At 41.2% G+C, this 1,076,878-nt stretch overlaps 8 protein-coding genes and 1 long non-coding RNA gene across 17 annotated transcripts in view; 5 read left to right on the top strand and 4 right to left on the bottom strand.

Moving 5' to 3' along the window:
• The window catches only part of PTCH1 (patched 1), an 85,772-nt gene extending 22,064 nt beyond the window's left edge, over positions 1-63,708 (top strand). For both annotated transcript variants that reach the window (XM_054033149.1, XM_054033148.1), the window contains exons 3-24: positions 13,907-14,096; positions 15,484-15,553; positions 15,681-15,772; positions 17,205-17,403; positions 19,189-19,310; positions 21,700-21,847; positions 22,700-22,831; positions 23,133-23,288; positions 23,898-23,996; positions 25,220-25,345; positions 33,264-33,382; positions 36,201-36,600; positions 37,124-37,433; positions 42,958-43,100; positions 46,806-46,989; positions 48,587-48,867; positions 50,425-50,562; positions 54,095-54,237; positions 57,055-57,154; positions 58,345-58,599; positions 59,785-60,316; positions 62,297-63,708. In XM_054033149.1, coding sequence (XP_053889124.1) covers positions 13,907-14,096; positions 15,484-15,553; positions 15,681-15,772; positions 17,205-17,403; positions 19,189-19,310; positions 21,700-21,847; positions 22,700-22,831; positions 23,133-23,288; positions 23,898-23,996; positions 25,220-25,345; positions 33,264-33,382; positions 36,201-36,600; positions 37,124-37,433; positions 42,958-43,100; positions 46,806-46,989; positions 48,587-48,867; positions 50,425-50,562; positions 54,095-54,237; positions 57,055-57,154; positions 58,345-58,599; positions 59,785-60,315 — 3,938 coding nt within the window. In that variant the 3' untranslated portion in view covers position 60,316; positions 62,297-63,708. The remainder of the gene's footprint in view (positions 1-13,906; positions 14,097-15,483; positions 15,554-15,680; positions 15,773-17,204; positions 17,404-19,188; positions 19,311-21,699; positions 21,848-22,699; positions 22,832-23,132; positions 23,289-23,897; positions 23,997-25,219; positions 25,346-33,263; positions 33,383-36,200; positions 36,601-37,123; positions 37,434-42,957; positions 43,101-46,805; positions 46,990-48,586; positions 48,868-50,424; positions 50,563-54,094; positions 54,238-57,054; positions 57,155-58,344; positions 58,600-59,784; positions 60,317-62,296) is intronic.
• Positions 63,709-102,199: 38,491 nt separating this feature from the next.
• Positions 102,200-235,583, top strand: FANCC (FA complementation group C). 2 transcript variants are annotated; one of them, XM_054031549.1, is made up of 15 exons: positions 102,200-102,259; positions 132,243-132,416; positions 134,033-134,117; positions 140,914-141,008; positions 179,242-179,364; positions 180,195-180,259; positions 183,981-184,145; positions 185,252-185,408; positions 198,665-198,717; positions 217,483-217,582; positions 221,569-221,644; positions 222,542-222,623; positions 225,023-225,197; positions 228,041-228,241; positions 234,330-235,583. In XM_054031549.1, exons 2-15 carry the CDS (start codon positions 132,252-132,254, stop codon positions 234,471-234,473), a joined length of 1,686 nt encoding a protein of 561 aa, XP_053887524.1. In that variant the 5' UTR covers positions 102,200-102,259; positions 132,243-132,251; the 3' UTR covers positions 234,474-235,583. The 2 variants fall into 2 exon arrangements, with proteins under 2 accessions (XP_053887524.1, XP_053887525.1); XM_054031550.1 differs by lacking the exon at positions 179,242-179,364.
• On the bottom strand, positions 173,938-582,307 carry AOPEP (aminopeptidase O (putative)). 3 transcript variants are annotated; one of them, XM_054031548.1, is made up of 26 exons: positions 578,111-582,306; positions 577,281-577,345; positions 558,805-559,205; positions 541,576-541,686; positions 519,629-520,581; positions 508,491-508,657; positions 499,335-499,491; positions 494,456-494,704; positions 424,363-424,552; positions 422,818-422,924; positions 398,337-398,439; positions 398,110-398,217; positions 392,234-392,277; positions 380,910-380,970; positions 355,691-355,753; positions 354,938-355,021; positions 284,822-284,938; positions 261,458-261,544; positions 257,927-258,071; positions 209,474-209,572; positions 205,768-205,897; positions 188,941-189,556; positions 184,501-184,722; positions 184,074-184,123; positions 181,030-181,276; positions 173,938-177,288 (listed from the first exon to the last, which is right to left on the bottom strand). In XM_054031548.1, exons 5-19 carry the CDS (start codon positions 520,471-520,473, stop codon positions 257,931-257,933), a joined length of 2,523 nt encoding a protein of 840 aa, XP_053887523.1. In that variant the 5' UTR covers positions 520,474-520,581; positions 541,576-541,686; positions 558,805-559,205; positions 577,281-577,345; positions 578,111-582,306; the 3' UTR covers positions 173,938-177,288; positions 181,030-181,276; positions 184,074-184,123; positions 184,501-184,722; positions 188,941-189,556; positions 205,768-205,897; positions 209,474-209,572; positions 257,927-257,930. The 3 variants fall into 3 exon arrangements, with proteins under 3 accessions (XP_053887523.1, XP_053887521.1, XP_053887522.1); XM_054031546.1 differs by lacking the exon at positions 188,941-189,556 and having other exon boundaries at positions 422,818-422,927; positions 578,111-582,307; XM_054031547.1 differs by lacking the exons at positions 173,938-177,288; positions 181,030-181,276; positions 184,074-184,123; ... (2 more) ...; positions 205,768-205,897; positions 209,474-209,572 and having other exon boundaries at positions 238,918-258,071; positions 422,818-422,927.
• On the bottom strand, positions 182,641-183,547 carry LOC128838970 (histone H3.3A-like). Its single transcript, XM_054031552.1, has one exon. It carries the CDS (start codon positions 183,312-183,314, stop codon positions 182,871-182,873), a length of 444 nt encoding a protein of 147 aa, XP_053887527.1. The 5' UTR covers positions 183,315-183,547; the 3' UTR covers positions 182,641-182,870.
• LOC128838969 (fructose-1,6-bisphosphatase 1) lies at positions 577,628-598,098 on the top strand. Its single transcript, XM_054031551.1, has 7 exons — positions 577,628-577,910; positions 585,056-585,218; positions 587,411-587,503; positions 589,643-589,783; positions 591,211-591,348; positions 595,567-595,686; positions 597,716-598,098. The coding sequence occupies exons 1-7, from the start codon at positions 577,741-577,743 to the stop codon at positions 597,905-597,907; spliced, it is 1,017 nt and encodes a 338-aa protein (XP_053887526.1). The 5' UTR covers positions 577,628-577,740; the 3' UTR covers positions 597,908-598,098.
• A 6,351-nt stretch (positions 598,099-604,449) lies between these two features.
• On the top strand, positions 604,450-635,342 carry LOC128839646 (fructose-1,6-bisphosphatase isozyme 2). Its single transcript, XM_054032823.1, has 7 exons — positions 604,450-604,822; positions 610,412-610,574; positions 611,507-611,599; positions 620,030-620,170; positions 621,501-621,638; positions 628,950-629,069; positions 634,616-635,342. The coding sequence occupies exons 1-7, from the start codon at positions 604,650-604,652 to the stop codon at positions 634,808-634,810; spliced, it is 1,023 nt and encodes a 340-aa protein (XP_053888798.1). The 5' UTR covers positions 604,450-604,649; the 3' UTR covers positions 634,811-635,342.
• Positions 635,343-657,973: 22,631 nt separating this feature from the next.
• Positions 657,974-665,722, bottom strand: CTSL (cathepsin L). The gene is made up of 8 exons (XM_054032242.1): positions 665,614-665,722; positions 663,484-663,619; positions 662,312-662,434; positions 662,072-662,227; positions 661,634-661,858; positions 659,723-659,891; positions 659,250-659,367; positions 657,974-658,369 (listed from the first exon to the last, which is right to left on the bottom strand). Exons 1-8 carry the CDS (start codon positions 665,655-665,657, stop codon positions 658,270-658,272), a joined length of 1,071 nt encoding a protein of 356 aa, XP_053888217.1. The 5' UTR covers positions 665,658-665,722; the 3' UTR covers positions 657,974-658,269.
• Positions 665,723-710,549: 44,827 nt separating this feature from the next.
• DAPK1 (death associated protein kinase 1) lies at positions 710,550-832,143 on the bottom strand. 5 transcript variants are annotated; one of them, XM_054032492.1, is made up of 26 exons: positions 832,065-832,143; positions 831,118-831,288; positions 775,888-776,109; positions 765,714-765,852; positions 764,217-764,346; positions 763,872-763,920; positions 763,756-763,782; positions 763,121-763,273; positions 762,925-762,970; positions 759,156-759,245; positions 757,214-757,306; positions 752,343-752,462; positions 747,455-747,553; positions 746,431-746,529; positions 744,010-744,108; positions 742,101-742,298; positions 740,854-741,051; positions 737,837-737,935; positions 731,818-731,895; positions 728,598-728,820; positions 723,108-723,296; positions 721,673-721,870; positions 719,089-719,227; positions 717,761-717,881; positions 714,767-714,955; positions 710,550-712,959 (listed from the first exon to the last, which is right to left on the bottom strand). In XM_054032492.1, exons 2-26 carry the CDS (start codon positions 831,177-831,179, stop codon positions 711,727-711,729), a joined length of 4,293 nt encoding a protein of 1,430 aa, XP_053888467.1. In that variant the 5' UTR covers positions 831,180-831,288; positions 832,065-832,143; the 3' UTR covers positions 710,550-711,726. The 5 variants fall into 5 exon arrangements, with proteins under 5 accessions (XP_053888467.1, XP_053888466.1, XP_053888468.1 ...); XM_054032491.1 differs by lacking the exon at positions 832,065-832,143 and adding an exon at positions 831,869-832,050; XM_054032493.1 differs by lacking the exon at positions 832,065-832,143 and adding an exon at positions 831,733-831,770.
• Positions 832,144-958,845: 126,702 nt separating this feature from the next.
• On the top strand, positions 958,846-962,776 carry LOC128839796 (uncharacterized). Its single transcript, XR_008445528.1, has 4 exons — positions 958,846-958,916; positions 959,415-959,612; positions 961,008-961,133; positions 962,333-962,776. It is a non-coding gene; the product is annotated as an uncharacterized LOC128839796 (long non-coding RNA).
• The last annotated feature ends 114,102 nt before the right edge of the window (positions 962,777-1,076,878 follow it).

Raw genomic sequence — 1,076,878 nt, 5'->3', positions numbered from 1 at the left:
AAGAGGACTTGGCTGTATAATGGTGAGAATAGTGTTCAGAGCTAAGAGGTGATGTCAGCTCCACAGAAGCTGAGAGAAGGGAACTGGGGTTAATGTTATGCAACAATCTGAATGCACTGATAGAGAGCGTACGTTACAAGCACTTACATTGTTTTTATATGGATTTTAGGAGGTCTTAACTAATTGGACAAAATTTAGGTTTAATAAAATCTGCAGTAGTTTGAATACAGACTCCACTGCTAAGACAATGATATTTGTCCTGTTATTTCTAGAGTGCAAAATTATATTGTAAGTTAAGAAAAGAAGTGTAGATCATTCTTGCAGCATTATAAGCTTTGCAGTCAGGAAAAAATGACCTTAAAGATCAAATTAGCAAAAAGTAGAAATTGAGAAGGTTTTTTTCTTTCCCAGTCTTTTGTATTTTGGAATAATCGTGGGTCATATATTCACAGTCACAACATTTCTGACAACAATTCTGGCTGCATCCTGCAAAAAGTCAGAATGTGCAGTCCTCTGGTTGGTGTGAATAGCAACTAAACTATGAAAAATGGGCCTCTTGACAAATGCAGAACTGTCCTGGGAGCTGGTGGCCAGTAAGAAATATCGAGATGGGGGGAGTTGTGACAGGCAGCAGGTTCGGTGCTGGGGGAGTGCTGACCTGACCTGATTGTGTCCAACAGTGAGAGCAGTTCTGCTTCAGTGCAAAGCCATTCAAAAGGAAGCTGCTTAGGCAACAACAGATGGTACAGCAAGCAGCTGGTAGGGAATACTTGAAAGAAACTGTACCCTGTTTCATAATACGTTCATTCCTTTCATTTTTCTATATGTTAGTTTTGCCGTCTCCTAAAAATACCCTTTTCGAAATTGTATCCCCTAAAACATTCTGCATGAAAATCCTGTTCTGCGTAGATTTTCTACTCCTTCAAAACATCTATTCAAAATATGTGGTATTTTGTGGACAGGTCCCTGAGAGTACAGATGAAAAGACTTAAAAATGCTGCTTTTAACCACACAGGAAAACAATTACATATTCAGGGAAAGGGCACTGAGAGGTTAAACGAAAAGTTGGGTCTAGAGGAAATCTGACTGCTGTGGGACAACACACAGCAATAGGTTTTTAACCTATTATCCAACAGAAGCTCTTAGTCAAGTTAAAACAATTATATTCAGCTGTATTAAAATCATTAGGCCAAACAATGAAGCCATTACTTATTCTTTACTCAGGCAAAACTCCTATTAACTTCCCTAAGAATGTAGATTCACTACGGACCTCAAGATTTGGCCTGTTATTTATAACACGTGAACATTTTCTTAAAATGTTATAATTAAGGATTCTGGGGGAATTACTTCAGTTGGTGTAAATTGGCATAGCTCCATGAGGTCAATGGAGCGATGACAGTTTACACTAGCTGACGATCTACCCCCATTTTCCAGTAAACATTGCAGACTAGAATCCTTTATTTCTCTATAAAATGCTTCCAGTCTGGGCAGCAATTAGTTTAGGCTTCCCCATCCAACCGGTGTGTCTAAGCTCTGACCTGAAGGGACTGTCTCTTTGGAAAAGAGGGTAGTTCACTCTTCATGTCCATTCGTTCCTCAATCTCTTTGTTGAGATACTCAACACGGATGTCAATTGTGACGGTGGTTTTTATAATATGGACACCTGCCCACTAGGAAATGGACTGAGACCACCAACTCATTTCACATAAGCTACCAAACAGCCGGCAGATGGTAAACAACTTTTGGTCACTATTGTCCCTGGTTGGATTAGAAACGGTGACCCAGAGGTGAACAGCTCCATATCCTGTTACCAAGGATGTGTCCCTACTTGATAAATACTTACTGACTATTACATTTAAGTGGAAAATCTAAATAACACCAAAAAAAGCAATTGACACTTGTAAATTCCTTTGTGCTTTTTGCAGTCTCATATAACATTTTTTTGCAGTTGCTTGTATGTTTTTCCTGCCATTTTTTAATTTCCCATCATAGAGATGCATCAAGCTAGGAGAGTCTTAAAAGAATATCAGAAACACTTAGAACATTTTGGTTTATTTTCTCTAAATACAGTTTTTAAAAAATCGCTCATCTGTGATGATATAAATCTACTGATGTAGAATCTAAGCTTTTATTTTTTAAAAAACTTTCTAGCCCTTGAAGTTGCAAAGAAAACTTTCCAAACATGAATTGAAGCAACTGATGTTGAGCTGTTTTCTTGAATCTGCACACAGCCCCAGTTGCTGCTTTGAGCTTTGTCAAGTTGCATCAGGATGAAAACTGACCTGAGTCTTGTCAGTTTTGACCTGAGTCTTGTCAGTTTTCACTGTTGCTATTCATAACTCTGTGTGCATTGGTGAAATTTGTAACAGTAACGCTGGAGTAGTAAACAATGATCCCTGGCATCTGAGGGGGATATAACCTTCTGTAACAATAACTTACATCACAGGTAGGGCCCTTCCAAATTCACAGTCCATTTTGGCCAATTTCACGGTCATAGGATTTTAAAAATCGTAAATTTTAGTATTTCAGATATTTAAATGTGAAATATCACACTGTTGTAACTGTAGAGGTCCTGACCCAAAAGGGGGTTGGGGCAAGGTTATTGTTTGGGGGTCACGGTATTGCCACCCTTACATCTGTGCTGCTGCCCGTGGCAGCGCTGCCTTCAGAACTGGGTGGCTAGAGAGTGGCTGCTGGCCAAGAGCCTAGCTCTGAAGGCAGCAGTGCAGAAGTAAGGGTGGCAATACCATACCATGCCACCCTTATTTCTGCGCTGCTGCTGCCAGGGCATGCCTTCAGAGCTGGGCGCATGGTCAGCAGCCACCACTCTTCAGCCACCCAGCTCTGAAGGCAGTGCAGAAGGGTGGGAATACCGTGGAAACCCCCCCCCCCCCAAAAAGAAAAAACAAACCTTGCAACCGCCTGCAACTCTTTTGGGTTGGCATCCCCACTTTGAGAAATGCTGGTGAAATCTGTATTGTGTAGGGTGAAAGTACACAAAAGACCAGATTTCACGGTGGAGACCAGATTTCACAGTCCATGACATGTTTTTCATGGCCATGAATTTGGTAGGGTCCCTAATCACAGTACAGGGAATAAAGAATAGTCTTTTGCAGCATTCCTGCATGCTGCAAATTTTATTGCACGATAAAAGAAGAAAAATTGAATCTTTTGCCAAAAAATGGAGCAAAATGAAGCCACTTGAATCCTTCAGTCTGGAAAGGAACCTGACAGAGAGCTGGAAGAAGTGGTTACATGACTTCCAGATTTTCCTGGAAGCAAGTAGCATTGAAGAGAATTTGGAGGGGATGAAATACTCCATACTGCTGTACATAGCATTGGATATCTACAGTGCATACTACAGGGAACATGAAGAGGACTGCAAAGTGCTAGACAAAGCCAGTCCAATATTTGAATGCATTCTTGATTGTCACCTGGAGAACGCTTATTTTCTTTACAAGAACCTCGATGCCAGATGAGTCTTCTGACCACTATGATAAGCTAAGTTATGTGAATAGTAACAAGTGGACTATTTAGAGACCAAACAAGTGTAATATAATTGATAACCAGGTTCAAAACAAGATAACTGTGAAAAATGGACTTGAATTTGCAAAGAACAGTAAATATTGAAAGGGATGATGAAATCTGTTCTTCCCAAATTAAGGTGTTAGCAAGCAGTGAAAGAAATGGAGTGCATCTAAATAGTAGAATACAGGGGTAAATATATAGCAGAGACCAGATTTGTTATCAATAAACTTAACGCAAAGCATGCAAAGGGAGAAGAGCAGCCTGCAAATGATCAGATGGATGTGTAAATTGTCTACAGAGCGGAATGCAAAAGATGTTCTTGAATAATTTGATGGGGTGCTTAATAGACAGAGATGTATTAAAGATAAAATATAACACATTTATATGGGTCTCAGTGAGTTTCCAAAAATTCATATACCATGTAAAATCCCATTAGCATGGTGAGATAAAGTAAATTCTGAATATGACCGAATGATAAAATCAGATGTTACTTAGGAAATTCATACACCAAAATCAGTCTCAATAAATATCTTATAGCAGACATACTTTCAAGGGCACTTCTAAATAGTGGAAGCAGAAAGCTGCTAAATAAACATGACTGAAGTACTAACTGTTTCTGAAATAATATTTGATGAGCCTCAAACAAGATACACAAAAATGACTTACACTTACATCAACTTATAAAAGTAATCCTAGATGGATACCTGACAAAAAAAGCCCACACATCTCCAAGTATGAAATTTTTTGGGATTGTTGTGATGAAATTGCTACAAGTGATAGGATTCCATAGAAAGAACTTTGTGTCATAATGTGGCACCATATGAGGTCAGAAAAGTTAAACTTAGTATACAGTGCCCACCTGCATACTGAGATGTGAAAGTCTAGAGCGCTGGATGTCTTATTCTGGCCAGGCATGAATGTTCCCATTCTTCTTATCATTAGCAGAGTTTGCCGTGCCCTTTTGTGGCAGCCTCATCAGCAAAATGCAAAGCCCTCAGACCACTGTCAAAACTGGTCAGAGGACATTCGTCAGTGATGTGTGACATTGTCTGTCTTTGGCCACAGCTGCATGTGGGATCCTCTCTTTGGCCTCAGGTGTGAAGGCTGGCTGCGCATTGACCCTCGCCCATTTTAATTGATTCAGGAGAGCCCATGGGCAGAGTGGCAAATCAAAGCTGAGTACACCCATGGTCAGATCAGTTATAAGAAATGGTTTCTGACATTGGCTGCAGACCATTCATCAACGTTACAGAGAAATCTGGGCAGGGCAAGTGGGCGCACAATGGGTGCCTAGATGACGAGCATGCTCTTGGGTGGTCAAAGAACCTCTGTTTATAGTGGTAGGCTTGTTTGCCCTGATCTTCTCAATGAGTCTGGCTGTAGCGTTCTCATGGCAGATGTATGTGGAGGAATGATGGGAGCCACAGTACTGGTGTGGGTCAGATATCCCCGTTATGATGCACATGGTTGAGTGTAGTTGTGTGTCAGCCAACTTGACATGAGACAAATGAAGCCAGACCAGAGCATGGTATTCTGCTGCAGAATAACTGGGGGCTAAACCGGATGATCGGCTAGTTTGAGCATTTGTTCCCCATGAAGTGCCGGCCTGTTTGCTTAGAAAGTTGTTACATGTCCTCACTTTAGCTGCAGTTTTCCTCAGGTGGTTTAGAGATGTGAGAGATTTATCTAGGCTTACTCTGAAGTAGACTGGGTGGGATTCGTGTTTCAAGGGATGTATATTGAGAAAGATAATCAGTTCTTGGTCTGCTCTGGAGTTGTAAAGATGGAACATACTCCAAACGGTGTTGGTCACACTTCATTGTAAATACCACTGACTCTACAATATTCTGCTATCTTAATCAAGTCAACGTTCTGAGCAGCTGCAAGTTCTGGAAAAGATCATGCTTGTCTAAGCAAATGTCATCTGCATATGTTAACTTGCAGGACTGGGTGAGCAAAAGGTCATTTGTGTACAGGTTGAAAAACATTGGTGCCAGCACAGAGCCTTGGGGTGGACTGTTGGTATGTCTTTTCCACGTGCTAACTCTGTCTCCCATGTGCACTTCTTCTGTTGCAGAGGAGAAGGCCAACGATGCTGACTACCCATGCTGGGAGTGCTCTTGGCAATAGGACTAAGAACCCCATGTGCCAGACTGTGTCATATGCTGCCATCAGGTCCAAAACTATAGCTCCCATTTTCAGGTTTTTCTGAAAACCATTTTCAATTAATATTGTCAAAATTAGCACTTGATTCCAGGTGCTCTGACCTCTCCAAAAGCCTGCTTGCCATTGAAGATAGGGTATTCAAGTGTGATGATATGCAATAAGTACAAGCAAAAGAACCACTGACACTACATGATATCCCTGATTGCCATTTGTCTGAGGTTGGCACAGATCTGTTTGAATTAAATGGGAAAGATTATCTTGTATTTTTAAAATTGAACTGTTGCACAATACATCGAGTGACACTGTAATGACACTACAGATCACAGCTTGATCCACCATGGTATTCTTGTTAATAGCTGATAATAGCCCACAATTCATAAGTGACTCATTACAGCAGAGCTTTCTGATAGATCAGTATAGGTACACCACATCAAGCCCTTATTTTGCACAATCAAATGGGTGAGCAGAAAAGACAGTTCAAATAGTAAACAACTGGATTTTAATAAAACTCTGATAAATTCACTGCTGCAAAATCCTACCTCAGCACCTCATCGTGGTGCAGCAGTGACCCTGGCTGTCTGATAGCTATGATAGTGGGGCATATGCCCTGGTAGGTCTAACCATGCTACAAAGGTGTCAGACTATCCAATCCAAGGAGGGGATTGCTCTCTCCGAGGAAAGAACGTTTTTCCTTCTCCTTAGAGGTTGAAGGCTAGTTAATCTTGAGGAGGTATGTATGCCTGCCTGTCTAGCCAGGGATGGCTTAAAGTTAACGGCTAAAACAAGATGAGTAAATGGGTCTTAGTTCCCTGCCTGTCATCAAACCGTTTTTCAATGGTGGAGTGGAAATTGAGCCATGAGAGGTTGCTAAAAATGTCAGGAGCTAGGCCAACATGGAAAAGGACAACGCTCGCTGTATGTACTTACAAGCGTAGGTCGCTGGCGAGGGAGGAAACGTTAAACCATCTGATGGAGGAGAAGAAAAGGGTAAGATGCGATATCCTTGGTATCTGTGAAACCCGACGAAAGAAGGAGTTGGAAGTCAACTGGAAGGATGGAAGCGCTGTGAGGCTTGGAAATTCAAATGAATCTTACTTGCCATACCACTAGCATATTGAAGCATATTTCACAATGCGTTACTTAGGATCACCAGCTCAGAAATTTGTGGGCAGAAGGACAAAGATTTTACTGTCCAAACTTCTTCATAAACCAGACTACCCTGAAGTAGTTACAAAAGAACAATACACAACAGAAGAAATAACTCAACAAACATGCCAGTTGCCACCTTTGCGAGTGGGAGTGAATACTGGATTTCAAACAGAAAATGGCTGGCAATCTGCCATGGTAACAGCTTATACCATCTGCACCCTGAATGTCAGTCCAAGAGAAGGAAAAAAATATCTAAACAGTACCATTGACTCTCTGTATCTTGTGGACATCCAGAATACGTCTGACAGTGCCCATGTTTTGACAAAAATAACACATGGTCACCCAATCTCTGACAGTGGAAAAGATGATGAGCACCAATAATAAACTTCAGGTGATGGATCCATCTCATATGCCCAACAAGCCACTAGAGAAGGTACTATTTTGAGAACAAGAAGTGTCTGTTTGATCAGAAAGCCATTAAGGTTCAGAAACCGTAGTTATTGACAGCTGTCCAGTAAGAGGCAGGATAATCCTCTCATCAGTCAGGGGAGTTCCTCTCCCCAACTTCCACTCTAGAGGTTTCTGTTTGAATACTAATTGAAAGTATTAGTTTGTGCTGATCTTTTTAATTGATATGTTGTATTTGCATTTGATTAATAATAAGAAAAATGTCATTGGAGATGATGGATACTGCCTCCTGTCAGGTGACAGGTATATACTTGTGTAATCCCAAAACATGCTATACAACAGAGGGCAGGTAGATATAGATCGTTCTGTCTTACCAGTAAGCTTCAGTGTCACATAGTTATTACAAAACTGGATCACCTTCACCCTGCTGCTGCTTGGAAAAGCCCTGAGCATCACCAAGACTATGTATGGGGAGGACTCATACAGAGAATAGGTGGTAGCATCCCCTGAGCAGTAATCAGAAAGTTGAGCAAAGGGTAGAGTAGTACATTCCTCCACTTCAACAGGTAGGCAGCTGGGAGAGGTACAGTAATGGATACACTTCCTTCTTACTCTCACAGCATCCTGAATGTAAAGAGTTGCGAGAAGGGGCGTGGGAGGGGAGGAAGTGCTGTTTCTCCCTTCCAGCCAGAAAAGGTTGGGGAGTGGGTAAAGGGGGAGATAGAGAGCTGCTGGACATTGTCCAGAGATAACATGCTGGTACAAATCCCAGCACCTACCTTTTTCTCCACAATTGGCTTCTTACCTGGGCAGTAGGGCACCCTTCCATCTTTTGTAATGGCCTTCAGTAGGGTTAGTCCTCTGACTCGTAAGCCTTTGGTAAAATTTGGAGTATGTATGTGTATAGAGGTGTATGGGGTAGGCAAGAATGAGTAAAAGACTGATGGGTTAAGTTAGAAAAAAGTATGTAGTGTGTATATGTGTAGATAGATTTTATATATGTATAAAGAGAGATTGATTTTGAGAGAAGAAAGGAGAGACAGAAAAAAAAGGGAGGAGGTAGAAGACAGATTGAAGGGTTGCAGAGAGAAGGAAAAGAGAACAGATGCTAGAAAGGATGAACCACAAACTTTTTATAGGAATAAAAAAAGAAAAAGGGAAAAATGGAGTCGGGAAGTGAAAAGAAGGTATAACAAAAGAGATGTAATGAGCTGAACTTTTAAAAATGTATTAAACAGAGAGTAGACAAATTGGTACAGTAGACAAGTGTTCTGTTCCTTGAACTCGCAGGGGTTTTGTGGGTGTGACTTTGTGGGTGTGGCCACACAGCTATTTTTCAGTCAGGTTACTTAGGCTTAGTTCTCAAGTCAGAATGTATCATGAATATATTTTTTCAATCCCTGTTTTTATTATAAAGTAGTTGCCTGCACTATTTAGGTCATAACTGGTATTGCAGACTGCTGGGGAGTTGCTCTTGGCATTGCCCAAACAGTAAATGAGAGCACTCTATAACACTTAAGAAGAGATAGGAAAGGAAGCCTTGCCTTTACATGCTTTTTTGACTGGAACAATCTCTTTCTTTTTTTGTGTAGGAGGGTGGAGAAATATACTTAGATTCTTGGTGTCATGTGCTATGTTAGGTGGAATAGATTTAAAAATAGATGGCAAACCAGCATCATTAGTCCATAATGATCTAAAAATGAAGATGTATAGTACTGAAAATGAAAAATGTAATGTTCCCGGTACTTAAAGAAAATTTCACAACTTCAGGGCATGATTTTCAGAAGTGACTATTGGTTTTGGGTTCCTCAATTTTTGTGTGCCCAAATGGAGACATTGTGTCAAGGGGCATGATTCTAAGAGAACAAGTACTCAACACTTTCTGAAAAACCAAGCCCCATTTAGGTGCATCAAGCTGAGCACCCAACAATAGAGGCATGCAAAAACAATAGTCACTCTTGAAAATATTGGTCTGTGTCCAAATTCTGTCCTCCATACATGCAGTTAGATATCCATATGCAAAAATCCAAGGGTATATTTTATTTACAGAGGTCTTCTTTGGGAGAGACTTACATTAGATAATTTAAAGTCATTTACAGTACAGTTGGATGAAAAGTAACTACAAAAAAGTATCCTTAATTTAAATAAATCCCCAGAATATGTCCAATACTGTAATGCCACTCATTTGAAATGGAGCACTACATGACTTGCTGAAAGAGAAATATTTAATGCTCTCGAACAATAAGGTGGACAGCAAATTAATGAACAGTGCTTTTGGCTGTCACTCATTCTGTGATTTCTGTGTCGAAGTTTGTAGCAGAAGAGAGGCTTGTTAATAAAATTACTTTATCCAAAGGGAATTCCAATTTCTAGTAACGGGTTCCAGAGTGCTTTCAATGAGTACTGATGTAATGCCTACAAATGCTTGAGGCTACTTATGAGACAGGTATAACTAAGACAATGAAGTGTAAGCTAGTGTTACTGAAATGAATGTATGAATTGAATTACATAATCATTTTAAGACTATTAGTAAGTCAGGGGAAGTCTGGCAGTTAGAAATTGCCAAAGTGAAAACAAATATAGGACGGTAGTTAGAATGAAGAGTTCAATACTGCTGTGTTGTACTGTGTTTGGGAAACGTGTGTCAGTATTTTGAGCTATATAATAAGGCAGAACAGAATTTAGTTTTATGTAAGGTTCTTCATAGTTAAGGTATTGTAAAGCACTTTACAAAGTGATGACTGAGGTACTGGGAGGGTGGCTCAAGGGCTTGGTAATAAGATACAGTGCCTTTCACCTCTAGGTCACTGGTTCAACTCTGCCTCAGGTTAAAGAAGACTAAAACTTGTTACCACCTGACAGCTGTTCATTGGTCTCAGAAAAAAAGTTGATGGTCTTAGTCCAGTTTTTAGTGGACTAGTGTCCACATCACAATTAGCACTTTTTACAGTCTCCTGAGAAAGGCAAAGGATTTACACTTGATCTGGCTCTCAGTGAAGTCAGTAGAGAACTTCCATTTACTTCAACAGAAGCATAATCAGGCCCTTAATGAGCATGGAAACTGAATTACTCTGTACTAATATGGATGATCTTTTAAGATCACTGTGAGAGAAGCTTGCATGGTACTTCCTGTTCTGTAGCTGTCCTGTGCATGAATAGATGACTTCAGTCTTCTTGGGGAATGCCAGTCTAGCACTTCTCACAAGAACTGATATTTACTTTGAAAATTATTTTGAAGTGTGGTGGAGAGGAAGATCCTGGGACTGTATGCAAATACAGCAGTCATCCAACATTCAGCACTAGCTTTCACACACATTCTTGAGCATTAAAAACTGATTTAACAGAGGAATGTTGGTGAGGACACTGATTTTATTACCCCGGATTTTTGAAAAGGGATGTGGTGTCTTATTTCCACACAGCCACCCAGAATCCGATGGCACCTGTAAGAGCGTAGTACACATACTGTAATATAGTATCATCACTGGCTATGAGCCCAAGTACTGATTTGTAATTTAAATCTGTCTTCTAGCCTGGAGGCAATAATGCTACCAGCTCAGCTATACAGATACTTAAATCATAAGGCATCATGTAATACAGGACTAGAATGCCATCAGGTGGCTCGAATATCAAAAACCATGAGCGTGACTCTAAAGGATTTTATCATCAAAACATCAAACCAGAAATTTCCTTACTTTCTTTGCTCTCTTCCATTTAAGATATTTCTACATGCAATATTGTTTACAAATAAAATGAGATGTATTGTTATTATAGGCCATTGACTTAGGCACATCTCAGTAGAGATTGGACTAAAAAAGTATTCTTATTTCCCACATAAAAATGCATTACATAAAAGGAAAAAAGACAACAACAAAAAAGACCATCATTTTGATGACAAACAGGATTTTCCACAATGCCTGTTATTCAGAAGGAATTTTCTGACACATGCAGTATATATTTATATTTGTTAAATATACATAAGGAATGACACACGAGAGTGTGCATGTGTTGTGAGGTACTGGCATATCTTTGAGTACATAATAAGACAGAGTTTCAAGGAGAGTTTAGTGGCATTATTTTTTAATGGTGTCTGCCTTCTAAGAGTCATTTCGGCACTAGTTGTGGATACTTGCAAGACAAGGGCAGAGCACATGAGGCTGTAGCAGTTGTAAAGGTGATGATTACTCAGCAAATAGTGGATAGAAAATATTTCTTATTTTTGCCTCTTCTTCCTCTCTTCATTAGACATACTGAAAGGCCATTGATGTAACTATTTGCTTCCAATCTATATATAGGTTATTGCACATCTATCTTTGGCGGTCAGTCAGATTGTTCCTTTTAAATATAATTTATAAATAGGTTTGTATGTGTTTTACATCATTTAAAATGCCTTAAAATAGTCTGATAAACCATGTTTTAATACTATTGAGGTAAGTGAAATACCAGATGCAACTAGGAAAAAATTAATATATGGTGTAATGCCTGTTTAACAAGAATGCTGCTGCATTCTGTTTTCAACATATTGGGGGATATGCCCATTTTCTTGAACTGTTTTGTTATTCCTATATTGAATGTAAAAGAAAAAATAGCTTCTCTCCTGTCGACTGACTGGTGTGATGTAATTCTGATTAGCTAAATCTGCCTTCTTCATTGAGTTTAATATAGTTTGACAGCACCTCGATTAGGAAGCAATAATTTCTGTTGATAGTAAACAGTTGGTCACTTTCAGCAGAGATGGGGAATGTCTTTTGTCTTACATTAGATTTGAGCTGTTGGCTAAAGTGGAGTTAAATTCCAGTGATTCCAAAAGTAAAGTGATGTATTCAGGAGTGGAATGGCAGAGCATGATGTAGTGGTAGTAAATAGTCATGCTATGGTAGCACCCAAAGGCCCTAATTAGATTGGGGCATCATTGTGATGGGTGCTGTGGAAACATGGAGAAGAGGCATTGTCAGTCCTGAATGGATTGCATCTAAAGGATTTTGGAAAGGAGTGCAGAGACTGACTTTTGTTGTAAGAACTATAGATTATCACACATAAAAAGTGTGTCATTGGCACCTATGCAAGCTGAGTCAAACTTTGTTAGAATGACACAGAGCATTGTCCTGTGGAGACAGAAGTGAGGGTAATCATTAACCTTATCAGGAAAGCAGTAAGATTTTTATTAACAGCTGCGATAAGCGCAATTCTGTACCTTTAAGAAATGGATGTATGTGATAAAAAGCTTTTCAGTCTAAATCAATAATTTGATTTGGATTACACAGTTTGATTTGTGTTTGCATTTAATTTTGTTTCTCTTAATGTAAAAAACTCAAAAAGGAGAAATAGCAAGTATATTTCTTGGGTAGAATTCCATATACACAGTTTTGTGTTATTTGATTTCTTTTGTGATAAATGAAAAATCCCAGTGAAATATTATTTTTGCTGTGCTCTAGTAACTGGGGTGTTAAAAGTAAAGTATCTGATGCTAATGTTGGTTGCAATCTGGTATCTATTATAACATGTGGAGATGGTAATGCCACATATGATAGGTGGAGAAAAGGAACCAAGAGCTTGGTGCAAACAGTTATTTACTTCTCGAAAGATTGTTTGCTTCCTGGAATGTGAAACCAAGCAAACTCCAATGCAGAAGGAAGCTGGGGTATCTTTATTTACAGAAGGCCAGATTCTGGTACCCTTACTTACACTGAGTAACACTTTTCTCCACATTGATGTCAGTCAGACTACCTGAGGAACAAAGTTCTATCCAACATGAAATGAATATGAATGGTTTCTTATCTGAATGATCTGGTGCTGTCAGTGGGGAGACTGCCTTCACCCATTTCCCACTTCTGTTTTGTTCTCACTGGCAAGGAAGGTTGAATATGACTTCCTCTAGAACCCATCAGTATTACACTCCTTCCTCTTTTTCTCTTGTCTGCCATTTCTTGATATGGAGTAGGCTATACAGCCCATGTGGGCTTAGGACCAAACTTGGTCCACGAATTCTGATCCACTGCATAGCAGCACATTGTGTGGCTATTAGATCACTAGGGTAGATCGCTCAAATTTAGGTGATGATTTCTGTTGCCCTCAAAGTGCACCTCATTATGTGAACCTAACTTCGCAATATTTTAACATTTTTCTGAAAGGCAGAAAGAAGTACTCATGCTCATTTACTCTTCCCTTCTCCCTCCTTTTTTACTGAAGAGAAACATTTTGCCTTCTGCCATTGCCAAATTATTTAGAAGAGTGTAAATTGAAGCCATTTATCTTGAAATGTGCTGTTGGAGCAGACTGTTTATACAAGTGTAAGAAATTGTAGCATAGAAATATTTGGTCTGGTCTGTAAGGAAAAGGTTTCTCTTTTTTTTTTTTAATTTCTACTTCTGGAATATTGCTTATAATGTAGAAAAAACATGTGTCTAACAGCCTATAATTTATGCATCACTTTTTTAGTGTAGTCCAGACAATGATGATGTTTTTTAATGAAGAATACTTTTTTGTTACCTTGTTGGCAAAATAAATTTAATATTATCGTTAAAATTACTTTAGCTCAGAACTGACTACTACATACTCCATAATTGTGGTGAAGTTTATTGGTGACCTGTGAGCTCTTAAAATGTGAATCTAGAGTAAATTATTGGCTAATACAAAGCTGTAAATATTTGTCTGTCAGTTGGTGGACGAGTGAGTCGGGAGTTAAATTACACGCGCCAGAAGATTGGAGAAGAGGCCATGTTTAATCCCCAGCTCATGATTCAGACACCACAAGAAGATGGTGCTAATGTACTAACAACAGAAGCACTCAGACAGCACCTTGACTCTGCACTTCAAGCCAGCAGGGTACACATTTATATGTACAACAGGTAAGGTGGGGAAGCAAAGGCATTTCTGATCTTATGTGGCAACTAACATGTAGATATACACTTATTCTCTGCTTTACATGCATTTTTGAAAGGCTAGCAGTTAAGAACACCTTTCATTAGCACCGCATTTTGATTTGTATTTGATTGTCAGGACTTAGATATTTGAAAGAGTTTTATGATAACAGTGAGAGATTGGATCTCAATAAATAAAGCAAAGATAAGGAGCATTGGATCAGAGCCTGAAACCCTTACTCACACGAGTAGTCCTGCAGTACCAGCCTATTGTTTGGTAAAGTAGTGGTGACTCTGACCCACAGAATCTACATGTGGTGTTAGCACTTCATTAGTGGGATTTAGAGCAGTAAGAAGCCCTCCACATTGGAGAGGCCCTCACTCACTGCCACCTGAAGGAAACAAGTAATTACTGTGGACACTAGTGCAGATGACATTCCAAGACTTTGAGAACAGGGCTATATGAATAGATGGGAAATGGAGTTCCGATTGATTATTTGGTGTAGACACAAGGATGCCAAACTTGGGTTTCTCGGTATCTGTACAGGTGCTTAATGTATCTGAGGTCTGCTTGATTAAATTGTCTATCTAAAAATAAAATTAAGCATGCTAATAGGAATAAATGTGTCTAGTAATAAGGATGACCTTTAACAATAAGTATCCACTGTTGACCCTGGGCTAGAAGTAGAGTTAGGTACCCCGCTGAGGCTCAGTTCCTGCCAGGGTTACCTCTTGGTTGGAGAAGTAATCTGATACACTCTTATGTATCAGAGCAGGTGCCTAGCACGGGTAGAGCCATGGTCCTGCTTACACCCTGTCCCTTCCTGCCCACTTGTTTCTAGGGGAGCATCTCCAGGATAACTCCTGCACTTCCCCAAGTGCTAGAAGCTGAGATGATGATAGTTGTAACACAGCCAAACTGGGAGGTAGACTCTTAATTCCTCCTACTCTCCAGCACAGATGAGTTAGGGCTAGGATTATTCTAGCCTCCTGAGCTTGATTCTGTCCCTCCTGCCCTCTTTAGTCACATTAATTAGTGCCTTATGCTATAAGTAGTCCCACTTACAGGAGCCAGATCCTGCCACCTTCATTCATGTTGAATAACACATTGCTCCAAGAGTAGCTCCATTGTTTTTAATGACTTTTATACCATGCCTACTTGCCATGCCTACTACAAACATATAGATGCACCAAAAGAGGCCTTTGCACTGTGAGGTGTGGGGTGCTAACTCCAAATGAGACCTCCCTTTCTCGGTACTTACTACCTAGAAGTGAGGCTTCTACATATGTGAATTGCAATTTTAAATTTGTGTTGTGTTATATAATGCATGCTTTTGATTGTGAAAGACACTTTTGTTCTTTATATTTTTTACAGACAATGGAAATTGGAACATTTATGTTTTAAATCAGGAGAACTTATCACAGAAGCAGGGTACATGGACCAGGTAGATATTACCATGAGTTTGGTTTCTATACATTTTACTTCCCCACTCTTCATAATAACTTCCACTTGTGCACTTTGATATGTTCGAGCCTAAATGTGTGTGTTTTTTCCCCTTCCAACTTTGACAGATTATAGAATATCTTTATCCTTGTTTAATCATCACGCCTTTGGACTGCTTCTGGGAGGGGGCAAAGTTACAGGCAGGGACTGCCTATCTATTGTAAGTGAACTGTTTTATTTTCTAATCTGGGGGGGTTTTTTAATTGTAAAACTGTGCATGTTTTCACATTCCATTCCTATTGTTTATTCAGATGCTGGTTTAATCAAGAAATAAAAACATTAGTGATGATTCAGAAAATGTATATGGATTTTATTTTTTTAATTGAACAAAAAGAGCTTCACAAAGTTTTTTTTCCTTTTTCCTCAGAAGTTGAATTGTAGGCATCAAATTAATCTTCATTTATTTTTACTATTACATTAACATGCAAAAGAAAATGCAGCTTCTCAGTTTTTATGACCTTTTAAAGTTGTTTGCTTTTTTGGAAATAAACTTTGTTTTTGTCCTTGAAAACCACAAAGGCATTGATTGCTTGAGAATTCAGTTTAGCTTAGCTGTGGATAAATGTACGTGGATAATTGTCGGGAGTAAAATCTCAAGTCTTCCTAAGGAGTAAAAAGCTAATCCTTTGTTTATTAGATCATTAAAGAAACAAAAATAGTATCTTTTAGGAGAGGTTTTCCACAGCATACTATTGTGATATTATATGCACTCAATCCTTCAAAGAGTGAATTGTTAATCTGTGCAGACATTTTTGGTTAATTATGCAAGAGTTAGCATTTGAGTTATTGTTTCTGTCCTGGTTTGCATGTTTCTGTAAAGCAATTTGCAATGGCCATCTCCTAACCTTTAGTGTACAGTCTTAGATGGGGAAATAAGGGGTTTTGTGTTTTCTGGTTGGGAGATTCGGAATAATGACTTAAGCCTGGTTAAGCAGATACAGTGTGGTTTGAACCACAAAATAAGGCTGCCAAAAGCCTTTCTGGTCTATCAACATCACAAATTCAAAAGTGGGGGGTGGGACAAGTGGCAGGGATAGTGGTGATGGCCGTGGCAGCAGGGAGTTTGCTTGCTGATTGCCAAGCTGTCAGAGAATTGGAAGGAGCACAGTGCTATTAGAGGTAATAAAGATCAGATATTTTGATTGATTACATTTGAAAAACATTTATTAGACTAAATGAGTAGTAATCTGACACTGTGTGAAATTCTTTCTCCCCTCTGTCCCCCCACTCCCCTTTGGTGGTATTGCTTTGAAGCAGCAGTTGGTTGCCTTTTGGGGGGTGAGGGGGACAAGGTGGCTATGTGAGTATATTTACCAAAATTAACATGTAAATATTCCCTTTATTAGAAAAAAGATAAGGCTGATCTTTATGTATGGGGCTTTTAAATAAGGTTGCATCAGGACTATATGAAGAAAATATATAAACAAATCCAATTAAAATATACATTTCATTTGATAAAATAGGTTCCAAAAGTGGATTACAGCACAAAATAGCTAAAATAGCATTCTAGTCTTTGTACAAATATAGATTTAAAAACTAAAGGCTTTTCTTCAATGTATTTTCCATCTTTCTACCCCTAATTTCTTTTACAGAGGGAAACCTCCTTTGCAGTGGATAAACTTTGACCCCTTAGAATTCTTGGAAGAGTTAAAAAAAATAAACTATCAAGTAGAGAGTTGGGAGGAGATGCTGAATAAAGCAGAGGTTGGTCATGGTTATATGGATCGACCTTGCCTGAATCCTACTGATCCCGATTGTCCAGTCACAGCCCCCAACAAAAATTCAACCAAAGTAAGCTTGCTTATCATCTGTGGACTATTTCAGGGAAGTGGGTGTATGTGAGGAGGGAAGGGAAAGGGTGTAATTTTTTTAAAGCAACACAAGTCTCATATTTCCAAGCAATCTATTATTTGATTCCTGTTACATGGACTTAATCACAAGCTGCTAACTTTCTTCAGTCTCTGAGGCAATACTGTGACCCACATACTCAGAGTCAGATTATGGCTCTTCAGCCATGGGCATGACGGGAGATGGTACCACAGTGACACACTATCCCGTCTGGAACGCCAGTAGTCATTGTGCCTCAGGCAGGCACAGTGACTCCTGGAGTGCAGGAGGAGTGCAGCTGCTGCTACACACTGACATGGTGTACCATGCTGGGCCAGTTTTGCTGACCTGTGCAGAGGGTTGGCAAGTCCTTGGCCCCAACTTCACCTGCCCCCTCCAACCCACTATGACAAACTCTGGTGATGCCAGAGTTGTGTAGTCACTGAGCTTGATTTTACTTTTAGTTGCTGGTAAATCAGGAGTAACCAAACTGAAGTCAATGGGGTTACATAAGTGTAAAATCAACATACAAGTAGGAGAATCAGGCCCATTGTACTTTTGGCGTATAAGAACTATGATTATGCCTGGTCACACTGTAGAAGCACATGGGGGGAGGAAGGGCCTTGTGTCTTCTGCCCAGTAGAATACTGGTGCAAGGCTTGACTCAAGCCAGTCCTTAGTGTCATTTGGGTTTGTGTCCTTTCACAACCCACTCTCTCATCACACAAACATACTAACATGCAAAAGCTCACGAAAAGAAATAAAATTGTAATAAAGAATAAGGTTCACTTGTTGACAGTCTCACTTGGAATTGAATGTGCTTGAAGATCTCTTCCACCTCACTGAAGTTAATGGGAGACAATTTGCCAGTCCAAGTCATTTCCAGGGTTTCAGTGGGAGTTTTGCCTGAGTAAGAAACTTCAGGATCAGACCACACATTTACGTGACAAATCATATTCCTAACACTATTTTGAATTTGCATATTCAGGATGTATATTCCAAATAGCATATCTACATGGGCAGAGAAAATGAATTATCTAGAAAAGTGTTAGCAAGGAGTGCTTCCTTGTGGATTTTGTAGTAGATGTGTTTGGTCTGATATTAGAAACAGATTCCATCTTCATGTTTTATTAGGAACCTAGTCTGCAGTCTAGATGTATGTCTCCTTGTAAATCAGTCATTTTTGGAAGGCACTATAGGCCCTATGCCTCTTCCATCAAGATATCTTAGGCCTCTTTTTTATTTAATATATTTTAAAACACTATGGTCTCTTCATTGAGCTAGTAGTATATTGTCCTTCCTCGTATCATCTTGAAATATATTTTTAACCAAGTTTTCATGCTCTATAAGTTAGCGTTCCTTAAATCAATGTACAGAATAGTGTCTCCATGAGCACCTATTGCATTGTCGACATCATGTTTCAGTGCATTCATGTACTAAGTATTAGGATTACAAGTGAGAACTTCCTGTCATAAAAATATAGTTAATCTGTATTTTACACAGTGTAAAAATAAATAAAACCAAACAAACAAAAACAGTATGGTTTAAGCTTTGAAGTCTCATGAAGAAATATTTGGCTAGCTCCAGCTCTTTGCTGGAAGTTAATCATGAAGGCTGTTCTGTTTGATAAGCACATTTTTAGCATTTGACTTCTAATTTATTTTATTCCAATGTACTAGATGTTGATGTCAAATATGATTTGTCTGCTAAGTCACACAGCTGGATGACTTATCAATAATTTTATTTTAGCCTCTTGATGTGGCCCTTGTTTTGAGTGGTGGATGCTACGGACTGTCAAAAAAGTACATGCACTGGCAGGAGGAGTTGATTGTAGGTGGAACAGTTAAGAATGGTACTGGAAAACTTGTCAGGTAAACACACAGAGTTTTAAAGTAAATTCTTGAGCTTTACACTGCTAGGGTTTTTTTTTTTAAATAGTACAAAACCAATTGCCTGCTAAAATCAGTGAATGTATATTTTAGTTCAAGATTCAGGAAAATATCTTTAATAAGGACATCATTTAAGCATGTGTTTAAGTAGGCACTTAAGTGCTGTCTTGAATCAGGATGACTCAGGCACATGTTCAGCTGCTTTCCTGAATTGGGACCTTAATATTTACTCGCATTTAAAAAAATATTTAACAGTATGTGCATAGGCACCGACTTTGTGGGTGCTCCGGGGCTGGAGCACCCCTGGGGAAAAATTGGTGGGCTCCCTGCCCCCCCCGCTCCGCCCCAACTCACCTCCGCCTCCACTCCGCCTCTTCCCTGAGTGCGCCGCGTGTCCGCTTTTTCAACCTAGCTCCCAGCGCTTGTGCCACGAAACAGCTGTTTCGCGGTGGCAAGCACTGGGAGGGAGGGGGAACGCGGCGTGCTCGGGAGAAGAGGTGGGGCCGGGGCCAGGATTTGGGGAGGGGTCCAATAGGGACAGGGAGTGGGCGGAGTTGGGAGGGGACTTTGGGGAAGGGGGTTGGAATTGGGGGTGGGGTGGGGCAGGGCAGGGGTGGAGTCAGGACAGGGGCGGGGGGGCGCAAGCTCCCACCGGCGCCAGGAAAAGTTGGCATCTATTAGTATGTGCAACTTGCACATGTTTTCAGAATAAAAAACTGACATTTTTATGGTGACATTTTTAGAGTTGCAAAACTCATACAAAAGAGAGAAGCAAACTGCATGCTGAGGTCACTGCTGCCTGCTTCTGACCCAACAGACATATACATATTCCTCGGAGTGGAAGGCTTTTTCTGGTGACTTAGGCCTAGATCCACAAAGGGACTTACATTGTGATGCTAAGTGTTGCAATGCCTAACTTTTAGGTGCCTCAAAAATTCACAAGAACATAGGTGCCTAAGTTCAGGCTTCAGGGGGGTGCCTATCTCTGCTTGAAATCCATGAACCTGGAAAAGACAGCCACTCCCCCACCAAACTTGCATGCAGTATCCAATCCAGTAGCCATGCTTAGAGGCTGCCTAGATCTACACAAAACATCCAGAGGATAGGGAAAGGAGGAGGAGGCAGATCTCCCTTATAACCATTAACCCATTGGTTAGTGTACTCACCCAGGATGTGGGAGACCACTGATTCAAGTCCCCTCTCTCCATAATGAGAAAGGATTTGAATAGGGGGTGCCACCTCTCCAGTGAGCATTCTAACCACTGTACTGTACTTCAGCAGGAAACTGAGGGAGCTCCACATCAGAATATCACATAGGATAATGGTTAGGGCACTCACCTGAGATCGAATTCTACTCTGTATGGCAATATATCTTGAATAAACATTGTGATGGATGCAACAAAAACCTGGAATGTGGCAGGTATCTCAAAAGAATTCCTGGGACCCCAGCACATGATATGAAGAAACAGGACTGTCCTTGGAAACAATGGGCCATATGGTCATTTTACATATATGTAGAGTAGCAGAAGTTTAAGATGCAGGTTATATATTAAAATAAAATTAAATGAATGTGTTTATGCCGAGACATAACATAAGTATCATTGAGAAGTTAAAAAATGCATGCAGAATTTTAATAGAAGTTTTTATAAAGATTTTGAAGTTTTTACACTGAGTATTAAGGGGTTTTTATTTTATTTTAATTAATTTAATATATTCTGTAAAGGTGAACTGCAGCATAGTTTAAGAAGTAGCCAAAAACATATCTAAAGTGAAATGTGTACGGTCTTTCCTTGGATGGCTATGTGTGCTAGATACAATCATATAATATTGAAAGAGAGCAAAAATTTGCTGATGAACAGTGATCACCCTTTGTATAATCCTTGTTGCTTGTCAAGAGTTCAGTCTGCCATTTCTCCCCAAGGAAAGCAAAAATCCCAAAGCCCCTGGATGAAGAATTATTGACAACTTGCTACATTATGCAGTATTCCTCGCTATTCCTCTGCCCTCCCTAGTCCATATATTAGAAATTAGATAGGAAATTGACTATTAATTTAATTTTTGTCTTTGTCCAAAAACAGATCTGTAAGGTTACATCCTTTAGGCCTGAAACTGATTTTATTGAAGTTCATGGCAAAGCTTCCATTGTCTTAAGCAGAAGCAGAATCTGGCCCTAAATACTGTATATATCAATACATCTGTACCAGTAACTAAGTAGAATAATTACTCTGGTTCAATTTTAATGTGCCTTATAAAAGAAAAACATTCTTGCAAGTTGCTCTAAGGCTCTCATTCAAGACTTTATGCAATGAAAATCACTTCCTGAAAATGTTTGCTTTATACCTTTTCCTCCTTCTCCCTCTCCCTGTTACAGTGCTCAGGCTTTACAGACCATGTTTCAGTTAATGACTCCTAAGCAAATGTATGAACACTTCAAGGGGTATGAGTATGTTTCACACATCAACTGGAATGAAGACAAGGCAGCCGCAATTCTGGAAGCCTGGCAGAGGATGTATGTTGAGGTAAAATACAAAGTCACCTGGAAATCATGCTTTGAAATCTCATAGATTATAGTAGTCCAATAAGGAAGGTGCTTAATGTGTGGGTGTGTCCTAGTTCTAAAGTAATAATGTACTCACTGCAACAGGATATTTTAAAATACTGCTTTTCTTTCTTCTTTTTAATATAACAGCTATTTGGCTGTTCACATATGAGTAACACTAAGCAAAGGTATTGTTTACTTTTTGTTCCTGTTATTGAGAACATTTTTCTGATTTGCTGAGACGGAAAAAGAACTGAAGATGTAAGTGCTAGACTGAATTTAAAAGCACTTGGTCAGTGTGATTACTGGAGAAAGGTGTCTGGAAAACATTAGCTAGCCATAGAATCTGCTCACAGCTGCAGTCCCATTGGTGAGGTCATGTGACATTATCTGGCCTTTGTTTCCCAGGCATTGACCTCTGCTGAGCTGATTGTGACCTCCCTAAAGTGGCCGGCCAATGAAGAAAGAGAGGAGTGCCCTTAAGAATTTGTTGTTTTGGATTAGAGGCAAAACTGATATAACAAGTGTTAGAGAGAAAAGGAAGAGAGCAGAAAAGCCTTCTTAAATTTCAGTATTGAAAATTTTTCTGAATGAACTGTGATTGCAACTGCCTTCTCAGCAAAACACACGTTCTAATTTGATCTTCAGTAACTTGCAATGAATGTATCAAATGCATTAGTGATTTCAAGTAGGATCAACAAAATCTCCTCTGAAGGATGTACATTTTAATGCTAATGATTCAGGCAAAAGTTGGCTTCAAATGTATAGTGCAGAAAGCTCATAATGTATCCCCTTCGTTTAGTAATGCTTATTGTTAAATATCTGTTCACAGGTTGTTCATCAAAGTGTTGCACAAAACTCTACTCAGAAGGTGCTTTCCTTTACGACAACTACTCTGGATGACATCCTAAAATCATTTTCTGATGTCAGTGTTATCAGAGTTGCTAGCGGCTACTTATTAATGGTAAAATAAATGTAATCTTGTTTATTTAATTTCTCTAGTGTTCTAACTGCTTTTAACATACATGTGCATTATTGACTCCAGGCTATGGTTTATACAATTTTCATAATGCCTAGGATGAAATTGTCAGTTTGCAATTTGTGCATCTTTGACTTATGAGTATCACCTGTTTATGTAACATCTCCAATGTGTGTACTCTTTTAAAATGTATTTTGTATGCATGCTTTTGGTTGGGGGAGGTAAACATTAGAATATGACACATTCTAATGTTTTGCTTTTGTTTTTTCCATTGTTCTGCTTTCAGCTTGCCTATGCCTGTTTAACCATGCTGCGGTGGGACTGTGCCAAGTCCCAGGGTGCCGTGGGGCTGGCAGGAGTCTTGTTGGTTGCACTCTCAGTGGCTGCAGGATTGGGCCTGTGCTCATTGATTGGAATTTCCTTTAATGCTGCCACAACTCAGGTATTAAGGAGCTATTTAGTCTGCTGTTAGATTACAAGTGCTCTGTTAGTAAACAAACCCACCAGAATCAGTCTTTGAACAAAATTAAATAACGCTGAGTTTAGATTTTAGTTCTGTACTTGTGCCTATTTCCTCCAGCAGCTCACATTTCATATGTCCCACTGTGAGAAATTGCAAAAATAGTGCTCCTGATGGGTGCTAAAGAGAGAGGCCCCAATCCTGCAACTTACTTTATGCAGGCAGACCCCAGTGCACTGATTCTGCAGGGGTGCAGAATAAGGGACCAGACATTTTGCACTTACATCTGAAAGTATCAGGCTCCCCAAGTTCTAACAAAATACACTTGGGATCTAATCCGGTATTCCTTGTCTACCCAAATCTCTCATTGACTTCAGTGGGAGTTTTGCATGCATAAGGAATGCAGCATCAGTCCCTTGGCACTATTTCAGAAAGAAAGTTACTAGCCTTACTTTATCCTTTAGTTTTTTGTTCCTGCCCATAGATTCCTGTTTAAAGTGTGCTGGGAATATTGTTTAATTAGCCATTTAATATCTGGCTACATGGTAGTCATAAGTGTAATATAACAGCTTCCTTGGTTTTTTTTCACAGGTTTTGCCTTTTCTTGCTCTTGGAGTTGGAGTAGATGACGTTTTCCTTTTGGCACATGCATTTAGTGAAACGGGGCAGAATAAGAGAATTCCATTTGAGGTAATGATAACATGGGGAGTTGGGGCAAATAAAGGAAAAGCTTCAGAGACACAGAATGTGACTAGGATTAATGGTCTTTTTTAAGGCGTGTGGGGAGAAAACTAAGCTAAAATAATCTAAGCAGAAGTTTAATATTTAAATATGATGCAAGAGATAATTTAGGAAGCAATCCTACCTCTTCTGCACACCCATAACTCCAAGGAAATGCATGTTTTGGAGGTGAAAGAAATACAGGATTGTGACTTTAAAATGCTAAAATATTTTTGCATCCATCATTTAAAGTTTTAAGGCACAAAGGAGCAGGAGGGAGTAAATTTGAAAACCAAATACGCATTTTAATTGTTGTATAGAAAAAAAATTGAGGTGAGGTTTTTTTTTGTTTTGTTTTGAATTATGCATGTTCCACAATTCCTTTTTATTTATAAAGGAGTGATAATTGAAAATACTAAATAATCATTAACATATGAGCATTGTGAAATCCCAAATCCTCTAATTTTACAGCATTCTCCCTCTAAACTGGGGTTTTGTTTTCAGTTTGGAGTTTCGTATCAGAATTACAAATCTGTGTAAAAAAGCAACATGTATTTGCTTGTTTTTTATTTTATACAAACTGTGTCTTCCACATGCTCTTTTGTCATCTGTCTTAGCACACAAGCACCACAGACTCCTTTACCTGTAGCCACCATGTGCTTTTAAACCAACAGCAAACAGCCTTGTAGGTTGGCGAACAATCCTTTCTCAATTTTTTTTTTAACAAAGTATGAAGCTTTGTGTGGTCCTGGGTTTATTGCTAAATGCTTCCCAAGACATGTAGCTATAGGTACATAGCTTAGCCATGAGTTTAATGCATGCTTATTTTGTCTGAAAAATATTTAAAACAAGTGACTGAACTGATACAAAACATAACCTCGTTAATAAAATAAATATTTGCTATCTGATCTCAGCATCACTTTATCTTTGAATTTTGAAGCCATGCTAAGCCTTCTTTTCCCCCTAAAGAATTGTTAGTGCTTTATGTGGCGCCTGCTATATTGTCAGATTATGTTAAGTGGGTGCTTTCAGTATGGACTTGTTATAGATTGCCATTGTCATCACGTTACATCTACAGTGGTGATCTCTCGCTGCTACCTCACAGCTCCATTTGCAGGATCTAACCCTTAAACACCCAATGCTGTATACTCTTGAATTTATTGGACTTTTAAGATATGTTGTATGTTTTTCAGGATAGAACAGGTGAATGTTTGAAGCGAACAGGAGCAAGCGTCGCCCTTACATCTATCAGCAATGTTACTGCCTTCTTTATGGCTGCCTTAATTCCTATTCCTGCTTTACGGGCATTTTCACTTCAAGTAAGTTGATATCATGTTTTGCTGGTTTATATGGTTGTGCTTATATCATGGTAGGGCCAGGATAGTAACTCTCAGTAATAGTATCATGGTCAATACCGGGTACTTCTCCATTCCACTGCATTGACTTCTGCTCCCTAGTCTACCACACACGTAGAAGGAGGTGACAACACCCATTCTTTTCACCCTTACTCTGGTCCTCCTAGTTCTCGCACATGGATCCTGACCCTCTGGTGTCCCACAGGAGAATGAAAGAGCACCCTGACCCATCAAACGGTCTCCCAGCACAAAAACAGAAAAGTAGAAAACTAAGCGAGATTTAACACACACACACCTCCGCGGCTAAAAGCAGCAGGCTATACACTAGCCTACAAAACCAGATTGCTGACTGGGAGTATAATTCCTTGTGCAGTGACAGCAACAAGGAGCATTGCTACTACATTAACTATTACCAAAGCAATAGATACTTCCCTTATTCCCAATGTCTTTTTAACAGAGTATTGGAACAAAGTATATCGATAATTTCATGTGCCCAACTACTTTGAGAGAATGTGTGAATGTTATGAATGGAAGGCGCTCTCTCTCTCTCTCTCATATTTATGTTTGTGATAAAACATTTTCAGAGAGATTAAATATTGAGAGATGCTGAAGGAAGCTCCTCTTGAAAGCTAAAGGGCTCTTTGAAGAGAGCTCTGGGAGGTTCTCCTCTGACACTGCTCTAACACATAGGCAATTTATAGCACTGTCTGACCTTAGTACACAGCAGAGAAACTGTACTTTTTCAGTAGTAATTTTTCTTCTGTTGTAGCCTGGCTCTCTAATCGTTTTTCATTCTACTTGACCCTTGACCAACCCAGAGGAAGTGAGGGCTGCAATTTTTCTTAATACCTGTGGCAATTATTGCAGTTTTCAGAGGCTCAGGCATGTCTGCATTAAGCTGTGAAACGATAAGTAGTTACTGATTACAGCTGCATGAAGACCACTGAACATTAATAATTTACTATTTTTCTTCTCAATAGGCATTTTGATAGTGAATAATATAGAAAATACAGGAAAACACAGGCATCACTGTTCTGCATTGTGTGTCTTCAAATGATATCTAAAATTAGGATGCAAGTCTTTAGCAGTGATTAATTTGTTGTGGGATGGGGGCAGGGTGGTAATACAGTTAATTCTGAAAGCCACTTTCATCTCTTATGGGGGATATTGACAGAGGAATTACTTAATATCTTATGACAAAGATCAACTGTTGTAGACTTTGTTCAGGATTCACGCCTATTCACATACACAATGATTAACATAGATTTCAACACTCACTGTTAGAGCATATGCAATGTGTTAAAAGTAACCTTTTTCTTTTTAAACACTCTCTTGGAATGAAATTATTTATTATGATCTCTTCTACTTCATGGCCCAACTCCAAGGATCCAGCACCTAGCCCAAGTGGTAGAAAGGGCTTTGGCTATCTCCACTGGGAGTCCTTGGGAACTTGTCTTCCCCTTCCTTTCATATGCTATACAGTGGCTGCTGAATGGCTCCGTGGAGGCTACCTCAGCCCAATATACTGATCATAGGAAGAAGAATTGGAGGATCCACACAGAGAGAGATTTTGTGGCCTCAGTCACTCAACTCCTGTGTTTTGGGGGCCTTCACAGATGTGGACTCCATGCTGTTAAGGGGCACTCAAGTCCTGAGGAGTCTGCCTCAAATATGTCCCCACCACACACACCCGAAATACACTAATTCCACTGCCAGTGGGACATCCACAGAGAGAGTAGCTGTATTAGTCCATGTGTGCAGATATATAGTAACCTTTTTCTCTCTTCTGTTTGACAGATATATTATGTGACCTATAGTTTTGCTGTCAATTCACTCAGTAGTTCACAGTAGCAGGCACATGTTGTCAGATGTACCATGCTTTCAAAAAACAAATGTCTGATGCTCCAAATGAGGTTTCAGCACATCCAGTGTGTCAAGTATGATTTCATGTTCAAGTTACTCAGACTGATAAATGTCAGAATTAAGGTATCTTATAAAGTAGCAGTTATCTTAGAATTTTTCTGTAGGAACTTCTACTCAATCCTTCCAGTATCTAAAACAGTACTTGACTTGCCCAGTCTTTTCATGTATGTTGCCATAACCTCTCTCTGCTTATATGTAGTAGCACATTTTATACATATGAACAGATGGAATAATGCGCAAAATATGCACCCTGTGACCTGCACTGAGGATCTGCTGGTAACTGAACAATTTGTGAACACAAATGAAAAATACAAGAATGAAGCCTTTTATTGTTAGAAATGGGGGCATCTATTACTTGTTCTGTATTGCTTCACCAGGTGTAATCAAAATCAGGTGATGCATTTAATCACAGCATTCAGAATCAGTTAACCATGTAAGATTCTAGTGGGTGGTCTGTTTTTACATGTGGATTTCTTTATTTACAATTTTCTTCCTCCCTCTCCCTCTCATTCCTGTTTGTTTAAATAAGAACTCCTTGCTGACTTTGACATTTTCCTAGCGGAGCTTAGAAAGCATTGAAATACAGCAGTTTTCTTTTTGTAGATGCTGATTTCTATTAATCTAGATAGCAAACTTTTAGCAGATGGGCTTAAAAAGAGGGTTGCTTATTTCTTTCTTCATTCACTTTCCTCAAGACATTGCAAGATAGCTGTCAAAGCTTCCATGGCTTTTGAGGTCTAGGATCTGTAAAATAACCCAGCTGCTGAGGGAGAATAAATGATTTCCTGACTAGCGCCTATAAATGAGAACACAACCTTCAGTCTAGCATATCAACACTTTCTTCTTTCTGAACTTCTGTTATGGGAGCTAATGTAGCTCATCCATACTTCTGAATTGTTCAGTTACTTTAAGAAATTCAAAGCTCACAAAATAGGGGGCTGCTGTCTCAAGAGTTGAGTAATGTTTTTCTTTTAAATTCAAATTTATTCTGTAACTTTTGCAGATCTTACATAATGTATTAGCCTTTATCAAATATAAAGAAATGAAAATCAGCAATCTTAAAGTGAGCTTCTACAACATATTATCCGAGGGGGTTTGTTTTGCTTTACAGCTTTTATTATGTGATTTATTTATTTATTTTTTGTAATTTGTTGCTTTCATAAATTGTTTAACTCAGGGGCATAGAATTTGAGATGCTGAATGCTTTATGAGCAACCCCGAACTCACATTAATTCACCTCCTAGAAGGCTGTCAAGATTGGGTCCTAAATTTGTAGATATGTATAATATTCTTAAAATTAGTGTAGGCGATAAAAGAAATCTGTGAATTGTTTTGGCCAAATCTGCTGTAAGAACATCTTCAAAAATAGCTCTTTGTTTTATTTCTAAGTGGAGGAGGAAGTGGAAGAATATAAAATCTGAGTCAAATTCTGCCCTACCTATGCAACCCTGTTGATTTCATGGGACAAATACAGCCCTGGCAAAAGAGGGCACAACTCCATGAAAATCAATAGAACTTAGCCCATTTACACCAGGGCTGAATTTGGCCCTGTATATGTAGTGGGATTACTTGGATATTCTAATAATCAAGCATGGAACTTAGCCCAATAAATTGTAGCAATAACAATTTTCCTCAATGCAAGAATGATGAACTTTTTCCTAAATATTAAAGTAGGATGCCATGTGTGAGATTTTTTTCATAATACACAACATACTGTGTAGCTGAAAGAGATACCTGTGCTTTTTTGAGAGAGAGAATGTAAGTTGTTAAATTCATTCATTATCTTACTCTGTGGAATAACACAGAAAAGCTTGCCCTCTCCTCTTTTCCAGCTCCTTAAACTGTCTCTGCTCCTGTCATGAGGATTTAAGGAGCAAAAGTAAAGCTGGGGGAGGGGAGAATCCAAGACATGTATGCTATCAGAAGGGAGTTGCAGATAGGCAGCAATAAGGTGGAAGTCTTTGTGACAGGCCTCCTCATCTGCTCATCACCCCTGGCTGTGCAGCACACCCACTCTGCTTGGGTGGTCTACCAGGAATGGTAAAGACTAGCACATACCTTGGGCAGGGCCCCAACCTACCAGCCTTTCTACCTTCTCCCTCAGTGACTCCAGCACAGACTTCCATTCTCTTATTTCAGTTAACAGATGCAGCAGCAGCCACCAGATTTTACAGCAGCAGATTACTAAAATGTTTAAGTTTGGTTCAGAGAAGGCAGCCAAATTCTTGGAATGTGTTTGATGCTCACTCTTTAGAGAGTCCCTTCACCCCACACCCCCAAATGAGGCCTCAGCTCCTTCCCTCTCAGACTAATCCCAGAACTTTTGTTGACTTTTCAAGAGGGAGGCATGAGGCTCTTCCCACTCCCAGCTTCCTCTGCTGGGTCTTGTGGCTGCTGATTTCAGATACCCTGTAGTCTGGGACTATCTTCCCACACTACAGACTTCATTAACTTAGAGTTAAGGTGTAGTTCCTATTGACATAATCACTACAAATCAAGGAAATTGTCAGTGAAGGCCCAAGTTCATTCACATGCCTCAATACCCAAACATCACTCAACCCAGACACCAAACCTCCATAACAAACAGTAGCACTGAGAGGAGCCTTTGAGGTCCTGATACATGAGGTCCTGATACACATAGAAACTCTGCTCTTCCTCAATCTCCCCTTCCCTGACTGCAGACCCCACCCCCTAACCCTGATTCTCATCCCCTTCCCCCCAAGTCTCCTGCTCTTTTTGCTTTCCTGGGTCCCCAGAGGCAGCAGTATATTTTAGGACAACAGTCAGCAACCTTTCAGAAGTGGTGTGCTGAGTCTTCATTTATTCATTCTAATTTAAGGTTTCGCGCGCCAGTAAATACATTTAAACATTTTTAGAAGGTCTCTTTCTATAAGTCTATAATATATAATGAAACTATTGTTGTATGTAAAGTAAATAAGGTTTTTAAAATGTTTAAGAAGCTTCATTTAAAATGAAATTAAAATGCAGAGACACCCCCCCGGACTATTGGCCAGTACCCGGGCAGTGTGAGTGTCACTGAAAATCAGCTCACGTGCTGCCTTCGGCACGCGTGCCATAGGTTGCCTACCCCTGTGTTAGGAGCTGATCTGGAGATTCAGGGAGGTAGGCTGTATCAGTTCCGTTGGCTTCTCTTTGATGAGCTGATGAGTTAAGATTGATAAGGAGAACAACTCTTGATGTATTTCATTTTAAAAATTAAAAACTATCTTATACCTGAGATGTCATTCTGTGTGAGTGGGTGAGTAAGTCTGGAGTTGTAAGGACTGGGATACTTCAGCTAGAGGAGTCCATAAAACTATGAGACTCTGAAGGAAATTTCACAAAAGGATTGTTTTAAAAATGTTTTCTTTGGCAAAGTCAGTATATCTGTGACCAAAATTATGGAGAATTCAGTAGTCCTAGGAAGAGTAGTTATGTTTAATGTGGAGACTAAATTTACTCATTAGAGTACGAAGCAGAATCCTTTTAATCCTGCTTAAGTACAAATCCCAATGCAATTTTAATTATAGAGCCCCAAGGCAACTGGGACCCAAGGGTTATTGGTACCCACAATGGAATCCAGTAAGGTAAGGGCTGTATGTGGAAGTGTAGAGGAGGAGGGTGTCTGAAGCTAGGAGCCCAGTTAGAAGGTTTTGTGGATGCTGGAAAAATTAGGGACTATATTGGGAAATTGGGAGCAGGGCTTGACTTGATCTATCAAAATCTCAAAAAGTTTGGAGGAAGGTTGACAGAAGCTCTTACTTTAACTGAACTAATTACTCATCCTTTATAGATACTTCAACCATGATTGACTTCGCAGAATAATAATAATTAAAAAAAAACTTCTGCAAAGTAGGCTCAGTAAATACCTCCCCTGCTAAAGCAGCAGTTTGTTTTCCTGACAGATTCAATCCATTCTAGAAAGGATCAAAAGGAAATCACTTAATTTTGCAGTCTTGGCTATGACCTTACATACCTTTGTGTGTGGGTATTTATAAATCATGGAATGGTCTTTGGATCTTTTCCCTGAAAGATTCAAGTGTTGGTTAAATGCTAACTAGCCTTTTTAACGCTAAAGAAACTCTATCAGTAGTTACATCTCCAGTCAGATCAGTGGTATGAAAATCTTGCTTTAATCAGGTTAATGATCTTAATATAAAAAGGAGCAGAAGCATAAACTGCTTTAAAGTACAGTATATTTACAATTTTAGGATTAATATAACTAGAAAATGTTTACACTAGTGGTTCTGTCATTCTCAGAAAGTTGTAATAATAATTGGTGCTTTATAACTTGAGAGAACTGTGCAAGCACTAACTAATCCTCATAACACCACTGGGAGGTTTATTGCTCTGGTTTTGCAGAGGAGGCGCAGAAAAAGTCAAAATTGCTTTGTCCAAGGCCACATGATACGGGCTACATTTTCAAAACTGGATATTAATTTTGAATGCCAAAGATTCTGGGTTACCAGTTTTGAGACACATGGAGTGTGATTTTCAGACGTGCTGAGCACCTGAAGCACCCATTGACTTCTTTTGGAGTATTAAGTCCTCACCCTTCTGAAAATCATCAGGCCAAAGGTGTAGCAATTTGGGCACTCAAAACCCGCGAAATTCAGTTAGTGACCATTTTTGAAAATTTGGGCCAAAATTGCATACAACTCAGAAGTTACATGGGGGAGGCAGGCAAGAACATGTCATCCATTTATGCCATTTCCTTAGATTGAGCCACACATATTGAGCCACGGTAGAGTAACATGCTTCTTATATGTTGTTGGTAACTTAGGCCATACCCAAAGAGTTTAATGTTGTTTCTTATTGATTTTTTTTTTTTTTTCAGAATAATTTTGAACATTTTGCTCATTTGAGTTTGAAATGAGGATTTGTTTTCTGGGTTAATTTCTTCTTTCTCTACATGCTGTTCTTCCATCCCCGCCCCCAGACCTTCCATTATTCATGATATCTTTTGTGGTCGTTCATAGTATTTAATGTGTTTTAGAGAATGGTTTTGGATGTGTATTTTAATTTACTCTTTACCCTCTAATCGGGTAAAGAAATCCCATTGTTCATGTCACTTATTTCATGATTGTAGATTGTCAGCTCTTTGGGGCAGGGTCCAACTTTTTGTTCTGTGTTGGACAGCACCTAATAAATGGGGTTCTGGTCCATCGCAGATCTTCTGAACACTACTACAGAACAAATAAATAATAATAATATGTGCTACACCCTATGTGTTTATGTGTAATACGTAGGGGAACAGTTGAGATTTGAATTTAAATTTTCATTTTAAAATTAACATTTAATATCCTTGTTCCATTTTAAATAGTTATTTTAATAAAGTTGGCTCATTAATCAAACTGTATTAAACTTGAGTGGGGGAGTTCTATAAATAATCCTGAAATATTACTCTGTTTTTTATAGCTGGAATTTAGCTAATTACATCAAATGAGTAGTACATTACTACAGTTAGCATTTTCATTAAAGTTTAATTAGAGCTTTTTCCATTATTGATTTAACACTATTCTGTAATGTTATAGTGGTAGCTAAATGACTTCATAACCTTCAAATTGATAGCTACAGTTTTAACCCCAGGCTGTTTTTTTTTCTTTCTGCATTATTAAAATGGCAATAATACAAATTCTCTCGCAAAAATATAATTTATTGTATTTATTTTTTCAGTTTTAAAATATGTCCATCACCATGTCTTGGTGGACGTACATAAGAACAATATAAAATTTAATATTACAGACTTTAATTAAATACAGTTGACTCACCACAATGAAATAGGAATGTAAAAATACCCCTCTCAGCCCCCCAGGCTAAAGTCTGAATATACTCATGAGCTAACATGACAAATGGATAGACATGTTGGAATTGAAAGGAGTTTGTAAGCTTTTTAAGCCTGTGTCCTAAAAGCATGAAGCTTAGTGATGACATCTCTTTACCTCCACTTGGTTTCTAGGCTGCTGTTGTTGTGGTATTCAACTTTGCCATGGTTCTGCTAATTTTTCCTGCTATTCTAAGCATGGACCTTTACCGTCGGGAGGACAGGAGATTGGATATATTCTGCTGCTTTACAAGGTGAGGCTATCTGGGAGTGTTACTTTGTATCAAACAATCTCCTTGTGGTTAACACTTGGGGCTCTGACAGCAGCCCTTCTGTGTGAATAGTTCCCACTGCAGTGAGCAGGAGTTCTGCATGCTTCAGGACTGCAGGATCAGGCCCATAGTAGCATGTTGTCGGCATGATTTTATTGCTAACAGGTGAAGCATGTTTGCTATCTTGGTTTTCTGCCTGAGCAGATGTAAAACAATAAACAGTGCTCTCTCTGTTCCATACATACTGTGCCACACACACTCATTTTACTCTTTGGAGCATAACTTTCCAGAAGTTTGTAGCAGACCCATGCTTTAAGAATATCCACAAGTGTTTAGTTCACTGTTTTTATTATTTTTATAGGATCCTAAAGAGAGGCCCATGTGCTGAAGTAGAAGGGTGGCGGGTTGGGGTGGGGCAAGAGTTAATTCCACTTCGGGTGTTTCTCTCAGGGACTGGCCAAAATGTGAGGGCCCCAAGGCATCACTTGTACTTAAAGTTATCATCAGCTCTATATAAGTATTACTGTTATACATGGAAACCTTTAAACATTACGGGAAAAAAATCTTCCAAAAGTTTAGAATTGGGAAGTGACTTAAGGGTACAGCTCTTTGTAGGGCTGGGAGAGGTGCTAAGAGGACCATGCCACAGCAGGACAGACTTGGACAGAATTAGGCCTGGTCTACATATAAAATTTAGGGTGACATAGCTATGGCACTCATGGGTGTGCAAAATCCATATCCCTGAGCACCACAGCTGAGCCGACCTAAAACCTTGCTGTAGGCTTGGCAAGGTTAACGGAAGCATTCTTCCATCAACCTCGCTTCTGTCACTCAGGGAGGTGGAGTTGCTACAGCAATGGAAGAATCCCTTCTATTGCTGCAGTGAGAGTTAACACTATGAGGTGACAGAGGAACAGCTGCAGCACCATAGTTATGCCGCTGTAACTCTCATAGTGTAGACAAGCCCTCAGTGATCGGACTGCAGCATCAGCTCCACCATCCAGGAAATGGGTGCAGCATGAACTCTGCCCACCTCCTTACCTCCCGCGTGCACTGAGCCAGCTTTGTGGCAAATGCTTATGGAGCAGAACCCATGGAAAGGCTAGAGTCACTGGCAGGGATGCTGGAACTTAGGGGTTCCTGCGGTACATCAACACCCCTGGCTTGAAGTAATAATAGCAACTGAATGCACAACCTCCATCGTTTACAGGGTATACATTTTTGTTCAATGGCTTTCAGTGCCCCTGGTCACTGGGGGAGCTAGTCTGAAGCACTGACTTCAGTTCCCCTCCCATTGCATTTGGTTTGTGCAGAGGAGAAGGCACCTTGCATCCTCTCCCTTTTGCACACCCACTAAGGACCAGACACAATTTAACCTTTCTATAAAAGAGAGAACGTGCCATGTCATCTCTAGCTTTGTTTTCAAGGTACAGGGAGTGGTTGAAGCAAGGGACTGTGAACCCAGAGTTTAGGTTCTGTTCCTGGCTTTGCCATAGATTCAGTGTGTGACATTGGGGACCAAACTTAGAGCTTAGACTTAGACCAAAACTTTCCAAAGTTTTCACTAATTTTGGGTCCTCCATTTTTGAGTTTGATTTTTAGAAGTACCAGGCACCCACAGCTGCTATTTACTTCCCCATCTAAGCGGCACAAAACATAGATCAAGATCTGGGCTTATCTACTTACCTAAACATATACATACCTAATGCAATTTTGATTTGTTTTGGCAGGCAGCATTCTGAAAATCTTTTTGTAGCATTTATGTAATTTCAATGAAAATTTTCTGATACTGTTGTTCTATTATCAATGCTTCATACCATGTTTATTTTTTCCCCACACTTAAAGAAAAAAAGTTTCTTTGATTATGCGAGGTCCATCTTTGTCCTTGTAAACTAGATAGCTGCCATGTTTTGTAGAGGATACTCTAAAACTGAGTGCTTGAAGAAAATACTTCTGTAATTTTGTCTCATCATGTTGCCCTCCTGTTCTGGAAATTAATCTTCACTTATGCTTACTTCATTTTTTACAACATGCAATCAGCGTATGGCAAGTATTTTCAAACTGTTTCCAATGAGAAGGCCCAAATGTTTAACAGCTGATTGATTTGAAATTATAACCTTTAATAGCTCTAACAAGAGAACTCAGTTCATTGTGTATTTACGTTTTACTCTTCTGAATAGTTTAATCTTTACTATAGTTACAACAGATGCAAACCCAAATCCATGTTGACAAGTTTCAGAGTAACAGCCGTGTTAGTCTGTATCCGCAAAAAGAAGAACAGGAGTACTTGTGGCACCTTAGAGACTAACAAATTTATAGAGCATAAGCTTTCGTGGACTACAGCCCACTTCTTCGGATGCATATCGAAGAAGTGGGCTGTAGTCCACGAAAGCTTATGCTCTATAAATTTGTTAGTCTCTAAGGTGCCACAAGTACTCCTGTTCTTCTTTTTGCAAATCCATGTTGGTATATGCAAATTGTGGAACTACATGCCTAGCTACCTGATTTGCATGTGTAATTAACTGGCTTGTGTGAACAAATGCTAGTTTCCTCATACAAACATTGGTATCTGGTTTTTGTTTTATGTAGGCACAAGAGATACACATATATTTATGTAGGCACCTTCTCTTCACCCATGTTTAGCAAAATGTTTCCTTAAAGTGCAAAACAAAATCTTCATCAAAAAATTATATATAACTAAAGTATAAAAAACTATTATTAGTTGTACATGCATAAAGACTACCCTGTCTAGTCTGATGAAAATGAAAATGTATATGAATGTTTGTCTCTTCTCTTTCAGTCCATGTACTAGCAGAGTGATTCAGATTGAGCCTCAAGCATATGCAGATAATGATAACACTCGCTACAGCCCTCCACCACCCTACAGCAGTCACAGTTTTGCACATGAAACTCAGATTACAATGCAATCTACAGTGCAGCTGCGCACAGAATATGACCCTCATACCCAGGTGTACTACACTACAGCAGAGCCCCGCTCAGAAATATCTGTGCAGCCAGTCACAGTGACACAGGATAACCTCAGCTGCCAGAGCCCAGAAAGCACAAGCTCGACAAGGGATTTGCTTTCCCAGTTTTCAGACTCGAACATGCATTGTCTTGAGCCACCCTGTACTAAATGGACGCTCTCATCTTTTGCCGAAAAGCATTACGCTCCATTCCTGCTAAAACCAAAAGCCAAGGTAACCTGCAAAATGCACATCCATTTTACAAAAATACATATTTCTCCCTTGCCCAAGAGGAAAGGACTTTTGTATTTTGGAGCAATATGAGTTACCACATTAGAGCTTGGTAAATTACACTGCCAACAGGCAGAGATTCATTTTGGAATATGTATTCTTAAATGAGCTCTAAAATCTTAGAGCTAATTTCAGACTTGAAGACTTTCAACTTACTAATGTGTCCAGTGACAGTATTTTTATTACACAGATTTTGAGTGAAAGGAGACACTGGCATTTGTAATATAAGTTTGTAAACAGTGAAAATAAGTTAAAAATAGATTTCTAACTTTTGTTCCCTTTAAAATGTCTAGAGCATGGTCCAACTCCCATTGACTATAATAGGAATTAGAAAGGGTGCATCATGTGTAGGGGTTAAAAGCATGATACTAAAAAAGTAAATTTCAAAGTAATTCTCTAATGTGCCCTAAGCAGTGTCTTTTCTTTAGAAACATGGGACTTACTGCATTTCCATTTTCTATTGCAGGTAGTGGTTATTTTCCTTTTCCTGGGTTTACTTGGTGTCAGTCTTTACGGTACTACCCGGGTGAGAGATGGACTGGATCTCACAGACATTGTACCACGGGAAACCCGAGAATATGACTTTATTGCTGCACAATTCAAGTACTTCTCCTTCTACAACATGTATATAGTGACACAGAACGCAGACTACCCCAACATCCAGCACTTACTTTATGACCTTCACAAAAGTTTCAGCAATGTTACATATGTTTTGTTGGAGGAAAATAAGCAGCTTCCCAAAATGTGGTTGCACTACTTTCGAGACTGGCTCCAAGGTAAGAAAATTGCTGTATGGCTAATAGAGGGGTTTGGTGTCTTTTTGTGTCTGTGTTTTTAACACAGACCTAACTTCAAGAACATGAGCAGTCCAATTGGCTTCAGTTGGGACTATTCATATGCTTAAAGTTAAGCATGTTACTTAAGTGCTTTGTTGGATCGGGGCCAAGTGCGTAGGATTATTATAGTAATTCATTCTGAAACAATTTATTCTTTAGTACTGAAAATAAACAGTAACATTACAGCAAATTTAACATTTCTTAGTTATGGGTCATCAAATTCTGCCTAGAAATGCATCTCCCTCTCCCATCTTTATGTTGGAAAGTCTTTTAGGAAGTATTAGTCAATTGAAAAATAAATTGTGCTGACCTATGGAGACAGTCTAAACTTTCCCATAACTGTTTACACACTACTAATGTAGCCAATAGTTTCTAGAAAACATGTGCATAAAAGTTCTAGTATTTTTATTTGTTTGTTTTTTCCTTCTGAGAATATGTTGGGCAGCATGATGAAAGTAAACCCACTAAGTGGCATGTAGTCCAAAAATGATCAAGCTTCCTGTTGTATTTAATATATATTGAGACTGAGAGGAGATTTAGTTTTGGTTTTGTTTTGTTTTTTAGGTCTGAAATTCATCAGTCTTCTGTTACATTAATTTAATGAAAGTTTTGCTTGGAATATTTTGCTCAAAAGCAAATTTAGTTGCAGGAGAAGAAAAGGCAATAGTTTTTAATATACTTTTCCAAGTACAGTTATATGCTGGTATTCAACTGAGATTTGTTTCTGTTACTGTGTTTTTACATAAAGCAGTTTGTAGGTAACAACAGAAAGAAATACAGGAAGTTGTGGGGTGTCCCCTTTTTTTGCATGTTTTGCAGTGATACAGACATGCAAATAGTTTCCTGTACACAGAATAAAGAGATGTGGTATGAGTAGTTAGCTTGAGGGGAGAGTGTTTATTGTAGAAATTATTTCTGTGTCTTCAAGTTTGTGCTGATGCTCAACATGCAATGCTAGTGGTAAGTCTGGAAAGAGGACAGGATTGCTGCTGGCAGTGTTGTGTGATAAACACTAGGTCTGAAGAACAGCTGTGTGTAGCTCGAAAGCTTGTCTCTTTCACCAAGAGGAGTCGGTCCAATAAAAGATATTACCTAACCCAGCTTGTTTTTCAGTGACACAGTAAGGTCATCAGTCATCATGCCCATTACAGGTACCTGAGTCTTTCAGAGACAAATCTGTCTCTCCACATTTATTTACACCAGAATACCACACACTCCATATCCCAATGCTTTAAGGTTCCACTATAAGCTTATTGTGAATCTGCCATCTATATGACAAATTAATCTTACAGTAATCACAGCTGCATTCTACAGGGACTCCGAGTTTCTCGAAGACTGCACACCAGCACCAATAACTGCTCTGGTTCCATGTTCAAGAGTGCTTTCGTTTTGCTCCATTTTTTCACTCTGCTGCTGGGAAGATAATACTGAGCAAGGGATTTGACCCAAGCCACACCTCCTTTTTTTATAGCCACTACCTCTACAGCTCACCCCAAAACTGAGCAAGCCCTGCGCACCACATTATCCACCATTCCGTTGTTCCCTTGCAATCATAAGATAGCTTTTTAGAGGAGGTGAATGTGTGTGTAACTCACACACTTTTGAGATAATAGATGTAACTTGCATGACACATTTAACCAAAAACCCCCCCAAAAACCACTAGGGGGAATAAGCAGGCTCCCCAAACCCATGATTTGACAAAAACCTCAGCCCTGATAAACTCTTGTTCTTTTTAGGTAATAAATGTGACTATCACTTAACATTTAGAAGGAAGAACTGTACAACTAATATAAAACAACTATATTGTGTAGATTAAAATAGAAGGAGAAAAACATTAAGCAGTGTAGGCAAAGGAGAGGAGATATTTTAAGATTATGGAGTGTTGATGAAGGAGAGGGATCTAAGACCTATACTAAAGAAAGCTTTCACACCTGTACTAATGCAATTATATGAAGGAGCAGATAGTAATAATAATAATACCTAATTCTTATATTGTGCTAGCTAGATCCAAGACTAAGTGAGTGGAATGGAAAGGAAGTAAAAAGAGAGCAAAGGCCAGTTAAGCTGGCTGGAACAGGTCCATGCAGCTTTTTAAAAACAAGGAAGAGGGACAGTTTTAAATTGGATCCTGGAATTAATGGAGAGCCGGTGGAATTGTATCAGAATGATGTGATTGTATGTTAGAGAACATGATATGATCTTTCTAATGGCAAACTAAGGCTATTTCATGTGCTTGAACTACAGTGATAATTCCCATTGACTTCACTAGGAAGTCAATGCATAGATTGCAGGCTGAATATGGCCCTCAGGCACCTAAATATTTGCACGGTGGATTTGGTAGGTAACAATAGCATGTGAACAGCACCTTTTTTTATCAAAGTATTGTGCTTGGCGTTAGCCATACAAGACTCCCACTGATTTATTTTCAGTGGAGTTATATGGCTTCAGTCTTCCACAAAATCTTTTAAAACGTTGTCCTGCTCCTTGATTTTCAATAATGCAAGCGCTTTCTCTTTTACCTGAAAATATCAATGAAAGGAATTAACGTTTTAATAATTTCAGTTAGAACTGGAAATGTGAACTTTGTATATATATAAGTGACTGGATGTAAATGAGGTAATTTATATTCCCTGTTGACTTATAATTACACTTGTTTTCCAAAGGGTAATCATACACTGTACTTCACAGTGCCTGCTCTTCACATGGGTCAGGAAGGAATTCATTCCCTCATCCCCAACATCTCACGTACAGTATGGCAAAATTGGCCAGATGCACTCTGGAGGGAGGGGGTTCACCTTCCTTGTGTGAAGCATCAAGCATAGGTCACTGCTTCATGTGACAAATGTTATGTTCCTGTGTTCCTGCATATACCATTTTAAAAATTGCCTTCATTTGTATAGCTTTTCCAAAGGAAGGCACCATCAAGTTGCTTTATCTTTCTGTTCCGAAAGATTTTACTAATCACAATTATTTTTAAAACATACTAGTTTTTTGGTTGTACTTTTAATGTGTAGCTTAAATGTTGGTATGACCTGCTCATACTGAAGATATTTTCCTTTGAATTCACAACTTTATTTATTTATTTATTTAAAAGTGTCACGGTAATTTTGGTGGTCTGTAAGTTTTAGCGATTTTGAAATCATTAAGAAGTTATACACACCTAAAGAGGATTTCTTAGGTACTCTTTCTGACATCTCTAGATCTCTGCAATGTATTGGTTCAGTAATAAGAAACTGGTGCTGGTACTTGTGTCTATTCCAGTAAAAACATAAAGGGAATAAGCCATCTAAGTCATAAAATATTCAAAATGGATTTGGAGTTTGTGGCGAAGATCCATTTTTTTTTTTTTTAAGTATAAAGGGAGGGGGAAAAGACCAGATTTTCATGCATGTTAGTTATGTAAAATCACAAAAAGCACAAGTTGAATAATTTTGAATGCAAATGGATAATTCTGGTTATTTGTGTATCTAGTTGTCCCCTTTGTATGAAGCATTTATTAATCTGAAAACTCTGGCCCCAAATATTGTCTGTTTAGCATAACATCTTGTGCTCACTTTACCAAGGACAGTTATGTTTATCGTAACTTACAAGTCAGTCTTTTCTTTGGTGGTCTCTCCTCCTCTCCCACGTTCTTCTTGAACAACCCTCCTTTAACTTCCAACATGCTCTTTTACATTACTATTCTGATAACACAACCGGTGCTTATAACCATTTCACTGGAAGTTTTAATGGAATAAACCTGTATTCAGGAAGGAGAGATTTGTATTTTTCCACTTCCTAAGTTATATCTTGCCCACTGCGAGTGCCCAACAAGCAGACCTTTCATATTGCATGCTTTGGAGTTACTTAGATGATGTTAGAGTATCTGGTGTTAAATGGTCTCCTTTTGTTCTGGGCAAGGGGCTGGAGTACTGTCTGAGCTGGGTTTAGAAGGCTTGCTTTATTGCTTTGTTCTGAACCTGTTGGCTTTAGTGGGGGAAGAGGGGAGTATGATTATGGATGTCTGCATGGGAGGCAACTTTCCAGGGGGAGGGGTAAGCACTTGTAAAGGAGAATGAGCACTCAAGCCCTAAGGCTGTGTGTCATTTAGGTCATGTTTTCTCTTCCAATACTCTTATCTCTTTACAGCTGTAGCTAACCTATCAGTTCTGTAATGATGGTTTTGATTACAACCTCTCAGGGCAGCTGTGAGGTGGGTCGGTGCTTTTTTTTTTTTTGCCCCTCTGCTTTTCCTTCCCTTCTCAGGACATGCGGTTTGTCATCTGTTTTCAAAGAGCCTCCTTGCATTGGATTGTGGCTTCCTGTTCTAAATCTGATCCAAATTTGTGCTGTGAGGTATTCCCCCTTTCCTCTCCCCCCTCCCCACCCTGAAAGGGTGGCAAAGAGGAAAATAACAGTTGAGAGTGAATAGGTGTTGGCTGTGATCTTTACACGTGCTGGCAGCAGATCCCATGACTTGTATTAGCTACACAAGTTGAACAGATGGAACAAATTGACAAAATCGTGTTCACTCACGCTGTGCTCAAGAAGCAGCTGAGTTGTTGTTTGAAGTTGAAAGTTTGAGTGTGGTTTTATTTTCCCCCTTGCAGTGGAATTTCTGGTTATATCCTAGAACTTATTGCTTTAGCGCTCTGCAGTAGCATAAGACAGTTAATGAGAGTGCTAATGTGCTTCGCCAGCATCTCATGAAGGCGTGGGGTGGGGGGAGAGCAGTATAGGGAGTGTGTTTCTTTTTAGATAATGGATTAAATTCCTTCCTGATTTAACTCCATGGTAGTAAATGGAGTTTCTGTTTTGGTGCCATTCAGCGTCGGGTGAGATTTCAGTAATGTGTGGGGGCAGGGGTTGCAAAGAGTGGAGATACACATTTTAAAAAAAATATTAGCATTGCACAACTGTAGTTTATTAATAAAGACTTCTGTGAATCCTCTTCTTTTGGTTTACAGAGTGCTAGGTTGTCACCTAACTCCTAGCCGTATGAATGGGGCAATGTGGAACTATGCCACCAGGAGAAGGAATTGTGACCCCAAGTCATAATCCCTTCCCTGCTTCCCACTGACTCCTGGGAGCAGTGGGTTACTGCAGCTCTGTTTTGAGTGCAGGTTACTTACCCATTCTCTCACTAGCTCAGCTCTGCTAGCCAGCTCCAAAAGCCAAGGCTCCTCCTCCTTGCCACCCCCTTCACGGAGGGTGAGGGATCGTAGCGGACCTTAGCTTGGACTCTGTGCATCTGCACTCCAGCCATAATGTGGGGAGAGCCCTAACACAGCCACACTGTGAGCATGAGACTGGGGATGGGTTTACCTCACCCTGAAGCTTCATTAGGAAAGCTACAGGCTGGCCCAAAATAGATATATATGTAAAAAGAGTAATTACTTTTGTTTCTCCCAACTGTAATTTGTTTAAAGGGTGGTTTCTTATCGGCATGTTTAATCTTCCCCACCCCTTTCCCAACTCGCCGTAGGTCTTCAAGATGCATTTGACAGCGACTGGGAAACTGGGAAAATCACATACAACAACTATAAAAATGGATCTGATGATGCTGTTCTGGCCTACAAACTTCTGGTGCAAACAGGCAACCGCGACAAGCCCATCGACATCAGTCAGGTACCGTCCGTACGTCAGTGTGACCATACCTGTTCATGTGGAAATGCACAAACTAGTGGGAGTTGTAGAAGAAATGGGGAATACTTAGTTGGTTTTTTTTAGTATCTTTTGAGTTTATAAAGCTGATCCTGCAGTTCTCACACACATGAATAGTGTCACTTGCTTCAGTGGGATTACTCATGAGAGTAAGACGGCAGGATCGAGCCTGCATTCTGTAATATTCAGAAGCAACTGTCACAAATGTCTATCTTTATGAAATACTAGGTGGTGCATACTTAATATTTTTTGAGCCCAGTTCTGCTCTTAAATGCATGAGCTCAGTTCCCATTGAACACAATAGGAGCTGCATCCTTGTATATGAAGGCAGGATTGAGCTTTGCGTGGCCTGATTCTTCCCCAATTTTACATCAGATTGAACTCCATTGACTTGAGTGGAATTGCACCTGATTTACACCAAAGTATGTGAAGAATCAGTCATATACGGTCGTCCTCTATTTTATTTTTTTGACCGGGGAATAGAAATCTTAAAATGTAGATTCCCAACTACTCAGTTTGCTCCCAACAATTTGAATGGAAAGGCACATTTTTAAGAGACATTTTTTAGGAAGGGTGGGTGAAAGGGTATTGGAGCCATAATATACTATAGTGAGGGCTGCCAACCCTCCAGGATTGTCCGGAAGTCTCCAGGAATTAAAGAGTAATCTTTAATTAAAGATTATGTCATGTGATAAAACCTCCAGGAATACATCCAACCAAAATTGACTATCCCAACGATAGTACTCCTGCACTATCATGAGTTAATGGTACATCGACATTTGAGCTGGCAAGTGTGATTCCCAGCTCACATAGACATACCCACGCTAGCTGTACTCAAGCCAGCATGCTAAAAATAGAAAGTAGTGCGGGCAGGAGCCTGGGCTAGTCACCCAAATCATAGGCATGCGCAGCCCATTTCATTAGGGTGTGCACCCAGGGAGCCCCGCCCTAGCCCTGCCCCATCCACTCCCTCCTACTTCCTGCCCCCTGACTACCACCCTCAGAACCCCCAACCCCCCCGCTCCTTGTCCCCTGACTACCCCCTACTGGGACCCCTGCCCCTAACTGCCCCCCAGGACCCCACCCCCTATCTAAGCCTCCCTGCTCCTTGTCCCCTGACTGCCCCCCTAAGAGTCTACCCCCTCCCTGTCCCCTGACTGCCCCGACCCTTATCCACTCCCACGCCTATCCAACCGCTCCCCGCCCCCTGACAGGACTCCCAGAACTCCTAACCCATCCAACCCCCTCTGCTCCCTGCCTCCCCCAACCCCTCTCCACACCCCTGCCTCCTGACAGCCCCCACCCAGAACTCCCAACTCATCCAATCCCCCCCAGCTCCTTGTCCCCTGACCACCCCCACCAGAGCCCCCCCCCAACTGCCCCCCAGGACCCTCCTTGCTCCCTGTCCCCTGACCCCTATCTACCCCCCACCCCCTGACAGACCCCGGGACTCCCATGCTCCATCTAACCCCCCCTGCTCCCTGATTTCCCCCTCCAGAGACCCCCCGCCCCTAACACCCCTGCCCAGGATCCCACCCCCATCAACCAACCCTGCTCCCTGTCCCCTGACTCCCCCCACCTCTTATCCAACCCCCCTGGCCCTGGACTCCTTACCATGGCATGAGATGAGGCTCCTAGCCTCCCTGCGGAGCCAAACGCTGACCCACAGGAGCGTGCAACTCCGGTCCCCAGAGCGCTGCACGCAGCGGCAGGGCTCCAGGGGAGGGGGGAGGGTGTCTGCCTTCCCGCAGAGCCAAACGCTGCCCCGTGGGAGCGTACGGCCCCAGAGCACTGCACGCGGGGCAGCAGGACTCATGGGGAGGGAGAAAGGCGGGGGAGGGGCCGGCAGCTTGCTGCACTCGGCCGGGCGCTCCGGCCGGGAAGCGCAGACCCCGCGGCTTGCCGCGCCTGGAAGGGGGGGGGGGCATTTGCCCACCCCTGCATTAGGGTGTGCCCGGGCACACCCAGCACTCCCTGTGTGCACGCCTATGACCCAAATATGTACCACTCTGACTCCCTGGGTACATATTTGGGTGGCTAACCCAAGCTGCTGTCTGTACTACCTTGGATACACTGCAATTTTTAGTGCACTAGCTTGAGCAGAGATAGCATGGATATGTCTACGTGATCTGGAAATTACACCTCCCAGCTCAAATGCAGATGTACCCTAAATGTAAAGGCAGTACTAGAATTGAGACTGTCAGTTCATTAAGCAACCTGAACATAACAGAGCTCCTTTTTATATGGTACATAATAGCATACAGTTGTATTTGCAGATTTTTATTATGATCACATTTGGAAGACAAAGCCCGGTGTTTTTGACTGTTTGATTATATTAAAATTAGACTTTTAAAAGGCGGTTCAGAAAAAAATACAGTAGTAGCCTAGGTTCTCTTCTCTCAGAACTATAGCTGACTTTCTGTACTTTCAGGCAAATAATAGCCACTCTAATAATGATCTTCCCGGCAGCTCTGTTTATTGTCTTTCTTTTTTTGTTGGCATTAAAGGTGACAGATTTACGGAGTACATTGTTCAAAGTTACTATGGTGTATAAAACACAGTGCTTTACAGCAACATGCAGCATGCTGTCAAGTCGGACAGGAGTTTGAGTTAGGAATTAAGCAAAAGAGGGGAGTTGAAGAGGAAACTTAAGTGAGATGCCCAAGTAGTTTTGTTTGGTAGTATGTACCAGGTACATCATGGAACAAATGTGATTGGACCATAGCTGCTGATATAATTTCCTGTGCCTGGGAGGGAGAAAAGTGTGGTGCACCCACAGGGGCTGTGAGCTGTACTGTGCAATTCCAAAGACAGCTTGAAGACATATAGTTGTTGCATATCCTGTGGATTAATTGAATCCAGATCTTTGGAATCCAGCTTTTTTTTTTTTAAACTGCTGTCACTGTTGTTTTTCATTTCATTAAAAAGACCTGAAACTGGAGCCAGGCCAGAATTTAAAATAAACTAAACAAAACAAAAAAATCATAATGTTTTTCATCCAAGACATCCTCTGGCTGGGTAATATTTGGCTACAAAACCCTGGAAATACACCACTGCTGTTTACCCCACAAATACATTTGCCCACAATGACCCAAGCCGCACAGTGCACTCGTCTACTTTCTTGGCGCTTGGCATTTTCTGAATACATAGGTCATAGGAGGCAAGTGTTAGCAAAATTTATACAGATGTTGTTTTATTTTTATAGCTCTCCTCCATTTACTGGGTGGCATTTCCTTCAGTGTTAACAACAGAGGTTAACTGCACACAGACGTGTATAGGGACTCTTGCCAGATTTTTTTTTTCCCCCTCCTTTAAATATGTTTCTCCAACTTGGTCATTTTTCCCCCTTGGCTGTAGACAGTCTCTTAGAATTCAGATTTAATTGGTTCAGTCTATTCTGGAACCATCTGCTGGTTTAATGTTTATAATAAATATTATATGCTTTTCACAAAATAAAACAAAACACTTTTCTAAAATTCAGTACAGATATTTAGTTATTTGCTCACTCTCAAACAATAGTCTGTTTAGTCACTTAATGTGAAGTCACACACACAAAAAATGATTCTGTATGTGTGTTGCATATTCCAGTCTTTTTGTTTAAAGCTTTGCAGCAAGAACTCTGAAAGCAAAACCCCTTTCTGAAAGGCTTCTAATCTTCCCATTTTGCAGTTGACTAAACAGCGTCTGGTGGATGCAGATGGAATCATTAACCCAAATGCTTTCTACATCTACCTGACAGCCTGGGTTAGCAATGACCCCGTGGCCTACGCTGCCTCTCAAGCCAACATCCGGCCTCACCGTCCAGAATGGGTCCATGACAAAGCAGACTATATGCCAGAAACAAGGCTGAGAAGTAAGTAACGTTTAATCTTAATGTCTTATAGTTTATATAAGTGCCTCACCCCTTCCATAAAGGCCCAGTAACTCTCCAGTTACTTGACACTGTACAGGTCTCAGAAGCATAAACAGAACAATATATTGTGTTACTTTAAAACCTTGGGAGACAGATGCAGTTGTGTAATATAGTATAATGTGGTACCACTGCAGGACTTTATCATGTTGAATAATTAGTTGTATAATAGTTTATATCTAAGCTCTAAAACTTGCATTAGACATTTCTTTTTAACGCTGCTTGTTAATTTTGTATGCAAGGGAAACCTTCAGAGTGCATAACATTCTGCCTTTGCCATTCCAGAGTTTCGTCATTGAAAATTATATCATGTTTATCCTAAATTTGTCACCCTAGTGTGGAAGAAATTTTTGGCAAGTTAGGTCATTCATACCTGTATTGGGCTAGAGCTGTTTGGGTAGGGGAGAAGTCAGTGTAAGAGAGTGTCATCCTTCTTTTCCACCTGCCCCCATTCACCTTTTTACATTATGAATGGTAATCACGAGTTGATTTTCTTTGCTTTTACACTGGATTTATTGGATGGATTGCTAGTTGGTTACTGAGGGATGGAAGGGGAAGGAGAGGATTGGTTCTCTTGGAAATGCGATTGGATAACAAGCAAGTTGTGCTTCACTGTATCCGAACCCTAGAGCTTTGTGGCAGTCAGCCAAGTCTTGTCTTAATGAAAATTTATAGTTGAGATTATAATAGGGCAAATCATGTTTAGCAAGTCAACTGAATGACCCTGCAGGGTCTGGAACACACAGCGGCAGTAACTAAATGCTTGTTGTGGAAGACTCTTTTTTTTCTTTTGGTATTACAGTAGACTTAGCGTTACATTCAAAAAGAAGCATGGAAAATTTAAGTTTGTCAGATCATTACAGGATAAAATGTTATGTATTTCCTCAATAAACCATTACTGTTGAGGGTTTTTTTTAACTTTTTTTTTTTTTTTTTTTTGTATGGATAGTGGCTTTTAAAATAGACAACTGAAGAATTACAAAATAGAAAGGCCTGATTCACCACTGCATAAATCTAGTTTAGAACCAGTTTAATTCCACTGATTTTAGATAAAGATATGCTGACTTCACAGGAGTTACACCAGCATAAAACGGGAGTAACAGTTTTATCTGAAACTAATTTTTTTTCAAACAAAATATTTAAAATATAGGGAGAAGTGTTTGAGAAGGTTGCCCTTTTGTTTATTTTACATTACATACAGAATACTATGGACAGATAATAAAGTGATAGGTGCCACAGTAATTCATATATATAGTATTAGATACCCATTTACATTAAGTAATATCATCAAGCTGGTCTTAAGTATGATGTGCAGTGTAATAATTGAATTACACTGCAAGGTGTGAAATATAGTCATCTGTTGTGATTAGAGTTTTTAAAGTAGCCACAGAAGTTCTGGAGTTTAAACAAAGTAATTAATTGTGACTCAAATTTAACACTTTTCCACAGAAAACAAAGTGCTTTAATCATATTTATTTCTCTGCACATTGTTTTTTCTTCCTTTACAATCTGTATTTAAACGTTATCATCTTTCTCTTAGTTCCAGCAGCTGAGCCCATTGAATATGCTCAGTTTCCTTTCTACCTCAATGGATTGCGTGAAACTGCTGACTTTGTGGAAGCTATTGAGAAAGTGAGAGCGATCTGTAACAACTACAGCAGCCTTGGGGTCCCCAGCTACCCAAATGGATACCCATTTCTTTTTTGGGAACAGTACATTGGGCTTCGTCACTGGCTTCTCTTGTCTATTAGCGTGGTTCTGGCTTGCACATTTCTGGTGTGTGCCCTCTTTCTCCTGAACCCCTGGACGGCTGGGATCATTGTAAGTTTATTATAAGGTTCTTTGTTAAAGGCAAATTCCTTTCAGCCTAGCTCTTGCTGCAGTCAGAAAGGGTTTGTTTATGTCTGGGCCTCTGGTGGAGTATGTATATTGCATCATTCATGATATATTTATTCAACTTGAGGGGGTAGGGTTCATGGTAAAGGTATAACCCTTAATAACCTTAATCTTTTGACCACACTCTGGTAGCTTTAAAGCTTATAAACATAACTAAACTTTTGCCCCTGCTCAGATCCTCATGAACATGAAAAATGAAGCATGGAGGAAAATTGGAATTTTTAAGTAGCTATTAAAAAGAATTCTACATTCCCCACACCCCCAAGTTTTTTTAAATCAAACAAAATTATTTTTCATGGCAGTTTCTTATTTCTACATCTTGCCCATAAACAGTAAATTACTGTACTAACTTCTGGATGTGAATCTTAGAAGGATAAGAAGGAAGTATGGATAGGTGAACGGTTGTACAATACACACTGAAAAAGGAGTGTAAGTATGTCTTTAAGGAGAAAGAGCAGTAAAATTATAAATGATACAGAATACTCCATGAATTCCTTGTAATAAACATTCATGTTAAATTGAATTATGATGTTCCTGTGTTTAAATTCCATAAACTATTGTATAGCTTATAAAATGCCAGAAGTAGAAAAGCACAGAGCAGTCACTAGTTTTTGTACTGTACATTTGTGCAACAGGTATGTTAAAAGGTAAATGTTTAGTCTAGAATATTTTTCATAGCACTCAATCAAACAATTTATGTTATCATTCATGATTCATTAGCTTATAAAATCATTTATTGTAGTACTTACATTTTTCTTGGGAAAGGGGGTTTATTTTAGAGTCCTCCATCTCTTTTAAAAATGTGTATTTTTTTTTGTTGGCTCCAGAAACTTTTAAGTCTACTCCACAGATTTCCCCCCACCTCTCTACATTTTTTTTTTACCAGATAGATGAAAGAAAATAAAAGCTTTCCCTTAGATTTAACTGTTTGCTTTGTCCAGGCCAATCCCTCTAAGTTTCTTCAAAGCCAAGAGACTCTCTGTAACCTGACACTCATCAGCTGATTATGGCATTCACTTTCTTCCGGGATTTAAATCTGCCCTTGAGTCATCTTCACTTACTCCATGAATTCTGCAGAAAGAACCCAAACCAGCTGTTTAAAAGTTGCTTTTCTACGTCTGCCTTCCTTTAATTTTTGATAATATTGTTGGGGAAATAGGTTAAAAAACAGAAAAGTTATATTCTGATGGATGGGGATAGGGAGGAATACTAAATTATGTTTTAGATGGTATTGACAAGAGGTAACCAATAGAAAATTGATGTTTGCTCTGCCCACTGGATCCCGGGGGAATAATTTAAACTGACTCTTTTCAGGTCATTGCCATTGAATTCAATGAAATAAGGAAAAATAGCTTGCCTTTGGAAGGTGAGAGAAAGAGTGCTGTGTGGGTTGCATTTACTAGTCCCACATTGTTTTGAAAGTCCTTTTCTTCATTTATATAGAGTATAAGAAGTTACTAACAGCTGTTTGAAATCATTTAGGTGCTGGTGCTGGCTCTGATGACCGTGGAGCTGTTTGGCATGATGGGTCTAATTGGAATAAAGCTGAGTGCAGTGCCTGTGGTCATCCTGATTGCTTCTGTTGGCATAGGAGTGGAATTCACTGTTCATGTTGCTTTGGTATGTAAAATTAGGCAGCATTTTTAAAGTATTTTGAAAATCGCTCCAAGATTTTTAAAAAAGGGACCCTGAAGTTAGGCTCCTAAATCCATACTTAGGCATCCAAATGAGTGATCTGATTCTCAACAGACAACCAAGCTCAAACACTGCTCAAGGGTTAGTGTGCCAGTTAGATTGTTGCCTGATAGACCATAATTGATTTGAAAGAATACTTACCATCTGTTAAGTCAATGATGCATGAAATAAGACTGGATTCAACAATGCACTCTTACATGCTTTTAAATATGACTTGACTGGTCTCCAATTAATATGTGGTAGGTATTTCTATGATCCGTATCAATATCTGTATTAAGCAGAACTGTTAAGGTCTATTAAGACCTTCACACTCTAAGTGTCCGCTCAGACACTACCACTATCTTGGACCTTTCTTTTGTCCCTACGTGCTGCAGAGGACCTTGTAACAGTACATAACTATACACTTCCTGTTGTGTCTAGTTGCTGCCTATTATGGCAAATTTAATACTTTGGGGGAGATTTTCGTAGGCACAAATGGTAGTTAGGCATCCATTCCCATAAATATTCAATTGTACTTTAGCGCTTGCCTTTGAAATCTCCCATTAGGTCTCTTTCTTTCAGAACATATTAGTTGTTAGTAATGGTCCCAGTCCTGCAGTCCATAGGTAAGCAGAATTCCCATTGATTGACTGAAGAGTAATGCAGAAAAAACAGAGAGAGAGAGAATGTATAAACACAGTTGGAAACATTTTCAAATTGGGTTCCTAAATTTAGGCACATAAACTAGTGGCCTGATGTTCTGAAGTGCTAAGCAACTGCAGCTCCCATTTAAGCCAATGAGAGCTGGCACCATTGAAATTCAGGCCATTTATGTAGGTGTCCAAATATGGAATAAAGCCTAATTTTTGGTGTTCAAGTTTGAAAATTTTGGTTTGTTATGGAAATGTTGATATTTCTATTGTTAGAGTTGCATGTAGACTTCCATTTTAAGCCTTATTTTCTGAGCACACACCCCTAGCTTTTGATTAAACAACTTGTTTGCAAATTGAAATGCTGAAAATAGCATGAGAGATTTTTTTTCTTAGAATTTGGAAAATGTGGGATTTAAAAAGTTTATATGCTACTTAATCCAAAATTACATGTGATTTAAATTAATTCCCAGTGTCTGATGATTTTTTTTTAGGCCCACACGTTCTTAACAGTGGTTGGTTTTCACAACTCCCAATGTTACATACAGAGAGGACTCTTCACACACTTAGCACATGTATTCCCATACATTTTTCAGGAGAAGATTATTTAAGAATCGCCATCCATATGGAGTGAAACAATACTGTAGAGAATAGAAAGGAATCAGTCTGGACAGGCCAGTTTAATTATTGTAGGAAGGGTAATATCTATTCATTAATATTTTTGTTTTTCATAAGTACCATCAGAATCCAGAAGGCTCAAAGAATGGGATGGGGAAGAGAAGTAGACTGGAGAGAGAGAAGATGAGGATTAGATGTGGTCCACAACTACAGAAGAAAACCTTGGGTTGGGGTGATGCAAACTGCTGAGGGCATTGCTGGGGGAGTGAGAAGGCAGCAGGGACTAGAGGGTAATTTTGAGTTTTGGAAACTCAGAAGCATGATAAGGGTGCAGCAGGCTGAGGTGCACAATGGCAGTGAACTGTGGGGTGCCCTCAGTTTTAAGTGGAGGGAGTAGATTTAAGAGGTCCTTGTGAATGGAGGGGTAATATGAGGAAAAAGGGACAGGCAGCTGGAAGCATATTTAGGCTTGTTGAGATAAAGCAGCCTGCTAAGGCTTGTGGTGGGATGGTGAATGTTTCAGAGATCTGGTGCATGTTGTGGGGAAACAAATGACAAATTTGAAATAAATAAATAAATAAATAAAAATTGGAACACAAAATTATGAAATGCTTGGCTGTCAGTTCTAAGTGGAGAGAGAAACCAAACTAATTTATGTCACATTTTTACCTAAATAAAATCACATGTGGGTAAAGTTTCAGTCCCCAGCAAACTTAAAACCACTTTTTTCCCCTAGACTGACATTGGAAATAAAACCCTTCAAAAATGGGTTTTACAATGAAAGCACCTAATAGATGTTAAACTATAGCAGCACTGCTGGCCAATGCATTCATAGAACTAACAGAATATAAATAACCCCACCAGTGTTGTATAAACAAAATATGCAATGCTTATAGTATTGATACAAGATTTAATTGTAGTTGTTTAAGACAAATTCACAATCCACTCGTGGCTCAGTTTTTCTCTGCCAATTGTGAGCTGTGACCTCATTTTTTTTAAATTCCTCCAAATAAATTCTGCATCAACACTACACTCATTGTATTATGTATTCTTTAAATACACACCTATCCATGTGCAGTGCATATATTTTGTTACTATGTTATGGGTCTGATCCCACAGCCCTGACTCATGTGAGTCGTCCAGTACACATCGGCTCATATCCTGTGCTGTATATGGAAATCCATTTGTTATCCATAACTGAGCATGTATATATAAAATATGCTAACCCTGGATACATTAGTTTTCCATGGTTCACTGTTATTCTTATAAATCTTGAGTACTGAACTATGTTATATGCTGTGAGTTGCTTACTCAGGAGTCATGGGGAGGAGGATAGATTCTCTATAAATTACATCAGTGCTCAGATACTATAGGGATGAGTGGCAGGATAAAACCCTGAGACAGATTTATAGTTGTTTGGTTTTGAAGTAGTAAAAATTGTAAATATATTTGCATAAAATGGAGCATAAATATAGAGAATAAGAAGAGCACAGTCCTGCAGTGCTTGTATATATGAGAAGACCCACTGGATACTTTGGGTCAAATCCTGCTCATCTCATTTAGTTAGGGGCTGATTGTGCATAAAGCTCTGCTAGCATGGGGTCCTGTGCCCACATGGAGAGATCCACTGACATCAGTGGAGAATTCTGCTTAAAAAGAGTCAGAAAGATACAGCCCATTAATAGGATGCTGAACTCAGTATGACTATGCATGTGAGTAAAGGTTGCAGGATCACGTCCAAGTCCACAAAAAATAATAATTCAAGTCATGTGGTCCCTGCTACCACAGAATTCCCATGACATCAATGGGAGTTTTGCCCAGGTAAGAACTTCAAGAGTAGTCTTATAATTTTTACATGAGAAGTTCTTTCAAAATTAAACGAATCCTTTGTGGGTGGGAACAGGCAAACAGAGCAACAAACGAAAATCCTTATGAGGTGGGGTGGGGGTTGTTTCAGAAAATTATTGCTGTGGCCCTGACCCTGCAATCAATCCTCACTCCACTCCCATGACTTCAGTAGCAGCTGTATACAATGACTGAAGAATCAGACCTTGTCTTGAACTCTAGGCAGCCACAAAGATATTTTAATAAACTGTAAATTGGAGTAATTAGCTGGGGCAGGGGGAGGAAACGTGCGTGCTTTGGGAAAGGCTGAGAGTTTTTAAAGACTGTGTACAAAGAAATGATGACATGGAGTTTATTTTTTATAGGCATTTTTAACCGCCATAGGAGACAAGAACCGCAGGGCTGTCCTTGCATTGGAGCACATGTTTGCACCAGTATTGGATGGAGCTGTGTCTACTCTGCTTGGAGTGTTAATGCTTGCAGGGTCCGAGTTTGACTTTATTGTCAGGTAAAGCATCTCTTGACTTTTTTTATTTTTTGTTTTTTTTAAATGTGTACACCCTCGATGTCTGGTCATTTCAGTGTATCTGCTGTTTTACTACTGTGCATGCTTACATCATGGTCCTGCTTTACCTCTGCTTTATTAACTCCTTGTTTCTTGCTAATTGCAATAATACTTCCTTTGCTGACGTTGGATTAAGTTCCAGGAAAATTAGACTCCCAGCCTAAAATGAAACAAAAGGGGTCCTCTATTGCCTCGTTTGCTCAGTTCTGAAATAAGTTAGCTCCAAATACCTAGTATTGTCCAGTGGTTAGCTGGATTTGACCTTTAACCCAGACTTTTCATATGTACAGCATTTTGTGTGGAAGGGACAAGAGGAACTATAAACATCCTGAAACCGACACTCTCTTTCCCTCCCCCTTCCCTGTCATCCCTGTATGAAGTTTGCAGCAGGTTTTAACTGACAAAAAAATTGAAGCCCTGTTTAGGATGTAGGAAACCATAAGCGTGAACATAGACGTTTGTATTAAAATTTGTAAAGCAAAGCCTGAGGACCTGTTTATAGCTAAAGGCAGGCTGTTTCTTGTGCATTTAATTAAGAATGTGAATTTGTCAAGTATGAGAGGAAAGCAAGGTTTTCTTTTGAAGGGAATTTGAGAAATGCAGTGAAATGGATCCTATTCTATTCCAAACAACCTGTGGAGCTCTGCAAAATGGCTAATCTTAGAAGTAACACTGGTTCTTTGTGGCAGACTATGGCCCAAAAAAAAAAAAAGCGCAGGAATGGGGTAGTGCTGGACCAAACATTCATGGTCTGATAGATGACTGGACTGTTCAGACTAAAGTGAGCTCGATAAATAGATGTAAACTAAATTAGGTCATCTAACAAAAAAAAAACGTCACACTATGTACCCTTAAATGCAACTTCCACCAAGTCTTCTGTGTGTCTCAGTTTTTGTTGGTGGTGAGGTAATGAGGCAGAACTATTCAGTTAGGGTCTGCTCCTATAACGTGATGAGCACTATGTAGGATTGGGCTTTTCCTGCAGATTGAATGAAATTTACAGTAACATATTTGTTGTAATACTCTACATATTGCTCACATAAGCAGATAGTGTGCACATTTTCATGACATAGTAAATGGCAGCATGTAGTCTTGTTTGATTCCAAATTTGGATTTGATATTTGCTTAACAAATAAAATGAGCCTTTCACATTTTAAACTTTTGTTGTTTAACTTTGTCTTTGCCCACCAGTTTCTTTTTTTCTAGCACAATCTGGCTTCAGTTCCCCTTGGTTTTCTAAGACAGATGTAAAATAAATGAGCAAATCTGAAGCATTGTTACAGTGAGTGAAGAAGACTCCAAACTTCCGGAAAGGGATAGTTTAGCCCATCAGTGTGTTTAGGAAGATTAAGTAAATTAACAGACATTGTATATGCTAAGTGGCCAGACTTGTAATCAGCCTGTTTATTCTAGTGTTAGATGGATGAGATGCAAATGTGTTTTAATGCCTGTTGTTGATACATGTCCCAGCATGAAGTTCTGGTAGTTTATATTAGTGAAGGAGATTGGTTCCTTGATTTTGCTAATGCAGATCAAAAATTCCAAAGTGTTTACAATAGCAGGATATTTGTAGTTTTACAGGAATCTGATATATTTGATCAGATGTGGAAACATAGGCAATAAAGTTTGTCGCCTACTAAACAATGTTATCAGCAGTGGCGCTGTTATTAGGAAACTTGCCCCTATTTTTCCTCCTGCACCCAGACCCTCCAAAAATTTGTCCAAAAATTTGTCCAGGACTGAGCCCTTGAAATCATTAGTTACAACGCAGCCTTGAGTTTAGTCTGAACTCCAGCTGTGCCGAATACCAACTAGTAAGGCTTCCCTTTTACTGACAGGTTTACCTTGGTATTCATGAAGGATCCCAGACCTTAGCCCTCAATGGTGGGAAAGGACAACCACTTGTGCACTTTCCTCGTCCTCCATAGTACTTCAGCCTTTATGTTTGAATTGGCTGACGCAAAACAAGAGTATTCAGAGATGCTAAATTGTTCAACAAAAGATTAGCCTGCAATGCAGCTCTGCCATTGTGGAGTGCTCTTACTCAGTACAATGCTGAAGCTTACTACAGAATGGGCAGCATTTTCTTGGCAGAAAGCTGGTTCCTGTGTTCTAAAAAGGTTGCAATTTGAGCTATTTGGTAAAACTGGAACTCACAGAATTCTAGGCGGAAAGTTGTGATTAATGAACGGCAAGGGAAAGCCTTACCTGATACACTAGAGATTTAATTAGAGATTCCGCTGTTAGATGCAGAAGCATTTCACAGTGGATTAGCTGCTGGGAGAAGTGGGCTTCTTTTCCTTCTAGGCTAAATTGTTTAAATTCTACACCCTTCACTTCATTTGTTTGCTTCTGCTGGGTTTTCACTAATGGGGGCCCCTTTTCATTGTATTTGTGCTTTCAATCCATTCAGCCATTCAGTTCACATTCCATATTTTTGTGTTTGTGTAACACATTTATAAATAACATTACATGCCACAAGATTTTGGTAAATTAACAAACTCATTTTTTTTCTTTCCTTTATCAACTAACACTTTGGGTTGTGGAATGTAGCTTCTCTAATCCAAAAGGTAATAAATAAATAAATACATGTATTAATAAAAAGTCATGATTTTGTACAATATTTTTAAAGTTTCTGAGACTTGCATTAGCATATTTTTCTTTTTAAAAGTTAAATTATTTTTGGGAGTAGTATGCAATCTTCTGTATTCCTAATGGTATTCATGGCCCTTTTCTCCCTCTTTTTAAACAATATTTCAGGTATTTCTTTGCTGTTTTGGCAATTTTAACCATTCTGGGAGTTTTAAATGGATTGGTGCTGCTTCCAGTTCTTCTTTCATTCTTTGGACCATATCCTGAGGTCAGTAGTTACATTTATGATCAGAAGAAATTAATGTGTCCTTTTCTTCTTTCTTTCCTAGAAACCTATTATTCACTTTGTAATTCTGATTTTTATTTGTTTCTTGCTCTTTTTTTGTTTTATTTAAAAAAATATTAAATGTGGTTTCTTTTCTTAATTTGATATTCTTGATTAGTAATCAGAAGGTGTCTTGTATAATAACCAGTGGGTTGGAAGTTGTCTCTTTGGTTTAGATACAAATGCATGATTTAATTAGCTTCATTTTTAAGCAGAATTTCATGTATTAGCTATGCCCTAGGAGCAGAGATTTCCTCAACTTTTTCATTCTACAGGCCATTTTGTGAAGAGAGCTCCTTTTGTAGATCTGTGTTTCCTCCTAGCACTCCGGCCCCTCATTGCTTCATTCTCAAAATATTTAACTCAGCAGACCACCAGGAAGGGCTCCCCATACCAGTGGTGGTCCACAGACCACAGCTGGAGAACCACTGCCTTAGGCCACAAGTCTACAAAAGGATCCTCCCTTATCAACAAATACACTCTCATGGTATCCTGTAGGCTTTAGTGAGATCCTGGACTGTCCATGCGATCGATCCCTTTGCAGGATCAGGGCCTTAAACCGTCCAATGCAAGTCCAACAAGAGAGCATTCATGGCCTTCAAACTTCCACTTGATAGCTCATTGGGTATATCACAGTTACCCCTCTAAGGCATGATCATTGAGTTTTCTCTACTGTTGTTAAAAGAAAGTAACTTTATAGCTGTGTGTATAGTGTGTGTGGAGATATAGATATGGGGGAGCGTGTGTGTGTGTGTGTGTATATATAACACACACATAGAGTGCTTGCTATTATGTGTGTATCCATCTGTCTATGTACATACACAAAATCATATTTTCTAATAGATATACACTATACATAACCATGGAATTACTCTTTTAATGACATACCAAGAAATATATGTATTATACACACTTACACACCCAGACATTGACAGGAATATATGTAATTATGTTCAAATCCACAGACAGGGATCATGTCTCTTTCTTTTTGGTACAGCACTGTGCACAGTAGCAGAGAATGTAGCAAATAATAAATAACAAAATGGTTTTGGTGACAAGAGTAGATGTAGCTTGGTGAAGAACATTTTTGTTGAATGTTAGTAATTATAAGGGGTTTCAATTGTCATTATTAGGTTTCTCCAGCTAACGGACGGAACAGATTGCCTACTCCATCTCCTGAGCCCGCCCCTAACATCGTGAGGTTTGCACTGCCACCTGGACACACAAATAATGGATCAGATTCATCTGATTCCGAGTACAGTTCTCAGACTACAGTGTCAGGAATCAGTGAGGAACTCCATCAGTACGAGGCCACTCAGAGCTCTGGTGCACCAGTCCACCAAGTAATAGTGGAAGCAACTGAGAATCCTGTCTTTGCCAGATCGACTGTAAGTAACCCACATGTTGGTTTGGGGGACAAAGGGGAGGAAGTTATTTTGTTTTGGCTTTTTGGAAGAATTTATCTTTTTCAGTTTGTATAGCAATGTTTATATTTCTGACTTTTTTTTTTTTTGCGTTGTACTTCTGGCTGCAACTGGCCCAAACTTAAGAGCACTTCCAGATGATGGATGCTCAGGCTTTTTCACCCCTTCATTTAGGAAGGAAATTCAGATAAAATGGTTGTATCAAAGCACAGCGCATTTTCATCAGTAAATGCCTTTGCAGCATACTGGCTTGAGCTGGAAGTGCAGGACTGGCAGGTCCTTTGACAACTGCTCCGGATGACTCTATGAAAGAAAAGGGAAGGGGCTCTGGAATAAATGTGGCTCCACCCAGAGCCATATGAACCAGAGCCACCCAGAGCCACGTGGGCTATCTTCATATTACATTTCTCTTCCAGTAATACATTTTAGAGGATAAGGGCTGGTGCAGACCAGGGAAAGAGTGTCTCATGGTTTCTCCAAACCTTGGATTTGCTGTGTGTCAGCACAGTGCCCAAGCCCTAAGCCACTGGGCCAGCATAACTTTCCTTTCAAAGATAAACTAAAAAGCTCCGTCTCCTACCCCCCAGGATGCTGCACGCTGAGCTGCAATGTGGATCTGTTTTTCTTCAGCAGAGGCCTAAAAATAGGTACAAGCAGAGCCACATTTGAAGTTGGTCACGGTTTATTGACTGATGTGGCTGCTGTGCTTCACGCTTTTTACAGAGATCCAGAAACCAGATTCCTGCAATCTATACAAACCATCCCACTAACATCCTGTGTATGTACCCCAGCTGGAAGAGAGTCTTTGCCAAAGCCCAGCAATTTTGGTTATTGAACCACTTAAGTTGTAGCGCTTGCTATTTACCCTTTTCAAAAGACTGAGCAGTATGTGGGAGGTATACATAATGCTTTCAATGACAGTCCTGTGTTTATCTGCAAAGTTGTACTTCCCAGTGACTTGTAACAATTTTGGGAGAGAACGGTCTTTGAAAAAGGCACAAATAAGACTCCAGAATGCTTCACTTCTAGAGTTAGTCCAGGACAGTACACTTCAGGGCTGCACCAGGGAAAATATTTCTATAGCATGTGTAACTTTTGTTTACATGCTTTAGGACAGAGATTTAACCACATATCTCATTTCATTTCCAGGTGGTTCAGCCAGAGACAAGATGTCATCAGCCAAGTCCAAAATTACAGTCTAACCCAGAAGCCGGGTCCCAGCAGACATGGCATCATAACAGACAACCTAGACGAGAACTGAGAGAAGGACTACGACCGCCCCCTTACAGGCCGCGCAGGGACGCTTTTGAAATTTCTACTGAAGGGCATTCTGGACCTAGCAATAGGGACCGCTCGGGCCATAGGGCTCGCTCTCATAACATTAGAAGCCCAGCATTCACTGCCATGGGTACTTCAGTGCCAGCATACTGCCAGCCTATCACTACTGTGACTGCCTCCGCTTCAGTTACTGTTGCTGTACACTCTGCTGTGCACAGCCATAACTGTCATGGAGGAGGCTTTCCATCTTACGAAGGATACCATGAAACTGACCATGGAACATTTGAGGACCCCCATGTGCCTTTTAATGTACGGTGTGAGAGGAGAAACTCTAAAGTAGAAGTAATAGAACTGCAAGATGTTGAATGTGAAGAAAGGACAAATGGCAACAGCTCAGATTAAGGTACATTTTTGTCCTTCCCAGACAATGGTGGGGGTGGGGGAAGGGAGGAGGAGGAGACAAGAATTTCCTAAGGTATCTTTCCTCCCAGCTGCTTTACCCTCTGGGCAACAATGACTGGGATTTCCCACCCATAAATATCGGTGCATTTTGCATTAGAAAATTAGCTTGGGTGAAACAACAATACTTAGCCCTTGACATCTTCAGAGTTCTGTACAAGTATTAAAGTAAATAGTACTATCCCAATTTTTCAGGTGGGGAAACTGAAGCAGAAAATTGGATATGTCCACGGTGCAATCAGGAAGTGTGATTGCAGTACACGCAGGCATACCTGATCAAACTAGCTAGCTTTGATCAAACTAGCTTGCTGAAAATAGCATTCTAGCCACAGTGGCACAGGCAGCACTATGAGCTAGCCATCCAGGTACAATCCCGCCCAAGATACTGGTTAGGTACTCATGGGGCTAGCCTGTGCCACAGCAGCTACACTGCTATTTCTTATGAGCTGGTTAGCAAGCTAGCTTTGAGCTTATACCAACACGCACTGCAATTCACCTCCCAATTGCAGCATAGATATACCCATTATTTGACTTGTCCAAGGCCATGGAACAGGAGTCAGAACCTGGATTTCCTGGTACCCAGTCCTATGCTCAGATCATTCAAACAGGCTGCCTCCTAAAATCTCACACAAAACAACATTTGTTGGGAAGGACCAACAAATTACTTACCAGTTACTTACATTCAAAAGAAAATGACCCTTGAATATAATGTAGTAAAAAGAATATAAACTACTTAGCCAAATCCTCTGGTGCATCAGAACCTCCATGGTTCTGCTGCACAGTGCAAGGCAGGCTGAAGAAAGTATTTGTATGGAGATTACACACATTCCTGCACAGTGCTGCTTTAAGTGGGCTCGATCCAAGGTCTCGTGAAGTGGAGTTCTGTGTATGTGGGCACGTCCAATGGGTTCTGAACAAATCGCCCTGTATGGGTGGAGTGCAGCTGCCACTGTTATAGCCTTTGGGCTGTGGTAACCATCACTGAGTTGCCCTGTGGATGATCCTTTGGTTTGTCAGAGATAATTCCTGACCCTTGAGGATTTGACCCATAAAATGAAAATGAAGGTAAACTCTCCCCCCACCGCCAACGGCTTTGAGGTTATAAAAGAAAGATGTAAAAACTAGAAGTGATCAAAAAAATCATTGTATTTCAGAAAACATTTTTGAAAGAAGTGAAAATGTTTAATTTCATTCAAAATTTTCTATGAATTTTTTGGGGTTCTGCCCCCCCCCAAAACAAAATAGTTTTGGGGGAGGTCACTTTCTCACTTACTTTTTCATACCTTTTTCCAGAGGAAAAAAAAGTATGTGTGTTTTCCACACAGAAAAAAAATGCATTTTTTTGAAAAGTTTCAAAGTGTTTCATCACCACACAAAAACTGTTGAACAAAATGAAAATTTTCATTTTGGTTGAAAAGACATTTTCCATCAAAAATTTCCAAAGGGGAATATTTGACCAGTTCTAATTAAAATACTTTGCACTTCTAAAGCTTCTATCCAAAGATTTTGAAGTATTTTTTAGTATATATGAATGTATCCTCACAGCTCTCCTGGGAAGATGGCAAGTAGTGGAGTCCCAAGGAAGTGGATTCTGAGGCAAAGAGAAGGCCAGGTTCAAATTTTCCAAAAGTGGACACTAATTTGGGTGCCTCAGTTGGTGTCCAATTTCAGATGCCTAAGACCTCATTCTCCTGCAGCTTCCATTGACTTTAACTGGAGTCCAGTACACAGAAATGGAGGCACTCAAAATTAGTGGACATTTAAAACATGACATCAGTGACAGAGATGGGAATACAGTCCAGATTTCCTAACTCTTAGTCCTGTACCTTAATCACAAGAACAATCACATGCATTTGGGGTTGGTTTGGTTTATTTATTTTTCTTAAGCTTAAGTGAATGTTTGTGTTTTCTCTCTTTTGTAAAGGGTAACAACTGAAGCAAAGAAGAGGCCAAAGATGGGGAAACTTCCTCTTTCCAGAACTGCTTGAAGTTATGGAAAAGGACATGCTGCATCAGGATAACAGTTCACTGTTACTGTAACCTATTGTATTATGTTGTTAAATATTTCTATAAATATTTAAAAGGTGTACACATATGTAATATACAAAGGAACAATGTAAAGTAGTATAATCTGGAGTTAACTCTTGTTAATAGAGTGGGACAATATTGTTTGTGTTCTGTACTTATTGTACATTGATCTCTGTGCCACAACTAAGCTTAATCTAGTCCTAAATTTCAGCATATGTTGCTGCTGCTTAAATATTGTATAATTTACTTGTATAATTCTATGCAAATATTGCTTATGTAATAGGATTTTTTGTAAAGGTATGTGTTTAAAATATTTTAAAATTTGCATTTCACAACCCTGTGGTAGTATGAAATGTTACTGTTAACTTTCAAACACGCTATGCGTGATAATTTTTTTTTTTAAATGAGCAGATATGAAGAAAAGCACGTTAATCTTGGTGGTTTAAGTAGGTTTAGCTATGTGCAGGTTTTGTTTTGCTGTGTGCATGTGTGTGTATGTATGTTCCCAGTGTACTGTAGTGTAATTTTTTTTACTGTATGGTAACCCTTAGTGGGCTCATTAACTCACTGATGCTGGCAGAGTCAGGATTTTCCTATTGCTAAGTGCCAGTGAAAAATGTCTTGGCACTTAACAACAGAATCTCCAGACTGCTATTGTCAAAGGGATGATTAAAATAGAAGAGAGGACAGGAGGTCAGGGCATATGGATTCTATTACTAAATCTTCCACTGACTTGCTGTGTGTGACTTTGGGCAAGTCACTTAACCTCCCTATGCCTCAGTTTCCACATCTGTAAAATGGATATAATAATACTTAGCTACCTCCTAGGGGTGTTGTGAGGCTTAATTACTGTTTGGAAAGTGCTTTGATATCCTTTGTGAAAGGTGCCATGTAAGTGCAAAATATAATCATTTTCCTTAACTGCAAAGGGTGTTGGGTATTGAAAGTTGCTAAAATCCAGTTAGCATATGCCTTTGTATGTACTGATGCCATATTTTGATATTGATATTGTAAAACAGAGTGGTACTGGAATAATCTGGTTGTTTATTTCAGTAACGGCACAGTTCAAAGCAATCTGGCATCCCTCATCACTTTATTTAAATGGCAGAAAGCAAGTTAATATAAAGTGACAAAAATTATATTTTTTTAATTATTATTTTCTTCATCTATTTTCACTTCTTATTTTACTGATCTGCTTGATCCAGGACCATAATGATTGACACCTAAGGCCTGGGGTGATTCCCCCCCCTCCCCTCTAAGGTAACTCTTACTGCATTAGTACTTTTAATTAAAATAGCTAAACTGAATTGGGAGCCCTTTATTAATCTAATTTAGCTTCTTTTCTTTTTTTAAAGTTAAAATTGAATTTTTATTTTATATATATATATATATATATATATATAAAACAAATATTCAGTTTAGAAAAAACACAAGATCTGTGTTTCTAAATACAATTGGTCACTCCAGGCCAGGCATTGTTTGATTGGAATTTGTACTTCTCCAGTGGCTGAAAGGGTCTTTTCCTGCAGGCCTCCCCAGCAGAGTGGAGGAGTATGACTATCATGCACAAACTGTCATACCTTTTTTGCTCCCTTGAAAACACTTTGACGTGAGGCACTTGTCTACACGTATCCAAAGTGAACACTAAAAGAACAGCTGATGAGCCTGGCATTGTCCCGGTGGTACATAAGCTACTGTTTAGATGCACACTAAGGGTTAATCCTGTAACTGCCTACTGGTCCAGCTCACTGTCTAACATGAAAACTCTTAATGACAAAAAGACAACAGGCCCCAATTTAGCACTAGCAGTGTAGTGACCTCAGATCATAAAAACTCTGCAACAAAACTGTATGATACTAATTGGAAGCTACCTTCAACTGCCAAGTGTACGTGTTACTGTGTCAGAGGTCACTATGGCTTCCCACTGATATTGCTTTGATATCAGTTAGTCACTCCCCCACCCCCACTTTTTTTTTTTTTTTTTTTTTTTTGGTAGATGGTGGGAGGGAGGGAGCAAGGAAGTGTTTTGATGTCTCATCTCTTCTCTTCTCTCCCTGTCCCCCAATTCCTTATTCTGTGTGATTGTACGTGGGTGAGCTGTCTGCTTTCTGCACAATGTAGACCTTTTCTCCTATAGTCACATTGGCAAAGGGAGAACTCAGTGGCTGGCAACTTTGTGTTTTGTGGTTTGTTTTTTAACTTTTTTTAATCGTGGTTGATATTTATATTTTTGTATCATAAGAATGTTTCCTTACAGTATTTGTCATGCCAGTTTATAACAAACAAAAATGCAGGGATTTTATTTCTATTGGAAACACTATTACAGCTATGTTTTTACTTTTAATGGAATTTTTATTTGTATAGAGTGCTTACTAATGTTAAATAGGAAAGAGTATATAACATTTACATTAAGGACTCATTGTAGGTTTTAGTGTAAGGAGTAAAAAGGAAAAAAATATTCAAACTGGGTCTCATTGCCTGCCTATTTTGGCAGGAGTGGGTTTGTGTCATTTCAGTTACAAAGATAAAAGTATGCCATATAATTTATTTATATGAAAATTTATTTTTGTAGTGTACATAATAGTCATCAAGTCTTTTGACAGAAGTATATTTTTAAAGAGTTTATATGTAATGATGATACCATTACGTTTTGGAACATTGCTGAGACATGATTACAGTGCACACTTTTCATTTTAAACCCAATTGCGGAAAAAGAAAATGTTTAACAGTGTTGAGAAAGAAAGAGAGTGTGAATATTCATACAATTCTGAATTGTGTTTTAGTTACCATTTGTGATCTAGTGTGGTTCTCATTTTAAACCTGGAGTGGCAATTGTACAAACTCTCTAAATATTAATGTTCAAACACTGATAGAAATTCTAACATGAATAAAAAATATTATAACTTATTGATTACGTATTTGGTTGTTTGTAGAATGCTTTTTTTACAGTACATAAGCTATGTAACAGAAAAGTAGCAATACTCCTTGGCAGTGTAAAGCAGTATGATTGACCAACTTACTAGATTCTACAGTCAAAGGCTTCAGTATTAATGCACCAGTTCTTACTTTTTATTACCAGAGTTGGGCCTGAGCCAAACATGAAAAACTGAATCCTCCTTCTGAATTTCAGATCTCTGTAATTGGCCAAACCAAACCCAAGATCTCGAATCTCCCAAACTTGGGGTTTGAAACTGGGATCCTCCAGTGTTCAAAATATTTGGAATCTGTGTTCAGATTTGGCCCCTTCTGGAGGTAGATCCAAGCTGTAAATCCGATCCAAACTACAGATGCCAGGTTTTGGTTTGGCCCCCTCTCTGTTTACTCCTACCTCCCTTTGTATATGTAATATTAGGCAAAACTAATCTATCACCCTGTGAAACTGTGGATTATTAATTGCATATTTTTCAACCAGAACATAATTTTGCATAAACATTTAAAAATATTGGAGTCAAATAGTCTTCAACACAGGTTATTTCTGCATGGGAGATTAGAAATTGGTCTCTGCATATTTGGTTGTTCCCAAGGTATAGGGGAGAGAGAGAGGACAGATTCTGTCCACTCTGTGGAACAGTCAAAGGAGTTTGATTCGTGAAACTTGCCTTGGACAAGAGGCGGGGTCTCTTCAACTTCCTGGCATCTGTGCCAGTTCTAGTTTTGCAGGAGCTTTGCCAATGCCTGCCTTCCAGAATGCTGCTTCCCAAATCACCATATCTATTGTTTAGGAAGGGGAGAGTATTGTTATGCACTGGAGAAAACTAGTATAGATGGTGACCAAGTCAGCATTCACTCACACCAGGAATCTCTGTGTGGTTTGTAGAATGCAAAAATGCTATCTAATCAAAGTGCCATATGGCCAACAATCCCCCAATTCCACCCCATATTTACAAGCTGCTTACAATACATCCACCATTTGATTCTCCGCTCGCACTAGTGGAAGACTTGATCAGGCTCTTGGTATTCACATTCAGTCTTTCAGTGCCAAATATCTATTTTCCTTTTTCATCCAAGGTGATATTTATAAACTGTCTGGAAGATGAATTGTAAATTATTAATTTGGCTACAATTTAAGGACCTGGACTGCAAACCCTTACTCACATGTACTGTCATTACTCACATAAATAGTTCCGTACAGTCCATAAGACTAATTGCAAGAGCAAGGAGTCAGAAAAGGTTTTCATGGCTAAGCCTTAAATGTATTATAATCAGAGCAAACAGAAATTTTGTGTGCAAATAATTTTGTTCACTGAAAAATGCAGTTTTAGGTTAACAAAAACTATTCATAAATTCAGGTCAAATTTGGTGAATATTTTTGGCCAATGTTTTGACTGACTTTTCATTTAAAAAAATACATTTTGTTTTCCAAATTTTAATTTAAAACACATTTTAAAAAGTTGTTTTTAAAAAAATGAAAAAAATCATTGTGGGTTAAACAAAATATTTTGTCTCAACAAAAATAGAAATTATTTATTTCATTAAGAAAAACAAAAAAAATGTTCATTTGCGTTTGATCCAAAGTGAATTTCTTTTTTCAATTTTTCAGCTCAACCACTGAACTAAAAAAAAACAGTTATTCATCCAGCCCTAATTATAACCCATAATATGGTCAATGGTAAGTAAAATCATGCATCCTGACCAGTTGTTAATGCTAACAAGGCTTTTCCAGTCCCAGTAATTCATGAGAATCATTCAGTGCATTGAACTGGAAAAATATTAATATGCTGACAGTTTCTTCCAGTCAGAATGGAGTATTTTTCTTTTAAAATCCCATTTTGCATAAAAAAATATAGCTATTTACCTTGTATTACTCTTCATGGTTATATTTCTTATAAATGGCACATTTTCTTACTTTGCGTCTTATTAACCTCAGGTAAAACTTTACTTAGATTTTTGTCAGAAATCAACCATATTTATTCAGGGCTTAAGTAAACATGTGGCTGAATTTTTGTTGGCATAATGCATATATTTAACAGTTCCAGGAATGTTGCGTGCTGCTAAACTGCAGCAGCATTGATGTATAAACAGGTGTTTCATTTTTGGTAACTTTCCTCCCTAATGAGAATCTGAGACACCAGCTGCTTATATCTGAAAATCACCTTTGCCAAATTTTAATTACTTTTAAAGACTGACACAAGTAATGAGAACAATTACTAGTTCCCTAATCCATTTAATTATTCCTATCCTATTTGTTGCAGTCATGGTGGACCCCATTACTGGCTCAGGATGCATGCCAGGAAACTAGTAAGTGGCTTAAAAATACTTTCCCATTCTAACTTTACACGGTCAATTTTAGCTCATAAAAATTAAATGAGAGGGAGTGTGCACTCTCAGATTCTTAAGCCAAAAAGCTGAAGGGATACTATCCTATTTGGACAGATCGAAGTGAAAATGCAGTCAGCCAGTGGGGGCATAGCAGCAGTTAAGGAAGCTCTCCCCTCACACTTCGGCTCTATTAACAGTTGAATTCAAATCAAGACGCAATCTACAGTAACTTCTTTGGGGAAATCTCACATCATTTCACTACCACCACTGCAGTTTCATCAGTGGGAACATAAGTATAGACAGAGCACTGGCATTTTCCTCATTGTACCAGCTAAACCTGCTCTGCTTAGCTTTAGCTGATACATGCTAAAAATCCTTGGGTCCTGTGCACCCTAGCACTTCCACCACTGTCTCTGCTGGTGCAGCTCCACCAGTCATAGTGAGACAGTGGTAGATTCCCCAGAAAGGCTAATGTAAACAGAGCACATGCTAAATTCAGAACTATTTTTTAAAGAAGGGTCTTGCTCGAAAGATGCTACTGACTCACTGTCTCATTCAGTCTGTTGCCTCTGTAGTAACACAGGCTCCGATCCTCCAAGGCAGTGTTTCCCAAACTTGGGATGCCACTTGTGTAGGGAAAGCCCCTGGTGCGCTGGGCTGGTTTGTTTACCTGCCACGTCCCAGGTCTGGCTGATCGCGGCTCCCACTGGCCGCGGTTCGGGGCTCCAGGCCAATGGGAGCTGCTGGAAGCACATCCCTCGGCCCGCGCCACTTCCAGCAGCTCACATTGGCCTAGAGCAGCGAACCGCGGCCACTGGGAGCCGCGATCGGCCAGACCTGGGACGCGGCAGGTAAACAAACTGGCCCGGACCGCCAGGGGCTTTCCCTAAATAAGCGGTAGAACAAGTTTGGGAAACACTGCTCCAAGGTATTTAGGCATCTAATTCCCATTTTTATGTGCCTAAAGTCCTTTGAGGATCTGGCCCAGTGTCAACAAAGGGGGCTAACTGAAGGGCAATTACAATAGATAACAGAACCTAACAGGTTCATGAAGAAAGTGCCACCAGACCCCAAAGGGCAAACAAAGTTACTTTGTATTACTGCAACAAATAGCGTGAAGAGTCAGAGCTTAAGGCATAGGGTAAAAGCAAAATAAAATGACAAAATGTAGCACATGGACAATCATTGCCCACTTCAGCACCTTGCCTCTTGTGAGGAGATAGTTTCCCAGGATTCCACTGCCTATATCCCATGCTTTAGCACTCAGCTTAGGAACACATTTCCCAGGATACCCTTCAACTGAGCCTTCACAACTCTGTATAAGGCAGCTTTTAAAGCAGGCCAAAAGAAGGAATCTCCCCAAGCGACAGGTGAATAGGTTCACCCATCAGGTAAGCCAACATACTTAAATTGTGTTTGAAAACATGGGTGTAAAGAAGAGGTTTTTAACTCAAGGAATTGTTCAAATGACCAATCCTGGCATTTTCCTCTCAAACTTTGGGTTTTGGAAGCACCAGAGTTCTAAAGAAAAGGTATCTGGGTAGCCATCTAAGAAAAGAGGAGACAAAAACAGGAAACTAAGCATTTATTATGCAATATGCACAAAGGAATAGAAGAATTATGGTTGTTACATTACCCATTTTCAACCCAGGCATATGTTACCACTGGACACCTCTTCCACTTGTGTCATGAGGGTATGTTCTTAGCTCGTTGTACAGAGGAACTGAAAAAATCTGGTGTAGGTTGGAAGCTAGGGTCCCATTGCCTGAATGAGCTTTGGATCAGGTCTCTAGTTCCCCCTTAGGAGGCTCCATTACCTCACAGACTCTTGTACAGCAATTATTGTTTACTCAGTACATTAATTAATTTTTCACAAGTCACCAAATATATGTCAGATGACAAATTACCTTTAGTTACCACCAAGCTGGGCTGGCTTCAATCCAATAATCTAGAGGTGAAATTATCCAGTTATCCTTATCCAGTTACCAAGCTTCTAGGACATTCATAATTATAAATATATAATTTACCTCTGTGAGACAAACAGTTTGTTCCATCAAATAATGTGAGACATAGGTTGTTTATTAGTTGTTAAGGCCTGGAGCTGAGCTCCTTACTTCAGTAGAACTATTGGTGTGAGTAACAGTTTACCAATATGAATTAGGGCCTCACAATCTGGCCCTAAATAACAAATAAATGAGATATAAAAATCCAGTCAGGACCCCCTTTTATGGGGGAAAGTGACAATGAATTATGTCTGTTTCCTACTAATATAAGTCATATTAATAGACAGCTACATTTTAGTTTAGAATATTTGCTTCTGTGACAGTTTTTGAGACCTGCCTGTAAAATAATGGAAGATTCTAATTTAACAGAATAAACAACCAATATTTTATATTTAAATAACCAGATAAGCATAACATACTTACCTGGTCACACACCTTGAAGTGTTGTCTTTATGTTTAGTTATAAGGGTGGGAACTAAATGGTGGTAACAATTTATATTGAATAAGTATTATAAAGCTTTCTGATCAGGCATATAGCAAAATTATTTTTGTTCTGGTTAGCCTCTGTTAACCTGTGAAAGTCACATAGTGAAAATTGAAAAATTCTGGTGGTACCGAAACTGAGTAAATGAGTCAAATTTATCCCTGATATAACCCTAGTAAAGTCAGTGCACTTATAGCTTGGATGAATCAGGCCATTTTATTGAATGAAAAGGTTGTGCTAGAGACCTATTAAAATTATTTAGACCTTCTGACGTTTCAGGAATGGGAAACCAATAAAGAGTAATGGTTTCTGACTTTTCTTTAAAAATAAGTAACTTTAACATTGTTCTATTTTGTCAATTTAATTTTTTCAAACTGTGTCTCCATACTATAGCCAAGCACTTCAGCGTAACTTGGGGAAAACATGTGTGTAGAAGTGCGAGGGTATTTTTTACACACACACAAAAAAAACCACGTTTGTCTGTGAAAATGTTAATCTATTTTAGAAAACAAATTCCAAATGAATTTGAGCACACGGAGTTAAGCCAGCTTCTGAGAATGTTCTCTAACATTAAAGTTTTAATGCTCCAAAGTATTTATTACAGTCCATTGAATCAATAGTCCACAAACTAAGGAGGATTTACATTTTAGTCACTTATGGTTCCTTAGGAACTATTAAGGAATTTTTTTTTAAATTCTTTATTGAAATGAGTATACAAGGAGTATCATGGAGATTCTTGCTATATGTAATGGGACTTAGATTTTAAGGCTGTGATTCCATGAGGTATTTAAGCACATGCCTAACTTTAAGTAAGTGACTTCTCTTATTGACTTCAATAGGACTACTCATATGAGTAAAGTTATTCATAGGGACATTTCAGCCTATTGAGTATAATGAAACAGTCTTTTTTACACCATTGTGTCCAGCTAAAGTTTTCAATTTTTTCTTAGTAGTCTTATTTCTCAGCCTGTAAACCAGTTTTTCATTGGTGATATTCTGTGAAACTTCTCAAACGCAGTCATGTACCATTGGGGCCCTTTCTGATTTCCATTGTCATGTAAGACATAAAACTGCAAAAAAAAAACCCAATATGTAAAATGTCTGTTTCTGAGAAAAAGCCACGTCACCTTCGGGTGGGGAGTCCAAGAGAACCATTCTTGTATCCAACAGGGAATTTTCATTCTATGCCAACAATTCATTCATAATTTGTTTCATATTTTCTCAATATTGTTTAGTATTGCATAATTTCACCATATGTGTATTAAATCAGAATTTTCTATATTACATCTCCCACATTGGTCTCTCTCTGTTTCCATTTCTTTGAAGTCTTACAAAGCCCACAATTCAAGAAAAATGTTGTACTTTAACTTTTATGACCCAGATCCTGCCACCTAGTTCTATACAGAGAAGGGACCTCTGTGTAGCAATCTCCCCTTTTCTGCACAGAAGTGAGACTCAGCATCTTTCCCCCAGCCACTGTGATGACCTCTCCATGTGATCTGGGCTCTGTGGAGATTGGGAGGACTGAGAGAAAGTGTATCTGGGAGGGGATCAGGGTGGATGTACATTGTCCCCACCATTGGCCCTACAGAGATTAGTCAAAAAGAGATAATTCAGCTGTAGAATTATATAAAACTTATTCTTCTATGGCAACTTTTATTTCCTGAAGGCAGCCACTGCCAGGAGACATTCATGGCACCTAGCTCCAATGATGCTGTACTGTCAAGGACCCAATAGCCAGAACTATTATAGAAATACAAGGCCTCCTGCACACCACTGGAAGTGCCAAGTCTGGGGGTGTGCAGGTATAGGGGGATCATTACAAACATTTCTTCTCTCCAAGGAACCTCCCGGGAGGGTTCCATGGGAGAGAATGATCTGGGCCTGTATAGTTTATTACATTTTGTGTTAATGCTCACAAATTCTCCCATTATGACTGGAGTCCCTGAATATATTCCCCATACAATTTTGTGGTTCCAGTTTTGCATGAGTTATATTAATAATTATATTTCAAGCATAAACAACAACCTTAGTTACACCACATACATTTAACATAGAATGTTCTCTCCCGTTAAGTAACCTTTTAGATGTCTAGGACAGGAAATGATTTAGGCCCCAATCCTACAAACACTTACGCTTAACTTTACTACTGTGAGTAGAACTACTCTCGGTAGCAGAGTTAATCATATGTGTAAGTGTTTGCATAATGGGCAAACTTAGTGTTGTAAGTGTTAATTTAAAAATGAATAAGAAAAGAAAACCAAGGCCTCAGTCTGAACTGCACTGAGTTAAATTCAGTGCAGTTTGGAAGAGGAGATAAGAGAATATGCAGTACTATATATACATACTATACAGCACTTGTGTGGGCTCCTTGCTTGTGGAGGCAGCCATGCACCATTCCAACCACAGGGATTGATATAATTATTTTTGCCTGCAACAGCCTAGAACAGCCAGGGGGCAGTGTACTCTGGTCACTCATCATGCATATACATCATATACATGGGGTTGGGGGCAGGTAGGGACATTAATTGGAAGCCTTATGCATTATGGGAATTCCCCTGGAGGCTGGTTCTGCCAGCTTCATGGGCCCTTTTAGTCAACAGAGCTGACATAAAGGGGCTATGGCATAACTGAGTCTTGAGCTGCTAAAAAGATTTTAAATACTTTGATTCAAAAAGATCAAAGCTCACCTATCAAGTTAACACTGCTTGCCTTACATTTCGTGAATTCTGAATTGCCATTACAAAATGGTATTACAGGATGGTAGTGCAGGAAGTTTAGGGAACCATTTTGGCAGGCCCAGAGCATTTTTAATGTTTTACAAGTTGTTAGAAAGTGTCTCGGGAGGTGCAGGATACTCTGGTATCTTTGAAATCTAGACACCAGTATCAGTGCAAAAATCAGCACAGGTTGTACAAACAACCCAGAGGTGGCCTGGGGCCGCATGGTCCATGTTCATACCCAGCTTACTTAGAGACTTCTCTATTGAACCATTGTTATATGTTGTTCACTAGAGGTGACTGAAGTTTTCTGAATGGATTTTTTTTAACAGCAGATTGACTTATTTCAGAACTGAATGTTTTGTGAAAAATGTTTCATTTTTTAAAAAATATTCTATTTTTTTCAGCAAAACACAAAAAATTTTCAGTTTTTTTTATTTTTCACACTTTTTACTTCTCTATTCCATTTATCAGTGGCAAAATGGAAAAAGGAAAAATGAGTAAAGGATGACAGAAGAGGGAAATTGCAAACCAAAACTCTGAAAAATCTCAAAGTAATTTATATAACTTGGAGAATAAAAATTATTTTAAATTTTAAAAAATATTTTGGAAAAAAAACTCTACTATTTTTCAACCAACTGTACTGAAAACTGTGGACTGAACCCAACATTGGCAGCTGGGCTCCACTTCCCCTACTCCAGAAAGATGGTAGTGGGCTGAAGATTTCCACCCGCCTCTTCCCCCTATTCACACACACACTTTCATTTTAAAAAAGGAGTCAGATTCACTGGGGTGTTTTCACAGCATCATCTCATTGTCCCTCCCCAAAGTACTGAGGCCAGACCTAAGTAAAGGAAGGATACACACTAGAAGCATCTGGGAAAGAGAGAGAATGGAGTGAATAGATCCAGAATGGGTGGAGAGAGACTTGGAAAGATCAAAAAATGGGTGATAGCGTGTGACAGTCTGCACCCCTATGTTCACCCCTTTTACAAGATTATGATACATTTTGTACACAGTATGCCTTGTGAGGTATCATTTGAAAACTCATAATTTGCTGATCATTATTATCCTGGTAAAATATGTGTTGCAATATTGTATATAAAATTCTAAAATTCTACTGTTTGATATTACTAAGACATGTTCCAGGTCTGGAGAGCAGTCACAAACCAGTTCCCCAGAGACAAAAGACTAGCTGATGCCTCAGCCAGGAGTCAACGAAATCAAATGGACCATCACCTGATGAAGTGGTCATTCTTTGGCAGGAAAGATGGTGTGGATGAAAAATCTACATCTCGACAAAGAAACAGCTTGGGGTTCCCATCCATACAGACTTTCTATCTCCTGAACTTCAGCTGGAGATGATGATCGAGGAAGAGAAAGAAGGGAGAGCAGATGCTTCAAATTATCTCTTCCTTTCTCTCTACTCACTGCATCAACAACACCTAAAGAATAAGGAAGCAGCATTTGACTGGGGGAGGGATTCTGACTGAAAGAAATTCAGCCAGTAAGAATGCTGAAACATGTGGTGAGAGAGAGCTTTGCTTTGAATTCACTTAGTTAAGTTAGGCATTAGTTGCATTTTACTTTTATTTTCTTGTAACCAATTCTGATTCTCATGCCTCATTACTTGTAGTCACTTAAAACCTATCTTTCTGTAGTTAATAAACTTGTTTTACTGTTTTATCTAAACCAGTGTGTTTGGATTGAAGTGTTTGGGGAAATTCCATTTGGGATAACAGGATTTGTGCATATCATTTTCTATTAATAAAATGACAGACTTTATATGAGCTTGTATTGTCCAGGAGAGAGCTGGGCAGTACAAGACCTACATTTCTGGGGAAAGTCTGAGACGGAGTTTGCTGTTGTTGCTCTGCAGTATAATTCATGAGTGGCTGGCTATAGTACTCATACAATATAACTGGGAGTAGCTTACATGTGGTGTGTGAGCAGACCAAGAGTGGTAGCTCTCACAGCAAACCAGTGTAAGAGGCAGCACATGTTGGAGAACTGATAGGACATAGCTGTTCATTGGTCCAGATTGTAATGTCACTGAAGGAGACTGGAAAAGACCAACAACAAAAAAAGAGTGAAAGAGTGGAAAAGCCAGCAGCAGGTGACTAGATAGAAAGAGGCAAAGTGTAAGAGAAGGAGCAGGGAGAGAGTCAGGGGAAAGAGTTGGAAAGCAAGGGAATCAAGAGCATAACAAAGAGAGAGGAAGAAGAGGGACAAAAAGTGGGAGATCTAGGAGGGAATACTGAAAAAGAAAAGTTAAGAGCCTGCTCCAGATCCCATTGAAGTCCATGGGAACTGGATCAGACCTTAAATGCAGGTAAAACAGACACTGAAAAAGAGATGTAAAAGAGTTGTTATAAGTGTCTTGGTACCAGGATATGAGAGACCCAACATGGGTGAGGTAATATCTTCTATTGGACCAACTTCTGTTGATGAGAGAGACAAACTTTTGAGTCCCACCTGAAGAAGTGCTCTGTGGAGCTTGTCTCTTTCACCCAGGGCCGGCTCCAGGCACCAGCTTAACAAGCAGGTGCTTAGGGCGGCCAAGGGAGAGGGGTGGCCCCTGCGGCAATTCGGGGGCGACAGGTCCCTCACTCCTTCTAGGAGCGAAGGACCTGCCGCTGAACTGCCACCGCCGATTGCAGTTTTTTTTTCCCAATTGCCGCCGCCAATTGCAATTGCAATCGCGGCTTTTTTTTTTTTTTTTTTTTTGCTTGGGGCGGCAGAAATGCTGGAGCCGGCCCTGCTTTCACCAACAGAAGTTAATTCAATAAAAAATATTACTTCACTCACCTTGGCTCTCTGAGGTAAAAAATGACAGGCAGGTAAGCAGTAGAAAGAGGAGGAGGGAAGTAAAGCAGAAAGAGAGAAATAACAGAAAATGAGGAAGACAGATTAAAAAGAAAGTGTGTTTAATGCCAAAAGATTACTGAAAATACGCATTTGAGTTTCTATATAAAATATCATTGGGGATGTGATCCTGTAGGACAAGGAGGCTTGGGAGACTTGGCTGTGAATGGATGGTGGGCATAAGAGCCCTGTGTTCTAATATATAGGGGAGACGATAACCTGCTTTGGGGGATTTTTTTATAATGTTGATACTGGCTTTTTTAATGTTTTTCTATGCAGTTTGTGTGTGTGTGGATGATGGGAAATGCGAGTGTGTAGAAGGAACTATGGTTGCAGTGTGTGGAATTTGCTACTGGCAAGTTATTCTAGCACAGAATCCAAGATAAATACCAGGTAGGGTTATTTTTTTGCATACACTTTTGTTCTAAAATGCAAGAAGGTGCATCTGGTGTTTCAGAATTTTCTTATGCCTTCATTTAACATTTTGTTTCCTCGCCACTTTTGTTTGGCTAGCTACATACCTGGTGAAAGAAAACTAAGGGGGGAGGGATAGCTCAGTGGTTTGAGCATTGGCCTGCTAAACCCAGGATTGTGAGTTCAATCCTTGAGGGGGCCACTTAGGAATCTGGAGCAAAATCAGTACTTGGTCCTGCTAGTGAAAGTAGGGGGCTGGACTCAATGACCTTTCAAGGTCCCTTCCAGTTCTAGGAGATAGGATATCTCACTTAATTAAAATTAAGGAGGAGCACTTACAAAAAGGTGGCATTGTTGCTGGCTTGGGAGCTGTCCTTTCAGCTCCTTTTGGGGAGAATCTGTTCCCCTGGACCCTCCTAGGGGCTTCCACAGCCTATGGATTACTTCCCCTGCTCCTCAATTATTTTGCTATTATTGCACTCTTGGGGAGAGTACCAGGCAAATTTGAAGAGGTTTGACTTATTTTAAAAGAACATGGCACAGTTTTCATTTTCTGAGATCTATTTAATGCAAATGTAATGGGGGAGGAGATCTTTGGTTTGGGGACATACATGTGAGGTGTCAGAATAATTCACTCTCATTTTTTTCTGGAATCACCCTTTCCTTTTTGATAGTGAGGACTAAGGATCTGCATCCCTGTCTTCAGTGCTGACCATTTGACTGCCTATTGTCATGGACTCATCAAAACTTCAAGCAACAACATTCTATTAAGAGGAGTCACCATCCTAGAGAGTTCTTTCAAAATTCTCCAGATCTCATAAAGAGTCACTGAGAGGAAAGAGCAAGTATTAAAGGGACTGTACAGTGGTCACTACAAGGAGATTAGTTTTTCAATTTCAAATTCCCAGTTGCAATTTTTATTATAAATATGATCTTAGAACACAGATAGGACTTTCTGATTTGCTGTCAGCAATGGCATGCCCCTACCAAGAATACCCAGTAAATGCAGAAATCTCTTTAATTTTAGAAGTTCCATTTTTGAAAATGCAAATTTACCATTTACTAAAAGGAAGCCTTCAGTCACCAAGTTATCATCTTCAAGGTTTCATTCTTGAAGCTTTAGAAAAACAAAAGTGGTCTTACATACCTAGAAAACAAACAATCTGGATAACAACCCAACCCTGTGGGAAAGATGTTTTAGAACTCTACCTTCCCAAAAGCCTTTTGCTTCTTTTCTGTCTCCGTTTTTATCAAGTCTATCTTTTTTTAACAGTTTTCTATTCCTCCGCTGCGAGAATGATTCGGCCTTAAGTATGCAGCCCTACCTCATTATCGCTCCCTCTATACTTGTGTGAGGCTGAGTTTACTGGCTGCAAAACAAGCTATCCGTAAGTAAGACAAATAAATTGATCCTCCAACTACATATTACCAAAAGCTGGATAGTAGTCCTTTGTGTATAATGCTGATATTTCAATATTGTTCTTTATACCAACATTTTAAACTTGTAAAAATTTCTATATCTCTTGCAATATGTGTGCTATTACTGTCTGTCCATCTTCTATATTCAGAACCTGCATTGCTAAAACCAATGTCTGCCTTACATCATTGTTCCTCTATCCCAGTGGCCATCTGACTCTATCCAAAATGATTTCCTTGAACAATAGTGTATGAACACCCATTGTACTTACCAATATTTAATGGATTCAGACTACCCAATTGTAACAATACAATAGAGTGCTACCTATGACAGCTCAGATATATGATGTGCTTTACAATGTCATTAGTTTGCCTTTTCCAATGTTCAATCCTCACAAATGGCAGGACAAAATGACAGCTTAGTCTAATTGTAAGTGTATTATTGTTGCCCCTTTTAACTAGGTGTTATTAGATTTAGAGGTCTTTGCAGCAGGCCATTTTCCCATTGGAAGTAAAATTGGTGATACTGAGTCAAGATATTTTCTAATGTAATTTGTTTATTTACAGAATGAACACAGTCCTCTTTCCATTAACAGAAATGGTCACAAATTGCACACAGGTAATTCTTTTTCATAAACCTCAGCTAAGCCACTGTCTTGTCACAAAGAAACATGTCTCTCCCGGACTCTCCCACTTAACATTCTCTTCCCTTATTCCAATTTGAAATCTTTCAAAGTATTTGTTTTGCAAATATTTTGTTCAAATTGGAACAGAAAGTAATTTTGAAATTACCTAATTCAAACAGGAGGGAGTTGTCTCCCCTCCTGGTTAACTGGTAATGTAATGCAAGACTTAATTGTCTAGCCTTGCTTCATCCCAAGACTATCAATGGAAAACTATCCGAGACTACTGCAAATAATCAAAACCACTTGGAGGGGGGAAAAATGGAATATTGCAATAGAGAGGGAGTCACCCTGTCTGTGAATAGAGACAAAAGTCTGTTTCTTTATAATACAGTTAGGGGAGGCATTCAGTATCTACTCACTTGTTGAGCAGGGGTGTTTTTCGTGGAATATTGGATCCTCATTCCTGTGAAGCCAGCAAGCTCTGCAACAGACTGAATTTTGGGGAGAAAAATCTATATTTTATTATATAGAAAAGGTAACTATTGACAAAGGGTAGACCCTACTTTGCATTTTATAATTTTGTTTTGTTTTATAACCATTTGTTTCCAGTGGATTCGCTATACTTTCTTAAATAAACTTTTTTGTTTCATTACAAGTGTTGTATGTTAGACAAGAAATGGGAGTTTAAAGTAAAACTGGTAAACTGTGCTACATTGTTTCTTTGGGGATAGAGGATTTAGGATTTCTGTAAGTAGCCAGAATCATCACAGGGATATCACAGGGGAACGATTCAAGGGGACTCTGGTGCACCTATTGTTAACCTGCAAGGCAGAAACAGGGCTAGCATAGCTCAAAGCAGAGTGCTTGAGTGGCTGAAAAGCTGGTGGTGCTAGGGACCTAACATCCCCTTACCACAAGCAAGATTCACTCACACCAGAGGCAAGGGGTAATAAGGTGACTCTCAGTCCTGGGTACTCCAAGAACCATCACATGAAAAATCAGGCATGAAGGGAAATGAATTAAAGGCTAGGTCTGGGAAAGATCCTGAGGCTGAAATCAGCTCACTTGGAGCCTCATCCTGTGAGATGATTCATGTTTCCTGTGATGTGCTGCATGCCCTCTACGCCCATTGACTTCAGGAGAAGTTGAGGGTGCACCTTCACCGTATTGGGCTCTAATATATATACTGAATTGGTTGTTATTATTCACAGTAGTACTGTGGTAGCACCTAGGAGCCCCAGTCACGCACCAGGATAGATGCACACCTTAATCTATAAGGTAAATTATCACAGTTGTGTGAAACCTACCAATTCCACTTCATTTTATTTCAAAAGTAGCTGAGTTGGATTGCTAGAGTTTATGATCTCTGAGTTTCCACAGTGTTTGCACCTCTTTTGACATATGGAACCCTGGAAACACTTCAGCATTTAATTGAGGGACTCTTTGTAAGGGGATGTCTTTTGTGCAGAGTAAACTCAGGTTCTTATTCAGATGTTGACCCTAGCTCCCTTCCCATCCATACTCAAATCCTTTCTAAATATAGACATTTTTGTTCAAATATGACAAATGTACACCTCTGGCTACACAAATACCCTTACCCTGCCCTTACCCCTTACTAATTGTTTATTATTAACAGGCGGGAGGCCAGGGCTGCAGAAAAATCAATAATTTACTCATAGAAAAATAATTTTACAAGTCCAGTCCGCTATCAGTCTCCTAAGGCAGTGTTTTGTTGGCCAGCTGCTACTGGTAAAATTCTGACCATGCTTTCATAACTTATTTAAATAAATAAATCTCACTGCTGATAAAATTGGGGAAAAATGTGAGGTCGGAAATGGCAGTGTCATGAAGCAATCCTGCCATGCTCATATTTGAATGGAACTTATCCTAGGAGTGACGTCATGTATATTACCTTGGCTGGTAATAGCTGGAAGGCTGCCATCTTTGGTTACAGTCCAGCACACTTAGTTGTATAGTGCCTTTGCTCCTGTTTTTCTTCATTTTCTTAAGTGTTAGGGTGTTCTTTCTTCTTTTGATCTGTATATATGTACAATTGCGTAGTTAGTGTTCATGCCACTTTCTGCTTCATGAGCTATCCATGCTTCTCATGATTGAGTTTGCAGGTGATCATCTTATGGACTTGGATCAAGTGGATCTTGAGGAGGATAAATTTGTGTTGGCGTCCCTCCATCAGTTTTGGGCACCTTAGTAAATATCAGAGAGTGCTGATGAAAGGCTAAGTAGATGGTTTTGAAAGAAGTGAAGGAAGATATACGTATATATCAAAATATTCTGAGTACTTGGTGAGCAAGTTATTTCAAACTATGTGCATACATGATTTATAGGCTATTAAAGCCTATAATATTCATTATATTTGCTTGAATATAAGCTAGTTTTTCTCACTTTCTCAATGACTGTCTAGAGATTACCAGTCTTTTTTCTGGTAAATCCTTTCTTTCTCTTTCGTGCAAATAGCTTGTTGTCACTCTGTGTCTGAGGTGTTTACTTGAGATTAGTTAGTGGTCCTCGGGGAGACAGAGGATAAAGAAGCGAATGTGAAGAGAGAGAGCTTTTCTTGCAGCATTTTCTAGGCAGACATCTGCCCTAAGCATTCTGTGCATCGAAAATGACCAACTCAGTAGCTTATCATTAGAGGACTTTGGTCTCCGAAAATTACAAAGAAAATGTTTTAAATTTCAGTGTTAAAATTAATGTGATGTGCAAACAGACATACTGCAGGATGTACTGCTTCCATTAAGTAAGCTGGTCTGTGTAACTGTAACTGCTTTTGTGTTGCTGTAGATATAAAGTTTTCATATCTATTAATTAAGAAATCATAGATGAAAATGTTAATTTGAAACTATTTTATAATGCAAACAGGCATACTGAAGACGTGTTTTAGTTAGATTATTATTCTATTTGTACAACTTCGCCTTTGTATATATGCAAATATAAAGCTTTCATGTTTATATATTCAATGTCCTTTCTGTGAAAATAATACATTTTTTTTTATGGTAAGGGGCCTCTTACACTTGACATAGTTTAGGGCCTCAGAAAGTCATAATCCTGCTCTGAGACATACCCTTGTGTTGGTAGAGTCTCCATGTAGCAAGGCACTTTTTTCCTTAATAGAGTTCTTGGTATTTGGCAGCACATTCAGGTCATGGAAGAAGTGCCTAAGTTTGTTCTCTAGTGACTCCTATAGCCAACTTGGGAGCAGTGCTGACAAGATCTGGAGGGAGTGACATCCAGCTATCCTCAGCAGGGAAGAACAGTCAGCGCACAACATGATTAATATGGAGAAAATGTTTCAGTTCTTGGCAGACCCCCAAGGGAAACAAAAGAATTTTCTACATTTTCTTTGGAAATGTAGGCCACAGTCCGATAGGCTGTTTGAAACCTGGAGATATTTTAAGATTTTGCCAATACATGATACTGTATTTTTCAATGTAGCCTATGGTGTTGTAATGGCATCCCCCTGAAATTATCCATTTGGTTACAAAGCAATGTGCTGCATGCTGGACAATCAGGTACTGCTAAGCTAGCTTTATCACTGCAGTTTTGGACAGTGGTTTTATTAATTGTCTTGTTGAGAGACTTGAACTATTTGTTGCTTGGAAAAATTGGAATAATTTAAAGTAAATAGTTTAGTCTTGGCATCCTTTCACTCTAACTGCTGCAACTTGTCCTGTTAATGTTCTACGGGTGGATGTTTCATCTTGAAAGATCTTTGAGAAGAATATAATTTGGTCCCATATACTTGGTCTTTTACACTAAAAGCACTGAATTTCCAAACATTGTATGAAAGCCAATAACTCCCTCACAGCCACAGGCAGCACTTGGAACCAATGGAGCCTACAAATGGACAGGGTACCCTTATTTATCAAGGGGACTTAAATTGGTTACAGTCCTCAATTTAACGTGGGAGTCTGGATTCACTGCTCAGCATTCCCTGGCTCTGCTTTGATGATTGGAACCTGGCAGAAGGAGTTGGAGTAGGGGATGGACAAAAGGAGAGACTGAGGGGAAAAGAAACTAAAACGATGGGGCCCTACCACCACTAAGCTCATTGGGAGCCCAAAAGAAATTTAAGTTTCACAAACACACACAACTTTGGGTGTTGGAACCTACTGTTTGTTGTTAGTTTTATTTTATTTATGGATTTAGCCTTGAAAAAAAGATACAAAAACAAACAATGCAACTAAGAGTAAAGAGACAAAATGTAGCACATAGATCCTAAACAGATAATTTACAGTTACAAGCTTGAAAGAACTTAATGGAAAAAAATACATGCACAATAATCAATTATAATCTATTCCATTTTCAAGAGTTAAGCCCTGAGTCTGAAAATTTTATGCAAGTGCTTAGTTCTCTGAAGTGTACAAAGTTAAGCACATGTATAAATGGTTTCAGGATCAGTGCCTTAGGACCTGAATCAATTCCCATTGAGATCAATGGGAGTTGATTTGGAGTCTAAGGAAGCCCATATGGTAAACATATAGAAGGACTGTTGAAGTATTTTAAAAATAATGTTATAGATTTAATCCTGGAAATGTAGACCACATTTCCTAATTTGCTTATGAGAATGTCATATGGGACTGTATCAAAAGCCTTACTAAAATCAAGATAAATCAGTAAATCATGTCTACTGCTTCCCCCCCATCAATCATAGAATCATAGACGATCATGGTTGGAAGAGACCTCAGGAGGTCATCTAGTCCAGCTCCCTGCTCTAAGCAGGATCAGGCCCAACTAAATCATCCCAGCCAGGGCTTTGTCAAGTCAGGCCTTAAAAACCTCCAAGGATGGAGATTCCAACCCATTCCAGTGCTTTACCACCCTCCTAATGAAATAGCAGTGTAGCAGTGCCTGGGATTCTTCCGTGCACTGCTACAGGCTGGGGACCGACTGGCTAAGCAGCAGTTCTGCAGAAAAGGACCTGGGGATTACAGTGGATGAGAAGCTGGATATGAGTCAAGAGTATGCCCTTGTTGCCAAGAAGGCTAACGGCATACTGGGCTGCATTAGTCAGTAACCATGTCAAAAAAGGAACTTAGGTTGATTTGTTCTTGACAAATCCATGCTGGCTATTACTTATAATCCTGTTATCCTGTAGGTGCTTACAAGTTGATTGTTTAATAATTTGTTCCAGTATCCTTCCACATATTGAAGTTAGGCTGACTATCTATAATTCCCTTTTAAAGATAAATACTATATTTGCCTTTCTCCAATCCTCTGGGATGGAGAAACAAAAATTATACAGGTGCCAATGGAAATAATCTTGAAACAGGATGAAAACTGTCAGTATATACAGAGGTAAGGCAAGCAGAATAGTTTTGTGAACATGTTCTGGAGAAGGATAAGAAGAAAAGTATAAGGATTTTCACATAAGAGGGTGTGTTGACCAAAACACTTGGATTATCCCCTGCTCTTTAAGGATGAGAAGAGGGCTTATGCAAGGTCCTATGTACCACTTAAGGTCCCACATAAATTCTGTGTTAAGAACTTGAAGTGGTATGTCGGGCCTTGGGCACGGCCTCTGCATATCCTAAGAAGAAAACAGATGTCATCGCTGGAGCACAGTTCTGATCAAGCAAGACAGAGAATTTTAGAAATACCTCAATTTACAGGTAGTTATGGCAAAAAGGACTATGTTGATAGTTCTCTTCAGCATAGCAAAGGCTAGTCAGGATGAGTTCTGAAGGTCAGTCAGTTCTATCATCAGGTGATCACCTGAGCTGTGAAATTCAATAGTGGAAAAAAGTATTAACTAAATAAAATCTGAATTTTTTAAAAGTGGTGTTACTTTGGGAGCTGTGTTCTTACCATTACTAGCTGCCCATCATCAAAAGTTTCAGATGAGCAGTCTACATTTTGGTCTGGAAATCAGCTTGAAGTTTTGCAAGATAATAATAATAATAATAATTATTATTTAATACTATATTGCAGCAGTGTTTGGAGGCCTTATCCAAGTCAGGGCTCCATTCTCCTAGGCACTATACAAACATATAGTATATGACAGTCAAAGATAAAGCTTTCTTGTGGGTTTTCCAGAACTTCCTTGATTTCAGCAGTGACAGAAATATGACAAGGACAATCTTTTTTGCAATATGTTGGTGCTATCCTAATTTTGGCTGGAACCAAAATATTGCAAAAATGCAAAGGTATGTGTTGATTAATGTTTTGAAAATTAACCAACATTTTGTAAACCTCAATTTTATATTTGTTTGGGATGAACATTTGAATCAGTTTATCTGAACCAGTTCCCATCCCTACTTATGATACTGACTGAGATTATCATGAGGAGAAACTGAAAGTAGTGTAACCTCTTCAGTTCTACCAAAATCCATTCCAAATGGATTTTCTTGAGTTCTGCTTCCACTGCCCAGCTGTAGCCCCTAAAAGACATTTTACATTTAATTATTTACTGTTTTTATAGGCTTTTCTAACTTGTTATAACCTATATAAATCTTGCCCAAGTTAAATTTCATTTGGCCAACTGACTAGCTGGTGTACTGTGAAAGATCATGCCTTTGTGTATACATAATAAATAATGAATAGGATTTGAAGTACTTTCTGATGCACATACATACAGGGCTAAATTCTCAGTTACATTCTCAATCTGCTGAATGAAGCTCAAAGAAGAGCACAGCTGGTTGCAACTCCTTGATTGTGGGGCCAGTTTTAACCTTTGCCATGAAGGGAGCTGGATCTTCATGAGAGAACCTAGTCCTTAAACTTTTTTCTTCTTTCAGGGAAATTTCTCTGCAGCGTTGTTTTGTTTGGTGGAAGGCAAAAGACATCCCATATCTGCCAAGAAGTCTGAAATTATGATCAGGTATGTTGGTTAGAAAAACATAAGAGTGATTTGCTTCCATTTTTCACAATACATTTAACTAAAACTATATGAGGAATGGAATGTTGAGAGGTGACTCCAGCAATTGAACTGGCTAATACTAAAAGAGTGTAAATTCTCCTGTGCATACCAAATGAAAATACACCCTCAAGAAAACCATGTGCCTACATTTGTTATAAGGGTAATAATGACCTTGGCACAAGGCATTTCCTAAGGATTTTTAATGACAAGCTGGAGTTAATGGCCTTTGGCTGGAGCTTGGCCCTTAAACTCCTCCCAGACAGTCATTAATCCCCAGGAAATGCTCTGCTCCTTGATTCTTATTGCTTAACTGAAAGATAAAGTAGAGTGTAAATAGCTCTTTGCATAGTAAGTATGATTATTGTTAATTTTGTAAAGTGCCTTTCCTCCCAAAGAGATTTACACACTATGGGTCCTATTCTGAAAGACCAAGAAAAAACTGTTTTGCTCCGGTGAATATGGGCTATAACACAGCAGGCTGTGCTCAAGGAAGGAGTCCTCACGCCCAACATCTATCCCAGGACTGGGACACCCATTAGTTGTCCCACTACCAGCTTCTGGTTGTTGCTGGTTATAAGAAGGAGTAATACACATAGCCCACCATCCTCTTCTGACACTGGGTTTTACCCATGAGGATCCAAATTTGTGGAGACCCACTGACTGTTTGTGGGAGACCTATCAAGTCTCTGCAGACAGGCAGCTGAGTGCAACTGCAGAGGATTTGTACAATTTTGTCTCCACGGTATAGCTGAAGTAGATTCATATAAGCAGAAGTATATGTCCATATAAGTGGCCTCAGAATATAGTCCTACATAGATACAACACCACTGCAAGATAACTACCTTTGGAATGAGACTTATGCACAGCACACTGCAGAATACTGAGGGAAGGGATTCATATTATCTAGGAGCAAGTGTTTGTCACGTTATAAGAGAATAGAGCAAAGTCTTACCTTTAAGGCCTCATTTGAAACACCCTGCCCCCCACCCCCGAAACATTAAACTCCCAATGATTTAAATTGTGCAGGATCATGCATTTTATGCTCAGACCACTAAACCATCCTTTGAAGCTATACCATGATCTTCAGCATATTTTGGTTAAGGAGTTTTTATTATTACAATGAATGAATGAGAAACTATGTGGAAAGAGCATAGTAAAGATTTATGAAATTTCAATGTACAGTATACATAATTCCTGAAATATGACCATTTTCTAGCTTCAAATATATTTAATAAGTATAGTGATACTAACAATTACATTTTAGATCACACGTTAAATACACCAGATGGCCTACAAACATTTTCTACAAAAAAGAGATAACAAACATTTTAAAATCTTGCATAGCTGAGGCTGTATCACACACACACACACACACACACACACAAAATAGCTTGGTCTTTGTAGAAATCACATAAAATTTTCATAGCTGTTTCTTTTTAAGAAATTTCTGTAACTAGAGATAGCAAAGCTTACTAGACAATTGAATTACAAGTTCTCTGAACAAGAAATAATAGGTTTTATTATGATTTTAAATGGTGTGCTGCGAAAGCTAGCTAAATGACATTTTAAAATCTCTTTTCAGTGGTGGCAGATTTTGTTAAAAGAACAGGCCTCTTGTATTTTCCCCCTGCAGTTTCTTAATTAGGTTTTCTTTATTACATCACAAACACTAATCATAACATTACCCGGTTACAGATCAGACTTAACATGTCTTTCACATCTACATTAATGTACTAGCAGAACTAAGAGCACCATTTATTAGAGTTCCATTTATAATTTCTTTCTCTGGCACAGAACGTCCATTATCAAAGAGCATGCTTTGTAAACCATGAATCCTGGAGATGTCAATGTTATTGCAATGCCAGCTCTGACAATGAAGACCCCCAACCCTTTCAGAATATTTACTTTACCCTTATAATAGCATGAGAAAAATTCCAGATTGGGTCAAGTTCTTAGTTCTTCCAGCCATCTGTTCTTAGCCACCGCTTGCTCTTGCTCGTGTGCCATGCAATGGATTTTTTGCTTAAAAGTAATGTTGCATCCTATACTTGGCCTACATTTGTGTTGAATACTGAGTTATGAGTAAACATTAAAGAACTTAATGACATGTATTATATAGTCATTGGCAACATTTTGCACACTTCTGTACGTAACAACAGAAATAATATTTAAAGCATTTCACCACTATATCTTATGTGTTTTCAGTAAATGTACTTCATGTCTGGAAAAATCATTCAAAAGCACTTCTTCCCAAGATGACATTAGACAAGAGCCTTTCTCATCATAATATTTTGCACCTATCTATAGTGGCTTTAATATGAGGCTCTCAAAGTTAAATACAAAAGTAGGGAAGTATTATGATTATTTCAGTTTTCCACATGGGGGAACCAAGGAACAGGAAAGCTAAGTAACTTGCTCCAGGTTACACAATAAGTTAATGACAGAATCAGGAATAGAAATTAGGTCTCAACTCCAAGTCCACTGCTTTATTCACTAGGGCCCCAATCCAAAAAGGTACTTAGGTGACTATTTTAGGCTCCAATATGATCCACAAAATTCCCCCTGAATGGTATAAGACCCTGAACTCATTCAGAACCTAAGTTTTCAGGGTAAAAGTTTCCTAGATGCCTATGTTCCTGCCTCTGAGCATGTGCACTGCTGCCTCTATCACACACAAACCGGGGGAGACAGGTGGATGAACACCTATTTTGTTTTAAGAGCCTAATCCAGTAGGGTTACTTATGCTGCCTATCAGATCAGGTCCCATTCAACACCCAGGTGTCAGAGAAGAAAGTGCCCACCATTTAACTTTTAGTCCTGTAGTTAGAGCACTTGCCTGGGATGTAGGGGACAAGGTTCATTTTCCCCTGCTCTGCCTGAAGGGGAGAAAAGGATTTGAGCAGGGCTCCCCACAACCTTAGGAGGCTGCTCTAACCACTGACTTATGGAGATATTCTGATGTTGAGGCTCCCTCAGTTTCTCCTGTTGAAGCTGTTCCACTGTGGATAAATAATTAAAGAGTGATTGGAGCAGGGGGACTGGACTTGGAGTCTCCCAGATGGGTGCCTTAATCACCAGGCTACAGAGTTGTTCTCACTCTCTCTGGCCTAATGACTATTTAGTATTTATCCACAGTGGAACAGTCATTGGACCAGAAAGCACATGAACAAGAATGACTATAGCCTGGTGGTTAGGGCACTCACCTGTGAGGTGGGAGACGCAGGGTCCAGTTCTTTTGCTCCACTCACTCTTTAATTATTTAATCCAGTGTGGAACAGCTTCAACGGGAGAGATGGAGGGAATCCAACATCAGAATATCCTATAGCCCAATGATCAGAGCACCTGCCTGAGAGCAGAAGAGCCCTGTTCAAATCCTTTCTCCCATCTGGCAGAGGGGTGAATTGCACCTGGGTCTCCTACATCTAGGGTGACCAGATGTCCCAATTTTATAGGGAAAGTCCCGATTTTTGGGTCATTTTCTTATATAGGCTCCTATTACGCCCCACCCCCGTCCCGATTTTTCACACTTGCTGTCTGGTCACCCTACTTACATCCCAGATGTGTGCTTTAATGACTGGGTTAAAAGTTATAAGGCACCTACCCTGCAGGCCACTTTGTGTGGAAGAAGGAGGTGCCTAACTTATTTCCCCCAAGAGACTACTTAGGCACCTAAGCTGCCTGACTCTAGGAGCCAGATTACTGTTTGTGGATTGCTAAGCAGAGACAGGCACCTATCTTTGTGAGAAGGGCGAGGCTCAGTCCATAACCCTCTCATCAGCATCTCCCATTGGCTAGCTTAGGTGGCTTCCCACCTACTGTGCTGGCTTTTGTGGATCACATTCTAAGACACCTATCTCTCCCCATTTAGTGTATAGGGACCCAATTCAGGTTTTGTGGAATGAAGTGCTCTTCCTTATTTTTCTAGGCACTTACAAGTTAGGCACTACTACTCAGTGTTGCAGTGCCTAAGCTCCTTTGAGAATCTGGGCCTAGATCACCTTGCCTCTAATACAAGACCCTACCATCTCAAATGTTGCTTAGCTCTGTAGGTGTGGCTGCATATAAGGCATTGTGATTCATTTATTTATTTCATTGAAGAACAATAAAATCTATATAGGACTAAAACTGCTGCTAAGCCTTAGCATCATGCTAACTTTACTTGCTGATTGAATCAGACTGGATGCTTCTCATATTCAGAGTTACCCACAATTTTGCTCAACCGTTTAACAAATTTGTAATATTTGATCATTTGAGGTGAGAACCTGTTCATAGCAGAGTTTTGATATACAGTCAACCAGAGAATAAACAATGTTTCTAAATGATCCAATTCAGGTTTGAAAATAGTAGTAAAGTTTGTTTACTCTGACTTGCATGAGCTACATTTTAGCAAGAAAAAAAAGACATGACCATTAGTCCATGATCAAGTCAGTTCATCTGTCCGCAGCAGTCTTTAATAACTGACACTTCAGAGGAAGTTAAGGAGCATAATATACCTATCTTATTGTGCATTCTTGTTCATGGCTGGAGAATCACTTAGCTCACTATCAGTGCTTTCTGAAGGTCCTGGGGCTGCACACTAGGTTGGGCATCAGTGCTAGAAAAGCTCCTTTTTGCACTCTTGCCTTGGCTGCACTATGCACTGGGACAACGCTATCAGAGGAACTGAAACAGGAGCATAGGGAAAGCCCATAAAATGTAGAGGCATAAGGATGCATGAAGAAGGCCTTCCCACACACTTCCTTTTACAGAGCACCAGTCTTCCTAAAACAACCCTTCAAACCAATAAATCAGCAAATTAATACTACCCCAGTAAATCCAACAAATTAAGGGCCAGATTCACCAGAATATTTCAGCTGTTTTATGCTGTTCTGGTGATAAAAAAGCAGCTATAGCCCCAGTTTAACTGACCAGTGTACTTTGGCAGCTTTGCATTGCTGTGATGTACTGGTGAATCTGCACTTGAAAGTTGTTGTTTTTATGGTTGATAGTTCACATCTCCAAATCATTATAAGTATAGCATTCTCTTTGGTTCCTTGTTTAGTAGTCATGTATGAATTTTAAATTAAAAAAAAAAAATGAAAAGAAACTTCCAAGACAAAAAAACAAACTAAACCTACACGACGGTGAAATTAAGACTGAAGATACCTTTCAGCAACTTAAGGGTAAAAAAAATTACAATGATGTAATTATCTCCAAACCAAGCATTACAAACCCACAATCTTCAGAGTTAAGGCTACATTTAAAAGAAAACCCATGAAATGAAAAGAAATGGGGGGAAAAAAACATGGTAAAGAATAGAAACGCACAGTTAAGGCACCTGACCAACCTTAAGTCTGCCTGTGGTGACACTTGGGGGAGGGGTTGAAACAAAGGAGGGGATAACCTATTGTTTTTAAAACCAATTTAAACTAACCTGGAATCACAAACTGTAAAATGACTTCATCAACATCATATGATTATTGCATGGCATTATTACAGGGCAGAGTTAAGGGTCTTTTGGTGATTTAATTGTACATTTGCATGTACATATATTTGGATTTATTTTATGTATAATCTTAACTCTGAATATCCTGGGTTTATAATTTGTGGATTTGGGATAATTACAACATCCCTGTGATATTTTTTTATCCTTTTATGTTACTAATATGTACTCAACCTTAACTCTATCTTAATATAATTTTTAGTTTTGGAATACATTTGCATATAATATTACATTTATATGTAAATATAGCAATACCGTCAATATATAATGAATCTGTCTAATAATAGCTTGCACTTAAATCATGCCTTTTATCCCAAGGGGCTTTATAAACTATGTAAAGATGTAAGTGGTTATTAGTTGTGAATCAAATACACTATAAATATGGATTTTAAGGTGATCCAATGTAAATATTCAGTAGAGGCAGCAAGAATTTTAGAAAACTAGAGAACACTATTTTAACGAATGAAAGATAGGAAAACAAATTGATATTTTGTCTGGGATGTCATAAGGAAGGGACTAAATCTGAAGATAGACAAGCTTAAAGAAAGGTTAATACCAATAAAGGAAGAAGGATTGCTAAAATAACTGAGAAGAGATTTATGAAAGAGTGCATTCCAGAAATTTGCAACTATGGATATTGCAGGCAAAAGAGTGTGGATGACAAACTGTTTCTTTAAACAGTGAAGGCACTGGAATATTGGGGTAGTATTTCCTTTTGGAGGTCAAAGAAACACTATATTGCATTGTTCAATAAACTAAGTGAAGGAATGGGAAATAAAAAGAAGACATAAAACAAATGGAGATAGGTTTATGGCTAATGTATAAAAGTGGTGGTGTGTGTGGAGGGGAGTGGTTACTCACTAACAGCAGCTCCTGTTCTCGACAAGTATTGCCTCAAAATGCCACATTCCTGGGGCTGCATGCCACGTAATCGTAGAATCTTTCTGAGTAATAGTTGGCAGTTAGATGGCACATGCAAGGAGTGATAAAACTGGGAAATGCTTTTGTTTAGGTTCTTAAATCATGCCCTGCATCATAGTAACTGAGTTCCTTGCCTGGGCACTCCATACTGAATACTACTTTAGATATTTTTGGTAACAGTTTTTCTCCTCACTATCTCTGAACAGAGTGGTATACCTGAGGCTAAGAGGGAGGGTCTAATAGATCTGTGCTTATGCAGATCTTGTGGACCAACGCCCTCCCTCCACTCATGTATGGAGTATGTTACAGGAATACCCCCTATTTGAGATTGGAATAGTAGGTGGAGGGGGACTGGGGTGCAGTTTACAGCCTGCCCATGAATTTTATGTCCTTTCTTCCCTGAAGGATTTACTGTAAAGCCCATTTACTCAGGCTTTGTGCAGGAAGGGATAAATTCCACCCATAGTATAGTAGATTAAGACCCAGTTACATGAAGGATGCCCTAAAAAACCCAATTCCTTCTTATGGTTGGACAATAATGTACTTTGTGTGCACATGTGTACTGTAATAACAATTATGCATATCATATATGTTAGAACACTTTAACTGAAGACCTAGAAAGTATCAGAACTAAATGTTTGCCCTCAATAGTATTGAGTGTTTAAATATTTAAAGATTAACTTAGATTGATCACATAGAACAAAAAACTGCTGTATGTGGATGATGTGATGGTTGGTTCTACTCTCTAACCCACAGAAGTTGATACCTAAATTATTAGAACTCATCAAAAGGTTTGAACACTTGTCTGGATATAAGATTAAATAGAAGAAGTCTGACACATTCCAACTAACTTAATACATATTAGTAGATCTTGCTAAGTCACAAGTGCCATAAAAATCAGCACGCTGAGAGCATGGTGCTTAGTATATGGGAATCCAAGCATTGTGTAAATATCTTGGTCTGTTCTTTTTTCTGATGTACAGTAACTCCTCACTTTAAGTCATCCTGGTTAATGTTGTTTCGTTGTTATGTTGCTGACCAATTAGAGAACATGCTCATTTAAAGTTGCACAATGCTCCCTTATAACCTTGTTTAGCAGCCGCCTGCTTTGTCCACTGCTTGCAGAAAGAGCAGTCTGTTGCAGCTAGCTGATGGGGGCTTGGAACCAGGGTGGACTGGCAGTCCCCCTATCAGCTCCCCCCATAGAGCGGGGGGAGAGGGGACCCAGGGCTCCAGCAGCGGGGCTCTGGCAGCAATTTAAAGGGCCTGGGGCTCCAGCTCCTGCTGGGAGCCCCAGGCCCTTTAATTGCCGCCTGGGGTCATCGGGCCACCCCGGTATGGCACACCGGCGCGTACCGGCTTACTTTCACCTCTGGAAATATCCCACCCTCTTCCACCCTTTAACTTCACCACCTCAACCAAGCTTCACAATCATCATTGCTGTGTACAGTATTAAATTGTTTAAAACTTATACCGTGTGTGTGTATATACACCTCTACTCCGCTATAACACGACCTGATATAACACGGGTTCACGTATAGCGCAGTAGCAGCGGGGCTCCGGCAGTGCTTTAAAGGGTCCGGGGCTCCGGCTGCTGCGGGGAGCCCCGGGCCTTTTAAATCACCGCTGAAGCCCTGCCGCCACTACCCCGGGGCTGTGGCAGAGGGGCTCGCCGGCAATTTAAAGGGCCTGGGCTCCCCGCAGCGGCCGGAGCCCGGAGCTCTTTAAATCATCGCCGGAGCCCTGCTGCCCCTACCCCGATATAATGGGGTTTCAGCTATAACGCGATAGGGATTTTTGGCTCCCCCCTACCGCATTATAGCGGGGTAGAGGTTTGTATATATGTATATATATATATAATATAGTGTTTTGTCTGGTGAAAAAAATTTCCCTGGAACCTAACCCCCCATTTACATTAATTAATTTACATTAATTCTTATGGGGAAATTGGATTAGCTTAACATTGTTTTGCTTAAAGTCACATTTTTCAGGAATATAATTACAATGTTAAGCGAGGAGTTACTGTCTATAAATGGTTGGAACACACCTCTTCATGTAACAGGGTTTTTGCCAGGAGTTTCTGGACCCACATAAGCAAAGGGGGAAAACACCTAACCTGGAGAAGAATACATGCAGGCATGCTACTTTAGAACATCCCCTCAGCCATACTGGACTCAGATACTGATAGGAGGGGGCATTGGCACAATATAATAAGATCCCAGGATTGTCGTCCTGTGTGACACTCTGAAGCCTAAATGTCTGTTGAGTCAGCGTGAAGCAATGGAAACTGCTACAAGTATGACTGAGAAGTCTCTTTATTCAGAATATCACCAGGTTCAATCATCATTGGGATTCACAGCTTCTTACTGTCCAATTTTTAAGGTCTCAGCCATACTGACTTACAGTCATGCAATAGCAAGGCATGTATCCATGCCATGTCAAGAGTGCTAGACCACTGTGATATCAGAGGTAACTCAACCTGCCCTTCATTCCCCACTCTTATTCTATAGTTAATTTGCATGCAACAATTTCATTGGTTATGAACCTGCAACGATTTACTTTTTTTCAAACAAAATTATTACACTTTGGCAATTATGTACACTTTCAATACAATTATTTCAATATGGCAGATTATGTATATAAGAGAAACTCATCTACTTTATATCTCTTATCATTCCACCCCTCCCCTCAGTTCTCCATTTTTTCCTCCATTGCACAACCATTGTACTTTGCTGCATGTCTAGTGCTCTGGGAAGCAATATGAAAGGATTTTGCTTTCTCATCTGTCTGTTCATCAGCATTACTCTGGGATGTTTGTCAGTTAGCTGATTTAAAGCAGTATGAAGAGATAATAAAATTTTATGTTTTTATTATTTCATAACATCAAAAGGATAGCTTTGGTAACTTTTTCAAAATGTCTTAGTGTGATGGAGTAAGGGATTACAAGAAAAGGATGTTGAAAACGGTAAAAATTTGTATGCACTATAGGTCACATTTTAGTTCCAAACAATCAGTAATGCCCTAACAAAAAAAGAAACTTAGTTATCCTAAGATGTATTGAAGGATCCTAAGAAATGTATTGAAATTTCAATTCAGACCAACAATATTTGCACTTAAAAATCAAGATTTCAAAGGAAAAATAGGTGTTTGCATTAGGACTTTCAGTGCTAACTGTGGTAGCTAACGTAGTAGAATGATGTCATTTGTCTTTAAGCACAATATTATTTTATTTTAATTATGTTAATCATTTCATTTTTGTAATCAAAAAGAATAACTTAAAATGCATTTATTCAGTTTTAAATGCACTATCACTTCATATCTGGAGACCAAAGATCAAATAATGATTTAGGTCATGAGTGAATATGAGTTTTGTAATTACATTCTAGTTCCTAGCAGACAGTTGTCTACATCACAAAACCACTGAAAATTGGTTGACATGATTTTACTCCTTTTTATATGCAGATTTACTACTTTGATTCCTGCTTCCAACAATTTAAATCAGTTTCCTTTTTTATTGTTTTGAATGATAAGGACTTTCAGGTTCTTAAATGTATAAATATACATTGTAGTTTTATGTGTGCAACAATAAAGAATATATTAATATATAGTAAACTGATATTCCGATTCAGTGAGACAGCATATTAAGGCAAAGAGATTAGCTTTCTGTACTTTATGTCCTTTTATGTAATTCATAGAATCTTTTCAAAGAGGAGCAAAAGGGAATGTCATACAGAGTCAGCTTTCTGCATCTGTGTGCTGCACTCAGTTCCTGTGCATCAGGCTACAAAAATGCTGACATTGATCAAGTATTCTACCATCCCACAACAGCAGCAGGGAGTTAAGAAACATTTTTATGTCTTTTTGCTTTCCTCAGTATCCTGGGAGTGATTGACTTCACTCATGTTTTCTGTGTGACACCTGCTGAGAATGGTGAGAGGTACAGGAACAGGAAGTATTTTCACAGTATGATTACACAAGGGAGTTTGTGATAGTAGAAATATAATCAGTATTTAAACTAAATATTTCAGCTCTTCTCACAATTCATATACAGTAAATTGAAAAGAGAGGCAAGCAGCCAAATAATGAAGACTGAAGACGCATTTGGCTAGTTGCTAAGGATGTGATATAAAAATAAATCACTACTTTAATAAAGGTAAACATATGTGTTATAAAGGACTGCAAAACATTTGGGACAGTTTGAATAAAGGACAAGAGAACTACTGAAATCTGTTGTAATTAACACCAAATATCCCTGGAATATTGCAGGCCAAATTCTTCAGAACTCCACAGAAGCTCCTCGGTCAGAGACTTGCAGTTACTGAGCTCAGTGGGAGGAGGAATGACCACTGTCCCTTGAACCACAAAAAATAACTGCACAAAACTTACCTTACAGAATGCCCCCTCCTCCCCCCTCCAATATACAATTACCTATACCTCCGAGATGGGGTGTTCAGTAGCAGAGAGGAGAGGGTTTGGCTTCATGTTTTCTTTTGGTCTTCTTTTAATTCCATGGTAGAATGGAAGGGTACCAAATTATGCCCTCTCAGTGAGGACCTCAAGGAACCTGAGAGTTAAAACTCACTGAAAGCCAGATCCATATTTGGTGTAAATCAGTACTATCAGTATAGAATACTGATTTCAATGTAGCTAAACCAATTTACATCAGTTGAAAATCTGGCCATGAGTTTACAGTCCCCTGAAGTTTTCCCCTCACAGAGGATGACTTTGCCATATATACTTTTACTCCAAAAATAAAATACACAAATACTCATAAACCTAGTAAAAGTGTTCGGGTGTATAAAGGAGTTTTAGAATCTTAAAAACTGATGTCCAAATGTCTGAATAACACAGGAGATGGCCTATAGCTCAAATACTGGAATGTCTACAAGTTGTTTGCAGTAATATTCACATAGCATAAGATGACTATCAAAATACATGCTTCTGTGTTACAAGAAAAATTTCAAGTGGGTAGACACTAAGAAATAGGCGGAAAAGGGAAGCAGGAAATAGAAGTCACTAGAGAAGATATTGAAAAAATATAGTCCTAAACTAATTCCTCAAGATATTTTGTTTAAATTACCATAATACATTATTTGTACAACTTAATAAACAATTGTGCAAAGGGACATTGTCAATGTAAAAATAAGCCCCCTGCTCTGGCCCCTTTGTGTCAGTGGCATAAAGGGTCCCTAAAAGCCTCTTATCCAGCCAGGAGAGGATTCCTCTCATGCAGGCATTGTGGAATACAATTGCAAGTCTGCCCCCACAGAGCCCCTCGCAAGGCCTGGCATATTAGGCATGCCAAGGGTGGAAGACGCACGAGAGCACTACAGAGATTCCAGGCAGTGCTGCAGCCCAGAGGGCAGTGTGGGGAAGCTGCCATAACTAATCCCTCCCTCCCCACACCCTTGGCTGTGAGTTTTCTGCTGCACCTATTAGACATGAAACACAAAATGTCTTCCCATATGATGTAAACAAATTCCTTTACCTACCACCTTAGATTATTAAAAGTGAAAGAATGTTAAAAATCTAATTTCCTTGTATCCATGCTCTTTATTTTTGCATATCTCTCAGCATAGGTAATGAAAAGCTATACATTTAATTTCACTTGTGCTCATAGTATTTTTCATTTTCTGGCTCTTAGGGCTGAATTGTTTGGGTTTTAAATACTGCAGAGTAATGTTTATTTATTGAAAAACCACCATTGGTGTGGCTTCATTGAAGTCAATGGAGCTACACTGATTTACATCAGCTGAGGATCTAGCGTCCAATGTCTAGCTGTATAAAAATGACATTCCGGTCCATGGTATAATGACAGCAATACCCAACATACCCCAACAAGTTCAGTCCTGCACAGACAGTAATAGCTGTGTTATTTTTCTATGTTTGGTTTGAGTCACTGCTATAACTTCGTCAGACAAAACGCTTTCTCCTACCTGCAGTGATGATAAATGTGCGTACACACACACACACACACGCACACACAAATCTTCATATTCAAGCAGCTCTGTTGTTTAGACAAAAAAGTTTAGTTTTTTCCTCTTGGCTATAGAGTACACTGTAGTGTCCCTAGTTTCCCTGGATGATTAGGCAGGACTATCACAGCACACAGAAAAGCCTGAAACTTGAAAACAAATTAAAACTGCAGAAATATGATTCTCAGAAGCAGCATCAAGATTTTGGGAAACAGATTGCTTGTGAACTTTCCCATTTCAGAGACACTCAGACAAATTAACAGAACCTTGGGCAGAGAGAGAAAAATTCACCCCTCTCTGCTGAGAGGCATTTTTGGTTTATTTTATAGGAAATACAGAAATAAAGTATAGGTGATTCAGAAAAATGAAATAACACACAGACCACAGAAAAATAGTGAATGCTTCACAAGAGTCAGGGGTTTGGATATTAAACAGCTGCGATGCTTGGAAGAAAGGAGTTCAAAACCCCATTTGAAGGCATTAATGCAAGATAGAAGAAATACATTATATAAAGTGGAAGATTTTCAAAGGCATAAATGGCAGTTAGAAATGGCAAATATGCCTTTGTAAATCTTCAACAAATGATGTATAAACATCAGTCAACTAATATACTGGTCAATATATATATGCATCATTGTCCTCTCTGGATGGAATTAGACCTTCTCACGTATTTGTGATTATATTACCTTGTAGCAACTGTCCTAACAAACCACAGATCTATATCACATGATCTCTCTTGGAGAGACTCCTTTAGTTAATGTGACAGAGGTCTGTTGTGTTTTTTTTGTTTTGTTTTTTAAGCCCAAGGTCTTGGCTCTTTAAGGCTGCATGTTTTATTTAGCTGGTGATTGTAACATGTATGAATTATACCATATATGCATTGATAAATTGTATTTGCCATGCACCTGTGAGTGCCTCACCTGCACTTTGGCCCATTAATCTAACTCCCGCTGTATTTCTTCTAACATTCCAAACCTCTGAGCAGCTTCAAACAGCTGTGATTTTTTTTTCAAAACCTGCCAAAGAGATGTTTCCTTCCCCCCCCCCTTCCTCCCCCCACTAGGGAATTTTCCCCACCAAATTATGCTGGCCCAAGGACCAAGATGGGAGCATTTAGTCCTGCACCAAAGAAAATTGTAAGGTCTGGTATAGCTCATAAACTTGCAGGGCTAGACATGGGAGCTTTTAAACCACTGGAAAGGGAAGATTCCCAGGTTTCCAGTACTTGCCCCTAGATCTGGAAAATCCTATCCTGAGATAGCAAACCTTACAGTCATGGCATTCTTATGTATAGGAATGTTATTTTAGATAATTTTTAGAAGATTCTAAGATTTATTGGTTATATTTCTCTTTGAGACCTGGACTGCTGGACTATGTGTAAATAAGGTGCCTGATGTTATAGGCACAGGGATATGAAAAACAATACCAATAATATTTTTAAAACACGTTTTTTTCCATAAAACAGTGGCAAACTGCATAGAGAGTACATGATAATATGGTATAAAAGTTCTGTTGGCATTCACTTGAGATGGCATACTTAATTCATTCATAACATTATCATTTGTAATGTGGCCACCCCAAATGAGTGTTAATAAAACAAAATCATACTATCAGGCAATCTCTCTATATATTTCTCCATCCAGTAGAATGGCACATTTTATATACACAGATAGAATCACTAGAGTGTATTTCACATTTGCCATTATTATTTTTTTCTGATCATTTTCCCTTCAATACTTTTTTTTTTTTTTTTACCTATTTCAAATATAATCATTCCCATGACTGTTTTCATATGGGATTTTCTTCTCCCCATACTTTCTTGTGTATTTTTAACAACTTCTGCCATGTTGTAATGATCTTTAGTTACATGTCTGTGGGTGGATTAGAGCCAAAATAAAAATACTGGCATACATTAAGAAGATTATATTGATATTGTAATTGATAGGTTGATTAATAAAGGCAGCTTTTTTCTCATACTACAGAAACATAGGTTATAACTTCAGATCAGACCAATGATGTATCAAGGTCAAAATGGAAAAATGTTATGGTATCCTACTCAAACTCCCTCCATCGTACTAGAATAGCTGGATGCATCTGCTAAATTGATCATCAGTTAAAGAGTTAATAAATGTTGACATCTAAGTAAGAATTAACACAATCGATGATAGAAAATAAATATAAATTCTACTGTGTTTTTATTTGACAAGAAAGGGAAGGAGTGAACAGTTAAAGTCACAAGTTACGAATTGGAGTCACAGTGTGAATGTGGGCATTACACCCAAAGCCCAGTGTTGTGTTTTCCAGATGTACTGGGTATGTGGAAACATTCCAGACAGTTTGTACTAGTGAGTTAAGAATGTAATCTTGTTTGAAAAGCAATTTGCCACTACCCAGAAAAGCACCTGAAAATTTAAAAATCCAACACTTTTAAATTCATCTGGCAATGGTGATTTGATAAAAAATATAAAAACAGTGTAAGAAACATTAACAGGTGGAGATATTAGTATAAGCAATAGTTAAACTGAGGGGAGAAAGAGGTAAGTAATATTTTTACTATTAACTGCAAGTGGTATTCTTACAATTACAGACTGTAATGTAAACCATCTTAAACACCTGACACAAATAAGTGTTAAAAAATTCAGGGCCTATGACAATGCCCATTGAAGTCATTTGGAGTTTTTCCACTGACTTCAAGGGACTTTTGGATCAGACATATTTAATGTCACTGCTCTGTTAAGGAGGAAGGAGGGAGAGAGTGATATAGTCAGTTCTGATTTTTTCACAATGGGAGATGGGGGAAATACAGGTGCAAAGTAGCCCAAAAATTCTTGACTGGGGTTGGGCTAGGAACAAGGATGTGAGTGGATAGCTAGATGAGTCTGAGCAGGTGTGTGTAAGTGGATGAATGTGCGAAGCGGTTTAGAGCAGATGCGTGGGACAGAGTAGGATGTGAATAAGAGATAAAGGGAAATGAGTTAAGAGAAAGGCACTGGGGAGAAGGATGGGATGAAGAAGAGCTTGAGCATGAATTGAGTGATTGTAAGGGAGACTGAATGAGAGGAAAAAGAGGAAGAATTAAGGGGAAATACTGAATGAGGATAACTAGACTGAAATTAGGAGAGTGAATAAAACAGTGAAAAAAAGTCTGAGTATATGAATGGCATAGAAAAGGATGAAGGGGCTGAACTCCTCAGTACTAAACTTGTGTACAGAGTCAGAGATTTCAGTGGGATTACTTGAGGATCAAAATAACACTCAGAGTAACAATAAGAGTGGCAGAATCTGGCCCTTTCATAATTAATATATTCAACAGCAAGTTTGACCTGATTCATGTACAAAATTAGCAGGGGCAGCAGACAGTCCTAGTGCATATTCTCTCATTGGCGTACCAATACAACATTTCAGTCTCCAGAGGAAAAATGTACCTCTTATTTTACACAAATAGAAACTCCGAAAATTAAAATAAGAACCTGTAATATTTGCATTTCTAGGTGGCTTAAGTGGGAAGGAAAAAGGTCTATTGGCATTTAAAGTCAGAATGACCCAACCCGCATTGAAAAGACAAGAAAGGAGGAGGAAAAATTAAGCTGAGGATTTCCTTCATGTAGTAATCAGAAACTAGAAAAACTGCTGGTGGTATGATAGGGTCACCTGTTTCCTAGGAAGTGGACTAAAACTACCAAGAATTGTCCAGTGGTTAAGGCACTAACCTCGAAGTCTGCTCTGCTACAGGTTTCCTATGTGACCTTAGCTAAGTTACTTAGCTGCTTTGTGCCTCAGTTCCTGATCTGTAAAATGGGGATAACATTTCTCTACCTCACAGCAGTATTGTGAGGAAAAATGGATTAAAGATTGCAAATCTCTTTGAGATCTACTGATGAAAAGTGTTATAGAAGACCTAGATATTATCTTAAACAGGCTACCGAATAACTATCAGTACATCAATCACAACCTTTACTAACAGTGTAGGCCAATTAAAGATGAGTTTCCTTATCCCACTGACAGTCATATGAACTAACCTCTTTCCTCAGTTTTATATTTAGAGTCAAATCTTGCTTTACTCATCTATGTAATTCTGTAAAAATGAGGGGAACTATTTCACTGAGTATGATCTGTCTCTTTAGGGCAATACTTTCGTAAGTGTGTGCATGTACACAGCAGCGCAATGTTTTTTTAAATGTATAAATAACATAACCATAGCTTTGACTGCTTAAGTGATGGAGTGTGACCTGTTGTAAGCCCACCCGGTTCGTGTTGAAGTTGCAGTACTTGTTTCTGGAATACCTCATTCCTAGGAGCATCCAAGTTAAGCACAACTGTTAAAGAGATGGTAAACTAGTGTCACAGCTCTGACCCGAAGCGTACCGACCCGAAGCGGGCTAGGAGGATGCAAACAGACCAGAGAGCTGACAAGTACTGTGTGGAGCTCAAGGGGGGGTGGGCGTCAGTCGGGGGGTAATTCTAAAATAATGGTGATGTTTTGCCTAAATATGGCACGTTCCTTCCCATGCAGCTAGTCCTGCCCGGCTCCTTCCCGCCTACACACCCCATGCTCCCTACTCCCCTCCAGGCCCCACGTACCGACCCATCTCCGTCCCTCTTCCACGCCGCCCCCACGGCTGCCCTGCCCTTACAGGGGGTCAGATCCCAACGCAGCCCTTCCCGCTCGCCCCGCCCCCTTCGGCTCGCGCGCACGCGCGTTAGGAGCAGCTCACGTGGGGGGGGGGAAAGGCGTCGTGGCGTCACCCTAGCGCAGGCGTCCCCGGGCGCGCGAAATTTCCAAACCGGCGGCGCGGCGCGAGACCAGCGGCCACGGGGTAAGAGGAGGGGGCGGGGTCATTTCCCATTATCGGGGTGGAGGGGCAGCGTGTTCCCCAGTCGCTGGGCGGTGAGATTAGAGGCTGCTCTGCGGCCGCCAGGGGGGCGGTGCGGAGCCCGTGTCTTGCGCTCCGTGCGGGGCCGGTCGCGGGGGACGAGTGCGGGTCCCTTCCGCTTTGGCTCCGGTCCGGGACGCTGCGAGGCCCTGCTGCCGCCCCCCCGGCCTGCCGCGAGCGCCGCGCTGGGGACGGGACTCTGCGCTCGTACCCGCACCTCGCTCCGGGCAGCGCCCAGGCCCGAGGATGTTCTTCAGCTGCTCCCGGCTTGGTCCCTTTGCGCCGGTGAGAAGCGTTTGGTGCCGTCTGGTTTCCCCTGGGGGTGTGGCAGCCCCGAGCGGGGCAGGGTCTCGGAGACCTCGCGCCGAGTGCGGCAAGCCTGGCACCCGGGGCTCCTTCTCCCTAGCTTGAAACTCACTAGGTTAACAAGCCGATGATGCCCGTTTAAATTGTTACACAGCGGCTTGCTGACTCCCTAACAGTCAACACGAATCACATCTCTAAACCCCTTGCAGCTCTTGGAAAACGGGGGGGGGGTGGAGTTAACTTTGCCAGGATTTACTCAGTTCCTAATAAAAAAAATGTGTTTCTTGGGCGTCTTCCACTTGACCATAGTAAAGCTCTTTATAAACGTCAGTGAACTAAACCTCACACTTTGCCTGTGAGGTAGGGAAGGCATAGACCAAATTCATTCCTATTACTATTATATACAGTATAGCAATAGGGCTGTATTTGGTTCTGTATTTGTAACGTTTTGTATAAGTTGTATGGAAAGAGTTTACACTGTGACTTGTGTCATCGTACTTCACCATAAATTCATATTCATTAATGTACATTGTTTGCCATACAGCATTGCTAGCTTCTCCTTGCTACACTGCTGTTGTGTTTTGTCCTTGTTCTGCAGCTGAGAGAAGATAATTAAGTCAGCTTGCCCTGGTTATTTTTGAGCTTTTTTGAGCAAGCCAACAAGGTTGTCAATTACTGTCAAACATGGGGGTGATTTGTGATTCTGATATGTATATACTAGGAACTGCATGGAAACAATGTATGTAAATATTCATTTCACATAGGTCACAACCATCAGAAAACAACTGGTCTGTTTCGGTCAGTTACTAACAAAGACTGGATTTGAATTCACAATACAATGGTGAAAGTCTCTGTATCTGTTACCAATGGTCTTAACCATCCAGCTTCAGATTAGGGTGTCAACTGGGAATCATAAAGTCACTTTACCGTTTATAGCAAATGGCTTTAGGCCTCATGCCAACAGCATACAATTTTAGCATACAATTTTAGCATACAAATACCCATCCAAAAGATATATTACTGAGAGGAGAAAAAATAACTTGCAACTTTGTTATGCCTGGTCTAGCACAATCTGAACCTAACTTTTGCACTGTGTAAGCTGACATTTTGAGACATCTGTGCTCTAGGGCAGAAACTGTCAATATGCATCTTTTGCCACAGTGTATCTAATCTTTTTTTCAAATTGAAATTATTTATATTACTGTTGCGCCTAGGAACCCTAATCATGGACCAGGGTATACCACTGTATTAGGCACTGTACAACCAGAACAACCACAAATGGTGCCTGCCCCAAGGCGTTTACAATCTGAAGTATAAGAGAAAAGACAGACAGAGGAGTATAAAGAAAAAATGATACAGTATTCGTCAGCATAATAGGTAGTGGTCATCATAAACCAGCAGCCTAACTGTTATCAAATATATTGCAGGCATCATGACAAAGGAGAGTTTTGAGGAGGGATTTGAAAGTGGATAATGAGGTAGCTTTGCAGATGTTTATGCGGAAGGCCTCCCAAGCATCAGGGATAGCATGGGAGAAAGCACAAATAAAACTAAACAAGTGGGCTAGCATCATGAGCCGAGGGGAGGTGAGTGCTGGCAGCTCAATAGCAAATGAGAGCTGATCGGTAGGGTGGGGATTGACTGTGAAGGGCATTGAAAGTGAATACAAGCAGTTTATTGCATCAAACATAGAGAAGTGGGAGCTAATGGAGGGATACAAATGGAGGCAAAAGAAGTTTCAGGAGAAGCAGCCAAGTTTGTCTGAGGTTTTTATTCACAATTGTAGATGGGATTTCAAAAATCCACCTTCCAGAAAACTTGAAAAATAGGTAGCAAGCAAATATAATGCCAGTCCCTCTCTTCTTTACTGATGATAATTCAGACCACCTCTATCGTTCCAGCCACTTCAAAAATGCCTGAATTATTTCTCTGAAGGTAAAGCTTTCCAACCTGTGACTGTTAAGACATTATTTTATAGGGGATCAATTTTTTATGTATGTTTTAACCCACGTTTTACTTTTCTTATGTTGGTGTTTTCACATTCTGATCTTTGTGGGATGACACTGTGCCACAACATTATGGTGACAGGTCCTATTTCAGATAAATTTGGGACACTTTAAAATTAGTGACAGCCTATGAAAATCATTGTCTTGTAAATTTTGGGATAGACAACACGCTCTCTTCTCTGCTCCTGTCTTTCATCTTATCTTTTTGGTTATTTTTTTTTCTCCTTTCGTGCTGTCTCATCTCTCCCCATCCACCTTTACGTAATGTATGGGCTGATGTTTGTTCACCATTGCCATCTTTTGGATAGAAATAGATCTCTTAAATTCTTGCCCTCTAGTGTTTCATTTGTAAAGTGGATATAAACCCTAATACTGTCTACCCCCAATGGAGATTTTCCTAGTGACAAAGTCTTGTGATTTTGGAAAAGAAAATCAAGATTTCTATTCCCCATGTTGCACATATGTTTTATGTCTGTATATACATGGGCACTGATTGTTACACACTATTTTTCTTTGTGTTTCATCTTTGTTCGTTCTGTTCTTTTTCATCATTCTCATGTTGTCTCTGTTTTCTCTTATTCTTTAATATCTTTCCTTTTCCCTGAGTGTGTTTTTAGTATTTCCGTACAATTGTAGAGCTGTTATGTTTATGGCTGAGTACTCATCTTAGAAGATGGCATGTCTGATTTGTAGCTCTAGCAATGTTTTTCTTACACTGAATCATCCATTAAATTTGTTTTGTGGTCCCAGTCTCTTGAAAATGATTACACATACATCAAAATCCCCCTTAGATACATTTGTTGTATGATACTAGTCCAATGCCTTTAATCTTAGAAAACTTGTAGTTGTGTAGATATCAAACAAATTTCTGTTGATCAGTACAACCTGTTTTGTACCAACCTGATTTAAAAAATATGTTAAAGAATCCCAGACTGTAAAGACCTTGTTACATGTTATAAACAGTAGAACAGCTGTAATAAATTGAATAAAATCTCAGATTTAACAGTTTACATTTTACTGAAGAGGGTATTCCCAGACCTGTTTTTCACAATAAAACCTTTCCAGTTCATGTGTTAGAATAAGTGACTGTCGTTAATATTAATGTTGCTACAATAAAGACAGTGATAATATGTCATTAAAATCCATATTTTCATTCACTCATAGTTTTGGAATAAAAATGCCTGAAAACTGGCATGTTTGGACTTAACCTGGTAGAAAATCGTCCCCATTTACCCCCTCCCCTTTTTTCTCCCCCAAAATCGGTTAATCTGCTTTTGATTTATAGGAATGCAAAACATTTTTGACTGTTTGGTTCTCATTAGAGACAGATTCGTTGCCAAATTTCATTCCTGCAATCACATTTGTGTACGTTACAAAATTGTAAAATATTAATAAGATGTTCTTTTATAGGAAATTTTAACTTCATTTTAAGTTATTAATGAAGAGAATGTTGATTTTAGAATATCTATGAGCAACAATCTGTAGGTGATCTCTACTTTGAGTTGAACAGTCTGTCCCTAATACTGAAATAATTATATAGCGCTTTTCATCTTCAGAGTGTTTTATAAGCAACTCTCAGAGAAATGTTTAATATAGAAGGTGGGAATATCATTTGCATTTTATATTTGTGATGAGGTAGTACTGCAGGTGAATGGAAAAGAAAAAGAGATTTTTCATTATTGGGCTTCAATGATCCCCAGGAATACAAATAGAGTAGCAGTATAGATAGTATATAAATATACTGAGGAATAGCTGTGGAAAAGAGATACCTCTATATTAATTCAACATTGCTTACGCTTTAAACCTTCTGATGTCAGGGATATCTGAGTTAAGGCTCCTCTGATAAACTTAAAGCATAGTTCTACTTTGAAAAGTGGCATTGTAAAAATGTATATTGCTGAGATTCCAACCCTCCTTAATTTTCCATAATCCTCCAGTTTTAAAAAGGTAATTATGAAATTACTAAATGAGTCTTAAATCTTCAAATTTTGCAGTTACGTTAAAAACTGGGAGGATTAGGTATGTGGGTCTGACCAACACAGCACTGTGGCTGAGGGGTTCTTTTCTGCCGCTGGCCTCTCTGTGCAGAAGCGCCCACAGCCTGTCCATATGCACATTGGACACAGTGCGTACCATTTTCTTGGCCTGGCAGGGGCATGTTTGCAGGGCTTGGTTGTGATGGTGAGATCCCTTGAGGGAGGAGCCTTTCCCAGGCCAGCGTGGGGTCTGAACATGTGACTGACTGCTACACCACTGCTACAGGGAGTAGAGGGCTGGGTTGAGAGTACCAGCAGCATGTGGTGGTGATGATGCGCTGGTTCCCTGTGCCTTCTCTCCCAACACAGCTGAGTACTGGGTGCCTCCAGATCTGGGACACATCAAGGCACCACATCTAGCACCACCCGCCCCTACTCCAGTGCCACCTGCAACTATTGGTGCCTCATCTTTCTGAACCCTGCCAAGGGCCAGGAGGACTGAGTATGACACTCCTGTCCCACTTCTCCCCAGGGCTGAGGCTAAGAAGAAACAGGCATGATCCCTTCTGAAACCAAGAAGGACCTGGTATGAATTTCCATTCTTCCCCTGGGGCTGTGGCTTGAAGGACCTGGTGTAACTTACTTCCTGGAGGGGCAGGATGATCCAGCCCCAACATACTCTAAGAGAAACTTCGGGGGGGGGGACCTTCTGCAGCACATGTGCAGAAATTGTGCAGTGGGGGGTCACTGATAAGCAAGGTACAGCAATTTTGAATGTGTTGGGGTGTTGCCCCATACTGCCCAAGCCACAGGCTGTATATTTCCCCATGTGGACCTGCTGGTGTGCTCTAGATGCCTAGAGCGCATTAATGTAGTCTAGCACAGCCCACAGGCAGTTAAAATGCAACATGTAGCCTGTGGTTTGGGTGCTTGCCTCCTACCAGATCCTCACTGAGCAGTCTGTGGAGGATGAGAAGCTGGAGGGGCCGGAGGAGGTGGCAGCAGCAGAAGAGGAGAGACAAAATGTGACAGAGGAGAGGAGGAGGATTAGCCTGGGAAGGAGGTCCAGGCCCGAGACTGGCCAAGGTAATTTAGGGCCCTTGGCAATATAGGATGGCACCTTTCCCAGGGCCAATCCTCTCCTTCTGCCTGTTTGCCCCCCTGACACCCACCTCCAATGAGGGAGAGCCCAGGGTTCCTGGCTCTGCCTGCCCTCCCCCATTAGCCATATGTGGGGAGGGGAAGCAGGAGAGGTCCTGGTTTCAGAGGGGAGGGGGGAAGAGAAGTCCTGGTTTCTCTGGGGAGAGTGGACGGGGCTGGAAGCAGAGAGAGGTCATGGTTATGTGAAGAGGGCAATCTCATATACATGTGCGTGCCTCTCGGGCCCCCTCAGGAAAATTGTGGTTGAGGTAGTGCCATGGGGTCAAGCAGGCGTGTGTGTGTATACATTTCGATGACAGCAAGAATAAAATGATCACCTTGTTGCTGTCAGTTCTAACCAGTACAGAAAGTACCACTGGACAGAATATTTTTCAGCTTTTGAATTCAAATGTGGAGACCAGGGCAATCCTGTGGTCAAACTATGTAGGTTTTGAAAATGACAATGCTTCTCTCAGGATGGGTGTTGTACCATTTCTCGACAGCAACAGTGGTCTGTCTGTCTTGTGAGTTACCTATGTCATCTTGTGCACATTGTGGCTGAGAAAAGTACAAAGTTCCTGCCCATCACTGTAGATGAACTTCTTACTGACATCTACTCTTTCTTGACCAGAGCATGGAGCATCACCAGGAGTTCATCATGTGTTAGAAGCTGTGTGATATATAGATCTATAAGTTAGTGAAACATGCAAGCACATGCGTGGTCTGTGTCTGACTCAGCTCATCCAGCAGTGGGAACTACTCACCATGTTCTTCTGGACTGAAGCAGCAAAATTGGAAGTTCATTCTTGGGGCACCGGGTGCAAAGCTATGACTATCAGTCTACATTGTCTTCCTTTGCAGCAACATAAAAAACAACACACATGCTGATAAGTCTTGTGTTGAGGTGATAGGCCACAAAACCAAACCAAAAGTGACAACCTAGTGAAAGTCAAGATGGGCCACGCAGAGCTGAATTCAGCTATATTAGCAACAATCAAAAATTGAACCTGGAGTAGCAGCGACCCATAGCCAGTTATCAAAGTCGAAACGGCATTGCAACAAAACAAAGATTATCTAAAAAGCATCGCAACTGCAAGCATACAGATTAGGTTGCTGACGCCAAACATGACAAAGCAACTAAATTGACATCGGATGCCATCGCTGTGTCAAAAACAAGCTGCAGAACTGGGCGTTGAAAGTCGTGATCGTATAAGACACTTGCTGATTTCTTCACAAGTGAAACCTTACTGCCTGTTCTTAGACTATACAATCACAATTTTTGACAAACTGAGCACTGCAAAAAGAGGAGTCTCTGATTCTCACGCTCAGATGTCAGTTATTCAGTGTTCTGAAAAAACTTCCTGTCATATTCGTCAAGTCCTCAGTGACGATAGAAGCAAAGTGCCTGACAACAGTACAACTTCACTTCTAATGAGAAAGATGACAATGAGATATTATGACTGGATCCAAGACACATAACTATCAGACACAACTCAGTGGAAGCAATCATCCATCATATGTGTTTCAGAGAACACAGCAAGGCTGACCGATAGAGACTTGAAGCTGTTCTTCTATTCACTGTGTTGGTACTACTAGAGGCATGCACATAGGTAGTAAGGAAACTGCCACTGCTTGATTCTGTACAACTACATGCAGAAATGCTGAAATTGCACTGAAGATGATGGCTACATATTATGATTTTGGGTTCTTCATGCAGTGATTTCTGTATCTGCTGAAGGATCATTCACAGCAAGCCACACTACAGAAGCCCGGTTTTCTTGGTACCAGATCGATGACATGTCATCTGTTCTGGTGTGCACCAGTTGTGATGAACAACGGCATACCATGTCACAGATAATGGAAGTCTATGGCAAAACAGCATACAATGCTCTGGCTCAGGTAATGAAAGCTATCCCTGTAATTCTTCTAAGCAACTCTGACACAGAATTTTGTATTCTGCGCAGGAAACAAACTGAGTTCAGAAAAAACATTGGTGATAAAGGTTTGGAATCACTGATGATCATTAAAGTGGACTCACTTGGTCAACCCTGCTACACCACTACCCCGATATAACGCTGTCCTCGGGAGCCAAAAAAATCTTACAGCGTTATAGGTGAAACCGCGTTATATCGAACTTGCTTTAATCCACCGGAGCGCGCAGCCCCCCCCCCCCCCCCGGAGCACTGCTTTACCGCGTTCTATCCGAATTCGTGTTATACTGGGAATTGGTCCTGCTTTGAGCAGGGGGTTGGACTAGATGACCTCTTGAGGTCCCTTCCAACTCTGATATTCTATGATTCTATGATATCGGGTCACGTTATATCGGGGTAGTGGTGTACTTGAGAAATCTGGCAAAGTATTCTTGGGCAAGACTAAGCAAGGAAACCTGCTTGTAAAGCAGTGAGGATGTGGCCAATATCATGGTCAGACCTGGTCATGGCTACTGATATTACTAAATAAAATGTTACCTCAGTTTGTACCACTGTTATTACTACAATGTTCACAGAAGTGCATCTAAAATGCACTGCAAGCATTTAAAGCACTACCCCAGCCCCCCCGTATTTGTGTTTGGCATCGCACCTTTGAGAGTTGCCACTAATCCAGGGGTGGGCAAACTTTTTGGCCCGAGGGCCACATCAGGGTATGGAAATTGTATGGTGGTCCATGAATGCTCATGAAATTGGGGTTGGGGTGCAGGAGGGGAGGAGGGCTCTGGGCTGGGGCAGGGGGTTGGGGTGCGGAGGGTGGGGGGAATAGGGAGGGCTCCAGCTGGAGGTGCGGGCTCTGAGGTGGGGCTGTGGATGAGGGATTTGGGGTGTATGAGAGTGCTCTAGGCTGGGACCAAGGCGTTCAGAGAGCAGGAGGGGGATCGGGGATTGGGGCATGGGTGGGGCGGGGTGAGGGCTCTGTTCCCAGCCAATGGGAGCTCCAGGGGTGACGCTTGCGGACAGGGCAGTGCGCAGAGCCACTTGGCCTCCCCTCCGCATAGGAGCCGGAGGGGGGACATGCAGCTGCTTCTGGTAGCCTCGGTACGCATGCACGAAGTGGACTCTGACCTCGCTATCCGGCTGGAGTGTGGGAGCAGGGTAAACCCCAGACCCCACTCCCCAGCGGGAACTTGAGGGCCGGATTAAACTGTCTGGAGGGCCGGATGTGGCCCTCAGGCCGTAGTTTGCCCACCCCTCCACTAATCCAAGCAACCTCCCTAATTTCCCCCCTAATTTTTTTCATAAATATCCCTAAAAGTCTCAGAGCAAGGTTGGTATCTCTGATAATGGACTTCCATACTCAGCATATTTCATTGGTTTTCATATCAAATTTGTTCCATTTTCAAGAAACAAGATGTTTTTCCAACTGCCAGCCTCACAAACTCTTCCTGGACTTTGGCAGTTAAATTGTTCTTTCCATCTTGTGAATCAGCACCAGTAATATGTTTTCTGTACGTAAAATTATGCCCTCAGCTACACCTGTACAACCACATTAGTCATAAGTAGATTGTACAGTTGCATGGATGTAGCTGAATTTATAAATAGGGTGAAAATCAGGCACAGGAAGATTACATGATTTGTCCAGCATCACACAGGAGGTCTCTGTCCATTCTGGGAATCAGACTCAAGTCTTCTGACTCCCCGATCTGTACTTTAACTGCAAAACTATCCTTCTTACCTACTTCAAGAACTACTAGACAGGTTTATTCTCCAAATCTAGATTAACTACGTGACTGTATTGAAATATTCAAAACACTGTGATGAATTTATCATGTTATACAGCTAAATTGGCATATGAGAGGCTCCAAGAAAACTGGGGTAAGAGACATACCACTAGCAACTACTTCACATACAATATATCAAAAGTTCTTATCTATCATCAAGTGACCTAAATTCATGAGGAATTCCCTTCCATTAGAATATGAGAGCTACAGTAACTCCTTGCTTAATGTTGTAGTTATGTTCCTGAAAATTCTACTTTTAAGCAAATTGATGTTAAGTGAATCCAATTTCCCCATAAGAATTAATGTAAATGGGGGTGGGGGTTAGGTTCCAGGGAAATTTTTTTCGCCAGACAAAAGACATTATAAACATATGCCGTATAAGTTTTAAATAATTTTAAACAAACAATGTAATACCGTACAATGATGATTATGAAGCTTGGTTGAGGCAGGGGCATAGTGAGGTGGGGGCGCAGGGGCTTGCCCCGCTCCACCCACCCGGAGCTTCTGCCGGAGAGTGGGGTCTGGGAGTGGGGGCCCTGTTCCGCCCACCCAGCGTTCCAGCCGGGGGTCGGGGCATGGGGGCATGCCCCATTCCAGCTGCTCGGCGCTCCTGCCAGGGAGTGGGGTCAGGGGCTTGCCCACTCCCTGGTTGGAATGCCGGGTGGGCGGACTGGGGCAAGCCCTCGTGCCCCGCTCCCCGGCAGAGCACTGGGTGGGCAGAGCAGAGTGAGCCAAAGAACCTTATAAAGGAACATTGCGCGACATTAAACGAGTATGTTCTCTAATAGATCAGATACCTAATAACGAAATAATGTTAACCGGGACGACTTTGTGAGGAGTTACTGAACACGGTTTTAGACTTCACTCCAACAGTAGTGAGAATAATTAAGGAGAAAGTGGAAAGGTCCAATGAATACAAATTTTCTTTTGTATATGATGATGCCAAAAAGTTTAAGCAACTTTTGTGATAGGAAAATTATATTAAATTAGAAGTGATGAAATAATTCGGTATTTGTAATTTTAGGTGGATCTTTCATTAATATGAAAACATTCTTGATGTAGATGGCCAGTAATGTCTATTTCAAACAGGTTTACAGTGGTAGGCTTCTTTTTTTTTTTTTTTTTTTTTTTTTTTTTTACTGTCATGTGTCATCTACATTACAAAGAATTAAAAATTGAGGATCTACTTAAGTTTGACTATCTTTGCAAAATGATGGAATCACTATGTCAATGAGTACAGATGTAAAAGTTTAGTACCTAAAGTCCAAACTCTGTCTGTGATCACTTAAAATTGTTTTAGCTCTTCAAAAATGTGGTGGAATGAAAGCACATTAACATATGAAATAATTGTTATTCACTGAAAACATTTACAGATCTCTGAATACTGTACATTTTAGTAACAATAGTATTCTTGCAATTAATGTTGCTCTTTAATTTGTCTGTTTTACAAGATGTTCTTTTGTGTAAAATATTTAAATATTATATTAATAGGAAGGAACAAACAATAGGAATGGAAAAATGGTGTGAAATAGGGAGGACAACTGCGACAAATTTTTAAATGCTGTAGGGAAGAATATGAAGAAAGGTTAAGTTCTTTTCAGCTTTATTTCCTTAAGTTTTTCACCAGTTCCTTATGATCAGAAGAGGGTCAAAAAAATCTTACTAATTACAAACATCACTTATTGTAGTACATTTAAAAATATGGAAATATAAATAGTATACATGGAGGTAATTAACTAATTTAAAGCTCCTAAAATCACTAACAAATTAATTTGAATGTTACCATGAAGACCCCAGTCTTATTGAGTAAAAAAATCGTATCTAAATTTAATTGTAATAGTCTGTGTAAATTGTAATAGTATAGTAAATTGAATTGTATAGTCTGTGTAACTGGCTGGAATCTTTCTCTGTAAAGGTATTTTTTTAAGAAACCCAAAGAAAACACATCTTGTCTTAATTCAAAAGAATTAATGGACAGTTACAAATTCCTAGGGAATTGTATTAAATTTTGTAAACAAACACATGGCGTTCTAAACTTAAAACAAAAAGTTGCTCTGGGTGCTATATAATCTTTTTATTCTGCAGCAGAAATAACCTTTGCTGCTGGTGGTTTTAGTGTTCTAAATGAATGTACTAAGAAGATCTTATTCTGTGTATATGTGTAGAATAGGGAGGACCTGTGATTTTTTTGCAAGATTCTCTTACAGCAGTGTGCTGCTAGTGGATCATGATTTCATTTGACAATATACTCACATTGTATATTAATTACATTAATCCATCCCAGTTTTTCACCATAGTCCGGTAGCCAGTAGAGACATTGCTACAAACATATCCCTTTTTCACCAAGCTTCATTATGAGTGACTTTCTGGGCTCTTTCCTGAATTTCTGTAAAAGGTTTTATCTCTTCCCGGTATTATCATTTTCTATATTGCTGAAAGACTAGAATTGAGCATGTAGTCTCAGGTAACTCAAGCTTGATACAGAAGTTGAGTGATACATTCTTCCCTGAGCAAGTCCTTGGGAGGTTTTGTGGATAGACTAGGACTCAGGAGACTGGGGTTCTATTGCCAGCTCTGCCACTGGTTTCCTGGATGACCTTGGGCAAGTCACTTCACTTCTCTGTGCCTCAGCTTCCTCACATGCATGATGATGATACCTACCTCATTTGTAAAGCACTTTGAGATCTACTAATGAAAAGCATGATATAAAAGCCAGGTATTGTTAAAAATATCTGAATTCAGAAAAAAAAAAAAAACCCTAAAATTTTGATTCCATAGATTTTTCAGAGTGGAGCTTATCTCCAGAGAGAAGGAAATGACTTAATATAAGCTGGAAGGCCATAGGTGCTGTACTGGGCTGAGTATACATTTCATTATCAAAAGACAGCTTCTTATCTCAATTTCACATACTTCTGGTGAAAAGTTTGGGCCATGATTTTCCTCTTTCTTACATTAGTTTAAGTGAGGATTAATCCAGCAGTGGCGTTACATGGGTATAAAAATAGCACAAATGAGAGGAAAAGGCCAAGTGTTTCTAACTTGTTAGAAGAGAGGGACTATATCCTTTCACTTTTAGATTAAATTCACAGTGTGTAACAGCGCATTGTTTTGACTATGAAACCAATGCTCAAGTTGATGCATGCTGTTGAACTTGCTGAGTGGAGGTCAAAATCATAGCTGGAGAACGGAGAACCTATCCTTATCCAAGTTATAGGAGAGGATGTTCTTGTACTCATTTAAAGTGATTCTTTGCCCCCAATTTTAATGTATAAATGTATAAACAGGTATAAATGGGACTTGTTGACTTGGTACGAATGCAAAGGAAGGCATGTCCTTTTCATTTTTCTTGCTTGCACTGCAGGTCATGTGTTATTGTTCTGATCTCAGGGACAATATTGTCATACTACTGGTTGTGCATATTTTTCACCAACTTTTCCACCACCTTTTTGGTGGAAGGAGTTGGGGGAAGTTTTAATTCTCCAGGACTGAAGAGACAACCTCAGATGGCTTTGGTCCCTTCGTGAGTTGAAGAATACATGGTTTTGTGGAGTTTACCTTCCAGGGTGGATAGAAATACATGAATTAAAAAAAAATATAATCGGATTCTTTTAACTTAAATAGGGTATTTTTTTATTTTGTTGTTTGTTATAAATATGTTTTAAAAAATAAACATGTTTAAAATGACATCTGAATTAATACAAAATATGTTAAGGCCCAAATTTATTATAATCTCTTAAAACATTTAAATAAAAAAAATGCTGAATCCATGAGCCTCTATCAAAAATCTTGAGTTAGGCAGCTTTTCTATATATAGAGAGATCATTTCCCCCCAGATTCTAACTTCTGAGGTCAAGCTTTATAAATATGGCAAAATAGGTCCTGTACTGTATTAAGGGCTTGTTTTGTTTAATAAATATAAATTTTATATACTGCTTTGTGTGTTCAATTAAATTCCAGTCACCATCCTAATGCAGCTTGACACAAATCATGCACAAAAAATTAATTATATAGTAAATAAGTAATGTATCATTCACCATTTTCTAACGTACTAAAAATGTACAATTAATACAAATATTAAAATATTAAGCTATATATGCTGAAATAAATGTATATAGTTATAGTATACCCTAAGATGTACCAAATCTAATGTAAGGGCTCTATTTAGTTGTAAATCAACATGTTTTAATGTTTATATCAACCAGTGAAAATGCACGTTTTTTTAGAAAATTACTGAGTACAAATGGAAGAGTTGATTTAAGATTTGATTTTAATCGAGCCTTTCCACATGGGGATTTAAATAACCTTATTTAAATCAGTCCATCCACATTTAATACCCAAGGTAAAAATTCAGTCAATATCATATCTTTTAGAGAAAGGAAAATTATTTACCTGTTACTCTGGTTCTCTGCAGAATCTAGTTTCATACTTGCCCGTCTTTTCAGAATAAGGCTAAGCTTTATTTGTCATTTATATTTCAGTATAATTTATGCTTATAAATTAAGGAGTTTCTTGCTTTCTGTTAATCAGAGACCTGAAAGGGAACATTCTGGAAGGCACTGATGAGCCAGTAGTTAATTGGTGCACAAAACACCCCTACTTGTGGTTTAAAGGGTTGAAACTCAGGCAGGATCTCTCTTTTTCCAATCTCGTGGTGGAAACTGGAGACCCAGTCCAGTCAAATTATACTTCCAGAGAAATCAAATTACAGGTAAGTAATTTCCCCTTATTCAAATAAGTGGTTTGCTCCCTCCCCCCCCCCCCAAAAGAACCAACCAAAAAAAAACCAAAACCCTCAAACACCCCCTCTCTCCAAAATCCCCCTCAAACACTTATCTAGGTTCAAATTGTTCCTTCTGAAGAACTATCTGTCCCATGAGAGGGAATGAGGAGAAAAAAGGCTTTATCTGTTTTCTGCTCCTTGGTTTAGGGTAAAAACAAACAAAAACCAGTCTCTGTACAGTCTTATTCTGTCCGGGATCAAAGTACTCATCAAACTCCTTTATTAGGTGTTTTAGTGTTTTGGGCATTATTCCTGGCAACAGTGTCTCATCCTCAGTGAGATAGTAAGAAAGCTTTACCTTTGTTTTATCATGTGTTATCCCCCATGGTCAGCTCTGTATACAGACTCAATTCTTGCTTCTATTCTTTTGCAAGGTTTTTTGTCTAGAAATCCAGTATTTCCAGTAGTCTGAGTCCTCTGTGCTGCCCGTTTGCTCTGGTTCTAGGTGTTGCTTTGTTTGCCTGTTAATCACATTCTCTTCTTTGCTGTAGGTCTCACTAGACCAGTGGTTCTCAACCTATTTACTATTGTGGGCTGCATTCAATACTATCTGTATGGCCCTGAGGATGTCACAGCTGTGTGCTGATTGGGCCGCAAGCGGTCCACCGGTCGCAGTTGACAACCACTGCACTAGACTAACTGCTGCCAATGTATACCAGGTGCAGGATAATAATATAAAAGTACTCCATGCTTGTAAATCTAAACTGGCTCCTTATTAAGTGAACTATTTACAGAGTTTCTGCAACTGCATTCCAGTCATGTGCAGACTGACTGACTTTCCTGATGCCTCCTCTAAACTCTTGCCTCTTGCAAATTGTGCTCATTCCTCCAAGTTCCATTCAGGTTGCCACATGGCCTAAGTGATTCGCCCTGGAAAGAAAACAAAGTGGGCTTGATATCTTTCATGCAGGCATATTGGACTATGGTCCTTGGGATCAGACACTCTGACAGTTCACGTCCCATTTATCTTAGTGATACAATGGGAATATTTATGGAAATCCTGAGATTATTCAGAATCATCAGAAAAGTTGATTTATAATCCTGACTGCTGCCAGACACTATAGAAATGAATTTAGATTATATGGCAGGTTGAAGAAGTCCATGAAGTACAGCAGGAGAAAATACCTCTTCGCTAGTGGTAGCTAATGAGAGTTCTGAGTCAGTAGTTGCTTTTTGTTGCCTCAGAACTAACGGCAGGTCTCTAAACCAGCTGTGTCTAGAGTGAAAACTCTGAACTGGAGCCAACCTCTCTCAAATTGGGAGCAAAAAGGCTACCAATAACTTTGTTCAACTGGGTTACTGGACATTGACCAGAGGGGGGTACCCTGTGGTGATAAGCAAGAATTTCAGGAACAGCTTTGTCCCTTCCCCAGATAGCAACCCATCTAAATGGCACCACATAAATGAAATCATCCATCATCTACATCAGGTGGTGTAGTAGGTCCTAGCCGGGGCTCGACCCTTCCGGACAGGAGGGGAGCCACACCGACTCACTACTGTGGGAACAAGTAGTCAGTTAGTCCCGAAACTCCGGCTCTTTAGTGCAGAGTCGGAGCAACCACAGTTAAAGCTCAGGCCCTTGACTGCAGGGGCTGAGCGAGCAAATAGTTCAAAGCCCAGGCCCTGGATCAGGGCGGGGCAAACACAGTTAGGCTCAGGCCCTTGTTGCAGGGGCTGAGCGAGCAAATAGTTCAAAGCCCAGGCCCTGGATCAGGGCAGGGCAAACACAGTTAGGCTCAGGCCCTTGTTGCAGGGGCTGAGCGAGCAAACAGTTCAAAGCCCAGGCCCTGGATCAGGGCAGGGCAAACACAGTTAGGCTCAGGCCCTTGTTGCAGGGGCTGAGCGAGCAAATAGTTCAAAGCCCAGGCCCTGGATCAGGGCGGGGCAAACACAGTTAGGCTCAGGCCCTTGTTGCAGGGGCTGAGCGAGCAAATAGTTCAAAGCCCAGGCCCTGGATCAGGGCAGGGCAAACACAGTTAGGCTCAGGCCCTTGTTGCAGGGGCTGAGCGAGCAAATAGTTCTGGTAAGGTACGCCTAGGCTTGCTGTAGCCGAGCGTTGGGTGAGGGGGAAGCCTGCCATCCGTGCAGGGGGTGGCAGGGGGGAACGCAGGCCCACCCACTCCACTGCGTTCCAGCCCGGGGCCCTAACAGCGGTTGCTGCCGCTGCTGGTCAGTGGGGTATCCAGGCCGCAACACACTGACATAGGCTCACACTCAGTTGCAGCCGGACCGGGGTCGGCTATCCCCGGGCTACTTCCGTGATCCCCCTCACAGCCTACCTCGTTCGTTACGCCGGGATCGGGCCAGTCCATCTCCATGGGCTCCTCTCTGCCCGGGCTCGGCGGCAAGTCTGGTAGCTCTGCCGGGAAGTCCGGCCAATGGTCCTCAGGCGGCTCCTCTGGATAGCAGCAGGGGCGAAGGGGTTCGGGTCCAGTCTCACCCTCAGGGTTAGTGGGGTCCGGTTCCCAGGGGTTCTCCCAGTGGCGGGCGTGAACGGGCTCCGGCGGCTCCTCCTCGTAGCGGGCCCGGGGTAGCTCAGGCCAGCCAGGGTCCAAGCCCCGGTCTTCGACGGTCTCCTGGCCAGGAGCTACCGGCCGCACGTCTGCTCCCTGTGGTGGCTGGGCCCTAACTGAGCTCTGGCGGCCGGCCTTTATACTTCCTGTCCCGCCCCTTGACTTCCGGGGGGCGGGGACAGGCGGTGGTGGTCCCACCCACTCTGGTGCCGGCACGTGGGCTCCCTCTTCTGGACAGGAGGGGAGCCACACTGACTCACTACAGGTGGAAAAGGGAGTGGGGTGCAGTGCAGCAATTTCTAGCCTCAGAGAATCAGGGACAAATGGAGCAGGGCCCTGCCTGAAACATCTAAATAAGTTCCAGGTGGAGGCTTGTCTTCAAAACATTCCCATTTTACCATCCTCAGACAGTTCTTATGTTTTGCTGATCGGTGGCAGCCTTTTTCCCCCTCCAACTTTGATCATTACCATTTGATCTTTGTTCCCAGGCGCTCTCTAGGATCATGGTAGCAATAATATTGGTTTTAGGGAAGAAGGCAATTCATTTATCTTTTCCTGGACAATTTTTCTCATCAGGATTCTGTACAGATATAAAATGGAAGCAAATGTACAGTGATAATAATCATGGGAAAGCCGTGTTAGTCTGTATCCACAAAAACAACAAGGAGTCCGGTGGCAGCTTAAAGACTAAGAGATTTATTTGGGCATAAGCTTTCGTGGGTAAAAAAAACCCACTTCTTCAGATGCATGGAGTGAAAATTATAGATGTAGGCATTATATATTGACACATGAAGAGAAGGGAGTTACCTCACAAGTGGAGAACCAGTGTTGACAGGGCCAATTTGATCAGGGTGGATATAGTCCACTCCTAGTACATGAGGAGGAGGGGTCAATTCCAGGAGGGGCAATGGTTCCTGGAATATCTTGGATTGAAGACAAACAGGCACACAATACCAGGGAAGTAATCATAAGCCTGGGCTGAGAATGAGTACAAGGTTTCATATTAGAAGAATGTTAAGAGAAGGTGAAGATTGCCATAATGGAAAACAAGTGGTGTCACAAAAATTAGATACTTATTGTAGCCTATTGGGAATTCTGATCTCATACACAAGCATGTTTCAGTGATTCAGAATTCTTATGATATGAAACCACTAATACTGGGTATCCCCTTCCCATCTTGTCCTGTCTCATCCATTGGCAGATATCTGGACCCAGTTGCATAATAGCCGAATTCCCATACTGATGAATGAAGAGAAACTGGTTTCTTAAGGGATTTGCCTGATTCAATTCAGGGAATGGGTACCAGAAAGAGAACACAGTAGTTACCAGATGGAACACAACGATTCAGTGAGGTCTCAAAATACTGCTCCTTCCATGGTAACAGACCTATTCTGCTGGTGACAATCAGTGTTTTTTTGTAGTTATTATGAAAACCCTATCAGCACTATCTCAGAGAGAAATTCTCTTGTCCTGGGCCTAACAAAGTTTCTGATCTCTATGTGATCTGTCTGCCAAGGGAGAGATGAACATTAAGCCTTACATCGCAGAAGATGTATTAGACGAGTGGCTCCTATACCCAGGAATATCTCACTAAATATAAAGAAATTTGTTGGGCTGGTGATCAACTTCTTTGTATTTGGAAACAGTAAATAAAGTGCCTCTGTATCAGGACCTGGGATGTGAGGTGGTGAACGACATTGTTCAAAGCTGGGCAGGATCCCTACTATAAGTCTTCCCATCATTTCCACTGCTCCCCAAGGAAATACAAAAAATAGGAATGAGAGAGTTGCAGTAATACTGTTTATGCTGCTATGGCTCTCAAACTTGATTAACGTATCATTGGAAATTTAGATGTGTCTGTCTCACAGAGGAGGTCTGCTATTGCAAAACAAGTCCTCCATTGGGACCAGACAAGTTTAAAATGAATATTTGGAAGAAGTGATTATACTTGTGTACCCCAAAAAGAAATCAACAAATAGAACTTATTCTACTGGGTGATAAAAAGTTCACAGTTTAACTACACCTCTACCCCGATATAACACGACCCGATATAACACGAATTCGGGTATAATGCGGTAATGCAGTGCTCCGGGAGGATGGGGCTGCGCACTCCAGCGGATCAAAGCAAGTTCAATATAACGCAGTTTCACCTATAACGCGGTAAGATTTTTTGGCCCCTGAGACAGCGTTATATAGGGGTAGAGGTGTACCATGTTTAATCAGTGAAACATAGCCTTGAATGGCTTAGCCCAGGAGAGCTTTATTGTATCCAGCAAAAAAGGTCAATTCTCCGTAGTATTTTCTCAGCACATTCAAGAAATGGAAGTTTTGTACAAATCCCAACATTAAATACTTCCTTCCAACTCCACAAGGTCATAGAGTACATCTGTGGAACTTCAATGTGCTTCTTACAGCACTACCAAGATTGAATCCCTGCAGGAGATGTCCATATACTTCCTGTCCATTAAAATAGGCCTCACAATGGCTACTAACCCTGATCAGATGAGTTTTTTGTTCTGAAGCTGACGGCTTTCTCTAAGAACACCCAGTACTGTGCTTCTAATTCAGACAGGTAGTTCTCACAACTTTCATAGCATTCATTCCCTAAATAAACTTAAGAAATACTCTTCCTTTGGTTTAAGCATCAAAGGGTAGGCCTACATTTATGGTGGTGTGTAGAGTACAGACACTGTACTCTTAGTATGGTATAAATAACAATGTAAAGACAGTGAGGCACTGCTTAGGTGCGAAGAGTACAGACACACCAGAACCCTAGGGTATATACCGTACACATCTCTCTACACCCCCAAGCAGTGCCTTCCATGCCACTGCCAGAGCTTTTCTCTTTTCCCAGCTGCTGGAGCCTTTCACTGCCATGTGTAGCTACACACTGCAGTGTGGACACAGCCTACCTTATTCTACAGCATGTAGCTACATGTACCCTAAATGTCACCACAAGTGTAGACAAGACCAAAGTCCAATCTTTAGGAGCACTGTCAATCTCAGGGCAGAGTAGTCATGTCTCCCATATTCAGATCTGCTAGATAGCCATTAGTTCACCAAGTTCCGTATATTGGTCATCCAGTCTCAGCCATTTCCTTTATTTTGGCAGAAGTCTTCTAAGCGCCTTAGTGCCCGGAGAAGATGGAGGAGATATTTATATAAGATCTGCCTCAGTTTGGATGTCCATAATTAAAGAATGATCCTGCTTCTCACCCTGGAGGCACATTGCTATGAACAATTCATTGTAATGGATCTGTAGAGCTTAGCACAAAGAAGAATAGGAAAATTTACTCATGCTTACCTGAAAATTTAGATCTGGTCCACCCTGGAGACAAATGGATCATCCAGAATAGTGATGGAAACTGACATCCAAGGATGTGGGTTTTGTTGTCATTACCATTCTCTGCATTAGAAGAAATTGTGTTTTTCCTCAAAGTATATTTAAAACAATCTGTACTTTTAAGAAAGTAAATTTGAATTATCCTGGCTTTGGAAGTTATCTCATCTGGAGGGAATTCAGGATCTGGGGCATTCCCCTGCTGCCAGTGACTTACGGGTCTAATTCTGTCTTTATGCTGCACACAGACTGACATAATAGATCTGTGAACTTATTACTTGAAGAAAGGAAATTTTCAGATAAACATGGATACATTTTCCTATTCTTTTGCTTAAACCCAGACTTCATTTCCCTTGTATATACTTGTGGTCTGTTTCCATATACAGATTTTCTTTCAGAGACACCTGCTTTTTGTCTCTAATCGCTGTCGTAAGCCCCATCATACCACTTAAACTTAATTCTCATTTTGTGAGGTTTGCTAAAATTACTCATTTTCTTTCCCTAAACTAGATTTTTTCTGAAACTATTTCTCTGAAGAACTTTATATGCTGTGCTATTGCTTTGTTACTCTTTTCTTTCTTCCATTGACATGATTGTTGACTCTCTCCACCCATCACTCTCTTCCACCCTTCAGTCTTTTGCCCCTCTCTCCCATTTCAAAATCCACCCTGCCGATCCCCAACAACTGCTTCCTTTGCTCCTGCTCTCACACTATGGAGTGATTTTGGTGGAAATCCTGTGATCAGGCTGACTTCTCCACTACATATTTGTTCTCTATTTCAGTTCTGCCATCTTCCTAGCTAATTGTATCTCACTCCCACAATCCCATATGCTTTTTTGCTACCTTTGACCCTATCCTCAAACCCTCTTCTCCTCCTGCCTCCACTTCTCTCTCTCACTGATTTCTTCCAAGAGAACATTTACAAAATATGATGTAACCTTCACCCTCCCCTCAGCTTGCCTTCTCCTTTCCTCCTACAAATCTTGCATCCATCACAGATGCAGAAATTTCTTGTTTGCTTTCTTCTTCTAACTCTTCCACTTGTCACAATGACCTCATCCCATCTCCTGATCTCCCTTTTGCCCACTCTCAACCCCTCCCTTATTTTTCTTAACCTTTCTATTTCTTCTGGGTCTTTCCCCCTCACAATACAAGCATTCTCTAGTCTTTCCGACCTTGGGAAAAAAACCCACCCAATTACCACCCTATCTTTCTTCTCCCTTTCATCTCTAAACTCATTGAATGCACTGTCTACAAGTGCTATCTGGAGTTCCTCTCCTCCAATGCAATTCTAAATCCTCTCCAATCCAGCTTCCTTTTCTTGCATTTCACTGAAACCGTTCTTGCCAAAATGTTTAATTACCTCTTCCTAGCTAAAGCTTAGGACCAGTACTTCATTCTCATCCTTCTTGACCTGTCAGCCGCCTTCAACACATTTAACCATGTTCTTCTTGAAATCATGTCTTCTGTGACTGTCTTCTCTTAGTTTTCCTCTTACCTCTCTAATCACACATTCAGTGTCCTTTGGAGGATGCTCTTCTTCCTCCAGCTTTCTGTAGGGGTCCCACAGGGTTCTGTCCTGGGTTCCCTGTACCCCCCCCCCCCCCAAACACCTTATATCTTGGCGACCTCATCTGCAAACAAATTCAACTACCCTCTACATATGATGACTCACAGATCTACTTCTCTATTCCAGCACCTATCCCCTTTGTTAAAACTAAAATCTGGGCCTGTCTCTCTGACATCTCCTTATGGATGTCAAGATAAACAGGGCTAAAACAGAGGTATTAATCTTTTCTCCCAAGCCCTTCCCTCTAATCATTTCTCCATTATTGTGGACAAACACCATCAACTTGCCTGTAACCTGGGCATCATCTTTGACTCGGACCTCTGTCCATGTCCTCACATCCAGGCTATGTCTAAGTCTCTAAAAATGGCCTTTTTTATCCATCCACACAGTTAAAACTCTTCTCTAAGCTACTTGGTGTGCTAAGCACAAGGTGGGATACTAGTTGATGTCTGCTACAGACTACCAAAACACACTAGGGAAAAGGATAACCAACTCTTTATGCACCTATCTTTAATGTGTAGGGATAAAAAAGCTGTATGATGATGGGGGACATCAGTTGGAGTGACATATGCTGGAGGTGTTGTGCTGCCAGTTTTAATACATCCTTGGAAATTCAAAAGGCTATAGATGACAATTTCCTAACTCAGAAAGTGTTGCATCCATGCTGGGGGAATTCTATATTAGACCTCATCTTGATAGATAAAGGGGAACTGATCACATAGCTAAAAATTAATCATAGCACAGGTAAAAGTGATCAAGACTGGGTTAGATTTATAATGTGCAATCAGAATAAACTCCGGACCAGTGATATGTATGCTTGGTGCTTTAAAAGGCCAATTTCACAAGGCTGAAAACAGTTATAAATCAAATCAGCTGGAAGGAAGAATTTAATCAGAAAAATGTGACTGATAATGGGGAATTGTTTAAGAACACACTATGAGCCCCAAAAGCCACATTTGAAGAAGAAAATGGAAGAAAAGGGAAATTGATAGTAATGAATATAAATCAAAAGCTAGGAACTGTAAAAAATTGATAAGAGAAGCAAAGGAACACAAGGAGAAATTTATGGCCAGCAGAATTAAGGACAATAAGGAATTATGAAAGTATATTAGGAACAAAAAGAGTGTTAACAATGGTATTGGTCCATTAGTAGATGGAAATGGTAGAATTATCACTAATAATGCAGAAAAAGCAATAAATGTTCAATAAATATTTCTGCTATGTATTTGGGGGGAAAACAGATGATGTAATCATATCATACAATAACACTCTTTCCATTCACTATCGTTTCAGAAGGATGTTAAACAGCAGCTGCTAATGTTAGACATTTTTAAGTTAGCAAGTCAGATAACTTGCATCCAGGAGTTTTAAAACAGCGGGGTGAGGATCTCGCTGGACAGTTAATGTTGATTTTCAATAAATCTTGGAACACTGGGGATATCCAGAAGACTGGAAGAAAGCTAATGTTGTGCCATATTTGGAAAGGGTAAACAGGATGACCTGGGTATGTGAGGCATGTCAATCTGACATCGATCCTAAGCAAATAAGGGAGTGACTGATACAGGACTCAATCAATAAAGAATTAAAGGAGGATAATAAAATTAATGTCAATCACTATGGGTTTATAGGAAAATAGAGCCTATCAAACTAACTTTACAAATATTTTTTGATGAGATTACAAGTTCGATTGATAAAGATAATAGTGTTGATGTAATATACTTAGGCTTGGTCTACACTACCCCCCCCAATTCGAACTAAGGTACGCAACTTCAGCTACGTGAATAACGTAGCTGAAGTCGAAGTACCTTAGTTCGAACTTACCTTGGTCCACACGCGGCAGGCAGGCTCCCCCGTCGACTCCGCGGTACTCCTCTCGCCGAGCTGGAGTACCGCAGTCGACGGCGAGCACTTCCGGGTTCGACTTATCGCGTCCAGACTAGACGCGATAAGTCGAACCCAGAACTTCGATTTCCAGCCGTCGAACTACCTGGTAAGTGTAGCCAAGGCCTTAGACTTCTAGAAGGCATTTGACTTGGTACCACATACAGTTTTGATTAAAAAACTAGAATGATATAAAATTAATATGGCACACATTAAATGGATTAAAAACTGGCTAATGGATCTCAAAATATAGTTGTAAACAGGGAATCATCATTGAATGGGTAGGGGTGTTTCTAGTGGAGCTCTGCAGTGGTCGGTTCTTGGCCCTATGGTATTTAAAATTTTTGTCAATGACCTGGAAGGAAACATAAAATCACTGATAAAGTTAGCAGTTGACACAAAAATTGGGGTAGTGGTAATTAATGAAGAGGACTAGTCACTGATACAGAGCACTCTGAATTGCTTGGTAAGATGGGTGCAAGGAAACAATATGTGTTTTAATATGGGTAAATGTAGGAACAGAGAATGCAGGCCATACATACAGGTTGGGGGACCCTATCCTGGGTAGTAGTGACTCTGGAAAAGATTTGGGAGTCATGATGGATAATTAGCTCCCATAGCAATACAATGGTCCAAAGGGCTGATGCAAATCCTTAGATACATAAGCAGGGGAATCTCAAGTAAAAATAGAGAGTTTATTTTACCTCTGTATTTGGCACGGATGCAACTGCTGATGGAATACTGACAGTGTCCAGTTCTGGTGCCCACAATTCAAGAAGAATGTTGATAAATTGGAGAGGGTTCAGAGAAGAGCTATGAAAATGAGTAAAGGATATAGTCAAAAAGCTCCATGTGCTTAGCTAACAAAGAGAAAGCTAAGGGGTAACTTTATTACAGTCTATAAGTACCTAGATTTGATAATATGCTCTTCAATCTGGAAAAGAAAAGTATTACATGATGCAATGGCTGGAAGTTGGAGCTTGACAAATTCAGACTGGATAAAGGCATACATTTTTAACGGTGAGGGTAATTAACCATTGGAACAATTTACAATAGGTCATGGGGAATTCGCAATCACTGCCAATTTTTAAATCAATCTTGCTCTAGGAATTATTTTGTGGAAGTTTTATGACCTGTGTTATACAGAAATCTAGATGATCACAATGATCCCTTCTGGCCTTGAATTCTATGGTTCTAGGTTCTACTATAATATTAATAATAAGTATTTTAAGCAGTGGAATTAAGAATGCCTGAAATATTACTCTTAACTAATGATATATTATCCTACCCTAAAAACATGAGAGAAAAATTGTCATAATGAGACGAAAAATCTATTTGCAGGAAAAATATAAAGCAATCAAGGAGATATGGGATATCTGATATAGAGAAACAATATAATGAGTAGACAGTGTATTTTGTGCTAATCATTTTTTTTTATTTTGGTGTTAGCTAAAAATCATTTGTCATCTGTAAGACATTAAATTTGTGGCCTGATCTTCGTATTAAAATTCACTGTCTCTGTGATTTTCAGGGTCGTATAGTCTCTTGCTGTTTTAAATTAATGTGATTATTATGGCTGTTAAATCATCCTCAGCTGGACTGTGGTACAAAGGGGCCAATAATGTTATATTGTGCAATTATGGAATGACTTTATAATATGAAACTTCATACTGTGGTGCTTAGCTTTAATACCCATCAGAGTGGTAACAAAACATAGATAAAATTTACCATTTTCCAGATTTTCAAGATATGCTGTGCTATGGAACAGGGGCTGTCTTTATATGTTCAGCTAACACAATGGGGACTTGATCCTATTTGAGGTCTCTGGACACTTCTGTAATATAATTGGCTTTCCTTCCCCCAATAAGAGGGTGTTGTTTGAGAAAGACTCGGGTAATGGAAAGTGAATAAAGTGTTCTTTTGGAGTTTAGAGCTAATTGTCATCACTGTAGGAGAAGCAGGCACTGGGAGAGGTAACATTAAAATTTTTGTTGGATCTTAGACAATGTAGTTTCACCTAATTTATTTGTAAACCCCTGATGCTACAATATGAAATAATGTTGTACTTAAATAGTATCTGAGATTCTCCTATTTATATATAAAGAAAGCCTCAACTTTTTAAAGGAAACTGCTCTTTAAAAAGTAACAATTTGAATTTGCTGCTGTATGGTACCTTGGCTCATTTTCAGTAATGTTTTGGTGAGTAGTGACCACTTTATCAGCAGCCGGTGAAAGACAGATCTAAAGACAGTCAGAGCTATAAAAGATCCTTCATAGAAATAACTATGATAGAAATCCTGGTTAGATGCTGCACACCTATTTTAGCTGATAGATCAAGTAAACAAGTTATGTCATCCTTCAGTAGTACAGAGTCTGCCTTTCAGTCACTTGGAACTGTTGGGAGGCATTTGTAGACTCAACAGTCCCTGTTACTCAGATTGTTCCATGTCAATACATATGCTTCCCAAGGATATGGATCTATACCCACTGCAGAGGAATAATCTTTATATAGTGTGTTTTAAGGTTTTTTTGTTTAGGCTGGGGGAAAAGAGATGGTTACAGCAAACAGAATCCATTCCAGTTTTAAGAAAACTAGTTTGATATCTTCTTTGAGATTTTGATATTCTTCAGTTCCCAGGACAAGTTAATTTTGTGTTTATGTACTTTTCCAGTCATGGATTTAGACTTTCATATTATAGTCTGTACCTGTATTTTTTGGATATGGTATGTGACAGCTGTATTCTAACAGTAAGTCTGTTAGCACTTAAAGTGGAACATTCTGGTATACGTGTGGAGCTGTGCCTGAGAATCTGGTAACAAAAGTTACTGACTAAATATGTTACATTTCAGACACTAATCCAGATAACTCACTCAACAGAATAAAGCTAATCCATTCCTTGTTAGAAATGCTGCCTGCAGTCTCTGAAGGATGTAACAAATACCCCATGCCTAAGCTCCGCAGGGCTCCTCACTGCTTCAAAGTGAAGAACAAGGGGAGTTTGACTGGGAGGTTCTGAGGCAGGAGGAGCAAGGATTTATTTTCCCTTCCAGAAGGCAGAGGGAGTAACTTGAGGTGAATCATACTAAATGAGAACTACTCAGTTTTCTAAATTCTGGATCTGTGTCAAATGTAATGGAAAGACAGGATCGGGTTTCGAGTGTGGCAGTCAGAGCAGAAGTGGAGTGCTGGCCTATAACAGCAAATCTTTTAATTGAAGAAATACCATTGGCTCTGAAAATAAACTGGGGAACAAACCTGTTCTGGGAAGATGGACCAAATTACCCATGAGGAGTTTCCCTTCTGTAATTTTGTTAGCAATCTTTTTCATTTTGACAGAGTCATTATATTTGGTTATTTTTTATTTTATTTTAATTATAATTACAAGACCAGTGGTTACTCAAGTGTATTTTTGTTAATTGGTTTGGGCACCCCATGGAAGACTTTGAGTTTAAAGTGATATATCAGGTCATTATTCTGTGCGTGTACTTTGTATTTTTGCATTTGTTATTTTTTCAGTCCTATGGTATATCTCCACATGTGGCTAAATCAAGGAGAAGCTCAGGATAATTCAGGAAAAGTGCCCTTTGCAGGGCTAGAGTCCATAGTTTAAAAGATACAGAAAAATGTTGCTGTTTGACTGGGAAAGTTTTAGGCCTCTGAAGAAAGCAAACATTGAGGTATATCCTAGAAGGCAGGATGCCCAGGACAGAATAGGTACAAATGAGAATTTGCCGCTCACATGTATTCTTTGGTGACAATCTGGAAGAGTCAAGACCATGATTCAGCAAAACATGCCAAGACATGCTTGAAGATTAAGCATCTTTTTGAACAGGAATGGATTTAAGCACTTGTTTAGGTGCTTTGCTAAAAATGATGTCCAGGTGCCCATGCCTACAATGAGTATAGTAAGTAAACTCCTCTGAAATAGGTCATCTGACTATGATCTGTATAGCAATTTACTGCCGGGGCTTTTCCTAGGCCAACAATACAATTTATTCAGATTTGGTGAAGAGCATATGAGAAGGGAAGAGAAAATTTACTTCCTGTTTTGGGGCTAGGGTAGAAGTTTGCTACACAGCCCCAGCCCCTCTCCTGTGGCTCCCAGTCCAATCTATGTACTGGATTCAAGTCCTGCGTTTCTGCCTTCATCATCTCTCTGTGTAAGCCTATACGCTATTGACACAAAGATCCTCTTTGCAATATTCAGGCAGTGCAGAGGATTCTCCTGAACAGCCTCCCTGGTAGCAAGTCTCATTTTAAGCAGTGTAGAGGGCCTTTTGTAGGCCTTCTTCACCGGGATGAATTTCACCCATTGAAATACTATAAAGGCTTAATTTACTCCCCCCCTACTCCCCTGAAAATCATACATCCAGATGTAACTAATTGTTATAATGCTTATTCATTACCTATTTTTTTTAATACTTATTGGCTAATAAGATAGGACATTGGTGGATTAATAGGAGTTTGATACACCGTTCCATAAGTGTTCAAATGACAGCAACAACAAAAAATATAAGTGCGGGTTTAGTAACTAATGGAAAAAAATGTGGGCTTTGTTTACATTTCCTTTGATCACTTTTTAAAACAAACATGCTTTAAATACTAGCCATCCAACTGGTGTACCTTACTTATTAAAATCTTTTCTTATTGGGTGGGATCCAAAGTCCTGTAATAGTCGACACCAGTGGTCTCCAAAGAGGATCCTTGGAGGTGCTTCGGCAGTTCGAGTGGGAGTCCGAGGAGTCCCGGGAGATGGACACGGGCACTGAATAGTCTCAGCCCTAGAGGTCTTCCCTTCAGGGCATCTTTCCACATTGTGGAAAGTTTGCTGTTCCACTGTCCATACTGTTGTATGTATCTTGTGGCTAAACCGTGGAACTTACTCTCCACTGGTCACTCTCTAGGATTTTTTATGAGAATTAGATTCACTGAGATCTTTGTTTAAAGTTTTCATTTTAACTAGAGAATATTATTTTCAAATGAAAAACATGATGAACAAGAATTTCTTGAAATCTTTTCCTTCTGTTTTTCGAAGCCCTTTTTTTATTGGGGTGGAGGATTAGGACATTTGGTAGAATTTTAGATAGGAAGGTTTTTTATATTCTTGAAGTGTTTCCAACTCTCACAGTATTTTTTTAAAGGTTCTCTAGAATTTCTCATTTCTGCCTACCAACTTTTGAAGTTTTGCCCTTATCCAGTATATTCACCACCTCCCATTACTCACTGTCAATGGAACTAAACCACAGACTTCTCTCAGAAAGATGGCCATCATGTCTACATAACCTTTGCAGAGAAAAGTGAGGCTTCCACTAACAAAGATGGATGATCTCTCCTATCGTTTCCAGTGGGGCTGCAGCCAGATTGCTGTATGAGGACCAAATGGAGACAGGAGAATGTGGAGGTGCAGTGAATGACACTGGTAGTGGTCGGGGAAGAGAACACGAAAAAGGAGTGAGTTAGGTAACTAAAGAACTGAAGGAATGTTGGAAGGTCCAGGGACAGACTGAGGGGGAGGCAGCAGAGAGGGAGAATGAGATAGGTAGCAGACTGATGAGAATATGAGGGGGAAGTAAATTAGGGGGTAGATGGGAGACAGGTGGCTGGAGGAGCAGGTAGGGAGTACATGAGTAAGACAGCTGCCTATCCTGTCTAGACAGGGAGAGGGTTAGAGATGGGTAGGACAACAACTCCCCACAACTCAAGGGTTAGGAGAGGATGAGATGCATGTCATCTGAGCAGTGACTAGAGAGGGTGTGTGTGTGTGTGTGTGTTGAATTCTGACCCTGAGATGATCACAGGTGGCTTCCTCAAAAGGTGAAGAAAAATCAGAAAGCAGGTAAAAAATGTGAATAAAAATCATGATTTTAAGCCAATTTAATTTTTGAAGTATTTTACTTTGGTTTTAGTTCATGATTTTTGAATGCTTGGCGTTCATCATACTGATCTGGCCTAGGCATGCTGCTTCTTGGAAATATTGAATTCCAAGTATATAGTGTGTCATACAGTTTTAATTAAAACAGGTTTATAAATAAGATTGTAATAATATTTTCTTTTTTCTGTGTTTAATAAGAAATGAAGGGGGAAAAGACAGAAAATAGGGGATTAAATTCATTAGACAACTTTTAAGGAAATAACTTTTCTTGCCCAAAAAGCTAAAGGATACTAACAGATGTAAAATTTTAAAACATTTCCTCACTTTTGATAACAAGCTATTTTAAAAATTTCATACTAATTTGAAAACTGGATATACTTTAGATTTCTCAGTGTATAAGCGTTGTTCTGAGAATATAAGTTATCTTCTTGTAAAAATAAGATACTAGATGTGATGGGTAGTGAAGTTTCACAAACAATACATTGCACACAGCACAGATGCATTTGTGTATACATACCCCCCACAAGTTATTTTACTACTCTTCTAATGAAATATTGGTGATGACAAATTCAGATAGTAAAAATCTGAGCCCCAACTGGGTGATATATTTTAAAGTACTGATTACTATTCCATCACTGCTATTTTGACATAAAGGGGTCATTATTTTACCCTCTTATAACTATAGAAACCACTTTACTGCTTTATGGAGCATCTACAGACTGAAAAAAGATTCTCTTAATTTTCTCCCACTTCACAGATGAGATATTAGCAAACTTTTTTCACATTGTATGTTTAGATATGTCTGATTATAGTTCTAATCTTTTTTAGGGGGAGGGGATGGCCCAAGATAATGCTGTCCCTAAATTGAGCTTTCAGTATTGGCTGGATAAGGCTGTTGAGTGGGGTCAAACCACCACTTTGGAATCCCAGCAAGATGTCTGCCTTCACTTGCCTAAATTACAGGAGTTTCTACAGCAGATTTATGAATCCTTGAAACATATGGTAAGTAATTTAGCAGGAAGAATGAACTGTTTTGAAGACTGCCTCAAACAATCTGAACCCCATGTTTTGACAAAACCAAAAAGTGAATGGTAGCGGAGAGGCTTGTGGTATTGACCTAATGTATTGCTGGATAAAAGAGGCAAATTGGGGAAACAGCCACAGGTAATGCAAACAGGAATGTGTTTCCTGTGTCCCTGATTTATTGTGAAAGGAGCTTTTTTTTCTTGATTGGTTATGTTGTCACATGAGATTTCCTAGCCAATCGAGTAGACTCTTTTAAAAACTCTTTAAAATAAACACAAATTTGATTCTTGTTGTCAGGTCATAAATTGGATTATTTAAAGGCCTTTACATGCAAAATTGTAACTGATCCCTTAAATCCTAAAGAGTCTGTTGACATGCTAAACCCAGTGCTTGGCATATATAGTGATTTCCAGCACTATGGTCGGATCACTGGCAAATGTTACTAACTATTCTGGTTAGTAATTTGAATATTGTATTTAATCTTTCTTTCTTCCTTTCTTGGTGTAGTCAGGTAAACTTTAGGTGGTGTTTTTTGCTGTAACTTTTGTGTGCATTGATTCATCATAGCAGTTTTCAATAATACAGTATCAAGTTGTGAGGTTAAAATGCTCTTCACCACATGAAAAGATTAACAAAAGAAAAGTATTTTTTTTTCTGAAGTTAAAGTGCAGTTTTCAAAATTGATTTTTGAGTGTTGAGATTTTTGTGTGTGTATGTATACTTTAAGAATAGAGATTTTTATATGAGAATAAAAATAAAATCTGTTTTTTTTTTAATGTTGCTACTTCAGTGAGTACTTTCTGAGGTTTGGCCTCAAATGGACCTTCTGTATATGGCCCCAGAAAGTCTAGGACCAGCCCCAGTCTGAGACAAATCTGAGGAATTTATTGCAGCAGCAGGAGATGGTTATTGTTTCTGCTACTTGCACATTATCTCAGCACACTACCATTTTTAAAGCCTTCATTTATTAGACAGTAAAGCTACAAATACTGAAAAATAGGCTGATTGCATAAGGGTCTATATAAACCTCACTATCTACTACTTTTTATAGTGAAGCTGCTTTCTATTTGGTTAAATGTTCCTTGTTTTTTTGGTAGGTTCAGTGTCTGTTAAATTTTATGTTGTGACTGACTCGTTATGATGTCATTTGCCATGCAGTAAGCAGGAGTAGTAATATGTAGATACTTATCTTTATGCCATAGCTTCTCTTAGTTTCTTCACAAACTCCATGGCATAATGTAAGAAAACTATTGGGATCAACAGACTACTTTAACTGTATTTTACTACCTGGAAATTTGTGTTATTTACAAATATTATAGCCTTTCCTGACAACTCCACATAAGGAAAATGAAGTTAATTTTCCAATATAATTAAACATTACCCTAAGGGAAATATAGCTGAGGTTTAGCTGACCTGGATGAAGTATTAAGTTACAGCTGTGGCCTGAAAGCTTTACTTTTATTAAATATCTGAATGTCTTCTGCTCCCCAATGTGTACCTTTAGCAAAATAATAATGTAATTTACAGTTATCTAGGTAATTAATGATAATCAAGTATTTTTGGTGTTCAGTACATTATGTTTTTGTTTACAGAATTCCACTACTGCAATTCAGAGGTTCCCTTTAATTGGTCAATTACTAGGAAGACTTTGTTGGAATCCCTTTGTTGTAGGATATGGTAAGAACTTGAAACTAGCTTTCTGCAATAGTTTCTAGAATTTTCCTTTCAAATTGTATTTTTTTAAATTTCTGGGCACATACTTTGATAGCTCATAAAAATATGAGAATGCAGATAGGTTGTTTTGAATTATGTTACTGATCAGAAACTATAGTACTTGTTCCATAATCTCACCTCTGTTCTAAAATCCATCCACTCCCTCTTCCCTTGAATAAGTAAGAGGTTCTTCAAGACATCTGCAAGGTAAGGGGTCTCAGTGATTACCTGCCTCTTTTTTTCTCAAAACCTTCCCCAAAGTGCTTGAATGAATCCTTCTTGACTGTAAAATTTTATCAGGAGGCTCTCACCTCTCCTCACATCAGTTATTTAAAAATCCTTTGTAGGGTTTCTGGAAGCCTAACTCTCAGACTCCTTCCACTATTCCCAGAGACTTGTTTGAGGAAAATGCAAAATCTCTTCTTAGTAAAAGAATCTCTGTTGTTGGCACTGCCCTTCCCCTCTTCAGAAGGATGAAAGCTGACAGGTGCGGAGGAGCTCGTGGTTTGGACAGAGACATCCATTAGGGGAGGCTCTATTAATGGAGATTATATCCTAGTAAGGAGAAGAGGATGGAAGATGATAAAATACAGGTAGGATCAGATGAGAAACAGTCAAATGAAAAAGAGTCCCATTCAGTTACATCAGATAATGGCAGGCAGCTAAAAGGTGACAATTTTTTAAGTGCTTATACATATAAATGCTAAAAGTCTAAATACTAAGATGGGTGAACTTGAGTCCCGCATATTAAATGAGGATATTAATATAATAGGCATCACAGAAACTTGGTGGAATGAGGATAATCAATGGGTCACAGTAATATCAGGGTGCAGAATATATCGGAAGGATAGAATAGGTTGTACGTGGGGGAGTGAAAGAAAGCATAGAGTCACATGAAGTAAAAATCTTAAATGAACTAAACTTGTACCACAGGATCTCTATGGATAGTAATTCCATGCTTGAATAGCAGGAATATAGCAGTAGGGATATACTACCGACCACCTGACCAGGATGTTGATAGTGACTGTGAAATGCTCAGGGAGATTAGACAGGCTATAAAAAAAAACCAAAAAACCCTCAATAATAACGGGTAGGGCTCCGTGTCTGTCATGCTTGTTGCAGAAGTCACGGAGTCCATGACTTTCTGCAACTTCCATGACTTCTGCAGCATCCGGTGTGGCTGATCCAAGGGCTGCTCAAGCCCCAAGCAGCGGTTCCTGGGGTGGCCAGAGCAGCCACTGCTCAGCGGCCCCTGACAGCCTATGCCGCTGGGCCCTCCCCCCCAACAGCAGCCCCGCCAAATTTAGTCAGGGGTATTTATAGTATAAATCAGAGACAGGTCATGGGCTGTTAATTTTTGTTTATTGCCCATGACCTGTCTGTGACTTTTACTAAAAATACCCGTGACTAAATCGTAGTCTTAATAATGGGGGATTTCAGCTATCCCCATATTGACTGGGTACATGTCATCTCTGGACAGGATGCAGAGATAAAGTTTCTTGACACCTTAAATGACTGCTTTTTGGAGCAGCTAGTCCTGAAACCCACAAGAAGAAAGGCAATTCTTTATTTTGTCCTTAATGGAGTACAAGATCTGGTCCAAGACGTGAATATAGCTGAACCGCTTGGTAATAGTGACCATAACATAATAAAATTTAACATCCCTGTAGGGGGGAAAACACCAAAGCAGCACACAATAGTAGCATTTAATGTCAGAAAAGGGAACTACACAAACATGAAGAAGTTAGTTAAACAAAAATTAAAAGGTACAGTTACCAAAAGTGAAATCCCTTCAAGCTGCATGGAAACTTTTTAAAGACACCGTAACAGAGGTGCTCAATTTAAATGGATATCCCAAATTAAAAAACATAGTAAGAGGACCAAAAAAGTGCCACCATGGCTAAACAACAAAGTAAAAGAAGCAGTTAGAGGCAAAAAGTCATCCTTTAAGAAATGGAAGTTAAATTCTATTGAGGAAAATAGAGAAGCGCATAAACTCTGCCAAGTGAAATGTAAAAGTATAATTAGGAAGGCCAAAAAAGAATTTGAAGAACAGCTAGCCAAAGACTCAAAAAGTAATAGCAAACAATTTTTTAAGTACATCAGAAGCAGGAAGCCTGCTAAACAACCAGTGGGGCCATTGCAGAGAAACTAAATGAATTCTTTGCATCGGTTTCCATGGCTGAGGATGTGAGGGAGATTCCCAAACCTGAGCCTTTCTTTTTAGGTGACAAATCTCAGGAACTGTCCCAGATTGAGGTGTCATTAGAGGAGGTTTTGGAACAAATTGATAAATTAAACAGTAATAAGTTGCCAGTACCAAGTAGTATTCACCCAAGAGTTCTGAAGGAACTGAAATATGAAATTGCAGAACTACTAACTGGTATGTAACCTATCATTTAAATCAGCATCTGTACCAGATGACTGGAGGATAGCTAATGTGACACCAATTTTTTAAAAAGGCTCCAGAGGCGATCCCAGCAATTACAGGCTGGTAAGCCTAACTTCAGGACCAGGCAAATTGGTTGAAACTATAATAAAGAACAGAATTATCAGACACATAGATGAACACAATTTGTTGGGGAAGAGTCAGCATGGTTTTTGTAAAAGGAAATCATGCCTCACCTATCTACTAGAATTCTTTGAGTGGGTCAATAAGCATGTGGACAAGGGGGAATCCAGTGGATATAGTGTACTTAGATTTTCAGAAAGCCTTTGATAAGGTCCCTCACCAAAGGCTGTTAAGCAAAGTAAGCTGTCACGGGATGAGAGGGAAGGTTCTCTCATGGATGGGTAACTGGATAAAAGATGGGAAACAAAGGGTAGGAATAAATGGTCTGTTTTCAGAATGGAGAGAGTTAATTCCTCAGGGGTCTGTACTGGGACCAGTACTGTTCAACATATTCATAAATGATCTGGAAAAAGGGGTAAACAGTAAGGTGGCATAATTTGCAGCTAATACAAAACTACTAAAGGTAGTTAAGTCCAAAGCAGACTGCGAAGAGTTACAAAGGGATCTCACAAAACTGGGTGACTGGGCAACAAAATGGCAGATGACATTTAGTGTTGATAAATGCAAAGTAATGCACATGGGAAAGCATAATCCCAACTATACATATAAAATTATGGAGTCTAAATTAGCTGTTACCACTCATGTGATAAAAGAAGGGGAGACACCCAGCCAGCCAGTTAGCTATACAATTCCTCTTAGTAGCTGTTTTCTACTTGCTTTACCTGTAAAGGGTTAAAAAGTCCATAGGTAAAAGGAAGGGAGTGGGCACTTGACCAAAAGAGCCAATGGGAAGACTAGAGCTTTTTAAAATTGGGAAAAAACGTGTGTGTGAGTGAGTGAGTGTGAGAGAGAGAGAGAGAGAGAGAGAAAGGGCTTGAGGGAACCCCGTAGGAAGAAATTCCCACGTGCACCTTCCTGAGGTCTCAAAGGAGTTTTTGCTCTTGGGTGGTTGCAGCATCTACCCATCCAAGATCAGAGAAAAGCTGTAACCTTGGAAGTTAAATACAAGCCTGGAGTGGCCAGTATTAATTTTTAGAATCCTTGTGGGCTCTCACCTTCTTCACTCAAAGTGCCAGAATGGGGAATCAGCCTTGACAATTATGACAGGCCCACCGTATACATCCTTTCAGAGGAATAGGTTGGTGAATGAGATCTTTTCCTAAGTTCATCCCCAAAGTGGTATAAGAATTCCACCTGAATCATCTGTCACCTTACCACTCTTCTTCCTGAAGCATCACCCTTCGCTGAGAGAAAAGATGCCTCGTATTTGGATGTTTCCAGGACCTTGCTTTACTACCTCAACAGGACTAAGCCATTCAAGCTCTCTCCCCCTGCATCTCTGTAGCCATATCAGCTTGTCAGAAGGTCAAGCCATCTTGTTTGAGAGACTTTCACAGTGGGTCATACAGTGTATTTCCATCAGCTGTCAGCTGGCTGGTGAGCCTCTCCCACTGAGAGGGTACAGACAGCATCTTCTGCCTGCTTCAGAAATGTGCCAGTCTCTGAGATCTGCAAGAAAGTCATGAGAAGCAACCCACTCACTTTTGTTAAACATTATGCCTTTGATATGGTAGCCTGGTTTTATGCCAGATTCAGGAGAACACTTGCCAATCATCTAGAGCAGGATCCTCACTGACACATGCTCAAGGAAAGAATAGTTACCTACCCTACAGTAACTGTGGTTCTTTGAGATGATGTAGTCAGTGTGAATTCCACAACCTGTCCTCTGTTCCTGCTTTTGGAGTCTTCAGCAACACAGGTTTTGAATTGCAAGGGAACTGAGGGAGGGATGCAGCCATTCCCCCCCCTTCATGCCCTCATATTGGAGCACAAAGAGGCACAGAGCACATGCCTGGCACCAATGGACACTACTAGTCAAGAAAGTCCAGTCTCGTATGCATGAGACATATGTCCACCTACAGTTGATCCACGCTGACTATAACATCTTGAAGAGCTACAGTTACTGTAGGGTAAGTAACTGTTCTTTATAGTCTGTGAGTCCCTGATTAAACAGTTATAATACAATGTAATCTTTTGCCCCATCACTTCTGCTTTTTCTTCTCCCTCTCCCTGAATGAAGTTTTGATTGTGTGAATTATGTAATTCCATATTTTTATTAAGAACTTCTGTATGGCATAGTGTAAATATAAATGTGTGTGCATAAGCAGGGATAAGACAGAGACAGGGTTGAAAATAGTTGAACTAGATTCTGTTTTTTGTAGGATGTATGGACTTGTGTTCTTTTGTGTGTATAAAATATCTTTACTGCTTATTACTTAAATATTTTTGGTTTTGCATTAGAAATTTAGCAATTTTGAGATAATTTTAATCAGATGTATTGTAACAGTGGTGTTTTTAATAAAATTTAAAATTTTTGACTCCCAAAAGTATAGGACTGTAATAGGGTTGATTGGAACAAGAAATAATTATTTGTTTAATTTGTCTCCTAAATAATTTCATACTGGGAATTTTTTTCATTGAAATGGTGCTTTTGAAGATGATAAATTGTTAAAATGCGAAGTGTGCAAACAGATTAATTCTAATTGTCTGTATTGAGTGAACATTGAAAGCACAAACCAGAACTAGGACATTTAGAATTTCTAGTGAATGGTACACAAGATGCCTCTTTTACATTGATCTTAAACAAATTAGGAAATTATGTAGGCTCATAAAAATGTATATTAAAAAGATCCCAATGCTCATAACAACAAAACTGTAGTTAGTTAAATATGTGTGTTTGATAACCATTTCTTTGCAGAGATGTTAGTCAGTGGGAGGCCAGTGATGGCCTACAGGCTTGTTGGACATTTATTGAAGAACACTGGTTTAAATCAATAGTAACATCTTTGATCACCTGGTGAAAATACAGAAGTTACTTAAAGAAGCTTGTATTTCTTGTCTGCAGGCTTTGCCAACAAAGTACTTCTAAATGATACTGTTTATTACATCCTGGATGACAAGTATATTGAGAACAGCAAAAGTCATTGTAGGGGATCATTTTAATGCTATAATTTCTTCTCCCACCATTCCTAAACCCCTTTGAGTAATAGTGTTTTATATTATTATTAAAAATAATAGCACTTAGTAAGCTAATGTTGTATCAGAGCTTCTCTACTATTAAACCCAGTTTTTGTAGGTTTACAGTATAACCATAAAATTTTACCCTGGGCTGGAATTTGAGATATAAGCTTAGCCTCTGCTAAAGAGCAATATTTAAAACATTTTTAAATATATATAATTATACTCCTATTCAGAACTAAATTTTGGGAAAGAGTCCACAAGCCTGAGTAAACTGGCTATGCAGGCACACAGACTTGCTCAAAAGACATTAGAATCAGAATCCTCAGCTCCAACTTTCTAATTGTCTGTGTTTACATGGACAGGGGCTCTTCTGTAATGTATGGTGGAGTACCGGACATGGCCTGTTGTTTCTCACATATATGGGTTATGGGCTAGTAGAACTGTGTAGTGCATGGACCTACTGGCTATATCCATTCATTTCCTTTGATCCATTCACCAATCTACCCTTCTGTGGTCCTGAAGAGAAAGCCACAATGGAGCTTGGTTGTGCGGTGTTCAGGAGTTCGCAGAGTCTTCCTATGCGCCATATGGCTTGGCTCCACTGTGCAGCAGAACTGTCACATTGCCACAGCATGTGGTGTCTAATACATCCATCTACAGGGCCCCAAGATTTTCACCCATGTTATGAATTACTTTTACAAATCCATAATTGAAATTTGCAGGGATAAAGTTCGTTTACTTGTGTGTGTGTGTATATATATATATATAGGTAAGGTTATGATAAAATAGTAATAAATCTTGTCTAGCAATGGCTTATAATTATGGCTAATGATGTTAAAGAAAAATACAAAGATATTTAAACACTTACTGCACATTAACTGTAATCACTATTTTAAAAGAATTACTATGCTATGCATGATTTTAAAGATGATCTGAATACTGTATAGGCTTCAATATTTTTAATATAATCTGTGCAGTTTATTGTGTTCTATGCTTTTACATGTTTTTTAAAATTACTATTGAAGGAAATGAACGCACAAGAACTACATGTGAATAATATTAAGGTTGTGATGTGAATCTGATCGAAGAGATGCCTTTAAAGTTAAGATTGACATTTGGGCCTTGGGTTTGATATTTTAATAAGGATAGAAGATTGCTGTGTATACGTTTAGTCTATATTTTTACTTTATTTTTTTTAATGTATCTTATTTGCTTTTGTTTCTTCAGATGAGAGCCAGAAAACTCTAATGTGGTGCTTATGTTGTCTGTACAGCAATGAACCACAGAACCCTGTGGAATTGAAGGCTAACAGCTGGATACTGGTAAGCGAATGAATCCTCCCCTTGACTGCTTTGAATTAAATTGATTATTTAAAGGTGCTATAGCTATAGCATAGAGACAGTGTGTAATTTCAGAAACCGCTCCAAAGACAACCTACATACATGTTGTGTTGAAATATGTTCCACTCTAATTATAACATAATCTGTGCTAGCCTGTCATTTTGAATGTTAAAAAGATGCGGTGCTCAAATTAGGGTAGTTTTAATGGCCTTTATACAGTGGAGCCCTAAATCTAGTAACTGCAAGTCAGGAACAAAGACCAGAAATCAGAAAGGAAGAAAGTGCTATAAAAGAGAACCTTTCAATTAGGGTAGAATAAAATAATCTGGAGACATGCCATTGTTTTGAAAACAATTTATATTTGCTCTGTAATTTAGGTCTTTTCTGTTGCTGTGTTTTTGTTTAATCTCTCTTGCCTATGGAGAAGCTAATTGTATCCAAACTTTCTTTAGAGACAGTTAGTGAAAGAAAATACTTGTGTGCAGATTTATATTTAATGAGCTGTAAGAAATAATGAATACTTAAACCACTTTAATGCCCCATTCAGGGTTAATGTAGGCACATCTGTTGTTCACATTTTATGCACTTACTCCCTGAGCCAAAAAAGCACAACCTTAAGCACGAGTGCTTAAAGTTAGGCATGTGCTTAAGTGATTTGCTAAATTGGGGACTTAAAGCACATCTAGTTAATTAGTGTAATTTCATTGGACTGACTTTCACCCAGAACAAGAGATGATAAAAATATTGATGGAATGGTTAAGAGTCTCAAATATGTAGGCCTTCAGGATAATAAGTAATTGAGCTGATATAATCTATTACAGAGGTGGGCAAACTATGGCCCACAGGCCTCATCTGGCCCGTGGGACTGTCCTGTCCGGCCCCTGAGCTCCCGGCCGGTGAGTCCCTGGCCCCTCCCCCGCAGCCAAACTGCCACGTGCTCCTGCAGGGCAGCACAGCAGTGTGTCTGGCTCCGGCTGGGAGGCACGGCTGCCAGACATGCTGCTCTGAGCGGCATGGTAAGGGGGCCGGGGGATTGGATAAGGGGCAAGGAGTCCCGGGGGGCAGTCAGGGAACAGGGAGCAGGGGGCACTTGGATGGGGCGGCGGTTCTGGGGGGCGGGTGGCGGCGGTCAGGGGACGGGGAACTGGGGGGGTTGGATAGGTGTGGGAGTCCTGGGGTGCCTGTCGGGGTGGGGGTGTGGATAGGGGTTGGGGCAGTCAAGGGACAGGGAGCAGGGGGGATTGGATAGGGGGTTGGGTCCTGGGGGGGTGGTTAGGGTTGGGAGGTCTTGGGAGGGGGCGGTCAGGGGACAAGGAAGTGGGAGAGGGTTGGATAGGGGAAGGGGGGCCAGGTTGTTTGGGGAGGCACAGCCTTCCCTACCCGGCCCTCCATACAGTTTTGCAACCCCGAAGTGGCCCTTGGGCCAAAAAGTTTGCCCACCCCTGTTCTATTAGCTGAAATCTTTGCTAATGTTGCAGAATTTTTGAGGTTTATCAAAGCAGTTCATTTGTTGATTATATATTTCAATTCATATGTATCCATCTCTAGATTCTACAGTAAAATATTACTAATCTTAAAAAAATAAAGGCCTGATCCTGCAAATATGTATGCAGGTGAATAACTTCCTACATCAGTAAGGTCACTCATGTGCATATACATTTGCTGGAATTGAGGTGAAATCATTAACTCCTTAGTAATTCAGGGTCTAACCCTCTGCTTATCCCACTCCTTTCTTGAGAGTCTGAAAAAACTGATAGGCCTCAGAACTTGTCCTGAAGGTCAATATGCTTGGGATTCACTGTGCTGTAGAGTTACTATGGCTTTAGTTAAAGATGCACTGCAAAGGACTTATTTTTTTAAATGTGCTTATGTCCTTCTTTGCGTTTTTATGATGTGTAAAGAATGTAACTTTTTTTAATATGTGGAGTGAGGTGGAAAGCGGGCTTTATTCGTACATTTTACCTTAAATATATCAGATTATTAAGTCTCGTCTTTCCTGATTTTGCTGGAGAAACTCTTGGTGAGTGCGTTGAATCTTTAACAAAGAGATCCTTTTTCCCAAATGCTAATTAGATATTCAAGTTAAAGAGCTGTTGACGAAAGACACAAAAGACTGCCCAAAGTATTTGAAAACAGTCTGAGTAAAAATCCTTTCTCTTCTTATTTTATCTTTCACTCTCTCGACTCTTGGGATGTCGTCTTTTCACAAGTTCACCAGTCATTACAGAGTCTTCCTGGTAACTTGAGACCTGAGTTTCTAATGTAAAAAAACAAGCAGGAATTAATTTTTTTCAGGCCTTCTTTGTACACCTTAAAACCCAAAAAGGTCACAAGTCTATTCTGCAGGCCATCTTTAATAAATATTCACTGTTGCCTGAAGTTAATAATCTACGAAATAGAAGGAGGAATAAAACAACTTACCTTGATTTAGCTACCTGTGTCACAGTAGTGTAGACTGATTCCTCAAATGCAAATCAAATGCAGTTATCTTACTAAGCAATTGTATTAGTACAGAGCAGCTTCTCTTTTAAAACAATGAAAAGATAAAAAATAGTGGCTAAATAAAGAAAGAAAATGTATTTTAACCACACAAACTGAATGTACATAGAAATGACAATGTATCAATGACAGTGTGCATTTTTCCTGCTGTTTTGGTTGCCTGTGCAAAAGATATTAGTTTATTTTTTGTGACAAAAAGAAACAAATCTGTTCTCTGTGTGTAAATGGATTGTGATGGGGAAAAATCAGTGTGTATTCATTCTGTATCCTCTTTACTCTCACAGTTTCTAAGGGCTAAATCTTTACCTAGACACCACAACAAAATGATGCAGAGATTCTGTCTTTGTAGAAGTCCTCCTGTTGATTTGGGCAAGATTCTCCATAATGAGCTACGGAGGCATACTGTGGCATGCACTTAACTGCTGATCTGACCAGGAGCAAAATTCATGCTGCTTCATAGCACTTGTTGTAGATTGTAACATACCTATTAGCCAGCTAAGGGAAGGTTAGAGACTTTTATCTACCATATCCACTTGCATACTTTGTTTTTAGATGAGTGTACACACTGACAGCATCCTGCCCATTCTTTGAGTACTTTCTTGAGGCCTGATTCAAAGCCCATTGAAGTTTGGATCAGGTTCGTAGTGCTATTGTAAGATCCTGTGCTGTTACTTCCACCTGCCATTAGCCTTACTGCAGCACAGAGGAGAATTTGCTTTATGTGTAGCTTCAAGTCATTAATTTTATTTTCAACCCTAGCAAGTTGTCAGGAATCAAATAAAATCAGCCAAAGGTGACTTTATAGCTAGGAGATTAGTTGTGATCTATTATTATTTGGTTTTATTTCTTTATTTGCACAGTGCCATTTGTGTTCATAGTTTTTTAAAGACAATTAAAAACGAACATTCTCTGCTCTGGGAGGTTTGCAGTCTATGCTCCTGATCCGAGGCCCACTGTAAACATGGGACTTTTCCATTGACTTTAACGGGCTTTGGATCAGACCCTAAATTAGACATAGCATAGCAAGGGTTGATCACAAAAGGGTAATGAAGTGGGTGTGGGAGGATGGAAGGAATGAATTTGACTGGTGGTGAGATATTCTAATTGTTACATATTCATCTTGTAAGTTAATTAAAATTTATAAAAGATTTAAAATTTAATATCTTAGAATTTGGGGATGGTAAGAGGAAGATAAATAGAAATAAATGATTTTGAGGGTGGGATTAGTGAGTAAGGTTGCATAGTGCACAGACTCTGACAAAAATTTGAGATTAAAAGATACTTTACAAGTCTTACTACTGATGCTTGAAAGGATACGGTCAAAGTATTTTCCCCAATGATTAAATTCTTTTTCTCTCACTGTTTCTTTACTGTGCAACTTACTTTCATCTTAAAATGTTCTAAACTGTTTTTCCTAAAGGTACCTAGTTAAGGTAAATTGTTTTATTCCACCATCATCCTTTGTAGATGGTATCATAATTTCAATCAATGTGATGTAATTAGGACCATATAACTCCCCATTTGGAAACTTGAACCAGAAGTTAGTTAGTTTGCCATTTTCACACTCAATTGCATGTGAAAACCAATTTGTCACTGTAGGTTTGCTTGTGACAGCTGGCATATTTTTATTTTTTAAATTGTTTTTTATTAAAACATTTTTAAAATAAAGAATTCTGAAGCAGTTGGGTTTTTTGGACAGGTGAACCCACATATAGTGCATTAGAAGTTGTTTCCTATAGCAATGGTAACTTGTCCACATTGAGACTATATACTAATAGGATACAGAACTATATAAACATACATACAGTATGTAAAAAAAAGACTGAAATATATTTGCTATGGGAACTGTAATTTTGAACTTTGTCTCATGTGTTTTTGAATTCTATAAAATAATATTGCCTGAATGTTTTTTCTGCTTGCTGGTTTCTTTTTGTGCTGAGTAGCAAAAGGTGTAAATTGCTTCTTGGAGAACATATAATATAATAATCAGTAAAATGTCAAAACCAAATTGTATCTATACTGAAATTCTTAGTGACTCAAATCAGAAGCTGGAAACCACTACCCTTTTAATTTTAGGCACTCACCAGCACAGACTGACTTCTTTGAAAGTGTATCAAAGCATGCTGATAAAGATGAGGGAATGGATAATTTTACCTATATATATATCTTGTTCACTGTTCGCTGTGTGATACACTATGAGTGGGGGAGCTGAGAGCCTTGGTGACTGCCCAGCTGGGAGAGGGGAGCCAGGAACTGGGGCGCAGAGCAAGAAGTCTGGTGGGTGCAACCCGGCTGGGTGTAGGGTGATCAGACGTCCCGATAAAATCAGGACTGTCCCGCGTCCTGACTGATCTTCGGTTGGGACGCAAATTGTCCTGATATCTGCCGGCAGCGCTTTTTTTTTTTTTCCCTCCACCGGCAGGGACTGACTCAGCTTTTTTTTTTTTGCAACCCCCCCATGTGTCCTGATTTTTTTCTTTCCCTCATCTGGTCACCCTAGCTGGGTGCTTGGGGGGCAGCTGGCTTCTAGCTGGAGCTCCCCATTCACCCAGCTTTCTTGTCAATTTCATGGCTCTAGCATGGAGCTATGAAATGGACAAGAATGACAATCAACAGCCAATGTGAGTAACCCCTAATGTCCACATGGACACTGCGCCACCCTAATTACACTGACATAAGCCCTACGCTTCTTGTGGCGGTGGAGTTATTATGTCAGTGTTGTAGGGCACTTACATCAGTGGGAGCAAGGCTGTAGTGTGTACACTGACGTAATTAGGTTGATATAAGCTGCCTTATGTTAACCTAATGCTGTAGTGTAGACTAAGCCATAGATCTAGAATATTAAATTGCTGAATTTTTGTTAAGCTTTAAATATGATCTGGAGGTCACCTTTAAATATGATCTGGAGGATCATCTTTAAATATCACCTTTAGTGATCTGGAGGATAGCGTGGACTCAGCAAGTTTGCAGATGACACTAAACTGGGAGGAGTGGTAGATACGCTGGAGGGTAGGGATAGGATACAGAGGGACCTAGACAAATTAGAGGATTGGGCCAAAAGAAATCTGATGAGGTTCAACAAGGACAAGTGCAGAGTCCTGCACTTAGGACGGAAGAATCCCATGCACTGCTACAGACTAGAGACCGAGTGACTAGGCAGCAGTTCTGCAGAAAAGGACCTAGGGGTTACAGTGGACAAGAAGCTGGATATGAGTCAGTGTGCCTTTGTTACCAAGAAGGCTAACGGCATTTTGGGCTATATAAGTAGGGGCATTGCCAGCAGATCGAGGGACGTGATTATTCCCCTCTATTTGACCTTGGTGAGGCCTCATCTGGAGTACTGTGTCCAGTTTTGGGCCCTACACTACAAGAAGGATGTGGAAAAATTGGAAAGAGTCCAGCGGAGGGCAACAGAAATGATTAGGGGGCTGGAGCACATGACTTAGGAGAGGCTGAGGGAACTGGAATTGTTTAGTCTGCAGAAGAGAAGAATGAGGGGGGATTTGATAGCTGCTTTCAACTACCTGAAAGAGGGTTCCAAAGAGGTTGGATCTAGACTGTTCTCAATGGTACCAGATGACTGAACAAGGAGTAATGGTCTCAAGTTGCAGTGGGGGAGGTTTAGGTTGGATATTAGGAAAAACGTTTTCACTAGGAGGGTGGTGAAGCGCTGGAATGGGTTACGTAGGGAGGTGGTGGAATCTCCTTCCTTAGAGGTTTTTAAGGTCAGGCTTGATAAAGCCCTGGCTGGGATGATTTAGTTGGGGATTGGTCCTGCTTTGAGCAGGTGGTTGGACTAGATGACCTCCTGAGGTCCCTTTCAACCCTGATATTCTATGATTCTATGACTAATATCTGCTTAGTCATCTAAAATAATAGTTGAGGGCATTCAGTGATCTGCAAACTATTATTGGTGGTCACATGATGCTAGTTATCTTCTTTATTTCCAGCTGCTAGATTTCATTAAATAAATACATCAAATACTTTCTCAATGTTACTTTTCTATACACATTTGCCATAGGGATGTTGTGTTATTCTTCCAGGGAGACGAGGAGAACTGTACATCACAACTAAGAGGGAAGGTGTTTATAAGACAGTCTCTAAAGTAAGATGCACTACGAATACGTTTGAGAACCCCGATCTTACAGACTTTTGCTCAATTTTATCTCTTACTTTGTAAGTCAGCTTACAAAATGACTTGGTGAAACCCCTCTCTAAGAATGAAAATGATTTACTTTTCACATTACCTGACATCTGGCCTGCTCTGAGGAGAGTTTTCTGAGCCATGCAGTGTGTGGTTATGTTGTAATATGGGCTGCTGTCCAGTCTGACTGAAGCAGAATCACCAGGTTCCTTTCAGTCATGCTGCAGGTTAGTTTTGACCTGGTGTTCCAGAAACAAAAGACCAGTTTTGTAATACTCTGACATATTGTTAATCTCTTCACTCCTCCAGGCAGGCTTTTATTTCCCATTGAGGTTTATAAATTAGATTTATAAATGTAAAACCAGATTTTTTATTATATTCATAAGGATTAGTAGCATGTTATCAATTTTTGTTGTATTATTTAGTAAAGCTGTGTGCACTTATTAAGAATACATTGTGTTGAAAAAAGCAGTGCGAGAAAAATAGGTATATAGCTCACAAATCTTATCAATCTTTCCTGTTTTTTTCTTTGTGCAACATACCTTCTCTTGATGCTTTGCTTCCTTATGATTATCATGGATACAGTAAACCTGAGTATAGGGATGTCTATCAACAATAAGATTTAATTTTGATGACCTTGTATATAGCTGGGCTTCCTATTATGGAAACGCGCAGTTCTTTTGGATACCTACACACACAGGCCACATTCTGTTAACTGCCTTGTAAGTGTAGTGTCTTGAATAACGATAATTCTTTAAAGATGTTACATTGATAAAAGGATTTAAATAATATTTCTGTAGCAACTTACTAATACAGTGATTTTCAAAAATTTTTCACTTGCGGACCCCTAAAATATTTCAAATGGAGGTGCAAACACATTTGGAAATCTTAGGCATCGTCTGTGGACCCCCAGGGGTCTGCAGACCACAGGTTGAAAACCACTGGACTAATACATTCTGACCTGTGTGGCTCCAATATATTTGTTGTCCCAAAGAGCCCAGAAACATTTTCCTGTTACCTTTGTTATCCCATATCAGTTTTTATCTGAGGATTATGTGAATTGCCAATTTTGAGACTCCTATTTCAATGTTAAAATTGTAATTTAGGTAATTTTGTTTGTGTCCAAGGAATTTTAGAGTTCCTAAACAAATCTATGGAACATCTAAAATCCCATGAAAAAATGTGAATTTGGGCAGTCTATCTGCTGTCTAACTCAAACATGTACAATTCTTTCAGTTTTGGGGCTTGATACTGCAATGTGTATCCTTTACCTGCGCATAAGTTTGGCTTCCATGTGTTGAAGTCATTAGGGCTCCTTTTTGAGTGCAAGCATCTGCTGATTGCAAGATTAAGGGTTTAGAATGTACTCTCTGTTGGAAAGGGACTCTCTCTTTCCTTTGTACAACAGAGAACACCATCAGCACTCAAAATATGTTTTTGAGTGCCAGTTTGGACTGTAAACATGATAACTTCACACAATGGGAACAGCACCACTATTTTGGCAGATAGTACCATGTTTGCAGGAAAATAGCAGTTCCTGACTATGGGGACTTCCTTAATTTTTTAAGAAACTAGCAAAAAAACATCGAGGTGATTTTGCAAAATGTTTTGAGAGTTCAATAAACAAAATAAGCATGTTTTACCACTAATTTTGATGGCAGTAAGAATTTTTTTGCACAGTCCTACTTTTCATTAGAAAATGTTTGAGAACCACTGGTCTAAGCCTTTTTAATCCTAAATGTTTAAAACCTAATCTTGAAGATTTTCTGCTGTCCTGTATTTCTCTCCTAACCCCAGTAATAGCCCACTTTGACTCACTAGAGTGAATATAAAAAACATTTTAAACTACCAGAATGAAAAATCTGTTTTCCTTCCAGGAAAGAAAGAAAGATAGCCGGGTTCTATACACCAGCCTGTTTGTAGTAACCCCAAAGTTATGTTTGTTTATTTAGCTTACTTTGATGGAGTTCTGTCTATTGTAGCTATGATTTGCATTAGAGTGTTTTGGAGCAGGTTGCCAGTATTCAAATAGGCCAAATCAAGAAATTTACTGCCAATTAAGCACAGGATGTTTGAGATTTTTAGTGATGTTCTCCGGATGACCTGGGTTTTTTATGATCATCTTGACTTTTTCATTAAACTACAATTGTAATTGCGTTGACTCAGTTAATGAAACACTGACCTTTCACCTTGGATAGCACACCCAAGCCAAAGTCTTATGTTAAATGAGTTTTAAGGCCTTTGCTTATGCAATGGACAAATAGCATTCTATATAATGTTTGAGAACTTGCTTACTGTAATTCAATATGCATGCTATTCTTATCTCACCAAGGATGTCTTTGATTTAACCACTCTGAAGATGCATTAACTCACACATTGGAAAAGATAGTTTCTGAATGATGGACAAAAAAAAGAGAGCCTCAGCTATGTATTTCTGCATAGCAACTGCACCTGCACTGAGAGGTTCAGTTGCCTCCAACAATGGGTACATTGATTTTTGTAGGGGTCCTTTTTCCTCTTTGGTTCCTACATTGTTTGTGAATTAGCATTCTGAACTGTCCAGTTCTGCCTTACCAGTCTTCTGTATATTTGTCATTTCAAGAGGTGTTTGTTCCAGTCAAATCTGTCAAATCAGCGGTATTCAGAGATAAGAAGATATACACATTTTTAGCGAACTGAGAGTGCAGCAAAATTAAAATTTCTAGAATTTTAGGCTTAGGCCACTAAACTAGTCTTCTTCCCTTAATTTGTGAAGAAATTCTGCAATCCAAGAGAGTGTGGTTCCTAAAATTTTCTAGTTTGTTCAGATGAGACTTTACAAATGAGTATGCACCATGCACATTAATGTACCGCGAAAATAGTAGAAGAGAAAAATTAGAGGAGAGGATGAAGAATGATAATGGTAGGAACCCCAGCAGGGAGATTAGTAGAAAAAAGCAGCTGAGGAAGAAAATAAGAAAGAAGAGGTATAAAAAAAATGATGTAATGGATGAAACAAAATTTCATGTCAACCTGTTTCAAATTATGCTTGGATTATGCACTCTTTGGTGCAAGGATAATTTTTTTTATTGTTTTTGTACAGTGACAGCACAAAGGGGCTGGGACTGTTAGGCTCCCAACTGTAATACAAATAAATAATAAAAGAAAGAGTACAGAGGGCCACTTGGGAGAAATATAGGGCACTTCCCCTATGTATGTATTGTCCAAAATAGTGCCGCTGGGAAATGAAAATAGAAAGAATAAACTGCTCAGTATTTATTATATTTCCCCATTTGTTTTTCAGTTTCTATGTGGAAAAAGTTTATTTTGAGAGGAGAGGGATTAATATTCTGTTTTTCTCATAATACAATATATTAAGTACATATGAAAAAGAAAATTGTAAAGCGGTGGAATCAGGAAGTCATAGCAGCTATATTGCTGACTGGTGAGCAAATGATAGATATCTACTAACTTATCAACAATGTTGCATATTCTTATATGTAAATAGATGGCATTCTTTATATTATCTACATGTATACAGATATACCTCTTTTATATAGCATTCTGGTAACATCTCTCATCCCAATAATGGAAATGGAATAATTTCCATTAATTATATAATCTGAAATTATGAGACACCTTTACTAGCCTTCCAATTTGCATGGTATTATTTTGAGTCCCTACGTTCTGTTGATATTTGCTCTCAGGAGCTTTCTGTGCTGGCAGATTTTTCTGGCATCATCTGTGCCAATTCTGTGTCACTAGTAGGAGAAATAATTTCACAATTATTGCTAGTTTTCCTTGGGTCTGAATCCATGTGGTGGGACTCATTTGTTTCTTTCCGTGATGATAATTGTTCCTTGGTTGTTCTTAGGAAATTATTGTAGCAGTAGAGCTATACTTAAGCATCTACTCGTTACGTTGATGATTAATTCTTATTATTATTTTCCAGAAGTGCCTAAAGGTTCTACCTAGTGCCTAGTTCCATCATATTAGGCATTGTACATGCACAGAATAGAAGACCATCACTGCTTACAATCGCAAGGACAGGTCAGGCAAACAGATCTAGACCACTACCACCAACAACCACAAAAACTTGCTTTAAGTACAGATTTTGTAAATTAGAGTGCAGTTGCTTTGCAGTTTCCCTTGCACATAACAGCCAACTTCCCCCTTCTCCAGTTGCAATACAAATCATAATTGTATGATGTATGACCTTATATGCAATGAACAGCTCCATGTCCCTACCCTACATCTCTTGTCTGTATCAATTCTGCTGCTTGTACTTTTAATGGTTGTCCTATTTGTATTTAAGAAAATTTTGGGTGCATATGTCATAGGACTATTTGGCTTGTTGTTCCCACTGTTTAATTTGTTCTGTCACCTTTTCGACTATTGCTGGGTTATTTGCTGTAGGCAGTTGAATCCATATGCAGTATCAGACACAACTAAGCCATCATGCTTTTAGTTCTGACACCTTGTCAGGTGAGGAAGCCATATGCAGTGCATTACCACAGCAACTTTATCGACCTAATTTGTGAATGATGCTATATATTAAGTGCCAGTAGGTGGCTCTCTTTTTTAACTAATTACATGTACATGCACATGTGTGCATGTACACACACACACTCATACATAACTTTTATATATCATTCTTGTAGCAAGAATAATTTGGTTATTGCCAGGGATCAGATTGGTGGTAATAAAGTAGCAAGCTGTCACCCAAGTTCCACCCACTGTCCCAGAGTAGTTAGGTGTTTTTGTTAAGAAAATGATTAGCAGAGTGTGTCAGGTTGCCTTTAATCTGTCAAAAGTTCTTGTTTGATATAGAATTCAGAGAGAATAACAAAGAAAAAAATAAGCATTGTCTCTTTTAAAGAAAGACCAAGCTGGATCAGCCTGACTCCTCCGGGCCAGACCATGAACATTCAATAGCATGATTAAGCAGAAAAAAAGGCAGACAGCCCCTGGAGTTAGGGATTCCTAACTGGACAACAAGAAGTGAAAGTGGATTGAAAAACAGCTATTGTGGCTAGACCTTCAAAAGACATGTTTAAGTTATGAAAGATGTGCAGAAAAACTGAAACCTACACATTTTGTATAGTGCAGCAATTACAACTGAGAGCAACTTTGATGAAAATCAAAGGAACATGTGGGATCAGAACCTGTGGTCCATCTAGTTCAATATCCTGTTTCTGACAGTGGCTAGTACCAGTTGCTTCAGCGGAAGGTGCAAGAAACCATAGAGTGGACAATTACAGAATAACTGGTCCCTGGGGGCAGTTTCTTCCTGATTCCTGTCATTTTGTGGTTTGCTAAAGCCTTGAAGAAGGAGGATTTATCACTGCTTAAAATGTTTTTTAGTCATGTAATGTATTTGAATGTTCTCAACATACATATACATATGTAATCCAATTATGAATTCTGCCTCAGCTCTAGGCTCCAATGATATTTTGCAGAGATATTTGGGGGTGGGGGAAATCTGTTCTTGGGCGATGTCTAATATGATAATAAGCTAGTTACCTTAAAGAAACCTGAAAAGTGTAACACTGCTGTGACTTAAGAAGAAATGAGGAAGGATGTAATCATTGTTGAAGGGGAGAGGCTGACTGATAGGTTGCCAGGGGAAAAAGGACAAGTTGATCAGTGAGGATGTGTTTTTCATAAATGTGGAATATTGTTTCCTTACTGTAGTGACACATTGTATCCACCTAGGTTAACTTTTCCAAGCATAATAGTAACAACTAGTGGTGACTTGTGGTTTGCCATTGAAGTTTATGGTTTTGTGGTAAGTATGAGTGAAGGTGGGTGAATGTCTGTTGTGCTGTGACATTGAGTTGTGGGGGTTGAATAAGGAGTGTGTGCTGCGGTGAGGGGCTATGTTAGTTTGGGGTTATTGCGTGGGTGGATGGTTATGTTGTGTGTAGGTTTGTGTTGTGCCAGGAGATTTGTGTTGAGTTGTATCTGGGAGGGTTGAGCTGGAGGTCTGTATTGATTTGTGCAGGTGGTGAATGAGGGGTGCATGCTGCTGTGAGGAGCTGTGTGTGTTTTGGAGTTGTGTGGGTGGCTGTGTTGATTTGTTTAGATGTAGGTGTTGTGTTGAATTGTACAGGTGGCAAATCAGCCTTTGAAGATCTGTGGCAGTTGGACCAAATCCACCATCTGTGAAGTCTCCCTCACATTACTGACTCATTAGAGCCAATAAGTAGTAGATTGCAAATTAGCTGTAAAGTTGAGTTGCTTCTGTTATCACATTGGTCTAGTACTCTTGGCATAGATACTAGTCTTACTGTTTTGTTATATATAGATAATATTCAGCTCTTTTCATAAGTAGATCTCAAAGCGTTTTACAAAGTTTAAGATTATGTATATTATGCAGACATTTTGTTTTGTTTTAACCTAAACTTCTCTCTCTCTACTTAATAAGGAAATTGACCAAGAGTGGCTGGAATAGGTGTCTGTAGGACAGTGAAAACATCAGTGGTGTTGACATCTAAATTGACGAGGGTTACCATATTCTGTGCCTCCAAATGGAGGACACTCCACGGCCCACGGCCCCGCCCCCAGCCCCGCCCATACCCCCGCCCCAACCCCTCCCCCTCCCCAAAGTCTCCGCCCCCTCCCCTGCTTCCCACGAACATTTGATTCGCGGGAAGCCTGAAGCAGGTAAGGGGGGTGTGGGGGGGAGGAGGCGCGGCCCAGGCTGGCCCCCCGGCGGCTCCAGCCTGGGTCGGCTCGGGCCCTGGGGTGCCGGTCCCGGCCGACCACCCCCGGCCCGCCCAGCACTGCCGGCCCCCGGCGGCCCGGCGCACCCCCGGGCTCCCCGCGGGCCCGCCGGCCCGACTGACCGGCTCCCCGCTGGCCCGGCTCCCCGCGGGCCCAGCTGACCGGCTCCCCGCGGGCCCGGCTGACCGGCTCCCCGCGGACCCGGCTCCCCGCGGGCCCGGCTGACCGGCTCCCAGCCCGGATCCCGGCCCGGCACCGCGCCCCCGGCTCCCCGTCCGGCCCCGCGCCCGGCCCGGCACTGCGCCCCTGGTTCCCGGCCCGGCACCATGCCCCCGGCCCCGCACCGCTGGCCCCGGCCGAGCACCACCCAGCCCTCCCGATTTTCCCGGACATGCCCGGCTTTTGGGGATTTCCCCCCGGACGGGGATTTGAGCCCCCAAAAGCCGGACATGTCTGGGAAAATCCGGACGTATGGTAACCCTAAAATTGACTGACTTAGATTTCAGAGTTAACACTCCATTGAAAAAAATGGGAGCAGTCTACTCATCTGAGACATTGTTTCAGTCTACAGGATTGGCCAAATATCACTGACCTGGATTATGTTTGAAAGGGGTTTTTCTTTTCTTTTTTTTTAAACAACCAAAAGAGTTGGAAGCTAAATTTATTTTAATTGAAAACATAAATTCTGAAGAATCTGTAGGGGGCCTAGAGCAGAACCTTCAAAAGGCTCAGCCTGAAGAGGACCAGAGAAGGCCTAAAAAGGTGTTGAGAGTTCCCCATCTGCTTCGGGTGTGACTTCCAGAGGGGGCAAATGGACAGCACTGCACTGAGGAGAGGTGGGCTGTTTACAGAGTCTGGCACTATGAAGCAGATACAACTAAGCCTGGAAGGGTAAAATTGTTAGAATTATTGTGAAACTTGGCAGCCCAGGGAAAAAACTGTGTGCTTTGGAGGGCTAAAGGATCAGTTTGTTGATGATAATGCACCTCTACCCCGATATAACGCGAGTTCAGATATAACACGGTAAAGCAGCGCTCTGGGGCGCGGGGCTGTGCGCTCCGGTGGATCAGCACGTCAGCGTGTCTGGCTCCGACATGCTGCTCTGAGCGGCGTGTTAGGGTGCTGGGCCGGGGCCAAAGGATTGGATAAGGGGCAGAGGGTCTCAGGGGGTGGTCAAGGGACAGGGAGCAGGGAGGGTTGGATGGTTTGGAGGTTCTGGGGGTGGGGCAGTCAGGACATGGGGAAGGGGGGGTTGGATAGGGCATGGGAGTCCTGGGGGTGATTAGGGACAGGGGAGGGGGAGTCTCTGGAGGGGGTGGTCGGGGACAAGGAGCGGGGGGCTTAGATAGGAGGTGGGGTCTTGGGAGGGGCGGTTGGGGTGGGGGGGTCTCTGGAGGGGTAGTTGGGACAAGGAGCGGGGGCGTCGTTGGATGGGTTAGGAGTTCTGAGGGATCAGTCAGGGGGCAGGAAGCAGGTGGGGGTCGGATAGGGGGCGGGGCCAGGCTATTTGGGGAGGCACAGCCTTTCCTACCTGGCCCTTCATACAATTTTGAACCCCAATGTGGCTCTCGGGTCAAAAAATTTGCCCACCCCTGCATTAGACGTTCTCATCTCTCCCGCCTATTTTAATCTAGTTTCTAAATTGTGTGTAGTATAGACTAAGCTTAAGTTGTCTCACTAGTTATATTTTGGAAACATTGTAACTCTGCGCTGACATTTTCTAAACAATTTAAAAAAATTGTTAGCATTAATACAGTATTAAAATACCATTGACGTGATGGCAAGTAGTTCACAGCCACGGAAATGAAAGGCATGGACAGTCAAAGAAAAACTGGAAGCTTTGGACAGACTGAAATCAGGAATGAGCCAAGCGAAGGTCTCAAAAGAACTAAGAGTGGAGGGATCAACATTAAGAGAGTGGATCAAAGATGAGGAAACATTACGATCCATGCTAGTTGAACTGGATGAAAGTGAAGGCCTGGAAAGGAAGCGCCTAAAAACTGCCCAGGATAACCAACTAGATAGAAAGTCCTGTGGCACCTTATAGACTAACAGACATATTGGAGCATAAGCTTTTGTGGGTGAATACCCAAAGCTTATGCTCCAATACGTCTGTTAGTCTATAAGGTGCCACAGGACTCTCTGTTGCTTTTTACAGATCCAGACTAACATGGCTGCCCCTCCGATACTCAACTCGATAGAGCAGTATTTACGTGGTTTTCCCAAGAACTCTCTGATGGCACGCCAATTTCTGGTGACATTATAAGGAAACAAGCGGAGAAATTGAAGAAGGATCTTGATTTTAGATGCTTGGGCAAGGATGCTTCTGCACGTCAAGGTAACAAATTTAAAGCTAGCAGTGGATGGCTTAATCGTTTTAAAAAACATCATGGCATTCGGCAAGTCGCAATTTCAGGAGAGACGCGCTCTGCAGATTACAAGAGATCATCATCGAGGATGGCTATACTCCGGAGCAAACCTATAATGCTGATGAATCCGGCTTATGTTACCGTATGCTGCCGGATAGAACACTTGCTTCTAGGACCAAAGAACAAAAGGCCGAAGGTTTTAAGGTGATAAAAGAGAGAGTGACAATACTTTTCTGCGTGAATAAAACCAATTCACATAAACTTAAACCTCTGTGCATAGGCAAATCCAGGTCATCTTCCACCATAAGAACATGGATTCGCTTTCATTCATTTATCGCCATTCAAAAAATGCCTGGATGACATCGGATATTTTCAAGGAATGGTTTAAGAAATATTTTGTACCAGCTGTCTGGAGCCATCTACGCAGACAAAACCTGAAGCCAAAGGCATTGCTCCTACTTGACAACTGTCCCGCTCACCCCCTGGTTGAGACCTTAACCAGCAAAGATGGGAAGATAAAGGTGAGCTACCTTCCTAAGAACACAATGTCCAAAATACAGCCCCTCGATCAAGGCATTATAGCCACATTTAAAATGAAGTATCGTAAAGCCTTAGTAAAGAAAATTGTTGAGGACAACAGTACCATAATGGATGTAATCAAGAAATTGAATTTGCTGGATGTATTTAACTTAGGCGAGACAGCCTGGCTAGGAATCACTCCGTCAGTGATAGAGAAATGTTGGCATCGTGGTCTCAAAAGTGCTTTTGTCACTGAAAGTGATGACAACCAAGATGAGGAAGAAGATGAAGATGAGAACAACTTTGAGGGAAGAAGAGGCTATGGAGGCAGAACAAGTCTACAGGGAACTTATGGCTCAAAGTGGGATAGCTGATGTTCAAGAGTGGATGGAGGTGGATGCTATGTGTCCAACCTATGAACGACTTACAGATGTAGATATAATTCATAATGTTGCCCCTCAACCACCTGGTGCCTCAGAAAATGTGTCTAACCCTGAGGATAGTGACGAAGAACCCTCGGAGCCAGCGCCCAAAGTTGCTGATGCGGTTGTAGGGTTAGAGTTTGGTCTTAAGTGGCTAGAAAGCCAGGATGTGGATAGACTGCAAATACTGCAGTTAAAATCCATAATTGACGTGGTGAAGAAGAAGGCACGCAGCAACAAAGTGTAACACGTTTTTTTATTAAATTAAAAAAATGTTAAGGGGTGCATCTTATATAAGAAAGCATCTTGTATCCCCAAAAAAGGTATTTACCATTTTATCAATGTCTCTAAAACTTGATCACTTTACCTTTTTTAGCTTCATTTTAACCTTTTCTATTAAAAAAAAAATGGGGAGAGATGAAATGAGCCAGATTTCAGAAGGGAGCGAATTTCATGCCATCAGGTCTGCCAGAGGAAAGGCTTGATTGCCAGGTGGCTTCAGGCATGATGTTGGAACCCTTAAATATGGGTCAGTTTATGAGCGCATAAACCCCTCAAGTGGAGGCTCAAGGATGAGGTCTGAAATAAAATCAGGGCCAGTCCCAATCAGAGCTTTATAAACCAGTAGGGCTAATTTAAACTAAATCTGCCACTTCATAGGCAGCTAATGCAAAGAATACACAGCAGACCGATTATGATCATGATAGCTCAAACCCATTAGCAATCATGCTGCTGCATTCTGTAAATGGTGGCTCAGCCTTCCTGATAAACTGTCGGTAGACGGAATTACAGTAATCGAGTCTGGAGGTCATGAGGGCATGCGTTGCTGTGGTCACAAGATAAATAAGGGTGCAGCCTATCAAAATTGCCTAGCTAAAAACCCATTTCCAAATCATGTCCAGATATAGCTCTCCTTGAATAGGGCATGGTCAAAAGTGATGCCAAGATTTTTAACCTGGCTCACATTTTCGGAACTAATCCTCTCACTTAGAGGAGACATGATGGTTATCTGTTATGTTTTTATAAACAGACCATGAGGAGGGGAATGTTATTTGAAGCAGAAGGAGTGTGTGTATTCATTGGAGAGTCAGAAGGTAAACTGTGGTCTGGATAACCAAAAGTCAGTATGAGGTCACTGATCCTCTTTACAGACTCCCTTTGCAGTCTTAATTCAATTCCTTAGTCATCTGCAGATGTTGCTGTTGTCTGATTCCACCCATGAGCTGGCTGTTTTGGCCCCATAGCCTTATCAGCCCTGGGGAAGAGAAACCAGGAAGAAGACAAAGCATATTTACATTAGAGAGACAAGTTGAGTGAGGTAATATCTTTTATTGGACCAACTTCTGTTGGTGAAAGACACTCTGTTGGTGCAATAAAAGATATTACCTCACTCAGCTTGTCTCTCTAATATCCTGGGACCAACATGACTACAACTACACTGCAAAAGTTCTGTTTTATAGGTTTTGGAGGACATGTTCTTAGAAGGGATTTTTTTTCTGTTAATGAAACCTTTGTGTATGTGTGTACATTTATGTCTATAATTGGTGGTGATGATGATAGTGGGTGGTTGGTGTTAATAGTTGAGAGATGATCTGTTTAGATAATGTGGGTCAATGGGAAGTTTAATAGACAGAGTATTAGAATCTCCTCGTATGACATTTAAAAATCCTGTTTTAGCATATTGTTAATTCAGGGTCAAATCCTGTATTCCTTATGTAGATATAACTACTGGGGATATCAGTAAGAGTGTTAGCTGAATAGTTATTGCAGGAGTAGGCGCTCAGAATTTTATTTTTATGTAGTAACTAGAGTATGTAGGTGTTAATGTAGGGATCATCCAAAATGTGTTTTATGTTGGGTTAAGTATTCATATCTTTGGCACAAATTTTAGAGTAATGTGAAAGAAGATATTTAGTGCATAAATTACACTGAGTTATAAGGGTTATTCATCAATCTGTTTTATTAAGCTAGTAAGTCTAAACCATATGGGGACACATGGTCCCCATGGACATTGGGTCCAGAAAAAAGATTAAAACTGTGTTAAATTTACAGTAAATGATGTATAGATAAGATAACATTAATATATTAATGACGTATATGGATAACATGTGTTTGTTAAAAGGCTTATGAATTGCTAGAGGTCATACTGAGAAATTAGTTGTTTTCCCCCTCTTATCTAGACAGTTTTTAAAAGAGGGAGATTACGAGCTAAACTGAAATATTTGAGTCTAAATGATAAACACACTTTACCTGTCATGTTATTTGAGTAGTTAAAAGAGAAAAAAACTGTCACAGAATATAGGATTTGTATTTTAATGCACATAAATAAATTATTTGAAACCATTATTACTTTTGCTTCCTCCTTTATAAGGGGGTAAAATTCATTAAGTAAAATTTTGACTACAAAGTAAACTGATTCATAATAATTGTGGATTTAATTTATACCTAGAATATGCTCTATGTCATTTTTTATCTTTGTAGCATTTTGCCGCAGGTAAAATACAACATAATAAGAAGGGGATGTGCATTGGGGGCCTGTGGGGGGTAGATACAGGAGGGAATCATTCCCCCTCAGCAACAGTTGAAGAGGGAGGCTTGTGTTCTAGGGGGCATGCTTCCAGGAGAGAAATGGAAAATGTTAAGTCTCCTGGAGGCCAATATAGTTCAAAGTTTGTTAATCACTTTCTGAGACTCAATTTTGTGGTTTTAGGGATTTTATGGCTTTTTTGGTATGGATGGAAAAGAGGAGTCATCATTTCTCCTCTAACCTATGCCAATAATCTTCAGGAACTATGATCACTGTGAAACGGTGCAGTATATGGTGGTATTTCTCTGCCAGATTAAAGACTGGTGGCAATTGAAGTATGTGTGTCTGTCTTTGTTGTTTTGTTTATATTTTTGCTATTCATTTTTGTGTGGTTTTTCTTCCACTTCAGTTAATTTTTGGTGACAGGAGGTTGGAGCAACCATGTATGGGGTTTCCCTGGACTCCAACCCAGGTGTATAATAAAGAAAGTCAAAGACTTTTCCTCAGGAAGTGGGCTGGTGTGGGTGGAGGTAAGTGGGCTTTCACCCATTTCTTGATTTTTAGCCTGCACTTCATCTCATCTTCCTTCTCTTTCTTCTGGCAGTTACACACACTCTGTGGGGTATACCACGTCATCTCTGCAGCCAGCAGAGATAATATGCCTGTTTTAAAAGGAGCATCATTTATGCAGCCAGCTTTTGGCAAAATTGCAGAAGAGGCACTGATTGCCTAATTATTGCACAGATTAAGAGTGCCATCTCTTTAATCACTCCCACATCTGATCTATGTATGTAGTTGTGTGTTGTGCTACTAACTGGCATTGTACTGCCTAGTGGATTGTGTTAAAGCACCAAACTATGTCATTGCATTGCCTGGCTTTATTGCTTCAGGCAAAGATCTAGGTCTGAAGTTAAGTTTTTGGTAGAAAAGCTTAATTTTATTTTTGTGCTCAGAGTAAATATTTTTATTTTTTTTAAGTTATTATTACTGTTACAATATTTAAAATTCTTATGGAAAAACGGAAGACTTAATATGTCCAGATCTTTGCGATCATCTAATGTTCAATGTGTGTCATCACTTAACAAAGTGACAGATGTAGTCTTTTAGTGTTCTTTATGTAAATGTTTAAATTGCTGAAACTACATGAATTGTGAATTAAAGACCTAAGGTAATGACTGAACTTATATAAAAGGGAGGGAGTGAAGAGAGTTAAACTAGGCTGTTACTTATGATAAGAGGGTTAAAGCAAATGTTTGGATGGGAGATCTATTTTCATTTTGCTGTTGGCTATTCTGTATTTCAAAAAACATTTTCTTGAGCTTAAAAGAGCAATATTTAAAATATCCACTTTTCTAGTCATTTGTGCACATTAAAAATAACTTGCTATTCATGTTCAGTGGTTTTTCTTGTTGGACGATGTAGGAGAACTTGCCACAACACATGCAACAGATTATAAGAAGACTGCAAATATAATAATTACAGCATGACCAGACTGCGCTGGCAGATACTAGAAATACAGAAATTTCTTTAATCATAGTGCTTCCCATAATGTGGGTGGTCACAGTCTGCAGACATTTCAGTCAATGCATTCCCCATGCAACAGTGATTGTAAAACAGAACTGAAGTAAACAGCATTCCACAGGCTTTTCAGGGTTTTATTTTGAGAAAGTAAAGCTTTTCTGCTGGATTGCTTTTTTCCCCTTTCTTTATTTGGGCTGCTTGATTTTATAAATCATAACCACACAAGACATGCTTTTGTGCTCTCTTTGACAAAACTGGTTCTCTGTAGTAAACAAAGCATATAGTATACTTTACAGATTTTTCAAAATATGTGCTCTTTCCTTTAAAAAGATGCATATGGTTTAAAAACTGTTAATATGTTGTTGGGTTGTTTTTTGTCAGTAGGAACCAGCATCTGGTAGTAAATTGTAGTAAGTGTAATTTAAACTTTAATCTTTTTTTTTCAATTCCTTATCTTTTTTTCCTTATTTTTTCCCAATTTGTTTTCTTTGATTTGCATAGTTCTACCGTTTCTCTAAAAAAGTTTTACTACCACTCTTAATCATTAGCAAAGTGTGACCATGGTGGCTGGAGGGGCCGCACTGAGAATGTTCATTCAGGGCAAACTGCAGAGAATAGGGCAGACGATCCCCCAAACTGTCGGTTTATTCTAGTAATTACATTCACCAAGCGAGTAACAAAATAGCTTCTGTAATACCTTACTGGTTATCAAGAAGCTAAAATACAATTCCTCTTAAGCAATCCATCCAGAAGATAATAAGGTGATAAGTAACAGGCAGTATGTATTTGTCAAGAACAAATGGTGTCAAACCAACCTGATAGCTTTCTTTGAGTAACAAGCCTTGTGGATCGGGGGAAGCGGTAGACATGATATATCTTGACTGTAGTAGAGCTTTTGATACTGTCTCGCATGACCTCCAAAACAAACTAGGGCGATGCAACCTAGATGGAGCTACTATAAGGTGGGTGCAAAACTGGTTGGAAAACCATTCCCAGAGAGTAGTTATCAGTGGTTCACAGTCATGCCGGAAGTACATAATGAGTGGGTCTGGTTCTATTCAGTATCTTCATCAGTGATTTAGATAATGGCCTAGAGAGTACACTTATAATGTTTGTGGACGATACCAAGCTGGGAGGGGTTGCAAGTGCTTTGGAGGATAGGATTAAAATTCAAAATGATCTGGACAAACTGGAGAAATGGTCTGAAGTAAATAGGATGAAATTCAATAAGGACAAATGCAAAGTACTCCATTTAGGAAAAAGCAATCAGTTGCACACATACAAAATGGGAAATGATGGCCTGGGAAGGAGTACTGCGGAAAAGGATCTGGGGTTCATAGTGGACCACAAGCTCAATATGAGTCAACAGTGTAACGCTGTTGCAAAAAAAGCAAACATCATTCTGAGATGTATTAGTAGGAGTGTTGTAAGCAAGACATGAGAAGTAATTCTTCCACTCTACCTGCGCTGATTAGGCCTCAACTGGAGTATTGTGTCCAGTTCTGGGCACCACATTTCAGGAAGGATGTGGACAAATTGGAGAGAGTCCAGAGATGAGCAACAAAAATGATTAAAGTTCTAGAAAACATGACCTATGAGAGAAGATGGAATAAATTGGGTTTGTTTAGTCTGGAAAAGAGAAAACTGAGAGGGGACATGATAACAGTTTTCAAGTACATGAAAGGTTGTTACAAGGAGGAGGGAGAAAAATTGTTTTTCTTAATCTCTGAGGATAGGACAAGAAGCAATGGACTTAAATTGCAGCAAGTGAAGTGTAGGTTGGACATTAGGAAAAACTTCCTGTCAGGGTAGTTAAGCACTGGAATAAATTGCCTAAGGAGATTGTGGAATCTCCATCATTGGAGATTTTAAAGAGAGCATTAGACAAACCCCTGTCAGGAATGGTCTAGATAATAGACCTGCCATGAGTGGACTAGATGATATCTCAAGGTCCCTTCCAGTCCTATGATTCTATAATGACAGGAGAAAAGGTAATATAGTATATAAGTTGTTTTGAAAAAAATGTCTTTACTTTTTGATTGGATAATTAATGGTTAAAAGTGAGACACGATCTTTAAATCTTGATCAAAACAGAAAACAAAAGACTTATGCACACATATTTAAGATCAGACATCACTAATGGCGACTCAATGGCTTAGTGGATTCTTAGTGTGATACAGAGCCCTTCAACTTTCAAATCGCTTGTTAAAATCCAGCTTAAAGGTCAGATTTTTGAAGGTGGTAAAGTAATTCTGAGAGAGTAATGGCTATAAAGCTCTCTCTTACTCCCTTGTGCCATTGGCTCACATCACAGGTAGCAACAGGGCCGGCACCAGCGTTTTTGCCGCCCCAAGTGGCGAAAAAAAACCCCAAAAAACGCAACCGGCAGCTCTACCGCCGCTGCTTCATTCTTCGGCAGCAATTCGGCGGCAGGTCCTTCCCTCCGAGAGGGACTGAGGGACCCGTCGCTGAATTGCTGTCGAAGAGCCGGACGTGCCACCCCTTTCCGTTGGCCGCCCCAAGCACCTGCTTGCTGTGCTGGTGCCTGGAGCCGGCCCTGGGTAGCAACATAGTAGGGTGAGACTGGCCCTATACAGTTGTTATGTCCCTCCTAGAGGTGGGTGAGAGGGTGTTGAACTTTGACTCCATATCCTCCAACTTGCCCCGTGCAGTAGCTGCACCAGTATGTTCAGGGTTGTATGCTGCAGTAAGTATAGACCTGATGCAGTTTACTCCCTCCCCAGACATGGGGAGACAGGGAAGGAACCTCTCTTGCTGCTTCAGAGGCAGTGACATGTACCTTATTCTTTGGAGTCTGAGGCTATGTCTACACTAGCTCTTTTGTCAATAAAACTTTTTTTGATCAGGGATGTGAAAAAACAGACCCCTGACCGACATAAGTTTCACTAACAGAAGCGCCGGTGTGTACAGCACAGCGACATAGCTAACACAGCTCATTGGGAATGGTTTAATTGTGCTGATCGGAGAGCTCTCTCCCATTGGCATAGAGTGACTAGAAAGGAGACCTTACAGTGGCACAGCTGCAGCGGTACAGCTGTGCCACTGTATGGTCTCTAGTGTAGATATAGCATGATTTAGTACTAAATTGAGTTATTAACATATGGAGACTCTTTAATGGTATATGTGAAACAAGTTGGTGGTCTCAGTAACCAGTTCCTGGTGGGTGAGTGTCCACGTCATTAAACATTTGTCACAATTGATACTAATTGGAAACATGGTTGGGAGTCTCTGTAAAGAGGCCAGAAAAAATTAAATAGGCAGGAGATTGACCTATACTCTAATCCCTAGAGGTGGTCCCTCAGGGTGGAAGCATTTATACAAGGCAGTATAAGGAACATGCTGCTATCTGTTATGTGCCTGTTCTGTGCATAAAAGACTTTATCTAGGGCTGTCAATATTGTTCATTTTAGGAGCGCTAAATCCATTTAAAAGGAAAACTAAGAAAGAAGATCTGACATTTTCCTGATCATAGTTGAACTTTGCAGACATGAAATTTATTAATATAGACATTTTAGCCTGACTGAGGTATGTATTTCAACAGAGACGCTGTATATTATACTATGAAGGGGTTTTCCACTACAATTTAATTTTCTACCTGCCTCATATTGCTACACTTAAATCTTTGGGAAAACTGTTATTAAATAGTATATGGTTTAAGTTTTAGGTTTGTATATGATTTGTATTAATACTGTAATTCACAGTGGGAACTGGGATTATTTTGCTCTATAATTTTCTTTTGAAAAGTAAATATTTGTATATGTAATTGTGATCACAAGATTATATTTAGCCCATATCTAGCACACATCAGCAGAAAAATCCATCAGAGCTAGAGTATGTCACCAAAATGTATTGGTAAAATAGAACAGATAAGAACAAGTAAGAGCATATGAAACCAGGGGTTTTCAAACTGCATTGCACCGCGACCTCCTTCTGACAACAAAGATTACTACACAACGCCAGGAGGGGGGACCAAAGCCTGAGCCTGCCCATGTCCCGCCGCCCTGGATGGGGGACGGGGGGGGAGGGGCAGAGCTGAACTCCGAGCCCCGCTGCCCCAGGCAGGGGGGCTAAAGCCGAAGCCTAAGGGCTTCAGTCCCGGGTGGGGGGGTTTGTAACCTGAGCCCCGCCACCCAGGGCTGAAGCCGAAGCCTGAGCCCCACCACCCAGGGGGCTCGGGCTTTGGCTTTGGCCCCGGGCCCCAGCCAGTCTAACACCAGCTCTGGTGACCCCATTAAAATGGGGTCATGACCCACAGTTTGAGAACTGCTGTGTGAAACCATCTATATAATTAGTAGTTATAGCAAGGACATTAATACTGTTGAAGGAAAGGTTGAATAAATATAAACCTTACATTTTTGGAGCTTAGTAATTCAACCCTTTGGCTGAAATGTGGGCTGCCTATTTGTGTGCATGGGTGGTAGTTGTTTAAGTAGTAAAATATCTCTTAATTTACTTTTTAGTTATAGAAATGCATAATTTGGTCCTCTTTTGAGATGCTATTCGCCAAGCTCCGGATCAAAATAACGTAATGTTAAAAAAACAATCAACCCCACTCTCAGCCCCATACCCTTCAATCCTCTTTGGTATTTTGAACTGTTTTGTGCACTCTTTGGTGTACAGTGTATTACCGTATACTTGTAAAGAACTATGCAGGATGTTTAATGTGGAATTCTGTGTTAGAGGACTTTCTGTGCTGTGGTGCACAGGCAGGCATGATTGGGCCGTGTTAGGTAATCGAAGACATACTTTTTTTTTTCTTTCACCCTTTTTCTGTGTTTGGGTGTCATTTTTAGTTTGTAGATTTGTTGTTGTTAAATAAGAGCTGTATATTAGTATCAAAGTAAAGAAGTTTGAATTAGCACATAACCGGCTCATATTTTGTCTGGTCTACTTTACCTACACTATAAAGTTCTATAGGCGTCAGCATCTTGTAGATTAAAAAATGAGGTCCATATGTTTTCATAGATAGAGTCTCTCTACTGTTGACTGGAGACAGATTGAAATGATGAAAGAAGAGATTCTGGAATAGACTGATAAACTAAAGAGCAACAACGCACCTGGACAGAGATGTTGTCAAGAGTTTTGATGGAATTTAAGAGTGAAGTGGCGGAGTTGCTAATCAAAATATGTAATCTTTAAAAATGGCTGAGAAAATCATTGAAGACATTAAGAGGCTTGCATATGAGGCAAGATTGAAAAGATTGTGTCTGGTTTAGTTTAGCAAGGAAACTGAACTTATAACAGGGGATATGAGGGGTTGTTTTACACAACATGTAATTAACTTTTGGAGCTCATTGCCACAAAATATCACTCAGACCATAAGTTTAGGAGATTTTTTTAAAAGGATTACTCTGGGTAAAGCATCCTTATATTGAGATGGGTTCCCCAATTCTAAAGGAGGAAATCTCAGTCCCATCAAGTTGTTGCCTGGCCCTCTCTAATGCTGCTGTGAATCAGATTCTCAGGCTGCTCCCTAGCCCTCTCCAGACAGCTGAGAATTAGCATGTTACTAGGAGATCTTATTATTTACAATACGAATTTGTTCTAATTTGTATTCTGTAACTTTCAAAATATGTATTGTAAATGGATTTTATTAGATATCATTATGAACTTATTTGAAAAAGACATGGAGCTCTGTGTTTTTTCAGACAGGTAACCGTGCTAAAATAATACTTCTCATAAATGCTTCCTTGTGTTATGGATCAAAATAAACAGTCTGTATGTATCTTCAGGTTCAAATCTAAAACTAAGGATTCTACTTTCCTGGGAGACCACTTGAACTTGAACAGCAAGTGTCACAATTTGCTAGAAGCTGATATTTTTCAAAGCAGTTTAGTTGTGCCAGGTGGCTCTAGTAAAGAATAATGATTTGTTACTGACAAACAGGGAAAAAGCAGTTTGCATGTAAAGAAATACTGTTGGTTTTAGGTATTTTTGTTTAACTGAATACATTTTGTGAGTCTGTAGTCACTGAGCCATTGCTTCATATGAGTATTGTGCTTTTTACTAAATAGTTCCATGAATATTTTTTCCCCTTTTCAACTTTCCTAGCAATTTGATACTCATGAAGTCCAAAGATAAATGAATCAGTTCTGTGTTGTATCTTATAACCGTCACTTTTAAAACACTGAACTGTAAATCTGAATAAGGCTAATGAAACATAGTTCTGAAGAAAAAAATGTTTTGACTAAATGCCTTGTGCAGTGTTATGTCTTGGCTTCGGACACAGTACTCTCTTGCACTGTGTGCATTTATAATGTAATTAGAATGTTCCTGTTTAAATGGGAAACAACAGAGAAAGTGAGATTAAAAATACTTCAACTGAATGCCAAACTGATCATTTGATGTTCTGTAAGGATTTTAACTGTTTAGGAACAGTCTGCCTGTCAGCAGCACAAAGGGATGGTACTGTGCTAAATGTCATTTGAAAGAACTATTATTTGTCATTTTCAAGAAATAATTGAATTCATAACTCTGAATTGTGATCCCTGATTTGTCCGGTTTGTCTAAATTTGGAAGTTTCCATCCTGGTTTTTCCTATCATTTTTAATGAATTAAAAGATTTCTTCTATAGATAGTGGTCAGTTTGTATCTTGGTTTTTAAAACTTGAGGAAAAAAGGACATTCTAAATCTTTAGGTTATTTAAGTGAAAAACTAAAGTTTTATTGTTGATTCTGCTAAAGCTATTACATTTCCTTTTGTAAGTTAGTGTAAATGTGTGTTTTATTTCACTAACAGAAGTCTCACCTTTTTAACACAAAGAGTTACACAAGATTTTCTTGGTGGGTGTTTTTTAAAGATGGAGTGGAAGAAAAGATTTGAAACTGCTTTTCCTGTTTGAGGCCAAGTGTAGACTTCAAGGCTTGCCAGCCCCACAATTCTATAGTTTATTTCTTACCATTTTCAAGGGTTTTGTTAGTGACTTGCAGATGGAACTTCAGGCTTTGGAACTCATCCATTGAAAAGTTGTGTGGTCTTAGCCACAGTAGTAATACAGCATGTTTTTCCTATACTAGTTTCACAGAAGTTAACTGAGCTGGAATTGGTCAAAGAATAACAATGAGCTTTTCCCCTCATTTTCCCCCTTTTTACTGTATATCATTTGAAAGTTGGGATCAGGTTAATTTTGGATTTAAAAAATTATATTAAATATTTTGCTTCCATTTAAGAAAGAGAGGTAAAATGCAAATCTAATCTTTTTTAGTAAGTTGTACATATCAGGAGTATGAATGTAGTCCATAACTGTGCATTAATTTCTAAAGTAACCATTATCACTGTTTGTATATAATGTATTATGATTGCTTGAAGCAAAACTAAGAGGACTGTGGGGTTTAATATGCACTTTGGACCCAGTTTAGCAAAGCACTTAAGCACATACTTAACTTTAAGCATGTGAGTACTTCCACAGTAAACATTGGCTAAGGATAAGCCCATTTATATGCTTAAAATTAAGCATGTGATGAAGTGCCAGAGTGCACAGCACTTTGCAGGACCACGCCCTTTGTGCTTGGTGGAAATGCATAAACACAACCAATTAAGTTAGTTTTTCTGTTAGTGAGTAGCTGAGGTTTGTACACAACTTTCCACGTATTATTAGGAAAACAAATGCCACAGATTGATATATAAATGAATTTAGTGAAAGAATAATATAGTTCCTGGAATTACTCTGATCACAAAATTATCTTAATCCATTTTAGCAAATCTCTATTTATCCATATTCTGTATTTTAGCCATTTGGATCTCTGAGTTGCTTACATTCTCGAAAGCCAAGTGTCTGATTTGTGTAGGACTGTTTAGCAGAATAATTTATTTACAATCAACTTGCCTTACATGCATATCAATGGAAATTTGGACATGGCCAGGTTTCAGGTTGCTATTCCAAGTAAATGAGAAGAAAAGTAGGAAACTTTAATAAATCCGCAGTGCATATTTGGGGCCAGCAATTTTATTTGATGCACTGGATATAGAATTTTAGATAATACAAGCCCTCCTGTTAATGTGAAGAATGTGCATACACAAAGGGGATGAAACAAAAACATTTCTTGTGAAAACATTTCTAGAAAGAACAACACCCACGAATGCCAGGACCCTATTACACTGATCAAGCAAATCACTGAACCATGTGCTGCTGACCTTGCTTTACTAGGACCACTCACATGCTTAAATTTAAGCACATGCATCAATGATTTGTTGGACCAGAATCTATGGCAGGGGTTCTCAAACTGGGAGTCAGGACCCCTTGAGGGGTCGTGAGGTTATTACATTGGGGCTCATGATTTGTCAGCCTCCACTCCAAACCCTGCTTTACCTCTAGGATTTATAATGGTGTTAAATATATTTAAAAGTGTTTTTAATTTATATGGGGGGTCGCACTCAGAGACTTGCTATGTGAAAGAGGTCACCAGTACAAAATTTTGAGAACCACTGATCTATGGATTGTTACTGCAAAGGACTTGAGTCAAGATGAAACTGGAGTTCAGTTTGAAACGTTAGATTTACATTTCATGTTCACTGGTCAATCAGTGAAGTACAAGTGCATATAGTACAAAATTTTGTGTATCTAAAATATTAAATCTGTAAATTCCACTTTGTTTAAAACATAATTTGTTCAAAGTTTTAAAGCAGAAATTGTAGCTCAGTTATGTGTTTCTGTGATAGCAAGCAGTTAAAGAAATTCCTTACAGACAGTTTAAAACACATACATTCAAAGTAAACCCATGTATTTTTGGGAAGTTCTGTGGCCTGTGTTATACAGGAGGTCAGACTAGATGATCATAGTGGTCTCTTCAGGGCATTGAATCTGTGTAGCGATAACTCAACTCTCAACATGGGTATATACTGATACAATTCTACATAGGTAATTTAAACACTGGGATCTGATCAAATGCTAGAAATACAAAATTGTACAGAGCAAAACTGTATTCTGAAAAACTCCATTATGTTTAAATGTGCACATTGTTGTTCAATTCAACCTTATTTTCTTCTCCCTTTCAGTTTTGGTTTGTGGAAAACCAATTTTATATTTTTTCCTGGAACTAATGAGTGAGCAAGCAAGAGGCCTCGTAAACAAAATTAAAAACTGGAGATTTTGTTATGATTGGATCAGAGTGTGGAAATTCTGTGAATTGTGTTATGTCAGCATCCTACTAACGGAATAGACTACATAAACTGTGTGTGTTGAGACATTCCATGAATGAGCAGGCTTCCGTCTCATTTACAGACTTAACCACTGCAGTTCTTGAGACTTCTGAATGTTTATCTCACTGTTTAAAAAAAACAAAAATTCTAAGAATACCAGACCAGTTTGCATTTTGTTGTTGATCATTTCATTTAAATGGCATGGGACATATCAAACTTTTTTAAACCTGCAAGCAAGATTTTTTTTAAAGGAAAAACAGCAGAAAAGTATCTGTAGTAATTTCTTTTGGATTAACGTGTTGAAAGGGAAAAGGAACGGGAGTAAATTAATTTAAATACATCAGAAAATTGTGCATTTAATTTCCCTTCTAAGTAAATTTGTACAATTAATTAGGAAATGGCCTGGGATCCAGTTCTACTTCTGACACTGCCTTGCTGAATGTAACATGATGGCATGCCTCTTAAGGGCTAGATACCTGGGGCCAGCCAACCTTGATTACTTAGGAGACACACCTCAACTGGGATCACCTCATTCCTCTATAAAGGGTAGAAGGAAGTTGTGCGGGGGGGTTGGTTGGGGGAATGCTCAGAGAACGAAAGAGAGAAGAAGCTGCAGGAAGGGAGAGTCTCTTGCAGTGGCCCTGAGAAAGGGAGACTCCAGCTGAAAAGCCGGGGAGCTGTGGCTGGGGAGAAAGCCTTGAGGTCTTTCTGGGGAGAAGGCCAGGCCTTGTGTCTTCTGTAGGCGCTCAGCAAGAAAAAAGAGACAGTTCTCAGGGAGAAGGGGCTATTCCCAGCTTAAGGTTGATGTGGAAGACTTTTGTGTTTTATTTGTGAACTTCATTTGAATAATCAGATCTGAAGGAGGGCTGTTGACATTGGAGTCATGAAAGGCTGAGTTCAATTTATTTAAGAAGCCCCTTGAAAGAAGAAACAAGCAAAAAAGGCCACCTGCAGAGCAACCTGAGGCCAGCAGGGGCTGCCCGGAAAGGCGCTACTCTTTGCTTCTGATAAAATTTGAGCATATCACTTAAACTGAGTCTGTCTTCCTTTTTATAAAATGTGGGGTAGGTAATGTATTGACCTTCACTAAATAATATTTGCAAATTATTGCAAATTATTATTAAGGCAAGGGTAAGAATAGAATTTTAGATCTCCTATCTTTTTGCCTTACTCTTAAACAACTAGACCACCTGTCCTTTGGGGGGGACTATTATTATTTCCTCTTCCTCCCTCTTTTTTTTCAAAATTCAGAAATGTGAATTTTTGTCTGAAAATAGCAAGATTTTGCGAGATTTTATGTGTGTGTGTGTGTGTGTGTTTGGTTTTTTTAGTTTTCCAGTGCTTCCCTCTGTGTAAAGTTCAGCTAACACAAAATTTTGTGGTTGCCAACATTTCAGGAGTGGGAAATCATGCATAACAAATTAATACATTTTTTTACATAGACATCCATAAAAAAATGTCACCTATTTCGCCTGGTTTTACTTAATACAATTGAAGAGGTCTGATTCAATCCAGAGGATGAAAATGATACATATATACACTACTTAGTACCTCCCCAAATGTGATGATGCTGGCCCTTGAGTGTCTGGGGGTACACAAGTGCAAATCCAACAATATGTCACTGGTCACACATGTGCTCCTTAATTGTCAGCTAACCTCCATGAATGATATTTTAAAAACTTCATCTCCAAAAACAAAGGCACCTACTTAGAGCTGGCCAAAAGTTAGGTTTTCCAGTTTGTGAGAATTTTTTTAAAATTTCGTATTGTTCTAATGTGGAACTGAGTCCATGTGGCAGGATTGTGCCAGAGGCATGGACCCTGGAAACCTGGAGATCCCAGCCCCACAGCAATCTGCCACAGACTCTAAAAGCCTTTTGTGAGAAATGTTGGGTTTGATGAAACATTGTTTTCTGACTAAATTGTTTCATATGAATGTTTCTTCTGACCAGCTCTAAACCTGCTGTCACTGTGACATCCACGGTTGCTACAATAAGCAGAATAGTGACAACCATAAAATCCTAGTTGGCTACACATTTGTTAAACTAATCCCAAAGGCTCTCTTCCACCTGCTTTCCAAAATGTGCTATCCCAATTAAGTTTAAAGGTTGCTTTTAGAGACTTTAGGGACCATAAGCATTTTTAAAGTCATTGTGCTGAGGATTTTACAGAAAGAAATCAGTGTTTATTCTGGTTTCTTAATCCCCCCCCCCCCAAGTTACCTTTGATGCTATTTTTAAAACCCAGTGCAGGTTCTACATAAATACAGAGTTACTGGTGTCAAATGCTTACTGGAGCTTACTACCTGGCCATATAATGAAAAAATAAGTGTTGTTTTTTTTAATGGTCATATTTGGCTTAGGAGGAATTACACCTTGAATTCAACTCATTTTACTGGACTTAAGCAGGATAATATTTACTGTAACAAAGGGAAGAAAAAAAGCAGTGTAAAAACTGGATAGATACATGGGTATTGAAGTATGGTATATTTGCATGTAATGCTAAAAGATTGAATGAACACTTCTCCTTCATTGATGAAACCTGTAGAAGCTAATAGATGAATTGCTGTCTGTACAATAATGAGCAGCCTGTCTGAACTAAGGGCCAAATTGTGCCCTGGCATGTAGGTTCCAGGCTTCCACGGAAGCATGCATTCTAGGGAGGAATTTGGCTCTTGGGAAATATGGTGTAACCCATAAATTCCTGTGTCAAGGCTGATTCCCCACTCAGGCACTTCGAGTGCAGAGGGTGGGGGGCCGCAAGGATTTTAAAAATTAATACTTGCCACTTCAGGCTTGTATTAAATTCCCAAGGTTACAGCTTTTCTCTGACCTTGGCTTGGTAAATGCTGCCACCACCCAAATGCAAACCCCTTTTTGGATCCCAGGAAGGCACACTTGGAAATTCCTTCCTGTGGGATACCCTCAAGCCCTCCCCCCCACTCCAGGGAAGAGCTGAGAAAGAAAACAAAGGATATTAGCTGTTGCCACCACCTAATTTAACAACATATGCACAAACCTCTTAGGACACCAAAAATCCAATCCTGTTCTTAAAAAAGATAAATTTTATTAAAAACAAAAAGAAAGAAAATACATCTGGAACTTAGGCTTTTGCTAGATTTTAAAAGAGCAATTCCAAAAATTAAGCACCCAAAATAGCTTTCTTGGGGGTTCAGCTTAAAGGTTACAAGCAAACAAAAGCATCTGGGGTTAGCACAAAGGAGTCCACAAGCCTTACAGAAAATAAAAGAAATAACCCTAATTGCATCTTTCTAGACCTATCCTAATCTACTTACATAGTTCTAGGTATAATCTGATGATTTCCATACCTGGCAAAAAGCTTTTTACAGCATAGTCATAGCCCTGACTTTGTTCTGTTCCCTTCTCTCTGGAGAACAACACAGAACGCAAAGGGAAAGCTTTTTCCCCAATTTTAAAAAATTCTAGTCTTCCCATTGGCTCTTTTGGTCAGGTGCCTACTCCGTTTTCTTTACCCAGGGGACTTTTTAACCCTTTACAAGTAAAGCAAGTAGTTACCAAGAGGGATTTTATAGCTAACTGGCTGGCTGGGTGTCCATAAAAGGGAGCTACCCCTCTCCCCTCTTCATTTATCACACACACCCCCAAATCACAGACGGTGCTGGCTAGCCTGGTTCAGGTTGGGTCCACACCAGCCGGGATTTCTTCCTGGAGGTTTAGGAAACAGAGTTAATAAGATACATGCACCTTTAATGTTACTAATAATTACATGAAGAACTAAACAGTACTTTTTACATTTCAAGGACTACAATGACTTAGAATGCAGGGACATTTTTACCCAGCTAATTTTGGGAAACCTTCCCAGGAGTGTGCATCAGCACTTTGTTAGAGGCTCTTGAAATGTATTGTATTTCAAAATCAAACTCTTGAAGAGCTTAACTCCACCAAAGAAGTTTTTTCTTAGTTTCTTTGACTGAGTGAAGCCACTTCAGTGCAGTGTGGTCAGTCTGCAGGTGAAAATACCATCCCCAAATGTATGGGCGTAGCTTCTCCAGAGCATACACAATGATGTAACATTCTTTTTCTGAGACTGACCAGTGGCTTTCCCTCTCAGAAAGTTTTTTGCTGAGGAACATGACAGGATGGAATTGTTGATTTGGTCCTTCCTGCATTAAAACTGCTCCTACACCACGCTTGGACACATCTGTGGTTACAACGAACAGTTGGTCGAAGTCCGGGGCCCTTAGTACGGGGTCAGACGTAAGGGCCGCCTTAAACTGGTTAAAGGCTTTCTGACACTTCTCAGTCCACTGAACTGCATTTGGCTGTTTTTTCCTGGTTAGGTCTGTCAGTGGGGTGGCAATTAGGCTGTAGTGTGGTAAAAATCATCGGTAATGCCCACCCAAGCCCAAGAAGGATTGGACCTGCTTCTTAGACTTAGGGACAGGCCAATTTTGGATAGCATTTACCTTAGACTGTAAGGGGTTGATAGTACCTTGACCCACCTGATGTCCAAGGTACGTACGTTACCCTGTTTAGGCCTATTTGACACTTTTTGGCCTTAACGGTTAATCCTGCCTCCCTTATGCGCTGGAAGACAGCTTGGAGGTGTTCCAGGTGTTTTACCCATGAATCTGAGAATATAGCCACATTATCAAGGTAGGTGATTGCAAATTCCCCAAATCCAGCCAGAACGTTATCTACCAGTCTCTGGAAGGTGGCGGGTGCATTTCACAGTCCAAAAGGGAGCACATTAAATTCATACAACCCTACATGGGTGATGAAGGCTGACCTTTCCTTGGCTGGGTCATCTACCAGCACTTGCCAGTACCCCTTAGCTACCCACCTCCCCCAGTATAGCAGATTGGGACACGTCTTAATGACTTTTCAAAGGAACAACAAAAAATAGATGATTTAACAGAATTAATTTTTTTTTTAACTAAAGATGGAGTAGAACTGTACTCAATAATCTGGCGATATTTTGGGGTAGTCTTTTAAGACAGGGATGATGATACTGATCTCCTTGGTAAAGCTCTTTGAGATGTACTAATGAAAAGGTCTATACAAGTGTTAGGTATTACAATATTGATTTTGTATGGTGGGGATGAGGAAGAGGCTATAAACTAGGCTCTGCTCAACAATACAGACTGTTAAGCTTCTTTTGACATCAATCCAATACAAAGATAACCAATCATTGGATTTGGAAATATTCTTGCTCATCAATGCTACCCCTTGTGGATTAGGGAAAAATCTTAGATTGTAAACTCCTTGGAGCAGTGACCTTGTCTACCTCTCTTTTAAAAGCAACTAGCACAACAGGGCTCTAATCTGAATTGTGGCCACTGGCTATTGCCATAACATAAATATTTAATAATAAACCATTGTTCAATTCAGGTGCAACACAGTTGAATTGAATACACTGGATGGTAGAGGAGCAGAAATAGGCCATTGTCCAGTGAGTACTGCAGTAACCTTATGCAATAGCTCTGAGATTTCCTTCTCTTGCTCTCCTTCCCCTCTCTGGGCAGACAGAGTATGTCTCTACTCCAGCAGTCCGTCCCGTGGCAAGAACCAGGGGCATCTCTGTTCTGAGCCCAGTAGGAAAAAGCATACTCGCTTAGGATCTTCTTTTTCCAGAGCCAATTACAATGTTCCTCAGACTCCCTGCTTTTTCTCTTCATTGTATGCTTTAACCTGATACTAAGCCCATCATTCACTATTTGAGGAACTTCACAGGGACCTACCAAAGCCAGCCAATTAGAGAACAGGGATGGTAAATGCAATGTAATGCATGTTAGATGGAACAATTTGAACTAGTAATACATGTTGATTGAACTTAACTATAAACTCTGAGGAAAAGGACCTGAGTGTCATTGTGGACGGTTCATAATGCATGACAAGCGCAAAGCAAATAATGTTAGAGTATGTTAAGAAAGGGGTAAAGAACCATACTGGAAATACTATACTGCTATATAAACCAATTTAATGCTCTCACTTTGAATACTCTGTTCACTTTTGTTCACCCCATCTTGAAAAAAGTATAATAGAAATAGGTCTAGAGAGGGAAACAAAAGTTAGAAGAGATGTAGAAAAAATTCTGTCCGAGAAGAGATTTTTGTAGATTCAAGGCCTTGTTGTAGTGCTTGACTCTGCAAAACAATCCCAGAAAAGTTAAGAAGGCTTCAGCTCATCTACAGGGCCTCCTAGTTTGTATGTAATTATGGCAGAAATTCTGTGAAGGTAATGGTACACAGCACCCATTGTGTTAGCGACACACTGGTTCCTCTGGCTCCATGCTTGGACAGGGAGTCTTCAGTTTTGCCATCTCCCTGAATCTTTCAACTTGCATTCAGATCAGCAATCAATCCCTTTGTCTCCTTGCAGCTGCTGAATCCTCCCAGTTTCCAGGTGCCGTCCATCTGAAAATCCGATAGCATTCTAAGAGTTAATTTAAACACAAATAGCAATTACCAGAATAATTAGTCATTTAATTATGGGGAAAATTAGAGGGAAAATGTGAAGGTGAATAGATTAAAGTTTCTATTTTGATTATATTTGGAAGCTTGCACACCATGAAAGTTCCCTTTTTAATGCTGATTTTTCCTGCTTTCAAATTAAAAAAAAAGTATATTAATTGCTTAATTGCTCTTATAAACTGCTGTATACAAACAATTGTGACAACATTTTCCTTTCATTTTCAGTTTTTAGAACAGTTGCCACTAGATGGCAGTACAACAGCTATTTTTTTGCTGAAAGTTATAAAATAAATCTTTTAAAAATACTAGAATTCAGGCATAACTATAAATCTTCAGCAGTGTAAAATAATCCTGTAGAAAAGAATACAAAATTATACAAGAGTTTGGGATGCACATCTCTTGATATTTCATAATTGTTTTTAGACTTTATTGTATTTCTATTGCTTGTTTATTATCTCTTATATACAGTACATCGAACTGGGCATATTTTTAATTCCAGGACCAGTGAACCAGTTAATTAAAGACATCCAACAAAGCATATATAAATATTTGGATTGGAGTTCTGAAAGCAGTAATTAACAAACTGCTTCATTCTTTTTAGTTGAGAATTTTAAATGAGGTTCTCTGTTCAAAAAATAAATAAAGTAGATCAAAGACTCCCAGTACCATTGAGGTCATAGGACTTGGGTCTCAATTTGCCTTCCAAATACATATTTTGAAGAAGTGTCTTCTTCAAGTGCCTTCTTATTCAGTGTCTGATAATCCTGATTCGCTCAGTCACAATAACCTAGCTTTCATACACATTTCCATATGATTAATCATGTTGAATTTGTATGTTGTTTAGGTAGCTATAACATTTAAGGTCCTGATTCAACATGCACCTGAAATGAACCATTGAGGAGGAATATGGCAACTGTCTAGTAGTATATTCCATTAGAATTGGAAATTCAGAAAACTATATTCAACTGAAATGCTGTAATTTTTTTGATAAGTAGAATACTAATGTAGTTGTGATAGGATGAACAGCCCTGCTCTTATGAAAAGTGCTGAGGGATGTTCAAGTGGGTGATACCTTGGTTTGTAAAAAAGCCAGCATATCTTGCAGCACAGTGCCTTACTAACATGCTGGGGTGTTGGTTTGGTACTAACTCAGAAGGAAGAGTGCCACCTACAGAATCATCAATGGCACTTCCTGCAGTCATTGTTCTGTGCTTTTGTAAAAATTCATTCGATTTCAACTTACAGCAAATATAATACCAACTATTTGTATTTTTTTTATATCATGTTTTCTAATGGTTTTGAAATTTGGTGTAAAGCATTTAGTAGTGAAAGTATTAACAAGAAGTAAATGTCAACATTAAACCATAAATGCTGCCATTAACTCCCTAGTGAGGTAGCTAAAATAAAATAGGGCCAGATCCTCAAGTACATCCAAAATACTTTAAGCATAATTGAGGGATTGGTGTGAAACTCTAGTGTAAAATTCCCTTTGCCACCATACTGACTCTGATGTTGCTCTGTGCACTTCTTTCCTTGTGCACAGTGTTAGAGAGGTCTGAGGTTACACCAGCCTGGAAAGACATCCAGGGGCCTAAAAGCTAGCTCAGAATCCGTGTAGTATGGAACCATCTTGCTACACTAGCACTAACAAGAGCATGTGACGTCTGAATTCTTGTTTTCCCTGTCAGACACTGCAGCATCACCCCTACTCTAGAATGCTCTTCACCCCAGCAACTCTCACTTGACTTTTGTGACCCAAGTCTACTGGTGGTGTGGTTCAAAGTAGCCACAATCCATCTGAGGATCTGGCCCACAATCTAGGTATAACATCAACGATATCAGACTCTAAAACGTGTTTTATTCTGTTGTTTCTTCCTCGTTACTGATTTCATCAAGAGTTTGCTGTGCCATCTCCTTTCTTCTTCTTCTGAATGGGGAGCTAACGAAGTTGGTACTGGTACCTTTATTTCTGCTCTTGGCTACACGTCTGCAGATTACTATTCTAAACTGGTTAAAAATGTGAGTAATTTGTGTAATGGAGATTTTATTAGTAATAAATCACCAGTCTGTAAGAATGTATATGAAAATGTCATTGCTATAAGAAACATGAACTGAATGACTGTTATCTTTTTGTACCTTGGTTACTCTTACAGCCTTTTAAGGAAGAAAGATAAAATGGGAGACGACAAGAGACAAAAAAGGGAGGCTTATATCAAAGTGTATGGGTTTTTAAAAAAAATAAAAAATCCTTGTTGTTCATGTATCACTGAAATGAATATTAGCTAAGACATATTTTGTAACATGAAATTTAATAAATAAGGAAAATATTTTATGTGGCATATGTTTGCCAGAAAGTAACTTTTTGAATTATATTTTCTTTTTGACTGTGCACACTGTATTTACAATGCTAGTTGAACCCTATATTTTGGGAAAATGAGTGATTTTTCATTTACCCTGTAAAATCATGGGGATGATATTTCATAAAATGAAGATTTACTACTTATTTTGGAATTTTTACCCATTGTAATGCTTTTTTAAAAGTTACTTTTCTCTTAACTCTTGGGATGCAGATCTCTAATATTTCACTTATTTGCTAATTGTGTAATGGGAATGATGTATGATGGGTGTTTAACAATTTTAGTACCTGTAATTGTCTTGAACACTGGATGGGGGGAAAAAGGGAGGGGGAAGTCTACAGAGAAGGCTACTTACCACAATTGAAATGTGTCTCACACCAAAAAATACAACTGATGTCATCCTATTTGCAGTGTGTGTGTGTATCTCTCTCTCTCTCTCTCGTGTATATATATAATGTATGTGTTTTTAATGTAATTGATTTTGTTTAACAGATAGTCTTATCATTAGTGACAGAACTCAAAGGAAATCAGTTCAATGGACTTAACGTTCAAGGGAGGTAGGTGTTATCTAAACTTCATTTCAGTAAGTCTTAGTATGGATCATTGAAGTTCAGTGAGGTCCTTTTTCAAAATTTTTGAAACAAGCATTTAGACTTAAAAATATATTTAGAATCATGGTAATATTTAGAATTACCATATAGTTTCGGTAATGGACAAGTCTGTTAAGTGGAATGTCACAGAAAACCTTTTACTTACCAGATAATCACAGCCTTGGGGTATAGGATAGCATGTCTGCAGTGCTGTTACATGCCCCTCTTAACCAATTATGTATTTCCATTCCTTGTTCATCATATCAGTGAACAGTGCAGGTATTATTGTATGCTTATTATGTAATGTCAGAAGGGCAGATGTCACCACTAGTGCACGGTTAGCAAGAGTCCAAATTTGTAGTCCTTACTCATGCTCAGAAGTCCTGACTCACACAGTAGTTCCATTGAGATTATTACCCATGAGAGTAACTACTACTCAACACAAGTAGAACCACTGTTTAAATACATGGAATAGGGTGATAGAGGTGCTGTTTAAGGTGACTGAGCAGCAGTCTTTCTTTGGTAAAAAGAACAATTATATTTGCTTAGTTCTTGCTTTCCTCACCACTTTGAATGTATACCTGGTACTGTGGGCTTTTTGAAATGAAGACCATAACCTTTTTAAAAACATTTAAAAAAACTATTTTCAGAATACACCCACAGAGCCTTTGATTACATCTGAATCAAAGTATATGTCAGCAAAAATGAAAGCAAAAATAAAACAGAGGGATACATACCAGATGTAGTCGATTGATGTGTGGTTGTTACTTGAAAAGGCTGTGTGAAAATGGCTCCATTTTACTCAGAGGTGCACACTGTGTATATTCTGTTAAAGGTGCTCACTTCAGGAACAAAATAGATTTTTACTACTTGTGCTAATACTACAGGGCTTATACAGCGGTGGGAGAGAGAGCAGGGTTATATTCCTTCTTGTGCATTGTCAGCAGAATAGTTAAGGATCTGATTGTCCAGTCCTGGAGAAACCTGCAATAGGAGACCAGGAGACAGGAGGGGAGTTGGTCATCTGCACAGAAACCCTGAGTCTTTGCATTAGTTCTGGGGCAACCTACCTGCAACCTTGGCTTTCCTGCAAAGAGCTAGACTACCATTGACTCCCTTATCTGATTCTGACTCATGTATCTCTCACTCTCAAACACATACACCTCTCTCTCTCTGTCTCTCTCTCTCTCTCTCTCTCTCTCTCTCACACACACACACACACACACACACACACACACTTCTCTCTCATGCACGCACGCATACACACACACACACACACACTAAGGTTTGGGGAGAGATGTCCAACGGTATGTCTACACTGCAGTTAAACTCACGTGGCTGGCCTGTGCCAGCTAATTCAGGCTCGTGGGGCTCTGGTTTAGGGGTTGTTTAATTGAGGTGTAGATGTTCAGGATCTGGGACCCTTCCACCTCACAGGATCCTAGAGCCCAGGCTTCAGCCTGAGCCTGAATGTCTACACTTATTTCCATATTCATTTTTAAGCTGGAGATATTAAATCAGAAATTTAGGAAACTTTGAAAATATATCACGTAGCATTTCTCCACTGTAGAAATCAGAAGGACTCTCCATGTCAACAAATCACAATACGTTCAGTTCTTATTGCTGAGCAGGAGCACTGTAAATAACTAGTTTTCATGAATCTCCTCTTCAATTAGTCTGTTAGAAATTATATTGATTTTATCCATCATTACCCCGTTTCCAGGAATCTTCTGAAGGATCTCTCTCATCAAAAAAAAAAAAAAAGGGTCACATTTGCAAAATATAACTTGTTAAATTTTACCTCTGAAGTTCATATGCATGGGTACCAACAAGTAATTTTGTACATAAACTGGGAAATACCTACTTTTGCATATGTAATTCCTTATTTTGGCTGCACAGTTAGCACCCTCATGCATATGTGAAGAAGTCAATCTTTTTAAAATTTGGCTTTAAATATTAAATTATCCGCCACCTTAGTACTATTTAGGTTGCACCATCATTAATCTTTTCCAAAAGTGCAATCTTATTAGGCAGGGTCAATTGCTATGCAATGCTATGCTATACTATACTACGCATCCCTTCAGTTGTAGATCTTTAAGACAAATCCTCATTTTTATGCCTGAGCACTTGAAGGTAGCAGGATTTATACTATGGTGTGTACTGGAGTAATTCCTGCTGGAATGAGAAAAGCCAAGGAAACCATAGAGATCAAAGCCAGCTTGGTTGTCTCCTGTGAGAACCTGAGATACCGATGTGGGAGCTGTGAAACTGTAATCTTCCTCAAAAAGAAGAACAGGAGTACTTGTGGCACCTTAGAGACTAACAAATTTATTAGAGCATAAAAAAGTTTACAAAAACAAAACAAAAAAATCCAAGTCTTGTAAATTTCTAAATTTTTTTTTTTTGCTTGTACATTATGAACAAACGGATTCAACTCTCTTGATCGCTTACATCTTACTAAGATAGGTTTATAACATCTCCCCGTGTCCTAGCCACTACAAACAGGAGTAGAAAAAAAACAAACAAACCTAGAGTCTACTCTAATACACTGTGTGAGCGGATATCAGCCGCCAACGAGTTAAGCCCGCTCGCCGCAGATACGACGTGCCAGCTGGATGTCTTTTGGCATGATGGTGACTCTTTTGGCGTGGATTGCACACAAGTTGGTGTCTTCAAAGAGACCCACGAGATAAGCCTCACTGGCTTCCTGCAGGGCTCCGATGGCAGCACTCTGGAACCGCAGATCCGTCTTGAAGTCCTGAGCGATTTCACGGACCAGACGCTGGAACGGGAGTTTGCGAATCAGCAGCTCAGTGGATTTCTGGTACCGCCGGATCTCTCGAAGGGCCACGGTGCCAGGCCTGTAACGATGAGGTTTCTTCACTCCCCCAGTGGAGGGCGCACTTTTCCTGGCTGCTTTGGTGGTCAGTTGCTTCCGGGGGGCTTTCCCACCAGTGGGAGTTGAAGACTCCAACTTGTGTGCAATCCACGCCAAAAGAGTCACCATCATGCCAAAAGACATCCAGCTGGCACCTCGTATCCGCGGCGAGCGGGCTTAACTCGTTGGCGGCTGATATCCGCTCACACAGTGTATTAGAGTAGACTCTAGGTTTGTTTGTTTTTTCCTACTCCTGTTTGTAGTGGCTAGGACACGGGGAGATGTTATAAACCAATCTTAGTAAGATGTAAGCGATCAAGAGAGTTGAATCCGTTTGTTCATAATGTACAAGCAAAAAAAAAAATTTAGAAATTTACAAGACTTGGATTTTTTTGTTTTGTTTTTGTAAACTTTTTTATGCTCTAATAAATTTGTTAGTCTCTAAGGTGCCACAAGTACTCCTGTTCTTCTTTTTGCGGATACAGACTAACACGGCTGCTACTCTGAAACCTGTAATCTTCCTCTGAGAGACTGCTTTGCTTTTTATCAAACCGGGAAAGGGAAACTATTAATTGCTAGCAGGGCATACATAGTTATTGAACACTGCCAACACTTTAGAATTGTTTGAGGTCCCTACTGCAGTGCCATAGTCCTCAGTGCCAACATACAGAAATTCTGATTGTTTTAAGAGTCTCCATTTGAGAATACTTCAGCATTTGCTACAATAAATAAATGTTCTCTTAACTTTAGTAATTAAGACTTTTGAGTGTTTTCTTTTTCTAAAATAAGAAACTTTTTTCATTTCTCCAGAGTTTCAGATAATCATGTAAATGTAGTGTCCCTTTTCTGCGTCCCTCTTATCACTTTGCCTGATGTAACTCCTCTACTGGAAGCGCTCCTTACCTATCATGGAGGTGGATCGCAAGAGGTTCTCAGCTCAGAGTTTTTAGAAGCTGTGAATGAGACATTTTTAAAGTAAGTAACATAGAATGTACAGATTACCAAAGAGAATATTAACTGTGTTCAGTTGGAATTACTATTTGGTGAACTTGCATACTGGATGCATTGAATATCTACTGTATTGTAACAAAATATTTTCTTTTTACCTGAATAGCAGACCTGAAGTTGAAGGAAAACAAGGATTCTAGATTTCTGATGTGCTATTTCAGTTTTACTTTCCCTATGACATATGTTAGACAGCATCACTGTTTTTGGATTTTGCCTTTCATTGAGATTTTGTACCTCTTTGCCATAAATATACTAGATCTTTCCTAACTTCTGCTATTAGAGATCCAGAGTTAATATTGTGTCCTTGCATACCAAAACATACCGGTTATATTCTTGTCTTTGTGTTGCCTGACAGTTCTCATATTTCTATTGAGAACTTGGTTCTCCACATTTTCAAGTCTTGTATCTCCCAGCAGATTATTTTTAACTAGGCACTTGAATACAAGTAACGATATGTAGATTTGCTTATACCTCTGCCATCAAGGTTGTCCAGTGTTTGGATGAGATTAGCTCATAGATGAAGAGCAGGTGATTGAAGCTGAACCTAAGCAAGACAGAGGTGATGTTGAACAGAGAAAAAGCACTATGGGAAGTTTGTAGCCACAATGCTTCCTTTGGTTGAAGGTACATGCCCATAATTGCTCAATTCAATCCATAGTCTAGGAATGCTTTTGAATTTAATGAAGAGGCTAAGCTCTCACATAGCAGTGGCCATGAGTAGCTTTCTGTCATCTCTGGTTAGCAAGGAGACTCTATCCCATCCCATCTTGGCAGATAATGATTTGGTTTCAATTATACAGGCATTTGTCACCTTCCAGTTGGAATATAGCAATGATGAGTACACTTGGACATGAAGCTATCAGCCCTTAGGAAACGCCAACCAATACAGCACTGTGGGCTACTGCAAGCATATCAGACCTGTCCTCTGCTCTTTATGCTAGCTTTACTTTCTTCTAAAATTGTATAAGTATGTATATGTGGATTGATAATTTTGCATTGATATGCAATTCTTTTAAATATTTATTCACTTCATGGTTCAGTTTGTAAAAAACAATATTTTCCCATTAACTCAGGAAGAAGATTGCCCTCTCTGAATCAGCTATCCTAAGCTTGTGGCTTCGTCATCTGCCTAGCCTTGAAAAAGCAACACTGCATCTTTTTGGAAGGTTGATTTCCACTCAAACAAGTTCACTGGAAGAGGTAGCGTGTATCATAAGAGAGTCATTACTGGTATGTACCACAATTAATACATTACATATGTTATGCTGAAGGATCGCCAAATACTTCTCTCAGATGCAGCATCACTGAAATCCAGCAACCTCTATGGGGGAGAGTAGCTGTCAGCTGGTGTGTAGTTTAATAACAGTAGTGGAAAGAGGAGAAATTTTTGTGCAGAACACCATGGCAAATCCCTACTCTAATAAAATATGTTAAAATTAAAAACCTCACAGAACATGATGTCTTGGCATCAAAAGCTTCATCCATAGACCGTCAGGAGATAAACAGAAATGGGGCCTGATTGTCAGAAGTGCTGAGCGCTATAATCATTTTAGATTTTTTTTTAGAAATATTCTATTATATAGTGCACCAATTCCATCCAATGTATTTAGAAATTGATAATGATTTGGGACCTGGTCACTTGACATGATTAAAGGCTTCCACTAACAAAGAAATAGTAACAGAACCCATTTATGAAAGCAGTACATTTCAGGATGTATAGGTATGTCATATGCACATACCTTGCATTATGAAAGTGAACCTGAGGCATGGACACTTTGAAATGTGGCATATATGATACTATAATCACACACCTGGAGGTGTGCTCTCATGTGTCTTTTAACATTTTAAAATTCTTTTCGCTTCTTAGAGTATTTTTACATGTCCATTCCACTGTAGGTGTGTGTGCATCCACGTGCACAGTTGTCGATCCTTTTCCCTCAGTGGTGCCCGTTGGGGCAGCTTGAGCATGCTCTACCCTTGCGCGCCAATGCGTGCAGGTACAAAAGGGGCTCCGCTGCCCCCGACCCCCCTCAGTTGCTTCTTACTTCCAGTGGCGGTTGTTGGAGTGCTTTCAGTTTGCTATAGCAAGTTCTTCCCTCGCTTCTTGTATATAGCTGTTTTTTTCTTAGAAGTTAGTAGTTAGGTTAGGTAAAGTCTAATATAGATAAGTGTTAGTATTAAGTTTCAGTTTTTAAGTTTTTTTTAACCAATTCAAATTTCAGTACTGGGTCTAGTATCAGAGCCATGCCTCGCTTTCTGGTGTTTAAGTCCTGCCTGTCATGTAGTATGCTGATGCTGGTCATTGACCGACACCGCAGCTGTCTAAAATGCTTCGGGGAGTCCCACATTACTGACAACTGTCACATCTGTAAGAGGTTCAAGCCTAGCTCTAAGAAGGATAGAGCAGCCAGGTTCAAGTGTCTCCTAATGGCCCACCATCAGAGCCATTGCTTTTGAAATTTTGGTATGGAGCACTCCATCAAAGATGTCTACAGCACCTCACTCTGTATCTCTGGTGCCAGAAAAGAGAGACAGGCCCTCGAGAGACTTAGTATCCTGTTTGGCAAGATCGTCTGTACTGAAGTCAGCCAGAGGCAAGGACTCTGGGAAAGATTCTGAAGAGTGCTCCCTAGAGGACTCCTCATCTAAGATTGTCAACCCTAGAACCTGTGACATGTCTGTCGAGACCAACCCCTGAAGTACCCATAGAAAGACATCAAGGTCAGGAATCAAGACCAGCACTGATAACACCAGAGGTTTATGCAGCTGTGAGAGAACTGCTTAACCTCTTGGTGTCTCCGGTGGTGCAGGAAGGTTTCCAACCAGTACCAGTGACTATGGTTCCTAGTCCGGCTCTTCAGGAGCATGCAGTACCATTACCTTCTATGCTTTTGGTACCTCAGAAGCTAGTGCAATCAAGAGGCAAGCCAGTGATGATATCCCCATACTGCCATCCCTGAGCTTTGAAACACTGCAGGGGTTAGTTCTGGAGGTAAAAGCAAATCCTCTCACCACAGTTCGCAGCTGCCTCAGATTCCTGGGGCACATGGCAGTTGCAAGGCTGGCTGGCTTCAGTGTATGTCCTAAGTAGCTCAAGTACTGGTGTTAGTTTTGTCATCTCTGGACTGGTGAATACACTCACTGAAAGTTTGTGTGAAGATCTGTGAAAGAGTATGGGCCCCACATGGATGAGGAAGGGACCAGAGAGGCCCTGGTTGTTGGGCTAGCCCCACCTATCCAGTCCTGTCAATCATGCCTGATTGGGAAGAGGGCTTTAAAAGGGAAGAAACTGCAGTAAGCTGGGGGGAAAGGAGCAAGATTACCCTAAGCTAGGGTTATCATATCTGAACTTTTAAAAAAGAGGACACTTGAGGGGGTGGTAGCCCCGCCCCCTAGCCACTCCCTCCCACTTCCCGCCCCCTGACAGGCCCCCCAGAACTCCCGACCCATCTAACCCCCCCTGCTCCCCGTCCCTGACTGTCTCAACCCCTCTCCACACCCCTGCCCCTGACAGCCCCCCCCAAACTCCCGATCCATCCACCTCCCCCGTTCCCTGTCCCCTGACTGCCCCCTTTCTCCAACTCCCCAGCCCCCTTACCGTACCTCTCGGCTTAGAGCAGGTGTCTGGCTCCGCACCCCAAGGAGCGCCGCGCCCCGCCAAGCGGCGTGCTGAGGCTGTGGAGGAGGGGGAAAGCGGGGGAAGGGCTCTGGCCGGCGCTGCCAGCCCCGCCGCCGCGTTCCCTCACAGGCGCACAGACCGGGCGGTGTGCTAAGGCTGCAGGGGATGGGGGGAGCCGGGAAAGGGCTTTGGCTGCCGAGGCCCCAATGTGCGAGGTGCTCGGCTGCCCTGTCAGCCGCTTTTCGCTCTTTAAATAGCCGACCAGGGGGAAATCCCAGACATTTTTAGATTTTTAGAAATTCCCCCCGGACAGCTATTTAAAGAGCGAAAAGCCGGACATGTCCGGGGAAATCCGGACGTATGGCAGCCCTAGACTACAGCACCAGACTGCAGGAGCAACGCCTGATGTTGCAAAGGGAACTCCTAGGCAGGAGACCTTCATCCTGACCCTGAGGAAAGTACAGCAGACCCCCTGTGGTAAGACACACAGGCTGTGACCCAGACTGAGCGATTTCCACAAACCCATTATCTTGGGACTGGATTGTTGGCAGCACTATAGCCACCCTTCCCCACCTCTGCTTTCTGGAACCTCAGGGAGTCTCCCTGAAAGCGTGGGGAGTTTGTGACTTCCATATTGATCCCCCAGCCAGAGAGACTTAAGGAGCCCACAAAGGACAGAACCCCCCTTGGGAATAGTAGGGAAGTGGGGCTGGTGTTGTTACCACCCAGTGTAGATAACTGGGTGTGGTCAGGTTCTCCCACCCCCTGAGGGAGGGAGGAACCACCAAAGACTCTGTTACAGGGTTCTCTTCATTCCCCTACAACCAATGCTCACTTTAATCACAGATGCATCATCCCTGGTTGTGGGGCACATACAGGGTCCCTGTAGACTCAAGGTCTGTGGTCTTCCCAAGAACTGAAGACTCTCATAAATGTGAGAGAGTTGTGAGCGGTCCATCTAGTCTGTTCAGCCCTCCTTTTGCATATCAAGGGGGAAAAAATCTGCTAGTATTAACAGACAGCACAGCAACTATATTTTAGGTAAACATGCAGGGAGGGATGCATTTGACACAGCTGTGCCAGATGATGATTGACCTGTGGGACTTTTGCATAGCCAGTTTGGTTCACTTCAGAGCTCCTTACCTTCCAGGAATGCAGAATTCATTGGCAGATCAGCTGAGCAGATTCTTCCCTGATCACCATCAGTGTTTGCTGTCTCTGGACATGGCCAGATTCATGTACCAGCTGTGGAAGACTCCCCTGGTGGACCTCTTTGCAAAAAAGGCCAATAGAAAATGCCATCCTGTTTACAGTCCAGGTTTGTTGACAGACACATTCCTGCTATTCTGGAAGAATTCCTTTCTATATGCCTTACCTCCAATTCCATTACTGCCCAGAGTCTTGTCCAAGACCAGGCTCACCTCATACTTATAGCACCAGCATTGCCTCAGCAACACTGGTATTCAACCTTGTCAGTCAGACCTCCATTATCTCTCCCGTTGAATCTATGTATGATTTCCCAGAGCCATCGGTATCTGCTGAACCCCAACCTGCAAGCCCTCCATTTGACAGAGTGGATGCTTCATGGTTAACACCATTGGAAAGGGATTGCTCTAAGAACATACAGAAAGTACTTCTGAATAGTATAAAGCTTCGAGAAGAGGTACTTATCTGGCTAATCAAATGTTTTTCCATCTGGTCCCGACAAAAAGGTTCCCTCCAAATAAGCTCTTATCATGTATTGGATGGTCTTTTACACCTAAAACATCAAAGTCTAGCTGTTAATTCTATCAGAGTACCTCTGGCAGCTATCTCAGCTTTCCACCGGTTGGTAGATAATAGATCTCTTTTTTTTTTTTCCCAACCCTATCACCATCAGATTGCTAAAGGGTTTGGACAGATTACACTTTTAGGTGAAAGATCCTATTCCCCCATAGGGTCTGATTTTGGTGTTGGCAAAATTAATGGGGCCACTTTTGAACCTCTTGCAACTTACTCCCTTCTCTACCTCTCTATAAATGTGGCCTTTTTCATTGTGATTACCTGTGAAAGTGGGTGAGTTGAGAACCCTGGTTCCAGAGCCTCCCTATACGGTTTTCCATAAGGATAATGTTTACCTATACCCTCACCCAAAGTTCCTAACAAAGGTGGCCTCCAGGTTTAACATTAACCAGGCAATTTATTTGCTGAATTTCTTTGTGAAACGTCACACTCATAGAGATGAGGAGAAACTTCATTGTTAGATGTTTGAAGAGCTTTAGCTTTCTACCTGGTTCCACAACGCGGTTGTTTGTTGTGGTTGTGGATAGAATGAAAGGACATCCAGTTGCCATTCAGAGGATTTCACCCTGGATTTCTTTGTGCATTTGTTTGTGTTACCAGTTGGCTAATATGATGCCACCAGCTAGAGCAAGGGTGGGCAAACTACGTCCCGCGGGCTGGATCTGGCCCATCGGGGCTTTGGATCCAGCCCGCGGGATTGCCACCCCCGTGGCGCCTCAGGCCCCGCGCCACTGCTGGAAGCGGCCGGCACCACATCCCTGCAGCCCCTGGGGGAGGGGAGGGCAGAGGGCTCTGTGCGCTGCCCTCTTCTCCAGGCACCGCCCCCCTCAGCTGCCATTGGCCAGGAATGGGGAACCGTGGCCAATGGGAGCTTCGGGAGAGGTACCCACAGGGGAGGGCAGCGCACAGAGCTCTTGACCTCTTCCCCCCCCAGGGGCCGCAGGGACATGGTGCCGGCCGCTTCCGGGAACAGCGCGGGGCCAGGGCAGGCAGGGAGCCTGTCTTAGCCCCCTGCGTGCCACTGCCACCACGGAGCTGCTCCAGGTAAGCAGCGCTGGGCTGGAGCCTGCACCCCGCACCCCAACCCCCTGCTGCACCCTACACCCAAACCCCCTGTCCTGAGTCCCCTGCTGCACCCCAACCCCCTGCCCTGAGCCCCTGCTGCACCCAACCCACTGCCCTGAGCCCCCTGCCGCACCCCTTCTGCACCCCAACCTCCTGCCCTGAGCCCCCTTGTACACCATGCGCCCCAACCCCCTGCCCTGAGTCCCTTCCTGCACATCACACCCCCTCCCACATCCCGCACTCCCTCTCGCACCTCTACCCCCTGCCCCAGCCCTACATTCATGGCCCTGCATGCAATTTCTCCACTCAGATGTGGCCCTCGGGCCAAAACGTTTGCCCACCATTGAGCTAGAGTATTGGCCCATTTCACTAGAGCGCATGCAGCATCAGCAGCTTTCCAAGTGCAACTACCTATTCTGGACAACTTGGTCATCAGTGCACATGTTAGCTTCTCATTATGCTGTAGCCAAGCAGTCCAGGACCCATGCCACTGTTGGACGTGTTGTTCTCCAATCTGTTCCTGTAGACTCTGAGCCCACATTCAGTAGAATGGACATGTGCAATCAGTCAAAGAAGAAGAAACTGCCTACCTCTCTCTAACGGTTGTTCTTTGAGATGTGTTGCACGTGTTCATTCCATGACCCACTCTCCTTCCCCTCTCTATCAAAATCTGTCCCAGTAAGAGGAATTGAGGTGGATTGGGGTGGTTCTGCCCTCTTATGCGTGCACAGAGTGGCATGCAATGGCAGAGGGCACTCAAACTGCCCTAATGGGTGCTGCTGAGGGGAAAAAGATTTTTGACAGCTGTGCATGGGGCGCCCACACACACCTACAGGGAAATGGACATGTGCAACACATCTCAAAGAACAGTTACAGAAAGGTAGGTAACTATTTCTTATTCATTGCCTCTGTAGATCCCCATTGTAGGTGTTGTGTACCATGCTGACAAGCTATATAACTTCTAGTTTATGACGCTGCTTATGCATCAATCAGTGATCTAAACATTTCAGAACTCAAGATTACAAAAGGTTCTGTGCCTGTATACGTTCTCATCTCTCTCTTTTCCACCTGTAAAGTGGTCACAGGATTATCTCTGTCCCATAATCTATATAATACAACTGTCTTATCCATCTATCCATCCCTCTACATTTCTAAAGCCATCATTCACCATAATATATAGGTGCTATACATAGCTTACAGAAAACATTGGATCAGTATAGAAAGAAAGTAAAATCTCTGTCTTAATCTTGGGTATATTTATTTATTTATTTTTATTTATATTTATATTACATTCACACCCAGAGCCCCCCAGCAGGATTGGGACCATATTGTGCTGGGCACATTCCTATTGCACATACTTGAAAATTCAGCCCCTGCCCCCAAAAATTTGCACTCTAAGAAGACAAATGACACACACACATAAACAAGAGAAGAAGATGAGGGCATTCTGTGTAAAGGGGTAGTGTGGATGAAGGCACAAAGATGAGAATTTGACAAATAGGCAGATAAGCCTTGCTTTGTTGGTAGGAGGCAATGCATTAAGAGTATGCAAGAGGGTTATGAGGGTACAGTTGAGAGGGTGATGACAGGAAGCTTGATCTTCTTGCAGTGAAGCATGGTAGCAGGAGCTGGTAGGGTGGATGATGTGCTCAGAGCAATGGTCAGTCAGTCTAATAATTCCCTTATTACGTGCTATTTTAAAAGCTATTTAGAATACAGTAAGTAGAAAATTTGGATTTACCAGTGTGATGAATATATCCTGTCTAAAATATATTTAGAACATTTATTTAGAGGTACATGAATATGTGTTTTGTTTGATTGATTATGACATTTCTAGGATGTGACCTCTACGTGCCTTATGGTTTGCGATAATTACAATACAAAATGATGAGCCAAAAATTACTGATTGATTTAGACTCTTTTTCCTATTTGCAATAAAAACAATACAGTATGAAAAAAGCAACCAGAAAAAAATTGGTTATGTGAATAAGCTGCTTCAGAACTGCATCATCTGAGTCATTTATCACAATGAATTATCTCAGCACAGTCATAAGTGTAGGTAAATATCTTAGGGCAAGTCTACACTACAGCACATCATCAGCGCAACTGCACACCGATGCAGCTGTACTGCTGTAGCGCATCTGGTGAAGACGCACTATGCTGATGGGAGAGCACTCTCCTATCGGCATAATTACTCCACCTCGGCGAAAAGTGGAAGCTATGTCGGCAGGAGATCATTTCCTGCTGACATAGCGCCGGTGTGGACAGTGTGAAACTTGCGTTACTCATGGAGTTTTTTTTTTTTTTCACACCCCTGAGCAATGAAAGTTAGATCAACTTAAGCGGTAGTGTAGACCTGCCCTTAGAGATCTGCAGGACCCGGATAGAAGACTGCTGGGCTTTAGTATGAAAGAAACTTGATATCCAATACTGTTATATTTGGATTCCAACTGTAATTAGAGTGTGATGGTCTAGTAACTTGTATTTTATATGGTGTGTGGTTAATTATGTTTACATCTCTTGGCAGAAACTGGAATTAGTATTGGAAATTCTGTAGTTACTAGGAAGTAATAAAAACAAAAGATCAGCATTATACACATTGCATATAGTGAAATAATCTACATGAATATTCTTTGGCATCTAAGCAATTGAGAGGTCTTGCATTTTTGAGGGTTGAAGTGTACATAAGTGTATAATATATATGTGTGTATGTATATATGTGTTTGTAATATCTATGTGGTGGTGTATTAAACTAAATTCTTAATTTGCAAATTAGAATTTTTTTTTAGATACCTTCCTTTACAAATACATTTCAGGCTTTTTGTACAGTCCTCACTACATGCACATATAGGCAAATCAGGGCCAATAGTAATGTCTGTGCAGATTTTAGTTAGTACTTTTGGAAGCAGATGTAGTTGTGCTCCTTTGAAAGGTAGGGCACAAGAAAACCTTAATCCTTGGCTTTAGTTTCTGACCCTTAAAACATATGTCGTTCTTGACATTGTAAGACATTTTGTAAGTATGCAGTTCTTCTGGCATCATCAACTTTCCCAAGTCTGGCCCAGAATCAAAACTATGTTATGCTTTCCAGCTGAAATGCAGGTTGTGGACCCTCAAATGCTATTGTTTTTGATTCAGCACTGCAGAGTGAAAAGTGCCACTTATTAGGTGGGGTGGTGACACACTGTTATGCTGCCATACAGGATACTAAGGTTTGGGGTTGTACCCTGGTTCCTATGCCTCTACATTGCCCCCCTGCTTTGACTGATCCACACAGTTATCTTCTAGCTGGATCCAGAGTCATCTTTCACAGCTAGACCTGCCAGTGAAAGAGGCAGAGAACAGGGAGAAAGATGGGGGAGGTGTAAGAGAGAAATTGGGAGAGGCAAGACAATTTTTGTTTTAAATTGAATTTCCTTGCAGGGTATCCCAGCTAAGTAAAGTTCAACAGATACAATTAATTTCCTTAACAGTGTATTTTATAAAAGAATCCATCCTCAAAAGGATATATCCTTGAGTTGAAACACTGGGAATAGTGTGGATTAATTTTACTTGTGCTCTTGGTGAATTCCTCATGCTCTTCACTACAAGAATTCTATAAAAGAAATTAAATGGTATTCCCTTTTTAATAGCTATTGAAAATAAAATCGCAGTTTGCTGTCTCCTAGTTAGGAGTCTTTTAAGCATGTGAGTAGATCCTACCTTTTTGAACTCACCAAGTACTTGTGACTAAAAGTCAGCTAATCTTAAAGCTCTTAAAATAGGTTTGTATACATAGAATAAAGATGCATTTGGTACTCGTTAAAGTTAAACCAAAAATTGAGGAATGACATGTTTATCACTAATTAAGCAATATTTTTGTATAGTGCTAGTAAAAAAATAAAACTTGGAAATACAAACAATCTGGTAAAGTACAGAAGTGTAATAGTTTGTTAAAGTTAGAGTTATTTAGCCATAGAGTAGCTGGATAATATGCATATGTGCTTATATGTATGTATACATACATTAACACATGTATATGTATAAGCACATATGCATGTTTTCTCCTTTATTTCTCTATGTATTTGTTTTTGTGTTTATTGTTAAAATAAATCAATGTTTTTTCTTATTCCTATTATCAATCATGAATCAGAAAAATTCATAATAGAAAAAGTAGTTGAATTTTACATGATTTGTGTATGCGTGTAGCATCTCCACCATAATGTTACAACGCAATTTTTTGCATTTAATTTCCTTTTAAAAAGGAAACAAAATAAAGGTGCCAGTATCTTTGATTGTATTGGAAATATACATCTGAATATGTAATCATTAGTTCAGACCTGCAATTCCAATATCCTTAGTCTGGCTGTGCATTCTAGGTTGAATTGTGCTCTACAGATCATGCAGATTTTGAAATTGATGGGGAGAGGGTCCAGAGGATATGGTGCCAGTTTTGCAAAGCTTTTTCTTATGCTGTTTCCCATGTATGAGAGATGGTTTGCCAAGATACATTCAAGGGCAACTTGGGATGTGAGATCCCATGGTATCTTTTGAAAAGATTAGGTGATAACCTTGGCATCCTGAAAATCCCATCTTCTTTGAGTTCTGGTCCCTGTGTATATTCCACTGTGGGTACACATACTCTCCATGTGCCCAGAGCTGGAGAATTTTGAAAGCAGTGTCCGTTGGTCTGCACATGTGTCCTGGCTCACCTTGTGTCTCTGACCAAGGAGATAAAGGGCAGGGTGAGCTGACTGCCTCTCTAGTTCCTTCCCACTGCTGCTTGGTCTGGACTGGAACCCCCAAGGTCCCCGAAGCTTCAACTTTCACATTTTTTGCAAAACTCCATCTTCGTTGCCTGCAAGCATGATTTCAAGTTGTGTACTTGCCAAACTAGAAGTCCAAGAGCTCTTCTTTCTGGGCATCTGCGTAAATGCTGAAAAAATCTTTTCCCTCTATTAGCACGCCTGCTGTGAGTTTTGCACGAGATTCAGTAGATAGGGCACGAGTTATTCTCATTGCTCCCAGCTGGCCCAGACAGTTTTGGTTCCCTAACCTCCTACACATGTCCCAGTCTTTTGGCTCAAGGGAACAGCAATATCAGGCATCCCAACTGATGGTTGCTTCATCTTGGAGCCTGGTTTTCGGATGGGCATCATCCTTACAGCAATTGTGTAAAGCTGTACAGAACATCCTTTCTAATAGTAGTAAGGATTCCAGTAAGAAATATTACCTAGCTAAGTGGAAGCATTTCTCTGACTGGGCACATCAAAGACATATTTCTCCAGAAGACACAGATATTCCTTTCATTCTGGACTATATTCTTTCCTTGAAGAAAGCAGGTTTGTCCAACAGTTCCTAACAGGCCCACTTAACAGCAATCAGTGCATATCATTTGTCTTCACAGGGCTACTCGATCTTTGCCTACCCTCTACTAGCAGATTCTGGAAAGGCCTAATCAGAACCTTTCTACCTACTCCTCAATGGGACTTGAACCTTGTTCTCTCAGTACTCACTAATGGTTCAAAAGGAGTCTTAGCTTCTTGGTCCATGTCTCTCCTATCCATGAAGGTTGCATTCCTGGGTAGCCATCACCACAGCCAACAGGGTTGGTGAGCTTGGGGCGTTGATGGCAGATTCTCCTTGTACTGTATTCCTTAAGAACAAGGTTTCATTATGTTTACACCCTAAATTCACCCCCAGAATAGTCTCTGAGTTTCACCTGAACCAGTCTATCCACTAAGAAGTACTGTGTTCTTCCCGAAGCCTCACGCATCCTCAGAAGAAAGGAGGCCTGTGGCGGGGCGTCGACTCACCAGCACGGCTCCTCCTGCTGGTAATGACTGTGCTATTTCACTGCACCCTGCCAATGAGTTGGATGGGAAAGTTCTGTTCCTTGCACAAAGCGCATGTAGTTGGGCTTTGCTCCAAGAATAGGGTTTAGTTCTCTTTAAAACAAGTATCCAGTGGCAATGTAACCATTGTTGATGCCACAAGCAAGTAAATGGCTTATTTGCTTATACAGTCACTTTATTACTATAGGCAAAGCACTAGCAACAGCTATAGTCAAGGCCCTGTGAGCTCTGTATCAAATTTGACCTAAATTCTGCAGCAAGGGACCCAAGGTCTATGGAACTCAAGTACAGAAGGCTGGAAATTATGATGTCAATTTCAAATAAATTAAAATATGGATGTTTGTATTGAATTAAATATGAAAACTAATAATACAACCAGTACACTATTCCTTGGGTTACTTAATTAAAAAATGATAAAAAAATTTGTCATGAACTCTAATTATATCTATGGGATAGAACGTGAAAGTATCATAAAGTGAAAATTTCTTAAAAATTTTGTGGTGCTTGCCCTGAAACTTATGTAAAAATTGGTCTTTTTATAGGTAAGTGTACAAATGATGTTATTTTAAAAGCCATACATGCTGTAGCTGGAAAAAAAATAAAACAAAGATGTTTCAATTTGATTGGTTACCCTAAAAACTAAAAGGTATCACTATATTTTGTAAAGTCCCTTAAAATAACAATATTTTCCTGTAAAAATCACATCCACCTAACTCGTCCACCTAGTTTTCTTCCAAGCACTGGATGTTTGGAGACTTCAGCCTTGCAACAAGCTGCATGCTGTTTTTCACACAAGCCTAAAGAGCCGGCTGTGAATACTCTTGAACACTAGGTGGCATACGTTTAATATGACAACATAACTACAGCTGTCTGACAGAAAAAATGAGTGTTAAAACATGAAAATGAGGTGCCACCTAATATTTCCAGTATGGTAAAGACAGCTGTGAGAAACAAGGAGCTGGCCTTTTCAGAGTTTTCCTTGACAGTTTATACTAACGGCTATCTTTTTTTTTTTTTTTTTTAAGGTTTATGTGTCTGGTAAACTCTCCATTTACCTATAAGCCGTTTTAAAAAAATATATCTTCTTTTTAAGGTGCTAGGTGCTTTGCAGCTTGAACTAGATGCACAGAATTTTAATTTAAACTGGTGCTTCAGGCACTTTGGGTAAGGGCCGTGACAGTAAATACCCCGTGGAAACACATTATTCCATCCCTGGATCCTGAAGTCTATAAAAAGCATTTTATTAGACACTTTTTAAAAAAATGGAATTATTCTTCAGGACTTGCTTTCTTACCAAATCTTTAGATGTTTTCCTTAGCAAAAAAATTATGCCTGTCACTCTTTTTTGTTTTATAAAAATTAAAATCTGGGTTTATGCAAGTGTTTATTTTGTTGCCTAGATGGGTGCTGTAGAAGAGCCTAAATCTTATAAGTGAAAAATATGGGTTTATTTTGGGGCTTACATTTACTAATATACCATCTCATATAATAACTTCCATAAAATGTGATGGTCTTATGTGTGCTGTTATATCATGGCACATAGAGGATGAAAAACTTAACTAATTTAAAAACGTATTTTTGGGCTCTAAGATGCAGTAAATGTTTTTAGGTCACATAGAAATGCCAAGATACATAGAAGGGTATGGGATTATGAAAAAATGTGTCAGACCAAAGTGTATACTGTAGTTGCTGAACCATGGTAGAGAAAAGAAGGCAAATTAATTTCTTGTCATTAGTTTTGTTGATGTAACCAGAACATCAACTTGCATCCAAAAGGGATAGTATACAGAGAAAACTAAAAAAAAAAAAAAAAAAAAAGTTTGCTCATCTGCTCCTTTCTCTTGGCTGCAGGAGTTACATGCATAGCAACCCTTTTTCATCTGTCTGCCACCCTTAATATTTTTTAGAGATACTTGTCATACACAGTTCTAGATCACAGATGTGTACATTTATGGACTGTCTAGTCTGCCTAGTATAATTGTTAGTCTCACGTCTTCCTTGTTGTTTTTAAGGAGTCTAATCCTGGGATGCTGAGCCCTTTACAGGGTTTGGTCCAAGATCGCTTGTTTAGTAACTGCAGCATTGTAGTGTCCACTGGCAATGCTGTACATTGTACAATGAAAGCTAATTGGGTGAGAGTTGCATCTTAATTAGTGTCTAATTTTCTTCCATTTCTTTTTTGATAGCCACAAGCAGCATGCCACCCTCCCATCTTCAGAATTGTTGATGAAATTTTCAAGTAAGTTTTGGTAACTTTTACAGTGAGGATTTTAAATGTTCTGCTTTTAGACTGAATGTTGATATAAGGGGTATATTGGTTAGAAACATAGAGTACTGTGAGTTCGGAATTCTGGGGCCTAACTGAGTCACTGTTTAAATATGTGATCTCTGATAAACTCTGAACCTTAGGTTACTGTTTTGTAAAATGAGTATAACCTGTGTTGTGTAGTATTGTGAAACCTAATGAATGTGGAGCACCTTGAGATCCTCATATAAAAGGCATTATGGCCCAGATCCACACAGGTGACTCAGGCATTGCAGTTCCTAATTTTTAGGTACCTAGAATATCACTGGAACAACAATGGTATCCACAAGCCAGCACACTAGGCAGAGAGCTGCCTAACTAGCCAATGGGAGATGCTGATGAGAGGGGTGTATCCTATGCCCTGCCCCTCTCACAGAGTGAGGAACCCAGGCTTCCATCTCTGCTTGCACTCAGCAGCCAGGAACCCCTCTCCTAGAATCAGGTGGCTTAGGTGGCTAATCTGTGTTTTGCAAGAATGAGTTAGGCGCCAGCCTCACTCCACTCAAAATGGTGCAGGGAAGAGAAGAAGGAGGTGGTGGTGCAGTTGAGTCAGCAGTTATAGCACTTATCCAGGATGTGGGAGACTTGGGTTTGATTTCCCCCTCTGCCTGATTCTGAGAGTGGATTTGAACAGCTATCTCTCAGCTCTCATGAGAGTGCCCAAACTACTGGGCTAAGGGATATTCTGACATGGGTCTCCCTCAGTCTCCTGCTGAAGCTGTTCCACTATGTATAAATAGAGGCATTTTGTCAAAGAGAGAAAGTGAGAGAATGACTCTCTAGCCTGGCGGTTGGGGCACCCACCTGGGAGGTAGGAAACCCAGGGTCCAGTCTCCCTGCTCCAGTGACTCTTCTCTCCTGAGAGTTGGGAGATTCCTGTTCAGATCCTTTCTCAGAACCAGGCAGAAGGGGGAATTGAACCAGGGTCTTCCACATCCAGAGGTGAAAGTAATTTAAAGGACTTATTGGTACTCTGGAGTCCTGAACAGCGGGTGTGGCCTCGGCTGGAAGAGGCGGGGCCTTTGAATTCCCCGGGCCCTTTAAATCAAGATTTAAAGGCCCTGGGGCTCCAGCTGCAGCTGGGAGCCTCGGGGCCTTTATCACCCCCGGAGCTCCCAGCTGCAGAGGCGACTGGGAGCCCCGGGGCGATTTAATGGGCCCTGGGCTCCTGCCACTACCACAGGGGAGCTCTGGGCCCTTTAAATCCCCGCCCGAGCCCTTCCACCGCTGCCCTGGGGCTCCAGCAGCGGGACTTGGGCAGCGCTTTAAAGTGCCAGGGGCTCTGCCTCTGCGGGGAGCCCCAGGCCCTTTAAATCCCCAGCCGGTCTGGTCCGGCATGGCGTATTGGCTGTTGCCGGTGGGCCGTACTGGCTTACTTTCACCTCTGTCCACAACCTTGATGAGTGCTCTAACAACTGGATTAAAAGTTATAAGGTGGGCAGTGGTGGCACCATGACCACTACCTGCTGCCGCCACATTTTGAATGGGGCACGATCTGGTTAGGCATGCTCTGAGTACACCTAGAGGAGAAAGTTCTGGAAGTGAGACAGGCATTTTTCCATCTGTTCTCACTGGGGCATAGATGGGAAATAGGTGTCCAGATGCCTAGAATGAAGCAGCAGTGCACTTGTCCAGAAACAGAAATTTAGGAGCCTAGGGAACGTCTATAATAGAAATTTAGGTGCTGAGTGAGTTTAGGCTCCTACAGTGTTGGGCGGCAGCCACGTGGGTTTTTTGTGGATCGCAGTGATGCCTTAAATTGGGATTTAGGTGCATAAATCTGTGCTTTAGGCATCTAAGTCCCTTTGTGGATCTTGGCCCAAGAACTATTGTTGAACAACTGACTAGATTATACTTTGGCCCTCAAAACTGAATTTATTTTATATTTCAATACAAACTTGTGGTTGAAATATAGTATATTAAAAATGTAAATACTCAATAATTATTGTACTGTTGGCAGTGTAAAGACTTGAGGATTAACTAAAATATTTGCCCCTATTGATAAGACATCACACAAGTCTGCTGGCTATCTTCAACTATGACACTGAATCTGATCTTTATATTAGTAAGGTATTGAACAACCAGTAGATAAGGAATGTGAGTTTTTCAGTGCATTAAAAATAACCTGAAGCATTATACACAATTCGCCACATGGGGGCTTCCAATTCTTTGTAGTGGGTTTTCAGTGTTTTCTTTTTTCCTTTACTTGACTATCACTTGCACTCATTTATTTATATCATTCTTTTAAAAAGGCAAATAGCCTGTTTCACACTGATGAAGTAGCAGTTTTATAACATGATGGTATATTTAGTGTAGACCAGACATTTATGAGCCTCTGCTCATCAAATGTTCTCCTTCATAAGGAAAAGTAGCTTTTCCTGGGAATTGCATTAGATTGGATTTACAGCTCAGATGTGAGGTGTTCGCTGGCGTAGGATTTGCTTTTTTCAATTACAGAATCTTAAAGTTGACCTGTCCTCGGGAAGGGCGAAAGTTTCTTTCACAATTATTTAAATATCGAGGGATCTCCTTGGTGGTAGTTATAGAACATCTTTGATTGATGACTTCCCTGATTAAGATGCAGGTGAGATGCTATTTCATATACATTTGGGAATCACTTAGTTTTCAGGGTTTTGATGTCTCAGAATGATAGTAAATTATAATCAGGGACCTGTGGGTTCTGTGGTATATACTGGACCTAAATTCTGCAACAAGGGTCCCGATTTCTGTGGCATAAAACTTTGCAGCAAATTTAAATTCCTTTTTACAGCATGCAATAGATGGGGGTGAGAGGGGGATAGGAAACCCTTAAAGAAAGTTTAAATATACATTCCCTTCTGATTTTGGTTGTGAATATGCTGCAAAACCAGTGGGATTGTCTAGAATTTATTTTGAACTGTGGAACTCTTTGCCAGAAGATGTTGTGAAGGCCAAGACTATAACAGAGTTCAAAAATGAACTAGATAAATTCATGGAGGATAGATTTATCAATGGCTGTTAGCCGGGATGGGCAGGGATGGTGTCTCTAGCCTCTGTTTGCCAGAAGCTGAGAATGCACAACAGGGGATGGATCACTTGATAATTACCTGTTCTGTTCATTCCCTCTGGGGCACCTGGCATTGACCACTGTCAGCAGACAGGATACTGGGCTAGATGGACCTTTTGGTCTCACCCAGTATGTCATTCTTATGTTCTTCTGTTCCTTCTTGTGCTGTTGTATACAATTAGGCAAATCCTGGACCATTTGTCAAGGCCAAGCATACAAGGTTGGTACAGGGACCTTTGTAGGAAATGAGGGAAGGAATTGTCTATCCTAGACCACACTTGATATGTCTACACTGCAATTAAAAATCTGTGGCTGCCAGCTGACTCAGGATTGAGCTTGCAGGGCTGCTTAATTGCAGTGTAGATGTTTGGGCTTGGGCTGCAGCCCAGGCTCTAGGACCTGCGAGGTGGGAGAGTCCCAGAGCCTGGGCTGCAGCCCAAGCCTGAAAGTTTACATCGCAATTAAATGGCCCCGTGAGCTCAAGTCAGCTGGCCCATGCCAGCTGTTTAATTGCTGTGTAGTCGGGTTTGAGCATTGGCCTGCTAAACCCAGGGTTGTGAATTCAATCCTTGAGGGGGCCATTAGGGATCTGGGGCAAAAATCTGTCTGGGGATTGGTCCTGTTTTGAGCAGGGGGTTGGACTAGATGACCTCCTGAGGTCCCTTCCAACCCTGATATTCTATGATTCTATAGTGGCAGTGGAGCTATGCTTCATCTACTAGCACAGACAGAGAGTTGTAGTAGCCCTTGCTGTTACTGTAGCCCAGTTTGTGGCTGAGGCAGGAAAGACCAATGGATCCATGTACTTACAGATCTACCAGTCCCTCTCCCCAAATCATTTTGTATACATGAAAAAAGTGCAGACCTGCACAAATCCCATAGTGTACTATTTGGGATCCTCTGTGACCATGCTATGGGGAGTCAGAATGTATGTCATTTATTGGTTTGTTGTGATGTATAAAGCAGTATTTAAAACAATGGGGTTATAAGAGTGAAGGAATATCCCTGTCATGCAGATTTTCTTTGGCAGAGTGGAAAACACAGACATTAGAAATGGAAATTTAGTCACTCTCCATAACAAAGCAGGACTGTGCCCACAGTATATTTTCTAAAATGTTGCTCCATCTGATTTTAGAAGTCCACCACTTCACTTGGGATGCTATTAGACAGCCTGATAGGCCCTATTGTAAGGAAGTTTTTCTTGTTATTTGGCATCAGCTTCCCTTTTTTTAGTTTCATTTGATGGTGTCTAATTAATAATCCCTGTGCATCACACTAAATAGTTCCTTTCTGTTTTTGGCATCGGACCTTCCAGTTCTTCTTAGAGTTCTTGCATATGTCCATCATGCTGTAGGTGTGTGTCTGTCTCATGCACTGGTGCCAGAGAGTTTTCCCTAATGTTATCTGTGGGGTGGCCCTGCCCATTCCTTGCTCCTCATGCGCTTCACGGAGGTATAAAGAGTGAAGCCCTGCCCCTCCTACAGTTCTTTTTTACCATCAGTTGGAACATTTTGTGTTCACAGACTTGTTCCCTGGGAATAAAGTTGTGCATACTTAGTTTAGTTATTTGCCTATAGGACTGTTTTTCCTCCTTGGGATGCTTTTTCTGTCTTATTTTCATTTTATCTGAGTATTTTCCCTTTTCTTTGTTTTGGATCTGGCAGGCCGCCAGGCCTTGCCAGTACCATGGGAGCCTATGCTAAGGTCTCCGGAGTTTAAGCCTTCCTCAGTGATGACAACAGACCACTTGTAGCTGATTATGGTGAGGCAACCAGCTCTGTCGGTTTCAACATAGCTCTAGGCCTATGTGGATGTGAGAGACCTTTTATGCCTGTTGGTACTGCCATTGCTGTTGATTTATGCCTGTTGGTACTGCTATCAGCACTGTTACAGGTACTGTGCTCATCGGCTCCAGTACAATCTGCTGCAGCACCATTGGCTTTAGATCTAGTCCCACACACTTAATTGACCTCTGTATCTACCTCCAGACATCTGGTACCAGCTCCACCTTGTTGTTCAGTAATGATAGCTTGAAAGCCTTCTGTGCTGCCTGTGGTACTGCATTCCCAGCATATTTAACAGTCCTGGTCTCCAAGAACCTTTACCGTACCATACTGCCTGGCTACTCTGATTAGTCCTCAGAATCTAAGGTGGGTTCCTGAGTTTCACACTTAAGGGCTTCCTCTAGGTCTCATTCTTGTTCCCACAGAAGGCATTATGAGAAAAGCAGAGCTAAGGATTGGGAGGCCTGGCTGACCAGCCTCCTCAGTGGCCTTACTGGATGTTGTTGTGGCACTGAGGTAATCATCCACAATTTCTTTCTATCCTCTCTTCCACTTCCTCCCCTGTCCCTCTTCAGGGACCCTTCTCATGAGTCTGTACTGAGACAAGAAGTGCAGACTCTATGTTCTTTGGGTGTTGTAGAAAAAGTGTCTCCACTTCATTAAGGCAGGAGGTTTTATTCCCTATACTTTTTAATACCTGTAACCAGAGGGGCTCTCAGATCCTGTCTGGATCTTCGAAATCTAAATAAATGCATCAAGAAGTTAAAGTTCTGTATGGTGTCTCTTGCTACTATTATCTCTTCCCTAGATCTGTCAGGGATTCCCATTGTCTCCACCTCTCCCTTCCATTACTTTGGTAATTTATGCTTCAGCTATGGGGTGGTGGAGAGTGCCTTTGGGTGATCTTCAGACTCAAGGGTTGTGGTCTACCCATGAGGCTCAGTTACACATAAACATTCTAGAGATGCGTGGAGTATTCCGTGCATGTTAACAGTTCCTGTTTCACATTCAAAGCATGACTGTCCAGGTGACAACACCACAGCATTTTTTTATCTGAACAAACAATAGGGTTTGTTCACACAGCATGTGCCAAGAGGCAATCAAGCTGTGGAATTTATGCATACAGAGCTTGGTCATCCTTAGGGCGTCTCACCTGCTGGGTGTTCAAAATGGCCTGATAGATTGCTTGAACAGATCCGTCAATGTGGACAACGAATGGTCTCTCAATGTAACCATCCGAGCTGTGGTATATCACATGGGGTTTCCAAAGGTGGATCTGTTTTTGACTTGACAAAACAGGAAGTATCTTCATTTCTGTTACAGGGCAAGTCACGGCCCCGGGTCAGTTTTGGGCACTTTCCTGTTCCTGTGGTACCCACAATACCCCTGATTCCCAATGTCATTTTCTCAGGCTGATACGATTGAGGCAGAATGATCCTTATAGCTACAGCCTGGCTGAGGCAGCCACAGTATTCTGATTTATACAATCTATCTACTTGGGGACCCTTACTCATGCCACTAACCACAAATCTCCTGATTCAGAATCATGGGTGAGTGCTACCTCCGAATCCTCAGGTGCTGCATATGAGAGCCTGGCTCATCAGTGATTAAATGCAGAGGAGGTTCACTGTTCAATGGCAGTCCAGAATGTTCTCCTTAATAGCAGAAAATCTTCCACAACAGTGGCTTACCTTAGTAACTGGAAGTGCTTCTTCATATGGGCCTCACATGATGTGTCACTGACTCAAACAATTCTGGACTAGTTCTTACATCTTAAGGAGTCAGGTCAAGCCCTCAGCTCCATTAGAGTACATCTGGCTGCTCTCTCAGTGTATCACTCGCAAATCAATGGTAGAACTGTTTTTACTAATCCTATCACGACTAGATAGTTTGTTCCCACTGATTCGGGGTCCACTGCCAACTTGGGATTTAAATTTAGTGTTGTCTACTCTTATGGGACCTCCATTTCATCGTTTAGCTTCCTGCTCACTTCTGCACCTCTCAATATAGGTGGCTTTCATAGTGCCTGTCACCTCCTTTAGGAGAGTGGGAGAGTTATGTGCACTGTTTTATAAAAAGACAAGGTACAATGTAGTCCTCACTCTAAGTTTCTGTGTGAGACTGATTTTCATCTGAATTAGTCAATATACTTACCTGTTTCCTTCCAAATGTCACATGCTCACAAAGATGAATGAAGGCTGTGCACTCTGGATGAACATATGGCTTTTGGCTTTTTACCTGGTCAAAAAAATGCCTTTCAGAGTTCTTCTCAGCTCTTTGTTTCCTATGTGGAACAAATGAGAGGTCAACCTGTTACAGCACAGCAACTGTCAAAATGGATTACCAGCTGCAACTATGTGGTGTTCTTTGAGGAGTGTCCCTGTGGGTGCTCCACTTTGCACCCTGCACTTCTAATCGGAGATTTATAGTAGCAGTGCCCCCATTGGCCTCACACGTGCGGCAGCCATCTCTCATCGCTCCATGTAGTTACCCCACGTGCGCAGCCAACCATCCCCCAGTTCCTTCTCTACTGCCTTTGGCTTCGGTCGGAACAACAGCAGCACCCTCACAGCTTTAGCTATTTCTATTATTTCAGTTCTTTCCCAGCTAGTATCTCTCTCCCTTAATTTCTCCTTTAATTTTCTTTTACCATATTAAAAAAAACCTTTGTTTTCCTACTCCTCCCCTTTCCCCTGCCTCTGGCAGGTAACTTCCAATGACAGAGGCATAAGAACGGGATTATTCCTATTCTTCCTTTCCACATAGCCTCTCAGAAATGACTGGTTGTCCAGGCTTCAAACACTGCCTCACTTGCAGACTGTCTGTACTGGTCTCTGATGGCTATGCACAGTGTGTCCATTGCCTGAGGGAAACACATATATCTCAAAAGTGTCCTGTAGTGAGGCGGCCTGGGCCCCGACGGCCCCTGAGAAAGAGGAGCCTGAACTGGCACCCAAGTGGGCGGAGCCACCGCCACCTGTTCCCGCCCCCCGGAAGTCAAGGGGCGGGGCAGGAAGTATAAAAGCCAGGCCCCAGCACTCAGTTGGAGCCCAGCGGCCGGAGAGGACAGACGTGCCGGTGCGAGCTCCAGCTAGACCGAGCCTTCCCCGAGCCAGGTACCCCGACGCGGACGGACCGAGCCTCCCCAGAGTCAGATACCTGGACGCTGACCGACCGGACCTCCCCAGAGCCAGGTACCCCGAAGCAGATTGGCCGAGCCTTCCCCGAGCAAGGTACCCCGAAGTGGAGTGGTCGAGCCTGCCCCGAGCACGGTACCTCGAGGAGGGGCCCGAGCGCCCCCCTGACCCGAGACCGGAGGAGCGGCCCGACCCAGACGACCCTCTGCGAGCTGAGGAACCTATGGTGTGGGACCCCGCGGCCGAGCCCAGCGATGAGCAGGTACCCATGGAGGGGGAGATGGAAAGTAGCCCGGGGGTAGCTGACCCCAGTCTGGCTACAACAGAGGAGCCAATGTCGGTGTGTTGCGGTCCGGACCCCACCGACACAGCGACAGACTGACTGCCGCTCTTAGGGCCCCGGGCTGGGACACAGTGGAGTGGGTGGGCTTGTGTCCCCCCTGCCACCCCACTTACGGGTGGCAGCCTCCCTCTCCAGCCAGCGCTCTGGCATCGCAACTGAGCTATTGTTTGTTGCCCCGCTCTGACTAAGGGCCTGGGGCGCCTCGAGTTTGTTAGTGCTCAGCTCCTGATACCCAGACCTGAGCCCAGCCCCCCTGAACTATTGTTTATTGCCCCGCCCTGACTAAGGGCCTGGGCTTACTAACTGTTAGTGCTCAGCTCCTACGGCACGGACCTGAGCCCCCTTGGACTATTGTGTGCCGCCCCGCCCTGATTGAGGGCCGGGCCTTAGCTACTAACTGTGTGAGTGCTCAGCCTTCAGGAAGGTTCTGAGCCCCCCTGAACCCTTGTGTGTTGCCCGCCCTGAGCTAGTGCGTGGGCTTGACTGACTTGGTACTCCCCAGCTCCGGCAGTGAGAACCGGAGCCCGGACCAGGGCTGCTGCCTAGCCCTGACGGAGGGCGGTAGCCCATTGCAGAGGCCGTATACCTTTGACTTAGCCCCTGCCAGAGGGGCGAAACCCCGAGACCCTCAAACCCCGAGACCGATCCAGGCCGTGTAAGTGAGGCGGCCTGGCTCCCGACGGCCCCTGAGAGGGCACGACCCCCGCACCGGACCATTACATGTCCCCACTGCAAAAAACTGACAGCTAGGACAAGGAAGGCTAGGGATCTCCAGTTGAAACTCCTGATGATGGAGAAATCCCTCAGACCAGCCTCCAACCGGAGTCCAGGATACCTCCTGGCCAACCGTCGCCAACAGCAGTCTCAGACATGGGATCCTCCTCTAAAACGGCTACTAAGGACTCTGTTCCTAAAAAAGCCACAAAAAAGAGGTCTCACTCTTCACCGTAGCGAGATTTGCCTCAAAACAAGAGATCTCTGACCACAAAGACTGCCCCAGTATCAATGGCACTGAGAGCACTGGACTGCGAGGAGCTAAAGACCTGGTGCGGTCCAGCTCTCACGGAGGTGCATGTAGCTCCTAGCTCGGCACCGGTGGAGCCAAAGAAAACACAGACAATGGCGCCACCTGCTGCACCAATACAATGCAGCAAGCCTGTGGCACCAGCATCCCTCCCTCTGAGATCCAGCTAGAGGCCACCTCTGTCCTTGGTACTGTGCCTCCCTGTACCGCAACAATTTATCAGACAGGCAGACCTCCTGATTACTTCAACTGCGGGGATTCCGATTTTTGGCACCAACGGCACCCCAGTCAGACTGGGACCAATCTTGGCTGCTAACCCCGCAGGCTCAGTCCCTCCTTTTTCCAGCGAGGAAGGGATGTACACCCTTTGCCATTCCTCACCCAAACCTGGACTCTCGCGGCACCAAACATCTCTGGATGGAAGAGGCTGGCAGGTTCCACAATGGGTGCCACCCTCCATGGCTCTCCCATTGAACTGGACATACTGGGACCCATGGGCATTATACCTCAGGCCCTCCAACCCACCCAGGTCCAGAACCTTCGCCAGCTGCCCAGAAACGCTGGAGGAGGAAGTAGAAGAACCTGAGGATGCGCCTTAGGGCTATGCCCTCCCACCTACCCATATCTCTTCTTCATCACCAGACGAAATAATAATGCCACCATCCCCCACATCTAGAGATGACTTTAAATCCTTTCAAGATCTGTTTAAACAGGTAGCAGACTTTCTTATCACTTTCTAACATATCACTGGCAGAGCTACCAGAGACACAGCATAAACTGACAGATATACTTCAGGCTTCTCCATCAGCCAAGGTTGCACTACCCATTAATGCAGCCATTATGGACTGGAAAAAAGTTGGCAGCTCCACCTTCTTGTAAGAGATCCGATAAGAAGCACTATGTACCGGCTAAAGGGGCTGAGCTTTTGTTCATCCACCCTACCCCAAACTCATTGGTGGTAGAATCAGTTAATCAAAGGGGGAAGCAACCTCAGTCAAGAACCACCCCTTATGATAAAGACTAGAAAAGACTAGACCTTTTTGGAAGGCAAGCCTACTCATCGGCTACCCTCCGATTCCACATAGCCAACTACTCGGCCTTACTAGTCAAATACATGCACAACATGTTTTCTCAGATGGCAACCTTTATTGAACATCTTCCAGGAGACAAAAAGGAGCAATACAAGGCCAACATTGCAGAAGGTTCCCTCATTGCCAGTACGGCCCTGCAGGCTTCTCTTGATTCTGCTGACATGGTGGCACAATCCATTGCTATGTCCATAGTCATGCGTAGGGCTTCCTGCCTCCATCTTTCCGGGTTTCCCAGGGAAGTTCAAGCAACCGTAGAGGACCTTACCTTTTGAAGGCCAAAAATTGTTTGCAGCAAGCACAGACATCTCCTTGCATATCTTGAAGGACTCCTGGGCAACATTAAAGACACTTGGAATCTAAGTCCCTGCAAACAAAAAGAAACAAGGCAGATCCTATAATCAACGATTCCGGACTGCCCCATACACCCAGCTTCAAAGACACTACAACCAGTGCCACAAACAGAGGCAGACGAAACGCAGACAACCTTAAGATCAGTTGTCTACGTCTCAACCATCCACTTCGAGGCAAATGTTTTGAAGTGTTGGTCGAGGACACGAGAACTCCACATTCTCCAATCCTAGAGTTACATCCAATCTTCAGCCCATTTGGAGACCGCCTGTCACCATTCTACCCAGTATGGAAAACCATCACCATGGACAAATGGGTTCTGGAAATTATTCAGAAGGGCTACTCCATCCCTTTTATCTCTATTCCACCTACCCAGCCCCCTTCCCTGTCTCTCTTCGGGGACCCCTCTCACGTGCACCTGCTAGAGCAGGAAGTAAACCATCTCCTACAATTAGGTGCCGTGGAACCTGTGCCAGTTCAACACAGGGGCAGAGGGTTTTATTCACATTACTTTCTCACTCAGAAGTAAACAGGCGGATGGAGGCCCATTCTCGACTTGTGAAAACTAAACAAGTTTGTGAGAAGACAACTTTTCAAGATGGTGACTCTAGCAACTATAATTCCAGCATTGGAGAAAGGAGATTGGCTCTCGGCCCTTGACCTACAGGATGCTTACTTTCATGTTACCATTCACACGGCACACAGCGGTTCCTGTGATTCACTCTAGGGAACCTGCATTACCAGTACAGAGTGCTCCCCTTCGGCCTGTCCACTGCCCCAAGAATGTTTTCCAAGGTTCTCGCTGTCGCAGCAGCACACCTTCGCAGGCAGGATGTGATCATATTTCCCTACCTAGACGACTGTCTTCTAAAAGCACCCGCACACAAGGCAGCAATCGATTCCACTCACACCACTATAACCCTATTTACAAACCTAAGGTTACAAATCAACCTCCAAAAATCCACTCTGACACCCACCCAACAGTTGGACTTTATAGGGACACACCTCGACTGCCTCACAGAAACAACATGACTACCCCAACAATGATTTCTTACTTTAACAAAGCTAATTACAACAGTAATAGACAGCCCACAAATATATGCCAGAACGTGCCTACAACTCCTGGGGCACATGGCGGCTATGACGTTTGTCATGAAACATGCCAGAACGTGCCTACAACTCCTGGGGCACATGCCAGATATGCCAGAACGTGCCTACAACTCCTGGGGCACATGGCGGCTATGACGTTTGTCATGAAACATGCCAGGCTCCACAGGAGATGCCTACAGGCCTGGCTCTGCACTGTCTATATTCTACCCAGGCACTCACTCAACAGATGTCTTACAGTGCCCAGCAGGGTAAAAGACTCGCTCATGTGGTGGACACAACCTACGAACGTTTGTTCAAGTGTCCTCTTCCAACAAAACCTCCAACTATAACAATCACCACAGATGCCTCTCTGATGGGATGGGGGGCACACTTGTATGAAAATATCATCCAAGGTCGCTGGTCCCCTGCAGAGTGCAATCTCCACATAAATCTATTGGAGTTAAGGGCAGTCTGAAACGCCTGCCAGCACTTTCTCCCTCTGATCCGCAATAGGACTGTCCAGATTCTTATGGACAACTTGGCGACTATGTTTTATGTAAATCACCAAGGCCCGATCTCATTCCCTCTGTGCAGAAGCAGTCTGCTTCTGCCAGTGGTGCATCTCCAACAACATACACATCATAGCATCCTACTTGCCCAGATGCCAGAATGCAACAGCAGACCACCTAAGCAGGAACTTTTCACAAACCCACAAATAGGAGATAGATCTCGGAATACTAAAAACTGTATTCAGACAATGGGGATTCCCCTCAATAGATCTCTTCACAATGGCACACAATGCAAAGTGCCTGCAATTCTGCTCTCAGGCCAGACAGGGGCACGACTCTCTGGGAGATGCCTTCCTTCTGAAATGGGAAGCCCCACTACTGTATGTTTTCCCCCCAATCCATCTATTGAGCCGTGTCCTCCACAAGATCAAGCAAGACAAATCAAGGGCCGTCATCATTGCACTAACATGGCCCAGACAAACATGGTTTCCATACCTGAAACAGATGGCAGTGACACCATTACAAACCCTTCCCCTTGTGCTTCATCTGCTGACGCAGGATGCCTTTGGCACCCCAACATTTCAGTATTCTATCTCAAGGCCTGGCTAATCCATGGATGATGGGACTTGAGACACACTGTTCTAAGTGTAAGCAGAGTCAGGATGAGCTCTACCCTGACATCTGGTGGTGAATTATGGCGAGTGTGGAAAAGAACTCCAGGGGCTGATCTTGTTTGCATAGGCACACCCACTCGCCTGGCATGAAACAACAGCAACTCAAAGTGGTTACTTTGGCTGGTGTGGGATCCCCAGTTTCTCTGTTATTGGGGCAGGAAGAATAAAGTTTTGTTACCCTGATTCTGTGAATCAAGGCCAGTGGAACTGTGTATGACAGAAGGACTGAGTGAGTCATTCACCATTACCTAAGTAGCATGTGCTTGTCAAGGGGCATGGGTTACAAAACCCAGTGAATTGAGAGAGGATGGGGACAGGTATTTGTACCTGATGGTATGGGCCCTCTCTGAGGGGTTGAAACACCAATTGCACTACCTCCTCTCTCCATTGTTGAATATCAGAGCTAACTTTTGATTCCATTAGAAGTCTAGTTACAGACTGCTGAACTGAATTCACTTTGGGCCAGTGGTGCACTAGCACTGGGGCTCCCCTACTATGAGCTGAAATCACAAAAGAGCTGAGATCACTGAGGCGGTGTTAACTAGTGGGGGAGCCTGAAGCTATAATGCTAAGCGGCTGGCAGAGCAGCTAGCAGAGTGGAGCCTTGTGGGACGGTTGGAGTGGCGCTGAGCGACTCACAGGTCGGTGAGTGGAGCGGCTGGAGGAGCAGCTAACAGAACAGAGCCTTGTGGGAGCAGCCCAAGGGACGGCTGGAGCGGAGCGGAGCGGCTCACAGGTCGGTGAGCGGAGCGGAGCAGCGCGGTGCGGCACGGCTCACAGGTCGGTGAGCGGAGCGGAGCGGCGCGGAGCGGCACGGCTCACAGGTCGGTGAGCGGAGCGGAGCAGCGCGGTGCGGCACGGCTCACAGGTCGGTGAGCGGAGCGGAGCGGCGCGGAGCGGCACGGCTCACAGGTCGGTGAGCGGAGCGGAGCAGCTGCCAGAGCAGTTCGTGGGACGGCAGGAGTGGGACTGCGGGTGGAGTGGAGCAGTTCGTGGTGAAGGCTGGGTGGAACCCCACGGAGAAGCAGCCGGTTGGCCTCGGATCACGTAAGGTGCCCCTTAACACCCTGCTCACACACCCCCCCCCTTTTGAACTCTGGGGCTGCACTGATCAGGGACAGAGACTTTGGGGGGTTGTCGGACTTTTGGGACTTTGGTGATTCTTGGGTCGCTGGTTCCAAGAACCAACGGGAGAGGACACGGCCCAATTTGCTGGGGTGGGTCTTCGCTCATGGTTTGGTCTATGAACTCTAGTTGTGGTGTTTTTCCAATTTAATGCTGATGTCGTTTACCTCATGTTATTAAACATTTTCTGTTACACTCAGACTCCGTGCTTGCGAGAGGGGAAGTATTGCCTCTTAGAGGCACCCAGGGGGTGGTATGTAATTGTCCCAGGTCACTGGGTGGGGGCTCGAGCCGGTTTTGCACTGTGTTATTGAAGCGGAACCCCTAGATACAGAACCCGGCCCTTGTTGCTGCCAACTTAGATGGGCAGAAGGGTTACATAAGGAAGTACAAGATATACTACTGAACAGTCTGCAACTGACCACATGAAAGACATACACACACAAGTGGAAACGATTCTGTACGTGGTGCCAGAACAAGCAGATTATTCCACAGTCGGCCCCGCTACCCATTATCCTTGACGACATATTAACACTAAAATAATTGGGCCTATCTACTAGCTCACTCAGAGTGCATCTAGCAGCCATCACCTCCTTGCACTCTAAGGTGCTCTTTGCTCACCTGCTCTTTGCTCACCTGCTGACTAAACACTTCATCAAGGGCATAGAGAATACTTATCCCACACTACAGGACCCCACTCCCATGTGGGATCTCAGTCTTGTTCTCCGTGCCCTCATAGGCAAACCCTTTGAACCACTAGCGACCTGTTTGTTGTTGCACCTGTCTATGAAGGTTGCCTTCCTAATAGCTATCACATCAGCAAGAAGGGTGGGAGAGCTGGGCACCCTAATGGCATACCCACCTTACCACATTCCTCAAAGCCAATCCTACAACCACATCCTAAGTTCATACCCAAGGTCACCTCCCCCTTCCATCGCAACCAGCCCATTTACTTACCTGTATTTTTCCCCAAACCGCATGCTGACAACAGGGAGGCCTCCCTTCACACACTAGACATCCACAGAGTGCTAGCATTCCATATAGAAAGAACAAAAACATTTAGAAAATCGTCCAGACTATTTGTATCCACAACAGAACGTTTCCAGGGCCAAACCATCTCCAAGCAGAGACTATCAAATGGATATCTACATGTATCCAGTTATGTTGCCCAAACTATAATCTGCAAGCTCCCTCTGGACTTTGCGCACACTCCACCAGAGCACTATCCATGTCTGTGGTCTTTCTCAATAATGTACCCATCACAGACATTTGTAAAGCAGCTACCTGGGCATCAGCCCATACCTTTACCAAACACTATGCATTAGAACAACAATCAGCTGCAGATGCTCAGTTTGGACTCTTGGTGCTCTCCACCGCACATAAATCAACTCGAAAGTCCCTCCCCTCCACTGAGGGTTACTGCTCTACAGTCACCTAAAGTGGAGCACTCACAAGGATACTCCTAGAAGAAGAGAAGGTTACTTACCTTGTGCAGTAACTGAGGTTCTTCGAGATGGTTGTCCCTGTGGGTGCTCCACTACCCGCCACCCCCTCTACTTCGGAGTTTCATTCAATCCTCTGGGGTAGAGAAGGAACTGGGGGACTGTTGGCTGCGCACGGGGTAATTGCTCGGATTAGTGCAAGACGGCTGCCATGTGTGTGTGGCCTACCGGGGCACTGCTACTACAAATCTGCAATTAGAAGTGCAGGGCGCCAAGACACCTAAAGCAGAACACCCACAGGGACAACCATTTTGAAGTACCTCAGTTACTGCACAAGGTGAGTAACCTTCTCTTACACTGTCAAGGGCACAACTCTGCTTAGAAACTGACAGCATGCTTCACCATGGTGCATCTGGCTTCTGCAGCATTGGTGGGAGATGTCCCTATTCTGTACATTTGCAGGGGAGTAACATAGTCTTCTGTTCATACTTTCACTAGACATTATGCATTCACTGCTGCATCAAAGAAAGATGCAAATATGGGAAAAGCGGTCCTACTGTCCCGCTTCTGATGAGACTCCAACCCCCACTACCTTTAGAACAGTTTGAGAGTCACCTACAGTATAATGTGAATATGCAAGCACTTGAAGAATTAAAAATGGTTATCATAACTATAGTTCTTCAAGATGTGTTGCATATGTTTATTACGTGACCCACACTTCTTCTCCAATGCATCAAAATCTACCATTGGCATTCCATTGCAAAGGAAATGAAGGATAAGTGGGGTGGCTCTGCCCTTTATGCACTCCATGAGGTGGACCAGGAATGGGCAGGACTGCTCCTACTGGTGTCACTAGGGAAAACTCTCCAGCACTCATGCATGAGACATTACACCCCTACAGTCTAAGGAAAATGTGCAACACATCTTGCAGAACAATAATTATGAGAAGGTGAGTAACTGTTTTGTTTTTTAATTTGAAAAAGTTTGTTCCCTGCTCTCTTAGTCATTACTAAACTAAGCTACACATATTAGCTATCTCTAATATTTTCTGATAAGTCAGTCCCTACAGCCTCATGTTTATTTTTGTTGTACTTGTCAGGAGTTGCTCCAGTTTATTATTATCCTTTTGGTAAAGTTGTACCTGGAAATGAACACAGTAGTCCCCAGGTTCAGTCACACCAGAGTGCTTAGAGAGATATTGTTAGAGAAGGATTATTATTTCCTTGCTTCATATTTATTTATGTATACTGTCCAAAATTGCATTAGCTTTTTTGAAACCATTTTCTATTAGAAATTCATGTCTGAGTTGCTGTCCACCCCTTTGTCTCTTTCAGCATTACTGCTTCCTATGTTTCACATCCTCCCCATTGAGTTTGTGTTTTGGATTATTTTATCCCAGACATACTAGCTTTTGTTTTTCCAAGTTGAATCTTACTTAATTGTTTTCGGCCCATGTATCTAACCTCTGGAGGTTCCTTTATGGTGTTTCTCTGTTTTTGCTGGTTATCACATCTACTTCCAATTTAGTATCATTTCTGAATTTTAGCAATATAATATGTACTCCTCTTCCAGATCATTAATGAAAATGTTAAATAAGACACTAACACTGATTCTCGTGGTATCCCACTAGACCTCTTACCCTGAACTTACTACACTGTTCCCAGGAGAAATGGAGAATCTGCTTTTTTTATCATTACATTCCTTTCAAAGAGGGGAATGGAAAGTAGCTTTCCCTGCCCTTAGCTTTAGCTGCCTTTACAGTGCCTGCCCCACTTGCTCAGGTTTACTGATTATGTCCAGTGGAGCGACAATTAGAGCGTTTCACCTGCCTGACATATGAGACTGCCTGGATTGATTTTGTGATTTCACAACTGAAATCATTGCGGAATGCACGAGGCTCTGATTATGGTACTGCTGTACCAACTGCAGCTGTACAATATGATTTTGGTACAACATTCATCTCTGTTCATGTTGCTGTTTACTTTTCTAAATCACTAACCAGTCACATCTCATGACTTAGCTGTAACTGTATTACTAAATGATAAAGTTCCATCTCCTTGTGTGGTCTTTTCAGATTTTTAAATCTTTTCATTGCCTAATCTGAATATGAACTTTCTTCTTGGAACCTACAGTAAGAGAGCAACTGTGAACAACGAACAATTTTAGGCAATGTGAATGTTATTCTTGCCCCTTACAAGTGGATTCTACTTGTTGAATTTTAGTCCATGTCTACATGGAGACACTCGGGAAAGTTAAGGCAAATTGACTAAAGGTATGAAGTCAATACTAATAAATTAGAGCATGTTAAAGTAACTTCCTCCTCACCCATGCAGATGATCTAATTTAGCAGTAAAGTGCATTTATTTAGCTGTAATTTCATAGAATCATAGATTATCAGGATTAGCAAATGGAGACCGCTTACTCCTGAATGAGAGCATCCATGTGGGGCTTTAATATGCTTTAACTTAGGCACGTTGATGTCACACCTTTAGTTCATTCGACTTAACTTTTCTGACTTTCCTCTTGTAGGCCAGCCCTGAACTGCTTATGGGCTCTGATCCAGCTAAGCACTTAAGCATGTGCTAAATTTTAAGTATGTGAGTAGTTCAATTGAAGCTTAAAGTTAAGTTTGTGCTTAAGTGCTTTGCGGGATTGGAGTCTTAAAAGGCCATTTTTTTTATGCCAGCCTGCTTTTTAATTTTGTCCTTTTTTTCCTTCCCTACAATTTGTTGCAGATGCAAACCCTATCATATAGACTCCTAAGTACGTAGCTGCTCCATTTAGACCTCTAAATGCATGGGTCGCAACTGAAAAAAAAAAAAAAATTAAGCTCAAAGTGTGAAATATTTGTCAAAGGACAGTGTTGTCTTTATCACAAAGGGTGTGTGTGTGTTCTTTAACAAATGTCAAAGTGAAGTTAGTTTCTTCAGTTTTCATGCTGGCATTATAGCCTGATGAGTTCAGACACAGCTCAAGGCAACAATACAGAAAGCATGCTCACTCTCTCGTTACCTTCTTCCAGTTAAAAGCTGTGTGATTAACAGACTAATAATCTGACCTGTCATAATTTAACTTTTCAATGCTCAGGAATGCACTACTGGAAACCGGTGGAACGCCAGAAGTAATGACCATAATACAGGTGTTTACACAGTGTTTTGTTCAAGCTCACCAGAAGGATAACAAGCAGGTTAGTCAAGCTCTATTTTTTAATAACTTTTTAATGAGAGGCTATCAGATTTAGCAATAAAAGAACAATTTTAAATTTGAGAATGCTGATGGAATAAAATGAGCCGATTAATGGTCTCACATTGCTGCTATAGATGGATGCCAAGACATAGTTGAGGCACTTTAACTGGCATCAAACATAGAGGTGCAAAACCAATATGCCTTTTGCAAAACAGGAGTAATTTATTTGTTCTTATGCTGTAGCATTTCACCAACATAACTTATCATCCTCATATATTCAGCGCTTAATTTGTAATGAAAGAGGCACCAGGGAATTTGGTGCCAGGGCTCAAGAAACTTTTTACATTCATAACTGACGCAGCAAGCCCAGAGATGCCTGGGCTATGAACTGCCAAGCCTGGCAAGCCCTAGTGCAAATTAAGCACTGCATATATTATATTGTTATCCTGGCCATGCAGCATTTGCCTGCATGCTGAATTACCGCATGATCCTCAATCTTGGACTGAAAGAATGAGGGAGACCATAGGCAAGTATTTCTTTTGGAGCAGCAGGGATCCTACTGAGCCCTGTGCTGAACGTAATAAGGAAAAAAAACAAAGAAAAATACATATGCCGATACAAAATAGTCAGGTTTGACCATCCAAGAGTTCAGATGAGGTTTAAAATTTCCCCACTCAGGATCTTATTCTCCTCTCATGGTAATTTTACACCACTCTTGCTCAGCTGACTGCGGTGAAATTACTTGTGTTTTTCAGAAGCTTAACTGAGAGGAGAATCAGCCCCTCAGAGTTTAAAATCCAAGAACAGGGGACTTGAAAATTCTAATGATATTTATAGGTCACAGGCTTTCTTTAGAGTGGTAGCCGTGTTAGTCTGTATCAGCAAAAAGAACAAGGAGTACTTGTGGCACCTTAGAGACTAACAGATTTATTTGGGCATAAGCTTTCGTGGGCTAAAACCCACTTCATCCGAAATTTACCAAAATTTCTCGCTCTAATCATTTCATTAATTTTTCCAGTCCAGTTTGACATGGCAGAAGCACTGGTTGGGAAGCTATTCTATTACTGAATATATTTCACCTCTAAACAAACTTCTGAGAATTCCTACTCTTTGACTTCCGTATCTTTTTGGGAGATAGTGGTTAGTGAAGGAGTGAGTCTTGGAATCCATGATATACTTGCCTTAGCATTGTGATTAAATCTGTCTTCTAGCTTCAGGTAGTATGAATTAGGAATGAAACTGCAACTGTCTAATTTAATACGAATAAATGCCACACGCATTAATTCTATTCCACCCTGGCTGCATGTTAGCAGTACATTGTGCAACCCCCGGGAGGCAGGGATGGTGGGTTGGAGATCATAAGCAGAAATTCCACACTCTTCAATTTACTAGGGGCTACATTTGTTGTGCTGGCTTTGCATGTGTTTTATGGTGAAAGTTCTTCACTTGATGATATCATGTCATGGATTATTGCCCATTTTTTTATGTGAAGCTGGCTTTAAATATGAAATAGATCTTCTTTATACAATTTATATGTGCATATTCACACTGCTATAATTAAGGTGGTGCCTGTGAGCATTTCCATTATAAATCTTTTTTTTCAAGAGTTTATAAATCAACTGTAAAATTTGCTACAACTTAACATACAAGATCTCAGACTAGGAGTACTTCCTATCTAATAAATTTGGTTTAAATCAATTTGATCGTATTGTTTTTGCTTTCTGAATATTTTTATTGTTGCAGACATTGCAACTCCACGCAGTATCTTTGGGAACTATTGTATTAAATTTATGAATGGTTTATAAATTCATGGGGACAGATTACCACAGCTCCTTCAGGAACTAAAAATGGGGTGGGAGGCGTGATTAAGGCAAGTTGCTGAAACTGTAAACAACCTCAGAGAGGTACCACCCCCTGAGGGGTTAGGAGTGATCTCTGATAGACTTTTAATAAGCCTGTAGGAACTTGTGTTGTTTTTTTATATGTTTTCTTTGTAATGCTTCTTTGTAATGTACTTGTTTAGAAAGATCTGTATGGTAACTGCTGGCAATACACTGTTTATAGCCCTCGGGGAGAAAGCAAGTCACAGATGCTGGCCATTAGGCAAGCTGGCTTGCTGCAGTTATCACAGTGTATGGCAGGTTGCTGTGGAGCCTTGAAACCCCTGGTCAGAAGGGAGTAGTACAAGTGTCCCTACCCAGAGACAGGTGACAGCTGGAGAACTGAGACCTGACTGGGCGCTCCTGAAGTCGACCATGGGAGTGGGGAGGGTGCAAATACAGTTAACAGTTACCCTGAAACTGTAACTGTTATTACATGCATTTATAAGATACCCATCTCTATGTCTGCATGTATTTAATGGGACATAAATTGCTCCATTAACATTTCAAATAAGAGGAACACTAAAGACTGAGAATGAAGAAGGATCTGGCCAGTTGTTTGAGACCCCAGGAATTTATAGTTCAGTTAATTGAAAAAAGGCTAGGCAAACAGATGTATCTTGCGAATCTTTCTAAGAACCAGATTGTGTCCACAGAGGTATGCAGAGTAGGAGAGAGTTCGCAGAAAACCCTGTACTCCCCCCAATATAATGGCTGGCCACAATCACAGTCCCTTCTAATTGGTTTTCCTGCAGTCAGGTTCTAGGAAGGCAAACATCTTTATTTTGCTTAAACTCTTTTTATGCTGAAAACTGGCTTTGATTTAAAAATGAAATCAATTTTGCAAGTCAAGTTAATTCAGAATGTGGGTTGTGTCTTGTCTACTAAGCATGCCCAGTGCTGCTTTTTCTTGGGGTTTTTGGTGTGCATATTAATTGACTGCATGTATGCTTTAATATTTTAATTAAGAATTAATTCCTATAACTCCATTTGAACAATATAGATCTTTGGAATTTTGCCAGTTTTATCATACCAATGATATGTTGGGTGTCATACTATGTACTTTCATTTTCCTTTAAATTGCTGTTTCAAAAAAAAAAAAAGTGTGGGGGGGAGGGAAGACACAAAGAAAAACACATTAAAGTGAAGGGAAAGAATATCATTACATGTATTTGTAAAATGCATGGTATCTGAGTGTACATCAAAAAATCCAAGTGAAATGATCTTAGTAGTCTAAGCACAGTCTTCATTGGATAGAGTTTGGAATTACAGATCTGTCCTAAACAACGAGGAGTCTGGTGGCACCTTAAAGACTAAGATTTATTTGGACATAAGCCTTTGTGGGTAAAAACCCCACTTTTTGACCCACGAAAGCTTATGCCCAAATAAATCTGTTAGTCTTTAAGGTGCCACCGGACTCCTTGTTGTTTTTGTGGATAGAGACTAACATGGCTACCAGTCTGATACTTAGATCTGTCATGAAATTTGGTATAATTTGCTGTCTGTGTTCAAGAGCTGGTGTGGAGACTGAATAGTCCCTTCACCTAGAGAATGCTGTCCCTCCAGGCCAGAGTTAAGGTAGCTAGTGGGATAACTCACTGCGTTGTCCTAAGTATACCCAACAGGTGCTTGTAAAATAAAATAGTTTCGGATCCACTGCTGCTAGTCCCTTAATTTTCACAAATAATAACAAAATGTTTGTTTACTTTTTGAATTATGCATCTGTTGGAATTAAATTACATTAGTCAGTTACTCTTTCTGGTTCCTATATGTTAGAAAAAAATTGCTTTTTGTGTTCACAAACACTGGATGGGAACATTTAGATTTAAACTCCCCCATCCCCTAAAGCCTGTTTTCACTGAAGTTAAATAATTCCAGTAACATAAATAACTAGGTTTTGTAAGCCTCCTTCCCTCTCTTTTCTATTCCCTCCTTCTTCATAGAAAATCTTAAATGTTAGGTCTAAAACTAATTAAGTGTTCCTTTATGCCAGACAGCACTGTTATTGTATGTGGCTATTACATTAGGTGAGCCTATAATATCTTTAGGTTTTATGTTCTCGGAAGCTGACCACAAAGCTCTTTTAAAATATTGACTTTTGTTTTAGCATAAATTTCCTCTGAAGGCCTACTTTCCTCCTCATCATCAGCATCTTGTAATAGCCTTACTCAAACATCCTTTTGGTAAGTTCTGCCTTGAATTGTTGGAGCATTAACAGAATCTGCATTTTCATTTATTTTTCTGCACAATATATAACCTCAAAAATAATGCACAAGGATTACCTTAATTCTGAGTGCTTGACTTTGCTACTTTTGTAATGTTCTTTAATGTAGGTTTTTGTGTAACTATTATATTCAATGGCATAGATTTAAACAAAATTAAAACCAAAACCAAATAAGAGTAATAGAAGAAAGGCAAATTATTTTCAATATAGTAAAGCCAATGCTAGGAATTAAAACACAGTTATCAAGGACTGGAAAGGTATTCAATGTTCATGTCTTGTAAGCCCAATAATGATCATTGTGAAAACTCCCATATTCAAACGTATTAATGCATTGTGTTGCCTTTCTCCTCTCTGAAATCTGGAAATCTGATTTCAGTTAAGTCACAAATGAAAATAAGTTTGATCTCCCTTGTCTCTATTTATGCATATCAAAACTAATGTTTCATGTGACACAGTTCTGCATGATTGGCAATTTCTGCTAAGGACAGGGCACTTGGCTGGGATAACAGAGATACACTAGATTAGTATTGATGAGAAACAATATATATATATTGTGTGTTTGTGTGTCTCTGTGCGTGTATGTATGCGCACGCGCGCACACACGCACTTATGCCTAATTTGATGAATAGCCTGAACTTTAGTCCTGTATTTTGCAAATGAATTTTTGACCAAAGAACATAAAGTAATTTATTATAGATATGGTTGAAAACTACGGGAAAGTTTAAAAATGAGAAGCAATTACTGAAGACTGAATCATGTGTCTAGCAAGTTCTAGTTCTAGCTTGATACTGTACCAAATATTGTTCTGTTTTAGCCTGTTTCATTAGGTACAACTTTTCTTCTTACTGTTTTCCAGATTTGCCAGCTACGCTCTGGTCTCAACACCTGAAATACATTACTGACATGTTTAAAGCAATAATAGAAGATAAAAGCATTAGGTAAATAAAAATACTTAGACTATCCCTCATCATTTCTTCTTGTTCTTCTGTTACTTCGTGAAAAGTCATGTGGTTCATAATCTTGGTTGATTAATTTTTAGTTATCTTTAGATGCCATTTTCTTCTTAGTTCCCAAATACAACCTCTGTTTAAGGATAGGAAAATAGGATATCCTCGGATATAAGGAGGACTTCTAAACCATGAACCTGATTTTCAGAGTCTCAAGCACCCACAGTTCAAGTCAATGAGCACTTCAGAAAATCAGACCTTATAATTATACCCTGTGATAGAGTCCACTCACTGCCAGGGGCACCTCCTCCTAGCCACTCTGGGGATTAGCTCCTTCCAGATCTGAGGCACCTTTCTCCTGCATGCTGCACACTCTGTTGCTGCTCTCTCTCTCCCTCTCTGAAACTTTGGATGCTCCCTCTTCTTGACTTGGCCCTCCATCCAGGTCCCTATGTGTGTTTCCTTAGGTTAGTGGCAGGTCCCAACCACCATTAATAAGAGTTCTTCCATTAGGCTTATTAGCAGCACCCAGGCTATTTACGAAGAAGTTTGCAATAGTAGCAGCAGAGGCCTGTTGCAATGGCTCCGTTGCCATCCATATCTAGATGACTGGCTCCTGACAGAAAGGTCCTGTCTAGAAGTTTTGACATTGACATCATTGCTGCTCCATCTCCTAATGGCCCTGGGAATTGGTATAAACAAGTCTACCCTAAATCTGACACAAACTATAGAATTCATAGGAGCGACTCTAGACTCAGTCAGGGCAAGAGCTGTGTGGTTTATCTGCCAAGAAGACAGTATGTACACAATAGTGATTATTCTCCCTTGATGTGGTGGAAAGACCCCAAGCGCATATGCATGTAAGTTCCCCTCTTCCCGCCCATACCTGAGAAAAAGCTAGTTACAGGTGCCTCCCAACTGGACTGGGGAGCCCACATGACTCACAGCATAAGGCACCTGGATGCCTCGAGAGACCAGAATGCAAATAAATCTCCTGGAGCTGAGAGCTGTCTGGGAAGCCTGCAAGGCGTTCATACCACTCATGATTCTGACATATCCTAGTAATGTCCAACAACATAACAACCATGCTCTATATTAACAGACAGAGAGTGCTAAATCCATCCTTATATGCATGGAGACGTTTAACTTATGGAACTCGTGCATCCAACACCACTGTGATCCTAAGACTCCCTCAGTGCCAACTGGCAAAGGGTTCACTGTTCTGTACCAGCAACTCCTATTAAGCCTGAAAAACTTACTACACCTAATACGCTGTTTTCATGGTTTTATCCATAAATAGTATCTTGTAAGGTATCAAATGAAAACTGGTGACACATAAGTATGTATGGATGATATTTAAGAATTTGTATAGAAAGTTGTATGTATGTATTTATTGAAAAATATATTTCAGAATCTGTATCCCAGGCAGGGTTGACTATCAAGTTTTTCCTAGAAAAAGGAATGTCGGTTTATCTGTCTACCTAGATTCATTTGTAAATGAAGCATTGTAAGTCAATACAATGGAAACTGCCTTTACAGAGGAGAGTTATTCTGACTCTGGGCTGGGAAATATAAGGAAAAGCAAAAGGATATTTTGTTATCCATTTCACTGAGAAACCTGGGCGGGCGTGTGGGGAGAACGATTCCTGAGTGCTGTGGATCCTGGTTTGACTGAAAACCAGCAAGCTTTGCAGAAAAAGCTCAGCCTGAGAGACTGTTTTAGACAAAGGTTTGTAGCCTGTTAAAAGTAAGTCTTAGTCTAGTAGAAGCCTGTTATACTTTTGTTTTATTTGTAACCTGTTGTTATTATTCTTGCTCACTAGCTCTTAATTCTCTACATTTGTTAATAAACTTTTGTTATAAATAGATTACAGTGCTGTGTTGTTATAAGTTGGTGTATATGTACTATTCCTTTGAGTGCCCTTGGGAGTAGTGAGCCTGGAAATTACTATGTGTGTCCAGTGACAGAGGCTGGAGGCTACAGGGGGGATGCTTCTGAGGAGTTCTGAGGTACACCTAGTGTTTTACCTGAAAAGCAAAGTAGCGGCTGAGTGCTGAAAGGTTGGTAGTGTCAGGGAGCTGTCACCCACCTACCACAACAAAGACTCTCTCTCACTGAGGCAGGTGGGTAACACAGTGACTTACAGTCCTGGCACCTCAAGAAAGTGTCATAGCCACATTACTGTGTCAGCAGTATAGCTCTCAGCTGTTCAGAGTTCACAGGTGGACAACCTCAGCAGGCACTTTAGCACTGATCACAAGTGGGAACTGCACAATTCCTTACTAAACAGCATCTTCACCCAATGGGGAACCCCTGCTTGGAACCTTTTTGCATCCCACAAGAACATGACTAGCCAACAAAACTGAAATGTATTTTGATTCTTTTGCAGATCTTACACTGACCTCTTTGAGAGCTGGTTTTTGTTTGTTCATTTTGGAGAATGGGCTGATATCGCTGTAGAGCAGTTGCTGAAGTCTGAAGATGAATCCGCAGATACTTTTCTGTGGCTGCTGGCATTTTACTACAATCCACACAGTGATAAAGAACAGAGGACTCAAATTCTGGTGGGTGGTGTAGGCATGGCTGAGAGTATTTAGCCAATTGTATACCTGAAAATTGAGGCACTTATGTTTGAAAGCGGCTGGGGTTTGCAGGGTCCTCCTGGAATTGTAAAATTCTGCAGTGGAGGGGATCCAAGATAATTTGTGTGGCTCTTTCAACTGTGAACATTTAGAAACTGGGTTTGTCAAGTGTACTGTAGGCCAGAATGCCTTTATTTACTTTTCTTCTGAAAAATATGACCATATCAAATCAGCTTGGTTGGTACACCTGTAACTGCTCCTTTTGAATCTGTGTGGCAGGATTTCAGAGCTCCTGTGACGTAGAGTCCTGTAGGACAGCCATGCTTTAACAGTGAGAGCGCTAATAATAATAACAGTGCAGCATTCTTCATTCACATTCAGCAGCAGTGAATCTGATCTAACATTATCTATCTAATTTGATTTCTGTTGCACCTGTCATCATAGAATCTAGGCAGTGATCTGATGATGTAATTCAGTCTTTCTTATATTAACTTGTGCCATGGTTACTTAGTTTTGTTTTAAACACTAAAGGTCTGGTTCTCTATTCCACTCAGCATAGGAACAGAGGGGAGAAGGACAAAGGTGGGCCTTATGCTAGCTTTGCACTTCCCTATTCTGGAGCCAGCATGGGCCCTATTGGATGCCCTGAGTAAGTTAAAGCAGCCTATGGCCCCTTTGCTAGACCCATGTGAAGAGGAAGTAGCACAATGCACAATCAGGTCTTGAGCAGATAGTCTTTTCTTGGTGTTAGTTAAAACTTCAAGTTATCACACAGCATTCAAGTTCTTTGTGTTTCTGAAAAGGATCTTGAACATTTTGTTTGAATATGAGAAGACACTATTTAACTAATAACTCTGGTTATTATACTTGGAAAAATAGTGTTTATTTTACTTTGAATAATATAAGAAGGTGTGCTCAAGTGTCATAGTTAGGATAATTGATACTTCCATTATAAATGTTTGTTTTTAAAGATTTATACTTCAACATAAAATAATCCCTTTTAAATGGGAGGAAGGTGCTAACTTTTTTAATAATCAGACTTGGCACACTTCTGTAGAAAAAGATAATGGCTTCTCTGTAAATCACAATGAAAGCAATACTGAATTAGGATGCAAGTCCTTTGGATATGGATATTACATCTGATCTCAATGGAAAACCTTGTCTCTTTCCAAAGTTTTTCATGTATTTCCCGTGAGAATACCAGTCTGATAATAGAAAAAAATCACTTTTTGTTGAGACAAATTGATTTAACTCATTTGTTGGTTTTGTTTTCTGGCAGGGAGTGGTGGGGAAAGGACAGTACTCCATATACATAGAGGGATCCCGGTGTCTATTGTTTCCTTCCCCCTTTCTTAGTGCTTCTTACTGTTATTCCTGTTTCATTAAAGTCCTGATCGCTCCCCAAAAGTGCACTTTAGAGTTGTAGTTTCTTCACCACCTTGTTCCTAACTTACCACTGCTCAGTCAAAATATCTGCCCCCCCGCCTTTTCTTTAGTCCTAGCACAGGGGAATGAGAACATAGAGAGAAAAGACTATGAAGACTGATAGGTATGGGAGCCTGTAGTCATTTCAGCAGAGAGGAGGAAGAAGAGGACTTTTTAGCACCTGGTGACAGGAAGGAGAGACTGAAACACTGCAACCAGACATACATTAACATAGACGGAAGCTGAAAGCATAACATCTGCTTTGAATATCATGGAGTAGTGAGGCACGATTTAAAATCCAAAATACTTTTAGCATTAAAAAGGTCTAGATATATTGTATCCACTCTTCCTTATTGATTCAGCTCAGGAATGGTTGAATGGGGGAATCAGTGCAGGTGTAGTGAAATGGGAAGGAGTAAGATTCAGGTACGCTTGTTTGGAGGCAATCCAATCTCAATGGAACAATAACATTTCATTATGTCTCATAAACTTTTATTGTGATCTCATTAGTGCCATGTAGCATCCCTAGTGCATCCTGGGACAGACTTCAATGAGGAATTACCTTTCCAGTAAAGCAAACTCTTTCAAGCTAGCATATATAGAAATGTTAATGTGAAAAAAATCAGTAAGTGCAAGGAAACAAATAGCTAAAACTAAAATGAACTCACGAACACTGGTGGGGCTGGGGTCCTACTCCCCTTAGTCCTAGGCGGTATGTTTTGCTTTTGTCCTTATGTTTCCTGTCTTTTATGTAATGAACAGTATAATTACAATGAAATATGTTTTTTAATAGCTGCTTATAATGAACTAACAACTTCAATTATGTGGACACCAAAATCTTCATTCTCTGTTTTGACGGTACATTTATATTGGCTCCTCCAAGAGGCAGAGGAAATAAACATGTTGCAAGTAATACAGGAAGAAGCCAAAATCCGTCATTCTTATCAGAATGTTTTATCAATTGAGGTCAGATTACATTGGGGTTTAATTGATTTGTAGCTGCAATATTGAAGTGAGCCTTCAAGGAGCCTTCTGTTCTTTTTCCCACAATGTAAAAATCTGACTACATTCTACTGAGGGATTTTCTCCATTTCCTTTCATTACAAAAAAAGTCAAAACTTGGCTCGATGCCTTGGCTGCTTAGTTTGCAAGACCAAAGAAAGTAAAGAATTTTCCATTTTGTCCATTTATGTTTGTGTGAACCACCGTCAGCAAAATGTGCACTGCCCTTCCTTCCCTGTTCTCTGCAGAGCCTCTTAAACTCAAGCTCTTGACGTATTTTTGGGTTTTCTTCCAAGGATTCAGATGTCTGTTAGTGAACGAATCTCATTAAAAAAAATACCATAAACACAACTTTTACTCTTCTCTGATCCTTTATCTTTTGAAATTGTTCCCTACAGGTAGAAGCTCGAGCAGTGTATGATCGTCTGATGGTGCTCTTCAGCTGTACAACCCTCTCCATCACAGATCTGCAGGCTGCAGCTAGCACTAAAACAGATAAAAGGCAACCTTGCACCAAACACCTTGTCAGGCATCTTCTGATTAGTTTTTTGCTCTTTTCTTCTGGTGGACACAAGATTGCCCAAGAGTTTATTTCGCATGTAAGTGTTTCCATGTTTTTCAACAAGCTTTTTTTTGTATTCTTCACATGTTGAAAATTTCTCCTTCTTATGAAAAAGCTGATCACAGAGAATTAAAGAACATTACACTAACCTAAATAAGAATTGCAGCCAAAATATTCTCCTCCTTGACAGTGCTTCCACAGGGTCCCATTGGAGAAGTCATTACCTAAGCTATGGAGCCACAGAAATGTTTTGAGTAGTAGCTGATGGTTCAGGAGTGTATGTAGTTCCCTCACACCTTACATTCTATAGATTTAGACCATGTCTACACTACCACTTACGTCGGCAAAACTTATGTTGCTCAGGAGTGTGAAAAAACACACCCCTGAGTGACATAATTTTTGCTAGCATAAGTGGTAGTGTGCATAGCGCTATGTTGGCTGGAGAGCTTCTCCCACTGACATAGCTGCCACCACTTGTTGTGGGTGGTTTTATTATGTCAACAGGAGAGCTCTCTCCCTTAAGCATAGAGCAGGTACATGAAAGATCTTACAGTGGCGCAGCTGCATCGGTTCAGCTGTGCTGCTGTAACTCTCTAGTTATAGCCTAAGAGTGTATACTCTTTGCCCTCTCAGGCATCAATCACTTCCAATGACAGATGATGTGGAAAAAGCTGAAGTACGCAATGCTTTTTTTGCCTCGGTCTTCACAGACAAGGTCAGCTCCCAGACTGCTGCATTGGGCAACACAGTATACGGAGGAGGTGAGCAGCCCTCAGTGGTGAAAGAACAGGTTAAGAACTATTTATAAAAGCTGGACATGCACAAGTCCATGGGTCCAGATCTAATTCATCCAAGGGTGCTGAGGGAGTTGGCTGATGTGTTTGCAGAGACATTGGCCGTTATCTTTGAAAATTCGTGGCGATCGGGGGAGGTCCTGGACGATTGGAAAAAGGCAAATATTGTGCCCATATTAAAGGGAAGAAAGAGAATCTGGAGAACTACAGACCGGTCAGCCTCACTTCAGTCCCCGGCAAAATCATGGAGCAGGTCCTCAAGGAATTCATTTTAAAGCACTTGGAGGAGAGGAAGGTGATTAGGAACAGTCAACATGGATTCACCAAGGGCAAGTTATGCCTGACCAACCTGATTGCCTTCTATGATGAGATAACTGGCTCTGTGCATATGGGGAAAGTGGTGGATGTGATATATCTTGACTTTAACAAAGCTTTTGATACCATCTCCCACAGTATTCTTGCCAGCAAGTTAAAGAAGTATCAATTGGATGAATGGACTATAAGGTGGATAGAAAGCTGTTCAGATTGTTGGGCTCAACGGGTAGTGATCAATGGCTCGATGTCTACTTGGCAGCGGGTATCAAGCGGAGTGCCCCAGGAGTCGGTCCTGAGGCCGGTTTTGTTCAACATCTTTATTAATGGGATGATGGGATGAATTGCACCCTCAGCAAGTTTGCAGATGACACTAAGCTGGGGGGAGAGGTAGATATGCTGGAGGGTAGTGATAGGGTCCAGAGTGACCTAGACAAATTGGAGGATTGGGACAAAAGAATTCTGATGAGGTTCTACAAGGACAACTGCAAAGTCCTGCACTTAGGAAGGAAGAATCCCATACAGGCTGGGGACTGACTGGCTAAGCAGCAGTTCTGCAGAAAATGACCTGGGGATTACAGTGGACGAGAACCTGGATATGAGTCAGCAGTGTGCCCTTGTTGCCAAGAAGGCCAACGACATATTGGGCTGTATTAGTGGGAGCATTGCCAGCAGGTCAAGGGAAGTGATTATTCCCCTGTATTCGGCACTGCTTAGGCCACACCTGGAGTATTGTTTCCAGTTTTGGTCCCCCCACTACAGAAGGGATGTGGACAAATTGGAGAGAGTCCAGCGGAGGGCAACGAAAATGATTAGGGGACTGGAGCACATGACTTACGAGGTGAGACTGAGGGAACTGGGCTTATTTAGTCTGCAGAAGAGAAGAGTGAGGGGGGATTTGATAGCAGCCTTCAACTACCTGAAGGGGGGTTCCAAAGAGGATGGATCTAGGCTGTTCTCAGTGGTGGCAGATGACAGAACAAGAAGCATTGGTCTCAAGTTGCAGTGTGGGGAAGGGATCTAGGTTGGATATTAGGAAACACTATTTTACTAGGAGAGTGGTGAAGCACTGGAATGGTTTACCTAGGGAGGTGGTGGAATCTCCATCCTTAGAGGTTTTTAAGACCCGGCTTGACAAAGCCCAGTCTGGGATGATTTAGTTGGTGTTGGTCCTGCTTTGAGCAGGGGGTTGGACTAGATGACCTCCTGAGGTCTCTTCCAACCCTAATATTCTATGATTCTGATTCCCACTCCATTTAGCAGCTGGGGTGGTTATGGAACCATCCACTGCCCATTTTCCTGTAAAACAGGTAGCATTAATTAGTGTTAGCACTGAATAGGTGGAGGGAATTGGGGTTTTAGGGAGACCGGAGAGGAGAGGAGAGGAGGATGAGATAAGATATAATGAGACCCTGAATGAAAGAGTTAGCTATGGGGATGGAAAGAAAAGAATGTGTGCTGAAGATGTTGAGGAGGGAAAAGTGACAGAATCTGGCTGTGACCTGCATGTGGGGGGCAGAAGACAGGGAGGAATCAAAAAATATCCCTTAAATTGCAGGCATGAGAGATGGGGTGAGGTAATAGAGGTGTCAATAGCCATAGAGAATGGGGGAAGGAGAGAAGATAATATGGTTAAGACTCAACGCCTTTGGTGAAATCCTGGCTCCACTGAAGCGAATTGGAGCTTTACTCTTTGAGTAATTGCCCATGTGGGTGCCAGTTCTGGTGTGCATGTGCCCCAATGCCTCAGAGATCAGATTCTTTTGGCCAACCGTGTCCCTTGAGTCTGTGTCCTGGATGCCCTTCGGCTCCCCCATCCCCTCCAAAGGCATAAAGGGCAGAGTGGGCCCAACTGTCCTTCAGTTTCTTTTAACCACCCGTGACTGTGAGATGGAACATTTGGCAGTGTCTCTTCAGATCGTATAAATCTTTTGCCTACTGTGTGATTTAAATCCCTTCATATAAACAGTCAGTATATTAGTCTAGGTAGGATAGTTGTTAGTTTTCTGATTATTTTTATACCCAAAGGCTTATATAAAGATTTATTAGTGCTAGGGACTTCTTCGGTACTGGAAACTAGGCCTCTATGGCTGAAGTGAAGTTCCAGTTCCAGGGTTCAAAACTTGCTCCTTTTTGTGAAGCACTTATTATGATGAATAATGGACACTTGACATGGCCTTGGGGAAGATCATGACCTCAATAGAGTTCAGTTTGTCATGCCTTTTTTAGAAGAACTCAGAAAGTGAGAGAGGTTTTTCTTAAACTCTTCTTCCTGGAGTGTTCAATGAGAATATCCTCAGATCCGGAGGGAAAAGGCTCTACCAAAACTGAACAGACTTAATTCCTGAGTGTTCCTGTAAACTGTGGCTCAATTTTGAGCTCTTTGGCTCAGTAGACATAGGAGGCAACAACTTCTGAGACCAGCAGAGCAGCTAAATCCTCCTCCAGAGCCTCTTCCAAAGATGTAGGTTACTCACTTCACTGCCTATGAAAGTGAGACATGAGTGACCAAGTGTTAGACTTGTCTTAAGCTCCACTTTGTAATTGGATTAACCGAAACTGCACAAAGGCACACTAGTCACAGTAGTGGGCTCCATGTGGACAAATAATTGAAGAAGAAAGAACAGTTACTTATTCCAATTCAAATGGTGCTGCAGTGTCTGTCTTACCTTGCAGAGGTAAGACAGACACTGCAGCACCATTTTGAATTGGAATATTTCACTTTGGGCATTCATTTTTTTGGACAAAAATATCAGTATGTTCTGCAGAAAACAAGTTACTTATCTTAAATTAACTGTGGTTCATTGAGACATATTGTCCACATGACTCCCACAACCCACTCTCCTTCCCTGTTTGTATCGAGTCCTTTAGCTCTGGAATTCTCTATTGGCAAAGGAACTGAGGGACAGTTGGATCCACTCTGGCCTTTATGCCCTTGGATGGAGGAGGCATATGAGAATATCCAGGGCATGAGCATGGCCTCAGTGGATACAGTGGTCAAAATAATCTGATTGTTGTGCACATGGGGAATGCGTGCCCCCGCACAAGGATCCAGTCTGAGATCTGTGTTTATATAATCCTACACTTGCAGAAGAATGGACAAGATGATCTCATTCAATAAATCCTTCCCATTATTAATGAATCTCTTTCTAAGTTAGTGTGGAACACAGCTATAATATTCCATATTTAAATACTCCAACTCTTAAGTCCTGTGATTAAATAATACTCATTTCAGCAAGGAGTGCTGGACACAGTTCTCTAAGGAGCCCAGTGATAGGCTAAAAGTTTTGCTAGATTGTAATATAAGGTTATCTTTGTACTGGGGACTGAATACACCTTAACAGCATCTTGAGTCCATGTTAACCCAGCAACAAGGGACTTATCTTCAGTCCTGAATTTTGATTCTCATATTGTACAGCCAATAGACTACCAAGAAAACCCAGTATTCTTTAATTTTTTTATTCTGTTACGTACTGTTGTTTGCTGGGAACTGTTAAATAATTGTCATGTTCCACCCCGGAAGTGACTGCATTTCATTGATGGATGAACCAATTTGCAGACATATTATATACTGTGAAGTGCTTTGGGATCCTTTTAAGATTAATTTGCTACATAAATATTAGATTATTATTATATTGTTATTTAGCTACTACATATGTTACATATATTTATAGGTCATGTTTTACAATAAGAATCCAAACCCTCTGATGCAAGCAGGCCAGAACTTCACATCATTGTTTTGTTTTAGCACTTTGTCTGGAAATTCTTCCTCTCGGTGTCAAAGTACTGTACTCCTTTTATCTTTTATAAGGCCTGTAACACATGAGAAAAATCTTTTTGCAGTGAGTGGAACTGGAACATTAGTGTTGATTATTCCTTCTAGCTGCTGTTAGTTGGAATAAACAAATATAACATTACTTTCTTTAAGGACTGCTAGGATATGTTAGAAAACTTGGGTGTTTTATAGAAAAAGACTTTGATTATTCATTAACATTGAAATGTTGTATTTTAAAGTTGTTTGGAAGCATACATAACTTTTCATTTGGGTCTATTTATTTTCTAAGTCGTATGTGCTGCCTGCCCTTTATAGATCAGTGAAGCCCTTTAACAGTTAGGCTGCAGCCAGGGCCGACTCCAGGGTTTTGGCCGTCCCAAGCAGCCAAAACAAAGCAAAAACAAAAACAAAAAAAAGCTGCAATCGCGATCTGCGGCGGCAATTTGGCAGGAGGTCCTTCGCTCCCAGGCGGAGTGAGGGACCGTCCGCCGAATTGCCGCCGAATACCTGCACGTGCCACCCCTCTCCGGAGCGGCTGCCCGAAGCATCTGCTTGCCAGGCTGGTGCCTGGAGCCGGCCCTGGCTGCAGCACCGTATTCTGCTATAACAACCCTTTACTGAAAGATGGAAGACAAGATCCTTGGTCCTGTTAAGCCAGTAGCACAAAGAGAATTTAAAATTGCCTTAAGGCAACAGCTTAGAATTCCTCTAGTACAAGGGAGTCCTGAGCTAGCATGGGGAGGCTATGCCAGTCCCTCCTACATTTCCCCCCTCCTGGCATAGGGGGCTTTCCAGGGTAGGCTGAGGACATATGAGAGGCATGAGTTGGAACCAGAGTGGGATGCAGAGTGCGAAGCAGCCCTCAGGGATCAGCAGGCCGGAGAGGTGGAATAAAACTCCTCCCCAGTGCACTCAGTGCTCTTCTGTTACACTTTGAGGTCTAGTTCTGAGATTTCATTAACCTTTTCTCTTTCTTTCTTTCTTTCTTTCTTTCTTTCTTTCTTTCTTTCTTTCTTTCTTTCTTTCTTTCTTTCTTTCTTTCTCAGAAGGGAATTTATTTTCATGCTTTATGGAATTTAGTTGCTTTACAGATGACACCTATGACTAAATGGGAGGGGAGGTTCAGGGGGAGCTAGAAGAAAACAACATGTATCATGTAGTACATAGCTAGAAATTATTGCACTTGGAGTAATATATCTAAACTAGATTATTTCCTCTCTTCTTCCATTCTGTTTTTCCTTCAGGTGATACTGGCAAGCAATACAACCAATGAAGTTTTTGGCCTTCTTATACGTACTGCCTACAGGTTTAACCAACTTGGATTAAAAAACCAAAGGGCTGTGAAGCTGGTGAATGAACTTCTTCAAGAACTAAGATTTACGGATTAGTTTTGTATTGTTGTCCAGATCAACCCAGAGACTAGACCAGCTGATCAGATTTTTTCTACGGTAAAGTGTGAAAGGGAAGTCAGTTTTTTTTATTTATATTCCCCCTTCCCCATGTATGAAAATAGAAAATGTTTGGAAATGTCATTCTGTTAGAATACAGCAGTAATCTTTAAAGATGGTTGAAAATGTTGTTCGTAATGTTTTATTTTACAAGGGACTTGTGTCATCTAAACGCTGTTTATTCACAGCCTCGTTGCTGACATTATGTCCTAGTTGTGGTCTAGATTTTCTGTAAATTCTTAGTCCAGGAAGTGCAGCTGTTAGGGGTGGAAACAAAAGCTATAATAATAGGAAGAGGCCTTTCCTTCTGTAAAATAATTACTGATAATTCAAAACTACTGTTTGAATGTTACAAGAGAGAGATAAAGTTCAGAAAAATTATGTTATTTACTAGTTGATTATTTCTAGCTGTTTGAGAGTAATTTAACAATTTGATCCTGAAATTCTGCTTCGGTGAGTCTAAGCCTGATCACAGACAAGTGATCATTAATGATTCCTTCTGAATATGTGCTTCCATGAAATACAGTTTCATGAAACTGAAAGACCAATCAACTCCTTAAATTCTTATAAGTGATTTTACAAATTGAAACTCATCTCAGATTTACTATATGGCATTCATCAGAAAGTGTGTTCTTCCAAGGTAATGTTCTCTCTAGTTTGTACCACAGGACTTTTAGCAATGTCAAGAATATCGCAGAGAGGATTTGGTGCAGATTGTAAATAGATCTCGCTTTAATGCTGGAGATTCTCTATATCAGGAAGAAATTCTTTACCCCATATTAGTTAAAGGAGGACAAGCACAAGATAGGGTTATGGGAAGTTGTTTCAGATTTAAAGGGAAAATTTTCAGAGGACCACATAATGGGTGTACCTGCAAATCCCCACATTTCTGTATACAGACAGGTACACAATGAAGTACAAATTGCTATTTGCCTGTAATGACAGGGGTATAGGGAGGGATTGTAGCCCATCCACTGTGCCATCTTTTGAAAATGATCCAAAAAGTTTGTGAAACTATTTATACCTACCATTATCTAGAGAAAAAAAAAAATATGGGTAGCATCTGGTGATGGAGGATGCTACTATATTCAGTCCTTCGTTGTCATATGTTATCTAGTTTTATGTGCATTAAGACTATTTGTGGGTGTGTGCATGTGCTGCAGTTACCCTGATTATCACAGTTTTGTGAGTATCATGTTTCTTCCATAGCAGAACTAAAACTGTTCACTTAGTATCCTGTTGCTCTAGACGGAGTAGGGATGTTTACAGTTTAGGAATTTCTTACATTAATACCTATTGTAAATCATAAAAGAAAGAGTTACAGAGGTTACAAAGGGTATGTAAGACTAGAACATAAGCCTGCCTATATTAGGTCGACCTACAGCCACTTCAGTAATTACTGTGGTGGTGCATGTCCACGCTACCCTCCTTGGGTCGGTCGGGCACATCCTCACCAGGTGCACTTCCACTGACCTAAGAGGGACAGTGTGGGGAGCAGTCTCTCAGCTCTGCTGGCAGCTCCTCAGGCCCCCGACGGGCTGCCATCCCCCTCTGATCCCCATTCCCCACCAGGAGCAGGGGGGAAGCCACCCGAGGCTTCTCACCTCACTGGGAGCTGAGGGAAAGCTGCCTGAGGCTTCTCGCTTCCCTGTTCCCGACCGGGAGTGGAGAGGAAGCCGCCCAGGGCTTCTAAGCCCTGGGGAGCAGGGTCCAGCTGCCCTGGCTTCACAACCCTGCTCCCTGCCAGGCACCAGGCTGCCTGGCTCTGAGTGGCGGAGGGGAAGGCAACTGGACTTCTCACCCAAGCTCCCAGCCGGCAGCGAGGTCCAGCCACCCTGCTCTCCATGGGAATGGGGGGCAGCTGGGTTCTAGCTGCCAATTTTCTTGTCAATTTTACAGCTTCTGCCATGAAATTGATAAAACAGCCAACAATCCATGTAAGGAACACAGTGTCTACACAGACACTGTGTCACCCTAACTACACCGACATAAGCCTGACGCCTCTCTTGGAGGAATAGTTATTATGTTGGTGTAGTAGGGCACTTACATTGGCCGGAGGAAGGCTGTAGTGTAGACACTGACATAATTAGGTCGATGTAAGACAGCTTACATCAACCTAACTGTATAGTTTTCAGAGTAGCAGCCATGTTAGTCTGTATCCGCAAAAAAAAAACAGGAGTACTTGTAGCACCTTAGAGACTAACAAATTTATTTGAGCATAAGCTTTCGTGGGCTACAGCCTACTTCATCGTATGCATGTAGTGGAAAATACAGTAGGAAGATATATATATATATATACACAGAGAACACGAAACAGTGGGTGTTACTATACACCAGGGGTCGGCAACGTTCGGCACGCGGCTCACCAGGGTAAGCACCCTGGCGGGCTGGGCCAGTTTTATTTACCTGCTGACGCGGCAGGTTTGGCCGATCGCGGCCCCCACTGGCTGCGGTTCGCCGTCCCAGGCCAATGGGGGCAGCGAGAAGCCGCGGCCAGCACATCGCTCACAGTCTCTACGTAAAAGAATAAATGGACACAAATCAGACGTCAAGAATTATAACATTCAAAAACCAGTTGGAGAACACTTCAATCTCCCTGGCCACTTGATTACAGACCTAAAAGTCGCAATATTACAACAAAAAAACTCCAACGCGAGACTGCTGAATTAGAATTAATTTGTAAATTGGACACCATTAAATTAGGCTTGAACAAAGACTGGGAGTGGATGGGCCATTACACAAAGTAAAACTATTCCCCTCCTCCCCCCCAGTTCCTCATATCTCCTTGTCAATTTTGTCAATTGCTGGAAATGGGCCATTTTCATTACCACTACAAACTGTTTTTTTTTTTTCTGCTCCTGCTGATAAAAGCTCAGCTTAACTGATTACTCTCCTTATAGTGTGTATAGTAACACCCATTGTTTCATGTTCTCTGTGTGTGTGTATATATATATCTTCCTACTGTATTTTCCATTATATGCATCCAATGAAGTAGGCTGTAGCCCACGAAAGCTTATGCTCAAATAAATTTGTTAGTCTCTAAGGTGCCACAAGTACTCCTGTTCTTCTAACCGTATAGTGTAGACCAGCCCCTCATCTTCTAATCCATTCATTAAAGTGCTCATAGTATTTGTTTCAGAGCAGATGCAGCAATAGTAAAGATTTAGCAAATAGTTTATTTGATTCAAGAGCCCTTTTTAAATAAAAAAGAAAAATCAATAGTGAACTGTTGGCTGCTGCATCTTTTCACTTATTGGTAGCAAGGTATACACATAAGAAAAACAGGCATTCTAGTTTTCATCTTCTAGATATTGCTTCTAAAAGGCACGGAATAGATCTGAAACTAAGGAGGCTGTCGCTGTTGACAAAAAAAAAAAAAAAAAAAACAAGGAATTTATCCAGTGGGAACAAATGTGTGGAATGTTCTTCCTTATATGACAAGGAATCTAAAATTAATTTGTCTTTCAAGGAAGAAAGTTGATTTTTTGTTTTTATTTTGTTGTGGGGTTTGTGTGTGTGTGTGTGTTTTGTTTCCTTTCCTCCAGAATCTTTTGATGGAGTTTGTTTTCTGTGGCCTTACTCGACCCTTACTTTGTGCTTACACGTTCAATCTGGATATTATATATATATATATATATATATATATATATATATATATATATATAAACTTTAAAAACAAATCTAAAAGAGGTGTGTTACTTCACTTTCTAGATTCAGAATTACTTGGTCCATTCTGAGGCTAGGTCTACACTGAAGGGGTGGGGGGGTTGACCTAAGATACGCAACTTCAGCTATGCGAATAGCGTAGCTGAAGTCAGCGTATCTTAGGTCGATTTACCTGGCCGTGAGGACAGCAGCGAGTTGACCCCTGCTGCTCCCCCCGTCGACTCCGCTTCTGCCTCTCGCCGCGGTGGAGTTCTAGAGTTGACGGCACAGCGATCGGGGATCGATCACTATGGGTAGTGTAGACGTACCCTAAGAGTATTTTATTCATCGCTATTCTACGGTTGCTGGAGGTGAACTGCAAGCAGATGAAACACCACCTTTCACAGTTCTGTCACTGCAATATATAAAAATCTAAAATAATTCCTCCTTGCTTTTTAAAGGAACCTATAATATCCTGTCAAATAATGGTAGGTTGACTCAGGTAGGTAGGTAATCTGCAGTAAAGGCTCAGGGAAAGAATAGAAGGCAGTGAGCAATCATTCCCATTCTCAAATATTGGTTTCTTAAAAAGGGTTACATGGTTTAAATATTACGAAAAAGGTTTACTGTATTTTAAGATGCTTTTAACCCTCGTATTGGACTGAACACCACCCAGCTATTTCTGTATTGGGGTCTTGGAGACTCCTACTATGTCAAAATTGGAAAAAAAACACGTGAATCATTTAAATCTAGCTTTATTGTAACCAGTGAACTATAAAACAATGAACAAGTTAAAACTTTTCTAGATTCAGAAGTACACTGCACAGAATTATGTTGGGGCTCTAACTGACCTCATGGTTAGACAATGAAAATAGTTAGAGACAGAAACAATATAAAAGGCACAAAAGGAGCACACAGGCAGGAAATGTCCTATTACTTTGAATGACTGGAGAAAGTAGGTGAAATATGTTCTGAACATACAAAGTTTTTAGTCGTTGCACATTTTTGATGTATTTTTCTGGAACAGATGTAACATCTTCCCCATTTCTCAGGCTTTGGATCAGTACCCAGCACACCAGACACGGCTTCCCTAGTAGCCTGAGGCAAGACTGCAGTGTTCCTTTCCTGCACCAGTAGTTTCACTATTTCTGTACCCAGGTCCCTGAGAAACATCCGTCTCTTACGCAAAGATTTATTATACCAGTTGTGGTTCAACAAAATCCAAACAATATATGCATTCAGACATGCAATGTGCATGTTCAATACCAGTCTTTGTCCCAGTAACAGCATCTGTCAAGTGTGTGCTGCCAGAAAATGTATCTGGCAATTGTGGCTTCCCCAGAAACTCTTCCTAACAAGAGTAAGCTTCCCAGAAAATCAGTTTGACAGTGTTCTCTTAACTCACTTTGCCGGACAATTGTAACAATACACAAGGCAAATGTTATCTGGGGTCTCACAGACCCCCAAGACTATGTTGGTGCATTTTATTTGAAAAGCAAAAACTGCTGAAACTATGATGCTACGAATAAGGCTGCGTGTCTGTCATGGAGATCACGGTTTCCAGGACTTTCTGTGGTAACTTCTGCAGTGGCCGGTACTGGCTCAGGGGCTGCCCAAGTTGGGCAGCAGCAGCAGTTTGGATGTGCGGGAGGGAACTCAGGGCTGGGGCAGGGGTTGGGGTACCCTTACCGGGAGGGGGGGTTCCCCGCCTCTCCCCCCCAGCACCAGTGGGGATTCTGGGCCCCTGCAGCGCCCCTAGGCGGCCTCTCCAGAGCTCTTGTGGTCTCCCAGCCCAAATTTTAGTTAGGGGTATATAGTAAAACTCATGGACAGGTATGCAGACAAAATTAGTGGTAACAGGTTGTCATCATCATAGGTTGAGAATACTTAAAAAAAGAAGAAAGTGGTTTGCCTATCATGTTTTGTTTAATTTTTTTGAATGTGTTTGGGGTACAAGAGACCCCCAAAGACCTGGCAAGCATAGTACTTTCATATTTCCCACTGACTCCCATTGAGGGGTCTAACTGATCGCATTACCTTTTTAGTGACTTTTTTTGCTACACAAAAACCATAACAGGAAGGATGATAAAACCAATGCAGAAAGATTTATCTCATCCTACTTTGAGAATACTTAATGTATGAAGAAGCACGGGTTTGCACGAAAATTGTTATTTATAGTGTAGTGCATGTTGGGGTCAGATAGACCTGGAAAACATTAGAGGGGGGGGAGAAAAACCCCTGAGTGTCATCTGTGACTTTAAAAGGAGACCTCTGCACTTGCATTCCTTGTGCTTTAGTCAGCATGGCTGTTATGGTATTTTTACTGCTCATTCACATTGTTTGCTTATGTAGATGTTACAGGGTATGTCTACATTGCAGACTTGCCACATGTTCTGCCATGTGTTGTTGCCCAGCCCACCCACCAATCCCCACATACTTAAAACCCTTAAAAAATATGTATAAATGTGCATTGAGCCCATGCGAGAGTACTCAGCTGGAGGTATTGAACAATGCTTGTGTTGCACTTTGAGATGCACCCTATCTGCCCACTTTGCATTGTGGAGTCCTCCTCTGAATCACTGCTTTCCAAGACAATTTCCCATCCAGGAGGTATAGCTTGCATTCTTTGTTCCCAGGTGTATTACCTTGCATTTGGCTGTATTAAAACATATTCTATTGGATTGTGACCATTTAACCTGATAACTCAGGTCACACTGTAACAGTAACTTGTTATCCCACCAGTCATCTGCAAACTTTACCAGCAAACATTTTATATCATGTCTAGATCACTGATAAAAAAATTAATAGCTTTGGACCAAGAACCAATCCCTAAGCAATTCCACTAGAAATGGCCTCACTCATGGATGTCTCCCCATGAACAACTAATTTTGAGACCTATCAGTGAGCTAGTTTTTATTCCATCTAATGTGTGTCCTGTTAGTTTTATACATAGTTTGTTATATAAGGAGTTGTTCTGACCTTATTAGCTGGGCAGACAGTAGAGCATATGAGTTACAGTTCCCAGAACATATAGAGAAAGCATCTCTTTTCAAGACAAGCCAGGGAAACTACCATATAGGAGCAAATGTGTGTCCATTAGAGCTTAAAGCTGCATAGCATGAGTGTGCAGTGAATGGACGTTGCATTTGGACAGATGGAAAAGGAATCTGAGAGACTCTCTATTTTGGTTTTATTTAGCTATAAGCCAAAAGAATTTTGCAGAATTTTACAAGTTTAGGATGAAATTCTCAGCAGAAGTGACCAGGCAACTTAACCACAAAAGCTGTGAAAATCAGCCCAATTTTTAAGCTATTTCACAAGCATACTTTCAAACGAGCAGGTGACCTATGGATCACTAAATAATGCTACATAAGGAACCAAGCATTTATTGATTCATGTGGCTCAAATAAAATGCAGCAAGATGAAAAACCCTAACTAAGTCTTAGTCCTCTTCTACTCCCCAGGTCTGTAAAAGGCTGTGAGCACTGCAGTGCTTTGTAGTGACTCTAGAGATGAGGTACAAAAACAGTATTCTCACTCCACAGCGCCTAATGCTAGTTGTGTTCTTGAATTGAGAGGCATACTGTACATTTTTACCTCTTCCATGCAGTCTGTAATTGCTAGTTGGGTTACAAAAACAGCATTTTTTCTTTGTGGGGGAAGGAATCGTAGCATCTGTAGCTACACTGCCAGGTTCTTGAGGCTTCATCTTGCCCATGATTCATAACAACATTCATATGTGGGCCTGTTTAAGTCCACCTACCTATCTGGCTAGCATTTGTACACTGTGATGTATTTTTTCCTCCAACTGCTGGTCTGAACTTTCAAAAGATAAGCTCATGATTGTAGTTCCAATTGCTGCCTTAGCAGGGAGTATCTTATTCTGGGAATTTGCTATGGGGTGGTCTGTTCATTAGCAAATGCCAGAAAGGAGTTTTTCCTTGCTTGCATTGGCCATCTTCCTTTAACCATCTGTCTGTCTATAGGAAAGGAATAAACCTCATGAACCCCTTTTGAAGGGCTTAAGTGTACTCAAAGTGACTGGTCCTTTTAATGGCCAAGGTCCCAGAGCCAAGTAGGCATAGGCACTGGATCACTATCAACCTCTGAAACAAAAATTGGAAGTTTCAGTAATATAGTTAGTCTTACCAGGCAACGTTTTTGCCTTAAATAATGTGTTATGTACTGGGAGAGAATAAAAAACAAAAAATACAACTTAGTAGCTTCATTATTGCCTGAGATTTGGCTGGTTGCCTATATACTGTAACCACAGCACTGATATCTGACTGGAAAATAACTTATTAGACAATTAACCGCAGCAGCCTCAAGGAGTGGGAAAAATCCTATATTATTATGTCCTTGAATAGTTCTGTGCATTTCTAACTAATCTGGATAGCTCTTCCTTGCAAATGCCCACCACAACACTCACATATTAAGTCAGATAGGACAATAAGTTCATACACTGAGCTCTCCTTGTGCTCTTGAGCCTAATGACTTCCCCCGCTTAGTTGTCCTCCTGCTTCTCAAACCACCATGCTTACAGTTTTACTGAACTTCTCATTTGTACCTAACAGGTCAATCTGTGCTAGTGAAATATACATTCAAAACTTGTTCACTGTATGTTGTTTTCCCTTTATCTTCTGAGCCAGTAGGTTCACTATGAACCAAGAAAACAGGTTTATTTACACTTGTCTTTTGCCTCTTTTGTGCAGTTTCTGTAAAAAGTTCTTTAAAATGAATTTTGAGTCATGTATGAGCAATGGGTTTCTCTTTTTTGCAGTGGCTCAGGGCTTTCTAGCTAATGATTCTGTAACTCTCTACTCTTATAAACTGTCCAAAAATCTAACTTATAACTAAAGATGAGGATCTGAGCCTCCTGTCTGTATTACAGTTTTCTGAAGAGATTACTAGTGTTTTGCATTGTTAATCCTGTTATTGTGTATCACTTCTATCCTAGCATGAGTTGTCTGAAAATAGAGAATGGAAAAGCTACTATCAAATTCCATTAGAGGAAGAGCTGAAAGGGGTACTTGGATATACTCTGGCATTACTGCTGAAGATGGAAACTACTGCTGGACACAGGCAAACCCAAGCATTAATTGCAAGTTTCTGGCTAGTCATAAAATTATCATCTCTTCTGAAGATAGGGCAAAGTATAGGCTCTGTCTTCATAGAGACCATTAAGTCTCTCGTTCAAATATGACGCAAAGAAAATAATAGTTAGACACCATCAAGCTTCAGCTTTCCTTGCCTGTGATTCCTTTGTCCTTTAAGGTACTATTTCTGTGAGATATCAGTGCTCGCTGATATTTAGTACATCGTGGATTTTAAGGTCAAAATATAGACCTTAGAACCTCACCCAGTAATTTCTGCATGAAACCCATAGCTTCTGATTGAGTTATAGCATATCTTTTAGAAAGACATCCAGTCTTGTTTTAAAGACTTCAAGTCCACCACAACCCTGGGTAAATTGTTCTAGCAGTTAATTACGCTCACTGTTAAAAATTTGTTACAAACATTTCTTGATCAGGGTCTCTCCTCAACATCCTCACCTCCACTCACCATGTTAACATGGGGAGGCCCCAGACATTTACTTAACTGCAAGCTCTTTGGGTCAAAGACTGTCTTCTTGGTTATGTGTTTGTTCAGTGCCTGGTGCAGTGGGGTCCAGTTCCATGACGGGGCCTGCTAGGCCCTACTCTGATACAAATAACACTCTCAATACAAATATATTGCACCCATAAGCTCGATTCCCCATCCAGGTACTTTTTAGGTCCTTGAGAACTTAGGACAGGGGTTTTACTACAACTGGTTCTGTCTGCTTCCCTGGCTGATGGGATAGAGACAGGATTTCCTTTGATAAGCCTTCTCTGTGGATTGGCCTGTTTGCACCAACAATAGATCCAGTCACATTAAATATGATCATTTATTTTACAGATAAAATACAACGAAGTTATACCAACACTGCAGAATAAAATCAAAGGGCTAATATACAAAAATATACATGGGTTGACAGTCAGGCCTAACTTTTTATTAGGATCCTTCACATAACAGATTTTCCTCTCATAAAAATCCAACCACACAGCTTGTTCTTCACTCAACTTCACTTCAGGCCTCAGATAGCAGGATTTTCTCAGATGCCTGAAAAACTTAACTCTCTCGTAAAAATCTCTATGAAATCTCTGACACTATTTGAAGGAAATAATTTGGGTAGTTATTCCTAAACTGCTTTCCCTCTGTTTAAAGGTTAAATTTAGGGCAGCCCAGTAATGGTAAATCACTCAGGTATGAGCTGTACTTGAGGGAGATTTGCCAGCTCCCCAACAACTGTTTCAAAATACAGTAATGGACATGGGGCTGGGGAAGAAATGACGAAAGGGGCTTTCTCATGGTATCCTTTCTGTAGTGCTATTCTTTTTCACACTTCTCCTGATCAATCAACCATATTTTCTTCCATTAGACCTAAGGACAAATCTCTGATATTTCAGAGGTGCTGAGCACTAAGAATTAACTCCTGTTGGAGTAATGGGAGTTTTCAGCACCTCTGAAAACTATGCCCAGAGCCTTTCATTGATAAACTAATTGTTGTGCTGACAGTGTTTCAGGATAATAAGCGGCAGCGGGGGTTGGGGGAATGCCTGATTAAGCTGGTGATTTTACCAGCTAGGATACTGTGGTCCTGGTATTGGATGCTATTGCCTTATAATGTCAGGATTGCGGCACTGAACCCCACTGCTCGCTGGAGAGCAATTGCTTTCTTTGTAGAGCTATTACCGGCACTAGTTGGTGTGGTGCACTCTGGGCAAAAGAGCCAACTAGGTTAATAACATTTGTTCTTATAGTTTTCCCAAGAATGGTGGTTTCCTAATATCTTATCCTACCTTCCTTCCTACGTTTTATAGAGCTTGATAATTAGAAAGACCATAAAAAGGGGCCTCGTAATAATCAAGCTGAGGAGGCAAAGGTAGTGATGAGATGATGGTTTTAGCACAGGTGGAGTTGATAGACTCTTACCTGGGCAATATTATAGAAATGCAGCTAGGTCGATTTACTAAAATAGGAGCTGCAGAACAAGGAGAGAGTTCAGAGTTAAGGATAATGCCAAGGTTGTAGCCAGAGGCAAATGGAAGGTCTGAGTTGAAAAGAGGAGATAAGATAAAGAATTGGGTTTTAGGATTACTTTGTTGCCTCAGATAACTTTTTAAGAAGTAGTTGAAAGAAATTGAGATTATAGTTTACTGGTGAAATCAGGAAGAGAGAAAGTTAAAAGGGCTGGGTATTAAAAATACCAAAATATACAGATCTGAGTATAGAAACATGATAGAAAGACGAAGGTGATATAATATAATCAAGCATAAGAAATTGTGTAGAAACTAGAATCAAGAATGAAACCTTTTAGGATGCCTTAGAGGAGGGGGCCTTGTGCAGAGGCAGAACTACTACCAAGGAGATGGAGGAGTTTGATATGTGGAATCAGAAACATCCAAGAAGAGAAAAAAATCATGGCTGCAGAACTAAGGAGATCGTGAATATTCCACAAGGCGGAAGGTTGCAGTGATGTCCAAGAGAATGAGTGTGAGGGAGAAAAAGCCATTTTGAGTATGAACAGTATTTGCTCTTTTAGTTATTTAGTGGTGTTGTGACTGATATTTTTATTCTGAAATCTCAACCAATATAAATCTAATGGCATGTTGAAAATGAAATCCTGCTTTCTGGTTAGTTAACTGTTAGGAAAAGAAGTAGCCAAGATTATAGCAATAGCAACCACCAACTCAAATTAACATGCAAAGAGTTAATTTTTAAACATTTTTATATTCTCATAATAATAAATAGGGCGCACGTTTTCTGGCAGCCGATGACAGGCTGGGATAACGGCCATTATTTTCCCTAGAAAATATGCAATCAAGCTTTATTCACATTAATTTGACATTCTAATAAATATAGCTAACCTCCAAACTGCTGTGAAAATGTCCTGTATCTTTTTGAGAGGCAAAATGGATGAGGTAATATCATTTATTGGACCAACTCCAGTTGGTGAGAGAGACAAGAAGACAAAAGAAGGTCCAATAAACGATTTTACGTCAGCCACCTTGTCTCTAATATCCTGGGACCGATATGGCTCAAACTACATTGTTTTTCTTAGACATCTTAACCTTTTCCTTTGGCAAAAAATGCGTATTACACAAGCAAGATGGCATTATTATTTATTACTGTTATTTTTACAACACTCTCAATGTATTGTGTGCTTTACAGAAACAAAACCCTTGTCTGTATTAAAAACTGCTCCGGTTTTAATAAAGGTAAATCGGCTTAGTTAAACCAGTACAAACCTGTGTGGTTTGTGCTGGTTTAAATAAATCCATTTAGAAGCATCTCTTTAGTTAAACCTATGCAACTTTTAATACAGACAAGATCTAATAAAAAGATATGGTCCTTGATCCATAAAATTATCATTTAAGACCCCAGTCTTATAAGGTTTTATGCATGTGCATTAGATCACTCACTCAAGTAGTCCCATAGACTTCAATAGGGACTAATCACATGAGTAAATTTATGCACATGCTTAAGTCTTTGCTGGGCTGGGGCCTAAATTTCGACAAGACTCAGCTTAGGCATGTCAACGTTTTGATGATTCAATAATTATTTTTGGTAGTCTGTTTTGTTTTTATTATATTTAACACCAACTTTAAAACTCTGGGCCTAATTCTCTTCTCTCTTATACCAGCATTGGTGCTGCTGATGGGGGGCAGTAGTTAAAGGTCTCCAGAAACGAACAATCTCTCAATCAGTATATAAAATTTTGCCTATTGGTAGGGAACTTCATCAAATGTCCATCATGAATGCTAGAGATTGCAGGACTATGGTTGATATTTTATAATTATTTCATAAAATAATGCTTAAAAATTAAAAGTATATTAATTGAATGTGATTTTAAATGTCAAGAACCGTATTTATAGAGGAAGGTGTGTGAGTAAAATATGAGTCCATATCTTCCATGTTAGTGTTTGTTTGGGTAGAATGATAGTCCTATCCTTTAAAATCTCTGAAACCGGGTATTTTGTTCAAGGGGGAGATAGAGTTAAATTAGAGACCATGTATAGCTCTTACATGTTGAGGTGATTTTAAATTTTTTTAAATAATACAGAACTTCAGCAGACATATTTTCTGTAGTCTAGCGTCTCTCACAATTCTGAGACATCTGGGCTGTTCCACGCTGCAGCTCACAGAGGCGGGCCAAAGTTGCAGTGCTACATGCACTGACCATGTCTCCTGCTCCTGCTTGCCACCAGATTCTCTGCCTCCGTGGCAGCAGTCAGTTGGCAGGTTTAGCTGCTATTGTTTCTTTTGTTCCCTTGGCTGTTTTTCTTGCCTGTTTTCAGCAGTGGCAATCAGTTCTTTTTCTTAACCCTTTCTCCTCCTCCCTGGGTCAAATTTCATCGGCTTAATGGGTAATCTATCTGGAGCTGCTGGCCACATGCCCATTATACATAGTTGTGTTCCCACTGAAGTTACTAATATCTTTCTATGAGTTCTGTGCAGCATTGGAATGATTCATCTGGCACCAAGCTGGGGGGAGAGGGGTGGCCAGCACATGCAGCACTGCAACTTTGGACCCCCTCTGAGAGCTGCAGTATGGAGAGGAGCAGCCCAGATGTCTTGTGGGAGATGCTAGGAGAAAGGAGATTGTTGGTAAGAATTTTTCCATTTGATATTTATATATTTAATGTACATCAAAATTTACATGTTTCAGGTATATGACTGATTTCATGTACATCTATTCCTGTCTTTTAAACCATACATACCAAAAAGACCCCCACTGAAAGCATGGAAATTCCTTTTTATTTTAGCACTAGCACCTTTGGTGGATTCACAGCCAGGAAAATACATCTCTCAACACAAAAGGATTAGCTTGCTCCCTTGCACAATAGTATTTGAGCACCTATGGGATGTACCAACACACACTGTTCAAATATCCCCCTGCAATAGCCAGGCACAGATGCGCTAGTTCAGGATGGTGTTTCAGACCCAAATCCCGAATTTTCTTACATCTCTGAGAACCTTAATGTTACTTGAAGTTTCTACATTAATTTCCTTCGTTGAAAGGAAAAACACAAGGGCTGTCCAATGGACCAATTTATGCATCCGAAAAGTGGCATCCCCTTGGCTCTTTTAGGCAACAGAATGTCAGTCTGTATAGAAGGTGGGAAGAATCAATGATAACCAGTGCCTAATCTTGATTTTGCAATCTATTTAATCATGTGCATGTAGTTAGGAATGTAATCCAATTTATATATACAAAAATATTGTCAATGCTCAAATAATCACCTGTTCCTTCTTTCCCACCTTTGAATTTTGGTAAAATAGCTCCTACTCTCAGCCTGGATCTCTCTCTGAGGATAAAAGCCCTATTGTGTATTTAATTCCTAAGAAACTATCAAGGAAAGACAGGTCCTGACCGGGAAGGTCAAGCCAAAATTTGGGGATGGCGTGGAGTTGGGGAGAAAATGAACATAGAGCCAGCAATGTGTTTATGTGGTGTTGATGGGTAGTGGTAAGGCCAGAGTGGACAATACTAGACTGTTAGTGCCAACCCACTGACAATGGTTGGGCTACAGGCACTGTCTATTAGTTGGGAGGCTAGTCAAGTGGGAAAATTATTGTTGAGGGAGAAAAAAAGCAGCGGAGAGCTTGCTCAGGCTAGGGTGAGGAAGAGAGGATCTGGAGATTATTTTAACCTGCTGAAGTCCCTCCGTCAAGAGAACTAAGGGTGAGAATATGTCTCCTAAATGTTAATCTATTTTAAGATTTCCAATAGATTGGCACCTTGTTACTGCTCAGTTCAAAGAGATTCCACAATTCTCTTTCCTTTCTATGTACTTATATATGCAGTAACACCTATAAACATAAAGATCCAGATCACAAAAGCACTTAGGAATCTGGACCTTGGGTTTATGTATGTAAATCCTAGTTTTGGCTCCATTGTGATCCGCAGAATTCCCACCAAATCCCACATACACCTAAACTCACTTGGCACCTATATTTTCAAAGTAGACTAACCACTAGTTACAGAATCATTCTCTCTCTGGCCCGATGACTGTTCCACTGTGGATAAACACTTAAATAGTCTTTGGGCAGAGTAAGAGAGAATGATTTTGTGGACCAGTGGTTAGGGTACACAACTGGGAGGGCACAGATCCCAAGTCCAGTCCCCCTGCTCCAATGACACTTTCATTATTTAGCTACAGTGGAACAATTTCAGCAGGAGAGAGTGAGGGGGCCCCACATTAGAATATCTCCTAGAGCTCTGGGGCTAGAGTGGGAATTGAACTGGGTCTCCCACATTCCAAGTAAATGTTCTAACCCCTGGGCTAAAAGTTGTAAGTGGGGCATTTTAAAACCGTGTTCTCCTCTGGCCATTTTATGTGGAGTAAAGCAGGCACCTAACTCATTTCCTCCAGAAGTGGTTTAGGCACCCAACCTGCCTGACACCAGCTGGGGGAGGTCCCATCTGGATCTCTAAGTAGAGATAAGGTTCTCCCTGCAGCCCAGGCTTGAGCGCCTATCTCTGAAAGCGGGGCTCTGTTTGGATGTTGGCTTTTATGGAGCATATTATTAGGCACCTGTCTCTCCCCATTTGTTGTATAGGAGCCTAGGTGCCTAACAGGCTTTGTAGATCACAGTGGTGTTCCTATGATTTTCTAGGCACCTAAAAGCTAGGTGCCATGCCGCTCAGCGTTGCAACACCCAAGTCCCTTTGTGGATCCTACCTAACTCTTGAACTTTTCATTATAATTAAGACCCTCCATATTGTGTTCAGTTACCATAATAATTCTCTGGCTCTTGATGATTTGCACATCCTGATTGAGGTGCAGGGTCTAACACTGGATAAGGTGCTCCAGAAGATGTCTCACCATGATCTAGTATGAAGGCAGAATGTCTTGTCTTCTTTGTAATCTTTTTGATGGTGCCTAAAATCTCATGAGTCTTTTTGCTGCAACTGAGCAGTGGGTTTCCGTCTTCAGACCCAGGGCCTTGTGTACTGCCTGTGCTGTACATTGGAGCTAGTTATTGTATCTCCATGGCTTACTCTTCATTGCCATTTGAATCATGCCACATCCTAACACATGTGCATGCATAACTTTGGCTCATAGCTGAAAACACTTGGTGATGTACAATTCATGAATGATTTTTGATACTTGAATATTTCACTGTGTTCTCCTTGCTTCAGCAGTTGCATTGTTGTTTGGGAAGGCCAGCTCAGAGAGAGTGGGAGCTTGTAGTCAACTTAATTCATTCATTTTCTCAGTTTCCTTGGGCTTAACTGCTGCTCTATTGCCTAACCCCTATCTTTGTCTCCACCTGCTCCCTATCTGCGAACTGAACTCTAGCTCTGACTCCCTCCCCCACTCCTCTTCTTGATGATATAGAACAGTGAAAAGAACATGTACTGTCATGCAATTAATTCTCCCTTGAGGGGAAAGATGTAGAGCAAGAGGGAGCTGCTGGCACATCCCACAAGGGCAGTGAGATAGAAAATAAAGTGGCAGGAATCTGGCTGCAGCAAAATAAACTGTGCAGCAAAAAATTATTAATTTTGTGGTAGCATTGAAACATGCCAAATTCCACAGCTCCACAATTGCAAAGTCCATGGGGCCCCAAGTATTGACTAGGGCTGTTTATTCCTCTCATTGTTTCAGGCTCTTTGCCGATTTGGATGATCACTGGTTACGCTTGGTTTATGTTTTTGATGTTATGTCTGCAACTAAAAGGGCTCAATGCCTTTTTTTTTTTATTTAATTAATGAAAGCTGACTCTCTAGAGCACAGAGGGGGAGGGATAGCTCAGTGGTTTGAACATTGGCCTGCTAAACCCAGGGTTGTGAGTTCAATCCCCTTGAGGGGACCCTTTAGGGATCTGGGGCAAAAAATCTGTCTGGGGATTGCTCCTGTTTGAGCAGGGGGTTGGACTAGATGACCTCCTGTGGTCCCTTCCAACCCTGATATTCTAGGATTCTCTAAGAATGGTAAATTCTGGGACAAATTGTATGACTGTAGTATACATATGCCACTGCTAACCTGAATCTAATTTTTTTATTCACTGCATTCTACTTTTCGTCTAGCAGCATATGGGTCAGTGTATGGTATTTAGAGCCAAAATGCGTTTTACATTTTCTCACATTAAAATCACTAGCCATATCAAGCCTCCGTTAAAAAAAAAAAAAGTAAACGTGTTAATCAGCTGATCCACTCAAGTATTAATTGTATTTCCAGTTTGAAGTCAGCAATAAATGCTTTCACGCTGTACATGTCACACTCAAGAAAATTAACATACAAGTGGGAAAGCTATGGCTCCTGCACCCGAATCAAGCTACAATGCATGTGACCCAAAGCCATCTTTGCTTCCGCTGTAACCTGTTTGCTATCCAACTGATGTAGCACTGTTCCCTACCTATGTTGTCCAGGCTAAGAAGTAAGTGCTTAATTGGTACTTTAACAGAAATCATCATGTGTTTCCATTATTGGTCAAGGTCTGGCATAGGTGGCAGTGGACCTATCCTCACAAGCTAGTCGACTGCAGTCAAGGATGATGAACATTGTAGGCCCATAGTAACACTAGGTGTGAGTTTGCCATTCTAGATTAGACTGAACCACATTATGATCATGTTGTTGAACTGTGTTGTAGTCCTGTAAATACTGTTACACAATTTGGTTAGGTCTACAATCTGATCTATCGATGTATGTGTGGGGAGGAGGGAAATATGTTTTATTTGCAAGGCCAGGGTTGTGGGCATTTTTTTGTTATGCTGACTTTTACTGATATTGTAGCTTGGCCTCAGTCACTCCAGCATTGTTGTGAATATCAGTTTCCTACTAGATGGGCTAAAATGTGACCCTTCCCTTGTTCCAAATCCTCTGCTGTGTATCTCAGGTCAGTGACAGTTTGCCCATTAACTGGCTTGCCAGTTCCACTCCAAGGTGAACTGTAAAGGAAAAAAATGTTTTGTCCTTGTCCTGTTGTATAATCTAACTTGTTTCCCCCAAAACAATATCTATTTTGGATTGCTTTTGAAACAACAGGTTGTCACTTCCTGCGTGGTTCTGGGCGAGATGTTTAGAGGACATGAAGTGTAATGTCAGAGGAAGCAATAAAATGTGCTGCAGTTCTTTCACCCCCAACTAATTCTTATGTTGTCCCCTCTTTTCCTCAGCTGGTGGCAGGGAAAGCTGCAGTTCATATGACATCACAGTCAGAGCCTCTTAATACCTGGGTAAGACCCTCCAGCAAAGAGAGAGAAGTAAAGTTGATATTTCCAATATCAAAAGCAAGTAGGAAAAAACAAGTTGTTTGAGAGGGGGAAAACTTTTGACAACTTTTATATATCAAGAACCAAGCAAGGTCAAAACACTTTTAGTTTGCACTTTACTTTTATTATTATTGGATGCAAACTTTCCAGAACTGATGATTGATTCATGTTTATCCTCTGAGTGCCTTATTCAGCTCTGAGTTATTTCCCCTTATACAATGAAAGCACAAAGAATGAGTATTTGTACTTGTTCTCCCTTACTGGCCTCTGCAGAAAACCTGTGAAATGGGGCATAGCTCTTTTATGAATAGGATCCCTTAGTCACTACCTCTGTGGGGGAAACTATATTAGAAGTCATTGCAGTAACTCAGCACGCTATTAGACAGCTTCCTAATTCTTATTGAATTTAAAAGACAGAATCTGAATTGCTGACTGAATATAACCCACGTAATTAAAAATGTGTTTCTGAATTTTGGTGTGGTACAGAGAATGTAGGGGAAAGAGTAGCTATGCTCCATTGTGTCTGAGCACACTACTGAATAAGTTACCAGCAGAGCACTGTTCATAGGCTTTGTGCAAGAGGGTTTTTTTAATTCCCCCCCTGTGTTGAATTTATTTCCATCACTACTCATTAACTAACTCATTTTTAAGTTAGTTTCTATTTCTCCTTTACAGTAAAAGACAGATTATTTCCATTGCTTAGCAGTTAGGCACATTAACTATTTTAGCATTATAAATGTACTAAACCACACACAGTTTATTGAGGGAAAATATTTTACAAGGTAAATATTTGCCCAACTCCTCCTCCACCTCTCCGCCCCCATTTTTAAGGGTCCAGTACCATGAAAAGATCGATTTTGGGTGCATCCACTCCAGTAGTCTTTGCATAGAGAAGAGTTACATTTGATGCCTTTACAATACAAGTGAAGCGTCACGTGGGGAGAAAAAAGTTTTTAGTAATGGAAAGTATATATAGTCGTAAAGAAAACCAATCCTGCTTCTAGTGACAATTGTTTTCAGTCCAGTCAACTCCAGAACCAAAATAACTGAATTTCTTCTAGTCTCTTAGATTAGGATCTTTATACCAAATAATACATTCAAAACAACCCTCAGCCTTGATCTAAACCTCCCTTGGGATGGTAGAGTAGACCAGCAAAGAAGTCTCTCCAAGAAATCCACTTAATTGCTCTGGCATGGCAGAGACTTTCATGCAGTTTGCTGTGCTTAGCGTGAAACCTAGTCTAATTTCAGCGATGCCCCTTTGCTAAAGTGTTTCTTCAAATCAACAGGTCTCTTCTCAACACCTTTTTGTATGTGGACATAAGTTGTTTTGGTATTTGCAATACAGAATTGTCATAACACCATACAATGAATCTTAACAACAATAAGGGTCAGCAAGTGGCTTGTGCTAGGTAACTAGCTGGATCCACAATAATGTCCTTTTTTTGTTTTTAGGGGTGGGGAGCAGTTGGTGCTTTTTTCTTACATGCTTGGTAGCAAAAAGCCCTTGAAAAGATAAATACTAAGAGGTAAATGTTTGTCAGCTGATTATTTTAGCAGGCACATAATCCTTCCTTTGATGTCTACCAGGTTCAATGAAATCCTAATACTACCAGGATTTAGTAGTAGATATATTAAGATTTTTTTCTGTGATCTCTCCTGCAACGGAAGCAGTAGTAAAATTTATAACAGTGTCACCATAAAGGAATGCTTGTAAAAGCTCTCTGTATATTCTTAACTGTCCCATTTTTTTTTCAAAAGGGGGGGGGGAGGGAGTTCCCCTCTTTAGGTTACAAACAGTAAGTTTTTAAATATAATTAAGGGCCAGATGCTTAGCTGGTGTATATCTACATAGCTCAATGGAGTTGAATTACACCATGTGATCATCTGGCCTGGTATTTATAGTAATACAGTTATGAATGGGAATTACTTAATAGTCATATGACTGTCATGTGTTCTGTCACAGGTCTCCCAATGTAATTTAGAAGTGTTGTGTTAACTAGTCTTCCCACAATTCAAGAGCAAAGTTACTCCTATTAGTACCATAAGGCAGAGTCACATTGTAGATGCCTACAGTTTCACTCTACTTTGGTGCTATAGCCATTAGAATATCGGTCCAAGGGGACAAGATCATTTGTTGGGAAGAGCTGAAGTGAAAACAAGCTCCCCCAATTTAAAATGTTAGCAAGGCTTGTGAAAATAGTGATACAAGCAGACTGTGTAACTAACTACATACCTTTTGTGTGTTCTACTAAAAGGAAAAAAAAAAAAAAACAGGAGTTCTCTATACAATAGTGAGGAAGCTTTTCTTCCTTAGAACACCTCGTGTGTTCAAAAGCACAGTATCACAATCTGTACTAGATTTGGTTTCAGACAGAAAAAGTTACACTTTTCATAGGCACATCTTTTTGCTTTAGGGCTCGACTCCTGTTCCTGCTGAACTGAGCCAGTATGTAAAATCAGAACTGATATCAGCTCAGTAGGCACCGGAGGACGGGTCCATCAACAATCTGGAACAGCAGCAGCCGTAAAAAATCATTTCCTGCAAACAATACATATTGCTAAGCAATAAGCATAGAGAAATCACTGGCTAAAACTTTATAAAGCATAGCTTTACAGACTTAAGTTGGTTTAGAACAAATAACATATTTGTCTCCAACTTTTAGAAAAGCATTGAGATTACATTACAATATGTATAAATTTTTCAGACTTATTGACTGCTTCTTTGCTTGTAGCCAAACCTGATAGTTTACAGTGCATTTCTTGCATTCTTGACAGGAAAAGTCTGTTCTTTTCCAAGTCTCTACCATCTCTTATGCTCTGCAAGCTCAATTTCACACACACTATAAAACTATACCCCAACCCACTGTGTACCTCAGCCAGCAAACTACTTTGCCCTGGGTAGGTTGACTTTTAAGAAGTTTCCCATCTCACCTTCTCTTCAGGTGCAGAACTTAGCCACTGTGAACAAAGAGGAAATCAATCACTGTTCACCAATCAGCTAAGCTCTGCACCTTGTTAGAGAGGTCTTCGTCTCAAAGATAGGATGAAGGTCTTCAATGGTGCATTTTCTCCTTTTGTTTGAATTTTTTTTTGTAGAGGATTCCAATGCATATGGGAGATAGGATTTTCATAATAGGAGGCACAGTCATGGTTATGTGGTAATCCCTGGCAATGTGATTTTAATCTTAAATCACAAATCAGCATGCCAGGAACCCAAACAGCCACAACATTAAGGGACACTTGTGTAGTCTCTCTCCCATCACACAATCAGGTTTAAAACAACAATGATTGTAAATCTGGTATCTTAAACACTTTCTGTGACAATATCTTTAAGATCTCATCTCCTTCAGGTAGCTGATTAAATAATTTTATTTAGATCACCCGTTTCAAACATCAGAACCAAGCTGGTTATAGGACACATGCAGTAACTAGCATAGGGAAGTTACACAAAGGCAATCACCAATGGAGTTAAAATAATTTTAACCTTTTTACCTTAATAAAACTCCCCTAGGTATTTAAGAGACTTTTGGTAGAGAACACCATATATTGCAGCAGACCAAACCATTCTAACTGCATATTTCAGGCCCTTGGTGCCGTTAAAAACATTTGAAACCATTACAAATAGGCTCAGCTGTTAATAGTGTTTTTTTGTTTGGGGTTCAGTAGGTGGTTCTCAGCCTAGATGATCTAAACATGACTATGCAAACATTTTGTAGTTGGTCTCCTACCTGTTTTAGAAAGCAAGACACCCCCCTCCCCCCAATAACTGGTATGCTGGCACTCTAAGCCTATTCCAAACCTACCACAGTTTTCTTGGCAGGCATAGGCATATAGTCACTGTCTCTGTACCAGAAGAATGGTGCTATTCACAAATAGCTTGTTTTTATAGCATGTTGAAGACCTCTGCAAAAAAAAGGTTGAGAACCCCTGGACTAGAACATATACCGTGAAAATACTGGGCAACTCAGGGCTCCCCATAGGCATAGTTTTACTTCTATTTAGGGGGGGCAAGGGCTGGCATGGTTGAAGCCAGCTCCGCATAGCAGGGTCCAGGGAGGGAGCACCAAGACCACTCTGCCTGTCTGGGCTGTGGGAGAATGCAACCAAAAAAATAACTCAAAGAGGGGGGACTCAATTCAAAGTTTGAAAACCGCGCAGGGTGCAGGCAAGGGGGAGCTAGGGGCGGCAGGCACAGCCCTGTGCCGCTCCCAGATTCAGGACGGAGGCTGCCACCTTCAGCCCCCCACCACTCCTGGCTGGGGTGGAGGGGTTGCCAGCTTCAGTGGTAGGGGTCGGGGCACCGGGTTTGAGCCCTGGGGTGCTGCAGCCCCCCTGAAAGGGTTCACAGACCCCTGATTGAAAACCACTCTCCTAGTCCATATAAATGCCACAAACGCAAATGGAGCCTGATTTCAAGCATTGCCTACATGCACAGGTTTGAAGGGAAGACGAATCAAGGGGTCCTGTTCAGTACCAAATACTGACCAATGTTTTTGCTAAGTTGTTGTCTGAATTGTGTTACCACAAATCAACTGTAAAGTTATGTGAACAACCGAGGAAAACAGGCTGTCAGATGGCTTATATCATTACACAAAAATCTGCGGTATGCTGTACTGGAAAGGATCTTCATACCAAACCTAATTGACTATGGGTTAAACATGCATGTACAAACACCATAAAGTAATCTCAGGATATTCAAATAGGATGAAAGAAGGGAATATGTCACTATCTATATAGTATTTGGTGTAAAAGGCCAGTTTATATAATGTCTTTCATCTATGTGGTTATACTTAACTGCAATTTTGCTTTTTTTTCAACCATGTTTAGTGAGATGACTTCTACTTTTGTCCCTTAGCCACTAATTTCAAGTAGAACCAGAAGCAAATCAAAATAAAGCTATAAAATGTTTATCTTTATGTGACAGTCATTAGCGTATCTTTATAAACAGGTACTTCCTAGCATAACCAACACTAATCTTAACTATCTCACACAAAATACTCAAAAGCATGTAAGCCACACTAATTTGAATCCAGAACCACGCTGGACAACTAGTTTGTAAGTGTATGAGTTCAATGCCTCATGTGGACACAGATTTTGTTAAACAACTCCAGTAATTGCCATCCCCTAGCAAGTTCATATCATTTTCTATTTGCAGGTGTGAGTGCAGCCATGTTTAAGAAGTGTTGTAAATGTAGAAGTGTCTTAGTAAAAAAACCTCTCTCTTCTCCATGCTCCTCAACTAGATCCCTTGTGCAGCAGTGATCCATTACTCCAGCAATGGTGTGGGGAAAAAAAAAAACATGCAAGAAATTTAATGAGTGATTCTTCAAGCTGAATATCAGCAAATTCTACATTGTGCAAGAGTTTATTTACTGCGCTATGCATATTCTCTCACTAAAGAGCAGGCTGAGGATTAAATACTTTAATCAAGAAAAATCACCTCTTCAGAATAACATCTCTGCCACCACTTTGGCTGAGGACACATCCATTTGTTTTTGTGTTGCAGCAAAGCATTTATAGGCAAGTTCCTGTTGTTTTGCATCTTCATTCACCATTAATTCTCCATACAGGTAAACACCCATAGCCTGCAAGAGGAAGAAAACACCCCTTCATTCCGTAACCAATTACAGCTAGCTGGCTTGTTTTTAAAGACAAGCTTGTTTCACATAGCTCCCAACACAACGCATACAGTACCCAATCTCATTTCATGTACAAAGCTATTTTTCCTTTAACAGGTACATATTTTTTTCTCCAAAATACAGTTCTCTGTCTGTCAGTCTATTCAATCGGAGGAGGATTGTCAGTGTTTTATTAAGTATGTTACCAAAAGAACATTTACACTGGAGATTGATAATCAGCTAGAGTCAGCATCTTATGTGCGGAAAATGCTTTCCTGCTGTTTCTTCCCCTGCTTTTCAGGTTGAAGTCCATGTTCTCTCTCTCTCAGCCACCAACTGAGCTGTTTCCAAATGTCTCATGAGAGGGCAATTTGCCTATCCTCTAACATGACAGAAATTTGAATGGTCTTTAGTTGATTTTCTTTCCCAGATGGGACCTTTCCACATGCAGGGATGGTCACTGGTATGTATCAATTGAAACAATCATTCTGAGATGCCTACTTAATTTTGTTAACTAAAATCAATTGAAAAGGATGGGTTTCTGTTTCAGACTGGTCCCTTAAAGTGGATACACATACAGCAGTTACAACTCTGGACTGGTAGGAAAAGGCAAAGCTCTCCCTAATGCTGATTTTGAGAGTCTCAATCAGGAAGGAAAATTATGGGATGAAATCTTGGCCTTACTGAAGTCCATGGAACCAAGATTTCAGCCTTGATTACCATATCCTTTTCTGAAGATGCAAATCACTTGAGCTAGATTGACGCTGGTCCTGATCTTGCAACCTAACCTGATCACAATGTGTCTACTGACATAAACATGGGCTGCAAATACAAGTGTGGGTTTGCAAACTCAGTCCCCTTACGTTGACCAGAGTTTTTACAAATGTTGAGTTGATTCTTGCAGTCATGCCCAAGTGAACAATCCTGATTAGTAAGTAGTGGGGGTATGTTTTTATGCAATGTAACATACCATCTAGTGCCAGAAAGAAGAATGAAGTTACCACTAAAAAATATACATTTTAATTTAATATTTCTTGAAACATTTATTTTCAACTAGCTCTAGAAATTATCATCAGAATTGGTAATTTGGCAAAATTAAAACGTGTTTGTGGACAGTGTTGTTTGCCTTGGAACTGAAGACTCTATACCAGGGGTCGGCAACGTTTGGCACGCGGCTCGCCAGGGTAAGCACCCTAGCGGGCCGGGCCAATTTATTTACCTGTTGCCGCGGCAGGTTCGGCTGATTGTGGCCCCCACTGGCCGCAGTTCGCCGTCCCGGGCCAATGGGGGTGGTGGGAAGCCGCGGCCAGCACATCGCTCGCCCGTGCCGTTTCCCGCAGCCCCCATTGGCCCAGGGCGGCGAACCGCGGCCAGTGGGGGCCGTGATTGGCCGAACATGCCGCGTCAGCAAGTAAATAAACTGGGCTGGCCCGCCAGGGTGCTTACCCTGGCGAGCCGTGTGCCGAACGTTGCCGACTCTTGCTCTAGAGCTTCTCTGGGTTCAGCTCCTTAGCAGGCAGAGTATCCTGGAGGCAGAGTTCCTTCCTTTTTGCAGAGAATTGCTAAATAGTTGGGTTTGGTTCCAAATCAGAATGAAACCAAATTTTGAAATATCAAAATCCTCCACAAAATGAAATCTCTTTTTTGCACAGCTGTAATAATTTCACCCAAATCTCAAACATTAAAATGCAGTAAACACTGGTTTTCTGTTATCCCAAATTGGATTAGTCACATTTGCATTTTTTGCAGACTTTTAAAATAACAACGTTCTTTCATGATCAGTAAGGCCAAGAAAGTGCTTTGATTTCACATGTAATCATTCCAGAACTTAGTTGTGCCACAAATTGTACACCCTGCTGGAGTAAATTATAAGAAGGATCTCAAAGATAACAGCTTAAAAACTCTGCAGTTATGATTTCAAAAATTCTTTCCCGACAAAGCAGAAAAACATTGATCCTTCTTTGGCATAATCACCATTCTAAATATATTGCTGTTCAACTTGGCTTTTAATAGAGAGCTGAAGATACAGTTGCTTTTCGTTTGCCTACCAGGGGCTGATATGACAGCTTCCATGTATCTGAAATTGCATCCCTTTATATAAAACTTAAAATGTGCACAATTCACAAACATATATTTAAAAAAAAATCTATGTAAACGGGTTTATCAGAACAAATTGTTTGCTGTGGATTTTGGACTAGTTCTCTGGCTTCTCCTGCATATTAGGAGTGTAATCTAGATCTAGAAGATAGTGTTCAGGAGACTAATAAAAGCTGCGCTGCTGTAGCAAGACAAAGTTGCAATCTATTGTCATGAAAAATACATCATGTTGTCTGATCAGCCATTAAAAAAAATCTCATATGTTGCAAATAAAGTGTGAATTGTTATAATTTAGTATACTGAATGTAGCAGCACCAATAATGTCACTGTGTGTGTGTTGGGAGGATGCATGTACATATTTAAGTTAAAAATTGTGAGTAAAATAAATGTGAGTGATCTTGTCAGAACAGCATGATTTAGGCCCTACTGCATATATGTAATATATACAAGAGGTAGGATTCTTTGACCTCATCAACAACTGAGCAAGAGTTTTACAACTATGGTTAAGCGTGTAGTTGAGGCTTAACCTAGTTATAAAACTATGTTCTAGCCTAAATCTCTACCTAAGCTATCATCTGGACTTTTAACTTGATTATAACAAGGTTTTGCTCCATCCACATTCATTGGTCAACCACTGTTAACTTGGTTTAGCTGAAACAGAGTTTAAATTGCTTAACCACCATTGCTAAACCAGCATCTTTTGCCTAGAAAGACAGGACCTTGGAAACTACTTTTGAATATTATAAAAGCCTGATAGTGTAGGTCTCAGATGCAGATATCTGACAATTCACAGAGAGTACTGTATATACTCGTTCATTAGCCGGTTCATTTATAAGCTGACCCCCCGCAAGATGGTTAGGTAAAAATAGCAAAAACTGTATGACCCTTTCATAAGCCGACCCTATATTTCAGGGCCTGAACGTTTTGTTTACCTGGAGCGTTCACAGTCATGGAGCCCCTCAGCTCCCAGTGGCCATGGTTTGCCGTTCCCAGCCAGTGGGAGCTGAGGGGCTCCATGCTTGTGAATGCTCCAGGTAAACAAAACGACAATGTATTGGATATTCAATTCAATGATTCCATAAGAGTTTAAAATCATCAAATTTTGGTGTAGACCCGTTTATAAGCCTCTTTGCTGCGTCACTTTTTTACCAAAAGTATTCATCGTATGAACAAGTATATACGGTAAGTTAAAATCAGTTTATACTCTGACACAACACAGGGTGATTATTTTGAAAATGTTAATAAATTAAACTGACCTGATCTTCCTTGAGGAATTTCTCAATGTCAGCATATCTTCTTGTATATTTGTGTTTAACAACAAGCTCACACCATCGATGTCGAACCTTTGGAAAAGGAAAATAAATATTAAACATGCATACTGTGTCGGTGTAGATATGCACTTGATACAATGTCACTCAACTTTTTAAAAGTTTTTAATTTTTTTTTTTTAAGTGTTTTGGAGGAATGGCAGTTTGTGAAACATTTTCAAGTACTTCAGTAGGACTTGCTAATCTTGCTTAAAAATCTATGTGCCCCTAAATATGGACACAAATGAAGTTCCTATTTTTAAAGGCAGATGCTGTTTAGAGCATTGAGTCATGTGCCTCTAAAAACCATTAGATCATTAATACTCATCTGACACACTAAAAATAAAATGTGCATCTATAGTAGGATTTTTGGACCCCAACATATCTGGATAAACAAGCATCTGTAACTGTCAAACCAATCCCAATCACAACTTAAATGTGTTGAATCAGTGAGTCTGTTATTTTCAACATAACTATTATTCTACAAAACTACTTTTAAAAAATTACACTTAGCATTAGAATAAATAAATACTTTTTTCCTTTTCTTTTCTAGTTTTACAAAAGAGGAAGTTATTGCTTCAAAGCTCTGGAAGCAGATGTAAGAAACAATTGCATTATTTACTTTAGGCAAGTGTCTAACCTAGGGGACATGAGGCTAAAACACATTTTTGTACAAACTGTATCTGGTGGACAAGTGCTGCATCTATCCTGGGATGAAAAGGATAAAAGGTAAAGGAGAAAACATGAAATAAATAATTTACATTTCAGCAAACCACAGTTTTGCCAATACAGCTTGTCAGAATATGTCTAATACCTATTCATGCTCAAGTTGCTGATTTGCTGTACCGAATGCACTTCAGTGAAAGCAGTTATTGGCTTATGCAAACTGTTAAAGAATAATATTGCTACTAAAATGGGCAATATGGCCAGTGCAGCTTTCGAATGCAGCTTCTTTACAAAGTTTTGGCATGCTTTATATTTCCTTGTATTTTGAGGTCTTTTTGATTTGTTTTTAACCATTCACTTCTGTGGCTTTAAGTGTCATTTTACACTGCATCACAGCTTCTTCAATTATACTCAATGAGCAGTCAAACATTTTATATTCTATTATTGGCACAGCATTCCTCAAAAAGAAAGCAGTTGAGTGCATTAAAAAACTACTTGTATTACAGCTTGCTTTTACTGCCTTTCAAGGGAGAGGCACTTTATAACAATCCGTTTTTGCAGTAATAATAAAATATAATTAGTTTCAATATTTTTGGCAGGTTGAGTCTAAATTATATAATTATCTACTAATCTAGCACAAATCACTTCTTAAAGATCGATTTACCGATAAAAAAACAGGGAAAATGAAAGCTGGAAACAGGTCTTTTTTGTGAACAATTTGGAGGTAGAAGAGGATGCTTTAGTCAATTTCAAGTTGATGCAAGCTATTCCTTAAAGCTCTACAATCCCCCCAACTCTTTGTTCACCCTTTAGCATTACTACAACAAGGGATACAATTTTGAACTTCTAAGGATTCGGCAGTCAGCCATCATCAGCTTTACATCACAGGGAGGAATTTCAGAGGCTTATATAGATGAATTGACAGTCTCATTAAACTCATCACTTGTCATGAATTAAAATTAAATTCATGACAAGTGATGAATGGTCACAGGCTTTGGAAAAATTCTCCTTGGGTCCTTGATTTCTTCACTGTGTGGCCTCTTCCATAAAATTTCTGGAATGCAACTTCTGACTACAACAAGGGACTTCGGAAACTCAGGGTTGGGGGGTAGGTGTTTGGGATCATTTATTAAACAAGTAATAATAAATATATAAAACAAACAATAAAAAGACTAATTGTGTGCTGGGGATGTAGTCTGTTTCTTAAAAGTTACTGCTGACAAGCTAAAAGTATTAGAATCCTACATGCAGAACAAACTCTCTGGCTATATGAAAGAAAAGAGGCTCTTATTGTGATATGTATTTTTTATGTAGACACTTAGAATCTTGCATGCAGAACAAACTCTCTGGCTATAGAAATTATGGCAAATTTCCAAAACTGAGGTGCAGAGAATCACCAATGGGGTAGAAGCAGCATGTCTGTTATCCTCAGATGGCATGTTCGCCTCCTATTTTCACAAAGCCGAAAAAGGCACTTTCAATACGACGAACTGCAGGAGAACCAGTCATTATTAGCGCTTTTTCAAATACAGTATTTCAGTCATTCCCACCTGCTTTCTAATCCATCATATGTAGTGGACTCCAGTAAACAGTGGCTGAAGATGGTTTAGCTGCTAGAGGAGTTAAGGCTTGCTTTGAGCATGTAGTGATCAAGTCTTTTTGTAACATGGCACTAAATGTAGTTTGTCCTAAACCACAATTGCAGCTAAACCAGTTCAGATACACATGCTATCAACACAGCAACAGGTAATTTTTCTAGTATAATCATGCGCTAATCCCTCTCACATTACGATTTTTACGCACATATGAAGGAGAGAAAAAAAAATTCCTTCAGTTCCTTGCTTTTCATCCAACACTTAAAGCAGGTAGCATTGCTTTCCTGTGTAATTAATGTGTCATGTTTCTAGGCACTTTAATGAACATATATAAAAGGAAATATTGAAAACTAAGTAGTTTGTGGTGGGACAGAAGTAACCACACTCTATCTTGTGTAGGCTCTTCTGTATCCATCCCTCCCTGGTGCAAAGGAAGAGGGAAAGGGGAAGCAAAGACTCATGGGTAAAAATAAGAATTCACTACACTTTTTCTCATATTGAGAGCCATGTCAGACTCTCCCTTCTTGCTCTACACATTTCTCTGTGCTCTTTTGCATAGCTCAGAGAGATGCACCGTATGTTTTTTTGGCTAGTTATATCATATTCAGCACAAACTGAACCTGAAAAGTAATTTATAGCAACTCTTCCTGTTGCTGCTGGCAGAGTTGATTGTGCTTTACTTTGTCTGGCTCTTATGTACTCCAGCTCTGAAATAACACCTGTAACCACGCACAAACACTGGGTCTGGGTTTGGCAGCTGCAGGACATACATGCCAAACTCTGGAATGTAATTTATTTTTTCAGCCTCAGAATCTAAGTTTATGGTTGTCCTTTTGACAGTCTCAACTTCTCTGCCTGATGCTCAGGAGGAGGGAGGAAAAGTGATTTGGGGATGTAGAACTGACTGCAGGTCTTGTAGGAGGTCAGGTTCCTGATGGATCATCTTGAGCTACTAAAAATGTTCTCCCCTTCCAATTGGTATTATGGATTATGCTGAAGTGTCTACCAATTTTCCATTCAATAGCTGAAAATTTCCTGTACATATCTATGAACTTTGCAACACATCCCACAATTTTGTCAGCACAATTTGGGTTCATGGACTGTTGCAAATATGTCATTTGAAAACATGCCATTTCAATTTAGTAATCAAAGGAAGTTATCGGAGTGGAGGGTTATTTTGTTTTGTTTTGCTATCCTTAAGACCAAAGTCTTAAATGGATGCTGCTGTCAGGTTGCATTGAGCCCCCAATTTAAAGCTTTGTTTAAAAAAAAGAGAGAGAGCTTAAAAAAAAAAAGACCGATAAAAATGTTCACTTTTTAAAAAAATTCTAAGTTTTAGACAAATGGATAATGCCCTGCAGTACTGTTCACAACCCAAACACTGTAGCATTTTACTAGTACAAATGAACTTGAAAGTAAAACTGACTAGAAACCAAAGTGACACTGATTAGTTTATTTTCGAACCCACAAAAAAGTAAAATTCAAAACAAAAAGTAAAAAAGTAGCTAATTATATAAAAATAAATTCTTAAATCAGTTATTACGAATATAAATATAGTAAGAAAATTTGTTTTTACAAATATGAGCCAACATTTTTTTTAAATGGATGCTTAAAGCTGGGATACTAAATCCATATTTAAGTGCCCTGATTTTCAAGAATGGTGAATGCCCAGCAGCTTCCCAATGACTATGTTTGAAGACAACATTTTTAGACCATCTCAAACAGTCCTTGAAGTGAAGCAATCACTTTTAGTATTTGAAACCCACCTACCCTCCAAATGATTACAAAAATCAAACAATGGCCAGACAGGCATAGTTAAAATACACATAAAGCTTATACAATATATTGTAATAATCAAGGTCACTGAAAGCCTCCATCATACACATGCAAACAAGGAAACATACATGCAGAAAACATTTTACCTCTGAGGCTTGCAAATAAGATTTAGAAAGCAAGTAATTTAGACCATGCATTTTATTAAAAACAAAAAAAAAAATCTAAAAAGTTTGTACTAAGCCTTTGGTCTGCAGAATGGAGACTAGCTTCGGGGGAAATGAGTAAATATTGCTAATAGCTGGATCCAATTAAAAAAGCTCCAGGAGACAACAAATCTAAATCTCAGAACAAAAACATGTTTTGAGACCCTAGAAAATAGAGGTTTTTTTAAACTTGAGTACACTTTTAGTAAGTATTATTGTCCAACTAAAGCTCCAAACAGAACATAACTTGGACCAAAAAGACTTCTAAGATATTTACAAACCATGTGTTCAACTACACTATTGAAACTAAAGACATGTAATATGAAAAGTTAATCAAAACTATAAATACTACAGTAACTAACCACAGATAAGTCCATTGTAAATATAATGGACAACAGGAGCTAGAGATTCTTTGCAGACTTCAGTCTTGCAGAAGGAGAAATACAAAGAAACTTTTGCAACTAATCAAACAATGGATTATTTTTAATTAATGAGGAGGAAGCTGAATATCTCTGGAGCCCCGGAATGCTGGCCTGTTGATTAGATCATCACCGATTTCTTCCATCTGAAATTATTTATTTCCTTTCAGCATAATTCTCTCTTCCTAGCTTCTCATAAATTGGATTCAGCTATACTATCTTCAGGGATAATTAGTGAACACTGCTGAGTGCCGCAGACTAACATTTTGGATTTAAAAGTAGTTTTTACAATTGGTTAGGGCAGAAAACGTAGGGTTTAGAAAACTGCCCACACTTTGCCCCATTATTGTAACAAAATATTTTTAATGATTTAATGATTTTTCTATATCCTTGTACCCACTTAAATTTTAAAATAGCTGAGATGGCTGCTATTTTAAATTGAAATTAAGTAGTTGCACCCACTAGGTTTCATGCTGTAAGGTTTGGGTTTTTCAAATGAACATGAGTATTTGGTACTCAGACTCAGGGTTTTTAGCATGCAAATCCCGTTTCAGTAGAAATGTACTCCTTAGTAAGATTTTCAGTGATGCTGAATCAGCTCTGAAGGAGGTGGTGTTGATAATAATGTACGGATCATGTGTGCGCTACAATTGCATTGACAGCGTATCAGCTCAGCAATGTGCTAAAATATTCTTACTAGACAAAATCCTATTAAATGCAAACAGAATGTATTCATCATTCTTTTGTCAGTCATTCTGCAGTTGGAGAATACTAAATGCGCAGAGTTTGTCATCAAGAAGTACAAGCAGGGAAACTACCTAGCAGTTTCGTGTATTTTGCCTTCCTTATGGTGTCAAAGCTTTCATTGCAAGTAAGTGACTAAATTAAAACATGTAGTTCTGTAATCCCCATATGTCCTTTCAGTCTGCCTATTCTCGCTGCGTTTTATTAAATTCTGACCTACAACAGAACATGACTGCAATGCTTTTGTTCATCTTTCATTATACGCAGATAAAGTGATGATAGGCTAGTGATATATAGCGCTCAGAGAAGAACGGGGCAAAAAACCAGTACAAACACCGATTAGTGCAGCAGCTTCAACAACTGCGGGAAGAGAGAGTCCCCCTCCTATGCATGAAGGCTTTTCCCATTTATGGTGCCATAATCTCCCTCATATGGAGCAAGGCTTCTATATCACAATGCCTGTGATATAACGGAATGTTTAACACAGCATGCAAACTGAAAAATGTTTTTTTAAAAATGAACTTTAGTTAAAAACAAATACTCTTCTTGTACTTGAACCAAATGCTTTCCTCCCTCTCTCATTTTCAGTCTTGCGCATTCAGGATGTTTGTGTTTAAGTAGCAACAGGCTGGAGATGGCTGAAAAGATGTAATCAGCTCCACCTTCTACAGCTGTTTTGGAAATATTTGTTTAATTTTTTTTTTTGCTGCAGTACCATTGGCTTTTGGAGTCACTTCTACATAGTGGTTGCCTTCGTGCACCACTAAAGACCAAAGACTTCCTCTGCTCCCACACATCACACTGCAGAGTAGGGGCAAGAACCATGCCCCGCTTAGCCAATGGAGAATGACAAAAATAATCTCCATCTCCCGCTCTGATTTTACTACTATGGCTGAAACTGCCCCGGGCTCAATTTCTCAGCCATAGTAAGTCTGACCATGAACCTATAACTCATCAGGTACCCACTGTATAATTCTCTAGCATATGAAGTAATGCCCATAACCCTTAAACTGCCAAAAAAAAATTAAAAGTGTTATTGTAACCATGGTGGTCCCAGGATATTAGAGAGACAAGGTGGGTGAGGTAATATATTTTATTAGACCAACCCCTGTTGGCAAAAGAGACAAGCTTTCAAGCTACACAGAGATCTTCTGCTCTAGGAAAGATACTCAGAGTGTTACAGCTAAATACAAAGTGGAATCGGCAACTGACACCACCTACTATAAAGAAATCAAAGAGGATCCCACACTGCAGTTCACTCAAGAATTTAAGGATATCATCAAATCCTTGCCCAAACAAATCGAAATACAAGCTCATGCCTCAAGAAGCCACCCCAGGAATCTTCTACACATTTCCCAAGATACATAAACAAGGAAAGCCAGGCAGGCCCATCATATCAGGCCACAACTATCTTACTGAAAGAATATCAGAACTCATAGAAACCATCCTCGAACCACTCCCCACACAAAGGGCCATCTTCCTCTGGGACACAACCTACCTCCTCCAGAAACTCTGCAACATTAACAACCTCCCTCAAAACACCATCCTTGTCTCCCTATACAACATCCCTCACAGTAATGAATAGCTACCTGTCTCAAATAGCTACAAGACAATGGACAGCATTCAGATATCCCCTGCAAACACATTGCTAAACTCATCCATTTCATCCTCATCCATAAGAATTTTACATTCAACAACAAACACTTTCTCCAAATTATGGGACCAGCCATGGGTAGTAGGATGGCTCCCTAATACATCAACTTCTTCGTGGGCCACCTTGAGGAAGAATTTCTGAAATCAAAGATATACCTGAGATACAGCGATAATATTTTCATCTGCTCGACAGATGACCTAAACTCCCTCATAAATTTCCAATACAACTTCGACGACCATCACCCATCCACCAAACTCTCCCTAGGACAGTCCTGCACCAGCATCAACTTCCTGGACACCACAATGAGCTTCAACAATGGAACCCTACAGACAACTATATACAAGAAACCCTTGGATCACCACACTTATATTCACAGATCCAGTAACAAGAAGTATGTTATCTACAGCTAGGCCCTTAAGTATGTTATCTACAGCTAGGCCCTTCTGCGGTATCTAACACACACAAAACCGCCTTCACCAAAAAAGGACACTCTACCAGAGAAGTAGATCATATCATGGAATGGGTGACCCAAATACCCCGAGAGAATATGCTACAATACAGGGGGGAAAACCCTTCAACTGCACACCCCCAGTTATCCCCTACCACCCCACACTAGAACCTACAGAGTATAATTGAACAATTACAATCCATACTAGATGGGCACCACATCCTGAAAGAAATCTTTCCCCTCTTCTGGCTTCAAACAACTCACCAACCTCATCATCAGAAGCAAGCTCCTCATACACCAGGACCCACCAACTCAAAGCAGCATCAGACCCCACCAATACAACAGGTGCAAAACCTGCTGACATATTTCCACAGCTACAATGATCAATACCCCACAACACACTTTTGAAGATCTATGGATCCTACACATGCCTATCATGTGTAGTGTACATTATCTAGTGCACTAGATGCCCCAATAACAACTATGTTGGCAAACCCAGACACTCACTATGCTCTTAAATGAACTCACACAGAAAAATGATAAGACAAAAACACTGTATCACCTGTGGGCGAACACTTTTCATAAAATTATCACTCCATATCTGACCTCTCAGTCCTCATCTTCAAAGTAAACCTGCACAACACCTTCATACGATGAGCCTGAGAGCTTAAATTCATAATTTTGCTAGACACTAAAAATAATGGTCTTAATAAAGAGACTGGATTTATGGCTTCTTACAATCATCTGTAAGCCACTGGCCCCCCTTTTTTGTCCTATGACTGCAGGTGTGTTAACAGGCCACTTCACCTTGAATGATTCCTTAGAATATGAGTTAACTATTTTATGCTAAACATTCTGTTCCACCTTGTATTTAGCTGTGACAACTACCTTTCCCTGACCTGAAGAATATGTGTAGTTTGAAAGCCTGTCTCTTTCACCAACAGAAGTTGGCCCAATGAAGATATTATCTTACCTACCATGTTCTCTCTCATTATTATTCAAGTTTTTAAAAACTGCAAGTAGAAGAAGTTTTATGTTCCATTCAATAAAGAGAAAAACGACTTCAAGTACCAACTGGCCAGCACATCATCCCTTTGGTTACACCAATGTATAGGTTTGATGACTAGGTAGTATCAGTATCTAAAAATACCTTCTTTCACCTCCACTTTGCTAGGAAACTTTGTCCCTTCCTCCCAGACAAGCAACTTGGTCCATGCATGTGTCACCTCTGGCTTCATTACTATAATTCACTGAATTGGAAGTGAAACATGAAGAGGATGCACAAGCTGTAGCCAATAAAGAATGTGGCGCCTATTTCATGTCCCTCCACTGGCTCCTAGCTGAAGACTTCAGTCCTAATTTTCAAAACAGGGAATGCATCAAGCCCCAACTACATTAAAAATCAAATTCTGATCTATGAACCAACATGACAACTGTGCTCCTCTGGTACAATGTAGATCACAAAGTCCAGGACAAAGCATGAGAGAGATGGGGACCAAGCCTTCTCAATCATGGGGATCTGGCTATGGAACAATCTTTAGAAGAGATCAGGTGAATCCAGAGTCTGACCACCCTTAGGAAATGCTACAAAACCTTCCTCTTCCAAAAGGATTTCCACTGTAAGAATAACACTGTCAACACGGTCACTCCCTTCCATCTCATAACCCTACCGAATAAAATAATAAAAATCAAATACTCTACTCCACTTCAAAAAAGGAAAGCCAGAGACTCCATAAAAGCCAACAGGGTCTTCACTATTGCTATTGATTTTACATGGAACATGCTCAGATACAGTGGTGATGAGTTGCAGTATAAAACTATAAAATAGATTAGACTAGACAGACCAACTGACCTTAAAGGATCAAACAGGAAAGTGTTTCAGATGAATGAACTGCCGATCATGGGAGGAAAAGTTTTGTTTCTCACAGTAGTATGAAAATAATGCATTATAGAGGGATTTTCTCCTCAGAAAGGTAAGTATCATATATTCCATCAAAGATAAACATGTTTAAATTCCACTTAAAAAAATATATACACACACAACCCACTCTCCTGACTGTAACCGTTCAGATACTCTGCAGGCTGCTTGGTCATGCCCATCAACAAGGGATCCATATGCCTTAGTCATTGCTTTTTCAGAACCTCTTTTGGGAGCAGGAGTGGACTTTACCAGTTTTGGCATCCTGAAGGTTTGCTAGTCTCTAAAATCCAGAAGAAACTGGATCTGAATCGGACCAAGTTGTACTGACATTACCACAGCTGGATAGTGTTTGCCAACAATGGTGCCTTTTTAATATGCACTTTCCCACTAGGAATTGGACAATCTCAACTGAGCTGAGTGGCCAGAGTGAATGGCCTACGGAGGCTGAACTAAGCTAGGGATGGTTCCTCTGACTAAAGGCGGAGGCATATCAGTAGGATTGTACAGAGAAGCTTGTTCTCTCACTGTCCAGGTCTGTGTCTGGTTGACAGAGGACTTCAGTGTCCAAGCATGTCAATGTGACACCTCTCATATACATACACCTTAAGGAAATCAACTTTAAGGGAAATATGACTTTATGCTGTAAACTCAGTTTATGCTGTAAACTCTACTGAAGTGAGAACAACAGGGTTTTATTCACAAAAAGAACAGGAGTACTTGTGGCACCTTAGAGACTAAGAAATTTATTTGAGCATAAGCTTTCGTGGGCTCCAGACCACTTCATTAATAATAAATGGAGATATCCCATCTCCTAGAACTGGAAGGGACCTTGAAAGGTCATCGAGTCCAGCCCCCTGCCTTCACTAGCAGGACCAAGTACTGATTTTGCCCCAGATCCCTAAGTGGCCCCCTCAAGGATTGAACTCACAACCCTGGGTTTAGCAGGCCAATGCTCAAACCACTGAGCTATCCCTCCCCCCCCATCATCGGATGCACAGAATGGAACACACAGAAAGAAGATATTTATACGTACAGAGAACATGAAAAGGTGGGAGTAGCCATACCAACTGTAAGAGGCCAATCAATTGAGCTGAGCTATCATCAGCAGGAGAGAGAAAAAAAACTTTGAAGTGATAATCGAGATGACCCATAGAAGGTGTGAGGATATATTAACATGGGAAAATAGATTCATAGTGTAATGACCCAACCATTTCCAGTCTCTGTTCAAACCTAAGTTAACTGTATCTAATTTGCATATTAATTCAAGTTCAGCAGTCTCTCTTTGGAGTCTGTTTTTGAAGTTTTTTTTGTTGCAAAATTGACACCTTCAAGTCTGTCACTGAGTGGTTAGAGAGGTTGAAGTGTTTTCCCACTGGTTTTTGAACGTTATGATTCCTGATGTCAGATTTATGTCCATTTATTCTTTTGCGTAGAGACTGTCCGGTTTGGCCAATGTATATGGCAGAGGGTCATTGCTGGCACATGATGGCATATATCACGTTGTAGATATGCAGGTGAATGAGCCCTTGATGGCGTGGCTGATGTGATTAGGTCCTATGATGGTGTCACTTCAATAGATATGTGGACAGAGTTGGCATCGGGCTTTGTTGCAAGGATAGGTTCCTGGGTTAGTGTTTATGTTGTATGGTGTGCGGTTGCTGGTGACTATTTGCTTCAGGTTGGGGGGCTGTCTGTAAGCGAGGACTGGTCTGTCTCCCAAGATCTGTGAGAGTGAGGGATCATCTTTCAGGATAGGTTTCCAGTTTTGCATCGCACACTCACCCACACTTTATATTTCCAAAGACTCTTACCCCAGTAGAATACAGCAAAATTCCTCTGAGGCATCGCAACCCCACCATTTTAACTCTTTTGGACAGGGAAAGAAATGTAGCAGAACCATAGTGGGGACAAAACTGTACCCACATATTAGGAAGTTAGTCAGTTACTAAGCAATAGGGAGTAGGGGTTGTGAGTGGTTTATTTGTGGCTAAGGTAATGACGTCAGGACTAACTGTGGTTAACAATTTTGATCTGACCAATTCCCCATTCTACCTAGACTTTATGTTATTTGAGTGTGACAGATTTTCCTGCTCTGTGGTATTGTCCAGAGATAACCAGGATCTACAGCCAACATTTAAAGAGAAATGAAAAAGCACAAAGCAAGCCATCGAGAATTAAAAATAGTAATTTCTAATAACATTTATCTTTAGAAATTGCTCCAAGTAAAGAGTTGTGTCAATTACTGCATTAAGAGGGTGCTCCATTAAAAATACAAATACGGCTACAGTCTTACGCAACAATCAGGAAACACAAATCCAGACTGTTGAAGGCACTTGTTTGTTTGTGTTTTTAAATCCTACATCCTCCTTAACATCCTGGCAAATCTGTTAGGGCCATCACATATATACAAATAGTATAATCTTTCAGATTTATGACAAGGCCAGGAGGTTTGTATTACAGTGCTATTTCTTTCTTTACTGCCCCACAGCATTGTATAAACAGTAAAATATAGCAAAAGCACCTAATACAAAAAAAAAAAAGTCATCTCCTCATATGGCAGGTTTTAGAAAAATGGAACTAAGCACCAACCTCTCTTTCTTTGCTGCTTTGGATAAAGAACAAATAGAAAACAATTCCATATTTAGATCTCTCTTTCAATCTGCTTCCCACTTTCAAAATTTCACCATGCCATTGGGCTGCCAGAGGAGGAGCAAATTAAGGGCTCAAAACAATTAGAAAAATAGTGGATAATAAGTGAATGACATAGTATAATGCGCCAATAAGGAGCCTGGAACATTTCACTAATGCCACCCAGCAGCAAATGAAATCACTTGGAACAAACATGCACAGCTGTTGGCTCCTGGAGCTGTTAGGGAATGAGGGAGGGCTGCTGATTGGGGAAATGCTATTTTGAGCACCCAATAAATCTTGCAGTCTAAACATGTTCCTAGGAGAGGTTATGCCGATTCCAGGATTTTGTGTACTTCTCAAGTTGTAGGAAAAGCCCCCATACTTTTCATGCAGCAACAAAACAAGCCCAAATAATAGCTACTGGTGTTGAGTTAGATTATCCTTTGGGCAAGCTTACAAATTCATCCCAGCACATCAATTCCTCTGTGGCAGATATGAGAGCCAGTCAACCCAAGGGACATTCCCACTGTCCTTACTGGAAGCCTTTTTCTTCATCCTGTTCCAATTCTCTTGCCTCACACCCAGCTCTGCAATGTCCTGAGCCTCATCTTTGGAACGTGAAAGGTGTATTATCAGAAACCACCCTTTCAATTTTCTTTTCCCACTCACTGCAGCCTCCAGAAGAGCATAAACTCCACTGATTTCAATTGGAATTACATCAGGGATTAATTTGGTCCCATATGTTTAAATATAGAATAAAACAGAAAGCTGCTTTAATCTAACGGATCTAAATTTAAACACCAGATTTTATTTTGCCTCCCGTTTTAAAAAGAGAAAGAAAATGTAGGCAATATGGGCATTAGTACAAACTGCATATTCCCCTCCTCTGCCTCAATTCAATGTGTGGATCTCATCTCTAAAATACACAGGCTCAGTACAAGTATTGTATAGATATTTTCCCAGTTATATGCAATGAATGATACAATACGAAACACTCCAGTGTTTTGCTCTGCAATCCAACATGACCTTAGACCTAGGAACTGGGACTTCTTGTCCTTAATCAGGCTGTGCGGAGGTATATGCAACCTGATGACAGAAACCTGCAAGTTTTATATATCATATTAAAAGGTACATACGTATGGTGCAGAGGGCTATGGAACCATTTTCACCAAAGCCCCAAGCATACTCAGAGACTGAGAGTTAGCCAGTGAACTATTCTGAAAAGAAAGCATACTAATTCCCTCTTTCGTTAGTATAGCAACATGGTCTGACCTTTCCCGACCAATTCCCATTCTCCAAGAAGTTTTACAATATACTGTACAGAGCTTTGTTCCATAAGGGTGCTTTCTAACAATGCTCAATGACAACCTTCAGGACAGCTGGATAATAGAGCACAAGAATGGGTTTAACTTAATCATCAGGAGGGAAGCAGAGAGATGGATATTGTGTTGTAGTTCATCTGTACTTTTACATCTGCCAGTATTTTATGATTTAGGAAAGATCAATGGGCTGAAATTATTTTGTTCTAAACATAATTCTCACTATTTTTAGGGCACCAAACACCTTGTATGGTTTATATTAGCATGACTGGATCTCTGTCAGTGAAATAGGATGCCACCAATTTATGGCCTTGGTTTCATAGGCAGACTTCATGTACAATGAAACGGTTGTATAAAAATGGCAAGATGCCACCCACATGACGTATGATATTATGATCTTAACTCGTTACACTCACATTTTCTGCAAAAACAGTTACAGTCTTACCCCTTTCTCTTCTCCCCAAAATCTACCACCTTATGATCTTGAAATAAAGGGAAAGAGTTATGGGCTGAATAGCATTTCAACCAATTTGCTGAGGCAAGAAAAACTAACAAAACAATTTCCATCTGCCACGCAGGCAGCATACATTACAAAAAAAGTAAGCCAGTTCTGTAGGCAGAAAGGAAAGAAAAACAAATTCTCCAGTGAAGGCAGTGGGGAAATGTAGCATAAAACTGTTGGTTTCATCTAAATTCCACTTTTTGTATCACCAAGTCTACCATAATTCACCAGGACATAAAATACAGTTCTAGACATATCAGTTCACCATCAAATAGAACAGACAGAATCCCACCTATTCATTCCCTTGTTCTGTAGCATACCTAAATGGTTTTGTACACAGATCTCTCTGTCTCATCACCTTTTTTATTGCTCTGTAGACTTGTTTCCACAGCCTCCGGTCTTTTGGTTTCATAGACCATCCCTGTCCCTATCTAGAATAAAGAACCAAGAAAGCTAATTGTGGAAATAGCTTAATAAGAAGACTGCTTATTACTGATTACCAACGTTTGTGACACACAGCTGTAAGATTTTTCTATTGTCTCAATCAGGGTTGCCAACTTTCTAATTCCAGAAAACCAAACACTCTTGCTCCACAGCTTCCCCGAGGACACGCCCCTGCCCATAGGCGCTGGAGCACCCACAGGGAAAAATTGGTGGGTGCTCTGCACCCACCGGCAACAAAGCTCCACGCCCCGCCCCCGCTCACCTCATCTCCGCCTTCTCCTCTGAGCGCACTGTGTCCCTGCTTCTCCCCCCAGCGCTTGCTGCCACAAAACAGCTGTTTTGCAGCGTAACAAGCTGTGGGAGGGAGGGGGAGAAGCAGGAACACAGCGCGCTCAGGGGAGGAGGCGGGGAAGAGGCAGGGCTGTGGCGGGGATTTGGGGAAGGAGTCCAGTAGTGGCAGGGAGGAGGGCGGAGTTGGGGCGGGGACTTTGGGGAAGGGGTTGGAATGGGGGCAGGGCAGGGGTGGGGGCAGGGCCGGGGGGTCAAGCACCCATCAACCCCAGGAGGAGTTGGTGCCTATGCCACTGCCCCGTCCCTTCCCAACATCTGTCGCTCTCCCCCACCTTCTCTCACGTGTTCATTTTCACTGCAAACAGGCATATTTATTGTTTTGACAGATATATTATGCTAATTTCAGGTTTTATTTGTTATAGGACGCTAGAGCTGGCAGCAAAATAGTCAAAAAGGGTAATTAAAAAAAAATGAAATTTCACAAAGGTTTTCATGATTCTTTTCCTCCCCTCTTCCCATTTTTCGTAACCAGCTCCATGTTTTTTGTTCACTAAAGTTGTTGTAATTTTATGTGTGGAATTAGGACCACACATTATCACAGCTGATAATTAAAGGCCCACTCCTGAAGCCCAAATACAAATCCATAGAGCATAACCACAGAAATGCACACCTGTCCAGATACCTGTATAAATAAATCTGTAGAAACTGACTCCCATACCTACATGCAGATACACCTACATGCAGATACACACATGTATTCATGTGTACACATCTAGCATGCACTAACACATATACTTCCATATTATTTATTATTACAATTGTTTAGTGCTAGACACCCCAACTAAGTTAAGGGCTCCAGAGTGGTAGGTGCTGGACATACACATAAAAAGAGAAAGTCTGCGACAAAAAGTTTATAATGTTGCTAGACAAAGGTGGGGAGAAATGTATGCTACATTGGCTCTTCTGCAATTACTAGTCAACATTCATTTTTTAAGAAATAATACATTTCTTTTAGAGTTCCCTTCTCTTTTAAAAACTTATTATGAAATGAATACCCACATATTTTGTCGTCATCAATTTTTTTTTTTTTTGTGCACAAGCCAGCAAAATGAATAAAGGTCAAAGAATTAGGCTGCAAATTTTATTTACACAGGTATATACATATGTGGCAATTCACACACCTCCCTACACAAAGACACACAGTCTCTTACACACATACAATGCATGCATGCACACACTTGCCTACACAGAGACTTTTTCATACACTTTTCCAGGGGTTGCCTAAATCACCCAGCCTGGGAAGTGGGGAGGGTGGGCTGGAGGTGGAGGAGAGAGGATGGGGAGGGAAAGAGGCCAAGGATGAGAGCATGGTGGGGATGAGAGGGCAGTGACAGAGAGGGGGGGGGGGTATGTGGGGTGGATGGGGATGCAGGGGGAGGCAGAAGGTTACAGGTGCATGAGGATGTGGGGGACACAGGGGTGTATAGGGACATAATGGGAGTGCAGCAGTGTATGGAGGTGAATGGGGTGCAGGACTGTGGGGGATGAGGAACATGGGGGTGGCGGCTCTGGGAGGTGGAGAGAATGGGTGGGAGAGCGCTGTAAGGGGTACAGGGCTGGGATAGGTCAGGACAGGATGGGACGGGGAGGTATGGGGGTGCATGGGGGTGGAGGTGCAGCGGGCTGTGACAGGGAAGGATGCAGTGAGGGGGATGGGGATAAACATACCTCGAACTCCGGGGTGCCAGCGATGGGGCGACAGACCGCGTTCGCTGCCGGGCATGCACTGCAGCTCAAGCCCAGCCATGTGAGGAGAAGAGGGCCAGGCAGCAGCGGGAGAGGCGCGCGCTAGGCAACCCCTCAATAGCCGCCCACTGAGTGCTCATGCACCACACTCACACTAGTTCCTCCCCTGCCCTGACCCAGCCAATGGGAGCTGCGCTTCTGGGTGGGGGATGGGGCAGCACGGAGACCCCCCCCCGGCCACCCCTAAGGCTAGGAGCCAGATATGCCGACTGCTCCCCGAGCCGGGAGCTGCGTGGTGCAGCGGCTAGCAGGGAGCCTGCCAGCCCCACTGAGTCGCGCAGTGGCGCCACCAACCGGACAGTCAACGGCCTGGTCAGGGGTGCTAATCGGAGCCTCCAGGATCCCTTTTTGACCGGGTGTTCTGGTCCAAAACCAGACACCTGGTCACCCTAGTGTCAATATGTTTGTGACTAAATTATTCAAATTCTTTTAGTGAAACTTCTAAACTAGGTTTTCTCAAAAGACTATGCTCAAACATGCTCAGCCTAGATAAGCATATCAAAAGAGACACTGTCAAGGTTATTAAGGTTTAAAAAAATGTTAACTGACCTTGGGCAGTGGATGCACCTGGAAAGTCCCAGCTTCTGCACAACAAAAAGTAGGTTTGTTGTTTTTCCCTCTCCTTTCAAGCCAATCTATCCTCTCTTCCCAAATTTTAAACACAATGGCTGATACATAAACATAATACTCTCTAAGAGCAAGCAAGCCCATGCATGCATACAGGCTTGATGATATTTATTATTAGGCTAACAGTCTCAAAGAATTGAGAGGCTTCAGCCAGTTGTAAAGCAGAAACAGAGCAATAAAGTGGTGGCCCATTGTTCTGTGACTACAAATAAAAGGCAACTGTATGCAGGAAATAATTAACCAAAGGGAAAAAATGCTTTTTCTGTGGTTTGGTTACTACCAAGACAGACTATAGATTTCTTTATAGCAACTTCCTCAAAAACAGGAGAGGGGGAACCCCACATAACAAAATCTAACATTGCTATGAGAGAAAAGAAAGGAAATACGATTGGGTTAGGGGATCTAATAAGGAACAAACAGTCCCCAAAATATCCCTTAAGCCTGAAGCATGGATAGGAGACTGCAGCTTTACGCGCCCTACAACTAAATTCTGCAATACTCATCCGTAAAGTCATCAGTGCTTAAAATATATGTCTAGGGAGCACAGATAGCTCTCTCTATAATTCTATCAGCTGAAGCTTCAGCCCAGAAGGAGAATACGACGTAAGTAGAGCTAAAGGGAACAAAGGATTTTGGCCATACTGGAAGCCTCTTGGATGCTGTATTCACTCTACCTACACAGTCCACACTGAGCTGCTTCATTTCCTTGTTTGGGGGCTTACAACAAAATAGCTTCTGACCCCCAGTATAGGGAGTCTGTAAAATTATGCCTATCGTATGTGCCAGGATATCCATTTGTGTATGCAAACTAGAGCATGCAACCACAAGTACTGTGGAATTAAGAAGACCCACTAAAAACTTTGGCCGTAAACTTCTAAAGATCTAACCTAAGCCTTTAAAAACCTAGAAAAATTGTTTTTCTATGTAAAATTGAGCTTTTCATTATGCTAATTTTTTTTCAATAAGTGTCTACTTCTGGTAAAAAATGTTGACATTTTTCTCAAAAACTAAATCTCCATGAGAGTTATAGCTTCATGCCCTTGTGTCCCCATGCTCCTCTATGGGCTGGACTCCCCTGCTGGACTTCATCTCCCCTGATACACCACAGACAGTCTTTGGACATGTACTCTGACCAAGGATTGCCTTATCACCTTGCAGGAAGCAACATGGCAAGAAGAGAGGGAAGGAGGGGCGGCAGAATAATTCTTCCATGTAATTGGCTCTCACCTGCGTAACTGCAAGGAGACGCTACATTGGGGCAGCTGAACCACTGAAAGATGATGATGGAAAAAAAGCTTAGAATGTAGAAGACACTACAACTCTCTGAAATGGTTTTTAAAGATGTATTTTACATGTTCATTTCATACATTTCATATTACTGCACTTAATAGCTGGAAAACAAACGTACAGGTTTGTGATTACTGTGCCTTCTCCAAATGTCCCTATGTTTAAACTGTCCATGGGAAATATTATTGCAATGAAATCATTATTCACTGTAAATGTGCACAACACAAATAGGAGGGATATACTGTTAGTACAGTTAAGCAAGCATCCTAGACCATGCGAGGTCTTAGACAGGGTAACATGACTAGTGATAGTCCTACTAGACCAGTGGTGTCCCACATCTGGCCCTGGAGACAGTGTCCAACAATGGCAGCCAAGGGCAATTGTGTTATACATATTTAATTATGAAATGACAACATACTCCCTAATTGGTGTTTAAATCAGCCCATTCCTGGGTGGAGCAGGTAAGGGGCGCTGCCTCCCATGGTTGCCCCTGCAGCCTCTGGAACAGCTCCATGTGAGCAGGGAGTACTCTGAGCAGCTGTTTTCTCTTTCCTGTTGCAGCTGCTCAGCACCCTCCTGCTCCAGCAGGGAGGAGTGTAGCTCTGGTAGCTCCGTTGCTTGCTTACCAACTGGGTTGTGGCAGCCCCAGTGAAAGCAAGGCAGGAGCTCGGCTGGTTCTGCTGAGTCTAGCAGAGTGCCTTGCAAAGGCCGGCTCCCCACTGCTACACAGACATGCGGGGGAAGGAGCAGCGGAGAACCATCAACTACTTACAGCTTCCTCGATATTCTGCCCCAGCGCAGTTTAGTGCAGCCTAGGTCTTGCTCTAGCTGTTGCCAAACAGCTACAGTCCCTTAGCGACTATAAACGAGCTGGAGATAACTGTTCACTCCAGCATGGCCATTTCCTACCCCCAATGTGCCCCATGAGAAGCTGTAAGGAGGGAGATATAGGAGCCAGTTATGTTAGCTCCGTGTCACATGCGGACTTTCCCTCTGGGAATTTCCTGGTGTATGGGACTTGTGGGTGGCACCTGCTCCTTTTGAGTTGCCCAAGTGGCACAAAAGGGAACAGAACAAGGCAGATAATCTGCCCCCAAGTACTGATTCTGGCCCCTTAGTCCTTTTGAAATCGTGTTTGACCCTAAGGCTGAAAACCCCGCACACCCAAGTGCCGCACAGTGGGCAGGTGAGAACTGTACTGCACAAGGGAATGACCCATTTCATAGCAGTTTGTATCTCACAGGAACATACCTAGAGGTTTTTAACAATAGGTTAGAGAAACACCTGTCAGGCATGGTCAAGTTATTACTTAATCCCACCTTGAGTGCAGGGGACTAGACTGGATTGAGGTCCCTTCCAGTCCCACACTTCTCTGATTCCATACAGTGCAGTGTGCAAGTGCAGGTATGTTTAGAAGAGAAACATTGGCTGGAACAGAAAGCATGTTCAACTGGAAAGAGAAAGGTTAATGCTTCACAAATGTGTATAAAGACTTCAAGAAACAGAAGCTGGAAGGAATGGTCTGCACTGTACTCCTATATGGTGAAAAGCTGAGCAATAATCATCAGTTCACCTGCAGTGTTTCTGAAATTCAGAAAAGAGACTTACATCTCCAGTGAGATATATGACAGGGAGTGTGACATGTGAGTGAGCTACAGAGTAGTTCAGGGCCAAAACAGGCTTAATACATGCATACCCAATCTCCATATATACTGGACTCGAGACCTTATTGTACAATATATTCCCTTTCTGCTTCTGTACTGGTTTCAGTGTTATGTTGATGCTGCTGTGCTAAAGTATCAAAGCAGCAATCTATAAAGACACCAAAGTCTTTAAAAAAAAAAAGAGAGAGAGAGAGCAAGAGACTGAGAAAAATGTGTCTTTTCTCAATCTGCCCAGAGTTATGAAAGCTGCCAGAGGCATTTTGTGTTCTCTGTTCTCCTCCTTACCCATCTCTCCACACAGCTGACTGGGGTGAGATTATTTAGACTCCTTGCCTCCCCCCAAATTAGCAATACAAAATCTGAAATGGATACACACATACACACCAAGGCAATGTCTACACTAGCACTTATGTCGGCAAAACTTTTGTCGCTCAGGGATGTGAAAAAAAAACACACACACCCCTGAGTGATATAAATTTTGCTGGCATAAGCACTTGTGTATACAGTACTGTGTCGGTGGGAGACACTCTCCTGCTGAAACTGCTACCAGCGCTCATTAAGCTGGTTTTATTATGTCAACAGGAGAGCTCTCTTCCATAAGCATAAGGTGGCTACATGAGCCCTCTTACATTGGCACAGCACTGTATTAATACAGCTGTGCCGCTGCAAACTTGTAAGTGTAGACATGGCTTTAGTTTACTAGCAGGAGAAATTAATATTTTTATATTCCTTCTGTTACCAGAGTGAGGTCACTTTGCTACCTACAGTACTAAGAAAGGTGTACTGGATAATTCCATTGACAATTTCTGCTAATAGTAGGATCCATGTGCCAGGCCTGTTTTAAAGAATTATACCAGTTTAGCATACTGTTGGTCTGATCATGGCTAATCTCCAGCACAAGAATTAATGTAACTGGAAATAATTACTTCTTAATAATGAAGAAGTTAGTGTACTTTACTGAGCGGTCTGCTGCTAGCCAGGAAATGACAATGTTCTACATACAAAAAAGATCCTTAATAAAAACTGACACACTAACAGCTTTCATTTTACTTCTATGCCTTCAATTTTGAATGCTTACATTTCTAATACTCACATTTTGAAGTTTTGTTAATAAAAGTATTTGAGATCCTGTAACTATGTAGGTTTAACTATAACAGATTAATGTCCCAGCTAATCAAACTTAGACACGAACAGCTCAGCTAAAAGCTTGGATTGGAATCCTGCAATTCCATGTCCCAGTGTCTTTATAAAGAAACTCTGCTCTGCACTTATTGTAGTTTGAAACACGAAAGGTCCCTTTCTTAGGTATGTGACAGTGTGTTAACTAACATTCCCTTTAAAGGACTGTACGTGTCTCTGATCTGATGACTGGTAAAACTCTAATGGTAATGTTATCTTCGTTGTACTTCTTAAAGGTCTGTTAAGCCCTTGGTTTCACCTTGTATAATAAAACAGAGATTATGCTTCTTTTGTTGAGGTCATAATTTTGTTGCAAAGAGAGAAAAAATATGAAAGATCACTGGTGTGCAGTTGCTACCAAAAAAACCCAACCCCTCTGAATTTATGTAGTTTAAGGAGGAAAAACATATCAAAACAACCCTAAACCCAAGGTCTAGTAGCTCACAATTCACTGGCATGAAATAGAAACACTAGAGCTCCCGCTTTGATCCTACCTCCCTAGTTATTCCTCTTCCCTTTATAGAACTCCTGACATTTCATTGGCATTCATCTGTGATTAAAATATATCCTAATTCCTATAAATAGAAAAGTCTGTTTGAATACTAATTAAAAATAAGTCTGGTACTTGGAAACTCTGATAAACAAAAAATAAAAAGCTGAAATAAATAGCAACAGTTGAAATGTCACCTGGCAAAGTTCTTTTGAAAAAGGCTAGACTGCAGTTTGGAGTTTTTAAATTAATGTTTGGATTTATGCAGGGCTCTAAAACATACTACAATTTCTACCTAGCCGTTTTATTGTAACAAACATGAGCCAGATTTCACTCTTTCCTTCCATTTTAATTACGAACATAAAATTTCAATTATACATGATAAACCATGCACAGTGACCATCTGTGGTGTTCACAGTAGTTTTTAATTAAATAGGAGTCAAAAACTTAAGTTCAACAGTGCTCCTTCATTATACTGGTATGAATATATTCTCCTCAATAACTAACCATTTTTTGTTTATGAACATCTAACCAGCATCTACACAATGCATATTTCCTGGATTAGTTTCATTTCCTCCATCTTCTCCTAAATGTCCTTTCTCTGAACACTGTCTATTTGGGGTCCGGAGCCTGCAAACATTTACTACTGTGAATACTGCTTACTACCATGAGCAGTCCCATTGATTTAACTTCTCTCAGCCTGATAAGTCACTGGGACTATTGTACAGTAGTAGTAAGTGTTATTAAGTTTTGGATCAAAAGGGAAGATATGGTATGGGAATTGTGCTTTAATGGCTGTAGTTCCCAGACAGTGTCTGGGCGAGGCACTGTGAACATCTTATTATGCAGAGCCAGTTGAAACTGGACACAGAATAAAGCACAGCTCTTGCAAAAACCTTAAGCACTAAGTGATCGCTGATCCCACAGTTAACACTATGCCCGGTAATAAGTGTTTGCAGAATCAGGCCCCTAAGTTTGCAAGCCCTTGGAGCACATCTATATCATCATGCAAATAATAATTTCTCCCATGACTGTTAAACACATACTCAATTAATGGATGCAGCTGTAAAGATCTAGTTGCTTCTTGGAACTCATATCCCATGAACACAGAAATAATTTTACTCTCTCATAAAAGCACAATTTTATATTATATAAGTGAGGCCTGAGTGCTAGCTAAAGGCAATCAATGAGCTGATCAAGTGGAACAAGAAATTTAGACCAAATTCTGAGGTATGACACCTTATCAAAACCATACAAGTTCCATATATACAATATGTATATATGAAGTAAGCAGTTTTAACATGTGTGCGCGCATATCTCTTAAAGGCACATGTACTGTTCACATATACACACATAGTGGAGGCTATGCAAACTGGCTGTACTAATTATTTTAGATAGTCTAACTACAGTATGCAAACATATGAGCATATGCACAGTATACGCTAATATCACACACATTCACACAGGAAATACAGAGTAAGGCAGGCATACTGTACCTGTTGCTTCTTCAGTAGTACATATACACATAATTTTAGAATAATGGAAAAAGGAGCTTGAATAGCCGTGGGTCCTAATGGAATGTCAATATTCCTGGTCAATAGCACAATGACTCTGTTTAATATTGCAGTGGGACTGTTAATGAATTACCTCTGAATCCTGCTCATCAAGGTGGTATGTTTTCTCTAAGCACTGCAGAGTTCTGAGACATAACGTCTTCTCCTCCAACAGAGATTCCAGAAGTAAGACCAGCTGGTCCGGGAGAAGCTAAGAGTAAAATACATGTATTGTCAGAATAAAACTCTGCTTACTAAGCAATGAAACTGACATAGAGCAAAGACAACAAGGCTAGGATAACCTGTGTAATTCTACAAAAACAACAAGGAGTCCAGTGGCACCTTAAAGACTAACAGATTTATTTGGGCATAAGCTTTCGTGAGTAGAAGTGGTCTTTTACCACAAGAGCTTATGCCCAAATAAATCTGTTAGTCTTTAAGGTGCCACCGAACTCCTTGTTGTTTTTGTGGATACAGACTAACACGGCTACCCCCTGATACTTGTGTAATTCTAGCATGTGTTTGAAATGTTGACCTAGTTGATGAAGAGCTAGTTGATTTTAGAAAAACCTCAGAGTTCATGTTGTCTGTATTTTGAAAGACTCTGTTCTGGGGCCTAGTTAAGACTCATTTTCCATGGCTTTTCATTTCTATATTTAGATCAGATCAAAATCATGTTTTCTTATTCAAACATTATCTTGGATTAATAGGCTCTGTTCTTTATGGAATACATATGCTAAGTAATTTCATTTTGTTGAGGCTTGGTGGGGGTAGAAACAAAATGATAATTTATAGTGCATCACTTCAGGAGGCCACCAGACGTATGACTGTTTAACTACATCAGGGGTCTATTGATTTATTATATAAACAATTTCACTGTATTCCTGCAGTGTACAAAGAAACATGATATAAATACGTAGCATGCAGCAAAATTAAGACTGTGACAGCACATTTCTAGTGTAAAGAGTCATAAGTTATCCATTCGCATACCAAAAAGAAGGGAAAGATAAAATGTCTATGCGCCTATTGTGTATATATATTTAGCAGTTGTTCCTGATTCCAAAACCTAACATTTTTTAGATAACCACTAGTAGCCTGAAGAGAAAAAGCGCAAGACGCCTGATGTAGTGAGTGCTTAAGTGCTTCATTTAATAGGCTTATCGGATGAACAAATAAATAATTCACGGAAAGCACAAAGTAAGAATACACACTAGCTGCCAGGAAACACACTGGAAATTCAGGGTTTTGAAAGTCCTATCACAGATTCCTTATTCACTCAAATACTTTCCCCTACCTTCCACACACACATTTTCTCCATTCTGGGACACCAAAAGGAAAACAAAACGAAACACATTATCAACTTAAATTCTTGCATACAAAATACAAACCCAGCATTACTCAGTTCTAACATTTTGCAGATTATTAAAGAACAAAATCATACTACTTCCACCCTAATTCCACTTTTGTTCCAAGTTGAGGTCACATTCTGGAGCCCTGTGAGGGTCTCCCTTTCCATCTAAGGCCTTCTCCTCCTGCTGCACTGCCCACCACTCCACCCTGCCTTCTTGGTGCCAGCCAAAGGCAGACATAAAGAACATTACTTTCATCATCTTCTTCTTCTCACGAAAGACACTGCAGCCAAGGTTGATTGCTTGGACTACACAAGCCCTTACTTTACGATTAGCCTGAGATGAAAAAAGGTTCCCTCTCACTTTGCTTTGGACCCCCTGGACGGATACAAGTATCAGAGAATTCCTAAATGTTTCTTTATTTTAATGACAGCCCCTTGCATGCCAAAAAGCAGCACTCTGGCAACAAGACCATGAAGCAATCAAGAATTTTCTGCTCAAAGACCATGACGCAATCGAGAATTTTCTGCTCAAATCTTAACCTGTAAAGCTTTGACAGATATCACCAGCTAAACAAGCAATGAGACATTATCTTCACTCTCCGACTGACATCGCATGGCATTAGCACATAAATCAGATGCTAATAAGAAGGGACATAAATCACTAGCATTTTAACAATCTGTTTTCCTTACAATGCATTCTTTTATTATTAAAGCTGTATTCTTGGAGTTTGAAAAAAGCCACAACCTACTCACTTGTTCTAATTGGAACATTTTCAAAGTAACACTCAAACCTGCCAACTGCAAGGAAAACTGAAAAGTTAAAAATAGTAATAAATGAAAATAAATATGATTAATATTTCAATTTAAAGTCACCCACTAAAATGCCAACTCAAATGTTTATTGTTTAGTCCAAGAGCAGCTGCTTCAAGTGGCGGGGGAGGGGGGGGGAGAGGGAAGGGGAGGATAAGAGGGGGGACGACACAATAGACAGGAAAGACGTCTGGGAATTGGCTCTGCTTGGAAACTGAATTTATTTTGAATGCTAATAAAATTTGAAATGCTGCAGAACACCATGTGCTTATTTAGAAAGCTTTCTCTGCTAAACAGAAGGATAATACAGCCACCCTTAGTTTTTAGAAACTGCAAGTAGTTGGGGTTTTGTTTTATTTTTCAAGGTTCTTCCCCATATTGGTAATATGAATTCACACACAAAGTGCTCTTATTTAAAATAACGTTGGGGAATCTGATTTAGGCCAACAGAAGCAATGAAATTCAGAGATAAGGCAATAATCATGTTCTTAATTTACTTCACTGTGTCTAGTGCTGTGCTGCATTTTGAGAATTACAGTTTAAAATTTATATTACATTTGAGCACACAGAAAAAAACAACAGAAACTTGTAACTTCTTAGTTTCCCAACTTTCTAAGTCCCTGGGATGGGACCCTGTATGCCAGGTTACAGCTCACCGCATAATTTAAGGCCACGTTATGAGCTACTGAACAGAGTGTTTGGCGCAGCAGGTAGAGGCATTAACGGAGGAAATGCTGACAGACCCAACTATAGTGGCAGTAAGTGGGCACAGCTATAGCATTTTGTCCTTTCTTATTCATTTTAACTGAAATGCTGGGAGCACAAACCTATTCCCTCAGGTTTTTTTTCCCCTTTATTAAAAGGACTCTCCCTAACATGACATGTAGCTTGCAGCAAGATGAGGAAAGCTCCACAAAGCTTCATTGCAAAGACTATTACAAAAATCCCCATTTGTGTACAGATTCCTTGTTTTTTCCCAGATGGAATGGTTTTGTAAAGCAACTATTTTCTCTCTTTTTTGTTTTAAAGACCTTTTTATAATTTAAGAAAACTTCAAACTTGGTAAATAAATATATAGATGTCTGATCAATTGCAAACATCCTATTATCGTTTGTTACCTTGTCTCCCCCATCCCCAACCCTGACCCCGATGTTTGTCTCATCCACCTGTTGTCTTGTGTGGGACAGGGACTGTCATTTTCCATATGTCTGTACAGCACCTGGAACAATGGGACCCTGGCCTAGCTGGCTTCTTGGTGCTAAGACAATATAAATGTTAAATAACAATAGTAATAAATTGCACTATAAGTACCAGAAAAGCATTTTAACTTCTGAGAAATCGAATTCTCTGACTATATGTTGAGCCATAATGTTTAGTAGAAATATACGATATAGCAACAACAAAGTATGGGAAGGCAAATTTTACAGTGCCACTGTCTATTTCTACCTGGAAAAAATAAAAACAGTTTTTTGCATTAGAAAGCAAAAATTCTCTGACAAATAAGGGAATATATGTCACACAAAAATGCTCAGTCTGATGTGATTGTTAAAGGAGAAATCTTACGCCAGAAAATGTGGTCAGAATTAAAACACTATTTACAACATGGATCTAATGCTACCAGTTGGTGTAGTGATAGTATGGCGATGACAGATACAATGTCATGTACATATATTTTAAAGCAGATAGTTCTAGTCCCAACCCCTCCGCCCCCAAGCCCCTTAGAAAACAAGTTCTTTTCCCAGGGCTTTTTGTACTTTACTGTACAAATACTACAAAAAGGGAATGAATTAATATGTTGTGATCAAGCACACTGGAGCTTTTTTGTAATGTTCCACACAATTAAACAATATCCCAGCTAGAAGGTCATTTCCCCAATACTGTGAATCTTATTTTGCTGGCCTTGCTTTTGAAGTTGCTGTCTGTACTACCTCTACCAAGATACTGAATACTTTTGCTTTTCTTTTCAGATAGAGCGTATTCGACATTGCTTCTTGTTCGTGGACTGGTAAAATGGCTTTTAAGTTTGTACAATTAGACCTTTAACTTTGAAACACAATTTTGAAAAGATGTGGCACACCAAAACTGATTTTGTATTTGAAAGAGACCAAAGAGGGGAAAAAAGGGACAATATTCGTCCAGAAAACAACAACTGTAGGTTGTCACTGAAGTAGCTTACAAATGCACTTCTGCTCTAAATACTGAGATTCAATGTTTACTAAACATCTGGGAACAAGGGAAAACAGCTATCTTTTATTTTATCCACAGCAAACTATAATTCAGTAATGCTCCAAATAGGATATGGTGCTACAAATAAATCTCAGAACTTTTAACAGTTTTTAGAAAGTTTCCACAAAGCATCTTGGAATAAAATATGAATTTTCTGAACACCACCCATAGCCTGTAAAAACGACAATGAATCTTGCCTCTTCAAAGCTCTCTCAATGTAGCTATAAGGTCATTGGCCCCACATCCCAGAAGACCACCCACACTAAAAAAGACTATTTGTCAATTCCCCCATTAGAATAATGCAATAAATGCCAGATTCACCATTTATACTAGAAAAATGTCATTGAAACATTTGACTACTGACCTTTCAAAGCCATGAAATGTGACAGATATATGCATTTGAACATCCACAGCACCACTGCTTGCGCTGCACCCCTAAGCCAGGATACAAATCACTAAAGTAGTACAACTGGTATGCTGAATATCCCGTTTGCTTCAGCCTACACTTGAATGAAGTCATTGAAAGCCTCCTTGGAGGGGAAATGCGCCTCGGACTAATGCAGCAACCGATTGACAGTGGCGTGATTTCTATTATTACTCCATTATCACACTGGGATCTGAGCCTAAATGAGCATACTTCCTCCCTGATGCCATTTCCTTTTATCCTGGCTGTAGTCTAAAAGCGGATCAATGGAAGTAATACATATGATGTCACTTCAATTTACAGCTACTGCCTCCCTCTCTCTCATACACAGATAGATCAATTCTTCCCAAAAATGGTTAAGAAATGCATGGGGAGACACTTCTCCAAGAAAAGAGTCCTCTGCTATATTTGTCTATGTTACTACAGCAAGGAACTGTTTATACTGAGTGAAAACAAGGGGGAAAGGAAAAAAGTCACTACTGTACACTGGAGAATGCTGGCTGAAATTCAACACAAACATGGCCAAAACAGAATTAAAGCTATTTGACCTTTGAAAATTATATGGAGAAGGTTTTTCGTTTCAGAAACGCAATAGAATCCAGTAGCATTTCCTTGGTTAAACACAGACCCAGAAAATCTTAAAAAAAAATATATATATATTTTTTTAAAGATTTCCCAAAGTCAAACAGAATTCCTCCCCATCCTTTGCATAAGAAAAAAACCAATCCACAGCTTTGTTAGTGAATGGAGTTTCCTCATTAAACGCAGATAAGAAAGCATTGCTACTGGTCCAACAGAAAAGATTTATAGGGCCTCTCTTAGCCTCTACTCTGAACCAGCCAACCAAACCAAAAAAAAAAAAAAAAATGCAAGACTCTTGAGTAGTAAACTCTCCGTATGGACAATTTGCCTTCAGGGTTGTTTTCTGCTGGCTGCAATTAAACGAAAACTTTCTTAAAACAAATCTCTCCTCACAATGTCCAGAAGAAATAAGACTGAGAATTCAAGATACTACTACTTATTTAACAAACACATTTAGACAGACCTGGTCACGGTTTACCTTAAACAATATTCTTAAATGCTGTTTGTCTGTGCAGTCACTTCTTTTAAATGAAAAACAGGCCATTTTCCTTCAGGGACAAAATATGGTCAATATCAAATAGCATGCAAATTCAATAAAAACCTCCACACACACAAACAGCTGTTAAACTATATGTTGTGGTACAACGTAACTTAAGAAATTCTGAGAGAGCTAGTCTGCAGTTGGATTAATGCACAGAAACATATATGAAATCTACAGCTGACCAAAAAAAATGCTTTGAACTGAATCACAGAATAAAAAAAAGGCCTATTTCAGAGACTAACAAAACTGAAGAAGCACACAGTTTAGGTCACTGTTTACAAAATGCATGCTGTAGAAAAATCAGTTTGGTTTATAATTCAGAACATCTTAAAATACAACTGGACAACCCTTCCCACCTTTAAAAAGTAATTTCAATACTCTATATTGTTATTGTTTTAACTACCATTAAGAAATATGATAAATGTTTGTCTCTATAGAACAGGCTCATCTATCTGTAAACTAGCTCTGACAGAATATGTCCCCCCCATCGTGGGTGGCTCTCTCAAGCTCTCCTCAGAGTATCCTGACCCTTGTTTAACAAACAGCTTTTTTGTGTTCCCCCAATTTTTTTAAAATGGGGAATGTACTGAAAATGTTGTTGTTGTTCCCGTGAAATATTAATATCCAAAGATTACTGTCAAACTCCTTGAAGAAAATAATGAAATATACACCATCAAAAGTCAATATATGATGCATTTAGAAATATCAATTTTGTTACAACTAAAAGATCTTCTATCACTAGCTACAGGTAAATATGCCAAATTTGGCATTGAGGTAATATATTTGACTAAGAATACATTTGCATTACTTTCAGATCTGTAACATCAAAATTTTCATTTTTTGAAGGAGACAGTCTTACATAATTTATTGTTCTAAAGCTATTATCTGCCAAAACAATTCAATAGGATTTATTCTGTCTCCTTTATCCATAGGAACATATTTGCTGGGTGAAGGGCTTGCAACCAGAAGAATAGTACAAAATTATGTATGCAACACAAACATAATTATCTTGATCTCAAAGACTTTCAATGTTCCCTTTCAAATGAAGAGGATAAAGTATGCTGGATGTTAAACATAGTGCAACTGTCAATATACAAGCAACCAAAAACTTACATACAGTTGCATTTTATGTCCAGTATCAGAGGGGTAGCCGTGTTAGTCTGGATCTGTAAAAAGCAACAGAGAGTCCTGTGGCATCTGTTAATCTTAAAGGTGCCACAGGACGCTCTGTTGCTTTTTGCATTTTATGGTGGCCACTGGTGTGCCTGGAAAGGTTTTTTCAATTACAATTTTCTCTCAAGTGTGCAACACTATTAGCAATGTAACCCTAGAAACCATATTAAAGGAAATTATTTGATATTTTAAAAAGAGCAACCTGTAAGGGCCAGATTTTCAAAAGAGATCAGCACTCACCACTCCCACTAAGTCAATGGGGGCTGCTGGGTGCTGAGCCCTTTTCAAATTGCGCCCATTTCACGGAGGATCCTAAATGGGAACTGTGCTCTTTTGAAAATCTGGCCCTAAATTCTTATATTGATTAACCAGTTTGCACTTCCATAACCAATGCTGTACATCTTTTAAATATCTTAGGCCCCAGTCCAACAAAGCTACTGGGACTACTCATATGCTTAAAGGTAAGCACATGCAGATGTGTGCTAAAGAATCAGGGTCTTAACATTTTTTTTTAATAGAATGTACATTAATTCATTGTAAAGATCCATTCCCCTCCATCACCACCCCCAAAATCAACCGATATTCACATCTGAAAAATTAAAGTTATTTTTCTTAAACATTGCAAAAAGTATTTTTAAGAGTAGCATTAAAGCAACGGGGGGGGGGGGGGGGGGGAGGAGAATGTAGTGGGATGGTGTAGTCTCCATAAAGATGAGAATACAAGGATTTCATCTTACCAGTACTTTGAACTGGTTAGAATTAGCAACGTAAATACATTTCTACAGTCCCTAGTTTGGTACACCTTGTTGATATCGTCGCTAGGCATGACCCATAATGTTTTTAAAAAGGCCAGCAGTTGCTACCAGCTTTCAAGCTGAAATATCTTCTTCTTAAGCCCTGGCACAAAATATTTGTCAATAATTTACTTAATGGAGGGAAGATCCATTTAAGAATAAATTCAACATCTGCAATCTAATCTAAGTGCACTGAAATGTCATAAATGATTAAACCTATATGATCTAACAAAGTGCTGAGCCAGCAAAATGGAAACCAGGTGGCTTCTAATGCAGGTTCAGTCAGGTTATATGGCGTTTTTTCCCCAGCCCTGCTTTTCACAAAGAAACGTTTCATCATAACTTTACCCTTGAGCACAGTAATTCCATTTCAAAGACAATAGGCTAAACTTTTAATGTCTATTCTATACATATAAATTTCACACTGATTATTCGGTATATCACATACTGTATGTGTAGGCATATCCATTACTTTTTATTCATGATTAAAAACATATGGGAAATGGAAGAGATTTGATTTAAACCCATTACAGGAGATAAACATATTTGGTACTTACTCATTGTGGTGGATCAGAGGACATTTAGGCAAGTGTTGTGTAATATTCTTATCAGGCCCAGTGCTATTAAATACAGTGGGAGTGGCTAATGTTAACATTGTTACTGCAAGGGTATATCTGCCAGAATCTCTGCTACACATCCCTATTTTTAAGGTTTAATAATTCATCCATAAACATTTAATTCAGGCTGAAATTTCCTAGACCAAATTGTGATTTGACCTGGCTATTTTTAAATTACTGTAGTGCAAAGAGAAGCTTAACAGTTTGAGTTGGGTTTTGTACATTGTTAGTCTATGGGAAGGACTAGAATTTTTTTTATTTTTTAAGTACGTTTGGAACACTGAGGTTTTAAAAATCGCCGATACTGGGTATCAAGTAATAGAATATAAATGGTACACTGGGCCCAGTTCTGCTCACCTGACTCAGATGAAAATTTTTCCAATATTAAAGATGGGCAGGAGTTGGCCTTTTATGGGTTAGACTATGGGTTTCCATAGCAATTTCGCCACGGAGATATGCCTTTAACAATTACTTTTAGCTCATGATAATGGACATGATTCTTTGCCCACTAATGCAGTTTTACACTGGTTCTACTCCATTAACATCAATGGAATTACACTAGATAATCAGCTTCTGATTTGTTTTTAGTGAAAAATAGTTAAAAATCAGTAATTTTTTGTGACTCTGGAAACATATCACTAAAACTACCTGTCAAGTGTAATAGCAATGAAAGTGAGGAAACACACAAAAGGACTTGGAGCAAGGGGAAGAGAAGGGATATCAGCAGGAAATGCACTTTAAAGTGTGTTATATTATATTAAAAACTGATAAATTTGATCATGAAGATTCCACAGAACATATGCCGTTTGAGATGTCAAAATCTACTCTATTTTCACTCTCAGGGTTGGGATCTCAACAGAGCTCTGTAGTCTATTAAAGTACTTACAAAACAGAGGTCATTATTTATTCCCCATATCTAGTATATAGGCATATGAACATACAGAGACACGACTAATTTTTCATATTTCAAAAATATATCCAATAAATTCCTGCAAGTCTCTCTCTTACATATGCGCACACAAATACTTATGACAAAACCTCTATACGCTTTCATTTTAAAGCACTACTTGATTTATCTATCAGGTGAATCTTTTTCAATAATTGTTTTTCTTTCCCTTTATTTAGAAATATAACCTTACATTCATTTACATCTCTGTCACTTATCCTTGAGCATATTTACATCAAGTACAAACCCTTGCAATTGCATTTCCAGATCTAGGCAAACAACATTTTCCAGCTGAAATGGACTAAGGTTCTAGTTCATTCTGTTTCAAGTACACCCTCTCAATAGTTTTCTCACCAAGCCTTCTAAGTCAAACGCCAGAACATCTGTTATGTTCTTCCTTTGTTAGAGAGTTTTTAGTATGGGATTATTCAGGATGATTGCCCAAAATATCATAAATGACCACAAACTGAACACAGAAGTGCAGGATGGGACTCTGGCTGAGAGCAACAACATACAAACCCCCACCTTAATATTAAAGTTATTTATTCTGCAAAATGCATACGAAAATAATTAAATTCACTGCCTGCCCTTCACTCCCTCATACTATTTTCCATTCAGTAGAATGATGTAATATGTGTAAAGTTTACAGTGTCCTGTATTCCATTCCTACTCTGTGTACCTTTGGATCCCATTCCAGACATTTTATACCCTGGCTTAACTCAGAAAAGTTTTATGTGGAACAGGATGAGGCATTACATTACTATGGGCCACCCTCTAGACTCATGGTAAGTAAGCAAGTACTAGCAAATCATATAAAAAAAAAACACAGGAGAGTCTATTAACCTGAATGAACATTATATTTATTTTTAAGATCACTTGATATGACCGAAACATCTCCAAATAATGTTTTTTCCTGATCGTAATGAAAGAATATGTGAGAGGGAGAATTTATAGCCCAAATCCATGCGCCTTATGCAAAAAAACCTCCCATTAACTTCAAAGGGAAACTTACTTGTATAAGGAGTAATATGATCAGGCCCTTAAGTGCTCAACTTACACACAAATGTAAAAACAAAACATTCAAAGATGAGCAGACAATGCAGAGAACAGCAGGCTTATTGCACAGTAGTTGAGCATTATTTGTGTACTATTGGCTGACTAGCCCCTGAATTAAGTACTGTATTTCATTGGCAATTCAGAAGCTCAACTACTAATGGAAAAAGTTGATTGAACAGTAGGTTTTAGAAGGAATTAAAAACATTGTGCACAGTGACAAAGCATGGAATTTAGTCACACAAAGGTTTAAACAATATAATCCAACCAATCACTTATTAACTCGTTCATCTTAAACTCGTCCTATCGTTGATAATGCCTGAAGTCAAACATCTGAAATTAAGCCTTATTTTCTGTACAAGCACATTCTCGATTTCCAAAGTCTGAGTGCTCAAAATCATTCAAGAGATTTATGTCTCAAAAAGCAAATAAGAGAGCGCTCCTCTAAACTGGCTCCAGCCCGAGTGGGAATGTCTACACTGCTATTTTTAGCAGCGTAGCGTTAGCCTGAGTCTGTAGACCCTGGGTCTGAGACTTGCTGTTACAGGCTTGTTTATTTATTTATTTGCTTGTTTGTTTTCGTGGTGTTGACATATCTTTAGTGACTAGTGATAGTAGTGAAGGAAGGCCTTATAAGTTCCTTTTCAGATGCATTTGTGCAGCTATGGTTAAAACAGAGTTGAAGTTTCCATTACAAACCTCAATTCTCAGGTGTTAACTCAACTATGAAAGTTCCATCCAGGAAGAAACTTGACACAGAGTGATTATTTTTTAAAACATTATTGAAAAGAAAACATCCATGAAAGCTTACTGGTTTAAGATGGATTTTCTGAGCACGTATAACCAAAAATCTAATTTACAAAGAATCAAATTTAGAAAATTATTACTATGTGATTCGTCTAATTATTTTTAGTATATTGAAAAATAAAGACTGTTAAGGCACTAAACTTTGAAAATGGCCCTGGTAAGATACATGCACTGTATTTACTTCACAAAGCAATGGTCCCAGTGCATTTTTAATATGCATAGTGATATTGTAAATACATTTAAACAAACATTTAAAAAAAATCATAAATATATGTACTTAGCACATACATATTTATGTGTTTCTTTAAAAACTGGGAAATACATGGTAAATTAGGAAGCTGGAATGGATACATTTTTCTTGTAACATTCAATTAATTAGCAGCTTTTACTTTTTGTTTGTGTAATAAAACCAAACAAAGAAACAAAATTAATAAAAAGAATCAAACCAAAGACACTGCAAAATATGGGCACAATCCTGCAAATGCTTACACATGGTTAACTTTATGTGCATGAGTAGTTCAACAAAGGCAATGGAAATATACACGAGTATAAAAGTTTGCAGGATTGGCCACACCAGTGCCCATTTTGGAAAGGAATTACAGGATTTAATAAGAAATTATTAATGCGTACTATAGAATGTTACAGTATGTATATAATTATCTCTACAAACTGGCTTAAAATGTTATAGAAAGGCTATTGTTTTCTATTCAATTAGATTTTTAGAATAATTTCTATAGAGCTGTGCTTAATGTCTGTAGAACTTACTGGATTCATCAACTTCTGTACAAGTTAACAACAGTGTCTCTTCTGTACATTGATACAAAATATTATAAATGCCAGCAACTGCAAAGTCTTTTATAACTCCCTATTCTTAACTTCCACTTCTATACATATAACAGTATATTATAGCTTGAAGCCATTTTGTGCACTGCTCTCCTCGACTTCAATATCAAACCCCTGTGAAGCACTGGATTATACACACAGGGTCCGCTTGTCAAATGTGCTGAGCTCTTACAGATCTTGCAGAAGTAAATGGGTACTGCAGATTCTCCGTACCTCTGAAAGACAGGTCCACAATAATCACAAATATCTACATCATAATGGTATGGGGAAAGCAGTGTTCTCTGAGTTCTCTAACTTTTCCTCAGTTCACTTGGCAATCTCATTCTTTGACCATAGATTTTTATGCTTTATACATTTTCAAAGCATCTTTGAACACTTCTGGGTTGGTATCAGACCAATTTTCTGCCTTTGGCAGGCATATTAATAGGAAATTAGCTTCTCTTTCAGATCAGCTATCTAAATCAATTGTCAAATGCTATTTCCGGTTTTGGTCATTGTCTGAGAATATTTGTTACAGATTGGGATACCGGTCAAATACACCTCTACATAAGACAAGATAGTCACTGTAATGAAGAACAAAATGTAAGCTATGTCTTAGATTATGCCAAGAAGACCTAACCAGCCCTTGAAAGAGATCCGTTTAGAAAAGTAGGGATATATTTACATATGTATTTAGGTATCTTATCCATTAAAAAGTTAACCAGAGATGAATTTCTGCAAAGTCTTCTTAAGAAAGTTGCATATAAATGTATCCCCAAAGTAATTTGCAAAATGAATCTTAACTGTGATATGGATACCCAAGATGGTACCAGAAACTTCAATGCACACTTAATTTTGAAGCTGTTTATAAATATATTTCAAAGGCTTTACAACAAAACTGCTCATATTAAAAATTATTGGGAATGGGGGAAAAGGGTGAGGGGGAAGAGCTTATATCCAAGTTTAAATCTTATTACTTTAATATTACTCTTAGACTCCACAAAATTGATGGTGTTTTCTTTCATAAACAAAAAAATGCCATTGAAACAAACAACTGATAGTCAAACTAATTTTTTCTTCTAATAATTGCTTTGGGGAAGTGGGAGAGAAGAAAGAGAAGTTTACTGATATTCAAAACAGGTTCTGTAATAAGGAACAGCAGGTATCGGTAAGGTATGTGATACAGTAGACATGCGGGTTTAAAAAACACCACCACCAAAAGCTTGTGGGGAAAAAAAGTTTTACTTACTAATGCTCAGCATTGCAGTCAGCTGGCTGGCTTAGAATCCTTTCACCTGACAACACCTTGTGTGCCTGATAATATTCTACTCATACTAAATGTATGAGCTCTTCTTCTCAATCCAAAACCAATTCCAAAACAGTCCTGTACTTGCTCCACCCTTGAAATTACAGATTGCTGCTGGTGATCAAATTCCACCTCTCCCTTTCCCTCCTGCCTCTCCACACCCTCCATATTCAGTTCTCTCTTAGGACAGTCATCTCTCACCCAGTAATTACATTAATTAGAAGGTTTAATTTCAGCGTTTAAACAGTGTACAAACTAGTTTCAACACATTCTTCAATTCTAATGGCAATAACAACAAAGGGTAAAGACTTTGTCCACTGCTCAACACACTAAAGGAGGCAAAACACATATGAATCTTTAATTAAAACATTACGATTCACAGGGGAAATAATACCACCATGCCCACTGTGACAAAAAGATATTGTTCATTCATGGAGATTATGAGCTAAATTCATCCCAGGTGCAATTCTATTGCCTTCAAGGAAACACACACAGGATAAATTTAACCCTTCATTTTAAAATTTGATATGTTTTGTAAAGACTCTGAAGTTTACCAGTGGTGGGCTGGTAGTTGTAGCACATATTCTTTATAATTTTGAATTGTTGTGCCAAGAATTTATGTACAATTTCAATTTGAATAAAAACAAAAACATGGCATGCCAGTGAAATGTATTTTGTAATTTAGTGCTGACAGAGTACCAGCAGCGTACCAACTCCCATGTGTTTACACTAAAACGAGGAGGATTGGTCTGCATGATTTCTCAACAGACTGATGCACAGTATCAATCTCTGCTCAGAGGGAGTCAGCATGGAAGAGTGAATAAAACAACAGGCTTTAACCAAATCAAGACTGCATCATTAACATAGCACAAGTGAACAACCAGCCCTTCCTTTTCCAGTGTCACAGTTCTAAATAAATCTTCATGGAGAAAAATAATTGGCCCAAATAAAATAAAAACAAAAATAATTAGAGAGTGACTGCTTTGCTCGCTGCCCTGGAATTTTCCTATATGAACTAATGTAACAGAGATCCAGAGCTCCTCGATGCCTGTCTCTAGAAAAAGAACTGGGGTGGAGTGGGGATATGCAGTGTTACAGAATCATGCATTTTGCGTTTCATAAAGCTCCTTGAGTTCAATGTCGTGGCAGAGATTGGTTCTTTCTGGAAAGATTTATTTTCACTTTTATCCATTCCACATTATACCCCTTTCAGTCAAGCCCTCGCTATTTTCTTAATTCTCCATGAGTGGAGGGGTTGGGAGAGTACAGAAGCTAATGCAGATGTGTATTTAAAAAAAAAAAAATAAAATAAAATAAAAAGGCAAGAGTGACCTTTACTGCATTTAAATGGCTTACTTTATATACCAAGGCTACTATAGTCTATAGTTCTGGATCCCTACAATAATCTGTACGTGCTTAAAAAACAATCCAGTAACTACCATTTTCTACTGTATGCACTAGATAGAATGGGGAATTCAGATTGAGTATGTTTTAAAACTTACATTTTCCCCCCTTCTTTTACAAGTCCTGATGTCCAAACCCACCAGCATTTGCTCTGCATGACACTCAGTATGTATCATAATAGTATTGGCATACAGATCACAGAACCATATGAGAATGAACATGGAGCGGGTCTGTAGGGGACATGCAGTAAGAAGGATTAGCTTTAGCTACATTACACAGATTTGAAAAACTTTTTTCATGTTCACATAGACCAGGAGCTGGTGAGTCTCGATGATGGGTCCTGAAAACCATGGGGAAATGTACCCCAGCTCCTCTTTTGTCATACTTGCTACTGTTAAGGGCAATCAAAAGTTGATTTTATGAGATTATCTTATGTTTTGAAGTTGACAAGATTTCACATTTACTCTTTTTTTTTAAAAAAGGTCAAGAAAAAAAGCATGAAACATTTATTTTGAAATAAAATTTTCTTGAAAAAGTGGACTTTGACAAGGGTTTGAGTGGAACAAAGAAGTTTTCTTGTGCTGTATGAAATTCAACAAAAAGCAGAAAAAAATGCTGCAGGGGGAAGAAAACCCATTGATAAAATGACATTTTTCTGCCCACAAAGTCTTTTACACATTCTACCCTTTTACCAGATTTCAAAGCCATAGTATTTTTTTCCCAACATTTCAGTGTAGCTAAAGCTGAAACTTGCTTCTGGTTTTTTCCTTTTCCTTGCATTTCCTGGATTTACTATTTTATTAATAAGAATTTAACTGAATACTTCCCTAAGAAAGTTACATTTGGAAGTTAGTTTAAGAGATGGAGAGCTGAACTGAATACTGGCAACTAAATTACAGTCAAAGTGGATATTTGAGAATGTACATAACTCTATATGCAAATTACAGACTCACGCACCCATTGTATGAGACACTCTGTCACTTAGCACTTAGATATCAACACATTAAATTTCTATTTCAATTCTGGAGTCAAATTCTCTGTGCCACTCGCACTGGAATCCATTATATGCTTTGTGACGGCATGGGTACAGGATAAACTGACATAAATGGAAACAGGAGAAAGAAAATCCCCAAAATTGATTTGTGCTATTTTCAGTTGAAACAAACAAGTTTAGTAACTAAGAATTCAAATTACAATCACCATGCATTCTATAAAGTTTTTTAATGGCTATATTGAGATTTTGATGCACAAACGAGGCTTTGCCGTTGTTCAGATAATTTTAACACAAGAAGAAATACATTTTAAACAGAGCTATCCTGCAGTATTCAAAACCAAGAAAAGACCTTGCTGTCCATTCTGAGTCACTGTCTTAATCACGAGTCAGAGCATCGCATTTTAGAATCTAAAGAAATTAATTGAAGCTTTCTCAAGTTTCAAATTCACAGCAGATATTGAAGTCATTAAATAGCAATAGATACAAATAAAAATGGTAGTACTTCACCCCATCACTATGAAAAATCCATTTACTCCTACTTCCCATATGAAACAATATATCAAATATTTTACAATGAGGAACTATTTCACAAAGGTACTCAGATTCTACTGGGACAAGTGGCATATAAGTACCTAGATACTGTAGAGAGATAAAATTAGACTAGATAGACAGATGTAGAATTACCTTACCACGGATCAAGAAAAAACATTAGCAGGAAGGTCAAGCATAAAAAAAACATATCCAAATCAATGACAGAATACTATTACTCATGGTAACATGGTTTAATTTTACAACTATATTAATTCATCATGTGTGTTTTTCACAATTCAATTCTTTATATAGCATAACATAATAATAATATTAGACAAACTAATGGACAACTTTATTTTAGCATACGAAAGGATGGCTACATTTATGTTCTATTGTTTGCACGTTCCATAGGTGCTGCTATTGAGGAACAAGGCAACATTCCTATTGCTAAAGGGAATGAGATTGTACAACTCTGCAAATCTAGGGGTAAATTAACTGGCAGTCCATTTTTACAGTTATATATTTGAATTATCATCATCTAAATAGTGCAACAAAAGAAATGACTGTTTAGGTCAATCTATTGTGTACAATTTCTGCTTAGTACTTGGCATTTCCCCTTCACAAGTCACAGAAAGAAATATTTTGTAAGGCGGAAAATAGTGAAGACCAATGTAAAAAACAGACATAGATTTGCATTACTTATGTAACTGGTGTAAACACGATATGCCATTATTGAGAAAAAGAAAACCATTACATTTAAACCCTAAAAGAACAAGGAAGACAACTTCTTCGAAGTAATCCCTTAAATAGATTATTATGAGACTCTACAAACACTAATCTCCTGAATAGAACTGATTTAAGGTTAAAATCTTTAAGAGAAAACTTCAGAGAATCCACTTCTGACAACAATATATAACAGAAACCAATGATACAAAAAAGGAGGACCACACCCAAGTTCTTTGTTACTAAAAAATTTGGCATAAGTATGCTGATTAGTAGACATGCTGTTATAATTTTTCATTACGTTAACTGGAATATCTAGTAATTTAGTTACTGGTTGGAAAAAACAAAGTCTAAATAATACATACCACTATTTTTAACTAGATTGTAACTACTTTACATCAGATTTATACATTAAATATATAAGATATAATAAGGCTGATTCTGCAGCCTGCACTCAGGCAAAATTCCTTAAATGATATTGTTGTATGCATAAGGGTTGGGCACACAGTACCTGATAATGACTAAATATTTTAACATATACACTTTATGATCATTTCAATTTGTTTTGACATTTTATATTCTTCCTTTGGTTTTAAAGTTTCAGAGCAAAGCACAAGCATGTAAACATGATAGAGCATAAACATAAAACAAAGTGCCAGGAACAACTGTGTCTTGTTCAAATCTATTCAAGTTAACATGGAATATACCCAAACCATCTTTTTCATGACTTTTATTATTGCGGACAGCTGAAACCATTTGGTCCATTCCTGCTTAGGGATATTGTATTTACCTACAAGGGCTACAAGTCTTTATTAAATATAGAAAATGATCTTCAATGCACAACATATGTGCAGATCAGTACAAAATGATGCCGAATCACATTTACAAATACATACATAAAAAAGACATTTTGTATCGCATACACAGGTTTATTTTCTAAGCCTAAATAGAACTGCCAAGATTTTTTGAAAGTAGCAAGAGGTAACTATATAGTCAACATGAAGAACCAATGTTCTACGGGAATTTATTTTAAAAACATTTTTGATGTAAAATTTGACATGGAAAGAGCTATATTATCAGAATGTTTCTAGTAACTTGAAACCAGGCTATCAGCTCTAGCTATTTTGTAAAAAAAAAAAAAAAAAGTGTAGCAGGATTGGCAAATATGTGCTCTATGTTTCAGCTTTTGTGATTTAAAACAGCCAGATGTGAATGGGTGAGCCTTGAAAACAGAGCTTTAGAGCAGGAATGCTGACAGGCCCTTGATTAACAGTGCAGAACACTTGCAAGTTAATTTTTTTCAAAATGTTGAAACAAAACAAAATATGTTTTTACAATAATTCAGTGCCACTGACAAATGAAATAAGTTGTCCAGTTATATACAAATTTTGGACCAAATTCTGAAGTTTCTATTCCATCAAATCTCCATTGACTTCAATTTTTCTCATGTAGCAATGGCAGGATGGAGTCCTTTATTGCCTTGTTTTCCACCATTCTTCGCTGGAATTAGCTAAGTGAGATTTAGAAGCTCACAGTATACCTGTACATTGTAGAAATCTTTGCTTATGATTTACAGGAAGTGCATCCATTGTGTCAATGTATTTCCAACTTTATAAAAAGCATGAGTGTACTTCTGGCATATACTTCTGTATACAAAAAAAGATTTACCAAATGGAAAGGAGAGGTTTAAACATTTACAATGGAGCTTAAGAGCCCTTCTCTACATATCCTTCCATTCTGCGGGAATGGAACATTAAAAACAAAACAAAACAAAAAACCCTAGCTATGTGAAATGAGTTGGTTATCTCAGTCCAGTTCCTAGAAAAAGGTGTCCATATCACAAAAGCTGCCATCACAATTGGCATCTTTGAGGTCATCAGGATTGAATGGGCATGGAAATTGAATTCCACCACCTCTCCCTATAGGTGGTCCTTATAGATCAGTGTAAGGGGGAGTGTGCTAGAAGCTTTCACTGCTGCTGTCCTTGATCTATCCATTCTGTGGATAGAGCCCTTCAGACTCCAGCTCTTTGAATACGACACTATTCAAGAGCGCTAAATATATTTAAAAAAAAAAAATCTCTTTTTGAAAACAGTAATTTAAAATAAATGTCTAGAACATTTGCAATAAGAACTCTCATTGCAGGCTTCTCCTAATCTGATTTAAGCATGATTTTGTTTCCACTCAGGAAGCTTAAATTAATTTAGCTGTTCCTGAACAGTGTACAGAAAGATGAAGTATCTAGTTGCTCACGACTACAGACCATAAGGTTCAACAACCAGATTTGCAACATAGTCTGGTTATGTTGAAAATTTGTTTACTTAAGCTACCATTACACAAGGAATTTATACTATGATATTATCCATTTCATTAAATTTTCAAATTTGTTCATATTGCCTAGAAACTAAAGCGCCGAAAGAATTCAGATTCTCATGCATGCTAAATTACCAGCTGCTGGAAAATCCTTGGCATGTTCCCCACGCTGCAGTCTGATTAGAGCTTGCTGCTGATGGACCCCAACATTAAAAGTTTAATTGCTATCTGGTTTTCCAGTGAGTTTTGTTACCGTCAGCTCTCTTAGTATGACTGGGTGAAAACCAGAAAACTTTTTCAGTGTAGGAGTGCTTGGCTTTGCTTTTTACTTCAGAGGAGGATCTTTTGATCAAGAACATACAGAGATAACAGACGGTAGAGAACAAAAATACACCTAAAAATTCACAAAAAAAGAGGTAGCTGAATACTATTCTCTCTCATTACTAAACATGAACTAAGAATATGAAAATATGACATGAATCTGCCCCATTATTACACATGGACTTGTGTCAATATCTCTAATACAAAGGCAACTGTTCCATTTAGAAGGGGACACTGCCAAGTTATCTAGAACTAACAACTGAATCATACAGAGCTGAGTCCTTAACTTCAGGATTCTCCCTAATATTGTCCTTTTCAAAACCAAAGGTAAATAAATAAAAGAACTAAAACACAGCAGGCCAAATTCATTGCCAGGGGGAACGCCAATAAAGTTAGATCAGTAAGGAATTTCATTCAGTGGCTAAGTTCTGCCCTTGGATGTGTGCTACTCCCTCTGGACATTGGTGGGGAGATATCCTATGTATAAACAAACTGCTACCATGACATGGGTACACAGTTGTCTTTACGCAAAAAGAAACAAGGTAGCTTGTAAGGAATGGCTTCCATTTTTTTAAAAAGTGTAATTATCTGCACTGCCTCCACTTTAAAACTAATCATCATTACGGGAATCCCAAAATATCCCAAGAACACTCAACTTTTAAGTTTTGTTGCTTTTTACTCAGTGATTTGACTGTCAGTTCCGTGGTTATTCATACAAACTTGCTGCTGTCCACGGATGATAAAATTACATAATCTTTTTACAGTTTTCCTATTAAAACAAGAAATGAAAACAAGTTCAGGAAATATTCTAAGATGAAGCTAGATGCACTCCTAGAAACAAAAACAAAACAAAAAAATCTAGTCTCCTTGTAAATTATACATTAAAATACAGGAAAAGGTTCTATTACCTAATGTCTGAAAATTCATAGAACAAATTAATTCATGGAAAATGCTACAAGTGAGATGAACCAAAACTGCTTTCTATGTTTATAATGTAATATTTTTCACACATACCTTTCTGATAGTTGCATTTTTTTTTCAAATAAAGTGAATATTATTTTTCATGTGGGTCATCTAATTAGCAGAAAATACGCTTAACAAGATAGAACTATGCACCCTGTTTGCACAGAAGACATGCTACAGCAATTTCTAGCATGATCCCCTAACATTTTATGATCTCTGATTAAGACAGCTATGCATATTCATTCACTTGAAGTAACATCACGCCCTTCGTACTTCCAAGCATATTTTGAAAGAACTACTTTTGTCTGTGAGAGAAGCATTCAGAATTCATAAACTGCTAATCGCAGTGTGAGATTTAATCCCATGACAATCACATCGTTTTGAGGATAATTCGTGTAGCTATGACTGTAAATGCAATGTTTGTGGTGAATCCAAGAGACAGACAAGATCAAAGGAACTATAAAAAGGCATAGTCCCACCCGGGTGACATTACACACAGTGCTTATGAAACTAGACTATTGCTTTCATGGCTACGGCTTTCCCTCAACATCTAAGCTATGCCATGCTTGGGAACACTTGAAGTAAACAACAGTTTTCCTCTCAGGAATGCAAGCCAGGATAATTTAGAATGGTGGTCAGAGTAAAGCAGTGTCAAGCTGCTTCATGTCTTAAAAAAACTATTTTAGTTCAAAGAAGAAGAGCTACACAAGCCTTAAGCAATAGTGAAACATATTACCGAGCCTTTTTCTCGAAGTATATGATTCTTGCAGGATTTAAGGATCATCGCTCTCAGGAACACTTTTCTACAGCAGAAACCTATGTTACCACAGAGAGCCCTGTTCTTACAGGAAGCGCAAAGCAGCCGTACATACCTCAGCCACTAGTCAGAGGACCATTCCCAATTCTCAGTCTAATATCAGTGTCAGCAGGTCACGGCAGAGACAGAAGCCTCTAACTGCTCCCTACCCACTCCAAGCTGGAAAGAAACTCTTCAGTTTCTCTCCCCAGCTTTCCCAATCCATGGAAGGGGGTATCACTGGCCACGGAGCCACACAAACAGGTAATAAAAGTTTGCTAAACCTGCTGGGGGGCAGGCTGGCAGCAAATTGATGGACTCAGGCATAGGTAGTGAGAGAAACTCTTACTTCACATGAGTTATACATGAAACTTATTTGGCACTGCATTTATAACTCAGGTATCCATACTATAAACCAAAGAATAAAAGCAAGCAGGCCAACAGGAACAAACAATCCCTTCTGTTTGATTGTTCAAAAGAACTATTGTCTTTTTATATTTCTAAGTGTCTAGATCCTCACAGGTCCTCCTGGAACACACAGAAAAAAGTAAAGGAAATGATTCATGGTTTCAAAAAAAAAAAAAAGGGGGGGGGGATTTAAGTACTTACCTTTTACACAGTTGATATCAGAGACATATTATATCTCCTAGAAGCCTCATTTATTACTTCCTGCTAGATTGCTTTCATTATTCTATCTTACTATTCAATAAAAATGGAAAACAAAATCTGTGGGTAAAGTCATATTTACCAGCAGAAAATGGACTCAAGTATATTTAAGGTAAACATTAAAGTTATTTACCTAATATGAACCAAATTCAGCAGTGACGAAAATGGAGGTATAATTTAGTAACAAAAAAGCAAACAACAGGATGGCGTAAAATAAAGCATCTCTCTCCCTCTTATCTTACTCCAGATGTTAGTTGCTTTTCCTGCAACTCCCTCCCCATGATGTGTAAGTTAAGTTCTTTATTATTATTTTTATCATTGTAGCACCGAGGAGCCCCAGTCACAACTTACACCTATTCTTCTGACCAATGTACACCAATGAACCTAAAACCATAGATATCACTGCTGAATTTTGGCCTACATATTTATCCAAAGACAACTGACAACCATAACAAAAAAATAGTTACAAATATAAAATGTGCTTTGCGATTCCGAAGTATAGGTTCTATTAGACAAATACACAGAACTCAAATATTTAAATCCTTTACGTAGTGAAAATGGGCAGTCAAAGTTCTTAAATCTAATTATTCACTGAACCCATAGGCCCATACATATGTTATCAAAGCATCGTAACAATAACTGTACTATAACTGTCTATATTCCCCCACAAAACACAGACATGGTATTTTCAATAGGTAAAGCCAGAAATTACTGAATGAGAAGTTAAGTGTCTGGAACCTTTTTAATCTAAAAAGAATGCCAACTTTGTTTGGTTCGCTCCCATTTTTCAACAAATAAAAAACATATTAAACAATATACCATGGGATGTTACCCACTTTTTATAAAGTACAAACAATATTGAAACTGATGACACTTGTATGTCGCTTCGCATTATAGTGAGTTCTGCTGTACTGTGTGACGGGTGTGTATAGCAGACAGCCATTGGAAGAAAGTTTCACTGTTTCAGGCCCTTCCACACCTCAAAGCAGCCATTTCTAGTTCTGTGATTTCTGGACTGAAATGGCTTCAACTTTTCATATTTTATTAGCAGTAAACACTCTGGGGTTAGAAATTAACTTCAAGTTTAAAAACATAACATAAAACACCATAAACATAAAACACCAATTAATTAGGAGAAGAATTTTTAAATGTCCAGGATCTCCTTCTACACAACAGCAGACTTTATCCATTTCCAATTTTGCCAACCTCTTTAACACGAAATTCAAAAGAACTGTGAGAAACCCCCAAGAGAGGCCTAGGCATTCTACAATAGCCTAACAGCAATATTGCCCCCCACCTCCAAATAACCCCCAGTTTCAGACAATTACCATAATTATTTTATGCCTCCTTTAACTAAGTTCTGAAACTAGGTTTCCTTGTGTGTGTTATGGGGCAAGAGGCAGAGGCAGCCTTATGGAAGATATTTTTAGCAGCCAAATTCTGCCCATAAAACTCTGAAGTGGCACAAGCCTGCTAGCTGTTGCTAAGCTCTATTTTTGTTGTCCCTTCACTAATGACAAATGCTATTTGCTGGAATGGCTCAACACCCAATAAAAAGCCAGACTTCTGGCTCTTTGCAGCTGACAATCTGAAGCCAGGATAAGATGCAGACAACGTGTATTTACATTTATATGTAATTAGATTGGTCAGCAAGGACAGGAGCGTTCAAGAGGCAGATATTAGAGAGCTCAGAGAGCGTCACCCGGTTCTCAGCTGAGGTACCACTGACCAATTGGCCCAATCTGTATCCTCATGAACTCAGATTCTACTCTGCAATACTACCGTGGAATTCAATTTACATGTGTACATTTCGCCTACCTGTCACTGTGCAGTAATGATTTTTCTGAGTCACCAGCACTCAAAACCATTCTTTTCTTTCCAGTCATTTCCCAAAGGGAGAGCTGACCTTAAAAAGAGTTTGACCCAACTGCATGAAGAATTTAAATCCTCACTTAGGCCCCAATCCTACACAAAGGATCATGCAGCCAGACCCCTGCAGCCACACAGAGCCCCCCGGAACTCAATGAAGCTCTGTCTCGGCACAGAGCACTCCCACAAAGAAACAGCTGCAGTACTAGTGAGGAAACCACTTTTTTCTATTCTCAAAACAGCAGCAGCAAAACAAGGCACCTTGTTTTTTTTTACCATAATATGTCAACCCTCTTTGCAAGAGCTAGATAAAGGGCACTACTTACCTAACCTAACATGGAAGTCAACTCACATGATTATTTTCTTAATAAGGAAAAAAGAATAGTACTGGTCTCCTTCAATATTAAAATACTGATTTGACTTTTCTTTTAAATGCAGTTTAAATGCACATCAGGAATTTCATTTCAATGCATAATTTACTACAGACCTAAATGGAGCATGAGGCAAGTAAAACGATGGATTTACTTTAAAACAAATATTTAAATGTTGCAGTTCAGACCTTGCAATGGGAGGAAACAAGTATTCCTTAAAGCCAAACAAACAAACAAAGTGACCTCAGTCCCCCTTCTTCAAAAAACCAGCACAATGTTGTGAAATTCAACTATCCACGAAATACTGAAGGCTACTTCTGACATTTGAAAGTGATTTGTTTCCAGCATTACAGCTGGAGAATACTCAATGTGATTAACAAAACAGTGTTGGGCTGGAGCTTGGACTCGGAAGCCCTCCCCCATCCTGTTTTTAGCACTGTTGTGCAAGCCCACAAGACCGAGTCTGTAGACCTGGGGATCTGAGACTGTCTGCAGTGGGTTTTAACCCACAGTGTAGCCATATTGTAAGAGGCTTTTGAAAAACCCAGGCTTAATTTAAATAGGCAACGGGCAGGGGCACCCAGCAGCCAATCATCTGGGCCCATCTCCCTTTGCCCAGCCAATGGCTAAGCAGAGAACAGAAGGGGGGAGGCAACACCCTTCCTTGCCACATACGCATTTTTGACTTCTCTCCTTCCCCACTGTCCGATCAAAGGCTCCCTCGCTAAAGGCAGTAAGAGGTTAAACCTGCTGCTGGTGAACTCACTTGCAAATAGCGATCTCCACCATAAAACCAGAACAGAAAGTTTGTTTTTTTAAGCTAGTCTAAAATACTATCAACATAGGCTTATAATGACTCAGAGGATAAATTAAATATAGGTGCCAGACTGACAGCCTTAAAGACTGCTTATCCTCAGCAGAGGTGAAGCAGGGGCAACTATAGAGTAAGAAGCTCTCACACCACCTCATCCAACTGCTTTATTTCCTGGCTTCTCCACAGACTGCCACTAAGGGCACCAGTTATGGTGGCAATTTGTGAGATGTGGATGCCTGTCCACAAAGTTCATTTCACGCAGGACACCAAATAGCAATAAGATGATAACTTTTGGTCCATACTCTCTTCCAACAAACAACCTAGAGAAGGAAGGCTCTACATTATCCTTTAACCAGTCCTCCAGATCCATTCCTCTCTTTCATTCAGAAGAGATTTTAAAATAAACCCAAAGAATACAGCGGAGCTTCACTTTGCACAAGTTTCATTGTATCATTTTACCCACTTCCAAAATGCAGCCACCTCTGTAAAACAATTCAGAACAGAAAGAGTAGACAAGTTACAGAATAATTTAAAATTGTTATTCTAGTGGCTTGTCCCATTTTCTAGGGGTGCTCAGGTTTAAGCTCCAAAGTTAGCCTCTCTTGCCTAAGGAAGAAGAGTGTAACAGACCCGGAAACCTTCCAATAAGCAGAAACTCCCATTTGCCCACGTAAAACACCACACTGAAAGGCTCAGAAGACAGATCATGTCTCAAAGGATCATGGATGAAAGCTAAAGGGGGAAACTGATGGGGATCCTAGCACTGTGTTTGGAGCATGGAGAAGGAATAATCAAGAACTGTTTCTCAAAGCCATCGCTGATACTAGGGCTACTGACATAAAATGTTACTGTGCGTCAACACTACAAAGCAGAACAAAGAAATGATTCAAAGGGAAATATGAAATAATACACACTAGCCAAACCAAAACATTCAAATAGGGGGAGGGGAACAGCCCCAGGGGCAACTGAACTTGATATATCTTCATTTGTTTCAAGGTAGGTATTCTCACAAGGACTGCTACAGCATATTCCTGGAGATTCATACTGTTTACCCATGACAAAAATCTCACAGAAACACCCTGCAAATTCAATCAGCATTAAGATTATAGATTAGTTCACACCTTGCACTTTTAAAGGGGAAAAAATAACTTCTTTCCTACAAATGGCCCACAACCTGAGCTGGTCAGAAAATGCCAATTAATTGAGCCTGAAATGTCCCACAAAGGGTAGTCTGGTCCAATGAACTTTTGCCAAATCAAAGGCAGGGTTATCCCATCAGAACCCTGTCTGGTTCCCTTTCAGCTCACCTGGTGGATGCTAGAGACCCCAGACTTCCAGAGTCCCTGGCTCTGGGGCAGCCCCACCAAGTGGACTGTCCTGGTCTGTGGTTTCTGGGAGCCCTGCTGTCATAACTATAAAGGGAAGGGTAATAGCTGTCCTGTGTACAGTACTATAAAACCCCTCCTGGCCAGAGACTCCAAAATCCTTTTCCCTGTAAAGGGTTAAGAAGCTCAGGTAACCTGGCTGGCATCTGACCTAAAGGACCAATAAGGGGACAAGATACTTTCAAATCTTGGGGGGCGGGGGGGGAAGGCTGTTGTTTGTGTTCTTTGTTTTGGGAGTGTGTTCGTTCTAGGGACTGAGAGGGACCAGACATCAATCCAGGTTCTCCACATCTTTCTAAACAAGTCTCTCCTATTTCAAACTTGTAAGTAAATAGCCAGGCAAGGCGTGTTAGTTTTCCTTTGTTTTTCTCAACTTGTAAATGTACCTTTTACTAGAGTGTTTATCTTTGTTTGCTGTACTTTGAACCTGAGACTAGAGGGGAGTCCTCTGAGCTCTTTAAGTTTGATTACCCTGTAAGGTTAAATTCCATACTGATTTTACAGAGATAATTTTTACCTTTTTCTTTAATTAAAAACCTTCTTTTTAAGAACCTGATTGATTTTTCCTTGTTCAAGATCCAAGGGGTTTGGATCTTGATTCACCAGGAGTTGGTGGGAGGAAGGAGGGGAATGGTTAATTTCTCCTTGTTTTAAGATCCAAGGGGTTTGGATTTGTTTTCACCAGGGATTTGGTGAAGGTTTTTCAAGGTTTCCCAGGAATGGAATCCATTGAAATGGTGGCAGCCGAACCAGAGCTAAGCTGGTAGTTAAGCTTAGAAGTTTTCATGCAGGCCCCTACATTTGTACCCTAAAGTTCAAAGTGGGGATCCAGCCTTGACACCTGCCATGCAGCTTGCCCCAAGACTGGCTTTCAGACTCCAGGGCAGCTCTACCATGCCAGGGATTCCAGGCTCTCTGCCGTGGAGCCAGGAAACCCTGGGGATCCTCAGAGCTTCCAGGCTCCTGGCCATGGAGCCTAAAGCCTGGTATCTCTGGCTCGAGCCAGGGCTCTCAGAGTCTGGGCTCCCAACTCCGCTGCAGGGAGTCTGGAAACCCTGAGAACTCCACCTTGAGTTGAACACTCAGGTCTTCCAGGCTACCAGCCAGAGACCAGGAGGTTGTGACATGAACTCCCAGTGTCTTAGGCTCTGGGGCAGCTCCACTATGTAGACTCTCCCAGGCTGTGAACCCCAGGGCTTCCAGACCAACTGGGCTCCCCAACTCCTGAGCAGGAATCTTGGGAGTCAGGTGGCCATTGAGTCTGGGATCCCTGACAGATGCTGACTCAAATTGACAATGGTGAAACTGACAATATTGATTTCAGTCCTGGGAAATATATTTAATCTTGGAAACACCATGTGTCATTATTTCCAAAATATATTTTTTTTAAATTTCCAGTCCATGAGGAATTTAAAAAAAAAAATTGGTCCAATCAAAATGAACCCAAATTCCAAAATATCAACGTTTCTTGAGAATCAGAAACTCTTGAGTTTTAGCCAGCTGAAATTCTTATTTAATAAATCAAAAGAAATCTATGTTCTCCCTGCTGTCTTGCCTTCTCTAGGTCTTGCCATCACTTCATGTCAGGAAATCTTAGGCAACATTAAGTAATGGTTGAGTACAGTTCAGCATTGTGCTGAGAGTTTTTCACTTCTAGTGAAGTCAGTAAGAGTCATAGATTCATAGACGCTAGGCTGGAAGGGACCTCGAGATGTCATCAAGTCCAGTCCCCTGCCCTCATGGCAGGACCAAATACTGTCTAGACCATCCCTGATAGACATTTATCTAACCTACTCTTAAATATCTCCAGAGATGGAGATTCCACAATCTCCCTAGGCAATTTATTCCAATGTTTAACCACCCTGACATAGGATATTTTTCCTAATATCCAACCTAAACTCCCTTGCTGCAGTTTAAGCCCATTACTACTTATTCTATCCTTAGAGGCTAAGATGAACAAGTTTTCTCCCACCTCCTTATGATACCCTTCTAGATCCCTGAAGACTGCTATCACGTCCCCTCTCAGTCTTCTCTTTTCCAAACTAAACAAACCCAATTCTTTCAGCCTTCCTTCATAGGTCATGTTCTCTAGACCTTTAATCATTCTTGTTGCTCTTCTCTGGACCTTCTCCAATTTCTCCACATCTTTCTTGAAATGCGGTGCCCAGAACTGGACACAATACTCCAGCTGAGGCCTAACCAGCGCAGAGTAGAGCGGAAGAATGACTTCTCGGGTCTTGCTCACAACACACCTATTAATGCATCCCAGAATCATGTTTGCTTTTTTTGCAACAGCATCACATTGTTGACTCATATTTAGCTTGTGGTCCACTATAATCCCTAGATCCCTTTCTGCCATACTCCTTCCTAGACAGTCTCTTCCCATTCTGTATGTATGAAACTGATTATTCCTTCTTAAGTAAAGTACTTTGCATTTGTCTTTATTAAACTTCATCCTGTTTACCTCAGACCATTTCTCCAATTTGTCTAGATCATTTTGAATTTTGACCCTATCCTCCAAAGCAGTTGCAATCCCTCCCAGTTTGGTATCATCTGCAAACTTAAGCATACTTTCTATGCCAATATATAAGTTGTTGATGAAGATATTGAACACAGCCGGTCCCAAAACAGACCCCTGCGGAACCCCACTTATTATACCTTTCCAGCAGGATTGGGAACCATTAATAACTACCCTCTGAGTATGGTTATCCAGCCAGTTATACACCCACCTTATAGTAGCCCCAGGTAAGTTATATTTGCCTAGTTTATAGATAAGAATATCATGCAAGACCATATCAAATGCCTTACTAAAGTCTAGGTATACCACATTCATCGCTTCTCCCTTATCGACAAGACTCGTTATCGTATCAAAGAAAGCTATCAGATTGGTTTGATATGATTTGTTCTTTACAAATCCATGCTGGTTATTCCCTATCACCTTACCACCTTCCAAGTGTTTGCAGATGATTTCCTTAATTACTTGCTCCATTATCTTCCCTGGCACAGAAGTTAAACTAACTGGTCTGTAGTTTCCTGGGTTGTTTTTATTTCCCTTTTTGTAGATTGGCACTATGTTTGCCCTTTTCCAGTCTTCTGGAATCTCTCCTGTCTCCCATGATTTTCCAAAGGTAATAGCTAGAGGCTCAGATACCTCCTCTGTTAGCTCCTTGAGTATTCTAGGATGCATTTCATCAGGCCCTGGTGACTTGCAGGCATCTAACTTTTCTTCAAGATTTTTAACTTGTTCTTTTTTTATTTTATCTTCTACACCTGCCCCCTTCCCATTAGCATTCACTATGTTAGGCATTCCTTCAGACTTCTCGGTGAAGACCGAAACAAATAAGTCATTAAGCATCTCTGCCATTTCAAGTTTCCTGTTACTGTTTCTCCCTCCTCACTGAGCCGCGGGCCTACCCTGTCTTTGGTCTTCCTCTTGCTTCTAATGTATTGATAAAAAGTCTTCTTGTTTCCCTTTATTCCCATAGCTAGTTTGAGCTCATTTTGTGCCTTTGCCTTTCTAATCTTGCCCCTACATTCCTGTGTTTGCCTATATTCATCCTTTGTAATTTGTCCTAGCTTCCATTTTTTATATGACTCCTTTTGATTTTTTAGATCATGTAAGATCTCGTGGTTAAGCCCAGGTGGTCTTTTGCCACATTTTCTGTCTTTCCTACCCAAAGAGTCAAGAACTCTCAGCCTCTTTTGGGAGGTGCCCAGCATCCTGGAGAATAAGATCCTCTGAGAACAAAAGGGAAGAGTTTACGCTTTTGCTGATGCTACTCGGCTGAATGCTACTCTTTGATGCATGCGTCTGACATGATTGGCTAAATGTGGCTTCTGTCCAAACATGCCATGCCATGATTTGTAGAGCTGGTTGTAAAATGGTATTTACCATGAGCAATTCTGAAAGAAAGCAAAACTTCCCTCCCCCTCCCCGTGTAAATTTTCTTTTCTTAAACCAACAACAAAAGCATGAACATTTTTGATTGGGGGGCGGGGGGGGGGTTCATTGAGAAACTGGACATTTTCAAACAAAATGGAAATTTTCCATGAAATTTTTCATTTTAAAACAAGGCCATTTTTTTTTCAAAAATAAGTTTTGATGAAAAAGTTTTGACCAGCTATAATGAGTAATGATTAGTAACCAAGCAAAATGAAAACAATGGGAGTTGAGGGTGCTCAAACGGAGCAAACCACTCCTGCCTCTTCTGGGTTCTGAAACATATACCCTTTTAGCAGAAGCATAAAAACATACCCATTCAGGCCAGGTCAGTACTGTTGTCCAAAAGATTTTACCATTTATTGGCATCATTACAGCTGTGACAGGGATGATACAAATCTGACTGAAAGTATTCATACTAAATGCCATTTATATAGAAAATTCAAATGTTAATCTAGTCAGATCCCTTGATCTGCTATCTCATCAGTATTTTATAACCTATTATTAGCTGATATCTCTTGTCCTACTAGTATTTTCACATTGTATGTATTATAGTCTCAGTTACTGAGAGACAAAATCTCTACTTTTTGATTCAGGCTCTTTGTCTTCCAAGAAGATAATGAAAGGAAATTAAGAAGAAGAAAGACAATGCATATACATCTACTAACAATAAAGCAATAGCTATCATTTTACAATTTTCCTTGAAATTAGGATGCTTCTATTGTTCTGTAAGTATTATACAAATATTTGATTTAGAATTGAAGTTTATAATGCATGTATTTCAGGGTTCTAAAGATAGGTATTTAGTACTAGGAACATAAGAATGGCCATACTGGGTCAGACCAAAGGTCCATCCAACCCAGTATCCTCTCTGCTGACAGTGACCAATGCTAGGTGTCCCAGAGGGAGTGAACCTAACAGGTAATGATCAAGTGATCTCTCTCCTGCCATCCATCTCCACCCTCTGACAAACAGAGGCTAGGGACACCATTCCTTTACCCATCCTGACTAGTAGCCATTAACGGACCTAACCTCCATGAATTTATCTAGTTCTCTTTTAAACCCTGTTATAGTCCTAGCCTTCACAACCTCCTCAGGCAAGGAGTGCCACAGGTTGACTGTGTGCTGCGTGAAGAAGAACTTCCTTTTATTTGTTTTAAACCCGCTGCTCATTAATTTCATTTGGTGACCCCTAGTTCTTATATTATGGGAACACGTAAATAACTTTTCCTTATTCACTTTCTCCACACCACTCATGATTTTATATACCTCTATCATATCCCCACTTAGGGTACGTCTACACTTACCGGAGGGTCCAGCGGCAGGCAATCGATGTTCTGGGATCGATTTATCGCGTCTGGTTAAGACGCGATAAATCGATCCCGGAAGTGCTCGCCGTTTATGCCAGTACTCCAGCTCGGAGAGGAGTACGCGGCATCAACGGGGGAGCTTCCCTGCCGCGTCTGGACCCGCGGTAAGTTCGGACTAAGGTACTTCGAATTCAGCTACGTTATTAACGTAGCTGAATTTGCGTACCTTAGTCCGAAGTGGGGACTTAGTGGGGACCAGGCCTGAGTCGCCTCTTTTTTGAGATGAGGAGACCACATCTGTGTGCAGTATTCAAGATGTGGGTGTATCATGGATTTATATAAGGGCAATAAGATATTCTGTCTTATTCTTTATTCCCCCCACCCCTTTTTTTTTTTGGTAAGTCACTAATATATAAAAAAAAATCCTTTGAGCCATCGAAGCTTCTAAGCTCTGGTACAATTTATAAAAAACTGTAAACACTGAAATTCGTTGGGGGCAGATACTCAGCTAGTATAAACTGTTATAGCTGCAACACCAGCTGAAGATCTGCCCCCAAAGTATATGAAATCAAAACAAAAACGTTTGGGTACAGATTTTAATTAATTTGATGGACACATTAGATAGATAACTGGATGGATGGAAGGATGGATAGTAGACAGATTATATTTTCTCTTCTACTATGATGTCAGGGATGGAGGAATATTGGTACATTAAACAAATCCTAAAATTTAATTTATCAATATAAGTGAGTTAAGACAATGCAGATTCCTCTGTCCTTGAATAGTGCATGCTGGCTGAGCTAAACTTGTTATCAATGGAGCAGAAGAGACATTGCATATATACTTAGGCCTGAAAATGATCCTCTGGTAGACACAGACATTTAGGTTCTTGCAATGATGAGCTGCCATCAAAAAATTTCTAGTTTGTTCATAGTCTCTAAAGATATCATACTGTGTCCCTCTCCATATGTTGGAGCACATAGTGGAACAGATGAATGCTAAAATACAGTAACAAAAATGTATTAAAAGCCCTGCCTGATAAGGTTTTCCCAAACAGAAAACTAGCTGTAGGTTGGCCTGATTTAATTAAGTAAATCATGCTACACTTATCACACTGCATTATAACCATAACAGCTGCAAATCAGATGAAGCAAAAATAAATTAAAAATAAAATTTTCTGGTACATTTACGTAAGTTAAATGAATAGGTTCCTTTTCATTACTAAGAATAATCAATCTTAACTAATGATGCGCACACAGCGCATTTAACTGAAGACTACAAATTACCAGACTATGAGACAAGTATTGTACCTAAACCAACTGGTTGCCATTTCCACTTGTGTTTTAAATAGAAGTACAAGACAGTCTGAAAAGCAATGCTGGCTCTATAATACACCCACACAAATATCATACTTCTAAATTCTTTCAGAATCCCACTTTGTAGACTATTTTCAGTTTAAAAAACAGACAACATGGGGCAGAGTGGATCTTACTCTCAATTCTTTCAATATATCCTAAATTTAAAGAACTGAATCTACTAACCTATTAATTATGGAATACCACGCTTGATAGGCAAATCAAGACAGAGCACCGAATCTTACTCCTGCTATAACTTTATTCGTAAATAGCAGCTCAATGCTAACTGCTGGGAAGAATTGAGTGTCCTTTCCCTTCTGCCCTCTCATGCTACATGTATTATAACACTGAGTCACAGAGCTCCCCTTCAGCTAAAGCCCTGATTTGAGTCTGATCACCATTTGTGAAACTTTCACAAACACATTAGCATCTGCTGCTCTTACTTTCTCATATTACCTTCTTCTAAGTAAAGGTGTAAAAAGCAAGTCTGTCATCAGGGGATTGTCTTGCTCATCAGTTTTTGAAACGTCATGCAGTGATGGTAGGAATACAAAGTTACTAGCCCTTCAATAAGCAAAGTTTTCTCCATCTGGGATCAATGGATCCCCTCTCCTCAATTACAGGCATACACTCTGGGTATGTCTGCACTGCACGCTAACCTCAGGCTCTGACTCAGGTTTGAGTCCAAGCCCGTCTTCCCTCCACACACAAATCTATCTGACTTAGATCAGCAAGCACTGAGGACCTGGGTCCTAGGTCTCTAGCGGGGGTCAGAGCTGAGATTTGAGTCCAAACCCTGTCACTTTGCAATGTGGACGCAGGTGAAGCGACAGACCTGAGACAAAAAGTGTGCATAATGCAGTATGGATGCGTTAGCAAGGCTGAGTGACCTAGGTTCAGCAATTGTAAACCCAGGTTTAGAGGGAAGTGTGAACATTCAAGCGTGGACTTGGAAACACTGAGTCTACAAGCCCAAGTCCCACAGACTTGGGCTTAGTGTGCAGCACAGATATGCCCTCTATGGATACGGCTACACTGCAATAAAAAAAACCCTGCAGCAATGAGCAATGTAAGCCCAGGAAGCAATCTGCACAGCTCTACACTGACTTCTCAGATCCATGTAAGAGTGACAGTGATGTAGGCAGGAAAGTTCCATGCGTAGGAGTGTCCTAAGGTAAGGGCATCAAGTTTATAGAAAGAAGGTCAGCATGACACAAAGCTTGAGAGTGGTATGCCCATTACAAAGATACATCTGCAGTTCACAGGACTCTAGTAGTACACAAAGAACACCCTGCTCTCTTGAAAAAAACATGGAACCTGGAAAATAAATAGTCAAGTAGTATTCAACAGCTTGTGAGAAGGGAGAAAAAAAAAATCACAGAAAACAGGGAAGTGGGTTAACGAACCTGAGGTTTCAAATGACAACACTATTTAGCTAATGAAAATCTTGGCAATGGCAGGTAAAGGATTAATTAGTTGATGTTTATACATCATATTGAAGCTGAAAAGTGTTGCATAATAGTATGTGCAAAGTATTTCTATTGTAATCATCATTATGCCAATCCATAGCAGAAGTTATAGGGATACTAACCCCTCATTTATTCCCCATGTTTAGTATTCTTTTCCCTCAAGGGATGAAAAGGATGCTGTTGTACAAAACAGCAAAAGCCAGAGAAAGAGGCTAGTAACTTCAGAGTAAATGAAAGGCAAACACAAGTCTATAAATTAACAAAGACAGAAACAGAATCCAAGTGGTTTTAATTCCCTCTGAAAGTAAAAGAATCACCACAGGATATCTGCTACCCAGGGGCTGATTTTAGACAATTCATACCAGTGGCATAACATTTATGCCATTTAGTTAGTATGGTTTGACTTTTAAGAGCAGTGAAGTTTGGAATGTTAGCGCTAATGCACCATCGTCCTTTAAATAAAACAACAAAAATATTTTTCCAACTGTGAATCTTCATAAAATCTTTATTTTTTATCTATGAAACATTCAGGTCCTGTCCACAGAGAAATTACATCAGAGGCAACAAAAGAGAGAGAGCGAGTGCGTGAGAGAGAGAGCACGCACACAATTTCACAATGGCACAAATGTTAGAGACAGGTCCTAGGAAAAAAAAAAATCTGCTCCCAACAGGCAACTCATTTCTTCCCAAGCATCTCATGTATAAGTGGGAAACATGATCTTTCAGCAGAGATGGCCCAAAGCTCTCAGCTAAGAGCCCTCCCCCCTAAATTGAGAGACCAAAAGCAATGTAAAGGAGAATCTAAACTTTCACTGGAAAAGAAAAGTTTCTAGTTCTTTTCTTTGTAAAGAAAACCTTGAGACCATAAAGTGACGTGAATCACTAGGGTTGAAAGCTTTCCACTGATTTTTTTCTAAAGATCACAAGTTATTTACAGCTCCCTAACAGTGATGCAGGCCTGATCTCTGTGGTCCAGAAATCCTATAGCCATAGGGCCCTTACTTTCTGTAAAGAAACCAATTTAGTTTATAGCTGTAGAGGGCAGTGCCACCCAAGCTAGTGTTGATGGCAATATAGTGAACTCCTACCAGCCAGCTGCCTGCAGCTGAGCCAACTCCTCTGGTGAGTGGCCAGCATAGCATAAGAGGCAGCAGTACCTAACAGGTTAAGAGTAAGAAACTAATCCTAGCTCTCTCTCAGATTTTTTTCTGTAGTCGTACTCAAATTGCACAAGTGAAAACTTTAAAACATAGTTTTCTAGGCACGTTAATCCAGAGATGCTGAGCACCCACTGTGCCTGTTAGCGTCAATGAAAGGTGTGGAGTGCTCAGCACCTTTGGAAATTGTATATAGGTGGCTAGATATAGATTTTGGTGCCTAATTTTAGACATCCAAATTTAAAAACTTTGTCATTCACCTCTCTGAACTTCAGTTTTCACATCTGTACTAGGGGGGATAAAAGAAGAGCTGGTTGGAATTTTCTAACAAAAAACAATTTCATTGGAAAATGACAATTCATGAAAATTGAAACTGTTCACAGGTTAGTTTCAACAAATCTCCTGATTTGAAATAAAAAAAATTGAACCCCCTCCCTCCCAACTTGACAATTTTGAAACATCCCACTTTGACATGTTAGAAAGAAAAAAGTTAGGGTTTTTTATTTGAAATGACTTTTAGTTCAGAAATTTTAGTTAACATATACTAAAAAGGGGGGGAAATGTTTAAAAGGTCAAAATTGAAATAAAACATTTCAAAATTGCTATGATGAACCTGATCTGAAAATTTTATCAGCTTGTTGGCTCATTTAAGTTTTGAGATTTTGACTTTTCATCCCAATTCAGAATGGGAAAACTTTTCAAAATCTCAAAAATTCTCACAGGACAGGAAAGCCATTTTCCACTCAGCTCTAGATAATAGTAGCTCCCGCACAGAGGGAATGACATCATCAGGTAGTGAATGTTCAGTTAAGTCCTCACCATAATGTAGACAAGTTACCAGCAAACTCCCAAACACCTTATTTGGACACTGCCAACTTCTGAACATTAACAATTATTCACAGGCCTCAATGCAAGCACTGGGCTTCATTTCTCCTGCATCTAATCAGGACCATTCCTAGCTATTCTGGGGCCCTACCCCACTTCCCGCTGCCGGTGAGTGCAGGCCCGGCCCTGCTGCAGTCCTCAGGGGTGGGAAGAGGCGGGGCTAGGGTAGAGCAGGGGCGGGAAGAGGCAGGGTGGGGGCGGAGCAGGGCGGGGGCTTTGGGGAAGGGGTGGAGCTGGGGTGGAGCAGGGGTGGGGCTGGGGTGGAGCAGGGACGGGGGCCCTGGGGAAGAGGCGGGGCAGGGGCTGGAGCAGCATGCAGCTGCGCAGGGCACCAGGAAATGTGGTGCCCCAAATTTCCTGATGCCCTACGCAGCTGCATACTTTGAGTATGGGTAAGGACAGCCCTGCATTTAATGATACCAACCCCTCCTCGCACATACACATTTTTATATAAATTATTATTTATGTATTGTTGGAATCATGGAAGCACTCACAATATGCTAGGCATTGTCCATGCACAAAGAAATAAATCCCTGCCCCTAACAGGATAATCCACAAATGAAGAGTCCCAATTGGGAATGGGGGGAGGGATTTAACATACAGTCAACTCCCCTCCCCTTTATAAATACACACTATCCCTAACTGGCCCTTGGCCTAGCTATTTTTACTGTAGTTTCACAATAGGCTAATTTCTTGTGGGGCTGATGATAAAAGTGAATATTTGAGAAGGAATTTGAAGGAGGCAGTAGTAGTGGACTTATGAATGAGTTCAGGATAGCTGCTTGTGAAGACTGATGTAAGAGAATCAAACAAACGGGGAGCAACTGGTATTATTGTGTGATTGGGAAGGGACATGGGTGGAATAATTAAGTAAAAGGCAAAAGCTGGTAAATAGAGAGAGGTCAGTTACATACTAAAGAATCATTTTACTAACTAAGGAATTTCAAGGTAAAAAACTGTTGACACTTATCCTGCGGTAAGGGGGTTCATAGGGCATGGCTTTAGTGAAGCTCACTGAGATTTAGAATTCCACGGGGACTGGAAATTCTGAAGAAATTTTAAAGTCCGTTTCTCTGCCTTCCCCAACCTCGCACACACTTGCTCAAGACCCAGGGAGCAGCCATTGCTCATTCAGACACATGAGCGGAGGGCTGCTAGAGAAAAAGGGCCATGGAGGGAGCTGCCTGCTTTGTGAGGCTCAGGAGTCACCCTGGGGCGTAGCTCTGCAGAGACAGGAACACAGCTTGGAAGCTCCACAGTTGCCCCTGCAGAGCTTATAAACATTGCACAGTTTACAATGAAGACTGTAAACACCAGGGGAGCCTCTGCAAGACTATCAGGAAAGCTACTTAATTGCGATGATGTGCTGTCCACTGGGCTGTCCTAGCTACCTAATTAAACAAACTCTAGGGCATAGAGTTCAGAACCACACCATTGTGAATAATGAGTAGGGGAAAGACCCTAGAAGAAAGGAAGTGGAAAAAGAGCACTGTGAAAAAAGAAAAATATTGAGTCTGAAATTTAATATTGACTCTCCCCCCAATAGATCCCCTACCAAATCTGCCTTAAATAAAGAAAATAGCATCTTGTGCAGACAACTCAGCAGTGGCGCACACAGAATCTTGTATATCTGGCGCACAGATGTTTGATCTTGTATTTGTTAGCCAGCCAGATACCAGAATTAATTTTACTTTGGAGTGTGTTTTACTGGGTAACTTGGCCTTTTATCTTTTTCCCTCTTCTACTGGTGGGCTGACCTGCACAGTATTGCCTTTATGAAAGTGAGGAACTGAAAATGCCTGTAAGAACAGCAAAAAGGGAGCATAATCAAACAGCTCTGCCAAAGCACTTCTGGGCCTGCCACGTTAGCATCACCCTCTTGCTGTTCCAGCCTCTCCTGAGCAGATACTGCCAAACTAAGCGATAGTTCTGTGATGTGAATGAACACCCACTATCCTTGAGGCAAAGTTATTTTACTCTTCTCCAAGCCCAATTTGAACCCAGATCTCCCACTATGCTTTGACTGTCAGTATCTCTTGCCATAAAGGGATCAGCAATCAGTTCAGATAAGGTCATGTCTCACACACTACTTCCGGCCTGACCCTCGTTCCCTTTGCATTAGTAACTGTCCCTTTCCTTTGACTTTTCAGTGTGATGTAATGACATGAAATCCATAATTCATCTATATAACATTCAGCCCTTATACTACGCAGGGCACAAATAATAAACCAGCGGTGACTGACTTTCAGTCACATTCCTGTTCTATGCTATTCACTTGCTGAACAAATTTCCCTAAGAAAAAAATAGCATATTACTTTTTTTTTAAATTTACATTTAGTTTACTGTTGTGCAGGACAGTTATATGGTCTTGTAATTTAGAAAATTATTTGTCTTGCCTGTGCCAAGATACTACACTATGGGCACCATAAATTGATATAATAAGCAAAATGATCACAAAATGACAAGTGTTCCTTATCAATACATGTAGAGGGCCAAATTCTACACTCAAACTCTGTGCAACCTCACAGAAGTGTATGGGTTGCATTATTTTAAGTCAGCCTAGAGTTTGTTATGAAGCACGTAGTTAAGTAATATTTTTAAAATTGAAAATGATTATTCTGAAAATTTTTACTTTGAGTTAAATAAATTTACTGCTACCATATTGCCATAATATCCTGACGGCACAGGCAGCTATTTGTTGCATGAAGTACAATATGCTATCTTATACAAAGCAGTACATTTCAATGGTTTATAGAGCACTGAATCATTGCAGCAAAACGTGAATCACAGATGAAATAAAAAGTCCCTGGCTCAGTGCTCAAACAATACAGATGGCACAACACTACTGCATTTTACAGACCTAGCCCACTGAAGTCCTCACATTTAACTCCAAAGCAAGCAAACGTAAGCCACAAAAAAATTTAAAATATGCAAACAAGTTCCGTGGCTGCATCTCCAGACAAATGAACATGCACCCACTTGCTTGCAAAAACTTGCATTTACATGAGCTAATAGATATATGTGATACGCATTCTGCTAACCACTGTGTATTTCCCACTAACTTCACTGGGAGCTGATGGCACTCAGCAAACTTGTAGACTGGTTACACAGTTAGGACCTGAACCTGCAGTAAGCGCCGTGTGAACAGACCCCACTGAAGTCTGTGGGGTTTGCCGTATGCACAAAGGTGAGTCCATGATGAGCTCATTGCAGGATTGGGATCTTAGTGTCCATAAATCCAGCTTTATGGAGACACCTCTAGTGCCTATGTTTTAAAATGTGGCCCTTAAAATTTACATCTGACAAAGGAGTAAGGAGCATCAGTTAGGGCTGAAACTCTGTCCTTACCCTAACTGCACTGTTTTTATGGATTGCAACACACGAAGCATGTGACAGCCTCTGCCACATGCACTATATTATATGGAGATTCCTGCAATAACAAACAGGAAAAGCAAAGGACCGAGTTTCCAACCTGAACTCTGAATTTCTTAGCTTTGAAGGTTGTGAGTGAGTCCATTAATATTATTTTAAATAAAGTTTTATGATTTAATTTCCTTTTTCTTTTCTGAAAGTAATTTTTTTTCATAAAAAATATTTTTTTATTGACATTTAGTATTAAGGAGTTCAAATCAGATCAACAGACCCATCAAAATGTAACTACATTACTATTAATCCTCAATGTAACAGTGCCTGGTAATGGCCTATGCTCCGAACACTTATTGTTGATCCATAATCCATATGATTGCTAATATGGTATGCATTAGTCATTTTACTCTGAATACAACCATAGAGCATACGAAAGGTTCTGTTTTGTAAGGCCATGTCTACACTTACTGGAATGCTGCTGCGATTGATGCACCGGGGGTCGATTTAGCGGGTCTAGTGAAGACCCACTAAAATCGACCGCAGATCGCTCTCCCGTCAACTCCGGTACTCCACCGTAACAAAAAGCGTAAGGTAAGTCGATGGGAGAGCTCCATCGATGCAGCGCAGTGTAGACACTGCAGTAAGTCAACCTACGCTACGTCGACTCCAACTACATTAGTCACATAGCTGGAGTTGCGTAACTTAGGTTGACGTACCCCCGTAGTGTAGACAAGGCCTAAGTTACAGGAAAGGGAGAGGAGGGAATTGAAACCAGCGATATATTTGGTCCAGATCCTCAGTAAAGGATAAAAATCTGAGTAAAGACTTCAGGATCTGGCTATTTCCTCTCTGCTACACAGTCCTGGTCCCCTGAAGCATACTGCCCTCTGGTGCTCCTGGGTTGTAGGAATGGTCTCTTGGGGACTATCACCACCAGCACAAAGTAGAGAAGCCCTGATCCAGGGGGCCCTACTGGCTTCGCACCAAATGACTTCAGGATCAGCAGGATGGAAAGATAGCAGAAAGGAACCTATGCCCTGCTCATAAGAGGGCCAAGTGCTGTTCCAGTGTATCTGATGATTTGGCCCTCAAAGCTTGAGTGTGGGATCATGCTTGTCTCTTCAAAGAAGGGCTCATTTTGCTGTGGCAATAGCCCCTAGCATTCTTTTTGAGAAACAAAGGTCAAGCTCCAAATAAAGCTCTGTATACACTATGTCCTCAGTGTCGTGTGAAGTTTGTGTGTGACCACCTGTGAGTAGTGTGGCAAGAAGGCTGGAAAGGAAATCATCTCATCATGGGCAAGTCCTCTGCTGGAACATGCAAGTAAATTTATTATGGGCAAAATTGTTCCTCTTGGAAGTTTAGGATTGAAGGCATGCTTCATTGCCCTAAGCCCAAGATGTGTGTGTGTTCTTACCCTGGGTTAGTTACTCTGGAGGAAAATGGGCTGGAGAGAGAGAAAAAAAAAAAAAGTTTTATCCACAGAGAAGTAAGTCTGCAGGGGTGCCAGCTACGGTGACCAGATGTCCCGATTTTATAGGGACAGTCTTGATATTTGGGGCTTTTTCTTATATAGGCTCCTATTACCCCCCACCCCCTGTCCCGATTTTTCACACTTGCTGTCTGGTCACCCTAGTGCCAGCAGACAGGGACTCAAGCAGGGTAGGCAATACCAGCCAATAATAAAGGAACAAAAACCATATCCATTTCTCTCTTTATGCCACATTTGAGCAGCCATCAAATTATAATCCTCTGAAAACATTTTTAAATGGTAACACTTGACAGAATAAAAAACAGCACCAAAACTGCTCCCTTTTATTTATTTATTTTTAATTTAAACAAGTTAAAAGAACTGTTACAATTTCAATGTTTAGATCACAAATATGCTTTTTCTTAAAATACTGGCCTTAAAATATAGCATTTTCATTTGGGATTTTTATTGCATAAAAATGCAATCTATATACATTTTCACTCCATAATTAAGAAACCCATCAGCAATTTCAAAAATAAGAGAGCTTCTCTTAAGTTTGAGGGCCATGCTACACTGTACAGTCTATGGGGAAGGGACTCTTCTCTATTACTTCTCTGTACAGCACCTGGCAAAATGGAGGCATGATTCTTGACTGGGGATCTTAAGAGCTCCCATAATTCAAATAACTAGTAATAATAATGCTATTTCTTTTAAGAAGCTCATACTTTTCCTTACCTTGCAGGTTTTCCATAGATCCTTTAGCATTCTGCTTCAGCCTAAACATTCTGATTTCTCAAACAAAGCCTCAGACTGACTGACTTCAACCCCAATTCTTCCTCCCCTAAATACTGAAGGGCATGTAGACACAAAAAATATTGTCCTCTTAAACAAATTGGGTGTGGTAGTTTGGATGGTGTACATTCCTTCAGTTAATTGAAAATTACGTCAATGACTTTCAAAGGCTCAGTATACAAGTGGCCAGGCAAAAAAAAATATATATATGCAACGAATACCCATTTCAAACATGTAATTAATACACTCTGATATATTACAGAATTTATGATGCTGGCAAGCCAACTGTGGTTTTAACAGGGGGGGGGGGGGAAAACGGTAAAAAGCTTGTGGCACTAACAGCAGCTGGAAACACTGAAGTTTGTATAGTGTTGGCTAAAAAGGCTTGTAGCGGAGTTTGATATGAAGACCCACTTAAGCAGTCTCTCTGACATCAGTGTCACATGAGTAAGGATTTTAGAATTGGGCCCCTTCTCAATACAAAGTAACAATTCCATTTAAAAAAATTCGGACCTATTTATAGGAGCCAGATTAATTCTTCAAAACACATTTTCCTTAATGCTGATATACAACTGTTGTTCTACAGTGTTGTTTTCTGAGATTTTGCACCAATATCAACACATGTCCTTCTATTCATCTACCTATATGCATGAATATGAAAAATGAGTTTATAAAATATTGATCCATGTGACTGCATAAGCATTCTGATATACTTACGGCATATTGGGGAGTTTTTAATAATGCATAATGGATTACTCAGAGAAAAGTCAGCTAAACATTAAGGGTAAATGTTTATTTACTGAAACACAACTTTGTAACAGCTTCTCTTCACCAAAAGAGGATAGTCATTTTTTCAATGGTCAAAATCCATTTTAAAAGTCCTGGAACTCTAATCTTCTTTATATGCAACCACACTATAACTAGTTTAAACAAGCTGCAAAATCTGAAATATAATATTTATGTCTCAAATCTTGTTTAAATTCTGTTTTATTTGTGCCATTAGCAGTCAACTAGCTCACTAAAACCTGAGAAAAATGATACTACATTCATCTGAAGAGGTGGAAATTGTAGAATCAAAAAGCACATAGTAAAGTAGGTTGATTTCAACTAAATCCCTTTGGCACAGCAAGCTCAATTTCACAACAATATGAATACAAAAATGTACTTGCACGTGGCTCCAAGAGAGGCTCTGCAATCTCCAGCTTCTTGGAGTCAATCTGACTGTCATCGGCATTCATACAATAGACAAAGCTTGTGAACACAAACTGTTCTCTAGGCTAAAATGTTAGTGCTGTCTGGTCCAGACTTAAGAAGGCAGGCATGTCTGCTCTCTATAGATTCCAAGAAGGAATTTTCTTAATAGTTCTACTTTAAATGGTCAATGAAGAACACAATTCCTATGATGCACTGAACACTTAACAGTTCATTTTGGCCCTGAAGAACATCTTTAGTTCCCCAAAACTATTGGTTTGTTAATTCGTTTAGGGCATAAGACAAGTTCAGTAACTTGGAACACATTCCACTGTGCTAATTTAGCAGACTACTTCCAAATTTAATGTCTGATGAAAAAAAAAGATTTCTAAAACTACTGGTGACAATATAATGTGAGGTCCCACTTATCTCCATATAAAATAAAGTCCTTTTGAAATCTATCACATCAGAAAGGAAGTATCATGTTGCATTATTTCACATAGTTGCTTCATTTCTTTGCTTCATTCTTAAATGGTAACCAACTCCTTCTAGAAGCTTCCATACTGGTATGACCACACTAAAAAGCCCTGTTGTTTACAGTCATGAGTCTTCTAACTGTTCAGTGATCTCAAAACTGAATGTCAGTTATGTAAATGCAGAGCAACTGAAACTCCCTAGTCACAATCAGGCTGTGCAGTTTGTTTTTAATGTCTTTCCCATTTAATTATTTTAATAATGGGAATTCGCAGTTTATCAAGTCTGCTTTTTGCTGTATATTATGTTGTAAGTTAGTTCATCCTGGAGCAACTCGGGCAAACAATTTAAAAATAAATAAATAAATAAATGGATTTTTTTTATTTAAATCGGATTTTTTTGATAGTTTTTTTTCTGCAAAAAGGATTTTATCTAAAGATAGTTTTAATTAAGATACATTATAGCTCAAAGATATCTCATCATGGAATTGGGATTATAAATTCTAATTCTATAGTATGAAACAATATATTCATGTAATGTTTAAGAAAAGCTTTGTAAATGAGTTCCAATAGTTCATGGATTAGGGACCCAATCTTATGGGGTTTCAGGGGCTTCTATATATTATTTAGGTTAATCTTTCTATCTACCCAATGGGACTCAGTGCTCACTCTAGAAGATAACCATCAGAGATGCTTAATTTTGCAGTTCTAAAACTGTGGAGTTGTGTCTCCAGAGATAACATGCTTGTTAACAGCAAAAATGGTTTTAAATAAATAATATATAGAGGTGAGAAATAACAAACCTCAACCCTATTGTCCCTGTGCACATTTGTGTACACAGAGTCAATCCCTTACCTCTCTCTAAAAGTGAAAAGTTTCAAAAAGTTCAATGAATAGAAGATTGTTGGGGCAGAATAGATCTGGACAAGGAGTAGAAATCTGGATATAAATTTGAGAAGGGAGGGACAGGCAGTAGAAACAAAAGTGAAACTGTCTGAGCAACATATTCCAGAAGTCTTGAGGTCTTTCTGAGTGTAGCCTTCATTGATTTGAGATCTATCATACCATTCTCTCACTAGAAGGGAAAACCTATAATGGCAGCAGGCCATAAAAGAGACCCAGTTTCGGAATTTTAATGAAGTTCCTCTACCTGTGGGTAAGACAGGCATGCGTGCAAAATGCAAACAGTGCAACAAAGAAATGCAAGGCCTGGTTGCCTGCATGAAACAACATCATGAGAAGTGTTCCTTCTCAGAAGGAAGCTGCATTGAAGATGATGAAAGGAACATGTCTGAACATGCGGGATCTTCAGGTTGGTAAACTTTTTTATTTCATACTTCTTTCTTAAGGACTGCCTGTCTTCCTTCTGGACTATTTTTGAATTCTCATGTTTGAGCAAAAAATATAGTTGTTACTCTATGGCAGTGGTTCTCAAAGCCGGTCCGCCGCTTGTTCAGGGAAAGCCCCTGGTGGGCCAGGCCGGTTTATTTACCTGCCGCGTCCGCAGGTTCAGCCCATTGCAGCTCCCATTGGCTGCGGTTCACCATTCCAGGCCAATGGGGGCTGTGGGAAGCCGCGCGAGCCGAGGGATGTGCTGGCCGCGGCTTCCAGCAGCCCCCATTGGCCTGGAGCGGCGAACCGCAGCCAGTGGGAGCCGCGATCGGCCGAACCTGAGGACGCGGCAGGTAAACAAACCGGCCCAGCCCGCCAGGGGCTTTCCCTGAACAAGCAGCGGACCAGCTTTGAGAACCACTGCTCTATGGTACTATCCTCCAAATATTAATGATTAACCTGTTGAATTGGAGATATTTATGAAGTCATTCGGAGGTAAACTATCTGCTTCAATTACCTTTGGTAAATGAAATAACCAAACAATCATTCATTTTCTGATATAGCTGTAAAACTAATCTGAAAAGTTTTCAAAATAAATCACTTTAAAAATGTATAGTGTATACCTTCTAAAAATGAAGCCTATATCTATCTCTGAGTTGTGAAGAATATGTATTAAGGTTATAACAACTAATAACAATGTACTTTTATATAGGAATCCATGATTAAATTGAGTTTTCCTGACTAGTGATTTAAATCAATTTGATTTAAATCAAATCCACTGTTAAACGGAGCATAATTTTTCACTTAATTACACTAATTCCTTCAAAATGTGCACTTGTTAATTGGATTTTGACACTGTCATAGTGCTCTTTCCCCAAGGCACCCAATCCCATACCTGTTGCCTTATAATGCAGCTAGAAAACTTTAATGGTGGTCCCAGTGGTGAAAAATCCTGGGCTTGCTGTGACTTAAAAGGTTTTGTATTTTCAGTGGCTGCTTAGCCAGAGGTTCAAATGCTCTCCTGCTTCTTCCATCTGAGGAGCAAATAGATCTGACTAAAAGGAACGTGGCTGGGTAACGTGTCTACAGAAGGAGCCCTGAGTGAACCACCTTCAAACAGTGCCGTAAAAGAGGATTACAGATACAGTATTTATGAACAAGGCCAAACGTGATAGATGGGACATGCAAACAAAAGGGCATTATACAGAAATCTTATTACTGAAAACTAACTAATAGGTTTTAGTAATGCAAGTAGGAAACGGTGCTCTTCCCTGTAAATGCTGAGTGCTCCTCAAAAGTGCTGAACTCTTCCAACTCCAAGTGAAGTCAGTGGGAGAGGACAGTACTCAGGACTCTGAAGGATCGAGACCTTTGTTACAAAGGACAGGCACTTTACTTCTTAAACCTTACAACTCAATTCTCATCTAAACCCCTGTATCTCCTGGATGCTGGGGGAGTGGGGGAGAGAAAGAGAGCAAGCACATTGTGTTTTTTTCTATTTAAACTCTTCTGACCTGTCCTCCATTCTTTCTGAGGTAACAGTTGGCTGCTCTTACCAGCTCTTAGCTACCTCTCAGGTTGATTGTAAACCTTCATTATCAGTTAGGTTTAGTGGGTTCCCTCTCTTTCTTGTGTACATTTTAATTAGATTCAAAAATCATTATTTCAACACTTGCTCCAAGTGAAACAACCCTTCTGTCTGTCAGCTGCAATATTAATGGCTCTTCATTGGATTCACTTTTGAGATAACAACTCTCCTGTTCACCACTCAAATTGAAGTGGTTTCTGTACTTTGTGCTCAGCCATTATACCTTTTGTCAATTAAAGCGTACCTTTACACCTGTACACCTTTACTGGAAGGAAAGTGTACCTTTCCTTCCAGTTTGAAATGCAGATTTTTCCAGAAGGAGAGTAAAAACTAAATTAAAAAAAGCAGAGAAATTATTATAACTTTTTTCTTTTCAATGGGAGTGAATGTAATGCTCACAAAAAGACCTAGATCTTTTATCTACAGAACAACAATATCTACATACCAGGTATCAACACACAACCTAACCCTGAAACAGGGGGTCACATTTAGGTATCTTCAGATCTATCCCATTGTTGGTCTTTGCTGAATCAGCCAACAAGGATTCCAATTAATACCATCTATGATTGTGACTTTTTGTAACATGGTCTCCTATCTATTAAGAACTGGATGAAGACAAATGACTTATTTCACATAGATGAACAGCATCTATGCAATTACTTTTGGCCATTACAAGTCTTGGCTGTTTTCAAACCAAGAGATGAAAGGCTTTTGTAATATCATTCCTTTCAGCCATTCTGTTATCAGAACTGCTAGAATACTCTGAAAATATTTAGAATGGAAAGATTACATTCAAGAGAGCGGCTCTTTCTCCAATGGGGTCCTCTGCACTACACAAGCCATTCTGGAGAGATCCATCACAGTTTATGCCTTGCACCATCTTTTATTTCACTTATAAGAGGTCTAATTTTAAGGCCACCTATCCTCAGCAAAAGATAATTTGACAGACCCTTTGGCATCTGAAGTGACTGACTAGGGTTGCTACTGAGGGATGGAAACTTTCTAGATCTGACATTACATGACAAGTGTGGGTCAAAACCAGACAGGAATAAAGTCAGAGGGAGGGAAAAGAAGAAGGACACGGGTTACAACAATAACAGCACATGGCTATTCAGCTGAGAAAGGCATATCCACACCTTGATGGTCCTATATAACAAATAAACAAACGAACCATTCTCAGATGCAAGACAGTAGAATTGCATGCTTGGAAGAGAAATGAATCAGCACTTCAGCACTATAGTCGGAAAGTAACTGAAATACTTCCCTGATGGATTGTATTTTCTAACGGACAACCTATCGTAAATTCTCAATTACTGAGGGACAGTTTTCACTCATTGATATATATGTGCTTTCCACATCCAACTCTCTGCATAACTTTTCATGAGTGATGTACCTGAATACTTGGATGCTCATATCTAAACAGTATTGTTAAATTTATTCACCTAAATTTTAATTATTGCAGATTATGTAGTATATGTATCTTATGACTTTTAAACCAAACTTCGTATTTGTGGATAATTTAAGCACTATACCCAGATGTACAGACACTCTTTCCTTAACCTGTGTATTATATAATTTAAATATTAGCTTTAATAAAATTTTTAAATCTGAGCACCTCACAATCAATACTGGATTTTTTTCCCCCCTAACATGACCCCTTTCTGAGAGAAGGACTCACACAGGGTATTGAGACAGGGCAGAGGTGGTAAGGGAAGGAGGGAGGGAAATATGGAAGGAGACCAAGTCAGAAATGCAGGCAGGAGATGTGTGATGTACAGGCTTGAATGCAAGGACAAGACGACTGAACTTGATGAGCAGTGCCGTGCAATGGATAGGCTTAAAGGTTAGGTCTCATTCGCCAGAATTACCCACTACTGCTAACACTGGTGCAGCACAACGAGGAGGCTGAGAGTAAATGGGTTGCGTACATATCAGCTTTCAATCCCCAAAGTTACTGACTCTGGCTAACACTGGTGGAGCCCTCTGGTGGCCATAGCACTAATGTAAATTCTGTGCTAGTGGCTGTCGGCATTTTTACCACTATATTTTCTAACAACCTCGTGTTGTCTAATGTCAACCACTGTCTCATCTAACCACCTCTAACGTGTAGCATATTTTTGGTGCTAAATAAAAAAAAAAAAAGCAGTAGTAAGATAATGGATCACTTCCAAATTTAATCTAATGGTGTGCCCAATGTACAGCAGAAGTACCATTTCACCCCAGGGTTTTCATTAACACAGTGATGCAAAAAATCCCGTGGAACCTACCATGTTGGCAGGAAAGACTCCATAACACAGAAACACAATTTTCATGATATACAAAAAGAACAGACCAAGACAACAAAAATGCCAACTCCATTTTTGCTCGTATAATATGAGAGGGCCACCTCCAATGCCACAAAGGACGAAACTGGCCAAAGCATTTTAAAATTCAGTAGCCAGCAAGTCCACACAAAAAATGACCCAGGTATATAGCACATCAGAGGGTGTGTGTGTGTGTGTGTGTGTGTGTGTGTGTGTGAGTGAGAGAGAGAGAGAGCGCGCGAGTGAGCGCTGCAAATAATTATGAAGAAAATAAAAGGCTGCCTTTAAAAAAAAATAAATAAAAAGAGTGGAACAGTATCATCTTGGCAGAGCCCCTTCAACTCATTCCACAAATAAAACTTTCTGTAGCCTGGCTACATTTTGGACCCAACAAAGAAAATATACATGAGAATGTTTTGTATCCCAGCTGCTTGTTCTGTCAGTCACATGCTTCATAAAAACTTCAAATAATTCTGGTCTTGTAACCATGCCTAATTTAATATGAAAGTCAGAATTTCAGCTCAAACCCTTGGGGGCACTCAGCTGGATGGCTGTTAAATCTTTGCCAGTAGTTTGGAAAGAGTCAGGGCTGCAACAAACCACCCAGTCCACTCCCATAGTACTAAGCAAGCCAAGATGGTAATAAATTCAATAATCTGGAAAAAAGCCATTTGCACTGTACTAGTTTATAAGATATCAAGGACATCCTTGTAAGGGCATCTTTAGCTTTACATATTTTCTCTTTACCCTCTCCCCACACCCAATCGCTTAGCATTAACAACAAACATAACATAATTAAGCTGCCAAATTCTTCTTACCTGTAACTCGAAGCTAGTTTACTTTTATGCCCTACTTTGGAGCATTCAGCAGGCCAACAGGGCCAGTTGTAATACTCCCAGATGAGAACAGAAGCCTTCCCAGTGGAATAGGCAGGCATCTGACCAAAAACAAAACAAACAAACAAAACCCTTCAACTTTCCTTTTTTGCAATTCCTTTCCCCCCACTCACCTCCTCTTCTCTCTTTCTTAGCCAAGACACTGAATGGATTAACAAGTGTTGTTAAATAAGTTATTTGTGCTGTTTTAATTGTTTAGGCCAGTCATTTTCAACCTTTTTTCATTTGTGGACCCCTAAAAAATTTCGAACAGAGGTGCAGACTCCTTTGGAAATCCTAGGCATAGTCTGTGGGACCCTCCAGGGTCCGTGAACTACAGGTTGAAAACCATTGGTTTAGGCACTCTCTATTTTGTCACTTACTTGTATTTTCCCAACAAACCACTAGTGTAAATATAATAAGCAACGCTACCATACCTTTGTCCAATCTCTTAGTTTTCCAGTTCTTTCTTTATTCCATGAATGCTGAACTACTTTATTTTTTAACCTGCACATGAACAACCCAGAGTTCACATTGCTATGTCCATAATCAGGTTTTCATAAACATTTCACAGACGCACTCAAAGTGTTATGGGAAATTAAAACTCGGTACACAAAATACTCTCCAAAAGCAACTCTTTTCATGGCAGACTCTATGGGCTAGTGTTCACTTTTTGTCACTCAATCAAATATGGTACAACCCCAGTTTATTCAGGAAAATATTAAAAAATCTTCAGATAAATAGGCTTTCAGATGATTTGGGAGAAGGGGAGTTGACACACTGTAGTGTGCAATGCTGCTAGAAGATGCAATCAAACACTGGTTAATTCATGATTTGGAAATAACTGATTGCACTGCAGAACAATTTGAATGAACTATTAAAATGATGGCGTTTGGGACTACAATCAAGTAATGTTTTCCTGTACCCCCTAACCACTTGTCATCTTTTTGAGCAAAAAGCAATGCTCTGGACTCATACAGCTCTTTCAATCCATCAATTTTGCCATGCTTTATAAACACTCATTTAGCTTCACAGGTAGTTAACTATTATTCCCATTTTAAAAAGGCAGAAACGGAAGCACAAAAAGCAAACGCTGCTCCTCCCTCTGAGAGCCTGGTGTGGTTCTGCTACATGGGATAGAGAGGAAAGAAGAACCTAATCCAGTTAGTCTACACTCTATAAACATCAGAGTACAGGTCTGTGAAGGCTCACAGTGCTACAATGCAAGAGAAGGATTTGGGGGAAGAAGGCTACAGAGCACAACAGATCCATCAAGGCGTTGAAGGGGTGGGACACATCAGCTAACGCAGCAGCAGCTGCGCTGCCTCTGTATAAAATGCAATTTAGTCCACACAGTACACCTTCACATGGTTCATTGACTCAGGCAGCATGCTGGGATCACATTTGCCCAATGTTACAAAGGAAATTAAGTGGCAAAAGCCAAGAATAGAATTTGGAACTCCCCGTCCTGTGCTTCAACCTTCTAGGCCAGAGGTGGGCAAACTACAGCCCAGAGGCCACATCCGGCCCACGGGTTCTCCTGCCTGGCCCCTGAGTTCCTGGCCCGGGAGGCTAGCCCCCAGCCCTTCCCCTGCTGATTCCCCTTCCCCACAGCTTCAGCTCACTGCGCCGCCGGCGCGATGCTCTGGGCGGAGGGGCTGCGAGCTCCTGGGACAGTGCAGCTGCAGAGCCGCGGCCTGACCCGATGCTCTGTGCTGTGCGGTGGCATGGCTGGCTCTAGCCAAGTGGCATGGGTGCTTGTCCTGGTGCTCTGGGTGGCACAACTGTAGCGCCGCCAGCCACCGGTGCTCCAGGCAGCGCCGCTGTAGCGCCGCCAGCCACCGGTGCTCCAGGCAGCGCCGTAAGGGGGCAGGGAGTGGGGGGGGTTGGATAGAGGGCTGGGGAGTTCAGGGTGGTGGTCAGGGGGCAGGGGTGTGAATAGGGGTTGGGGGTGGTCCAAGGGCAGGGAATAGGGGGGTTGAATGGGGGAAGGAGTCCCGGGGGGGTAGTCAAGAAGGAGAGGAGGGGTTGGATGGGGCAGCGGGGAGCAGTCAGGGGCGGGGTTTCCAGAGTTGGCCAGGGAGCAGGGGGGTGGATGGGGCAGGAGTCCCGGGAAGGGATGTCAGGGGGCGAGAAGTGCGGGGGGGAGGGGGGAGGATATGGATAGGGGGCAGGGCCGGCTCCAGGGTTTTGGCCGCCCCAAGCAGCCAAACAAAACAAAAACAAAAAGCCGCGATCGCGATCTCCGGCGGCAATTCAGCAGGATATCCTTCGCTCTGAGCACGAGGGAGGGACTGACCACCGAATTGCCACCGAACAGCTGGACGTGCCGCCCCTCTCCGAAGTGGCCGCCCCAAGCGCCTGCTTGGTAAGCTGGTGCCTGGAGCCGGCCCTGATAGGGGGTGGGAGCTGGGCCATGCCTGGCTGTTTGGGGAGGCACAACCTCCCCTAACTGGCCCTCCATACAATTTCCAAAACCCGATGTGGCCCTCAGGCCAAAAAGTTTGCCCGCCCCTGTTCTAGGCCATCCTTTCTCCACAATAAAAGTGAAGTAACAAATGCAGAGAAGGATTCTGAATCTGAATCCTTTCTGCACCATCACACGTCAATTAGGGAACAAAGAAGTCTCCCCCATTCCTGGCTATCATGCAGTTTGCAGGAATGGCTACCTTGTAGGATATCTATACAAATTTTTTTATTATTATTTTTTATGAGACTAGGTTATTTACCTATCACTCAACCCCAACTTGGAAGACGAGTGGACTGCTTTTTGTCTGATCCCTACCTTTTACCTGTCTGGCCCTAACAGCAATTAAAACTCAAACGGGCATAACTTTTGTGGTCATTGGAACACACATTTCTTCACACCATGTCAAGATGCAGTTTCCAGGGAAGATGATATTTGATTACAGAACAAGCAAGTCATGTGGGGCTTTAACAATAATCCCCCCTCCTACCCCCAAGTTACAATGGTCCAAACCACATATTGTGTTTGATTTAGACCCAGGACGAGAAAGATGATTGATACCATACCAGCTGAAATGCGACAGGACTGAAATAAAGTAATACAATAACTACTCAAAAGACAAACCGCCCCCTTCCCCCATATAGCTAAAAATATACGCATAGTACACCATACAAAGAGCAATCCAAGTAAATACTATTTCTTTTAGGGCTGACCAAAGGATTACTGTTACGTGAGGAAATCAAGGCTGACTTTTTAAAAATCTAAAAATAATTCTAAGAATGCTTCCTGTCTCAATGCTTTGGACGAGAGAAAACAAATGAAAAGACTTACAGCCTACACGCCATCTAGGTCAGTGGTATTACACAACCTCCCTTTTAAAAAACATACTTCAAACGAATTCCTATACAGGATGCTCACAGGCTATAACTGATTGAAAACAAGTGCAAGATATGAAAGACACCCTGGAAGAAAAAAGAAAAAGAAAAAAAAAAAAGCTTGTTTTCAGCCCTCTCTATGTCCCTAACAAACTGCAGAGGAAACTAAAAGGAAGTCTAATAGCCTGACCAGCTACTTATGATTAATTTTAACCCTCTGATGATTTAAAAAAGGAATAATATGTGCCTCTAACTTACTGTAAGGCTGCAAGATCAACTGAGGAAGGAGTTACATAAAATCAAAAGACATTCACATTACCAAAATCCCAAAACGTATATTTCTATTTTATGTATTTGTAAGACACAAGCCATTACTTGGGAGAAGTATATAATTTTATAGAGTACAGGATTATTAAAATATATCTATACTTCCCTCCCTGAGCTACCCCTTATTTTGTATGTCATGACTCTTCCTCTTGCATCTTCCTTCTACACCCAGCCCCAATCCATTCATATGCACTTAGATATTTCTGGTTCTTTTTGGACTCATTCCCATCCACAACATCAAACTCCACTACACCTGGCAATTTTAATATTAAAACTATTTACATTCCAACATGTATTATTTATTTCAATTTCTACTACAAATAACAGAAATGCCCATCCAGTCCTTTAGATTCTTTGGACAAAAATATGTATTAATACAACAGCCTATCTTCAACCCTTATAGCCAAAATTACCAATCAAACTCAATAAATAAAAGGTAAGTATGTTTTATGGGGGGAGGGATAGCTCAGTGGTTTGAGCATTGGCCTGCTAAACCCAGGGTTGTGAGTTCAATCCTTGAGGGGGCCACTTAGGGATCTGGGGCAAAATCAGTACTTGGTCCTGCTAATAAAAAAGGCAGGGGGCTGGACTCAATGACCTTTCAAGGTCCCTTCCAGTTCTAGGAGATAGGATATCTCCATTAAAAAAAAAAAAAAAAAAAAATTATATTATCATTGTGGCATAAGTACTGACCATTTCCCTCCTCTCAAGCCAAGTTTGTCAACTATTATGCTATACCGTGTACATTTTATTGTATAGTACATTCTACTGATGGGAAAGGATGATCACAAGACTGGGAGCCAAGGCATCTGGCTTCAATTCCTAGATTTGCAACAGACTCACTGTGTGACTTTGGGCAAATCATTCTATCACTCTGTGCCTCAGTGTCTCCAGTTGTAAAGCTGAATTCATAACCATTACCTACCTCACTGGGGCGTTCTGTAGCTTAATTCATTAATGTGTGGAACAAAATAGGAGAGAAAGCATGATCCAGGGGTTAGGTCACTTGCCTCAGACTTGAGAGACCTGGATTCTTGCTCTACCACAGGCTTCCTATGTGACTATGGGTAAGTCACTTAGGGTATGTCTACACCAGCGTAAACCCAGGGTTCGAACTCGGGCTCAAACCTAACTCTTCTTCCGTCTACACAGGAATCGCACTTACCCAGGGCTCGGACCCAGGGTATCAGAACCCCATGGGGTGGAGGGCTTGAGCCTGAGTCAAGCCGGGACCTAGGATTCAAGACCTTTAGCTTTGCAGTGCAGATTCAGCTTGTGACGAAGTGGGGATTTTCCCTTGTTATGTTGTACATGAGCCTATGTGAGAGTCTTACTGTTTTGCATGAATACTGTGTGCGCCTCGGTTTCCCTGTGTGCTGCACTAATACCTCGGTGGTGGGAATAGGGGTGTGAGACTTTGGCTGAGACCTCTGGGGCAGATGAGGCTGCTCCAGCTGCCTGCATGTATGCTATGAACGGTGCCCTTCGTAACCTGAGACCCAGGAGGGGGATGCAACCAGGTGACAACCAGGTGACTCTTTGCCCGGGAAGCAAGACAAAGACAACAAGGAGGAGTAGCAACAGGCATGTCTGAGGTCAGGTCACTAGAAGTAGGCGTCTGCTTGGAGGGACTGGAAGAGGGGGAGTCCAGGGCATCTGGCCCAGGACTCTCCAAGATGCACTTGGCTGAAAGTCACTGGTTTCTGTGCTAACAAGTTCTGTGTTCCTGTCGACTAATAAACCTACTGCTTTACTGGCTCACTGAGAGTCACTGCTGACTGCGGAGCTGGGGTGCAGGGCCCTCTTGCTTCCCCACGAGCCCCACCAGGGTGGACTCGCTGTGGGAAGTGCACGGTGTGGAAGGGGATGATGAATGCTCCAAGATCAAACCCAAGAAGGTCGAAGCTGTGTAAGCTTCTTGCCCTGGCGACAGTACACTCAGAGAGAGGAGGCATGCTCCCCCAGAGTCCTGCCTGGCTTCATATGGAGTTGTTCCAGAGCATCGCCCCGGTGACTCCGTGACATAGCCACACTGGACTCATGCTCTGGAAGTCTGTCATAAGTATCCCACAATACCATGGACTGACTTTCTTTGTCCTCTGGACAGGCAAGTTTGGTGGACAGTCAAATTTTCCTACATTGTACCACAAACAAAAGGCTAGAGCAGCCACATTTTGGGAGGGTGCTAGGAAGTCTGGAATATGGCTGACTGGACTCAGGCTCACATAATGCAGTGTAGATGCTAGACTCCCAGGTTGGGACCCAGGATTCAACAGTTCCTAACCCGAGGTTACAAATGAGTGTAGATGCTCAAGCCAAGGTCTGCTAACCTGAGTTCTAACAACCCTGGGCTGACATTCCAGTGTAGTCATACCCTTAATCTCTCTGTGCCTCAGTTCCCCTTCTGTAAAACTAGGATAATAGTAATTCCCTATTTTCAAGGGTATTGTGAGGGGAAAGTATGTTAAATGATTGTAAGACACTAATGCAGGCCATGTAAGTACCTTAGATAGATATATGCTTTGTGATCCCATTGAAGCCTTTAAGGAAATGCAAGGTATTATTGTATTAAAAGATACAATGAATCACAGTACTACTATATATTATATGCTATACTGAAAAGTCAGGAAGATTCTTGATTTATTTTAATAATTTGATGATGGTCATTGTTGACATAAAACTAGAAGCAGCACACTTGATATGGAAATGCATTTTGTCATGATCCAGTGGTTCTCCCCCACTATTGATCAACGAGTGAGGAATAAAATTTGCTTTAGAAGCAGATTAAATGTTATAATTCCCTGAGCAACTTTATAATAGATACCATCAAGTAAGAGAACATTCTGTATTACAACAAGAGTATGGTATAATAAATACTTGAGCAATTACTGCAAAATACACTTTCTGTATTTGTTCACAGTTAAAGACAAATTCACTTCAGCCAAGCTCACCGCTCTCTGCGGTCTGTGAACATTCAAGTTTTATATGCATGAATTATTGCGGAAAATGAATGTTAAGCTCATGAATTTGAGTATTTGTACTGGAAGTGGTATATTTTATATGGAACTCTGTACCTAGTAGCCTACTTTTCCTAGGAATTATGCCCTGTGCAAAATTTCTCTGGTCCAGAAAGGAAGAAAATTCAAACATTCTAAAATTCACATTTGACTCACTGAGAGTCAAAGCCCAAGCAGCTTCCTGATGTCTTCCTTTTAATTATATAAGGCAGTTATACTCATCCAATCAGGAAACAGAAACTGGCATGTGACTTATGTAACCAAGTACAACTAACCAACAAAGCTTGATTTTTCAATAGCTGAGTATCAAACATTGTTTGTAATCAGTCCATAAAGTTTAATAAAAATGGAAAAAAATTGTCAAGTTAGTTAGAATAACTAACATGTTCAAGGAAAATGTGATTTCACAGACATTCCATGAACAAAAGACGCTAAATCTGTTAAATAATTATCTGCAAATTATTTACAGTAGAACCTCAGAGTTACGAACACCTCGGAAATGGAGGTTGTTCACAACTCTGAAATGTTTATAACTCTGAACAAAATATTATGGTTGTTCTTTCAAAAGTTTACAACTGAACATTGACTTAATACAGCTTTGAAACTTTACTATGCAGAAGAAAAATGCTTCCCCCCCCCCTTTTTTTTAGTAGTTTATATTTAACACTGTGCTGTACTGTATTTGCCCCCCCCCCTTTTTTTTTTTTTTTTGGTCTCTGCTACTGCCTTATTGTGTACCTCCGGTTCCAAATGAGGTGTGTGGTTGACTGGTCAGTTCGTAACTCTGGTGTTCGTAAGTCTGAGGTTCTACTGTACTAACTATACTGAAAATTGTTCATATTAAGCTTTCTGGGTACCCGCAGGAAATCTGTATTTAATTCCACTTCTTTGGTTTCATGCTCCCTAAACTAGCAGGAGTTGCGAAGAGAGAGCCTGCTCAGACTCCATGAGGAAGAACTGCTAAGACAGCAGAAACATACAAGTCCTGGGAGATCCAGGAGTGGAAATATACGACTCCAACAACTATGATGAGGGAGACATCAACAAGATAGAAGGAAAAGATATGCCCCTCCTTGTCCTACCCAATGGTTTTATCTGTGCTGTGGGATAAAAAAAACATTTCACATTTCTCAGTAGAGACATCTCCAGGTAATTAGGGGAAGCCAAATCTCATCTTTAATCAGAAAAATGGTGGCTTATAAACAGGGCCTTGAGGATAGATAATGAAGGCCCTGATTCAGCTAAACACTTAAACCTATACCTAACTTTAAGCAGGTTAGTAGCTCCACTGGCTTCCTCAGAAATCCAGGCAAAATGTAGAGAAATCTCTTGAATTTTAACAAAAACAAGAAGACATATATTGCAAATGAGTTAGTCATCATTTCTTTGAAAACAAACAGGATCTCAAACATGGAAATGTTTAAAACTTTGTAGCTTGACTTCATTTCCTTTTGCAATATGGATGAGAAAGCATGAGCAACAAGTTCACTGGCCTTCTGGGCTCAGTGCAAAGCCCCTCTTTTCCCAGACATTTGTCTAAGAAGATTGGGAGGAACTGATTGTAATGAAAGTTTTTTTATGTCCACAACTGAAAGGCATGGCATTGTATGAGTCTGTGTGTGTTTACCATATTTTGCATATGTGCTCTGAGCCATATGGAAGGACACAATTCATAAATAAAAAAATATATAATTTAAAACACTTTCTGTGAAAATTCAAAGTATTGTAAACTGGAACACCACTAAATAAGAGATTTAAGAGTATATTACATCATACCCAGAAGTACAGTGAGCACAAATAAAAACAAATTCTTGTACCTTTTTATCAAGAGGTACAAAATTACCACTTCCAGTGGTTTTCCCCATCAAAAGCAGAGAACAAAAACAGTCATATTTTAGGTCCTGATCTTGTAAAGAGTTCTGCAAGGACATCAAGTCTGTCTGGGAGGAGCTCATTGCAGGGTCAGGACTTTGCTTAACAGTAAACGTAAAAGAAAACTTGCACCCACATAAGGCAGCTGTGAAGTGCTCTGGTGACATCACATAATTTTAGTTCAAAGAACTCATTAATATCAAGATAAAACCTCCCCCAGTAGATTTGCAGCTTTCCATGCACAATTTTGAGACACCTGGGGTTCAATTTTAAAATGCAGGAACCTTTACTAGGCACACAAAATTTGTGAGCAGCTCATATACATGTAGAGTCTGGATAATTGTGGATGCAACTGGTGACTATCTGAGCAATCCTACAATCCGCATCAACAAAAGCAAGATATGTGGAGGAAAGTGTATGCCCAAATTACAAAATTGGGTACCCACATTTGAGAATTTGACCCAGTGTGTTTAATACACAGCATACACTAACAAAGAGCACTATTTTAATCTCTCTTACAATTAATTCCTCTTCTTCTCCTCTAGTATTTTTTTTTTTTACAGTTTGTATTTCGCCATGATATTTTGTCATGTTATGTTTGGTATAATGGTCTATTCCTAAGACTACAACCATCAAAAGGCAGATTTAAGAACTTCCAAAATCTTTTGAGTGTCTTTATTAAAAGCTTTGTACTCTGCCTTCTGTGCTCATACATTTAAAATAATATCCATCCTTCCAAACTATTATACATGTATTTTTTACAATATGTGAACAGAATATAAACAGATGAGACAGACAGAGAATGAGGGCAACAGCTAAAAACAATCATAAAAAGGTTAAGCCTATTTCTGACAATACGTATTAAATATAATACTGAAATAAAGCATATTTTTGAGCCAGCAGACCATTAAGACTCCTTTGGAGTCATTACATTCAATCACATGAGTAAGAACCCAGGGACATTTAAATCATGTGGATTATTCAACTGCCATGCATGAGTCTGCATTCTAAAACTTCTTATGAAGTTTTGGGGGAAGAAAAATTATGGAGTGTGAGAATGCAGCTCACCCAATGTTTTCCAAATGTAATAAGTATGTCATTCTAGTTTCTAAAATACACCAAAAGTAACAGTTTTCCTTCTAGACCCCAGGCTCACTAAATTTCTACTCAGAATTAATTATATAAATACTAGAGGGAAAGGAAACACTTGGAAGCAGGGTGGATAAAAATAAATGATTTAAAAAAAAAATCGGATTTTTGATAGGTTTTCTTCTTCAAAAAGCATTTTATCTAAAGATAGTTTTAAGTAAGATACATTATAGCTCAAAGATATCTCATCATGGAATAGGGACTATAAATTCTAATTCTACAGTATGAGACAATATATTCATGTAATGTTTAAGAAAAGTTTTATAAATGGAGTTCCAATAATTCATGGATTAGGGACCCAATCTTATAGGATTCCAGGGGCTTCTGTATAGATTATTTAGGTTAATCTTTCTATCTACCCAATGGGACTCAGTGCTCAGTCTGGAAGATACCATCAGAGATGCTTAGCTTTGCAGTTCTCAAACTGTGGAGATGTCTCCCCAGAGATAACATGCTTGTTAACAGCAAAAATGGTTTTAAATAAATAAATAATATATAAAGGCGAGAAATAACAGACCTCAATCCTATTGTCCCTCTGCACATTTGTGTACACATAGTCGATTCCATACCTCTCTCTAAAAGTGAAAAGTTTCAAAAAGTTCAGTGTTGGGGGCGGACAAGGAGAAAAAGTCTGGAGATAAATGTGAGAAGGGAGGGACTGGCATCAAAACAAAAGTGAAACTGTTTGAGCAGCATATTCCAGAAGTCTTGAGGTCTTTCTGAGTGTAGCCTTCATTGATTTGAGATCTACCATACCATTCTCTCACTAGAAGGGAAAACCTATAATGGCAGCAGGCCATAAAAGAGACCCAGTTTGGGAATATTTTAATGAAATTTCCCTACCTGTGGGTAAGACAGGCATTTATGCAAAATGCAAATAGTGCAACAAAGAAATGCAAGGTCTGTTTGCCCATATGAAACAACATCATGAGACGTGTTCCTTCTCAGGAGGAAGCTGCATTGAAGATGATGAAAGGAAAATGTCTGAACATGCAAGATCTTCAGGTTGGTAAACTTTTTATTTCATTCTTTTCTTAAGGACTGCCTGTCTTCCTTCTGGACTATTCTTGAATTCTCACGTTTGAGCAAAAAATATAGTTGTTACTCTATGGTACTATCATTTTGGATGCAGTTGTGATAAAAAATAAATAGTTGAAATAGGCAGATCTTCCTTTTACTATTTCACCTTTAAAGTAGTACTGAGTGTCAGTGAATGCAATGAGTAATACTAAATGACCAGTATGGTAATAATAATTAAATAACTGTATTGACTTATTTTGTTTAGGGTAATCCATCCTCAACATATAGGATTCTGAAAACTATCAACCTTCAAGGTCACCATCATTTTCTATAGTTTTGGAGTTATCTGTCAATGATAGTGTTTCAGTCTCACATAGTCACAGTATATCACCTGTAGCAAAAAGAAAAAAAAAATCTCCATCATCCAGAAACAACCATAGATAAGTCTGTGATAAGAACCAGCAGATCACAAAAAGAGGTAATTGATGAAAAAATTGCCCAGTTTCTTTATGCAATAACTCTCCTTTCCATATGAGTGAGAACCCAAACTTCATTAATATGGTTCCATCATTAAGACCAGGATACAGTCCACCCAACAAAGCAGATGTCGCAGGAAAGTTGCTGGATAAAGTGTATAAAAGAGAAATTGAGCAGTGTGCAAAAGGTCTAGAGGGTGAAATTGTTAACCTGAGTCTTGATGGGTGGAGCAATGTCCACAATGATCCTGTTGTATGTGCTTGTGTGACGACAGAAGGAATGTCTTCCTTACAGAAACAATTCATACATCAAGAAATGCACACATAGCAGAATACGTAAAGAAGGAGCAGTAAAAGCTATAACAAACTGTGAAAAAAAATATAAATGTCTAGTACGCAGCTTGGTCACAGACCATGCTGCAAATGTATCCAAGATGAGAAGAAATTTGGAAGAGTCTCCCAAGCTAATAACATATGGTTGAAGTGTTCATTTGATGCACCTCCTAGCCAAAGACTTCACTGTTCCAGAAATAAAGGCTAATGTTGTTGAAATTGCAAAATACTTCCGTAACAACCACTTTGCAGCAGCTGCTCTGAAAAAAGTGGGAGGAACCAAGCTAACTCTCCCACAAGATGTGCGGTGGAACTCAGTAATGGACTGTTTTGAGCACTATATCAAGAACTGGCCTAATTTGATGACAGTTTGTGAACAAAATCATGAAGAAATAGATGGCACTGTCACAGCCAAAGTTCCCAAAATTGGGCTTAAGAGAAACGTTGAACACACGCTGAAGCCTATTTCTGTAGCCTTGAACAAAATGCAGGGAAATAGCTGTTTTATTGCTGACGCTGTTGAAATTTGGAAGGAACTGAGTGAGATCTTAAAAAGAGAAATATGCAATGACAGAGGTAAATTACAAGCATTAAAAAAAATGAATGGGACAAGCACTATCTCCAGCTCCTGTTCTTGCAAATATTCTGAATACTCGGTACCAGGGTCAAACCTTAACTGCTGAAGAAGAGGAGTTGGCAATGACATGGACATCCAGCAATCATCCTTCCATAATGCCAACTATAATAAACTTCAGAGCTAAGGGTGAACCATTCAAGAAATATATGTTTGCTGATGATGTTTTAAAGAAAGTCACACCAGTGAACTCGTAGAAGTCACTTAAGCACTTGGATTCAGAGACTGTTGAAGTGATAATCTCACTTTTAACAGCAATAGCTTCTTCTGCCGGTGCAGAAAGAATATTTTCTTCCTTTGGACTATTTCATTCCAAATTGAGAAATCGTTTGGGACCTGAAAAAGCGGGAAAGCTTGTTTTTCTTTTCTAGATTATGAACAAACAGAAAAATGAAGGTGAAGACAACTGCGTTAGCTGCAGAAACCAATATTTTAAGTTTCTCATGTTGACCTGGCTGACAGTCGATTTAATTTTTGTTTGTTTTTTTAAATATTTTATTTAACTATTTTAGTTAAAAACAATTTTAACAAAAACAAACCTGATTTTTAAAAACTTGAACGTTTAACTAAATTCAAAAATTCATATGCTTGTTTTGTTATAATATTATATGTTTGCTGTTGAAGACAAAAATCCAGAATTCATAACGTTGCTGTTTTAGTTAAATAAAACAATTTAAAAGTCTGTCTGGTGATGTTCTCCGCCTAATACAGCATGGCAAGAAAATCCTCCAAATATTAATGATTAACCTGTTGAACTGGAGACAGTTCACCTCCCAATGACTTCATAAATATCTGCTTCAATTACCTTTGGTAAATGAAATAACCAAACAATCATTCATTTTCTGATATAGCTGTACAACTAATCTGAAAAGTTTTCAAAATAAATCACTTAAAAAATGTATACTGTGTACCTTCTAAAAATGAAACCTACATCTATCTCTGAGTTGTGAAGAATATGTATTAAGGTTGTAATTTTAACAACCAACAAGAATGTACTTTTATGTAGAAATCCATGATTAAATTGAGTCTTCCTGACTAGTGATTTAAATCAAATCCACCCTGCTTCAAAGGCACTAAAAGCAGTCAAATGCTTTTTCTTCTTCTACATTTTGGAAAGAACAAATGTTTTTTCCACATTTTCTCCTTCCACCTTTCATAAAAGACAAAGGCTGGGCTAATATGTAGATTGCTAATATGTAACAAGTATCAGCTACCTTAAACAATGATTTATAAATAGAAATAATGACAGACCTTAAGCTATAGTGACATTAGTGGGTGCTACTAAAATAATGGATCCTATTAGTATCATATGATAATGTACACAAATATTAGCTAATTAAAATACCTCCAGTGAGAATTGTTGCCAAATAAAGTGTTCTGCCACAAAAGTGCAACTAATTTCTTCTATAAATGAAATAAATAAAAAAAAAGCCATTTTAGAGGTTAACTACACAAACCTTGTGTTTTACATTAAAGTGACCTTAATCTTTCACTGCACAGGAGGGATGACTGTTGGCAACGAATTGCTGTAATTACCAGGGATGTAATTATCTGTAAACTATTTCAACACATGGCCATTCTGGCTTGTGTTCTCCTAATTTAGTAATGACAAGTTTCAGAGTAACAGCCGTGTTAGTCTGTATCCGCAAAAAGAAGAACAGGAGTACTTGTGGCACCTTAGAGACTAACAAATTTATTAGAGCATAAGCTTTCGTGGACTACAGCCCACTTCTTCGGATGCATCCGAAGAAGTGGGCTGTAGTCCACGAAAGCTTATGCTCTAATAAATTTGTTAGTCTCTAAGGTGCCACAAGTACTCCTGTTCTTCTTTTTAATTTAGTAATGGTCATCTCAGACTGGGAAGGGGAACTACTGCATCATGCGCACAGTCAAGAGTTGTTTTCAACGCTCCAAAAATGTGGCTAGTGGGAATTATTCACTCTCTGACATCATCAATAATAATTAAGATGTCTATGAAAATTAATGTGACACCTGGTTTATCCTATGTGATCATGCTTAGACACTAACAAGGTCCACTATTAAAAGAGAAACTAATACCTTCTGATATCAACACTATTCCACGTAAGGTGCAACTGAGGTCAGAATCAGGCTCGCTTTTTATTATGGCTCCATCAATAATTTTATTCAAATTAAAAAATACGTATATAACCACATGGTATCTTCTTGCCCATTTTGATGCTATTAGAGTCACTGTAAAGAAGCAGAAGGCTATTTTGATTGTCTTTATTATAATTCCAAAAAAATTATCTTTTAAAACTAAATTTTGCAAACAAGGCCATTAAAATTAGTATTTTTTAGCAAGATGGGAAGTTAAATGCCAAAATATTCAATTTTAATGTGCAGTAATTACATCCATGCATGTGTAGTACAGAGAAATATAGATATACACATTAGGTTACGACTATGCTGGAAAACTGATACGTAAAAGCATCTTCACAGCATTCGCTGTAACACAATTAACGAGTATGAGGTATTGCAGAAATCTCACAACTGAGTTATCTTTCTCTGTTTGGCTAGGGAATGAAATATTGTACGTAATCAATGAAAGCCTGCTAATCTTTGCAGATCCTGCAGGGTTCTGTAATAATGGCATAATTTGGTATGGTGTCATTTCTTCTGAATTGATACACTGAGAATTCTGTGGAGTCCACTGTGTAAGTTCTTTACAAACTTTTTCAGGGGGATGCGGGGAGGGGATTAATGGGACTGAATGGGTATCCAAGTTCAGAGCAGAATTTCAGCCTTAATTCTGAACTTCTTGGTTTTGTGGATTCAATTAAGATACTTAACATTAAACACTTTATGACTATAGACATACACATACACTATTTAATAATGAGGATTTTATATATATTTGTGTGTGTGTTGAGAGAGAAAATGACACACAAATATATACGTCATCCTTAGTAAATGCTTTAGTGATATTGTGACTCTTTCAACACATTTTTGTTTTATTTGTGAGGTTTTGTAACCCTTTTGTACTTAAAAACTTAAAACCACAACTCATATATTAAAACAGTTAAGGGACTCATTTCTTCTCTTTCAGCCATTAACAACAAATGCAAAATTGAGTAAAGGATGAGAAAACTACAGCGGTTATCACCATCAGCACATATTCGGGTTTTGCATTTATTAGAAATGTAACCAACTGCTTCAACATAGTCAGTTTTGCTCAGATTATCATCAGGGTTTGGAATGTTGCTGATCATTATTAGAGCAAAAAGAGAATGAAAGATTAATAAAATAAAAATAACAAAAAAATAAAAGACAGTAATGTATTTAGTAACCAGCAGGAATTGCTTTACACAGATGAAAACAAGGATTTATCAGAAAACAGCTGAAATTATTTTGCAAAAGTTGACTTATCCCTCACTCTCAACAGAAGAAAAACTAAAAACACTATGAAAAAACAAGGGAAACTCAACTTAGACAATTGGGATAATTAAGCCTCCTTTATATATTGTAAATGTATATATTTTTATTTCAGTGCCCTTCAAAAATCATTGCTTATTTACTCCATTTTAGTGCACTGATTCTACTACTCATAAGATGTTCACTGCTTTCCAAAAGGAGTTTACATACTTCATTTTCAATATTGAACTCCAGATAACAGTGGCACCACTGATGCTGAAATTTAGGGGCAATGCACATGCAGAATTTAACTAGCCTACTAATAAAGAGTATTTTTCCCTTTCAACTCCCCTGTAAATGCAGATCACATGCATATGATGACACTACTAGTCTGACTACAATGCTGTTTTCTTCTGTGTAGTACTTAAAATTGGCAAGAGTAATGGACTTCTCTAAATAGGCACAGCCCAAAATAATAATATTTATCACTTCCATCAGACTTTTCACATTCAAAGCACATTACAATATTAACTAATTATCAACTTTTTTTTTTTGGAGTCCTGTCTCACTCTCCTTTTTTCATCCCACCACTTTCCCATGAAAATATTGCTCTGCTGTGCACATGCCTGTACTAATCTGCTGGATCTGCTCCATTGCAGATTAGAATAAGAGACAGCAAAATAGTCAGATCTAATGAGGGGGTGGGGGGGATGTCAGAACAGGTAGGAGGAGGAAACTGAACATGAAGGAGGAGGACATCACAGGATCAAAGGGGAGTGGCAAAGGACTAGCACTGATAGGGGAAAAAGGGGAGAAAGGCAAAGAACTCAAGACGAGACATAAAAAGGGTACCAAAAGTAAATGGGAAAAAATATAAAAAGTGGTACAGGACACTGAAAAGGAAGAAGAGAAAAAGATGAGAGAAAAGATATAAAGAGGATAAAAAAGAACTAGAGGAGGTGAAAATATTGCACAAATGGTAAAACATTAGACAAAAGGGTCTCTGAGCAAAGAGAAGAGCAAGAACAAGAGGAAAACAAAAAGGCTGCAAGAAGTGCGTGAGGAAAACCAATGAAATGTAACATTAAGGGCTTGTCTTCGCTTACATTTTATAGCGCCCTAACTTGCTGGGTCAGGGGTGTGAAAAATCACCCCCCTGAGCGCAGCAAGTCTGAGCGCTTTAAAGTGCTAGTGTAGACAGGCTCTGAGCGCTGGCAGCCGTGCTCCCAGCGCTCGGAGATAATCCCTTCGTGGAAGTGGATTACTAGGAGCGCTGGGAGAGCTCTCCCCCCAGCGCTCGTGCGCGACCACACTCGCACTTCAAAGCGCTGCTGTGGGAGCGTTCCTGCAGCAGCACTTTGAAGTTTCCAGTGTAGACATACCCTAAGATAGTACAAGAAGGTGTGGTGGGAGGGGGGAAAGAGAGAACTTTTAATTATTACTCTGGGAGCTGGCTCTCACCTAGGGTAACTCGTTATGTTGCCTTGATCCATTGTGAGCTGCTCCACTGTGGAGAGCAGATCCACAGTGGTAGATGAGCTTCCCCACTGTTTTGCAGTCCACTTAATTGCAGTTAGCACTACTAGTTTCTACAGCCCATATTCAGCATTTGTTATCTTCAAACATTCATTTAAAAATATTTATAGCCTGAAAACTTAACTCTTTAAAATGCAGCTTGGTGCCTAATTACTGCAACTCACTGCCAGTTTTCAACAACTCCACAACTTTTCTTTTTCCCTTATTCTACAAAGACCATAAGAACGAGCAGCTGCTTTGATTTTGTGATGTCATATATGGGTTGGTAACGATAAAGCTACTCATCCAGTAGAGGAAATGTGATTATCCTATTACAATTATAAGAAATGAAAGTGACGGGCAGGGGACAGTCAGACAGCATAGAATTAAAAGTTTAGAAGTTACATTAAAAAGTTTAGTTGTATGCTCTGACAGATATGCAAGATCAATATGTATTCATTTTCAAGCTCTGGTGAAATACATTCAGTAACTGTTTTAACTACACATGTGACACATACATAACCCAGCCAGTATTCAGAGCCCTTCTCCTCATTTCCCTCCTCCATTCCAGGCTCATTACACTCCTATCTTTCTTCAAGGCTCCCGCCCTCTATACTGAACTTTTACCCATGGTAGGAAATATTACTTAAACTCATTTGAAACTGTTTCTAATATGGTTTGGCCTGCCAGCATTGACGCAGCCAAAAGTCTAGAACACGGTTTTAATATAGTTTGGCCAAATTTTGTGGGAAACTATTTTAGCTTGAACCAAGTTTAAACTCAGTTCCTTAACATAGTGTAGCTGGGACCAGAGTCTCAAAGAAACCCTTTTTGTCCTCTTTAAGTTCCCAGCCTCAACTCAATGTTCAACCTTGCAGCCACTACCATTCTGGCTGAAAAGTAGATGGGACTCCACCTTCTAGGCCTTGTGGAGGCTGTTCTTGCATCAAACAGAGGGTCACTGAAAACACTTCTTTCCTTCTCTTGGGACTGAGTATGCTAACTCTGCTGGCCATGGGAGGGATGGTCCAGGAATCACTAATATTTATGTCCATAGGAAGAGAGTGTATACATTTCCAATTACTTTTGTTTCAAATGTCAATTCTCTTTTACTTACAATGACCATTCAAAAACAAAACAAAACTAGCAATTCTCTGGATTATTTTTACATCTACTATTTTAGAGTGGTGCTTGATTTTTATACAGCACTTCTTGCATTCATAAGGGCTTGTTTTCACACAATTGCTGTACTGCTTAACTACATAAGTATTGTTAAACCAGGACAAGCTCCCTTGTGTTAATGGAACTATAGTGATATAAATGTGTTTATACTGATAAAGCTTATTCCTGTAGTTTCATTTATACAGATATATCTGTGTCCTGCTAGGATTTGTATCAGTTTTACTATTTTGGTTTAAAAAAACCCAACACCCCACATCCCTAATCAAAATTGTTATAGCAGTGTAAAATTTGTGCATAGACCAGGCCTAATTCTACCTGGAAAACATGGTTTTGCTCAAGGTAGTACTTTCACATCATTTTATAACTTTTTACTCTCATAAAAAGTCACTAGCGTCGTGTAAACCTCCATCATACCTGGAACACACAAAACCACTCTAAATATGCAAATCTTTTTCATTTTATATATATATATAAAAAAATTACACACACCCACATATACATACACCCACCCCCCCACACACACACACACCCCTCTCTCATGTAAATGTGCAGTATGATAGGAAATTAAATATTTGGTAGAACTTATTGATATTTCCTTTTAGATCAGAAGCTTGTAAATTATAGGTTCACAGACTAATCCATACAAATGCATGCATGATTCCTTTACTATATAGTGAATCCCCAGTTACAAAATACATTAATTTATTCATTTTTCTCCAATTCATTTTGAAATGAACAAATTGCATCCTTTAGTTCACCATGAAGCTGGTATATCACCCACACACAATAATGTACTTTGCAGACATTTGTCAAATACTGCAATGCCCATACTAAGGCAACACATCCCAGTAGTTGGCAGTCATGCTATCAACAAGAATTTGGCTACAGAATCAGCAATGATTCATCATACATTCTAGAAGCATTGTAGAAGAAGCAAAATAACATACTACTATTTTAATCCTTGAAAGCTAACAAGGATTTTAAAATAATATTAAAACAAAAAACAGACAATAAATCCAAAGTGAGAAAAAAAACATTTTTCCTGGTTCTGGTTACTCATTTCTCAATGAATTTTTATTCATTATTGCTTTGTGTTCTAGATAGCAATTTAAAAAAAACAGCAAAGAAGAGCTATCGAATAGAAAAGTCAGCTTGTTACTTATCTTGCTACACTGTAAATTAAATGTTTAAAATTATAGTAGCCTTACAGCAAAATTATTTACCCAAAATCACAGGGTTAAGAATCTTTGGAATTAATTTAGACTATACTAAGTTAACAAAACAAAAACAAAACAACCCATCCTTTTGTAAAGAATTTTTAGGAGTAAACACCAAGCCAGTGCAATCATGTTTTCAGGAATCCCTCTCCACTACAAATGGAAGACGCTTTCAAACCACACATTAAAAAAAATGTGTCAGCAATGTAGTCATAACATTTATTTCTGTACATCTTGTATTTGTCTAATTGCCCACTAACACCCACTACATTTTTGGTTAACCTGCTCTCAAGAGAGAAAAACAATATTTTTCAGTTAATTGTAGTTTAATATGTCTTTTCATTGACAAATAAATGTTACAGTAACTGTCGATAACCTTTCAAGTACTATAGCATTTTCTAAGTAAAGTGTTCTTATCTTTCTTCCTCAAAATGCCTTTCGCTCTCTTTATTAAATATGAATGTAGTTTCTCTACATAGCAAACACACAGACATTCAAACTTTATCAATTCATGGGGTTCTTTTCTGTGTAGTCAGCATAGTAGAAGAATATTGTTCTTTGAATGTTTTAAAGCGTGTCCCTTGAAAATGTTTAGGATGTGCTTCCTTTTATTCCATCACATAAATGCACATCAGGAACCCATACCTTTTGGAAAGCCACTTCATCCTGCCTTCGTTTCCTTTTGCTCCTTTTTCTGGCTCTCTGGTTTACTTGAATCCATTTTGTGACCTGCAGTTCAAAACCATAGTGCTTTTTTAAGAGGAAGATGCGACCTGAGTGCAGCTACGCAGCATGAGTAAGAAACTATAAACAGATTGAAGACATATTTTTCCATTGCTTCATTGGAAAAAAAAAAAAAAAAGAACACTTTTCCAGTCTAGAATGACATGCTCTTAAGTAATCCAGTTAGACACGTTTGCATAGTCAAAGAGGGTTTTTTTCCCTTCATCTTATGCAGCATATTTTCCTTTTTGCTCTCCATTTAAACAAGCTTTGTTCAGCTTAAGTTTTTTAGCAAAAAGAAAGCATGGTTGATGCCAAGTGGAAAGTTATCATTGGTGTGCAAAAATCCTAAGGAAAATCTCTATTCTCTATTTCTTACAACCTGGGTTCAAACAACAGATTTATTTTCAGCCACCCACTCAACTGTTGTTCCTGAACAGCAACGCATGTTTTAAATGACCAGGTAGTTATTATTTAATAAATAATAACACACCTTAGATATTTATAAACACGTTTATATTCTCCTTTTATAAACATTAATTATTTTAAAGTAACACAGGAAGAAGGGATCAGGTGGGAAACCTGGCAGGAGGCAGCTTTGCAAGGACAGAGGTGAGAGGAGAAAACAGTAAACACGAATAATTAAGAGCTGCAAAATGAAAGCGTTCTCCTCACCTCATCATTCACTTGCCGGACTAATCGACACTGGTCCCAAGTCTGACACTCTTCCAGCAAAGGCTAACAGGGAAACAAAGTGCATGTTTATTCAGGTTTTCGAGATTGCCCCTTGTAAATAGGCTTCACTTTTTCCTGCTCCCTCCCCTCCAAATACAGCCTCCCTGATTTGATGCAAAACTTTGATCTCTCAGATTTCCCTGTGCACAGAAAAACCACAGGCTTTTTCCTCCCAGTCACTTACAAAAGTCTTATCCCTTTTTCGATTTGGGACGAGGGGGCGGTGGGGCTAAGAGTGTGGGTTTACCTTGATTTGAGATGTGCACTGAGATCCCACTTCGCTTCAGCAGCCCCCCGCTTGCTGCTTCCCACGGCCCACGCGGCCGGCATTTGTTATTTTGCTGTGGCTGCTGTCGGTTTGGTGAGTAGCACTGGCCAGTCTGTTTTGCATGTATTTATGTATTTTGTATTGTCCCTCTCTTCTCTGCGATGCATCCCCAGGCTGAGGGCGTGAGCCCTGCCTGCCTCTTTCAGTAGAGCAGCACTAGAGACCTCCTTAGGAAATGAAACACCTAAGGGGGTGCCCCTGCCCCTCCTCCCCCTGTGTTCCAGCCTCCGAGAGCTGAGACGGAGAGGAGGAGCCTGCCTTAAAGGTATAGAGACTGGAGTGCGCTGTTAACCCATCACATAAAGGTGTGGAGAGATTACAGCTCTTAATTTGTCCAGCACTGTGGCGCCACAATTCGATTTTTCCCTATGGAAACCTTTCCCTCCATAAAATATTTAAATGGTTAAATTCATTGTAGTGTCCTAAGCAGCTCCAGGACCTTTTGGATTCAAACTCCAGGATAAAGGATCATATATCTTAGAGATGGACCTGCGTATATGCATATGGGTGCAGATTCAAACTTCCTTAAAGTTATATGGGGTTTTGATATTGGGTGATCTGGTTTAGCTCATTATAAAGACAAGCACTGAGTCACGATTTCTGGATCCAGATCCAAACTATCCCAGCATTCTGCTGGCATTCAGAATGGGTGTTGTAGTTCAGCCCATTAGAGAGACAGAACCAATTTTCCCAAACATTTGGAGCCAGATCTGAACTACCTCAACGTTTTTGGGTGGTGGAAGAATCTCAGATACAGTGCTTCTGTTTGGACTGCTTCCTATCCTATTCTGGAGGAAGGTTTTCAGGTATTTTCTCCTCTGCCCACCGTAGGCCACAATTTCAATATTTAGAAATATAATTTCTTTGTCAAACATTAAAGTCCTCAAATATTGTTCTTATGATAAAGAAACTTTCTAATAGCCTTATTTCGAGGAACAGATTAGGACTCTATTAAATATTTAAGATAATTTTTCAATAGTTTTCTTTGACCTCAAAGGAATCCAAAATTATGTCAGGTGACTCTGGAGACTCTGAAGTGCATTTTTAAAGCAAGATCTGAGTTCCCTTTTTGCTTATAATCCTTCCATAGTATTAGTCATATCACAGCACAGCAAACTCCTCATTTAGGTCCCAATCCAGTAAATCATCTCTACCTCAGCAAAGATCTCAAGCAGATAGTTAAATTACGCATGGAATTTAACCACATATTTAGGTACTTTGCTAAATAGGGATGGACTTAAGCACATGTTTAAATGCTTTGCTGAACTGGTATCTTTAAGTCCAATGTGAATTCTGAGGAAAGGCAAAATCAAGCAACTTGGACCATAGAAAACACTGAAAATTCACAAGTTGGGATTTTGTTTATGCTTTCATAATTTTCAGTGTTAATACAACATGCAAAAAAGGGCGAATCTGTAAATTAATCACATCTGGTTCAATCAAAAAGATATTGGAAAGGTATTTTCAATCTTTTAAAAATAATTTTTACTTAGTGATATGTATAACAATTCCTTGAAAGCTTGAAATAGAAATCTGTGCTTTCTGAAAAGAAAAAGGAGCATCAAAGCATTTGTTTTAGCAAACCCTCCCACATATAGAATTAGATGGACTCTGCAAACAGATGTAAGTAAAGTAAGGCAGGTCAAATTAGTGCCTACTAAATCTTGACAGTATCCCTTTAACTTTATCACTTTCCTTAAAAAAAAAAAAAAAAAAAAAAGGTCTGTCCTACCCTTTTTGCTTTATTGCCACAACATCCTTCTTTCAAGATCAAAAGCTTCAGATCAAAGCCAAGATCAAACTCCAAACTTTAAATAGAAGCAACTTTGCCATGAAGTATTACACAAAGAAGAACTTCTTAGAAGAGGTATCACAGTGGAAAATCTTATTTCAGCCCTTTTTTTCACACTCACAACAGGGCTCCTTCAAAAGTGCATTGACGTAGCATTTCTGTTTTGTAAAAATACAACAGGTTTGCCACTCTGAAAGCTGCCATAAAGTAACTCTTTAGCTTCCTGTGCATTCACATGGAGAAAGAATATTATATTGTGATTCAAAAATGTAAATGTAAATAAATGAAAATACATTCCTGGCATAAGTGCAACCACTTAAAAAAATCCAACAACCTTAGATCAGTTTCTGAGTTAGATCATCCCTTCCCACAGAGAAAGTTCTAGGAAGACAAGTGTCACAGGCATCAAGAAACTGAAGTTGTTCAAACAATCACACCTTCCCCACCATATGAGAGAGATTCTAAAGAAATGGATTTGCAGAGGAGACAATCTCCCAAACACGTAGATCCTGGAGATCCACCACGAGAAATAACTCTAGACATGCAAAGGCATGCAGGATGGCTCCCCTCTGCCCCCTAATGGCTGCATAGCCATTGAGGGGAACTCAACAGGAATTGTTGTTATTGTTTGTATTGCACTAGCACCTGGAGGGCCGAATAAGAAGTTGGGGTCCCATTGTGCTAGATGCTGTACATACCATAACTCAAGTAGCCTCTACCCCAACAAGCTTGCAATCTAAGCATAAGATAAGAGACAACACGTCAATATAACAAACAGAAGGACAAGCACAAGGTAACTGTAAAAGGATTATGATGAGAGTAATAAGTAATGGTCACAGCACGCCGGCTGTCTAGTCAACCATTAACTAGACTTAATGGTGCTTCAGACAGATTTAACTCCTTATCAGACTTGGAAATCCATAGATATAGTGAAAGATAGTGCGGTGGAGAACAGCTTGCCACCTGCTCTACTCCTTCATACCCCCACAATCGCATGCAGCTCCAGTGGAGGAGCTTCCACAAGATCCCAAAGAAAGAGAATTATTATTTGTATTGTGATAGCACATAGAAGCCCCAGTCATGGACCTGGATCCAACTAGGTTCTGTTACATACACAGTACAAAAAAAGACAGTTCCTGCCCAGCACTTAATTTGAAATGGAAGAGGTACCAGGGCTCCAACAATTAGGTGCTGGGCTCAAGCAATTTTTTTACTTTCATAACTGATGCTGCAAGCCCCAAGGTGCCCTGGCCATGAACTGCCAAGCTTAGAGGTGCCCAGGCTCAGCCCGGGCAAACCTGGCACAAATTAAATACTGTCCCTGCTCCAAAGACAGACCGATTCTGCAGACTTCCACCTACCCCTTTGCTGTGCCTCACGAAACTGACCTGCAAGATCTGAACCTCCTCCACCATCAGAAATGAAGGGGACAATCCAGTCCTATGTTTCATTTTTCAATTAGAAGGAAATACTCTCAAATCCCAAGCAGAGCTGTCCTACATAATGACAAGATTTGACACAATTACCCACCCATTTAAAAGCATGCTAGAATCCTTTGCACTTTCAGCAATATGATGAAAGCATAATTGGATTTTGATATATATGGATAGAGATGCAGCATTAAACCAACTGGGTGCAAAATGTCCCTAATATTCTGAAGCCTCCTGACAGCTGGTGGCTTAGCTTAAAAACCAGTGCTTAAAACCAGGCCTGAACCCACGCATAAAATGTACAATCAGGATGGTTTAGAACACTATAGGATACATCTGTATTGCAGAGGTTTGCTTAACTTTAAATGGAGATGGAGGAACTTGCTTTGAACTGTTCAAGCTGTGATTGCTACTAATGACATTTTCTGGATCAATAGAAGACTTTCATTGGCATGTACTTCCCTTTACATATTGTAACCACATTGTCTCCAGCTTCCACTTGTCTAGGATCTCTGATGCAGAAACATTCAATATTGATAAACTAAGAAGGTCATCCTATCTAAGGTGAACTCCATTTAAATGCTCTCTGACTTGTCAATAGTCTTCAGAGACTAGAAGACGTGGGGAGGAAAAGAACTGAAGAGGGAAGTGTAAAACTGTTTCCTGTAAATGAATTTCAGAAGATCTTTTGCAAAGTGGAAGAAAGGGACAGCTGGACCAGTTGAGTCCAACCTTCCAGCCTCATCTCTGGAGACCTGAGGTCTGATTTTCCTCTCAATTACCCCAATTCTTTATCAGCATTACAAATGTTCACAAGTACATTATACAAACAGTTATAAGAAGGTAAATAGATAAAGCTATAGCACACATACAGAAGAGACAGAGAGAGCTGTAAAGGTTTTAGAGTCACAATTCTGCAATGGCATCTACACTTTCAAGAGGATCTTGGTGAGATGCCCTGTAAGCTTGGAAGATATTTGGCTTCATCCTCCTAAAACACAAGATTTTGCATCCCTTGGTAGGATTCACCATATAATACCAAGACATCATTGAACTTCCAGTTTAATTCAAGTTCTGTGGAAGTAGAACTTTACTGTCCTGACTGCATTTAAAGGGTAAAATCCTGGTTTCAATGAAGTCATAGATGTTTTTTCATTGATGTCAGGAGTCAGGATTTCACCCCAAGTCTGTAATTGTTTTTCCAAGGCATGAATGGATTTGAGACAAAAAAAGACAATGACATTTTGACTAATTTAAAGTTGAAGATTAATTTCTCTTAAGAACAAAGGCAAGCTGTGGCCTCAGCACCAGCTGGTGTGGACTTCAGGCTCCTTGATGGAAAAAGGCCTAACATTCACAAACTCTCTACTCTAACTCGCACGATAGCCAAAACAAAAGCAAACTTTAGATTCAGAAAATACAAGGGATCCCTTACCCAATGGTTCACAAGGTAATTTAATAATAGTTTCAAATACTAAATTGAGGCTCCAGTGTTCCACTGGGCATTGGATTTAGGGGCTTTGAAACCATGTTGCTTTCAGAATTTGGTGTGACTGAAGAAGCAGGCTAGAACTGGAAAGGACGGGATGAATGGTACCCTTGGGCTGAGATTTCCAATGAACTACAGCTCAGACCACTATAAAAAATCAAAACGAAGAAGTCCAGAATATTTTATGTGGACTGTCTCAGGGGAGTTCAACTTTGACCTCATGCACCAAACATACCATGTCCTCCAAGTGTCCCTGTAAGCTTTGGTGGTGGAAGGTTTTCTGTATTTGAGATCAAGCACTCTTGAGCATATCCATATTCTGGGAGATATGATTGTTCAGATTCCATGCAGGGAGCTCAGATATTGTAAGTCCCTATGAACACCTGTGCCCTTCAAGAGACTCTTTGTTGTTGCTCTCTCTCACTGCTAGCATGATGTGACCAGTATCCTCCCTTGTGCACATTCCTATGTATATGTACCGCTTTCAGGCCAGATTTGCTCTTCCGGAAAATCCTTCTTCCTGTGCACTCATCTGAGGAGAAAGACAGAAGCCTGACAAAGCAGACAATGTTGTAAATGTATTTTCAAAACCCCTTCTAGAACACTCAGATCACCACCTTTAAAAATTCCCCTCCATATCTGTGTTACAAGCCATTTTATTAGTAGCCAGGCCATCTGAGAGAGGTTTCCCAGGTAGGGATGGATTGACATGTCTGCCTATTGAGCAATTATCCAAGACCTGATGAGGAAAAAAATTCTTGGCCATCTATGAGACAGATGAGAACTGTACTTGATGTGGCCTGTAATAGTAGTTTATAAAATGCTTGAATACCCTTCTCTCCTGAGCTTCATCAAGTCCCCTTACTACCAGAAGGGCAGGTGTATAGACATATTGGAGTTTCTTTGGAGTGGATGGGAAAGGCATTCCTTGTTAACATGGTCTTCTCTTGATGTCATGAGTGGCAGAGTATAGCTTCCTAATCAGGTGCAAGGAAAAGATACCTAACTCTGATTTACCCTATCAGAAGAAAATATGATCAATTGCTCACTAGTGAAAACATTCTTCATAAAAGGTCTGACACAGGTTGTTTTGGTTTGTCTGGGATAGCTCTCCCTCCCAATAGGCAAGTAGAAGAAGGAATATCTAGGCTTGGTTGACTATATGAATCAGTATCTCCCTTTAAAAAAAAAAAAAAAAAAAAAAAATTAAAAAAAAAAATGGAGATATCCCATCTCCTAGAACTGGAAGGGACCTTGAAAGGTCATTGAGTCCAGCCCCCTGCCTTCCTTAGCAGGACCAAGTACTGATTTTGGCCCAGATCCCCAAGTGGCCCCTTCAAGGATTGAACTCACAACCCTGGGTTTAGCAGGCCAATGCTCAAACCACTGAGCTATCCCTCCCCCCAGGGAGGATACCAGGATTCTGAGAATCCTTAGTATATTCAAGACTATTCAGGGTGCCAGTACACATGACCTGTAACTGGATAGAATGAGTTATCTGAGTATGAAGTTGTGCTGCAGCGACTTTGGTAAGAGGCATGGACTCAGTTGCTGGAATCCCTTGCTAACTAGGTGTTAATCTTGGACTGAATCCAGGCCAGATGAGTCTAGGTGCTGTCTATCCACTGGATGTGGTGTGACAGACCTGTACCCTTGCTTTCAATGGGTTTTCAGGAAGCCTTTTGTGAAAGCATACCATCAAAGCTACAATTGCAATTGAAGGTATGAGAACCAACATTAAAAGTATGGTCCAATTGAACACCTGCTGGCTCTCACATATCATTTGTGCCAGCCTCCAGGGATGGGACACAAACTGGAAAAATATGAAGTGGTCTCCATCTCTTTCACTGCAAAGACGCCTACACATGCTACACTAAGAGATTATTTTTGGTGTAGGATAGCACTTGAAGCCTTAATGATCTCTTGAAGGAGTTCAGAGACCTGGCAATGGTTGCCATAAAGAAACTTAGTCCAGACAGAAGTCTTCTTCCACAATTCATCTAGCCCAGTGGCCACAAAGACCTGTTAGCCCACATCTTACCAGGGGCTGGTAAAGCCATGCATTCAAAATGAAAGCTAGCAAACAAAGTTCAGGGTAATATAACACTGCACTGTGCAAAACATCTGTTTTCTCTCTAGGCACCACAAAATGAGGGAGATGGGAGAAAACTGCTAGCAGCCTCTTGGGGAGACTATCCCTTCATACAGGGAGTCACTGTCTCCTGTGGAGATGTATTTATCATTATTAAAAGAATCCCATGTTTTCTCTATGAATAGAAGTTGTCATCCCCTGAATCACCATCCTGACTATAGAGCACTATACAAAGTAGTGCCTAAGGAGAAGCCTGGGGCTAAATCTAAACCCAGAAAGATCTTGACACTGGCTGCATCAAAACTGTTGGCATCAGGGACACTGAGAAGACTAGTATCAAGGCCAGTGCATTATACACAGAGGGAGTTCACTCTCAAGAAGCAGACACCATCCTCAGCACAACAGCTCTCCAACTTCATCTAATTTAAAGTGGAATTTAAAGTGGATTCTGAGGTATCTTGGCACAGAGTGTGAACCAAGCATCAAAAACTGAGAACTTCAAGGCAGCTCCTCCAGTGGCCAGAGCATTAGAAGGGACACTCTCTGTTGAGAGCTCTGAATACAGTGGCAGGTTAATTGATCTCAATACCAAGATTGTCAGTTTCTGTCGGAAACTGAATGAGTCAGCAAGAAGATGATCAATTGCTGGCTCTCCCATTCATATTAAGTACAGGAAGCCCAAATGCAGTAGCAGGTAGAACTCAACAATTGGTCTCTCAGGCCTGGTCTACACTGGGAGAGTGTGGGGGGGAGAGAATCGATCTAAGTTACGCAACTTCAGCTACGTGAATAATGTAGCTGAAGTCGATGTACTTAGACCTACTCACCGCGGTGTCTTCACTGCAGTGAGTCGACTGCTCCCCCCCACCCCCCGTTGACTCCGCCTGTGCCTCTCACGGCGGTGGAGTACAGGAGTCGACGGGAGAGTGCTCGGGGAATCGATCTGGCAGGTAGTGTAGACATACCCTTAGTGGTGTACTCCACTGAGAGGGACCGGTCAGTTAGCAGCAGGCTGGAACTACATGGACATCACCACAATAGACATGGTATAAGTATATGTGTGTGTGTATATGTGTGTGTGCGCATTAGATATCCTTCCCCTGTGTCTTAATTTCTTCCACTTACAGATATTGCTTGTTAAAAACCTGGAATATTGGGACATTTCCCTCAGGGTTAAACCCTGAAAAATAGACACAAACACACACCTTTTAAATATTCTGGATCACTGGGGATGGATGCCCAGAGCTTTGGAAAGGTAGTGTTTTATTTTCCACACCTACAACTTCTACACCTCTACACTAAAAATAGCTGGCACATTATTTTCTAAAACAGCTCTTGATTTTTATTATTTTATATGCTGAAAAAAATGTCAAAAGAGATGGAAACACTTGAGTTATTCTAAACTTGAAAGATTTGGGCTATGTTTGGAGGGCTACTGCTATAATTATCCTAAAAGAAAAGCTGTTTGTTTTCAAGGTAACTCACACACTATTTAAGTCCTCTATGAATTGTTTCAGTTGGCCAAGGAAAACAATGGGCAAAGTAAGAATTAATTGGCTGCTAATCTCTGTGTTTTTCTTAGGATGCTTTTGCAAGCAATGGATTAAAATCAATGTTTAATGTTACACAGTCCCAGCTGTATCCATATTAGGAGAGCCTCAGTTCAAAATCTCTGCAAAAAAGGACCTGTCTTCCCTCTCTTTGCTATGTTTTCACCCTCTGCATATGTAGGTGGGAGAGTAGGAGCTTGGGAATGCGAATTTGATCCAGCACTGATCAGCCAGGCAGCAAACTCTTATTGTTTTTTAGATACCAAACATAACTAGGGATAAGCCCAGTCATTCTGCACATAACACAGCTTTTGTGCTCAGCAGTGCGATTAATAGAAAAGGGAACCACAAAGAGCTTTTAGAGCTTTATTAAACTTGTCATAAATAACATATTCTGATGCACAAACGTTAGGAATTCAGTTCACATTTATATTAGAAATGAAAAAAATATTTAAAATAAACTTCCCCTTTAGGCCTTTTGCAATTGCTGATTCAGATTTATATACCTTTTTGTTCTCTGTTGTATATATACACCTCTACCCCGATATAACACGACCCAACATAACACAAATTCGGATATAACACGGTAAAGCAGCGCTCCGGGTGGGCGGAGCTGCACGCTCTGGTGGATCAAAGCAAGTTCAATATAACACGGTTTCACCTATAACTCGGTAAGATTTTTTGGCTCCCGAGTACAGCGTTATATCGGGGAAGAGGTGTATTATACTGTAAGAAAACCTAAAGGGAGAGACAAGAATCTTGCTGCTTCTGATTTATGTTAGAGGGATTATATTATATTTGAAGTTTTTAGCTGGTCACTAAACTGAAGCCAGTGATTTATACTAAGGAATCTCATTTAGTATATTTTTTGGCATAATAACATACTATTTCTTACTTCTCTAGCACTTTCTAATCAAGGATATGGAAACTGAGGCACAAAGAGGTTAAGGCCAACATTTTCAAACATGGCGCCTAAGTTGAACACCTAAATCTATATTAGGCATTTGATTTTCAGAGGTGAGGTGAACTCATTTATTAATCTAAATGAGTTTAGGTGCCTAACCTCAGCCACCATATTTGAAAATTTTAGCCTAAGTGATTGCTCAGGTCACATAGGGAGCCTGTGTTATAACCATTAATTAGATTCTGTGCATTAACCAAAAGACCCCTCTTTGATGTTATGCCCCATATTATTTACAGAAATATGCTTATGATATGAATATGGCATAACTATGATGTATTTGATGCAAGATGGGTCTTGTGAGATATCATTGGAAAGGTTATGATTTACTGAATGTGATTATCCAATTTGTATTCATGTATCCTTTCTGTATCTGGAGTTAGGAATATTGATTATGTAACAATTACAAGTGTGGTTATACCTGGGGAACACCACCAGACAGTAAACTATCAGCCTGGATGGGCCATTAGGAAAGACAATGAGTCTTTGAAGATGCTGATTGCCCATCTTCCTGTAGTTCCTTCCTGTGGACATTACAAATAAGTCTTGTCTCATGGTTGCTTTAACACTGCAAGGTCATGTGATGATGTCACTTGGTACAAAATACCATCTTGGAAACTGCTGGTACTTTTCCACTGAAGAAGGGGAGTGGGGATCAAACAGGGAAACAAAAGATTCCTGCCTTATGTAAATTCTATTTAAGGCTGGAGAGTGAGTTATTCAAGATCACTGGTTCTTCACTGAATCCCTACCCAGGATGACTGCTGTAAACATCCAAGACTGATCTGGGAAGAAAGGACTTGGACCCAGGCTGAGACAGGGGTCTAGCCTATGAAGAGAAATTTCTGGAACTCCAAGCTGCAGAAACTTTGCAACCTGCCTAAAACAACATTTAGGGTGAGAAATTACTATTTGTAACCAGTTTCTTTAGTGAATTCAGCTTAGGGTGCATGTTTGTTTATTTTGCTCAGTAATCTGCTTTGTTCTGTTTGCTATTCCTTATAATCACTTAAAATGTACCTTTTGTAGTTAATAAACTTGTTTCTTGTTTATTCTAAAACCCAGTTTGTGCAATTCATAACAGGGGGGGGGGCAAAAAGCTGTGCATATCTTCCTCCACATTGAGAGAGGGGGCAAATTTCATGAGTTTATGCTATATAGATCTCTATACAGCACAAGACAATATAATTTTTGGTTTATACTCCAGAGGAGGTATGCACCAGAGCGCTGTGAAATTCCCCGAGCTGAGCCCTCCCACACAGAGCTGATTGCAGACTCTGTGTGATTATACAGGGCATGTCCCTGCCTGTGTGTGTGCTGGAAAGGGGGGCTTGAGAGCCTCACCCAGCAGCAGAGTGTCTGTGTGTGGGGGGGGGGAGAGATCCAGGCGGGATCAGTGGGACCCCAGCACATCAGGTGGCACTCCCGAAAGGGGGGCCAACCCATCACATCCTCCTCCATACATCATTTTCTATTATAAAATCATATGCAATAATGATCAGAATACAGCACAGAATCAAAATCGCATACTATTTGAAATTTCTCCAAAACCACACAAGATTTTTTTAAACTGTGTGTGATATAACATACATCTTAACACTCTAAAATTCAAGTCTGGGGCATTTTTATATTTAATCATTTATAATTATGTCTAAACCACTCCATAAACAAAATATGTCCATTTCTGGATCCTACCCTATTAGCACCTTAAGTATAATTGGTAGAAACATGTAAGTGAAATTCATAAAATTGATATGTGAAGAACCATCTTTAATTCAGATCAATGTAAGGCTTACCTACAAAATTAACATTGACTATAGTACACTTTATAGAATGATAACTTGCCCAATATAAAATAATATTGCCTGCATCAAATTCTTCATACAGTTAATTGACTTGGTTATTGTCTTCATATCCCTTTAAAGGGCATGATCAAAAGTAACAGTGTATAGAAACATTCTGTTTGCACAATCTATCTTGGTCTGTTTCTGTTCATGATTCATCTGGATCTATGCACCTTACAATATGCTACAGTTTGTTTCAGTGCACTTCTATACATCACAAAATCTCATCCTCCTGAGTTTTATTTAGACTGCTGAAAATGAGATGGAGTGTTGACAGAACTACTAATTTCTGAAATGACAGACCACCGATGAATTTTATTTTTAAAGGTTTGTCTCATCCTTGTTATTATTAGAGATTCAACTAGCCCAATTATTGTATTGACCTATGCAAATTTAAATACATTAAGAACATTTTAAGGATCATTTAATTTTCCACTCTGCAGACAGGTTAATAACCCAAGGTGACCATTATTCTTGAGGGCAGCTATCTATTTTTCAAACGATATCTATCACCAAGCATAAGTATTTTTCACATATAAGTTAGCAATTAAGCTTTCTTCAGATTATGTCTCAAATATCAATTATATACTCTGCAGTGATCTGAAAATCCATGCACACGTCTCTGTGTTCTGTTAGGCCAAAAAATAGTTTGAGGTGAGTTATGTAGCAAGTTTGAGCATTAAAGCAACAGCATGTTATTCTTGTGACCAGTACTCACCACAAGATTTGAAATTAATCTAACAGAGTCACTAGTCATCTTCATGGAGTGAAAAAAAATCTAAAAACCCTATGCCAAATTATGGGGTTGAATAAACTTTGTCTACTAAGCAGAAGTCCATATTGCCAATGCCTACTCATGTACCTGACTTGCACAAATGGAGAGGATTTCAGTTGTTTGTTGCCTTCCCCATCAAATACTTACAAATATCACATTCAGACAGAAATCTCAGAGATAAGACATGACAAGAAATACCAAGGATTAAGTTACATAGTTCAGTAGAAACACTGACCCTGAAGGAGTTACTTCTTTGCTGAATGCCTGTCTATACACACTGTAAACCTTAGATAAACAAATGATAACTATCTTCTAGAGGTGTAAGAGGAGCACTCCTTTCTAATGACATTTGGATTTGGTCAGTTTGTTAGTAATTGACTGTTAACTACTAATTTATGATGCATCATCTATGCAATCTATCCTAAGAGCCCCTTAGTCATCATTCTCTCTTAGTAATAGGAAACAGGAAATCTATAAAGTTTGTAAGTGGGACAACAGCCAGGAACTCTCCTTAGTAATAACCTATTATCCATAGTAAATAAAGGTGTTGCTGTAACATCCCCCAAAAGTTTATAAAACCAATAAAAGACATTTCTTACATTGATTTTTGGCATTTCACAAATTATATTTTTCCTGGATTATTTAATTGGCTCATGAAGTTTGGCCCTCAGATCTCCAATAACCCTAATCATCCAGTTCACTTTCTACATCAAACTGGACAGTCTAAGAGCCAGCCAGATACAAAACCAGACACTTGCTGAAATAATCCAAAAGATGGGGTTTAAATGACAGATTATGCATAGAAGCCCATATAATTGTGAATGCTACTGAAAAGCATTTTCAACCAAGAATCAAAACCAGCAGAGGAAAAAGGAAATAAAGGTTTAAAAAGACGAAAACAAACATGGCACAACTCTTAATAGTCTCTAGGAGGAGTTTATGTCCAGTTGTTCATTCAGAATTAGTGTCCCTATTCTACCACTCATGCGGCGAAGTGCATACTGGAAAGTAGAGCAAATGTGGAATTAAGTCCTAAATAGGAACAGAAAGAGACAAGCTGGGCAAGAGGGTGGGGGAGCAGGAAGAAGAGTACTGTCAACTCATGCAATCTGATTGTGGTATTTGCTGTTTTGGACACTGTTTTGTTAGCAACGAGTGAAGCCGAATGCAGGATAAGTTGAACAAGTAGAATTGTATTAGATTCCATGCATGCTATGTCTACATAGCTGTGTTTCTTCTAGCCTAACTCCATTAGTTTCTCAGTTCCCCTGCTGTTTCACCCATAACAGTTCCTCTAGGGAACATGGGCCCTCTGGCTCTGGCCCAGGCCTACACTTAAAATTTAGATCAAGCTAACTATGTTGTTTAGGGGTGTGTAAAAATTCACACCCTCAGCGCCACAATTAAGTTGACCCACCCACTGGTGTAGACACAGCCAGGTCAACGGAAGAATTCTTCCATAGACCTAGTTACCACTGCTTGGGGTGGTGGATTACCTACATTGACAGAAAAGCTCCTTCTGTCACTGTAGGAAGTATCTACACTACGGCGCTACAATGGCATAGCTATAGAGCTACAGCTGTGCCACTGTAGTGCTTATAGTGTAGACATAGCCTCTAGTTCCACTGATCATGATTCAGCCACAGGTCACGTAGTCTTGTGATTACATACAAATTTCAAATTTAATTTAAGGAACACATATCACCACTTTAATATATCTGGTTCAAGTACTAATGGAAAACGTGTCATGAAAGAGCATATTGGCTACATATTTTGACTGAGAAAGAGATATTTTAATTTAATGTGACACTGAGGAAGATCACTTCATCATGAAAGAGCAATTTAGAAGAGCACTCATAGTATCTTACCAATAAATAATGGTATTTTTCCTATACTAAGAAAGAATTCAATTTCAACAGGGACAGGAGAAAATGTAGACAAATTGGAGGGCGTTCAGAGTAGTGCGCAAAGCAAAGGGGTTTAGGGATCATCTTATATATTAGTTGGCTAAACAACAGCTAAGGAGAGTTGAGGGTGGGTAAAGATAACTGTTTATATATATATTTTAAAGCATTACTTATTTAGGGAGGAATAAGAAGTTCTAAGTAGAGTAATCAGATTACAAAGAAAAAAATGCGACAACTATAGGAAAATCTTCATTGACAACAAGCTCTATTAGATTGTAGTCCTAAGAAAGGTGTGGAAGCCCCATCACCTAAGACATTTAAAACTAGACATGATAAAAACACAAGAAAATATGCTTTAGAGAGCAATCCAGTAATGTCAGAGGTGGTGGGGGGTGTTGAGTGGTCTTATAGGTGCTTTCCAGCTCTAAGAGCTGCTGAGCGCTTCTCATTCCACTACATGTCAGCTTAACTCATTGACCAAAGTTAAGGGTGTTAAGTCATTATTAGCCTAGCACAGGATGAAAAGCTGCTACAATCCTGTGGTGAGTCACTTCTGAAACTTCAATACATCCTGAAGGCTGCTGATTCTTGATCTGATAAGTGGCAAATTCAACAAATGCAATACGTTGACCTTATTTAACACAGCCATGGTATGTTTCTGGAAAAAAATTATTCAGAAAATGAGTGGGTACTGCAGAAATATGTACATTCATCACATGTACTCTATTATGTTGTTTTGTAGCCAGAAGATAGTCATGCTGTTCTGTGTAATTCTTCCACATCAGAAAGGATAGGCCAGTCATTACAACACATCCTCTGTTATAAAACTCTTGATTTACACAAGTGCATGTGAGATCAGAAACTAGTGGTTACAAATTGGAGAAAGCACAGAATTACTTTATTATGGGTGAGACAAGGTCATTGAGGTAATATCTTTTATTGGACCAACTTCTGTTAGTGAGAGCAACAAGCTTTTGAGCTTACAGAGCTCTTCTTCAGGTTTTATTATGGGTGTAATTCTAATGGAGATTTACTAGTATTCAAGTTTTGCTAGTTATATTTTACATGAATATAATGCCAAATCTCTGTGGTTCTGTGCAAAGAGTGTAGGGGCAGGATTTGGGATAGCATGCTGGTTGTAGGCCAATGGCAGAAATAGAGAATCTTCCACTACACAAATTTCCAGTTCTCTGCTTCATTGCAGAGAATTGTAAGGGATACAAAAGGCTAATTCTTCCAGTGGGATGAAGACACCTCAATAGGGCCACATCCACAGCCTGGTATTCATCCCTCTTCACCACTTGCACAACTACCCAGCCGAGTTGTGCAAGATGGACACTGGCATGATGATTTTGAATAGGGAAAAAAAGTAATCTCTGGAGATGCTTCTTGGATGTGTAATAACAAACTCCATAGAATATCAAGTGCCTGTAGGTTGTATATTAGGATAATCCAGGAGAAAAAAATCTTAAACCCATTTTAGTGGATAATACTATAAACTACCTGGGATAGTGAAGTCTTTTTGTAATCTTCTCTGTATTCTGTGGCTGATGTGGGTTTCCTGAATGGAAACCATCAAAAGATAAAAAAAAAAAAATCAAATAAACTGGCAACAACTAGATCCACTATCAAAATTATAAAACACATGGAAGAAAGATGAAGGAGCCATTTTACTAATTCAGAATAAGCAGTAGGACAAAAACTGCCCCTGGACTACTAGAAGTTGGAAGCAGTGCCAGATGTGGCTGGAAAAGTAGTTTCCCCCATATTTGCAATACAGCTTTAGATTTTATGTATGACCATAATATTTTGATAATTTGGGCATTCTCAATGTTTCTTCCAAATAAATATCTACTGATGCATTATATGTTTTATCCTGGGTGATGTCAAACTCTCTAATATGATCTATTTAATATTATCAGCAGCACTGCTGGCTTTTTCATGCTTGCAGTGGGAACTTAGAGCTGGAACACTCAGAACTTTGTGGAGCTCTCAGATTATCAGGTTTATGAATGACTTTAAATATTACACTGTATTTCATGGTTTTTAATATTGTGTTGGCAAAATAAAAATTAAAAGCAGAATTGGGTCAGATTGTGAGATAATTACGTAGCCAGAATCGGGGGCAATTGGCACGTCCTGGTGGTGAGAGTCACAAACTCCCTCTTGATCCCTTTAGTGCTCATGGGAGGGATTAAACTGCTCTGAGCCTATAACCATTCCAGCAGTACATACTACCTGACAGTCTGGAGCAGCGTTGTCACCCAGTCCATTGGGGCTGGTGGGAATGGAACTTTAGTTCCACCCATCCATATGAAAGGGAACATTACAATTCTACAGAGCCTGCTTCCCTTCTGTGCTGCTACCCATGATGCATGTAGCCAACACAAGGATATAAGGGGGTGGTTGTGTCCCCTTATAGCCCTGTGCCAGCACACTAGCCAGGCTACAATTTGCCCAAAAATGAAAACTGTCTAAACAACTACTAAATCAGTTACAAGCTACTAACATCTTGTGAAATGCTGAATACCCTCAGATCCCTTGACTTCCGTGTGAATTGAGGATCCTCAACTTGCAGAATTGACCTCTCAATAAATAAGGTGTCCAATTCACTGAATGACAGGAACTCCAGCTTCTTTCACTAAAGTGGAAACCAGTTCCTGCAAGAGCGTGAGAACTGCTGAAGGCAAAAAGGGTTAATCATCAAAAAAGTTATTGATGGAAAAGAGTAAGAGCGGGAAGGGGTCAGTGTGCTGTTCTCAAAGGAAGAAATAATAGTAAACCAGTATCATTTTAGCTGACGCTGTTGTTTTTTACAGAACATTTGAAATCTTTTTGGTCTTTAAAGACAACCTATAGTAATTTAGACTCTGCTGGATTTGTAAATATTTTTATCACAGGTTTTGCCTATGTAGACCCTTGCACCAGATACTGAAATGACTTGCTAGCAGTGCTGGGTATTCTTAACTAGTTAGGAAGACATATGCAGCTCAATTTTCACATCAATCCGAAGTATTATAGATTTCTTTTCCTTCATTTTACTCCCCACCTTTTTCCATAATTTTTGGTGTCACATTCAGAACAATCCCTTACAGTGATGGATAAAGTAAAAGTCCCACAAACCAATTAGTGGCTGATTATTGGTGTGCCGACTCAATGGCACACAATTAACAACACTTTTTTCTCCTTCCATCAGGATAACTGTTCTAAAAAGCAACCTTCTTGTTTACTGTATGGAATTCGAAACTCAGCTAACTATGCCTGCTGTTATTCCTAACCTAAAGATCAAGTCATGATCCTTTACAGCAAATTTTGCAGAAGAGTCTGCAAAGTCACTGGCTTGGTACCATGCCTAAAGTTTCTACATAATGCTCTCTAAATTAACTGACAAGAAACTTTGTTAATGCAGATTTAAAACTTGCCCAGTGGTGCCTCCTGCTCTTCCAAAAAATTGAGTTCAGCTCTGATAACCAGGAAATAAAGACTTAAGGTATGTGCTACCTCCACAATGCAACCTTAACTCTGCCCCATGGAGCTGGCAATAGCCATTGGGAATGGTTCAGTATAGCTACTGTCATAAGTTGACACGAAGAAACAAAGGGTACGTCTATACTTACCCATTGGTTCGGCGGCAAGCAATCTATTTTCTGGGATCGATTTATCGTGTCTTGTCTAGATGCGATAAATCGATCCCGGAAGTGCTCGCCGTCGACGCTGGTAATCCTGCTCCACGAGAGGAGTAGGCGGAGTCGACGGGGGAGCCTGCCTGCTGCGTGTGGACCTGCGGTAAGTACCTTTAAGTACGAACTAAGATATTTCGACTTCAGCTGAAGTTGCGTATCTTAGTTCGAACTGGGGGCTTAGTGTGGACCAGCCCAAAGAGAATGTGCCATTGTTTGCACTGTGTTTGAAAGATATGAATTCCAGTATGTATCTGCATGCTCTCCAGCTGTGTTCACGTTAGGCCGAGTTGTACTGAAAGTTAGAGGGATTAGTTAGAGCAGGCGGGAAAAACAATAACAGAAAATGTGGAAATAGCAGAAGTGCTAAATGACTTTTTGGTTTCAGTTTTCACCAAAAAGATTAGTAGCGACTAGATGTCTAACATAGTGAATGCCATTGAAAATGAGGTAGGATCAGAGGCTAAAATAGGGAAAGAACAAGTTAAAAGTTACTTAAACAAGTTAAATGTCTTCAAGTCATCAGGGCCTGATGAAATACATCCTAGAATACTCAAGGAGCTGACTAAGGAGATATCTGAGCCATTAGCAATTATCTTTGAAAAGTCATGGAAAATGGGAGAGATTCCAGAGGATTGAAAAAGCACAAATATAGTGCCAATCTATAAAAAGGGAAATAATGACAACCGAGAGAATTACAAACCAGTCAGCTTAACTTCAGTACCCAGAAAGATAATGGAGCAAATAATTAAGCAATCAATTTGCAAACATCTATAAGGTGATAAGTAACAGGTAGCATGGATTTGTCAAGAACAAATCTGTCATACCAATCTAATAGCTTTTTTTGAGTCTTGTAGATTAGGGGGAAGCGGTAGATGTGGTATATCTTGACTTTAGTAAGGCTTTTGATACTGTCTCATACAGGGCCGGCTTTAGGCCGATTCGGCTGAATTGGGCCCCGCGCTAAGAGGGCCCTGCGCCGCAGCTCTCCACCCTGCCCCCAGCTCACTTCCCCCTCCACCCCTCCCCTGAATGCTCCGTCCCCTGCTCCTCCCCCTCCCCTGCTTCCCGCGAATCAGAGGTTCGCGGGAAGTCTGAAAAGAAGCAGGGGTGGGCAGGCAGCACCAGATAACCCAGGGTGGTGGGGGGTGCAAGAAGAGCTCCGGGGAGGCACGGCCTAGTCCGGCCCCGGTTCCGGCCGAGTTCGCCCGCCCCCAGGAATCGGGCCCCGCTCTTGCTAAAGCTGGCCCTGGTCTCATAAACAAACTAGAGAAATAAACCTAGACGGAACTACTATAAAGTGGGTACATAACTGGTTAGAAAACCAGTGGTTATCAGTGGTTTACAATCAAGCTACAAGGGCATATCAAGTGGGGTCCTGCAGGGATCGGTTCTGGGTCTGGTTCTATTCAATATCTTCATCAATGATTTCGATAACGGCATAGAGAATACACTTTTAAAGTTTGCAGACTATACCAAACTGGGAGGGGTTTCTAGAGCTTTGGAGGACAGGATTAAAATTCAAAATGTTCTGGACAAATTGGAGAAATGGTCTGAAGTAAATAGAATGAAATTCAATAAGGACAAATGCAAAGTACTCCATTTAGCAAGGAACAATCAGTTGCACACATACAAAATGGGAAATGACTTGCCTAGGAAAGAGTACTGTGGAAAGAGATCTGGGGGTCATAGTGGATCACAGGCTAAATATGAATCAGCAGGAGTGTTGTAAGCAAGACACAAGAAGTAATTCTTCCGATCTACTATGCACTGATTAGGCCTCAACTGGAGTATTATGTCCAGTTCAGGGCACCACGTTTCAGGAAAGATGTGGACAAATTGGAGAAAGTCCAGAGAAGAGCAACAACAATTATTAAAGGTTTAGAAAACATGACGTACAAGGGAAGATTGAAACAATTGGGTTTGTTTAGTCTGGAGAAGAGACGACTAAAAGGGGGGGACATGATAACAGTTTTCAAGTACATAAAGGTTGTTACAAGGAAGAGGGAGAAAAATTGTTCTCCTGAACCTCTGAGGACAGGACAAGAAGCAATGGGCTTAAATTACAGGTTTAAAGGCTGGTTTAGGTTGGACATTAGGAAAAACTTCCTAACTGTCAGGGTAGTTAAGCACTGGAATAAACTGCCTAGGGACATTGTGGAATCTCCATCATTGGAGATTTTTAAGAGCAGGTTAGACAAACACCTGTCAGGGATGGTCTAGTTATTACATAGTCCTGCCATGAGTGCAGGGGACTGGACTAGATGATCTCAAGAGGTCCCCTTCAGTCCTACGATTCTATGATATGAGGAGAGATGCATATGTTCCTTGAGACATCAAGTATGTCTCATTTCAGTGCTGAGTTCTGCAGGTTGTATCAGTAGTGATGACAGGAGTAATCCTATCATAGGGATTGTCAGCAGCCTGGTGAAGGGACTGTACCATTTAGCAAGCCTGGAGTGATTTGCAAGGAGTAGACTCAGTATGAGCACAGACCAGGTGTAGATAGCTCCACTTTGCTACTCCTGACTTAAACCCAAGCTTTGCCTTAGCAAAGAGAAGAAGTTAAGAATTTGTCCTACAGTGCTCCTGTACACTGTTCCCTTAGTGTTCTGCAGCATCTACAAAGGCTGAGTGCAAGTATGTGTGTTAAAGGCATGTTGGAGCATGTCATGGAGTATTGGGGGACTCAGGGCCCTGCACCCCCGGCCTCCTGCGATTCACCATGACTCTCAGCCAGCCAGTAAAGCAGAAGGTTTATTTGGATGACAGGAATACAGTCCAAGACAGGTCTTGCAGGCACAGACAACAGGGCCCCCCTCAGTTAGGTCCAGCTTGGGGTCCAGGGCATCCCAGCCCACCCCCCCCTTTGGGGGGGGGGGGGGTCAGAGCCATCTCTGCCTCCCAGCCATCTCTCCAGCCCGCTTCCAGCCCTCTGCCTTCAGCGACCCCTCCCACAGCCTTTGTTCAGTTTCCCGGGCCCCGGAGTCACCTGGCCTCCAACCCCTTCCTGGGTTCTCATGTTACAAGCTCAAGTATGTTCCCTCGGGCAGACTCCCATCCCCCGATGCAGACCATCCTAGTCACACTCCCCTGTCAGCATTCACACACCCCAGCAAGAACAGTCCCAGTTCGTCACAGAGCATTGCTCAAAGAGGGCAGACTTAAGACTGTGTTGTGGAGATGGTGTGTATTTTAGCTGTGTATTTACTGGTTTTCAGAGGTTTGAATTCAGTTAGACTCAATGTTTTGGAAGGGCGCCAGGCACTCCCTGGACACCTTTATCTCTGTGTTAAAGTATTTTGTCAGTGAATTTCCTAGGTCTTTTAAAAAAAATCAAAAAAACAAAAAAGAGTTGTTTTTGTAGGAGATAGTGTTAAATTAGGGAAGTGTAGTTACCATGTGGGTTTGCAGGTGGAACTAAGGATAAGTTAAAGATGCTACATAGTTTATAAATCATCTTCCCCCCTCCTGTACTCTTTGCTGTAGTCGAATGGTGATAATGGTTGTGGTTTTTGAGTGTGGAGTTGTTGACAGGGAAGGGAGAGTAAACATGGATTATTTCACAATATTTTGAAAGTTTTATTTCATGTAAGTTACAGTAACTTTAAGTATGTGAGAGGAGACCAGTGTCAGTCTCTTCTTCTCAAATCACCTTGCCCCACCATCCTCCAAAGCAGATAAACCCACCCCCATCCAATATTTCCAGGTCCTCCTCCCTTTCCTGACCCTAAGTCTGCAGCTACAGCTTACTCTGAGCAGTATAGGAACATCAAAGAGGTGGGAAGTGGCCCAGTCATCTCAATTAGACATTCTTAGCTAAATGAGAATACCCAGTTGAGATGAATACAACCTCGAAACAAAAGTTCTGAAAGGTGTGCACTGATTCACTCATCTCATTGGCGACAAAGAGTCCTGTGGAACCTTATAGACTAACAGATGTATTGGAGCATAAGCTTTCGTGGGTGAATATGCTTGCGTCTGACGAAGTGGGTATTCACCCACGAAAGCTTATGCTCCAATACGTCTGTTAGTTTATAAGGTGTCACAGGACTCTGTCGCTTTTTACAGATCCAGACTAACATGGCTACCCCTCTGATACTTGTCATCTCATTGGGTGTTCTTATCTCCCCTCCCTTGGTTCCAGTGCTAGTGGCCAAACACCATGCACTGAGTAGGCCTGTTCTCAACTCCTCACCCAGTTTCAGCACAGTATGCTTGGTGAATGCCCTGAGCATGTTCTCAACTCCCAAATATGATTTCAGTGCTGCATACAGCACCAGGCACTGAACATCCCCATTCCATTTCCCACCCCAGTGTCTTCATTGTATGCCTCTGCCATGGATCTACCGTGTCTGTTTTCAGCTCTCGACTCACTCTCAGCAGTATGTGCTCATGCCACGCACTGAACTTGCTTCATCACTTTTCCCGTCATGGTCTCAGCACTGTGGGAACATATAATGAAGCAGGGAGAGAAATGCAGAGGGGGATAATAGAGATCTAGAGTTTGGGGAAAGACTGAAGCCTTCCTAGATCCCGCACTGCACAACTCTGACCTTCCTTCCTTTCTTCCTCGCATTCTCCTGTGCTGCTCTGCAACCACCCTTTCCCCCTAGGAACAGCTGCATCAAAGAGAAGGGTGAGCCTGGAGCCCTTTCCCCACTGCTGAAGTCAGCATGGGAAGGGAGGGAGTTCTGGGTTATTTCACTGATCAGGGAGCAATGGAGGAAAGGGGAGCCACTGACCCCCCTTCCTCAGCCTGGTGGAGATGCAACAGGGAGGAACTGTGGTGGGTAGAGGGTATCTGTAGGGGAGAGAGGGAGGGGGAGGAGGGCACAGATGGTTCCACTTCCCTTCCGAAGAGGAAGGTGCCCAATTTTTCCTCCTTATAGTTCTGGTGTCCATGTTTCTGAGCTCCTAGACAGCAAAAACCCTTAATCACTGAGGAACCAAAGCAAAACTACATTTTTCTTCATCAGAACTCTAGTCATTGAACTGGGTTTTCAAAAACATAGTGTTTAGATGATCTCTTGTACTAATAAGAGTCATTGTGTAGGGTGCGTGCTGGCAGCTCAGTAGCTATGGCAGAGCACAGCCCTAAGGATGAAGGTTAGCAGAGGAGCAGAGCCACCACCCTATACCTTCCCAACCTCACACCTCCTGCACTGCTCTAGTACACCCGCATTCCTCCCCCTCCCCGCTGCTCCAAAATCACCACTACACCCAATATTCCCTAGGTCAGGACCAAAAAGGTGATAAGAATCTGAAAATGTTATGAGCAGCTCATGTTAGGGGACCTGTCTATCAGAAACAACAAATGAGCCAACAATTTGCTTTCCTTTGATCACACTCAGTTCCATTGTTCAAGAAACCCGTGAAGAGTATGAGTTATGATTACATTACCCTAACTGATTACTATAGTCCTTCATCTTCCCTCTATTTAATTAATGCTGATTTCCTTGACAATACTTCTAAAGTAAAATCAGAATCTGCATGTGGATTTTAGAGTACTTTAAAATGTCACTCTTAAACCAGATAGCTTGGTTTCAGGGCAAAACTTCCAAAATGCACCCCTGCAGAATGCAGGCAAAAGGGCGGGGAACATGCATAACATATTCTCTCAAAGCTACCGCTGGTAGAGCTCAAATTCATGGTGCATGGGTGCAGCTCATGTTCAATGAGCAGTGATAGTCACCCTGAGCCACCTAATTACTGAGATACCACATTGCCTGCAAACCTTCTGGCTTCCACAGAGCCCTAATCTTGCTGTACACACACATTTCACTTTTTGTAGGTGTGACAAAGTGGGAATGGTCATAATGTTTTCACTGAATACTGTGTGGGTGCCTCAGTTTCCCCTATGCATTTCTTAAGTATCTAGGTGGTGGGATAAGGGGGTGTGATTGTTGCAGAGCCCGAGAGGGCCAGTGTGATGGTGTCTGCACAGATAATGGCCGACACACTGATGGCCTGGGCCCCTCCTCTGCAAAGGTGCCAACTGAAGGTGTTGGAGAACAAAGGGATCAGGTGACCTCCTGGCCCGGGAAAGAGACAAAGGCCAGGGGAGGGACTGGGGAGTTTCAGTTTGGAGCTGGCTGGGGAAACAGAGGGAGCGCCCCAGGGGTCTAGCTCCCTGCCCCCCAAGATGGACCTGACTGAGAAGGTCCTGTTGTCTGTACCTACAAGCTCTGTTTTGGACTGTGTTCCTGTCATTTAATAAACCTTCTGTTTTACTGAGAGTCATGGTGAATCGCAGGAAGTGGGGGGTGCAGAGCCCTGACTCCCTCATACTCCGTGACAGTAGGCACTTCAGTTGGCATGTGCTGACCTGGAGTTATAAACTTTATCCTTAAAACCTTTTTCAATATTGCTTCCCCAAGGGGACAGTGGGTACCATGAACTGGTTGAGATAAATCCCAAGCACCTGAGGTCAGTTTGGGAAGAATCAGCACCATAGTTTGAGCCTGAGGTGTACACAAAAAGAGTTAGAAGAACCAGGTGATTTTGTGAAATGTTTTTTTAGGCGGACTCTCAGGAGACCCTGGCTCAAATGACCACAAATTTGGACCACTAACACAACCAATCACCCTCAAGAGGCACAGCATAGAACTTACAATAGTCAACCTTTCAACAGAAAGTGATGCTCAACCTTATATGGAGATATACCTATCTCATAGAACTGGAAGGGACCCTGAAAGGTCATCGAGTCCAGCCCCCTGCCTTCACTAGCAGGACCAAGTACTGATTTTGCCCCAGATCCCTAAGTGGCCCCATCAAGGATGGAACTCATAACCCTGGGTTTAGCAGGCAAATACTCAAACCACTGAGCTATCCCTCCCCCAACCTTAACTAGAGCAGAGGTGGCACTTCTCTATAACACACATAATTCATGTAACAGATTGGGAAGATCTGTGATCAATACTCAACATTCATGAAATATCAAAGTACAGATAATTTAATATTTATTGACGTTACTGGTGTCAGCAGGGCTGTCACGGTAATTCACAAATTGACATCGGCAAACAGTGCTCCTTACATGTAGTGAACCTCATTACAATACCTTACAGCACACCTTCCAATGATCAGAACATTTAATAATAAAATAAGGTTTCAAAGATTTTCCTTTTGCAGCTTATTTGCAACTGATAAAACTGTAACTGATAAAAAGGTGAGTCCCATTCTATACAGTATGCAGAGCAGATGTCATCAAAACAGAGATTTATTTTGTGCCATACCTGTGATAATAGAGGCAGGGATTTGAACAAAAAGTCATTATCTGAAATTTATTGAGAAAAGATACTTTGCATTTACCTTTGGTATTCCAGAAGTGTCAAGCCAGGCCTGGATGATATTTTCAACAGATAGCCCGTACCTTTAAAATAAAATTAAACTTGTTTCATGAAACATACCTACAGAAATATGTACATTTTCTAGAGAAAAACATGTTGTGTAAAAACAGAATAAAAGCCTTGTAGACTAAGCAGTAGTTTATAATTCAGTTCTTGTTCTTTTTAATTAATAACATTACCAGAGATGACACTTGCAAATTAAGACAGATCTGATTTTAAGTTTTTCAAACTAAAATGATTAATTCAGTGATTATGGAAGCTGACAGAAAAAGTACAAGAAGCTAAGCTGCATTTATGAAACACATAAGCATGAGCAGGTGCTCTATGGTTCTGTTTGTGTGGCTTTTCTGTTTTTCTTTTCTGAGAAAAAAAACAAAGGGAGCAAAATGAACTGGAGATTGTCAAAATCAGTATTTTATTGAGGGAGCAACCAAAATAAAAGGAAAAAATGCCAGAGTTAAAACTGACATGAAGTCTGAACTGCCTTAGATTTATGGACTTTAAAATGCACTGCTGGACTTAAATCCTCCTTAAAGTTGGTAAGTATCCAATATATTTGGATGTCAGCTTTTCTCCCTGATAACATTTATGGTAAAATCACAATGCACTCTGAAACCATAACTGCTAAGAAAGGAAACAATCTGTCACATTTGAACACAGTGGGACTGAGTTACTCATGTACATAAGTGTTTGCATGATGAGGACCTAAATTTGCATCCTAAGTTACATGTACACTTGCCTGCTTCTCTGGATACTTGTCCATGTATTGTTAGCAGACGTACCCTGGTACCCATACTGAGCGTCCACATATGCTGTGCCCGTCACAGTTGTACACTGTGCACAGGCATATACTCATGTCCACACTGCCCATTTTTAATATGTGACGGTAGTGCTATCATTTCAGGGACAATATCCCACAGTCCTTTCTGTCCCAGGAAACACTCTGGGAACTGCCTTGCTACATGTAGCTGGTACTGTACGCCACCTTCACACATTTGTCAACGGCAACTTCCGGTAATCTCTCCCTTCTGCCAAACTTCACTGAAGACATGGAGCAAATCCCTGATGGTATGATTCTGCTTCAGCTTGTAGGACAAATATTCATGCAGTCCAGTACCAGATAGTGGACAGGATGGGCCCAGAAAAATTTGAGATGCCTAAGACAGCTGACCAAAAAGGTAAATAGAAATCCACTGGAGTCCCATGGAACACACGTTGAATGCTGGGATTGCAACAGTATGCCCATGGGGGGAGTGCTGCTTCTATTCCTAGAGAACTAGCATGGCGAGGTGGAAACCTGGGATGATGACCATTTGCTACAGAACATCTGAATGAGGAAGCAGACCTTCACAGAATTGTGCGAGCATCTTGCACCAACCTTCCAGCTCCAGACCACTCATTTTCAGAAACCCTCAACAGTGCAAAAGTGGGTGGCTATTGCCCTTTGGAAGCCGGCAACACCTGGCAACCTGATTGTCAGTTGCAAACCAGTTCTTGGATGGGAAGTCAACTGTTGGGGTGATGGTTGTACAGGTTTGACATACTATCAATACTGTGATCTACCCACGGGTAGTTGCCATAACCAAGGCCTGGTCTACACTAGGAGGTTATGTCGAATTTAGCAGCATTAAATCGAATTAACCCTGCACCTGTCCACACAACGAAGCTATTTAGTTTGACATAGAGGTTTCTTTAATTCGATTTCTGTACTCCTCCCCGACGAGGGGAGTAGGGCTAAATTCGACATGGCCATGTCGAATTAGGGTAGGCATGGATGGAATTCAACGCTAATAGCTCCGGGAGCTATCCCACAGTGCACCACTCTGTTGACGCTCTGGACAGCAGTCTGAGCTCGGATGCTCTGACCAGCCACACAGGAAAAGCCCCAGGAAAATTTGAATTCCTTTTCCTGTCTGGCCAGTTTGAATCTCATTTCCTGTTTGGACATCGTGGCGAGCTCAGCAGCACTGGCAACGATGCAGAGCTCTCCAGCAGAGGTGACCATGGCACTTGCAGAATAGAAAGAGGGCCCCAGCATAGACTGATCGGGAAGTCTTGGATCTGATCCCTGTGTGGGGCGATGAGTCCGTGCTTTCGGAGCTGCGATCGAAAAAACGGAATGCGAAGATCTACGAGAAGATCTCCAAAGCCATGACAAAGAGAGGATACAGCCGGGATGCAATGCAGTGCCGCGTGAAAATCAAGGAGCTGAGACAAGGGTACCAGAAGACCAAAGAGTCGAACGGACGCTCCGGATCCCAGCCCCAGACATGCCATTTCTACGAGGCACTGCATTCCATTCTAGGTGTGGCCGCCACCACTACCCCACCACTGACCGTGGACTCTGAGGATGGGATATTGTCGATGGCCGCTTCCTCGGAGATGTTAGCGGACGGGGAAGATGAGGAAGGAGATGAGGAGGACGAGGCAGTCAACAGCGCTTACAACGCTGATTTCCCCGACAGCCAGGATCTCCCCAGGCGTTAACCCAGACCCTGAATCAGGGGAAGGATCAGTCAGTAAGTGTTTTAAACATGTAAACATTTATTTTGAACAGAACAGAAATATTAACAATGGGTTTTTCATGATTAGTTTGCCCTAGGCGCTTAACGTTTTAGTCCTTGGCAGTGCAACTACTGCAAAAGAATCTAACAATGTCTGGTTTATCATGATTAGTTTGCCCTAGGCGCTCTACTTTTTAGTCCCTGCCAGTGCAGCTACTGGAAAATAAGGTCTATATGTCTGGGGATAGAGCTGAAATCCTCATGGGACATCTCCACGAAGCTCTCCTGGAGGTAATTGGAAAGCCTTTGCATGAGGTTCCTGGGGAGAGCGGCCTTATTGCGTCCTCCGTGGTAGGAAACTTTTCCGCGCCAGGCTATCATCAAGTATTCTGGGATCATTGCCTCGCAAAGCATGGCCGCATACGGCCCTGGTTTTTGCTGGCGTTCACGCAGCATGCGCTCTTTCTCTGTCTCCGAAATCCTCATCAGAGTGATGTCGCTCATGGTCACCTGCTTTGAATTAGGGGAATGTTAGTATTGGGACTGCTTGCCTGTTCCTTTACATAACTGTAACCGGCGGTTTACAGCCACGCGGTGGAGGTGGGAGAGGGGCAGCATACAGGGATCTTTCCCAGGGACAGCCGCGAGGGTGTGGGACAGGGCCAGAGTTCGTGCTTGCCGGATTGCAGGCAGCAGGAACTGGCCAACGCTAGGAGCATTGCTTTGAACGTGAAAGGAGGGCACTGCTATAAATTAAGCTTTAAGCAGCGAAAAGTCTACGGCTTACCATGTCAGCCTGCTACCCGAATTCCACTGTCCTGCCCCGCTTGTCTGATCTCCACTGCAAGACCCCAGGCAATGAATGTGAAGGCCGAAAATTCGACCTTGTCCTGAGTGCGCATGTGATAGGTGCTGTGCATGGTCTTCTTCACAGAGAAAGTCTATGTTCATTGTTCACAAAAATGTATCTTTGTGAGGAATTCACTCCCTTTTTCCCATCCCACAGCTGCAAATGTCTCCCGACCTACCCCGGCATCCCCCTCCCAGAGGCTGGCGCAGATTAGGCAGAGAAAGAAAAGAACACAGGACGACATGTTCTCTGAACTTATGGGCTGCTCCCAAGCCGAGGCGGCCCAGCAGACCCAGTGGAGGGAGAACATGTCACAATACCAGCGATCACACAGCGAACGGGAGGAGAGGTGGCGGCAGGAAGACCAGCAGGCGACTCAAACGCTGCTTGCCCTAATGAGGGAGCAAACGGACACGCGCCGGCGCCTTGTGGATGTTCTGCAGGACCGGAAGCAGGAGGACAGAGCCCCGCTGCAGTCTATCTCTAACTGCCCTCCCCCGCCACAAAGTCCCATACCCCCCTCACCCAAAGTCCCAAGAAGGAGGGGCGGCAGGGGCCGTGAAAACTGTCACTCGACCCCTGCAAACCGCTCAAGTACCAGAAGGCTCTCATTCCCAAAAATTTGAAAAGTCCTTTCCTTCCCGCCTCAACCAAGCCCCCGTCCCAGTTTCGTCCCCTAACTGTGTAGTTGCTAATAAAAAATACATTTCTGCTAATTACTGTTTCCGTCATGTTCTTTTAGAGGTGAGTGTGTTTGAAGGGGGGAAGGGGGTTGGTAATTGGAGAGGACAGTCACCTTTACCAGAGTACAGACACGGGGGCAGGTTCAGCAGAAGGTCACACACACATTGCAGTCACTAGACACCCTGGTCAGTCTGGGAGGTGGTTTTCATGTTCTGTGGGGGGGGGGGGGGGGGGCTATGTGACTTTGTGGCGGGGAAGGGCGGTTAGAGCTCTTATGCAGCGGTCCTTAGCCTGGATCAAAGAGCCATGCAGCAGGGGATCTGTAACCACCCTCCCCCGCCACAAAGTCACATAGCCCCCACACACAGAGTCCAGAAAAGGAGGGGTGGCAGGCTCCGTTGAAACAACCAGTCCACCCCTGCGGACCGCTCTAGGAGCAGGAGCCTGTCATTCCTCGAGTTTAGAAGCATCCTTTCCATCACTACGCCTGCTCCCCACCACAGTCTGCATCCCAGTTTCAACACTTTACCGCGAAATCCGTAACAAAAAAAACCGGTGTTAATTAACAAAGTTCCATTTATTTTATTTTTGAACGTGTGTTGGAAGTGGGGGAACGGGGGGAACGGGGGGAACGGGGTATGTAACTGCAGAGGATAGTCAACATTAAGTGGGTAAAGAAACGGGGGCAGGTTCAGCTTCTCTTTAAACAAACTTAATAGTCACAGGTTACCCTGCTCACTGAGGAACCTAGCTTTCAAAGCCTCCCGGATGCACAGCGCGTCTCTCTGGGGTCTTCTAATCGCACGGCTGTCTGGCTGGGCGTAATCAGCAGCCAGGCTATTTGCCTCAACCTCTCACCCCACCATAAAGGTCTCCCCCTTGCTCTCACAGAGATTGTGGAGCACACAGCAAGCTGCAATAACAATGGGGATATTGGTTTCGCTGAGATCAGAGCGAGTCAGTAAGCTTCTCCATCTCCCCTTGAGACGTCCAAAAGCACACTCCACCACCATTCTGCACTTGCTCAGATGGTAGTTGAAGAGTTCTTTTTCAGTTTCCAGGGCGCATGTATAGGGCTTCATGAGCCAGGGCATTAGCAGGTAGGCAGAGTCCCCAAGGATCACTATAGGCATCTCCACATCCCCAACAGTTATTTTGTGGTCCGGGAAGTAAATACCTTCCTGCAGCTGTCTAAACAGACCAGAGTTCCTGAAAATGCGAGCGTCATGAACCTTGCCCGGCCATCCAACGTTGATGTTTGTAAAACGTCCCCTATGGTCCACCAGTGCTTGCAGCACCATTGAAAAGTAGCCCTTTCAGTTAATGTACTGGCTGGCCTGGTGGTCCGGTCCCAGGATAGGGATGTGAGTTCCATCTATAGCCCCACCGCAGTTTGGGAATCCCATCGCGGCGAAGCCATCTATGATGACCTGCACGTTTCCCAGGGTCACTACCATTGACAGCAGTAGCTCAACGATTGCGTTGGCTACTTGCATCACAGCAACCCCCACGGTAGATTTGCCCACGCCAAAGTGGTTCGCGACTGACCGGTAGCTGTCTGGCGTTGCAAGCTTCCAGAGGGCTATGGCCACTCGCTTCTGGACAGTCAGGGCTGCTTGCATCCGGGTGTCCTTGCGCTTCAGGGCAGGGGACAGCAACTCACAAAGTTCCAGGAAAAAAGAACAGGAGTACTTGTGGCACCTTAGAGACTAACAAATTTATTAGAGCATAAGTTTTCGTGGACTACAGCCCACTTCTTCGGAAAGTTCCCTTACGCATCCTAAAGTTTCGCAGCCACTGTGATTCATCCCAGACCTGCAGCACAATGCGGTCCGTGCTTGTTTCCCAGGCCTAGAATCGCCGTTCCACAGCATCAACATGACCCATTGCCACCATGATGTTCACGGCGCGGGGTCCCGTGCTTTGTGAGTGGTCAGTGCCCCTCTCAGACTTAATGTCCTCACCGCGCTGCCTTAGCCTCCTCACCCAATTTCTCAGCATCTGCCTCTGAAAAAGGTGGATGATAAGGTGCGAGGTGTTGACAACGGCCATAACTGCAGTGATGGTCACAGCGGGCTCCATGCTCCCAGTGCTGTGGTGTCTGCGCTGTCACTCACCAGAAATGTGCGCGAAGCCTTTGAAAAATCTCCCCCATCATGACTAGCAGTTTTCTAACCCAAGAAAGTAAGTTAATAAAAATCTAGGAGACAGGATCTACTTGTGTAGCCAAGTATGTTGAAAAATTGGAAATTTATGAAGACATGGAAGGTGGTTACTAGGTCATAGTTATTAAAGTTACAAATAAAGTTACAAGCTATACTTAGTCTGTAGTATATTATGGAAAATGTAGCTTTACTTTTTATCTTATATTTGTTTTGCGGAAGCAAATGAAATAACAAAAGTCAAAAAAAGCCAAAAGTAATAGAAGTTAATTACTCAAGAAGACTAGCCACACAGAGCTCAAGCAGCTACAATTCTGATTTATCTGGAGCTGATGAAACATACCCTCTGTAACAGGGGTTTAAAAACACTGAGACTTTGCATGGCTCACATATTGCACAGATATGAATAGGATCAATTTACATTGGGGGCTAAAGATCATGAGTCCTGGAGGCAACAACGCTACTGGGAGTTATGATCAAACTTAATGCAGTATAATGCACAGGTACAAGAGAAAGCAGCTTTGGGTTTTTTTTGTTTTGTTTTTTATGATAGCAGTGGATTTTGAAGTCAAACAGAAGAAAATAAGATACTTCAATCATGTGTGAGAAACATTTCAGGTTTGCTGGGGGAAGGCCAAGACAACCTGAGCCTCTGGGACAGACCAGTCCACACTAAACAGGAACGCTCAGGAGGGCAGACTCAGCAGACTGAGGCAGGCACTGATATTAAGGCCTGGTCTTATCTAAAACTTAGATTAACCTAGCTACATCACGGAGGGCTGTGAAAAATGTTGTGCCCTAAGCACAGTACATAGGTCAACTTACCCATAGTGTAGATATGGCTAGGTCAAGGATTCTTCCATTGACCTAGCTACCTCCTCTTGGAGAGGTAGATTACCTACATCAACAGAAAAACCTCTTCCTCTGATGTAGTCATACCCTTAGACATTTGTTAGTTGCTCTGGCCCTTAGTCCTTCATACAAAAAGTTCCTTAGCAGAGAGGAGGCAGACCAAGGAGCCTGCAAATATATAATGCCCTCTACCCTATCTGGTCCTGGCCTCCTATCAGAGGATATTGCCCTGGAGGAGAGTTTTCAATAGCCAAGGTCCCTTCAGAACTGAGCCAAGGCAGAATGTGAAGCAGTCCTCTAAACCAGGCACTTAGGCTATGTCTACACTTACCACAGTGTATAGACTACAGGCACTACATGTGTAGCTACACGCTGCAGTGAAAGGCAGGCTGTGTCCACAGTTGTCACTGTGGCAGTGAAAAGCTCTAGAAGGGGCAGGCAGTGGGGAAAGGCTCTAGCACTGGGGAGCTGCCAAAGCGTTTTCTCACTGCTGGAGCCTTTCACTGCAGCAGGGAAACGCTTTGGCAGTGAGGAAGCGGCAGGACACTACACTGCTAAAAATAGCAGTGTAGATGTGCTTGGGTCTGTAGAAAGCCATGTAGGGTACATACCCTGGGGGTTTAGATGTGTAGGGAACTCTACTCACATAAGCCATGCATCACCACTTACACTATTTATACCCATGCTAGCTGGGTGTGCAGAGTCTGTACTCTCCATGCATAAGTATAGACACTCCTTAAAACGATCTCTTGTAGCTCTGAAAGGAAGACAAAATCAATGGGGATGTCACTTGGGAGGTTGCATCTGAATGGAGAAGAATCTCTTCCATGCAGTTGCCGATCAACAGGTATCAACTGAAAAATCATCTGTGACTAAAAATTAAAGCCCTCCTATAGTGGAGGGAAACTCAAACTTTGGTGCAAGAGTCCTTTAGACCTCACCTGATGTACTCAATAACAGAAAAATAATTAGCATTATTCCAACATATAAACTATATAAAATTGCCATGTTGTCATATGACTGTTTTCAGTCAATGATAATCCAGGAATTCTCATTGCCAAAATCTACAATAGATCAAATTCTGTTTTCAGTTATACCAGTACAACACTATCGTCGACAGTACAGGCAGAAGTGAGGGCAGGAGGGTGGCCTAAATTTATACCATTAAGCATTTTTATAAGGGCCACCAATTCATCACAAACATTAGAAGCTGTGGGTGTTTAATACCATCCAACTAGTGGGCTTTTCTTAGTATTAAAATGATATTTGATTGGGTTGGGTAGATCTGCCATTTTTGTGCAAAGAGGCTTTTTAGATTTAGCTCTTATGTTTAAATGCATTTCATTCCAATCCTGGAAATCATGTGTGATGAAACATTCATCAATGGAAGATGTTTAGACAAATTTAATTTTGGAAGAACAACGAAGCCTCTTCTGCTCTTGCTTTTTTACCCTAGTTATTAAGGTCTACACAAATCATAACAGAGAATGTCCAGTAATAGAAAAGCATCATTACAACACACAAGGAATAAAAGCCTGCTCTATGTACAGATGACCTTTTTTTATTCTTGGCGTTACCACTGATCTCTGCACCCAGTGTGATTTTGGCAGTAGACAAATACAGGTATATCATATGTCTGGTTACAAAACAGATTACCATGAATCTGAAATTCTGCCTTTACATTCCACAGGGGTATGCAAGAGCAACTGGAGCCACACTTCATTTGCAGTGATCTTACTAAAAGTGAAAATATCTTGGCACATATCTAGATCAAAAATTGGTTTCCTTGTTCAAATAACACTTTGCACCAAGTCTAAGCACCGGGAAAGTGAGAAATGGAAAAAAGAGCATATTGTCATTAAAATGAACTAACTTCCCTAACTAGACTTCTTATTTTTCCTGACCATTTTTGAGCTAGAAAACCACTTCTTGTTATTTAAACAAGTATTATTCCTGAGGTATTTTTGGAAAGATTAAAAAAAAAAAAAGAGTCTGGGCTAGATTCACAAATTCCAAAGCCAGACCACTGTGATCATCTAGTCTGACCTCCTGTATAGCACAGTCCATAGAACTCCCTCAAAATAATTGCTAGAGCAGATAATTTAGAAACACATCCAATCTTATTTTTAAAATTGTCAGAGATGGCGAATCCACCGTGACCTTTGGTAAGATCTTCCAATGGTTAATTATTCTCACTGTTTAAAATGTTTGCCTGATTTTCAGTCTAAATTTGTCAAGCTTTGACTTCCCACCATTGAATCATGTCATATCTTTTTCTGCTATATACTAAACTCATGATGCCACATAATAAATAATCTGGTTCTTCCCAATATTAGAGACAATTTTTAAATAGCTGATATTTAACCCCTGGGTTACAGAAAAGTAGCACATTCACAATGCTTTTGGGGAACCCACCTTACAAGGTACTGAAAACATCCTGACTTACATGGGAAATGAGGATGCTCAGTAGCTCACAAGTCCTGGAACACGAAAGAATAGCAGAAATTGAAAGTTTCATTTCCATAATCTTTTCTTGGACTCTCCAAGGTGTAAAGCAATTACATAACCTTTGAAATGCCAGTATCTACAAAATGTCCACATTTCAGAACACGTATCCCCCTACACTACTTTTACCACACATATCTCTTTGGTAGTAGACTTGCATTCAACTGAAAATATGATAATTGTCAAGATGCTAATGCAAATGTTTGTTGGTGGTCAACAGAAGACATCCCCTTTATCTTCCTCACTCTATTATCTCCAATGATCCTGGGCCATGAAAATATGGTAGGGGTGGAACAGACTGGAGAAAGTCATATGTCTCATCAGCGTGCAGAGTGTACTGGCCCTTTATTTCCAATACACAGCAGAACTATGATCAGTAAAATGATTCAAACACATTTTATTTTGACCACTTTGCAAAAAACAAAGCAGTTTATGGTCAAACCAGCTCCCAAATATTTTACAGGACCTTATGTAATAATTAACCCTTTTACAATAAAATACATCATTTTCTCTCCTCCATATTTATGACTATGGAAAATAAAATTCAATGGCACCAAAAAGGAAAAAAAGGGTGCTTGGTAATATCATTTTTCTTGGTTGAAATGTAAACATTTTTTAGAAAACACTTCAAACTTGATAAAACTTAGAAATATTGCCAACTTGTGTTCTCAGCAATGGTCGAGAGTTGGCAGTTGGAAAGACATATTAGTTATTAAATTATTACTCCCCCTATCAGGAGGTATAAAAGATATAAAAGTCCTGTGAGACTTTGTAATTTTGATACTGGCTCTAACATACTGCTCATCAGGAAGCAGGTTTAATCTGAAGTTTCTCAGATACTTTTAGCAGCTGAATATACAAGAATAAGAGTGCAAGAAATTAGAATGAAGACTTCTAGACCTTCTGATTAAACAGTGAACCAAGCAGTTATGACAGTTTATAAATGGAAAAATTTATGGACCATATGAAGGGATACTGATGTTCAGAAACATGTATGCAACTTTCACTGAGAACAGTGGGATTTGTGCAAATATCTCAGAGAGCTACCTTGGCCACTAGGCTTTATCAGCTATAGGCAACAATATTTCTTCCATTTCTGTTTTTCCTTTTGCTGTCTAAAATACCAAGCAACATCTTCTGTTTACTTTTCACAAGATCAATTTTTGTTTCTTGTACGCTGAACTGCTGTTCTCCATTATCTAACGATGAGCCAGATTCTGATCTCCTTACACAATTTGAACTGCACCTCATTCCTCAAGAAGTCCCACTGGAGACAAAGGGGATTATTCATGGAGGAGACAATGGGGATTACTCGTGGAGTAAGATGTACTTGTACTTGAATAAGGATAGAAAAATTTGAGCCAGTATTTGGACACTGGCAGTTGTATGGTTTTAGGGATGGGTGATTTTGTAGCTAAAGTACAGAACAGGGGTTATTCAGAGCTCTACTACAGACTTCCTTATGTAACCTTGGGTGAGTCACTTGGGGGAAAATGTTCAAGGGTGCATAAGACAGTCAGGCACCTAATTATTTAATGTTTAGGTGCTACATAAGTGTGATGTATCCTCAGTATTAACAGTACTATTAAAATATCTTTATGCTTACCTTTCCTGTCAGGGGTGTGTGTAATACTAAAACCCCCTTACGGATATCTCTGGTTGGCACAACTCATATTTAGAGCTGATTTCTACTCCCTTCTTTATCTTTTCTAACCTGATTCTCACATACCCTTTTTGTTCTGGGATGTCCTCCAGCAGCATGTAAAGAAAATCCTGGAAAAGGAACAAAAGCACCACAATTAATATCTCTATCAAAAGATTACACTGTGTCTATGTCACTAGCAATAAAATTTAAACAGCTGCAGACAGGAGATTGATAAGAAAGAAATGTATGTCTCATCTATATTATTACTTTGTTCAATTGTATAGATAACATATATTTTGTCTGTTAATTTTCCAAGCCAGTCAAGCTGAAAGGTGTTACAAGTTAAAAGAAAAAGAACCTGAAAACACTGCTCACTGTTTTAACACAATCCTACATTCTGTCTTTATTGAATCTATTACACACAACAACAAAATTACATTAAAAGAACTTAAATTAAGGTTGCAAATTTTAGCGCCCAAAACTTAGGAAAAGTTAAGAAATGCTGAAATTAAGGCTACCTGTGCAACCTTACTTTGGCCTCCTGATGTGTCTGCATAATGATACAGTCTTTAATTAATTTAATTTTTTCCCCCAAAAGGCACATCCTCAAAGTGTCAGGCAACCTTAATAATAGATGGTGCAACCAGCCCTGCCTAGAAAAATACAGTTCATTCTCTTTATAAAGTTACCCCTGGCACACCAGAAGTATTCTGGCACTCATCACTTGAAACATAATCTCATTCTTTGTAACAATCACTTTGATACAGAATCACTTTGATACAACACACTAACTACTTGGGCTCCCACAAGCAGTTTTCAGGAGAGAAGCATTATTAAAAATAACTCCCAATTTTACCGTCTATTTTTAACTAGCAGTAAATCAAGTTTGTTAATATTAAAAGTATCTTACTGGGGACAGGTCTATTAGCCTAGTGATGCTGTGCATTGCAGCACAGATTGCTTAGTATGATTCCTGAAAGTGAGCTCTTGCTCCCTTGGCAAAGAGTGTTGTATTGAAGGCAGCAAGTTTGATTCCTAGGGAATGGGAGCACCCTGTTTTGCTGAATACTCTTGGTAGTCCATCGATCCGATGATGACAAATCTGTGTAGATCATCAGTTGTTGGTCTTATGGTGTGCCCTCTGATGGCTATACAAGCCAATTCTAAAGGTGCACATTTTGCTGCAGATGGTGCATGGGAAGTTCGCGGTCAGTGGATTGTGCGCTGCTGATTCTCTGTGACATTGTTCGCGTGCCTCTTGTAGACGCCAGCAGCAGTCTTCCTCAAAGGCGATGCAGGTATTCCTGACTGTTGCACGCCACTGTGTTCTATCGCTGGTGGCGTCCTCAAGGTCCCTAGGTTTGATACTGCTGTATTGCAGATTGGCTTTGATGGTGTCCTTGTAACGTTTCCATGGACGACCTATATGCCGGATGCCCTGAGAGAGCTCACCATACAGAAGCTGACGGGGGATTCTGTTGGCATCCATGCGGCTGACATGACCGGTCCAACGTAGCTGTGACTTCATTATCATTATTTCGATGCTTGTCATCTGGGCTCTCTCGAGCACTTCGAGATTGGGCACTTTGTCTTGCCAGCGGATCATGATGTTGCGGAGGCAGCGCATGTGAAATGCTTCAAACTGCTTGATGTGACGCCTATATAGTGTCCATGTTTCGCACCTGTACAAAAGAGATGAAAGAACAACAGCTCTGTACACAAGCAGTTTTGTTGACATCCAGATGTTATGGTGATTTAAAACTTTGACTCGCAGACAGCCAAGTGCCTGGTTTGCTTTGGATATTCGTGCATTGATCTCATTATCGAGTGATCCATCACTGGATATGACACTACCCAGATATTTAAAGTTCTCCACTACTTTCAGCTGAGTGCCGTCGATGGAGATACTCGGGACAGAAGCATTTGATCCAGGTGCAGGTTGATGGAGAACTTCTGTCTTTCCGAGGCTGATAGTTAGTCAGAAAAGTTGCGAGGCCTCAGCAAACTTGTTGACAATGTGCTGAAGATAATTTTCAGTGTGAGCCATGAGGGCACAACCGTCAGCAGAGAGTGCCTCAAGAAGGAGTTTCTGCACTGTCTTAGTCTTTGCATTCAGGCGACGGAGGTCAAAAAGTGAACCATCATGCCGGTGTTTCAAATATATACCTGGGTCCAGATCTTTCACTGCATGGTTAAGGACACATGCAAAGAACAGGTTAAATAGGACAGGAGTGAGAACACATCCTTGTTTCACGCCGTTGGTGATGTTAAAGGGGGCTGATGTGGCTCCGCCCTTCCTGCCAAAGGTTGCCGATCCCTGTGTTAGTGAATGTGAGAATCAGAATGTGAAACTAACTGGACTGAAGTAAAACTGACATCTATTTCTGTGTTCCAACCTCAATTAAGTGCAAAAGCAAACAAAGGCTCCAATCCTGTAATCTGCTCTGCAGAGGGGGTCGTTGAGCCCCATTGACATCAATGGGTATTCACTCAAGCTGAGAGTCTTCAAACATGGCAAAGCTTCCAGGACTGGGGCCAAAGGGTATAAATATATTTCAGGCCCTGATTTCTTTAAAAAGCAATCCAGAAATGTCTATGCACAAAAATGCTCAGACACTGGCATGTCTACATTTCCACCTCCAACTGCCACATTTGTATGAGCAAATGAGCAGAACAAACACATAAGTATTAATTTGCAGGTGTAGATACCCATTTATCATACAAAATTGTGGTAATAGCTTGGGTATAGGTAAGTGTGCATGTGTGTGTATATGTATATACGTATACCTCGGCCTCTATTCACTGAAAGTTTGCCTTTTAAAACTTTGTCATAACAAAATCTGGGATTTAAAAAGTGTTGTTTGTTTGTTTTTAAGAAAGACTGTTTCTGTGCCACACCAAATTAGAATGCAGGAGTAGTACAGGTCCTGAGTATTATTATAGCAGATGGAACTGTATGAAAATGAAACTTTGCAAAAAACTTGATTCCTAGTGTGTTCTTTTTCCACCATCAAATTAAACAGTAGAATTAACTGCACTAGTGAAATCAGGAACTTGTACTCATTTCTATTTATTTCTATATCACTCCATTCATTATAAAATTTTAATTCAAAGCAGTTACTAAATGAATTCTCCCATATAAAGTAAAACAGAACATTTATTTTTAAATCCTGCTAAAAGATTCCAGACTTGCTTTACTCATCTGTTGCTAATTCAATTAAAATAAACAAAAACTACGATTAGAAACATACTAAGCAATGGCAATCAAAATGAAGGGAAAAAAGCAAACTGATTAATGTTTCACATCTGAAGTCATTTCCTTGCACCTGCAGCTCTCATCTAGGAAAAATACTACAAATATCACTGAAAACAAGACTTGTATTCAGAAAGTAGATAATTATTTGCACTGTGAGTTTTTACTTTCTCTCTTCCTCAGAACTCTTAATGCTGGGAACGCTTACAATTGTTTTGGACAAGGCAAAAGTACAACACCATATTTAAATTTACCACTTCTGCCTTTATTTTAAACCTCTTATTGCTTCAGTGGCGACAGAATACTGTACTTATTCAAGAAAGAACCTGAATAAGAAAAGTTGGTAGAAAGTTTTAATGACAGTAATTACTTCTGATATCATGTATGCCTAGCTACAATTAAATGCCAAATACCTAAACAAATGCAACATTAAAGTTGAGATTTTCAATACACAGAGTCAAGAAATTCAGAATTAACCATAACTCTGCCTCCTTGCATTTTTATTACATAGTTATACAACAAAGATGGACCAATAGAAAATACTACTTATGTGTGTCTAGAAATGTACACCGATTGCTACCTAAGGGTAAGATCAAACTCCTACTCAATCTTTCCAGTAACTTTGGATTTGGCCTCCAATGAACTGCTGAGAAAGTACCAGAAGTGTTGCAATGGCATTGTGACTCATTCCAGCCACCTCTGATTCCCAAACATAGACACTTATGACTGTTCAAAGCATCAAACTTTAGTGTGTCTTACTGGTGTAAGAAAATACACTATGATTGATGCATTTTTAAGAAAACATCCATAACTTTATTATTTTAAAATCAAATATCTTCAAACAAAGGAAAGCACATTTCTCAATCTTGACTAATCGCATGGCCAAGTTTGAAGTTTTAAGACAAAGTCTTCTTTGAGTTAATTATATTTAAAAAATGAGTCTTGAGAAATCTTAGATGAAAAATGCCATATATTCACTCTCAACTCAAAAATGGCTCAACAAATTTTTATCAAACTACTACGAACATTTGCTTCTGGGATGAGATCAAGCATGAAATGTTTCAGCTTGTGAAAGAACAGCTGGATACACTACAAATTCACACTTTACAGCAGAGCATTGGAGTGAGAGGGAAGATTACTAGTAGATTAGTAGTACCACTGCAATATGATCTGGCTCGGATGACCTAATAGCTTAATGTGTTGGGACCTTCCAACATTTTGCAATATTTATGCAATCCACTAACTTAATTGATTTCCTGTCAGGCTAGTAGATCTAACTGCAACAAGCTGACTTTTTCTACCCCAATCCAATACTTTTCCTGCAGTCAAATTAAGGGTATTAGCCAGCTTCTTGCTTTCTTGCAATAATTTTCAAAAAAGTTTCCAGCTGGTGCTAACACTAAAGCACTGGTGTTCACAACTTTGGAGCCTTAGTGTAGACAAGTCTTCAACAGTGATTGGTATTTTTTACTCTGTGCCAATTAAAACTTCTCCAAGGAAGTCTAATTGACCTGGTATTCAAAACAGCTGCAAGCAGTGGAAACCATCTCTACCTTAGGGTGCCCAATGTTCCCTCAAGTGGTAGAGCTGCACCTTGTGTACACAAGACTAAAGAATGGGTATAAGTACTACTAGCTTGTTCTTTTACTGGAGCAGATAGAGTCATGGAATAGCTTTTCCCAGCTTTCTTCTTTCGTTGCAGCAAGGTACAATATGAGACTAGGTAACTCTGCACAGAAATAGTTAGCAGTTAGGCAGCAAGTCTCTTCCCTGAAATTCTTCAGCCTGGCTTTAAAAAGAATCATCTCCTTTCAGAGCGGATCTTAAAGCCACCTTTAGCAGTCACTATTTTTCCTACACTTGCTGATTACCCAGTTTAACTCAGCACATAACTGCTGCAATGTGCTTCCAATGTTCCAAATACACATCCAAGTCCAGAATCTTGAAAGTCCAATGCAACAAATATAAATGCAGGTTCTGTTTCCATGCCTCCTTCAATGTATTTAGATGAAATTATCTTTATCTGATCAAAGTCTGATACAGGTACTCGTACCTGAATAAATGGGTGCACATGAGTCAGTCTGACAGCAACGCAACTTCAAGACACTCAGACAACACCACAGTGATGACTGCACAATAGAGTATATACTATTATAAGTTCATATACAGTATCTCATATCAATTACACTAAGAACAGATTTCTGTTTCCATTGATTTCAATGGAATATTTGCCACTGACCTCAAGGGAGTAGGATTGCATCCTTCCAGTATATACATAGTATTTAGTTTTTACTGCTAATAGCTCATGGGAATTTATATTTAGTTCAAGTGACAGAGGTCTGTACTTCTGGAGCAGGATGATTTCAATTTATACCCCTTGTTGCCTTGAAGTGTTAAATAATAATAATACAAATATACATATCACTTGTAGAACACTTTTTATGCAAGTTCCAAGTGCTTTATAAAGGACAGTAAATATCATCTCCATTTTACAGATAGGGAAAATGAGGCACAGAAGTGAAGTGTGACTTGCTTTAGGAAAAACGGAGTTCATATTGGAGCTTAAAACAGAATCCAAGTTTCCTGACTCAGTGTCCTATGCCCTAGCCACATTTTAAATTTCCAAAACCAGTGATTTAAATAGTCAAACAAAAAATAAAAGTCACTTATTTTTCAACAAACTGGGAAACAAGCACCAGCAGAGTACCTGAGAAAGGATCAGTTGCCCATGAAACTTCTGCACAAACTTTCTTAAAAATTCAAAATATGTAGCCTCTCCAATTCTCTTGGCTAGAGATTGCAGAAGGAAATAGCCCTGGAAGAAATCAGTGCCAAAGACAAAGATGATGCTATTAATTAAAGGATACACAAAAATAAGTGTTTATAAATGTGATGGTAACATCAGCTTCAGTTAGGTCAGTTTTGCAATCTTACCTTCAAGTAATGAACCTGCATGAAGATTTTTTCTGCATTAAGACCGTGTTTGATTATGCATGTTCCAGACTCACTCACTTCTCCTGTGTTCTCTTTGTTAGGCCTAAAATGATTGCAAATCAATTAAATTGTTGATAAGTGAGTAAAGAACTAATGCATTACAAACTTTCATTGCCCAAAATGATTATAATAGGTTGGTATCTTCAGACACTACTCACTACATTAGTCTCTGTTCTACTTTGGATCTGAATTTGTGCTAAATAGCTTAGCAGTTCTCAGCTGGGGGTCCACAGCCCACTGGGGGACTGCAAGCCATTTCAGTGGGTCCGCAAAGCAGGGCCACTTGGAGCCCTGGGCCTGAAGCTTGGAGTTCTGGTGCCCTGCAGGGTGAAAGCCCTGAGCCCACATGCCCTATGGGGCTGAAGCCCTGAGCCCAGGCACTCCACGGGACTGAAGCCCTGAGCTCTGGTGCCATGAGCCTTGAAAGAAGCTGCCCCACAGGACTGAAGCCCTAAGCCAACCCCACAGGACTGAAGCCCCAAGTCACCCCCCACCCCAAGGTGCTAAAGCTCTGAGACCCCACCCTGTGGGGCAAAACCCTCAAGCCTTCCATCCCACAGGGCTCCTGAGCCCCCTCCCTGCAGGACAGAAGCACCCCCCTGAGGCTGAAGCCTGGAGCCTCTACCCCCTCCCCCCCCCCCGGCTCTGGAGTTTTCATTGCATGTTGGGGGAGGGAGGCTTTGAAAGAAAAAGGTTGAGAATCCCTGAAATAGCTTAGCTAATATGAAAAGAAGTAGAAATAACAAGAAATGTATCCTTCTAATGTAATTTTGTGTGTGGCTGCACAAACAGCTGAGGTTAAACTGAAAGCCAACACTAAGCTGGTATATAGTACTTGCTCTTCCCTCCCAGACGTGACATCATATTGCATGGCATTTCATTAAGAGATACTACGGCAGACAAAAAAAGGCAGAGATATTTGAGATGGAGGTATATGGGAAGAAAGGATATTGAACTCATTACACCCAGCTACATATTTCACTTTTCATACCTGAACAGAGCTTAACAGCTCACAAGACTACACCTGCAAGAATGAATGGCCTCTTTCATCTACATTTAATACACTACAGAAAAGTATAAGCCTTCCATTCTTTTTCTTCTTTGGTTTGTCATTTTGTGTGCATGTCAGCAAAAAACAACCAAAGCTTTGAAAGAGAGAGCCTGCCACACAGAGCCTTGGGGATTCTCAGTCAGACAGACAATAATATCCAGAACAAATTCAAACTATGTTAACTCTTTAGTACTGGGTCTTCAGATTGCCAAGCCTCAATAGGCATGACGGACGCCTATATTAGTTATTAGTGCCTAGCAGTCCTATAAGTTTAATCACAGAGAAGAAAAACTAAAGACAAATTATGCAAAATTTCCCCCTTCCTCTGTAAATGAGTTCTTCCATACCACAGCCATTAGTACTGAAGTACTAATTCTTCCTTGTCTTCAAACTTCTTTCCAAGAGGTCCCACACTGAGGCCACTGGGTGGCCAAGGAGGACTAGACAACACTTCTTTAGGACTGAAAACAATTCTGGAGACTTTAAATATAGTTTTAGTACGAGCGAAAGGTGGCAAACTAGCAGTTCTGGAAATTTAAGCCCTATTTTTCCCCTCCACAAAATAGGGACAGCACAGGCAGCAGCAGTCCAAGCTTCCTTTTAAACACCATTAATGTGTCTCTGAGGGACCAACTCTAAGAGTCAAGTCTCGATACCCATTTAAACCTTGGTCTCTGCTTTGATTGCTAACAAAGATTGATACAAGCAGCTAATTTTACTTAATCCAATGAAGAGACAACAAATATTTTTGGTTACTAATAACCAGTCATTATTCACCTAAAGATGAAAGGGACATATCTCGTTACTAGTCCTCTGAGCCATCCCCTTCTGTAAAGTGTGTGCATGTGTATTTAAGAATAATTAAACAAACAGAACTTAATCCACATTCCATAATTCACTTAGTACAACCTATCTCAGTCATTCCCAAAATGTGGTACATGAGAATGTTGTAAGTGGTATGCCAGACACTCTTAAAAAGAAATTGTTCAGTTTCAAATCAACAGTGGTTGCATGAGGTGCAGCTTGCCAGAAAGTGGTTTTGAAACAAAATGCATGTGCGTGGACAATTTTAGCCATAATGGTGAACAACATTCACCAACAATGCCAGCACAGTAGTTTTATTAGTGGTGTGTTGTGCACTGTGGCTGTGCAGATGGGCAATGTGCTCTCATCTGGTGAGCTGGATTTCTACTGAGCCTAGCCTTCAGCTTGTGCCACACTGCACAACTCAAGCCATGAGGCAAACTTGCAAAGCCCTATGCCACATCACCGGAGCTCCTTTTTTCTGAAAAAGAACATGCATACAGTGCTAGTTCAAAGTGTAGGCAAAACTTGCAGCTGCAAGGACTCCCAAGACTTAAAGGGCATGCTCCAGGAAGCTGCTGCAGAGCGTGCTGCGTCTGTAACCTGTGCCTTACAAGTTTCAGAGTAACAGCCGTGTTAGTCTGTATCCGCAAAAAGAAGAACAGGAGTACTTGTGGCACCTTAGGCCTGGTCTACACTACGGGTTTAGGTCGACTTTAGCAGCGTTAAACCGAATTAAGCCTGGACACGTCCACACAACGAGGCCCTTTCTTTCGACTTAAAGGGCCCTTTAAACCGGTTTCTTTACACCACCTCCGACGAGGGGATTAGCGATAAAACCGGCCTTTGCGGGTCGGAATTGGGGTAGTGTGGACGGAATTCGATGTTACTGGCCTCCGGGAGCTATCCCACAATGCTTCATTGTGACCGCTCTGGACAGCGCTCTCAACTCAGATGCACTGACCAGGTAGACAGGAAAAGACCCGCGAAGGTTTGAATTTCATTTCCTGTTTGCCCAGCGTGGAGAGCACAGGTGACCACGCAGAGCTCATCAGCACAGGTAACCGTCATGGAGTCCTCCCAGGATCGCAAAAGAGCTCCAGCATGGACCGAACGGGAGGTACGAGATCTGCTCGCCATATGGGGAGATGAAGCAGTGATAGCTGAACTCTGTAGCAGTAAAAGAAATGGAAAAGTATTAGAAAAGATCTCCAAAGCCATGAAGGACCGAGGCCATAACAGGGACACACAGCAGTGCCGCGTGAAAATTAAGGAGCTACGGCAAGCCTACCACAAAGCCAGAGAAGCAAACGGAAGGTCCGGGGCAGAGCCGCAAACTTGCCGCTACTACGCGGAGCTGCATGCGATCCTAGGCGGTGCAGCCACCACTACCCCAACCGTGTGCTATGACTCTCTCACTGGAGAAACACACAGGGAAGACGCTTCGGGGAACGAGGAAGATGATGATGGAGGTACTGTAGGTAGCTCACAGCAGCAAGGAAGCGGAGAAACCGGTTTCCCCAACAGCCAGGATATGTTTGTGACCCTGGACCTGGAACCAGTAACCCCCGAACTCACCCAAGACCCTCAGGGCACACAGGAGACCTCTGGTGAGTGTAACTTTGTAAATATTTGTAAACATTACAAAAAAAAAGCAAGCAAGTCTGTTAACGTGTATGGGGATGGAGCGGAAATCCTCCAGGGACATCTCTAGAAAGCTCTCCTGGTTGAAATGGGGTGATTTTATTAAGGGGGACATTCAGAGGCGCCCGTTCCTGCTCTTCTGACCAGAAATGTTCCCCGCTGTTAACCACGCGGTGGGGGGGAGGGGTGAAGTGATCATCCCAGAGAATCGTGTGTGTGTGTGTGGGGGGGTGGTTTACTTGTGTTTGTGCCGCATGTTAACCGGGAAACCGCAGCCCCCTCCTTTTACATTGAAACCCCATTTTAAATGGACAACCCAATTCATCCTTGATATGGGAAATGCGCTGCTGTTTGCAACCTTTCCCGCATGTTAAGAAGGTTAAAAAAGCCAAAACACTGTGGCCTACGATGGCTGCCTGCAAGCCGAAATATGCGACCTTGTAATGAAAGAGTGTACCCATTGTTCCCTAAAATGTGTCTTTTTTAACCACCTCTCCCTTCTCCTCCACCAGCTGCAAATGTTTCTCCTTCGCAGAGGCTCGTGAACATTAGAAAGAGAAAACGTAAGACGAGGGACGAGATGTTCACGGAGCTGCAGATGTCCGCCCAGGCTGATAGAGCACAGCAGAATGCGTGGAGGCAGTCAATGTCGGAGATGAGAAAAGCCCAATATGAACGAGAGGAGAGGTGGCGGGCTGAATCGCGGGAAGAACAGAGCAAGTGGCGGGCTGAAGACGATAGGTGGCGTCAGCTTGCAGACAGACGGCAAGAGGCAATGCTCCGTCTGCTGGAGCATCAAAGTGATATGCTCGAGCGTATGGTTGAGTTGCAGGAAAGGCAGCAGGAGCAGAGACCGCCGCTACAGCCCCTGTGTAACCAACAGCCCTCCTCCCCAAGTTCTATAGCCTCCTCACCAAGACGCCCAAGAACACGGTGGGGGGGGCCTCCATCCACCCAGTCACTCCACCCCAGATGATCGCCCAAGCATCAGAAGGCTGGCCTTCAATAAGAGTTAAAGTTTTAAAATGCAGTGTGTCCTTTTCCATCCCTCCTCCCCCACCCATCCCAGGCTACCTTGGCAATTATCCCCCTACCTCTGTAAGGAACTAATAAAGAATGCATGAATGTGAAAAAACAATGACTTTATTGCCTCTGCAAGCGGGAGGGGAGGGGAAGGTGGGGTGGGGTGGTTGGTTTACAGGGAAGTAGAGTGAACCAGGTCGGGGGGGGGGGTGTTGGAGGGTTCATCAAGGAGAAACAAACAGAAGTTTCACACAGTAGCCTGGCCAGTCACAAAACTAGTTTTCAAAGCTTCTCTGATGCGCACCGCGCCCTGCTGTGCTCCTCTAACCGCCCTGGTGTCTGGCTGCGCGTAATCAGCGGCCAGGCGAGTTGCCTCAACCTCCCACCCCGCCATAAAGGTCTCCCCCTTACTCTCACAGATATTGTGGAGCGCACAGCAAGCAGCAATAACAATGGGGATATTCTTTTCGCTGAGGTCTGAGTGAGTCAGTAAGCTGCGCCAGCGCGCTTTTAAACGTCCAAATGCACATTCCACCACCATTCGGCACTTGCTCAGCCTGTAGTTGAACAGGTCCTGACTCCTGTCCAGGCTGCCTGTGTACGGCTTCATGAGCCATGGCATTAAGGGGTAGGCTGGGTCCCCAAGGATCACGATAGGCATTTCAACATCCCCAATGGTCACTTTCTGGTCCGGGAAGAAAGTCCCTTCCTCCAGCTTTCAAAACAGAGCAGAGTTCCTGAAGACGCGAGCATCATGTACCTTTCCCGGCCATCCCACGTTGATGTTGGTGAAACGTCCCTTGTGATCCACCAGGGCTTGCAGCAGCATTGAAAAGTACCCCTTGCGGTTTACGTAGTCGGTGGCTTGGTGCTCCGGTGACAAGATAGGGATATGGGTTCCGTCTATGGCCCCGCCACAGTTTGGGAATCCCATTTCAGCAAAACCATCCACTATTGACTGCACGTTGCCCAGAGTCACTACCCTTGCTATCACCAGGTCTTTCATTGCCCTGGCAAATTGGATCACAGCAGCCCCCACCGTAGATTTGCCCACTCCAAATTGATTCCCGACTGACCGGTAGCTGTCTGGCGTTGCAAGCTTCCACAGGGCTATCGCCACTCGCTTCTCAACTGTGAGGGCTGCTCTCATCTTGGTATCCTGGCGTTTCAGGGCAGGGGAAAGCAAGTCACAAAGTTCCATGAAAGTGCCCTTACGCATGCGAAAGTTTCGCAGCCACTGGGAATCGTCCCATACCTGCAGCACGATGCGATCCCACCAGTCTGTGCTTGTTTCCCGGGCCCAGAATCGGCGTTCAACGGTATCAACCTGCCCCAGTGACACCATGATTTCCACATTGCTGGGGCCTGTGCCTTGTGAGAGGTCTATGTCCATGTCAATTTCCTCATCACTCTCATCGCCGCGCTGCAATCGCCTCCTTGCCTGGTCCGGGTTTCGCTTTGGCATGTTCTGGCTCTGCATATACTCCAGGACAATGCGCGTGGTGTTCATAGTGCTCATAATTGCCGCGGTGATCTGAGCGGGCTCCATGATCCCAGTGCTAGCTATGGCGCCTGGTCAGAAAAAAGGCGCGAAAGTAGTATCTGATGGACCAGGAGAAGGAGGGAGGGAGGGAGGGAGGGCCGAGTGACGACATGGCGTACAGGTACAGGAACAGGGAGAAACACAAACAACTGTCACACAGAATGGTCCCCCCAAAGATTAAACTGGAAACCCTGGGCTTAGCAGGCCGTTGATTTCACGGAGGAAGGGGAAGCAAATGAACACAGAACAAATCTATTTTTTACATCTTAAGGTGGCAGCCGACGGTGCAGCATGAGTGACAGCCATACCAGTACGATGACGATGGGTACCAATCATAATATACCATCATCTGCCAAAAGGCAAGGGGCTGCTGCTGTGTAGCAATGCAGCCCCACGTCTGCCAGCCCCACGTCCGCCAGCACCCAGCATCGCCCTCGGCCTCTTCTGGGTGCTTAGCAGACAATATTGGGCAATTGGCAGAAAATAGTATATTACGACTGGTAACCGTCATCATCAAAACAGTAGCATGTCTGCCCAGGTGGCCATGATTGACAGCCATACCAGTATGACGACGACGGGTACCAGTCATAATATACCATCGCCTGCAAGGGGCTGGTGCAATGCAGCCCTACGGCTGCCAGCCCCACGGCTATCACTCATGCTACACCGTCTACCACCAAAAGGCAGTTAGCAGCTGCTGCTGTGTAGCAATGCAGTCCCACTTCTCGGCTCTCTGAGCTGTGGCGCAAACGTAGTATCTGACGGCCTAGGGGAAGGAGGGAGGGGGGCCGAGTGACGACATGGCGTACAGGCACAGGGAATTAAAATAAAGAACGGTGGCTGTGCATCAGGGAGAGACACAAACAACTGTCACAGACTGGTCCCCCCCAAAGATTAAACTGAAAACCCTGGGTTTAGCAGGCCGTTGATTTGACGGAGGGAGGGGGAAGCAAATGAATACAGAGCAAATCTATTTTTTTACATCTTAAGACGACGGTGCAGCGTGACTGATAGCCCTCGGCATCTTTCTGGGTGCTTGGCAGCAAATACGGGGCGGTGTATGACGATGGTCTTCAGGCCTATTGCACAATCGGCTGCTCAGGGAAGACTCTGCTAACGTACGATGACCCGACTTGTAATAGGATGGCTAACAGTCGTAATACACCATTTACTGCCAAAAGGCAAGCCCCACGGCTGCCAGCACCCAGATCGCCGATGAAGGCTACCAGTCTACTGCACCGTCTACCGCCAAAAGGCAGTTAGCTGCTGCTGCTGTGTAGCAATGCAGTCCCACGTCTGCCGGCACCCAGAGGACATATGGTGACGGTGAGCTCAGCTGAGCTGAGCGGGCTCCATGTTGTCTGCACAGGTAACCCAGGTAACCCAGGTAAAAAGGCGCGAATCTATTGTCTGCCGTTGCTGTGACGGGGGAGGGAGGGGCCTGACGACATGTACCCAGAACCGCCCGCGACACTGTTTTGCATCATCCGGGCATTGGGATCTCAACCCAGAATTCCAAGGGGCGGCAGAGACTGCGGGAACTGTGGGATAGCTGTGGGATAGCTACCCATAGTGCAATGCTCCAGAAGTCGACGCTAGCCTCGTACTGTGGACGCGGTCCGCCGACTAGAGCACCTAGAGCATTTTATTGTGTGGACACACACAATCGGCTGTATACAACCGATTTCAATAAAACCGGCTTCTATAAATTCGAACTAATTTCGTAGTGTAGACATACCCTTAGAGACTAACAAATTTATTAGAGCATAAGCTTTCGTGGACTACAGCCCACTTCTTCGGATGCATATAGAATGGAACATATAATGAGGAGATATATATACACACATACAGAGAGCATAAACAGGTGGGAGTTGTCTTACCAACTCTGAGAGGCCAATTAATTAAGAGAAAAAAAACCTTTTGAAGTGATAATCAAGCTAGCCGAGTACAGACAGTGTGATAAGAAGTGTGAGAGTACTTACAAGGGGAGATAGATTCAATGTTTGTAATGGCTCAGCCATTCCCAGTCCTTATTCAAACCGGAGTTGATTGTGTCTAGTTTGCATATCAATTCTAGCTCTGCAGTCTCTCTTTGGAGTCTGTTTTTGAAGTTTTTCTGTTGTAATATAGCCACCCGCAGGTCTGTCACTGAATGACCAGACAGGTTAAAGTGTTCTCCCACTGGTTTTTGAGTATTTTGATTCCTGTGCCTTACAGAGGCTGCAGCCTGGCCCCTGCAAGGCTGCGAGGCAGGGGACACATGGGGAATTCTCTCCTGTCTCTGCAGGGAAGTTGGGGATGGGGGTGATTGGTTGGTCTGGTGAATAGAAGCCTAGATACAGGCCTGACTCTTCAGCAGCAAAGCAGCTGGTCTGCTGCATCTGGAGTCTTTGCCAAGGAGGATGAACCCCTGTGCAATTTCCCCAACACTGCAAGCATCTAGGAGGCGGGGCTCTGCTTCACTGGGAGTCAGACGGGCAGAGTAGCAAAAAAGGCTTCATGGAGCTGAAACTGCCTGATACCCTCACTTCCAGCCAAGATGCACCCAACACTCCCAGGGGTCGGCAACCTTTCAGAAGTGGTGTGCCGAGTCTTCATTTATTCACTCTAATTTAAGGTTTCGCGTGCCAGTAATACATGTTAACGTTTTTAGAAGGTCTTGTTCTATAAGTCTATAATACATAACTAAACTATTGTTGTATGTAAAGTAAATAAGGTTTTTAAAATGTTTAAGAATCTTCAGTTAAAATTAAATTAAAATGCAGAGCCGCCCCGGACTGGTGGCCAGGACCCGGGCAGTGTGAGTGCCACTGAAAATCAGCTCGCATGCCGCCTTCGGCACACGTGCCATAGGTTGCCTACTTCTGCCTACCTCCTCCCCCCTCTGAGCTGCCTTGCATTTTACACACACACGCACCTTTCTCACTAATGGCACTTTTTTTGTTTTCTCCGAGAACTACTCAAAATGCTTGGTATTTTTCTTGAGTTAACTTTTGTAAAAAAAAGAGAACCAGACTGAAATTTGGCTCAAATTCATCAGTAATCATGATAAGAATTAGCAAGAACTTCAAACTTAAATTAGACAAGTAAAAAAAAAAAAGTTCAACCGATTGAATGTTCTTCAGTGACATACCAAAAAATTTCAGCAGGAGGCTCAGGGCTTTAGCCCCTCGGGGAGAGGGGTGGCTCAGAGCTTTAGCTCTGTGGGGTTGTGGGGCTTGGGGCTTCAGCACCACGGGGCGGCTTCTGCCAAGACTCAGAGCCCTGAGCCTCAGAGCTTCAGCCCCATGGGACACCTGGGCTTCGGGCTTCCTGCTTGGCAGACCTCCTGAAATGGTTTGCTGCAGATCCCTGCTTGAGAACCACTGGGTTAGGACACCCATCTGGGATGTGGGAGACTGAGGCTCAAGTCCTTGCTCCACCTGATCCTGAGCAGGACTTCAACCTGGGTCTCTTATATCCAAGGTAATCATTTTGGGGAGGTCTCTATCTTGCTTTCTATTTTATTTTATTTTTGGTTTCACTCCACATCAGAAAGAAAACAAATATCAAAGCCTCACAATTTTTCACTGAACTGTATTCTTGTTTTTTGGATAACCCTAGTTATAATCAAACATTTTAAGCTTCTTCAGGTAATTATTTTACTAGAGAGTCCATAAGTACTTAAGGTAAGCCTATTAATACCTAAAATAAAAATGCACAAAAAGGAGAAATAAGCATGTGATATTTCAAACATCAATTTTTCAAGCAGGTGGTACATGATCCAGTAAAATTTGGGAACCAGTGGTCCATCTAATCCAAAGTCATTTTTAATATGCAAGTATTCAGAGCATTACATTTCATACAGAACTAGAAATTATTGTAAATCAAAAGACAGTCCCCATTTTCTAACAGAAACATGCCTGTGGTTCAGCAGAAGTTCATCAACCCCAATATGTTTTTGTGACACATTTCAGGTTTGATTAAATGGCATTTTCTAATGAAACTCCATTTCATCCAAAAATTCATGGATCAATTTTCAGTCTGGTCCTATTCAACATCTACATACAGCCACTAGGTGAACTGGTCAGATGGCCTGGACTCAAGGACCAGAAATATGTAGATGACACACAACTCTACCCATCCTTCTCCACATACAATCATACCACTACCACCAAGATAGCCAAGTGCTTGGATCAGATCGGGTCAGGGATGAAGAAGAGCTGGTTGAAACTAAACCTGGGCAAGACAGAGGTGATAGTGGTGGACGGATAAAAGCATTCTGAAGAGTTTACAGTCACGGTGCAGTCTCCTTTGGTTGAAGGTACACACCCACAACTGGTCAATTCAGTCTGTAGCTTAAGGAATGCTCCAGGACTTTTCACTGATACTAAGCTCTCACATAGCTGCATCTTGAGTAAGGATCCAATTCTCTCTTGGAGGTCACAGATTCTGTGACTTTCCAGGACTTCTGTGACTAGTTCTGGGGAAGGGCTGGAGCAGTGGGTGGGGTTGGGTCAACACCCCTGGAGCTGGAACAGCTGACAGCTAAGTTCCCTCTAAGCTGCGTGGCTGCGCAGCAGGCTATCAATAGCCATGCAGGCTCGTAGCCACAGGGGCCTGGACTGGATAGGAGAGATATGGGGGCATGCAGGGCTGCAGCGGGGAGAGGCGCCTCTTCCCCAGCCCCAGAGCTGCTGCAGCCGGGGAGAGGCACCTCTCCTCCCAGCCCAGGAGCTGCCGCGGCTGGGGAGAGGTGCTCTCCACCAGCCCCGGGCTACTGCGGCGGGAGAGGGCTGGGGCGAGTTCTCTCTCCCCATCACAGCCCTGGGGCAGCCTGCACCCCAAACTTCTCATCCCTGGCCCCACCCCAGAGCACCCCCAGCCGGAGCCCACACCCCAACCCTCTGCCCCAGCCCTGAGCCCCCTCCTACACTCCGAACCCCTTGGCCCCATCCCCGCCATTCATCACCTCCATATTGGTGCACATAACAAAATACATTCTGCACATGGAGGTAAAAAATTAGAGGGAACATTAGTTGACAGGTAGTCAGCCCCAAGCCCGCTGGAACAGCTGACCAGTAGTCGGCCCCAGGCCCAATGGAACAGCGGCCCTGGGCCTGCTGGAGCAGTGGCTGGGGTTGGATCAGCCCCCCTGTGGCTGGAGCAGCGGCAGTCAGCCCCTGCCACAGGAGCAGCGAGACTGGAGCAGCTGCAAGTCCCCAGAAGTGCTCTATTCGTTGTCCGTCCCATCCCGCCCTGGGATTATCAGTAAAAGTCTGGGACAGGTTGCGGGCTTCTGTGAATGTTTGTTTATTGCCCACGACCTGTGCCTGACTTTTACTAAAAATAACCATGACAGAATCTTTACCTTAATCATGAGTAACACTTTATCATCTCCGCTTGGCTAGGACAGTGATTCTCAACCCGGGGTACATGTACCCCTGGGGTATGCAGAGTTCTTCCAGGGGGTACATCAACTCATCTAGATATTTGCCTAGTTTTACAACAGGCTACATAAAGAGCACTAGCAAAGTCAGTACAAACTAAAATTTCATACAGACAATGACTTATTTATACTGCTCTATATGCTATACACTGAAATATAAGTACAATATTTGTATTCCCATTGATTTATTTTATAATTATATGGTAAAATGAAAAAGTAAGCATTTTTTCCGTAATAATGTGCTGTGACACTTTGTATTTTTATGTCTGATTGTGTAAGCAAGTAGTTTTTAGTGAAGTGAAATTTGGGGGTTCGCAAAACAAATCAGACAGTAATCTGGAAAGGTTGAGAGCCACTGGGCTAGGAGACACCATCCCATCTTGGCAAATGATGACCTAGTGTTAGTTATTGAAGCCTTCTCAGCTTGACTACAGCACTGCAAAATATCAAAAGCATTCAACACTTAGGAAAGTCCAACTGGTACAGAAGGTTGCAGCACATTGTCTGAGCAATGCAGACTACCATGAACACATCAAAGCAGTCCTGCACCCCGACTCTGACTTCCCTCAGAATATTGAAACAAGGTTTCGGTCCTCAATGGCCTGGGCCAAGGGTATTAAAAGGCCATCTAAAGCTCCAGGATGAAGGCTCTGGTTGACAGTTTTACTCTTCTAGCACAATGGAACTCTCTACATTAAGGATAAAGGTCATCTATTGAAGAGACAGTGGTTTTTCAGGGGCCAACCTAAAACTGTTGAATTAATTCCCACAGAAACGAAGACCATCACAAAACCATAACATGTTCCACTCCAAATGCAAGGCACATTTTTTGACTTTGCATTCTCTAACAAACATACAGCAGTGTGTGTGTGTGTGTGTGTGTGTGTGTGTGTGTGTGTGTGTATAAATATATATATAAAATTTAAAAAAATTCCAAAACTAAACTCTTCATTGTACACACTTCTTTCCCTAAGCAGAGGATAAGAGAACAAACATATGACAGATGTTAGCCATATTTCTTAATGTATTACTGGAATGTATAGGTGCCGACTTCCTCTCTACCGAGGGGTGCACAACCCCTATTCCACCCTAGGCCCATCCCAACTCCACCCCTTCCTCCAAGCCCCACTCTGCCCCTGGTCCCTCCCCACTCCACCCCTTCTGCCAAGGTCACACCCCCATCCCGTTTCTTCCCACCCCCTGCCTGGAGGACGCCCGGTCCCCTCTCTCCCAGAGCCTCCTGCACGCTGCTGAACAGCTGATCATGGCATGCAGGAAGTGCTGGGAGGGAGAGGGAGGAGTTGATTGGTGGGGGCTGCTGGTGGGCAGGAGGCGCTGGGGAGAGACGGGGAGCTTGGCTGCCGGTGGGTGCTAAGCACATGCTAATTTTTTTTTCATGAGCACCCACGGAATCAGCACCTATGCTGGAAGACACTCATTTACTAGAGTGATACATGTGGTAAAATTACTGTGACTGACGACACCATCGACTCCATCCACAGCACCCAATCTAGGAAACTCTTGCCAACCCACACCACCTGAGGAGGTTTGCAAAGCAATTAAACAAATGAAGAACAATAAAGTACCAGGTCCTGATGGCATACCAGCTGAAGTACTGAGAGTAGGGGGAGAAACAATGAGTAACAAGCTTCATTTGCTGCTCCTCAAAATCTGGCACCCCAAAGAAATCCCCACTGACTTACATAATGCTAACATCATCACCATTTTCAAAAAGGGACACAGGGCCGACTGTGGCAACTATCGAGACATTGCCCTCCTCTCCATTGCTGGGAAGATTCTTGCTAGATTCTTACTGAATTGCCTGCTCCCTCTTGCAGAGAAAGTACTTCCAGAGTCCCAGTGTGGCTTCAGACCATCACGAGGCACCACCGGATCAGCCAGGCAGATCCAGGAAAAATATCAAGAACAACACCAGGAGCTGTATATGGCCTTTATTGATCTGACCAAAGCCTTTGATTCTGTCAACCATGAGGCTCTGTGAAAAATCATGTCGAAGTTTGGCTGCCCAAGCAAATTTATCACCATTGTAAGATTCCACCATTACCAGATGACTGCCTCCATTCTGTGCAGTGGCTCTACCTCAGAGCCCTTTGTCATCCAAACTGGGTAAAACAAGGTTGTGTATTGGCACCCACCCTTTTCTCCATTTTCTTAGCAGCTATGAAAATGTTAACCCAAGACCATTTGCCACATAGCATTGGCGTCCAATATCACAACTGATGGCAACCTCTTCAACCTTTCCCATCTCCATGCCAGAACTAAAGTAATATCGGCAACAATAACCGAACTCCAATAGGCAGATGATTGTGCTGCAGTTGCACACTCAAAGGAGGATCTACAAACAGCCCTTAATTGCTTTTCTGAAGCTTACAAAAGCCTAGGGCTAACTCTGAACATCAGCAAAACAAAAGTTCTCCACCAGCCAGCTCCCAGTCAAGCATCAGATCCAGCAAGAAAGATCTACACTGACAGAGAAGAAGTGGAAAACAGAATACTTTTTCTATCTTGGCAGTCATCTCTCACAGAGGGCAGACATAGATGTCAAGATACAGCACAGAATCCACTGCGCCAGCTTTGCCTTTTGCAGACTGTCTCAACGGGTGTTCATCACCACAACATCAGAACACATACTTGACTTTTAGTTTATAAAGCGGTGGTAATCCCAACTCTCTTCTACAGCTGTGAGACTTAGTTGACCTACAGAAAACACCTGAAAAACCAGCACCAGGACTTTCTTCGGAGGATCCTCAACATAAAGTTCGCTGCACTAATGCCAGTGTCCTCACAGAGGCCAATATCTTCAGTGATGAGGCCCTGATTATCCAGTACCAACTGAGGTGGAGTGGGCAGTGTGTGCACACACCTGATGTATGCTTACCAAAACAACTGCTGTATGCCCAATTCACCAAAGGAGAAAGCAAACAGGGAGACTAAAAGAAACGCTTTAAAGACATCCTCAAGATAAACATCAAGAGGTGTGGCATTGACACCACACACTGGGAGACAGTAGCCCAGGACAGGGATAACTGGCAAAGACTTGTCAGAGAGGGAACATTCGTTTTTGAGGAAAATCGCCTTGCCCTGGTTGCAGAAAAACGCCAGAGAAGACAGACAACTGTCACGCAGCAATCGCGGCCCAACCCTGACTTCCAACACCACCCACAATGTCTGCCAACGAGTCTGTGGCTCAAGGATCAGACTCCTCAGTCATTGAAGGACCCATAAAAAATAAACACCTGTGAAAGAGATCATCCTTGACTTCGCGGGATCGCTGACACAGACAGGCTTGTGGTAAAAGAACTTAAATAGATTAGACTAGCCAATGGCTACTACTAGATAGGTGGTCAAAATTAACTCAGTTTATTACTGCCCAGGGATCCCTGCAATAACCACCCCATCGTGTTGCCATGAGTGGCGAACTTCTGCAACCATCTGCTGTGGTTTTAAAGTGTGGATTTTCATATTATTCATATTCACAGCCTTGAAAAGTTGACATGTATACTAAAAACAACAGACTATACCTGAAATTTTCAGCAGCCTCCTTGCTACATTAGCAGGTAGTGTAATCATACTTGAATAAGAGTTCTCTTTCACACACTGTCATAACTATAAAGGGAAGGGTAACAGCCCTCCTGTGTACAATACTATAAAATCCCTCCTGGCCAGAGACTCCAAAATCCTTTTACCTGTAAAGGGTTAAGAAGCTCAGGTAACCTGGCTGACACCTGACCCAAAGGACCAATAAGGGGACAAGATACTTTCAAATCTTGGTGGGGGGAAGGCTTTTGTTTGTGCTCTTTGTTTTGAGGGTTGTTCGCTCTTGGGACTAAGAGGGACCAGACATCAATCCATGCTCTCCAAATCTTTCTGAACAAGTGTCTCATATTTCAAACTTGTAAGTAACAGCCAGGCAAGGCGTGTTAGGTTTATCTTTGTTTTCTCAACTTGTAAATGTTCCTTTTGCTAGAGGGTTTACCTCTGTTTGCTGTAACTTTGAACTTAAGGCTAGAGGGGGCTCCTCTGGGCTCTTTGAATCCGATTACCCTGTAAAGCTATTTTCCATCCTGATTTTACAGAGATGATTTTTACCTTTCTCTCTTTAATTAAAAGCCTTCTTTTTAAGAACCTGATTAATTTTTCCTTGTTTTAAGATCCAAGGGGATTGGATCTGGACTCACCAGGAATTGGTGTGGGAAAGGAGAGGGGATGGTTAAATTCTCCTTGTGTTAAGATCCAAGGGTTTGGATCGGTGTTCACCAGGAAATTGGTGAAGAAGTCTCTCAAGGCTACCCAGGGAAGGGAATTAGTACTTGGGAGTGGTGGCAGCAAAACCAGATCTAAGCTGGTAATTCAGTTTAGGGGTTCCGATGCAGGTCCCTATATCTGTACTCTAAAGTTCAGAGTGGGGAACGAACCTTGACACACACACAACTCAGGATTTCATTCTGATTGATCCTTCAAACACACACAAAAACCCCACATAATGCCATTTTGGTCTGCAGTCATGGAAATGGTTGCAATATCACAATTCTGTAGACTTTACTGATGAATCAAGTAAGAGGAGATGAAATACAATTGAGAAAGGACTTGTGTGAACATAAAGGTCTCATCACTTTTAGCTTTTTGAAAATACTAATAAAAACAGACAAAAGTGACAATTAGATGGAACTTAATTAGATTTTCAAAGCAATTTTCACTAACAACCCCCTCTATGCAGGTGATGCACAGATCTGCCTCTCTGACCCTGAATTCTCCCCCTTTGGTCAGACTTGCATCTTTGACTGCCTTTGAATGACATCTCTTCTTTGATGTCTTACTGCCAACTTAAACTCAACATGATGAAAAACATAACTTCCAATCTCCCTTTCCTCTTCCACCCATTCAACACTGACAGCTCCACCATACTCTGTTATCATGGATAAGTCAATGAAAATGCTTGCCTGGTGCATATCTGCAGCCAAAAAGGCAAACAGAGTGCTTAGATTATCTCAGTCTATACCTAATGGATCTAAGTTTGGTCATCACAATTTAAGAAATATGTAGTGAAGACTGAAAAGATCTGAAGATAAAAAAGCTATAGGCATTGTAGGACTTACATATAATGAGCTATAATTGCAAAAGCTAGAATTATTAACACAAAAATAAGTCAGTGGGGACTTCACTAAGGTATCCAATTTATGATGGTAGGTTGGCATTATGAAATCTGATTAGTTCCTCCTTTTACCCTGTTTTATACATCAAGATTAAGAAGAAACCTGAACCTGAAAAGCAGCACTTTTAGAACCAATGAAATTAAATACTTCTCACACACTGTGTAGCTTACCAGGGGAATTTGCTGATGCAGGAGGTTATCCAGTCTAATTCTGTGGCTGGATATAATAAAGGATAGGATAATTGCATGACTACTAATATTATTTTGCAGCTATTCAAGTTAGAGGTAAGCGTACTACGATCTTATGCTTGAAGGTGCAAGAAAACAGTACTCTATATTTGGCTAATGATTAAATTCCAGTTTTAGGAGTACTGCCAAGGGTGGCATGCCACAATGGCCAAGCTACTGCACATTAAGATTCTGCAACAACCACAAATGGGATCACAGCTGTTTTAAGGGATCTAAAGACCATGTTGCAAAGTTCTCAACCAATTTTTTAATTTTTTAATTCCCTTCTCCAAATTAATCTGCAGGTAATCAGACTGAGGATTTTGTTTTGGCCAATTATAAAGATAGTGACAACATGTAAAATTTAGATCCTGATCCTGGTTCCAGTTTTATCTCTGAAATGTCCACTGTTTTTTTATGTTTTAGAAGTTTTTCAGTGTGAAAGTTCCACTTTAACAATGAGAGGAAAAGAAAAGGGAACGAATGGTTATTTACTTTATAGTAACTGTGGTTCTTCAAAATGTTGCAGTCAGTGTGGATTCATGGTTAATGATTGATTGTCTGTAAGAAATCCACCAGGTTGTTGCTAACTCCTGGAAGGTGAAGAGCCATTGGGGTTATTCCACGCTAATGACACCACGTCCATAGCTTGATAGCTTCTTGGCACGGGGGTAATGATCAGGTTTCTCCTTGCTTTTTAATATAGTACATTTTAGATGCATTTTCTGTAAAGATCTGAATTTCATAGAACAAAGATAAATGTCATGCATGGAAGCCTGATAGCTCTGAGCTCCAAGATGTTTGCGTCAAATTTCATGTCATCCTGTAACTAAGTCCCTTGCATCTGGGGATGGTGCAGATGGGGTCCCCAACTGGTTACTAACGCATCCATGATTATTGTCATTGTGGGAGGAGGGGCAGAGAATGGTATTCCTCTTCATATATTCTTGGAATCTAACTACCAGTTCAGTTCCAAGATGACATAAGGTGGGACTATGACCTTATTATTCATCTGATGTCTTGATGTGGAATAGACTGACCTCAGCCAGAGTTACAGAGGCCATAGATGAAGTCTGGCAAGTGATGTCACATATGTGCATGCTGACATATGACCTAGGATTCCGAGGCAAGTCCATACCGCCTGGATCTGATATTATTTAGTTCAGTATTGATTGCTGGGACAGGGACCTGTCCTGATACTTCTACTGACTGGGAGTTGATCGTGGCTCTTATTAATTTTATCATCTCTCATGGAGTGAAAGATGACTTCTTATAGTTCACCAAGAGGGCCAGCTGGGCAAACAGGGAGAGGATGTATTTCAGGGGTGTAGTGGTCTCCTGCCTCTGATCAGCCAGTTGCCTAGGTACATATGTTGTGGATGCCTTTCCTCCTTAGGTATACCATTTTATCTCACCATTCTATGTAGAGTCTGAATGACAATACATTGTACTGGTAATGGTTGGTCCCTACTGTGAACCTCTGGTATTTCCTGCGGGTTGAGTGAATGAAAATACACATCCTATTAGGCAAGAGCCATGAACCAATTCTGAGCCTGAAGGGATGGAATAATGGAGGCAAGGATCACCATCCTGAATCTGAGACAGCATATGCATTTGTAAAGTCTTCCCAGGTCTATGATAGGATGAAGACCCTCTTTCTTCTTCAGAATATGGAAATATCAGGACCAGAAGCCTCTTTCCCTCTAATCCTGCAGTACTTCATCTGTGACTTCTAGATGAAGCAACAAGGCAACTTCTGTTTGTAGAAAAGTATCCCTGAAAAGGGATGGCTGGGGGGCAAGGATTGGAATTGGATGGGATAGCTATGAATGATGATCTCTAACATCCACCTGTCAGATGTGATGGAAGACCAAGCCTGGTGGAAGCGGACAAGGTGACTTCCAAAGAATACATTCTGTCCTAGACTGACTTGGGTCTGGCTCCCAACAATCCCATCAAATCTGCTGTCTTGCAGCAGGTTGGGAGCATGATACCGAGAAGAAGGAAGACCAGCATACTTTATGAGGCTGATACTTGTAAGACTTACAATATGGGTCTGGTATGCAAATCCCCAAGGAGCACAGGGTGGCCCTCAAATCTTTAATGGAGTGTAGAATATTTGCTAAATATTCAATTATTTTGTAGGGCAGGTATTGCAGCTTGTATTACAGCTTGCATCTCCTTGGGGATGCCTGACCCTATTAGCCATGAGGCTCTTTGCATCGTTATAGCTCTAGCCATGCATCTGACTAGTGTCTGAGGTGTCCATGGCCACCTGCAGAGCAGTTTTAGCTACTAAATGGTCCTCACTGATTATGTCCTGCCCCATGTTAAAAAGTTGTACTTATACAGAGTTCCAGGGAAGTGGAAGAGTAAGCTTTCCTTCCAGAAAGGTCAATTTTATTTTTTTTCCTTTCTCCCTTGGGTTACTCTTTGTGGAGCTAGATTTCTCCTGCACAGCAGAGACAACTCACAAGCCCAGGCTGGGTTGAACATAAAAATGTTCAAATCCTTTCTGTGGGACTCGGTACCATTTTACAAACCTTTTTGCTGTGGCAGGAATGGTGGTAGGTGTCTGACAAGAAGACTTTAGCAGGGTTGAGTATCCCTTTTTTTATTGGGAGAGCAATTCCAGCAGAATCCAATGCAGTCAGTATATCAAATAATTTATGGGACTTCTCCTGTATCACTGAATACTGAATGTTCAAAATGTCTGCTATCCTCATTAACAGCTCTGGGAAAGCTAATTACTGCTTCATCTGGCAACAATGAAGTGAAGTTCTTGGGAGGCTAAGGGATTGGTGTTGCTGTCCCTATACTATGTCTGATGATGCCTGACATTCCTCCCTGCCCAGTGTCAGTGGTCTGTCTAGGGATGCTGCTGGAGAATGTGATCTTCCCCATTTCCTGGAGTGAGAAGGGGATCAACTTCCTGGAAGCCTGAGATGACGGTTTTCAATATGCCTTCAATAGGGCCATGGTGGCAAGCCATAAAGGTATGGTTGGTTTGCATGGTGGTGGCCAGTCCATTGCCAGTCAAAGTAAAGCTGTGACAGAGCCCTGAAAGAAGAGATTCCAGTTCTTTCCACTGGGTCCCCGATGACCTTGAGGAAGGTGGATTTCTGCTTGACGATGGTCAGAAAATGTGACCTGGTGACAGGAAAGAGGAATACACGTTCTCCCAAGGCAGTACCAAGGCATATGGTGTTCTCAGTACTGGGTTCTGTTCCAGTGATGGCAGTGATCTCAGTGCCAGGTTCATCATTTGTGTATATGTGGTTCCTCCAGTAGGGGTCTGCCAGTACTATGAGTGACTCTAATGGAGTTCAATCAGTTTCTGCATGGTCATCATTGCTCATGGAGTCGGTTCCTGAGGCATGTTTCGCCAATACTGCAAGTATAACCAATTCCACTTCACTAGCTCTTATTTTTATATGGCGCTTAGTGGGCTTATTCTTGAAGGTTTGCTTTGGCCTCTTGTAGCGGGGTGAACACCCGCTCCTGCCTGGAAGGGCTTGAAAGCAGCCCTGGGGAGAGCTGCAGCTCTAAAAGCTGGGCCGATTGGGGAATCGGCCGCAGCTGGGCCACACCCCAGTAAGGCCACAGCTGGCCAGTATGAAAATGCTGGGAGCCAGGAGCTCAGAAGTCTCTCTCTAGCTGTAGAGGGACAACAAAAACAGTATGCAGAATTCTGAGTTTTTGAGTACATAAGCCATGGCCTCTCCACTTTGTCACCATTGGCAATTTCACGCCAGTAAGGTGTTGGATGGAAACTTCTATTTTCATTGTCTTTGGGGAACATGAAGTTTTTCACTTGCTCTGGCCTATGCAGTACAAGGAAGTCACTCAGGCTACTGCTCAAGTGGGTCCACAGTTCTGGATCCTCTAGACTTAAGGAATTAAACTCATCAGCAGCTGTTTCTTGCACCTCCACCACACTCTTCACAATCTTCTCTGATCTACACTTTTCTTCAGGAATGTGCATGGTTACATCCATTTGAGATGGAGATATGGATGCTGCAGTAGCTGCCAGATCACCTGCACTCTGACTAACTGGAAGATCAGGCATCTCCTCACCACTCACATCCTCACTGGGGCCGGAAAGCTCACCTTGAACATTTGTGTCTATGTATCTCAGAAGAGCTCCTTCCTGCTTAGATAGAAAAGCTTCCTTTGCTTTCTTTCTTTTTCTGAATGTTGCCCCAGAGGGGCATTTTCTTCTTTCACTCATGACTGCTGTTCTGTGCCAGGTATAGTGGCTCTCAACACTGAATTGAAGGGGACAAATAAGCAGGCTGGTAGCAGGCCTCAATGAGGGAAGATATCAGTATCTTAAGGGCCTAACTGGCTCCTACTACTTCATTGACTGCCTGTTCTCCTCAAGTGGGTTTAGGGAAGCAGTAGGAAACAGGAAGCTCCCTGAGAAGCTAGTGTTAATCAATCCAAGCTCCTGGGGGTGCTAGAGAGGTACATAAGAGGCTCCGCCTCCTCTCTCTCCCTGCAGCTCCTGCTGCTTTCTCTTATTCCCTCTCACCTTTTCCCCTGCCTGCCTATGTCTCTTGTGCCCTCCTTCCTCCAGCACAGCACTCCACCATCTCTGTGCATCTAGAGCAGAGAGAATACATATGCACCAGCAGCAGACACAATTTTCTAGACTCTGGGTCCTAGTGGCACCTCCCAACAGTCTGGCACCTGAGGCAGACGCCTCAGTTCACCTCATGGTAAGACCAGCCCTGAATCTGCTAACACAAAAGAGCAGCAGGTTGGATTCTGCTGGATTTCATCTCAATACCATGGGCAGCAAGAGGGAACTGGGGGGGTTGCGGTCACTCCCTGTTATGTCCTCACACAGGAGCATGAGGAAGCACAGGGCACAAGCAAGTGTCAAAAGACTCTGATCTTGCATGCATAAGTCACATGCATACATACAGCGGGATCTACACAGACATACTTAAAGAAAGGGACAATACAGAATAAACAATAAAAAAAACAATGGAGACCTACTGCAGGCTATACAGTAAGCAGCAGCAAACATTTAAATCCTGAGTATCCACTCAAATGAAGTGGGTTCTAGCCCACAAAAGCTTAAGCCCAAATAAATTTGTTAGTCTCTAAGGTGTCACAAGGACTCCTTGTTGTTGTTTTTTTAAATGTCCTTGACAGCAGTTAAAATGAGCCATAGAAATCAAAGAGACAGGAATGATCACCAGACCAATGAGTTGCCTTTATAGCACTTACTCTGTAACATGTAATAGTGACAGAGTCTGTGAGGAGAAATGATTAATGATTGTTTCACATTCATATGGGAATACCACTGTGCGAAAGGCAAGCAGAATGGAAGATATATAGAGAGATTGGGATATCCGGGGGGGAAGGGGAGCAGAGGGCAAAATTAGAAGACAAAAACTCTTCTCAGTGTCAAATGGGAAACAGCATTTTGGCCCTACAAAAAAAATTTGGTTGGTTACACTACACATGTATGCCCACACACACACACACACACACATTTTTAAAAAGCAACAATTGTATAATTAATGTCAAACAAGGCAAACATGATTCCTCAACACTGAAACAAAGGAAAGCAAATGTCCAGATAAGCCACCTATCACCAGAAGCCAGGTTCCTAGTCTAAAAATATAAACTGGTAATCAGCAGTTGTGTTGGTAGCAGATGTATGGTAGCTAGTGATAAGGCTTGCTTTTGTGTTTGTACCTATCATCAAACTGCATACTTGCAAATGTGTAACTTGTCTGACCCTGCTTACAAGTCCGATGTACAATTCATCAATAAGCATCAAAGCAGCTACTAAAAAGAGTAGAGTTATGCAGAGCTGGAGCATAACACTGACTGGGACAACATGAGTTCATAAGGTAGAACTTTATCTGCTTCTTGTGAACTGCAGGAGTCCAAGAGGGAAAACCTTTCAGGTCCTAGTGAAAAGGTGTGTTGTTTACAATATTCTGAATCATATCCTACAAGCTTATATGTGGGGCAGCATAGGCCTAATTGGAGGTGGAACTGGCAAGCCTTATTTTCTTGGGTACAGGATGTGGTGAGAAAAGCTGCGCAGTGTGGAAAAGTTAAACAACTCCTCCAGTTATCCCAAGGGAAAAGAACATCGCAAACCCCCAAGAAACCCCCATCGCAACAACCCCACAGTTTTTGTGCCATTATTAGTGAGGCAAGAGCCCCCTTCTTTGACATGTCCATTGTTAGCTTCAATGCCTGGGACAAAAAACCCAAAATCTCAGTTATTACTATGCAAAAGATATATATATATATTATTAAGCGTTGTCCTTTGTTTTTTAAGACTTTATTCAGCCTGTGAGTTAGATCAGTGATTTTCAAACCGTGGGTCGTAACCCAGGCACTGGGTCGCGACAGCTCTGGTCAGCACCGCCGACCAGGATGTCAAAAGTCCCATCAGCGGTGCTGCCTGGCTAAGACAGGCTAGTCCCTACCTGTTCCAACACCGCGCTGTGCCCCAGAAGCGACCAGCAGCAGGTCCAGCTCCTTAGTGGGGAGGCCACGGGGCTCCGTACACTGCTGAAGCCCCGAGCACTGGCTCCACACAGTTCCCAGCCAATGGGAGCTGTGGGGGGCGGTGCGCGCGGGCGAGAGCTGCGCAGAGCCGCTTGCGCGCCTCCACCTGGTGCCAGACCTGCTGCTTGCCACTTCCGGGGCACAGTGCAGTCCGCGGGGCCAGGACAGGCAGGAAACCTGCCTCAGCACCCCCGCTGTGCCACTGACCAAGAGACACCCGAGGTAAGCTGTGCCCCAATCCCCTGCCCCAGCCCTGAGCCCCCCCCCAAACCCAAAGCTCCTTCCTGCACTCCAAACCCCTCATCCCCAGCCCCTGCCCAGAGCCTGCACCCCCAGCCCAGAGCCCTGACCCCCTCCTGCACCCCAACCCTCTGCCCCAGCCCACAGCCCCCTCCCACACCTCGAACCTCTCATTCCCAGCTCCACCCTGCAGCCCTCACCCCCACACCCCAACCCTCTGCCCCAGCCCTGAGCCCCTCCCACACCCAAAACTCCTCATCCCCAGCTCCATTGGGTCGCAGGCATCAACAATTTTCTTCAACTGGGTCGCCAGAAAAAAAAGTTTGAAAACCACTGAGTTAGATACTGTACCTCATCTTTGTGCTGGTCTTCAACCACAATATAAAGCAACTATTATGTCTTCAAACAAGGAACTTTGTTCAGGAAATGGCCTCTTGCTATTTTCCTGAACAGAAGCACTTATAAAATGTTTAGAAACATTTTATATCAAACACAAACCCACATTTTTGACCCTTTAAAAAAATTCACATAATGCAGAAGATGAGTAACCTAGTTCAATTTAATTAGGGTACTTTTTTCTTCAGAAGGAAATAAGGAAATGCAGTAGATGTAATCAGATGATTTGGCTGTATTTCCTTTGGAGGGAAATGGATGGATGGATGGATGGATGCAGGGGGGAAAATGGGCGGGAGGGAGAGAGAGAACACGCGTGCAAAGGAAAAGAATATGCCATTGTATTTTTACCTTAATACCTGCAGCTCTTCTTCAGAGTTCTGCACCTCGTCTCTGAGCCGTCGCCAGCGCAGCAAAGCTTTCAACTCCTGCTGCTCTCTTGCTTCGTCATGTGGCAGCTGCTTAGTATACAAATACGTAGTTCATTGTTTGTTGTTTTCCCCAGTGGTCAATAATTTTCTGATGGAAAGACTTGTTTTGTTTCCCTTTAACATGTAGGAGGAGCAGAGGATGGCACAAACATCTGCACCCTTGGTGAAAAATGCAAGCTTTACAAAGGGTTAAGACCAGCACAGGGAAAACAGGAGCCTCGCTGGGAGCATCAAATCAATAGTCAGTTAAATATTTCTGCCTGAGGAGGGAGATAGGCAGATTGTTTTCCCCTCAGAGATTGGCAATAAGTGAACTGGACATACAGTACAGATACCTGGCATATCAGTTCTGGCTGCATCTTTATTCTTCCCAGCCTTGAAAGCAGAAAGCTGTTTTGTGTCCTGATTTCACTCCTCTTTCCTACTATTTCTGCTATGCTGGTGTAAGCTCCCTGTTGTATTTTCCCCCTACCAAAAGCATATTTACAGTGATGGTTGCTAATGAAATATATGCCAATTTGTTGGGTACAAATGAACTAACTTCTGATTTCTCCTTATGGAAATAAAATTTGGCATTCCCTTGAACTACACTACTATTTCAGTCTGAACTGCAGTTACTGTGATGTAATATAGAGTATATTTATAACCTAATTAATATACAGCAACAAAATTACCCAATGATTAAAAAAGAAAAATACTTTTCATAGCCTTGTAAATTAATAGGAAAAAAATCATCCAATTGTGATTTTTGTTGCCCATTCCTTGCCAGTTCTGCAAAATTTGCTACAGAGCAAATGCCTTCAGCTGGCTCAAAACAGAGTAGAGGCAATGAATAGAAGCAGCTTGTAACAGAGGAGTGATAGTAAAGATGGGGATCAGAGAAGAGTTTGAGGATGGGAAGGCAAGGCAGTTAGGCAGGGGCTGCATCTTTTTCTCTCTTTCCAGAAATCTGGATATGGTGGTGGTAATGATCTTATATAGTACAGTATATGTGCCTAGTACTTTACAAAACAAACAAAAATAGAGTCCCAGCCCAGAAGAGTTCTGGGACACAGATGGACTCCTGTGCCCACATGGTGCTGTTGATTTCAGTGGTGCTCAGATATGGGAAAGATCATTAGATGGGTGGAAAGGACAAAAAAGAGCAATGGATTGGGAGAAATGGGGCAATTTTGAGTAGTGGGTCCTTGGGTAGATGATCATTGAGAAAATATGTTTCAGTTCTTATATGCAATGACCTATACCTTTGAAAAAGTTCATGTTTAGTGTGGATAGGTGTGGAAGTAAGGAATTTTAAACCAATTTATAATGCTACTGGAATCTGCATTCTAACAGATGTAGCCTCAGAACATACTACTTTTAAATACAGATTTATAGTAATTTCTTTTAATTTAATATTAAGGCATTCAGCTAGAGACATCTTAATTTCTACATTATAAAACAGAATGGTGATCTGTCTTCATACCTGTTGTGCTACTGCCCAAAATACGTCTTCCAAGTAAGTAGCAAACCCTTCACTTATCCATTCTTCAGTCCAATCACGAGCACCAATGGCCAATCCAAACCAAGCATGAGCAATTTCGTGGCACAGACGTGTTCCACAGAGATGGCTCCCTCCAGTTAATACGCTTTGTGACAGGAAGATGATGTGTGGGCTGCATAATATGAAGGACAAAACACATTATAGTCCTGTTACAGCATGCATTGCGTGGCTATAGTAATATGTAGACTTTATTAGCCTTGTCAGCCTGTTATTACTATATGCATGTTAGGTCATGACAGGTAGTTTATAGCTTGGGCGTTTTTAGGAATTAGGTTGCACTTTGTTGTTGTCTGGCAGAGATTCAAGCTAAAATTCTGCCAAGTAGTTTTTTCATATTCAACCATCAAACATATATTACCTATAATAAGTAACTTAAACCAAAGTTTTACATTTTTCAAATTACAAGGCTGATTTATTTCAGTGGAAGCATTTATATTTAAGCTAGGATAATAAAAAAAGAGCGGGTGTGAATACAGACAAGAGGTATTTATCAGTAAAATGATCCAAGTAGGAAATAAATACAGCAAAAATGGTTTCAAAAGAAAACAAGTTGCTATCCAAAGGCAACAAAAAAGCACGTAGGATAAAGCACACACACACACACAAGCCATATTTGATTTGTTACAATCCAGACAAGTTAACAAATATGATACAGTCTAAGAGCCATATGCTTCAATCATTCTATGAGGTGCGCAGGGAAGCAGAAAGCCCTTTACCACATGGATACAGTCGGGGGAAGGCAGAGGGGAAATGTGGATACATGGTGTGTTCTTCTCCACTCTGCATAGTCACCACCACACCTCAATGAATATAACAGAACCCCTGTACTAAGGGAAGGTCTGGTCTGATGGGGGAGGAGTTGGGGAAAATGCTATATGTGGTATAATTCACTAAGGAAAATGCTTAAATTGTATTGCAAATTATGGCTGCTGTGCTCTGCTTTCTGAGACAGCTTCGTCTACACTTATGTCAAGTAGAAATTCAATGCTCCAGTAAAGTTACTTAACTACTCTTGTAATAAGGTACTTCTTGGTGTGAGTAAGGGTGGCAGAATTTGGCTTTAGGTGGTTACTATCCAAGGGATTAAAGGAGCATTACCAGCCCAATGCTGCCAGTGCCACAAATGGGACTGGAAAAGGGACAGAGCTAGGGTCCTTTCATACATATGTAGGGTTGACAACAGTAATCACACAAACCCAAACATCCTTGCTCCGCCACTGCCCTGCCCTTTCCCGAGGCCTCGCCCCTGCCCTGCCCCTTTTCTGTGGCCCTACCCCCTCCCTCCATCGCTCGCTCTCCCCCACCCTCAATCACTTTCACCGGGCTGGGGCAGGGGTTTGGAGTGTGGGAGGGGGCTCCAGGCTGAGCCTGGGGCAGGGGGTTGGGATGCAGGAGGAGGTGTGGGGTGCAAGCTCTGAGAGGGAGTTTGGGTGCTGGAGGGGGCTCAGGGCTGGAGGAGGGGGTTGGAGTGCAAGTATAGGCAGGGCCGCCGAGAGCGGGTTCGGACCCCAGTGAAAAAAATTTTTCGGGCCCCCCAGCAAGGGCGGACTGGCTAAACAGGGCCGACGAAAGGGCGGGGGGGGGGGAAGCCAGGCCCCCTTCTGAACCGCCGTGCCCCGGTAATTTGTACTGGTTTCCCCCGCTCTCGTCGGCCCTGAGTGTAGGCTCTGCGAGGGGACTCAGGGCTGTGACAGGAGATTGGGGTGCGGGCTCTGGGAGGGAGTTTGGGTGCAAGAGGGGGCTCAGGGCTAGGGCAGGGGTGTGGGAGGGGGTGAGGGCTCTGACCTGGTGGCGCTTACCTCAGGTGGCTCCTGGTTGGCTGCACAGCGGGGCTAAGGTAGGCTCCCTGCCTGCCCTGGCCCCACACCACTCCTGGAAGTGGCCGGCATGTCCCTGCGGCCCCTGGGGGGGGAGGCAGGGGTCTCTGCGCATTGCCCGCGCCCCGAGCGCTGACTCCACAGCAATGGGACCTGCAGCCAATGGAAGCTCTGGGGGCAGTATCTGCGGGAAGGGGCAGCGCACGGAGCTCCCTGACCCTCCCAGGAGCCGCAGGGAACGGCATGGGACCGGGTCAGGTGGGAGCCTGCCTTAGCCCTGCTGTGCAGCCAGACTTTTAGCGGCGTAAAATCTCCCAGTTTGGCTTCAGGAGATAGACCCCAATTCCGAGAAACTCCTGGCAAAACCGGGAGGGTTGGCAACCCTATGCATATGGATCAACATCCAGTATTTCCCTTCTAATCTCAGGTATCCTCTGCCTCCACTTAATCCATATCCCAAACGTTTTCCAAGATCCACACAGTTCGAGGTAATGCAGCATAATGGTAAAGAACAGCAAGTTTTAGAGTCAAGTCTCACCTCCTGAATATGGGCCACACGGCCTTACAATATTTCCAAGAAGCAGATCCTATTCATCAAAGATCTTCTCCAACCTGCCCTACCCTTTCGTTAGAAACGTTGAAACACCCACAGTTCTCTTGCAACTTAGTCTACATGACTGGATCTGACATCTTAACTTAAAACACCGTGTCTTGTGGTTAAACAAACAACAATAACAAAAAATCCATACAATAACCATCTTCTTATAAAATAATAATAGTTCAGAAAAGCAGGTTAAATGCACTTAAATCAGCTAGTATCACAACACACATTGCAAAAAGCTGAAGCACTAGTAAAGAAATCAAGTTACAGAGAACAAAGAGCAAGAATAAATAGCGCTTCTCCAAATCTCTACAAAAATCAACTCAGATTATCAAGAACAACAAAAAAAGGAGAGGAAAAAAAGCACAGAAGCTGCTGAACATGATGAGACACTCCATTTGATTACCAACCCCCTGTTGAGAAGAATAACTGCAACTTGGGGGTATTACTTTGGTCATTTTTAAGTAAATGACCCCTAGCTGTGGCATGTGCAGTGCTACAAAGAAAAACCACAGAAATGTATCAAGTAAATAACATTCCAGACATACTTTTGGCAGTGTTTCGACCATTTGGCTAAACAAAACAAGGGTAACTTCATGCCTTATAAACAGGCTCAGATTAGGGTATGCATTTTAAGTATCTACTAAACATATATAGGGAAATAAAGGTAGAACTTGTCTTTCCCAGTGTCACAGTTTCTATTCTAAGTTATTTAAATAACAGGAAGGTCACACTTTGGCAATATGCGTCTTTTGTGGAAAAAATAATTTATTTATTTTTTTATGTGGAAATATATTCAAAGCACATTCAGTCCAAAATGAAAATGTGAAGCTTTCGAAACAAATGGAAAATAAAAGGTGTGTAGGAGCAAAATTTCATTTTAGAGAATTTGTGCTCACGTTGCCCCCATTGCTCTGAGAATACCTCAAATGCTCCCCTTTATTTTGCTCACTGTCATCATCCAGGATGTTCCTCCAGCTTAGTGCATCACATAATTCCTCTCTACAGTTTATCAACCCCACTCCTGAGACTGTCAGATGTGCCACCACAGAGCAATGTAGGGTGCTTGTTTATCCTAACCTCATCTTTTCTAAAGGCTGAACATGTAGCCTCCACAGAACATCCAATGCCTACTGATCCAGGAAGAAATTTGAGTTTTCAACTATAGTCCCATGTATTTACTTTATAGAAATTCTAACTTTCCAGCATATATTTGAAGACCATATATTTAGGCCCCCTTATTCTCACAAGACACTACGTTCTGTCAGATTATGTGGGATGTCAGCTGTACTCATCAACATTATCTACATTTTTTACTACCTGTATCATTCCCAAAGGGCTTGATAAATACAACAATGCTCCATGTGAAGCATAGGATAACAGGGATGATGACATAATTGTAACATCTAGTAGTCCAACAGAATTTTCCATCAAGGATATGAATGTTGTGCCCTTGTCATCAACATGATTTACTGATACTAAGCTCAGGTTTAACTGCTGTTGTCAGGAACTCTTGATGTCTACATTCTAGGATACAATCCAGCATTTTAGCCCATGAGGTGCAATATGTCTGAACACTACATTCCCAAATGAGTGCAATCTTCACATTTGCCACCAATTCCTAAGGTTTGTACTAATATGCTGGACTTTTTCACCTGACATATTCCAGCACCAACTTTATCAGCAACATCATGTCATCTTAACTACTATCATGCTGTAAGTAAGGGCAGTCAGCCTTCAGCCAATGAACTATCTCCAACTCAGTTGTTTTTCATTCAGCAAATGGGTTGAGTAAAGGAGATATACATTATTCCTGACCTGTGCTGTTACTTAGAACAATGGACTTTCTCTACCAATGATATTTTCAAACTGAAAATATTTAAACTGTGATTGGCCCAAATTCTGCAGTTTCTTTTCAGGCATTCAGGCAAAGCTCTAAACTAACACAATAGGGACTACCATAGGGTTTGGTCCATACAGCTAAAACATGAAATAGAATAGCCAGTAAGATAAAGAGAAAAAAATTTAAAAAAATATCTTAGAATAGCCATACTGGGTGAGACCAATGGTCCATCTAGCCCAGGATCCTGTCTTCCAGCAGTGACCCATGCCAGAGGGAATGAACAAAACAGGCCAATTTTCAAGTGATCCATGCCCTCTCGTCCAGTCCCAGCTTCTGGCAGTCAGAAGTTTAGGGACACCCAGAGTACGGGGTTATGTTCCTGACCATTTTCAATAATACCCATTGATGGTCCTATCCTCCATGAATTTATCCAATTTTTTTAACCCAGTTATATTTTTGGCCTTCACAACATCCCTTGGCAATGAGTTCCAAAGATTGACTGTGCGTTGTATGAAGAAGTATTTCTTTATGTTTCCTTTAAACCTGCTGCCTATTAATTTCATTGAGTGATCCCTGGTTCTTGTGTTATATGAAGGAGTAAATAACATTTCCTTATTCACTTTCTCCACACCATTCGTGAGTTTATAGATCTCTATCACATTCCCCCTTAGTCATTTCTTTTCTCAGCTGAAAAGTTCCAGTCTTTTTAATCCCTCCTCGTATGGAAGCTGTTCCATATTCCTAATAATTTTGGTTGCCTTTCTTGGTATCTTTTCCAATTCCAGTATGTCTTTTTTGAGATGGGGCAACCAAAACTGCATGCAGTATTCTAGGTGTGGGCGTACCAGGGATTAATACAGTGGAATTATGATATTTTCTGTTTTTTTTATTTACCCTGTCCTAATGATTCCTAACATTCTGCTGTACATTGAGCAGATGTTTTCAAAGAATTATTTACGATGACTCCAAGATCTCTTTCTTGAGTGGTAACAGGTAACTTAAGACTCATTATTTTGTATGTATAGTTGGCATTATGTTTTCCAAGTGCACTACTTTGCATTTATCAACATTGAATTTCATCTGCAATTTTGGTCCCCAGTCATCAAGTTCAGTGAAATCCCTTTGTAACTCTTCACAGTCTGTTTTGGACTAAACTATCTTGAGTAACTTTGTGTCACCTGAAAACTTTGCCATCTCACTGTTCACCCCCTTTTCCAGGTCATTTACTGGTCACAGTACAGATCCTTGGGGAATCCTGCTATTTACCTCTCTCCACTGTTAAAACTGACCATTTATTCCTACCCTTTGTTTCCTATCTTTTAAGCAGTTAGTGATCCCTGAGAGGACCTTCCTTCTTATCCCATGACTGCTTATTTGGCATAGGAGTCTTTGGTGTGGGACCTTGTCAAAGGCTCTCTGAAAGTCCAAATACACTATCAACTGGATCACCCTTGTCTACATGCTTGTTGACACCCTCAAAGAATTCTAATCAATTGGTAAGACATGATTTGCCTTTATAAAGCTGTCTTGACTCTTCCCCAACATACTGTGTTCATCTATGTATCTAATAATTCTGTTCTTTTCATTTCAACCAGTTTCTCTGGGACTGAAGTTAGGCTTACTGGCCTGTAATTGTCCGGATCACTTCTGGAGCCTTAAAAAAAAAAAAATCAGCGTTACATTAGCTATTCTCCAGTTATCTGGTACAGAGGCTGATTTAAGTGATAGACTACATACTACAGATAGTAGTTCTACAATTTCATATCTGAGCTCCTTCAGATCTCTTGGGTGAATACCATCTAGTCCTGGTGACTAATTACTGTTTAATGTATCGATTTGTTCCAGACCCTCCTCTATCGACAACTCAATCAGGGACAGTTCCTCAGACTTGTCACCTGAAAAGAATGGGTCAGGTATGGACAGGGCCAGCGTAACCCATTAGGCGACCTAGGCGGTTGCCTAGGGCACTACAATTTGGGGGGCGGCGACCGCGGCGGTATTTCGGCGGCGGGACCTTCCGCCGCCTCTGTGGGGGCTGGCATTTCGGGGCAGGACCGTCCACTGCCTAGGGTGGCAGAAAAGCTGGCGGCGCTCCTGGGTATGGAAATCTCCCTCACATCTTCTGCAGTGAAGATCGATGCAAAAAAGTACATTTAGCTTCTCCACAATGGCCTTTTCTACCTCGAATGCTCCTTTACCACCTTGATCGTCCAGTGGCCCCCCTGACTAATTGGCAGGCTTCCTGCTTCTGATGTATTTACAATTTTTTTGCTCTTAGTTTTTGTGTCTTTTGCTAGTTGCTCTTCAAAATCTTTTTCGGTCTGCCTAATTATACTTTTACACATGACTTGCCAGAGTTTTTGCTCCTTTCTATTTTCCTCAGTAGAATTTAACTTCCAATTTTTAAAGGGATGTCTTTTTGCCTCTAACCATCTCTTTTACTCTGTTTATCCATGGTGGCATTTTTTGATCCTCTGTTGTTGTTTTATTTTGTCCTTTGGGACATACATTTAGTTTGAGACTCTATTATGGTGTTTTTTTAAAAATTTCCATGCAGCTTACAGACATTTCACTCTTGTGACTGTTCCTGTTTGATTCTGTTTAACTAGCTTCCTCATTTTTTGCATAATTCCTCTTTGTGAAGTTAAATGCTACTGTGGTGGGTTTCTTTGGTATTTTACCCTGTACAAGGAGGTTAAATGTTATTACATTATGGTCACTATTACTGTGCGGTTCTCTCTCTCGAAGGATGGATGACATGGTTTCATGTTAGAGAGACAAGGGGGGTGAGGTAATACCTTTTATTTGATCGACTTTTGTTGGTGAGAGAGACAAGCTTTTGAGCCACACAGAGCTCCTCACCCTCCTTGTCTCTCTAATATTATGAGACCGACACAGCTACACTACATACATATTCTCGTGTTGTCAGTAAGAATGAAAATAAAGCTTCTTATTTATAACCAGACTACAAGACATGTTGAACTGCAGTGTGTCTGGACAACCTCTTTCCTCAAGGTCAATGTAATGGGGTGCTAGCCCTTTAAGACCAGAGGAGACTGTTTAAGAGGAAAGCTATCCTGTTCCAGGTGTCCAGAGAAGGCCCGAAGCAGTAATTAAAATGGACGTTGAGTGAAAGGAAGATAGTTAGTGTCTGGGGGGTGGGGTGAGGTGAAAGAGATGAAAGCCCAGGCTGCTGTTTCTTTAGGGCCTGGGACCAGGATCCTTTCTCAGTGAGTGGGACAAGGTTTCCCTTTCTCCCAGCCAGCCCAAACTAGTCTTTGGGGTAATTAGAGCCACTGGGAACATCAAGGGAGAGGTCAGATGACAGGGTGGGTGACTTAGAAAGAAGGCACCAACCCCAGTCAGAGAGAGTACACCGGTCAGGGTGGTCAGGCCTGAAACCAAACAGTCCCAGGAAAGAGGGGTCCTCAGCCTAGGGGTGGGAAAAAAGATTCTCTTTTGGGAGCTGGACTACGTTTAATAAATTAGACTCCAAAAGAGGGGGAATATTGTTTTTAAAGACTCGGGTGTGAGTGGATTATTTCCAGGAACCTGAGGAGAATATGAGACAGAGGACAGCAGTGGCACTCCACGCAGCAAGGGGGCATGCTTAGAAACTGCACCCCTTCTACCACAGGTGCTGACTCCATGGGTGCTCCGGGGCTGGAGTCCCCACAGAGTGGGTTCTGAGCACTCACTGGCAGCCCTCCTATCAGCTCTCCCCTACCCCACCAGTGCTTCCCGCCCGCCAACAGGCTCCACATGTCAGCGCCTCCCTCTCCCTCCCACCCACCTCAACCAGCTGTTTTGTGGTGTGCAGGAGGCTGAGGAGGGAGATGGGAGGAATGGGGATGCGGTGTGCTTGGGGAAGGGGGTGGAACTGGGCAGGAAGAGGCCGGGCAGGGGTGGGGTCTTGGGGGAAGGGATGGAGTGGGGGTAGGGCCTGGGGTAGAGCCGGGGTTTGAGCGCCCCCTGGCACTTTGGAAAGTCAGCACCTGTGCCTCCTACAATTAGCATTGGGCAGAGAACCACCCGGAGCCTCTGCAGTTCTTTTTGTGCCCTGCTTTACAGTCACCTTTTCGTCCATCCCTAAGTTGAGAGTCCAAAGCCCTCCTTCATGGGACTGTGTGGTTCCAGTCCTGCCCTCCTTGGCCTCTCCCCTTTAGTCCAAGATTAAGTTTCCACAGCCTTCCTTCTGGGACTGTCTCCCTTTAAGTCTTGGCCTCCCTGGCCTGTGAACTCTCTCTCTGATTGGGCTTGAAGTCTCCTCTTTGAGTCACCCAGTCATCTGATCATTCTCTTCTTGAAATTTCCCATATGAGTCTAACTACCCCAAACACCAGTCTGGCCTGACTGGGAAAGAGGGGAGCCTTGTCCCACCCACTGTATAAGGCTCTTGGTCTTGGGCCCCTAAAGGAATATAGGCCTGGCCTTTTCGACTCCTTCCCCCTCCTAGACACTAACTCTTGCTTAGTCCCATCTTCCTCTTATACACAATCTGTTTTGGTTATTTCTTCCACTTTCCCCAGACACCTGGAGTGGGATAACTAATCCTCTCAAACTATTACTGTCTCTGGTCTTCAGGGGCCAGAACCCTGATACTGTCAGACACAAGCCCTGGTCTAAGAGTGGGTTTTCTAACTGGCTCCTGAGCTGGAGTCTGCAACATACATCATTGTGCTGTCATATGTCAATCTAAAATATGTATTTAACAGAGAAGAAAAAGTCATGGCCATTCCTCGCCATCCAACAGTTACAGGAATTTAACCTTCTCTTCCCTTATGTGGAAAAGAAGAACCTGATCTGAGTTGGGGATGAGAACAGTTAATTCACTTCTGCAATTACATTAAAGATCTGACCCACTCTGCGCAACCTAGACAGAGCCTGAAGGAGCTGTCTTTTCAAGTTTCACTTGAAAACTTGCTGGTCCAATTTGCAAGTAACTTCTGCCAGCAGGCCAGAACAGGTTGCAAGGCTGTGGTAAGGAGCACTGGAAGCCACGCCCAGTTAACAAAAAATACAGCAATCCTTCCCAGAAAGTTGGAGAGGTTCCTAATGCCCATTATAGAAAAATGCTTTCAACAAGTACATACTTGGGTGCACTTTTCAAACAAAAAGGGCTTTATTCTGACCAGAATCACAACCCTCAGAAGTTTGATTTCCACATAATTTGATTGAATGAGGTCTAAAGTGCCTCTCCCAACTAAGCTACAGTATGTGAAATATGAATACAAAAATATGGTATGAAGGGATGACTATAACACATAGGAGTGAAGAATTGGGCCCCAAAGGGGAAGAATTATTTTTCATTTGGTCTGAGCAGCAGAGATACACTTCTTTCATTAGACTTGATTGTCCTTGTTGTGTACTGAAGTAATCAAAATTCGGCCACTTGGATTTCTGTAACGAATAAATAAAAGGTTTCCAAGAGGGGCAGAGATCAAAACAGTAGTCTAACTAGCTGAGAAGCCATCTCTCTGTCAGCAGTTCTGTACAACTTTGTCTCCAGACTAATTATATATAGGTGCCCATTAGAACATAGCTGCAGAAATGTGCCATTGCTGACTATTCTCATGTAATTTTTAGTCAACAGGAAAAGAGCAGACACATAGACTCTAGCTTACTGCACGTATGTGCACTTAATTAGTAGCTCTTTCGTGAGTGATCTGACAGTGTGCAAATCACATTTCTAACAAACTTGTCCCACCCCTTTTGAAGCTTGAATAGATGGGATTGAGAGAAAAATTCTCATGTAATATACAGTTATAGATATAACTCCTCACTTATTTATCAAGATAACAGAAGAGATCCTTAAAGGAGACCCTCCAATCCCATCAACTGGAAAATAACATTTCTACTTGAAAATTTTGCACCTTCTATAGTTAAAATGAATACCGACGATCACTATAACTGAAAGAAGTTAAAGAATAAAAATTTTGTTCAGCACCTTCTGTACGGTCAGTTTCACTCTCTCCTATTTAATGAACTAGTTAGTTTATCCTTTTATGGAAAACCCTTATTAAAAATCAGCAGAGGACTAAAATTAATCCCTTTAAAATATTTTTAAAGGAATGTTTTAAAAACATCATCAGTATGTGCTTTTTAAAATTGCTCTACCAGAAGCTGGAATTTGTAAAACTTAGTCAATTAGAAATTCAAAGTGACAGCATCTCTTTAAATGTAATCTGTAAGAAAATCCAACTTCTCATTAGTTTTTGAATATCACTGTATCTAACCTACAATTTCCCAGGTAAGTGATGCAGGGAACAATCTTCTTCCAGTGTTATTTTTATTCAAGTCTGTCTTTGACTGTCAGTTTGCCATTGTGATCCACCTTTCTAGTATCATAGAGTAACATGGTACCTTACTAGTACCTAGAAGCTCCTGTGTTGTCTGTACATTTTACTCTGTGTGTTAAACAACTACTGATGAGAACAATTCTCCACAGCTTGATCTGCAGGCATTTACACTGTACTCCACCCCTTTGCCCAAAACCTAAGGATATATAGTGATGTCAAATGAGATATTGTGGAGGCAGGCGGTGGCTTTTAGAACATTAGAAACATCAGACTGCGAATATAAATAAAAGCTGTCTACACAGAAACAGGTTTCTTTCCAGAAATTCAAACTGTGGAATCAACAAGACACTCATTTTATGGGTGAAAGTCACCCTGGTGCAGCTGGTTGACACATCTCTATGCACCACATAAACCACATTGTGGTGCTGTGCAAGGGCAGAGCAAGGCAGATGCTAGACGAAAGAATGGTCTCCGCAACCCTTGCATGCCAAGAGTGTGTGCTCTGCTTCAGTTCATTATAGGCTGGCAGTATGGCCACAGGCTCCATGATTAAATGGATCCAGCATTCAAACCCCAAACCAGAGAGGGGCAGCCTGCCCAAAGATTGTCAAGTGTGAATTACATCCCCACTTAATTCCCTGCACAAAATCAAATTATTTGAGCTTTTATACAGGTATGGGTAATCTTACTCAAAACAGGCTGCCTTTCTTATTGCTAAATACGGTATAAATCAGTGGCTCTCAAACTTTGTTTACTGGTGACCCCTTTCACATAGCAAGACTCTGAGTCTGACCCCCCCCTTATAAATTAAAAACACTTTTTTATATATGTAACACCATTATAAATGCTGGAGGCAAAGCGGGGTTTGGGGTGGAGGTTGACAGCTCATGACCCCCCATGTAATAACCTCGTGACCCCTTGAGGGGTCCCGATCCCCAGTTTGAGAACCCCTGGTATAAATTATATATTTGGCTTGAAGCTTTGAAGAAGAAGAACAAATGGAGAGGAAAAAGAGATGTGAACCTAAATTCAGAGAGTAAAACCTGAATATCATCAGTGTTTGGAGGAGGTTTCTGGTTACTCCCTTTCGCTAACATCCAGATTATCCATTTTCCTTGGATACTCAATGAACAGACTAAAGGTAAATCCTTGCTTAAAAAGAGAAGTCACTGTTTGTGTGACTCTATATTCATACAGCAGATGCTGTATATATAACCGGAATAGCTTTTAATCTGAGTTTAAAATGTCTTTGGTTTTACAAATCAGCCATGGGTTGGATTCTTCCAAATATTATTTATACAGAGAATTCTTCTTCAGGAATGGGGGCATCTCAGGAACCCCCTGATTAACAGTAATAAACTAAGCCATATTGGAAACATTTATGAGAGCTGACAAAATATAATTTTCATATGCCAGGACAGCTCTCCTAATGCCCATAGAAGGACTAATCAGATTAGCTTTAGCTGAAATGGACACAAAGTCTCATTTGATAAAATAAATGTTAATGCATTCCCAGAAGAGTAATAAAATAGATGCACAAAAGAGAGCTGAAATATCCCATACCATCAAGCTAGTCCCCCTGAATTTAACACCCCTTGCTTCATGTAACACTCCTTCTTTTCCCGAACACAAATGGAAGACTAACAAACTGCACTTCATACAGGATATACGTGCAAAATTCTGGCCGTTATTTCAGCCACATGATTCACTTTAAAGATAAAGGAAATCAACATGGTTAAAAGCCTACCCAACACTTTGAAAATTTAGCCCTAAGCTTTTAAAAATTAGACTTCTAGCCTAGTCTCTCTCACACAAAAAAAAAAACAAAAACAAGAAAAACAACAACAAAAAACCTGATAAATGTATTTTTCCTTCTTACACTGTATCAGGAAAACCTGCTGTATCATGGATGATGGTCTCTGTTAATCTAATATAGAGACGTGCACCTTAATAGGACATTCAATCCCATATACAGGACTGAATCTTCTAGGTAAGGAGTCCATATTTGAAAATAGGGTCCTTTATCTCAAGACTGCAAGTGTAAAAAGTACTGACTAAACAGGAGCTGTCTTTAAATAGCCAAGTAAACTACACATAAACTACATGTAGCAAAATCCTAGGGCATTTAAGTCAATCACCAGTCTTACCAGAAATGAAACATTTTTCTTTCTTCTTCTTAAATATGTCTTCAGTTTTGATGCTCCAGCCTCCTTTCAAGGATCAGTTCTGGCTTCTCCTTCTGTCTGGACAATGTACAATAGCAAGGCAGGAACTCTCAAAATTCTTTCACACAGAAGTTTTTTTCAGGCCACTCTTAGGCCCCTGACCTCATGTGCCTTAGACAAGAACATCATCCTAGAACAATCGGACCCATAATAGGGCTACTCATTTCTTTCAAAAGCTCTTCCTCCCACATATTGATGGTGCCAGAAAAAAAAGCTTTCTGTAAGTTTTATTATAATCATAGTACATTATAACTTACTTATTGATGTTATGCTGTCAAAGACCATTCAATAATATCCAACGTGGTAATAAACTATATCTTTGGAAATGCTCTTATTCAAAAGATGAATCAAGTTAAGAGCAGGATGAAATGACACCATATTTTAGGTTTCTGGTTCAGCTTGGTCCCTGTGATTTAGGTGTTGGTTGTGAACAAACCATCTCATCTTGTGACCATTTCAATATGAGCTATAGGCACCAAATGCCACTTCCTTTCCACCTACCCAACAGTAAAGCTTGCCTACGAAATAGAAATCATCCTTCAAACCCGAACGCTTGTCACAGAGAGGCTGTAGGGACAGATGAGGCCTCTCTGTGGGTTTAAGCATGTGGAACCATATAGTGATGCCAGCCCCTCTCCATGTTTTTACAAATATGCATCACAGAGGAAAGCTACGTAGCACAAAGGACTTTTCCTGCATAATATTCCCCCTTCAGTGAAAGTATAGTAGTACCACAGCATTTAAAGGTGCTCTGTGCTCACAGGATCTATGGAGGACAGCAAATGGATGGCCCTATGAGTGGAGAGAGGCGAACAAAATAGTAACTGAGTGCAGCACAGTCCTGTAAAATGGTTTACAGTATAAACCTATGTGCCAACTTTCTAAAGAAAAATATTTTAGAGGCTAAAAGTTTCTATGCTTGGTCTGGCAGAATGTGTGGAAGAACCGGGTCATGTTACTGAAATTATTTTTGAGAAGTGTAAGGGAAATCCCTTGAGTCTTTTTGGAATGATGACTTCATAAATAAATACACCAATCTCACTGTAAAATATTCTTTCTATATTTTGCTCGTACAAATGACTAAAAAAAGGTACAACTTTTAAGCTTCACAATCAGCATGCAACTAGCCCTCAGCGAGGACTACCCATTTTGCTAAATCTGAAAAGAATTGGTTTTGAATCAATGTCACTAATGTTCCTGTACTGAGTATTCACAGCAGGAAATACCACTAAATTTCACCACGAGCCAAGTACTTCCAAGCAAGGAACTTACAAGTGCCCAATTTTCTTTTTTAAAGAAACAAACAGGGAAATGGAATGCAAAATCTACTGCTTACTGCAATGATTAGGCTGAGAAATAAGCACTAAAATGTCAGAATATTCCCAAAGTTAAGATTTGTCTGCCAATATTATCTCAGATCCACTGCATCTATGTAATATTTTGTTGTCCTATTTTCTTTGTTTACTGGGAAGGTAACTGATGCAGAGTATGACTGAATTTGAAAAATCTCTGCTCTGGCTGACACAAGAAGTAACACTAAGGGTCTTCAGAGGCAGAAGCGTCCCATCTGAGGAGCAGGGGCAAATTCTTCCCTGAGATGAATGTATAATGTTCCCACTTACTTCAATGTGAGTTGTATGCACACATCTAAGGGAAAAATTAGGTCCATACTCTTGAGGATAGAGCTTTCTCCCAGATTTCATGTGGAATGATTGCCATACATATTGCTGATATTAAGTTAACATTATTTCCAAACCAAAAAAGGGTGTAGATTGCTACATTATTCCACACACAGCTGGTAAAGAACATTCAAGCTGCAAAATTAACAGTTTGGAAATTCTCAGTTAATATTATCCGTTAATATTCCTTCTCATTCATTTACGTAACTTGTAATTTAGTCGTACCAAAGTAAAGGCAAAGATCGCTTCTTAAGAGTATGTCTACACTTCAGCTGCGAGCGTACTTCCCAGACTGGATGAACAGACATGCACTAGCTCTGCACAAACTAGAAACCTTATATTTGAAATGCGCACATTGCACTTGTCCCTTCACAGAGTCTTCAAACTATTCTTTGTACTCTTGCTAAAATGATAAATATGATGAACAGTCTCTAGTGGTGTTTCTCATTTCCAGTCTGAATGCTGAGGTTTGTCATTGATGGATGTTATTTGATCATGGATAGATTTCATTATTTGTAACTTTCCAGCAATGCTATTACTGGAATCCCTGGATTTCCTGGTTACATTGTAGAGCTTCTGACAAATATTAACTGAGTTGGGAGCCAAAGTGTGAATAAGTTAGTAAGATAAATAGCCAGACAACAGGGGCAAAATGTATCTGCTTCTCCATATTCAGTGAAAATTTATTCAAGGAGGCCTGATTTTGAAAGGGGTCTCAAAGGTGACCTGCACAAGGAAAAAAAAATAGAACTTGTGCCATTCTTTGCTTCTTTATGATATAGAAGAAAAAGTCTGAACGCTTCTCCCCCTCCATTCCCCACCAATATACCAACACAAAAAGAGCCAAGAGGAAGGATTCTGCTTGTTTTTTACCCTTAAAGATCGCATGGTTGACTGGAGAACTTCTAGGATTATTACATCATAAGAAGCAAGGAAGTGAAACTTGGTTGAAAGAGAAAGTAATTTTTATTCCAGCTGTTTCAAATTATTTGTTTGTGTTAATACTTATTTAATTAAAAGTTTGGGAGAAAAGCTCTCATTGTCATATTATCATCATCATCTCAGTTGAGGACTGAAAAATCTCCAAAAATACTTTGCATCATCCAAGAAGTCATCCAACAATAAAATGAAAAACATGGCTTTACATTACTAATATTTTTAAATAAAACAAACACAAATAATTGTGGACCCAAATGGTGGGATGAAGCTGTCTAACTATCGCATCTGACATATATATTTTTGTTCATATGTAATAGCACCCACAACTTCAGGCTTTCAAGACTCAGGGCCCAGGAATCTGCTTTTTAGCCCTCTTCTTCCACATAAATGAAATCACAAAGGGCCTGACTTCAGTGCTGTCTAAATTCATTTTGACATTCAATACTCCATTCAGTATATACTAATTGTGTTAGACTTTTACCCTTTGCATGTAGTTACAGATTTCATAACTCACTATATTTCTTATCTTAGATCTCTATTGCCAGAGCCTATTTTTGTAACAAACCAATCCAATAACATGCACTGTTTGTTTTTCTTATTTTTATCAACTTCTATAAACAATATGTGAACTGCATATGGTGTGAAATGGATGCTTTCAATTTACTAAATAAGCATCCACGTCTACTTATTATTTTGATTAATGAGGTACAACAAAAAAGAGAGAGAACAACATAGAAGAATAAGTAATGGCCCCAAAATTATTTTCTTAGTTTATTTTGTGCAGCAGCTATACAAGCCTTCCTTTTTTGTGTGCGTCAGTCAATAAGATATCTGTTGTGCTTTTTGCACAAAGAACAAAGATGTCTTTATCAATTCTAAAAAGTCTGTAGGACAAACCATTCATGGTGTCAAACCTCCTAAAACCCTTTCAGCAAATAATGAAATCCATCAGTGATAAATGTCAACATACTAATTTGTTAAATACAGAACAAAAGCAACATTCAGGAGAGGTGCCTCATTTCATGTTATATCAGCCTTCCAATTTGTAACAACTTTATGGCAGCCCACAGATCATACAATATTAAACAGAACAGTATTATAAAGACTAAAGCTAGAACAATATACTCTCCATAGCAGAAATGCTTAATAGTTCAACAAAATTGTAAACAAAGTGTTTTGGAACATTAAATTCCTTGCAATGTAGTCATTTTTCCTCTTTTTAGGAAGATTTCTTTCAAAGTAAACAAAGAAAATAAATAGAAATGAAGATTCTATTTGGAACAGAGTTTCATTATGTTGGTGGAAAAATAAGATTAAATGACATTATGAGTTATAACCAGTGAAAGCAAAGTGGCTGTGTGCATGTGAATTATTGTATGCATCGTACAAGAGCTATAGCCACTGTTCTCTGATTATATCACTAAGAGCAGTTAAACTGCAGATGTCTAAGGCAGTAGATGTCTAATAAAACTGTTAACCTGTCTGTCTAGTAATAGTGAGTGCCAATTGCTATTAGTTTATTTTGTTTCATTTTTTAATCTAATTTAGTTTTGCATGCATCTTCAAACCTGTATCAATCACTTAATGACTGAGCAATCCCTTTACCTGCTTTATAGTATATTAATGCAAACTACATTTACCTGCATTTTTCAGCTGTTTCAAATAGAAGTAAATCCCACTGTACTAAAATACTGTCTGTTGTCTCTGTCAAATCTTTTGTAGGTTTCAAACAGCATTCTGTTATTCCGCAAACAAAACAATAATAAAGAAAAAATCAGCCCAAACCATCTCCCCACATTTGACCTCTCCCAACGTTCCTTTCTGAGGACTGCTCAGCCCACACCCTAGATCCTCTCTCTCTCTCTCGCCATTCCTACATCCCTTATAGCTGTGTAGGATTAAGAACCACTTGTAACAGTTCATTAGAAAAACAAACATACTCAACATTTTCCAGAAGCATTGTCAATGGCTAATAGGGGGAGGTAAATACTGGCTATCTAACTGGTAAAATCTGTTGCATATTTTCCATCCAGAAAATAAATCATTACATTGGATCTCATTTTTATCAAACCCTGACATTTTGTTTCTCTACTACTCATATTTTGAGCATTTATAATATGAAGCTATTTAAACTCTCAATGACTGCATACACATTTATATCACATTTGGATGAGTGGCCTTGAAGATAGAAGATGTATTTTTGTGGGGATTTTATTGGTGAGTGATTTTTTTTTAAAGTAAGTGTTTATGTTTTCAAATCATTGACAGAATACATATGCATTGTGGAGTCATATTCATCCCTCAGTTACACTGGTGTAAATCTAATGCTCTTGGCTTGATTAGCACCAGAGAGACATACTACATGCCTCAGGTTGAGACTTATTTGCCTTTCAAAGTAACAAATATCTGTAATCTGGCACCACTGGAAATATTTTGTTATTATGAAGACAGACAACTACAGGACTTGTACCAAATTTAAAACCCAATCTTAGAACACTGTAAGGAAACAGTCAACAGCAAATATAAGTAGTAACCATTGATTCTGTTATTTGGTCTATGATTTAAAACACTTGAATTAACAATTGTTCCGCATCTAGTATGCTTTTTTTTTTTCAATGGAATAACTGCTCAGTGCATAAACATAATTTTGTTGAGAATCCTGTCTTCAATGCCTATGGCCCCCTCATCGGAAAATAATGCAATATGTAACACAACAGACTTACAGTACAGTGTTCACCTGATCCTGTTCCTCCTTTCTTCTTACTATTATATCACAGCAAAAATAGTTTTTAAATAGTTTTAAATCAGTTTCCCTTTAACTGATTTGGCAGGAACTTAGTATAAGATTTCATGTTTGCTCTGCAACAATTGCTGACATTGTAACTAAATTAAGTAGCCCTCCCTGCACTGTTTTATGGTAACTATAATGTCTTCGTCAGTTACAAAGGAAACACCAAATTCTGAACTCAGCTCTTGGCTGCTGAATAGACGAGCTGCTTCTCTGTAAATAGTGCTCTATAAATTTATTGTTCTTCCCTTATTTTTTTAGAATGTATCATTATTATTGTTTTTAGAATATTAGCATGTAGCATACATCAAAATTATGTAATATTTTATGTTGTATATTTTACTGTTATTAGCTGTTTTAACTTTTCATAATCTCAGTGGATGGTCAAAACACAAATAAATCCAGTAGCTATAAACATTTGAGGTAAAAGTAATTGATATTGATGCAAAAGATGTTAGTTATGGTTTGGATCTGGCTGTGACTCATAGCAGTAGGTAGAAGATGATGAAAGAAAAATGGGCACCCAAAGATCAGACTGAAAGGATAGCTGCCATAGCTGGATCAAAACTTTAAATCCAGGTTGAAGTCTCTTGATAACATTTTGTGGAGACTAAATACGGTGATAACAGCATCTTTGCTGCTTATTAGAAATATAAAAAGTTATTTGTAAAAGTACAATTTGGGAACAGGAAATAAGTGATCATGTGGGCAAAATCTTCCATAAGCCATAAGGATAAATAGAACAGTTATATTTCTCGTGTACATACTTACTATAGGAGAAATGTAAATAGTGGAAAGTGGCTGGCAGAATTATGCATACTCTTGTATGTAGCTATTTCTACTAGTTGTGTATACTCTGCTTTAAAATATTCAGGGCTGTTAATTTGCCTGTAGCTGGACAGTGACACTTTTCACAGATGCTAAGAGTGGATGTAAAGAGCTGAAAAAGGAAGCCAGGTGCAGAACACCAGAAGTTTTCTTTTGGTCAGCAATTTATTTACTGGTTTAAACAACATAAAATAGACCTACCCCAGGTCCAAGCTGATTTGCCATTAATTAAAAGTACAATCCACATCAACTAAAATAGCAATAAACCCACCCACCTAAAACAACCAGTCAGCCAGAAAAGTACTGTAAAATCTCCCCATCCATCAAATTAATGCAAAAGCCCCAATATTCCACTGCCCACTCCTCATCCATTACCTGTTCAAAAGATGGGATTTGCAGCATGCCATTGTGGTCAACAAAATCAAGTTATTCTGACCATTGTAGGGAGTGAATTCCACAGTTGAGGGACAATCATAGGGAATTTTCTGCCATTCTTCTTACATACCAAGAGGCCTCCAGATTGAACCCCTCTACTAGTCTCAGCTATGGCAGCATCACACAGGGAGAAAGGCTATTCCTCAGATAGACTGGGCTTTACTGGTCAACTTCAGCACAAACTAGAGTTGGAGGCCAATAGGCAGTCATCACAATCTGGACCCTGCTATTAGGCCAGCAAATGGACCAATCTAACTAGAAAGAAAAGAAAGGAAGGAAAGGAAATCAACTACTCCCTTTATCGCCCGGGAGATGAAGAAAATTCAGGAACCAAGGCAGAAGGGGCTTCTTATTAACAATCCAACATCTTCAAGCCAATTCCACCACCCACCCTCAAAACCCCAGACTCCATTGCTGTATTCCCGCCAAAAGACTGCCCCATCCCCAATAACCTCGTCAGCAGAAACCAAAAGAAACAGCAGAAACCTATTCTCCGAAACATTATCTCGGCTGCTTCTGGGCTTTTAAAGGATCAGCCACTTTTACACAGGTATAATGGCAATGATTTCATTAGAGTAAAACGCCTGATCTAAAGGGTGTAGATGAGATCCAAATTAGGTCCAATGAGCCACAGCTCTTTTATTAAAAACAAATCCACCATAAATGGAGAGAAAGAGAACATCCATGAGTAAACAACTCAGACAGCAATGTATCTCGCATCAATATTTGCAAAAATGAACAATGTTTTATACCGTATTTAAATATTTTTGGATGTTTTCTACATTTTCAAATACATTGATTTCAATTACAACACAGAATACAAAGTGTACAATGCTCACTTTATATTTATTTTTATTACAAATATTTGCACTGTAAAAAACAAATAGGTGAATTGAAAAATACTAATACAAGTACTGTAGTGCAACCTCTTTATCATGAAAGTTGAATTTACAAATATAGAATTATATACAAAAACACCTGCATTCAAAAGTAAAACAATGTAGAACTTTAGAGCCTACAAGTCCAATCAGTCCTACTTCTTGTTCAGCCAATTGCTCAGACAAACAAGTTTGTTTACATTTGCAGAAGATAATGCTGCCTGCTTCTTGTTTATAATATCACCTGAAAGTGAGAACAGGAGTTTTCATGGCACTGTTGTAGCTGGCGTCGCAAGATATTTACATGCCAGATGTGCTAAAGATTCATATGCCCCTTGTTCATTTTCATTATCTGAGTCAGATGCCACCAGCAGAAGGTCGATTTTCTTTTTTGGTGGTTTGGGTTCTGTAGTTCCCGCATCAGCGGCTATGTCTACACTAACACAGTAAGTCAACCTACACTACGCGAATAACATAGCTGGAGTCAACGGACCTTAGGTCAAGTTACAGAAGGGTCTAACACCATGGGGGGGGGTTGACGGGAGAAACTCTCCCATCGACTTACCTTACTCTTCTCATCGAAGGTAAAGTACAGGGGTCGACTGGAGAATGATCTGCTGTCGATTTGGCGGGTCTTCACTAGACCCACTAAATCGATCACTGATAGATAGATCTCAGAGCCTTGATCCTGGCTGTAGTGTAGATGTAGTCAGAGTGTTGCTCTTTTAAGAATTCTGAAAGCATGCTCCACACCTCATCCCTCTCAGATTTTGGAGGCACTTCAGATTCTTAAATCTTGGGTCAAGTACTATAGCTATCTTTAGAAATTTCACATTGGTATCTTCTTTGCATTTTGTCAAATTTTCAGTGAAAGTGTTCTTAAAACAAACAACATGTGCTGAGTCATCATCCAAGACTTCTATAATATGAAATATATGGCAGAATGCAGATAAAACAGAGCAGCTGACATAAAATTCTCCCCCAAGGAGCTCAGTCACAAATTTAATTAATGCATTGATTTTTTAACCAGCGTCATCAGCATGGAAACATGTCCTCTGGAAAGATAGCCAAAGCATGAAGAAGCATATGAATCTTTAGTGCATCTGGCATGTAAATATCTTGCGACACCAGCTACAACAGTGTCATGTGAATGCCTGTTCTCACTTTCAGGTGACACTGTAATTAAGAAGTGGGCAGCATTATCTCCTGTAAATGTAAACAAACTTGTTTCTCTTAGCGATTGGCTGAACAAGAAGTAGGACTGAGTGGACTTGTAGGCTCTAAAGTTGTACATTGTTTTGTTTTTAGTGCAGTTATGTAACAAAAAACTACATTTGTAAGTTGCACTTTCATGATAAAGAGATTGCATTATAGTACTTGTATGAGGTGAATTGAAAAATACTATCTTTTATCATTTTTACAGTGCAAATATTTGTAATAAAAAATAATATGAAGTGAGCACCGTACACTTTGTAGTCTGTGTTGTAACTGAAATTGATATATTTCAAAATGTAGAAAAACATCGAAAAATATTTAATAAATTTCAATTGATATTCTATTGTTTAACAGTGCGATTAATTGCAATTCATTTTTTAATCACGATTCATTTTTTTGAGTAAATCGCATGAGTTAACTGCAATTAATGGACAGCCCTAATTGCAATAGAATAATATAGGAAAATAATAAGTATAAAAATACAACAAACTCACATTAAAGTGGAAGAATTCAAACACAATGGGAGTTCAGGTGAAGGAGGGTTCTTTTTAGAGGGTAACTGAGGTATTTTTAATTTTATTGGAAGTTCAGACATCATCATGAAGGATGTTTTACAAATGTGTAATATATCAGCTCTTCTAAATAAATGTTACTGTACTATGAATATATATGAAGAAAGTTATAAAGAACTGTTTATTTCTTTCAGACATCAAAAAACTTTCTTTCCTAAACAAACAAACCAAAAAACAAATAAAAAACAATCACTATTGCAAATAGCCCCTTTTATCTCCAAATTGCTCTACAAATATGAATTAATCTGGTTTGGGAGGGAAGTATTACCACCTTTATTTTAAAGTTAAGTGATCTCTCTAAAGCCACAGGATTCAGTATTTAATTACTTCTCTCTCCAATCCCCATCCCTGATGAATATACATAAAAAGATAGAAGATGATCTGGAAGTACCTGGTTCACCGGAGGATTGTACTCTGTAGAATAAAAACCTAAACAAAAATTAGCAGTAGAAAAGAAAAGAGGAAATAGCCACGTGCAACATTTTCTTTTTTTAAAATAGGAAAGAAGTTTCTCTAAGGCCTGGTAAAACCCTAGGAATCCCTCCCATTTTATCCGCTTTATTACTGCCTCTACAGCAAAAGTGAGTCCAAACCAGAGAATCAAACCAAAAGCTTCACCATGACAGTACTGTCGCTACTAGCGAACGAAGCTTACCCTGGAGCCTTTTAAAGTTCTCTTTTTTCCTCTCTAACACATTCTTTAGTCAAATGTATAATTAATATTCTTCATGTATGCTACCGAGCAGCTAAATGTTGGTCACATCATGGACACATTAGTGCACTAGAAGTCAGTCAACTCCAAATAGTCTTCTCTCTTTATGTTTATTCATCAAAGGGGAAAATAATGAAAATCTCAATAGTTTTCAGTATAACATGGAAGAGAGATGATCTATTGCCAAGGAGGCCTAAAACTGGTTAAAGCCTGAATAAGCAGACTATGAAGATTAGCTGAAAGGCAATGGCAAAGTTTATCAGAATTCTGGCTTGACATCTGAGCATTAGTGATAACAAAAGACACCAGCTCTACATCCTTAAATCAGGCAATCTCTGCAATGAATAAGAAGGGATCAAAATATCAAAAAGTGGATGTCACTGCCTGAGGTATGTGTCAGATTTATTGTTAATGTGAAGATTAAAATCCCTCAGCACTAAGAACTGTGTGTATGCATCACATTCAGATATCAAGAATCTTGATATAAATCCATGGTACACCCACATCTTGAATAGTGCATGCAAATGTGGTCGACCCATCTCAAAAAAGATATATTGGAATTGGAAAAGGTTCAGAAAAGGGCAACAAAAATGATTAGGGATATGGAATGGCTGCCATATGAGGAGAGATTAATAAGACTGGGACTTTTCAGCTTAGAAAAGAGACAACTAAGGAGGGATATGATAGAGGTCTATAAAATCATGACTGGTGTGGAGAAAGTAAATAAGGAAGAGTTATTTACTCCTTCTCATAGCACAAGAACTAGGGGTCACCAAATGAAATTAACAGGCAGCAGGTTTAAAACAAACAAAAGAAAGTATTTTTTCCACACAATGCAGTCAACCTGTGGAACTCCTTGCCAGAGGATGTTATGAAGGCCGAGACTAAAACAGGGTTCAAAAAAGAACTAGGTAAGTTCATGGAGAATAGGTCCATCAATGGCTATTAGCCAGGATGGGCAGGGATGGTGTCCCTAGCTTCTGTTTGCCAGAAGCTGGAAATGAGCGACAGGGGATGGATCACTTGGTGATTACCTGTTCTGTTCATTCCCTCTGGGGCACCTGGCATTGGCCACTGTCAGAAGACAGGATACTGAGTTAGATGGACCTTTCATCTGAACCAGTATGGCCGTTCTTATGTTTCTTATGTTAAGAAGTTTGAAAATTACGTGATCAAGAAAAAATGGTTTCTAGGTGGATGATAAATAAAGGACAGGTTTAAAACAAAGACTGAAAAACGTCAAGAGAATTACATATTAAGGAACTGATCCTGCTCTCATTGAAGTCAATGCCATCATCCCTATTGAGTTCAATGGGAGTAGGATCAGGCTCAAATTTATTACAATAGCAGTATGACATCTTTGCCCACAGCTTAAGATAGCAAAGCTAAAGATAGCAAGATGAACCAAGGTCATATGAAACTACCATATTAGCAGAAGTGAGCCAGCTCACTGACACATAGCTAGAATTATGGTGTCAGCACAGGTGTCTTTATGTTCTCAAAGTGCTTTCAAGTTTAATGGGTAAATACTGAGCAGAGTCATTTATTTCCTTGAGTAGGGTAGCGAGGTAGAGAAGGAACTCTTTTTTACAGTGAGATTTTCAGGATGTCATCAACATATTCCTGTGCAGCAGGAATACTGCATTATTTTAAAGCAATGATAACTACTGCAAGTAAAAGAAAAATCAAATCTGCCAGTTCCTAACAGTTACTACAAAGTGCTGTCAAAGAGGCCTAGCACAGGATTTTGAAACCAAACAATGTTTCAGAGTTAGAACCCCAACCCAGACTTGTTGAACAACTTAAAATTAGACAGCAGAGTAAGTACACTTGATGCCAAGTGGGGGGAAACATGTAAGATCTGACATTGAACAACAGTAAATATTTCAGTGGACTGTTGCCCAGTCCCCTGCCTCAGAGCACCCAGATTTGGAAGAGACTTTGGGCTTGTCTACAATGCCCTGCAATTCAGGCTCTGAATAGCAGTACGTACCAAAGCGCTCTCTATAACTCCACTCTGAGTGTGCTTCAGGAGTGAACTAAAAGCTTCCCAGTTCACATTAATGTAATCCTCTTCAAACAGGATCATTTTAATGTAAACCAGGAACTTTTTTGTTCATGCTTATGTCCACACAAGGGAGTTACAATGCAGCATTTTGGTGTGCACTGCTAGTCACACTCCCATAGTTCAAACTGCAGGGCAGTACAGACATAGCCTTACTGACCTTCATTTCTGTGGTACTTCCATCTTTCACTTATCTTAGTGCTAAATGGGAGCCAATGCAAAAACAGCAGTTACACAAAGGAACTGGCTCTTCATCTGCAACATGATTCTGAACTACCAATTGCCTCCTTCAACTCTCTTCTTTTGTACAGATACACCTGTATCTAAGAACAGGTGCTAGTTGGATGTAAATGAGGAGAGTGCAATATGAGTGCCTGTGTTTGCATTTATTACTATTTTCACACACTTGTTATGTTAAAGGTCAATATCTGAGAATTGCCTTCAGACTCCCAGTGCACAGGCTGGTGTAGATTGGGTCGTCAGTGTGATGCCCCTATAATCAAGCCATAAAAAAAGATGTTAACAGTTTCCTTTTTCATGTAGTTCTGATACTCACAAGGAAGATTATCAAGCAAAACACTCTGGGAAATGTCAGGTCCTAATCTAATGTAAAACAAACCAAACTATATACAGCACCATGTTTAAATATAGATGCACAGGGACGCACGCAAGGAGTGAGGTCAAGAACTATCAATATTAAACTTTACTAAGGGTCATAATCTTCTCTCAGATACATCTACTGAAATCAATGAAAGCCATGTGTGCATCTGAAGACAGGATTTGGGCTTAAGATGTCAATAAAAAGGTGAAGTCCTAATCAATTCTGCAAAACTGTTTATTCAGAATGTCATGCAGCATTGCTTTTTCCAGTGGAGGTGATTATTTTTATTAATTTGCTGATCAATGAAGTAGTCTTTTTTAAAATCTGAGGATTCCCAAGCACATGCAAACACACATATCCTCTATCCGATCTACAGCTGAGTAAACTGATGTGAAAAGAGGTTAAATGAAGCTGCCATTCAAGGACAAACACCAAATCAGCAACAAAGCCAGAACTTGAACTCTCCACCATCTGTCCCCCAAAACTGATGAGACTTGTTTATTTGTTTAGCTGGCATTTCCTTAACAAACAGACCAAATTAAAAATAATAATCCTTTGGTTGGTGCACACAGCAGCAGCATACCTTGAACACATTCATTTGACTGGCAAAATGAAAATATGCCAGCTGCTCTAAGACGGAAAAACAGGAAGGGTTTAAATTATAAACATGTTACCGTCCAACTTCTCTTACTTCAAATGTGATGCTGTAGTGGTATTCAGTAATTTGACATAGTTAGAATTAATTTCAAGCTGGCTCTGTTAGCAAAGCAGCAACAAGGCAAATGTGCTATTATACAGGAGACATAGGTTAAGATGCCAATTGATTCCTGCTCATTAGAGCTATGGGGACTAGATGTATCACAAGTGTGATGATTTTGTTTGTAAGCCATAAGGTGTTGATCATACCACTATGCTTGATTAACTATGGTCTCATGACAGTGATGCATTTTGCTGGTCTGGCTGCAAAGGTGGAACGTGAATAAGGAGGAGGAAAGAGAACTGGAAAACTTACTGGGAAACATCTATATTCCCAGAATACAAGGTGTAGTTTGTCAATATTCTGAGTGTTTTTGGAAAACCCCATGCTGGATGGAAAACAAACAATAGAAAATTAAATTCATACAGTATATTAGCTTGAAAAAATGCTTAGAGCCAAATTCTGCCCTCAGATGCATGCATGTGCCTCTTATTGTTTCAATGAGACACGTGCATGCATAAGAGACCAGAGTTTTTTATTATAATATATGCATGCATAAAACAATTATCACAAACTTCTGGGCAAATTTACAATTAAAAAAAGATTCTAGAGTAATTGATAGGTAATGAATGGCACTTAGATAAACCCTTATTCTGGGGATTATATACTAACTCCAACTGACATGAATAGGAATCTTTCCATTGACTTACACTTAAAGAGAGCTAGATCAGGTCCTACACCACAAATTACCACCATCCCCAACTAGCTATTTAGACACAAGTTAAAAATGGTTACTTGCCTTTTTGTAGCTGTTATTCTTTCAGATATGTTGCATATGTCCATATACCATATGTGTGTGGATACCTTGTGTATTGGTGCCAGAGAGATTTCCCAGCAGAATCCATGAGGCAGCCCCACCCATCCCCGAGCTGCTCATGCTGCAAAGAAAGGATATAAAGGGCAGAGTTGCCACACCCCTCCTTCAATTTCTTCATATCAGAATCCCATGGTAGAGTCTAATGCATCGGGCAAGGAGGCTGGGTTGTATAATAGACATATGCAACACATCTTGAGGAACAACAGTTATAGAAAAGGTAAGTAACTGTTTTTAATTCTTTGAGAGCTTGCATATGTCCATTACACTGTAAGTGACTCCCAAGCTGTTACCCCAGGCAGTGGGGCTCGGAGTCTTATCGGAAGAGGGACTGTAAGACTACCATGCCTACATTTCAATCCACTCTTGATTGTGCAAAGAGTGTGTAATGTCGGGTGAAAGTGTGCATCAAGGACCACATTGCTGATCTGCAGATGTCCATAATTGGGACATGCACCATGAATGCTGCTGAGGTCAACTGAGCTCTGGTCAAGTGCAATGTGAGTCTGTCAAGAGGTATTATCCCTTTGGCAGAGTAACACATTGTAATGCAACTCATGATCCCTTTTGAGAATCTTAGTGATGTGACCCCTCACATATTCTGCATATGAGACAGAGCTGGGATGAAACTCAAAAGGGCTTAGTCCTATCTAGGTAAAATGCTAATGCTTGATGAATGTCTAGGGTGTGGAGCCTTCACTCATCCCTTTGCAAATGAGGTTTCAAGAAGAACACTGACAGGTAGATAAAGAGAGTCAGGAGGAAGTCAAGAGACACTTGGGGTATAGTCTCGGCTGCATGGTGTCCTCACAGAAAACCATATCCAATGAATCAGTGACCAGTGCATTCAGTTCACCCGGTAGAGGCGATGACTACCAAGAAGGCTATCTTCACTGACTGGCGTAAAAACAAGCTTGATGCCAACTGCTCACAGGGAGGATCCATAAAGGCACGACTGGCTCTGGCTTTTTGGCCACCCCACGCAAAAAAACAAACAAAAAAAAAACGGGGCGGCCAGAACGGCAAAGCAAAAAAAAAAACAACAAACCTGCGGCGCGGCCAGAGCGTGGGTGCAGGGGGACCGGCTGGGGGGGGAGGGAGTGGGCGGGAGGGAGAGAGAAGGGGCGCTGCCACACGGCCCCTCCCGCTGCGCTGCCTCCTGCTGCCTGCCGCGAGGGCTCTGCTCCGGTCAGCGGGGAGGGAAGGAAGAGGACTGCCCTGCAGGGTGCTCTGATTCTCCACGCTGCCGCCCCCTACAGGGCGGCCGGAGCGGAATAAGAACACACAAAAAAAAAAGCGGCCGTGCCGCCCTAGGATTGGGCAGAATGCCACCTCGAACAATCTGCCGCCCCAAGCACCAGCTTGCTCAGCTGGTGCCTGGAGCCGGCCCTGCATAAAGGCAGACAACACCAAGTTTACAGCCCCAGAAGTCTTGTGTCTCTGGAATCTGGTCATGATGCAGTAAGCAAAAACCATGCTGAGATGGCCACTAGATGCATCCTAATGGAGCTAACAGCTAAACCTAACTCCTTGAGTTTCAGAAGACAGTCCAGAGTCATTTGAATTTTTGTCCAAGTCAGACACACACCATGGGAGGCTGACCAGGTGGAAAAATGTTTCCACTTACTTAGGCCTTGGCTACACTTGCAGCTGTACCGCGCTGTGAGGTAAACCTGTCTTCGTACAGCTGAGTAGGGAAAGCGCTTCAGTCTGTCCACACTGACAGCTGCCAGCGCAGTGGCGTGGCCACACTTGCAACATTTGCAGCTGTGTTGAGAGCGGTGCATTATGGGCAGCTATCCCAGCATTCATGTGGCTGCAACGTGCTTTTCAAAACGGGGAGGGGTGTGGAGTGTGACAGGGAGTGTGGGGGGATAGAGAGTGCTTTTTGGAGCGTGTCAGCACTCTATTTTGCAAGTTCCGAACTCCCCGTCCTCTGCTCATTCATTCTCTCACTCAAAGCAAACAGCAAAATGTTTGCTTTTTCTTTGTGGTACGAGCTTTGAAACTGGCACTTCCGCATTCCTGCAGCCGGTCACAACAATGGAGAAGATTGGCCACTTGACAAGGTGATCAGTACAGCGCTGCAGATTGATTCCTGGTACACACTCACAGGGGCGAGTCGTAGCCACACCGCTGTATCGCTTATGCTTCTCGGGGAGGGGGAGTACCTGCAGCGGTGTACCCAGGGAGATACAGCGCTGCAAGTGCCCTGCCAGTGTTTACGGGGAGTGAGTTACAGCACTGGGGGAGGCTTTACAGCGCTGTAACTCTCAAGTGTAGCCAAGGCCTCAGGTAAACAGCTCTTGTGGAAGGTTTCCTGATATTAAGGAGTATATTCTGGATTGCAGCTGAGAAGTGTGCGTCCTCTGCATTCAGCTATGGAGGAACCATGCTGTGAGGTGCAGCTCTTGTGGGTTTGGGTGCAGCACACAGCCATGGTTCTGTGACATTAGGTCTCTGGTTACTGGTAACAACAGTAGATCTTGAGTGCACAGTTTATGGAGGTATGAATAGCAATCTGTCTTGGCCAGGCTGGAGCTATAAGAATGATCCTGCCATAATCTTGATTGAGCTTGAGGATGACCCTGGGAATCAGGGCTACTGCCAGGTATGCATACAGGAGCTCTTTGTTCCATAGAAACAGGAAAGCATCTGATACTGATCCTGGGCTGTGACCAGTCCTGGAGCAAAAACAGGAACACTCGCTGTTCTGACGAGTCACAAAAAGGTCCGGACGTAAACCCAAGGACAACTGCTCTGTTGCAGCTGACACCAGTCTCGGTGGCTCCTGTGAGGGCACCAGAGTTGACGAGTTGGGCCTGTCTGTATAAACCAGTATCAGGAAGCAGTGATCTGAAGGACACGCTCTACCATCAGTACCAGACCTACCTTTTGTGGAGGAGTCCCAAACTCTGGACTTCAAGGAATCAGGTACCAATTTTTTCTTATGCTTCTGAGGCTGGGACTGTTTAGAAGGCCTACACTTCAAAGACGACAGACCCAGTGATGGGGAACTCCTCTAGCTCGGCTTTGCTGATAAGACTGGGGGAGCACTTTGAGAAGGCATTGCTGAGGAACTTCCCTTCAATGACCAAGGTGGTTCCGATGCCAGTCTCAGGGCAGCCCACATGAGGATGTAAAAGAGGTGCTCCTTCCTTAGTTTCTTTGTCCTGGTCTTGAAACCACAATGAATGGAGTATCTATCCCTAACTTGACCCTCACCCAAGCACCTGAGATATCACAAACAAGGGTCACTAACGGGCACAGGCCTTCTGCAGCCCATGCATGGCTTCAATCTTGGTCTAGGCCCTCCTGGTAATAGGGGTGGGGGGCCTGGATGCCAAGCTAAGCAAAACTCAAAGCAGAACTAAAATAAAATAAGAGACAATTAAACACATAATGAAAATAATAAAATGAGAAAACAAAAATACATTTTTGATGTCCATGGATGAAAGTACCACTAGGTAAGCAGTTCACAAGGAATACTAATGCTCTGATCCTAGATGGTGAGAAGAAACGGAGGGAGGGTTGGGGCAATTCCGCCCTTTACACTCTGCTTCTCAGCAAGAGGAGATGGATGCGCAGGGCTGCCCCCATGGCTATCACTAAGGAAAACTCTCAGCCATTGGTAAAGAAGGCACGCATCCACCTACAATGTAATTGTAACTCAAAGAAGAAACTTTTGTCCAAAAACTCTCCTGGGCAAAGGCCTGGGCAAACAGATAGACTTTGCACTGTGCTCCGTGCATTTGGACTCTGGCAGACAACCAATGGAGAGAGTTCCAGAGACAAGGCCACCAGGCTAGTAGATGTAATATAACTAGGGTTACCATACGTCCGTTTTTTCCCGGACATGTCCGGCTTTTCGGCAATCAAACCCTCGTCCGGGGGGAATTGCCAAAAAGCCGAACATGTCCGGGAAAATGCCGGCCGGGCACTTCCCCTCCCGCAGCGGCTCTGCTTCTCCCCTGACTCTTTGGCTCTGTTTAAGAGCTGAGCTGCCCGAGTGCCTCCAGACCCCAGCCGCCGGCCGGGCACTTCCCCTCCCGGGCTCCGGCGGCGCAGGGTCCGGAGGCATGGGGGCTGCCCGAAGCCGGTAGCGCTTGGGCAGCTTGGCTCTTAAACAGAGCCAAAGAGTCAGGGGAGGAGCAGAGCCTCCGGCCGCGGCAGCTCTGCTCCTCCCCTGACTCTTTGGCTCCGTTTAAGAGCCGAACGCTATGGGCTTTGGGCAGCCCCCATGCCTCCGGACCCTGCGCCGCCGGAGCCCGGGAGGGGAAGTGCCCGGCTGGGGGCGCAGGTCCGGAGGCATAGGGGCTGCCCGAAGCCCAAGCGCTACCGGCTTCACAGTTTGCCAGGCAGCCTCCAGACCCAGCGCCCCCGGCTGGGCACTTCCCCTCCCGGGCTCCAGCTGCACTGGGGAAGCGCCAGCCGGGTGCACAGGGTCTGGGGGCTGACCGGCAAACTGTGAAGCCGGTAGCGCTCAGGCAGCCCTTTTCGCATGGCTGGGAGTGGGAGGGAGGAGGGGGCGGAGTTAGGGCGGGGTTGGAGTGGGGAAGGGGCGGAGTTGGGGCAGGGCTGGGGTGGGAAATGGGCGGGGCCAGGGCCCTGTGGAGGGTCCTCTTTTTTTATTTGTGAAATATGGTAACCCTAAATATAACGATTGTTAATCTGAGTATTTCTGAAGTGTTGTAAATGGGTACACAGAGGGAGAAGCAGTCTGTAAAACAATCTATAAAGCCCTACACAGTCTAGGACCTGGTTAACACTAACAATGTGAATTACTCTGATAATCTTGTCAGTATTGGGTCCAGCACCATTTGTATTGGCTTTCACAGGACATGGGTCCATCTCATACTTTATAGGTGGCTGCTCTCCAAGGACTTCCAGAATCCCAATAGGCAAGACTTTACAAATTCATCCAGAGAGTATCTGTCCCTTCTTGGCATGACCCTGATAGCATAGAGGCATTTAAAAACATAGGCTGATGTTTAGATTTTTTCTACAATGCCTATCACAACATGGATAGAAAGGCCCAAGTCCCCAAAGTCTATCCCCCTGCAAATCACTAGCTACTGGCAAAACTGCTCTACGTTCTCAGACAGTTGACAAAGTGGTCAACTTAGCCATTATATATTATTTGTGGCTTTTATTGTACATGCAACATACACTATATGCAGTTTGGCAGATATAACACTGATGTTCCCTTCCAAAAAACCCCCAAAAACACACCAGTTATGTAGCCCAAAATTTAAGCTCATTCCAGACCAAGCATAAAACTGCATAAAGTTGACTGTTCTAAATTACAAGGCAATGTCTTGCAAATATGTGAAAAAAACAAGAGACAGAAATAAAAGGTTAATATGGTTTGAGAATATTCCTGAATACAATTTTTTAAACATCTGACATTTTTAACCAATTCAAATATATAGCTAGAAAAAAATCTGTATGGTAAGACTTTAAAAACAGGAAGGACTTATTCTTTTATCAACTCTGAATGGTAGAAGCAAAATCTAATCAGAATGAAAAGAAACCAACCAGCAGACTGAAAAAACCCTAATGTAATACAGCCATTTTTCTAATGCGATATTATTTCATTACCTTCACAACAAGATTATAGCACAACAGTATTACATTCAGATCTGGATAATTTGTGCTTGATTATGTCTGGGTATGCAAAAGATATAGAGCACAAGGCAAGCTTTCTAGCACATCCAGCCAGCCATTGAGATGTTTTAAATTTAAAGTTTTTGTTTTTTTTAATCCAAATAAAACTGAATTTACAAACTTAATAAAGGACTAACTACGTCTGTCACCTTATTAAGAAACAAAATCAGCATCCTCAAAATTCCTTGCAATTTGAGCCACATGGTGGTAAAAATTACTGTTACATAAAGCCCCTTATATTTTTAGGCAGTTCATCTGTCTCTTTTTTAGGTATTTTTGTGGCTCCTATAACCTTGGTAATCTAAGCATTATTCCATATGTAATGTAGGTAAAAACAAAGGGCTATGGTTTTCCAGGTATGAAAGTGTACCTCTCACTGATGTCAATAGGAACCTGTGTAGAAAATCTGAAGCCAGAATACAACAACCCTAAAGTTTTTAAAAATAACATCACTGCCCTTGTCTAAATCAATGGCGCTCAACCTTTCCACACTACTGGACCCCTTTCAAGAGTTCAATTTGTCTTATATACTCCCAAGTTTCACCTCACTTAAAAACATACAAAATCAGACATAAAAATACAGAAGTGTCACAGCACATTATTATTGAAAAATTGCTTACTTTCTCATTTTGTGATATAATTATAAAATAAATCAATTGGAATATAAATATTGTACTCACATTTCACTCTATAGTATACAGAGCAGTATAAACAAATCATTGTCTATGAAATTTTAGTTTGTACTGACTTCGCTAGTGCTTTTTATGCGCCTGTTTTTTATGTAGGCAAATATCTAGATGAGTTGATGTCTAAATCACAGACAACTGAATACTTTTTCTTCTCTGTGATTATGTGATGCCCATTAATGTCAACAGAGCACAAGAGAGCAGAACAGGCACCTCAATAATCAAAGCTTCCCAAGCTGGTCATGGTTCATCAAATTTCCTAGTTTGCCACAAACTAAACCTAAGAATCTGAGGAGTGCTGAGCACCTTCTGCAAAATTCTGAGCACATTTGACTCCTGCTACAGCTAATGGAAGCTCAGACTATTAAGGAAAACAATAGGATCAGGCCTTGGCAGAAACAATTAGGTAACAATATTTTTTAAAACTGATTTCCAAATCCTGCTTTCAGACACTTCAACTTCCATGGAATTTATCAATAACAATTATCAAATATCAATCATGTTACATCAAGAATAAAAACTTTTTTGTCCTTTATGAGACAGATATATTATTATCCATAACTCTGCATGTGGATTAGAAAAGTAGAGAGGAAAAGAGAGTACGCAATATCAATACACTGAACTAAAAGGATACCAGTAGTTTTCTTCATTAACAAAGTTTTTTTTTCCAGGTTTTCATGCCATCTGTATTTTAAGTAATCTCTGCTTCACTCACAAGAAAACTATGTTCAAATTCACAAGAAGAAATAAATCAGAGAATACTACAAATATATTTTCATGGTTTGCACAGTTTTTAATGCATAAATGTCATGATAATTTGATTCATACATTAACTTAATTTTAAGTACAGGAAACCTGAAATAAAATGCCAAAAACTTGATAACTTCTTCTGGATCATCTCATAGTACTGGGAGGCCTATTTCTTCCCCTGCTTTCAAGGTGGTTATTGTTGAGAAAAAATTGTGCTTTGACATGTTTGGCATTCCTGTCTGGCAGTAGGCTAGACTGTTTGGAATGAGTTTTTATATAGGAGTTACCACATCTGTCCATTTTAGGTCAAATTACTGCAAAAGCCTACAAATAAGAGCCTATAAACAAATGCAGCTGCCACAAATTAAAAGAGAACAAACCCTTCCATCACTCTGATAAGAGGAGATCATATTTAAGACACAAAATATAGGACTGATGAGAAGAAATGCAAATAAAATGCAGCTCTTATCTTTAAAATTCAGAAAAATAATTACGTTTTTGCTTTCAAACTGTTTAAGCACCATATTCATTAGCAATTTATAATACAAAAATAAGAGATTAAATACAATGTTTCAGTTCAGTTACACAGAGTACCTTAATTAAAAAGTTCCTCTGTTATGAGATGCCAGATCTTTAGAAGTCTAAAGTACTTAGCTGAATGCTGCATAAAAATTACGAACTCACCCTTAATGTCAAACATATGGAAAGGATTAAAAAAAAAATAAGTCTAGGTTTGTTTAACAAGAAGTTACACTGTAGACACTGAAAAGTTGTTTGGTATATTTATTAACCCACGTTCTTTGAAATGTTGCCACTTAGCTTCCCCCATTTCAGTTATGTTCAACAAATATTTTTAAAACAAAATCATTTTAAAGTGCACAGAAAGATAACTATAATAGGTTGCGCTTTATTAATAGTACTGCAAATGTTCATTTTTACCAGTTACCAATTACTAATACAAATTTCCTGATACATAAATGCATAACAAAAACCACAATCATAGCATTGCACTGATGCACTGCTTCTTGACTAACTTTTGCATTTTTAGTTTACATTATGCAATTAACTATGACAAAATAACAAGACTCTCCAAAAAAGCCCCTTTTTTAAATTTTCCATTTGGTTCTGTTACATTAATGGACTTTTTATAAAATGTGAAATCACTTGTGGTTATTTTATGCCCTGTTATACAAGAGATGATAAGTCCCGTATCGAACTGTCAGAACAGATACTGCAGTATTACTCAAGTGAAGGTTAATGAAGCGTAGAAAAGACAACACTTTCAGCATAATAAGCATCAACTGATCATGAAAGAAAAGCTAATCAAACACACAATAACTGTAAAAAAACAGTTAGTAGAATAGTGCAAATAGTTAGTAGAACAAAAATGTATTCACATAATTTGAACAACTGAATTAAAAACAGATTGGAGAAATAAAAATTCCTAGGTTAAAAAAAGTTATAAAACATTAACATTCTCCGTTTTATAAATTATGTTTCTTTAATGAAGACATACTGTTATACTCATCATCCCTGAAAACTTTCCCTTAATGGCCTTTACATGTTTAAAAAAATTGCTTCTGAAAATATACATTAACAATGTATAAACAAAAACCCATGATTGAAATCAGCTGCTTTAATTAATCTAAATATATAAAAATATAAAGCTTTTGGAAAGTAATCTTAAAACCGTCCAATCTAAATAAAACAGCTGCAAAGTAATTTTATGGGACAAATTTTATTCTGTTATACCTGTATAAATCTGATTGAGTTAAGTAGAGTTAATATATATTTATACTAATAATTAGCAGTGGAATTTAACCCCAGTAATTTGAGTTCTTTAGCAGAGGAGCAAAAATAAAACTAAACATATCCTTTTTTCAGATTAGGGTTTTGTCTATACATAGAAGGCTAAAATCTTCAACTCAGTAAATTGGAGGAGCTCCACTGGTTTACATCAGTCAGACCTGAGATGAGATGATTTCAAGGCAGAGGTTCTGTGAGTCTAACTTAATATCTCTAGCTTTCTGGAGTGATATGAAAGCACAGGACTTGACATGGTATTGGCTCAGCACCTCTACCTTATTATGGAGGGTGCTGGTCGTGACTCCATAGTCAAGGTTGAGTCCAAAGTTTTCAGTTTAACAGGACCGCTACATCTTTTTTTATACAAATCTCATTCAAATGGCAAAAACTAAAGCACAAAATATAAACTTTGAGCACTGTTTGAATTTTTCATGGTGGTATCATGAAAAATGAATTGATGCACATAAAGTAGAAAGAGTTCAAAAATCACCATTTGGGGTAAATTTTCACTGGGTTGTCTCTCTTTTTCTCAGTATGCCTTTTGCAAGAAAACTAAGAACTATCTGTGAGCCCACCAGCCTTTGTGAAGTTACTGGCTCAGCATCTCTAGCATGCTGGTCTCATATCAAGAGGCAAGTCTCTGTGACATCACTAGCTTGGCATGTCTTTATGAGTCCCTGGTTTAATACATTTAGTTTGCACATGTGATGTCAATGTACAAGCCTCAGGGATGTAACTTGCTCAACACCTTTATCTAGTTTAGCTGGTGTCGGGGACAAATTGCTGTGAACTCACTAACACAGACATCCATGACATGACTTCTTCAACACCTGTAACTTACTGGGCTGAAACCCAAACCACAACAGAAAATCTGTACCTATCCCACAACAGCAGCAAGGGAAGGGACCACGTCCTTACAGGCAAAGCAGCAGCCCAGGATATTTTTTCAATTATACAATCTATAAAGGATCAGAAGTTCTATATTCAAGGACACTGAATCAAGTATTTCCTATATTCTTTCCAAAATGTTTTTATTATACTGATGAGCCAGTGTGACCTCGCAGTTTTGTATCTATCAGAGCTTGTCAATAAGAGTGACAAGTGGATGCCTACTAGATTTTCTCAGCTATGCCCTGGGAGATGAGAAAGATGACATAATAATACATTAGGCCTTCTTGATGTCCAGACCAGAAACATCTATAAAAACACACATTTTTGATGCTCATTTCTCTAAGAAACTTGAAAAAAAAAATCCAGAGAATAACAGGGCAATACAATGAAGCAAATTTCAATGCAGTGAGGTTCAATACAACTCAAAAAGAAACACACACAAAAAAACACACCTGAGCAACTCTAACAGAAACCTTTGGGAACAACTAACAAAGAATAGAAAACTACCTGTGGAAGGTGCAAAGACACTTCAACACTTCTGCCCAACCCAAGAAGACGAAGGCTATATAACAGTAAAGAAAGGAACATTATATAGTATTATGTAGATTTTCAAAGTAGTTGGAAGTGGTAAATTGTGTAAAAGAACGAGAGAGAGAGAGAGAGAGAGAGAGAGAGAGAGGAAATGACGTTCCTAGGCAAAATGGGTACAGAGCTGCCAATGTCCAATGACGGCAGTGCTGAGAAATGAATTCTGCATTCTCTGCTAATGAGCAGTGGCAGCTTACTGATGGTTACAGCTTACAGGCAAGCACTCTGAAGCAATTATTTTGAAAGCCTCAAAGAGCAAAGAACTTGTGGCAAATGAAAGCAATGTTAGCTCATTACCTTTGGACACAAATTGGAGTCTCCCAACGATTTTAGTCCTAGTCTGAGTTCTAAAGAGGCCAGCTCTTTAGAGAGTTTACAAACTGTTGCTGCTGAGGTCAAGAGATTGAACTTTCTTTCCACAGAGCCAGTTCTCGACATGGCATGTCACCGCAGCAGTAATGAGAGCTTCAGAGCTGCACTTGGAGAACTAATAATCACACAGAAGAGGATGGTTTGGCTGATCACTCTGATGAAGAAACTCTGAGCCAGCCCATCTGAGGAACCGTGAGCTAGTGAATGTGGAAATCAAGAGGGGGAAAAGTCAAACAAATAAAAGTCAAAGAGGAGAAAAATCCATAGTTCAAGTCAAGGAGGGGGAAATTAAGTCTAATATTAAAGAGAAGAAAAGTAAAGAACATAAAGATGCAGAGAAGAAAGAAGCATAGTACTTTAATAGAGACCAGCTGATTATGAGGCAGAAGAAAGCTCAGATAGTTAGGTAATCTATCTTTTTGAGTTTTTTATGTTAATATACAGTAGAACCTCAAAGATATGAACACCAAAGTTACGGACTGACCAGTCAACCAGACATGTAAAACTGGAAGTAACCAATCAGGCAGCAGCAGAGAGAGACACACAAAAAAAGCAAATACTGTACTTTGTCTGTATTGCATCTTAAAGGTAGGCACCACTGGGCTGCCTGTCCCTGCCCTTACCCCACCCCCACGCACAGGACACCCACTTACAGCTAGGAAGTGAAGATACTGAGATTCGCAGGCAAACCTGTGAGCCCCCACTGCCAGCCTAAGGTAGGGTGACCAGATGTCCCGGTTTTATACGGACAGTCCCGATTTTTGGGTCTTTTTCTTATATAGGCTCCTATTACCCCCCTCCCCCTGTCCCGATTTTTCACACTTGCTGTCTGGTCATCCTAGCCTAAGGCATCTGGAGCAGGAGCAGCACTGGGGTCTGCACTGCTTTCCTATAAGCCGTGGGTGTTGGGAGGGGGACATGCTGTTTTCACCCCCACCCCTACCCGCTCCACCCTGACTGGGAAAGGGACCCAAGCTTGCCTGGGCCAGGGAAAGAAGCTGCCTGCAAGGAAGCTGCCTAGCTGCCTCTGGAACATGGCTCAGAGTGTGAACTGCTGGAGCTGAAGCTGCATTTTGTTCTGAGTTACGAACATTTCAGGGTTACAGACAACCTCCATTCCCAAGGTGTCCGTAACTCTGAGGTTCTACTGTATGTTAGAATTTGAAAATATTAACAGTTAATACTATCGATCTTGCTACATACAACATGCAGAGCTGATCTGCTATGTTTCTTCTAGGTTATTACTAACAGAGCACTTATCTCTTGTACCCAAATGTGCCTCTCTGCACGCCTTGTTCCTGTCACAACAAACATCACAAAGACCACAAAAGTGGTCTTGCATCCGAAGAAGTGAGGTTTTTACTCACGAAAGCTTATGCCCAAATAAATCTGTTAGTCTTTAAGGTGCCACCAGACTCTTTGTTGTTTTTAAAGACCACAAAAGTGGCTCCTGTCAGCTCATCCTCTCAAAGTACCCACCATCTTAGCTTTCTGTGGATTCTGGATTACCTTTTGCAAATCAGCAAGTTGCCAGCTTCAGATGGAATGTGATCCACCAAAAAGGGGTCAGTTGGGATGTAGGAAAGTATCTGAGGCAATCAACCTTGATATTTAAATTGTTTGATATAACAATATTGGGGGAAGGGAGAGAGTGTGCACTCAGTTTTAAAGCACAGAAATTGATTCTGAAACAATATTATACATTTCTATCATTTTAGACCCAAATTTACTTCTGCCCCACACAGGCTGGTTGTTTTCACTTTTGCTGGCCTAGAAATACAGAATTATGAGATTCATCAATTTCAAAGTCAAAAAAGACCATTGTGATCATTTAGTCTAGTGTGACCTCCTGTATAAACCCACAGGTCATAGAACTTCCCCAAAATAATTCCTAGAGCAGATCTTTCAGAAAAAAAAACATTCAATCTTGATTTAAAAATTGTCAGAGAGAATCCAGCATGATCCTTATTAAATTTTCCCATGGTAATTAGTCTCATTCTTAAAAATGTATGCCTTATTTCCAGTCTTAATTAAATTAAAATGATAAACATTTATTTATTCTAAAGAAATTAATCCCACTTTATTTTAATCTTCCTGATTAATTTGTCTTTGCTTTCATTTTAGGTCTTTGCCTCACATTATCTCTTTCATTTGGGCATTAGTAGTTGAGAGTTAACAGGAAGTTGAAAGGACAATGGATCTCTCAAATATAACCTTCGAGCTTTACCCATACTTCAGTGCAATCTCTCTAACAAATGAAGGGGTAGGTCAAGAAAAAAAAATGTAACTGTTGTTCTTCAAGATGTGGGTGCAACATGTATTCCGTTCAGGTATGCATGCGCCCAGTGCACAGAAACCGGAAAAAACTTTGCTTAGCAGTACCCATCAAGGTGGTGCTCATACCCCCGGCTCTAGAAGGCCCTCCCATGGCTGTTTAAGGGAAGCTCCAACCCAACCCCTCTCAGTTCCTTTGCATGGAATCTAAGACTGGAGACTCCAACGTAGAGGGGATGGAGGGTGGGTCATGAATACACATCTTCCCCGGCAAAATATGTGAAGAAGATGAAGAGGGAAACAGGGCCAAAGGGATCTGCTGTGACCCTACTTGCTCCTGCAATAAAGGCTCGGACTGAACCAGCTCAGAAGGAACAACCTCAGCACACATCTCCAGCCTAGTTGGATCAGGACTCGAGACAGCAGGAGGATTCATAGACCTTGCCCTGGAATGAGCTATGGAATGAAACCCCGAAGATCAAGTGACATCCCAACAGTTCCATGAATGCCACTGAGGAAAGGGACATGGCATTGGTGACCAGTAGGAACCAGTCCAAGATCCCCTATCTCTACTGCAAGAATGGTACCAATCCCGGAACTAAGGGTGAGCCCTCAGAGGTCTCAAAGACTTTCAAGCTCGCTATCTGAATGAAAAAGGAGAAGTAGAAGATGACTCTGAACTCAAACATAAGGAACTGTCCAAACTGTTTAAAGGGAACAGAGGAACCACCTCTGGTGGAGCCACTCACCAGAAACTCAGTACGCAGCAGTGGTACCGAAGAAGGCAGAGCAGTCAGTGCCTTGAGTACTAGCAATGTCATTGATGCAGCACTTGCTACAGGAAAAGATATTGGTAGAGGCCAGTACTACATCCATAGCTCCAGCCCATACCAGACCTGCAGAAGCTGACCTTGTCTCCGGGGACGAAGATGGAATTGGCACTGACAGTGAATCCCTTGGTGCTGATAGTGAGAGTGATCTTGTCTCTGCAGCTTGTTTTTTAAGCAGTGCTGGTGACAACTTCTGCCACACCTGTATTCTGAGGCAATCAACCCAGATTGTCCAGGGATTGCAGAAAACACCACCACAGGTGAGGACTCCTGTATCACAGGTGACTCTGGCACAGAGAGGCACAATAAATCTGTGGCTGCTTAATAAGCTTGTCGGATCGATATGATTGGTGCCTAGACCAATGTTGTCAATACCGAACTCAACAGCCGTCCAGTGACAGTATTGGAGTTGACAGTACATTGCCGGAACTATGTGCCTTGGTACCGAAGAGCAGGTAGACAGCCCTGCTCTATCCTGTGTACTCGAGGAACCCCAGTGCTCACTCCCACTCCTCTTCTAAGAAGTGGAAAAATCTCCCCTAGCCTTAGCATGACTACAGTTAGCTTTATGCATCTTTCTCAGGGGAGGAGAGGAACAAGATAACAGTCAGAATCTTGCAGCTGCACCAAAGCCCTCTGAGGGGCTGGATGATATAACCCTAGCACCAAAGCAGGGCCCATGGCTTGCTTTATAAGGAACTGCTTCAAGGTAAGTCTCTAGCCACCTGTGTCTTCTTTTTGAAGGACTTCTGCATGGAGCACTTCTTCTTAATATGCTCCTCTCCCAGGCACAATAAGCACTGAGTATGGAGATCTCTATTGTAGAGGGCTACCCCGCCCAAGAGTGTTCTTCAACCCGGTAAAGACGTTGCATCAGGAAAAAACAAACTATTAAACTACTAAGCAATCTAATACTAAGGGTACTAACTATAACGAACTATAAACAAATAAAATAGAAAACTATCTGAGATAACAACAAAAGCATGCTGCAAATACCACACAAAATGCTCTGACTCAAGCCGCAGGTGGTGAGAAGGAACTGAGGGGAGTCAAGGTGGCACCGCCCTTAATAGCAACAGGAAGGGCTGTGAGAGCCAGAGGGCATTAGCGCTGCCCTTATGGGTATTGCTAAGCAAAGTTTTCCAGCTTCAGAGTGCTGGGCGCACACACACATCTGAGTGGAATATACCTCTGTAACCAGGGCTGGCTTTAGGGCGATTCACCCGATTCCCCCGAATCGGGCCCCGCATCCCTAAGAGGGCCCCGCAACCTCCCTAAGGACCCTCTGCCGCCGTGCCACCGAAGGCACCGGCAGCCAATAGAGCTGCTGCCGAAGTCCCGTCGCTGTCTTCGGCGGCAGCCCTTTCGAATCGGGCCCCGCAGTGCCTAAGGCTGGCCCTGACTGCAACCACTCAAAGAAGTTTTCTTTTCCCCATAACCATAACCCACAACCCACATATATACAGACCAATTTTAGAAGTAATTAGAGAGCAGCATTAATTTTTACTTCAATTATTCCTAGTGCGTTTATATTTTAAATCTCCTGCATAGAGAAACTCAGCCAGATTAACCCTAGTATAACTTCATGACTGGAGTGCAAAAAGTAAATAAGGAAGTGTTATCTACTCCTTCTCATAACACAAGAACTAAGGGTCACCAAATGAAATTAATAGGCAGCAGGTTTAAAGCAAACAAAAGGAAGTTTTTTTTCAAACAATGCACAGTCAACCTGTGGAACTCTTTGCCAGAGAATGTTGCGAAAGCCAAGATTATAACAGGGTTCAAAAAACAACTAGGCAAATTTATGGAGGAAAGATCCATCAATGGCTATTAGCCAGGATAGACAGCTCTGCTTCTCTCCCTCCCAGGCTTGCGGCGCCAAACAGCTGATTGGCGCCGCATGCCTGGGAGGCGGGAGAAGTAGAGTGGCCACGACGTGCTCGGGGAGGAGGCAGAGCAGAGATGAGCTGGGCTCGGGGTGGTGTGGGGAGTGCAAGGTGGAAGTTTCGCCTAGGGCACGAAACATCCTTGCACCCACCCTGCCTCCAGGTCACAGTTTGAGGCATACTGGCAAGACAATGTATGAAAGCTTGCACTCTCCATATCCTAACACTTCTGTAAAAATGAGACTTCGTTCTCCAAAGCTCTCAATACAATACCTCTCAAAGAAAAATTAAAACTAAACTAAAAATACAAATCCCCTCCTAAGACCAAAGTTCTATCCATCCCCAAACCCTTTTCTCAGGATTGAATAAGGATTGCTCACATGTCTCCACCACTGACTCCCAACACAGCCAATGCTCTCACCTCTCCCACAAACTTTCCAACAACTCCCATTTCCTCTATCTTGGAGGCACCCTGTTATGGGGTCCTTCAACTGTGGAGAGCCCCAGCACTGTTCTGTTCAAATCCTACAGGAATTTCTGAACTCTGTGAAATATCTGTCATTAGGACTTCAAGAAATCAATTCACCAGTGCCTAGTAGAAAGTTATGATACCAAAAAAATGACAAAGTCAAGAGTGGAAAATAGATGGGAAATAGAGGGACTATGTGTTCAGAGAAAAACTGATTCTCAGAGATCAAACCCAACAATGGATTATAGAGTATGTGGAAAAGAGAGACCACAGTGAAGGTATAAGAGGAAAGGGATGATGTAAAAAATGAAGCAGAGACAGAATTTGAAAGGGGACAGAAAAGTGCTAGAAACAGGCCTCTTGCTAGAGGTTTTCTGAGAGGATACAGTGATCAATAAGATCAAAAGCTACACTAAGGTCAAGCAGGATGAAGGATCCATGATCAGAGGCAATGAGCAAATCATTAAGCATAGAAAGAAAGTCAGTCTAAATATTCCAAAAGGGTGAAATTCTATGACTAGAGGTCCTTATACCTACTGAGTTATGAAAAGTCAAGGCCCTAACAGCAGATTTTGTTTGTAACAAACAAGCACTTCTTCAGCAGAATTGACTAAGAATTTGCTGCAGGATTCTCATATTCTTTGAAATATAAGCTGGTTCTAAAGTGTTGTAAAATTCTATGATGTCCAAATTATCATTGCATGGGAGTTTAATGAGGAAAGTACCAACTAACAAATGCCAAGCTACTAACCACTCTATATAAAAATGTTATCAAGACATGATGGTGGCATAGAAAGTTGTGGTGGTGATAGTGGTGATGATGGGGGAGGGGTTATTCTTAATGGGCAACAGAAAAATGGTTCCATTGTACATGGAAGATGGCTGTGATACCATGGTCTTTCTCCTGCCAAGAATGTGTCAGTATGAATGCTGGTATTATAAAAACTGGCCTATATATATATATATATATATATATATATATATATATATATACACACACACACACACTTGGGAAAGCCCATGGAGAAACGGGGCAAAAATGGATAGCTATAACAAAAACAATTCATTGCAGTGAATGAACTATTATTCATCATTTCTCAGTCTGTGTTCTAAATGCTCTATTTGCATAATTTCCAGCCTACATTAATTTCCGTTTTCTTTCCTTTTCTATTTGGCTCTCTTCATGTACTTTTGGGCGGGGGCGAGTGTTTCAAATCCTTGCGCCATGGTCAATGATTCATCTCTATGTTTTGCTAAATGTAAAGGCCATGTCTGTTATACACTTAAGTTACCCCTGGCAACTGCACTTAATTGGGGTGGGAGGAGAAGGAACACAATCAACAGAAGGAGCTCAACCAAATCCAGACAGGAGAGGTATAAATCTTATCTGAGCTCTTTCTTTTGCTTGTAAACATTTTATGCTCCTTGCATCCACTTGTCAATCTTCTGCATCATAGACCTGAATTTGCTCACATCAGTTTTTTGTTTTGAATGTAACTTTGTTACAAGGGAGGGAAAGGATAGGATTGGAAAGGGGTCAATATTAGAAATATACAGGTGCTTTTGAAACCAAACAATAGTCCTATTCACGGCCGGCTCAAGGCACCAGCCCAGCAAGCAGGTGCTTGGGGCGGCCAACGGAGAGGGGCGGCACGTCCGGCTCTTCGGCGGTGGGTCCCTCACTCCCTCTTGGAGTGAAGGACATGCCACCGAAGACTGAAGTGGCAGTGGTAGAGCTGCCGCAGATCGCGATCGCGGCTTTTTTTTTTTTTTTTTTTTTTTTGATGCTTGGGGTGGCAAAAACCCTGGAGCCGGCCCTGGTCCTATGAATCCATTCAAACAAGCCATGTGCAAGGAAAAATGTAAAGAACCACAAATGAAGTGATGGCGTGATGCATAGTCTCATGAGGATTTCAAGTTTACCTCACAGGTTGAAGTAAAATTTTAATGGTATTAGGGTTTGTTTTTTTTAAGTTGAAAGACATTTCAGTATTTTCATGCAGCCTACTTTTAATGATCCACAGGCCTTCTGTAGGCTATTCAAATAATCTTAAAGTAAGGTAATTGGCTGCAATCAACATTTGCCCTCAACGCAGCATCAGGATCATGACAATGGGCTTGCAAGGTACTGAGCTTCCTCACATCCCATTCACTTCAGTGAGCTCAGGACCTCATGGGAAGCTCTCAAAACCACCCAAGACTGCAATGTGCAAACAGTTACTAGTAAAGTCCAAACAATGCTTTTGATCCACCTGTAGCCAGTTCACCTGCAAGTCAACAGAAACTGCACGCATATCTCATGACAGAATGTAATCCTAAAATTTATAAATGTTAGAAATACAGTAGTTCAGCTGCCTTCATCTTGCAAGTCCAGACTCCAAAATACTGCAATATGATAATCTGTAGGGAAAGGCCACATATTCCTATGGATTTCTGTAGCATCTCCCACAATGGGGTGCTGATTAGGGCTGCCGATTCATCACAGTTAACTCACGCAATTAACTCAACATTTTTTATTGTCGTTAAAAAAATTAATCGCGATTAATCACAGTTTTAATTGCAGTGTTAAAGAATAGCATACCAATTAAAATTTATTAAATATTTTGGATTTTTATACATTTTCAAATATATTGATTTCAGTTACAAAACACAGAATACAAAGTATACCGTGCTCACTTTATATTATTATTTTTATTACAAATATTTGCACTGTAAAAATGATAAACAAAAGAAATAGTATTTTTCAATTCACCTTATACAAGTACTGTAGTGTGACCTCTTCATCGTGAAAGTGCAACTTACAAATGTAGATTTTTTTTGTTACATAACTGCTCTCAAAATCAAAACAATGTAAAACTGTAGAGCCTACAAGTCTATTCAGTCCTACTTCTTGTTAAGCCAATCACTAAGACAAACAAGTTTGTTTACATTTACAGGAGATAATGCTGGCCTCTTCTTATTTACAATGTCACCAGAAAGTGAGAACAGGCATTTGCATGGCACTTTTGTAGCTGGCATTGCAAGGTATTTACGTGCCAGATATGCTAAACATTTGTATACCCCTTCATGCTCAGGCCACCATTCCAGAGGACATGCTTCCACGCTGATGATGCTCGTTTAAAAAAGTGCATTAATTAAATTTGTGATCAAACTCCTTGGGGGAGAATTGTATGTCCCCTGTTCTGTTTTACCCGCATCCTGCCATATATTTCACGTTATTGCAGTCTCGGATGATGACTCAGCACATATTGTTAATTTTAAGAAAACTCTCACTGCAGATCTGACAAAACACAAAGAAGTTAACAATGTGAGATTTCTAAAGATAGCTACAGCACTCGACCCAAGGTTTAAGAATCTGAAGTGCCTTCCAAAATCTGAGAGGCATGAGGTGTAGCGCATACTTTCAGAAGTCTTAATGGATCCGGAAACTACAGAACCCAAACCACCAAGAAAGAAAGCTGCTTGGATTTTTATTGAGCAGAATCTGTCATCAGCATGGAAGCATGTGCCCTGGAATGATGGTTAAAGAATGAAGGAAGATATGAATCTTTAGCACATCTGGCACGTAAATATGTTGCGACCAGAGCTGTCCTTACCCATACGCGAAGTACGCACCTGCGTAGGGCACCAGGAAATTTGGTGCCCCAAATTTCCTGGTGCCTTGAGCAGCTGCATGCTGCTCCAGTCCCTGCTCCGGCTCTTCCCTGGGGCCCTGCCCCTGCTCCATCCCCATTCCCCTGAGGACTCCAGAAGCGGTCGGGCCTGCACTCACCGGTAAGTAGAGCGACCCGGCCCCAGCCTGCTCCGCTCCCCTGGCTCCCAGCCACGCCACTGGCGAGTGTTGGGGACCGGTTCCCCGCTCCTCCCAAGCCTGGGAGGTAGGGGAGCAGAGCAGGCTGGGGCCAGGTCACTCCACTTCCCACAGGAATGGCAAGCCCCCATTCCCCACGGAGGCCTGGGGCCAGCCCTCCCCTCCTGCAGAGGCCTGGGGCGGGGACCCACACAGCCCCCCTGTGGAGGCCTGGAGCCAGCCCCCCTGCGGAGGCCTGGGGCCCCACACAGACCCCACGGGGGGGGGGGGCTGCATAGGCACCAAAATAGCTAGGGACGGCCCTGGTTGCGACGCCAGCTACAACAGTGCCATGAGAACGCCTCTTCTCACTTTCAGGTGACACTGTAACCAAGAAGTGGGCAGCATGATCTCCTGCAAATGTAAACAAACTTGTTTGTCTGAGCAATTGGCTGAACAAGCAGTAGGACTGAGTGGACTTGCAGGCTCTAAAGCTTTACATTGTTTTATTTTTGAATGCAGTTTTTTTTTGTACAGAATTCTACATTTGTAAGTTCAACTTTCATGATAAAAAGATTGCACTTCAGTACTTGCATTAGGTGAATTGAAAAAAAACTATTTCTTTTGGTTTTTTACTATTCAAATATTTGTAATAAAAATAAATATGAAGTGAGCATTGTACACTTTGTATACTGTGTCGTAATTGAAATCAATATATTTAAAAATGTAGAAAACATCCAAAAATATTTGAATAAATGATATTCTATTATTAACACTGCGATTAATTTTTTTAATCGCACAATTAATCACGATTCATTTTTTTATTGCTTGACAGCCCTAATTAGAAGTGCAGCACGTGTTTTTCTTTTTATAAAGATTCCGATGTAAAGCTACAAATGCAAAGAAATTCAGAGAAAGGCTAATGTTCTACCTCAGCTTTAATTTGAATGCTTGAAAAACAAGTCTAATCCCACAGACTGCAGGGGAGAGAGAAATATATATATATGTGCACTTCATTTGGGGGAAGCATTTATGTACCATAGTGATGGGCACCATTCTGAACCTACATAAACCACTAGAGCTACTCTTGTGAACTGTAAATCAGATGCTTGTAGAACACCCTGCAAAGCTAAACACAATAGGACGCAGAGCTGGCCATGAACCAAGGTGGTCAAAACCCAAGAGCTCTACAAGAGCTGTAGATTAATATTTATCTCCAAGCAATTATTTTTTGGAGCATGTCAAATTCTGTCTTGCCAAATGCTAGCCCTGCTGCTGTCAGCATGATCTCAGTTTATATTCCAACCTTAACTTTAAAAACAAATACTTAGAAAAGTGGTCATGACAGATACAGTTACAAGCACACAATACTAAAGTGTCCTTCACTGTAATCTGACTGGACTAAACGAGTTCCTAGCTGAGCAGGGAACTGAAAAACAAACAAAGGAACCTACCTCAGCTGCTTTCATTGAACCAAACCAGACACCAGATGCATGACTTAACACTGCTAGATAAGAAAGTGCTTCTGGCACCATTGGCTCCAGCCAGAAAAAATATTCTATTGAACTTGGGTGGTAATTAACAATGTCTTCTTGGACTGAACTAATACTATTTATGTTACAATATGGGCTGAATGGGATAAAATCAGACATTTTTCCATAAACCTAACCACATTTTTAAAAAAAGCTCCCCAAAAGAGGCAGAAGAATTTCTTACTGCAGAAAATGCCACAGAAATGTGATAACACAGGCAATTACATGAATTTTCAGGGTACACCTGTTATGCCCTCTATATTTCTGTTGCTTATAATTTCCCCAAACTTCCAGCTGTGGGAAAGAAATTTTCCAAGACTAAAGGTGACTTTTTTAAAAACTTGAGTGAAAACAGTTCTGATGTTTTTGAGAATAAGGAGAGTAATATATATATATATATATATATATATATATATATATATATATATATATATATATATATATATATATATATTATAATGGAAAATGGTTTTATTTTTATTTTTTGAGAGAGTACACACTAGTAGCAGGCCAGAAATTGTGAGTACAAATTCAAAGCTTGGCAAGGCAATAGTCCCTTAGATCAAAGATAAGGAGAGGCCAGAAATAACTGTCCAATAGATAAGGCACTGAAGCCCTGCATTCAATTCCTGGCTCAGCCACAGACTTTGTGTGTGACTTTGGACAAGTAACTTGGAAGAGTTAATATCTCTCCTTTGTATCTTTGAATATACTGATCTTAATCCATCCTGACCCCCACTTTCTCATCTGTAAAATAGTAATAACATAGTGCCCTACTTAACAGGAGTGTTGTGAGAATAAAATCTATTAATGATTGTAAGGTGCACAGGTGCCATGGTGATGAGGGTTGTGGGTACCGGGAAATTCCGTATTAGATCTCAGTGATCATGACTTGATAACGTTTGTTATGTGCAAACAGAATAAAGTCCAAATAGGTAAGATATACTTGGTGCTTTAAAAAGACCAGTTTCACAAAGCTTAAAACAATGATGGGAGAATGAATATAAACAGAAAGATGTAAATAATTGGGAACTGTTTGTGAACTTTTTACTAGATGTCAAAAAAGCCACAATCCCATAATCAAGGAAGAAGGCCACACTTTTTTTTTTTTTTTTTTTAAATGGGCTTAGAGGGGAAGTGAAAGCTGCTATAAAAATAAAACAAGAATAAGAAAGAGGAAGTTGATAATAATGAATATAAATCAGAAGATATGAATTATAGTCAATTGATAAAGGAAGCAAAAGGACACAAGGACAACTCTATGGCCAGTAGAATTAAGGGCAATAAGAATGTTTTTTTTTAAGTATATTAGGAACAAAAGGAATCACAACAATGGTACTGGTCTATTACTAGATGGAAATGATAGAACTGTCAATAATAATCCAGAAAAGGCAGATGTGTTCAATAAATATTTCTGCTTTGTACTTGGGAAAAAGCAAGAGAATGTGTTCATATCATATGATTATGGTGGAAATACTTTCCATTCCATTCCAACAGCAACTCAGAAGGACATTAAACAGCAGCTACTAAGGGTAGACATTTTTATATCAGGAGGTCCAGATAACAGATATCCAAGAGTTTTACAAGAGCTTGCTGGGGAGCTCTCTGGAACATTAATGTTGTTTTTTAAGAAGTTGTGGAATGCTGGGGAAGTTCCAGAGTACTGGAAGAAAGTAAACGTTCTCCCAATATTGTGAATGGGACAATCGAAGCAATTATAAGCCTGTCAACCGGACATCAATCTCAGGAAAAATAATGGAATGGCTGATATGGGACTCAATTAATAAAGAATTGAAGAAAAATAATATAATTAATGTCAATCAAAATGGATTTATAGCTCTATGAAAAATAGATTTGATATTTTATTTTGATGAGACCATAAGTTTGGCTGCTGAAGATAATAGCATTGATATAATATACTTGGACTTCTGGAAGGCATTTGACTTGGGACCACACAACACTTTGATTAAGAAACTAGAACACTATAAAATCATCATGGCACACATTAAATGGACTAAAAACTGGCTAACTGACAGGTCTCAAAACGTAAATGCAAATAGAGAATCATCTTCGAGCAAGCGTGTTTCAATTGGGGTCCTTTAGGGATTGGCTAATAGCCCTATACTATTTAACCTTTTTATCAGTGACCTAAAAGAAAACATAAAATCATTACAGATAAAGTTTGCATATGACACAAAGACTGGGGGAATGGTAAATAATGAAGAGAAAAGGACACTGATGCCAAGAGATCTGGATCACTTGTTAAGTGATGAGCAAACAAACAATATGCGTTGTAATATGGCCAAATGTAAGGCCATACATCTAGGAAAAAAGAATGCAGGCCATAAGCCCCCAGATGCAGAGTTTTATCCTGGGAAGCAAGGACTCTGAAAAAGACTTGGAGGTCATGATGGATAATCAGTTTAACAAATTCCCAGTGAGATACTAATGAACTAATTCAATCCTTAAATGTATAAACAGTGGAACAGTGAGTAGGAAGGTTATATTACCTCTGTATTTGGCACTAGTGTGACCACTATTAGAATAATGTGGCAAGTTCTGGTGTTCACAATTCAAGAAGGATGTTGATAAATTGAGAGCATTCAGAGAAGAGTCACAAAAATGATTAGAAGTTTGGAAAACATACTGTATAGTGAAAAATTCAAGAAGTTCAATCTGTGTATCTTAACAAATAGAAAGATAAAGGTTGACTTGGTATAACAAGAACCAATGGCTGGAAGTTGAACCTGGACAAATTCAGGCTTGAAATGAGGTATACATTTTTAAGAGTGAAGGTAATTAATTCTTGGAACAACTTACAAAGGGTTGTGGTATATCTCCATCACTGGATGTTTTTAAAGCAAGATTGGATGTTTTTCAAAAATATATGCTCTAGTTTAAACAGGAATTAATTCAAGCAAGTCCTATGGCAGGGGTAGTCAATAGGCAGACCACAGGCCAAATCCAGACCACCAGACGCTTTTGAATGGTCTGTGAAATCTTTTTATTTACTTATTATCATTATTGTTATTATTTTTGTCTCTGGACTCTCACTATACCTTGACCAAGAAATAATTGATTGCCCCTGTTTTATGGCCTGTGTCATACAGGAAGTCAGATTAGATGATCGTAATGGTTCCTTCTGGTTTTATAATCTATGAATCTGTGAGTACCTATACAAATAGAATGACGATTGGTGTCCTGGTGAAAATCAATTTTAATTTGGGCAAGTCATCTCAGTTAAGAAATCATTTTATGAATGTTTTGGATCTTTTTAACAACAATCTAATTTTAACATTCTAAAGCAAAGGGAATATAGTGAGTATGCATGCATGTGCAAATTTGTGTCCTGTTAAAATATTTGCTGAACCCTATGACAAACCATTTGATCCCATTTTGAAGAAAGCAGGATCCCTGCCTCATTCCACAGGAAATCTGTAACACGTACAGTTTGAGTCAGTCTGTTTGAGACATAGCCTCTTTAGGTAAATTGCACATGGAGTAAAAGGCACCTCTTATTGCATTATGCATTAAATACACAGAACGAGGGGGAAACAATTAAAGTATTTGAAATTTAAAACTTAGTAAAACCTCACTTTAATAATTGTCTTTATTCCATGCTCCTTTAGTCGTATGAAGTTTTATGGGGGGAAATCCTTATGGCTTGTCTACATGGGGGCACTCAGGAAAATTAATCTGAGTTAAGTAAAGGTGTGAATTTAAAGTTGATTCCTTAAACTGGATTAAACATATGAGTGGAGACACTCATTCAAAATTAAAGTGGCCTTAATGTGAATTACTCAACTGAATTAAGGCCACTTTAATTCTGAATGAGAGTGTCCACACAGGGGTTTGATGCAGTTTAACTAGTCCACTTTAAATTCACAATTTTTGTTAATTCAGATTAATTTTCCTGAGTGTCACCATGCAGAGAAACCCTTAGATAGTATTAAATATTCTTGCAGGGGAAAATAGAAGGTTCAGTAGATGATCTTTAGCTATTAGTGGCTGTTGAAATCAATCTTGCTTCTTTTTAAGACAAAACAAAACAAGACAGACAGACAGACACAGAGAAGACATGGAAAAAATAGAATCTGTCTGTGTCTTTTTCATTTGCAACCTAGCTTCTGGGGGGGAAAAAAATCACAGGAACAGCACATGATTTTATCACCCTCTCCAAAACCTGGCAAACTATTCCCAGCATGTTAAGGCAATGTGTTTACCTTGCCTTTTTCATTAAAGCAGTTCTTCAAAAGTTAGATTTGCCTTGGCTGGCTAAACATGACTCTTGTTAGACAGAAGGCAAAACAAGGACAACAGGAAAGAGAAGAAATAAAGTGGGGAAGGAAAATGACACAGTAGGGAGAGGACGTTAGCAGGACCTCAAGTTCACATCATAGGTGTTGATCAGAATTCAGCCAAACCTGATGGAGGTGGTAATGTCATCTGTTCACTATCTCTGGCCTTGCCTGGTAAGGGCAACTTTCAGGATCAAGAAAAACGAATGCCCAATGGTCTGATAGTAGGTCCTGATGGTAGTGGAGGCTCTGATGGTCTAGCTCTCTCTGTCTCCTTCAAGCTATTTAGTCTGCTAGCTCCAAAACAAATTGTCAACTAACCTCAAAAAAGCCATGTCCTGAAAGGGGTGGCAACCTCTTCCCATGAAAATTATCCACTCAGAATACTTATTCAGTTACACTAATTATGGCATTTCTAGCATCATTCCTTCCATTTCTAGCGTCATCTTGACCTGTTACAGTTGTGTTTTCTTGGGGAACCCAATCAGTGCTTTTAACTTAAACACACCCTATTTCTACCGGTCTTTCTGCTCTCAACCTTTGCTTATTTTATAGTTTTATATAACAGGTCAAGCTAAACTTTGATTATTTTTCACCCACTTTGAACAACTTAAAACAGATCTCTGAACAACAGTCCCCAAATCTTCAGAGGAGCACAAGTTGGTTGGACAGTGTGATCTACATACAGTAAATAGGTCCTGTGGTTCCACGTGACCCATATGTCATAGCTACCAAATATTCAGAAATAAAATAAGAAGGGTATAGTGTCTAACGTGAGTGGAGAGTGGACAGTGAATATTAGCATCTCCCCAAAGAAAAGTTCAAAACATTTTTCAGCATCGTGGCGTTTCACAGCCTCCTCCTTTTTTTTTTTTTTCAATTGCACCTTAATTTAAAAAACCAAACACACACAAACAACATACAGAATAATCCATTGTTCAGAGGCACACACCTCTCCATGGAGACTGGAGAAAGGAGTTGTGGGAGCTGCTGCTTGGTGACCTGATTATTTTGCCTGTGTGAGTGGGTGCTGCACACTTGATTGCAGTTCTCCTAGCTCTACCTATGTCTTCAGCAAGCACTCACATCCCATCTACACAAGCAAAGCAAGGCTAGGGGTTTCAGGATCACGGTCCCTATATAACTTCAATCAGTGGAAAAATTCTATGGAACATCTGTACTTGGACCACAATTTTGATTCTACACTATCTTCCTTTTCTGTGAATCTGTCTCTCTTCTGTTCTACTCCTTTTGTTCTCATGATACCACCTTTTCCTTTTATTTTAGGAAAATGGATTGCAAAGCAAAACTAACAATAATCAGAGAGTAGCACTGTGCACATGCACAGTTTTTTAACCTGAGAGGATGGCTGCAAAGTGAAAGAGATTGTGATTAGGTGACAGCAGCTGACACCACAGTAAAGCACTATGCAGGTGCATAATGTTACTCTATGTGGCATGCTGTTTCTGTAAGCACCATTTATCCTGAAGACTTCACTAAGCAAGTAAAGGCAGTAGTCTGCTATTTAGTTAAGATGCTTCCAGGGTGGAACTGCCAATGAGGAGGGTATGATAGGACACAACTGCATGACAGGAGCTGCATGAGGCTCCCATTTCTTTTTCCCCTCTCAAACGAAATGTTATGTCCAATCATTTTAATGTTTCATATATTATTCTTATTATCCATTTACGGCATATGCTATAACAACTCATTTTAGTAAAAATAGTCTCATACTGTGATTCAAAGAGTGAGTTAAAGTATATACTGTGAATACATATTAACAATAGCATGGGATAGTTTCACCACTGAACCATAACAAAGCATTTTTATCATATTATAGATCTATATTGCACGAAAAGAATCACTCTTAAAATTAGTTTGTCTCATCATGTCGGCCTTGATCCTTCTCTCTCCAGACAATACAAAATGTTAGCTAATCCTCATTGCTGAAAATTACTGTTTTTGTTATTTTTATTTATTCTTTAAAGATATTGTTTTTGCTTTTTAATCCTTCCGTGACACATACAAAGCCAAAGATTTTTTTAAATTATCAATTTAAATTATTTTTGTATCTATACACGTTATGTATAAGTTTCTCTGCGGCTATAATGGTTTATGCCAAGTTTAAGCTGGAAACAAATTTTATTGCCAAGTTATAAACCACTGAAATACGAGTTTATATTGGAAATGCTGAGACACCCTTAACTATAATGGCACTAGTGGGCGCCGCCATAATTTCAGTCTCAGAATTTAATAAAATGCAGCCACTATTTAACAGTAGTATCACAAAGAACCCTATTAACTATCCAATTACTAAATGAAGAAATAACATTTTCTATAACTCAAGCCAAGGGAAAAAAGAACGCTTCATGTTCCAACTTAAAACTTTACTTTAAACTAGCAGGACATATTTGGAGGTCCATTCCATACAATGCACTGTTTATTTCACTCATTTAAAATAAGTGAATTTCTGTACAAGAGCCAATTAAAGAATGTTTGTTTAATAAATAAAGATGTGTATTTTCTTGAGTGTGGTTCTAATTGCAATGTAGGGTCTTACCTCTTTAGAAATATCAGAAACTAATACCTCCAGCCAAGATTCCTTTCAACAATTCAGGTATCCTACATTAAGAGGGGTGAATGATTCCTTATTCATCTCATAAAATTACAAAGTTTGTGTATTTAGGGACTATGGCAGCACCAATAAATTCAAATGTTTTTAATGGGCTCCCCTGCCACTCACATTTGTGTGTCTGAAACACTGTGAAATTTGGCGTTCTCATGGTCTTATTCTACCATTCAGGAAAGGAACTACCGCTAGATGATCAAATCTTGCATCATTTTGACCCCATAAATGACTTCCAGAAGCATTAAAAAAAAGCCAGTGAAAAACACTCAAAAATGCTAATAAATTCAGATACCTGGAATACAAATAAAATTCTACTAGGTACTTATATGGACCCCATTTATTATAGCATTTGAGCCCCAGGTGGAGCTTTTCAAGGACATGTGGATTCCACCATAGAATCGTAGGACTGAAGGAGCCTCGAGAGGTCATCTAGCCCAGTTCATGGCACTCATAGCAGGACTATGTAATAACTAGACCATCCCTGACAGGTGTTTGTCTAACCTGCTCTTAAAAATCTCCAATGATGAAGATTCCACAATGTCCCTAGGCAATTTATTCCAGTGCTTAACTACCCTGACAGTTAGGAAGTTTTTCCTAATGTCCAACCTAAACCAGCCTTTAAACCTGCAATTTAAGCCCATTGCTTCTTGATCTATCCTCAGAGGTTCAGGAGAACAATTTTTCTCCCTCCTCGTAACAACCTTTATGTACTTGAAAACTGTTATCATGTCCCCCCCCTTTTAGTCGTCTCTTCTCCAGACTAAACAAACCCAGTTGTTTCAATCTTCCCTCATATGTCATGTTTTCTAGACCTTTAAGCATTTTTGTGGCTCTTCTACAGACTTTCTCCAATTTGTTCACATCTTTCCTGAAATGTGGCACCCAACACTGGACACAATACTCCAGTTGAGGCATAATCAACATGGAGTAAAGCGGAATAATTACTTCTCATGTCTTGCTAATACATCCCAGAATGATGTTCACTTTTTTTTGCAACAGTGTTACACTGTTGACTCATATGTAGCTTGCGATATACTATGACCCCCAGATCCCTTTCTGCAGTACTCCTTCCTAGGTAATTACTTCCCATTTTGTAAGTGTGCAACTGACTGTTTCTTGCTAAGTGGAGTACTTTGCACTTGTCCTTATGAAATTTCATCTTAGTTACTTCAGACCATTTCTCCAGTTTGTCCAGATCATTTTGAATTTTAATCCTATCCTCCAAAGCACTTGCAAGCAATCCCAGCTTGGTACGATCTGCAAACATTATAAGTGTACTCTCTGTGCCATTATCTAAATTAGTGATGAAGATATTGAACAGAACTGGACACAGAACTGATCCCTGCGGGACCCCACTTGATATTCCCTTCCAGCTTGACTGTGAATCACTGATAATTACCCTCTGGGAACAGTTTTCTAACCAGTTATGTACCCACCTTATCATAGCTCCATCTAGGTTGTATTTCCCTAGTTTATGAGATGGTCATGCAAGACAGTATCAAAAGCCTTCAGACCTCCACATTTTGTTGACCAAAATCAGCTTTTGTCGACAAAACAGTGGTGTACACACTGAAATGCTCCTCCCACCGATGAAACTCCTTTGCTATGCCAACATAATAACACCACCTCGATGAGCAGCATAGAAATTTCTGCAGCGTACTTAGAGTGACGCAGCATCAGTGTATTTACTGCGCTTGGTTATGTCGCCTTATTTGAGAGTAGCACACAAGTGAGCAGCACATGGAGTTGGTCAGAAGGCACACGCATGCAGGAGATGCACCCTTGCACCTTGGATACCCTTAGGAGTGAGATATTAGGTTAAATTACCCTAGTCTGTGGAAAAGGGTACCAATATTCAGAATAGCCTCCCTAGCCACTTGTAGTACCCCCCTTCACAAACCACCCTTTGTCTTCCCTTGCCACGCTCCCCATACCCCCAAACTCACCATATATGGAACTCACACCTACCAGGCACAGTGAGAAAGAGGTTTATGTATCTTTTGTGATTCAGCTGTGAGTGCACTCACCATACTGTCTCTGTTCGTGGGCATTTGCACATCCCCCATTGGAATCTTCTGGTCTGGAAATAATGTCCCAGCGTGCAGCTTTCTATACAGTCCAGTGTTCCGAAAGATGCGTGCATCATGTCCCTCCTCTGACCACCCTGCACTGATGTCAGTGAAATGGCCCCAGTGACTCACCAGCCCCTGCCAGATCATGGAGAAGTAGCACTTTTGATTGATGTACTCTGTCGCAAGATGATCAGGGGCCAAAACTGGGATACACATTCCATCTATCGCCCCGCTGCAGTTAGTGAATCCATTGCCTCAAAGCCATCAATTATTTCTTGCACATTACCAAGAGTCACAGTCCTTGGTAGCAGGAGGCAATTAAAGGCCCCGCAAATTTGCATCACTATAATCGCCATCGTGGACTTTCCAATCCCAAACTGATCAGTAGCAATCTGCAGTTACCAGCTTCCACACAGTGATTGCCACTTGCTTTTCCACAGTGAGGGCAGCTCTCATTTTGGTGTCCTTGCACCACAGGGTTGGGGGGAGCTCCACACACAGTTCCATGAAGGTGGATTTGTCTTGTGCATCCAAAAGTTTTGCAGCCACTGCTCATCATTCCATACATGCACCATAATGCGATCCCACCAGTCAGTACTTGTTTCTCTAGCTCAATACCGACAATCCACTGTGGCAAGTTGCTCTGTGAATGCCATATTCACAAGTAGTAATCATAGAAATAATGGCAATCCACCTATGACTTTGAACCTTGCCCTTCTAGGATGGTAAAAGAGAGCAGAGAACACCTGAGACCCCTACTAAAAGAGACTATCTGCATCTCCTTTGAAGGGAAAATCCCATTTTCCCTAAGATAAATGATCATCTGACCAGTACTTAAGAATCCATCTCTGAACAGTTGAGACTTTACAACTACAACCTCTGTATAAATTTACTTTTTCAATCAAGTTATCAAGAAGCAGCTAGCTAAAGCCTCTTCAGGGCCACCTCTTGGCTATAAGTATCCTGGATCCCTCTCAGTCAGGCTGAGGACCTTAGGCCTGGTACATGAGAGACAGCACCTGTTGCTCTGGTGGATGACCTCCAGCTATCCATATACAAGGGAAGTATATCCATATTTATTGTGCAAGACCCTTCTGTGGTATTTGATACCAATTGATCACCAAATACTCCTTTCCTGCCTCCAAGAAGCTACAAGGAAGAATGGAAATGCCCTGACATGGTTGAGGTCATTCCGCTCAGACTGAACCCTGTAGGTCATTATCGAATCATAGATATTGTGGCAGAGCTCTGACCTTATCCCTGTGGGTCCTGCGCTTCTAGGCAGTATATGCTAGCCTCAGTGGCTCTCTGTGACCCTCCACGTAGCCCTTCTCTCTCTAGGGCCAGGGTTACAGTCTACACAGCCCTTTTCATCATAAGCCGGCAAGGAGGTTGGTGAGAGAATTCCCACAGTCTCTGTTGTCCCTAGGGCTTGTTTTAGAACAGTTTAGCCTCCTGTCCTGACAGGGGCCTGACTTCCCCTCCCAGGAGGTGCTCCTGTAGTGGTGGGTTGGGGGGAACCTGGGCCCGCCCACTACTCCAGGTTCGGGCCCAGGGACCCTAATGGTAGCAGCTGTTGGCAGCCAACCTTTCACTGCCAGAGTTGCTACATTTCCCTGGGCCACTTCCCCACAGCTCTCCTGCTTCTCCCTTACCTTAGGGCTCCCTTATCAATAACTTGAGGGTATCTTCATTAACCAGTCCTTCAGCCGCACTTCCTCTCCTCTGGCTCCCTGGCTCTCCTCTGCCTGACTGGAGTGAGCCCTTTTTATAGTATCAGTGGGGCCTTAATTAGAGTCAGGTGGTCACATTAGCTTAATGGCCTCACCTGACTCTTTGCAGGTTAATTGGAGTCAGGTGTTCTCATTAGCCTGGAGCAGCCCCTGCTCTGGTCAGTCAGGGAACAGAAAACTGTTAATCCAGTGGCCAGTATATCTGCCTTCTGCTATTCTGCTGTACGCAACTGGCCTGGGTCTATCACAATATGTAGGGAGAAAGGGACCTTGAGAAGTCATCTAGCCCATTCCCCTGTGCTGAGAAAGGACCAAGTATACCAAGACCATCCCTGACAGGGGTTTGTCTAACTTTTTTCTTAAAAACCTCCAGTGATTGGGATTCCAAAACCTCCCTTGGTAACCTATTCCAGTACTTAACTATCCTTACAGTTAGCAAGATTTTCCTAAATCTCCCTTGCTGCAGATTAAGCCAATTACTTCTTGTTCTCCCTTTAGGGACATGAAGAACAATTGATCACTGTCCTCTTTATAAAAGCCCATACGATATTTGAAGACTGTTATAAGGTCCCCCGCAGTCTTCTTTTCTCCAGTATTTTAACCTTTCTTCTCTAATTTGTCCACATCTTTCTTAAAGTGTGGCACCCAAAACTGGACACAGAACTCCAGCTGTACCACTCTGCCCCCTTCCTCCCATTATGAAGAGCCTCGGCTGCCAGATTGTTAAATTGGTTTGCAGGCATGGGATCCTGTTAGAATCCTTACTGATCTTGGATGTCAAAATAGCCACACTGGTAAAAACAAAAACAAAAAAACAACACTCTTACATCTTCCTGGTCAGAATATCACATTCCATCCTATTGGACATAGGCCTGGTCACAGTAATCTAAGCATTTGTGACTTATCCAAGCTTCATTGTGAAACTCATAGTTTTCCCCGAAAAGATTTTCAGCGGTGAGATGTCTAACATAGTGTATGCCAGTGAAAATGAGGTAGAATCAGAGGCTAAAATAGGGGGAAAAGTTACAAATTACTTTGACAAGATAGATGTCTTCAAGTCACCAGGACCTGATGAAATACATCTTAGAATACTCAAGGAGCTGATGGAGGAGTTATCTGAGACATTAGCGATTATCTTTGAAAAGTCATGGAAGATGGGAGAGATTCCAGAGGACTGGAAAAGGGCAACTATAGTTCCCATCTATAAAAAGGGAAATAAGGACAACCTGAGGAATTACAGAACAGTCATCTTAACTTTAGTACCTGGAAAGATACTGAAGCAAATAATTAAGATATCAATTTGCAAATACCTAGAAGATAATAAGGTGATAAGTAACAGTCAGCTTGATGGGGTGTGACTTTTCTCAGTCTATGGCACAGGAGAAGTAAGCTCTCTTTGCCTCCTTCAGGCAGAGGCATACATTTGTAGAAATTCTTTGTGGCTGAGTCTGTCCTCATCAGAATACATTTTCTGATAACAATGCTCAAATTTTCTTCCCACTTTCTCTGCTGCAGGTCATCTGAGATCTGTGGCAATCTTTGTGGGTGTTGGGATGGGAGACAGCACTTTGGTACTAGCATGTCTAGAAGAGTAGTCATGGATTGGTTGAAGTGCTTCACCAATTCTTCTACTCTGAAAACAAGTTTTGGAATTTAGCAGAGTTCAAGAGTTATCAGGACAGAACATGGTGATGGTTCTTTTTCCCTTGCAAGGGAGAGTGTTCTTATTACTGCCTAGAAAAGGAAGAGGTCTTATCAGGATACAGTATTGGTTCCATTTCTTATTCCTATCTCCAGTGCAAGGGTTCAGTCTACGGCATGGGCAGCTATTGTGTGCGGGTCCAGAGATTGCCTGTGGGAAATCTGAGGTGAAGAATTGAGATAGGAAGTTTGGGGTATTTCATCAGAAACATTATCAGCCTCAATATGAAATCTCCCAAGACAATGAGTCTTGACCTTTATCAGCATGTCAGACTGCTTCTGCCAACTCTTGTGATGATCCTTTGTTTTCTGGCAGCTAATAGATTAGCAAGGTGCCCAAGTTAGTCTTGTCTCTGGATCAGAGAGAAAGAGGATGCACTCAAAGTATTTTGTTTGGCGTGAGTTCTTCCTGCATTTGAGTCTGGAAGAGAACAGAATGGTTATTCCACATCCAGATATGTCCTTCCTGGGTGTGGATCTGTGGCAAATGAAATATCCAGGGGAACAAGGTGATCCAATTCTGGGACTGCAGACTTAACCCCAATCATGTGTCTGTGTGATGCAGCCCAGGTCAGGGAACTCAACAGCAGTAAAATCATGGATGATGGATTAATTGGCCCCAGATCTTGCATTATTCAGGATGAGGCTGAAGTCATGGTGTCTGTCTATTTTGGACCCATGCAAGATAATAGATTGCTGATTGCACTGGACTAGATATAACTACCTAGAGATCTTCTTTCCAAGTACTGTGAAGAGACGTTCTGTCCTTTGGGAAGTAAAAGGGACATCTGACACGAGTCAAGTTACACGGTTAAATCTTTGCAGAATCAATCCTTCATTAGGAACAAAGTATACCACAGCTATATTAATAGCATTTATGGTAAGAAGGATGTATGGGGAAAACAGTCAAACATTTGTAAACTCATCTTGTATATAGATAAAATATAGTTAATAAAAAATTGTCTGGGTCTGTCCCAGTCTAAAGGAAAAATATATCAGCCTACATTTTCAGAAGTGACTAGTGATTTTTGGTACCTCAATTTCTGAGTGTTTAACATGAGATAGCTTAAAGAAGCCTGATTTTCAGAGAGAGGTGCTCAGCACATTCAAGAAATTCAGGCCTTAAGATGTCTCACATAGGGAACACATGAACTGAAGCACCCAAAAATCACTAGTTCCATCTGAAAATTCAGGCTAATTTTGTGACTGTCAACTTATATGGCCCTGTGAGAAGGCGACGTGCCTCACTCATCTCATCCACAAACACAGACTGCGCTGAGACTTTCTTGCTTATAAACACCCCGATGTAGCTTATTTACAGTTGTTTAATCCCTCCACCAATACACAGCAGGGTCTCTACACCTCTACACACTGTATCTGAACTTTCTAACCCCTTCTCCAAAAGGGAGGTGGGGAGGGATGTGTCTCTACTCAGAGAACTCTATTTGTCATGCTCTCCTAGCCTTCTGTCTTTCTGTTTCTCTCCTCCTCTGCCCTCCTGAGCACTCCTTCCAGTGCCCTTCTATACAGCTTCCTTCTTAATGGGCTTATTGGCTCATTGACTCACTAGCCCCAGTCTGGCCTGGTAATCAATACACCTGTGTCCAATTAGGCCTTCTCCAGGGGAACTAATTACAATTAATAATGACCAGATTGCTGGCTCAAGTCATTCGAGTTTCCAAGTGCTTAGTATATTGTGCCTCCTCTCCTGTCTTTTCTGCACTAGTAAAAATACCATAATTAATGTCACTGAAGATGGTGGTACAAAAACAAAAATTAAAATTTGATTTAGGAAAGTATTTTATATAAAATTTGAAATGTTTCTTAAACAGAAATAGCTGTTTTAAATTTCAGTGCCATTCAAAACACAGGAAAACGTATTTGCTGAGTGAAAAAAATGTTTACCATATGGAAACCAGTTGTATTTTCAAGAGCCTAAAAAGAAATTATACAAGTGCTAATAAGTAATATGTATATCATTCTTTTTAAAAAATCCAGAAATGCTGTTTGGAATATTTTAATCTTTCTTTTCTTCAATTTAAAACAAACGCTATAATACCCTACCATCAAATTCAAATATTACAATTTCACTCCTATACTATCAACAAGCAAACAATGTTTTAGTTGCATCAAAAGGTGATTGCTGCATACTCAAACCTATTTTGGGGTTGTGCTCAAGAGACATTTGTTAAAACTTTATGGACTAACAAACCAGCTCTGCATATTAGTAAAGATATATCTTGTGTCTGATGTACTCCAAATCCTCTTTTGATCCCAAACTGACAAGTGGGAGGAGAACAGTGATTGAGTGGTAGCAAATTTCACTCCAAGCACCAGCTCAGAGAAAGAAAGTGTTCAGGGTTTTCAGAACCAAAAGCAGTGGTAACTTTACTGTTTTACTTCAGATGGTGTCAGGAAAAAGTCTTTCAAGATAGCTTCAGAGAATGGCTTGAAAGTAAACTTTATTATTTACTATTTTTATAACTAACTTTTACAAAACAAACAGTTCATAGTGACCCCTACTGGGTCATCACTTTAAAAAAATTTAATAAACTACTTATTAACAAAACATTTTAAACAATTTTAGTTATAAAAAGCTTTTATATTAAAAGGGGCCAAAACTCAAGGTCTTTATTTATAGTCTTAATTTGCTGAATTTTTTTTCATTTAGATTAGCAGAGGCTGCAAGCTTGCAGCTAGCATTTGACCTTGCCTCCAGAAGCCCTGCTTGTTCAAATTAACCATCTTTAGGCGGTGTTCTATTTTATTAATTCATGGTGGCTGAATGCACACAATATGGTTGCAATTAGCTTGATAAAATTTTGGGTAACACACTCTTCCATTCCAGGTCAACATTCTCAGTATCTAAGTTCCACGGAGTTTATACACATATGGGATGTAGACATAGGCATTGATTCCGTGGGTGCTCCAGGACTGGAGCACCCACAGAAAAGAATTAGCCGGTGCTTAGCACCCACCAGCAGCCCAAGCTGCTCTCCTCCCCCAAATGCCTCCCATCCACCGGCAGCCCCAACGATCATTTCCTCCCCCCTCCCTCCCTCCTAGCACCTCCTGCCTACCACAATCAGCTGTTCTGCAGCGTGCAGGAGGCGCTGGGGGGTATGGGGAGGAGAAGGGATGGGGCGCACTGAGGGAGAGTGCCAGACTGGGTGGGAAGAAGCATGGCGAGATGGACCAGGAATAGGGACTTGGGAGAAAGGGCAGGGCAAGGGTGGAGTAGGGGTGGGAAAAGGCGGGGCAGAGGAGGGGGTTTGGGGAAGGGCTCAGGTGGGGGCGGGGCCAGGGACAGAGTGTGGGGGCGGGGGGTTGAGCACCCTGGGAGCCTGGAGGAAGCTGGCATCTCTGGATGTAGACACACACTTTGAATTATTATTATAATTGTTGTGGCTTCATTGTAGACAGTCGTTGGATCATTTTGTTATCTTGGCATACCCAAGAGTGAAGAGACTATGGAGTTGGAGAGCAAAGGTGAATTAATGCATAAGGGTGTTTATAATATGTGTTAACCCCAGAAACAGCCAAATATTAGCTTCATTTAAAAGAGCTCTAAATCCTATACACTGAAAACTGGATCCAAATTCCTAGGATGATGATACATTCAGAAATGGGGTTCAGACAGAAAAGGTGAGAGAAGGGAAAGATCATGAGCTAAGTTTCTATGTGGCTGGGAGACAATTCTACAGAATTAAAAGCTCCCAGCATAGATAATGGGCAGCTCTGAGTGCCGTGAACTCCAGACTGACCAATTCCTCTAGGGAAAAAATGAATGCTTTAAATAAATAACAAACTCCCTCAAATGCCCCAAATCTAGTGATCATCTGTCTGCCTCAGACTATCAAGCAAGTCCAGAGAGCCCTCTCACCAAATCTAGGTCTTTTAGACATATTATTTGGAGCTGGCTCTGCTATATTGCAAAGGAGTGTGCAGGACTTACAGAAACCTCCAAAACACTTAATAGAAGAGTTATTACTCAAATGAAAGGTCATATTTAATCCCTGTCTATCTAATCAAAAAGGGGGATTGCAAACTGAATGAGAAAAAATTGACTGGGAATTTGAAAGCGTGGTTTGAAGAGTACAAACAGCCATGAAACCAGTGTAGCTTGTTCTTCACTAGAAGTTTTTGGCCCACATCCTGCAAACACGTGTGTTACTTTGCTCACATGATTAGTCCTATTGACTTCAATGGGACCAGTCATATGGGTGACACGGCAAAGTTTCGTGCTAAAATCTTTAGGTTGTGACATCTTAATCACAGCTACAGTAACAAACTTTGAAGTCATATTCCTGTTGGCCTACCACTACTAAATGTTTAGCTCTCAAAGTACATGGATGGTGCTCACCTTTCAGGTAAGGAGGAACTGATCTCTCCTTTCACTGAACAAACTAATTAGACTTAATTTGTTATGTCTTCTATTATCACAGTTGCAGAGGCAGCTACTTATTTTTTTAAGATAACCTATTGAAATTTTTGAAAAACATTCTCCTTCAAGACCATTCTCCCCATCTCTCTTCCCCTGTTATGCTTACTGAAAACATTTGTTTTTTATATAAATGTCCTCAGTAAGAAAAACAAGAGAAGAGACTTAGGCAGAATAGTCTTTAAGCAGAATGAATGGTACTTCAACTTCCTATCAGGTATCATCAATTCTTTAAGAAAAATGTAGCTGAATCTGCAGACATGGCTGCTAAAGATGCAGATGGACACCTAGTGGGATTTTTAAAAGCGCATAGCTCCCACTGAAATCACTTTTAGGCTTTCAAATACCTATAAATATCTGGCCTGTAATTCTTTGTTTGTCACAATTTTTTCCATAGGGATTAACATGATGTTACTAATGAGGGAATCTGGGCCAGATTCACCTCTCATACTGGTATAAAAATCAGGAGCAATGCCACTGAATCACTTATTGTGAATATTATTCTAAGCAATCAAAACCGTGTTTCCACACAAAACTCCATAGTAAATTAAAAATATGGTAAGACATGAACAGAAAATATGAGCAAAATAAATGGTCTTTCAGCTGGAATTTTTCCCATAAGGCACCACCAGGTCTTTATGGAAAATACTTCTGAATTTGCACCATGGCTGCTGGAAGAGAACAACGTAAGTCTCCTAATTAAGTCATTCTGTGCAAGAACTGTTATAATTTCATACCATTCTGGAATGTAGGGTAACATCCCCCTCAAGTAAAATAAAGTACTTTGGGTAGAAAACCCCAGTAACTATAAGCTAATGAGGAACAGACAAAGAAAAATGCCAAATGCTGTAAAGCCCAGATACTTAAGATAATGACTGAAATTTATGACTGCTTCCTTCCCTGGCAGACAGGAGTACAATTAGAATTCTCAAAACAACAGTTTCTTTGTGCTGGCAAGCTATGTCATGTTTATACTACTACAGATATGCTAGAAGATAAAAAATTAATAGTACAGCACCCTTTCTAACTCAAGGTAATAGTCAAACTTGTTATGAGGTTCTGAGTATGGGTTTGCACTTATTTTACTCCTAAACTGAAGTTATTTAGGTAATTATGATTGCAATGGGCAGGAGTTAACCATTAAAGCAACTTGCAATGTACAGAGGCCTCGGTTTTCACAATCACACAGAACAAGAACAAGCAATCTATTATGGGCCCCTTTATCATTTCTTTTGCTGTGCACATATAGCCTGAATTTTAAATAACTGAAAACTATTTCTTTAAAAAAATATTAATGTTCTTTGCTTGACAAACCCTTGAATGAAAAGTGTCAAGAAATGTACATGGCCTTTCTTTCATCATTTACTTGTATCAGGGTTATGGATCACTTGGTGTTGACAACCATTAGATAGAATAAGCATAAGGAATTATTAGCACAAATTTTCTCATCTCCCTCACAAAGAGGGCACGATTACAGCTATATTTTGAATACACCAAACATAACCCAAATAAGCACAGATGGTTTTGCAACAGACTAGCCCAAGGGCATCTTTTCTCTACAGAAGGAATATATGGCATTGGAGGCTCTGACTTCCCCAAGGATATTATCAGGTCCACAAGAGCATCATACGGCTTTCATCTATAGCCTTCCTTCCTTTTGGACTACCCCTCTCTCCTTTCCTTCCTTCATTTTATATAGTGCATCCTTTCCCCTCCAGCAGTGGTTTTCAACCTTTTTTCATTTGCGGACCCCTAAAAAATGTTGAATGGAGGTGTGGACCCCTTTGGAAATTCAACCTGTGGTCTGCAGACCCCTACCATATAAGTCTGAAAACTGACTGAACAGAATTCAACTATAAATGTTCCACACGCTTGGCACGGCATTTGACGCAGCGTGAGAAAGAGTGCTAAACTGTGGGCTTCTATGGTAACAACAACACTTCTGGGTTTTGACCTGTAGGTGGGGGAATACACATACTTTTGATTGATCAGAAAAACGGAATGCCTTTTCTGGGATCTGAAACTTAATTTTCATAGTCACCTTTCGCAGATCCCTTCGACGTAGTCTGTGGATCCAAGGGGTGGATCCACAGGTTGAAAACTACTGCCCTACAGTACCAATGATCATTGTTCTTGTCATACAGCTAACCATGACGGTAGTCTCATCTATGGATATAGAGATGATCCAACATCACCCTGTTGCAAGTTGCAAATACCACCTTTTGGAAACCAAGAGCAACTCCTACCAACTCTTTTAGCTTTATATGGTCTAAGGCAGGGATGGGCAACTGGCAGCTCCGAGGCCACATCTGGCCCCCCAGAACAGGGGAGCTGAGCCCAGCCCCACGAGACAGGAGATGCCGCTTTGGGGTAAGTGCAGAGCAGGCTCACTCTCCAAATCTCTCAAGGTCTCATCCCCTAAGTGTCACACCCCCGGCCTGCCAAAGAAGTTTCAGTGGACTTTGCAGCCTGCCTCTACCTTAAAGTTGCCCATCCTGGTCTAAGTAGTAAATGTAATGTCATCACTCCTGAATCTGAGTCAATTATGTGGCGCTATCCACAAGATGTCAAAAATTATTTTCTAGCAGGTACCTCACAACGGGCAACAGGACACACCAGGGCTATCATCAAAGTAAATAATCAGTAACAAGTTCAATAAAACCACGCCTCCAAAGAGATGACAGAACAAATAGAAATAATTTAATTCTTAAACTTTACTTCCCATTTTTAAAAAATATATTTATAAAACAGAGAGCAAATCTATACCATGAGCTGTATAATATTACATGCAAGCTAAATTTCTCTCTCTTCTCCTCCCCCAGACAATGAGGTCAAAATTAAACAAACATTCTCTCCCTTTTTCACACATAAACTGTAAATGTAAATATACATGAATAAGATATTCATTCTGTAAAATACAGAACAAAATGCAAGATTCACTACTTAACTAAGCTTTCTTACGGTAAATTTAAAAAAAAGAAATAAAAATTAAAAACCTATATGGGGTAGGGAGATGAATTTGAGGAGCAGAATCTTCTGAGGCTGTCCGGAGGCTGGTTGAGAGCTGTTCTAACTCACACCTGACACCTGGCCAACAACAGCCCCTATGGGTCTCACTGGCTGGTGGGGATTGCTGGAGCACTACAGCAACCTGGATCCCTGCTGCTCCAGGCCACGCCCCTTTATATCTATCCTTATGTGCTCTGTCTTTATATTGGTCTAAAAGCATCTAAGACATAGTCGTCACTATACAAATAGCAGCAGCATTTGATCTTCTGCTGTTTGCAAATACTGCCTCTTTACTGATATAAACAGACTTTAGAAAATGTAAAGGTAAAAGACGGATTTGAATTGCTAGGTATTCCCTTGTTTGTTCTACAGCTAAACACTTCATAGAGTTACATCATTTGAAATTATATTGTAGATATAATCAAAATAATTAATTTTTAAATATCCATGAAGTCCATAAATACTAGCTTATATCTGTTTTCACAGTTTGCCCTTATTCTGTTTTCAGGATTAGTAGTTTTGGCCAGATAAACACAAATCACATAAAACTTATGAGTCAGTTTTCTAATATACCCTTGTTTTGCTGAGAAATAATGGGAAAAACATTACCAGAAGAGAACACCTAAAATGACAGAAGCATCAAAGTATAGAAATGAATGGGAAAGAGAAATGAACTTTAATTTGGATAATGGGGAAAAACTCAGAGGCAAATGCTCAATGAGCTTATATTTCCCTTCCCCATGCCTTATTAAAGCGGAAGATCATAACAAGAGATGCAAATAAACTGTCACCACATGAAGCAAAATTATATCTATAACATCAGTTCAGTGAGAATAGTGCAGCAAGCTAGTACTGATGGGAAGCTGGCATTGTTAGCTACTAGATAAAAGGAGTCCAGCTGCTGCTATTTACACTAACTCCACCAGTGCAAGCAAGAACAAATAAAGGCTTGTTATCATTTGGTCTAATAGCCTACAAAATATATAAGGAAGCTTTCAATTTTCAAACCATTACAGGCTGACCACACCAGAGGAGTATCCTTCAATGTCTAAAAGGGGAGCAGCTGGTTCACGACTAAGGGTGAGTACTTTGCCCCTGCCATCTGAGGAATAGCACAGATGACAATGCAGATGTGGCCATGAAGGGTATGTCTACACAGCCCACAGAAGCACCCCCCCACACACCCTCCAACCTGGACTGACAGACTCTAGAGCTTTAAAAATAGCTGCCTAGACAGTGCTTTGAAGTTGTGGCTTGGGCTGGAGCCTGGGCTGTGAAGGCTAAGGAACCTCAAAGCACTGACTGTACAGCTGTTTTCAGAGAGTTATGGTAAGCCCCACTAGCCCAAGTCTGTTGAACCAGGCTGGGAGGCTCTCTTCCAAGGGCTGCACAGATATACCCCAATTTACCCTGTCTGATTGGTAGAGAGACCAAGGTGCAGTATACAAGAGTGAAATGATGCAGCAAAATAAGAAAGTTATACACAGAAAAACAAAATAATTATATTAGAGAAGTTTCTATACCTGGCCATTCCCAGACTGGAAAAGTTGGAAGGGACTATCAACACATCAAGCCTGGAAAAGGGGTGGGTACCAAGTGTAGCATGAGCAGCTGAGAGGCACTGAGGAATCAGCTCAAGAAGGATCTCTGCACAGCGATCCTTAAGGCACCATGGAGCAAAGACTCGATGAGGAATGACTAGCTGAGAACTGGCAGCAGGATTTTGGAAACGGCAAGGATACGCCACATGACCACAGCTCCCTTCAATCAACCTGAGAACACCACAAAACAATGGTTTAGTTTGACATTACAAATACGTGTAGTTAAATATGTGTGCAGGAGGTGAGGAACTTCTCCAGACATCAAGGAGATAAAGCTACAAATGGGTCACATGCAAAGTTGGCTCCTTTATATTCTCACACTGTTCATGTCAATGCAGCAGTGAAAAACCGAAGGCTAAATTATTATTGGTATGCTTGGGTAGAACTGACTTGGCCACTCCAATCTAAAATAAATGAATGTGGTAACATCTTGTTTTACTGACAGACAGACATCAAAAGAACACGCGTTCAAAATGCAGTCACTATTCAAGACAAAACTATGTGTATGTTTGTGTCTCAGAAAACTAAATGGACAAGAAAAAACGATACAGCTCAAACTAAAGGAAAGATTCAGAGAGTTCCTAAGTTAAATATTTGTGAAACACTTAAATATTTAACCAAGTTACAAAGATAGGATTTACTTTTGTCAAAGAAAACAGAGATATGATTTATATTAAAATCAAAGTTAATTTTTTTAATTTAAAAATTCTTCAGGACAAACTGTAAAAAATTGTTCCTATTACACAAAATAGCAGATTTCAATTCAGTCATAGCACTGCAAACATTTGAAGGAATGATATCATGACCAAATCTGCACCTGCATTACCTCCGAAAGGTGCTTTCCGTCAAAGGTGGGGTTAGGGAGAAAAACTACATTTCCTAAACACTGAGTCAGACATTTTTAAGAGGAATTATCAGTCCAAACAAATTCACATCGAAGAGAAATCAACTTCATATTTTTTTACCTGATAATTCCTATTCTGTACAACACAACCCCTCTCTTTGGTTTCAAGTTGCAACTTTGGGGGCTGATTTATTGTAAGCACTAGGACCAGTAGTATTTGCAGGATCAGGCTCCAAACTAGTACTTTTCTATAGGCTATGATTACTTTTGCTGAATTGATGGCATATAGCTAGCTGAGTTAATAACAATGAAATAACACCACCTGACTTTTACATAAGGCCTTTTACTTGAAAGAAATGGACCTTAAACCATTTCAAAGATTATCTACACAAAGAAACCTCACCCACCACTGAAATAGAGACATCTCTAGCGCAGAATGCAATACACATTAATCAGTGCAAGCAAAGTTATATAACATTTTTAAAAGGGGGCTACAGAATGACATTCTTTTAAATCTACTTGGTTAATTTACCAAGGTCGGAGCACAATTAATAAAGTTGAAATTTGGCAAGGTTCTCTTCTTAGGAGATTTGATTTTAAGATATATTGGATGTATTTTACATTTCAGATGAGTGGGTACAATTTTAATATATAATGTGTCTAGAACTTGAAATACAATGTGCCCAGGTAGCAAAATCAGAATAGGTAAATCCCATTTTAAAATTCACTTCTTTAAGGAATCCTTCCTTACGGTTCTTCTCATCAAAAATCTCTGCTCATTGTTTAGTACCTGACTTACTGCCCCATGATTTATGTTTCTCTTGTCTACCTTTGGCGCTCCACTTTGGAAACTATTGTTACTACACAGAGGGCTGGCTAGTGAACACAGTCTCCCTTCAGGCAGTGTCCTTGTGTCTTTCTATCATTTGCAAAACAAATAATAAATACATACATACAACTCCTTCAATTGCAGGTATCTGAACTGGAACTTACACTTGTATCCAGTTATTTCTGAGATACTCACTTTATGCCACCTACAAACAAAATACCTTAAAATAACATCACTTTAATATTTTTTTCTATCAAACTTTATAAAGATTTTTGAAATGGTGGAGCAATAAGTGGAAAGAAAAGTTATGAACAGTTTTAGTTTTCACATCAAGAAGCAGCAAATTAATACCTCCAGAGGGGGTTAATGATTTGGATGAGAAGGAAATAGATTATAAAGTTGCTTGTAAATAACAGGAGCCATATTTATGCCTCTTTTCCCCATTTTTATTGAGAACCCGTGTAATTGACTAAATAGCCAGCTGATGTTCCATTACATATAGGAACAGCATTATCATAATTATTATTTGTGTCTGATAGCTCCCGCTATGTGCTAGGTGCTATACAAACACAAAAAAGGCAAGTGATACAGACGGTAGGGAAAAGGTATACAACATGCAAGTCAGGAGGTGGTTGGCTACATCCTGATAATATATATATATAATAATATAAAGTAACTGGATTTATTTTTCATAAGATATATAGACTACCCCTAAATGTCCCATGACTAACCAGTTGGTTCCTTGTTTCACAGTAAAAGTGGGGATTCTAGGAGGAAACCAAGTGCAAAAAGGGATAGTTACAATGTGGGCTAGGAAGACAGAGTGGCAAGAAGATAGCTGTGAGAGAAGCAGACAGCATATCAAGGGTGGTGGGGCGGGGGGGGGTCACTGGTGGAGCAGTGGGGACATAGGATAAATCTAATATTATTCTCAGCAATGTCAAATGTACCATGTGAGGAATGAGACACTGTTTGGAGGTACACAGAACATTCATAGAATCATAGAACTGGAAGGGACCTTGAGGGGTCATCTAGTCCAGTCCCCTGCATTTGTGGAAGGACTAAGTATTATCTAGACCAGGGGTAGGCAACCTATGGCACGCGTGCCAAAGGCGGCATGTGAGCTGATTTTCAGTGGAACTCACACTGCCCAGGTCCTGGCCAGCGGTCCGGAGGGATCTGCATTTTAATTTAATTTTAAAAGAAGCTTCTTAAACATTGAAAAATCTTATTTACTTTACATACAACAATAGTTTAGTTATATATTATAGACTCATAGAAAGAGACCTTCTAAAAACATTAAAATATATTTCTGGCACACGAAACCTTAAATTAGAGTGAATAAATGAAGACTTGGCACACCACTTCTGAAAGGTTGCCGACCCCTGATCTAGACCATTCCTGACAAGTGTTTGTCTAACCTGCTCTTAAAAATCTCCAATGATGGAAATTCCCCAATCTCTTTAGGCAATTTATTCCAGGGCTTAACCACCCTGACAGTTAGGAAGTTTTTACTAATGTCCAACCTAAATTTCCCTTGCTGCAATTTAAGCCCTTTGCTTCTTGTCCTATCCTCAGAGGTTAAGAACAACAATTTTTCTCCCTCCTCCTTGTAACAACAGTTTTCAAATACATAAAAGGTTATCATGTCCCCTCTCAGTCTTCTCTTTCCAGACTAAACAAACCCAATTTTTTCAATCTTCCTCATAGATTTCTAGATCTTTAATCAGTTTTGTCGCTCTTCTCTGGACTCTCTCCAATTTGTCCATATCCTTCCTGAAATGTGGCGCCCAGAACTGGACATTCTCATCAGAAAAGTTTGCTTTTATAAAGAAGATAAAACATAGGCCCCAGAAGATTTTTCATTAGTGAAGAAGCTTCTCTATCACTCATATACAGTTTGCTTGTTTCTAGATTGCTGTGATTCAGCCTCCAACTGACAGAACAAACACTGAACTCCCAGGGGGGAAGAGAAAAAAAAAAATCAAACTGCAAATGGAAAAAACTTGCTCTTGCAGACTATTGCACACGAAACTCTTTACTGAGAAGAAAATCTTCATGTAGTCCTTAAAGCATCTAGAGTCCTTTGATCTATTTCTTCCCTTACCACTAACTATGTGACCTTGGGCACATAATTTAAATTCTCTGTGCCTCAGTCTACCCATCTGTAAAATGGGGATAGTAATGTTTACCTATCACACTGGGCTGTCTCTAATGCTATGAAATCCCTGGATCAAAAAGGAAAAACAAACAAAAAAAATAATCATATTTGAAGGTACTTGAATAACTGAATGTTTTTCTTTGTCACAACAACTAACAACGTATTTTATGGCCGCAAATCAGCAACAGTTACAGATCTTAAAGCATTATATATTAAAACAGAATATACAATGTAATATAATTACAGCATATGCATTTCTGTAGAGGCAATATACAACATATCATATTACAAATAGGTAAACATGCAATGATTCCTAAAACTTATCTAAATGCATAAAATTTCAAAGTTTCAAACGGTATTTTTCATATCTCACTTTTGCAAAAAAAAGAGAAAGGCTCCATCTCTAAAGTTTCACTAGGAAGTGCTATTAGAATTAACAGAGCACTGACCCAGCAGGAATGCTTAACCTAAGAGCCCTTTAAGAAATCACCATTTTATCCTCTATATGCAGAGTCTGATTAACTGTATTTAAACAGTGACATATTCACAATCCATATGGAAACTGAAGTAATTGGAACCAAAACAGCTTAAGTGACCTACAAAGCAATCTAACAGGTAAGAAACTTTTTATTCAGTTCCTAACTGAATAAAAACAGAAAGGATTTAAGGATTTTAAAGCAGACAGTTATAGATGAGGAGATAATGTGCAGAGTTTAAAAATTCTGTTAACTAGGCTGAACACATGTAGAAACTAATTGTCATGTTCCATTAACCTAATTTTTTCTACATAAGCAATACACCCTTGCCCATTCTTTGCCCCTGGACTTACTTCCCTAATATTCTTTCTGCTCTGATTAGACATGTTCTACTGTGGTCCCTCTGCTAAGACGATTCACTTTCATGGTTCACAGAATAAATGGAATGTTCACTCGAATGTTTATTTTTTAGTAATATCCAAATCACCAACCTGAGATTGGCCCTTGAAAACAGAGAGGAAAACTCGTTATTTGTCCGGACGTCAGATGTGTGGGATTCCTGTTTAACTTCTGTCCAACACCCAATAGCAATAGTAAAGGTGGATGCTGGCATGGGCATGGTCACATAATAGTACCAACTTAAGAGACCTATGAGTAAAAAAAGCACCATACAGCAAATTACCAAATTACCTAGAGAACAATTTCCCAGAATCAGCACTTTGAATTTCAATGCACGTAAGATTTTGAGCTAAACCTCTCCTCCACCTCCGCACTGTTGTTTTTTTTGTTCAAGAAGGAAACATAACTTGTTTTTATGCAGTCACATTGTTTATTATATGATAGTTATATCTTACTTACCTTGGAGATTGAAAGGGACATTAGCAAATGTAAAAACGTACATTCACACTGCTATCCTCAGATTCTAGGCATTTACAAAAAATTAAATCCAGCATTGTAACATTATGACTGTAAACATCATGAAAACATTCTACACCAATGGTCCAAAACACTGAATCTTACCATCATGGGTGGAGTCAAACAGGATCCTTAAATCCTCTAAGAAAGGACACTTTTTAACGTAAAAAAAATCGATTGCAGTCCTTTCACAATAGCCTTGAATAATGCTGTTTTTGTCTTAACAGTATGGTTTGTTTATTTCAAATTGCAAACTCCTTAGGGGAAGGACGATGTTTCAGTATGTTCTGCACAGCACTGAGCAGACTGTTAAAGTCTAATAAAAAAACAGTAACACTTATGATCCCTGCCTGGCAATCTGAAATGGCACAATGCATCAGCATGTCAATGAGAAGTCAAGAATCAGATTCAGTTTTGACGTGAGTGCTGAATTTGGCCCTATGGGACCATCTGGGAGCTGAGGGGACGAAAAAGGTAAGTGAGTCTACCAGAGGAAGATCTGCTTAGTATAGGGGGACAATTAAGCAGAGTCCATTTAGAGAAGTGGGAGAAAGTTTTTTTTGGGAGCCATGAAGTTTTTATTGATCAAACCTACATACTCACTTTTTTTTCCTTTTGCCTAGCTATTTTTCTGTTGTTGTTAAAGGCACCGTAGGCACACATGCAAGGACTCACCTACATTTATAAATACAGTTACCACAGCTGCATACACAAATTAGGTGATTGCATATGCAGCAGTCTAATTAGATACCTGTATGTGTATCTGATTTGTGAGTAGAGCAGTCATGGTAATTTTGAATGCTAACATAGCCATGCAACTGCATGCCAACCTCAAGCCTTTTGTTTGTTTTTTTAAGTAGTCTTTGGGCTACAACTATGATAATATATGGAGATATACCTATCTCATAGAACTGGAAGGGACCCTGAAAGGTCATTGAGTCCAGCCCCCTGCCTTCACTAGCAGGACCAAGTACTGATTTTGCCCCAGATCCCTAAGTGGCCCCCTCAAGGATTGAACTCTCAACCCTGGGTTTAGCATGCCACTGAGCTATCCCTCCCCTCTGGAACCCTACCATTTTTTAAAGAAAAGTAAGAAAACCCTAAGGGGAAGTAATCTGCCATTGCCTGGTCCTAGTAGCCAGGCCAGATACTAGCAAATACAAGAGGCAATTCTCCTCCTCAAGGTATAGAGACTCCAGCCAGTAGAAGCAGAAGCACTAGCAGCCAAATCAGGGGTGGGTGGGGGGGAAGGAATGGGCAATGAGAAGTGGGGAGTAGGGTTAGCCAGGGCCAACCCTCTCCACAGCACCCTCCTGGACCCAGAACTGTGCATAGAAACACACACACACACACACACACACGCTGGGAGCACAAGGAGTGGTGCCCTCTCCCTTGTGGCCCGGGGAAGTGGGAGTGGGGAATTGCAGAGACTCCAATGGTAAGAACAGAAGCAGCCAAAGCAGGGACCACTGAATTTTCAGAGAACTTTCTACTTTTGTCTTGACTTTCTCTGGCCTATGCTGACTGGCTGTTTGTTCTAGCCCTCCCCCTCCCTCAGTCTCTTCACCTCAGCTTCACTCCACACCTACCCCTCTTAGCCTCTTCTCCCCGACCTTTCCTTTTCTTTCCATCCTCTTATCCCCTTCTAAGTAAACCCACCCTAAATAAATAAATAATGTGGCACTAATGTGACATTTGCCACCATCACATTTTCACTCTGCTTGTGCATCCTTCCTTCCTTCCTTCACCCTGTGTCTGTCTTGTCTATTTAGATTGTAAGCACTTCAGGACAGGAACCGTCTGCTATTCTGTGTCTGCACAGTGCCTAGCACAATGGGATCCCATTCTTGCTTGGCCCAGAGACACTGCTGTAATAAATATGAATAATAATATCCCAACCCCATGTCTGTACAGGGGTGGTGAGGGATGAAATAGTGTGCTATAGTGTATCTCTGGGCCTTGCATAGTGCTGCAAGGCCACCACTGGGCTTCGTGTCATAAGGCAGATGAGCACTTCCCTGCATGACCACTGGGAAGTTTGCCCCCACCTGCTTGTCAGTAGAGTAGAACACCACCAGTCTCACTGCAAATGGAGCCTCCACAGAGGAAAGAACACGATTTGACCCTAAATGCGTGCACACTCAAAATGCCAGATTGGGAGTCCCCACCACAGAAAAAGACATGAGCCGCTCTTGTTGGCTCTGAATCACAGGTTAAACATATAACATTCACAGAACTTTGCTGACCTCACAGATAACATTGATATGTGAACAGAGACTGCCATGTTCACTACAACATAATTAGAAATGAAAAGGAAATAAATTATTATTGCCAAAGGAAAAATGTTTTGAAATCCCAGCCTGTGGAAGCTGAAAACCAGCCATGGCAGGCACAAGCCCATGTATGGGAAGAGGACATCCAGGGAAGTGCCATTTATTTTATTATTTCAAAAGGTTGATGTTGAGAGCTCCAGTAATGTAAACTATACTGAAGGCCAAGCCTGCCCACAATGAATCCAATGGGAGCTTTTGTCATGGACTTCAATGGGAACAAGAGCAGACCCGGAGGCAGTGTAACACAATACTTCACTGTGCGTAGCATCTGTCACATAAACAATATTCCAAAATGTTCACATAAATGGAACTTCCAGTTCAAACAACAGCAAAGGAAGAAAGAAATTACGAAGGACAGGAATGGGAGAAAGTGATGTGTTTTCAGCTGAGTTTTGAAACAAGACTGAGAGTCAATGAGGCAGGGAGATAGAAAACTGTTCCAGATGGCAGGGGGTGAAGGCTCCTTCTCCTATAAAGGAGAAGGCTCTCACAACAGTGAGGAGACTTCCTAACAGGAAAGAGAAAAGGCCAGTGATAGACAAAACAGAGGGAGGGAGAGGAGCATAGTGAGAGACAAATTCAGTGAGGTAGACTGGAGTAAGTGAAGTGTTTTTAAAAAAAGAAGGCAATTTAAACAGAATACTGAAATGAAAGGGGAGACAGCTTAGCAATCTAATGTGGTGGTGATATGTTTATGTTGCTTCTTACGTGAGAGGAGATGGGTAGCAGTATTCTGCATATGCTGGAGTCTCAAGAGCTTTAACTTCTGTAGTTTTATTCTACCACCCTCCACATCAAGAGGGGATTTCAGAGTGGGTCACACAATCTGAGGGCCAACAAACGTCACAAAGCTAGAAGATTATCAGCAAGTCCTGAAAGAGGGCAGGGGCCTTCAAAACAAGCACCAAAATGGGACTGAAAGGCAGAAATAAACTTGTTTCTCTCTTCACATGAGCTTTCAAACACCTATAGATTCATATTTACAAAATTCAACACCTTATTCTCCCTTATCCCACATGCCCTTTCTTTGTGCAGGTTTTGTAGAGACCATGCATGCACTGGACATCCCCATAACTCCACCCTGAGGCTCCTATTGTGCTTATAGATGCTGCTGAACCCCAGTCCACTGCTCACAAGGCTGTTAGGGGTCTCATGTACTTGCAGCCCAGAATATACTGAATTGACAGGAAGTCTCAGAGCATACTGTGAGATGAATGAGGTTTCACCATTGTGGTTCCTGACGTTTCCTGATGACTGAATTGGCCTTTATGCAGGTAATGCTTCCTGCCAGTAACCAACATGAGCAGCTGTTACTGGTAGGAGAGATCATTTGTTTCTCATGTTTTCTTTGTCTCCCCCGCCTACACACACTTTCCCATTTTCTTCCTCTTTTTGAATGTCTGTCACCTGTTCTAATTTTTTTCTTTTTGTCCCTCCCAATTCCTCTGTCTCCCCTCTTTTCCCTTTGCTTGGTTTCTTCTTCTCCCTTATCTTTCCTCCCCTCCCTTATCCTCAGTGTTTCCCCTTCTCCTGGTTCCTTTTCTTGCTCTCCTCTCTCTCACTCCAGTGCCTTCATGTGACTCTCTTGGAAACAGCACCACCTATAGGGAAAGGGAAAGCAATGCAATGAACTCAGCATAGGGTTTCCTCCTTATAGTGCAAGTAACGCTCCACATCACTGAAACATTTCTGTGCTATGTGAGGGCTCACTGGCAGGACAAGGAAAATAGCTGGTGTTTCCTGCAGAAAATGGAGGAACAGCACCTATTAAATAACATGTGAATTAGAAAATATCCAGTTTTATCTATTTAGGACTCAGTTAAAAATGGCTGGAAAAGTGCAATCTATAAGTGTGGGAAAATAAAATTTTAAAAAGCAATTTATTTTTTGTATTTCAAATAACAACTATGAGATAATGACTAAGTTTCTTCATGCATATTAATTGTCTTTGAAATGGTTATAAAAACCAATTCTGAGTACCAATGCGTACATAACTAAAATAAACACAAGTGTCAGTACATCTTATCGTCTGACCTAATAAAAAGGTATATTTTCTTATATTTATATAGCACTTTTCACCTCAAATAATTCTTTTGTGTTTTAAATACAAACTGAGATACGTATTATACACACACACACACACGGGATTACTTCATCCACCACTGAAATTCAGCCACCTCTAATGGGAAACACTATTATGTTTAGTAATGCATAAAACCATTACACAACACTTTCAGAAAGAAAGTGAAAAATACACCTCTACCCCGATATAACGCTGTCCTCGGGAGCCAAAAAAATCTTACCGCGTTATATCAAACTTGCTTTGATCCGCTGGAGTGCGCAGCCCCGCCCCCCCGGAGCGCTGCTTTACCGTGTTATATCCGAATTTATGTTATATCGGGCCACATTATATCAGGGTAAAGGTGTAGCATAGAAGCAAAGCTACAGCAAAACAAAATATAATTACCCAAACTATTATTTGTCTGGGAAATTAGGATTAAGAGCCTTGCCCATCAGAAAAGTTCCAAGACATTTTTAGTGACTTCTAGTGGTCAGCATCTTGATTTCACATCTCATTTGGAAGACAGAGTAGCAGAGTGCCCCAAGCACCAGAGTGCTGGAGTATTAGTTCAATACTCAGATAAATCAGCAACAGCACTGGCTGCAGCACTTGTATCAGATGCATGTTGGAGATCTCCAACTCAAACACTGAACTGACCTAACCCTGCTTAGCTTGTGAAATCTGACTTGAATGCAGAACAAGCTGCTGTGGTTGCAAGCTATGAAGGGGAAAGTAGGTGTTTCTCCATGGTCATGTTTCTTTTCAGTAGTAACACTAATGCTGAATTAAATTCTTTCTATATGGATTTAAGTGAATGAAAGGGGAGTGTGGAAATCTTACTACTTTAAAGGAAAAAAATACTGAGCAATGTATAGAACCCTGGATCATAGCAGCCCTAATGTGCCCAAGATACAAATTCTCAAAAATAAATCAAAATGGATCTAAATGTGTTTTTTGATTAAAGAAGTTTGTGTACTGCATGCATGTGGGATGGAAGAAACCAGTGTTGGCAGCTAAGTGTTGAATAACAAATCCACCCACCATCCAAGGCTAAATGACTTGGAGACTTACTGTCTCTAACACCCCTGAAAAAAACCTAGAGATCGGGAGGCTTACAGAACGGTTTGAATGTATCTGGAATTTATTTATCAACTTTGTGAAAAACTTTTCCCATTCCAAACATTTCATAAAGTATGTATTACCATTTTCAAAAACACTTTCACATCTTATTAAAATACCTCAATATGTATGTATGCCTGAATGTGCAACATATTGGGAGATTTATGATTATTGTTGTTTGATAAACTCAACTGTCCCATCTGTATTTCTAAATGATAATAGTATGGGCCATACTTTTCAAAAAGGAGGCCTGCAAAAAATGTGTGCTCAACTGTGTGCACACTTTTGCATATGCAGTTTCCAAAACTCTACTCAGGAAACTATCCATTTGCATACACAATCAGCTAGCCTCTGTATGTAACCATAAAAATTGTACATATACATATGAAGGTATGCACCTGAGAGCACAGGTCTTCCTTTAAAAAAATGTTGCTATATTATGTCCGTTGCTTTTCTTGTTGTCTGTTACTCACTTAAACTTAACCATTTTTTAAAAAAGAAAGTATATCCAGCTAAATGTAATGGCTATTAAAGATTTTAGATTGTCTATATGCAAATCAAAATGCTTCTTCAATCCTATAAATGGTATTTACTAGGGCTGTAGATTAATTTTTTTTTAGTTAATCGCGTGAGTTAACTGCGATTAATCACAGTTTTAATTGCACTGTTAAACAACATTCAGGTGGGCGGGCGGGCGGACAGGTAGGCATATTGAGGGGGAATGGGATAGCTCAATGGTTTGAGCATTAGCCTGTTAAACCCAGGGTTGTGAGTTCAATCCTTGAGCAGGTCACTTAGGGATCTGGGGCAAAATCATTACTTGGCCTTGCTAGTGAAGGCAGGGGGCTGGACTTGATGACCTTTCAGGGTCCCTTCCAGTTCTATGAGATAGGTATATCTCCATATATTTAAAAAAAAAAAAAAAACAGAATGCCAGTTGAAATTTATTAAATATTTTTGAATGTTTTTCTACATTTTCAAATATATTGATTTCAATTAAACACAGAATACGAAGTGTACACTGCTCACTTTATATTATTATTTCTGTTACAAATATTTGCACTGTAAAAATGATAAACAAAAGAAATAGTATTTTTCAATTCACCTCATACACTTGTACTTTAGTGCAATCGCTTTATAGTGAAAAGGTAACTTACGAATGTAGATTTTTTTTGTTACATAACTGCACTCAAAAACAAAACTTTAGAGCCTGCAAGTCCACTCAGTCCTACTTCTTGTTCAGCCAATCGCTAAGACAAACAAGTTTGTTTACATTTGCAACAGATACTGCTGCCTGCTTCTTACTTACAACGTCACCTGAAAGTGAGAAAGGCATTCGCATGGGACTTCTGTAGCCGGCACTGAAAGGTATTTATGTGACAGATATGCTAACCATTTGTATGCCCCTTCATGCTTCAGCCACAATTCCAGATGACATGCTTCCATGCTGATGATGCTCGTTAAAAAAATAATGCGTTAATTAAATTTGTGACTGAACTCCTTGGAGGAGAATTGTATGTCTCCAGTTCTGCTTTACTCGCATTCTGCCATATATTTCATGTTATAGCAGGCTCGGATGATGATCCAGTGTATGTTCATTTTAAGAACACTTTCACAGTAGATTTGACATAACACAAAAAAGGTACCAATGTGAGATTTCTAAAAATAGCTACAGCACTTGACCCAAGGTTTAAGAATCTGAAGTGCCTTCCAAAATCTGAGAGGGATGAGGTGTGGAGCATGCTTTCAGAAGTCTTAAAAGAGCAACACTACAGAAACAGAAACTACAGAATCCGAACCACCAAAAAAGAAAATCAACCTTCTGCTGGCAGCATCTGACTCAGGTGATGAAAATGAACCTACGTCACTCTGCTCTGCTTTGGATCGTTATCGAGCAGAACCCATTATCAGCATGGATACATATCCTCTGGAATGGTGGTTGAAGCATGAAGGGACATATGAATCTTTAGTGCATCTGGCACGTAAATATCTTGCGATGCCAGCTACAACATGCCATGCAATCTCCTGTTCTCACTTTCAAGTAACATTGTAAACAAGAAGCGGGCAGCATTATCTCCTGCAAAGTGTAACCAAACTTGTTTGTCTGAGCGATTGGCTGAAGTAGAACTGAGTGGACTTGTAGGCTCTACAGTTTTGCATTTTTATTTTTGAATGCAGTTATTCTTTGTACATAATTCTACATTTGTAAGTTCAACTTTCATGATAAAGAGATTGCACTACGGTACTTGTATTAGGTGAATTGAAAAATACTATTTCTTTTGTTTTTTACAGTGCAAATATTTGTAAACAAAAATAAATATAAAGTAAGCACTATACACTTTGTACTCTGCGTTGTAATTGAAATCAATATATTTAGAAATGTAGAAACCATCCGAAAATATTGAAATAAATGGTATTCTATTATTAACAGCGCAATTAATCGCGATTACTTTTTTTAATCGAGCGATTAATCACGATTAATTTGAAAATACTGACCATTGGCATCTGCAAAGAGAGCTCAGTACTAACCCTGGGAAATGAGCGCGGTGCAGTCACGCATGGCACCACCTTACATTTGCTTTTCCCTTCACGCTGTGCATGGAGGCTGTGATGAAGAAGTGCAGCAAAAAACAAAGGGAAGACAGCACTCAGACCATACCTTGCACAACTCTAAGCAGGCAGGCAGTAGTGAGCACTGGGAGCCACTGCTCTGGTCCCAAAAGAAGTGGAAATAAAGAACTTTCATGGACAGTTGGCACCAAACTGAGATCATCAACTCATTTCACATTGTTCACCCAGCAGCTACGATATGGGTAACAATCCTCAGTCACTACCAGCCTCCCTAAACTGAACTGGCAACCTCAAACCAAAAGTCTATATCCTGTTATCAATGCCTTCAGCAGTCTGTGGGCTGATCTGCCAAATATTTAGCTGTAGATTGATTGAAACTAAGCCAGTTAGTGAGCTGTGTGAAGTTTATACCTGAAAAAAACAGATGCCAATATATTCCAGTGGATGAGGTACCAGATGAGAAGTTAGAATACATAAGTACTCACACCAGCTGCATGGCCTCGGGCAGGTCACTTGGCCTCCCTGTACCTTAATTTCCCTCTCTGTAAAATGGAGATAATAATGTGCACCCATTTTTGTAAACTACTTTCTGGCACTTTGCTAGCATCATTTTGTACAACACATCATTAAGAATATATATACTGCACCTTCTTGAAGTTGTGCTGGTTCTGCTGAATTTTCACCACTCATTAAGACAACAAAGCAAGAAGCTGTTCGGACTGTGGTTTGCCATGTTGACATGGCAACCGGTGGCTCCTGACATGGAAAAAGGGCCCTGTTGTTTATTGGAGACCCCATCGTATAAACACATGGCCTATAGGGAGGGGGAAAAGACAAAAACAAGAGTGACATCACTGTTATTCTAAAACATGAAATAGTGAAGGCTGAGTAGAACTTGCCATTATAAAAAGAAATTCAAACTTACTTACTGGTTTTCAAGATCTCATTATCGGTTTCAACCAGGGCTTTGGAGCTGTGCTCCGGCTCCGCTCCAGCTCCAGGCAAAAACCTGCAGCTCTATGATCCGGAGCTGCTCCGCGCTTCAGCTCCAGGCTCCGCTCCAAAGCCCTGGTTTTCAACCTAACATTATATGAACTAACCAAGATACCAAACCTTGTAGTTTTGCTGTTATCCATCCTAACAGATTAATTTATAAGAGGCAACAGAGAAAAAAAATGGCATAGACATTCCCATCCTTTCTGCTCCCTTGCTCATGCCATGACCTTTGGACCTCAGGCAATAATTCTCCAGCCACTGGGAATTGTGAACCCAAGTGACCAATATGAGTATTTTAGAATGAATACACTGTTGCCAACTCTCGCTATTTTATCATGAGTCTCACAATCCCTGGTGTTTTTCTTTAAGCACCAACTACTAGAATCAAATAACTATGTGACAATCTCGGTTTTCAACTACAAAAAAAAATGAAAAGTACATTTACAAACCTCATAATTGCAGAGAAAAGCTTGAAAATGTGATCGAAGTGTGCCCTAAACTAAAGTGTTCTAGAAATAAAAGAACCCATGTTTTTTTTAAATCTCATGCTTTTTAAGCAAATCTCATAGCTTTGGAGGCCTAACACGTAATTTTTGAATGCTTGAGACTGGCAATATCGGAGTCAGCTATCTATGTCATAATTTGAAAAGTGACCAAATCCCGTAGAAAGGTGGCTGTTAGTTTGCACTGATGCAGCATCTTTTGCAGTGGCCACTGTAGTACCTCAATACACTGAATTTCATTAATTGAATTCCTTCCCAAAAGCCAAGCCCTTACTGCACAGAGGGAGTTAACAGAAATTGTCAGATGTGTGGTAGTATAGATGAAAGATTTTCTGAGGCTACCACTGGTCTTTTTGTCAAATGTGTGGTGTTTCTTTTTGAAGGACATAAGGCCTACTAGATCCTGAGTTACTAAGGGATCGAACCTTAGGGAACAAACCCCAAAGTGAATTATTCAGGAAGTTTTTACAGCCTACTGGCCTTTTACTCCCATTTTCTTCTAACGTTTGGGGCAGCAGCAGACCCACTCTTTGTCCTACATTTCTAGGGGGCACAGTCACTAGCCCTAATCCCCTAATCCACAATCACCCTCCAGAAACATCAGGCGCACATGAGGATAAAAGGCAAGTAGGCTTTACAAACTCAAATTCACATCACTCTGGGGTGAATCGCTGAAGGTTACATCCCTTGGCAACCAGGCATCCACTAGAAAACAATGGGTCTCTGCCACAGAAAAAGGAACAGTGCACAACAATGGGAGCAAGAACATTTTAGATGAGAAAGAGAGGTGTGGTGGAAAAGTAGGCAGGTCACTTACTCCCTAGAATATACCCTTTGCAACCTAAAAATCTAGGAAGGAAATAGAAGACTAGCTAGTAGCCCTATAGCATCTGTGGGCAAAGGGGAAAGAGAAGGAGTAGAGGATGGTTCCTGGTACATGGAAACCACACAAAAACCACAGGATTGTAGGAGGAGAGCCCAGGTACTCCAGGAAATAATTCCTATGAGAAAGGTGATGCTGATATTCAGATTTTTAGCCAGAGCCTTGGCCCTGCTAAGACTGTTTTGCTCTGCTCCAATGGTCTAAACCAGCCTCAAACCTGGCCTTGGAGGATTTCCCAGCATGAGGAACTCCTTGAGTGGTATAGCACCACTGTAGTGGCTTCTCTGCAAACACACACTCTCAACCTGTGGCAAAAAGAAGGTCAGGGGGTGCCTACCTGCTGGCAAATCCCAGCTGCCAAAACAGCCGCTTAGGCCCACAGGTAGTCAGCATAACATGTGTGTTCCTATATGGTGGTGAACCCCAGCTGCTGAAAAACCCCTTGGGCCCACAGGCAATTGGCATAACATACAACAGTTGAAAGCTACTATCCTTTACGCTGGGGTACCAGACTGGCACCCAGCAGCTTAAAGCCTGGGATCTTACCCCCACTTTTGTGCCACACATACACATAGGCTGTACTGAGAACACAAAGCCTAGACCCCAGAATCTGGCCCTATACTCATATTCCAAATGTCCAAATGTCACACAGATATTAGGACATCTGAATTCCAGTATCATCTGAATATCAGCCTATTCTCTACTCGTTAATATATGGAGCTCTGTAATTTGGTACATTTACATTATTATTATTATTAATTAACATATTAGGTTGGTGCTCAGAGATCCCAACCAAAATTGGGGCCCCATTGTGCCCCTAGGCATGGTAAAAACACATAGTAAGAGTCAATCTCTGCACCAAAGAGCTTATAATCTAAATACACAAAACAAACAAAGGATGGGAGAAAAAAAATAGAGGGGCAGAGAAGTAAAGTGGCTTGTACAAGGTCAAACAGCAGGTCAGTGGTAGAACTGGGAATAGAACCTAATCTCCAGGCTCCCAGTCCTGTGCTACTAATATGGAAAATAAATACAAAATAGCATATTGTGCATGTGCAGTTTCTAATTTTCAAATACCTTTACCTTCATTTTTAAAGTATTTTATATATTAAATTGGCACATAAATATAGTGATAATTACATACAATTATATCCCACATACAAAGGAAAGTCGAAAAGTTAGAGAATTGTTATAATATTTGGTAAATCCAGGGTTTCCATTTTTTCCATAGCTGTTTTTATGCTATTTTTGTTCAGATATACTCAGAGCTGTCCCTTGGGTAGGGCGAATCGGGGGCAACCGCCTCGGGCCCTGCACTTTGGGGGGCCCTGCACTTCTATAAAATTGGGACTGTTCCAATATTTAGCCCTTTGTCCCACGTCCCAGCTGATGTATGATCGGGACGTGATTTGTCCCAATATTCAGGTGAGGAGATGAGTGGCAAGGTGAGGTGGGAAGCGAGCGGGGTGAGGAGGCGAATGGGGAGGCAAGTGGCAGGCAGGGGGGTGGGTGGGGAGGCGAGCGGCAGGTGGGAGGGGAGTGAGACACGCGGGCTGATGGATGGCGAGGAGGAGGAGAGCAGTGGTCGGGCGGACAGCGGGTGCACACCGGATGGACGGCAAGGAGACTAGCAGGGAGGCTGATTTGTCCCGGGCCCCACACCACCCATGGACGGCCCAGGATATACTGATTTACTTATCATTCCTAAACCAAACTTCTTCAGATATGTCAAAGTCTGCCATGAAAATAGCAACAGATCATACAGAGCCCTATTAAAGTTTGAGCAGGAACGTCAGAACAACAATTACATCAGCTTCTAGTTAGATATTCATATATTCATGACATGATCACCTGGAGATTAGCTGATTGACAGGTTGGCACTAGCTGAGGTGTCAACTAACACTGAACTGTCTCATTCTGTCAGAGAGGGAAGAGTTTAGAAGATTTGCAAAAAGGAAAACTCTGCCATGATTTACTCAAAAATATTTTTTCTTCTTTCAATGAAATTTTTAACTTGTTTGTTCCACATTTTTTGAAAAACAAAATCAAACATTATTGGGTTCCTTCTATTCCTCTGAATCACGTATTACTTTCTTTGCTATTTATTTTTCCATACTTAATATACACTAGAGACGTGTTAAAATGTCAGCAGTGTGATGGTGATACAGCGTATCTTGAAGTTGGCAGTATTCCCCACTTTAGGTCAGGGCTGCTCAATACCAGCAGATGAGTGGACCAGAAATACAGAATTTCGACCTGAAATTATGGTTTTGCACTTCCCTTACAGCATCAGGGAACTGCTATCTACACAGAATATGTCACATGGTGTCTATGTTAAATAACCATCAGTTCCAGACGGCTATTATCAGACACCGATTTTTTTTAATTACCATTACCACAGCTAGTGAGAGACATGGCAATTCTCCTCCTTTCTGTCCTCCTCCCCAGCTCACCATCCTCTCTGTATCTCTCTCCTTCCTCTCTTAGCATAGTGTCTTCTCCCTCTTAGAGTTCTCGTAGCCATAACATTTTCAAGTCACCCCCACACTTGGCCACTCTTTTTCTTCATAATTCCTTATCTGGGTGGCCTCAGACATTTATATAGAGGGGGAGTTAGAGAACAGAAGAGAGATAAGCAGTTAGGCGGTCCAGTTCTCTGTGGCTCCTACCGTGGTGTTTCCACAGAGACAGAGTCTCTATGGAAAGACAGGTGCCTAAAGGTCCCAGCAAAATGTAAAGGGCCTAAGGTTTGAAAAGGAGATAATAAAATAAATATGTATTGGGTGACCCACAATGGCCAACTTTATGATTGCTAGAGCTTCAAGCTGCTATGTGTTTGGAGAGCTTGGAATATAGGACGTGAGCTGCAACCCACTCGATTCTGCTTCCAAAAGTGAGTGAGCGGTGGTGATTGTGGTGGGAATCAGTCTGAGAGTTGCTTAGACTCTGGGATTCTATCTAGTCACTAATCTTGCTTGTGTGCAAGGCTACCCTGATAATTGCATTCCCTTTTTTGCGGTAATGAGTGGGAAATTATTCTAGCTAGAGATGTCCAAAAAGTGAAAACCTATTTTCATGAAAAAATTTCTGACGTTGTTTTAGTTTCAAAGTGGTTAAAAAATGAAAAATGGGTCAATTTCAAAATATTTTTCAATATTTTTATGTCCCCAATATTTGCATAGAAAACATTATCAAAAATATTACCAAAATACTAAAACCTAATATTACCTAAAACCCTCAGCACAGTATCAGATCAAGTAAAATTATATTAGAGAACTTTCTAATCTAATTTGTTCCTTCTTCCTCTCCCCAACTCCATCTTATCTCTTCCTCTTCCCCTTCTTTCTTTGGGAACAAACAGCTGAGTGGCTGAACGCGTCTCCCTTTTCAGAAAATCCACAATGGGCAGATCCAGACAATGAACACTTAGCTAGATTAGATAGATTTGAAGACAGCAACCTACCCAATAAGCGACTGCCAGATATGCTGCGCCTCATATTGGATTTTGAGGGCTATCATCAAAAACACATTAGACACAAAACAGACTTTGGACCCAGTAGGGAGGAATATCTTACAGAACCAATCCAAACTTTCAAAATGTTTTGGTTCATGGTTTGGGTTGGCTCTCATTTTATCTGAATCAGTATATCCCTTCTTGGATTTTTTAAGTCTACTCAGAGTGTTGTTCCAAGCCTGGCCTATAACCATGACAATGTCTAATTGAATGATGGAAAAGAGCTATTTCTTATTTGGTGCACAACCCACAAAGTGATTCCTGCAGCCATATGGTAGCCTCTCAGTTGCTTCAGAATTTGAGTTTTCTTTTTTAATAATGATTACATTTCTATCCTCTTTTCTGGCTGTGAATGCAAACCAATGAAATACTGTCTGCTTGATTCTATAGACCAGAGGTTCCCAAAGTGGGCGATACCGCCCCCTGGGGGGCACTGGAACGATCCAGGAGGGCAGTAGTAGCCTCGGGTGCAATTGGGGGGCGTTGAATAAAAATAAGGGGGTGGTGGAAGCATAAAGAAAGAAGAGAATATAAGAAAATTTTGAAAAACCGTTTGTATATGTTTCATCTGTTGTGTAACAGATGAAAAGTTGTAGTGATTACTTTATTTTCCAAATAAATTCACAAATTATAACCGATCAGGTGTCAAGTCCGCCAACAGCTCTTAACAAGCAAGTGTTGGCAGACAAGCGTGTCGCGCATTGTCGGGAAGTCCAGCATGCATCGGCAGGAATATGTGCGTGTAATGACTTGTTTACAATACGATACTATAAATAGGCGACATGTATGAAATCTAATTTAAATTGTTTCTGAACTGTGTAAAAAGCAGTTAACAATAGTGCAATAAGTATTTAAAAATTTTTATTCATATTCGATACCTTCGATCTTTACGGATTACGGATCACATACAAAGCAAATTGTATTATTGTTGTTTCAATAAAACAGCAATTTACACATGAATATTTTTATACATTTTCTTACATATCTACCGTACGTTTCTGTGTCTCTAGTGTTTACTAATAATAAAATCGTAGCAGGCTTGTGTCGGTACAGTACTATTTGAAGTGTACAGTCGATATATTTGTCATTTTTTATTACAATATTAATGAAAACAGGGGAATGAAATCGTAAAAAAACTGTTAACTATTAACATTTATTTATATCTATCGAATCATCTGTGTTAATTAGTAAATAAGGCGTGTGTTAATAAGGAACAATTATTTAAATAAGGGCAAACTAAATTAAAACTATGAACTGATTTTTAATTGCATTTTGATTATTTTTAAAATTAATTATTTCTTGATAAATTTAGTTTGATATTTGACAATTTAATATCAAATACATATATCTAATGCTGAGCAAAGAACAAAACCCAGTTTATTAGTTTCATTAGTATTTTAGTTTGGTTGTCTTTTGCCGTCTTACGCAAAAACCACTGTATATCTGATGTCGTGAGCGATATTCTAATAACACATCTTTCTTTACTATATTGTAGGACGTAGGTAGAAATATAGATACATAAAAGAACTCAAATTTGTCACTGCATCTTTCTGTTTGTTCGCTGAAAGAAGGTAGATTTCCAGGGGGGCGCTGAGTAATTTTTTTTCTGAAAAGGGGGGCGCTGAGTAATTTTTTTTCTGAAAAGGGGGCGGTAGGCCAAATAAGTTTGGGAACCTCTGCTATAGACAGACTGCCCCAAAACATGGTTATAGTTCTGAGTGCGCACTGCCTCCATATAAAGACCTCTCAACAGTCCTGGGTTCTGTGGGACCGACTCGCTTTGACCTACAAAATACCCTGACCCAGTTGAAGCCACTCTTGTCCTGCAGGCCTGACTGGGCTCAGCTCCCCAACCCAGGCCTTGAAACCTGGCCCCTGGCACACACAGTTGCAGCTCCACTCAAATCTGGCTTGGCAACCCACGTCTCCCGCACACCAGGGGGACTGGGCCAAACCTGAGTGGCATTATGACCAGCGCACCAGGGGCCAAGCCCAGTCAGCCCCATGGGACAGGAGCCACAACGCTGCCTCTGTGGGGTAAATGCAGGGAAGGCTCGCTTTGAAACCACAACTCTGGTGCCTCCTTTCCCCCCCCCCCACTTTAACAACTTTAAATGTTAGAAGGTATGTAATGTTTTACCTTGGAACCCTGATGATAATGTCACATGTCTAATCAGTCAGAAACTACTTCTTGACTATTTAATAATAATAATAATAAATGCTGAAATATGTTACTTACAAGTATCTACAATATTAAAATTAGGAGTGGAGCAGACACCTTTGGCTGCAAATGCCAGCAGAGCAGAAGATAGTCATGGGCCTTTGTCTGCAGCTTCCACAAGACCAGAGGTCTTGGCTGTAGTCATGAAAAGAAACAGAATGTCTTTTCTGTTTTCATATTTCCTAATAAATGTTCAAGAAACCCAAGTGTTTTAGTTATCCCTATGCTGAAAAATCCAGACAGACTTTAAAGTTAATTTGATGAAAAATTCAGACACTTTCAAAGGGACAGAAATATGTTTGCAAACACATCACAAGCTGAACCCAAAAGACGAGATGGACAAGATGTATCTAGAATTGATGGACTCACAATGTTCCAATGCATATTTCTTGAGAGAAGCTTACTGAATTTCTTTATGTGCCAGTATGCTTGACAAACAACAGATATCACAGTTACATAAGAGGGCTGATATTTGGAAACATCCTCTTTGGAAATACCAGCCAGCAGTTCTTTTCCGTTATGAATCTGAACAACTGCAACAACCAATTTAACAATCTACCTGCATCGCATAATGTTTGTGTCTTTAAAGCCTTCCATTGCAAAGAAGCAGTTCTACTCTTTGGCTTTAGCCCCAGGCCCCAGCAAGTCTAAGCCAATCCTGGGATTGCAACCCACTTTGGGGTCCTGACCCACAGTCTGAGAACCCCTGTTCTAGAGATTATGCTGAATATCCTTGTTTTATTTTAAAAGGTCATTATAGACAGAGAACTGACTAAAATGCTATCATTTGACTCAGCAAATATGTTACTTGTATGTATTCAGAGTCCTGTTTGCTCCTTTATTATGAAAAGGAAGGTTCTTTTATTGCTAGAACAGCTCTGAGAAAGTAAGGTGAATTCTGTTGTAGGTATATGTCAACCAACTTGTAAAATAAATTCCAACTGCAATTTCTTTATTAGAGTGGATGATGAGTAAAGGCAGAAGGAACCTGTGTGGACTTTCACACTCCAAATTGCAAAGCTGGCAGCTGTGAAAATCATAAACTGAGTATATTTAATATAGAATAATTTACTTAAACAATAAGCCTGGAATCCTAAAATGACATTTTGATAGGTCCTAAATCTACAAAATACTTGAGCATAACGTTAAGTGCGTGAGTAGTCTCACTGACTTCAGGGGGCTACTCACATCCTCAACGTTTGGGAGACCTCACTGAATTGGGACCCTGGTCACCTTTCCCACACTTCAAGAGATTTTTTGTTTTATATATACTTTTATCTTAATAAGGATACTGTTGCAGGCTTCTAGGAAAAGGCAAGAACAAAAAAAGGCAAGCCTGCTTCTCTTTTTTGCCTCATAATTTATTGCTCTTATAGTAAGCCTCGAAAAGGCATCTGTTTTTAACATATAAACCCAATGTCCTGGGGCTGGATGGAAGTCCCTACTGTGAGCATTAATGCATTTTCTAGTATCAAAGGGTTAAACAGTGAATCACTGAAATTCCATGCGTTCAGGCCTTGCTTTGGAAAAAAGGAATGCAACCTATTATGGCCGTATTTAATTTCCTTACGCAAATACTCATCTGAATCCAGCCCACTAATCCTAATCACACTGCTTAAATAGATTTTTATGAATCATGACAGAAACAGAAGAATCTACAAAAATAAAATAAAATTGTGATATATTTATTGACTACTACATCTTCAAAGCATTGTACAAACAAACTAGAAGATATTGCATTTGAAATGACTACAGAATGTCTGTTCTTTCATATTCATTTGAGCAATTTTTTGGAAGATTGGAACCCAAGATTGTAAACTACTTGGAGAAAGGATTGACATTTTGTCTGCCTATACAGCATCATGCACATATGTGGCATTGTAGAAGTAATAAAACACTATAACATCACTCCCTGCCACCCTACATACTATTAATTGATTTTATTTTTGAAATGAAAACAGAAAGAAAAAAATAAATAATGACAAAATTTCTGTGTGGTGTGGAAAGGAGTTAATCCCTATATTTATAGATGTATAATTTGTAAATCTCATTTCACAACATCTGAAAATAAGGATTCTATTAACTGTCTGTGATCTGAAAACATGTGATAGGAAACAGTTTCTGGAATATAGCAATTAAAAAAATCAACCTACAAGAGACAGAAAACAAAGCTACAATAGACTGTTTCCATCAAACTTTCTGATATAATGATCACCACATAGTCTTTTCTTTTCCACTCTACAGAAGCATAAAAGCCTGCACACTTCTATGCAACTCCCATGGACTGCTTCTAATATAAGCAGCAAAAACAGCAGTACTATCCCTAGGAATCAAATGGGGGAAAAAGATTAAAAACTAAGAGCACTTAGTGATTTAATCTATAAAAATTTCCCAATTGTTCAAAACATTAACCTGGAATAACAACCAAAAAACATCTTGTAAAAAAGTCTGATGCCAGCTGGTGTCCAGAAAGTTATAAAAACTAAAATGAAGGACAGAGAGCCACTGACACACTTGTATGATTACAGGCAACTCAACCTCCCTGTGCTTCACTCAATACAATGGTAAAAAATGCATGCCCTCACTGAATAAAGATCCCACATCAAATGAATATTCCTTCAGGACCAGAAATATCTACTGATTAATAATGAACATGAGCACTCTTTGCTTAAAGCTTGAATTGAGGTTCAATATTAAAATTGTCCAAGTGATTGATGCACAATTAGAGGGCCAAATTCTGACTTCAGTGAAGTGACTCAATTTCCACTAGTGTGGCTGAGACTGAATGACAGCTCAGTTTCTGTTTTGTGGAAGAGTGACAAGAGTTTACTGGAACCTGGTTCCTTACCACCGTCAAACGTGATGGCACAGTAGATTTGTTGTTATTTCTCAACTATCTCCACTGAAGAATCCAATAAGCTATTGAAATCCAATTTAAATATCATGATCCAATGAAGTTACAGTTCATGTGATTGTAACCTAACTTTAAGTGCTCTGTACAGCATCATATACATTTATAATGCTATATAATAACCAAATCTCCATTCAAATTGCAACTCACAATTTAACTGCCATCACCAATGTATTTTATTTTATGCACAAAGGAGATTTTAAAAGTTGGTTAAGAGAGACTAAACAGGACGAGATTCTAACTATAAACTCAGTACAGAATTAATAAATGACAAAAGGCTAGTTTGTGAGATATTCTATTCAGTATTACAAATACCAATTGTTATATTATATGATCAGTTTCTTATGCTAGGAAGGAAAAATAACGCAGAATACTAAAGCAAAAGTATCTTTCATTTATACATTCTCTTCCCCCACAACTACCTCATCCCACCCTCTACCCCTCCCCTCCCGACACATACACCTTACCCGACATGCAACACAATCCATTACTTCCAGTCCTGAATATGCAAATTAAGCAAAGGCAATCATTTGATATAGGATTAAGGAATGTAATCTTGTTAGGGTTTTGTCTGCCCTTCAGTTTACCTGCTTTACTGTAATCCAGTAGAATTCAGACTAAGGATGAAAAGAAAGCAGTGAAAATGAATGTTTATCTTCTTTGCATAGTTACTCCAATTTAATGCATCACTCTGAATTCTTCTCTCCCTGCGTATAAAATGAACATGTGTACAGCTGTAGAGCCAATAGTTACATACCTGCTACTCTGGTCTGTGGTCCATGTAACTGATCTTCCCTCTGGCTTTGTTTTGTACCATATCCTTATTGCACGAGGAAAGTCTCTTGGTGCTTGAACCTCTGCTTTCCTTATCATCAAGCTCCAAGTGCCAGTGGAAAACAGAAGCTCTCCACAACCAGGCGCCTGGCTGCAGCGGGTGTAATAGTATAGCTGTTCCCTCCAACGATCCGCAGGTAAAGTCACAAGTTCATGTACAATCTGATTCCTAAGATTTCTCAGCTCTTCAGCATCAGTTAGCTTGGCAGACCTTGTAAATTTTTCAATACCTGGCACAGCAGCAACATCTACCTCCTCGACCTTTAACACAGATAAATCACAGCAGTCCAATACCAGCAAAAAATCTTCACTCCCATGATTCTCTATGTCACAGCAGTTCTTTGAACTAGAAATCCCAGAAGCCTGTTCCCCGTTGCTATGGTTACCATTTTTATCAGAAGTATCTTTTTCACCTTTAGCACAGACTGCAAAATCATTATATCCTGTTTTAGATGAGCGGGCACTTACATTTGTCACAGGACTGTGACAAGGTTCAGATGCCCTAATTTTGCATGTTTCATCTGACTGTGAAAGGCACGCTCCTTCCCCAGCACTGCCTCCTTTTTTGCATCTGCTCCCAGGCTCAAAAAAGAGAACTACGGTGCCTTCAATAACTTGGCTTTTAAAATCCACATCTAAGTCCAAAACATAATGCTTTACAAGCATGTGGCGTGTGTTGGCCATTAGGGGTAGGTCATCCTTAGCGGGATCTAGCTCCATCTCCATCTTCCAATTTGCTAGGCAACAGCTTTGCAAATTCTCTGTCATTTCTTACACAACATGTTTCCAGGACTTTCAGCCTCCCAGTGGCATAAATAACTGTTGGTTCATATAAGTTAGTATAGTGAGTTGCAGTTCCACCACTTCTCTCTTACTCTGTAGAAGGGAAAACAATCAAAGAACATTTTAAACAAGTGTTCTGAAATGGATGTATCTAGACGTTAATAAAAATAACTGTGCTGTAATTATTAGAATTTCTATGGTCAAATATTGAATTCCTTTGTTTATACTGAGATAGTGAGCATATTGCTCAAGAAAAGATTTCAAGATCTGGCAGCTAGAACAGCAGGCACTCTAATCTATATGACAATCATAGAAGATGTCCAAGTGAACAGATTTCTCAAAATATTAGTTTGTTAACTAAAGGAAATGAGCTTTAATGATACAGCTTCCTTAATGCCACTTTCTTTTCACTGGCAACCCTTTGAAAAATATAAGTTTTTATGCAAGATCAAACTTACTTTATTACAGCATATCTTGTTTTTAAAGATGCTAAACATATCATTTCTAATTTCTTGCCTCAAATTACGGTGATTATTTTTCTACTGTGATTCTAAGTAACAAGTATGAAAGAAGGCTAAATGGCCTCGTATGTTTTATACTTTGAGAGTAATAATTTAATATATACAATGTAACTCCAGGGATTAATGTACTTTTTATATTACAACTGCTTTCGTATCAGCACTTCTAGTAAATTACAAGAAAATGAGCCAATTTACCAGGAGTGCATTCTAAGTATTCCTTTGAGATTGCTCATGGAGATTTTTCAAATGTATAGTTAGATACTCAAGGTATATCATTACATCTTAATAGCTGGAAATCCATTAACATTCTGGATAATAGCCTTCTTATGGCAAACAAAAGGTCGTCTCACTGGAAAATATGCAAATACCAATACAAGGAAGAAAAACATAAAATGCATCAACATCTGTAGCAATAAAAGACAGAGGTTCTTCATGAAAGTTTTGAACCAATACATATTTTGTTTTTACAATATAGTGATTGAGACATCATTCAAATTGTACAAAATCATTTAGCTCACTGATGTTTTCTTTGTTGTAACTGAATATTTTCTAGCATGTTCTATTTCTGTTCATTTATTGAATATATAGTAATAAACCTTAGATACAAGAAATTGAAAATCTCAGCTCAAATTCTTAGTGCAGCTTCTCTAGCATAGGATTGCTCAGAATGAGCTTTGCATTTTTGTGTTCATTCTAGTCTTATTTGTCAAAATCTATTTGGTGGTCGGCTTTGTTTTCATATAAAAGATTACTACTTTACATCTCTATTACTCAGTCTTTTAAAAAATTGAACTAAAACATAAAATATTTTGGGGATTAGAAATTAGAGAAGGTGGGGAATCATTAGGACAGCTAGCCCATTCTGTGCCAATGTAGGAATGCTCTCTATAACATCTGTCTACTTTATTTTAAATATCTGAAGTGTTGAGGCATCCCTTGGGATATTGTTTTACAGCCTTATATACCTCACTAGTCCAGAACATCTCAGAGAGATTTGTATGTGGATCTCCCACTGTCTGTGCAAAATAGCGGTCAGGATCAGATTCCTCTATTACTCCTTCCCTCTTTTGTGGGAGCCCATGGAGTACTCTCTCTATTAGATTGGTATCCTGGGGGAAGGGGAAGGGGAAGGGGAAGGCCAAGAAGGGACTACATTGCCCTCACACTACCACCAGGAAGATTACCCAGAAAACAAGGTATCATATCATTGGGCCTTCTCCCATGGCCAAGGTGTGTTTGGGGGACAGCTAGAGCAAGTGGAAGCCCTGACTGTATGTCTCATGATCCCCTTTAACATAGACCTTTTACCATGCCACAGAACCCAAAGTTAACACACAAGGGCTTTTCCTTTAGAGGATCCAAGTAATTACAAAGAGCTAGGCGGATGGAACGGCAGCTCATTTCACACTGGGTGTAACTACATCTAACCCCATGCTCAGAGAACATTTAAGGAGGACACTCAAAATTCCTCACTGAATTTCCTTTCCCAAACTCCCTCCTGCAAGTATTTCCACATGGGAGAAGTTTTCCCTATTTTTCTCTCATTTAATTCCATTACTGCTAGTTACAGTCTCTTGTACCCTCTTCGATTATCACATGCTTCAAATATTTGCAAACAGTTATCATGCTCCACACCATCTTAGTTACCCACTTAGGCAAGCTATCTGTACATTTAGCTCTTTTAGAACTCAAACTTGCATGGAATCCACTAGCACAGACTCCGGAGCCCATGCAGAGTTACAATGAAATAAATGCACCTTTGCACAAGTATAGGGACCTACACGAGTCGATTCCAATGCAAATCTGGCTCGGTACTTTGCCCATTTGCCTTCAACATTTTACCCCACCCTAGTTTGATCTGCTTAACTAGATACATTACCATTACCATAATACCAAGTATCTTCTATTTAAAAATAAACAGAATATTAGAGATAGAACAAGAGTATTTAGTTAGTATTGGTAACAAATGCCACAGACACATCCAGCGGGATGAGTATGGAGGATGGTCCTTGTTTACGAACTGTAGGAGAGCTACCAGAGCTGTGACCACTTCCTTTGTACAGTGCCTTGGCTTGAAACCTGACTGCAAATACAAGCATGAAAGACAAAAAGTTCTATATGCTATTGTGCCAATACTGATTTTATGATTAATGGACTACACTGCGACTCATATAATCTGGGTTTTGTTCCTGACTCTACCACAAACTTTCTGGATGACTTTTTGCAAGTATCTTAATCTCTGTGCCTCAATTCTCCACCTATAATGTGAGAATGATAATACCTAGCTCACAGGGACATTATGATTAACATATTAATACCTGTGAAATTCTCAGATACTATGGTGATAAGCACCATAGAAATCCTACAATAATAAAACGAACATTGTAGTTCAGTGCACACAAACAAAAGGTAACATTTAATTAGAGGATTTATAACTATGTAATTAGTTGTTACATACAGCAAGGTTAGGAGGAATCAAAGCACTGTACCAGTAAAGCTCAATTAAAGTATGAGTAAAGTTCATTTGAATGAAAATTAAATCGATTTAAATCATTTTTACAAAAATTATTATTTTAGGACATAAAATTTCAGATTCAAGGCAGTCACATGTTTCAATGAAGCAAAGAAAAATGTAGGGATTCAGGTTAAGAGGTTTCTGTTCATTCAGGTTGACATATATGATTATACGTTTCAAAAATCTTATAGTTCTATATATGATCTTATATCAAATTTTAATATAGTTCCTCTTATAAGACTAAGTAAATAAGGTGAATGTGTATTGCTTTTGTCATGCCCCTCCCCATGACTTGAGCAAGGGTTTGAGCATCTTCCAAAAATTATAAAGTGTGCACATTAAAACTCTCTCTCTTCCCCTTCCCCATCCCCACCACCACAGTCTCCATCTTCCTCTCAAGGACTGGCTTTAGTTTATTTGGTATGTATGGGTCTCTGGGTTTTTTAAATATGATGCTATTGTGGGAAGTCTGGTCAAAGAAATAGGTTCTACATTTTGTTCTGAAGATGAGGAGATTCAGAGTCATCCTGATATCTTCCATGGGTTAGTTCCAGCTACGTGGAGCAATCATGGATAAAGCACTGTTTTAGGTGCATGACTCTCTCTCAAGGACAATTACATTTTTCCAGGGGAATGTGGATGCCAGTGGATGTCATGATCCCACAGAGTGAGGTGGTCCCTCAAGTAACTTGAGACAACCCTGGGATTCTGATGAGCAGAACTGAAATGTTAAACTTGACCCAGTATTTAACTGGGAGATGGTGAAGATAGAGCACTGGGGCTCATGCTAGCTTGTTTTACACAGAGACAGGCTACTACATTCTGAACTGTAGCTTTTTTGCGGGTTTTTGGCCATACCCTGATGTTCAGAGAATTACAACAATCAACTCTCAAGGTCACATATCTGTGGATCACTGAGGTTATGTTCTGCTCTGACAGGAGGTGGTGGTGTCCTCATTCCAGCCATACATGAAAAAGGGCATTTTTTACTTATGTGATTAAGTTACCCAGAAGCAAGGCTATGGACTTCCTTGATAATCTGAGGGCAGACACCCTCATTGTTAAGACAGGGTGACTTCTTTAAAGTGCTTCCCTTTCCCCACCATCACCACCACACCCACTCAGATATTCAGCTTCTATTCAACCACCTGCTGCTATCAGCCATCAGACAGGTGTGGGGTGATGCTCTCTGCATCTGATATGAAAGTGATACAGAGCTGTATGCCATCAGCATATTGCTGGCATTTCAGTCCATATTGTCTCAACATGCCTTGGGTGCTTCAAAGAGAGAGCGAAAGAGAGAAAGAAAAAGCGGGAGAGTGTGCATGCACACAAGAAAGATGGGGAAAGGAATTTATCCTAGTAGGATTCCACATGTAACACCTCTGGAGGTGGAGGAGAAGGTGTCCATCATGACTCTCTAGGTGAAGTCTGAGAAGAATGAATGAAGCCACATCAGCACAGTTCTGCTAACCACTGGACAACTCTGAAAACTGATAACAGAATTCCATGTTTGATAATATCAAATACAGCAGAGAGGTCCAGCAATATAAGTAGGAGTATCTGTCTCTTGTCCAGTCATGAGACGATCATCCAATACCAACAGCACCAATGTACTGGCCTGGAGCTTAAATGGGAGGAGTCCAGAACATTAACTGTATATAGGTGGAGTTAGAGTCAAGCTTCAGCAAGCTTCTCAGTTAAATTGCTCAGCAATGGGAAGTTTGAGACCAGTCAGTATTTGGAAATGTTAGCCACGTGGGGGAATGGTTTCTCAGGTATTGGCCACAATATGGCACTCATTCATGGTAGATTTTCCTCCTCACCTACAAGGTTCTGATGACCTCCGTTTCTAGAAGATCCTAGTTGCACTGAATACTTTTTCAAGTGTTAAGGGGGACCTGGATCACTAACAGGCAGAGGCTAGACTTTCCTACAGTGCCTCTAGAATTTCCAGATACAAGAATGGAAAGACTCAGGAAAGAAATGTATTGTCTTATTGTACCTATATGCATTGTACAGTTCCTGGTATCCTGAGAGACTGTCTGAACACAGATGATTTTGCTCTATAATACCTAGTTCATAGGTCTTAGATATGTATAAATAATATTTCAGGTACAGGGCCAAATTTTCCGCTTATGTAAACAGGCATAGCTACAATGATTTCAATGAAGTTTTGTCCATTGGACACCCATAGAGAATTATGTAGTAAAGTTAGAATTGGTGTGGAAACTATATAAAATGTTTGTGAGCAGGATCAATACAAGAGAGCTACATAATACCTGTGGTTACAACAAATCTGAGTGGTATAAAAAGCAAAACATTGTCACTTATGGTTTGGTTCATCATAAACAGTCAAGGAGAAAATGGAACAAATGTTTTGCTTCAGCTTTGTTATTTCCTGTAACAGCCCAAATTTTACACAGTGACATAAAATAAACTACACTTGCGTAAACAATATGTATATATAGAGAATACATATGTGAAGATGAGATTATAGCATGCTGTATAAAGATATTCTATGGGCTGGTAATAAGAGCAAAAGCCTGAGAATTTAGATAATCCTGTGTATTAATTACAGAGAAGGCACTGATGCATTGTATAACAGAGGACAACATTTATAATGCATTATGTTTTTATACCAATCTTCATAAGAGCAGCTCCAAGCACTTGCCAGTCATCAATTAGAAATCTGAAGTGAAATTCTGGCCCTATGAATTCAGTGGGAGTTTTGGCATTAATTTCAAGTGGGCCAGAATTTCATGCCTGGTTTCTAGCTAAACAGAAAACCCATGATCAACACAACGTAATTTTCCAAAATTTGAATTTAACAGGCAAACACTGGGAAGAGGGAAAACAAACAAACAACCAGAAAGTGGTAACGTTTATTTAAAAACTCTACTTAGATTGTAAGCTCCTAGATGCTACAACAATACAAAAAAACAAACAAACCAGACTTTCAACAGAACCCAGATCCAATTCTCACTATTTGCTATAAATTAGTCTATATCACTTTCATTTCACGTTCTCTGTGGTTCACTTTTTGGACATGCACAAAGCAAGTTGTAAGTGGTTTTGTTTGTGTACGCAGCGTGTGAAATTTTTTTGTAAAAAAAATGAGCAAGTTTTTCATCTTTTGGTTTATCTAATTTCTAAACAACTTTTTTTTTTGCTTATATCTGCACAAGTACAATTCAAATATAGCCAAAAGTAAACACTGAAAATGTGTAAAAATAGAAGCCCTAGAATTTCTAATTAAGCCAAACAGATGGCTATGAGGTAGGTACTCTAAACTAAAGCAATAGATCTGAAATATTTTCTTATTGTAGACAACTCTTAAGAAAGACAAGCTCTTGTGGTCCACCACTTCCTCACTAAAGTCCAATTCAATACCTTTCCCTCTGACCACTATAGCATTCACTTCGTGAAAATGGACAGTATTAAGGAGACAAAATGAAAATTAAACTGGCTTTGGTGTGATGGCTATCACTGCTTTGTTATACCCCTTCCCACTCATTTTGTACCCTGGTTGGTCATTTCCTTTCCCCGGATGTAGGAACTTTACATTTATCATTGCCAAATTTCCCCTTATTGCTTTCAACTACATGGCTCTGTCATTCTGCAATTTTAAAGCAGTCTTTTATGGGTGCAAAAATGTGGTGATTGTTTTACGTTTGCATTTAAGTTTTGTTGGTCAAAAGCCTTTTAGAAATCCATGAAATCTAGTGCTCAGATACAGCTCCCAGAAACATCACACCCTGAAGTTCTCACAGAAGCAGCCTGTGGACCACTTGGAAGTATTCTTAGTACCATGTCTGAGAACCATTGCTGAAAAGTATTAGACCACTGAAAAAGTGAGGCACAGAGAGATGAAGCAACTTGCTGAAGATCATACAGAAAGTCAACAGCAGAACCAATAATTCTCTAACCCCTAAGCAATGGTCGCTCTTTGTGCCACAGTGCATTTTAACAACATTTAAACATAAAATGAAGAAGGTGTTGTAAGTATTTAAATTGTATATGGGTGGTCTATGTATGCAGTATGTATTTGTTGTTTCAAATAGTTCCCTATTTTCACTAGATATTCTTTTGATAGGGATAATTTTTTTTAGTAGTCGTCTTGGCAGGACAACAGGAAAACAACAAACCTATGTAAGTGCTTGTAGAGATATACCTCAGCCTTCATTAGCTGCTCCTCTTGGACTAACACTAGAGTCCTGGAATATAAAGCCCCATAACAGCAGTAGTTTTAGAATGTTGTGTTCCTTTAATGCAGTGATCCCCACGGTTGCCCTCCTCCCCTCACTGGAGCCAGGGCCGGGAACTGTGGCTCCCAGGGGGAGGCACAGACAGAGGTAAAGGGGCCAAGGCTGGGGGTACGTCTAGGGCCAGGAGCGAAGTGGCGGCCGGGGGCCAAGGCTGGGGGTGGGGCCAGGAGCAGAGCCATGGCCGGGGGTGGAGCTGGAGTCGGAGCTGGGGCCAGGAGAAGAGCCATGACTGGGGGTGAGTGCTTAACTACGCTGCCAGTTAAGAAGTTTTTCCTAATGTCCAACCTAAACCACTCTTGCTGCAATTTAAGCCCATTGCTTCTTGTCCTGTCCTCAGAGGTTAATGAGAACAATTTTTCTCCCTCTGCCTTGTAACAACCTTTTATGTACTTGAAAACTGATATATCCCTCTCTCAGTCTTCTCTTCTCCTCTCCAGACTAAACAAACCCAATTTTTTCAATCTTTCCTCAAAGGTCATGTTTTCTAGACCTTTAATCATTTTTGTTGCTCTCCTCTGGACTCTCTCCAAGTTGTCCACATCTTTCCTGAAATGTGGCACCCAGAACGGGACACAGTACTCCAGTTGCAGTCTTATCAGTGTGGAGTAGAGTGGAAGAATTACTTCTTGTGTCTGGCTTACAACATTCCTGCTAATACACCCCAGAATGATGTTTGCTTTTTTTTTTTTTTTTTTTTTTTTTGCAACAGTGTTACACTGTTGACTCATATTTAGCCTATGATCCAATAACCCCCAGATCCCTTTCCACAAGACTGCATGAACTTTGGGGGCTTTGTTGTTGGTTTACAGGGTTTTTTTTTTTTTCAGTTTGTTTTGATTTGGAGGGGGGATACATACATACTATATTATATATAGGGGAGAAGTCAATTCCATCCCATCTGCCCTCTTTAAAGATAACTGACTTTTCCATTTATTGGTCCAATTTATAAAGAAAAAACAATGAGTCCTTGTGGCACCTTAGAGCAGCGGCGGCTCCAGGCACCAACGCAGCAAGCGCTGTACAAAGTACTTTTGTAGTGCTAACAAGGCCAATGCAATCAAGGTGGACATTGCCCATTTCCAACAGTTGACAAGAAGGTGCGAGTATCAGCAGAGGGAAAATTACTTTTTGTAGCGACCCATTCACTCCCAGTCTTTATTCAGGCCTAATTTGATGGTATCCAGTTTGCAAATTAATTCCAGTTCTGCAGTTTCTCGTTGAAGTCTGTTTTTGAAGTTTTTTACTTTTTGTACTTTTCCCTCTCTTGATATTCACCCCCTCTTGTCAACTGTTGAGAATAGGCCACTTCCACCTTAATTGAATTGGCCTTGTTAGCACTGACTCCCCACTTGGTAAGACAACTCCCATCTTTTCATGTGCTGTAATATTTATACTGCTTACTGTATTTTTCACTCCATGCATCCGATGAAGTGGGTTTTAGCCCACGAAAGCTTATGTCCAAATAAATTGGTTAGTCTCTAAGGTGCCACAAGGACTCCTTGTTTTTGCTGATACAGACTAACACGGCTACCACTCTGAAATTTATAAAGAGTAATTCACTTGGGGAAAATAAACTAAGCCTGTAAAATCACAGCCCCAAACATAGTTTTAGAACATATTAAGCAACTGAAAGCATGGGGTTAAGAAGCCTACACATGTAGCCTTCATAATAGCAGTTGCTATAACCACTCTCTCCCACCCTCCCCCACTAAAAAATAGCTCCCTGTTAGACAAGAGGTTTCTGAGGAAGCAGAATTCCTCTGCCATACAAAGGCCTGGGTTGTAGCCTGAGCTAATAAAACCTTTTTGTTTCCTTTGTTACAAGAGGTTCACTCTTGATTTCAACAATAAAACCTTTGGGGAGAAAAAAAATGCTACTGAAAGACTTTTGTTGCTAGACCAGCTGGCCCACACCATCGGCTCAAAGCCTCATGAAAGGGGCAAAAAAATCATTAGCTGCTCTCTTTTATGGCTCTAGTGAAAAGATATATACATGAAGTTACAGGGGTGCATGTTGGGATTATCTTCATACAGTGCAGGAGCAACAGAGGCAAGAGTGTACTACTGCTTCAAGTGCTATGGTTGGGGGGGAATGTCAGGGAAGGCAAACACAAGAAACACTTCCTTCCCCCTTATGTCCTTTGATATTTTTGTTTCTAAAAAATTTGAAAAAAAATCACGTGTGTACATAATTACAGACAAGGCTACCTTGTTTGGGAGGTGGGGAAGGAATCTACCCAAATGTTTTGCCAAGATCACAGAATCTTAGTCTTTAAACCAAATTTTGGTCATTACTCTTGCAATTAATGCCACATTTCAAATGCATAGACTTACTAAAGCAATTAAGATTTGATCCATTACAGTGTATAACAGTGTTTTCAAACCGTGGGTTGCGACCCACTACTGGTTCACGGCATGTAAGGCACTGGGTCACCTTGCTCTGGTCAGCACCGCCAACCAGAATGTTAAAAGTCCCATTGGTGGTGCTGCCCAGCTAAGGCAGGCTGGTGCTTACCTTTTCCGACACTGTGCTTCACCCAGGAAGTGGCCAGCAGCAGGTCTGGCTTCTACGCAGGGGGTCCACAGTACTCTATGCGCTGCACCGGCTCCACACTCTCATTGGCTGGGATCCAGCCAATCAGAACTGGGGGGGGGGCATGAAGTGCCTGCGGGCGAGAGTCGCGTGAAGCCACTTGCACGCCTCCACCTAGGAGCCGGACCTGCTGCTGGCCGCTTCCGGTGCACAGCGCAGTTTACGGTGCCAGTACAGGCAGGAAACCTCCCTCTGCAACCCGGCTGTGCCGCTGACTGGGAGCCACCGGAGATAAATCCGCCCCCCAACCCTGCACCCCAATCCCCTGCCCCAGCCCTGAACCCACTCCCCCCAAAGCCAGAACCCCTTCCTGAACCCCAAACCCCTCATCCCATGCTCCACCCCAGAGCCTGCACCCCCAGCCCAGAGCCCTGATCCCCTCCCACACCCCAAACCTCTGCCTCAGCCCTGAGCCCCCTCCAATACCCTGAACCCCTCATTCCCAGCCCCACCCCGCAGCCCTCACCCCCGCACCTCAAGCCTCTGCCCCAGCCCTGAGCCCCTTCCACAACCCAAGCCCCTCATCCCTAGCTCTGTTGGGTGGCGAGCATCAACAATTTTCTTCAACTGGGTCCCCAGAAAAAAAAGTTTGAAAACCACTGGTTTTGTATAATACATACAAGTACTTTCTACTTTTAGGCCACTACATTTGAGTTACAGAAATTAACTCAGATTCCATAGTGATAATGGCTACATAAGTACCTAGATCAGCAAGATGCTTGAAGTATTCAGATTTAGTTTGAAGTTGTTAATTTTTATACAGTCTTTAGTTTCAATGTATATTTCCTAGCTATGATATTAAATAGTAATATCCCACTCTCCCCCCAAAAAGTGACTATAATAAAAATATTGTGGGAGTTTTAGTGAATAAAGCACCCTTTAATGACATTTTCTACTTGGTAGCTACCTTGACCCACTGAAAATTATAACAGTTCATATCCAAGTAGATCTCTAGATGTTTATTTGCTATCTAGTATGATTAGAGGAAAATATTGTCTGTATGGATGTTTTTATGATTCTAAGTTAATTCATAAACATGTTTCATGAACTACATGGTTGAGATTTTCAAAGCCTATCGGGGATTTAGACATACAACTCCCACTGACGCCAATGGAGTTTGTGTGGCTAACCTTGTGGTTGGCTTATCCATTCTAATTATTGTAAAAAGCACTAAAATGAGGACTAGTGAAGCCAAAGGAACACACAGAATAACTTAGAAATAGGTCATTGTACTATAGATGAAGAAACCACCTGTTATGTTTACTAGATAATAACAACCAATCCAAGGGCAAAATCTCCCCAAATCACACTAGGGATCTCTGATGAATTTCCCAAACTCATATTACACATAAATTCCAGTAATACAGTGGGAGTTCTGTACTCATTTTGTACATAGAATTCACAGTAAAGGTCTACAATATGGACTAGAAAGGGAGAATATTGCCGTAAATCAAGATACAAGTTTTTTAAAGTTTATCCCATAAAAATTTACACTTCAGAAACCAGAAATCCAAAAACCTGCCTGGATTTATTTTACTAGGCATTTTCTTTAGCAAGATGTTAAAAGAAAGAAGTGACAACTTATACTTTTTAAAAGGATATGGTCTTTTATTCACTAATCTAGATAAGAAAGACAATTTCCTAGAAATTCACAATTATTTTTATATACAACTAGAACAAAAGGATCCGAGTTAAAATGTATGTAAATTTTAACTACATGGATATGTATAAATATTTAAATCTTTATTATTCAACAGCTTTTGTGAATCTCTCCTAAAATATTTGTCAGTATTGTACATTATAAGAATCCCTCAGGCTTGGCAATCTTTTATTACTGTTTCCTGGTGCAGCTACTGATATATCCTGTACCAGCAATGGTTTCCCTCAGATGGATCACATTTTTGGGGAACTAATGTGTTCCTCTTTGTGTGGGCAAATGCCATAGGAAAACCAAACCCATTTTGGATTATACCAGCTAAAGTCACATGTACAAGAAAGAAGAGACACTTGTCACTGTTTTTGAAACAAACTATCTTAACCGATATAGAAGGCAAGACAAAGATTATACAAAATCCTTCCAAACCAAAGCATATTTCTTATTTCTCCATAGACTCTCATCAGAGCATAATAATTGATGGTATCCATATATCCTTTCAGAGCAATATAAAGGATGTGTTTTCCAAGTACAAAATAGAAAGTAATAAAGCAAGAATTAATAGGATTCGACAGCACAGACGTTTCCAATGTACTGCTATTTTAATAAAAAATGTAATCCTCCCAAGTGATCTTGCTTTGGAAAGCATATGGCATTCACAATACACAAACCAGTAACACCTTTTAGAAGAATGTACAGTATCTTAATTAAAAATACTTTGACTTTAGGTGCCTAAAAGTAGCATGTGCCTAAAACTGCACATTTCATTTGATCCAAAATGTTGTACATGACAATTTAGAAAAACAAAGAAAAAAATCACATTTCTGCCTCATAAATATTACATGTATAAAAGCCACCATATTAGGAGCAAGTTGACCATTTTTTGCACTACAGAGTGATCCCCAAACTGTAGAGGACATGGAGGAACATTTGAGAGGGCACTGCGGGTACCAGGCCAGCCCCCACAAGGGGCAGGGAGAGAGCACCACCAAGCCCCTCTGCGGCCCCAGCTCTGTTCTGGCCCCACCCCCAGCCGCAGCCCCAGCCTTAAACCCAGTCTCACCCCTGGCCACAGCTTTGCTCCTGGCCCTGCTCCTGGCCCCAGACTCAGCCCCTACCTCAGGTTCCTTAGCCCTGTCCGTGACCCTCCCTCCCCCCAGGAGCCATGGCCCCGCTCCCGGCCCTAACTCCCAGTAGAGCACAGACAGGAGTAAGGGGGAGCACAACTGTGAAAAGTTTGGGGACCACTGAACTAGGGGGTGGATCAGGCAGGAGCACAAGTCGTAGGTGGGGGTGGCCAGGAGAAGCAGGACTGGGGACACAGGGCAGGGGAGCCCAGCATGGAGCCAGGCTGGACGGACGCAGGACAGGGGCAAGGCGGAGGTGCCAGGGGGAGCCTGGACTGGACAGGGGACACAGAGAAAGGGCGGAGGAGCTGGGCAGGATGGGGCACAGGAAAGGGGTGGGGCAGAGCAGTGGCACTGGGGGCACAGGGGCCAGATGGGGCGAGGGAGTGTGCACTGGGATGGGACTGGAGGGGGGCACCGAGAAGGGGCAGGGAGAAACAAGCCAGGCTGGAGGGTGCACAGAGAAGGGAGACAGGCTGGGGGTGAACTGGGCAGGGGAGGGACCACAGAGAAGGGGAAGTGAGCCAGGCTGGGGCACACAGAGGAGCGAGCAGCAGGTGCTGGCTGGGGGCAGAGGGCAGCGGTGTCTTTGCCCAAACCTCCTGCTTTCCATCCTGGGGCCTCTCACTGCAGGCAGGACTGGGACGTGCCCGGCGGAAGCCCCAAGAGCAGAGCTGCTGTGCTTGTTTACCTGATGCTAGCGACTGCTTCCTACCTGCTCAAGCCAGCCATGCAGGCGCCTCTTGATGACCTTATCAACCCACCTACGATGCTCCACAGAGCCCCACCCACAGGCATGATCACATCCCTCCCCCAAATTCTGTCCTATTCAGGTTCAGCCCCAGCCCCACAGCTGTCCGGGCCTAGAATCCCTGCTGGGTTGGGAGGGACCTCAGACCAGATGCCAGGTGCCAACCAGCAGCGCAGATGCAGTGTGCTGGATGTTTGTAGCTCACACAGGGGTTCTCAAACCTCACTGAACCATGACACCCTTCTGACAACAAAAATTGCTACATGACCCCAAGAGGCAAAGAAAGGTTTAGTGATTTGCCCAAGTTGATGCTGCAAGCCAGCATCAGAACATTGGCCTTAGAGTTAGGAGTCCTAACTGCAAACAACACTCCATACCTTACATACCAAAGGTTTTGTTCTCAAAATGGTTAGAAAGAAAAAATGCATGTACTGAAAAATCCAAGCAGCTATCATGATATCTCTCAAAAATATCACTGCTTTATATTCTCAGGAACCATTCCAGTTAAATGACAGCTACTGCACTGTGTGCATCTACAGTGTGTGTACTTCAATAAGGCTTCCCACAGCAGTCTCTGCACTTCATGCAGTTTACTGCTCTTTATAGCTCAGCTACTGAAAAACATTAAGGTGGCCTTCACATCATGCTGAAATCTTTTTTGAAGTTTGTGCTGCCTCGTTGGCATTCACAGAAAGTCCTAAGGCCAAATTTTCTACTGATGTAAACTGGTGAAGCTCCGTCAACTTCAGTGGAGCTGTGCCAATTCACACCAGGCGAAAATATGGTCAACAATGTACACTTAGCAGTTCTGCACACTAGTACTTCCTACAGTGTTTACATTTCACCCTGAGAGGAAGCTGTTCTAACTAAATGACCTCAAGTTCAGTCATTTGGAATTAATTTTTCCCAGATGTTCTCCAGGATCCTTTCCTTCAAACACATAGCACTTCAGCAGGTGACATGGATTCCCACAGAGTTCCAAAGGAAATGCTGCAGGACCTGTCACATTGGGTGATGGGGCACATCGAGAATCAGAGGACTGATTGTAAATGGCTAATTAAATCCCCTCCAATGGGAGTCTGGAGACAAACAAAATGAACAGGAACAACTCATGGTGATCTGGAGTTTGAGAATAATTCATCTATCACTACCAGGCTCTGTTTTGATGAGTCTTTTCAATCATGTTAAGATAACAGGATGGAGAAACACACCCTCCTTTTTGCCCAACAAGACAGGGCCCTAATGTTGCTATGTGAGATAGCCAAAACTCACTGAAACAAGGGTAGGATAGAAAAAATGAAAACCTCTCCAAATCATTAATTGAATGTTTCATTCACTCACTCACTTTGACAACCAATGGAAACCCTAGGAGCAAACAATCACTCATTATCTGCTGGCACACGCATCCCATCCCTTCACCGCAATGCACTTTTGTTCGTTTCCGGAGTTATCACTTCACTCTCAGCTGCCTAGGGATGTTTCTAATTGGCAAGTTGTTGATTTTCATTAGTTCTGTCAACCCAGCTCCACAAAGGAACATAGGTGTTGTGATGCTGAACGTTGTGATGCCTAATTTTAGGCACCCAGAAAAATCACAGGAACAACACTGCAATCCACAAAGCCTGAGTTAGGCACTCCTTATGATGCAATCCACAAAACTACATGTGCTAGGTGGTGAGCCATGTAAGCTGGCCAATGAGAGATACCAAGGACAGGGATGTGTCCTAAACCCTTCCCCTCTCTTGGAGATCGACACTAAGCTGCAGTGAGACGCTTATTTCTGCTTGAGCTCAGGGATACCAAGTTGCCTCATCGTAATCCACAAACAAGCTCAATGCACTGAATCAAAAGCCTGATGGAAGTCTATACAAAGCCCTGCTCTAGCTTATTAAATTCCTTCATCTTCTTGAAAAGCTATCTCAAGGTAAAGATCTGGTCAAGGGTGGAACAATCAGGTCTAAAGCCACACACAGTATCCTGGCCTTTGCCATGAAGTGCATCGTTTTCTTTCCTGCCCGAACCCAGAAGGGACTGCCTGTGCATGTAGTACAAGTGGGTGGCTGCTCCTGGAGGAAAAGATTCTTGGATTGGAGGTGCAAGCAGATATGCTATTGAGACTTAGGGTATGTCTACACTACGAAATTAGGTCGAATTTATAGAAGCCGGTTTTATAGATATCGGTTTTATACAGTCGGTTGTGTGTGTCCCCACATAAAATGCTCTAAGTGCATGAAGTCGGCGGACCGCGTCCACAGTACCGAGGCTAGCGTCGACTTCCGGAGCGTTGCACTGTGGGTAGCTACCCCACAGTTCCCACAGTCTCCGCCACCCATTGGAATTCTGGGTTGAGATCCCAATGCCTGATGATGCAAAACAGTGTCGCGGGGGATTCTGGGTACATGTCATCAGGCCCCTCCCCCTCCGTCAGAGCAACGGCAGACAATCGATTCGCGCCTTTTTACCTGGGCTACTTGTGCAGACAACATACCACGGCAAGCATGGAGCCCACTCAGCTCAGATCACTGTCTTGGAACATTGGGGAAGTTCCAGATGACTGGAAGAAAGCTAATGTTCTGTCAATATTTAAAAGGGGTAAAGGAGATGGCCTCGGTAAGTATATGCCTGTCAGTCTGATATCAATCCCAAACAAGATAATAGAGCAGCTGATACTGGAGATGATTAATAAAAAATTAAAGGAGAATCATAATTAATGCCAATGAACATGGGTTTATGCAAAATAGATCCTTTCAAAATAACATGGTATCTATTTTATAATATTACAAGTTTGGTTGATAAAGGTAATGGTGCTAATAAAACAGACTTCTGGAAGGTGTTTGGCTTGATACCACACATTTTGATTAAAAAAAATAGAACATATAAAAGTAACATGGCACACAGTAAATGGATTAAAAGAAGCCTAACTGATAGGTGTCCAAATGTTATTGTAAACAGGAAATCATCATTGACTAGGTGTGCTTCTAATGGGGTCCCTGAGGAATCAGTTTTTTTGGCAGTATTTAACATTTTTGTCAATGACCTGGAAGAAAACATTAAATCATCACAGATAAAGTTTGCAGATTACACAAAAATTAGGGGAGTAGTAAATAATGAAGAGCACAGGTCAGTGATACAGAGCGATCTGGATCAGCTAGTAAGCTGGGTGCAGCATTTTAATATATCTAAACATGAAAGCATGCAGCTAGGAACAAAGTATGTAGGCTATACAATGAGGGATTCTATCCTGGGAAGCAGTGACTCGAAAAAAGATTTGGGGGTGGTGGAGAATCAGCAGAACATGAGCTTCCAGTGCAAATCCAGTGGTCAGAAAGGCAAATTTATTTATTTATTTTTATATTTATTTTAAAATGTGATCCTAGGATGCATAAATGGGAATCTCAAGTAGAAGTAGAGAGGTTATTTTATCTCTGTATTTGGCACTGGTGTGACCGCTACTGGAATACTATGTTCATTTCTGATGTCCACAATTCAAGAAGAACGTTGATAAATTGGAGGGAGTTGAAGGAAAAGCCATGATAAAGATTAAAGGATTAGAAAACATACCTTATGAGTTAGACTCAAGGAGCTCAATCTATTTATCTTAACAAAGAGAATATTATGGGGTGACTTGATTACAGTCTACAAGTACCTATGCTGGGAACAAAGTACCTATATTGGGATCAAATATTTGATAGTGGACTCTTCAGTCTAGCAGAGAAAGTTGATGGCTTGAAGTTGAAGCTAGACAAATTCAGACTGGAAATGATGTGTACATTTTAACTGTGAGGGTAATTAACCATTTGAACAATTTACCAAGGATTCATGGTGGATCCTCCATCACTGGCAATTTTTAAATCAAGATTGGATGTTTTTCTAAAAGATATGCTCTAGCAATTATTTTGGGGAAGTTCTCTGGCATGTGTATACAGGAGGTCAGACTGGATGATCACAATGGTCCCTTCTGGCCTTGGAATCTATGAAACATGGAAGTGAAGGCTTTCTCCAGGACCAACAGCATAATACCTCTATAGTTGCTACATTTGGCTTTAGTGCCCTTTTTGAAGAGAGGCAGATTAATACCCATTATACACAAATAATGTAAATATAGTTAATTTAATAATTTCCTTTAGAACTATGAGTGTTTATAGTATCAAGTGTTCCATCATTAACAAATATTAAAAGCAAGTGACCTAGCCACTTATCAAAATGTACTGTACTGTACACTGTTTAGGCCCAGGAACAGAAAAAGTATTGCAGATCAGAACTGAATAATTAGCATGTAGGGGGATCTAGAGCAGGGGTCGGCAACCTCTGGCACGCGGCTCGCCAGGGTAAGCGCCTTGGCGGGCCGGGCCAGTTTATTTACCTGCTGACGCGGCAGGTTCGGCCGATCACAGCCCCCACTGGCCGCGGTTCGCCGTCCCAGGCCAATAGGGGTGGCAGGAAGCTGCAGCCAGCACATCCCTTGCCTGCGCCGCTTCCCGCCGGCCCTATTGGCCTGGGACAGCGAACCGCGGCCAGTGGGGGTCACGATTGGCCAAACCTGCTGCGTCAGCAGGTAAATAAACTGGCCCGGCCCGCCAGGGTGCTTACCCTGGCGAGCCGCGTGCCAGAGGCTGCCGACCCCTGATGTAGAAAGTACTTTGTATGACAGATATGCAATGCTCTGAATAAACATCACTGAATCAAATTAATCCTTGCCGAATTAAGTTTAATGCCTTGAGGTCCACTGTATAAAAATGAAAATGTTATGTGTTATTGTGAGATTGTATATAACTTCTCTACAGGAGGGGGTATCCTAATACAAATTTTTAGTTATCAGGCCTTCACCCTAGGGAGGGGACCCATTGCCTGGCTGATTACCTATTCCTGATCTCTTAAAAAGTTCTCTAGAGAGCTGCAGACAAAGACAGGATGTTGGGATAAATAACCTGGTGGTGAACTGACTCAAAGTTTTTGTTCTGATCCAGCAAACAGACAGGACTGCTGATCCACAGAGGATCCTAGTCCTTAGGGAAGGGTTGGAAGGACTTTGGCCTACTAAGGACACATAAGAGTTTCTTGTTCTAAGCAAAGGGTGTGATGAACTTCAAATCACAGGAAAATCCTGGATGGGGTTTTGAAAGAGTGCTCCTTCCAGAGCCCATGTTGGAGGGGGTGATCTCTGGAAAGCTTATTAGCATGCAGGTAGGCTCTTCAATTGTTCCTCTGTAGTGCTTTTACCTTAAAAATAAAATATGCTTGCTTAGAAAGAACTGTGTAGTAATTTACAACTGGGCAATTATGCTGGGGCAGTTACAACTGGGGCAATTAAGTAAGCTGCAAGCAGTCTCTGAAGATACTTGTCCCAGTTGTAAATTTGTAATAATTGCCCCAGTTGTAAAGTACGCTAGGGCAATTCAGAGAAGCAGTCTCTGAAGATAAAGTGAAGTGGGCCTGCTTAGACTGAGCGTATTTTGTTGGGAATAACACAGTGAAAGCAGGGAATTGTTCAGCCTGGAAGTACTCTGGTCTCCACCTAAGAGAGGTGACAGACAGGGGAGACCGAAGTCTATGAGTGGGTACCCTTGCTGGTCCACTGAAGGGAAATACAGGTGTAGTTGCCCTGAACTATGTAGTCTGGCAAATTATGCTAAAGTAGCTTGGGCTGCATAATTATGAGAAGGTGGTTGTGGATGGAAATCCTTTTGAGGCTGTAAATTTCCCAGCTCTATATCCTTCAAAGAAATATGTCATCAACCCTGAAGCACACAACAGTCTGAACAATAGTGCAGAAATCTTCATTCAGCAGCTTGAGAGATGTCTCAACCTACCACCTAGTACTCAGCTTTCCTTTTCTAAGCAAGCTAATCAAGAAGCTGGCAAAAAACAGTCCTCATAGTCACCTGTCAGATGCCAGTTTCTTGGAACTCTCTCAGCAGAGAACACAGTATCAAGACAGCTCTGGTTGTTTTACCAGATGGCCTCTTCCTGTCCATAGACAACAGACCATAGAGCCATCTCATCCTGCTGGATGCATCTCTGCAGCATTTGATTTCATTGATCACCAAATACTCCTGGTCCCATGGGTGAAGAGAAATCCTCTGTAATGGCTCAAGTCATTTCTCTCAGACCAAAATTAAGTCCTTATGGGCAACTGTTCCTCCTCCTCCAGAGCTCTCACCCTACAGAGTCCCACAAAGCTCAACCTTTTACATCATCTTACTCAACATCTACAAGAAGCCATCAAGAGAGCTGGTGGGACAACACGGTCTGAAGTGTGAACAATATGTGGATTCCGCAAGAATCACTACAATTCCTTTAGCTCTAGAAAACATTATCTTTCAATTTTCTCAGTGCCTAAATAATATAAACATCAGACTCGAGAGCGGTTTGAAACAATGTAAGGTAACTTGAAAGTGATGCTGGTAGGGACAGTGAAGCACTTTGAAAAATTCACCCCAAAAATGGTGGAGGTACCTGCCCTCAGAGTATAAAAATTGATTCTCAGGAATCATAACTTGCAAAGAAGCTGAACATAGACTATAGAACCCACTCCCAGAAAAGATAAGAATGACCACTAGTCTCACTGCATTGAGAACTAAATGCAAAGCCTATTGCATTGGCTTAGCTTTTCCTCAATAAATTTGCCATACACATCCACACACACCAATAGAATACAGCTATTTACTCCTACAGGCTGGGAAGGGGAAGATCGAGCGAGATGGTTAGTTTAGTTTTGAAATACTTATGAAATGCTCAGATATTATGCTAATTGGTCCCATATATGAACCTAGATAGTCAGATATATACCCTGTGGGCCTCAGAGCTGGAAGTGTGTGTACATTTCTTAACAAATAATGCAGTTTCCTTTATTTATTTAGTTATTTATTTTTTAAACTTAAAGCAGCATTTTGAACTGACTGTGAGGACTCTGCCATAAGCTTTTACAATTGGCAGAATTGTGCATTGGAAGAAGCTCACAAAGTCTTTACTATACATCCCTTTCATTCTGTCTGACTGTTCCATGTAATCATTCCCTCACTCCCTTGAACTCCAAAGTGGATTAAAAAGAGTAAGAACACCTAAGATTAGTGTAAATAAAAAAAAAAAAGCCTCCAAAGTGTAACATTTCTTTCACTAGTGTGTAATGCCCTGATTTAGCATATATCTTGTGGAATCATAGACTTTAAGGCCAGAAAGGACTATTATGATAATCTAGTCTGATCTCCTTCAGAACACATGGAATATCAAAAATAGAAATTCCATCATGTGGAACCTTAACATCTCAGAAAAGACTTATCAATGGGGATTCAAATTATTCACTATTTACTGATAAAAGTCACACTACCAAAAAATAACACTTTTTCCAAAGGTGTTGACAGGAACAACAAAAAAGGCATATTACATAATATACATATAATTCATTCAGAATCTCCGGATTAACAGACTGTAACTCCTAAATTATTAGATGCTGAAAATGCTTAAAGATAATTGTCCTTGAATTACAAGGCCTAGGTTTTGTCCTAATACCTCAAACTCTTATGATGTGTTAATTATCTCCACAGAGGTAATATACATGCAAACAAGTGTATAAATGTATTATTCTTGTGAAGCTTTCCTAGAATTACATTAAATTTACAAGAATTACATCAATTAAGTGTAACTGTTTGATTTCTAACCTTTATCTATTTATACTGAATATTTCTTTTCTTCAAAGGGTTCTACCAACAGTATAAAGTAATGCTGTCGTCCAATCCCATACTTCTATCTGTATATTTAATTATATCCATCTGAAAGAAAAGAAATAACATTATTACATTAAGTCTAATTTAAGTAGTTCACTTCTGACTGGTACAAATGTAATTCATTGTTTCCATGATTTATCAGATTATTTATGAAGTGAACCTTGCCAAATCTTTACTAGTAGCTCCATTCATAAATAATTTCAACATTTTTTATTTTATACACATTTTAAAAGACCATAGCACTGATGGATTATTGTATATGGGCTTTAAAGATTTATCCTAAATTATATACTGTGTGACTGTAACAATTTAAAAAGGTGACATAAATTTCTTCCTTTAACAACAATAAATCTATTAGCACGAATAGTCATCTGTATGTATTTTACAAATCACGTGTTTTCTTGCTAAAGATTGTGTGGGTGAGTTTTAGTTAATGAGAGTGATTTAGAACATGGCATGGGTACAGTGCCAGCAGATACTACACAGTCTGTTTGAGCCAATAACAGCTTTGGCAATGTGGCTCATTTGTAATTCACATCATCTCAGCTGTTCCAGTCCTGGGCTTCTGGAGAAGGGACTGTCAGTTATGCAGAAGTGCATGATGGTACTAATTTGTCAATTTAAGAATTTTGACAAGGAACAGGTGCCCATCACAACTCTCTGGAGGAGAACAGGTGCATCCTACACAGTGCTAAGCCATTCTCAGATAAGATCTTGTTTGTTTGTCATCAGTACCATATATGATCCATGGTTTTGAAGGATGCAGAGAGATCTAGCAATATCAACAAAGAATCTGATTTGTTGCTTTAGAGCAGAAGAAGGTAGTCCCTTAGTGCCATGAACAATGGGCAGTATTCCTCAGGGCCATTTTGGTGTCACTGCCGGGTCTGAAACATGACTGTGATATATATATAGAATTTTTGACAGATATTGCTGGAGCTTGGGATCTCAATAACTTTACCAAAGAAATTGGGATTGGAGAGTGGGTGGCATTCAGTGAGGCTGTTTTAAGGGTTGGCTTATCCAAGGTCTGAGTACTGCATTCATTGGAATAACTGATAGTTTGCCTTTTTGAGGGAGGCACAGGTTATCTCAGTTATCAAGGGGACTAGGTGTTTCTCAGTGGACTTCACTTCTCAAGAAGGACAGTGGGTCAGTTTTAGAGATGCATGAAACACTTCTGGCTCACCTTTAGCAAGCTGGTGCAGTTGTGTTTGAGAGGTACACAAAGGATTCAGTTGTGTCATATGTCCTTTTAGCTTTCTTTATGGCTGCTGAGTATATATTGTGACAAAGTCAGACCTGACAGATCTAAAAGGGTGGTTGAAGGCAGGAATATCAGTCTTAAAGCCCTTTTCCTATGAACAGAAAGAAGTTACCTGAGGTTAATTATGGTCACCAGAGTCAAACACGTGATCTCTAAAAAACTGATCCCAGTTAGGAGAGAGAGGGTAGAGGAGGGATGAGAAGCAAGCTGCAAAAGAGCTGTGTGCAACAAGGGGAAAAGGCTCCTCCCAGGTAAAGAGTTGTTTTTCTCTATAAGGGAAATCTTGTGTTTATTTCTGTTGGGGGAGGGGACGTGGGTTCCCAACACAGTGTGGGTTAGAGAGTGTTGCTGGCGATTGGTAGCAGCATAAGAGGAAGCAGGGCCGGTTCTAGTGTCCTTGTCGTCCCAAGCGCGCACACACACAAAAAGCCACGATTGCGACTGGCGGCAATTCGGCGGCAGGTCCTTCGCTCCGAGAGGGAGTGACAGCCCCACCGCCGAATTGCCACCGAATGTGCCACCCGCCTCTTCATTGGCCGCCCCAGGCACCTGCTTGCTACACTGGTGCCTTGAGCTGGCCCTGAAAGGAAGTACTCCAGTGGGACTTAGGAAATGTGTCTGTTTGTTTAAAGAAACCTCTAGGCCAATCCTAGGGCCTGCTCCATAAATAAGGCAACTTTAAAAATTAAAACTCCTTATAGGACTGATTTTCTCCAGGTCCCAACACCAGAGGGAGAAATGCTAAGTTTTGCGATGACGAAAGAGTTGTGTTGCCACAATGTGAAGTTGCATCTTGAGAATTTCACGGGTTGCCAAGTGGATCTTGCCCCATACGCACTTCATTCAGCTGGTTTTTTGCTTCACTAGGTAGAGTTCATCAGAAAAATCCCAGTAATTTACAGAAATGGTATGAGGGAAGGGGTTTTGAGGAGCAATCAATGGCTTCAGTCAGTAGTTGGTTGTCGTGTTCTGCTAGTTTGTCAACTTCTTCTGGACATTTTCTAGAAGCTTCATTCACTGAAATGGAAATGATTGATTCATTTAATCTTTATCATGAGAAGGTGATGGTCTCTGCAAGGGGACAGATTGTTGTCCACTCTACCTGATCTAATGCCAAAGATGAGCTCTGGTGTGTGTTCAGTTTTGTGGGTGATGCTGAAGAAAACTTGAGAAAAATATATGGTAAGTAGGAAATAGCGAATGATGTTGTTAGATATGTGGGCTATGTGGATGTTCAGATCTCTCAGGACAATGACTCTTGAGAAGTCCATTATGATGTTAAATAGGAGCTCTGTTATTTCTTCCAGGAATCTCACTGACCTTCATTGGATTTCTCACCAGATTATCTGTACATCAAGGATATTCTTGTGTTTATTTCATCCCTGGATTCACATATTAGGACTGTACATTCAGATGACTTAATTTTCAAGCTGGGACTCTTCTTGCATTTGAGATCTAATGAGAAAGTATGGCCACATTGCCTTCTTTCCTCGTGTATGATGCAGACAAAGACCCACCGCAGACAGTGAGGAGACCACCAAGCTAATCTTCATTTATGAGCTAACAAAAACAAAATTTGAGATTATGGGCCAAATTCAATCCTGGACTAAACACGATCTTTCATTGGATTTCTACCCAGTTCAGAGCTGTACTTGGTCCTAGATCTACAGAGATGAAAGACCAGTAAATAATCCATTGTGACATCTAGACACCAAAAAGTGACATGTCTTGAGGTGATTTGGTATATATTATACACTAAGTGTGCATGTGATAAAACCTGTTGACCCATTGTACTCTCTTATTTACAGTATAAAGATATATACTGTAACTAAGAACAATATTGATAGATATAAATTTACCATATGGGTGTTTATATATACACTCACAATTTATCCTCACTGTACCATATGCCACCACCACATGATTTACTAACATTCAGATAGATCTAGAGAAAAAAGCACACAGCCAGCCAATTAAAATCTGACACTTACATAACGGTTTGTACAGCTGCACTGCATCAAAATTTACAACACTTTTCCCCTCTGTAGTGCAGTCAACCATAACAAATGCTAACATGACACAATTCCACTCACAAATAAAAGTAAGGACTAACATTTTGATTTGAACCTAGCATAGTCATCAAACAGCTTTGCAATTTATTATACTGAGCTGTTCCAGTATCAGAAAGAAATCAATAAAAAAGGAAAAGGAAAAAGGAAAGATTTTATGTGATACAAATAAAACAGGCTATAGAGCAGAGTGGTGAAAACTATTTATTTCATTCATTGAGGATGCTTGTACAAGTTGCTTACTGTTCCATTCCCATTTACCAGTTGTAAGTTTTCTGGCCTTCACTCTCTTTCACTATTATATTGTAACTTTTGGTAAATAAGGTTCCCATCTTTCCTATTTTAAGGTTTAATTCTCCTTCTAACTTTTATATACCAAACTAACTTTCCCCTCACCCCGGCAAACATACACACACTTTAAGGCTATTTTAAATATTTAGTACAGGCAAATGTAAACAGTCAAATAAATGAAATCTACAGAACTACGTATCTAAAAGATTCAAAGCCCCAAATTACTATCTAACATTACTTCAAATTATTAGACGTGGTGCAGTAGGAGTCTAATTTACCATATTTGAATACGAAAATCCTTCAGAAGTACACCGCTACCTCGATATAACGCGACCCGATATAACATGAATTCAGATAGAACGCGGTAAAGCAGTGCTCCGGGAGGTGGGGGGGGGGAGGGGGCTGTGCACTCCGGTAGATCAAAGCAAGTTCAATATAAAGTGGTTTCACCTATAACGCGGTAAGATTTTTTGGCTCCCGAGGACAGCATTATATCAAGGTAGAGGTGTATTAGATTTGTCAGTATTTTTCCACTCTATGTTGGATTGTAACTGAATCCTGCTACTTTAATTCCAGTGCTTTGCATGGTGTGGTCCTTTCCTAAATTTGGCTTTAAGTTGTGATGTTACCACACATTAGCTGCCACTTGCTAACTAACATGTTTTAAAAGTCTAGTCTAGACAAGGCACCCTACCTTTAACATGTACTAAACTAGTCAAGTACTAACATCATACTTTTATTCCTAGTCTAGATAAATGCAAGGCAAATATGGTTGTACAAGTGTGATAGTCTTTGCTCCTGGGGAGCATTGCCTAGCAGTCACGGCTTAGGCCCTTCAACCTGCAGAGTGGGTTTTTGGTGGGAGAACCTGGGCCCTCCCATTGCACTGGGCCCCATGAAGGTGACATAAGGGTCTGACACCCAGGACCACATTAAGGCTGCCTTTCCTGGGCCACTTCCTACCACTCAGCTATTGTCCAAAATTCATAATCTACCCGAGGAGGCTGTGAAGGGGGTCAGCTCACCACTTGGCATCTCTTCACAGCCAGGCATGGCATGGTAGCTCTCTCTCTCGGGGAGGCAGGTGCCTCCTCTCGTGTCTTGGCCCTCTGGCCAGCTCAGTCCCAAGTCTCTCCCCTTCCAGGATAGTCCATAAACAAAACACAGGAGCTGCAAGCTAGAAGTCTTTTCTCTTCCCTGGTCTGTTCACAAGGATGCTCTTCTGCTTCTTTTCAACTCCTCTTCCAGTCTGCTTCTTTTGCAAGTGTGATGGCGCCAGGCTAGCTGAGCCCAAAGCAGCTCAACTGCTTGCTGCCCAGTGTGGGGTTTGTATACCCCATCACAACAGGGTACACATGTAGTCATAGAATCATAGAATATCAGGGTTGGAAGGGACCTCAAGAGGTCATCTAGTCCAACCCCCTGCTCAAAGCAGGACCAATTCCCAACTAAATCATCCCAGCCAGGGCTTTGTCAAGCCGGGCCTTAAAAACCTCCAAGGAAGGAGACTTCACCACCTCCCTAGGTAACGCATTCCAGTGCTTCACCATCCTCCTAGTGAAATAGTGTTTCCTAATATCCAACCTGGACCTCCCCCACTGCAACTTGAGACTATTGCTCCTTGTTCTGTCATCTGCCACCACTGAGAACAGCCGAGCTCCATCCTCTTTGGAACCCCCCTTCAGGTAGTTGAAGGCTGCTATCAAATCCCCCCTCATTCTTCTCTTCTGGAGACTAAACAATCCCAGTTCCCTCAGCCTCTTCTCATAAGTCATGTGCTCAGAACCCTAATCATTTTTGTTGCCCTCCGCTGGACAAAAAGGGCAACAGCTGTCATAGCAATGCATTAATTTCTACATATTGATACTGCAGTAGCACACAAAGGATCTGAGACCCATTTTGTTAGGTGCTCTACAAACAATACAAAGACACTGTCTTTGATCCAAAGATCTTGCCATAAAGATGACAAGTAATATACAACAACATCTGGGGGACAGAGAGACACACAATCATATCACTTGTATATATGTGTAGTGAGGAGGCGCGGCCTCTCACCCTTCAGAAAGGGAGAGACCTGAAATCACCCCCTGGTGGGCAGAACCAGGCCACGTGTGGCACCCAGCCGGAAGCAGTGGGGTGGGACAGGAAGCGGGATTATAAAAGGCCAGACTCCTAGCTCAGTAGGGAGGAGTTCTTCCAGCTCCGGGCTCTGGCAGCAAGGAGAAGACAGCTGCCCGACCAGAGGAGTTACCTGAATTGCTGGAGACCAGCAATGCTAACGAACTGCCGGGGCTGCCATTTGCTGTTTACCCAGGGGAGACTGAGGATGACTCCAGAACCCAAGCTGGGCAGGGTATGAAGGAGCCCAGGGATGCCGAATAGGGTTTGGCTGTGGAACTATTGTGAACTGGCCAGCGTGTTGCGGGTGGATCCCCGCTGACCTAGTGGCGAACTACCCTGCCACTAATAGGGCCCTGGGCTGGGACGCAGTGGAGTGGGAGGGCCTGTATCCCCCTACCCCAGGCACCCCAACAGTGGAGGGTGGCCACCTCCCCACTAATAGGCCAGGAGGCCTGAATTGGTCTGGCGCCCGCTGGAGCTAATGCGCCAGACGCATTTGCTGTAGCTCCCAGTTGGGAGCTAATTCCCCACCCTGAACTGCTGGGGTGTATCGCATGGACTCAGCCTGAGATATAACCTGTGAACCGCCCTGATTGAAGGACGGAAAAACTAATTAAGGCCTGTGCTGATTGCTGTCCAGGCCTGCTAACTGCTCTGATAGAGGGACTTGGCAGAAGGATTAACTGCTAATTGGACTAATCACCAAAATGGTGGCTGCTGGCCGGGAGCCCAGCTCTGAAGGCAGAGCCACCACCAGCAGCAGCACAGAAGTAAGAATGGCATCCCACCCTTATTTCTGCGCTGCTGCTGGCATGGCACTGCCTTCAAAGTTGGGAGCCCAGCCAATAGCCACCCCTCTCCAGCTGCCCAACTCTGAAGGCAGCACTGAAGTAAGGGTGGCAATACTGCAACCTCCCTAAAATAATCCTGCGACCCTCCCCCTGCAACTCCCTTTTGGGTCAGAACCCCCAGTTTGGGAAACCTGGTCTGCCCGGTGAAATCTGTATAGTATAGGGTTAAAGCACACAAGAGACCAGATTTCACAGTCCCTGACGCATTTTTCATGGCCGTGAGTTTGGTAGGGCCATATTAATGATACAGACAAGTATCGTTTACATATAAGCAGTACAAAATGCTCACGGAATTTACTACTGATTACAGTAACCTGAAGAAAAGCTCTGTGTAAGCTCAAAAGATTGTCTCTTTCATCCACAGAAGTTGGTCCAGTAAAAGATATTACCTCCTGTCCTACAGATTTTACTAGTCCATTCAGGGATATAACACAAAATTTTCTATACTTGACTATTAACTACATGCTGAAGTTTTAAAATTTAGACACATTTAGAATTTTTACACATACAAATGAACATGGGACTTTGTGCACACATGTTGGAGTTTTTTACATTCCTCAACCATGCTAGGAAATAAAATTTTCAACAAATGACTAGAAGAGGTTAAAAAGTATTTTGAATAATGATGTTACTGAACATTACCTGACAACGTCTGGCATATTTCTAGCTTGTACTTCAGCATCAGAAAAGAAAAAAATTTGCTTTACCAAATAATTCAGTCCACTTTAGATTTGAATTAGTTCTGTTTTCACAGCACAGGGGTAAGATAAAATGTGTTGTTCAATATAACAGTGCTATTGTATTAAGACCAGAGATAGGCCAAGGGAGCAGTGTTTAAATCAGATTAAGGTTAGACTCGGGTTCAGGTTTGAATCCTGGTAAAACAGGTTATCATCACATGCTTAAATGAACAATGTGGATCAAATTCAGTCCTCGTGTAATTAGATGCAACTCCCACTGACTTCAGTTGAAAGCTCCAAATATCTGCTTACACCCAGTCTGAATCTGGTCTTGTAGCCATCATAGTATTGAATTTTCAGCTGAAAATACCACTGTACAATCCTAAGAACCAGTTTGACACAGTCATTCAAAGCTCCCAATACCACATGTATTAACTTTTATGATATACAAAAAATAAATTTGTCATAATTCTAAGCCGAAGTGTAGATGGTGCCCACCTGCTGTAATGTGTACTCTCTTATTCATCTATTTTTTCCTATAAGCAATGACATTGTGATAAGTTCATTATTTTCCTTTTTCCCTTACATCTTTCATGTAAATTAAACTTCTCCAAAATAAGCTCTGTAGATGGAATGAAACAACTCCTTCATTAATCTATGACATTGCTGATGTGAATTTAAGCAGAGCCTCTGGAGGATAAAGAAGCACAGGGTTAAAGACTGTTACCCCACTACAACTCCATTAACCTGTCACATACTTTCTTCTGTATTTCCTTTCCTGTCATTATTGATGAGTTGCAAGGCGTTTCTGTGTAAACAGAAGATAGCTGTCTCCTCTCTAATTGATCATCATATCTGATTTGGGGAGCATCAAAATCTAGACTTTGCATGCTCCATCTTTTCCTCATATGGAATGACACTCATGAGAAAGGAAAAGTTACTGAAAAAAGCTGGGGGATTTTTTTTTTTTTTGGTCACATTTTCCCATCAGTTTTACAGGGATGGAGACTTCCTGGCAGGGGAAATGGTGAGGCTGCATCGGTTGGGGACAGCCAGGAAGCACAGACCTGTGTCATGTTATGGTTCCTCAACCAGACCTACAAAGCAATTTTCTTTCCAGATGCTCCCCCAACACATCTGGTGGCATAGTTAGCTACTGTGCCCCCCAATATTATCCTTTGCATGGAGAATTAATGCTAGTCTGCACCACATTAACCTCTGCAGTTAATTAATGCAGACAATTATGTCATGGTGGACTTTGCAGGGAGCATGCTGTATAGACTGGCTGCTTCTCCACTAGATACCTGCTTTTACTCACTGAGCCCCCTAACATACCATACGCATGTGAGCCCATATTGTGAACCCCTTATTCCCACTAGTGAGTTGTTTGTATTGACGTCAATGGGATTATTCCTGCAAGTAGCTGCTCACTATTGGGAATAAAGGGTTCACTGCCTGGTCAATAGAGAGGTGCATCTCGCAAAGCTGCCACTGCCTTGGTTTTGCCCCCATCCAGCTCTCTTTTTTATATATTATAGCTACCTTCCACTGATGTGAAGGAAGCATTGTGGCTTATATCACAGTTATTTATATGCCACTGATTTTTTTTAAACATATTTAATCATATGACCTTATTTTTGTGCCTTTGAACTTCCTTTCTCTTATTGACCCTGTAATCCATTTTTCATCTGTCTCTATCATTTGTTTTATTTATTTTGTTTTTGGTCTTTGTAATTGCAAATGACAGGGAAAGGAATACAGAAAAAGTACACACTTTGGGAGATTTGGTTAATAAAACTTTCTGGAAAGCTTACCTGAGAGTTCCAATGGATTTTTAAAAGGATTTCTGAAAAAAATTTAGACTTTTTCCTGTTTCTGGAGATGTAATTGGCAGACACCGTTTGAATAAGGAATGTCTGAATGCCAATTATAATTCAAAGAGGTAATGATGAATTGGTCTCTCTCAGCTTTCATTTTCTGTTTCACTGCTTTTAGGAAGTACACTTCTTGCTTGGCACATGCTTATTATTTCTGATCAATTGCAGCAAGAAGGGAATGGGGTCTTGGAGACAGAGCTCTGAACAGTGTCAAACTGGCCTGTTAAGCAGCTGCACCGAGGGCTGCAGATAAATGTTTTCACTAGAGAATGATTCAATTACTCATCCTGTGGTGAGCAACGCTGATGTGAAGTAAACTTGAGTTAATGGCTATGATCGTAATTTTTAACCCTTCTACTTCTCTCTTACATAAAGACCATTGCAGAGGGAATAAGAGTATAAAACAAGGTGCACTACTAGGGGTTAAATGGATTACAGAACAGAGATAAGTGATCATTCTGAATATCACTCAACTGCTTTACTGTAAAAATGAAGGCAATATTTGCACAGAGATTTACCGTAGCTCTTTAAAATTTTATGACTGACTATGCAGTCCTTGTTATGCATTCCCAGGATTAACTGGGATCGGCTATGGGGATGTTCTTAGCATTTCATATCCTGACCTTTTGACTTTCATAATTGCATAAGAATAAAGAAAACTGGCATTTGCACAATAACATGTGCAATAATTGTTGCCTCCATTATTCTTCCTTTTTAATTTCACTGAAAGATTAAATGTGAAACTGACTGCTCAGGGATATGGTCAATCATGCTATGAACTATAGATTTTCTGTTACTGGAGAATGTGGATAGAGCTTTTTGCCACTAATTTACTGTCCTGACATTCATTTAGGAATGTAAAGTTAAACAAACAAAATCTAAGCCTCCCCCCACAACTTTTTTTTTTTTAAGTCTATAACTGTTCTATTACTAAGCATTCTACTCTGGTATTTGGGTACTTATACCAATACCATCACTGTGGTAACCATAAACCGCTGCACTCTAATACAGAAATTTCAGAAGTAAGTGATTTTGAAACCTTCAGTGTTATATGCTCATGATTTTGGGGGTGGGGAGGAAGGGGGAGTCTTAACATTTGCACATAAGAAAATTTGCAGCGTCTATAACATAGAAGATCTTCAAACATAATATTTTGGATTTGTAAATTACACATTAATCTGTGGCAGATCATGCTAGCTGCCATCTCCATGTAGTCTTTGTCCTTTTTATGTAATTAACAAACATACAGACATCAGATGTTAACCCTTTCCTAGTTGGTTCTTCAACCAGATGCAGGGAAAACCAACCAACATTTCATTTCATTTTGTTTCATTGAAATCAATGGACAATTAAAAGTTCAAGAAAAATGAAGATGTTAAAATAACATCTCTTAATCCTCCAGAGTTCTACTCCCTGTTTCTATGCACAGTCTATTTGCTTACTTTTCTAAGTAAAATGAGTTTTCACTGCTTTTTATTCTTAGCACTGCACACAATTCTGCTCTGGGCGAATGAGCTGGCATCTTTTTTGGCATGTACAATTCACAGAATTGTTAACTAAGTTCCAGCTCTGGAATCTTGATCATTGGTGATGATCCAGAATTAAAAAGAACCCAGACAGACCTTTAGATTCCAGGTTGAAATTTCCAGGGCAGATAGTTTAAAAATATTTTTTGAAACAGAATCAATATTTTTGAAACAGCATCAAGAGACAAAACTGGAAACCCAGAATACTTTTTTTTTAAATGCTGTGTTACTTTTCAGAGTACAGCTGTAATTTCAGGCTTATGTTGCCTGGTACATTTAACAGAACAGCTCTTTAATCATCAATCAAAGTCATGGCATGTCAGTAGCAAGGCTGCAATTAATAAACAATTCCACTAATGGATATTTGGGGGGGTATATAGGAGGGGTGTAGACCACCCAAATAGCATGGAGAAGTTGGATATCATTAGAGGGCATAAATTAGGTATTTTTTCCACAAACCACTTGCCTCTCCGACTTTATCTAAAAGTGCTCTGCAGTTCTCTCTGAGTCACAAGAGAGCACCAGCCATGTAGGTTGGCTGAATAGAAAGTGTTCCTACTATTTATGCATTTTCCTTTTGTCTCTGTGCTTGATTTTCCTACTCCTTGAAGACCTCCTCTCAGGCACAATTCTTTCATTCCAGTCTGCAGGGAAGGTGGAGAGACAGAACCATTTTGTGACCCAGCCTGTAAAGTAATTCTCCCCACCTAACATTACTGTGCAGCCTCCTTGAAAGGAGTAAGCAGGTGTTGCGTGCTCACTACTTCCCATCCAAGCAAGTGGGCAAGGAGTGGTTGGAACGAAGACTCCACCTCTCACCATGCCAGTCTGCACTGCTGAGATGGCACACATCAGGTTATTTATTCCCGACATTGTGTCTCTCTGAGGAATCTTCCTCTTCTGCTCTTGGAGCAGTGAAGCTATGCACCATTCATTATGGAAGCAGACTGTTAAAGCATAAGCTAGCTCATAAGTAGCAGTTAAGGGCAAATTTTTCCAAGGAGGGAACAACATTATGCTTGCAAAAAAGTGTATAGCCTCTGCTTCTGCAAGAACCTGCATTTGCACATAAGAATGGACAACATGTGCAAACTGACACTTATGCACGTAATTACTAATTTGCATATTTAAAAGGGCCTACTTGTGCACCCTAACGTGCATGCACATGCGAGCTAGTGAACAGGGGACTGCAAACAGGGAAGTTTGAGAGGGGGGGAGAATGAGATCCCCCTGCTAAACAAACAAGATGCGAGTAGTAATCTTGGGGTGAGTGAGTTTGTTTGGCTGTTTGTGTTTTTCTTTCTCTTTGAGGTTATTTAAAGTTACAGGGTCAGTTGGGATTGTGTGTTTGCAGACTGTTTGAGCCTTTGTTCCCTGGATCATCCTTGATCAGCCTCAATCAGCATTGTGATCACCCTCCCTCTGTGTGATTGAACGAGAGGATAGGACCAACCTAGGAGAAAAGGCCTTAAAAAGCCAGAAGCTAAGCCACCAAGGGGACTGTGCGAACAGGGGACTGCAAACAGGAGTCTGAAAGAGAGAGTAGTAATATAATTGCTATGGTTATGAAGGGCTACATTGCCAGTGCCCACACTGCTCCTGAATCCTCCACCTGCATCTGTATCCAGACCATGAACTTGACCATGGATACCCTGCCAGATCCCATGGTAGATTTGCAGAGACTGTGGCCTGCATTTCCCACTCAGAAAGCCAGACTGAGGGGACTATCCATTGTGAAAGGTGTCTGCTGGTGGAATCTCTCAGGAAGCAGGGGCAGAGCTACAGGAGGAGGTGGCTAGACTGAGGAGTATCTGTGTCCATGAGGAATTTATTGACAGTATTTATATGGAGACATCCAAGGCTGAGGAAACTATCCATCTAGAGAGGACTGCTGTCATGCCATCGAGGGAGGAGGATATGGCTCTGTCACAGGGAGGACAATGGCTGCTGGTTACTTCTGGAAGCAGGCAGTGTTCCACCCCTACTGCCGACCCACCCACCATAGTGATGAAGAACCGTTATGCTGTCCTGGCAACAAGCGATGAGGAATCGCCCCCAAAGGTGGAGGAGGAGAAGCCACGTTCCCCCAAAGCTGGGATGATCATAGCCACTACTCCCAGGAAGAAACATAGGGGGTAGTGGTCGTTAGTGACTCGCTTCTGAGGGGGACGGAGGCACCCATCTGTCGGCCTGACTTGGCATCTCAGGAGGTATGCTGCCTGCCGGGGCCCATATCCAAGACGTTATGGAGGGATTGTCAAGGATCATCCAGCCCTCTGACTGCTACCCTATGCTACTCATCCATGGGGCACTAATGATATTGCAAGGTATGACCCTGAGCAGATTAGAAGTGACTACAGGGCTCTCGGAGTAAGGGGGAAAGAGTTTGTGGTGCAGGTGGTGTTCTCTTTGATCCTTCCAGTCACAGGTAGGGGCCCAGATAGAGACAGATGCAGCCAGGCATTCATCTCCAAGATACAAGGATGGTGTCGCCAGAAGGGCTTAGGCCTCCTTGACCATGGGATACTGTTCCGGGAAGGACTGCTAAGCAGAGATGGGGCCCACCTATCAAGGAAGGGGAAGAGCATATTTGGATACAGACTGGCTAACCTTGTGAAGAGGGCTTTAAACTAGGTTCGGTGGTGGCAGGTGACAAAATCCCACAGGTAAGTCAAAGACATGGAGACCTGGGAGAAGGGTCGGAATCTGGGGGGGAGCATGGGCCATTATAGCAAGGATAAGGGAGACAAAAGAGAACATAGAGAGGAAATCAAATCAGTATCTTAGATGTCTGTATACTAATGCAAGAAGTATGGAGAATAAGCAGAACGAACTTGAAATGCTAGTTAATAAACACAACTATGACTTTGACTTGGTGGGATAATATGCATGACTGGAATATTAGTATAGACTGGTACAGCTTACTCAGGATGGAGAGGCAGGGAAAAAAGGGAGGAGGTGTTGGTGTGCCTTGTATATTAAAACTGTATACGCTTGGATTGAGGTTGAGATGGAAACAGGAGACCAACTTGTTGAAAGTCTCTGAGTAAGGATAAATGGGGTAAAAACAAGGGTGATGTCATAGTAGGGGTCTACTATAGACCCCCTAACCAGGAAGAAGAGTGGATGAGGCTTGTTTTAAGCAATAAAATCATCCAAAGCACAGACTTGGTGGTGATGGGGGACTTCAACTATCCAGACATCTGCTGGGGAAATAATTCAGCAGAGCACATATTATCCAACAAGTTCTTGGAATGTATTGGAGACAATTTTTTATTTCAGAAGGTGGAGAAAACTACTAGGGGAAAAGCTGTTTTAGATTTGATTTTGACAAACAGAGCGGAACTGGTTGAGAATTTGCAAGTGGAAGGCAGCTGAGGTGAAAGTGATCATGAAATGGTAGAGTTTATGATCCTAAGGAATGGTAGGAGGGAATGCAGAACAATAAAGTCAATGGATTTCAAGAAGGCAGACCCTAGCAAACCTGGGGAGTTGGTAAGTAAGATCCCATGGGAAGCAAGTCTAAGGGGAAAAATAGTTCAAGAGAGTTGGTAGTTTTTCAAAGAGACATTATTAAGGGCACAAGAGCCAACAATCCCACTGTGTAGGAAAGACAGGAAGTATGGCACAAAACCACCCTGGCTTAACCAGGAGATCTTCAATGATCTGAAACTCAAAAAAAGAGTCCTACAAAAAAGTGGAAACTAGGTCAAATTACAAAAGATGAATATAAATAAATAACACAAGTATATAGGGATAAAATTAGAAAGGCCAAGGCACAAAACGAGATTAAACTATCTAGAGATATAAAGAGTAACAAGAAAACATTCTACAAATACATTAGAAGCAAGAGAAAGACCAAGGATAGGATATGCCCATTACTCAATGAGGCGGGAAAAACAATAACAGAAAATGAGGAAATGGCAGAAGTGCTAAACGATTTTTTTGTTTCAGTTTCCACCAAGAAGGTTGGTGGTGATTGGATGTCTAACATAGTGAATGCCAGTGAAAATTAGGTAGGATCAGAGGCTAAAATAGGGAAAGAACAAATTAAAAATTACTTAGACAAGTTAGACATCTTCAAGTCACCAGAACCTGATGAAATATATCCTAGAATACTCAAGGTGCTGACTGAGGAGATATCTGAGCCATTAGCGATTATCTCTGAAGAGTCATGGAAGACAGGAGAGATTCCAGAGAACTGGAAAAGGGCAAATATAGTGCTCATCTGTAAAAAGGGAAATAAGGACAATTACAGGGAATTACAGACCAGTCAGCTTACCTTCAGTACCTGGGAAGATAACGGAGCAAATAATTCAGCAATTTGCAAACACATAGAAAATAATAAGGTGATAAATAACAGTCATCATAGATTTGTCAAGAACAAATCTTATCAAACCAACTTAATAGCTTTCTTTGACAGGGTAACGAGCCTTGTGGATGGGGGAGAAAGCGGTATATGTGATATATCTTGACTTTAGTAAGACTTTTAATACTGTCTTACATAACTGTCTCATAAACAAACTAGGGAAATACAACCTAGATGGAGCTACTATAAAGTGGGGCCATAACTGGTTGGAAAACTGTTCCCAGAGAGTAGTTATCAGTGGTTCACAGTCAAACTGGAAGGGCATATTGAGTGTGGTCCTGCAGGTTCTGTTCAACATCTTCATCAATTATTATCAATTATAATAATGGCATAGAGAGTACATATAAAGTTTGCAAATGATACCAAGCTGGGAGGGATTCCAGGTGTTATGGAGGATAGGATTAAAATTCAAAATGATCTGAACAAACTCGAGAAATGGTCTGAAGTAAATAGGATGAAATTCAATAAGGACAAATGCAAAGTACTCCACTTAGCAGGAACAATCAGTTGCACATATACAAAATGGGAAATGACTGAATATGAAGGGGTTCTGCAGAAAGGGATCTGGGGTCATAGTGGATCACAAGCTAAATATGAGTCAACAGTGTAACACTTTTGCACACAAAAAAAAGAGAACATCATTCTGGGATGTATTAGCAGGAGTGTTGTAAGCAAGACACGAGAAGTAATTCCTGCGCTCTACTCTGTGCTGATTAGACCTCAACTGGAGTATTGTGTCCAGTTCTGGGTGCAACATTTCAGGAAAGATGTGGACAAATTGGGGAAAGTCCAGAGAAGAAGCAACAAAAATGATTAAAGGTCTAAAAACGTGACCTGTGAGGGAAGATTGAAAAAACTGGATTTGTTTAATCTGGAGAAAAGAAGTCCAAAAGAGGACACAATAACAGTTTTCAAGTACATAAAAGGTTGTTACAAGCAGGAGGGAGAAAATGTGTCCTCATTAACATCTGAGGATAGGATAAGAAGCAACGAGCTTAAATTGCAGCAAGGGTGGTTTAGGTTGGACATTAGGAAAAATTTCCTGTCAGGGTGGTTAAGCGCTGGAATAAATTGCCTAGGTAGGTTGTGGAATCTCCATCATTGGAGATTTTTAAGCACAGGTTAGACAACACTGGTCAGGGATGGTCTAGTTATTACATAGTCCTGCCATGAGTACCATGGACTGGACTAGATGACCTCTCAAGGTCCCTTCCAGTCCTACAATTCTATGATTCGACTAGTAACACATTGAGTGAGTACTGTCCTATTAGTACCACTATAGTTTTGATAGTTACCAAAACTCAGATCCACAAAACAAAGACTTAAGTTTTCAAACTTGAATGCCTACAGTTAAGTACCTAAATCCATATGCAGGGACTTACATAGGGGGCCACTACTGAAAATGAAGCCTGAAGTCTGCTGTGGAAGTTCCAATTTTCTAATAATTTTAGAAAGGTTATCTATTAGCACACTAATAATATGCGAAATACACTCTTCTCTGCCTTGAGAAAGTGCCTTCCTTGTAGCTATGTCTGTGGGTCCTTCCTCTTCCTTCCCATCTCTATTAAGATCCCTCATATTGCCCTAATATTAGACAACCAAAGACCTTGTCCCTTCTTGACACTGTAGTAGCTTGGAGTGATTCCTCCCTGTCAGCCTTGAAGGGAGGCCACTCCACCTCGCTATGCCACCTATTGGTTGATGGCCAATTGACAAGGAATTAGCACGGTATGTGCCAATGGGGCAGACCAGGGCAATTATCAGTCTTCAACCCAGCTGTGTCTTTGGGGCAGATGGAGTCAGGCTCAAGCTCCCTGGGCACAGCAGAGCAACTGCAGTCTATGGCCCAGCTCCCTGGGTGCGGCAAAAAGCAAACAAATGGAGGCCATCTGGCCTAAAGTGGGTAGGCTGCTACCTCAGGAGTGGGGCTAGCAGCAGGTGGTAGAAGGACCCAGGCCCAACCTACTCCACCAAGTCCCAGACCAAAGCCCTAGCAGTGGCGAGTAATCCTGCCACTGGGTCAGCAGGGATCCTCCTGAAACACACTGACTCTGGATCCAGCAACACAATCAGATTAATGTCTGGTTTCTTTGGGTTACTTCCTATCCCTACCTGTTCAAAGGGCTTTGTCGCTCACGGGCCCTCAGGTTCCTCAGGGTACTCAGCCGCTCCTTGGGGTATTCCTCCAGGGGCAGGGATTGGTACAGCTCAGTCTCTGGCTCAAGGGTCAGCAGTAAGGCAGAGGCATCCAACTCCTTCCATGGCTCTCCCTCAACTGAGCTGGAGGCCCCACATCTTATACTTCCTGTTCCACCCCTCTGCTTCTGGCGCAAAGGGTGGGCCTGGCCTGGCTCCGTCCACCACAGGGCAGGGAGTGGTTCCTGGTCAGCGTCAGAGGGAGGCCACTCCGCCTATCTACAGACACAGTTCCTGAATTCAAGTACTTGGTTGTGTAGGTTCTGTGGTCGTCTCTCTCTGCTCCTTGGTTCACAGCATGAAAGAGAAGCTGGGACCTGCAATGGAAAGACATGGTTCATAGTGGAAGTACAGGGTGGGAAAGGAGTAGTAGTATTCATGGAGGTAAGAGAAGTGGAGCTAGGTTAGGACTTGCTCTAGACAAGAGTCCTGGGCTGGCTAATCCTCCAAGCACCAGAAACCCTCCCTGCTCCTGCCATGGCACCATCGAGTGACAACCAAACCAAACCATAAAATGGGCCTTCCATGTAATCAGTGTCACAGACAGCATTAATATTTGAGAATGCCTGGCTCCCAGTCCTAGCCTCAGACTCTCTCACCCTGAATGAAAAGGCTTACAGTGTCACCCTTTTCCTCATGCCACTTTGCAGTACTTTAGATAGCAAGATTAGTATAAAATCCATTCAAGCAAGAGTAGTACAGTGGAGAGCAAAGGCACACATGTTTAATATTTGCATAATGTATGTAAAGTCAGGACACCCAGATTTGCTGACAAGCTGATTTATTTTCCAGCAGTACATATAATCTGTAGTAATGGGATATTACTGCAGCAAAGTTCATTTACTTACAGTAAAATAACCACAGCCCACACCTATTCAGAAATTCTGTACTAATTCAGACAGGCCTTTATGTGCTGAACTTGTATTCTCTGGCACCACTGTTAATATTTAAAGGGATTTAAATGCATGCCATTAGTAGAAAATGAAGAGATTACTGTGAAATAAGAACATGAAGCAGCAGAGACCTTTCCTGATTCCAAAATAACTGGCTTTAGATTGTAGACAAGAAAAGACCATATTTGTGGGGAAAAAATTGAGCAAAATATGAGACAAATTTTTGTTTTGCTTTAAATATACCTGTATAATTAAGTATTCATAGAATGGCAAGTATTCAAAAAAGCATTCGGAGGAGTTTTCCATCCCTTCTGCAGCCTGTGGTTTGCTTGCAGCTTTTGTCCTTAAGGGGAATGGCAGGAAATCAATAAGTTTATCAGCCACTTATACTTTTTATTCCTTTCTAGCCTCAAATATGAATTAGGCCCTCTCTATACTAGAACATAAGAATGGCCATACTGGGTCAGACCAAAGGTCCATCTAGCCCAGTATCCTGTCTTCTGACAGTGGCCAATGTCAGGCACCCCAGAGGGAATGAACAGAACAGGTAATCATCAAGTCATCCATCCTCTATCACCCATTCCCAGCTTCTGGCAAACAGAGGCTAGAGACACCATCCCTGCCCATCCTGACTAAAACTATTCAGGGCACTACTGCTCAGAATCTGCACACTACACTTCTGCAGCCTATGTGCACCTGTCATCATCTAAATGAATACCAGAGGATGGTCCAACTGGGGCAACATGCAAAGGCTTGGCAGCAGGCCTGGCAAGAAGTGAGGATGTGATAAGGAGATCATAGAATCATAGAAGATTAGGGTTGGCAGATACCTCAGGAGGTCATCTAGTCCAACCCCCTGCTCAATGCAGGACCAACACCAACTAAATCATCCCAGCCAAGGCTTTGTCAAGCTGGGCCTTAAAAACCTCCAAGGATGGAGATTCCACCACCTCCCTAGATAACTCATTCCAGTTCTTCACCATCCTCCTGGTGAAATAGTGTTTCCTAATATCCAACCTAGAACTCCCCCCCTGCAACTTGAGACCATTGCTTCTTGTTCTGTCATCTGCCACCACTAAAAACAGCCTAACTCCATCCTCTTTGGAACCCCCTTCAGGTAGTTGAAGGCTGCTATCAAATCTCCCCTCACTCTTCTCTTCTGAAGACTAAATAACCCCAGTTCCCTCATAAATCATGTGCCCCAGCCTCCTAATCATTTTTGTTGCCCTCCGCTGGACTCTTTCCAATTTGTCCACACCCCTTCTGTAGTGGGGGGACCAAAACTGGATGCAATACTACATGGATCCATACAGCTCTAACTCCCTGTATAGGAGGGGCACAGTGACTATTGAAGCTATTGCCCATAACTGCAGTAGAGGTGCAGATGTGCTGGGTTACCACTGCTTTGGAGACCCTGGCCTGAAAGCCAAAGAAAATCCCTGAGCAAAACCCACTTACCCACAATGTGTGCCGAAGTGGAAGGATAAATGACACTTCATCACCATTTTCTGCAAACACATATTGACTAACAAACACACTGAGAGCCTAAGAGCAATTGTTTTAGGCTGTTTTAGAGAAAGCTAAAGTGGAAAGATTAATGCCACTACATCACCATCTTTTGCAAACTGTGGGAGCATAATAAGAATCCGATAAAGGAAGAAGAGGGAACAGAAGAGTGAGTACAATGAATAGAATGTTCTTATTTGGAAGTACAAATGGTTCCATTTCAACAAAACAAGTAACGGTTTAAAAAAAATTTCTCTGTACTGAACAGGCATATGTCATTCACATGTTTTCAGATTAGTACATCTACTAGAGGAAGAAATCTGCCATGTATCAATTTATGTCACTGATATGCTTGAATTGTTACTCCTGTCTCTAAATTAAATGTTCATAAGGGAACAAACATTTTACAGGGCTACAAGGTCTACAAATAGGGGTTCTAGGAATTACAGCAATACAAATAATAAATAATAATAATAATAATGTTCACTCTTCCACTTACTTGGACCATCATGTATTAAAGAGGTCTCCAGTGCACAGGATTTGATAACTCTTTTGAGGAAAAAGAAAAATGTGGCTGCTTGGAACATCTGGTCTGCCTGGCAAATGATTACTGGTATACTGATACTTGGAAGAAATGAGCATTGCCACCTAGTGGTAAACTTTTGCAACCAAGCAATTCTATAACTGAATGGAAAATCAGGACTTCAAATTGAAGAGATTTTGTTTAAATGGAAATGCCTATAACTAAACACCGAATTTAATTTTTCATACATTATAGTTTTTAAATGATTTTATCACAATCCTTTGTGAAATTGTGTCCTGTTCTTTGATGGGAAGAACTTCATCCTAGCACAGAGTAGAGCTGGAGGAGCAGGAGAAAATCTACATGATTAGCAGACTCCTCTTTTTTAAAGAGGTGTGTGTATCAGCAGGGAAACATGCTGAGTTTTACAGATACTTAAGGGCAAAGTTTGCCCTGAAGCACACCCCAAGCAATCCTATTCCGTAGAGCAGCACAGGGTGTAACTAAGGTCAGAATTTGGCCAACAGTCTTCATAATGATAACTTTATAAAGTGAGAGAATAGCTTTAAGATCTACATATAACAACCACTATAAGTGCTGAATGTCTGATGTTGACTTATTCAATGTGTCCAGCCGCTGCGATAGCCATTAGATAAAATATTTCATTAATTTACTTTTTTTTTTTTTTTTTACTACAAATGGAGAAATTGAAACCCTGGCTTCCTGTTCTAAGTAATTTTTCATGGTCTGGCAGCAAGTGTGTGACAGAAGTGAGAATAGTACCCACATCTCTTGACTCCAAATCTTGTGCCTTACTTGTCTATCTATGCCCATGCTTGTCATTGCAGTATCTGAGTATCTTCACTGAAGTGTGAGAGCACTAGATTGTGGTCACTATATTACTTGGTGTGGTGAATTGTTCCTCATTATGCACGTTTCTCTTTTCACTTGTGAGATGTGCCCCTCACCCCATAAGCTGTCAATGATGCCTCTCTCTTTAGGAAAGCAGAATACAATCTTTCTGTGATTTATCCAAAGGAGCCATGTAACTTAAATTATGTTAAAGAAAGAAAGGAGGGGACGGGGGAGAGACTGTGCCACATGATGGCAGAATAAAGTTTTTAACGGTGTGGCAATACATTTCCATATATCAAAAAAAATGTGTCTCCGGTTTGGTGTGTTGTGCTCTCCAAATAATTTTTTCTTCTGTCATTAACATGGTACTACATCAGTAGCAGCAGATCATATACTGGACCTTCTGAACAGGCCAAAGGTCATACAGAGGATAGCATGTGAAGATGGCTGCTGAACAGGCTGGATTTACAACCAGTTTTTCCAGCAATTTTATAAAGATATCAGTCACTACATTAAAAAAAACTTGCCATTACGGTTAATGAAATTATAAAGCTATTTACTGAGACTAGTATACTTTTTTGATTAAGCAAAAATGTATCAGAAACAGCCTAAGAATCTAAATATCTTTAGTCATATACTTTGTATGGGGTATATATTAACAAATATGCCAAGAATCAGCAGAAGGTTTCCTGCTCTTCAGAAGAAGTGGGCTTGTAGGCACTCAGTTTCCAAGCTACTTATGAGCAGAACAGATAAGCCAAATACCAGTTAGTGGTACTCTGGAGAAAGAAGCTTGAACTAGGACTTGCTGTCAAGAATATACCTAATTATTAGGTATAAAAGCCTTCTCCTACAGCGTTTTCAGACTAAGACTTTCCTATACTTCATAGTTCTAACCCTTCCTGTTTCCAGTTGTCAGGGACAGTGTGCAGCAAAGATCTATTACTTGGGGCCTGGTAAGCAATGATAGAGTTCTCTGCTGGTTGTGGGGAATAAGCCCTTCCTCCTCCGAGACAGGCCACGCAGCCTGCATGAAAACAGGAAATGATAGTGTTCCCAACATGCCCAGAGAAAAGCAGTAGCAGTCCACCCAGAGACAACTCTTGTATGGGTGTCCCCTGTCACAACAAAGAGGGGAGAAGCAATGATGTGAGATGTGTCCAGGGCCCCAGAGTACCTTGATCCAACCTTGGGTACAATATATACTCTAGACAAGTGAGATGAACAGCCACTGAACAGCATAACATAGATAAAGATATAATCTACAACCAAATTCATACGTTAGTATAGGAAAACAGCTAATTTCCACTGTTTAAGGCAGTGTCAAGTTTAAACAAGTATTGATTTTGCTCATTAAAGAATAGCATATGTGGGGAGATGAGCCACTCTCAGATTCAAATGGACTAGACTATTTCTAAAAAAAGAAGAACAGGAGTACTTGTGGCACCTTAGAGACTAACAAATTTATTAGAGCATAATCTTTCGTGGGCTACAGCCCACTTCTTCGGATGCATATAGAATGGAACATATATTGAGGAGATATATACACACACATACAGAGAGCATAAACAGGTGGGAGTTGTCTTACCAACTCTGAGAGGCCAATTAATTAAGAGAAAAAAAACTTTTGAAGTGATAATCAAGCTAGCCCAGTACAGACAGTTAAGAAGTATTCTCACACTTCTTAACTGTCTGTACTGGGCTAGCTTGATTATCACTTCAAAAGATTTTTTCTCTTAATTAATTGGCCTCTCAGAGTTGGTAAGACAACTCCCACCTGTGTATGCTCTCTGTATGTGTGTGTATATATCTCCTCAATATATGTTCCATTCTATATGCATCCGAAGAAGTGGGCTGTAGCCCACGAAAGCTTATGCTCTAATAAATTTGTTAGTCTCTAAGGTGCCACAAGTACTCCTGTTCTTCTTTTTGCGGATACAGACTAACACGGCTGCTACTCTGAAAACTATTTCTAAAGTTAGTTTACTACAATAATGAAAAGCAGTTTACATTCTCTTTTGTAAGTCACTGTCAGCAGTTCAAAAAGAACAGAAGTACTTGTGGCACCTTAGAGACTAACAAATTTATTTGAGCATAAAGCTTTCATGGGCTACATCCCACTTCTTCGGATGCATAGAATGGAACATATATTGAGGAGATATATATACACACACATACAGAGAGCATGAACAGGTGGGAGTTGTCTTATCAACTCTGAGAGGCCAATTAAGTAAGAGAAAAAAAACTTTTGAAGGGGGTAATCAAGATAGCCCAGTACAGACAGGTTGATAAGAAGTGTGAGAGTACTTATATAGAGTCAAGTATCAGAGGGGTAGCCGTGTTAGTCTGAATCTGTAAAAAGCAACAGAGGGTCCTGTGGCACCTTTGAGACTAACAGAAGTACTGGGAGCATAAGCTTTCGTGGGTCAGAACCTCACTTCTTGCATCTGAAGAAGTGAGGTTCTGACCCACGAAAGCTTATGCTCCCAGTACTTCTGTTAGTCTCAAAGGTGCCACAGGACCCTCTGTTGCTTTTTACTTACATAGAGAGATAGATTCAATGTTTGTAATGGCTCAGCCATTCCCAGTCTTTATTCAAACCTAAATTGATTGTATCTAATTTGCATATCACTTCAAAAGTGATATCTCCTCAATATATGTTCCATTCTATGCATCCGAAGAAGTGGGATGTTGCCCACGAAAGCTTATGCTCAAATAAATTGGTTAGTCTCTAAGGTACCACAAGTACTCCTGTTCTTTTTGCGGATACAGACTAACACGGCTGCTACTCTGAAACCTGTCAGCAGTTCAGCAGCTGTTTTATACCCAAGCCCTGATTTCCCTTGGGGTGAACAGACTAACCAGTACTCCACATAGGATTTTCAGTTTTTCCTAAATTTTAAAAGTAAAATATCATGCTAATTTATTAATAATGAAAGTTGATAGATAGACAGATAGGAGCGAAAACCTCTGTTCACTCACAGAACACAATGGCAATGCAAGATTCCCCACAAAAGTGCTTTAACTCTATTTAGGAGGCATTCTCTCTGAATGGTTATGAGGGTAGTTTATTATCCAGGCTATTTATTCCCATCAGTTCTCGTGGTCACATTGCCCCTGACAGAAGCCATTATCTGGCAGCATCTTATGGTATTTGTACCATTCTGGCCCACATATTTGTTTGAATATCCTGTGTCGGTCACCTTCTCCCTCTCACCAACGTTCAAAAATTAATTTTCCTCAAGAATGAACTGCAGTGTCAAAAAGTGTCTTAAAGAAAGCAATGCTTACTTTTTAAAAATAAGAGAAAAAGCAAAGCAGATAAAACTATTAATCTATGTCTAGCCGTGAGTGTGGGTTAGGATTGCCAACCCTCCAGAATTGTCCTGGAGTCGCCAGACATTAAAGATGAATCTTTAATTAAAGATTATGTGATGTGATGAAACCTCCAGGAATATGTCTAACCAAAACCGGTAACCTTATCTAGGTTAGACACTGTAGTTACAACATAATGCTTTACATCACTGAATCACATCCTTACTTTTATGAGTTCAGAAATCTGTCAAACTCTCAGGCTTTGTCTAAGCATTTCTATTTCTTTCCTACAGTGAGAAGAACCCAGCTCCTCTGTATCTTCCTCTGGTATTTAGGTGTTAACAACCTTTATTACCTACTGATTCTAATCAAAGAAGTTCTACAATGGATCTTGAGATAGACATCCCCTCTGCCACTGTACATTCAGTTTTATTCGATACTGAATGGAAATTAGCTTCCCTGAATAGACTGTTTTTAATCTCCTGTCAGTTAACATATATCACTTCAAAGGCCCCTTTGAATCAAGATGGGTGATAATCATCATCATGTTCCTATTACGGCTCTGGCATTTAGGAAGCGACAAAGCTCATAGACTCATAGACTCATAGACTTTAAGGTCAGAAGGGACCATTATGATCATCTGGTCTGACCCCCTGCATGCTGCAGGCCATAAAACCGTCCCTACCCCTTCCCTAGACTCTGCTGTTGGAGTCCCCAATCCTGTGTTAAGTGACTTCAATCAGCGGAGACCCTCCTGCTAGAGATCCCTGCCCCATGCTGCGGAGGAAGGCGAAAAACCTCCAGAGGCTCAGCCAATCTGCCCTGGAGGAAAATTCCTTCCCGACCCCAAATATGGCGATCAGTAAGACCCCGAGCATATAGGCAAGAGTCTCCAGCCTGACCCCTGTCAGCCATTATACTATTTACCTACCATTGCTTGGTTTTCCTTGACTACTATGCTTTACCATTAAACCATTCCCTCCATAAACTTATCTAACTTAATCTTAAAACCAGACAGGTCCGTCGCCCCCACCGTTTCCCTCGGAAGGCCGTTCCAATATTTCACCCCTCTGACGGTCAGAAACCTTCGTCTAATTTCAAGCCTGAACTTCCCCACGGCCAGTTTATATCCATTCGTTCTTGTGTCCACATTAGTACTAAGCTGGAATAATTCTTCTCCCTCCCTTGTATTAATCCCTCTAATATATTTAAAGATAGCAATCATATCCCCCCTCAGCCTTCGCTTTGTCAGACTAAACAACGCAAGCTCCTCTAGTCTCTTTTCATACGACAGGGTTTCCATTCCTCTGATCATCCTAGTGGCCGTTCTCTGCACCCGTTCCAGTTTGAGTTCATCTTTTTTAAACATGGGAGACCAGAACTGCACACAGTACTCCAAATGAGGTCTCACCAGCGCCTTGTACAACGGAAGCAGGACCTCCCTACTAGATATACCTCGCCTAATGCATCCCAAGACAGCATTGTCTTTTTTCACCGCCACGTCGCATTGTCGACTCATAGCTCCTCCACTCCTCTCTGTTTCTAGCAAGTCTTTCAATGGTTCCCTAGCTGTGCCCCATGTTTTTCAGCTCGGCTTCTACAGCTCTTTGCCATGTTGTTTTCAGGCGGCCTCGTTTTGACTTGCCTTCAGGTGTCCATCTTATTGCCATTCTGATGATGGAATCAGTTTCCATCTGAAGCACATGGCCAATCCATCTCCAATGCCTCCTGGCAATGATGGTGCTCATATCCTCTTGGCTATTAAAATAGTTATTTGCATATAAATAGGTCTGTCTCTTCAAAACTGGTTGGCTGCCTCAGGCTGAGGAGTCATACACAATGCAGCTCTCATCAAATCAGAACCTTGAAGTTACCACAGTTGTCAATAATTCTCCAAAATGCCAATCCTATATGATTTATTGTAGACAATACCCAGTCCAACACAGCTTCTCTGCAAAAATTGCTGACAGGGTGCCAGTTAGTGCCAATTGTGATTCTGATTTTGCAATGAGATATTAGAGCTAGTCAAAATTTTCCAACGGAACATTTTTTTAAATTATTAAACAACCGACTGTAAACACCTAGAAGATAACAGGGTAATAAATAATAGACAGAATAGCTACATGCCAGTCAACCTAATTTCCTTCTTTGACAGGATTATTGGCCTAATGGATAGCGAGTGGGGAAGCAGCAGCCTTGATGTATCTTGATTTTAGTAAGGCTTTTGACACTGTCCCATATGACATTCTCACAACCAAACTACCAAAATGTGGTATAGATGAAATTACTGATGGGTAAACTACTGATTAATAATTACTCTTTGCGTATGTTTTTTCAATGATTCGCTGTCAATCTGGGCAGATTTGTCTACTGGGGGTCATATGGGGTCTATCCTGGGTCTAGTACTATTCAATATTTTCCTTAAACTTGCATAACAAAGCAGAGAGTCTATTTATAAAAGTGGCAGAAGACACTGGGAGGGGTTGCAAACACTGTGGAGGACAGGATTAGAATTAAAAATGACCTTGATAAATTTGGAGAATTGGTCTGAAATCAACAAAATGAAGTTCAATAATGACAAGTGTGAAGTACTACACTTAGGAAGGAAAAATCCAATGCACAAATACAAAACGGGTAATAATTGTCAGAAAGAAGAGACAGGAGTAGAGCCAGTCTCTGGGCAACCTAATGCATCGAGCTGACCTGAAGCAGGGCTGCCTAATTTGTAACACTGCCTGATTGGTTGGATGATCCTGCAGACCAGCTCTTAACCCCACCAGCAGCAGTTCAATGGCTACTCAAAAGCATTTGCCCATGATTGCAATAGCTCCTGCCTTGTTCCAAGCCCTGCTCCTGCCTTGTCCCACTCCAGGTAACCCTGCTCCGACCCTTGACTCTGGCATTTGACTCTGGTTCTGACCCTGGGCTCTGACTCCTGGCTCAAAACTCTAGCTTTGCCTCTAACCCTTGGCTTTGGCCTCTGACTCCTGTTCTGACCACTACGCATGACCCATGTCCCAGTCACTGACAATAACTGACTAGGCAGTAGTACTGCTGAAAAGGATCTGGGGGTTATAATGAATCATAAATTGAATAGAAGCCAACAATGTGATGCAGTTGCCAAAAAGGCTAGTATCATTGTGAACTGTATTAACAGGATTGTTGTACGTAACACAAAGGGAGGTAACTCTCCTGCTTCACTCGGCACTGGTGAGGCCTCAGCTGGAGTCCTGGGTCCAAATCTTTACCAGGAGAGATTAATAAGACTGGGACTTTTCAGCTTGAAAAAGAGACAACTAAGAGGGGATATGATTGAGATCTATAAAATCATGACTGGTGTGGAGAAAGTAAATAAGGAAGTGTTATTTACTCCTTCTCATAACACAAGAACTAGTGGTCACCAAATGAAATTAATAGGCAGCAGGTTAAAACAAACAAAAGGAAGTATTTCTTCACACAACGCATAGTCAACCTGTGGAACGCTTTGCCAGAGGATGTAGTGGAGGCCAAGACTATAACAGGGTTCAAAAAAGAGCTAGATAAGTTCATGGAGGATAGGTCCATCAATAGCTATTAGCCAGGATGGGCAGGGATGGTGTCCTTAGCCTCTGTTTGCCAGAAGCTGGGAATAGGCGACAGGAAACGGATCGCTTGTTCATTCCCTCTGGGGCACCTGGAATTAGCCGCTGTTGGAAGACAGGATACTGGACTAGATGGACCTTTGGTCTGATCCAGTATCGCCATTCTTGTGTTCTTATGACAAATTTGAGAAAATCTACAGAAGAACAACAATTATGAAAGGTTTAGAAAACCTGATCTATGATGAAAGGTTAAAAAAACTGGGCTTGTTTAGTCTTGAGAAAATAAGATTGAGGGGAGAGGACCTGATAAAACTTCAACTATTTTAAGGGTTGTTACAAAGAGGACCGTGATCAATTGTTCTCTGTGTCCAGCAACGATAGGACAATATGTAATCAGCTTAATCTGTAGCAAGGGAGATTTGTTGGCTACTAGGAAAAACTTTCTAAATTCTGGAATAGGCTTCCAAGGAAGGCTGTGGAATCCCCATCATTGGAGATATTGAAGAACAGGAGGGACAAACACTTGTCAGGGATGGTATAGGTATATTTGCTCCTGTCTCAGCACAGTGGGATGGACTCGTTATCTCTTCCAGCCATACTTTTTATGATTCTATGATTTTTCTGTTTGAAAATGCTGTTTTTTTGGAAATCTAAAGAGGACCATGTTGATTGTGATGAAATTTTATTTAAGGAAAAAAACAAAATGAAGCATTCCATTTTTACAGTATTGGAACAGAATGTTTTGAATTTTCATTTCAAACTGAATTTCAAATTTTAAAAACATTTTAAAAGTCAAAGTAGGAATTAAACATTCCAATATTTATCAAAATAGAATGTTCCACTCAATCAAAAAAATTTTGTAAATTCCATTTTGCTGAACAAATTTAAGCATTTTGTTCCGATTTGGATCAAAAACAAATTACAAACTATATCTGTGTAAACTACTTTTAGAGGTGATTTTGCATGCTATGCACTTTGTTTAGGCAAAACTTTGCTAAATTTGAGGTGTAACCAGGGCCGCTCCAGCTTTTTTGCCACCCCAAGCGGTGAAGCGGGGAGGGGGGGGGTAAATTAAGCCGCAATCGACGGCACTTTGGCAGCAGCTCTACTGCGCCGCTTCATTCTTCGGCAGCAATTCAGCAGCGGGTCCTTCGCTCCGAGACGGACCTGCCGCTGAATTGCCGCCGAAGACCCGGACGTGCCGCCCCTTTCCATTGGCCGCCCCAAGCACCTGCTTTCTTCGCTGGTCCCTGGAGCCGGCCCTGGGTGTAACAAAGACCTGTCTCTCTATTGCACAATGATAATTAGGCAACTTATGTAAATTTACCAATTTCCTGTTCTTGCCTCTCAAAGGTGTAATGTATAGCTCCAATGTAAAACATTTTATTTCAATTTTCATTTTATTTATTTTTTATCCTGTGATTAAAAAATTATTTTGCTGAACCCACTGCAAAAAAAAAGGAGGGGAGGGGATTTTGCAGGAGACATGTTTCTTCAGATAACAGTGTTAGTGGGGACAGTCTTTATCTCTCTCCTTCACACAGTTATAAAAGTCTTTTTAAACTTTTATTTTTTCATTGTAAAACCAAATGATGGTGATAATATACTGATCCCAAAAATCACTTTTCAAATAACATCCTGTAAACTGGTGGTACAGGGTTTGAATTAAGAGGCCTCCTTTCAGCTAAAGTCAATAGGTGCTAATTTCCAATAAATATAAATGTTATGAAGAAATACATAACTTTAAGTAAATGGAATAAGGAAATCGGTATAAAGGTTAGGCATGCCTTTCACAAGGGTCTGCCTACCATTTTTTTTTAAAAAAGACAAATGCTAAAGTTATGTAAAAAGAGGGGTTTGATTCCTAGTACAGAATTTAGCTGTCTGCTAAATTTACATAGGTTTTATCAAAAGCCTAATAAAGAAGTGCATTCTCTTTTTTTTTTTTTTTTTTTTTTTGATATTTTAGCTCTAATTTACATTTTAATATGCTGCAATGAATAAAGTGCAGTGTTCACTGTGACTCTCGGAAAGTGTGCTGTGTTCAGTGACTCAGGAAATTATGGGAAATTAAATATCAATGGATAAAAACATTCAGAATGACACAGGAAAATGTGATGCATTTTAATATTCTATGATGTGTGATTCCCCAAGAGATCCTGTGGTTAAATACCTTCTGTTTGGTTCAACTAAGAAGACACAGTTTGTTGCAAGTTCCCAGAACAGGATATTCTGTCATTTGTCCAGTATCAGTTTGTGAAGTGAGAGCTTTACTCTTCTCCCTGCCTTTTTTCCCCCTTTCTTGCTGTTTTAAAAGGTGACTGTCCCTTGCCATAGGTAACTAACTCTATAGTTATAGTTTCTCTCTCTATCACGAATACTTTCTGACCTTTGTGCAATTGTTTAATCAGCTTTATTTAGAAAAAAGAACTAACTGCAAATAAAATATTTTCCTCTAAAAATTCATATTAACATATGTATTGCCATTTCTTTATTCTGCTGTTACTAAGATTTTGTAAATTATTTAATGCCTTTATTTAGCAAAGTATTAACTCCATAAAAATGTTCCTCTCTAAAAATGCATGTAACACTTTATTCTTCTGTCATTCAGACTTTGTACACCTGTTTACTAGACTTTATTTAGAATAACACTAGATGTGTAAAAAGCACATTTGCCTCTAAAAATCAGGAAAAGCATGAAAACTATATTGATCGTTTAAGTCTAAATGTACAAAATATTTTTTTTCCAAAATGGCGCAAAAAATGCACATGTCCAAAAATGAGACGTAGGGGAGGGACATAAAGAAAAGAGGAGGCATAGAAACCTGTCAAAATGTATATGATAGTAAAGGTACAACTCTTCCTAATGGCCACAGTTGGCTGAACCACCATCTGTTCCCAAACAACATTGTCGGGGGGGGGTTATATAGAAGTGCACTCATTCAGTAATGTTTAATCAACCAGAACTGACCTTTCTCTCCCAACAACAGAGCTTGTTTTCAATAAATGTTTAACTTACTGATTTCTGAAGAGAATTCTTCATAACACACAGAACCCAGTTCTGATCTCACTTACACTGGTTTTATAGTGGTGTAACTGCATGTCTTCAATATAGCTGTATGCCTGATTTATAAAGATTAGAATAAAAAGCTTGTCTTATATTTTGAAAATCTCGTGACACTTTGGCTATTGCATACACCTCTGCAGTAGACTCCAAATGTTTCCTTTGTCATTCCACTTCACCTATCTCAGTGGTCTCCAACCTTTTTACACACAAGATCACTTTTTGATTTAAGTGCAACCCAGGATCTACCCCACCCTTTCCTCGAGGCCCTGCCCAGCTCACTCCATCCCCCCTCTCTCCGTCGCTCGCTCTCCTCCATCCTCACTCACTTTCACCGGGCTGGGACCAAGGGGTTCACAGTGTGGGAGGGGGCTCCGGGCTGAGCCTGGGGCAGTGTTGAGGTGAAGGAGGGGGTGCAAGCTCTGGGATGGAGTTTGGGTGCAGGAGGGGGCTCCGAGTTGTGGCAGAGTGTTGGGATGCAGGAGGGGGTGTGGGGTGCTGTCTCTGGGAGGGGGGAGGCTGGGGCAAGGGCTTGGGGTGCAGGAGGGGCTTTGGGGTGCTGGCTCCAGGAGGGGGCTCAGGGCTGGGGTGCGGGATCCCGCCGGGCGGTACTTACCACGAGTGGCTCCTGGTTGGCGGTGCAGCAGGGCTAAGGCATACTCCCTGCCTGCTCCAGCCCCACACCACTCCCGGAATGGGCCAACGTGCCCCCGGGTGGGGGGGCAACGTGGCTCCGTGCGCTGCTCCTCTCTACAAGCACCGCCCCTGCAGCTCCCATTGGCCTCAGTTCCCCATTCCTAGCCAATGGGAACTGCGGGGCCGGTGCTTGCAGGCAGGAGCATCGTGCGGAGACGCCTGCCCCTCTCCTCCCCCAGGGCTGCAGGGGCATGCTGGGCACTTCCGGAAGCGGCATGGGGCCGGGGCATGCAGAGAGCCTGCCTTAGCAACAGCCCTGCCACAGCCAGAGATCACGATTGACTGGGAGAGCCTCCAGGATCGAACAGTCGATCGCGATCGACCAATTGATGATCACTGACCTATCTGTTTCTCATTTTCTTGACCAGGATATGTATAGATATTGTCAGAGGAACCACTTAATCCCATAACACTTATAAACTTGGGAGTTCTTTTACTTTAGCACATGCATATGTAAGATATTGTTCAATAACAATCTAAGTGAAACATGAAAAGCCAGATGGCTGCACACCCATCATGTCAACAGTTTGGAAGAGAACTTACAAGCATTTTGTTTAGTATTACTGCTAAATTTTCCTGCCCCTCTTCTTTCCCTCTTTCTATGCTGTCCTAATAAGCTGTGGGAGTTAAAACAGGCGGCTGCCAAACGACGTTAGAAGGGAGCATTTCACAACTTTAAACGAGCATGATCCCTAATTGATCAGCAACTTAACATCGAAACAACGTTAACTGGGACGACTTTAAGTGAGGAGTTCCTGTACCAGAGTTTCAAATATTCCATTCTGGAGATCAGGACAATGGCTATAAAATGACCAAACTTTGCAAGTGCGTGTGCACTCTGACTATGCCCAAATTAGGCATCCAAAGACTCCCATGTGCACGTACCAGTGGAAGTTTGTACATGAAGTCTTTGCACGCACAAATGTGTGTCCCCTTTTGAAGATTTTTACCCTCAATTCTACATGCACTTGACACCAATGGCATCCTGCAGAGATTCCAGTATGAGATTTGCACGTTTGGACTTGAGCCTGTGCTTGGCCATGTGATGAATGATCTTCCATGAGGGTTTTATATCAAGATCAATAGGTAATTTAGGTCATGCTGGTTCTCACAGCAGCTTTTCATACAACTGACCATAGATTGCTGGTTTGGTGACAAAAGGATGTTGCTGATGTGTCTGGAATTGCCCTTCAGTATGGTTCACATTAAACCTTAGATACCAGTCAGTTGGTGTTAATGAACAATTGTCATCACTATGAAGTGACCAAACTGCAGCATTTCTCAGAGATTTCTCTCACTTTGTTAATTCAATGTATACATGAACAGGGATCAGACTTGAGGGGAAAAAGTAGGCTCCCAAATAACACCCACTTGAGATGCAAAAATAAGATTGTGCAGTTCTGTATTATATGAGCATGTTTCTTGAGCACTTTGATTAGCAGTGAAATAGCTCATGTTGACATTTAAAATGTCATCACCAGGGTTCATAATTAACTCCTTTGAAATGATAGGTCTTGCTACTGGGTAGGACAGCTCACACCTCTCTTGCAATTAATGTTTCAGCCTGGCTGCATACTCAGATAGATTTTACTATCTTGGTTTAAATTGGGAGTTTTCTCTGCAATCATAAGGCCTAGAGACTTATTTTTGCTAAACAGTTTAAAGTCTGATACACCATATGCAGTCCCCATGAAGAGTACCAGCTTGCTGAGTCACTGTGAACCTTATAGAACCCAGAAATCCTGCTGCTGTGTAGAGACTTGTTATGAAAAGGCTCTCTTTTGCATCATGTTGTTGATTACTGCAGGGATTTGTTTGGAGGTAATGAGTCAGGTTACAAATGTTGGTATTACTTCTGACTGCGCCTTTTCAATGGCACAAAGAGCATGTTGGATGTGGTTAAAAAAATTTTTTTTTTCTAGTTATGCAAGTTGAGTAGGTTCAGCCCTTGTTTATCTGATGACAACCTTACCACAGCAACACTTGCCCTCCTGATTATGAGTTTAGCTTATTGTCATTCCATTCCCCTTGGAGTATGGCTTTCAACAGAGCTCCTCTATAATTTGCAGTTTATTTGGAATGCAGCAGCATATTTTTACTCATGGTCTTGAGCTAATGGAATCATAGCACTTCAGTACTTTCTAGATAGTCAATATAAATAATAAAGTGCCAGATTCATCTTAAGGTGGCATTGTTGATATTTAAAAAAAAATTGTTAGTAGTGTCAACATGACTATATACAAAATTTCTCCTTTGAGCCTAAGGCTGATAGGTGTCTATATACACATATCACCCATTATTTGAGGGACCTGTACTGCTGCAGCTGTGCCGCTGTAAGGTCTCCTGTGTAGCTGCTCTATGCCAGTGAGAGATGCTCTCCCACAACACAGTGCTGTTCACACCAGCATTTTTGTCGGTGAAACTTTTGTCAGTCAGGGGGAGGAGGGTTTCACACTCCTGACCAACAAAAGTGCTAGTGTAGACATAGCCTTAAACTGTTTAATTTCTTACCTTTTCCTTTTTACTGGGTATCAGCAGTTTGTGTAGTAATTTGACATCATGATGGCACAGGAGTACCTTCAATAATGGTATTTCGGTAGGTTAGTTTTGCAGTTTATTGGGGGAACAAAGCTTGTTTCACCTACTGAATCAACTAGTCTCTTAATCAGGCTGGAAGTATTATTCTCTGAGCTACATCTATAAGAGCTGCAAATGCAGCTCTAGTGCATGTGGTGGTTCTGTTAAGTTATACTGTCAACAAGGCAGGATTTTTAAGACCCCCTCCCTTTTCAGAACTGTGGCCAATCATTAAGCATTCACCAGATCAACTTATTCTGGCTATGATCAAGAACCATATTCAGCAATCAAATATCAGGCCTTGCAGCTCAAACAAACCAGAGATGGTATTAAAAGTAAGTTAGACAGGTAGTCAACTCAGGCATTACATTTCATGGAGTTCTGCAACTCTGAAAGGAGTTATACTGCTCAAAGAAGCCATCTGGTATGAAGAACCCATTCTCTAGGTCCCATCCCCAAAGCATAGGTTCCAGGGAAGGGTGGCTGGCCAGAAGACAGATTTCACTCCATTCAAGGGGAGAGGAAGGAAGCTAGGACAAAGAAAAGAGGAATGGAAAGAGAGTTCCAGGCCAACAAACATATGGGAGACCTGATTTGTTGTTTCCAAAGAGGTAAATCAAAAAATCATTCACTGAACTATACTGGCACCCCAAGCCTCTTTCTTCACCCTCATGATTTTTGTCATACATTCTTCCTGTCTCTTCCACTCCCCATCTACTCTTCATATTTCTTTATGATTTCATTTCCATACAGCTCTTTACTCAGCTCTACAATTGTTGAGGCTTTTAGCTCTCAAGCTATATTGAAATCATTTCATTTAGCCCTTAACATGAAAGTTCAAGACATCCTTGGAATGGAGCAATGGGGATAAAAGTAACTGAGTGAACCAGCTGTCCAGCTGATGGCAAAGGTTGATCTCTCCAAAAATGTTGCTAGCCTAAAATGTTAGTGCCCTACATGGTTGCTCAGTTTGCTTTAAAGACCAGCCAGGAGGAAAAAACAGCGTGTTTTCTATTCAGGTCAAAGTAGTTTATCTTAGATGCCATCTATATAGGAAAGGAAGCCAAACCTGACACCTGCCTAATGAGTCTTTGCTCCACCACTTAATCCCTTTCATTACTTCCACTACCATTAGGAAAAAACACCATAAACCCAACCCATCAGTGAATATCATTGCTTTTTTCTATACTATATGATTCTGAAGTTCCCTGCCTGTCCTGGTGAATGAATGTCAGCTCCCAGATGTTGACGATGAAAGATGTGTGAGGCACAGAGGATGGCTCCCATTCAGCATTTAAACATATGCTTAATTAGATCCGTATTCAGCAGAGCACTTAAATATGTCCTTAATTTTAAGAAAGACAAGGTAGAGGAGGTAATACCTTTTATTGAACCAACTTCTGCTGGTGCAAGGTACAAGCTTTCGAGCTTTCACTCTTCTTCAGGTCTAGGGAAAGAAATCAGCATGTTTCAGATAAAGTTTATTTACTGTAGTGTATTTACAGAGGGATGTGGGGAAGAGGGTGACGAGGAAGCAGACCGGGTTTGGGGGCGGAGGGAGGCGGGTCCTGGGGGCGGAGCTAAGGGGTAAAAGGAGCAGGGGGCGGGGCTGAGAGAAGGATGTGGGGAAGAGGTAACAGGGAAGCAGACCGGGTTTGGGGGCGGATCCCGGGGGCCAGCTGCTCCCCACCCCGCCTGCCGATAGGTCCGGGCCGGGACACTCCCTCTCCCCGCGGCTGGTGAAGTTCCCGGGCGGCAGCAGAGGGGGCGGCGTGTGGGTCTCGCTGCGGCTCCGTGGCGGTCGGTCAGTCTCCCAGCCCGGCCCCCGCAGCTGCCGCCACCATGACGGACCGGTCCCCCTTCGACACCAACGTCGTCACCCTGACCCGCTTCGTGATGGAGGAGGGGAGGCGGGCCCAGGGCACCGGGGAGTTCACCCAGCTGCTCAACGCGGTCTGCACCGCCGTCAAGGCCATCTCCACCGCCGTGCGCAAGGCGGGCATCGCCCACCTGTGAGTCGCCCGCCAGCCCCAGCCCCCTCGCCCAAGCCGGGGCTCCCCGGGGGGCAGAGCCGCCCTGCCTGGCCCCTCTGCCGCAGGAAGGGGCTCAGCCACTCGCCCCAGCCCAGCCTGGATTGCACCGCCGAGGCGGGAATCCGCCACCTGGGCAGGGGAAGGGCTTCCGGGGGGTCTGTGAGCGAAACTGCCCTTACCCGGGGTGGGCCCCGCACAGCCAGGAGCGGCGGAAGCTCCCTCAGGGTGCGGGGGCCACCGGAGCCGCAACCGAGACCCCGCCCTGCACCGCCTCTTCCCCCCAAGACCCCGCCCCCTGCTCGGTACTTCCCCATCCCCTTACGGCGGGTGAACTGATGGGGCCCTGGGGCCCCCGGTTCCGGCGCCCCTGCCGCAGAGCGCCGCTCGGTGGGGCTTTGCAGAACTGGGGCCTCGCCCTGTAGGCCCCTCAGCGCAGGGACGGTAGTTTAGGTAACTGTAGAGCACGAGGCGGAGTTATAGGGGCCTGCACCCATTAATTGCAATCCCAGGCTTACAGGCTATTGGGAATAACATTTCTACCCCGCTAAAAACTAAGGTGCCCTTAGAAGACTAATCTCATTGGGGGGAGGGATAGCTCAGTGGTTTGAGCATTGGCCTGCTAAACCCAGGGTTGTGAGCTCAATCCTTGAAGGGGCCACTTGGGGATCTGGGCCAAAATCAGGTCCTGCTAGTGAAGGCAGGGGGCTGGACTCAATGACCTTTCAAGGTCCCTTCCAGTTCTAGGAGATAGGATATCTCCATTAATTTTCTGCTTATCAAACTAAAGTTGCCTTGTAAGGACTGGACAACGTGGAGGAAGCTTACATTGACAGTTAAGATGACATTGTTTGACTCTGTGTAAACAACATAGGAAGGAAGGTGCTTACTACTACGGTAAATAGCCAGCCAGGTACGGTAAACCCAGTGTTGACAGGCTGCATTATCATGGATACATTGTAACACTATTACATATAATGCTTAATCTGTTAATTAGGCAACACACCTTGCCTACCTGAGTATTCTTGCCATCTCTTTCTGACAAATATACACTTAAGCTTATTACCTGTCTATATATTGTTCAATATTGATATGTTTGCAGACAACACAACTGCACTGTATTAGTACTTAAATACTAGTGTCATGTTAAAAGAATTTTGAAACGTTTAAATTCAGAATTAAGTTGGAATCTTTGTCCTCTAGCCTACTGTTTTGGCAAAGGGTGGTAGTTGCTTCAAATGGTGGGTATTTACAGTTCAGGGAAATCTTCTCGCACAAAAAGTGCTTGGCTCAATCTCACGTATGAGTTTTCTTGCTAACTTCAGTTTGTATCATGACTTTAAAAGATAGACTCTTCACATTTCCCTGTTTACCCACTTTCCTTATCTGCAAAGCCCATATAACCTTTGTAGGTTAATGAACAGAAGCTTCAGTTCTGTTTTTTAGTTAAGCAGTTTATTTAATATTGGTATTTAAGCAATCTGATCCAAACTAGTGCACTCAGAAGAAAGAAGATAGGGCATGTTTCTATTTGTAGCTTCCAGAGAGACTGGACAGTGAATAAAAGTCCTTTTGTCCTTTAAAGTTATTTAAAATGGCTAAAGTACTAGCCAACTATTAATGCTGCAATTCTAAACTTTAAGCCATTTTATCTATTGCTCACTTTAGTGTGGCTACAATTTTCAATAGCCTTTCATTTGTGTCCAGGCAGGGTTTTTTTTTTTAATCTGTAAAATATCTTTGCCAGTAGTTTTTAAATAAGTCAACTAAAAAATAAAGTGTGATCTTAGAAATCCTGATGCAAGAAACAATCATGTGAAAGTGGGGAAAGCAGGCTTATACAGGAGACACTTAACCAGACTTGGAAAGATTAGATTTTTAAATTGATAAGTGTTGATAAACATTGATTTCACTGTACACACAAACCAACAAAACTTCCACCAATGATCAAAATTTACAGATAAACAGCATTTCTTACTTTGCCTACGAATTTTAGAGTTTGATTTAAGGATATTTACTTTGTATATTTTGACATCTGATGTTGACAACATGTCAATGGTTATAAAGCCGTAACTTTTTGAATCTCAGCATATACTATCAAATAACTGTCTGGGCCCCTCCCCCCCATAATTTCCTGCAATTGAAAAAATTTAAATATATAAACAAAGCTTAGCACAGCTGTGAAAATTTAAATAGATCATTTTTAATTTGATACTAGTCAAATTATATTAATCAAATTCTCCCATGCCTATTTATCACTATAGATATCCTGCCCTTCTTTCTTTAGGTGAAACTTCTATATGCACCAACATCCACAGCCAATGGGAGTTATCTGTTAAACAGTAAGCAACTCTTGGCATTAGCAGAGCTGCACAGAGATCAAGGACAAGAGATGGTCTGCAGTTGTACTCACTCTGCTCTTGTTACTACCTTTATTGGTTGTGACTAACAGCCAATGAGAAGTTTTATAAATGCAAATATTGTTTTGATTATAGTGCATTCTTTCACATGCTAAAGGGATGTTAAACTCTCAGTCTTAGGCTCTCAGTTCAGCTCATGCTTCCGTGGAAATAGTGCATTTTGTCACGTTGCACAAAAAAAGCTACCTTAAAGGAGTGGGGGAAAAAAAATTCTCAATGCTCTCAGTATCACCTGTTTTACTTTAAAAACCTCAGATTTAGACTCCAGAGTATAATGGTAAAAATAATTAAATGACCTTTCAAATTTTATATTAGCTTGGCAGGTAAACCAAATGATTAGAAGTTCCAAAACGCCATCTAAAGACATGTCTACATGAGGTATTAGTGCATCCCAGATGTGGAGTAAATTCTGATACACACTAGCATGTCACACACTTGCTGTCTACGTGGACCCGGCTAGCATGCACTTAAGTTTCTTAATGTCTAAGTCAATATGCACTAAGGAGTTTTTAGTGCACACCAGCAGGGCCCACACAGACAGCAAGTATCTGCATGCTGGTGTGCACTAGAATTTACACTCCAGCTGGTGTGAACACACACCATGTAGACAAGCTTTCAGCATTTATCTAATTTTGTAAAACCCTCTCTGTTCCTCCTTTCTCTAGTGAATATTTACCGAAGGTAGATGCAATAGTGTTGACTCTTTTAAAGAAGAGAACAAGACAATTTCAATGCAGGCAGAGTAACTGGATTTTAGAGCAGTCAGAGTTGGGCTTTAAAGAGAGCTGGTTTTAACCTTAACCATAGCAGAACTGGTGCTCTGCTATAACTGATAATGGTAGAAGCTAAGACATGAAGTGGCCTTCAAAGGATGATTCAGTTGATGATGATCTTTGTGCAATTAAACTTTTTTCAACAACTTCTAATTTTTGAATGGGAAGACGTCTTGATGACTTATGGCTGAATTATCAACTGCAGTCTGATTTAATATCCTAGAACCACTTTACTCTAATCAGTTTGATTAAAACCTTTTTCATAATGCAGTCGGGGTGGGAAGTGAGTTTTACATGAAGTTCTGAAAGAATAAGACTGAGCCATTCCTTGTGCGGAGCTGGGATTTGTCAGTACCAGTATCTAGGCCAGAGGTTCCCAAAGTGGGCGATACCGCCCCCTGGGGGGCACTGGAACGATCCAGGAGGGCAGTAGTAGCCTCGGGTGCAATTGGGGGGCGTTGAATAAAAATAAGGGGGTGGTGGAAGCATAAAGAAAAGAGAATATAAGAATTTTGAAAAACCGTTTGTATATGTTTCATCTGTTGTAACAGATGAAAAGTTGTAGTGATTACTTTATTTTCCAAATAAATTCACAAATTATAACCGATCAGGTGTCAAGTCTGCCAACAGCTCTTAACAAGCAAGTGTTGGCAGACAAGTGTGTCGCGCATTGTCGGGAAGTCCAGCATGCATCAGCAGGAATATGTGCGTGTAATGACTTGTTTACAATACGATACTATAAATAGGCGACATGTATGAAATCTAATTTAGATTGTTTCTGAACTGTGTAAAAAGCAGTTAACAATAGTGCAATAAGTATTTAAAATTTTTTATTCATATTCGATACCTTCGATCTTTACGGATTACGGATCACATACAAAGCAAATTGTATTGTTTCAATAAAACAGCAATTTACACATGAGTATTTTTATACATTCTTACATATCTACCGTACATTTCTGTGTCTCTAGTGCTTTCTAATAATAAAATCGTAGCAGGCTTGTGTCGGTACAGTACTATTTGAAGTGTACAGTCAATATATTTGTCATTTTTTATTACAATATTAATGAAAACAGGGGAATGAAATAGTAAAAACTGTTAACTATTAACATTTATTTATATCTATCCAATCATCTGTGTTAATTAGTAAATAAGGCGTGTGTTAATAAGGAACAATTATTTAAATAAGGGCAAACTAAATTAAAACTAAACTGATTTTTAATTGCATTTTGATTATTTTTAAAATTAATTATTTCTTGATAAATTTAGTTTGATATTTGACAATTTAATATCAAATACATATATCTAATGCTGAGCAAAGAACAAAACCCAGTTTATTAGTTTAATTAGTATTTTAGTTTGGTTGTCTTTTGCCGTCTTACGCAAAAACCACTGTATATCTGATGTCGTGAGCGATATTCTAATAACATCTTTCTTTACTATATTGTAGGACGTAGGTAGAAATATAGATACATAAAAGAACTCAAATTTGTCACTGCATCTTTCTGTTTGTTCGCTGAAAGAAGGTAGATTTCCAGGGGGGCGCTGAGTAATTTTTTTCTGAAAAGGGGGGCGCTGAGTAATTTTTTTTTTTTTTTTTTCTGAAAAGGGGGCAGTAGGCCAAATAAGTTTGGGAACCTCTGATCTAGGCAATCAGAGCTAGTACTACAGTGAACTAATGGTAGCATCAGAAAGAAGCTAGTGCTTATTTTCTTGCAATGATGAATATAAACTGAATTTACTGCACTATAACCTACTTTTAATTATTTTGCATATTAATGACTCTCCAGATACTGTACTTAGCAGGTCTCTAGAAATACTACAATAATGACCTGTTTTATTAGTGAGAAACTTAATGGAAACTCTACTAATTTGACAGCTTACAGCAAATGACACAAAACATGTTATCCAAAAGTCCTCCAGCAGCACAGAGTAGCCTTTTTATAATTAGGAAATGAATTTGCTAGCACTAGAGAAAATTGACAAAACTTCTTGTGTTGTGAAAGTTGCTGTAAAATGGAAGTAAAACCTCTCAGTGGACTTACAAATGACTTGACTAGCTATCTTGACTTCAAATATAGGGCTGATCAACACTGGAACCTTACACTGGCATAGCTATGTCTCTCGGATAAAAATCCACATCCTGAGAGATGTAGCTCTGCCAGTGTAACACCTGTGTAGAAAGTGTTGGATTGACAGAAGAATTCTTCCCTCAACCTACTTACTACCTCTCAGATCAACTGCAGCACTTTCATGCCAGCTGAAAACTGAGAGCCAGCATGGAGAATTTTGTGTATTGAACTTTCTCATGTTCTTGTTTTTAAATAAAGTTTATGTACACATGTGAGAACTGTACCCATTTGAATTATGGATGTTTCTTGTCTGACACAGATAGCTTTGTCTGACCATTTAAAAACTGCTCCAGAAGCTTCACTCAATACAGTATCTGTGTAATTTGTTTGGAGACTGAGGTGGCAGCATTTTCCTTTTCCTCTTGGCCTTGGTAGGAAATTATCTTCCACTGAGGTGTTTGTTCAAGTCATGTATAGATGGGTGAGAAATACTATCACATGCCTTTATCTTTTGAAGCAGTGGGGGATGGAAGGAAATTGTTGCGAAATGCTCTGTTAAACCATGCTCGTTAGAAGGAAATTGCAGAATTGACTATCAAGCCATACTGACTTTAAATGTGCAGACTGGACAAAATAATGGTAATTTGCCTTCAAGATTTAAGAAATACCCAATAAGATAGTGTCCATTCCCAGCTCTTGCTGATGAGAACAAAACCACCTGTCATCTCATTGGAGACAGTTTGGCATGGAGGAGCACGAGTGCTTGTTTCAGTAGTGCATGGTGCCTGCCATATGTCTCATTGTGGTCTTGGAGCTGCTCTGTACAAGCCAGAAGATGGGTGGAGACAGATGGAGGGGTGGGGGAGATGGGCAGCTTCAGTGGAAGCTTCCTGCAAGCTCCCACTAGCAGAATTGATGCATCCTAAGCTACAAATAGAGCTACCCTCCTGTGATGGAGCTGCTGGGAGGCAGCTGTGGAAATTCCCCAGGATGCAGGAGTGATGTGGGTATAATTCAAAAGCCCTGAACACAAATAAGGGTGGACTAATCTCTAATGCATAAGCTTTCTAATGAGGTCACAAGACACAAACCTCATGAAGGAGGCTGGCTGAAGCTAAGAGCAAGGATTTTTAGAGATGCTACAGAAGGAAAGAACAAGCGGTCACAGATAATCAAGTCATAGCTATTATCTTTAAGAACCTGGATTCATTGCTACCAATTTTTAGTTCTTTTAATTAAGCCTTAACCTAGTCCAGCAGAGCTTGTCTAATTATAGATAATGTTTAAATGCTTTTTGTATTTTTCTTAAATAGTGACTATCTTGTAGACACGAGACAATAGTGGCTGTATGGAAATCTCAGAATGAAGGATCCTCTATTTTCAGGATAGGGGGAGGAAGAGGAATCAGGCAGTTAACTGGCCACTAGATCAAAACAATTGAATGGAATTGTAGTCTCATCCAAAAAAGTTATAATAGAAGATGGAGGTCTATGATGGCATAAAGTAAACTCTCCAATGTTGGAAGGACCAGGAACAGTGCTCCTAATCTTACAAAATGCCATACAATAGAACCGCAGACTTACAAACACCAGAGTTACAAACTGACCAGTCAACCAATCAGACAAAAAAAGCAATTATAGTACAGTGTTAAACATAAACTGCTAAAAAATACAGAGAAAGCAGCATTTTATTTCTGCATAGTAAAGTTTCAAAGCTGTATCAAGTCAATGTTCAGTTGTAAACTTGTGAAAGAACCATAACGTTTTGTTCAGAATTATGAACAACCTCCACTCTCAGGGTGTTCGTAACTGAGGTTCTACTGTATTTTTGTTCCTCATGAGAATCTCTTTCCATTGCTTTAGCTATGGAATAGCTGGTTCCACCAATGTGACAGGAGACCAAGTAAAGAAGTTGGATGTCCTTTCCAATGACCTGGTGATTAACATGCTCAAGTCATCCTTCACTACGTGTGTTATTGTGTCAGAAGAAAACAAAAATGCTATAATAGTAGATGCTGAAAAAAGGGTTAGTAACTTACAAAACTTGTCAATACTTGGATTCAAGTTAACTTTTACAAATACTTTTCTTCAAATGTGTAAAAATTGAACTGGAGTTAAAGATTTCAAAGGCACTTAGCCAAAGATGTGTTTTATTTTTATTTTTTCTGGATACAGGAAAATATTGACAGCTACATTTTCCATTCACTCCTACCTGGTTTATTTCCTCCAGTTCTGCTCCCACATCTTTTGAGCTTTTCTTCCCCCTTTAGTCCTAAATTCGGTATTGTTTGTACTTCCTAACCTCTGAAGCAATTTGTATGTGTGGGTTGTGGGTTTGTTTTTGTTTTTTCCTTCCTCCCCCAGATGGTTCTCAGGCAGGCTCTTCCTATAACATTTGTCTGACTATTGGACTATTTTTATGGATCAATCCATAAAGGTCCTTCCTCACACAAACTTTTCACTGAAGTCAGTAGGAGTGAGGACTTCAGGTCTGACTTAAAGAATTGACAGTGTCATTGAATTGTAGTATAAGTGTAGGTTTTGAGTTTATTTTAACTGCTTTGTAGTCTTTCCTAGAAATATTAAATTTCTACCACTGTTCTCCTGCCTCTTCAAAAATAAAAACCAATAAAAACAAGTTTTTGAATTTACTATGTGGCCTATGCAGCTGCATCATTTATATGTATTTGCAGGAATGTATACACTTGTGAGAGCAGTATTCGTGAATTGCTCCTGACTCATTTTGATGTCACCATGCCACAATTGTGGTGGTGTTTTGCTAATTTTTTCCTAAAGAAATTTATCAAAGTACAATAGAATTTGTTTTGTTAGAACACTTTGTTTAATTGACATAAGGCACCAGAACCTCCAGTTGAAAAGGCTAACAAGACTCAATGCTGGAGGACCTTAACTTTATTTTTTTTAAACTTTATCTGAGACTCTGTGTTAAAGCATTTTGCTGCTGAATCTTCGCTAACGTGCTCTAGCTAACGTAGAAGTACTGCCCCTGTTAAAGAGCCAGCACTACTATTAAGGATTGCTGGACTTAAACGAGCTTCTGGGATCATGATGATTAAAAGGATACAATCCACTTAAACACTTCCTTTTTTTTTTTTTACTTTTATGAACTACAAGTAACTTAAGTAAAAGATTAGAGAAATTTCCCTTTGTTGGTATCCCTTGTCTGAGTCTTCCATGCAGCAGCAGGAGGATGGTTGGGTGTGTGGTGGGTGGCTTTTTTTTTTGGGGGGGGGGGGGGTAAATGATGGTAAAGCCACACATTGGCAGTGGGATGTGTGAGCAGGTGTAACAAATCTCAGTTTGGTGTTTCTTTGAAGTACACTGTACATTATTCAGGAGTTAGGTGGTGTTGTTGACGAGGTAGGTTGTTGGGTTTTTTTTTTTAATGGCTCAAATTATGAGCCTAAACAAAAACAGATCTCAATTTTTCTCATGCTACTGTGTAAATTAAGGCACAATTTCTTTTTATAAAAGATTAAAAGGTAAAAAACAGCTAGGGTGCTAGGTGTTGCAGGGCCTCCCTAGCAGTTGCTGCTTACTGTAAGTGTAGTAATAACTAAGCATACAGTGAGCTAGGGTTGACCTTTTAGCTTCAGTATTTTTCTTTGTGGTTGTAACAAGACTTTACTGCACTGCATGTGCCATTACAAGAACAGTGGCATCATCTGTTCTTTCAGTTAAACATTTCCCAAATTCTGTTCATACAGACGCTCAAGCAATTAGACAGTGGTGAAAACTTAGCTCAAAATAGTATTCCACTTCTTGAATATAGCTACATAAACATTCCCTTAGGGCTTATCTACACTTAAATTTTATAGCGCTCTAACTTGCTGGCTCGTGGGGGTGAAAAATCACCCTCTGAGCGCAGCAAGTTTGAGCGCTTTAAAGCACTAGTGTGGACAGGCTACGAGCATTCGGAGCTGGGCTCCCAGCACTCGGAGCTATACCCCTCCTGGAAGTGGATTACCAGGAGCACTAGGAGAGCGCTCTCCCACTGCTCACGTGACCACATTCACACTTCAAAGCACTACTGCAGGAGTGCTCTCTCTGCAGTGCTTTGAGGTTTCTAGTGTATACGTAGCCTTAGTTTAAAATGTTCTTGGCTAGAAATTAGTCTGAGTAGATTAGGTGGCAAAACATTTATTTGGGGTAGATGGGCAAATAACTCAATCCAGTTCCTCTGTCTTTATTTTCCAGGGTAAATATATAGTCTGCATGGATCCTCTTGATGGCTCTTCTAACATTGACTGCCTTGTTTCAATTGGAACGATCTTTGCCATCTACAGAAAGGTAAAGTGGGATGCTGTCATGCTAAGACAGTTGGGATAGGGGGCGAGTAGTAATTCTTCACACTTAAGCAGCTCCTGATGGAATAAAGTTGGATCCGAAGACTTAATGAAATCCAGCTAAATCTACAACTGCTCAGTTACACAATACCTTTGAGTGATACACAGCACATGGTTCATAGACCTAGATACATGCAATCCTGACTGATACTCAGCCAGTTAGATTCCTCTAACAATGACAAGGATAACAGGAGTTAAATGCTTCATACTCACTCATACAACTTGAGACCAAACAAAACACTAATTTCATCTACCTGAGTTACGTGCATTCTTCAATTAAACTGGTTCTCCCATCTTGTACAGGTAGTCCTATCAGCCTGAGGACCGGCTTCCAAGATGAGATTCAGTTTGAAACATTGCTTGTAAATTTAACATGCCTAATTCATTCTGAAAGATAAGTCATTTGCAGGCATATGAAATACAGGATTAACATGTCTGAATTCACAGTAGTTTCCATGACTGAGACAAGACACACTGTCCATCTTTAACCACCCTGACCCAGGTTTTGATGCACCTGAAAGTAATTTCTTTGGGCTCACTTCCCCTGGGAGCAAAAGAAAACAAGTTCTTGGCACTAATCAATTGTGAACATTGACCAAAGTTCCACTTTGTTTTTTAAATTCTGCCTCAGATTTCTGCATCAAATTGAAGGTACTCATTAAGGCTACATTTTTAGTAAAAGTCAGACATTTTATTAAAAATACCCGTGAATAAAATGTGGGGGGGGGCAGCACACAGCCTGGGACCCCTGATGGTGCAGGAATGAGGGGGGTTGGTGGGGCTGGCAGGCTCTTTATCTGGTTCCGCACCTCACCCCCCATCAGCAGCAGGCACCACGGTTCCTGGCCAATGGGAGCTGCGAAGCCAGTGCTCTGGGCAGAGGCACGCCGCAGAGCTGCCTGGCTATGTTGCTGCTTCCAGGGAGCCCCCCCGAGGTAAGCGCCAGCCAGAGCCCACCTTAACTCATCCCATGCCCCAACCCCCTGTCCCCTTCCACACCCAAACTCTGCTGAGGGTAGGGGGGTTGCGGGGTCCTGAGACTCCAACTGGTGCACCTAGTGCAGGGGCTGCCTGAGCTGCCCCTGAGCCAGGCACACCAGATGCTGCAGAAGTCATGGAGGTCACAGAATCCATGACAAACTCTCAGCCTTACTCATCACTTTCAAGACACTACATATTTCTACCCCATCTTCTATTTCCTACAGTCCACCCTAACGTTTGACTTCTCACTTTGGCCCTGATCCAGCAAAGCTCTTATGAATGTACTTTAAATTTAAACATGTGAGCAGCCCAGTTGACTTTAAAGTTAATCATATATAGAAGAGCTTTGCCAGATCAGGGTCTGTCTCTCCTTTGCTTTCATCATGAATTATTTGTATAACTATAGCGCCTAGGAGCCCTAGTCATGGACCAGGACTCCGGGTCCGGCGGTAAGCAATCTATCTTCTGGGATCGATCCCGGAAGTGCTCGTCGTCGACACCGGTACTCCTGCTCAGTGAGAGGAGTACGCGGAGTCGACGGAGCCTGCCTGCCGTGTGTGGACCCGCGGTAAGTTCGAACTAATATTTCGACTTCAGCTACGTGAATAACGTACCTTAGTTCGAAGTGGGGGGTTAGTGTGGACCAGCCCAATGAGATCAATGCCTACCATGCTGACCAATATTGTATCACCACATGAGCAGCCTAATAGTTGTGAAATTTGTCAGCATTACAGAACAGCAGAGTTTTAAGGAGAGACTTCTCTGATTTTTTTTTTTCTTTAATTAGTGACCTTACTCTAGCAATAAGCTAAAACAGGTATCAAGTTATTGCTGCTCTTCAGCAGTTGAAGGCATGCTGACTTAGGCCTGGTGTTACAAAGGCATGTACTAGTAGCCTGTTATAGCAGTATATGTTGTTGTGGTTCTATTACAGTAAATAAATGAAGCTTATAAAAACAGGGCTTTGGAGCAGAGCCCGGAGCTGGAGCGGGGCCGGAGCAGAGCAATTCAAAAATTTGATTGCTCCAAATCCCTGTAGATGAATCATGGGAATTTTTAGTTTAAAAAAAAAAAATCTTGACACTCTTCCTTCCTATTCCAGGCTTCCCCTGAGGAACCTTCTGAGAAAGATGCTTTACAGCCTGGACGTAATCTTGTGGCAGCTGGTTATGCCCTCTATGGGAGTGCCACAATGCTGGTGCTAGCCATCGAATCTGGTGTCAACTGTTTTATGCTTGACCCGGTAAGGAAGCATACATCTGGTATGAATAGCTTGCTCTTGTAGAGATAACACAATTCCAGAACAAATGTTTCCTAAGTGAATCAATATACAGACCTGCTTCCAAACTAAATCTTAACATCTGAAGATGCAGTACTAGTAAGAGAAGCAATGGGAGTTTTTATGCCTATAAAAATAAAATAGATAACCCCCCAAAGGCTTCTGGCATTCTTCCCCTCTGCTGGAGACCAAGTGGTCATTAATAATATCACTCAAAATTGATATTTAGTCAGAATAAAGTATACATGTGCCACCTGATGTGATGAATATTTAAGCATTTTTTGTATTTGCAGAATTTCCCTTAAGACTGTCTCTTGTAATTTAGTACATTCCTTAACTCTAGTACCTTTAATCTTTTAGTAGGCTAGAGATGCAGAAATACATTTAATATTCTTACGCTTACAGATCATCCTGATTGTTTAAAAGAGTAAGTATGGAGTGTGTATGCATGTGTTTGACATCCTAGAAGCTATTGGCCATCTGACTTTTGAAATAAAGTATGTTTAAGGTCACACAGTGCAGTGGTCTGCAGTGATTCAGTTTAATTTAAAGCCATTCTATTGTAAATCAGGTTTTGCCAGTTACTTTTACCAATAGTAAATCATGTTTGGAATATGCCATGGCAGTAGTTTCAAGGAAGTAGAATTTGATGTTTTCCATATAGTAATGGTTTAAATGTCTGCATGTATTACCAACTTTTTAGTTTGTTTAGAAACTAGGACACTTTTTTTTTTCCCCCCCCTCTTACAAATGTTAAAACTTACTGCAGTAGAGACTAGATACCTTAGACATTTGGTAATTCTATAGTATACCTTTGGAGGGCTTTGGAGCTGTGCTCCAGCTCCGCTCCAGCCAAAAACCTGCAGCTCCACTGCTCCATGCGCCACTCCAAAGCCCTGCTATATACAGATCCTTTCATCACTACGTTACTGTTTTCATTCTGGTCAGACTAATAGTGTCAAACTTGTTACCATCTCATGGCTAGTCAAATTGAGTTAGAAATCTCAGTCCAGCTCCTAATGAATAGGTCTTCACAATCCCTAAAACCTGCCCACAATTGCACCTGGACTATCAGTTGTAAAAAGAAAACAAAGAACTGAGTGGACTTGCATCAAACTACTCTCGACACAGGATAATTATTTTGGAGATAGGGAGTGATCATGTTAAGAAATTTGCATGAGTCAGGTCTTTTGGGATATCTTATATGACTACGCAAGACTTTTGCTCCAAGACTACAGAGCTGTACTCTTTTTCCCGCCTCCAGTACTGAATTGTAAAAAGAAAATGGAAACTGCAGTAGGTTTTCACTAAATTGTATGTAGCATTCACTTGCCTTTAGTCTTGGGAAGAACATGCACACAGTTATTGACTTGCTTTCTCATTATTGTCAGGCAATTGGGGAATTCATTTTGGTTGAGAAGAATGTGAAAATCAAAAAGAGAGGAAATATCTACAGCCTCAATGAGGGCTATGCTGCATATTTTGATCCTGCAGTTACTGAATATCTTCAAAAGAAGAAATTCCCTCAGGTAAATGTTCACTTTCTAGAGAAATTTTTCTAAGATAAGCAAATGGTCAGTGCCTCAAACTTTGACACCCTGCACGTATGCATGATAACTTTGGCATTTACATTCAGTTAGACAAGACTGAACACTAATAGTGTACAAATCAAAGTGCACCAACTATTTCTTAGGCTTTGTTTAACTTGGCAATCTCTGAAGTCATTTTATGGATCAGTAAGCCACCATGGCTGACTATTTGTTTATACATAGTTAGAGGGAAAAACAAGCTCTCTCTTAAGTCCACCAGCATTTTGTGTTAACTTCATTTTGGTGGGGTAAGGAGCACCACAAAACACTCAGAATGGCTGATTCAAAAGTTTCAGCAGCTAGTCCAATTAATGGTGATAGGCATACAACTCCCACCCCCTTTTTCGATAAAGTACTTGTATTTTTTCATCCTGTTTCCCTTGCTGCTGTAGCCAGTGCTGGGTCTAGGAAGGCGTTGGGGTTTGAGGCCATGCTCTATGGTGGCTGAGTGGAGAGGAACTCTCATCCACTGCTATAGGAGCAGCACTTAAGAGGAAGTGAGAGGTCGGCTCCTTCCCTCCCACAACACAGGTCCATCTGATGGTAATTGGCTGGAATACTGAATGAGTGTGGAAACAAGACTTGTGCTTAGTGCTGCTGCAAGTTGACTATGATGACTATGACTATCCTCTTGCTTAAAGGACTACTCAAATGGCAGGGTCTGTTTTTAAAGCTATGTGAATACCTGCCATGAAGCCAGAAATTGATAGGTGCCAATAAGAACCTAGATACATTCCCTCTGTCATACCCAACTGGATGTTAACTTCCTCCTTAATTACCCAGAACGGAGTCTGGCCAGGTCCCCAGAGCTACCACCCACTGTTAGAAAACTCACATGGGAACCCTAGTGACAACAGGTGACTTTACATCTTATCTATGTCCAGTGCTAATTGCATTGGCTGAGTACTACCTGATGAATACCTTAAGTCAGGGGTGGCCAATGTGAGCCTAAGAAGGAGCCAGAATTTACAAAAGTACATTACTGTGGCTCTTTGGCAATATGCCAGCTGCAGCTCCCCCATCAGCTCTGCCTCCTCCCATCCACAGCGCAACAAAAATCCCTAAGGTTTTATTTAACTTGTGTCAGAGCTAGCAGGACCTTGATTTGATAAACTGACCCACTGAGAATCTTGATAAAATTAAGAAGCTCTTTGGAGTTAGATCTGGGCTAACTTCAAAAATCAGACTGAAGTAAAGTCAGCTATTGCAAACGTGAAAGATGCTGCTTTATCAGTAGCAGTGTTGTATGCAGTGATTGATCTTCCTTTGCTATCAGCACAACTATAATAGGGCATAATTCTTTTTACAATACAACAGGCCATCTCAAAGACAAGCATATTTTCATGTGGATTTTTATAGGGTTTTAAAATACTTAGTTCTCACTTGACAGCTTTGGAGACTCATACACGTTAAGTGCGATATCTGAAATTCAAGCTTCCCTATACTGCCAACTGTCTCTGAGCTAGAAAACCATCTCCAAAGGTACATCTACACTGCAGCTGGGACTGTGCTTCCCAGCTAGGGTAGACAAACACATACTAGCTCTGCTTGAGCTAGCATGCTAAAAATAGCAATGTGGTTGGGGGTAGCCACCTGATTGCAAACCCAGCTGGATGTCAGGGTATGTAGCTGGGTGCTTAGCCCAAGTTGCCACCTGTGTGCTACCTCTAGCCACATTACTAGTTTTAGCATGTTTGATGAAGCAGAGCTAGCATCTGTCTGCCCCAGCTGGGCAGCATGCTCCACAATGCAATGCAGAGTCACCCTAAGAGTAGGAAGAAAGTCTCCACTCTCATTAAGTCTTTGATTCCTCTCTGCTGAGAGGGCTAACAAAAGCTTTCACAAAACTTAAGAGGCTACTAACAAATCATTCCAAGCAGATAATTAGATAACCTTTTTCTCTGTCCCAAATCCTCTTTGAATTGGTGGCCTTGAGGGAAAGTGCCACATCTCCTTGCTAAGCCATTCACTGTTTGAAGATTTTTCAGAGGACAACAAAGCCTAAAGAAAATCTGTCAGTCTAACTTTTATAGTTTCTGTCTGCCTAGCTTTAAACTAAATGACCTAGCTTTCAGCCTTCTGGCTCATCCTCTGGTTTCTGAGAGGGGATGCTTTTAAACATTGCTTGTCCTGAAGCCTAGTCCAACTGCAGGTTAGAAGCTACATCATCACACTGTGCCTGTTGCAAAGCTGAAAACTAATTGGAGCTAAACCAGCATTTCTCCCTCCACAGCAATCTGTGGGGCCCAGTGCCACACTGGTTCTTGATACAAGGGACTAGTTAGACACCATTCAGATATCATGAAGAGGCAGGAGGATGGGATGTTGAATCCCCTGCCCCTAATCATATCAGAAGGAAAGGAGTTGCCAAGGAAAAATCCATGACAAGAGGTACCAACACAGAGGACTCTTCTCCCCACTGCATTTAACCATTGAGCAGAGTTTGGAATACCTCCCCTGCCACCAGTAGGGTATAAAGGGCAGTAGTAGTCCCCACTGGAACCCCTAGAGCAGTGGTCACCACCCGTCAATCGCGATAGACTGGGAGAGTCTCCAGGATCGACCACTTGATCACAATCTCTGGCCGTGGCAGCGCAGTGGGGTTGCCTGCCGCTAAGGCGGACTCCCTGCCTGCCACAGCCCCACACCGTTCCCTGAAGTGGCCAGCATGCCCCTTGGGGGTGAGGGGAGGGCAGAGGTGGGCAAGGGTCTCCATGTGCTGCTCCTGCCTGCAAACACCGCCCCTGCAGCTCCCATTGTCCAGGAACGGGGAGCTGTGGCCAATGGGAGCTGCGGGAGCGGTGCCTGCAGAGAACAGTAGCATGCAGAGCCACATGCCTCCCCCAGGGGCCACAGAGGCACGTTTACCCCTTCTGGGAGCGTCATAGCCACATGGTGCACTACTGGCTGGCAGGTTGGGGGATGGCCTGGCTCGTGATAGGGAGGAAGTGCTGACGTGCTTGAGTGGAACCAAGCCCCACTGGGCTGCCGACTGGGAACCACCCGAGGTAAGTGTCCCCCTCCCAGAGCCAGTGCCCCATACCCTCTCCTGCACCCCTACCCTCACCCCCCTCCCAGAGCCCACACCCCCTCCTGCACCTCATACTCTGCCCCAGCCCAGAGCCCCCCGCCTGTACCCAAATTCCCTCCCAGAGCTTGCACCCCCCCCCATTCCTCCTGCCCCAGGCTCAGCCCGGAGCCCCCTCCCACACTGCAAACCCCTCGGCCCCAGCCCAGAGCCTGCACCCCCTCCCAACCTCCTGCCCCAGCCCGGTGAAAGTGAGTGAGGATGGGGGGGGGGGCGGGGTGGACTGGGCAGGGCCTGGGGTAGATCCTGAATTGTCCTTAACATCAAAAAGTGATGTTGAGTGTAGAGAGGTTGGAGACCACTGCCATAGAGCAAAATACAATAAAACCTCTATTGACAAACACTAGCCTTATGAACAGTCAGTTAGGAGCCATTTTTCCTGACTGGAGGGAGTTGTGGGGAGGGAGGTGGAAGTACTAATAGTACTACTACTAAGAATAATTCATAGTGACCTCAAATATCAACAGCCCTTCAGATTCCAGTGCACTGGAAATTGTTTTTCAGTGTTTGAAGAACATGAAGAAAGTGATGATGCAATGCACCGTACTGCAGCTTATGCACTGGTACCTACTGCAGTTTTGAGATGTTGCAAGTTATGAATTTGATCCTCCCCCCATTAGTTCATAAAACAGGGGTTCTGCTATAGATCTGATTTAACTTCTAATTCTGAAGTGGTGTGATCTGGTGGGCACAACTTGATGGAGAGGACCGAGGGACAGCACTGGGTTTGGGGTTTTTTGGTTTGTTTTTTTCTGCCCAATGGAAGATGGCAACTCTAGTTTCTAACATTGTCTTGTCAGTACTAAGAAGGTAGCATGCTTAAGGCTCTGGAATGGGAATCTGGAGTCCGTGACACATTTGTCTCTGCCACTGACCTTTTGTATGATGTTGATGCAAGATGACTTGCCCAGTACCTCTGTTTTCCCATCTGTAAAATGAGGATGATAATTAAGCTTTCTTTGTAAATTACTTTGAGTTCTGTGGATGAAAAACACTATGCAAGAGACCAGTTATCACTAAAAAGCTAACAAGATTTAATCAAAGGTTGTTTATCAAATGTCTTTATACAGGATGGCAGCTCTCCGTATGGTGCGAGGTATATAGGTTCTATGGTAGCTGATGTACATCGTACTCTAGTGTATGGTGGAATCTTTTTATATCCGGCCAACTCCAAAAGCCCCAAAGGAAAGGTAAAAATGAATTAGCCTAATTTTAGAAAGTATGTAGTCTGATGCAATCAGTGTCTAAACTATTTTAAGACTTTTACAAATTAACAGCCAGTTTTTAAATGTTTTATAGTGCACAAATTGCAAGAATATACTACTGCCATGGCTTGACACTGCAGGGTTTTATTATTTTTTTAAGTAGCATTAAAACACATTAAGAACTAGGTGCTCCCCCAATAAGCCAGTCAGTTCTGCCCTCTCACCATATCATTGTAGGATTCCTCTGCTGCTCTCCTGGTTGTGCCAGAGACCCATGGGTTCCCACCCCCCTAGTCTCTCCCAATCCCCTGGCCTCTTTCATAGATTCATACTTTCCAAGGTCAGAAGGGACTATTGTGATGATCTCCTCTCACCTCCTGTATAATACAGGCCACAGAATTTCCCTAAACTAATTCCTAAAGCATATCTTTTAGAAAAACATCCAATCTTGATTTAAAGATTGCCAGCAATTGGTAAATTGTTCAACTGGTTAATTACTCACTTAAAAATGTACACTATTTCCAGTTTGAAATGGGCTAGCTTCAACTTCCAGCTGTTAAAATAAAAATCTCCTGGAGATGCCTTAAAGCAGTGGTTCTCAACCTGGGGTACACATACCTTCCAGGAGATACATCAACTCATCTAGATATTTGCCTAGTTTTACAATAGGCTACATAAAAAGCACTAGCGAAATCACTACATACAAAACATTTCATAGTCAATTATTTGTTTATACTGCTCTGTATACTATACACTGAAATGTAAGTACAATATTTATATTCCAACTGATTTTATAGTTAAATGGTCAAAATAAGTAAGCAATTTTTTAGTAATAGTATGCTGTGACACTCTCTTTGTATTTTTATGTCTGATTTTGTAAGCAAGTATTTTAAGTGAGGTGAAACTTGAGGGTACACAAAACAAATCAGACTCCTGAAAGGGGCACAGTAGTCTGGAAATGTTGAGAACCACTGCCTTAAGGGAGCTATTGCTTGCAGACCATTCTACTACTTGTTCCTCTACTCTCTGCCACCACCCTCTGGTGGTCTGTGAGAAAGTGTTGTGACTCTAGGCACTTGCATTTGTACTCCACCCTCCCATCCTCACAGAATTGGTAGAGCTCAGTCTGCTCTCTTCTCTGCTTTCCGCTTTCTCCTCCCAAGAATAGGGGAGGACAACTGTTTATTCAGCAAAATTTCAATCTGTTTTGAAAACTTCTGGGTGAATTATTGCTTCAGCTTGTAGATAAGACTGTTATTCATTACACAAACAAGGACACAATCAGTTTTTTCTCAATGCAAACTTCAGTGACCTGTAGTTGTTTTTAAACTTAACTAGTCATTAAGTGTTGTGCACACAGTCAGTCACTCTACAGCAGTGATTCTCAACCTTTCCAGACTATTCTACCCCTTTCAGGAGGCTGTCTCTTGCAGACCCTTAAGTTCCACCTCACTTAAACTATTGCTTACAAAATCAGACATAAAAATACAAGTGTCGCAGCACACTATTACTTTCTCATTTTGTAAGCAATTTTTCAGTATGTATGAAAGTTGTTTGTACTGACTTTGCTAGTGCTTTTTATGTAGCCTGTTAAACTATGCAAATATTTTAGATGTTGTTATACCCCCTGAAAGATCTCTGCACACCCCCAGGGTACCCACACACCCCTGGTCGAGAACCACTTCTCTACAGTACTCAGCATTCACTCAAGTGCTGCACTATGCCTGCAATTAACAAAAAGGTGAACAATCTACATAAAGAGAGCATGTGGCAACACTATATTCACCATATGGGAGATGGGGACAAATATAGACAGTGATGTTTTGGCCATACTAGGAAAAAAGGGACACCATATATAAGCTTGATCTTTGCTTCAAGAGGTAAATATGAAATATTTACTGCTGATTTTTCTACTTAGTATGATTAATACTAGAAAACTGATATACATTTTATACAAAATATCCTGCAATAATGTACTCTAGTGGTCACTATAATTTTGGCTTCTGTCTTCCAGCTGAGGCTTCTCTATGAATGTAACCCCATGGCTTTTGTAATTGAGAAGGCTGGGGGAATGGCTACTACGGGGAACCAAGCAGTACTGGATATAGTGCCTGAGGATATCCACCAGAGAGCACCTATTGCTCTGGGATCTCCTGATGATGTGCAGGAGTACATTGACATGGTCAAGAAGCATTCAGCCAAGTGAAATAGTCTTGCTGCAGTACAAAGAAGTGCCTTACAATTGGACCAAACATCCTGTGAAGTACTACTGACTTAAGCTATTGTAGGAAAGCAAGAGAACCATATTTTCATTGTGTTTACCAAAAAAACTGTTAATATGTGCAACAAAAATGCATTTTTTCACTGTGGCATTAAAGCAAAACTTTAAGGGAATAATGTGCTTCCTCTTACCTCATAACTACACAAAATCCACCATATTTGATTAAAAAAAAGTTTGTTGTAGGTACAGTGGCCATTTGCAAACATCTCATTTCCCTCCAGTGCTAAAGAATGCCACAGCAGAGGGCCTTTTACAGCGAACACCATACTTTTTTGAAAGATTTCTCCCTGCAGATGGCTGACTGCAGTTTCCTTGTAGACTGACTTATTGGGCCTTGTAAATACTAGAATCTTCAGTCCTGTTGCAACATTTGTAAATGCTAATCTAGATATTCCACAAACACTTGTTCCAGGACACAGATGTTTGTTCCTGATTATGGTCAACCTAGGATCATTCTGATCAGCAACAAATATTTATGGTGCATCTGGATTAGCATTTACAACGGTTAGCTGACTGGCATTCAACTCTAGTCTAGATGAGGCCTTTGAGGCTAATCTAGATTTGGAGGGACTATGTTCAGAGGGTATAGCTCTGCTATGCTTAGCTCTTTGACCAAAAGCAGCCTGCTGTATGTTGAAGCCTTGCTACTGCTGAGAAGTTCAGCCCCAGTTATTGTTCCTAGAGGTGTCTTGAAAGCATGGATCATAACAGGTGTACAGCAAGACGTGGTTTGTTAGTGAAGCCACGGAAAGGCACTCTTGTGCCCCTCAAGCAGCCATAAGTCCACTAAGACCTTCCAGAACCACACACTAACCTGCTAATTGGTGAGCTCCTATAAGTGCTTCAAAATCCCCACTGTCTGCCCATCAGTCTCTGGATAAAGTGTAGGGTGTGTGTTATGACCAATAAAGCCAAAGCAGCCTGGGACCAGCCTACCTGAAGGAAGCACCTCTTCCTGCTGACCACAAGAGGGACCCCTCCCCCAATAGGAGGGAGCAACTTGCAGGGCATTCTGAGGACTCAGATTCTGGAACTTGCTCTCTCTGGTCTGAAATAGTCTGAATTTGGTGACCTCCAAATATATGGCAAGATGTTTGATACGCTTTTGGGAAAAGACTACGGGTATGCTTCCCAGCATGATAAAAGTGGATGTGTGAAAGGAATTTCTGTATGTGTCTCACTGAGTTCCTGTTGAAATAGCTCCTTAATGCTGCTGAGACTTCACTGCATTATTAATGTTGGGGCTCTAGAGCCTCGGGTAAGCATATTTTTGTTTTTAAATCTAAACAGAGGCTGAGGACATAGCTCCTACCAGCTCTCTCTCAAGGCTCCATGCAGCTTAGAAGTGTCTCCAGGGTTTTTATATTTAAAATTCGCATTAGAGTGACAAGCCAATCCATGCACATGAAACGATAGGTACAAGGGGTACTGTACCTGTTAGTATTTCCTTAGCTGTGTTTTATGCTGAACTACATCAGGAATTCCTAGCTGGCCCATATCTATTTTTAAAAACTACACCCTGGCAGAAGGTAAAGGTTATAGAATGAAGGACAGTACTGCCTAATCATAGCAGTTCAGTTTTTAGATTAGATAGTCTGTATTTCTCTCCATTCCCTCCCCAAAAGAAAATCCCCACTGTCATTTGAACAAGTTAGTGTTGAACGTTAAGGGGGTAGGTGTTAGCTGTAAGGTATACAGGGCTAGTATGAAAGCTCACGTGACTTTGACTGCTTTTTAAATTTGTTGTAACCATTTACAGAAAAATCTGCAAGATACTTATAAATCCATTGGCAGAATTCGCCATTCATACTGAATGGAAGTGAAAGGATTACTCTCACCAGATCTTTAGCTGCAATTGCCATATTGGTTATCTTCTGCTAAGACATTGAAGAACTTTGGCATTTGATGAAAGGTCATCAGCTCTGATTACAGCCTATATATGTAACAAACTACTAACATTTAAAATTTGGAGGGGGAGGGGAGGAGAGGGTCCAGGGGCATCATGTTTAAGAAGCAGCTCTAGCCCCCCATCCTAATAGAAATGTGAATCATTACCACTTCTTTTGTAGTGATTGTCAGGCAAAGCAAGAGAAGAATCCTATCAAACTGGATCTTGACAAGGCTTCATGTATATTTTAAATTACTTTAAATTTCTATAGCACCTCTAGCTTAAGGGCCACTCAAGCATTTTTATGAACATAATTGCACACCTGAGAAGTTTTATTCCCCTCCCTCACATTAAACAGTATTAAACACTTATTTTGTCCACCAAAACAGCTTGAATACCTTGTCCTATGTGACCTTGCGCATCTTTGGCAGAACCAGGAATAGGACTCAGATTTCCTGATATCCAGTCTTGTGCCTTAAACACCAGTTGATCCTTCCTCTGTTTCCAGTCTGAACCCACCATTTGTCTACAATAAATCTCAAAGTTTGCAAGTAGAATCATATGTGGAAATTAATGCAGTGTTGTAGAGGTGTATGAGTGCTCGTTTATGGCCTTTCATTTTATAAATACAAAGCATACTGACATTTATTACCTGCTTTAAGATTTAATGGACTTTGCACCTGAAAGAAAAGTTCAAATAATGGTTTTATTAGCTTCAACAACACCCTTGAACCAACTAAAACAAATTTTTGATTAGAATTTGTTACTGAACTTTATCCCCATTCCAGTGTGGGGACATATAGATACATGGGTTCTGAACCTGGGATAAGTGGAACAGGTGAAGTGAATCATAACCATCCTGCCATTCCTGTGTTGCTAAATGGGCTGTGGTTGGATGGGCCCAGCAAGATTCTAGCAAGACAGGACAGAGGTTTAGGGCTAGAAGGGTTCCAGTATGGAAATGGTTGAGAATCACTGCTTAAGGCTGCATGTACAACTTTAACTCTGTCCCCTTGTGAATATGCAGTATAATAGTTTAATCACACTTCCTGAAGTAACAAAATATTTTAGGTTTTTCTCTTCAAAGAAAGAAAAGTCGTACAACCTGGCAAAAGATGCTCCAAAATATCACAATAGTCAGTGGCACTGCTATGGGTACCCACATGGCCCCACAGTATGCCAACATTTTTATGGCTGACTTAGAACAACACTTCCACAGCTCTCGTTCCCTAACGCCCCTACTCTACTTACGCTATATTGATGACATCATCATCTGGACCCATGGAAAAAAAGCCCTTGAGGAATTCCACCGGGATTTCAACCATTTCCACCCCACCATCAACCTCAGCCTGGACCACACAAGAGATCGACTTCCCAGACACTACAGTGCTAATAAGCGATGGTCACATAAATACCACCCTATACCGGAAACCTACTAACCACTAAATTTACCTACATGCCTCCAGCTTTCATCCAGACCAGATCACACGATCCATTGTGTGCAGCCAAGCTCTAAGATACAACTGCATTTGCTTCAATCCCTTAGACAGAGACGCACGCCTACAGGATCTCTATCAAGCGTTCTTAAAACTACAATACCCACTTGGTGAAGTGAAGAAACAGATTGACAGAGCCAGAAGGGTACCCCAGAAGTCACCTACTACAAGACAGGCCCAACAAAGAAAGTAACAGAACGCCACTAGCCATCACCTACAGCCCCCAACTAAAACCTCTCCAGCGCATCATTAAGGATCTACAACCTATCCTGAAGGATGATCCCTCACTCTCACAGACCTTGGGAGACAGGCCCCCAACCTGAAGCAAGTACTCACCAGCAACTACACACCACACGACAAAAACACTAACCCAGGAACCAAACCCTGCAACAAACCCTGGGCCAACTCTGTCCACATATCTATTCAAGGGCCACCATCATAGGACCTAACCACACCATCAGGGGCTCATTCACCTGCACGTCTACCAATGTGATATATGCCATCATGTGCCAGCAATGGCCCTCTGCCATGTACACTGGCCAAACCAGACAGTCTCTACGCAAAAGAATAAATGGACACAAATCTGACATCGGGAATTATAACATTCAAAAATCAGTAGGAGAACATTTCAATCTCCCTGGTCATTCAATAAAAGATTTAAAAGTGGCAAATCTTCAACAGAAACCTTCAAAAACAGACTCCAATGTGAAACTAAAGAACTGGAATTAATTTGCAAACTGGACACCATCAAATTAGACCTGAATAAAGACTGGGAGTGGATGGGTCATTAGAAAACCTAATTTTCCCATCCTAATTTTCCCCTACTGTTACTCACACCTTCTTGTCAACTGTTTGAAATGGGCACCCTCATTACCACTACAAAAGTGATTTTTTCCCTCCCTTGGTATTCTACTGTTAATTGAATTGTCTCATTAGACTGACCCCCCCCCCACTTAGTAAGGCAACTCCCATCTTTTCATGTACTATGTATATATACACACCTGCTACTGTTGTTTTTGCTGACACAGACTAACACAGCTACCACTCTGAAACCTGTCAAAATATCACAGAGACTCATACTTTGATTCATGTGCTTTGAAGTAAATCATGATAGTCTACATGAAAGATAGAAGAAAATATTCTGGAAATTATCAGCATCTTGGAGGACAAAGGTAACAGAGTTGATAGCTTGTACTCAAACCTTGTGGAGATCCATCTGAGTAACTCAATTTGCCACTTCATATGCTCCTTCCTTAGAGATACGACAAAGATCCCGAGAGCTGAAGTCTACCAGATACAGCATGCACCTATCTCTTGCCCCTTGGTGTCACGTAGCATTGTCAGCTTTTGATTTTTAAAAGGATGATAAAGTTAACAATTGGGGCTAACTTTTTCATACTGTGTGCTTTTTGCATCTACACTCTGTGTCCTTACTGTCTTATCTGTATTGAGACAAACTACACCAGGTGTAATTAAAATGTTAATATCAGCTCATGTGTAATTATCAGGTTAGAGCATCTGTGCTATCAGTCCTAAGAATGATAGCCTGCTGTGATCATGTTCAACTAACAAGGAATATAAGACACCTTTAGAGAAAATTTGTAGCAAATCAATGTGTAGATGCTAAGCATGCTAGTGTCTAGTTATATAATTTAGCATGCCAGAACAGTTTCCATGAGACAACGAACTAAGCTCACACTACCCATATGAAGTAGGTACTTTAGGTACTTTTTAACAGGGGCACATGCTTAAGATGTGATTTTTCAGAAGTGTAGCACTCTGCAGCCTTCCTGCGCCCAGAGAGAGGCCATGCAACTTCCACGGACTTCACTGGGAATTGTGCAAGTGCTGAATGGTAGTGGTGGTGGTGGTGGTGGCCTGTGATATACATGTCAGATTAGATGGTTTGGTGGCCCCTTCTGGCCTTTAGCACTAGGACTCTAAATGCCTTTGAAAGCTAGGCCCTCTGTGACCAGGGAGCTGAAGAAGCATACCAAAGTGGGACAGCCAGTGCCTCATGATCTTTGCTGCCCAGCCCCGCAACATTGTGGGCAAAATTTCCAGTTCAAAAACTGAAACTTGGCTATTGACCCCACAGCTAGATTGCTTAGTCTGTGGTGTACTGGAAGAGATCACTAGTGTACCGATTTCAGAGTGCTTAGTGTTGTTAGTGTCACTAGGCATAACCCTAGGTAACTCGGGAGGGTGGAAGGCCACTAAGTGTCAATGAAGCCTTCCTGCACTAGGCCTATATGAACCAAACTTCTTCCATGTTTAAACTCTAATCAACCTCAAAAGCCAGGTGCAATTGGAATATGTAAGCAACCAGTTATCTGTGTGCAACCCCCTGCTCACACCGGTATCAAGCGGTAATAATGAGGCCTGCATGTTTCTGGCTGAAGGGAAAAAGGACAAAATAACGGTTTAAAGAAGTTACTAACAAGGTAGGCTTATAGCTGCCAAGAATGACTTAACTGCTTAAATGTAATAGTTATTTGCTTAGTAACTGTTACCAGGGAAGGGAGGGAAAGGGGGGGGGAGGGTGAAGCTTAACTGCAAAATGTATAAAAGAAGAAAAACTGTTTCTGTTAGTGTGCTTGATTTGAGACTTGCCAGTCTCCTTGCACCGCTTTGGGATCCCAAATAAACTTTGATTGTTTCTCCACCCCGGGCAACAAACCCCGCTGTTGCTGTCCTCGGGTACTCTGTGCCGGCAACAGTGTGATGTGCAGCAGAATCGATTGCATAAGGAACTAGCGTATCAACAACGCTGTTGCATATTTTCTCCATTTGAAATTTGTCAAGAAGCTGTCAAATAAGTGAACTGATTTATCTTTCAGACTGTCAGCTGGAGCAAGATATAATTCTAGTTTCGTCTTTGTTACAGACCGTTCCCCTATCTATCTGCTGAATGGCACTTAACTGACTTGCTAGCAAGACATCTGTACTAATAACCTTTCACTGCTCTCCACGCAACAGGACTAGTATTACGTTTGCAAATCACTAGATTAAATATGTAGAGGAGAAGGGGGAGGAGGGTAGTTTTTCAGTAGTTGTCTCTTTCCCAAGCTGCTTTTATGCATCCTGGGAGATCTACAGAACAGGCAGACTGCACAGCTATTTCAAGCATTTAAATCACATGGGCTCAAGAACATTTTAATAAACCATGTCTAGCACACGAGCCAACAGCGTCTCCTTAAAATACAACAGCTACTGAGGAGAAGCAACGTTGCAGGAAAGCAACTGGTTCTAACTAAAAAGATAACTTTATTTGCCAGCAAAGATGTCAGACAGAAGTCCCTTCGAAACAGATATGTTAACCCTTACCCGATACGTTATGGAAAAGGGACGACGCGTTAAAGGTGCTACAGGGGAGCTGACACAGCTGCTCAACTCAATGCTGACTGCCGTGAAGGCCACCTCCTCTGCAGTCAGAAAGGCAGGCCTCGCCCACATGTGAGTCCTATTTAGACATATGGGGGAAGGGAGGAGGAGGAGAGGGATTTGCCTCCACATGAAGACTGGGAAAAGGGCAAGAGTTTTGTGAATTTTTTCAAAAATTCACCCACTTTAAATTCAATATGCTTCTTTTAAACCATGTAACAGAAAGTATGAATTCTGAGCCCAAAATCTAGCAAAAATGATATTAGAAATTATGTACATGCTAGAAGGGGGAGTGTGGGTTTATGGAGAATTTTAAAATTGTTCCTGAAATGTTCCCTGAGACTAGCTGTGGTTCTGCAAAATTTCAGTTTAAAAACAGTCAAATGAAAGCAAAACAAAAACCTAGTGCCATTATTTCCTGTCCTAATCATCTTCTTATCTTTTTTAAATGGTGAAACTGGTGTATTTTTAAGTCTTAGAAAATTTGAAGACTATCACATTTAGATATGTTCTGCTAACGTCCAAACAGATTGTCACAGCTAGCGTCTGAACTGCGGAAAATCAGGGTTTACCTTGGGAATGCTGATGTCCATATCCATTACTACAGTACTAACAACATTATGATTCAGCAGTGCTAAGAGAAGGCCATATACTGTCCTCCTTGCGTGTATCCCACTCCCTCGGGTGTCAAGGTCACCCAAAAGTGGTGTGTGGCCCTATGTGAAGGGCAAACACAACCAGCTCGTCTGGCTTCTGGTCTATTAGAAGATGGGAACTGAGGATTGCCTTGAAATGGTCTGAAATGAACTGACCTGTTTTTCATGCATTGGCTCAAAATAGACACTGATGCTGGTTCTTCAGTAGCAACGCGTCAGTAGAGGCTGGGGGCAGGAAGAGAAATCTAATAAAAGCTGTATAATTTACATATATTCTTGTATATGTGTATGGTGTGTATGCTTAATTCCGAGGTTAGTGATGTGGCTATACATGTATAATGACGGCAGAATACTCCATTAAGCAGTTTATTCCTATATACTCTATGGCAGAGGAATCTCTAGTACTTTGCATTTCTACAGCATCCTCATTCAAGAATCTTTATGTCCTTTGCAAACTATGAATAAACATCACAGCACCATGTGAGCAAGGTATCATTATCCCCATTTTACAGATGGGAAATATAATTCATAGAGCAGTTATGTGCTTTGCCCAAGGTCTCACAGTGAGTCAGTGGCAGACCCAGAAATAGATCCTTGACTCTCACAGAACATCAGGGTTGGAAGGGACCTCAGGAGGTCATCTAGTCCAACCCCCTGCTCAAAGCTGGACCAAACCCCAACTAAATCATTCAGCCAGGGCTTTGTCAAGCCTGACCTTAAAAACCTCTAAGGAAGGAGATTCCACCACCTCCCTAGGTAACCCAGTCCAGTGCTTCACCACCCTCCTAGTGAAAACATTTTTCCTAATATCCAACCTAAACCTCCCCCACTGCAACTTGAGACCATTACTCCTTGTTCTGTCTGCTACCACTAAGAACAGACTAGATCCATCCTCTTTGGAACCCCCTTTCAGGTAGTTTAAAGCAGCTATCAAATCCCCCCTCATTCTTCTCTTCTGCAGACTAAACAATCCCAGTTCCCTCAGCCTCTCCTCATAAGACGTGTGCTCCAGCCCCCTAATCATTTTTGTTGCCCTCTGCTGGACTCTTTCCAATTTTTCCACATCCTCCTTGTAGTGTGGGGCCCAAAACTGGACAGTACTCCAGATGAGGCCTCACCAATGTCGAATAGAGGGGAATGATCACATCCCTCAATCTGCTGGCAATGCCCCTACTTATACAGCCCAAAATGCCATTAGCTTTCTTGGCAACAAGGGCACACTGTTGACTCATATCCAGCTTCTTGTCCACTGTAACCCCTAGCTCCTTCTCTGCAGAACTGCTGCCTAGCCATTCAGTCCCTAGTCTGTAGGGGTGCATGGGATTCTTCCATCCTAAGTGCAGGACTCTGCACTTGTCCTTATTGAACCTCTCCTGTGCTGTAACCACTAGACCATTTCCCTCCCCACTCTTGTTGGATATTAACTGAAGCCAAACTGTTTTCACTGACATTACAAAGGAAAAGTTGCATTCTGAACTTTTGTGGCATTCCAATTTTTAAAACCCTAAAATACGTAGTAAATAATAATATATAGATAAGAAACAGAATTTATTCTTAACCTAATTCTTAACCTAAAAAAGACATGACTAATGTTTCAACATTACAATTCCTCCCTCAGAACTGAAGCATCTATTATATTGAGGAAGAAAGGCCTCTCTTTGAAAAAACAAAAGTTTCAGGAAATAATCCAATAATCATACATCCCACAGATCTCATCAGTCATGTCATACAACCAACCATGAGCTTTAGGAAATTTCAATGACCAATTGTAAATCATTCACTAGGATTGACATCCGTTTATATTTTCAATACTATCTTCACTTGAAAAAGGGCTAGAATTTTTTTTTTAAATGACAAATGAAGTTAAATAGGCCTGCCATTTCTAATTCTCCCAAATAAGAGGTTATGGCGTGGCTTCTTTAATATTTAAAAAGTTAACACCAACTTTTTGAAAGTTTTCCATTCACCAACAAAGGAGAAGATTTTGAAAGACACAGAGGGCAGTTAGGAGGCAAATTCCATTTGTTTCTTTGAAAAGAAAATACTTATACATTACATATGTGAAATCTGAGCAGATTATCTTGGAGTGGATACATAGCTGAAGTCATTTGTTGGGCTCTGCAACTAATTGTGAGCTTACTGAATAAGTCTCATCTGTATGTCATACATAATCATTTAATAAAACCACATACTGTGAATAATAGCATGTTGTAGCATGCCCCAACAATCTTAATAGTGAAATGTCACTATGAAAGACTTAAAAGTACGCTATTTAGAAATCACTGTACTTATATTTCATGGGTCATTATTTCCCTTCCCTCAGCTGGGGAGTCTCCAACTTTTTCCCTCAACAGAGAGAGCTGCTGCGAGTGACAAAGTGCTTTATAGCGACAGCTGTGGTAACATGTACGTAAGCAAAGAGTGAAGCAATCAGATAGGGAACTCTGCTTATTAGCTTTAGTGTCTGGCCATCTGTTGGCAAACACATGAAAACATGACCTTTGTTTCACAAGAATTTATCTGCTCCAACCCCTTGTTCTCTGATTAATGTCAGTCCTTTGTAAAGTCTGAATATTTCCAGGTGCAGCAGGAAGCTGCACTATGGATTCTGTTGGTGGCAATCTTCCCTCCAACTGAGAGCTCAACTAATTCCACAGAAATCCTCAGCATGGCACTAACAATGCATTGTGGTATCATAGCTTCCAATCCTATGCTGTGAGCTCAGGGGCTCTGCTTCTTCCCCCTATCCTGTTATAGCTACAGTTCCATTGCCAGGTGTCGCTGCTGTGCAATGGCAGATGCCCCAGTGTGGCTCTAGTGCACTCCTTGTGGGCATCAGTGCAAGGGGAAAAAAAACTCATCAGGGAGAAAGTGATGGACTCTGGGGCAGTGGAGGTGACAGCAGCAGGCCCCCATATTTTGGGGGAAAAGGAGACACAAGGAAGGACAGAGTTGATGGAATCACTTCCCATCCCAATACTCCATACATTAAAACAGCTGCTCCATTCCTTCTCAGGGGTGGATGCATTTCTGTGATGAGTGAAATAATCCATGTGTGTCTCCCTCTCCCTCCCCCCATCCCTTTCCGAGCCCCAGATGTAATTTCCACAGCAACCACTGAAGCCATCACAAACATTATCGTGGTAGCAAAAGAAGCAGCAAGAACAGAAGGATATTTAACAAAACTCCTGTCTTCAAGCAAATTTCCCTAAAAACAAGGGGAAATAAATTTTGAAAGTCGCCAAACTGTAAGTTTTCCATGAGGAATCAACAACTCTTTCTGAAGTGCAGTCACTGATTGACTGCAAAATGGAGCCATCTGGTGGTATAGATGGGTCACTAAATGAAGTAGAAGCACTTGCATATGGAAAACATTAGTAAGGCATATTACCAAACGGATTAATTTGTGTGCCATTTGGGATCTCTTTAAAATTATGGCTAGGATCGGATATAAAATTTGACATTAAGCCTACTTCTGTTTTCTATAAAAGAAGTCTAAACCAACTGCAACATGCGCTCATTCTGATTTTAAAAAGCAAAGTATGCAGCACATTTGATCAAACCCTACTGACTTCAGCGATGGGAGCAAGATCAAATCACTTGGACTTAATAAATATTCTGGGCTTGATGCCGTGTTCTTTGCACATCCTGGTTACTTTCATCAGCTTTGCATGCACAAGGAATATAACCATGTATCTTCCTGTGGGAAGCTATAACAGTGCGCGCTGCAGTCTTGCTTATGTTTAAGATCCATGGTCAACAGTGAGGCTCCCCAGACAAACATAGTTTAAGAACAAGTGACCAGAATTTTTGAGAGAAACTAGTGATTTTAGGGATCTTTTAGGGGGAGGGGCCCTACTTAAGGCACCTTAAGGTGGCAAGATGGGTACCCAAAAACTGAGTAACCCCAAGAACACTACTTAATTTTGAAAATCTTGGTCAGTACTGTATTTAAAAAACAACACATCATGCTATCCTGAGGGAGTTGGAGAGGGAGAGAAAGAGGGAGGGGGAGCACAGTTCCCCCAACAAGGGCTCCAACAGGGAAAAACACTTAAAAAAAAAAAGTTTTAAAAATTTAAGAAAAGAGAAAATAGTCCATTTAAGGACTAACCACCTGCCCCTTTATAAAAGCAAAGTATTTGCTTTATAGGAGAGCAATAAAATGCTGTCACAGGGTCTCTTATTTGCTTCCCTTGGTCTCAAAAGTGACTGAATCAGATAAAGTAAATCACAATTTTATTTTCTGAGTTGAGAGTTTTGCTTTAGAATTTTTTTTTAAAACTAAACCTCTGAAAATAGGGGTTTATCATGGAAATGCCATCACTGTCTAATCTAGTCCATTCTGAGGTGCAGTTCAGAGGAGAGAGAGAGAGAGAGAGAGAGGTAGCTCAACGAGGTTTGTAAGGCTCTGAATTTGGGGCCTGGACAGTGATCTGTCTGGCTCCAGATGTAAATTAAAGACTCCTTACAGGCTGGTTTAATTTATGGAGATGCCGAATGGCTCCCTACGGGCTGCTCTGAGGCAGAGAACAGGCTCTGGCCACACACTCCTTCCTCAAACAAGCCTCCATCCTTTGGCCATCTCCCCCAGCACTCACTCGCAGCAGGAGCCTCATGGGGGGGGGGGAAGAGGGTGTTTGAGGATAGAGAAGGGCCATTCTGGTGCCTGCGGTATTCCTCAGAGGTCAGTCAGTTAAGGTGACTTTATAGTGGCTGAACTGTCATGAAGAGATCACAGCCCAGAACTGAAGCCACAATCTTTCCCTCCCTTGGGCAGATTTTCATTTACCACCAGGAATGGATATCTACAGAGATATCTTAAAGACTTGGTGTGTGTGGGAGGTGTGGAGGGTGAGAGATTGGCAGGGAAAAGCCACGGTCATCACTTTTCCGAAGTCTTAATGTTCATGAACATTATGTTCCTGTCAAAATTCAGGCCTGTCTTGTTGCTTTGAGGTTTCTTAGTGTTTTCACGGCCATGTACACATCCTCCTTTCTTTAGGTATGGAATAGCAGGAACTGTGAACGTGACTGGTGATGAAGTGAAGAAGCTGGATGTGCTATCCAATTCTCTGGTTATTAACATGCTACAGTCCTCCTATGGCACCTGTGTCCTAGTCTCAGAGGAGAATAAAGATGCCATTATCACTCCACAAGACAAGAGGGTCTGTATATATGTCTGTGTTCTCTCATTTAGCAGCAGGTGGTGCTGTTATTCCGAGTATTGAAAAAGAGGTTAGGGACTATGTTACCTGTAAGAAAGTAAAAAGGCACAAGTTCCTAAGCAATGGCAGAGAATCTGCATATTATTCTACTGCTTAAATGATTAGTTACAGTGGGTGAGCGGTTTTCAATAAGTAAGGAAGTCCTTGCAAAGGATTCATAATTAAAACTGGGGGAATAATTATTTGTGAGCATGTTAGTGAAACTGGGATCCCAATTGAATCCTACCATGTTTGGACCCTTTTTTGAACATTGGTGTGACCTGTTTTTGTTTGCATGAATATTTAGCCAGGACTATAAGGAGTACAGTGCTACTCAGTTTGAGCAAGGCTGGCAGAACTGGGCTCTAAATTAACTGCCCTAACAAATGGCTACTTCTGGGATTTCCGGATGTATGGAAATCATCTTCGATTATGATACCCCTCCATTAATTTAACATGAAGTCCCAAGGAAACACTAATTCACAGTTCAGGATTTCGATTAGCACTCCACCAAAAGCCAGCCATCCCTGCCTCCCTACCCTCAAGCCTCACTTCATAAATCCATTCATTCAACTCACAATACAATTTAAACAAAATTTGTTCAATAAACCAAGACAAAAACTGGAACAAAACCACTCAGTTCCTTTGCTTTCACACTATGTCCTTTCCTCACACCCGATCTTTTGTGTAGTTACATTGTCAGCTGTTTGGGCAAGCCCCTTCTCTCTCTGCATTTTGGTGATGTGCTATACAGATTACAACCTTATTCGGTCCGGATTTATCAAGGGCATTTGGTTATCTAAATGTTGTAAGAAAAAGATGGTGTTTACCAAACAAAGGAAAAAGATACAGCAAGTCAGCATATTTAATACTCCTCTTCTCTCTCCTTCTAGGGTAAATATGTGGTGTGCTTTGATCCACTAGATGGTTCTTCCAATATAGATTGCTTGGCATCAATAGGAACGATATTTGCTATCTACAAGAAGGTACGTTGATGAACAAAACACACAGTATGATTCACCCAGTGAGAACAAAACATTTCCTATATATCAGCTCGCTTCACTTTCTTTTCCACTGTCTTTTGGATAAAAAGCTTTAAAGAGACAGTGATATAGATATACAATGAATATATATTTATATCAAATAATGGGCTGAATTTTTAGGAAGAAGCACACTTAATTGTCTACGTGAAATTCTTGGGCCACAGCACTTCCTTCTGTATCACACAGAGTAATTAAAACAAAAGTGGTTTCTAATTATAAGGCAACTCGTTAGCTACATCAATCCTATTTACTCACTTCAGTGAGTGCTGGGGGTGGGGTGGGGACAGGATGTAGAGATGGGCCAGAGCTCCAGTGTCAAGGTGCAGAACCAAACTTAAAGTTCAGGAATGTTCAGGTCTGGAATATGGGTTCCTGTCCATCTCTACAACTCACAATGTTTGTTTGCCCACTAGGGAGCTACATAGAGTGCCAGGTTTCAGAGTGGTAGCAGTGTTAGTCTGTATCAGCAAAAACAACAAGGAATCCTTGTGGCATCTTAGAGACTAACAAATTTATTTGGACATAAGCTTTCATGGGCTAAAACCCACTTCATCAGATGCATGGAGTGAAAAATACAGTAGGCAGGTATATATATTACAGCACATGAAAAGATGGGAGGTCAGTGCTAATGAGGCCAATTCAATCAGCGCAGATGTCACCCATTCCCAACAGTTGACAGGAAGGTCTGAGTATCAACAGAGTGGTAGCCATTTAACCACCAGCATTTGCCAACAGTTAGAATGTCAGTTCTCACAATTTTACTGCAAGTCTCGCAATATTTGTTGCTTTTATGAAAGCCCCTAGCTCACAGAATCATATGATGACACGAGACACACAGTTCTCTCTTTTTTAAGGTTACAGCTCTCATGTTTGCAAAGAAATACTTAAAAACATGAATCCTAAAGGCTCAGAAGGCAAGATGCCATGATTACCTCCTACACTTAGAACAGGAAATTACTATGTGGTGTCTATTGAATTTATAACTGTGAGCATCATATTACCATTTAGTAGTACCCTTTTTGACCTTGCCTTCTCGAGGAGGGGGAAAGGGGTGTTCTTAACTCCATGTAGCCGTCTGGAGGTAAAATCCTAATGAAGACAAGGAAGTCTGTAGTCTTCACAAGTTAACAGGTTGAGTTCAAGAATAAGCTCCCTCTTATATATAACTCCAGCTGCTAATTTGTGTGAAAACTACAAACTGCCTTGTCTTCTTTAGGATTTTACCTCAAGATGGCTAACTTGAGTTAAGAACACCCCTTTTTCCCCCAGTAATGGCGAGGCCTTTCAAAACCACTTACCAATAAGGTTTTCAATTTGTTTTCTACAATTTTTTCCTCACTCTCAAACAAACGAACGAACGAACGAACCAACAAAACCTGAGTGCCTTCTGACATCTCATTTTAGAATTAAAGTCTATGTAGGGGCAAACATCAATACTTAATGAATGGTACAATTCATTAATGTACAACCTACAATACTCAATACAAAATTACTTCAGTCCCTCAAAAGGTTAGATGTAACCAAAGGATAAAGATTCCACCCACAGGATCAAGTGCACTTATTTTAGTTACTTGAACAATTTAACAAATCACACTTGAAAGACAAAAAACTATGTTGTACACAGGTACTAGAAAGGGCATTTATGCACAGACAGCATTTTTTATTTAGCATCTTCCTTTCCACTGAGGTGCTAATTTAACAGGATAAATTAGCTAAATATCCAGCCCTCTCAGATGGGAGGATTTTATGGGATTTTTACCATGCCCTTCTTCAAAGCCATTAGCTAAATCAAAATAACCAATAAAAATTTTTTGAAATTCTGCAGCAACAGACATTTATGAAAGAAAAAATGATGAAATGCTCTCCCAAGGGACTGAAAATCTATCTAGGAAAGAAAATAATTTAAACAATTTTAAATAATCTTCCCCATGGAAAGGATTTTGAAGTACATCAGGTCAGCTTAAAAAGACCATTCATAACTGCTACCACACTTATGGGGTCCCTTCTGATTATATGATCGTGCATATGAATGATTTTCTCATCATGTCACTGCCTGAACCTGGATCCCAAAGGCACTCCAGTGTTCAAACATTTCTGTGAAGTGACTTCCTTTTAGGAAAGAAGCTATAAAGCTAGTTAGAACTTTAATAGACTGAGACAGCATCTTTTGAACAATGAACCATCAAATAGTCTAAGTAATGTGCCAAGGCTACAAAGAAAGTGAGTGTCAGAGCTGGAATTAGAGCTCCTGGCTTCTAGTCCAGTCTTGGACCACATCTTTCCCCCTTATGAACAGTATTCTGTACAAGCACACAAGGATGAACATGCTCCCTACACATTGACAAGAGGGACTTAATCGCCAGAATTCAGATATCGTTGGAATTTAACAATAGTTGTTCAGGTTATGTAAAAATAACTGCAGTGTTGATTTGGTAACCATGCCAAATATTTCTGGATGCAGGGCTATATTTAAGAAGTAGTCTTTTAAAAAGTTCCTCCATATATTTCAAGAGCTGGAGGCAACTCCATTTGATATAATAATTCACTGCTAAGAGAAGGCCTTAAGGTATGTAGGGGGCCTTCTGAAGGGTTTGAGCCAGATCGGTACACTGATTTTTTCATTCCCTGTCCCTAAAATCTGATATAGTGATGTAAGGAAGAGATAGCCTGAGAAGAAACAAATGGTAGGGTCAGATTCTCCTACCAACACTAGTCATTAGAATCTTGAGCACTCTCTTTAAAGAAGTACTTCTTTCTTGAAGGTAAAGACAGAATGACCACTACCATTTAGGGTTGCCAAGTGTCCGGTTTTCAACCGGAACATCTGGTTGAAAAGGGACCCCTGTGGCTCATTGTAGATTCTTTTGAATCCAAGGAAAGAGAGGAAACTAACAGTACCTGCCTACTTAGTACTGGAAGATACCACCTTGAGTCTTGTAAACAAGTCTAGGACAGCACACCACTCCTAATTTATAGTCTCTCACAGCCCCACTTGGTGGCAGAAATGCACTACTGCAGTCTCTTGAAGAAACATGTTATTGTTTGTTTACTCTATTTTTCTTCTTGGTTTTGCTTGCATTCTTTTCTCTTCATGAATAGATGTTGGTATCCTCTTTGCTTCCCCTTGAATCTCCTTTCACCAGCAGGAATATTATTTCTAAAACTCCACTCAAAACAAAAAAAAAGCTTTAAGGAAGCAAAGCAGAGATAGGTGGACGGACCATCTGGCTTAAGTCAAAAGATCAGGTGCCTTTAAAACTGACTTCCAGGGCCTTAGCCGTCAGATCCTGTTGAGATGTTGTGTAGGTTAAGCAGTGTGTTTGTTAAGAGATAACTACTGATGCTGTTGTAATGTGTGAACTCCTGGGAGTGTGGTGGCTTAACCCACTTTTTAGCATAACTGAAAATTATTATTTTGGGGGAAACATAGCAGCCTAATCAATCTCTTCTCCCCCCTCCCCCTCCCCCTACACACACACACCCTGCATGAGTCTACATCCCAGAGCTGTCCTGTGACATTCCACTGCCTTTTTTGTAATATTGTCAAGATCTCCAGACAAGTTCTCTCACTATCCATCAGTTTAACAGTGCATGTCATTTTCCCCTGGTACATGAGAAGTAAGGAGAGGGGGAAAGGGCAACAGATGCTAATTATTGATCTTTACTAAGAGATGCATAGTTTAGTGGTCTGAACACAAGATTGGGAACCAGGACTCTTCAAGATCTAATTCCAGCTATTATAGTGAACCCCCTCTCCTGGGCTTTGGGCAAGTCACTTATGACAAAAATTTCAAACTCAGTTTGTATAGTGTATTCTGAAAGAGACATTAAAACCTCATGGAACTGATTTCATCTATCTTGCAACAATGAAGTGCTGAACTGATTTTTCCAAAGTTTAAACCTTTGATTCTATGAAGTCAGATATTTTAAAGCCTATGCTAAGACATCCCCTATACCATAGCCAAAATATTGTTGAAGGAAAATACTCAAAGGTTGTTATCAGGCTTCTGCTGTCTGTTTTAGTTCACTGGTTCACTTTTTATTATACTTCACTAGGGCAAAACTATTGCACAGACTTAAAAAGACAATAAAAGAACCTCATCATTTCCAGCGTTTTATTTTTACCTTTGAACAGATCTGCATTTCTTTGTGGAAGTTTGACTCTGAACTTTCTTTCCCCCTTTGGTTGTTCAGAGCACAGACATGAACAATAATTGAAAAACAAGCTGAATTCTGGCCAGCCTCCATTTCCCTAGGGAGAAGTTCCTTTGCTTTCTCAGAATAGCCCATCATTGTTTAGTTTCTCACCCAGGAATATTAGGGGTGCAGGGGAGAGGAAGCATTCGTTAGTGATGAGTCTGCAACAATCATCTCAGATAAATATACTGTATTTGAAAACAGTCTTCCATACAAGATTTATTTACATTCACTTTACATAAACACCAGCGTCTAATAAGGTCTGAATGAGAAGCTTTTTGGGGGGGTCAAACACACACACACACACACGCACAAATCTGGCCATTTTTAGTGTAGGGGGAGAGTACAGAAAAGTTAGGCATTCATAATATTGTTTGCAATCTGCACATAAGTGTATTTTTTAGATTTAATTTTGCAAGTAAGTAGTCTATGGTGGACAATTATTGCTTTGATGTTGAGATGTGTGCACGCCATAGGCATACAATTTTAGAACAGAAGGTTTTAAGGTATAAAAGCATAAAAAACATGCTGTTCATGGCAAGCTAGCTGCTTTTGAAAAAGATTCTTTAGGAGAGAGTTAGCAGCATATAGTCAGTATTAAGGATCTAAAATGTGCACTCTTATTAATTTGCATTCATTATGTACACTGTAACCTTTCTGAATGAGCTGCTCTGCACTGAATCATAATCAGTTATACCATACCAAATGGGGTAAATGAATTCTTTATCATGAGTCCATAATATGTGACTACATGTGAATGCATTCATAGGAATTTACAACATACACGATGTCTTAGGTCCTCAGGAACCATTAAGGTGCTGTGTCTCAGTATTGAGAATAACATGCCATGTAGCTAATTCTGTCTGTTCTTATTTAAGAACAATCCACCTCCCAAAAAAAACCCATAACCCACCACCACACAAACACACACAGAAATTAAATCCCCTTAATTGTTTCTGTAAATAGTTGCCATCTTGCTACATATTGTTAAACAGTTGCTATATTTCACCAGTGTAGAACTGGTTAGAAAATGGGGCAGTGCGGGAATGGCAAAAAAAATCAAAAACTGAAAATTTTCAGCCAAATTCCAAGTTTTCGGTAAAAACTTTTAGTTGAAAACCAAACATTTTGATTGGAGAATACTGCCCTGGTTCTTGTGAGAGTTGTCGTTTGAGTGCTTCATGCCTCCTTTCTTTGCTATTGGTTAGGCTCCCTGGACAAACTACATCGCCTCTGATGCACAGTGGTCTCCCCTCTTGTTCAGCCACCACAGTGCATCATAGGGCACAAGCTTCTCAGGTTTGGGGAGCTTTGTTTTTCAACAAAGTCCAAAATCTCCTTAGAAAGACGCACTATCCTGGAATGTCCCTTCGGTAAGACCTGGTGTTGAGGCACTTCTGCCTCAGTTTCCCCAAAATGATCTTCAGTCTATTCCTACTGTAGAAGCAGGTTGGCCTTCCAGCCAACCCACTATAAAGCATTCAATTCCTTCCTGGCTAAGAGAGTCCCTAAGTCCAAGTCCAAAAATAACATCAAAACAAAAGAGTCTTCAGCTCCTCTGGGCCTTCAGCCTCCTTCCTTACTGGCAGGCTCCCAGTGGCAACTGCCTATCTCACTACCTAACTGCCTGCTCTTGGGCCCCAATCAACCCAGTCGTCCAGGTCAGATCTATCCTCCTACCAAGGCCCCCTGGCAGACTGTAGCCCTCAGCCAGTTTCATAGATTCCAAGGCCAGAAGGGACCACTGTGATCATCTAGTCTGACCTCTGGCATAACATAGGCCATAGAACTTCCCTAAAATGAGTTGTACAGCAGATCTTTTAGGAAAAACATCCAATCTTGATCTAAACATTGTCAGTGATGGAGAATCCACCATGACCCTCAGTAAATTGTCCAAGTGTTTAATTACTCTCACCATTAAAAATTTGCACCTTATTTCCAGTCTGAATTTGTCTAACTTCAACTTCCAGCCATTGGAGCATGTAATTCCTTTCTCTGTGAGACTGAAGAGCCCATTAACAGATATTTGTTCTCCATGTAGATACTTATAGACTGTGATCAAGTCACCCCTTACCCTTCTCTTTGTTAAAATAAATAGATTGAGCTCAAGTCCATCAATGTAAGGCATGCTTTCTAATCCTTTAATCATTCTTGTGGCTCTTCCTAGCTTAAGCTCAGCTCCTTTCCCCACATCGAAGCAGCCTGTCTGGCTAGCCACAGGAGACACCCCACCACCACCCGCACTTTTCCTCAGCTGGTCTAGCCATCCATCCATCCTGCTTCCCCCTCTCCATGGACTTTTGGCAGCCTTCCTCAGGGAACTCACTCCCTACTTCCTCTTCCTCCTTTTAAGTCTCACACCCTGCACAGGTAGGGCTGGGCTAACTGGCCCAAGGCTTCCCGGCCCTTAAAGGGACAGGTGGCCCTGTTATAGTCAAAAACCCTATTTTCCATTGAAAAACAATTTTAATAGTAAATTTTTGATCAACCCTAGCTAGGGCGAAATCCTTAACTTGTTATTCAGCTTCTACTCAAACTAATGAAATCCCATTCCAATCCATGGGAGTTTGTTTGCGTGAGTCAGAAACGAGTAAAAGCTAAACAGGGACCTCAGGACTGTGACTAAAGGTTTCATTCAAGTTCCTACTAAACAGGCATCATCACAAAAAAGCCACCACAACTGACAAACTTTTTTGGCAAACAGGCCAAAAATCAAGGGTGAAATCCTGGCTCCAATGAAGTCAATGGCACTATTTCACCCTGAATGAGCATAGAGAATAACAATTCTCAGAATTTATCACAGAGTCAGAAAAGGTAGAGATGTCAGAGACTGGGGGGAAATTATTATATCAGCTACTCTGCCTCCCTGCCAGAATACTGGTGTGTCCTACTAAAGTAGGACTTGTAATGTTTTGTCCAGTGTACTTTTAAATCTCCCAAGCAATGGGACCTCCATCGCTTCCCTAGGAAGACTAATCCAAAGTCTAATACGTCTATTAAGAAGTTTTTCTAGTGCTTAGTGCGAATTTTCCCTTTAATAATTTAATACAATTACTGCTTTTGTATCCATTTGAACACCCTTCAAAACATTCATAGACTTATGTCCCTACCTCTGTCATTTCCTAGCCAACTGTAAATATTTTCTAGCCAGCTGTAAATATTTCTCTCTTTCAGTCTTTTCTCTTAAGTCAGGCCCTCCAGCCCCGATAACTTTTGTTGCTTTTCTCTGAACTCCCTCTAGACTAAATATATTTCTGTCAATGTGGGACCTAGAGATAAATGCAATTTTACGTACAGTCTTACAGAAAAAGACTGTCAACACCCCCTCTCTTCTCCATGATATGATGTTTCTGTGAATACAGCCCAAAATTCTACAGGTCTATCTTGCTGTCACATTGCATAATGAATTCATGCTAATTTGTTGTTCCCTATCACCCTTAGGTCTTTTTCAGCATTATGGCTTCTCATGTTTCTCCTTTTCATTGAATAAGAACATTTGAATAGTCATTGCCCAGCTTGATATATCATCTTGCATTTTTTTTTCTGCTGTTTTCTGCTCTCTCTTTAGGTCCTTTTGAATTATGTCTCTGTCCTCATGGACATTTGCAGTTCCTGCCAGTTTAATACCATCTATGAATTTAACTCACATGTTGCTTACAGATCTCTAAAGAAGATATTACTCTAAAGAAGAGTAAATAGTACCCCGTACATAGGGTGCTTAATATTAATGTTTGTAAAAACAATAAAGCATTTTATACGACTTGAATAGGAACGCTCACATTGTTATTTATATAATGCCGTAAATGTGTATGGTGGTTTATAAATAAGTCCTAGAGGACTGAAAACTGATTTAAAAACCACAGCAAGCAAAACCAATGATAAACAACAAAGCTTGCTGTTGTAGAGAGGTGAGTACTAGGGAAATTGGCAACTGCTTCCGGGAGCTGCGTGGAACTCGGGAGCCTGCCTTAGCCTGACTTTTAATGACCCAGTCGGTGGTGCTGACCGGAGCCGCCAGGGTCCCTTTTTGACTGGGCGTTCTGGTAAAAAACCGGACACCTGGCAACCCTAGAGGATATTAGTTATTTTAACAGTTTTTCATTTAAATTTGAGTTCTGCTTTTATTGTTTTCCATTAAGATCTCAACCTTCAATATTGTGATAATTCTTTACTCAGACAACAGAAGATGAGCCCTCTGAAAAGGATGCCTTGCAGCCAGGACGAAATATTGTTGCAGCAGGCTATGCCTTGTATGGCAGTGCTACGCTGGTGGCTCTTTCTACCGGGCAAGGAGTGGACTGCTTCATGCTAGATCCGGTATAAACAAGATGTTAATTACTATATACATTCCTTTTGCCTTTTAGTATTTCATATGCTAGGCTTTACTTATTTTCTCATTCCAATCTGATCTAGAGAATATTATTTGTGGCATTCTCCCTTTTGACCAGGTCCTGTTTTAATCCATCCTTGTCCTACTGGTACTTGGTAATACAAAACCACGTTGGCTGCAGAACCACAGTCCCATTCATGGAAGGGAAGAAATTGAGACCTTGCCCCTGTGCATTCATCTTAAGACTACATCACAGCCCTATACTGGGAAATGTTTAAGAAAATTCATCAGTGCCTTTGCCCCCAACTAAGGGCCCCACCCTCAAAAAAAGGGCCTCACTTTAGCTTTTAATTCAGCAAATGCAAATATTAATTATGGGTATAATTCATACACACTTATACCCCTAACTTCCTGACTGCATCTGCAGGTTAGGTAGCTTTACTTTAAGTGCTTTGACTTGCATACTCAAATATTGCAAATAAAAAAACATGCCCATAAAACTGCAGACTGCTTCTCAAAATCAGACACCAGAAGCCCAGACAGCATTGTCCAGGGAGCTTGAGAAGGAGAAAGGAGATGGCTCATTTGGAAAGTCAGCACAAGATAGGTAACAATATAAAGGTTTTATTTGATCAATGGGTGAAATCTTGGCTCCATGATCTTAGTGCATTGACTTCAGTGAAGGCCAATATACCTAAGCCAATATACCTAATTCAGTAACTTACTGAAGAGATTATACCAAGCAGACAGACTGGGGACAGAATTGATGTGAGTGCTGAGGGAGGACACACTGAATTAATTAATTAGAATTTTCAGGTTTGGAGAGAAGCTGGAAGCTCCAAATCATCAGGCAGACAGGGAGATCTCATGCAGCAGTGGCCAAGGTCAGCTTACTCAATATATTTGGGATGTTAGCAACACTCTAATTGACATATATATATATATATATACAGTGAGGGTGTGCAGGGGCAGTTAAAAAAAAAATCAAAATCAAAAGACAACCCCAAAAATCAATTAAAAAAAGAATCTCATGATTTTGATGCCAGTCTCATGATGTTTTCAGGTCTGACTCATTTTTAAACATTTGGGGTTCACAATACTGGACTGGGTATTCATTTTATGACAATTATTTCTGAGATTATTTTTGTTCACATTGAAGATATGGCAAATCTTCCTGTACCTAAAGCAGCTTTCCAGCTTGTGATCTGCTTGAAACAATGACAAGTCATATAAATGAATATTGATTATTGGTCAAACTTTCCTTTAGCATGGTATCCCGCTGCCTGCTAGTAATTGGTGCACCTCATTCTTCTGTAGGCCCTTGGTGAATTTGTTCTGGTGAATAAAGATGTGAAAATCAAGAAGAAAGGGAAGATCTACAGTATCAATGAGGGTTATGCCAAGTACTTTGATCCTGCGATGACAGAATATTTACAAAGGAAGAAATTCCCTGAGGTGAGAAAATAGCAGCTTTGTAATCAGCTAATGCATCAAGGGCTCATGCTGCTTTGAGCAAAGTACGGCTCAAAGAGGAGGATAGGTTTGATTGTTTTGCTGAATTAAACTCCTTGACCTTGGAAACATTATCTACAACCTGGTATGTTCTGGCTACATGGCTAAAGTACTTTGGATTCCACTACTCTGAAAATCCTTTATTACTTCAACCTATACAGTAGCCAAGCTCATCGGCATTCTGTAATAGTTTGGAGAAAGATGTGCTAGATAATAAGAGCCAGAGTTTTAAAGAACGTCTGAAATTATGCATGCAAAATTTGGACATGCACCTATTTTCAAATATATTTGAATACGTACCTCAATTAATAACATGCACAATTATCCTTTTGGGCTAGATTTCTCACTACTGCTCAGTAGGTTGCATTGAAGGCGGGGTGTAAAAATCCTCCCCCCAGTTGCACCCTTGTGCAGCAGCAGGGTACAGCTGCAAATCCAATGCTTCCCAAAGTGCAAAGACTGCTCCCTCCTAACGCCTCATGGGGCACAATACAACCCCAAAAGACAAAGAGGTGGACTCATGCCCATGCACCCTTCCCCCATAGGGGGCATACATTGTACCACCTGAACAGGTATAGCTGAGGGCACGCTACCCTCTACATTCTGCTGCCGCCTGGAACTCCGCATCTGCAATGCCTTCAGCATGGATCAGTGCCTAATAAGGCATGACTGAGCCCTTTGTGAGTATGAACACGTACATGCACACATTTTGCCTGTGCAGTTTTGAAAAGTTCTTTGAAAATGTGACTGGGTATGTCCAACAAGTCACTTCAAAATGTAGTAGACTATAATTACTCAAGTTTGAATTTCATTAGGATGCTAGAATTAACCCTACTCTTGCGAAAAAAGATATCTGATTTATGTCTCACCTAAAAGACAGTGCATCCAGTAGCAAACTTCCCCAGAGCACTATACTGAGGCAGTGGTTCAGTAATGCACAGTAGCACAAGAGCCTACTTGCTAGCTACTTCCTGTACCACCATGTGTTTTGCTTGGAGAGCGCCTGTCCAAGTACTGTCACAAACTGTTGCTGCTTAGTTTGTCAAGTCTGATGGGATCACATCTTTAGATAAGGTTGCAGGTCATATTTCTGTGAGGACTTCTTGGTAGGCTGTAAACTTACATCTTGCTACACTGAACAAAATGGGTACAGTTTTGCTCTGCATCTGCCCAAGAACTCTGCTTTATTGCTCTAAGTTGTTACTATGAGATATGTTGTATTAGAATGCTGTGCGTCTGCTTATGTGGTTTTATTTGAAACAGAGAAGTGAGGGGTTTAGTGTAGTTTTGAGGGAAGTGGAACCCAGTTTACAGCCTTCTTGCTTCCTGAAAATTGCTTCTTTATATATGAATCCTTCAGTCCCCCAGATCAGAACATGTTCTACTTTTTATAAAGCCACCTGACTGTTGAAAAAAGTGTAAACTGTTTGTTCAAGGAGCAGAGCTAGCCAAAAGGAAAAACAGGAAATGCCATGTATCATTATGTTTCATACATTTCAATTTCAAAGGGTGAGAGAAAAACATCAAACAGTGCAATCCAATGCAATCCATTTCACCAGAACTCTGTCAATACCTTTGTGGAGTATCTATAACTTGTCACACGGTTCTATCATACGACTCAAATCCTGCAGGAGTTCAAACCTCATTTACAAAAACATATTGTTTAGACCTTGCTCTGTGCTATTGTTGCAAACTGGCTGTTGAAAGTGTTTCTGAACTAAAACATCTAGTCAGCAGCAGGAGTTTTTTTAACTTTAAAAGGTAATTAAGGTGTGTTAATGCAGTCACTACTCACATCTTCTGGGGAAGGTCCTATAAAAGATTTCAGCCCAGTCATTATTGAATATTTAGTCCACATCAGAAAACATAGGGGCAGTTCAGCATGACCAATAGTTCCTCAGGAAAGAACAAGCCATTATGGTGCCATCACTTCCACTCGAAGAGAGGGCTTTCTTCATCCCTGCTGCAGGGTTTGGCCTCCAAAAAAAAATAAACACAAGGGAAAAAAACAAGCAGCTTCTGCCCGTACAATCTTTTTGGGCTACATTAGTTTGAAGTTGAAGCAAACAAGATGTAGGGCCTAATTCAGAAAAGCAGCGTGCAATTTTGCACATGCAAATAATTGTAGGTGCAATTTCTCAGGCATAAAGTCAAAGGCTTTTAGACATCTTACTACTTGAGCCTGCAAACCAGGTTATTAGACAGTGTGACAAAGTTCCTCCTCTATCTTGGTGGGTCCTGTGCTTATTGGCAGATTTTCTTGTCTCAGAGATTCACCATGTGGGTTGGGGAACAGCCCAGAGACCTTCCCCCTCTGGAAGAACCCACAGTCCAGGTCAATTGGGAGGTTTGGGGGGAACCCAGGCCCACCCTCTACTCTGGGTTCTAGCCCAGGGCCCTGTGGACTGCAACTGTCTATAGTGCCTCCTGTAACAGCTGCATGACAGCTACAACTCCCTGGGCTACTTCCCCATGGCCTCCTCCAAACACCTTCCTTAGTCTCACCACAGGACCTTCCTCCTGGTGTCTGATAACGCTTGTGCTCCTCAGTCCTCCAGCAGCATACTTTCACTCTCAGCTCCTTGCGCCTCTTACTCCCAATTACTCACACTCGCACCACAAACTGAGGTGAGCTCCTTTTAAAACCCAGGTGCCCTGATTAGCCTGCCTTAATTGAGTCTAGCAGCTTCTTAATTGGCTCCAGGTGTCCTAATTAGCCTGCCTGCCTTAACTGGTTCTAGCAGGTTCTGGATTACTCTAGTGCAGACCCTGCTCTGGTCACTCAGGGAACAGAAAACTACTCATCCAGTGAACAGTATATTTGCCCTCTACCAGACTCCTGTACCCCACTGGTCTGGGTCTGTCACAACAGCTAGATGCCAAAAAAATGTACTCACGGTTATTTGCAGATACAAAATCAAAGACTAAGATAAAAATGAACTTTCTGGGCAGTTCCAAGCTGGAGGCAGGGGAGGAGACTGAAGGAAAATTCCTCACGATTTCCTCAAAGATTCCTAAATGAAACCTAGAACGCTGCTTCAAAAAGGACTTCATATTTGCCTCTGTGCATGTTCTTATTCTTTGCTAGGCCATATTAGTAACTAAGTTAGTTAACTAATTATTTCAATTACTGTTCATTTTCCTGTCCATTATATTTATTGATCTCTATTACCCCTTTTCTCTTATCAGTTCCTCCACAGCATCTCACCTTCGTTTAGAAGGGCACACTTCTTGCTTCAAAGTCAAATGCAAAGGCCCTAGACCAATCCCTCTCTTCTGGGATGTGACTACGATCCATGGCAACGGTGCGGGGATGGCGGGAGGGAGAAGAGTCCAGAGTAAACCTAAATCTCTTGCTAACCATCACAAAACCTCTGGTCTGCTGCTCAAGCTTGGATAGCAGCTGCCACCTGAAGAGCTTCCTGTAGTGTGTGTAAAGGAGTATGCTGATTCTAACATGCACTCCACGATGGGCAATGTTATGGAGGAAACGAGTTTTGTACATAAGAAGATAGCTAGGGAAACCAAATTTTACTTTAAGCCAGAGCTATGTCTCCCTTCATAGGAGATCTTCTTTCTAGCCATGCATCTAACACTACCTCTGTAGAAGAAAACAGGTGCCACACAGATGAGTAGATGTGCATGGGTTGAGGAGAAAGCTGATGTAATACTGTGGGAAAACACTACCCGACCTTCATGTTTTGAACCATTTAAATCCATTTGGTTTAAGCATAAGAGACTCATAAATAGGACCCTGTGAAAATCATGATTTCACGGACTGCTTGGAAATAGCAAAATTAGCTAATACCACAATTTTTCCAACAAGGAGGCAGAAGTGGGCATCTCTGTGAGTGATGGTCTGATGCTTGGTGTGGCTAATAGCCCATGGCAGCATCATGTCAGAGCAGCAATTTGGGTGGGGGACTTGGCATCCAGTTTTATGTGAGGCACAGTAGCCAGCACTCCTGCCTCTTGGAACACACACACTGAGCTGCATGGAGCAGGATACTGGCATGCACAGATGCCTGCTTCCGCCACCCCACTGTTGAAAATATCACAGCAGTTCTGGGGGTGGTGGTACTCAGTGGCCATGCATATGCTACAGGGATCTTGGAAATCTCTGTCTCTCTCTCTCATTAAGACCCACTGAGCCAATATCAAATGCTCTCCAGATGCACATACAAATTAGGCATTTCTGAGAGTCTAATAAGAGGAAAAAGTATTTCACTGGCATTCATGTCTGTTATCTTTGTCTGAGAGGGAAATCTGGGCATTGTTCCAGCCATCATGCAGCATACATTAGCTTTCTCATCTGAAAGAGAAACATATGAGATATTCAGTTGCAGCTGTGAGAATACCAGACTGTATCATAAGGGATCAAACAAGAAGTAAAACTTGAAAACTAAAGGGAATACTGAATGTACACCTGCTAGTGTCTTGTTTCTAAAGGGAAGTCAAAGGTTTGCTTTTGTCTGTTTCCCAGGTCCTTGTGGTGCAGGTGATAAGTGCACTAAAATGAAGTAGTTTCTATTTTCTATTATTTGTAGCATGATCATGCATTCAGCTGTGTCTGTATCAGTTATGTTTCTATCATGGTAAGAAACAACCAAACCCTGATAGAGGAAGCAGGATTACCAGCTGTCCTTCCTATTCCCATATACTGTACTTATGATCATCACATAATTCAGACAACTCAAACACACCAGTGGAATGTGGTCCTCTAGGTCATAATACGCACAGAAAAATTCTTTTTCTTAAAAGGACATTATGAAGGTTGCAAAGTCAAGCACTCAAAAGTTAGAACAGAATCCTGGCATTTCCTATTCTTTTAAGGCTGCCAGTGCAGAATTTGGCTCCCTTGTGCTTATGGATTGTGATATAGTCTTTAAATTACTTGATCACATACTATTTTTAACAACAGGACCCCTAACCCCATGCAGTGCACAGGTTGGACCTGGCTCTGGGGATGAATAAGGATTGTGCAGTGAAGGAGATTTGTCTGTAAAACCCCTGCCTCCTTTGTTGCAGAAGCTGGAAGGTGTATACTGATAGAGGCAGAGGATCAGAGGCGATGCATGCGAGGACCACATGTCCCCCAGATTTTAAATGGACACTATCAAGTTTGATAGGCATACATTTTCTTACTGCTCTCCCAAAAATGACATTTTCTGTGATAAACTGCCTTCCAAAAAGCTAAAAGCAATCAAAACCATACTCTCACATAATCTTCAGTCTCTCAACTACTCTCCAAAATAAATCTGCAACAATCCTAAAACCATAGCACCTATTTGGGAGCAAAACAACAAGAATCCTCAGAGAGTAGATCCCCCTTGCTCTGCTCTTCCTGCGTCTCCATCCCTGGAAGCACCTGACTACACTCATTTTTCTGATCACATGAGGAAGCAAGGTTATCAGCAGTCTCAGTTTGTGTTGGCTTTCAAGACAGAGCAAGCAGGGAAAGTGGAAAGATGGTATCAGGTTCTCATGTACTCAAATTGCACGCACATATGATGCCACAAAGTTATCATGAGTGGCTCATACTGCCCAGGGAGAGTTTAAAAACTGCTGCAATTACTTTGGGGTTGCATGGACATTACTACATTTTATAAGAGACTCTATCCTTTTGAGAAAGCGTGTGTCAAACTATAGGCCTGCCAACATTTAGAGTGTCCCCTAAGTGGTCAGGGATTTAAGCAAACTTTGATTTTGGACTTGTAACAAAATGAAGAGGGCAATGATACACTGCAGTTTTGCCAGCTACCCAGCCTGGCAGTGTTACCAGTTTTGCCCGTTACTTTGGGGTATGCTCATTTATTCGGGTTACTCTTCTGGGGGGAGGGGGGAATTCTGTAATTCTATCAATGTACTGCTTGTCTCACGTGTGTTTTCATATGGAGCGCTACTTCTCCCTTATGCAAGTCCCCTCCCAATGGAGCTATCCTGCAGGACCTAGGTTCCCTAGGGCTGGGTTCCTCCAGCCCCAGAACCGGATGAACACACCCACACAAACAGAGCAAGTCTGAGCGGAACAGGTCAATCAGCACTTTCAAGCTGCCACCCTTACGTGTCCCAGATTCAGCATGTCCCTATCCCCACTCTCACATCACAATTGTAGTAGTAACCTACTTGATGAGCAAACTCCACAGTATTTTGGGCGCTGCAGGGGTCTTAAGCTTAGGTAAAAGAACCGTTACTGTAGAGTAAATGGGGGAAGCTAAAAACACAAAAGAGTCAAGTTCAGCAAGAGAGAGAAGCAACCAGCTTAACTATAAAATTTATTTATTGAATAATAGTGATCATTACACAAGGAGGGCTAAACTAACATAACAGTTACATTATTAAAAGTTAATACCTTAGGTAGAAAGGAAAACAGAGAGAGAGAGAGAGAGAGAGAAAGAAAGGGATTTCACCCACTCAATGAGGCTTGAACTGATCAGGGTTCCCAGGTGATGATGGTAGCTCAGGGTCCTGAGTAATGGAGACAGGCAGAGCCCCCAGCACGATCTGTCAGGAGAAGATGGAGTCCCAGTGGAACTGATGCATAGTTTGAATCTAAGCATTAGAACACTTACTTGAACATAGGTAGGGGGAGTTTTTTGGTAGAGAAACAACAATGGTTCAAGGGAGAACACTAGATTTGTTTATGGGTAAACTGATGACTCAAGGATTTTCTTTAGGCTAGACAATAGGAGCTGATCACTTTTAGCTATGGGTGATGTTTTCTTCCAGGGAGCTCACAATGCAACTAGATTGCTTCAGTATTTTGGATATCAATCAAGGATTCATTACTAGCATTGGTCTGATAACTGCTGAGCGGGTTTGGGCAGGTGTAGGTTCATTAACATCTGGAGCAGAGATTCCCATGATGTAGTGCTTCCCTGCTTTTCTGGTCCCAGAGTTCAGTGTAGTTCTCTGTTCTTCATTCTGTATGCTAATCCCTGTCTCATCTTTCATGCAGATGAGGCTAGGGGAGTTGTCTCTGCTCTCTATTCTGTATGCAAATAGAGATGTCTTAATCTTGTCACCCTTGTCAGGAGGGGTCTAGGTGCATCTCCCAATGCCCTTCACTGCTCTCTGCAAGCCTTTTCTCTGATCGGTTTTGGTTCAAGCAGAGTCTGGTGGGTGTGTGTCTGGGGGGTGTCTTTCATGAGTCAGACAGGTTAGATACTACACCCTGGTTCCCCAAGAACACCAAGCTGACTGGTATCTGCAGATATAACAGCTTTAGCTTCAAGGTCTCCATCTGTTTTACAGGATGGCAGTGCCCCCTATGGCTCTAGATATGTGGGCTCGATGGTGGCTGATGTTCATCGCACCCTGATGTATGGTGGGATATTCATGTACCCAGCTAACCAGAAGAGTCCTAAGGGAAAGGTAAACTGTTTGTCTTCTGAACTTACTGTACCTAATACCACTACTTTTCCAAAGTGCATGACAGAATGGTTATAATTTATGCATAGTGGCTTAAATATAGCTTTTCTTGAGCTGGTTTGGGAGTATATTAAGGGACACAAAGGTCAAAGTTTTTACAAATTAGAATTGGCCCAACTCAACAGTGGTCCCATCTAACATACTTCTGACCTTTCAGAGTCATCCCATTTATTTTTGTGTTTTTAAACCAATCATTGCATTACAGACTATGCACACATCCTTCAGTGGAGCCAATTTTTGATTCACAGTCTCCAAAGGGGATTGAACCTGGAATCTCCAGCACAGGACACACAGGCCTCTACCATTTGACCCAAAATTAGTTTTTTTACTTGGTAGTGAGGATCAAGCAGTTATAGTAACTGGAGCCAACCACTAGAGTGAAACATCACAATGAGTCCTCTGGGAAAGTATTCAAAATAGTGTAGGACTTAGGACTTGTCTACGAGGTGGAGTAATGGCAGGGGTATGATTTTTAAAGCACACTAACCTCTTGCACATTAATTGGTCCATATAGATTCTGCTGATTCACTTTAATGTAGTGCTATTTGAAACAGTACTACATTAAAAAGCACTAGGGAATCTTTAGTGTGCACTACTAGGGTTACCATATTTTGTGCCTCCTAATGGAGGACACTCCCGGGGGCCCCGCCCCCGCCCCCAGCCCCGCCCACGCCCCAACTCTGCCCCCTCCCAAAGTCTCCGCCCCCTCCCCTGCTTAAAGCCTGAAGCAGGTAAGGGGGGGGGGGGAGGCGCGGCCCAGGCTGGCCCCCGGCGGCTCCAGCCTGGGTCGGCTCGGGCCCTGGCCGACCACCCCCGGCGCACCCCCCGGCTCCCAGCCCCGCGGGCCCGGCTCCCCGACCCCGGCCCGGCTCCCAGCCCCGCGGGCCCGGCTCCCCGACCCCGGCCCGGCTCCCCAGTCCCGCGGGCCCGGCCCGGCTCCCAGCCCCGCGGGCCCGGCTCCCCGACCCCGGCCCGGCCCGGCTCCCAGCCCCGCGGGCCCGGCTCCCCGACCCCGGCCCGGCCCGGCTCCCCGACCCCGGCCCGGCTCCCCGGCCCCGCGGGCCCGGACCGGCCCGGCACTGCGACCCTGGCCCGGCCTGGCCCCCGGCCCGGCTCCCGGCCGGGCACCATGCCCCCGGCCCCGCACAAAGAGGCCCCGGCCGAGCCTCCCGATTTTCCCGGACATGCCCGGCTTTGGGGGATTTCCCCCCGGACGGGGATTTGAGCCCCCAAAAGCCGGACATGTCCGGGAAAATCCGGACGTATGGTAACCCTATGCACTACCAATGTCTACACAGACCAGTTAATGTGCAACACATTAGTGCGTTTTAGATATATCACCCTCATAAAGCATATTACACTACCATATAGACAAGGCCTGAATCTCGCAGTATATAGACTGGGTCTGCAGTACTGACTCTGCGGCCTTGTCCTTACTGAAGAACACTGTGCTACCAGAAATCATATTTAAATACAGCTGAGCTAGCAAGCACTGTTTCCTTGACCAGTGTGGACAAAGATATTTTGTCCCACAGAACTAGCCAAGCTGCCATCATGATGATTATCTGTCCAACTATACAAACCACCTTGGGACAGGGTACTAAAAACTCATCTGAAGAGGCCAATCAATAAGTCCTTGTTGAAAAAGAGGAATTGATGAAAGTAGGGAAATAGCTGGATTCACACCATGTTGTCACTGCAGGAATCCTCTCATTATGCAATGATTTTCAAGACTGGTTTTTAAGCCATTCTTGTAACATGGTTCCTGGGACATATTTACTCAGAATGTTTGAGTGTTAAAGGCCTTCTGGAAAGGACTGGCCATTTATGACAGAATTTGTGGGTTGGTCGTGTGTGTGTGAGAGAACCACTTTACAGATTTTCTTTTTCAGGTTAAGTCTTTATATTTGGAAATTATATAAAAGCAGCTGTGAAGTGAATGAGATAAGAGACAGGGGAAAAAAGACATCCTGAAGGTACTGCCAGTCATATACCGAGAGGCAGCATACAGCATACATTGTGAAATACATACTGTGCTCTAAACCTCTGGGCAAAGGGTATGTGTACATGGGATCTTCATATTATGTGAACAGCTGTGCCAGATACTATTAAAAAAAAAAAACACACCATGTATGCTGAAATTTTACTTTGTACTCCTTTTTTGAAGGCAATAGCAGTTTCAAGGTGATTTAATTTCACAGCTTTAAAGAAAGCAAGGCACAAATATGGAATTAAAGGGTTTACACATGTAAATTAGCCTCTAGTAGCTAATGGCTGACTTGGATTGTGTTGCCATGGAGGAGACAATTAGCTCAAGACTTTCATTCAGGAAGCCTGGGTGTACTGTGAAGGTGATATATTTAGGGTGCTGGAAGGAGAATTTTGGAGGCACTGTTTTGTCATTCCGCTTCCAATAATTTGGTTTTTAATATTGGGGGGCAGGGGAGGTTGCTATTAATGGCTATTCTACAAACAAAATAAGGGGCTGTCACTTTCAGTTAAGAGTGAAAACTTGTAATTTGAGGTAAAGTATCACCACCACTTTTTCTAGACCTGTGTTGTCTACCGCATGTAGTAGGTTTGTCCATAAAGACCAATTCATCCAAAGTCACGGCTGTTCCGGTTTGAAAGACAGTACAATGGCAACTGTTACCCAGTCATCCTCCTTTACCCTGTGAACATCCCCAATGCATAGGCAGAGTGCTGAGAGAGCAAATATGTGGAGTTATGCTCCATGGATTTTGGAGCTGAAGCACATGGTGAGCATGCTAAATGAACAAGCTAGTATAGCACAAAGGCCAATCCCTACAGGTCAAGATAAAAACAAGAGTGTCAAGTGCTCAATATATACAATGAGAGTTAATCTTTGTCTCTCATATTGAAACGAACAGTATCAGCCTATTTGCAGATGCTGTTTTTAAACTGGAAATGTTAACCAAATCATATTTTTGTGGATCTGATGTTCATAATGCTCCAATGAATTAGAGAACATTAATGCATTTAAAGGAGGGAGGCTTGGATGTGGTCAGCTTTTTGAACAAAGGCAAGAAGTATGCTTTTGACCTGGACATGGTGGTGAATGAGGACAGACACAGGAATGGATTTTAAGCAGAAGGCCCACAACTTTATTAAACCCAACACAGGGGAGGGGAACTACCTGCCCTGTTACCCAGACTCTTACTTAACTGCCTGTATATAGTTCCAGGGCAGGGTTAAAGACCTCTGCCATATAACCCAACACCCAGGGTAGACTCAGCTTGCTCTCCTGAATCCTACCACCCACCACCTCCATGCCCTTGTGAGGGCGACAGAGGCTACCAAAAACAGAGGACTTCAGCCTGTGTCTATCCTGTGAGCACAAGGCCCATCAGCAAATTCCCAGAGCCATTCCTTTTAATTAGACTGGAAACCAGCCACAAGTTGCAATAAACTAACATCCCTACCAAATACTACCACAAATTATTAAATCCTATTCCTATTTAGCTTAACTGTGCCTCCAGGATGCTGTGAGGAAGGCAAAACATTAAAAAAACAAAAACAAAACAGGACTATCCCAATTTGGCCACAAGTGAAAGAAAAAAAAAAATACTTTTTAACCCCAAAACAGGCAATGGATCAGACCTGCAGCATCTGTAAGACACAGCTCCAAAACTATGGTTACAGGGGGGTGGTAGCAGGGGTTGCTGAAATAGAGCAAAAAGAGGCTCCTCAAGGCCTGGCCTAGGATTTAAAATTAATGAAAGGGGAGAGCAAAGGACCAATCAGTTTCCTTCCTCCCCTGGCTGGCTAACGAATGGAGACTCGGGGGGGGGGGGCACCCCTGCATCCTCCCAGCTAGTGCCTGCTCTACTTCCCCCTTCTACTGGTTCTATCCCAATCACTGCTGGTCCCATCTAGTTTTCCAGCTGTTGAGGTAGATGAATGGCATTCTTAAAGTTTACAGTCACACCAAAGCAGTGACAAACCCCACGTGATTCTGCTGCTGTTTTGTGGCAGGTTCTCTTTTTTGAATTGACCATGCCATAAAGAGACTACAAAGGCCATTGCCCCATGTTACCTGTTAGCTGGACATTGTGTACTTAGAGTGGCATTGAAACAAACTTTAAAGATAAGTAAGAAATAAAGTTAATGCTATGTACATTGCTTAAGTGTATAAAATCCCTGGTTTTATTGCAAACAGTGTGATCACCAAAATTATTACAGGGTTGGTTGTATTCCATTACACACTTCCATTTCCCCAAAGCACATTCTGTTTTTGGGAGGGTGCTTTACATTTGTATAGGCTTTTCCATGCCACACCATTGTATCTCAATACCTAACAAGCCTGTAAGATAGGAAAGTATTATTATCTCTAGTTTGCAGATGGAGACGTGAGGCACAGAAGGAAGACATAAGTGTTTTATTCAAGCAGATCTCCCAAAACCAAGTCCATTAACTGAACCTTGTTAAATCACCAGCCTTTCATTCCCCTTTACAAACTGTAGTTGTTCCAATGCCACTGAAAATATTTGTATAGTGGAGGTGCTGAGAGCCATTGAACCAAACTGTAAACCCTCTATATATGGAAACCACTTCAAGCCAAGGGGTGCTGCCACATCCCTAGACCCCTAGTTCCAGGACCCCGGAGTTTTTTGACCTATGACTCAAATGTACTTGCTTTCAAACTGGAACATTTTTATGATGACGTCTGAAATTTCTGTTAACATTAATAGGTATTGGGGGCCTAATTTCCTTCACACTAAACTGAAAATACATTTCTAAAATAACCATATAGTTACTTAAAAGTTATTATCTGCATGAACTCAGCTCACTGTAACAGGTTTAGCCACAGTTGTGCAGTGCTGCAATCAACTCCTGACACTTGAGAATGTCAGCATCAGGTTTCAGACTCCAAAATATCCTGAGCAAACACAACTGTCCAAGCTTCAAGATAACAAATAAGGCCTGTGGGAAGGTGTCACCTTTGCTAGTTTAACCACTTCACTGCTGCATGCAGCCTCAAGAACCTCGTTAGTCCGGCAAAACCTATTGCCTGTGCTGTCCCACCTACTGTGTACCTCAGCTCTGAAATGCTAAAATTCCACTGGAATATTGATACTTCAGTGCAATGTCACTGCATTCTTCTACAGAAGCTGCAATGGAAGCCAAGAGAGTTTTAAAAATCTCACAATGGGAGATGGGAACATGACACAATGTGATGCTTATGGTGGGGATGTTATTGTTAAAGAAACCCTGAAAGAAGGTTGAATAAAGAGGCTGTAAAAGAGACAGAGTTGAAAAACACAGTGGTTAAAACACTGGCAGATGGTCTATACCAGAGCTCCCATCATTGCTAACACCAATGGAACTGTGGTAGCTTCTCTAGTGGGAGATTTGCAGAAGCTTGCCAAGGTCATAAAGGGAAGGTCAACACTTAAGTTCTGAGAAGTGCTTTGTTGTTATTCTCCCCCCCCCCCCCAAACAGTCCTGTATTTTGTCTTTTCTTACAGCTCCGTCTCCTTTATGAATGCAACCCCATGGCTTTCATCATTGAGCAGGCTGGTGGGATGGCTACCACAGGGACTGAGCCAGTGCTTGATGTGAAGCCTGAATCTATTCACCAGAGAGTCCCATTGATTCTTGGTTCCCCTGATGATGTGCAGGAATACCTCGCTTGTGTGCAGAAACACCAGAAAAGCAGCTAATGGCATTCACACACCAGATGTTCCTCCCGACACCGGCTATACCTCTTTCCAGAAATAGCAGCAATCAGAAGACTTTGGTTTCGGGGATATCAGTTCCCCCTTTCACTGACAATAGAAATAGTGAAGACTGTTCCTAAAGGTTTTAATTCCCCTTGAATACAAGTGCAAAAATTATTTAGTCCCAGTTTCTGTAATACAAGAGTAAAAGCAAAGTCCTAATTTTAATACTAACAGTATCTACTTGCTTAATACTAAAAAAGGAAGTGAATTGTTTGGGTTACACTCTATTTGATCTGAAGCTAAGTGTCTGATAATGCAGTAGCTGGCATTCTTTGAGGCAAAGCATTTTTATATCAACAGTCAAGACTTCATTTAGAGACTGTATCTGTATTTTCTGTTGGAGGTTTTGTTGCGGGCAATTATTATTTTGTCAGCCCTCATACTACCACTAGTCTTGTGATCTGAGTGTGTTTATGTTCCAAATAATATTTGCCTTGGGTAATTAATAAATATTAAAATTGAATTACCTTTCCATGGGAATGGAAAAATGCTTGATACGGTGCTTGAAATCATTCCCACTTCCCTTCTGTTCCAGAGTCCCATGTAATTTCACACAAGCTATTACCACACAGCAACTGCCACATCTCAACTTTCCTTCTTAATGAAAGATTTCTCATGTCAGATTTATATTTACTTATACCCCTCCAGTCATACCTGGTGGGGTCTTTATCTAAGAACATAAGAACGGCCATACTGGGTCAGAACAAAGGTCCATACAGGTCTGCCGACAGTGGCCAATGCCAGGTGCCCCAGGGGGAGTGAACCTAAGAGGCAATGACCAAGTGATCTCTCTCCTGCCATCCATCTCTACCCTCTGACAAACAGAGGCTAGGGACACCATTCCTTACCCATCCTGGCTAATAGCCATTAATGGGCTTAACCTACATGAATTTATCTAGTTCTCTTTTAAACCCTGTTATAGTCCTAGCCTTCACAACCTCCTCAGGCAAGGAGTTGCACAGGTTGACTGTGCGCTGTGTGAAGAAGAACTTCCTTTTATTTGTTTTAAACCTGCTGCCCATTAATTTAATTTGGTGGCCCCTAGTTCTTATATTATGGGAACAAGTAAATAGCTTTTCCTTATACACTTTCTCCACACCACTCATGATTTTATCTACCTTTATCATATCCCCCCCTTAGTCTCCTCTTTTATCTATCCCAGCTAATTCTAGTATATCCATCACCTTGATATCTAGGTGCCCGTCCCATGTGTATTAATGTAAGCTATTGCCTTGCAAACACATCATCATCACACTGACTGGATTACACTTTTTTCTTTGCATCCCACATTTTGATTTTTTGTCCACATTTAGACCATTACAAGTTGAGAGTTATACTCAACAAGTGAATTCACTTACATTTACGGTACTCATGCACTTGTAATACATCCATTTGTAAAGTGGCATGGGCTATTCAAAACACCACATATTACTCTTATATATAGAGCTCTGCGTGGATACAAAATTTGTATCTACATCTGATCTGCAATCCGCAAAAACAATCCGTGGATATAAAATAGATATCCGCAGATTTGCAGAGCTCTACTTACATACAGTAATGTTTTTCATAGGGGATGGAGCTACTTTGTGGACCCAACATGGATTTAGTTCCAGTGGCGCTGGAACACTTTTTGGAGTGGGGGTGCTGAGCTGCACCCCCTTACCTCTGTCCATGTTCCTCACTGCTCCCTAGAGCTGGAGCCGGGAGTAGGACCATGACTCCGAGAGCAGGATGGGAGATGTGGTGGCTGGGATCTCGCATGCGGGGCCAATGGCTGGGTGGGACCCTGGGGCTGTCAGCAGAGCCTCCAGTCCCCCGGTGGCCAGGACCCCACACGCAGGGCCAGTTGCCAGGACTCTGCAGCTGAATCAGACCCTGGGCTGGCAGCGAGCCCCTGGGCGCAGTGCCAGAGGCCGAGTGGGACCGGTGGCCAAGCAGGACCCAGGGCCGGCAGCAGAGACCCCAGACAGTAGTGGGGCCAGCGGCCGGGACCCCAAGCAGCAGGGTCGCAGGGCCGGGACCCTGGCGGTGGGGCCGGTGGCTGGGACCCTGGGTGCAAAACCTGGGGGTGCTGCAGCACTCCCCGCACCCCTACTTCCCATGCCTATGTTTGGTTCACAGACAACTAATAAACAGCTATCAGCCCTACCCCATCTACTGCTCAATTACTTTAAGGTGCAGTATCACCCTACAACACAAAAATCCAGAGGAGAGCAGCTATAGATGCCTCCCCCTGCATTCCAGATGAGAACAGTTACTGAGGCAGGATTCATCCATTTTGCCTCAGTCCTAAACAAGCTATATGTACAGTGGAGATCTTCTATTCAAAATGAAGGGAGACAGTTATTAAAACTGCCTGTGATTGTTTGATGGTGCTACTATGCCTCTGAGCTGCAATTTTCAGATCCTCAGATCTCAGCCAAATCGAAAGGGATTTTCATCAGGACATTGAGAAATCTCTCTCCTTATGGACCATTTCAATGCCAAATTTGAATTTTCTATTGCCACACACTTCAGCACTGAACCTGTTTGAAAAAAGTTACAAAAATGTTTTCTAATGGGAAAAGTATTATTTTGGCTCTGGCCTTTTTTCTCAGAGATAACTTATGTTTATCCTAGAACTATGAACAATTTCTCTTTGGCTAGAGTCTAGGGCAGTGGTTCTCAAACTTTTGTACTGGTGATCCCTTTCAAATAGCAAGCCTCTGAGTGTGAGTCCCCTTATAAACTAAAAACACCTTTTTATATATTTAACACCATTATAAATGCTGGATGCAAAGCAGGGTTTGGGGTGGAGGCTGACAGCTTGTGACCCCCCATGTAATAACCTCGCAACCCCCTGAGGGGTCCCGACCCCCAGTTTGAGAACCCTTGGTCTAGGGCTTGACAAATGAGATTTAGAATGGAAATGTTTAAACTACTTTAATTACATAAGCCACTGTCACTTCAACTAGAAGTGCAATTGATCCTCTTTATAACTAACCTTTGGAGCTATACTCTATTCAACAAAAGGAGCTATATAACAAAAGTAGAGGAGAGAAAGGGTCTGTAGAAAACAGACACATGCACATTGCTAGTCTTACCACATTTCAGGACTGTTACCTTGTTACTGCTTCAGCTGAAGGCTGCATTTTAAAACAAAAAAACTCCATTCTGCACCCCTTCCCCTTTTTTTAAAAATGCCATTGAGTCTTCTAGTATTGCACTGAAAACAACCTTTGATCAACATCTATACCATGTAATTGGTTGCTCCAACTTCCCTTCCTTATCTGCCTTCCCCCTCCTCACCACCAACCCTGGAACAACCAAAGCAGTGTTTAATTCTATGAGATATAAGAGGAGGAAGTAGCCAGAGAGAACTGAGAAATCACCATGACAGCATTAAGGCTATGTCCACACTACCCACCTGAATCGGCAGGTAGAAATCAATCTCTCGGGGATCGAATTATTGCGTCTCGTCGGGACGCAACATTCGATCCCCGAATCGACGCTTGTACTCCACCAGGGGAGGTAGAAGTAAGCGCCGTCGACGGGGAGCTGCGGAGGTCGATTTGCCGCCGTCCTCACAGCGGGGTAGGTCGGCTCCGATGGGTCGAATTCAGCTACGCTATTCGTGTAGCTGAATTTGTGTATCTTAAATCGACACCCCCTCCCCCCAGTGAGGATGTAGCCTAAGATTACAACCAAGGCAGCCTTAAGGTGAAGCATATTAGATTTATAATGTAATTATACACTAATTTAAAACATTGTTATTCACTGGAATGCTATGAAATCTCACCAGACAAATTAGCTTCCATTTCCAGCAGGCACTGATTTATGTAAAAAGCTCTATTTGGTCATTGCATTGGAACATTTAGCTGTCTTCTTCGCCAGCTGAATTATTCTCTTGCAGTTTTAAAAAATAAAATTAAACAAAAGACAAACAAAAACAAAGGGCTAGTTTACACACAGTTTATGTACCGATTTAACAATATTGACTTAGAAACCAATATAATATCACAGTACAGCCTGCTAGTGCAGATTCAGTTATACCAGTATACAGGTGCTTGTATTGATATACCCAAATAAACTCTACTGATATAAGCACCTTCATACCAGCATAACTGAATTCATACTTGGGGTTGCACTGATTTACCAATATAGTTAAATTTTTATAAAAATTGTGTAGATCGCATCTTAACTTCTCTAAATTCTTTGTCACATTCCATATTCATGCTACCAGCCTCTTCCACTGGAGGATCCGGTGCTGGACAATGCACCTTATAAGCTCTTAACTTCCAGTCTTGTAGCAATTATTAGGCGATAAAGCCCACAATTTGTGGATTATTGTTTAATTGGTAACTGACGGAGATTAAGACCTTGTCTGTATTTGGGATTTGCCCCAATTCAGCAACGGGGTAGCTGCACTAATGCAAATCCCATGTGTAGATAAAAAAAAACCCTCTGATTTTCACTGGTGTAAATTCTGGCTTTTCTTGTCTACATTTGGGATTTGAACCGGTGCACCTACTCTCTCTCATGTTTTTATATGGCCCTTGTTACTCTAGTACCTTAGCACTTCACAGTCTTTAATAGGTCTATCATCACAACATCCCGATAGCTAGGGAAGTGTTATTATCCCGATTGTTCAGATGGGGAACTTAGGGCTTGGCTACACTTCCGAGTTACAGCGCAATAAAGGAGCCCCGGGTGCCCTACCTCACTCCCTGCCCACACTGACAAGGCACGTAGAGTGCTTTGTCTCTGCTATCAGTACAGCGCTGCTGGCACTCCACCTCGGCGAGAGGAATAACGTTTGCTGTGCCTTGGCTACAATGCACGGGCGTCAGTGTGAACGAGGTGTTGGGTTACTATGCTCTGACTGGCCTCCGGAAATGTCCCATAATCCCCTTATGTCAAGTGGCCACTCTTGTCATTGTTTTGAACTCCTGTAGGAATGCGAAAATGCCCTTTCAAAGCTCTATTTATGACAGCCGGCATGCAAGCCATTAGTGTGGAATGCTGTGAGTGACAGAGGGGGGGGGGAAAACAGGGGTCTGCTGCTGTCTGAACTTACAAGACAGCATGCTGAGATGCTCTCAGCCCCCCAAAACCCCACTCTCTCTCCCCCCCACATACACACAACACATTCCCTGGCACACTCTACCCCACCCCCCCAGGGGCGGCAAGTTGTATGGGCCCGTGGTGCCCGGGCTCCAGCGAGTTGGGGGCCCAGCTCCACCAATGTTCACAGCCAAGTCTCTCCTCCGGCTCCACCTGCCGCCCCTGGCATGCCTCCCCTGAGCGTCCCTGCCTGCCCTGGGCAGCGGGCAGCTGCCCCCTGCAGCTCCGTGCTGCATTCCCTCGCCAGCTGCTGCCGGCTACAAGGGAGCAGCGTCCCTGAGGCAGCTGCTATGCCTGTGGAAGAGGAGGGGAGGAGCCACATGGCAGCCCTCACCCCCAGCAGGCAACTCTGAAGTGGGGGGGGCTTATCCTGGCTGGACCGCCTGAGCAGCAGCCGGGGGGGCTTGGGTGAGTGTCATGCCAGGGGAGGCAGGGAAGGACCTTCTGTCCCCCGGAGCTCACTGCTGCCAGTAGGGAAAGGGCTGGGGGGAGTCTTCCTCTCTGGACCCCGGCTCCAGCCCCGGGGCAGCCTGCCTGCTGCACCCCCTCCAACACCCCAACCCTCTGTCCCAGACCAGAGCCCGCACCTAGCACCCCAAACCACCTTCTATACCCCCTCCTGCACCCCAACCCCGTCTCAGCCCAGAGCCTGCACCCAACACCCAAATTCCATCCCAGAGCTCACACACCTCCCACACCCAAACTCCCTCCCAGAGCCTTAGGCAGGTGTGTGTGGGGGGTGGGACTTGGACACATTCTAGGCACCACCAAAAATTATACAAACCTGCTGTCCCTGCACCCCTCCATTTGAAAAGCATGTTGCAGTCACTTGCATGCTAGGATAGCTGCCCATAATGCACCGCTCCCAATGCCGCTGCATGTGCCACAAATGTGGTCAGGCCAGTGCGCAAGCAGCTGTCAGCGTGGACAGACTGCAGCGCTTTCCCTACTGCGCTCTCCGAAGGCGGGTTTAACTCACAGCACTCTACACCTGCAAGTGTAGCCATGCCCTTAGATTAAAAGTTAGAAACTAAGCCTTGGAGGCTAGTTGTTAGCACCCTTATTACTGAACTCTCCTTCCTCTACATTGATGACTGGCCATCATTTACTGGAATCAGGGCAGGTTCCCAATGCAGACAAAGCTTCAACTGGTGAAATTGTTCTGAGGTAGATTCAAAAAGTCAGAAATACTGGCTGATTAGATTATGCCACATGCCTAGATCCCAGAGATAGTAAACTAAAGGACTTATAAATAACAGGCTATTTTTGAAGCACGTGGCACAGAGAAAGAAGATGTATGTCAATTTCTTCTCTTCAAGAGAGTTATCAGTGACTGAATAGGGGGACCTAGGGAGAAGCCGAGGGGCATGGCCATACCGTTTCCTCACTGCTGCAGGGGCCAGGATAGAAGGAGGAGTAGCCAGATTTGGGATGCAGGAGGTAGAGCAACATGGATCCATTCTTTACTCTCACAGGAATCTCCTCTAACCCATGAGCTGAGAGACATGTAGAACAACATGATGTCAAATTTGATTTTGAAATTGAAAGTATCCCTTTCTAACAAAATACAAATTCAGACCTCGTCCTCAGAGTTATTTTGAGAGAACACAAACCATGCACTCTGGCTGAGGCTATGTCTACAGTGCTGCAGTAGAGCCGTATTATAGACTTTTTCTACATTGATAGGTGTCTTTCCATCAATGTAGAAAATCCACCTCTCCTAGTGGTGGTATCTAGGTCAATGGAGGAACTCTTTTGTTGACCTTGCAGTGTCTACACCAGAGGTTAGGTCAGCCGAACTACATCACACAGGGGGTGAATTTTTCACATCCCTGAGCAATTTAGGTACATCAGTTTAAATTTTAAGTGTAAATCAGGTCTGAGAATGCAGGTAGTCTGTGTTGCATTTAACTCCACAAGAGTCCTGATATCACTGGGTCACAACCTCTTATCCATGGCTGGTTGCCAGGATGTGAGAGTACATGCAGACAGCTGAAGAAACTCAGACATGGTCTTTATAAATAAAGCGTCAGAGAGACCACATTTAGCAACTAAAACCCAATCAAATAGGGACATGCAGCCTTATTCAAGGCTGCCAGGAGAAACTGGGAACCCTGGGGGCATGTGTTATATACAGTAAACACTTTTTTTTGCTGATCATATTTGTTAGCTCTGTCCATTTGGCACTGTCATGCGATCAAGCTTTTTCATCAAACAGAAGCATTGTATTCTGGCTCAGCCAACTATCAACATGACACAATAGGTAAAGCTTTGACACTTGCAATTACCAGCTACAGGTAACAAACTCTGCAAATGTCTACAGTTAAGACATATACTTGAAGATGCACTTATCCCTATTGCTATATTTCTTTGTTTTCTAAATATGTTAAATTTAAAAGGACAGAGTCCAGATGTAACAAATATTTGCTATGGTTTGGGGAACAACGTGCAGAAATCTAGATTGGTTATATGTAGCTGGGATCTGATGATTTTTTTTTTTTTAAAAAAGCTTTTTTACTGTTGTCAAACTTAATTCTAAGAGAGAATTTCAATACATCTTAGAACCTATTTCAGGAGTAAAACAAGGAAACTATTGGAACCCTTTGATATCTGAGAATCTGAAAATACCCCTGATTAAGCAAAAGAGAACAAATTTCTCCAAGTGGATAATACATCTCCAGCAAGGGAAGGATTGTCTTGTGGCTAAATCACAGGACTAGGAATCAGAAGATGTGGGTTCTCTTTGAGAAACATGAGATTCTCAGACAATTTTGTTGCCAGAAACCTTCACAGTCTATTCACACACTGCTGCCCTGTTTATCCCAGCTCTGCAGAAAACGGTCTTCAGTTAGACAACAGCAGTAGCATAGAACAAACGTTACTATCTATCAACCCATTCATTTCAGTGAGCCATTAAAGTCAAAGCCTAGTTGGAAGCATTTAAATGCTGGCACTATTAGTCAAATGTAATAGTGTTAGGATTTGAAGAAAAAACAATTGAAGTGAAGGCACATTTTAGAACATTGGGTTTAGAAATATACCTTGGTGCAATCCCACTGAAGCCCTGGGCTGTGTTATATTTTCCATTGATTTTCCTGGGGATAGCCATGGCCAGAGAGCCAGCAATGCACTCCAGGGTATGTCTATATTGCATTATAAACCCACGTCTGTGGGACTTAGGCTTGTGGACTCAGTGTCTACAAGCCTGCACTTGTAAACATATACCCTGCATTGTAAACCTGTGTTTATAATTACTGGACCTGGGTCTCAAAGCCATGCTAACACATCCATAATGCACTATCCTAGGGTCCGGGTCTTGTGTGCTTGCTGATCCGATTCAGACTAAGGGCTAGTCTACACTGGCAATGCTAAAGCGCTGCCATGACTTGTGTGGTCACTTAAAACAAACAAACAAACAAACCACCTCCATGAGAGGCGTAGCTCCCAGCGCTGGTGCACTCTTTACCCTGGTGCTTTACAGCACTGAAACTTGCTGTGCTCAGAAATTGCTGTAAATTGCCAGTGTAGACAAGCCCTGATTTCTGTGTGGTTGGAAGTGGGGCTTGGGCTCAAACCGGAGTCAGAACCTTGTTTAGTGTACAGTGTAGACATACCAGAGGCCATAGCTAAAACAGAGCCACAGGATCTCCATGCAAATAATTCTGGCCTCCCACAGAGCCCCAAGGATTTGCAAGATTTCAGGGCAAGATCCACAGCATTTTCCACAGGATGGGGAAAACTCCTGCCCCCCTTACCAGATAATGAGGGGGATCTGCACAAGGCACAGCTACTTTGGGAAAATTTTCTAACGGGTTTCAAAACTGGTTCAGCTAAACCACTTAGACCCATAATGGTTACCTGTTTTAAGAAAGCCTGGTTTCAGTAAAAACAGATCAGGCTACCTTAAACCAGGTCTATGTTATAATCCTGTAGAGAGGCCCAGGGAGGTTTCCTCCCTCCGAGACCCCCTGCTATGGGGCTTCTCCCAGAGAAGGGGATGATGTGGGCCAAATTTAGCAAAGTTTTGTTTTGCGTTTGTTTTGAGGCAAGACTGTTTCCTGAAACTCTTCTGCTAGCTCTGCCCATTCAGTACCATTTGTCAAAATGATTAATAAACATAATGAGTGTGAGAACATGCTCAAACTAGATGGAGTCCATGAAAATTCAAGTCTACACAATATTAAGTGAAGCTAAGCCTAAATGTTCTTGTCAGCTCCTTTGCAGCTCACCAGTGGAACAGTTTATCACTTGAACAGAAGGCTCCTTGGTAGAGATAAAATACCCACTCCATTACTCATTCAGCTATGTGCTGCGCATTTGGGGAAGAATGCACTCAGCAGGCCTAATCCCAGCCCAGGGCAGGGTTGTTTGTGTCTCACTGATTCAGAGTTAAACTGAAATGAACTGTCAGCACATGCCCTGGAAAAAGAGAAGTCAGTTTACCTCATACTGAAATGGAGATCCTGGTTGCTCTGTGTCACACAGGGCTGCCGGGGGGCGGGGGCAATTTGCCCCAGGCCCTGGAGGGGCCACCACAAGAATATAGTATTCTATAGTATTGCAACTTTTTTTTATGGAAGGGGCCCCCGAAATTGCTTTGTCCCAGGCCCCCTGAATCCTCTAGGCGGTCCTGGTGTCATGTGTTTTAAAAAAACCTAACTCCAGGATGAACACAAACATGCTCCATTTGCCTTGCGCACCTAGTTTAGAGTCATTCTAGCAACATTTTGCCCTTTTGATTCTTTGGTTTCCTGTTTTGTTCCTGCCTTAACTGTTTCCTTTGCCTTTTAACCTGCCACTATTTGCTACCTCAACATAAAAGAGAGTTGCTAAAATGAAAATACAGCAGAAATGTTAAATGAAAGGAAATGGGCCACTTTACAAACCAGACTTTACATAAAATTTAAACTAGTAGAAGAGAGGACGTTAGATTTGACTTTAAAAACCACCATTAAAGTGATACTTTTAAAATAACCTAGTGTCCTGCTGTGAGACCTTCAGCAAATAGCTTTACATCTGTGTGCCTGTTTCTCCTCCTACCCTTTGTCTGGCTTGTTTGTTTTGATAGCAGACTCTAGTGCAGTTACTCTCTCCCTGTTTGTACAGTGCCTAGCACAATGTGGACCTGATCTCAGCTGAGACAAATGCTAAATCATAACTCCCACTGAAGTGCTTGGGAGTTGCCTGTCTGCACCATAGGGAACAATCAGGGCTTCTTTTGAAATACAGTGCTATATCTCATGAGAAATGTGGTCTAATGTACTGTAAACACAACTCAAGAGGCAGGAACCAAAGGTTCCCTCAGGCCTTGTCTACACTAGAAAATTAGATCGGCTTAAGTATGTTGGTCAGGGGTGTAAAAAATCCGCACCCCCTAAGCGGTGTAGTTAAGCCTACCTAAATCCCTGTGTAGACAGCACTAGGTGGACAGAAGTATTCTTCAGTCTACCTACCTACTGCTCTTGGGAAGGTGGATCATCTATGCCAATAGGAGAATCCCTCCCAGCAGCATAGGTAGCATCTCCACTGAAGTGCTGCAGCAGGACAACTGTGCTACTGTACCATTTTAAGTGACTTTCTGTAGGATCATGGGGAAATCACTTGACTTCTCTGCTTCAGTTTGCCCTTTTTAGCTATGTTGCAGGTTGTTATGAGCTCTAATTAATGTATACAAATTGTTTTCAAGATGCAAAGAACAATAAAGAGCTAATTATCAATAGATTATCTCCTGCAAAATTAGTAGCACTGTCATATCTATTAGGGTTACCATCCGTCCGTATTTCCCCGGACATGTCCGGCTTTTGCGTCTCTAAATAGCCGTCCGGGAGGAATTGGTAACAAGGTTAAAATGTCCGGGGGTTTTTTCTCCCTCGCCTCCCTCCCTCCCTCCCATGCAGAGTGTGGCTGCTGATTGGGCGGCTAGGCCGATTGATCCACTCCCATTGGCCTCCAGCAGCCAGAGCCCTCCCCTGCTCCCTCCTCCCTCTCTCTGTAGTCCTGTGTAACACACAAACTGACCCACGTGGAGCCAGAATGGTAAGAGGAGTGGGGGGGGGGGCAGTCAGGGAGTGGGGGAGTGTTGGATGGGTCCCCAGCCTCCACCTGCCACCCCCCCTCCGTGCATCCCCCCCCCCTCGGTGGGTCCCCCATCCCTGTCTGCCTCTCCCTTGTCTGTGTGTGCTGGCTCTGGCAGTACACGCAGACAACTGCTGTCTGCTGCCCCCGGGTCCTAGTGCCCCCATCCACTAATGGGAAGACAGGCTGCCCTTACCCTGCCCTTCCACCCTAGCCCTGAGCCTCTCCAACACCCCAAACCCCCCAGCCTTCATCCCCACACACCCTAATCCTCTGCTCCATCCCTGAGCCCCCTCCTGCATCATGAACCCCTCATCCCCAGACCCACAGCCCTCACCCCTGCATCCCCTCCTATCCCCAAACTCCCTCCCAATCCCCCTCCCTCTTCCCACACACCCCCTCCTGCCCTCAAACTTCCTCCTAAAGCCTGCAACCCCTCCCTTTGCACCGCCTCTCACCCCCAAACTCCATCCCAGAGCCTGCACCCCTCACCCCCTCCTGCACACCCACCCCCTGCCCCAGCCTGGAGCCTGCACCCAGCACCCAAACTCTATCCCAGAACCTGCACCCCTCCTGCACCCTAATCCCCAGCCCAGGACCTGCACCCCAGACCTCCTCCCCCCACCCAACCCCCCTCCCAGAGCCTTAGGCAGGTGGGGTGGGGGGTTCTGGGCACCACCAAAATTTCTACAACCCTGCCACCCATGCGAGTGGATAAGGGTCAGGGCAGTCAGGGGACAGGTAGGGTCCTGGGGGGGGCAGTTAGGGTAGGGGGTTCTCAGCAGGGGGCAGTCAGGGGACAAGAAGCAGGGGGGGTTGGGGTTCTGAGGGGAGCAGTCAGGGGGTGGGAAGTGGGAGGGAGTGGATGGGGCGGGGCTCCCCTCCCCCCCCCCCCCCGTGTCCTCTTTTTTGTTTGTGGAAATATGGTAACCCTATATCTATAGCTTGGAAGACTTACCACCTGTACCAAGAGCACCTCTCAACCAACACTGTGCACTTGAGCTGGAAGAGCAGTTTGTGATGTTATTTTAGCACAGTCTGAAACAATTCAACATAGGAAGAGCAGGAATTCATAAAGGGAACTCAAACAGGACCTGTAGTTATAATAATTGCATTTCTGTAATAAATTTTGGTAGAACCATTTACCTGTGCTTCCCGGGAATTGTTCCCATACAGTATCATTCTAAAAGCTATCCCCATTGAAAGTCTTTTCCCCCCCCCCCAGAAATGCCTTATAACTAAGTAAAAGATTTAAAGAGTTCATCATCTAGCTTTGTCAATTTGCTTTCAATCTTATGACTAAAACTGACAAAACATGAATTCACACCAGAGAGAGAAGTAGCAGCATTTAGAAATCTGCCTGGGGTAATTTAACAATCATTCATGACTCAGCAGCACCTGACCTGTCATTCTGAGGCCACCTGCACTACATTTAGCTTATGGACTTTAAACAACAAACACAGCCCAGGGAAGTTCTAGGATTAATGACCAGCTGCAAGGAGAAGAGCTGATGCCCCATTTCAGCATTAATTACCCAGAGAAGGCCTCAGGCTGTGGTAATTATCAGTGTTCAAAGCCACTGTGTTTTATTTGTTCTACTACCCCTCCATTTGAAAAACACACAGTATGAATGTTAAAACCACGACATACGCAAAAGACTTTCTCTACTGCTCCTTAGACAGTCATTCCAGCCACCATGATACATAAACCAACAACAATAATCGTAATGGCTCCAAAGCTCACTCAGTAGAACCACTCTTACCACAATGAGACTTTGTGTAAGAGAATATAGTGAACCAGCCTCCTCACTGGAAATAGCACATAAATCTAGTGATGGAGATCCTCAAGACATAGAGTTCATCTCAGATAAGCTTCTGGAAGCCTAGAAGCTTATCTGAATTGCCATAAGGAAAAAGAATTACCCACCAACAGAGCTGGGGACCCTCCCCTCCCTCAAATAGGCCCAGAGATAGACCTTCCTTCCAACACCATCCCCCAATCAGTCTTACCTAGAGATGTCTTCTAAGAAGGGTGGGGCTGGGAGAGGGAGCCCTCCCTCTTCATCTCTCATGGCTGAAAGCTTAATACTGTCCAACATTTGTGACCACTGCTTCCCAGTTCAGAATGATGTGTGGAGCAGAGGGCAATGAGTCCTGTGTAGGTAATCCTCACAATATTCGGTAGTGTTTTTAAAGGCTTGGCTCCTGCAGCCATTTAATTAATTAAGAATCTGTTTTCATTTTTTTTAAAAGCAGGTTTCTAGACTTCATAGCTGCCAGGAAAAGCCTGAAAATATGAACCCCAAATGCTCAAAACCAGCAAGGCAAATGAGAAGAACCCAGTGTTTGTTATTTTTTATAATCTACTTTTAAGCCAGGCTCATGAATTTTTAGGGCCTGACTCTTGTGGGCTGGCAATACTGTTAAAGCACTCTATTCCCCACACACTCTACATAATTACCAAGGAAACAAAGGTTTATGACCCTTAGAAAAGTTAGAGACCTTTTTTCACCCTATTTGATACAGAAAGAACAAATAAAAGATAGTCACTATTGCTGTGAAAACAAGCTTCAAATGGCTTCTAGTGGCATTTCTGAACCCATGTGATGTGGTACACCAATCAGTGAGCCAGAGGAAATACCATGTGATTTCCATCATTTGACCAATCTCAGACTGAAAGTGAAATTTTAATACTCCAGGAAAAGATTGAAAATATTTACATCACACAGTAAAATTTTTGGTCACATTTGACAGAAATAAATGTGCATGAAAACTGGTTAATGGAAACTGCTCAATCTAAAAAAAAGGCAAGTATCAAGCATCTTCTGGTTTAGGAGGCTATTTTGCCTAAACTTGGCTTATCACACACCACAAGCCTCAGTCTGCAGTTTTGAGAATTTTGTGTAGCTAGTCCACTTCTCTTGTTAGCTATTTCCTAAATAAATCCCTGCTGAAGAGTAGAGGATAAAACATTTATTTTTAAGTGACCAAAGGTTTCCCCACACAGGATAAGGGGCCACATTCAGACTTTACTGAAGCCTAGCGTATTTGAAGGAAAAAGTGGAACAGTGTGGCTCTCTGGTGCACTTTAGACATATTTGATAGTCTCCTTTTATAAGTATGAGAGCAAATCTTACTTTAGGCCATGGAAGACTCTCACAGCAGGGAAACCAGTTCAGTTCTGCTGAGCCAAGAGCTGGGCTTACAGGGACTTTGGCAGTGGGGTCGAGAAAAACAGGGGCAGGAATAGTAGATCCACTATTTTGCTCATCTACTGGCTATTCACCACCACAAAGCAGTTATTCATAAACTGCAGGGTTTACTGCAGCCCTGAGTTTGCACAGAGCAGCTCTCTACTGCCAGGCTGCAGATAAGGTCTCCTTATCACCAGTGCCCAAAATGAATTTCCCAGGCTATGCCCTGGTCCAGAATTGGTGCATGGCATGCATCTCATGAACCCTACTAGATGCACCTGGAGCTTGTTCTCTTTCCAAGGAGGGAGGAGGACAGAACAAAAATATAAGGGCATGTCCCTACATGAGCAATTAATGTATTCACTGAAAAACAAAATTGGCTGTGTAAAAGAAAGCTAGGCTCTGGTTTCCTTTAGTTCATGTGACCAAAATCTATTCAGATCAGTCTCTCCACCTGCAGCATTACATTAGTTCCCTGTTTGGAGAGGACTTTTGCAAACTTCATATTCAGGCCTGTAAGCAAATCTTATCTTTCCACCCACATTCATTCATATTACCATTCATTCATTAATTGCAACTAGCTAAGAAATATGTGGTGCAGGTCTCCCCTATAACTGCTTGCTTTAATTGTGTGTACTGCTGTCCTTTCATCTAGGTATTTTAGGTACCCCAAGTTGCTTCTTTCAAACACAGTAAGTGCCAGTGCCTTAAAACAGCTTGTAGCATGCATTGCTATTCTCCAGAAAGGGAGAGAATGAGTGAGGGACATTGAGACTAATTCTTATTCAGGGATGTCCATAGTGAAGCTTTCAGTCTGTTCAAAGAGTCAGTAAAGTGCAATGGTAACCAGGAAGTAAAATGCAAGCATAGTGACATGATTACTACAGCTGGCTTGATCGGTTAATATCCAGAAATCACCATAAGTATTAATATTTAAAAATATGATAATCAGTGTTATACTTAATATAAATATGCATAATAAGGATGAATAACTATGAATTTATTATGGGGACAGTTACTAAATTATTGGAAACAGCAAACGATGTTACTTATATCCACAAGCAGGAGCATTGCCACAGTCCTTTTCTAATGTGATTACACAACTACCATCTTCTGATAGCTGTGTGTCTGTCTCAGGCCATGTTTGCTTGAGACTCCCTCAATCCATTTATTCACTAGAAAATAATTAATAAGGAAACATTTTACCTATGCAAACCACTGGTTAATTACTCACTAGAAAATTGTGCAACATCAAAAAGGGCTTTTGTAAGAAAACTTGTCCCAAATCAGGGTTTAGAGGTTAAGGTTCATTACAAAACTGGATAGCAAGTATTTTGTCATGGTAGCACTTGGGTTTTCTTGGAATGCATTGAAAGACAAAGTTCAGTGATCACCTAATTTCATCCAGGAGGAGGAAAATAAGCTTGTTTATCAGTTTGTAAATGTCAAGTGATGAGCTGGTCAGTATTAGCAAAGAAAGAGCACTAAACTCAGTTCATAAAAGCAAGAATTGGTCACACTGTATTTAGCATGCACAGAAAGGATGAGCAAATATTTACTGCATTTATTTTTAAAGAGAGAGGGAATAGTTAGGATTTTTTAGATAAATTGATTATTGGAGTTTTGAGAAGCTGCTTCATGCATGAGAATGGAAGCACTAAATTATTTTTATGATCTTGCCTATCCACAGAACATATACAATAGGTCACGTGGTCACTAGCCACCAAAAAGAATAGTCATTCACAGAGTAGATCACAGAAAGTGGTATTCTTGGGAGATCTTTAGAATAAAGATCCTATCTATACGGTAACTACCAGAATTCTGAGAAGCCAGGTGCAATATAAATTATCCCCCAACTAAAATTAAAACAGTTCATTCTGGCAACATAGATGGAACTGAGCCAAGAATGCATTCCTGAAACATTGCACAACATTGCCCTTCTGCAGGCCCGTAGCATGATTCAGCCCTGTCTACATTTTATGGCCAAACCATATATTTAAGTGGTATAACCAGGGCTGGCTCCAGGCACCAGCTTGCCAAGCAGGTGCCTGGGGCGGCCACTCCGGAGAGGGGTGGCACGTCCAGCTATCCGGCGGCAATTCGGCGGATGGTCCCTCACTCCCACTCGGAGCGAAGGACCTCCCATCGAATTGCCGCCGCAGATCACGATTGCGGCTTTTTTTTTTTTTTTTTTTTTGCACCGCTTGGGGCGGCAAAAACCCTGGAGCTGGTCCTGGGGATAACTGTATCTCTAGCACTCTTGTTGCTACTGTGGAGACAGGACCTGAACAAGGTATTTTGCTTATGGACTACAGGACTCTCTAGTTGAAGAAACTTTACCATTACTTAAAAATAATACAACACATAACAAATACAACAAATTCAACTCTCGTTAGCAATATGGAGCTACAAAAAAATGTTGACTAACACTGAAATATTTCAAAATGTGTCTTGTGACTAAAGCTTTTAGTTACACATAAACAGAAAACACATCAGGAGTTTTTTTTGCATAAAATGCTTGTTTGCTCAATCCAGCAGAGGACAAGTGATAAGACTGAACAGTTCCTGCACAACCAACTATATCCCACTCAAGAGATCATAGTTAACACTTTAAACTAGTGCTTCCAAAGAGTCTTTTCATTTGCTTTATAAGTTATGGGGATTGTAAGGGAATCATATTATGGGATTTAACACACTTAGGGCACGCCTACACTTAGGCCAGGTCTACACTTAGGCCAGGTCTACACTAGAGAGCTTACAGTAGCACAGCTGTACTGATGCAGTTGCGCTGCTGTAAGATTGCTCATGTAGCCACTGTATGCTGACAGAGAGCTCTCCCATCAACATAATAAAACCACCTCCACAAGCAGTGGTAGCTATGTTGGCGCGAGAAGCTCTCCTGCTAACAAAGCGCTGTCCACACCAGCACTTCTGTCGATGTAACTTTTGTTGCTCGGAGGATGTTTTTTCACACCCCTGAGCGACATAAGTTACGCCAAAAGAAGTGGTAATGTAGACAAGCCCTTAAAACGCTGCATCAGCGCAGCGGTGTAGCACTGTAATGAAGATGGTCTAAGCCTACAGGTGAGACCTCTGCTGACAGATTAGTTAATCCACCTCCGTGAGAGATGGTAGCTATGTCGGTGGGAGAAGCTGTCCCGTCGACATAGCATTGTCTACATGCGGGGGGTTATGTTGGTATAACTACGTCACTCAGGGTTGTGGATTTTTCTTGCCCCCTGAGCGACATAGTTACACTGATATAGGTCTGTAATGTAGACCAGATCTTACTGATGTTTAGAAGTTGTATAACTGCTATTAAATCTCTATCAGCATGTTTAAATACAAATTACACATATGTGATACAGTTTAAATGCTAAAATTAAGACACATTGCTGAAGTTGTTATTGGACATGTTTATTTCAATGGTTAGAATTACCCACTTGGCTGGCCATATTCCTGACACGGTGGCATTCCATCCATATGTAAGGATGTCTCACTGGATTAGAGAGTGCAATTTTAAATGTATAAAAAACTGGATTATCAATTCTGAGCACCTTCTCTTCCTCCTCTTTGGTAGTCATTCTGCCCATCCCTCCTCCCTCCCCCCGCCCCCCACTCTCTCTCTCTTCTGAAGAAATTGTTTCCTTCCTTATGACCAGAGTGATATCTTAGTTTTGAAACTTGGCTGTTTATATTAATCCTGGTGTTTTTGGTCAACAAACCTCTTCCTCTCCCACAACATTTTACAGCAATTCAAGTCCTAGTTGCCTTTGTGGTGGGCCCTAAGTGCACTGAATCAAGGCATATCCTCTCCCTTCAGTTGTAAATTCTGATTGTCTCCCAACCTCTATGTTGCATGATCTGGTACACTCTCAGACTGGGAAGACTCTAGACATAATTAAACTCACAGCTTTGCCAGCTTCAACTGTACAAAAATTGTGTCAGCCCCCGTTCCCCAAAAAAACTATTAAGACTGTGTTAAAACTTTTGGAATTTTCAAAAAGTTAGGGGGCCTTTTTGTCTTCTGGGTTTTGAGGCCGTAGGGCTCACGTTTTCTGCAACTAAAAGGGCCAGCCATTCAGGGTTTTTTTCCTTAAATGAAAGCTGAGATTCTCACATAATCATATGACTCCTGGTGCTAGCACTTAACCACCAAATATCGTGAGATGTTACCAAAAAAAAATCACAAGAGCTGGCACACTGTTAAAGAGGCTTACGCAAATAGGTTGGCCCCCTTTTCTCACAAAGCGACAAACTGCCATCTCCAAAGGGAAATCACCTGGAAGGGAGCTCAGTGTTTTCACCAGATTCAGGGGGGGAGGGTCCTCTCTTACTGAAATAAACAGCAGGATGTTAAGTTTCCAGAACCAGCTAATTTTGAGAAATCCACTGGAGAACAGGGACATCTGTACAAAGGTCCTGTGCACTGACTCTGTGGGACTCGGTCCATTCCCAACTCTGGGCCAGCATGGCCTACTGGAGGTGTTGGCAGTAGGGTTACCCATATTTCAAGTTCCCAAATAGAAGACGCTGCTCGGGAGAGGGGTGGTACAGTTTCTTTCTACTATCACCCTTACTTCTGAGCTGCTAGTGATGGTGGCGCTGCCTTCAGAGCTGGGTGCCCAGCCTGCAACCACCACTCTCTGGCTGCCCAGCTCTGAAGGCAGTGCCATCACCAGCAGCAGCAAAGAAGGGGGGCAAACATGCTGCTATTGGGGCATGCCAGGACTTGCAGTTCTATCAGAATCGATATTGGAAAAAGGATGAGCAAGGAAAAATCACAGACGTTTGTTCATATTTCAAAAATCTTCACAGGTGGAGAGCAGCGGACCAAAAATGAGGTCAAATCTGGGAAAACTCAGATGTGTGGTAATCCTAGCTGCCAGAAGCTCCAACTCCTCTTCAGCTTCGTAGGCAGTATCTTGATCTTCACTTTAATTTTAACATCTTTCTCCCTCCTGAGTTTGAAGACAGAAACCACCACCATTTCCTAATAGAATGGAATTTTCCTCAAATAAAGGCTTTTGTCTGAGATCTTTACTTGTATGGTAATTTGTTTCCAATGTTTCTTCTCTCCCCCCGCCCCACCACCAAAAAAAAAAAAAAAAAGAATTACTTACAGAGCAGCTGATTTATTAAATATGACCAAGATCTTCTTTCTAATCTGTTTCAGTGGTTTATTTTAAAAACGGCCTTTGGACCAATATTGTTCATGGCTTTTCTCCTAGAAAATTATTTTAATAAATCTGAATTGAAGCTATTCACCTGTTTAAGTGTGGGACAGTCAGAGTTACATACTCTATGACAGTAGAAACTAGTGCTGCATACTAGAGAAAGAAGTACATGCTATCAAATACACATCTTAAGAGCCCCCTCCCAATCCCCCCAAGAAATAAAAATGAACTGTTAATACGTTAAGACTGATTTTGTCTACAGAGTCAAGAAATTCAGAGTTAAGGGTTCCCGACAGCAACTTCATCTCTGCTCCCTTATGTGTGGACTTCTTTCATTAGAGATCTGGGCACTGTGACATATTAGTTGGTAAACAAAGGAATTTGTACTTGTTTATGGACTTTATCTAAAGCTTAGTCTTCTCAGCATATTTAGCTATTAGTAAGGTTAAGATTGTCAGAGTTATTTTTAGTAAGTGTTACGGACAGGTCACAGGAACTAAATAAAAATTCACAGGAGTTGTGACCTGTCTGAGATCTTTCCTAAAAATAACTGGGGGAAGAGAGGGCTTGGGGGGGAATGATAGCTGGAGCCCCCTGGCAAGGGACTGACAGCCCTAGCCCCACTGCCATAGGGGTGGCACATCCCTGGCTCCAGCTTCCACTACAGCCCTGGGACTAGGGCACACAGCCCCGGCTCCTGCTGAAGCTGAGGGTCAGAGGTGCACAGCCTCGACTCCTGCACCGATCGAAGCCGGGGAGGGCAGAAGGGGTGCACAGCCTTGGCTCTGGCTGCAGCTGTGGGAGGGTGCACAGGCCCGTCCGAAGCTGTGAAGGGTAGCGGGAACACAGCCCCAGCTGATGCCAGAGGTTCAGGGCACACAGCTCCAGCTGAAGACCGGGGGGAGGAGGAGAAAGGGGTGGATACAATGCCGGCTCTGGTCAAAGCCACAGGTGGAGGATGTACAGCTCCAGCTCAAGCAAAGTCACAGAAGTTCAGTAGTCATGGAATTTGTGATTTCCCTGATCTCTGACTAAATCGTATCCTTAGCTATTAGTGTTGCTACACAAGTACAAACAAATGTATTCCTATCAAGCTTACCCTGCCTAGTGCAAAATGCAACTGCACTAAAGGTTTGAACCAGTAGCCAGAGACCCACGATAGACAAGAACTAAATTGAGTCTGACCTTTTCCATTATATACATTTTACAATTATTAACCTCAGCTGCTTTGCAGCAGTGCAGATTTTACTTTTAATTATACAAGATCCAGGCAACACACCTGAAATGTGTCACCAACACTGCAAACCACAATACATTCTAGATTACATCACTTATGTCAGCAATACAGAACTAACTTGAAGAGAAAGGGGAAGCCCTAATAGGAGAAGCATTAAGATTTCACATTTTGTTTCCAATACAATTATTCCATTAAGAACCAAAAGGTTCTTGGTTTTTCCTATTACTAGAAAGCATACTGACCTTTATCTCTCATCCATTGAGAACCTCAATGCACAACCAGCTCTCAACCAGCTTATATTTTCAGGATGTAAATTTTGAAGTTTGGATATGGAAGTGTATCTAAAGTTTTGTCAAAATGTTATCGTTTACTGAATAATTTATATAATATTTGGAGTCCATAGTTAGAACTCAAAATTAAGTTTAAAGGTATATTTTTATTATATACTACACAGTAAGCCATTTCCGTTTCATAGAATCCTAGAACTGGAAGGGACCTCGAGAGGTCATCTAATCCAGTCTCCTGCACTCAAGGCAGGATTAAGTATTCTAGACCATCCCTGGCAGGTATTTGTCCAACCTACTCTTAAAAATCCCCAATGATGGAGATTCCACAAACTCCCTAGGCAATTTATTCCAGTGCTTAACCACCCTGACAGTAGGAAGTTTTTCCTAATATCCAACCTCAACCACCCTTGCTGCAATTTAGCCCATTGCTTCTTGTCCTATCCTTAGAGGTTAAGAACAATTTTTCTCCCTCCTCCTTGTAACCTTTTACATACTTGAAAACGGTTATCATATCCGCCCTCAGTCCTCTTCTCCAGACTAAACAAACCCAATTTTTTCAATCTTCCTTCATAGGTCACGTTTTCTAGACCTTTAAATCATTTTTGTTGCTCTTTTCTGGACTTTCTCCAATTTGTCCACATCTTTCCTGAAATGTGGCACCCAGAACTGGGCACACTACTCCAGTTGAGGCTTAGTCAGTGCAGAGTAGAGCGGAATTTTGCCACATGGAAGCAGCAAACTCACATACATCCTCCACGTGTTGGAATGTAAACTTGTATCAGAGATTCCTAACATTGATTGCATTCTCTGAAAAATGGATTTTAGGACAGCAGAAATCTTGTGAAAACCCCAGCACACACCTATACCAGGGTTTAAATGCAAACTAGTATGACCCATAATGAGAATTCAGTCACCAGAAAGGATCATCTTGTGGTTATGGCAAGTATTGAGGAAATCTACATTCTACTCCTACTCCTGCTATATTTCCTGTGTAAGCTTGGCAAGTCACTCTCTGTGCTCTAGTTCTCATCTATAAAATGGAAGATACTTCCTTACTTTACATGGGCAGCAAGGATAAAGCCCTTTGTGGTTGTGAGGTGCTACAGTAAGTGCCTGAAAGGCCTAAAAACTCCAAAGAAAAACATTTTGGAGAAGGACAGTTTATTATTTCAATAGCTCTGTCCTTTCAGTTAAGGTGCAAGAGCACCAAGGGGTTTTCAGCAAACTCAGGGAAGATCAGATTTGACAATCTTGATGCGTGCAAGGAAAATGAAGTTCATTTTTAAATCCTTTCAGGGACTTTAACATAGCACAAGAAGTAGAACACACAAAAAAGGAAGGGTGGGGACAAGGGGAAAGGCATAAGTCTAGAGGGAGGGATAGCTCAGTGGTTTGAGCATTGGCCTGCTAAACCCAGCATTGTGAGCTCAGTCCTTGAGGGGGCTGTTTAGGGATCTCGGGCAAAATCAGTACTTGGTCCTGCTAGTGAAGGCAGGGGGCTGGACTCAATGACCTTCCAGGGTCCCTTCCAGTTCTAGGAGATTGGACTTAAAAAATTAAATTAATGGAGATATCCTGATTTTTTAAGAGCTCCTTCATGGGTCACTTAAATTACAGCAGCAGAACAGGATGCTGCTTGCATACATAAGTGAATCCAAAACTATTTTAGCACTACAATATCAAAAACATTTAGTGAAAGGTACAATAACTTTAATTATGTGTTCCTCTTGGATCATATGACTGATATGCCATATTAATTGTTCAATACGTCTGAGTGTAATGAAAACTCCTGCATGACTCTCAAACAGAAATTCAGAGTCCCACATGAAATACCAAGTTTTGGTCACTCCCACTACATCAGGTGTACTTCAAATGGATACAGTATTTTTTAATTATATTCCTGTCCTGTTGTGTACCATACTGTACCCCATTTGAATAATTGCTACATTTTAGTGGATGGTGAAAGTGATGGGTATATGGTTTGGTTAAGATTGTCATCAATTTATATACATAAACGAAAGCAAAGTCACCTTTACACGTTGGAATTGGCGTGTTTATTTAAAAAGTAAATCTTTGTGCACATTACAGTTAAAAAAGGAAAATTCAAAAAAGAATCCAATCAATTAAGCAGTTTGCAAGCCAGCAATATTACAAGCTTGTTTACATACTAACATTTACATTAATTTAAACAAGTGGCTTGTCACCAACATGTAAAACTCACAAGCTGGATCTTGGAAGATACAACTCCTACCACATGTATTAACATGGGTTTGTCAATCAGTTTAAAACCACTCTTGCAATGAAACATTTAGTCCCCCATCAGTAAGTTATACTAGCGGATAGCTAGCTGCTGTAGCTATTCCACAGTGGTTCTTCCTGTCTTTAGCCATGTAGATATATCCTTTGTCACCCCACTTCTCACCCCAGCTGGAAAACAAAACAAAAAACTATGGTTAGCCTTAACAGTAAGGCAAGAGAGTTTAACACTGAGATCTACATTTGTCCCATGGATTAGAATGGCAATTTCCACCTTTCACCTTTGTGAAAAAGCCCAACTAACAAACACTCTCCACTGGTAAGATGCATGATATGCCACGGATACCCAGAGTGCAGAATAGAACCTTGTAATGCAACCCTTTGACTCTCTTTCCCGTAGCAGTGTGGCTGGAGTGGATATGGGTGGGCAGCACTGCCCAAGGATGGAACTGGCAAGGCAACACTTCTGATTCGGTGGTGGAGTGCATAACTGACTTCACCAACTGACCTCCCAGAAGGTAATACATCAAAAGACTGCAGACAACCATGAGGAGGGTACTCTGATGGCGGAAACAGAAGACCAGTCACCAAGATTTCGTGATCTCACTATCTTTCACCCGTCAGATTTTTGCCTCCTGTCCTAGGACAAGAGGCTAGTCCTCAGTCCTTTTACATCTGCACAAAATATCAAACCTTCTGATTAAGTCTCCTCCACACTTAAGGGTATCCCAACTTTATGCTAGTTTTCAGTCCCAGTTTAGATCATGATCTAAACAGTCCAAAATGCATTAGAATGAATTTGCTGCTTAAAGCCAAGTTTAAGAACCCAAAAGGTATAACTTCTTTCCCCTATGTAAGAACTGAGACATTGTTTTATAAAGGTGGTTATGGAGTTTTGCCAAATTTGCAGGACTTCCCCACCCTGCATCATAGCACCTTTCACACTGATTCACTTGAACATGTAACCAAACCATTTGCAACCCCAACTTTATAAACCATGGACTGAGGTTGAAGAGTGTTGTATAAAAAGAAAAACCCAGAAGTTTTGCACCTGTTCTTAACAATCCAGTACTTCTTCCCATCCTCGTCTGCTCCCTCAAAGCCATAGCCTACAACCAGAACGCCATGATCCAGGTCCTCACTGCTACACTCTGGCTCATAATAAATACCTAGAAAATACAAGTTCAAGTAAGGACTCCAAGATTTAAAAAAAAAAAAAAAAAAAAAAAAAAAAAACGCATTTCTAGACCATCTTCTGTCTTTAGATTTCAATGGTGTGTTTTACAATCAGCCAAACAGCTCTTCTGCAAGGTATTTCAGCATTATTCCCCATTTCACAGAAGAAGAAACCAAAGGACAGGTTACATTACTTGCTCAAGATCACAAAGGAAATCTGCATAAGAGTTGGAGACTGACCCCAGAGCGCCTGAATTCAAACTTTTTTGCATCAGTAATTAGAGTACAGACTGCAACCTTAGATACAGTACATGAAGTCATCTCACAAAACTGAGAGCAAATCACTACCTGATTCATAAAACTGGAATGATGAATGGCCTGCATCAATAGCCACAGAGACTGGACCCACAGATGCCACTGCTTTCATGAGTGCTTTTTCACGTCCTTTTGGGATGTCCACAAAGCCAGTATCATTAGCAGCATTGTACTCTGCCTTATACATACAGTCTTCATCGTCCTTGACAAAAAAGGAAATTTGAGTTACTACATATTTATCTAAATTTACATTAGTAGAGAGATACAGGTATTGCCAGCTACTCTGTGCTTAGTTGGTCTAGCTGGGTATGTTGAAATTGTCTGCCAACCAATCCTGGTGCACTTCTTTAACAAAAAACAACTAAGCAATGTAAGTCTTAAGTAGGACAGAATAAGAGACTGAAAGAGACCTAGTTGTCTCATGCAGATCTTTTGACCAAGATTCATTCAGAGAAACACCATGAAAAACCCACTGAGCTAATTTATAAGTAGCCAGAATTAACTAGAGAGTGTGGGCTGCCAAAACGGATTTGAAAACATGAGCATTGGATGTCTCTTATTTTCTCAAGCAGTTAACATATAATACTTGTAGACATACACATTTTGCACCTATATTTTGAACCTACTCTTCAACAGGGTATCCATTTGTGTGCCTACAATAACTGTCAGAATAAAGCATGAACTGCTAGGATAAGCATGATGAATTGTGGGCACAAAACTTTACCTTATGAAATGAATGGCCAGTATGAAAGTCAGGTCCTTTGAAACTGAACAGCTGAAGTGTGCTTCTGCATTACTTACATGGCAAGACTTAAGTTAACATTTGGTTTGCAACATCATGATCACCCATTGCACAGTAAGGAACGCAGGCCCCTGAACTTTTTTTTGTAAAGTTTTCTTATTTTGTAAAGAATAAAGCAGGTGTGTGAGGAACTTCACAAAACACATTAGCGATAACTCTTTTGAAGGAGCAAGTGTTTTCAGAGACACATTTGACAAATTAGGAATTAAGGAGGAGATCTGGAAAAAGTTTTAATCTAATTGAAAAAAGGGTCATGTGGTTCATTCATTCTCTACTCTGTGTAGATGAGACCAAAAATTGGAGACATGTTTAACAAGCAAAGGAGTTTATGATTAAAGTGAAGCTGCAAGCATAAAATCTTCTTCCTAAATTAAAAACCCAATATGCATTCTACATATGTCTGATCCAATATTCCAGAATCCCAGATTGTTGTTGGCAGCAAGAAGTCTCCTTGCTCCCATTTTTCTTTTTATGTAGTGCTCACAAGCTATGCACCTAACATCTACAATTGGCTAGGCAATTTACAGCTATTTCTGAAGTTTGCCAGTCATCTCTGAAGGCCTTTGACTTCTAGACTGGATTTCTATAGTGCTCTCTACATGGGACTACTGTTGCAGACCACTTGGAATGCAGATATTGCCCCTTTACCAGTATTAACTGCAAGGAAATGTACTGCATCAGGTCTTCTGAAACTGAACTGCACCCAGAAGCGTCAGTTCTGACCTGTATAAAAGCTACCTTGTTTGGGTCCTGGTTATGTGACAGACTGCTTCTGTCATGCATATCGTTGTGGCATCTGAGATTAACTGGAGTTAACATTTCTGGCGATATAAGTGTATGGGGCAGGATAGCAGAGCATCATCAGTGGAAGGCCCTTTGCTTTGCTAGTCACTTCTTAAAACTGGGCTGATGAGCCTTTGGTTTTTGCCCAAATCTTTGAGGTCACTTTTCTCATACTTTTGACTGATTTTGGGACTGGTGGGCAGGTATCTAGTTTGCTTGGGGGACAACTATGAAGGGAAGAACAGATCTGTTCTAAAAGCTTCCCCAAATTTCAACCTGTACATTTACCTTGTTTTTCTATACTTAAGACACACTGTACAGATAAAACAACAGATTAGCCCGGATCTAGTTACATTTACCTTTGCAATGTAGGGGTAGGATTCCTCTGAATCAATTCCTCCATTGTCCTGTACATACTGGAAAGCTTGATCCATGAGACCACCATTGCATCCTTGATTTCCTTCAGGACGAGAGCAGTCTACAAGGTTTTGTTCACTCAGTGAGACAAGCTTGCCAGTTTTTCTGAAGTGCTGCCCTTCAAGAGCACCAGTTGTGCTAAATGCCCAACAAGATCCACACTGACCCTGAAGTTGAAAAGGAAAAATTACTCATGAGCACAGGCAATGTACTAGTCCATGTTACCACAGCAGTCTAAATGTTATGAGTATACAGTACCATTATCCAAGTCCCACTTCATTCATGCTCATTAGGGACTTCAACCTTTGCGACAATACCAAAATCCTTCCAGTGCTAATAACATGCACATTCTATTTGTTGCTACACACAAGACAACATACCTGGTCTTTAACTGGAGTTACATATCCCTTTTCTCTCCAGTCTACAGATTTTGGTGCCTCCAGGAAGTTGGGTTCAAGGAACTGCAATCCTCTGTACTTCCTTTCTGATTTTTTATACTGGAACCCATTCATCAGCTGCTTAAACTCTTCATTAGTCTAAAGGAAGAAAAAATAAGTGTGCTTATCTTCTTTATATATCGCTACTAACAAAACAAGTTTTATGGCTTTCCTTATACATACCATGTCTCCGAATTGATTCATTCCCATTCTGTAGCTATGTTTTCCCATTGTGTGATCCAGATTATGTAGTTCAATCATTTTCAAGTTCTTCTCCCATACCATTCTCCTCCAGCCTTCTTCCCGCTAAAGGGCAGAGAACAGGTGATATGGATAATGGAATTCGGCCTCTCTCCATGAGTAAAAGAACAAATGAAAACAGTAATATACCAATTTTTAGGCTTTTTCTTGTCCAAAGCAATCTGGAAGGTGCAGACTGTTCACAACAGTCTGAATAACTGAGGCTATATCTACACAAGCAAGCTTACAGCAACACAGCTGTACCAATGCAGCTGTGCCGCTGTAAGATCACTCGTATAGCTGCTCTATGCCAACAGGAGAGCTCTCCCGTTGACATAATTAAACCACAGCCAACGAACGGCAGTAGCTATGTCAGCGGGAGCTGGCCACACCGGCCCTTCTGTCAGTGTAACTTAGGTAACTCAGAGGGCTAGTTTTTTCACACCCCTGAGCGATACAAGTTATACTGACAAAAGTGCTAGCATAGACATAGTTTACGTGTTCTTCTTTTACTTATTATGCGGTCTTTCATACAAGAAAGGCAAAGTTCTTAACATTAACGCCTGTTAGGCTATGTTCACACTGAAATAAAAAACCTGTAGCAATGATTCTCAGAGGCCTGGTCAATTGACTTGGGCTGCAGAGCTAAAAATTGCAGTGTAGACATTCAGGCTGGGGCTGGAACCCAGATACTGAGACCCTCTCAGTGCTTAATTTGTGTCAGGGCTTGCCAGGGCTTAGCCCCAGCATCTCTCTCTTTCGTTACAAGATAAGCACTTTCCACTCTCCCTGCAAGATTTCAGCCCCAGCCTGAATGTCTACACTGCAATCTTTAGCACCACAAGCCTGAGTTAGCTAGCCTGAGCCAACCACAGCCCTGTCCAGGGTCTTTTATTGTAGTGTAGAAATAGTACCCTCAGATAAGTAAACACATCCATTTTACAGACAGGGAAAACAGCGTAACTTTCCCAAGGTTAGAGAGCTAATGGCAGAGTTGGGAATAATCACTCAGTTCCAAATGCTAACTTTTAGGTTACATTTTAGTGTCCCTACTACATATTTGCTGTACTAAGCAAATGTCTATACTGTGGGGTCTGCCTCTGCAAAATACTCACCTCATGGTAGGTCTTAGTATGCCATGACTTCCACAGGTTCCAGTGGTTATCCAAAACAGGATCTATCCTTGGAGCAGCAAATGATATTCCCAAGCACAGGGAAAATATGCCCAGATATATATTCATGTTGGAAAGTCTACCAAAAGTTAACAAGACCAGTTAAGCCATTTCTCACATGTAAGATTCTGTTTATCAGAAGTTTCTATGTAGAAAGATTGCTTAGTAACATACAGAGACAAATGGGGGGGGGGAGGGGAAATCACTCAAAATGACCTATTTGGAGTGTAAAAAGAAGAACAGGAGTACTTGTGGCACCTTAGAGACTAACAAATTTGTTAGTCTCTAAGGTGCCACAAGTACTCCTGTTCTTCTTTTTGCGGATACAGACTAACACGGCTGCTACTCTGAAACCTGTTATTTGGAGTGTGTATCACAAAGCTGAAGCCATTATCAGTTATGTCTCCTCTATGAGCCAGTTATGTAAGAAGAGAGAACCAAATCTTCCTTAACTCATGGCATGTGAAAAAGAACTGACTTCTCTTCTTATAATGGGGCACTAGAGATGTATGAACTCTCTTTTCATGGAGAGGTGCCTAGACTTGGTCCACCAATCCTAAATGCTGCAGGACATTTTCACACCATAAAAATTCTATTAAATTGCAGGCCCACTTCACAGCCCTTTCAATTACTTCTGCCCTTCTCTCTTTGTCTTTCTCCCCCTTTTCTAATTTTCACCCAAATCCAATCAATAGGGTGTTAACTGACAATCACTGCGTTTCAATAGGATGCCCATCCTTTATCTGCAAGAGAAAAGGATTCACACCACATTGTAATTAAGTTTTCCCCATTATGTTTTCCACACCAGTTCTTTTAAGTACCCCTAACAGTGACTGCGCTCTTTATAGGGAGCTTTGTACTGCAGGATAGTGGGAAGAAGTAAATAGAAAGCTTCTGCCTCTGGGAAGCCTGTCTGCACAGTTGACTCAGAGTCTTTTCCTGGAATCATTTCCGCTCTTCTCACAGAAACTAGTTACAAAATCATAAGACTGTGGAATGTGATCTGAGGCAAGGGAGAAGGGTCCCTTCCTAAGGGCCACCTCCATGCGCCCATCTCCCCCACCCCATGCCTCTTACTCGCCTAGAGGCACCGCAGGGGCCAGACTCTCTTGTCCTCCCGGGGAGAGGGCAATTTGCAGGAGGCAGCCGCCCTAGCAGCTGGGAAGGGCAGCCCCACTGATCCATCACGTGAGACCACTCACATGAGCGCTGACCCGGGAGACTGGTCCCAAACCCAACCCAGGGGAGGGAAGGATTCTGTTCGGGAAGGCCTAGGGTGACCAGATGTCCCGATTTCCACTTCTGTGTAAACAAGTCCGGGGCGGCGCCGCTGGGGCCTGTCGGGGAGAGGGCAATAGGGAGCCCCAGGCCCGCAGCTGCATCGTGCTCCGGGTTCAGCCAAACAAGCCCTGCCAGACCCCACAGCGGCTTTCAGGGAAAGCGCAGGGAGCGGGATGGGAGCAGAAATCACAGCGCCCGGCTCCTAGGCGGCCTGCGGTGCTGGAGGATGAATAAGCCAGGCAGTGCCGGGAAGAGCGGGTCCCAATGACAGTCACCGCTGGGTGTTACCGAGCCAGTGCCCAGGCACCTCCAGTGCCCGCCGTCACACTCAGCACGAAGGGGCCCAGACACCCCTAGATCCACCCCCTCCCGTTCACCCACAGCACGGAGGGGGCCGGGGATCTCCAGATCAGCTCGCTCCCTAGCCCCAGGCGGGATGTGACAGGCAAGTCCCGCTCGCTCTCCCTGGCCCATGAGTCAGGGGCAGGCAGCTCCTCTCCCCTGTCCCCTCACCACCGCCCCAAACGATCCCCGGCCCGCCAGGCGCGGGCAGCGCCAGGGAACCAGCCGCAGCGCACAAACAACCCGGAGCCTCTGCCGCCCCCGCATGCAGGAGGCTGGGATGGTGCTTCGGACTCACCCGCAGCCCCTCCACCGGCCTCCCCCCACACTGGACAGCCAGGGGCCATGCACCCCAGCAGGGCTAACGGGGCGTTAGAGCCTCCCAGCCGGCTGCAAAGCGACCGCTGGCGGGACTCCCGGACCCGCATACCCGGGGCTGGCGGCTCTCACCTGAGAAGGACCCTGGCAAGTTCTCCCAGCCTGGGCATTAGCATCAGCAGCACTGGTCCCCGCGCCCGGCCCCTGCTATAGTCTGCCCAGCTGTGCCCGCCCCGGCGCTCCGATTGGTTGCGACAGGGTCTGGGCCGGGCTACGGCTGGGGAGGCCCCTGCAAGGTTCAGGACTCCCAGTCCCGTGGTGCGCTGTGTCACGCGTGCCCAGTGCGGCCCTCCGCTTGCAAAGGGAGGCGGCGGGACCGTGGAAGTGTTGCGGATTGAGGGCGGGGGAGAATCAGGGCAAGGACTCAACCCAGCTTTCCTGCTGCTGACTGAGCGTCTTAGCAACGTGGATTCCGGAGGGAGGAGCGGGCCGCACACCAGGCATCCCGTGACACTGAGCGGGCGCCTACAGCACCTGGACCCCCAGAAGTGCGGCTCCTTGCAGAAACTTCGTAGCCACGCGCTGGGCCGCGCACACTTGCCAGGAATTTTGCTTCGATTCTTTCAGTCTGTCATTCAAACACAAGATCGCTGCAAGGGCCTTTGTGTTCATTTATGACTCCACTGAAAGAGGCAAAGTTTGCTTAGGACACACGTATACTTTATTAGGCCTAGACTCCGGAGTGGACAGTGAGGAGTACAAAGAGGAAGCCCAGCTAACAGAAATAGAGACTAATTAAATAAAAAAATAAAGTGGCAGCTAGTCCTTGCTGTACAGATCATAACCCTACACACATCTAAGTTACAAATTAGGTGTAAGCTTTTCAAATAATATATGTACACTATATGCAGAAGGACAACTCCTCACTTCCAATGCTGAAGCAAATAGGGACCTTCTCCTATACCCTCCTCCTTTATGCTTAGGGGAGTATCAAAATAAATTAAATAAATTGTAAGGGAAAAAAATCCCGTTAGATTCTCCCCACAACCGCTGGAAAAAATCGCTTAGGAATAGGATTATATCTACTACGGGACAACCCATCCTCAATGCTCAATTACTGAGGGACAATATTCACTCATTGGTATATAGGCTTTCCATAACCAACTCTCTGTACAAATTTTCATCCTGAATACTTGGATGTTAACATCTAAGCTGTATTGTTAAATTTATTCACCCAACTTTGGGTTATTGCTGATTATGCACTATATGTATCTGCTGACTTTTAAAGCAAACATTGTAGTTGTGGATAATCTAAGCACTACACCCAGCTGTACAGACACTTTCCTTAACCTGTGTAATAGATAATTTTTTAACATTAGCTTTAATAAAATGTTTTAAATTTGTGAAAAAGTATATGAAGAATAGCAGTTCTTACAGTAACTAGGATAACGTTAGGGTTAGGTCCTCATACTTCAGTAGATAAACTGATTGTTGCAGTAATTAGAATCTGATCTTGCCATGCTATAGTATTGGGTGCATTTGGTGGGTTTTATTGGAAGCCATTTATGCATCACTGGGTTTCTCATCAACAGCTCCTTCTACAGCATCAGTATTGAACTCCCAGAGCATTATTCTGGTACCATGTGCCATTCATGCTACATAAATAAACAAACCAGACTTCATCCTATAAATATTGCAGGGGAATGATACAACAATGAAGTATATTCACACACACAATGAAAAGAATGTTTAGAAGGTTCCTAAATATAGCATTTAAAAAAATGCTTTGAAACCATAAAAATAAAAGCATATATTAAGCAAACATGAAGACTTACTCAATTTTAATAATGCATTATATAGGGTTACCATATGTCCTCTTTTTCCCGGACATGTCCGGCTTTTCAGCACTCAAACCCCTATCCGGGGGGAATTGCCAAAAAGCCGAACATGTCCGGGAAAATGCCGGCCGGGCACTTCCCCTCCCGCGGCTGCTCTGCTCCTCCCCTGACTCTTCGGCTCTGTTTAAGAGCTGAGCTGCCCGAGTGCTATGGGCTTCAGGCAGCCCCCTTGCCTCCGGACCCCAGCCGGGCACTTCCCCTCCCGGGCTCCGGCGGTGCAGGGTCCTTCTCAGGCAGCCCTTTCCGCGTGGCTGGGAGTGGGAGGGAGGAGGGGGTGGAATTAGGGCGGGGAAGGAGCGGAGTTGGGGCAGGGCTGGGGGTGGGGAAATGGGCAGGGCCAGGGCCCGTGGAGGGTCCTCTTTTTTTATTTGTTAGATATGGTAACCCTACATTATAGAGCAACAATTGGACAGTAAACATAAAAAATGTTATGACATTGACTTGTTTAGGTTATTAAGACCCAAAGAAACTCTGGGGGCTGCCCGAAGCCGGTAGCACTGGGGCAGCTCGGCTCTTAAACAGAGCCGAAGAGTCAGGGGAGGAGCAGAGCCTCCGGCCGCGGCGGCTCTGCTCCTGCCCGACTCTTCGGCTTTGTTTAAGAGCCGAGTGCTACGGGCTTCGGGCAGCCCCCATGCCTCCGGACCCTGCGCCGCCGGAGCCCGGGAGGGGAAGTGCCCGGCTGGGGGCGCAGGGTCCGGAGGCAAGGGGGCTGCCCGAAGCCCAAGTGCTACTGGCTTCACGGTTGCCGGGCAGCCTCCAGACCCTGCGCCCCCGGCTGGGCGCTTCCCCTCCCGGGCTCCAGCTGCGCTGGGGAAGCGCCGGCCGGGGGTGCAGGGTCTGGGGGCTGCCTGGCAAACCGTGAAGCTGGTAGTTCTCGGGCAGCCCTTTCCGCGTGGCTGGGAATGGGAGGGAGGAGGGGGCGGAGTTAGGGCGGGGAAGGAGCGGAGTTGGGGCAGGGCTGGGGGTGGGGAAATGGGCAGGGCCAGGGCCCGTGGAGGGTCCTCTTTTTTTATTTGTTAGATATGGTAACCCTACATTATAGAGCAACAATTGGACAGTAAACATAAAAAATGTTATGACATTGACTTGTTTAGGTTATTAAGACCCAAAGAAACTCTGAATCATACAAGATTGAGTAGGTACCAAAATGAAGAGTCACGTAGGTATACAAATTTCCTAAAATAAGAAGAGCTCGAAAGCTTGTCTCTTTCACCAATGAAAGCTGGTCCAATGCAAGATATTATCTCACCTACATTGTCTCTCTAAAATCAAATAAATAGGTTTTCTACTGTGAAACATACAACTGTTTAGAAAAATACAAATATTTAGCAATTATTGGATGCTAGATGTCCCAATAGTTAATGGAGTATTAAAACCCTTGTAATTAAGAATAAAAGATTGTAAGTTTAGCACTCTCAATCCTGCAAACTCTTATGTATGAGTATGGTTTATGATTTTTTATAAACTACAAAAGAGTTTCCATTAATTGATCTGAGTGGCACTGACAGGCTTTTAAAATGAGAAAACAGATCCATTAATTATCCCTGATCAGATCAACCCAGCTGGTGAGTAATCCCATTGAATGCAATAGTTCCTATTACATTTTGCAGTTCACACTATACAAGACAATAGGGCGGGGAGGGCACACTTTTGCTTGTCCCATTATATGGCTGGATCTCCTAACCCTAACTAGTCATAAGCTGACATTACTGTTTTAGACTTTTTGGCTGCATCAACTCTGAAGTTTTTGTCCCCCATAGTACAGCTGCTCCCCTAATGATAGCAATAGTGGTACCTACTGTAGATGAACACATTTTTACCATATTGTGCTCTAATCCTGCATGTGGTGGTAAAAATTTCAGCCTAATAGAGTTGCCATAGTACTAACACTGATAGAGAAGCTGCTCCACCTGCACTACAGAAACGGGGAGATTTTGGATTTCCAAAAGTACTTGTGCACATGCAACCTTGGGGTGGGAGGATCTCTTTTAGCCCTAAAAGATCAGTAAGAAAAGGTGCAAATTTTTTCCAGTGCAGGCAAAGCCATTGATCTTGAGAATGGAATTTTTTTTAATGAAAGCCTAGGGTTGGTATTATGTTGCACAATGCAGCAAAAATTGCAGAGATTATATGTGATCCTCCCTTTTCCCCGATAAGGCAGTATTTAAGGGAGGATTTTAACTACTTGTTTCATTAACACATTCACAATCCTCTTTATACTAATTATCCCAGCAGCAGTCTCTAGAGCAGTTGGGCCTTGCTCTGACAGAAAGCATATTGAAATGTTAGAAGTAGCATCTACACCAGCATTTTTGGGGAGGGAAATCTCCTGTCATTGCTCTACCACAAGACTTTCCCAAAATATTTGTGCAAACAATGTTAAATGTTTCCATTAGACTACAAGTGTGAACTAGTCTACTCAGAAACTTGCACTGAATTCACAAAAGGAGGGTATTAAAACCAATTTACTTATTTCAGTGCAAGTTTGTAGGTGAACACTTATTTCATAATAGAAAGTGGCTAAATTCAGACCCTTAGGTCTGGATTACAAACAAAGCTGCACTGTTTAATTAAAGGTGTGTTTTTAAACCAATTTAGTTAGGCAGGTGCAAACCTCTGTTGGACACTTCTGTTTTTTTAAACTTGTCTTATATCATTTTTACTTATGACAGGTACAAACTCTCTTCTAAATCAATATTAGCAAATTTTTTTCTGAAACAAGAGTGTCTACACATAAACATGAATAAAATGACTAGTTGGTTTCATTATTTCAGTGCAAGTTTATTTGTAGTCTAGATCTCATTAGATGCTACTGAAAAAGCTGAGAAGTGGTTTTTACAATCACTGGAAACTACTATTCGTCCAAATTTTGTTTAAATTAAGCAAAGCATACACTCCTTTTTAAACGGCACCTTACACATTAAGTTTAAAATGTCAAACAATTTAATTTTTTTGTGTAGGAAAAAAGTGGTCATGTTTTATTTTGATTTTAAATGGGTAAAGTAATTTTTTGGCACACAACACAAAAGTGTTTGAAAGGATTTTGCTTAATTTTCCTTTAAGGAGAAAGCTAGCATGGAAAATTTCAGCCCCAAAAGATGAATGTTTGAGAAAGTTACAAGCATATGAGAAGGGAAGGGTTAACAGAATGGAAACATTTGCACCGTCAACTTGAAATTTTAAAAGCTAATTTCAGAAGAGTTAGAAGTAGTTTCAGAGAACATGTTCTTAATTTTTAAACAACAACAGTTGATTTTCCTCTCCCTTATTGCCATATGAAAGACCCCACAAAAACCAGGAAAACTGTCTCATTAATAGTAATTTGGAAAGACAATTTTTTTTCAAGTTGATAGTGTCCCTTTAACTTTTGCAATTGCTACCAGCACCCACTTGTAAGTTTCTTTATTTGGTTACCCTTCCTGGTAACAGAACTAATTAGCTTCTGGAATTGATTTTCAGATGGGGCACCAATAATTAAATTAGCTGCATCCTCATTGGGTTGGAGAATTAAAACAGCATCTGCATTTGAAAAATCAGATCTGGTTTTAAGCATTGGCTAAAGAGACATCGTCATAGCTGATAAGTCAGTAATATTATCCACTTCTCAGTTAGAATAGCCTTGTGATCTCCGAAGACCCATCATTCATCTTTCCTCTGCCCTAAGTGAGAGATAAAAGGGACCACATTCCAATTTCTCTAATAGGTCAGAGCTTGCTTCTTTTACATCTCAATACCTTTTCTTCTCATGAGATTTGAGACCAGCTGAGGAATGATGTAATGGAATGCTTGCATTGCAGGCACACATAGGAAACCTAGCGTCCTGGTGGGTTGAGGTGTTTTAGGGCAGTGATTTGCAATCAGGGGAACATGCACTCCTGGGGGTACACAGAGGTATTCCAGAGAGTACAACTCCTCATCTAAATCAGTGTTTCTGGGAATTGCAACCCCCTGGTGGGAGGTATGTGTGTCACAGGAGCAGGGCCGGCTCTGGCTTTTTTGCCGCCCCAGACAAAAAAAGCCTCCCGCTGGCCTCCCCCCCCCCCACCAGCGCAGCAGGGGAGGGCGCCAAGCTCAGCCGAGGGCCCCGCTCTCCCGACCGGCCGGAGCCCCGGGAGGAGGGTGGCGAGCCCGGCCGGGGCTCCGCTCTCCCTGGCGGCCAGAGCGCCGGGGGGGAGGGCGGCGAGCCCGCCGCGGCTCCGCTCTCCCCGGCATCCGGAGCGCTGCGGGGAGGGCGGCGAGCCCAGTCGTGGGCCTGCTCTCCCCCGCGCCGCGCCACCCCCCTCCAGGTGCCGCCCCAAGCACAAGCTTGGTGGGCTGGTGCCTGGAGCCGGCCCTGCACAGGAGGGCTGTAGAGGAGATCATACTGCACGTTGTTAGGGGGGTAGCAAGCAGGGCTAAGGTGCAGGCTTCAGCCCCAGCTGTTAGGGCTTGGGCTTCAGACTTCTGAAAGAGGGACAGCAGTCAGGAAAGGTTGAGAACCACTGTTTTAGGGTTTCCTAGGAGAGACTTGTGTTAATGGGGTACTATTGTTTTGTTGGAAGTGACAGATACTTTTTTTTCCAGGGTGAAGGGAATAGGGATTTTATTTTGTTTTAAATAAAATTGGTTTTTTTTTTTAGGTTTTTTTTTTAGGTTTTTTTTTTACATAAAAGGCTAAATTTCTGAGTCACTCTTGACCAGTGTCTTTTTTAGGCTCTGATCCTGGGACTACTCACATACTTGGAGTTAAACGTATGTGCATCTTGCCCTTTTGATTTACCTCTGATATATAATCACTTTCAAATATTGCAATATTTATGACCATATAATTAATATTAGCATAATACACATTGTGGTAACATTAGGAAAGTGGAGAAACTCTGTTGGTGAAAACATCATGGTAAACAGCTGTGCTGCCCCAGAAATTCATGGATTTGGAATAAGAAAATTAACACAATGCTGAAACTTTCAAAATTAAAAATACTAAGTGCGGTTTCCTTATGTTAAAGAGAATAGTTTTCTTCCAGCTTCCAGTAACCTTAACATCCCTTCACTTTGTTGCGTTAACATTTATTTTTATGGTAACAGATCTGAGTTATCTATAAACCTGCTCAGATCAAGACCGAGTATGGAATTAACTATAGATTATTGTTAAAGTGTTCTCACAAAGCTCTTAGAACAGGATGGTATAACAAACAATATTTGTATCCTTGTTTGGATTTAAACAAAGCCCAACATTTTGCTTATGAAAATTAAAACAGGAGGGCAGAAAACAAACTATCTCAAACACACAAAACACTCATGAGTCTTGCTCTGAACTTAGCAAGCAGTTGTAGGCAGCTGCAGTGGGAGAAACAAAATCCTGTTTGTCTGTATCCTGTTATTCTTGGGGCAGCAGCAGTAATTAAGGGCACTCTGACATGCTGGAAAGCAATTCCGAGAATGAGGCTAGTAATTATGGGTGGTGGTGGGAAGGTATTGTTTTTAAGTTAATAAAAGCCAAACCACTAACTTAAGTACCAGAGCACATGAGAAGGGTAAATAAAAGAAGCTACCTAATAGAGAAGTAACCCAGGTAAAAATGGCATCAAGGTTGTTGTTTTTTTTAAAGTTAGTTTTCATGAAAATCAGGTAGAGGAAAAAAAATTGGAGGCATTGACTTTGGCGAGCCATTGTATGGTGGCACAGTAGTGCTCTTATGCAAAATCCTGTTACTATCCCCATCTGCCAAATGGGGAAACTGTGGCACAAAGGGGTGAAGGAACTTTTCTTAGGTCACATAAGCCTCTTCACTGGAGAGACTTACCATGGTAAATAATGATTGCTTCCCCCTCATTTGATGCAAATACACCACATGTGCACAGAGAGGGTTCAGTTAATTGTCAGGGCTTCTTCTCTCCACTCCCCAGGAACCAACTTAGCTGGAAGCAACCCACCAGTACAGAGCTTAATTTTGACCCATGGTGCAAGGGGACTTTGGGAAGGAGGAAATATCCTATATAAAATTTTCAAGACCCAATGCAAACAGAGCAGGAACCCTTGGATATGGTCTCAGATGTCACTGTGGGTCAAATGGTGCAGCAAAGCACTGATGGATGTGGGGTGAAACTGCAGATGTCATTAAAATTATTCAGTATGGCTACTGTGGAACACATGGCATGAAACAGTGAAAATACTACACTGATGTTTCTTATATAGAAAAAAACAAAGGAAATTAGTGGCAGAATTCAAAGTAGTACACTGGTCTCCTGACTTCTAGACTCCTGCTCTATCCACTGATTGATGCTGTCTTCTCAAATAAATTCTGTGTCTCTTGTTCTTTTCATTCATATATGGGGTTGCACATTACCAGTAGGCTGGCAGAAAAGCAGAGTCAGAGAATACAGGCACGAAGGTTGCAACATAATTGCACACTAGATCTGAGCTGTGCCTTGGCTAGTGCACTCAGCTAACTTTTGGTTCTGTGTTTTTACAGCACCCATCACAGTGGGACCCCGGTCCATGATTGTGGTCCCAGGTGCTAAGGAAAACCAAATACTAAACAGCAACATGGAGCACAGACAACTTAAAACAGCACCTCCAATTATCCCCCTGCACTTAAGTTTTTCCCTGCTCGTGGAGAAATGGGTGTCTGATTCAAACTGATTCAATATCACTAATTATCCAAAACCTGAGTTGTATTTACTCTAACTGAGCTACTTCATTGCATCTCTTGGCTGTTTTCAACTTTTTCTGATGCAATACAATGAAAGCATGTGACTTTACTTGTTGTCTTTATGATCCCCTCCTGCTTTAGTTCCTAATCTCCCTGTATAAACAAGAATGACATTCTGAAGCTAATTATCAATGTGTAGTTGAATTTCTGGTCCTATGAGTTCATTTGCTGCAACAACTTTAGGCAGTTTAAGTTTTCAGTCACAAAAATCTAGTCCTAAAGACCCCCATATATCTTTAAATAGTCTCTCAGTCCTAAAATTTAAATCTAGGGCTAGATATCTTTAAAACCTCATCCTTAAAACAATTAAGTGTACGGGAAGTGTGTGGGGGGGAATGATGGGACTTGAACACAAAATAGGTTTTGTGTTCTAAGCACAGAGTCTTACCTTGTGAAATGTGTATCCCTCTGTGTGCATACTTTTCCAATTTAAATTTCAGACAAGAGTGCTTTGACCATTTTTGCATGGGAGATATTTACCCCCTTGAAACAATTCTCACCACAGCTCAGATATCCCAACATTGGTGGTTTCATAGCAGCAGTAATAGAATGAAAATACATATATATTTACTCTGCTTAGTACTCTGTTAATATTTACACATAGTAATTTAGAAAGAATAAATAGGCCAAGGAAAAGTTTTTAAAAAAATCTTTAATTAGGCATCTTCTGCAAATTTATTTATTTTTGTGATGTTTGATAGAGAATTTAAGCTTTTGTTAAAAATGTTCCTAACCCTTTGTATTGTAGTGATAGCTTTCCCCACAAGCCAATGAAGTCAGACTTGCAGGAAATTGTTTGCCAAGAAATATTACATCATAGTTAGTTCAGGAGGGTGACTAGGACAATTCCAAACTTCAGTTAGGCAAATTATTTCCCAATCTAAATATGGAATCCTAGACATGTCACTGTTCTGCTACGTCTCTGCATTTTCTCTTCTGGTGCTTAGATTTTATTTGGAATGTTTACAATGCATATAGGATTTTTTCCCCTAGGGTAAACTTGGTTAGCAAAACAGCCCAAATGCAAAAGGCAAAATACAGCCCAGACTAAGTTCACACATCTTTCTATACTAGGCTGGGCTACATTTAAGAATCATATTTAAACATTCATCTTGCTAAACTGGTATATAAAAACAGTTTGACTGGCCAGTCTGAATGGGGCTAAGCAGTGTTATAGCTATTCTTAAAAATAAAGTTCAAGCCAAAAAGTTCATCAGGTTTAAAAAATAGTTGATACAGCTTGGGCCCAGCTGAGGGCATACACAGTACCAGTTTTAAAAGCAAGAATATTGTTTAAATGTGTTTAAGAAACACAGCAGACTGGCTAACATAGGAAGGTCGGTAGATAGCAGGGCCGGTGCAACCCATTAGGCGACCTAGGTGGTTGCCTATGGCACTACAATTTGGGGGGCAGCGACCGCGGTGGTATTTCGGCGGCGGCACCTTCCGCCACCTCTGTGGGGGGCGGCATTTTGGGGCGGGACCTTCTGCCGCGTAGGGCAGCAAAAAAGCTGACGGTGCTCCTGGTAGATCGCAGCTCTGGTTGCATTTTGCCCCTTTTCACTTGGGCTCTTCTGAAGTTTTATGCACTGCCTAAATGAACTCAATGTCACCTCATATTGGGATATTTGTTTACTTAGATTGCTACAGACTTAACCAGGTGAAAGTCCATTTTCTGAGCCTCCATCTCTTCCTTCCCCAGTGCTCCTTTTCTTGACCCTCACCAAAGGCTGAAGTTTATAGCCTTTGCATAATTTTCCTATGAACTGATCTGGGACAGAGCTTGGGGGCTGTAAACCCATCATCAGTGTGAAAATAAAATAATAATAAAAAGAATACCTAACAGTTGCCAGAAGCAACTAGTAACCAGCCACGCTTATGCAAATAGAACTTCTTACAATTTCATTCTGGACACCAAAGCATGGCTTTCCTTCTTCGCTAACCCATTGGATTGTGTTCTCTTTTTCATCTCTGTCTCTTAAGAGGACTGTTAAATTCTCTAAATTCCTTCTTGTTTGCCAAAAAGGAAATTTTTTTTTGTCCCCCTCCCTGTAAGGATCTTAATACTCCCCCCTGAAATTCTTCAAAGGACTGTAGCCCAGCCTGAGTGTTAACCTATGAAAGAAGTAGAGTAGGACAGGTGATCTAGAGGCTCTACTAAGAAGCAGCACATGTTTTCAGTTAAATCCTTATTTAAAGCTTTCTTGCTCGAGGGAAATAGAGCTCATATAATACCTCCTTGCTGTAATTATATAATTTTTAAAATATAAGAATATGTTACCCTGATAGAGCACCTTTTTTGCAAGGATCTCACAGTGTTTTATTAATTAGAACCCACATCTGTGTGAATGAGGGAAGGTAGGGACAGAGGCATCAATTCTGAAAAAAATTCCACATAGACAAAGCCACTATCTGTGCAAAGCCCTGTTGGAGTCAGTGAGGTACCATGTTCAGGAGGCTCAGTCCCCTTTGTTTTATGTAAAACACTTTAATGACCACAAGAGTTCATGACAGCTGCTTTGCAGTTCATTTAAAGGTGGCACCACCATCACCAGGGATGCAATGCCTTCTAGCACAGGGGTTCTCAAACCGGGGGTCATGACCTTTCAGGAGGTTGCAAGGTGGTTACATGGGGGTCGCAAGCTATCAGCTCCATGGGACTGACAGCTCTCAGACCTCATTAAATTAAATCCCCCCCTGTTTTTAATGTATAAGGGAGGTCACACTCAGAGGCTTGCTGTATGAAAGGGGTCACCAATACAAAAAGTTTGAAAACCACCGCTCTAGCATAACACTACATCACTAATTCACTACTGACTGAGAGGACAAAGTTGCAGAGACAGATGTGACTGTGCAAGTTAGCAGAGCTATCTCAACAGTTCCAGGTGGTTTCCAGTCAACCTGGTGCCAAACAGCTATAATTTTTAGGTATTGTGGCAGAGAGAGTTTTAAGGAGAGATTTAAAAGAGGATAAGGACAGTGCAAATAGCATGACTTGATCCTGGTGCATAGAAGCTGAGTGTTTTGTAAACTGTCTTCAGAAAGGCCTTATTAGAGCAGTATGTTATTAAGCTACATAAAACTGAAGGTTGTTTCCCTCTTCACTACTGGATCAGTGATATTCCATTAACTTGCTTTGATGGCTAAGAAACAGTTTGAAATGTCTGCCCTCCCTGGAGCTGTAGGCTAATGTCTTGGCAGGGCTGCCTCTGTTTTAACCTTCCGAGGTGGATAAATGTAGTTGCATGCTGTTTACGGGCACTCGGATACCATGGTAGAGGATGAACTTATAAAAATCTAGATAGATTGTGTGGGAGTTTTTCTGCTTAGACTTTGGAAAATGAGTCCGCAGTCTTTTCAGCGTGCCTATTAAAGGTCTCATGGCACTTTTGATAAGTGCAAGGTGTTGTCCTACGCCAGTATTTTCCATCACCTGTTGTTATATACTGGGCTCAGCACTGGTGATTTGTCTGACTTTCCTCTGCATTTCAGTTGCATCCCTCCCACTCATTAGGAGAGCAGCTGCATTACAACTATGCATTACCTCACCTCAGTCACAGCTTTTTTGAAATTGCTTACGTGAGTGTCTTCCAGGACACGCTGCTTTTCTTCTTGGTAAATTGCTTTACAGCAGAAAAGACCACAAAGCAGTGATTTCCCGTAAACAGAGTACTAGTGCTTTTTTCCCCATGCAGGAACTCAGCACAGCAGATAATTACTCCCTTTTTACTATGTTACTGACACAAGAGAAAATTAAACAGAGATCTGAAGGGAATTTGGATTAAGCACACACAAGGCCTGATCTTTCTGTCTGTACCCAGGAAAAGCTTTAATTGGCTTAAAGGGAGTTTTGCCTAAGTAAGTACCGCAGATTCAAACCACAAAGAGGAGAAGAAAAGTTACTTGAGGATCCACTCTTGCAGGGCTCATGCTAATCAGATAACAAAATGTCACTTACAATATTTTTATTTTTCTATTAGTCCATACATTTATTATATAGGATTATTTCTTACTTTGTGCTCACGATTGTGCCAGGCATTTTACAGACCTGTAAGCAGACAAATTCCTGCCATAATGAGTTTACATTCTAAGGCCGTGGCTACACTAGAAACTTCAAAGTGCTGCTGGGAGGGCTCCAGCAGCACTTTGAAATGTGAGTGTGGTCGCGCGCCAGCGCTAGGAGAGAGCTCTCCCAGCGCTGCAGGTACTCCACCTCCACGAGGGGATTAGCTGGGGCACTGTTTACACTGGTGCTTTACAGCGCTGTAACTTGCTGCGCTCAGGGGGGCGTTTTTTCACACCCCTGAGTGAGAAAGTTGCAGCACTGTAAAGCACCAGTGTAGCCATAGCCTAAGGCTCAGCTCTGTTGTGACAATTGGACCTATACATTTACCCAAAGTGTGAGTTCAACTGTAAAAAGTATATAAAAGTTCATAAGATGTTACAAATAACCTAGAATAACAAATATTGATGAGAAAAGATATGAAAGGAAGACAGAATAATGATTAGTCTAAATAGAAAGGCCAAATTGATAAGATTCAAGGACAGTGTTGTAATTTAGCTTGTTAAAAACGGGAGATGAAGAGCAGGAACTTAATGAGCCAAAATCAGTAGGTTGGGCATTAGGCCTAATTGGTGGGCAAAATAATAAGGGGTTGGGCTATTCCACCCACAGTTCCTATGGGCTGCTATACACTCTTCTTCACAGCAGAGAAGAGGAGCCATTCGTGCTGCCTATACAAAATTACATACACGCCCATGTCAGATGACTGGGGCCAGGAAACAGAGCAGTTTGTCTTCCCAGTACTCCTTTATTGTGCAGATTTTGGAGCTTACTCACTGTTGTTTCATTTGTCTTTGGGCCCTTATTCATACAGTCTCTGCCCCTCCGTGTCTGCAGCTCTTTTGTCAGTCTGGCATAAATGTCTTGGTTCTATTACTAAATAACACCACCATCTCCACCTCTCCTGTTTTTTTTTTGGGTTGTTTCCCCTATATGGAGGCGCTGTCAATAGCATGGAATGATTAAAATGACATTACAAAGCATAAAATGATGATCTACTGCCAAACTCCTCTATAACTGAAGTTGGGGTGGAAGGGTGCTTGGTGGCACCTAGAGGGCTGGACAAAGGAAGGCATCTCATCCCTCTCCTTTGAAAGCCTGGCCTATTTTTAGATTCCACTTCTTGTAGCTGGAAACAGCATATGTCTAAGTCCATTCCTATTGAGCAAAGCACTTGTGCAGGTGCTTAAGTACTTTGCTGAACAGGAGACAGAGGCCAAGATCCTCAAAGGTATTTAGCAAAATCAATGGGAGTTGACGCTAAACATGGTTTGTGTCTACACATGACATATTTTATCTTTGGCTAGCAACTATGGCAACTGACCAAGTGTTGTCAATGGTTTTAGGCTGACACAGGCCATCTTCCTGTAACTAGATCATAACTTTTTATTTTGTTGTGTGCTCCTGTCTGCCAGGGATTCTGGGCCTGACTGATTGGAGTCCCAGGTCTAGGCTGGTGCAAAGGGACATTAGGACAGATCTAAATCCTTTCATGGAGAATACTCCCAGCACAACAGAGCCAGCTCCACCAGGTCTGCACCACTTCCGCACCAGCCCTAGGGTACAGGGATAGTGTCTGGCTGTGGCAGAGAAGATGGAGTGGTGGTAGAAAGGGGCACGACTAGAAGAGATCGGTGTCCTGGTGGTTTTGCACTCCTGCAACGACTTATAGGGGTAATAGATGTAGAGGTTCAAGCTAGGGCAGCCTGTGTTGGGGCAGGTCTGCATTTGAATCTGTCCCTTCTGAGTCCCGAAGGATATATCGATACTGCAACTGGGTGTGTGCTTCCCAGCACAGGTTGACAGACACGCACTAGTTCTGCTCCAGCTAATGCACTAAAAATAGCAGTGTAGCCAGGACTAGCACAGGCCTGCGTTGCAGCATAGAAACTCTTTCTAGCCACTTCAGCACCCCCCACCCCCTTTAAGTACTCAGGCAGCTGAGCTGCCCCCATGCTGCTATTTTTAGCACCCTAGCTAAAGCAGAGCTAGCATGTGTCTGTCTCCCCATGTTGGGAAGCACGGTCCCAGCTGCAGTGTAGAATACCCTATAGGTAAGTAGTACAGACAGATAGAGCCACCTGGGGTGAGTAGGGGACAAAATGAAGCTGAGTCTCTCACTATCCAAATGCAGCTGTGTTGACAGGGCTCTCCCAAGAGTGTAAAATAGCGACGTCTAAATCAATGAGAAGTGGTGCGATGGTCATGTTGAAATAAACCTGGTTGCAACAACTAGCTGTGGCTCTGATATTTGTTATACCTTCCATAGCAAATTGCAACACCTGCCCTTTTAGCATGGGTGGCTTTTATTTCAGATTAAAGAAAACAACAAATCTAAGCCTCCCTTTGAGTGAGAGAACGCACACCCCTGAGATAGGGTGTACACTGTAGCAGCCATACTGAACTGGCTTGCAGCACTGCCTCCCAGCAGGCTGGCTGGGAAACAACTTCCCCTTAAAGGAGTAGTACACATAAAACTGAATTGTAGCAAATGAAAGTTTACATAGCTGTATACCCCACAGTATTGACTTGCTCTCTTTTCTCTTTAATGTGGCAATCATAATTACAATAAACTCATGCAGCACTTCATACCACATTACAAACACTAAAGCCACAAAGATGACCTCTGAAAGTCTCAAACTCCTTTTGGAACCTGATAGACAAGTCAGAGCTGTCTTATCTATGTCTATTCTGCCGTGTAACTTCCTTGGGACAGGGACTGTGTCTTCTTATATGTCCTGTATAGCTCCAAGCACAGTATTGGTGCTCAAGAAATAATCCTTACAAGAATGTTGAGTGGCAGGTATGTTGTTTTCTACATTTTACAGATGGACAAACTGATGCAGACTTGCCCACCCACAGTAAGTCAGCACTAGTGGAACTCAGGTGATCCGTGCTCCCAGCCCTGTGCTCAGACAATGAACTATGCTGCTGTCTCCTTTAAACATTTAATTAATGAAAAAGTATATGCTGCTTCCTTTCTTGGCCAGTTCAAAAAAAAAAAAAGAAAAAAATGTAGTATGATAGACTGCTCCTAGCAGATCTTTGCTTCCCAGGGCAGTCCTTAATGTATGGGCTTCTCATTTCAGTCTCTGATCTACTGCCTTAAATCATTTTTCTCATACGAATGTTCTAAAATAGCTGGGACAGTTTTATAAGTGCAGTGTAAGAAATCTTTACACAGCCTTGTTGGATGACTCATTCACTTAACTAATACACATGTTCTGCCATTGAGTTTGTACTGTACGCAACCACTGAACTAGCTTTAAGCAGGGTGAACAAATATTGGTCTTCAATATGGATTTTTAAAAGAGAGATACTCAGATGCAGAGACACCTTTCCAGAAGCCTGGGAGAATATGCAATGTTCCTTATTTAAAAGCTTAAACTACTCCTCTAGTTTATCTTTATTTTTTTCCTAAGCTGTAGGGATCTCTTTATTTCTTATTTCCCCCCACCCACTCAGGATAGGGACTGTCTTCTTACGTATTTGAACAGCACCTACCTCAACAGCTGCAAACAGTCTTTGCAAAGCAAAAGGTGAAAGACACCTAGCATAGGTGCACAAACACCTCAATAAGTGGATGCCAGTTGGGGTCTAGGCAACCACATACCTGTGCATGTACTCTAATGTAGGTACATGCAAACTCACCGCGTGCGCATGCATTGGGGGCTCTGCATACCTAAAGTAAACTTGAGTACATGCCTAAGCTTACAATTAAAAATAATGGATTTTTTAAAAAAACATACTACATTATACACCCATCACGGATTGAAGCTATTTTATTCCCCCTAAGTAACATGAAAAAATGCAAGTATTGGCAAACCCATTGGAAATATACACTCCAAGCCCTGTGCAAAAGTATTGTTTTATCTTTTTCTTTTATTTACAAATAATGAAGGAAATACAAGAAATACATCTCCCTTCATAGACAGAAATTTCTCCTTTCCCATTGTAGAAATCAAAAACATTGATTTCTATGAGGTAGCTGTCACCTCCCATTTGAGAGCATGAGAACTTAAGAACTCTCTGTATTCAGATTGTTGCATTCTTCAGATTCTTTCAAATTCTGATAGGTTCCATTGTCTTGCCGAGTCCATAGCAGTTTTTCTTAAACAACATCACAGGTGCTTTAAGTTGTGAATGAATTTCAGTTCTGGGTGTGGGGTGTGGTGGGTGTCCTTCTCTGACCTTTGCTTTACAAAGAATGGTTGGAGACTGGTCACTTGATCCCCGTAACTTAGTCATTTAAATTTTATTAGAGAATATAATCTACCATCATTTTTTTCAGCCAGTTGGCTGTAATTGCAGTGGTAACTAAATATTTTGTCATTCACCTTAGCTGGAGCTTGCAATTCATAGTAACTGTAGGCTCTTTCTGGAAACCACATTAACCAGAAAATACCAGAGTTTCACTAAGCATGTGATCCCTAAGGATAATGAGAATTTGAGGTACTCAAGAAATGTAGTCAATACATAAACAGTGAAATTCAAAAGATGCAGCAGGCCTGTGTAGTTCATTAGTAGTAGATAGAGGACATTAGAGTGGGTTAGAGGGTTTGTTTCCCCTTCTCCCGTGGGAAGCTTATGAGTGAATTAATCCTATAACAGAGCCATATAGTCCCTTCCGTGTGTAGTGCCATACAGACCCATGAAGTTGTAGGGTTGTTGTAGAGTCACCTGTACATCACAACATTCCCAGGGGAGGGGTGGGCCAGTGGATGTGTGAGTAGGGGGTGGGGGATTTAGCCTAAGATGCATAGAAAAAACCCTTCAAATTTCACATTGTACTTGGGGTTCCCAGTTGCCTTTGTGCTGTTCTTGGCTTCCCCTCAGCATTGACATCATCATCTATATAGATCCAGAGCAGCCAATGGAGGGACCCTGCCTGGCACTCACCAATACTCCATTCTGGGAGTGTGGCCAGCCTGGAGAAGGAGTTACTACTCAGTTCACCAGTGGAAGTTGCACCAACAGTTCTGATCCTTTTCCTTGGGAACATGCTGTACAGAGAGGCTACTCACCAATACAGCATTGTCCTGGGCCATGTCATGGAGTTTGGGGGAGACAAGGCCCTGCACCCCTGGCTTCCTGCAATTCACCGTGACTCTGAGCCAGCCAGTAAAACAGAAGGTTTATTTAGACGACAGGAACACAGTTCAAGACAGGTCTTGCAGGTACAGGAGGTCTGTCTGGCCTCCCCTCCATTTTCCCAGCCAGCTCCAAACTGAAAACTCTCCAGCCCCTCCTCTCCCTTTGTCTCTTTCCTGGATCAGGTCGTCACCTGATCTTTGTTCTTCAACACCTTTAGTTGGCAAATTTGCAGGGGAGGGGCTCAGGCCATCAGTTGCCAGGAGACAGGGTGTCAGCCATTCTCTATGCAGACAGGCTCACACTGGCCCCCTAGGGCTCTGCAACAATCACACACCCCTAGACACCTGAGAAATGCATAGGGGAAACTGAGGCACCCACACAGTATTCAGAGAAAACATTAAGAACATTCCCACTTCATCACAGGCCACACAACCTTTCTCCAGCTCCATAGAACCCAGGTGCTGTGTAGAATTAATGGAGGGGCTGAACAGGTCTATGGTAGGTGGAGAACATACCACATAGCTGCCTTTCCCCACAGCACAGCCACACCAATCCCCTCCTCTACACGGATAGTGCTTTCCTGTTGCATCTGACTAGACAGGGGTTCTAGTGTGCCCAGAGATGCTTTAAAAAGGGAGAACTAAAGTGAAGACTTGTGGTGAACTGTTGGTGCAACTTCCACTGGTGAACTGAGTAGTAACTCAGGGGTGAACATATGTCCCAATTTTATAGGGATAGTCCCAATTTTTGGGGCTTTTTCTTATATAGGCACATATAACCCCCACCCCTGTCCCGATCACCCCATGATCATCTAATCTAAAACTGTCCAGGATGTTATACTTTCTAGACCCCATACAAGGTGGGATAAACTAAATAACCAGATTGCTCCTTTTGAGAAGGATTCTGCTTAAGAGACAGTATTTGTATAGGAATAAATAGTTACCCAGCAGCTCACTTCCTGGGTGCTTTGACTTCAAATTCTGGTTGGTTCTCTCTACCTCCAATGACTTCTAGGGGGTATAAAATAGCAGAAAAGCCCTCTGTTGTTGATTTTACCATGCATGGCAGAGTCCAAGTACCTAGAAGTAAACGTTAAATCACTTTCCCTCTTTTTGTATTATTACATTTGCTATATTATGAACATTTAAAGTTGAGATGACTTCATGTGTTGTACAAGTGAGCAATACACACACACATTCTTACTTCAGAAGCCTTGGCAACAGACAGTGCAAGAACAATATAGTCATATTAGTAACTAAAGCCACGAGGAGAATGCATCATGAATGTATAATTATCATTACACAAAAATTCATCCACTCATTTCCTATTGCTGGAGGAAAAGGTGAGGTACTGTAGTTTCTTCCAATAATCAAGTGTGTCATGTCAAAAAAAGTTCACCATAAACAGAGCTCAGTCTGTCTCTCCAGCTGAGATGATACCTAATGTGCCTGTACCTGGTATTTAATTGCTGTACAAGAGCAAACGAGTGGTATCTGAACAGCTTGATCCCCAGCCTTTGTTTTAGCTACTGATTAGTGGGCACACTGCCAAGTTCTCTTTTGCTCTGGTTCTTTGTGGATGCTTTACTGAGGTCTTGTAGCATAACCTGAAAATGGGGTGGGTAGGACTCTTTCTGATCTCCTTTGGGAGGATGTTCCAGAGACTTAGGGCTGCTAGTGAAAAGCTCATCCCTCTGCCAGAGGGCTGCTAGATGTAAAAGTACATGATCACAGTAGCTTCTTGTGATGAATTACAGAGGGAAAGGCTGTGTCTGAGATCGCATCATTCTGTCCTGTAGATCAGCACCAGAAACTTGAACTGGAGAACCAGTGTAGGTCTCAAAGCACTGGTGTAACACACTTGCTTCCTCATCTCATCCTGCTTAGAAGATAGATCTCTGCATGGACCTGTTCTGGCATGGCACTCCCTGTGTTTGTTGCTTCTGGCATAAGGACACATAAATTTAACCTCAATTAAATTCTGTTGGCTTAGAGCTCTGAGGGTGAGGATTGGGACTGGAAAATGTCCTTTTAATTAAGAATCTTAGTAGTTGTACTGGATAAAGCATTTTCCAGTTCAGTTACAGAATGATCAGAATTAATATATTTTTTAATTCTGTGATTTTCAGGAAAGAAATCTATGTAAGCATTCCAGAGAATAGTCATGAAGACAATTGGCATGTTCGGTGTGCAAGAAATGCAGGATTGGGTCCTTGGTTTGTAAAGGGGGTTGGATTTTTATGGTTTGCTCTTTACATTGGTTAAAAAGCAGTACCTGCACAGCTGCTGAATAATCAGCAAAATTAGGCTCTTTTCTTCACCAGCTGGAAACAAAGCAATACATTCAAATGGTGTTAGCCTAGAAACATCTGGTAGGAAGAATGTCTCAGATCAGAGTAGTTTTAAAGAGATACAACTGTCTAGGTCCTATATAAGTCATTCCTAGAAATATTTAATAAGGCAAATAGCACCAATTCTCTTCTTTTTATTCCCTTGTCGCTCTGTAAATTGTCCCATCCAAATCTCATGGTGGCCTCTCTCTCATTGTTACTTTTATTGCAGTAGCTCCTAGAGGCCAGGCCCTTATAGTGTTACACACTGTACAGTTTCCGCGCATCTTTTCCACAATGCTGTAGGACTCTAGGTGAAGCTACACATCCATACAGCACTTTGAATTCAATGCAGAGGAAGAAGCAGAATTATGATAGTAAATGATAATGGCAGTAATGCGATACCTGCCATTCTAAGACCTCAATAAGCTTTACAAACATTAATTACATTCAGTCTCACAATATCCCTTCCCTATCTCATTGTACAGAAGAGGAAGCTGACCTACTCACACTTTTTAGAGCCTGGTGTTTAGGGCCTTGGCCTGGGAGGAAAAACTCTACTCTGGTGCAGAGCAGGGACTTGAACTTCCGTCTCCCATGTCCCAAGCCAATGCCCTAAGGACCTGGCTGTAGAAAACAAACACCCACACTTCCCACACAATTCCAGTCTACCAAAAACATTCCTAAGGTTCTGTTTTCATTCTAATGCAGAACAAAAACAAATGTCGAAACCTCAGAAATTGCCATGAAACAGATTTGTCGTCATCCAATCAGCGCTGCTGAATTGAGTTCTACAAATACACCTCTCTGCAAGAAAGAAATGTCTGAATAGGTCAAATCTGATGTTCAACTGCCAACCATCTCCAGACTGAAAAACATGGGCTATGGCAGCTGAAATCCTGTCAGGTGGCAGCAACCTCTCTGCCCATGACTGCACAGTTATGGTGGCTGTCAAACGAATTCATCTCGCTTTTGTGTAATCTTGCTTACTCCATCTTTTTGCCAGTAATCCCTACAGTGCACAGAATTTATGTAAAGCCCAACACCAGGCGTACACTTGTTGGAAAGAAATGGCAATAATATTGGCAACTCCTCTTGCCAAGTTATCTGTGTTGGCTGTTTCTCCCCAAGCAGTCCCTCTCACAATTGGAGGTGCTGAGCTGCCCTCATCTATTATCGTCAATGGAAATTGAGATCACTCAGTGCATCATGGAACAGGGTTCTCTAGGAATCCCTGTTGGAACATCATCTGGGGGTATAAATCTGATTAATCTTATTTCTCAGCTATATTAGATTCCCTACTAAACAGTAGTCAACTTGACAAACATTTCAAATTTTTGTCTCCTAAAAAAGGGTGTTGTAATGAGGGTAAAGAAATAGACATCCTACCTGGATATGGGCATTTTGAATTGTACAGAATTGAGGTTCTCACTTCTCTAGAGCTAATTTGGGTATTTCACCACCCAACCATCCTCCCCTCCACCCCTCCCAACAGCACTTTGGTTACCATCAGAGTGAAATAGGCTAGTGATGGGTCCCAAACCTATTTGAAGGTCAGGGGATAGAGATGGAGCGGTTTAGATTTGACTCCCCTGATCTGTATCTGCTCCTACAGGTTTGGTTCCAGATTGGATTAAGAAACTGGAAGGAAGGGCTATTTTCAGCTCTGGGGTGGAGACAATCAGATACCAGACAGCTCATGGAATCAGTTTTCTTGCAAGACCTCATACCAGCACCCTGTTTAACCTTTGATTTATCCTCAGTATCAGTATAGTGCTTCTTTAGGTACCAGTAATAGTTGTATAAACTGTTCTGCAAAATAGAGAAACACATTTACTGATTTTTCCCCTCAATGTTTTCACCCCGTTTTCTATTTTTTTATATTTTGTATTCATTTTTTTAGGGAGTTTTCCTGGTGTCCCTTAAACTATTTTACATGCCCACCTCCGAGATGCTGTGTTGTGGCCACCATCCCTCCTGCTTCAGCAGGACAGCAGAATAGTCCCTGGGATCCGGATAGCCACCACCACTCCTTTACCAGCCAGAGAGCAAGGTCAGTGTTGTTACTAGCCATTACTGCCAACAGAGTGAGAACATGATGAGAAATTGAACATGGACTGCCACTAGGTAAAGTACAACTACATGGACCATTTTAACAGTAACATGATTTTGAAAACAACTACTCATGCAGGTCAATTTGATTCAATATTGATTCAAACATTCACAAGAGGAAGGACATCCTTGCAATTAAACATGAGTCAACAGAAGTCTAGGAGGCCAGGGCAGTCTGTTGTTAACCTAGTATCACGCCCAGCAATCAAGTAGGTGTCACAAGGGAGGGAAAGCACCAGGTCCGGATGGCATTCCAGCAGAGAAAAGCACATGGCTATCACACTGCAAGGCTCTTCTGCATTATCTGGGAGCTAGAGTTGATGCCACAGGATTTCAAGGATGCCAGTGTTGTCCACTCTGTAAACATAAGGGTGAGAGAACACACTATGATAATCACTGTGGCATTTCCCTACTGTGTGTCGCTGGGAAAATAGAATAGATTTAACACCAGTCTTGTGGAAATCATTCTCCCCAAGTCTCAGTGTGGATTTTGGTCAGGAGACGGCCCTATAGACATGAGCTTCATGGTCTATCAGATTCAGGAAAAGTGCTGCAAGCAAAAACTGTGGTCTTTATGTGGTATTCGTTGACTTACTAAAGCTTTTGACTCTTTGTGAGACTCTGCAAACTTTTGTTTACCTTTGGATGCCCTGCAAGATTTATTTATCCATGATAGGACAATGGCCAGAGTGGTGAGAAATGGTGAGATACAGAACCTTTTTCTGGTCACCAGTGGCACAAATGAAGGTTGTGTGCTGGCTCCCACACTCTTTTCCATCCTTTTTTTGGCAATGCTTACAGCTGCAATTCATGACAATGACAGGAGTATTCATCCAGTTCTGCACTGATGGGAAGCTGTTCAATCTGCAACGCTTCCATGATGACACAAAAGTGGCAGATTTACTCACAAAGTAGCTTTTATTTGCAGATGACTGTGCACTGATTGAGGACATTCAATTTTTAACTGATCATTTCACTCGTGCAGTTAATCATTCTGATTTTACAATCAACCTAAAGAAAACTGAAATACTGTATCAACCTGTGCCAGGGATTTGCATGTCTACTCAAGAAGGTCAACAATGTTTTCTTAGGTCCATGGAGAAGTTTTGCTACCTAGTGAGTATGCTGTCACAGAATGCCACAACTGATGATGAGGTTACCTATCACACAGTCAACACCAGCTCTGCACTTGGAATGCTGTTACACTGCCTATGCAATGATACGGGCGTCAAATAAGCACTATGCTAAATGTCTATCAGACAGTCATGCTTACAACACTTCTGTATGGTTGTAGATGTGGACAAAATATCACCACCACATTAGGAAATGATCAGTTCCATATGCTCTGTCTCCAGTCTATTTGCAGCTCAGATGGTGGGACAAAATTCCCAATATTGAAATCCTTAATCATTGTCAAATGTCTGGCATTCAAAACATGCTCATAAAAGTGCAACTGCATTGATCTGGCATCTTGTTCATATGGCTGACTTGAATACCCCAAATACCCATATTTTATGGTCAGCTAAAGCAAGGCACCTGTTCTCATATTGCCCAGTACAAATGATACAAAGACATACTGAAGAAAAACTTGAAAGGATATCAAGTTGACCCCAGAAACTGGGAAGGAACAGTCCATGACAGAGCATGATGGTGGCACATTTGTCATGTTACTGTCAACTGTTTTGATACAAGGCATATTAACATCTTATGTGAAAAACATGAACAGTGCAAAGCAAGGACACAGCAGCCTGCAATGGTCATGGCCAATCTTGTCCCACATGTAACAGGGTTTACAGTTCTTGTATTGGTTTGACCTTGCATATACATGTTCATTTATAGTGTTTGCTAAATCCTCATACATCAACATCACCGTGAGAATCTATCATCACACCCAACCTAGCAAATAATAGGACAGTCAGAGCAAATCAAGGATAATCATGACAGAGCTTGTCTAGATTAGGGAAATCTGCAAATGTATAGTGTGTCTACATTACGGGTTTGCACTGGTGTAATTGTCTGGAGAAGTCCACAGACTTATGTAATGCCCTCAGGTGGCAGACACCAGATACTTCTACAAAAAGGTGTGTGTGTGTGTGTGTGTGTGTGTGTGTGTGTTACAGTCACCATAAAATCCTGGAAGGAGAGGGGTAGAGGACATGTCAGGCCAGCTATGATAAAGGAAGCTAAGGAAAAAGAAACAGCATTTGCCAAATTAAATGAGATCCACTTTTCCATATAGTCAGGTTTATACAATACTTACTGTGGAACTTCACTAATTAGCAGATACACACACAAAAATGGGCACTCTTGTCCCAATAGAGATTTAATAAATAGACTAACAAAACTCAGTGTTCATCATATGTACAAAACGTACAGTAGTACATTTGTTTACTAGTAAATTGTGAAATAACAAAGATAAAACCCAGAGGGGATCCCAGAGGAGAACTAAACTTTCGTCAAATCAAAGGAAAACACAATAGCTAACAGGCACTTTGGATATCTAGAGCTTAGTAAAATTAGAGGGGAAAAATCACCTCCCCAATGAGAAAACCCATCATAGAAAGTAAAGAGGAGAAAATAGCCCAAAAGTTTCCCTTGCAGAAATCTCTTATTTTTGTATCAGCGGAATGAGAATTTTTAGTTTTTGTTCTAATCGAATTGTAACAAATTTTCCAGATTGAATCAAAACCAAAGTGTTCCATTTCAATGAAAAATCCAAACATTTTGAACAATACCATGAACACTTTTGTATTAAAAAAAAAAAAAAAATTGAGCAGCTCTATGTTACCAAAGTTTGTGTATATTTGATTAGGAAACTGAGCTGTTTCTGCAGTCTGGCACCAATTCTTGCTTAATCCAGGGCATGATTTGATTGTTGGTCAAATACTGAACAGAAACTCCGCTTGTTTTGGTGAACATTTCTGGCAGGATCTTTAATCTTTTAATGACGCTATTTCAGGGTATACCCCAAACAGCTCATAATCTTAATTCCTCAGGCCAGGTCTACACTAACCCCCTAATTCGAACTAAGGTACGCAACTTCAGCTACGTGAATAACGTAGCTGAAGTTCGAAGTACCTTAGTTCGAACTTACCTTGGTCCACACTCGGCAGGCAGGCTCCCCCGTCGACTCCGCGGTACTCCTCTCGCCGAGCTGGAGTACCGCAGTCGACGGCGTGCACTTCCGGGTTCGACTTATCGCGTCCAGACAAGACGCGATAAGTCGAACCCAGAAGTTCGATTGCTCGCCGCCGAACTACCGGGTAAGTGTAGACTAGGGCTCAGACTCAGTGCTTTCCAAAACAGACAGACCACTTGCCTACTCAGGTTTATTTATTTTGTAACTGAAGTCACAGAAAGAATAAAACCAGTTAATCATCAGCAAAAGAAATGCCCCATTGGGTCTGATCCTGCAATCCTTGCACACACACTCTAGAACTCCATCAGCCCCTCTACACTACAAGCAGAGGCCTGTAGGTGACTAGAGTATGTCACCCTACCGTGGCTGCATTGGCACAGCTATGGTGCTGCAGCTGTAGCACTGTCATGTAAACAGCTTTCTACATCATTGAAAGGGGGTTTTCCATCAATGTAAGTAATCCACCATCAACCTCGTTGCGTCTACACTGGGGGCTTAGGATGACTTAACTATAACACACAGGGTTTGAAATTTTTCACAGGCCTGAGCAACATAGCTAGGTTGATCTAACTTTTAGGTGTAGAGCAGGCTCCAGTTACCAAGCTATTCTATTTTGTAGTGAGGACAGGTCCTTAGTTGTATTTCCAAATGGTGCTGATGTTGAAGCTTTGGATAATCCAAAGAGATCCAGTGTGTACTTCAGATTTGAACTGTGTGGGAACCAGATCCCTTGACATGGTTTTACTGGTGTTCAGATAAGCCCTGCTACTGTAAGAAATCTGCATTTGCCTGCCCTGCTACAGCTTCATGTTTCTTCTCTCTCTGCCCTGTTCTCTTTCTCTGACTCATTTTCTACTGAAGACTGGAGGATTTCTTGCTGGTTGTGCAGTGAGAGTGAGGTATTATTCTTTCTGTCAGTGAGACATCCAAGGCGGGTCCAGTAATAGAATTGTGAAACAGCTGGAGTGAGGTGGAAGACAAGGAAATGTAAATGACTGAACCTTCTTGATAGAATGGAATGGATAGAGGCCAGAATTCCTCCAATTCTTTCTTCGTTACACCTCCTTTCAACTAGCAGGCACAACAGTTTTTCTAGGGAACCTTCTTGGCTACTGATCTGCTTGTTGGCAGTGAAAAATAGAATAGTCTCAGTAGTGTTGTGGCAGTTTGCAGCTTCCCCTTGTAATGCTATTTGAACTAAATCACTTTGGGAAACACTCACCCAGTTTCACATAAGGTGGATGAGCATTTATGTATACATATTTGTAAAGTGAATGGAATGTGGGGAGATGATTCAAGCAACTTGATCATCTAGCATTCTCTCTCTAGCAATGACGACCCCAGTGCTGGGTGGTTCCTGGCCATTAGTGACATGTTGTCAGAGTCTAAAATAGGGAAAGAACAAGTAAAATTACTTAGACAAGTTAGATGTCTTCAAAGCACCAGGGCCTGATGAAATGCATCCTTGAATACTCAAACTGACTGAGGAGCTATCTGAGCCATTAGCAATTATCTTTGAAACGTCATGGAAGACGGGAGACAATCCAGAAGACTTTAGTGCCCATCTATAAAAAGGGAAATACAGTAAGGACAACCTGAGGAATTACAGACCAGTCAGCTTAACTTCTGTACCCAGAAAGATAATGGAGCAAATAATTAAGCGATCGATTTGCAAACACTTAGAAGATAATAAGGTGATAACAGTCAGTATGGATTTGTCAAAAACAAATCCTGTCAAACCAACTTGATAGCTTTCTTTGACAGGGTAACAAGCCTTGTGGGTGGTGGTGGGGGGGGAAGCGGTAGATGTGATATATGTTGATTTTATAAGGCTTTTGATACTGTCTCGAATGACCTTCTCATAAAAACACTAGGGAAATGCAATGTAGATGGAGCTACTATAAGGTGGATGCATAACTGGTTGGAAAATCATTCCCAGAGAGTAGTTATCAGTGGTTCACAGTCATGCTAGAAGGGCATAATGAGTGGGGTGCCGCAGAGATCGGTTCTGGGTCCGGTTCTGTTTAATATCTTCATCAATTATTTAGATAATGGCATAAAGAGTACACTTAAAGTTTTCGGACGATACCAAGCTGGGAGGGGTTGCAAGTGCTTTAGAGGATAGGATTAAAATTCAAAATGATCTGGACAAATTGGAGAAATGGTTTGAAGTAAATAGGATGAAATTCAATAAAGTCAAATGCGAAGTACTCCACTTAGCAAGGAACAATTAGTTGCACACATACAAAATGGGAAATGACTGCCTAAGAAGGAGTACTGCGGAAAGGGATCTGGAAATCATAGTAGATCACAAGCTAAATATGAGTCAACAGTGTAATGCTGTTGCAAAAAAACCAAAAACAAATATCATCATTCTGGGATGTATTAGCAGGATTATTGTAAGCAAGACACAAGAAGTAATTCTTCCGCTCTATTCGGCGCTGATTAGGCCTCAACTGGAGTACTGTGTCCAGTTCTGGGTGCCACATTTCAGGAAAGATGTGGACAAATTGGAAAGAGTCCAGAGAAGAGCAACAAAAATGATTAAAGGTCTAGAAAACATGACCTATGAGGGAAGATTGAACAAATTGGGTTTGTTTAGTCTGGAGAAGAGAAGACTCAGAGGGGACATAACAGTTTTCAAATACATAACAATACATTTATTACAAAACATAACAAACAATACATTTATTTCAAGGAGGAGGGAGGAAAATTGTTCTTCTTAACCTCTGAGGATAAGACAAGAAGCAATGGGTTTAAAGTGGAGCAAGGGTGGTTTAGGTTGGACATTAGGAAAACCTTCTTAACTGTCAGAGTGGTTAAGCACTGGAATAAATTGCCGAGGGAGTTTGTGGAATCTCCATCATTGGGGATTTTAAAGAGCAGGTTGGGCAAACACCTGTCAGGGATGGTCTAGCTAGATCATACTTAGTCCTGCCTTGAGTGCAGTGGACTGGACTAGATGACCTCTTGAGGTCCCTTCCAGTTCTATGATTCTATGAACAATATGTACCTGGGACCAGGAAGTCCTCTTGCCCAGTTATAGCTTCTAGGCCAATGGCTTTCAATCTTTCTAGACTACTGTACACTTTCTGGTGTCTGATTTGTCTTGAGTACCCCCAAGTTTCACCTCACTTAAAAACGAATTGCTTAAAAAAATCAGACATAAAAATACAAAAGTGTCACAGCACACTATTACTGAAAAATTGCTGATTCTCATTTTTACCATATTATAAAATAAATAAATTAGAATATAAATATTGTACTTGCATTTCAGTGTATATTATATAGAGCAGTCAACAGTCATTGTATGAAATTTTAGTTTGTACTGGCTTTGTGAGTGCTTTTTATGTGTAGCCAGTTGTAAAACTAGGTAAATATCTAGATGAGTTGACGTATCCCCAGAAGACCTCTGCGTATCCCCAGGGCTACACTTACCCCTGGTTGAGAACCACTGTTGTAGACTATGTCTCCTCCTTAATTTAATGCGCTTAAACATACATTAGAACTTTGCTAATCCACTCTTGTTTTAACATTCACACACAAATGAAGGTCACTCTTCAGTGAAGATTTACAGCAGAGCAGGACTGCAGTTCACAGCCTCAGGGTCTTCCTGCACTCCCAAACAACAACAGCTGTGAGCAGTACTTTCTTCTCTGAGCAGCTGGGAGCATACGCCTGTTTGATGCTGATTTGGCTGCAGTGATCCATACTCATTTATAACTTCCAGGCTCAACTGTTGCAACATACTATAGTGGAAAATAACACCAGCAGTCCTGAAAAATTCAGTTAGTTAAAAATGTTCAGCCCACCCTTTAAACAATCACGGATGCCTGACATGGTGGATGCTACACAGCCTCCCCATGAAATATCAGACCAGAGTCAAGGCTCTTAATGGGAAACTCCCATAGGGATGCCTCTCCCCTTCATGCAGTGACTTCCATGGCAGATAATTCCATCATTCCTGCAATGTGCATCAACATTGGGGGGGGGGGGGGGGATTTATGAAAGCAGGAGTTGGATCTACTTCAGCACCTGGAACTCAACCACTGCCTTTGGAAAATCTCTTCTATGAGAGTTCAGTGAGAGCACGGATCATACTGACTGCAGAATGAAATTCAAGACAAACTCCTTTGCCTTTCCACAATAATAAAAACTAATAGAAGTCCTACAAGTTGCTGATGCACCCACTAGTTTATAGGATTAAGCCCATTAGTAGCTGTAACCTATTGGGGAAAAAAAACAACCTCCTACACTAAAAATATTGTTTTTGTGGATAAAGTTTAGTGATCACAGAGTTTGACACTTGCCCCAACATTCTTTCCTTTGGCATAGAAATTTACCTGGGTAACTTGCACCCAGATAATAAAATAATTGGCAGAGAGATCTCTGGCCTGCTGATTTTAACTTGTAATAAACCTTGGAATACCAGAAAAATTCCAGAAGACTAGCAGATTGCTAATGTGTGCCAAAATTCAAAAAGTACAAGTGGGATGATCCTGATTACTATAGGCTGGTTATCAATCGTGGGCAAAATAATGGAAAGGTTGATATGGGATTCTATTAATAAAGAATTAAAGGAAATGACTGAATGTCAGTCAACATGTTTAAATGGAAAGGAAGTCTCAAACAAACCTTATTCCTTTCTTTGATGAGATTAAGGTTTGGTTGATAAAGATGACTGCGTAGATATAATATACTTGGACTTTGGTAAAGCTTTGACTAAGTACTGCAAGATATTCTGATTAAAAAATGAGCACTATACAAATATCAGTAGCACACTTGTTACATTAAGAACTGGCTAACCAAATCATCTCAAAAAGCAGTTGTCAATAGGGACTCATCACTGAATGCGAGTGTTTCTATGACATTCTGCAGGGATTGATACTAGGCCCAATGTTATTCAGCACTTTCATCAATGATCTGGAAGCATATATAAAAATCATGGCTGATACATATTTGCATTTGACACAATGATCGGTGGAGAGGTAAATAACGAGGAGGACAGGGCAGTCCTAGAGTGATCTGGAGCACTTGGTAAGCTAAAACAGTCAAACAAAATGTGTTTTCATAGTCAACGCAAAATTATTTACCTAGGAATAAGGAATGCCGGACACACCTACAGAATGGGGTATTGTATTCTGAAAATCAATTGCTCTGAAATGGATTTAGGGCTCATAGTGGACAAGCAATTCAACAGGAGCTCCCAGTGTATAGCTGTAGCAAAAAAGGCTATTGCTATCCTTGGAAGTGTGGAAGGGAATAGTGACTAGGAAGGTGATTTTACCTCTATATGTGGCACTGGTGAGACCAATGCTGGAATACCGTGTACAGTTCTTGTATCCACATTTTAAGAAAATGTCTTACAGTGAGAGACTTAAAGAGCTCAATCTATTTAGTGTATCAAAAAGATGACTGAGGTGAGATGACTGTAGGCATTAAAGGGCTCTTTAATCCAGTGGAGAAAGGCGAACAAGAACTAAGGGCTAGAACTGGGGTAGGCAACCTGCGGCATGCAAGTTGATTTTCAGTGGCACTCACACTGCCTGGGTCCTGGCCACCAGTCCGGGGGCCTCTGAATTTTAATTTAGTTTTAAATGAAGCTTCTTAAACATTTTAAAAACCTTATTTACTTTACATACAACAATAATTTAGTTATATATTATAGACTTCTAGAAAGAGACTTTCTAAAAACGTTAAAATATATTACTGGCACGCAAAACCTTAAATTAGAGTGAATAAATGAAGACTCGGCACTCCACTTCTGAAAGGTTGCCGACCCCTGGGCTAGAAGCTGAAATCAGACAAATTCAAATTAGAAATTAAGGACAATTTTTTTAACAGTGAAGGTGATTAACCATTGGAACAAACTACTGAGGGGAGTGGTGGATTTACTACCTTTTGATGTTTTCAAATCAAGCCTGGATGCCTTTCTGGAAGATAGGTTTTAGTCAAACAAATTATTGGGCTCAATACAGAGATAACTGGGTGAAATTTAATGGCTTGTGATATACAGGTCAGACTAGAGGACGTAGTACACCCTTCTGGCCTTATACTCCAGGAAGCTGTGAATTTGTTTCTCAACTGTGAAAATTGCCAGTTCCCTGATTATACATCACTATGGACTAATAATTTCAAGAAATGCACCTGTCTTGTTACCGTCTCTTCTCTTCACACCCCTTTAGTGGGTTTATGCCTCATTATACATGTTCTAAGTTTTAGCTTGTGAGCAATCTGGGGCAGGGATGGCTTATGTTATTTGTTTGTCCAGTGCTTAGCACAATGGGGTCCTGATCCATTTCTGGAGTCCTCAGGGGCTACTGCAACAGAAATAATAATTATGGAAATATTCATTGCTGTGATCAGAGTATAGAGGCTGTTTTGTAATGCTATGCCTAGTAACAAGCAGTCAAAAGTGACAACACACAGCGACTCAGAGGGCATCACATACATGTCACTTTAACAGCATCAGCACAATTACTTGAGATATTCCACATCTCTTGGAGAACAGCTTTGCAAAGCAAACATTTAAACTCATTCACTTCAGTCATGTGCCTCTGTCTCGTGGCAGACCATCATTTACTCTAATCATTTACTCTACTGCAAATCCTGTGAAGGTAACTTTAGCAGAGTTACTTGACCCATCTAGATCACGGATATGCGGAAAAAATATAGGAAAATATTCTCACTACACATATGCTCTAAACTGATCAGATTGCACTGGGCGCTGTGTGGTGCATGGGTGGGTAGGGAACAGGTTCACCAGGCTGCTCTGCTCCTAATTCCTTTTACAGTGGAGGAGGGGGAAGGGAGGAGCACAGTTCAAAGATTACTCTGTGGTAGCACTCCCCAGGGCTCTTACTCGGGTGGGCAGATCTCTGCTCACCCCAGTGCATGGCTGTGACTCTAAGGCACATGCTAACTGGCTCAATTGTGGTGTCAGATTTTGAAGAATGTGCAGGTTTAAGATTTAGGGCACAGCCCAACATTGCTTTCCAGTGCAGAAGGCATTTGCGGGTGGAAATCAATGAATGCACATGCAAATCTGACTTTTGGTTGCCCCAACACTTGCAGGTGCAAAATTAGAGGCTGGGTTGAGGTCCCTTTGAAAATTTGCCCCTAGTTATCAAAGGAAATTCAGACCCCTTATAAACACCAATTTTCACATTTGTGCCCATTAATTATCCTTTCATATCCTCCCAACTTTTGTCCAACTCATAAGCGCAGTTCTGACAACTCAACAACAGTGAACTGATTAGAGATGGGTTAACTAATGATATAGCACCTTTCCTTGTGAAAGGCCCCAAAGAACTTTACAAACAGTAACAACTTCATCCACTATGGAAGTATTGCCACCTCTGGGTTAAAATGTGGTACTAGAGCACTTCACAACCTCTTAAGAGAGGTGGGGACTTGGAAAAGATACTTTGCAATTCTATAACACAGGATCTCTGAGGGCTTTACAAACAGCCAGGAATTAAGACTTTTTAAACTCTGTGAATTATTGTTAACTGGATTTTACAGTTAAGGGCTAATGAGACCCAGAAGGATTAGTACCCAAGAATAAAATCTTGTCCACACTGACATCAGTGGCAAAACTCTAATTGACTAATGTGAGGCTAGGATGTCACTCAAGATTTTCAAAAGGCAGCCTCTTTTTTGCAGATACAATGTGAACCCATAAAAAGATATTACCTTTGGGTTGGTAAGTACATGACAGCTCCTGCATATTGGATACATAGCCATCCAAGTGGGAAGATTTTACTAACTGCTCCCATAAGAAGAGGCAGCTAGGCAGGGTCTCTTAAAAATCTGACTTTCCAAAAGTCACATTACCAGTCTGTGACAGAGGAAGGAGTAGAACTCAGATCTTCTGGTTCCCACTTCTAATGTATACGTATGGTTCAGCAGGCAATCTCACAATTATACACAAAGAACACACAAGGCTGGTCTATACAGTGTATTTCATACATTGTGAAATGTCACTCACCTCTCACATGTGCTTATATTTAATGCTTCCTAACCAAAGCTAAGTTGTAATGAAGCATTCAATGGATCCTTTTAAAAAACTATCATTACACTTTGCTCAGCAGCAAATGGCAAAGTAGCAGCACATAAAACATTGCAGTGTTTAATCCTATTAATTATAAATGCAATGATTTGTTGCAGTGGTGGCCCTAAACTGCTGCTGCTGCGTGACTCAATCAGAGACAGAATGGCCATTTGTATCAAAGGATGTTTTGCTCTGTGCACCTGATATACAGGATCAGAACATGGTGGGTTCTTTTGGTGCATTTGTCAAAGACATTTATTGAACGTAGAGTCATTTTAAGCCTCCAGTGTGAACTTTTACGTAGAAAATATTTAAAAGCTATTGTCATAAGTAATTACCAAGTGTACCCTGTTTGGATGTTTAACCATGGAAGTGTCATGTTCTTTGTAATCACAGTATCATTAGAAATACATGCAGTTTTACTTTGATAGTGTAGACATGTTGCATTTTGAGTATCTCAGTAGAAAAGAACAAGTTCATTTTACTATTTACAACAGAAAACGTTATCTTTGGAGAAACTAACTAACCTGACTCCCTGAACTAATGGCAGCAGGGGAGTAATACACCCCTTTCTGCTTGGACTGTGTGAGGGAAACCAATGAGTAGGAGCCATAGAATTCACACTCCCAGCCTGTGGAATTCAACCGTTTTTCCGTGCCTGCAATAGGGACTGCTGCACTTTCACGTCTCCCGTATGGAGACCTCGGGCCAGTGGGTCCATGTTCACACTGTTCCGCTCAACAAGACTCTCAATTGGGCCTATTTGGAGCCAGAAAAGAGACTCCTTTTGTCATGCACAAAAATGCAGGGCGACTGTTTCACCTTTGCAGCCTCACACAGGACTCAGAGATAAGTGTGTTAACTGTTTTAAACAGTAAATGAAACTTAGGCCTGGTCTACACTAGGCGTTTATGTCGAAGTTAGTGCCGTTACATCGAATTAACCCTGCACCCGTCCACACCGCGAAGGTATTTAGTTCGATATAGAGGTCTCTTTAATTCGACTTCTGTACTCCTCCCCGACGAGGGGAGTAGCGCTAAATTCGACATGGCCATGTCGAATTAGGCTAGGTGTGGATGGAAATCGACGCTAATAGCTCCGGGAGCTATCCCACAGTGCACCACTCTGTTGACGCTCTGGACAGCAGTACGAGCTCGGATGCTCTGAACAGCCACACAGGAAAAGCCCCGGGAAAATTTGAATTTGAATTCCTTTTCCTGTCTGGCCAGTTTGAATCTCATTTCCTGTCTGGACATTGTGGCGAGCTCAGCAGCACTGGCAATGATGCAGAGCTCTCCAGCAGTGATGGCCGTGCAATCTCAGAATAGAAAGAGGGCCCCAGCATGGACTGATCGGGAAGTCTTGGATCTCATCGCTGTGTGGGGTGATGAGTCCGTGCTTTCCGAGCTGCGCTCCAAGAAACGGAATGCAAAGATCTACGAGAAGATCTCTAAAGACATGTCAGAGAGAGGATACAGCCGGGATGCAACGCAGTGCCGCGTGAAAATCAAGGAGCTGAGACAAGGCTACCAGAAGACCAAAGAGGCAAACGGACGCTCCGGATCCCATCCCCAGACATCCCGTTTCTACGAGGCACTGCATTCCATCCTAGGTGCGGCCGCCACCACTACCCCACCAGTGACCGTGGACTCTGAGGATGGGATATTGTCCACGGCCGGATCCTCGGACATGTTAGCGGACGGGGAAGATGAGGAAGGAGAAGAGGTGGACGAGGCAGTCGACAGCACTCACAACGCTGGTTTCCCCGACAGCCAGGATCTCTTCATCACCCTTACAGAGATCCCCTACCAACCGTCCCCAGCCGTTATCCCGGACACAGAATCTGGGGAAGGATCAGCCAGTAAGTGTTGTAAACATCTAAACATTTATTTTTAACAGAACAGGAATATTAACAATTAAAAAAATGGGTTTCTCATGATTAGTTTGCCCTAGGCGCTTAACGGTTCAGTCATGGGCAGTGCAACTATTGAAAAAAAAATCTAGCAATGTCCAGTTTTGCATGATTGTCCTGCCCAAGCCGCTCTACTGTTTAGTCACTGCTACAGCAGCTAGAGTAAAATGCGGTCTATATGTCCGGGGATGGAGCAGAAATCCTCCTGTGACATCTCAAGGAAGCTCTCCTGGAGGTAATTGGAAATCCGTTGCATTAGGTTCCTGGGGAGAGCGGCCTTATTGGGTCCTCCGTAGTACGACACGTTGCCGCGCCACGAGACAAGCAAGTACTCGGGAATCATTGCTCTGCACAGCAGGGCGGCATACGGCCCTGGTCTTTGGAGGCTTTCCCGGAGCATTCTCTCTTTCTCGCTGTCAGAGATCCTCATGAGGGTGATGTCGCTCATGGTGACCTGCTTTGAATGAGGTAGGGGAATGTTAGTGTTGGGACTGCTTTACCGTTCCTTTACAGAACTGTAACCGCTGGTTTGCAGCCACGCGGTGGAGGCGGGAGAGGGGCAGCCGAAAGGGATCGTTCCCGGGGACAGCCGCGAGGGTGTGGGACAGGAGCAGAGTTCCTGCTTGCCGGATTGCTGGCAGCAGGGACCGACATTGATTTCAATGTGAAATGAGGCCATTGCTAATATTAAAGTTTTAAGCTGCCACGAGTCTACGGCTTACCATGTCTGCCTGCAACAGAAATTCCGTTGTCCTGACACGGTTCTCAAATGTGCTGTGCAAGACCCCAGGCACTGAATGCGAAGGCCGAGAATTCGACCTTGTGCTGAGTGCACATGTGATAGGTGCTGTGCATGGTCTTGTTCACAGAGAAAGACTATGTTCTTTGTTCACAACTACATTTATCTTTCTGAGGAATTCACTCCCTTTTTCCCATTCCCACAGCCCCATCTGCGACTGTCTCACAACCTAGCCTGGCATCACACTCCCAGAGGCTAGCGAGGATTAGGCATAGGAAGAAGAGGACACGGGAGGACATGTTCTCAGAGCTTATGGCCTGCTCCCGAGCCCAGGCAGCACAGCAGACCCAGTGGCGGGAGAACTTGTCCCAAATGCAGCAAGCAAACATGGATCGGGAGGAGAGGTGGCGGCAGGAAGACCAGCAGGCGACTCAAACCCTGCTTGGACTACTGAGGGAGCAAACGGACACGCTCCGGCGCCTTGTGGATGTTCTGCAGGAGGACAGAGCCCCACTGCAGTCCATCTCTAACCGCCCTCCCCCGCCACCAAGTCCCATACCCCCCTCACCCAAAGTGCACAGAAGGAGAGGCGGCAGAGTCCACGCCAACTCTCACTCCACCCCTGCAGAGAGCTCTAGTAGCAGAAGGCTCTCATTCCCCAAAATTTGACAAGTTCTTTCCTTCCCGCCTGACACAAGCCCCCGTCCAAGTTTCACCTCCCAGTTCCATGTGTAGTTGATAATAAAAAATATGTTTCTGTTAACTAATGTTTCCATCATGTTCTTTTGGAGGAGGGGGGGAAAGGGGGATGGTAATTGGACAGGACAGTCACCTTTGGCAGGGTACATAGGCGGGGGCAGGTACAGCAGCAGGGCACATACACAGTGCAGTGACTAGTTGCCCTGGTCAGTCTGGGAGGTGGTTTTCATGTTCTGTAGTGGGGGGTGGGTTGCTCTGTGACTTTGTGGCGGGGGAGGGCAGTTACAGATCTTAAGCGGCGGTCCTTATGCAGGATCACAGAGCCACACAGCAGGAGATCTGTAACCGTCCTCCCCCTGCCACAAAGTCACATAGCCCCCCCATACACACAGTCCCGATCAGGAGGGGTGACAGGCTCCGTTGAAAGAACCAGCCCACCACAGCGGAGCCTGTCAATCCTTGAGTTTAGAAGCTTTCTTTGCGTCACTACACTACACCCACTCCGCACCACAATCCGCGTCCCAGTTTTAAAAAATTCCCGCGAAAACAGTAGTAAAGAAAACGGTGTTCATTAACAAAGTAGAACTGATTTTATTTCTAAACGTGTGTTGGAAGGGGGGGAGAAGGGGGTATGTAACTGGAGAGGATCGTCAACATTAACTGGGTAAAGAAACGGGGGCAGGTTCGGCTTCTCTGTACACAAACTTTACAGTCACAGGTTACCCTGCTTACTCAGGAACCTAGCTTTCAAAGCCTCCCGGATGCACAGCGCGTCCCGCTGGTCTCTTCTAATCGCCCGGCTGTCTGGCTGTGCGTAATCAGAAGCCAGGCTATTTTCCTCAACCTCCCACCCCGCCATAAAGGTCTCCCCCTTGCTCTCACAGAGATTGTGGAGCACACAGCAAGCTGCTATAACAATGGGGATATTGGTTTCGCTGAGATCACAGCGAGTCAGCAAGCTTCTCCATCTCCCCTTGAGACGGCCAAAAGCACACTCCACCACCATTCTGCACTTGCTCAGCCGGTAGTTGAAGAGTTCTTTTTCACTGTCCAGGGCGCCAGTATAGGGCTTCATGAGCCAGGGCATTAGCGGGTAGGCTGGGTCCCCGAGGATGACTATAGGCATCTCCACATCCCCAACAGTTATTTTGTGGTCCGGGAAGTAAATACCTTGCTGCAGCCGTCTAAACAGACCAGAGTTCCTGAAAACACGAGCGTCATGAACCTTGCCCGGCCATCCGACGTAGATGTTTGTAAAACGTCCCCTGTGGTCCACCAGTGCTTGCAGCACCATGGAAAAGTAGCCCTTTCTGTTAATGTACTGGCTGGCCTGGTGGTCCGGTGCCAGGATAGGGATGTGAGTTCCATCTATGGCCCCACCGCAGTTTGGGAATCCCATCGCTGCGAAGCCATCTATGATCGCCTCCACGTTTCCCAGGGTCACTACCTTTGGCAGCAGTACATCAACGATTGCCTTGGCTACTTGCATCACAACAACCCCCACAGTAGATTTGCCCACCCCAAACTGGTTCGCGACTGACTGGTAGCTGTCTGGCGTTGCAAGCTTCCAGAGGGCTATGGCCACTCGCTTCTGGACAGTCAGGGCTACTCGCATCCGGGTGTCATTGCGCTTCAGGGCAGGGGACAGCAACTCACAAAGTTCCAGGAAAGTTCCCTTCCGCATGCGAAAGTTTCGCAGCCACTGGGATTCATCCCAGACCTGCAGCACTATGCGGTCCCACCACTCAGTGCTTGTTTCCCGTGCCCAGAATCGCCGTTCCACGGCATCAACATGACCCATTGCGACCGTGATGTCCTCGGCGCTGGGTCCCCTGCTTTCTGAGAGGTCTGTGCTACTCTCAGACTTCAGGCCATCACCGCGGTGACGTAGCCTCCTCGCCTGACTTATCTGCATCTGCCTCAGGGAAAGGGTATGATAAGCTGCGAGGCGTTGAGAGCGGCCACAACTGCAGCGATGGTCGCAGTGTGCTCCATGCTCGCAGTGCTGTGGCGTCCGCGCTGTCACTGACTAGAAAAGTGCGCGAACTGATTTCCCGCCGGCGCTTTCAGGGAGGGAGGGCGGGAGTGATGGACGGATGACGACAGTTACCCAAAAGCACCCTGGACACATTTTTTTTACCCAGAAGGCATTTGTGGCTCCACCCAGAATTCCAATGGGCAGCGGGGACTCCGGGAACTGTGGGATAGCTGCCCACAGTGCACAGCTTCCAATGTCGACGCTTTCCCCGTTAGTGTGGACTCACAAAGTCGAATTACTGTCCTTAGTGTGGACACACACGTTCGACTTTGCAATATCGATTCCAAAAATTCGATTTAAGTAAAATCGAACTACTCTCGTAGTGTAGACAAGGCCTTAGTCTTAAAATCTGTATTTACTGAGATGCTCAAAATGCAACATGACAAGTGACGTGGAAAGCTTAAATACCTGCATGAATTTCTCTTAACATGAGGTAGTTGGAACTCATTGCCATGCCTACCTACACCACCTCACACTTCCAGACTGCTCTATACCAAAGTAGGGAAGACATTTCCGACTCCTGGGTGGCTTTGAGGTACATTCCTGTGTGGAAGCTCACGCTGTCACTGCCCATACTGGACTGGACCTTAGAGTAAACTGGTTCGGTACCTTTGTTGCTAATCTGAAATTTAAATGTGCTAAATACACTTTAAAAAAAGTATTTCACAATTCTCTTTCAATCAGAGTTACAAGGAGTCTAAAACATGTGGCTGCTTTCAGTTTGTGGGGTTGTATCAGCTGATTATTTAAAACTGCCCTAGCTCAAGAAGAAAAGTCTTTTCTCACCTCCATCCAAAGTGACCTCCTTTTGGTGACCTTCTGGATCCTCCTGATTTTTCTCCAGTCCTCACAATTACTTGAGGGCATATGTTGCAGGTACTAAAGAGGATTAATAGGACTTCTTTCAAAACTAAGCAAAACTCCCATAGGGAGTAAGCTCAGGAACTATAAGAGTGGAGACTCTGTACACTTAAGGCAATGGGTTGGCTTGGTTAGCAAGTGACCAGAAGTACTAACCAGAGCTTCTTGTGTAGCTCCCTGTGCAAAGCAGTGCTGCATGGCCCAAAAGCAACATCTCCAAAAAGTTGATTACATAGAGAAAATGATTATGCCTGAAATGCTTGCTTTCTTGCATATCTACATGCTCAGTGAGATACTTCAGTATCTGAAGTCTCATGCATTCATTAAACAGGAACATTTATAACAGCAAGACTGTCTGGAACATGTCCTGGACTGGAATAACTGTCTTGTAAATTCGATTTGTTGCCTAGATTATTTATTTTGAAAGAAAAATGAAAATTGGGCTAGTGGGACGAATAAAGCTCTTTGCCGGCCTTACATTAATGTTGTGCTTTACAAACACAACATATCTGTTCCTTGATTACAATGGATTATGAGGTATAAAATACTCTTTTGAGGTCCTTCAATATCCATCTTCAGGTATTTCATTAGCAGGATTCAACTATATAGAGTTGGCTTATTTACTGTGAATCATACAATACAAATCTTAAAACTAAAGCTGCACTTTTAAATATTCTAAATGAGTGATTCAGAGTCGGTGCAATTTTTCCATTGTAAAAACTATGAGCCAAAGTTCTGCTGTCTGTTGCAAAATCACTGAGTTCAATGGAGTACTCTGAATTTATAGTGGTGTAGTGAAAGAGAAGAATTCTGATCCTTCTCTGACTGACTGCACTTCCATACAACATGCAGCCCACTTCAGTGCAGTTCAGAAACAATCCTTCAAAGCACCTTCCTCATGAAAGACTATAAACTATTCTGAAGCTACTTCTACTGGAATTTGAATCTTTCTTCAGGAGTGCTGACATGGTGCTATAAGCTCTGGAAACCACCTGACCAATTCCCTCTCACTATCCAAAATGTGAGCAAGGCACCCTCTGAATCCAATAAAAGCAAATCTTGGAAGTGATTTGTAAACTTAAACTACCCATTGAGGTAACTTGGTAAAACCAAAAAAAGTGGAAGACAGGACAGCTCTGCTTTCTTTGTATGAATGAAGCAGTGTTTCTATTAATAGGAGCATTTTTTCTTTTGCTTAAAATTATTTGTAGAATACTTAGAGACTGTAAACTACACATTATTTTTGTGTGTAGACATGTATACTCATGAGATTGTGTCTACACATCTTCACTTCTTTATTCTCATGTCTTAAAACTGAGCAAGACCACCCAGCTTCTCCTCTCTATATAAATTAGGGATAAAAATTCTACTTTTTTGCAATTCTACTGATGCATTATATCAGGCTTTAGATTTCAATGATTCGAAATATGAATCTAGCTAATAAAGCACATCACAAAATTAGTTGAAATTATGTCTCATTTACAGAGCAGGCACACTTGCCAGACTTGTACAGAAATGGATTTTGCTTTGGGGAATGTTTTTCCCTAATAAAAATATAAAATGAGGAACTCGGGTATAAAAAATAATTGTAAGGAACAAGTTGATCAAATATTTACAAAGAAGATGGTTGCAAGTTATAGTAACTATGGCAACATGACTTAGAACAAAGTAATGGCTTAATGTTTAAATTAAAATCCAACAGGTATTAATGGTGATGATCTGCAAATTTAAAGATTATTTTTAGTATTATAAATCAGAGCTGACTTGAAAAAGAAAAATCAATGGCAATGAAATAAAATAGTAAGTGAAGAAGTGGAGAAAATACAATCCATTGGCACTGCTTTACTAAGCAAATCTGTCAAAAAACGCAGTTCCAGGACAATGTACTATGAAGCAATACCTTTTTTGAACATTACTAATACGGCACATGATTTACAGAAAGTAACTCAGACCACTGCTATCTGATGACTGTGATTCACTTCTATCATGTGATTCACTTCTAACTACCAACTTTTGCACTAGGAATGATGCAATAAGCAAACTCCAGAGATTCATCACAATGACCATGGATGCATGCTTTTAGAGCTATGTTCACAGGAAATGGAAACACACCATTGCCAGAACCTAAGGGCTTGGTGAAATAAAGGAAAATATCCTGTCTGCACAAAGCTGGCTGGTTCAGCAAGATAAAGTATAAGCCCATAAAAACATTTGTTTTTTGGATCTGAAATCTAGTGATGGAAACAGCCATCCTTTTATACAAGATTAGCTTTCCTTCAAACTCTACCCCACACTAGCCATAGATACACAAAAAATCTCCCCCACATTACCAGCAGCCCGCTAAGGCCCTGATTCTACAAGATGCAGAATGCGCATCCCCATCTCGCAACGAAGAATTGGGAGTTAATGGTGCTCAGTACCTTGTAGGATTAGGCCTAATACTATCATTAACTGTTCACCACATCTGTGCTTGGCACTACCCATGACAACAAGTCAGACAACTCCCTGCTCCTTCATAGAGTCTACACTTAAAAATTATGTTGGCATATGTACGTTGATCAGGATTGTGTAGACTCAGCTATGTCTACTGAAGAATGCTTTTCCATTAATGTAGTTAACCCCATTCGGGGAGGTGGTGTTCCTACATTGACAGAAAAAGCCCATCTGTGTCACAGGCTTTGTCTATACTACAGGGTTATGCCAACATAGCTATGCCAGTATGTTTTCCATAGGGTAAAAACAGCCTCAGGCCACAATCCTGCAACTGAGTTAGTAGGCAAACCTCTGCTCCCATGTGGAGGCCTATTGATTTCCTGGAGTCCCAGGATCAGGGCTTGAATGATAGAGATAAAGAAGTCATACTAGGAAAACTAGAGGATGAAATTAACACAGCATAACAATATGTAAATAATCAACTCTAATAATAGAGTGAGGAGGCCATTCCCCATATGCTACTTCAATCTGCCATAATTCCCATGTGTGACTGATGGTGCTAATAGAAATATAGGTTACATTTTTTTAAAAATGTTGTGCCCCAAGTTAGGTTCCTAAATCTGTTTTTAGGCACTTCAATAAATGTCAGTATTGAACAGCCAGCAGCAAATATTGAAGTCCTTGTGTATTCAGTACTTCTGAAAATCAGAACTTTTTGGAGCCTAAATATTATTATTTATTATTAGTAGTGCCTATGTGCTAGACACTTTCAAAACATTTGAGAAAAAGGATTCCTTCCCCAAGGAGCAAACAATTTATGGACAAACATGTAGAGCATGAGGCCAGGGGAACAACAACAGACAATTTATATACAAGTCAACTTGATTCCTAACACAGCAGAAGTGGGTACCATGCGGACAGGATAGGCCTCGCAAACGAGGCCAGGGAGGTTGTACCATGCAGAGGGATTGCATGGAGGAGGGAATGGAAGCAATTGTCTGAGATGAGAATGGGAGCACTGGCAGAGTGAAGGAGACAAGGGACAACATGAAGCTTGGCAAAGGAAGATAACTAGGAAGATGACATTAAAGTGTAGACTTATGGATTAAGAAGCCTAACTCTGGGGACTGTTTTTTCAAAATCTTGACCATAAATTTTTTAGTGGAGAGGGGTGGTGTAGTTTCTTCCATGTACAAAATTTCTCTTCCATGTACAAAATTTCTCTTCTTCTGCAGATGAACGGAAATAGTATTGCTAATGTGGCCACGGGTGCATGTACATTGCTTAATGAATTAACTCAGTTTATTTTTTCCTAAGGAGGCAAAGTAGCTAGTACACAACAGATATTAATGGCCATAATGAAATTTGCAACAAGCAAATATGATTTTGAGTCCCAAGAACTCTATTATTTTAGGGGAAATCATTTTGGTTTTGATTTTGTATTTCAACTCTAAAGGGAGCTAAATGTTTTTCTTCAGATACCCCAAATAAATTCCAAAAAGCCTGAGATGTTGAGCCACACTTATAGGTGGTATGTAAAGACTGTGTAAGTTACACATATTTACACTGCTGCAAGGGAGTTTAAATAGGTATATAACTTAAATATGTTGAAGGACTCCAAGAAATGGCAATACATCAGGAAAAGCAACTAACAGGAAGTTGTACAAAGCTGTAAGTTAGAGGACCTCTCTCTATACCTGCTCAGGCTAGGCTGCCTGTGTGTAAGTTACCCCAGGGTAGACTCTCTTACATCACCTCTGAATCTGGCACCATCCAACTTCATTTTCAGCATACAACAAACTGGTATAGTTGAATATTAAACTTCTAAAATAAGGGGTTTGCAAGGGAAACACCAAGAGATCATTAGTATGAGGGACTAATATCACTGGCAAAGGATCAGGCATAATAATGCACGCAGCTCTCCTACATGAATGCACCTCTCTCTCCTTACTTGCAACGTTGCTTATGGCTGTGCTGAGGTTAACAGTGGTTTTGAGATCTGGAAAAGCCTCTACTAAGGCTTGGTTTACACTTAAAACTTTTGCTGGTTATGTCAGTCAGAAGTGTGGAAAAATATCACACCCTTAACTGACATAGCTATGCCCGCAAAACCCTAGTGTAGATGCAATTATACTGGCAAAAAAAGTCCTTTTGCCAGTATAACCTGTCTCTCCAGGGATGTGGATGGTGGAGTTTGCTGGTATAGCTCTACTAGTATATCTAGACTTGCAAACCCTTTTCAGTGACAGCGACAAGGCTGAAGATGAGTTCATCAATAATTTACCTGTGACACAATTCGATAGCTGCACTCATGTCTCCAGACCGAAGACTAGTGCACTACCCCACTGTATCACCTAGCCCCAGGAGTGTTATACACCCGGGTAGTAAATTAAACACCTGTGTTAAACACCTTACTTTATACACAACATTCAGCTTCCAAACTCTGTCGTCGTGGATAATGCAGAACTTCATTAAATAATTCTATATGGCGAAGACAGAGACAAAATACAAACATTTACGTATTTTTAAAGTCCTAGAGCTCTCTAATTCACCCAATGATGCAAATTGGATTTAGAAAAACTGCTCTCGTTAATAAAAAGGAAAGTTAACCAGTGTTTGTTCCCCCCTACTTGCCAAACGGACAACAACAAATAAAACTGGGATTCTTCTTTTTCATAACCACTTGTACTTTCTATTTTAGTCTCCACTGTGCAAACAAAAAGGAGACAAAAGGAAAAATTGCTTTGTTTGTTGTTTTTAAAAGAAAAGTGTACCTAATCTATTGCACAGAAGTGGCATTAAAAAAAAAAAAATCCCCTCTCAGAGTTCTGGCATTTTAAGACATGATCTTGGAAGATGCTGAAAGCCTCCAGCTCCAATTGAAATCAAGTTGAAGGTGCCCAGAATTTCATCGGAGCGGTACAGCTCCTTAAATAATATTTTTTTTGACAACTTGTGGGTTAAAAAAATATGCGTGCACCCAAGAAATAAAAAGTGAAAAGGATGCAATAGGCAACAGTTTATTTGTAAAAAAAAAAAAAATCCTTTAAAATTTTACTACGTCTTAAAGATTAAGGAAAAAATAATACTATTAATATATATACACATACAGTATATATGTATATACACATATATTGTACCATTAAAATTGCATGCTTTTCAGAACAGAATGGGTCATGTTCCCTCACATCAATTTTAAATTTCTGATTGCAATAAACCATGCTTCCTTTTTTTAAATCTTCAAGTACAGGAAATAAGCAAACCAGGATCTAAAAGTGGAAAACTATTTGTTATGCACAAATGACAACTGACAGCTATAACATTATTATTCTGCAGTACTGAACATTTTATGCGTGTCTTGGTGAATTCTACAACTCTGAAGTTTTACCTGAGATGTGTGGACATAATGAAGCATGACAGTAGGCTTAACAGCTTTTTTCACATTATGGTTCGATTGAAATCAAAGCTGATTGAGTATTATGCATTTGTACACATAGTATCAACACGAGAACTCTTTGTAAAATAATTAATTTCTCATTTACCAAATGTCAAAGCTGCAAGTGAAACAAAAAAGGCAAGCACCACTTGCAATGATCAGCATGCAGACAGTGAAACAGAGGTAGCATTTTCTTATTACTTCAGCAGAATCACTCAATTCAACCACACTCTCTTCTGCAAAAGGCACTCACTTTTTTTCATTTATAAATAATATGGTGTTAAATTCCAGCAAGTTGACCATAAATGTTGTTTCCCCCCTACAAATGTAAAAAAGTTAAGCAAAGAATATGATGAAAAGACAAAACAGGGCATCAGAAACACATTTTGGATGAATGTGCAACTTTTTCCCCCCTTTTAGGAAAACTGAATTTCTTTAAAAAAAACATTATAGTACATTACCCAAAAGTTAGACTTCCCACTTAAAATGGCAATATTAAGCAGCACATTGTATATCAGAATAGAATTGTAAAACACCAGAATTACACCAGCCTTTTAATAGCTAAAATAAAAAGCAACAGTTCACAGTTAAAAGTAGAAAGATTATTCACATAAAAGGTGGTGATAGGGAAGGATAAAGACCCTTCGATATAGAAGCTTATAAATTAGTAGGTCTAGAACCTCATATTGTACCTTTTACACTTTCTGCAGTTTGAAAAGATACTGTCCATGCAAAACTTCTGTTCTTACCGTGACACTACTGAGCTAATTGAATTATAAGATGTCCCACTGTTACAACTTGAAGCATAGGCCTCTTGGCCATTAGCATCTAAATTCATTTTGAATACAGATGATGCCTTTAATAAAAAGTCTGCTGCATCTCTGCGGCCTAATTCCCTCAGTTTAGACATTAGGATACCTACAGTGCTCTCAGGGCCATTATTCCATTCCTGCAAAAGGGCATGGACTGGGCTTGGGAGAAAATCATTTTGAGTTCCATTGTTTGTATTATATTTTGCAACAAGATCAGGAAGGCCCAGGTTCATAGCCAGAAGGCACCAGTCCTTTCCCATAGGATCAGGTGGATCCAAAAGTCGACTAAGTTTCCTCCTGGTAAGAAGATTCAGATCCGAAGCATGAATATCCATTCCTAGACCTCCCTGTGAGTAGATGTCCAGACATCCAAAGCACAATATACTGCTGAAGCTTTCTTTATAACCACCCATGGTATTAGTCAATGATGTCTCCTTTTGGCTTTGTGCCCGGAAGAAGTCTCTAGGCTGGTAGACCATTACTGGTTCATGATGTTCCCTCAGCTGCTGAGGACTAAGATAATGTTTCACAGTCAGCAGGCCTGGTAATGTTGTGGCCATTAAGTTATCAATGGTGCTACAAACAGAATCCAGAAGCAAGCAGCACTTGATCTTCTCTGTTTCCAGTCCTCTAACTTGAACTTCAATACCCTGACCATGGTTGACCAGCAACACTAAAAGCTCAGCCCCGCGATTCACAATCTTTGATCCATTTACCCAGAGACGTATATCTGCATCTCCCTCTGCATTCTGTTGGTGAATCCACCGACACAGATTCACTTGAACTTTATGGAAAATTCCACAAGGGAATGGGGTAAGGTGTTCCACAGGAACAATTCTAACACCACCATAAATCAGAACCTCATCCTCCTCATCTGTCCAAGACCTGTGAAGATTGTCAGTCTTGATCAGTGCTGGAATATCCACCATTGCTCCACTGCTAAGATCTCTAGCACAGATATCCATGGCATCCAAAATTTGTATCAGTTCTTCCACATCACTGTCTGATACCAGGCGCTGGATGTCCTCTATGGTATACCGACCTCTGTAATGATGTAGGGCTTTGGGATTCTCCACTGACAGGATTTTCCCCAGGACATTAGAACAGAGCCAGCGAGGATCCAGGAGCACAACATCTTGGACAGTTTCACTCTGCATGATGTTTATCTGTTCAGAAAGAGGAAAATTACAAATTATATCTTGTGAAGTACAAGTCAACAGTAGAGCTGCTCTTATGGCTTGCTGACTAACCAGTCACACCATTGATTCACGACTGTAGCAAGATAATAGTGCATTTCCTTCCTCTCATATTCCTAAAACAAAATCAGGATCCAGCTCTTGACTTGTTTTATTGACAAAGCCATCAGAACACATGGCTCACTGAGATTTTTTTCAAACTATTTTAGCAGAAATCTTCTGCACTTCCAACGATTTTCAATGGACATAGAAAATATTCTGGCCTAAAATGCAGTTTTTCCTCATTTGCCCTGATAGCAGCTGAAAAAGGAAGAGCATTTTTGGCACGGTTTCAGAGCTTCTCACATTCAACTCTTAAGCCACCAGATATGTAAGAGCCAGGATGTCACATTCAAAGTTCATACCTGCATCTATCTGCATTACTCATTTGATTACACAGAATTTAATGTTGGTAGAAAACAAAAATCTAGCCACAGAGAATAGAAATATAAGATAGGAGGTATAGCTGAAATTAATAGGAAATGACATTACAAGTGAGGAAAGCATCACAAGCCTCCTTAACAGGTATGCAACTTTGAAAAATTGAATGCTTTGCCATATAACTACATATAATAATGTAGCTACAGCAAAGTAAGCCTATGAGTAATTGTTTTAGCTATTATCTCATTTGAAGGTCAGCATTTTATTTCATCCCTTTCCTGAATATTTATTTTATTTGCTTTTATCATGAGTATAGTCTACCATAGAACTCTTCCTCTTTTAAAGAAAGAGATGTCCAATGAAACAAATACATAGGAGCCATAAAACAAAAGATAACTGAAGTCTGTGTGGGTTGATTTGCATTGAGTATGTTGTCTTGGAATGGGAAGTTGAGGAAAGAATCACTAAGGAATTTTGCTGAGAACACAGCAAGATGCTGTCAAAACAGAACATTCTGAACTACCTGGAAATCTCAGGTTTCACATTTTTGAGCATCATTTTTCTGGTGCTTAATTCATTTAAATAAACAATAATGTGAGCTAGAAATAACCTGCTGATTCAGATTTCTAATTTTAAAAACAAAATCTGATACCAGGATGGTGCAGTCAGTGCTTCACTACGCTGCTGTGAAAGCTGGTCCAACACTTATTACAACCCCCTTTTATCCTAGGAGTATCTGTCTATACACATTTGGCATAGATGGCTTCAGAGAATGCTTTTCTTTAACCAAATCTGAAAACAATTTATTCAGCCATTTTAACTCACATTTCAGATTGAAGTTGCACTCTGGCTGAACAACTAAGGGCTTGTCCACATGAGGAAGTTATTCCAGAATTAGATACGGTGTGAATTCAAACTGCAATAGCTATTCTGCAATAGCTCCCTTTGCGGACACACTTATTCCATAATAAGAGTGCCTTTTTCTGATTTTGCTGAATCGCTTTGGCTTTCTAGACTGGGCGTGCTGGTTAAAATTTTTTCCCCCTCCTCCACAAGATTTCCTTTCATGCTCCACCCACCAATTCCTCCAAGAAGCTTGATGCATTTTCCATTCAGTGTCCCTATACTGGAAACCACTCACAGTTCATGCATTCTAGCTGGTTAGGATTTTCTTCATTTTTTCACTGAATTAAAGAAAAAAAAGTAATTAAAAAGGTGCAGAGAATACACTTTGCTCCGGATGGGTGAAACTCAATTGGATACTGTGTAGAATCAACAATCTGGGTTTGTTTATGTTAAAGACAGAATGTAAGTAAAGTCACTACATAGTTATGCAGTTTGAATAAAAATTACTTACTTCTCCTATGCTGTGCAACTGCTGGGCTATATGCCGTAGATCATCTTCACTTGCTAATGGATTAAGCTGATCCTGTACGTCATATACAAACTGCTGCAATGACATCAGCTGGTTGGGTCCATTAATTTTTCTCCAAGAAGGGAGGGTGGAGATCATTTTCTCACAAAGGTGAGTCATAGGTGGACAAATCTAACAAAAGTACAATGGACGTCAATTTGTAGTTCTACTTCTACTATGCTGATAAAAACTGAATTAAATAGTTTAGAAAAAGAGCTACTGCCAAAGACAGCTGCAGAATTTGCCACAGAATCCACCCTGGATGAAAAATTGTACTCCAGAATCTAAATGTTCATTTAAATACCAATTTCTAGCCACCATGATTACAAAGACAATCTTAATGTGAACCAACTAATTGCTTTCTTGCGTAATCTGTGCACAACCTGAAACAATGGTTTTGAGTGGTATCAATTGCCCCATTCACCTGGGGATTAACTGTGAAACCAAAAAATAGTTTAAAATATCAACAGTTAATTATTTCACTGCTGATCTTTTTAGCAGAAACATACCACTAAGGAGTTTATCATGAAATCCCAAACCACCTCCCATGTGCTAGAAGTACTAATAGCTCCTCATCCCCACAACTTCTACAATGCAGTTGTAAGTACAAAAAACGGTAGTTAATTGAAAACTAAGACTGGGGCAAGCATCAAATAGATTGAATTTAATATCAAATTAAATGACACCCATGCTACAATGCCGACTGTATTTTACAGGTTCATATTTAATTAATAATAAAAACTCATTTTTTAAATGCAAATTAAGTGGTTGAGGAATTACAAGCCTGTTGTATCAGAATGCCACCGAAACTAAAACCATGTCTACACTACAGAGATTATAAACAGCACAGATACGGTGCCATAGCTATGCCAGCATAACCCTGGAGTGTAGATGCAGCCTTCACCAACAGAAAAGGTTTTCCATCACTGGAGCAACACCACGTCCCCCAGCATTATTTTGTCAACCTAGCTGTGTCTACCCAAAGAGCTAGGTTGGCACAGCTATAGCGCTCAGGGTTGTGGAGTTTTCATATCCCTGAGTGCTGTAGTTATGTGGACCTAAATTTTAAGCGCAGATCAGGCCTAAGGAAACACTGCTGTAGAATTTAGGTCAGTTTACCACTGGGTACGTGATCCCTTGGCTACTGCTCCTTTACCTACCTAGAAACTGCAAATATATTTTTCGGAGTATGACTCTAGGAAAATTATCAATATATATCTGGTTAACATATTTCTGAAGTTATCTGAACCAGTGGAAATGTAACAGTTAGTTCTGCCCTGGTGTTCTTTAAGTAACACACAATCTACTTGCATAGCAAAATGAAGTGTCCATAACATTATTCTGTAATTTCTTTTAAGAGAAATGGAGTCACTGAAGTCATAAAGCTGGGTCAATTATGAACTGAAATCACAGCTTTAAACTGAAAGTCACAACTATTTTCTTCCATTTTATCCACCCCCCACCAAAAAAAAAAAAAGCACCAATGCAGTCTCAGATTCACTGATTGACCATTTTAAATGTGGGACGTGGTTCATGGTAGATCATCCTCTGTCTCCTCTCTGGGTGGTTTTGTTGGCCCATTATCATAAAAATTTGTGCAGCTGTCCCAGCTATGATATCACACACACACTAACTTATCAAAGTCACTAAAAATCATCAGTCATTATCTGAGAAAATGTACAGCTTACTGCTTCATGGTTCACCACTTGGAATTGGTGGGTCAGGGTCTTTTGGCCCCCATGGAACACACATGAGTAGCAGCAGGAGCTGAGAATCCATATCTATACTGGGGATACTTAGGATTATTTTCCCTTAAACTGAACCAGTGCTAACACTACTGGGAATCTGGTAACTGGACCTTTTTTCAATCACCATGTCCGTTAAACCTGCTGTACAATGCAAATCTAACTGACGCACTGGTAAAATAGGTCCAGCTTCCAGAGACTTGCCTACTCTAGAGTTCCTACTAAAGCTAACACTAATTCAACTGAATTGGTGTTAGCAACAATGGGAATTCTTTAGCAAAATCCTCTGTGTAGAAAAAGACCAACTTATTTCAGGGACAAGAGGCTGCAAAACTGTTTTGTAATTGAACTGCAAGCTTTAAAGACATTATCAAATAAGAAAGCCTGGCACGGAGCTGTTAGGACTGAGGTAATGTAAAGACTGTGAAGCATATCAGAAACCTGTGGTTAATATAGAAATGTAACCATTAAAAAGCCAGTAACTCAGAGGGTTAAACAACTTTAATGATTATAATAAGCCCCTGTGCTACGCAATGCAGGATTGAGTCCAAAGTACCTTTTAAAGCCACACAAATTAAAATATTTAAAAAACAAAATATCCTTCCAACTTACAAACCCCACCTCTGATCATAAAAAACAAAGATATAATTTACTCTCTGCTATTTATATTGCTTGGTGACTTTCTGCATTTCTCTCACACTGGACAATAAGAATGGAATCAATAATTTCTAGCCAATCAGATTGTCTGATTCACATGCACCGATATGACACTGCAATGTTTGGGATGCAACACAACAGGGGCATGTTTTAAAAAAAGAAAAAGCTTTCCCATTGGAATTTAAAAAAATCATGGATATAGATTTTATAAAAACTGATTTTTACAAACTCAATTTTCAGCCGAGTTTGATCTAACAGTGTCCCTTAGAAGACAGGAAAAAATGCTTTCTTCCTATTTCCTTCAAACCCGAGTGTCTCTAGGATCATTATCAACTCAAAGTGCCTCTGAATTAGCCACCAGAAAGTGTTCAAATAAAGAAACTGCACCTATTCTTCCTGAACTCCATGATGTATGTGCCCAGCCTCTGACGCCCAAGAAGCAAGAGGCTTGTAATAACTTCCCCATGCAAGTTTCCTTCAAAACCAGAATTTCACATAGAGTTAGCCCAGCCTAGGCCTTCAGTGAACTACTCACAGAAATGATCTGGCTTCTTAATTCTTGTAGGTGATTTCGAAGAAGCTTCATATCTTTAGAGCCAGATGCTCCGGCATCCAAAACAAATAACTTGTCCAAAATTTGAAGATCATTTCCAAACCTAAGAGAAAAGGACAGTACTTATTTATTAATTTCTAGTCTCAAACCAAATTTTATTTTAATTTATCCAACTGTAAATTTGTTTTAAATTGTGTAACAATTTTTTCTTTCGCTTTAAGGGAATCATGACAAATGGAATGAACAAGAATAGTAAAAAGTTAAATACTGAATATGATGCACAATACTAAAAGCAAAACATAGTATATTAGTAACTAATATTTTATTCAAGATAAACAGAATTGTTGAAAGTAAAAGTTACTCTTTCATGTAAGCACTAGAAAAGAGGTCTTCACATATATTATATAAAGGGGATTACAGCAGAGTCAAGTAGACATACTGGCTATATGTTCTGCTATAAAAGTTACAGCAATTATTTGTTTTTAATGAGTTCAGCTCACTTGGTGGTTCTTATCTGAAATACTTCCACATTTATATTTGCTTTTACAAGCATAGCAATGAGATATATTTTTTGACTGAAACTCTAATGATTATACACAGGTATTTATTGTTCAATTTCAGTAGATCAGGATATTCCCCTAACACAATAATACTAGAAATCTGGGGGATATAGTTCTAGACTCTTTCCTTACATCCTCTTCCTAACATACCCTACTCAGAAGACCTGAATGGCTCCCCATACCATGGTATTGCTGTGAATTGTGTATAGTTTGTCTTGGAAGACTAGTCTGTGAAAATAGCTAATTCTGAAAACCAGCGCTATTCTCTCTGCAATTCATAGTGGTTGGCATTAGGACTTTCCAACATCTAGAGAGACTTGTTGGTTCATTTTCTTTTTCATTCATATTGCCAGGCAGCTCTTTAGAAAATTGTATATACATCTGTGTGATTTATTTTTGTATACTAGATATCTTAATCATAATTTAAAGAATGAAACTCCATTGTGTCTGGGTATTGGAGCACTGATAAATAAAGTAACCTACAATACTTAAACATAAAGGTGTGAGGCAACCTACTCATTTTAAAACCATCAAGTGTTTTCCATTTTTGCACAAAACTATACTGCAAGACCATTTTCAATATAAAACAGCAACCAAAGCAAAGCACTGGATTTTCTTTGCTCCCACACAGATCAATGAATGTTATTTTGTAAATAATATTGAACACCTCAAATCAACCACCAGCTTTGGCATTTCCACATTTTAATACTGTATTTAAATTTTTAAAAAATGCATTGGTCCTCTTCTCACCTGTTTCTGATTTCTTTCAGCAATGACATGTCTTTGTCATATCCAAATTCTCCTCCAACAGGGCGAGGAAGGTTCACAATGTCAGCATGGGTGGCCACCAGGACAACATGCAATGGATTTTTCAGCCTTCCACCAAATGCTTCATGAGAAAGAAAAATACACACCCAGAGTACAATTTCAGGAAAAGTGTTCTTACTGTACCATAAGGCAGAGATGAATTTTATGTTCCTGACATACTGGTCGCTTGTGTGAATACACTTGCCAACTTAAAAACAATCTACACACTTGTGTGTGTGTAATTTAAGGACTGTTTGGTTGATGTGATTTTGTTTATAGCCCATAAATATGGATGGCTTGTCCTTTCAAATAATGTTAAAAATACTAATACTATATCGCTTTATTTCTTTTCTTTTAACGTGATAACTATCACCAACAACACTAACAAAATCAGCTACAAACTATTAAACCATTTTGGGAATGACAACTACTTGCAAAGATTCTTGGTAATTCTTTGGATGGTCTTTAGTACTACAGGATGCGAGTTAGATGATTGTAAGCGGAACACAAATGATCTACAACATTCATACTGTGGTATGAATGCAATTGTACAGTACTTACACAAACAATGAACTCTCATTTAGGTGAGAGTTAAGTAGGAAAGCCTGGGAGATACCATGAAAAGAATGAGAAAAAGAGAAAGATACAAATGGCATATGAATGAGGTGATAGTACATAACACATTTAAACAGCCTGTTCTCTAATATACTATCCAGAAAACTTGGTTAAGTTTTACAAAATGTGTCATATTCTGTGGTCTTTACTTCATCCTCATCCTGGCAAAGCCTCAATTAAACTTCAACAGTTTTGCCTGAGTGAAGACTGAATAAAGTCTCCAGAATTTGATCCATTATGCTTAAGCCATACAAAAATACCTTTTTATATGTCTAGTGATTCAGAATTAGTGTTCTGTGGCCTGCAAAGCAGTGTACTATAATGCAGCCAGCACTCTGTTTTCTGGCTTTTTATGAAGGACCTAGTGGAATTGGCTAGGAAACTATTCCAAAGCTTTAAGATTTCTGTTAATATACTTTGTTAGGATAGTACACTAATACAGTTTGTTAGGATAGTTGAAGGATTTCTTATAAACTATTAGCAGCAAGGTCAAGTTGAACAACTTTATTAGTTACTTTACTATAGTTGAACTGACATAACTATTTAAATATTTCTAATCATTTAGCAAGAAGAACTGACAAAGTTTAGTTCTATATTTGGCTGAATCAAATTTGGATTCTAGGAACTGCAGAAATATTAAATAAAATAACTTAAAGCTTCAGTATTAATTTTTGGCAAACTCCTGAGTAATTATTTTCTCTGTAACACAACTACTTGCATACCAGCTGGATCTAGACATGCCTTATTTTTAACTTTTTTTTTTTTTTTTTTAAACTCAAAATAAAACTGAAAGGCATGTGTGCGTCTGAACTGGAGGCAGTCAAACTAACATAGACCTGTACTGAGTTCATAAATAAGGAATATAGAATATCACCTGGGCTCTGATATAATGCATTTAATATTAGCCAAAATACCAGTAGGACACAGGGAACATTCAGCTCTAAATAAATATTTTGATATGCCTGCCAGGTGATTTCACAGTGATTTTATCACTTCATGGGTTTTCTTTTTCCATACATGTCTAATTGTATCCACTGGCTTGAACAGAGTTTTGGTTGATGAAGCCAAGACAGATCCCTGAGCTTGGTTCTTCCATCAAACTGTCAGGGGGCATGGATGAATGCTCCACTGCAATAAAAGCTAAATAAATTGGTATAAACCAAGAATAGGTGACCTTAATCTTTTTTAAAAATATAGTGATTAAGTCAATTGGTTTGACTTGCAAGCAATTCCAAACAGCATAACCAGCTAGAGTATTAAAGCAGAGATCTCATTTAAAAACTGAACAAAGCCTTAGCAGATGTCAAGCAAAATTCACTACAAATATTGGGCTCCATCCACACCAACACTTAAAAGGAGTTAAATTCATTTAAAGTCTAAATATAGTTCCAGCTAAACAGATCTGAGCAGCACATGCAGAAAGTCAGCAGAGTTTTAAAACACAATTCTAACATGATTTAGACCCATCCACACTGGCCAACCCAGCTAGTGCTGGAAACCAATTTAGCTGGGGTTGGGTTTAAACAGAATTTAAGCAATGTTTCCAAACTTGGTTTAAAGACCCAGTGTACTTGGAGCCTGTATGTAGACAGACAGTACACAAGAATGTCAAAGTAGTTCTTTGATATGAAAACTTCAGTTTAAGTGGTTAGGGAGAAATTCAGGAACCACGCAAGGCTCTCCACGCTATTTAAGCACAACCTAAACAATTTTAGGTACGGTTAAGTGCCTATGGCCCTATTTGGACCCTCTGCTGTGAGGGAGAAGTTCACCTCTGTACTGAACTTTGTTTAAAGTTGATTTCAATAAGATGCAGGAAGATGACACACAACAGGACTCAACAAAGTTACAGGGAAACACAAAGTTTTTTCTTTCCTCCACAGAAGGCATCTAGACACACAGCATGGCATACCTATGGGTTCCTCAACTGGGACCAGTGATTTCAGGAAATTAAGCCAAAAGGTCACTTGGTTTAACTGGATTTCATAAGGTTCTTCAAGACTGAAAAGCACGATATGAATTGCGGTGGGATCATTTGCAGCAAAATAATCATAACAGCAGAAATATACAGGATTCCCAGAGAATTCCCACACGCTGAAATCTCCAATTCCTGTAAAAGGGGACAAAGTGATAAACAGGTCAAACTTCTTTAAAAAGCTCTGTTCTTTTAATATTGGAGGCAAAGTTTTTCCAGGGCTGACATCTGGAAACCAAATGTAAGTGTCCAGGAGTCATAGACACTGTGCATTACAGATTAAATGAGCCCTGGCTTTGTACAGAAATGATGGATATCAAATCCTTCAGAAGACAAAACAGAGGACTAGACAACATTACAGAAATAACAGCTGCCGTTCCTTCTTTCTTGCCCCTGAAAATGCAACTAAACATTTCTCCAATTACTTCTTTGTGATGTATGGTATCTGGTGTCAAAAACATAAGATACAAGGTTATTCAGAAAACAGTCCATTTTGGTTTATAAAATTGAAACTACTGCCAAATCAGAGTGGGCTTTAAGAATCACCTCTTACTCCTAATTACCACTTAAGAACACTAGCCATGGTGTGCTGTTTTCTGTCATCTATTTTTGCTGTAGATGAAAGATGTGTTAGCTTCTTACAGTCTCTCTCTTAATCTGGCTGAAAGCATATGCACTTGTACCATCTTTACTTAGTAATGATTTTATAAAGTAATAAAACGATTTTATAAATACTCTAGAAAAAATAAAAAATGTGAAGCATCAACTATGCTATGAACCTTTACAATGGAATAGTTTCTACTGACAGTCTGCAGTATAGCTCTACTACATTTTAGAAACTAAATCTGTTACATGATTGTGCTGAAAGAGAATAACTGCACTAATAACAAGTGTTGATTATGTGTCAAGCTGCTCATCACACATGGCAAATGTTTTACAGTATGTTGCATTTATAAATATATTCCTCGACCCAAGATTAAAAGCTTAAGCCCCATCTGACCCTGGAACAATTGATATCGTCTTTGTGGCAAGGACCAGATCTAATGACTATGCACTCACAAAGCACCATGCACACCTATGATAACATACAAGTAATATGTCCAAAACCCTTTGTGACGAGTGGTTAAAAAAAAAAAAAAAGTACCTATAAATGATACACAAACCAGTCAATGTATGTGATGCCTTTATAATGTATTTAACTTCACAGGGCTTTATGTAGGTTTAATCTCTGTTTTAAAAAGATACGCACATTGAACTAGTGGATGTATTCAGGGTAATGCTTAAAGTAGATTTCAAATTCAAATATTTAAAACAAGTAAAGCCAATGTCAGTCACATAGAATTAATGCACATTAATTCAATTAATTCATTACCATTCAAGTAGGCATTTTGAATGTCGATGGCCTTCGTAGACTGGTCATCTGCAGAGCAGTGAGAATGGTGAGATGGTGAAACGAATACTTCTAGCACCCCTTTGGTAAGGCCTGGCTCAAACATCATGCTTCGACTTCTCACGCTAACATTTTCACAGCCAGGGTAAAGATTTGTAATGCTCACTGAAACTGAGTCATGAAAAAGAATATTACAAATCATGAAGCGTTTATAAACAGATCATTTCAAAATAACATAAAATGTGATTTAAAAAGATCTGTTCTTCGAACAGAGGCACCCAGGATATCTGAGGTACCCAGGTAGCTGTGAACAATATTTGTGCCCAAGATTCAGAACCAGAAAATACCTCTCACTAGAGCTGATTCGGTACCTTAGAATACCCTGTCTTGGCAAAATGGCTTTCTGAGAGATTGAATTATGCATAATAGGTTTTAAAAGAAGGGGATGAGAGAGGCAGAGAGAGGAGAGAAAAGGAAGAGGAAGATACTGAGAACCATGGAAATGTAAGAAAGCAAACACACAAAGAGGTGGAAATAAGGAAGACAGAAAGGAAGAGAACAGAGGTAAAAGTATAATTTGTCTGATTAACATTGTTCAACAGACCTTCTCCAGTTTCTCTCTGTGCTGAGATTTCCCCCCAAATTAGAGATGTTCAGGTTTTCAATAACTGTTAGACAATTTCCAATGTGCTTGGTCTCAAGAATACCCACAGGTTGGGCAGGTATTTTAGTTTCTATATTACCCAATGATAAAGTAATGATGTGCTAGAGGTAAGGTTTAATGGGGTGAAAGGGCAATTTCTAGGTTCCCCTTATAGCACTGTTAGCCCCTAAAAGACACACAGGTGGGGTCAAAATAATGGAAGTGACAGAACACAGTTTGTGAAAATGAGGGTTCATCTGTTAGGGCTTGTCTATACACAAAAGTTGTATTGCTTTAATTTGGCATTATTAAAGCACTACAACTCCCTCATGTGGACATATTTATAGCTGTATAAAGGTGCTTTATATATAGGGTATAGATATTCCTGTCCAGCTATAACTATACCTGTATAACTTTATACGGATAAAAAACGGCATCTACAGTGGGGATTGTATGGCCTAACTATTTTGATTAAAAAAAAAAAAATCACCCCCCTCCCTTAGTTATAGTTAAAATCTCTGTATAAAGCAAGTTAGATTCTGAAAGATCAGCCCAGAAAGAGAAAGACAATCACAGAGTAGTCTCTATTATCAGCCATCCCCCTCTATCAGACAAATCAAAGAATTCTTCATCCCCTCACCAGATATTGAAGTTACCATTATGATATACATATTTTAATTTGGAAACAAGTTGTGTGTGTGAGACAACTCAGCAGTATAAGTATCACTATACATTTGCCACTTATATATAGATTTTCAGAGTGTTCATGTAAATACTTGATAAACACAAGCTTTTAATGAGTTATATAACAAACACATAATCAGATGCACACTATAGTGTTAAACTACTTTAAGCATCCATCAGTTCATGAGGCTTTTTTCCTACCTCAAATATTAGCAGTAACAACAATGTACATTTATTTAATACTGTTCAACCAAAAAAACCAAACCAAACCAAAAAAAACCCCAGGACTCTAAAAGTGCTTAAAAGACTGAGCATAGATTAAAATGAAACAATGTTAGCACAAATTATTTTTTGTGTATAAAGTCAGGAAATTCATATTTATGTTTTTTACAGTAATTATAAGCTTACTTCTTTTTGCATACACAATACAGTATTATGTATTGCTATAAGTGGTGCTCATCTGATGCCTCATACAGCATGTGCCTGTGTGTATACCACACACACACTGTATTAGGCATCAAATGAGCAGCACTTAATGTAATTAATGCTAAAAGTGACCATAATGTAATTAAACTGAACATTCTTGTAGAAGGGAAAACCACAGTAGCATTTAACTTCAAAAAGTGGAACTACATAAAAATGAGGAAGCTGATTACACAGAAATTAAAGGAACAGTCACAATAGTGAAATGCCTGCAAGCTGCATGGAAACTATTTAAAAACACCATAATATAGACAAACTAAATGAATACCCCCAAATAAAAATAAAAAAAAATCCCTGTAAGACAACCAAAAAGCCACCACAGCTGAACAGCTAAGTAAAAGAGGTGTTTAGAAGCAAAAAAGATATCCTTCAAAATCTGGAAGTCAAATCCTACTGAGGAAAACTGAAAGGAGCATAAACTTTGGCAAATCAAGTATAATTACGTAAACCAAAAAAGAATTTGAAGAGCAACTAGCAAAAGACACTATAAAAAACTAAAGCAAAAATGTTTTAAAATACATCAGAAGCAGAAAGCCTGCCAAACAATCATTGGGGCCACTAGATGACTGAGGTGCTAAAGGAGCACACAAGGACAATAAGGCCATTGCAGAAAAGCTAAATGAATTCTTTGCATTGGTCTTCACTGCAGAGGAGGTGAGGAAGATTCCAAAACCTGAGCCATTCTTTTTAGGTGACAAATCTGAGTAACTGTCCCAGATTGAGATATCAATAGAGGAGATAACAATAATAAGTCACCAGGACCAGATGGTATTCACCCAAGAGTTCTGAAGGAACTCACACTTGAAATTGCAGAACTACTAACTGTGGAATGTAACCTATCACTTAAATCAGCCTCAATACCATATGACTAAAGGGTAGCTAATGTAACACCCTATTTTTAAAAAAACAGCTCCAGAGGCAAACCTGGCAATTACATACCAGTAAGCCTAATTTTAGTACCAGGCAAACCGGTTGAAACTATAGTAAAGAACAGAATTATCAGACACATGGATGAACACGATATGTTTGGGAAGTATCAGCATAGCTTTTGTAAATGGAAATCTACTAGAATTCTTTGAGGGGGTCAACAAGCATGTGGACAAGGGTGATCCATTTGATACAATGTACGTGGACTTTCAGAGAGCCTTTGACAAAGTCCCTCACCAAGGCTGAAAAGTAAGCAGTCATGGCATAAGAGGGAAGGTATCTCATTGATCAGTAAGTACTTAAAAGATAGGAAACAAAAGGTAAAAATAAATGGTCAGTTTTCACAATGGAGGAAGATAAATAGTGGCCTCTCCCCCAAGATTTATACTGGGACCTGTGCTGTTCAACATATTCATAAATTCTCTGGAAAAGGTGGTGAACAGTGAGGTGGCAAAGTTTGAACATAGTTAAGTCCAAAGCTGACTGTAAAGAGTTACAAAAGGATCTCACAAAACTGGGTGAGTGGGCAACAAAATGGTAAATGAAATTCAGTGTTGATACATGAAAAGTAATGTACTTTGGCAAACATAATCCCAACTATACATACAAAAATGATGGGATCTAAATGAATTGTCATCACTCAAGAAAGATTTTGGACTCACTGTGTATCAGTCTCTGAAAACATCCACTCAGGGTGCAGTGGCAGTCAACCCCCCCCCCCCCCAAACCCCACATTGCTAACAGACTGTTAGGAACCATTAGGGGAGGGATAGATGATAAACCCAAAAATATCATAATGCCACTACATTAATCCATGGTATGGCCACCCCTTAAATACTGCATGCAGTTCTGCTTGCCCCATTTCAAAACGATAGATTAGAAATGGAAAAAGTACAGAGAAGGGCAACAAAAATGATTGGGGTATGGAACAGTTTCCATATGAGGCGAGATTAAAAAGACTGGGACTGTTTAGCTTATAAAAGAGATGACTAAGGGTCTATAAAATCATGAATGGTGTGGGGGAAGTGTTACTCACCCCTTCACATAACACAAGAACTAGGGGTCAACCCAATGAAATTAATATGCTGGTTTAAAACAAACATAAGGAAGTGCTTCTTCATGTAACACACAGTCAACCTGTGGAACTTGTTGTCAGGGGACGCTGTGAAGGCCAAAAGTAGAACTGGGTTCAAAAAAGAATTTGATAAGTTCATGTAGGATAGGACCAGCAATGGCTATTAGCTAAAATGGTAATGGATGGAACCCCATGTGCTGTCTGCTTCTGACTGCCAGAAGCTAGGACTGGACAAGAGGGGATGGATCACTCTATAATAGCCCTATTCCGTTCTTTTCCTCTGAAGCACTTGGCACTGTCCACTGTCAGAAGACAGAATACTAGGCTAGATGGACTGCTGGTCTGATCAAGGAAGGTCATTCTTAGGTTTTTAATTAAGGCAATACTGTGTACATAAACTGTATATAAAATGAAGCAATTTCTTCCAGAACTGGGGTAGTTTAAAAAAAAAAAAAAAAAAAAAGAGTAAAAAGATTTTTCCTTACTTCATATGTTTACAGGGGACTGAGTTTTTGTATGCAGTAGCCTGTGGTGATATATTCAAAAAATCCTAGGCCCATATCTCTCTTGTTCATATGACTGTTTCTGATCTTGAAAACCTATTCCCACTGGTTTCTAACATTTTTAAAAAAGTAAAGACAAAAAACCCCAACCCCCTTCTTCCTGTGCTACCTCCAGTAGATACACGCCTGTATTTCTTGATACATAGTTTAATCTCCTTGTGCAAGGGCCTATAAATTGAGATTAATGGAACAGAGAATTTCTTATCTATTTCCATTCCACTCTCATTAAGTAATTCCTGTGTAATATGTGAAAGCCTCTTTCAGTGATTCATTGACCATTCATATACTATATCTTTGTGCCAGAAACCTTTTGGCCTGTTCTTTCACCAGAGTTCCTATCCTCAGAACAAATCGACTGAAGGTTGAGCAAAGATGAAAGCTGTTACTATATACCGGTTCTTTTCCCTAACATGTTCAGGTATTACCTAAAAATTATGATAAGTGAAAAACACATACTTATTTATGATTACACAATTAATTATGAACTAACTTAAAAACAAAGCTTATCTAATAGATAAAATAACACTTTTACAGGATCCTTTCATCCAAGAACCTCAAAAAGCTTAACCCCCAACAACCTCCCACATGCAATACCTCTTTGTTAGATGAAAGATAAACAGGGATGAATTCACTTATTACTTTAGTACAGCCACTTCTAGGGTAGAATGCAGCAGTTGTTGAATATCACACAAACAGTTTAGGACTGGAAGTAGATAGTATCATAATCTACTGAAAATGTTTGTTGGCCAGAGATGACCAATTACTTTTTGCCAAAAAATAGAATTTGTTCAGGACACAGATTTAACACCTTTACATTTGCAAAAAAGTTCCACTATACTTGTGACAAGTGGTCAGGTCCTCTACTGATGCAATAAAAGTTTCTCTGGCTAATCTTGTATCTTTCACACCCACTGTTTCATCCTCCTGCCCAGGTACCAACAACCATTTCTCTGCTTTGATTTCCTAAGACCCATTCTCCTAATCTTTACTTTTAGAGATCAAGCCAACAGTTCTTCACATATCGTTATAAGCACTAAGATAGAAATAATTATTTTCTTACTTTAAATGCTATAAAACCAGAAGCCTTAAAGTGATACCTGATGGTTTGGTAGACAAGGGTGAAGGTGGGAATCTGGTTGAGTTTGTGGAGGAAAGCCTGGGTCTTCGTCTTCTAAAAAAGCTCCTTATTAGACCACACTTGAGAGATTCCACAAGAGTAGTTTTCCCAGATCCTGAGTGTCCAAACAGCTTAAGTTTTATTCTTGACTGTGGGTTTTGAGTAGGTCTAAGTTGTTGAATAAAAAGTCCTCTATGTGTATCCTAAATCAAACAAAATGCAGAAATTAGATCCACTACAATGCAGAAAAATATCCCAATAAGAAGCCTAAAAGCTGCATTTTCAGCTTAAGCATAGTTTGAAAATACTCTGGGATACATTGTCCTGAACAAAGTGTATTGGAGGAATTTAGCAATGTGCCTCTTTATGTTGTGGATCAATTTATTTGCTATCCTTAAAATGGACAAGAATAGAAGAGACCCAACATGCTTGATCAGCACTAACTTCAGCTGTTCTAGAACAAGCAGAATTATTTTTGAGCATTACTGAAAAATACAAACTTGCAACAATTTAATTCAAATAAAACTGGGTGAAAGGCATTTGAAAGTTTTTATTTAAATCACATAATTCAGTTAGCATTGTTAATACGGAACAGCAGTGTAAAGTACTGTGCTACTTTCTGGGGACAGAAGCAAGTTTTAAAGTACCTCATTCTTTTGAAACTTCATTACCCACATTCTTTTTTTTTTTTTTTTTTTTTTTTGCGCAAAGGGAGATATAAAAAAAGATATTCACTCTGTTATTTTGTTATAAAGTTAGGGGGCAGTAGGAGGCAAAGAAAGGCAGGGAGGTGAAACGCTGCACTTTGTTCCTGCTGCATCAAAATAAATCCCAGGAACCGGCAGTAAAATGTGGCTTAGCTATTACATGAAGAGAGGAAACTAAAAAAAAAAAAAAAAATACGAGTCCAACCACCAGAATTTAAAGTCAAGATTGAAATGCAGAAATCTGGCAATTTTTCAAATTAATACCCCTTGAACTGTTCAGAAGAGAATAGATTCTAATAAGCCCTATAGTTTTGATGCAACATCACTGCAGTGGAATCATTTTGCCCCAAATATTGAGAGGAAGGGTAGAGGGGAAACCAAGAACCACAGGCTACGTCTACACTACAGGGACTATAGCAGCACAGCTACTGCGCTATAGCTATCCTGGCATAATCCAGTGGTACAGACAGCCTATAGCCATTGCTGTAAGAACACCGCCTCCCCAAGCAATGGAGCATTCTTCCATTGACCTAACTCCCTCTACACTGGGGCTTAGGCTGGCAGAGCTGTGGCACTCAAGAGTGTGAATTTTTCACATCTGCGAGTGCCAGAGCTACGTTGACCTAAATTTTACATGTAGATCGGGCCTCAGTGGGTACATCTACACAGCAAAAAACCTCCCACAACAGTGAGATTCAGAGCCTGGATCTTCAGATCTGGGCTCACACTAGGGCACTAAAACTAGTAGTGTAGATGTTCCCACTTAGGCTGGAGCTCACACTTTGAAACCTGGAGAGGGGAATGGGCCTCAGAGGGAACATCTACACCGCTATTTTTAGTGCTGTAGCACAAGCCTGAGTCTGCAGAACAGGGTTAAGACTTCATGCCACAGGTCTTTTATTATTATTTTTCTTTTTTGCAGCATAGAGACAGTGTCCTTGATTCTTCACCCACAAGGCTTGGTAATAGTACTGTGACCTGCGTAGACCCTTTAAGGATATATATTTGCAATACAATACAATTGTGTGTATAAGTTTTTAAGTATTATTTCCCCGAGACAGTTCTTTTCTCTCTCATTTTGCATTCCTCTTTCCCCTTTTTTCTTTCAGTACCCTCATTTCTTTCCTGTTTTCCTTCCTCCCCCCCATTTTCAAAACGTCTCAAATCCCATTTATGCTCATTCTTTTCTTCCCCTTCCTCCCTAGAAAGCCTTCATTTTTGCCTCCCTCTCTCCTCTCACCCCTGCACACATTTCAATATCTGCTTCTCCTCCCTGGAAGACATGGGGGTCTTCCTCCCTGTGCAAGCTCTGACCACCGTGCATCCAGTTCCTCCTCCCCAACTGGGAAATCTCACTCTCAACAATCACCACCTACAGTGCTCTCTGTCTCCTCCCACTCGCACACCCAACAGCTTCCATAGATCTAGCTACCTTCCATTACTGTACGCAGCACCTATACTACGGGGCTATGCCGCTATAGTCTCTGTAACGCAGACATGGCCTAACTTACCCGTTACCTGATGTATCTCCATTCCTATGCTGTTAAAGATCCATGGTGGTAGGGGAGGAGGGAGAACCACCATAACCCTTTTCCTGCTCCCTTCTGCTAGCTACAGGAGCTGGGGCCAACTAATCGGTTCTCTTCTTCCCAGCTGGCAGCAAGGAGCAACTCAGACAAAGCTGCTGTGCAGCTTTTCCTACAGTCTGAGTGCAGCTCTTGCCCTTGCACTGCTCCCATTTAACAGCTGAGCACAGAATAGTGAACAGGGAGCAGCTGAGCCTTCCCCATCCAAAAAAGGCCATTTAGGGGAGTGGAGAGAGAAATGCAGAAAGGTGGAGTGAGAAAGGAACTGTTTTCCTCCCTCTTCTACCCCCACTGGAAGTCAGGGGGACATCCTCACAGTGATACCCATGCTTCAGTGACTATGTAGGCTGAGCAATTAAAAAGAGATGTCTATATCTTTAAGAAAAAGGAAATTAATACTAGGAGCAGTGTCTCAGATGAGAACCTCAACAGAAGTATTACATCTAATTTTGTTCCTCTTAGTCTGGCAGCCATTCGTTAAATAGAATTGCTAGACTGCAGATTTAGGGTCACATCTCATGAGATTCTGAGCACCCACATTTTCCCATGGGAAAATCTCTGGGAGACAGGACCCTCGGACAATCATGAGATATGATCCCTTTATTTTTGTGTGCAATCTATGAGAAAAACAAAAAATAAAAAAACTGTACATACTCTCTTCTATTACATCATAGCTATGCGGCAAATCAGCCAAATTGATTTTTTTTATCTAATTATTTCACCGAGCGGTTTTGTAAAGCTTTTTGACCAATGCTTCTGATGCGGGTTTTATTTTCTCATCATTTGTATTCAAAATGCTATCCCAAACTTTAAAGTACCAAGACCATCAGTCAACCCTCCCCCCACCCACAACCCCCCCCCCCCAAAAAACCCTCATGCATCCAAATAGATATCCATGCATTCCCACCTTTTTGAGCCTTGCAAGAAGACTGGCTACATGTTCATGCTGCTCTGTTCTAGCGAGGTCTTCTGCTGTTTTCCCATCCTGTTAAAGACAAGTTATTAAGTGCAATCACTTCCTTTTGTCTGCAACAGAAAAACATGTGCAGTGTAGCTCAGTTCTGCTCATGGCAGTAACAGAATAAAATCACTGTCAGAAGCAAATGGATTAGAAAAAACAGCCAGGATTAACCCCTAAACTGTAATCCCCCTAGTTTGTTTAATCATCCAAAAAAAGATAAGAAAATTCAAAACAACCGCCTCTCTTTTGCAAAGTGGTATCTTGACATTACAGTAACAGGATGCTTTGGAGTCAGAGGCTTAGACCAATGCCAATACTCCCCTCTGAATGATCATTCTTCACTCTCCCATTTAAATATACAGGATGTTAGTGGATGGCCGAAATATCTAGATACAGATTACATACCACATACAGGTTTAAAAGGCCACCAGAAGGACATGCATCAGCATATTTATTGCTATGTAAAGCAGGTAAATTATGTTTATTAACATGTAAGCATTGACAGTGGTGAATTAGCTACTGGTTTTCAAAAAACAAACAGTGTATGTGGCTTGTGATTTAAATAGCTTCAGCAAATTTTAAAGGAGAAGCAAAGCTGTCTTCAGCATTCTGCTCTTGACATTTAATTACCCATGTTTCATAAGTCAGCAGTTTAACATGAACTGAGTCGTAAGAAAAATTGCTTACTTTCTTTACTCTCTTAAGACTATATTAATGGTACTCCTTTTGTGCTGTGTTTGATGGCAAAACAATTTTTTATTTATGATTCGATTTAACTTTTTGTTTTTTTTAAAAGACAAGACAATAACTTTGCCATGTTTACAAAAAATTGTTGGTAAATTAAATCTTTTGGGGTTTCACTCCTTATTCCCATCACAGTTTTTTATGCCAAATCTGCATTGTCATAAGTAGCGCATAAGATGATTGACAAATTACGGCTTTCACATCCATAAATCTAAAATAAAATAAAGTTCACTGTATATGTGCATTTTCTTTGTTGAAATAAAATGTTCTTGTCTATGAAAAGTCAAGGTCTACTTACAGGAGACATTTTCAGGCTCCCATAACATTCAGTTTGAATATCACAACTTTAATAACTTCAGACAAGGTTGTTAGAGATTCAGGAATAGCAATGTATCACTATCAGGAAAAAGCAGGAATTGAAACTGACAACAAGTGGGTAAATTTAAATTACTATTTTCTCTGTAAATCTCATCCTCAGTTGCATAGTTAGCTTCTGCTTTACACAAACAAATATTTGAATTTCTAATACTTTCCTTTTCTTCTCCCTGTCAGCTTTTTTATCTAGGGAAACCTACTTTCTCTCTTCTGACCATCCTACACGATCTACTGTTTTGGTCTTATGTTCTTGTTGTTTGAGGAAAAAAGCTGGTCGAGTGGTTCGGGTGCTCTGGGGATTCAGGAGACCTGGGTTCAACTTCTGGCTCTACCACAGATTTCTTGACCTTGGGCAAGTCACCTTTTCTGTGCCTCTGCATCCCATGTATATAATAGGGGAAAATAGCCCTGCCCTACCTCCCAGGGCTGCTGTGAGGATAACAGCATTAAAGATTGAGAGGTGCACTGATACTCTGTAATGGGGGCCATATAAATAGTTTAGATAGATAATTAATCCATTAGCCAATCCTCACAACACCCTGTGAGTAATTCTCCTGCTTTTACACTTGGGCAAACTGAGAGAGCAAGGTCAAGTGATTTGCACAACTGCTTTATGTATGGAAGGGATGCATAAGCAAACCAGTATCCTATCCAGCTTCCTCTTTGCTCTGGAAAACACTTATGAACGTGGACTGAAAAACTAGGAGTCAAGGCCCATAATGCTGTGAAATCAGTGTGATTGGGACTCGGAGACTGCACAGGACCCCAGCATGATTTTTGCTCCACAGAGCCAAGCTGTGAATCAGCCCTCACAACCTAGGTGGGAGTGGTCATGGGGCTGAATCTGTACAGCCCACATTAGTCACATCTGTGACAGTGGAGAGGTAGCTTCTCTAAGCCATATTAACAGGGTGACAGAACCACACCCAGCCCAAATAATTGGAGTTTGATACTCACAATTTAGCCCTATATGGCATCTCTAAACAAACTGCCCCGGAATGCTATGTAAAATATAAAGCTGTGTTGTAATTTATCAAAACATAAAATAAAACCCATGAAAAATAATAAGGTAACCATAAAAAAAGAAAAGCAGAAACAAAACCTTGTGTAAAGAATCCCTGAGAGCCCTGGGGGGTGGGAGGAAGGAGAATTTGTGACTTTTAACCCAGTGATGATGATAAATTGTCTTAAATTCTGCTCACCTCACTTCAAAACTACAGCTTAAACCACTGTGAACTGTGAAGAGGGTCACATCAGCAGGAAGGATTATTATGAGCAATTGAGGTTTAATTAACAGAGAATATGCCATTTGTGGGTTAGGTATTACTGGCTGAAGGAGGCATCTAATCCCATGGAGGGGAAATATAAGGAACAACATTATCTTTCTCTTATGTCAATCATTATGAACACAAAGAAGCTGCAAAATTTTCTGGCTGCGAAGTACAGCATGTATTTGCATATTACAACATGTATTTGAAAATATACACATACAGCTGAAATAGAATTTTTTTTGATAAATGGCTTTCCTACTCAAGCTAACTTTACAAATGCTTTACAAAGAAGAGCAGTGGCTAAGCAAACTTGGCATCCAAAAAGGGCCTAATTTTCCCAAGTGTGAACAAGTATTTAATATGTACATGCAGACTAGGGCTTGTCTATCCTGGCAAATTTCTGCGCAGTAAAGCAGCTTTCTGCACTCACACTGCAGACGTGTACACACTGCCAGGCCAATCTGTGCGCAGAAACTCCTCAGTTGCAACGCTGCAAAAAACCCACCTCAACGAGAGTTGTAAGGCTATTTGCGCAGAGGCTCCAGCACTTTATTGCCAGTGTAGACACTTGATTGCTTTCTGCGCTGTAATTGGCCTCCAGAACTGTCCCGTAATGCCTCAAGTGACTGCTCTGCTCATTGTTTTGAGCTCAGCTGCCCTGGAGACATGCGCCCCTCCCCTTTCAAAGCACTGTTTCTGACAGCCCTTGCGTGCTGATCTGCTCCAGGACACACAGCAAACCATTAATTTGGAATGCTCATGGTGTTGAACACAGAGGCAGGTGTGCGTGAGCATGTGCGCGCGCATTATGCAGAGAGCCCAGGAAGGAAGGTGGGGCCTGATGCTGGAATTTCCTCTTCCCCCGTCTCCGGACTGGTTTCTTCCTGTCTCTCTCTGAACTTACAAGACAGCATGCTGACACACTCTCTGTCCCCCCCAAACACACTCACTCTCTCTACCATTTCACACACACACACACACACACACACACACACTTCCTCCTCCCTCCCCAACTTCAGTTGAAAAGCAGCTGGCAATGTAGTAGGATGCCCATGGAATAACGAGATTGAGAAACCTGCATCATCTGACTCTGTGCCTGCCCCATGAGGCATTGCAAACTCTTCCTAAAGTACTCTGCGGTCAGCTGCACAGTGGGATAGCTACCACAATGCACTGCTGTCTTTGCCGTTGCAAAAGCTGCTAATGTGAATGCGCTCCAGCGTCACAAGGAGCACAGTGTGGATACACAACAGTGGTTTAATTCCAGTGTTTTAGTAAAAGTGGTACAACTTGTGGCGCAGAAACTTGCCAGTATAGACATACCCTTAGGCACAATTACTGCACTTTGATGCAAACTTGGTAACTGTACATGCAAACAGCTAGTTACATGTTTGCACATACAGTTATTCAAATTAAACACTTTGGGCATTTAAAATTCCAGAAGATACCAGATAATCTGATGGAACAATGAGATGCCAAACTCCATGTGTGCATGCAGCACACTTTTTTTATTATTATTGTTTTTAAACATCCGAACAGATTGCATTTTCCAGAAGCATGAACATGCTTACATGTTCGAGTGATTTTCTCAAACCACTAAAAACATTTATACACTCAAATTACAAAATTAAATAAAAATTAGCAAAAATTACCAATCTCCAGCCCAAAAGTTAATGTTTTAGACATTAAGGAATCCTGAAAAATGGTGCTCAGAAAAGAATTTAACTAAAAGCTTCACAGAGAACAACCACTAGGACCTTCCACATAAGCTTAATATCAGACTCCAGTAAATTTAAAACAAAAAAATGGAAACTTCACTAAATCACCACGTACTCATTCTCTCCACTTCCCTCTTTCCACCAACATGCTCATTGCCCTGATATTTGTGCGCAAACAGCAGTTTCTTCTGTTTAATCAGTCGGCTTCTCCTGCCAGTCTTAGGCCTGGTCTACATTAGGATTTTACATCCACACCCGAGAGATGTAGCTAAACTGACCTAACCCCTAGTGTACATGGCACAAGGTCGAATGAAGAATTCTTCTGTTGACCTACCTACTACCTCGTGGGGAGGTGCATTACCTACCATCAGCAGAAACAGTGTCTACACTGAAGTGTGACAACAGCACTGCTGTAGTGTTTTAAGCATAGACATAGAGTCATCACAATTCACTCTGTCATCACTTTCAAAGAGATGTAACCTAACTGGAAAAAGGAACACCTCTTCTGGAAGAAGCACATCTCGTCCACACAGATAGTTATACCAATATAACTATAATGGTATAGTTCTGCTGGTAATTTTCTACATGTAGATAAACTTTTTGTCACATCACAATCACTTCCACGGTGTTTAATGCTGATGTTACAAACACTGAATCAAGTACTCCATAAAATAGGAGAATGAGGATAAGCTGAAACGAAACAGCTTCAGTTTATGCACTTATTTTGTTAATTAGAAATAAAGAAACCAGGAAAAAACAAAGGAAACTGGAAACTTAAAATATAGTCAATATAAAAAAAAAAATGTATTTTCAGGTACGAAATATGTCTGAGGCCCTGTAAAACCATAAAAATTGGCACAACTGCATTCACCTTCTCTCTTTTAAATGTTTCTCTCTCCTGTGTCACTTTGTGAAAGACCCATTCAAACTGGAGATATCAACAAGCTAGCTGAATATAGCGGGAAACTGGACTACTACACCAAGTGCTGTCAAATTCACAAAACAAACAAGTAGATGCATTTTTTTCTTTAATCTCATTTATCACAATCTCCAGTGTAATTTCTGTAAGAGGGGAGCTTTGAAAAATATTGGGCTCCTGGCTACACATAAATTATGACTTGACTTTCACCAATATGGACTCCAGCAGGAGTTTAGCCTGAATAAGACATGCTGAATAGGGCACATGGTATTTTAGGATGATCCAGCTGTATTTCTTTTGCAGACAAATGGTATTTGTTTGTTAAATATATGGGCAATGTTGTGTGATAGCTTGATGTTCTTCATCACTCCCCTGGATATGCTAATCAGGGGAACACTTCTCAACCCTTCTGAGAATGAAAAATACCTTAGGTGGTGGTGATGGAAGCAGTGGTGCAGATCAACATGACAGACAGTAATTGCTTTACAAGTATATCTGAATGCTAGCTCACCCATTCACTCACCCACGCATATATGCCATGAAATATTCTTTTCACTGCGGTAAGATGAAAACCTTTAGAAAAAAAGCTCTTAAAAAGATTTAAAAATGTGTTTATACAGGTATATGACTTGCAGGGAAAATGGCTAAATTGTGCTTCAATTAAAATAGAGCAGCACAAGTAACTCTCAGCTAAGGTCCTGTGGATAAGTGTATAGGATTCTGTATCTTAATTTGTTTTAAATTTATTATTTATCGGGGTAGGCTGCATCTGTCCATGGGCAACTGAGAATATTTGTCAAGCCAGAGTGATGTACTGTAGTCTAACAAAATTTTTACTGTTCCAAAATACAATTGTAATAGGAAACAATTTAAAACAAAAGTGATGGTCTATTACTGTAAGCAAACCAAGTAAGCAACATAACATTTGTTATACTTACAGAGGTTAAAGCTTCTACGTTGGCACCAGTGAGACAGAGGTACCTGACAACATCAAGGATTCCATTATTTGCTGCCAGATGTAAAGGTGTTCGTCCATACTAAGAGGGGGAGAAAAAATAAGTTAACTTTCTGTTGATGATGCGCAGAGAGCCTGACTTTCAGGTATGTTTATTCTATGCTAGAGACACACCACCTGGCTGCTGTATACATGTACCTACACAATTAAGGACTGGAAAAAAATTAGGTTAATTTGATTAATTTTATCCTCAAGTTTAAAAATTGAGCACAACTAATTTAAAGTCTGATTTAATCAAAAATAAGATTTGAATATGGGACATTTAATTAAATAAGTCAGATCTACAACATTTATGTGAAATGCCCTAAAATTTTCACTGGTGAGTGAGGATTTCTCTCTGACTCCCAGAAACATTAAACAGCAGTTTGAATAGCTAAATATCGACTGTTCCTGCAACATTGGCTCCATAAGCTTGGCAGCTGTGGATTCTCCTCCACAGTCACATATTGATGAAAGTGAACAAAAGAGGAGGGGAGTTAAGGAGATGCCTGCTCTGCAAGCCCAAAAGGTCACCGCTCCCTGAGAATGCCAGTGACAGAAAACGTCTACAGCCAAGAATATTAAGGACTAGGGTAACAGTACTTGTAAACCTGCAAGAGAGCAGAGTACGCTGAGGAGCACTGTGAACCAAAACTTTTCTGAAAACACTAAAAAGACTAGAGCAGATGGGTGGTGGAAGTGGAAGACAGGAGAGAGTTTGAAAATTAGAAAATGAATGGATGAAGTAAGGACATGGAAGCAAAAGAGTCTAGATAGTAATTTAGGATCTAGAATATGCAGGGACAATCTTTAAGAATATAGAAATATGGGATTTACTAATAAGAGTGGTACCATTCTGTTGTCAGGAGGACAACGACTGCTGAATGAAATCATTGTCATCCTGACCACAGCAGTCTGCTAGCTTGTCTTCTCTCATCTTTACCTTCTACAGTATTAAATTATTATTTTGTAAGAGTCTCACACTCCCATGTCTTAGCTGTTCCTGATTCTCTCTCACTAATGCGGTGGTCCTCGTATCATCCATTTCCTCTCTCTTTCCTGTTCACATCAATAGACCTGTCTTTGCAACATTTTCTGTTTGTATCTCCTCTCTGCATCGACTTGTGTGTCATCTTTCTCTCTTCTATAATTTCTCTGCTGTGACCTTAAATGCTTCCTTCTCAGAAGTAAACATTATTTCTCTTTTATTGTAGTAATAGGATTCCAGGATTATGACTTTTAAAGTCTCTAATATAGTAAAAAATATTAACTGGAAAGATCTCTCCCCGCCCCTCCAAATATATCAATATGAAGCTCTAGGGCACATGTCAGCAAGTCAGCATCTTGCATTTATACTGGTAGATGTCATTTATGGACACAAGATAAATGCTTCATTAAGTTAACTGGTTCGCGTAGTAGGGCTTGTTTTTCAAGATAATGGCACTATCTCCATATGCTATATGAAGAGAGCTCTTCTCTTCTAAAGACCTGGAATCCAAAGTCCATTCCACTCACGCACACTACTACAGCCTTAAAGAGTAACAAGACAAAAATCCTTAGCCATATGTGGAAGGCTTTCTGGTCCATTTACTTTTAGGTGTTTATTTTTTTCCACCCTACTTCTTTGAGGCCAGCCAAAGCTTCTCAGTCATGAAAAGAGGTGCTAATCCAGCCTTGGGCTGTATTAACCCACCTTCCCAAAAATGTGTTCTCAGCCATGGATCTGCATTTAATTGCCTGATCAGTCACGCTTAAGCCAACACTAGGGGGTGGAGAGCTCATTATAATAAGCTTTCCACTTGGCAGCTGCTGATCTTTAGATTTTAAAAAAATATTGATTGCACTGGGCCAGACTTTTAAGCCAAAAATCCACCACCTTCCATAGCTTTGTGTAGCACAGAAGATCACAGAGCTTTTGTAATGAATGGAAACAATTAGCAATATTGTATTACAAGAATACTTTTATGTTTTTCTAAGAACTATAACACCTTTTAAAATAAATGAATCACAAAGAACAGCACAAAGACCTCTACAATTAATTGTTTTAAACTTAGTGGGATATAAAAACTGCATGATATTGCAGTATTCTCCCACCTTTGCATAATTAGACATTCAAAGCAAAATACCAAGCACTAGCCACACAGTATGTCAGCAAAGTCTAATGGCTGACATTAAAGCTTTACAAACTAGCAACAGGAAAAATTCCGGAAGTGGGTTACTGTTATTTAATGATCCTAGGCAGAAAGCTAAAATACTAAACCTGTTAAGAATTATATTTAGTTTTCATACACCCCAGTCAGCTCTATTGCAATGAGAGGGGCCGCCAAAGCACTAGTAACTTGACTATCTGAGACACAACACTATCGGGGAAGAAGGGATAGCTCAATGGTTTGAGCATTGGTCTGCTAAACGCAGGGTCGTGAGTTCAATCCTTGAGGGGCCCATTTAGGGAACTGGGGTAAAAACCTATCTGGGAATTGGCCCTGCTTTGAGCAGGGGGTTGGACTAAATGAGGGTTTTTTAATATACAGAAGTACTCATTATTAATAATTATGATTTACTTATAGAACTGTTAATCATCTTTATTACTTAATTTAATACTCCTTTAGACTACCAACAGAATATGAAGTATACAGCATTCCATCCACTCCCTGTTGCCTAAACATCATCTGCAAGAAGTAAAGCCATACTACCGGACAAACAAGTTGGCATGTATATTAACATTAGGACAGAACAGAAAAGTTTACCGATGCAACTAATTCAGTTTGTCTCTTTCCACATGGATTTTCAATTATCTCAACTGCTCTACCTTTTTAAGTTCTTGAAAATGTTTTCTATTTGCACTTTGAAAAATAAAAGGATTTTTATACAATAATTGTTATAAATTAAGAGAAGCTCAGCCACCCAAAAAGGTAAGATATTTAACAGAGAAGTTCTGTACCAGCACTGTTTTTTGTTTACCTTATTTGTAACATCCAAATTACAACTTGCTTCACCGAGTGCTATCACAATAGGGACATTCCCATCTTTGCAGGCCACATGCATAGGGGTGTTACCATGTCTGTCTTGGAAATCTACAAAACATCCCTGACCGATGAGAGTTTTAACTACTTCTATTTGACATCTTCTCACTGCAAGATGCAGGGCTATGTGTCCATCCTGAAATCACAAGACAACTGGTCAGTCACATTAAAAAAAAATCCAACCATTATGAAGTGATTTATACAAATTCAAGTATTTTTCCACAGATGTGTGGTAATTTAATTATGGTAGTGTGTATTGTCCTGCCTTTTGGATCACAAGCCATAACAATTTTGTTTTCCCAGCACAAATCTATTTCAAAACAAATCAACAGTTTTCCCTGAAAGTGGTACCATGGCTAAGACATACTAGTGCAAGTGTTTGTTGCCAGAAGGTGGCCAATGCAGAAGTCACACAATCTGCTTAGAGAATGGTAGCTTCTGAGTGGAGCAGCTCCTTCTTTATCTGAAACAACTTGGGAGTGGGAGGGTAGCAGGACTCAAAAGTGATTCCATTTAATTCTCTTATAAGTAAAATGTTTTATCAGTGGCATGCAGCAGACCTTGGAGATCAGCACTGTTTAAATGCAATAGAAACTCCAGAAATAATAACAACTACCACCATGACCAGTATGCTAATATAAACAATGAAACTCAAGATTTCTTCAATACCAGTCATGAGAGGAAAAAATAATTCTGAATTAGTGCAACTGTTAAAAAGCTGTAGTTTAGACTGTTGGAAAACAAATTATTCTCTTGATCTGACAAACAGGTATTGAAGGCAAGTGATTAAGCCCATTGCCTTTGTCCTTTAAAAATGAATAGCTTATTGCCAGTTACAAGAGTCAATATTTCAGTTATTTTCTGTATAAAGAATGTGTGTCAGCCATAAAGTGTGATGGACAGATAAACAGATTTAATAAGGTGGTATTACATGAATACAGACATAATAATGGAATGGTTATTTCCAATATGAATGAACAAATCAGTCAGCAACTTTTAGAAGCAGCCATCAATTTTCTCTTTATAATTCATTAGAGAGCTTATATTTAAAAAAAAAATGATGGCTTGAAGCAGTCAAATGAAGTATTTTAAAGAAAGTAATTTAGAGGTATAAATAGTCCTGTATCACTCACGTCCTCTGCATATAATTCCTGACTAAATGTGACTCATTCACCCGTAACTAACCTTGTCTGTTGCATCAAGGTCAGCTCCGTGTTCTGCCAAGCATTCCACAATATCATGGTAACCTCTAGCTGATGCTGTCAGGAGTGGAGTTTCCCCTTCTTTGTTTTTAATGTTCACATTACAACCTGCCTCACAAAGTGCTTTGGCAACAGAGTAGTAGCCATGCCAAGCAGCACAGTGCAAAGGAGTTTCTTCTTCCTATCAATAATGACAAATCAAAATAAAAAACAGCTGAAACTATGTGCTAACAGTGCCCATTCCTCAGCTTGTACTGTAAAACCAGAAGAAGGGGAAGGAAAAGAAATCTGTCTATTAAAGTTAAATCCTATAAAATGATTTAGCATCACTATAATTTATTAAGCTAACTTTCTCAATGTGGGCGTACTTCACCCTGACACACACAATGATTGTGAGAACTCAATAGCTTCTCTTAAGCATCTGGATTCCAGGAATACAGATTTCTCAGTACAAAACATAACAGTGATACCTGACTTGCCTGCAAATACTGGCACCACTGTCTTGCTGTTTCCATGCAACTGAAGCTAATTATTTACCTAGGTTCTCTCACTTGAAAACATGTCCTCATTCATATGGAACTATTTCACTTATGTAGGGATTAGGCAAGTGGTTGAAACAAAAAATTTGGAGTGAACTCCAGTATTCAATTTCCAGATCTGAGTGTGATTTGCCTTCCACAAGTTATTTAAGGTTAAAGATTTTAAAGCATACTTAAGTGACTTAAAAACATAAGCCCCAGTTTCAAAAGTGACTAAGGAAGCTAAGACGTGTGAAAATATTTATCTTTAAGCTCTTTGAGCCTCATAACATTGTTATGGGGCTAACTTAAGGTTTATCAGAGACATCCAAATGTTCTACAAAAGATGCAATTGTAAGTGCAACGGGTTATAACAACAACAAAGCAGTTAAGATTAAAAAGAGGGGTCCTTCTGCAAAAAGACAAGGGCAATGGGATTGTAGATGTAACCTCCTCACCCCTCCATTGAGCTATAAGGGAAGGGACTTGGCAGATACTCGAAGCTCATACTACAGGCAATCATACTCAGTAGAGAGGACTCAAGCTTTCCATGGTAACTGGAGAAGTAACAGTCAGTCATAGGAAGCCTTTAGACATGCGTGTATGGGGATGGCCTCAGCTGACAGACTGAGAAAGGGTTGGTTTTGAAATTTTCGCCTGCTGCCCTGTTTCTGTGACTGTCCGAGTCTGTTCCAGATTCTCCCATTGTAGACAGTATTTTGAAAGACTTGAGACGGTCTGTAGGGAGAAGGAACTCCCAAGGACTGAGAGACACTCGAGCTTGGAAATTGCTTGAGTTTTTTGGATGATACATTTCCCTTTTCACCTCCCCCAAATGGGCTCAAATTAATAGCTGAAATATGTTAAACATGTCTTCTCTAAAGAAATGCATGTTTCTTCTCTGAGTTTAATAAGTTATCAAAATGATATCTATATAATTTTGATAACTTATAATTTGATAACATTATATATCTATATCTCAAATAAGGAGTTATTATCACTTTGGCTCATAATTTTCATCAGTCACAGAGAATTTTGGAAGGATCTGCTCCATAGCTGAGTCAACGGCCTGTCCAGGTGCTAGCTGAACCCATGAGGGTTGCACACAACTTGCACTTCTGCTGTGTAAACAGAGGTGGAGTTCTCTCCATCCTTAAGCTTCTGTAATTCATTTCAAGACACCTTGGTGTTTTATCAGGATAAACGTAGCTTTCTCATGTACACAGTTTATGGACAGTCTCCATTTATTAGGAGGTAAAACACCAAAGTGGTTTTTATTTGAAACATGGCAAATATAAAGCAAGACCAGAAGTTATGGTTGCTTATGCTGAATGAACTCATGTTTCTGTAGGAGGAAGAGCTGATGCTACCCACCTTGTCTTGAAAATTGGGATTGGACCCAATGCTGCAGAGATATTGAACCACATCTACATGACCATACCGAGCTGCCACATGGAGTGCTGTCTCTCCAGACTGCAATTATAGAGCAAGCACATTCAAGTGTTATTTCATGTGTCACACTCCCATGAATGGAACATCAGTGCTCTGTGAGTTCCACTGGCTGCCTGGGAGTTTCTGGGTGGAATATGAAGTGTAGGTTTTAACATTTAATGCTCTAGATGGTTTTGGGCCCAATTACCTGAGAGACCACCTCTTCCCATGCCATACTGCCACAAATGCAGTCAGTGTAGACATTTAAGCTACAGCTCCCTTGTTATAAATGGGGGGAGCAACTGTCAGTGTGTGTTATCTTGAAGGCCTTTCTTTTCTGGAATTTATTTCCCCACTGTTTGCCAGAGATCTGATCTGTCAATGTACTCTATGATCCAATCTTTTCTCCCTGGTACTTGGGGATGTATGTCTAAGGGGATAGAATTTTTGCCTGGGCTACTGGAGGCGAAGGTGCTGTAATTATTTGAAGCTTGATGAGAAGCTTATTATGTTGTCATAGGACACTAAAAAGATAATATATGGTTTTTAAATGTTGTAACAGCTCCTAGAGCATAGAATAGAATTTTTATTCAGGTATTAACATCTTCCATAAAGCAAAATAAATAGTTCATTTAGGCCAGGCCTACACTAGAAACAGGCTGGCCACTAAAAACCTGATACAGCTTATCCAGCCAAAGTAATGTTTTTGCCAGTACAGCTTGTACAAGTGCTCTGAGCAAAATAAGCTAAACTGGCAAAAGTACTTTTATGCTGGTACAACTGTGTCTATATGAGGACTCTTGTTGGTGTAAAAATCAAATCCCTAACTGACCTTACTACAACGGCAAAAATGTCTAGTGTTGACCTGTCCTTAGTAACATTAGTGGAGATAAAGTAATTTTTCATTAGCTCTGAATTGCACTGAGCTTTGCTACATTCAATTTAATGTATAATTTAAAAAAAATTTTCAAGACAAAATTATTTTCATTCAGGATAAATGAAAACAGGATCCTGATATTATCCTGGACATCAGTGGGGGATCCTCTTTATGAGAAACTGAAGCATTTTCATTAAGGAGCACGTAAAGTGCACTTATATACTTATCACACTCATATGCATGGGTTTATTTTCCAATAAAAAGACCATCACTACAAGACTACAAAACTAGCTATATTATTATTGTCACTTGACTTACAAAGACAGCCTTTGATACATGGCATAGCTGAGGACTTCTTCCTCAACAACTAGATCTGTCTCACTGATGAAGGATTTATCTATACTGCAATCAAAGGTGTGATTGCAGCTCAGGTACCCAGGGATCTAGGAAGTAGGCCTGCCTGGGCTAGGGTTAGAGTTGAAGGAGGTTAGTTTCCCTGCCACAGGGTTAATGTTCTAGGAGATAGGTCTCCCGATGCTAAGGTCAAGCTTCTAGGAGGTAGATGTCCACAAGTCAGGATTAAGGTTCTGGGAGGTAGGCTTCCCCAGGATAGGTTTGGGTTCTGGTTCTGAATGGTAAGCCTCTCTCAGCTAAGGCTAGGGTTGTAGAAGGTAGGCCTCCATGAGTTAAGATTAGGGGCTCTAGACGGTAGGACTCCCTGTCGTAGGTGTAGCACTGTAAGATGTGGTTCTTTCACAGACAAAGGTTAGGTTTCTAGGCCCTAGGCCTTCTTGGTCTAGGGTTATGATAGAAAGAAAAAGATTTCCCTGGGCCTGGACTAGGGCTGCAGGAGGTTGGCCGGCCTGGGCTAGGGTTAGGGCTGCAGGAGGTCGGCCGGCCCGGGCTAGGGTTAGGTTTCTAGCACTAAGCACTCTGCAGAGTAGGTTTAGATTTAGAAGAAGTAGACATTGCTAGGATAGGGATAGGGTTTGAGGCGGTGGGACTTCCCAGGTAAGGGTTAGGTTTCCAGGAGGTAGGTCTCCCTGGGTTAGGATTATGGTTTCAGGGGGCTAGGCTTAGGGTTCTAGTACTAAGGCCTCCCAGGATTAGGGTTGCAGGAGGTAAGCCTGCCCCAGGCTAGGGTTAGGGTTCTAAGAGGCAGATTGCCCCAGGCTAGGGTTAGGGATCTAGCACTAAGTGCTCGGCAAGATAGGTTTATTTTTCAGGAAGTAGGTGTCACCAGGTTAGGCATAAGGGTGCAGAGGGCATGCCTCCCCAGACAAGGGTTGTGGGAGGTAGGCTTCCCTGGACTAAGGGAAGTTTCTATGAGTTCGGTCTCCCACAGCTAGGATTAGGGTTGTAGGAGGTAATCTAACTAGCATGGCTTAAAAACAACAGTAAGCTGCCTGTCATACCCTAAAATACAGTTGTTTATAAAAATATACTCTCCGCATTTAAGTTGACAATGAAAAGAGCTTTTTCCTTACCTTATCCTTAACATCCAAAGGGCATTTACTCTCACAGAGAAATTTCAGAGTTTGTACATGACCATGTCGAGAAGCCCAGTAGACTGCATTAGATCCAGCCTGTTCAAAGTATTTGATTATAAAAGTAATGAACAAAAATATTACACTTCAGGATATTCACTAGGCTATAACATTGTCTGTGCACACACACTGACGTATGTGCTGAACAACAGTAGGCTCATCCACAGCCAAAACAAACCAACAAAACAATAAAACCAAGAAAATCTCCACAAGTTTTCCAGAAGAGCCAGGATTAGAGCTTTCATCAAAACCTTGACGTTTTGGTACTTCATGTCTGTTGAACAAGAGTTAATATCAAATTATCTTAACATCCCCATATTCTCTTAAAAGATAGTTTGCCAAGCTACTGGGGATGGAAGGAAGAACCATCAAACAACACTTCATGGAGATAAATACTTTCCCAAATATTTTAAGTCAATACATAGTGATTTAACAAGTTAGTGGCTCAGGCAACTTATATTATTACAGCCAAAGCCACCACATTTATACTTTTTAAAAAAGTATAAATGTTTTTCACAAAGAATCCCCATTATAGCCTTTGCATTTTAATAGAAATGACAGCTCAAGTAATTAAACAGTACATTTATCATTCTGTAGCTGTTTGTTAAAACACCCTGGCTAATTTGGTGTAAGAGAAATATTAAACTAATTCAATGAAGACAGTTTCTAAAGTATACACAACCTTTTAAGATTAATAACTTGAAATAATTTACTACCTTAGCTGAAATAAAACCCACTATTATGATAGAAAACTCATTAGTAGCAACTAAAGTTGTTAACAAAAAGGAGAAAATTTATTTGTGTCTTTGTCTTTTTGCTATATTAGAAACTAGATAACTGTATTCGCCAATAGTTTCTTTCTTTATTTCCATAAAAGATCTGTCATGACCTGCTTGTCTGCTGCTAAAATGTACTGGACTAAAGAGCACTTAAATAATTAATTACGACAAAATACAATCCTGACCTTATCCTGAATATCAATACGGGATCCTCGCTTTATGAGTAACTGAAGCATCTGAATGTTTCCACAGCCAGCAGCAATTAGCAGTGGAGGTGTTCCATGCTGAAAACAAAGAATAAAAAATGGAACAATATTGTCTTTTGAGAGATTTGGATGTGGAGGGGAAGAGGGCTGAAATAGCAATTTGGACTTACAAATTTACAAAGGAACTACTGATTTTCCATATTATTGAGGGAAAGTCACATTTAAATAAATGGTCTACAGGGAATAATCTACAAACATGGGCCAGCGTTTTCAAATCAGGGTGCCTAAAATTAGGCTCTACAGCTATATTTATGACCTAAATAAACACAACCTCATTTTCAAATGAGCTGGGCACCTGAAGTTCTCTTCTATTTAGGCTCCTAAATAAGGTTTTAGAAGTCTGAATATAAGCAGTGGGCACATTATTTTAGAGATACATGCCATCTTCCTTCCTGCCTTATCTGGCAATTTCATGTGACTGCACCACGAAAACAGACCACAGAGATCTTCAAGATTTTTTTGGTAATGACATCATGTAAAAATCATCCCATCTCAGAAAACAGCTGAACAAGACACATCATCTAACACTACCTATTCGAGCTGTCGGTTAATTGCAGTTAGCTCACACCATTAACTTAAAAAAATAATAATTAAAAATCACAATTAATTTCAGTTTTAATCGCATTATTAAAGTAGAATACCAATTGAAATTTATTAAATATTTTTGGATGTTTTTCTACATTTTCAAATATATTGATTTAAATTACAACACAGAATACAAAGTGTATACTGCTCACTTTATATTATTATTTTTATTACAAATATTTGCACTGTAAAAATAATAAACAAAAATAGTATTTTTCAATTCACCTAAAACAAGTACTGTAGTGCAATCTCTATCAGGAAAGTGTAACTTACAAATGTAGATTTTTTTTGTTTTTGTTTACATAACTGCACTCAAAACCAAAACAATGCAAAACTTTAGAGCCTACAAGTCTACTCAGTCCTACTTCTTGTTCAGCCAATCGCCAAGACCAACAAGTTTCTTTACATTTACAGGAGATAGTGCTGCCCACTTCTTAATTACAATGTCACCAGAAAGTGAGAACAGGCGTTCACATGGCACTTTTGTAGCTGGCATTGCAAGGTATTTACATGCCAGATATGTTAAACATTCGTATGCCCCTTCATGCTTCAGCCCCCATTCCAGAGGACATGCTTCCGCGCTGATGACGCTTGTCAAAAAAATAATGCATTAATTAAATTTGTGACGGAACTCCTCAGGGTAGAATTGTATGTCTCCAGCTCTGTTTTATCCGCATTCTGCCATATATTTCATGTTATAGTAGTCTCAGATGATGACTCAGACATGTTCCTTTTAAGAACAATTTTGCTGCAGATTTGACAAAATGGAAAGAAGGTACAAATGTGAGATTTCTAAAGATAGCTACAGCATTCGACCCAAGGTTTAAGAATTTTGCCTTCCAAAATCTGAGAGGGATGAGGTGTGGACTCACTACTTTGGATTGTTATCGAGCAGAACCCGTCATCAGCATGGACGCATGTCCTTTGGAACAGTGGTTGAAGCATGATGGGACATATGAATCTTTAGCACATCTGGCATGTAAGTATCTTGCGACAAGTGGACTTGTAGGCTCTAAAGTTTTACATTGTTTTATTTTTGAAAAAAGTTATTTTTAGTACATAATTCTACATTTGTAAGTTCAACTTTCATGATAAATTGATTGCACTACAGTACTTGTATTAGGTGAATTGAAAAATACTATTTCTTTTGTTTTTTACAATGCAAATATTTGTAATAAATATAAAGCGAGCACTGTACACTCTGTATTCTGCGATATAATTGAAATCAATACATTTGAAAATGTAGAAAATATCCAAAATATTTAAATAAATGGTATTCTATTATTGTTTAACATTGCAATTAATCACAATTAATTTTAATCGCTTGACAACCCTACTACCTATATCATATTTTCTGTTTCCTCTTTCTGTAGCCTGGGCTATTACCTTTTTTAAAAAAAAAACAGTCTTACAAACCCAATTTCTGCAAGTGAATTATCCAAAAGCATACTCAATTTTTAAAAGGCTGTTCAAAGAGGAGGAACTGATGCCCTGAATCTGGGATCAAAGCGAACATTTTAAACGCAGGTATCTTCACCTGCATTAAGAAAGAATCCCTAGCAAAAGCAAAGGTTGATTCCAAGAATAACACGTTTTAGGAGAGCAGCTGCTCCAAGCTGTGCATTGGAAACATGAATGTGAGTAAATATATTACATCATCATTATATGGCTGTTAAAAATACAGTTACAAAAGTTTTCTTGTGTAATTTATTCGGATATGCACGAAACCATCCTTAATCTTGCTCCCAATCCTGCAATCCTTTACTGTAGTCTTAAATAAATAAAGTTATCTATTTGATAGTTGGATTTCACCCTCCAACAAATCCTCTTGCATGCTCCTAACTAATATTCACTCCCTTTCCCTTCAAATACATCCCCTTCACACCAACACATACATTAAAGCCACTGGTATCCAGGCTGTCTCCTTTCCTGCCCACACCACACCAAGGATACATGACACATGTCCTACCCCACCCCACCTCCTCTATTAAATCACTGAAATGTAGGACTGCAAGGGACCTCAATAGGTCATCTAGTCCAGTCCCCTGGCATTGAGGCAAGACTATGTATTGCCTGACATCCCTGACAGACGTTTGTCTAACCTGTTCTTAAAAACCTCCAATGATAGAAGCAACAGAGGGTCCTGTGGCACCTTTAAGACTAACAGAAGTATTGGGAGCATAAGCTTTCGTGGGTAAGAACGAAGTGAGGTTCTTACCCACGAAAGCTTATGCTCCCAATACTTCTGTTAGTCTTAAAGGTGCCACAGGACCCTCCGTTGCTTTTTTACAGATTCAGACTAATACGGCTACCCCTCTGATACTTAATAGTTTTTGTTGCTCTTCTTTGAACTTTTTCCAATTTGTCCACTTCTTTCCCGAAGCATGGTGCCCAAAACTGGACACAGTACCCCCTGCTGAAGTCTTATTAGTGCTCAATAGAGTAGGATAATTACTTCTTGTGTCTTTCTGGCAACACTCCTATAATACATCCCAGAATGATGTTCACTTTTTTGTAACAGTATTACATTGTTGACTCATATTTAATGTGATCCATTATAGCCTCCAGTTCCTTTTCTGCAGCACTGCTTCTAAGGCATTCATTTCACATTTTGTATTTGTATTCCTTCCAAGTATAATAGTTGGCATTTGTCCTCATAGAATTTCATCTTATTTAATTCAGACCATTTCACCAGTTTGTCAAGATCATTTTGAATTCTAATCGTCCTCCAAAGCACTTGCAACTCCTTCCAGTTTGCAAACTTTGTAAGTGTACTCTCCATGCCATTATCCAAATCATTTATGATTATATTTACTGTTTCCCCCATATGCACAAAGCTTTCTACCCTGTAAAAGAAGGATATTAGGTTGGTTTGTCGAGGCTTGTTCCTGACAAATCCCTGTTACTTATCAGCTTATTATCTTCTAGGTGCTTACAAACTGATTGAGTGATTACTTGCTCCATTATCTTTCTGGATATTGAAATTAAGCTGACTGGTCAGTTAATTCCCTAGGTGGTTGTCCTTATTCCTCTTTTCATAGATGGGCAAATACAGTACCTTTTTTCAGTCCTCTGGTATCTCTCCTGTCCTCTACAAATTCTTAAAAGATAATCATTAAATGGCTCAGATTGCTCTTCAGACAGTTCCTTAAGTATTCTAGGATGTATTTCATCAGGCCCTGCTGACTTTAAGATATCTAACTTGTCTAAGTAATTCTGAACTTGTTCTTTTCCTATTTTAGCCTCCGATCTTATCGTATTTACACTGATGTTTGCTATGTTAGTCATCCGATCATTGCTAACTTTTTTGGTGAAAACAGCACTTTGGCCTTTGCTATGTTTTCTGTTATTGTCTTTCCCTCCTCACTGAGTAATCAGTCTGTCCTTGGTCTTTCTCTTGCTTCTCATGTATTTGTAAAATGCTTTCTTGTTACCCTTTATGTCCCTAGCTAGTTTATTCTCATTTTGTGCGTTGGCCTTTCTAATTTTGTCCTTACATGCATGTGTTTTTTTTTATATTCATCCCTTGTAATTTGATGTAGTTCTCACTTTTTGTAGGACACTTTTTTTCTGGTTTCAGATCATTGAAGATCTCCTGGTTAAGCCAGTGTGGACTCTTACTATATTTCCTCTCTTTCCAATGCATAGCTACAGCAAGTGCTGCAAACACACACATACCCATTGAAAAAGGTACAGAAGGAGCTTTCCTCCCAACCCTGTAGCCCATTGCACTCACAAAGGGCAGGCTCCTGCCGATGTCCTGCACACAGGTTCATGCGCTCCTGCATGTTCTCCTGTGATGTTGGTATGGAAAGGGGAAGGTTTTGACTGGAAAATGAAGTAAACAACACTCCTTTCCCTGAATCCATCCCCACCCCACCAATTTCCATCATGATTTAAAATATTTGTGGTTATATTTAATTGCAAGTTTTAGGGATTTTTCTTTTTATTACCAAAACTTAAATGTTGTGCTGATTTTCAAGCAACAGTACTCTACATTTCAGAGGCCTAGAAAAAAATATTACGGCTTCCATATCCAGACAGTTTGAGAGGAATGAACAACGAACTCCTAACAACTTTTCCTAGGACAGCTTACAAGCCATTTGACTGTTAGTCTTATTTCAAATATTATATTTCTATTTTATAGCCACATCACTCTATACAAGAACAAACAGATATCTGCTCCCCCTACTTGTCGCAGCACGGACCTAAAGCATCATACCTTGTTGGGTTGATTGACATCATAATTAGTCAGAGATCCCAGGAGATGCTGTAGTCCAGGAACATTGTCATCATTGATGGCATGAATGATGGCTTTCATCACAAATGAATCCTCCTCATCCTCATAGTTAACAAGGAAATAGGAAAAAAAAAGACACCATTTGCTTTCAAAATAATAATAGTAAAAAAATAAATAAAAAAAAAAATCCCCCAGTACCTGTCAGGATAAGCAAAGAAAATTAAATTTTCAAAGCACTGTACAGCCATTTAGCTGCAAGACTGGAAAATGTATTCACAAGAGTCACGTGGCTAAAATGCAGGAACACTGCTTGGAAAATTTACCCTAATAAGATGTGCATTTTTTCCACATCTGTACACATTATTTACTGCATGAGATTCCAGAGAAAGTCTTTCTCCCACATTGTTTCCTTACTGGAATTTTCCATGTATCATCTAAATGGAGAGTTGTATAAAGTAAAGCTGAAGATGCAAGTTATGATAGGAACTTGTTAAAAAAATGCATCTAAAACAACAATATAAGATGAAAGTACAAACCTTGTACTTCCCAGGGATGATCTGTGTTCTCCATGAGTAAGTCAGCAAAAATTCACAGAAAAGAAAATCATGTAGCCTGATTTTTGAATCACTCTAATCTTCCTTATCCTGAGTTTATTAATGTTTTAAACTCTAGCATTTGCCTGCTAAAGAGTTGGTGTGACATATCTTCAGTGCTGACTCAGTGTTAAAAAGTATAGCAATAGGAGCAGGAGCAGTATATGTTAGAACAAATAGCACAAAAGTAGAACGATAAGAAAAGGACAGTGGAAGTGAGAACATGACTTGCACTGGAGGAATAACGGGAGGATAAAATGGGTAGCAAAGAAGTCTCTGCAGAATTTTTGATTTTTAAGACTATTAATGCCCAGAAAAAAGTATGTTTACTTTGTTCTAATGCATTAATGTTTAAGCTTTACTGATCACAGGATATTTCCTAAAGACTGCATTAAAACCTGAAGAGGAAGCTAAAAAGAGAAAGCTTCCAGATTTACAAGCTTCTAACTATAGCTCCCAGGGGCTTAAACCTAAAAGGCATACACCTGTATAAACTGAAAGGAAGTTTGTTTGGCCTAGGGTCTAATGTACTCTCTAGACCCATCCTGCAAGGTCAATGGGAGAGGAGGGTGCTCAACATCTCTCAAGGTATGTAAACATTGAAATTGGGAGGTGTGATTGCAGCTTGTGCAGACATATCAGAGCTAGCTTTGATCTAGCTAGCTAGTTCAAGTACCAATAACACTATAATTACAGCAACAGGGGTGGTGGCCTGGGCTAGCTTCCTGAGTAGAACCCTGGGTACATACTCAAGTAGCTAGCCCATGCCCCCACAGCTACACTGCTACTGTCATCCGAGCTACCTTTAATCTAACTAGATCAAAGCTAGTTCAGGTATGTCTACACATGCTGCAATCACATCTCCTGATTTCAATGTAGACATTTTGGGACTGGCTCTGTTTAATATCTTCATCAACAACTTAGATATTGGCACAGAAAGTACGCTTATTAAGTTTGGAGATGATACCAAACTGGGAGGGATTGCAACTGCTTTGGAGGACAGGGTCATAATTCAAAATGATCTGGACAAATTGGAGAAATGGTCTGAGGTAAACAGGATGAAGTTTAATAAAGACAAATGCAAAGTGCTCCACTTAGGAAGGAACAATCAGTTTCACACATACAGAATGGGAAGAGAATGTCTAGGAAGGAGTATGGCAGAAAGAAATCTAGGGGTTATAGTGGACCACAAGCTAAATATGAGTCAACAGTGTGATGCTGTTGCAAAAAAAGCAAACGTGATTCTGGGATGCATTAACAGGCGTGCTGTGAGCAAGACACAAGAAGTCATTCTTCCGCTCTACTCTGCGCTGGTTAGGCCTCAGCTGGAGTATTGTGTCCAGTTCTGGGCACCGCATTTTAAGAAAGATGTGGAGAAATTGGAGAGGGTCCAGAGAAGAGCAACAAGAATGATTAAAGGTCTAGAGAACATGACCTATGAAGGAAGGCTGAAAGAATTGGGTTTGTTTAGTTTGGAAAAGAGAAGACTGAGAGGGGACATGATAGCAGTTTTCAGGTACCTAAAAGGGTGTCATAAGGAGGTGGGAGAAAACTTGTTCATCTTAGACCCTAAGGATAGAACAAGAAGCAATGGGCTTAAACTGCAGCAAGGGAGGTTTAGGTTGGACATTAGGAAAGAGTTCCTAACTGTCAGGGTGGTTAAACATTGGAATAAACTGCCTAGGGAGATTGTGGCATCTCCATCTCTGGAGATATTTAAGAGTAGGTTAGATAAATGTCTATCAGGGATGTTCTAGACAGTATTTGGTCCTGCCATGAGGGCAGGGGACTGGACTCGATGACCTCTCGAGGTCCCTTCCAGTCCTAGAGTCTATGAGAGTCTATATCCAGATTTACACTTGCAGATTAAGTATCAGAGGGGTAGCTGTGTTAGTCTGGATCTGTAAAAAGCAACAGAGAGTCCTGTGGCACCTTTAAGACTAACAGATGTATTGGAGCATAAGCCTTCGTGGGTGAATGCCCACTTCGTTGGATGCAGATTGACCTTTAGGTCTTTAAAAATCCCTCTTACATTCAGAAAGAATATAACAAATTAATTAAAAATGCCCTCCTGTCTGCATTTCACTTGACACTGCTGTCAACTATAGAACTTGTGTGCAACCAGAAGTTTGCCCTTTCTGAATCATCCTGTTCTTCTTGACTAATTCAGAAGGTCAAGTAGACCAGTCCAGGGGAGAAAGGGAGGAACAGTTGCTATGGTAATAAATCAGGATGTTGGAAACACTGCATTAGAGAATCATAAGCACGTTTGTTTGCATTTCTATAGCACCTGTCATTTTGAACTTTTTCCACAAGTTATACAGACACACCGCTGATATGCAGCTGCTAGCTACAACTGAAGTTGGAATGCAGGAATCAGGTAGCACAACTAAACACGACAGTAAATAGGAAGGGTAATTTTGTGAAAGGACTCTGGGGCAAGCCTATCCTCACTTCTATGCCATTCCAGAGTACTCAGAATTGCCCTCCAGTGGCTTCGGTCATAGCCAGATGATAGACATGACACACAGCAAACACAAGGTGTCATTCAAAAAAAGGTATTGACAGAGTAGAACTCAACACAGCTATCTCGGATGAATGAAGGGGCATATTTCTACTGGTTGCTTTTGCTATCTTACTGTGCAGTTACACACTGCCTAACCCCATCATGCTAACTCCAATTGGAGCCTCTTGGCCCTATCACTAATTAATAATGCACAAACAGGTGCACAGAAGTTTTTCCCTGCCCCCCAACCCCGTCAATGAACAGCTGTGGTACGACTTGAAGCTCTAGAGCAAGGGTGGGCAAACTACGGCCCACAGGCCACATCCGGTCCTCCAGACGATTTAATCTGGTCATCGAGCTCCCGCTGGGGAGCAGGGTCTGGGGCTTGCCCCATTCCCGCACTCCAGCCGGGAGTGGGGTTGGGGGTCGCTCCGCACTCTGTTTAGGGCAGTCAGGAGGGGTCCGTGCACTGCCCCCGCAGCTCCTGTTGGCTGGGAACCACGGCCAATGGGAGCTGCAGGGGCTGTGCCCATGGACGGGGCAGCGCGCAGAGCTGCCTGGCCACGCCTCCACATAGGAGCCGGAAGGGGGACATACCTCAAGCAGCTCCTGGAAGCAGCGGCAAGTGCCACCTGGACCCTGCACTCCTGAGCCCCTCCTGTACTCCAATCCCCTGCCCCAGCCCGGAGCCCACTCCCGCCCTTCTGCACCCTCCAGTCCCAGCCTGGAGCACCCTCCTGAATCCCCAACCCCTCATCCCCTGCCCCACCCCAGAGCCTGCACCACCAGCCGGAACCCTCATCCCCCCACACACCCCAACCCCTGCCCCAGCCCTGACCCCCCTCCTGCCCTCTGAATCCCTTGGTCCCACTCCAGAGCCTGCACCTCCAGCTGGAGCCCTCACCCCCTCCTGCACCCCAACCCCAATTTCATGAGCATTCATGGCCCGCCATGCAATTTCCATACCCAGATGTGGCCCCCGAGTCAAAAAGTTTGCCCATCCCTGCTCTAGAATGTGTGTGTCATACATTTTTCCATTCTGTCATAACACAAAGGGCATTCCATAACTGTGTCAGTACAAGGGACAATTCCTTCTTACACCTTGAAAACTAAGGAACCCTACAGACTTCTGTGGTTTCCTGACTGAGACATATGGATCTCCTAAATCTAAGGCATGCTAAGCAACTGTGCCTTTACTGTGGTGAGCCTCGGTTGTGCAACTCCTTAACATCCATCTCAAGTCAGCTTGCCCCCGCTTTTACATCTAACTGCTTTACTTATTCAAATTTGGCTACTGCTTGCTCATAATTATTTCCTCTCACATGTTTTCCTGAAACGTTTACATTGTAGCAGCACTTACATTTTTATTCATTTTAAATATTCTAAGCTTTTTTGCTAAAAAATTATGGTTTATATCATACGGTACCCTGAGCAACTCAGATGTATTGATCATTTGCAAGTTATTTTATCATTACTATGGTGTGAAAGTTTCTCATGAATCAAAACTACAACAACATGATAAATAAATTTGAAACACAAGTTACTGGACTCGATGCAGAAGTTAGTGAATATAATTCTATAGTCTGTTACGCAGGAGGTCAGAATAAATGATCATAATGGACCCTTCTAGCCTAAAACTTCCTGAATCTATTCTTGCCACATCGGAAATAATATCCATTTTAAAATATTTCAGTATTCATGTTGTTATATGTCAAAGTATTTAAAGCATTAAACCAATAAAAACATATGCTTACCAGAGTATCATCGCTCCTAGCAACACTCATGTTACTTCTGGATAGGAAGGATCTTGATAATCTTTGGCACAACGAAATTAAGCGTACTGATTGCTTTTTAAAAATAAGAAAAGAAAAGCTATTTTTACTTAAAATATCAAATAGAACATTTGTGATAGGAAGATACCTCTTTTAAAACAAACTTTAAAACCACAAATTTCCTTTTCTGTGGTGATAAACACATTCAAGTGGAAAGAATTTTTGATAAATCAGGTTTTTCACTGTTTATGCTGTTTACTCATTGGGTTTCATCTGTACTGGTAATAAAAACAAACAGACTTGTCTGTTTCAGTAGAACACCAATGGGTAGCAAACATTGGATTTAAATATTTTTCTATGCAAACAAAAAAAATTACCTGTACTAAATTCCCCTTGCCCATATATTTCATGAAAATATTTCTATGAATGGGGTTTCTTATTTTAAAATGTGCGCGCACACACACACACACACACACAATTTAATTCGGACCTAAATTATCTGACAATGTTCCTTTAAATGTTACATTATACAAAAGGATGAAGATGTCTACACACTGCTTCTTCTTGGACACCAGAGAAGACTGACATTTCTCTTTACAAGCACAGTTGATCCCACTTAAACCAGACACTGAAACTTGGCGAACAGATTTCTGAGGGCAGATATTTAGTATTTTTTTCTATTGCTTAAGCCAGAGAGAAAAATCCTATTTCTTGACCTCTATTCCAAAGAAGGAACTTCTCTTTTATAATTTATGCATCCCATTGCTGGCTCTCGCTTAACTCTGTATCATTGTACATAGATTTCTTATGTTACATCCCTTCCTTCTCTTGCTTCAGTGCAGATCTCACAGTACGTGTGGTGCAGAAGTGAAGTTCTCTCCTTTGCTGATTCTACTCCTTACACCTACCCATACTCTGCCAATTCCATGCCCAGTTTCGGTTTACGTGAGCCTAGCTTCTGAGTCTTTCAAGGTGTAGAGCAGGGGTCAGCAACCTTTCAGAAGTGGAGTGCCGAGTCTTCATTTATTCACTTTAATTTAAGGTTTCGCGTGCCAGTAATACATTTTAACATTTTTAGAAGGGCTCTTTCTATAAGTCTATAATATATAACTAAACTATTGTTGTATGTAAAGTAAATAAGGTTTTTAAAATGTTTAAGAAGCTTCATTTAAAATTAAATTAAAATGCAGAGCCCCCCAGACCGGTGGCCAGGACCTGGGCAGTGTGAGTGCCACTGAAAATCAGCTCGCATGCTGCCTTCGGCACACATGCCATAGGTTGCCTACCCCTGGTGTAGAGCCTTAGACTGTAATCTGTGGGGCAGGAACCAAATTTTTGCCCCCCCCCCCCACACACTTTTGACCAACTCCAGTTGTTTCCTTTTAATTGTTTTTAGACTAGCCTCCTTGCATATTTACACTGCCATGCACACCTATAACATCTGACATGACATTAGAGGCATACAAATAAATATAATAAAATATAAATGCTTTTCAAATTGTAAATATGCACTCTTGTTCTTTGACTGTCTTGATAATATATAAAAACATATGTATATAAAATGAATACAGCTCAGTGCCCAACAATAATTTAAGTATTCATACTCAGTTCAGTAATGAATAGAATTTCTCTTTAGCTTTTTATGCTACATCCCCACAACCACAGTAGCTGAGCGCCTACAAATGTACTCCAAGTCAACACAAGAAGAGGATTCTCCTTCCTCTTCCCCCATACTGCAAAGACTGATTTGGTACTAAAATGTATTTTCTATTTTTAATGAAGCTTCAGATAGTAAATTTCATTTGAGCAAAAAAAAAAAAAAAAAAAAGCAATAAAATTAACAATATTTCACTTGTGTTTATCCTGAGAAGAGAATGCCATTACATTCATCACCAGCTTTATGAAGACTTGCTAAATAACTTACTTTCCATTTTCTTCGTGCTGCAAACTTTTTGAATTTCTCCATATTTACTGCAGATGCTTTTCTGCTAAGTGCTTGTTGGGTATCCTTAGGCTATGAGGAAAAGAGGCACAAAAGGATATTTTTAAATATCCCCCAATTATGCCACTGATTTCACAAAATCATCTTCCTGCTGTACAATTTTAATTCCTACTTAACAATTATCTGCGGTTGCAAAGACAGTGAAGTCCACAGCATTGCAGTAAAGCATACAAAAAGGCACCATTCTAATATGCAAGACCTAGCAGAGTGTGCAGTCAGTATCCTTGAAGAAAGCAGCAGGCACTCCAGGAAGCCACACGTGTAGAAATTTCATGTGTTCCAAAGAGTTAGGGTCTCTATGCACATATACATCCCTCTTTTTTCCTTAAGTTGTAGTTTAAAAAAAAAACCAAACCCTAAGTTCCATCTCATTGTGTCCTAAAGACAGTTTATGAATACAGTGCTGACTAGAGGCATAGACAAACAATTGTACCACCTTATTCATATCACAGAGGCATTAAATTGTCACCTCTAAACATAAACAAATTACAAGTATCAGTATAGTTAACTATTTTGCTGCTGACTGTCTTAGCAGAAACATCCAGCTAATGAGCTTAGTCAGAGTAGCTGACTGCTCTATTAATTTGAAAGATCTTTCCAGAGTAATAAGGTAGCAAGTTTCAAAAGAATGTTAAATGTTTTGTAAACCTTTTAATTTTTTTTTTAGCCTTAACCTAGGACTTCTCTCTGTCAGGCAGAGACCCCTCCCCCATCCTGGTGTACCAGCAAGACCTGCTTTCTGTAAGGATTTCCTGGTTGATTATAAATGCAGCCCAGGTTTTGTTCTGCTTTCAGGATAATCAATTTGGTATCCAACATCTCCCATTTCATTTCACTAGTTTACAAGTCAAGTCCCAGCTACAACTGTGATGGGCTCCAGTGCTGCAAGCCAGCTCTCAGGGCTTACCTATATGATGATTTAATGTGCGGCAAGCTGGTGTGTGAATCTACAGCCCTCTTGCTGGCAGCGCACTAAGTGGCAGTGTAGACCCTGCTGCCATGAACTAGAAGTGTGCTTTAGGTAAACCTGTTCTATAGAAGTTTTAGTGTGTGGCAGCAGGGTCCACTGGCCACTTAGTGCACAGCAGGTTGATGCGCTGTAGATTTACACTTGAGTTATGCACTCCATATAGACAAGCTCTCAGATCTAACACTGAGCACTAACCCTCAGATAAGTGCCTCCTTGTGTTAAGTGACCTGGCACTCTCTGTGATTAGGAAGGCCCCAAATGCCAGTGTACGATCTAGCTTAACATAGGGAAATGGGGTGCTAGATTGTTATTTTTTTAAACAGGGGCAAATGGTGGCAGGAGGACAAGATATCTAGAAAATCAGGGTTTTCAGGCTATCAGTCTAACTTCTTCTCTTGTGCCAGGAGCTGGAAAACTTGAACCAGAGTAACTACATTAATATAAAACTGCTTAAGTACAATTTAAAAGTACACACACTTAAACTGGTTTAGAGTTCATACTAGTGTAACTAAACTGATTTAGTTACTCTACCTAAAACAGGATGAAATTTTTCAGCAGTTTTTCACACAAAAAAAATGCACATTTGGGTTGACAAAACCATTTTGCAAATTCATATTGATTTTGGCTGTTTTGGTCAAAACTTTTTCAGAAATGTTTCAGTTTTTTGGGATATAGTCACAAAGAGACTTAACTGCCACTCGCAGAACTGTGGTGGTATTATACCCAATATCCCAGTGGCTGGAGCACTCACCGGCTTTTTGGGAGACTCCGGTTTGAATCCCCACTCTGAAGCAGGGATTTGAACCCAGGACTCCCTGAACTATAGGGTATTCTGGGGTGTCTGTTGAAGCTGTTTCACATTAAATAAATAATTAAATATTTCTTTGGGGCATGGGGAGAGAATGACTCTAGTCTGGTAGTTAGGGCACTCAGCTGGGGAGACACCCACCTTCCAGTCCCTGCTCCAATGAATACTTAATAATTTATACAAAGTAGAATATCTTTTAATAGGAGACACTGAGACACACCCTTCCCCCCAACAGTTAATACTTCAGTGATTAGGGCACTCACCTGGGATGGGTGAGACCTGAATTCAAGTCCCTGCACCAGAGTGGGGATTCAAACCCACATCTTCCACATCCTAGGTATAAAGGAGACAACACCACTACCTTGCGTTTGTGAACGTCCCTTTGTGAATCTAACCCTTTATTGACAAAATTCTTTTTCTTTATTAAATTAGAGGGGTCAAATGCCCAAAATGTTTAGTTTCAGGTTGAACAAAAGGTTTTGTTCTATCCCAAACTATTTTGTTTTGAAACTGCCAGGGACTTGAAAAAAAATGGTTATTTGCACAGCTCTAAATCTAGTGCAAAAAATCCGTACTAAACCAACTGTTGAGTGTAGTTACACTCTGAAGAGACTTTGTAAGAATGTCTCAGAGAGGTTCCATGATTCTGGTTCAATGCATTTCATCTGGAAATCATATAGTTAACAAGCAGAGATTTCCCCCCTCCCCTAACTATCAGCCTTGCAAACTCAACCAAGTACCTTGAGAGCCAAGCTGCATCTTGTACATCATCACGACCCACAATAAAAAGTTCTGGGCAAGCCAGAATATGTTCTTAGTGACATTTCCACCACTCCACTGCTTTTACTGACTTTGCATAGGTATAAACAGGCTGGAACTTAAAGCATTATTCTACTGATTGTGCATAAGGAGGAACAGAATCCAGCTCACTTCCAATTAGGAGTGCTGGCTCTGCAGGGCTAACAGCAGTATGCACTTATTTTGTCCCCTTTATTTAGCTCACAAAAGGAAGCAGACAGGACAGAACTTATGCAGGGAACAGATCTAGTGAACAAAGAGCAATTTTTACTCATCCTTCAGAGCACAACTGCATTTGAATAAGACCTAACAGATTATTATACAGCAGTGTGCTGGATGAGGCTCCCAGGAGCTCCTTGTTGAAATTATGTTACCATTAAATGGAAGTGAATGTTGGGATGATTGATGGAGTTAGGTCCTCTCTGGATACTGCTAAATCAAGTCTTCCAGAGATGACAAGTGGCAGGGGAAGGAACAATTTTATTTTAATTTTTCAAAACCACACTCTTAGATATGGGCCAGACTGCACCAAGTGGCCTGTAGTATCAAAAAAGGCCAGAGGCCCTATTCTCCCACTTGTGACTTAGCTATCACTCTCCCCTGTGGAAAAGATGACACCATATCTTAGAAAACCCTACTCAAGCCAAAATATTAATTGGGCAAGAAGTGGATCAGTCCCGCAGTTCCCTTCTTAGCCCAATTAGGGAGTGAGGAAGAGACATGGCCCTCCTTAGCTCAGTCATCATTTAGCCACACTTAAATAGGGATTTGAAAAGAAGGTTAGGAAGAGGGGGAAACTGGATTTGATTCAGAAAACGTATCTTTGTTGGTACACTTTTTCCTGAACATTTGTCTCTCCCTGACCAAGCATAAGTGTCGTCTGAATAATGGGCTACAGTACTTGCCCATTACTACCATGTACAGAACATAACTTAATTAAGTCTATAGCCAATATGCAGTAGCCTTCAATTTAGCTTTGCAAACAGCAATATTTATTAAGTGGGAACACCACTTTATGCTTTCTAGTTTTCATGAAGTAGTTGAATAAGCACAAGTATACATACTACAGATTGATAAACAAAAGAGAATATAAAGTGAATTCCTTATACACTAACCTTGATCCAGGGATGCTGCAAGCTATCTAGAATTGTCATTCTCTTCCTTTAAATGGGAGGAAAAAAAATACTCCTTTTACTTTGTTGACTCTAGCAGATCATATTGAATTAACGAGCACAAACACAGAATACAAACTGAACCATGATATGTAATTCAGGATGCCTCAGAACAAACACAGGAAGAGAAGTAACTCACTTTGGATCCTTAACTAGAAGTCTTCTTATAAAATCTTTAGCTAGGGCACTGGTATTACTGAAGAATTCTTCCTCAAAGTCATAATTCACAGCTGATACGTTTGCTAATGTTTCTTGTTTTGTTTCTCCAAGAAATGGTGATGCACCACTTAAGCTGTTAAAAGTAAGATTGGACACAGTACACATTATATGCTACATGCCATTTCATCCCTGCAAGAGCTGACAAGGAAGTGCAAAAAAAGAGGCTTTCTGCTTTTAGAGTTCAGACATATCTTAAAGATGACCTGATCTTACAAAGACGAAAGCTGTGATTTAACTTCAGAGAATTAAGATTAAAGTCACTTTGGAACACTGCCTAATCATCTAAACAAGACTTCCATTCCACTATCTCAGCACTGACTCTTCGCTATTATTTTAACAATTATGCTATAGCTTTTTTGATTACTCAACTTTAATTAGGTGAAAATCATGTATAATCAATGCAGTTTAGTTAAGTGGCCATATGCTATGTATATGTCTTATTGACATCAAAAATACACCACACAATTGAAAGCCAAAAGGACAGAATCAGAATATAATGTTAGAATAAAAAAATAAAATGTTCCCAAAGCATGATTTATGGATTTTGATACTTACAGAATGTAAGTTATTACACCGATGCTCCTGGAGAGAGAGAGAAAAGGAAAGATTCAGAACAGTAATATAATATATAATAATGACAGCTACCATCTCAGAATGGTTCATTAACTTACCACATATCTGCCTCAAGACCAAGCGGTTCATAGTTTACTATTTCAGGAGCTAAGAGAGAATGAATAGTATGTGAAGTATATAAGCAAACAAAGAAGCAAAAAGAGCAGTTTTATTTAATTCTGACACCTTAAAAACACTGATTTATAACCTGCAATGTCATTATAACAGAAAATCTTTTACAATCAAGTTACTGCTGAGGAATATGGTATACTTTACAAAATCTCAAAATGTCATTTATTGCACACAAATTCTGTAAATCATAGCTAAGTTGAGACATGCCACATGCACGGTTTCATAGGCTTAAGGAAAAGAAAACAATATATTAAGGCATAACCTGTACTCACCAACAAACTCTGGTGTTCCAAAGATATTTTTAAACTCATTTCCAAAGTCAATTTTGTGTGCTAAGCCAAAGTCAATAATCTTAATGCGGGGCTTTGGTACATTTCTATCCAGCAGCATTATGTTTTCAGGCTTTCAAAACAAAAACCAACAAACAAAGATTTCATAATTTGCACAGGCTACAAGGAAAGGCACTTAAGTATGTTTCAGTCTCTTGGCCTTGCCTTAAAAATACACATTCCCTAGAGAAGCCACATTAGGATTTTAACATGGATTAGCATGTTTTAGCTAAAGTGAAATCCTGGCTCCACTGAAGTCAATGGCAAAGGCTCATTGATTTCTGTGGTGACAGGATTTTACCTTTAGTGCAGACATGCAGTTGTAGGTTCAACAAGCGTTCCCTAGGCTCTCCTCTACCTGGGACGACGAACATGTTAATACTACAACTTCCTTTGATATACTAGGATTTTAACATGTGTTAGCTAGCACATGTTAAAAATTCATCTTTGTTTCCATAGTGTAGACATGGCCATTATCTTCAGGAGGACTTCAGCACCTCTTTAAATACCTTCCTTGAATTGAGATGCCTTCCTGATTTGGGGCCTATATACCTCCACAACCCAAAAATCAAGAAGAAATATCAAAATGCTCAACACATGAAAACATTGATGGCTATGAAAAGAGAAAACTAGTAAAATGATATTAAAAAGAATTCAAAATATTAATGGAGTTCACATATGCAAAAATTCATAGACATTTCTCACATAATATTACTTTTTTCTTTTCACTGAGAAATTGATCTGAAACTGTCTTTTCACTTTTTGGAAATTGCTACCTGCTTCACAACCATCCTTGACAGTAAATAATTTTGTTGTCCTGTTTTGGTTTAAAGAAGTGCAGATCTTTTGAGTGAAGGCATTAGATGCATGGAATGGAAACACAGCCAGAAGAATTTTCCAGTTCAGAATGTTGCATCAAAATTAGAGTAGGGTAAACTTAGTCGGAAAGGTTTTTTTTTTTTTTTTTAAAGCAAATTTGAAATTTCCTTAAATTTTATTTTAAAATAGTAAAAACTTGCTTGAAATTTACATGAGATGTTTTCTTTGACCTCAAATTATTTGTTGTTCTGATTTTTCAGAATTGCCGGGGAACTGAAAAATTGATTATTTGCACAGCTCTAATCAAGACCACATCCACACTACATACAATTCCTAACCTGACATAGGTTTCAAGATCATTCTTGAAAATGATTTCCAGGACCATAGTTTTGTTGGTAACTGCCAGTCTGTGTAAATGGGGGAAAAGCATATTTTGCTTTTTAAATAAAAGACGACTGGAAATGATTACTTCTCAGCTGCGTTCTCCCTTATCTATATAGGCTGGCAATCACATTTTCAAGAGGTGATCTGTGTTACAACTGGAGATTTTTTCTGGGTAGCGTAATGGGGACTTTAAGGGGGTTGCTTATAGTACCCCAAATTTTTTTATGTCCAACATACCTTGAGGTCAAAATGGGCAATTTGCAGAGTGTGAAGATAATAAACACCATTAAGGATTTGTTTGAGAAATTCTGTGGCCTCCTCCTCAGTCAGAGATTCCTTTTCAGCTAAAAAATCAAAGAGCTCCCCACCTGCAACACTGAGAGAAGAGGTGCGGGGGTTATTGGCAAGAACATTTTAATTTATTGATTTTTGTAGCTTAACTGTTCTCACAGCCATCTTATAAAGCATCCAGCAGCTCTTAATGACATTCATATCAAAACAGAACACGACAATTTGCATAATTTAATACCTACAAAATCAGTAAGACTTTTTTCCCTCCTCCTGAGAATACAGTGGATAGATTTTAACAAGAACTGTGCTGGTTTATATAGCTTAAATTAAAATACCCCATACATGTGTATGCATCTTCACAGAAGTTAAAATTCAATGTTAAGTTAAGCAAATATACTTGAACACAGATAACTGCTGGAATAGGTAGAAAACTAAAGTGTTTTAGCATACACTAGCAGCAAAATGCTAGGGAGAAGAATAGATGATTTTTAAGATTAGAAGGTATCAAGATCAGGGTTTATTCAATCTGCAGTTAGCAGCAGCCCCAACATGCTTTATTTGTGCTCAGAGCATTCCAAAACACATTCCAATCCTTGATTTAATCTAGTGCCTTAATCATTCATATTAAAACTGCACTCAAAACATGCCAAGCACTTTCTACAGAGGAAGACACAGTTCCTGTCCTCAAGGGCATACCATCTGAAGTGAGAGTTTTAGGTATGTGGGCAGAAAGAAGACAAAGGTCAGAAAGGATATGTAGGAAACAGCAGCAAGATCTGGACACAGCTTGGAATTGAGGGAAGAGGGAAAGTAAGAAGTTGAAGATAATCCCTTTGTCATTTGAGATAGGAGCCTGATCAACATGGATTGATGGTGATGTGCTCAGTCACTGAGAAGGGGGAGGCAAGATAAGGACCTGAATTCTGTTTTTTACCCTCTAATGTATCTGAACACCATTTTAAAAGTTTCCAAATTTCTCTCACTTTGAGGATTAAAACTGAGACCATTGGTTTATTTGGTCACCTCTTGAATCTTAAAAATCATGTAGTTAACTAGAAGTATACTGGAACCCTCCAAAGTTCCTTTATTTTTCACTCGTTCACATAGTGATTTTCAACAGTCTGAAATTCAAAATTACAGCTATTAATTCTGTCCACAAGCACTATCTTAAAATTTGATCATGATTTCAAGTTTTGATAATTAAAAATAGGATTAATATACAACAATAGCTTTATAATCAGTGTAAGTTTTTGAAACTACATTTGACTTGTTCTATTAAGTCTGTTTTTATGTGACAACTTTCAGTATTGTAATGCAAATGTCATATAAAGTGTATTTTAATGAATTCTTACTGCTTACATCAAGATGGGTGGAAAAAAATGTTTTTTTTTAAGTGACATTTTCTTCCCAATAACAATTATAATAATAAAGAATAAAGGGAACTATAATAATTAAATACAAAAATTAGAGACTATGAGGGAAAGGTTTAACTCCTTTTGTTAGTCCAGTAGTATAAAAATGAAATACCTACAAATTAAACACAGCTCACTAGCCGCCTGAGTACAATCCTACTCAACCCCCCTGGGTATAGTCAGGTGTCTAGCCTGAGCTGCTGCGTGCGGTGCTGCAGCCATACTGCTATTTTTAGTGTGCTAGCTTATGCACAGCTAAGAAGTGCCCTCCCAGCTGTAGTGGAGATGTACCCATAGTCTTCTGTCATAGAATATGAGGGAAATATTCAGGAACACACTAACAACTTCCACCAATGTTTGCTTGCACTGAAGTACCACTTGGTCTCCTCTACAGTCTCATCTTACTCCCACTGACAACACAAGAAAAACAAGCCTCCTTTACAGTCACATACTTCCTACTTATTTCTACTGGTATTTTAATGATACCTATAGCTGCATAACTTACTACTATTCCGATAGATGGCTGTGAAACTGATCAATTTCACAGTTTCATTTAGGGCAACAGGTAACATAAGATGCCATCCGAAAGTGTACGTCTGTTCAAGATTCCAGATATGTATGGGCTTTATAACTAGAGCTGAGTGAAACTGAAAAAACTACAAAATTTCATGGCAAAATTTTTCGCCATTGTGCAATTTCACACCTCCAAAATTTAGACTCTGAAATTTCAGGAAACTGGGTTTACTTTAGGGGACTGCAGCATGTGAAAAAAACCATACTTACCAGAAATATTATTGTGAATTGTTAATTGCAGGAGGTAGCCACAGGGTGGTGGGCCTATCCTGGAGAGGTAGCATAGGTTGGAGACCACTGAACTAAATTTTTTGTGGCCAGTATCACATTCATGTTTTCAGAAGAGTGTGGCGGGCGCCAACAATTTTTCAAGGCTTCTTTTGTATTTGTACATTAAATAATATGAAAAACATCATATTTAATATTACATAATATATGAATTCAGAGAGAAGAGAGAAGCCAGAGAGAAGCTGCGAGGACAGAGAACACCAGTGCCCGCAGCCCCGGAGTACTCTGTCCCCAGCAGGCGCGGGGCCCCAGCTTCTCTCCCCTGCTGGGCACTAGGCGGGCCCCACGCCTGCCGGGGACATAGAACACCAGCGCCTGCAGCCTTGGAGTTCTCTGTGCCCGGCAGGCCTGGGGCCGTGGCTTCTCTCCGGCTTAAGCCGCGGCCCCGCGCCTGCCAGGGACCGAGAACACCGCCGCCTGCAGCCTGTAGCCCCGGAGTTCTCTCCCCGACAGGCGCGGGGCCGTGGCTTCTCTCCGGCTTAAGCCGCGGCCCCACGCCTGCCAGGGACTGAGAACACCAGCGCCTGCAGCCCCGGAGTTCTCTGTTCCTGGCAGGCGCCGGGCCACAGCTTCTCTCCTCTGCTGGGCACTAGGCAGGTCCCGTGCCTGCCGGGAACAGAGAACACCGCACCCGCAGCTTGAGTTCTCTGTCCCCGTCAGATGCGGGGCCGCGGTTTCTCTCCCCTGCTGGGCACTAGGCGGGTGCACATAAATGCCCTGGCGGGCACCGCGTTGGGGACCACTGATTTAGTTGATTGAGAAGAGGACTGGAAACCTCTCACCTATCTGCCAATGAATAGCTTTAGCAATATTTTTTATATAATTAATTATTTCAGTAAACCTCTCAAGACCAATTCTTCAGCACATGGCCCCAACCCAGTAAAGCACTTAAGTACGTGCTTAACTTCAAGCACGTGAGTAGTCACAATGCAGTCAGGAGGTGGAGGGCAACGCAGCACACCATCACCTAAAACTGACCTCCCCAATTCCTCTTCCAGATTTCTTACAAATTAAGCTGGTTGGTTTTAGCTTCATTACGATGCCCTAGCATGCACCATGTTGAGCTGAAGCCAGTTGATGTGATTTAGGAGAACTGAAAGGTAAATAAAAAGGGTTTGGTTTGAAGTTGCCATATGGTTAATGTCCCTATTAGCTCACTAAACTGGACCGTTCAGCACATTTTGCTCAAGCAGATGGAAATTTGAGATTTTATTTTTAGTTCACCTTTAAGTAAGAAGAATTGCTGTAAGTATCCACAGGAGTTCATGAAGCTAGAGCTCAGCAGCATGACAGTAACCAATGACTGGATAAAAATTGCTTCCTGAAGGTAGTACAGATAATCTGTTTATCAGGCACTGTATTCTATCTTTTTATACAGACTCTCAGAGCTTCTGTACGCGGTATTTACACATGCCTGAATATAGTCTCTGCTCATTTTTTTCTTTTTTTCTAGCTGCTGATTGAAGTTACTGGATAAATTCAGTGTTGCTCATTTGTGAGCTAACAACTCTGATTAGCAGAAAGAGTGATCACTATCCACAGACTCTACACAATGACAATTCAGATTAACAGGGTAACTAAATTAAATTCAAGTCACATCTAAATTACATTACTCTTAAAATAAACTACAAAATCTTCTCACCTTTATAGTCGCCCTTTCCTTGAAGCACTATACCTTTCCTGATTCCTACATAAAACCTTTCAGTTTACACATAATATAAGAATACGCAGAGCAGATTATGAAAGCAGAACACATTAGGTGCAGTTATGTATTTCTATTCATTCCTGTAATGCAGTGTTTCATGGTTTGGTATTATATTATATCCAAGCACCATACCATTTTTATATGAACTCTGCATTCTAGAATGTTTTGTGCAACCATTTTCACATGTTCATAGCAAAGTCAACATCTGCTTCTTCCTTTGTGTTTTCCCATGATTTGTGTGAATAAAATTAGTTAACAGTAACTGGGCTATTATAAAAGATATTTCTATAAACATTTATTGGTGCAAGCATTGCCTGACCTTCCAACAGAATATTAAAAGTGAACTGTACAGATGTGTTTACATCAAGCATGTTCGCCCTGTGGGAAAGGAATTGTATTACATCTCTGGAGAACAAATAACTATGGAAAATGTTTTTACAAGTTATCAGGCCTCCTTAACTATGATATGGGACTAATCACCAGCTCCCACAGGATATCATTATGGATCCTAAACATGGAGTTTGGAACCAATTAACTTTCAAAACTAGTGGCATCAACTCCTAATGTCTAAGCCATGTGCCATGCTGCTCATACTCAAAAATGAATTACATAATTAAAAGGATCATCTGAGGATTTTTGGTGTGATGAAAAATAAAAGTATTTGAAGAAACTTTAATTTTAAGCCTAGTAGTGAATAAGAACCGAATCTTGTACTGAAAAACATTTGCTTCAGAAGGTTTCTGCAATACTATCTTGGAATTTTTATCCAAGTCAGCTTCATGATATGAAAATCAAGAATAGTCTATCCAAGGCTGACAGAAATGTATGTTCAAAACAATGTTTTGGGAGGACAATGCCCATAAATTTCTCTCTAGAAAATACAGCACTATCATGAACATAAGTATTTTATTTAATCTTTAGCTGACATACAACTATAATGAGGGGACGGAATGCTGGAATTAGCCCCTCTACAGTCTATTGCCCATGTTAAAGAAATAGCTGATATAGAGTGAACAAGAAATTACTTTAAAAGGGTACATCCTATTTATAAAGGAGCTTGCATGCAATATTGCAATCCATTAGCTGAACCAAGAGGTGAAAATCAAAGTTAATAGGCATCAGAAAGGCCTCCTTGAGAATGCATGTTAACAGTTCTTGACAGCAACTAAAAAGATGTTTGTACTGACATGCTTCCAGTGGATACCCAAGTTACATAAAGAATACAAATCAGAAATACTGATTTGTTGAAGTGCAGTGACGAGACAATAGTTGCTTACTAATTTGAATTAATGTTCCAGCTATTAAGAGATCGCAACTAAACAAAAAATTCTGCAGAAGATATGGGCAGTGTTTTGTGGCTTCTTTTTTGATTAAGGAATTATCTGTGTTGAAAGTAAAAACAGAAGATCACTTTAGAAATGTTGGCAACAAATGTAACTTTATGGTGTCAATACAGAGATTAAATAGTTTTTGTAAGATTACACCAGATATACAGTATTCTGGCTCATCCCACAGCAATAGCTGAATATCTGTGTAAAAGGAAAAGAATGGTTTCTGGAAGGTGAATTAGATGCAGAGAGAAAACATAGTCAAACTGCCTACTAACGGGTAAAATTTACCTTAGGGTGGATAGAGACAGGACAGAAGGCAAGTTCTTTGATAACAGCCATTTCAGTTTTGTTACTGGACTATTTGTTTAAGCATAAACAATGTTAAAGGAGTCTGTCCCTAAGAATAGGAATATCAGAACATTAAAGATGTATTTACATACAAGAGTATACTCCTGTTTATCCAAATCTTTCAGACAACCGGGTGTTCAGATAAACAGATGTGCTATTAATATAGGGCTACATGTGAGACTATAACTGCCTCTACTCATTCAGAGTGCCTCCTGCTTTTAGAGTTGGCACTGCACTGATCTGCACCCCCAGTGCTCCTTTTTGGTTCTTCCGTTATGCTGCACTGACTTATCCTTTGTCTTTGTGTTCTGTGACTTAGTCCTCTGGCCAAGACACTTATCCAGTCTTGTCCCTTTCCAGGGTACCAAGTATCCAATGAAATCACCAACTTTGCCCTCAGTTCTCCTGCAGGACTTCTCCCACAAGAGCTTATCTCCTTCTCCAGGACTTCTCTCACAAAAGCCTGTCTTGCTCGCTGTGATTTTCTCTTTGTAGGAGAGTCCTGCCTTCTCTGCAGTCTCTCCCCACAATGGAGTTCCCTCAGGAGATTTACAAACCCAGGTATCTAATGGCTCATCATCTACCTCCACCCCTTCTGGCCAGGAAGGAATCAGTCAATCACCCCCCACAGGTAGAGCATCTCTCTAATTGGGTTTTTCCCCCGCTTCTTCTGCAGGTGATGGGAGTTCATCCCATCACAGGTACACAATATGGATTTGGATAACTAGGATTTTCAACTAACTGGAATTATGCTGTATTTAAAAGTCTTCCCAGCATGACATTAAAACTTCCATCCATTTAAATTATCAATTGCTTTTCATAATATATCTTAGTGATATGGCTAATTACTAAAGCTTGCTCTCACAGCAATTACTATATTCAATTATTAAAGGGATTGCTATCACTTCATCTTCTCCATTTTATTCCTGTAATTAAATAATTATATGAACTTTGTGATATCCCAATGAATTCAATGTCAGACAGCTTTCTGAACCAGCAAGGCTAATTAGTAATTTCTAAGGAGGGAAGTGAAAAAACTTCCCTGAATGAAACAATAAGGGGCTTTCTAGGTAAGCAAAATATTAACTAACTACCGGTAACTAAGTTGAGGGCTGGCTAGTTCCCCGAGTTCAACATTATCAGTCTTATGACATATTCTTCTGAGTGATCAGTAGTTTTTTTCCTGACTAAGAAGTAAGAGTGCTCCCTGCAAGCCCGCCACCCCCATTATCTCCTCCATCACCCAGGTTTTGCTCAGAGGCCTGCAATCAAAGTACTGATCTGACCTCACCCTGCTTAGACTACAAGACTGAATGAGATCAAAATATGGAAGAAGGTAATTTTAAGGATAATGAAGGTTATATTACATATATATTATATAGTAGAAAAGTTATCTTTCTAGATCTGTTAACTTTTTATGCAATTACATGAGTTTTCTGAAACATTACTTAAGTGTACCACAGGTCTGACTCATCTTACGTGGGGGTTCTGTTCCGCAGTTAGTGCGTAAAGTGAAAACCGCGTATAGCCAAAACTCCATTGAGTTCAATGGTGGGCGAAATCGCCCGCACTACAGGTATAGTATTAAAATTGTTGTTTCTTTTTTTTGTTTTTGTTTTTGCCGACAGCGTAAAGTTGAAATTGCACATGTTAAATGCGCGTAAGATGCGACAGACCTGTAATATAAAAATTTGAGAAACTATAAACAAAAGCAATAGTGGATTTTGAGCCTTATACAGTCTGTTCTAATCCTGTTCATAAAAGAAGGATTTGTAATGGCTAGCTACTATATACAAAAAACAAATGACTCCACATTGAAAATATCCTAGGAATTGGGAGAAGCAAAACCAGCTAGATTTTGCATACACACTTGGGAGCCTTAGGTCTTGCACTAGCAGATTGGACATTTAAACTCCAAGTGTTAACAAATGAATCTGTCAAACTATTTATATTGAGTAGAGCTTAACACTAACTAGGGAGAGGAATCAAAGTTGTCATAAATTCCAAAGGGTAGAACATATAATGATATGGAAGTGAGTGGCCTTAGTTAATGCTAAAGTCCTTTTGTTCAACATGTTGCTCAGACATGCAAGAAGACTTTAGCGTCAATTAATACTGCTCAATGGAATACTGGACACATTTATACTCCAGTAGGTCTTTCATCCTTGGCACCATGTAACACTATTTCCTTGCACAAACCACTAGTTCCCAACCTTTTGGGGCTCTGGACTCACTTGTACATATTGGTGGCCTGTCATGGCCCAAGAAATAGGCTATGGAGGGGGTTGAGAGCACCCAGAGAGGGGAAGACCCTGGAGGGGAGATAACAGAGTTCACCCTGCACTTACCCTGTAGTGGTGGCTCCTGTTCCACGAGGCTGACTTGGCTCGGATGTTGTGACCTGGTGTATGGGGTTGCAGTGCTGCTCAGTTTTGGCTCTGGCCCTCTGATGGGGGTCTGGGGGCCAAATTTGTGAGAATAGTGTTGCACCCTGATGCACAGGGTTGCAGCATCACTCATTCAAATTTGGACTGGCTGGCTCCCCACTATCATGGACAGGTGACTGGGCCAAATCTGAGCAGTGCTGTGACCCCAAGCACCAGACAGGTCACAATGCCCACAGTAGGGAGCCAAGCCCCGCCAGCCCCATGGGACCAGAGCTGCAGGAGCCACCCTTTGAAACATCCTTGGGATTGAATTTTGTGTCACAACCCAGGTGTTAAAATAGCTAGAGGAAGTGATAAATGACATCCCTGGAAATAACAAGTCAGAAAAAATAAGTCACAGTACTCTGCACTGATGCAGCATTTAAGGGGTTCTGGAAGAAGGGACAGATTGGTAGATCTTCCAATGCTAATTATAAATCTTCAAGAAGTTTTATCATGCAAAATATTTGTAGAAACAAAGATCTTAATTTTTTTCCACTCTTCTCCTCCTTAATTATCAATGCAGCATAGACAGGCAGCACAAATTAAAGCAGCGAAGGTGATAAATACCAGACAGATAAGTAGAGGCATGGTAAACAATCATATGTAGGACAGCCATAGATATGTTTCAACAAGTTTACTAGGATTTATAGTATGTATAAATCATGAGAAATATCTGTGGGAATTCTGATCTTCTCTAACTTTGCTTCCTTCCTAAATTCCTATTGTTAACTTGTGTGTAGGCGGATAGGAGGAGGAAAAGCATTGTATACACACAGTGTCCTAAAGTATAAAAATATTAAAGAAGGGAAAGGGACAGTTTTAAGTGTACAAACTAGTAAGCAGAGAAAAACCAATCAGCACAAAAGGAAAAGAAAAACCAACAGAACCCTGGCCAAGATTCTGGTGTCAGTTTCAAATTGTGAGTGGTTGCTGGAGTTTCCATTACTATTTCTCCAGGGATAACCCAAATTTCAGCCTTTAAAACATAAGTGGAAGATTGCTGTACAGGCCTGCAATTAAACCTAATTGTCATACTGATCAACTTTAAATAATGCCACTGCCTTGTTTTTAATAATAATGTTTAGCATGAAATTGAATTTTGGCTAGAACCCTCCCCCCCTCCCCCACACAAATACTAGTTCTATGCTGTGCTTCATGGGTGTGACCTAGAGCTTCACTTGTCCCAACTAGTTCTGGCTTCTGAGTAAATGGTGATTCTAAACTGAGTCTGACCAATCCTGCAGCAGCACAGGCCATCAAAAGCGTACAAAGAATGTGCTTGCTGCTGCCGAAAAGCACTTTTGGGACCTTCTCTTAAAAGCGGTCTCTGTGTTTATCCTCTAAAACCTGAAACTTCCGAGGGAATTTTAAGAACGGAAAGGAACTATCCAAAACCATTTCTTACAAATGTATTTTGCCTCCATCCCACCTATTAATACTAGCCTTGCATGCAAGGTAAGAACCATATCAAAGACAAATGCAGGAATATAAAAGCTCAGTTTGAGTTTCAACATTGCAGAATAGCAACATACATTGGGTAAATTCTGTTTAGTTATACAGATGTAAAAAGGTGTCCAATAGTGTTACTCTGAATTTACACCAATATAATGCAGAACAAAAATTGGCTCATTATAATAATTATGAATCAAATCACCATCTAATTTGGTTCTTAAAAATCTATGTATCTATGTCCCCCACCCAATTCCTCATTGTACACTCAGAGCAGTTTTAACTGGAGATATGCAGGCTGAATGTTACCTTTGGATACCACCATAGCAAGTAGCAAGTGGAAAGACCTACACTGGATCTATTGAACTGTGACTCTACCTCTGGATTCTGGGCAGTCTATTTCACCAGGAACAAACTACTATGAGTTGCAAGTTTAACCTGGAATAAAGAGCTCTCAAAACACCAAAACTCGCCTGCATTTATACAGGAAGTTCATTAAGTCATTACCACTCTGACGGAAAGCCCCTACTTCCCAAATATAAAGACAATCTCCACCACGCCCCAAGCCCCTCAAGAGCTACTTACAGTTCCAGAATAAGAATAACATCTGTTTTGTTCTCATAAACATCATGCAGTGTGATCACATTGGGGTGCTGAATCTCTTTCAGTATGTTAACTTCTCGCTCAATGTCTTCTCTACTCACTCCCCGTCGGCTGGATTTTGTTCTCCGTTTCTTGATGAATTTTGCAGCATACTGTAGACCAGTGCTCTTCTCACGACATTTTTTCACTACAGCAAACTGCCCACTAAAAGAAGCAGGAAGAGAAGGGGGAAAAATCTGATTCTAGGAATTGTAAAATTAGGGACAGTTTATATTTATTACTGCTGGAAGAAACTACTGTTTCTTTGAACTAACAAGTCAGCAAAAATGCATCATTGCTTTTTTGCACAATCCAGCACAACACAAATAAAGCTACAGGCAGTAAGGAAGGAGGTGTTAAAATATTTCTGACATCTCACATACAGACTCATAGACTAAGGTCAGAAGGGAACATAATGGTCATCTAGTCCAGTGGTCAGCAACTGGTAGATTACGATCTGGAGCCTCTGACAGTCGATCGTAATCTCTGGCCGCTAGAAGTCCAGTGGCGCAGTGGGGCTAAGGCAGGCTCCCTGCCTGCCCGGCCCCATGCTGCTCCTGGAAGCGGCCAGCATGCCCCTGCGGCGGTGGGGTTGCTGCGCACTGCTCCTGCTGCAAGCACCACCCCCGCAGCTCCCATTGACCAGGAACTGCAGCCAATGGGAGCTGCGGGGGTGGTGCTTGCAGGTAGGAGCAGCGTGCAGAGCCATGTGTCCCCCACCAGGGGCCACAGGGGCATGCTGGCCACTTCTGCGAGTGACATGGGGCTGGGGCAAGCAGGGAGCCTGCCTTAGTCCCACTGTGCCGCCCAGCGGGAGCCCGCACTTCTCCTGCACCCCAACGTCCAGCCCTGAGCCCCCTCCTGGAGCCAGCACCCCATGCCCCTTCCTGCACCCCAAATCCCTGCCCCAGTCCTGAGCCCCCTCCCAGAGCCAGCACTCCATACCTCCTCATGCACCCTGAAACCCCTCCCGCATCCCAACCCCCAGCCCAGAACCCCCTCCCAGAGCCAGCACCCCATACCCCCTCCTGCACCTCAACACTCTGCCCCAGCCCAGAATCCCCTCCTGCACCCAAACTCCCTCCCAGAATCCGCACCTCTCACCCCCTCCTGCACCCCAACCCCCTGCCCCAAGCTCAGCCCAGAGCTGCCCCCCCCCACTCCAAACCCCTTGGCCCCAGCCCAGAGCCCACACCCCCTCCCAAACCCCTTCCCTAAGCCAGGTGAAACTGAGTGAGGGTCGGGGAGAGCGAGTGACATGGGGGGGATCTATATATTTGTCTACTTTATAATCTGCATCCAAGTCCCACCAAGTTTAATAATGTTATGCAACATATTTATCCCCTCCTGAGAATATCGTATCGTGGTGTATTAAAAAAAAATTAGAATATGTCTGGCCTTAAATAGCCATTTTAAAATGCCGATGACAATGTAATCTTTAGAGTTTATTTTTTAAAAGGGAAACACTTGATAGTTCTGTATTCTCAGTAGGCAATGGACCAGATCCTCAGCTGTGACTGAGGAACATTCAGGACAACTACAAAACACAAGGACAAAGATTCTCTTTTTGCTTTTCAACATAGGGGGCACTCTGCACTAGCAGGCCGATTACCAGTAAAAACTTGAAGACTGCCTTAAGCTGTGCTAGCTGACAATGATCCAAAGGGGCTGTGTCCTAGCCACATCCTCTTTTCTAAGTCACTTCAACTACACAGGGAGAGGGGTAGCATAGAGCCACTGTAACATCTCCTTACATGGGGGGAGATTCTCTAGGGTCAGACTGTATAGCTTTAGGATCCACTTAGCACTGATGAAGAAGTGATAAGCAAGGCTAGGTTTTAGTCACGGGTATTTTTAGTAAAAGTCATGGACAGGTCACAGGCAGTAAACAAAAATTCACGGCCCGAGACCTGTCCATGACTTTCACTAAAAATACCCATGACTAAAACTTGGGCGGGGGTCTGCGAATGCTGGGGGTAGGGCACCCCCGCTGGTGGGGGGCGGAGGGCAGCACGGCCCAGGACCCCTGCTGGTGGGAGCCGGGCCACAGTGTGTGGCCTGGGACCCCTGTTGGTGCTAGGAGGGGAGGGTTGGTGGGGCTCGGCGGGCTGCTTCCGCCACAAGCACCAGCTCTGCTGCAGTTCCCGTTGGCTGGGAACCACAGCAAATGGGCGCTTAGGGGGCAGGGCCTGCGGGCACGAGCAGTGTGCGGCATGGAGCTCCCCCAGCCCCTTTGCCACCGAGGAGCTGCAGGGCTGTGGAAGCTGGGCAGCCCCCCCGAAGGTAAGCGCCCCCCTCCCAACTCCCTGCCCCCTCCCACACACCCAAACTGCTGCTACTGGCCAGCTTGGGCAGCTCCTGAGCCAGTGCCAGTGGCTGCAGAAGTCACAGAAACTCATGGAATCCGTGACTTCCATGACAGACTCGCAGCCTTAATGATAAGTGACTGGAGCGGGGCTCTGGATTGGCATGATAGTTCTCTGCACTCCCATACATAAGAGCACAAATTAAATTCCTGGCATTTTTTTTCCTTCTGTTGGAAGGGATTGGAGAAGCTGTGGGGTTCTCCACACATCTGCACAGAGACTATGAAAAACAGAAAACCGAGGTTCAGTTGTCCTTGAAAAAGCAGTCTGCTACTTTGGAAACTGTCACCATCAAATGACCAAGCCAGCTGATCACCATAGCTCAGAAACATCAGTCAGAAAACAGATATGTCAGCTTATTAGGGGAACTCCTGAATGAGCTAAAATCAGGGCCGGCTCTAGCGTTTTTGCTGTCCCAAGCAGCAAAAAAAAAAAAAAAAAAAGCCGCCATCACAATAGGAGGCAACTCTACCGCCGCTTCATTGTACGGCAGCAATTTGGTGGCTGGTCCTTCGCTCCGAGAGGGAGTGACGGCCCCGCCGCTGAATTGCCAGACGTGCTGCCCCTCTCCATGGGCCGCCCCAAGCACCTGCTTGCTCGGCTGGTGCCCGGAGCCGGTCCTGGCTAAAATCATCAAGTGGCAAGATGTCTTCACACTTTCTTAGCTGATTTGCATTCTATGACTTGATTGAGAATGCACAGACTTCTGTTTCTCTGACAGGCAAGTTTACAACCAATCTTGATCCAGGATTTTCTTTTTCTCTAGGGTTCCCTCCTGCTTCTCCAATTTGATTCTTTCAAGTCTGAAACCCTACTGTATTTCCCCAACTAAAGTGGAGAGACAGTATCTTGTGAAGTCTGGCAGGGTGGAAGTCTACACTGTTGAAAGCAAGGTATCTGGTAAATGGTAACAATTTGCCTTTCTATGGTTAGGTCTGTAACAGCACTGAGGCTGGGTTCTGAAACAAACGCAGCACCCTATGGCACTGTCTGCAATGGTAAACATAGAGCATATTAGAACATGTGATCACACAGCATAAAACAAGATTTCCAGCAGAATGGACAAAAACTGTTGGTTTAACCACAAGCAGCTGATGCAATGTTAAACACATGGAGGATTTAACAACATTCTACCACAGATTTTACCACTATGTAATTTCCCAGCACTTAAAAAGGCTAGTGAGAAAGAAACACCCTATGGAAGGAGAACAAGAGACTTGAGACTGAACTAAAAGAGCAAGGTTGAGAATGAGGGAAGGAGGGGACTGGAAACCACTGACCTCTTCACACACTCCTTCCAAAGGAGAAGCCCTGATCTAAGACACAGCCATAAAGAGGAGATGCTGGAACTATAGAAATGTTTCCCTACACAATGAGGACTAAAATTTAACCTTATGCAGACCTTTTCCTTTATTTAAAGTGAAATGAACAAAAAAGGCAAATGTCACATGGACATAATAGCTTCTGTTCTGTCTATTACCAACCTTTTAAGTCATCACATACTGTACTTTCAGCTGTTTCACATTAAGAATACATCTAAAACTGCAAATTTGTGCAGAAAGACTTATTTACAGCACCTCTATCGTTCTAAGTGCTTTACAGCCCCCAGGAGCTCACAATCCACTTTGTGTACATGTAAAAAGCTACCCTGTTATCGCCAACTGTACACGCTTCTGTGGTATGTGAAAGCCACCCTTACAGCAAAGAACAATTAAGCAACTATTACACAGTATAAAGAACTAAATGCATCGTCACAATTTTCCACCAACAATCTATTAAGGGTGTCTGTCTGTCTGTCTGTCTCTCTCTCTCTCTCTCTATATATATATATACACACACACACACACACACACACACACACACATACACCAACGTGTCCTTGGTCTATTACTGCAGGGAGGGTGTATATATATATACACACACACACACACACACACACACACACACACACACACACACATGATACTTGCTCCAGATCCAATATGAACCTGGGAATTTAATAGAGGCTAGTCTTGAAAATACAACATTGTTTTAGTATGTGGATATACAATGTATTCCGAAGTCCAATCAAATCTGAGATTTGAGTACAAAATCCAGTAGCTTTACTAATGACTGTTTTGTCAGTTCAACATATGCAGTTAATCTTCTGAAGAGCCTTGCTCTTTGATTTCTGATCTTTAGTCCTTGCATTAATTGTAGAGTTCTATGCTGTAGAAAGGAGGCACCCACAGTGGCATTGGAACAATTTTTATAGTGAGGATGCTGAAAGCCATTGAACAAAACTGTACACCGGGGTAGACAACCTATGGCACGCGTGCCGAAGGCAGCACGTGAGCTGATTTTCAGTGGCACTCACACTGCCTGGGTCCTGGCCACCGGTCCAGGGGGGCTCTGCATTTTAATTTAATTTTAAATGAAGCTTCTTAAACATTTTAAAAACCTTTACTTACTTTACATACAACAATAGTTTAGTTATATATTATAGACTTATAGAAAGAGACCTACTTAAAATGCTAAAACGTATTACTGGCACGCAAAACCTTAAGTTAGAGTGAATAAATGAAGACTCGCCAGCACACCACTTCTCAAAGGTTGCCGACCCCTGGTGTAAACCCTGTACATGTCTGAAACCATTTCAAGCCCGGGAGTGCGGTCGCACCCCTGCCACCCCTAGGCACTTTACAACCTAAGGCCTGGTCTATGCTACAAAGTTAGGTCGATGTAAATTGCCTTGTGTCAATCTAATTGTGCACATCTCTGCACTGAAATTTGTCTCACACCAATGAAAGCACCGTGTTACAGCGACACAGTATGCTCCAGAACAATTCTGAACCATAGTTGATATACTGTGGGCGATGCAGTGCGACTGTAGACTCAACGTGACCTATGATGACCCTAACAGTCCTCCAGCAGCTGTCCCATAATGCCTGACAGCTCTGCTCACAATTGTGAAGTCCACTGCCCAGGGTTCATGGAGACCAGAAGCCTCTCTCACAACCCCCTATTTTTGAAAAGCCTTTTCCTGATTGTCTAGCAAGTACACTCTGCAGCTCTCTCTTGTTGTGTGCACCTGCCCAACCAACCATGCCAGCTGCACGCTCCAGACATACTCCCACCTGGAGTAAACAGAAGTTATTGGATCTCCTGGGCCTGTGGGGAGAAGACAGCTGTGCTTGCACAGAACACTACAGACTAGCTGTAGAAACATAGACATCTACAAGCAGATTGCCTGGGGAAAGCAGGAGAAGGGGAATGACGGGGATCAGAAGCAGTGCCATGTGAAAGCAAAGGAATTGTGGCAGGCATACCAGGAGGCCAATAGTTGATCTGGTGCCAAGCTGCAGACCTGCCCCTTCTACAAAGAGCTGCATGCCATACTTGGTGAAGATCCTGCCACTACACCACACACCACTGTGGATACCGCTGAGGAGCCCAAGTCACATGCCTCTGACATGAAGAGCAAGGGTCAGGAGGGAGGAGGATAGGGGACATGCGAGCAGGAGGTCCAGCTATGCCATGAGCCTGGACCTGTTTGATACTCCACCACAGTCCAGTCAGTTCCAGCAGCCCAGCACGGGCGAGCTCAATGCAGGGGAAAGGACCTCGTGTAAGTGTGTGATTGCATTTCCCATTACCATGTTTAAGTGTACAGATAACATCCGACCCCAACATAGGATGACACAGGTACTGACTTTTCATTAATTTACTCATACTAGAAGAGGTAGCGGTACAACATAAAGAGGTAGTGTTGTTATTCGCTTTTCATTCCCCTGTAGAACTAGCTGGAAGAGGCGATGCAGAGCAGTTTATGTACACAGAGATGTCAGCAGCTCCCTATACTTCCAATATTCCACATGGCATCAGAAGCCACATCCCATAGCCTTACACTTCACACTGGGTGACAGTAAGGAGAACCACAGATTCACTTACACTGACCTAGGAGCACCATGGCTGCTGTATATGTAGCCAAAATGAACTGAAATGGACATGAATGTTCTTTCCCTTTAAGTGCTATTTTGTTAAAGGATTTCAGAATTTTTTATTGTCATTTTTATAGCACTTTTTTTTGCTAAATAATTCATCTTTATTACTTGACAACATATGCTGCAGAATGCCTAGCACTACTGAAAGCACCCACCACCTGTTACTGTACAGGGCGACAGAACTCATAGGATCAGTGACAGTGTAATAATTATAAATGCACAGCAAGCACCATAAAATTAATAGGTGCATTAACAGACAGTGTTATATTTATAAAAGTACACCAAGCACTGTACAATCCCTAACAGCCCCCAAAACTTCAGGGCCAGGTACAGCACAATCCAACACAACACATTACTGAGGTTGACTGTTAAGTTGCTCTTTTAAGAACTCTCTCAGCAGCATAGCTCTGCATTGAGCTCTTCTAATTGCACTTGTCTGGATGTTCAAACTCAGCAGGCAGCGGCTCCTCCTCCACTGCTCTCCACCCCGGCAGCAACTTCTCTCCCTTTGCCCCACAGATATTATGCAGGGCACAACAAGCTGCTATAACCATTGGGAAATTTTTCTCACTGAGATCCAGTCTTCGAGTAAACAACGCCATTACCAGCATCTCTGCAAATGACCAAAAGCACATTCAACTGTCATTGGGAACCTCCTGAACCAGTACTTGAATCTTTCCTTGATGCTGTCGAGGTGGCTGGTGTTCAGCTTCATGAGACAGGAGTAGGCTGGGTCCCCCAAGATCACGATTGGCATTTCAACATTGCCAATGGTAATCCACGGTTCAGGAAAGAATGTCCCCTCTTGTAACTTCCTGAACAGTCCTTTGTTCTCAAAGATGTGAATGAAGTGTCACCAGAGATCCAGCAACACTTTCATAAATCACAGAAAAGTAGGCCTTTCTGTTGAAGTGCTCTGTGGGAAAGTGGTCTGGTGCCAAAATAGGAATATGCATGCTGTCTATAACCCCATCACAGTTTGGGAATCTCACTGCTGTAAATCCATCCACTATATCCTGCACATTACCGAAAGTCACAGTCCAGCATAGCAGAAGACCATTAATGGCTCTGCATATTTTGCATGACAATGGCCCCCAGGGTGGATTTTCCAGCTCCACAATGATTTCCCACTGACCAGTAGCAATCCAGAGTTGCAAATTCCACAGAACAAGCGCCACTCACTTTTCAACTGTCTGTGCAGCTCTCATTCTGCACTAGATGACTGGGCAAACTTGGCCACCGCCTGCCGTTTGCTCCGTGAACACCATTGACAACCTTTAACTGGTTTTCCCACAGCAATCTGACTTGCATGAAACTGTCATGTCCCCTTCTGCTGCAGTTCTTCCTGCCACTCTCCAAATACCGGAGGATTGTTTGTCCTCTGTTTTCAATGCTCATGACAGTAGCACAGAGCTGCTGTGTGGACTCCATGCTTCTGTCAGAGATGGACAGTGTGAAGTGCCATACAGGCTTGTGGGATTTTAAAAAGAAGTGTGAAAATTATGGGATAAGGATGGCACTATGGGATGGAGAAAGTTGCAAGATGGGAACCTGGCTCCCAGTCACTCCTACACAACTCATTTCTACCCCACCATGCATTGCCACAAAACAACGTGCCAGACGGTGGTTAGTTGCACACTGGGATCCCTACCTATGGTGCACCACACTGTGCAGCCACAAAAGAACTCCTGGTGAGTGTGTGCAGCACTGATGCAAGGAGATAGTATATTCCTCATGAGCGTGCATACTTAACTGGCAGCTTTATGCTGAGGTAATTTGCATCATCCAAAGTTTGTTGTGTAGACATGGCCTAAGTAGTATTAAAAACCATGCCTTTTCCCCACACCTACTCCACATTTTGGCTACCCTCTAGGGTGATTTCCTAGCCAACCTGTTAAGAGCATGAAGCTGACCTATTGGGGACAAAGGATGGGAGTCCAGGTAAGAGAAGTAGTTTTCTTAAAAACATATGGCACTGTTTTTGCAAATATTTTATTTCTCTATACCCCAAAGATTGTATTACCTAAATCTACTGAAAGGTGTTCCAAAACTACCCCACATCGTTTAAAAACAAATGCCATTCACTTGCCTCCTTATATGGATTGGTTGCAACCATGCTCTAGTGGGGTTCTATGATTGCACAATTCTCTAACATAGTTCTCAGAGTCTGGAGTGTCAAATGAATAAAGTAAAAAAAAATTCTATTTACATGCTGAATAGCCTTCTTAGTCTTCCTATTTGTGGTATTCAGTACATAATAACAAACAACTAACTGTGGGGTTAAGTACTGTATATGCAGATCATCTTTACAATGTACTCAAAGGGCTATTTCATGGCTGTGATCTCAAAGCAAAGCCATTTTGTCCCGTCCCCTGTCCCCCCCCCCGCCTTTCCCTTTTTAAAAAGTGTAGGAAAAATAAACAAATGTCATTTTAGTAAATAATAACTATTAGGACTGCTGCATGCAAACTAAAGTCAGCTATATGATGACTGGCTCGGTTCCTTCCAATGATTTTCTCTCATTGCTCACCTTTGTTCTTACTGCAGCATATGTTCACTACCTTCTATAAAGTGGCAAGCCACACAGACGTTATGTAGTTTTTGTTGTTTACAGCAGGGATTACATGAATTAGTGTCATTTTAGAGACAGCTAAACTGAAATAATAGGTAAATCACAGAAACATGCACATACAATATTCTATTGAAAATATAACTAGCTTATAGCAGTTTTTTTTTCCTTTTTTTTTTTTTTTTTTTAAGACACACAGGGCTAGATCAAGTTAGACAGTGAAATATGATGACTGGTTGGTGTGAGAACAAATACTTTCCTTAATAACAGTAATTTGTTTTGTGATCTCGTAATTCCTATTGAACCAGTAGTTAATTACTACTCTAAATCCGCTCCTTTCAGGGCACTTGGCATCATGCCTCCAATGCCTCTATATACAGTACAATGATTTAAAACAAAAAACAAAAAAACCCACCAAACTGTTTTTGACCAGTTATCCTATTAACTGAAAACCAGTTTTTTTGTTTCAAAATTTTGGTCCCTTAAAAAGTCATACGCTGCCTCTTATAATCCAGTGTGCAAAAATGATATGATCAAGTGACAATTGACACTAAAGCACTCTAAATCCCAGTGCTCTTTTTTTGGTTTCAATTTTTCTTTAGCACGCTCACAACACAACTACTAATTAGCAGAAATACAGACAGTTGCAATGGCAGTCACAGACATTTAGAACCATAACCACAAAATCCAATTTCCTTACAAGAAGGTACCATTGCTGAAGATAGTCGTTTTAAAAAAGGACTATCAGAATCAGTGATTAAAGATGGGAGAGACTTATTAGCTATTCTAATCCGATCCCCCCCTGCCAGGACAGGATTATTCTTTACAATATATTTTCAAATGCTTTGTCCAGACTAGTTTTAAAATGTCTCAAGGTGTAGGGCTGACCCCAACTCAAAAAAGATATATTAGAATTAGAAAAGGTACAGAGAAGGGCAACAAAAATGATTAGAGGTATGGAACAGATTTTTTAGCTTGGAAAAGAGACAACTGAAGGAAGGATATGACAGAGGTCTACACCAGGGATCGGCAATGTTTGGCACGCGGCCCACCAGGGTAAATCCCATGGCGGGCCGGGCCGGTTTGTTTACCTGCCGCGTCCGCAAGTTCGGCCGATCGTGGCTCCCATGGGCCGTGGTTCGCTGCTCCAGGCCAATGGGGGCTGCGGGAAGCGGCGTGGGCCGAGGAATGCGCTGGCTGCCGCTTCCCGCAGCCCCCATGGGCCTGGAGCAGCCCCCATTACCCTGGTGGGCCGCGTGCCAAAGATTGCCGATTCCTGGTCTACACAATCATGAATGGTGTGGAGAAAGTGAATAAGAAAGTGTTATTTACTCCTTCACATAACACAAGAACCAGGGATAACCGAATGAAATTAATAGGCAACAGGTTTAAAACAAACAGAAGGAAGTACTTCTTCACACAATATACGGTCAACCTGGGAACTTGTTCCCAATGGATGTTATGAAGACCAATAGTAGAACTGGGTTTAAAGAAGAATTATATAAGTTCATAGAGAATAGGTCCATCAGTGGCTATTAGCCAAGATGGCGAGGAATGTAACTGCTCTGGGTGTCCCTAGCCTCTGACTGGCAGCAGCTGGGCCTGGATGACAGAGATGGATCACTCAGTAATGGCCTATTCTGTTCATTCCCTCTGAAGCATCTGGCATTGGCCACTGTCACAAGACAGGGATACTGGACTAGACAGACCACTGATCAGACCCAGCATGGTCATTCTTATGTTCTTATTTTGCTGTCAAAAACTTTTACTATTTTGTCTTACATTTCTTTTGCTGGGGAAAATTAAATTCAGAAAAGGGGGCTGAGGTGAGGTGTTTTTCCATTATTTGTTTCTGTAAGTGTCTGTCTGCTCATCTTCTAACTATTTCTTTTCTTTAAAAGAAAATTGTTGCAGTATTAAAAATTTTCAAACAATACCAAATAATTCACCTTGGATTTACTTCCTGAGAGACTGATTTTGTAAGAGGATGCTGTCAAACTACACAGATTATTTTAACTTCAGTTTCTCAAGGAGACAGAACACTTGGGGCTAGAATCTGTATTTAATTATGCTTTTATAATCCATAGTAACTTCACAGAAGTTTCCCTGGATTTTCAATTGGCTATGTATAATTTGAGACCTTTTATGAAGTGCAAGCACATACATCCCTCAAGCCTGAGAAGTTAAGTGCTGTGCAATTAGCACCACACACTTATGAATACTTTTGGAGCATACTGTTCCCTATGCAGAAAGTTTCCATACTGAGAGAATGTGGGTTTTAAAAATATTAGATAGCAAATTATGCAAAAAATGGTTTATTGCTTCATAATGTAATTAAATTAAAGCCGTTATCTGCCAATCATCCAGCAGAACAAAGATGTTTGCTGCTAAAATAGCCCTCTTTATTTCATACTTCCATCTCTGAATGAATCTGTTTGGTCTAAAACAAAGGTTCTCAAAAACATTACTTATTGCGTACCCACTTCCAGACCAACCAGCTGTCTGCCTAACCCTTACCCTTCTCATCACTGATATTTTGTGTGTTCTTCTGAACACTACCAGTTTTTAGCCATCTGTCCATATTTGATTGTTATGTTCAGATATAGTTATAGTGCGACATATACAACACCTTCAAAATACCCAAAGTTCTGAGCTCAGTTAGACTGGACAGATAATAGCCAACTGAACCCAAACTGTACAGTGATTGGAGGCAAGGGCTCTGTAAATCAGCGTCTCTGTGTTCACTGGTGCATCTTGAAGTAAATTAACTACTGTATTTTATATAACAAATTCCCCACAGACTTTTAAAGCTTCGTCTGAGTAGCCTATTATGAAAATTCAATAAATAAATAAATAAATAAATAAATAAAGTCCACCATTTCTCCCGTGTACCCCCTCAGAAATGTGTCTCATTAATACCCGCACGGGTATGTGTACTACAGTTTGGGAACCCCTGATCTAAAACATGCAGAAACCCAAGTCTCTTCCTCTGAATTTAAACATACCGTCACTCTCTTGAGCACAAGCTCCAAGACACATTTCTTCAAATATATCTGACATTTGTAATTGTTTCTGCTCCATCAACTTGAAAATTCCCTGGTCTCCTGTAGGAAAGGAGATATGTGTGAGAGGTGAAAGAGCAAGGGGATGGAAGGAAAAAGCCCTGGGATAAAGAAGTTAGTACTATCTTTCTAGGAAAGATAAAAGAATCAAAGACATCTCTAGCTCTTATAAAAATCTCACAGTCAGTTAGCTCCATAAATTACCACTATCATCATCCATTCTGGCTTCTTGGCATGAAAGATGTCAGAACTTCTTCAGACATTTAGAACCATAAAGTTCTGGTTTGGGGTCAGCATACAGTAGGACTACCATATGTCCGGATTTCCCCGGACATGTCCGGCTTTTCGCTCTATAAATAGCCGTTTGGGGGGGATTTTTAAAAATCTAAAAATGTCCAGGATTTCCCCCCGGTCGGCTATTTATGGACAGAAAAGTGGCGGCCAAGCGCCACTTGGCAGCCAAAGCCCCTTCCCAGCTCCCCCCATCCCCTGCAGCCCCACCACGCCGTCCGGCCCCTGAACGCTCCGCCCACCTGCTCCTCCCCCTCCCCTGCTTCCCGCGAATCAGATCTTCGTGGGAAGTCTGAAAAAAAGCAGAGACAGGCGGGAGGCAGCAGCAGGGAAGCTGGGGCTGGAGCGGGGGGGACGGGGGACCACACACACACACACACACACACGGAGGAGAGCTCTGGGGAGGCGCGGCCCTGGCCGAGCAGCTCCCTCCGGCCCGGGCTGAACGGCGCCCGGCGGCCCCAGCGGCTCGGGCCCTGGCCCTAGCGGCTCGGGCCCTGGCCCTAGCGGCTCGGGCCCCAGGGCACCGGCCCCAGTTCCGGCCGAGCACACCAGCCCGGCCCCGGCCGAGCACCCCCAGTCCCAGCAGCTCCAGCCCGGCTTGGGCCCCAGGGCAGTGGCCCCGGTTCCGGCCGAGCGCGCCGGGTCTGGCCCGAGCGGCTCCAGCCCAGCTCGGGGCCCAAGGCGGCGGCCATGGTTCCGGCCGAACGCGCCAGCCGAGCACCCCCGGTCCCAGCAGCTCCGGCTCGGGCCCAAGGGCAGCAGCCCCGGTTCCGGCCGAGCACCTCCGGCCCAGCCCCGGCCGAGCACCTCCGGCCCAGCCCCAAGTCCCGCAACCCCAGCCGGAGCTCCGGCCGGAGCGCAGACTGATTCCTGGGCTCTTTAAAGCCGGCCCTGGTCAGGGGACAGGGAGGGGGCTGTCAGGAGGGGCAGGGGTGTGGAGAGGGGTTGGGACAGTCAGGAACAGGGAGCGGGGGGGTTAGATGGGCCTGGGGTTCTGGGGGGGTCTGTCAGGGGGGCAGGGGTGTGGAGAGGGGTCGAGGCAGGCAGGGAGCAGAGGGGGTTGGATGGGTCAGGAGTTCTGGGGGTCCTGTCAGGGGGCGGGGAGCAGTTGGATAGGGCATGGGAGTCCCGGGGGTCTGTCTGGGGGTGGGGGTGTGAATGTGGGGTGTGGATAAGAGTCGGGGCAATCAGGGGACAGGTAGGGTCCTAGGGGGGCAATTAGGGTGGGGGGTTCTCAGGAGGGGTCAGTCAGGGGACAAGAAGCAGGGTGGCTTAGATAGGGGGTGGGGTTCTAGGGGGCAGTTAGTGGCAGGGGTCCCAGGAGGGGCAGTCAGGGGACAAGGAGCGGGGGGGGGTTTGGGGGTTCTGAGGGGGGCAGTCAGGGGGTGGGAAGTGGGAGGGAGTGGATGGGGGCGGGGCAGGGCAGGGGCGGGGCTAAAGCGGGGCTCCCCCCCCGTCCTCTTTTTTGCTTGTGGAAATACGGTAACCCTAGCATACAGTCAGAATTTGGGAAAACATGAGCCTTTCCAAAAGACAGACAAGGTTTCTGCAGAAACTGTAAAGGATTGTGGGCTCAGCATATATTCATCCCTCCCCTCCCCGTCCTTCATTTACAGTGCCAGCAGTAGTGCCAACGTGGATATAACAACGTCCTTCTCCTGTTTTATAGTAAGGCTCGTGCACTGTTCTTTTAGGGTTGTGCTTTGCACACACTGTTGGTCTATCACATGCATTCACAGGTCTTGCAAAATATACAGTATACCATGTGAGGAACACAAGAGAAACCGTTTCTTGTGCATATGTTGTGACAGACAGCAATTTCCTGCAATATCTTTGGGAGATCTTATTGAATTAAAAAAGTATCTTTGGAGTCCATCGTACTAAATGCAAAAGTTATGTATTACTGTGGGTCTGGATGATCAAAGGACTATATTGAACAATGTGGCAGACAAGAATGAACTTTTGGGACAATACAATATTTCCGGGAAATATCTAGGGGGAAGTGAATGCAAATCTGTGCGCCTCTTGCCTCTGGTTAGGCAAAAACCCAGCCCTTTGAAGCTATACCCTGAAGAGAAGATGATTGTCTCATGATTACTGATTCTTAGGGTCCCTAGATCAAAGGTCCAAACTGTATAAAGGAGGAACTCACAGATTCATGGGTGTGCTTGTTCCAAGTTCACAACTGTTATAAATTTGTAAGTTACCCGACAAGCCCCTTGGTGGGGCTTGAAAGACTGATCACCTGCCAGAAGCCTAGTTGGAGTTAGGGATGATCTTTGGTAAGCTCATTAGCATGTGTGTAGGTTCTTTTATTGTTTTTAATGTTTTTTTCTGTAATGCTTTCATCTTAATAAATGTGCTTGTTTAGAAAGGGCTATGTGGTAACTTTTAACTGTGGGTAATTACACTGTTTATTAGCCTCTGAGGAAAAAGCAAAGTTTAAGCAGTCTGACTTGCTGGGGAACTCACAGCGTAGGAAGGGAATTGTGCAGCCCATTTGGGAGAGAGAAAGATGTGAGTCTCAAGCCAAAAAGTGACGGCTGAGGAGCTGGGAGCCAAGAATGGGTGCTCTTGCTGGACTGTTAAGGGGAAATACAGGTGGAGTTGCCCTGAAGTGTGACATATGTCACTTGCATTAATGTAGTTGTGCTATTATTTACAAATTCCCACCCTCACCCCATTTAGTTGGAAACAGGATAAGCCAATATCAATATGGGTAGGGCTGGTAAACTATAATGAATAGGGTACTATCTTGCCATGCTATTTGAGCATTAACTGGTGGCAATGGAGTATCAGATACTCAGTACCATATTCAAAAGACTAAAATCACACCTCTGTCCCAGAATTGTTTAAATTTATTATTTATTTAAAAGTTAGTCCCTTTAAATTGAGAAGCAGCTTTAATACTGCTAGCATTTGCCTGTGAAGGAAAAAAAACAAAACCTATGGAAACCCTGATAGAAGGGGAAACAAGTGGCAAGATATCAGGACTTCCTGTGTTGTCAGAAGACCACTTTATCTATGCTTGCATATGCAAATAAATCCTTTTCCAGAGGACATTTCAGGGGAAAAAACAGACATTATTAAATGAAAACCCAGTCTGTTTTAAACTCTGTAACCAAGTAAAATATATGACTGGACACAGAATTAACCCAACACAAGAATGATAATCTCATATTCTATTTGTTCAGTCTCTATGAGGCAGTTGCAAGAAGTGCTAGTAACAGTCCTTAACATTTTTGAGCTTGCATGCGCTCTCTCTCTCTACTGTTTGATTCAATAGCTCAGCCATCAAGAGAATGTCAATAGGCCTTTTTCAATTTTAAGTTCTCAGTATATCAGAGAATTTTGAAAGGAGAGGGTAAAGAAACTGAAAAGGAATGTTTCTGGGCACCAGGATCTGAAAGATATTGGATTGTATCTTGGGTAGTAAGGACCAATTTTTTAAAATTTGTAATCATTGATGGTTCAGCCAAAACAAAAACAGTCGTCAGTGCAAGAACTGGGTTCACACTTCAAGTGCTGAAATAGATGGAGCATATAATGGAGATGATCTAGTTTCATTCTGTATCCATGGTTAGGAGTATATTTTAACAATCTGCAGCCACTCCAAGCAGCAGTGATCAGAATGGCTGCAAAACATTCACTTGGCTGCTCTATGAAAGACAGCAACAGTGCCTATTCACTAGGAAAGGCAAGGGTAGGAAAGGAGCTGCAAGCATCTGAATACAGGGAGAAAAAAAATTAGGGTTGCACGTATACATACATGGCTAACAAAGCCTACCTCCACAGCATGATAGAAATAAGTGAGGGAGAGGCCAGGCAAAGGAGTACAAAGAAAAATTAGGGTTACACACGATACTGTATTTTTTTAGGATATGATGTTTCATGACAGCAATTATTTCTTGACCATTTTTTAAAAATAATACTCCAATACTACAGTGATGGGTGCATCACAAAACCTAGAGAGAGAAATAGAAATTGACTTTGATATGTCTTAAGTATTGAAAGCTGTGTAAAGGGTATTCACAAAAAAAGCAATAAATGATAATGTATCATTCTGAATGGGGATGTGGGGCAGGTGGCAGGGAAGGTGCCACAGACACAGTTAGGACTGGACTTAGTCAATCTCTTCATTAATAATCTAAAAGAACAAGTAAACAGAGATCTAATTTAGTATGGTGTTCAGATTTAATTAAAAGGAGTGGCAAGCATCAGTAAAGCCAGAGAAATTATCTTGAGATTTTAGAAATATATACAGGAAATACAATTAGATTTAATCTAATACATTTGGGAGGGAGGGGGGAACTAGTCAGAAAAGCAAATTTCAGCCGGAAATAGTTTCTTGGAAAAGTAGCAAGGCCAAGAAAAACCTAAGAGCAGGTAACAGGGTAGCAGCCGTGTTAGTCTGTATCCGCAAAAAGAAGAACAGGAGTACTTGTGGCACCTTAGATTTTATAATAAATCTAATATATTGTGGCACCTTAGATTTTATAATAAATCTAATATAATTTTATATTAATTTTATAATAAATGTATTTGTTAGTCTCTAAGGTGCCACAAGTACTCCTGTTCTTTTTCTAAGAGCAGGTAGAAAGGAAAATTAGATAGCTTGCAGTGCAAGACGGTAGCAATACAAATCAAAACACAAAGATGCAATTTTGGGTTGCATGCAGAGGCAACAATTTAACGGCATCTTAAACTGGGATTATAAACTTTTCAGGTACTTTATTTTGTGTATGTGCAGGATTAGTTACTGAAAGAAGAAAGCCCAGATCCAATAACTTCTTCTTTCTACAGTGATGCAAAATAGCATCCCCCCCTACACTCCCAAGTACTTTTTGTTTTCAGGAATGATCTGAACAAACTCCAATGTATCAGCCTATTTAAAATATTTCTGTTATTTTGTTATAGAAATTTACCCAATATTTCATTTTAAATGACCAGCTAATATCTTAAAAATACCTAAAGTATAGACAGAAAATTTATGACTCTCAAACTAAAAGGTTTTACCAAATAACGAGCATTTTTGGTTTTGTTCTATTTCCCAGATTCTCTTTAAGAGATATGTTCATCCTCCACTTCCTTTCCATTTTAAACAGAAGTTATCTAGAATACTCCATCTTGCTCCTACTTGAAGCACTTAAATGTTTTAATATGAAAACAAAAATCAATCCTAGTTTCCAAGACACTCAATTCCAAATGCTAATGTTCCAGCAAAGTTCACAGCCAGTGAACTTGATTGTGTTACACAGCCAGTATATTTGATAGAATACATTAAGAACAAAATATATTCCTAATATAGACTTACATATAAGAAAGAAGAGAATAGAAGACAACAGGCAGAGTGACTGAGAACACCATAAGAGTATCTATAGGCTAAAGTGCCTGCTGGCATAAGCAGATGCAATTTCATTTGAAGTCAAGATTGCAGAATGCAACAGAAGTTGCCAAGACTCAAAATTGTGAGACTGGTAGCTTTTTCTTAGACTGTGATTTTCTCCTACATCTAATGAGGTCAGGGTTTCTTTGTTTAAATAGTTATAAAAGCATTATATTGAGTGTTTCAATTAAATATTTATAATCCCTCGTGCAAACTTTCCCGGGAGCAACCTTAGAGTAGTACTCCTTGTGCATATCAAGCTGGGCAGAAGGCCTGTGTTCTACTTTCTGTGATTTAATCAGGCTGCTACAGAATCTCAGTAGATGTTTATTGAGCTTGTTCAAAAAGTGATTTTTTCAATCTCTTATTTTCATATTTCCCAGAAACCCAGAGAAGCCTAGGTAAGGACTTAAAGCATATAAAACTCTTTGTTAGAGAGAGAGGGAGAGAATATATGACAGTTTTCAGGAGCTTGTCATTAAGATGGAGGTGGTGTGTATATGTAGCTTTCAAAAAAAGTCTTTAAATTGGGTTTTACTGCATATGAAAACATTTCAAGAGGAATAGACATGAGATTCTGAAGGAAAAAGAAACAGAAATGGAATAGATGTTTTCCAGTTACTCTGCCCCTACTGAATATTTTCTATTCTTTCCGTTCTTATACGTAAATCTATAAGTAATGCTTTTTTGTTTTTAATGTTGTGACAATCAGGGTCCGAATCCCAAAGAACAAGCAACTGAATCAACTGACTGTATACAATATTATTGTACTTTACATGACACACTTCTATAGTATAGTATAAAAACTGGTGATATGCTGGTCATGAACGTTATTGCATGATGTATGTACGAGCTGTGTATAAAGTCATGTATGCGTGCTGGAAATATGTTATTAACATGTTTTGGAGGCAGTGTATAAATCAAGTCAGCACTAGACAAAGAAATGTGATTTTACCTGTATGACTGGCTTGATTACAGGCAGAAGACAATGAAAGTACATTTACCCTCAAGGTAAATAAAGCAATCAAGCTAACAAGCAGCAGCTTAAGGGGACAGAGTTTGCACCCCCAGGAAGACTTCCTGGCTCGAGACAAAGATAATGGGAAATATAAGGCGAATAAAAAGATATTTTAGTTATCTGTCACTTTGCGAACCAAGGGCACAGCATCCTCTGATTCTGTGAACGTTGGATCCTCCTACCAGGAAGGGCTGGAGATACTCTAACTGAGAAAGCTGTTTAGACAAAGACATAACTTGTTAGAATTAAGTTTTAGGCACTAGAAAGTACGTTTTTATTTTGTTTGTTTATTTCTCTCTCTGTTCTTCGTTAACAAACTTATTCTTAGTTTTACTATAAGCCATCTCAGTGCTGTTACACTGAATTAAAATGGGAGTCCTCAACTGACTTAACAGTCTGGTGCGTGTACTGTCTCTTTGGAGGCATCAAACAATTTCTGGGAGTGTACAGTGAGAGGGACTGGATACTGCAGAGTAATATTTCTGCGGAACTTGCAAACTGGGGTTCACTGTTACCTGCAAGGCTAGGTTCAGACTGGCAGAGTCTCAAAGAGTTTGCAGGGGAGGCGGATAAACTGATGTGGCAGGACGCTGACACACAATTTAAGCCCCAGCAAAAAAGCTCTCCCTTGCTCAGACAGTGGAGTAACAGTGGCTTATGTTTCTGGGTGCCTTGAGGAGAGTATCACAAATGTATTCTATCAAGTATGATGACTGCATAACAAAGCCAAGTTGAACTTTCCTCGCACATTAATGTTTAGAATTGGTACTAAAGAGGTGACTGGTGCTGCCAAATTCCAATGTATCAAAATGTTATGCATGTATAGATTCAAATCGAGATCATATTTCCTTGAATGACAAAAGAACATTGAACTCAGCCACATGGAATAATACGCATGAGTAGATTCAGTTCAGGGGACTGGCTGGCTCAGGGGATTAGTAATGGGATCCAAAAATAAAGCTAAACCTGCACTTTATGTTTAGTATACTGTGGCCACATATTAAAAGAAAACCAGAATTATTTCTCGGTCTTTGCAATGCAAAGAATAGGCATGATCACTTTCATATGGGTTTACTTATTCTACCCACAGGACTATACATGAAGATTCCCCAGTATAGCTCCTACAATACAAGTTAAATGCTGTTGAAGAATGCATGCACGCACACACCTACACATACTTTTGCCAGTCTGAACAACATTCATTAACTAGTGCTGCCCATTATGCAGAAGGAAAAGAACTGATTCTTGGCACCAATAATGTGATTGCAAATTACAATTACTTGTGCGATGACTAAAGAAATGTTCATATTCAAAAACATTAAATTCCTAAGAAATCGAAGTTTTAGCTGAACATGCCTTATTTTACGGAATGTGAGAATGAGTTTAAGAAATTAATAGGTCTGAACAAATCCTTTTCTTACTCCTATTTATAGGCAAAATATGTATATTACACACGTGCTCACACCCACAAGCTATATACACATAGAAATCTATATAGATATGCTATATGTATACGTATATATGGTATATTCTAGTTTTTATGAACACGTTTTTATTTTAAAAGGTTATTTCTCATAAAGAGTGCAGTACACAAATAAAAACTCAAGAAGTGGAAAAACCTGCAACAGTTGCACCACCCTGGCGTTCTTTGCCTGAAGGTTAACACATAGCACTTACCAACCATAGCTGCTATGTAAGAAAATTAAGAGTGCAGCCCTCTTTGTTTTATGTAAGGCGGAAGCCTGTAATGTTTCCCTTTGAGGAAAGCTTTGTTCCAGATCATTGCTCAACACTGAACACTGCAGAGTTCAGCATACAAAATGTGTTCAGCATGGATAAGACAAGATCTCTCCTGTAAAGTAGGTCTATTTAATGCTGAAAAGTTATTTGGCCTCAGTGTATGGTGCTTTAAGCTGATCTACAGAAGCTTCACTGTACAAAACAGGAAAATTGTCATGAAAACAAATTTGAAAGAGCAAAAAGTTGTGTAAAAAAGTTCTTAGCATGATTTTGTTTAAGATGGAGACTATTTATAACTTCCTTATGTTGTCCACCTATTCGATTTTCTGCTAAATGTGACTAAAAATTAAAGTTGCCAACTTTCTACTCGCACAAAATCAAACACCCTGTCCCTGCCCCGCCCCTCCTCCAAGGCCTCGACCCTGCCACAACCCTTCCCTGAGGCCCTGCCCTCCGCTCACTCCATCCCCCCTCCCTCCCTCACTCGGAGTGCAAGTGGGAGTGAGGGCTCCGTCAGGGTGTACGGCTCTGGGGTGGGGCCAAGAATGAGGGGTTTGGGGTATAGGACGGTGCTCCAGGCTGAGGAGTGGAGCCCAGGGGCTTGGGTGCAGGAGGGGGCTCCAGGATGAGACAGGGGGTTGTGGTGTGGAAGGGGGTATGGGCTCTGGGCTGGGGGTGTGGGTTCCAGGGTGGGGCCAGAAATGAGAGGTTCAGGGTGCAGGAGGGAGCTCCAGGCTGGGGCAGGGGGTTGGGGTGCAGGGGTGTGGGCTATGGGGTGGGGCTGGGGATGAGGGGTTTGGGATGCAGGAGGGTGCTCTGGGCTGGGACTGAGGGTTTCGGAGGGTGGAAGGGGGGGGGGATCAGGGCTGGGGCAGGGGGTTGTGGGAGGGGATCGGGGTGCAGGCTCCAGGTGGCGCTTACCTCAGGCAACTCCCAGAAGCAGCAGCATGTCTCCCTTTCAGCTTCTACACGGAGGCGTGGCCAAACAGCTTTGTGCGCTGCCCCATCCGCAGGCGCCACCCCTGCAGTTCCCATTGGCCACGGTTCCTGGCCAATGCGAGCTGCAGAACCGGTGCTTGCGGTGGGGACAGTGTGCAGAGCCAGAGGGGGGACATGGCGCTGCTTCTGGGAGCCACACGGAGGCACGGCAGGCAGGGAGCACGCCTTAGACCTGCTGTGCCACTCACCGGACTTTTAACAACCCGGTCAGCACTGCCAGGGCCCCTTTTCGAACCGGCATTCCGGTCGAAAACTAGACATCTGGCAACCCTACTAAAAATTTACTTCATAACTTTGAGTGGATGTTATTTTTGTGCATTTTAGATATTTGAACAACAATTGTTTAACAACATTTATCTTCTATATAAGAAAAAGTAATCAAGAAAAAATTGTATAATCGCTTACATTTTTCCCTTTACTCTGGAAAATACAAGCAAATATTTAATATGCTTTTCATGCTTCTGGCTTAATTTAATGAAAAAGTAAATTGACTGAACAGACAGCACTAAACAAGTTTATTTTATGCAAATATTTGGAGCGCCAGGGTTTAGTCTGAGGATAACGCAGAAAAAAAATACTGAATTATAACCTAGTAGGGCAATTTGCACACAGCAAGTACAGTAGACACAAAAGTTCTTAGTTCAGTAAGGATTTCGTTGTTTAACATGAACCATTTCAGATAGTATCTCAGTGAGCCACATATAAGACTTACAAGGCCTTCCATCATTTCAATATTAAATTAACAAGGTTAGATAATGAAATGCACCTTGATGATTTTAAATGGATGCACCTACACAAATCGAAACTAGTACAAAATAACTCAATACCAGCTGAAAGATTCCAACTCAACCCTACCCCTCTCCCAAAGCCACCTCCTTTGGCAAAGGTGTTTTTTTTTTAAGCGCCTTGCAGGATTGCATGAAGTCAATGCACTCAGTCTTTTGGATCAACAATGGAAGCAAGTTCCAGAGCCCAAGGCCATTCATCTGAAAGCACCTTATAACCAGCACTCAGACATTTGAATCTAGACACTTTGTTAGCTCAAGCACTGCAGCTGATCTTAACTTTCAGAATAAGAAATGAGGACAGAACGGTAATTTCTATAGTAGACAAGACCCAAAACATACAAATCAGTCTTTACTGATCAATACAGATACCTTGAATTGCATTTGGAAACTTGAAACCCCGTGCGGACTACTGAGTAAAAGTGCAAATAAGTAAGCATTTTTCATGAGCTCATCAGCATGGTATCTAGGTACCCCTCACATAACTAAAGGAAAAAAGAGTTTTGTAATGAAATAAACCTGTCCACTCCTCCTTATTCTCTACTAGAGAGGTTTAGTTCCGAGGGATCAAAGCCAATGTAGGCCTTCTACAACAATGAGACCAAGAAAGCACCGTGCCTCAGTTGTGAGGCAAAGATTTGCACAAAAAGAAATTACATTCAGCTCCCAAGATAGTTTGATTCAGGCTCAACCTGATCTCCAAACAGTAGTAAATCCTGAAACCTAGGCCCCTTTGAGAATATGTCTTGTCCACGTTTCAAAACTGGACTACACAAGACAGTGTATCCCTGAAAGGTACTGCTGTGGTAGGGTGCAGAGACAGTTACTGAGATTGTAGGTCCCAATTTAATGCTAAGGACCTTGAAACATACAGTTCTGGAATCAGATCTGTAAACCAGACAGCTGGTGGAGTATGTGTGTGATGTATTCTTGCTGGACTGCTCTACCCACAACTTGAGTAGCTTTGCTCACCCTTTGTGAATAAGTTTTCCTCAGGACTAAAATTGGAACCTGTGCGTTTATATATTTTGTTATCTAGTTCTACAGATAAGACTATCTACATTTTACCCAATTTTTTCTTCTATAAGCGAGGCAACCACTTCATATGCTTATGTTTAATTTAAGGGAGACATTACCTAAACATTAACCTCTCCTGTGATCTGCCAAACTAAATTTATTTAAGGCACCTATGTATTTCAGACAAACTTTAACTGAAAAAACAGCTGCATAGTAAAATAAATAAATAAATGAATCATGGATTACCTCACATTCAGAAAGTGGCACAAAACTTTAGAAGCTTATATAATACATTATATACATTATATAATACTAATCTAATTACTTTAGAAGAAGACGACATTCAGACTAAACTCCTTCAGCTAATTCTCTGCGGAATATTTTTCTTTTTTAGATACTGATTTAATGTGATTGCTCTATGGCACATTTGAAGTATGCTGGGAATTATAGACACCTGTCGCCTGTGGCAAAACACAGCAGTACAAGTGGTCATATTAACAACAGTACTACATTGTGTAAAATGATGTATAGCTATAGAACTGATTCAAGAAACAAATAATTCAGCTGCATCAGACTGATGGGTTATCCCACCTCCTTGCTCAAGGGGATGGCAGAGGCCAACAAGACCAACAGAAATTTTAAGGCATTATGCCTACGGTGACCAGATAGCAACTGTGAAAAAATGGGAAAGGGGGTGGGGTAATAGGTGCCTATATAAGAAAAAGTCCCCAAAAACGGGATATCTGGTCACCCTAATTATGCCTCAAATTCTTTTACACTTCCTCCACCTTTTTCTGTCCCCCACTCTGCAAATGAGGCACAGGAGATACTCTTCCACAGCTGGGGGGAAAAAAACCTATCAGGAACCAGATAAGTAAGAGATAGGAAAGTGAGACCATTCAGCTCCGACACTAATTTGCTGTGTGACCTCAGGTGAGTCACTTGACATCTCTGTCTCTATTTCCCCTCCCACCAATTGCCTGGTTGGTCTATTTAGACTGTAAGCTGTTCTGGGCAGGTACCATCTCTTCCTGTGCAGGTAACTGGGACCCCAGTCTTGCTTAGGGCCTGTTGGTGCTACTATAATACCAATGAACTAAGAAAAAAAAAAAGGAGAAACTAAAAAAGCCAACTGGAATGAGGCAGATTTTGGACTGATTTTAAGTCAAGACAAGAGTCTTCAGCCCCCTAAAAGGGTCATATTAATAGCTGTTGTCTTGAATGCATGTTTATTTAGATAATAAATGTGAAGAACAGGGGAAACTTTCTGTATTAATTTTATAAATAATACATTTTAGGATCTCTCTCTGTGGATTTGATGGATTTTGTCCTTATTAATGGTTAAGTCAGTCTTAGTTAACTTTGGGTTTGAGGAACCAAGTTGATGACTGTACACATCCTTAGCTGCCTGGTGCGCAAATAGACAACACAAGGAATCCACTGCTGGAAGACAATTTCCTATCTTAACCAGTTAAGACCAGGTTCAAGGTCCCAGATCAAACAAAGGAATTTTGCTCGTAATCTGACAGACAGACAGAAGCACTGTCTGCAGAGATGCAGGCTGAACCTAAAACTCAGAAGGGATTACTGTACAAATGGATCACACCTAAAACAGACAAGGAACGGATAATGGTTTGATGAGATACATGTGTTTAGGTTTTTGTTACTTATAACACTTTTCTCTCTGCCTGTGGCATTCCTATGGATAAACAGATCATTCTGTTGTCAACAAGCTGTTCTCTGTCACTCCATTTACCAGCTGGTCACAGCCTCCAGAGAGGATCCTGAAGCAGGGGGCCAAACCCATTTTGACCTGCTGGAAGTAATACAGTTGGGAAACAAATAGCGCTCTAACTCGGTGATCCAGTTAAAAGTTGGCGAATGGCAGATTTCCACTTTAGACTTCCGGTGTGGGCCTATCACTTGAAAGGGTGCCCACAGGGAGACTACAAGTGAGGTCAAGAGTACAACAACAGTAGGTTCTTTAGGTCAGGGAGCTTGTCTTTTATATTTGTAATCTAAGGCAGCTAGCATGTTGGTTTTTTTTAAACAACAACAGTGTAACAGGTGAATCGGAGCAACAGAAAACTAGTATTCTGAGCAGACTGTTGCTTTTTCATCTTTCTTCAAGAGATGGTTTTTAAAACTTTTCAGGACAGAGATCCTGGGACTATAAAAACTGTACATGTACAGAATCTCAGAGTTATGAATACCAGAGTTTTGAACTGACCAGTCAACCACACAACTCTTCTGGAACCGGAAGTACCGTATGCAATCAGGCAGCAGCAGAGAAAAAAAATAGCAAATACAATACAGTACTACACTTCTACCTCGATATAACGCTGTCCTCAGGAGCCAAAAAAATCTTACCGTGTTATAGGTGAAATTGCATTATATTGAACTTGCTTTGATCCACTGGAGTGTGCAGCCCTGCCCCCCCGGAGCACTGCTTTACCCTGTTATATCCAAATTTGTCTTATATTGGGTCGCGTTATATTGAGGTAGTGGTGTATGTTAAACGTAAATAACTAAAAAAATAAAGGGAACGTTTAAAAAAAGATTCAACAAAGTAAGGAAACTGTCTGTGCTTGTTTCTTTTAAATTAAGATAGTTAAAAACATTTTTCTTCTGTATAGTAAAGTTTTGAAGCTGTACTAAATCAATGTTCAGTTGTTAACTTTTAGGAACCACCATAACGTTTTGTTCAGAGTTACGAACATTTCAGAGTTACGAACAACCTCCATTCCTGAGGTGTTCGTAACTCTGAAGTTCTGCTGTATCATGCTCATTCTCTCAATCTGCTGCCCTCTTCTTTCTTCAGTCTTCAATAAATGCAAAAGGCCTTATCTTGAATTCTTTTAGTCATTTCTGATATTCTGAAATCAATGACTTTTCCCTCTTGGCCACTTCTCTCACAAAGCGCCATCCTTTCTGAGAGCTCTATGGTCTTCAACCTCACCCTTTTCTCAAGAATCCTTTGGTTTACCCTCACATCTGCTTCTTTGAACCTTGCATCTAGGCCACAGTATCTCCTAGAGAAATTCCAGAGTCCACACCACTGCAAATTCATTCTCCCCTCTATCAGCTCTGCTCTGTTCCCTTTTTATTCCTCCCTGATGATGAACACATGCTCAACTTTAAGCACTTAAGTTATCCCATTAAAGTCTTCAAGTTAGGCATGTTCTTAAGTACATTACTAAACAGGATCTGAATCATGAACCTACATTCTCAATTGGATCTCTTCTGAACCTTTGACGCCTGTCTCCAAATCCTCTCTTCCCATTATGTGTAGTGCCGTAGATATTAACGCCTGGACTGGAACTAAATTATTCTCTCGCTTGCCAAGATTGTCCCTTCAGGGAAAGGGTCAGGCACATCATCAAGGTGCTGTGTGAGGAAAACACTTTGGCAGTGATGTATCAATTCTGGAATTAAACAACATTTCAACTTCCTGATGCCAGTGTTTTCTTCCCTTAACATACACCAATTTCACTTAAAGGAACAGAATGGTCAAAGTATCACTAGTTACAGAGTGACATATACATTTTGATCCTGAATAATCAGCGCATTGGTATGTATACTTACACAGTATATTTTATTAAACAAGAAAGCCCCAAAAGCGTACAAAGAAGTTAGGGGACTAGCACAATTAAACAGAAAAATTACCCTTGTGACTATAGGTGTTATGAGCAGGTTGGTTCATAGCACGTATAGGTTAAAAGCATGAACTGAAACAAAGCATTTGTTCTGGAACAGGGTAGTTAAAGTCTAAATTAATATCTAGTTTTTACCATTAAAAAGGACAAAAACTATACTTACTCAAAGAGTTAAGCATACACAATTCAACTGTTGTAGATGATGTTGTGTGCCCTGTATATAGATAGCTGAAGAGGACTTGAAATGTGTTTAAAAAAAAAAAAAAAATTAAATTTAACCTAACTGCTGAGTGGCAGATGGGTGACCACATGATGCACCATCAATCTGCGGCATTGGCAAAAGGATTAATCAACTGGGGTTGCTGCATAGCTAGCATTGATAGAAACGCTCTCTGTTCTCTTTTTCACATCCTCCTTCTGCTTTCTGTTCTTTGTGCAGCAGGATTTTGGCAGGCATTTCTGTGACTTTTACGTTATCCATCTGTCTCTGTGCCAAGTTCAGCCCCCTTTAAGTGCAATAAGAAATTGCCTCCATTTAAAATAGTGACAAAGTACAACTGTCAAGTTCATATATTTGCCAAGGAGTTTCCAGGAATTCTGTGTTTAAGAGACTACATATGGATCTCCAGGTTTCTCTAATTAAATTCCATTTCAGTTCTCCAGAAAAATGTTAACACAATTTTGGATTTTATTATTTTAAGAATGCCGGTAAGAGTAGCTAGTATTCACCCCCAACTGACCTGGGGCATAACCTATCCTGCCACACCAAAACCAACAGAGCAGATTTGACTGTCTGAGAAAGGAAAAAGTGACATGGATTTCTGGCATTCTTTACAAACTGACTGGACCTGCTCCCTCTTTCATACACATAAGCCCCTTATTCTACCCAACTATTTTCACAGAAGCCCACAATAGCACTAGTTCAAGCTTTGAGATCTACTAAGCCAATCTACAATTTTATTCTTTGAAATAGCTTCTCTCTCCTTCACTAAGGGCAATGAAACCTGCCTGTCACCCATAGACACCAGACTGCTGTTAGAAGGGAGCTACAGTTCTACAACCAGAACTCAGTCATCTGATGCTGTTGTCTTTACTCAGGCAAAGATTCTCATTGAAAGCAACGAATAAGGAAGCAGAATGCTCATTGCTCCTTATTATCAGAGAAGTCAGTTACGGCAACAGTAATATCCGGTTTACCCCGGGGTTTAGTACGTAATACTTTATCAGTAATAAACACTAGTATCTGCAAAAGCCATATATTCCAACCTACACTGCCAGAGCAAGCTATTTTTCCTGATTAAAGAAACAATATTTATTCCTTTGTAAGTATTTAAAAGAGTGTGGTACTGCTGCTTTCACAGAATTTCCAGAGATGTCATACTGAGAGTATGGCTGGGATGAATAATCATGTGGGTCAGGGCTAAAGTGAATTATTACGAAGGAGTGGCCTGCATAGAACAAGAATGATGTGACTGGACATACTACCACGAAAGGTTATCTTGGGATTAGTGAAGGAAAAATTGGTCTGGTTTTTGGAGCTCATTAGCTGAATCCAAAAATAGCAAGAAAAAACATTAGTGAATCCTGAAAAAAGTCAAGATTAATTGCTGAAGACAAGAAATACATTAGCTTCTTTTTGCAGAGCTTGATTTTTTTATCCCTGAATTGTGCCTTTAAGAACCACAATCTCCCTTCCCATTGGTTGTTGAGGCTTTCTGGATCCTGAACCTTTCAACTGAGCTTTACTATATCCTTTGCAGAGAACTCATAAAACAATATTCATGTCCTCTTGCCTGTCTTTTAACATATTTTCTGCTTGTGGGCACTTACATAACGGGGTCCCTTTCACCCCTAAAAAGCCAAAAATGCATATTCAGTTGTCAGAAGTGCAGTCAAAACTGCAAAATTCTGCCAGAATTTAGGTTGTCCATGCAACCTTAATTCATCCCCCTTGTATGTATGCATTTTGATATTCGTTAATTGTATTGATCACACATGGTCCTCAGGAAATCCTGAAGATTTAGTGTATAAGGTGGTAGCTTGGGAGACACAGGTTCAATTCCCTGCTCCATCACAAACTTCCTGTGTGATGCTGGGCAAGTCATTTAGGGAACTGAAGCAGAGAGAGACTATTTGAAAAATTTCAGAGTAGTAGCCATGTTTGTTGTTTTTGCGGATACAGACTATGAGTCCTTGTGGCATCTTAGTGACTAACAAATGTATTTGGGCATAAGCTTTCGTGGGCTAGAACCCAATTCATCAGATGCATGAAGTTGAAAATACAGGAGCAGGTATAAATACATGAAAAGATGGGAGCTGCCTTACCAAGTGTGTAAGGCAACTCCCATCTTTTCATGTATTTATACCTGCTCCTGTATTTTCAACTCCATGCATCTGATGAAGTGGGTTTATCTGAAAAATGGGGATAATGGTACTTCCCTACCTCTCACAGGGGTATTGAAAGGCAAAATATATTTAAAATTTTGAAGTGTTCAGATACTACAATAATGGGGGCTCTAATTACCTAAGAGAAGACAGATGGTATAGGAAACTATAGCAGCTGTTCAATATTTCTTTTTATCCTCACCTGAGTGTGCCTCTGCCGTTAGTGTACATCATCAAAACTCTCCACGGACCATGAAATTATTCATTTCCTTATGTCTTCTGTAGGGTGCTCATCACCATAACATCAAACATTAATGAGATTAACGCCACTGTGAGAAGAGAGTTCTTATCCCCATTTTACAGATGGGGAAACTGAGACAAAACAACTTGCCTGAGACAGAGGCAATCAACAGCAAAAATCAGGATTAGAACTCCACTCCTCCCTACTTTCAACCCTTTGCTCCTTCCTCTAGTAGACATTGCTTTAGGGTAGGTCTTCACTGCACAGTCATAACTAAACTGTTTCTCTCAACTTGACTCCCATTCACACACACACAGCTCTATCATGAGTGGAGTGGTGCTTTAACCTCGAGCTAGCTGGCCCGTCAGGGGATATAGATCGAAGATCAAGTGCTGCTGACACATGAGTTACTGCTTGCTGTGTGGATGCAGCTACAGGCCATTTGAAAGCTCACAGATCACTCGATGCCTTCCCAAAATTCCCCTGTGGCCTTTTTTGTGTCTGTCTACCCATTCCAGACCAGAAATTACCTTCAGAAGATATAAAATGGCCTGCTTTGGTGTTTGATGCCAGGAGAAGATAAAATCCCTGAAGAATATGTACTGCTGGGCAAAAGACCACAATTACCAGTCCAGTAACCCAATTAGAATGTTCCCATTCTATGAGGAGTTAGACTGGGTGCTGAGCAGCACTCCAAGCAGGGAGCCCATGTACAGACTATCTTAAAGATTGTTTAGAGAATTAGGTGCTATGTATATCCAAAAGATAGATAATTGACTGTCTCCAAAGTAGACTTATCAGTCACTATTATTACTTATATGGCAATGGCACCAGAAGGTCCAGATCAGGATTGGGGACCCCACTGCACTGGAATCTGTAAGACATTAATGACATTCCCTGCCCCAAATCATTTAGAGCCTAAAGCCCCAATTTTGCTATTACTTTGCATTGACTTCAATGGGGCTCTGTGCAGAAATACTGATAGAAGTACAGGTTCACAACTCTACTAGATAGCAACTATGGATTTTAGGTTGTTACAAGAGCAGCTCTGGAGTTTTCAGTTACCCCTTCATCATAGATACTTTTAAAATCTTTTGTCACTATACAGGATTTGTTGTTTTAAAGCAGCCACTTTTTGAAACTTTTAATATCCCTCCACAGCACATACAACAGAAGTGCAAAGTGCGCCTGACTGACAGCAAATTTTAACTTTGAAATGCTGATAATTTAGCTTATAGCTCAGAGTCTGTCTTATGCTTTGACTTTTCACCTGTATTAGTTCTAGACTTTTCTTACTAACTCACCACAGAACCATATCTAGAATACCACAAAAGGGAGAAGTGAGAAAGGGGAAGTAGTATAGTTAGTTGATACAGTTCAGTTTTAAGTTTAAAAAAAAAAAATGCTGCACAACTGAATCATCCTGTTTATTTCAACACTTCACAGTGGTGCTAAAGAGAAAGGATAGGTGCTTATAGATAAGGACACCTACAGTTGAGATGAAATGGATTCATTGTGACGTGAAATGACAACTATGTAAGACACCTGCAGTGCAGTACAGAGATCCAACAGGGATGAGTCAGTTGAACTTATAGAAGACTGCTTCACGGTGTATTATGCTTAAAGATTAACTCTGTTTTGGTCAACTAAGGCCTTGTCTACACTAAAAAGTTAAGTAGACCCAGCTACATGGCTCAGGAATATGAAATATCCCATCGGTTAAGCCAGCCTAGCCCCTGGTGTAGACACCACTAAGAATTCTTCCGTTGACCTAGCTACTGCCTCTAGGGAAGGTGGAGCACCTGTGATGACGGGAGAACCCCCTCCTGTCGGCATAGGCAATGTCTACACTGAAGCGCTACAGCGGCGCAGCTGCAGCTATAGCATTTCAAATGTAGATAAGCTTAGTAAAATGGATAACAGAGTTATAATTAACATAATAAAAAGACACAGGCTTCTCTAAAGGCAGTTATAAAAAAAACAGATCTTAAGCATCCATGCAGATACTAGAGGACTCTTAAAAAAACCCCAAACAATATGGCTCATTTCTCTAAGTGTATTTCCTTTTCAGATCTACCTATCGAGTTTACCACCATAGAATCTAAGCTCCTTTTTTCTCTCTCCATATGACCTGTGGAAATAAAGTACCAAATTTCAGTAGTTTAGCCATGCTAAATGGTCAAACTTGAACTCAAAATTAGAATCCCCCTGATCCAAGAAGAGTGGTAAGGGCTCAAAACCTACAGGTGGAACCCAGCACTTGGGGAGTATATGAATATTAAGTAAGGGCAAAACAGAATCAAGAGAAAGCACACACAGAAAGACAATTAAACGTAATGGTAGCAAAAAGAATGGAACATTATTCTATATACAATGTGTTTTCAATGTGTGGCTTCTCATTGTACAGTCCTTCTCAAGTACTATTTCTTTCATATGCCTCAAGTTAACATTAATATGGAAGTTTGCTTAAAGATGTATAATTTAGACCCGCAATTACTGAAGAAGAGTCCTGTTACAGCAGTAAGTCTGTATAGTAAAGTAAGAAATGCTACCCATCATTCCTAATATCTTCTATGCTCTGACAGGGATCCTGATATACTGACACTTTTGAGCACCTCCAGGCCTCAATTAGCCAGTGTAAATATTCAATTACATACAACAAAGAACAGGCAAAATGCACAATACTCAAACTGGATGTGATCAGCATAAACCATCTACAGATGTATAAGGTGGATGGAATTGTGAAGATAGTGATCAGAAGCAGGAAGACCTTAATGCAGATATGCTTTCACTACTTGTCAAATTTTCAGTATGTATTCATCCATTTAAAAGTTAGCAATACTTTCCTACAGCTATACAGAGCATGAATAAATGGATGGCTGTTTTTTGAGTACAAGCTACTTGACAACAAGAAAAAAATAGTCAGGAATCAAAACGCTGCTCACGTTTTCTAGCATTCAATCAATGCTAGAAAAAAAAATCTCTTATTTTTCTGAGGACCAATCAAGCACATGCTAAACACTAAAAAACTATTTGGGGAAAACAAACAGGCAGCTACTTTAAGGAAATCACTAGTTTTTGCTTCTCAGCGGCTAGTACAATTATTCAGTGTAATAATTTTCTGAGCATAAGCCACTCCAGCTGGACATGAAAGAGGAAGATCACATTTGTGGTGTATCCAAGAAGAGGTCTTTCACCATAAACACAAGATATCTTGTCAAAAAATTCTATTATATTTGTGCCACGCCCAGGCACTTCTAAGTACGGAAAAATCAGATTATTTTTATTTTTTAAGATACAAAAGTGACATTAATTTAAACTGAATTAGCTCTAGTGGATGCACTTCATCATTTTGGGAACTGTACTGGAAACCTTAGAATTTGATTTTTATACTTGAGACCATGGCAGTAAATGGATTATCTAAAATGAAAAATAATCCTTCTGTGGTTGAGTTAATGGACTCATAGAAAGCAAAATAGTTCAGAGACTTTTTCTCCTGTCTCATCCACGTCAGGATTACTTCCTTCCTGCATTCTGTGTAAGAAGGAAAAACTGAAAAGAATGTAGAGTCAAGCACTCAAAAGATAGGAAATACCAAATATTAAGGTTGCCCATGTGTAACCCTACTTCAGCTCTGTGCATTTTTATACAGTCTTTAATTACATAACTACCTGTAATTGTTATATTTAGTCTTTCCTTCCCATGCTCTTAAAAAAAGAGTAGTGTGTGGACTCTGTGTGCTACTTTATGACACAAGTATTTCTGCCAGGAAGATTTATATTATTGGTGGGGTTGCATTAGAGACCAGCCTTCTGAATCTTGTAAAAAAGATATTAAAATTGCTGCTTTATTAAATCCAGATACTAGATGCCAGGCTGGATTCTCATCTCTGTGAAGTTAGACCCCCCCCCCAGTTCAAAAATCCCCTTTAAATACCCTCCCTCCCCCCCAAAATATGCAAAGATCTTTTCTGCCCTGTAGTCCTAAGAGAAAACCTCTTAACAATGCAATTACTGTGAAACCTCTAAGAGAACAGTGAACTGATCTTTAGAGGCATCCCAGAAGTAAAAAGATATGCATTACTTTTACTTATTATGCTTTTCTCCACTAAAGATCTAGTGTAATTTTCTTAACAGCATCTCATTTTGCCTGTTAAATGCAACAATGCTCCTTCATAATAGTAAAAAGATAAAAAAATAAAATGACTAACCATTATGTAAAGATAAGTGAATTTGCCCATCATTGTTTCATCTACATATCTAAGACAATTAACATTGCTGGAAACAGTAATTTAAATATTGATACAGTAATTCACTGTAATGTGTCCTTTTACCCTAATGGTCCAAAGTTTATAGTCGCAGTGTGATCACCTTGTGTAGCGAGGTAACAGCAGTCCACCAGCTCTCAGAGAAAACAGCTCTGGCATCATCAGTTTCATAAAACTAAAAATATTGAACAGTCTATTACTAACTATTTGTTAAACACCAAAATGAGCTTGGCACTCCACAAAATGCACATTTCATGACAGTTCCTGCCCAAAGAGATCTTATAATCTAGGTGCTGACAAAGACGAGACATATCATGAGACCAAGAGGAAGGAGTCACTTTAGGTTAAAAATATTTGAGACACTCCCCCCTTCCCCCTCATCTCCACCTTTTATAGTTTGTGAGTCTCGTAGACCAAATGGGGCTTTAGGAAAGTTGTGAATGAGGAGGGTGGTGCACTTTCACACAAGAGGCTACATGGATGAGGAAAGAAGAAAGTAATGGAGAGTAGGAAAAGAATGGTATGTGTAGATATATATAGATATAGCTGGTAAAGTACAAAAGGAGGGGACAAATGTGAAGAGAGAAGACAAAAACGTAGGAATTGTGCACGACTTTTGAACGCACATACGAGCAGTTTAAACTTGATACATTGGGCAAGGGGAAATCAGTGCAGTAATGTGGTCTGAAACCATCAAGAAAGATCATTTTGGCTGGATTGGAGAGGAGTGCTATGTATATCAAGGAAGCCTGAGAGGTCATCATAATTGTCTCAAAATGGAAGATGACAAAAATCCTCTGTCCACCCATATTAGGAGTCTCCAGGCCATACATCATTTGGTCACTGGTTCAGTTTTTGGGGTGTACTATGACAGTTTCTTATACTCACCCTGTTATGTCATGCTTTTTCCACAGGAAACAAATCGGGGTCGGTCAGTGTCAGGGGAGGATAACAGGAAATTTAATATACTAAAGTGTATCAGCAAAAGATGTCAAATTTGGTTAGAAACTGGGTTTGGCATTTACAAGGACTACAAGTGCTCCTTGTGCAAGCATGGAACACAGAGGAGCTGCAGCCCTTATGGATAAGGCAAGTAGCAGCACTTCAGGCAGCACCAGTCACTCACAGCTCCATTCCATTTACCTCCATCATGATGGTTAGAAAATGGCATTCTTCCTCCCCCAATAAATGGTTGAATTAAATTCTTATTTTAAAAAGTATGAAAATTCAGAAAATCTCAGTAACTCTGAATGACGATTATAATAAAATCTCCTGATAAAAAGCAAGATTTAGTCCTTGCTGCTTGGGACGAAGATGCCACATTTCTGTTATAAGAAATGCTACGTCTGAGGTGGGATTCAGTGCAATACTAACAATGCCTTGTGTTACAGAAAGTGGAAACAAACACTGTGAAATGTAATTTACCTCCTAGTAGAGACAGAGGGCAGCTGTGTTTGAAAGTGTGCTATATGGTTATAGTTAATCCTTGTTAACTGTATAAAAATTGGTAGTTGGCCCAGAGGCAGAAGCTACATTTAACTCATCCTATGAAACTGACTTATTACAGTAGAATCCAAAATGCTATATAAAACATAAACCAACTATGGGTGGGGAGAAGGATATAAACAAGCAGAGTAATGGAGACAATTAACATGAATTTTATAAGGTCCACTTCAGTTCTCTCCCCTTCTCGTACCCCCCCCCCCATCTTGTTAGCTGCATTTTTTGCAGTAATTATATAAATGAGTACGCACACACATATATACTCAACACCCAGCTGCACCTTTACTTGGCCATTAATGGCTGGCTAAGTTACTTGTAAGCATCTCAGTACAGTGGGTCTCAAGGAGGAGTATGAAGGATGAAAAGGTAATGGCCTTACAGACAGGCTTAACTACATTTCACATAGTCAGCATCCCTTAGACTCTGCTCTTGGGATATTTGGGTTTAAGATTAAGCAAGAGGTGGTAGTAGTGCAACCTTTGTTGAACACTACATTTGGGCTCTGCCAGACGAGTGTGTGTGTGTTGGAAAGAGAAAGGAGAGACTAACACTGGTTTAACCCCCCACCCTGCCTCCAATTACCTTTATTCTTCCTTGATGTAAAAAGAAGAAGGGGAAAACAAGACCTTGGCGGCTGAGCTGTACAGTAGCCAAGGCCTTTAATCCTATCAGATTCTCCCTCCACACCCATTGTTTTTGCTACAGCTCTGAAAAAATTAATTACAAATTCAGTAAAGAAGAGTTTACGGAGTTGAACTGCCTGAATAACTGACCACTTATTTCAGTGATCTGCTGAGGAGTTGCTCCCAATAGGAAAATCAGACAATAAGAAGAGGACTCTGCGTTACTTAATCTAACAGGGATGGAGGTCTCAATCTTTTCCCAAAAATTAAACAAGAAACACACTATGTAAATCTGGCATTAATGGCCTGAACACTCACAGATTCCATTGAATTCATTTCCAAAAGTCAGAAGGGAGGTGGGCTTTACAATACACGTAACTTAAGCAAGGACATTCCAAGATCAGGATGTGTAGAGTTAGCCTTATCTTCCTTCTGTTGTGCCTGTTAATTCACACTATGAAATGTAGGTATATGGGGGGGAAGAAAAATTTACCCGCTGCACAGACAATAGCATGTATTTGGTTTAAATGCAGAAATATTGATAACTGAAATTCTCCACCCCAAACTGACAGTTTCAAATCCATTTAAAAGAAGTTATAGCTAACTATTAAATAATTGCCACCCAACATAAAAAGAAATATAAAGAGTTCATTAATATGAAATTAATAATTTAGTTTAGCAGCTTGCATTCTAATTTTCTCTGAGACAAGATTTGAAATGACAGTCAGAACACCTCTTCCCTCTTCCCCACCCCCATGAAAAACTGGGAGGACAAACAAGGCCTAACCCCCATAGTTACAGCAGTACTAACAGGTGCCACCACAATACAGCTTTAAACTCAGCAGGGGCTGCTTGGTGGTAAAAATAGTCTGTTGTCACTGTGGATATTCAATCAATACTCTAGGAAAAATCATTGGCTCACCATTTATTTATTTAATTAATAAGCCTGCCACAAGCTAGCAACAGTTAATGATCTTTCTTGCTATAATTTATTCTCCACAATGTTAATAATCCTTAAATGTGTCACACTTGAAGAATGCCACTTATAGTAATGAATGGATTTGCATAGTGCCAATCTCTTTTGTAAACCAACTGAAAAACAAACCCTCGCTCACTGGGGCTTGTGCCTGGCACAGGTATCCAAACACACAACTTTACACAACAAATTATTTCAATCTGCCTTCCAAAGCAGAAAAAAGAATTCTTGATTTGACTTACATGGATGCTACTAATATGCAGCTCAAAATGTAATTAGATCCTCAGCAATTTCCATAGCTTTGCCCCTCATTTATTGCAACAAAGAACGCAAACTGTAATGTATGTGGAATCTGCTCCAATAAGTCTTTGACTTAACATATATTTTTAAAGATAGGTATGAAAAAACTCCTTATCCATAAATGGAAAGTAGGATCACTGCTGATCCTACACCAGCCAGTGTACCTAAAGCCTTTGAAGGGAGAAATGCACCCCAGCTTCTCCATTTACAAACATGTGTGTATGCACATGCGCGCACACACACACACACACACACACACACACACACACACAGAATGATACCCTGCTTATATATTTATTATTGCCCATTAATTCTTCCCTCCCCCCACATACTGAAGGGTTTTCTAAACAACATGGCCAATACTTTTCAGCGATGCTTGCCATCATCTTCCCCTCACTCTGGGTTCACTCTCCTCTTTCTCCTTGTTGATTGTCCTAGGTTTATGTGAGCTGAAATGTTAATTCTCCTAGTTTTATGTGAGCTGAAAAATCTGCACACCTTGATTTTCCAGGTCATTAATATATAAAGGGTGTCTATTAGTATTACGACAAGACTGAATAGTCAGACAAGATGCAGGGGTCCATAGTACCAAGAGATGCTGCTTTTCATTTACCTCCCTCCTTTTGAAACCATTTACTATTACTTGAGCCTTGTACTAGGTCCTTGTTTGCTTGTTTTTATTTTTTAAGTCCAGTGGAGCATTTCACAGCAGATACCATCTTTCCTCTCCTTATACTAAAGTATTTTAAGGGATATTGTATTGAAACTCCTCCAGGAATTTTATTGTGACCACAAAGGAAAACGAAGTAGATGCTAATCATTTACTGAGTTGCTGATCCAAAGTTTTTAAAAAGTGTCCTGTGGAGTAAAGACATGCTGTCCAGAGAGGTAAGTGTTGACCATGACATTCCCAGCAAGTGCAAGAGAATGAGTGGGGTCTAATAGCTACTGGACCCTTAATAGACACTAGCTGCACACAGATCTCCTATCAAATGTAGTCTTTCAATAGACCATAATTTTTTTCAATAGACCACATGACTTGTTAAAGAAATGATGACCAGGGGCTTAGCTAAAAATATACAGGATCTTTTCATGATCACATTCTACTAAACAATTAGGACAAATCGTGCTCTTTAAAATTAGCTAAAGACAGATGAAGGCCAAGGAATAAGATGTGTGCACTGGGATAGAGGGGAAAGGGGAACAGAGGGATTTATTTTCACTCTCAGACACAAAATCCTTTGCCATCAGGAAAAATTATACTGTTGCTAGACCATTCTGGATAAAAAGGAATGTTTGTGTCACAAGGAAACTGGCATTCATGTAAAATTAACATTACTTAAAAGTAAAAATTGTGTATGAATTGAACAAATATTTTACCAAAGCATAAAGTATTTTTACAGAAAAAGTGGAGCTCTTGCATTCACTGCCACTGTTTTCATTTTACTGTATAGTGCATTGCTTAGTGCACTGGAGATAATAAATAGTTCTGATAAATATACAGTATGTTCTGTTAACCAAAGAAAAATATACTTATTGGAAACGGGAGTTCCTTTTAACGGAGACCCGCTGAAGGGATAATTCTGATATAAGATTTTCTACTTGCTTTTTTTCCTGTAATAAATAGTTAGAGCAGAAAAACAAAACCAAAGGGATACGGACAATTTGATTTTTTGAAACTAATTAAATTAAATAACTAGTCTGATAAGATAGAGCATGCTTTGTGTACCTATTTTTTTTAAAATAAGGTTTTCTGCTCCCCTTCTGAGGCTTATAAATGTCTTTCCATCAGGGTAGAGTCAGTGGGCCCCAAGAGAAACACCAAACATGCTGGTGCCCACGCTTTCCTTCCTCCCCACACACCTGCCTTTCCTGCAGTTTCATATCTGCTGCTGCAACTATGAGTATAATGCGCTCTTGCAGAGGTTGGGGAACCCTAGGCATGAGTACTGTCACCATACCAGAACATGAGATGGGAAGTGCAAGTGACCATCAACATCATAGTGGAACTAGCTACACACAAGGGATCTCAAATGCACAGAGTAAATAGAGGTAGTTTTCTCTCCCTCTCATCTCTCCACTCTCTAGGTGTTACTTGCAACAACAACAGGCACAACATTTTCAGATATATGATCTTTCAAGTTGGGACATGTCTCTTTAAAAGCACATAAATATGACCTTTTAGAAAAGAGGAAAGTCAAAATATAAGAACTTACAACATATTGTTGCCTGAAGGATTAACCAATTTTGTTAAATTTCCTTATTGCTACTAAAAAAAGGATTTATTTAGTTGTGCAATCATTCTTCTAGCTTTATCTAAGACAGAGGCAATGTGTGATTAAATATTTTAATCAATTATTGACCAGCAAATCTTTCTCACTGAGGTCAAAGAAAAACTGCAGTTAATGAATCACAAATGAAGGGCCACTGGTTTCCTACTCCTTGTCCTTTCATAGAATCATAGAAGATTAGGGTTGGAAGAGACCTCAGGAGGTCATTTAGTCCAACCCCCTGCTCAAAGCAGGACCAACACCAACTAAATCATCCCAGCCAGGGCTTTGTCAAGCCGGGCCTTAAAAACCTCTAAGGATGGAGATTCCACCACCTCCCTAGGTAACCCGTTCCAGTGCTTCATCACCCTCCTAGTGAAATAGTGTTCAAAACAAACCTGAACTGCTATTATTGCTTCATACATGTGTCAAAACTCACTGTGCCATAGAACTTAATAAGCATCCAACTAATGTAAAACAAAGCCTTCTGAAATTTTAATAGTGGGGGAAGGGGAAGAGAAAGGAAGAGGAATGTATCAGAACCCTATTGTGTAAGTGAATTTATCAAATACATAGTATGTAGAAGTCAGGGAGAAGAAAAAGGAGACATGATACATCAGTGGAACAAGTCTATACACACACACAGCTCTGGGCCACAGAAAACAAACTGAACCAAACCGACTACTTCTATTAGCTGCATAAGCAATTAAAAGGAATATATGACCCCTTATAATTAAATAACCATTCAACTATATTTCTATTATAAACAACATTGTCAGATCACTCCTCTTTCTGAAAACACTGAGGTCCAAATGTTCACAAACTATGTGCCTAATCAAGCCAGTCATACACAACTCCCAAGAGGTGTGTCAATCCCTACATAGGAGGTGGTAACACTTTAACCTCATTTTTCAAACTCAAGTTTTTCATTCTTGAGCTCTGTGCCTAAGAAGATTTTTGTTTTGTTTTTAAAATGTTTGAACATAACCCAAGTAGCCGCTAGCCACTGGTGTGCTGATACCATTGCCTTACATGCTGGCCAATATTGTTTACTTGTACTTCTCCATCTGTCTGTTATCTCTGATTTTATACTTATATTGTGAGCTCCTTGGGGCAAATAGCATCTTTTTGTTCTGCTTTTGCACAGTGCCTAGCATAATGGGGTCCTGGCCTGTGCCTCGGGCCTCATGACTCTACAGTAATACAAATATTAATAATGCGAGGGTCGTGTTTCCCATCCCACTCAAAGAGGGAAGATCATTTAAAAATGGTTAAGCTTCCAATCAAAATTAGCCAGTCACTAGTGAGTTGTGAAGGCTATTTGACTTTTTTAAAAATCTTAAAAAGACTTTAAATATTTGCCAGTGAACCTGCCCAATAGAAAAATTTCTCCTTGTTTCAGTTAGCAATGACACCTTTGGTATAAACATGCCATTTTATTACTCTTGATAACTTTATAATTACCAGATTGATTTTTTTCAAACATAGCTTGATGTTTAGTCCTTGTTAAGATCTATGAAACAAGCCATGCTCGAGGATTTTAGTATCATGGGTGTAATAATGCAACTATATTCTATTCAGCCAACACAAAACATGGCAGCGCCTTTTCCCCCTCCAAAGTAAATAAGGTAGATTAATATGGATACAACATTCTAGCAAGGATCTATAGTTTACGCTCTTCACCAGCTAAAGAACTTCCTTGCTTGAGCATGGCAGGTGAATAGGGTACATGACTGCTATGTAGCAACTCATGAGGGAAAAGAACTTAGCCCAATGGTTTTAAACCCTTTCTTCATTTGCGGCTTTCATAAGCCGTGTAAAGATATAGTCTTGCATAAGTGAACTGTTTCAGTAATTTACATAACTATCATCAGGTCCAATTCCACTCCTACTATTTTCCAATAAGGTTATTATAATGCAATACAAATGTAGCTTTTGGTCAGTTTTAATTGTATGTCAGTATATTGAAAAAAGCAATTTAAGAGGTTTAACTTGTGAAGTTAAAAATAAATACTGTAAAGTAAATACATCCAATAATTGGTAAGAGTAATGTTTAAACTTTATTAATACAGTTTTGGGATAGCTCACATGAAACAGAAATAAGATTTACACATATACAACAAAAAACAACATGAAATATCAGACTACCTGCACTGTTAACATTCTATAGTTATTTCCTCAAAAAACGTTTCTAACATATTGAAATACCATCCGTTGTCTTTAAGACATGTACCATCTTGGTGTAAAAAAGAGAAAACATTCTGCTTATCTGTTCCATCAATTTCAAAGAGCTTTGGATCTGGCCCTTAGTAAATATGTGACGAAAAAATTAAAAAAAGCAGTACATGCTGTATTATAACCTTGTATGAGACGTTCTGTCTTCTAGATACCATTCAGATAATGAATTTAAAGTATGTAATATTTGTCATTCTTACAAAGTTATGGGTGTAGAAAAAAAAAATGTATATTAGGGAAATGGACCCCAAATCTGCAAACACTTACACCCACACTTCATTTTACTACTTTGAATAGTCCCAAAATTAAAAGCACTATGTAACAGCTAGGCACTATTATTAGTACTACTCAAAGTAGTAAAATGAAGCATGTGTGTAGGTGTTTGCAGGATCAGGGCTATAGTACGTCATCACATAATTAAAGAAAGCAATGCAACACGCAAAGAGAAAGATAAGGTGGTATATTTGAACCTTAATCTTTAAACTGTTGTTCAAGGACTGCTTTGTTCACACCAATCTACTAAGTGTGTATTCTGTATTATATATCATATTTTAAAGAAATTAGCACTTCACATCCCATAAAACATTCAAAAAGGGAAATATTTTTAAGTTTCATGTTAACAAAAAAGTGTGTGTGGAGGGGAAAATGCACATGAAGCATATCTGACTCAAAACAGAAGACAGTGGCACAACAAGGAACTTGTGGTGAAGATTTGTTACACCCTTTTTAAGATGTTTTGTTTTTGGAAAAGGGAAGCAATGGCACAGTAAGTATTGCTGTCTCTAACTTCATAAAGAAAGAGTACTTGAAGAATCTACCTCAAAAAGTCACTTTTATAACAATGGGTCCAGAAGTGGATCAGTTATGGAATGGCTGTTGGATCCATGACCTGGGGAGGAGGATTCTATTTAGGGCACCAGGTCGCTTATTATATAACTCTCGCACTGCCCACTACTTCAGGACAATGAAGCAGACAAAGGAGCAGCTTCTCTCTTATTCCACCCCCTCCAAATCACACCCTCACCAACCTTTAAAAGACAGATAGATAGCCTGGGATCTACTGGTTGGTTGGATGGTAATAAATATATGTGTAGTGATTATACAGCACTTTTGGGGTTTCCACATTTCATGGGGACAGACACCAAGAACACAAGTGCAGTGTATACCAGGTTTGAATTTTATTTCTGTTGCACATTAATGCTGTCAGGATACTCCATTAAAAGTTACAATAATTTGGTTAAAGATGAGTCTCCTTAAGATTACTCTCTAAGAAATTTTTATGTCAATCTTCAAAAGCTCTGAAAAATGAATGAATACTTATGACAGAGCTTGAATAATTTACCAGTCACTTATTAGCCAGAGGACTAGACTCGCCAGCCAGAGGGGGATGTGAAAGATGGGTGTGCAGAGGTTTGTGTGCTTACTGCTCATAGCTTTCCCAAACAGTAGCAGAGTGAAACTGATGAGATAGTTTTGCACTACTTGCAGAACGAACAAGACATAGCTGCTATTCACAACCCTGGGGCAGCACTGAAAACTATGACCCAAGTAAAAGTTTTTTATACTGAGCAGAAAATGATGGCTTAGGCCCATTTTTTCCTCCATGGAAAACTTCTCTCTTACTAAGTAATCAGTCGGTAAGTGTATTTTTTCCAAACACTTACTTATGATGCTAAATGCAAGAACAAATTGACCAACCAACACAATTTACAAAATCCACTGCAAGAAACAGAAAATGTTTTGCTCTCAGAGATATTTTGTTCTTGGTTTAAACAAATCACCTATATGGAACATAAAAAACAATTGCAAACAAGGCATAGTCAATTTGTCACAAATACCACACTGAATGCCTACTATATTAGCAACTTCCCTGCATAAGTTATGTATTTATGAGCTGTTAATTACAACCAACTAATTGTCTGGCTCTTCCACTCATTAGGTCTTTATTTACAGAATGCTCATTGACAGATGAATATGACCAGTTTGGGATTTTTTTGTTTATCCTTAATTACTCCCCAATCCCCACATGAAGGAATCCTTGTCTAGCTATCCTCCAGCTGCTCTGACCTGGAAAACATACTCAGACTGTTCAGTCATGGCTCTGAGTATCCAGAGCTAACCCCACACTCAGATTGTATCTGTCATTTCAGAGTACTTCTTTTATACGGTCTCTAATTGGCCACAACCACCAAAACATTCACACAATTTACTTAGGACAGCAGGCAGACATGGCAGCTTTGGCCAGGAGTGAACACCAACTTACTCATCATTGGCACGGAAAGCGCTGTGAATACTACACTTCTAAAGAGATAGGAATGAGGAGGAAGAAAAACCATCATCTTTATACATGCTGTTTTGGAAAGGTTTAGCTATTCTGTTAACACAACAACAACTAGTGCAATACATGCATAAAGAAATATAATGATCCAGCTCCCTATACTACCATCTGCTGTGATGCATGGAGAGAAACACAGAAGAACAGCAGAGAAAAGCCCAGAAAGCAGTAACAGAGAGTTGCCTTCCCTTGGCATGCTCTCTCATTTCTGGGAGCCTGCAGGAAGCTCCATTCCATCACAGGGCCGCCCAGAGGATTCAGGGGGTCTGGGGCAAAGCAATTTTGGGGGCCCCTTCCATAAAAAAAGTTGCAATACTATAGAACACTATATTCTCATGGGGGCCCCTGCGGGGCCCGGGGCAAATTGCCCCACTTGCCCTCCCCCTTCCCCCCACTGGGCGGCCCTGTTCCATCCCCATAGCAAATCTGTACAGATGGCCTAACTCCCAGGGAGGGATGAAATGCAAGACATGTCCAGGAATATACTACCATACTATGGGAGTTAAGGCTCCAAGAAGCAGTATTAACCGCCATTCCAACATGTCCACTGTGTGTGTGCTTGTGTAAAAAAAGTGAGGAGGGGATATGGTGCAGTGGCGATTTGGCAGCCACACATTCCTGCGCCTCCAGCAGGTGTCATGATGCTCAAATTAAGTGCTTTTGATAAGCATTAAAATAGCTATTTAAAAGAAAAATGGTTTCACACTTAGGATTTGGTATTAGACTCCATCACTATAGCAATTAGGAAAAAAACAAAAACCAAGAACTCATCTCCAGTAATGAAGTCAGTATGAAGTCAGACACAACAACTTCACTAAATTGGGTGAAATAACATGGCTGCAACTGACGTCAAAACAGAATGGGATATTATCCTATTGAGGTAATAGCAAAATTAAGTTCCTTAAACGAAACTATCCCTGTGTCACAAACCCTATTTGTTTAAGCAGGGGAGGTTTACAACCGGACCTAATTCACTGATTAAATGAAACCCAGGACAGTCCTAAATTTAAGAACTGGGTTTTATCCTGTCATTTTACACTATATTTTTTAGTTAAAGGTTAAATTAGCAATTCTTGTTGCTCTGGCAGATTGAATACTATTGCCTGAAGCAAACACTTTCCTTCTAAGGCCTTTCTCCTGCAAACAGTTGTTCACGGAGTTCAGTGCCTCTACCCAAGTCACATTACCCACAGCCCTAAGCGTTTCAGGTCCTAGCCTTTAGACTGTAAGCTCTTCAGGTGTGAACCATGTGTAGCACACTTTAGAAAATATTTATTTAGATTTAAACAATAAACATGCACGCAAGAGCTCTATGCACCCTAACAATTAATTAGGCTCCCAACCACATAACGTTGACCAGCGGGGGTGGGGGGGAAAAACACATACAGATAACAAGTTAGTTCAATCAGCCAACAAAACAAAACCAAAGCCAGCCCATTTGGCTGATATGGGATTGGAGGCTTTCTCTGTTGAAGAACAGCATCCTCTTCCCTTCCATGGAGTCCCTATTGGTGGTGGGGTGCAGGGCCAGGCTGCAGGTTCTAGCGTGCAATAAAACCTGCGCTTCAAGGACTAAATTCTGCTCGCCTTATTCACATAAATAGCCCCAGGGAAATCGATGGATCTACATGCACAATGAATTTAAGCAAAAGAACACGGCTGGCCTTAAGACTGTAATATTTATATTTCTTCTGCCACCCTCTTCTTAGCCCTCCCCCACTTATAAACAGGTGTTAAGTAAAAGCTAACATATTGCACCATATGGCAAACCCATAATCTAATCCTGATTGCAATTTGAGAGAGTTTCCGTGTAACTGTTTCCAGCTTCTCCTTCCCTCATAAGAGAAGAACTGCCTGAATTCACATCCCTCACTGGTAGCATACACAGTTTTTGCAAGCTTGCTTGGATGCCTAACCAAGCCAGAAAAAAAATCTGTTCATATGTGCTGCATAAGCAAAAGAAATTACATCCTTGAGCATCTGCAAGGAGAGATATGGATCCTTAAAAATACAAATTAATGAAAGTGCCAGTGCGTTACTAACACACCAGTTCCTGCACTGATTGTACTTCATGGAGCCAAACCAAGAAAAATAATTCAAAGACATTGTTATCAGCTCCCTGAAAAGTTTAAATTTGCAAAGGTTCACATATTTAAAATGAAGTGGTAGAATAAGCAGTATGTTGTGGTTTTAATTACACTGCATAATAACAGACCAATAAAGCAGATTTTTTTTCCTTCTGTGAGAAATAAACTAAACAGCACCACCAAGCAATTATTTCTGAAAACCCTCTGCACCTCTTGTGACTTTCACGTAGCTACACATCAACACATTTTATAAGGCAACAGATTATCAACCAGTAGTACTGTACGTTGACAGTCTAATTCAGATATCAACAGCTGACATCCACTACACAGTTTATTATTCACTTTTGAAGAAAAACCCATTTCCAGACACAGCTCAGAGGGATGGGGACGGTAACACACAAAGGACTCTTTCTATTCTCTTTTCCCTTGCCACCATGATCTCAAGATTATACAGAGATTTCCTCCCCACTCCCACTCACAAAACTACAGGGCCCAATCGATAGCAGGAGGAGCGGGTCTTTCACTTGCTCAGCCACAGAAGATGGGCACAATATAGAGCAGTTTAACATTTCTTCTGAGCGATGACACCTTCTCAGAAGGTTGATTATGTGAACAATATTTGTATACAAAAACATCTGAAAGGTTCTAGGCTGTAACTTGAGTTTAGAACCTTCAGGCTAGCTAAAGCAAAGCTAAAACCTCTTGCTATAATTAACACCTATTTCATTGCTAAAGTATTTATAGACTTCTTTCTTAGAATTCCCAGATATCATTCAATTTAAGGTAATATAACAGTACTAGCAGACAACAGTTGTATTACAACAAGAATTATCCCACAGAAACAGAGCATTCTACTGATGTTTAGGTTATGTAAGTACTACTAAGATGCTTACAAGACATTTTTTCCTTATTACTTGCATATATAGACATATTCTATGACTTCTGGATTTAACCATTTTGGCCACATAGAAATTTTTAAGGTTGGTACATATGTATGTATCACTTTTAATACGTAACCAGAGAGAGGCTACAAAAAGATTATACTGCAGGAGAACTCAGAAGGATAATTTCTCATAGCTAAAAATTTAAGACTTTATATGTAATGTTATCTTGTAGCTTTCCTACATCATCTCTCACATTTCTCCTTTTTATTTCTAAATTAACTTAGTGTTTTTTCAAACTGCTTTTTAATCTAGATCACAGTTACATTATAACTAAATATTAAAAAAAAATCCCTTTGGCACAACAATTTTGAGCTAGTACTATTACTATGCAATTAAGATAAACCTGACAGCTTTGAAGGGAAGAAGCAAATTTCTCAAAGGAATATCAGATGTTACAAATTTCTAGAGGGAAAATAAGTGACATTGCCTGCACAGTTTCTGTACATCAACCTGTTAAGAAGAGTTTCCAATTCTCAAAACCATCACTGAAGGTCAAACTCTATTTGTTAGCAAAGCTTAATCTGTTCAAATATCCTTTCACCATGTTCCGAATAAGAGAATGCAATATAGTTACTATAAGCCAATACTCAGGAGATGGACATTCTTTGCATTTTTGGAGAGGAATATTTTTGAAGATTTGCACAAAGCATGTATCACTAAAGGAGATATTTGCCTACTTGTAACAAGCAAACTAACATCACAAAAAAATTTGTTTTCACACTGTCTCCAGAAAGACTATTTGCTCACATTACTGAATACAAAGAGATAAAATAGTGTCTTCTTAGGCTACCTCTACACTAATAGTGCTACAGTGGCACACTGCACTGATGCAGCTGTGCCACCGTAGCGCTTCTGGCTACAATACTCTAAGCCGTCGGTTTAATTACTCTACGAGAGGCAGTAGCTATGTCGATGGGAGAGTGCTGTCTACACCACCGCTTAGCTCGGTATAACTTACATCGCTCAGGGGTGTGGATTATTCACATAGGAATATGGTTATACTAAAGTAAGTTCTAGTGTAGACAAGGTCCAGATGTGCAAACAAAACACCACGATAAATAGAAAACTACTTGTTTTCTTTTTCATCACGTAGCAGACTGAAGATAAGGTTATAGATAATTCATCAGTGACTATAGTGAAGTTTATCAGACATCTTGGGTAAATTAAAAATAGCAACAGTCAGCGGCGATTCCTCCTCATTTCATGAACCAATGAGCACATATAGCCTGATTTTCAGACACACCAAGGACAGACAAATCTAACTGACGTCAATGAGACGGGCAGACACTCAGCACATATCTGAATCACACCCATACCTTCTTGGGAGTTTTAAATCTGAAGTATTTCTTTTTTCTGACCAGCAAAGAATTTTTGGTTTGTACATTAAATTATTAGAATGATACACTGTTTTTCTCCAGTCTTCCCCCCCCCCCCCCCCCCGGGAGGGGGGGGAAGATTTCCTAGTAGATGCTTATTAGGCACCTGCCACTTTATAACTTTAATCCTATTACTTTTTTAAAAATATTTCTTTTATTTTAAAAATTATTGGGATTAAAAAAGCCTTCATGCACAAGGAGTATTCACAAATTCGTGTTTGATAACTATAAAGTCTTATGAAATAAATCTTATTTAAGTTATTTTGTCAGGTTTTTTTTTTTGTAACATATTGCAATGCCAATGCAGTTTCTCTCTCTAATCTAGAAAAAGAAGTGACATTGTAACAATCTAAGGCAGGGGTCGGCAACCTTTCAGAAGTGGTGTGCCGAGTCTTCATTTATTCACTTTAATTTAAGGTTTCGCATGCTGGTAATACATTTTAACGTTTTTTAGAAGGTCTCACTCTATAAGTCTATATATAATATAACTAAACTACTGTTGTATGTAAAGTAAACAAGGTTTTCAAAATGTTTAAGCAGCTTAATTTAAAATTAAATTAAAATGCTGATCTTAAGCCGCCAGCCTGCTCAGCCCACTGCCAGCCTGGGGTTCCGTTCACCTAGGCTGGCATTGGGCTGAGCAGGGCCGGCAGCTGGGACCCCAGCTGGCAAGGGGCCGGCAGCCAGAACCCCAGACCGGCAGCGGCTGAGCGGGGCCGGCACCCCAGACCAGCAGCGAGCCGAGCGGCTCAGCTCGCTGCCGCCGATCTGGGGTTCTGTCCACTGGCTCCTGCCAGCCAGGGTCCTGGCTGCCGGCCCCGCTCAGCCCGCTGCCGGTCTGGGGTTCTGGCCGCCGGCCCCGCTCAGCCTGCTGCCAACCTGGTGCTCGGGGTGTGTGTGCGCGCGCGAGTCAGGGCATGGGGTGAGGGGGGGGCTGGGTATGTGTGGAGGCGTCAGGGATGAGGTCCTGGGGGGGATGCAGGGAGCTGGGGTGCAAAGGGGGTGCAGGGGTCAGGGCAGAGGGGTGCTCCCAGCCCCCTGCCCTGAGCGGCTCACGGCTCCTACCCCCCTTCCTCGCCTCCTTACCGGTCTGAGCAGCGAGGGCGCTGGGGCTGCTCTTCTCCCCTCCCTCGCAAGGGCCATAGGCAGCAGGGAGGCAGGGCTCCACACAGCACGCTGGGGGAAGAGGCGCGGGAGCGGGAAGCTTGGCTGCCGGCGGAGCCTGCTGTACAGCAGCAGCCGGTAGGAGCAAACTTGCTTCTGCCCCCTGCTTCTGCTGGGGTTTGGCAGTGGGCTGAGCGGGACCCTGGCAGGCAGCAGCAGCGTGCCATTAAAAAAAAAAAAAAAAAATCGGCTTGCGTGCCATCTTTGGCACGTGTGCCATAGGTTGCCGACCCCTGATCTAAGGGCTTGTCTACACATACAGTGCTGCAGAGAGCGTGTGGTGAAGATGCTCTATAATGACGGGAGAGAGCTCTCCCATTGGCATAATAAAACCACCTCTCCCGCTGACATAGCGCTGTCCACACTGGCGCTTATATCGGTGTAACTTATGTCGCTCGGGGGAGGATGGTCACACCTGAAGCCTGGTCTACACTGGGGGGGATCGATCTAAGATACGCAATTTCAGCTACGAGAATAGTGTAGCTGAAGTCGACGTATCTTAGATCAACTTAGAATCACTTACTTTGTGTCCTCACAGCGTGGGATCGACGGCCGCTGCTCCCCTGTCGACTTTGCTTTCGCCTCTCGCCAAGCTGGAGTTCAGCAGTTGACGGGAGAGCGATCGCGGGTTTATATTACACGCGATAAATCAATCCTCGATAGATCGATTGCTACCTGCCGATCCGGCGGGTAGTGTAGACATACCCTGAGTGACATAAGTTATGCCAACATAAGCTGTAGTGCAGACATAATGTAGCTTTTTTGGGAATTTCAGAAAAAGTCATTATAGGACAATGCACCAAATCACACCCAATTTAGGTAAATAGGGATATAGCTATAGCTGTACTCTTGTTTTGGTAAATTGTCACTATAATTAATTAACAATACCTCTGGTATTGAAACAACTTCCATCAACAAAGACAAGCCTATATTTATGGAGGCAAACAATTCTGATAAGTCCATTATTAAAGTTTGATCGGCAGTCCTAAAAAAAAAAAAAAAATCTCATAGTAAGCACGCAATAATTTGGCAAACTCATACACCAACAAATGCATTGGAACTGGATAAAAGTAAAGACACTACAGAAGAGTATTTAAAATGCATGGTCACACAGCTTGCAACTGCAGGCAGAATTTAAACGAACAGAAAAGCTTCAGTAAATGTGTTGCTCTTTCACAATAATCTGCATCCTGGCCAGAACTGAATCTGCATCAGCCTTATGAAATGTCATGGTTAGATGATTGATTACTATGTTGCTTATCCCTTATACAGATATCATAAGCAAGCTTACTTAAATTTGTATTAGAGAAAAAAAATTTGTCTCAGTAATGCAACATTTGCAACAATTGAGAGCAGAGTTTTTTTAATAGAAGTTTCTGATAAAAATAATAATTGATCTGGATGTCTCCCAAGATTGTTGTACATGTACACACGCTTAGGATAATACCAGATTAGCTATCACTCACAGGAATAAATCATGTACAACTGAGACAATTACAGGGGATCCCATAAGTATCAATACTTCTGGGGTCCTTTATTTGCATTTCCCCTCCCCCCCAGGATAAAAATACACCAGTAGGCTGATGAAGCAAGTTTACTATTCTTGGGTAAAGGCACTGTGGTCAGTAGTAAACAAACGAAGAAGTGTTTCTTCTGCCAGGCATATTGCTATTCCTTACATTAGCTTAAAACATCTATGGATTTTATGACAAGCCAAGATGGTTTTAAATTGAAACTAATAAAGGAGGTTTAACTTATGCAGTGCATTTAGCAATACATTTTTAATGGATCTTCCTCATTAAAATAGTAACACAATTTTTATTTTGTAATACTTCTGACAATAACTATCTGATAAAAAGTAAAAATAGAACACTGAAAGAGTCCTTAATTTCAAACTCATTCAATGAACCTGAGGGCGTCTGTACAGTGCCTTCTCAAAAGGTGTTAGAGGTACTTTATGATCCATATAAATAAGCACACCATATTCCACTTGGACTATTAAATTGAGTGCATTCATTCACCTACCTTATTTGTGACTGCCACACACACTACCTCTAAATAAGGGGAGAAATGGGGTGGCTTTGCAAGACTACAGCCTCCAGCCCTGCCAACCCCCAGTGTTAAAAAACTATGAGTCAAGCCCCAGTCATATTGATTTAAAAATAATAAAAATGGGGTTGTTCCTATTTGCCTTCTGGTTTTTGATTCACATTTGCAAGCTTTTATTTGCAACCATGAGGCTGAAATCTTATTTTAAAAAAAAAAAAAAAGCTGAGATTCTCACATAACTCCAGAAACCAGCGTTATAAGCAGAAATGCCAACAATCTAGAGACTCATGATTAAAAAGACAGAAGAGTTGGCAACACTGAAAGTAGTACAGATCTGGGTCTCTAGGAGGTGATGGTGAGGACAAAATATTGGATAATCAATTCTTATTTTGTCCCATCTAAATAATAAATGTATTTTCTTATTAAACAAAAGTGCTGCAGTGCTTTTATACCCTCTACCACAAAACATTCTAGTCTATTTTGACCATAAGTATGTTTTAATGTAAACAAATATAGTTGAAGTTTTTGTATACAAGTCCTAACACCGGATGATGTTCCCTCAACCAGCCCTGTTTTATTGCATTTAGTTTAGGTTACCCTCAAATTTAGTTTTTAAAAATGTAATCCTCTAATTCTTAAAGTATGATTGCAGGTAGACTGAATGCTAAACGATCATTTACATACAGAAAAGTTAGTGGCAGTATGCAATATATAGCTGAAAAGTAGATAAAAATGGTAGCATGAGGTTAAAAATGGACAATGTCCAAATTATTTTGTAAACAAATTCAAGTACCTAATTAGTAGCATCTTAATAACTGCTTTAAAAAAAAAAAAAAAAAAAAGCATGATATTAACATTTTGCATTTCTCTCTGCTTGAACAAAAAAGAAAGAAAGTTAGTTTCACTTTTAGATACTCAAGCTGCAATGTTTGGTTTCCAAGTACTGTAAGGAAAGTTCATTTTAAAATACAATAATTTCCCTGGGAATTAAAAAATGTCCTAGAAATATTAACTTTGTCTTACATTTCGTACAAAATAATCTGTATTTGGGACCAGATTTTATGGTCAGAGTTTCCATTTAAAGTAAATGCAAGGAGAACTGCATATTTACCTGGACCATAAAACTTCCCTTGATTGGAGGTTAGAACTTGCTTTGTCCCTGAAAAACCTTTACAACAAAAACCTGATAGAAATCTAGGAGCTCCAAAAGGTTTTATTGTGGTGTTTAACATTTACTGTGACTATGTAAATTTCAGTATGTGAAGTTTATAAATTAAACTAGTCCATGCTACACCCATTAATGTCTTATTTTTACTAGCCCTGATGGTTACAGCTCAATGCCAGAATACTTCACATGTTCTTGCCAAAAACCACAGGAATCAAGTCAAGTGACTTAATTCAGGCCACACATAATATTTAGACCACACACACTTAACTTATCAGAAGTGCACGGCTTAGCCTCACACAAGAGAACATTTTATGCCTTTTAACGTAAAAGGTATTTCTATTTCTATTAATGTAATATGGCCAAGCTCTCGTGCACACAATAGAATGAATTAAACAGATTTGTTTTTTTTTAAATACTTGATATATATATATATATATATATATATATATATATATATATATATATATATAGAGAGAGAGAGAGAGAGAGAGAGAGAGAGAGAGAGAGAGAAAAAAGGAACTTTATGCAAAAATTGAATTAATGTGTGTCTGCTGTCTGTGACAATGCAGTAAGGTTTTAAACTAGATAAGATGATCTAGCTAAAAGTTACCTTAAAAGGAGTTCACTGTATTTTCTACCAAAGTGCCATAAGAAAAAGGCTGATGTTGGGAACACTAGAATTGCCAGCCTGGATCAGACCCAAGGTCTAATCTAGTTCAGTAAACAATCTAGTGGCCAGCATTAGATGCTTCTGAGGAAGGTGTATCCCCCAGTAAGCAGCTGTGGGATCATTTCCCTCACAAATTTGGTTTCATCCTAGTCCCTAATAGTTAGAGATTGGCTTAAATCCTGCAGCATGAGGTTCAATATACTTTTCAAAATTTGTTAGCACCACCTAACTGTGAACATGTTTGTTTGTGCATACAGAGTACATATGACATTGACATAACCAGGTTAAGTTATGCCCCTTGCAAAATTTACATTTAAATTGTTAATATTTTGATACTAAAATTATACAATATTTACTCCATATTCACTGGGCCATTGACAACAAACTGTTTAAAAAAAAAAAATCCTGCAGTTCACAAAAGACAAAACACAAAAAGAACCCACACACAACTGACTTCATTTAACATTAAACTGAAGGCTCTTAAAAGTCAAAGAACACTACAAACACTAGCCAACGGTTTGGGCTTCGTATCAAAAAGCTGTGGCAGAAGCTGTGCATTTAGTAGCATTCAACAAATAGGCTTTATATAGACAGTGTTAAACCTACAGCTCTTAACTACCATAAGTCTCCTGATCTGACTTTTTTTCCACTTGGAACAGAATAATTAAACACATATGCCTTGAATCTTCATTAAACAGAGAACAGTTAAAAAAATTAGATGGATTTTCCCATATCTTTATATGCAGAGTACCATTTTGATTTAAGTAAAATAATTAAAGATCACATAACAGATATACAGAGCTTCTAAAATGCGAAGTGTATTTCTCTCTATATACAAACAATATATTGCAATTTAAGTTACCCGTTTGACTAACATAAGTCAAAGCACAACACAAAATTATTTGAGATCCCTATTTAAAATCTCACACATATACACACAGACCGTTAGATATATAAATATGAAGTTAGAAGTTATTAAATTAGCAACTATCAAGTTCTAAATTCCTATTAGTTTGAATTATTTAAGACAGCAACATATGATTGTTTAAAATCACATTCCTTATTTGAATTATACCTACTAGAACACACTGGTATCTTAAAGGAAATAAGGTGGTACAACATGACTATGTATAGGAACAAGAAATTAAATCTGCATGCATTCTCTAGACCTAGGTCAATACATTTTGCTTTAGTCCATAATAATGAATTTTTATATGACATGGAAGTACTACCAGTACCATTTGGAGTCCCTTAACCTATGTTGTATGATCACCTCATTTTACTGTATTCACACTCAGGATATTTCTACCCTACAGCCACTACAGTGGCACACCTATGGCTCTGCAGCTGTGCCACCGTAGCGCCATAGCATAGACACTTCCCACATTGATGGAAGGGGTTTTTCTGTCATTGTGGGTAAACCACCTCTCCGAAAGCCCAAGCTAGGTAAATGGAAAAATTCTTCTGTTGATCTAGTCAAGTCTATATAGGAGGTTAGGCTGACCTAACTACATTGCACAAGGCGCAAAATTTTTCACAGCCTGAGTGACGTAGCTAAAAAGCTAGGACCAAGCCTCACACACAAGCCCCCCCCCAATATTATAATACTATAATCACGAGATTCCTTTCACAATTTATGATGGTTACTGGCCAGCTTAACAGTCATTCACAAACACACTGTACATTCTTTCAGCACCTACTGTACCTGCCAAGTTCTTCTCCAGTTTCATAGTAATCATCCAGGTTCTCCTGCCTGAAGACAGTCATGATAGCTGTCACCCTTCAGAAAAACCCAGCCGACTTCAGCACTTTTTCCTTCCAGCTCATCACCACATCTCTGTAGTATCCAATGACACTTCATGCACTACTGTGCGCCCTGGAGAGGGGAGAGGTAGGTGAGCGCCTGGGTTTGTAAGAGGGCGGGTGGTGCATATCACACACACAGACTGACAGTAGCAAATCTCCCAGCTAAGGTTACACTGAAATCCCCACGGGGATTTAAGGGATTAATCACAAAGCGCGTGTGGCCCTGAATCCCTCGCTCTGCTCCGCGCAAACCAGAAGGGGCCAAGCCCCGCGCCCTCTCCCACACTCCCCCCGTGCGGAGCTGAAGAAGGAAACCTACGAACCGCGCCTCCTAAGCCCCGGCTGTGCTGCGGGCACATGGGCAGGAGGAATGCAGCCTCCTCGGCTCTACCCTCTGCTTTCCCCCGCTCCTTCCTCCCCTGCGCCTTCTCCCGCCGCGACACCCAGCTGCTCCCGGGCAGGCACTTCCCCGCCGCACGGCCGCCACATTCCTCAGCGACTCCCCCTCCGTTACCCGGCCAACGAGGACGTGCTGCCAGGCGGAGCCGCCGGGGCTACCGCGCCTCCATACACGCCAAGCTAGCAAAGGCGAGGGGCGAACCCGCCCAGGCGGCAGGGACTCCGGGCATCCCCGCGAGCCTCCAACGCACCTGATTCCCGGGCGGGGGACGACGCCTCTTGCGTCTAGCGGCAGGAGCCTCGGCCTTTCCGCACCGCCCAGCCGGCAGAGCTGCCCGAGGGGGGAGCCCCCCTCCCAGCCCAATCGTGGTGCGGCAGGAGGAGGGGACGCGGCCGCAGAGCCCGCAGCGCCGGGAGAACCCGCCCGCCTCCCCCAGCGCCACTCACTGCCGCTGCCGGGGGCTCGCCGGCAGGAACTGGGACGCGGCGCCGACCTCCCCGCTGCCCGGCGTTCGTGGGAGCAGCGCGCAAGGGAGCAGCGCAGGGCTGGGGAGCGGGGCTCCGCAACGCGGCCAATGAGAAACCACCCGCCACCCCCCTTCCGCCGCCTTCTCCTCCCCTTCTGGCCGCGGCCTGCCCCGGCTGTGGGGCGGGACCGCTGCTCGCTCACAGGTGCACGGCCAAGGTGCGGGAGGCGCCGGCTCTGGGGCCCTGACTCCCGGAGGGGAGCCGGGCGCTGGGGAGGCAATAGCGCGGTAGAGCAGGTTCCTTGTGGCGCAGCCGGCTGGGATGAGATACGGGTGGGACTGTGGAGCAGAAAGGACCCCCAGAGAGGACTGTGGAATCCCGGGGCGATTGAAGCGAGAGTCGGCTCCCCGTGCTCGGCGGTGGCTGTTAACCCTCCCCTTTAATTCAGTGGCGGGGCTGCCCTTCGAATCAGCTTCTATGGGGCAGGTGCAGAAACCCCATAGAGAAGTTCTCCCTGTCTCCTGCCTTCTCTGGCCCACTGGAAGAGAAAACCTCTCGCAGATCCACCTGCCTTCCTCCCAACCCCAGAAACCCCCTTCCCCACTTAGTCCTCAAAGCATTTCAACCTGCGGCCGAGCCACAGGGTGTATGGGACTGCCCACTGTGGAGTGACCGTGATGGCAGGGCAAGTTGTTGACCCTCCTGAGAGCCAGGTTATGAGCAACCCTTGCATGGGCACAATGAGGGAGCAGGGACCTAAGGAGTCTTCTCCTCCTATCCTCCCCATCCCCACTCCTTTGCATGGTCCACACAATGGCTAATCAAAACAGCAGCCTATCTGCAAAGATTGCTCACCTTCTACTGTCCCTGTAAATGTTATCACCCCAAAGGAGATGGCGATGAGGCAGAGCCATGCAGGACTCTCCCCTGCACCACCCCACAGAATGGGGCTGGTACGCACAAGTGCCCTATATTAGTACACATCCCCCATACACAAAAAGAGCAGCCACAGGCAAGATTACAGTTCCTGAGGCACAATCTCTCTTTGTAAATTGTACCTGCAGTAGTGGTGTGACTCTACAGCACCCTTTCTGCAGGGCTGTTTCCAAAATACTCAGAACCAATGCATCAGTAGTAAAAATCATACAGCATCTGGCACAAAGTGGAACACACAATGTCCACCCTACGATGCCTCTACTGCATCCGCCAATTTCAAAGATGGGTAAGTATTATTTTGGCTCAGTGGTGTGGATGTCTGCTGAAAGTATGTGATAATCATGCAGTAGTAACTAGCATTTTTCCCCTGTAATGTATTTAATTGGGTTTGCAGGGCCTCACATACTGTATTTGATTTTCCTCAACTGTCCCCCTATTTACACACACCATTGCCAAGTTTTCTTTTTTGGAAATTTTGGTGTCTATTTTTCAGTAGTAAATTGGCATGGCATCATGCCAGGCAAGAAGTTTACCTACGGCTGAAACTTTTGAGTCAAATTCATCAGTACAAGTTGCTACCATTTCCTGCACAACCCCTGGTGTACAACCCCAAGGGAACATATGACTCTGAGTAACAAAACAGCTTATAACTTCCCTCTGAACTATCAGAACTCTCAGAAAAAGAAGTGCTCATCAAAGGTGAAGAAAAGTTCAACACAGTCATGTGCCTGTACACATACTTAATTTAGCACCTGAGGCAACCTGGCCTACTTGTACTATAAATGGGTGTTGAGAGTAGGAGACCTGGATTTCGACTTTACCAGTGAGTTACTGTGTGACTTTGGGCAAGTATTTAAACTCTCTGTGCCACAACTGACCTAATTGTCCAAATGGAGATAATATAATTGAATGGATCCCTTAGTTTCAAATCATACAGGACCCTTGCCAAAGAGTGGAAGGGTGTGGACTTTTCAGACAGAAAAGAGCTCAGAAATGTATGCTGAGGATTCCTAATGTATTGTAACGAACTGTGAAGGAGCACAGTACTACACTTAATCTCCAGCACATCATCTATGGCTTTCATCTCTCTGTAATGAATGTTCAAACTCTTGACTTATGTGTTTTGCTGCACCTCTCCTCCCCCCCCCCCCCCCCCCCCGTGGATCCTATGGTTTAGTACATACAGTCAAACTTTTAAAAAGTTCATTGCTGTTTTAGAGATATTCTTGATGCTTAAATTGGGGAATATCATTAGAGCCAGCAATATCTCTAGAACGGGAATGTACTTTTAAAGTACACCCAACCCACAACACTTATGAAAAAATAATTAAACATATGTTTCTGCTCCTTCTACATTTTCTTCCACAGCAATCAAATGTGGTCCTGAGCTAATAGAAAGATACATACAAAAAGTAAAAATGGTATTTTGTATGAATTATTGCAAGTGTTAATGCTGAAACTTTTTTTTATTATAAAATCCCATTTTTACTTGTTTGAGATGTATTTGGTAAAAAGGGACAACATCAACTTGAAATTTAGTCAGTTAAATGACAAACATTTAAAAGTAGTTTGGGGTACTACACTTGTCACATAATACTCCTGTCAATGTGGTTTACAATCTCATTTTCTTTTTATTTTTTCTCCTTTTTTTGCTATGTGAAAAGCATACACCAAAAACAGAAATGGAATAAGGCCCTGATTCAGCAAAACATGAGTAATTCCTTTGATACTTATTGCTGAATTAGGGCTTTAGGATCAGTGACATTGACTGTATGCAAAATGTTGTCAAATACTCAAAACAAACAAACTGAAAAAGAGAAAACACCCTCCCCACCATAATCTCTCAGTTATGGTAACCTTAGGTGTTTATTGTAACAATGGTAGGTAAAAGTTTTGGAGAGAGAATTGTGGTTTTTAAGTTGATTGTGTCCTGCTAAGTATTTTTAATGGAGTGCCAGATGAGAAATTATTATGGTGGTTGGAGGGATCAGCTTTGTTTACAGGTGAAAGCTTCAGAATTGCTTAAAAAAAACAGACAAGTCAGTAGGTCCAGCCAGCAACACTGATTTGACCAAAGAGCTCTGCTATTGGCCCAGTCGTGTATGGTAATATGGCAATAAAAGTTTAATTTCTACTGCTACACAGGCCTAGAAAAGAGCAGCATAGAACAATAAATAAATTGATACAAACAATAATACCTTTATAATGGTGCCCTAGATCCCAAAGCATTTCACAAATATAAACTAGTTGTATTTAAATGAAAGGATGACTGCAACCACCACTGAAATGTAATTACTTCTGGGGTGAAGCATGCATCTTCTTAACAGCATGCAGATAGAAACACTACTATAAATGTATAAGGTCCACTTCTTTTGTAACTTATACCAGTTAAACAGCACTATGGGTCTGACTGTCCATTGCTGTGTTCCTGGTGTAGATATTTACACCTGTGAAAAGCCGGTGTGAAATGCTAACGTTCTTGTCTAGTAGCGATTTAAGACCAGTTTGCTTTGTTGTAAATGAATGACTCCGCAAGATGTAGGGAATGAGAATCAGGGCCTGTGACTCTATTGATTTCAATTGAATTATTCCTGACTTACACCAACCTTGAGGGGGAGGGATAGCTTAGTGATTTGCGCATTGGCCTGCCAAACCCAGGGTTGTGAGTTCAATCCTTGAGGGGGCCATTTAGGGATCTGGGGCAAAAATCTGTCTGGGATTGGTCCTGCTTTGAGCAGGGGATTGGACTAGATGACTTCCTGAGGTCCCTTCCAACCCTGATAATCTATGATTCTATAAGTGGGAAGAGAGTCAAGACATTGGCATTAGTAGAGTGAGAGAGGAAGGCTGCTTGCTTGAAATACCTGTGCATTAAGGTAAACAATAATTCCTGTGATATATAAATTTTTATGGAAATCCTGATCTTTGTATATGTTACAGGGACCTCTTGATGCCAATCGGCAGCGGGCACAGGTGCATAAGGGGACAGGGATCTCTTTAGTCTGGTATCTACATATTGTTCGCCAATGAGTGTCATGTAAAGTCTCTACTGAAAGCCTGTGTGACCCTGGTCCTCATAATCATTGCAAAATGTATGTACAGATAAGATGTAAGGAATATATATATATTCTTAAGGTGTGTGATTTAGAATTGGTCACTAGAAGGTGATAAGCAAGTTTCTTGCAGGCAGGAGACACTAATCTACCTGTCTGGCTATATGCTAATTCAATATTGTATGGTTCACAATGGACAGTCTGAGCCGAATGCTAATGAGAGATTATGGAATCTTCAAGAGAGGACATTTACAAGAAGAAATGAACCAGCAGGAGGGACCCTGTTTGCAAGTGAAGACAATGGATTTTTGAACATAGGTACAGGGACTCACCTTGCATTCTTCACCGAGGGGACAAGCTGCCCACTGGCTTGTCTTATGAATGGAGAATCACAGCTGGTCTGGCACTTTGATGCTGGCAGAGAAACTTTGGGTGAGCTAATCGTTATGAGACAGGGGAATGTCTTGTCTCATTTAGGCTCCAGAGTGTATTCCGATTTTATTTTAACTGTAATGGTTTGTTTTCATTAACTCTACTTGCTTCTTCCTCAAATCTCTTTTTGTTAAATAAACTTCTTGTTTTTACTGTAAACATATCTAAGTGCTGTGTGTGGAAGAGACTCAGCTGACAGGATCTATTCTGGTGGGATCTTTGTACTCAGAATGGCAAATAAGTCTCTGAATAAATATACAGCCATAGATCTGCCTCTGGTAGAGGTTCAGATTCAAAGCAATTTCACTGCTGAAACATAATTAATATAAGTTTGCAATTGACTTGAATAAGAGCAGAGATGACCTGGAGAAATGCTGTAGTTCCCAGTGCAATATCTGGAACCACATGAGAAACAGAAGAGTGAAATATCAAAAACTTTCCCCATTTCATAACAAATAATAGTTGTATTTGAGGGGTAAATCGTGCTTCCATTGACTGTCTCTCTGTAGCAGTTTGTCTTTCTAGATAATCATGTGACCCAATCACCATAATACAGAAGCGCCCATTGATTTCAGTGAGACTAGGATTGGACTGCACATGTAATGTGTCAAAAATACACATTTAAATTATGCAAGATTAATTGAGTCAATAATTACTATACCGGTTGGTTTTACTTCCGAATTGATTTAATATCACATTGGGTGAAATTCTGATCCCAGCAAAGTCAATAGCAAAAACTTCAATGGGGCCAGAATTTCACCTCAGTGTATATTTTTGTTTATTCCATTACAACTAGTGTAGTAATACATGTGGGCCTGATTATCCTCTCACTTAACACAGGTTAAAATCTGAAGTAATTATAGTGAAATCAATGGAATTACATTAGTGTAAAACTGGTGTAAGTGAGAGGAGATGCTGGCCCAATGTCTGTAACGAAATATTTTTATATTGATTTGTATCTGTCTGTTCACCATGTCAGGTGGTTCAGTAATTTATTTGCTAGAAGGAGGGGTTAGTATACTTTTGCTTAAATATTACAGAGAATTCAATCTCAGTTAAAATCTCTATATCTTCTGGCATTGTTTGGTGACATAAAAGTTCCATTATCTCTACCTCTCAAGTGATTTATAGCCATCTTCAGTAACATTTATGCACAATTTACACACACAGTTTTGCATAAAATAGGCAAATAGACACATAAATTTTACTGTTGCAGAATAAATCTCTTCAAGCTTACCCTTCTGACTGTCTGTCATCCAATTAGAATGTCTTCCTTAATTATGATTGTAAACAATATTCATTTCTTGTTAATTAATGTAAAGATTATTAGTTGGACTAATTTGTTCTTGTGAGTGCATTTTACTATATAAAACATTATTCAACATTTTTCATAGATTGGTGTTTATGGTTAACATAATCTTAAAAATATTTTCCCATTATGTACAGTCCACCTTTATTTTCTCAAGGCCTGATCTTGCTCTCATTGAAGTCAACAGAAATCATTAACTTTAATGGGAGTTTAATCAGGCTCTTCGTGCTGATTCAAAGACTTTTCATGACTGTTTAATTTCTTATTTAAGAAACGAACATAGTGTTTCTCAAAGGTGCTAGAATGAAGTTATCTATCTGTCCATGCAACATGTACAGCATTGGCAACTCTGACCTGAAGGGGCTGCTTCTAACATCCAGAAACTCATTTATCATCCACATCCATTCAAACCATAGCATTTCTGCTGAGACACAAGGAATCCAGTTGTGCTGATGGCTTTTGTGATCAGGACACCTTTCTATCAGGAACTATACTGAGTACATCACACAGGCCAGAGAAGGGGAAAATGAAGCTGCTGACAAAAAGGAGAAGATCTGTATCTTCAGAAGACAGATCTTTTATTCAGGGCTGTCAATTAGTCGCAGTTAACTTATGTGTTTAACTCAAAAAAATTAATCGTGATTAATCACACTGTTAAACAATAGAATACCAATTGAAATGTATTAAATATTTTTGGATGTCTTTCTACAATTTCAAGTATATTGATTTCTATTACAACCACAGAATACAAAGTGTAAAGTGCTCTCTATATTATTATTTTTTATTATAAATATTTGCACTGTAAAAATGATAAAAGAAATAGTATTTTTCAATTCACCTCATCCAAGTGGTGTAGTGCAATCTCTTTATTGTGAAAGTGTAACTTACAAACGTGGATTTTTTTTGTTACATAACTGCACTCAAAAACAAAACAATATAAAACTGTAGAGCCTACAAGTCCACTCAGTCCTACTTCTTGTTCAGCCAATCGCTAAGACAAGTTTGTTCACATTTACGGGAGATGCTGCTTGCTTAATGTCACCTGAAAGTGAGAACAGATGTTCACATGGCACTTTTGTAGCTGGCATTGCAAGGTATTTATGTGCCAGATATGCTAAACATCTGTATGCCGCTTCCTGCTTCAGCCACCATTCCAGAGGACATGCTTCTATGCTGACGATGCTCGTTAAAAAAATAGTGCGTTAATTACATTTGTGACAACTCCTTGGAGGAAAATTGTATGTGTCCTGTTCTGTTTTACCCACATTCTGCCATATATTTCATGTTATAGCAGTCTTGGATGATGACCCAACACATGTTGTTCATTTTAAGAACACTTTCACAGCAGATTTTACAAAACACAAAGAAGGTACCAATGTGAGATTTCTAAAGATAGCTACAGCACTCAACCCAAGGTTTAAGAATCTGAAGTGTCTTCCAAAATCTGATCGGGACGGGCTGTGGAGCATGCCTTCAGAAGTTTTAAAAGAGCAACATTCAGATGCGGAAATTACAGAACTTGAACCACCAAAAAAAAAAAAAAAAATCAACCTGCTGGTGGCATCTGACTCAGAGGATGAAAATGAACTTATGTCAGTCCACTTTGCTTTGGATCGTTATTGAGCAAAACCCATCATCAGCATGGATGCATGTCCTCTGACATAGTGGTTGAAGCATGAAGGGACATATGAATCTTTAGTGCATCTGGCATGTAAATATCTTTTGATGCCGGCTACAATTGTGCCATGCGAATGCCTGTTCTCATTTTCAGGTGACATTGTAAACAAGAAGCGGGCAGCATTATCTCCTGCAAATTGTAACCAGACTCGTTTGTCTGAGCGATTGGCTGAAGTAAGATTGAGTGGACTGGTAGGCTCTAAAGTTTTACATTGTTTTATTTTTGAATGTAGTTATATTTTTATACATAATTCTACATTTGTAAATTCAGCTTTCATGATAAAGAGACTGCACTACAGTACTTGTATTAGATGAATTGAAAAATACTATTTCTTTTGTTTTTTACTGTGAAAATATTTTAATAAAAAATAATATAAAGTGAGCACTGGATACTTTGTGTTCTGTGATGTAATTGAAATCAATATATTGGAAAATGTAGAAAACATCCAAAAATATTTAAATAAATGGTATTCTATTGTTTAAGAGCACGATTAATCGTGCGCTTAATCACGATTAATTTTTTTAATTGCTTAATGCCTTACGTTTATTAGATCTGTGCTAAGTTTTTTCACTGGAGTTGGACTCATGTAAGTGATGCAGAATGAAAGTGGCAGACTGGAGAAATCCAGTTCCCAGTATTTTATTCAATAATCAACGTAAAATGCTGGTTTAAAAAAAAAGCATTTGGTTGTTATACTGAGATGGCTACAAATAAGGCAAGGCAATAGAAAATGGCTAACTTAAAAGATTTATGCAAAGTTTATAAACGTCTAAATGTATCTTTTTATTTATCTCACCTACCACCTGTCAGCCATGTCATAATTAGTTATATTAAAGTCAGCAGCAAGATGTGACCTCTCAAGATGATGTCAATTCCTCATACATAGGAATGTGGCTCAGAGCCCTGAAGAAACCACAGCTAGTTCAGAATGTAGCCACTCATCTACTTACCAGTACAGGTTACTGGGTATACATCACTCCGATTTGCAGCTCTGAACAGTGGCTCCCCATTGAGGCCCGTATTCAGCAAGGTAATTAAGCATGTACCTAACTCTAAGCATGTGAATAGTCTTATTGAAGTCAATGGGACTACTCATGTGTTTAAAATTAGGCATGTCCTGAATCAGGACTTGGACACAGAGTCCAATTCCAGGTTGCTGTACTGATTTTCAAAAGCCTGCATGGCATTGGCCCTAGCTGCTCAAGAGTTCTTGTCTCCTATGATGACGACCTCCCAAGACAGCTTTGCTTCACTGGAAAAATGAAGCTCTAAACAAACACAGGGGAAGATTCGTATCTTCAGGAGACAGATCTTTCATTGAAACTCACTGTCAGGTGAAATGAGACCAACTACAGCAATAATTACATTCAGAACTCAATCCAAAACACATCTCTTTGGGTAATACACCTCTCAAACACATCAGCACTTTATATGTTTATTAAGAAAAATAACCCTAAGTAGAGCAGGTCAAAATTTTTTGAAAGTACATTTTTCTGTCAAAAAAATGCAGTTTGGAGATATCCTATCTCCTAGAACTCAAAGGGACCTTGAAAGGTCATTGAGTCCAACCCCCTGCCTGCACTAGCAGAACCAAGTACTGATTTTGCCCCAGATCCCTAAGTGGCCCCCTTAAGGATTTAACTCAGAACTTTGGGTTTAGCAGGGCAATGCTCAAACCACTGAGCTATCTCTCCCCTCTAATCAAAATATTGTGATGAAATTTTCAATGTCAAATTTATTTTACTTTGATAAGCAGGGCCGGCTCTGGCTTTTTGGCCGCCCCAAGCAAAAAAAAGCGGCCATGCCGCCCTAGTATTGGGCAGAATGCCGCCTCGTTCAATCTGCCACCCCAAGCACCAGCTTGCTCAGCTGGTGCCTGGAGCCGGCCCTGTTTATAAGGTCAGCATGTTTCATTTAGATTTTTATATTATATTAAAATATTTTATATTGTATTTATATATATATATATTTCATACTATGTTTAATGTTTCAACATTATCAAAATGAAACATTTACCTTATTGAAATTAAATGTGATATTGTCAACAAGTGATTCTACATTATCAAAATTAAATGTTTCAATATTTCAAAATTGAATTTTTTTAGAATTTTCATTCTACAGTAAATTTCACATTAGACTTTTCATTCTGATGAGGAATGGAAACAAGCTTTGAAATGTCAGAATTTCCAGTGGAACCAACCAACAAAATCCCAAACACAATCCCCCCAAACCCAAAAAACATTGCTGGAAGAGAGAAATATTTGTGTGTTAACTTCTAATGGTGCTCAGATACCTTGGAGATGTATGACCTTATAAAATCCTAGCGCAAGTGACAGGCAGTAATTAAAGACTGAGGCAGATTCTCAGTTGATGCAAATTTGTGTAGCTCTGCTGATTTCATATGAGCTGACTTATTAATTGATGATACACAGTTGGATGCCTGAACCACTGTGATGTTTGGACACCAGCATAATGTTTATTTTTCATGTATTTTGAGAACACCATTTAGAACCAGATCTTCAGCTGGCGTAAGTCAGACTAGTTCCTGAAGCACTGAAGTCAGTAGAACTATGCTGATTTACACAACTGAGGATCTGGCGCACTATGTTAGAAACAAGTTTTGACACAAAAGTGTACTATAAACTACCAAAAAGTCCTCTGATTGCTAGTGGGAATCTGGATTCAAACCGTTTGATTCACTACAAGAAAACATTGGGCAAGATTTCCTGAGCAAAACCAAACAAAATATACTTTAAACCTGCAAAACAAAAAGGAAACCCTGGTAGTTTTTATGGTTTTCTATACAAGATCATAATTTTGTTTAATTTTTATTCCTGCCTGATTATTGACAAACACACAGGCTCTAGGGGAAAATGGAAGGTCCTGTTTGGGTCAGGAATGCCTAATACCAACTGTTTGTACAACACATAGTAGAAGAGGACCCCCCCAACCTAGTTGTCACCTAGTCATTATGGTATACATATTTATTATTAATAATAATTATTAACAACTATTGACCATCATGCAATACGTGTTGCACAGATTGTTCATATAACATGCCCTAGAACTCTAGCTCAACTCCACTAATGCACTACTCAGAAAGGCAGGCAGCTCAATATTATCAGTAACATACGATACCATGGAAACAAGTTTACTCAGATCAGGATGCTTCCATGGGTCAGCATGAACTTGCACTATGCTATCTCTATGCCTCTTCTTTTTACACTTCTAAGAAAGGGGTCTGGGACAAAGAGAAACTCTACAGCTTAATAAAAAAAATGCAGCTATCACCATTTTGCAGTTAAGTTAATAAGAGTGATTTCCATTTATATCGTGCCTATCATTGAAGGATCCCAAAGTATTTTGCAAACATCAGTTAATTTAATTATGCTTCCCTATACCTCTGAGGTTGTATGTAAGATTTATTTCGGAAGCAATTATTTTTGCAGATGATGTGTGATCGCAACACTCACTCACTGTGTGTGGCTATAACATAAGCCCTGATCATGCAAAGGGATCCATTCATGCAGACCCTTACATCTGCACAGAGTCCCATTGAAGTTAGCAAGGTTCCATGTGTCCAAGTTGGGGCCTAAATTAGCCCACACTCTCACATCATCTCCCCTACTTGCATGAGCCGTCCTGTCATTCCAGGAAGAAACCATTGTGGAGTAACAACACTCCTAGCAAGCTTGGTAGAACCTGGCTTTGGATTGCTGACAATTTATGGGTGGGTTCAAATCCCATTTGGATAATGTGATAGTAGCACAGTGGTCACCATACCATCTTTGGAAACAGATGCTGGCTATTATTTAACGTACCCATTTTACAGAGGTAGAAACTAAAATTACAGACAGGATGAGGGCCTTATTCTGAAAAAATGCACATAAGGAGCTTTCCTCCCATGAGTAATTTCATTAAGCTCAATGGAACTATTCATGTGACTAAAATTACTCACATGCAGAAGTGTTTGCAGGATTAGTTTGACTTGGGGAAGGTCACACTGCAAGTCAGTGGTTAGGGCAAGAAAGAAGTTGACGCTAAATTCCTTGCTCTACCCACTAGATGAAACTACCTCCATCAGTTCTGTGAGTCAGGGTGCCTGGCTGATGACCATGTGCCCCTAGAGATTTCCTCCACAAAAATTTGGCATTAAGATCATTTATGTTTCTAACAGTTGTCCCATATCTTTAGTATCTCTGTAATCTTGGTGGGACTGATAACTGTATCTGATTTTGATTCTACATTAAATTGGGATTATTAATATTTTATATATTTGTATTGCCAACATCACCTATCCTATCCTAACAGAACATTTACCAAGGGAAGCCTGAAATCCATAAACTGTGGTACTGTACTTAGTAACTGTGTCTCCGTGGTGGTGCTTGAATGTACATATCTCAGTTTTTGTGACAGATTAGCTCACCCATAAGACATGATTTGATGAGTGTTAAATAGAAAAGAAAAGAGATACAGCAAGCTACATTTGAAGAGAAAAATAGCGAGAGGTGATTTTGCCCTATTAGAGTGTGATAGAGGAATGCTGCTGTAGGCATCTAAAATATTGCCCTAGTTTCAAAGTACTGAGGAGCTAAGGATAGCACTTTGAAAATCATGGTAAGTGACCAAGTATTCAGCAACCAAGCATCCTATCCAGCAATTCAGGAAATGTTCAAAAATGTGCACTGTGCAGATGTTAGTTAAATGCTTCTTACATGGAAACAACATATTTATAAAACTCCTGTTTGACTGTGTTTTGCAGTATTTGCTCACTGTACTTTCGGGCACTAATAAAGTAAACACCCCTAAATATGAATGCACAGTAAATGTGTCTGTATACAGATGTCATCTAGATGTTCAGGAGATACTGTAATCATGTTTGGCATGTTTCATTCACATATACTCCTCTCGCCTGCAGGCACAGAGCAGATAAAATAAAAGGGAGACATGACGTTTGCCCTCACTTTTGTTTGCATGTAATTCTTTACCCAGTCACTGCAATAGCACACCCAAACCAGACAGTGTATTTGTACATGCAGATGGATAGATAGGTACCCTGCTAACCATTTGCACTTAGCAAGCGCACAGACATTTTTTCATGTGTGTTTGTAAGAGAGCTTCTGTTGGATGATTATGGGATACTGCATGTTGCTCAATATCATAGATATGATGGCTTCATTCTCCACTGCACTCTGGATCCTTTGCAGTGCTCTGCTGGAAGAAAGTAGTCAGGTCTGGCCAGCTGAGAATTGCCCTGGTGTGAGAGAGCTGTCAGCTGGTGCAAAGCTGGCATATCAGGCCCACTCAAATTAGAAGTTTGGGTGGGCTGTATTGGGGGCATGGCAGTTGTGTGTTGAGCTCTAGTTCCTACCTGGCATACAGTCCCTTTGGCATCATTGCCAGATGGCTTAGGTTAGAGTGGCCCAGAGTCTGCCCCAGCTAACCTAGGGTAGACTCAGATTGCCATCAGAATCAGGGAGCCACAAGAGGTTCCCTGATGGCTCCTCCCTGCTGTGTCTAAAGGAAATGGTGCAGCAGAGAATCTGGGCCAATATATCCATTTCCAAACACATCTTCACTTGATTTATCATTGGGTGGGGTCATATGTGAGGCTGAGCAGGTACTTTACCTTATAGATTCATCTACAAGGACTAATAGATGATGATCCATTATTATATTTCAGAGATTTAAAGAGTTGTTTTGTTCTTGTGAAATTTCTGAAACAAAATAGCTGTTGTGCACCTATGTGCTGTGCAACATAATAGCTGCTGTGTACGTATGCACCCAGCTGACTGTGTAGGATTTTACGTCCTGAGCCTTTTAAGGGCTTTCCTTCTCCAAACACCCTAGAGGCTTGTCAGCTGCAGATATAACATGTGAGACAAGTGGCATTCCCCTGTCATTTATTGTCACAAGAAAAACAAGTTCTTAGTCAGTGGTTGTCTGAAGTTGCTCACTGGAATGGAAAATGCCTACACAAAATTTCGGCCAAGATTTTCAAAAATAGATCCCTCGAAGAGCTGGGGAGTGTGGGCCTGAGGTAAGCACCACTTCCTCATGGCCAGTGGTGTCCTAGGCAGGATTGCCACCAAGAAGTATGGAGAGGCTAAACCCTGCAGGAAGTCCTGACCTGAGGGACATAAGTGATAACCTAGAGTCCTTGATTGGCTGACCCTCTCCTTATAAACCAGGAGGCCATCTCTGGGCATTGTCTGAGCAACATGGATTGTTGGTGTGCTTTTGGCCTAGACCCTGCCTTGCTGCCCTCACCTGGTTCTCAACCTTGCCCTGACTCTCAGCCTCAGCCCAGCTCTCACCTTTGTCTTGGTTTGTGTCTTTGTCTTAGGACTGTTGCTGATCCTAGTTCAAGACCCTGGCCTGACTTAATCCTGATTGTCACCTCACACTCTCAATTTGGCAAAGGACTCTGACTTATGGTTTTGACTTGGCCTGGCCTTGAAAGTGATCTTTGACTCTTCAGCCCTCATACTGAGCAACTCACCCCATGCCCATAGGTCACCCATGACCCAGCCCTGACAGATTCCTAAAGTTGGGCTTCTAGGGCTTGATCCTGCAATGGACTGAGCCCTCTGAACCCATATCAGTAAAGCACTTGCCTCATAATTAGTATAAGCACATGCTTATGTGCTTTGCTGGAGTGGGACCAGAGTGCTCAGTACCTTGCAGGATTCAGCCCCTAAATTCGTACTTAGATTCTTAAGTAAGTGGGATGATTTTCAAAACTGCTGAGTACCCAGTAGCTCTTAGAGACTTCAGTTCCTGGGGAGTAAGCAGAGTTATGCCCACCTATTGACAGCAGGGCTGACTAGTTGCATTGAGGGTAGCATGATGCAAGTTGATCTTTTTCTTAGAACATAATTGTATTCTAGCTGAAAGGATAGGCTGGGAGGTTCTGGATACACTAATTCTCAATATTTTTTGTTTCCCTTTAGAGTATTAAAATAGAAAATGAGTGCCTTTTTGTTATTCTCAGCATAAATGTATAGACACATTTTCTGATAATTACATCCATGATACATTATTTACATGAATATTGTTTAGATAGTAACTTTTTATGGATGTAATGGAATCTAAATGGACATTGGAAAGATCAAAACAGCTTGTTAGCTTTAAATATTGCTAAATTAAGAAAGACATACATTAACATTGATTGTCTTGTACCTGGAACTCTGTTTAATAGCTAATTTAAACTGACAAGCAATGAAAAGCAGGTCTATGCTATGGCTCTTATATCTCTTGACTTTAGGATTTTGTGCGGTTGCAAAAAGAGCTAATATATAATACTGTATTGCCAGGACAAGCATGCAATGAACTATTATAGTTTATTCAAGTACAGACATTTATTTTTCATTAGATGAGCAATGTGTTACAATTTTTGTTACACAAAACAAAAGCATAATATAAATAAAAGGTTTAGAGGCAGTACAAGATCTATTCAAAGTTGGTCAGGGCACGTAAAAAAGCAATAATAATGATCTACCAAAGATTATATATTATATAAACAGTGCATAATGCTCCAGCCAATTAATGAAAATATAAGAAACAAACTTTCAATAATACACATTAGAAAAATATTTTGAACCAGACCTTCAGCTCATGTAAATCAATGTACCCCCATTGAAGTGTCTGAGGATCTGACCCTTTATGTTTTGCATTTTATTAGATATATAAATCAACAGTTTAACTTAAGCACTTGGCTTGATTCTCAGAGAAGAGAAATGTGCTGAGTTTGCTGTGACTCTCACCTGAATTCATATGATCACTCAAGGCCCCATTCTGCTTCCCCTTGTTCACACTGAGTAGCACCTTACTCCAAGAGTAGTCCCCTTAGAATCAATAGGATTAAGCACAGAGTAAGGTACTACTCAATGTGAGAAAAGCTGTCAGAACAGAGCCCTACAGAAATATCACTACAGCTAGCTATCATAATTCATGCTGAAATGGCAACTTTATACATCATTTAAAAATAAAATAGAGACATGTAATTTTTTGCTAATGCAATTATTTTGAATTAAACTATATTCTGTTCTAACATGCCATGTGTGGGAGATGTTCTGCTCAGCCTGTAGAGTTCAAAATTATAACATATATCAAATTGCTGTGGTGCAAGGGCGAGGTGGCACACTGTGTTAATATAATGGCATTTCACCTCAGGAGACCGAGGTTCAACTTTAAATCTGAAATTGCTTTGGCAGTGTCAATCTAATATAGACGTTTGCTCCCTCCCCCATTGCCAAATCACTACACATTCTGGCACAACTGACACTGGTAGTTAGTATGTACTCAGATGAGATACAATTATAGGACTCTGGATGGAAGTACATTCATGGATATTATTTGAGGCCAATTGGACAGGAGATGTTTTGCACCATGTACCAGTCTCTCTCTAAACAATTCAAGAATTCACTTTTTCCTTCCCCCCGCCAACCAGCCTTCTACATCTTACCTCTCCCAAAACAATTTAAGGATGCTGAGGTATAAGAGGATAGGGGGAAGGGAGGTGTGGGTTATTGACAGTATGAAGGAGGAGTGGGTGGTGATTGCACATTGCAGAAACCTGAAAGAAAGCCAGTATGATATAATTTCACCCTGGGAATCTATTGCTATGGCAACAAAACAGATTTTTAGAAAAATAAGGTTCAATATAAAAGTATCATAAAAAGCAGAAAGATGGTTATATAAAAAACAACCTCTCCTCATTTAGCTCATATTTTATTTAAATATTTACTTGAAATGTTTATTGACCCACATTATCAAAAATAAGAAATTGGTGCCAAAGTACATATCTTTAAAAAAATAAAAGCTCTTTCTTTTTATTTGGTGTGATGAAACAGCAAGAAAATGCTTCTGATAGCCTCAATGTATGTACTATAAGACAACACAGTCTACTTGGCATTACTGTGGAGTTGAATTACTATAGAGTTACTCCAGATTTACACTGATGTAATGGAGAGCAGAATTTGGCCAATAGCTATCTATTGTGCCATTTAATAAGAAATAATGAACAAATGTCTAACACTTCTGTTCTTTAAAGAGAACAAAGCAGTATGTAAATACCATTAAGACATATGTTGTGCTTACAGCATTTCACTGTTATTACTATAGTGCAGGGGTGGCCAACCTGTGGCTCCAGAGCCACATGCAGCTCTTCAGAAGTTAATATGTGGCTTCTTGGATAGGCACCGACTCCGGGGCTGGAGCTACAGGTGCCAACTTTCCAATGTGCTGGGGGTGCTCACTGCTCAACCCCTGGCTCTGCCGCAGGCCCTGCCCCCACTCCATCCCTTCCCACCCCCTCCCCTGAGCCTGCCATGCCCTCGCTCCTCCCTCTTCCCCCCAGAGCCTCCTGCACACCACGAAACAGGTGATTGGGAGGGGCAGGGGGGGGAGAGGAGGCACTGATTGGCAGGGCTGCCAGTGGGTGGGAGGCTCTGGGAGTGGCGGGGGGAGCTGAGGGGGGGCTGCTGACATATTACTGTGGCTCTTTGGCAATGTACATTGGTAAATTCTGGCTCCTTCTCAGGCTCAGGTTGGCCACCCCTGCTATAGTGGGTAGAGCTGTGGGGATAATGGGGAGGGTATAGGGGTGATGGACAGGGAGCAGTCACCTACATTTTCTTCACAAGAAGAAGGAAGGATTTAAGATCTGCAGTAAAATCAAATGAAGAAACAACAATAATCTTCCTCCCCACAGGGAAATGAGGCCTTTTGACAGAAGGTCAAATAGAAATACAGACGCCAAATAAATGCGTGGCCTATTCTAAACAACTAGCCTTCTGCATCATGAGTGATTCTATCAGTGGCCATCTATAATATGATTTAGGACCAGATCTTGCCTTTGTTGTGCACTTCGCTCACCCACTGGTTTCAATGGTATTTTAGCTACAGAAGGAATGAAGGCTTATTACATAAAAAATCCTCTATTACCCAAAGTTGTGAGCTGTCCCATCACTGAGTTACCAGTTGAATGGATTAGAGACCAGATTAGTCAGTTCTTAGCTCCAGACCATTGATTTTTTCAAAATATCACCCTTTCTATACTTCCCCTCTTAGTCTTATCCCAAGACTCTTCTTTATAAAAGCTTTCAGTGTGGTAATATTTTCATTGCTCAAATCATGAAGTTACCATGTCTTGCTGATTTGTGTGATGGGTGGTGGGGGATGGTAAAGATTTCAGGATTTAATCTGTGGCGAAAAATTAGAAAAATCAATGGTCGCCTCTGGGAGTAGAAAGCAGCCAGAAGGTGGTGAGATTTAAGCAAAACAAAATAGGAGAGTGGCAAATACTGAAACAATGCACACATTCCGTACATCTTGAGGTCCCTCAAATGGAAAATGGTATAAAACAAGAGAGAAAGAAACACACAAGGGCAGATCCTCAGTGAGGACCTGTTCCAGAGAACCACAGAGGGGAAGAGGCAGCCGCAAGGGCCAGTAGGAGAAGAAAACCCCTTTACTCAAAGAGCCAGAAACAAAGGGAGAACCACTTGAAAGTACATAAATACTGTTTATGTGATACACACTGTTAGTCAATTGTTTTAGGCCATACGTTCTAGTATTATTTCTTCCACCTTCCTAATACTTAATTATTTTGCTGTTTAACCTTCCCTCTGTGTGGGTAATGAACACAAAGCTAAATAAGATGCACATTCTATTCCCAATAGCACTAACATACTCACATACGCTCAAGCTCATTTAGCCCAAAAATTTCTTCAAGTTATAATTTCTTTAGGTCACATCAGGGTAATTAAATGACAAATTCCATTTAGTGGGAGGAGAGAAGAGGCTTGGAGAGAGCAATTTAAAATTAAAATAGGGTCATTGAGGTGGATAAGGGATTATAAGGCATAGCTAGTGGAAAGTGTAGAAGTTTTTAAAAATATAAAAATAATCCAAAACATTTTTATGTGCTTAAAGACATAAATGAATAAGACTGACAGTTAATAGGAAAGGTGAAATAGTCTTAATTAACATGCTATACTTTATGGAGGGATAGCTCAGTGGTTTGAGCATTGCCCCTCCCCCCTAGGTTAAGAGCTCAATCCTTGAGGGGGCCATTTAGGGAAGTGGGGTAAAAATCTGTCTGGGGATTGGTCCTGCTTTGAGAAGGGGGTTGGACTAGATGACGTCCTGAGGTCCCTTCCAACCCTGATATTCTATGTTCAGTACAATTATCCAAACCAGGTATGGAAGGTCCTGATTCTGTAATCTGCCTTCATGAAGGCCCATGGGGACATCAGCAGTGCTCCATGTGCGGGTACTGTTCCACCTGAGTGCTGTTAACTGCAGTACTGGTGCCTAGGTTTGTAAGGGGAGAGATGGTTTATGGTGGCTGGCATGGATTTTTTCCAGGTGCCTGAGCATGTGGCTGATGGAAGGATTGGTGGTAGCATCTTCTTTTGATTTTGTGCAAATGATTGTTTCAGCAGCTAACTAGCCATCAACATGTGCCCTAAGGAGCATGCTTTTAAAACATTTTGGATGCAATCGTGGCCCCATTGGAGTCTGAAGGTTTTGCTATTGACTTTAATAGAGTCAGGATTTTAGCCTAGGTCTTTAAAAATCAATACAAAATAAGTAAAGTGAGAGGGGTTGATTCCTGTCTAATTAAACTTCATGCATGCAGGAAGCAAAACTTTATCAGCAACTAGCCCACAAATGTGGAACTAACTCCCATAACAACAGCTGAAACTTCAGAGCTTTCAGAGCAAAAGGCAAACCTCATGGCTTTGACCAACCTTCCTACACCATCAGTACAGTAACACATGCAAAATAAATGTCAGTCCCTGATTACTGCAGGGAAGAGGTAAAGAGAGAAAGATATGTATACACTTTATAATGTTGGGAGGTTCTAAGATACCACGGTGGTGGGCACCACATGAGAACCTACTATAGGCAGAAAGATAGAGGAGAAATACTATTGTATTTTACAATCACATATTTGCACTAGCATTAATATTATTTCAACTCCACACAGGCACAATGAATTGGGCATTTTTTCCTACTTAACTATGCTTCAAGATTTCTTGGGACTAATTTTTTGTTTTGTTTTGCCTGGGTTATCATTTTTCACAAATGGGAGGTTGCATATTGTCATGGTCCAGACACAGATCTTGCTAGAGAGAATCATTGTTCTCACTGGTGTGAACTTTTGTGCTCCATGCCCATAGCCTCTGGGAACTTCAATATAATTGATGAGCAACTTATATATTTAGAAAAGAAAGCCAAAATGCCCAGAGCAAGGAGCAGAGAATTGCACACAACACCCTTCCTGCCCTCATATCTACAATTCACATGGCAATAAAAAACAAACAAACCAAACTCAAAATTAAAATAATAAAAACAGTGAAAGCCAGAAGAGACCTATAGTCTTGCTTAAAGGAATGGTAGGGATGACTATCCAGGAAGAGGGAATTCCAAAAGCATCTCTACTTCAGCCATAGCCACACAACTGTAAGGGGTCAAAGACTCCACTCTGGAGAGAGGGCATCTTGGAAGCCTAATGAGTCATCCTATGGCTGATGAAGAGTTGATAATTACATATTTTCCCATTAAGCTGCCATTAATTTTCATGCATGTGGAATTGGAGTGCCAGATTCTCAGCTCCACTCTGTTCTCTTTATGTTATTCTGTGGGTGTAAAAGAGATGGAAAATTGCCATGCTGGTTTCAACAGCTAGCTAGGGCATTCCCTTGCCCAGGGGAATCTCTGGGTGGCATAAGGCTGGTGCAGACAGCTCTATGTCACCCATTCCATATCCTGGCTGACAAACAAACTTGAGGCCTAACTTTGCATGTAGTGGGTGTTCTGGGGATGAGAACGAATGTGTCAGAGGGGGCCATACCTGGAATATTTTGAGCTATGGCAGCCAAGCGTTGGCAGAATGGTCCCTAAGGTGCTGTTGCAGGTAATGGTCTTCTTGACAAAGTCCTTAGATTGTAAATTTACAGAAGGGCCAATTTTTTTCTAAATGAAGGCTAAAAATCTATGTACAATTACTGGGACTGTGTGCAAATTGGGTTATTGCCCATGTAAATGGCACCTGATTAGCAATTTGTGTGGGCAGCTGTCGTGAATGTGTACAGTTGCAAATGCTTTTTTGCCCTCATTCTTTTGCACTCTTTAGTATATTGTCCCTTATTTTTTTGGTTGTCAAAATGTCACTAAAATAAAGCTTTTGTCAAACTCTTCCCTTATGGAAAAGTCCTACAGGATTTAATAGGTATGAAACCAATAGGATTCCATAGGAATTTCATAGGGTTTTGCAGAAGTTATCTAAAGAGCATATATCTAATGGGTTTCATAGGAGCAATACAATTCTCTATTAAGGCAATCTCAAGTGTCTTAGATACTTTTTTATGTCTAATCCCCCTCAAGAAAAGTTTTCTAATTTCTAATTTCTGTAGGGCAGACACTAAGAATGAAATCCTGGCCCCACTGAAGTTATAGCTTTGCCATTGTATTTTGTGGGGCCAGGATGTCACTCTGTTTTCCCTTCACCCTCCTTGCATTGCTAATGGAGCTTGAAAGGAACATGGCTTTCTGTTTGCTTGCCCAATAATTTCACAGTGATTATTTTTTCCTAGTATTTTTTTGAAGCAGTCACGAAGGGCCACATTCCTCATTGGTGTAACTCTACTGAAAACAATTATGTTATACTAGTGATTAATGTAGTACTTGATGGTCTATAAAATCCTGTTCTTAAAGATGGGTATTTACTGAAAATACCCATTCTCTGTGTCTGTGAGAATATTGTGGAGTAGTCCCCAGGTTTCAGGGCCGGCGCTTCCACTAGGCAACCCTAGGCGGTTGCCTAGGGCGGCAGGATTTGGGGGGCAGCATTTTGCTGCCCTCAGCGGGAATTCAGCGGTGGGGGGTCCTTCCGCTCTGGGTCTTTGGCGGAAATTTGGTGGCGGGCCCTTCACTCGCTCCAGGACCCGCCGCCGAAGTGCCCTGAAGACGCGGAGCGGAAGGACCCCCCCGCCGCCGAATGCTCAGAGGAGGAGTGCTGCCGCCTAGGGCAGCAAAAACCCTGGCGCCGCTCCTGCTAGGTTTGCTACTAGCCCAGTTGCATTTTCTTAACTTCCAATGCAAATATATATACACACAAGAAAGGATACTTTATGTAAAATATGCTATGTTTACTGTGATTGGATTTTTGCTGTATGACAGAGTATTAACAAATCATATCAAAGGCTATTTAAGGTACAAAATGGTGACCTACAATTCTGTTGTACCTAGCAGAAAGGAAAGGTGAAATAGTAATTTTATATCCTAACATACAGTGCAAATCTTTCCTTGTACTGTATCCAGTAAAGGGGGCAATGCAAACCATCACCTTCACAGTTTTCTCTTCTGAAAAATCCTTTTAGAATTTAATAGTGAGGAAACCATAAAAATAATTTTAAAAATCTATAGGTTGTATAGAAAATTATTTCCCCGCTATAACATTCTGTAGGTTGTTTTAAACATTCCAGGGAAAGATAATCATTCTGTATTAAATTCTATAAGAATTTACCATAAGGTTTGCTTTTAAACTACTGCATTAGCACTTGAAGAAGCAGTCTCAAAGGCCTTTTAGGTATTTACAATCCATTTGTTGATCTATTAAACTTTATCTGCCTTACATACCTGTCATTCCTTTAAGGAACACAGTTCAGGCCAAAATCTGCTCTCGGCTATACCAGTGTAAATAGAGTAATGCCACTTAATTTAATGGAGGTACTCCAGTTTTACACAGGTAAAAATGAGAAGCGAATGTGGCCCTGCATTCTTATTTTCTGTAAAAAAATCCTCTTTACTCGACTGGAAGAAACATTTTGCAAATTAATTAACAATGGCATCATAGTGTATGGCATAACATTGCTGCAATATTATGTACAGTTAAGAAGCTAACAGATTAATTTATTGTAGATTGGTATTTGTGCTTGCTACATATTAGATAATTATTGAATTATTTCTGTCTGCAGTACGAAATCTTATCATACATTCAAGTCTGGAGTTCCTGTCAAGGACAATGGTTTTACTATTATCAGGTAGCATAGGAATACCTGTTAACCAGCATCCTTGTTCTTCCTCACCTGGTTTATTTTAAAAAACAATATTGCTAGTTTAGGGTCCCGATCCTTTCACCCTTAGAGTGAATAGAACCTTACTACTGAAGTAATCCCACGGACTTTGGTGTGAATAATGGTGGCAGAACTGGGACGTTATAATGTAAGCTTTTCAGGGCAGGGACTGTCCCTCTTTTGTACTGGGTCTCACAAAATCGGGTCCTGATAATTAAAAAAAATTTTTTAAATGAAAACATTTTTTTTAAACTAGCAAAGAAAATTAGAGGGTTTTGAGTTAAAAAATTAAAGACAAATGAACACCTTCCCAAATTTATTTAGTTTTTAAAAGTAAAACAATACACTAATGGCTAGATTCTGCCACCATTACTTCCAATAAACAGTATCCTACTCTGTGACTAGCCCCATTGATTGCACTCAGTGGACAAAAGTGAGTGCTTGGGCTAAGCTATGCGAAAGCGGTGGCTCAGGAGAAAGTAAATTTCTGGAGTCCTTGACTGGGTGCAATTTACTTTTGCCTATGTATGGGGCCAGCTACTTTAGCCAGTAAGTAGAGTGATGAAACCAAGGCTCCATCCACTCTCTGCCCATCTCTGCTTCCCAGGAGCACCGCCAGCTTTTCTGCCGCCCTAGGTGGCGGAAGGTCCTGCCCCGAAATGCCGCCCCCCACAGAGGTGGCGGAAGGTCCTGCCGCCGAAATACCGCCGCGGTTGCCACCCCCCAAAATTATAGCACCCTAGGCGACCGCCTAGGTCACCTAATGTGTTGCGCTGGCCCTGCTGCTTCCTGCCCACTCCACTGTTTGCAACCAGAGTATCTGGAGGTCAGAATCTGGACTCCATACCAGACCCAAGATCCAGATAACTGAACAAAGGGATTTTGAAGGGGTTATTACAACCCTGCTCAGATGAATAAGAAAAAGACACAGTGCAGCCCATTGTGAGTGAGGATGACAGAATTTGGCCCTAAATAAAAGCTAAAAAAAAAAAAAGTCAATGCAGTGTAAAAAAAGTCAACAACAATGTCCAAGAAATTAAGTCGTTATATTTGCAGTTTAGAGTTATTGCACCTCTTTGGCCTCTGGAACTTCTGTCTCAGGGAAACTGTTCTCAATAATGGTCTTCCTAAAAGAAAGATGATCTAGTACGCTGCTGGGTGCTCAACAGGAGTCATCACTGTGACCAAACTGAACGAGATTAGCTAGTCAAATTTCTGCTAATCTCATTTTCTCTCCTGTCATTGGCATGGACTCCCCCATTTGCTATAACAAAACAAAAAAGGAAATAACTAGTTATAAAGCTTGAAAGTCACTGTAGCTACCAGCCTGCAAGGAAGCTTGTGAAGGTCCTCTGAATGATTGTCAAACCCTTTTTTTGCTTTTATAAAATAATGTGGATCAATGACTGTCTTGAATTTTATATTTAACATCTAATATAATTTTATAAGCCAAAGGAGCATTTTTTACTTAAGTTATTGAATCTAATATAGGACAATGCAGATACTCTTGCTATTCAGAAAAGATACAAAGTTGGTACTAACTTCATAGTTTATAATCTGACTGGACAAGAGGTACTGTGGCTAATTGACAAATATCCTCAGATATTTACAGCCAACCCCCATAAAGGAGTATTTTGGGATAGCTGGTAACTTGAACATTTGCAGTCTTGATACATGATGTAGCTTCTTGACAATCATTTAAATTTGGTAAGGCAGAATATAGAGCTAAAGCATGAGTAGTCAGAACTGAATATAGAGATTAAGATCAGACAAACAAAGGTTTTAGGTGAAAAAAAAATCAGATAAAACGTACAACATTCTGAAAAGATATGTAAATAGATCCTGCTGGAGCTGTGAGAATGAATCCCCTCTATATTCTGGTAGCATGGCATATATACACTCAATGTGTGCGTGAGGGTGTAGTAGCCTTACAGGGCTTTAAGGCGGCTTAGTCCCCATTGAGCAGGTAAACATAAGTACTGTACCTGATTTAGAATAAAAACCACCCTCAAAGTTGACACATTCCTGTGTAGTAGTGTCGGACAGGCAAAGGATTGAATGGCACACAGATCAAACTATTTCCTCTGTTTTAGGAGTGGAATTCCAACTCTGTGCTATTCTTTTCCTCTGTTTATTCCCTCTCCCTTCTACATTCTTCTCTTTCTCCTCTCCTTCCTCATTCAATGTGTACTGTCTTCGATCCCCTCCTGTTCCCCAGGGCCAGACCACAACATTTTGGCACTTAGGGGGTATGGGAACTCAAATGATGCCCCCATGCCCTCTGGCTTAGGCCAAAACTTTGAAAGGTCTCAATTCTGTCTTCTTCCTGTTCTACTCCTCTCATGGTACTGCTCTGCAATAAAGGAGAACTAACAACTTAAAATTTTTTTATTCAAGGTTGTCTGCATAGTAAACACTGGCATTTTTATCTGTTTGAATAATCAAAGTGGTGCTTTCCATGCCTTCTTCGTTGCAAAGATTTGAACTGCTTCCTGCTGAAGGTCCACAGTCTGGGCCAGCTCATGCTCTATTGAGATGGTTGCAAGGCTGACCAGCCTCTCCTGTGTCATTGTGGAGCGTAGATGTGTTTTTATTAACTTCAGCTTGGAGAAGCTGCGTTCTCCACTGGCAACTGTTACAGGAAGTGTTAGACATATGCACAGAGCAACAAAAGCATTTGGAAAGTGTGATCATCTTATTTATGCACATAAATTCCAGAACAGCCTTTGGAGTTGATCCTGCTGAAATGTAAGGGCTTTCAGTACATCACCTAAATCACTTGCATCAATAACGTGCATGTCATCATGTGTCAACACTGTCTCTAGTGCCCTGCATTGCTGGTGTAGGTCTTCTTCAGATATAGTGAGGAGTTTTGGAATATCATACAACATCCCAAATATACTGCTGTGTTCCTTGAGCTGCATGAAACATTCTTCAACTGACTGTATTGCACAATCTAGCACCTGGTTAAAGAATTCAACTTTGAATTGTTGTTTGGAGGTCTCTTATGGGATTATCCCGTGCCTCGTAATCAAAATGTCTTCTTCTTCGGTGACTCTTGTATTCTTGAATGGGTGGGAAAATAGCTTCAGTGTCAAGTTCCTCTGCCAACTTCTGTGCACTCTTCAGAATGTTTTGAAATCCCTCATTTGACCGGTAAGACTGTAGGTATGACTTTGCTTTGTCCAGTTGTTCCATTGCTCCAGATATATCAAGGTCAACACCTTGGAGTCCCTTTTACAACATTTATTTCAAACAGTATGTCATGCCACAACACTAAGCCACACAGAAATTTGAAGTTACGTATGTTTCTGGTGATTCCATTTCCCTCTGCCACTGTTCTCCCATGAACAGTTCCTGTCATAGCATTATCCTCCATAATGGCAACTATGGCATCATCTATGTTCCCAATTTGATGTTTGATAGGCTTTGGGCTTGGCTACACTTGCGAGTTACAGTGATACACCCTAGCTCACTCCCCGTCCACACTGGCAAGGCACATAGAGCGCTCTGACTCCACGGCTACAGCGCTGCTGGTATTCCACCTTGACAAGTGGAATAACGTTTGCTGTGTCCCCCACTGGAGCGCTGCAGCGCCAGTGTGGACGACCTGTCCTGTTAATGTGCTCTGATCGGCCTCCAGAAGTGTCCCACAATGCCTGTTCTAGACAATCTGGTCATCACTTTGAACTCTATTGCCCTGCCCTCAGGTGACCAAGTCATGAGACCCGCCCTTTACATTCTCTGGGAATTTTGAAAATTCTTCCTGTTTGCTCAGCCAGGCGTGGAGTGCTCTCAGTGAATCTTTCCAGGTGGCCATGCCTCCATGCGCCAGGCAATCCCCAGTATGGAGCAATGGCGAGATGCTGGACCTCATCAGTGTTTGGGGGGAGAAAGCTGTCCAGCCCCAGCTGCACTACAGCCATAGGAATTATGATACCTTTGGGTAGATATCAAGGCACATGATGGCAAGGGGCTATGACCGGGATGCTCTGCAGTGCAGGGTTAAAGTGAAGGAGCTGTGGAATGCCTACTGGAAAGCCCGCGAGGCAAACAACCGCTCCGGTGCTGCCCCTGCGACCTGCCATTTCTACAAAGAGCTGGATGCGATAATTGGGGGCAACCCCACTTCCATTCCGAGTACCACCATGGACACTTCAGAGCCCAGTTCAACAAGGCAGGAGGAGGAGGAGGAGGAGGAGGAAGAGCAGCAGCAGCAAAGCGGGAGTGAGTGTGCTGAGGCGGAGGAAAGCACCCCAGAATCCCTAGATGCATGCAGCCAGGAGCTGTTCAAGCGAAAAGGAAGGTAGCCAGTCGTGGCGGACAGTGCTTGGAGAAGGACAAACACCAGAGGAGGTTCCCAGTAAGCGGCTTTTATTTTGGGAAGGAAGTTATTTGGTAGGGGCTCTTGGGGCAAGGAGGATTAGGGCTGCATGCATGCCTAGATAGGGCATTGACGTGCTCTCTCACATCGCGGTAATCGGCCTCAGTGATCTCTTCAAAGGCCTCATCCAGAACTTGGACAATGCACTTGCGCTGGTTTCTCAGGAAAGCCACCGCGGTCCTTGTCCCAGTAAGGCTAACTTTTCTGCACCACTGTGCCGTGAAGGGCAGGGGGACCATTGCTGCACACAGGCAAGCTGTATATGGGCCAGGGCAGAAGCTGCATTGCAGTAGAAGACCCTCCCTTGCTTCCCAGGTCACCCTCAGCAATGAGATATCTTCCAGGATGAACTCCTGTGGAAAATGTGGGGACAGTGTTCAGTATAGGGGCCCCCTGCTGCTGTTGGCTCTCCCCATGGCACAGAAACCCAGAGGACAGTACAGCCATGAAACAATCAGTCATGCTTGACCCTGTGGTTACTCACCATTTTGGGGCTCCCGTGGGTTTATGTGCACTCGCTTTGGGACGGGCAAATTATGCTATTGTGTAGACTATGCTTGCCCTTAAGTATGGAGGAACCATTGCTCTGTCTGGTGTGAACAATGCTGCCTCTGTTAAGTGTTGCATTTTGCCTTTACAGATGCAACCTTGAGATCTCAGCCCTCCGTGTTATCACCTGCCGAAAGACCGCAAAGAATCAGAAAGAGGCCATGTAGAAGTAAGGAAGACATGTTGCATGAAGTAATGCAGCATTCAAGTAATGAAAATCAAAAAGTGCAGGAGTGGCGGGAGAGTGAAAGGAGGATCCTCCTGCACAGGGCCGGCTCCAGGGTTTTGCCGCCCCAAGCGTCGGGAAAAAAAAAGAAAAAAAGCCGCAATCGCGATCGGCAGCACTTCAGCGGCAGCTCCACCGCGCTGCTTTCTTCTTCGGCAGCACTTTGGCGGCAGGTCCTTCCCTCCGAGAGGGAACGAGGTACTCGCCACTGAATTGCCGCTGAAGAGCCGGACGTGCCGCCCCTTCTCCTTGGCCACCCCAAGCACCTGCTTGGTGCACTGGTGCCTGGAGCCGGCCCTGCTCCTGCAGAATGAGGAGCACTGGCACAAAAGTGCGGTACTCTAGTCTCTTTCCCCTCTGCTAGTTCAACCCATGCTGGTGCCTTCCAGGCTTACATGGCTTGGTTAGCTGTAGTGCCATCTGCAGTGGAGAAGGCAGCACTGCATCTGGACACAATGCCAGTGTTTGCCTTCATTGGGCCAGATCCTCAGTTTGTCTCAATTAGCATAGCTCTACCGAAACCAGCAAGTTTAAGGGTATCAGAATCTAGCCCATAATGGCTGCAATGGCTTGGGATTCTGAGTGGCCAAATTGACAGAGGGATAATAATTTTTTCAGCAGATATTGGAGTCACAGTCTGAGACATTAGAGAGAATGCTCTGCTTCTCAGTCTGATTCCTCTGCATGAGTGCACTTTGCTATTTCTCTTCTGGTATTCCAGTCATTATTTCGAGAAAGCAGTGATGAATTCCTGAGCTTCTGTTTCCTCTGCTCACAGTACTCATTAGAGTGATCTCATTTTCTTTGGTAGCAGCAACCACCTGACCTTTCCTTTTCACCAGGGCCGGCTCCAGGCACCAGCCAAGCAAGCTGGTGCTTGGGGAGCCAGCTTGTAGGAGGTGGCATTCCGCCCAATCCTAGGGCAGCACGGCCACTTTTTTGTTTGTTTGTTGTGCCGCTCCGGCTGCCCTGTAGGGGGCAGCAGCGTGGAGGACGGGAGCGCCCTGCAGCAAGCCCGGCAGGGCAGCCTGCGTCCTTCCCTCCCCGCCGACCAGAGTGGTGTGGAGCCCTCCCAGCAGGGGGGCACGGCGGGAGGGGCCACGTGGCAGCGCCCTGCTGAAGCCCTGGCCGCCCCCCTTCTCTCTCTCCCCCCGATCCCTTCCCCTCCCCCCGCTAGCCAGGGCACATCTGCAGGGCAGGGAGTCCCCCTGCACCCTGGTTCCGGCCGCGCCACAGGTTTTATTTATTTATTTATTTATTGCTTGGGGTGGCCAGAAAGCCAGAGCCGGCCCTGCTTTTCACTAGTCATTTAACAGTTATTCTGAAGATGTAATCGGTTTACAGCTCTGACAAACCTATTTACCTTTTGTGAGACCTGTGTCCTTGAGGGCACATTGTAACAGCTGTTCCATTTTGAACCAAAAGTGTCCCTATTACAGACACAAGAACACCATTGTCAATGGATAATTGAAAGTCATAGAATCATAGAAGATTAGGGTTGGAAGAGACCTCAGGAGGTCATCTAGGCCAATCCCCTGCTCAAAGAATGACCAATACCAACTAAATCATCCCAGCCAGGGCTTTGTCAAGCCGGGCCTTAAAAACCTGTAAGGATGGAGATTCCACCACCTCCCTAGGTAACACATTCCAGTGCTTCACCACCCTCCTAGTGAAATAGTATTTCCTAATATCCAACCTAGACCCCTTCCCCACACTGCAACTTGAGACCATTGCTTCTTGTTCTGTTATCAAATCCCGCCCCACAGTCTTCTCTTCTGCAATAAATAAGCCCAGTTCCCTCAGCCTCTCCTCATAAGTCATGTGCCCCAGCCCCCTAATCATTTTCATTGCCCTCTGCTGTACTCTCTCCAGTTTATCCACCTCCTTTCTGTATTGGAGTGGCCCAAAAAGTGGACCCAATACTCCACATGTGGTCTCACCAGTGACGAATCGAGGGAAGTGATTATTCCCCTCTATCTGCTGGCAATGTTCCTACTAATGCAGCCTAATATACCGTTAGCCTTCTTGGCAACAAGGGCACACTGCTAACTCATATCCAGCTTCTTGTCCACTGTAATCGCCAGGTCCTTTTCTGCAGAACTGCTGCTTAGCCAGTCGGTCCCCAGCCTGTAGCAGTGCATGGGATTCTTCCATCCTAAGTGCAGGACTCTGCACTTGTCCTTGTTGAACCTCATCAGGTTTCTTTTGGCCCAATCCTCCAATTTGGCTAGGTCACTCTGGACCCTATCCCTACCCCCCAGCATATCTACCTTCCCCCCAGCTTCGTGTCATCTGCGAACTTGCTGAGGGTGCAATCCATCCCATCATCCAGATCATTAATGAAGATGTTGAACAAAACCAGCCCCAGGACCGACCTCTGGGGCACTCCGCTTGATACCGGGTACCAACTAGACATCAAGCTGTTGATCATGACTCATTGAGTCTGATGATCTAGCTAGCTTTCTATCCACCTTATAGTCCATTCATCCAATCTATACTTCTTTAACTTGCTGGCAAGAATACTGTGGGAGACCATATCAAAAGCTTTGCTAAAGTCAAGGTATATCACATCCACTGGTTTCCCCATATTCACAGACCCAGTTATCTCATCATAGAAGGCAATGAGGTTGGTCAGGCATGACTTGCTCTTGGTGAATCCATGTTGACTGTTATATAAACCAACAACATGAAGAAAGATGATGGAGGATATCAAGTTCTCCATTCATGTGCATCATTTGCTAAGTGGACAGCATTGGAAAGCTGTGAAATATTTCAATATGGAAAAAGTATGTGACATCAGGAAAGATGGCAAGAAAAAAAATGTACCAAAGGAGGCAAATCTCCTGTGTAGGACATGGATTTCTGACAATGGCTGTCTCTGGCAAATAATCTGCTGTCTCCAGTATAGTTGTAAAGTATGTTGACAAACTGGATGTTGGTCCAACTTCCCTCCATAATCAAAAACACGGCAAAAAGACCTCTTATGCAACAGAGCTTCAGCATAGCTCTAGATAAGGGAAATCCAAAGAGACAATCATCTTAAGGGAATGCTGATATTAACATTCATGACTATGTAGCATATTATAAGCTATTTTCTGATGGGAGTGTGTGTATGTCACAGAGTGTCTGTTTCTGAATCCCTCCTAATTAGTATGCTGCCCCCTATACATGTAGTTAGCATGGGATGGGGAGCCCGCTAGCAGCTATGTATCAGCTGGGGTGTGTAAAAGATAATTGCGTGCAATGGAGGGGGCTCATAAAATAAAAATAACCTTATGAGAAACTAGGTGGTAATGGAAAATGTCTGCTTTATTTATTTGAGAGGTTTATTCAGTCTCCTATTTATATAAGGGTATTACTGGATGCTGCTTCTCTGTATCTGACTAAGGTATTATATATGTTTTTCAGGTAAAGTTCAGGAACACAATAAATTGTGAAGTATTTGTTATCAACTGAAGAAGAGATTCAAACTGAAAATGTACCATGTGACATGAAATTCCATGCCGACAATCATTGATTATTGGCTTGGTATCCATTACAACCACAGAGCTATCCCAAGCAGCTGTTGACTGGATCGTCACTAGAGCATATCTGTCTTTGTCATGGGATCATTGAATATAAAAAGTGTGGCAATTTCACTTATATCATGGTCATTCTTTGGACTAAAGTCAACGCTGACCCTATCTCCTGTAGAAATAGGAACCTATTGCATTGGCACATCTTCAGACTGGTGGATCCCACTGAGTGTCAGAACTCTTTGAAGGAAAATTCTGTTGAGCTGCTGGACACCGTGATAGTTTTCGGTCTTCACCACTGGCCATCAACACAAGAGGTGCCTTCTGTCTATATTGTATTTGGTATACAGCTGACTGACAGCGGGTGAAGTAGCAGGGAAGGAAAGTAGAGCAGGAGCTCTCAAACTATTTCATGTTATAGACCATATCTTCCTAGAGATAATATACTTCATGATCCTACAGACCACCTCCCCTGTCTTCACAATTGCATAACATCTCTATGGAAACTACAGTGATTATTTACCTGGAAATTTAAATAGGAAAGCTAAAAATATATTTGATTCTATCTATTAATGCAACTTACTGGTTGGAAACAAGGAGAAAAGCCAGCAACATACAACCAGCCAGTTGTTCACAGATCAGTTTGAGAGCCTTTGAGCTAGACCACTGGTGATGGACAACTTGCTGAATGTTGCCTGTTGTGATGTAGAGTTTTTAAGTTCCTATATTGTGACAGCTGTGGGAGATGAAGTGACTGCTTCATTGTTCATCTCTGCCAAATTTATATTAGTGGCATTTTCCAATAGAAGAAAATGGGACTGTTGCTGGAGGAAGGTATTACTCAGTAGGAGGGGTGGGCTGGGCAGAATCTGGACCTAACCAAACAAACATCCTCCCTCAAAACTGAAAAATTCCTCCCTACTGCTTTCAGAGTAGCAGCCGTGTTAGTCTGTATCCGTAAAAAGAACAGGAGTACTTGTGGCACCTTAGAGACTAACAAATTTATTAGAATTTATTAGACTACAGCCCACTTCTTCGTATGCATCCAAAGAAGTGGGCTGTAGTCCACAAAAGCTTATGCTCTAATAAATTTGTTAGTCTCTAAGGTACTCCTGTTCTTTCTCCCTACTGCTAAAATTCTTGCATGTTCTTTCTCACTTTATATATAAGATGTTTTTGCTAAAAACAGGAAATGATGAGAGCAAAATAATCTTTGAGTTTATAGATTGTCATACTTTGGGTGTCCCAAAGTTCTTACATAGCAAGGATTATAAATAGCCAAGAGGCTTTGTTCATTGCAAGAGCAGAAGGATTTTTCACACTGTGGGTGTTATTTTCTAGGCCACCATGTTGTCTTGCTGTTGAAATTCTGCTAACGTGGGTTCTTAGAAACTGATGAGAAAAGCTTCCTATAAATTCCTGAGCTTTCCATCAACTCTTGCTGACACCATGTGATCAGTCTGTCCAGTATACACTTTGCAGTTGGCCCATGTGGCATGGGGAGGGGTCATTAGATGTGTAGTAGGTTTTTTCCTCTTTAAGGAAAGGGGTACTGTTGACAAGTTATTGTTTCTAGGACCTTGCATAAAAATATATGACTCCTCAGCTGAGTCATCTTGATGTCAAGAGTGAACTCTTGCATTTCTATTAAAGGTATTTATGCTTTAAATCAGGTGTGTAAAACAGCCTGAGGCATATGGGAGACAAAGAGAGAGGGCTTTCAGAGAAAAACCTTATGTAGCCAAGTGGACTCACTGCTGACTCCCTGGGCATGGCATAGCAGGCTATCCTTCTGTAGCACACCATGCCAATAGAGCAACACAGTGCCTGAGTGACTTTCTTCTGTGAGTTGTCACTTCAGTCAGGTAACATTTTAGTTTCACACCTTCTGGCATAAGAAAGTCCAACAAACAGTAGTCCAATGTCCTTATATCTGGTCCTCAGCCCCTGGTCTGGCCCCACCATCCCTATGCCTCTTCATTCAGAGCTTTCAGTCATCCTTATTTCCTTCTCAGGGACCTCATACCACCTTCCCTAATAACTGGTAGAGGAACCCAGGCCCTCCCACTACCCTGGGTTCCAGTCCAAGGACTCTAACCAGCAGACAAGGCCAGTTCCGTCAGGCTTCTTGCTGCCAACTTCGTAGACTTTTTCCTACTGGAGCCTTTTAAGGCCTTCTCCCTACAGACTCTTTAAGTTCACCCTTGTTCTGGGGCAAGGAATCACAGGGCTCTTCCATAGAATCCTCCAATAAATCTCCAACCAAAAGCACAAAGGTAAACCCACTTCTGCCCTCCTTAGGCAGGACCTTTCATCCCTATTCAGTTTTCCCTGCCCTGTTCCTCCACTGAACATAGCCTTACAGGGCTTCCTGGTTCTACATTTTCCATACATTAAGAGCAAAAAGTGTACAGTACAGAAGTTTTCAGTACAGATGAGTGACATCACATTAAGGAAAACAAGGAATAACGAAAGGGGGTGAAGAGGGAATCCTAGGCACTAGCAGATGTATTTCTTATGTTCTCTTTTCCATAGCTGTGAATATTTATACAGTGAAAGTGTGAGGTGGTGAGCTGATTAGTTTGCTGCACAGAGAGGCTTCTGCATTGCCGGAACATGTATCCTAATTCTAGGATATTCCATGACTGAAGGCAAAACACTGATGCTCTCAGGCAAATCCCTGACAAGACTGTTTTAGAGGTCCAGATGCAGAAAGATCACATGACATGTTTGCAGTAGCTAAGTGTTACCAGGCAGAATTAGAAAGGAAATTCACTGTAATGTCTGTAATCCGAAACACTTTGCAGTATTTTCCATTTGAACAGATTGTTCAGACTTATGTGTTGATTGAAGGATTAAAAAGAAAAGTGCTATGAATATTGATCTTCATGAGGGTAATGGACACGTGTTAGAAGTAGGCAGCAAGTGAACTATTATTTTGTAAATTCCCATCCATTCCCTTCCTCTCTCCATCCCCACTGTACCTCCTTCCTCCCCTTTAAAAACACCTTTTCTATTTCAAGCTCAGGTCACTTCTAAACATAAGCCATATCTACACTACTGGCTAAATCGGCACTGCTGCTATCGATACAGCAGTGTTGATTTAGTGGGTCTGGTGAAGATACGTTCAGTCGATGGGGGAGCGCTGTCCCGTTGACATCTGTACTCCACCTCTCTGAGAGATGGAAGCCCATAGACTGCAATTCATGATGTGTACAGGAGTTTGATATATTCAAATGAGGACTATGATCTGACCAAACTCTTTCACTTGTGGCGTAAAAGGCAAAATTTGAACTCTGGTTTCCAGTAGGAGAAGGCTCAAGTATTAAAAACACATTTTGTTCCCTAGAAATTTTTTACATTACAATTAGCATCACATTTCAGGGATGAATTTCCATAATTTTGTTCAGTGATCGAGAGCCCACACCATAAAACCCGATAGTAAATCTGTACTTCCTTTGGTAAGAAAACACTACTGTAATTGTAGAAGTCTGAAAAAATGTAAATGCCATGCTAAATGTGTTTATTTCTACCTGTCTACTTAAACGAAATTGCTCACTTATTTTCTAAGATCCTCTGACATACAACAGCACTTTTATGAAAAAAATTGTTCAGAAAAATTCTCTCTGCATGGGTTCTTTTTTGGCAGCTTGGTGTAAGATGAAAGTAGACTATTTGTTTTTTGCAAATTCCTACACAGTTGATCACTTAAGGCAGAACTCTGCTAGTAGATCTACACTGTTAAGTAAAAAGTGAGTTAATGAGGTCTACTGTATTAAGTTTGCTCTTTGTGTTTCCACTGTACTTCCAACATGCATTCCCATATTTCAGATGAAGCCCAGCCCCGAAGTAGTAGTTAGGTCAAAAAGGAGTCAGAGTAGTCTTGGGAAAATCATGATATGATGGGTTTTTTTGCAGGAGGGGATAGACTGGGAAGTATTTCAGGTTTCTAGAATAATCTTCCAGATTGTTATGTCTTTAACAAATCTAAAAATGTTCAGAAAATACTGTTCTAAGTTAGGAAAACTATCATCCGAATGTTAGGTAATGAAATAAGGGCACCCATTCAATGTTTGGCAGATACAATTCAAAGCAATTTGAATAAACAAAAACACACTTACACATAGCCCAAGACAGGTGCTGCATGATCTTGAATTATAATGTATTTGGAAGTTTAGAAATTTAAACTTCTTCCCCAGCTGATTGTGCATGTTTGAGAAAGAGTGGCGTTTGTATTGGCCTGCTAGCACTAGAGAGCCACTGAAAATCAAGGGTTAAATAAATAAAAAAAAAAATCTCCCTGACAGTAGAATTTGTGTATTTTCTTACTCATGGCTACAGTGTTCTAATAAAGTTAACTAACAAAGATACTGTGTGACTGAGAAGCCACAGGCTTCATTTTAACCATTACACTCTTTATCAAGATAATGGATTTGTTTTGTCTATTTCCTGTTTGCTATAATTTCAAAGTGAATATCTGAACAATCCAAAGCAAGTTTAGGGGAATCTTATTGAAATTTGGGTTGAAAATAAACTCCAGAAGTTACTTAAAATCAGGGCTTTTGAATTAAAATGGGTACAATACTTCGGTTCAGACGTGACGGGGGAAGGATTTATAGATGAAGCACTTTGAGATCTGTAGATGAAAGGTACTCTGTATATGCATATTAATATTAGACTGTTATACATTGTTTAGTTCGCCTTTAGAATACTGGAAATTCTTTACAACTAACAAATACTTCAGTACTCAGCACTGAGGCACTGATTCAGAAAAGCACTTAAACTCATGCTTAACTTGAAGTCAAAGGGACCTAAGATTGTTGAGCACATGCTGGATTTCTTTGCTGAATTGGGGCCATACTAAATTAGATATGGAAGAAATACCGTACTCATTTGTTATAGAGAAGCAATGAAGACATTAATATTTTGACATTCATAGCCTTATCCACACAAGTTTGTTCTTTACTAAAAGTTAGATTTTTGCCATACAGTTGCCACATTTTGATAAAAGAAGTTTTGTCTTTACTAGACCTCTTACAACATTTGAAAACTTTATCCACATCCTGTTTAGTTTCTCAGATTAAACTCTATGGTCCAAATCCAGTCTTCACTTCACTAAAGCTCTCATTGAAATCACTGGGAGTTGTGTTTGAAGAGGGACTTCAGGATTTCATCTTTGGTTTGTTAGTTTATTGGGGGTGGATCACCTTCTTTGGCAATCCCAGGTAGAGGGAGATGAAGTCTCAGAGGTGAGCCCCGGCAGAACTTTTGCCTGATCAGTACATAGTGGGGTGGGGCTTGCCCCAGAAGAACAGGAGGCAGGAATCAAACAAAATATGGTTGATACCAAGCTACACAAGGGAGGCATAGGCCATCCATACAGAGGCACTATGTTTCTGCAGCAGTTTGGCTATTAGTGGGCATTTCTATTGGAGCAATGTTACTAGAGCCTACCTGTGGATAAGGCTGCCCCTGGAAAGGAGGAGGAGGAGACGATGTAGCCTGGTCTGTTCAGTCTCCTGCAAAGGACCAGGACCCATCTAATCTCTATGAGGTCTGGAGAGGGGTATTGATTTAATGCAGCTGGCTAAATCCACCAGTATGTACATAAAGGGAGGGTCTCACCTCAGCTGAATCTAATGGGGCTGATTTCATTGACAGGCTGGGAGAGGGGTTTTATCTGGGACCTTCTGTAATTGATGAATATTTGACTCCTCCTGTTTATTGTACTTTTATTGCTGTGGATGGGTACTATGACTCACAATGGTAAAGTGCAACATACACAGCGAAAGGGTTTGTTTTCATAAACAAATGTGATATGCAATACAGCAATTTGTTTTTAAAACAGACAGAACATCAATACTTTAAATCCACTCAATGTTACAAAATATCTAGACAAGAAAGAAATGGGCGGGGGTGGTGGGAAGATAGGAGGGGGAACTTAAAAAAAATAAGTGCAAAAGTAGAAGAACAAATGTCACCATTGGATCTCTCTATAGCAAAGATCCAAGTTGATATGATTTTGTCTCCCCCCAAGTAAACCACAAAAGACAAGGCACACATTCAGACAAAGCCATATTATGTGAATATACCTTTGTAGATTTGTAGAACATTGCAAGGTTTCAGGCCTCTTGAACTCATTCCAGTGTGGAAGGAGAGTCAATTTTCCCATTGCCTATAAGTAATGGACTGGGCAGCCAGTAACCCCCCCCCACCCTCCCCAAACTAGCGTCCAATTATCTGTGTGCCTTCCTATGAGTTCAAATACCCCTAGATACAAGATTCTTGAGTACTTTGTACTGAAAAGCCAGTGTTTTTTCTTAATATGATATAAAACAAGTAACCAATATTAAGACAAGATGACATATTTTTGTGGTAAACAGAGAAAAACAACATGAATCCATTTTTTACCTTTGCAGCAAAGATTTTAGTTAGAGCAGGAAGTGGTGCAAACTGCATCTGTTACCATCAGTATCCTAAAACTGATGAAATCTCTTTCCTCATAATACCACAAAGTGTTACTCAAACTTAGTTGGTTAATGCAATGTTGCCACTCCTTTACAATATCTATAATGTAGATGACAGCTGAACTTGGACCATTCTTTCACTGGTAGAAAACCTTGACTTAAAGGCTATGTACATGGAGAAGATCTTCCAGCCTCAGATATTCCCCTTGCCAGCACAGGAACAGAAAGGGCCATCCCTGGAGTATTGTCTATTTCAATGCTTTGAATACCCCTCTCCTAGGGCCTCAGAAGGTCTTTTTTGGGGTGGGGGAGTGGCAGTGTAGGGTCTATTCTTCCAATACCCAGCCCAGGTACCAGCTACTTTCTGTGGCACTGAAACCAGTTCAGCTCTCAAGTTCCCATTAAGAAGAGAGTTGCTACAGTTCAGAGTTATGCTAACTCAGTGGGTCTCAAACTTTTTTACTGGAGACCCCTTTCACATTGCAAGCCTCTGAGTGTGACCCCCCCCCAATAAGTTAAACACACTGTTTAATATATTTAACACCATTATAAATGCTGGAGGCAAGCCGGGTTTGGGGTGGAGGTTGACAGCTCATGACCCCCCATGTAATGACCTCGCAACCCCCTGAGGGGTCCTGACCCCGTTTGAGAACCCCTGTGATAACTGCTCTAGATCCCTTTCCATAGCTGCTATGGAGCACTATAGAGGAGCGATCTAGCAGATAACATGAAAGGGAAGACAGTTCAGCGGTTAGGGTGCTGGCCTACCACCAAGGAAATCTGAAGTCATTTCTATATAACCTTGGCTAAGTCACTAAGGGTGGGATCCACAAAAGGTACTTAGGCACCTAAGACCCAGATTTGGCTCCACAAGATTTCCACCGAACTCTGTAGGAGCCTAAATTCACTCAGTGACTAAGTTTTCAGGCAGGCACGCTGGTGTCCCCCCCTCCCCCCCCAGGCATCTAGCCCTGTACGAGCCTAAATTCACTCAGTGACTAAGTTTTCAGGCAGGCACACTGGTGCCCCCCCGCCCCAGGCATCTAGACCCTTATCTCCCATACAAGTCCCAGAGGGATTCATGATCTGGGGGAGGGTAAGTGTTTGGCCACCTGTCTTGCATGCAGGGCCCAATAAAGTAGGCAGCCTCTGAGCATGCTTACCAGATTGGGGTCCATTCATAACCCAGCATGAGGAAGAAGTGCCACCTTATAACTTTAAACCAGTGGTTAGAATATTCAGCGGGGTTGTGGGAGACCCAGGTTCAACCCTGTGCTAGAAGGGGAGAAACAATTTGAATAGAGGTCTTTGCCCTCTCAGAGAGGGCTTTACCCATTGAGCTATGGGGTATTCTGAAAGGGTGGGAGGCTCCCTCAATCTTTGCACTATGTATAAATAATGAGTGATTGGAGTAGGGGAGCTAGATACAGGGTCCCCTTCCCCCACCATGAGTGCCCTAACCTCTGGACTGCACAGTCTCTCTATAGCACCCAGTGACTGTTCCATTGTGGACTATCCTACTGGGAGGTGGTAGATTCAAGTCCAGTCCCCCTACTCCAATCTTTCACTATTTATCCACAATGGAACAGCTTCAACAGTAGAGATTGAGGGAGCCCCACATGAGAATATCCCATAGCTCAGTGGGTAATGCACTGTCCTTTCTTCCCTTTAGCAGAGACAGGGGAATTAAACTTGGGTCTGCCATATCCCAGGCAAATGCTCTAACAAGTGATCTAAAAGTGACAAGGTGGGTGTGACCAAATGCACCCATCTTCACACCCCACACACCATTGTAGTATTTGTACTAAATATGCCTTGTGAAGTATCATTTGAAAACTAATAACTTGCTGGTCCATTATAGCATGGTGAAGTGTACATAGCAATATGGTGTAAAGTAATGAAATCCCCCTGTATGATATTTGTACATGTTCAAAAATTACAGAGCCTTGCCTAGGGAAAAGTTAAGCAGGTTTGTCCTAAATAAAGGAATGTATTTACCTCAATTTACATGTATGTTGTAAAGAGGGTCCTCAGACTGTGAGACGGGGAAGACAGGAGACAAGAAAAATGTGCATTTCAGCAAACAGAGGTGAGAAGATACAACATGCAATCTTCTTCACCAGACACCAAATTGCCTTCTTTACTGTTGGAATGAACTTTAACTAGGGGTAAACCTCAGGAAAATGCATTTCAAAGGGTGACTGAACTGTAGAGTGGGGTAGGGGGGGGGCAAAACACCCTACCCTATCTCTCCCTATCAATCTCTCTCTTTTCCACCTAAGATAACGAAAGAAACAACCAATGGACCTGGGGAGCAAACCATGACCTGAAACTTGGCCAGCAATGTTACTGGGAACCTGTGGTAAGAATTTCACCTTAAATCAAGTCTAGTTTGTTAAATTCAGAAAGCATTTTCATCTTTATTTTTCTTATAAGCATTTCTGACTTTAGTGCCTTATACCTGTACTCACCTAAAAATCTATTTTTAGTTAAATAAACTTGGTTTATTTCTCAATTAAAACTAATCCAGTGTTGTGAATTGTTGGGTAACACCATTTAAAGTAGCAGATTGTTGTATATTGATCCTTTAAAGGGGCAATGAACCTACTATATCTGGACTGTCCAGGAGAGGGCTGGACAGTACAGAATATTTTTTGGAGGAAATTCAGGACTGGGAGTGTGTTGGGGATCACCCTGGAAGTAGTAAGAGAGACTACTGGAAGCCAGAGTGCAGCTGATGTTTGCTAAGAGGCTGCTGGGGTCAGAGTTGTGGACCAGGGCTATGGCTATACACAGACACTCAAGGTGTGACCTGCATGTTGTTTTAGCCCAGGTTGGGAGCTACAGCAGCAAAGCATTGTGGGGCATTGCAGGGCAGCAAGTGCTTGCCATACAACCCCTCAGCACAGCTCATGTTTGGAGCTTCCCCTTTGCTTCCTGTTCCTTCTACTTATATCCTCCCAGTTACCTCATTAGCCAAGTAATTACCACCCATGTACTCATAATCCCCCAACAGAACATATTTAATGGCTCAGAGCTGAGTTTGCAGCCTTCTTTATGCTGTAGTACCATCACTGATCAGGGGGCTGCTGCTATCATAGTCCTCTTTTGGGCATCAAAGTATTTGTATCACCCATCACAGTCCTCTTCTCCTTAAGTGGATGCATAGCAGAGGAAAATCATGCCAAGTTTTCCTGGTATTTTGGCCACTATTCATTGATCTCTTTGCAGGTGGAAGTTATCTGGACCCATGTAATTTAGTTTGGCTGTTACCATAATGTACTAGATGTGCCATTACACCTCCATACACAACCCTTCAATTCTGAATTGTGGGATCATCAATTTCTATCTGAGAAATGGTGTTTGTGATATTCATTCCCTCACAGGCCCATAGTTTGGAGCATCAATATCAAATGAACTGTGTAAAAGCTGTTTTTTGAGATTGGGACTCTCAGAATTTATTCCCATTTAGATAATTGATCTTCCCTCTTCTGAGTTAATTATTCATCCTTTTGAAGAGGAACATTTGAATAAGAATGAATGCTACAGCCAGGAACTTCCCCCGCATTGTTTCTGCACTCATGTATTATGGACTACACTCACTGCCAATATTCCATTTAAATGAATTGAGTGCTTTGATTTAGGCATTTTGATTACACTGGTCTACAATTTTTGAGAAGTCATCTGCTTCAGAGATAAAATGTGCTATTTATTATGTATTTTGATGTGCTGAATTCAAATATGACAATTAAAACAACTGATTGGCTACTGTTTCTAAGATATTTACGTTTTTACATTTTATGTCTATGTATATTGTGTAGATAGTAGAGTTTTAATCATAAATTGTAAACCTAGGTCTTCTCATGTGTTTATGGTTGCTTTACATGATAATATTTCACCTGTCCTGTTTATGTAACACTTTAAAAATCAGCAAAAGGGTTATATAAATAAAATTTATTATGAAACAAAAGGCAAAAAACTATTATGTACATAGTTTAGTCCTATTCAGTGTCTACTCGGCGCTTCTTGGCTTGTCTCTTGTATTCATTAAATGGAGCATCTCTTGTCACTGTCCAGCAATAGTCTGCAAGCATTGATGGACTCCATTTGCCCTGATAGCGTTTCTCCATTGTTACAATGTCCTGGTGAAATCGCTCGCCGTGCTCGTCGCTCGCTGCTCCGCAGTTCGGTGGAAAAAAATCTAGATGAGTGCAAAAAATGTATCTTTAGTGACATGTTGCAACCAAGGCTTTTGTATGCCTTGAGGAGATTTTCCACCAACAACCTGTAGTTGTCTGCCTTGTTGTTTCAGAGAAAATTTATTGACACTAACTAGAAGGCTTTCCATGCCGTCTTTTCCTTGCCAAACATAGCAGAAGTTATCTGCACTGTTCACACAAGTATGAGGCATCTCTGCTTACTTTGGCTAAACAGAAACGTGTCCCTTTGCAAAATCAAACACTGACAAATAAGAGAGCACAACACTGTATGATTTCTAGAGCTGATATAAGGCAATTTGTTCAGCAGAGTGATGTAAGCTTTGTTATGATTGCATCATCCATGACTTCTAGGAATAACAGGATGCAATTCATATCATGTATGACGCAATACCAGCTTCAGATTGCATCATTCATTGTTTTGCCTAAAAAGCAAGTACTGTCCAAACCCAGTCCTAGATTTATTCATAGATCCAGTCAAAGATGTATTTTAGTCATTTCTGGTTTAAATTGAGATCCCTTCCCTTTATAACTCACTTATCCTCCGCCATTCCCACGTCAAGGGTCGTATATACTGACCCAATAGCATATCTTGAAAACTAGAGCCAATCAACAATTTTAAGCATCATTTTCGTTCTCAGTGACCCAGAATTAGTAAAGTTTGACTACATTTATTTCAAAAGCATTTTGGCTGTAGAGCAGTGTTATGTCAATAGTAACAGAGTATAGTACTGTATCTGAACTATTATTCAAGCATACTTTAGCCTATGTGTAATTCATACAGGAAATTATAGACCCCTAAATTCTCAACTGAGTGCCACAAAGGTTATAGCTTTTCAAAAACAAATGGTAGGGGATATTTTAAATAGCTTAGAAATACCATTGTCTGATATTTGGCGATACTGTTTGATAGTACAATGTTAGGTGTTTGAGATGCATCATTATACTAAAATATCTGAAGATGCGCGAATGTTTTATCAGTATAATATTAGTACTGTTCTGATCCATAACCAAGTATGCTGCAAGTACTAGAAGGGAAAACACACTCTTCGTAATAAAACTGAGGGATATTTGTTTGTTAAATATGTATCAGTGCATTGGAACTCATTTATAGCTGTTTGTATTTCCTTCTTATTGCAGCATTTCATTTTTAAAATATGTATGACATTTTAATTTCCTCCCCTTGAAAACTAGTTCCTGTACAATAATCCACAGAGAACAATTTATTTTAAGGTGCAAAATTAGTGTGCACAGAGATGGGATTACCGTTTCTTCCTCTCACAAAAGTTATTCAATTCAGGAGCCAAGTTAATTTTCTATGGAAGCTTAACAAGAAAAAAAGAAATGCCAACAGTGTTAGACACCAATTGTTCAGCATTGCATTTTGATAAACATTACATTTTATTCCACTTGACAAATTAAATATGGAGATATACCCATCTCATAGAGCTGGAAGGTACCCTGAAAGGTTATTGAGTCCAGTCCCCTGCTTTCACTAGCAGGACCAAGTACTGATTTTGCCCCAGATCCCTAAGTGGCCCTCTTAAGGATTGAACTTATAACCTTGGGTTTAACAGGCCAATGCTCAAACCACTGAGCTATCTCTCCCTCTACATTCATAACACTTCTCTTCTTTCTCTTATAACAGCCCTTATTTTATCCATTGTTATTTCATGGCCTGCAGTACTTAGGGTGAACTTATGTTAACTGGATGAGTTTTCTCTCCCTGTCCTTGTCTTCATAATATGAGATGAAGGTGCTTTTCAGGGATGGGGCAAACATTTTGGGGAAAAAAGGCCGGTGGGACAATTAAGAAATTGGCATTAGAATTAGCACTGACCCCACCTTCCATGTTTTTAGGGCCTTGGTATATCTGGGTCTGCAGTGGTACTACTAATTCCATACCCAGAAAATGCCTGTAAAGCTTATTTTATCTGCAAACTGACATTTACTTATACTGAGCAAAAACACAGATTGAAAAAATTACATACAAGTAGTTTATAGGGAAAATACCTTTTGGTTTCCAAAAATTGGTGTAGTTTTGCATTGTTTCTACTCAAGCCCATAAGCCAACAGATATACACTCTTGCAGTGTTAGGAGTGGCAGAGATTGGTGGTTTGCAATGCCCTCCCCTCTGTTTCTGAGGATTCAGTGACTTTAGAGGTCTGACAAGTAGAGCTCATTCATCCATTTACAGAAACTCTTCATTCTATTCCCTGCACTTCAGTAGCAGGCAGATCCTAAAGGCTTCATTTGGTTCCATTGCTATAATTTGATTCTTTAATAGACATTCTCCAGAATGCACAATATTTATCAGCAGACAGAGGTAACAGCCTAGTTCAGGGCCAGCCTTGTACTGGGACTGGGAGCAGGAGTGTTGCTTACCATGCCAGTCCTCCCAAAGATGGGAGAACAAACCAGCTTTCAATTCCCAAAGAACTGGGGAGGAGTTGGTAGCTGGTGTCTCCAAAAGTATTGGAGGGCTTGAGGGAGTTTTCAGTCCACTAGGCCCTCCAAGTCTGATGGGGAGGAGGAAAGGAGGGTCAATTGTACTGGGGCCCTGAGCTCAGGGCCCCCCCAAAATATCTCTAAAGTCAATGTAAATAAAGTGAAGGGGAGAGAGTGAACATGATGTACCGTGGTCCTAAATTTCTCTTGAACCTCCTCTCTTCTAGAAACATTCTGATGAAAGATGTACTGACCCCAATGTAGAACTGGGACCCAGTTTCTACCAAAAGTTTGGGGGAAACTCAGTGACCCTTTTGACAAGCTGGGCTGAGTTCTTAGCTTGTAATGAAACCACAAACTGGATCTCCTCCAGCGAGGCTAGAATTTCATCATGAAAAGCTTGCAGAGTTCTTCTCCTGAGTTCTAATCCCATCTTTTCCTCTTGATATTATTGTACGTAGGCACAGATCATTACCAATTGAAAGAGGAATGATGACCAGTCATTTGGCTCTATTTCATAATGTAGAAATCAAAACTGTAATAGAGAAGAAGAAACACATTGCCAACCCTCACTTTGGATTTCACACATTTGTAGTAATTCTGATGCCAACACCACAGGCCCTTATGGAAATACATCATCTCACAAGACAAAAAAGCAGAAGCAGAGGTGGCAGAGGCCCCAGGCTGGGCCTTATCTCAAGAAGTGAAGCAGTCCCCAACACTTTCTTGATATGCAGGCTGGAAGGGAAGTACCTCCCATAATAGTTCAGCAGGATCGATAACAACAGTAACCAAGGCTTTTCCTGGTAACCACTTTAAAAGTGTGCCAGGCCCATCATCTTAGCTAAACTCTTGCTTTCACTTGTACAATAATGGCTTGGCTAAATCACAAATTGGTGTATGTATAGTGTACCTGTTACTCTATTTCTTGGCTAGATACTTGTTTTGATTACTTTTTTCATACTATTTATGGAGTTGAAGCCAACTTGCTTACATGTTGTTGAATCACTTTCTTTAAGAAGTTTTATTTTGCATATCATTATAACCACAAGCCACTATTCATGTTGCAATTCATTGTTTACTAAGTAGAGACAAGGACACAGTGGTGGCTGGTGTGTACGTCAGAGTGGCTATAAAAAGAGGCTTAAGATCAAACAGAAAAATTAGAAAATAGAAATTTTTCTTAAATAGAAAAATTCCAGGACTAGAAAAAAGTCATGAAGCTAATTTACCTTCATTTTTAGTCTCCTGCTCTTGTCTGACACCCCCAAGGCATTGCTTTTTCTGCTGAACATACCTTTTCACACCTTTAACATCCAAGTAACACTCATTTTTTCATATCCAATGAATGTCAAATTGGTGTATTTTGCAACTTGCATCTTTAGCTCTCAATGTTTTGCATTTTGTATATGTCTTTCTCAGTGTAATCTCTTCAGGGGCATTTATATTTCTCAGCCTTTTTAGCTCTGTAGTCTCCTACCCTCTTCTAGTGAATTTGTTTTGCAAGTAAGGAACATACAGTAGAACAGCTGTTTTATTTAAAAAATGCAAATGTGAGAGAAGCTGCCAGGGAGAACCATACCTGTACTACCAATCATTTGTGCCAGCTAAACATTAAGGCTTTGTTCAAACCATTTTTTGCAGCTGGTAAAAGGCACTGAAGCTGTTTTACATGTTACTATGATATATATATTTAAAATATTTAATACATACACACACAAAATATTCCAGTCTGGCTTGCCAAAAGCCTTCAGGTACTTACAGCAAATTTCTTGAAACATAAAATAAAAGGATCTTTTGTTTATTTAAAATTATGTTGACTCATCAGACTAGAGCACAGAGAAGGTTCAAACCATGCTTGTATACTGCTGCTAGAAATGGAAAGTCAGGAATACATCTGAAAGTAAAGAGTATTTTTAACTATCTACATCAGAATTTTTTTCCTTACAGATATGTTAAACTACTCATCTGTAGCATTTTCTGTATTAGAAAATTATGATATTCCAGGGTGCCATCCAGACCAATGAGGGGCTGCCTCACAATGCTTTGCTGCTATAGCTTCCACCTGGGCCACTGACGAACAGCATGCTGGTCACACCCTATCTGTGTATAACTACAGCTCTGTTCCAGCAGCTCTAACCCCAGCGGCCTGTCAGCAAACATCAGCCACACGCTGGCTTCCAGCAGCCTGGTTACTACTTGCAAGGTGACCCTGTCACAATCCCAATCCCAGATTTCCCACCCTCCCCAACATGTGTTCTGCATTGTCCAGCCCTCTCCTGGGCAGTCCAGATATTTTAGGTCTGTTAGGGATCAACTTACAACAGTCTGCTCCCTTAAATGGAGTTACCCAAACAATTTACAACACCAGATTAGTTTTAATGAAAGAGATTTTAACTGAGTACAAGTAATGAGGCATTAAAATCAGAAATGGTCACAAGAAAAATAAAGATAAAACACTTTCTAAACATAACAAACTAGACTTGGTATAAGGTAAAGTTCTTACCACAGGTTTCCGGTAACATTGCTGACTAAATTTCAGATCAGGATCTGTTCCCAAAGTCCAATGACCGTTTCCTTTGTCTTCTTAGGTGGAAAAGAGAGAGATGGATAGGGAGAGAGAACTTGGGGCATTTTTGCCCCTCCCTTTTATAGTTCAGTCATCCTTTGAAATTCATTTTCCTGAGAGTATCCCTAGATGAAGTTCTTTCCAACTGAGAGCAAGGAGACATGGAGTCTGGTAGGAGAACGGTTTCATGCTGTTGTTTGCTAAGATGAAGATTTGTTTGTTCCTGTCCCCTTTCCTTGTCAAAGAATGGCCACTTGATAGGTGATGACCCATCAGCTTTGATGACACCTAAGTAGGGGCATCAACTTGTTCTTTTATTTTTTGAGAACCCATCCGCAGACTTGTCTGATAAACACACATCAATCAGGATTTCAGCTTATGTTCATAACTTTACATATAATTTTGCTACAAACATTTCCCCATAATATTATTGATCAGCAAGTTATTAGTTTTCAAATGATAGCTTACAAGGCATATGTTGTACAAAGATTATTACAATACGGTGTAGGGTGTGAATACTGTGTAGGGTATATTCTGCCACAAAAATATGGGGGTCTTCTTCAGTTCACCCAATATAGGTCAGAATGTATAATATATCAGTAAGGTAGTGGAATGCACAAAGGAATGTAGAGGAATGTACATAGCACTGGGAGGAATTTCTGTATTCTAATCCTGACTCTGCCATTGAATCACTGTGACCTACAGCAAATCACAGAGTGCTGTATTTTCAATATTTGCATATTTACGAGGATCATTTGCATGCACAGTTACAACAGTTTTCAGCACAACAGCCAATTAGCACGTGCAGTTATTGTGTTTCTACATGCAATCATAGTAATTGCCTGAGCAAACTAGGTGTATAAACGCATATGTGCCATTCTGAAAATCAGACCCTAATCACTCTGCCTCTTAGCAGAGAGTTTTAAACCTAGGCAACCTGTTCTTTAAATGGAAATAATAAAACTCAATTACTTACCTCAAGAGAGTGATGTAAGGGTTAACTAATGAATATTTGTACAGCACTCAGAAGAGGTGAAATGCTGTGCATGTGCAAATGGTGTTATCTTTTGGTTCATATTATGCTGAATCCCCATTGTGCATCCAAAAAGCAGAACCATAATGATAATGGACACCTGATATGTCAAGGGAACATATTGTTATGGTTATTTGTAATCTTTGTTAATGTTATGTTAGTACTTTTTTAATCCATTAGAGTATTGGAGGGGATCAGATCTTATGGGTAGATATTTCTTGGCAGGCCTGCTCTCCTCAGTAAATCAGTCATTTTGAATATCTGCTCCATTCTTACACTCAAGGTATTTCTTAGTTCCTTTTTACTCTTGGTGTGGTACTAGGTGATGTGCCTTTAAGGGCAGAGCTTCCGAGACAGAGTCTGGGTGAGGCGCTGTGCAGCTTTTGCTGTTGTGCACAGCCAGTTGGAACCAGACACAAAATAAAGCAGAGCTCTTACACTGGAAAGCACTTTAAGCTTTGAGTGATCACTGAACACCAAAGCTGGTACCATGTGGTGTTCAGTGATCACTCCAAGCCAAGAAGTCTGACAAAGGTCTGGTTCATTCGTGTGTCTAAGTTCTAACTGATCAGCATTGCTTCAGCCAGAGCCTCTTAAAGACACTTCCATCTGATGATATTCAGCTCATTTGATAACTGCTGTCCCTTTTCTATTGTGCAGCAGGAACTTGGGGTTCCCAGATGTTATAAAAACAAAACAAACAGACAGACAAAATCAGCTGTCAATCTACCACCCTGCATCCTTCCCTTGGGGTTACTTAGCAAGTCAGCTATGGCTTACTGCATTTGATTTGTTATTCAGAGTGACAGAGAGGCAAAGGAATCAAAGAGGGTTTTTTAAACTATTCCTTTAAGATTTAATTGGTAATTAATTGCTCAGGATCACCCATGGATTCACCATTGTAGGAATGATCACTGAGCTGAGTCATTTCCTTTTCTAGATCTTAGCATCTGACAAGTTCATATGGTCCAGAATATACCCTCAGATATGTTAACTTCTTTTGAAAAAATTGTTTATGTTCTCTTATTTCTAGGCTACAATACTTTAAAAAATAATTTTTTTACAGGCTTCTTTCTGAAACATGATGTTCGTTTGCTTCTTGGAGAGAGCGTGCTTCTTTTCAGGAAAAAAAATCTAAATCTCAAGATGAATTTTTGAGAAGCACATCAAGGAGATTGGAAATCCCAACTATAGCCTGATCTAAATGCATAGCACAGATATGTCCAAAGCTCAGATGCTTTCTAAGAACATGTGAATATTTTACCCTATGATGATACCATCGTAAGTGGATTTCTCTGTGCACTGCTTACTGTCAAGCCAATGTGGTCCAGCAATTACAATAGGGAAAGAAATGTCTCGCCTGAAAAACTTCTGGTAACCTTGAAATACAAACCTTGCATAAAAGCCATTTATATGAGGGTTATAGAAATTGCTTAGCAAGGCAGGTTTAAAAGCCAGTTGCTGATTTATCTTGACAAATGGAATTTCTGTACCTTCTTCTGCTTGCACCTGGGCAGTGTTGCTTGGGAATGCTTTCCATAGGCATTACTATATCCCATATTCTATAGGAATCACTGCAGGGGTAAAGGTGTCATTTTTTTCATGAAACATTAAGCAGAGTCCCTTTTGCCATTTCTGGTAGCTTTCCAGGTAGAAGTTAATGATCCCAAGACACTTTTGGAAAGGAGTAATGGATAATCAGTGTCCTGGACCTAAGTATTGCAATTAATGTCTATTTACATCTAAGCAGACCATCACTTGTGATCTGGCAAGTTTCCATATGGATATGATCAATCATGGTGCTGTGACAGGGAAGAAAGTTGGGTTTTAGCAACGAGGAAGTGGGGGATAGGTCTCATGGTATCCTAGCACCTTTCATGCCTAAATCACCTCCTTCCCTCCTAACAGGACTTGCTTCCCAGTTTAAGTGCCTTATATTTATTTGTAGTATTTCTGGGTGCATTTCCACCAGCACAAGTATCTCCAACCCATTATTCTGTACAGTGCTTCAGGCTGTTATGTGCATTCAAAGAACAATCTCCAGTTAAACCTTCCTGAGTATGATTCTATCTGACTACTTTGTCGGTTATTTAATAAAATGCAGAGGCTTTCCCACACCACATAAATGCATCAGGAAAACACTTTCCAGTAAACATTCTTGTGTACAGGCAGGGTCAAAAATCCTATCTGACTCATAGAAGTAGCCTCATTCAAATCAGTGGGATTACTTGCATCAGTACAGATAGATGGATTTAGCTCTTAATGCTTATTGGCATCAGTTTCCTAGGTTCTTTTCAATAGTTGATAAAGAGAAAGGGTCAAGATCCTCATGAGGGCAGGTGCATGATAGTGCAATGAGAAGATAGTGTGCTGGATATAGGAGCTGTTCAGATCTTCATAAGTTTCCATGGTATTACTTACAACTGTATTGAACAAGGCCTTACTTAAATTGCAGATGTGAATTTGGGATTACTTTTTCCCTGAGGAAAACCTGCTTTTAATTTTTGTTACATCTGCAATGACCTCCATATCTTGTACGCTTCTCCAGGGTATGACTGTTTACTCCAGTTCTCATGTATTCCCTTTGACTTGTGTACTCTGGCGTTCTACACTGTCATCTCTGGTTAGTTTATATACACTTTCTATAAATTGCATCATTTGCGAAAGCTATTGTCTTTCTATGTAAATAAAAGCGGTTATATGGAAAAAGATGCAGTAGAAGTATCTTTCTATAAAATTAAACATGGTTTTAGCATACAGTGTGTAGATAAGGGGTGGGCAAACTTTTTCGCCTGAGGGCCACATCGGGGAATAGAAACTGTGCCAGTAGCACCATGCTTATATTTTGTATGGGCCTCATATTAGATTTACTGCAGAATTCCACAGCTGATTTGCATGATCTGGAACAACCAGTAGCGTGAACTTCCTCTGCCTGTAAAGTTTCAAAAATGGCATCAAGCACCATGGCACTTCAGATACTGTTTGAAGGGTCATGAACAAAACTGTCTGAAAACTGAAAATATGAAGTGCAAAGGGAAAGCAGCAGAGCACAAGACTACAGTATGTTGCTAGGTGATGCCTAGCAGTAGCATACTGTAAAACAGTGAGAAGAGGCTGATGATAAAAGCCAAGATTTATATCATTTTATGATATCCATCTCTTAGATAAAATGCAAGATTCTGGGAGGAGCACCCAGGCTGGTGGTGGTTGCCTAAGCTACACCTTTGAGGAAAGCTAAATTTTACTTGAGGAACAGTTGGAAGTTGTCATAACTATAAAGGGAAGGGTAACAGCTGTCCTTTGTTCAGTACTATAAAATCCCTCCTGGTCAGAGACTCCAAAATCCTTTTCCCTGTAAAGGGTTAAGAAGCTCAGGTAACCTGGCTGGCATCTGACCTAAAGGACCAATAAGGGGACAAGATACTTTCAAATCTTGGGGGGGGGAAGGCTTTTGTTTGTGTTCTTTGTTTGGGTGTGTGTTCGCTCTCGGGACTGAGAGGGACCAGACATCAATCCAGGTTCTCCACATCTTTCTAAACAAGTCTCTCCTATTTCAAACTTGTAAGTAAATAGCCAGGCAAGGCGTGTTAGTTTTCCTTTGTTTTCTCAACTTGTAAATGTACCTTTTACTAGAGTGTTTATCTTTGTTTGCTGTACTTTGAACCTAAGACTAGAGGGGAGTCCTCTGAGCTCTTTAAGTTTGATTACCCTGTAAGGTTATTTCCATACTCATTTTACAGAGATGATTTTTACCTTTTTCTTTAATTAAAAGCCTTCTTTTTAAGAACCTGATTGATTTTTCCTTGTTTTAAGATCCAAGGAGTTTGGATCTTGATTCACCAGGAGTTGGTGGGAGGAAGGAGGGGAATGGTTAATTTCTCCTTGTTTTAGATCCAAGGGGGTTGGATCTGTATTCACCAGAAGTTGGTGGGAGGAAGGAGGGGGGGATGGTTAATTTCTCCTTGTTTTAAGATCCAAGGGGTTTGGATCTGGTGAAAGGTTTCTCAAGGCTACCCAGGGGAGGAAATTAGCCTTGGGATGGTGGCAGCGGACCAGAGCTAAGCTGGTAGTTAAGCTTAGAAGTTTTCATGCAGGCCCCTACATTTGTACCCTAAAGTTCAAAGTGGGGATACAGCCTTGACAGAAGTAATACAGTGATCATGTAGCACTGGACACTAGCATCCTTGGTTACAATGACTACCACAGCATCTGTCACCCTTTCTTCATCTTAGGCAGACATATGGGCAAACATTTTCAGAGGTCATATAGACATCTAAATGAGTGGCTTGATCTCTAAGAGGGCTGGGCATCTGTGCTTGGCATTGACATTAAAGGGAGCTACGGATGCTCAGCGCCTCTGAAAATCAGGCCACTTATTTAGGTGCCTAACTACAGATTTAAGTGTCTAACCTTAGGACATTTTTTTTCAAATATAGGTACTTAATCTTTCTGCAGGATTACTATGAGATTTTGGGACGAGTTTAGGGAAAATTGCAAGAGAATACGGTAGTTAGGGCCACAAGGTAAGAGGAAACATGAGAAGAAATTGGGGTTTGCCCTGCCCTGTGCTCTTATAACTGTTTGGAAAGCACATATAATTATTTTTCTTCCTTTAAAAATGTTTTTCTGGAGAAAAGAGAATTGAAAGGAATCCATAGATCTACAAATCTTCAGGCCAGAAGGGAACATTGTGATTATCTAGCCTGACCTCCTCCTCTTTCTTCCTATATTTAAATTAAAACATATCTTTCAGGGCATCCAACCTTGAAAACAAATTCTATTATGTGTAACTCTAAAAAAGTCCATTATATATCAGCAGCAGGCTTTGAACTTTTACCCTACAGCATAGATCTCTACCACTTGAGTGAACAATCTCTCTAATTTCTGAAAAACCCCCGTGTAAAGTTTTCTGATCCTTACATGAAGGCTACTATAAAATAGTGCCAAATAATATTGCCATTATTATTTTATTATTACCATGAATCCTGTAAGAGAGCACCCTTACTAGGCAAGCTGCACTTTTAAAGACTACCACAAAGTATCTAGCCACAAATTTATTCAGAACACTTCTGATTTCATTAGAAGACTGTGATGGCCTGTGGTTTGTATCCACTCAGCTGGCTGCCCTGTGCAGTTTGGTGCACCTTTTTTTATCAGAGGGTAAAATAATTACAGTTTCCATAGTCACCCAATTGACCCTTATTTTAAGTGGTTTAAATTCTCCAGGGCTAATGGTTGGCTTTGTGGTTCTCTCTTTGAATAATAAATAGCATATTTCTTTTGAAGAGGGTCACATTAGACTCCGTCCCATTCACATTCAAGCAATCTCCACAAGGTAAGAGGAAACATAAAAAAGGTCAAAATGCTGTCACAAAATCTAACACTATCAAGGGGCTATTTGCAAGGTTACAAGAAAAGGACCTATAAAAACATTTGGGGCAGGTCCTCAGTTAATGAACATTATGAACATACTGAACACAGATAGAGTCAATGGAGCTATGCTGATTTACACCAGCTGAGGATCTGGCCCTTTCATCTTTTCATGTGTTGCCTTCTACTTTGAGAAGCTGCTTTTATGTATATAGAGTTATTCCCTGAGGAAAGCATTTGGGACACCAGCTCTAGAGTGTAGGGTCTGCGATTGTGACCTGTTCTTTTATAGGCCACACAAGGAGGAGGAGGATAGGCTGTACACCATCTGACAATCCTGTGCAGCTGTATAAGGGCAGGTCACAACCCAGTCCTTAGGGCGGGGTTCTCAAACTGGGGGTCGGGACTCCTCAGGGGGTCCCGAGGTTATTACATGGGGAGTTGCGAGCTGTCAGCCTCCACCCAAGCTCTGCTTTGCATCCAGCATTTATAATGGTGTTAAATATATAAAAACATTTTTTTAATTGATAAGGGGGGAGGGTCACACTCAGAGGCTTGCAGTGTGAAAGGGGTCACCAGTACAAAAGTTTGAGAACCACTGCCTTAGGGAAATATGGTTAACTTGGTATTTGTGGGATTGTCTACTAGAGGGTATGTATTGGGAATACTGCATATAATGCCCACCAAATAATGCCATAGATTATATGGCAAAATTGGTAAGCTTTTATGGAGGACAACTGTAATATGTCACCCGCTGTGTTCAATTTTGGTAAATATCTGGGAGCTCAAATCCTTAGTATCTCCAGGGATTTTCCTGGCACAAACAAATAAAACAATACCCAACTGTGACCTTGTTATAAACTGATAAGTATAGACTTACAGGTTTAGCTTAATTAGTATCTTCTCCCAGACAGCATCTTATAAGCTCATTTGCATTCAGTAATTATTTTCCCCTTCCTTAGCTGCAGTTGGAAGTTATGTAAATCAGACTGGAGCAGAGAATGAATTTCATCAAATGCTAATTAACTCACCTAGGGCCTATTCTTGCTTCTATTGAAGTCCACGGGAGTTTTTCCACTGCTTTCTGAGGGAGCAGGATCAGGCATCTCGTACCAATGGTCTGCATGTAAATGGCTGCGGAGAGAATACACACCACACTGGTGTGTAATATAATTTATTCGCTGACCTTTTCTGATCAACTATTCAACAGAATCATCTCTGTAAACGTCCAGCTGGGTGACATTTTCTAACAGTACAAGAGGGTCCATGCTTCTCTGCTCCTTCAGGAACCCCTGTAACATTACTGTGCATTGAATGATTTACCACACCATCTAATTTTTAATTATTGAAGGGAGCTGATATTCCTCAGGTACAAGAAGTTCTGCACCAGGAGTTGGGAGCAACAATAAATTAGTATCTTCTCCCAAACTGCAGAAAAACCTGAGAGTCTCTGGATAAAGTTGAGAAGTGGGAGCAACAAGGGTGATGTCGTGGTTGGAGTCTGCTATAGACCACCAGACCAGGGGGATGAGGTGGATGAGGCTTTCTTCTGGAAACTAGCAGAAGTTGCTAGATCGCAGGCCCTGGTTCTCATGGGAGACTTTAATCACCCTGATATCTGCTGGGAGAGCAATACAGCGGTGCACAGGCAATCCAGGAAATTTTTGGAAAGTGTAGGGGACAATTTCCTGGTGCAAGTGCTGGAGGAACCAACTAGGGGCAAAGCTTTTCTTGACCTGCTGCTCACAAACAGGGAAGAACTAGTACGGGAAGCAAAAGTGGATGGGAACCTGGGAGGCAGTGACCATGAGATGGTCGAGTTCAGGATCCTGACACAAGGAAGAAAGGAGAGCAGCAGAATACAGACCCTGGACTTCAGAAAAGCAGACTTTGACTCCCTCAGGGAACAGATGGGAAGGATCCCCTGGGAGAATAACATGAAGGGCAAAGGGGTCCAGGAGAGCTGGCTGTATTTTAAAGAATCCTTATTGAGGTTGCAGGAACAAACCATCCCGATGTGTAGAAAGAATAGTAAATATGGCAGGCGACCAGCTTGGCTAAACAGTGAAATCCTTGCTGATCTTAAACGCAAAAAAGAAGCTTACAAGAAGTGGAAGATTGGACAAATGACCAGGGAGGAGTATAAAAATATTGCTCAGGCGTGCAGGAGTGAAATCAGGAAGGCCAAATCACACTTGGAGTTGCAGTTAGCAAGAGATGTTAAGAGTAACAAGAAGGGTTTCTTCAGGTATGTTAGCAACAAGAAGAAAATCAAGGAAAGTGTGGGCCCCTTACTGAATAAGGGAGGCAACCTAGTGACCGAGGATGTGGAAAAAGCTAATGTACTCAATGATTTTTTTGCCTCTGTCTTCACGCACAAGGTCAGCTCCCAGATTGCTGCACTGGGCAGTACAGCATGGGGAGAAGATGACCAACCCTCTGTGGAGAAAGAAGTGGTTCGGGACTATTTAGAAAAACTGGACGTGCACAAGTCCATGGGGCCGGATGCGCTGCATCCGAGGGTGCTAAAGGAGTTGGCAGGTGAGATTGCAGAGCCATTAGCCATTATTTTTGAAAACTCATGGCGATCGGGGGAGGTCCCAGATGACTGGAAAAAGGCTAATGTAGTGCCCATCTTTAAAAAAGGGAAGAAGGAGGATCCGGGGAACTACAGGCCAGTCAGCCTCACCTCAGTCCCTGGAAAAATCATGGAGCAGGTCCTCAAGGAATCAATTATGAAACATTTAGAGGAGAGGAAAGTGATCAGGAGCAGTCAGCATGGATTCACGAAGGGGAAGTCGTGCCTGACTAACCTAATTGCCTTCTATGATGAGATAACTGGCTCTGTGGATGAGGGAAAAGCAGTGGATGTGTTATTCCTTGACTTTAGCAAAGCTTTTGATACGGTCTCCCACAGTATTCTTGCCGCCAAGTTAAAGAAGTATGGGCTGGATGAATGGACTGTAAGGAGGATAGAAAGCTGGCTAGATCGTCGGGCTCAATGGGTAGTGATCAACGGCTCCATGTCTAGTTGGCAGCCGGTTTCAAGCGGAGTGCCCCAAGGGTCGGTCCTGGGGCCGGTTTTGTTTAATATCTTTATTAATGATCTGGAGGATGGTGTGGACTGCACTCTCAGCAAGTTTGCAGATGACACTAAACTAGGAGGCGTGGTAGATACACTAGAGGGTAGGGATCGGATACAGAGGGACCTAGACAAATTAGAGGTTTGGGCCGAAAAAAACCTGATGAGGTTCAACAAGGACAAGTGCAGAGTCCTGCACTTAGGACGGAAGAATCCCATGCACTGCTACAGACTAGGGACCGAATGGCTAGGTAGCAGTTCTGCAGAAAAGGACCTAGGGGTCACAGTGGACGAGAAGCTGGATATGAGTCAACAGTGTGCTCTTGTTGCCAAGAAGGCTAACGGCATTTTGGGCTGTATAAGTAGGGGCATTGCCAGCAGATCGAGGAACGTGATCGTTCCCCTTTATTCGACATTGGTGAGGCCTCATCTGGAATACTGTGTCCAGTTTTGGTCCCCACACTACAAGAAGGATGTGGAAAAATTGGAAAGAGTCCAGCGGAGGGCAACAAAAATGATTAGGGGTCTGGAGCACATGACTTATGAGGAGAGGCTGAGGGAACTGGGATTGTTTAGTCTCCAGAAGAGAAGAATGAGGGGGGATTTGGTAGCAGCCTTCAACTACCTGAAGGGGGGTTCCAAAGAGGATGGAGCTCGGCTGTTCTCAGTGGTGGCAGACGACAGAACAAGGAGCAATGGTCTCAAGTTGCAGTGGGGGACGTCCAGGTTGGATATCAGGAAAAACTATTTCACTAGGAGGGTGGTGAAACACTGGAATGCATTACCTAGGGAGGTGGTGGAGTCTCCTTCCTTGGAGGTTTTTAAGGCCCGGCTTGACAAAGCCCTGGCTGGGATGATTTAGCTGGGAATTGGTCCTGCTTTGAGCAGGGGGTTGGACTAGATGACCTCTTGAGGTCCCTTCCAACTCTGATATTCTATGATTCCATAAATACATACAAAACAACAACAACAACAAAAACCAAACAAAAAAACCCCAGACTTCCTTCTGCATTCAAGGCTTGATCCTATGCCCAGTGAAATCCTATTGCTTTACTGTTACAGGATCAGGCCTGATCTCCCACTGCTTCAGGAAGATGATTCTCTCGGGACAGAGAACAGCAAGTAAGAAAAAGCTGTTGGTCTAATTCTCCAGCACCTTGCAGCTTGTGTAATCATTTACACCAGTGCAAAGTGAGTATGAATTGTTACCATGCTGATTTAGTAGCATTTTACACCCCTAGGAACATCAGACCTGCCAGACTGGATCAGACCTGAGATCTAGCTAATGATTTTAATCTACTATCTTGTCTCTGACAGTGGCCAGTACCAGAGACTTCAGAGAAAGGTGTAAGAACCCTGCAGTAGCAGATATGGAATCATCTTCCCTGCACATTAGAGCTCATCTTTGTCTCTAATGGAACCTGGCTTAAGACCTGAAACATACCTTCTTCTCTAGACCTTTCATTATTTTATAGACTTTTATTATGTCTCCTCTTTGTCTCTTTTCAAAGGTTCACAATCCCCACCTTTACGATCTCTCTTCGCATGAGTTTTCCCAGCCCTTCATTATTCCCGTTGCTCTTCTCTGAACCCCCTCTAACTCTGCAATATCCTTTTTGTGATGGGGTGACTAGCATTTCAAACAGTGTGCCCGATGAGGCCACACCATTGATAAAGGCAGTATAATATTCTCCCTGTTATTCTTCATCACGTTCTTTATGCATTCAAACATTTTCTTTGATTTTTTTTTTTAACCACAGCTGCACAATGAGCCTTCTGAATTCATTTTGCAGTGGTGTAAATGACTGCACAAGGTGCAGGAAAGTGCAGCATCTAATCCAGTGTCTTCTTACTCAACTCAAAAAAAGCAGAAAAATATTATAGGGAAGCTTTCCAGGAGCAGGAAGCAAGACTCACTGATGTAGAACATTTAGGTGGTTAAGTGAACTTGTAGATCAGTTTTGAAATCCCATCAAGTCACTGAAAGAAAACTGATGTGAACTCAGTAAAAAAATTGATGTATGCTCAGTAGGCCTTTAAAGACACTGATAGGTTTAAGAAATTGTCTAGACTGAAATTGTCCTAGACTGATATAAATGCATTAGTCACTGCAAGGTCACCCCCTGGGGCTCAGAGGAAGCCGGCATCTGTGCCCCAGGCTCTGCCCAGGCCTGCCACTTTGCCATGCACAGAATCTGAACTTTGTGGAGCCTGAATTTGTGGAGGAAGGGAGGAACAATGCCATGGAATTGGATCTCTGCACTTCTATGCCTTTCAAGCTGGGATGCACTGTTTCCCTGTACCCTCTGCACATAGACAGTAATTTTTATATTTACACTTCAAATTGTCAGCTCATTGTGGAAGGGACTGTCACTTTTATCTGTCTGTAAAGTACCATGTATGCCCACAGCACTGTGTAAATAATAATAGTATTGAATGGCTTTGGGTGGGACTGCAATGTTTGATAGAAAAGTGAGAAGACATTCATTAAAGGTATTATGCTATCCAAGACCACTGCATTTGAATGAAGCTGTTGGGTGCAGTAATTTAGCTTTACATTTGTTAAAAATAGGGGTTGAAGTGATATGTCAATCTGTTAACACAATGTTTAATTTATCTTCCTCCCTAGCTAGGTTGCTTGGAAACAGGAGAATAGTTCAAGAAATCGCTCTGTGAAAGTGTGACACGCCTTGGAAGATCATTAGGGCTGCCTCATGGCTGCTATTTCTGTCCTTATCAAAAGATTTAGGTCCTTTGACACAAAACCAACCTACAGTATGCTTAAATCCACCTGGTGTTACTGGAGGCCTTGTAAGCAGGCTTTTGTTCAGCACACAGTGCTCTAACACTACCTCAATTAGAGTATACAATGATATCTCTCCTACTGCACCTAACAGGTTCGCTATAAGCCACAACCTCTCTAGCAACATGTATCTTCAATATTAGGCTGAGTCAAGTGTTTGATAGCTTCATGGGGGCTCAGAGAGGAAGGAATCCTCACCCACAGGCCATGGAATGGCGGCAAAACTACTTAACGGTGCCATTTGGCCCTCAGACGCCATTTTTATGTTAGAGAAACATGGCAGCAGTTGTATGTATTATCTGATCCTGGTCTACCCATGCTGTGACCCCACCCCCACCCCATATATACTGGCATAGAGGGAAACTTTATGAACTCCCTCCACTGCAAGGACTCTTGCACCTGCAAAGCAGGGTGCAGGATTTTTCCTCATGTGCAGGACTTTCCAAGGTCTTTGATTTCTTGGTACTGGATTCCTCAAAGTAATAGGCTCCAATTCAGCAAGGTACGTAAGAATATGCATAACTCTGAGCACATGAGTATCTCTTTGAAGTCAGTGGGACAACTCATGTGCTTTAAGTTTGGGATGTGCTTAAATTCTTTGCTGAACTGGTACCATGAGCAAGCAAGCCAACTGTATCTTGCTCGAGGTTTTGCAAAACTCTATGCGAAGTAAGATATTCAGGGCCCCATCTGGTTCTCACTTGTCACCAGGACTTCCCCCAGTCTCCATGTTCTCACAATCACTCCCTTTCCCAGCCACCAAGTAAGCACTACAGTTGCAGGGATATGGTCAAGCTGGGCGGCATATTGAGAGTGCAACAAGCAGAGATAGCTGAAGTCTGTCTCTACTGTCAGTTACACACTCTTAGCCTGAACTGCGGATAGATGCAGAAGCAGCAGAGAGGCAGAACAGGGAGGCGGATGCTGAGCAGAGAGGAGTGAATACTGAATAATTTATTTGATGAATTTCACCTCTTTTACTGTTCACAAATTGTCTGTCAACGGCTCATGATCTTCTCTCATTTATTTCTTCTGGAAATTTATTTTGAGGATCATTTCTGAGAATCACAATGTTCATAATCAGTGTGTTGTGACTATTCAATATGTGGACTACTGGGTGTGTTGGTTACTTTTGAGTGGACACACAGGACATGTTTTTGTGTCCTGATTAGATGAGCATGATTCTTTGATTTTTTAAGGGCCTGCTCTTGCTCCCATTGAATCCAATGACAAAATCTCCATTGACTTGAATGGTGTAGAATTGTGGACAAAGTCAGGTGTGAATTCTTGTGTTTCTGGATCTAAAATTCTTCTCTAAAATATTCTCCAATAATCACCTAACATTCACTGTCTCCATGATCATTTCTGTCTGCAGTTTTGTTCATTAGATTTGAGGAAAGCGAATGCAGGAGAGCAAAGTCAATGCAAATTAACATGAAAATGCATTATTATTAAATATTTGCATTATTTACACAGATCTATTGTTGAAAGTCATTAGTTTCTTGTTTGTTTTTTATCCCTTTTTGAATTTTATCCAATAGTTCCATTGAAAATGATAGAAATTCACTATTTAGTGCATGTTTGAAAATCAGCTATTAGCCAATTTGGTATTTGTGAAGTTTTCTGCAAATTAAAACAGTTAACTTCATCATTATCCTTAAAACTTTTTTAATTAAAACTTTAAAAATACAGATGGGCCCAAAACAAAACTCAGATCTGAGCATGTGAGAACTTTGGAGAAGTTGTGAGCCCAAAATGCTGACCTGGATCCTATCTATTTAAAAGTAGAGTAAGAAATAAATGACATTTTTATGTATGTTCAAAAAGTGAACTAGTCTCCATTTATCCCACTGACGAGCTTTCTGATTCATCTGGTCCATGAAATCCCTATATAGAGCAATTTCTTGCACTGAGCTTGTTGGACCAGCAGTTGCTTGTGTAAAAATCTCTCTCTGATGTGTAAAACAAGGATTAGCTTGTGTCTGAAAGTAGAATAAGTTGTCCATTACAGGTTCTAAAGGGAGCCCATAGAAATCCATATTCATTTACACTGCATATAAATGAGGTTTCTTCTTTGTATGATCATTTATATGCAGATGAAAACAACGATAAAATGTCTGGGTCAGTTTGTGCTCTGTTACTCCAGTGTATCTCAAGAATAACCATTGAAAGCAAAGGAGGATTCACATGGCCGTAACAGGCAGCAGAATTTGGCACAAAAAATCAACAAATGATTAAATGTATCCACTTCTGTCTGAGTTGCAAACCTACAACTACAGCTAAGGAGAGTAAAATAATTATAAAATGCAATTACAGTAAGCCTAAAATGATGCTGTCTGACAGCCAATACAAATTTTGAAAAAGCCATGTAAACCTGGAGATTTACTGAAAGATAATACTGATCTGATTGCCTTTGTGAACAATGAGTGGTGCAGTCCTGCATGATTGTTATAAGCAGAGGAATCCCATATTAGCAAATAAGCTGATGTGAACAATGGAGCATGGATGTAAGTTCAGGTACAGGAAAATTCTGAGAAATGGCCAGGATATGTGCTCAGCAGAGAAGCTATGGCATCCCGGGTAATCTCATGGGATGACCATCTTGTTTTCATGACCAGCCAGGGGCACTGAAGGTATACATTGTAGGTGTATACAATTAGACCTGGATGAACTATGGTTTTAAACTCAATTTGGATCATAACATGAGTGAAAGGTCCAAAGCATGTTACCAAAAAGAATGAGATCACAAGAAAGAGGAATTGTTTGTGTTAAACTTGTAATGACCGTGGAAATACCAGTGTTTTCTCATTTAAGATTTGGGCTGAGGTAATAGAAATAAAGAAAAGATGGTTAATTGGGCAACAGATGCAGTAAATAATTGATTTGTTTAGTTTATTATAAAGAAATGCATAGTTCAGTCATTAGAAAGAAATACAGCAAAATGAGATAAGAAAGAAACCTTGAGAAGGACGGGGCTCAGCTATGAATCTTGTCTTAACCGACCCAGGGGTCAGGACTCAGCCAAAATCCACATCCAGCTTTAGATCCAAGGTCCAATCATAGAATCTCAGAGACCTCAGGAGGTCATCTAGTCCAACCCCCTGCTCAAAGCAGGACCAATTCCCAACTAAATCATCCCAGCCAGTGCTTCGTCAAACCTGGCCTTAAAAACCTGTAAGGAAGGAGATTCCACCACCTCCCTAGGTAACCCATTCAAGGACTTCACCACCCTCCTAATGAAAAAGTTTTTCCTAATATCCAACCTAAACCTCCCCCACTGCAACTTGAGACCATTACTCCTTGTTCTGTCATCTGGTACCACTGAGAACAGTCTAGATCCATCCTCTTTGGAACCCCCTTTCAGGTAGTTGAAAGCAGCTATTAAATCCCCTCTCATTCTTCTCTTCTGCAGACTAAACAATCCCAGTTCCCTCAGCCTCTCCTTGTAAGTCATGTGCTCCAGACCCCTAATCATTTTTGTTGCCCTCTGCTGGACTCTTTCTAATTTTTCCACATCCTTCTTGTAGTGTGGGGCCCAAAACTGGATACAGTACTCCAGATGAGGCCTCACCAATGTCGAATAGAGGGGAATGATCATGTCCCTCGATCTGCTGGCAATGCCCCTACTTTATGCAGCCCAAAATGCCATTAGCCTTCTTGGCAACAAGGGCACACTGTTGACTCATATCCAGCTTCTCGTTCACTGTAACCCCTAGGTCCTTTTCTGTAGAACTGCTGCCTAGTCACTCAGTCCCTAGTCTGTAGCAGTGCATGGGATTCTTCCGTCCTAAGTGCAGGACTCTGCACTTGTCCTTGTTGAACCTCATCAGATTTCTTTTGGCCCAATCCTCTAATTTGTCTAGGTCCCTCTGTATCCTGTTCCTACCCTTCAGTGTATCTTCCACTCCTCCCAGTTTAGTGTCATCTGCAAACTTGCTGAGGGTGCAGTCCACGCCATCCTCCAGACCATTAATGACGATATTGAACAAAACCGGCCCCAGGACCGACCATCGGGGCACTCTGCTTGATACCGGCTGCCAACTAGACATGGAGCCATTGATCACTACCCGTTGAGCCCGACAATCTAGCCAGCTTTCTATCCACCGTATAGTCCATTCATCCAGGCCATACTTCTTTAACTTGCTGGCAAGAATACTGTGAAAGACCGTATCAAAAGCTTTGCTAAAGTCAAGGAATAACATGTCCACTGCTTTCCCCTCATCCACAGAGTCAGTTATCTCATCATAGAAGGCAATTAGGTTAATCAGGCATGACTTGCCCTTGGTGAATCCATGCTGACTGTTCCTGATCACTTTCCTCTCCTCTAAGTGTATCAGAACTGATTCCTTGAGGACCTGCTCCATGATTTTTCCAGGGACCAAGGTGAGGCTGACTGGCCTGTAGTTCCCCGGGTCCTCCTTCTTCCCTTTTTTAAAGATGGGCACTACATTAGCCTTTTTCCAGGCATCCGGGACCTCTCCCAATCGCTATGAGTTTTCAATAACCAGTAGTGGCATCACTTGCTTGTTATAATGTATAAAAAAACAAAGTTTTCTCAGGGTACCTTCTTAGAGCTTTTCCTTAACCCTCTGGAGTCACACTGTGATGGGAAGGTACCTCCCGGGCCTGACCCTGTTGTGAGTATTTTGGCCAGTACTTATAACTGTGTTGCTGTTGGGTATAGAATATAGGTGTATATGATTATGCTTGTACATTAGTTGTAATTCTCACCAAGTGGCTTTTGCATTCATAAATGATCTGGAAAAGCGGGTAAACAGCGAGGTGGCAAAGTTTGCAGATGATACAAAACTACTCAAGATACTTAAGTGCAAAGCAGACTGCGAAGAATTACAAAAGGATTCTCACTAACCTGGATGACTGGGCAAGAAAATGGCAGATGAAATTCAATGTTGATAAATGCAAAGTTATGCACATTGGAAAACATAATCACAATTATACATACAAAATGATGGGTTCTAAAGTAGCTGTTACCACTCAAGAAAGAGATCTTGGAATGATTGTGGATAGTTCTCTGAAAATATCTGCTCAACGTGCAGCAGCAGTCAAAAAAGCTAACAGACTGTTAGGGACCATTAGGAAAGTGATAGATAATAAAACAGTAAATATCATAATGCCACTACATAAAGCCATAGCATGCCCATACCTTGAATGCTGCGTGCAGTTCTGGTCATCCCATGTCTAAAAAGATATATTAGAAATGGAAAAGGCAGAGAGAAGGGCAACAAAAATGAATAGAGGTATGGAACAGTTTCCATATGAGGAGAGATTAAAAAGACTGGAACTGTTCCGATTGGAAAAGAGACAACTAAGGGGGGAATATGGTTGAGGTCTATGAAATCATGAATGGTGTGGAGAAAGTGAATAGAGAAGTGTTATTTACCCTTTCAAACAATACAAAAAACAGGGGTCAGCCAATGAAATGAATAGATAGAAGGTTTAACACAAACGAGAGGTATGTAGTACTTTTTCACACAATTCACAACTAATCTGCGGAATTTGTTGCCATGGGATGCTGTGATGACCAAAAGTATAACTGGGTTCAAAAAAGAACTAGATAAGTTCAGGGAAGATAGGTCCATCAATCACTACACACCAAGATGGTCAGGAACGCAGCCCCTTTCATGGGGAGACCCTAAACCTCTGACTACCAGAAGCTGGGAGTGGAAGACAGGGGTGAATCACTCCTTGATTGCCCTGTTCTGAACACTCCCCCAGAAGTTCTGGTATGGGCCAAGACAGGATATAGGGCAAGATGGACCATGGTTTGATTCAGTATGGCTGTACTTATGTGGTAATTATTTTGGGTCATACTAAGAGTTTTAACTAGAACTAAGAGGGTGAAATTAAACAAGGGAATATTTTAGCTGATTAACAGAAAAACATTTCTGAGGGTGAGGTCTATCAGGCTGTGAAATAGCATCCCAAGGGAAGTGTTAAAAGCCTCATCACTTGTGACATTTAAAACCAGCCTGGACAAAATACTAAAACTATGTACAGTAGGGCACAATCCTGCATTAGCAGAGGGAGACTAGATGGCCTAATAGAAGGTCTGTATAAAAAAGACCTATGATTCTATACAGTAAATCATAAACTCAACCATATACATATTCTTCAGTATTCCATTTCAATAAGAAGAATTATGTCTTAGTTCCTTATTTTACTAAGATACTTGTACTGAATGCAAGCATTATGATAATACAATCAGGATAAGGCTGTAGAATCTGGACTGAATACCTGACATTACTTCACTCGCCTTCTCCCTCTAATATCCTGGGACCCCATGGCTACAACACTGCATGGAATACTTAATGTCACTCATCTAAGGACCTCCAGATGGCAGTGTAATACTTCTCTATCACACCGATTAAACGTAATTGAGTTGCGGGCAGTAACACTGCAAACCTAGTTGCTTAGTATGTATGATCCTGTGTACAACTATTGCACTCTAGCACTTTCTGAAGCTTTTCTGTATCTTACAGTATTTCAGAGGGCATCACTTAGCTGTCTAAACATCTGATTTTTGTAATATCTAGACTCCCTAGAACTGCAGATTCAAACCCTGGGAGAGTCAGTATAATCCTTCATCCATATTATTTAGCTAGATATTTTGAGTACTCCATAGTTTAATGTGTGGGCTTTTATTGGATAAAATCTTAATATATGAGGTCCTGTCTGCTTAATATGGACACTAATGATTGTATGACATTTTTTGGAAATGGCTGTTCCAATGTCTATTGCCACATTTTCGCCTCCCTTGACTGTCAGTGTGCTTTGTATCAGTAGTCCATTTAACTATTGCCTTTCACCCCAGAGGCAGGTGTGTTTCAGTGGTAAAGCAGTGGGTATATGGGGACAAAATCTGTAGCTTTCACTTACTGGGTAGATCTTGATCTACCATAAGACTAGTCCCATTGAAGTCATTGAGACCACTTACATGGATAAGGAATACACAAAGGAGTAAGTGTTGCAGAATTAGACCCATAGTTTGAAAACACTTTGGGATCCTTTGGCATGAAAGGAGTTATATAATCACAAATGCAAAATGTTTATTAATTATTATTATTTTATTATTAATATTTAACCAACTCAAATGCAGCACCTGACTTTTAGAAAGGTCCTGCTTTCTATTCAGTTTCACATTTGTTATTGTTTATTTAATTAATATTTTGCACCAAGATGTTCGGCATTGAATAAGACAAATGGATAAAGACAACTCCTGCCACGGCAACCTAAAGTCTAAAACTCTGACTAGTGGAGGCACAAGGACATTCTGATTTACACAAAGTAACACAGTGAACCAGTGACACAGCTGGGATTTGAGCCCAGAAATCCTTTGCTCTAAACCATTAGCCCACAGAACCTCCTGTTGTAGCAATCATGGGTTCCACACAATGCAAGAAACACTTTTAGAGCTTCAAAGAGATGTGATAGGGATTTTTATTACTAAAGTAGGCGTGATTGAAAGGCTATTGTCTTGCTGAAATGTAAATCAAATTATACCAGGTGTTACTAATATATATTTAATTGACCTAGCCCCGACACTGTGATAACTGACTGCACGGCGATCTTTGTTCTATTATGTTCTAACTTCCTCTTCCTCTCAGCCACAACAAAATGATAGATTCTTGTTTCATATGCATCTCAGTCAAGGATATAAAGTTCCTCTGATCAGTAATACATCCTGTCCAAGCCATCAGAGGTCCAATATCATCTTGTTAGGATATGTCACTCTTTGGTTCTCACGGGCTTTTCCTTTGGTTCCACAACCCAACAGCATCAGGATAAGCGTTACAATTTAGCTGAATGCAGAACAAAATAAATAGGCAGTGTGGCAAGTGCTAGTCATAAATATGGACCTGGTCCAGAGCTCACTCAAGTCAGTGACATCTATTGATTTCACTATGCTTTGGATCAGGCCCTGGGCAGCTAGGAATTGTGAAACTTAAGCAACATTTGTAACCAGTTTCTTTGTTTTATTAATAATTTCAGGTACATTTTTAGAATTTAAATTGATGAATACATTCATTAAACACCGCAACCTTCCTGATGGAAAAAAGGTGGTATTTTTTAGTTCTTTTGTAATTATATTGTATTTCATTCCTTTCCAAATAGGTTTATTTTTCATTGCTTTTGTTTTCCTTTTTGGTTGTGTGCAGAAAGAAAGTTGGCAAAATTTGCCCACTCACACTGAATATATTATTTGGGTAAGAATTAGATCAAATAGGAACCTTGGTGAAAGCTGTCCAAGCTATATATAGTTCTTCCACAATGAAGAAGCTGATTCACCTCCAAAGCAGGGATTTTTTTGGCTAGCAAACCTTGCATATTGCTTTGCTCAGATGGGCTTATAGGACAGGAAGAATCATGTAAATTTTGTTATGCTATCAAGGGATGATGAGTTAGTTGGGATAAAATAGGAAACGACTTGAAGCTTCATCCAGAATTTGAATGAATCGAGAACCACATTTTTTTTGGTTACCTCCTCACTTCCCCTGCCATTTTCTCACACCTCTGATCTTCTTGGAAGTGAAAGCTAAAGAGCCAAAATATTATCGAATGTTCTCACAGTATTTCCATGGGCTTTAGCTCCATTTTTGTCTCAGTGGATGTGTATAAATTTCCTCTCAGATGATGTTTCCAATTAAGGGGCTTCAACAATTTTTAGGGAGAGGTTCTATTATTATTAGTTGTCTCGTACTAGGACCTAAAGGCCCAATGTGCTAAGCACTGTATGTATGCATAGTAAGAGACAAACCCTGCCCCAAAGAACTTGCAGTCAAAATAGGCAAGACATACACAGGATGGCAGAAAGGAAATAGCCCCATTGAGGCACAGAGAGATAAAGTGACTTGCCCAAGGTCATACAGGAAGTCTATGGAAAATATAGGAATTGAGCATAGGTCTCTTGATTCCCATGCTGTGCCTTAACCTTAAGACCATCTGTCATCTCAATATGTGTTTCCCAAACTAAATTGCTATTTGTTTCTATTTTTCTTTTCTCTGTATCTCTCTCCCCTAATCTCTCCTCTGGTTTTATTTATCTCAGCTCCTTTTGTCTGCTCTCAGCTCTACCTCCTCATTTTTTCCCTCTCCTTTCTTTCCCCCATGCCCAAGTGCCATCTCCCTCTTACCTCCCTTTCTTTGTGTGTCCTCTGCCTTGTCCAATGAGTTGTGGTCTTTGTGCTCAGCCAGCCTGCTGTCAGTTTTACCTGCTCGGCTGGCCAGTGTGGGTTTACAAAAGAGCCTGCTGCATATTACTATAAACCAGAACAATGATCTTTGTCTAAAAGACTGGATGCTGGGGAAGTTTTGAAAACGGAGATGTTTCTGGTTTTCAGGGACATCTGGCTATGGCAAGTGCTCCCAAACATCATTGTTTCTTTCCTTGTACATTCTCTATTTCCTCTTTCCAATGTTCCTCTTCTTTTTACTTTGTGAGTATTACCGGCCCTCTATTCCCTATTGGTGTCTTCTCCGATGCAGGTATTAGGATGGCCTTTCTGTGACAACACTGGGGAGGATGTTGGTCCAAGCTGCTCTCTGCCCTCTGATAACCAGCAGCACAATGATTCTCTCTCTTCCTGCGGGATGAGGTAGTGGAGGAGAGTGAAGTCATCTCCTTCCTGGAAGGAGGAAGAGAGTGTCACACTCTATATGGTAACTCCCCCTGATTAAGGGCTAGATTCTACCTTGTCCTCGCCTGCCAGTGAGGACTGAGAGGGAACAGCATAGGGCACCTTCCCTACCCTTTCACAACACACATAAGGACCAGGAAGAGCAGTCTTTCAGGGGATTGGACAGACTGCTCTCTGTCAGCTCCAACAAGGGATGCACAGTACCTCTAAAAGGGAGAGTGCATGGAGCCATTGCTCCAACACTCCCCTATGTTGACTGGCCTTGTAGCAGGGACATAGCAACGCTGCAAAGAGATGTAGCAGCAGGCATGCTGCTCCTGTGTGTCTGGGACCTCCCGAGGCAAGATATCTCCCAGTGTTCCCCACTAAAGATGTGTTGCTTTACACTGCCCCATGTGTAGCTGTGGGCCTAAGAGGCACAACTGAGCCCCAGATTTGGAACTAGCCTTTTGTATAAATAAATGACACACCAGCTGCAGGTTTGCATAACACACATTTTATTCAGTTTTTTTCTGCAGGGATACAAACTTATACTACTGCCATTCCTTATTATTAAGATACACAGTCAAGGTGGGCTAGTCCTTTTATGGGTATCCACACAGTATGTCATTACACAACACCACACTCCTTTCATGTGGAATTGCCACTTGGACTTACAGTAGTAGGAGAGTGGGAAGCAGGACTTGCTGTTCACATCCCATAGAGTTCCCGCAGGCTAAGCACTGAAGCCCCCAGTCAAAACTCAGTCCAGCCAGCTGGCTGCCAGGCAGAAGTGTCCTACTTGGGAGACAGTCAATCAGCAGGGAAAAATTTAAAGCTGCTCACTTCCCGCAGTTTCATATCCAACTTTAAGCCCTGATTTCTGGCCTAACCAGATACAGGAAATCTTGGTAGGAAGCCTGTTCTTTCTAGTCCTGTTTTGCAGACACAAGAAGTTCAGTAAAGGGTTGAAACAAGCATTTGAAATTCTGTGTTTTTCTTCAGACCTTCATGTGAATTATGTATGTGAATTGCGTGGAGAATAGCCCACACATGTGAACTGAGTGACCCAAATTATAGTCTCAGTTATACTGGTGTAAATCTGGAGTACTCCATTAACTTCAAGTGTCTCTGGATTTACTCTAGCAAAACTGAGAGTTGGATGCAACCCATTTACTCTAATTTAATAATGTGAAGTATGGTTGCTTATTCACATTTTCCCTTTAACTTCAGCACCGTTGATCTAGACTTGGCAAGCAGCCTTTTACTGAGTTCTCTTTCCTGCAGAGCGGGCTAATATTGCAAAGCAATCACGCTCCATAGATCCACAGAGTGGTGCTACTAGCATATTCTGGATGTGTCACAGTAGGATGCAGATGTTTCTTCAGTCTGTTTAACTTAGCTGAACTATTGTCCAGGTGGCACTGTGACTAAGGACAGCACTTTAAAAAAACCAAAACCAAAACCATTTAACACAAGCTTCTTTTCTACCCACTCAGTGCCTCTGAACAATAAGGGCTCATTTGTGGTTGTGTGTTTATGTATCTGTGCTTGGTTTTCTGTGTATCAAGATAGGTTTGTCAACTGAACTGGTTGTTTTGGTGTTGCTGTTTTTACATAAATTTTAGTGTTCCTAAATTGGGACAGAGATCTCCTGGAGATTGATGGCCTCTCTTTGGCCACTGAGCAGAAACAGCATGGGCAATAGCAGGTCAAGCTTCCTCAGCCCCACGCTGTCTTGTCATATACAATACAGTATTTTAAGCCTAACCCTTTAGGGACAAAAAAGTAGTTAGTTTCTGTGCCCAGAAATCCTTGACCTTCCTGCTGGTACTGCCAAAAAGGGATTGCCAAATGCAATGGTGATGTTTGTGGTGTGTATCAGAGAAGGAAAAAATCTCCCTTTCATAATTACCCTCTGAAAAATAGCTTCTCAATTTTGCCCAGTTTTAAAGCGTAGTCCAGTTTTAAAGGGATGGATTCTCCTTTACACTGAGCCATTTTACAAGTTACATTTACTCCCACTTTAAGGACTCTTTATAGAGCCTAAATAGTTCCTCTTCATTCATAGATTTGTTGACTGTTATCATACCCTTGAGCATTACTTAGCCAGCTATAGGTTGCAAAAGTCAAGCTCGTTTAAACTTCCCTAATATGTCAGTCCCTTCTGGCTCCAGTTGCTCTTCTCTGAACTCTCTCTGATTAGCCAACTCTGGCTCTTTGAGTGACATGCCAGGATGAGGAAAATAACTTGTATTCCCCCAAACATGGGTTACTGAAGCATTCTAAAATAGGGTGATCAAATCTCGATCATGAACGAGTAAAGCAGGATTCCAGACAGGATGGACTAGAGGTTTCAGCTGGTATGATCAATCCTATATGTAATTTCATGAGACTCCTGAATCATTCTTTCCTAGTATTCCAACCATTGCTCTTCTAACACCACTAGATTTATAATGGTTAACAAACTGAAATAAAAAACTATAAAATATAAACTGAAGTGACAGTGCAATGTGGAAATGTATTTCATGTAGGAATATTGCCTGTGATAATGAATGTACCTGGATGATAGGTTTGTAATTCTAATTACCTTATTGTCCTCTAATGCTTCTACACACAGTGCAAAAAGAAGTCAGCATACTTGTTCCGAAAGAGAATAGATTGTGCCCATTATAGAAATCAAGAATAAATACTTCAGAGATAGCGTTCCCTGCTATACAGATGATGTAGAAACACCTTCGGTTACCTCTGCACGAGAGCAAGTTTTAGGTTAAAAATGCCCAAGGCACAACTAAAAATCTGACGAAGAGAATAGAGAACACTGCCAGTGGAATTTCTTGTTAATGTATAAGATGGATCTTGTGATTTCTGACTCTGTATTTGGCACATCTAGCATGTACCTCTCTAAATACTCTAGCTTTGTCATTTTCTCTTTCTCTATTTTAATTTGTTTTTAATATTTACTCTTTTCTCCAATTCATGGCTATTTTATATGTTTTGAAAAGTAATTTCACAGGTTTCACTAAATTATACATATCACAAATTACACCAATTGTAAAATGCAATATGTATAAATTAAAAAAACAAGACATTTCAGAATTGTTATTTTGAACAGCAGTTTTTGTTGTCTGTTTCATAGATTAATAGATTTCAAGGCCAGAAGGGATCATTGTGATCCTCTAGTCTGACCTCCGGCACAACAGAGGCCATAGAACTTCCCCAATTCCTGTTTGAACTAGAGCGTATCTGTTAGAAAAATATCTAATCTTGATTTTAAAATGTCCAGTGATGGTGACTCCTCTACAACCTTTGGTAAGTTGTTCCACTGATTAACTATCCTCACTATTAAAGATTCCTTATTTGGAATCTGAATTTGTCTAGCATCAGCTTCCAGCCACTGGATTCTGTTATACTTTTGTTTGCTAGATTGAAGAGACCATGATCAAATATTTATTCCCCATGTAGGTGCTTATAGACTATAATCAAGTCACCCCTTAACCTTCTCTTTGTTAAGATCAATAGATTGAGTTCCTTGAGTTTACCCCTATAAGGCATGTTTTCTAATCCTTTAATCATTCTCTTCTCTAAACCCTCTCCACTTTATCAACATACTTCTTGAATTGTGGACACCAGAACTGAACACAATATTTCAGTAGCAGTAGCATTAGTGCCAAATAGAGGGGCAAAATCTGCACCTACGTGAGATTTACCGATTTATGCATCCAAGGATCACATCAGCCCTTTTAGCCACAATGTTACACTGGGAGCTCATGTTGAGCCGATTACTCACCATGACCCTCAAATCTTTTTCAGAGTCACTGCTTCCTAGGATGGAGGCCCCCATCTTATAAGTAATGTCTACATTCTTTGTTCCTACATGGACTCTTACATTTATTGTTTGCTTTCACTGAGTTTGACAAGCGATTCTGATCGCTCTGGATAAGTGACCTGTCCTCTTAATTATTTACCATTCCCCCAATTTTTGTGTCATCTGTGACCTTTATCTGTGATGATTTTATGTTTTCTTCCAGGTCATTTATAAAAATGTTAAATAGTGTTGGGCCAAGAACCGATTCCTGTCGGATCCCACTAGAAACGACCTCTCGATGATGATTCTCCCTTTACAATCACATTTTGAGACCTATCAGTTAGCCGGATTTAAATCCATTTAAGATGTGATGTTAATTTTGTATTGTTCTAGTTTTTTAATCAAAATGGTACATGATACCAAGTCAAATGCCTTACACAAGTCTTGTAACTTGTAATCTCATCAAAAAAAGATATCCAGTTAGTTTGATAGGATTTATTTTCCATAAACACATGTTGATTAGCACTAATTATATTACCTTTCTTTAATTGTTTATTAATGGAGTCTCATATCAGCAGCTCCACTGTCTTGCCAACGATTGATGTCAGGCTGACAGGCCTATAATTACCTGGTTCATCCCGTTTTCCCTTTATAAATATTGACACAACATTAGCTGAATTATAGGTGCACAACATTAGTTTCATTGTAGGTGGAGCTGAGCGTGCTGCCTATAATTAAGCTTGCTTGACACTTTTCATTATAAGACCCTGTTTTCAGTTTCTTATAACTTTGCCAAAGTTTAACTCTTTGGGCTGAAATTTTCCATGCTGAGCATCTGCCTCAGGTTGATTTTTTTTTTCCATTTCAAGTTTAAGCTAATAGTCTAGCCATTTCTGAGAATGGATTTAGAGAAAAATAAGGTTTTTTTAACCATGTTAAAAACATTCTTACTACCATTTTGTTGAGAAGATAGAGTGTCCGCATGCTTGGGCTCAAGGGTTTATAATCTGGCAAGACAATTGCCTTCGTGTCTGGGATGTGGTTTTCCTGACCCCATGAAAATTTGCCCAAATTTAGCTAAGTTATAAGATTCTGAGACATCTCAATTTGAATATTGACTTGTTAGAGTTTGGCAGCTAAATTCTTTGAAGAGTCTGTCTGTACTGAGCATTGTCTATTCCTAACAGCATTTATGTGTTGACTGGACTACACATGCACCAATCCCCCACAGCAATTGAGAATGCTCCATCCGTGGATGGCAGAGGCTAAGCAGAATTTTCTTTGCAATTGCTCCTGTTGGCTCTTGGGCCACTGTAGTGCAAAGCATCAGAACTGAGAGCTTGGAGACTGTCTCTCAGTGCTCCTTCTGCTAGAGGCCAGAATGATCTATAACCATACAGTACACTCCTCTCCAGAACCTGGAGTTGATCTTAGAAGTCTTGAGTCTCTATATTCCTCTGCTGTCAGTAAATAGCTGTGAATCCTATTGGCAAAGTGTGTCTTTCACCCCCCTCTAGTGGCTGGTCCACACAGAAGTTCACAACCTACTGTGGCTACCAGTTATTAATTTAGTTCAAGTGGCAAAAGTCTGTGCTGTAGATCTGAAAGTCTGAACCCTGCTGATGACCCAAGTTGGGGGGTCAATATGGCTCCACATGACTGAATTTCTGTTTTCTCAGTTTGTGGCAAAAATAGTCTGTGATCATGTAATGAAAGATGGTGTCATAATGCCTATGAACTGAACATGCACTGGAAGCCTTAATTCTTGCATTTCCTTGCCTTTGAGTGCTGGACTTTGCAATTTTAACAATGTCCTTTTAACATAGGTGTTTGGATGGAATAGGTCATAGGCCTCATATGAAGAAAAAACACAAATAGGAGAAAAATCACATGCACCCAGTGGCATAAATCAACCAGGCCTCAGAGCTTCCTGCTCAGGGGTTAAAATATAGTTCCTGCCTGTGATTTTTCTTTGATTGCTTGTATATTTTTCTTTCAGTTCTGGTTTACTTGAGGTACTTAAAAGTGAACTGCAAAGGTTTTGCTGTAAGTTAATTACTTATAAGATTCCAAGTGCAAAAAAGTATATGGCTGTTGTTTAAGTGCCAAGAGGGAGCTCGGCACTGAAAAAGATACAGACACATGGGACCAACTTCTCTGCTGGCACCACTCTATTAACTTCAGAGACTAAGTCAGACAGTAAGTCAAATATATCCACCTTTTTTTCTCTTCCTGCTTGCCTTTTCCAAATGGAATTTGGCATTGCTATGAAGCTCTGAAACATACTGGGGTTAGCCCTGCACAGTGGAGGTGAGGAGTGCTGTGTGTAAATGTGCAAGGTAAAAAGTGAGGAACAGGATGGAGAGTTCTATGGAAATGGTAATTATTTATTTATTATTAATTATAATAATAATAATTATTATTATTAGGGTCACCCCTAGGCCAAATGTCATGGATTACATTATGTGCAGGATTTTAACTAAGGCACACAGCACTGGAAAAAGACCTAATTCTGGCCTTTTAAAAATGCTCTTACCTTCCAATCCCTAATTCTCAGAGTATCTTTGAATCCATTCAGCAATTAGGTTTTGTGATTAGTGAACCGCTACATTTATATTTGTGCCATTACTGTTATTCATACAATGGCCTAAATTAGAGAGAGTCTGCATCCCTGGGGTGCATGACTTAGAACTCAGCATCTCCTTTCTGGGGGAAAAGGACCCCAGGGTCTCTCTCTCTCTCTCTCTCTCTCTCTCTCTCAGGTTTCTCTGAGGCCCCTGTCACTGTGGCATATGAGTGTGATAAGTACATTTCTTTCGGAAACAGGATCCCAGGGAGTTTTAGACTGTGCCCACCAAGACAAACCTTCCTGGGAAGGACAGGAGCAGAAATCAGTCAAGTAAATAGTTTATCAATTTATCACAATTTGTTATTTTCTCTTGGAGTACATTATCTGGTTAAATATCAACACATTTGTTTTGTAACTGAGTCTACATGTTCAGTGACCTTCTGTCAGGAAACAGGCAATCTAGATTATGGTCAGCACTGATCAGATAAAGAGAACTTGACTTGTTATGTGTCAGGCTAGAATCAGCTTTGATACTGCAGGGCAATGTATACTGCACCTCCCTGTGTCCCTCTGGACCCTCTGTGCTCTGGGCATGGGGAGTTAACCACATGGAAAGGCAGGTGGTACTGCTATCACCAGCCCTTCCGCAAAGTTTCCTTTTGGGACAGGGGAAGCAGATTTGAGTTTCAAAGGGAGCTCCATAGGCACCTGTTAGTGGAGGATGAGGGATACACTGATTTAAGAGATCTTCTGATCATACCCCTGTCCAGGTCAGTGTCATTTACTCTTGGCATAGGGAGAATTGGATCCTGCCCCAAGGAACTTACAGATATCAGATATCATTCTGACCCATAATGCTTTGGGTAACCTGACTATGGACTCATCCCACATAGATGCAGGATTTCTTTCTAGAAGAATATATGAGGAAACACTTCTTGGTTAAAACTGATAGGCTTTGTGGAAGAATTGGGTTTTGAGGATGTATGCCTGGCATTCTGGTAGGGAAGGGAGTTCAATGCATGAGGAGTGGCATAGGAAAAGGGACTAAGACAAGAGCAGGAGAAGTGCTCTGAAGGGCAGTTAGGGTGAAGGGCTTGGTATAGTGAAAGGAGAAGAATGAATGCAGAGCGAAGATGCAATCAGCAGCAGGGTTGTGTAGAGTTTTGTGTAGTGTAAATAAGTATGTTCTTCTGGTCCCTGGACTCTCACCACCTCATTGCCAGGATTTGTGTGTGGGCTCTTTCAGTGTTTGTCAGTTGCTATACTTCATTAATGACCCTTAAGGGACTAACATTAACACCTGTTTGTGCTCATTTCCTTGCGCCGTTTGGTCTCCCAGCTGGTACAATTACAATATACCCAGTGTGTTGCGTGTTTGTCAGTAATGAATTCTCTGCCAATTAAATACCATTCATATTGCTTAGATTTGGCTAGCATTTCATAGCCCTGCAGAATATATGTTCTAAATCAAAATCAGCCAGATTTTAAATCCTCAAGGTTACCAGTAAAGCATTAAAACCACTGAAAACCTGAGTATTTGTCCTTTGGCTTAAAGTTTATTTTGTAATACTAGCAGGTAGAGTGTAAGACAAATTGCATCTTAAACAAAATCTGAAGGAAAGTTTAAGGATGAATCTGGTAGGTCCAGTGCATAGGAGAGAATGTCCTCAAGTGAGACAGAGAATTTTATTTTATGATAAAGGGAAAATGAATAATCAAGGCCATAGTTATTGAAGCATAGGTGGCTATTGACTGATGGACAAAAAAACCAAACTTCAATAAGATTAATTAAGAATAACATTTGGGTCTTTATTCTATATGCATATTTGGAACAGACAACCTTACCCAACATGGAAGCTAGAAGCACTGTTTTATGTATTAGCTTAGTTGCCGTTTCAGTACATCTCAGACCCACTTTGAGAAATAACCCTTAATATTCCTGGCCTAAAATACAGCATCATTTAGCCATAGGGAAAGGTGTGGCCTATGAGTCTGCACACAAGCCTGGCATACAAGAACTCTTGATTTCTAATCCACCTTCAGAAATGAATTCCCTCTGTGGCCTTGGGCAGATATTCTAGAGAGGTGTTAAAAGGATTATTTAGTTTATATTTGTGGAGCACTTTGAAAATGCAGCCATTAATGGCCAGTGTCTTGTTTTGTGTTTGTTTGTCTTGTGCAAGTTCAACTCTAAGATTTCAAGGGCAGGTAACGTGTCTTATTCTATGTTTGTGAAGCACTATGTAAATTTATGGTACTATGTAAATGATTTTAGTGAGACTAACAAAACAAAAAGCACTGTATTAGCGACAAATATTATGACAAATTTGTCAATGCAGATAGAAAAGTTACTGACATTCATGTTTGGGAATTTCTAGTCCAACAGCCAAAGGCCTAAAAGATGAGCTAAAAGAATACCTCTTGTAATTCAGACAGCAGTTGCACTTCACAATCTGTTATTACTTCAGTTGCTATACTCTGGATAGCAAAAGTCAAGAAAGTATAACCAAATGGACATGCAATCACATGCTTTCAGTTCAAATGATATTTGGGATTCAGCCTCTGACTAACAGTGGATTGATGACAGAAATGATGTCTGGTGAAGCATTTATCCCACACAGGCAAAAATCCAAAATTGAAATCTTACTGGACTAAATCAAACTCCAAGCAAAGAGAAGACATCCTGGAGTCTTGAATATGTGTCACAGTGCCTTCAGGATGTGATCCACTTGTTAGTTGAACAACCCAGACTATTTAAGGGACACATTCTGGGTCCTATTTACTCAGGCATAAGGGGTTCATATCCTCACTTAATGCTGCATAAACTGACTCTTAAATTGTCCCACCAAACCTGTAACCATGCCTTAGTGGGTCATAACTGAGAATGCCAAATTCAGGATGAACTGCTGAGAAATAGGGCAAACACAACCCAAAACTGGTGGTTATTCTTTTATAAGATATACCAAACCAGCCACAAAATTAAACTCCTGTTTCACCACATTGGTTAACAAGAAAATATAAAGGCAGTTTCCTCAGGCATTCCAGTTCTTATATCACCATCAAAGACACTGGATTCAGAGATGAGTGGTTCTCTACAACCAATCTCATCAAATAATAGGTTCTTCTGATCCCAAAGAATCAGCCACACACCCAGGTCAATATATAACTTAGGTCTTACCCAAAAATCATGCTGATGCCAATCCTTTAGTATCTAAAATCTAAAGGTTTATTCATAAAAAGAAAGAAAGAAAGGTGAGAGTTAAAATTGGTTAAAGGAATCAATTACATACAGTAATGGCAAAGTTCTTGGTTTAGGCTTGTAGCAGTGATGGAATAAAGTGCTGACTTAAGTCAAGTCTCTGGAGTACATCCATAGCTTGGATGGGTCATTCAATCCATTGTTCAGAGCTTCAGTTTGAGGCAAAGTTCCTCCAGAGGTAAGAAGAAGGACTGAAGAAAAAACGGAGGTGCTTCCAGGGACTTTTATAGCTTTTGCCATGTGGAGGACATCCCATTGTTCTTACTGTGGAAAATTACAGCAACAAGATGGAGTTTGGAGTCACATGGACAAGTCCCATGTCCATGTATTTCGCCTAGTCACAGCAGGACATTCCGTTAAGTGTAGATGGGCGTCTCCCATGGTCCATTGTCAGTTAAATGTTCTTTCGATGGGCCACTCAATTTGAATAGTCCCTCCAAGATGTGCTGGCTAATTACTTTGTGGGTGGTACCCCAGGAGCAAACATTTGAAATCCAAGTATAGAGCCAATACTCAGAACTTCACATACAAAAATGATACATGCATACAGATAGCATAATCATAACCAGAAAATCATAACCTTTTCATAGATACCTCACTTAACAACCTTTGTACAATATTTGCTGCAAATATATAACAGTGGTTGCAACAATGATCTATATGGTCCTATTTTAATCAGATTACATCACAGCTCATATCCTCACTTAATGCTGCATAAACTGACTCGTAAGCTGTCCCACCAAACCTAAGGAAGACTCAATCTGGTAAGGAAAGGGGTCAGAGAGTAACTGGGGTTAAATGCAAGGCAATCTGTGAGGTTAGAAAAAAAGCATATTTTAGTGATGTGAGTGTGTGTGGTGGGGTAGGAGGAAGATCACTAGAGGGTTGTGTCCTTTTCCTAGTTGTCATGGTGGAGAGGGATCTTTGGTGCAAGGGAACCCAGATTTCTGGGTGATACGTCCATTGTACATGCACAATGAATGACTCACCAACATCATCCCCCAATATCCAGGTGAGCTGGAGTTAAGTACTACACCCCAGAGCAGGATCAGGCGATATATGTATATATTACATTATCCATACTGGTGGCGGGTTTATAAGTGGGCTATGGTTAGACTTTTGTGGCTGTAGCATTTGGCTGGGCTGCACATCTCCCATGGGCTCCACACCACAAATGCACGTAGGGCTAAGGACTGGTCCCTAAGCCTTGTCAGTCTGATCTCAGAATCTGTCCCAGGCTTTTATGAATTTTTTAGAAAGAAACCCCTTCTTTCATCAAGTGTGAAACCAGTTTTCTTTTTTGTAAGGTTATATGTAGGGATAAGCCCACAAAGGCTGCCTCCATGCATGTGCTAAGACCTGTGCATGCACTTGCAATTGCCTGATGCCTGGCAGGAGTCACTTGTGTGCATCCTGTTGATAATGTGCGTGCAGGTTTTAGAATGTTTGGAGTGTGCACATAAAAGTGTACACCTACCAAGAGTGGATGCACCGATGTATACGTGCAATTTTGTGAACACAAAAAGAGGGCTTGGGTCAGGCCCTCTGGAAAATATACACCTTAACATTGAGATTAATCAAGCAAATGTTTTCATCTGCTGCAAAGGAGGAGTTTAGAAGTTTTTATATAAAATATGGAAAACTGGTTTTTAATCATCCCATGCTAAATCTTGTGGGCTACTGTGTGCATAACTGAGCCAGGGACAAGATTTATCACAATGGGGAACTAAGTAGATGAATTTTTCTTCTGACAAACTTATTGCTACTTTGTTTCTCCTTGACATCTTGGCAGCTATTTTAGTTTGTCTTTCTGCCTGTGAGTCAGACACCACTGTATCCAAGTACTGATGGGCTCAACCCAGAACCCTGGATATGAACATGCCCAGTGAACCTGAATCAGAACTTTGAAGCTCAGGTTTATTTCTGTATTGGTGATATAGAGAAGATTGACTACAACAACAACAACAATCAGAACATTTTTGAAACTGGATGTCTACACAGCAACTAGACACCCATGGCTGGACTGTGCTAGCCAACTTGGGCTCACGGGGCTCCGGCTGCAGGGACAGTTTCATTGCTGTGTAGACTTCTGAGCTAAGGCTGGAGCCCGAGATCTGGAACTTTTCCACCTTGCAAAGTTCTAGGGCCTGGGCTCCAGGCCCAGCCTGGAAGTCTACACAGCAATCAAACAGCCCCACAGCCCAACTTCATGAGCCTGAGTTGACTGGCATGGGCCACCCACAGGTGTCTAATTGCTGTGTAGATTTACCCTAAGAATTATGTTGGGGGTCAATATCATAATTCTCTAGCAATGATTTGGTACGGAATCTGCTCAGTGTATGAGTCAAAAGATATTTTTATGTAACTGGCAGTCCTGTAAACTCAGCTCCAGGGCCAGAAATCATGCTGTATTCTTTCTGCCTCTAGCATCATTGCCAGTCATAAAAATTCAGGAATTGGAAATTACAGGAGAATTCTACTGCTGATAGGTGATGCAGAATGGAATCCAACTCACCCTCCCATCGTTGTAATGCAACAGTGACGGAGTAAAATTGTATGTGCGTATGAACAGAACAACAGATATGACAAGGATACACAGAGTTCATGCACAAGAAAGTGCTATTGTTAAAGTTGCTTTTCTGTTTATGACAATATTTAGGGCTCAGAAGATCTGGCACAAAACATTTTGCACAAGTCTATTTAGTGTATATTGTTCATCCATTTCTAGCCAAAAGAATCTGGCATCTTCTTGGGGAAAAGGGTAACAAACCTGATAAAGGCTCAGAATTGAAGGCATAGGGGCTTGAGCAGTGTCTCCAACTTGTTCTTTTGTGGAGGATAGGTAGCGCTAGGGAACTGTATGGGAATCCATCCCTTCCCCAAATCTTTCTGTAGACAGTTGCCAAAAAATCAGCAACTCACATATGTGTCAGATGTGTACAGCTGTATGTGTGCCATTGTCAACTTTGTCACAGAGCATTGCAGAGTTACTTATATTCAGCTGGGCTTGTGAATAGAGATGGGTAATCTTGGCTGGATAGAGAGTCTTGAGGAGGGTGATGGTAGGAGGCAGACAGGTCAGTTCTATCTGTGAGTTCAATGCAAACGGTTTCCCATTTGTCAGCATGGAACTATGATTTGCTATATGTCAAGCCCCATTTACAAAAACAAACCTAAATCCCTTTGTTTTTAATTGCTGCTGCCTGTGTTAGCTTCCCTATTGCACATAACACAATTCTGTATCATCAGCAAATTGGACTGCTTTGAATATGCTATTTCTAGTTTTAATGATGACTTTGTAGTCTGATGTGGAGAATATGTTCAGCGTGGTCCTATGCCACAGATGATCGTAAAACAGATTTTCTTGAAAATCTATATGAATAGTCTCATAGGCTTGACTATATTACCACATTTCCAGTCTCAAACCCATCAGGAAGATTAATTAGGCACGAGGCTGGAGCTCTAGGGAGAAGACACTCTAGTTGTGTATCCCTGGGATTCAGGGTTAGGATTCACCCCATCAGTGATGTGAGTGAACATAACTAGCCTTCATGCTGTCTGCAGGAGAATCAGTATTACTCTACCTTAGCCTTGGCTGTACTAATTCGCACCTGCTATCTGTTGTCGACTGGGATGTAGACAGTCTTGCCTAGTAGTCAGAGCAGGAGTCAGGTCTAGTGGGCAGAGCAGACATCCAGGTTGGGGAATGAAGCCAACGATCAGCACCAGAGTCAACTGCCAATTACCAGAGCCATGGGCAAGCTAGAGTCAGAGTCAGGAATCAAAGCTGGAAGAAGAACTCTACTTTCTTAAGATGCCTCACTGAACTCTGGGCCAGTCCTGTCTCTTTTCCTGTACTCTTGTTGGTTGGAATTTACATGAGATTACAACCTAGAGAAAGTTTGATAGGATTGCTTATGGCAAAGAGCTGATTAATAAAAGGCTGCTAGATTACTTGCAAAGATATGTTCCATTAATTTAGGAGAATATATTCAAATGATTGCCTGAGACAGAAAGAAAAATCTCTGTGATGGAGTCTTTTTGGGTATGCCTGACATGTTGATTAAAAAAAAGTAATTAAAAGTTCATAAAAGCCTCAAGAGGAAACCTAAGAATAAGTGATGGAGGCAATAAACTTCAGTTTAATATTAGGACTCTGGCTCTTCCAAATGGTGACTGAATGTCTTTTCACTGGAGATGACTGGGATTATTGTATTTTCTCTGCTCTTCAATCTCTGCAACCCCAAACTACTGTCACTCACCCTCTTGTCAATGGGAGTGAGAAATACAGGGCTTTTCCTATCCTCAGTTGTGACCACTTCCTCAGAATTTTAACAAAGATTATGGTGGTGACTAGTGAGGCTGACTCTATAGCTATGACTTGATCCTCTCCTGCCTTTCCACAGCAGCTCACAAAGTTAAAGAACACAGAGCAGCACAGTGAAATAACGGAGATGTGCCTCTCCCATAGAATCCAATTTCCCCTAAACTTTCTATACACACACAAAAGGTTCCTCTCTGGCACAGTGAGCATACACGAGAAATTTCAGATTTATTGGCTGAGACCAGAATTACATTTGTCAAAAATGGAGCTTATAAAGAATAGTTAGAATCATTGCCTTAACTATGGAGAGGCTAATGTCTCTCCATAACAGACCGATCACTAGCTTTTCATGCCAAAATTCCATCAAGGTTTGAATAAAAGAGGAACAGATCTGTTTAAGAGATACATTTTCTGTGTTCCAAAACCAAGTAAAACAATGAGGCCTTTTTAAATTAATGTGTGCTCCAGGAACAAATCAGCTAAAAGAATCGTGTGTGTGTGTGTGTGTGTGTGTGTGTGTGTGTGACAAGGCAATAAAGATTTCCAGTATATTTTGCTTTGGAGGACCATTGAAGGGCAAACTCCTCCCTTGTGCTTTTAACTATCCCTTTGGGTAACATTTGTTACTTTGTAAATACAAGTTTTTCACCTGATGTTGAACAGCTGACATGTCTCTTGCTTTTGTCCTTCTGTAAATGCTGGTCTAAAAAGATAGGGAGAACTATGGTATGTATAACTCTTCACTGTCCACAATTAATGTAATAAGTTCTACACTGGTATTTGTTTTGCTCTGCCAGTTTCTGACTTACTCTCTATTAAAAATCTACAGTAAACCGCTGTTTAACATTTATGAGTGATGTTTCTGCTTCACTGAATAACATTAAATCTGTGCAAAATTATTTTTTGGAGTGGGAAGCAATCTTTCACTAAATGCATAAGGTCAGACCCTCAGCTGGGTCAATTGTCATAACCCCATTTTGCCTTGTAAATATCTTGAGGTACTCTCTATGCAATGCTTTGGATGGTCTGTTTACTCTGACATTTCACTTCATTCCATCCCAGTATTCTAATTTCCTTCTTCATTGGTTTTTGGTTCTGATAGTCATGGACGTTTTTTCTACCCTTCAGCTTTCACAAAGTCCTTGTTTGTCATTCTGTTTTAGCATTTCTGTTTTAGTCCCAGTGTGTATTGCTTCCTGTTTCTTTGCAAACCTTATATAAAACCATTAATTTGTAAGCCAATTCTGACCATTTTGTGGGGGGATCCGTATTATTCTGGATATTATTTTGGAATAATATTTATTCTGCACATTCAGCATAGTTTTTTAAACATCTTGGATTTCCCTGTAAGTACGGCATCTCTCATTGTTACAGAATATGCTAGCTATATATAGTCAGTCATCAGTTTCTTTCAGGTAGCCTTCATGAACTTGTACATTTTTGTTTGACATTAAGTAGCTCAGTTTCAAGGTCATGCCACAAACATTTATATTATGATCACATTATCCTTGCTTATTTATCATCCATTTTATATTATCCGTGCATATTTACCATTAAAAACTAGGTGTTCCTGTCCTGGGTGGGTATCTGGAATCAGTCTGATCTGCTGGGCATTGATTCTTCCTGCCTTTTGTCAGAATGATAGATGCAGAAATTACTGGGTGAGGGTCTTTTCCCTGTATTATGCAGGAGATCAGGTCAGATGATCATAATGGTACCCTCTGGCCTTAACCTCTATGAATGGTACAATTTTACACCCATTTTGCACAGACGTAGATGGCTACACAGTCTGAAGTGGAGAAATAGGACCACTGTGAGTTTTGTGGTAGGATATTTGGACCTGATTTGACCTGCTCACAGCATTTGTCAGCAGTGGTTGTGCCCCCAAGGGTGCCAACACCATTCTTTCTCTTTCTTTACATTACCTACTAATTTATAAATAGATACATTTAAAAAAATATAAGGAAGTGGATCTTTGAGATCTGTAGAATTAGAAGAATGGCTATTGACTTCAATGGGAGCAAAGTTAGATCTGCTTTTGAAACCCCCACCCTTAAAATGATTTTTGCAAGTATTTGCATGATTGGACAGTGCTAGTTTATATGTATGCCGCCAAACCAATCAGAAGACATTGACCCCAATTCTCTGCTGCCATAAATGGATGCCGCTGCATTGATTGCAGTGGGGTTTCAATTAGTTACATGAGCAGAGAATTTGGCCAATATTCTCAAAATTCAGAGTACCAAGATTTGGAAGTTATTTAAAAAGTATATCTGTGTCCTCTAGAAGATACTCGGCAAAGCTAAATGCAAAGTCCTCATGAATAGTAAGAGACAGAGAGAAAACAAACAAACAAAAAGTCCTCAGAGCAGAGTATATGTTTGCTTCCTTAAACCAGAACTACGTGATACAAAGCAGCTTCAGCTTGTAGTGTTTTGTGCTGGTTTAACTGCAGGCAGCTCTGTACTGCTTGAGTTTTGCTTCCTTTTACCCTTGAAGTATCTTTGGCAGGGAGCTGGTTATTCTTTGCTAGTCATTTTCTACTAGTGAAAATTAGAGCAGAAAATTTTAAAACTGCAGAATGAAAACCTGGCTCTATTGAAATGGTAAAACTCCCATAAACTTCAATGGGCCTAGGAAACCTGACACTATGGGTAAATTAACATTTTTAGGGCTAGATTTTTGCATGGGCTATACACCTTCACAGAGCGATGAGAACTCCAGCCCTTCCCCTCTCCTTTGTGGAGACTACCTCGACCTTGCCTTTAAGGGTGAGATCATCACCCCTGCTCTTGCCCCTTTACTGTGAACAACATAAAAGGACCCAAAGAACCTTGTATCCAGCCAGAGGAAAATTCTTTTGGTGTTGGCACTGTAAGGCTGCCTCCCGAGGTCCTCTTCACAAGCCCATGAGTATGGAGTGTGTGGGATATGGAAAGGGTGTGCAGGGGCAGGGCTAAGCATGCAGAGCTATGGAGATTTTGGGTAGTGGTCTACACTTACAATTTAGCTATAAGAAAAATTCACACCATGAAGGCTGTAGTTAAGATGACCTAACCTTTGGTCAGAGGCGGATTAAGGTTTATTGGGGCCCTGGGCACAAAGAACATTTGGGTCACTTTGGGGGCCTGGGGTGCTGGAACCCGGGGTGGAGAATTAGGGGGGCCTGGCCCTGTTAGTGGCACACGGTGTGTGTGTGTGGGGGTGATGTGGGCCTTAGCCTTGCTCGCCACTGGGCCCCACTCCTTGCTCCTCCTCTTTCCCTCTGAGGGCCCGCCTCTTAGCCAGACCAGAAGCCAGAGCCAGGCATTGGTAAGAGCCTCCCAGGGGGCACAGGCTGCTGTGGTGAGCCCCAGACCTTCCACCTGCCCTACATGGTGTGCCTCTGGGGGCAGGGACTCAGGCCAGGGGCTACTCTCAGGCCCCCTGGCCTCCTGCCCAGGGCAGGTGGAGGGTCTGGTGCTCCCCATAGCAGATTATCTCCGTTGTCTGAGATCTGTAATCATTATTTAAATCTATCTCTTCTGTTTCTACTGTATCCTGACCTGCAGGTTGCATAATGTCTATCTAGAAGACTGGAGTCAGCAAAACTGATTATCATGTGATGTTTACATACTCTTCTTATCTCCTCACTTATTATTTTACTTCCTTATCTTGGATGTGAATGGCACACATTATGTATTTGACCTCTCTACTGGCTCCTCATGTTCTCTTTAGCTGATAACTGCAGCTTAATTTCTAAATTTTGCTTAGTATAGGAGGAGACTTTTCCAGTTCATGTCGTCTTGCTCAGTCCTAGGTTATATTCTGTGCAGAATCCCATTCTCCCCAGGAAAGTACATGTTTGTAATTATAACAAACATATGTTTCCTGTAAAGAAGATGGTCCTATCTTTGTGTTCCTATTCCCTCTGTACATAGAATTCCCATTTACGTTCAGGCAAATTATTTATAGGATCATATACTTTAGAGATAGAAAAGATCTATTTGAGTATCCTGTTTATCTCGTTTCCAGTGTTGTATTGTTCCCTATGATATATTTTCTGAAGTACTTCCACTTCATAGAGTATACCTCAGTCTAACGCATTTCACTGTCTGGAAGCTTTTTCTGATATTTAGCCTAATTTTTCACTTTTGTAAGTTTCATCTCATTACTCTGCCATTCATCACACAAACTAATTCCTCTGCATTACTGGTGTTTACACTCATCAAATATTTATAGATTGCTATGTCCCTGTCATCTCTTAGCCAAGCGATTCATATTTAACTCTTTCAAACTTCCCTTCTAAGTCAACCCTTTCATCCTGACCTTTTGTTTTGGTCTTTTCTGAGCTCTCACCAATTAGTGAATAACATCCTGGCATATGGAAAGACTGCTGCATTGGAAAACAGAGACCAGAACTTCATCTGATGCAAAATGGTACAAAAAACAACTGCACTGATGGAGCTATGATGAACAGAAGCTGCAAATGTGGACCTATGTTTTGAATATTCTGAAAAAAATAGGAACGTCAATTTCAATGGGACTTTAGAGTGTGCAGAGAAAGAAGGACTGGGCACTGGGTATGGATACTGCAGATTAATAAATTATTAGGCCAGAAGGGACCATGCTAACGATCTAGTCTGACCTCCTGCATTTACATAGGCCACAGGATTTCCCTGATTGAATGCCTGTTTGAACTACAGCATATCTTTTAGAAAATCATCCAGTCTTGATTGAGTAATTTCTAGTGATGGAGACTCCCTCCTTGGTAAATGGTTTCAATAGTTAATTACCTCACTGTTAAAAATTTGAATCTTATTTCAGTTCTGAATTTGTATACCTTCAACTTCCAGCAACTGGATCCTGTTATATTTTTGTCTGCTAGACTGATAGCCCTCTATTATCAACTTTCTGTTCCATATGTAGGTATTATAGACTGTGATCTTAACCTTCTTTGATAAGTTAAATAGCTTGAGCTCTTTGAGTCTTTCACTGTAAGGTATGTTTTCTAATGCTTTAAACCAGGGGTCGGCAACCTTTCAGAAATGGTGTGCTGAGTCTTCATTTAATCACTCTAATTGAAGGTTTCGCATCCAGTAATACATTTTAACGTTTTTAGTAGGTCTCTTTCTATAAGTCTATAATATATAAGTAAACTATTGTTGTATGTAAAGTAAATAAGGTTTTTAAAATGTTTAAGAAGCTTCATTTAAAATTAAATTCAAATGCAGAGCCCCCCGGACCAGTGGCCAGTACCCGGGCAATGTGAGTGCCACTGAAAATCAGCTTGCGTGCCGCCTTCGGCACATGTGCCATAGGTTGCCTATCCCTGCTTTAAACAGTCTTGTGGCTTTTCTCTGAACCCTCTCTAATCTCAGCCTTCTTAAACTGTGGACACCCGTACGGGACATAGTATTGCAACAGTGGTTGCACCAGTCCCAAATACTGAGGTAATATAACTGCTATACTCCTGATTAATATTCCTGTTTATGCATCTAAGGGTACATCTACACTACAGGGGGGAGTCGATTTAAGATACGCAAATTCAGCTACGTGAATAGCGTAGCTGAATTCGACGTATCACAGCCGACTTACCCCGTTGTGAGGACGGCGGCAAAATCGACTTCTGCGGCTTTTTGTCGGCGGCGCTTACTACCACCTCCGCTGGTGGAATTAGAGCGCCGATTCGGGGATCGATTGTCGCGTCCCGACGGGACGCGATAAATCGATCCCCGAGAGGTCGATTTCTACCCGCCGATTCAGGCGGGTAGTATAGACCAGACCTAAGGCTAGTACTAAACAGTACTAGTCCTCTTGCCTCAGTGTCACACTGAAAACTCATGTTAAGCTGATTATGCACCACAACTCCCAAATCTTTTTCAGAGCCACTGCTTCCCTCCTGTAAGTATGACCTACCTTCTTTGTTCTTAGATGTATAACTTTACGTTTGGTCATTTTGAAGCACATATTGTTTGCTTGCCTCCAGTTTACCAAGCAAGTCAGATGGCTCTGTATCACTGACTTCCCTCTTCATTATTGACCACTCCCCCAGACTTTGTGTTATCAGCAAACTTGATTAGTAATTATTTCATGCATTCTTCTGGGTCATTGATACAAACGTTAAACAGCGTAGGGCCAAGACCTGATCCCTTCAGGACCCCGCTAGAAACATGAGATCTCAATAACTAGTCCCCATTTATATTTTGAGACCTATCCGGTAGCCAGTTTTTAATCCATTTAATGTGTTCCATATTGATTTTGTATCATTATAATGTCTTAATTAAAATGTTGTGCAGTGCAAAGTCTAAATGCCTTCCAAAAGTCTATTTCATCAACCATATTACCTTTATCAACCATACTTGTAATCTTATAAAAAGATCAAGTTAGTTTTACAAGATCTATTTTTCATAAACCCATGGCAATTGGCATTAATTATATTTTACCCTCCTTTAATTTTTTATTAATCAAATCCCATATTAGCCTATTCCAATATTTTGCCCAGGATTGATGTCAGTCTGACAAGACTATAATTACCCAGGTCATGCCATTTACCCTTTTTTAAATATTGTCACAACATTAGCTTTCTTCCAGTCTTCTGAAACTTCCCCTGTGTTTCAAGACTTATTGAAAATCAACATTAACTGTCTAGGGAGCTTCTCTGCCAGCTCTTTTAAAACTTTCTGCTGCAAGTTATCTGGACCTGCTGACTTAAAAATGTTTAGCTTTAGTAGCTGAGTATGCTCCTGAATCCCTGTTGGAAAGGGAAGTATTTCATTATCATCATTTGATATGAATACCTTATCTGCCTTTTCCCCCAAATACAGAACACAAATATTTATTTAGTTATTTATTATAATAATTTATAATATTTATTTATTTATTTCCAACTAGTAGTGGACCAACCCCATTGTTAGGATTTCTTTTGTTCCGAATATAGTTGAAAAACCCTTCTTCTTATTGTTTTTAACTCTATTGGCCATAGAGTTCTCCTTGCATCCTTTTGTTTCCTTTATCAATTTTCTACAGTTCCTACCTTCTAATTTATATTAATTGCGATCAACTTCCCCTTTCTTCCATTTGTTATATATATATTTTTATTTATTGTAGAATTTTATATTTTACTTTGCACAGAAGACGCAAAAGAAATATATCTGGATATAGTTGTTTGGTTGAATTTTCTTGCTCTTTTTAATAGGGTTCCCCTTTCCCTGTGAATTTAATGGAAATCATCCTCTAGGAAGGATTCTTACAAGGTGTAATAAAATAGAATAAACTTTTTAGACTCTTTCTCCACATCTTCATCCTTTATCTTTTTATTTTTTAAGTTTTCTTCCCCTTCCAGACATATTTTAGACCTCAGATGGCAACTAGACCACTAACTAGGATCAGCTCCTTTTCCTTTTCTCTTGAGGTTCATTATTTCCTCCAAATGAAAAAGTTCTGGTCAGCATGACTACCAATAAGGAGACAGAACCAGCAGGGAGCTCCAGTTGTGCAGTAGGGATTATACTTTGGGAGACTTCGCATGCTGATTTCTGATATGATTAATCAGATGAAATGCACAGAGCTTTGTAGTGTGAAGAAATCTGTTTTGAAAGGAAGTCTGTTCTTGTTACTAATGACAGATAAGAAGGCAGGTTTCCCCCCCCCCCCACCTCCCCCCTCCCCCAGTTGCAGAGGTCTTGAGTTTTAAACAATTAGCTCACAAGGGAAAAATACATGTAAGTAATATTAAGGCTTAACTTAGACTGACACAAGCAGTGAAATTCAGAATTAGGACTTCTGCTGATTTCAACCTTATCTCACGCTGGGCCTGGTTATTAGTAGCGCATGCAGGGCTTGGTCCAGCAAGTCTTAGTGCAGGGCACAGCAGGACGTGCAAGGTTGTTGTGTTCCAGTACAAGTGCAGTCTATGGATTTCTGCAAACAAGGTTAAATGCATGTTTCTCCACAGTGTGATAGCAAATCTCAAGGTGCCTGTGTGCCCATCCTAATAGTATGAGACACCAGTTGGGATGGCGAGAATACATCCACTGAGAGGAGCTGTTATGCTAGTTGATGTATCTAGCACAGCATCTGCAACTGTGTGTGGTTATTTCAGTCATGCACCTTAATGCCTTGCTGCATAGACAGATGGGAGGTGGGGTGGGGTGATAGCCAACACTACAAGCTGCTAGTGCATACTTCATTAACCTGGAATCAGCTCATCCTTGCATGGAAAGCAGCTCTGTGGAGTCTGAATAGAAGCAATTTTTGTGAGTGAACAATAACTGCTTTTCTGAGTGAGGCAACCTAGCTCTTTTGGGGTAATACTTTAGGTGAAGGTACTACAATATTTATAAATAGTTGATAAAGGGTCAATAGATGATTGATAGGTATTTCAATAAATAGTTAATTGATTGTTTTACATTGTCATAGAGTCAGTTCAATAGGTCAATAAGCGAGTTAAAAGCCATGGTTAAAAGCATATATAATACTTCCTACTGATGTGTTTATAACTCTCAGCAACACATATTATTCATGTCTGTAACATGATTATAACAGCTATTAATCATTTATTAAACTGTTGATAATAAACCATTCATAACTGGAACTTTAATATAAAGTGTGACCTATTTTTGTTTTCTACAAAGTATTATTTCCTTTGATTGGAGATAGTAAATGACAGAGCTGCAGTTCAATGGAGGACAGAAATGTGTTAAATTAAAGCAGTCATAGAGCTGACCACACAATAGCAATAAAAATTATTATTCAACTTAAAAAAAAGGACAACCTCTGGCTATGCAGTGCAGCCCACCAATGCCCAAATGTAGGTTGCAATTTGTGACAAAGATTCTCAAAATAAGGGACACGAAATATTATTCCCACAGGGGAGTTAAGATGCTGTGGGATTCCTCCCTTCAGGGTAATTACACTTTCTATAACCTCAGTTTCATGATTCTTTATTTGTGATGTTAGTTATTTTCAATAGTAAAAGTGAAGGAAACAAATTTTTTATGGAAATTCTGGAAGTTTGGGACTAAAATGAGGGACCTGACATGAAAAGAGGGATGTTTCAGGGGCATGGCCCCCTTCCACAGACAGCACAGATTTCACTCAATTAGCCAGATACTGCCACATGAAAATCACTGTGTACACAGAAGTTTAAGCACTCAAATACTTCAGTATTGAGAGCCATTGAAGTAGAGATGAATGAATAATTGATTTTTTTTCCCGATGGCTGAACCACAAAAAATTGTTTGTTTCAACCGAAACTGAATTTTTTGTTTTTTTCTTGCCAAAATGAAAAATAATGAAAAAAAGATTTGTTTCAGACCAAAACCCACCCAAAATGGGGGAGAGGTGGGGAGAAAGAAACATTTTTTGGGGAGGGGGGAGTTACTTTATTCTTGGGTGTTTTCCACCTTTTTTGATTTTTTAAAAACTAAATATAGCTAAATTTCCAAACGTAACAGTTCAAAATGGAAAGTCAAAACATTTCATTTTGAATTGGTTCAAATGAAGTTAACATTTTTTAAACCAAAATGCTTTCTTTTCAGCCAAAACTGTTTTTGGCTGAAAAGAATTCAACCTGTATTCACGAATAGTTTCAATCATCCCAAAACTTCACTTTTCAGAATTTGCTATTCAACTCCCTCCCGATTTTGCCCAGCTCTACATATAAATACATAGATGGACGGTGAAATCCTGGCCCCATTGAAATTAATGGGAGTTTTGCCATTGGCTTCAATGGGGCCAAGATTTCATTCATACAGTCTGAGTGTAATATTACCTCAAATTCCATAGGCACACAGCATGTCTAAAATACTAAGATCCGATATAGTGTGATTTATCTGTGTTTTACAAAGAAAGATAAAAGTCATTAGCCCAGATCCTCAGAGGTATTTGGGCTCTTAACTTGCGCTGAAATCAATATGAGTTAGGTACCAAAGTATCTTTGAGGATCAGGCCCATTATCCTTACTTTTCAAAAAGAGGGAGGAAATTGAGGCACAAAGATGTGAAATAACCTACCCAAAGTCACACAGTAGGTCAGTGAGAGAGCTGGGAATGGCAGAATCCATGCCTTCTCATTCCCAGTCTTATGCCCTATCTTCTGGCCCACCCTGGTATCTAGCCACTTTTAAAAGGATAGTTTATCAGAGTCCTGGCTAGGAATTTTTGGGCCCCAGCTGGAAACACTGATGGGATGGCCCTTTCTTATACCACCCCAGTGGTAACTCCTGGAACAAATGTAAACATTTAGGACACAATTCTGCTTTCAGACCTGCACAGCAGACATGGGCAAATATCAGTGGGACTCTAAAAAGAGCAAAATATCAATCAAAATGAGCTGTGTGGCTCAGAGGGAAACATTTTGCCCTTGTGATTTTGTTCACACTTCTAATTCATAGTGGCAAAGGCTATCCCATTATTAAAGTCCCATATAACCACAGGGCTTATTATTAAACTCATGTAAATTGTTTCCTTCATTTGCAGTTCTGAAACTTAGGTACTTACAACAATCAACAACTACCCGAAAAGACAGATTAGTGGCCAAGCTTTTTCAGTTTGCTTCTTCTGTGCAACCCCAAAACACCACACATAAAAGCTTGGACTTGACCCAGTTTCATTTTAAGACAGAGAAAACTTCACATTCCTCCAACCTGGTTATTCAATTATATTATGAAAATAACCCAACATGTTCAGCCATATTTTGTCCTGAACAATTTCACTGTAAAATACGAGATCTGTTTAAAATACTTACAAAAAAATAAGTATGAGATGAAAAGCTTCACCTTTACTTTCTTTTGCTCTCTTGTAATTTTAAAACCATGAAACTGTTTTTATTTTAAATTTGTAGAAACCCCATATGCCACACTAGAGACCAGAGCACATCTGCATGGCTTATAATCCTTTGCAAATATTCATGTAATGCTCAACTGAAACAGTGTGAGTTGGTGCAAATGTAATTGCAAGATAATTTATATGAAATTTCCTAATAAAGAGGTAGATGAGAAAGAAGAGATCACCTTTTGTCTTTTCAGCGAGAACTATTTTTTCTGAGATGAGAGGAGCAGAGGAGACCCATTAGAAAATGAAAATGATTCATAGCGCTTTATAAATATTTGTGTATTATTGTTTAAATTCAGGAGAGCTGTACAAGTATAAACCAATTCCTATGCACCTGCTAAGAAGCTGTCTGGTTTTACATTTAATATTGCTGTACTCTTTAGGAAAAGTTTTTCTGCTTTTTTGGATATGGATAATTAGAAACAATGTTATTGCTGGATTTATGTGGAAACTCTGTTATTGCACTAAAAATATAGAAGAAATATAGGGCAGGTATTTTCATGAGGTCTAATAACTTTTCATATACTATTTTTATAGAGGTGATTGGTTCACTCTTGGCTTTTACTTCTTTTTTCAAATTAAGGTGCATGAGAGAAACAATGGCATTGCCTAGGGTGCATACCCTACCTCCAAAATTTACACCTCTGGCCTGCATTGTTGACACGCCTATAACACTGGTCTATAATTTTTGAGAAGTCGTCTGCTTCAGAGATAAAATGTGCTATTTATTATGTATTTTGATGTGCTGAATTCAAATATGACAATTAAAACAACTGATTGGCTACTGTTTCTAAGATATTTAAATTTTTACATTTTATGTCTATGTATATTGTGTAGATAGTAGAGTTTTAATCATAAATTGTAAACCTAGGTCTTTTCATGTGTTTATGGTTGCTTTACATGATAATAGTTCACCTGTCCTGTTTATGTAACACTTTAAAAATCAGCATAAGGCTTATATAAATACAATTTATTATGAAACAAAAGGCAAAAAACTATTCTGTACATAGTTTAGTCCTATTCAGTGTCTACTCGGCGCTTCTTGGCTTGTCTCTTGTATTCATTAAATGGAGCATCTCTTGTCACTGTCCAGCAATAGTCTGCAAGCATTGATGGGCTCCATTTGCCCTGATAGCATTTCTCCATTGCTGCAATGTCCTGCTGAAATCACTCGCCGTCTTCGTTGCTCACTGCTCCGCAGTTCGGTGAAAAAAAATCTAGATGAGAGTGCAAAAAATGTATCTTTAGTGACATGTTGCAACCAAGGCTTTTGTATGCCTTGAAGAGGTTTGCCACCAACAACCTGTAGTTGTCTGCCTTGTTGTTTTCGAGAACATTTATTGCCACTAACTGGAAGGCTTTCCATGCCGTCTTTTCCTTGCCACGCAGTGCATGGTCAAATGCATCATCTCGAAGAAGTTCACGAATCTGAGGACCAACAAAGACACCTTCCTTTATCTTAGCTTCACTTAACCTTGGAAATTTTCCACGGAGGTACTTGAAAGCTGCTTGTGTTTTGTCAATGGCCTTGACAAAGTTCTTCATCAGATCCAGCTTGATGTGTAAGGGTGGTAACAAAATCTTCCTTGATTCAACAAGTGGTGGATGCTGAACACTTTTCCTCCCAGGCTCCAATGACTGTCGGAGTGGCCAATCTTTTTTGATGTAGTGGGAAACTCTTGCACTACTATCCCGTTCACAGAGAAAACAGCAGTACTTTGTGTATCCAGTCTGCATACCAAGCAAGAGAGCAACAACCTTCAAATCGCCACAAAGCTGCCACTGATGTTGGTCATAGTTTATGCACCTCAAAAGTTGTTTCATGTTGTCATAGGTTTCCTTCATATGGACTGCATGACCAACTGGAATTGATGGCAAAACATTGCCATTATGCAGTAAAACAGCTTTAAGACTCGTCTTCGATGAATCAATGAACAGTCTCCACTCATCTGGATCGTGAACGATGTTGAGGGCTGCCATCACACCATCGATGTTGTTGCAGGCTACAAGATCACCTTCCATGAAAAAGAATGGGACAAGATCCTTTTGACGGTCCCGGAACATGGAAACCCTAACATCACCTGCCAGGAGATTCCACTGCTGTAGTCTGGAGCCAAACAGCTCTGCCTTACTCTTGGGTAGTTCCAAATCCCTGACAAGGTCATTCAGTTCACCTTGTGTTATGAGGTGTGGTTCAGAGGAGGAGGATGGGAGAAAATGTGGGTCCTGTGACATGGATGGTTCAGGACCAGAAGTTTCATCCTCTTCCTCTTCCTCATCTGACTCAAGTGAGAATGATTCTGATGCATCAGGAACCGGCAGTCCTTCTCCGTGGGGTACTGGGCGTATAGCTGATGGAATGTTTGGATAATGCACAGTCCACTTTTTCTTCTTTGACACACTTTTCCCAACTGGAGGCACCATGCAGAAGTAACAATTGCTGGTATGATCTGTTGGCTCTCTCCAAATCATTGGCACTGAAAAGGCAGAGATTTCCTTTTCCTGTTCAACCACTGGCGAAGATTTGTTGCACAAGTGTTGTAGCATATGTGTGGGACCCACCTCTTGTCCTGATCTCCAATTTTGCAGCCAAAATAAAGGTGATAGGCTTTCTTAACCATAGTGGTTATACTGCGCTTTTGTGATGCAAAAGTCACTTCACCACAAACATAGCAGAAGTTATCTGCACTGTTCACACAAGTACGAGGCATCTCTGCTCACTTTGGCTAAACAGAAATGTGTCCCTTTGCAAAATCAAACACTGACAAATAAGAGAGCACGACACTGTATGATTTCTAGAGCTGATATAGGGCAATTTGTTCAGCAGAGTGATGTAAGCTTTGTTATGATTGCATCATCCATGACTTCTAGGAATAACAGGATGCAATTCATTTCATGTATGACGCAATACCAGCTTCAGATTGCATCATTCATTGTTTTGCCTAAAAAGCAAGTACTGTCCAAACCCAGTCATAGATTTATTCATAGATCCAGTCAAAGATGTATTTTAGTCATTTCTGGTTTAAATTGAGATCCCTTCCCTTTATAACTCACTTATCCTCCGCCATTCCCAAGTCAAGGGTCATATATACTGACCCAATAGCATATCTTGAAAACTAGAGCCAATCAACAATTTTAAGCATCATTTTCTTTCTCAGTGACCCAGAATTAGTAAAGTTTGACTACATTTACTTCAGAAGCATTTTGGCTGTAGAGCAGTGTTATCTATGTATTTGGCTTCTTTTGAAGCAAATGACAACCGTACTGAGTTGGGCATCCTTACACTGTCACTGCTTTTTTGACATGGAAAGATACCTACAGGGTGGAACTAGACTGAGATCACTAAACTCATTCTTATTTGTTACCTGGACAAAATTGGGATGCAAGATGCCAGAAATGAAAGGTCATGTCACTTGCCATGTAAGAGCAGATCCTTTCTGTGGGATACTTGATCTCTCAAGGGTTTTATTTTAGTGCTGTCAAAAGGCTAAAGTGAAAATACATAATGGTGGTGATAATCTTCAGCAAAGTGAGTAGAGGAGAACGAGATCAGGTAGATCTATGCAGGAATGGAAGTGGGAAGCAGTAGTTCTGCTACATACTTTTCCCAGCCTTTGATTCCATGGAGGCCTATCTGCCCTACCTGACAGTTTGTCTGCAATCTGTGGGTCAGGACATTTTGATTTTAGGGAGGAAGGGAAGGAGCTGAAGAGCAGTCACTCACTCTAGCATGAGCCCTCCAAAGCCCAGGGCTATCCACGTGTGTATGAACACACATTTTTTACCTAAACTCCTCCGTACTCAAACGGCCATTCTGCCCTCCATTATATCTAGGCTAAAGTTAAGGAGCCCCACCTGCTGCAGTGAGTCAATAGGAATCCATCAGCATTTCTCCTCAGGATTCTGCCATTCATGAACAGGGTGGGTCAATAAAACAACCGGGCCATCCTCTTACAGAGAGTTAGTGCTACTCCAAACAGCACTGAATCTCACAGAGCCCCTTTCCTGGCAATGAGGAGAAGCAGCCTTTTTGTAAGGGCCTGCTCAGTGCAACAAAAACAACATTTCCTCATAAGACTACACGCTGGGGAACTTGATGCTTTATTCAACCGCATTACAACAAACTGAGCATAGGGGCAAAGGGTGGGGGGCGGGGGAGACTCCCACTATTAAGCAGGAAGTAGGAAGGGTGGAGCATGGCTCCATTCCCATATACTCTGGGTAACCCTGTTAACCCTGGCCCTGGTGACACTTTACAACAGTTGTTCCAGGATTGTGCTGCTGGTTGGAGGAAGGCTTGTAGCTCACCATGAAGGAGTAAGGCTCCCTGTGGAGGCTCCAGAATCCACAGAGTTGGAAGCAGCATTCCTCATGGATACAGGGATTTTATAGGTCCAGGCTTCCTGCATTCCGCACAAAGCTACTTCCTCTCAGGGGAGAATTAGGAGACAAGTCAGTGAGGTTAAAGGCTCAGACTGTTCTCTTTTCCCATCGGTTTTGCTGTGTGAGGATATAATATGACCAAATTTCATAGCATTTAAAAATTATCTTCATTGTGGATCCCAAATTAGGCCTGCCATGGCAGTTGGAAGCTCTTGGGTGGAATCTGCAGCTGAGGGGAAGCACTGCAGGGGAGCTGGGTAGAAACCATGTAGAAGAGGCAATGTTCTTATTTTGGGTGCTCAATTTCTTGTTCTCATAGCATTTAAACCCAAACATTTAGAGCCCTATAATATCATCCAGAAGAGCCTTGTTTTCTTCCCATTGATGTTAGCTCAATTCACTCCAGGCCAATAAGCCTGGTGTATTCAGAGAAATATTCTGGACTCTTTTTTTTTTTTTTTTAAATAGAAAAGATCTTGCTGACCAGATGGTTTTGCCTATGTTCTCCCAGCTCTAGCAATGCTGCAGTGTGGAAAACAGCAATGTGGAAAGTGATTAGCCATTAAGTTTTAATAATATATGGAGCTGGAGTCTGAGCTTTGCAAATGTATAAGATTGTAACAGAGTCTGCTGAAATAATCTCTGCCAAACAAAACATCAGGAGAGATTTATTTTCCTTGTACCAGTCTCACCTCAGCATTTGATAAGGAACATATTTTAGTTATCCTGTCTTCTCTTCTGCCTGTGCCAGACACATCAAGAGGGCATCACAACCTAGGTAACCATTAATAAATTGCCTTGGTATGGGAGGGTTGCCTGACAAGCTGTGAGCTGCAATCATTTATACAGTTCTCTTGGTATGTTCAGAAAGGTCTTTGCTCTTTTGTTTCAGCTTTTATAGGAGCTCTGAGCTGGGGCTTGCATTTTTGTGTGGTAAGCTCACAAAGCTGGTTTCCCCCTGGACTCACAAATCTTGCCCACATTCATATTTTACACGAGCTGCTCAGTGCAGCTGATTCTTCTGGTGTTTATTTTTCTTTATTTGAAATAATTTGTACATCCCTCTGAGGGGACCTTGCCTGTAATGGCTGCTGGCTGTAGTGTTTAGGCAGGTACCCTCAGCTTCTCTCTCATGGTTCAGTCCCACCCATCCATCACCCTTCCGTCACTACGCCAGAGGTTGTCACTGATTGGGCAATGAAACACACATTCAGGGAGGTCTAATTGTTTGTTTTTTAAAGAGCAAAACCCTGTCCTTGTGGCTACCTATTTTCATGCCTCATCCTCCCACTTAAAGTGGACCCCTCTTTGGGGGAAATAAGGATCCAAAACTTCAATGGTCAGTTCAGAAGTTTGAGATTGTATTGAAAATGCTGGAATTGGACTCTGAGTGTGGTGCAGGGATGCTTCGCACAACTGTGCCATGGTGATTTCCCTTACATACCCTGTTTCCCCGAAAATAAGACAGTGTCTTATATTAATTTTTGCTCCCAAAGATGCGCTAGGTCTTATTTTCAAGGGATGTCTTATTTTTCAGAAATGAAAAATGCCTTATTATCGGTGGATGCCTTATTATCGGGGAGGTCTTATTATCGGGGGGATGCCTTATATTACAACGAGAGGCAAAACTGTAAGTAGGCCTTATTTTCGGAGGATGTCTTATTTTCTGGGAAACAGGGTATGTATGCATGCACGTGTATAGGTGGGGGGGGGGGAGGGAGGGCGACTACAAATGACAGAGGTGTCTGTGCAAGTAAGAAAAGAAGCTTGGATCCAGATTTATATTTCATAGCTGCCTCTTTCTGCCTAAAAGCCTGAACCAAAGCACTTCATCCGAACACTTCCAAACCTTGGGGAACTTTGAAGCTGGCTCTCGATCAGGATTTTGCAGCTCGGAGTCATCTCTCTTAGGAACAATGTTCAGTCAGATGAGTCCTTTGAATGGTGGGATAGCCCTTAGTACTTTAGAATTAGGGATGTGTGACCCAGACTTTGCTGAAAACTCAAAGCAGACCCAAAATGAACTGTTTTTGTGGGTCAATTGCAAAGCAGGAAATATCCAGAATATTGTGAAAGAGCCTCATGAGATTTCCATTTCAGTTTTGCAGACCCTACAGGTTCAATTAGTTCATATATTCTGAATAAACAGGCAGAGATTTGTGTGCTTAGCTGATCTAACCAAATTTCTGATCTTTGGAGGTTTGACCATTATTAATTATTATTATTATTATTATTATCAGCTATTAAAAAGGTAAAAACCTTGAGCAGTCATCAAATTGAGCCTTTTTCAATTGCCATAAGGATGTGGTGGACTTCCGCACTCTGTTGGCCCATGTTACAGGTGGCCAAATGTGAACTGGTGATGTTTATCCTTCCCCCTAATCCAGGACAAAATGAGGGAATAACTCATAGTCTTTCTGGGGGATGAAACTTGGAAATGAATCTGATGCAATGTAAAATACATTTAGCCTTCATACAAACCTAACTCAAAACCAAAACATTGAACAGATTCTACTGACTGTGATCCAGATTACAGGTTGCAAACTTCACAGAATCTGCTAACTGCTGGAGATGCAGCCTTTCACATGCCTCACTATCACAGATCCTATGGTCCTGGAACATGACTGCTTCTACATGAGCAATCATTTGCAATCACATGTCAGAAGCACTAAACTTACCCCCCTCTGCCAGCTTAGCTTGGATGTCTGTCCTACAATACCAACTCTCACCTTATATGCAAGAGTTTTACATAGGGTATATCTACATTACGAAATTAGGTCGATTTTATAGAAGTCAATCTTTGGAAAGTGATTTTATACAGTCAATCGTGTATATCCCCACTAAGCGCAGTAGGTCGGTGAAGTGTGTCCTCAATACCATGGCTAGCATCGACTCACGGAGTGGTGCCTTGTGGGTAGGTATCCCACAGTCCCCGCTGCCCATTGGAATTCTGGGTTAAGCTCCCAATGCCTGATAAAAGCAACGGCAAACAATCGTTTCGCTCCTTTTTTCCTGGGTTACCTGTGCAGACGCAATAGCATGGCAAGCATGGAGCCCGCTCAGCTCAGAGCTGCTGTTGTGAGCATTGTAAACACCTTGTGCATTATCCTGAAGTATGTGCAGAACCTGGATAGGCACCGCCAGCACGAGGACGATTGTGAGGAGGACATGGACACTGACGTTCCTGAAAGCACATTCTGTGGCAATTGGGACATCATGGCGGCAGTGGGGCAGGTTGATACAGTGGAACGCTGATTCTGGGCCTGGCAAACAAGCACAGACTGGTGGGACCGCATAGCGTTGCAGGTATGGGATGGTTCCCAGTGGCTGCGAAACTTTTGCATGCATAAGGCCACTTTCATGGAACTTTGCGAGTTGCTTTCCCTCACCTTGAAGTGCGGGAATACCAAGATGAGACCTGCCCTGACAGTTGAGAAGCGAGTGGCGATAGCCCACTGGAAGCTTGCAACGCCTGACTGCTACTGGTCAGTTGGGAATCAATTCAGAGTGGGCAAATCTACCGTGGGGGCTGCTGTGATCCAAGTAGCTAAGGCAATTAGTGACCTTCTGCTAACAAGGGTAGTGACTCTGGGAAATGTGCAGGTCATAGTGGATGGCTTTGCTGCAATGGGGTTTCCTAACTGTGGTGGGGCGATAGATGGAATGCATATCCCTATCTTGGCACTGGACCACCTTGCCAAAGAGTACGTAAACTGCATGGGGTACTTCTGAATGGTGCTGCAAGCACTGGTGGATCACAAGGGCTGTTTCATCAACATCAATGTGGGATGGTCGGGAAAGGTGCATGATGCTTGCATCTTTCAGAACTCTGGGCTGTTCAGAAAGCTACAAGAAGGGACTTTCTTCCCAGACCAGAAAATTACCGTTGGGGATGTTGAAATACCAATAGTTATCCTTGGGAACCCAGCCTACCCCTTGCTCCCATGGCTCATGAAGCCGTACACAGGCAGCCTGGACAGTAGTAAGGAGCAGTTCAACTATAGGCTGAGCAAGTGCAGAATGTTGGTAGAATGTGCCTTTGGCTGTTTAAAAGCCTGCTGGCGCTGTTTGCTGACTAGGTTAGACCTCAGCGCAACCAATATTTCCATTGTTATTGCTGCTTGTTGTGTGCTCCATAATATCTGTGAGAGTAAGGGGGAGACGTTTATGGTGGGGTGGGAGGTTGAGGCAAATCGCCTGGCTGCCAATTTTGAACAGCTAGACACCAGGGTGATTAGAAGAGCTCAGCTAGGTGCACTGCACATCTGAGAGGCTTTGAAAACCAGTTTCATGACTGGCCAAGCTATGGTGTGACAGTAGAGTGTGTTTCTCCTTGATGCAAAACCGCTCCCTTTGTTGAATGTACGTCCCTGTAAGCCAATCTTCCTCCCCACTTCGACCACAGCTGGCAAAGGAAATAAAGTCCCTATTGTTTTGAATCCATTCATTCTTTATTTATTAAAAAAAAAAGTGAGATCACTGACAAGGTAGCCCGGGTGGGATAGGGGAGGAGGGAAGGACAAAGCCACATTGCTAATTGTAGCCACACTACAAATCAGAGCTGTTTGAATGACAGCCTTCTATTGCTTGGGCCATCCCCTGGAGTTGAGTGGCTGGGTGCCCGGAGCCTTTCTCCCCCCATCCCTGTGTTCTTGGGCATCTGGGTGAGGACAATATGGAACTTGGCGAGGAGGGCAGGCAGTTATACAATGGATGCAGCGGCGGTCTGTGCTCGTTGCCTTTCCTGCAGCTCCACCAGATGCCTGATCATGTCAGTTTGCTCCCCATTAACCTCAGCATCTCCTCCTGAGTGTTCTGATCATGCTCACTGTATGGTTTCCTGGCCTTTGCCACCAAATGCCTCCATGCATTCGGCTGTGCCCTATCAGTGCAGGAGGACTGCATGAGCTCGGAAAACATGTCATCGCGAGTGTGTTTTTTTTGCCTTCTAATCTGTGATAACCTCAGGGAAGGACTTGATATGGGAAGCATAGAAACATTTGCACTTGCTGGGGGGATAAAAGGGGAGAGTAAAATTTAAGAAGATACGTTTCTGAGAACAAAAGGGAGACTCTTTCACAGTGAATCAAGCCATTCACAGCATGTGCTTTAGGTACAAGGTTGCATTTTGCCTTTTATATTGAGCGCCTGCCAGTATGGTGACACGTCACACAAGGCTGGACTGGGCAACAGAATTCGGTTTCCAGGCAGCCATGGTAAGCCAAAGGGTACACGGGGTTGGCTACTTCCGCCTTCATAACATGTGGGAATGGTTTCAAACTGCAGCGCCCTCCTTTCCCATAGCAAACAATGCCAGTTGGGTTTGCTGTTTAAAAAGAAGGGGCTGCGGTTTCAGGGTGGATGTGCAGCACACCCCTCCCCATACCACGTGGCTATTCTCTGGGATGATCCCTTTTAGCCAAGTGCAAACAGCCCAGCACGAACAAGGTCCTTTTACTGTTTCCTTACAAAAATTCCCCTATTTCAACCAGGTGACCATGAATGATATCACTCTCCTGAGGCTGACACAGAAAGATAAAGACTGAATGTTGCATGAATGCGACCAAAACCCAGGACTATTCGCTGGCATGCTTTGTGCTGCAATGATTCCAGACTACTTGCTATTGGCTTGGCATGGTAAAGTGTCCTACCATGAAAGACGAAATAAGGCAGCCCTCCCCAGAAACCTTCTGCAAAGGCTTTCAGAGTACCTCTAGGAGAGCTTCATGGAGATGTCCCTGGAGGATTTCTGCTTCATCCCCAGACACGTTAACAGACTTTTCCAGTAGCTGTACTGACCACGAATGCATTCCAATTCTTCAGGGCAAATCAAACATTAAAACAATTGCTTTTAACCCCTGTAGTGTAGTTACAAATGTGCACTCACCTTCTCCGGCTTCAGGGTCCAGGAACCCATCTTGGGAGGGTATTGGCTCCAGGGTACTGAAAAGGTCCTGGCTGCCGGGGAGAACGGATTCTCCACTTGCCTGCTGCGCATTCTCCTCCTCCTCTTCCTTATCCACAAAATCCTCCTCCATGCAGATAATACTTATAAGTAAGTAAATGAATCAAGTGCCACCTAGCCAAAGGTCTTCAAGTGCTTTACAAACATTAAAGCCAACTCCTGGTTCCACTGAAATTTATGGGAGTATTACCATTGATTTCACTGACAGCAGGGTTTGGCCCATTTTTTTCTTTGAATTATGGGAGGAAATTAAGGCTCTCTTCAGCTCATCTGCAGGGAACAGAAAATACTGAAGGTTGTTTAGGCCTATAGCATCTGTCAGTCGACACAGTTTTCTATCATTAGATCTGTTCGCACTGCTTTGGAACAAACTCATTTCTGTCAGAGAGGGCTGTTTTTAAACTAGTGGGTGGACACAGGTGGAGGCACATCAATCCAATATATAGGCTGTGCCAGGAAAAAAGCCCCTCTAACAGCAACCTAATTCTCCCCCAGAACATGAGGTGCAAAACAAAAATTACCCCTGTGTTTCAAACCAGGACATTACAGACCATTTGAAAAATATACCGATAGAATTGACAGGATGTTTGTCTGCCGGCTCAGACAGAGATCAAGATACCTTTAAAAGCACTTAGACACTGACAACACATTCCCTAAGAGATAAGATCAATATAGAGAGTTTTCTCCTGCCTCAGTTAAATTACAGGGCTCTGCTATGGTGGTTGCTCTTGCCACAGTTTGAAATGTAGTAAACTATTTCTAAATACTTTGATCAGCTTTGTTAAACCAGTTAAATTTAAACACAATCTTATTAGACTCATGGATCAAATCCTTTATTTCTCCAGCATCAGTTATTTTTGGTCTAAAACATACCCCGCATTGTCTGGTAAGGAGCACACCTTGAGGAAAGCTCCCAAATGACTTGTTAGTTGGAATCTGGATATGGTAATGAGAATAATTTAGGAATGAAAACCCCATACTTTAATTGAGCTGCATCCTTAATATAGTATTCGTTCTTTTTCAGATCCACTGTGCAATGATGACTTTGCAAAAATTCACCATTTGTTTAATCCCTCTTGGCAAGTATGGACTGTCTGATGGGATGTTGCTTATGCACAAATGGAAGGAGATGGGAGGGGGAGGGAATGTGGGCTTTGCATGTGCCATGGTATTTGAGTTAAAGCTATATTTGAATAAAAGTCTTGTCTGTAAGTTTACAAACAGGCAATTAAGGCTCTTGCAGTTATCTAAATCCATTTTCTTCCCTTCTAATTTTATGGTCAAAAGCATTACTGTTGTTTTTAGACTTTCATTATAACTGCAGTAGCCACAGAAAGAACCAAATGTTGTTTGTTTGTTTATTTGTGAAACAAATTATGCCCCTCTGCAATCTTTACTGTGTAATTTGTTTTGGGTGTGCAGTTTACAAGAATGTGTCCACTGGTCTAAGCTCCCCCTCACCCCTGGAATTAAAAGATGAAGCAGCAAAATTCACATGCAAGTGGCTATAATTTTAGTGTAATAGTTACAGTTCATTATATTGCCCAAAGTCAGGAATAATTTGACATAACAGAGCCTTCCATTTGAGTCTGTGCTCAGTGCCACTAATGAAGAAAACATGGACGTCAGAATTAAAAGGTATAGAATTACTGTTACGTACTCTGAGTACTGTTGAGTGCAATTCAATAAAATTATAGATCTCTCCCCATTTATCACTTGCGGTCCATTTTGTTTAACAAATGCAGTAGGCAGTGTCTGGTTACACTTGACTATGAAGGGAACTGGAGTAGGAAATCTTTGAAATGAACCACTTAACATTTTCATTTGGTTTCTGTGTGTTTGTGTGCTGGTTTATATATATAAGTTAAACAGAATAGATGCCATTCAATAGTTTAGCCACAGTTGCCAGTGGAATATCTTTATATTTTCTACTTACAGTTGCAGTTGCCCCAGCCTGAGCCATCTGAGAAACCTTCTCTTTGCCGTCCAAATGTATGAGGCTTGGAAATCTGCCCAGAGCCATGGACATAACATTTTCGTTTTTTTAAAAAAGGTCTTTTTTTGAACAACAAACAATTCTTGAAAAACTTTTGCCTCATTTTTTTGTTTTCTCATAACATAACATTTTAAATCATAAATGTTAGGGAAATGATTATAGAAATATTCCAGTTACTAAAACCCCTTTTTGGTAAATGACAAGTTCGAGAATCACTTCAATAACAGTTTGATAATATTTTCAATAAAAATGTTGCTAAAGATTGATGAAAATGGGTCCATTTTAAACTCTGCAAAAAGGAAACAACTTTGTTTTTTAATTTTGTTACAAAATTCAAAATGGTAATGTCAGCTGTAATAAGTATATTGAGAACTCAACAGTAAAGAAAAACTCAGTCATGATGAGTCTGCAAGTATGGCTGGCTTGTACATAGTGTGGCCTGGTATTGTACATAACTCCAATTATCATCGTCCCTGAAGCTTCTCTCTTTCTCACTGTAGACTCTGTACAGTTTCTGTACAGAACCTCCCCCAGAACACCTCCTGTCTGGCTTCCTGCATTATATTTAACAAACTAGCAATGGGTCATATGCGTAAGTCCATCTCTATTCAGCAAAGCGGGTAGGCACTTGAAGTCAATATGAAGTATCAGCTTAAGCACTTTGCTGAACAGGGATCTAAGGCACAGAATCTCTTGCTTTGTGTGGTAAGCTATTGTAATGCATCAAATATTTTTCCTAATAACCCTACAGATCTGAAATGGTAAAAGCAATATTACACTGGAGTACACTTTGCCTACAGCAGCACATTGCTAGGTCCAAAACCTAGGTATTATTTGTATTGTACTCATGATGACTGACCAGCTTTGAAGGGAAGAGTTAACATGTATGAAGACTTTAATCATAAGAACTGCTTGATAAAGATGATCATTCATCTTTGGCATATTAAACTGGCTGATGATTAATATAACCTGGAGTGAGGACATATACTTAGTGCGTACAAGTATACAAAAGAAAACCCAACAAACCTGAGACAAATGTATTGCTTAAGGAAGGTCATTTCTCTTTAACCAACCTTCCCAACCCCTGGTCTCGCGAAAGGGACTACTCTGTTACCTTTATAATGAACTACAGCAACCTCTGATGCAGATAAATGACCTGGCCTGATTTTTGTTTGTTTTTTGAGGGGAGGGAGACAGTCTCGTAACACTAGACATTGGGATGGGTGGGGGGCAGAATTTCAAAAGCTACTTTTGCACGAGTAGCCATTTGCAAGTGCAAAATCCACACAGACATGCATAGATGGGCATTTGTGTACCCAGTATTTATGTATGCAATCCACTGATGTGTGTGAGCAAATAGAGATGTTGTGAAATAAGCGGGGGCAACTGCACATACACAAGAGCCAATTTTTTGGCCTCTTTAAAAAGAGATCTCTTACAATCCCCAGTAGTTTCTGCTCTGTGAAGTGGTCAAAATTGCACTCTGTTTGTTTTGAAAATAGCATAAAATATAGGAAACAAACCTTACTTTATTATATTCTCAGCATGGCTTGGGTTTCAAGGTATATCATCTTCCACAGAGCCAAACATATCAACATAGAGCTAAATCCTGTGGTCCTTATTCAGGACCTAAGTTCCTCTTGTAATGGGAAAACCTCTGGGTGGGCACCACAGGGGAGGTTTTCCTTCCTGGAGATTTCTGCCTAGTTGTTCCATCAGGGGTGGAGATATGAATGGAACAGGCTGCAAGGCTGACCCACCACCCCTGTGAGTTACAAGGTATCTGTGGGAGGCCATGATCATCTGCATGATGCCACAGGCCTCCACACCAGCTCTGTTTCAATGGTAACCCCCCACCCCCCAATTCGTGGTAGTGTGGGTGTAATGGAGGTACAGTGCCAGGGCTCCCGTAGCCAGCAGATGCATCGGAGGTCTTCTTAAAGAGAGATCCATATGGCAGACAGGTCCAGCAAAAAGATAGCACTGTCACAGACTGGGTTGTGTTTCTGCTTTTATTGCAGAGCACAGCACTATGGGGGTGTCACATGTACCCAGTGGCCTGACCCTACTGTGTGTGTGTGTGTGTGTGTGTGTGTGTGTGTGTGTGTGAGAGAGAGAGAGAGAGAGAGAGAGCGTGCGAGTATTGACATCCCACTCATGTTGTTATTGTAGTTCAGATCCTCTGCTGGTGTAAAGCCCCATCGTACCATTACACCAGCTGAGGACCCAGCCCATCTTTCAAACTGTTGCCCAGCTAGAGCGACTGAGAAGAAAGTAACTTTTCCACAGACATAGCAATATGAGTGCATGATACAGTGACTACCCAGGCAGTCTGACTTCTAACACACTGTGGAATGCAATGCTTGGTAACTATGTACAGGTCATAGGAGGAGGAGGACGAAATAGATATGCAAAGGCTGTTTCCAACAAACACCAAATAGGGATGTCTTTGTGTTTTGCCTCCTGCCCATGTTTAGGTTACACTTGCACTCAGTGAAAGTGCTGAAATTACTGCAGGTTTTGTGTTCAAGTCTGCGTTTGCTGAAGAAAGATGGCAGGGCAGGGCAGCTGAGTTTTATCATTCCCTTCAACAGTATTTGTAATAAGGCAGGGAGGAATGTGCCATTTATTCCGAGAACCTAGTTTTTTATCCACCCTTTTTGACACTTGCTTGGCAGTACTACAGGAAAATAAACCACCATGTAACCAGAAAGCTTTTTAACAGCTATATTGTACCTCAGTGCTATTCCTACTCACTTATATTAAAGACAAGCAGGAGATGCTGGCTGCATCAGTCAGAAAACTAACAGGAGGAAACTCTGAGTTTAGCATTCATATAATTTTTCATTTGCAGTGAGAGCAAACAGTTGTCAGAATAAACTAGTTGATGATTGAATTAAAAGACATTGTGCTAATAGTAATCTTTGCAGAGAAGTCTGGAATGTGTAGCAGAGCACAGTATGGGAATCAAACCTTGTACTTTTCTCTCTCTACTCCAATCCCAGCTTATCTATCACTGCTCACCCCTCTGTCCCTCCTCAGTCTGCCCACTGTTGGTGCAAGGAAACCTTATCCCCTGCAGATCCTGCCATCTGGAACAGCCTTTGTCACTAGCTCTCCTCTCTTTTACCTCTCATCTGAAAATGGGGTGTGTTAGGGGTAGCATGGAAAACACAACATGCTGCTGATTCTGGGCCAACAGAGCCACTGCAGCCCCCATGCTGCTTTAACTTATACTGGGGGTAGATTCAGCCCCCTGTCATTTTAGGTTTGGGGCAGCAGGAAGGTGGCTTAGAACCACTTGTCCCATCTCCTCAGCCCTCCTCCATTTTAAGTGCTAATTCATCCCGGTGGTGAATCCAGCCCATAATCTGTAAAGCTTTTGGGGATACAGTGTGAATAGAAGTCCAATATGAAACACATGGCAGTTGTCCCTTCCCCAGGTAGGTGCCTGTGACTGCCTGCTCCCTTACTAACTCTCTCTGCCCTCTTACAGGAACTATTCCCCCAGGCAGAACAGCCCTGGTGGGGCTATTTTGAACTGACTAATGTATGTTTCTCTCCTCCAACTGGTAGTCAGTGCCCTTAACTCCTGTTTTAGTTTCCCCCTTACTTACTCCTGAGGATACTGTACATTCTACTTGGAAAACAAAATTGGATTGGATTTCCTCTTTGGAGTTATTTCCATCCATTTTGCTATTCCCTAGATGTGGGTGGTATTAGTAATTGTATAAGATATACCTTGCTTCTTTGTGTACATATCTACCTGTCCTCCCTACTTTGTGAATTTATAAAGGGCCACTGGTTAATCAGTAGCAGGGAGTTTTGTGGGAACACAGCAGATTACAGAAGACCTCTGTTTCAATGAGAATCATACAGATTTATGAGATCTAGTTTTGGGTCCTGTGAATGTCTCCCCTTTATACTTTGCAGTGTTCAGTTTTATTTTTATGTAGAGTGGACACCACAGACAGAAATGTTAAGGAGAAAACTGCATTTACTCCACATTGGGCTTGATTTTCCCCCTGTTACACCAGCGTGACTATGAAGAATCAGGCTTGTTGCTTCTTGGAGGGAGGAATCCCAAAGAATTCACAAGGGAAAAATCCTTTCCAGTAGTCATTGCTTTGTGAAATTAGAGCTGTGTACAATAAATGTCTGTCAGAAATGGCTTCTGTGGTAACCAGGATTTGACCCATAGGGGAGAATGGAGCCCAAACTATACCTTAAGATTCAGAGGAACAGCTAAAATAATAGTGTTCCCTATTCAAATTACATATAGAAAATGTCTTGACAAGTCCTGCTGCTGAGGTTCATAGCAAATACACCATTTCCCAACTATCTCAGCTGAAATCAGCAGCACCTGGGTGAAAGGCAGATGGCTAAACCTGGTCAAGAAATTGGTGGAAAGAGGGAACCATCTTGAAGACCTAGCAACGACTATCACCTGGCTCTCCTTTTACCCCCAGATTGTCAGAATGATCTGCAGCCTCCTCACTGCTGCTGGACTCATGGGTAACAACAAGCAGGGGGAAAAAAACCTCTTTCCAAACTTTCCTCCATTTATGACTTATCAAAAGACTATGCCCTATCTTACCCAGCACAGACCAGGCCACCATGACGCATATCTACAGGCTGGCCTAGTGCAATGCATTATCCCTAAAAATGAGCAATACAGCATGCAAAATGCTTCGGTTAGTCATGGATGCTACTGCTCTTCTCCTCAGCAACACCACTTGCCAAAAGCACATCAACCTGGAATGCAACTCACTACACTAGCTCCCCATGAAATACTAAGTCAAAATCAAGGTCTCAATGTTTATCTTCAACGCCCGCAATGGACTTGGTCCAAGATACCACAGAGAGTGTCTCTTATTGTGATAGTGACCTCCCATGACAGCTGCTTTCCTCAGGAATGATGAAGTTGTCAACTTAGAGGTGAAGCTCATACAGGAACAGTGAGAGACATGGCTTTCTTGACAACAGGGTCAGGATTCTGGGACTCCTTTCAGAGCACATTAGAATGGTCACACCACTTGTAGCCTTTGGAACAAGGCTTGAAACTCACAACTTCAATCTAGTATTCTCACAGACACAACTCAAAACAGTGAAGATGGAAGGAGGAGGAGGAAGAGGTAGAAGCAGAAAGGGAGAGAGAGAGGAGGAAGGAAGGAAATTTAAAATTAAAGTGCTGATTACCTCAGAGAAGTAGGGAAGAAAGTTGGACAATTATGCCAAGATTTAAAAAAAGAGTACCTAAATTTAGGCTCCTAGTTTGTATTTAGTCACCTAAATAAGTGGTCTGTTTTTCAAAAGTGCTGAGCACCTAGCCCATCTGAATGATATTATATACTCAAAGCTTAACCTGGGGTACACATTTTTGAAAATCTTGATCTTATACTATTGGCTTATTGCAATTTGGGTTATTAACCTTAGAAGGCAGTCAGACACTATGGTGATAAATGCAGCTATAAGAATCTATTTGTCTTCAATGGTGCCAGGCTTTCACCATATAGGGAGCATACTACTTACATGTTGGACTTGTTGCTATTTGAATAAATAGTCCTTAGAAAGTTGGGCTATTGCACATTACAGTTGAATGTGAATACACTACGGCATTGCTTAAATAAATGAGAATCTGAGTGTATTACTGAAGAGTTAAATCGTTGTGTTGTATGTCTTGACATTAAGAAATATAATTGATGTGAAGGGCTTTTATTAATAATGTGGATTTAATTTGAACATGAGAACACTAAAGGAAAACCTTTTGTCTAAAAATCAAAACACATCTAAAAGGTTTTGAATTGTAATATCTTGAAAGAAAACTGAAAGGTGAAATATTATCACAGGGAAGAGACTTCTGGCAAATCAAGAAGAAATACAAAAAACCTGTTATACAAAGTAACTTCAGACATGCAGGGTTGCTTCATTTCCATAATAAGGAAAAACAAACACCCAAATTCTTCAGGGCAGGGGTTGTCTCTTAGTCTGTTTGCACATCACTTAGCACAGTGGGGCCTTGATCTCCAGTCCATAGATGCTACCATAATGCCAACAGTAAATAATAATACCAATAAATTAAAAACCCCAGGGCTTGATTCTGCATCCCTTACTTATGTGAGTAGTGTCATTAAACTCTGATTGAGGGGTCTACCTGCTGCATGTTGACGAAAGAGGCATCTGGCTGGACTACCAGAAAATAAGGTAGCAGTTATGGCCAGGCCAGCTGTTTTCCATCTACTTATGGCTAAGGGGTTACAACGAATCCTTTCTGTTGCAGACTTTGCAACTATCAGCAGCAGATTAGACTACTGCAGTAGATTAGATTTTGTGAGGCTACATCTTGGATTTATCTGGAAACTGATGCTGGTGCAGAATTTGCAGCTTGCTTTTTTTACAGGGCACATCTTTCCAGTAACTGATGAAGTCAATGCTTTTGGATCTGCACTGGCTACTTATTAATTACCGGGGAGAACCTGAGTAGTTGGTTTTGACCTGTAAAGCCCTAAAGTAGACCTGCGACCTATTTCTCTGAAAAAAGACCAAATCTCTGTGTCATAATGACAGAGCGGAAATGAGAGGCTATTCCTGAACTGGAGCCTCACCTGGATAAGAGAGAGGGGGCAGCTTGACGAGAACTCTCTGCAAGGCTCTCCTCAGCTTGGGAACTCGTTCTCACCCTTGGCTTGCAAAAACCCTAATTTATTGATATTCAGGAAGGCCCATTTGTTTCCCCTAACTGTGAGGAAATGGAAGGTTCTAGAAGGAGATCTTACTACTAATAATTATTATTAATTTTTACTGTTATGTTTTTATTGGTTGAAATGAAAGTGAGCCTACAGGAGTAGTCTATTTCCTGTCAATATAAGATTGGTCAGGGAGTGCCTAGGGGAAGGTCTAAGTTCTCCTTTTCCAGTGGATGAGTCTAAATAAACAAAGAAGTATCTTTGTTGAAAACATCCACTCCACTACAGAGCAGCACAGTGCCCCCGCTTGTAAACACATTCACTTTTTTCTTAGGGTCTTCTTCAGTGAGCAGGCACTTTCTAACCTTCTTCTTCAACCTTAGTCCTACTATGGTAAAAAAAAAAAAAAGATACTTTGAGTCTAAAAGGAGTGTGTGCACCAGCTTTTATACTATATTATAGACCTTCTGTAAAACTGGTGATCTGAAGTTGAACTGGGTGAAGTGTCCGTTTCTTCTCCCATAGCAAATGGTAATGAGTTCAGTGTACAAGGCCTTACAGGCCTTTTACAAACATACTGAGTTGCAGCACAGAAGCATGGCAGTCCTGCGTCTTGTTGAGGCCTCCATTTTCAAGGTAAATGGAACCAGTTATTCTTCCAAAAGTCTAAGCTCCCAAATGCGGAGGGAAAGCTGCTTACCAATATGCTTCCCACTTCTACTCTTCAACTCACAGACTTTCTCTTTTTGTTTATTAAATTAATTTTTGGCAGTAACATAATACCTGGAATCCTTCCATTTACTGTTTTAAAAACTTCTCTTGAAAAGGAAGAGAGAGAAGTAAGGGGAGTATAAAAGCCTCGTGAAGCTGATCCCCAGCATATGTAATGAACACTTTTTTTAAAAAGTACCCTAAAGTTTATTTTGTGTTGGCTTCACTTTAGGTCAGAGCCCAGGGGAGAAAGGAAAGGAGATCTTTAAGCAGGGATTATTGGACTTTTCAAGGTAATGACAGGGCAGCTTGAGAGAACTAAAGTATGAGGTTTCCTTAAAGTGTAGCTATCCACGTAACAAGATCATTTCATGAATTTTTAAAGCAGGAAATGTTGCTTATAGTAAAAAAGAAAGACACCCCTCCCCCTAGAAACACGGTTACCGTAAAGCAGAAAAAAAATCACTCTCATTGTGGGCACAATAGTACCACAAGCCCTCAGGGCCACACAGAGGATTTGGGGGGCCTGGGACAAACTCTGAAACTGAGTTCCCCCTACTCATCCAAAAAAATTAAGGCTGCAAAACACAGAGGGAAGGCCTCGCAGAGACGGGGGAGATGTTGGAGAGCAAGCCCGACCCACACTCACTCAACAACAGCGACTCCTGGATCTGGCTCCCCTCTCTGGGCATGGAGACCTGGTGCACAAGCTTGTAGTACCACTCAGGCTTGGTCTGGGTTGCAGTGCCACTGAGTTTGGGGGCCCTCTCAAACAGGGGGCCTGAGGCAAACTGCCCTGTCCTGGGCAGCCCTGCAAGCCCTGATAAGGGGGCAGAGAATACTTGCCCTGTTCCAGAAGCAGCTGAGGTGCCAGACTGTGACTCAAGTAGTCACCATATGGTCCATATTTTCCCCCTTGCCGGTAAACGTGTCAGCCTGAACTTGGTACCTAATGCAGATTCCTTTTCCCTCTGCACTGATTGAGCTGGATCATCCCAGTACACTGGGGGAGGGCAGAGGGAGCCTTGCAGTGCCTGATTCCCATCTCCCCACCCACTTGCTGACTACCTGTGCAAGAGTACCCTGTGGAGTCTGTTCCCTACCCATTTTACTACCCAGGACACAGGCAGCTCATACAAGGAGCAAAGGGGTGCCTTACTTTGTACACAGAGTGCAAGTTACAATGTCTCCCTTGTATTTATTTCTTTAATTGCAAAACTACCAAAATAAATGGAAAGCACATAATATGTATGTATACAAACCCTGTCTCCTCCTCTTTCTCTCCCTCATGGTATGTTGCTTGTCATGTTAGATTGTAAGTTCTCAGAGACAGGTACCTCTGTGCCTGTACAACACCTACTGCAACGGGTACTATCGTACTAGACATAACAACAGTACTAACATTCACTCACTACACCTACTTTATGTGAGAGGCAGGCAGTACTTCCCCACATTGTATGTCCTCTGCTATCCTGTTCTGCTGCTTTCCTCTCTGCAGGCGTGGGATGAGGATTGGGCCTTGCCAGCTGCCTGTGGTGCCTCGTTTCTCTTTGTACAACTCACAACATTTCCTTCTCTGAAAACAAAAATTCATAATGATGGACATGGGCTTCCTCGTTATTATTTCCTGTCCTAATTGGTTTGTTTGGCATTTCCCCAGTTGATTTCAGCGGAACTCTGCTGGCTGGCCAGCTTCCATGTGCTTGGAGAGGAAATACACAGTTTGCCCTCATGTAACACTGAGTAAGAAGATATGTGCCCTGTAGCCCATGTTTCGGGAGGCAGGAAAAAACACTAGGCTATAAATGATTCTTGTGTAAAGGATATGTATGTTCTTTGTCTCAAGTATAGTGACCCTGCAAAGCAGGATGTCTTAAAGGGACACCATCAACTAGTTTTTGCCCAGTACAAAGTAACTCTTTTTGAAAGCACACCTCTGCAAAAGAAAAGAAAAATATGATAAAACGACCATATGTTTTCATTAACACTTTTAGCTGGCCACAGTTTCTTTAAATTTAAATACTCCCCTGCAGTGTTGGAAAAGCCAATCGACGATATTGTCGTTTTGCATGAAAATGACAAAACAAAACTGATGAAAAACAAAAGTGAAATTGTTCTGTTGCATTGTCTAAAGAGTGTGAAATACAGAACCAAAAGATACAGTATATATTAAGAAAAGTAAAATAGCACTTTAAAATAGCCCATGTATTTAAATAATCAAAACTGTTACTGGTCACACAGGTAAAAACATTAAAAGTTGTATTTTTCTTTCTTGAATGAAATGCTCATGAAAGGTGCTAAATTGATGTCCTTGAGGCTTGAAGCTCTTTCTTTAACCACAGAACAGAGACAGTCTAGGCAGCAGTGCAAGCTACCAATGTGCCAGCTCAGATGTGGCCACATCTAGGTGACAAAAATATTTCATGGCCCTTTCAGTCTTTGGCTTCTCCACAGAGTCTGCCAAAAAATGTGCTAATAAGTGCCACTAGTGGTGGAGGGTTTTATGGGATAGACACCTGTCTTCTCTCTAGCCATTGAGACCATCGATTATTTTTACATAGCTGACTGACTGACAGCGGGTAACAGCTTTCAGTCATTACCAATCTTGCCTGGAATTGATGGAACTGAGCCAGTAAACTAGAGGTGAAAGGGTCCATATCTCTTACTAATTCCCCTATAAGTTCACAGCATTCATTAAATAACAGTCTATGTCCACAGCTGCTCAGATAGTGTTCCAGCTTTTGCTGGTTGCATATGGTTGTTAAGCATTGTCATTACTTTTTAACTGTTTGTTTTTGTACATATGCAGCCCACACCATATCTCTAAGGACATTTTTTAGATTCCCAACATTGCTGTATGATCTCTTGGGCTCCCAGGCATCTCACATCTCACCTTTTGCCTCTTTGACCACATAAGTTAATCATCTCTTTACTATATGTCAGAGGGACAATATGGAACATCTTTATTTTCCATTTAAATTAATCGATGGTTTTAGCAATTGTTCTAAGGAATGTTTTACTGTTGATCTGTAGGACTGCTGAAGAATCTCATTGAACTTTTAGCACATGAAATGTATTTATTTCTTTTATACATAAATACATGTGTCATTTACATTTCAAAATAATGAAATGAAAAAGTGTGAGTGTTTTAAAAAGATATTAGTAAATAAGCATTTAATTTTATTATCATATTATTACTAGTAAATAAGTTATTGAAATATAGTTTTGGAAATACTATCATCATAATCAATAATAATAATTTAGGTTGTGATAGCACTTAAAGGCCCAGTCAGGGCACCATTGTTTTAGGTGTTGTAAATACATTAAATAAAAAGACAATCTATGCCCTAAGGAGCTGATAACTTAAGCAGAATAAAGGAACGGTAATTTAACTGCCAACTTGTTATGGGTATCTCACTTGAATGGTATTTCAGGAAGTAGCATCCACAAATGCAGTACTCTGAGAAGGTCACAGCACTGGCTATTCCAGCATTTTAATAATTTGCAACATTGCTTCATGGTTGCTTTCAGGGGAAGACATCATATAACTAAAGTAGTTCAATACGTTTGCCTTATCTGGAGGCCTTTGAATATTGGTATACAGGGAGACGTCTAAACTTTTCCTTTTGAAACAGACAGATATTGTATTTCACTAGAGAAGAGAATACTTGTGATTAAGGTTCCCAAATGTATATTTAAATTCAATTCAATAAGGCAGCTACAGTATGGTAATAAAATATTTGATTGTTAAAAGCAGTTATCAAAGTACATGTAAGTGTGTTGATACTAAAATTATAGTTTTATATAAAATATCAAATCTTATCTTAAAGACTTAAATATTTATTAAATCTCCAATAATCCTCAACTGGTGTAAATCAGCATAACTCCTTTGAAGTCAACAGAGCATGTCAAGATACACCAGATGAAGACAGGTCTCCAATTTTTTAATAATTAGTATAGGACAGAGATTTGTCTTATGAAATCTCTAAAATGTTGAATTTAAAGACTTACTGTAAATAGTTTAAAAACCTTTATTAGAAAAAATATAATTTAGTAGTATGTAAAATAAATGTATTTTTTCTGTTCATTTTAACATAATATCATGGTGAATAAACCTTGATAAATACTAAATACTTATAGATTTTTAACAATTAGTCCTTATTTGGGAACCTTAATTTAAAACATAACTGAAAAGAGTATGATACGTGAATGAAATGATAGCATTGCACCTCCTGTTTGAGCTTGTGCTTTTAAAAATCTGCAGATGAGAGAGCTGTGCAAAAAGTGCTTTGCTCATTTTTATTTCTATTATCAGGTTTGGTCCAACAGATGTAGTCAAGATACCACTTGTGTAAGATTACAACTAAAGGGCATAGAAGTCTAAAACTGGTCTCTTTGTGAACTAGTCACAGTCACACATAGTTAAATTTTAATACTTATTTCTCCCTTGGGTTGAAAATAGATTTCTTTGGGTTTGATTCCTTCCAGCAAATAGCTTAGTTGGGACCAAAATAGACAATGGACCAGAAACTTAAGAACACACTTAAAATTAATCTGTTCAAATATTGCAAAACACAAACCTTTGTTTGATTTCTGAACAGCTACATACTTCAACCATATTTATGCTCTTTGTTTATTCTCTATTTATAAACATTCTCATGTTTGGAGATGGCTGGTTTTCAGTCAATGCCCATACTCACTGGTGAACAAAGCTATTCATGTGTCTAAAGAATATTCACTATTCTCTTGTTTAAAAATGTTTCACTTATCCAACCAGGGGGCAGAAACAATAAACTTTAAAAACGTCTAACACTGAAAGGAGGTCTCTTTTAGATAGCAATGATGGGGCAGGTTGGCCAGGTACCTGTACAGCAGAGGGATAGAGGAATGGTTTGGGGAAATTACTAAACAAAACTCAGCAACCACAAAGCTACTGAGTAACTACCAAGTTTTTTACCATTTAACAGTTTGATTTCATGTTGTCTGTCCATTATCGTTTCCCTGCCATGTTTATTTACATTGTAAGCTCTTTGGGACGGAGACTGCCTCTTTGGGACTGTGTACAGTGCCTAGTGCAATGAAACACTGAACCTGGTTAGGGATATGATAAAATAGTCAATTTGAGCTATGCATGAACAGCTTATAGTTATAAATAGCCACAGTTATAAATAATGTACATAAACAATTTTGAATAATTATGCAAAAAGACCAATAAAAATCAGGCTGTTAACACAGGATTCACAAATGGAATAAAAGGTTAAGTGTGCAACAAATATTATTCACAATTATCAATATTCTTATTAGTCATTTATAGTAATAATTCATAGAATCATAGAATATCTGGGTTGGAAGGGATCTCAGGAGGTCATCTTGTCCAACCCCCTGCTCAAAGCAGGACCAATCCCCAACTAAATCATCCCAGCCAGGGCTTTGTCAACCCTGACCTTAAAAATCTCTAAGGAAGGAGATTCCACCACCTCCCTAGGTAACCCATTCCGGTGCTACACCACCCTCCTAGTGAAAAAGTTTTTCCCTAATATCCAACCTAAACCTCCCCCACTGCAACTTGAGACCATTACTCCTTGTTCTGTCTTCTGGTACCACCGAGAACAGTCTAGATCCATCCTCTTTGGAACCCCCTTTCATGTAGTTGAAAGCAGCTATCAAATCCCCCTTCATTCTTCTCTTCTGCAGACTAAACAATCCCAGTTCCCTCAGCCTCTCCTTGTAAGTCATGTGCTCCAGCCCCCTAATCATTTTTGTTGCTCTCCGCTGGACTCTTTCCAATTTTTCCACATCCTTCTTGTAGAGTGGGGCCCAAAACTGGTCACAGTACTCCAGATGAGGCCTCACCAATGTCAAATAGAAGGGAATGATCACGTCCCTCGATCTGCTGGCAGTGCCCCTACTTATACAGCCCAAAATGTCATTAGCCTTCTTGGCAACAAGGGCACACTGTCAACTCATATCCAGCTTCTCGTCCACTGTAACTCCTAGGTCCTTTTCTATAGATCTGCTGCCTAGCCATTTGGTCCCTAGTCTGTAGCAGTGCATGGGATTCCTCCGTCCTAAGTGCAGGACTCTGCACTTGTCCTTGTTGAACCTCATCAGATTTCTTTTGGCCCAATCCTCTCATTTGTCTAGGTCCCTCTGTATTCTATCCCTACCCTCCAGTGTATCTACCACTCCTCCCAGTTTAGTGTCATCTGCAAACTTGCTGAGGGTGCAGTCCTGTTCTACTTATAATGAGCCAATCTAACAGTACTTCTGTTCCAAAATCTATATTTTTGGTAGACTCTTAGGCCACCATACATATGCCAATACTTGCGTTTTATTATTATGATGGAAGAGAATAAATTAGTCCCTTAAAGCTGCTGGAATCAGATTATGGCCAAATAAAGAAATCTGAAATCAAGGTACTTAATGATTATCCTCCTAGAGGCCTGTAATTGGTACTTTTCCCATTGCCATTTGTACCCATGTGTCAACGAAGCTCAGCATTTTTTTTTTTTAGTGTTTCTAAACCTATATGCTCTGTGCTTTGATCAAAGGTATCTTAGATGTGTTCCAAAGAAGGGTTCTCACTGGAAAGAAAATCATATTAGCTGTTCAATATCTACTAAGCCACGTAACATCAAGTACTGCTAATCCCACAGGTGTATGGCTAACGCAAAACAAGAAGGAAGGCATTCTGACTTTGTGATCTTAAAGTCAGAAGTTACATTCCACCAGAAAAACAGGTGACTAAGTTGGTGCATATTCATTCTCTCTATCTCCTCCCACAAAGTATTGTTTTATTAAACACATCTTTCCATTTGCGACAGTGGAGAGAACTTATTTTTTTTTAAAGGAAAGAGTCATGGTGATTTAATTAACATCTACATTGGGGTATGAAACTATATTTCAAATCAATCTCATTGTTAATTTCATTTTTGCCACAGACTGGAAATTTAAGCTGTCCTGACATGTCCAGATGTTTTTAAAATTTTAGTTTTTCCAGACATTACTCAATCCACCTGACATTGGAGAAGGAGGATTTATCATTAGTTCTCAGTCTTCAGTGGATTCATGCAGAATTCAGACTCCCTTAGCCATATTCATGTCAGGTTGTTCAAAATAAAAATACATATTTGTTTTACAATTCAGTCTGACTGGTGGACTTTATTCAAAACAGAACATGAAATCTGATGTAAATGCAAGTGATTTGTCCTTACTTGAATTGGAAGGGGAGCTGTTAGTGGAATCTTAGATCAACCTTATATTTTAATGTATTCATTTTTAACTATTGGTTGAATATAATCATATAGTTTCTGGTGCTTATTGCTACAACATTTGTAAGGAACTACTTTTTATGCTGCTATATGGGAATTCATTAGAAATTTTTGTAGATTGCTTTCATGTTACCATAGGTAATTTGTGATCTTTTTCTTTTGCAGTGTCTATATACCCTTTGGGTCAAATTGGTAGGTGATGTGTAAAACAATGTAAGTTAGATACCATTATACTAATTTAGGCTTCCTCAAACTCCAACTTTGTCTACATTGCACTAAAAAGGGTGTTTTTACAATGCACTAGCTAACATGTAATAACAAATGCAAAGTAAAATCATAACAGAGACAAGACAGCTATAATTTTAACATGTTGAGGTAAATCTAGGCTCCCTCCTAATTGCTAAGATGCAGCTTCTGACTGCTTTACCTTTATTTATGGCCTACATTCACTCTTTTATCAATGTGTGAGTGTAAAGAAGTCTTAGGCTGGGAGTCTTCATTGCCCAAAAAGGTGTGTTTTTACAGTGAAATACCTAACTCAAATTAGCTAACTCACTGTAATGCTAGGGGAGACAAGACACAGCTAGTTTCTAACCTCAGTATAGTTTTTATCACAGGTAATTTTTACCTCAGTGTAGGTGGTTGAGGTAATCCCCGGGCAACTATCAGTGCCTTGTCTCCATTTGCTATAAAAACACATCTTTTTTTTGTGTTGCTCAAGTTGGTGTATTTTGGACAAGGAATTGTACAAGGTTAAAGGTTTGTCCTGCAGTCTTTCAGGGTTTGAATCATTCTCCTCAAGTTTAGCCCCAGTCATTTAAGAATCAGAAATGGTCAATTTTCTTAATATCGATTTCACTTTTTCTTCCACAGATGTCAGAGATTTTTGAAAAACATCAACTTTGACATATAAAGGTGAAATAATTTCATTTCAGGAGTTGCCTTCCTCGTTCTCTGTACTCACAGAACAAAATGGTGCTGGTGCTTTCTGAATTAGTCCAGCATTTGTGGTTTGAAGGAATCAGTCCTCCCAGGTTTAGTCGTATTTTTCTTCATTTTCTTTTTGCAATCACTATCTGTGAAGGGAGAGAGATCTTTCTGCTCCCTTAGTAAAATAAAAGTTTTGAATGTTTGCAAGAAAATAGGAGAACTCTGCTCCTCACAGTCTGGCTGCTGTGCTACATATTCTCCTGTCATGGCTATCATAAACCATCTGCTGTGCTGTAGATTGAGTAAGAAGCTGTTCACTCTATTTGGTGACGATGGCGGACTCCATATAGTTTGGCTAGAGAATAGAGCACCAGATAGGGACTTAGAGACCTGGGTTCTCTTCCCAGCATTGCCTTTGGCCTGTTGGATGGCCTTGGGTAAGTCACTTTATCTCTGTGCTTCAGTATTCCAGCTGCAAAATGGGGATAAATGATACTTGCTGCACTTTCAGACATACTGAAAATAAAAAGTGTGCTATAGAATCTAGGTATTATTAGAATAACAGCCGCTGGAAATCTCAAGAGTACAGCTCCACAGCCTGGGGCAGGCTCTCTTTCTCCATGGCTTGGAGAATGTTTTTTGAATCCTAAGCTGGCAGCATTCCCCCATCTTCTTTAATTTCAGTTCAGGTTCTGTTTGTCTGCACATCCATTATTGTGCAGCCTACACACCAGCTGAGAATCTGGCCCCAAGCAGTGAGGTTTCATGGACCTATGAGGGACCAGGAGTAGGCTCAACAAGAAGACCAGGAGTAGAAGGGGTGCAGATAGCAGAACTCTCTGTATAAACTATAAAACTATTGTGAACGTGAGAGATTTTACTTTGTTTTAGTTTGGCTTTTGTAACTGTAACTCCGTTTCATTCACTGTTTTTTTCCCCACAGTCAGCACTGCTGCTGCCAGCAGTCCCTGTGAAATGCTTCTGATTACAGTTGGCGTCAGCAAATACACTGTTTGCAGCATCTGTGTAGCGTTTCCAAAAATGTGTTAGCATGGATGGAGGACTAATGGGTCAAAAATGCAGGGTCTGAATACTGGTCTGAAAAACAAAAGACTGTTACAACCTGCTATTTCATTCAGTGCCACAAAGGCTGATAGCAGCAAGGCATTGAATCCCTTCCTTTCACTGTGTATGCTATATTTCACTTTCAAATATGTCTTATTAATAAGGGATAAAAAAGACTGCATGAATCAACTAGACTAAACTACAGTAAGGGTTTCCACTGGTGCATCACTAGATGCTGTAGCCATCAGTTCTATGAATGGTAACAAAAGAGGGTATGACATGCTGTAACGGGTTGCCAACTCACCACTGTGGCACCTCTTACTGGTTGCTCCGGGAATTAGCTCTGTCCTAGCCGTGGAACGCTCTCTGTGGGTGGTGTCCCACCTGTTGTCTGCTCTCCTGTTCGTTTGTTTGTTTGGGACCTGTGTTGCTCCCTGGCTTGCAGCATCCTCTTCTGGACACAGCCCTCTGGCTGTGCCTCACTCGGTTCTCTCCCCTTCCGGGGGGTATTCGTAGTCCTCCATCTGCCCCTGCCCTTGTGGCCAACTGCAGCCCCAAATTCTATCCCCTTGCCTCAGGGGCAAGCCACAGTCTGTATCTGGCCACACTCCTCCATGGCCAGGTGCAGTGTAAGGGGGGAGAAGGGTATCCAGGGCTACCCACTACTCTGGGTTTCTGGCCCAGGGACCCTCTGGTGGCAGCCATGTCCTGCCCTCCTTCTCTCCCTTCTACTGCTCACGCTCCCTGGGCTACTTCTCCTTTGGCCCTTGCACCTTCTTGGCCCTTTCTTTCAGGGACCTCAGCCTGGCAGGTATCAGGCTGGAGTTTTCCCTCTACTCCCCTGAGCCTGCTCAGTGCTGCTCTATCTAAGGTGCTATCACTGGGAGCCAGTCCTCTTCCCTTGCTTATCAGGGAGAGACTCCTCTCTCCTCTGCTTTGCAGCCTTTATATAGGGTCCAGCCTGGCCCTGATTTGCTGCCTTTTTGATTGGCTGGGTTCTGCGCAGCCGCTCCAAGGGCTGCTATTTACCCCTCCTCTGCCACAGTGGAGCAATTGCCCCACTACACATCCACCACTGTTTATTATTTGTCTTGCTATAGCACTCAAAGATCCAAACACACAGTCCTGGTCTACATATCAGAGTTAAGTCCACATAAGGCAGCTTACATTGACCCAACTCTGTAGGTGTTTACACTAAAATGCAGCTCCAACCAATGTAACTCACCCACTACACTGACTTAATAACTCCAACTCCGTGAAAGGAGTAGAGCTTTAGTCATTGTTGTTAGGTCATAGAATCATAGAAGATTAGGGTTGGAAGATACCTCAGGAGGTCATCTAGTCCAACCCCCTGCTCAAAGCAGGACCAATTCCCAACTAAATCATCCCAGCCAGGGCTTTGTCAAGCCGGGCCTTAAAAACCTCTATGGATGGAGATTCCAACACTTCCCTAGGTAACCCATTCCAGTGCTTCACCACCCTCCTAGTGAAATAGTTTTTCCTAATATCGACCTCCCCCCTGTAACTTGAGACCACTGCTCCTTGTTCTATCATCTGCTACCGCTGAGAACAGTCTAGCTCCATTCTCTTTGGAACCCCTCTTCAGGTAGTTGAAGGCTGCTATCAAATCCCCCCTCACTCTTCTCTTCTGCAGACCAAACAATCCCAGTTCCCTCAGCCTCTCCTCATAAGTCATATGCCCCAGCCCCCTAATCATTTTTGTTGCCTTCCGCTGGTCTCGCTCCAGTTTGTCCACATTCTTTCTGTAGTGGGGGGCCCAAAATTGGATGCAATACTCCAGATGTGGCCTCACCAGTGCTGAATAGAGGGGAGTAATCATTTCCCTCGATCTGCTGGCAATGCTCCTACTAATGCAGCCCAATATGACATTAGCCTTCTTGGCAATGAGGGCACACTGCTGATTCATATCCAGCTTCTCGTCCACTGTAATCCCCAGGTCTTTTCTGCAGAACTGCCGCTTAGCCAGTCAATCCCCAGCCTGTAGCAGTGCATGGGATTCTTCCATCCTAAGTGCAGGACTCTGCACTTGTCCTTGTTGAACCTCATCAGATTTCTTTTGGCCCAATCTTCCAATTTGTCTAGGTCACTCTGTACCCTATCCCTACGCCCCAGCGTATCTACCTCTCCCCCCAGCTTAGTGTCATCCTCAAACTTGCTGAGGGTGCAATCCATCCCATCATTAATGAAGTACAAATACTAATACAACTTAGAACAGGGCAACAGAACATTAACTGTAATCTATATCCCTTTACTATACTGGACAGAAACTTCAGGTGTGTGTGTGGAACAATGTTACTCTGTACCCATCTGGCTAACGCAGTCCCTAGACATCATATTTAATATACATTTCAAGCCTTTTTCTCTCCCCCCATCACCTTCTTGTGTTTACATTTATCCCAGCTGGAATGATATGACACTGTGCCTGCCAGTAGTGTAACAGCTGCTGGCTGGAATACACAAACAGGAATATGGGATATGGAAACAGGAAAAAGAGGCATGCTCCCATTTCCCACCACTCCTTCCACATGCTAACTCTCCCCTCCCTGAACTCAGTAACATCCCTGGAGATTTGAAGGGCCCAATTCTCATCTCCCTTAAGCCAACGTAAGTAATGCAGACCCAGAGGAAGGCACCCTAAACATATTATTAAAGGAAAATTTAAGAATCTGCAATCATTTATTATTATTTCATTCCTTTATCCTATACTTTTATGGATCAAAACATACCCCATACACATGGTACTCATTTCATAATTATTATTATTTATACTACACTTGCTCCCAAAGCCCCAACCAAGACCAAGGCCCCATCATGCTAGGCACTGTATTTACACATAGCAGGAGATAGTCCCTGCCCTAAAGGGCTTACAATATAAATAGGCAAGACAGGCACAAAGGGGAGAAAGGAACCATCATTATCCCTCTTTTACAGTTGGAGAACCGTGGCACAGAGAGATCAAGTGACGTGCCTGAGGCTACACAAGAAGGCTGTGGCAGAGAAAGGAATTTAACTCAGCTGTCCTGAGTCCCAGGCAAGTGCCTTCACCACAAGAGCACCCTTCCTCTCACTGTATGATCACCCCTTGTTTCTTTTCCTGTCTCAGGGTTTCTGTCAAATCAGTTAAGTATCAATGTGTGTAGGTCTCAGCGCTTCTGATGCTGTAGCTGAGGTAAGATGTTGGGGCTGGGGGAAGAGGGAATGACTCTCCCTGTGAATGGGGGAGTGGAGGGATAGGAAAGAGAGCAAGGAGAACTATTGAGACTTGAGGGGCAGCTGGCTCTAGGCTAGGGAGGTGTGTTCTGGTAGATCTCCTGCTGTTCCTATGGCAGTTTTTGGGCAGCTGGTGCCCAGTGTCCTCTCTCTCACCCCCGGTGGCTGATGTCCTGTGTGCCAACGCATCTCTGTCCCCACGTATTGGTGCTCTGTTCTGTCTCCCATTGCCCCAATGGCCAGCACAAATGCTCTGGCCCCTCCCCTGGACTGAGTGTCTCCATCAGGACCCATGGTGGTTGGAAGGCTGCTGAGCTGATGTCAAGCACTGTGGTGGGTTGCTCTAGCCCCTCCTTCGGATCCTGCTCTTGTCTCTGCCCTATGTCCCCCTCTTTCCCCCGTGTACATGGGCGGGAGGAATATAGCTGGGTCCCAGTCTCACCTCCATGAGAGTGGTTGGGGTGGAAAACATTGGAGAGGGATGCAGAAACATAGATCTTCCCTGCCCAGTATATCCATTGCAAGGGCACTACCCCGCCCCCATCCCACGTGCCCCCACACTCCTGATTCCACTGTCCTTGGATAAGATAATAATACCTCAGAGGGATCAGAGCTTGGGGCTTATAAATGATGAGCCCTAACAGCTGGCCAATAGCTTGTAACTATTATTTGGTTTTGATTCTTTGTTTCAGAAACTATGAAATATTCTCTATGCCATTCATCTATATTTTTCCTGCCGTGTTCCTTGCCCTTATCTGATGAAAATTAATTTGCCCAGTAGCAGCAACCTGAATGATTATCACTGAGGAAGTATTTAAGACATCCAGTTGCTTTTGGTAGAGTAAATGCTCAGAGGCCTGAGTAAGTAGAAGACAGTTTCATGGCAGATGTTTATATATACACACTCATTTTCCCTCTCTAATTTCTTGACACATACAGAGAAGCAACATGTGCAGCACACTTCATGTCATACGTCAGTTTCAAACATAGCCCAAATCATCCGTGGAAATGGCAGCAATTATGGTAAGCTGAAACCAAACAACTACAGCAACCTAATAGTTTCAAACCAACACCATCCAGCTGCATGAACTGATAGGAAGACAAGCCTCAAAGCAGCTTATGGTTTACCGGCTGTCATCAGTTAGAAGCTCTGATGCTTAATATAATGAATATCAGTGTTTGTACTAATGGAAGTGACAGAACATTTTGGGGGGATATTTTTACTGTGCATATTGGGAAATGGGTTTGAAGACATTGACATTGCAGGTGTTCTCTCCACAGCGTGGAGATAAAGCAGTGTGCAAATAAGGATTGTATTTCACAGATGGGTACAATATGAATGTATATGAATCAGAAAGGAAAGATGTTCAGATGACCATAGTGCAAGGGCATTATAAATACTAAAGTGATTTCTATGTCTTCCTCTAGGGCTACCCTTCTGGGCTTGTCTTATTGGTAGTATAAAAATGGCAGAGGGAGAAGAAGTGTATATTTGCTCACTTTGCCCCTTCCTTCCTACAGGAGCTGGGACTTCATATAGATTCATTGGTTATGAAGGCCAGAAGAGATCATTGTGATCATCTCATTTGACCTTCTATATAACACAGTCCATAGAACTTCCTTGAATTAATTCCTGTTTCCGCTACAGTATATCCTTTGGAAAAATATTCAATCTTGATTTAAAAGTATCCAGTGATGGAGAATCCACCACAACCCTTGGTAAATTGTTCCAGTGGTTAATTAACCTCACTGTTAAAAATCTGCACTTTATTTCTAGTCTGGATTTATCTAGTTTCAACTTCCAGCCATTAGGTTTTGTTATGCCTTTATCTGCCAGCTTAAAGACGCATTTGTTATCAAATTTCCGTTCCCCATGTAGGCACTTTTAGACTGTAATGAAATAACCTCTGAACCTTCTCTTTGTTCAAATAAACAGGTTGAATCTATAGGCTACCACTGGAAGGTGGTGGCAGGCAGGCTCTAGTGAGCTTGATCTCAACCTGCCTCTCCTGTTCATGCCCATGATTGAATCTGTCTTTGGAAGGGGAGCTGAGGCTTTTTATTGACCATTTCCAAGAGCTCTTGTGTGAAATGGTTAGAGACAGGGGAAGAAAAGCCCCTAGGAGCCCATTGCTCTCATTGCTCAGGTCTGAAAGGAGCTAGCTGGCTTGCTTTCTTCCATTCCACGCTGTGTCTAATTTGTGAGTAATTTCACAGAATCATACTACCCCATGCCAAGCTTCCTCTGAAACCACTCTTCTAGGTTGCTCTAACCTTATATAAAAGAAGAACAGGAGTACTTGTGGCACCTTAGAGACTAACAAATTTATTAGAGCATAAGCTTTCGTGGACTACAGCCCACTTCTTCGGATGCATATTTCGTGGGCTGTAGTCCACGAAAGCTTATGCTCTAATAAATTTGTTAGTCTCTAAGGTGCCACAAGTACTCCTGTTCTTCTTTTTGCGGATACAGACTAACATGGCTGTTACTCTGAAACTAACCTTATATAGTTGCCCCAGCTACCCCCCAAAGCCCTGCTTTCGGGGAAAAACTACTGACTTCTCTTCACCCTACCCACTGCCCAACTAGGCTCCTTCAGAATCCCCATTTACACAGACAAGGGGCTTGTCTTGACTTACCAGGATGGTGATTGATCCATTGGGTGTTGATTTAGCGGGTCTAGTGAAGACCCGCTAAATCAACCGTCTATTGCTCTCCTGTCGAGTCTGGTACTTCACCGGAACGAGAAGCATAATGTAAATCGACAGGAGAGTTTCCCCCATCGACCCAGTGCGGTGTAGACACCGCAAGAAGTCGACTGAAGGTACGTTGACTCCAGCTATGTTATTCATGTAGCTGGAGTTGTGTAACTTAGGTCGACTTAGCCCCGTAGTGTAGACCTGCCCAAGAAAAGGGAAAAGAAAGAGACAATCGTTGGTGGCCTGGGGAAAGACTTTCTTATTGAAGGTGGATTTCCAACTCCCACCTCCCTCAGTAACACCACATTTTAATTAACCTCCCCCCACCTCTTGGAGAATTTGGAAAGTGAAGAACTTTTTATGAAGAGCCCCCTCCCCTTCTTACTCCTCTTTCCTTCTCCCATGTCACTTTAGATGAAATTTAAGGGAAATAAATTGGGTGTTTCAGAACAAATACCTCTGTGAAGGAACTCAGCGGCAGCACTGCATGGAATGCAACCAAAGCTGTACTTAGAGACCATAACACTGGAACTGAAGCAGGTAAAGGAAATGCCTGGGAAAGCAAACCATACAACCTTCTCTTTTTATACATACACTGTGGGCCTGATTCTCCACTGCCGTACTTTTTGTGATATTGTTTACACCTGTGCAAAGTGGCTGTATGTTACCAGGCCGGGGGTGAAACATGCCATTTAAAGTGCCCTATGGTGGGGGCCGCCCCTGCCCCCAGGAGGGGTTGCATAGCAACCCTGCCCTACACTCACCCCACAGCTGCTCCTATCTCATGGGGCTGGCATGGCTCTCTGCTCCAGGCCATTGGCTCTTGCCACAGTGTGCAGGCAGGGCCCTCCCCCCATGGCACCCACTCCCTTCCTGGACCTGGCACATCTGGTATCACCTGCCCTGAGCTGAGTTGTGGTGGGACAAAAAGTGGTTGAGTCATTGTGGGGGAGAAGGGAGGAGAGCCAATGGAGTGATAGCTTTTAACAGTACAAAGAGATGCTGAGTTTTGCTGACACACATATTAGGAGGATTTTGATTTTTTTTCCTTTCTGCTGTAACCTCAAAAGCACTACAGTGCCATTAAAATGTTTCCTACACTTATCTAGTGGTAACATTAGAGCTGGAGAGAATGAGAGCCTGAAGCCCTCTTTTAGTCCACAAGCCACAGCAGGAGCTGCTGCAATGAAAGGAGAGCCATACTCCTCCACCTCTCTACTTCTTGCCTGGCCATTCTCAGTTGGTTTAAAAACATATCCGAGTCTCTGTTCTCTTCATCTGTACCTTTCGACTAAGCAGGGATGTGCATGTGCTGCCAAAGTGGTGGTGCTTTATTTGATGAGGACCACAGTTCCTTGCAAATGGGCTGAGACGGCACTTGCCAAACCTTCAGCTGTTGAGCTAGGATTGAGGTGAGGTTTCCTCACGTGGTCAGCAAGAATCCAGTTTGCACTGAGTTCCTGAGCTGACATTCTGCTGAGTCGCTTTGCCTAGTAATTTAGGATAAAAAAATTAAACATGAAACAAGGGCATGAAGAGGTGAAATTCCCCTGAACTTCCAGTTCCTCTAGGGGATTTGCCTATATCTCCACATTGATGTCCTCATCTTTCACTGTAGGTGATTTTGTTATGTCCAGTCACATTGAAACTGTTATGTTCCCCTGGGCAATTGTAAATGGTGTGTGTAAAGAATAATCTATGTTTGCTTCATCTTGTGAAACCCATCTGCTCAAATACAGGAATTCCTTCCCAGGAGAGATCCCACTGGGCTCCCCAGGCATCCCTGCAGGAGGAGATAAAGAGACAACTGTGGGTAGCCAGGAAGAGTAAATAAAACAGAAGGAATTGAAATCCTTTCCACGGTTTAAAGAGACCTAGTGTCACAAGAGCATCCCATTGCCTCTTTTTTCAGGCGCATTCCACTTGAACTGCCAAAGGGACAAGAGGTTGTGCTGTTTTGCAGTGATACATCATGTTGCGGAAGGCAGGGGAATCTGGACACACACATTATCCTAATGGTGCATTAAGCCTGGAACATTTTATAAAAAGAGACCTAGTCTTCTGAAAACCACAGAATAGCCAAAAATATATACGCTAATCTTCCAATTAGGTAGACTGAGACAATGTATTTTAAGCTCTTGTGTACAATTTGTATTCTGTAAAATAAAATGCTACTGTACTGATGAAAACCTCGTATGTATGCCGAGCCTTACTGCTTTGGAATTTGAATGCTGTTTTTGACATCCTCTTGGGAAGAAAAAGTCTGTTGCTCTGTATTTCAATGAGTTACTTATAGGCTCACTCAGATTTCACTGAAATCACATATATGTACAATAATTGTCACTGTCGGGCAGGTGTTTTGTGGGTCAAATGTTTGCCTTTCTTGCCACAAAGGATTAATAATGGTTTAGGCATGGTTTCTACCAGAATGTTTGTTTTTTATTAGCTTGATCACTTTTTATTATGAAAGTCAACAGACATAAAGATTGGGAGCCAGGTAATAAAGAATAAATTAGCATTTGGATTCTGCGTGTACACACACACACAGAGCCACATTTTCAAAGTTGTACTATGGATCAGCACTTAAATCTGTAATTAGATCCCCAAATAGGCACATAGAAATATAAATACTCATTTTAGATTCCTAAATACATGTTAAGGCACCTAGTCTTAGGCTCCCATGTTAGCAAACAGAACTCTTTGACCAGCTCTAGTATAAATGTACAAATAACAAAACAGCAGCAAAAACTTGGAAGTACCTTTGTGAATAAAATGAGATTGGTTCACTATGATTTGTAGGGGCTTAGTGTGCATTAGTTGATTTGGACAACTGCTGGGTATTAGTGAAAGTGTTTGTGAATTCCAGAAGTTTAATAAACTTTAACAGGAATAATTATTTGTCCTAAAATTCATACTTTTTTTGCCACCGTCTTCACAGACAAGGTCAACTCCCAGACTGCTGCACTGAAAGAACAGGTTAAAGACTATTTAGAAAAGCTGGACATGCACAAGTCCATGGGGCTGGATGCAATGCATCCGAGAATGCTGAGGGAATAGGCTGATGTGATTGCAGAGCCATTGGCCATTATCTTTGAAAACTTGTGGCAATCGGGGGAGGTCCCAGACGATTGGAAAAAGGCAAATATAGTGCCCGTCTTTAAAAAAGGGAAGAAGGAGAATCTGGGTATCTACAGGCCGGTCAGCCTCACCTCAGTCCCTGGAAAAATCATGAAGCAGGTCCTCAAGGAATTCATTTTGAATCACTTGGAGGAGAGGAAGGTGATCAGAAACAGTCAACATGGATTCACCAAGGGCAAGTCATGCCTGACCAACCTGATTGCCTTCTATGATGAGATAACTGGCTCTGTGGATATGGGGAAAGCAGTGGATGTGATATACCTTGACTTTAGCAAAGCTTTTGATATGGTCTCCCACAGTATTCTTGCCAGCAAGTTAAAAAAGTATGGATTGGATGAATGGACTATAAGTTGGATAGAAAGCCGGCTAGATCATCGGGCTCAATGGGTAGTGACCAATGGCTTGATGTCTAGTTGGCAGCCGGTATCAAGCGGAGTGCCCTAGGGGTTGGTCCTGGGGCCAGTTTTGTTCCACATCTTCATTAATGATCTGGATGATGGGATGGATTGCACCCTCAGCAAGTTTGCAGATGACACTAATCTGGGGGGAAGGTAGATATGCTGGGAGGTAGGGATAGGGTTGAGAGTGACCTAGCCAAATTGGAAGATTGGGCCAAAAGAAATCTGATGAAGTTCAACAAGGACAAGTGCAAAGTCCTCCACTTAGGATGGAGGAATCCCATGCACCGCTACAGGCCGGGGACCAACTGGCTAAGCAGCAGTTCTGCAGAAAAGGAGCTGGGGATTACAGCGGACAAGACGCTGGATGAGAGTCAGCAGTGTGCCCTTGCAGCCAACAAGGCTAATGGCATATTAGGCTGCATTAGTAGGAGCATTGCCAGCAGATCGAGGGAAGTGATTATTCCCCTGTATTCGGCACTGATGAGGCCACATCTGGAGTATTGCATCCAGTTTTGCCCCCCCCCCCCCGCCTACAGAAAGGATGTGGACAAACTGGAGCGAGTCCAGCGGAGGGCAACGAAAATGATTGGGGGTTGGGGCATATGACTTATGAGGAGAGGCTGAGGGAACTGGGCTTATTTAGTCTGAAGAGGAGAATGGGGGGAGAGGGATTTGATAGCAGCCTTCAACTACCTGAAGGGAGGTTCTAAAGAGGATGGAGCTAGGCTGTTCTCAGTGGTGGCAGATGACAGAACAAGGAGCAATGGTCTCAAGTTGCAGTGGGGCAGATCTAGGTTGGATATTAGGAATAACTATTTAACTAGGAGGATGGTGAAGCACTGGAATGGGTTATCTAGGGAGGTGTGGGAATCTCCATAGGTAGAGGTTTTTAAGGCCCAGCTTTACAAAGCCCTGGCTGGGATGATTTAGTTGGGGTTGGTCCTGCTTTGAGCAAGGGATTGGACTAGATGACCTCCTGAGGTCTCTTCCAACTCTAATCTTCTATGATTCTGTGATTCTATGTTGCTTGTTATTTGCTGTTTTCTGTTTATGGTTCCCCTGTTTAAAAGGTTTCAGTTATCCAATCAGGAAGCAGAAACAATGCTATGTAACTTAGGTGACTAACCACACTCGTGAACAACAGCAAACAGATGAAACAAACATTTTGCAAATAGCCCACAGCATGAAAATGATTCCTTCAAATTATTTAGTGCATACTAACAAATAACAAAGTCAGAGAAAAACAGATGCAAGTGGTTTGTGAGTGGCTTGCTAACCACAAGAGAGGCTAAGGGCCAGATTTTTAAAGGTATTTCGGTGTTTAAGATGCAGCTAGCCATCTAGTGGGGAGTTAGGTATTTAGACACTTTTGAAAATCTCACTAGACACCTATCTGTATCTTTAGGCACCTAAATACTTTTAAAAATGTGCGCCTTAATTAATCTGATTTCTAATGAAGAGTTTGACCCCTTTGAGAATATATATGCATGCACACACACGCACACATCTTCCTTCACATTCATTTGGGCTCTAATTCAGGGAGCCTGGGTCTGATTTTAAGCCTGAGAGTGGTGTCACTGAGATGCATTTAAGGTGGGTGTGTGATCAAGCACCTTGCTGAATCACAGCATTGGCTTGCAATTTTTTAAAAAAAGCTGCATTCTGAATGTTAACAAGGAAAACTGAAGGTTTTGTACTAATATATCAATAAAAGTAAAACCAAAACCAAAACAAGTTTCCTAGCTGTTTAAAAATTGCCATGATGACTCTAAAATCTCCATTAGTTAGTTACTGCCACAAGAGTTCCATGTTAAGTATGTTTGTTAAAATATTGCAGGGCTGCTGAGTCCTCATCCCATTTCTTCTCCATCTTGTTACAGGGAGCCATTAAGACCAGAGAGACAAAGTAGTTATAGATGAAAAAGAACCATTAGATCATCAAATCCATCTCCTGCAAAGGCAGGGTAGAGTTCCCTGAGAGCGCGTATATCCAATTTTAAGTTGATATTATGGGGATAACATTTTCAAAAGCATCCAAGTGACTCAGGTGCTTAAGTCCCGCAGAAGATCAATGGCACTTAAGCATCCAAGTCACATTGGTACTTTTGAAAATGTTACTCCATATCTGATTTTATATTTTGTTGGAAAGGGAGCAGTCTGACCCAATGGTTGTCAGATCTCCTTGAGTCTCCATTGTGCGGATCTGGTCAACTGAACAAAACTCATTACAGTCAATACTTTTACAGACTACAATTCTCTCCATCCTTACAGAAATACTTGGAGGCATCTCACTTTTCACATCTCATTTTCTATTCTGGTACAGCTCAGAATCAAAGTTTCTGTTCATTTTAAAAATTCAGGAAATATCTTTTTAAAAAAATTTTTTAATAAAGAAAAAGGAAATTAAACTATTATACAAAAGCTGCTAAAGTAATATTAAGGGTCTGATTAAACCCATAAACCTCAGGAAATTTGGAGTCTGGGCATCTCTGGCTCACACTCCGTCCTTAACACATACCCTTTTGTATAATCTGGGTATTGCAGCATGTGTGATGTATCAAAGCCTACACGCATAGCTCTGCAGTTACAGAGACACAATGAGGATGAATTAAGAGTAACCTGTCAGTGAGGATGGGGAGAAAGGAAGTTGTATTCTTTTTTTCTTAAGGCTGGGAAGATGTCTTTAGTCTTTTGTTTTCATTTTTTAGGGAAAAAGATTTTTATTTAAAAATATGGGTAAAAGCAAGCCTTGTCTTCCTGTTTTTACTGGAGGACAATTTGAAGAGCAAGGTAACAGGGGTGGAAGCTTTCTGAGGCCTTGCCTATGTGAGAAAATTGCACAAATTTAACTACATTTGTATAGAAATTGATGTAGTTGAATAGATGCAACCTTCATGTATGGAAATCCTTCAGTTAAACTGAGATCAGGCAACTCTTAGGCCAGGTCTACACTACAGACCTATATCAGTATATCTATATGTCCACAGATATAACTAGGCATTTTAGCATTTGGGGCAAGCAAGCATATTTATAGTTGCACTCCTACCATTTTTTCATTATTTTTCTTTTTCTGCCCTGTGGCTTTGTGCCCTTAGTGGCTGCCCCACTCGCCTTGTCCTGGTTACATCCCTGACTATGTCACTTAGGGATGTGAAAATTCCACACCCCTCAGCGATGAAGTTATACTGACCTAACTCCCCATGTAGACAGTGCTATGTTGGTGGGAGAAGCTTCTGCCTCTTGAGGAGGTGGCTTAACTGGGCTGATGGGAGAAGCTCTCCCATCAGCATAGGAATGTCTTCACTGAAGTGCTACGGAGTGCAGCTGCACTGCTGCTGTGCTGTAGGTGAAGACAAGCCCTTAAACTGAAATAAGAGACCACAACATTTGTGTGTGAACAAAGTCTGACCATTCAGTTGAAAGGGTGGAATCTTTCACAAAGAAAACTTTCTCTCAAGTCTTGTTTGCTAGGAGTTTGTGCTAAACAGGTATTAACAAAAACAAACAAAATCCAAAAAGTTTTAAATGGGGGTTATCGATCTGCACTGGCTTACTGAAATAGGTTTGAAAGCAGTGTGGACACTTATTTGAGTTTAACAGTGTTTTATTTTGGTTTAGCTTAAACTTATTCCTAATGGAATTAGGCCCGGTCTACACTGGGGGGGATCAATCTAAGTTACACAACTTCAGCTACCTGAGTAACGTAGCTGAAGTCCAACTACTTAGATCTACTTACTGCGGTGTCTTCACTACAGTGAGTCGACTGCTGCCGCTCCCCCATCGACTCTGCCTGCGCCTCTCGCCGAGCTGGAGTACAGGAGTTGACGGGAGAGAACTCGGGGATCAATTTATCGCGTCTAAACTGGACGCGATAAATCGATCCCCGCTGGATTGATCGCTGCCCGCCGATCCGGCCAGTTGTGAAGACATACTCTTCCCACTACATCAAGAAAGATTGTCCACTCCGACAGTGATTGGAGCCTGGGAGGAAAAGTGTTCAGCATCCACCACTTGTTGAATCAAGGAAGATTTTGTTACCACCCTTACACATCAAGCTGGGTCTGATGAAGAACTTTGTCAAGGCCATTGACAAAACACAAGCAGCTTTCAAGTACCTCCGTGGAAAATTTCCAAGGTTAAGTGAAACTAAGATAAAGGAAGGTGTCTTTGTGGACCTCAGATTTGTGAACTTCTTCGAGATGATGCATTTGACCGTGCACTGCGTGACAAGGAAAAGACGGCATGGAAAGCCTTCCAGTTAGTGGCAATAAATTTTCTCGGAAACAAGGCAGACAACTACAGGTTGTTGGTGGAAAACCTCCTCAAGGCATACAAAAGCCTTGGTTGCAACATGTCACTAAAGATACATTTTTTGCACTCTCCTCTGATTTTTTTCCACCGAACTGCGGAGCAGTGAGCGACGAGCATGGTGAGCGATTTCACCAGGATATTGCAACAATGGAGAAACGCTATCAGGGCAAATGGAGCCCATCAATGCTTGCAGACTATTGCTGGACAGTGACAAGAGATGCTCCATTTAATGAATACAAGAGAAAAGCCAAGAAGCACCGAGTAGACACTGAATAGGACTAAACTATGTACAGAATAGTTTTTTGCCTTTTGTTTCATAATAAATTTTATTTATATAACCCTTTTGCTGATTTTTAAAGGGTTACATAAACAAGACAGGTGAAATATTATCATGTAAAGCAACCATAAACACATGAAAAGACCTAGGTTTACAATTTATGATTAAAACTCTACTATCTACACAATATACTGTATTTTCTGGCGTATAAGACTACTTTTTAACCCAGGAAAATCTTCTCAAAAGTCGGGGGTCGTCTTATACGCCGGGTGTCGTCTTATAGGGCGGGTGCTGAAACTTCCGAGCCAGACTGGAAAATCTGCGGTCGCCGCATATGGTGGGGGGAGCTCAAAAACGGCCACGGCCGCATCCCCGCCCTATGACGAGGTGAGGGGGCGCCTCACCAGGAAGGTGTAAGTGAAGGGCGGAGCAAGCTGCAGGCGTCCGGGACGCCCGGGGTATGGAAAAAAGAGCTAAAGCGGCGCTGTGCCCAGAAAAACACGCCTCTTTCACCCGTCTGGCCCGCCCTTGTATCCTATTACCGTACCTCCTTCTCTGCCTCTCAGATCTCGCTCCTGAGGACTGCAGTGAAGCGGCGCAGGCGCGCATGTGCGAGATCTGAGAGGCAGAGAAGGAGGTAATAGGATACAAGGGCGGGCCAGACGGGTGAAAGAGGCGTGTTTGCGCTACCGCTCTGATAGTCTTGGAGACAGGGAGGGCTGGGCAGGCAGGGAGAGCTGACCAATCCAAGCAGGCTTTGTATACAACAACCAGCCAATCGCTTGCCGTGATTGGCTGGTTGTTGTATACTGGGTACCACATACAGTACAGCACCAGTATCTGTACCTGTTCATACAGTATAGCACCAGTACATACAGTACAGTATACAAATGTCCAACAGTCAAAACCCCATCATGGCTCCACCAGCAAGAAGAAAGAAATATGAAGCCAGTTTCAAACTTAAAGTTGTAAACTTTGCCATGGAACATAATAACTGCGCTGCTGCAAGACAATATGGAGTAACAGAAAAGATGGTTCGGGACTGGAAAGCAAATGAAAAAGCATTAAAGAGTATGCCAAGGGGTAAGTGTGCATTAAGAAGAGGCACTCCACATTGGCCAGAACTCGAAAAACATGTAGCAGACATGGTGAATGAGCATCGCCAAAACGGTTATGTAGTGACACGAAATAAAATACATTTGTTTGCACTTCAGTGGGCCAAATCTAACCCAGATCACAGCAACAGATTTAAGGCCACTGTATCCTGGTGTACTAGATTCATGGGAAGGCATAATATGGTACTGAGGCAAAAGATGAAAATTGCCCCAAAATTACCTGCAGATCTTGATAGCAAAGTAAATAGTTTCCATCGATACGTAATACAACAGCGCACTAAACATGGCTATGCGTTAAGTAGTATTGGAAATATGGATGAAACTCCAATGAATTTTGATATGGTTGGAAATAAAACTGTCCATCAAAAAGGTGAAAAAACAATTTTAATTAAAACAACAGGACATGAGAAGTCCAGTTTTACAGTGGTACTAGGATGCACAGCTGATGGCGCCAAACTGAGACCAATGATTATTTTTAAAAGAAAAACAATGCCGAAATTCAAGTTCCCTGTTGGTTGTTTTGTACATGTGAATGAAAAAGGCTGGATGGATGAAGAAGGGGTAAAGCTATGGCTTGATAATGTATGGAGCAGGCGACCAGGTGGACTTATTCAAAAATGTAGTCTACTGGTGTGGGATATGTTCAGGGCTCATTTAACTCCCAGCACCAAGCAAATGCTTGCAAGACTAAACACAGATGCGGCAGTTATTCCTGCAGGATTGACATCGTTGGTACAGCCACTGGATGTGTGCCTAAACAAGCCATTTAAAGATCGCATTCAAGAACAGTGGAATGAATGGATGGTTATCGGTGAAAAGTCATTCACAAAAGGAGGAAACATGCGTGCTCCACAGTTGGATGTTTTGTGCAAGTTTGTCATAAAAGCCTGGAATGATATTGATGCAGAAACAGTAATCAAGTCTTTCAAGAAGTGTGGCATATCAAATTCATTACATGGTATGGAGGACGACTACTTGTGGCAAGATGAAGAGGAAGCCGAAGCTGAGACCACACCATCTGATACGGAATTCTATCCATACGATGACTGCCTTACAAATGTATCACAAGATGTCATTGATGTACTTATGATATCAGATGACGAACAGGAGGATTTTGAAGGCTTTTAAAGGGAAACTGTCACGCCAGCAAAACCTGTAAAAATACCGTAGCTTGCAGTTATGATGGGCGTTGCTAACTCGCCAGGGACTTGCCCGGCACTTGCTCTCTCTCTCTTGTTTGTTATCTTCCTCCTATCATCATCAGTTCCAGTTTGGTTGACAGCTTAGAAAACAAACAGCATGGCAGCTCCCATGGGTTTATTGTCTTATCCTTCCTTTCAGCTTTAGAGTGAATTAGGAAAAGTTTAATCCACTTGCATTGTTTTATGTTTACATGTTTGATGACAAACAGCCTTATGTTTATAAGTGACAGTTTTCCTGCTAAGTACCTGCATGTCATAAGCATTTGAATTAAAATTACCATATTGAAATCAAATCTGTTTTTTTAATTTTTTTTGGTGTGCGTTGGAAGAGGGGTAGTCTTATACGGCGAGTATATCCCAAACTCTATATTTTAACTGGAAAAGTTGGGGGTCGTCTTATACGCCCAGTCGTCTTATACGCCGGAAAATACGGTACATAGACATAAAATGTAAAAATTTAAATATCTTAGAAACAGTAGCCAATCAGTTGTTTTAATTGTCATATTTGAATTCAGCACATCAAAATACATAATAAATAGCACATTTTATCTCTGAAGCAGACGACTTCTCAAAAATTGTAGACCAGTTTAATCTAACAACAGACTCATTCTAAATGCCATTGATTTATGGTAGGTTTCATGTCATGGATTTGAGGATGCTATTTTAATCTCCGGGTGGGATTTTGGTGAGGGTTTCTGGTTATTTATTTTTATTATATGAAATATTTTTTCTCTAACAGAAATAGGGCATTTCCAAACTCAGTCATCCCAGGAGAGCCAGGTTCTTTTTCTGCTGAAATCAATGAAAATCACAAGGCTGCATTAGTGTAATTTCCCCACCACTCCATGCCAGCATTGTCCAGTGTAATTGCTAGAGGGTCAAGCTACAGGCTGGAGGCATATTTACAGCTCTCCAACATCTGGAATGCATTCCCTGCTAGAGTGGACCATCAACATAATAGGCAGACAGGATTCAATAACGTCTCTCCTGTCTCACTGTTAGCTGTCTCAGATGGCCAGATAATGAGATCACAACTGTGAGTGAAAGTGTTTATGTGTTTATGTGACCATAGGTATGTCCTTTTTTGTGGTGGATTTCTAATTTATGTGCTATGTTCTGGCAGACAGTAAGAGGAGATGTCGTGATGATGAAGCCGGGATGTGACAGAAGACTGGGAGTGTTCTGAGTGGTCGTGGAATGTGATAATAATTTCCTTTCTAGAGTTCAACAGCAGGAAATTGTGACCTCCTTTTCTCCCTGCTCTGTAGCAGCAAAGCCTTATCTGTTTTCATTAGTGCATATCGTAACTACCTGCTAGGGAGTCAGCTTTAACCTAGAACATATTTACAAGAATAAAATGTGTTGGCTAATACCACTGGCCAAGCTAAAGCTTTTCTTTTTCCCAGTTAAGTTTTGAATAAGAGCAGTATCCCCTGAGTTAATGCTCTGAACAGCATGAATCATTACACCGATTTAAAATCTACACTTCATCATACCTCACTGTCAAGGTTTAGTCAAATATCTGGGTTTCCCTTTCTTTGCCCCTCCCATTGACTAAAACAATGAACACTGGCGGCACCTTCACAGTGACAGTTAGAGTTCTGCTGCATATCCTGCAGAACTGCATAGCGAGCAAATGATAGACCTCCAAAAAACAACAGGGGTAACATTTCTATAGTAATTCCTCCTGGAAAGGAAGAACCTTGGTAGACGCCTTCTATATGTCATCACTTGATAGTGACTAGTCTTGAGGGCTGTAGTGGTAAAGTATTACCTACAAGACAGAATGAAGTTATGGTGGTTGTAATACAGTGCTTTAAGGTTTAGTCACAGTGGGCCCAATTTTTCTCTCTCTTACTTACATATATTCCCCCTATTACCATAGTATCTGAACACCTCAGAACCTTCAATGCATTAATTCTCACAATAGCTTTGCAAGCTGTTATCCCAGTTGTAGAACTGGGGTGCCGGGAGACAAAAAAAATTGTCCAAGGTCACACAGGAAGTCTGTGGGAGAGCAGGAAACTGAACTTGGGTCTCCCAAGTCCGAGGCTAATGCCCTATTTGCTGGACAATCCTTCCTCTCACTCTAGAGATACCGAACACGCACAGTTCCCACTGACTTCCAGTTGAATTGCGGATGCTCAGTACTTTTAAAAATCAGGCAAACTTGCCCTTGGCTCCACAGGTGCAACAGAACCCTGGAGACACAATTGTGTTTCACGGGCAAAATTCTTTCCTCGGGTACAGCCATTGAAGTCGTTGAGGATAGAAGGCAGAATTTGTTTTCTTTACAGTTCTTATTTTGACATATTTAAAAATTGATATCCCAGTTTTTCTGAAAGAGAATGTTTGTGCTACATTGGCTTTTGAAAACACAATATGTCTGAATACTTGTGGCAATTTGCTGATGTCTTTTGGTGATCAATTTCCTGATTTTTTGCAAGCAATAGTGCAGATTATAACTAGTGATATGAGGTTGTCTCTGTGATCAGAAATATAAAAATGTGAGTGTGTTTGTGCATAAAAGGCTAATCTGAGAGTACTGTATGTATCTGCTGTAAATATCTCTCTATCTTTGAGTTTTAGCATTGGTTACTTTCCTTCTGACCCGGGGAAAACTGTAACTGCTGGTCTTAGATCAAAAGATTTCCTAACTTTGCTTTATCAGGCATTAAAAAGACCATAGTCCAGATTCATTATGTTCTATTTCTTCTCAACTTACATTATACATAAATAATAGAAAAACGGTCTCCCTCCAAAAAACGTCCTGGCATGAAATGTGCATAACTTTCCAGAGTGTGCAAGATTAATAACAGATAATAATTACTAAAAGAAATACTTTAAATGTCATATAAATTCTGTTAATTGGCAATAGGGATGGGAAAATGATTCTTATCTGCCTAATGTACCTAATACTACAGAATTCTTCATGCATTGGTCAAAACAGTGCATCTTGCTATAATGTTATTACAGCCATTCAAGAGACTGAAATATAGGGTCATTTTTATTTAGGGCCCACTCCAACTCCTATTAAACTCAATCAAAGGACTCCAATTGGAAGATGGAGCAAGCTCTTTAAACCTTGAATCCTGGAAGATTTGTTTGTAAATAAGCCAAATCTGAACAATCAGTGTTATTTAGAGCTTTGGATGTAGTGACTTTAGTTCCCCTACAGTTTTGAGTTCAAATGCTCTGACTTTCAGGCTTGTGCAGGTGAAGTGGGAAGTGATTACTGAGGAGACAATGAGAACAGATGGATTTTGTGGGATTTCATACGATTTTGAATCAGCAAGGAGAGCAGCATGAAGGAATCAAACAGGAAGAAAGGCAGGGGAACTCGAAAGGAAAATGGAGCATGGATGATTGCTATTGCCATAATGATAACTAATAAGGAACCATGTTTCTAATCTAAGGGCTTGTCTACAGAGTGAGGTAATGCGCACTACCGGGGTATGATTTCTAAAGAGCACTGTGCTGTACATTAATTCATCCTGCTGGTGCTCACTAATGATTCCCTAGTATGTTTTAAGGTGGTACATAGCATTACATTAAAGTGCACTAGGGAGCCTTTAGTGCACACCAGCAGGGTCGATATGGACCACTTAATGTGCAACACATTAATGAGCTTTAGAAATCATACCTCTGTAGTGTGCATTACCCCTCTGTGTAGACAAGCCCTAAGAATATATCTACACTGCAGTTCCTGTCCGCAAGCATGGCCACCTTCAGCTCCCATTGGCCTGGAACGGCGAACTGCAGCCACTGGGAGCTGTGGGCGGCAGTGCGTGTGGACGATCGATGTAAACAAACTGTCTCGCAGCCTGCCAGTGGATTATCCTGATGGGCCACGTCTGCCACTGAACTAGCGCAAGTACCAATAACAGTGACGATGTGGCAGCATGGACTAGTCATTCAAGTAGGTACCAAAGGTCCCAGGTGGGCTTGTACAGCCTGTGTCTAAACCTATGCAGTCACTGCTGTTGGTACTCGTGCTAACTAGCTCAGGTACAGCTCCATGAGCTACAGTCACACTGTGATTGCAGTGTAGATATACTCTTAGTATTAGACCAGCATTAAATAAACCAGTAGTGCAACCTCTGGTGGGTTAGTCAAGCAAGAGCCTGACCCAACTCTCTCTCTTCTAGGGTTGCCAGTTTTGGTTGGATGCATTCCTGGAGGTGTCTTCGCATGATATAATAATCTTTAATTCCTGGAGACTCCAGGCCAATCCTGGAGAGTTGGCAACCCTACTGTCTTCCTCTGCAGTAGATGGAGGGAGTTCCTGCTGCATGTGGTATGCCCGGAGGGAGGTTTGGGCTGCTGGGGCCATGTGTTTGACTGGGAGGTCATTGTGGGAGACCAGCCTAGCTCTCAACCTCCTATAACTTGTTCCCACTACAGCTGCTCAAGCAGCTCCTAGGCATTCTCAGCACTGTGTTCACTGATGCTGCTTTGGGGGTAGTGGTGTGGGCTGACAGGATAAGCCCTGAGTGGGGTAGAATAGAACTCCAGTGATGAAGGAAAAGTCTCTCCACATGTGAATCTGATACAAAATTAGAGGTATGTGGAAGACTTCAGCGAAGGATTTAAGTAGACCTGGCTGGAAAAGGGGAAACAAAATGTTGAAATATTTAAGTTTTCCATTTTCCATTCATTTGTGACATTTTCTGAGAGGTTTTTTACAGGCATGTTGAAGAATATTGTTGACCATAAATCATATTTGCCACACAAAAAAAGTGTTTTTTGGTAAGCAAAAAATGTCCCTAATATTTTCAAAAATGGCTTTGAGACAAATTTTGATAAAATATATTAAAAATTGCAGAAAATTTAGCAAAAATAGAAAATATTGATCTGTTAATATTTTTTCATCAAAAGTTTAATTTTTGATGAAAAAACATTGAACTCTATGTCTAAGCACATAATCACCTCTCTGCCTAGCTGTGATGATGCAACAAGAGCCAGCAGGATTAGCACAGAGGGGGACAGAAGGCTGAAAGCATTGTGCAATGGTTGGATTTGTGATATGTGGCTTGAGGCCCTAAGGTGTAGACATGTGAAAAGAAGCTGAAATTCTGAGGTGAAGGGCACTGAGAAGGTAGAACAACAGCCTGTTTCCGAGGCACATGGTAGAGTTGTGCAAAAAGGGAGGGAAAGGAGATATGTCTGCCTGATTCAGGACACTGTGTCAACCAGTGCAACTGAGATACTTGTTGCTTTCCTTCCATACTGTGGAGAAATCGTTGTAGGTTATATGAGTTCAGTTGGACCTGAGCTGAAGGTTCACCCTAAACATGTCACGCAACTGATAACACTAATATTTGCAAAATAAATGGGATGGCTGTGGTGTGCATTGTACAAGGATTGCAAACTCAACGTGTACCTATCCAAGCATTTGTTCCAGCACCTTTTTGCCTAATACAGAGAGGCCTTAAAATTCAGTGGCTTTCTCAATACATTTTCATACAGCTGTCTTCCATCCTGTTTTCCTATACCTATTTGCTCTGTCTAATGTGTACAGCAGCGGCTGATGAAAGAATATTTAAAGACAGAAAAAAGGAATAGTTTGTAGTGTGAAACCAAACGTTTAGTAAAGCTATTGTGAATGAAGGTACTGAGCCAAATAAGTTTAAAAGAGAATTAAATGAGATTTAACTCTGAACCTCTAGGCAGAAAGAGCTAGTTTGACAAACACATTACATCTAATAGTACTGACGGAGAGGTTTGGTTTACAGAATGACATATTTTTGCTTCTATAATCCTCTCCTTCATGTCTGACAGCAACCACAGAGCTCTATTATGGAATTAAAATTAATTCACAAATTTCAATTTTAGTATGAAGGCAGAAAATTTCTCTGAACTCCCTTTGGGCGGTAAGAGATTACCTTTTAAGGAAAATGTTGTAGATTTAAGGAAGTGTTATGCATTCTGATGCATCTTCATCCTCACACTGAAAATTGCCTTTTGGGTTATCCGAGTTATCTGAATCCTTTTTTACTTACTCCATCCTGATGAGAAAGCCATCATAAGACAAAGATTTTGAGAGTCAGGACTACTGGCTATTATCAAGAAGTGGAGGGAGATTGTGGTGTATTGAAAACGGTGTTAAAATTTAAAGCTATCACTTTACATCTGCAGAGGTTTTCCTGGTCCTGCTTGCAGCCTAGGGGGCTCTATAGAGAAGCATGCAATCTTCTGCACGTATCACCTTTCTTCATCTATAGATTTGTTAATCTTTTGGGTCTTTCAGCAATCAGCCCGCAGACAGACAGCCTAGAGTGATGTGGTGCCTCTTTGCCTTCTTCCTGTTCCACTCTCTCTGTTTTTAGTTATTGTGTGTTAAGGTTCTGGATTTTACAAAATAGTGTTAGGCTGCAACCTTCCAGAAAGTAATTTATATTTTTATCTAACATCTCATTTTGTGTGCCGTGAACATAACAGAGAGCTGTCCTGGTGATGCTGTGCTCTGAGTTGCTCAGAATGGCACTTTCCACTGATTTTGGTGTATCTTGTAAATACAGCAGCACTACAGCAACTGCAGGTTGGCAGGATAAATAACTGCCAGATACCCTGATCCTAGTACAAAGGGTCACTGTATGACCAAATCCTCTAAATAGTTATATATAACCCTCAAATATTGCTAAACTTTTTATCTATCCAGGTAAGCAGCAGAAACCTGTGCATCTCCTCACATCTACATATATGTTCCAGCCACAGCTGCTACCCCTCCGCTAGCATTCCTAACTAGCTGGATAAGTTGGGTATAGACTTCACATGAATACAGGGTGACAGTGTTCTATGGAAGCTTAATACCCATAGTCAGGAGGAAAACCATCCACGAGATAACTCCAAGCTTCACACTGATTGCATTATTTTTAAATCCAGGTCTTTATAGTGGTCTTTCTGCACGTATCACCTTTCTTCATCTATAGATTTGTTAATCTTTTGAGGATGCTGTAATTCTCACCTTTTCTTTCAGGAAGGATGGTGTGTTTATGAGCTGGAATAGAGAGTTTACCAAATGATTTAGCAGGCTTGTGATAATGACATAACAGGAGGGTCAACCTGAGAAGGTATGTTTGTGTTAACTTATTTTGTATGCTATATAAAGTGTTCAGAGTTCAATACTGTCAGGAAATGTAAGTAAATACATTGCAAATGATACAGAAAAATACTTGGCTGAATCCTCTAAGTTCTGCTCTATAGGCTCAGTCCTGATCCCACTGAAATTAGTGGCAAAATTCTCATTGGCTTCAGAGGAGGCAGGAACAGGCTTGAAACGTGTTCACTAAAAAGACCCTGAAAAGAACTCCCCTGCTACCCATGCCTGCCTTGTCTCTCATTTAAACAACAACAAATACTTTTTGGACTGAATTCTACACTTGGAATTTCCTACTGTTGCTAGCACTGGTTCAGCTCCACTGGGGTTTGCAGCATTGAGAGCTCTATAGAAAGACTGGCTACCAGCTGCCACCACTGTTTTAAACTGTATTTCAACTAACCTTGCTCAGAGCAGGTATAATTTACCCACTGCATAAGGCTATTTACATTAAGGGTCCCACTTTTTCTCATGCCAGGGAAACTGGACCAGTGATAGCAATGATGGGAAATATTTCAAAACATTTCCTACTGTAGGTTGAACTTTACAGGCCCTGAGCAGCTCATAACTGTATCTCCAGTTGCTCCTGGACTGGCTTATAGCTGGCAAAATGAAGGATATTAAAATCCTATAAAGATACTATTAAATTAGAAAATACTGTAAAGTGGGTTTTTTTTTGTTTCTTTTAAGGATGAAGAAACCAAATGAGAGAGGGCTTAAGCTCCCTTTGTGCATGCATGCAGAGTGGAAAGAAATTACATTTAATTGACATCTTGATGATAGGAGTTGGTATTTGACAATACTTAATTGCATCTGAAAAAAGCACTTTTCAACAGCTGCTCGGATTCTGTGCTTCAAGGGGCTAAGAAAGAGATTAGGGCTGTATGAGAATTGTACCCCAAAATTCAGCATTTTTTATGGATTTGGGAATTCCAGGGGGAAAAGCACTCTCTCTGTTTGGTTGAAAACTTTACTGGGCATTGACAGGACTTACATTGCAATAAAGACAGGAAAGTTATGCAAGACCCAGTATCTTTCAAGGAATGGCAAAGTTTGCAAGGTAAGACTTGAAGATTGTGAAGTTGTGCCCACTTATCAGGAATGAGAAGAAAAACAGGAGCAAACATAACTGGAGCTAAAATCATTTACCACCCAGCAAGGAGGGAGGTACAGCCTGCAGTAGCCAAATGTCAAGGTTCCCCTTTGGGCTGGTGCCAGTTTTCTGTTCCAGATTTAAAGAGCCAGCCACCACCAGAGCAAAGTAGGTAATGCTCCCATAAAAGGCTGAACCTAAAATGGAAAGATAAGATAGAGAAAGGGAGAAACTTTCTGAGGTCCAGGAAATTGTGTGGAACACAGGCAGCAGAGAGCATGCCAGCATATATTTTCCAGCTTGAGCAATGATATGATAGCTCGTTAATGGTCTATGTGAAAGAGGTTTGTGACTCAGTCCACTTCCAAGAACGGAATTGTTCCCATTATGCTTTTACTAATTGGCATTGTTGTTGGTAGTTGCGGGGCAAAAAGACTAGGGACTGAATGGGCAGGAGATTAAACCCTGCTCTACCACAGAGGTGGCTCCTTCTGAACAGTGTTGAGTTACATTGTCAGGGACTCATGATGAAACCAAGTTATTATTATGATTATTATTATTATGCCTGTGCTGAATCTGTTGGATTGGTGAATAAAGAGCTTCACTTTGCAAGATTAGCTGTCTGGTCCCTTTCACCGGAACTGCATTAACTGAAACATGCACAAAAATATAACAGGATGCCACCATTTAACCTTTATAAACAGACTTACTGAGAGAAATGTGCTAGACAAAGTGTTTCTAAAACTGTTCCCACAATTTGCATGTCTGAAGAGATTCATATTAATACCCAGTTTGGAATGTGTTGTATTACATGACCTGATTTTAATGAAAACAAAGTATTTGAAAACAAAGTATTTAAAATATTAGACATTTAAATATCCAATTACACAATGTGCATTTTGTATAATGTTTAAACTGCAAATACAGTTAACAGAGTCCTTTACACCCAACAATGCATGGGAGCAACTCACATTAATGTTAATAATGTATGTTTTAAATTTTGGCTTGAAAATGAGAAAAAAGAAAGGACCAGATTAAACTGCCTTTCTTCAGTAATATTGAAATTGAGCGGCACTGGAAGAAATGTAGTGTCTGATGTGGATAGGGCATAGCACATTCAGGCTCTGATCCTGAATGGGAACTCTGAGAGCTATTGAAATGCAAATATTATATAATCATAATAGTTAAAATACCAGTATAAAGTTCTGTCTACAAAATGTAAAATACTCAGGCATACACGGCATAATTTTTAAGGTAACAATGGCGTCTCTTGTTAAACAAACACAATCATGTTTGCTCAGACAAGCACTCACTAACAAATAAACCAACTCAGGCGCTCTAAGTACTTATGGAAGTATGCATGCATGCACACATGTGCTTGCTTCCATACACTTATATGCCCTCATTTTCACACACACATATGCACTCATACATGAACTAGATACTTTCGCACATATCTTCACAGGTGCACTCATACACAAATACTTTCCTGCACATTTAATACTCACCTGCACACGCTAGCACTCACTGAGCCACACGTAGATGCATTCATGTACTCACCTGTTTATATAGCCAATCACTCAGCCCTCATGCATCCCCATGTGCATTTCCTCATGCACATTTCCACTCATGCCCTCACATACGTACACATGGACTGCTATTGGTGTAAAATGACCAGTTTAAAGCACAAGAACAAAGGGACATTCCATGACATTAGAAGGTGCCACAAGAAGATGCTGAGGCCAAGAATTTAGCAAGATTAAAAAAGGGATTGGACATTTATATGGATAATAGTATACAGAGTTTTCAATGGTTAATGATAATAAAAATATTGGAAGGGGTATTAAAGCTCATGTTTCGGGGCTTCAGTCAATCTCCAACTATTAGAGAACAGGGTGAGCTACTTGGGGACAGACAATGTCAGATCTGCTTACTGCAGGACTCCTAAAACTTCCTCTGAAGCATCTGGCCACTGTCAGAGACAGGCTACTGGACCCTGGGTCTGAATCTGATCCAGTCTGACTATTCCTATGTTCCTAAATTATTATTTGAAATGGTCTATATCCAGGTTTCAGAGTGGTAGCTGTGTTAGTCTGTATCAGCAAAAAGAACAAGGAGTACTTATAACATTCAAAAACCAGTTGGAGAACACTTCAACCTCCCTGGTCACTCAATTACAGACCTCAAAGTCGCAAAACTCCAACAAAAAACCTTCAAAAACAGACTCCAATGAGAAACTGCAGAATTGGAATTAATTTGCAAACTGGACACCATTAAATTAGGCTTGAATAAAGATTGGGAGTGGATGGGTCATTACACAAAGTAAAAACTATTTCCCCATGCTAATTCCCCCCCTACTGTTACTCACACCTTCTTGTCAACTGTTGGAAATGGGCCATCCTGATTATCACTACAAAAGTTTTTTTTCCTCCTGCTGATAATATCCCACCTTAATTGATTACTCTTGTTACAGTGGTATGGCAACACCCATTTTTTCATTTTCTCTGTGTATATATATATCTCCCTACTGTATTTTCCACTGCATGCATCCGATGAAGTGGGTTTTAGCCCATGAAAGCTTATGCTCAGATAAATTCTTTAGTCTCTAAGTTGCCACAAGTACTCCTCGTTCTTTTTGTCTATATCCAGTTGTTCTTCCTTCTTATCAGTCATGTTCCCAACAACCCATTTATAAAATGCATAGGGAAAAAAAAATCAAACAGTAAAAGGTGTTGTGTAACTATAGTTCATTTGCACGGAGAGAAGGAATGTCTCATTGTTCCTCTGAGACTCCCATCTCTGGTAGGAATGGTTGCCCTAAGGGAACTGGATACATGTCTAAAAAGAATCTGATTGAATAGAAACAATTGATGAAAGCTTAAGGAAATATGAACAAAAGCAAACCTTCTAAGCAGTTCCTGCTGCCCGTATGCAGCTTGATAGACTCAGTTCAAGACACCCAAAAACTTAGAAAAGTGAATTTTTAAAAAAATGTATGTTCTTGTCTTTGCTTGCTCTCCTAGGGCCTGATCCAAACCTCACTGAAATCAAAGGAAAGCCTCCCACTGGCTTCACTGGACTTTGAAGCAAACTCGTATGCCCTGATCCTGCAGTCAGCTCCATATGGGCAAGCTCTTGTGCCCAGACAGAGTTTCACTGACGTCAGTGGGGATGTGCATGAATCCAACTGTAAAATCAGGGATTATGAAGACAAACTTCACATGAACCCCTATGTAGTCAATCACATTTTGACGTTGTTTTCCACATTGTCTCGAAAGACGATATAGCTGTTCTTATATGAAACTAGCTGCCCCTGGCTGTTCCCATTGTGATGTTTTTCCTGTTGTTTTTCCTGTCTAACTGGAAGTTCCCATGCTGAGGGAAACAGAATGCCTATGAGGAAATGTAAAGAATATTTTATAAGCACAATCTTTTAGTATAATGGTGATCATAAAAGATGCAACCTACTTAGAGTAACCTATTGGAGGCTTAACTAAAGTATAGTTTCTGTTTATTTAATAACAAGGGGAATAAAACAGTTAAGAAGTCTAGAAATCATCAGGGGGTAAGCTTCTTCATTCATTTGGGGAATCTTTAAATGTCTTCAAAATTCTGGGTGAGCCATCCTAGATAGAGACAAACTGTGTTTGGAGTCAGATATAAATATTTGTTACTGTCCAGGTAGATTATTGCAGAACTTTCCTTTGGCTGAACAAATACCAGCATATTTATTAACCTCAACACACCTGTGGTATATTTTGCATCCAAGGCTAAGTAAAAATATATTTATATTTAATTCAGTATAAAGAAATAAAAGACTATGAAATACTTTTACAGTTCATTCTCTAGGCCTAATCCAGGAGTCCTCCTTAAGGCATAACCCCAAATGACTTCAATGGGAGTTTAGCCTAAGTAAGAAATGCAGGATTTTCCATTTTATAGGGTCAAGATCAATGGTGGCATATCCTCAACAGGTTTGTAGATTTCCTTCAGATCACTGAAGGTTTGAATGCTTACGTGAGCCTTGTGGGGGGCTGAAATGTGATTTGCTATGTTGATGGAAGCATTATGAAAATAGATGTACCATAGATGGAGATAAATATACAGCTATTTGGTGAATGAATTGTTCAGTAGCATTCCTTGAATAATGTTTTCAATAAACAACATTCAGCTAGCCCTACAATTTTTAAATATCTTTTCATCCTGATCTGTGCTGTCATATTGAAGATTATGTTACCTTGTTTTATTCTACCCTGTCTATAGTGAGGAATTATTTTTAGAGAATGAAATGGTACAATATACCTTGACTAGAAATGTTCATACATGTACAGATAAAAGTCTGAATTGAGCCTTCATCCACAACTCAAACTAAATCTAAAACCAATCATTATTGAGGTTCCAAGACCTCAGTTAACTTTTGTGTAATTGTGGTTAATTTTTGCTGTCTTCTATTTTCCTGGTTACAGTTATTGGCTAGAAACGAATTCTGGGGCAGATCTTCAGCAGATGTAGATTGTCATAGCACCATTGACTTCACTGGAGCTATTGTTATTAACAATTAGTATTGTTGTAGCACTAAGGAGTCACATGTGGACCATGAACCCACTGTGTAGGGGCTGTAGGAAATACAGAACAAAAATGTATACCAACTGAGCATCTGTCCCCTGAAATCTCATGGAAAAAACCTACCCACTCTATCTAATTGGAAGCAGGGTAAACTCTTCTGTCCACACAACTGAACCAAGAATATAGAGAAGACCAACATTTAAACATAGAGAGATGGGCTTTCCCATTATATTTCAGGATTTACCTTTCTGGTCCTAACTGGAACCTTGTAGTCCTAGTGTCATCCTGCTCACATGAGAACCAGCTAATACCAAAGGAAACATGAATATATTAATAAAGTCCAGCATGTGTGTCATATTCAAAAGGTGTAGAATAACAGGTCCACAGAAGGTAGAGGTGGAATCCACTTGGCATTTCATGTGTTCTGAAGGCACTCACCCTTTTTGCTGGTATCTCACAAGACAAGGGAGGATGGATGATAACAGAACTTCACCACGTCCAAGTGTGTTGTGGGTTCATAGCAGGTGGGAGTACGGTCTGGACCTGAATAAATCCATTAGTGTAGGTATATTGTCAGTCATCACTATAATATTCGAGCACCTGTTAACTGCTCTCCTCTTCCTTAAATACTATCTCCTCTAATTTGCTGATAAGTGAATCTCTGGCACATTTTGCTACTGCTTCCTGTCTTAGATACCAGCATCTGCTCCCCAAGAAATTCCATTACTCAAAGGAGCCCCCCGGTGCTCTCTGCACCATGGAAAATCTCAGGAAGCAGCAAGATCACAATGGTGCTGTGTGCTGGGCTCAGTATATTTTGAATCATTATATATTGAATCATTATAAACTGAGCCATGACACTAAAACACAAGGCTGTGAAAGTGTAGTTTATAAGGCTATAATATGCACTTACATATTGGAAGGACAGAGAGAATAGCTAACATTTTATGGTGATAATATGCACTTACTGTATTTCTGAGCTGGAGAAAGACCACAACTCTTTATTTTGACAGGAAATAATACACATTTCTGACAGTGAGTATGAGAGAAAATGTAGTCTGTTTAGAAGTGCAATGTCAAATACTCTAGTGTGGAATAGAAAGCCAGTGGTCCGAGCATTTGTTAAGGTGTCTTGTTGCCTCATATGAAAAATATGAACCAGATTTTGCAGCAAGCTTTGTAAGGCTAGCATCACTAGTTCAAAATAACACCTTCAGTAGATCATCTTCAGTTTATTTAAAATGAAAATTAGAAACTAACAGAGTATTATTCATGTTCTTTAGTGTATCCAGAGCATCTTGGGTGTTTCTTTAACTGCTATAAATACAGGATTCTTGTTGCCACACACAGAGCACTTCATCTGAATCTCATCAAATGAATACATTATTTACATTACATCCATCTTAAATTTGGCGTGTGCCTTTTTCTCCTATAGATTTTTCAGTAATAATATACTAGGATGAAAGCATTCCAACCCCCACCCCTCCATCCTCTGCTTTTGGTTACACCAGTGTAAATTTGGGGTAATTCTGTCAACTTCTGAGGAGTCATTCTGATTTTCACCACTGTAATGGAGATCAGAATCTGACATTATATACTGAGCTGAGAGACTGCATATTTATCCTAACCCATTACTCAAGGTTCCTCTACTGTCTGCCTTTGGCCGTGCCTGCATGTCTTCTGCATGGGCAATGAGTGGAAAAGTCATACATATAATTGTCTCACAGTTATTACAATAATACATGAATATGGTTAAGTAATCCTTTCTCCTTTTTATCACTGTAATCTCATGTTGTGTCTGCTTATTCTTCCCAGAGTATGCAGCATGGATTTTATTACCATTTTTAGTTACACTTGATGGGTTTTGTTTCCCCCCCCGCCCCACACACAAATATACATAATGCAAAAGGCTGTTTGTTTCCATCATTTTTAAAAAAATGTAAACTAAACAACTCCTTTTACGTTTCTTTTTGGTTAGCAGCCAATGTAAATGCTTACGCTACGAGAACAAGCCCATTTCCTGCCGTTAAGGCTTTTTTGTTTATCCTAGGGCTACTCACTGCCACTGCCTGCCCCTGACAGACTATTAACCCCTGTTTCTAGCAGGCAAACCAGATGTGGGTTTCTTAAGCAAATTATTGGTTATTTCACCACATGTAGTTTTTGCAGTTAAGTGTTTCCAGCTTCTCAGAACATTCCACAGAAATAACATCACATTTTCCCCCAACCTGTTAATTAACATAATTATTTATCAGCCTGAAAACCACAGCTTGAGTTTGTTAAGCAGCAGGCAGACACATAGTGGATAGCAGCCCAAGAGACTTGATAGAGTGAGGAAAAGATGGAGGCTCTGGAAGCTGTCTAAGTGATGGTGAGAAGACATGCTGTATGCACTTCCCCTCCACCTTCCTCTTGATGGTCCTCCAAATAACTGGGGTATTTCCCTTTTCTATCTTGGGGGAGAGGGGAGTCACTGGTGAAGGCTGCTCCTTTCCTAGTTTTACCAGTTAGATCCAGCTGTGGATGATCAATCTATAAAAACTATATCCTCTCTCAGTCTTAGCAACTGGGTCAGAATCCCTTGGAGAAGCCCTGTATTTTTGGACCACTCTTTATATACATTCATGTAATTAAAACCAAAAAAAAAGCACCGACCCTGCAACACTGAAAAAAGAAGCCACGTGTGCACAAGTTTATGTGATGTCAATTTTTTTCAATTTAAAAGCATGCACGATAACCAACAGGTCCTGCATCTGATTCTCACCAGGCTTCATCGGAACAATGTCTGCAAGTTGCTAGATCAAAGCAAGGTTGTTCATCCCCTTGTAGGATTGAGCCCCAAGTCCTGTTGGCTCATCAGATATAAATGGAAAACTATCAGTAGACCAATTACAAAGTGAATCAGGTAGAAAATAGACATTAATCACAGACTTTCCACATATATATGTGGGTGCACCACAGTGCAGAAGAACCATGTTCAATTCGATTCCTCCTAAAATCCCTTGACCTCTAATGATACTGACCTCCCTTATGAAATGATTTGAAATCTACTAATGAAATGCACTATATAAGAGCCAGGTATTATTAATGCTAAAGCATTTGCATAGGCCTACTGGGGTGGATTGCCTTCTGTATTTGCTCAGGTAGGCACTTGGAATTTTCTGTCTGAAAGAATCTACATTGATTTTAGTGCTTCTTTTATTCCCCGAGAGCAGAAAACCCAGCTCCTGCATTCTGTCATCAGCTGAGCTGTGGTTTTTGTGAAGTCAGTAATGAAGGTGGATTTCATGTAAAAGTTAATGGCAGCAATGAGGATCAGTCATAGATACATTTCTAAATGTTTGTGGTTTCTACTACTATGAATTTCAGCCCAGGCTCACAGTTTTGGGATTGGACTCCAAATGCCATAAATTGGACAAATTAACCAGAATTTCCTGCAAACGTACTCCTTCTTCCCAGCTCTACCAAGCAGATTTTTTTGAAAATTACTGAGTGTATCCAAAGGTATCCCCAGACTTTTCAGTTTGTTCTTAAAGCTCATAGCATTATTAGGCCATATCTATGACCCGGGTTTAACAACCTGCTAAGAAGCCCATTTTGTTTCAGAATTCCTATTCCTAGGAATACACTATACAATGAGACAATATGTATTTGTGTCTCACATATACACCTGACCACATGTAAAATAAATATAGTATATTACAATCTGGACTAGTTGTCTAGATGTGAAAAATATTTCATTAGCTATGTAGTCTTTGTTATAGATATTGTGACATGTATTTGTCATCATATATGTACCATACAATCATGACATACATATACCCAAAACACAGATGTATAACTTTCCTCATGGACTATGGCATGTATGTTCGTTAATGTTAGCCTTAATAAGCACATTGCTCAACATTGTTAATTATATCAGACAATCAATACTAATCTGGAAAAAATAATCAAAATGCCAAATTCTCTTGAGATCAAGGGACTTACACTTGGTAGTAATGAAAATATAGATAGATATCTACTGGTGAAAAGCACACTCTCTCTAAGCACTTTACAAGTGAGAAGTATCATTATTCCCATTTTATAGATGGGGAAACTGAGGCACAGAAAGGGGAAGTGACTTGCCCAGGTCACCCAACAGGCCAATGGAAAAAACAGGAACAGAACCTGGGTTTCAGTCTAGCACTCCATCCATTAGGCAACACAGTCTGGTAACACATCCAGGACTGGTGATTGCTGTGTGTGTTATTTTCCATTATGCATTGTGGGCCAGATTGGGACAGACCCTGACACAGAGGAGTGGGAACAGCATGCAGAGAGCAAGCAGAAGGTCATATCAGAAACGAATGCAGGGATTTCTTCCCCTTTGCACTTCTGGAGAAGCTCGGCATGGTAAAGCATAATGCCAAAGTCTTTTTCAGTGAGCAGTTCAGGTTCTTTACTATCATTCAAGTAAATTAATGAACTGAATAATATTTAGATGATTCTTTGATACCCAAAGAAATTATCCAAAATTACCACTGAGATCTGGACCAAGTATTACCTCACCAGCACTCATTAAGATTCTCACACTGATAAAAGGGCATCAACTCCACTCTGTACTTCCTTATACAAATACCCACATCCACATTATGCTCCACAAATGAAAATAATAAAACAGAGGCAGTCTTCATGAAACACAATTCAGTGTCTTACTACAGCCTGGCCAATGTTTCAAAAGGAGGAAGCAAAGACAAAACTCTACCATAGTAAGCCTGGATGCCAGGTATGTTCCAACACAAATCACAAAATACAAGAGGAGGAGGAGGAAGACAGTAGTGAGATGTAAATTCCCTTGCCCCCCGAAAAACCTACTCTACAACCCCAATGCTCTGTACAATCTGTCTTTCTGATATTGCATTTCTCATGTGTTTATCTGCATTTACTATTAAAGAGGTAAAATTATTAACTAGAGAATTGTAACCCTGCATTTTCTGATTAACTTTATAAACAAAGATTTCATAGGAACTTATTTCAAGCAGTTCTATTTCCAAGTCTCCTATTGCTGGGACTCACTGACTGTTCCACTTCTCACAGTTAATATTTGGGGCGGGGGGGGAGGCAGTGTTTGCAGTTTATTTTAACAACGGTTTACTTTTTTACCTAATTTACTATGTATATGATTTAATATTATATAGTGTAAATGATTTAACTGAATTGTTGGACATGACCAAACATTATAATGTCCACTTTGAATTCCACACCTCTGTCACGTATAATTATCAGTCCCCTTCTGTTAGCTATGATGGAGTCACAAAATGGCAAATTGTTGCTGACAAAACATGTTCACTTGGGCTAAAGTCGTGAAAATTCACCATTCTGCCATTGTGAAAAGCTGTGTTCCTTTGAGGAAAGGAAGAAATTTTGATTTAGGTCATGTGTATGAATGCCTGCTGAAATGTACAATTATATACATTAATACTCAAAAAGGGCCAAATCCTGGTCCCAATGAAGTTCATGGCAAAACTCCCATTGACTTCAATGGGCGCCATATTTGACTCTGAGGTTATATCTACACTTGCAATTAAGTGTAGGGGGCTGTTTAGTTGCGATATAGATGTTCAGGCTTGGGCTGCAGCCTGGGCTTTAGGACCCGGAGAGGTGGGAGGGGCCCAGAGCTTGGGCTGCAGCCTAAGCCTGAATGTCTGCACCATAATTAAACAGTTCCTTAACCCAAGCCCCACAAGTCCCAGTCAGCTCACACAAGTTTTAGCCTATGCTAGATCACCATTCTGAAGCTCCCCAAGTGAAGCCATAGGCATTTGCTATGTTCTGCAGTGGCTCACATACAGCAGTGAATATCTGGCACACATATGTTTCACAAGAAGGGTGAAAATAGCATCTTTGCTCTGAGTGAATGTATCCTTCTGCACTGCCTCCTTCATCACTCTCATCCTCTGACATATAAATTAGAGAAAGAAATAAACTGGGACGTTTTCAAGATTTCTGTTTACAAATGTAAGGCACTCGGTAATGACTACATTAAGCAGGTCCTTTAACCCTTAATGCCAGTAGAAGCCTAGAAGTGTTCTGTCAGTGTATTGGTACATAGCTTCTTAGGTAGGCAATTATAGTTTCTGTGCATGCTGCATTAAGCTAACATTTTAGTTCCAATTACATTGCAAATTTTTCCCTCACTATTCGTATAGACCAGGGGTCAGCAACCTTTCAGAAGTGGTGTGCCGAGTCTTCATTTATTCACTCTGATTTAAGGTTTCGAGTGCCAGTAATACATTTTAACCTTTTTAGAAGGTCTCTTCCTATAAGTCTATAATATATAACTAAACTATTGTTGTATGTAAAGTAAATAAGGTTTTTAAAATGTTTAAGAAGCTTCATTTAAAATTAAATTAAAATGCAGAGCCCCCCGGACCGGTGGCCAGGACCCAGGCAGTGAGAGTGCTGCTGAAAATCAGCATGCATGCCGCCTTCGGCACGCGTGCCATAGGTTGCCTACCCTTGGTATAGACCTTTTACCCTGTTTCCCCGAAAATAAGACAGTGTCTTATATTAATTTTTGCTCCCAAAGATGCGCTAGGTCTTATTTTCAGGGGATGTCTTATTTTTCAGAAATGAAAAATGCCTTATTATCGGTGGATGCCTTATTATCGGGGAGGTCTTATTATCGGGGGGATGCCTTATATTACAACGAGAGGCAAAACTGTAAGTAGGCCTTATTTTCGGAGGATGTCTTATTTTCGGGGAAAGAGGGTATCATTTAAATATTCTCTCATGCATTGATTTTGACTGAATATTCCTGCCACATTGTGGGCTGATGAGACAAGGCCCAAATTATAAATGCATGTTCTACAGCACTCAGAGATGGAAAAGGTGCATTGCTTGTCTATAATAGCATTAGCGATATCAGTCAATCTACTCTGAGTTTCTTTTACACTCTCTGAGCTTAGAAGACATTCAGTTCCCTGACTCATACTTAGCCTGCACGTGAAATATGGAGATAATGATTTTGATGTGATGGTCTGAATGCTGGTCATGGAAATAATCTTTCCAGAAACCTTCAGCATCAGGAGTAAGTCTAGTGTAAATCATAGAAATGATACATGGATCAAATGAGGTTTCCAACTCTTACTTTTCCCTTTCAAGAATCCCATGGTTTCTGGAGTCAGAAGACAGCTGAGTTTTCTAGAGTCGTGTCTTCTTTGTTTTGAAATTCAGTTTACATTCTTCCCATCTAAATATTAATATACCAGGTAAGTGCCAGTACTAGAAAAATGTCACTAGTAGGGTTATATACAGCTGCATTGGCGGCATCAGCACTGACTTCCTGAGTGACAATTACAAAATGGATGATTGTTACACATTCTGCCTTCCTGAATTTCTCCTATAACTCATTTCACATTTTGTCTTGAAATAGAATTTCTCAGTGGGGAGTTCTGCTACTATGAGCCAGAGAAGACCTTAGAAGGTTTACAGGAAGAGCAATAGAATGGGTAAGACCCAGCCTTGCAGGGGGAAGAAATTAGGGGGGAAATAGCAAGATTATTCAATCAGGCTCCAAACAGCTACCTCATTTTTTCCTTCTTTCTTAGTTAATAAAACTTCATAACCGAGGTAATTTTTCACTAACTCTCCCATTTTGGGGACCTGGTACATTAATGTAAAGTTCAAAACTACACAAACTTCCACCCAGCTCAAAACCCTTGGTGCAGAGTTCTTAGTTCCAGCTCTGATGAGGCTTTCCTCCAACAGGCCTGGTCCCTACACTTCTGCCTTCCTAGCTAGCCCTGCTGGCTTGCATCCCTCAGGCCCTCTGTCTGGGCGCTAAGGAGAATATCTCTGGAAAAACCACAACCCATAAACCCTTTTGAGTCTGTACCTGATCTCAGGTCTCCCAGCAGGCCTGGTTCTACACACTGCTCTACAGCCAAAATGCTTCTGAAATAAATGTAGTCAAACGTTACTAATTCTGGGTCACTGAGAATGAAAATGATGCTTAAAATTGTTGATTGGCTCTAGTTTTCAAGATATGCTATTGAGTCAGTATATACGACCCTTGACTTGGGAATGGTGGAGGATAAGTGAGTTATAAAGGGAAGGGATCTCAATTTAAACCAGAAATGACTAAAATACATCTTTGACTGGATCTATGAATAAATCTATGACTGGGTTTGGACAGTACTTGATTTTTAGGCAAAACAATGAATGATGCAATCTGAAGCTGGTATTGCGTCATACATTATATGAATTGCATCATGTTATTTATTCCTATAAGTCATGGATGATGCAATCATGACAAAGCTTACATCACTCTGCTGAACAAATTGCTCTATATCAGCTCTAGAAATCATACAGTGTCGTGCTCTCTTATTTGTCAGTGTTTGATTTTGCAAAGGGACACATTTCTGTTTAGCCAAAGTGAGAAGAGATACCTCGTACTTGTGGGAACAGTGCAGATAACTTCTGCTATGTTTGAGGTGAAGTGACTTTTGCATCACAAAAGCTCAGTATAACCACTATGGTTAAGAAAGCCTATCACCTTTATTTTGGCTGCAAAATTGGAGATCAGGACAAGAGTTGGGCCCCACACATATGCTGCAACACTTGTGCAACAAATCTTCACCAGTGGTTGAACGGGAAAAGGAAATCTATGCCTTTTGCAGTGCCAATGATTTGGAGAGAGCCAACAGAGCATACCAGCAATTGTTACTTCTGCATGGTGCCTCCAGTTGGGAAAGGTGTGTCAAAGAAGAAAAAGTGGACTGTGCATTGTCCAAACATTCCATCAGCTATACGCCCAGTACCCCACGGAGAAGGACTGCTGGTTCCTGATGCACCAGAATCATTCTCACTTGAGTCAGACAAGGAAGAGGAAGAGGATGAAACTTCTGGTTCTGCACCATCAATGTCACAGGACCCACATTTTCTCCCATCCTCCTCCTCTGAACCACACCTCATAACACAAGGTGAACTGAATGACCTTGTCAGGGATTTGGAACTACCCAAGAGTAAGGCAGAGCTGTTGGGCTCCAGACTACAGCAGTGGAATCTCCTGGCAGGTGATGTTAGGATTTCCATGTTCTGTGACTGTCAAAAGGATCTTGTCCCATTCTTCTTCATGGAAGGTGATCTTGTAGCCTGCAACAACATCGATGGTGTGATGGCAGCCCTCAACATCGTTCACGATCCAGATGAGTGGAGACTGTTTATTGATTCATCGAAGACAAGTCTTAAAGCTGTTTTACTGCATAATGGCAATGTTTTGCCATCAATTCCAGTTGGTCATGCAGTCCATATGAAGGAAACCTATGACAACATGAAACAACTTTTGAGGTGCATAAACTATGACCAACATCAGTGGCAGCTTTGTGGCGATTTGAAGGTTGTTGCTCTCTTGCTTGGTATGCAGACTGGATACACAAAGTACTGCTGTTTTCTCTGCGATCGGGATAGTCGTGCAAGAGATTCCCACTACATCAAGAAAGACTGGCCGCTCTGACAGTCATTGGAGCCTGGGAGGAAAAGTGTTCAGCATCCACCACTTTTTGAATCAAGGAAGATTTTGTTACCACCCTTCCACATCAAGCTGGATCTGATGAAGAACTTTATCAAGGCCATTGACAAAACACAAGCAGCTTTCAAGTACCTCCGTGGAAAATTTCCAAGGTTAAGTGAAGCTAAGATAAAGGAAGGTGTCTTTGTTGGTCCTCAGATTCGTGAACTTCTTCGGGATGATGCATTTGACCATGCACTGCGTGGCAAGGAAAAGACGGCAAGGAAAGCCTTCAGTTAGTGGCAATAAATTTTCCCGGAAACAACAAGGCAGACAACTACAGGTTGTTGGTGGAAAACCTCCTCAAGGCATACAAAAGCCTTGGTTGCAACATGTCACTAAAGATGCATTTTTTGCACTCTCATCTAGATTTTTTTCCACCAAACTGCGGAGCAGTGAGCGACGAGCACGGTGAGCGATTTCACCAGGACATTGCAACAATGGAGAAATGCTATCAGGGCAAATGGAGCCCATCAATGCTTGCAGACTATTGCTGGACAGTGACAAGAGATGCTCCATTTAATGAATACAAGAGACAAGCCAAGAAGCACTGAGTAGACACTGAATAGGACTAAACTATGTACAGAATAGTTTTTTGCCTTTTGTTTCATAATAAATTTTATTTATATAACCCTTTTGCTGATTTTTAAAGGGTTACATAAACAGGACAGGTGAAATATTATCATGTAAAGCAACCATAAACACATGAAAAGACCTAGGTTTACAATTTATGTTTAAAACTCTACTATCTACACAATATACATAGACATAAAATATAAAAACTTAAATATCTTAGAAACAGTAGCCAATCAGTTGTTTTAATTGTCATATTTGAATTCAGCACACCAAAATATATAATAAATAGCCCATTTTATCTCTGAAGCAGACGACTTCTCAAAAATTGTAGACCAGTGTTACATGCTCCCATATGACCCCCCTAGATTCATTCCCTTCAACTGGGAAAGCAGACTAACCCTGGCACAAGCACAGTGTTTTTTTCCACGGAGAAGCCTTCCTAGTTATGGCATTACACTTTGAACTTTATCTCTGGAAGCAAAAGGCTTTAGACTTCATTTATTTATTTAAATGAAAGCCTAGATCTCAGGCACTAACTCAGCAGGGATACTAAGTTCTCTAAAGCTCATGTTCCTTAGCAACAGTAAATATTAATAACGTTCTGTAATTTCACATTAATCAACTAAATGCTGGTCTTCAGCACTAGGTAGGCTAGGGGACTCCAGTAACATTTGTTTTCTCACTCTCCTTTCTCTTTTCTTACTCGAGTGTCAAAAAGAGTTACAAGAATTTAAAGTTGTGTCCAACAGTTTTATTTTTAGGGTATCATATTTCAGGAGCCCCCCTGTCTGAGCCATTTCAAAATTGGCAGACAAATTCTAACGTGGTCTCTGATCTAATCCACCAATTACAAGGCTGATGTGACTTTTTTGTTGATTTTAGAGGTAGTGGCAAAAATGAACTTAAAATGGAAACTCAGTTGCAAATTCTAACTATGAAGCAACTGCCATTGCCCCAAAAAGATATTTTACTCATAGGTTGGAACATTCTAACAGATTCACTGTGATCTGCTACAGTAAAAATAACTTTTTAAATTATACTCAATAGTTATCTGAGAGAACAGTATGGCTCCTAATTACAAATTTTCCTTCTTTTTAATAAATAAAATATTCAATAAAAACAACGGACAGGCAAACACACTACCCTGTAATGAAGTCAAGGGTTTGACATAAAGCAGCAGTGTCAGACTTCAGAACTAAGGCTAGCACTCCATTTTTAACTTTCACTTCATCCTAATTTTGTATCTGTTCTTTTCCAATAGTATGAGTGAAGAACAGTGTGTATCAGCTTTAACTTTATATTTTCCAGCTTTTGTTGGTTTCACTCTGACCCTTAAAGTTATTTAAATGTTGTTTTTTCTGTTTAATTTAATATAGGTCTGACTCTCCACTGGAATGCTAGAGACCTGCTGAGACCATAATGAAAAACACAAGTTCTGTGTACCAATTTGTGGTCTTTGCAGGCATTCCAACCCAGCTGTCTTGTGGTTGCTAATACTCCAGCATGATCCCATTCCCAGCTCTTTGCTATTCTAGTTAAAGATGTCAGAGGTTGTGGCTCAGATGGTGTATTAAACAGACAAATGCTTACTACAGGATTCTACAACTGAAGTGTAAAGACCAAGGCTTTAAAGAAATCTGGGATACCACATAGTTTAAATCATGGGCATTTTCCAAACTAGGATATACTCAGAGAGTGATACTTTGTTTTTAAAGCAGTGCTCTTTTACATTCTGTTTTTCAACACAAGAAAGTACCTTCCAGCTGAATCATAGCAAGTTGGCTGAGGCGGATGTGCTCACATGTTCTATCTATCAGCCTTTTGGAATGTTAATGAAAAAAGTAATCATTTATTTGCAAATTCACAGGAGACCTGTTTTTTCCATTGTATAAAGTCTTCTTAAATATATGGGAAAGCAAGGGGTATAGGTGAATATTTCATTTCCCTTTATTTTAAAATTCAGACCTGCTGTGGACTAAAAAAATAGAGAGTCACAAACACGATAGAGTTTGTGATTATTCAACCATCTGCATGTCCCACACCACATCGCAATCATCAATACCTGCAAGAGAGCAGGAAAATTTCCCTTCTGTGATAAACATACAAAAGTATTTTTTTTAGTCTCTCATAATAGCCTCCTATACCATTTGCTTACATCTGTGTTTATATTAGCCAATGGTCAAAGTGTCTTATGAGAGTGTTACCCAGCAAAGCTTCTCCCCAGCTCCAAAGCATGTGCTGTCATGCCCAATCCTTTGAATGGAGGTTTATTTCATTAATAGAGGCTAGCTAATAAACAGAAAGTCTTTTAACTCAATCCTTTGCCCCAGGCTTCAGGGCCACCCCTCCCAGGGCTCTCTGGAGTCCAGCTCCTAGCAGCTTTCCAGTCTCAGTAACTTCTACTCCCTTCTTGGAGCAACAGCTGCAGAGCTGCTTCCCTAAACCACTTGTTCCAGGGATCTACCTCAGGGGCTAGTTCTACTCCATTATAGACTTTGCATTCCCAGGGCATAGCCTATCTCACTCCCTCTCCCCACTGCCCATTAGCAGCCATTTATAGGCCCAGGTGTAGCCCAGCCCTCTTTAAGTGGCTGGATTGGGCTCACCTGCTCTGGTCGAGAGGCACTGGGCTTAGTCTATCCCCAGGGACTAACTACCCTGGGATAGAGTGCTTCTGAGACAAGAACTTATGTCTACTCAAGAATATAGTCTGTATTTCTATCATCACTCATAGTTTCACTTATGGACATCATATATGAGTAAAACCCGGGCTATGGACCCAGTTAGTTTTATTTTCCCAGAAGAATTGATTGGATGTATTATTGTGTTGACTCTTCATATTGAGAAATCCCAAAGTGATCTGATATTTGCATTGCATGGCCCCAGACAATTTGCCAACATAAAGCTACCATATGAGTCAAAGCTCCAAAGTTAGGCCTTAAATGTATTAGGATCTGACTAATTTACACTTTTAGGCCCCTTTACATGACTAGCAGTGTACAGAGGCCTCTTTACTGTGAATGAGAATCAGGCCCATTGCACTTTTTGCTAACATTTGAGTCATCAGAAAAAACAGTATCAATGCCAGGGGGTATTATCCTTGCTGATGTTGTGACTCCATATATATGGGCATTTTTTGTCTTAAAACTTTTTATAACATGCATGTTGGCATAACACATGGTCAGAACTAATGGTAAGTCACATTTAAAGAGTGCTAATTGCTATTCCTTTGGTCTTTGATTTATATTATCCAACAGCATCCACTTGAAGGTCTTAGGCCTATGCAAGAATTCTGCTAGGAATCAAGGATGGGTTTTGTGTGCAGATAATCTGCTAATAATAAGTTCATCTAAAGTTATCCAAATTTCTTTGGCCTTCCTTGTGGTATTTAGGTATTTCCACTTCTGGCCAAACCCAAGTACTATAGTGCAGAGAAAATGGAAATAAAAAAATAAGTTAATTGAACTGTGTCCAACCTCTTTTTTTTTTTTTTTTTTTTTTTAAGAGAGTCAGTTTAACTTGGGGTTGGATTTGTTTTGGTTCCTATTTTCTTCTGGATCAACTCACTCAGTCCTACCAAGAATTACCATTCAGTATGATGCAAGTCCACATCTAGACACAAGAACAGGATCGACTTCATTGGGAAAAAGGGTGTATAGTGAAGTTTTGAACCAATATGCTAAGCAAACTGTAGAGAGACATGGGAAGCTTTTTTTAGAAAATTCAAAACTACATTAAACTAGCAGGGTTTTCTGTTAGTTTATGAACTCAAAACTCAGCTGAGAGTCATGAATCCTTCAGTAAACTTGTGGTGAACTTGAGGCAAACATGAGATAAGTTTTGTGCGAACCAGAGGAAGTTATGGTTTCAGGAGGAAATCATAGGAAACTCAGCAATTTTGCCCAGTTGCAACCAGAAATCAGGCTGAAACTTGGGCTGGATTCAGATAAGTTTTATATATAGGCCTTATCTCCATAAGAAAACGTAATACCTGTATTCCAGAAACTGGTAGCAATGGTACAACAGCACCTGTGGTAGCAAGAGTATAAGTGTTTTTACAGTCCGCTTAGAGCAGGTTTTCAGGACAGTGGTTAATAAACATCTGGTCCCTGTTTAGACTAGTGGCTAAATGCAGCTGTGCTGTTGTTGGTCATTGCTGGAATATGGGTACACATATTTCTAGGATAGACAGACTCTTAGGCCAGGTCTACCCTACAGATCTATATCAATATAACTACGTGGCTCCTGGGTGTGAAAAATCCAAACCCTGAGCAACTTAGTTATACTGACCTACCCACCTGCATAGACAGCGCTATGTCATGGAAGAGCTATCACTTCTCGGGGAGGGGATTAACTACCCTGATGGGAGAAGCTCTCCTGTTGGCGCAGGAGCATCTTCACTAATGTGCTACAAGCACAGCTGCATTGGTGCAGCTTCACCTCTGTAGCACTGTACATAAAGACAACAAGCCCTTAGTTTTTGATTTTGTTCAAAGAAAAGCTTTGACCAAATTCTGCTTTCAATTAAGCTGGAGTAAATTCAGAGCAATGCCAATGAAGATTATAAAGTTACTCTAGGTTTATACAGATGTAATTTAGAGCAGAATTTTAGCCCAATGGGTGCAAACCCATGTAAAATGAGACTAGAAAAAGAATCCAAAGTGAATTTCAGAGAGTATTACCATGGACTTAACAACCCTCTAGGCAAATTTCCCCTTGTTAAAAAAAAAAAAAAGCATATTTCTGGAGGCCATTTATTCAGTATGACTACTACGCCTCATTTTTGTGTGCATACTTTTAAAAAAAAACTTTCATGTATTTTCAGGAAGTGATATCATATGAACATGCTGGTAAGATTACCCCAAGGCTTTCACTCCATTTAAGCACAAAAGAAATCTTTGTCACTAATTACTGACAAACTTGTTATTGGTCCCTTGTAACTGCATAGCCAATGATTACAGCAGAAAAACAATAATTTTATGTAGTTATGACTAAATACCAGCACAACCCTCATATTACCAATAATCACTGTAATAAAGCTGACTTATTGTTCAGCATAGGAAGGCCCTGGCATATATTTGTTGCTTGAATGGTATTTTATTTTAATATCATTTCTGGGAATACTAAGATAATAACAAAATTACTGGTTTCATATGATATGCATATGGCAGCTGTTCCTTTTTAGTAGCGACAGTCCCTAGCTTTTTTAGCAATATATTTAGCATTTTTCCAGTTGCTCTATCCAGAAAGTTCTCCCATTCCAATATATTTCCATGCATGTCCCTATTTTCCTCCCCAAACATACCTCTTTATAGCTTTCTAATGGTGGCAGGTATGTAACATATCTCACCATTTATTTATGGTACTGCACAATAGTTTCTTACGATAGAACAATATTGCACGCAGTGAGATTAATCTGGAACACACACACACACACACCAACCATATACCAGAAACAATAGAAACAGTGACCCTTTGTTGTTAAACATTTTATTCATTGCTAGGTGAAATTCACCCCTGTGCAGAAGGCCAGCATAAAGCATGTGCACCACTGAAGTCCCACTCAGCAGCCCTTTCTCTCCACAGTGGGGAATTTCACTGTTTTAAAAGCAGAGATAGGTAAATCCAATATTGATAAGTCAGTTCCACCCTAAAACTTTGCCCAAATCTCCAGTCCAAATCCAGACAATATTTTGAGGTGGATAGGACCTGGATAATTTATTTTTTACATGCTTTTGGTTTCTTGGGTTTGGCCAGGACTTGCGGTGGAAATACTGAATTAGAAAGGCTGCTCAGAGGAGGCCAAATCCTGAAAGCTCTTTTTCATCTCTTGAACCTTTGCAACTCCCATTGAAGTCAATGGGAGTTGTAGGTGCTCAGGATGTCTCAGGGTATGTCTACCCTACAATAAAAGATGCATAGCTGGCTCAGATCAGCTGACTCAGACTCAGGTTGGGGCTAAAAATTGTATTGTAGATGTTTGGGCTCAGACTGGAGGCCAGGGTCTGAGACCTTGTGAGGGGGAGAGTTGTAGAACCCATGCTCCAGCCTGAATCTGAACATCTATACAGCATCTTTTACCCCCACAGCCTGAGCCAATTGACCCGGGCTCTGAGACTCAGTGCTGTGGGTTTTGTATTGCAGTACAGACAAAGCCTCAGTGATGGGCCTATTTGTTTCTGATTCTGACCTAGGTGGAATGAGAAATTCCTGGAAGCCTCATCTGAAAGCTTGTTCTCTTGAGATTTCCACCAGATGCTTAGAATAGAGTGGTTAGGTTAGGCATCCAGCATGAACAGAACTGAAACGATGTACCTTTAGAAGTTCACCCACCGCTATCTAGTACACACTTCATTTAAGAGACAGTATTGTCCAGTGGTCTGAGCTCAGGACTGGGAGCCAAGAATGACTAAATGTTAATTCTGCCTCTGCTACTGGCTTGTTGTGTTACCCTGGCATTTAACCCTCTCTTTGCCTTAATCCTCAACTGTAAAATAGAGATAATATTTACCTGCCTCACAGAGGAGCTGTATTAATTAAGGTTTAAAGTACATATTTTAAGTAAAGCACCATTGTGATTGAATGCACTCCTGTATTCTCACCCTACACACCATTGTAATAATCTTTGTACAAAATATGCCTCATAAACCTAATAACTCACTGGTCAATAATATGATGAAATGTGTGTAGCAATATTATATGTAAAGTGATGAATTCCCCCTATTTTATATTAATGGAGATATCCTATCTCCTAGAACTGGAAGGGACCTTGAAAGGTCATTGAGTCCAGCCCCCTGCCTTCACTAGCAGGACCAAGTACTGATTTTGCCCCAGATTCCTAAGTGCCCCCCAATTGAACTCACAACCCTGGGTTTAGCAGGCCAATGCTCAAACCACTGAGCTATCCCTCCCCCCCCTGAATGATGTTGGTAGCACATGTTCAAACCCATGTAGCCATGATTAGGCAGGAGTGGTCTACAGGTAAAAAAATTGTGTTTACCTCAATTTACATATAAGTAGTAAACAAGATCCATGAAATGGCAAGAGGGAGACAAATTTGCATTTTAGCAAACAATAGCATGAAACCTCTTCACAGCTGGAAGGAACTTTATCTAGGGGTAACCCTCAGGAAAATGCATTTCAAAGGGTGACTGAGCTATAAAAGTGATGGGCAGAACACCCCAGGTTATTGCTCCCTGTCCATCTCTCTTTTCACCTGAGACGACAAATGAAACAGCCATTGGAGTGTGAGAGCAAATCCTGGCCTGAGTTTGGTCAGCAATGTTACTGGGACCCTGTGGGAAGAATTTCACCATGAACCAAGTCTAGTTAGTTAAGTTTAGAAAGCGTTTTATCATTATTTCTCTTGTAAACATTTCTGACTTTAATGCCTCATACTTGTACTCACTTCAAACCGATCTCTTTGTAGTTAAATAAACATGTTTTATTCTTTAATTAAAACTAATCCAGTGTTATCTTTGAACTGTGTGGGTAACTCCATTTATGGTAGCAAAGTGTTGTATATTGATCCCCTTAGAGAGACAACAGACTTAATATATCTGGACTGCTCAGGAGAGGGCTGGACAGAGCAGAACACAGGGTTTTTGGGGGGAAAATTCAGGACTGGGGATGTGTTGGGGTCACCCCGCAGGTAGTAACAAGGCTGCAGGAAGTCAGAGTGTGGCTGGTGTTTGCTGCCAGGCTGTTGGGGTCAGAGTTGCTGGACCAGAGCTGTGACTATACACAGACACTCAGGGTGTAACCTGTATGCTGTTTGTGAGGAGCCCAGGTTGGGAGCTACAGCAGCAAAGCATTGTGAGGCACCCCAGGTTTGCAGGACAGAGGTGATACAGTCCCTCACTGGTCTGGATTGCACCCCAGAATGTGATAATCATGAGGATTTAAATCACTGTGGGTGAAATCCTGACCCTTTGAAGTCCATGGAAGTTTTACCATTGATTTCATTGAGGCCCACCCCACAATGAGAAAATCCAAAAGACAGGGCCAAGGGGGGAGAAACCTCCATGAAGTTCCCCAGGTGGCATTCCATTATGGGGCATATGGTTCCCCACTGCCAAAGAAACTCTGCAGGAAAAGAAATACTGGGGGAGGGGAGGAGCTTCCTGTGAATGGTGGGGGCAGAGGGATAGGAGGCGGAGGTGAGTGAGAAACTGAGACTCGGGGTTGGGGGGCAGCCAGTTCCAGGGTAGGAAGGGCATCCTGGCAGTTCTTACTCCTGTCCCTTGGTGCTTGGTGACGTGTGCTCCTCCTCACCTTCAGCAGCTGGCACCCTGTGGGCCAATGCCCTATACTCCACCCAAATGCCAGTTCCCCCTGTCCCCACCGCTGCAGCTGGTGCATGTGCTCATGCCTCTGACCCTGCCCCTACCCTGGCCAGGTGTCTCTGCTGAGACCCACTGTGGCTGGAAGGTGGGGAGAGGAGAGCTGCTCCTATCTATTCCCCAGCAGTCGGCCCCATTTTGTGCACCACGGCTCTCCTCTACCCTCCAATGCATGCGCACAGGGACGGAAACATAGCTGGGCTGGCCTTTTGCCTTTGCAAGATATTGTGGGGGTGGAAAACATTGTGGAGGGTGGAAATATACATCAGCCATCACAACATTTCCATTGATGGGGTGCTAAACACCCCTTCACCTGGTTCCACTGCTCCTAGGTAATATGACTTCTGTATCTATTGACTTTTCCTTCCTGATCTATACACGTCTACTGGGATGAGGATGATGTATGCTTGGAGGGAGCCATCTGCACAGGGATCAAGGAAGGCATCATTGGAATATTAATACTGCATAATTATAAATATGTGGAAAAATAATAATAATCCAGATAATGAGAGAAATAAACAACTTATTTTTTCTCAAAGACAAAAAAACACACACTCTTTTTAATACTGTATTCCTGCTGAAATAAGAAAACTGTAAATCTTTTGTTCTTTATTAAACAGAAGTCATTTTTCCCATTTAGTAATATGAATCAACATGTATGAAAACAGGCAAAGAATATTCAAAATATGATATTCAGGAAGTCTCCTGCCAATCATAAAACTTCAAGGTCAGTATCCTGAGGTGATAACAGAATGGGCAAGGGGAAAGCCTGGTAGTTTTAGAGAGAAGGGGTGTAGTCCCTATTCAGTATACTAGTGGTACAAAGAGAAAGCATGATCTAGGAAGGGAGTTCACCTAGTAGACAAAGCAGTGAACTGGGAGTCAAGCATTTACAGTTCTGTTAATGGCACTGCTACTTCCTGCACTGCGACCTTAATAAACTGAATTCTCTGTTCCTCGGTTTCCTCATTTGGATACTAATACTGTTATGCTGGAGGATGTTTTTGATCTATGGGTAATCACAGACCTTGCTGAAGTTGATGGCCATGCTACTCACCTTTCATACTGGCAAAATCAGGGAGCAATTAAATGCCCCTTTGTTTAGTGATAGTGGAAACAATAGAAGCCATTGTCCAAGGTGCTGTGCTGCATAGGAAGTCCTGACCAAGCTCTAACTCAGGGAGGATAAGAGGTGTTTCCCTGAGACTGATTGCAAACATAGGGGCTGGAGCACTGACTGGTGGAGCTGTGTGTGTCAGAGATAGACAGAGCAAGAAAGCCAAAGGAAGCCAGCAGACAAGACCAGAAAGACAGATCACTGGTGAGTGTGACCCTGGACAGAGCTTATTTTGGGCACAGAACTGTCTGGAAAGCAGGTTTGGCTTAAGTAGCAAGGAAACTGGCTCCTGCTGTTTGTTCCTACTGTGTTCAGGGAAATGAGGCTTTATGTACATTCTTTGTAAAGAAACATGATTGCACCAAAAGAAATACCTGATTGATAGGATCAATTTCTCCTCCTAATGGAAACAATCTTGCAAGTCCCCAATATTGGCTAACCAGTCAGGCCAAGGGATGATATTACTTACCTACCTCAATGAATGTTTTGAGGCATTAATATTGATTTCAAAGTGCTTTGATATCCCCAGATGATTTGCTGTATAAATTTAAAGAATTCTTACTGTACAGGACATTTTAGTCTTTATGAATTAAGGATCTGAAAATGAAAATCCACAAGGAGTATTGTCCTTCCTCAAACAGTTCAAGGTGGTTTTTTTTTCCCTTCAACTTCTTCTTCTTAAATAATACAAGTAAAGGCGAACAAAAATCAAGGGCACACTTAAAAGGTCACCATTATCTATCCAAGCTGAAATCCTGATTCCTATGGGAGTTTTGCCATGGATGGGGTCATGATTTTATCTCTAGAAAACAAGGCCCCATTGCAAAGAATTGAAATGAAGATTACTTCACTCAAAGGAAGTGTGTATCAGATAAGATATAACCATGCCAGTTTGGAACTAGTGATGGGCAGAGCACAAAATATTCTGTGGATTGGTTTGGATAAGTATCTAAAAGTTTGGATATTTATCAGAACTACCTGGGTTTACAAAACTATGCTTGAAATCTTGTGAAAATAGACTTTCTTATGATACATCTACACTATAGCTGAAGGAGTAATTTCCAGCGTGGGGAGACATATATGCTTTGAAAGAGCTAATGCGTTAAAAAGAGAAGCATAACTGTAGCAGCGCAGATGGCACTGTGGGCTTGCAACCCGAATACTTACCTAGGGTCTCGGATGGGATCACATGCTGCTGCTCACACCTCTGTGGAAACACTGCTATTTTGAGTGTGCTAGCACAGGTACATCTCTCCGTGCAGGAAATTACACCTCTGGCTGTAGTGTAGGTATTCTCTGCTTCCTGTTGGGTCTAATCAGGAAGTGCCTGGGTAGGCAATACTGAATAATTATTATTACTGTTATTGGAACATTTTCAGGCCTGCAATAATATTTGGTTTGAGTTTTGGGTTGAACTTTGGATAAAGTGTAATTTTATCTGAACCTGTGTACCTCATACTAGCTAACTGAAACAGAACATATTAGAGTCCTACTGAGATTTGCAGGTGTCATCAGTATTCAGTTTTTCTACTTATTTGTCATTTTTTCCCCTCAGGGAAAAGACATATGAATTACCAGTCAAAACAAACTGGGCCACATTCAGAACGTCCCATAAAATCCAATGGGGCTGCATAGCTGAAAGTGAGGGCAGAAGTTGCCTACTAGTTCCAAAAATAAGTAAGAATAAGCACCTTATTAGCATCAAAATTGAGCCCAGAATTGTTTTGGAGGTGCATTGTAATAGGTAGGGAGTAGAAAATGCTTATTTATTTATTTATGTGAGACACAGTTAGCAAATACAATAAATTACAGAATTTTTGCCCTTAATTCAACCTTTTACGGTCACCGTAGATCTCAGTTTCATTGAAGGAAATATCCAGCAGCAAACCAGAAAACCTCATGCTTTTTACATATGGCGAGAAAATGACAAGGAGGGAAAGGACATCAGGGTTTAGTTATATATATTTTTGATCATTCTGATGATTTTGGTTGTTCAGGCTGTTAAAATCACCTATCTTAAATCAAATCCTCTCCAGAATCAAACCATAAGAAGAAACACATTGACCAGCTAGGGCATATGTGTCAGCCTCAAGTTAAGAACTCTGGCAGATGTGTAGTGCAGAGTAAACACAATACATGTGCCCTGACAAAAGTAAGATCAATGGGAAACAGGAAGAGAGGAAAAGCACTATGACATCTTCTAATTTAAGCAACTGCAACCTGGTCTTGTTAAATATAGAAAGTGATCACATTGACATCTACTTATTGTGTGTGCAGGAAATAATTTCTATAAACCCCAGTCCCAGAGGTGGTGAACAGTCATGATACAGGACAAAATTAAACACCTGAGACAGGAAAAAACAAAGTCTCACAATTCAGGTTTGGCAAGCACTGAGGAATCAGCCTTTCTTGTCTTCTTTTCCACCCCACCCCCTTTCCTCTGCCTAAAGGGAAAATAAGTTGGTCTCTTCTACACAACTTCATCCTGCAGGAATAAAAACAGAGGATTAAAAGGCTAATGCAAATCAAAGAATATTCATTATATTGATTTACTCTTTTAATGAAAAATGTTCCAAGGACAAACCTCTGTGATTAACAGGATGATGGCGTAGCCTTGGCAGCAAAGGAGGTGACATTCCAGCTTTCTACTAGCTCTAGTCTACAGAGAATCAGTCTAACTACAAAACCAAACATTTTCAGTCTTAGCTGCTACACACCCAAGGCAATGTATTTTCTACCAAACAAAACTGAATGCTGTCCCCAGTTTATTATCCCACTCTTCTATGCTTAGGTCCTTATCTGTAAATATAGCCTTGTGTACATTAGGTATCTACCCTGATTTCACTACTGGTGTAGCTGGTGCAACCCCCTAGAGTAGACAAGAAAAGCCACAGTTTGCAGTGGGGAGCTTGCCCTTGCCTGAAACCTGGTAAACTGCATTGGTTGAAATCACAGCTTCTCTTGTCCATTCTTGGGGTTTGCAGCGGTGCAGTTACACCACTGGCTTACCATCAAATGCTGGAATTAAGGCAAATCTGTAGTGTACAAAAGTCCTTAGTACTAGTAAATGGTTCTGCTCTATGCTGGAAAAGATCCTACCATCTTGTCAAGTCTGCTGTCTTTGGCATCTGCACTGGTCACATGTAAACTTGTGTCTCAGCCTGAAGAGGAGAGACCAAATCCAAACAAAAAAGAGAGGGGGACGAGGTTGGGAGGGGGAAAGTAAAAGTATGAGTATTTAATGTGCTGTTTACATGATGGGTGTGGAACTAGAACTTTCTGCCAATTTTTAATTTAGGGAAGTTTTCCTTCATCTCTAGAATTTATAATCCCTAGTGGATGAAATAGGTCAAATTCTGTCATCACACTCATTCTGCCTTATTAATCAATAGGGTCAACTAGCTATAGCAGAGGAACATATTGGGTCATTCATATGTCTAATCTTGGTTTCCAGGGTTTTATCTAGAAGGAAAGCAATGATTTACAATCCCATTTTCAAAGAAGGTATTTGATGTCTTTCCTGGAGTCCTGTCTGCTCAAAGTTATGGAGAAAGAAGCTTTTGAGGTGTATTTTGAGCTTCATATTGATCTGTCTGTTTCATCATCTTTCAATAGGATTTTCAGAAGTATTCTAACTGCTTTTCCAATAGCCACTGCAGCTGCATGGAGAAGGTTTTTATGAAACAGGATGATTGTTGAGTTGAGAGAGACAGAGCGAGAATGTTTGTGTCTCTAATCTTCCTTTGGCTTTCACAGTGTTTGATTTTCTAATCTTATTTTGTTTCTGGCTTTAAATTATTTTAAAATCATAAACAAAGATTAGAAAGTCAAACATTCTGAGTGTCCCTCTGTCTCCCTTTGTGTTAACATATTGGCCAGTTTCATAATAAAAAGTTTATTTCTAAATAAGGTAAAAACTAGTTCTTACCAAGAGTTGGAGGAAAAAAGTTGCTGTTGCTGTCACTGATGTGTACTAGGGAACTTCATCACAACCCAGCTGTGTCTCCGAGACAAAGGACAGCTTCTCAGCAATGGAAGGACAATAGGTCACTGACATCACATCATCACTCATTTATGAACAGCAGGAAGATAATGTGTATTGTGAGAATTTACCAAAGCTCTTTTCCCCATATCTTCATAACTAGGAATAGGAAATAGACCTTTCCTCCGATCTCTTTGTGGACAAACATGCTTACCATGGATGAATGACAAAATGTAATTACTGCTCCTCTCCCAGAGGATAATATTCTACTCCTGCAAATGGCTAAGCAGCAACCCACCATCTTCATATGAAATAAATCAATTATATGAATTCTTGGGGTGAAATCCTCATCTAACTGACAGGGCCGGCTCCAGCTTTTTTGCCGCCCCAAGCGGCGGGGGGAAAAAAAAAAAGCCGCGATCGGCGGCACTTTGACAGCTGCTCTCCCGTGATGAATTGCCGCCGAAGACCTGGATGTGCCGCCCCTTTCCATGGGCCGACCCAAGCACCAGCTTGCTGCGCTGGTGCCTGGAGCCGGCCCTGCTAACTGAAGTCAATGGGAGTTTTGTCATTGACTTCAATGGGGCCAAGATTTCACCTGTTATCTAAAGCTACTAAGCAAGAGTGTTCTATCCCAGCTAACACACATTATGTACATAGACCAAGGGGAGAGTAGACACTCATATATAAGAGCTATGCAGGCATGCAGCCTGTAAGATAAAACAGTGAATATTGGATATGAAGCTAAATATAGGGCCAAATCCATCCTTGAAGTCATTAAACATTGTTATTGACAAAATATATTAATTAAATATGATGATTTATTTTGGTTTTTCATTATTATGATTGGTTTCTTTTTCTTGCACTAGAAGCTTTTATTAGTATATTGGGTTAACTGACATTTTTGTTGTGCAAAGGGATTGATTTTGTACTGAATTAATGCCTGTACTTGGATAATGGGTGTTATAAAAGGACATTCTGTGCATGTGCCCACTGAAATCAGCTGGATTTGCCTTTGACTTCATTGGGCTTTGGATCAGTCTCTATATGTATAGATTAATGCAAAGTAAGTCCCTTGCTTCATTCTTGTCTGTTATACCCTTCTGTGTTCATGGCATACACACAGAGAAAGCAGATAAAAACCAATAATACTCTTTTGGGGAGGTTGCAACAAAACTGCTTCAGAATGTTAACACACAAGAGTCCAAAAACAGAGAGAGAGAGAGAGATGTCTATTCCCTAAGGCAGAGAGGCACAACTCAACCCACCTTGTTGCAGGCTGGTTCCTTGCAAACTGACTGCTGCAATTTCAGGCGATAACTTACCATTTTAACACAAAAAGAACAGGCGTACTTGTGGCACCTTAGAGACTAACCAATTTATTTGAGCAAAAGCTTTCGTGGGCTACAGCCCACTTCATCAGCTTGCATCCGATGAAGTGGGCTGTAGCCCATGAAATCTTAGGCTCAAATAAATTTATTAGTCTCTAAGGTACCACAAGGACTCCTGTTCTTTTTGCTGATACAGACTAACATGGCTGCTACTCTCAGGGCCGGCTCTAGGATTTTTGCCGCCCAAAGCAAAAACAATTTTGGCCGCCCCCGGTTCTTTAATTACCCCACCCCTGGCCCCGCCTCAACTCCGCCCCTTCCCCAAATCCCCAGCCCTGGCTCTTCCCCCCAGGCTCTCAAGCCTAGGAGGGAGGGAGGGAAGGGGAGAAGCGGCGCCCGCGCTGCGGCCACTCGGAGTCTCCCCCCCTCCCAGGTTTGAGAGCCTGGGAGGGAGGGAGGAAGGGAGGGGCAGACTCTGAGTGGCCGCGTCGCGGGCGCCGCTTCTCTCCCTCCCTCCCAGGCTCTCAAGTGTGGGAGGGAGGGGGAGCAGCGGCATGCGAAACAGCCGTTTCGTGCGCCGCGGCCACTTGGGATCTCCCCCTCCCTCCCAGGTTTGAGAGCCTAGGAGGGAGAGGGAGGGGGAGACCCCGAGCAGCCGTGGCCCGCGAAACAGCTGATTCGCGCGCCGCTGCTCCCCCTCCCTCCCAGGCTCTCAAGCCTGGGAGGGAGGGGAAGCAACGGCGCGCGAATCAGCTGTTTCGCGCGCCGTGGCAGCAGGAGCGGAGGTGAGCTAGGGTGGCCAGGGCACATTTTTAGGGGCGACATTCTGGTGCCGGCCATGCTGCCCCTAAAAATGTGCCGCCCCAACCACCAGCTTGTTTTGCTGGTGCCTAGAGCTGGCCCTGGCTACTCTGAAACCTGTCATTTTAAAACAGTTTTCAAATACATCGCACATTTTTGCTAGTAAAACTCAGGAGAAACAAATATATCTCAATAGCTTTTTAAATGAATCTCATTGCATGGTCTCTGATGTTTCTTTGGATGAATGGGGCAGGTATTTTCTCTCTTATCAGAGGAGGTCAGACCAGCTACTGCCCCAGTATCAGAAAGAGAATGACTGCAGCTTGATCTCATCTTTGTTTTGAACTGTTGTGTTCTGTGTATCTCCATTTGATGCATCATGTGCTTTGTGCATGACACAAGGTGTATATCATGTCATCAATTTATAATCCAGTTTCCCATTACACCTAATTAAAAACTGATGATGCTGAGGGAGAGGAAGCTATCACTGGCAATTACCATGGGCCTCAGGGTACATCTACATTTGAACTGGGAGGTGTGATTGCATCAACATACCCACATTAGCTTCACTTAATCTAGCACCTAAAATTAGCAGTGGGTCTGTGGTGGTATAGAGGATGGCTCGGGCTAGCTGCCTGAGTATGTACCCAGAGGATCAGGCAGGGTTGTACTCAGGGTGGCTAGCTCAAGCTGCCTCCTGTGATGTCATGAACACACTGCTATTTTTAGGGGCTAGATTGAGCAGCCTTAACTTGGGTACATCCGTGGGGAGAATACTGCTAATCTGTTCTCTAAGGTGTGTGTACACACACACACACACAATGTTTTCCAGGAACAAAGTGTAAACATTTCCAATGACAATCATGTCTATGTTTGTGTACAAAGCAGTGATGCCTCTCTTCTTGGGTATGAACACAAGAAAGAGTTTTGGTGAAAAGAGAAAAAAAAAGGAATTGATTCTCCATTTCCTCACCCCTCTGCTCTGCGAACATATGTACCTCTGGTACAGTGGAGATTGTCACAGCTAAGGGAGGACATTTTTGTGTGAGTCCCTTGTTAAAATGTTGGCAGCACAACACTGAATAGCACCTGCTTCCCATTTTCAAGTGGGGCATTGTAAGTTTATAGAGCATTTAAAATATTTCCTCAGGTGCAAGGGCTGAGGTGGTGTGTTTGGGCAGTTATTATTAAGCTGGAAGTAAATTCATTTCAAATGACTTGAGCCTCTCAGGGGGAGCAGGAAATGCAAAGTTCCAATTTACATGAAGTCAGACATGAGGGACCAAATTCTATTACATCCATGCAACCCCATTAGTGTTGCAGGGCTGTGATCAAGGACAGAACTTGGCTCACTGTAATTGTGTGTCAATCTGTTTTTTCTCCCAACTAAACCTAAAATGTCATTATTTCCCCCATCCACCCTCAAACTTTTTCCTTTGCAGTGTTAATTCCAACTAACGTATTTTTGGCTGGTGTACAGTGGGAAGCCATCCAGCCTCTTACCACTGATTTTTTTTCTACATGCCAGCAATCACAGCTGTCATGACTTCATAACTATGAAACAGTAATGCAGGCTGGTTTAACTGTAGTAATCTGGCTGGAGGCATAAAGTGGTAAAAGCGACCTGTTTAATGGTTGACCTCATGCTGTATTATTTTTTAAAATTGCTTTTATCATGAACACAAATCACCTCATGTGCTTTCTTGCTTTTTAGTTTTAATGTTCAGTATCTTCAACAGATTCTAGCTTCTTAGGAACAAACATGTCATCCCACCAAGATGACAAAATGAGAATGGAGTAATATTGACACAAAATTGAATACCTACGGTGAGAGCTACCATTGACTTCAGTGGGGATAGGATTTTACCCTTAATGACCATTTTCTGTGTATTATGTATAAACTCAGACACTATGGTGATGAGGGGCATATATGTACCTATATAGAGGGTACTAAAGAGAAGTACTCTGAGAAATAATGCAAGTGAAGAATTGATTGTTAAAGATAAACCCAAACCTAAACCCTGGCTCTAAACAACCCCAAAGTCGGAGAAACTTCCAACTCTGAGACCCAGACTGAGATCTGATTTTCACAGCTTGCAATCGTCTTGATAATGCACCACACCAAAACACTAGGTCCAAATACCCCAGAATGAGGGTTGAATTGGGGAAAGAAAAAGTGTACTCTCAGAAACTGCACCATTTGCGATGCTATCAGGTGACACCACTCATAGGAGATTGTGCAGATCTTCAAGTTATGATTACCCCTCTCCTTTCTTGTATGCTTTGCTCAACAGGGAAATAATTAACAATGCTTGATGTGTAAATTATCATTAGGCTCCAGAGTTAATATTTCATTGTGATGAAAGATGCAGTTCTCACCTTTCTTGGGACTAGTACTTCTATAGACTAAGACAGATATCAAAGCACTGATTTTTTTCTGGTTCAAATCTGGAAAGTTATCTTCAAACCCAAGGGTTAGCTGCTTATGTTTTAAAGGAATGTTTACATTCTCTAGTACAAGAAAGTTTGTATTCTACTCCCCAAATCTTGGAAAGTTTGGATTTTATTTATTATCTATTTTATTTTAGCAATCGTCTCTATTTGATCTGTCTGATCTACCTAGCAATGACAGTGGATTGCTAACAATGCTACTTTTTTTGTATAAGTTTGTTTTTCATGCAGTTAGTATTAATCAATACATGACATATTGTATGAGGCTGACTATATCTGCAGTCATGCAGGAATTTAGCAAAGAGGCTGAATATGACTCTTTAAAAGAAGACAGTTAACTATGACTATGGACACATATTGCTTTATTAGTACCCATCAGGCTGGTACAGAATATGTTTGTGTTTGTAAATCAGGCTTTATTTACACCAGCATTGATGGTTGTGCCATGATGTCTGCTGAGTCCTAGTACATTGATATCTCTGTTCCCCTCACCCCAGATTTGCAGTCTAGGGCTAAGACAACCTGCTCAACAGAAGTGATACAGAGAAACCCAAAAGCTGAGGTGAAAGGCTCTTCCCTCTTTTCCTGTCTGTTTCTCCTGGAGATGAGGGGGAACAGCTCTTCCTGTAGAAGCAAAGAAGTAGGTTGGGGACTCCCCATTGAACAATTCTTCCCTCATCAGCAGCCAGTGCTTCTTCATTTACAGGTTTGAAGCCTCAAACTCAGGCACCAGCTCCTCTTGGTGCTCCCACTTTAGGTTCTCTCACCCGATGAGTCCTTATTACACAAGACAGGGAAGAGGCAGGAGAGCCAGCTCAGTTTCCCCAAGCTTGTGAGAAACTGTCTGTCTGCTTTTAGCAGAAGAGGAGGAGCTCCATTTACTTTAAAACACATTCTAGCTTATAGAGCTGATGCCAAGTCATTGTATTGATTGCAGCATCTCTGGCTTGCTGAACAGACACTGAAGTACAGACCCGTGAGCTCACTTGCTTAGCATCTCTAGATTGCTATGCTGATGTAAAGCCACAGGCCTCTTGGGGAATGTCTACACTACAATTAGACTCCCACGGCTGGCCCATGCCAGCTGACTAAGGCTCGCTGGGCTTGGGCTCAGGCTCTGTTTAATTGTGATGTAGACATTTGGCTTGGGAGCTCTGGAGCCCTCCCATCTTGCAGGGTCCTAGAGCCTGGGCTCCAGTCTGAGCCCAAATGCCTACACTGCAATTAAACAGCCTGTTAGCTCAAGTCCATTAGCCTGAGTCAGCTGCTTTGGGCCAGCGGCAAGATTTTAATTGCAGTGTAGACATACCCTTTGAGAACACTGGATGAATATCTCTACCTTGCCATGATAATATCAAGGCACGGGCTTCTTTGAATATCCTGGCTCAGCACCTCTACCTTGCTGGGCTAAGGTGAAGGCACAAGAGTCTCTGGGGTTAATAGCTCAGCAGTGCAATTCATCACAGAGGCCTGTGTCTTGAAATCAGCTCAGCAAATCTGGAGTTGCTAGCTTAGCACCTCCAGCTGGCTGGTGTGATATCAACAGAAGCGATACACTCTGTGAGGAGACAGGGGAATAATCTGCACAGCTGAGAGATCAAAATGCGTTAACTTTGAACCCTAATTTTAACTACTTATTTGCCAATATTACTAACCTTTCCGTTGCTGATGGCTATCTGAAAAGCTTAGTGCTTTGTCCTCTGTGACTGGACATACCATTACATGCTAACAATCCATGTAGTTGAGTGTATATTTCATAGGCTGCAAGTTTGGAACAATCAAATATTTTCTACTTATTTAGATCATTGAGACCTCTGCTGTTCTCCTTTAAGAATTAGAGCAAATGTGATTGTTTACGATGCCATAAGGTGAGAACTGCTGGACACCCACGGTGGTGTTTTGCTGGATCCTGTATGTTATTGAAGCAGCTTGTGTGTGGGTTTTGTATAGAGATTGGTCCAACAGTAGTAAAGGTAGTTTAGTTTAATAAATTAACAGCTATTCTGTGAATGATTCTCTTTGTGTCTCACAAAGATACATTGTACTCAAATATAAGAGCAGTTCCATATAGGTTGGAAGGTCCCCCTGAGTCAGTGTTGATCCAATGCTAGAAGGCAATGTGCAGCTGCAGACACTGGTTTTCAGAGAGATGTAAAACTGAGGTCCTGAAGTGACCAAGCTGGCCTGTAAAAGGAAGCCAGGCAGGATAGGGGCTGAGATTGTTTCTAGACTGAAGCTCTACAGTGAAGCAAAGAGACACACAGTGGCTTTAGAGATAGGTTTCCCCTATTTAAAGAATTGCTAGAACATGTTTGCAGTACAATTGTTTAAATATGGCTGCTGCCAGCATGGTTTCACCATGGTGTGGACAGAGTAGCCTGTAAATCCAGCTTGCTTACATTACAGAGTGATTGCTTGGTTTCCTGTCTTAGGCTCCCTTCTATGGTACAGACTGAACTATGTTGAGTATAACTAGGCTCTGACATGCTCTACAGACACAGCTAAAGTTAACTTAGTGCAATACATCCCTACAGCAGTATATTTCCTGGCACATCCTTGTACACATCTACCACAATACCCAGCTGTGTCTGCATCTGGGCATTCTGGGACAATGTGATCATCTGTCCCATTGTGCCTCAGCTGCTGGTGCCATGGACAGAGGGTTCTGGATATTTTTCACAAGGTGCAATGCACTTTGGCAAGTCCTCTTGTACAGAGATTTGTGAGGTAGGACTGACTAACCCGGTTACATAGACATACATAGCTAGGCAGGCTCTTTTATACAGCAGAAGAACCATGTTAGAACTCTATGCTGCCTTGCTCACAAGTACAACTGAAACATGGAGCATTCCCATGCTTAGTATCCATTTGTGAATCATTGTGTGAATGGACATGAGCTATGCTTGAACTCAACCATGTTGCAACTTTTTTACAAATTTCAGGGCCTTATTCTGCCTTCAAACCCACACAACCCCATTGATTTGAGTAGGGCTTTAAAGGTGGGAGCACAGAACTGGGCCTTCAGAATAAAGCTGCAGTGTAAACACTGCAGGCCCAAAGATGACACTGAAATGAGTTTCATTTGATGATCATTTGGATCTGAATCATAAAAGTATCAAATTGTTTTAAATCAGTTAAAGTGAGTGCACCTATTGGAGCCCAGATTTTCCCTATATTTATATGCACCAGCCAGCCCCAAAGACCCCAATAAAAGACATTTTATTGCTGAAATGACACTATTGTACATATGTATACAAATGTCCTTCCTAAGATTTGTTCTATACTCATTATAGATTACAGCTCCTTTGGCTGAGGAAAACATTCTGTAGCCATAACGTGCTGATTTTACAGTTAGTGAAGAACCCACATAACAGCAGGAGTGAGGTTTTAAAGGCACCATAATAATGACCAGGCTATTAAACATCAAGCAGTAGCATTTTTGGCCTAACCTGAGAGCTCTCCAGGGAAAAGCCATAAAATACAGTCCAGTACAAGATTTCACCCACATGGGCTGGATTTAGTTTATGGATGAAATTTTAAATGCTTAACACGGATGTTTAATATCTGCTAACGGTGCAATTGCATACTTGACCAACATAAGAAAATATGGTCAGTTCATTATTGAGTACAGTGTCTCTGTCCAGAAGGAAAGATTTGAAAAGTCAGCCGAATGATCATTTACCACTATGAAAATAACTAGTATTGGTCCCAGTTTCAAAAGTGCTTATTTTTAAAAACACAGAGAGTATGGAAGAAAACATGTTTGAAAAAAGCGAGAGTGAAAGAGAGAAAGAAACAGAGTTCTTTACAGGGCCGGCTCTAGGTTTTTAGCCGCCCCAAGCAAAAAATTTTTTGGCTGCCCCCCACCCTAGCCTTGGGCTCCCCCACACAGACCCCTGCCTCCCCAGCCCTGGGCTCCCCCCCCCCCACCAGTGCTGAATACGCTCACTCCCCCCTCACCTCCAGCCGCAGCGCTGGCAGGGTTGGGGTAAGCAGCGGGGGTCCTGGGCTGTGCCTCAGCCCAGAGTCCCTCCAACCAGGGCTCCTGCCTCGAGGACCGGCCAGGACCCGGGAGGGCAGAGCTGGGGGACTGCCCCAACAGGGGACTGAGGAGCTGGCGTAGGGTAGCCCTAGAGGGAGCAGAGTCCTGGAGAGCGAGACGCAGCGCCTCGGGCACCGGTCCCCACTATGGCCCCGCTGCTGCTCCTGGTCGCCCTGCTGCAGTCCCTGGGTGGCTCGGGCCGTTTCGCCCAGCCCTGGCTGCGTCCCTGCGGCACCTGCAGGCAGCTCCATGCGCCCCGCGCGGTGGTCCCCAGCCCGAGTGTCCCAGTCACAAGGTGCGGGTGCTGCTCTCCAACACGAACCACAGCGGTCCCAGGGCGCCTCTCCCCCCCCGCGCTACTGTTGGCAGGGCTGGCTCTAGGCTTTTGTCACCCTAAGCAAAAAAACCCAAAACTGATGGCTGGAATGCTGCCCCTGAAAATGTGCTGCCCCAAGCACATGCTTGGTTTGCTGGTGCCTAGAACCGGCCCTGGTTCTTTACAACATCCAAGTGGCCACTTAGGACACCTTTGATTCAGGGATTTAGTTGGAGATAGTCTCTAGCACAAAAAAGAAAAAAAGAAAGAGTAATGCTAGTGAGTCACTTGGTCTCCAGGTATAAGCTGCTCAAATCAGTGTTTCAAATAAGCTCTCCAGCCAAATCACAAATTTTATGTGCCCTGGAAGCCTCTCCATCTCCCACAGAAGTGCAAGTACAGTAAGGTGCCGTGGGTCACACACTAGAGCTAGACGAAATGCCAGAGAGTTCTGCTGTTCAATAGGTGAAAAAGCAACTTCTATGGCACTTCATTTCAGTTATTTACATACAGACATAGAGTGCCTGGATTTGATATGATAGCTAAAACATCAGGCTCAGTCGACAGAAAAGTTGCGGAGATAGTGATTTTTACTCATCTAGAAGCTTAATTCCACAAATGAGATAACTATACTATTTTAATTGTATATTCTGTAAATTTGCTCTTAATGAAAGATGCTAGAGCCCTGGTGACTGAAGCCCTCTAGTTCACGACTGAATGTATACTCCAGAGATTACAGCACTGGAAGCTTCTACACATACGCAAATGACATCTGTTTATCTTGGCACTCATCACTGTAGCATCCAACTCAGAGTATACTACTTCTTGGTCAAGGTAGGGTTTCTGAAGATATTGCACAAATACAAAATCATGTTTCTTTTGCCTTCCATGCAAAGGTGGGTGAAGGATATCTCTGACATATTACTTCCAAACCTTAAAGTGATCAACATCACACCTGTATCTGAAGGTAAGGTCTGTCCCTTCTGCTGCTGAGGTTCAGAAGGACAAATGTGTTTTCTCAAAGACAGTTTTATTTTTATGGATCCTGTGATCCCCAGATGCTCTGAACTACTTTCTTTTCTTAATGCCCCTGGCATTAACAGTGACTTTTGGGAGTGGCTCCTGATTGCTGGGCATGTGAGGTGGGTTTGAGTGTGTATTGGGGTTGAAGAGATGTGTATGTGTGGGGTGGAAGAGAAAAAGGCATCTGCACCTCCCTCCCCTTCCCTGTGGGTTGGACACTAGATGTGGAAGGGACTGACTCAAGGAAGGGTGGGACAGAAGAACTCATTAGAATGATGGGGTGTCAGGATGTGATGTGCCTGATGTAGGGAGATTTTAGAGGCGTACGTGCGCTCAGCCAGTCAGTGAAGAATTTCATCAGCCCAGCTGACTGGTAGCTCCTTCAGTTGGCAGGAGCCTAGCAGGGGTTATGGAAATGAGGGCTAGCACTAGAATTCTTTGAGGGGGTCGACAAGCATGTGGACAAGGGGGATCCAGTGGATATAGTGTACTTGGACTTTCAAAAAGCCTTTGACAAGGTCCCTCCCCAAAGACTCTTAAGCAAAGTAAGCAGACATAGGATGAGAGGGAAAGTCCTTTCATGGATCAGTAAATGGCTAAAAGTATGAAACAAAGAGTAGGAATAAATGGTCGGGTTTCATGGTGGAAAGAGGTAAATAGGGGGGTCTACGCAAGGATCTGTACTAAAACCAGTGCTGTTCAACATATTAATAAATAATCTGGAAAAGGGAGTAAATAGTGAGGTGGCAAAATTTGCACACAATACAAAATTAATTAAGTCCAAAGCTGACTGTGAAGAGTTACAAAAGGCACTCACAAAATGGGGCTAGTGGGCAAGAAAATGGTAAATGAAATTCAATGTTGATAAATGCAAAGTAATGCACACCAGAAAAAATAATCCCAACTATACATACAAAATGATGGGGTCAAATTAGCTATTACCACTCAAGAAAGAGATGTTGGAGCCATTGTGGCTAGTTCCCTGAAAACATCCGCTCAATGTGCAGTGGTTGTCAAAAAAACTAACAGAATGTTAGGAACCATTAGAAAAGTGATGGATAAGAAGACAGAAAATATAATGCCACTATATAAATCCATGGTATGCCCACACCTTGAATACTGTGTGCAGTTCTGGTCACCCCATCTCAAAAAAGATATATGAGGAGATTTGAAAAAGGTACAGAGAAAGGCAACAAAAAATATTAGGGAGATGGAATAGCTTCCATATAAGGGTAGATTGAGAAGACTGGGACTGTTCAGCCTGGAAAAGAGACAACTGAGGGGGAATATGATAGAAGTCTATAAAATCATGAATGGGGTGGAGAAAAGAATAAGGAAGTATTCTTTAGCCCTTCACATAACAAAAGAACCAGGGATAACTCAATGAATTAATAGGCCACAGGTTTAAAACAAACATAAGGAGGTAGTTCTTCATACAACACTGAGTTAACCTGTGTAATTTGTTGCTAGGGGACGTTATGAAGGCCAAAAGTATGATTGGATTAAAAAAAGAATTAGGTAAGTTCATGGAGGATACATCCATTAATGGCTATTAGCCAAAATGGTAAGGGATGCAACCCCACAAAATGGTCAGGGATGCAACCCCATGCTCTGGGTGTCCCTAAACCTCTGACTGCAAGAACCTGGAACTGGATGAGAGGGAATGGAGTGCTCGATAATTCCTCTGTTCTTTTCATTCCCTCTGAAGCATCTGTTATCAGCCACTGTTGGAAGACAGGTTACTGGGTAGATGGATCATTGGTCTGACCCAGTATGGCTGTTCTTATATATATTTTAATGTATCCTTTAAAACACACTGGTATTAGCAAGAGGCATCTCCCAGCAAAAAACTTCAGTCCTGCTCTGAAGAAGGAGCTGATGAGGGTTGATAAGAAAATTTGACTTCATGCCCATTACTTTCATACTTAGGTGGCTCATATCATTTGTTATGATGATTGGCATCTACATCACATGTGGTATAAATCTACTAGAAAAGTGACGGAGGCTACCAAGTTGGAGGTACTGTGATTTTTATATCCCAAGGAAAACACTTTATTGCAATTTTTTTTTTAAATCAGTATTAGTCTTACTCCAGCTTTCTATTTAAAGTGTGTAAATCTTATTCAGGATTCTTTCAGCAGGTATGTGTCAGCCATCATGCTTATGGGAAGCATTGTACATCTGAGTACTGTACAAGTGGTATTATAAGAATTGTTTACCAGCCTTGCAAACTTGCCACACAATGTATCAATCAAGGCACACAATGAAGAAAACTGAAGCAAGCAAAAAAGCAGACAAAGACACCATTCCACCAATAGTATTTTACTTGACAGTGAAAAATATAGTCGCAAGATGAGGTTGAATTCTAGACCCCTTTCAGAGACAGGTAAAATGAGGCACAGAACTGTTAAGTGACTTTACCCAAGTTACAAAGTAAGATAGTTATAAAAGTTTGGAATGGAACCCATGACTTTTTGACTGCTAGTCCCAAGCTCTAATTACTAGATGACTCTGGGATACTTGAATCTTCTTTATGTAGATGTACTGTGGTTGTTAAATGGTTGGATTTATGCATGCTTTTACTTATTGACATATATATTACGATATCTCATTCTTAAATGTGGTATTATTGGTCCTCCAGTGATTTGCATGGATGATACTGTCACTTTATCAATGCTTTCAAGCTGAATCTTTCTTTTTTTAGAAAACTGGATCTCACCCCTCCTCTTGCTGATCTGTGAGACTTGGCAGCACAGCCCCCACCACTTATCCATCCACACTTGTACAGTTACTCTATTTGAATCAGTATTTCTAGTTGTTCTGTCTTCCTCTTAGGAGCAGGGTAATGAAATAGGCAATCTGGCTCCCAATGGATACATCAGTGCTTTAATGAAGTCTTCTGCAAATATATCTCTATTCTGCGCTGTTCACTTGATAGTGTCTAACAACCAGATCTAGACAGGCAAAGACAATTGAAGAGCAATAGGTACTGTAATCTGGCCAAGGTGAAAAGGCACACCCTTATTTTTCAGGGGACGGAGGGAGAAGGTGTTTCCAGAACACAGAGTTGCGATGATATTCCAGACCCTCTGCCTTTTTTGGTTTGCATTTGTTTTTACATTAGGCAGCTGCTTCATAGTGTGTGTGTATGTATGTATAGCAGGAATTCTAGAAATCAGAGATTGAAAAAGACCTCCCTTATCTTCACATTCCCAGTCAGATTGCTTTCCCCAGTCTCTGTTCTCCCTTGTCACTAGGGCAGGAATTGTTCCCTGATTTACACTGCGTTCATATTCTGCACTGAGTTAAAAACCAGCACTCAACCAAGCGCCAGCCTTATTTCCTCCACTTAATATACTCCAGTCAATGACTAGTAGTTAAAATCTCCCATTACTCTTTTATGTGCTTTTTTTTTATTTGCTCAGTCATTTCACAGAAGATAAATCACAAACTAGCAACACAGCAGCACGGATAGCCCTAAATAGTTTCCTGAATCTTCAGCTTGAGAAATGAGATATCTGATTGTAGGATTGTCTTGTACTACATGTAAGTGAGCAGAATTGCAGTATTGGTGAACTAAGGAAGCCGTTCAAAATCCTGCCTAAAAACACTCTTTATTGATACCATAAGTGTCTACAATTATTTGGTACAGAGGGGTTCAGAACTGTTGACAATTGCGTGTCTTGAAGCTGAAGGTAACATACTAGTTTTTATCAACTTGATCCTAGACTTGCATCATCTCAACAATTCAATTTACAGGGCTGTTGCCTAAGGATGTCTTCATTTCTATGGGTTCTTCCCCTATTACGCATCCCTTTTCTGGTGGATCTGATAGATGTATCCAACCCCCTGTGACAGTTCATCAGCATTTTTGAATTTTACTCTCAGGAAAAAGCACTTCCAACCTTGCAATCTGTTCTTTTTGGGCTGACATCTTTCTTCAAAGTGAGCACAAATCTCCTGGTAATGATGGCTGGTGGCCAATCTTTCAGAAGATGATACACACATTTCCTGACCTTTTTTCAGAGTAGCAGCTGTGTTAGTCAGTATCCACAAAAAGATACAGCCACTGACATAACCCAGCCGCCGCTTGTCCCCCCAGCTACATTGTGGCCAGGAAGGGGTTAAGCCCTAAGGATGCATTGTGCACCAGGGCTCAGGGAACTTGGCTGCAGGGGCTTCAGTGAACCCAGCCAGAGAGGTGGCTTAGCAGGGGAGGGTGCCTAGAGGATGGAGCAGCCCCGCGTTACCTGGGGGCAGGACCCAGGGCTGGGGGAATGGGTGAAGAAGGGTGCTAAGCCCCTTCCCGGGGAGATGCTGTGGAGCCTGCAGTGTTGGGGAGTGAACAGGTTGGAAATCACTTTCCCCTCCCCCACACTCCAGAGCTTAGCTGTGTGGCGGAGAGGCTGCCCCGTGCCAGCACTGCGTGGGGCTTTGGCACATGCGGGGCTCGGCTCCTGGCCAGCACCCCAGGCTGGAGGGTATTGGGCTTTCCACGGGCACTTGCCCAGCCAGAGGCAGTGGGCGAAGGAACAAGCCAGCCAGCCAGACTGTTGGTGAGCTGAGCACTCTGACCAGGGGCTGGTTCTTCGCACAGCACTGGGAGCTGGACGCGCCCCGCTGGGAGGGATATGGAGGAACAGTGGGGCTGAGGGGGCGAAGGGGCAAAGCAGGGAGAGGACAGCGAGAAGGGGAGCACTCAAAGGGCTGATGGGTGGGCAGCAGAGGCGACACACCAGCCTCTGTAGCTCACAGCTTGCAGCCAGCGCCGGCCAGAAACAGGATGGGGGTGTGGGACCCTACTGGCTGAGCAGGGCTGGCTCTGGCTTTTTGGCCGCCCCAAGCAAAACAAAAAACAAAAAACCTGTGGCGTGGCCAGAGCGCGCATGCAGGGGGACCGGCTGGGGAGTGGGGAGGGAGCGGGCGGGAGAGAGAGAGAAGGGGGAGGCCAGGGCTACAGCAGGGGCGCTGCCACGCGGCCCCTCCTGCTGCGCCGCCTTCTGCCACCTGCCGCGAGGGCTCCGCTCCGGTCGGAGGGGAGGGAAGGAAGAGGACTGTCCTGCAGGGCGCTCTGGTTCTCCGTGCCGCCGCCCCCTACAGGGCAGCCGGAGCAGAACAAGAACAACAACAACAAAAAAGCGGCCGTGCTGCCCTAGGATTGGGCAGAATGCTGCCTCGAACAGTCTGCAGCCCCAAGCACCAGCTTGCTCAGCTGGTGCCTGAAGCCGGCCCTGTGGCCAAGAGCCAGCACACAGTGGCGGGGACCAGCAGGGGGAGTGGCCAGCCCCACACGCTGCCTTGCTCACCCCCATCATCGGCCACTGCACCCCCACTCACCACGGGTGAGCGGGTGGCTGGCAAGCAGGGATCTGGCCAGCAGCAGGACCCTCCAGTACTGACGTGGGGGAGACAGAAAATATGGGACAATTTGCCCATTTTTAAGAAAAAGTCAGGACACCTGCAGGAGGGCTTAATTACAGGACCATACCTTTAAAAACGGGACAACTGGTCACACTACTTTGTCACAAATACTGCATTATAAAGGAGTTGCAACTAAAACGATGGGGCACACACACTTTATCCTCATGGAACAGTAGAAGGCAATACCTTATTTTCATGAGGGTTCCAGAGTCAGGAAAGACAACACATTACATATGACAATAAACACATGATTCATGTTACACCACAGATTAATTTGACCTAATATATCCAACTAAACCCACTTATGCCTTTTTTATTACCAAAGATTGTATCTATAGTTTTAAAAATGCAGAAAAATCCAGTTTTCCTTAGTTTAAAAAAAAAAAGTGTGTGTGTGTGTGTTTTCCTCTGAAACTATGTCCAATTAGAAAATATAGCAGTGGTAAAAGGGTTTGGTGTGTAATACTGTGACCCAAGAACAACTTAATGCGAGAGGTGCATAGAGGATACAGGTTTCAGAGTAGCAGCCGTGTTAGTCTTTTAGAGGATACAGGTATCTCAAGTGTGGCATGTACATTACAGTTCACCAAAGAGCATCACGTGAGGTCTCTAAAAAAAGCTTATGTCACACTGATCCTCATAATCATTGCAATATGTATGCAGAGATGACATTTAAGGAGTTGTGTATACATAGTTAAAATAAGTTTAAAAGTCTGTCTCCAAGAAGAAGACAGGTTTCTTCCAGACAGGAGATAAGATGTGTATCTCTCTATTGCAATATAAGTTAAGCACTGAAACACAATGGAAGCCCCATTTACATATGGAGTCAATGGAATAGGAGAGCACAGGTTAAAAACAAGCCATGGGGGTTAGCGTGGCCTTGTGCAAAGATGAACTTTGGGGGGGGGAAGGGTATATGTAGGAGGCACCCCTTTATCCTGAACTTAGGAAATATTTAGGCAGTGTGATTACCTTAATGAAAACCAGGGCTGGTGCAAGGAAGTTTCGCACCCTAGGCGATACTTCCACCGTGTGCTCGCCCACCCCAGCCCTGCGGCAGCTCCCCGCCCCCGCCCCCTCCTCTGCCCTGAGGCACCCCCGGGGAGCTGTGCGGCAGCTCCCCACCCCAGCTCACCTCTGCTCCGCCTCCTCCCCGAGCACGCCGCCTCCACTCTAATTCTCCTCCCCTCCCAGGCTTGCGGCACCAAACAGCTGATTGGCGCCGCAAGCCTGGGAGGCAGGAGAAGTGGAGCAGTGACAGTGTGCTCGGGGAGGGGGTGTAGGAATGCTGTAAAAAAAATGGGGGACACCGCTTTTTGGCGCTCCCAAATCTTGGCTCCCTAGGCAACCGCCTAGTTTGCCTTAATGGTAGCACCGGCCCTGATGGAAACAGGATCTCAACCAGGCTTGGCTGAAATGATGCAAAGGATATTTGGGGTGAGAAACTTATTTAGACAGAAGGTTAGCCTCTTAAGTTTAGTCTCTAGGAATTGTGTTATGATTTTGATTTATATGTAACTCTTTTGTTTCCATTATTCTTACACACTATCTCTTATATCTTGATCTTAGATAATAAACTTACAATTGTTTTCATTATAAATATATCTCAGTCTCTGGTGTTATATAACACTGCTCCTAAGTTGAATCAAAGAAGATGCTGTGTACACTGTCCCCTTGTGAATAGCAAACCTGGTATTTCTGTGAGTGTTCAGTGGATATGAGGCTAGACAGTACAGTGAAACACTTCCAAGGGGCTCAAGGGCTGGAGTGCACCTATTGCTAACCTGCAAGGCAAAGTAAGGGGCTGGCATAGTCCAGAAGAGATTGCTTGGGTGGCTAGCTGGCTGGTGGTGACAGGGAGCTGGCACCCAATTAAGCACAAGCAAAGTCTCCCTTTTGCTGGATGCAGGGGGGTAACAAGTTGACTTGCAGTCCTGGGTACCAAGAGAACCATCACAAATACATGAACTCCTTTCCATTCACCCACAGTAATCTCTAGAATAGTATGATATTGCATTTTGCTGTAATCAGCCTGGGCTCTAAGGACCTGATCTAAAGTCCATAGAAATCAGTAGGAGTCTTTCCATTCATTTCAATGGGTTTTGAATCAGGCCTTAAGTCTGCTGGTTCAGCTACAGTTAGATTTACATTAATGACATTCTGTTCCATGACAGATATCCAATGACACTTACAACGGTTCAAAAGGCCAGCATACCAACCATCCTCAGAGGATTACCCAACACTCAGTAACATTAGACATTTAAAACGGGTGGATGTTTGGAAAGAACTCCATCCCCCTGAAAATAACTGCTTTTTAAAAATGTCTGTCACACAATGAGATATGCAGTCCAGGCTTGTTTTTCTTCTTTTCAGCGCAAGTCAGCCAAGGATAATGTTTGCTAAACTGTAAAGTTGGCAAATTATAGGGCCTGTTTCAGATTGTTCCCCTCTAATTAATCAAACTCACAACTGCACCTTTAGAAATCCAAAAATGTGTTTCACCAAATTAAAGGAATTTTAATTTTAATAAATTTAATAAATTTCTAATAAATTCCCCCTAATAAAGTGTAATCCTGAGAGGTGCTGGGCACCTATATCTCCCAGTGGAAGAATGTTCTCAAGCAAAAAAAAAAAAAGGATGTTACACTTTCATACTGAATTATACATACTATATACGGTAAAGAAACTGCTAAAAGCAAGCATGCTAGAGTGTATCTAGGGTGACCAGATGTCTCAATTTTATAGGGACAGTCCCGATTTTGGGGGCTTTTTCTTATATAGGCACCTATTGCCCCCCACCCCCGGCCTGATTTTTTACACTTGCTATCTGGTCACACTAAGTATATCCTTGGTTGTATACAATATTATAGTGGCTTAAAACACTGACAAAAGATATTGCTGAAATAGAACACCCACAGAATTATTTGGGAAACATGATGGATTCAAAGAAGTGTATCTAAATCTAAGAAAATGTGTAACAAATGTAAAGTGCTTAGATATCTTATTATGGTAAATGAGATGTCAGAGCATTGGCACGAGCCATCACACTTTCATACCTACATAACTATGTGGAAATGAAATATAAAAACTGCCAGTTATGGCATCACCTAAAGTAGTTTTATGGATTTTTAAAGGATTTTATGGCCTGTGTTGGTTGATTCCTTGCCATGTGATATGAACTGTACAGTGCTGTATGTGCATAGTGAATTAATTGTATAGAGCCAAACTTTAGTCGTGCAAAATTTCTATCAATGTCATAAGTAGGAATTTTGTCTGAATGGGACAAGCAGTGTTTGGCCATTAAGTCAGTTGTGATATAAGTTTATGAAAAGGGTATTTTTGTGGCAAACTACATTAGGAAAACTTTCTATTTTTAAGGTAACAAATAAAATCATGCTCTTGTAGAAAGTTGTGAAACAAAACAACTCATAAATAAATATCCCTCAAAAAGCTCAGCTCATCAATATTCATACTCACTCAAGGATCTGAATATATCTACTTTTCAGAATGTAGAGTATGCATTATGAAAGTTGTGATGTGAGAAGTTATGCAAAATATACGGACAATTGGCTAGACTAGAAAGAGAGCAGAATCACTGATAGACAAGGATCCTGAGATGGTCAAAAAAGCCACCTACAGGACACAAGGTCCACTTGAAAGTATTATATTTTTTTTCATATTTTAAATATTTGTAAACAACATGACTCCTTCTTCTGGCAGATTTTGATACATGGCAGGAGATGGGGGTATCACAAAAGGCTAAACTCTAGGCCCAAGCACCTTTGTGGTTGGCAGCTTGCTGAAACTATATATTTTGGCCAGGCTCTGTGGCTGTGGATAATGATAGGGATAAGGGGAGACCGCATATGTTTGCCACTTCTTTAATCTGAAATTATTTTCTTGTGGAAGCACAAGTTGTTATTGATTGCAAGGAAAGCATGGATAGTTATTTCACACCAATAATATACCTAAGTTTACCTGCATGGCTATTCAGTAGAGCTACAAATCTTGTCAGCCACCAATCTATAATTATCTACTCATAATCTGATTGAGGTAATTCTGTGCAAGCAGGAATAGGGTTCTGAGGGACTGTTTAAAGAAAGTTATTGATACTCAGTAGTTAGGAGGATAATTTATGATGTTTACTGATTATGCCTGTGCTGTGCACCTGATTTGCCAAATCAATGGGAGTATTTGTGGAGCAGGACACTACTCAGTGTGAATAAGGGAGGCAGGATCAAGCTGTGTATGAGAATCCATACAGAAGTAATTCACCTCAGAAATTTGTTCCAGAAGGCAATGAGCTTAGTGTAAAACCTGTTCATGTGGAACAAAACATGTGTAATACATGACTAACATATGTTTATGTTTTACCTGTTGGATTTATATGAATAAATAAGTTCTAATCTATATACTGATGGAAAGATGGTGTCTTTCATATAGTCCATACCATAAGAGTCTCATACATAAATGTGTCATATAATACACCTATGTATGAAGGATTCTCTGTGACTAGTTCTTTTAAAGTTTGGGGGAGGGGGGTGAGTGGAGGGCAGGGAGGGTGGCTGGCCCCCAGACATTATAGGCCTTTTATGAGGCAACTCTCAAATCTTTCTCTTAAAAGCTCACCTCATCAATATTCATAATCACCGAAGGATCTTAATACATCTACTTTTCAGAATGTATAGTATGCATTATGATATTGACTTCAGCAAATATCTTTCTTCTTAATATAACATTCTTGTGAGCAAACGTCAGACAAGAAAGAAACACCTATTCAAAACTGAAAGGTAAATAGCTTCCTAATGTAACTTCTTTGGTTTTCATTTACAAAAGTACTAAGTGGGAGAAAGGTTATATGGGTATGTTGGAAAGTGGTGGCTCAGCGGGAAAGCTGGAATGGTTTTGATGTGTCCTTTCCCCTCTCTTCCCCTCCACTCCCCCCACTGTCATTTTGATTCTTTTCCAAAAGCATGGTAAAAGAACGACAATTTTGTGGTTAGGATATAAAATCATGAACACATTCTCAATGGGAATCTGTGGATAGACTCTGTAAGTAAGTTGGGAAAGAAACATTTATATCCCTGTACAAACAGGTATAATCCCTAGAGGCTCCTTGCCCCTTCTGGCCCTGTTTAGGATTGAGCTACATATATACACCTCAGCATGAACACATTTTATATGTATACAACATGTACATAGAGAGTACTATACAGTGTACAAGCTAACTAAGCACAAACACCCAAGCTTATTTTTACAGTTCTTGGATTGAGTATGTTAGTGAACAAGATACAAAGAATCAAATTCACACAGCAGTCTAAGGGAGCCTAAACTGGTGTAATTTACACCTTCCTTTGGCTTCTCTCAATATATAAATTATATGAATTTGGACTCTGTTAAACTTCCTTAAACTCCATTAGGCTCAGACTCACACCCACTTATCAGCATGTAACTTCTAATTTCTTTACAGGGAATTTCATAAATGGTAGGGCTATTATTTCACTTTACAATTTTAAAAGGTACAATTGGATCCAAATAGTGGGGCCACTTAACAATGAAACAAAGAAGAAAGACATAGAGAGTTCCTTCTCTTTCTTCCCCAGTCACTCACTCCTTCTGTGATTTTCAATTCAGCAACCTGACTTCTCTGCTGCTCTTAGCCCCACTCCCCCTTTCATATTAGACTCCATGTTTACTCCCCTGTACCCTCTCTTCAACCTTTGATCACTTTCCTCCCTGATTCCCCTAATCTGTCCATCTAATAACCTCCGCTCTCAGTGCTCATTTCTCCCCTTAGTTTCTTCTACTTTTGCCCTCATGCTGAGCTGCTCTGGAAGAAGTCCTGGGACCTCACCAACACATTTGGAGGGAGATCGGGTGGATGGAGATCTCAGGGGAGCTGACGTCTCAATGTGTAGAGACATGAATGAGCATGTGAACCCTGACAGGTCCTGCTCTCGCTACTGTACTGCTACTGCTCTTTTTGCTGTGAACAGGAAAATGAATCCCTCAAGGGGTTTCAAAGACCTAGCCCATTGAGCTAGTGGGCTCCTCTCCAGGTGTTTAAGGTGGACTAGGAAGGACAACCCCAGGGGAGATGCTCCGTGTCTGTGGGCCAAGGAGAAGCAAAGTTGGGGTGGTAATTGAATGGAATGATCCATTCATTTGTTTAATATGGACCCAAAGTCTCCCAGAGAGTGTCACAATTCTACATAACATCCCAAAGAGCTACATTTTGCATGTGAATCTTTGAATCAGCTGAGAGATTCATCAAGTCACAGCAGTATCTAGGGACTGCACAGCTGTGGAAGCTGAAAAGCATTAGCTAGGCTTAGCATTAACTTATATTCAACTTTTTCCCTCTCAGTCTACAGTTATCAGATGGCTTAGCATTGTACATACAGATTTTATATTGGACTTTTTTGTACATGTTTTATGATTGGCATTTATATATATGTGGCTGGCTGAAAAAGTTTTGAGGTTTCCATGAAAAGTTTTGAGGTTTTGACATTTGTTTCCAATCCAAAGCAAAATGAAACCCAGACCGTTCAAAACTTTTAATGAAAAAAATAATGAACTCTACCCCAGAACAGCCAATAGCCCAGTGGTCAGGGCACTCACTTGGGATATGGGAGACCCACTTTCAAGTCCCTGCTGTGCCTGATTCAGAGCAGGAACTAGAACCTGGATCTGGCCATTCTGGAGTGGGTCTCCCTCATTCTGACCAGAAGTTCTAACCTGCACCTGAGAAACCTTCCCAATGAAAGTTTCATTGAAACAATACATTTCTGCAAAAAGTTTCAGTTTTGACAAGTCTGCATTTTCTGTCAAAAAACTTTTCTGCCCAACTCTCCATATACCATCATCATTGAAAGTTTACAGTTTTTGTGACCCCACATGCTTTTTACAGATCATACTCTTTTTTGTGGCATTCTTTCAACATATGTGCACAAAATAAGAATCTGGAGATGCACCTTCATGAGACGTATAAGAGAATGCCAGAGGGAGCCAACATTGATGTTGACACTACTGTCAGGGCCTGACAGAAAATAGGGCTTATGTGGCCTACAAGTGATGCAGAGTGCTAGTGCTAGCCTGCTGCACAGGTGTGAATTTCACCCGTACACAGCTAAACAAAAGGAACTAAGGCACTTGTAGTGGGACTGTGTGACCTCTCAGTCCTGTTAGTAAACTGCTTGGAGTTCTCATTTCATTCATAAATTTGAAACTAATCAACCAAAAAAAAAAGGTTTTTTTAAACTTTTCAGTGAAGCTACCCTCCCCACTGAAATATTTGTCTGCTGAATGAAATGCCTTTCATTCCATTGAAGTAAAATAATGACAGATACTTAATACACCGCTACCTCGATATAACGTGACCTGATATAACATGAATTCGGATATAATGCGATACTGCAGTGCTCCGGAGGGGTGGGGCTGTGCACTCCGGTGGATCAAAGCAAGTTCAATATAACACCGTTTCACCTATAACGCGGTAAGATTTTTTGGCTACCGAGGACAGCGTTATATCGAGGTAGAGGTGTACATATATTTACAGTTTTAATGATTGCTAGTCTTTTATGGCCGATCTTCTAAAACTGAGAATGCATTGTATGGGCCAAGTTAATAGTCTAATGGGGAAAAATAAAATGATCAAAATCCTAAACTGGCTACCAGGTAATTTCTCATGCTTTGCAATGTCCCAGAAGTGTGGTTTTCTCAACATAATCCATTCCCTAACACATTCATGATGCTGCTGTGTTTTAGTAAATGCACAAAGAGTGCATATTTCTGGGCCAAATAAGATTTTCTTTCTTTCACAGAGAAAACAATACACCTCATTTTTATACCATGCCCTAGTACTGAAGGTGTCTCTTCCTTCTAAAACACTGCACGTCACTAGCTAAGTGGAAACATTGTGTTCCAATGTCAAAATTCAGAGGCATGTTTTAGCACGCTTTGTTTCGAGATGCGTACACAAGTCCTGTTAACAAAAATGGGAGTTCCGCACGTAACTGGAGGGACATCACATTAAAAGCATCACTGTTTTCTCTATTTGCCTTAGAGAGAGAAGATCAGTGAATCACACTGTTTACCTTGTATCTTTAATCATTTGTTAAACAGAATACAAATATGAAAAATATACAGGTTCTATCCTTATAACAGTGTTCTGGCTGCAGATGTTTTCTAAACACACTCTTCTGTCTGGGGAGTTATAAATGTAAAGATCAATAGCTCTCAACAAGAGAAAATACTGGCAGATTCTTTGGAGAAAATTATGGCATGAGCCCTGCTGTGAGAAACCATTTGACCTGTAGAAATAGTCAGGATACTGACATTAAGAAGGCTGGTGGATGAGATTAAATGATTTGCCAATCTTTGGAAACAAAAGGGCTCTGTATCCCTCTGATTCACTGTGACAGTGTCCTTTACAGCATAGAAAAGTGCACGTTTTAAGGATGAAAATCCTCAACTAAATCCTACCTATCTCCTACACACCCTTAAGATTGAAAATAACCAAACATATTTGCTCACTTTGGGCCAGATTCTGCTACCCTTACACACGTTGAGTAGTACCCTACTCCTTGAGTACTCCCATTGACTAGTATTAAAGCAAATGTCAAAAAGTATACTCCAAGGGTGAGAGCCTAACCCTACCCTGGCTCTTTCCACTGGGTAAGAATGTCAGAGTGGTATAAAGGGCCCCAAAGCACCTTATTTAGCTGGGGGATGAGTCCCCTGGCACAGTCACTGACGCAGGTAGCTCTAAGCCTTCCTTCCAAGGACCCCCTTGCAAGCCTGGCTTAGGGGGTATAGTAGGGGCAGGAGGGGTGTATTAGGGCAGGGTGCTGCCGCGATTCCAGGCAGCACTGCACCCCATAGGGCAGGTTGGGGAGATTGCTGTACTTTAGACAAGCCTCCTGGGCTCTCTAAGAGTATGTCTACCAACAACTGGGAGGAGCAGTTGCCAGCTTGGGAAAACACAGTTGCTGGTTCTGCTCCAGCTAGCCCCTAAGAATAGTAGTTTGGCCATGGTAGCATGGGTGGTTCAGGCTCTCCACCTGAGTACAATCCTTCCTGATTCCTGGCTACATACTCGGGTGGGTAGCTTGTGCCACTGCCTGTGCCACCATGGTAACACTGCAGTATTTTTAGCTGCTAGCTCAAGTGGAGCCAGCACATCTACGCTTAGTGAGCTTGGAATTACTTTGCCCAGCTGTTGTGTAGACACACCCTAAGTAATACCGAGGGCCTCTCTAGCCCTGAAAGCAGCCTTGGAAAAGGTGGTTTAAAGCTTCCATAGCTCTTGCCTGGGCTGTAAATTTTGTGCTGAGCCTCAGGGTAAGATTCTGTGATTCAACTCTAATTGAGTAATTGCATTATTGTACATTAAAGAAAAGAAACACATATTGTAAGCTCCTTGGGGCAGGGACTGTCTTTCTGTTCTGTGTTTGAACAGCGCCTAGCACTGGGATCCTGGTCCATGACTGGCACTTTTAGGTGCTACAGTAATAAGCTATATTTACAGGTGGGAATTATGAAGCTATAATTCCACTGAAGGACTCTGGTATATCACAACGCACTAGCAAAGCTCAAACTATAATTAAAATCTGTGTTTTTCATATTAAATATTGAAGTACATATGTAGGGGACTGGATTAAATAACTTATTGAGCTCCCTTCCAGTCCTACAATTCTATGATACATCAGCCCAAGTCCATGATCCATGTCTTGCAAGCCTCTAAGGATATGTCTACACAGGGATAAAAAACCCACAGTTGGCCCAGGTCAGCAGACTTGAGCTTGCCATGCTCAGGCTCCATGGCTAAAAAATTGCTGTGTAAACGTTTGGGCTCAGGCTGGACCCTGAGCTCTGGGACCCTATGAAGGTGGAGGGTCCCAGAATTCAGGCTGCAGCCAGAATCAGAACATCTACACAACAATATTTAGCCCCATGTGCCAGAGTCAGCTGACCAGGGCCAGCCATGCTGTGCATCTTTTATCCCTGTGTAGACACACCTTTACATACATTAGTGCCAAATCTCCTCCTTCATCCATTGCTGCTGGACCCTCTCCTTCTACCAAAACCCACTTCTGCTACTATTCCAGCACAGCTTTTTTAGCTCTCCTACCTCTCTAGTGGTTGGTTTCAATGCTGCTGGAGTAACTGGTGGTGGTATACAAGGTGGGTCGTGACATTGGTGTTTTGTGGAATCATGTAATCCAGGCATGTAATGTCACACCGCGTACATATTTCTATTGCAGTACAATGATCACTACATTCCATTTATTACAGTCATTCTCAGGGATGATTCCACTAAATTATCTGGCTGGAGGAATACAAGAAACTGCAAATGCTTTTGAAAGTTACTGAAATCACTGGGGGTGGGGGTGGGGATGGGTTTCAGGGTGTTGTATATTAGCAAAGAAAACTCTAAACATTCCTTTGTGTGGAATTTACAGGGTTTTATTGCTCTTTGACTCCGTTGTCCGTGGAAACAAAAGAAATGGAAATTGAGTCATAAACCAGAACTAATCAGAGCAATCCTCCACTTTTTAAGAGGTTTTCATGTTTTCTGTAATTGGATGTGTTCCGGAATTTAATATGTAGTTATTTAAACTTGCACAGCACACTGAGGAATTTGTTTTGTATTCTTTGCATTTTATGCCTGTTTGCGCAACTCTAGGCCCCTCTAATTTTTTCTTTAAAAACAAGTTTCAAAAATTTGGCTCTAAATGTTATGAGACTTCCTTTTTTAAAGTGGTTTTAATCAGGCTTCTAAAATTGCACTCCTGAGTTTGCATACCCACATTTGCATATCCATTTTCAACATTTCAGTTGTAATACATGCAAATATTCAGATGTGTACGTGTAAGCTACATTTGCACTGACAGTCAGAGAGCAGTTGCTAAACAACCTGATTGTCACAAATGCAGGTTGAATGCACAAGCCTCAGTTTTGGGGCAAAAAAAGAAAAACGTGTAGGTACAAAATTGAGAGTTTTGGGACACTTGTTTTTGAAAATGGGGTCCGTAATGTTTAGTGCATACTGGCCACAATGCCTTTTATGAGAAATGTACACTAAAGAGAGAGGCCCAGATCCAGAGCTATAGTATACACTGAGTTCACATATGGGAGAATAAGACTGACTCTCTACTGGACTAAACTGATATGTTTGTTAACCTATTTTTTTCCTTGCGGGTGAAATGTATCCCTTTCCAGAAAATGTGCAGTGTCTATGTATTATTTAAGTCTATTTTAAGGTCTAAAGGGGAACATACATCATGTATGGGCCTTGTGTTGGACATCTGCACAAGGGTTAATTTCTCCTGTCATGGATAAAGACCATATTGAAGAATCTGATATTCTAGAATAATGAGAGTGGTGACGAATATCTGCATGGAACCTAAAAGATGAAGCTGAAAGAAAAATGTTTGCTTTAATCAAAATAAGAGGAGAATTAACACCAGATTTTTCCTAGATTTAAGGAGTTTCCCCACACTGCTCTAATTTGAGAGGGGAAAGAAATAAAAAATAATTTTGCACTTGAGAACACAGAGTGCAGAAAGTGTCCTGAAATGAACCATATAAAACGTTTTCTTTCAATTAACAGTGGACTGAAAACATTGTCTCTCAGAAATGTTTCCTTACATGCATTAATTAAGGCCAAGTTTCTGGCTCTTAAAAACAGCTACATGTCTAAATGTCAGGGCTTTTCCAGAGGCATTTGTTAAGGATTTTTCTTTATTCTGTGGAAAAACCTTCAAAATGTTCAAAATGTCTTGCTTTTTCTTTCTTAGCTTCTTGTGCCATAAATAAGAGTAGCACTGACGCCTCTGAACTCAATCCTGGAGAAGATCCAAATATATCCATTTGGCCTATTTTCAAGAATTTCTTTTTTGTTTACTACATGATCTAGGTCCTCCTGAAAAACTACATGCAGTTCAAGTGTCCAATATCAGACAGGTCTGAAGTTGTAGAATTATATACAATACATCAAGAAAATTTATGGTGGTTGGGAGCAGTAAGGGGAGTATCCATCAAAGCCACATAGACATGTGCATCCTTCCAAATATAATTCCTTTCCAAACTAAGCAAGGATTAACTAAAGATGTTTTGAAACCACAGAATGTTATTTTAAAAAGGTAGCTAGTGATTGGGATAACTTATGACTAAATATGTCTAAGATTGGCCAAAACCACAAAGATCTTAACTTGCTCACATATTTATGATGGCAGTGGGGGCTGTTTTCAAAATTTGAGAGCCTTCGGAAGTTTGCTTACATATTTAGTGGTAGAAGGAAAGTCCAGCAAAGTGTGAGCGTCCCTTTGTCCCTTCACTTAGGGTATGTCTACACTGCGAAGTTGTAGACAATACTTTGGTCTTTCATGGGTACTTAAAAAAGCCTCCCCGCGAAAGACAAACGTTTTTGTCTACAACTTCGCAGTGGCAGTATGAACATACAGCTGACACAAGTGGCAGTATGAACGCAGCTTTGTCGGCAGGAGTGTTCTCCTGCCGACAAAGCTAAAACCGCTCGCGGGGTTGGAAGTATTTTGTCGGCAAAAGTGCCGACAAAGAGCGTTTACACACACTGACATTTAGAGACAAGGCCGTGTTGACACAGTCTTGTTGCTAAAACCTGTGTGTTGTAGACAAGCCCATATACACACAGAATAGTAGTCAAGCAAAGTGGAGACCCTGCAAAGTTAGTCCTAACATTGTCCAACTCTTTTTAAAAAGCAAAGTTATTCAGATAGGGACTGATGCAAAACTGATTGAAGTCAATTGAAAGAATCCCATTGACTTCATTTGGGATTTGGATCAGGCCCTTGATGTACTCGTTCCAAAACTCAAAGTTCACTATGTGGCTTTCTGTGCCATCCCATTTTGGGGAACTGGGCTTATTTCCCTAGTGAAGACACAGAGGTGTGAATAGAGAATGTATCAGCAACTGAAGTGCATGTGGGAGAGAGATGGGCTTTTTTAAATAGGGGAGGGAACCTTTAATGTACCCAGGCATGGCCACTATTTATTTCAATTGCTTTACACTTGTGCTGATCTTCAGTTCTAGGGGCACTAAAAATACAATCTGAATATTAAAACAAACAATTAAAAGCAGAATTGCCAGACAGCTTGCCCAAACCTGAAATGGCCTCCATTTCATGTACTTCCATCCAGTCCCCAAATCAGCACTCCCATCTTTCAGAAAACTAGTAATGCTCGCAGCTTAACCTGATGGTCACCAAATATAGGCTCTGGTTCCCTGGTTTGCCTTAAATTAAAACAATTGGGTTTACTGGGCTGTATCTACAATGGGAATTTCAAGGAGTTCTCCCACCATTGGTCTTCTTTGACTTAAATGAACTATGTGGATTTGCACCAGCTAAGGATTGTACAGGCCACATTTCAGTTCAAATGCTTTATATTGCCTATCTCTGTCAAGGATAAAGCTTGAATCCTTGTATTCTAATTTCACATGTAATTTTAAAAGTTACATAAAACATTCAACATATGAAAAATAAAACAACTTGCCACACCTTCCTTTAGCTAATATGGGTCAATTGAAATGTCAATATTTGGTTACTTAGACTAAGAACTAGATCGTTCCATTTGCAAAAACAACAAAAATAATAGTTAGATTACAGTCTGTGACTTCAACAATTTTTTTTAATACTCTGGCACTATAAAATAGAAGAGATTTATATACCCTGTAAAACCGCAATACTGGAACTGGTTTAAATGTAACTTTATTCATTCTTTGCTCAGATATGATAATGACATATTATAACTGAGAAATTTTCTCAACAGGTGAAATATTTCCTGCACTGCTTGTTCTGCTGATGTGGTGAATATCATTTTACCAACAAAAAGTGGGGAAAACATATGCTGCAGTTGCATTTTATTTCCAAGCAAATGGAAAGAAAGACTTAATTAGAGCAACATATTGTTTTATATGACAGGGATACATCATGCATGAAAATCGTGAATCAAAGTCATGAAATGAGCTACAAATGCAATAAAAAATAAGGTATTCAAAAGTTTAACGGGGGGGGGGGGAGGGCACCGAAGATGGTCCTCGTCTGGGGCACCATTTGGTCTAGGGCCAGCCCTGGGAGGGACCAAGTAATTCCAGAAGGAGGAGGAATAATGATACTTAGCGCACACCATGGTTTTCATCCTCAAAGAGGTTCCACAAAATTTAGCTCATGAAGCCTCTAACACTTCTGTGAGGTAAGTAAGGTTATCCTCATTTTACATATTGGGACTCTGAGGTAGTTAAGTAAAGTGACTTTCCCAAGGTCACAAAGGGAGTTAGTGGAGTAAAATAAAGTGAGCAGAAATGCCAGGGCTGTACAAAAACATGGTCCCCGACACAAGGCTCTCAACTTGCCAGTGCCCAAATGTGGGATGAGATGCGTGACAAACTCAAAATAAAGGTGACACAGAAATATTCTTGAGGGGGAGCTAAGATGCATGTGGTGAAAATGGCCCTTTGTTTAATCTCAGTTTCATGGTTTTTTATTTCTGATGTAAATAATTTTCAATAATAAAAGTGAGCAAAACCATTTTTTAGGGAACATAGGGAAATTTGGGACTAAAACAAGTGACATGCCTTGAAATAAAGTATAGGTTACAGGCACATCCTGCCACTCAAGAACTTCCAAACCACCATCCCAATCCTGGAAGCAGCTGTGCATGGATGTACCCTGTGTCCATACATAGCTTAATTGGCTTCCATGGAATGCAGTGTGGACACGAGGGTCCATCCACATGGTCAGTTTATGGGAATGGGATCTAATTTACAGCATGTCTCAACCATGGAGTTTAACAAACATTAAGGAGGAATAGGGAGGGGGAAGGGAGTAGCAATAATAGGAACACATGAATAAAAATCTAGCTATATTTTATGTGCATATGGTGGTTTGATGATGAAGCAGCTGCTTTGAAGTTAACATAATTCATGAAGTTAAGTGAGGCTGGTAATAGTGACTTGTCATGGAAAACCAGTTTGGATAATTTATGAGCCAATGCAAACTCTCTCTCCAAATCTGTGCAAACAAGTCTTTTTTGTAGTTTGATATCAAGTAAGTTTTCATCAAAAGCACCAAAATGTCCCAAGAAGGGTTATGTATTTCTCACCACCACAAGACCCCATTAGTAGGTACTGGAAAACTTGATAGAAAGTCTTTTCTCACAAAAGTCAGCCCAGTTTCCTGATCCCAAAGCAGTATAGCTAAGGTTATTGGGACTTTGGAACCTGTGGAAGTTTGCCCATCATTAGTAGTGGTAGGAGGTCTACAGTCAAGGAGTAAATCCAGTGAGATCTGGGAAAAAGATGGGAGGCTAAAAGGGGGCTAAAAGGAGGCCCTACATCAGATGCTGGAGGAATAGGAGAGACACGACCAAAACTTGGAGCAGAGAGGGAATGAGGCCTGATACTGATTTCATGTACATTGGTTTTACTGGTGACTTCAGAGGAACTATCCCTATTTTATATCAGTGTTAGGGAGCTCGGAATCCAGCCACAATAACAGTAAGAGAAAAGTGCTTGGACTTGGGGGGGCAGGGAAGGAAGATTTGAGGTTTACTGGAAATAGGTCACTGAGATGTTCTATGTAAAGAGAATTTGGGAAACAGGAGGTAGTTGTAACACATACTATAACCCGGTGTGTAGAAAGCCCACTGTTCTTTGAGGGGATACATTTTAGTAGGGGAAGCAAACATCTTCAATTTGTGGTTTGTCGTCAAGTATTGCATTGTAGGAGTGTTGACTTAAAGTATTAATTGCAGTAGAAAAGTTTTCAACTAAAACTTAATAGTGCCTTATCTACAAGACTAGTCCTTTTAAATCCACTCACATTACTCCTTTCCCACACAAGCCCTGCCCCCATTGACTTTATAGACCCACTCTCAAACTATCATGAATGAATGATATGAATCCCACCCATTGTCACCCAACTCCAAAAAAGCCATTTGATGCGTTAACACTTGCCACTGCAATTCTGGAAAGGCTGGTTCAGCTTTTGGTTCTACTAAGAGGCCATGCAGAATGCAGGCATTCCCTTGGGAGAGGGATGGATGACAAAGGGATGAGCAGGTGTCTTGATTGAGGGACTGATGACTCGGGATGCTGGGATGGGATATATGTTGCTGGGAACAGGGATATCAAATATGAACATCTCATTTATTATGCTAAGGTGTGGGGGCAGAGAAACGTGGTCTTCTGAGCTACAGAACTATACCATTTAGAATCTCCTTGTACAAAGCCCAGATCCCTACACTGGGGCCTCATCAATATGCATAAAACAAAGAAGACTGATTTGTGGCACTCTCTCATAATGTAGGGACTTGCATTCCCCCTCTCCCCACAACTCTCTATTAAGCCTTGATGGGGAAAATGAAATCTCTGTACTGGTGTCTTCTGGATACATTTGCCTCAGCCAAGAATGTCATGCAGCATTCCCTCTAACCTAACATTTACTCAGAGGTTTCAGTCCCATGGTGAAGGTTTTCATTTCTCCCCCACAATGAATGTTTTAATAGCCTGGATGGATCTGAATGGATCTTGAGCCCTGTGATTAAAGGTGGAGAGGAAAGTAATATTATTTGTTTATAAACTAGTGCTAACATTCCAGTGGCAAACACTATCTAAGGAAATATTTTTAAAACAAACATGTTAAGCCCTGGTTCTCTTTTCCTTTGATTTCCCCCCCACACACTTGCAAAATATTTAGAAGATTATAGGTTGAAGTCTTGGGACATCTGTAAACATACCCTATGAATCACTAGGCACAAGACTCTTTCACCTCTCAGTGAAAAGACTAGAATTATCACATAATTTCTTCAGGATTGAAAGTTCACTTGTCAAGGAAAAACAACCACCACCAATGAGGCAAACTACAAAGAATGATTCAGTACATTGTCATGAATCAAAGACATACAAGATGGAGGGAGATTTCCAGGTAAATATTGAAATCAGGAGTGGTTTGCACCCAGTGTCCATTTACCCAAGCCAACAGTCTAGTGCATATTTGGATACAATTGTTGTTACTACTTAGTAGTGACACGATGCTCAGCACTGTAAAAAAGTAAAGATGAAGATACAATCCCTAAATCAGATTTTGTAATTTAAGGGCCCCCCGTTCCCATTGAAATTAATGGCAGAACTCCTACAAATTCCCAAGGGAACACGACTTGGTCCTAAAAGAAAAGGCAAAACAGTACATAAACATACTTCTCCAATGCCCAGAGGGAATTTGTGTCACTGGACAAGCCAGGTTTTGGTTTTGCAAAACTGAAGTCACTGGTTCTGTTTCAGAGACTTCTGAATTATGAGTGGACAATAAACTTTTTATTTTTAAATGTAAACTTTTTCACCCAGACCTCAAAAATCAGCTTGCTAGGTTTTCTGAAAACTTTCCAAAATATTTCATTTGAGAACTGCATAAGCATGAGAAATTTCAGGCCAGAATTCTTTCATTATGAGGTGGTCAGAATGTCAGCCAGAGGGCTGCAACAGAATAAGAAATACAAACCTACAAAGTAGGTTCATTTCCACACCTACTTGGGCTTCTATGACACAGACCCCCTCCCAGTGGCACAAAGTCCATCAGAAAGGGACATTACAGCAGAAGAAAGTGGGCACCAATACAGTAACTTCTCACTTAAAGTCGTCCCGGTTAACGTTGTTTCGTTGCTGATCAATTAGGGAACATGCTCGTTTAAAGTTGTGTAATGCTCCCTTATAACATCTTTGGCAGCCGCCTGCTTTGTCTACTGCTTGCAGGAAGAGCACCCCCTTTCAGCTAGCTGGTGGGGGCTTGGAACCAGTCTTTTGTCTGGTGAAAAAATTTCCCTGGAACCTAACCCACCATATTTACATTAATTCTTAGGGGGAAATTGGATTCACTTAACTTCATTTCGCTTAAAGTCGCATTTTTCAGGACCATAACCACAACGTTAAGTGAGGAGTTACTGTATACTTTCTATACCAGGGAGTCTGTAAGTGACCAGTGTGACAGATATGACCATAACCTTGACAAACCTTATGGAATTAAGTATTTTAAGAATCCATTGTATTAAAAATTCAAGTGTCTATGTACTATTGAGGGATTGTATGAATTTAAATGAGGGAAGGGGACCACAGCCCTCCAGGAACTAAGAACAGAGTGTGTGTGTGTGTGTGTGTGTGTGTGGTGGTGGGGGGGAAGGAGTTAGGCAAATTCACTCTCACTGTAACACCTCCAGAGAACTACCCCCTCCTGGGAAGGTTCACATATACCAATTCAAACTGGATTCTCCAGAGACCCACAAATACAGAAAGGATTTTTGGTTAAATAGCCTCAGTTAAAACTTACTCAGAGCCTTCTTTCTGATCCAGCAAATGGAAAGAACCCCTGATCTAAGACTCTTCCACCCTACCCCCCATCCTTAGGGAAGGGTTGGAAGGTCTTTGGCCCACTGAGGCCCCATGAGACTTAGGAGCTAGTTCTGAGTGAAAGCAGTTATGAACTGATGACAACAGAAACCCCCCTAATGTGGTGTATGAAGGACTAATCACTGACTAGAGCCATTGTTGGAATGGGAGGGAGGGGTATTCCTGCTAAGCTTTGAGTGTGCATGAAGGTTCTTGTATTATTTTGATACATTTTCTCTGTAATGCTTTCAGAATAAACATGTTGTTTAGAAAGGGCTGTGTGATAATTATGCTATGTTTCAGCTCAGAGGAGAGAAGTGGAGCAGGCCTGCTTAGGTGGTCTGTCGTTCACTGGTAAGATTACAGTATAGGCAGGGAACCGTTCAGCCTAGAACCACTCTACTCAGAAGGGAGACACAGACATCTCCACCAAGCGAGGCAATGGCAGGGGAGCTGGAAACCTAGAGTGGATGACCTTGCTGCAGAGGGGGAATACAAGTGCAGCGGCCATGAACTGTGACCCCCAGCCCAGCCTAGGGTAGTGTAACAGTTTACTCACCACTAGGACGCCACCTTGTGGCTACATCTGTGATTTAGTATTCTACTCTGGCATCCCTTCCTTGGGTTGCTCACCCCATAATCTCTCTAGGGTCAGCCCTCCCTTTCTAGGATATCCAAGGCCCACTGGACACACTGTATCTGAAGTCTCCTGATCCACTTCCAAGTCTGTGCCACTTTCCTGGTGACCTGTAAGGGAACCCAGGCCCATCCAGGACTCTGGGTTCTAGCATAAAGACCTTATGCCCATCAGCCACAGTCTGCTCAAGATCTGACCTTGTTGATGTTTCCCTGGGCTCTTTCCTACCTCTCTTCTCTATGTTCTGGAGCTTCCTCCACTCCCCATAATGCCTTCTCCCCTTTCAGCTTCTTGTTAGCATCTGTAGACTAAGGCTGGATCCCAGGACCTACTTTCCTTCTAGAACACCTCCTCAGATCTAACTAATACCCTTTCTCTCTGAGGGGTGAATGAAGCACTTCTACCTTTGACTCTTTTCTCCTGCCACCTACTTCCTCTCTTTATAAGCCTATCCCTGCTCCTTCCCCAGCTGGGCTTAATCAGCCTTTAGGCCTTATCAGGCCCCGGCTCTCCTCCAGGTGCAGCCTATAAGATTAATTCCTATTTCACTGGTTCAGGCCTTATGTGGGATGTACTGATTAAACAGCTCATTGCTGCAGTTTCTGCCATTAGGGCTCCTAAACAGAAAGTGGCACTGTGCTGGCAGAACTTAGAATTTAGTTGGGGATTGGTCCTGCTTTGAGCAGGGGGTTGGACTAGATGACCTCCTGAGGTCCCTTCCAACCCTGATATTCTATGATTCTAACTCTGACTGCCTTCCAGCTGGGTAGATCCCCCTCAGAGAATTATATTCTATTCAGGTTCTTATACCACATAATGACCCCTCTTTGGCTCAGGAAAGTTATAATTATGCCTCAAACCCTCCCCCACGCCCCATCCTCCAGCACTGTGGGTTCACTACTGTAAGACAGCTGTTTTTTTCTTCTACAGCTGAATGGCAGCTCTTAGTCTAACATCTGCTAGGCTATAACGAGTGTGTACTCAGGTCTATGATCTTAGCCCATCAGACTGCGATCATCAAGAGTGGGTTGATCCAACAGTCCTTGTGAAGACCTAAGTAGTGACAATGTTTTGTAACTGCTTGGCAGCGCCTCCATACACCTTTATTCCTGCTGCATAGGTAGCTGACTAGCATGACTGAAAGTCAAGTCCCACCCAACTAAGCAGTCAGAGCTGGGACTTATTGTTAGCAAAATGTAACCTTTATTCAGGCCCTGACCAGGAAAGTGAGAGTTTTCATGTGCTCTCAGCACTGTGGTGAGGATGAGCAAAACAGAACTAGATCTAAGGGAGTAAAGACTGAGGTGGGATTTCAAAAGTACCTGAGGGAGATAAGATCACTAGTCCCAGTGACTTTCAAAGGGACTTGTGCTCCTAACACCCCTAAGCACTTCTGAAAATCCCATTCTTGGTCTCAGTAGGAGACAAGTAGGCACAGTGGAGAGCAAGGTGACACAAAGTGATGGAGAGGCACAAAAGATATGCAAGGAAGAGCAGGGGAGAGAAAATAGGAAAGCAAAGGAGAAACAAGCAGGCACATGGGGAGATGGAAGCGGAAAAGAGGGGGAAAGGAACAAAGAGTGAGGGGGGATTTATAGACGACGTAGATTCTAAGGCCAGAGAGATCATTATGATCATCTAGTCTGATCTATTGCATCACCCAGGGATGATGGGTGGAAAGAGAAAGAAAGTGGCAATGTATGTAAAGAGAGAAGAGGGAGTAAGAAATGTATATAAAGAGAGAATGGAGACAACAACACTATTTAGAGAGGTGAGAAAATGAGATTTAATAAAGGTAAAACCAACATGGAATAAAGACAGAGGGAGACGGAAAAGAAAATAAAAAAATGTGGAGTGAAGAAAGAAAGAAAGAAAGAAAGAAAGAAAGAAAGAAAGAAAGAAAGAAAGAAAGAAAGAAAGAAAGAGAGATGTAGCAAGATTTTATTTGTTTATCTTCTATAAATGAGTCAAAATAGGATGATATAATATAATTGTTAATAGACTGTATCTACAATGCGTACAAATATCTACACCCTAGGTAAACTACAGACAAATACACTTTAATTAGATTTTATGCATGGAAGGAAATGCTATGAGACAGACTTATCTGGCATGTTATTGAGCAGCATCTGTTCATTTTTAAACTTCTCTCAAAGGGGGGTGGGGAAGGACTTTCTATGTTTTAGGTTCAGGGAAGGATACTGGGGGCATCTACCCATGTGTATATAATAAAGTGCTTTTATTGTTGGCATTTTCATAAACAGTATAGTGTCCCTGCTATATATTTAAGCGGGATTTCCTGCTATTTTGAAGCAAGTTATAATTGGTTAGGTCCCAATTCAGCAAAGCACTTATGCATGCACTGAAGTCCATCTCTGTTCAGCACAGTTATGCATGCATCTGACTTAAAAGTCAACGGGATGTAAGCACATGCTTAATGGGGCTTAAATGTACTTAATATGAAGCATATGTGAACTGCTGTGTTGAACAGGGATTTGCTGAATCAGGGAACCAAACCTTAAGAACCGAACCAGCATTCTTTAACAATGTGAATAATCCATTTTATTCATTTAGATATATGCACACACACCTGATAAAAACTGAAGTCAACAGGATTATGTGCATGAGTGAGGAAAACACATCAATAAGGGTTATTGCAGGAATAGATTTTTCTACCATAAACAGGACAAACTCTTCTCATATACACAGTGCAACAATGTCAAAGTCAATCAGGGGTGTGCACGGGAACAAAAATGTGATGGTTTTGGAGGGGCACATTCTGTGCCCCCTTGTGACGTTGCACTCCATATGTTTTATGGAAATATGCTTATAAGTGTGAATATGATGTAACTGAAATATGCTTTATGCAAAAGGTCTCTTGTAAGATATCATAACAAAGGTTATAACCTACTGAATATATTCCTCCTATTTCTATGCATGTATCATTCTTGTATTTGAAGCTAAAAATATGAAGTATAACTCTGAGGTCCTATTGTAATTATGCAAAGTGTGGGCCATTAATGGTGGTTTAGAATCTTAATGGCGCCCCCTGACTAGGACAATTGGTTGTAAAAAGCCTTCCTGTGTACGTGTGGGCCAGCCCATGGATAATGAAGAATGAGGTCTCACAGGGATATGTGACCATGTCACCTGATACTAAAATCCATCTTAAATCTTGTACTTTTCCATTTAGAATGAGGGGTGGGGCCAAGCACAGACAAAAGATTCCCACCTGTGCCAAAGCTATAAAAGGGAATGAAGCAGGACAAAAGGGTCTGCCAGTCATGAGAAAACCCCTGCTTACCACCTAAGATGTCTGCTGGAACTAACCAGGACTGTACCAGGGGAAAAGATTGGGCCCAGACTAGGAAGGAGTCTAGTCTGTGAAAGAAGCTTATTGGAACATCTCTGAGGGTAAGATATTACCTGTAATCAGTTTCTTAATGTATTAGGCTTAAACTTGCGTGTTTTTGCTTTATTTTGCTTGGTGACTTACTTTGTTCTGTCTGTTATTACTTGAAACCACTTAAATCCTACTTTTTATATTTAACAAAATCACTTTTATTTATTAATAAACCCAGGGTAAGTGATTAATACCTGGGGGAGCAAACAGCTGTGCATCTCTCCCTATCAGTGTTATAGAGGGCGGACAATTTATAAATTTACCCTGTATAAGCTTTATGCAGAGTAAAACAGATTTATTTGGGCTTTGGATCCCATTGGGAACTGGGTGGCTGGATGCTGAAGAGGTAACCTGCTGAGCTGTTTTTGGTTAAAGTCTGCAGCTTTGGGGGCATGGCCCAGACTCTGGGTCTGTGTTGCAGCAGGCTAGCATGTCTGGCTCAACAAGGCAGGGTTCTGGAAGTCCCAAGCTGGCAGGAAAAACGGGCACAGAGGAAATTTGAGCACAACAGGTGACAGTCCCAAAGGGGTCTCTGTGACTGAACCCGTCACCCCCAACCTTATGGCCCTGCGGCTGAAGGAAGTTGCTCTCCTCCAGTGGCCCTGGGGCCAAAGGAGTTCACTCTCCCCTACCCAAGGCCAGAGGAATTCTGTGCCCCTGCCAATTATTGGGGGGGGGGGTGCCTCTGCCTTTCCCCTCCCTTGTGCACACTCCTGAGGTCAATGGTGTAACTAAGAGCAGAACTTGACCATTTGTATGCATGTTTTAAATGTCTATGTGCCAAATTGACCTGACCTCTGCCTCAAGCAACCCTCTTACAATTAATAAGGTTGCACAGGGCAGCAGTCAAAGCAGAATTTTGTTCTAATTATCTAAAATCCTTAAGGTTCTTGGATTGGTTGTCCCCCCCACCCCCCATTTTGTAGGATTTTAAAAATTAATAATAATAATTTAAAAGATTGCCAGGGTGCATACACCTTTTGACACTTAGGCCTGGTCTACACTATGAGTTTAGGTCGACTTTAGCAGCGTTAAATTGAATTAAGCCTGGACACGTTCACACGACGAAGCCCTTTCTTTCGACTTAAAGGGCCCTTTAAACCGTTTTCTTTACTCCACCTCCAACGAGGGGATTAGTGATAAAATCGGCCTTAGCAGGTCGGAATTGGGGTAGTGTGGACGGAATTCAACGTTATTGGCCTCCAGGAGCTATCCCACAGTACTTCATTATGACAGCTCTGGACAGCACTCTCAACTCAGATGCACTGACCAGGTAGACAGGAAAAGCCCCGCAAACATTTGAATTTCATTTCCTGTTTGCCCAGCGTGGAGAGCACAGGTGACCACGCAGAGCTCATCAGCACAGGTAACCGTGATGGAGTCCCAGGATCTCAAAAGAGCTCCATCATGGACCGAACGGGAGGTACGGGATCTACTCGCCATATGGTGAGATGAATCAGTGCTAGCTGAACTCTGTAGCAGTAAATGAAATGGCAAAATATTAGAAAAGGTCTCCAATGCCATGAAGGACAGAGGCCATAACAGGGACGCACAGCAGTGTCACGTGAAAATTAAGGAGCTAAGGCAAGCCTACCACAAAGCCGGAGAGGCAAATGGAAGGTCCGGGGCAGAGCCGCAAACATGCCGCTTCTACGCGGAGCTGCATGCCATGCTAGGGGGTGCAGCCACCACTACCCCAACCGTGTGCTATGACTCCTTCACTGGAGAAACACACAGGGAAGTGGGTTCGGGGTACGAGGAAGATGAGGATGAAGATAATGTAGATAGCTCACAGCAGCAAGGAAGCGGAGAAACCGGTTTCCCCAACAGCCAGGATATGTTTATCACCCTGGACCTGGAGCCAGTAACCCCTGAACTCACCCAAGGCGTGCTCCCAGACCCTGAGGGCACACAGGTGACCTCTGGTGAGTATACCTTTGTAAATATTACACATGGTTTAAAAGCAAGCGTGTTTAATGATTAATGATTAATTTGCCCTGGCAATCGCGGCCAGTACAACTACTGGAAAAGTCTGTTAACTTGTATGGGGATGGAGCGGAAATCCTCCAGGGACATCTCCAGAAAGCTCTCCTTCATGTACTCCCAAAGCCTTTGCAAAAGGTTTCTAGGGAGGGCTGCCTTATCCCGTCCGCCATGGTAGGACACTACCACACCAGGCCAGTAGCACGTAGTCTGGAATCGTTGCATAACAAAGCATGGCAGCGTATGGTCCCAGTGTTTGCTGGCATGCAGACAACATTCATTCCTTATCGCTCTTTGTTATCCTCAGGAGAGTGATATCATTCATGGTCACCTGGTTGAAATGGGGCGATTTTATTAGGGGGACATTCAGAGGTGCCCCTTCCTGCTCTGCTGAACAGAAATGTTCCCCGCTGTTAGCCACGCGGTGGGGGGGAGGGGTGAAGTGATCATCCCTGATAATTGGGTGTGTGGGGGGGTAGGGGGGTTAGTTGGGTTTGTGCTGCATGTTAACCCGGAAACCGCAGCCCCTCCTTTTACATTGCAAACCCATTTTAAATGGCCAACCCAACGGGTGCTTGGTATGGGAAATGAGGGCGCTAGTGTTTGAAACCATTCCCACATGTTGAGAAGGTTAAAAAAGCCAAAAGACTGTGGCTTACCATGGCTGCCTGCAAGCTGAAATCTGTTGCCTGGCACTGCGTGAGTGATCTCTCACACCAAACTGGCAGGCCCTCAATATAAGAGGAAAAATACGACCTTGTAATGAAAGCACATGTGCTGTGTAATGTGAACAGCAAAATTTAACGTGAAAGAGTGTACCCATTGTTCTCTAAAATGTGTCTTTTTTAACCACCTCTCCCTTCTCCTCCACCAGCTGCAAATGTTTCTCCTTCACATAGGCTATTGAAGATTACAAGGAGAAAATGGCGGACTCGGGATGATATGTTCACGGAGCTCCAGATGTCGTCCCACGCTGAAAGAGCACAGCAGAATGCGTGGAGGCAGTCAATGTCAGACTTCAGAAAAGCACAATATGAACGAGAGGAGAGGTGGCGGGCTGAATCACGGGATGAACAGAGCAAGTGGCGGCTGAAGATGATAGGTGGCATCAGCTTGCAGACAGAAGGCAAGAGTTGATCCTCCAGCTGCTGGAGCATCAAACTGATATGCTCCAGCGTATGGTTGAGCTGCAGGAAAGGCAGCAGGAGCAGAGGCCGCCACTACAGCCCCTGTGTAACCAACAGCCCTCCTCTCCAAGTTCCATAGCCTCCTCACCCAGATGCCCAAGAACACGGTGGGGGGGCCTCCGGCCACCCAGTCACTCCACCCCAGATGATTGCCCGAGCATCAGAAGGCTGGCCTTCAGTAAGAGTTAAAGTTTTAAACTGCAGTGTGTCCTTTTCCTTCCCTCCTCCCCCACCCATCCCGGGCTACAATTATCCCCCTAGTTGTGTGATAAATTAATAAAGAATGCATGAATGTGAAGTAACAATGACTTTGTTGTCTCTGCAAGCGGTGCTCGAAGGGGGGAGGGGAGGGTGGGGTGGCTGGTTTACAGGGAAGTAGAGTGAACTGGGGGAGGGGGGGCGGAGGGTTCATCAAGGAGAAACAAACAGAAGTTTTACACCGTAGCCTGGCCAGTCACAAAACTCGTTTTCAAAGCTTCTCTGATGCGCACCACACCCTGCTGTGCTCTTCTAACCGCCCTGGTGTCTGGCTGCACGTAATCAGCAGCCAGGCGATTTGCCTCAACCTCCCACCCCGCCATAAATGTCTCCCCCTTACTCTCACAGATATTGTGGAGCGCACAGCAAGCAGCAATAACAATGGGGATATTCTTTTCGCTGAGGTCTGAGCCAGTCAGTAAGCTGCGCCAGCGCGCTTTTAAACGTCCAAATGCACATTCCACCACCATTCGGCACTTGCTCAGCCTGTAGTTGAACAGGTCCTGACTACTGTCCACGCTGCCTGTGTACAGCTTCATGAGCCATGGCATTAAGGGGTAGGCTGGGTCCCCAAGGATCACGTTAGGCATTTCAACATCCCCAACGGTTATTTTCTGGTCCGGGAAGAAAGTCCCTTCCTCCAGCTTTCGAAACAGACCAGAGTGCCTGAAGACGCGAGCATCATGTACCTTTCCCGGCCATCCCACGTTGATGTTGGTGAAACGTCCCTTGTGATCCACCAGGGCTTGCAGCAACATTGAAAAGTACCCCTTGCGGTTTATGTACTCAGTGGCTTGGTGCTCCGGTGCCAAGATAGGGATATGGGTTCCGTCTATTGCCCCACCACAGTTTGGGAATCCCATTGCAGCAAAGCCATCCACTATGGCCTGCACGTTTCCCAGAGTCACTACCCTTGATATCACCAGGTCTTTGATTGCCCTAGCAACTTGGATCACAGCAGCCCCCACAGTAGATTTGCCCACTCCAAATTGTTTCCCAACTGACCGGTAGCTGTCTGGCGTTGCAAGCTTCCACAGGGCTATCGCCACTTGCTTCTGAACTGTGAGGGTTGCTCTCATCTGGTATTCTGGCGATTCAGGGCAGGGGAAAGCAAGTCACAAAGTTCCATGAAAGTGCCCTTATGCGTGCGAAAGTTTCGCAGCCACTGGGACTCGTCCCACACCTGCAGCACGATGTGGTCCCACCAGTCTGTGCTTGTTTCCTGGGCCCAGAATCGGTGTTCCATGGCATGAACCTGCCCCAGTAACACCATGATTTGCACATTGCTGGGGCCTGTGCCTTGTGAGAGGTCTATGTCCATGTCAATTTCCTCATCACTCTCGTCGCCACGCTGCAATCACCTCCTCAGCTGGTCCTGGTTTTGCTTTGGCATGTCCTGGCTCTGCATATACTCCAGAATAATGTGCGTGGTGTTCATAGTACTCATAATTGCTGCGGTGATCTGAGCGGGCTCCATGTGCTATGGCGTCTGGTCTGAAAAAAGGCGCGAAACTAGTATCTGATGGACAGAGGGAGGGAGGGAGGGGCGAGTGACGACATGGCGTACAGGTACTGGGAATTAAAATCAACAAAGGTGGCTGTGCATCAGGGAGAAACACAAACAACTGTCACACAGAATGGCCCCCCCCCAAAGATTGAACTCAAAACCCTGGGGTTAGCAGGCCGTTGATTTCACGGAGGGAGGGGGAAGCAAATGAATACAGAACAAATCTGTTTTTTACATCTTAAGCTGGCAGACGACAGTGCAGCATGACTGATAGCCCTCGGCATCTTCTGGGTGCTTGGCAGAAAATAGCATACTACAACTGATAGCCATCATCGTCGAGACAGTTCGATAGGATTGAGCATGTCTGCCCAGGTGCCCATGATTGACAGCCACTGCAGTACGATGACGACGGATACCAGTCGTAATATACCATCTTCTACCAAAAGGCAAGGGGCTGCTGCTGTGTGCAATGCAGCCCCACGTCTGCCAGCCCCACGTCTGCCAGCACCCAGATCGCCGATTAAGGCTACCAGTCATACTGCACCATCTACTGCCAAAAGGCAATTAGCTGCTGCCGTGTAGCAATGCAGTACCACGTCTGCCAGCACCCAGAGGACATATGGTGACGGTGAGCTGAGCTGAGTGGGCTCCATGCTTGGCCTGGTATGTTGTCTGCACAGGTAACCCAGGTAAAAAGGCGCGAATCGATTGTCTGCCGTTGCTCTGACGGAGGGGGAGGTGCCTGATGACATGTACCCAGAACCCACCGCGACACTGTTTTGCATCATTCAGGCATTGGGATCTCAACCCAGAATTCCAATGGGCGGCGGAGACTGCGGGAACTGTGGGATAGCTACCCACAGTGCAACGCTCCAGAAGTCAACGCTAGCCTCGGTACTGTGGACGCAGTCCGCCGACTTAATGCACTTAGAGCATTTTATGTGGGGACACACACAATCGGCTGTATACAACCGATTTCTATAAAACCGGCTTCTATAAATTCGACCTAATTTTGCAGTGTAGACATACCCTTAGGCCTTGGCTACACTTACCAGGTAGTTCGACGGCTGGAAATCGAAGTTCTGGGTTCGACTTATCGCGTCTAGTCTGGACGCGATAAGTCGAACCCGGAAGTGCTCGCCGTCGACTGCGGTACTCCAGCTCGGCGAGAGGAGTACCGCGGAGTCGACGGGGGAGCCTGCCTGCCGCGTGTGGACCAAGGTAAGTTCGAACTAAGGTACTTCGACTTCAGCTACGTTATTCACGTAGCTGAAGTTGCGTACCTTAGTTCGAATTGGGGGGGGTAGTGTAGACCAAGCCTTAGTCTCACAATATAATCTTTAGTCACTGCAATGCACTCAGAGCATACTATTATATGTCTGTTTTACATATGTGCTTTCTAGTGTCATCAAAACCCATTGCTTCCTAGGATCCTTTTCCTGTCTATCAGGGGGCTGCCTTTACTGGTATGTCTTGTCCTGAGCCCTGCAAGTGCTAGCTGAAGCTCTGGAATTTAGCCACATTACCTGGAGGAGAGATCTCTATCTGCTTTGTAAGCATTTCTCCTTCTGTCACAATGTTCCAATGAACTATTTTTACAAACAATGCCTATTCTGTTCCCAGCACTCTCTGCATCCTGTCTTCCCAAGGCAGGTATTTCCTGAGGGAAAGGCAGCATCACAGCTGACAGAGATCATCTTTCTGTGCTCTGGACATTCTCTAACTCCCCTTCCTCACTCTGATTCATAGATAGGACAAAAAGGAAGAGTTCAAATCTCTGGCTAACAAAGAGTCTAGTCAGAAGGGCTGTTTTGCACATGGATGAAGAGGATTTTGCAGAGAATAAGTAATATTGTGTGAGTGAGGCCAATATTATGGTGTTGTCTACACTATTCATTCCCCCCAGCCTAAAATTTTCCAGTATTGCTACCAAAAAGGCAAGGAAAGGAGCACTAGTGTAGACAAGGCACCAGCAGCCCATAGTATGTCAACCATTGTGATATCTAGACCTTCCTTATGGGTGTGAGCAAATCAGACCCTCTGTGCAGGTCTGAAAAACAAGGAAACAGTGGCATATAGAAGGAAACAGTTAGATGTGAGGTGATTAGATAAAAATCTATATGAAAATTAAGCATCCTATTTCTACACTAATGGAGCAGAATAAAATGTTCCATATGCTCACTCACATCTGGTCAATGTAAAATACACTTGTCTTTGGTATTATGCTTTTATTCATGAACCATCTTGTTAGGGCCAATCTGCCACTATTACTCAGGTTGAGCAGTGCCTTACTCTATGAGTAGCTCTATTGATTTAAATGAATAAGATAATAAATATGGGTGGCAAGAATTGGGCCCTTATTGATTTGAAATCTCCTTAGAAAGGCAGTTGATAGAATTCATTCTAATACCTCCTTTTCCAGCAATGTGAAGGTTACACTGAGTTATGGACTAATCTTGGTTGCGTAAAAAGAAGTCAGTTAATTTTAGCTGGTTTTGGACCACCACCACCAGCGCACTCCTCCTAACTAGATTTGTCCTTCTGCGGTTACGCTTACTGCATTGCCAGCAAGTGGGAGGCAGCACCTGCTGCTGAAGACTGAAAACAGGGTGCTGTTGCTTCAAACAGAAGAGCCAGGACCAGAGCTAGAGGTCTGTGCCCAGCCTAGAAACATCTGAGGGCCAGGAAGAAACACCTGTCTAAAGAAATCAGGAAGCTGGACACACAGCCCCCCATGGCTTTTAGGGTATGTCTACATAGCCCGCAGGAGCGAGAATCCCAGCTGTATTGACAGACTTGGGCTAGTGGAGCTGGTGCTAGCTCACTAAAAAGAGCTGTATAGATAGCACTTTGAAGTTGCAGCTCAGTATGGAACTTGGGCTCTGAAACCAAGGGAGTGGGGTGGGCTTCAGAGCCTAAGCTCCACTGTGAGCCACACTTCAAAGTGCTGTCCACACCAGTCTAAAACACATCTATACTGACATACCTGTGTCCACACTAGGGATACCACTCTAATCAGGATAGTTAAAGTGGTAAAAAGCACAATATGTAAATGGTTAACATACATTTCATTCTGTAGATGTTCTGTATTGTTTTCCCTGATGGCAGGTATGATTTCTTTAAATGAAACACACATATCAAGGTTATTTGCTGCCATATGGCTTCTGACACCTTAATTAAAACTCTCATACACACACACTCTGCTTCTCTATGACTCTCCATCCTATTTTCAATCAGCCCATCTCTCTCAGCTGTTTCTTATTCTAACACACTCTTCTCTCTGGGAGTCTCACTTTATAGAGTCTTATTCTCTCTTGGCTGGAGGCTTTAGGTTCAGCCCTGAGCACATAAACTACACCATTTTAGTAGCCCTGGGAAGAGGAATTGAATTCCTCATTCTCATCCAGCAAACACTGACATCAAGTATCTGTCTCATTACATCTCAGAATCTGTCACAACACTATCCCCCATGCTAATATTTGCCACTGCATCCAACAATCACAAATAAGTATATTAACTTGATATTTCTGCTACAGTGATCACCAGTGAAATAGTTAGCAATGTTGGCACTTAGTATTCAGGTTCAGATTTAATGCCATGCTGAGATGGAAGGGGCAATTCACACTTCTCACAGCTTTTATTGCAAGCTGTCTGTAAATCCACAGAGAAATCAGTTTTATAGTTGGTGTATAGTCTGAAGATTTAATTCACTACCATAAGGACTAAAGAGCTAGACTCAGATTTGTCATCTATACCCACAAAGAGTAGCACCTAACTCCATCATTAGTTTAATTGACTTCAATAGGACAACTGGCAGGATAAGATGCTACTCAGCATGAGTAAGAGTGACTGAGTCTAGCCTTTCCTTTATTAAAATGAAAACCTAAGTTCTGGAGCACAATTGTATAGAAAATTCCAAAAAGACAGTTATCCTTTTATTATACTCAGGTGCCTGCCTATTTACCTACATATCCATTGTACCAGTGCCTGTCACTGATGTTGCTTGTAATGCATGCTATCACTTTTCCCTCTTTATAGCCTCCCTTCCTTCTCCCCCTATATGTTTTGGGTGTGTTGCTAACTGGGGACTCAGTGTGTGTATGTGATTGTTCAATCTCCTTTGAGCTTTCTGTCAATCAAATCTTGCAAGAAGGTGCCTTTTGATATGTCCTTGAGATCCAGGGGTCGTGTCCACTGCTAGTGTAAATGAGCACAACTCCATTTACTTCATTGCACTTGCTTATGCCGGGGGTAAATTTAGTTAGTAGAAAGAATCAAAATAGCTATTCTGTCACTGAGCTTCAAAATGATTGTGCCTCCACTCCAGCAGTAACCCTTGTTAGAGGGTTAGAAAGGAATACTTCTAAGCATTTGAAATTTTCAGACCCCTATTAAAACCTGACCCAGTTTGCCATCTTCACACACCCTAAGGAGATTTAGTCTCCTTAAGGCAAGTTCTTGGAGCATCTGGCATCAGAAAGAATTCCATCCTCTTTGTCTTTATACTGAAGCACGGAGTAGGACAAAACTAGATTTGTATGCATTTATGTAAGTTATTTATATTTTTATTTTAAATAACTCCCAGAATCTAATAGCTCTCCATCATCATTCATTATCCTTCCTCAAGCTCCTTCTCCAACAAGTGTTACATTGATTCACTCCAGCTCTATTCAGGTGGTATTAGAGACAAAGATCCCCAACCCAAGCCACCTGCCCTGTGGATCTTCTGAACACCATTATTTATATTTTACCATTTTATCAAACTTAGGGCCAACATTTTTAAGATTAAAAAAATAAAATAAACCCACCACCAACTAACTCTTGCTAACTCTTGCATCACTACTACTGTGTTAAAGTTACTGTGATGACACCAGAATCATAAATGTAAACAGTATGCTAGCCAGGAAATCAGCATTTTTTCAAGAGGGCTTTCTGGACAGTGAAATGCTTGATTTTAGGCCATCCAAACCGATGATGGCTGCGCAGGAACACTTGGGAGTTGAAGCCCTAATTTCAGTTCAGGCTTCTCTAGCTACAGAACCATTATAGAAACAAATAACATACTTGTACTGCACCACTGATTTTCATAAGTTTTGCATCTTTAATATTTCACTAATAAGACGTAAATAAGGTCAAAGTCTGATTATACCTGCAATATTCATGTGTATTTGAATTCAAGCAGGAACTGGGGGATGGGGTAAAATGGGACCTAACTGAGCCAATCCCACCCCCCAACACCCTCTGGACTGAGCACTGTGCAAAAGGGTCCCCAACTTCTGGGGGTGCAAGAACCCATGTGGCCTTTTGGGAAAGAAACTGATGTGAGGAGATAGCCAGAGACTGAAGCAGTCAGAGCAGAAAGCAGGGATGAGGGACACTGATAATGTCAGAGTGTTTTCTGCAATGTACATGCTGAACATTCTCTCCTCCATGCTGATTGACTGACTGTTTCCAGTGGTTCTCAAACTGTGAGTCCTGACCCCAAAGTGGGTCGGGACCCGGTTTTAATGGGGTCGCCAGGGCTGGCATTAGACTTGCTGGGGCCTGAGGCCAAAGCCCAAGTCCCACCGTCCAGGGCCAAAGCCAACGTCTGAGGGCTTCAGCCCTGGGTGGCTGGGCTCAGGCTTTGGCTTCAGAGCTAGGCAGCAGAGCTCAGGTTATAGGCCCCCCGTCTGGGGCAATGGGGCTTGGGCTTTGGGTCCCCCCTTCTACCCACCTGGGGCAACAGGGCCCGAGCGGGCTCAGTCTTTGGTCCTCCTTCGTGGGGTCATGTAGTAATTTTTGTTGTCAGAAGGGGGTCGCAGTTCAATGAAGTTTGAGAACCACTGCATTCTCCCTCCCTGTTCACTCTTCTGGTATGTTATATCCCTTTCCCTTGTCTGTCATGCCTATTTAGACAGTACACTCTTAGGGGCAGGGACTTTCTTTCATTCTATGTTTCTACAGTGCCTCGCACAATGAGACCCTGTTCTCAGTTGGCCCCTGGGAAATTCCATAATAATCATGATAAATAATGACAGTTTGCAGCCTGAACACAATTTTTCTTCCATAAAAGTAACTGGGAGAGGTACACAACATATCTCTTTCTTGGATTTACAACTGTAGGATCCTGTTCATAATCATGGAAATGTTGTTGAGGATATTGATTTTAAAAGATGTTTTTCTGTCTTTTATTTTGCTTCTATTCTGGATTGTCCATTCTTGGCTACATAACTAAAGTGATCAGGGCTGCAGAGCACAATCTCTCTCAAAAATAAAGAACTTCCTGTTGCCTGTGTCTACTCACCAGTACTACATGGTTATTTATTACTATTAAACGTCAATGTGTTTGGCACAGCACATGGTGAACATAAAGACGTACTCAAATTGCACCAAAAATCATGAACAAATGCTGGATGAGCCAAGTTTTCAAAAGCTCCTCCACCCGGGCTCTAAATATGTACGAATATGCTCAGTTTTTGTACACAAATTCAGGTTTTTACGTGGGATAAAATTGCAGATGCAGATTAAGATGTCATTTTTGAAAAACATGGTCCTATGCATTTAAAAAAATGATTAATTTCTCCTGGGTTACTTGACCCACAAAGAATTTGTCTTAGATGTTCTTGAAATAATTACCTGACAAGAGCTTCATACTGCAAGCTTGACACTAGGAGGAAAGCAATGACACCCGCTGCCCACCTCCACAGCTACCTTTTCCATTCTTCTAAGTAGAGGGCAATGAAAAATTGTACAGGGCAAAGAGGCAGAGTCGATCTCATGTGAAACCTCTGAGTTCAGAAAAGCACTACTGACAGTGTCTGAAGATACTGTCAAAAAGGAAAGAGCTCATGGATTTGGTTCAATGAGTAAAAGATGAAGAGCAAGAACAAAGGTAACAGTAGTACAGTCCTAGGTAAAGAATAGAAACCTTGGGGCAAATTCTGATATCAGTTACACTGGTGTAAATCCAGAGTAACTCCATTATCTTCAGTGGAGCTGGTCTGGATTTACAGAAAAGTGTTAAGGGAGTTTTAACTAGTATTGCTTTTCTAGCTGGAGACTATCTGAGTACACTGAATCCCCCAGATTAACACACACCTGTCAACTAATGTGGCAGAACTCGTATTTGTTGTTTTAGTCAGAGCTAATCACAGGCAGTGGGGTTATAGGGAGTGTAAAGGACAGAGGTTACTCTCAAAAAGAATATGTGACCACAGATTAATCTGATGCAAGCTGCAGGGAAGACAGTCACTCAGATGCCATATAGCAAAACAGGCCTCATTTTTTAAACAAAGGAGTTTGTGTAGATGACTGATAATTAATAGTTAAAATGCTGCCTCCCCACCTCCCCCACTTACTCAAATCATTCCTTTTATAAAACAAAACAGTTCTTCTTTGACAGGTGCTTGAAACATGAACTCACACAGCTTATATCTTGCCTGTCATTAGGATTTAAATATTTCTGCTCCTGACAGTCCAGCCTGTCCCTCACTGATTATGACTCCATGATCTTAGTTTCCTAACAGTGAAGGGTTTTATTCATGATACTGCAGGTTCTCCATTTCCCATCTTTGGCCCTTTCATCACACTGATTAATAGCTGACTTACTTAACTGCCATGAAAAGTACTATAAGAACAGTTCCATTGTGCATAATCAATGGAACCTTTGGATCACTCCAGTCCTGTGTTATTATGGGGAAGTGAAACCTTTCTAGTCCTCATACAGACAATGGGGACATTATCTTTTCTTTTCTTAATAAAAAAAAAAGATCAAGCTGAATTAAACCCTTATTACACGTTGTATTTTATATATGGAAAACTGCTATGTGGAACTTGGGTCTGTAGAATCTGACAAAGAAAACTAAAGTTAGACAGGGAAAATCTTTACGTTCTGCAGAAAAACAAATCTTGCATGCAACCGGAGATATTTTTTTCACTGAACAATTTGTCACTTATAAGGTTAGTGAGTTACTCGGATAGTGCATTAGATAACATTAGATGGAGCACCAGATGAAGGATAAACAGCTCATATTTTTCTCTACAGGAACTGCACTCTTTGTGAAGGAGCACATGCAGAAGGGCCCTTTCTACCAGCTCAGAGAAATAGCTATGTAAGGGCCTGATCTAGCTCCCATTGAAGGGATTCAGATGTTTGCCATGAACTTCAATGGGAACAGGAAAAGGTCCTTACTGTGCTGTATTGTAGCCAACCCATCCATTAAAGAAAAATCCTATCAATTTTAATAGAAAATAAAACTTTTCCACAGGTTATTTGGACAATTCTACATAGTCTAGTTGAGAAATATATCCCTTCTGCAGAATTCTGTACAAAGGCTTAAAAGTCCTATAGAAAGGATATCATTCTAAGGGTTTGCAGAGTCATGTTTATAGAACACTATGCAATTTTTGTAGAACCTTACTGATGTTTTTCCCCATTCAGTTTTGTAGGGCTTTTCCCTGAGGAGCAATAATTCCTTTTCGAAAATAAATCTGGAGGCATGGGCTCTAGCTGTGTTAAAGCTATCTTTGATCACAGTTGTAACAAATGCTGAAGATGTCAAATGTGAGGACGTCATGATCAAAACAGATGGCTAGGGCCTATAATCTCCCTGCAAGTAGAGGAGAGGAGAGAGATTACTTACTTGCATCAGTATAATTTATGTTACTCAGGGGTGTGAACAAGCCAGCCCCCTGAGAAACTTAAGTTACATCGACCTAACCACCAATATGGACATCACTATGTTAGCAGGAGAGCTTCTCCCGCCAGCATAGCCAGCACCCCTCATTTGGGGTGGATTAATTAAATCGATGGGAGAGCTCTCTCCTGTCAGTTTAGAGTGGTTTCACTAGAGAGCTTGTAGTGGTGCAGCTGTGCTGCTGTAAGCTCTCTAGTGTAGCCATAGCCTATATGTATCCACCAGGTTTGCAATGAAAGCTGCAGGACTCAAGGTGAACATACTCATCCAGAAGGCAGTGGCAGCAGCAGCAAATAAGCAAAGCAGCTTGGTTTTAATCAAAGATGCTGAATTCTGCTGAATACTCTGAAGTGTGGACCTGGGTCCCAACTCAAATAACGCTGAATCTGCATGAGACCCATGCAAAGCTATTATAACACTATACTAAAGGATGCCCGCACCACTCAGAACAAATGTTCTCCTTGCCATTCCTAAAAATGAAAGAATCCAGAGCAAACTAAGTAGAAAACCAAGCTGAGAATCTCATGAGAACAGGCTCTGTTCCATTCCTTTGTGGCTTCAGCAAAGGTAAAATAGCATGAAACTAGCTTTCCTTGCGGCATTACAGCCCAAACCAAGGGGCAAGAACTGTGGCACATTACAGGTCCAGTGCTGGGGCTAGGGAGGGGAAAGGCAGCAACATTTTGAAACTTTTGAAAAAGTTTCTGTTGGGGCTTGCTTTCATTTTATCCAGTTCGTCCATCTCTGCTAACCATAATCAGAAAAAACTTCTCCGCAACATAAGAGAAGAGATGAAGGCCTTCGATAAAGGTGCCTTACGATCAAGGCTGAGGCAGAGATTTTTTTGAGCTTCTAACAAGGCTGGCACGACATCTGTCCATGATGATCATGAGGCAGATAGACCAGCGACAGCTGCAGGTTTTCCTTAAGACAGAGCCTTTTTGAGCTGTAAAAACACTATGACATGTGTAAATGAATAGCGGCACTAAATGATAATCTATGGGTAATCTATGCATAACAAAATACATAATGTAGTACATGATTAGGAATAGTAAGTTTCTTTAAATACATGTGAGTGGTTCAATAAGTGTTCATAGTAAACATTCCCTAGTGCATCTCTTGGCAACTAAACATTGATTGATGTACTACTGGACTACTGTTTGATACTAGCCAGCTATTTAATCTAAGATTTCCACTGACTGATAAAATGCTCCAGATCATCTCTGGCATTCCAACTTATCTTATCTCTATAGGAGTAGCTCTACTGAAATATCTCTTCAATCTCTGGGAGAAGAAGCAGGAAGATATTTCCAAGCCTTATCACTCCACAGTAGATTCTATTCAACCTGTAAGTATTAATTATAATTTTCAGTGAAAAGAGATGCAAAAATTCAGCTATTTGTATGGCTAACTACAGTCTCTCTCTGATAACATAAGACCAAAAGAGCCCTAATTCTTTTTTTGTAATAATCATTGCAGATTCTGAAGGGAAGCCCATAACGTTTGCCCAGAAATATTTTTGATTGCATTATTTTAGAAGATTCATATGTCTCAGTGCATCTGATTTTAATACTTGTCCTCTATGGCCCAATTTTGCAGTCCTATTCAGGCTCAACTTTCCCTGGTGTCAAGTTGAGTTGAGCTTGAGAAAGAACTATAGGATCCATAGGTGCGGGAAGTAGGGATAGTGGGGGTGCTGCTGCACCACCTGGCTTGAAGTGGTTTCCATCATATACAGGATTTAAAGTTTGGTTCAATGGCTCTCAGCACCCCCACTATACACTTTGTTCCAGCACGACTGATAGGATCAGAAGCCATGTTGCTTACACAGCTACTGCAAGCACTGCATTTACAGCGTCTCTCCCCAGCTATGCCTCCAGCCTGCCCACTTCTCCCAGTATGCCATACAGTCTCCACTTCCTTATCCCAGTGCAGAGCCTGGACAACATAGAGATGCCTCCAGTGGGAAAATATACAGTCATGTGGAGCAGCTGAGCTACCTACCATGCAGAATGGAGAAGACCAATTCATAGAAGGTCCTTTCAATACATGGGACTAGAGGGGATGACCTGGACCTCTGAACTCCCTTACTCCAGGTTTCTACTAACTACTGCCTAAAATGGAGTTATGCTTGATTTAGTGTAAATGAGATTGTAATCTAACCCAGTGTTTTCTTTGGGTTCTTTTTTTAGAAGAATTTTTAAACCTTGAAAATCGCATTTAGGCAACAGTACTTAAGGATTAAATATTTTATATATTCCTACATATTTTTAAAATGCTATACTTTACTCAAGGCAGTAGACTGCTCCCTCAGAGTCATTTCCTTCTAATGAGTACGTGCTGAAAGTAATTAGGCTGTGTCCTATGTGTATTTAAAGTATTTAGGAGGAAATGTTTGCAAAAACTGACTTTCTATAAGTAGTTGCCAATATTTTTCTAAAAGTATCTGCATTACTAATTATCTAAGAAGTTTCATATTTTAAAGTGAAGTCCATTTTGAAATCCATGATTCCAGAAAAGCATCTTGATGCAGTAAATATTTTAAAGCTATGCACTATGTTAATGGAGCTGCTAAAAAAATTTCTATTAAAATGCCTTAGATCAGTGGTTCTCAAACTTTTTTTTTTTTTGCGGACCCTTGAAAATTGCTGAGGGTCTCAGAGGACCACTTAATGATCTTTCCAAATGTTGTTTGTATCGTTAGCTAACTATTGTAAAGCACTTTGGATAAAATAATAACTTAATAATAATTAACGTTTTTTGTTCTACAAATAAAAACACACAACTCATATTTTAATATCAGTAGTCTTACCTTTCTAATGCAATGGATGTGCCCTCTCTCCCCCGCCGCAGCAGCCCCCGAGCTGGGGCTGGGAAGGGGGGGGTCTCTCCCTCTCTCCCGCACCACAGCAGCCCCCAAGCTGAGGCTGGGAAGGAGGGGGGGTCTTTCCCCCGCCACAGAGCTGAGTCTGGGGGGGAGGGCCATCTCTCCCCAGCAGCCGCGGCCCTGAAGCTGGGGAAAGTTGACTCTTTCTCTGGTTGCTGCAGCCCTACACATCCCAAATTCCCCCCACCTCCTCTTCTCACCCCACTGCCCGCTCCCATCTACCCCATATTCCCCCCAAGGCCACCACCTCACCTTACATGTGTGTTCGCTCCAGGGTCCAGGCACCTAATTAGTGAAGCCACACCTGCATGGCTCCACTAATTAGGTGGGTGGCCCTTCATTCTTGTGTGTGCAGCCATCCAGGTGTGCGCCTTAGAGGGAACTAGGGTGACCAGACAGCAAAAATGAAAAATTGGGACGGGGGTGGGGGGGTAATAGGAGCCTATATAAGAAAAAGACCCAAAAATCGGGACTGTCCCTATAAAATCGGGACATCTGGTCACCCTAGAGGGAACTATCCGCGGACCACCTGAACGGAGCTCGCGGACCACTGGTGGTCCACAGACCACAGTTTGAGAACCTCTGCCTTAGATAGAAAATAAGCTTTTTGATTCAACAGAAATTTTCATGCAAAAATTTCTGGGGTTTCAGTAACTGCAAACCAAAAACATTTGGTTTATAAACAATAAAACCTGGAAAATTTTGAAGAAAAAGTTTGTTTACATTGCAACTTTTCTATGGGGGTAGGGGAGGAGGAAATCATTTCTAGACAAGCTTTAAAGATGAAATCTCTGTGTAAACTATTTGTAATACAGTGGTGTGCTTGGTCCATTTCCAGGTGGATCCCCTTATTGGTCTTCTCAGCAGAGAAGGCAAGGATGGAACGGACCATGGCAACTGAATTCTTCTCTCACCTGGGTGTACACTCTCCAGGGATGCAGCAGTGACAAGGTGGTGAGGAAAAGTTTGAATTCCCACTCTCCACATACCTATTGTCTGGAGAAAAAGAGATTATCCTCCTGAGGTCCTTCAGCTTGTCACTTTAATGAATACTACATGCAATTTATTAATAAGCAATAATAATGACGATAATAAAAATAACAAGTAGCTATTCTCATAGCCAGATATATTATTTTTTTTAAAGAAAAAGAAAAGTTATCCAGAGCACAGCACTGAATTTTACTTACAATGTATTATACACATTGCGGTATTGTTTCTTAACAGAGAATAAAGAAAGAGATCCAACATTTTTCCCCCTCCGGGGCCTTTGTCAAGCTTTCTAAAATAGCTATATGTAGTTGTATTCAAATCACTCCTAAAGAACCACTTCTACCATGATATCTACAAGAAATCAACTGGTTGATAATGGCTAGGTGGTGGGTATTTGGAAATAATCTATGGGCCTGATTCTCATTAATACTAAAACTCTTTGCACCCCTCTGGCAAAGTGGGTGTACATTAAATGTGTGCCCACTTCAAGGCCTCTTCACGCTGCTACCGAGCTGTAAAGGGGCCTTAGCATAAATTATAATAAGGCAAGATATAACCATTATGTTCATAAAAATATTCTATTGCCTCATGAGACCAATTGCTACATTGAACTTTTTATATATGTTATCTTTCTTCTACCTATTGTCTGTTTGTCTATATTTTAGACTGTGCGTCCTCAGGGAAAGGACTGTGTCCTATTTTATCTTAGGAAATTGTCTATCACTTGGTGGATATTACCAGCCACAAATACTAAAAACTAATCAAGATAATCAAATGATAACAAATAGTAGGTCCCTCCTTTTCAAACTATAGTCCTCCTTTCCTAATTATAAAATACAAGATTACCTGCATTAAATAAAGCTATTTGTTATTCAAAGTTATTTTTAGTAAGAATAAATATATCTACAGAAAGCATAGATTCATAGATTCATAGATTCTAGGACTGGAAGGGACCTCGAGAGGTCATCGAGTCCAGTCCCCTGCCCGCATGGCAGGACCAAATACTGCCTAGACCATCCCTAGTAGACATTTATCTAACCTACCCTTAAATATCTCCAGAGACGGAGATTCCACAACCTCCCTAGGCAATTTGTTCCAGTGTTTAACCACCCTGACAGTTAGGAACTTTTTCCTAATGTCCAATCTAGACCTCCCTTGCTGCAGTTTAAACCCATTGTTTCTGGTTCTATCCTTAGAGGCTAAGGTGAACAAGTTCTCTCCCTCCTCCTTATGACACCCTTTTATATACCTGAAAACTGCTATCATGTCCCCTCTCAGTCTTCTCTTTTCCAAACTAAACAAACCCAATTCTTTCAGCCTTCCTTCATAGGTCATGTTCTCAAGACCTTTAATCATTCTTGTTGCTCTTCTTTGGACCCTTTCCAGTTTCTCCACATCTTTTTTAAAATGCGGCGCCCAGAACTGGACACAATACTCCAGCTGAGGCCTAACCAGAGCAGAGTAGAGCGGAAGAATGACTTCTCGTGTCTTGCTCACAACACACCTGTTAATGCATCCCAGAATCATGTTTGCTTTGTTTGCAACAGCATCACACTGTTGACTCATATTTAGCTTGTGGTCCACTATAACCCCTAGATCCCTTTCTGCCGTACTCCTTCCTAGACAGTCTTTTCCCATTCTGTATGTGTGAAATTGATTTTTCCTTCCTAAGTGGAGCACTTTGCATTTGTCTTTGTTAAACTTCATCCTGTTTAACTCAGACCATTTCTCCAATTTGTCCAGATCATTTTGAATTATGACCCTGTCCTCCAAAGTAGTTGCAATCCCTCCCAGTTTGGTATCATCCGCAAACTTAATAAGCGTACTTTCTATGCCAATATCTAAGTCGTTGATGAAGATATTGAACAGAGCCGGTCCCAAAACAGACCCCTGCGGTACCCCACTCGTTACGCCTTTCCAGCAGGATTGGGAACCATTAATAACAACTCTCTGAGTACGATTATCCAGCCAGTTATGCACCCACCTTATAGTAGCCCCATCTAATTTGTATTTGCCTAGTTTATCGATAAGAATATCATGCGAGACCGTATCAAATGCCTTACTAAAGTCTAGGTATACCACATCCACCGCTTCACCCTTATCCACAAGGCTCGTTATCCTATCAAGGAAAGCTATCAGATTGGTTTGACATGATTTGTTCTTCACAAATCCATGCTGGCTATTCCCTATCACCTTACCACCTTCCAAGTGTTGGCAGATGATTTCCTTAATTACTTGCTCCATTATCTTCCCTGGCACAGAAGTTAAACTAACTGGTCTGTAGTTACCTGGGTTGTTTTTAGTTCCCTTTTTATAGATGGGCACTATATTTGCCCTTTTCCAGTCTTCTGGAATCTCTCCCGTCTCCCATGACTTTCCAAAGATAATAGCTAGAGGCTCAGATACCTCCTCTATTAGCTCCTTGAGTATTCTAGGATGCATTTCATCAGGCCCGGGTGACTTGCAGGCATCTAACTTTTCTAAGTGATTTTTAACTTGTTCTTTTTTTATTTTATCCGCTAAACCTACCCCCTTCCCATTAGCATTCACTATGTTAGGCATTCCTTCAGACTTCTCGGTGAAGACCGAAACAAAGAAGTCATTAAGCATCTCTGCCATTTCCAAGTTTCCTGTTACTGTTTCTCCCTCTTCACTAAGCAGTGGGCCTACCCTGTCTTTGGTCTTCCTCTTGCTTCTAATGTATTGATAAAAAGTCTTCTTGTTTCCTTTTATTCCCGTAGCTAGTTTGAGCTCATTTTGTGCCTTTGCCTTTCTAATCTTGCCCCTGCATTCCTGTGTTGTTTGCCTATATTCATCCTTTGTAATCTGTCCTAGTTTCCATTTTTTATATGACTCCTTTTTATTTTTTAGATCGTGCAAGATCTCGTGGTTAAGCCAAGGTGGTCTTTTGCCACATTTTCTATCTTTCCTAACCAGCGGAATAGCTTGCTTTTGGGCCCTTAATAGTGTCCCTTTGAAAAACTGCCAACTCTCCTCGGTTGTTTTTCCCCTCAGTCTTGATTCCCATGGGACCTTACCTATCAGCTCTCTGAGCTTCCCAAAATCTGCCTTCCTGAAATCCATTGTCTCTATTTTGCTGTTCTCCCTTCTACCCTTCCTTAGAATTGCAAAGTCTATGATTTCATGATCACTTTCACCCAGGCTGCCTTCTACTTTCACATTCTCAACGAGTTCCTCCCTATTTGTTAAAATCAAGTCTAGAACAGCTTCCCCCCTAGTAGCTTTTTCAACCTTCTGAAATAAAAAGTTGTCTCCAATGCAGTCCAAGAATTTGTTGGATAGTCTGTTCCCCGCTGTGTTATTTTCCCAACATATATCCGGATAGTTGAAGTCCCCCATCACCACCAAGTCTTGGGCTTTGGATGATTTTGTTAGTTGCTTGAAAAAAGCCTCATCCACCTCTTCCACCTGGTTAGGTGGCCTGTAGTAGACGCCTAGCATGACATCTCCCTTGTTTTTTGCCCCTTTAAGCCTAACCCAGAGACTCTCAACACTTCCGTCTCCTATGTCCATCTCTACCTCTGTCCAAGTGTGTACATTTTTAATATATAAGGCAACACCTCCTCCCTTTTTCCCCTGTCTATCCTTCCTGAGCAAGCTGTACCCATCCACACCAACATTCCAATCATGTGTATTATCCCACCAAGTTTCAGTGATGCCAACAATGTCATAGTTGTATTTATTTATTAGCACTTCCAGTTCTTCCTGCTTATTCCCCATACTTCTCGCATTTGTATATAGGCATCTAAAATACTGGTTTGATCTTTCCTCCCAGTTTTTTCCTGACTCTCCTTTCTCTCTGCCAATATAGCCCACACTCCCTCTTGTTTCCGACTCATTTCCCCGGTCTCCATGTTCCCCACTTACCTGTGGGCTTTGCTCACCTGTCCCCGTCGAACCTAGTTTAAAGCCCTCCTCACTAGGTTAGCCAGTCTGTGTCCGAATAGGGTCTTCCCTCTCCTCGAAAGGTGAACGCCATCTCTGCCTAGCAGTCCTTCCTCGAATAGCATCCCGTGGTCTAGGAAGCCAAAGCCCTCCTGGTGACACCATCTTCGCAGCCAGGCATTCACCTCCATGATGCATCTGTCTCTGCCCGGGCCCCTACCTTTAACAGGAAGAATTGAAGAGAATACCACCTGCGCTCCAAACTCTTTCACCCGTGCTCCCAGAGCCCTGTAGTCACTCTTGATCCGCTCAGTGTCACACCGCGCAGTATCATTTGTGCCCACATGGATGAGTAGCATGGGGTAGTAGTCAGAGGGCCGGATAATCCTCGACAATGCCTCCGTAACGTCTCGGATACGGGCCCCCGGCAGGCAGCATACCTCTCGAGATGAAATGTCAGGGCGACAGATGGGCGCCTCCGTCCCCCTCAGCAGAGAGTCTCCGACCACCACTACCCTACGTTTCCTATTCGCAGTGGTGGCAGCAGACTCTCCAGCCTTAGGGGTACGAGGCTTCTCCTCCTTTACTGTAGGGAGTGATTCCTTCTTTCCTGTATCAAGAAGAGCATAACGGTTACCTATAACCACGGCAGGAGGGTTCGGAGCAAGGGTGGAGCACTGCCTGCTGCCAGAAGTAACCAGCTGCCAGCGTCCACCCTGAGCCATCTCCTCCTCCACCAGTGGTGTATCAGCAGTCCTGTGTACTGGGACAGCTACCTCAGCTGTCTCCACATGGACACTGTCGAGGAATTGCTCGTGGATACGGATGCTCCTCAACCTAGCCACCTCCTCCTGTAGCTCTCTCACCTGCTGCCTGAGAGATTCCACCAGCAGGCACCTTTCACATTGGATGGTCCCCCCAGCCTGGATATCCGTAAGTGGAAATTGCAAGTTACAGTCTTTGCAAAACCACACCAGGATCTGGGTAGAGGCATCCATGCTTAGGCACTCTGTCTGGCTACAGGCACAGGTGGAGGAGACAGTAGCAGTGCTGGCACAGGTGTTGCGGGTCTTCCTAACCATCGTAAGCCTCCCTCTGTCAAACTCCCGTCTGCAGCCCCCTGTCAGCTGAAAGGGTTGTTTAAGCAAACAGTTAGAATGTAGTTGCTTTATAGGTATTAAGGGGAATCAAGAGAAAACAGATGGAACCGGCAAGGGACCCTCGCCCCCTTCCTGCTCCCCTTCCAAACTCCCTTGCGAAACTCCCTGTTAGCAGCCCCTGTTCGCATCTTCATTTACAAACTAATGCTGTGTCCATATGGAGACCAGCATGTGCTCAATTGTAGGATCAGAGCTGAGTTAAGAGTGGGATTTTCAAAAGTGCTCAGCATTGGATTCACTCTACTGCTGCTCCTGAAATCGTTAGTAAAGCTCCCATTGACATTAGTGAAAGCAGAGTTAGGCCAACATTGAAAACTTTTGAAAATCCCATCCCAATTGCTCATGTATAATCTTCTTTGCTACTGGAGAGAACATTCTGTGACTGAATGAGAATTATTTTCTAAAAGCACCCTGTCATAACTATAAAGGGAAGGGTAATAGCTGTCCTGTGTACAGTACTATAAATCCCTCCTGGCCAGAGACTCCAAAATCCTTTTCCCTGTAAAGGGTTAAGAAGCTCAGGTAACCTGGCTGGCATCTGACCTAAAGGACCAATAAGGGGTTGGATTTGTTTTCACCAGGGATTTGGTGAAGGTTTTTCAAGGTTTCCCAGGGAGGGAATCCATTGAAAATGGTGGCAGCCGAACCAGAGCTAAGCTGGTAATTAAGCTTAGAAGTTTTTATGCAGGCCCCTACATTTGTACCCTAAAGTTCAAAGTGGGGATCTCAGTCCTGACATGGTGAATAGCGGTGGGATCATTTTAAACCCAAAAGCCAGTGAGATTTTTTTTTCCTTCTAGCTGCTTGGAAAGCCGAGCTGGAAGTAGATAGATGCATATCTTATCTCTCCTTGCCTGAAGGCAGAGGTGTTAAGTTTTTTTTACAGGTCCTTTGTTAAGAGAAGGGTTCAATTAGCAAATGACTGGTAAAAGGTATTTACAAGCTGAATTGTTTTTTTTTTTCTTTTTACATCCTCGGGAGTAGCTAGTTAGAAAGTTACTGTTAACTCTGCAGCAGCCAGAGCTGAGAGCTTCCCAGTTTGTCAACTGCAAAGGGGGTGACCCAGCACAAGAAAACAGGAAAATGACTACCAAAGAAGAAAAAGCCAAAGAGGAGGCCCACAAGAGAGAGATAGAGCTGAGAGACAGAGAGGAGAAAGCCAAAGAGGGGGCCCACAAGAGAGAGATGGAGCTAAAAGAAAGAGAAGAAAAAGCCAAAAAGGAGGCCCATGAAAGAGAGATGGAGCTGGAAAAAGCCAAAGAGGAGGTTCACAAGAGAACTATGGAGCTGAAAGAGAAAGAGATGGAGGAGAGAGAAAAAGAAAGGAAGCATGAACTGGAAGTAGCAAAAGCTAAGCAGGATGCACCAGCCAATGCTAACAACCCCCCTCCAGGTACCACTTCCCATCCCAGAAAATTCCCCATCTACAAGGCAGGCGATGATACTGAGGCCTTCTTAGAAAATCTTGAAAGGGCCTGCCTTGGATACAGCATCACTGCAGACCAGTACATGGTAGAGCTGAGGCCGCAGCTCAGTGGACCCTTAGCAGAGGTGGCGGCTGAAATGCCTAAGGAACACATGAACAGTTATGAACTTTTTAAAAACAAGGCCAGACTCAGAATGGGGCTAACACCCGAGCATGCTCGTCGGCGGTTCAGAGCCCTAAAGTGGAAACCGGATGTGTCATTTACCCGTCATGCCTACCACATTGACAAAAATTGTGATGCCTGGGTATCAGGAGCAAATGTTAAATCTCTGGAAGATCTGCTGTCCCTAGTAAAAATGGAGCAGTTTTTAGAGGGTGTTCCTGAGGAAATAGAAAGGTACATCCTAGATAGGAAGCCCAAAACTGTAACTGAGGCGGGGGAGATTGGAGCCCAATGGGTGGAGGTGGCAGAAAAGAAGAAAACTAGTAGCAGTTGGAGCGAATATCAGAAGGGGCAAGCCGAAACAAAACCTTACCACCGGGGACAACCCAAGGCCCCACCCACATCCCAAGGGAAACCCCAGACGCCTTCTCACCCCACCACACCAGTCTCCACCAACCAACCTCGTCCCGGTGATACCTTAGCAGGGCGATGTTTTAGATGTAATGGACTGGGACATATAAAGGCTCACTGCCCCAAGAACCCCAACCGATTACAGTTCATTACACCCCAATCACACCAAAGATCCCCAAACCCAGATGCCTCTCTCATACCCTCGGAGCGAAGGGAAACCTTGAGAGTGGGCGGAAAGAAGGTTACCGCTTGGAGGGACACTGGGGCTCAAGTGTCAACTATCCACCAATCCCTAGTGGACCCCAAACTCATCAACCCAGAGGCTACAGTGACAATTCAACCCTTCGTGTCACAGTCTGTAACCTTGCCTACAGCCACGTTGTCTGTCCAGTACAAGGGCTGGTCAGGAATGTGGACTTTTGCAGTCTATGACAATTATCCCATTCCCATGCTGCTGGGGGAAGACTTGGCCAACCATGTGAAGCTAGCCAAGAGGGTGGGAATAGTCACCCGCAGCCAGGCTAAGCACAAAGGTGGTGGAACTGGATCCCCTGCCAACGACTGCAACAGCCGTAGTGGATCCAATCCCAGAGACCCAGCCAAAGCCAGTCCCAGAACCGAAACTGGCAACGCAACCAGCACCAGAACCATTGCCAGCCCTGAGTCCAGCGCTTGCAAACCCGTCTACAACTCCAATGCCAGAGGGCACCAGCGAGCCTGAACTGGCAGAAGCAGCAGATAACCCTACCCAAGAGGCTCAGCCAGAGCCTGAGTTACCACATAGTGCACCAGCGGACAGCGGTTCACAGTCAATGGAAACAGCCCCAGCACCTGCATCACTTCCAGAGGGACCAAGCCCCAGTCCACAGTCCAAGGAGGAACTGATGTCTCCAGCATCAAGGGAACGGTTCCAGGCCGAGCAGGAAGCAGATGACAGCCTTCAGAAAGCTTGGGCGGTGGCACGGAGCACCCCACCGCCTCTCAGCTCTTCTAACCGATCCCGGTTTGTTGTAGAACAAGGACTTTTATACAAGGAGACTCTTTCTCGTGGGCACCAGGAAGACTGGCATCCTCAAAGGCAGTTGGTAGTTCCCACTAAGTATCGGGTAAAGCTCTTGAGCTTAGCCCATGATCATCCCAGTGGCCATTCTGGGGTGAACAGAACCAAAGACCGGTTGGGGAAGTCCTTCCACTGGGAGGGAATGGGCAAGGACGTTGCTAATTATGTCCGGTCTTGTGAGGTGTGCCAACGAGTGGGAAAACCCCAAGACCAGGTTAAAGCCCCTCTCCAGCCACTACCCATAATTGAGGTCCCATTTCAGCGCGTAGCTGTGGATATTCTGGGTCCTTTCCCAAAGAAGACACCCAGAGGAAAGCAGTACGTACTGACTTTCATGGATTTTGCTACCCGATGGCCGGAAGCAGTACCCTTAAGCAACACCAGGGCTAAAAGTGTGTGCCAGGCATTAACAGACATTTTTGCCAGGGTAGGTTGGCCCTCCGACATCCTTACAGATTCGGGAACTAACTTCCTGGCAGGAACCATGGAAAACCTGTGGGAAGCTCATGGGGTGAATCACTTGGTTGCCACCCCTTACCACCATGAAACCAATGGCCTGGTGGAGAGGTTTAATGGAACTTTGGGGGCCATGATACGTAAATTTGTAAATGAACACTCCAATGATTGGGACCTAGTGTTGCAGCAGTTGCTTTTTGCCTACAGGGCTGTACCACATTCCAGTTTAGGGTTTTCACCATTTGAACTTGTGTATGGCCGTGAGGTTAAGGGGCCATTACAGTTGGTGAAGCAGCAATGGGAGGGGTTTACGCCTTCTCCAGGAACAAACATTCTAGACTTTGTAAGCAACCTACAAAACACCCTCCGACATTCTTTGGCCCTTGCTAAAGAAAACCTAAAGGATGCTCAGGAAGAGCAAAAGGCCTGGTATGATAAACATTCCAGAGAACGGTCCTTCAAAGTAGGAGACCAAGTCATGGTCTTAAAGGCAATCCAGGCCCATAAAATGGAAGCGTCGTGGGAAGGACCATTCACGGTCCAGGAGCGCCTAGGAGCTGTTAACTATCTCATAACCTCCCCCACCTCCAACATAAAGCCTAAGGTATACCATGTTAATTCTCTTAAGCCCTTTTATTCCAGAGAATTAAATGTTTGCCAGTTTACAGCCCAGGAAACAGATGACGCGGAGTGGCCTGAAGGTGTCTACTACGAAGGAAAAAAGGATGGTGGCGTGGAAGAGGTGAACCTCTCCATGACCCTTGGACGTCTGCAGCGACAGCAGATCAAGGAGCTGTGCACAAGCTTTGCACCAATTTTCTCAGCCACTCCAGGATGGACCGAACGGGCATACCACTCCATTGACACAGGTAATGCTCACCCTATTAGAACCCCACCCTACCGGGAGTCACCTCATGCCAAAACTGCTATACAAAGGGAGATCCAGGACATGCTACAGATGGGTATAATCTGCCCCTCTAAGAGTGCATGGGCATCTCCAGTGGTTCTAGTTCCCAAACCAGATGGGGAAATACGCTTTTGCATGGACTACCGTAAGCTAAATGCTGTAACTCGTCCTGACAACTATCCAATGCCACGCACAGATGAGCTATTGGAGAAATTGGGACATGCCCAATTCATCTCTACTTTAGACTTAACCAAGGGGTACTGGCAAGTACCACTAGATGAACCCGCTAAGGAAAGGTCAGCCTTCGTCACCCAGGCAGGGGTGTATGAATTCAATGTACTTCCTTTCGGGTTGCGAAATGCACCCGCCACCTTCCAAAGACTTGTAGATGGTCTCCTAGCGGGATTGGGAGAATCTGCAGTTGCCTACCTCGATGATGTGGCCATTTTTTCTGATTCATGGGCAGAGCACATGGAGCACCTGGAAAAAGTTTTCGAGCGCATCCAGCAGGCAGGACTAACTGTTAAGGCTAAAAAGTGTCAAATAGGCCAAAACAGAATGACTTACCTGGGGCACCAGGTGGGTCAAGGAACTATAAATCCCATACAGGCCAAAGTGGATGCTATCCAAAAGTGGCCGGTTCCAAAGTCTAAGAAACAGGTCCAATCCTTCTTAGGCTTGGCTGGATATTATAGGCGATTTGTACCCCACTACAGCCAAATCGCCGCCCCGCTGACAGACCTAACCAGAAAGAAACAGCCAAATGCAGTTCAGTGGACTAATGAGTGTCAAAAGGCCTTTAACCAGCTTAAGGCAACACTCATGTCTGACCCTGTGCTAAGGGCCCCAGACTTTGACAAACCGTTCCAAGTAACCGCAGATGCGTCCGAGCGAGGCGTGGGAGCAGTTTTAATGCAGGAAGGACCGGATCAAGAATTCCATCCTGTCGTATTTCTCAGTAAGAAACTGTCTGAGAGGGAAAGCCATTGGTCAATCAGCGAAAAGGAATGCTATGCCATTGTGTATGCGCTGGAAAAGCTACGCCCATATGTTTGGGGACGGCGTTTCCAACTACAAACAGACCATGCTGCGCTACAGTGGCTTCATACCGCCAAGGGAAATAACAAAAAACTTCTTCGGTGGAGTTTAGCTCTCCAAGATTTTGATTTTGAAATACAACACATTTCGGGAGCTTCTAACAAAGTGGCTGATGCACTCTCCCGGGAAAGTTTCCCAGAGTTAACTGGTTAACAATTGTTTTTGGAATGAAACATATTGTTAGTTTTTATACAATCAGTAGTATGTCTAAAGGTACATGTGTCTTATTAACTCTGTTTTCTCCTAGAACTCCAGGAAGAAATCACAGCCAGTGTGGAACCAAACATCCAACACTATCTGTGATTTGGGGGGCGTGTCATAACTATAAAGGGAAGGGTAATAGCTGTCCTGTGTACAGTACTATAAATCCCTCCTGGCCAGAGACTCCAAAATCCTTTTCCCTGTAAAGGGTTAAGAAGCTCAGGTAACCTGGCTGGCATCTGACCTAAAGGACCAATAAGGGGTTGGATTTGTTTTCACCAGGGATTGAAGGTTTTTCAAGGTTTCCCAGGGAGGGAATCCATTGAAAATGGTGGCAGCCGAACCAGAGCTAAGCTGGTAATTAAGCTTAGAAGTTTTTATGCAGGCCCCTACATTTGTACCCTAAAGTTCAAAGTGGGGATCTCAGTCCTGACACACCCACAGCAAAAGAAAATATTACAGCAAGTGGCTTGGTGCCATTGCAACAACCTTCTTCATCTTTAGCTTAGTGAAATTCTACCACAATTTGGATCTTTCCCCTCTAAGCTTGGATCTTTCCCATCCCACATACCCTGCTGCTGAAAGAGAAATGGGTGGAGCATAGAATACTGCTGCAGTTATCTTTCCTAAGGAATACCTGCACAATTATCAAAGTAGACATTAAGTGAGACATGCAGGAGGATAATAGCAGGGAAATCAATCTCTTTTTAGCACTTACATTTTCACTGTGTATAAAAAGAAACAAGCAAACATAAAAATTAGGAACCCTCTCAAATCACAAAGAGCTTTGGCTTACAGCATTGGCTTGTTAATACTTGAGACAATATTTATGCATCTTTCTGGCTAATGTGAGGGCTGCCAAATGAGCTGAAAAGGGTTTTAGTTACAGGAAGAAGTGATTGTTCTGGGGAAACAAAAAGAGGATGTATGTGTTGTCATTGCATTTAGTTACAAAAGGAAAATAAAGCTGTCTTCTGGAACCCGCATCTCACAGGCTTACTTCTCCAGGTACATACTGTTTCTCTGAAATCACATAGGTTTTCAGGAGCAAAGGATTTCCACAAAATAAATATGCATCTTCACTGACATTCATTCAGACACAACTCCTCACTCCTCCACTGTGGCCATGGAATCTCCCCTGCCAGTGGGATTACCACTGTGCAAATAAACTGGGGGAAGGATTCTTAGTTTGGGGCTCAGCTCCAAAGAAATCTCCTATGCACCAGTTCATGGGGTGGGGGGCAGAGGCAGGTTGGGGGAGGTGGTTGGATGGAGTATTCACAGCTGCATGTATCTTCTGCTACATGCCCCCAGATAGTTGGCATGTTAGAAGTAGGCACCAGAGTCTTTATGTAAGCATAAAAGAACCCTTAATCCAAATACCTCATTGTTTTATAAAATCCATTAAAGTGAATATTAAAACAAAATATACCTAGCATATATGAGCTCAAATAAAAACATGGTCTAATACTTAAAACATAAGAACGGCCATACTGGATCAAACCAATGTCCATCTAGCCCAGTATCCTGTCTTCTGACAGTGGCCAATGCCAGGTGCCCCAGAGGAATGAACAGAACAGGTAGTCATCAAGTCATCCATCCCTGGTCGCCCATTCCCATCTTCTGGCAAACAGAGGCTAGGGACACTTCAGAGCATGGTTTTGCATCCCTGCCCATCCTGGCTAATAGCCATTGTTGGACCTATTGTCCATGAACTTATCCAGTTCTTAGTTCAGGAGATTAGCTGAACAGGATCACTGGGCTTAAAGAATATATAGACTATGGGCCAAATTTTTCAGAATAGCATCTGAATTTGAGCCTGAGTTTTGTGCATTCTACTCTGTGCTCACAAAATGGGTAGCTAGACCTACAGCAACTAAGTTTGCATTCACCACTGCCATTTGCATGGGCACATTTGGACTGGTGTGCAGTTATTTGTGCATGCAAATGGTGGGCCAGATTTTGAATGCATTTTGAGACGCCTTTGAAAATTTATCCCTAAGGGGTCACATTCTTCCCTTGGATACATGTATGGGGCTCTCATTGAATAGTTAATGGAAGCCATGCACACACACCTGAGGGCAAAATGCAGCCCTAAATAAGATACTCAAATCAGATATGTGGCATGACCCCACTTTGATGTTTGAATTTCTCACAGACTTAGAAGGGAGTAGATTTATTGATTCATGAGGGCCTTTCTTTGACTCTAGATCCACTGTGTCACATACTATAATTGTGGAGTGTTATTAACTCAAATTTTTATACCTTTTATCATCTAAGTCAAATGATGATGATACTGTTTGCCTGCTAATCCTAGAATCTTTTTATATACAACTTGAAACATCTGTTCATTTATCCTGCAGTATAATGTTTACATAAATCTTGTCAATGTACTATACACATACTGTACACGTGTATTCTTTATATTTAAAATTGTGCTTGCTAGAATATAAATATCAATGTAAAATGTAATATTTTATGTAAACATGTTTTACTTTTGTATATCTTGTACGTATACATAATTTGTTATAAGACAGATACCAATGTATCTTTACATGGGCAGTAGCAGTCTGAGCAGAGAGGCTGAGGCTTAAAGGTATGGAGATTGAATTACTTTATCACTTCTACGGCTAGCCCCTCCAGGTGCAGTTGAGTCACATAGATAGGACAGCACAAGGTAATCTTGAGTTATCCTGTGGTTCTACTGCAGGTGCTTTTACTATTTCTGTTTACCTGAATATACAGAAGTTAGATCTTGGAGAAATACTGAATGTCCTCTGCAGCATAGTTCTTTTTAGATGCCATGCATATGACCAATAAAGCCTGTTATGCATAAATCTCTCTCACGGTGAATCATTAAGTGTAGCTGCGGCCTATAAGATAGACCCCTGTAAGTAAAACACCATATTATATTAGTGCTGAGCCTGTTCTGTGGATAAACAGAGACTTATGTCTTGAGGGCTGTCATTATGGTGCCTTTTATGAGCACTAAATTAACTTCATTACGGAAATATGATCTTATCTACATGCATTATCTTCATAATGCTTCTCTTGGTGTTCTTTGTGGATTAAGTTGTCACACTCATCATTCTTATCATACAGAATGACAGCTGAAAGGCAACCATATTGCACCCTGAAGCCTGCTAGTGTCAGGGACTGGGGCATCAGTAGGTCTGGCCTAGCAGTCATGGCTGGACTGATTTTCACAAATCAAGGATGGCCATGCAATGGTAGTCAGCAAGCAAGGATCAGAATAATTGCTACAGCTGGAATCAGCAGACAAGAGCCAAAGTCGGAGTCAGGCACCAGAGATCAGAGGCAGTTACCAGGCTGGAATCAGGAGGCAAGAGTCAGGGGCCAGAGATCAGAAAGCAGGCTGAGGCCTTAAGTTA

The sequence above is a fragment of the Malaclemys terrapin genome, chromosome 6 (assembly GCF_027887155.1).
Source record: "Malaclemys terrapin pileata isolate rMalTer1 chromosome 6, rMalTer1.hap1, whole genome shotgun sequence".
In the NCBI taxonomy this organism is placed as follows: Eukaryota; Metazoa; Chordata; order Testudines; family Emydidae; genus Malaclemys; species Malaclemys terrapin.
The sequence above is the reverse complement of the archived record's forward strand: the minus strand, read 5'-3'. Positions and strand labels throughout refer to the sequence as shown.

Coding starts and splice junctions, on each gene's coding strand:
- AOPEP (XM_054031546.1), bottom strand. CDS start 520,473: ATGACAGAGAATTTGCAAAGCTGTTGCCTAGCAAATTGGAAGATGGAG. Junction 422,928..424,362: donor TTTGGGCAGTAGCACAACAG/GTATGAAGACAG, acceptor TTGTATACTAAG/CAGCTGCCACATGACGAAGC. Junction 392,278..398,109: donor GGCAACTGATCCTTTCTCAG/GTACTCTGCTGG, acceptor TTCCTTTTCCAG/GATTTTCTTTACATGCTGCT.
- LOC128838969 (XM_054031551.1), top strand. CDS start 577,741: ATGACGGACCGGTCCCCCTTCGACACCAACGTCGTCACCCTGACCCGC. Junction 589,784..591,210: donor ACTGTTTTATGCTTGACCCG/GTAAGGAAGCAT, acceptor CATTATTGTCAG/GCAATTGGGGAATTCATTTT. Junction 591,349..595,566: donor AAAAGAAGAAATTCCCTCAG/GTAAATGTTCAC, acceptor GTCTTTATACAG/GATGGCAGCTCTCCGTATGG.
- LOC128838970 (XM_054031552.1), bottom strand. CDS start 183,314: ATGTCTTTTGGCATGATGGTGACTCTTTTGGCGTGGATTGCACACAAG.
- LOC128839646 (XM_054032823.1), top strand. CDS start 604,650: ATGTCAGACAGAAGTCCCTTCGAAACAGATATGTTAACCCTTACCCGA. Junction 610,575..611,506: donor TCACTCCACAAGACAAGAGG/GTCTGTATATAT, acceptor CTCTCCTTCTAG/GGTAAATATGTGGTGTGCTT. Junction 611,600..620,029: donor TATTTGCTATCTACAAGAAG/GTACGTTGATGA, acceptor TTCTTTACTCAG/ACAACAGAAGATGAGCCCTC.
- FANCC (XM_054031549.1), top strand. CDS start 132,252: ATGGCCCAAGATAATGCTGTCCCTAAATTGAGCTTTCAGTATTGGCTG. Junction 180,260..183,980: donor GGACTTAACGTTCAAGGGAG/GTAGGTGTTATC, acceptor TCATTTCTCCAG/AGTTTCAGATAATCATGTAA. Junction 228,242..234,329: donor CCCAAGAGTTTATTTCGCAT/GTAAGTGTTTCC, acceptor TTTTTCCTTCAG/GTGATACTGGCAAGCAATAC.
- DAPK1 (XM_054032492.1), bottom strand. CDS start 831,179: ATGACTGTCTTCAGGCAGGAGAACCTGGATGATTACTATGAAACTGGA. Junction 757,307..759,155: donor CAGCACGAAGAAAATGGAAA/GTAAGTTATTTA, acceptor ATTTTTAAAAAG/CAATCAGTACGCTTAATTTC. Junction 744,109..746,430: donor CTTTGGATGTTAAGGATAAG/GTAAGGAAAAAG, acceptor CTATAATTGCAG/TCTGGAGAGACAGCACTCCA.
- CTSL (XM_054032242.1), bottom strand. CDS start 665,657: ATGCTAATGCCCAGGCTGGGAGAACTTGCCAGGGTCCTTCTCAG. Junction 659,892..661,633: donor CCTACCCCTACATTGCAAAG/GTAAATGTAACT, acceptor TTTTTTGTCAAG/GACGATGAAGACTGTATGTA. Junction 659,368..659,722: donor ATTCCAGTTTTATGAATCAG/GTAGTGATTTGC, acceptor TGTATTTTCTAG/GTATTTATTATGAGCCAGAG.